The 1,153,433-nt window shown below is 40.2% G+C and overlaps 3 protein-coding genes across 6 annotated transcripts in view; 1 reads left to right on the plus strand and 2 right to left on the minus strand.

The window, feature by feature from the left end:
- Nucleotides 1-153,090: 153,090 nt before the first annotated feature.
- On the minus strand, nucleotides 153,091-189,902 carry LOC124722326. The gene is made up of 7 exons (XM_047247503.1): nucleotides 189,897-189,902; nucleotides 175,716-175,883; nucleotides 169,005-169,388; nucleotides 167,521-167,630; nucleotides 167,242-167,431; nucleotides 156,649-156,755; nucleotides 153,091-154,919 (listed from the first exon to the last, which is right to left on the minus strand). The coding sequence occupies exons 1-6, from the start codon at nucleotides 189,900-189,902 to the stop codon at nucleotides 156,675-156,677; spliced, it is 939 nt and encodes a 312-aa protein (XP_047103459.1). The 3' UTR covers nucleotides 153,091-154,919; nucleotides 156,649-156,674.
- A 178,926-nt stretch (nucleotides 189,903-368,828) lies between these two features.
- LOC124721723 (glutamate receptor ionotropic, kainate 2-like) lies at nucleotides 368,829-910,780 on the minus strand. Its single transcript, XM_047246817.1, has 18 exons — nucleotides 910,695-910,780; nucleotides 723,604-723,724; nucleotides 708,943-709,089; nucleotides 667,225-667,409; nucleotides 639,068-639,225; nucleotides 627,694-627,835; nucleotides 616,722-616,889; nucleotides 575,368-575,511; nucleotides 544,881-545,105; nucleotides 533,363-533,569; nucleotides 489,407-489,491; nucleotides 482,401-482,539; nucleotides 464,705-464,842; nucleotides 453,426-453,624; nucleotides 442,062-442,284; nucleotides 408,842-408,957; nucleotides 393,744-393,893; nucleotides 368,829-369,070 (listed from the first exon to the last, which is right to left on the minus strand). The coding sequence occupies exons 2-18, from the start codon at nucleotides 723,722-723,724 to the stop codon at nucleotides 368,891-368,893; spliced, it is 2,727 nt and encodes a 908-aa protein (XP_047102773.1). The 5' UTR covers nucleotides 910,695-910,780; the 3' UTR covers nucleotides 368,829-368,890.
- Nucleotides 910,781-1,049,431: 138,651 nt separating this feature from the next.
- The window catches only part of LOC124721237 (rho GTPase-activating protein 190), a 301,992-nt gene continuing 197,990 nt past the window's right edge, over nucleotides 1,049,432-1,153,433 (plus strand). For all 4 annotated transcript variants that reach the window (XM_047246094.1, XM_047246095.1, XM_047246096.1 and 1 more), the window contains exons 1-13: nucleotides 1,049,432-1,049,721; nucleotides 1,079,692-1,079,900; nucleotides 1,102,198-1,102,345; nucleotides 1,103,287-1,103,376; nucleotides 1,103,471-1,104,143; nucleotides 1,106,761-1,106,970; nucleotides 1,123,313-1,123,499; nucleotides 1,123,580-1,123,695; nucleotides 1,140,704-1,140,856; nucleotides 1,140,937-1,141,051; nucleotides 1,144,609-1,144,732; nucleotides 1,144,824-1,145,025; nucleotides 1,145,111-1,145,281. In XM_047246094.1, coding sequence (XP_047102050.1) covers nucleotides 1,079,730-1,079,900; nucleotides 1,102,198-1,102,345; nucleotides 1,103,287-1,103,376; nucleotides 1,103,471-1,104,143; nucleotides 1,106,761-1,106,970; nucleotides 1,123,313-1,123,499; nucleotides 1,123,580-1,123,695; nucleotides 1,140,704-1,140,856; nucleotides 1,140,937-1,141,051; nucleotides 1,144,609-1,144,732; nucleotides 1,144,824-1,145,025; nucleotides 1,145,111-1,145,281 — 2,360 coding nt within the window. In that variant the 5' untranslated portion in view covers nucleotides 1,049,432-1,049,721; nucleotides 1,079,692-1,079,729. The remainder of the gene's footprint in view (nucleotides 1,049,722-1,079,691; nucleotides 1,079,901-1,102,197; nucleotides 1,102,346-1,103,286; nucleotides 1,103,377-1,103,470; nucleotides 1,104,144-1,106,760; nucleotides 1,106,971-1,123,312; nucleotides 1,123,500-1,123,579; nucleotides 1,123,696-1,140,703; nucleotides 1,140,857-1,140,936; nucleotides 1,141,052-1,144,608; nucleotides 1,144,733-1,144,823; nucleotides 1,145,026-1,145,110; nucleotides 1,145,282-1,153,433) is intronic.

Here is a 1,153,433-nt window from a genome sequence, read left to right on the forward strand (position 1 = left end):
CGATATATGCTGATAATTAGTGTGTTATACTCTTTAAGTTCTATACAAGAACTTTCAAATGTACCTTCTTCATTCAGATGGCTAAAATTCTGTCTGATATCATAGTCTGCTGTGGAATGAACTAGTATGCAAGAGCCTCCATACTCATTGGTCCGACAAAAGCTGGTAGCCAGTTTATAACCTGTAAGTTTATTTAGGAGACTGATATTTTCAGATTTTAGCCAATGTTCATTAAGGCATATTACTTTCACAGATTGTTTCACACTTTCTGTCACAATCTTTGATTGTATAAGGCATGTTATGTGATAATAAAAATTGAATTGAATTACTGGCATCTGTACTGATTTTGACATAATTCACTTTTGATAGACTATGTACAGTGTACTTTATGAACAGTGATATTGCCTCAGTTTTAATTGTTGCACTTGAAAACTTTGAATCACTAAAAATCTGATATATGATTTTTTATATACATGAGGAAGAATTGTAGGAGTGGTGGTGTTTCACAGCATGAAAAGCAACTGTGACTTCTCTGCCACAACTTTATTCAATTCTGTTTGATTACCACTAAAGTAACTGGTCAACTGTTTGGAAGTTGAAGGGGAATTCATAGTTCTTGTGTGTTTCTTGGTTGTAAAATGTTCACTCCGAGCTTATTTCCCTCCACTGGCAACTGAAATACAACAACTGTAATGAAATAATTCAAGATTAGTTGGAATTTAACCTCAAGTATGCTAATTAACATTTTTAGGCCACATTGACCCAATGTTAGTTTATTAGGGTATACCTACATTAGGTATACAGGGCAGATACACTATCAATACATCAGTATCCTTGAATTAGTCATCAGTTACTTTTGGCTTGTGCAATTATTTAATAGAATGCAAACAGTAGACTGAACAGGAATCATAAAAGTGTGCAAGAACAATGAAGTACAAGCAGCACAGGGTCCAAACAGCTTACCGTAGTGGTTAGACCCAACAGAGGATTTCCATTATTGTAAAATTTTTTTTATGCTGTTTATAAGAGAAAACTCTCAGTATTTTTTAGTGTAAGTATTGCTCTTACTTGCCCATACACATCACAAAAAGCCTCATGTACATTTGTTCCAGGTTCTATGCTTGGAAATTGATCCATGTATTCTTCTCAGAAGTGAACTTTCCATTTTGACAACAATTTGATTTGAAAATTCCATGTAATGATGTCACCAGTAACTGTGGATCAGGTTCAGATTCAAAATTACACTCCATACATCTGAATATTAACCTCATATGAACACAAAAGGTACAAACACAATGGAGGCACCAGAAATACAGGAACTGGAAATTACAAAATTCAAGAGAACTGATTATTGCACTGCTTCTGCTGTCACTATTAGCATGTGATTAATGATGTATAGATGATCTTGATCATACAGTGAAATAATGTGGACTATTTCATTAGCCACAGTGTTGCTACCTGTAAACTTCTCTAACAAGAAGTGGTGAAATACTAGAATGGCGATCAGTAGTAAAACTCATATTTTTTGTTGTTGTTTTTTTCTTAAAAAAATCTGACTACTTTCTCAGAATTATGTCTCTTCATCCAGGATATTTGTCTTTTAGTATAAAGCCATGGCTTGTCTTCAAAATGTGCCAGTAATCAGTAAGAAGCTTTGCAATTTTGTGTTTTCGAGAAAGCAAATAGCAATGACTCCATCCTGATTCAGAATCCTAAATAATAGTTTTGACACATATTTATTGGCTCTGTCAGGGAATCCAGCTAGGATAAAATATACTGAATTATCTACTACTCCTTTACCCTCTCCACACTATTGCTATCTGTTTTACCCATGTTTTCCATGCACTCCATTGCTAATCTGGACTCTCCAGTCTTATATCCAGTCTCTGTCTAACTACTAAAATCAGCATCTTTCTTCCTTTGCAGCCACTGTAATTCCAATGTGCACTTCTGACATCAGCACCAATTCAACACCCATCTCACAATAACAGCTGCAGCCACATCTGCTCCAGCCACAAACACACCACCCTCACCTGAACTTGCAGTAAAAATCTAATACCAATGAATTCCACTCCCATTACCTCCCATCCACCTTCTCCAATATTTTAATTGTGTGGAGATCAGGGGTGTGCTCTCAATTGTGGTGGCTGGCTGTGATACATCAGGCTGTCTACAATTCACCACCCTGAGTGTAGCTGCAGTGGTCCCATGTCGTGGTCCATCATGAAAACTGTGTTGGCCGAATAATGCCTTTAGTTCATAACAAGTACAGCAGTGACAATGATTCTGCAGAGGTGGCCCTTTGGACGTAGGCGGTCTTTGACAACTGGAGTGTGCTAGTTTCAGTAGTGGCCCATTGGAAGAACAGCATACAGCATCTTCACTTAGGTGACAGTGGCAGCCAGCAAAGTGCTGCTGCCAGCATATTGGCAGTGGAACTAAATCACGAATGGAGCTGGGTGGAGCACATCCAATTGGCAGCACATGACCTGGGGCAGCTGGCCAGTCCCTGTTGCTCTGCATGAAGGCTGCCAGGGCAGGTGAGGCCAAATAACAGTACTCAGCATGGATGATGATGTCAATGCCTGCATCACAGGGTGATGGTGGGCAGCAAAAGCACATATCTACATGGAGTGATGAACAGTGACAGTTTTTTGTCACTCAGGCGATGATGGCTGGACAACGAGATGACCCAGGCTCAAACCCAGGTCCACCAGCAAGGTGACCAGAAGCAGATTACAGTTATCCTGTGGGTGACCCACTGGTGAAAAGGCACAAAGTCAGCAGCATCCAGAATTAATGTAGGCAATGGCCTGCTTCATCACCACTCAACAGCTGATGTTGATCTCTCCTTGGCTAGCAGCTTGTGATGACTGCATAATAGCACCCTGAATTAGGCAATACACACACAAGTATAGTGAAATAGTATTTCTGAAGTGGCAGTCCTGCTGGCCTTTAAGTTATAACAGGTATGAGATGCCAGGTGTAATCGTTGGGTAATCATGACACCATTTGCCCCAGATTTCCCTCCAGAAGCCCTGTCAGTGCTGTAATATGTAACAACTCCTCCTTTTCAGAGAACACGGGCGGTGTCTCCTATGACGACAGCACACTGAATACTTGTTCTTGTGCCAGGACACCAAGTTACTGAGATGTCTTGTGATACCCTCCGTATGATGTTGTTTCACTGAGATGTTAACAAGAGCCTTCCTCTATGCCACGTGGCACAATGGCACAACAATTTATCATTGTAAATGTTCCCACAATGTACACAACAACCAATTCGACTTTCCATTCTTCTACTGAGATAATTTTGGGTAGTCCCACTATCACTGAACAATGCAAAGTTAATCATATTGTATTGCACCAGAATCCATCCAAGTGCATAATAACAATCTTTCCCACTACTTCAGGCTTCACCAGAGTCCACTTAATGAGCCTATTTTTCCTATCTATATGCCTAACACACAGCCTTTCCATCTGACAACTCAACTTTGACATGCCTCCTCACAGTTCCCATTCCATCCTCCTGTTTAGCTAAGGTTACTCACAGTAAATCCCAGATCAACGGCAACATACAACCAATACCAAGAGAAGGAAGGAATGTTATTGTTTAATGCCCTTTGGATGATGTCATTAGAAATGGAACACATGGCCCAATTGGAAATAGCTGCCATTTTTCAAGGAAACCATTTAAGTCAAGTCATTTAGAAATATCATAAACAGCCAAAATCTGGATTGCTGGAAAAAGGTTTGAAGACTGCTCTTCCTGAGTGTGTAACCCCTACACCACTGTGTGACTTCACTCAGAATTGCCAAAACATTCACTGTAGTACTCATCAACACAGCAATATGTCATTTTTTTAAAATGTTATAATCTCATGTCTTCATATTTGTATGTTTTAATGAACTCATTTTAGCAGTCTATATTGTTGAAGAATAGTCATTCTTGCTACTGCCAGCATATTACCAATCTGTAGAAATTAAATAAAAATATTAGTTGTGTGAAGCATTGGCATAATTTGAGACAATTTGTTCTGGGGAAGAGGATCTCTTCCACAATGTCAGTGATGCATGTGCACAGTTGTTACCTTAATAACAGCAAGTTTCTTTGGCTATGATATCTCTTAAATTGCATTTGGAACAATGCTTATGCCTTGACATGTCCTAAATGATCATAGTCTTATAGCATAAATACAAGGTGTGGCTGTAAAAGAATAAGGCTATTGTTGTAAAACTTTTTATTCCAAAAGCATACATATTTAGTTGCTGTCACCCTCAATGTATTCCTCTCCTCTATCCCTACAACACTCCAATGCTAATCTTCCATTGATGGAAGCAGTGATGGAAATCTTACACTGTGAGCTCCTTGATGACATGTGACACTTTTTCTTTCACTGCTTCAATGGACTGAAATCTTATTCCTGGAACCTTATTCCTTTTAATGCAATTTGACCTTGGGAAATAGATAAAAGTCATATGATGTTAGGTCAAGTGAATAAGGAGGATGGTCTAACACTGCGATGCTGTACATCACCAGAAACCTTTTAACGGACAATGTGGTATGAGGTGGTGTGTTGTCTTGATACAGTATCCATGACTTGTTCTTACACAATTTGAGCTGTTTCTCTCTTATTTTCTCATGGACTTGAGCAATGTCCTCAAGGTAGTAATGTTCATTAATAGTTCAACCTTCAGTAACCCAGTGAAAGATAGCCAATTGCATGAGTATATAGAAAAACAATCATCATCACTTTGAATCTTGATATCCTCATTTGAGCTTTTCTCACTCTTGGTGAAGACGAGTCCTTCCAGAGCACAGATTGGTGCTTAGTTTCTGGACCATAAGTGAAAAACCACGATTTGTCACATGTTATCACTCTTTCCACAAAATTAGGATCATTTTCAATGGTATTCAAAGTGTCAGTACATATATTTTCACGAGCTACGTTTTGATTGATTGTAAGAATTTTAGGTACCAGTTTTCCAGGAAGTTTTCTCATGTTAAACTGATTATGTAAAATTTGCATTAAGCATTCTTTGTCAATTCCTACAGTTTTCAAAATCAATTGAAAACTCAACTGCCATCAGATCAAATCAGATTACTTATTGTTTCAATATTTTCATCTGTTTTTGATGTTGGCGATCTCCAACATCATCTTAGGAATCTTGGAAGCACCTGAACCACTCAAAAACACACATATGTTATAAACAGTCTTTGCCATATACTTCCTTTAGTAACAGATAGCTTCAGTGACAGCTTTTCCAAGTTTCATGTGAAACTTCATGACAATTTGCTGCTCTATTATTACACTTACGATTTTTTCGGCAAAACAAAATAACATCTCTTACACAAACAAAGGCCATAGTTACAATGATTTGTCTACAGACTACAGAGATGCCACATTTGGCTGAGAAAGCTTCATGCCTAATATCTATTGGTGGTTTACATTTAGTGTATGCATACTTACTCTGTGACAGCATCAGTCCTGTTATTTTGTAGCCATACCTCGTATTCATTGTATAAATTTTCAATTGTACATAGGAATATCACAGTATGTTTTATTACCTCCACCTTGCCTGGAACTATTTTAAACAATCTCACTACAGCAGATTTTATGTGGTAAATGTACCCGTGGTCTAGGGGTAGCATCATTGATTCATAATCAAAACATCTTCGGTCCCGAGTTCGATCCCCGCCACTGCCTAAATTTTGATAAATAATCAGCATTGGCGGCCGAAGACTTCCGGCATAAGAAGTCAGCCTCATTCTGCCAACGGCCTTTTCAAAGAGGGCGGAGGAGCGGATAGATGTTCAGGGCAGTCTCTTGTCCTAGGGGTGGGAAATTGCCCCTAAAGGCGGAAGAATCAGCAATGATCAACGACATGAGGATGCAGAAGGCAATGGAAACCACTGCATTAAAGACACATAACGTGTATCCACAGGAAATGTGGCCTGTAATTGAAGAAGTGTCATGATGATCTCTCCATTGGCAAAAGATTCCGGAATAGTCCCCCATTCGGATCTCCGGGAGGGGACTGCCAAGGGGGAGGTTACCATGAGAAAAAGATTGAATAATCTACGAAAGGATAATGTTCAACAAGACAGGGCGTGGAATGTCAGAAGCTTGAATGTGGTAGGGAAACTAGAAAATCTAAAAAGGGAAATGCAAAGGCTCAATCTAGCTATAGTAGGGGTCAGTGAAGTGAAGTGAAGTGGAAGGAAGACAAGGATTTCTGGTCAGATGAGTATCAGGTAATATCAACAACAGCAGAAAATGGTATAACAGGTGTAGGATTCGTTATGAATAGGAAGGTAGGGCAGAGGGTGTGTTACTGTGAACAGCTCAGTGACCGGGTTGTTCTAATCAGAATCAACAGCAGACCAACACTGACAACGATAGTTCAGGTATACATGCCGGCGTCGCAAGCTGAAGATGAACAGATAGGGAAAGTGTATGAGGATATTGAAAGGGTAATGCAGTATGTAAAGGGGGACGAAAATCTAATAGTCATGGGCGACTGGAATGCAGTTGTAGGAGAAGGAGTAGAGGAAAAGGTTACAGGAGAATATGGGCTTGGGACAAGGAATGAAAGAGGAGAAAGACTAATTGAGTTCTGTAACAAGTTTCAGCTAGTAATAGCGAATACCCTGTTCAAGAATCACAAGAGGAGGAGGTATGCTTGGAAAAGGCCGGGAGATACGGGAAGATTTCAATTAGATTACATCATGGTCAGACAGAGATTCCGAAATCAGATACTGGATTGTAAGGCATACCCAGGAGCAGATATAGACTCAGATCACAATATAGTAGTGATGAAGAGTAGGCTGAAGTTCAAGACATTAGTCAGGAAGAATCAATACGCAAAGAAGTGGGATACGGCAGTACTAAGGAATGACGAGATACGTTTGAAGTTCTCTAACGCTATAGATACAGCAATAAGGAATAGCGCAGTAGGCAGTACAGTTGAAGAGGAATGGACATCTCTAAAAAGGGCCATCACAGAAGTTGTGAAGGAAAACATAGGTACAAAGAAGGTAGCTGCGAAGAAACCATGGGTAACAGAAGAAATACTTCAGTTGATTGATGAAAGGAGGAAGTACAAACATGTTTTGGGAAAATCAGGAATACAGAAATACAAGTCGCTGAGGAATGAAATAAATAGGAAGTGCAGGGAAGCTACAACGAAATGGCTGCATGAAAAATGTGAAGACATCGAAAAAGATATGATTGTCGGAAGGACAAACTCAGCATACAGGAAAGTCAAAACAACCTTTGGTGACATTAAAAGCGATGGTGGTAACATTAAGAGTGCAACAGGAATTCTACTGTTAAATGCAGAGGAGAGAGCAGATAGGTGGAAAGAATACATTGAAAGCCTCTATGAGGGTGAAAATTTGTCTGATGTGATAGAAGAAGAAACAGGAGTCGATTTAGAAGAGATAGAGGATCCAGTATTAGAATCAGAATTTAAAAGAGCTATGGAGGACTTACGGTCAAATAAGGCAGAAGGGATAGATAACATTCCATCAGAATTTCTAAAATAATTGGGGGTAGTGGCAACAAAACGACTATTCATGTTGGTGTGTAGAATATATGAGTCTGGCAATATACCATCTGACTTTCGGAAAAGCCGAAGACGGCAAGAGCTGACAAGTGCGAGGATTATTGCACAATCAGCTTAACAGCTCATGCATCAAAGCTGCTTACAAGAATAATATACAGAAGAATGGAAAAGAAAATTGAGAATGCGCTAGGTGACGAGCAGTTTGGCTTTAGGAAAAGTAAAGGGACGAGAGAGGCAATTCTGACGTTACGGCTAATAATGGAAGCAAGGCTAAAGAAAAATCAAGACACTTTCATAGGATTTGTCGACCTGGAAAAAGCGTTCAACAATATAAAATGGTGCAAGCTGTTTGAGATTCTGAAAAAAGTAGGGGTAAGCTATAGGGAGAGATGGGTCATATACAATATGTACAACAACCAAGAGGGAATAATAAGAGTGGACGATCAAGAATGAAGTGCTCGTATTAAGAAGGGTGTAAGACAAGGCTGTAGCCTTTTGCCCCTACTCTTCAATCTGTACATCGAGGAAGCAATGATGGAAATAAAAGGAAGGTTCAGGAGTGGAATTAAAATACAAGGTGAAAGGATATCAATGATACGATTCACTGATGACATTGCTATCCTGAGTGAAAGTGAAGAAGAATTAAATGATCTGCTGAACGGAATGAACAGTCTAATGAGTACACAGTATGGTTTGAGAGTAAATCAGAGAAAGACGAAGGTAATGAGAAGTAGTAGAAATGAGAACAGCGAGAAACTTAACATCAGGATTGATGGTCACGAAGTCAATGAAGTTAAGGAATTCTGCTACCTAGGCAGTAAAATAACCAGTGATGGACGGAGCAAGGAGGACATCAAAAGCAGACTCGCTATGGCAAAAAAGGCATTTCTGGCCAAGAGAAGTCTACTAATATCAAATACCGGCCTTAATTTGAGGAAGAAATTTTTGAGGATGTACGTCTGGAGTACAGCATTCTATGGTAGTGAAACATGGACTGTGGGAAAACCGGAACGGAAGAGAATCAAAGCATTTGAGATGTGGTGCTATAGGCGAATGTTGAAAATTACATGGACTGATAAGGTAAGGAATGAGGTGGTTCTACGCAGAATCGGAGAGGAAAAGAATATGTGGAAAACACTGATAAGGAGAAGGGACAGGATGATAGGACATCTGGGAATGACTTCCATGGTACTAGAGGGAGCTGTAGAGGGCAAAAACTGTAGAGGAAGACAGAGATTGGAATACGTCAAGCAAATAATTGAGGACGTAGGTTGCAAGTGCTACTCTGAGATGAAGAGGTTAGCACAGGAAAGGAATTCGAGGCTGGCCGCATCAAACCAGTCAGTTGACTGATGAAAAAAAAAGAGAGAGAGAGAGTGAGAGAGAGAGAGAGAGAGAGAGAGAGAGAGAGAGAAAAGACTTCTTATGAGACTGTTGTGTGCTCTCCTGTGACATATTACTTGTCAGTGTCCTCTACTTGAAAATTAGTCCACATTCACTGCTTCACTACAGTAATACTTGTGGACATCTCAGTGGTCCCATTATTTACAGCAGTCAAATTACAAATTAACATAACTTGATAAGCCACCATAAAAGATTGTAATCTAAACATCTTTGTAGGGAAGACAACCTGCACTACCTTAATTACTTAATCCTCCACCAGACCGACATCACAGAAAAATATTCTGCATAAAACTGTTTAATTTACAAATATTTATTTTCTTGGTAAACATAACAAATAACAGGTTCTCAAATCCCCATCCAAATAAGATTATTCACATGTGTTGGCACTTTGATGAGTTTCAGAGCAACAATCTTCTAGTAGTTGGCATAGCATCTGCTATTTCCATCTGTAAGGTCAATTGCATCCCCTTAACTAGTAGTTGGGGTAGGAAGTGCAGTCACTACCTACAGGGTGGAGCACTATTGTGCTTCTTGCTGTGTGGAGAGGACAGGGAATGGGGCACTATTCTTGGGAGGAGAGGACAGACATGCACTGCACTTATGGGGTGGTGGATGGAAACACTCATGATGCCCTACATTTGTACGTTTGACAATTTCCAAATCATAGAGTACCAGATCCCTGCACATTACTGCATCCACAGGTCCCTATGAGAGACAGGTTCTGTTGAGGTTTATTTTCCACTGGCATGTTCTCACAATGGCACATGTGAATTTAAGGCCTACTTTGAACTTTTGTGTTACAGGTGTGAAGGCCTGATGGATGCAGTCGTCAATGCACAGTGTGTACACCAGGACTTGAAGAGGAGGCATTAGCGCTGCTCAAAAACACACCATCAACAATCTCACAGTGTGTTGCATGGGAAATGAGTTTAAGCCATTCCACAATTTGGTGTGTGTGGCATGAAGAAGATTTAAACCTCTACCATCTTCACGAGGTTCACACCCTTAACCCACATGATTTTCTGCATCAAACTGAATTCTGCCAGTGGTTTTTGCAGAGGCATGCCATTCAACCAGACTTTCTGAACAGTGCACTTTTTATGGATGAGGTATTCTTTAGATAAGAGGGTATGTTCAACAGCAACAATCAACACATGTGAGCATGGGAAGATCCACATGCTGCCTTTGTTTGTGGCCACCAGGACTGCTTTGCTGTCAGCATTTGAGCTGCCTCAGTAGGTGATAATCTGGTCTGTCCATACATGATCACTCACTGACTGAACACAAATAGATATTTAATCTTTTTATAAGAAACTCTGCCAGCATTGTTGGAACATGTTCCACTCAACATGTGATAGTGAATGTGGGACCAACATGGTAATGCACCTGCAAATGCATTTGGATGAAACCTTTGGTGAGAACTGGACAGAGCATCGTGGGCTGGTGGCATGGCCTGCATGTACCCCTGGCTTGATGAACATTGATTTTTGCTTCTGGGGCCACCTGAAATTTGTTGTCTATGAAACACCCATTGAGACTGATGAAGAGCTGATGGCACACATTATGGCAGCCTCTAATGCAATTTTCACTTTTCCAGGAGTGTTTGAAAGTGTGCAACAGTCACTCCAGCTTCATTTCATGGTTTGCATTCAAGCAGCAGGGCTTAATTTTGAGAACATTTTGTAACTGTTTTCAAATAAAAGTTATAAATCTTCACCTCAGCTTCTCACTTACCTTGATGCTACAAATACATTGAAAACATTGCCCTGCAGACCTGCTGCAATAAAGGTATGGATGGCATGTTGTGTACCTACTCTCTTGCAGTGCGCAAATCTGTTCAATGATGCATAGCAGCTTATGCTAAGGAATGAGGACATGGGTTGCTATGTGAAACATGCTTGTTATGACTTACTCTCATTTTCTGCATTCATTTCAGATACACCTGTATAAAATATGAAACCATTAAATATACACATCAAAATAAGTTTTGCAGCATCACCCTAGTTCCCAGAACTCCTGCTGAAGATAGACGTTCACTGTGGATATTGTCTCACAGACACAGTCCTTTTGACTCTTCAGAGATGTCACTAAACCTGCCCAAAGATGTAAACAACCATGCATCAGCAGCGCCTATTAGATGGAGGGAGTCCGACATCTGATCAGTTCCAGTCATTCTACCAGGAAGGAGGTACACGGCTCATGTTGTCTGTAGTTCAGCCTTGCCTAGATAGTCAATACCATGGTCCGATTGTGTCTGCTTTGTTACTTTGTGGCAGGAAGAGCTCTCAACAAGGGAAGTGGCCAGGCATCTCGGAGAGAACCAAAGCGATGTTGTTCAGACATGGAGACACAGAGAGACAGGAACTGTCAATGACATGCCTCGTTCAGGCCACCCAAGGGCTACTACTGCAGTTGATGACCAATACCTACTGATTATGGCTCAGAGGAACCCTGACAGCAACGCCATCATTTTGAATAATCTTTTTGTGCAGCCACAGGACATTGTATTATGACTCAAACTGTGCACAATAGGCTGCATGATGTGCAACTTCACTTCCAATGTCCATGTTGACGTCCATATTTGCAACCACAACACCATGCAGCACAGTACAGATGGGCCCAACAAAATGCCAAATGGACCGCTCAGGATTGGCATCATGTTCTCTTCACTGATGAGTGTCACATATGCCTTCAACCAGACAATCATCATGGACGTGTTTGGACGCAAACCAATCAGGCTGAATGCCTTAGACACACTGTTCAGCGAGTGCAGCAAGGTGGAGGCTCCCTGCTGTTTTGGGGTAGCATTATGTGGGGCCGATGTACACTGCTGGTGGTCATGGAAGGTGCTGCAACAGCTGTACAATACGTGAAGGCCATCCGTTGACTGATAGTGCAACCATATTGGCAGCATATTGGCGAGGCATTTGTCTTCATGGATGACAATTTGCACATGCATCGTACACATCTTGAGAATGACTTCCTTCAGGATAATGACATCACTCGACAAGAGTGGCCAACATGTTCTCCAGACATGAATCCTATCATACATGCCTGGGATAGATTGAAAAGGGCTGTTCATGGGTGACATGTCCCACCAATCACTTTGAAGGATCTATGCGAAAACGCCATTGAGGAGTGGGACATTCTGGCCCAACAGTGCCTTGATGAACTTGTGGATAGTATGCCATGATGAATACAGGCATGTATCAATGCATACACTGGTACCTCTAATACCCAGTAGCACTACTGGGTATTAGAGGTACTGGTGTGTACAGCAATCTGGACCACCAACTCTGAAGGTCTCGCTGTATGGTGGTACAACATGCAATGTATGGTTTTCATGAGCAATAAAAAGGATGGAAATGATGTTTATGTTGATCTCTATTGCAATTTTCTGTACAGGTTCCGGAACTGATTCAAATGTAGAGGCTGATTTGAAATACTCACCCAACCTTCCTGATTTGGGTTTCCCAAGTTGTTTCGTGATTTCAATACCAAAGACTACTCTGATGCTAGTTGATCTTCTTCAAGCCTCTTAATCTTCAAAGATCTGCTGCAACCTACATGTATTTGAATGTGCTTACTATGTTGATCTCTTAGTCTCCTCTACTATGTTTACTCCCTCACTTCCCTGTAATGCCAAGTTAACAATTCCTTGATGCCCCAGCATATATTGTGTCAACCAACAAGTCCGGTCATTAATTTTTTTCCCAATTTGATTCAGAACTCCCTCATTAGTAACATGATCTACCAATCTAATCTTCAGCATTTTTCTATAGCATTGCATTTCAAAAGTTTCTATTTTCTTCTAATCTGAACAGTTCATTGTCAATGTTTCACTTCTGTACAAGGCTACACTCCAAACAAATATCTTCAGAAAAGATTTCTTAGCACTTAAATCTTTATATTAGAGAATAATAAATTTTTCTTTTATTGCTGTGCAAATCGCAATGCTCATGTATTACTTTTAGTGACTCACTTCCTAATTTAATTCCCTCAGCACCACCTGATTTAAGTCAACAACATGCCACTATGTTTGTCTTACTTTTGTTGATGTTAATCTTATAACCTCCTTCCAGAACACTACATTTGTTAAGCTGTTCTTTCTAGTGATCCGGAGGATTTTGACAGAACTGTGGTCTCATAAGCAAACATCAAAATTGTAAGTTCTTCTCCATGAACTTGAATTCCTTTCCCAATTTGTCCTTGATTTCATTTCCTCCTTGCTCAATGTATGTCATGAACAGGCTGCAACTGTGTCTCATTCCTTTCTCAACTATTGCTTACCTTTTCTGTCATTTGACTCTCATAACTACAGTCTGGTTTCTGTATAAGTTGTACATAACCGTTCATTTTCTATACTTATTAGACCTGCTACCTCCAGAATTTCAAAGACTGTATTCCAATCAAAAATGTCACAAGTTATCTAAAGTCTAAAATTGCTATAAATGTGGCCTTGCCTTTCTATAACCTATCTTCTGAGACCAGTCATAGGGTCGGTATTTGCGTATGTTCCTACATTATCTCTGGAGCCCTAAGTTATTAGTCTGTTAAGTTTGGTACTAGTGACACTTGCCAGCACCTGCTATATTTGGAATTATTACATTCTTCTTCAAGTCTATGGGCATTTTGTCTATTTTATACATTTTGTAGATTAGGTAGAATAGATTTGTCATGGCTGGCTTTCCCAAGGATACAAATAATTGGGAAGAATTTTTGTCTACTCCAGGAGTCTTGTTTCAACTTATAACTTTCAGTTCTCTGTCAGATCCTTCTTGCAATATCATATCTTCCATCTGGTATTCATCTACTTCCTCTTCCCTTTCTATGATATTTCCTTTAATTTCAATTCCTTTGTATAACCCCTCTATATATTCCTCCAACATTTTGACTTTCTCTTCTTTGCTTAGTAATAGTTCTCCAGGTGAGCTCTTGACATTCATACACTTGCTTCTTAATTCATCAAATCTCTCTTCAATTTTCTCATAGGTGTTATCTATCCTTCCCCTGTAGTTTTATTTAAGCTAGTTGTTACATGAAAGGTAGCAGGCTGTGCAGCTCAGCTACCTGTACTGCCACTGTGGGAATGGTTGTATGTTCCGCCAACTAAACTGCTCCAAATAAATGTTACATAGGAATGGACTGAACAGAATGGCCCAGAACATACATCACATGTAGCAACATACTACATATCACATAAAAAACATTTATTCAATTGAAAGAGAGAATCTCATTGAAAAGTTACAGTGGTCAATTTCAAGTTGACAATAATAATTCACATCTAATTTTGAATAAGCAAATTTTTTAACAATGTACAGGAACCAATACACAACTTGAAAATCCTATTAGTTCTGACATCAAAACTGCCATGGAACACCTAAGTCTCATGCTAAAACGTAAAATATTAATAATGTTCCAGATTGCACACAAAATTACACACATCAGGCAATGGTTTTTTTGAAATGTCTGTAATAAATGATCTCTTTCTTTTCTGGATCACTGTATTTAATTGACCTTAACACACAAATTACTAAATATTGTTCACAGAGTAATATTGTTCAGTGGATAGTGTCTATCAAAACTCAGTTATTAATTATTTCCAGTCCATAAATTTCTAATGTCATTACTGTCCATTGCATTCGTTGAAGAGCCTACTTAGTACAGTGGGTGCACACGTGTGTTACTGTGTCACCTGTTCACCAACTGATACAAGGATTAGAATGCGATCTGCACTGTCAGTTCACTTCAGCAGACTAATATAATCTGATGCTCTGTGCACATAATCTTTAACAATCTTTAGCAGTTTTCTGCACACACAAAATCACCTGGAGCCCTTTGTTTATCTACTACCAGCCCTCCACAGGCAAATGCTGTACACTGCTAAGTGGCTATGCATTACAAAGCCAACTTACCCACTTTTGTCTTCTGCCTTCAACCTAAATAAATCATTCAGCAAGCTGTTAAATGCCTAATATTGCTCAGACAAACTCATTATTACAATCACTAACAAAACTTTGGAGTTCATGTAAGTTGTGTGCATTGCTAGGCATCTCCACTGGAAGTGTCACCTAGAAGATTGCTTGCTGCCATGTGACTTTTTGGGAAAAATTGTGTACTTGGTAGAGAGGTAAGCAAGAGATATACTGCTGCTTGATGCTACATGCAGTCTGCAATGATGTGTGTGCAGGTTGACATGTCATCTGCTCAGTGCTAGCCTGTCTGTCACAGGAGATGGTTAGCGGATGCGAAAATGGATTTGCACATCACCACACAATTCCCCATTGCTAGAGATGACAGTCAGCTGACAGATGTGGTGACTGTAACCAGTGTCATTCGGCACTCTGAGGTGGGGTGGCAGATGCAGGCGGTGTTCTAAGTGGTGGCCTCCAGATCATCTGGCACTGGGTGTGGGGGAGTTACATGTTGCACCACTGGTTGGGGAGGGAGGGGTCAAAGTGCCGCAGCTGGCTGGTGGGTCAGACAGGCTGTGCAGTGTGTGACAGCCTGCTGGCAGTTGGGCTGGTTGTACATGGTGAATGAAGCACCATGTGTAAACCACACACAGTTGTGTGCCTATGCCACATGTTGTTGCAGCCTCATAGTGGAACTGCAGCTCATGCACTGTCATGTGGGCACGGGCTGGTGTTGCGGGATTGGTGACCCATCACTCAGATCTAGGAGTGTTGTGCAGGTGTCCCATGACCCAGGTAGGATGGCAATGTGTAGGTCTACTGTACCTTGGGCAGTTATGCTGGTGTAGGTGGTAATGAAGGGGGGTGGGGTGGGGGGCAGCACGGCCCCACGGTAGGTGTCCCACACATCAGCCAATGGGTTGACAGGAGCAGCTGGGGTTTCACTTACAGTACCCAATGGCAGCTCAGTCTCAATGTTAGATGGTGGGGACAGGCTGGAAAGATCCAGTCTGTACACCAGCTTCAGATGATTGATGGGGACTGTGATGCAGTTACCTTAGAGACAGTTGGAGAAAATTATATTGCCTCACTTGAGCACCAGTTACAGACCAGAATACTGTGGTCAGAGGGGCAGCTAGTGGACATCCACTCAGAGCATAACATACATGCACACACAGAGGTCTTTATGCACAAAGTACTTGTGTTCACCTTGACACCATAGAGATACTGGATGAAGATGCATTATGCAGTCTGCCCATAGATGATTTTGGAGGTGGATTCATGCAAGTTGGCTTTGTAGGCCACACATAAACCTATGAGAACTAATGGTAGAGTGGTACACCAGGTTGTATTGTGGCATGTGAGGGCACCTTTCAATGCTTCGGGGAATCTCTCTATAACACTGTTTGTGATGGGATCGTAACTGACCACGAAATGAATGAGTGTGCTGCATGTTTTAGCTAATATTTTAAGTAGGCCTGATGTGAATTGTCATCTGCAGTCTACTGTTATGTGGCGGGGGCACTCAAAATGTGTGACCCAAATGTCCATGAAAGCTGTAGCAACCATATCTGCCATGATTTTGGACAGCGGTACGGTCTCCAGGCACAGTTGAACCTGTCGATGACATAGAGTGTATACCTGTGGGCATTTAATGATGGGAGGGGTCCAACAAGGTTAGTGTGGACGTGGGAGAATCAGTGGTCAGCTGGAGGGAAAGAGGCAACTGCAGTGTGAATGTGGAGACCTACTGTGGCACTCCAGCAAGGGAGGCAAGAGCATGTCCAGATGATGCAATCTCATTGTACGCCAGGCCATACAAGAATTTTTGCACAGGAGTCACAGATGCTTGAACACAACAATGAAACAAACTGTGGAGGTGCTCAAAAGCCAGGCAGTGAAAGTCAGGGAATAGATAGTGGCATATGTATTCATTAGGACTGTCTGGAAGGTCAGAACTCATGTGGAAACCACACCAAATAAATGACATCGTATCTGGGATCATATGTAGTTGAAGGATGAGTCCAGTGTTAGGGTCACTGTGCAATGTTTGTAATTTGGGGGATGGCTGCCTTGGCAGCAGCCAGGGCGGTGTAATAAAGGGGGGCTGTAATGGCGCAGAAGCAACTATGACAGTTGGTGGCAGTATTGTCAATGCCTACCATGTTGTCAGTGAATATTGTAAAGGGGCATTTATCACTGGAGGAATGGAAATACTTTATGGCCTCATACATGGCAAGAAACTGTATTGTTATATGTGACCCACCAGTGTTATGGCTTAGACAAGTTTGAGGAAAAAATGCCAGCCACTGCCAATCACCTTCAACATGTTTCTGTAGGATGCAGGAGCCGGTAGGTGATATTCTATACCCCAAGAAGTCAATCTTTGAGACACCAAAAACCCACTTTTCCAGGTTGATTGTCACTACTACTGTTCAGAGGTGGGAGAAAACCTTCTGGAGTTGGCAACAGTGCTCCACTGGGTTGCAAGAGTAAATCAAGCCATCAGCCAAGTATGTAAAGCAACATGAGGAAACACACAGGATGCTCTCAAGCAAACACTGCCAGGTCTGAACGGTGTTGTGAAATGAAAATGGCATAAATATACTTTTGAATAGACCAAGAGGCATGATTATCACTATCTTTTTGCTATCTTCTGCAGTGACCAGAACTTTTGTAAAAGCTTTTGCACAGTCTAGCTTGCGAAACATGGTAGTGTCCAACAGGTGGTTACAAAAGATGCTCAATAGCAGAACCAGATTAAGGTCCAGAACTGTTCTCTTGTTGAGGATGCAGAAGTCACTGCATGGGCTCCAAGTCCCACCTTTCTGGGGACAAGATGTAAGGCAGGAGCCCAGGGGCATTTTTGTGGGACGTAACACACTGACAGTGATGGCTGTCTTGATTTTGGCTTGCGTAGCTTGGCATTTGAGAGGCAGGTGGTGGCAGGGGTGGCAGACAACTGGGGGACCCAGACTTGTTGCAGTGATAGTGGGTGAGGAAAGTGACACTGGGTGCAGGTGGGGTCAGGTTTGCAGAGGGGGTTTGCAGTGTTGTCTTGTGGCAATCATGGTATGGATGACAATTGATTCAGACACCCTGTTGGCAATGGTGGCTTCCACATCAACTTTCATGTGGTCATATATAGCCACTGCCATACAAGTTACAGCAGGCAGTCATGTGAGGAAATTTATAAGCAGCAGGTTATTTGGCATTATCGTGTGTTTGGTCGGAATGTGTATATGTTGCAGGAGCTGTTAGGGTCACATATCTATGCATTTCTCTGTTGAAAATAACATGCATGTGAGATGCTTCTCTGATGAGGTCAACCAGCATATCAATTGATCGTTTAGTGCATTGGATTTGCATGATTTGGGTGGGATGCTGATGATATCACTTGCTTACACAGTGATTGAAGGCTTCCGACATGCGACCATGAAAGTTAACTGTGTAGTATCGCTAGTCATGGAAGAGGCTAAAAAAATTGCTTCTGTAAAGGTAAATCACAGCTGGAGGTGGCAAGTGGACCATGGAATGAGCTGGTCAGATATGGGGAAAGGCGGGGCATGCATAGTGGTGGTACCACTTTGCACGAGCTGCACATGCTGGCTACAGAATGCATCCAATACAGTTATCAGCTCTGTTTTCTTGGAAGGGGTGGGGGTTGGGTCTCGAAGGGAGGGGCTGGCCAGCTTTGGACTCATTCCCTATTTGATCAATGATGCTATGTCTGTAAGGTGTTGGTTGGTTGGTTGGTTGATTTGGGAGAGGGGACCAAACGTGAGGTCGCTGTTCCCATCAGATTAAGGAAGGATGGGGAAGGAAGTCAGCCATGTCCTTTCAAAGGAACAATGCTGGCACTTGCCAAAAGCAACTTAGGGAAATCAGGGAAACCTAAATCAGGATGGTCAGATATGGATTTGAACTGTAGTCCTCCCAAATGAGAGTCCAGTGTGTTAACCACTTTGCCACTTCACTCAGTCGTTAGGTGTCTGTTGTGCAGCTTGGATGGGACCACCACTGTGGGAACAGTTGTATGTTCCTCCAACTAATCTGCTCCAAAAAATGTTACATAGGAATGGACTGGACAGAATGGCCCAGAAAATACATCACATGTAGCAACTTACTACATACCACTCAGAAAACATTTATTCAACTGAAAGAAAGAATCTCACTGGCAAGTTACAGTGTTCACTTTGATGCTTACAATAATAATTCATATCTAATTATGAATAAGAAACTGTTTGGTGCCACATAGGGAGTGGCATGTAACTTGAAAATCCCATTAGTTCTCAAATCAGTACTGGTGTGGAACAGCTAAGTGTTATACTAAAATGAATAATATTAATATTGCTCCAGACTACACATGTCAGACAATGGTTTCTTGCCATGTGTACAGCAACTGGCCTCTTTGTTTTCAGGATCAACGTAGTTAATTGAATGTAACACACAAATTACTAAAAATTGTTCACAGAATAATATTATACAGTGGATAGTGTTCATCAAATCACCGAGTTATTAATTATTGCTAGTTGTAAATTTCTAATATCATCATTGTCCAGTCTGTTCATAGAGGGGCCTACTTAGTACAGCAGGTGTACATATGTGTTACCGTGTTGGCTCTTTGCTAAGTAATACAAGGTTTAGAATGCAATTTGCACCATTGGTTCAGTTCAGCAGACTACAGTAATCAGATTATCCATGCACATAGCCTTTAGTTTGTGGTGAGCATTTTTCTGCACACATCTAATCACTTGAAGCCCTTTGTTTATCTACCACTCTCTCTCCATTGGCAAATCTGTGCACCACTATGTTGCTATGCATTACCAAGCCAACTTACCCACTGATTGTCCTCTGGCTTGAATCTAAACAAATCACTTGAAAAGCCATTAAATGTCTGATATCACTTCAACAAACTTAATTTTGCAATCACTAACAAAACTTGGGAGAACATGTCCCATCATGCGTGTTGCTAGGCATCTCTACAGGAAGTGCTGCTGAGAAGAATGCCAGCTGCTGCATGAATTTTTGGGAAAAAACCTATGCTTGGCAAAGAGGTTAACATGAGATATACTACTGCTTCATACTATGCATGCTCTACAAAGCTGTGCACACCTTTTGACGTGTCATCTGTTCAGTGCCAGCCCATCTGTCACAGCAGATGGGTGATGCGTGCAAAAATGTTTTTTTGCACCATCACACCACTTCCTCTGTGCTGTGCTGCCTAAAGCAATGTGCCAGCCAGTCCTCAGTGAGCTATTGCAGTGGGAGGTCTTCACATGCCTCAAGATGTGTGATGAAAGCAGTTGAGAGAGGGGCAGACTGAGGCTGCACACTCATAGAAAACTTTCAAAAAGTGTTGGAGATGGCATGATTATACATAGTCAGTCGCATGAACTGCTGTGTTCCATAAAGGATGCAGGAGTGCTGCTACTTCTTTTGGATACAGTGGTGGCGGGAACTGCAGCAGCTCTGCAAATCAGGGAATGATCAGTGATAAGAATCTGCAAGGAGAATAAATTCATGAAAGAAGAATCAGGCAAGTCACCTATATTGGAGACACCTGGGAAGAAGAGATGCATATATACATGTGCTTATTGTTAAAGTATTATTTAAGGAAGAAGTATCCTACACTCAAAAAGCTACATACTATCCTTGTAGAACTATTTCAGGGTAGTACATCCTCCTTGGTAAGGGATGTGAAAAGGTTAGGATTCTGCTATAAATCCATTTCTGGTTGCAAGTTATTAAAGGTATGTGAAGATATTGCAGACTGTCAATGCCACTTTCACAGAGAATTAGTAAGGACAAATTTTGATGATATTGTTTGGCTTGGTGAAATGTGGCTAAATGCAAACACAGTTTACAAACAGCCTGGACAGATGATACCATCAGTGGTAATATGGCAGCTCCTTTCAGCAGAGGAAAAAGATAAATAATTGTATCATATGCCATGGATTCAAAAGGTTTCATTTCTAACTGACTGCTGTTATTCACTTCAAACAAGACCTCCGACTACCATTATGACACGAACTGCAATACATTTGTGAAAGCTTTATCCACAAAGTTTCTTGCAGTAGCTGTACTATCTTGTTTCAAGTCTTTTGAATCTTAAATGATCTTGAAATTCTGTTATTAAATAGAAGCAATGATCCAATAATAATTTTCTTAGGGTTTTACAAAAGAGTAAGAATGATGATACGTCTTTTAGTTTATACACAAGACTATTGTAAATTTGTGTAGTGCTGTTTACTGTGGAGGTTTTATAGGCTGATGTCCTTATTTACTGAACATGAAACTTTTCCCTTTGTCTTGTATCATGTTCATGGATACTGAAATTATCATTTACATCTTTTAAATTCTTTCTAATGTATTTACAGATTTCTAATATATACAGACAGTGAAGAGGGAGAATTGATGACTTTTGAAAGAGGGGTTTGCAAGAATCTGTTTGTCGAGCATGTCACATTGCTCTTACAGTTCTTTTTTGAGTCAAGAAGATGACTGAACTAGGTGGTGTATTAACCCAGAAAATAATTCGATACAGTACAATGCTATGGAATTGGGCAAAGTAGGCAGTTCAGACAGTGCTATAACTTGCTTTGACAGAGAGTAAACACAGACTGTAACATATTTTCTTTAGTGTTCCATTAATTTTATTTATATGTGTGTGCCAGTTGAAGTTATTTTGAAGCAATAAGCCTAAAAACTTTGTTTCTGGAGAAGATGAAATTTTGTTGCTGTTTATTGTTACACTGGTGCAACATGCATCACCTTTAAACAGAAATTTAGGAATGTTGTTTTTTGGTGTTGATCATAAGTTTATTCCACTCAAACCATCTATTTAGCTGTTGTGTAGTCTTATTAACAGCTGTTTGAAGCTCTAATTAGGATGCTTGTGTCATCTGCAAAAAAGTATTTGTTTGTGACTCAATGTTCAGGTCTACATCATTTATGTACAGGAGAAAGAGGATTGTCCCAAGAATGGATCCGTGAGGGACTCCTTTATTTAAAACTTCTGCATCTGAGGAGCATGTCCTGTTGTTTCCTGTAGTTCATGTTTTATTTGTATTATTTGTTTCCTGTTCGTCAAGTATGAAGTGAACCATTTTAGTGCAGTGCCTCTAATGCCATATCCTTGGAGTTTCTCCAACAGTATGTCAAAGGCTTTACTATGTCTAAAAAATGCCAGTGGCTTTTTGTTGTTTGCCTATTGCTTGCAGGGCATTTTCTATAAAACCATATATTGCACTCGTCGTTGTTATGTATAATGCTCCATATTGTTTTGCTATATACGAGAAGGCACCCACAAAGCAACAGAGAAAAATGACGTTCTTTTATGGCAAGAGAAAGATAATATAAGATTTGACAGTAACTTGATAAGGATGGAATTATTAGAACTGGTGCCACAAAACAATCCAAAGAAGCCAGTTTACATTGTGGATGAAATCATAAAAAATACGGGCATAATGTGCTCAGACTGACTCTCTACCATTGCTACTTCAATGCTATGAACTGATTTGGGTTCAAGTCAAACCACAAACTGCTGTAGAAAATAAAAGAAAAAATTATGTTGACTGAAGTGGAATGGCTTTTGAAGGAGGCAGTTGAAAAAATGACAGTAGTAAGACTGGCAAAAGATAGTGGATCATGTGAAAGGAGTAATACGGGAAGCATGGAGTGATGAAGATGTGTTACAACAGTGCATTGAAGATGTGATAAAATCTGTCGCTATGAGAAGGGACACTGATAATTCCTGTTGTGGTTGGCAGGAGAGCCAACACCGTGTTACTAGAGGAAGCCGAAAGGCACGCGTTTTAGCTCACGCAGGCTGGCGTGACGTCTGGAACAGGACAAGGAAATTAGAATTTAGAAAAAACATACACAGCTGGTGGAATACTTAACTTTAATCCATTAATGGTGAACGTCGCTCTTGACGGTACGTGATTGAGTATCAATAGTAACTGGAGATGGCGCCTTGCTAGGTCGTAGAAAATGACGTAGCTGAAGGCTATGCTAACTATCGTCTCGGCAAATGAGAGCGTATTTTGTCAGTGAACCATTGCTAGCAAAGTCGGTTGTACAACTGGGGCGAGTGCTAGGAAGTCTCTCTAGACCTGCCGTGTGGCGGTGCTCTGTCTGCAATCACTGATAGTGGCGACACGCGGGTCCGACGAATACTAACTGACCGCGGCCGATTTAAAGGCTACCACCTAGCAAGTGTGGTGTCTGGCGGTGACACCACATTCCTCCCCCACAAATCGGCATACGGTTGTGGCATGAGGCTTCCGCCTGCCATGGGGAGGACCCAATGTTGACGTATGCGACGAGGTGGGGAGCCTAACAGCAGGCGAGGCTGTGCCACCCGCACCCTACCATTCGGACCGCAGGGAGCTAGGAAACACCTGAAAACCTACTCCAGGGTGCACGCCAACATGCGGTGTATACACCCGTAGAGAGACAGGAGGGGCCGAAGGGTCGACCTCCATTGGGCCGGGGCACCCGACGGGCGAAGATGACAAATGGTCCAGAGCGGGCAAGAGTTCCATGTCGGAGGACAACTGATCACAGGAAGCGATCGGCGGCGCATGACCCAGGGAGGTGCCTGGCGGTTGCAGCGACGCGTCCACTGCAGGTGTCGCCGGCGGGAGAACAGGCGGCGGCGGCGGCGGCGGCGTGTCGCCATGGGGCAAAATGGAAGGCAGCGTCAGTAACACCTGGGGCCAAGGCAAGCCAGTAGATGGGTCCCCAGGGCGCTGACCGGACAGCACCATCACTGAAAGCAGACGGGGAGTGGCAGACCCCGTGCGACCTCACCAGAGGCCCCCAAAACCAGATACATAGCGCGGCCGAGGCAGTGAAGAATGCGCCCTTCGAGCCAACGATGGGACCCTCGATAGTGGCGGTAGTAGACTACGTCACCTGGGGCAAAAGCAGGTGTCTGATGCGGCGGATGTAGCAAAGACATCAAGGTTCAATGAGGACGACTGTGGAGCAACTCAGCCGGTGAGCGAGCATCTCGGGCTGAGAGCAATACGAGGACAAAAAGAGCAATAACGCGTCCTCCTGAGAATGCGACTCTTTCAACTTCAACATCTGTGACTTGAAAGTCCTGACCAATCGTTCAGCGGCACCGTTTGACTGTGGTGAAAATGGCGTGGACGTCAGATGTTGAATACCATTGGCCTTGCAGAATGACTGAAATTCTGTGGATATGAATTGTGGGCCATTGTCGGAAATAATAGTCTGTGGTAGACCTTCAATGCAAAAGATAGCAGATAACGCTTGGATGGTGGCAGATGATATTGTGGAAGACATCCGGACAACAAAAGGAAAATTACTGAATGAATCTACCACAACCAACCATCGAGCACTCCAGAATGGACCAGCAAAATCGATGTGTAAGCATTGCCAAGGGGAAGTGGCTTTTGGCCATGCAAAGAATTTCTGCGGTGGTGCTGATTGTTGTTCGGCACCACCATGCAAGCAGAGCACATATTCATAATCGCGGCATCGATTCTGAACCAAGTACAGTGCTGACGAGCAAGTTGTTTCATTCTCACTATACCCCAATGTCCGTGGTGGAGAAGCTGTAAGATAGAGGAATGTAACGAACGTGGGACCACGACCCTGGACTGATCATTATCAGAACGCAACAGCAAAACACCACGTCATACAAAAAGTCTCTCCTGGTGAGCAAAAAATCGGTGAACCAACGGATCCCCGATCTGTGACTTTGACAAGGGCCATTGCGTAGCAATAAAACGCAGAACGGTAGCAAGGACAGGGTAGGCAGCTGTGGCTGTAGCTACACGACGAAAATCAATCGGAAACGATTCGATCACGTCATCGGTTTCCGAATCAATGAACATGTAAGCAAGTTCGGAGGAATCAAATGCTCTATCATCAGCAACAGGCAAACGGGACAACGCATTGGCGTTTCCGTGCTTAGCAGTGGACCGATACAAGATATTGTAGCGGTACTGTGAGAGGAAAATAGACCAACGAATAAAATTCTTGCGCTGTACGTGGAGGTACAGGCTTGGTGGGATGAAAAAGCGATGTCATAGGTTTGTGGTCTGTGATGGTGGTAAAGTGACGTCCATACAAGAAATCATGAAACTTTTTAACACCAAATAGAGCCAATGCTTCTTTCTCAATCTGTGAATAATTTCTTTGCGCAGACGAGAGCAATTTGGACGCAAAGGCTATAGGGGGATCGTGCGATCCATCTTTGTGCGCAAGCACAGCACCGATCCCGAAATCCGATGCATCCACCATCAACAAAAGGGGCTTCTGGGGATCGAATGGCGTAAGGCAAGTATTGGAAAGCAACACCGATTTCAACTGGTGAAAGGTGCGTTCGCATTCCATCGTCCAGATGAACGGAACACCTTTACTGCGTAAGCGATGGAGCGGAGCTGAAATGGAAGAGGCATACGGCATATATCTGTGATAATAGTTAATTTTTCCCAGCACACTCTGTAGCTGCTTCAAATTCTGCGGCGAAGGCAAGTCTTGTAAGGCACGGAGGTGCTCGGGACTGGGATGTATGCCTTGGGCATTGAGTACATGTCCCAGGTAGGGCAAGTCACAAGCAAAAAACACACATTTGTCCTTCCACAAGCGAAGACCATTTTGTCGCAAGACCTGAAATAATGTTCTGAGTTTGGCAAAATGTTCTTCTTCCGTCTTTCTGGAGATCACAATATCGTCCAGATAGTTTGCTGCAGCAGGGACTGACGCACAAACAGTTTGTAGATATTGCTGAAACAATGCAGGGGTGGATGCACACCCGAATGGCAGTCGTTTGAATCAACACAAACCAAGATGCGTGTTAACCACCAAAACGCGCTGGGATTCTTCGTCCACCGGTATTTGCAAGTACACATCTGCTAGGTCCAACTTCGAAAAATATTTACCCGGGCACAGTTTGTCAAAAAGATCTTCCGGGCAGGTAAAGGAAAAGTTGCAGTCACTAGTTGTGGATTCACTGTTGCCTTGAAGTCCACACAAAGTCTCAATTTTCCCAAAGGCTTTGGCAAAATTACTAAGGGTGATGCCCAGAGAGAAGCCTGCACACGTTCAATTACACCTTCTGATTACAAATCGTGTAATGTTTTTGCGACCTCATCATGCAATGCGTGGGCAACATTGCGCACTCTGAAAATTTTCGGTCGTGCGTTTACTTTCAGTTCCAAATGTGCTTTATAGCTCTTAGTGCAACCGAGGCCCGATGCAAAAATGTCTGCAAATTCTTCACATAGACGAGAAACACTGTCGGAAGGCACAGTCTGGTTCACTGATAGGACCTGATTGACTATAGACAAGTTAAACAACTGAAATAAATCAAAACCAAACAAGTTCACTGCAGAAGAAGAACGAGGGACATAAAATGACACAAGTTTTGTTTGTCCTTTGTATGTTGCAAGAAGGCTGCACTGTCCTAATACAGGGATCGCTTGACCTGAATAGCTAGTTAACTTAACAGTTGCGGCACAAAACGGAGGTGTGCCCAGCAGTTTGTAAGTGTCTTGATTGATCAGTGAAACTGCAGCCCTGGTATCGAGCTGGAATGGTATCACTTTGCCGTTAATATCCAAGTCCACAAAAAGTTTATTGCCCTGCTGACGACAAGAGCGACTGTCTCGTGCAACATGAACTGACACTGGTACAAAATCACTTGCGACTTGACGGGAGTTCCGGCGATGTCGACGCACACTATTTGTGGGACGAACACAGTCACTGTTTGAGAGAGTGGCACTGGGCGGAGTGGAATGGACTATATGAATTTCCATGGGCGAAGTTTCGCGTGCCTGAGTATCCTTGGCTGGATTCCGATTCCGGCGCGAAGCAAAGGGCCTGGAATGATTTTGAGTTTCCGATCTGAGCTTTTTCTAGCAAACACTTTGAACATGTCCTTTTTTATTACAATAAAAGCAAATAGCTTGGCGTGATGGGCAATTCTCACGCCAATGTCTAGTAGCACACCGCGGGCATGATTTGATCACCGCATTTGCTTGCCTGGGCGGCACATGTGGCTGAGAGCCTGGCGGCAGCATCACGGCCAGGCGCGAGGGCTGTTTACTGTTCCGTGCAGCTCAACTGGCGGGCCGGTTAACCTGACACACAGGTGACGAAATTTCAAATGATTCCTGAGCAAAGCCAAGTATGTCCTGCCGATCCAATATGTCCATCACTTGTTGAAGGGAGGGATTGACTAGTTTCAAAATCTGTTCCCTTATACGAACATCAGAAACATTCTGTGCAATTGCATCATGTACCATAGTATCTGAATAAGGGAGTCCACATTGACACTCAAAAGCACAATCCCTAGTAAGGCCTTGCAAGGTTGCAACCCACTCCCGATTAGTCTGACCTGCCGTACGTTTTGTACGAAAGAAGGTATACCGTTTGGCAACTACATTGACTGAGTCTTTGAAATATGCATCTAATGCAGACAAAATTTCGTCATAGGACAGAGTTGCTACGTCATGTTGGGGAAATAATTTGACTATCACACGATACATTTGTATGCCGACCGAAGACAACAAAAATGGCTGCCACTCGTTACCTTGAATTCTGTAGGCGGCGAGATGGAATCCAAATTGGCGTGTCCACTCTGTCCAGCTTTCCAGTGCAGCATCAAAAGGACAAAAAGTTGGTGCAACTGCGTGTTGTGGCTGCGTTTTTGCATTGCACATTGACCCTGGACGAGCTGTCCAAGGGCATCCAGTAATGCCTGCATCTGCTGATTCTGTAAGCAATAAAATTCAGACAGTACATCTGGAGATGGTGGCGAAGCCATTACACAAGTAAATCAGGGCAGTATAGTTAAGAACGCGGTATCGCCTCGTCGCCAATGTTGTGGTTGGCAGGAGAGCCAACACCGTGTTACTAGAGGAAGCCGAAAGGCACGCGTTTTAGCTCATGCAGGCTGGTGTGAGGTCTGGAACAGGACAAGGAAATCAGAATTTAGAAAAAATTGGACGTAGCTGGTGGAAAACTTAACTTCAATCCATTAATGGTGAACATCGCTCTTGACGGTACATGATTCAGTATCAATAGTAACTGGTAATGGTGCCTTGCTAGGTCGTAGCAAATGACGTAGCTGAAGGCTATGCTAACTATCGACTCGGCAAATGAGAGCGTATTTTGTCAGTGAACCATTGCTAGCAAAGTCAGTTGTACAGCTGGGGCGAGTGCTAGGAAGTCTCTCTAGACCTGCCGCGTGGCGGTGCTCGGTCTGCAATCACTGATAGTGGCGACACGCGGGTCCGACGTATACTAACGGACCGCGGCCGATTTAAAGGCTACCATCTAGCAAGTGTGGTGTCTGGGGGTGACACCACAGTTCCATTGGCTCGGACTCTGAATTAAGTAGTATCTTCCCATTGCCTAATTAGTATATTAAATGTGCAAACAAAGTTGACACTCGCTGTTGTTTCTGATGGAAGTGACTGTATATGGCAAATGCCTTTACAGTCACTCCCAGCAGCCACGGCTCCAAGTGCCAACTTTTGTTTGTGGATAAAATATAGTGTATATCGCACTTTATTGAAAGTCTTACTTCCATTAAATCTCATGTTTATGACTTTATTTTGATCAGTCTCTCATTCCTTTTGTGAGACTAAAGAATACTGTCTAGCCAGCTCCCATCATCTCCTTGTGGTAAGTTAGACTGCATTTTAAATACACTCCTGGAAATTGAAATAAGCACACCGTGAATTCATTGTCCCAGGAAGGGGAAACTTTATTGACACATTCCTGGGGTCAGATACATCACATGATCACACTGACAGAACCACAGGCACATAGACACAGGCAACAGAGCATGCACAATGTCGGCACTAGTACAGTGTATATCCACCTTTCGCAGCAATGCAGGCTGCTATTCTCCCATGGAGACGATCGTAGAGATGCTGGATGTAGTCCTGTGGAACGGCTTGCTATGCCATTTCCACCTGGCGCCTCAGTTGGACCAGCGTTCGTGCTGGACGTGCAGACCGCGTGAGACGACGCTTCATCCAGTCCCAAACATGCTCAATGGGGGACAGATCCGGAGATCTTGCTGGCCAGGGTAGTTGACTTACACCTTCTAGAGCACGTTGGGTGGCACGGGATACATGCGGACGTGCATTGTCCTGTTGGAACAGCAAGTTCCCTTGCCGGTCTTGGAATGGTAGAACGATGGGTTTGATGATGGTTTGGATGTACCGTGCACTATTCAGTGTCCCCTTGACGATCACCAGTGGTGTACGGCCAGTGTAGGAGATCGCTCCCCACACCACGATGCCGGGTGTTGGCCCTGTGTGCCTCGGTCGTATGCAGTCCTGATTGTGGCGCTCACCTGCACGGCGCCAAACACGCATACGACCATCATTGGCACCAAGGCAGAAGCGACTCTCATCGCTGAAGACGACACGTCTCCATTTGTCCCTCCATTCACGCCTGTCGCGACACCACTGGAGGCGGGCTGCACGATGTTGGGGCGTGAGCGGAAGACGGCCTAACGGTGTGCGGGACCGTAGCCCAGCTTCATGGAGACGGTTGCGAATGGTCCTCGCCGATACCCCAGGAGCAACAGTGTCCCTAATTTGCTGGGAAGTGGCGGTGCGGTCCCCTACGGCACTGTGTAGGATCCTACGGTCTTGGCGTGCATCCGTGCGTCGCTGCAGTCCGGTCCCAGGTCGACGGGCACGTGCACCTTCCGCCGACCACTGGCGACAACATCGATGTACTGTGGAGACCTCACGTCCCACGTGTTGAGCAATTCGGCGGTACGTCCACTCGGCCTCCCGCATGCCCACTATACGCCCTCGCTCAAAGTCCGTCAACTGCACATACGGTTCACGTCCACGCTGTCGCGGCATGCTACCAGTGTTAAAGACTGCGATGGAGCTCCGTATGCCACGGCAAACTGGCTGACACTGACGGCGGCGGTGCACAAATGCTGCGCAGCTAGCGCCATTCGACGGCCAACACCGCGGTTCCTGGTGTGTCCGCTGTGCCGTGCGTGTGATCATTGCTTGTACAGCCCTCTCGCAGTGTCTGGAGCAAGTATGGTGGGTCTGACACACCGGTGTCAATGTGTTCTTTTTTCCATTTCCAGGAGTGTATGTTTCATTCTGTGTAGATGTCAAGACATTATTTCATGTATGTAATAGATTTTGAGATGTGCAACGGTGAGGAGGAAACTTTTCCAGAAGCGAAAATTTCTCCTGTTTCAATACCAAAGTAACACAGGCTTTAATTAAAATTAAGAAGTATTTTTGAAGTGCTTAGGGCTAACACTGACAACAATACAATAATACTATATAAATCTCAGAATTTTCACATTATTTTTTTTATAGGAGATAGAGACTTTAATCTTCATACTCGTTATGAGTTAAATACTGATACAATTGCATAATAACACTGTGCTCTGAATTATATATATAAGGCATTGAAAATTTCGAAATATTCATTGCCAAGTGAGATATTTTAGTAATCAACGATAAAAAAATATTATTGTGTGAGCTTTAGTATTTGAGATATGACATGATAAATTTGATACTGTTTCCAAAGAGGAGAATATTTTCTGTTTCAAAAAATTAAGATAACTCTTTTCCTAAATTAAGAATAGATTTTTGACATCCTGACAGACACTATAGAGGTCAACATTGTTTGTGGATTTGAGATTTTTTACTTGATTTTTGTGGAAAATACAAGTTTTAAAGCAGTTTTCTGTCACCACAGACAACGATGTGCTGTGGCGGCTGCCTGCAGACTGTACTGGATGCATAAACATCACAAATTTTGAGCTTATATGTTAAGTGGCAACTAGTTTAAATCAGGCTTTAGTTTCACATGTTTCTATAACTTCGCATTTGGCCTCTTCCTACTTACAAGGAAATGGTCCAGTCCAACATGTAGCCTGCTCTGGAATTTTGTACACAGGAAGAATACACAGAAAGAAATGCAGTGCTAAAATGATAGCTACTAAGATGCACTGCAAGTATTTTTTTAAAAATTGTTGAAGGTACTCAACTTTTCCACGTGAAAACTGCTTATAACAGTGGTTTGTACAGCCCTTCCGGTCTAGCTCTTGACTTGGCAAATGATCCAAAGCAGCCTAAACAAGAGAGCATAGAGTATCCCAAAAATCCAGGGTGCACACTTGTGAATTTTAAATATTGCATATCATAAATTTTTTTGACAACTTGAAGGTCATATTGACAAGTAAATTGTTTGAGTGTAATGCTTAAAACTGTGACTAGCAGGGAAAAGCAAAGGAAAACCCGAAAGAATTGCTGCAATTTAATCCTCATACCACTGGAAAGATGAATGATGTAAGTACTAGTTTCAGTGGTGTTGAGACGCAGATGAAATCATTAAAACTGAACAAAGCTCCAGTCCTCAATTAAGTCCCTGTCAGATTCTATACTGAATTTTTTGCAGGGTTAGCCCCTCTTCTAACTCTAATCTATCACAGATCCCTCAAACAAGAAACCATGCCCAGTTGTTGGAAAAATGTACAGGTCACACCCATGAACAAGAAGGGTAGCAGAAGTGATCCACAAAGCTACCACCCAATATACTTGACATTGATTTGTTGTAGAATCTTAGAACATATTCTGAGCTCAAACATAACAAGATATCTCAAACAGAAGGACCTTCTCAGTGCCAACCAGCATGGATTTTGAAAATATCGATGATGTGAAATCCAACTCGCACTTTTCTCACATGATGTACTGAAAGCTTTGGATGAAGGCAACCAGGTAGAAGCAGTATTTCTGGATTTCCAAAAACCATTTCACTCAGTAACACATGGCTTATTGGCAAAAGTACAATCATATGTGGTATCAAATGAAATTTGTGACTGGATTCAGCACTTTTTGGTAGGGAGGACACAGCATGTTATCTTGGATGGAGATTCATTATTAGATGTAAAAGTAACTTCAGATGTGCCCCACGGAAGTGTGTTAGGACCCTTGCTGTTCATATGGATATTAATGACCTTCCAGACAATAGTAATAGTAAAATCTGCCTTTTTGCAGATGATGCAGTTATCTATAATGTAGTACTATCTGAAAGAAGCTGCATAAATGTTTAGTCAGATATTGATAAGATTTAAACGTGGTCCAGAGATTGGCGACTTGCTCTAAATTTTCAGAAATGTAAAATTTTGCACTTCTCAAAATGAAAAAAGTGTTGTATCCTATGACTATAATATCAATGACTCACTATTGAAATTGGTGAACTCATACAAATACCTGGATGTAGCACATTGAAAGGATATGAAATGGACTGATCACATAGCTTCAATCATGGGTAAAGCAGATGGTAGACTTCGGTTTATTGGTAGAATACTGGGGAAGTACAGTCAGTCTACAAAGGAGATTGCTTACGAATCACTCTTGTGACTGGTTCTAGAATATTGCTCAAGTGTGTGGTGCCTGTACCAAATAGGACTAACAGGGGACATTGAACATGTACAGAGAAGGACATAGAAAATGTTTACTTTCACTAACACTGCATGTGAATGAGCAGCACTATAATGACAGTGAATCTGAATAGTTAGAGAGACATCATCACATTTTATAAAATAGTGATTTACTTAACTTGCGAATGGGATCAGCTTCTAGGGATCTATATTGTTTCAATTGCATCCATCAAGTCCTAGATTGTTTGTTAAGACAAGCTTGGAGCAGTAGTTCTTGCTTTCAAAATATTTTTTTTTATTCCTGTTCTGTGTAAAATAATCCACAATCACAAATACAGTTCAGCATCACAAGAAAGAACATTTATTTGGAATAATATCAATATTTGAGAACAGTTTCATGGGCTTTCTAAAATCCAAATCTCCAAAGAGCTTCGCTTGATGTTAAACCTTACAACAGCAAAATGAGTCTGATGCAGCTGGTGCCAGTCAAGAATAATATAAACCATGCTCATTGTTCTCAAAGCTTTCAGCATGTTCTATGAGTCAAAACACTGTTTTTGTAACTTCCACTTTTAGATCTTAATTCAGTTTTAATTTCTTAAGTATTTTTCATCAGTATTAATTCCTTTGAAGGTTTTTGAAAATAACATTTGATGACAAAGTTCTTAAGTTGTTGAAAATATTCTTAAAGCTGTTAACTTCAGGTTATAATGAAACATTGGTTGAATATTGCAATAAAGATATGAATAGTAACACATGTTTGTTATAATTACGTTGTAAAATAATAATTAATGATATAGTTTTGCTTGACTGGCATTTGCTGTCATTTATCTGCAAATTAATGTCATAGTGTTGCATCAGAATGGTTCAAATGGCTCTGAGCACTATGGGACTCAACTTCTGAGGTCATCAGTCTCCTAGAACTTAGAACTACTTAAACCTAACTAACCTAAGGACATCACACACATCCATGCCCGAGGCAGGATTCGAACCTGCGACCGTAGCGGTCGCGTGGTTCCAGACTGTAGCGCCTAGAACTGCTCGGCCACGTCGACCGGCTAGTGTTGCATCACAATATATAAAAATATCAATATATAAACAAAAAGTTTTAATTGTGACAAATTTTTTTCTGAGGGCTAGTAAATTTTGTGAAGATCCACAATCATCAATTACATAATTTATAAATAAAAGTTAGTTCAGATTTGGCTGGAATTTAGGTAATATCGTGGATTTCTGCACCCAGGAAATATGCCATCAGGTCTTGATTTATTAGACCTCACTCCATTTGCCAGTGCGACAGAAAAGGAAATGATTAGTAGTGGTACAAGGTATCCTCTGCCATGCACTGTATGGTTGCTTGCAGAGTATATATATGTAGATGACAATTCTCTACTGCCTTCCCTGTCTCATCTCTTAATTTCCTAGCTTTTTTTGCAATTTCTTCAGTTTTAACCTGCAGTACATAACAAGTAAATTATGATCAGAGTCCACATCTGGCACTAGATATGTGGTACAGTTTCATTATGTGGTTTCAAAAACTGTGTCTTACCTTCCAGTGTCTCCAGCTCTCTTCTATGTTAACAAACTCCTTACATGATTCTTGAACCAAGTGTTAGTGATTAACTTTTGCTATGTGCAAAGGTCTACTAGGCAGGTTCCTATTTTTATTCCTTCCCCCCAGTCTATATTCTCCTACTACTTTTCATTCTCTTCTTTTTCCCACTATTGAATTCCAGCCATTTATCACAATTAAATTTTCTTCTCCCTTAACTATCTAAATAATTTCTATTGTCGCATAATACATTCTTTCAATCCCTCATTATCTGTGGGCATAATTGCCATATAAGCTTGTTCTACTGTGATGGGTGTTAGCTTCTTGTCTATCTTGGCCACTATAATGCAGTCTATGTGTTACTCATTGTAACTTACCCACATTCCTATTTTCTTATTCATTGTTAGACCTACTCCTGCATTAACCCTATTAGATTTTCTGGTGATAATCCTGCACTCAAGTGACCAGAAGACCTGTTCTTCCTGTCAGTGCACTTTACTGATTACCACTATATCTTAAAAGGACATGTCCTACATGAGCAACAGAAGCAAGCGACAGTGCGCGACAGCTTCAGGCGACAAAACACAATTGCAGGTACAGTCACAGAAGTGTCCTACATGAGCAACATCTGTGTTGCTGCCTGTCTCCTGCTGCAACTGGCGACATTTGAATTCAAACATGTTTGAATCTTGTCACTGCAGCACGCACAACACAGAGCGACAGCGATGTGTCTTCTTGGCAAAGCAGTGGAGCAGACACGATGGCAGCTATGAATTACTTAACATCCAATATTAAGAAAATTATTGGGTGAACAAATTTGATTCTTTTGCAACCTATAGCTTGATATCCTTAAATGATAAAAATCAGAATTTATTTTCGTTATTCATTGTAGTTACTGTACTGCATGAAATTGAGTACCTGGCTGCGCAAAATTTTTAAGAATTTTCAGAGGTAAAATCACATTGTGTAGACCTTTAAGGCCATAAATTATTGCATATGAAATGCAACCAATATATCTAAATTGTCCCCAGAATGAGATTTTCACTCTGCAGCGGAGTGTGCGCTGATATGAAACTTCCTGGCAGATTAAAACTGTGTGCCCGACTGAGACTCGAACTCGGGACCTTTGCCTTTCGCGGGCAAGTGCTCTACCATCTGAGTTACCGAAGCACAACTCACGCCCGGTACTCACAGCTTTACTTCTGCCAGTATCTCGTCTCCTACCTTCCAAACTTTACAGAAGCTCTCCTGCAAAACTTGCAGAACTAGCACTCCTGAAAGAAAGGATACTGCGGAGACATGGCTTAGCCACTGCCTGGGGGATGTTTCCAGAATGAGATTTTCACTCTGCAGCGGAGTGTGCACTGATATGAAACTTCCTGGCAGATTAAAACTGTGTGCCCAACTGAGACTCGAACTTGGGACCTTTGCCTTTCGCGGGCAAGTGCTCTACCATCTGAGCTACCGAAGCACGACTCACGCCCTGTACTCACAGCTTTACTCTTGCCAGTATCTCGTCTCCTACCTTCCAAACTTTACAGAAGCTCTCCTGCGAACCTTGCAGAACTGTTCTGCAAGGTTTCCAGGAGAGCTTCTGTAAAGTTTGGAAGGTAGGAGACAAAATACTGGCAGAAGTAAAGCTGTGAGGACCGGATGTGAGTCGTGCTTCGGTAGCTCAGATGGTAGAGCACTTGCCCGCGAAAAGCAAAGGTCCCGAGTTCGAGTCTCTGTCAGGCACACAGTTTTAGTCTGCCAGGAAGTTTCATATCTAAATTGTATTTGAAGTTGAGACTGGAATGATATCTCTTTTCGTTCTTGATATATTGGTTGTTATACCTGTGGATGGGTCGCTCGCGGCGCGTCTGAACCTTTCCTGCAGTTCAGGAATCAAGTGGTCGTAAAAATCATCGTATCTCATGAAAGGTTCAAGATATTGAAATGATGAATTTTGGAAGTGACAGCGTGCAGAAGGGACTATTTTATCACATGAGTAACACTCAATACTTGTATGTAAACACGTGAACAGAACGAAAACAAGACTCCCTATAACTTACACCATGTGGTTTTGTCCAAATTTTCATAGCCAAACAAAGGGAGAGAAACAGGTAAATGGGGCATCAAAGTGACCAGAATGAGGTCTAATTTGGCATGAAAATATTTAACTGTTTGAAAGTAATCAGGGTAATGAACAATAACTTAATTAATAAGCTGAGGAAAAATTGAAATATTTCACGAAAAGCTGCTGTAAATGAAGTGTCAAAAATGTCATCTGTTCAAAAACTAGCTATTTTGCACATAAAAAAGATACATTGGTGCAGTACTTAAATGTCAAAAACGCTTCCTTCGAATCAATTACGTTAGGAAGGCAAACGAGGAATCAGTTCAAAAAATGGCTCTGAGCATTATGTGACTTAACATCTGGGGTCATCAGCCCCCTGGAACTTAGAACTACTTAAACCTATCTAACCTAAGGACATCACACACATTCATGCCCAAGGCAGGATTCAAACGTGCAACCATAGCGGTCGCACAGTTACAGACTGAAGCACTTCGAGTCACTCGGCCACACCGGCCGGCTGAGGAGTCAGTAAGATCATGCATCCATGGTGCAGTTGTTGGTACTGATGAGGCTTGCAGGTGACCACATCTCAGTGAGGTCCATGGTTCATGAGGGCAGATTTTCCATAGTTTTTCTAAACAGAAACAGATCTCTTCTTTTTCACTGTAGTGACCCTTTTATGGGCAGTTAATGCATTATCCAGCGGTGTTTTCCAGAATGTCTGAAAATGGCTGAAGCAGTCATTACAAAAAATGATACAAACCCATTTTCTTAGTGAATGTACTGGGTAAGATTTTGGAAAAAGTGATATTTGGTAAATTAAAATGCCAGAGGATTCTAACAGTTCTAAATGATACTCAGTATGAATTCAGGAAACTTAAATGTACTGAGGGTGCAGTTAATGAGACAAAAATATTAGTTTATGCTGAAAACACAAAATATGTAATAGGTATAATGATGACACGCCTGGGGCATTTGCTAACTTATAGTATCCTCCATTTTTAAAAGACCAAGGGAAATGGGCTGCCCAAGAATGTTACACTACTGTCTACTGGATTATTGTAAAGAGAGATATGTGATGTGTGAAGTTCCATGTCAGCAGTTACCACATTGCAGTAGCCACCAGACAGATTGCGGGAGGCGCACATCGGCACGGCGCGTTACGGACGGTAGTTGCCGCAAGTAGAGTCCCGTCCACCAGAGGGCACACGAGAATTCGGACCTGACCTCTGACGGCATAACAACAACAACAACTCAGGCAGCACGGGCCGTGCCCAGTCAGTTAACATCGGGCCTGCCTAGGACACAGTCCCGGTCTATGCTAAGTGAAGTGCTACGTAAACGTGAACAGTGTTACTACACAACTGGCGACGAGTAGGGTCGTTATTTCGCGTATTGCATCGTTGTTCCGGTTTCGCAGCTTCTCCACGGCATGGAGGATTTAGTGCGGGTTTTGGTTGAGCAGCAGACGGAGCTCATGGCCACCATGAAACAAGTGCTTCCGGCGTTGCTCTCCACGCAGTCTGCTCCAGCGCCATTCCCTCCTCCCTTTCCCCCGTATCACGAGACGGCGGAGGATTGGGACGTATATGAACATCGCCTTCGGCAGCATTTCCAGACGTTTCACGTTGCCGATGCGGAGGTATGTCGTGCTCTCTTCTTGTCTTGGATATCTCCCTCGCTGTATCAAGTTTTGCGGCAGCTAGCGCCGTTGCAGGAACCCTCGTCCTTGTCTTTTGACGCATTGTGTTCATTGCTGTCTTCATATTATCGCCGCCGCATGCATATTGTGGCGACTAGGGTCGAGTTCTATCAATGCAAGAAACAGCCCCATCAGTCTTACCGGGCGTGGGCCGCTACCCTGCACGGTCTTAGTCGCAAGTGTCATTTTGTCACGGAGCAGTCGCGAGAGTTGTATGCCCACGTTATGGTACGCGACGTCATTGTTCGTTCGGCCCCTGATAGGGAGGTCCGGCAACGGGCCTTGGAGTTAGAAGACCCTTCCCTTGAGGAAGTCCTGTCCATTGTTCAATCGTATGAAGTCTCACGCCGCAGGTAAACAGCTGGAAGCGTGGTGCGACGTCGCGGCGGTTCAGGGCGGAGCGTCCGCGCCCACTGCGTCCGGAGTAGACGACGTGCGAGCGATGCAATCCGGCCGTTACGGCTGCTCCTGCACGGCGCGTAAACAGAATTCCGGTCGCCGGCCCCTGTTGCCATCCTGTGCGTCGTGCTATATACATCACGATCGGTCAGAGTGCCCCCAGCGTTGGGCCGTTTGTCGCAAATGTAATAAAAAAGGTCACATTGCTAAAGTTTGCCGCTCAGCCTCAAAAGAATCAAAGGAAGCAGTTATAGAGCACATGGACGTTGACATTCAGGAAGTTTCATCGGGCCAGGCTCCCGATGCATCAGCACACAAACTCTTTATCGAGGTGTCGGTTCGGTCACACCAACTACACCTGCAAGTAGATACGGGCGCGGCAGTTTCTTTGTTGAATGCACAAACTTATTCCGACCTTGGATCGCCCCCATTGGCGCCAGTTTACCGGCATCTACGCGGTTATGGTAAACAGTTCATTCCCCTACTGGGTCAATTCACTACCGACTTGACTTACAAATCAGTCACTCGGCCTATTACTTTTATTGTTGTCAGTGATGCGAGCTCCGCTAACCTTTTTGGCCTGCATGCCTTTCAAGCTTTCGGTTTTTCTATCACTGACACCATACAGTTGGTCTCCGAAGACGTTCCCTATCAATTATTGGAATCTTTGATCTCAGACTTTCCCGATATTTTTGAGGAGGGCCTGGGGCGTGTTTCAGATTTTGAAGCTCACTTAACATTGAAGGCGTCGTCTCGCCCGCGTTTTCTACGCGCGAGGCAGATCCCCTTGGCTCTCCGCCCTCAGGTAAAGGAAGAGCTAGACCGGATGACAGCCCTAGGGGTCGTTCTTCCCATTTCTTCCAGTGAATGGGCGTCGCCCCTCGTTATTGTAAGGAAGCCCTCGGGAAAATTACGTCTTTGTGGCGATTTCAAGGCCACCATTAATTCCCAATTGGTGGTGGACACCTATCCTTTGCCTCGTGCTGATGAATTGTTCTCCGCCGTGGCGGGAGGCCAATATTTTTCGAAAATCTATCTGTCGGAGGCTTATCATCAGATACCACTCGATGAGGACTCCAAACGGCTGGCGGTCATCAACACCCCATTTGGCCTTTACCAATACCAGCGGTTGGCCTTTGGAATATCCAGTGCCCCGGCGATATTCCAGCGTTATCTTGAGCATTTCACGTCGACAATCCCTCATTGTATTAATTACCTGGATGACATAACTGTCACAGGCCGCAGCACGAAGGAACACTTGCACAACCTTCGCACCTTCTTTCTCAAATTCAGGTCTGTGGGCTTGCGTTGCAACCTGCATAAGTCAACCTTCTCCCAACCGTCCATTGAGTATGTGGGCTACACCATCTCTTGGCACGGCATCCAGCCACTAGGAAGTTTGGTCCAAGGTATCGTCAACCTTCCTTGCCCCGCTTCGCTGGAAGAGTTACAAGCTTTTTTAGGCAAGATAGCCTATTACCACCGGTTCATTCCCAGGGCTTCCACTATAGCCCACCCCCTGTACTGCCTTCTGCACAAGGGTGTTCCTTTAGATTGGTCACCTGCATGCGAGCGAGCGTTCACCTCGTTGAAGGGCCTCCTCACGTCAGCCCCTTGTTTGGCTACTTTTGATCCCCATAAGCCGTTGGTCCTGGCTACAGATGCTTCGCAGTATGGGGTGGGGGCGGTCCTGGCCCATCGCAACGCAGATGGTTCCGAGCAACCACTGGCGTTTGCGTCTAAAACGCTTAGTCCCGCGCAGGCCCATTACTCCCAGGTGGAAAAAGAGGCTTTGGCCATTGTCTACGCTGTTACCAAGTTTCACCCTTTCTTGTATGGCACGAAGTTTCAGTTAATCACTGACCATAAGCCGTTAATATCGTTATTTGGCCCCGCCTCTCAGATTCCGGATAGGGTGGCCCACAGACTACAGCGCTGGGCCTTGTTCCTCTCTAAGTACCATCATGACATTCATTTTCGCCCTACAGGACAGCATGCCAACGCTGACGCTCTTTCCAGTCTTCCGGTGGGCCCGGATCCTACGTTCGACCGAGAGGAGATTATGTGTTTTCATTTGGATGTGGCGTCCCGCCAAGCGGTTGATGGCTTCCCGATCGCTAGTTCTCGAGTCGCCAGGGAGCAGCTGACCCGGTTCTCCGGCAAGTAGTTAGCCTCATTCAGCAGGGGTGGTCATCCCGCCCTCCAGGCCGGGCCTCGGACCCTCTTCGTAATTATTTTCTTCTACGAGACTGCCTCTCGGTCTTGGAAGGAGTTCTCCTTCTGGCTACCGATGATACAGCTCCTCGCGTGGTTGTTCCTGCAAGTTTACGAAGGGAGGTCCTCACGTTATTACATGCGGGGCACTGGGGTGTTTCCCATACTAAAACCTTGGCTCGCAGACATGTGTACTGGCCCGGTATTGACAGAGAAATTGAGCACTTGGTGGCCGCCTGTTCCCAGTGTGCGAGCCAACAAGCATCTCCCAGGGCAGCGTTCTCTTCATGGCTGCCGGCAACTCAAGCATGGGAACGTGTTCACATCGATTTTGCGGGCCCGTTTCTCAATGGCTTTTGGCTCATTGTCATTGATGCTTATTCCCGATTCCCATATGTGGTTTGCTGCTCCTCAACCACTTCAGAAGTTGCAATCCAGGCACTAGCAAAAATCTTTTCTGTGGAAGGTCTGCCAATCACCCTGGTCTCGGACAATGGACCGCAGTTTATTTCGCAGACCTTCCAGGATTTTTGTAGGCGCTTCGGTATTCGGCACGTTTGCTCTCCCCCCTTCCATCCACAATCGAATGGGGAAGCCGAGCGCATGGTGCGCACATTTAAGACGCAGATGAAAAAGTATGTGCACGAATTTCCTGCGGAGGAAGCATTGACGTTTTTCTTGACGGCATACCGGACCACACCAACGGGAGAACGCAGCCACGCAGAGCTCCTCCATGGGCGTCAGCCTAGGACTCTGCTGCACCTCCTCCGGCCTGGTCCTCGCCAGTCTTCACAAAACGGAGTACCTGGCTTTCCACTGGGTATGTCGGTCTGGGCCCGTGGCTTTGGTCGCAATCCACGTTGGATACCGGCGGTGGTCATGCGCCGAAATGGCCGCTGGCTCTATACCCTTGCAGGCGGGGGACCGGGTGGTACGTCGTCACCAAAATTAGCTATGTCCACATTTGGGCACCCAGCCTCCGACCTCTCGGACACCGGCTTCCCCATTGCCGGCACCTGTGTTGGTTTCACAGGGGACATTACCTCCTCTCCCCGCTGTGACTCTGCCGCACTGCAATGGTTCTCAGCCTTGGCAGCCTCCAGTAGCTCCAGCACTGGCATCGCCATCATTCGAGATGCCCCAGCGAGAGCCGGCCCCCCTAGCAGGCCCGGTTTCTCAGGAGGCGGGTTCACCTGTGGTCGTCCCTTCCCCTTCGTCCCCGCCACTGGGTCTTGCCCCTCCCAAGGTGGAACAGGATCCGGAGTTTGACAGCTTGTCGCCCGTTCTGTCCCGGGGTCCGGTTGTGGGATGACGGGGGCCTCTTCGTGTGGGTCACTTCCAGCCGTATTCGAAGGTCCCGGCTCGAGGGTTGGCAGATCCTCTCGACTCCCAAAGGAGGAGGAGTGCAGTAGCCACCAGAAAGATCGCGGGAGGCACACATTGGCACGGCGCGTCATGGACGGTAGTTGCCGCAAGTAGCGTCCCATCCACCAGAGGGCACGTGAGAATTCGGACGCGACCTCTGCCGGCATAACAACAACAACAAGAACAACTCCGGCAGCACGGGCCGTGCCCAGTCAGTGAACATCAGGCATGCCTAGCACACAGTCCCGGTCTACGATAAGTGAAGTGCGACGTAAACGTGAACAGTGTTACTACATTTGGGTCCTGCAGATATGAAAGGAAATAATTGTGAGGGTTTTGATGTTTATGACCTGGGTTTGTATTGTTTTAGTTAATGTAAATTGAGCCTTATGGGATGCAAAGTCTTACTTGTGTTTTGTACATAAATTAAAACAAATATATCCATTATCTGTGTATTACAATGCACCATGCACTATTTTCATTGCATTGATAAAATTATCCTGAAATATTAAATCCTTTGGTACACTTTTTCATAGTTTGGGCAGAAGAGAGTTAAACACAACTCATCATCTCATAAAACTCAAACCAGGTTATATGTCATGAAACATCACTGCCTAGAGCCTAGTCCCAAAGTAGTGTAATCTTCTTACAAAGTTCAAACACTTGACAAGAGAGGACAGACAAATCCATAGTGTTACAATCAGCAAGCACATAGGTAATGAGCAAAACAGAACATACCAATTTAATTCATGGAGTTGTTGAGTGCACTGCCTCTGTTGCACACATTTCCTCCTCATAATTACTTTATTCTAAAACAAGCACACCAAGCTTTCATTGACAATGTCTTGGTCTAAGACATCCATAGTGCACTGCACTATATATGAGTTCCAGAACAACTGATGATAAAAGTCACATTGCAAGTACCAATACAGCAGATTGGCAGTGACACGCACCCCCTCTTCCGTTGCAGTACAATGACACTCTTGATTTTTTCACATTCTTGCCACTTGCTAAACAGTGTTCCTTCTCAATTAGGCAACCTTCCCACTCAGATGTCAACACAACACTGGCTAACATGCTGCTCCACCGAACCTCCTCAGTTTCGGTGTAAAGGACACCAACAGGCTCAGAATTAAGGATCGTCTTCATGGAGCTCAATCACAACCTGCCAGTTTTGAATCAAACAAAAAAGTCTGTTGTAATTGCAGCTGGTGATAAATGTGTCACATAACAGCACAGTGGCTACTATGGATATGACTCAGTCAGTAGTGGAAATGTATTTGATAACTCCAGTCACTTGTAATCTGTCAAATTCTTGTTTTAGTGATTCTGTGAGAGTGAATGGAACTGGGTGAGTCCTACACATTTTTTGTGTAGTTGCTGGAAGGAAAGGAAGGAAAACTAGTGTTTGACACCAATTTACAACAAGATCATTAGAGATGGAGCATAATCTTGGATTGGGTAAACATGGAGAAAGAAATTGTCCAAGCACTTCAAAAAGAACTATTCTAGCATTTCCCATAACTGATTCAGGGAAATCATGAAAAACGTCAATTTCAATTGCCAGGTGGGGATTTGAACTATCGTCTGGCTGAAAACAAGTCCAGTGTCCTATCACTGTGCCACCTTTGTTGGTGGTAATTGATAGTCTAATAGGCATGTGAAATTTAGTCATGCATTCCAGCCTGGGCTCAAAAAGAAGTGGAAAATCTTGAGGAACACTTACGTTTTACTGGAATCTTTTGCCTGCTGAAAGACAGGAGTCCACGTGCTGTGGCCAATAATAATGGGGCTCCTGACTACTGGAAAGTGTACAAATTGATAAAAGTAGCAACAGCACCTATCTCACCATCAAGTTCTATTTTGTTATCCTGAATGTGTAGGAAAAAGAAAAGTTTTCAGTCCAGTTTTGTGCTAGGAGTATATTGCATTTAAACTGAGTTTTTTAAAATGTGTATGGGTTGTGTGTGGTTGAGTGAGTGAGGGGAAAAAGGCAGTAAGGATTGGAAGGCAGGGTTGGGAAAGAGTTTCTCATAGCTGGGAGTCTGTTCTACCTCCCCCTTCCAATCTACTTGTCCATATCATTGTGCACTGCACACAACTCCACCCACAGTAAGGTAACATATTTTGCATAATTTCATTCATTTAAGTCCTCTGGGATAATATTCTCGGGTAACTCCTCACTTAGGCAAATAGTATTCATTGCTCAATGGAAATTATGTATGAAAATTATGTATGTATTCAAACATGTGCAACTTGCAAGGGTATCTCTAAGCTACTGGTATTATTAACCACAACCTCACAGTACCTTTATTCACTGGTGAAATTTACTGTAAAAAGGTGTCACAGTTTAAAAATAATAGAGATATTGACAAATACAATACCAGAAGAAAAAATTGTCTGCTCTTCCTTCTGCTAAACCTAGCTGTAGCACAGAAATGACTGAAACATAGCTACAAAACTCTTTGATAATCTGCCCATGGAAATAATATGTATGTTGGTGAGCAAAAATGTTTCCAAGTGAAGATTAAAGTTGTTTCTCCATTATAACACTTCCTGTACCACAGAAGACTTCTCGAGTGGAAATAAACAGTCAATGATAATCATGTAAATGGCTAGATATTTTTTAATTGTTCCTCTACTCTTTAGTTCAACTGAAATCTTCCACATCATAATATTTCTCATGGCTATATGTATGAAATGCAGAGCTAACTAACAATATTTTGGCACATCAGACCAGAAGCTATCTGCAAGTTAATGTGTCATCCTTGCTGCTGATATTCAAACCTGGAGTTTCCATATTTTGATTTTTAACAACATTTTGGCTTTTCCTTCTTGCGCTGTACAGAACGCTGACTGACTGCTGCCTTACCTCATGTTTGTTCAGAATCATCTGCAGAGGAAAGAGAGGGCCAGTTCTGGAGGATGGTATGTTAGTGTAATAGAACTCTTTCTGGCCTATGCCACATCAAAAGTCTGAGATATGTGCAGCACTTCCTCTAGGCAGCTATTGTAATGTTTCCTGTCAAATTTTCTTGTCAAGGGCGTAGCCTAAGACAGTATCACAGATCAGAAAGTCTGTATAAGCTGTTTCTAAGTTGTTTCACACATCCCACAATCGAATTCATATTTATGGCTAATGCCACAAAAACTGGCAGTTTACAAGTGCTATGATTATCCTTCTCATTTGTGAAGTTGGTGGGCATTTGTTCAGGGCACTATAACATTCACATGGTTACAAAAATGATTGTTGAGTATGTCACACATTTCCTGAAATGACAAGTCCACTGGTTCTGCTTTGGGAATTCATTTGTGCAAGATGCAGCATATCTCAAGATTAGACAGTGTCAAGAAGAAAGACTTTTCAAGCAGTGGATCTGATACCTGGAATGTCTGAAAGTTCTACTGAAGCCACCAGGCATATGAGTCCCTATCTAACTTGGCCACACTGGAGGGTGCAAACACAATGGGCAGAAACCCAGAAGTGGCTTGTGGACTGCTCACTTAATGATGTGGCCTACTGTTGTTGTTGTAAAAGTAGACTGAGCTGCTACTATTCAATTAGCTATTGAGAATGTTTCTGCTAGCTGTTCTACCATCTTTACTAACACTGTATTCATAGGGAGGCACATATTGAATTCAAATAGCCTCATCTCTAATGTATTATCCATGGTGCAGTTTATTCTACAATCACTGTTATGTAGCAGTAGACAAGAATCATCATTCATAATACAAGAAATGTCCATTATAAGAATTGCAGTGGAGGCAGGCACAATGTAGGCTGGTGTAGAAAGGAGTCTGATCTCTGTTTTATCGGGATTAAGAATGCCCTGTGGCATGCCCCATGTCATTACAGTCACTGATCATGCAGCACCTTTAATGCTGCTGTCTCCATTTCTTCAGTATCACTGATATTACTATACACTGATGTTACAAAGTCAGCAATGCATGACCCTAAGTCTTGTAAACAAAGAAAAACAAGCAAAGAAATTACAAAGTGCTGTTTGCTTCTTGTGTATTTATGCTGCATCAGTTCAGGGTCGGTGTGGTTATGAACGGATTTGGCACAGTTAATTTAAGAGGTGGATGCATGCCCTTTTTGCTGGTACCCCTAGAGATGGGATATATGTACTGCAACTGTCTGTATGTAGTGCTATTCATGTGAAAGTGAGCAAAAGTTTTCAAATGTTTGGAGATCATATAACTGAGGTGGGACTTGGGTACCATACTGGTACTGATCTAGTCAGATGTGTTAAACCACCTAAAAACCACATCCACACTGGTCGCCATAACAACCCTCATCATTAATCAACCAGGCAGATTCAACATGGACCTGGCACACATCTCCATCCCAGAAGTGGTGCTTTAACACGCACAGCTATCCAGGCAGGTTCCAAACAGAGGCATTAAAAAATACAGAACTAAGCACAAAGCACAAAGTTTAAACCTCTGGCTACTATTAATGTTGCTGCTGACTAGTCCTAATGTTGAGGTGGTATATGCTTTTCTTCCACCAGTCTGAGAATCAGCTCACCACTAATTATTGGGGTACCTGCAAGTATGGGACATGTGGAGGGTGTATGATGAAAACTAATACGTTAGTAATTTTTTCAACCTCGTTTTGTATTTTACTTTGCAGTAGTCCTGGAACTTATTGAACCTGGTAGGTATGCAGTGTAGTGTCCTGCTGAGTGGCATATGAAGGTTGTGATTGGTTGGCATCCTTGAAGTAACATTGTTTATTGAACATCAGCTCAGTTCAGTACAATTCGAGAACAAAGTCTACACATGAAGAAAATGAAAATCTCCTTCCTTGATGACACAAGAATACAATGGAAATGACCTTCTGTGATGATGCATAACTGGTGTCCACAGGGGTGACATCTCCGACTGTTGGAAGTGGTGAAGAGCTGAGGAACTGGTGTCTTCTGGAGCAGTAGTCACCTGGCATTGACTGGGAGCCTGGTGAAGGTGCAAGGCAGCACTGTTGGCCGGCTTGCATAAGCAACAGGCAGCAAGGTCCTTAGCGTAGTCTCACAGTATGGCTGGTGATCCATCTGGAGGCCAGAGCTAAACTGGCCATCGAGGGGCTTGGTAATGACATAGGTACTTGGACGGAGGAACACAGGCACAGCATCACATGAAAATGTGACTGTGCAGATGTGAGTAGGTCTCCCGTGACAGCAGCACTGTTTATCGTGATCTCCACATGGCGTAGTGGAGCAGCCTGTACCCCCAAACACTGTGGCAGCCACAGGAGGCTCGGCAGTAAATATTTCAGTGAATGTGTCGATAAATGGCTGTCTCGGGTAATGCAGTAGCCGTGCTGACCTGTAAAGCATTTCTCTGAATGTGATGGTCGAATATGCAGGTGCTCAACCCTTCGTATACTACACCCCTTCCCCCTTGAAGGAGATGGTGCAACGATCTCAGAGAAACATGGCAGCCAGGGAAGGAGGCTCCAGGCAGCCACCATAGTGAAATGAAACGAGATAATCAGGAACTGAAGAATGAGAACAGTCCCATCAAATGAAGTACAAGGAGTCTGCACACAGATGAAAACAATCCGCGGGAGGCAGCAGCAGAAAAGGCACGGGCAGAGGACAAGGTAGTGGTATGGAAACACAACCCAGGCCTGGAAGAACATAATGGGGCTGGCAGTGCCCACAAGGACAGCTGTGACTGGATGCAGGTTGTGAAAGAGGCAGCTGTGGTGATGGCAGTGGCTGGGACGATATCAAGTGGGCTTGATGGGACCGAGGTGGCTGTGTCACCATGGAGAGGACCTGCTGTGAGTGGTCCGAATGTGAGAGAGCCACAAGAGAGGTGCCCAAGAGAGGGATAGTGATGGGAAAACTGATTTGTTTTGACAACTGGTTTAGCCAATTGATTTTTTTTTTCAGTCGGTTTTTTCAGTTGAGTGGAACAACTGAATCTCTGCGGCCATGTCATCTATATGAATGGCTTTCGCTCACTCTCCAGGTCTGAGAGGTTTCTAATTAATTTGAGACAGCTGACTGACACAAACAAGTCTCTGGCAGTTACATCTGTCATATGAACAATGTTGTTTTCATTCAGTCTCTGTCTGGGTTTGAGTGATTTCACTTATATATTTCTCAGCTTTTACATGCATTATGACTAGGGTTGCCAACATTTTTTAGAGAAAATTTGATTTCATGGAGAGGTGAATGAAAACTATATTTCTAAAAATATTAGTTAGTTTGTTGGGGGAAAACTTCATTTTACATTTTTTGCATTAAAGGTCTCACAGCAGAACATTACCAGAGACTGCTTGAGCTATGAACACCAATTACACCTTGACTACACTATCATTCTCTCCCTTCCAACTCTCTCTCTCTGGCAATTTGATTGCCTGCCATGCAGAACTGAGTGCAGCTTGTCTTCTGGTTGGCCGGGAGAGCAGCCAAATATAGGAGGTAGCACCAGTGGCAACATACATCTGCTGCTGTAATAACAGATGGCTGCAGCCAATGGAGGATATGTGCCACTGCAGCTTCTGCTGCTCTGGGCATAGTGCACAAGACTTTTTGCCTTGTGGCTAGTCGCCATGTACTGTGCTTGTCGCACACACAAGCAGAGGCACACATCTAGGTGCCTCAGTCTCAACTTGGGTGTGGAGTGGTCCCCTTCACACTTAGATTGTTTGCCCACATCAGTGCTCCACTCTGGCAGAACAAAGGGGCATGCATATCAAACGATACTACGGAAACTACGGGGTGAAAATTTTTGATTTTTCTGTTATTTACAGTCATATATCAGCTTCAAGATGAATTGCCTATATTTTCATTAAAGATCATAGTTATTGGGACATTTAGGGGTTATTTATGTCTCCATACAAAATTTGAATAGTTTGCAATGAAAATCAGGGATCACTATGAGTTTGTAGTTTGGAAGGAAGTATATATCTGTCTCCAATCTTAAGAAAATTGATTTTATGTATCACTCTCACTTCTGCCCACACACACAGTGCCCACACACATACACAGTGGTATGGCTATAGTGAATTGTTCATAACATCCCTCATATTTTGTAAATTTTTCTAGATATGGAAATGGGTTTTTAGTAAATGGTAGCACACAATGAGAAGAGTATTTTGGAATGTTGTTAATACCCAAAACTTTCATATATACCGTCTCAGCAGAAATTACAGATTTTTTCAATGGGATATTTTACTTTCTTTCATTTTGAATACCTACATCATTTTACATAAAATTCATCAAATATATGTTAATTAACATATATCGAGTCATTATTTTTATCAAAAGTGCTTATCTCCTTGTTTTTAATGAAATATCATGTGCAAAATTGCAGTTTTAATTACAAATAATTAATTATCAGTATTATATAAAATATTGTTAACAAAGATCATTTAAATTTAAAAAATCATATATCTATTAACAATCTCTTATAAAATATTGTTAATTAAGAAATTTTTTCACAGTGAACTCTGGAATTTTGCATGCAGCATGAAGATGTACATTTTTCATAAAATGAATGAGTAGATATGTGTTAATCAGAATTTATTTGATGCATTTTATGTTTAAATGATGCAGGTATTCGAACTGAACAAAAAATAATTTAAAAAAAGACCAGAGTAGTATTTGAACTCGTGATGCATTTATTACCTCTATACTATTCAGCAACACTACAATGTGTGCGCGAAGCTGCTTGCTTACGAATTGGCTTCATTGTATCTTTCTAATGGGCAGAACTGACAAACCACAAACAAGGAAAGGAATGATAATCCTCCACAAATTATTTTTGTTTCTGCTTAATAGAATCGACAAAGGTACTAACACTAACACATGCAAGAAACTGAATCTTTCAACTATAGTTATTGTCAAACAAACCAATAAACAGAATGAACCACGGGCATGTGCATGACTGTTGCATGTGCCTTCCCCACTCCTGCGCTCACACACAGTGACCTTTGTGCACACCTCAGAGGCACATGTAACTTTGCACCACTGCATGTGCCCCCTTGCTGGTAGATGCAATGGTTGCATGTGCCTACTGTGCACTAAAGTAGCACAGGTGTAAATGCACCTTAACACGTCCCTCACAGCAGGTGTACTAACATGGGTGGTGTCAGTCTGTTTACATTGGTAGCTAGACACAGGCTTCACTGTGAAACTGAAGTAAAAATACACAAATGTTAATAGTACTACTTCACACTTGTGAAATACAATAGCTGCTACTTTTCAAAGGCTGTAAAATGTAAACAGGTTTTCGTGTATGAGTACGATTTGTACAACGTGTCCAGTATCATAATTTTCTACACACTATATTTACCGTCCACACAAATAAATGGCTGAATAACTGCTTATAGTCTAGATTCCAGTGGTTTTCAATTAATGTACATAACCAATAAAATGAGATGCAAACAGTCCCTAAAATTTGGCAATGTTCCTTTTCATTTACCCTTAAGGGAAGTAACATTTATGATCAATTTCGAAGCCCCAATAATACACCACCTTAGGTAGTTATGTATTAATTGTGTTTGGAGCCACTTAATCCACAGCAGTACATTAATCAGTTTTAAATGATGAAAATATGAGTTACTCTATTCAGTATAAAATTAAATGAATATGTATAATGTGGTTGCAGTAATTATTGGGAGGTGAAGAGGCTTGCACAGGACAGCATCAAACCAGTCTTCAGACCAAAGACCACAACAACAAAAACAACAACAACAACAAAAACAACATGTATAATGTTTATTTTAACTTTGCTGTACCCCCCCCTGAGATGTCTTGACATACCCATGGGGAAGGACTACCCTTTGGGGTATGTGTACCCTGGTTGTATATTACTGCTTCAATTCAACAGAGTGGTTTCACTCAGAAGAATGAATGGAGAGTTCAGTCAACTAAAACACACGAAACAGTGATTTCATTTGAAAGACAGACAGAAAAACTACAGACTGGTTTCACTTGAAAATAAAGAATGAATAGTATAATTCAGTCAATATGCAAAACTACAGTGGACTGGGCAACTGTTTTTGTTCGATCATGTACACAGAATGGTTTCACTCGAAAAAAATGAAAGAATAATAATCCAACTGATACATAAAACTGACTGACTAGGTCATTTTCATTTGGTTTGTCCCACAAACCGGTTTAACTCAAAAGAATGAATGAATAGTGCAACCATCTGAATCGACTGTTTTCATTAGGTTGCTCCCATAAAATGGTTTCAGTCAAAGGAATGAATGAATTATTCAACTGATACATAAAACTACAACCAAATGAGTCAATGGTTTTCCAACAACTGATTGAATTGACTGCTTTCATTTGGTTGTTCCCATCACTAGAGAGAGACAGCCACATGAGGGACAGCCATGAGAGGGTTTGCCGTGGTGATACTGGTGAAGGCAGTAGTGGCGGCAGCAGCATCGTGGAGGGGCAGTTCACGAGAGGTGGTGTTGGTGTGATGGTGGCAGAGGATGAGGCATCTCCACAGGTGCCTGACCCAACACCACAATGACATGGAAATCCACAGTCTGATTGCACATCATCTGCAGGAACTCCTGCTGCGAGATCAACAGCTGTTCACAGCATTGTAGGAAAACAGTGTCCATAGCGGGCACAGTGGAGAGCACTGCACTGAGAATCCACACAAACTATGAGTGTCACATGTATCATGAAACAAGTATCCACCAAACCAACTGAAATATATGACAGGTGAAAGAAGAGCACTGAGAAAGAAAACTCAAGAAACCAATATCCTCATCACCATCTAAAGTGACCTGCTAAGTGGTGTAACAAGGTAGTGACTGGCAAGCTTGTGCTAACACTTTGTTTGTTGAACATTAACTCAATTCAGTACAGTTCAAGAATGAAATCCACACATGAATGACACTGAAATGCCTTTCTATGGTAGTGCAAGAATATAATGGTAATGACCTGTGATGATGCACAATCAGTAACCAGTGGGACAAAGTCCCCGATTATCAGCAGTGGCGATGAGCTGAGGAAGTGTTGTCTTCTGGAGTGGCAGTCACTGGGAGCTCAGTGAAGGCATGGGGTGGTCTGTTGGCTGGGTTGCAGAAGTGACAGCAGTGGGAGTACACAGCATAATCTCACATTGCGTCTGACGATCTGTCTGGAGGCCAGAGTTGACTTGGCTGTCGAGGGACTTGCCAGCAATCAAAGCACTTGCACAGATGAACATGTGCCCGATGTCATGTGGATGTGGACAAGTTACTGTGCAGAGGAGTGAGTAGGTTCGCCACAACTGCAGTTCTGTTTACCACAATCTGCATGACACATAATGGCACAGACTGCTCCCAGATGCTGTGGTGGCTGCAGAAGGCTTTGCGATAATCAGCTCAGTGAATGAGTTGATAAACAGCTGTCTGAAGTAATGAAGGGGCCATGCCTGGCATGTGAAGCATATCTGCGAATATGGTGACCAAATATGCAAGGCCTCACCCCTGCACATACTACATGCATGATCCTTTTCTATCATAGGCTTCTGCCTCCAGCCCCTTGATAAATTCATAATATCTCGATGGAAAAACCATGTGCAAGACCTCTCCCGTTCCTCTACTGAGAATCTCCTATTGCAGCCCAGTCATAGGCATTTCATACTCCATCAAAGACAGACCCACTTTGTGAAAGCAGATGCATCAAAATTAAAATATAGCTCCAATTAAGCCACAACATCCTCCTGGGGGACACCATCTTGATGAAGCACTGTCAATGTGGGTGGAAAGGCTTGCGTATCTGCTTGAAGCTGAGGGCTACGCCGAAGGTAGAGGACCTACTGCTGGAAAGGTCTTAGCTGATGGCTCAGACTAAGAGTGTCCCACAATGTCCTGTCTTCCCTATCCACTCCTAGTCCTTACCCAATTCCCTTCCCAACCCAAGATGTGATGCAATCCGTGCTGAGAGGCGCGTGGCACAAGGGAAGATGTGTCACAAATGGAGCCTCAGTGATACCAGGCGACCTCCCTGAGTAAGTAGCCTTACACCGTGTGGGGGTTTTCGTGGTGTGGACAGTGTAGATCCCCAAATCTCGTGGGACCAAGATGGAGATGACAAAAGAAAATAAATTAAAACAAACAGGGGCAAACTGAGACCTCAGACACCCAAACACTGCACTCCCACTATGGAATCAGGGTGTAGACCTGAGCCAGAAGTGGGAACTGTAGTTGAGAAGTTGGACCAGATCAAGATTCAAGCCTTGTCTGGAGCCCAGAGGTGGAAACTTTTGAGGGAGCAGAGACAAAAGGAAGGAAAAGAATGGCTTCCCAAACACACGTGGAGGAATTAAAAGGTTTCTAGCCCAAGACCTCCAAGAAAAAACTGTCTCAGGTTGAAGGGGATATGCAGACCCCCACAACATCGAAGACAGGTAGCAAGAGGATAAGGGAGGAATCTAAGACTCCCTCCTCCCTGAATAAGCGAGCCCAGAAAAAGTTGAGGCAAGAAATAGGGAAACAGATCTATAGTACTGCAGTCTCAGTTTTTAAGATGGCAGTTATCCAGGAAGGCTATCCACTTCGAGCCATCAGGTGGTAGCAGGAGGAACTTGTACAGGTAGCCCTCTTTGGAAAGATTGGAGTGGGGGGGAGGGGGGGAGGGGCTGGTTCAGGACCCAACTCCAGGAGAGTCTATTTACATTGTGGTGCCCTCATTTTTGTCTGGAGGGGGCATACATGGTGGAATGGCTTAAGGACAAGGTGCCCCTGATACAAGGACCCTACATGTATAAAGGGGGCGTATCAGGCCTTGGTGGCACTGGAGGTAAGCTGATTTATGCTAGAATCTCCAGAACATGCATCTATGTAAGAAACAGAATTTATTTCATGCCAACGATGGAGTTCTGCTCCAGGGACTTAATGACCATCAGGATGCAGCTACGTGAGGAAGGTATCATGAGGGAAATTGTTTTGGCCTCAGCATATCTTCTTTACGAAGACAGCTCTCCTCCTCCTTTGGAGGTGAGGAGACTGAAAGAAGATTGCCATCGACAAGGCGACCATCTGTTGGTTGGATGTGACGCCAATGCCCACAACCTTGTGTGGGGCAGCAACGACATTAACAGTAGAGGTGATACCTTCTTGAATTTCTCCTGTCTAACAACTTGGAGGTCCTAAATAGGGGCAATGAACCTACATTCAGGAATAGCAGAAGGGAAGAAGTAATTGACATAACCTTTGGTTCCATGACGATGGGCAGCTATGTCAGACAATGGCACGTGGCGCTAGAGCCATCCTAATTGGACTACATGTACATTAATTTCAAAGTTGAAATGGGAATTAGACAGACTACATCCTATAGGAATCCCGGGAAAACAAACAGAGACATATAGGAGGGACCTTGAGTTAAGCTTATTGGAAATTAAAACCTCAGCAAGGAATCCAGTAGTGTTTGAGGAAGTAGCAGAGGCTGTTATCTCTGCCATAGTGACCTCATACCAGGGCAACTGCACAATCACTAAGAAGTGCACAAATAGCAGTGTGCTTTGGTGGAACAATAACTTGGAAACGCAAAGAAAACAGGTACGAAGACCGTTTAATCTTGCGAGATGTAAAGGGCAATGGTCAAAATACTGTGAGGCCCTTATCAACTACAACCTTGCAATTAGACAACCGAAAGAGGCATCCTAGAGTCATTCTGTGAGGAAGTGGAGAGCATGGCTGCTCAAGCCGGACTTCACAGAATCCTCACTAGAGTACCAACTAATCCAGGAGGCACGTTGAGGACAGAGGATGGAGAATATACAAAGATAGCACGTGAGACGCTGGAAGTGCTCCTCAAAACTCACTTTCCTCAATATGCTCTGGCAGATAACACAGACCAGAACGTGATCCTGGAGAGACAATAGTTCTCAGGCACTTGAAGTGAGGACTGGGAATTGGCCAAGGAGTGTGTTGACTTCAATAAAATCCAATGGGCAGTGGGAACATTCCAACCATTCAAGTTACCTGGCCCAGATGGAATCTTTCCAGCTCTCCTGCAACAGGCAGGAGTGAATCTCATAACAGTCCCATGCAGGATATTTAGGGTTAGTCTAGCAGTAGGAATCATTCCCAATGCTTGGAGGGCAGTGAAGGTTGCCTTCATTCCAAATCCAGGAAGAATTGATCATATCAAGGCCAAGGATATGAGACCAACCAGTCTGTCCTCTTTCAGTCTTAAAACATTGGAAAAATTGGTTAATGTATATGTTGGGGAGAGGAGGCTAATTAGGGCCCCATCTACATTCAAACCAACACGCATATCAACCAGGTAAATCATGTGAGACAGCTCTCCATCAACTCGTTGTGAGGGTGCAGTAAGCACTTCACTTTTAAAAAATAGCCCTCTGCATCTTCCTGGACACCGAGGGGACCTTCACCTTCACTAACACAACCTTTGTTTCCATAGTAAGGGCAGCAGAGGTGCATGACCTAGGGACCACTATATGCAAGTGGACTAGGGCCATGCTTAGTGAAAGGAAGGGAGAGGTTACCATGATGAATGAAAAGACGGTAATTAACACTAATAGAAGTTGTCCACAAGGAGTAGTTTTATCCCCTTTATTGTGGAATCTAGTGGTGAATGAACTCATTGAGGAACTAAATTCCAGACAATGCTTTTGCCAAGGATAAACAAATGACCTTGTCATAGTAATACTTGGCAAATTTACTGACACAGTTAGAAAGATGGCACAAGGTGCTTTGGACATTGTGCAAGACCGGTGCATCAAACAGGATCTAAGTGTTAATCCTAAGAAGGCTGTTATAGTGCCATTCACGAAGAGGCATATCCGACACTCAAGTTGGAATCTAAAGCTCTTTGATGCAACTCTACTTGTGAAGGGGATAGTGAAATACCTAGGCGTAACCTTAGATAAGAAACTAACATAGACCCCTCACATTAAGAGAATCTGCTCAAAAAGGGTGCTCTAGTGAGTAACAGAAGGACTTGTGGCAAAAATATGGCCTAAGCCCCAGAGATATGCACTGGATATACACCACGGTGGCTAGACCTAGGATTTCCTATGGGGCCGTGGTGGAAGAAGGCAAAACAATAGGTTGCAGCTAAGGAATTTGATAAGGTGCAGAGACAGGTCTGCTTAGCCACAATAGGTGGAATTAGCAGCACACCATCTTCTGGGATGGAAGCTATGCTGGACATGCCTCCAATACATCTTTGGGTAAAGATGAAGGCAGCAGCTGGTGCATACAGACTTAAAACTGGATCTCACTGGGATATCCAGTATCACACACTAAAATAATGAATGAGGTAAATATAATAATGGCTGGGGAAATGCCGGCTGACTGTATAATAACTCCCAACTGCTTCAACAAGCCTAACAGTATAATTGGAAGCAGGGAGCAGTGAGAAAAAAAAAAACAATTTGACATTGTACGGGGGACATTTTTTGGTTTACTGATGGGTTGAAATCAGACCAAGGAGCTGGGGCAGGGGTGTACGGGGTTCAGCCACGACTGGAGGGCATCATCTCTCTAGGGAAACTGGCCTCTGTATTCCAGGCTTAAATTACTGCAACCAGGCATGTCTGGAGGAGAATATGCATAGGTGCTACAAGAAACATAGCATCTACATCTATTCAGACAGCCAGGCAGTCCTGAAATCATTGACAGCTCCTGTAACGAGATATAAGATTGCTGCAGAATGCCACAGGGCTCTGGTGGAGCTAGGGGAAAGCAATAGGGTAAGCCTAGTGTGGGTCCCTGGCCACTCAGGGATCTGTGGCAATGAACAAGCTGAAGGATTGGCCAGGATGGGGGGCAACGACTCCATTCATTGGACTGAAACCTGTCCTGACAATCACTAAGGCTATCATCAAGCAAGAACTTTGGAACTGGCTTAGGAAACAGCACATAGAATACTGCACCAAGGTCTATAAACAAAAATGTGGTAAGGTAATGATGCCTAAGCCATGTTCTGAAAGAGGCTTGTAATTCTGGGATTGAACAGGAAAGAGATTAAACTCATGACTGGACTGATGGCCAGCCACGGGAATTTCAAAAAACAGCTACATACAATGGGTATAATGGAATAAGACCCTAAATATAGGATCTATGATGAGGGTGAAGAAACTGAATCACACCTAATCTTTGAATGCACAGCATTGGAGAGCAAGAGTACAGAATTTTCAAGACAACTAGACCTGAAGAAATTGTGTTTAACGAAAAACTGATAAAGGGACTCCTTGCACTATTTAAGGGCATTGGTTGGCTTTACTAGATAGACAGGGAGCGACACCGCACAATAAACTCAGTTTCAGTGCAGGCAGTGGCGGGTTAGACCAAAGCTGTTTTAGGTTCCCTGTCAAAATCAATCAATCAATCAACATTACATGCGGGTATGATCACAAACAGTTTACCTGGATAAATGACCACTGTCAAACTGTGGCCAAGGGCCAACTGGACCACTCACTTCCAAGGCATGCAACCCAACATAATGTGAATGACTTAAAAAATATTTACCATCTTACGCCATCTTGATACTTCCTGAAAATTTTTTAATCGTGCAGGTGGGAACATTCTTTGTAGCATATCCAACAGTCCTGCAACCTCCCTCAATGAGCAAGGTGGTGCTGTTCTTAATACATACGTATGTTCTCACACTGTGTGCTGCTGGGCTAACATGTGTGATCCCTAACTGAATAATAATGGCTCATGGCTGATGTCGTAGACTTGGATAACACACTCTTACTTTTATTCCTCTTCTTATCAGTAGTTTTGTGTTGTCTGCAAATTAATGTTCTTGGGCTCTACCCTACAAATAATAAGTCCACAACTTGTAACTGCAGGTAGTACAGCGTGAATAACTTGAATGAATAATGTAATTTATTGATTAATTACACATTTTCAAACAATTCTGACCAAATAAATATTATAATTACACTAGGTTGCAGGCTCTCAAATAGTAATTTGTTTAGATAATGATTACACAAACTAGTGAGCACAGGTTTTGTAACAGTGTATAAAGCTTAATATATGTTACTGTGAGAAACTAAAGTTCGATTTTTGTTCTTTGGTTGTGAATGTAAGTAAATACAAATCACCCTTTCAGAAAATCAAACCCAACACAACATTAGAGGTTGTTGCCTGTATGAAGTCCATCTTTCATGAAAACATAGAAGTATATGACCACCTATCCAATTCATGAAAGTTTTTAATTTCATCTACACAATGATCTGCTCAAAAACAGAGTTCTACTGCCTCACTCACACTAAAAATTTACCAATTCTTGAGGCAAAATGTCTGCTACTCCAACACAAAACATTTAGCCCACGTGGAATGGGGCACACCACCTTAAATAGGCTCGCTTCCTTCTCATTTCTAACTTGCACTGACTTCTACATCTACATCTACATTTATACTCCGCAAGCCACCCAACGGTGTGTGGCGGAGGGCACTTTATGTGCCACTGTCATTACATCCGTTTCCTATTCCAGTCGCGTATGGTTCGCGGGAAGAACAACTGCCGGAAAGCCTCCGTGCATGCTCGAATCTCTCTAATTTTACATTCGTGATCTCCTCGGGAGGTATAAGTAGGGGGAAGCAATATATTCGATACCTCATCCAAAAACGCACCCTCTCGAAACCTGGACAGCAAGCTACACCGCGATGCAGAGTGCCTCTCTTGCAGAGTTTGCTAAACATCTCCATAACGCTATCACACTTATCAAATAACCCTGTGACGAAACGCGCTGCTCTTCTTTGGATCTTCTCTATCTCCTCTGTCAACCTGATCTGGTAAGGATCCCACACTGATGAGCAATACTCAAGTATAGGTCGAACGAGTGTTTTGTAAGCCACCTCCTTTGTTGATGGACTACATCTTCTAAGGACTCTCCCAATGAATCTCAACCTGGTACCCACCTTACCAGCAATTAATTTTATATTATCATTCCACTTCAAATCGTTCCGCACGCATACTCCCAGATATTTTACAGAAGAAACTGCTACCAGTGTTTGTTCCGCTATAATATAATCATACAACAAAGGATCCTTCTTTCTATGTATTTGCAATACATTACATTTTCTATGTTAAGGGTCAGCTGCCACTCCCTGCACCAAGTGCCTATCTGCTGCAGATCTTCCTGCATTTCGCTGCAATTTTCTAATGCTGCACCTCCTCTGTATACTACAGCATCATCCGCGAAAAGCTGCATGGAACTTCCGACACTATCTACTTACTTCAACCGCCTTTATAAAACTGTCATTAATCCAAATTCATACAATAATTACATTAATACTACTACAACAGTTTCTTTGTCTTATGATTTCAGTTATTTTCTGACCTTACACTTGGTTCTGCAACTGCTGGTACTATTTCAATCACAAAAAATGGTAGGTGTGTAATTCTATCAAAATTACACCATACAATGAGAACACATATAAATATTATTCTATTGATTAATAAGGCGTGCTATTTTGAAGTAAACTATTGTGCACTTTTCAATGACAACTATCAAACAATACGTATTTCACACCACTTGTGAATCAAAGTTGATTTTACTGAGCACTCAGTCTTATATCGGAATACAATGAGCAGCTCCTTCACAAGCTGTAGCCATCTATGATCACAGTTACATGAGAGTTTTTCTACAACACTTGTGTACCAAAATCTGCATCTTTCTCTCAATAGCGCCCACCTTGGGCACAAACATGTCAAAACTCCAACCCAGGTAACCATGTGTAGTGCACTCAACCCCATCTTTAGCCTTATTGTACGGCCCATTCACACTGGCATTCATTCATTCATTCTGGCACCATGTGTCATTTTTCATTCTGTGCTTAATTATTAAAAAAAATAATAAGAATTTTATCTGCCTAAAGATGGTCTGTATGTCTCTGGCCTCAAACTCTAATACTTGACACTTGGTGGCCATGAAGTATCCACACATAGCATCATGCTTGGATAGCTCAGTGGGTAGAGCACTTATCTCTGTGGTATTAACATTCTTGTTACTCTTGCCACACTCTATAAAGAGAGAGTGTGGCAAGAGTAACAAGAATGTTAATACCACAGAGATAAGCTATAAGGATGAGGTTATTCATAATCCTGTAACAGTTTCCAACATATTCAACAATCACTTCATAACTGCAGCAGAACAAGTAGGTCGTAACGGTTCCTTAAATGCTGCTACGCATTTATTACACAGAGCTAACCCTAACACGTATGACCCAATTTGTATTGCCCCAGTTACTATTACTGAAGTTAAAAATACCATCAAGGCCTTAAAAAATAAAAATTCCACTGGTATTGACAACATTTCACCAAAAATACTGAAGCATTGTAGTGACCACATATGTCAAGTCCTGTGTCACATTTTTAATGAGTCTATCCAGCAAGGTGTTGTCCCAGAGAGATTAAAGCTTGCCGTTGTGAAACCACTTTTCAAGAAGGGTGACAAAACTAATTTATCTAACTACCGTCCAATATCACTACTAAGTAGTTTCTCAAAAGTATTAGAGAAACTAATGTATACAAGAATTGTAGAACATCTTAACAGCCACAACATACTCAACAGAAACCAGTTTGGTTTCCAAAAAGGTAGATCAACTGAGCAGGCTATTTTTTCTCTCACAAATGAAATTTTAGAGCAATAAATAATAAAATGTCACCTATTGGAATTTTTTGTGACTTGTCTAAGGCCTTTGACTGTGTGGACCACAACATTCTCTTACATAAGGCTAATTTTTATGGCTTGCGAGGTAGCATTGGTAGATGGATAGAATCATATCTGCAAAACAGAAAACGGAAGGTGATAATTAATGGTGCCAATGATAGTCCCATTTCTTCTGATTGGGGCACATTAAAGTGTGGTGTGCCTCAGGGGTCCATCCTAGGACCTTTGCTTTTCCTTATCTTCATCAATGATCTCCCACTTTGCACAGACACCGAGTGTAAATTTACTCTTTTTGCCGATGACACCACTATTCTGCTTGAAAGTCGAACTAACAGTGACCTAGAAAATAAATGTAATGCTGTACTCGTTGACATCCTACACTGGTTTAAGTGCAACGGACTAACTCTAAACATTCAGAAAACTCAGTATATGCAATTTCACACATCTCAACAAGAAAATGAAGTATGCCACTTGAACTGTGGTAACCAAAATATACTACACTGTGAATCATCTAAGTTCTTGGGCATTCTAATTGATGGCAAGCTGAACTGGTCTGAGCATATCTTAGACCTACATAGAAGGCTCAGTGTGGCAACTTATGCTCTGCATGTAATCACCCCCATTGGTGATGAGGACGCTACTAAAGCTGCCTACTTTGGTTATTTTCATTCTATCATGTCGTATGGCATAATATTTTGGGGCAACAAGCCTTTAGCCAAAAAAATATTTACTGCACAGAAGAGAGCTGTTAGAATCATGAGTGGTGTTCATCCAAGATATTCTTGCAGAAGTCTGTTTCATAAGTTACAAATATTAACACTTACCTCTCAATTCATATTTTCTTTGATGATTTTTGTTTCTAACAACCTATCTCTTTTTAAAACTAATAGTGAATGTCATGATCATAATACTAGGTCTAAAAATGATCTACACAGGGATCTGAAACATTTAAGTCTTGTTCAGAAAGGTGTTCATTATTCAGCCACAAAAATTTTCAACTCCCTTCCATCAGGTATTAAAGATCACATTAATGTCTTACCTACTTTTAAATGTAAATTGAGAGAATACCTAATGGTAAATTCCTTCTATTCTCTTGATGAGTATCTACAGATAAAGCAATGATTTTTTATACTGATAAAAATTTGTTTGCTATAGATCACATTAACTGTTTAATTTGGAAAATGTACTATATTTCCTTTTTAGGTATTGTTTTATATTACTTGAGCTATACCTTTGATTTGATTTTAACCTACAAACTTATTCATAATCTTATGGTACATTTTTGTCATTTTATATATGTGTATTATTTGTTTAATTTGGAAAATGTACTATATTTCCTTTTTAGGTATTGTTTTATATTACTTGAGCTATACCTTTGATTTGATTTTAACCTATGGTACATTTTTGTCATTTTATATATGTGTATTATATCTGTTGTATGTAATCATGACTCATTCCACATCCTTGTGATTTATCACAATACGGATTAATGGAATACGAAATAAATAAATAAATAAATAAAAAATAAAAATTACCGAAGGTCCCAGGTTCGAGTTCCAGTTTGGAACAAAGTTTTAATCTACCAGGAAGTTTCCTATCAACACTCTGCTGCTGGGTGGAAATTTCATTCCTCTAGGTTGTGGCTGAACTATGTCTCTTTTCCAAGAGAGTAGTCCTGCAATTTATGCAGGAGAGTCTATGTGAACTTTGGAAGGCAGGAGATGAAATATTGGCAGAAATAAAGCTGTGAGGATGCACTGTAAGTTGTTCTTGGATAGCTCAGTCAGTTGAGAACTTGCCCACAAAAGGTGAGAGTCCCAGGTTCAAATCTTAGTCCAGCACACAGTTTCAATCTGCCAGGACAGTGTCCTCGACATTGAGAAAGAATTGTTATGCTAAGTCAATTTCTTTTTGATACGGCTAGAATTAGAGATGTAGTACCAGTAATATCAAAATCTCAGGGTCTCAGAACAAATATTGGTTGTGATAATGTTTCGTACAGCAATACCCTTCCCAATAACTGCTTATTAAAGAATATAGCATGTAGGCTACATCAGTACAACACATTTAAAAATAATAATAATAAATTTTTTGATCCCTTGCTAACAGTACCTGGTGATACAACAATACAAATTTAATTCGGCAGTGAAAGTCACATGAAAAGTCCTAATCAAAATGAATGTAATTTCCCTGTCTCGTCTCATTCAAGAAAATCAGTTAAAACTCAAGTGTTATTACGTAGACTTAGTAAAGAGCACGTGCCCCTCATTCCCCTTCACAATGTTCGTTTCATACACGAGACATCACTTAAATAGAAATAATAACGCAGGCAACTAACTTTCAATGAAACACCTCTGCTCCATTATGTGCAGACAATAAATAAAATTATAATAACATTCCGCACTAATGAACATACAGTATGCGTTGAAATACTGGTACGTAATATAGTATACCGGCACCGTAGTAAAAGTGTACAAAAAAACTGCAGTAATCATTAAGCACTCCCCTTCGTTTGCATACATGTTCTTATCACCTGATACGAACATAATTACTTTATTGTCACTTCAGAGAGAGTCGAAATCGCAATTTTTTCGAAGGTTTCCGTTACCATTATTTGCCTTGCAACCACCGGAAACCTCCGAAAAATGTTTTATCAGAACTGAGGTATGGGAATTATATTTAATTTGTTTCTGAGATGACAGGGTCCAGTCAAAAAAAATTGAAAAACTAGCTCACTGGTCTGCGAAATATGCAAATATAAGTTGAAAACCAACTACACATGTGCAGTGCATGTGTTTCCTAATTTTTATCTCGACACCGGACACACATTTATTAAACAAAAGATGATAATTACACTCCAATATGACGTACATTGCGATAAAATCTTTGGACACAATTTACGTGACAAGGACTTGATGGACATGCTGCCATCTCGTATAGCGATTGAGAAACACTACGTAACGGGGTCTCCGTCCATTTCTGTACAGTTTATTACGTCAATGATGTAACATAATACGTATCTATCGAGCTTTAATCTTAAAATAAATAGACTAGAACAAGATATGACATGTTTAAGGCAATTTAAGGACAATAAATTTCATTTCAGTGATTCTGCGCTCGCTAGCTGTCGGTACCGCTGCAGCCTATAAATGGCGAAACTGCCAGGTTGAATCCATAAGAGAATTTTACGCAATTCTGATTCCTGGTTGATGTATAATGTGTGTTTAGAGATGTTTAATATGCGTGGAAGTTATGTGAATCCTTTAACTCCGCCTACAGTACTTGGAGAGCGACTTTGGTAGTTCTCCAGTTACTGTTGCCGGTCCCAAGCCCGGATAAAGGAGGAGGGTTGGCGTTCTAAGGATGCCGTTAAAGGATTGTTAGTAAATGGTTGTAGGCATCATGAATAGCTCTTTACCCTAGCTGATTAGTGAGGTCAATTACATTCGATTATTTTCTCATCCTCAAATTCATAGCACGCTTAAACGTTTACAATTAGTAACTACATGCCTCAAGAAACACGTTGTACAGATTCTATCATGCGTGGGACCACGAGTAAAATGGAGGAATGAGTCAGAGCTTCCCAAAACTCTTCCAAGCGAAATGCAAACGCTTGTGGACTAAACTCTTTAATTTTCAGTTACGCTTTTCGTGGTTAACATTTTTTAAAAAAATTCAAAATCAACGGTTTACGAATGCACAACCTGGACCTTCCTGCACTTACCTTGTATTTTAGGAACATGCACTGGCAGCTATAACGAAGGTTCTGTTACATAAAAATGGGGTATAGTTCCTGATCTGTGCTGGCGTTAAGTGCTGTGGTCCTGATTGTAAAGGGACTTAACTTGTCAGGACGAAAAGTTAGCGTGTTTATTTTCAAACTGAGAGAAAGTTACAGAAGATGTAGACAAGTTCGGTGCACAGAGAAAGATTTATCCCAATAAAACAGTCGATAGAAAGTATTAACTAAAATTCTTTCTTGGGCTTTAAATTTCTAGTACCTAGTGGAACGAGTATAAACATAATATTTTTGAATGATCTTGAGAATCGTAAAATAAATTGCCAGAATGTTAATTACAAGTTCTTGTTTAAAATACGATTTCTAATCTCTTTGCTATGTTTACAGATGTCTCGGCAACTTTTTCATTCGCATGGTACAGGCAGAATCAATAGCAAAACTGGAGAAATTATACCGACCACTTAACTTCATCTAAATAAAAGTTTATTTTATACTTTATGAGAATTCATTGTTGATGTACAGGTGTTAAATGTGACAATAAGTACCACCTCCTTCAACTGCTTCCATTAGTGGGATAATTCACAGATGTACACTGAAAGTAACACTGCTGTTAACGAATCTTCCTAAAGACGGCCTGTATTTCTCTGGCCTCAAACTCAAATATGTAACACTTGGTGGCCATGAAGGACCCAAACTCAAATGAGAATGAATAAGTATTAGTATACTTAGCGTCACGCTTGCATAGCTCAGTTGGTAGATCACTTGCTGAAGGTCCCACGTTGGAGTCCCAGTTTGGAACAAAGTTTTAATCTGCCAAGAAGTTTCGTATCAACACACTGCTGCACGGTGAAAATTCCAATTCTCCAGGTTGTGGCTAAGCTATGTCCCTGCAGTATCCTCTTTTTCCAAGACAGTAGTCTTGCAAATTATGGACGAAAGTTTCTGTGAAGTTTGGGAGGCATGAGATGAGATACTGGTAGAACTAAAGCTGTGAGGATGGCTTGACAGTTGTGCTTGGATAGCTCAGTCAATAGAAAACTTGCATACAAAAGGTGAGAGTCCCAGGTTCAAATCCCAGTTGAGCACACAGTTTCAATCTGCCAGGAGGTTTCATATCAGTGCACACTCCACTGTAGAGTGAAAATTTCGTTCTGGAAATAATACCCCAGGCTGTGGCTAAGCCATGTCTCCACAATATCCCTTTTTCCAGAAGAGTTAGTGCCACAAGCTATGCAGGAGACATTCTGTGATGTTTAGCAGGCAGGAGATTAGGTACTGGCGGAAGTGAAGCTGTGAGCATGAGTCGTGAGTTGTGCAGGAATAGCTCAGTTGGTAGAGCACTTGCCCACAAATGGAAAAGTTCCCGGGTTCGAGTCCCAGTCCAGCACAAAGACCAAGTGAGGTGGTATAGTGGTTAGCACACTAGACTCGCATTAGGGAAGCTGCATTCAGCCATCCTGCTTTATGTTTTCTGTGATTTCCCTAAATCACTTCAGGCAAATGCAACGGTGGTTCCTTTGAAAGGGCACTATCAACTTCCTGCCCCAAAATTATTCCCGAATCTGATGGGACCGATGACCTTGTTTGGTCCACTCCTCCCAAATTAACCAACCAACCATCACAAAGTTTTAATCTGCCGGGATGTATTATATCAATGCACACTTCACTTCAGTGAAAATTTAATTCTGGAAACAGTCCCCCAGGTTACGGCTAAGCTCAACAATATCCTTTCTTCCAGGAGTGCTAATCCTGCAAGTTGTGCAGGAGAACTTCTGTGAAGTTTGGAATATAGGATATGAGGTTTACTGGCAGACTATTGACTTCTGTATTATTTCTGCAACAGATGTCTACTCCCCTGCATATCTGCAGTAAGTCTGCAGATCTCAGCCTGAGTAAAGTTTTAAAGGGAGAATGGCTTGATTGGGTTTAGAGAGAGTGTGTTGATAAAGGAACAATATGGAAACATTTTGCAATTCACTCACTCTCGACACATTTAATTCATATGTTTTGTTATATAGTGACTGTACATTATGGTGATATATTATTAGTACAGTTTTATCATTATCTTGATCATTATAGGGGATGTTTACTGTACCACACATCTTCAGTTTAAATGTTAGATCTGGGATTCTCTCTTTCTTTTGTTGAGCTGTTCCCATCCATAATCCAATGGATAAGCATTTTTCTCAAAATTCAATAAATTCTCAATTTTTCAAAATTCAGATTTTTATTGATACAAATCAAGCTTGTTGCCACACATGACCTGTTGAAACCATTTGTTGTTACAGGGTGTCAAAAACTGAGTTTTTGCAAAACTCGATATTTGATCTCAGCCATTTAAAGCGAAAGTTAATAAATGCAAACTTCGATTTGCTTCTGAGAGATTTAAAGGGAGAATGACAATGTTAGGATATTGTTGTCAATGATAATGTGAGAGAGTTTTCTGCAGAATAAAGAGAGAGAGAGAATTATGAAACTTTATTGGCCCTAGAATGTAAGAGGCTAGTCATGACAAAAGAGGAGAGGGTAGGAAAGAAGCTATTCATTGGCTAGCCAGATTGTCTGTGACTGGCAACCATCTGCAAATCAGTGCCTGGTGGGGCTTCTGCCTTGTGATTACTTGCGGTCCATTGGACAGGGATAGCCGGTAGCTAGGACTCTGGAATTATGTAGCTGTGCTCTCTTCTGATATTGTCTGGCTGCTTAATAATTTCAGTTGTCTCTCGAATTTTGTGTTGGCACATCCACAACTTTTTTGCCACTACACGAACTTCCTGGAACAAGATAGGCTGTAGGCATCTCCACACTCTTGCAGTGTTTAATTTGTTGACTGCATCCTTGGTGGAACCTATCATGTTGCAGATCCTATGGCTACTGCAGAAAATCAGTTTGAGACCTCGTCAGTTGAGGACATTGCCTAGCAGTTCACTGACACCCTTCACACATGGTAAGTGCACTAGTGGAAGCTTCTCTTCCTTGTCCTCTTGGATAAGGAGAACATGTTTAGTATGTAAAGAGGGAGAATTTCTTAAAACTTATGAGGCATTTTAATGTACCACAAGAATTTTATAAGGACATAGTTGAAAGTGATCAATAGAGTCGCAGTTCAGTATTGTTGTAGCCAGTATTTTGTGTTGTATTTCAGTAGCGTTTGTCACTACTTTATGCATCTGCTTATCAAACATTTATGGACAAGTGTGATATTAGTGTTAAATTTAATACTTACGGTGTTTCTGTGCAAAATTAACAATAAAGTACCTTTCTTTGTAAATAATATTGAAGATAAAAAAGGAATGAAAAAATCAATTTGGATGTGTATATTAACAAAACTTTTAATTTTTCTCTTTGACTTTATCAACTTTTGTAAAAACTTGGAGACTTTGGCCCTCTATTCTGAAGAAAACAATGAAAATTGTAGAAAAGTCAAACACATAATCGGATTCATGCCTACTAAATCTGTGTTTATCTCAGTTTATCTGGTTTATGTATTTAGCATTTCAGTAAGATATTTGAAAAATGCCTTTTCTCAAAAATTTACTTTTTTGTATTTAATGAGTTTTGAAAAATGCTCTTCAATTGTCCAGGAACATTTGCTTAGTTCTAGGGGCTTTGTTTGTTTCACATCACTTTCTATTCCATACTCTTCATAACTGCTACAATTTAAGACTTGAACTGCTCTGTTTATGTGTGATGTTGGTTTCTTTTTACCTCGCTGATTTAGATGCCACCCATGACTTATGATGTAGGTTCTGTCAAAACTGCTAGTGTTCAGAAATATGATGTTTTTAGACAATGCACACAAGTTGTTTGGTGTCTGATTGTTCTTTTGTACTGATTACCTCTTTCCTGCTCAAGCTATGTAAAACAGTACCAAGGGGTTTAATGTTTTGGGAGAGAATTACCAAAGCTACTAAAAATAGAGCAGTGCATTCTAATGCATATATATTTTTAAAAATTTATATACAAAACATGAGTGTGACTTCCGAGTCTTGTCAGGATATATTCATTGTATCTGATAAAGTTATTTATTTACTGATTTAGCACTATCAGTTTGCAGTACAAAACCAGATTATAAACATCAAAACATGATAATATCTTTTCACGTCAGCAGTGCACATAAACTCTAGTGGTGAAATGAGCAATACACTCGCATGACAATCTGTGTGTTTTTTCTGTCCTCTGTGGGCCAAGATATTGAACTGTCACAGCAAGAAGTTTCCTGTGCTACAGTAGAAGTACACCGATGTCCCAACAGGATGTCAGTGCATGAATTCAACTCCAAGCTGTTATATGCCACCAGAGACTGAATGGTGGGGGGGGGGGGGGGGGGGGGCTTTTAAGTGCCTTCCTGCAGGAGACGATTAACATGAAGGTCTGTATCTAACTTGCCTTTAGCTCCAACAATTACAGCAAATCAACAGTGGAATGAAATAACTGATCACTGTGAAGTGCAAATAAATTGAGTTACATAAAGTTTCTAAGTGAAATTTGTGACATAATACATTTTTAGCAAAAATAAGGGCAGCAATAAATAAATAAATAAAATAAAAAATCCAATCAATCCTAGTTACTCTTAATCACATGTGGGTTTTAATGATGCATGTCCTCATGACATTTTATCGATAATTTTTAAAATTCTGCATATTTTGCTTTTTTTTTAGCTCTGCTACACAATAAATTTGGCTTAAATATAGAAATTCTATGATAAAAAACCCTGATGATATCAGGAAACAATTTTGGATAACAAGTAACTTAAATGACTACAATTCCAGATCATATCATCCTGTAGTCATACTCCTCAACTGTTCACGTGTGACCTACCTCAATGTCCCGAACCTCTGTACCTATTTTTCTGCCCGTGAATCTCCAGCCCCGTAAACATTAGCCTAAAATCCTTATACCTATGCTGGAAACTCTTACTATTTTGACAATTTTCGTTGTAATCAAAATTCATTTCCCTTAGTGAAAATTCAACTTCTATTTGCTGTTCCCACTTCATTGGTTCGTCTCTGATTTCATCCCCAATGAGATTTCCACCTATTACATCATTAATCTGGCAGTCAACTACTTTGTCTATTAATTTACTGTTCATCTGCTTAGTTACCTCCTACAGTGTATTTTCCTGTGGCTCACAGCCCTCCACAGTTTTACATATCTTATTCTGTATCTCAGTAACTTCATTTCCTACGGGTTTTCCTACCGGATCAACTTTGTTACCAACACTACTGATTTCTTCCAATAACTTCCCTGCTTCAACTATTCCATTTTCCCCTGTTCGTTAATATTTCCTTAATTTTAGTTTTAACATTTTAAACCCCATAATTGATTTCAGGTTTAGAAATTTCCCTAATAGAATCAATGAATTCTGTATGGTCATTACTAATTATGGATACTAATTCCTATAACTGAGTATTTAATTCAGTGTTTCTGTGATCAATCTTGAATTTTAACACAGATGTCAATTGCTCCATATTACACTTTAGATCCCTAGCTACTTTTGAAATAATTTGCATTAACTACACTATTGAATCTTCCATGCCCACACTTTCACATTCTGATCTTGGACTATCTGGCCTGCTAATGTTATCCGATTCATATAAACTTGGTGATTGTTTAATCATGCCAAACTTCTTTTCTGACAACAAATCTGTGAATTCACGTATATTAATATTTTCAATATCAGTACTTAGCTTGTTGGTCATGTTGACTGCCTCTGCTCTATTGTTGTTGCCATAGATAAAGTTGCTGCTGATGCCAAAACAGAAGACCCTTGGTGCTGTAGCCAATTCCTGTGCCACCATTGAAGTCTCCATTGCTGCTCCTGGTTTTACTTGCTTGGCAAAAACTCGACCCACCATTTACTGCTGTCTTCTTCTTTCTAACTTCCCCACACTTAATTTCTGTTACCTCACTTATTTGCAGGCAACTGCTGCTAAATCTTAAGTATGGTGCCCACACACAAAACTGTCTTTTATTTATTATATTCATGACTGGATCATGGAATATACTGATTGTGAGTTTCTGGATGAAAAATCACTTGCATTCATTTCTGTACTAAAACTTCAATAGCAATTGTGCCAAGGATAAATTAATGTTCCGGGCTAGAAAACCCCACAGTGTGCTACATCCTTGCATCACCAAATGATTATTCAGATAAGGAAACCTAATTGCAACTCTCAACTGTGAATGATATACTTCACAAACACTCAGTTGGGCAAATTCATGACTCTTTCAAATATTGGCTCAATATTGTCATACAATCAGGCAATGCACTGTCTGCTTTCATGCCCAGGAGTTAAAGTTGCTGCAAGATTGTTTTAACTTGTGATCCTGCAGCTTAAATTATCTAAGTTTTGGCAAATTATGCAAAATTAAACACAGTACAAGTTGAAATAGATGAAATATCAATAAAATGGTGGAAAGGGTTGTATTATTTTGGATAATTGATTGGAGGCAACACCAAAGAGATCATATGGGATAAACAGGTGATTTATTAAAATATTATGAAACGGATAGACCGTACTCACCATAAAGATGACACATTGAGTTGCAGACAAGCACAGTGAAAAGACTATTATGCCCTGAGCTTTCGGTCAAAGCATTCTATAGAAAAGAAAGGCTAACACACATGTGTGAGAAGTGTGCCTGTGTGTATAAATGTGTGTGTGTTTTCCTTTCTTTTCTGAAAAATGCTTTGGTCGAAAACTCATGTGCCTGACTAAAACTCAGTGTGTCATCTGTACATAATTGTTGATATTCCAACCTGGACTTTCCATTGTCTGACTTATTCACATATGTGTATAAGCATGAAATAAAATAACAAGAAGAATCAACTGCAGTCAAGATTGTGTATCTGCATATTTAAGTACTGGCAGATTCCCCAAATACTAACTAAACATCAGTGGTTTGCAAAATATCAAGTCCCATCCTGGTAAACTGTATACAAAATAGTCACCAGTTCACAAACAAATAAAGTTCAATACAGTGATTAACATATCTAAACTAGTGTAATCACAAGCAGATTTCACCTGCCTACCAGAAATGATTCCAAAATTCCTGGTGAAATAATTCATAGTTTAGTGTTGCTCATTAACTAACACTCGTAAAATGTCCAATTCTAAGTATGAACACAAGTTAAAGTATTTGCAGAGCCACTTTCCACTCAAAACCTATAGCTTTAAGAGTTCTAAACCATGCGGCCTGCAACATGCGTGTTATGTCAATGACCAGTCAGTGCAGAATGACCAGTCAATTCAAAATCACCAGGAGCAGTCATTTGTGCTCCCTTATAGGCCCTCAGTATGCACACCAAATTTTATAATGATCACAAAAAAATACATAAAATATACCTTCATTTAAAATATCCGAAATTCATAACTACAACAAATATGCTAAAAGAAGTGTCTTTCTCTGCCAGTCCCCCTCAGACCATATACAATTTACCCAGAATTAATTATAACATGAAATATGCACATCTGTGCTCAATATTAATGACAATGAAATTGTTGTAAAGATGGCCTGCTCAATAGAAGCATTGTTTTGCACTATATTGATAGTGATTCTAAATTTTATGTACATATCACCACTTTCAGATGATGTGTTTCTTTATCATACTCTGAATTAACATTTAATTATTTAAATAAGAAATAACTTTATTAACTATAAATATAGTGCATGGTTTCAAAGGGAAAGGTACATGGGATTGCGTGTTGCATTTATTTTCTGTGTATGTGTGAAGAATATGCTGTTCTGACACATTTTCATGATTAAAAAGACATCAAACATGAAATAATTCAATAAATAAAATATATACAGACACGTGAGTTTCAGTGATGATAGCTAGTCTCCTCCTCAGCTATGATCCACCACCTTGATCATAAGAATTGTATGAAGCATTCAACAGTTATTAATTTATAATGGTCTGCACAATAAGAAACTTTTACAATGCCATCATAACTTCTGTAGCTTTCATAATATAATTGATATTAAAGTCTCAATACATGCACCTCAGCACCACAATTACATTGCTGTATTGGTTTTGCGATATGATGAATCTGTGAATTTACTCGGTGTCCATTGTTTGCTATTTTGTGACGACCACCACGTTTAGTGTCTTCTCCTTCTTTTCTCCTACCTTAAAAGTGGCTAACTGACTCCTCCTCCCCCAGCAGCTGAGAAGAATCACAAACATACCTGTGGCAGCTCACTTCCACCTACCTCTTTCTATCAGCTGCGGCCGCACTATCCAGCACGGCCCGACTCCAAACTTATGCTTTCAATAATTCTGCTGTGCTGACAGCTCGCTAGCATATGTGTTAACTCACAAAATATGTTCCAAATCACATTTTTATATTACTTTGCTACATTAACTATTAATTGTTTTTGTGGATTCAAGAGAAAGGAACATTGCACAGTGAGGGCAGTTTTAAAACACTGTTTCCAATGAGTCAGGAAATCGGCTTGTTTGCAGCAAGGCAAGTATCCACATGGGCAGTGTGACGGTGTCTGGAGCACTGTCAGCACAGCAGCCACTGTTGTTCCATTCCAAATTATCAGCCGAGCTCCTTAGCCCTGAATTCACTATAATGGTAAGCCATGCTGTGTCAGGTTTCACTTCTAATCAGTTAAAACAAAATTAAATCTACCACCTTCAGATACACTTCGTATAGTTCTGTTAGATTTGAATTGAAGATGGAAGGTCATTTTAATCAGATTTTTATGCAACATGTTATGAAATATAGAAATGTTATGCTTCATAAATATAAATTTACATTTCATAATCTCAACTATTTGGTAGAAAAATTTCATACTGTTGCTAGTAGATCAACATCACGATGGAAGTACACGTGTGGAGGCTCCAAGGAGAATGGACATTGCCAGATTGTATTCACCCTCATCATAAAGGTCCAGCAACATGTGTGATGAAAGGGGAACTGTTTAGCACACAACATGATCACCTCTGGTTCTCATAGTCAGCAATTTGGACAGCAGCTATTACATTTTTGAAGTGTTAATGTTGGTGGCTGTTCTCTACCTTTGAGGTCACCATATCATTAGCATTTGACACAATAATATTAGATTGCATGTTGCTTGTGGTGTGTGATGTATCTTGAGACAGAGGCTGTTTGGCAGCTGCCCTTGTCAGCAAGTTCACCAAATCTCTCACCTGTCGAATACAACCGGTCATAGGTTGTCGAGAACTGGCATGCCACCACTTACCAGCTAATATAATTGATTAATTCTGGCACTGAGTTACAGCAGCATGAAATGACGTATGCTTGTCTATCATCCAAGCTTGTTTTGACTGTTGGATTAGTGTCACTATGCTATCAGAGGTGTCAGATCTGTGTACTAAATTTTGAATCCTGTATACTCCCAAGCACCTACAAACTTAATCATGTATTCTTCCTGTCATACAATATGTTTCCAGTGTTGCAATTTTAATATTCAGCAGTGCACTTATGCAAATAGACAGGCATTTATGTGGCGATATGTATAGGGTGCTCAACAGTAAGGCCATGAGTGCTCGTACTTAACTGATAGGAGATGAATGTGGTTTTCTTTTGTGAAAAGTATACAACATACGATAAAATATAAAATCTAATCCTGACCCACCCTGGGGCACTCTCTCTCACTCCCACATAGAACACCAAAAGATGTGTGCAGTTTGTTATTAAAATGCACAAACTACACTAACTATAACTACACAACATCTGAAACAGAGTAAAAGGGAACTGTGCCTGGTTGGACATTGGAAAATAAAAGATGAAGCAATCCCCCTGGAAACACTTTAAAATCTTTTACCTAAAGTACCACTTAGAAGACCAGACATCATACAGAATCCTAAAACATGGACCACATTTGATTTATCATCACATAAAATAGATGGCATGTCAGCTGGTGAGTGAGTTGCAGCCCTCGTAGCTTTGTGTGAAACACATTCTGTTAAAATGTGGTGCACAGATATCTGTATATGACAAAAATTGCATACTGGTATATCCTCCTGCTGAAGAAGGAATCCAACCATCAGAGGACAGAGGCAGTTTAAGAGTACTTCCTTTTGCTGCTCTGGCTGGGAGGAGGAATGCCATGGCCATGTCATTAGCTTCACTAGCCATAGCTTGTTGTCCCTCAATCCTAACCGCTCCACCTTTTACAGATGCATAACCCTTCATGTCAACAGCGAGATAACGGCATGTATGGGGGCAGCACATTCAGAAATTGTATTTTCCAAGCATGTATTCCTAGCTGCAGCATCTGCTGCTTCATTACCCTGAATGCCCCCATGCCTAAGAACCCAGCAAAATGATACCTCCTTGCTGTGCCTCTGTAATTGGAAAATGGTGTCATGGATCAGCTGAAGATACTTTTCTGCTTAATACATGTGAAGGATAGCCTGAAGGGTACTTAGGGAGTAAGTGCAGATGCGGAATTAGTAGCATGAAGACACTGCATCTGCTCCATTGCACGCAAGATTGTACACATTAGGTTGGTGCATAAGTTCGAAGCATTTTTGTTTTGCATGTTGGTATTCCAGTTGCTATGGGTTTATTTATCAATTGTCATTTTTTATTTGTTGTTCACTGTTGCTCTTTGAGTTTACATTTTGTCATTTGGAGATAGTGGATTATTCTCTTTTTTTTGGGGGGGGGGGGTTTAAGGGCGCTCAACTACTGGGGTCATTAGCACCCAGTCACAATTGTTAGAGCACATAGAATCTAGTAAAACTCAAGGGGGGGGGGGGGGGACACCAGAAAGTTCTTACAAAGATGCAGATAAAATAAGTGAAAGAGTTAGATGCCTTTGGATAAGCCAGTCAAAGTAATAAAATGAAGAACACGAGCAGCTGTTCGAGCGTCATCAGCTAAAATATCCTGTAAAGTAGATGGCAGAGACAGGACAACACGAGATTGACTAAAACGGGGACACGACAATAAAACATGGCGCACTGTTAATACATGACCACAAGGGCACTGCGGGGCTGGGTCACCGGAGAGCAGGTAGCGGTGGCTAAACCGGCAATGCCCAATCCGCAACCTGGTCAGAAGGACCTCTTCTCGCCAAGATGGTCGGGAGGAGGTTGCCCAAGGAGTTGGGAACGGTTTTATGGCCCGGAGCTTGTTTCCTTGAAGTGAGGGCCAAGCATCCCACCACAACGACACAAGCCTCTTACAAACAACCCCACTAACATCAGATGACGGGACACAATGGGAGGCTGGCCAAGGCAGGAGGACTGCAGCCTTGGCTGCAGCATCAGCAGCCTCATTCCCAGGCACTCCTAAATGGCCGGGAACCCACAGAAAGCTGACAGGAGAGCCACCATCAGCAAAAGAATGGAGGGACTGCTGGATCCGTTGCACCAAGGGATGGACCTGATATGGAGCTCTAAGGCTCTGAAGAGCACTGAGTGAATCAGAGCAGAGTACATAAGATGAATGGCGGTGGTGGCGGGCATACTGAACGGCCTGATGGAGAGCAAAAAGCTCGGCTGTAAAGCTGGAACATTGGTCGAGGAGCCGGTATTTAAAGGTGACAGCCCCGACGACAAAGGCACAGCCGACACCATCGTCAGTTTTGGAGCCATCAGTGTAAATAAAGGTGTGACTGGCAAGTCGCGCACGAAGTTCGACAAACCGTGAGCAATACACTGCAGCCGGAGTACCCTCCTTCGGGAGCGAGCTGAGGTCAAGATAAATATGAACCGGAGCCTGGAGCCAAGGTAGAGTCGGGCTCTCACCCTCTCTGAAGGTGGTAGGGAGGGCAAAATCCAATTGTCGAAGCAGGCAACGAAAGCGGACTCCAGGAGGCAGCAGGGCAGACACATACAACCCATACTGATGGTCGAGAGAATCGGCGAAGAAAGACTGATAAGAGGGGTGGTCGGGCATTGACAACAGCCGGCAGGCATACCGACAAAGCAGTACGTAGCGCCGGTAGGTCAATGGTAATTCGGCAGCTTCAGCATAAAGACTCTCGATGGGACTAGTGTAGAAGGCTCCGGTCGCAAGACGTAACCCCCTATGGTGGACGGAGTTGAGACGACGTAAGAGGGATGGCCGAGCAGACGAACAGACGAGGCTCCCATAATCCAGCTTCGATCGGACTATGGACCGATACAAGCGAAGCAGCACAGTGCGATCCGCTCCCCAAGATGAACCACTAAGAACTCTGAGGACATTAAGGGAACATGTACAATGGGCAGCCAAATAAGAGACGTGCGGAGACCAACAAAGTTTCCTGTCCAGTGTGAGCCCTAGAAACTTAGTTGTTTCCACGAATGGGAGAACAACGGGACCGAGATGTAAGGATGGCGGAAGGAACACTTTATATCGCCAAAAGTTGATGCAAACCGTCTTCTCTTCAGAGAACCGGAAGCCATTTGCCACACTCCATGAGTATAGGCTGTCTAGACAAGGCTGAAGGCAGCGCTCCAGGAGGCATGTTCTCTGGGCACTGCAGTAGATCGCGAAGTCATCGACAAAAAGAGAGCCTGAGACATTAGGTGGAATGCAATCCATAATAGGATTGATCGCTGTGGCAAAAAGGGCTACGCTCAAGACGGAGCCCTGAGGCACTCCGTTCTCCTGGAGGAAGACGTCGGACAATACGGAACCCACACGTACCCTAAACTTTCGGTCTGTTAAAAAGGAAACAATAAAAAGGGGCAGGCGACCGCGTAGACCCCCACCTGTGCATAGTGCGGAGGATACCTCCTCTCCAACAGGTATCATAAGCCTTCTCCAAATCGAAGAACACGGCTACCGTTTGGCGCTTTCGCAAAAAGTTGTTCATGATGAATGTCGACAAGGTCACAAGGTGGTCAACAGTGGAGCGGCGGCGACGAAAGCCGCATTGAACATTGGTAAGTAGCCGTCGAGATTCGAGAATCCAAACTAACCGAGCGTTAACCATGCGCTCCATCACCTTACAGACACAGCTTGTAAGAGAAATGGGGCGGTAACTAGAAGGAAGGTGTCTATCCTTCCCGGGTTTGGGTATAGGAACAACGACGGCGTCACACCAACGCATGGGGACTTGACCTTCGGTCCAGACGTGATTGTAGGTACAAAGAAGGAAGCTTTTGCCTGCCGGAGAAAGGTGTGCCAGCATCTGAACATGAATGGCAACTGGCCCCGGAGCAGAGGACTGGGACAGTGCAAGTGCACGTTCGAGTTCCCGCATAGTAAAGGGGGCATTATAATGTTCCAGATTCAGTGAGTGGAAGGAAGGTCGCCGAGCATCTTCTGCCTCTTTCCTGGGAAGGAAGGCAGGGTGGTAATGGGCGGAGCTTGAAACCTCCGCGAAAAAGTGGCCGAAGGTGTTGGAGACATCCACGGGATCAACAAGGACCTCATTACCTGAAGTCAGGCCAGGTACCGAGGAGTGGGCCTTAATGCCCGACAGCCGGCACAGGCCACCCCAGATGACAGAAGAGGGAGTAAAACTGTTAAAGGAGCTGGTGAAAAAGGCCCAACAAGCTTTTTTGCTGTCTTTGATGACTCTACGGCATTGCGCTCGGAGTCGTTTGTATCCAATACAATTCGCCAACGTAGGATGGCGGCGAAAGGTGCGTAAAGCACATCGAGTGAGTGGAGTTGTGGATGCTAGAAAATGGAGTACCAAGTGGAGAAATCAGAACAGTTCTAACACATTCTTCTGTTGGAGTTCAATTGAGGGGAGACAGCAGTGGAGGCAGTCAGAAAAATTTGCACCATGTATGAGGATAATGCCATTGGACAGAGCATGGCAAAAAAATGGTTTCCTCATATTGCGAGGGATCATTTTGATGTTAGTGATTCTCCACATCAAGGAAGACATTCATTGTTTGATGAAGATCTTTCAAAAACATTAATCCACAATGACCTACATCAGTGTACTTCAAAACTGACAAATGTGATGAACTGTGATCGTTTCACCATCATGAGACATTTGAATGCAATGGGGAAGGTTCAAGAATTGAATATATGGGTGTGACATGCTCCAACCAAAATCACAAAAATCAATGGGTAGCCATATGTGCATCTCAGCTTGTTCATCATCGATTGGCTCATGAACAGCACCAACCATTCCTATACTCCATCATTACTGGTGATGGGAAATAGAGTGTTTTTGATAACGTAAGGAAAAGAGAGGAATGGTTGAGCCCAAACAAAATAAATAGCAACTCTCCATACAAGGACCTGCGTGCACCCACAAAAGATAGTGTTACACATCTGGTGGAACAGTGATGGTGTGGTGTACTAAGAATTGCTTCCCTGAGATGTAACCATCATTGCTGATCTTTACTGTTAGCAACTGAGAGGTCTTGTACATGCGATACAAATACAGTGACCTGTAAGATTGCATGAGGTGATGATACTCCATGGTAAATCCTGCCCACATTCTGCTAGACTCACAGAAAACACTATCTACATCTACATCTACGTCCATACTCCGCAAGCCACCTGACGGTGTGTGGCGGAGGGTACCTTCAGTACCTCTATCGGTCCTCCCTTCTATTCCAGTCTCGTATTGTTCGTGGAAAGAAGGACTGTCGGTATGCCTCTGTGTGGGCTCTAATCTCTCTGGTTTTATCCTCATGGTCTCTTCGCGAGATATACGTAGGAGGGAGCAATATACTGCTTGACTCTTCGGTGAAGGTATGTTCTCAAAACTTCAATAAAAGCCCGTACCGAGCTACTGAGCGTCTCTCCTGCAGAGTCTTCCACTGGAGTTTATCTATCATCTCCGTAACGCTTTCGCGATTACTAAATGATCCTGTAACGAAGCGCGCTGCTCTCCGTTGGATCTTCTCTATCTCTTCTATCAACCCTATCTGGTACGGATCCCACACTGCTGAGCAGTATTCAAGCAGTGGGCGAACAAGCGTACTGTAACCTACTTCCTTTGTTTTCGGATTGCATTTCCTTAGGATTCTTCCAATGAATCTCAGTCTGGCATCTGCTTTACCGACGATCAACATTATATGATCATTCCATTTTAAATCACTCCTAATGCGTACTCCCAGATAATTTATGGTATTAACTGCTTCCAGTTGCTGACCTGCTATTTTGTAGCTAAATGATAAAGGATCTATCTTTCTGTATATTCGCAGCACATTACACTTGTCTACATTGAGATTCAATTGCCATTCCCTGCACCATGCGTCAATTCGCTGCAGATCCTCCTGCATTTCAATACAATTTTCCATTGTTACAACCTCTCGGTACACCACAGCATCATCTGCAAAAAGCCTCAGTGAACTTCCGATGTCATCCACCAGGTCATTTATGTATATTGTGAATAGCAACGGTCCTATGACACTCCCCTGCGGCACACCTGAAATCACTCTTACTTCGGAAGACTTCTCTCCATTGAGAATAACATGCTGCGTCCTGTTATCTAGGAACTCCTCAATCCAATCACACAATTGGTCTGATAGTCCATATGCTCTTACTTTGTTCATTAAACGACTGTGGGGAACTGTATCGAACGCCTTGCGGAAGTCAAGAAACACGGCATCTACCTGTGAACCCGTGTCTATGGCCCTCTGAGTCTCGTGGACGAATAGCGCGAGCTGGGTTTCACATGACCGTCTTTTTCGAAACCCATGCTGATTCCTACAGAGTAGATTTCTAGTCTCCAGAAAAGTCATTATACTCGAACACAATACGTGTTCCAAAATTCTGCAACTGATCGACGTTAGAGATATAGGTCTATAGTTCTGCACATCTGTTCGACGTCCCTTCTATACAGGAATTGGGTTGGTCATTCCATGCACACCTTATTCACCTGATCTTGTTCCCACAGATTTTCACCTTTCCTCCTGTCTATTGAACAACCTTCAAGGAACTTCCTTTCCAGATGAAAATGTACTCTGAACATGGCTCGACAAGTTCTTTGCCTCAGAACCACACGATTTATACTGTCTCAGAATAAAAAAGTCACTCCAGTATTGGCAGATTGTTGTACATATTGAAAGAGAATGTATTATTGATGACTAAAGTCTCTGCTGAGTGTATCTGTTGTGTTTATTAAACTTAAGGCTGAGGCAAAATGCTATGAACTTATGAACCAACCCAATAATTCATCATTGTACCAGGTAAGTGAATCTTGAGAACACATTCTGGAAACAACACAGTACATCCAGTGGAATGATCCTGTTTACACTCGTTAGGGTAAATGACCACACAGTCACAGTGTTTGGATAAAATTCTGCAAAACATCTATTTAAAAACAGTATGTAGTAAAATTCTTATTGTACACTGATAAATCTAAAATATTTCTGGATCTCCTTATTATCCAGGTGGTGAATGATTCCAACCTTGATGAAGCACAGAAAGATGATCCGCATTAAAAGCTACTAAGTCCTGCCACTTGGAAATCCAAAATCACTTTGTTGCTCATGGCCTATTTCTGAATATTTGCTCCATTGGAGGGTGAGCAATTGTATGGAACACTGGGTTCATGGGGTGGAGGGCAACTTCATATGTGACACGTCATGAGGTTCCACTGCCAGATGATGAGCAGTGGTTTGCAAGCCTCAAAACAGAGGCTGGGGATCGGAATTGTGCTATATGATCCTGTCACCAACTGAAACCCCTCATGGTGAACAGCATCAGTGCTCTTAAAATAAGATGGCCTACTGAAGCCATAGACCCTTTGCTTTAATATTCTTAAGATGTGGTAACCATGTGAGCTGCTCATCAAATGTCAGACCCAGAAACTACACGGAACTTTTAAAATTGAGAACAGTGTCCCCCATTTTAAGAATAGGCACATTAAAAGGGTGACAAGAACAATTAAAATTAAAAAATTTCTCAAACCTCACTCAAGACAGTTCAGGTTGTCTGTTGGGCAGTAAACAAGCATGGAAGGGTAGGCCTCCTGAGCAGTGTTCATCTACAGTTTAGGCCCTATATTGTAATGGGACATGCCCAGCATGTCAAATGTCTGTCTTGTGGCACAAAGAGAAGATGGTAAGTTTGAGATCTCACCCTTCTATATACAAAAAGGACTTTACAGTTTGGCTCGAACTCTCAACTCTGTTAAGCAGCTACAAAATTGCACATTACTGGCCTAAGCAATGGCATCATAGAAAGTTACCAACATCCTGAAGTCAAGACTTTTGAATGAGTATCCTATTGTAGCTGAACTGCACTGTACCATGAACTACAGTCAAGAGGTAGTCATGTGGAGTGACATCTTACATATGGACACTACAGACTTTAAGGAGAAGTGGGATGACTAAGGGGTCATTGAAGTGTGAATTGTAATGTGTCACATGACTGGAACACTGGAATAATCAGAATCATTTACACTGATGTTCAACTTTTATGACTAAAAGTCAGACCACACTTCCCCAATCCCATGGGGTCCTTCGTGTGCCAGAAGTTTTGGAATGGCCACCCATGCTGCAGTAAATATGTGTCCTTCCCCTGTCAATCGTTCAGGCCTGCATCCCACTTTGAGCAGTGTGTGTATGATGTTCAAGGAAGAAAAGAAAATATAAGCACTGAAGATAACTAAGGGCATACCTTATGCTGAACTGAAGACAGTGTTCAAATTTCTTCAACCCTCAAACTTTTCAGCTTCATTTGTTGCAACACTCACGAAGAAACTTGCAACCATACACGCTTCCAACCAGGCATCTGTTTGCTGTTGGCATCAATGGTATTACATCCATAGGTAAGTCTCCTGTTCGATGTTCACTGTTTGTGGATCATTTTGCCTAATTTTGCTCCTCCTCCAACCATGCAATGACAACTTATCAGTTGTAACTGTTGATACAATAGTTGGGGGAGTGGGCTGATAACACAAGCTTCAAATTTTCCTCAGAGAAATGTGTTTGAGTTAATTTTAATTGTTCTTGTCACCCTTTTAATGTGCCTATTCTTAAAATGGGGGACACTGTTCTCAATTTTAAAAGTTCCGTGTAGTTTCTGGGTCTGACATTTTTATGGCATAGGGATCCCACTAGCAGCCAGGGAAATAAACGTGCTACACAGACAGAGCCCCGGCTGCCTGAGCAAGCCTTATACAAATGAGGTGCAGTGGGTTCCCCAGAGATTACCTGCTACCGACTGTTCCATCTCAACAGCCATGCATCTCATCAATGTGGAACACACCTTAAGATTGAAGTTTTTTTTAGAGAGGTTTGTGCTGTTCTCATGACCCAGTTGGTTAAGCCAAGATCCTTGGTCCTTGTGGCACACAGTGTTCCACCAATGCGCCAGATGGTGGCCACTGAAACATGCCCAGAAGTAACGGTGACTGGCAGCAGCCACTGGTCCACAGCTCAGAAAACCTGAGTTCACTAATCCTGTACCCAGCAAATGAATATTGCCCTCCATGAGTATTCACCATTTAGTGTGATCTGGGGAGACACTGTGACTTGCTGAATCCCACAAATGCAGCGATCATTATCCCTCACACGCATTCAGTTGCTGTAAGAGCAGTGCATAGTTGACCAGATCAGATACTGTTGTGAAATATGTCTAAATGTATTCCCGTAGTATCCTTCACTTTGTGTAGATGGCTGTACACCATGTGCAGAAATTCTGAAATGACTGTCATGAAGTTGGCTCTTTTTTTAAAAACCATGCTGGGTTCCATTTAGGATATTTTCTCTCATGAAGAAAGCATAAGCTGAGCAAACATAGCTAATCCAAGTATCTTACTAAATGAAGGAATAGGTGATAATGTTCTGTAGTTTGACACTTACTCTTTTGGTTCTTTTTTTATGTGCAGGTATTTCTACACATCTGCTCAGTGCCCTGCGAAATGTGTCTGCTCTGGCACTACAATTAGTCAGATATGTAATTGGTTTAACCATAGCATTTGCACATTTTTTAATTATTGTACTGAGAAGATGACCCCAAACAGTTGACTGTTTGATTTTTAGTTGTTAAATTATTCTGCATACATCTGGCCATTTTACTACTTCAAACTCAAAGCCTCATCTGTTGTGTAGCATTGTATTGTCTAGCTATGTGAATCTATGTCTGGAATTGTGATGCTAGTTATGAAGATAAAATTCTTCTTGAGACTATTTTGCAAACTGTTGGCACTTGTATCAGTTGACTTTCAGCTCTGATATTTATTATTTCCCCTTTCGTGTTTGTGTTTGACAGTATTTGTTAATGAATTTCCATGTGTTGTGTCATGGCTTACACTTGCTGATTGTTCTATTGCGTCACTGTGGAACTTGTTCTCTAAGCACAGAATTTCTGGTTTGAAACTGTGTTTGCAAGTTGCATATTTTTCTTTGAAAAGATGCAGCCAGATGATTTGCACAATATGTAGAGGTCTTTCCAATTCTGCCAGAGATAGACTAAGATGGGTTATTTTAATTTCACACTTTTTCTGATTTGTTTGGAGTTAATAATGTTGTTATTTGTAATGTTTCAACAAAATTTAATGTAATTCATTTGATTTCTCATTCAACCTTTCTAACAGATAATAGATACTACCACAATTATCACTAGGTGGTGTATTTTTGAGTGAATTTATGTCTCTTGCATTTAGGATTCATTTCTTCTCAACTGTTTCTGCAATTTATGGATAATCCACATTTATGTAGTCAATTTGATGCAATAATCATCAGAGTAAATCAGTTTCAAGCTACTGAACTGAATACAGCTTTCGGAATGTTTACTAGTATTAAAATACTCCTACACTTCACTATAGAACTCATCTTTATACGGCATTTCATGATAATAGCCTTTTCAAATTATAGTATTTTCTGATTTAACCACCCACATTTCATTACATGGCCAATGGCGATACACTGTATAGTTTGTTACACAGCCAATAAAGCCAGATGGCCACCAGACTGATTGTATCTTGATGTCGGCTCTGTGTTCAAATGATGTTTTCCTGTAGCAAGTGTTACATGCATCCGCAAGTAGTGAAAGTGTCACTTATCCAAGCAAGTGTTTTCAGGAAGAGACAATAATTGTAAACAAAGTAGGGTGAGCGATTTAAAGTTTTGTGTACAACTGGTCGTCACCAGCATGGGGAGATCATCACATTTGTGCAGAGTTTGTGCTGGCGTTTGTGCTTTGCTGTGAGTCAGCACATCTTTGGCATGAAGTAGCCTGTGCCAGACACTACCACCACCCCGAAATGGTGGATAGAAATGTGCTCTGCAACAGCTGTGACAGTCAGCATCAGTGACCAGTGTGAGACAGAAGGAAGAGACTTCATGCAAGGGTTGTCAGCAGGTTGTGTGACTTCTGCTGCATGATACTGCATCCTGTGATTTAGAAGGGAAAGCTGCTCAGCTTGTGCTCAGTGGTGACATTACTGATGATATACAGGGTGTTACAAAAAGGTACGGCCAAACTTTCAGGAAACATTCCTCACACACAAATAAAGAAAAGATGTTATGTGGACATGTGTTCGGAAACGCTTAATTTCCATGTTAGAGTTCATTTTAGTATGTGTGTATCGTGAATGTCGCCACTGCATGCCTGTCTACAAACATATTATAAGCCTCGAAAACAAACAGGGCACTGTACTTCCTCGATTCAGCGCCAGTTGGCCCAATTGAAGGAAGGTAATGTTGACATCGGTGCTTGTGTTGACATGCGACTCATTGCTCTACAGTACCAGCATCAAGCACATCAGTACGTAGCATCAACAGGTTAGTGTTCATCATGAACGTGGTTTTGCAGTCAGTGCAATGTTTACAAATGCGGAGTTGGCAGGCGCCCATTTGATGTGTGGATTAGCATGGGGGAATAGCCGTGGCGCGGTACATTTGAATCGAGACAGATTTCCAGAATGAAGATGTCCCAACAGGAAGATGTTCGAAGCAATTGATCGGCGTCTTAGGGTGCACGGAACATTCCAGCCTATGACTCACGACTGGGGAAGACCTAGAACGACGAGGACACCTGCAATGGACGAGGCAATTCTTCATGCAATTGACGATAACCCTAATGTCAGCGTCAGAGAAGTTGCTGCTGTACCAGGTAACGTTGACCACGTCACTGTATGGAGAGTGCTACGGGAGAACCAGTTGTTTCCGTACCATGTACTGCATGTGCAGGCACTATCAGCAGCTGATTGGCCTCCACGGGTACACTTCTGCGAATGGTTCATCCAACAATGTGTCAAGCCTCATTTCAGTGCAAATGTTCTCTTTATGGATGAGGCTTCATTCCAACGTGATCAAATTGTCAATTTTCACAATAAACATGTGTGGGCTGATGAGAATCCACACACAATTGTACAATCACGTCATCAACACAGATTTTCTGCGAACGTTTGGGCAGGCATTGTTGGTGATGTCTTTATTGGGCCCCATGTTCTTTCACCTATACTCAATGGAGCCCCTTATCATGATTTCATATGGGATACTCTACCTGTGCTGCTAGAACATGTGACTTTACAAGTACGACACAACATGTGGTTCATGCACGATGGAGCTCCTGCACATTTCAGTCGAAGTGTTCATACGCTTCTCAACAACGGATTTGGTGACCGATGGATTGGTAGAGGTGGACCAATTCCGTGGCCTCCATGCTCTCCTGACCTCAACCCTCTTGGCTTTCATTTATGGGGGCATTTGAAAGCTCTTGTCTGCTCAACCCCGGTACCAAATGTAGAGACTCTTTGTGCTCGTATTTTGGATGGCTGTGATACAATACGCCATTCTCTAGGGCTGAATCAGCGCATCAGGGATTCCATGCGACGGAGGGTGGATGCATGTATTCTCGCTAACAGAGGACATTTTGAACATTTCCTGTAACAAAGTGTTGGAAGTCACGCTGGTACGTTCTGTTGCTGTGTGTTTCCATTCCATGATTATTGTGATTTGAAGAGAAGTAATAAAATGAGCTCTAACATGGAAAGTAAGCGTTTCCGGACACATGTCCACATAACATATTTTCTTTCTTTGTGTGTGAGGAATGTTTCCTGAAAGTTTGGCAGTACCTTTTTTGTAACACCCTGTATATGTGGGACTGCATGGAGGACTGAGTCTGCTCAATTGAAGGAAGCAGTCAGATACTATATGGAAATGGTACGAGTGCTCTATAGATAGACTTTACTGCAGGACAGCTTACCTTCCAATAGTTTTTTGTTTTACACAGACTAGAATCCACCCGGTGTTTACATATGGTGTATGCAGGGGTACTTGACCACTGCACTTGAATTAATGTGCGCTGTGCTATGTTGCTGGTAAGAGGGTGTTATCAGCATGATGATTGGGGTCACGCAGCTGATGTGCTCTGCACATGCAAGAACACTGTGCACTATCAGTATGCCTTGAATGGCCCTTGCACTGAGTTCATTTGACATTTCAGTTTGTGCTGCGAGTGAGACTGTGTCACCGTATGATATATGTGTGTTAGCTTAGTGTAAATCTAACATAGTGGATCTGTTGCAGGAGAATGTTAAAAGCACTGTTGTATCTAATAGGTTGTGCTACTTTAATTATAAATATTATCTGGTCTTTTAGAACAGAGTATGATTAAGATTATATGTTATTAGCTTGCCTACATGGCACCATGGCTTGGTTGGTACTCATGGTTATGATGACAGTAGTTATTAAGACTTTGGGGGATCATGTAAAGTTCTTTGAAATGGTGGCCATTTTGCTATAAGTGTATGTTAGGTGAGTGCCAACACTATAGTCTGTGGGTGTGGGCGGTAACTGATTGTATGACAAAACATTAATGTGGTTTTCTTTGCAGATGAGCATATTGTGGGCATCTGAATTGTAATTAACTTGTGTACTATCTGGTAGCAGCAGCACTGGGGCTTGAAGTATATTGTATACTGTAAATGAGTCAGCTGCTGTACTGTAAATGAGTCAGACACTGTTTGCTGGGCAGAATGCAAAACACTTTGTTTGACCAACGTGTCTTTAATGTGTTCAAATGATTAATTGTGCTTTTAAAATTTATGGCTCCAGGAATGTTTAATTAAATAGCATTTGTGAAATTTAATCTGATAGATATTTTTAAATAATAAATTGTCCAAACTGTCACTCTGCACTTGTTGTACCCAAAGCCTGCTCCACACAATCTGATGGTACAGTTCTACATCAGCTGAGGAGAGGCATGTAGACCACAGTGTTGCACCAGGTGTCTACTGACAGCTGCTTTGCCTTCCCCATCAGCTGCACCTGATGTGAGGCAAGCCATAACTGATGCATACAGTGCTGCTTCTGGTGAAAGTGGATGTAAGTAAGTAAGCATCACAACTTAGCATGGAGAGGCAGTGCACTGGAACGTGTTCGATATCAGGCGGTTATGTGGAAAGGAATGGTGGGAACTGACATGGCTAATTCAAATGGCTATACTGAAGGGAAAACTACACCATTTAGAGAAGTGGTGAATATACAACAGCAGTATGAGGATATAATGCTTGTTATAGAATATGAATTTTCTGGGCAAAAGAAGATACAGGTAAGTGATAGTAAATTAAAAGTAGAGTTAGAGGAGAAAATATAGCAATAGGCATCAGAGCAGACATTATTAATTGGCAGGTTGGAACAACCACAAAAATAAAATGACAATTACAGAGAAGATTTACACAAACTGATGAAAACATATGCAAGTGCAGTGATAATGGTGCCACCTAATAGAGATGCAGCCAAAACAGCCCCTGCTGCTAAAATCACAGCAACACAAACAATGCAACAAAACAAATTGTTATAAAGCCAAGAACAAATGAAGAGGCAACGGGAGTTCAACAGAAACTAATGACCTTAATAAACACCACCAAAGAGAAAATTTGTATAAAGAAGATCAAGCAAAACCAATAACTCGCATCTGTTTGAAGGAAATAAATTCACACATGCCTATGAAACTAGACATAAATTGAAATACATGCTACCTTGTCACAGACTCACATTATATGAAAATACTCCATATTGCATGACTCTGAAGATCAGAAATAAGATAAGGTCAGTATTTGGGGAATCCATATCGGAGACCATTGGCACATACCTAAAAAACAAATGGTATTATAGTCTAGAAGAATTTCTAAATGAATAAAAAGCAAATGTTATAGTTTAGAAGAATTTATAAGTAGGAATAGGGAGTAAAGCCCGTCTCACATGGAGCAAGATTCGCTGTAAGTTTCCGAGGTGGCTCGCGCAACGGCTACCTCGCGGGCTCCGTCGTCTGCTAGCGAGCTACCTTGCTGGGAACCTTGCAAGATTTCCAGGATAGGTCCGGTGCTATTTTTCTTGTAAGGTTCCCTGTGTGCCACCTGCGTTGACCAATCATGAGACGTTTCGTTTGTGACATCAGTCGCGGAAAGCTTGGGCGGGAAGCCTTTGTTGATAGTCGCTTTTCTGCTGTTGTGAGGTGCGGTAGGAAGTTCATATAATTATCAAATAATGGCACCACAGTGGTCCAAGGAAGCGATTAAAGCATTGATATGTACTTATGGGGAAGAACGGTGTCCGTACGTCATGAAAAGCGCAAACTACTATAATAAACACTTGCGTGCAGAAGCACTCGGAAGAGTTGCAAGTGACGTGTGTCTTCTTCGACCATATCCGTACGTATAAAATTTGCAAAGGATGTACGATCTTCTATCCTATAAAATAAAGTTGTATATAACAGTCATTATCGGTATATTTATAAAATCAAACAGTAATGAAATGGTGATACTTTTCAAACAAATGTAGGTGTTATGCGAACTAACCTCAACTCTTTATGAAGCATGGACCGCACACCTTTTCCAGCGTTTCTCCTCTTAATACAGTTTTTCGTCAATTCTTTCTTTCTTCTTCTCTCATTAGCATGCATTTCTGCGTCGTTTAGCACCAAAACAGCTAATAATGGCAGTTTGCTCTGAACATATGTACCTGAAGCAGCCATCTTCGTTCGATACAACATGCAGCCGATCACAACACAACTAGCTGCCGATCTTGCACCGTGGGAGAGCTTCGACATGGAAGATAGCCGGCTCCCTTCCCTGCAAGCCGGTGAGCATGCACGCCATCTCGCAAACTTGCGGCGAACCTTGCTCCGTGTGAGACGGGCTTAAGGATACAAGTACAAATGGTATACTTTCGAAGCCATATAGATACAAAGTATACACATTCACTGTATATTCATGTTTATATATAGAATTATAGTTTGAATGGCGGTTTGTATTCCATTCAGTACATCCATACTTCATATAGGTGTGTGAAGCCTATGGTAATGATTCGATGAGTTATGAAAAGAGTTAAAATATAATGTTGTATTTTTATTATAATAAGCAATGTATGTATACGTATTTCCTGTAGTATATAAAATACTGTAACAACTTAGGTTAAAGACTGACGAGTCACCAATGTTCTCAATCGAATGTTTGTATAAAAACACGTTGTGTGACAACAAAATATCTTATCTTATCTTATCTTATCTTATCTTAATGTAGTTAACCTGGAACTGCTACACAAAGTACCACAGGAAAGATGACAAATGACAAAAAGGTGTAAGAGACACTTAAATGTGAACTGCCTAAGAAAAAGAGACCTTAATGTTACTGTATGATATTTCAGAGGACACAGATGCAAAGACACTAAGACACAATATACATGCAGAACCTTGAGGATGGGCTGACCAAGGAAAGCTTCAAAACTGGCTTCACAGTATGATTCAGGACAGGCACAATATTAAGAAATTAAATCATTTTATCCCACCCCCATGAGCGCACATAAAGTGCCATAACATAACATGGCATGGACTCAACTAATGTCTGAAGTAGTGCTGGAAGGAACTGACACCAAGAATCCTGCGGGACTGTCTATAAATCTGTAAGAGTATGAGGGGGTGAAGATCTCTTCTGAAAAGCACATTGAAAAGTATCCCAGATACGCTCAATATTGTTTGTGTCTCAGAAGAGTGTTCCTGGAGCCACTGTGTAGCAATTCTGGACATGTGGGGTGTTTTGTTGTTCCGCTGGAATTGCCCAAGTCCGTCAGAATGCACAATGGACATGAATGGATACAAGTGATCAGACAGCATGCTTATGTATGTGTCACATGCCTAGTCATATTTAGATGTATCAGGGGTCCCATATCAACTCAACTGCACACACCCCACATCATTACAGAGCCTCCACCAACTTGCACAGTCCCCTGCTGACATGCAGGGTCCATGGATTCATGAGGTTGTCTTCATACTCATACATGTCCATCTGCTTAATACAATTTGAAATGAGACTCGTCTGATCAGGCAACATGTTTCCAGTCATGAACAGTCCAATGTCAGTGTTGACAGGCCCAGGTGAGGCGTAAAGCTTCATGTTGTGAAGTCATCATGGGTACACGAGTGGGCCTTCTGCTCCGAAAGCCCATGTTGATGATGTTTCACAGAATGGTTTGCACTCTGACACTTGTTAATGGACCAGCTTTGAAATCTGCAGCAATTTGTGAAAGGGTTGCACTTCTGTCACGTTGAACAATTCCCTTCAGTTGTCGTTGGTCTCGTTGTTGCAGGTTATTTTTCCGGCGACAGTGATGTCAGAGATTTGATGTTTTACTAGATTCCTGATACACCGAAGTACCAAAGAAAGTTGTATAGGCATGTGTATTCAAATACAGAGATGTGTAAACAGGCAGAATACAGTGCTGTGATCGGCAACGCCCATATAAGACAAGTGTCTGTTGCAGGTGTTAGGTCAATTACTGCTGCTACAATGACAGGTTATCAAGATTTAAGTGAATTTGAACATGGGGTTATAGTTGGCCCATGAGCAATGTGACACAGCATCTCTGAGGTAGCGATGAAGTGGAGATCTTCCTGTACGACCACTTCATGAGTGTACCATGAATATCAGGAACCTGGTGAAACATCAAATCTGTTACAATGGTCATCCACGAATACTGGTAGATATCTTGTTAATGCACTTCTTCTAATCTTTAATCATTTAATTTTATTTTAGTGTTTCTTGCTAGCTTCCCTTTCAGCAGGAGGTAAATAGTTTTGCGGGGTGCTAGTGACAATCTGACACTTTGACACCATCCTTGAAGTTCATGGAGCACTGCATTAAATTTATGTAATACAATTCTTCTGTGGTCACCACTTACAATGAACAGTGTCTGCAAATTCTACCGGTCTGCTTATGTTACCACAACCATGCAACTTCTGTAGTGTGGGCTCCAGTGTTATGTCCCAAAACTCTGGACCATACACTGATCTCTGTGGACAGCCTTTTGTCATTGTCTTTGTGGTGTCACCGCCAGACACCACACTTGCTAGGTGGTAGCTTAAATCGGCCGCGGTCCATTTAGTACATGTCGGACCCACGTGTTGCCACTGTGTGATCACAGACCGAGCGCCACCACAAGGCAGGTCTCGAGACACAGACTAGCACTCGCCCCAGTTGTACGACGACATTGCTAGCGACTACACTGATGAAGCCTTCTCTCATTTGCCGAGAGACAGTTAGAATAGCCTTCATCTAAGTCCATGGCTACGACCTAGCAAGGCGCCATTAGCCTTACATAGTTTGATAGTTATCGTATGAAATGTCTCATCAAGAACGTTGTAAACCAATGAGGAATTAAAAGATAAGTATTCGAGGAGCTGCATACTTTTCTTATTAGAATTCACTACTTATCCTGTTCCAGAATTCACGCCCGTCTGCGTTAGATAGCGTGCATTTCGGCCTACTCTATCTACAAGGTGTTGGCACATTTGCCAACACATCATTGGCGACGAGACAACGGAAAGGGGCTTGTTCTTTCTAATTGCTTACATTTACTTGTGTCATGGCTTCGCCACAATCTCCAGATGTACTGTCCGAATTTTATCGCTTGCAGAATCAGCAGACGCAGGCGTTATTGGATGCCCTTGGACAGCTCATCCAGGGTCAACGTGCCATTCAAACTGATGCGGCAGCCACCGCTTCGCCACTGCCACAGCCACAACTCGCAGTTGCACCGCCTTTTAGGCACTACAATCCAGCGCAAGAGTCATGGACGGAATGGTCCCGCCAGTTTGGATTTCATCTCGCCGCCTACAGAATTCAAGGTAACGAGCGGCAGCCTCATTTATTGTCGCGTGTAGGGGTACAAACCTACCGTGTGATGGTGAAATTGTTTCCCCGACGTGACGTAGCAACTCTGTCATACGAAGAAATTTTGTCTGCTTTAGATGCCTATTTCAAAGAAACAGTAAATGTCGTTGCAAAAAGGTATACGTTCTTTCGTACAAAACGTACGGCCGGTCAAACTAATAGGGAGTGGGTTGCAACTTTGCAAGGCCTTACTAGGGATTGTGCGTTTGAATGTGACTGTGGCCTTCCTTATTCAGATACTATGGTGCGTGATGCAATTGCACAGAACGTTTCTGATGTTCGCATATGGGAACAGATTTTGAAACTAGTTAATCCCTCCCTTCAGCAAGTGATAGACATATTGGATAGACAAGACACGCTTGACTTTGCTCAGCAATCATTTGAAACTTCGCCGGCTGTGTGTCGCATTAACCGGACGGCCGGGCGCGCTGCAAGGAACTGTAAACAGCCTTCGCACACGTCCGCACAGCTGCCGCCACGCTCTAAACCAGGTGTGCCGCGCCAGCATACAAATGCAGTGAAATTATGCCCGCGGTGTTCTACTAGACATTCGCGTGCAAATTGCCCGTCATGCCAAGCTATATGCTTTTTCTGTCATAAGAAAGGACATGTTCAAAGTGTTTGCCAGAAAAAGCTCAGATCAGACAATCACAATCATTCCCGGCCTTTTGCTTCGCGCCGGAATCGAACCAAGGACACTCAGGCTCGTGGACCTTCCCCCTTGGACATTCATGTAGTTAATTCCACTTCGTCCAGTGCCACTGTCTCTACCTGTGACTGTGTTCGTCCCACAAAAAGTGTGCGTCGACGTCGCCGGAAATCGCGTCAATTAGCAAGTGATGCTGTGCCTGTATCAGTTCAAATTGCACAAGACAATCGCTCTTGTCATCGGCAGGACAATAAGCTTTTTGTAGATTTGGACTTTAATGGCAAGGTCATACCATTCCAGCTCGATACCGGAGCTGCTGTTTCATTGCTCAATCACGACACGTACAAACAACTGGGCAAACCTCCGTTGCGTGCCGCAAATGTTCAGCTCAGTACATATTCCGGACAGAAAATTCCTGTGTTAGGACAGTGCAGCCTTCTTGCAACATACAAGGGACAAACAAAACTTGTGTCATTTTACGTTCTTCGTTCTTCTACTGCAGTGAACTTGTTTGGTTTAGATTTATTTCAATTGTTTAACATGTCTATAGTAAATCAGGTCCTATCAGTGAATCAGACTGTGCCTTCAGACAGTGTTTCTCGTTTGTGTGAAGAATTTGCAGACATTTTTGTACTGGGCCTGGGTTGCGCTAAAAACTATGAAGCACATTTGGACCTGAAAGTCAATGCGCAACCGAAATTTTTCCGAGCGCGCAACGTTCCTCACGCATTGCGTGTTGAGGTCGCAAGAACATTAAACGATTTAGCATCACAAGGTGTGAGTGAATGTGCGCAATGCCTCTTCTATTTCAGCTCCGCTTCATAGCTTACGCCGTAAGGGTGTTCCGTTCGTCTGGACGACGGAATGCGAATGCGCCTTTCGCCAGTTGAAATCGGCGTTGCTTTCTAATACTTGCCTTACGCCATTCGATCCCCAGAAACCACTTTTGTTGATGGTAGATGCATCGGATTTTGGGATCGGTGCTGTGCTTGCGCACAAAGTTGGCTCGCATGATCGCCCTATTGCCTTTGCGTCAAAATTGCTCTCGTCTGCGCAAAGAAGCTTTAGCTCTCGTGTTTGGTGTTACTAAGTTCCATGATTTCTTGTATGGTCGTCACTTTACCATCATCACAGACCACAAACCTTTGACATCGCTTTTTCATCCGAACAAGCCTGTACCTCCGCGTACAGCGCAGAAATTCATTCGCTGGACTATTTTCCTCTCGCAGTACCGCTACGATATCTTGTATCGGTCCACTGCTAAGCACGGAAACGCCAATGCGTTGTCCCGTTTGCCTGTTGCTGAGGATAGAGCATTCGATTCTTCCGAACTTGCTTGCATGTTCATTGATGCGGAAACCGATGAAGTGGTCGAATCGTTTCCGATTGATTTTCATCGTGTAGCTACAGCCACGGCTGCTGACCCTGTCCTTGCTACCGTTTTGCGTTTTGTTGCTACGCAATGGCCTTTGTCAAAGTCTCGGATCGAGGATCCGTTGGTTCGCCGATTCTTTGCTCACAAGGAGAGACTTTTTGTTCGACGTGGTGTTTTGTTGTTGCGTTCTGATAATGATCAGTCCAGAGTTGTAGTCCCACGTTCGTTACAGTCCTCTGTTTTACGGCTTCTTCACCAAGGACATTGGGGTATAGTGCGAACGAAACAACTTGCTCGTCAGCACTGTACTTGGTTCGGAATCGATGCTGCGATTACGAATATGTGTTCTTCTTGCATGGCGTGTGCCGAACAACAATCCGCACCACCGCGGAAAGTCTTTGCATGGCCAAAAGCCACTTCCCCTTGGCAACGCTTGCACATAGATTTTGCTGGTCCATTCTGGAATGCTCGATGGTTGGTTCTGGTAGATGCCTTCAGTAATTTTCCTTTTGTTGTCCGGATGTCTTCCACGACGTCAACTGCCACCATCCAAGCGTTGTCTGCTATCTTTTGCATGGAAGGTCTTCCGCAGACTATTGTTTCCGACAATGGCCCACAATTCATGTCCGCAGAATTTCAGTCATTCTGCCAGGCCAATGGTATTCAACATCTGACTTCCGCGCCATTTTCGCCTCAGTCAAACGGTGCCGCTGAACGATTGGTCCGGACTTTCAAGTCACAGATGTTGAAGTTGAAAGAATCGCATTCTCGGGAGGATGCATTGTTGCTCTTTTTGTCTTCGTATCGCTCTCAGCCCCGAGATGGTCGCTCACCGGCTGAGTTGCTCCACGGTTGTCCTCATCGAACCTTGATGTCTTTGCTGCATCCGCCGCATCAGGTTCCTGTACAGCGGCAGCGGGACCCATCTACTGGCTCGCCTCATCCCCAGGTGTTACTGACGATGCTTTCCATTTCGCCCCATGGCGACGCGCCACCGCAGCCGCTGCCGCCTGTTCTCCCGCCGGCGCCGCCCGCATTCGACGCTTCGCTGCAGCCGCCAAGCGCCTCCCTGGGTCACGCGCCGCCGATCGCTTCCCAGGACCAGCTGTTCTCCGCCATGGACCTCTTGCCCGCTTCGGACCACATGACGTCATCGCGCGTCGGATACCCCGACGCAATGGAGGTCGACCCTTCGGCCCCTCCTGACTCTTTACGGGCGCATACACCTCATGTTGGCGTGCACCCTGGACTAGGTTTTCAGGCGTTTCCTAGCTCCCCTCGGACCGAATGGCCGGGTGCGGGTGGCACAGCCTCGCGTGTAGTTAGGCTCCCCACCTCATCGCATACGTCAACATGGGGTCCTCCCCACGGCCTGCGGAAGCCTTATAATACGACCGTTCGCTGATTTGCGGGGGAGGAATGTGGTGTCACCGCCAGACACCACACTTGCTAGGTGGTAGCTTAAATCGGCCGCGGTCCATTTAGTACATGTCGGACCCACGTGTCGCCACTGTGTGATCACAGACCGAGTGCCACCACAAGGCAGGTCTCGAGATACGGACTAGCACTCGCCCCAGTTGTACGACGACATTGCTAGCGACTACACTGACGAAGCCTTCTCTCATTTGCCGAGAGACAGTTAGAATAGCCTTCAGCTAAGTCCATGGCTATGACCTAGCAAGGTGCCATTAGCCTTACATAGTTTGATAGTTATCGTATGAAATGTCTCATCAAGAACGTTGTAAACCAATGAGGAATTAAAAGATAAGTATTCGAGGAGCTGCATACTTTTCTTATTAGAATTCACTACTTATCCTGTTCCAGAATTCACGCCCGTCTGCGTTAGATAGCGTGCATTTCGGCCTACTCTATCTACAAGGTGTTGGCACATTTGCCAACACATCAGTCTTCATTATTTCTTCTCATGGGAATATTAGAGAAGCATGTCCCTCATGGCAATAGTCTATCAGGTAGTTGGACAATGCCTCTGGACACTCCAAGTCTCTAAGATGACCAAAGAAAGATGAAGACCATAGGTCATTGAAAGCACCAGCAATATTGATCATCATTGCTAGAGCATATGTAGAATGTATATCTGTTGCCAGTGAGATCGTCTTATTAATTGTGTCTTCAGTTGACTTGACTCTTCTAAAACCATACTTGTGAGGGATCATCCAGCATAGCAGTCTATGACCTTGTAATCTCTTGCATAATAGTTTTTCAAGTATCTTGCCAAGAACATTCAAAAGACAAATTGGCCTATAGTATTTGGCTATCTTCAGATCCTTGTCTTGCCCTTTATTAATTATCACCACTTCAGTATTCTTCCACAGTTCAGGGACCCTTCCTTGGAATAGGCACTTGTTATATAGTTCACACAAATAACTATCTAATTGGTCACCCAAGGCTTGTATTCCTTCGGTCAGGATCCCATCTGGTCCTGGAGATTTCTTCTTTTTCAATCTTAAAATTACTTGCCTAATTTCTTCTTGTGTGAAGGGGTAATACACAAGCTTGTTGTTTCTATAGTCTTCCCATAACACTTTTCATGACCCACACTGATCTTCTGTCTTATCTTCTCCTCTGTCATCAGGAAGCAGTGTTTCCATTAGTGGGGCATGGACTGTTACCAACTTTCTGTTACCATCCAATCATTCTGTTTGAGCATGGATAATACTGTTGGTGATCATATTTTCTCACAGACTATGTTGTATGATATACTCCTGGGTTTGGTTTCTAAGTTTGTCTGTGCAGATTTCTTCCATCATTTCATTTTTATTTTCCATAACTCCTCCTTAAACATTGTTTAACAGTCCTGTATCTCTGCAGCCTTCAGATTCTTTCTTCTTGCATCTTGCTGCTCTGGTACAACTTCTTATTGTTTCAATCTTAATTTCTGCAGCACCTAGGTCCAGATTCCTCCTAACAGGAGGACCTCTCCTGTTAGGTATTGATGCCTCAATTGCTCTGTGTATGGCCAGTGTAAGTCCTTGCACTTTAACATATACAACATCACCCAGCAATGAATTTCCTGGACATTCTCAGTTCTTGATGCTGAGTTGTGGCTTATGCGAACATTTTCTATGATGTCTTGGATTTCCCTTCCAGTGGTGGTATAGTGTACGAAATTACAATCACTCAATTTCATTCCACTCTCAACCTTCCAGCCTTTCACATGGCACACCGCTGCTGTATTTGCATGAGTGACATCTATATCTGACATTCCTCCAACCCTTCCCTCGTAAGCTGATGGATTGCAAATTGTAGGCAATACCTGTAGGTTGAGTTCTACAATCCCTTCTTCTAGTTGCCTTCCATGGTCATCAGTCAGGTAGCTCTACCACAGTACTGATTCCACACTTGCATCAGTGTAGTACACAAGAGGCTTAATTCATCCTAGGTGACTAATCAGATACTCATTGATCTCATCACTAAAGTGAAAACGCATGGAAACCAGGAAGCAACTCTCCTTTCTGGTTAAAATTTCCGTGCATATTACATGCTCTGAACAATATTGTGATACTTTTGTCACTGTGTGATACTTTTGTCACTGCTATACCTTTGTTAAATACTATTATTGATGTCACAGGACGTTGCCCTTGGGTGAATATCTGGGCAGTTATTGGCATACTGGGAACCTTTCCTGCCTTAGTGTACGATTCTTGGAGACACAATACACTGCCACTCTTCTAGTCTCATGCAATATGCTGGCACATCTCATGGCATTAAATTGTCCTATTTTTATCTCCATTAGAGATGGTGGGTATATATTAGACACACTTGCCACTCTCATCTGTAATCCCATGCTGTAAGACCATGCATCATCACAAAGTTCTCAAATAATGTATCTGAGGAAAATAATTCCTTTCTTGTGGCAGAAATTTGTTTTAATATCTTCTACAGTTCTCCCACTTCTACTGATAGATTGTTCACTTTGAGATGGATTCTGTCTATAAGATCAGCTACAGAAAAAGTAATATTCTCTCCTTTTGGGTACATATCAGGCAACAGCCTTGCCACAGTGGGTACACCAGTTCCCGTCAGATCACCCAAGTTAAGTACTGTTGGGTGTGGCTGGCACTTGGACGGGTGAGCATCTGGGCCGCCATGCACTGTTGCCATTTTTTGGGGTGCACTCAGCCTCGTGATGCCAATTGAGGAGCTAAAAAAAAAAAAATCATAATGACCAGGAGAGCGGTGTGCTGACCACACGCCCCTCCTATCCGCATTCTCAACTGAGGATGAGATAGAGGTCGGTTGGTCCCGGTGGGCCTGATGACGGAGTGCTTGTGTACATATTCCTTAGCATATGTCTTAATGCTGTGTAAGCATCATCCACTCTTCCAGCCAAATGGACTGCATCACGTTCTCTATGCTTTCATAAATTTATTGTAGATCTGTTCTGTCTGTGTTCTCTCGCCCACTTCTCTGTAGTATGTGTTTGCTTCCTGTATGAATTGGCTCTGAGTCTTGTAATGTTTTTGTTGCAGAGTCATATTCTGCATTGGCAAATCTTCTTTTACTTCTGTAGGCTGCACAGTATTTTCCTCAGGATGTGTGCTGTCATATTCTAAATACAGCTGTGCAGTTTGTGTCAAAAAATCCTCCTCACTTACATCATATGTCACTCCTACATCTGCCTGTGATTGTGCTTCTCTCTTATACCGCATAGTTATGAATTTTCACCATAACCTTCTCTCCTGCTTTTTCATTGGAACATGAAGTTCTGCTTCAGTCTGTCATATGCTTTTTCTATGGTACTTATTTCTCACATTTCACAAGAAGTTCCTCACTCTTTCAGTGTCCCTCCTCCTCCACGCCACTTGTTTGACTTTACTGCTTTATTGTCTGATACGGCGTTCTTCCTCAGGGTGTCCACAAACTACTACCTGTTTTTCACAATGTTTTGCCAGATGACCAAGGTCTTGGCATTGAACACACTGCCTCACTATTAGATAGTACTTTACTGAAAAAAATAACACCCAAGATATACTTTTTGTTGCTACATGAGAGTAGTTCTAACCTCAGAGCCCACTTCGGTAACTTGATGGACCACTTTTTGAAGCTGCTGCTACAATACTGCCATGCCTAAAACTTATTATTGTATCATTGTATTTTATCCCAGATAGTAGCACTGAATTACTCATCGAGACACTAGAAAAACTGATCATAATGTTAGAAAAATAGACTAAGCATAACATTTTTTTTTTATCTTGGAGGATGTCAACATTGATACTAGAACCAGGACTTCAAAACATCTCAATTTTCTTAATATGTTAAGTTCACATGACATGTTCTGTGCTACTGATAACCCAACAAGACAGTACTCGTGTTTCAATGATGTCATAACTAAATGCAGTTTTGAAGTAAAATTGTTTGATACCCACTTCTTATCTGACCATAAAGGCATCTTACTAAAACATATGGTTAATAATACTCAAACTGTTTGTAGGTAGACTGAACAAATCAGGATAATTAATTACACAAATGTGACTACAGGACCAAGCAACAAATGATGAAATAGCAAGCAATAATCTCTGACTGTGTCAATATTGATGATGTCTTTAACCAATTTATTAATGCACTTTCTGATACACTTAAACAATGTTCTTCCAGAATAGCTAAAAGATGCAGATCTTCAGCAATAAAGCATTTACAGACATCTGTACATAAATGCTTCACACCTAAATTACAAAAACTTAGATCTTTAATCATAATTTACTATGATAAATCAAAGAACTGTTATAAAGTGAAGAACATAAAAATAAAAACTAAATACAGGGCTGAGATTAAATGGGCCAAATGCCAAGTAAATGATGAATATATTAGTAATGCCCATAATAAGAGCAAAGCTGCCTGGAAGGTTGTGAAGGCTGAAATAGGTAAAAGCAAGAACCATAAAAATCTTTCAAGTGATGTCAGTATTACACCTGATGAATTTATGACTTTTTTGTCAATGCCTCAAATGTACCTAGCTCAAGCTTAGGTGTCTCTCAAAAATGTGAAAGTGAACAAAGCTTTCAATTTAGAAATGTACTCCTGAAACACACACAAAATGTAACAAAAATTGATAAATGGTCAACAATTAAGGTCTAAGAAACCAAGAAATCTATAGCAAAATTAAGCAATTGAAGGTGTCGGAGAGATATAGTCATAAGCCACATAGAACTAGTTTTGAGATACAGCGAGTTTAAAGTTCCACGGAGGTCTGAAAATGTTAAATACAAAATAGAAACCTTATTTCTACTGCAAACACTTGCTTAATACTTGCGAAGCATGTTGTTAAATAGTCAACTCCCTGAATGCTATAAAATATTAATTTTAGAATTATTCTAATTAAGAAGTAGTCAACGGTGGCTTATGACTATATCTCCCAAAAAAATTGTTTAAAACATAAAGTATGAATTTGTAAGGAGTTATTTTAACTCCTCTTACACAGCAAGCAGAATATATAATTTTTACACATTAATATATACATATCAGGTATCTGAGATGAATAAATTACTTTTTCATTGATACAGTTACATCAAGGAAGTTCCTCTACCTCATCAATGTACACGTTATTTCCAGTACATGACCGAAAGAAATCTTGATTTGCTGCAGGTATGTATGGCATAAGAGACAGTACATCATCAATATTTTTCTGGTTAATTGGTAGTGGCTTTCTGTACTTTATTGGCATGTGATATGGTTTTGATTCAACTAGCCTTCATTTCTTGTTGACACAAATATCCACTGACATGAAAGCTCCTATGTCTGAATAAGAGTGCTTTACACTTAGCTTGAAGGGATCTTCAGACTCAAACTTAAAGTGAGTAGCTTTACTGAAATGGTGGGGATCTACAAACGCGGATTCTGTACGTTTTGAGATCTATGTCTCCAGGCTTTCCAAACTTCTGAAGCCTTCTCTTTCCATTTTAGTTACAATGAAATGTTTTGGACTCGCAGATTTTAGTACTTCTGCCCATTAATCTGAAATGTACACTATTGGACGTCTGTTTCTTGCATACCTTTCAATGCGACCAAAATCACGATCGCGGCGTAGCATGGTGTGACCTACCACGGGGAAGTAATGCTGGAGAGAATCAATTCTTTTGGTAGCAACAAGGGACCTTTCCAAAGCAATAATAGTCCAATTCTTTGCCTGACCCTTGCAGTTGTCTATGATTATGTGGAGATGTTTTGTCTGAGGATTAGTTATCTCCAAGTACTTCAATAAGCAGCTCCCAACCTCATCTGAACCCCATCCTCCATCTTTCTCACTCCACAGAAAGATATAACCCTTATTTGATCCACAGTTGTGGATGCCGTAGTTGTATGACCATATTTTCCTCTTGTAAAATGCTGGAGCAACTGTTAGCTTAGGTGTGGGGAACGTTTGCTGCATGTCCATTGCTATCACATGATGCTCTTTCAAATTTTCTTTAGCCAGAGCAGTTAAAGACGCAATCATATTTTGTCCTCTGTCAGCCTTTTTGAGATGCAGTTCATATTGTTGTTTCTTCTCTGTGACTTCTTCTGCACATAAATCTGGGTTATTTATTGCAATTATAAATGCATCACATTTTGAACAGGTGTCACTTTTTGGTAGTTTGAAGCCTATGTTAAATTCAGATACGAAAATTTCTCTGAATTTACTTTCAGATACTGCAGTATTCTGAGTATTTATCTCGAAATAAGGAAGCAATTGTGAGATAACAATCCAAATACACTTTATTGGGGTTCTGTTGCCTACTGTAATGACTGTTATATTTTGGTATGGCGTTGAGAAATTCTCTAACACTTTGTACAGCTTCGTCTTGAAATTTATGTGGGTAGTTTACATGTTTTCCTGAAAGAAAAAAAAGGTGAGGTTATATCCTCTTTCTAATAGAAATATTTGTACACTACTCAGTTTGAGTACATCCCTAACTTATAGCACAGAGTAACATACAAGCCTCTTCCATCTTCTTTTGGCACTGCAAATCCCTGCTTCATTTGATGTTGCCAATTTCTCACTCTTCGTGCATGTATCTGTAACCCATGAACCCTTGGGAAAGCTTCCTTGCAGATCATGACTTCTATTCCACATACCCTCACATTGTAAGAAAATGTTACATCCCTGGATGATATTTTCCTGGAAATCTTTTTTGGATTGCTTTGAAAGAAATTATGACAAATATACCAAAATGAAATAAATATACAAAATATTAAACCATTTGTATTTAAATAGTGAACAAACCTCCGTTTTTCGGGTTCCATTTTCATACAGCTCATCAGGTAAGTATACTGGGCATTAAAGTTTCATATGTCCCAAAATGAATGAAAAATGTTTTCTTCCTCTCCAAGCAGTTTTGTGAAGCATTTATTTAAACAAGTACAGGGACTTCCTATAGCAGCGGACTGAACACTCTTGTGGGTTTTTAAAGACTTATACTGCTGACTAGCATTTTTTCAACGTTTTGCTTTATTTTTCTTCCACTGATCAATATTTTGCTTTCTTTTCCATGAAGGCTTTGGTTTTTCAGGTGATTCATTGTTTATTCCACTTATTTCAAGCTATAATATGAAGAGCAAAATAGTCTAAGAATTTGCGTGAGATATAGTCATAAGCCACACAAAACATTAAATTTCACTAAAATATTTTTTACCCATCTTTTGCTTTTGAAACTACATTATTGCACCATTAAGCAGTAATATAAATGTGCCCATCAAGTTTCATCATTAACACACAGGATGGCTGTCAAATGCGTTGGCAATGTTGAGAGAAACAAAGTCACAAGCCACAGGAAATTAATCACCAGAAATAAACCATTTTATATACTTACCGAAGCATCATCTGAGCTGGAACTGCTGCTCGTTGGATGCCAAGATTCATCACTGTCAGGATCCAAAGGGTAAAGCTCTTAACTTCCACTATTGTCTGTGTCAAATATGCATTGAAGACCCAAAGACGCCTCAGATGTTCCTGACCCACCTGCCATTTTGCCGTGGCTTGTGACTATGTATCTTCTGAAATTACCACCAGATGGAACAGCATAGAGCTGCACTCCATCATAGCCTGCCATCTGTTGCAGTAACATGGAATTTTTTCAACACATTGTGAAGAAGACATTGTTAAGAATGCCGCAACATGAAAAACACAATTTCTCGAAAGTTGTGGCTTATGACTGTATCTCTCCGAGCCCTTCAATTCAAAAATGGAGATTATTATGGCTTATCCAAATACATTATTAAAAAGATAGCAGACATAATAGCACCCTTCTCTGTGCACACTGAGTAATTGATTGGATGTTTGGAGAGGGTTGCTTTCCACCCTGCCTAAAAATAACAGTTGTTTTGCCCTTACACTAGAAGGTTGCAAGCAAGCCCTAATAATTTCTGTCCTATATTCCTTGTACCTGTAATGTCAAAAATAGTAAATTATTTTATGCAGTTAGAAATTTCTGTGCATTTAACTTGTCATGGATTTTTGTCAGAATCTCAATATGGATTCAGGCCAGGTCTGTCTACAGTTAAGGCAATCAAAAATATTGTATTACTTATATCAAACTCTTTTGAACACAGATTATCTGCTCATCCTACACTTGTAAATCTTAGTAAGACTTTTGATTTGGTGAATAACAAAATTTTATTTTGAAAGCTTTGGCAGTATGGCATGAGAAGCAAAGTACTTCCTCTCACTGAATTTTACTTGAATAGTAGAAATCAGATGGTGGACCTCAACAGCTTAAGATCAGGGGCACTAAAAATCACAAGAGCTGTTTCACAGGGATCTGTACTGGGACCTTTGTAATTTATCATTTGTGTTAATGATATTCCAGATGTGGTAAAATGTAAATCAGTTCTTTATGCAGGTGATAGTTCTTTGATAATTGCAGGTAAGGACTTAAATACATTAAAACCACAAAGTGAAGAACAATTATTAAGAAGGAAGTGTTGAAGCGGCAAGAAGAGGATCCCCATCTAGCCTGGTTGCGGTTCCTCAAATTACAACTCCAAAAATTACAGCAGAAACGCCATCACACTACAAGTCAACTCGCCCAACACGAAACAGGAAAGAACCACAACGTTTTTTATGGCAAGTGATTCCAGAGAAATGTTGATTTCATCTTCTAAAACATCGCTCTGGAAAGAAAACTTCAATTGTAAAAGTGTTAAAAATGATATGTCATGTGCAGCTGTCGAACATAAGGTAGGCCAAAACAACCTAGTAAATAAGTCATCGTCGAAATTTATGCTCCTGCACCAAAATGTACAATCCTTATCAAATAAAGTTAGTGAGATAGAAATATTGTTAGCAGATGAACTAAAAGAAGTGTCTGTTATATGTGTTAGTGAGCACTGGTTATCCGAAAATATGTTGCATCACACAAGGATAGAGGGCTTTACCCTTTCATCTTTTTTTTGTAGGAAAACCTCCATGCATGGAGGAACATGCATATATGTTAGAGAGGACGTCAAACACGAAAATTTAAAGTTCACTAACCAGCTAGGGGAAGAGCAAAACTTCGAAATTTCTGCTACAGAACTGACAAATTTAAATATAATTGTTATTTGCATATATAGAAGCCCAGATGGAAACGTAACTACTTTCATTGAAAATCTTGAGAAGGCACTTAACAGTATAAAAATAGTTAGTAAAACAACCATCATATGTGGTGATTTTAATATAGATTTCAACAAGAACTCAAAAGACAGATTAAACCTTGAGGCCTTATTAAAAACCTACAACATACATACAACTATCAGATCCCCCACCAGAGACACCAAATCGTCAAGCAGTGCTATAGATCAGATACTAATAAATACAGATAAATATTTATACAAATCTGGAAATATGAATACAGGTTTCAGTGATCATTATGCACAGTTTATCGAATTCCCAGTAGACACTGCAGGAAATACTGAACAACAAATGACAAGAAAAGGTAGAAATTTTAACAAGCACAACCTAGAACACTTAAGGCACTTACTGAAAAAAGAAACATGGAATGATATAGACAACTATGAGGACACATGTAAAAAGTTTGACATGTTCATGGAAATATTCTCCCATTATTTCAATATTTCTTTTCCAGTTAAAAACCAAACATTAAAAACTAAAAAAAGAAATGTTACATGGCTGACGAAAGGCATTAAAATATCATGTGCTGAAAAGAGGAGACTTTATGAAATCTCAAAAACACAAAATGTTACAGAAGAATTTCTGGCGCATTTCAAGAATTATAAGAGAGTGCTTCACAAAGTCATAAAAGAATCTAAAAAAACAACAAATGATCACCATATAAAAATGGCCAGGAACAAAATGAAAGCCATGTGGAAGATAGTCAGAGAACAAGTAGGAAACGAGACCTCCCAAAATGTAAATCTCCAGGTAATCCAAGATGGCAAAAAAATTACAAATCCAGAAGAAGTAGCCAATGCTTTTAATACATACTTTGCAAATATTAGTGAAAAATTACTATCTGACATAAAATCTTCAAATAAAAATCCTGCTACAACACCATCCATTCAAAATAGAAACTGCAACTCCCTATTTCTTACTCCAACCAACCCAAAGGAAATTATACTATCAATAAGAGAGTTAAAAACAAAATTTTCAACAGGTGTGGATGAGATTCCAGATTATGTCATTAAAAATGTGGGGGACCTCATTGCAATACCATTAGCCCACATTTTCAACAGTTCATTAACAAATGGAGTCTTTCCTTCCTGCTTAAAGACAGTGAAACTAAAACCACTGTTCAAAAAGGGTAAGAAAGAAGACATAGCCAATTATAGACCTATTGCCTTGCTATCTACATTTTCTAAAATACTAGAAAAAATTTTTCATAAGAGGTTGCTAGATTTTCTAGAAAAGTGCAAAATATTATCCACAACCCAACATGGCTTCCGGAAAGGCCGATCAACAGAAACAGCAATATATGAATTTCTGGGTGAAGTACTCGAAAAAATTGATAGTGGACAAAAAGTAACTGGCATATGCCTTGATCTGTCTAAGGCTTTTGACATCATAGACCACACTCTATTGCTGCAGAAGCTTGAAAGAATTGGTATCAGAGGTATGCCTAACAGCTGGCTTAGATCATATCTTACTGACCGCAAGCAAGTAGTAGAAATACATTTTCACAAAGAAAATAAATCAACAAGACACTATTCTGATTATAAAGCAGTAAAATATGGAGTACCGCAGGGCTCGGTACTGGGCCCTATCCTATTTTTGCTATATATAAATGACCTAACATCAGCCAACCAGTACCATAGCACTATCCAGTTTGCAGATGACACAAGTATATTAGTCAGCGGGAAGACTGCAGAGATACTACAGACAAGACTGTCTGAAGCATTAACAAATGTTGTAAACTGGTTCAACCAAAACAAACTAATAATAAATAAAAGCAAAACAGTAGCATTAAATTTTCATAATATCAAGAGAAACATTGAAGAGGATATAAGAATTCAGATGTCAGACACGGATATTGCAAGTGTGCCTAATACAAAATTTCTGGGGGTCTGGCTACAGGATAATCTTAGATGGGAAACTCACATTGACAACATATTAAAGAAGCTAAGTACCATGTGTTATTTAATGAGAGTGCTAGAAAACTGCTGTCATAAGGACTGTCTAATGACAGTTTACTATTCTAATATACATTCTGTCCTAAAATATGGGATCACTTTTTGGGGTAACTCGCCATCCTGCCTAAAACTCTTCAGGATGCAAAAGAGAATAGTGAAAATCATGGCTGGAATAAAAAGGAACAAACCATGTAGACCATTATTTAAAAGGATGGGGATTCTTCCCCTTCCATGTATTTTCCTATTTGAAAGTGCAATGTTTATAAAGAAATATACAATAACAAATCCTAGTATCCTCCCCAAAAATGAAAATGTCCATCATCATAATACAAGACAGAAAACTGACTTTCATGTACTCCATACAAAAACCAGTTTGTGCCAAAAAGGAACATTACACCATGGAAAAATTATCTACAATAAATTGCCAAGAGAAATTAAAGTAATGACAGATGTAAAATTTTTTAAAGCAGCATTAAAAGAATATCTGTTGACACATTGCTTTTATAGTGTGGAAGAGTTCCTCCAAAATCCTCGAGAGTCTAAGTGATGATTATGCAAATACTGTAACCATTAATATTGGCCTATAAATACATTCAGATGTAATTCTCAAGTTTATAATGGGGTTCAAGTATAAGTTGTATAGCGACTTGCCCAGTATATGAAGTAAAATTCTGTGAATGTAATTCTCTAGTGTACATGTCAGTTCATAGTGTAGAAGAGTTCCTCAAAAATCCTTAGAGCTTAAGTGAGGATCATGCAAATACTTTAATCGTTAATATTGGCTTATACATGTATTCAGTTGTAAACTTCAAGTTTCTAATGTGGTTTAATTATAACTCACACATTGACTTGCCCAGTATATGAAGTGCTGTAAAATTTTGTGAACATAATTTTCTAGTTTCTAAAGTGTTTTAATTATAAGATATACTTTGACCTGTCCAATATCTGATGTGCTGTACTGTACATGTAAGATTTACTGGACCAATAAATACAATACAATACAATACAATACAATACAACTAATGATTGGTTTGGAATCAGAGCATTAAGAATCAATCCTACCAAAACCATAAATCTTCTCTTCAGTCTATGTAATATAGAAAAAGATAATGAATCAGGAAAGCTCCTGGGTATTCATCTTGAGTCAAGATTAGCTTGGAAGATACATACAAATGAATTATATATGGACAAAGCTAGCAAGTGTCACTTATTTATTGGGCAAACATAGAACTTGTGTTAGTGATAATATTTTCCTTGCTTCATATGATGCCTTCTTCCATAAACACTTAATATATTGAGTATTACTGTGGGGTAACTCACCTGCAGAAAAAGATAATCTTTTATTTGGCAAGAAAAGGTCACCAGGTGCACCTTAAGAATTTCTGATAGTAGGGATACATGCAGAGTGCATTTTAAGAAGCTGAAAATACTGACTATCCTATCATTATTTATATTCAGTTGTTTATTACACGTAAAAAGAAACCAACATAAATGTACCCTAAGAAAGTCAATTCACCTACATGACACATAACATAAAGAAAACATAGACACACCAGCAACTAGGCATGAGAATAGAATTAACAGCTGCCAGTATGTAGGAGTTAAGCTTTTTTAATTCATTGGCTTCACAGTCATATGATGTTCCATTATTTGCTTTTAAAAATGTTATAAAGAAGTGGCTAACATATAAAGTATTTTATGCACTAGAAGAGTTTTATACATGCTGTAAAGATGACCTCATTTACTGACTTTCTTATCTGTGTGAATGTTATAGTCCTGTAGTTATGATCTGCAAATATTTTAACTAAATACTGCAGTTTATATTCCTCATAAACACTGAAGTGCCAAAGAAACTGGTATAGGCATGTGTATTCAAATACAGGGATATGTAAACAGGCAGAATATGGCACTGCACACGGCAATGCCTATGTAAGAAAACAAGTTTTGGGCGCAGTTGTCAGATCATTTACTGTTGCTACAATGGCTGTTTATCAAGATATAAGTGAGTCTGAATGCACGAGAAATTGGACACAGCATCTCTGAGGTATCAATGAAATGCGGATTTTCCAATATGACCATTTCGTGAGTGTATCCTGAATACACTGAAGAGCCAAAGAAACTGGTACACCTTACTAATATTGTGTAGCGTCCCCACAAGCATGCAGAAGTGGTACAACACAATGTGACAGGGGCTAAACTAATGTCTGAAGTGGTGCTGGAGGGAATCATGTTCTGTAACAGGCAATGGCTGAGTTTACTTCTCAAGACACTTTAGAGCTGCATTCTTCATTGGGATAATTTTGAAAAAGGATGTTTATTCCTTGCTCAGAATAAGAAAGCACCATTGACAAGTTTTCTGTGGTTAGCTGTTGGCACACAGCACTCCATGGTTCTGTATCTTCAACACATACTCATTTGGTTTCTAACTGAATCTGTTTATTCGATTTCTGACTGTACCAGCCCTTGTTTGAAGCAGGTTCTCTGTCAGCATCTAGGAGGTCAATCAAATCACCTTCCTCCAAATCTTAAAAACCAAGATGGCTTCCTAAGTTTAGTATTTCTTGTCAAATTTCAGAAAAAGAATCAAAATCACATTCATTAGTTTTTATGCGTACTGGCCAGATATTTTTCTAAACTTGGTTCATTGTGGTTGACTTTACTTCCTTCTATGATTCAGCTTACATTGTCTATGGCATCCCTTATGATGTATTGTTTTCAAAACTGTTTCATTGAAGAGTCATCGTTGGTTTTGTGCATAAGTTCACATAAATGTCTGAATAAATAATAACACTTAAAAGTTGTTATTGCACCATGATCTACTGGCTGGAGCAGAGCTGTTACAGAACAGTTCTGAAAGAGACATAAAGCAAGATGAAGCAGACAACTTGTGCCAAAGCAAGCTGGGATCTTTTTTCTTATTCCCTTGTTTTGCCATCTGCCACCTTAAACTCATTTTTTCATTTTTGCTTCATTACCATTAACATACATGAGTATAATCTGCATTTCCATAAAAGAGAAAGGCTGGCCTTCAGTCTTAATATAATATAAATTCTGCACTAATTATAAACAATTGAAGGAAGGACTACTAGGATTCTCAAAGTACCTATTTGGCTCCATTCAAATACATAATAGCAAAGCCAACCCTTAATTAATTCCAAAATCATTACTAGGTTTGTCAAAAGTATTGTCTGCGTAACTCTGCCAGTTAATTTCATTATTTAAAAAAATAATTTGGCCTAACCTTTGTGGTAGAAGAAACTGTTAAAAAGAATAAATTTTTAATGTATTTAGTTAATTGAATGAGTTATATTTTAATTGTAATTTCTGAAACTAAACATCTAACAATGTGTAGTTCCAGTGCCTATTAGTGTGAGGATATACTAAGGCCCAAATTTCGTTCTCGAGACAGTCAGTCCACGGCTGATTTTTAGGTGGGAAGTGTGTATCAGTTAATGTAACAATAATGCATTAACTTGATGGTGGAATTAGTGTAACATAAGTTGGACATGTGTTAAAACAATGACAGTGTCTATTCAACTTATTTGAGAAATAGTGAACCGTATGGTTAGGTATTTACTGCTCATACATGTTCAACAGCAAACTATTGTAGTAGTATGCTGACATTTGCTTGCAAACTATAAATGATGCTTATCAAAAGTTAACCCATAGTGGACTGCCCATGTAATAGTGTAATGTTGGGGGTTGTGAATTTAAGTAAAGAACTGTGAAACACAATTGTGCAACTGTTGGCTTCGTCATTTACAGTAGTCAGTGTTGAACTTCCATCCCCCATTTTTCATCCAGTATAACAATGCAGTGTTTGACAGTGAGGACTATCAATGAAGAAATAATGCAGGTGAACATTATAAACTTTGGATCAATATTTTAAACTGGGAAAAGTGGAAAGTGAGGATGGCAGAATATTATAGTAGTAGTAGTAGTAGTAGTAGTAGCAGCTGTAGTCATCTGTAAATTTCATCTGTAGATCTCTTTTACAAGGATATTGGACATGTCAAAGTATTTACTATAGCTTAGCAATTATTCATGTTAATGTTCATCATTAGATTAAAACAGTTTCTGAACATGTTTTTTATTACATGTGTAAATATGTGTATACAATTTCTTTCATTTTTAAATTTATGTTTAATTTTTGGATTTCTTTTTATTATTATTACATTGTCTTGCATTTTCATTTTCATATAAATATATATGCTTTATGAACTAAAGACTACATTATTTTATAAAGAAAAACTGGAACAGATCCATTTAAATCTGTGTGGGTTTGAATCAAAATTATTGGTTTGTGATACAAGTTTTCACTTTATGGCCAACGTTTACAGATCTTATCAAGGCCGTGAAGTGGCATATGGGTGTACTGTGTTCCACTAGATGATGGCCCTATTGTTGTGGTGTCTGATGCACTACATTTTTAAGATTATATAGGTCCAATATATCTGATAATTTTTAAATGATTGATGTTATAAGAATTTGCATCAATTTTTAAGCATCTGAGTATTATGAGCTCATTGGCTCCAGCTTGGCCAGATGTGCTAATGAAGGTTTGAGGAAATGATTTGCTTATGTATTTGGTAAGCAATACTTATACATCACTTTATGATTTATTGTATTGTTAATAAAGCCTTTTTAATGTATCATAATGCTAACCAACTAAAGTGAACTTATTCTGCAGTACTTTAAAATACTGCGTATTATTGTATTGAACCTATTCTGCAATACTGTTAAAATACTGTGTATTATTTGGAGACAACCCTTCTGCAGCACCACTGCTGTAGGTAATCAACTGCATTTACCAGAAATCCTTCTGATGGCTTCCCATACTTTCATGGAACAAGTGCAGTGGTTGACAGATTCCAGGAAAGTGTGTCATGACGTTTTTTTATTTCCTTGATTATGTGTTGAGTTTTAGATATTGCTACTCAAAAGGCTGTGAAGTTTTCTGCTGACCTGACTTTCTGAGTGATACGGATCAGTCCACCAAGGTGCAGGCTGCCTTCTTCTATGATGACCTGATGGCTTCAGAATGGATAAGTCAGCTTCATGGTGGAACACCCATTCCTGTAGACTGCCTCAGTGTTCAAACACAGCTAGATGGCTGAACAATGTCTAGATGGATCTGCTGGTGGTTTCCTTTCAAGGGTGGCCCCATCTGGTAGATGAATCCAGAGTGGGAAGTGGTTATCAGTAACTTCCCACTGAGTAGAATCTGCAAGAGCTAGTGAACAGAAAGAGAGGTCTATGGCCAAGGATGATTCAGTAGCAGTATTGAAATGAGTAGGCTTGTCCATGTTGAGGTTGCACAGTTCCTGACACATCATGAGGCTCTCTAAAACTTAACTCCTGGGGCAAGCAGAGTTTGGGCTCCATGATACATTATGGGCATTGAAGTCACCCACTAAGAGAAATGGTTGGAGGATATGGTCTATAGGATCTATGAATGCCACAGAATCTATCACTTCTTCTGGTGTAAATACAGAGACCATGCAGTGATTTTTTGACCCACATGAACTCCAATTGCAACTGCAACTGCTTGCAGGTCAGTCCCAGGGATAGAGCAGAGGAGTGGTGTGTGTTATTGACAAACATAGCTACCCCTCCCTTGGTCCTTTTACGTTTGGACATCCTTGCAGTGTATAGTATAGCCCCATAACAGAGTGACATCAGTAAGTTTAAAACATGTTTCTCTCAATCACAAGCACAGGGGAAATTTCTCGAGCTGCTTCTTAAGGGTGTGTTAGGATGTAGTACAGGAAACTTGTATGCTGACTACATATGGAGGATAGTGCCTGTTGGTGATGGCCTTAGTGAAACCTTCAGCATACTGGACAAGCGATTTCTTGTCACTGCAGATGTGCCAAACAGCTGATGACAGCTGATGCTCAGTTGGCTTGATACAGATGGAAGTACAGACAGAGCCACCAGAGAGATGATGGTTAACATCCAGGAAGGTGGAATGTTGGATTGAGGAGGACCAGATCCAGTGAATGGGACAGGAAGTGTTGAAGTTAAGTTGTGAAGGAAAGAGAACAGGGCAGGGGTGTCCAACAACCTTTTAGCTTACCTGAGCCATACATAATATAATTGATGCTAACATGAATGGGGTGGGGGGTGGGGGGTGGGGAGAGGGAAGCACCCATGGGATGGCCAATGAGAGAAAAGCATCATGTGGGAAGTTTCAAACTGAAAACTTCATAATAAAACTTTATCATAACTTGGGCTGCACTGAAACTTGCTTGACAGTAGGTTGGAAAAACTAGGACGATGAAGGCTTCATCTAGATGCCCCAATGAAAAGGTTGGGCTCAGAGGCTGTCATCTATATCTACACTCTGCAAACCACTGTGAAATGTACAGCAGAAAGTATGTTCCATTGTACAGATTTTCTCAGACAATACTTCATTATAGATAACTGATCATCTGCAAAAAGTCTAAAGTCACTATTAATATTGCCTGCAAGATGATTAATGCACAACATGAACAACAGAGGTCACAACACACTTACTGAAGTATCCCATTGTGGAATACCCAGACAGCCAAGAACAATAGAATTTTACTACTACAGAAAAACAGACAATAACATCAGCAACAGAAACAGCTTCCTGGTGAAGACAATGTAAAGATTGTCCTGATCTACTGAAAGAAAGTCACTAATACAATACAGTTCTTGAAGGTGCAAGTTGGGCACTCAGTCTGGCACTGTTGAGAAACACTGTTGTAGGCATGGTCTATGTAGGCTGCACTGATTATGTCCAAGGTTCTAAAGTCATATACTGCACTTGGTGAAATATACTGTACTTCAGAATTCTAAAGTCAATGTCCAGGCTGGAACTTGCACTAGCTAGCAAGCTGCTGGGCAGTGTACTGTAAAGGCTACCCAGCGAAAGAGTACCAGGAAGTTGTCTTGTGTCACTTGGCTCACATATGCAACCTATTACTGGCTAGTACTGGCTAGTAATGACAAATGTAACAGTACTGCAGCAGTTATTATTTTATTCATAGCTGTTATTCTCAGCAACTGTAGTATTATTTTTTCATTAGAGATTTCAGTCATCAGTTGCAAATAACTTTTATTATGATGATACAAGAATAGTAAAATTTATTTGCAGCTGATGACTGAAATTTATCATGGAAAAGAAAGAAAAAAAAGAAAAATAAAGCTGCAGCAGTTTTTGCAGGCTGTGAGGAGCAGTGCTAGCTTGCAGGCATCTGACAGGGGTGGCAAACCACAGCACTCTGTTGGTGTGATGTGTGGCTGGATCATGAGGGACCAAGCATATGCCATATTCCTCCCCCCTTTGGAGGAGATGGCAAAGCCATCTTGCTTTGTAGACAGTGGCTACTAATGACAAATGTAACACCCTCAGTACTGCAGCAGTTATTATTTTATTCATAGCTGTTATTCTCAGCAACTGTAGTATTATTTTTTCATTAGAGATTTCAGTCATCAGTTGCAAATAACTTTTATTATGATGATACAAGAATAGTAAAATTTATTTGCAGCTGATGACTGAAATTTATCATGGAAAAGAAAGAAAAAAAAAGAAAAAAAAAGAAAAATAAAGCTGCAGCAGTTTTTGCAGGCTGTGAGGAGCAGTGCTAGCTTGCAGGCATCTGACAGGGGTGGCAAGCCACAGCACTCTGTTGGTGTGATGTGTGGCTGGATCATGAGGGACCAAGCATATGCCATATTCCTCCCCCCTTTGGAGGAGATGGCAAAGCCATCTTGCTTTGTAGACAGTGGCTACTAATGACAAATGTAACACCCTCAGTACTGCAGCAGTTATTATTTTATTCATAGCTGTTATTCTCAGCAACTGTAGTATTATTTTTTCATTAGAGATTTCAGTCATCAGTTGCAAATATACTGCACTCATCTTCCCCACAAAGGAGAAGCCACCCAGGAGAAGTGGTCCAGGGAATAGGAGTGCCAACAAAGGCCAATGGAGGGCCTGGTGGAGAGGATGGCGGGGGTGGGGATGGGGGTGGGGGGGGGGGGGGCGAGGGTTCCAAAGCCTGGAACTCTGCTGGAGAACATAGGAAGGAACCAAAATCGGAGAAAACTGGGACCCACAGCCAGTGTGGAATGGTGCAGAGTTGGGTCAAGATGAAGGTACCTGTCAGGAAAGAAGAATCCCAATGCATGAGACAAGTGAGAGACACTTGCAGAAGAGAAGACATCTGGGGTAGGAATCAGGGCCCAGAGGACAGTGGCAGAATGCCAGCAACAGACAGGAAGGATGGCAGAAGGAAGAACCATGTGTCCAGAGGAGACAAGGAGCAGACAGCAAAGTCAACAGAAAAAGAAAGATATGCCACCATTGGACTGAGAAGAAGCTGACATGCATGAGGCTGGATCTGATGGCACAGTAAATGCGAGGGGAAGGCCAACAGCACAAGCAGGCCATTAGCATGTGGACCTGCAGTGAGTGGGCCAGCGTTGTGTGAGATGGCAGCGAGTGGGCCAGTGAATCTTAGCCTGTGGTTTGCAGCCGGAGGTGTGAAGGCTGCTGATAGTGATGGAAACCAAGGAGGCACTGGGGCTGGTGGCAAGAGTGCTGGTAGTGTGGGAACATGTCACAGCAGGTGCCTGACACGGAGGCCACAATGCATGCCTGTTGTGTCGATGCTGGCTGGCCGTGAGGGCAGCAGCAGGGCACCAGTGGCTGATGGAAGACAAGTGTTTGAACCAACAGTGGCCACCGAGATGTGAGGGTACTGAAGGGGCCAACCAGGCAAGAACCACAGGAGAATACATAGCAGCAGCGAACTCTGGGCACAACAGATCAAGGAAAATGTGCTAGAAGAATGTCAGAAACCTCATCGTCAATAGTGGGAGGAGCCCAGAGCAGGAGATGTCCACATCAGAAAGGCTGACCATGACAATGGGCTCCTGGCAGCAGGTGTAAGTGGCATCACACATGGCCAGTGGAGACAGCAGCCAGATGAGATGTAGAGCAGACCTGGAAGAACAAGAGACATGCAGAACTGTCACTGAGAAAGGACAACCGTATCACTCAAGGAGGCAAGACCAGGCATGGCCGAGCCTTATGGCAAAACTTCTATGACTGGAGGACAGGATGTGCAGGGCAGATCAGCTCATCAGAGATGACTATGAGGAAAGATGTCTGAGGGCGGCAAACAAGTGGTGGCAGCACAGGGTAGGGCATGGGTTCGAGGTCAATACTGATATCATACCACAACACCACCCACTGGTAAAATGTGCCTGCAGTCATTATAAATTGAAGGTAATGGATCAGTGTGACTTGAGCAGATGTGCAAGATGCCTTGCAGACATATGAATGAACCTTATCATCAGTGAGTTTGAAAGAGGGTACATTATTGGAATGAGAGGACGCGATGCATCCGTCAGGGAAATTGCCATTCATTGGGAAGTGTTCTTGCAGTGCAATGGGTGTGTGCAGAATGGTTTACAGAAGATCATAGAACACAAAGAGATGCATCACGTCACATCACTCAGACCCCAGATCCCCCCACTGAGAAGATCATCACCTCATCTGAATGGCATTGCAGGACGTATCCACATTATCCTTAGCTCTGGTGCAACAGTGGAACACATCATACTCTACCAAGGGTGACAGTCCATTTATTATGGCATGGGTTATGTATGCATTGTCCAGAAACATGTTAGATGGCAATGGTGTATGGAACAACATCACTGGGAAAAGGAATGGCATCAGATAGTGTTTCTGGATGTATCCAGATTCGGTCTGTTTGAAAATGATGGCCACATTTTGCTTCACCACAGATAGGATGAGTGGCGTCACAGTGACTGCATTTACAAAAGACATACAGTGCCAACTCAAGGTCTTATTTTTGAGAACATTTGAGCAGTTTGCGTACGTGGAGTTGTAGCACCAGATCTACTCACTACCATCACCGAACAGCATGGTGTGAGGTTTGAAGATGGTCTAAACCAAACTGAAACCAATAACTTCATAAAAAAAGTTTCTTGTGGTTGAGACTGTACGTGTTCATTTTTAAGGCCTTATGGTGTGGGGTGCTACTGGGTACAACCACAAATCACACCTGGTGCGTGTCCAGGGCACTGTGACCCGTGTGACCGACATGAATGACATCCTGTGATTAGCCACACCCTTTCTGCATAACACCCCAGATGCTATTTTTCAGCAAGACAATGCATGACCACATGCTGCTGCATGAATACGTGCTTCTTGGTGTCATGTGATGTCAGCCTTTCGCCCTGGCCTGCTAGATCACCAGACTTGTCACCAATCGAAAATGTGTGGGATATGGTGAAATGCAGCACTGTGACCCAATGCCAACCACCACAGAACTTTGGATCAGGTGAATGCAGCATGTATTGCTATACCACAGGATGCCCCACACGTTATACACATCAGTACCATCACACTTGGAACAAGTTATCAGGCCCCATGGCAGACCATATGCCTACTAGGAAACAGGACACAGGCTGAACTGAAGTGACTGAAATGCTAATCATTTCTGTAGAACATACTAATGTACATGTCCTGTGAATATGAATATTTTATCTCTATTTGTTCAATGTGTTCTGTTTTTCCTCAACATGAGTGTGGAGTGCTCTTCAGACCTGTCCATCACTGACAGCATACAGAGTACACTCATTAGCTCATAAAATTGTCCCCCCTTATAACGAAGCAGTGTGGAATAGTTTCAGTTACTCTGATATATTATACTATTTTTTCATTAGTTTTTATTATCTAATACATATTCAGAATTAGTTAAAAATGTTTTTTTTTCTGATCCTTATTGCATGAAGTACAGGGGTTGGAGAAAAATATGGAAACACTGCGGAAATACATGATTGAACATGAATACAGATACTAGCCAAGCCCGCAGGTCACACTGTTCTATCTGACCATGAATGGCAGCTGTGCAATGTCTTCAATACATTGCACATGCCAGTCATGGTCAAAACAGTGTTCTGTGTAGTTGTGCGTGCATTATGCTGGAGCTAATTGAATTCCGATGTGGGTAAGTTGATGGTTCTTGTATGATGGGTGCTCCTATAGCCAAGGGAGATAATGTGTTTGGTGTTTTGAGAGGAACCATACTGAACATTTGTACTACATACAAGGAAAGTGAATACAAATCATCCACTAAGTCACAATGCAGATAAAAGTGTGTGTTGAGTGATCATGACAGACAGTCATTGAAAAAGGTTGAGAAGAAAAATAACAGTACAAATGCTGCAAAAGTCACTGCAGAACTGAATGTCACCCTTTCAAACCCTGTCAGCACCACAACAACAACAACAACACAAAGGGAACTCCAAAAGCAAAGAACTGCAGGTTGAGCTGGAAAATTTCAAAACCACTCATCAGTGATGCATATACCTGAAACAAGAAAACGTGGTGCCAAAGCCATGATCTATTGAGCAATGGAAAAAAAAGTAATTTGATTGGATGGGTCGTGTTTCACACTGTTTACAGCTTCTAGCTGAGTTTATGTCCCAAGAATGATATGTGGTGGGGGTTTAGTAATGATTTGGGCAGCCGTATCATGCTATTTCATGTTACATTACTGCCAAGGATTATGTGATCATTTTGGCTGATTAGGTCCATTACATGGTACAATGTTCATTCCCAAATGGTGATGCTGGATTCCAAAATGGCATGACCCCTGTTCACACAGTTCATATAATCCAGAACAGGCTTTGTGAGCATGAGGATGAATTGCCATATCTCCCCTGGCTACCACAGTCACGAGATCTCAGTATTAATGAGGCTTTATGGCATACTTTGGAGAGAATAGTGTGTGATCGCTATAACGCCATCATCATAGTTACCTGAACTTGCCACTATTTTAAAGGAAGAAAGGTGTAAAATTTCCTTGAAAACCACACATGACCTGTATTTATCCATTCTGAAATGACTGTAACCTGTTTTCAACGCCATCGGGTTTCCTACTTTGTATTAGGGATGGTAATGTGTTGACCATCCCATATGTATCTTACATTTGACTGAATACAATGATATAAATATTCTCTATAAAAACCTTTTCTTAAGAAAATATTCAACATTTGTGATTCAGTAAAACCACATACACCTAAAATTCAGGTCTCATTAATTCATGATTCACATATATCATTTAAAAGGCATGTCCTGGTTCCATGTACGGAACACTTTCACCTTCTTTCAAAATTTTGTAGTTTAGGGAATACTGATATTCAGAAATGTTATCATAATAAACAAAGGATTGCTCAAATTGCAGAATGTAAATCATGCAAAAATTTTCAAACAAATTACAGGAATGCAATCGGGTGATGTCTTCAACTCAGATGCCTTGAAAATTGTGTGGTGTTGGCCCATCAAAATATTGCTGGTTGTTGAAGACATTACCGAGAGGCATTCCCATAAGTTGATTGAACATTTTATATGGCAGGAGCAGCTCAAGTTTCACATTCAGAAATTCAGTTTTACTATTTTTTGCCCTAATTTTTCTGTCAATAATAATGTATATTATGACTGTGGAAACATGTTACTTAATTAAACATTTCAAATATAAGACATTATTTCTAGAATAATCTTGGTGGGCTCTATTAGAAAATGCAGGAGAAATGTGGATGCCTAAAAATCCGCCAATAAAAACAGAAACCAATAATAATGTCGTTTTATAGAATACATAGCCAATAGTCAAACAAAGTAGCTTCATTTCTGTATGTGTATAAATGCTGCCAACAATTCAAGTCATTTATGTTTTTATTAAATATGTAAGTGATCCATATTTTAACATTTGTACGTAATTTGTATAAATTTTTTACACAAGTCTTTAAATAGGAATCATGGTCAGTACCAAAAGCACTAAACCAAGATCAAAATTGTGTATCTTCTTTCAGCCATGTCCTAAAGAACAGACACCACATATATATAATTATGGTGACGATGGTCAATGGTCCTTTCAGTGCAGATACACATGGAGCTCAAACTCTCACGGGAATTGGCAAAAATTTTCATCTTGCCTTGTTGATACAAATCAATGCCCACTGGCAACTAATGTCTCTAATTCCTTTATGTCTTGGCACTGAACCACCAATGAAGTCAGTCTGTGTTAAGTATGCAGTCAAGTCACTGCCAAACCATAGTCAGGTTCAGTCAGAGTGTCTCTGCACTACTAGTTGTATGTTCATCGTGAGAATAGTGTTGAAACCTTGTTAATAGCCTCTCATATAAATAGATAAGATTCTGTGGAATCTGTGTAGGTTACTAACCTTATTATGCAAAAAGTAGTAAATAGTATGAACTATAAGCTGATCACATGTGTTGATTGTGCAATAAATTACTTTGACTGGAATTTTTAATTTCTGAAGTGTCACCTTGGTTAATATAAATCCTTACCACTATCTATTTGATAATCAACTGGATCACAGAGAAGACATCATTGTAGGCAAACTGGTCAGGAATGTTACCTCTTCAAAATGAGTGTAAAAAGTATTTGTTCACACCTTCTGCAGCAATTAAAATAGGTACCTTGTTACAAAGACAAGAAATAGCTCTATTAACTTCTTGTTTTAGGAAACATGACATAAACTGAAAAATTTTAGGGCAGTCTATCTTCTCCAAGAATAGAAAACATAATCTACAACAGAATGATGAATCTGAAACAATAAAATTTAGTTTTTTTAAAAAAAATAAAAATGACCACTTTAAGTTCCAGTTTATCACCATAGCTGCTCAATTCCTTGAAGAAGTGATACGTGGTGTGAAGAACAAGGAACATGCAATTATTCTGAAATGTGCAGATTTCTATTGTTCATGAAAATAAAGTATATGAGGATTATCGATCTGCTGTCACAGTGGTGTAAATGAAATAAAGGGTACATGGCTTTCAAGAAGTCATGTGACAAAAACACGGTTGGGCTTCATGTGACCAATGTTATTCGAATCTGTGTTGGTTAGCATGGAGAACATTCTGCTTGAGATACTTCACTATGTTTAAGCTCAGAATATGTTCTAAGATTCTACAACAGATGGATATCAACCTGTGTGGGTCACTTCTGCTACCCTAGTTGTAGATGGGTGTGGCCTATGCTTAATTCTAACCACTGGGCACAGTTTTTTATTCAAGGGAGCTATGGAATGTTTTTATTGAAATGGGAGCCAACTCAACTGCAAATCCTGTACAGAATATCACATCAACCTTTAGGCTTTGGAGCCTTGTTTGATTTTAATGATTTCTCCTCAGCCTGACTGACACTAATATGTACATCAGTAATCTTTGAAGTGTGTGACAGTTAACCAGAGACAGCATTCCTGTATCTTCTTTTGTAAAGGAAAATCTAAAGATGGTGTTCATCACTTCTGCTTTTACTCTGCTGTCCTCAATTTTAGTTACTGTATTATCTGTAAGTACCTGAACAATAACTTTCATGCCACTGACAGACTTAACATATGACTAGAGTTTCCTTGGGGATTTGTGGGAGACTTTAAGATTATGCTACAGTGGTCAGTAAAGGCACCCTGCATTAACCTTTTGATTCTGAAGTTTTCATTGAGCAACTCCATACCTACAGCCCTATGCTTTACTTTAAAGCTATTATGCTGTAGTTCCTCTCTCTTTTGATGTTCCTTTACAATGATTGTATACCATGGAGGGTCCGTCCGATTATGACCTGTCCTACTAGGTTCATACATTGATATCATGACCACTGACCAATGTGAGGCTGAATGCATCGCAAACATATAATGCAATAAGGAAACTATGCAAGTGCAGTAAAGATGAATTAAGAATCATAATAGTGACAACATGGGCCATAGATGGGGAAATCCAATGACATAAATGACTTTGACAACGAGCAGGTTCTTATGGCCTGGTTTCTGGAAATGAGCTCCTCAGAAAGGGTGAGGCTGGTCATCTGTTCACACGCAACTGTCGTGAGCACATATGAAAAGTGGTTGAAGGATGGTGAGAGCATGATTAGGTGAGAAGGTGTTGGACAGAATACAATGGTGGTGCAGACACAAGTATTTTGGACATCACCATACAGCGCACATTGTTGAAAATAGGGCTCTGCAGCAGCAGCCCCTACATGTCCTCATGCTCAGCCAATGACATGGTCAATTACAATTTAGTAGGCATAAGATCATCACGATTGGACCATCGACCAATGGAAACATGTCATTCTGTTCTATGAATCACATTTCTTGTTGGACCAAATCAACGGTTATGTCTGGATACACTGTCATGTAGATGAACAGCTGCTAAAAACATGCACTGTGGTATGGACGCAGTTTGGTATGGGTGGTATTATGCTATGGGGGACATTTATCTGGGGTTGGATGGGATATGTGGGATATGTGATAGCAATTGAGGCACCATAATAGTTGTGTACTATGTGAGCAATATTGTGGACCATCACTTCATGCTTGATATCTCCTGATAAGTAATTGTATCTTCTGGCAGGATAACTTTTCATGTCACATGGTCAGGATCACGCTACAGTGTTTCAGTAGTATGACAGTGAACTCATATTTCTTGGCCTCCAAATTCACCTGATCTGAACCTAATGGAATATATCCAATACATTATCAGACACCAGCTCCATGGCCACATTTCACCAGCTCATAATTTATAGGAATTGCATAACCTATGCATACACATATGGTGTCATATACCTTCACAAACCTACCAAGGGATTAGCAGTTTCATGCCATGCAGAATTACTGCTTTATTGTATTTGGTAAGTGGACCAACATACTGTTAAGCAGATGGTCATAATATTCTGGCTTATCACTATATCTATCTAGTGCTTGATCAACTATTCTTTTATACATAAGCCACATTCCTTCATATTTTTGTGCAGTGCTAAATGTTTTGTGTTTCTCCTTAAGATACGACACTACTGCTTCTGTATATTGTTTATTGAACATATGAATCTTTCTACCAGCTTTATAATAATGTACAAAAAGTACTGGTTGAGAAATATTAATTATTTAGGAATAAAGGAGATGATGAAGGTTACAGGAGTGAAGGATGTGCTGTAAGGATACCTTCCTACCCCGGCCTCTGATGGGGGTGGTGCTGGGTGAATGGATTGGGCAAGTCTGCACCCCTGTGGCAGGGTATTGGGGATGGGAGTGGCATAGGGGTGGACTAGGATATTATGGAGGTTGGTTGGGCAGCGGAACACCACTTTGGGAGAGGTTGGAAGTATCTTGGGTAGGATGTCTCTCATTTCAGGACATGATGATGGATAACCAAAGCCCTGATGAAGGATGTGGGTCAGTCATTCCAGTCTGAAGTGGTATTGGGTGACAGCGGAGTCACTTCTTTGTGGTTGGTTCTTGGGGGTGGATGTGAGGATATGGCATGGGAGATCTGTTCATGAATTAGATCTGAAGGCTATTGCCTGCCTGCGAAGGCCTTTGTGAGACCTTCAGCTTTCTGGATGAGGAAGTTCTCACCACTGAAGATGCATTTACCACGGGTGGACAGGCTGTATAGGTGGAATAGGTGGCAGGTTTCAAAGTGCAGGTGCTGTTAGTGATTGGTGGGACTGATGTGCACTGAGATGTGGGTGGAGCCATCTGAGATGAAAAGATCAACATCTAAGAGAGTGGCATGATGGGTGGAGGAGGACCAGGTGAAGCGGATAGGGAGAAGGTGTTGAGGTTGTGAAGGAATGAAGATAAGGTGTCCTGGCCTTGGTTCCAGATTGTAAAGATGTCATCAATAAACCTGAACAAGACGAGATGTTTGGGGTTTTGGGAAGCTAGGAAAAATGAAATGAAATGATCATATGGCATTGTTGGGCAGGAGGCCTCATGCCACATTGAGTAATTTGTACATCGGTTATGAGAATGAATTGATGATGATGACAACACAACACCCAGTCCCCGAACAGAGAAAATCACCAACCCAGCCGGGAATCGAGCCCAGACTCGCTTGCATGGGAGGTGAGCATGTTAACACTCAGCTATGAAAGCTAGGAATTTTCCTCTAAGTGGTCCATGAAGAGGTTGGCACAGGAGGATGCCATGCAGTTGCCATGGCTGTGCCGCAGATTTGTTTGTATACCTTCCCTTTAAAGGTGAAGTAGTTATGGGTTTGGGATCTGCAGGGCATTGGACGAGGTAGTGTTCAATCGCAGCAAGGCCATGGGTATGAGGGGTGTTGGTCTATAGGGAAGTTCCATCAACAGTGGCAAGCAGGGATCAGGGAGGTGCGGGTGTGGCGATAGTGAAGAGCCAGTGCAGGAAGTGTTTGGTATCTTTAATGTGGAAGGCTAGGTTTTGGACAATTGATTGGATTCGTTGATCAACAGGGCCAAGATTCTTTCAGTGGGGGCACTATAACCAGCCACAATGAGATGCCCAGGACTGTTAGGTTTGTGGATTTTGTGGAGCATGTAGAAGGGGACTACATTGTAACAGTATTATGCAGAGGTAGGGGAGGTGATGCAGGGATGCCTGTGCCATGGAGCTGTGTTTTTATAGAACCAAGTTTGTGAGGGAAATGGACTGGCTCCTCTCTATTGTCCATCCCTTTTTTCTCTTCTGTTTCTTCCTTCTCACCTTTATGACACACTCCATAACAACCATGACACACATGGTCATATGTAACTTTTGTTACACCCTGTAGTATTAGCTGTGTCCGTTACGACAGCCGTGCTCATAATTCCACATGCTATGCAACTCCTGATAAAAGCATAATACACTTCTAGCAACTTAAAATCCTCCCCACCTCACATATCACTCCCGATCTGCCTGTCCTTGTTTTCTCTTTATTTCTTATGCAGGATGATAAATCATCCACGGTTGAATTTATTTTGCACACTATTAAATAACACCCCAGTCACAATACTACCCCCTGCCCCCAACACAATTCGTCTAATTCCTTACACCCATCAACATTATTCAGCTCCCCCTACAATCACCTAACACCTTGATTCCACATTTCCAATACCAACTTCTTTCCCCAGCGACCACCAAATTCCTCAGCCCCACAGAAGATTCAGTCCTTTCCAAAGGCATCACATTCAGCCCTACTCCCAGGTTTAACCACGTTGGACTTGTGAAAGACCTAATTTCCTTCTCCCACTAGCTACAGTAGAAACACTTCTTTCCCACCAACCCTTCCAACTACAGCCAATCCAATCTGAATACCAAATCCTGCCTGTGCCAATTCAAACTACCATGAAATCATGACTCTCCCACATTCCCACCTAATCATCCTCTGGTCACATTGCAGGAATTCCTAACTTCCAGCCTGGCCTCACCATCCTTCCCCAGGTCCCCTCTAAGAACAACAACCTTTCAACAGAAGAAAGGATTGCTCTAGACAACCTAAAAACAGATCCTGACCTGATTGTCCTCCTGACAGACATAGGTTCCACCACTGTTGTGACAAACCAGAGTGACTACCTAGCAGAGTTGCCAGTTGTCCGACACCTCCACCTACAAACTCTGCCAAAGTGACCCCATCCCAAAAGTCCAACATAACTTCCAATCCCTACTCAAATCCTTAGGCTAGAACCTCTCCTTGAATCCATCTCCCAATTCACCCCAAAAACAGCCACACACCCACTTTCTACATGCTCCCCAAAATCCACAAACCTAACAATCGTGCACACCCCATTGTGGCTGGTTGCAGTGCCTCCACTGAAAGAATTTGGCCCTTGTTGATCAATGTCTCCAACCAATTATCCAAAACCTAGACTCGCACATTATAGATAGATACCAACCACATCCTGCACCAGCTCTCAACAATTACCACACTCTTACCTCCTGGACCACTACTCGTCACTGTTGATGCATTCTTCCTACACATTAGCATCCTTCATGGCCATGGCCTTGCCAAGATTGAACATTACCTCCCCCAACACCCTGCAAATCTCAAACACATCACTTCATTCCTTGTACACCTAACGAACTACATCCTAACCCATAACTACTTCACCTTTGGAGCAAAGGTATACAAAAAAAATTCGTGGCACAGCCATAGGCACCTGCTTGGCACCGCCATATGCTAACCTCTTCATGGGCCACCTATAGGCAACATTTCTAGCCTCCCAAAACCACAAACCCCACATCTGGTTCAGGTTTAATTATGACACCTCATTCCTTCACAATGTCAACACCTCCTCTCCCGCTCACTTCACTTGGTCCTCCTCCACCCATCATGCCACTTTGCTAGATGTCGATCAACTCCTCTCAGATGGCTCCATCCACACCTCAGTCCATATCAAATCCACCAATCACCAACAGTATCTGCACTTTGACAGCTGGCACCTGTCGCGCACTTGTTTTTCCTACAAGCGATAAGAAGTGCAATAGTATCGAAGGAAATTGATGGAGATCTGAAATGTGAAATAATTTGGGTGAAGGTCACAGTTAAAGTAAGCTCAGACATGGTAATTTGATGTCTCTATAGGCCCTCTGGCTCAGCATCTGTTGTGGCTGAGCACCTGAAGGATAATTTGGAAAATATTTTGAGTAATTTCCCCACCTTGTTATAGTTCTGGGTTGAGATTTTAATTTGTCGGATATAGACTGGGAGACTCAAACATTCATAACGGGTGGCAGGGACAAAGAATCCAGTGAAATTTTTTGTAAGTGCTTTATCTGAAAACTACCTTGAGCAGTTAAACAGAGAACCGACTCGGGGCGATAGCATATTAGACCTTCTGGTGACAAACAGACCCGAACTATCTGAAACAGTTAACGCAGTACACGGAATCAGCAATCATAAAGTGGTTACTGCATCGATGATTTCAGCCATAAATAGAAATATTAAAAAAGGTAGGAAGATTTTTCTGTTTAGCAAAAGTGACAAAAAGCAGATTACAGAGTACCTGATGCCTCAACACAAAAGTTTTGTCTCAAGTTCAGATAGTGTTGAGGATCAGTGGACAAAGTTCAAAACCATTGTACAATATGCATTAGATGAGTATGTGCCAAGCAAGATCATAAGAGATGGAAAAGAGCCATCATGGTACAACAACCGAGTTAGAAAACTGCTGCGGAAGCAAAGGGAACTTCACAGCAAACATAAACATAGTCAAAGCCTTGCAGACAAACAAAAATTATGCAAAGCGAAATGTAGTGTGAGGAGGGCTATGCAAGAGGCATTCAATGAATACGAAAGTAAAGTTCTATGTACTGACTTGGCAGAAAATCCTAAGAAATTTTGGTCTTATATCAAAGCGGTAGGTGGATCAAAACAAAATGTCCAGACACTCTGTGACCAAAGTGGTACTGAAACAGAGGATGACAGACTAAAGGCCAAAATAATAAATGTGTTTTTCCAAAGCTGTTTCACAGAGGAAGACTGCACTGTAGTTCCTTCTCTAGATTGTCGCACAGATGACAAAATGGTAGATATCGAAATAGACGACAGAAGGCTAGAGAAACAATTAAAGTCACTCAAAAGAGGAAAGGCCACTGGACCTGATGGGATACCAGTTTGATTTTACACAGAGTATGCGAAGGAACTTGCCCCCCTTCTTGCAGCGGTGTACCGTAGATCTCTAGAAAAGCGTAGCATTCCAAAGGATTGGAAAAGGGTGCAGGTCATCCCCATTTTCAAGAAGGGACATCGAACAGATGTGCAGAACTATAGACCTATATCTCTAAGGTCGATCAGTTGTAGAATTTTGGAACATGTATTATGTTTGAGTATAATGACTTTTCTGGAGACTAGAAATCTACTCTGTAGAAATCAGCACGGGTTTTGAAAAAGACGATCGTGTGAAACCCAGCTCACGCTATTCGTCCACGAGACTCAGAGGGCCATAGACATGGGTTCCCAGGTAGATACCGTGTTTCTTGACTTCCGCAGGGCGTTCGATACAGTTCCCCACAGTCGTTTAATGAACAAGGTAAGAGCATATGGACTATCAGACCAATTGTGTGATTGGATTTAAGAGTTCCTAGATAACAGAACGCAGAATGTCATTCTCAATGGAGAGAAGTCTTCCAAAGTAAGTTGCTATTCACAATATACATAAATGACCTTGGGGATGACATCGGAAGTTCACCGAGGCTTTTTGCGGATGATGCTGTAGTATATCGAGAGGTTGTAGCAATGGAAAATTGTACTAAAATGCAGGAGGATCTGCAGCGAATTGACGCATGGTGCAGGGAATGGCAATTGAATCTCAATGTAGACAAGTGTAATGTGCTGCGAATACATAGAAAGAAAGATCCCTTATCATTTAGCTACAATATAGCAGGTCAGCAACTGGAAGCAGTTAATTCCATAAATTATCTGGGAGCATGCATTAGGAGTGATTTAAAATGGAATGATCATATAAAGTTGATTGTCGGTAAAGCAGATGCCAGAAAGATTCATTGGAAGAATCCTAAGGAAATGCAATCCGAAAACAAAGGAAGTAGGTTACAGTACGCTTATTCGCCCACTGCTTGAATACTGCTCAGCAGTGTGGGATCTGTACCAGATAGGGTTGATAGAAGAGATAGAGAAGATCCAACGGAGAGCAGCGCGCTTTGTTACAGAATCATTTAGTAATCACAAAAGTGTTACGGAGATGATAGATGAACTCTAGTGGAAGACACTGCAGGAGAGACGCTCAGTAGCTCGGTATGGGCTTTTGTTGAAGTTTCGAGAACATACCTTCATCGAGGAGTCAAGCAGTATATTGCTCCCTCCTACGTATATCTCATGAAGAGACCATGAGGATAAAATCAGAGAGATTAGAGCCCACACAGAGGCATACCGACAATCCTTCTTTCCACGAACAATACGAGACTGGAGTAGGAGGGAGAACCGATAGAGGTACTCAAGGTACCCTCCGCCACACACCGTCGGGCGGCTTGCAGAGTATGGATGTAGATGTAGATGTAGAAGCTTGAAAAAGGAAATGCATTCCAAAAGCTAGCCAAGCCCTGTACCTTTTGCTTGTGTACCTATTAACAATACAGCACTTCTGCCTTTCAGTGAGTGGTCTCCTTTATTTCTACTTGTTTTAGTTGGTCCTTGTACTTAGGTAATCATTGTTGTTACAACTGCCCCATGGTAACTGATACCAGATTTGAGCTTACTGTCTAAGCAACAGATACATCACTCCAATTTCTTATTAGCCTATCTTTCAGATATTCACTTAGATTCACCCTAAATTCTGAAGATGTTCAATTTTTTGTTTTAGTTGACTTTCTGTGACTATTATTAAGTGAGCTTCACTGCTTTTTAAGAGAATTTCAAACTGTGTGAGTTTGTTCAAATATTTTGGCAGTTGATCATGAAATAGTCTGATCTTTGTGGGCATTTCCTTGGATGATAAATGAAGTTTCCTACAGATATCGTTATCCACACTGAGTGGAGAATTCCCTAATTTAAAAATGAAAAAAAAGTTGTGTTCACTCCATAGACCACCCAACAAAGGAACATTAGACGAAAAGTACATGTAGTCACACGTTTTTGTACAGTGATAGGGAGAGTGTAATGAATAACATACTAAAAATCCTGATAATTGAATTGTGAGTGTGGGGGTGGGGAGGAGTTTAAAGATGACTTTTTTATATTTCTCTTGAATAGTTCCAAAACCATGGCTTCTAGCAAAAATGTTTCCCAGTGCAATATTAAATTACTCTAAATTTCCTACAAAAGAGGTCTTATTCAGTTTTGTTGGGGATAGAAAAATCACAATTATTAAAAGTTATGTTTTAATGATATAATATTAATGTATATTATTAAGTAACGTAGGTTAATAACAAATATTAAGAGTTTGTACCACATCTAAGTGCAGTAGAACCATATTAAGGGATAAACTGTGATCTGGTGGTCTAGCAGAGTGAGAAGTTAGAAGTGAGGGGTAGATTCATAAGGGAAAGTAGATTGCTGGCTTGTTTTATGCTCTTCTCTCCTTTGTAGGTTTGCAAAATGAAGAGCATGCAGGCAATTTCCCACTCTTCCTACTGCACTACATCACAAAAAGCAATGATAGGGTGTTTCTCAAGGTTATAGTGACCCTTCCGCGGCTCGCCTTATGAATCACTGGTGACACAGTGTGCAGACATGCCCAGGGGTGTTTATTCCACAAAGTGCACTAACACTACATTGAATACAGATATGAATTACTAATATTATACAAGGAACACATTTGGACAGAATATATGTAAATTTCTGCATGCTGTTCTACAATGCTAGAGGGGAAATTGGTTCTGGCATCCAGTATGGCAGCTGTAGCATTCTTCCAGGAAAAGCAACTTCCCCCACCACGAGTGCAACTTGCTTTTCAGTTTACACAGACTATACCTCCCTGAAATTTGCTGTCCATTTCTCTCTTGTGAATAGACAAAATAACTTCGCTGATATTGTGTTTATATAGTGGCGTTATTTTCAGTTTGTTAAATGAATATTTACTTGCAGTTGTTAAAAGTGCTCTTATGTAAAAACTCTCAACAGCTGAAGCTGTCAACTTCTATCACATTGAAGAGCCTGCTCCAAGTGTAACATGTTGTCAATATATATTTGACAATGTTGATTTTGTTGCCTCCACTATCAATGTATGGAATGCTTTTCATAGTTTACAGTATCAAATTTACATATATTATGTCCATACATTTTTTTTTACATTTGTAGTATTAGGAACTCATATCTGCTTTCAATGTAGTATTAAACACTTTGTGGAAAATAAACACCTCCTTCCTGAAAGCATTGCAACTGATTCATAAGGTAAGCTTAGGAAGGGTCATTGTAACTTTTTTGAAATACCCTGTAGTTGCTTTTTGTGATATAGCGAGGGATATAGAACAGTGAACTGCCTGCTCCCTCTTCATTTTGCAGACCTACGATGGAGGGACGTGCGTGACCACTATCTGGTGACCTGCATGTGTGCTTTTAACCTCCACCCCACCTCCACCCTGTTACACCCCCAGAACACAATTTATACCTTAATACAGTTCTTCAAGACTTAGATGTGTTACACACATTTAGTATTTGTTATTAATTCATTTAATTTAACGATAAACATCAATTTCATACCCTTCAAACACAATTTTAATAACTCACAATTTTTGCATCCCCTGTAATGAGGAAACTATTAATCCAAGAGAAAAAAAAAACAGGACCTTTTTTATACAAAATTTAATGTAGTTTAATTTTGTGTTGGGGAACATTTTTGCTAGAAGCTGTGGCTCAGGAGATATTCAAGAAGAACCTAAAAAAAATGACCTTTACACACCACCTGTCAGGATTTTTACTATGTTGTTCATGACACTACCTCCTACTACTATACAAAAATTTGTGACTACACGAATTTTTTCTCCCAGATGACATATATTGGTCTTTGTTGACTGGGTTACCATTCATGGTCAGCTATCTGAATAGTAACTACATCTATCTACATTCATACTCTGGAATCCACCTTATGGCATATGGTGGAGGGTACTGCATACCATTTCTAGTCATTTCCTTTCCTGTTCCACTCACAAATAGAATGAGGGAAAAACGACTATCTATATTCCTTTGTATAAGCCATAATTTCTCATATCTTATACTTGTGTTTCTTGCATAGTATGTATGTTAGAGGCAACACAATTGTTCTGCAGTCAGCTTCAAATGCTGGATCTATTTTCTCAATAGTGTTCCTTGAAAAGAATGTCACCTTCCCTCCAGAGATTCCCATTTGAGTTCCAAAAGCATCTCAGTAACACTTGCATGTTGTTCGAACCTACCAGTATCAAATCTAGCAGCCTACCTCTGAATTGCCTAAAAGTCTTCTTTTAATCTGTCCTGGTACAGATCCAAAACACTCAAGCAGTGCTCAAGAAGAGGTCACACTTGCAACCTAATGCAGTCTCTTTTACAGATAAAACACACTTTCCTAGACTTCTTCCAATAAACCAAAGTTGACCATCCACCTTTTGTACTACAATCCCCACATGCTCATTCCATTTCACATTGCTTTGGAACATTACACCCAGATATGTAAAAGATGTGACTGTGTGAAGTAGGACACTACTAATGCTGTACATGAAGTGGGTTTGTTTTTCTTACTTATCAGCATCCAATGTATATTTCACCCCTGTGCTGTTTGTGGGAAACCCACAATTCTCAACCTTATAGAGAAAGTATAAGAAATTGCAGCCTATCTTGTCACAGAACCTTTGAAGACTCTGATTCAATCCTACTATTCAACTCAGAACATGGGGGCCACAATCAGTTCTAGGAATAAAGTAACAAATTTTGTGTTTTGTTGAGACCCCATGAGCAAGGACAGTTTTCTGCACCTTCTCTGCCAGTCACGGGAATGGTCAGAACCCAAATGAATAGCATTGTTTGTTCCAATGTGAACCATGATCTGCAACTGTTGCACCCTGTTCTCTCATGTTGGTCATGTTGAATGAAGCCTCTACACATACACACAGAGAGCAAAAGGTGATCCTTCCCTAAGAAATACCACTGTTTACCATATATTTGAACTGTCAATGACCAAAAGATACTTACTCTTATGTGCTTGCTTCCACCGATGCATCACACAGCATATTTCCCAACAGGTGAAATGTCGCACTGGTTCAGTCTCCATTTCAGAGGGAGTCAGCCCTCACACTTTTTAGTAAGGGGTATAGGACAGTACCTTAGTTTTCACTGGTTCCTGCCTCCACTGTACAAGTCCCCAAGATCTATTGCTGATTTGACTCACCACTCACAGTCAAGCTGATGTGTGGTGAAGGCTACACTATTTCTTGGAGAGGAGATAATATCCATGGAAGAGGATGGTACCATACTAAAGGTACCTCCAGTATCCTCAACACAAAACTCTGATTAGTTTGACCAACACATCCATTTCCAGTTGCTTTCAAACATAATGTTTTTCATTCCTTGCCTGAATAGAAGATAATGAGAAATCTGGTCGCTAGTGAAGGGAAAATAATTTTCTGAACCAAACTTGTAACGTTTGTTCTGTTGTTGTTGTTGTTGTTGTACTGAAACATTAACAGATATGTTTATTTTTTAAGATAACTACTACCTGTCAAAAATGAAAGCTTTAGGCAGCATCTCATATTGTTGTCATATAACACTGGACAATCAGTTCATTAAAAGTGCACCACACACTGAGAACACTGAGTAACCCCACACAACTCTGAAACTCAGGAAACTGATGTGCAGTATCATCATTACTGGATCAACATTATTTGGGCCCTGTGCAATTGTACAGATATAAGCCAATTTTGGTACAAGCCACCTGGAAGTAATCCAACAACAATCTATTATATACAGGGTGTTACAAAAAGGTACGGCCAAACTTTCTGGAAACATTCCTCACACACAAAGAAAGAAAATATGTTGTGCGGACATGTGTCCGGAAATGCTTACTTTCCATGTTCGAGCTCATTTTATCACTTCTCTTCAAATCACATTAATCATGGAATGGAAACACACAGCAACAGAACGTACCAGCGTGACTTCAAACACTTTGTTACAGGAAATGTTCAAAATGTCCTCTGTTAGCAAGGATACATGCATCCACCCTCCATCGCATGGAATCCCTGATGCGCTGATGCAGCCCTGTAGAATGGCGTATTGTATCACAGCCAGCCACAATACAAGCACGAAGAGTCTCTACATTTGGTACCAGGGTTGCATAGACAAGAGCTTTCAAATGCCCGCGTAAATGAAAGCCAAGAGGGTTGAGGTCAGGAGAGCATGGAGGCCATGGAATTGGTACACCTCTACCAATCCATCGGTCACTGAATCTGTTGTTGAGAAGCATATGAACACTTCGACTGAAATGTGCAGGAGCTCCATCGTGCATGAACCACATGTTGTGTCGTACTTGTAAAGGCAAATGTTCTAGCAGCACAGGTAGAGTATCCTGTATGAAATCATGATAAGGGGCTCCACTGAGCGTAGGTGGAAGAACATGGGGCCCAATCAAGACATCACCAACAATGCCTGCCCAAACGTTCACAGAAAATCTGTGTTGATGACGTGATTGCACAATTGTGTGTGGATTCTCGTCAGCCCACACATGTTTATTGTGAAAATTTACAATTTGATCATGTTGGAATGAAGCCTAATCCGTAAAGAGAACATTTGCACTGAAATAGGATTGACACATTGTTGGATGAACCATTCGCAGAAGTGTACCCGTGGAGGCCAATCAGCTGCTGATAGTGCCTGCACACACTGTACATGGTACGGAAACAACTGGTTCTCCCATAGCACTCTCCATACAGTGATGTGGTCAATGTTACCTTGTACAGCAGCAACTTCTCTGACACAGACATTAGGGTTATTGTCAACTGCATGAAGAATTGCCTCGTCCATTGCAGGTGACCTCATCGTTCTAGGTCTTCCCCAGTTGCGAGTCATAGGCTGGAATGTTCCGTGCACCCTAAGACGCTGATCAATTGCTTCGAAAGTCTTCCTGTCGGGACACCTTCGTTCTGGAAATCTGTCTCAATACAAATGTACTGCGCCATGGCTATTGCCCCGTGCTAATCCATACATCAAATGGGCATCTGCCAACTCCGCATTTGTAAACATGGCACTGACAGCAAAACCACATTCGTGATGAACACTAACCTGTTGATGCTACATACTGATGTGCTTGATGCTAGTACTGTAGAGCAATGAGCCGCATGTCAACACAAGCACCGAAGTCAACATAACCTTCCTTCAATTGGGCCAACTGGTGGTGAATCGAGGAAGTACAGTACATACTGATGAAACTAAAATGAGCTCTAACATGGAAATTAAGCGTTTCTGGGCACATGTCCTCATAACATCTTTTCTTTATTTGTGTGTGAGGAATGTTTCCTGAAAGTTTGGCCGTACCTTTTTGTAACACCCTGTATATGACCATAAAATGCAGTAACATAACATTGCTTGTATGGTATTTCTGACTGCCAAATATATTTATTTCATCAGCCTGAAATGCGCAAAATAAGAACAAATGTATTTCATTTGTGTCATTTCTTTTTCCTGATGCTCATCATGTTTCAGTTTAATATCCACTTTTAATGACATTTTTTCTGTTCCTCATATAATACAAATTTTTCAGGTAGTATCTCTTAGTTATAGTAATGTAACTAATTTAAATGGAAAGAAATGTGTGCCATTACTTCAACAATTTTAGAACTTTTGATAAATTCTTTTATGTTACATATTATGTAGTTTTCCTCTGAGGTAGGATCCAAAATTTTATCTCTGCTGCTGTGAAAAACTAGCCGAGAAATACATCAAAGCTTAGAACTTCTTGATAGATTAAATGAAATGCCAGACAGGTCATCAAATTTAAGCCATTACTGTCCATTGGAAGATTCTACCACATCATCATCATCATCATCATCATCATCTAAATCATCTAAGACTGATTATGCCTTTCAGTGTTCAGTCCCCCTTATAAAATTCCTCCATGATCCCCTATTCAATGCTAACATTGGTGCCTCTTCTGATGTTAAGCCTATTACTTCAAAATCATTCTTAACCGAATCCAGGTACCTTCTCCTTTGTCTACCCCAACTCATCCTACCCTCTACTGCTAAACCCATGAGTCTCTAGGGTAACCTTGCTTCTCCCATGTGTGTAACATGACCACACCATCTAAGCCTGTTCGCCCTGACTGCTACATCTATAGAGTTCATTCCCAGTTTTTCTTTGATTTCCGCATTGTGGACACCCTCCTGCCATTGTTCCCATCTACTAGTACCTGCAACCATCCTAGCTACTTTCATATCCGTAACCTCAACCGTATTGATAAGGTAACCTGTATCCACCCAGCTTTCGCTCCCATACAACAAAGTTGGTCGAAAGATTGAACGGTGCACAGATAACTCAGTCTTGGTACTGACTTCCTTCTTGCAGAAGAGAGTAGATTGTAACTGAGTGCTCACTGCATTAGCTTTACTATGCCTCACTTCCAGTTCTTTCACTATGTTGTCATCCTGTGAGAATATGCGTCCTAAGTACTTGAAACTGTCCACCTGTTCTAACTTTGTTCCTCCTCTTTGGCACTCAGTCTGTTTATATCTCTTTCCCACTGACATTACTTTCATTTTGGAGATGCTAATCTTCATACCATAGTCCTTGCATTTCTGATCTAGCTCTGAAATATTATTTTGCAAACTTTCAATCGAATCTGCCATCACAACTAAGTCATCCGCATATGCGAGACTGCTTATTTTGTGTTCACATATCTTAATCTCACCCAGCCAGTCTATTGTTTTCAACATATGATCCATAAATAATATGAACTACAGTGGAGACAGGTTGCAGCCTTGTCTTACCCCTGAAACTACTCTGGACGATGAACTCAATTTACCATCAACTCTAGCTGCTGCCTGACTATCTATGTAAAGACCTTTAATTGCTTGCGAAAGTTTGCCTCCTATTCCATAATCTCGTAGAACAGATAATAACTTCCTCCTAGGAACCCGGTCATATGCCTTTTCTAGATCTATAAAGCATAGATACAATTCCCTGTTCCACTCGTAACACTTCTCCATTATTTGCCGTAAGCCAAAGATCAGGTCCTGACAACCTCTAAGAGGCCTATACCCACACTGATTTTCATCCAATTTGTCCTCAACTAATACTCACACTTTCCTTTCAACAATACCTGAGAAGATTTTACCTACAATGCTGATTAAAGAGATACCTCTGTAGTTGTTACAATCTTTTTTGTTTCCATGTTTAAAGATTGGTGTGATTACTGCTTACATCCAGTCTGATGGAACCTGTCCCAACTCCCACACCATTTCAATTATCCTGTGTAGCCATTTAAGACCTGACATTCCACTGTATTTGATGAGTTCCAACTTAATTTCATCCACCCCAGCCGCTTTATTGCACTGCAATCTATTGACCATTTTCTCCACTTCCTCAAATGTGAACTTATTTCCATCATCATTCCTATCCCACTGTACATCGAAATCTGAAACATTACTGATCATTTTTTCAACTACATTGAGCAACTCTTCATAATATTCCCTCCATCTGCCCAAGGCATCAAGAGGATTCACCAGCAGTTTTCCTGACCTGTCCAAAATACTTGTTATTTCCTTCTTACTTCCCTTTCAAAGACTGCTAATTACACTCCAGAATGGTTTTCCAGCAGCTTGACCCAAAGTTTCCAACCTGTTCCCAAAGTCTTCCCAAGATTTCTTCTTAGATGCTGCAATGATCCGTTTGGCTTTGTTTCTTTCTTTAACATAACTTCCTCTGTCTACCTGAGTTCTAGTATGTAGCCATTTTTGATACGCCTTCTTTTTTCCTTTTACAGGCTGCCTTGACTGTGTCATTCCACCAAGCTGTTTACTTCATCCTACCTTTACGTACTACTGTTCCAAGACATTCTTTAGCCACTTCTAGTACTGTGGCCCTGTACCTTGTCCATTCCTTTTCCAATGACTGTAATTGACAACATTCAACTAGCTGGTACCTTTATGAGATCACTGTTATGTACTTGTGCCTGATTTCCTTATCCTCCTACATATGGACCTGACCTCCTGCACTTTCGGCCTCACAATACCAATTTCACTGCAGATTAATTAGTGGTCAGTGTCATCAAAGAATCCCCTGAATACATGTGTGTCCCTCACAGCCTTCCTGAATCCCTGATCTGTTATTATATAGTCAATGACAGATCTGGTTCCCCTGCCTTCCCTAGTATACTGGTGAATGTTCTTATGTTTAAAAAAGGAATTTGTGATTACTAAGCCCATACTAACACAGAAATCCAAGAGTTGTTTCCTGTTCCTGTTGGCCTCCATATCCTCTCCAAATTTACCCATAACTTTTTCATACCCTTCTGTTCGATTTCCAATCCTGGCATTAAAATCACCCATGAGCAGAACACTGTCCTTGTCCTTTACTCTAACAACTACATCACTGAATGCGTCCTAAAGAGATGTCAATTAGAGATGGGACTCCATCACCTCCAAAGGTCCGAGGTATTTTGCTCTGATTGTTGCCAGCATCATATTTAAAGTACCAGGGAAGCAGGTTGCTAGCTTTACTTGCTCCGGGTCTCATTGAGTTTTACCCCTAACAGTTGAGGTACTAACCGGTGGATTTGGTAGTCTTTGCCGTCTGAGCACAAAGGTGACCACGACTCAGAGTATGTCCGAGATGCCCAGCCTTATTTCAAAGTAACTGTTATCCTGACTGTCAGGACCACTTACTTGGCCACTCATACGTTGCCCGTGGTTCATGAACTAAGTTACACAAGCAAACATAAATGACCAAATTAAAGCTTCAATCTGACATTATGTCTCCCACAATCTGAAAACAAAGTGAGGGTCCAAGTTTGACTCAGTCCAGCATCCACATTTAATCTCTTGTAAATTTCATTACAGAATTTCATCGTAGACACCAAAATTTGCTAACTGTCCAAACCTATGTCACTCTTGTCACTATCACTTTTGAGTAAATGCTTTGTCACACTCCCAGTCAAGGAAAGAAGTATTTACTACTCTAAGTTATTCTATCACTTCTTTTAAATACGTCCATGAGGACAACTAATTAGTCACTAGTACAATGAGCAGGGCTGTAAAAAAGACAATTGTTCAGTTATATCAAAAGGAAAATGCACTCAAGAATAGTATAAAATGTTTGAGATGGAATTGCTGGCCATAACTTACTTTACTGCTGATACATGTATATTAAAGTACATAACCTATCCAAGCTTTCAGAACTAACAGTTTGTTCTTTATTGAGGAGAGGGAGGTAGCTTGAGGAAGATTAAAAAGGATGGCCAGGTCACTCTTACCAGACATTAAAAGAGAGGCGTTGTGCATCACAGAAATATTTACTATTGAAATTTCAGGAAAACACTTTTCAGGAGGAGTTGGACAACATATTACTGTCACCTCCCCCCCCCCACCCCTCTGTATACCAATGACATTTTTTCTGTTTCTCATATAATACAAATTTTTCAGGTAGTACCTCTTATTTATATTAATGTAACTAATTGAAATGGAAAGAAATGTGTGCCATTACTTCAGGAATTTTAGAACTGACCATGAGGAGAAAATTTGAGAAATTAGAGCCAATACAGAGCCAACTTTGAAATTGTGTCTGAGTGTGAAGTTATCTGGATGTGTCTAACCAGCCCAGGTGAATTCATCATCGGATGTTTTCCCAGCAACTCAATTATGTTATATCAGTTGGTAGACTCATTCAAAGAAAGCATGTGTTCAGCAATTCAGAAGTACCATGATCACCCAATGTTAATGCAGTTTTGTTGGATAAAGACATGGTTGGAGACTGTGGCAGTTATGTGAAACAAGTAGTTCATGGTGAACAGCAACCAGGCACAAATTGGTTTTAGGTTACTTTATTCAAAAATCACCATTACTGGTTTTGAATTTTTTGCAGTTGACCATCAGATGGTTTTTCCATGTTTTCATCGAACAAATTATACACTGGTTTCCCCTGAGTTGCCATAGAATTATTGTTTATCCTAGGGCAACTCAGAGGAAATAACTGTATAATTTGTTTTCATGAAAAAAAAAAAAAAAAAAAAAAAAACATCTGATGGCGAATTGTGAAAAGTTCAAAATCAGCAACAGTCCTTTCAGAATAAAGTAATTTAAAACCAATTTGTAGCTGGTTGCTGTACATAATCAACAGTTTATGTCATCCAGTGTTAGTTGGAGGTGACTGTAACCTACCAAGTATTGACTAGGATGCCTATGGATTCATTGCAGGTAGTATGGACAGATAGTCTTGTGAAGTAGTTCTGAGAACATTTTCCAAAAACTGTCTTGAGCAGCTAGTTCAACAAACTTACACACAATGAAATTACTTTAGACTTAGTAGCTACAAACAGGCCTGACCTTATCAACAGTGCCAGTATAGAGACAGGTTTCAGTGGTCATGATGGCATCCCAGTAATGATAGTTACTAAAGTTAATAAATCTGTCCAGAAGGCTAGAAGGGTTTTTATGCTGGAAAGAGCAGATAAGCAGTTACTAGCATCCTACTTAGACAATGATGGACATCATTTAGTGCCAATATGATGGGCATAGAGGAATTATGAGCAAAGTTTAAACAGATTGTAAATAATGTTCTGGAGGAGTATGTGCTGGGTAGGTGGATGAAGGGTGGAAAATACTCACTGGGGTTTAATAATAAAATTCAGAAAACGCTGAGGATACAAGATGAATGCAGAAATGTCACCAGATAAAAGTAAGTAGAAATTTGTGCATCTGTACAAAGACTCATGTTCGAAGCATACAAAACCTCCACCATCATTTGTCAGTGAAAAGCTCTTGCAGAGAACCCAAAAGAATTCTGGTCCTCATTTCTGAATATAATTTGAGTGCAACAGCTTTCCTGGATGGTTGTAAATTCAGGGACTTTGTTACAAATGCTTTGACAATTTTCTGTTAATATCTTGACATTGAAAGAGTCTTTACTTTGTGTATGATCTGGTTTTGCTCTCTGCGTATCACCTGTTGAGCATTTATCAAAGAACCTCAAACTATCACCTAGCTTAAAAAGTGCACTAAGCAGGTCAAAGCCTTTTATTTGGTTGCTTGATGAACCAATCTGGTGTGGCAATAGAAGATTGCAATAGGAAAGCTTAAGCTTTAAATTTAACATTTAAAAGATCATTAACACAGTAGGATCTTACAGATATACCATCATTTGACTGTCTCACATACTACCTTATGGAGGACATATATACAGGTGTTCCTGGCACTGAGAAGTAGCAGAAATAGTTGAAAACAAGTAAGTCACCAGACCTGAATGGAACTTCAATTTAGTTTTACAGAGAGTGCTCTTCAGCATTGGTTCCTTACTTAGCTTGCATTTATCATGACTCTCTCACCCAATACAAAGTCCTATGCAACTGGAAAAAGCAGAGGTGGCTCCTGTACATAAGAAGGGTAAACAAACAGACTTGCAAAATTACAGATTAATAGTCTTAACATTGATTTCTGCTGAATTCTTGAGCATATTCTAACAGGAATATTGCTAGATCTGCCAGGGGTGGATGCTGAGGTAAAGGTGGGCCTTAGACAGAAAGCAGAAATAATTAGAAGTAGATGTACTCTGAGTGACTTGACTTTAATGCAGCAAGTTCAACTGTATTCCATAAATCCACTAGTCAGAGCTTAGTCATCATAATCAACATAGTACAGAGAGACTATGAATAAAACTGCTAATGCACTCAAGGCACTCCACTATCAAACTGGACAAGGTCAGTGCTGCATCTTCCTTAAGCTGCCTAGATGGTGGTGCTGCTTGCATATACAGCAGGTGCAGCCCTCAGGATTGCTGCAGATGGATGAGGCTGTCACATGGTTTGCTGCCAACCTCGGGATGTGTTTTGCCTGGTGTGGTAATGTACGACACCACAAATTAATAGATTTCCTGAGACAGCGAAAACGTCTGTCCACAAATCAGCATTGATTTATAAGGAATTTCTGGTACAAAAGTTAGCTTGTCTTTTTCTTTCATGACATCCTGCAACTCATGGATGAAGGATAACAGGTAGATTACACATTTCTAGATTTCCAGAAAGCATTTGATGCAGTGTTCAACTATACAGTTGAACACTGCAGTTAATGATAGTCTGAGCATATGGAATAGATTCTCAGATGTGTGAGGAGCTTGATGACTTCTTAAGTATTTGGAGCTTGAATTAATTCTCACTGTTGATGAAGGGAGGGGAGTACATGTACTAGTGCAACACAGTGAACAGCAAAACAGGACTTATTTAGCAACAGTAACATAAGGCTTTCAGATCAGTGTGTGACTTGGAAGCAGAGTGAAAAGAACATGTCTGCTTAGTGTCTTCAGCATGTTGGGTTTTGTACCTAAAAACAGCACTTGCAGGAAGTGTTACTCTTGTGCTCTCATCCCAGGAAATCTACTGCAGAAAGTCATTTTCTGTTAGTGAAAGCGTATGGATAACATGCCCCGTCAGAAACAATTACAGAGATTGGTTTTGACAATTCAAACACAACAATTTTGAAGTGAGTGAGAAAACACATCCTGATCAGTGTGGTGTACCACAAGCTGCTGCAATTGGGTCAGACAGCGAATGCCGAATACTACAAAGCACAATAACTCAATTTGAATCATACTCTTAAAGACAAATGCCCACAATATACTCAGAGACATGGCAATGCCAAACTACGTCACAAATGGAGTCAAGGAAACATCAAAGGGACTTCGATGGAATGTCTTATACCACCCACCATACTGATCAGACATCACCCCTTCCAATCACCACTTGTTTTGATCCAGGCAGCGGGCTTTCTGAACAGCACTTCAGATCTCTTAACAATCTTGAAACTGGCTCCACAGGTGGACCACCTCAAAAGAATCTGAATTTTTAATTCTGGAATTCATCTGTTGCCAAAAAGGGGGAAAAGATTGTAGCTGCTGAAGGACACTGCTTTCAGTAAATTACCTTATACCATTCTATTAAAATAAACATGTGTTTTCTATTCAACAAGCAGCAAGAATTAACTCAAGTACCCGATGGTAGTACCTAGTACACTGTCCAGGATCCAGGATGGTGAATGTTCTTTAGGGACAAGAGTATTGTCAGGAATGCCCCAGAGAAGTGTAACAAAACCACTCAGCCTCTACACACATCAATGATCAGAAGGATAGGGTGAGTGGCAACCTACAATTGTTTGCTGATGATGCTGTAGTGTACAGGAAAGTGTCCTAATTGAGTGAGTATAAGAGGATACATGACGACTTAGACAATATTATTATTTGGTGTTATGAATGGCATCTTGTTCTAAATGTGGAAAGATGTAAGTTAATGGAGATGAATAGGAGAAAAAATCCTGTAATGTTCAAATATAGTATTAGAGTGTGCTGCTTGACACAACCACATTGATTAAATATTTAGGCACAACACTACAAAGCAATATGAAATGGAAAAGTCATTTATGGTTGGTAGTATGGAATGTGAATGGATGACTTTGGTTTACTGGAAGAATTCTAGAAATGTGTAATTCATTCATAAAGGAGACTGTGTATAGAACACTAGTATGACCATTCTTCAGTTTCTCAAATGTTCAGAATCCCCACTAGGTATGATTAAAGGACATCAAAGCAATTCAGAGGCACACTGCTAGATTTGTTACTGGTAAATTCAGTCAACTGACGAGTATTATGGAAATGGTTCATGAATGCAAGTGGGAGTCCCTGAAGGGAAGTTGATGATGTTCTCGTGAAACGCTATTAATAACATCTAGAGAACCAGCATTTGCAACTGACTGCAGAATGTTTCTACTGCCACCAACATATATTTTGTGCAAGGACTAAAAAAACAAAAGAAGAGAAATTAAGGCTCATATGGAGGCAAGTAGCAGTCTTTTTTCCCTAGTTCCATTTGCAACTGAAACAGGAAAGGGGATGATTAGTAGTGTTACAACGTGCCCTCCACCATACACCATATGGTGGCTTGCGGAGTATGTATGTAGATGTAGGAAATAAATAGGAATGTGCTTCTTGTGTGCTGGCACAGGGTAATTTGACAGTTAAACACTGTGTTGGCAATGGTTGACATGTTTCAGACTATTTCTATAAGTTGCAGCAATACTGGGCCACCTGTCAGAAATATATCACAGCTTTAGTTGCTGCTACAATTTCCTTGAAATCCTGACATCATTGCATTTTCTGAATCATGGTGTATGATAGTTTTGTCCTCACTCAATGGGCAGTGATGGAATCATATATGATATGTGGAAAGATACTTTCCCACTGTCCATGAAAGGGTTAAGTGTAGATTTATTTATTGTGCTGTGAATGATTTTTTGCACAGTTCTTTGTGAGGCTATGAGGGGCAGTCTTATAGTGCCGCCATGCACTAATAATGAAGGTACACAACTTGATATGTATTTTGTTCCATTGTGAAATTTAACTCAGAATGTTTGTGTATTTGTTAAAATACCACACTTTACTTATTGTTTAGTGTTGCCGTATTTTTTTCAGTCATTTATTTACATATATCTTAGAATGGAGGCATTGGTATTGGTGGAAAATCGGTAAAATTATAGAAAATGGCAATGACAGATGGGTATGCTACAGCTAATGTCATACCACCACTATTTTATAACAACTCTGCAACATACTGTAACGTCAGGGTGTCTTACATTGTAAATTATATCACCATTTAGCAGAATATGTAACTTTTGAAATTATGGTAGTTATGGTAATATTTACCACCATTTTTAAGTAGGATAACTGTGCTGCTGATGTTCGTCTCAGTATGGTGAACTGACCTAGTATGATGGAGATCTAGTAATAAAGGGAGGACGGGAAGTGTGAGAAGCCGGATTCTTATTGACCCAGGTGGGAAGTGGGCATAACCTCAGCATGTGATTGTGGTTGTTGTTGTTGTCGTCGTCTTCAGTCCAGAGACTGGTTTGATGCAGCTCTCCATGCTACTCTTCATCTCTGAATAACTACTACAACTTACACCCTTCTGAATCTGCTTAGTGTATTCATCTCTTGGTCTCCTCCTATGATTTTTTACCCTTCACAATTCCCTCCAGTACTAAATTGGTGATCCCTCAACACCTCAGAATGTGTCCTACCAACCAATCCCTTCTTCTTGTCAAGTTATGCCACAAATTCTTCCCCAATTCTATTCGTTACCTCTTCATTACTTACCCATCTAATCTTTAGCATTCTTCTGTAGCATCTCATTTCAAAAGCTTCTATTCTCTTCTTGTTTAAACTGCTTATCATCCATTTTTCACTTTCATACATGGCTACACTCCATACAAAGACTTTCAGAAAAGACTTCCTGACACTTAAATCTATACTCTATGTTAGCAAATTTCTCTTCGTCAGAAACACTTTCCTTGCTATTTCCAGTTTACATTTTAATATCCTCTCTACTCCAACCAACATCAGTTATTTTGCTTCCCAAATAACAAAACTCACTTTCTACTTTAAGTGTCTCATTTCCTATTCTAATACCCTCAGCATCGCCTGATTTAATTCAACCACATTCCATTATCCTCATTTTGCTTTTGTTGATGTTCATCTTATGTCCTCCTTTCAAAACACTGTCCATTCCATTCAGCTGCTCTTCCAGGTCCTTTGCTGTCTCTGACAGAATTACAGTGTCATTGGCAAATCTCAAAGTTTTTATTTCTTCTCTATGGATTTTAATTCCTACTCCAATTTTTTCTTATGTTTCCTTTACTGCTTGCTCAATATACAGATTGAATAACATTGGGGATGGGCTACTACCCTACCTCACACCCTTCAAAACCACTGCTTCCCTTTCATGCCCTTCTAATTTTATAGCTGCCATCTGGATTTTGTACAGATTGTAAATAGCCTGTATTTTACCTCTGCCACCTTCAGAATTTGAGGGTATTCCAGTCAACATTATCAAAAGCTTTCTCTAAATCTACAAATGCTAGAATGCAGGTTTGCCTTTCCTTAACCTATCTTCTAAGATAAGTTGTAGGGTCAGTATTGCCTCGTGTGTTCCAACATTTCTACGGAATTCACCTCAACATGTATCAGCCTCATTTTTCCACCAAATTTACACATGACCTCACCGCATGCTAGGTGGGTGTCGGGAGGGGGACCGAAGTCTTTTTATCAGTGACATAGGGATAATGTCATAATCTGGGGTGGAACCAGCACTGATATTGTGCAGTTGCCTAGCCACCAAATTCAGGAAAACTAAGTGATGTGAGCATTTATGAAGGTGAGGCGACCACTAATGAAAAACCTCCATGTACAACAGTTACCCAAGATGACAGAAACATTCACATCATCATTAACGTCTAACCAGTTAGGGCTCCAATTGACTTGGATTTTCTTTTTCTGTAAGGTCAAACGCTTATCATCGCAACTAAAGAAGAATATGTTCCATGATATGAAATTGATTTTGCTGAAGGTCTCAAACAGACAATAGGTGCAGCTGACAGGAACATGTAATGCAAGAGTATCTGTTAATGACAGAACACTATAAGGGCGTTATTTGTGTTGTTGCCCCAGATGACAATTAGATGGAATATTTGTCAGGATTTCTAAGCAGTGGGTCCTTGAGGTATGGCAATATGCGAACACCGAGAAGTAAGTTTAAACAGTCTTATTAACAAAGGCTGATTATAAAACACACACGCTACATGCACCCATCATCACTGTGTGTGACGACATAATTATGGTTGTATCAAAAGGCTCCATGGTGAGCTAACGAAAGACACACATTCGAGCCCGAGGCCACGTTAGTTAATACAGCACTTACTCCCTGCATCACACTGCAGCCAGACGCACGTGTACTGACCAAGCAAATTGTCATAACTGATAGGTCAGCTAGCAAGCACGTGTTACGTACTGTAAGGCTGTGTGCAACCCATAGACCCTTACAACACGCACTTTTGAATTTGTCATTTTAACAGAATCAAACAACAGAAACTCCAGGTTAGAATATTAACAATATTGGACCATTCTGGCCAGAGCTACCAGTGGTAGCATGCATGAAATGTGCTTGCTTGCATGCATTAGTGTGAGTTTTCTTTGTTGAACAAGGCTTTGGTCGAAAGCTTTAATGTATAACAGTGTCTGTGCCTGTCTGCAACTAAATATGTTATCTTCATGGTGAATATCATTTTAACAGAAAGCAGTTTTGGTGTCACTCTCAGATGAGTCTCTTCGAGTACCACAAGGACTCGCAGATTGTGGAAGATGAGTTGCTGTTCAATGAAGCCATACCAATATGTACACATAACAAAGATTGCTTTGGACATTTGTTTGCTATTGAAGATGTTATACCGCCATTGTCAACGAGAATAGCTTCAGTCATTTGTTATAGTTAAGATGTCAAGCTTATGTTGAGTGCAAAAATCTGCTCAGGCTTACAGAAGAAATATAACATCAGTGGTGATCATTAGCATTGTGGTTGGTCAAGAACTTTGGATCACTAATTATGAGCAGCCACAACCCATCCTGAAGTGTGTCCTTGTAGTAACAGCTGAACCTTCACATTCTGACAACTGAACAAAACCATGAAGAAAGATTGTCGTACATTAATGATACTCTACATAATCTATCTCTGTTCTAAACATTTTACAAGGTAAACACGTTTGCAGATTTGATCATTGGGGCTCAGTTCAAGTGGGACTCATCAGTTCTACTTCAGTCAATGAGAGCCATCCTTGGATTACCGGATTACATTTCAGAAAGGTAACATTCGTCTGTACAAGGTGAGAACGTCTATTGCTTGTCTTCATACTTGCCAATCCTTACCTTGGCCAGCAAGGCCACCGGTTCTCTCCCCAGTTCTGAACATTTGGAGCATTATGGGCAGGGCCCTCCAACCAGCTAGGATTTTGATGATTTAACTCGCCAGTTGGGCAGAATTTGCCATGGTATCACTCAGGACATCCAAGAACTATCAATACCAAGCTGAACAATTGAAACTTCCTGGCAGATTAAAACTGTGTGCCCAACCGAGACTCGAACTCGGGTCCTTTGCCTTTCACGGGCAAGTGCTCTACCATCTGAGCTACCGAAGCACGACTCGTCCAAGTCACTGGGAGAGGCTTTATAATCCGGAGCTTATTCCCACGAAGGGAGGGTCGATGGCGATACCAAGGAGACAACACCTCCTGACGGATGGGAACACAGAGGTCATTGCAAGGAATATTGGAACTAGTGGGTTGAGGTATGAGGACTGCAGCCTTGGTAGTAGTGCCAGCAGCCTCGTTTCCTGGCAGACCGACATGAGCAGGAACCCACATAAACAGCACAGTGTCTCCATCAAGAATGAGCAAGTGACAATTTTCCTGGACCCGTTGCACTAAAGGACAGGCAGTGTACAGCAGACAGATACTTTGAAGGGCGCTGAGAGAGTGAGTAGAGGATGCAATAGAAAAGCTTGTGTTGCTGGATTTACTCTGTGGCCTGATACAGGGCAAAGAGCTCGGCTGTAAGTACTGAACAATGTGCCAAAAGCTGATACTGAAAAATGTCACCAATGATGAAGGCACACTCGACCTCACAGTCAGTCCAAGAGCCATCAGTGTACACAAAGGTACTATTTTGAAGTTCCATGCAAAGGTCATGAAACTGAATGCAATAGAGTGAGGCTGGAGTAGTATCTTTAGGAAGTGAATGAAGGCCAAGGTGAACACAGGCTGCCGCACGAAGCCAAAATGGTGAAGGGTTCACACCCACTGGGAAAGTTGCAGGTAATATGAAGTTAAGTCGCTGAAGCAAGTGCCAAAAGCTGACTCTAGGTGGTAACAGAGAAGAGGGACATATCCCATACTGGCAATTAAAGGGCTTATCGAAGAATGAGGCATAGCACGGGTGGCCACGCATGGCAGACAGACGGCATGCATACCTGCTGAGGAGAAAAGTCACGGTGGTAGGACAGAGGCAGTTCAGCAGCTTTGGCATACAGACTCTCAACTGGGCTAGTGTCAAAAGCGCCAGTGAGCAAATGGATGGCATGGTGGTAGGTAGTGTTGATACGGCATAAGAGGGCTGGACATGCAGACGCATAAACCAAGCATCTATAGTCTAGTTTTGAACAGACAAGGGACCAGTACAAACGGATGAGGGTGGTTTGATGTGCACCCCAGAAAGTACCATTGAGGACATGTAGGACATTGACAGACCTCTTACAGTGGGCTGCCAGGTAAGACACATGGGACGACCAAGAGTGTTTCCTATCAAGCATGAGCCCCAGGAATTTTGTAGTTTCAACGCATGGAAGAGCAACAGGCCCAAGATGCAAAAATGGTGGGAGACACCAACTGCACCGCCAGAAATTCATGCAAACAGTTTTGTCAGTGGAAAAATGAAAGCCATTGTTGATGCACCATGAGCAGATGATCAAGACATCACTGAAGATGCTGCACAATGAGGCAGGTCCATGGAGGATAGACCTAGTGATCAAGCAGGCCAAGCCAGCACATCAACACACTGTAGAGCACGTTTGGTTACAGTGACACATGGACAAACGTTATCCTGTTGGAAAATACACCCTGGAATGCTGTTCACAAATGGCACTACAATGGGCTGAATCACCAGACTTGACATACAAATTTGCAGTCAGGGTGCATGGGATAACCATTAGTGCACTCCTACTGTCATACAAAATGACAACCCAGATCATAACCCACAGGTGTAGGTCCAGTATGTCTAGCACACATACAGGTTGGTTGCAGGCCCTCAGCTGGCAGCCTCCTAACAACACACTGCTGTCACTGGCACCAAGGCAGCACCATCTTTCATCAGAAAATACAACGGATCTCCACCCTGTCCCCCAGTGAGCGCTATGGACATGGAGACAGGCTATTGCCAAATTGGGGTCGACGAGGCTGACTGTAGCATGTACATGTGGTTCTTATAGACATGTATTAACAATACTTCATTTTATTTTCAACTTTAGTATTTTAGGGTGATGGTGACTAAAGTATGCACTGAAAATTTTTATTGAAGTTCTGTGTTAACTCTTCTGTTTGGCAAATGCCTCTTACTCAGGTAGCAGTTTTCACATCAGCCAATAAATTGTAGAATGTAGCAGGGTTCAAAAGGGCTTCTCAATTTCTACTTATTGTGAGGAAATCAATATTTACTTGAACAATGAATTGCAGTTTATTTGAAGAACCTGAAAATTTCCCAAAGGTGATCAGTAAACTGTAGTAATAACTAGGTTGAACCTAATAATGTTTATTGCTGCAGTATCCTACTTTTTTTCTACATTTGTTACATTTAATCAGGTGAGGCAATGAAATTATGTTTTCTTTTATGTAAACAGCCACCCCCTACTGCTTTCTGTTATCTCTGCAAGAATAGGAAGACTAATTTATTAAAGTATGTTGAACTAATTCAGGGGTTAGCCAGTGCTGATAAACGCATAATACCGAGATATGCTCGAGTTCACTTGTTAATATTGCACTAATTTGATCAATCTTATAATGCAGGGCTCGTAAATTATTGTGAAAATTTTTTAGATAGGGTTTACTCACAATTGGTACTCAAGCGTCGCATTTACGGCACCACATATGTTTGTGTTAAATTCTGAAGTTTAATGGTGTGAAATAGGAGCTGTACAGAAGAAATAAGGAGTACATCTGTGAGAAAGAAAATGTTTTAAGGGGGACAGCTGGAAGAATTCCCATGAAAATGAGGAAAACATTTGCCAAGTTATTTTTGGAGTACAATGTTATGCAGCTGTGAATTGTGGACAGTTAAAAAGAAAAAGATAAAGGATATTAAGAAAATTTTGTAATGTGATCATGGAAAAGATTGCTTAAGGTGAAGCAGATGGACAGATTTAAGTATGAAATAATATATAGGTGAAGAAAGAAGATTATTAGAAATAATCATAAACAGAAAAAAAGCTTGCCCGAGACACTTACTGTGTAGGAATTGTTAGCAACAAATAATTTTAGAGGGAAAGTGGAAGGAATGAGGAGGTAGAAAGAGCAACTGAGTGAAGGACAACATTAAAAATGGATGAAGGAATATGTTCAGAGCAGGATGAAGTGGAGAACCTCCAGTCAAAACATCTCTTAAGGCACTGAAGAAGAAGAATTATTTGCAGGCTATATACTGGAAAAAGTGTCTTGTTCATCTTCATGGATTGTGAATAAGCACCTTAATATTTTGAATGTGATGTTTAGAACAAAGTAAAAGTTTAGACTAATTCAGTGGAACAGCAAATACAATTTATTCGAAGGAAAAAATAAAATGTGTTCACTGCTATTAACACCATCCAAACTGTTCATTTTTTACTTTTAACAACTGTGCTTGCAATTGTGACGACTGTGGCTAGTTGTCATTTGGCTTACACAATAGCTGCACCCCTAGCAAATACTTCTTACAACAGTATGTTAATTAGCATTTATTATGAAGAGAGGGCAGCACGATCTAACTCTTCTCAAGACAAAGAGATTTACAAGAATTTGGCTATTTTTTTAAGACTCTTCAATAAGAAATTCCTACCCCTAATGCATACTCTAGGTGTAAGTTTTGTATTGATATGTAGTGACGTTCTGGTAGAATGTAAATAATCTAGGAGTAAAGGATACCCCCTCACCAAACAGCAGAAATGTTGAGTCAACAACAGGCACACACAAAAGATAGAGAGAACTTGCTAACTTTTGGAATAAATTCTTCGTGCTAGGGAGCGAAAATACACACAGGCACACACATGTTAACTTCCATATGTGTGGTTCAGAAAAGCTGGTGGAGGGAAAGATTCCGATGGCCCAGGTTGTGAAGCAGCCATAGAAATTTAACATCTTGGGCTCAGCTGCATGTTGTGCCACTGCGTGGTCAACTTTATTGTTGGCCACAGTTTGCTAGTGGCTTCATTCTGATGGACAGTTGGTTGGTTGTCATATCAACAGAAAAACGGTATAGTGACAACAGCTGAGTAAGTACATGGCACAACTGCTTTCACATGTGGTCCTGCACCTAACAGTGTGGGGTAAGCCTGCATCACAACTGGAGTGGCAATTGTCGAGTTGGTGAACTGGGCAGGTCTTGCACCTGGGTCATCCATGAGGATATGATTCCTGTTACAAGGAGTTCCTTGTGTGAGTGGCGTAGGTATGGACCAGGATGATGTGTAGGTTGGTGGTGGTGGGGGGGGGGGGGGGGGGGGAGGAGAGATGAATACCACTTTAAAAATGGTGGAAATGATCTTGGGTAAGTTGTCTCATTTCCAGATGTGATTGATAATCAGAATGCTGGTGAATTATATGGTTCAGGGTGATACTGTGTGATGAGGTGGGCATTCCTTTGTAACTGATTCTTGGGGGTGGTGGGACAGTTAGGGTTGTCTGAAGGTATGGCATGGGAAATATGCTTAAGTATTAGATTTTTTTGGGGGGGAGGGAGGGAATGCCTGTGTGTGAACACCCCCATGAAACCTTCAGCATACTGGGCAAGAGTATTATCACTGTAGATATGATGCCCATGGGTGGCCAGGCTGTGTGGGAGTTATTTTTTTGTGTGGGAAGGATGACAGCTATCAAAATGCAGGTACTATTGGTGGTTAATGGCTGTAGTATGGACAGAGTTGTGGATGGTGTCACCAGAGAGGTGGAGGTCAATGTGCAGGAAGGTGGAATATTAGAATAAGCAGGACCAGATGAAGCAGGTGGGAGAGAAGGTTGTGGAGGACTGAGGATAGGATGTCTTGGACCTGAGTCCAGATTATATGATTAATGGACCTCCATCAGATAAGGTGTCTGGCGTTTTGAAAGGCTAGGAAGGTATTTTAGCATAGGAGGGTGTCATGAGTGTGGCCCTTGTGCCACAAATTTGTTTATATACTTTCCCCTCACAGTAATAGTAATTATAGTAGTAGTAGTAGTAGTAGTAGTAGTAGTAGTATATAGTTGGTAAGGTGTTCAAGGAATGAGGTAGTGGGTTTGAAGTCTGAAGGACATTGGGTGAGATTGTACGATAGTGATGAGGGCTTGGGCATCATGGTTGTTTGTGTATACGGAGATGGCATCTACAGTGATGAGTATGGGTCCAGGAGGTAAAGGCGTGTGGTTACTGAAGAGCTGATGAAGGAAGTGGTTAGTATCTTTGATGTGCAATTGGTTGGAGGTGTTTGTCAACAAGAGAGAAATTCTTCTTTCAGTGGGAGCACAATAATCAGCTACAATGGGGTATCCAGGATCATTGGATTTGTAGATTTTGGGGAACATGTGGAAGATGTGTGTCTTGGAGTGTCACTGGGGTAAGGATGGAGATGGATTCATTAGGGTTTGAGATTAGCTACCTAAATTATACATTTAGTGGTATGAAAGTAACTTTAAAATGCTCTGGTAATATGGGTGCATAGTGAACTATTTTCTGCATAGTTTCTTTTCATAATGGTCTTTAAATCACAGACACCCGGAAGGTTCTGCACAGATTACCATTACTAAACCTAACTGTATGAATTTTTCTTTTTCTTCTAAAGAAATTGAAGTGTCACCAAGTTGCTTCTCATATGAAGCACACAAATTGATGCATATCTGAGACCATAGTAGTGTTTTTAATGTATCATCTAATCCTTTCTATATTGAAAAAGGATAAGGTTCTAATAAAGTCTACATGTCTGATAATTTGGTTATTTTTATTGCCACACTTGAGTGAGATGAAAAGTAAGTCTTTTACTGTCACAACTGCCTATGTGGAGAATTTTTTTTCTGTTCCAGATGTAAGCAATATGAGAATATTAGCATCTCAGAATAATGGAAGTGTAAGTAAGTATCTGTCTCAGAAGAAATTTGAAATGCCTTATAACATTGCAGTAACAAAAAGTGTAAGGAGAAAGTATTTACTTATTCATTTATTTTTACAGAAACTGTGACTAATTCGGTGTCGTAAGTATGGCTCACTAAGTTTTTGTTTTGCACTATAGTACATTAGTGATTTTTTTAGGTGCAGTTTTGAAAATACTTACTGTTTAAGTGAGGTGGTAACTCATGCATGTATATAAGCATTACTTCTGAAATGGTTTAATTGGGACATGTATACAGAAGTAATCATTTTTATTGTGTTTCATGACAAAATTTGACTGAATTAGTATCCATTTATTAAATATCATGGATCCTTTACAAGCAATTTATTACTTACATTTCTCAGAAATGCACCTCATACCACATGAATATTTGATATGTACATGTTGGTTAATAATAGATCTAACCATGGGTGGTAGCACAAAAAAATTCAAGAAGCACCTTCAAATTCAATATTTTGAACAAAGTCTGAGAGGGAGTTTAATGCCACAACAATGCAACAGTATAAATAGTATTCAAATAAATACCAGTACATTAAGTCACTTTCACACCACATTTTTACTTTGATGACACACACACACACACACACACACACACACACACACACACACACACACACACACTTATATATAACAGATATTACCTGCAATTTCAACAATGAAAATAACGAGTGATGTGGAAATTTCATCAATATGTAACAGAACAGTCATATTACACATACAAACAACCCTTACACAATAAAATGTTGTTAACTATAATGCCTATTTGTTCAATAGTTTTAATACTTATATTTAACAGCTTCTTGTATATCAATTTTTTGTTATGTATTCCAAAATTACTTCATAACTTGAAAGAAGAAACAGGAAAATGAATTCAAACAACTGTTTTCTTAGTCTCCTCTCTACATACACCCAGACTAGTGATACTTACGCCAATTCTCTTCTGAAACTGCTGAAGCTTAGTTTTCTTTTTCACAAACATGCTTTTCTACAGACATTACTTTGATTAACAGTTGCAGAGTTCTAACTACGTTCAATCTTTACACTGAATCTTGCATAAGCATCATCCAGATAGTACAGTTACACTCCCAGCAATATTACATTTTGGTCATGTTTGAATAACCATATTATATGTGTCTCAAAATACTATATATTAGTTTCTCTTAATTTTACTGTAATTCTTGCATTATTTATCTACAGTTTGTTTCATTTTCATGTATTTCTTTAAGAAATTAGCAGACTAAATTCGCCATCGAGTGATGCTTCCAACCAGCACAACAAAAGGATGGCAAATACATTTTGTTAAATCATCAGCCATCAATTTAATCAACAAAACATTTCTAGTCATGGAATACTATGAAGGAGTATACCCTTAATCTATTGCAATTACATATGACACACAGCAATATTCTAATTTTTAAGCACATTCAAATTAATGAGAAGGAAGGACAAAATCTCCTTGTGTGTAGAACAATAAAGGGAAAATATTTCTTCAGGAGTGTGTTACACTGAAGTTCAAGAAAAGAACACACTAAATAGAACATTTATTAACACTCATCACTTTAGACTTTCATTTGAATTTCCATCAACTGCAATCATCAAATTTAGCATATAGGCAAGACACAATACAAGGAACATCAAATTGTTTTGATTGCTTTCAACACAGAATGATACAACACTGCTCATACCATTGAAATTTTTACTTCAACTTCTGCATCATGCCAATGGTAACCAAAAGTGACTGGAAGCCATTATGAAATCCCAGTAGCCAAATTAGAACAAATGGTATGAGTATTTGTGCATTGAAATTAAGTTTAAGGATTTTAACAGAATATTCAGCTTCAAACCAATTCATCACACAGAGTAAAATGACAGTTCTTATACAATTACAAAGAAACCCATTAAGAAAATATCTTAGACATTGTTTCCTATGTGGGTGGAATGTATTGTGTATTACCTCCCTAATAATACTTATTATTTCTGGTCCTGTCAGAAATCTTCAACAATAATTGCACAATAATATTAAGAAACTCTACATAAGAAAAACAAATTTCTTCACAATACTGGGAACACAGCAGTCTAGTAAAATTGCAAAGGCAGTATTGTTTCTTGGTTGTATCCACACACATTCTGGAATGTGACATTTTCTGCAAATAAATAATAAATTTCAACATTGAAATGTCTCTACACAAACTTCTGATAAAATTATTTAATAAAAATAATAATAATAATAATAATAATAATGGTAATGTTAATATTACATAATCAAAATAAGAATTAATACAGTATCCTAAATCATTGAGCACACACTACAACCAGAAGGTATCATTTTTTCCAAACTCAGTTGTTTTACATGATGTAAATGAGTAAATTAATTTTTTTGTGTGTGCTTACCTTCTGCAAGATGTAATATATGAAATCATGATATCACAGCTAACCTTTGTTTTTGTAAAAGTGATTTATTCAGCTTGATAAACATGTCTAAGTATTTTTCATCATTTTATTAGAAGGGCTGAAGTAAAACAAACTGCCTCCATTGTAGACCAAGTACAGTGAAATATGTGGTGAGGAGGAGGAGGAGGAGGAGGAGGAGGAGGAGGAGGTTGGACGTGGGCAGAAAATACAGTGGAACATTTGAAACAACTTACGTATGGTGCAATACATCATACATGATGGGATAAGATAACAATAATGGATCCTAAGTGAATGAGTGGCCACATTAGCAAATAATAAAAAAGAAAAAAAAATGGGAGGCCATTGTTTATCTTAGATGGTAAATCACTGGAGTTAAGACGTGCGGATTATTGTGTATTATTACTAGAAAGTAACAATTCAAACTAGTTATTTTATATGCCAAAAAACTGATCAGCGTGAATAATTTTCCTGTGCACATGACTTTCTTTTTCCATTGCAAAGGAACTACTATTTTTACTTCTACACATTCTGATGGAAACTGTTCTCCACTTTTACAGTGATACACTACCCAAATGTATACATAACTAGGTAAGAAGAAACCTACAACTTAAATCTCAAGAGCCTTTTCTTTTTCTCTTTTTTTCAAATTAAGAGTTTAGAATGTAGAAAATTTGTCACAACTGTGCAAGTGAGATAGTGTGTAATGACAAAAATCCATCAAGATAGTGACACCAGGAAAAGAAAGGGGAGGGGTGGAATTGTAATCAGAGTGATTACAACTTTTACATTAGAGGAAAGTGAAAGAAATTAACATTATGCAGCAATAGTCCTATGTGAATCTCTTTAACCATAATTACATTGTGATACACCTATGGAGACATTTTTTGAACAACTTTATCATTTGCTCTTCAAGCGTCCTCAAGCTATGTCAATAATTCACCTACTGTTTACAATACAGTGCTCTGAATCAGTGCCTTTACTGTCATCTACCACTGCTTTATACAAATAGTGTGTTTCCAAAGTAAGTATATGAAGTCATACATTTTCATATTTAATTAGTGTATGATCAATATGAAATAGTAGCAGTCCCATTCAACCTACATCTAGGAACAACACACAAAATTTGAACTCCAGAAAAAGACCTTGTCTACTTCATACAGCAACCACCTTACTGTTACAACAAAGATGATTTTATATCTATGAAATTTTCTTGCTTTATCAGCTAACTAATAGCTCTGAAAACAGTTGTTACTTGGCTAATAATGTGAGAAGATTTCATCACTGAAATTCCCTAAGAAAGCTTACATTTTTTTGTCAATTTCGTATCTCTGAAATTTTTAGTTATATATATTATTTCAATGATGTGTAGAAAATTCAGCACATCAGTTTTACAGTATGGAAGTGTCAAAGCAAATTTTATAGCAATAAAACTTATGGAATAGTGTTCCTGATATATCATACCATTGGTGGTGGTTCAGAGGTCACGATCAATGCTCTGAATTTTTTTGGATCCTGCTCTCCCACTCAGCAATCAGTGCACTTCTTTTTCTTGGGGAATTTTTCTGAAACTTTAAAACAAATAGACTTTTACAAATTACAGACAAATGATCCACATAATCTAACCTCTTGGCACAATCACAGAACATGCCAAAAGGGTAATTTTTATTTTTACTACTACCAGACCTGAACTTATGAGATCATGTGTTTGTTTCTCTGCAGGAAATCCTTTGCAAAAGCCAAAAGGGACAGTAATTCCAAGGTTAGCAGGAAAGTGGTTCAGTGTTTGTAATCTCCCCACAGAAAATTACCCTCTACCACGCAATAATTAATAATGGTCAATCAAATCATCCACATTTGTTCGCATTTGAAAAGCATCTGATCGGAGTTTCTAGTAATATATGCGCCGACAGCTCGTCGACGCCAAGGTATTTTCCAGTACGTTTATTCTTTGGAATAACAGAGAGACATATATGTATTCTCCATGGTTATTATAGACGTGTAACGAGGACAGCTTTGGAAGTATCTGTTGGAAGATTGTCGGGTTTCTAAAAGAGACATATTTGCTCTTCTTCTTGCTAAAGCGAGCTATTAACGTTTGTGCCACTAGCGGGTTATTCGAAGAGAGAGAAAAACTGTAATTGCAAATTAACTAAGACTTTGAATCAACAGAAAACGGAATATGTAATGGAGATGGATTGAATATATAATTTTCCTCAGAAATAAGGTTTGTGACCCTTTTATTCTAGAGTGAGTGACGAATGAGTTCTTTGTCTGAATCATTGATGATTGTCTTGGCCCTGTAATTAGTGGGGAAGTTTCAGCTGTGACGAAGAGAGCCTGCAATCGACAAGTCTTTATAAAATCGTCCAAAAAGGCTTCGGACACATCTGAAATTCGAAATCTGTCGTAAAAGGAACGAATTGTTCAAACGATCGATTTTCCCAACTGAATGCAGCGCTTAACAATAATAATAGATATAAAGATCTTTTACAGCAAGCCAGCCGCTGAATGTTAAGACGAAGGGCTCCACCAGAGATTCTATTGGGCTGATTTCATGTAATGAAATATTATATTTAAAATTGTACATAGATAAAGGAGAGAGAGAGAGAGAGTGAATGTAATTAGAGAAAATACTCAGAATCCTCCATTAGTATAATTGTTTGCCTGTCTTATCACGGATCAGCCTAAAAACAAAACAGGAGGCCCTTACTTTACGGTACAGATTTATGTGTGAGAGTGAAGGAATCATAAAGGCAACAAATACACGTCTTTACAGACAAAACATTACACCAAGTTAGCGGCAAGCTGCATTGCCAATAACATTATATAATTCATTATATGTTCTGACAAGCTACCCTCCCAATTTGTTCTCAAAAAAATACAAGAAAGAGGGTTGACTTGGAAATTAATTGCTTATCTCCACTTTTATAAATCCATATTATTACAGCATATTTTAGTCTTTCAGGAAGTATGCCTTGACTCACTGACTGATTATAAAGCTAAATAAAAGAAAACATTGGAAGTCAACTAGTATGTACGAGTTATTTGATCTACTACGTCCCTCTGAACTCCCAACTCTTGAAATTATCCTCATTTTCCTACAAGTTTCTGTTAACCTTCTGCTCCCCGTATTTTATTCCTACTACCTTCAGAATTTTGAAGAGTGTATTCCAACCAACACAGTAAGAAGCTTTCTCTAAATCTCCAAGTGCTAGAAATGTAGGTTTGTCTTTCTACAGTGTCTCATTTAAGATACACAGTGCAGTCTGTATTGTATTGCATGTTCATTTCTTCAGAACCCAAACTTCTCTTCCCTAAGGTTGGCCTCTACCAGTTTGTCCATTCTTCTGTAAATAATTAGCATCAGTATTTTTGAACCATGACCTATTAGGCTGACAATTCAGAGATATTAACAACTGTTGCGACTTGGCTCCTTTGAATTATTACAGTCACCTACTCCACAGCCTTGTGTCAACCTAGGTCTTTCAGATCTCGGTGAAATTCTTTTTTCTGTGTCGCCATCATGAGTTGTCCTAGTTTTATCTGGAGGGACTGAGTCCATACAATAGTAGATCCTTTCTGAATAAGGGGAATAAGTACTCCTTCTCTAGTCATCTGGTTTACGTAATAAAATGAACTAGATGGCACAAATGGTACAGAACTAAAGCATTTGCCCAACCTAAGCTGTGACACGATCCGTGCCAGAAGACAGCTGCTAAGGAGCACGAGAAGGTGCACGGCTGGACTGCCTAGATTTATTGGGTTGAATTAACAGCACTCCCATGCTGGACACACCCCCATTACATCTTTGGCTTACAATGGAGGCAGCAGCAGGAGCATGTACGTTAAGAAACTGGAAATCTGTAGGATTTCCAGAATTCCACACTTATATAATGAATGTGGTAAACATAAGAATGACAGAAAATGCATGCTCACTATGTAACAACTTCCAGTGGCTTCAGTAAATCTTTCTAACCATAGGAAGTAGGAGCAGTGTAAGAAATAACCACAGTACTGTTCAGATGACAGTCTGGTTTACTGACTGGTGAAAAACAGACGAGGTTGCTGGAGGCAGTGTACACAGGGTGCAGCCTCAAATAGAAAGCACAATCTATCCAGGGAAGCTAGCAACAGTATTCCAGGGGAAATATTCACAATTAGAGTATGTGCAGAGAAGTATCTATGTAGGTGTTACGAGGATCATAGCATCTGCATTCATTCATACAGCCAAGTTGCTCTGAAATCCCTATCAACCCCTGCAATGAGATCAAATATATTTTGCAGAGTGAAAACCTGCTGTCAGTCTCTTGTCACTCAGGAGTTAGTAGTAATGTGCAAGCTAATAGGCTTGCCGCCACAGGGGAAATGACCATTTGTTGGACCAGAACCTGTCCTACCCATCATCACTACTTCAGTGGTAAAATTTAATACTATGTAATTGAATCACAAGACAGAATGCAAAATATTTGACTACAATCCAAAAACAAAATTGTGGCAAGCCAATGATGCCAGAACAATGTTCTAAGAAAATTTCTGTAATTGTGGGGTTAACAAGAGGCAGATTTAACTTTTAGATCTAATGAGTGGGCATAGGAACCTCAAGAAACACCTGCACACAAAGGGTATCACTAAGTGGGTCTGAGACTTCTATCCAGTCACATATTGATCAGTCTGGTATGGTAATAGAAGATAGCAAAAGTAAAGCCAAACTTTTAAATTTCACATTTAAGAAATCATTCACATAGGAGAATTGTACAAACAGACTATCATTTGACCATCGCACAGGCTCCCGTGTGGAGGACATAGAGGAAAATCCCTGGTGTAGAGAAACAGAATTTCAAGCAAATAAGTTGTCAGGTCTTGATGGAATCCCATTTTGGTCTTTCAAAGAGTACTTTACAGAATCGGCCCCTTACTTAGCTTTCATTTTTCATGAATTTCTTGCCCAGTGCAAGGTAGCAAGCTACTGGAAAAAAAGCAAAGGTGTCCTCTGTGTATAACAAGGGCAGAAGAACGGACCCACAATATTACAGACCAATATCCCTAACATCATTTTGCTGCAGAATCTTTGAACATATTCTTAGTTCAAATATAATACATTTTCTCGAGAGGGTAGAGTTTCTGTCCATAAATCAGCATGGTTTTAGAAAGCATCGCTTGTGTGAAACTCAGCTCACTCTTTTCTCTTAGGAAATTCTGTGAAGCACAGATGAAGGGTAACAGGCAAATTCCGTACTCCTAGATTTCTGTAAAGCATTTTATATGATGCCACACTGCCAACTTTTACTGAATGTACAAGTATATGGAATAGGTTCCCGGGAATGTGAATGGCTCTAAGGCTTCTCAATGAGCAGAATCTGGTATTTTGTTCCCAACAGTGAGAGTTTATCAGAGACAAGGGTATTGTCAGGAGTGCCCCTGGGAAGATAGGATTCAAGAGATTGGGGCTTGTATGGAAGTATATAGACATTTGTTTTTGTCACACTGTATTTGCAAGTGGAACAGGAAAGGAAATGACTAGCAGTGGTACACCTTACAGTGGTTTGTAGAGTACGGATGTAGATATAGAGAAAGAAGTGACATTTAATCTTTCAATGTGAAGTACTGGAGAGCAAAAGATACAGAATGTTTGCATGTTGAAAAAGAAGTACCAATTTCAGCTGCATTAGGGCATTGAAATAATTCTGTGACAAGTGAAAATCTGTGCTACAACGGGACCCAAACCTGGATTTTCTGCTTTATGCCAGCACTTGCCTTAACCACTCTGGCTATTTGAGCATGCTTCATGTCCAACCCAAATTCCCAAATTGTTGCACACTCATTCTGTAGTGCTCCCTGCCCATTACCCTCTTTGCTCATGGCATCTTACATGATTCCTGCAAGAGATTGGACATAGGGTGCATCCACTCTGAAGATATCATGAAGTACCATCAAGGCTTAGATACTACAATTGTGTGTATGGCATCTGTTTTTTTTTTTTTTTTTTGGACATGTCTAATTCCTGAAGAAATTGCAGCTAACAGAGAAAGTAAAGGGAATCATCCTACTACTTAAGGCTATTAGTTAGCTTTCCTAGTATGACAGGGGGAGACATTGTACAATAACCTCAGTTTCAGTGTGGACATCTGGAGGCTAGGAACCACATTTGTGTCAACTTGAGGAACCCAGCCAACAGGGTCACATACAAATGACATTGCTGATAAATGGGGTTATGTTCAGCTGTTTTACCTCTCTGGTTAAATCCCATCAATCAAATCAAGTCTCTCAGTATCTTGCCTCCAAGCTCATCTTTGTTTAATACCTCTTCCCCTTAGTTATGTATGTAACAAAAGGGGTTCACACCAACAACGGTAAATAAGCTTAAAAAGTTAAATTTTCCTTCAAGAGGATTCTCACATAGCTCATAATCTTGGAACTTTTCAAGTGTTATGGTGTGAAATACTGCATAAAAAGCTTTCTGTTGGTTCACTATGGTCATGTGATGATATCGACCTGCAGAAGGTGACATGAGCAAGCAAAATCGAGTCCCAAGAACATTACACACACACATAATGCCTTCTTGAAGTCTCTACCTATGTCTAGTTCACTTTGTATTGTCTGTGTTAACACATGTGTCTCATATCTTGTGATCATTCTTTTTTTAATGAAGAGGTTTTTTGTCCTCTGTCTTCTGACTGGTTTGATGCAGCCCACCACCAATTCCTCTCCTGTGCTAACCTTTTCATCTTTAAGTAGCACTTGCAATGCATGTCCTCAATTATTTACTGGATGTATTCCAGTCTCTGTCTTCCTCTACAGTTTTTGACCTCTACAGCTCCCTTGAGTACTATGGAAGTCATCCCCTCATGTCTTAACAGATGTCTGATCATCCTGTCCCTTCTTCTCAGTGTTTTCCACATGTTCCTTTCCTCTCCGATTCTGTGCATAACCACCTCATTCCTGACCTTATCAGTCCACCTAATTTTCAACATCAGTATGTAGCACCACATCTCAAATGCTACAATTCTCTTCTGTTCCAGTTCTCCCCACAGTCCATGTTTCACTACCATACAATGCTGTACTCGAGACATGCATTCTCAGAACTTACTTTCTCAAATTAAGGCTGATATTTGATATTAGTAGACTTCTCTTGGCCAGGTATGACCTTTTTGCCATTGCTAGTCTGCTTTTGATTTCCTCCTTGCTCTGTCTAGCATTGGTTATTTTACTGCCTAGGTAGCAGAATTCCTTAACTTTATCTGCTTTGTGACCATCAATCCTGATGTTAACTTTCTTGCTGTTCTCATTTCTACTACTTCTCATTACCTTCATCTTCAATTTACTCTCAATCCATTCTCTTTACACTGTTCATCCCATTCAGCAGATCATGTAATTCTTCTTCACTTTCACTCAAAATAGCAATGTCATCAGGTTAAAGAGGTTACATTTTATGAAATCAGTACATGTACCTTGTTACATACACTCACCACAATGGAAAAGCCCACACTGGTGACCTATGACAACAATCAATTTCTGTGGACTCAGGAAATGCACAGTGTTACCTTACACCAAACAATGAACACTGACACACAACAAAAGTTATTGAGACCTTTCACCTATACTGGTTTGGTTTCGTTTGGTTTCTTGTGGGTTGTGGGATATGTTGAACAATATGGAACAATGAAAGTATGAAACTACAAGTGAGGTTGATTAAAACCTTCTCCTCCCAAATGTGTACAAGGACATGTGGACCGTGCATCACAGTTCTGTTACTATCCTTGGATCTTATGGACTTCTTTATGGAAGATGAAGAAAGGACACTGATACAAACAGATGTTCCTGGGCATGCATCAAATTTTTATGCACAAATACATCATTGTGACCACTCCCCTCATGATTCAAATTGTGTTTCAGCACTGGTTATAGAGGTGACAAACCAGATTCTTTCACCTTGTGGAACCTGGCTGACAAGCTCACACACTAATATTTCCAGCTTATTTTCGAAGTCATTGCCTACCAATGGTGCCAAATTTGACAACACGTCCAAATTGAATTACACGGTGCCGCATGGGCATATTTCCATCAATGTTCATAGAGTTCAGCACTTTTTGTCTGAACTGCCACAATTTCTGCCCAAACTTGTCCAAATCCCCCATACCAACTTACTCCTGTGGTGTGACACCTTTAAAGGCAAATCACATTCTCTGTCCCTGCCAAATTCTGCAGGGCAATCTTTGATGGTCTGCATAACTTATCACATCCTGGTATTCATCCCACCACAAAATTAGTGACTGAGGGCTTTGTGTGGTCAGGTGTTTAAGTGGACTGCAGACAGTTTATGCACACCTCTTGTTTGCCAATGCAACGGCTAGGACACCACAGTTTTCTGCAATAGGGAAAATATGACATGCTAAGACTGACTTCAATGTGTCCATTTGGACCCGGTTGGTCCACTACTTGAGTCAAATTTGTTCCGATATATTTTCTCCGCAACTGACAGGACATTGCGTTGCGTGGAAGCTGTACCTTTAAAGGATATGATAGATAAATCTACTGCTTTGGTCTTTGTTCATCTGTGGATTCCTTGTTTCAGTTGCCCATCATCAATTTATACTGACCAGGTGTGTCACTCAGCCCCATCTTTTTATTCTTGGTCTTTGTCTATTTCATTTTGGAGTGTGCATATCAACACCCATGACTCTTGTCTTATGATCAATCACATTTAATAAAGTGGTTGCATTTTGTGGTATCAGTACATTCATTTTATTCCGCATATCACCACCACACATGAAACAACAACCATCTAACTATGTATTTTTGTACAACATACTCTGAAGCCTTGATGGTGGAGAGGCCTTATGTGAATCCACTGTATGGGACCAATGAGTTATTCTGTCGTATCTTAATGTAATGTACAATTACTGATGTTTGAAGAAAGATAAAAATAAAAAAATTCGCAATATCTGTTCAGTTTTAATTCTCTTGCTGATTTTCATTATTTGCATTACTTTTCCTTACTTGCTTAGTTACAAAATTTTATTATAATAGCTCAGGAATAATCTAGTTTTCTACTGATTTAATTTTAAATATCCAGGTAAATCTGAATTTTGTCAGTAATGTGTCCACCTTAAACATTCAACAAGAGAGAGAATCTTGACAGAATGGTTAAAATGTGTGTTTAAATGATGCTGTAGTCATGAGGTGGCAGAATCTGACTGGTAGAATCAACAGAAACAAATGTCTGCTGTCCTTGGCTGGATGTTCACAATGGTAACACAAGATGGACAAGTGAACAACATGCCAACAGACTGAAGAGTTACTGAGAGAGAAACCATGATGATGTGATAATGTAGTAAAGTAAATCTAGAGTTAGGTACAATGGCAACTATACACAACTGAAGTGAAGATAAGACATGAGTTTATGGCCATGTGGTCATATTTATCTCATCTGCAGCAAGAACTATTGTTGAAGCATACATTTGAGGAACTTCAGGGTGGCACTTTCTTGGAAAACTGCAGCACTTTACAGGTTCTGCCACTATCAGCCATCCAAGTCCATTTATTCTACTGGGTATTCAAATTTGTTGGGTCAAGACAATAAATGTGTTACCAACAATTTGAATCCTTCGCTCTCTGTATGACATTTTATCTGTTATTAAAATTTTGTAAGGCACTTTAAATACATTCAACAAATAAATACATAGACAAATGTCCTTGTTGGTGCTTCACATTTGATGTTTGTTCTGTGTGCTGGTGAAGTTTCAAACCATTCTTGCAGACGTCAGAGCCATAGTACAGTGTCAATTTGGCATCTACATGCAACTCACATTACAATCAGCGTGCTGTTATTGGATGCTTGTGTTCAGAAAAAGAAACCATGGTGAACATCCATAAATGTTTGTGTGCAGTGTATGGTGGTGCTGCAGTTGATAGTAGTACAGTTGGGCAATGGATAAAGGAAGTTAAAACCTCAGGAAATGCAGAAACAGAGCTCCATGATCAACCAGGCTCAGGATGTCCTGTCACAGCCACTGCTCCAGACATCCACCCTACAGTCCAGACCTGATACCCTCAGACTTCCATCTCTTTGGGCCGCTTAAAGATTCTCTATGGGGGAAAACACTTTGAAGATGATGAAAGGGTCATCTATGCAGTGAAAACATGGCTATGCCTACAGGACAAGAGCTTTTACCGGTGGGTAATACATGCTCTTCCACAACATTGACATATGGACATAGGACGTGATGGAGACAATCTAGAAAAATAGGACATGGACAAGACCTGTTTACCATGTCACCATATTCTGACTCTCAACAATAAATATGTTCCGAGAATAAAATGTGGGGGATTACTTATTGAACGACCCTCTTAGTATAATCTAACAATTTCTGCACTCTGCTGTGTATTTTCTCCTTAGAATCTTTATTGTTGTGTGGTTTGTATAATATGGAAGTATTATGGTTCTGATGTCTCCCACAGTACCAGTTTTTTAAAAAATATTTTATAGCTTCTACTGACAATTTTCTTACAGTCTTCTGTGTTGTACTTTATTTGATATACTTCGAGTTTAGTCTGTAGAGCTAATAATTTATTGTTTTATAAGCAACTACATCATATCAGATGTTATTGGTACACTGGTTTAGCATGTGTCAACATGCTACTATTCCTGTTTAAAAGATATATAGATGTTTTATTATTCAATAGCTATCTCAGCTACTTATCAAATATTTATATCTACACTAATAATAAAACTGTAAAATCATCATGTTGTCTGTCTCTGTTTACACACTGATCTCCAAAACTGCTTGGTGAATATTCATGTGGTTTGCACAGGTAACTAGTCTAGCTGGAGGCAACCTATAGGATTTATTTCGAAACTGGACCGCAGATAAAAATAGTGTAATTTGAATTTTAGGAGTCTTCTCAGGTTAGTAGCTTAGATATTTGCCTTAGTGATGGTGTTGTATCCAAAGAACCAATAGATGATGCTGTCAGTTTTTTTACCTCAGTGACAGGAGTATTTTTAGAAGTTTACATCAGTGACAGAATTAAATAGAACAATCTTATCTTTCTGAATACAAACTAACAGTGAATTTCCAGAATGAGATTTTCACTGTGCAGCAGAGTGTGCGCTGATATGAAACTTCCTGGCAGATTAAAACTGTGTGCCCGACCGAGACTCAAACTCTGCACCTTTGCCTTTCGCGGGGAAGTGCTCTACCATCTGAGCTACCAAAGCATGACTCACGCCCCGTCCTCACAGCTTTACTTCTGCCAGTATCTCGTCTCCTACCTTCCAAACTCTGCAGGAGAGTTTCTGTAAAGTTCGGAAGGTAGGAGACGAGATACTGGCAGAAGTAAAGCTGTGAGGACCAGGCCTGAGTCGCGCTTCTTCGGTAGCTCAGATGGTAGAGCACTTGCCCGCGAAAGGCAAAGGTCCCAAGTTCGAGTCTCGGTCGGGCACACAGTTTTAATCTGCCAGGAAGTTTCATAACAGTGAATTTACTTGGCTAGGCTATACAGATTTACTGATTTCACTTTGTGTGTTAAAGACTTTAAAAAATGCTTTTCACTTTGTGTGTTAAAGACTTTAAAAAATGCTTTGCTTGTTTCATTACGTTTCATTTATATTTGACTTCTTCACTAGGAAAACATTTCTTTACAAAGTGATCCTGTAACAGTTCTGTTTTTTCTAAGTGAGGTACGGAACCCTAAAAAGTGACAGTATGCAAACGCCCTTCTTTATCCACTGTTAAGCACGGGCGTACAGCCAGTATCTGTATAAAAAGCTCACATGCTTAACTGGAAAATACTTATAATTTTGCAAGTGTGTTTATGCTTCTGTGAGTGTTTTACATTTCTCTGTCTATAAGTTAAAAAAATTAACTTCTTAGCCATCTTTATGATCCTTGGAAAGTATTTCATTTCACAATGGAATGTCTATTTAGCAGAAACATGAATGTTATAGTAGACTAATGTCTACTCCAACTAAAATTTGAAAACCTGCAATTGGAATTATTAAGCTAATGTTGCGTAGATATTCCTCTTAATTCATAACTGAATGCCAGTTCTCACCTTTTGTGAAGCCGGATCCTGTGAAACATCCAATGAATCATCAGAATCTAAGAGGTTTGGAATAGACTGTGCACTCTGCAAAGTCTGTTTCCCTCCATCACCATTGATATGATTAATTTCTTCTTCCTCAATACTACCAATGCTCAAAAGATTTGGCTGTGACTGAGCAAATAGTTTTGCTCTCAGCAACCTTCCGAGATGAAATAATACATGTTAGGAAACAATTTACCAAAAATCAGATAACTGCATTACAAATGATTGTAAATTTATAAGACCTACCTCAATTCTTCTTCACGTTTTTGCATCTCTTGTAACTCTGCTTGTATCTTCTCTTCAGCTGATTGGTAGCCCTTTCTCACTGGAGTCTTTACCAGGTCTTCATCTGAATCCTGTACAAAATGCTTCTTATATGAAATGTGTCAGTATAAAAATTACTCTCTCCCCTCTATAATTTGCTACTATGAGGGACGATCAAAACTTTCCATTTGAGTATTTTTCTGCAGCAAGTACACAATGTAACATGACTCTGATGTGGGTATATAAGCACCCACATGTGAAAGTATTAGTGTGGCATTCCTGTCTTTCCAATGCGTCTGTGTGCAGTAAATGTGGAAATGTGAACTATGGCCATATTACCAAATTCATGTTAACAGGAACAACATGCTGTTATTCTTTCCTTGGTTGCTGAAGGACAAAAACTGGAAGACATCCACTGGAGAATGAAGAATGTGTATGGCGCAGCATGTCTATAAAAAAAACTACCATTGTGGAATGGTGCACCAAGTTCGTAATAACGGATGTCCCCATATAGGAAATGTAATGCAGAAATTACACAAACTCATGTGGGAGACACTAGAACCTGCCCTATAGTCCTGATCTCTTGCTCACGTGATTATCATGCCTTTGGTCCCTTAAAAAAGTCCTTAATCCATTGAAAATTTCTGTCAGATGAGGATGTAGAACAGCCAGTTAAGAACTACTTCACGCAGCAGGACACGATGTTATACCAAACAGGTATTTTTAACCTGATGCATTGTTGAGACAATTGCCTCAATGCTCATTGTGATTTTGCGTGATTGGCATACCTATTCTGAACAGTGTGGTTTTTCAAATAGAAACTTTTTGATCACCCCTTAAATGTCATGACATGTACAGCTGGAAGTCCAATGATCTTCATAGCAAAGAAACAAGTGAATATTATGGTTTAGTATCTCAAATGATGCTCCGATTAGACATGGTAACTGGTAATGAAATTGGCTTTCCTATTTTGAAAGAGACCATCTTGGCATTTGCATTAGTTTAGAGGAACTGTGAAAAACCTACACATGGATGGCAAGATAGAGATTTGAGTTCCCTTTGCCTGGAATGTAAGGTCATTGTTTCAACAACAATGTTACATTTCTCAGCAAATATGTACGGAGTCTAAAAACCAATGGCTCAGGTACCATGTTGCATAGTATCAAGTAAACATAATGAAACACACACTTCAGTTGTGTGGCAATAAAACTAGGACACTATTTCCTGTACAACTGATTTGCAATTAGCAAACAATGGAAAATCCATAATAAAAACAATAAGCATTACATTGCTCTTCACCTTGGAGATGGCACTGAGTGGCAAATGGGCACATTTGCAAGTATATTTACAAATGCACTATATTTTTTTCAGAAATTTATGGTGTGTGTAGAATACAAAGGAAAAAAGCTCATTTGATTGATAAGTTCTACAAATATTACTAATTAATTCAGTAATACACTACATACCTGTGAATCATTCCCACTATTGATGTCAATGATCTTCCTTTGAATTGGAGGCTGGTTATGTACAGGTGAAACAGAAGGAGGAGAAACAACAACAGGTACAGTATTCCTTGGAGCAGCATAAATTCTCATCCTTCCATGTGATGCATAAAACCTCTGCATCAATCCTTTCTGTCCACCACCAGATGAGAACCTGTGTGTTGGGCTTGCAAATGGAGAATTATTAAGTGATGGACTTGATGACTGAGATCTCTTTGTTGGAACAGCTTGTGCTGAGGGTTCTCCATCATTTAGTGAATCTGAAAGATTGTTCGAAGAGGAGAAACTATTTGGATCACTCTCTCTCTCTTCTGTGGAACTGTTGACAGCATCAGGTGTTTGAGATCTCTGAAATAAAAAATTAGATATCTTATTCTGCAACTATTCTGTTCAGATCAGGAAGTTATTTCAAACCTTAACTTCAATGATAATGCACTAAATTAGAAAGCAAAAAGCTGGACATTTTTAGAGAAAACTGAGAACACTGTGTTAGCAAGAACTTCTGCCGAGTACCTTTGTAACCATATCCTGATGGAACATCTAGTTCTTAAAACTGGTAACAGATGTAGCATAACACTGGACTGAAACTGGCCACTCTATTATCTTTAATGGCTTCAAGTTTCCGTCATCCACTTTATTCTTTTAGGGAAAGGTTATGGAAGAATTAAACATTGATTTGATGACAGATTTCACTGAGAAAATTATTTCAGAGTGTATAAATTTTTGAATTTGGCCATTGCTTTGATCTCCTCTCAGAGACTTAACTATTGACTTGGCTAAATTTCATTTCTTACCCTTTCAAAATACATGCAGTTACTGAACTTCCCTCCAACAAATTGCTCTGAACTAAGTATCTGTGAGGGACACCCACACAAGCAGGCACAGGTAAACAACATTATGCAGTTAGGTTACTCTGAAGATGAAAGGGAGAAAACTACACCACAGCAGTTGTTAATAATCATGAAGATATTAAATGTTTTTATGAAAATATGTAGCATCTAGAGAAAATTAAAAAAAATGAAATGGGTGGTTAGTGTTTCACATCTTATTGACATAAAAAAATTTAAAAAAATTTACACGTGTACAATAATGGGAGAAGAAAAATGATTTGATGAAGGAATCATCAGTGTTCTATACTTGAGTGATTTAGAGAAACCACAGAAAATCCATGTCACTGTTGCTGGAGATATATTTTCCCTCAGTTTTCTCTGACATGAATGTATTTTTAAGTTTAGGCTAGGCAGGATAGCCGCTGTCTTAATGTTTTTAGTAAAAAAAAGAGAGACTGAAAAAATATGTAACTATGAATAGAGAGAGAGAGAGAGAGAGAGAGAGAGAGAGAGAGAGAGAGAGAGAGAAGCCATCACCATCAGTACATCTGGGCCTTACCACGAAGCACAGCCGATGCAACTACACTAGCCATCTTACTGCCATCTGACTGCCTGAGCTCAGGCAGCCAGCAATGTGCTACTGCCTTATGGTCTGGGCCATGCAGTGTGCTGTGGCAGTTTTACCCAGGGCAGTCTGTTGATTTAACTGCACTAAGGGGAAAGATGTCTTATCTAAATGGATGTGATAAAGTGGAAATGAAGAGATTATTGGAGAAATTTGCAGAATTATTTAACCTGCATGGACAATGCCTGCTACATGACTATTGCAGCATGGAATTCCACAACAAATGAGCTGCTTGTGTACAAGAAACAGCACTAGGATGTAATTATTAAAGAAAGCACCAGTGTTTAGTCAGTGCTTCTCATAACAGGTGGTAAGAAGGCTTATCAGGTGACTGTAAATATCTAAACAACAAGCAATAACTAATGAATAGCCCATGCCAAACATTACAGAGACCTTAGACAATCTGGTGCAATGCCATTATTTTATCACCATGGTTTTGGTGGGGGGGGGGGGGGGAGGGGGGGGGGCGTACCACCAATTAGAGGTAGCACTGGAGGATTGACCTGAAACAGCGTTTTCAGTTCCATTTGATCACTACCAGTATCATCAGATGCCATTTGGTTTGAAAAATGCAACTTTCCAACACTTGTTAGATGGAGTACTACAGAATCTGAAACCAAAACAATGCTTAGTCTACCGAGATGACACTGTATTGTCCAACACATCCAGGAGTATAAGGTGCATCTACAAGAGGTCTGAGTGCTTGTGTGTGGCACGACAGACCCTTATCTTAGAAACACGCCACTTTGTATTACAGGAAGTCTGCTATTCAGGCCATATCATCAGCCAAGACGGTGCACGACTAACTCACAGCTGATACAAGCTGTAAATGATTTCCCAGTGTATAGCACAAATGAAGAAATTACAGCAATATCTCAGGATTGCAATTTTATAGGGAATACATCCCAAAATTTGGAGAAGTAACAAGACCCGTTATGCCTTTGTTAAAGAAGAGGTAATAGGTTCACGAGGCTCCACACTGAAGCAGATCTTGAGGTATTGCACTGAAATGAATTTCGAGACAGACCTCCAACTCATGGCTAAGTGAATTTGGTTTTGAGGTTGTGCAATGTTCAAGGAAGTATCACTGGTACACTGACAGACTTAGATGACGTGCTGTAGAATGTATTGAGTCAACACAGAAGAACAGCACAAAGCTCAGTGTGGGTGAGAAGCCCTGTACCCCTAGTATCAAACGCTAATTGATTTGATTTGTTTTAGCGCAACTATGTACTTTAGTATTAAGTGCCCAATATATCAGTAGGTTCCCCACCATGTTGTTAACACATTTCTTGACATATTTTTACACATGTCTGGGGTTACAGTGTGAAATGCATCTTCAACAGCATTGTGCAGTTCATTGGTAGCATAGCAACATGCAGATACATGCACCTTAATGACTCACCATAATGAGTTGTAAGGTGTGGTGATGTCAGGACGTTTTGGTGGACATTTCAAGGAACCTGGTGGTGTTGATGCACCACAACTTATCAACCGTCGTAAAAAAAGCTCACTTAGGAAATTGTGCACTGCAGGAGCATAGTGAGGAGGCACTCAGCCTTACTGCAACCATATGCATTCTGTGAGGCCCCTTTCCTCAAGCTGAGGTATGAACAACATTTGGAACACGTGTAAATAATCTGTGCCATTCACAGTTCCTGGAAAAATGTATGGTCCAAGCATAAGTTGTGAAGTCATCGCTGCCCATATCATTATGTGAGGCAGCTTTCTTTGTAACTTGACCATGTAATGAAGATTCTCTTTGGCTCAAACGACAATATTTCTATTGTGTGAGCTGTGATAAATGGCACATTCACTTGAAAACATAACCATGGCATAGTTCACTGCATTTTGAAATTGAGTTAACAAAACTTGGCACGCTGAAACACACTCATTCCAGTCTGTGTCCGATAACTCTTACGAACTTCAGTCATAAAGGTCTGACTATAATGTCTTTTGATATGATCTCACATTTTTGTCCTTGGTATACCAAATTTAAAGCATATTGTGTGTTGGCTTCACAGGAGACTGTTCAATCAAAGTAGAGACTCAGGCACGTTTCTTCTCATGTCTTCTTCCTTCCACTCAGTGGCTTCTCTTTAACACTGCCAAAAGCAAAAGCATTTATTTCTCAACTGGCAGGGTAAAGCTGTGAGGATGGGGCACAAGTCGTGCTTGGGTAGCTCAGATGGTAGAGCACTTGCCCACGAAAGGCAAAGGTCCTGAGTTTGAGTCTCAGTCCGGCACACAGTTTTAATCTGACAGGAAGTTTCGTATCAGCACACACACTGCTGCAGAGTGAAAATCTCATTCTGAATTACACTTATTATTTACACTATAAGATGTTACAAATTAGTGCACTACACCCGCAAGTGAATGGCTGAACAGAGAGTTCACAGGACAGTAGGGGAAAAATGTTAAGTAATTTCATGAATAGTAGTCACAATGATTTGAACACTTTACCATAATTTGTAGTGACAGCTTGTAACTTGGAAAGTGTACAAAAACATGGGCTTTATCCCCTATGAGGTGGTTTTTAGCCAAAAGACCCCATTCCCTTTCAAATTATGCCACCTACCCTAGGTGAAGATGTATACTTCACACAAAATTTTGCTACAAAATTAAGAAGTACGTGGCAACAGATTAGAAAGATGAATATGAAGTCTTAAGAATGGCATGAAGGCACCCCACAACAAAAAGCTAAATTGGTTATGTACCACACTGGGCAGTGAGTAATGTTATCTAACACCTACATGCTGAAAGAAAAAACTAAAAAGCTAATTTTGCAATACCGGGCACCTTACCAGATAATTGAGATTATGTCCCCAGTTAATGTCAAACTGCAATGCCCAACCCAAAGCCCAATTGTCCATGTAGTAAGAACTAATTTATTTCATGTTGTACTGGAAGCACTGCCGTATTTAACAGCAGCTCCTTCTGAATGGGGAAGGGAAGCGATTGGAGAAAATACAAGGGGGGAAAGGTAAAATTAAGCATGTGACGCAGGATGTACTAATAGTCATCCTGACACTCCTAATGCCGTAAAACCATGAGGCGGCCTTGTGAGCTAATTTTTTGTGTTTGCTAATTAGTTATTAGGGATATTTGTGAGTGTATATTCTGGTAATGTGTCTATTTCTTTCATGAGACAGGCTCGAAGGAGACATTCTTGTTTAGTTAATAGGTTATGGGAAATTTTAGGTGAAATTTTCTGTGGAGTGTTAGTGGAACCTTAGGGTGTCCAATTTAGTTTAGAAGGGAATCAATGATGTTACATGGTGCAGAAAGTTTGTTGTTTGTTAAATACATGGTTTGTGTAGAGGCAGTCATGCAGACTTTTAAAGGCAACAGGTTGGCAGTAAATGAGTGATGGTGTGTTCATGTTACACACCTTTGGCCTTTAACTTTAAAGATATTTCATAAGGGATGTTTCCTAGGTCGCTTTAGTCAGTGAAGAAAACAAGGAATTTGAGAAAGTACTACTCTCCACCATGGAATAACTACAATGCCAAGTTGGGCTACTCACTGTTTGTCCCCCACAAAATGAACACACACAGTCCTCAAGTCATGTGAGTACACCCTAACCAGTAGTTGTAGTTTGCATCTGCTACAAACAAGGCTATTTCAGCTGTGTACAGCAAATATAACTGCATGAGCAGGGATTGTTGATAAATGCTATGTGATGCAATTTCTTAGGACATTTTTCCAGTTACCTGCCACCATCACTGGAACAACAACACTTAACACAAACTCCTCATTATGTAACTGCAAAACCCATCTTTCAAGACTACGCCCATGAAAACCTAACCTACTTCAATGGCATGCTATACCTGACCCTTCTTGCTTCCCTGAATCAGATGATATCAGCACAAAATAGTCACTTAATGATGGACCACCTGCTTGATGACATGAAAATTTATTGCACCGAACACCACCACTAACTTAACACTACACAGGAATTAGCATAACTCTCATAAATATTGTGTATGTCACCTGAGATGTAGAGTTGCCAAAATCCCACCTTTATTTTTCTTTAACCTGCAGGCCCATAGCAGTCATGTCAGAATCAGTGACTACGTCTCATTGAGTGAGTAAAGGAGTGAAAACAAAACAAGGGGCCCTGACACACCATGTTTGAGAGTTGCAAGAGTCAGATCATGTATACTATATGATATTAAAATGGAAAGAGGCCACACAAAGGGGAAAATTAAGCAAGAAGCGTTTGCTCTGAATTCATGCAGTAGCAGTAGAATGTAAAGTGCAGGGTGTTGCTGCCCAACTCTTAAGCAGTAATCCAGTATCCAGATTAATCTATGACAGGAAGAAATGTAGCAGTATAGAATTTTAGTGGCATGGAAAGCAGCCCAGGACTGTAATCAGACCACAGTCACAGATAGCAGGCCAAACAGTGCCCCTACCAATGCAGCAATTCAGCATAAGCCTCTACTTCTGTACCATCACTCCCATGTGCCAACTACCTACAAGTGGAACAGTCTTCAAGAAGCTTCTGCATTTTGACACATTGACACACAACAGATGAACCCTGGTCATCAGCCTCTGCCCCAGAGATTTCCAACACAGAAACACTGCTCTTCTGTAAACTCAGCTGGGGCATCAGTATTTAAAACCCCTGGTACAGCCTGTCACCATTGGTACAGTTGGGCTGTAGTATGATGCGCAGCTGGTGCCAGATGTCGTCTAACATGACGCAGCCACTCCCAGTTTCTCTGGGCCACGAACCAACAACCACCGTCTGACTGCCTGAGCTCCAGCAGTCAGAAACCTGGTGCCACCTCATGGTCCAAACCATGCAGCAAGTTCCAGCCAGTTCCACACTCAGGGAGAACCACTGCCACCCACTGCTGCTCTACAGCTTGCAGTTCTGTGTTCATCAGCTACATATCTGGGTAGTTCTGTCGGGGCCACTAGTTTAGCCCTGGCTACTGGCTGCCTCACTTTGCTTCACCATCCCATCTCATACTCCCAGCGTGCTCAGATCCCAGGAGCCTCGCCCATGCCTACTGTCTGTCTCTCTGTCACAGATGCACTGCTCTGTGTTCATGTATGATCATTAATAGAGAGTTCTGGCAATAGACTAGCTGTCTGCATCATATGCACCACCACCATGCACCTCCATCAGAGAGCCATTTGTCCGTATGTTCCAAAAGCATACCCCATTACATTCAATTAAACATTACATTTAGGACAACAATGACTTACCTTATGTACAATATTTTCATCAGATGTCTGAATTCCATTTGCTTCTTTCAGTTCTCTCTCCCTCTGAACTGCCTCATCAATTTCTTGTTGAATTCTTGTTGTTGCAGGCCGAGGAGGCTGAGTATGCTGTTGTTCACTTGAACTCAGAGTTTTATGTAGGAAACGAAACTACAAAAACAAACAGTTGAAATCATAAGAACTGTGTTAACAGTCACATATAAAAACTAAGAATTTAAAACTTTTCCACAACTATTTTATCAAAAAGTCTACATATTATCCATTTTCTAATGATGGCCACATTGTCAATAATGATCAATGGACATACATAGTATATACTAGCAGCACACAGTGGCCTGAAACCCAGCATGCTTTGCATCAAATCATTAAGGGTTAGTAGTGGGAGGGTAACCCTATGTGCCAACTGAATTTTGCCTCTCAGTATCAGTTTTTAAGAACTTCAAAGGTAGGAATTTTAGTTACAGTGTGAGAGCGTGTGTGCGTGTTCTCATGACCTATGCTTAGTTTTAAGCTGCCCACAATATCCGCTTGCCGATTTTATTGCTGTGCACATCACTATGTGGGTTTGGATGTTTGGCTTCCCACGTATGGACTCTCATCATAAGTTCATTTTCTCTCAAGGGGGCTGTGCTGCCCAGCTATTATCAAGCCACCATAGTCCCATGAAGCAACTACACAGTCAGTGTAGAGGAGCAACGTTATCATGCCTGTGCCGATACCAAAGTGGCGATGAAGGACATTCTTAAAAATTTCGTGTTGTAATTTACACCCCCTTTTCATAGTGTAACACTGGGCCACAATGTGGGCTCAGTTTTTCAGCTGCAGCTGACACTGATGGACCAGAACACAGACTTGGTTCACATCCTTGCCTAGCTGGAGGGGACCAGGCACACACTGGGCATTTTTCTTCACTGCCCCGATTATTTTTTCTGGTTTCAGTGAGACTACGAAAAGGTGGGAGAATTACCTTCCCCCACTTCTTGCTGCACTTACACATAAGGGGTATCATTTATCTAGTTGATAAGGCTATTGATAAGGCAGCCTTCTTGTCCAGCAATGTGGGTTTCTATGAAGTTGTCCAGAATTTTAAGCTCTGCTCCAAGCTTGAGAAAATCTCTTAACGAGCTTTGTCAGTTACTTATGCAGAATTTTGGTCATCAAACCCATGTGGTGGTGGTGGTGGTGGTGGTGGTGGCGGTGTGGTTGCAGTTTAACCAACACAACAAGTGCCTTGAGCAGTTGTGTGTGGCCTGGATGGCTGATCTGCAGCACCTCTTATGCAAATGATGTTTTGAGTGTCCAAATGTATGCTATCTCTTATGCAGACTCACTAATTTGGGACACGATTGTCCGGTTAGCTCCTGATCCTAATGTTCAGACTAGGGCATTGACCTTTAGCCATTGTTGCCACCAAAACGTCACTGGAGCATCTCTTTGGGTGTGGATCAAGCATGATGTACATTTTTCTCATGTATGACTGGCTCAGCATTCTCCATTAGGTGCTCATGCTTTCCACAAATGAGCTATGCTGTCTAGCAGTTGTCCCCCTGGCATTGCATGCTCATCTATTCCACTGGCTGCATGGATGCATTGCACTTGGGTATTACTTGTATGAATGCATTGGTGCTAAGTTGTGTGTGCTGGTTGGTGATCAAGCTTGACACTGAACATCTGGGTTTTGCTTGTGGGGCCTGTACACAGAACTAGCCTACACTGCTGCACCAGGTCTCTCCTTGGTCAGTCCCAGAGCACCATTGAGATAGGGTGCACATCAGTTTCAGTGGTCCATTTTTGTGCAGCTTGTGGTGGTTGGTGGTTAACGCATTGTCCAATTTCACATATGAAGCTAAGCTGTCCTCTACATCGTCTACTGCAGCTGTTCATGTGTTTTATTTTTTTTTTTTTTTGCCACCGAGGAATCCCCTGGGACCCTCTTGTCCAATAATGGGAGGCCATTTGTGTCAAGGAAGTTTGAAGACTTTTGCATCCACAATGGTATCCAGCATCTGACTATATCCCCACTTCACCTGGCTTCTAACTCTGAGGTGGAGCACTTCATGTATACATTTAGGACCCAAATGAGGATGTCTGTGTATGCTTGTCATCGTATGTTAGACATATACTCTTGGGACACCCCTTACAAGTTCTGAATTGCATGTAGTGTGTTTTTTCAAAGTTTAGTGACAAAGAATTGGCTAGGAACCAGTGATTAATGTCCACAAATATTTTATTGGCTGATCTTTCTAAGACTACACTTGATTTGCTATTTATTGCAATGTTTGTATCATCGGCAAACAAAACAAACTTGGCATCTGGTAATGTTACTGATGAAAGGTCATTGATATACACAAGAAAACGTAAGGGCCCCAAAATGGAACCTTGTGGGACCCCACATGTAATTAGTTCCCAGTTGGATGATGCCTGATAGCTTGATACATGTCTCTTTCGTAATAACACCCTTTGTTTCCTGCCAGAGATATGAGATTTGAACCATTTTGCAGCATTTCCTGTTACACTATAATATTCTAGTTTACTTAAAAGGATATTGTGATTTACACAGTCAAATGCCTTTGACAGATCACAAAATATACCAGTCGCCTGCAATTTTTTGTCTAATGAATTAAGCACATTTTCACTGTAAGTGTAGATAGCCTTCTCAATATCAGAACCTTTTAGAAATCCAAACTGTGACTTTGACAGTATGTTATTTGAGATAAGATGGTTATAAAGACGACTGTACATTACTTTTTCGAAAATTTTTGAGAATGCTGGCAACAGTGAAATTGGACGGAAATTTGATGCTATTTCTTTATCTCCCTTCTTAAACAGTGGCTTAACTTCAGCATATTTCAGCCATTCAGGAAATATTCCACGGATAATCGACTGGTTACACAGATAGCTTAATATGTTTCCAGAATGAGATTTTCACTCTGCAGCGGAATGTGCGCTGATATGAAACTTCCTGGCAGATTAAAACTGTGTGCCCGACCGAGACTCGAACTCGGGACCTTTGCCTTTCGCGGGCAAGTGCTCTACCAACCGAGCTACTGAAGCATGACTCACACCCGGTACTCACAGCTTTACTTCTGCCAGTACCTCGTCTCCTACCTTCCAAACTTTACAGAAGCTCTCCTGCGAAGCTCGGAGCTGCTGATCAATGAAATCCTCCACAAACGGCTGCAAATACCTTGGTATTCTCTATGATTTACAGTAAACAGGTGCTTCATTCGCTGTTGGTATCCTATGTTGTACTAATGGAGTTGCTGGTAACGGCCCTTGTGGAAAAACAAATCCTTAAATTCCCACAATAATTCTTCCATATGCTCTCTTTCTCGTCCTTTCAGATAATTTTGACACGCAATGCAGTTCTATCGCCAGTTAGTGGTTGATCGCTTCGCCTACCTCCCGAACACCAGTCTTCGTCATCTGGCACGTCTAACTTTGCTACTAAAACTAATTTCCTCAAATTCGCGTCTACAGCGCTAAAATTATCGACGTTCATGGGAACTACTCGCCCGTCGTTCCCCTCCTGTATGCGTACAACACTATGTTTCACAAAACAACCCAGTGAACCCAAATCTTCATTAACCTCCAATGGTTCAGTAACACATACTGTAGCCGCAGGTAGATTCGACTCCACACTTACCCAAAGCGATTTCCCAGTGCCACTAGACACACACTCATGCGAATTAAGCCTGAATGCTAATGTACGAGGTTCAATTGGTTTGTTCATTACGTTGAACGCCCCTCGCGACAGCTCTGCATTGACAACAGTTTCCCCTAGCGGAAATAACATTCCACCAAGTTCCGCAGTTCATTGTCCAAGGTCAATTTTGCCATGATGTTGATGCAAGAAATCTACTCCTAGGATCATGTCGTAGCCCTCACGTACCCATGGTACTACCTCCATGCAAGCATTAAATCGGACTTTCCCTATTCGAAAGTCAACTGTCACTGACCCCAGAGGTGTGACCTCCTCATCCCCCACTCCACGCAACCTATAACGTGGTGGGTCTAGCTTCCTTCGTCCCCTTATATTTTTAGTAGTCACTGACACTAGCGCCCCTGTGTCCAACAAAATCTTAAACGTTTTAGTTCCTATGGATCCAACCACTGAACATTCCACCGCCGCATACGTATTCGTAGCATTGAAATTAAACGGGAGCCCCTTTACGTGGGTCTTGGGCCCCCTCTGTCGTTTAACGATTGTCCACCTCTCCTATCTCCACTTCTCCATCCTGCACGCTGCTGATTTCCACCTCTTCCTCTATTCCTTGGCGACTGGGTACGCTGCCTCTGCACATGTCCCGTACGACCACACTTAAAACATTTCACACCTGCCGTAAACACTGTTTGCCTCTCGCGTGCCCCTGTTGCCACGTCTATTTCCTCAGATTGAATTGCCAGCTGAATGGCCGAATACAAATCTTTCGGAGTCCCTTCACGCACTTTTCGTGACATATGCGCCGGTAACCCTCCCAAAAATACATCAAGTGCTCTTTGCTCAGCCTCCTGCAACAGAACGCTATTCACTTCATCGCTCTGACCCAACTCGTAAGTATACTCATTAATTTCCCTTATCCTGTCCGCAAATTTCTCCACTGTCTCCCCCTGTCTCTTAGTAATTGTACTTACCCTCTCCCTAAAGTACCGAGCGCTATTTTGTTTCTTGTATTTTTGTAAAAGCCCTTTCTTGAACTGTTTAAACTGTCCTGCCTTCCTTAAGGTCTCAGAACACCTTACATATGTTTTCGCTTCACCTGTTAGTCTAATCTTGGCTATATGTAACAACTGCTCGTCAGACCAACCATTCATCACCACTGAAGTCTCCAAGTCCTCCACAAACGAACGCACATCCTCAGATGCCTTGCCAGAAAACAGAATAATCAAACTTGCCGCGGCTGCATCAATCTCCTTCACCCTAGGCATGAACGACTGATCAGATGCGGTTTCCCGCTCACTTCTAGATGTTAATTCATTTCTCAACTGCGTATTGTCTGCTGTCAACTGTGCTACTTTTTCCAACAAAATCCGCGCCGCTTGTGGTTCCGACACACCTTGCCTCCTTGACTCTGCCACTATGTTGCTTTCGTTCCCAGTTAGTCCCGAAACAAATCGATTAAGTACAAGAATAATCTGACTTCCTACAGCTCCATATCGTCATACTCAGTATCATCATTCATAAACATATACAAAAGTAATCAAATGCCACCAAACAAAAATCTTACTGCCTCAAATACACTAACACTTACTGTGACAACAAAAAATACTATGCCCACGAAAACATGTACAATGTGGCTTGCCAGGAACCATACTCGAAAAAACAAAAAAAAAAAAACGTCCAATCTCAAACAGAACAATTTTGGCAGCACTCACCACATCTTGTGACCATAATGCAGGTGGTGGGCTCGAACGTCATACTGGACAGACGACGTCCGCTATTATGACACTAAATGTAATGGCTGATTGCCAGGAGGTGCCGACAGCCGGCTGAGCAGTCTTCTTCCCCATTCATTCAGCGCTGCTCCGCTGGGAGCTGTAGGCCGGCCCCGCTGCTGCTTCTTCCTCGCTGGCGTAGCTGAGAACGCGGCGGCAATGACCACCCGCGATCTGGCGTCCGAATCTGCTGCCCTTGCCTCGGGAAGTGTCCAGCGTTTGTCGGGAGCCGAGACGACTGCCCGCAGTAGTGAGCTGAAGGGTGGCCCGCCTGGCTTGCTGCGGACCCCGCGTCGGTCTCAGAGAGTCGAACCAACGACCCGGCGTGGACTGGGACGCTGGCGCCCCATCTGTTGCTGTATGTAGCCCGGTGGTGTGATACGCCCCGCCGTCCAGGAGAGCTGCCACACTTGAATGAATCTCGTTAGAAAATGGCACTTATTTATACTTGGCTGTGCGCCAATGCTTTACCAAGAGGGCCGCTTTGCATCACGCATGCATAACACTTAGGTTGGCCAGTGGCCCTCTTCTGCTTGTGACTTGCGCCATGGAAATTGCTGTGTGCGCCCTCTCTGGCAGTTCTAGGCCCCTGTGGCCTCTATTTGCCTTCGCAACTGCTGGTATGCGTAACGTACTGCAATCTGGCTAGCACCTGCCTGTAACTCGTGGTCCAAATATCACACAAAACTAACTTTCCCTATCCTAAGCGGTGTTGCCGCTGCAGTACAAACAGAAATATCGAAGCACATCTAGTAAGCACTAAGAGCAAATACTTACGGAAAAAAAATCCGAGCAGCAATTGAAATCAACTCTGTACACATGCCAAATCCTTGTTGGAGACCCCTACATGATAGGGTGGTAGTCAAATGAACATGTAGAACTGTGTCCAGACTTCAGACTCTGTCAAGTGCAGCACTACATGAGTCTGCAGACAGGCTCTCTGATGGGTCATAGCAGTACACACAATTGTTTCCAGACTTTGATTTTCTAATACATCCACCATCTGCACCACTCATTGAATCTCTTATAGGTATGAAGTGACTGTTATTATACTTTTCATGATCATCCTGTCCAAAATGCATGCATCTGCATCTTCAAGGAGACTTAGGACTGTTTAGTAGGTTGGCATATAAGACGCTCAAATATTTTCATAGAAAATCAATGAACACGTGGGTATGTTAGCAATAAGAGCGTATACAAATGGCAAGGTGTCAAGAAAATATGAAAAATGACATAAAATTGGTAAAATTGAGGGAACGCCTGGTATTATCACGTAAAACTGAAGTAAATACATGAACATTGAGGGAAATACGATGAAGTATGTAAAATAGTGAAAACCTCGTAAAATTACGGAAGTTGAGTGGGCATACTTCAAATTAGAAAAAAATTACCAGTAATATTGAGTGAAATCGATAATATTACATGTTTTGGAGGAGGAGAGTGAACTGATGCTGAATATAGGCCTAAATACCTTAATAGTGGAAAGAGAAGGAATTCTAGAGACAACAATATTGTCTCACACATGAGCAATACAGCCTCACATCGGACCATGACTTCTATGTGCAAGAGGGAGGCTAGCAGGAACGGTGGTAAACTGCATGATATTTATTTCCTCGTAAGATCTCACTGTTTCTTTGTATGCATTTTCGGCTATCAACAGTCATTTTATATGGTGGTTGTGAACATATCATAATTTCCGAACCGTAATTGAGCTTGAACTCCCTAAACAGTAGGCATCATACAACTTCAGAAACCTATGTAGTGTTTGTGTAACAAAGAATCCGGTGTTTTCTTTGGTATTCAAGGTAGATGTTTTATCACCTTACAGTTTGTCACCGTACTTTATCGTAGAAAAACTTGCGTGTGGAATGTATGTCATGCGCTGGAAATATATTTCTTACATTGGAATATTAACAACGTTGCATTCTACATGACTAATGATTGGTTGGAAACTGGACAGCTCTAGCATTATGGTATGTTTAAGGGGAGAATCATGTAGCCCTTGGAATGCATTTATGTTCCACAATCATTTCTCTCTTTCCGATATCTCCTTGGCGTAGACACCAAATATCTGAACAATAGTTCAGATTTGTTAGCACAAGTGATGTATGTAAAATGTTTTAGCCTTTTTTCTAAATCGCAGACTGGGGTTTGTGAGTTACTGCAAACCGTGTGTGTGTGTGTGTGTGTGTGTGTGTGTGTGTGTGTGTGTGTGTGTGCGTGTACATTTTCTTGACAGTTGTCCTGTATAAAGAGTTATTCCAGCACGGAGTGCAATTTCACATGTCAAACACCAGTGCTATGCATTTGTCTGTTTCCTCATAAGATGAATTTTCCATTGCTGGCGATCATTTCATAGGAATGATGTGAGCATAGCATAATTTCTGAAGGGTAATCGGATTTGAGCACTGGGTATTATACACCAACGAAAAGTATATTGTGCATGCATAACACAGAGTCTATGGTTTTCTTTGCTGCAGAAGGAAGTAGTTTTATCATCTTAAAGTTTGTCACCATGGTGAGTGGGATAGAAAATTTGCAGCGTGGATGTATGTCAGATGTTGGACATACATGTCCTACATTAGAGTATTAAGGGCGTTGCACATCATATAGTTATAACATGTTTAAGTGCAGAGCCGTCCATCATTACGAGTGTGTGTGTGTGTGTGTGTGTGTGTGTGTGTGTGTGTGTGTGTGTGTGTTACGTTTTACGATCATTTCTCTCTTGCTAATACCTTCTTGGTACTGATCCCAGACATGAGAACAATACTACATAGCTGATAGCACAGTTGATTTATGTAAAATGCTTCCAATTCCATCCACCACCACTGGCTGGCACTGAAATTACAGAAGAGCTGGTAATTTTGCTAAAATTGATCGAACTATCAACTGTGGTGCTTATTACAGTACATTGACGGTGTCTTTTCCATCCTATCCGTCCAGTAGTGCACTGTTGATTACAACATAATGATTCACTGATATCACATACTTGTGATGGAGAGAGTCTTGGTGTTAGCAACACGTTCCATAGAAACAGTGATCGTGTACATGACTGCAATATAAGGAATCAATGGTCTTGGTCTCTTTGAAACGGAACATTGAGACATCTGCTATGCTATCACTGTGGAAAATTTGATTAAATGTAGGGGTCATCACCTTCAGACAGCTGTTTGGAAACGCTCCACAATGGTGCAAACTCTTCCAGTTTCCATATGTTGCAATGTCTTCCACATTTTTTTCAGTAAGAAACACAGCCCGTGTCTCTTATTTAAATCATTCTGTGTGCAGTGAAATCAGTATAGTTTACACCATGTGATGTCCAGCTTTCTGTGAGAGCCAATGGATGAAGCGTGTTGTTGTTGGTTTAGCATCTGACACAAAGTCGTGTTGGAAAATGTTTGGCGGAGTACAAAGATGTTGTCACACACTGCTTGGTTGTGTTACAGCAGGAAAAGAATGTATCAAACTGCTTATGAAACAACAACACACGAACTCTCTCTTTGTGATATAATCGATACAGTCTTTGTCCAGTACAGGCGACCAAACTTTACACAGGTTCATGAAAGCAAGTTTGATCACTGGTCGCCTGCACTAGTGGACTGACAAAATGTATATTTAATGGTATCATCACATATGGTCTATGAGTCTATGTCAACATGCAGATGGTATTTGTTTCCCCACTATATCGGATGAAAGAGAAATACGGTAAAATCTTAATGAGTTCTCTACCAGGTAACCTTGGCAAAGCTTTTACACTTCATAGTTTTACTCCATTGGATATTACAAAAATAACGATGGAGAGAGAGATACTATGCTGTCGACAAAGACTTGGTCACCATCACACTGCCGTATTTCTGGAGTGGTAATCATAGAAACATGATAAAGGAGATTAGGACATGAACGGATTGATTTATAGACCGTCATTCGCTATTGATGAATTGTAGCTGTTATGCTTTTGGACTTCTGTATGCAATCCACATATACTCTCCATGGTTGCGAACTTCCTCCTGTACATTAGTGTGCTATTTTTCTCGTCGTGACAGCTCTCTACCTGTCAGCCTTCTATAACGGAACAGTGCTGCGGAATGTAATGGGATTTCGAGAGAATCAGCATGGGTCTGCAACTTAGTGGGGGACATCTTTTACTTATCAAAATCAGCTAGATTCAAATGTTGTATACCGAAGTCTGTAAGATTAATGAGATTACAACAGGTAAGCGATATTCTGACGAAAGGGGCGTTAAGAGATGAGCTGTATGCCGTTTTCTTCTAACAAGGGAACCTCCCCTTCGCACCTCCCTCAGATTTAGTTATAATTTGGCACAGTGGATAGGCCTTGAAAAACTGAACACCAATCAGTCGAGAAAACAGGAAGAAGTTGTGTGAAACTATGAAAAATACGCAAAATATACAAACTGAGAAGTTCATGGGCAACATCAAGGACGATATTGGCACAGGAGCGCCGTGGTCCTGTGGTTAGCGTGAACATCTGCGGAGCGAGAGGTCCTTGGTTCTACCCTCGAGCGAAAAGTTTACTTACTTTATTTTTGCAAAGTTATGATCTGTCCGTTCGTTCATTGACGTCTCTGTTCACTGTAATAAGTTTAGTGTCTGTGTTTTGCGACCGCACCGCAAAACCGTGCGATTAGTAGACGAAAGGACGTGCCTCTCCAATGGGAACCGAAAACATTTGATCCTGGAAAACATGTCTGATATATTCTATACGACACTGGTGACGGCATGTGCGTTACATGACAGGAATATGTTGTTGACCCACCTAACTTGCACACTTGGCGAATGGGTAAAAAGATTCTTCTACCTTGCCCGATTTAGGTTTTCTTGTGGATGTGATAATCACTCCCAAAAAAGTTATGAAAACATTAGAGTTTGTCACATAAACTGCAACAAATGAATGCAACAGTTTCACAGTCGCACAGTTTTCTCTGTGCTCTGTCAAAACATATGTTTTTAACGTTTTCAAATTTTTCCGTGTGTAGACCGTCAAATCCTGCATATGTCCAAGCAAATCTGAACATGTCCTGGAATTTTGGAGAGCTAAATTGATTATGTGTGAGTGCCTGAACTCTGATAATTGTCTGAAAATTAAAATTTAAACTTTTTACTGGAAGGAACACTTGAATCAAGGACCTCTTGTTCTGCAGCTGGTCACGCTAACCACGGGACCACGGCGCTCCTGTGACCACATATCCTTGAGGTTGCCTATGTTCCCATGGACTACTCAGTTTGTATATTTTGCTTATTTTTTCATAGTTCCACACAACTTCTTCCTGTTTTCTCGATTGAACTGTGTCCAGTTTTTCAAGGCCTATCCACTGTACCAAATTATAACTAAATCTGAGGGGGGTGCGACGGGGAGGTTCCCTTGCAAGTATTGTGGGCAAGCATATTACAGCCTCTCACATATGTCTCGCAAGGTGACTGCAGTGAGAAAATTAGGAGCTAATACGAAGGTTTCTACAGACAGACAATTAGCAGCAAGAGTTACGTCTCTTATTTTCTCGATAAGTAAGAGACAACATTCTTCCACAAGTTTTGTGAACCTATAAATGGATGGAGTGACATCTTAAAAGGTAGACTAAATTTACATTTACATTTATATGTTTAGATTTCAAGCTATCGTATGGTATGAGGTGGAGGGTACATTGTACCACTATTAGTCATTCCATTTCCTATTCCACTCACAAATAGAGGGAAGGTAAAAGACTACCTATATGTCCCCTATGAGCATTATCTTATCTTTGTGGTTATTATGCGAAATGTATGTTGGCAGCTGTAGAGTTCTTCTGCAGTCAGCTTCAAATGTCGGTTCTCAATAGTCTTCCTCGAAAAGAACATCTTCCCTCCAGGGATTCCCATTTTAGTTCTCGAAGGATCTGCTCACTAATTTTGCAGGAGCCATTAGGAACGCTTCAATACGGATGTATTCTCAGGGAAAACTAGTTCCGCAGACTCATACTCGTTTGGGATGTGGCAGTGAGTAGACAGGTATTCTGGTATTTGCTCACTGCGTCAGCCTTTCCAGGATATTTCGAAAACACATCTCAGAATGTTTCAGTTTGCAGGAGGGATGTGGGGAAGCATATTGTTCAACACCCTGGTGTTTACCCAACGGCATTAAACGCCCAGTCCTTTTGAGAAGGATAGGACAACTTTTGCGAATATGGAATCATCAACAGACGTCCAGCACAGCGAGCAGCGGGTTGTCGGCTCGGAGTGGTACAGCCCTGATACACAGGCGGAGGTTTCCAACCTCGTGGCAGCTGTTGTCATAGAATCGAGCAGTGGGGGTGGAGAAGCATGTGAGACATCCTATAACCCTCATAGACTGACAGCTCTCAGCAGGATTAGTTTGGGAGCAGTGTACCAGAATTCTAAGTAACTTACTTCTACCAGCACAATAAGACCACCAAGAGATAGAACGCAGCATTTGATATCTTTAGCTATTTCACGACGATTATCACCAAATGGTTCAAATGGCTCTGAGCACTATGGGACTTAACATCTCAGGTCATCAGTCCCCTAGAACTTAGAACTACGTAAACCTAACTAACCTAAGGACATCACACACATCCATGACCGAGGCAGGATTCGAACCTGCGACCGTAGCGATCGCGAGGTTCCAGACTGAAACGCCTAGAACCGCTCGGCCACCAGTGGCCGGCCGATTATCACCTATTGGATATCAAAGGAAGTGACGACCTGGCCTTTGGGAAGCCTACAGACGTCACAGAAGCGTCTATAACGGTTACCAGGCGAGTGAAATCAAACTGCAAGAAAAAAATTACTTATCACACCAGGGGGCTTTCGTGATCAATTTAATTAATTAACATATCAACTCGATAACAATGATGTGCCACCGGGTGGATGGAAACGAGGGTGGGAATACCATGTAGATTATTCAAGAATTCGAGTGGTAATAAGATTTTTTTCGCTGCTGTGAGATCTTAACGAATTTCAATCTCTCATCTACACACGGAGAGATTATCATCGTAATAAAATCAGCTATGTTATCGAATTTATAAAGTGATATATAGTATAAACCTGGTATTTGCAACTTTTATGTGCTGTTACTTTGACAGACTTCGTATGTAACGAGACATTTGTTTGCTTTATGAGAGTTCAAAAGTGAGGAGACATCCTGTGACAGAGGTAGACCATGCTCTTATCACTCCAAAAACGAGTTTAATATTCTAATCCTGTGATGCAGGACATGTCAGATAACAGATGAGAGAATACTTAGAGGAAATATAGCTGTGCCATGGTTTTGTACAGAATTTTCACAACAAGTAACGTTACTTGCGTGATGTGAAAACGTACGGTCCGATTTTTTCTATATCTGAAAATAATTTGTGTAGAAGGGAGGGAGCTACATTCCTCGCGAGAAATTCGAGGTGTATTGACAAAACAATATTACCGTTTCGGATTTTTTAAACTGAGGAGTCTATGTCAGTGATGGAACTGTTATATGCGTCCCAGCTGCTCGTGCTTCACTTGCATTATACTGCAGTTGGTGGTGCTGGCCGCCAGCATCCAGTGGTTTCTCACCTGGATGGCTCTTCAGGTACACAATACACTCGGTGTATGGCGCTGTACTACACTTGAGGTGGCTGGTCAGTTTCCTTTTTCGTCTTGAGACACAGTGTTCAGGTAAGATAATGAGCACTACACTTGTAAAAAATATTATATAATATATTTCCCGTGTTTCTGTTGGATAGGATGTGACTTTCAACTTGCAAATACGTATAAGTATGGCGGCTGTTCGTAACACTAACAGGGGACGCACAACACTGAACACTCACTTATAACAGAACTATACAGGTGACAGGGCGTCAATTGGGGGGGCGGGGGGGGGGGGAGGAGGAGGAGGATCCGGACCTATGACGGGGAAAAGGGGTTGCTACAGGAGTCCTGTATACAGGGGCAAGATGTTACAAGCACAGTGCTGCTCCAGGATGATGCCCTCTCTCCCTCCATTTATCCCTCCTAACAACTCTGATCCTCACCTCCCCTCCTTTCCTCTGTCCTTTCCCTGGACTCCCTCTTCCCCCCCCTTTCCATCCTGTTTTTCCCCCACCTACCCTCTCTCTGCCTCCCTTCTCTCCCCTGAGTCCTTTCTGCTCTCCCCTCCACTGCTTTTCCCACTCCTTCTCACATCCACCCAGCCCCCCCTTTTTCTATGTCCTCTCCCTCCATCGACTGCCCCCCTTCTCCCCATGGTAGGTCCGGATCCTCCCCCCTCCCCCCATCTGCCGCCGTGTCACCTGTATAGTGGTGTTGTAAGTGAGTGTTCAGTTTTGTGCGTCACCTGTTAGTGCTACGAACAGCCGCCATACTGTCGCTAGTTATGTTTTTTATCTTGTGCGAACAGAAACCAGACTGTCGCCATGTGTTTTTTAATTGTGCCTGTCTACTTTTATATTTTAAATTCCACAACTTAACGCCATTTTACAGTTTTTTTTACAATGTCATCGTTTTATTGTCTGTTTTTTTCTTGTTTCTTTCTATTCTCATTATGTTTTTTAACTTCTCTGTAGGCTGTAGAGCAGCATATTACATTGCTGCCAGACCGCCCCCCCCCCTCCCCCCCTCTGGGGGACAGTGGGTCGCTGTTCTAATATAGTTATTACCCATCCTTATCTTCCTCCCAGCAGCAGCTATTCATTTTTAGATCAACAGGTACCACATTGCGTACAAAATAAAGACTTACATCCATCCTATCCAACAGCCCAGCAGAGACTGCGTCCTTATCCCACCAATTTTCAGATGAAGGAGGAGAGGGGAGGGGAGGGGAGTGAAGTGAAGTAGGGCCAGCAGCGCCCTCTGGTGATAGTGTTGTGAGCTAGGTGAGTTAGTCTCTAAATCTCAAGGTGAACACACAAGATTTGATTTTCCCACTGTTCAATTTGAATTTCCCAGCATTTTTTGAATTTCCCACCAATTTTTAATTTCCCATCATTTCCAGGGGTGGGGTGAGGGAGGAGGATAATGGAGTGGTAGGGGAAGGGACACACGCTGGATGGGAAAAAACTCATGATGTCATCAGGGGGTGGGAATTATTAGTTGATCAATTAATTAATTAAATTAAAGCACAAGCATTTATCTGCATGAGTTCTGCAATGCATCTTCACCCCATCCCACTACATTGCCATTATTTGTCTAAAAGTATTCACCCCATGCTCATCTAATACCTTTCTTTTCCACTCATTGTGTAGGAGGCTCTGGATACAATCTTCAGCTGTGTGCTTCCAAGTAGTACACTTATTAAATTCGTCCCTGCTCATCACCAACATTTCCTCAACTGCACACATGGATGTTTGCATTGGAGCAGAGGAGCATCTCGCCTCTGGTGCTTTGGAAGACTGACTGGACTTTTATTAAATGAGATACAGTTCCACCACACACATTTATTAGCATGAGCTGTGAAATGTAACTTTTTTTTTCAAAGCAAGCTGGTCATTCAACAAATATTTGGAATTTAAATAGGAATGTTTCTCTGTTTTGAACTCTTTTAAGGAGTTCATTTTGTAGCCCTTATTGATTATATGCAAAATTTCTACATTAAATAAAAGTGGAGGAGGAAGAGTGTGTTTTTCACTTTTGAATTTTCTCTATCTTCATTGAGCAATGACAGACAGGGGGGGGGGGGGCAATTAAGACCCACTTTTGTGAGCACTTGCTCAATGAGACAATGGAAATTCGTATAAGTCAACTTTTGAACAAAGTTTGAAATATACAGTGGAATGATATAGAAATTTATTGAGATAACGTATAGAATTAGTAGATCTGTAGTTTTGAAACAAACAACCTCAAGTTTCACATTAAAGTGTCAAGTGACATTTTGGTTCAATGTGACTACAATTTGCGATACGAAAAATATCCCATCAGTAATCAGTTTCTTCCCACATTCATTGCAACAAATCAGGTTAACTTTTACAACGGCAGTGTAGATTCAATTCTTCATGTCAGCTAAATGTTTTGGTAAGGGAGGAACATACACATGATCTTTAATGCAAACTCAGAGAAAGAAATCCAATGGTGCCAAGTCTGGGGAGTAAGGTGGCCATGCGACTGGTCCTTCACAGCCAGTCCACCAACCTGGGAAGGGATTATTGATGAAACCTGAAACTTCTGTGAGGGAATAAGGTGTTGCACCATTTGGCTGGCAGTAAACCATCCAATCTCAGTCATCCTCATAAATCTGTGGAATTAAAAAGTTTTCAAGCACATCCAGATACCCAATACCAGTGACAGTTTTCTCCATGAAGAAGAAAGGGCCATACACTTTCATTTTGCTAAGGCCACAAAACACATTAACTTTGAGGCTGTCACATAAGTGTTCCACAATTGCTTGTGGATTTTCACTGCCCTATATTCTGCAATTGTAGGTGTTCGCCATGCGACTGATATGAAATGTTGTCTGATTGCTGTTCAGGAATGTCTATGCTCCACATCAGTGAAAGTAGCCATTTTAACTGTGCACTACACTGGCGCTCCTGCTGGCATAATGGGGTACTGATGCACTATGTGAATCAAACTTAAAGTACCAAGCAAGGTGGCATAGTGGTTAGCACACTGGACTCACATTCAGGAGGACGACAGTTCAAACCTGCATCCGCACATCCTGATTTAAGTTTTCTGTGATTTCCCTAGATCACTTCAGGCAAATACCTGGATGCTTTCTTTGAAAGGGCATGGCTGACTTCCTACCACATCCTTCCCTAACCCAATGGGTCCCCTCCACCAAATCAACCAACCAGCCAACCAAACTTAAGGTTGTTCACTACAAAATGACACATCTACCCATTCCGTAAGTTATCTCAAATAAATTTCTATATAATTCCAAAGCTCTATAGCCCTTTTTGATTCTCTCTTTATAAGCATGTTTCATTCTCAAATATTGTTGCACAATGCTTGATATGTATATGTTCACATGTTTGATGGCTCTGTGGTGGATGGTTATGTCAATGCCAGTGAAATAGCCACCAGCCATTCAAAACAAATTTTTTGTGGTGAATCTACAATCATAGTACCTTAATCTAACTTTTGGCCACTGAGCCACTGCACAAGTGTCCACTGCCAGGAGGATGAATGTGCATCTCTTGATTTTTCCGTTTCCAAGAAGAACATATGTGAGAGTTATAGCTTATTTTCAAATTACGTGACTTTCGATTCCCTGTTATTTGGGATAAAGTATGAATGTGCTTGCTGCAGTTTTCTAGTTTCCCATCATTTTAACTCATATCTTGCGGGATGTGGTTGCAATGCTGTTATAACATCGTACTAGCATTGCGAAGGATAGCTTCTGTAGTCCACTTTGTGTGAGCACTTCACTTCTAATACCTGTAGCCTGTGGTACATTACCACCCAGACTGTGGTGTCGTATCACAGCACTTTGCCTACAATGCAGAGGTTTCTTTCAATGACATGGCATGTTCACTGGTAGACCTAGCGCTCCTTAGGCAGCTGGTGCATGCAGACTGCTCCCAGGGGCGGCAATGTGTCCGGAGGACCGTTTCCCTCCTCATTGTAGTGCTAAATAAAGATTCAGGTGGGGAGATCCAAACTTAGAGTTAGGAGAAGTAGTATCGAGTGCCCATACACCTCTCAGTGAATAATATTTTGAGGAGAACTTGTGAGTGAGGTCAGCAGACACCTATCTAACATCTTTTGTCTCTGGTGTTAATGTGATAGTGCCCATACTTCAGAACTTGGGCTCTGGCGTCACTAATGCAACTAAGCAATTTTTTTAAATTCCCGCCAAAATATGAATTTCCTGCCATATTACACATACAGCAATTGACAGTGTTAGGACAATGTGTGTTCTGGCACACTTATGATTTCAAATTTATTATGCAAATTGATCATTTAGATACCTCTGTCCCTTGATGATGTCATGGGTTATCTCTAGCTGGCATGTATCACTTCCTCCACAACTCCTTTGAGAAATTCCTGAGTGGGAAATTCAAATTTTTGGCAGTAAATTAAAAAATGGCGGGAAATTCAAATATTTGGTGAGAAATAGGGCAATTGGGCCACCTAACTCCACTCACTCCTACTACGTCACCCAACACCACCACCCTTCCTACCTCCCCCCCCCCCACCCCCTCCCTCACCATTGCCACAATTCCACCCCTCCTAGACTTGTGAGGGAGCTTTAGTCTGTGCCAGGCTTCCTGAGAGGAATGATGCAGTTGTTTACTGTGTACTATGTATTCAAGGGATGAAATGTCTCTGCTGGAGAAGGGAGAGTTTAACAGGTGTACTAACTATAATCATGCAGCTGAAGACTGCACGATTAGCATCTCTTATAAAATGATGAACATTAGTCCATTTCATTTAGGTATTAATGTTAGCAATAGCTTATGTGGAACTATTTGTAGCAATAGCTAATGTGGAACTATTTGCCACATTTTTCATGCATGTGATACATAAATTCCTTTTTATATATACTTTTTTTTTAGGTTAAAGGTCTCAGGAAGCTACAGAAAGGGCAGCAGTCTAAAAGAGGACAAGACAAGCACAGGAATGTAGACCCAGCAACAATCCGTATTGTAGTTGTAAATTGTTGTAGCTGTGTTGGGAAACAATCAGAGATCCAACTGATAATAGAAAGCACTGAAGCTCAAATGATAGGCATAAATTGTAATTGTACTGCATGTTTTCTCAGAAAATTATTTTGAACAATTAGTTCAAGAGCCCATACAAAGTGTAAATGACTGCAAAAACATACTTGACCTCTTAGCAACAAATAATCCTGAGCAAAGAGGGAACATCATGATGAATACAGGGATTAGTGACCATAAGGCAACTGTAGCAAGACTGAATACTGTAACATTCAAACCAACCAAAAATAAACACAAACTACATTTATTTAAAGTAGCAGATAAAAATTCACTTGATGCCTTTCTAAGTGACAGTTTCCTCCCCTTCTCATCTGACTATGTTAGTATAGACCAGTTGCAGTTTGAATTCGAGAAAGGCTGGTGGATATGGATACAGAGGGGCATGTGTTCAGCACACTGCTCTCCCATCCATTGTCAGTTTTCGTGATCAGTGCCACCACTCCTTAATCAAGCAGCTCCTGAATTGGCCTCACAAGATCTGACTGCACCCAACTGGCCAACAGCACTCAGCACACTCAGATGGTGACCTATCCAAGTGCTAGCCAAGCCCAACATGCTTAGCTTTGATGATCTGACATGAACCGGTGTTACCACTGTGGGAAGGCCATTGGCAATTGAGATATATACACCACATAAATTAATAAGAGATGGTACTGATTCCCATGCTACACAAAATGGGTCAGAACACTGTTGCAGAAGCAACGAAGAAAGCATGTCAAATTTAAAAATCTGCAAAATTCTCAAGATTGTTAAAGTTTTACTTAGGATGAACTTCAATGCAAGATGCTTTTAATAGTTTCCACAGTGAAACTCTGTCTTGAAATCTGGCAGAAAATTCGAAGAGATTCTGGTCATATGTAAAGGACACCAGCAGCAAGATAGATTCAATACCTTCACTGAGCAACAACTATGGAGATGTCACTGATGACAGTGTCACTAAAGCAGAGTTACTAAACACAGTTTTCCAAAACTCCTTCATCAAAGAAGATGAAGTAAAAATTCCAGAATTTGAATCTCGGACAACTGCCAACAAGAGTAACGCAGAAGTAGATATCATTGGTGTAGCGAAGCAGCTTAACTTACTTAATAAGGGCAAGGCCTCTGGACCAGAATTTACATCACTAAGGTTCCTTTCAGAATATGCCGATACAATAGCTCCATACTTAACAATATATACACCCCCTTGCTCTTCGAAAGTTACATACCTAAAGACTGGAAAGTTGCACAAGTCACACCAATACCCAAAAAAGAAATAGGAGTAATCCACTGAATTACAGACCCATTTCACTAACATTGATTTTCAGTAGGATTTTGGAACATTATGAATTGTCTCAAGGAAAATGATCTGTTGACACACAGTCAGCATGGATTCATTCCTGTGAAGCACAACGAGTTCTTTATTTTCATGAAGTAACAAGTAATATCAACAGGGAATGTCAAATTGATTCCATATTTGTGGATTTCCAGAAGGCTTTTGACACCACTCCTCACAAGCATCTTCTAAATCAAATTGTGTGCCTATAGAGCATCATCTCACTTGTGTGACTGGATTCATGATTTCCTGCCAGAAAGGTCACAGTTTTTAGTAATTAATGGAAGGTCATTGAGTAAAACAGCAGTAATATCTGGCGTTCCCCAAGTAAGTCTCACAGGCCCTCTGCTGTTACTGATCTGCATAAATGACATGAGAGACAATCTGAACAGTCCACTTCGATTGTTTGCAAATGATGCAGTCAATTACTATCTTGTTAAGTCATCAGGTGATCAAAACTAATTGCAAAACGTTTTAGACAAGATATCTTTATGGTGTGAAAAGTAGCAATTCACTCTAAATAATGAAAAGTATGAAGTCATCCACATGAGTACTTGTAGGGGTAATTACACTACATAAAAGAAAATGCTTGCACGGATTTTATACTGGAAATGATCACTTTTATTATACCACACGAACACAATGCAAACATATGTTAATGTGGGAAATGAAACACTGTCGTTTTCCCCCAAAGAACCTTATTCGCAAAGAGATTGTTGCAGTTTCCTGTCGACTATCAACTTGTCACTCCCACCCAGCCCCCACCCCTTAAGTGCGGAGCACCAGGTATGGTGGGGCACTTAAACTTCACCTGTCAGCCTGCTCAAGTGCAGATAGTGCGGTGCTGATTGATGATTCTGCTGATGCATTAGGTCCCATGGTGTGAAGCTTCAGAGGGTCACAGATGTCTGGCTCTGTGAAGGGTGTGGGTTCGTTGCGAGATGTGTCGAAGTTGTTTGTGAGATTGCAGTCGGTGCTTTCATTGTCCAAGCGGGTTTTACCCGTTCAATGGAAACCTTGGTCAGCTTACCTGGAAGAAGATATCCATTGTGTGTGTGCCCCAACTCATGCTTCACCCTACTCTTTCTTGTCCAATGTCCTGGCTTGGTTGTTGCCTTTGCGGTTCAAACAGTGGGAGCCTGTTGTAGTGCCGTCAACTGTTTTGATGTCATTTGGGTCATCTGCAGGGCAGGCTCCTTCGTCGCTATGGTGTCCACCCAGGTGTGCACGCTGAGGTGATCTACTCTTGGGCATGCATGAAAGGTCAGACGCCCTTGTATTCCCGGGATAACCCATCCATTAGTAGATTGGATGAGGAGTGTCTTGTGTAAATCCATGGACAATGCATTTTTTGCCAGGAAAACAGCACCTAGTATAGGTTGGTCAATATCAGCCATAACGAAGTTCCAGTTGCATTTCTCTGGAAGCCCAATGTCCACTGTCAGTGTTTTCTGTCCATATATGTGGGTGACTGAATCATTGACTGCTTTCAAAGTGGTCTCTTCATCATGCTTGTCTGAAGGAAAGAAATTTACAGGCAGTGTGTTGAAATCTGACCTGGTATCAACCAAAAACATCCAACCCCTAGAGCGATCAGGAACAAAAAGTCTTTGTGAAGCTGTGTACCTGACAGCTGCGGGAGAAGTCGATCCGCACAATGTAGGCCTGCACTGAAATGGGGGTATCCTCCTTCCATGCATCTGTGAGTTTAGGTGTAGTTGCTTGTTGTCACAGTTGGCTGCACCTAAAGCAGGCTGTGGGACGTGTTTGGGTGCAAGCACGGCACCTTACACTTCGTAGCTTGCATGCCAAAACACTGGTGGAACCAGCAATAACCGGTGGCATTGTTCACGTGATGCGGTGGGTGCGTCGTCTGGCGAGGACGTGTGTGTGTGTGTCAGATGCCACAATGCCGCCTGGCTCTAACTGCTGCAGCTGGGCGGTCAGTTGACGAATGGCATTGCAGAGAGATCGGAAATCTTTGGTTGGGTCCAGCACTTGTCGTGTGGTTGTGGCAGCAGCAAAAGCTGGAGGTGCAACGTCAATCTGCTCCAGCAGTGCTCAGCAGGAGTCGTTAGCTGAGGTGGTTGCTGCGGTGGCCACTGTGACTTGCTGTTGCCAGATGTGCACAAGTAATGTGTCTGAGAACACGGAAGGGTCCACCATAGCATGTAAATGCTGATAAAAGTCTGAAGATGACCTGTCACCACGTTTCTCGTGGTACAGGAGCTGTGTTATCCATTGATCCACAAGTTTTGTGCAACGTGAAGTAAATGCTGTCTTGAGGGTGGTGTAAGCTTGTTGTGGTGTGGGTTGCATAATTATATCCAATAACACTGACAAAGCACGTCGGTCCAGGTTGCATATCACTGGCGTAAAATGTTCAAAATCATCAACTGTTTGTTGCTGCGCAAAAATGTTCTCCATAGTAGTGAATCAAATTTCCGAACATTCGGGAACGAAAGGCAGGGCCTGAATTTGTAATTGCGACACGGGTGGGCTGCAAGAGCCGGCGAACGGGAAGTTTGAAGCTTGTGGGAGCGGCACCGACACGGGTGATGAAAACATGAGCACATTTGGTTTGATATTGGTGTGTCCTGCGGGCTGGTTGTGTGGGGCAATATCCTCTGTGGCAGCACGGGAACTGCCGGTACACGCAGTGTGGTTGGAAATGTAACGTCGTGGACAAACTCGATATGAGATGTAGGAATCCGTGGCACTGTGAACTGAGAGGTTAGCTGCATCATGTTGAGCTCATTCTTGATATTCTGGATGAAGCCATCGATGTCATGGAAGAGGTTCTGTGCAGATGACATGTCGATATGAGATGGCATGAAAAATGTATATAGAAACTTGTCTGCTGCCACACCACTGTAGTTACGGGGTCACCACTTATGTAGGGATAATCAAACCACATAAAAGAAAATGCTTGCGTGGACTTTATACTGGAAATAATCACTTTTATTATACCGCACGAACACAATGCAAACATATGTTAACGTGAGAAATGAAACACTGTCGTTTTCCCCCAAAGAACTTCATTCGAAAAGAGAGTGTTTCAGTGTCCTGTCGACTATTGACTTGTCACTCCTGCATACTAAAAGAAATATGCTAAATTTTGGTTACAGGATAAACCACACAAATCTAAAGGCTGTAAATTCAGCTAAATACTTAGGGATTAAAATTATGAATAAATTAAATTGGAACAATCACAGTGATAATGTTGTGGGTAAAGCAAACCAAAGACTGTGATTTATTGGCCGAGCAGCTTACTAAAGAGACTGCTTAAAGCATGCTTGTCCACCCTCTTCTGGAGTATTGCTGTGTGGTTAGGGATCCACATCAGATGGGACTGATGGAGGACATCAAAAAAGTTCAAAGAAGGGCAGCTTATTTTATATTACCACAAAATTGGGAAGAGAGTGCCTCAGACACGATACATGAATTCGGGTGGCAATCATTAAAACAAAGGCATTTTTCACGGTGGCAGGATCTTCTCAAGAAATTTCAATCACCAACTTTCTCCTCCAATTGCAAAAATATTCTGCTGTGCCCACCTACATATGGAGACATAATCATCATGATAAAATAACAGAAATCAGAGTTTGCAGAGAAAGATGTAAATGCTCATTTTTCAAGCACGACATTTGAGAGTAGAATCGTAGGGAAAGAGCTTGCAGGTGGTTCAATGAACCCTCTGCCAGGCACTTAATTGTGAATTGCACAGTAATCATGTAGATGTAGATATAATTTTTATAAGTTTTTACATACATTCCTGGTTGCTGGCACAAGTTGATTATGTTCATAAATGTGATTCATTCACTGTAAATTATCAATCTGTGGTTACAATTACCACATGTACATCTACATCTACATAGATATTCCACAAGCCAATATGGTGCATGTGGGGGGGAACCCTGTCCCACTACTAGTCATTTCCTTTCCTGTTCCACTCACAAATACAGCAAGGGAAATACAGCGAGGGAAAAACAACTGTCTATCATCTGATAAACCAATATTAAGTGACAGTTGTAATATACTTCCTATACTTTACTTACTTGTATGTCCAAGTTCTAATGATTTATAGTATCCCAAATTTTGAAGGCTTCTGAAGATGACAGATTAATCTGTTCAAATTGGTAAAGAAAAATAAACTTTTCAAGTATGCACTTGGTAACTGAACTTTATTCTGAAATATAAACTGGTAACCCAAAACACTATGCCCACTGCGAGGATGGATGTCACCTGGTGGCACTGGGGCAATGAGACATGGTAAGAAAAGTATATAAGTGGATAAAAGACACATGGGGAATCATTCTAGCAATGACGCGGGCCACAAATGGGGATATCTACTGACATAAGCGACTTTCACAAAGGTAATATCATTGTTACCCAGAGCCTGTGAACGAGTATGTTGTAAATGGTGTAGTTGTTCAAATGTTCACATGTTACTGTAGTGAGTATCTACGGAAAGTGACAAAATGACAGTGAAACTACCACTGGGCGATAAGTGGTTGGATGCCCACAATGCTTCACAGAACATGGGATTTTGAGACTTGCCTGCTCAGTAAAGCAGGACAGGTAGAAATCTGTGGCATCTCTATCTAAAGAGCACAATGCTGGTGCATGCATAAGTGTTTTCAAGTATACAATTCATCATACATAGTTGAACATGGGGCTCTGCAGCAGATGATCCCTACATGTTTATATGTTGACCCAATGACATCATTAATTACAAAAGACATGCTCACAGATGCTTGATGTCTTCCCCACCAGTGATGTCATCTTCCAGCAGGATAATTGTCCCCTGCCTCAATGCCAGAAATGTGCTACAGTGGTCTGAGGAGCATGACTGTGTACTCACATTCATGTCTTGGCCATGAAATTCTCTTGATGTGAATCCAATTGAACTCATTTGGGTTGTTATTAGGTGCCATCACTGCATACACAAATCAGCGGACCATTGTTTAAGGAAATTACATGACTTGTGCATGAACATCCAGTGTAACATACCTCCAAAAATCAACCAACAAACTATTGAATCTATGATGTGCAGAATGTGTGACACACTGCATTAAAAGACGGATCAACAAGTTATTCAGCAAGTGGTCATAATGTTTTGGCTTGTCGGCTTACACTGCAGTTGTTGAGAAGAAGCAGCTATCAAAAGGTCTTTTATTACATGTGGAAGTAAAAAAAACAAGAACACAAAATGCACTTAAAAATAATAAAAATATGATGTATTGAGTATTCATGTAATTGTAGGTATGATATAGTACAATTATTGAAAAATTATCACCTATGCCCGTACCAATCCAGTATCAGTACCTCATTATATAGCCCTCCTTACTTACTAGTTACATCTCAAATGCAATTAATATTTTAAGATATGGTCCTGTTTTGTAAATTACGCAATAACTTCGGCCATAATAACAAACCCTCCACCATCATGCAAAGATCATTATCAAGTTGGTAACATACTAGTTCTTATGACAAATTCTAGGTCTGGGCACATTGAAAGGTTTGACAGAACATCTACAGTTAGACTATAAAATATATGATGATTGTAAGAACTATTTCCGTGTACTGGGCCCTGACAGGCCACTCATCCTCTGCCAATGGCATCAGTAGGATATGGGGTCAGCACACCTCTGGTGTTGTCAACTTCCTACACATTGAAGCCACTTCTTCTCATTCAAGCAGCTAGTCAGTTCGCACCATGGGGCTGACTGCACCTCATTCCAGCCTTCTCACCAAAGAAACATCCCTAGCAGTATCAGGAAATGACCCTGGATCATTCACATAGCAATCATAGATACAGACCACTTAGCTACAGAGGCAAACAATAATTGTAAGACCTATGGAATAATTTTCATCACTGTAAACTTTCTGCTGCTTGTTGTGCAATATTGTTATGTGGATAAAAAATTGTGACTAATACTTTATAGGCAATAATGAGGTAAAATTCTATGCCATAATGAAATATGTGGAACTTCTTTACCCTACATATGATACTAAGGTCTCTTTTTCAATAGTTAACCTGTAAAAATAGTGTTTAAACGTGCATGCAATAGGGTGTTCACTACGGTTTGCATTTCTGTATTATAGTACTGTGCCTATCCTGTACAGGGATGCATCTGTTGCAACACCAACTGTTCGCCTGATGTGAGTGGCATGAGAGCCAGTGTGGAGCATAACTTTGTTTAAAGGGATCTAAATACTGCCTCTCAGTCTGCCAACCAATGAAAGGCAAATACAGCTTCATGGATGCATCTAGGGCAAGTTTGAAGCACAAGTGACACAAGCCGCCAATGGGGTGCCTAGCTGACAGGTGCACCAGAGGGTCACAGCTGCAAGTTTTCTGTACTATACATATAGCAGTCTGGTCCCTTTAATCCCACAAACCAACCAACTGTACATACTACAATTAGTAGCAGCCACTTTGGGTGCTAAGCTGAGTGGGGCACCCAGGCGCAAGATTTGTATGCAATGTGTATCAAAATTGTTACAAAAACTGACAAAATTAAAAATATATAATGGAAAAGGGAGAGGTGGGGTGCATCAAATGATAAGTCATTTATGTAAGAAATTGTTCTCGATCCAGCCATGGGTGCTTACTTTGTGCAGCATTGGGAATCTCAATGTAGACAAATGTAATGTGCTGCGAATACATAGAAAGAAAGATCCCTTATCATTTAGCTACAGTATAGCAGGTCAGCAACTGGAAGCAGTTAATTCCATAAATTATCTGGGAGTACACATTACGAGTGATTTAAAATGGAATGATCATATAAAGTTGGTCGTCGGTAAAGCAGATACCAGACAGATTCATCAGAAGAATCCTAAGGAAATGCAATCCGAAAAAAAAAAAAAAAGGAAGTAGGTTACAGTACGCTTGGTCACGCACTGCTTGAATACTGCTCAGCAGTGTGGGATCCGTACCAGACAGGGTTGATAGAAGAGATAGAGAAGATCCAATGGAGAGCAGCGCGCTTCGTTACAGGATCATTTAGTAATCGCGAAAGCATTATGGAGATGATAGATAAACTCCAGTGGAAGACTCTGCAGGAGAGACGCTCAGTAGCTTGGTACGGGCTTTTGTTGAAGTTTCGAGAACATACCTTCACCGAGGAGTAAAGCAGTATATTGCTCGATCCTATGTATATCTCGCGAAGAAACCATGAGGATAAAATCAGAGAGATTAGAGCCCACACAGAGGCATACCGACAATCCTTCTTTCCACGAACAATACGAGACTGGAATAGAAGGGAGAACCGATAGAGGTACTCAAGGTACCCTCCGCCACACACCGTCAGGTGGCTTGCGGAGTATGGATGTAGATGTAGATTACAGTAGCTCATCTAGCACAACAAGACCTGCAGTTCTGTTAAGTTTTGTGGGACTGATAAAACTTTCATGGCTTACCTGTGAGCTTTATAGGTTAAGTATCTATCACGGAGAAAGACGAAATGAGAACAGCGAGAAACTTAACATCAGGATTGATGGTCACGAAGTCAATGAAGTTAAGGAATTCTGCTACCTAGGCAGTAAAATAACCAATGACGGACGGAGCAAGGAGGACATCAAAAGCAGACTCGCTATGGCAAAAAAGGCATTTCTGGCCAAGAGAAGTCTACTAATATCAAATACCGGCCTTAATTTGAGGAAGAAATTTCTGAGGATGTACGTCTGGAGTACAGCGTTGTATGGTAGTGTAACATGGACTGTGGGAAAACCAAAACAGAAGAGAATCGAAGCATTTGAGATGTGGTGCTATAGACAAATGTTGAAAATTAGGTGGACTGATAAGGTAAGGAATGAGGAGGTTCTACGCAGAATCGGAGAGGAAAGGAATATGTGGAAAACACTGATAAGGAGAAGGGACAGGATGATAGTACAGCTACTAAGACATGAGGGAATGACTTCCATGGTACTAGAAAAACCTATCACATTAAGCACATAAACATGATATTCTATCTGCTATTGAAACAAACTCATTTCTTTAAGTTACATTCTAAGCTTATCACATCAAGTTTAGCAAAGAACTTCATGAAATTATCCAAATGACCTTATGGTCACTTCCTTTCACAATAACACCATTGAGACAGTTCATGCAATGATGTATATTAGAAATAAAATGACAGTACAGGCTGCAGTTTTACTTTTATTTTAAATATCACAATTGATTTTGGCCCCCAAGGCCACTGTACATATCCTGAGAGAACAAAGAACAGCTGATGATATACATGTTGTTTTCGTTGTTCCAGAAACTTTTGGAATACTTCCAGAGCACTTGACATTCCAAGAGATAATCTATATACAATAGGTTTTAAAAGGCATATATATTAGAGCAGTTCTCCATAATGCCTCCTCTAAGGGAAGTTGTAAGCATCCATCCATGACGTTAATTTTAGAAAAATCTTTGCCACCTAATAATTTAGCTAAAAGTTTATCCATGCATGGAATGGAGCATGTATGTAATATTGATGAGGCAGTAATTATATCTTGGAAATCACAAATTCTTCAGGATCCATTAGGTTTCTCTCCGATGTTACACTAGTAAGAAATGAGAGTGATACACCAAGTGATTGATGTGCAGAATGACCTGTTAGCATTTATTATCTTAATATTACAAATTTCACAAACTAATATCTGACAATTTCACGCCACAACAAAATACTGATGCACAGATTACACTGCCTGCTTCAGCAGTTTTCATTAATACAATTAGCAATTATGTTATCTCGGGATAATGACAATAGTTGCCTTCACTCCTTGATAATAAACAACCTATTACATACAAATGTACTCGTTGTTAACATTCCTCATCGTTATGATTTGCCTTCCTGGTCCTGTGTCAACCAAGAAATTTGCATTGCAAACAAACTGATATCAGAAATATGTTCTACGTTTCATAACGTAGAGATGATTGACACATACAATTTAGGAAGAAGATTTCATACAGCTCATGGACTACATTTAAATATGTTAGACCAAATAGTAGAAAAACTCCGAAATCATATCCTGAAGAAATCAGCCCCAAGTATCAAGATCGCCAAACAACCACAAATTACAAAATGGTTTAGGCCAAAAACAGAAGCTTTGATGGAAGCAGAACTGTGTCAACCACTCAAAACCATCTCTGCTACTGAAAATTGCGTGCAAGAAGCCACACACAAAAATAAAATCTCGGCCAATTTTTTAGGGTAAGTGCTGTGTCAGAAATACCTTTAGAAAAGAAATTAATTAAACCCATAACTGAAAAGTCACAAAGTCCATCATTTCTTGTATTACACCATAATGTCCAGTCATTCAGAAATAAGATTCAAATGCTGGAAGTGTTACTTCAGTCTCAAATAAATCCAGATGTAATATGAATTACCGAACACTGGCTGTCTAAAGAAGAAATTCAGTCAACCTCTATTCCAAGGTACTCATTAACAAGCTTCTATTGTAGGAATTTCTCCACACATGGCGGTACTGCTATATTTGTAAAGGACCAGATAAAATTCAGTGAGGTAGGCCTAAATGAACAGATTGCATTATCTGAAGATAGGGAATTTGAGCTTTCTATGGTTAAGCTGCCTGAACTAAACTACATAATTATAAATGTATACAGAGCACCAAGTAGTAATATTCCAAATTTTATGACCAAATTAGAAGTTCTGCTGAATAGTGTCAGCTCATTAAATATGAGAATAATACTTTGTGCCGATTTTAACATTGATTTATCAAAAAACAGTAATGCTAAACTTGATTTGTTAAACATGACCAAATCCTTTAATATGATCCCCACAATACACTCTCCAACAAGATCAACAGAGCATACTGATTCAATAATTGATCAAATCTTCATAACTGATACTGGTTACAAATTCACTGGCGAAGTACTGAGCATGGGATACAGTGACCATGATGCTCAGCTACTGAACGTTGACATGGAAAATAGTAAAATCAGCCCCAAAAAAGTATTTCAAAGAAGAAACTTTTCAGATGGCAATATTAGGATTTTTAACTTCCTATTAGCCAAGGAAAATTGGGACAGTGTTTACATGCAAACAACTGTTGATAATATGTTCTTAAGCTTCCATAACACCTTCCTTTATTACCTTAATACAGCATTTCCTTTTGAAACAAAAACTTCAAGCAATCAAAATAGAAAGTCGTGGGTAACAAAAGGAATCAAAATTTCTAGTGAGAGAAACAGATTTCTCCAATATTGCTCCAAAAAATAAATAGTCACTGAAGAATTTTCTGACTATTGTAAAGCCTACAAAAAAACTTATCTTAGAGTGATTAGACAGGCAAAACTTTTATGGAATGACAATTTCATAAGAAACTCTTCAAACAAAATGAAAGCTATGTGGAAAGTTATTAAAAAAGAAACTTGTAGTTCAACACCTAAAAAGGAAAACATTTCTCTAACACTTAATGACTCTAAGGTCACAGATCCATACACAGTTGTAAACAAGTTCAATGAATATTTCACCTCACTAGCAGAAGATCTCATTCAGGCAAACTGCAAGGTATCGTTCTTCAATTCCACCAATACGTCAAACAGCACTAGTGCTACAATGTTTGTTTATGAAACAAACCCTGATGAAATTATGAACATAATAAAATTGTTACGCAATAAAATCTCTAGTGGCTATGACGAAGTACCTGACCTCATATTAAAGGTGTGTGCTCCCCATATAGTAAAGCCATTATCAACCATCTACAATCAATCATTAAAAACTGGCATTTTTCCAGATGCTCTCAAAATAGCTAAAGTCTCACCATTACTAAAGAAAGGTTCCCCTGATTTAGTATCCAATTATAGACCATTATCCATATTAAGCATCTTTTCAAAAATCCTGGAAAAACTTTTTTATGACAGGCTTATAAATTTCATAAAAAACCACGCACCAATCAGCATTCAACAACATGGTTTTAGTAAATCTTTATCCACCCAGATAGCAATTTTTGAACTGTTGGACCACATACTGAAATCAATTGACCAACATAATATAGCTGCAGGTATCTTCTTAGATCTTTCTAAAGCCTTTGACGTACTAGATCATAAAATACTGCCTGCTAAATTGGAAAGAAGAGGAATAAGAGGTGTGGCTCACAACTGGCTATGCTCTTACCTACAAAACCGCAGACAGAAGGTATCACTTCAATACGATATTAATGTACAGAATAAAATAAATAACACAGTTTTCCTCTCGGAGGAAAGAACAATAAGATATGGTGTTCCCCAGGGTTCTGTTCTAGGGCCATTACTTTTCCTCATTTACATAGATGATCTTGTTGAACGTATGAGCCCACAAAAAACTATCCTGTTTGCTGATGATACAAGCATAGTGTTGACTGGATCTAGCCCTGAATCCCTTCAGACAATATCTGATAACTCTATGGAAAAACTTTCTGAGTGGTTTAACAAAAATGGCCTAATTGTTAATAGTGGGAAAACTGTATGTATCAACTTCCATCTAATTCCCACATCCAGTCAAAAAACTATCCAAGTAAAGTTAAATAATGATAAAATTGAAAATGTAAATGCAACAAAATTTTTGGGTCTATGGGTCCAACAAAATTTAAAATGGGACACACATATAAACAACTTATCAAAGAAACTCTCATCATTGTGCTATGGACTAAGAATACTAAAATCTACTACAAGTAAATCCACATTAATGCAAGCATACCATACGCAGTTCCACTCACTGCTCCGCTATGGAATCATCTTTTGGGGAAATTCAACTCACAGCACAAATATATTTAAACTACAAAAAAGAGCACTGAGGATAATCTGTGGCCTCAAAAAGCTGGAATCCTGTAAATGTCAATTTATAAAATTTAATGTTCTAAGCATCCCATCCCTATTCATTCAAGAAACAATCCTATTCACCAGGGAATACCTCTCAAGAACAGGCAAATTAATCCAAAACAATGATATACACGCTCATTATACCAGAGGGCAATCTAATATCCATCAAATTTTTTCAAGGACATCATCATACCAAAAATATATAACTCATCTGGGTGTCGTATTACACAATAAAATTCCAGAACAAATAAAAACTGCTCCAGATCCAATATTCAAAAATAAACTAAAGGCATTTCTGACAAAGCACTGTTTCTATTCAGTACAAGAATTCCTGGAAATGAAAAATTATAAAGTTCCTTTGTAAAATACTGTGATTAGAGTAAAACATTCTGTAGGCAAAATAATAACCTAATTTCTACTATACACAACTATGATTCAGTTTCACTTCCCAAAATTTTTCAACTCGCTTTTGAATGTACAAGTACACATTCCATTAGTATTAAAACTTAATTGTCTGAGAAATCTCAATGTTAATTTCATGTTTAATGTAGTTTTTAAATGACATTGTCCTTCTGTTGTGTTTCCAGTTGACATTTTCACTATTCTGTAATCTCAGTGATTATTTGTGTAAATTTAAAGTAGCACTACATTGCCTATATGTTTCTTAGTTCCCCATGTAAATTGTTTGTATTCTCTGTATGTGAAGTTACTATATTCATCACTGAACAATCTTGTGTACATTTTTTAAATGGCAGTCCATTGCCTATTTTTTTCTCCAAACTACATATTTGTTAAGAAAAATGACTTGTCCTATATCATGTGTACTTTGTACAATATGTGATCCACAGGATAAATAAATAAATACAAATACATACAGATACCTATCTTCATCCACAGCTCACTACCCATGACTTACATATGGTGCTTCTTCACAATCAAACTTAAATATAGTATCTCTTTTGGCAATTAGTATACACAAATTGATAATTTTGCTTATCAGAAAAAAGCCATAATTAGCATCAGAGTAAGATAGAAATAATTACAGTACTTATACCGGTTCATAACATCCTGTGAAGAATTCACAAATGAAATTTCTAACAAAAACATAACATCATAATTTGCCGGTACATTTAAGATACTAAACAAACATTAAAATTACATTACTTGTGTATCAGTAAAATCAAAACTCAGTGCTCAGTGGTAAGAACTTACAACAGGCATACTAGTCAGCAAGTTCAAAATGATAATTTAAGAAAAAACTTTAGTGTGTCCAGCACAATTTAAATTTAAAAATCCTAAGGCAACAGTATCTAATACACAATTGTAGGTACAAAACAACATCCTACATCTCCTGGACATGAAATATACAACTTACCCTATAATAACCTTAAACAAAAATGTCATAATCTGTGAGGAACTATAATTAATCTGGCATGGTGCCCACTTGCAAGCTTTGTTCTGACCAAAATACATGCACAAGGAAATACAGTCAGTTGGGAACCAAATCCAGGACTACCATGACAAGCCAAGACAAATGCTAATATCCAAATGCATGGCCAGAGAGTTCCTTAACCCTTTCTGGCCTCACAGGACTTGAAAATCCCATGACTTTCTAGAGTTACATAACAGCAAGGAGTAGAATTCACGCACTGGTGTCCTGTCTGGACAATTGTGTACCTCTTCCATAGCACAGGAAATTATGACTGTGATAGTTCAATAAATCTGTCCACAGAAGATAGAAAACAATGACAGTCTGTCATATGCACTGTGTTGTTCATTTAATTGTAAGAAAGTTTGGCTCCTGCAGATATGAAAGGAAATAATTGTGAGGGTTTTGATGTTTATGACCTGGGTTTGTATTGGTTTAGTTAATGTAAATTGAGCCTTATGGGATGCAAAGTCTTACTTGTGTTTTGTACATAAATTAAAACAAATATATCCATTATCTGTGTATTACAATGCACCATGCACTATTTTCATTGCATTGATAAAATTATCCTGAAATATTAAATCCTTTGGTACACTTTTTCATAGTTTGGGCAGAAGAGAGTTAAACACAACTCATCATCTCATAAAACTCAAACCAGGTTATATGTCATGAAACATCACTGCCTAGAGCCTAGTCCCAAAGTAGTGTAATCTTCTTACAAAGTTCAAACACTTGACAAGAGAGGACAGACAAATCCATAGTGTTACAATCAGCAAGCTCATAGGTAATGAGCAAAACAGAACATACCAATTTAATTCATGGAGTTGTTGAGTGCACTGCCTCTGTTGCACACATTTCCTCCTCATAATTACTTTATTCTAAAACAAGCACACCAAGCTTTCATTGACAATGTCTTGGTCTAAGACATCCATAGTGCACTGCACTATATATGAGTTCCAGAACAACTGATGATAAAAGTCACATTGCAAGTACCAATACAGCAGATTGGCAGTGACACGCACCCCCTCTTCCATTGCAGTACAATGGCACTCTTGATTTTTTCACATTCTTGCCACTTGCCAAACAGTGTTCCTTCTCAATTAGGCAGCCTTCCCACTCAGATGTCAACACAACACTGGCTAACATGCTGCTCCACCGAACCTCCTCAGTTTCGGTGTAAAGGACACCAACAGGCTCAGAATTAAGGATCGTCTTCATGGAGCTCAATCAAAATCTGCCAGTTTTGAATCAAACAAAAAAGTCTGTTGTAATTGCAGCTGGTGATAAATGTGTCACATAACAGCACAGTGGCTACTATGGATATGACTCAGTCAGTAGTGGAAATGTATTTGATAACTCCAGTCACTTGTAATCTGTCAAATTCTTGTTTTAGTGATTCTGTGAGAGTGAATGGAACTGGGTGAGTCCTATACATTTTTTGTGTGGTTGCTGGAAGGAAAGCTAGTGTTTGACACCAATTTACAACAAGATCATTAGAGATGGAGCATAATCTTGGATTGGGTAAACATGGAGAAAGAAATTGTCCAAGCACTTCAAAAAGAACTATTCTAGCATTTCCCATAGCTGATTCATGGAAATCATGAAAAATGTAAATTTCAATTGCCAGGTGGGGATTTGAACTATCGTCTGGCTGAAAACAAGTCCAGTGTCCTATCACTGTGCCACCTTTGTTGGTGGTAATTGATAGTCTAATAGGCATGTGAAATTTAGTCACGCATTCCAGCCTGGGCTCAAAAAGAAGTGGAAAATCTTGGCAAAGACCCTTTATTTCAGTGAACTGAATTGTATCAGGCATTATATTTACTGAATCTTGTATTGAGAAACCAAATACCTTTAGGCCTCTAACACAAAGATGTTTTTCACATCCAGTAAATTGAATACTATATGCCTATCATTTGTGGACTGTTTATTAATAGAATTTCGAGGAACACTTACGTTTTACTGGAATCTTTTGCCTGCTGAAAGACATGAGTCCACGTGCTGTGGCCAATAAGAATGGGGCTCCTGACTACTGGAAAGTGTACAAATTGATAAAAGTAGCAACAGCACCTATCTCACCATCAAGTTCTATTTTGTTATCCTGAATGTGTAGGAAAAAGAAAAGTTTTCAGTCCAGTTTTGTGCTAGGAGTATATTGCATTTAAACTGAGTTTTTTAAAATGTGTATGGGTTGTGTGTGGTTGAGTGAGTGAGGGGAAAAAGGCAGTAAGGATTGGAAGGCAGGGTTGGGAAAGAGTTTCTCATAGCTGGGAGTCTGTTCTACCTCCCCCTTCCAATCTACTTGTCCATATCATTGTGCACTGCACACAACTCCACCCACAGTAAGGTAACATATTTTGCATAATTTCATTCATTTAAGTCCTCTGGGATAATATTCTCGGGTAACTCCTCACTTAGGCAAATAGTATTCATTGCTCAATGGAAATTATGTATCAAAATTATGTATGTATTCAAACATGTGCAACTTGCAAGGGTATCTCTAAGCTACTGGTATTATTAACCACAACCTCACAGTACCTTTATTCACTGGTGAAATTTACTGTAAAAAGGTGTCACAGTTTAAAAATAATAGAGATATTGACAAATACAATACCAGAAGAAAAAACTGTCTGCTCTTCCTTCTGCTAACCCTAGCTGTAACACAGAAATGACTGAAACATAGCTACAAAACGCTTTGATAATCTGCCCATGGAAATAATATGTATGTTGGTGAGCAAAAATGTTTCCAAGTGAAGATTAAAGGTCCACAGCCCATGGTCGTGCGGTAGCGTTCTCGCTTCCCACGCCCAGGTTCCCGGGTTCGATTCCCGGCGGGGTCAGGGATTTTCTCTGCCTCGTGATGACTGGGTGTTCTGTGGTGTCCTTAGGTTAGTTAGGTTTAAGTAGTTCTAAGTTCTAGGGGACTGATGACCAAAGATGTTAAGTCCCATAGTGCTCAGAGCCATTTGAACCATTTGAAGATTAAAGTTATTTCTCCATTATAACACTTCCTGTACCACAGAAGACTTCTCGAGTGGAAATAAACAGTCAATGATAATCATGTAAATGGCTAGATATTTTTTAATTGTTCCTCTACTCTTTAGTTCAACTGAAATCTTCCACATCATAATATTTCTCATGGCTATACGTATGAAATGCAGAGCTAACTAACAATATTTTGGCACATCAGACCAGAAGGCTATCTGCAAGTTAATGTGTCATCCTTGCTGCTGATATTCAAACCTGGAGTTTCCATATTTTGATTTTTAACAACATTTTGGCTTTTCCTTCTTGCACTGTACAGAACGCTGACTGACTGCTGCTTTACCTCATGTTTGTTCAGAATTATCTGCAGAGGAAAGAGAGGGCCAGTTCTGGAGGATGGTATGTTTGTGTGATACAACTCTTTCCTGGCCTATGCCACATCAAAAGTCTGAGATATGTGCAGCACTTCCTCTAGGCAGCTATTGTAATGTTTCCTGCCAAATTTTCTTGTCAAGGGCGTAGCCTAAGACAGTATCACAGATCAGAAAGTCTGTATAAGCTGTTTCTAAGTTGTTTCACACATCCCACAATCGAATTCATATTTATGGCTAATGCCACAAAAACTGGCAGTTTACAAGTGCTATGATTATCCTTCTCATTTGTGAAGTTGGTGGGCATTTGGTCAGGGCACTATAACATTCATATGGTTACAAAAATGGTTGTTGAGTACGTCACACATTTCCTGAAATGACAAGTCCACTGGTTCTGCTTTGGGAATTCATTTGTGCAAGATGCAGCGAATCTCAAGATTAGACATTGTCAAGAAGAAAGACTTTTCAAGCAGTGGATCTGATACCAGGAATGTCTGAAAGTTCTACTGAAGCCACCAGGCATATGAGTCCCTATCTAACTTGGCCACATTGGAGGGTGCAAACACAATGGGCAGAAACCCAGAAGTGGCTTGTGGACTGCTCACTTAATGATGTGGCCTACTGTTGTTGTTGTAAAAGTAGACTGAGCTGCTACTATTCAATTAGCTATTGAGAATGTTTCTGCTAGCTGTTCTACCATCTTTACTAACACTGTATTCATAGGGAGGCACATATTGAATTCAAATAGCCTCATCTCTAATGTATTATCCATGGTGCAGTTTATTCTACAATCACTGTTATGTAGCAGTAGACCAGAATCATCATTCATAATACAAGAAATGTCCATTATAAGAATTGCAGTGGAGGCAGGCACAATGTAGGCTGGTGTAGAAAGGAGTCTGATCTCTGTTTTATCAGGATTAAGAATGCCCTGTGGCATGCCCCATGTCATTACAGTCACTGATCATGCAGCACCTTTAATGCTGCTGTCTCCATTCCTTCAGGATCACTTATATTACAATACACTGATGTTACAAAGTCAGCAATGCATGACCCTAAGTCTTGTAAACAAAGAAAAACAAGCAAAGAAATTACAAAGTGCTGTTTGCTTCTTGTGTATTTATGCTGCATCAGTTCAGGGTCGGTGTGGTTATGAACGGATTTGGCACAGTTAATTTAAGGGGTGGATGCATGCCCTCTTTGCTGGTACCCCTAGAGATGGGATATATGTACTGCAACTGTCTGTATGTAGTGCTATTCATGTGAAAGTGAGCAAAAGTTTTCAAATGTTTGGAGATCATATAACTGAGGTGGGACTTGGCTACCATACTGGTACTGATCTAGTCAGATGTGTGAAACCACCTAAAAACCACATCCACACTGGTCGCCATAACAACCCTCATCATTAATCAACCAGGCAGATTCAACATGGACCTGGCACACATCTCCATCCCAGAAGTGGTGCTTTAACATGCACAGCTATCCAGGCAGGTTCCAAACAGAGGCATTAAAAAATACAGAACTAAGCACAAAGCACAAAGTTTAAACTCTGGCTACTATTAATGTTGCTGCTGACTAGTCCTAATGTTGAGGTGGTATATGCTTTTCTTCCACCAGTCTGAGAATCAGCTCACCACTAATTATTGGGGCACCTGCAAGTATGGGACATGTGGAGGGTGTATGATGAAAACTAATACGTTAGTAATTTTTTCAACTTCGTTTTGTATTTTACTTTGCAGTAGTCCTGGAACTTATTGAACCTGGTAGGTATGCAGTGTAGTGTCCTGCTGAGTGGCATATGAAGGTTGTGATTGGTTGGCATCCTTGAAGTAACATTGTTTATTGAACATCAGCTCAGTTCAGTACAATTCGAGAACAAAGTCTACACATGAAGAAAATGAAAATCTCCTTCCTTGATGACACAAGAATACAGTGGAAATGACCTTCTGTGATGATGCATAACTGGTGTCCACAGGGGTGACATCTCCGACTGTTGGAAGTGGTGAAGAGCTGAGGAACTGGTGTCTTCTGGAGCAGTGGTCACCTGGCATTGACTGGGAGCCTGGTGAAGGTGCAAGGCAGCACTGTTGGCCGGCTTGCATAAGCGGCAGGCAGCAAGGTCCTTAGCGTAGTCTCACAGTATGGCTGGTGATCCATCTGGAGGCCAGAGCTAAACTGGCCATCGAGGGGCTTGGTAATGACATAGGTACTTGGACGGAGGAACACAGGCACAGTATCACATGAAAATGTGACTGTGCAGATGTGAGTAGGTCTCCCGTGACAGCAGCACTGTTTATCGTGATCTCCACGTGGCGTAGTGGAGCAGCCTGTAACCCCAAACACTGTGGCAGCTACAGGAGGCTTGGCAGTAAATATTTCAGTGAATGTGTCAATAAATGGCTGTCTCAGGTAATGCAGTAGCCGTGCCTGACCTGTAAAGCATTTCTCTGAATGTGATGGTCGAATATGCAGGTGCTCAGCCCTTCGTATACTACACCCCTTCCCCCTTGAAGGAGATGGTGCAACGATCTCAGAGAAACATGGCAGCCAGGGAAGGAGGCTCCAGGCAGCCACCATAGTGAAATGAAATGAGATAATCAGGAACTGAAGAATGAGAACAGTCCCATCAAATGAAGTACAAGGAGTCTGCACACAGATGGAAACAATCCGCGGGAGGCAGCAGCAGGAAAGGCACGGGCAGAGGACAAGGTAGTGGTATGGAAACACAACCCAGGCCTAGAAGAACATAATGGGGCTGGCAGTGCCCACAAGGACAGCTGTGACTGGATGCAGGTTGTGAAAGAGGCAGCTGTGGTGATGGCAGTGGCTGGGACGATATCAAGTGGGCTTGATGGGACTGAGGTGGCTGTGTCACCATGAAGAGGACCTGCTGTGAGTGGTCTGAATGTGAGAGAGCCACAAGAGAGGTGGCCAAGAGAGGGATAGTGATGGGAAAACCGATTTGCTTTAACAACTGGTTTAGCCAATCGATTTTTTCTTTTCAGTCGGTTTTTTCAGTTGAGTGGAACAACTGAATCTCTGCGGCCATGTCATCTATATGAATGGCTTTCACTCACTCTCCAGGTCTGAGAGGTTTCTAATTAATTTGAGACAGCTGACTGACACAAACAAGTCTCTGACAGTTACATCTGCCATATGAACAATGTTGTTTTCATTCAGTCTCTGTCTGGGTTTGAGTGATTTCACTTATATATTTCTCAGCTTTTACATGCATTATGACTAGGGTTGCCAACATTTTTTAGAGAAAATTTGATTTCACGGAGAGGTGAATGAAAACTATATTTCTAAAAATATTAGTTAGTTTGTTGGGGGAAAACTTCATTTTACATTTTTTACATTAAAGGTCTCACAGCAGACCATTACCAGATACTGCTTGAGCTATGAACACCAATTACACCTTGACTACACTATCATTCTCTCCCTTCCAACTCACTCTCTCTGGCAATTTGATTGCCTGCCATGCAGAACTGAGTGCAGCTTGTCTTCTGGTTGGCCGGGAGAGCAGCCAAATATAGGAGGTAGCACCAGTGGCAACATACATCTGCTGCTGTAATAACAAATGGCCGCAGCCAATGGAGGATATGTGCCACTGCAGCTTCTGCTGCTCTGGGCATAGTGCACAAGACTTTTTGCCTTGTGGCTAGTCGCCATGTACTGTGCTTGTCCCACACACAAGCAGAGGCACACGTCTAGGTGCCTCAGTCTCAACTTGGGTGTGGAGTGGTCCCCTTCACACTTAGATTGTTTGCCCACATCAGTGCTCCACTCTAGCAGAACGAAGGGGCATGCATATCAAACGATACTACGGAAACTACGGGGTGAAAAATTTTGATTTTTCTGTTATTTACAGTCATATATCAGCTTCAAGATGAATTGCCTATATTTTCATTAAAGATCATAGTTATTGGGACATTTAGGGATTATCTATGTCCCCATACAAAATTTGAATATTTTGCAATGAAAATCAAGGATCACTATGAGTTTGTAGTTTGGAAGGAAGTCTATATCTGTCTCCAATCTTAAGAAAACAGATTTTATGTATCACTCTCACTTCTGCCCACACACACAGTGCCCACACACATACACAGTGGTATGGCTATACTGAATTGTTCATATCATCCCTCATATTTTGTAAATTTTTCAAGATATGGAAATGGGTTTTTAGTAAATGGTAGCACACAATGAGAAGAGTATTTTGGAATGCTGTTAATACCGAAAACTTTCATATATATCGTCTCAGCAGTAATTACAGATTTTTTCAATGGGATATTTTACTTTCTTTCATTTTGAATACCTACATCATTTTACATAAAATTCATCAAATATATGTTAATTAACATATATCGAGTCATTATTTTTATCAAAAGTGCTTATCTCCTTGTTTTTAATGAAATATCATGTGCAAAATTGCAGTTTTAATTACAAATGATTAATTATCAGTATTATATAAAATATTGTTAACAAAGATCATTTAAATTTAAAAAATCATATATCTATTAACAATCTTTTATAAAATATTGTTAATTAAGAAATTGTTTCACAGTGAACTATGGAATTTTGCATGCAGCATGAAGATGTGCATTTTTCATAAAATGAATAAGTAGATATGTGTTAATCAGCATTTATTTGACGCATTTTATGTTTAAATGATGCAGGTATTCGAACTGAACAAAAAATAATTAAAAAAAAGACCACAGTAGTATTTGAACTCGTGATGCATTTATTACCTCTATACTATTCAGCAACACTACAATGTGCGCGCGAAGCTGCTTGCTTACAAATTGGCTTCATTGTATCTTTAGAATGGGCAGAACTGACAAACCACAAACAAGGAAAGGAATGATAATTCTCCACAAATTATTTTTGTTTCTGCTTAATAGAATCGACAAAGGTACTAACACAAACACATTCAAGAAACTGAATCTTTCAACTATAGTTATTGTCAAACAAACCAATAAATGGAATGAACCATGGGCATGTGCATGACTGTTGCATGTGCCTTCCCCACTCCTGCGCTCACACACAGTGACCTTTGTGCACACCTCAGAGGCATTTGTAACTTTGCACCACTGCATGTGCCCCCTTGCTGGTAGATGCAATGGTTGCATGTGCCTAGTGGCACTAAAGTAGCACAGGTGTAAATGCACCTTAACACGTCCCTCACGGCAGGTGTACTAACATGGGTGGTATCAGTCTGTTTACATTGGTAGCTAGACACAGGCTTCACTGTGAAACTGAAGTGAAAATACACAAATGTTAATAGTACTACTTCACACTTGTGAAATACAATAGCTGCTACTTTTCAACGGCTGTAAAATGTAAACAGGTTTTCGTGTATGAGTACGATTTGTACAACGTGTCCAGTATCATAATTTTCTACACACTATATTTACCGTCCACACAAATAAATGGCTGAATAACTGCTTAAAGTCTAGATTCCAGCAGTTTTCAATTAATGTACATAACCAATAAAATGAGATGCAAACAGTCCCTAAAATTTGGCAATGTTCCTTTTCATTTACCCTTAAGGGAAGTAACATTTATGATCAATTTTGAAGCCCCAATAATACACCACCTTAGGTAGTTATGTATTAACTGTGTTTGGAGCCACTTAATCCACAGCAGTACGTTAATCAAGTTTAAATGATGAAAATATGAGTTACTCTATTCAGTATAAAATTAAATGAATATGTATAATGTGGTTGCAGTAATTATTGGGAGGTGAAGAGGCTTGCACAGGACAGCATCAAACCAGTCTTCAGACCAAAGACCACAACAACAACAACAACAACAACAACAACAACAACAAAAACATGTATAATGTTTATTTTAACTTTGCTGTACCCCCCTGAGATGTCTTGACATACCCTTGGGGAAGGACTACCCTTTGGGGTATGTGTACCCTGGTTGTATATTACTGCTTCAATTCAACAGAGTGGTTTCACTCAGAAGAATGAATGGAGAGTTCAGTCAACTAAAACACAGGAAACAGTGATTTCATTTGAAAGACAGACAGAAAAACTACAGACTGGTTTCACTTGAAAATAAAGAATGAATAGTATAATTCAGTCAATATGCAAAACTACAGTGGACTGGGCAACTGTTTTTGTGCGATCATGTACACAGAATGGTTTCACTCGAAAAAAATGAAAGAATAATAATCCAACTGATACATAAAACTGACTGACTAGGTCATTTTCATTTGGTTTGTCCCACAAACCGGTTTCACTCAAAAGAATGAATGAATAGTGCAACCATCTGAATCGACTGTTTTCATTAGGTTGCTCCCATAAAATGGTTTCAGTCAAAGGAATGAATGAATTATTCAACTGATGCATAAAACTACAACCAAATGAGTCAATGGTTTTCCAACAACTGATTGAATTGACTGCTTTCATTTGGTTGTTCCCATCACTAGAGAGAGACAGCCACATGAGGGACAGCCATGAGAGGGTTTGCCGTGGTGATACTGGTGAAGGCAGTAGTGGCGGCAGCAGCATCGTGGAGGGGCAGTTCACGAGAGGTGGTGTTGGTGTGATGGTGGCAGAGGATGAGGCATCTCCACAGGTGCCTGACCCAACACCACGATGACATGGAAATCCACAGTCTGATTGCACAACATCTGCAGGAACTCCTGCTGCAAGATCAACAGCTGTTCACACCATTGTAGGAAAACAGTGTCCATAGCAGTCACAGTGGAGAGCACTGCACTGAGAATCCACACAAACTATGAGTGTCACATGTATCATGAAACCAGTATCCACCAAACCAACTGAAATATATGACAGGTGAAAGAAGAGCACTGAGAAAGAAAACTCAAGAAACCAATATCCTCATCACCATCTAAAGTGACCTGCTAAATGGTGTAACAAGGTAGTGACTGGCAAGCTTGTGCTAACACTTTGTTTGTTGAACATTAACTCAATTCAGTACAGTTCAAGAATGAAATCCACACATGAATGACACTGAAATGCCCTTCTATGGTAGTGCAAGAATATAATGGTAATGACCTGTGATGATGCACAATCAGTAACCAGTGGGACAAAGTCCCCGATTATCAGCAGCGGCGATGAGCTGAGGAAGTGTTATCTTCTGGAGTGGCAGTCACTGGGAGCTCAGTGAAGGCACGGGGTGGTCTGTTGGCTGGGTTGCAGGAGTGACAGCAGTGGAAGTACACAGCGTAATCTCACATTGCGTCTGACGATCTGTCTGGAGGCTTTAGTTGACTTGGCCGTCGAGGGACTTGCCAGCAATCAAAGCACTTGCACAGATGAACATGTGCCCGATGTCATGTGGATGTGGACAAGTTACTGTGCAGAGGAGTGAGTAGGTCCACCACAACTGGAGTTCTGTTTACCACAATCTGCATGCCACATAATGGCACAGACTGCTCCCAGATGCTGTGGTGGCTGCAGAAGGGTTTGCGATAATCAGCTCAGTGAATGAGTTGATAAACAGCTGTCTGAAGTAATGAAGGGGCCATGCCTGGCATGTGAAGCATATCTGTGAATATGGTGGCCAAATATGCAAGGCCTCACCCCTGCACATACTACAATGCATGATCCTTTTCTATCATAGGCTTCTGCCTCCAGCCCCTTGATAAATTCATAATATCTCGATGGAAAAACCATGTGCAAGACCTCTCCCATTCCTCTACTGAGAATCTCCTATTGCAGCCCAGTCATAGGCATTTCATACTCCATCAAAGACAGACCCACTTTGTGAAAGCAGATGCATCAAAATTAAAATATAGCTCCAATCAAGCCACAACATCCTCCTGGCGGACACTATCTTGATGAAGCACTGTCAATGTGGGTGGAGAGGCTTGCGTATCTGCTTGAAGCTGAGGGCTATGCCGAAGGTAGAGGACCTACTGCCGGAAAGGTCTTAGCTGATAGCTCGGACGAAGAGTGTCCCACAATGTCCTGTCTTCCCTATCCACTCCTAGTCCTTACCCAATTCCCTTCCCAACCCAAGGTGTGATGCAATCCGTGCTGAGAGGCGCGTGGCACAAGGGAAGATGTGTCACAAATGGAGCCTCAGTGATACCAGGCGTCCTCCCTGAGTAAGTAGCCTTACACCCGTGTGGGGGTTTTCGTGGTGTGGACTGTGTAGATCCCCAAATCTTGTGGGACCAAGATGGAGATGACAAAAGAAAATAAATTAAAACAAACAGGGGCAAACTGAGACCTCAGACACCCAAATACTGCACTCCCACTATGGAATCAGGGTCTAGACCTGAGCCAGAAGTGGGAACTGTAACTGAGAAGTTGGACCAGATCAAGATTCAAGCCTTGTCAGGAGCCCAGAGGTGGAAACTTTTGAGGGAGCAGAGACAAAAGGAAGGAAAAGAATGGCTTCCCAAACACACGTGGAGGAATTAAAAGGTTTCTAGCCCAAGACCTCCAAGAAAAAACTGTCTCAGGTTGAAGGGGATATGCAGACCCCCACAACATCGAAGACAGGTAGCAAGAGGATAAGGGAGGAATCTAAGACTCCCTCCTCCCTGAATAAGCGAGCCCAGAAGAAGTCGAGGCAAGAAATAGGGAAACAGATCTATAGTACTGCAGTCTCAGTTTTTAAGATGGCAGTTATCCAGGAAGGCTATCCACATTGAGCCATCAGGTGGTAGCAGGAGGAACTTGTACAGATAGCTCTCTTTGGAAAGATTGGAGTGGGGGGGGGGGGGGGGGGAGGGGGCTGGTTCAGGACCCAACTCCAGGAGAGTCTATTTACATTGTGGTGCCCTCATTTTTGTCTGGAGGGGGCATACACGGTGGAATGGCTTAAGGACAAGGTGCCCCTGATACAAGGACCCTACCTGTATAAAGGGGGCATATCAGGCCTTGGTGGCACTGGAGGTAAGCTGATTTATGCTAGAATCTCCAGAACATGCATCTATGTAAGAAACAGAATTTATTTCATGCCAATGATGGAGTTCTGCTCCAGGGACTTAATGACCATCAGGATGCAGCTACGTGAGGAAGGTATCATGAGGGAAATTGTTTTGGCCTCAGCATATCTTCTTTACGAAGAAAGCTCTCCTCCTCCTTTGGAGGTGAGGAGACTGAAAGAAGATTGCCATCGACAAGGCGACCATCTGTTGGTTGGATGACGCCAATGCCCACAACCTAGTGTGGGGCAGCAACGACATTAACAGTAGAGGTGATACCTTCTTGAATTTCTCCTGTCTAACAACTTGGAGGTCCTAAATAGGGGCAATGAACCTACATTCAGGAATAGCAGAAGGGAAGAAGTAATTGACATAACCTTTGGTTCCATGATGATGGGCAGCTATGTCAAACAATGGCACGTGGCACTAGAGCCATCCTAATTGGACGACATGTACATTAATTTCAAAGTTGACATGGGAATTAGACAGACTACAGCCTATAGGAATCCCAGGAAAACAGACTGAGAGACATATAGGAGGGACCTTGACTTAAGCTTATTGGAAATTAAAACCTCAACAAGGAATCCAGTAGTGTTTGAGGAAGTAGCAGAGGCTGTTATCTCTGCCATAGTGACCTCATACCAGGGCAACTGCACAATCACTAAGAAGTGCACAAATAGGAGTGTGCCTTGGTGGAACAATAACTTGGAAACGCAAAGAAAACAGGTACGAAGGCTGTTTAATCTTGCGAGATGTAAAGGGCAATGGTCAAAATACTGTGAGGCCCTTATCAACTACAACCTTGCAATTAGACAAGCGAAAGAGGCATCCTAGAGTCATTTTGTGAGGAAGTGGAGAGCATGGCTGCTCAAGCCGGACTTCACAGAATCCTCACTAGAGTACCAACTAATCCAGGAGGCTCGTTGAGGACAGAGGATGGAGAATATACAAAGATAGCACGTGAGATGCTGGAACTGCTCCTCAAAACTCAGTTTCCTCAATATGCTCTGGCAGATAACACAGACCAGAATGTGATCCCGGAGAGACAATGGTTCTCAGACACTTGAAGTGAGGACTGGGAATTGGCCAAGGAGTGTGTTGACTTCAATAAAATCCAATGGGTAATGGGAACATTCCAACCATTCAAGTTACCTGGCCCAGATGGAATCTTTCCAGCTCTCCTGCAACAGGTAGGAGTGAATCTCATAACAGTCCTATGCAGGATATTTAGGGTTAGTCTAGCAGTAGGAATCATTCCCAATGCTTGGAGGGCAGTGAAGGTTGCCTTCATTCCAAAGCCAGGAAGAATTGATCATATCAAGGCCAAGGATATGAGACCAACCAGTCTGTCCTCTTTCAGTCTTAAAACATTGGAAAAATAGGTTAATGTAAATGTTGGGGAGAGGAGGCTAATTAGGGCCCCATCTACATTCAAACCAACACGCATATCAACCAGGTAAATCATGTGAGACAGCTCTCCATCAACTCGTTGTGAGGGTGCAGTAAGCACTTCACTTTCAAAAAATAGCCCTCTGCATCTTCCTGGACACCGAGGGGACCTTCACCTTCACTAACACAACCTTTGTTTCCATAGTAAGGGCAGCAGAGGTGCATGACCTTGGGACCACTATATGTAAGTGGACTAGGGACATGCTTAGTGAAAGGAAGGGAGAGGTTACCATGATGAATGAAAAGACGGTAATTAACACTAATAGAAATTGTCCACAAGGAGGAGTTTTATCCCATTTATTGTGGAATCTAGTGGTGAATGAACTCATTGAGGAACTAAATTCCAGACAATGCTTTTGCCAAGGATACACAAACGACCTTGTCATAGTAATACTTGGCAAATTTACTGACACAGTTAGAAAGATGGCACAAGGTGCTTTGGACATTGTGCAAGACCGGTGCACCAAACAGGATCTAAGTGTTAATCCTAAGAAGGCTGTTTTGGTGCCATTCACGAAGAGGCATATCCGGCACTCAAGTTGGAATCTAAAGCTCTTTGATGCAACTCTACTTGTGAAGGAGATAGTGAAATACCTAGGCGTAACCTTAGATAAGAAACTAACATAGACCCCTCACATTAAGAGCATCTGCTCAAAGGTGAAAGGTACTCTAGTGAGTAACAGAAGGACTTGTGGCAAAAATATGGCCTAAGCCCCAGAGATATGCACTGGATATACACCACGGTGGTTAGACCTAGGATTTCCTACGGGGCCATGGTGGAAGAAGGCAGAACAATAGGTTGCAGCCAAGGAGTTTGATAAGGTGCAGAGACAGGTCTGCTTAGCCACAATAGGTGGAATTAGCAGCACACCATCTTCTGGGATGGAAGCTATACTGGACATGCCTCCACTACATCTTTGGGTAAAGATGAAGCCAGCAGCTGGTGCATAGAGACTTAAAACTGGATCTCACTGGGATATCCAGTATCACACACTAAAATAATGAATGAGGTAAATATAGTAATGGCTGGGGAAATACCCGCTGACTGTATAATAACTCCCAACTGCTTCAACAAGCCTAACAATATAATTGGAAGCAGGAAGCAGTGAGAAAAAAAAACAATTTGACATTGTACGGGGGACATTTTTTGGTTTACTGATGGGTTGAAATCAGACCAAGGAGCTGGGGCAGGGGTGTACGGGGTTCAGCCATGACTGGAGGGCATCATCTCTCTAGGGAAAATGGCCTTGGTATTCCAGGCTGAAATTACTGCAACCAGGCATGTCTGGAGGAGAATATGCATAGGTGCTACAAGAACCATAGCATCTACATCTATTCAGACAGCCAGGCAGTCCTGAAATCATTGACAGCTCCTGTAACGAGATATAAGATTGCTGCAGAATGCCACAGGGATCTGGTGGAGCTAGGGGAAAGCAATAGGGTAAACCTAGTGTGGGTCCCTGGCCACTCGGGGATCTGTGGCAATGAACAAGCTGACAGATTGGCCAGGATGGGGGCAACGACTCCATTCATTGGACTGAAACCTGTCCTGACAATCACTAACGCTATGATCAAGCAAGAACTTTGGAACTGGCTTAGGAAACAGCACATAGAATACTGCACCAAGGTCTGTAAACAAAAATGTGGTAAGGTAATGATGCCTAAGCCATGTTCTGAAAGAGGCTTGTAATTCTGGGATTGAACAGGAAAGAGATTAAACTCATGACTGGACTGATGGCCAGCCACGGGAATTTCAAAAAACAGCTACATACAATGGGTATAATGGAGTAAGACCCTAAATATAGGATCTATGATGAGGGTGAAGAAACTGAATCACACCTAATCTTCGAATGCACAGCATTGGAGAGCAAGAGTACAGAATTTTCAAGACAACTAGAGCTGAAGAAATTGTGTCTAACGAAAAACTGGTAAAGTGACTCCTTGCAGTATTTAAGGGCATTGGTTGGCTTTACTAGATATACAGGGAGTGACACCGCACAATAAACTCAGTTTCAGTGCAGGCAGTGGCGGGTTAGACAAAAGCTGTTTTAGGTTCCCTGTCAAAATCAATCAATCAGTCAACATTACATGTGGGTACGATCACAAACAGTTTACCTGGATAAATGACCACTGTCAAACTGTGGCCAAGGGCCAACTGGACCACTCACTTCCAAGGCATGCTACCCAACATAATGTGAATGACTTAAAAGATATTTAACATCTTACGCCATCTTGATACTTCCTGAACATTTTTTAATCGTGCAGGTGGGAACATTCTTTGTAGCATATCCAACAGTCCTGCAACCTCCCTCAATGAGCAAGGTGGTGCTGTTCTTAATACATACGTATGTTCTCACACTGTGTGCTGCTGGGCTAACAATTGTGATCCCTAACTGAATAATAATGGCTCATGGCTGATGTCGTAGACTTGGATAACACACTCTTACTTTTATTCCTCTTCTTATCAGTAGTTTTGTGTTGTCTGCAAATTAATGTTCTTGGGCTCTACCCTACAAATAATAAGTCCACAACTTGTAACTGCAGGTAGTACAGCGTGAATAACTTGAATGAATAATGTAATTTATTGATTAATTATACATTTTCAAACAATTCTGACCAAATAAATATTATAATTGCACTAGGTTGCAGGCTCTCAAATAGTAGTTTGTTTAGACAATGATTACACAAACTAGTGAGCACAGGTTTTGTAACAGTGTATAAAGTTTCTGGTGTAGTCTCAGACCAGAGCTTAATATATATTACTGTGAGAAACTAAAGTTCGATTTTTGTTCTTTGGTTGTGAATGTAAGTAAATACAAATCACCCTTTCAGAAAATCAAACCCAACACAACATTAGAGGTTGTTGCCTGTACGAAGTCCATCTTTCATGAAAACTTAGAAGTATATGACCACCTATCCAATTCATGAAAGTTTTTAATTTCATCTACACAATGATCTGCTCAAAAACAGAGTTCTACTGCCTCACTCACACTAAAAATTTACCAATTCTTGAGGCAAAATGTCTGCTACTCCAACACAAAACATTTAGCCCACGTGGAATGGGACACACCACCTTAAATAGGCTTGCTTCCTTCTCATTTCTAACTTGCACTGACTTCTACATCTACATTTATACTCCACAAGCCACGCAATGGTGCGTGGCGGAGGGCACTTTATGTGCCACTGTCATTACATCCGTTTCCTGTTCCAGTCGCGTATGGTTTGCGGGAAGAACGACTGCCGGAAAGCCTCCGTGCGTGCTCGAATCTCTCTAACTTTACATTCGTGATCTCCTCGGGAGGTATAAGTAGGGGGAAGCAATATATTCAATACCTCATCCAGAAACGCACCCTCTCGAAACCTGGACAGCAAGCTACACCGCGATGCAGAGTGCCTCTCTTGCAGAGTTTGCCACTTGAGTTTGCTAAACATATCTGTAACGCTATCACACTTATCAAATAACCCTGTGACGAAACGCAGTGCTCTTCTTTGGATCTTCTCTATCTCCTCTGTCAACCTGATCTGGTAAGGATCCCACACTGATGAGCAATACTCAAGTATAGGTCGAACGAGTGTTTTGTAAGCCACCTCCTTTGTTGATGGACTACATTTTCTAAGGACTCTCCCAATGAATCTCAACCTGGTACCCACCTTACCAGCAATTAATTTTATATTATCATTCCACTTCAAATCGTTCCGCACGCATACTCCCAGATATTTTACAGAAGCAACTGCTACCAGTGTTTGTTCCGCTATCATATAATCATACGAAAAAGGATCCTTCTTTCTATGTATTCGCAACACATTAGATTTTCTATGTTAAGGGTCAGTTGCCACTCCCTGCACCAAGTGCCTATCCGCTGCAGATCTTCCTGCATTTCACTGCAATTTTCTAATGCTGCACCTCCTCTGTATACTACAGCATCATCCGCGAAAAGCTGCATGGAACTTCCGACACTATCTACTTACTTCAACCGCCTTTATAAAGCTGCCATTAATCCAAATTCATACAATCATTACATTAATACTACTACAACAGTTTCTTTGTCTTATGATTTCAGTTATTTTCAGACCTTACACATGGTTCTGCAACTGCTGGTTATATTTCAATCACAAAAAATGGTAGGTATGTAATTCTATCAAAATTACACCATACAATTAGAACACATATAAATATTATTCTATTGATTAATAAGGCGTGCTATTTTGAAGTAAACTATTGTGCAATTTTCAATGACAACTATCAAACAATACGCATTTCACACCACTTGTGAATCAAAGTTGATTTTACTGAGCACTCAGTCTTATATCGGAATACAATGAGCAGCTCCTTCACAAGCTGTAGCCATCTATGATCACAGTTACATGAGAGTTTTTCTACAACACTTGTGTACCAAAATCTGCATCTTTCTCTCAATAGCGCCCACCTGTCAAAACTCCAACCCAGGTAACCATGTGTAGTGCACTCAACCCCATCTTTAGCCTTATTGTACAGCCCATTCACACTGGCATTCATTCATTCATTCTGGCACCATGTGTCATTTTTCATTCTGTGCTCAATTATTAAAAAAAATAATAAGAATTTTATCTGCCTAAAGATGGTCTGTATGTCTCTGGCCTCAAACTCTAATACTTGACACTTGGTGGCCATGAAGTATCCACACATAGAATCATGCATGCATAGCTCAGTTGGTAGAGCACTTACCGAAGGTCCCAGGTTGGAGTTCCAGTTTGGAACAAAGTTTTAATCTACCAGGAAGTTTCCTATCAACACTCTGCTGCTGGGTGGCAATTTCAATCCTCTAGGTTGTGGCTGAACTATGTCTCTTTTCCACGAGAGTAGTCCAGCAATTTATGCAGGAGAGTCTCTGTGAACTTTGGAAGGCAGGAGATGAAATATTGGCAGAAATAAAGCTGTGAGGATGCACTGTAAGTTGTTCTTGGATAGCTCAGTCAGTTGAGAACTTGCCCACAAAAGGTGAGAGTCCCAGGTTCAAATCTTAGTCCAGTACACAGTTTCAATCTGCCAGGACAGTGTCCTCGACATTGCGAAAGAATTGTTACGCTACGTCAATTTAATTTTGATACGGCTAGAATTAGAGATGTAGTACCAGTAATATCAAAATCTCAGGGTCTCAGAACAAATATTGGTTGTGATAATGTTTCGTACAGCAATACCATTCCCAATAACTGCTTATTAAAGAATATAGCATGTAGGCTACATCAGTACAACACATTTAAAAATAATAATAATAAATTTTTTGATCCCTTGCTAACAGTACCTGGTGATACAACAATACAACTTTTAATTCGGCAGTGAAAGTCACATGAAAAGTCCTAATCAAAATGAATGTAATTTCCCTGTATCGTCTTATTCAAGAAAATCAGTTAAAACTCAAGTCTTATTACGTAGACTTAGTAAAGAGCACGTGCCCCTCATTCCCCTTCACAATGTTCGTTTCATACACGAGACATCACTTAAATAGAAATAATAACGCAGGCAACTAACTTTCAATGAAACACCTCTGGTCCATTATGTACGGACAATAAATTAAATTATAATAACATTCCGCACTAATGAACATACAGCATGCGTTGTAATACTGGTACTTAATATAGTATACCGGCACCGTAGTAAAAGTGTACAAAAAAACTGCAGTAATCATTAAGCACTCCCCTTCGTTTGCATACATGTTCTTATCACCTGATACGCACATAATTACTTTATTGTCACTTCAGAGAGAGTCGAAATTGCAATTTTTTCGAAGGTTTCCGTCACCATTATTTGCTTTGCAACCACCGGAAACCTCCGAAAAATGTTTTATCAGAACTGAGGTATGGGAATTATATTTAATTTGTTTCTTTCTGAGATGACACGGTCCAGTCAAAAAAAAAAAAAAAAAAAAAAAAAAAAATGAAAAACTAGCTCACTGGTCTGCGAAATATGCAAATATAAGTTGAAAACCAACTCGACATGTGCAGTGCATGTGTTTTCTAATTTTTATCTCGACACACATTTATTAAAAAAAGATGATAATTACACTCCAATATGTCGTACATGGCATTAAATCTTTGGACACAACTTACATGACAAGGACTTGATGGACATGCTGCCATCTAGTATAGCTATTGAGAAACACTACATAACGGGGTCTCCGTCCATTTTTGTACAGTTTATTACGTCAATGATGTAACATAATACGTATCTACCGAGCTTTAATCTTAAAATAAACAGACTAGAACAAGGTATGACATGTTCAAGGAAATTTAAGGACAATAAATTTCATTTAGTGATTCTGCGCTCGCTAGCTGTCGGTACCGCTGCAGCCTATAAATTGCGAAACTGCCAGGTTGAATCCATAAGAGAATTTTACGCAATTCTGATTCCCGGTTGATGTATAATGTGTGTTTAGAGATGTTTAATATGCGTGGAAGTAATGTCAATCCTTTAACTCCGCCTACAGTACTTGGAGAGCGACTTTGGTAGTTCTTCAGTTGCTGTTGCCGGTCCCAAGCCCGGATAAAGGAGGAGGGTTGGCGTTCTGAGGATGCCGTCAAAGGATTGTCAGTAAATGGTTGTAGGTAGTGATGGGCTAAACTGCGATTTTCCGATATCAGTGATTTCTGTGAATGCTACTTTCCAGTATCTGTTATTCTTAACTGTGATTTGTCGCAGTTAAGAGTCGCAGTTAAGGAACCTAAGTCGCGTATCCCTCCGCCACTGCTACTTCTGCTACTTCCGCGATTTCTGCGACTTTTGCTACTTCTGCGACTTCTGCTACTTCTGCGATTTCTGCTACTTCTGCGATTTCTGTGGCTTCTGCTACTTCTGCGATTTCTGTGACTCCTGCGATTTCTGCGACGTACCACCGTATGAAAAAGTTACATCTGTCCACACAGAAAATTGCATCTCAACAAACCTGTCATTGGTAAGTATGTTTTACGTTTATTCTTCCGTTGGCTTTAATTTTGTATTAAAGAAACAACTGTGAAAATATTAATAGTGTAATTAATATGTAAGTAGCCGCACAGTACCGTAATAGTTCGTGTTTAGAAAATGAATTCTAACATATTGTAATGTTCATAGGTACCTGAACTACATTTCAGTCACTCAGTAAAGTGATAATTCAAAATATCATTGTCAACAGATCTGAAGAAATTGCCAGTCTTTAGACCGTTTTCGTCAGACGACAGGTTAGTTTCTAAGCGTTTTGATGGACTTAATTACTTCAGTGAGATCGTTCTTGCGAATGTGATATAGCAAATATTAGCAAATGTGGTATAGCAAATATTAGCAGTCTACTCTGTCAATTATATTGCTAGTAATTGGTGACAGCAAAAATTGTTTAATAATCCTTGTGTTTTTACAGACGCAGTTCTGACTGATTACTGGTTGCTGTACATATCTATCCACATCAAGGCTGTTGAGAGAGACTCGTGAAGATTCAAGACAGCTCTTAGAGGATTTGCAGTTTAAAAGTGAAATAATTATGAAATAAGTGTGTGACTGATTAAAGTGTTTTATTGAAGTTGTTGTGCGATTTTAAAGAAATAATAAATGTTAAATACATTGAGTGAATAATCAAAATCTCATTTTCCACATGTTAAGCCGTCCTATACCCGTAATTTTCCGCCACTTATTTATTGGTAAACACTTGGAGAGTGACATGCCGCCGCCCCCCCCCCCCCCCCCCCTTCTCCACAATCTTGGTGTGATACTGACCTGTAACATATCCCGAAGTCTACAATATGCATTTTGAGGCTGTTGATATGAAAGTGGGAAGTACAGATCTTCCAGTTAAATCAGGAATAGCTTAAGTGCATTACTTGAAAGTGACACAGGAAAAGCTTACTTGTGTAGGTGGTAGTAGTGTCGGCAAAAAGTTCTTGTGTGTGAAGTTGCCGTGTAGAACACCAGGTGTAAAACTTTTCTCCTGAGTCTTGAACTGTGTCGGAACAAAAGTGAGGCATTCATATGACTGTTTTCATTTCTCTACACTTATACAGATGTCTGAGTTCTGCTGTGTTAACATTGCAAAGTCCTGTAGGCATGTGGAGTATTAACCAAAACTGTCATATTGGAAGCAGAATCAAACACATTTGTTACGTTACTTGATATTTTCAGGAGAAAAAGGCAATGTTGCTTCTTATTAATATAATACATTCAGAGTCACAGCAGTATTTGACCAACCATAACTGATGCTGAATGTGCATGTCGTCATATAATATGAAGGGCTTATTTCAATAGTGGTACAAGTCCATTACCTACACTTTTCTGTCTATAATGCTTCTGAAATTAGTGATCCAAACAAACATAAATAAAGGTTCATCTCTAGCAAGAAGCCATGTGCTTGAATATTTCTGGTATCTCAACTGCAGATTTTTCAGCACTCATTTAACTTTACGACTCTATATCTCAAAATTAACAAAAATGGACTTGTACCACCATTGAAATAAGCCCTTCATATGCACACACAGCACATCGATCTCGTGAGGTACAAGGCTCTCATAACGAAGTACATCCGTCGGTCAACAGATGACACTAGGAAAAGTATGTTAACTGCGCTTTTTAGTTGCTACTTGCGACTCTTAGTTGCGATTTGTCACAGAAATCGCAGTTTGACTCGGTAGCGAATAGCGTAGTATGAACTTTGCTCAACAGATGGCAGTGCTAACTGCGCTTTTTAGTTGCTACTTGCGACTCTTAGTTGCGACTTGTCACGGAAATCGCAGTTAGACTCCATAGCGTACCGCAGAGATGGACGTAGTACGAACTATGACCCACAGATGGCACTGTTAACCGCGCTTTCTAGTTGCTACTTGCGACTCTTAGTTGCGACTTGTCACGGAAATCGCAGTTAGACTCCATAGCGTACCGCAGAGATGGACGTAGTACGAACTTTGGCCAACAGATGGCACTGTTAACCGCGCTTTTTAGTTGCTACTTGCGACTCTTAGTTGCGACTTGTCACGGAAATCGCAGTTAGACTCCATAGCGTACCGCAGAGATGGACGTAGTACGAACTTCGGCCAACAGATGCCACTGTTAACCGCGCTTTTTAGTTGCTACTTGCGACTCTTAGTTGCGACTTGTCACTGAAATCGCAGAAAGCAGTGCTAAATTCGACCAATAGATGGCTCACGTCTGTCAATGTGAAATATTACTTGCGACTGCTAACTGTGACTGAAATCGCAGTTAGATTCTGTAAAGTTGCTACTGTGATATCTGTGACTTCTCAGTCACTGTGATTTCTAACAGATACGCGATTTCCTGCCCACCACTAGTTGTAGGCCTCATGAATAGCTCTTTACCATAGCTGATTAGTGAGGTCAATTACATTCGATTATTGTCTTATCCTCAAATTCATAGCACGCTTAAACGTTTACAATTAGTAACTACATGCCTCAAGAAACACGTTGTACAGATTCTATCATGCGTGGGACCACGAGTAAAATGGAGGAATGAGTCAGAGCTTCCCAAAACTCTTCCAAGCGAAATGCAAACGCTTGTGGACTAAACTCTTTAATTTTCAGTTACGCTTTTCGTGGTTAACATTTTTTAAAAAAATTCAAAATCAACGGTTTACGAATGCACAACCTGGACCTTCCTGCACTTACCTTGTATTTTAGGAACATGCACTGGCAGCTATAACGAAGGTTCTGTTACATAAAAATGGGGTATAGTTCCTGATCTGTGCTGGCGTTAAGTGCTGTGGTCCTGATTGTAAAGGGACTTAACTTGTCAGGACGAAAAGTTAGCGTGTTTATTTTCAAACTGAGAGAAAGTTACAGAAGATGTAGACAAGTTCGGTGCACAGAGAAAGATTTATCCCAATAAAACAGTCGATAGAAAGTATTAACTAAAATTCTTTCTTGGGCTTTAAATTTCTAGTACCTAGTGGAACGAGTATAAACATAATATTTTTGAATGATCTTGAGAATCGTAAAATAAATTGCCAGAATGTTAATTACAAGTTCTTGTTTAAAATACGATTTCTAATCTCTTTGCTATGTTTACAGATGTCTCGGCAACTTTTTCATTCGCATGGTACAGGCAGAATCAATAGCAAAACTGGAGAAATTATACCGACCACTTAACTTCATCTAAATAAAAGTTTATTTTATACTTTATGAGAATTCATTGTTGATGTACAGGTGTTAAATGTGACAATAAGTACCACCTCCTTCAACTGCTTCCATTAGTGGGATAATTCACAGATGTACACTGAAAGTAACACTGCTGTTAACGAATCTTCCTAAAGATGGCCTGTATTTCTCTGGCCTCAAACTCAAATATGTAACACTTGGTGGCCATGAAGGACCCAAACTCAAATGAGAATGAATAAGTATTAGTATACTTAGCGTCACGCTTGCATAGCTCAGTTGGTAGATCACTTGCTGAAGGTCCCACGTTGGAGTCCCAGTTTGGAACAAAGTTTTATTCTGCCAAGAAGTTTTGTATCAACACACTGCTGCACGGTGAAAATTCCAATTCTCCAGGTTGTGGCTAAGCTATGTCCCTGCAGTATCCTCTTTTTCCAAGACAGTAGTCTTGCAAATTATGGAGGAAAGTTTCTGTGAAGTTTGGGAGGCATGAGATGAGATACTGGTAGAACTAAAGCTGTGAGGATGGCTTGACAGTTGTGCTTGGATAGCTCAGTCAATAGAAAACTTGCATACAAAAGGTGAGAGTCCCAGGTTCAAATCCCAGTTGAGCACACAGTTTCAATCTGCCAGGAGGTTTCATATCAGTGCACACTCCACTGTAGAGTGAAAATTTCATTCTGGAAATAATACCCCAGGGTGTGGCTAAGCCATGTCACCACAATATCCCTTTTTCCAGAAGAGTTAGTGCCACAAGCTACGCAGGAGAAATTCTGTGATGTTTGGCAGGCAGGAGATTAGGTACTGGTGGAAGTGAAGCTGTGAGCATGAGTCGTGAGTTGTGCAGGAATAGCTCAGTTGGTAGAGCACTTGCCCACAAATGGAAAAGTTCCCGGGCTCGAGGCCCAGTCCAGCACAAAGACCAAGTGAGGTGGTATAGTGGTTAGCATACTAGACTCGCATTAGGGAAGCTGCATTCAGCCATCCTGCTTTATGTTTTCTGTGATTTCCCTAAATCACTTCAGGCAAATGCCACGGTGGTTCCTTTGAAAGGGCACTATCAACTTCCTTCCCCAAAATTATTCCCGAATCTGATGGGACCGATGATCTTGGTCCACTCCTCCCAAATTAACCAACCAACCATCACAAAGTTTTAATCTGCCAGGATGTATTATATCAATGCACACTTCACTTCAGTGAAAATTTAATTCTCGAAACAGTCCCCCAGGTTACGGCTAAGCTCAACAATATCCTTTCTTCCAGGAGTGCTAATCCTGCAAGTTGTGCAGGAGAACTTCTGTGAAGTTTGGAATATAGGATATGAGGTTTACTGGCAGACTATTGACTTCTGTATTATTTCTGCAACAGATGTCTATTCCCGTACATATCTGCAGTAAGTCTGCAGATCTCAGCCTGAGTAAAGTTTTAAAGGGAGAATGGCTTGATTGGGTTTAGAGAGAGTGTGTTGATAAAGGAACAATATGGAAACATTTTGCAATTCACTCACTTTCAACACATTTAATTCATATGTTTTGTTATATAGTGACTGTACATTATGGTGGTATATTATTAGTACAGTTTTATCATTATCTTGATCATTATAGGGGATGTTTACTGTACCACACATCTTCAGTTTAAATGTTAGATCTGGGATTCTCTCTTTCTTTTGTTGAGCTGTTCCCATCCATAATCCAATGGATAAACATTTTTTTCAAAATTCAATAAATTCTCAATTTTTCAAAATTCAGATTTTTATTGATACAAATCAAGCTTGTTGCCACACATGACCTGTTGAAACCATTTTGTCAAAAACTAATATTTGCTGTTGTTACAGGGTGTCAAAAACTGAGTTTTTGCAAAACTCGATATTTGATCTCAGCCATTTAAAGCGAAAGTTAATAAATGCAAACTGCGATTTGCTTCTGAGAGATTTAAAGGGAGAATGACAATGTTAGGATATTGTTGTCAATGATAATGTGAGAGTGTTTTCTGCAGAATAAAGAGAGAGAGAGAATTATGAAACTTTATTGGCCCTAGAATGTAAGAGGCTAGTCATGACAAAAGAGGAGAGGGTAGGAAAGAAGCTATTCATTGGCTAGCCAGATTGTCTGTGACTGGCAACCATCTGCAAATCAGTGCCTGGTGGGGCTTCTGCCTTGTGATTACTTGTGGTCCATTGGACAGGGATAGCCGGTAGCTAAGACTCTGGAAATATGTAGCTGTTCTCTCTTCTGATATTGTGTGGCTGCTTAATAGTTTCAGTTGTCTCTCGAATTTTGTGTTGGCACATCCACAACTTTTTTGCCACTACACGAACTTCCTGGAACAAGATAGGCTGTAGGCAGCTCCACACTCATGCAGTGTTTAATTTGTTGACTGCATCCTTGGTGGAACCTATCATGTTGCAGATCCTATGGCTACTGCAGAAAATCAGTTTGAGACCTCGTCAGTGGAGGACATTGCCTAGCAGTTCACTGACACCCTTCACATATGGTAAGTGCACTAGTGGAAGCTTCTCTCCCTTGCCCTCTTAGAAAAGGAGAACATGGTTAGTATGTAAAAGAGGGAGAATTTCTTAAAACTTATGAGGCATTTTAATGTACAACAAGAATTTTATGAAGACATAGTTGAAAGTGATCAATAGAGTCCCAGTTCAGTATTGTTGTAGCCAGTATTTTGTGTTGTATTTCAGTAGCGTTTGTCACTACTTTATGCATCTGCTTATCAAACATTTATGGACAAGTGTGATATTAGTGTTAAATTTAATACTTACGGTGTTTCTGTGCAAAGTTAACAATAAAGTACCTTTCTTTGTAAATAATATTGAAGATAAAAAAGGAAAGAAAAAATCAATTTGGATGTGTATATTAACAAAACTTTTAATTTTTCTCTTTGACTTTATCAACTTTTGTAAAAACTTGGAGACTTTGGCCCTCTATTCTGAAGAAAACAATGAAAATTTTAGAAAAGTCAAACACATAATCGGATTCACGCCTACTATATCTGTGTTAATCTCAGTTTATCTGGTTTATGTATTTAGCATTTCAGTAAGATATTTGAAAAATGCCTTTTCTCAAAAATTTACTTTTTTGTATTTAATGAGTTTTGAAAAATGCTCTTCAATTGTCCAGCAACATTTGCTTAATTCTAGGGGCTTTGTTTGTTTCACATCACTTTCTATTCCATATTCTTCATAACTGCTACAATTTAAGACTTGAACTGCTGTGTTTATGTGTGATGTTGGTTTCTTTTTACCTCGATGATTTAGATGCCACCCATGACTTATGATGTAGGTTCTGTCATAACTGCTAGTGTTCAGAAATATGGTGTTTTGAGACAATGCACACAAGTTCTTTGGTGTCTGATTGTTCTTTTGTACTGATTACCCCTTTCCTGCTCAAGCTATGTAAAACAGTACCAAGGGGTTTAATGTTTTGGGAGAGAATTACCAAAGCTACTAAAAATAGAGCAGTGCATTGTAATTCATATATTTTTTTGAAATTTATATACAAAACATGAGTGGGACTTCCGAGTCTTGTCAGGATATATTCATTGTATCTGATAAAGTTATTTATTTACTGATTTAGCACTATCAGTTTGCATTAGCTATAACAGTACAAAACCAGATTATAAACATCAAAACACGATAATATCTTTTCATGTCAGCAGTGCACATAAACTCTAGTGGTGAAATGAGCAATATACTCGCATGACAATCTGTGTGTTTTTTCTGTCCTCTGTGGGCCAAGATATTGAACTATCACAGCAAGAAGTTTACTGTGCTACAGTAGAAGTACACCGATGTACCAACGGGATGTCAGTGCATGAATTCAACTCCAAGCTGTTGTATGCCACCAGTGACTGAATGGGGGGGGGGGGGGGGGGGCTTTTAAGTGCCTTCATGCAGGAGAGGATTAACATGAAGGTCTGTATCTAACTTGCCTTTAGCTCCAATAATTACAGCAAATCAACAGTGGATGATCACTGTGGAGTGCAAATAAATTGAGTTACATAAAGTTTCTAAGTGAAATTTGTGACATAATCCATGTTTAGCAAAAATAAGGGCAGCAATAAATAAATAAAATAAAAAATCCAATCAATCCTAGTTACTCTTAATCACATGTGGGTTTTAATGATGCATGTCCTCATGACATTTTAACGATAATTTTTAAAATTCTGCATATTTTGCTTTTTTTTTTAGCTCTGCTACGCAATAAATTTGGCTTAAATATAGAAATTCTATGATAAAAAACCCTGATGATATCAGCAAACAATTTTGGATAACAAGTAACTTAAATGACAACAATTCCAGATCATATCATCCTGTAGTCATACTTGTCAACTGTTCACGTGTGACCCACCTCAATGTCCCGAACCTCTGTAACTATTTTTCTGCCGGGAATCTCCAGCCCCGTAAACATTAGCCTAAAATCCTTATACCTATGCTGGAAACCCTTACTATTTTGACAATTTTCATTGTAATCAAAATTCATTTCCCTTAGTGAAAATTCAACTTCTATTTGCTGTTCCCACTTCATTGGTTTGTCTCTGATTTCATCCCCAATGAGATTTCCACCTATTACATCTTTAATCTGGCAGTCAACTAATTTCTCTATTAATTTACTGTTCATCTGCTTAGTTACCTCCTACAGTGTATTTTCCTGTGGCTTGCAGCCCTCCACAGTTTTACATATCTTATTCTGTATCTCAGTAAATTCATTTCCTACTGGTTTTCCTACCGGATCAACTTTGTTACCAACACTACTGATTTCTTCCAATAACTTCCCTGCTTCAACTATTCCATTCTCCCCTGTTCATTAATATTTCCTTAATTTTAGTTTTAACATTTTAAACCCCATAATTGATTTCAGGTTTAGAAATTCCCCTAACAGAATCAATGAATTCTGTATGGTCATTACTAATTATGGATACTAATTCCTATAACTGAGTATTTAATTCTGTGTTTCTGTGATCAATCTTGAATTTTAACACAGATGTCAATTGCTCCATATTACACTTTAGATCCCTAGCTACTTTTGAAATCATTTGCATTAACTACACTACTGAACCTTCCATGCCCACACTTTCGCATTCTGATCTTGGACTATCTGGCCCGCTAATGTTATCCGATTCATATAAACTTGGTGATTGTTTAATCATGCCAAACTTCTTTTCTGACAACAAATCTGTGAATTCATGTATATTAATATTTTCAATATCAGTACTTAGCTTGTTGGTCATGTTGACTGCCTCTGCTCTTTTCTGTTACCTCACTTATTCGCAGGCAACTGCTGCTAAATCTTTAGTATGGTGCCCACACACAAAACTGTCTTTTATTTATTAGATTCATGACTGGATCATGGAATATGCTGATTGTGAGTTTCTGGATGAAAACTCACTTGCATTCATTTCTGTACTAAAACTTCAATAGCAATTGTGCCAAGGATAAATTAATGTCCCGGGCTAGAAAACCCCACATTGTGCTACATCCTTGCATCACCAAATGATTATTCAGATAAGGAAACCTAATTGCAACTCTCAACTGTGAATGATATACTTCACAAACACTCAGTTGGGCAAATTCATGACTCTTTCAAATATTGGCTCAATATTGTCTTACAATCAGGCAATGCACTGTCTGCTTTCATGCCCAGGAGTTAAAGTTGCTGCAAGATTGTTTTAACTTGTGATCCTGCAGCTTAAATTATCTAAGTTTTGGCAAATTATGCAAAATTAAACACAGTACAAGTTGAAATAGATGAAATATCAATAAAATGGTGGAAAGGGTTGTATTATTTTGGATAATTGATTGGAGGCAACACCAAAGAGATCATATGGGATAAACAGGTGATTTATTAAAATATTATGAAACGGATAGACCGTACTCACCATAAAGATGACACATTGAGTTGCAGACAAGCACAGTGAAAAGACTATTACGCCCTGAGCTTTCGGCCAAAGCATTCTATAGAAAAGAAAGGCTAACACACATGTGTGAGAAGTGTACCTGTGTGTATAAATGTGTGTGTGTTTTCCTTTCTTTTCTGAAAAATGCTTTGGTCAAAAACTCATGTGCCTGACTAAAACTCAATGTGTCATCTGTACATAATTGTTGATATTCCAACCTGGACTTTCCGTTGTCTGACTTATTCACATATGTGTATAAGCATGAAATAAAATAACAAGAAGAATCAACTGCAGTCAAGATTGTGTATCCGCATATTTAAGTACTGGCAGATTCCCCAAATACTAACTAAACATCAGTGCTTTGCAAAATATCAAGTCCCATCCTGCTAAACTGTATACAAAGTAGTCACCAGCTCACAAATAAATAAAGTTCAATACAGTGATTAACATACCTAAACTAGTGTAATCATAAGCAGATTTCACCTGCCTACCAGAAATGATTCCAAAATTCCTGATGAAATAATTCATAGTTTAGTGTTGCTCATTAACTAACACTCGTAAAATGTCCAATTCTAAGTACGAACACAAGTTAAAGTATTTGCAGAGCCACTTTCCACTCGAAACCTATAGCTTTAAGAGTTCTAAACCATGCGGCCTGCAACATGCATGTTATGTCAATGACCACTCAATGCAGAATGACCGGTCAATTCAAAATCACCAGGAGCAGTCATTTGTGCTCCCTTATAAGCCCTCAGTATGCCCACCAAATTTTATAATGATCACAAAAAAATACATAAAATATACCTTAATTTAAAATAGCCAAAATTCATAACTACAACAAATATGCTAAAAGAAGCGTCTTTCTCTGCCAGCCCCCTCAGACCATATACAATTTACCCAGAATTAATTATAACATGAAATATGCACATCTGTGCTCAATATTAATGACAATGAAATTGTTGTAAAGATGGCCTGCTCAATAGAAGCATTGTTTTGCACTATATTGATAGTGATTCTAAATTTTATGTACATATCACTACTTTCAGATGATGTGTTTCTTTATCATAGACTGAATTAATATTTAATTATTTAAACAAGAAATAACTTTATTAACTATAAATATAGCGCATGGTTTCATAGGGAAAGGTACACGGGATTGCGTGCTGCATTTATTTTCTGTGTATGTGTAAAGAATATGATGTTCTGACACATTATCATGATTAAAAAGACATCAAATATGAAATAATTCAATAAATAAAATATATACAGACACGTGAGTTTCAGTGATGATAGCTAGTCTCCTCCTCAGCTATGATCCACCACCTTGATCATAAGAATTGTATGAAGCATTCAAGAGTTATTAATTTATAATGGTCTGCATAATAAGAAACTTTTACAATGCCATCATAACTTCTGTAGCTTTCATAATATAATTGATATTAAAGTCTCAATACATGCACCTCAGCACCAAAATTACATTGTTGTATTGGTTTTGCGATATGATGAATCTGTGAATTTACTCGGTGTCCATTGTTTGTTGATTTGTGACAACCACCACGTTTAGTGTCTTCTCCTTCTTTTCTCTTACCTTAAAAATGGCTAACTGACTCCTCCTCCCCCAGCAGCTGAGAAGAATCACAAACATACCTGTGGCAGCTCACTTCCACCTACCTCTTTCTGTCAGCTGCGGCCGCACTGTCCAGCACGGCCCGACTCCCAACTTATGCTTTCAATAATTCTGCTGTGCTGACAGCTTGCTAGCATATGTGTTAACTCACAAAATATGTTCCAAATCACATTTTTATATTACTTTGCTACATTAACTATTAATTGTTTTTGTGGATTCAAGAGAAAGGGACATTGCACAGTGAGGGCAGTTTTAAAACACTGTTTCCAATGAGTCAGGAAATGGGCTTGTTTGCAGCAAGGCAAGTATCCACATGGGCAGTGTGACGGTGTCTGGAGCGCTGTCAGCACAGCAGCCACTGTTGTTCCATTCCAAATTATCAGCCGAGCTCCTTAGCCCTGAATTCACTATAATGGTAAGCCATGCTGTGTCAGGTTTCACTTCTAATCAGTTAAAACAAAATTAAATCTACCACCTTCAGATGCACTTCGGATAGTTCTGTTAGATTTGAATTGAAGATGGAAGGTCATTTTAATCAGATTTTTATGCAACATGTTATGAAATATAGAAATGTTATGCTTCATAAATATAAATTTACATTTCATAATCTCAACTATTTGGTAGAAAAATTTCATACTGTTGCTAGTAGATCAACTGTCCTCGACACGGTATCAGAGAGAGGCATGCCGAGTGGTCCACCAAATAATACTGGACACAGGAATGACACCACAATGTCTTTTCAAATGCGTCCTGGTTCCATGTACATCATCACGATGGAAGTACATGTGTGGAGGCTCCAAGGAGAATGGACATTGCCAGATTGTATTCACCCTCATCATAAAGGTCCAGCAACATGTGTGATGAAAGGGGAACTGTTTAGCACACAACATGATCACCTCTGGTTCTCATAGTCAGCAATTTCGACAGCAGCTATTACATTTTTGAAGTGTTAATGTTGGTGGCTGTTCTCTACCTGTGAGGTCACCATATCATTAGCATTTGACACAATAATATTAGATTGCATGTTGCTTGTGGTGTGTGATGTATCTTGAGACAGAGGCTGTTTGGCAGCTGCCCTTGTCAGCAAGTTCACCAAATCTCTCACCTGTCGAATACAACCGGTCATAGGTTGTCGAGAACTGGCATGCCACCACTTACCAGCTAATATAATTGATTAATTCTGGCACAGAGTTACAGCAGCATGAAATGACGTATGCTTGTCTATCATCCAAGCTTGTTTTGACTGTTGGATTAGCGTCACTATGCTGTCAGAGGTGTCAGATCTGTGTACTAAATTTTGAATCCTGTATAATCCCAAGCACCTACAAACTTAATCAGTATTCTTCCTGTCATACAGTATGTTTCCAGTGTTGCAATTTTAATATTCAGCAGTGCACTTGTGCAAATAGACAGGCATTTATGTGGCGATATGGTATAGGGTGCTCAACAGTAAGGCCATGAGTGCTCGTACTTAACTGATAGGAGATGAATGTGGTTTTGTTTTGTGAAAAGTATACAACATACGATAAAATATAAAATCTAATCCTGACCCACCCTGGGGCACTCTCTCTCACTCCCACATAGAACACCAAAAGATGTGCGCAGTTTGTTATTAAAATGCACAAACTACACAAACTATAACTACACAACATCTGAAACAGAGTAAAAGGGAACTGTGCCTGGTTGGACATTGGAAAATAAAAGATGAAGCAATCCCCCTGGAAACACATTGAAATCTTTTACCTAAAGTACCACTTAGAAGACCACACATCTTACAGAATCCTAAAACATGGACCACATTTGATTTATCATCACATAAAATAGATGGCATGTCTGCTGGTGAGTGAGTTGCAGCCCTCGTGGCTTTGTATGAAACACATTCTGTTAAAATGTGGTGCACAGATATCTGTATATGACAAAAATTGCATACTGGTATATCCTCCTGCTGGAGAAGGAATCCAACCATCAGAGGACAGAGGCAGTTTAAGAGTACTTCCTTTTGCTGCTGTGGCTGGGAGGAGGAATGCCATGGCCATGTCATTAGCTTCACTACCCATAGCTTGTTGTCCCTCAATCCTAACCGCTCCACCTTTTACAGATGCATAACCCTTCATGTCAACAGCGAGATAACTGCATGTATGGGGGCAGCACATTCAGAAATTGTATTTTCCAAGCAGGTATTCTTAGCTGCAGCATCTGCTGCTTCATTACCCTGAATGCCCTCATGCCCAAGTACCCAGCAAAATGATACCTCCTTGCTGTGCCTCTGTAAGTGGAAAATGGTGTCATGGATCAGCTGAAGGTACTTTTCTGCTTCATACATGTGAAGGATAGCCTGAAGGGCACTTAGGGAGTAAGTGCAGATGCGGAATTAGTAGCATGAAGACACTGCATCTTCTCCATTGCACGCAAGATTGTACACATTAGATTGGTGCATAAGTTTGAAGCATTTTTGTTTTGCATATTGGTATTCCAGTTGCTATGGGTTTATTTATCAATTGTCATTTTTTATTTGTTGTTCACTGTTGCTCTTTGAGTTTACATATTGTCATTTTGTCATTTGGAGATAGTGAGTGGAGTTGTGGATGCTAGAAAATGGAGTACCAAGTGGACAAATCAGAACAGTTCTAACACATTCTTCTGTTGGAGTTCAATTGAGGGGTGACAGCAGTGGAGGCAGTCAGCAAAATTTGCACCATGTATGAGGATAATGCCATTGGACAGAGCAGGGCAAAAAAAATGGTTTCCTCATATTGCGAGGGATCATTTTGATGTTCGTGATTCTCCACATCAAGGAAGACATTCATTGTTTGATGAAGATCTTTCAAAAACATTAATCCACAATGACCTACATCAGTGTACTTCAAAACTGACAAATGTGATAAACTGTGATCATTTCACCATCATGAGACATTTGAATGCAATGGGGAAGGTTCAAGAATTGAATATATGGGTATGACATGCTCCAACCAAAATCACAAAAATCAAGGGGTAGCCATATGTGCATCAGAGCTTGTTCATCATCGATTGGCTCATGAACAGCACCAACCATTCCTATACTCCTTCATTACTGGTGATGAGGAATAGGGTGTTTTTGATAACGTAAGGAAAAGAGCGGAATGGTTAAGCCCAAACAAAATAAATAGCAACTCCCCATACAAGGACCTGCGTGCACCCACAAAAGATAATGTTACGCATCTGGTGGAACAGTTATGGTGTGGTGTACTAAGAATTGCTTCCCTGAGATGTAACCATCATTGCTGATCTTTACTGTTAGCAACTGAGAGGTCTTGTACATGCGATACAAAGACAGTGACCTGTAAGACTGCGTGGGGTGATAATACTCCATTGTAAATCCCGCCCACATTCTGCTAGACTCACAGAAAACACTATACAGGAATTGGGTTGGTCATTCCATGCCCACCTTATTCACCGGATCTTGTTCCCACAGATTTTCACCTTTCCTCCTGTCTATTGAACAACCTTCAAGAAACTTCCTTTCCAGGTGAAAATGTACTCCGAACATGGTTCGACAAGTTCTTTGCCTCAGAACCACACGATTTATACTGCCGCAGAATAAAGAAGTCACTCCAGTATTGACAGATTGTTGTACATATTGAAAGAGAATGTATTATTTATGACTAAAGTCTCTGCTGAGTGTATCTGTTGTGTTTATTAAACTTAAGGAAAAATGCTATGAACTTATGCACCAACCCAATAATTCATCATTGTACCAGGTAAGTGAATCTTGAGAACACATTCTGGAAACAACACAGTACATCCAGTGGAATGATCCTGTTTACACTCGTTAGGGTAAATGACCACACAGTCACAGTGTTTGGATAAAATTCTGCAAAACATCTATTTAAAAACATAGTATGTAGTAAAATTCTTTTCGTATACTGATAAATCTAAAATAAGTCTGGATCTCCTTATTATCCAGGTGGTGAATGATTCCAACCTTGATGAAGCACAGAAATATGATCCGCATTAAAAGTACTAAGTCCTGCCTCCTGCCACTTGGAAATCCAAAATCACTTTGTTGCTCATGGCCTATTTCTGAATATTTGCTCCATTGGAGGGTGAGCAATTGTATGGAACACCGGGTTCATGGGGTGGAGAGCAACTGCATATATGACACATCATGAGGTTCCACTGCCAGATGATGAGCAGTGGTTTGCAAGCCTCAAAACAGAGGCTGGGGATCGGAATTGTGCTATATGATCCTGTCACCAACTGAAACCCCTCATGGTGAACAGCATCAGTGCTCTTAAGGTAAGATGGCCTACTGAAGCCATAGACCCTTTGCTTTAATATTCTTAAGATGTGGTAACCATGTGAGCTGCTCATCAAATGTCAGACCCAGAAACTGCACGGAACTTTTAAAATTGAGAACAGTGTCCCTCATTTTAAGAATAGGCACATTAAAAGGGTGACAAGAACAATTAAAATTAACTCAAACACATTTCTCTGAGGAAAATTTGAAGCTTGTGTTATCAGCCCACTCCCCCAACTATTGTATCAACAGTTACAACTGATAAGTTGTCATTGCATGGTTGGAGGAGGAACAAAATTAGGCAAAATTATCCACAAACAGTGAATATCGAACAGGAGACTTACCTATGGATGTAATACCATTGATGCCAACAGCAAACAGATGCCTGGTTGGAAATGTGTATGGTTGCAAGTTTCTTCGTGAGTGTTGCAACAAATGAAGCTGAAAAGTTTGAGGGTTGAAGAAATTTGAACGCTGTCTTCAATTCAGCATAAGATATGCCCTTAGTTATCTTCAGTGCTTATATTTTCTTTTCTTCCTTGAACATCATACACACACTGATCAAAGTGGGATGCAGGCCTGAACAATTGACAGGGGAAGGACACATATTTACTGCAGCATGGGTGGCCATTCCGAAACTTCTGGCACATGAAGCACCCCATGGGATTGGGGAAGTGTGGTCTGACTTTTAGTCATAAAAGTTGAACATCAGTGTAAATGATTCTGATTATTCCAGTGTTCCAGTCATGTGACACATTACAACTCACACTTCAATGACCCCCTGGTCGTCCCACTTCTCCTTAAAGTCTGTAGTGTCCATATGTAAGATGTCACTCCACATGACTACCTCTTGACTGTAGTTCATGGTACAGTGCAGTTCAGCTACAATAGGATACTCATTCAAAAGTCTTGACTTCAGGATGTTGGTAACTTTCTATGATGCCATTGCTTAGGCCAGTAATGTGCAATTTTGTAACTGCTTAACAGAGTTGAGACTTCGTGCCAAGCCGTAAAGTCCTTTTTGTATATAGAAGGGTGAGATCTCAAACTTACCATCTTCTCTTTGTGTCACAAGACAGACATTTGACATGCTGGGCATGTCCCATTACAATATAGGGCCTAAACTGTAGATGAACACTGCTCAGGAGGCCTACCCTTCCATGCTTGTTTACTGCCCAACAGACAACCTGAACTGCCTGGAGTGAGGTTTGAGAAATTGTGAATGGCATAGGGATCCCACTAGCAGCCAGGAAAATAAACTGGCTACCCAGACAGAGCCCCAGTTGCCTGAGCAAGCCTTATACAAATGAGGTGCAGTGGGTTCCACAGAGATTACCTGCTACCGACTGTTCCATCTCAACAGCCATGCATCTCATCGATGTGGAGCACACCTTAAGATTGAAGTTTTTTTTAGAGAGGTTTGTGCTGTTTTCATGACCCAGTTGGTTAAGCCAAGATCCTTGGTCCTTGTGGCACACAGCGTTCCACCAATGCGCCAGATGGTGGCCACTGAAACATGCCCAGAAGTAACGGTGACAGAAGACTGGCAGCAGCCACTGGTCCACAGCTCAGAAAACCTGAGTTCACTAATCCTGTACCCAGCAAATGAATATTGCCCTCCATGAGTGTTCACCATTTAGTGTGATCTGGGGAGACACTGTGACTTGCTGAATCCCACAAATGCAGCGATCATTATCCCTCACATGCATTCAGTTGCTGTATGAGCAGTGCATAGTTGACCAGATCAGATACTGTTGTGAAATATGTCTAAATGTATTCCTGTAGTATCCTTCACTTTGTGTAGATAGCTGTACACCATGTGCAGAAATTCTGAAATGACTGTCATGAAGTTGGCTCTTTTTTTAAAAACCATGCTGGGTTCCATTTAGGATATTTTCTCTCATGAAGAAACCATAAGCTGAGCAAACATAGCTAATCCAAGTATCTTACTAAATGAAGGAATAGGTGATAGTGTTCTGTAGTTTGACACTTACTCTTTTGGTTCTTTTTTTATATGCAAGTATTTCTGCACATCTGCTCAGTGCACTGGGAAACGTGTCTGCTCTGGCACTACAGTTAGTCAGATATGTAATTGGTTTAACCATAGCATTTGCACATTTTTTAATTATTGTACTGAGAAGATGACCCCAAACAGTTGACTGTTTGATTTTTAGTTGTTAAATTATTCTGCATACATCTGGCCATTTTACTACTTCAAATTCAAAGCCTCATCTGTTGTGTAGCATTGTATTGTCTAGCTAAGTGAATCTATGTCTGGAATTGTGATGCTAGTTATGAAGATAAAATTCTTCTTGAGACTATTTTGCAAACTGTTGGCACTTGTAGCAGTTGACTTTCAGCTCTGATATTTATTATTTCCCCTTTCATGTTTGTGTTTGACAGTATTTGTTAATGAATTTCCATGTGTTGTGTCATGGCTTACACTTGCTGATTGTTCTATTGCGTCACTGTGGAACTTGTTCTCTAAGCACAGAATTTCTGGTTTGAAACTGTGTTTGCAAGTTGCATATTTTTCTTTGAAAAGATGCAGCCACATGATTTGCACAATATGTAGAGGTCATTCCAATTCTGCCAGAGATAGACTAAGATGGGTTATTTTAATTTCACACTTTTTCTGATTTGTTTGGAGTTAATAATGTTGTTATTTGTAATGTTTCAACAAAATTTAATGTAATTCATTTGATTTCTCATTCAACCTTTCTAACAGATAATAGATACTACCACAAGTATCACTAGGTGGTGTATTTTTGAGTGAATTTATGTCTCTTGCATTTAGGATTCATTTCTTCTCAACTGTTTCTGCAATTTATGGATAATCCACATTTATGTAGTCAGTTTGATGCAATAATCATCAGAGTAAATCAGTTTCAAGCTACTGAACTGAATACAGCTTTCGGAATGTTTACTGGTATTAAAATACTCCTACACTTCACTATAGAACTCATCTTTATACGGCATTTCATGATAATAGCCTTTTCAAATTATAGTATTTTCTGATTTAACCACCCACATTTCATTACATGGCCAATGGCGATACACTGTATAGTTTGTTACACAGCCAATAAAGCCAGATGGCCACCAGACTGATTGTATCTTGATGTCTGCTCTGTGTTCAAATGATGTTTTCCTGTAGCAAGTGTTACATGCATCCGCAAGTAGTGAAAGTGTCACTTATCCAAACACGTGTTTTCAGGAAGAGACAATAATTGTAAACAAAGTAGGGTGAGCGATTTAAAGTTTTGTGTACAATTGGTCGTCACCAGCATGGGGAGATCATCACATTTGTGCAGAGTTTGTGTTGGCGTTTGTGCTTTGCTGTGAGTCAGCACATCTTTGGCATGAAGTAGCCTGTGCCAGACACTACCACCACCCCGAAATGGTGGATAGAAATGTGCTCTGCAACAGCTGTGACAGTCAGCATCAGTGACCAGTGTGAGACAGAAGGAAGAGACTTCATGCAAGGGTTGTCAGCAGGTTGTGTGACTTCTGCTGCATGATACTGCATCCTGTGATTTAGAAGGGAAAGCTGCTCAGCTTGTGCTCAGTGGTGACATTACTGATGATATACAGGGTGTTACAAAAAGGTACGGCCAAACTTTCAGGAAACATTCCTCACACACAAATAAAGAAAAGATGTTATGTGGACATGTGTCCGGAAACGCTTAATTTCCATGTTAGAGTTCATTTTAGTACGTGTGTATCGTGAATGTTGCCACTGCATGCCTGTCTACAAACATATTATAAGCCTCGAAAACAAACAGGGCACTGTACTTCCTCGATTCAGCACCAGTTGGCCCAATTGAAGGAAGGTAATGTTGACATCGGTGCTTGTGTTGACATGCGACTCATTGCTCTACAGTACTAGCATCAAGCACATCAGTACGTAGCATGAACAGGTTAGTGTTCATCATGAACGTGGTTTTGCAGTCAGTGCAATGTTTACAAATGCGGAGTTGGCAGGCGCCCATTTGATGTGTGGATTAGCACGGGGGAATAGCCGTGGCGCGGTACATTTGAATCAAGACAGATTTCCAGAATGAAGATGTCCCAACAGGAAGATGTTCGAAGCAATTGATCGGCGTCTTAGGGTGCACGGAACATTCCAGCCTATGACTCACGACTGGGGAAGACCTAGAACGACGAGGACACCTGCAATGGACGAGGCAATTCTTCATGCAATTGACGATAACCCTAATGTCAGCGTCAGAGAAGTTGCTGCTGTACAAGGTAACGTTGACCACGTCACTGTATGGAGAGTGCTACGGGAGAACCAGTTGTTTCCGTACCATGTACTGCATGTGCAGGCACCATCAGCAGCTGATTGGCCTTCACGGGTACACTTCTGCGAATGGTTCATCTAACAATGTATCAAGCCTCATTTCAGTGCAAATGTTCTCTTTATGGATGAGGCTTCATTCCAACGTGATCAAATTGTAAATTTTCACAATAAACATGTGTGGGCTGACGAGAATCCACACACAATTGTACAATCACGTCATCAACACAGATTTTCTGCGAACGTTTGGGCAGGCATTGTTGGTGATGTCTTTATTGGGCCCCATGTTCTTTCACCTATGCTCAATGGAGCCCCTTATCATGATTTCATATGGGATACTCTACCTGTGCTGCTAGAACATGTGACTTTACAAGTACGACACAACATGTGGTTCATGCACGATGGAGCTCCTGCACATTTCAGTCGAAGTGTTCATACGCTTCTCAACAACGGATTTGGTGACCGATGGATTGGTAGAGGTGGACCAATTCCGTGGCCTCCATGCTCTCCTGACCTCAACCCTCTTGGCTTTCATTTATGGGGGCATTTGAAAGCTCTTGTCTGCTCAACCCCGGTACCAAATGTAGAGACTCTTTGTGCTCGTATTTTGGATGGCTGTGATACAATACGCCATTCTCTAGGGCTGAATCAGCGCATCAGGGATTCCATGCGACGGAGGGTGGATGCATGTATTCTCGCTAACAGAGGACATTTTGAACATTTCCTGTAACAAAGTGTTGGAAGTCACGCTGGTACGTTCTGTTGCTGTGTGTTTCCATTCCATGATTATTGTGATTTGAAGAGAAGTAATAAAATGAGCTCTAACATGGAAAGTAAGCGTTTCCGGACACATGTCCACATAAGATATTTTCTTTCTTTGTGTGTGAGGAATGTTTCCTGAAAGTTTGGCCGTACCTTTTTTGTAACACCCTGTATATGTGGGACTGCATGGAGGACTGAGTCTGCTCAATTGAAGGAAGCAGTCAGATACTATATGGAAATGGTACAAGTGCTCTATAGATAGACTTTACTGCAGGACAGCTTACCTTCCAATAGTTTTTTGTTTTACACAGACTAGAATCCACCCGGTGTTTACATATGGTGTACGCAGGGGTACTTGACCACTGCACTTGAATTAATGTGCGCTGTGCTATGTTGCTGGTAAGAGGGTGTTATCAGCATGATGATTGGGGTCACGCAGCTGATGTGCTCTGCACATGCAAGAACACTGTGCACTATCAGTATGCCTTGAATGGCCCTTGCACTGAGTTCATTTGACATTTCAGTTTGTGCTGCGAGTGAGACTGTGTCACTGTATGATATATGTGTGTTAGCTTAGTGTAAATCTAACATAGTGGATCTGTTGCAGGAGAATGTTAAAAGCACTGTTGTAGCTAATAGGTTGTGCTACTTTAATTATAAATATTATCTGGTCTTTTAGAACAGAGTACGATTAAGATTATATGTTATTAGCTTGCCTACATGGCACCATGGCTTGGTTGGTACTCATGGTTATGATGACAGTAGTTATTAAGACTTTGGGGGATCATGTAAAGTTCTTTGAAATGGTGGCCATTTTGCTATAAGTGTATGTTAGGTGAGTGCCAACACTATAGTCTGTGGGTGTGGGCGGTAACTGATTGTCTGACAAAACATTAATGTGGTTTTCTTTGCAGATGAGCATATTGTGTGCATCTGAATTGTAATTAACTTGTGTACTATCTGGTAGCAGCAGCACTGGGGCTTGAAGTATATTGTATACTGTAAATGAGTCAGCTGCTGTACTGTAAATGAGTCAGACACTGTTTGCTGGGCAGAAGGCAAAACACTTTGTTTGACCAATGTGTCTTTAATGTGTTCAAATGATTAATTGTGCTTTTAAAATTTATGGCTCCAGGAATGTTAAATTAAATAGCATTTGTGAAATTTAATCTGATAGATATTTTTAAATAATAAATTGTCCAAACTGTCACTCAGCATTTGTTGTACCCAAAGCCTGCTCCACACAATCTGATGGTACAGTTCTACATCAGCTGAGGAGAGGCATGTAGACCACAGTGTGCACCAGGTGTCTACTGACAGCTACTTTGCCTTCCCCATCAGCTGCACCTGGTGTGAGGCAAGCCACAACTGACGCATACAGTGCTGTTTCTGGTGAAAGTGGATGTAAGTAAGTAAGCATCACAACTTAGCATGGAGAGGCAGCGCACTGGAACGTGTTCGATATCAGGCGGTTATGTGGAAAGGAATGGTGGGAACTGACATGGCTAATTCAAATGGCTATACTGAAGGGAAAACTACACCATTTAGAGAAGTGGTGAATATACAACAGCAGTATGAGGATATAATGCTTGTTATAGAATATGAATTTTCTGGGCAAAAGAAGATACAGGTAAGTGATAGTAAATTAAAAGTAGAGTTAGAGGAGAAAATATAGCAATAGGCATCAGAGCAGACATTATTAATTGGCAGGTTGGAACAACCACAAAAATAAAATGACAATTACAGAGAAGATTTACACAAACCGATGAAAACATATGCAAGTGCAGTGATAATGGTGCCACCTAATAGAGATGCAGCCAAAACAGCCCCTGCTGCTAAAATCACAGCAACACAAACAATGCAACAAAACAAATTGTTATAAAGCCAAGAACAAATGAAGAGGCAAAGGGAGTTCAACAGAAACTAATGACCTTAATAAACACCACCAAAGAGAAAATTTGTATAAAGAAGATAAAGCAAAACCAATAACTCGCATCTGTTTGAAGGAAATAAATTCACACATGCCTATGAAACTAGACATAAATTGAAATACATGCTACCTTGTCACAGACTCACATTATATGAAAATACTCCATATTGCATGACTCTGAAGATCAGAAATAAGATAAGGTCAGTATCTGGGGAATCCATATCGGAGACCATTGGCACATACCTAAAAAACAAATGGTATTATAGTCTAGAAGAATTTCTAAATGAATAAAAAGCAAATGTTATAGTTTAGAAGAATTTATAAGTAGGAATAGGGAGTAAAGCCCGTCTCACATGGAGCAAGATTCGCTGTAAGTTTCTGAGCTGGCTCGCGCAACGGCTACCTTGCGGGCTCCGTCGTCTGCTAGCGAGCTACCTTGCTGGGAACCTTGCAAGATTTCCAGGATAGGTCCGGTGCTATTTTTCTTGTAAGGTTCCCTGCGTGCCACCTGCGTTGACCAATCATGAGACGTTTCGTTTGTGACGTCAGTCGCGGAAAGCTTGGGCGGGAAGCCTTTGTTGATAGTCGCTTTTCTGCTGTTGTGAGGTGCGGTAGGAAGTTCATATAATTATTAAATAATGGCACCACAGTGGTCCAAGGAAGCGATTAAAGCATTGATATGTACTTATGGGGAAGAACGGTGTCCGTACGTCATGAAAAGCGCAAACTACTATAATAAACACTTGCGTGCAGAAGCACTCGGAAGAGTTGCAAGTGACGTGTGTCTTCTTCGACCATATCCGTACGTATAAAATTTGCAAAGGATGTACGATCTTCTATCCTATAAAATAAAGTTGTATATAACAGTCATTATCGGTATATTTATAAAATCAAACAGTAATGAAATGGTGATACTTTTCAAACAAATGTAGGTGTTATGCGAACTAACCTCAACTCTTTATGAAGCACGGACCGCACACCTTTTCCAGCGTTTCTCCTCTTAATACAGTTTTTCGTCAATTCTTTCTTTCTTCTTCTCTCATTAGCATGCATTTCTGTGTCGTTTAGCACCAAAACAGCTAATAATGGCAGTTTGCTCTGAACATATGTACCTGAAGCAGCCATCTTCGTTCCATACAACATGCAGCCGATCACAACACAACTAGCTGCCAATCTTGCACCGTGGGAGAGCTTCGACATGGAAGATAGCCGGCTCCCTTCCCTGCAAGCCGGCGAGCACGCACGCCATCTCGCAAACTTGCGGCGAACCTTGCTCCGTGTGAGACGGGCTTAAGGATACAAGTACAAATGGTATACTTTCGAAGCCATATAGATACAAAGTATACATATTCACTGTATATTCATGTTTATATATAGAATTATAGTTTGAATGGCGGTTTGTATTCCATTCAGTACAGCCACACTTCATATAGGTGTGTGAAGCCTATGGTAATGATTCGATGAGTTATGAAAAGAGTTAAAATATAATGTTGTATTTTTATTATAATAAGCAATGTATGTATTACGTATTTCCTGTAGTATATAAAATACTGTAACAACTTAGGTTAAAGACTGACGAGTCACCAATGTTCTCAATCGAATGTTTGTATAAAAACACGTTGTGTGACAACAAAGTATCTTATCTTATCTTATCTTAATGTAGTTAACCTGGAACTGCTACACAAAGTACCACAGGAAAGATGACAAATGACAAAAAGGTGTAAGAGACACTTAAATGTGAACTGCCTAAGAAAAAGAGACCTTAATGTTACTGTATGATATTTCAGAGGACACAGATGCAAAGACACTAAGACACAATATACATGCAGAACCTTGAGGATGGGCTGACCAAGGAAAGCTTCAAAACTGACTTCACAGTATGATTCAGGACAGGCACAATATTAAGAAATTAAATCATTTTATTCCACCCCCATGAGCGCACATAAAGTGCCATAACATGACATGGCATGGACTCAACTAATGTCTGAATTAGTGCTGGAAGGAACTGACACCAAGAATCCTGCGGGATTGTCTATAAATCTGTAAGAGTATGAGGGGGTGAAGATCTCTTATGAAAAGCACATTGAAAGGCATCCCAGATACGCTCAATATTGTTTGTGTCTCAGAAGAGTGTTCCTGGAGCCACTGTGTAGCAATTCTGGACATGTGGGGTGTTTTGTTGTTCTGCTGGAATTGCCCAAGTCCGTCAGAATGCACAATGGACATGAATGGATGCAAGTGATCAGACAGCATGCTTACGTATGTGTCACATGCCTAGTCATATTTAGATGTATCAGGGGTCCCATATCAACTCAACTGCACACACCCCACATCATTACAGAGCCTCCACCAACTTGCACAGTCCCTTACTGACATGCAGGGTCCATGGATTCATGAGGTTGTCTTCATACCCATACATGTCCATCTGCTTAATACAATTTGAAATGAGACTCGTCTGATCAGGCAACATGTTTCCAGTCATGAACAGTCCAATGTCAGTGTTGACAGGCCCAGGTGAGGCGTAAAGCTTCATGTCGTGAAGTCATCATGGGTACACGAGTGGGCCTTCTGCTCCGAAAGCCCATGTTGATGATGTTTCACAGAATGGTTTGAACTCTGACACTTGTTAATGGACCAGCTTTGAAATCTGCAGCAATTTGTAAAAGGGTTGCACTTCTGTCACGTTGTATAGGCATGTGTATTCAAATACAGAGATACGTAAACAGGCAGAATACAGTGCTGCGATCGGCAATCCCCATATAAGACAAGTGTCTGTTGCAGGTGTTAGGTCAATTACTGCTGCTACAATGACAGGTTATCAAGATTTAAGTGAATTTGAACATGGGGTTATAGTTGGCCCATGAGCAATGTGACACAGCATCTCTGAGGTAGCGATGAAGTGGAGATCTTCCTGTACGACCACTTCATGAGTGTACCATGAATATCAGGAACCCGGTGAAACATCAAATCTGTTACAATGGTCATCCACGAATACTGGTAGATATCTTGTTAATGCACTTCTTCTAATCTTTAATCATTTAATTTTATTTTAGTGTTTCTTGCTAGCTTCCCTTTCAGCAGGAGGTAAATAGTTTTGCGGGGTGCTAGTGACAATCTGACACTTTGACACCATCCTTGAAGTTCACGGAGCACTGCATTAAATTTATGTAATACAATTCTTCTGTGGTCACCACTTACAATGAACAGTGTCTGCAAATTCTACTGGTCTGCTTATGTTACCACAACCATGCAACTTCTGTAGTGTGGGCTCCAGTGTTATGTCCCAAAACTCTGGACCATACACTGATCTCTGTGGACAGCCTTTTGTCATTGTCTTCATTATTTCTTCTCATGGGAATATTAGAGAAGCATGTCCCTCATGGCAATAGTCTATCAGGTAGTTGGACAATGCCTCTGGACACTCCAAGTCTCTAAGATGACCAAAGAAAGATGAAGACCATAGGTCATTGAAAGCACCAGCAATATTGATCATCATTGCTAGAGCATATGTAGAATGTATATCTGTTGCCAGTGAGATCGTCTTACTAATTGTGTCTTCAGTTGACTTGACTCTTCTAAAACCATACTTGTTAGGGATCATCCAGCATAGCAGTCTATGACCTTGTAATCTCTTGCATAATAGTTTTTCAAGTATCTTGCCAAGAACATTCAAAAGACAAATTGGCCTATAGTATTTGGCTATCTTCAGATCCTTGTCTTGCCCTTTATTAATTATCACCACTTCAGTATTCTTCCACAGTTCAGGGACCCTTCCTTGGAATAGGCACTTGTTATATAGTTCACACAAATAACTATCTAATTGGTCACCCAAGGCTTGTATTCCTTCGGTCAGGATCCCATCTGGTCCTGGAGATTTCTTCTTTTTCAATCTTAAAATTACTTGCCTAATTTCTTCTTGTGTGAAGGGGTAATACACAAGCTTGTTGTTTCTATAGTCTTCCCATAACACTTTTCATGACCCACACTGATCTTCTGTCTTATCTTCTCCTCTGTCATCAGGAAGCAGTGTTTCCATTAGTGGGGCATGGACTGTTACCAACTTTCTGTTACCATCCAATCATTCTGTTTGAGCATGGATAATACTGTTGGTGATCATATTTTCTCACAGACTATTTTGTATGATATACTCCTGGGTTTGGTTTCTAAGTTTTTCTGTGCAGATTTCTTCCATCATTTCATTTTTATTTTCCATAACTCCTCCTTAAACATTGTTTAACAGTCCTGTATCTCTGCAGCCTTCAGATTCTTTCTTCTTGCATCTTGCTGCTCTGGTACAACTTCTTATTGTTTCAATCTTGATTTCTGCAGCACCTAGGTCCAGATTCCTGCTAACAGGAGGACCTCTCCTGTTAGGTATTGATGCCTCAATTGCTCTGTGTATGGCCAGTGTAAGTCCTTGCACTTTAACATATACCACATCACCCAGCAATGAATTTCCTGGACATTCTCAGTTCTTGATGCTGAATTGTGGCTTATGCGAACATTTTCTATGATGTCTTGGATTTCCCTTCCAGTGGTGGTATAGTGTACGAAATTACGATCACTCAATTTCATTCCACTCTCAACCTTCCAGCCTTCCAGCCTTTCACATGGCACACCGCTGCTGTATTTGCACGAGTGACATCTATATCTGACATTCCTCCAACCCTTCCCTTGTAAGCTGATGGATTGCAAATTGTGGGCAGTACCTGTAGGTTGAGTTCTACAATCCCTTCTTCTAGTTGCCTTCCATGGTCATCAGTCAGGTAGCTCTACCACAGTACTGATTTCACACTTGCATCAGTGTAGTACACAAGAGGCTTAATTCATCCTAGGTGACTAATCAGATACTCATTGATCTCATCACTAAAGTGAAAACGCATGGAAACCAGGAAGCAACTCTCCTTTCTGGTTAAAATTTCTGTGCATATTACATGCTCTGAACAATATTGTGATACTTTTGTCACTGTGTGATACTTTTGTCACTGCTATACCTTTGTTAAATACTATTATTGATGTCACAGGACGTTGCCCTTGGGTGAATATCTGGGCAGTTATTGGCATACTGGGAACCTTTCCTGCCTTAGTGTACGATTCTTGGAGACACAATACACTGCCACTCTTCTAGTCTCATGCAATATGCTGGCACTTCTCATGGCATTAAATTGTCCTATTTTTATCTCCATTGGAGATGGTGGATATATATTAGACACACTTGCCACTCTCATCTGTAATCCCATGCTGTAAGACCATGCATCATCACAAAGTGCTCAAATAATGTATCTGAGGAAAACAATTCCTTTCTTGTGGCAGAAATTTGTTTCAATAACTTCTACAGTTCTCCCACTTCTACTGATAGATTGTTCACTTTGAGATGGATTCTGTCTATAAGATCAGCTACAGAAAAAGTAATATTCTCTCCTTTTGGGTACATATCAGGCAACAGCCTTGCCACGGTGGGTACACCAGTTCCCGTCAGATCACCCAAGTTAAGTACTGTTGGGTGTGGCTGGCACTTGGATGGGTGACCATCCGGGCCGCCATGCACTGTTGCCATTTTTTGGGGTGCACTCAGCCTCGTGATGCCAATTGAGGAGCTACTCAACTGAATAGTAGTGGCTCCAGTAAAAAAAAAAACATCATAATGACCTGGAGAGCGGTGTGCTGACCACACGCCCCTCCTATCCGCATCCTCAGCTGAGGATGACATAGAGGTCGGTTGGTCCCGGTGGGCCTGATGACGGAGTGCTTGGGTACATATTCCTTAGCATATGTCTTAATGCTGTGTAAGCATCATCCACTCTTCCAGCCAAATGGACTGCATCACGTTCTCTATGCTTTCATAAATTTGTTGTAGATCTGTTCTGTCTGTGTTCTCTCGCCCACTTCTCTGTAGTATGTGTTTGTTTCCTGTATGAATTGGCTCTGAGTCTTGTAATGTTTTTGTTGCAGAGTCATATTCTGCATTGGCAAATCTTCTTTTACTTCTGTAGGCTGCACAGTATTTCCCTCAGGTTGTGTGCTGTCATATTCTAAATACAGTGTGCAGTTTGTGTCAAAAAATCCTCCTCACTTACATCATATGTCACTCCTACATCTGCCTGTGATTGTGCTTCTCTCTTATACCACATAGTTATGAATTTTCACCATAACCTTCTCTCCTGCTTTTTCATTGGAACATGAAGTTCTGCTTCAGTCTGTCATATGCTTTTTCTATGGTACTTATTTCTCACATTTCACAAGAAGTTCCTCACTCTTTCAGTGTCCCTCCTCCTCCATGCCACTTGTTTGACTTTACAGCTGTATTGTCTGATACGGCGTTCTTCCTCAGGGTGTCCACAAATTACTACCTGTTTTTCACAATGTTTTGCCAGATGACCAAGGTCTTGGCATTGAACACACTGCCTCGCTATTAGATAGTATTTTACTGAAAAAAAAAACAACAACACCCAAGATATACTTTTTGTTGCTACATGAGAGTAGTTCTAACCTCAGAGCCCACTTCGGTAACTTGATGCACCACTTTTTGAAGCTGCTGCTACAATAATGCCCTGCCTAAAACTTATTATTGTATCATTGTATTTTATCCCAGATAGTAGCACTGAATTACTCATCGAGACACTAGAAAAACTGATCATAATGTTAGAAAAATAGACTAAGCATAACATTTTTTTTTTATCTTGGAGGATGTCAACATTGATACCAGAACCAGGACTTCAAAACATCTCAATTTTCTTAATATGTTAAGTTCACATGACATGTTCTGTGCTACTGATAACCCAACAAGACAGTACTCGTGTTTCAATGATGTCATAACTAAATGCAGTTTTGAGGTAAAATTGTTTGATACCCACTTCTTATCTGACCATAAAGGCATCTTACTAAAACATATGGTTAATAATACTCAAACTGTTTGTAGGTAGACTGAACAGATCAGGATAATTAATTACACAAATGTGATTACAGGACCAAGCAACAAATGATGAAATGGCAAGCAATAATCTCTGACTGTGTCAATATTGATGATGTCTTTAACAAATTTATTACTGCACTTTCTGATGCACTTAAACAATGTTCTTCCAGAATAGCTAATAGATGCAGATCTTCAGCAATAAAGCATTTACAGACATCTGTATATAAATGGTTCACACCTAAATTACAAAAACTTAGATCTTTAATCATAATTTACTATGATAAATCAAAGAACTGTCATAAAGTGAAGAACATAAAAATAAAAACTAAATACAGGGCTGAGATTAAATGGGCCAAATGCCAAGTAAATGATGAATATATTAGTAATGCCCATAATAAGAGCAAAGCTGCCTGGAAGGTTGTGAAGGCTGAAATAGGTAAAAGCAAGAACCATAAAAATCTTTCAAGTGATGTCAGTATTACACCTGATGAATTTATGACTTTTTTGTCAATGCCTCAAATGTACCTAGCTCAAGCTTAGGTGTCTCTCAAAAATGTGAAAGTGAACAAAGCTTTCAATTTAGAAATGTACTCCTGAAACACACACAAAATGTAACAAAAATTGATAAATGGTCAACAATTAAGGTATAAGAAACCAAGAAATCTATAGCAAAATTAAGCAATTCAAAAATGGAGATTATTATGGCTTATCCAAATACATTATTAAAAAGATAGCAGACATAATAGCACCCTTCTCTGTGCACACTGAGTAATTGATTGGATGTTTGGAGAGGGTTGCTTTCCACCCTGCCTAAAAATAACAGTTGTTTTGCCCTTATACAAGAAGGTTGCAAGCAAGCCCTAATAATTTCTGTCCTATATCACTTGTACCTGTAATGTCAAAAATAGTAAATTATTTTACGCAGTTAGAAATTTCTGTGCATTTAACTTGTCATGGATTTTTGTCAGAATCTCAATATGGACTCAGGCCAGGTCTGTCTGCAGTTAAGGCAATCAAAAATATTGTATTACTTATATCAAACTCTTCTGAACACAGATTATCTGCTCATCCTACACTTGTGAATCTTAGTAAGACTTTTGATTTGGTGAATAACAAAATTTTATTTTGAAAGCTTTGGCAGTATGGCATGAGAAGCAAAGTACTTCCTCTCACTGAATTTTACTTGAATAGTAGAAATCAGGTGGTGGACTTCAACAGCTTAAGATCAGGGGCACTAAAAATTGCAAGAGCTGTTTCACAGGGATCTGTACTGGGACCTTTGTAATTTATCATTTGTGTAAATGATATTCCAGATGTGGTAAAATGTAAATCAGTTCTTTATGCAGGTGATACTTCTTTTATAATTGCAGGTAAGGACTTAAATACATTAAAACCACAAAGTGAAGAACAATTATTAAGAGCAACTAATGATTGATTTGGAATCAGAGCATTAAGAATCAATCCTAGCAAAACCATAAATCTTCTCTTCAGTCTATGTAATATAGAAAAAGATAATGAATCAGGAAAGCTCCTGGGTATTCATCTTGACTCAAGATTAGCTTGGAAGATACATACAAATGAATTATATATGGACAAAGCTAGCAAGTGTCACTTATTTATGGGGCAAACATAGAACTTGTGTTAGTGATAATATTTTCCTTGCTTCATATGATGCCTTCTTCCATAAACACTTAATATATTGAGTATCACTGTGGGGTAACTCACCTGCAGCAAAGATAATCTTTTATTTGGCAAAAAAAGGTCACCAGGTGCACCTTAAGAATTTCTGATAGTAGGGATACATGCAGAGTGCATTTTAAAAAGCTGAAAATACTGACTATCATATCATTATTTATATTCAGTTGTTTATTACACATAAAAAGAAACCAACATAAATGTACCCTAAGAAAGTCAATTCACCTACATGACACATAACATAAAGAAAACATAGACACACCAGCAACTAGGCATGAGAATAGAATTAACAGCTCCCAGTATGTAGGAGTTAAGCTTTTTTAATTCATTGGCTTCACAGTCATATGATGTTCCATTATTAGCTTTTAAAAATGTTATAAAGAAGTGGCTAACATATAAAGTATTTTATGCACTAGAATAGTTTTATACATGCTGTAAAGATGACCTCATTTACTGACTTTCTTATCTGTGTGAATGTTATAGTCCTGTAGTTATGATCTGCAAATATTTTAACTAAATACTGCAGTTTATATTCCTCATAAACACTGAAGTGCCAAAGAAACTGGTATGTGTATTCAAATACAGGGATATGTAAACAGGCAGAATATGGCACTGCACACGACAACGCCTATGTAAGAAAACAAGTTTTGGGCGCAGTTGTCAGATCAATCACTGTTGGTACAATGGCTATTTATCAAGATATAAGTGAGTCTGAATGCACGAGTAATGGGACACAGCATCTCTGAGGTATCAATGAAATGCGGATTTTCCAATATGACCATTTCATGAGTGTATCCTGAATACACTGAAGAGCCAACGAAACTGGTACACCTTACTAATATTGTGTAGCATCCCCACAAGCACGCAGAAGTGGTGCAACACAATGTGACAGGGGCTAAACTAATGTCTGAAGTGGTGCTGGAGGGAATCATGTTCTGTAACAGGCAATGGCTGAGTTTACTTCTCAAGACACTTTAGAGCTGCATTCTTCATTGGGATAATTTTGAAAAAGGATGTTTATTCCTTGCTCAGAATAAGAAAGCACCGTTGACAAGTTTTCTGTGGTTAGCTGTTGGCACACAGCACTCCATGGTTCTGTATCTTCAACACATACTCATTTGGTTTCTAACTGAATCTGTTTATTCGATTTCTAACTGTACCAGCCCTTGTTTGAAGCAGGTTCTCTGTCAGCATCTAGGAGGTCAATCAAATCACCTTCCTCCAAATCTTAAAAACCAAGATGGCTTCCTAAGTTTAGTATTTCTTGTCAAATTTCAGAAAAAGAATCAAAATCACATTCATTAGTTTTTATGCGTACTGGCCAGATATTTTTCTAAACTTGGTTCAGTGTGGTTGATTTTACTTCCTTCTATGATTCAGCTTACATTGACTATGGCATCCCTTATGATGTATTGTTTTCAAAACTGTTTCATTGAAGAGTCATCGTTGGTTTTGTGCATAAGTTCACATAAAGTTGAGGATAAATAATAACACTTAAAAGTTGTTATTGCACCATGATCTACTGGCTGGAGCAGAGCTGTTACAGAACAGTTCTGAAAGAGACATAAAGCAAGATGAAGCAGACAACTTGTGCCAAAGCAAGCTGGGATCTTTTTTCTTATTCTCTTGTTTTACCATCTGCCACCTTAAATTCATTTTTGCTTCATTACCATTAACATACATGAGTATAATCTGCATTTCCATAAAAGAGAAAGGCTGGCCTTCAGTCTTAAGAAATATAGAATCAGATCTAATTTTCTGCTTAGTTTTGTGTATGTAATTAATTTCCTAATTTATTTTGACTATTCCTAGTTAATATATTTTGTTATAGGGTGAAATCAGTAACTGTTTCATGACTTAGATTTGACTGTCAACTTATAAACAAATATAAATTCTGCACTAATTATAAACAATTGAAGGAAGGACTACTAGGATTCTCAAAGTAGCTATTTGGCTCCATTCAAATACATAATAGCAAAGCCAACCCTTAATTAATTCCAAAATCATTACTAGGTTTGTCAAAAGTATTGTCTGCATAACTCTACCAGTTAATTTCATTATTTAAAAAAATAATTTGGCCTAACCTTTGTGGTAGAAGAAACTGTTAAAAAGAATAATTTTTTTAATGTATTTAGTTAATTGAATGAGTTATGTTTTAATTGTAATTTCTGAAACTAAACATCTAACAATGTGTAGTTCCAGTGCCTATTAGTGTGAGGATATATAAAGGCCCAAATTTCGTTCTCGAGACAGTCAGTCCACGGCTGATTTTTAGGTGGGAAGTGTGTATCAGTTAATGTAACAATAATGCATTAACTTGATGGTGGAATTAGTGTAACATAAGTAGGACATGTGTTAAAACAATGACAGTGTCTATTCAACTTATTTCAGAAATAGTGAACCGTATGGTTAGGTATTTACTGCTCATACATGTTCAACAGCAAACTATTGTAGTAGTATGCTGACATTTGCTTGCAAACTATTAATGATGCTTATCAAACGTTAACCCATAGTGAACTGCCCATGTAATAGTGTAATGTTGGGGGTTGTGAATTTAAAGTAAATAACTGTGAAACACAATTGCGCAACTGTTGGCTTCGTCATTTACAGTAGTCAGTGTTGAACTTCCATCCCCCATTTTTCATCCAGTATAACAACACAGTGTTTGACACTGAGGACTATCACTGAAGAAAAGATGCAGGTGAACGTTATAAACTTTGGATCAATATTTTAAACTGGGAAAAGTGGAAAGTGAGGATGGCAGAATATTATAGTAGTAATAGTAGTAGTAGTAGTAGTAGCAGCAGCGGCTCTAGTCATCTGTAAATTTCATCTGTAGATCTCTTTTTACAAGGATATTGGACATGTCAAAGTATTTACTATAGCTTAGCAATTATTCATGTTAATGTTCATCATTAGATTAAAACAGTTTCTGAACATGTTTTTTATTACATGTATAAATATGTGTATACAATTTCTTTCATTTTTAAATTTATGTTTATTTTTTGGATTTCTTTTTATTATTACATTGTCTTGCATTTTCATTTTCATATAAATATATATACTTTATGAACTAAAGACTACATTATTTTATAAAAAAAAAACTGGAACAGATCCATTTAAATCTGTGTTGGTTTGCATCAAAATTGTTGGTTTGTGATACAAGTTTTCACTTTATGGCCAACGTTTACAGACCTTATTAAGGCCGTGAAGTGGCATATGGGTGTACTGTGTTCCACTAGATGATGACCCTATTATTCTGGTGTCTGATGAACTACATTTTTAAGATTATATAGGTCCAATATATCTGATAATTTTTAAATGATTGATGTTATAAGAATTTGCATCAATTTTTAAGCATCTGAGTATTATGAGCTCATTGGCTCCAGCTTGGCCAGATGTGCTAATGAAAGTTTGAGGAAGCGATTTACCTATGTATTTGTTAAGCAATACTTATACATCACTTTATGATTTATTGTATTGGTAATAAAGCCTTTTTGATGTATCATAATGCTAACCAACTAAAGTGAACTTATTCTGCAGTACTTTAAAATACTGCGTATTATTATATTGAACCTATTCTGCAATACTGCTAAAATACTGTGTATTATTTGGAGACAACAATTATTCAGCACCACTGCTGTAGGTAATCAACTGCATTTACCAGAAATCCTCCTGATGGCTTCCCATACTTTCATGGAACAAGTGCAGTGGTTGACAGATTCCAAGAAAGTGTGTCATGACGTTTTTTGATTTCCTTGATTATGTGTTGAGTTTTAGATATTGCTACTCAAAAGGCTGTGAGGTTTTCTGCTGACCTGAATTTCTGAGTGACACGGATCAGTCCACCAAGGTGCAGGCTGCCTTCTTCTACGATGACCTGATGGCTTCAAAATGGATAAATCAGCTTCATGGTGGAACACCCATGTAATGTGGTCCACCCATTCCTGTAGACTGCCTCAGTGTTCAAACACAGCTAGATGGCTGAACAATGTCTAGATGGATCTGCTGGTGGTCTCCTTTCAAGGGTGGTCCCATCTGGTAGATGAATCCAGACTGGGAAGTGGTTATCAGTAACTTCCCACTGAGTAGAATCTGCAAGAGCTAGTGAACAGAAAGAGAGTTCTATGGCCAAGGATGATTCAGTAGCAGCATTGAAATGAGTAGGCTTGTCCATGTTGAGGTTGCACAGTTCCTGAGACATCATGAGGCTCTCTAAAACTTAACTCCTGGGGCAAGCAGAGTTTGGGCTCCATGATACATTATGGGCATTGAAGTCACCCACTAAGAAAAATGGTTGGAGGATATGGTCTATAGGATCTATGAATGCCACAGAATCTATCACTTCTTCTGGTGTAAATACAGAGACCATGCAGTGATTTTTTGACCCACATGAACTCCAACTGCAACTGCTTGCAGGTCAGTCCCAGGGATAGAGCAGAGGAGTGGTGCGTGTTATTGAGAAACATAGCTACCCCTCCCTTGGCCCTTTAATGTTTGGACATCCTTGCAGTGTATAGTATAGCCCCATAACAGAGTGACATCAGTAAGTTTAAAACATGTTTCTCTCAATCACAAGCACAGGGGAAATTTCTCGAGCTGCTTCTTAAGGGTGTGTTAGGATGTAGTACAGGAAACTTGTATGCTGACTACATATGGAGGATAGTGCCTGTTGGTGATGGCCTTAGTGAAACCTTCAGCATACTGGACAAGCGATTTCTTGTCACTGCAGATGTGCCAAACAGCTGATGACAGCTGATGTTTAGTTGGCTTGATACAGTTGGAAGTACAGACAGAGCCACCAGAGAGGTGATGGTCAACATCCAGGAAGGTGGCATGTTGGATTGAGGAGGACCAGATCCAGTGAATGGGACAGGAAGTGTTGAAGTTAAGTTGTGAAGGAAAGACAACAGGGCAGGGGTGTCCAACAACCTTTTAGCTTACCTGGGCCATACATAATATAATTGATGCTAACATTAATGGGGTGGAGGGTGGTGGGGGGGGGGGGGGTTGGGGAGGGGAGAGGGAAGCACCCATGGGATGGCCAATGAGAGAAGAGCATCATGTGGGAAGTTTCAAACTGAAAACTTCATAATAAAACTTTATCATAACTTGAGCTGCACTGAAACTTGCTTGACAGTAGGTTGGAGAAACTAGGACTATGAAGGCTTCCTCTAGATGCCCCAATGAAAAGGTTGGGCTCAGAGGCTGTCATCTATATCTACACTCTGCAAACCACTGTGAAATGTACAGCAGAGAGTATGTCCCATTGTACAGATTTTCTCAGACAATACTTCATTATAGATAACTGATCATCTGCAAAAAGTCTAAAGTCATTATTAATATTGCCTGCAAAATGATTAATGTGCAACATGAACAACAGGGGTCACAACACACTTGCTGAAGTATCCCATTGTGGGATACCCAGACAGCCAAGAACAATAGAATTTTACTACTACAGAAAAACAGACAATAACATCAGCAACAGAAACAGCTTCCTGGTGAAGACAATGTAAAGATTGTCCTGATCTACTGAAAGAAAGTCACTAATACAATACAGTTCTTGAAGGTGCAAGTTGAGCACTCAGTCTGGCACTGTTGAGAAACACTTTGTAGGCATGGACTATGTAGGCTGCACTGATTATGTCCAAGGTTCTAAAGTCATATGCTGCACTTGGCAAAATATACTATACTTCAGAATTCTAAAGTCAATGTCCAGGCTGGAACTTGCACTAGCTAGCAAGCTGCTGGGCAGTGTACTGTAAAGGCTACCCAGCGAAAGAGTAACAGGAAGTTGTCTTGTCTCACTCGGCTCACATATGCAAGCTAGTACTGGCTAGTACTGGCTAGTACTGACAAATGTGACACCCTCAGTACAGCAGCAGTTATTATTTTATTCATAGCTGTTATTCTCAGCAACTGTAGTATTATTTTTTCATTAGAGATTTCAGTCATCAGTTGCAAATAACTTTTATTATGATGATACAAGAATAGTAAAATTTATTTGCAGCTGATGACTGAAATTTATCATGGAAAAGAAAGGAAAAAAAAGAAAAATAAAGCTGCAGCAGTTGTTGCAGGCTGTGAGGAGCAGTGCTAGCTTGCAGGCATCTGACAGGGGTGGCAATCCACAGCACTCTGTTGGTGTGACGTGTGGCTGGATCATGAGGGACCAAGCGTATGCCATATTCCTCCCCCCTTTGGAGGAGATGGCAAAGCCATCTTGCTTTGTAGACAGTGGCTGCAGTGGAGACAACAGCCAAATATACTGCACTCATCTTCCCCACAAAGGAGAAGCCACCCAGGAGAAGTGGTCCAGGGAATAGGAGTGCCAACAAAGGCCAATGGAGGGCCTGGTGGAGAGGAGGGGGAGGGGGGGATGTTCCAAAGCCTGGCACTCTGCTGGCGAACATAGGAAGAACCAAAATCGGAGAAGACTGGGACCCACAGCCAGTGTGGAATGGTGCAGAGTTGGGTCAAGATGAAGGTACCTGTCAGGAAAGAAGAATCCCAATGCATGAGACAAGTGAGAGACACTTGCAGAAGAGAAGACATCTGGGGTAGGAATCAGGGCCCAGAGGACAGAGGCAGAATGCCAGCAACAGACAGGAAGGATGGCAGAAGGAAGAGCCATGTGTCCAGAGGAGACAAGGAGCAGACAGCAAAGTCAACAGAAAAAGAAAGATATGCCACCATTGGACTGAGAAGAAGCTGACATGCATGAGGCTGGATCTGATGGCACAGTAAATGCGAGGGGAAGGCCAACAGCCCAAGCAGGCCATTAACATGTGGACCTGCAGTGAGTGGGCCAGCGTTGTGTGAGATGGCAGCGAGTGGGCCAGTGAATCTTAGCCTGCGGTTTGCAGCCGGAGGTGTGAAGGCTGCTGATAGTGATGGAAACCAAGGAGGCACTGGGGCTGGTGGGAAGATTTGCTGGTAGTGTGGGAACATGTCACAGCAGGTGCCTGACACGGAGGCCACAATGCATGCTTGTTGTGTCGATGGTGGCTGGCCATGAGGGCAGCAGCAGGGCACCAGTGGCTGATGGAAGACAAGTGTTTGAACCAACAGTGGCCACCGAGATGTGAGGGTACTGAAGGGGCCAACCAGGCAAGAACCACAGGAGAATACATAGCAGTAGCGAACTCTGGGCACAACAGAGCAAGGAAAATGTGCTAGAAGAATGTCAGACACCTCATCGTCAATAGTGGGAGGAGCCCAGAGCAGGAGATGTCCACATCAGAAAGGCTGACCATGACGATGGGCTCCTGGCAGCAGGTGTAAGTGGCATCACACATGGCCAGTGGAGACAGCAGCCAGATGAGATGTAGAGCAGGCCTGGAAGAACAAGAGACATGCAGAACTGTCACTGAGAAAGGACAACCGTATCACTCAAGGAGGCAAGACCAGGCATGGCCGAGCCTTATGGCAAAACTTCTATGACTGGAGGACAGGATGTGCAGGGCAAATCAACTCATCAGAGACGACTATGAGGAAAGATGTCTGAGGGCGGCAAACAAGTGGTGGCAGCACCGGGTAGGGCCCCACAGAAGGCAGAAATTGTGCTGCATAGGTGCCTTTTTTCTGGTTTTGATGAGTACTATCTCCTATAAGAACATTAAATCAAATTTAACTCTGCAATCAGGCACTGTAGACCACATGATAGCCATGGGCTGCCATGTGGCATCACACATATGTGGCATGCAGCAGCATGGGGTCAGCACACCACTCTCCCATTTGTTGCTGACATTTAAAACCTTGGAGCCACTACTTTTCATTCAGGTAGCTCCTCAGTTGGCATCACAAGGCTAAATGCATGCTGTTCCAGTCCTTTCATCAAGGAAAATCCCTGACAGTAGCAGCAGGTGAACCAGGGCCCTCCGCATGAGAGTCAGGCTTGCTGACCACTTGGCTGTGCAAGTGAACCCTACAATAACATGAAAGACTTTTTTTAAAAAAAAAAAACATTCTGTATAATCATCTTTAGAAGGCACTCCACATTTTGTGCCAAAACTGCAACTTGTGGTGTCCGAGGTATACATGGATGGGAAGTGAAAGCTTTTGTAAATTAATTTTCCCTGAAACATTTAATAAAGAACATGTTACCTTTTACAGTATTGGTATTTCAAAAAACGGGGGAACAATCACCAATTACTTACTAACAGTGGCCATTATAGTCATTTTCCTGGTCAACAGAACCAGTAAATGCATTGATATGGGAGGGTATAAACTAAATAAGCAAAAAAATTCCTAGTAAAACATTGATGATAACTAAGGAAACATATTAAGTCTGTTGTGTATCAGATAATTTCTCTTTTAAAATCTAGCTATTTCTACTGACCACCTACCTGTAGCTACAGTTTTATCCAGGTGACACCTTCCATAAGAAGAATAATAAACAATATGTAAGCATAAGATTAGAAAATTTTTTGAGAACATGTCAGAATCCGCATCATAGTTTAGTAATAAATGTTACAACTATAACAGTTTTGCCACTGATTTCGATTACCGTTTCGATACTAGATACCCCACAGGCAATAAATGTCAATGTTACAGAAAAGATAAATAAAAGTATCTGGGTAATTGCTGAGTGCTATTGGCAAGTGGGGTGCACTCAGCCCTTGTGAGGCAAACTGAGGAGCTACTAGATTGAGAAGTAGCGGCTCCTGTCTCGGAAACTGACAGCCGGCTGGGAGAGCAGTGTGCTGACCACATGCCCCTCCATATCCACATCCAGTGATGCCTGTGGGCTGGGGATGATACGGCGGCCGGTTGGTACCATTGGGCCTTCATGGCCTGTTCTGGAGGAGTTTTTTTTAGCTGGGAAATTAACGACTACATTTGAAAGTGCAATTATTTGTGTGTAACATGTAAAAAGAAAACACACATCTCACGCTTAGAGATCTTCATCAACTGCTCTCTCTCTCTCTCTCTCTCTCTCTCTCTCTTATGTTCAGATAAAACAGAACACCTTGAATGACTAGAGACAGGACATCCATATTCACAGGACATGTACAGTATGCGCTGCAGAAATTATTAGCATTTGAACCATGACAGGCCATGGGTTCGAGGTCAATACTGATATCATACTGCAACACCACCTATTGGTAAAATGTGCCTGCAGTCATTATAAATTGAAGGTAATGGATCAGTGTGACTTGAGCAGATGTGCAAGATGCCTTGCAGACATATGAATGAACCTTATCATCAGTGAGTTTGAAAGAGGGTGCATTATTGGAATGAGAGGATGCGATGCATCCATCAGGGAAATTGCCGTTCATGGGGAAGTGTTTTTGCAGTGCAATGGGTGTGTGGAGAATGGTTTACAGAAGATCATAGAACACGAGATGCATCACGTCACATCACTCAGATCCCAGATCCCCCCACTGAGAAGATCATCACCTCATCTGAATGGCATTGCAGGATGTATCCACATTATCCTTAGCTCTGGTGCAACAGTGGAACACATCATACACTACCAGCGGTGACAGTCCATTTATTATGGCATGGGTTATGTATGCATTGTCCAGAAACATGCTAGATGGCAATGGTGTATGGAACAACATCACTGGGAAAAGGAATGGCATCAGATAGTGTTTTTGGATGTATCCAGATTTGGTCTGTTTGAAAATTATGGCCACATTTTGCTTCACCACAGATAGGATGAGTGGCATCACAGTGACTGCATTTGCAAAAGACATACAGTGCCAACTCAAGGTCTTATTTTTGAGAACATCTGAGCAGTTTGCGTATGTGGAGTTGTAGCACCAGCTCTATTCACTGCCATCACCTAACAGCATGGTGTGAGGTCTGAAGATGATCTAAACCAAACTGAAACCAATAACTTCATAAAAAAAAGTTTCTTGTGGTTGAGACTGTACGTGTTTATTTTTAAGGCCTTATGGTGTGGGGTGCTACTGGGTACAACCACAAATCGCACTTGGTGCGTGTCCAGGGCACTGTGACCCATGTGACCGACATGAATGACATCCTGTGATTAGCCATACCCTTTCTGCATAACACCCCAGATGCTATTTTTCAGCAAGACAATGCATGACCACATGCTGCTGCATGAATACGTGATTCTTGGTGTCACATAATGTCAGCCTTTCGCCCTGGCCTGCTAGATCACCAGACTTGTCACCAATCGAAAATGTGTGGGGTATGGTGAAATGCAGCACTGTGACCCAATGCCAACCACCACAGAACTTTGGATCAGGTGAATGCAGCATGTATTGCTATACCACAAGATGCCCCACACTTTATACTCATCAGTACCATCACACTTGGAACAAGTTATCAGGCCCCATGGCAGACCATATGCCTACTAGGAAACAGGACACAGGCTGAACTGAAGTGACTGAAATGCTAATCATTTCTGTAGAACATACTAATGTACATGTCCTGTGAATATGAATATCTTATCTCTATTTGTTCAATGTGTTCTGTTTTTCCTCAACATGAGTGTGGAGCGCTCTTCAGACCTGTCCATCACTGACAGCAGACAGAGTTTACTCATTAGCTCATAAAATTGTCCTACCTTATAACGAAGCAGTGTGGAATAGTTTCAGTTACTCTGATATATTATACTAGTTTTTCATTAGTTTTTATTATCTAATACATATTCAGAATTAGTTAAAAATGTTTTTTTCTTATACTTATTGCATAAAGTACAGGGGTTGGAGAAAAATATGGAAACACTGCGGAAATACTTGATTGAACATGAATACAGATAATAGCCAAGCCCGCAGGTCACACTGTTCTATCTGACCATGAATGGCAGCTGTGCAATGTCTTCAATACATTGCACATGGCAGTCATGGTCAAAACAGTGTTCTGTGTAGTTGTGTGTGCATTATGCTGGAGCTAATTGAATTCCAATGTGGGTAAGTTGATGGTTCTTGTATGATGGGTGCTCCTATAGCCAAGGGAGATCATGTGTTTGGTGTTTTGAGAGGAACCATACTGAACATTTGTACTACATACAAGGAAAGTGAATATACATTATCCGCTAAGTCACAATGCAGATAAAAGTGTGTGTTGAGTGATCATGACAGACAGTCATTGAAAAAGGTTGAGAAGAAAAATAACAGTACAAAAGCTGCAAAAGTCACTGCAGAACTGAATGTCACCCTTTCAAACCCTGTCAGCACCACAACAACACCACAAAAGGAACACCAAAAGCAAAGAACTGCAGGTTGAGCTGGAATTTCAAAACCACTCATCAATGATGCAAATACCTGTAACAAGAAAACGTGGTGCCAAAGCCATGATCTATTGAGCAATGGAAAAAAGTAATTTGATTGGATGGGTCGTGTTTCACACTGTTTACAGCTTCTGGCTAAGTTTATGTCCCAAGAATGATATGTGGTGGGGGTTTAGTAACGATTTGGGCAGCCGTATCATGCTATTTCATGTTACATTACTGCCAAGGATTATGTGATCATTTTGGCTGATTAGGTCCATTACATGGTACAATGTTCATTCCCAAATGGTGATGCTGGATTCCAAGATGACATGACCCCTGTTCACACAGTTCATATAATCCAGAACAGGCTTTGTGAGCATGAGGATGAATTGCCACATCTCCCCCGGCTACCACAGTCACGAGATCTCAGTATTAATGAGGCTTTGTGGCATACTTTGGAGAGAATAGTGTGTGATCGCTATAACACCATCAGCATAGTTACCTGAACTTGCCACTATTTTAAAGGAAGAAAGGTATAAAATTTCCTTGAAAACCACACATGACCTGTATTTATCCATTCTGAAATGACTGTAACCTGTTTTCAAGGCCATCGGGTTTCCTACACTGTATTAGGGATGGTAATGTGTTGACCATCCCATATGTATCTTACATTTGACTGAATACAATGATATAAATATTCTCTATAAAAAACTTTTACTTAAGAAAATATTCAACATTTGTGATTCAGTAAAACCACATACACCTAAAATTCAGGTCCCATTAATTCAGGATTCACATGCATCATTTAAAAGGCATGTCCTGGTTCCATGTACGGAACACTTTCACCTTCTTTCAAAATTTTGTAGTTTAGGGAATACTGATATTCAGAAACGTTATCATAACAAACAAAGGATTGCTCAAATTGCAGAACGTAAATCATTCAAAAATTTTCAAACACCTTACAGGAATGCAATCGGGTGATGTCTTCAACCCAGATGCCTTGAAAATTGTGTGGTGTTGGCCCATCAGAATATTGGTGGTTGTTGAAGACATTACCAAGAGGCATTCCCATAAGTTGATTGAACGTTTTACATGGCAGGAGAAGCTCAAGTTTCACATTCAGAAATTCAGTTTTACGATTTTTTGCCCTAATTTTTCTGTCAATAATAATGTATATTATGACTGTGGAAACATGTTAGTTAATTAAACATTTCAAATATAAGACATTATTTCTAGAATAATCTTGGTGGCCTCTATTAGAAAATGCAGGAGAAATGTGGATGCCTAAAAATCCGCCAATAAAAACAGAAACCAATAATAACGTCATTTTACAGAATACATAGCCAATAGTCAAACAAAGTAGCTTCATTTCTGTATGTGTATAAATGCTGCCAACAATTCAAGTCATTTATGTTTTTATTAAATATGTAAGTGATCCATATTTTAACATTTGTACATAATTTGTATAAATTTTTTACACAAGTCTTTAAATAGGCATCATGGTCAGTACCAAATGCACTAAACCAAGATCAAAATTGTGTTTCTTCTTTCAGCCATGTCCTAAAGAACAGACACCACATATATATAATTAAGGTGACGATGGTCAATGGTCCTTTCAGTGCAGATACACATGGAGCTCAAACTCTCATGGGAATTGGCAAGATATCGTGAATAATGAGACTAATGAGCAAGGCTACCACATCAGTAATGTGAGGCATAAGTTGAGAATTTGGGTTTGAGGGCAGAAGTGCTAAGGTAGTCTGGGTGGTTGTGGTGACCACTGTGTCCAGATGATGTACTGGTCAGTGCATCTGCCTAGTAAGCAGGAGACCTGGGTTGAAATCCCGTTCTAGCAAAAATTTTCATCTTGCTTTGTTGATATAAATCAATGCCCACTGGCAACTAATGTCTCTAATTCCTTTGTGTCTTGGCACTGAACCACCACAGAAGTCAGTCTGTGTTAAGTATGCAGTCAAGTCACTGCCAAACCATAGTCAGGTTCAGTCAGTGTGTCTCTGCACTACAAGTTCTATGTTCATCGTGAGAATAGTGTTGATACCTTGTTAATAGCCTTTCATATAAATAGATAAGATTCTGTGGATTCTGTGTAGGTTACTAACCTTATTATGCAAAAAGTAGTAAACAGTATGAACTATAAGCTGATCATATGTGATGATTGTGCAATAAATTACTTTGACTGGAATTTAAATTTCTGAAGTGTCACCTTGGTTAATATAAATCCTTACCACTATCTATTTGATAATCAACTGGATCACAGAGAAGACATCATTGTAGAGAAACTGGTCAGGAATGTTACCTCTTCAAAATGAGTGTAAAAAGTATTTGTTCACACCTTCTGCAGCAATTAAAATAGGTACCTTGTTACAAAGACAAAAAATAGCTCTATTAACTTCTTGTTTTAGGAAACATGACATAAACTGAAAAATTTTAGGGCAGTCTATCTTCTCCAAGAATAGAAAACATAAAACTACAGCAGAATGATGAATCTGAAACAATAAAATGTAGTTTTTAAAAAAAATAAAAATGACCACTTTAAGTTCCAGTTTATCACCATAGCTGCTCACTTCCTTGAAGAAGTGATACGTGGTGTGGAGAACAAGGAACATGCAATTATTCTGAAATGTGCAGATTTCTATTGTTCATGAAAATAAAGTACATGAGGATTATCGATCTGCTGTCACAGTGGTGTAAATGAAATAAAGGGTACATGGCTTTCAAGAAGTCATGTGACAAAAACACGGTTGGGCTTCACGTGACCAATGTTATTCGAATCCGTGTTGGTTAGCATGGAGAACATTCTGCTTGAGATACTTTACTATGTTTAAGCTCAGAATATGTTCTAAGATTCTACAACAGATGGATATCAACCTGTGTGGGTCACTTCTGCTACCCTAGTTGTAGATGGGTGTGGCCTATGCTTAATATTAACCACTGGGCACAGTTTTTTATTCAAGGGAGCTATGGAATATGTTTATTGAAATGGGAGCCAACTCAACTGCAAATTCTGTACAGAATATCACATCAACTTGTGGGCTATGGAGCCTTGTTTGATTTTAATGATTTCTCCTCAGCCTCACTGACACTAATATGTACATCAGTAATCTTTGAAGTGTGTGACAGTTAACCAGAGACAGCACTCCTGTATCTTCTTTTGTAAAGGAAAATCTGAAGATGGTGTTCATCACTTCTGCTTTTACTCTGCTGTCTTCAATTTTAGTTACTGTATTATCTGCAAGTACCTGAACAATAACTTTCATGCCACTGACAGACTTAACATATGACTAGAGTTTCCTTGGGGATTTGTGGGAGACTTTAAGATTATGCTACAGTGGTCAGTAAAGGCACCCTGCATTAACCTTTTGATTCTGAAGTTTTCATTGAGCAACTCCATACCTACAGCCCTATGCTTTACTTTAAAGCTATCATGCTGTAGTTCCTCTTTCTTTTGATGTTCCTTTACAATGATTGTATACCATGGAGGGTCCGTCCGATTATGAACTGTCCTACTAGGTTCATACATTGATATCATGACCACTGACCAATGTGAGACTGAATGCATCGCAAACATATAATGCAATAAGGAAACTATGCAAGTGAAGTAAAGATGAATTAAGAATCATAATATTGACAACATGGGCCATAAATGGGGAAATCCACTGACATAAATGACTTTGACAACGAGCAGGTTCTTATGGCCTGGTTTCTGGAAATGAGCTCCTCAGAAAGGGTGAGGCTGGTCATCTGTTCACACGCAACTGTTGTGAGCACATATGCAAAGTGGTTGAAGGATGGTGAGAGCATGATTAGGTGAGAAGGTGTTGGACAGAATACAATGGTGGTGCAGTCACAAGTATTTTGGACGTCACCATACAGTGCACATTGTTGAAAATAGGGCTCTGCAGCAGCAGCCCCTACATGTCCTCATGCTCAGCAAATGACATGGTCAATTACAATTGAGTAGGCATAAGATCATCAAGATTGGACCATCGACCAATGGAAACATGTCATTCTGTTCTATGAATCACATTTCTTGTTGGACCAAATCAATGGTTGTGTCTGGATACATTGTCATGTAGATGAACAGCTGCTAAAAACATGCACTGTGGTATGGACGCAGTTTGGTATGGGTGGTATTATGCTATGGGGAACATTCATCTGGGGTTGGATGGGATATGTGGGATATGTGATAGCAATTGAAGGCACCATAATAGTTGTGTACTATGTGAGCAATATTGTGGACCATCACTTCATGCTTGATATCTCCTGATAAGTAATTGTATCTTCTGGCAGGACAACTTTTCATGTCACATGGTCAGGATCATGCTACAGTGTTTCAGTAGTATGACAGTGAACTCATATTTCTTGGCCTCCAAATTCACCTGATCTGAACCTAATGGAATATATCCAATACATTATCAGACACCAGCTCCATGGCCACATTTCACCAGCTCATAATTTATAGGAATTGCATAACCTATGCATACACACATGGTGTCATATACCTTCACAAACCTACCAAGGGATTAGCAGTTTCATGCCATGCAGAATTGCTGCTTTATTGTATTTGGTAAGTGGACAAACATACTGTTAAGCAGATGGTCATAATCTTCTGGCTTATCACTATACCTATCTAGTGCTTGATCAACTATTCTTCTATACATAAGCCACATTCCTTCATATTTTTGTGCAGTGCTAAATGTTTTGTGTTTCTCCTTAAGATATGACACTACTGCTTCTTTATATTGTGTATTGAACATATGAATCTTTCTACCAGCTTTATAATAATATACAAAAAGTACTGGTTGAGAAATATTAATTATTTAGGAATAAAGGAGATGACTCACTGAAAGGCAGAAGCACTGCATCATTGAAACATACACAAACAAAAGCTACTGAGCTTGGCTAGCTTTGGGAATGGACTTCCTTTTTCAAGCATGTAGAACCTGCACACACACACACACACACACACACACACACACAAATATTTATTGGGTGATGGGGAGGGGGGGGGGGACTGGGAGGGGGGAGGAATGCAGCACAGCACTTACTTTAGGTTTAGGCCATGAAGGTTACAGGAGTGAAGGATGTGCTGTAAGGATACCTTCCTACCCCGGCCTCTGATGGGGGTGGTGCTGGGTGGATGGATTGGGCAAGTCTGCATCCCTGTGGCAGGGTATTGGGGATGGGAGTGGCATAGGGGTGGGCTAGGATATTATGGAGGTTGGTTGGGCAGTGGAACACCACTTTGGGAGAGGTTGGAAGTATCTTGGGTAGGATGTCTCTCATTTCAGGACATGATGATGGATAACCAGAGCCCTGATGAAGGATGTGGATCAGTCATTCCAGTCTGAAGTGGTATTGGGTGACAGTGGAGTCACTTCTTTGTGGTTGGTTCTTGGGGGTGGATGTGAGGATATGGCATGGGAGATCTGTTTATGAATTAGATCTGAAGGCTATTGCCTGCCTGCGAAGGCCTTTGTGAGACCTTCAGCTTTCTGGATGAGGAAGTTCTCACCATTGAAGATGCATTTCCCACGGGTGGACACGCTGTATAGGTGGAATAGGTGGCAGGTTTCAAAGTGCAGGTGCTGTTGGTGATTGGTGGGACTGATGTGCACTGAGATGTGGGTGGAGCCATCTGAGAGGAAAAGATCAACATCTAAGAGAGTGGCATGATGAGTGGAGGAGGACCAGGTGAAGCAGATAGGGAGAAGGTGTTGAGGTTGTGAAGGAATGAAGATAAGGTGCCCTGGCCTTGGTTCCAGATTGTAAAGATGTCATCAATAAACCTGAACAAGACGAGAGGTTTGGGGTTTTGGGAAGCTAGGAAAAATGAAATGAAATGATCATATGGCATCGTTGGCCAGGAGGCCTCATGCCACATTGGGCAACTTGTACATCGGTTATGAGAATGAATTGATGATGATGACAACACAACACCCAGTCCCCGAACAGAGAAAATCTCCAACCCAGCCGGGAATCGAACCCAGACTCGCTTGCATGGGAGGCGTGCATGTTAACACTCAGCTATGAAAGCTAGGAATTTTCCTCTAAGTGGTCCATGAAGAGGTTGGCACAGGAGGATGCCATGCAGTTGCCACGGCTGTGCCGCAGATTTGTTTGTATACCTCCCCTTTAAAGGTGAAGTAGTTATGGATTTGGGATCTGCAGAGCATTGGACGAGGTAGTGTTCAATCGCAGCAAGGCCATGGGTAAGAGGGGTGTTGGTCTATAGGGAAGTTCCATCAACAGTGGCAAGCAGGGATCAGGGAGGTGCGGGTGTGGCGATAGTGAAGAGCCAGTGCAGGAAGTGTTTGGTATCTTTAATGTGGAAGGCTAGGTTTTGGACAATTGATTGGATACGTTGATCAACAGGGCCAAGATTCTTTCAGTGGGGGCACTATAACCAGCCACAATGAGACGCCCAGGACTGTTAGGTTTGTGGATTTTGTGGAGCATGTAGAAGGGGACTGCATAGTAACAGTATTTTGCAGAGGTAGGGGAGGTGGTGCAGGGATGCCTGTGCCATGGAGCTGTGTTTTTATAGAACCAAGTTTGTGAGGGAAATGGACTGGCTCCTCTCTATTGTCCATCCCTTTTTTCTCTTCTGTTTCTTCCTTCTCGCCTTTATGACACACTCCATAACAACCATGACACATATGGTCACATGTCACTTTTGTTACACCCTGTAGTATTGGCTGTGTCCGTTACGACAGCTGCGCTCATAATTCCACATGCTATGCAACTCCTGATAAAAGCATAATAAATACACTTCTAGAAACTTAAAATCCTCCCCACCTCACATATCACTCCCGATCTGCCTGTCCTTGTTTCCTCTTTATTTCTTATGCAGGATGATAAATCATCCATGGTTGAATTTATTTTGCACACTATTAGATAACAACCCTGTCACAATACTACCCCCTGCCCCCAACACAATTCGTCTCATTCCTTACACCCATCAACATTATTCAGCTCCCCTTACAATCACCTAACACCTTGATTCCCCACTTCCAATACCAACTTCTTTCCCCAGCAAGCACCAAATTCCTCAGCCCCACAGAAGATTCAGTTCTTTCCAAAGGCATCACATTCAGCCCTACTCCCAGGTTTAACCACGTTGGACTTGTGAAAGACCTAATTTCCTTCTCCCACTAGCTACAGTGGAAACACTTCTTTCCCACCAACCCTTCCAACTACAGCCAATCCAATCTGAATACCAAATCCTGCCTGTGCCAATTCAAACTACCATGAAATCATGACTCTCCCACATTCCCACCTAATCATCCTCTGGTCACATTGCAGGAATTCCAAACTTCCAGCCTGGCCTCACCATCCTTCCCCAGGTCCCCTCTACGAACAACAACCTTTCAACAGAAGAAAGGATTGCTCTACACAACCTAAAAACAGATCCTGACCTGATAGTCCTCCTGCCACACATAGGTTCCACCACTGTTGTGACAAGCCAGAGTGACTACCTAGCAGAGTTGCCAGTTGTCCGACACCTCCACCTACAAACTCTGCCAAAGTGACCCCATCCCAAAAGTCCAACATAACTTCCAATCCCTACTCAAATCCTTAGGCTAGAACCTCTCCTTGAATCCATCTCCCAATTCACCCCAAAAACAGCCACACACCCACTTTCTACACGCTCCTCAAAATCCACATACCTAACAATCGTGCGCACCCCATTGTGGCTGGTTGCAGTGCCCCCACTGAAAGAATTTGGCCCTTGTTGATCAATGACTCCAACCAATTATCCAAAACCTAGACTCGCACATTATAGATAGATACCAACCACTTCCTGCACCAGCTCTCAACAATTACCACACTCTTACCTCCTGGACCTCTACTCGTCACTTTTGATGCATTCTCACTACACATTAGCATCCTTCATGGCCATGGCCTTGCCAAGATTGAACATTACCTCCCCCAACACCCTGCAAATCTCAAACACATCACTTCATTCCTTGTACACCTAATGAACTACATCCTAACCTATAACTACTTCACCTTTGGAGCAAAGGTATACAAAAAAAAATTCGTGGCACAGCCATAAGCACCTGCATGGCACCGCCATATGCTAACCTCTTCATGGGCCACCTATAGGCAACATTTCTAGCCTCCCAAAACCACAAACCCCACATCTGGTTCAGGTTTAGTGATGACACCTCATTCCTTCACAATGTCAACACCTCCTCTCCCGCTCACTTCACTTGGTCCTCCTCCACCCATCATGCCACTTTCCTAGATGTCGATCAGCTCCTCTCAGATGGCTCCATCCACACCTCAGTCCATATCAAATCCACCAATCACCAACAGTATCTGCACTTTGACAGCTGGCACCTGTCCTATACCCCACCTGTATAGCCTGTCCACCTATGGTCGACACATCTGCAGTGATGAGAACTTCCTCGCCCAGAATGCTGAAGGCGTCACAAAGGCCATCACAGCTGGGCAATAGCCTCCAGACCTACTTCACAAACAGGTCTCCCATGCCATATCCTCACATGCAACTAATCCTCACATCCATCTCAAGAACCAACCACAAAGGAGCGCACCCCTTGTCACCCAGTACCACCCCAGACTGGAACAACTGAAACATGTCCTTTATCAGGACTTTGGTTGTCCATCATCGTGACCTGAAATGAGGGACATCCTACCCAGGATACTTCCAACCCCTATCAAAGTGGTGTACCACCACTCGCCCAACCTCCACATCATTCTAGTTCACCCCTATGCCATTCCCACCCCCAACCCTGCCACAGAAAAATACCCCTGTGGAAGACCCAGAAGCAAGGCATGACTAATCTGTTCAACCAGCACCACCTCCTTCAGTCCTGTTACAGGCTTATCGTACCCAATCAGAGGCCGGGCCATCTGTGAAAGCAGCCATGTTACATACCGGCTTTGTTGCAACTATCACACAGTGTTTTACAGTGGTATGACAAACAACCATCTGTCAACCAGAATGAATGGTCACTGTCAGACTATTGCTAAAAACAAGGTGGACAGCCCAGTGACACAATATGCAGCAGAGCACAACATGTGAGATTTCAATGGCTGCTTCACAACATGTGCCATCTGGATCCCTTCCACCACCTGCAGCTTTTCTGAGCTGTGCAGATGGGAGCTATCTTTACAGCACATCCTTCACTCCCATAACCTTCTGGCCTAAGCCGGAGGAGGTTAAGGAGGTAAGTGCTCTGCACCCTTCCCCTCCCCCCCCCCCCCCTATTTCTATGAGTATGTATAAGAGATAGAAAAGAGCCACCATGGTACAACAACCGAGTTAGAAAACTGCTGCAGAAGCAAAGGGAACTTCACAGCAAACATAAACATAGCCAAAGCCTTGCAGACAAACAAAAATTATGCAAAGCGAAATGTAGTGTGAGGAGGGCTATGCAAGAGGCATTCAATGAATACGAAAGTAAAGTTCTATGTACTGACTTGGCAGAAAATCCTAAGAAATTTTGGTCTTATATCAAAGCGGTAGGTGGATCAAAACAAAATGTCCAGACTCTCTGTGACCAAAGGGGTACTGAAACAGAGGAAGACTGCACTGTAGTTCCTTCTCTAGAATGTCGCACAGATGACAAAATGGTAGATATCGAAATAGATGACAGAGGGCTAGAGAAACAATTAAAGTCACTCTAAAGAGGAAAGACCACTGGACCTGATGGGATATGGTTCAAATGGCTCTGAGCACTATGGGACTTAACATCTATGGTCATCAGTCCCCTAGAACTTAGAACTACTTAAACCTAACTAACCTAAGGACAGCACACAACACCCAGTCATCACGAGGCAGAGAAAATCCCTAACCCCGCCGGGAATCGAACCCGGGAACCCGGGCGTGGGTCCTGATGGGATACCAGTTTGATTTTACACAGAGTACGCAAAGGAACTTGCCCCCCCTTCTTGCAGCGGTGTACCGTAGGTCTCTAGAAGAGCGTAGCATTCCAAAGGATTGGAAAAGGGTGCAGGTCATCCCCATTTTCAAGAAGGGATGTCGAACAGATGTGCAGTACTATAGACCTATATCTCTAAGGTCGATCAGTTGTAGAATTTTGGAACATGTATTATGTTTGAGTATAATGACTTTTCTGGAGGCTAGAAATCTACTCTGTAGGAATCAGCATGGGTTTTGAAAAAGACGATCATGTGAAACCCAGCTCACGCTATTCGTCCACGAGACTCAGAGGGCCATAGTTATGGGTTCCCAGGTAGATGCCGTGTTTCTTGACTTCTGCAGGGCATTCGATACAGTTCCCCACAGTCGTTTAATGAACACAGTAAGAGCATATGGACTATCAGACCAATTGTGTGATTGGATTTAAGAGTTCCTAGATAACAGAACGCAGCATGTAATTCTCAATGGAGAGAAATCTTCCAAAGTAAGTTGCTATTCACAATATACATAAATGACCTTGTGGATGACATCAGAAGTTCACTGAGGCTTTTTGCAGATGATGCTGTGGTATATCGAGAGGTTGTAACGATGGAAAATTGTACTGAAATGCAGGAGGATCTGCAGCAAATTGACGCATGGTGCAGGGAATGGCAATTGAATCTCAATGTAGACAAGAGTAATGTGCTGCGAATACATAGAAAGAAAGATCCCTTATCATTTAGCTACAATATAGCAGGTCAGCAACTGGAAGCAGTTAATTGCATAAATTATCTGGGAGTACGCATTAGGAGTGATTTAAAATGGAATGATCATATAAAGTTGATCGTCGGTAAAGCAGATGCCAGACTGAGATTCATTGGAAGAATCCTAAGGAAATGCAATCCAAAAACAAAGGAAGTAGGTTACAGTACACTTATTCGCCCACTGCTTGAATACTGCTCAGCAGTGTGGGATCTGTACCAGATAGGGTTGATAGAAGAGATAGAGAAGATCCAACGGAGAGCAGCACGCTTCGCTACAGAATCATTTAGTAATCGCGAAAGTGTTACGGAGATGATAGATGAACTCTAGTGGAAGACACTGCAGGAGAGACGCCCAGTAGCTTGTTATGGGCTTTTGTTGAAGTTTCGAGAACATACCTTCATCAAGGAGTCAAGCAGTCTATTGATCCCTCCTACGTATATCTCGTGAAGAGACCATGAGGATAAAATCAGTGAGATTAGAGCCCACACAGAGGCATACCGACAATCCTTCTTTCCACGAACAATACGAGACTGGAGTAGGAGGGAGAACCGATAGAGGTACTCAAGGTACCCTCCGCCACACACCGTCGGGCGGCTTGCGGAGTATGGATGTAGATGTAGATGTAGAAGCTTGAAAAAGGAAATGCATTCCAAAAGCTAGCCAAGCCCTGTACCTTTTGCTTGTGTACCTATCAACAATACAGCACTTCTGCCTTTCAGTGAGTGGTCTCCTTTATTTCTACTTGTTTTAGTTGGTCCTTGTACTTAGGTAATCATTGGTGTTACAACTGCCCCATGGTAAATGATACCAGATTTGAGCTTACTGTCTAAGCAAAAGATACATCACTCCAATTTCTTATTAGCCTATCCTTCAGATATTCACTTAGATTCACCCTAAATTCTGAAGATGTTCAATTTTGGGTTTTAGTTGACTTTCTGTGACTATTATTAAGTGAGCTTCACTGCTTTTTAAGAGAATTTCAAACTGTGTGAGTTTGATCAAATATTTTGGCAGTTGATCATTAAATAGTCTGATCTTTGTGGGCATTTCCTTGGATGATAAATGAAGTTTCCTACTGATATCGTTATCCACACCGAGTGGAGAATTCCCTAATTTAAAAATGAAAAAAAAGTTGTGTTCACTCCATAGACCACCCAACAAAGGAACATTAGATGGAAAGTACATGTAGTCACACGTATTTGTACAGTGATAGGGAGAGTGTAATGAATAACATACTAAAAATCCTGATCATTGAATTGTGAGTGTGGGGGTGGGGAGGAGTTTAAAGATGACTTTTTTATATTTCTCTTGAATAGTTCCAAAACCATGGGTTCTAGCAAAAATGTTTCCCAGGACAAAATTAAATTACTCTAAATTTCCTACAAAAGAGGTCTTATTCAGTTTTGTTGGGGATAGAAAAATCACAGATTATTAAAAGTTATGTTTTAATGGTATAATATTAATGTATTTTGCCAAGAATTGTAGGTTGATAACAAATATTAAAAGTTTGTACCACATCTAAGTGCAGTAGAACCATATTAAGGGATAAATTGTGATCTGGTGGTGTAGCAGGGTGAGAAATTAGAAGTGAGGGGTAGATTCATAAGGGAAAGTAGATTGCTGGATTGTTTTACGCTCTTCTCTCCTTTGTAGGTTTGCAAAATGAAGAGCATGCAGGCAATTTCCCACCCTTACTACTGCACTACATCACAAAAAGCAACTATAGGGTGTTTCTCAAGGTTATAGTGACCCTTCCGCGGCTCGCCTTATGAATCACTGGTGACACAGTGTGCAGACATGCCCAGGGGTGTTTATTCCACAAAGTGCACTAACACTACATTGAATACAGATATGAATTACTAATATTATACAAGGAACACATTTGGACAGAATATATATGTAAATTTCTGCATGCTGTTCTACAATGCTAGAGGGGAAATTGGTTCTGGCATCCTGTATGGCAGCTGTAGCATTCTTCCAGGAAAAGCAACTTCCCCCACCATGAGTACAGCTTGCTTTTCAGTTTACACAGACTATACCTCCCTGAAATTTGCTGTCCATTTCTCTCTTGTGAATAGACAAAATAACTTCACTGAGATTGTGTTTATATAGTGGTGTTATTTTCAGTTTGTTAAATGAATATTAATTGCAGTTGTTAAAAGTGCTCTTATGTAAAAAATCTCAACAGCTGAAGCTGTCAACTTCTATCACATTGAAGAGCCTGCTCCAAGTGTAACATGTTGTCAATATATATTTGACAATGTTGATTTTATTGCCTCCACTATCAATGCCTGGAATGCTTTTCATAGCTTCCAGTATCAAATTTACATATATTATGTCCATACATTTTTTTTACACTTGTAGTATTAGGAACTCATATCTGCTTTCAATGTAGTATTAAACACTTTGTGGAAAATAAACACCTCCTTCCTGAAAGCATTGCAACTGATTCATAAGGTAAGCTTAGGAAGGATCATTGTAACTTTTTTGAAATACCCTGTAGTTGCTTTTTGTGATATAGTGAGGGATATAGAACAGTGAACTGCCTGCTCCCTCTTCATTTTGCAGACCTACGATGGAGGGACGTGCGTGACCACTATCTGGTGACCTGCATGTGTGCTTTTAACCTCCACCCCACCTCCACCCTGTTACACCCACAGAACACAATTTATACCTTAATACAGTTCTTCAAGACTTAGACGTGTTACACACATTTAGTATTTGTTATTAATTCATTTAATTTGATGATAAACATCAATTTCATACCATTCAAACACAATTTTTAATAACTCACAATTTTTGCATCCCCTGTAATGAGGAAACTATTAATCCAAGAGAAAAAAATAACAGGATCTTTTTTATACAAAATTTAATGTAGTTTAATTTTGTGTTGGGAACATTTTTGCTAGAAGCTGTGGCTCAGGAGATATTCAAAAAGAACCTTAAAAAAATGACCTTTACACCTCACCTGTCAGGATTTTTACTATGTTGTTCATGACACTACCTCCTACTACTGTACAAAAATTTGTGACTACACGAATTTTTTCCCCCAGATGACATATATTGGTCTTTGTTGACTGGGTTACCACTCATGGTCAGCTATCTGAATAGTAACTACATCTATCTACAGTCATACTCTGGAATCCACCTTACGGCATATGGTGGAGGGTACCACATACCATTTCTAGTCATTTCCTTTCCTGTTCCACTCACAAATAGAATGAGGGAAAAACGACTATCTATATTCCTTTGTATAAGCCATAATTTCTCATATCTTATACTTGTGTTTCTTGCATAGTATGTATGTTAGAGGCAACACAATTGTTCTGCAGTCAGCTTCAAATGCTGGATCTATTTTCTCAATAGTGTTCCTTGAAAAGAATGTCACCTTCCCTCCAGAGATTCCCATTTGAGTTCCAAAAGCATCTCAGTAACACTTGCATGTTGTTCGAACCTACCAGTATCAAATCTAGCAGCCTACCTCTGAATTGCCTAAAAGTCTTCCTTTAACTGTCCTGGTACAGATCCAAAACACTCAAGCAGTGCTCAAGAATAGGTCACACTTGCATCCTAATGCAGTCTCTTTTACAGATAAAACACACTTTCCTAGAATTCTTCCAATAAACCAAAGTTGACCATCCACCTGTTGTACTACAATCCCCACATGCTCATTCCATTTCACATTGCTTTGGAACATTACACCCAGATATTTAAAAGATGTGACTGTGTGAAGTAGGACACTACTAATGCTGTACATGAAGTGGTTTTGTTTTTCCTACTTATCAGCATCCGATGTATATTTCACCCCTGTGCTGTTCGTGGGAAACCCACAATTCTCAACCTTATAGAGAATGTATAAGAAATTGCAGCCTATCTTGTTACAGAACCTTTGAAGTCTCTGATTCAATCCTACTATTCAACTCAGAACATGGGGGCCACAATCAGTTCTAGGAATAAAGTGACAAATTTTGTGTTTTGTTGAGACCCCATGAGCAAGGACAGTTTTCTGCACCTTCTCTGCCAGTCACGGGAATGGTCAGAGCCCAAATGAATAGCATGGTTTGTTCCAATGTGAACCATGGTCTGCAACTGTTGCACCATGTTCTCTCATGTTGTTCATGTTGAATGAAGCCTCTACACATACACACAGAGAGCAAAAGGTGATCCTTCCCTAAGAAATACCACTGTTTACCATATATTTGAACTGTCAATGACCAAAAGATACTTACTCTTATGTGCTTGCTTCCCCTGATGCATCACACAGCATATTTCCCAACAGGTGAAATGTTGCACTGGTTCAGTCTCAATTTCAGAGGGAGTCAGCCCTCACACTTTTTAGTAAGGGGTATGGGACAGTACCTTAGTTTTCACTGGTTCCTGCCTCCACTGTACAAGTCCCCAAGATCTATTGCTGATTTGACTCACCACTCACAGTCAAGCTGATGTGTGGTGAAGGCTACACTATTTCTTGGAGAGGAGATAATATCCATGGAAGAGGATGGTACCATACTTAAGGTACCTCCAGTATCCTCAACACAAAACTCTGATTAGTTTGACCAACACATCCATTTCCAGTTGCTTTCAAACAGAATGGTTTTCATTCCTTGCCTGAATAGAAGATAATGAGAAATCTGGTCGCTAGTGAAGGGAAAATAATTTTCTGAACCAAACTTGTAACGTTTGTTCTGTTGTTGTTGTACTGAAACATTAACAGATATGTTTATTTTTTAAGATAACTACTACCTGTCAAAAATGAAAACTTTAGGCAGCATCTCATATTGTTGCCATATAACACTGGACAATCAGTTCATTAAAAGTACACCACACACTGAGAACACTGAGTAACCCCACACAACTCTGAAACTCAGGAAATTGATGTGCAGTATCATCATTACTGGATCAACAGCATTTGGGCCCTGTGCAATTGTACAGATATAAGCCAATTTTGGTACAAGCCACCTGGAAGTAATCCAACAACAATCTATTATATACAGGGTGTTACAAAAAGGTACAGCCAAACTTTCAGGAAACATTCCTCACACACAAAGAAAGAAAATATGTTATGTGGACATGTGTCCGGAAACGCTTACTTTCCATGTTAGAGCTCATTTTATCACTTCTCTTCAAATCACATTAATCATGGAATGGAAACACACAGCAACAGAACGTACCAGCGTGACTTCAAACACTTTGTTACAGGAAATGTTCAAAATGTCCTGATGCGCTGATGCAGCCCTGTAGAATGGCGTATTGTATCACAGCCGTCCACAATACAAGCACGAAGAGTCTCTACACTTGGTACCAGGGTTGCATAGACAAGAGCTTTCAAATGCCCCCGTAAATGAAAGTAAAGAGGGTTGAGGTCAGGAGAGCATGGAGGCCATGGAATTGGTCCACCTCTACCAATCCATCGGTCACTGAATCTGTCGTTGAGAAGCATAAGAACATTTCGACTGAAATGTGCAGGAGCTCCATCGTGCATGAACCACATGTTGTGTCGTACTTGTAAAGGCACATGTATTAGCAGCACAGGTAGAGTATCCTGTATGAAATCATGATAACATGCTCCATTGAGCATAGGTGGAAGAACATGGGGCCCAATCAAGACATCACCAACAATGCCTGCCCAAGCGTTCACAGAAAATCTGTGTTGATGACGTGATTGCACAATTGTGTGTGGATTCTCGTCAGCCCACACATGTTTATTGTGAAAATTTACAATTTGATCACGTTGGAATGAAGCCTCATCCGTAAAGAGAACATTTGCACTGAAATGAGGATTGACACATTGTTGGATGAACCATTCGCAGAAGTGTACCCGTGGAGGCCAATCAGCTGCTGATAGTGCCTGAACACACTGTACATGGTACGGAAACAACTGGTTCTCCCATAGCACTCTCCATACAGTGACGTGGTCAACGTTACCTTGTACAGCAGCAACTTCTCTGACACTGACATTAGGGTTATCATCAACTGCACAAAGAATTGCCTCGTCCATTGCAGGTGTCCTCGTTGTTCTAGGTCTTCCCCAGTTGCGAGTCATAGGCTGGAATGTTCCGTGCACCCTAAGATGCCGATCAATTGCTTCGAACGTCTTCCTGTCGGGACACCTTCATTCTGGAAATCTGTCTCGATACAAATGTACCGCGACACGGCTATTGCCCCATGCTAATCCATACATCCAATGGGCATCTGCCAACTCTGCATTTGTAAACATTGCACTGACAGCAAAACTACATTCGTGATGAACACTAACCTGTTGATGCTACGCACTGATGTGCTTGATGCTAGTACTGTAGAGCAGTGAGTTGCATGTCAACACAAGCACCAAAGTCAACATTACCTTCCTTCAGTTGGGCCAACTGGTGGTGAATCAAGGAAGTACAGTACATACTGATGAAACTAAAATGAGCTCTAACATGGAAATTAAGCATTTCTGGACACGTGTCCTCATAACAACTTTTCTTTATTTGTGTGTGAGGAATTTTTCCTGAAAGTTTGGCCGTACCTTTTTGTAACACCCTGTATATGACCATAAAAAGCAATAACATAATATTGCTTGTATGGTATTTCTGACTGCCAAATATATTTATTTCATCAGCCTGAAATTTGCAAAATAAGAACAAATGGATTTCATTTGTGTCTTTTCTTTTTCCTGGTGCTCATCATGTTTCAGTTTAATATCCACTTTTAATGACATTTTTCTGTTCCTCATATAATACAAATTTTTCAGGTAGCATCTCTTATTTATTGTAATGTAACTAATTTAAATGGAAAGAAATGTGTGCCATTACTTCAACAATTTTAGAACTTTTGATAAATTCTTTTATGTTAGGTATTATGTAGTTTTCCTCTGAGGTAGGATCCAAAATTTTATCTCTGCTGCTGTGAAAAACTAGCCAAGAAATACATCAAAGCTTTGATCTTCCTGACAGATTAAATGAAATGCCAGACAGGTCATCAAATTTGGGCCATTACTGTCCATTGGAAGATTCTACCAACTAAGTTACACATCATCATCATCATCATCATCATCTAAGACTGATTATGCCTTTCAGTGTTCAGTCCCCCTTATAAAATTCCTCCATGATCCCCTATTCAATGCTAACATTGGTGCCTCTTCTGATGTTAAGCCTATTACTTCAAAATCATTCTTAACCAAATCCAGGTACCTTCTCCTTTGTCTACCCCGACTCCTCCTGCCCTCTACTGCTGAACCCATGAGTCTCTAGGGTAACCTTGCTTCTCCCATGCGTGTAACATGACCCCACCATCTAAGCCTGTTCGCCCTGACTGCTACATCGATAGAGTTCATTCCCAGTTTTTCTTTGATTTCCACATTGTGGACATCCTCCTGCCATTGTTCCCATCTACTAGTACCTGCAATCATCTTAGCTACTTTCATGTCCGTAACCTCAACCTTATTGATAAGGTAACCTGAATCCACCCAGCTTTCGCTCCCATACAACAAAGTTGGTCAAAAGATTGAATGGTGCACAGATAACTCAGTCGTGGTACTGACTTCCTTCTTGCAGAAGAGAGTAGATTGTAACTGAGTGCTCACTGCATTAGCTTTACTACGCCTTGCTTCCAGTTCTTTCACTATGTTGTCATCCTGCGAGAATATGCATCCTAAGTACTTGAAACTGTCCACCTGTTCTAACTTTGTTCCTCCTCTTTGGCACTCAGTCTGTTTATATCTCTTTCCCACTGACATTACTTTCATTTTGGAGATGCTAATCTTCATACCATAGTCCTTGCATTTCTGATCTAGCTCTGAAATATTACTTTGCAAACTTTCAATCTAATCTGCCATCACAACTAAGTCATCTGTATATGCGAGACTGCTTAGTTTGTGTTCACATATCTTAATCTCACCCAGCCAGTCTATTGTTTTCAACATATGATCCATAAATAATATGAACAACAGTGGAGACAGGATGCAGCCTTGTCTTACCCCTGAAACTACTCTGAATGATGAACTCAATTTACCGTCAACTCTAACTGCTGCCTGACTATCTATGTGAAGACCTTTAACTGCTTTCAAAAGTTTGCCTCCTATTCCATAATCTCGTAGAACAGACAATAACTTCCTCCTAGGAACCCGGTCATATGCCTTTTCTAGATCTATAAAGCATAGATACAATTCCCTGTTCCACTCGTAACACTTCTTCATTATTTGCCGTAAGCCAAAGATCAGGTCCTGACAACCTCTAAGAGGCCTATACCCACACTGATTTTCATCCAATTTGTCCTCAACTAATACTCACACTTTCCTTTCAACAATACCTGAGAAGATTTTACCTACAACGCTGATTAAAGAGATACCTCTGTAGTTGTTACAATCTGTTCTGTTTCCATGTTTAAAGATTGGTGTGATTACTGCTTTCATCCAGTCTGATGGAACCTGTCCCAACTCCCACACCATTTCAATTATCCTGTGTAGCCATTTAAGACCTGACATTCCACTGTATTTGATGAGTTCCAACTTAATTTCATCCACCCCAGCCACTTTATTGCACTGCAATCTATTGACCATTTTCTCCACTTCCTCAAATGTGAACCTATTTCCATCATCATTCCTATCCCACTGTACATCGAAATCTGAAACATTACTGATCATTTTTTCACCTACATTGAGCAACTCTTCAAAATATTCCCTCCATCTGCCCAAGGCATCAACAGGATTCACCAGCAGTTTTCCTGACCTGTCCAAAATACTTGTCATTTCCTTCTTACCTCCCTTTCAAAGCCTGCTAGTTACACTCCAGAATGGTTTTCCAGCAGCTTGACCCAAAGTTTCCAACCTGTTCCCAAAGTCTTCCCAAGATTTCTTCTTAGATGCTGCAATGATCTGTTTGGCTTTGTTCCTTTCTTCAGCATAACTTCCTCTGTCTACCTGAGTTCTAGTATGTAGCCATTTTTATACGCCTTCTTTTTCCTTTTACAGGCTGCCTTGACTTTGTCATTCCACCAAGCTGTTTGCTTCATCCTACCTTTACATACTACTGTTTCAAGACATTCTTTAGCCACTTCTAGTAGTGTGTCCCTGTACCTTGTCCATTCCTTTTCCAATGACTGTAATTGACAACATTCAACTAGCTGGTACCTTTATGAGATCACTGTTATGTACTTGTGCCTGATTTCCTTATCCTCCTACATATGGACCTGACCTCCTGCACTTTCGGCCTCACAATACCAATTTCACTGCAGATTAAATAGTGATCAGTGTCATCAAAGAATCCCCTGAATACATGTGTGTCCCTCACAGCCTTCCTGAATCCCTGATCTGTTGTTATATAGTCAATGACAGATCTGGTTCCCCTGCCTTCCCAAGTATACCGGTGAATGTTCTTATGTTTAAAAAAGGAATTTGTGATTACTAAGCCCATACTGGCACAGAAATCCAAGAGTTGTTTCCCATTCCTGTTGGCCTCCATATCCTCTCCAAATTTACCCATAACCTTTTCATACCCTTCTGTTCGATTTCCAATCCTGGCGTTAAAATCACCCATGAGCAGAACATTGTCCTTGTACTTTACTCTAACAACTACATCACTGAGTGCGTCCTAAAGACTATCCATCTTATCTTGATCTGTCCCTTCACAATGCGAATATATTGACACAATCCTAATTTTCTTGCTAGACACCGTCAAATCTATCCACATCAGTTGTTCATTTACATACCTTGTTGCAACTACGCTGGGTTCCATTTCTTTCCTGATGTAAAGCCCTACACCCCATTGTGCTATTCCTGCTTTGACTCCTGACAGGTAGACCTTGTATTCTCCCACTTCCTCTTCTTTCTCACCCCTTACCCGAATGTCGCTAACAGCTAAAACGTCCAACCCCATCTTACTTGCAGCCTCTGCCAGTTCTACCTTCTTCCCAGAGTAGCCCCTATTGGTATTAATAGCTCCCCATCTTGTTACCATTCCTTTGCCAAATCGTATTGTAGGACTCCCTGGCTTGTCAATTAGAAATGGGACTCCATCACCTCCAAAGGTCCGAGGTATTTTGCTCTGATTGTTGCCAGCATCATATTTAAAGTACCAGGGAAGCAGGTTGCTAGCCTTACTTGCTCCGGGTCTCACTGAGTTTTACCCCTAACAGTTGAGAGACTAACCGGTGGATTTGGTAGTCTTTGCCGTCTGAGCACAAAGGTGACCACGACTCAGAGTATGTCCGAGATGCCCAGCCTTATTTCAAAGTAACTGGTATCCCAACTGTCAGGACCACTTACTTGGCCACTCATACGTTGCCCGTGGTTCATGAACTAGGACATGACACCAGGAACCCACACCATGAACTAAGTTACACAAGCAAATATAAATGACCAAATTAAAGCTTCAATCTGACATTATGTCTCCCACAATCTTAAAACAAAGTGAGGGTCCAAGTTTGACTCAGTCCAGCATCCACATTTAATCTCTTGTAAGTTTCATTACAGAATTTCATTGTAGACACCAAAATTTGCTAACTGTCCAAACCTATGTCAATCTTGTCACTATCACTTTTGAGTAAATCCTTTGTCACACTCCCAGTCAAGGAAAGAAGTATTTACTACTCTAAGTTATTCAATCACTTCTTTTAAATATGTCCATGAGGACAACTAACTAGTCACTAGCACAATGAGCAGGGCTGTAAAAAAGACAATTGTTCAGTTATATCAAAAGGAAAATTCACTCAAGAATAGTATAAAATTTTTGAGATGGAATTGCTGGCTATAACTTACCTTACTGCTGATACATGTATATTAAAGTACATAACCTATCCAAGCTTTCAGAACTAACAGTTTCTTCTTTATTGAGGAGAGGGAGGTAGCTTGAGGAAGATTAAAATGGATGGCCAGGTCACTCTTACCAGACGTTAAAAGAGAGGCATTGTGCATCACAGAAATATTTACTATTGAAATTTCAGGACAACACTTTTCAGGAGGAGTTGGACAACATATTACTTTCACCTCCCTCCCCCCCCTCCCCCCCCCCCCCCCCCCCCACCGTATACTAATGACATTTTTTCTGTTTCTCATATAATACAAATTTTTCAGGTAGTACCTCTTATTTATATTAATGTAACTAATTGAAATGGAAAGAAATGTGTGCCATTACTTCAGGAATTTTAGAACTGACCATGAGGAGAAAATTTGAGAAATTAGAGCCAATACAGAGCCAACTTTGAAATTGTGTCTGAGTGTGAAGTTATCTGGATGTGTCTAACCAGCCCAGGTGAATTCATCATCGGATGTTTTCCCAGCAACTCAATTATGTTATATCAGTTGGTAGACTCATTCAAAGAAAGCATGTGTTCAGCAATTCAGAAGTACCATGATCACCCAATGTTAATGCAGTTTTGTTGGATAAAGACATGGTTGGAGACTGTGGCAGTTATGTGAAACAAGTAGTTCATGGTGAACAGCAACCAGGCACAAATTGGTTTTAGGTTACTTTATTCAAAAATCACCATTACTGGTTTTGAATTTTTTGCAGTTGACCATCAGATGGTTTTTCCATGTTTTCATCGAACAAATTATACACTGGTTTCCCCTGAGTTGCCATAGAATTATTGTTTATCCTAGGGCAACTCAGAGGAAATAACTGTATAATTTGTTTTCATGAAAAAAAAAAAAAAAAAAAAAAAAAACATCTGATGGCGAATTGTGAAAAGTTCAAAATCAGCAACAGTCCTTTCAGAATAAAGTAATTTAAAACCAATTTGTAGCTGGTTGCTGTACATAATCAACAGTTTATGTCATCCAGTGTTAGTTGGAGGTGACTGTAACCTACCAAGTATTGACTAGGATGCCTATGGATTCATTTCAGGTAGTATGGACAGATAGTCTTGTGAAGTAGTTCTGAGAACATTTTCCAAAAACTGTCTTGAGCAGCTAGTTCAACAAACTTACACACAATGAAATTACTTTAGACTTAGTAGCTGCAAACAGGCCTGACCTTATCAACAGTGCCAGTATAGAGACAGGTTTCAGTGGTCATGATGGCATCCCAGTAATGATAGTTACTAAAGTTAATATATCTGTCCAGAAGGCTAGAAGGGTTTTTATGCTGGAAAGAGCAGATAAGCAGTTACTAGCATCCTACTTAGACAATGATGGACATCATTTAGTGCCAATATGTTGGGCATAGAGGAATTACGAGCAAAGTTTATACAGATTGTAAATAATGTTCTGGAGGAGTATGTGCTGGGTAGGTGGATGAAGGGTCGAAAAGACTCACTGGGCTTTAATAATAAAATTCAGAAAACGCTGAGGATACAAGATTGTTGCACATTTGGTTCACAAAAGAATGCAGAAATGTCACCAGATAAAAGTAAGCAGAAATTTGTGCATCTGTACAAAGACTCATGTTCGAAGCATACAAAACCTCCACCATCATTTGTCAGTGAAAAGCTTTTGCAGAGAACCCAAGAGAATTCTGGTCCTCGTTTCTGAATATAATTTGAGTGCAACAGCTTTCCTGGATGGTTGTAAATTCAGGGACTTTGTTACAAATGCTTTGGCAATTTTCTGTTAATATCTTGACATTCAAAGAGTCTTTACTTTGTGTATGATCTGGTCTTGCTCCCTGCATATCACCTGCTGAGCATTTATCAAAGAACCTCAAACTATCACCTAGCTTAAAAAATGCACTAAGCAGGTCAAAGCCTTTTATTTGGTTGCTTGAAGAACCAATCTGGTGTGGCAATAGAGGATTGCAATAGGAAAGCTTAAGCTTTAAATTTAACATTTAAAAGATCATTAACACAGTAGGATCTTACAGATATACCATCATTTGACTGTCACACAGACTACCGTATGGAGGACATATATACAGGTGTTCCTGGCACTGAGAAGTAGCAGAAATAGTTGAAAACAAGTAAGTCACCAGACCTGAATGGAACTTCAATTTAGTTTTACAGAGAGTGCTCTTTAGCATTGGTCCCTTACTTAGCTTGCATTTATCATGACTCTCTCACCCGACACGAAGTCCTATGCAACTGGAAAAAGCAGAGGTGGCTCCTGTACATAAGAAGGGTAAACAATCAGACTTTCAAAATTACAGATTAATAATCTTAACATTGATTTCTGCTGAATTCTTGAGCATATTCTAACAGGAATATTGCTAGATCTGCCAGGGGTGGATGCTGAGGTAAAGGTGGGCCTTAGACAGAAAGCAGAAATAATTAGAAGTAGATGTACTCTGAGTGACTTGACTTTAATGCAGCAAGTTCAACTGTATTCCATAAATCCACTAGTCAGAGCTTAGTCATCATAAACAACATAGTACAGAGAGACTATGAATAAAACTGCTAATGCACTCAAGGAACTCCACTATCAAACTGGATGAGGTCAGTGCTGCATCTTCCTTAAGCTGCCTAGATGGTGGTGCTGCTTGCATATACAGCAGGTGCGGCCCTCAGGATTGCTGCAGATGGATGAGGCTGTCACATGGTTTACTGCCAACCTTGGGATGTGTTTTGCTTGGTGTGGTAATGTACAACACCACAAATTAATAGATTTCCTGAGACAGCGAAAACGTCTGTCCACAAATCAGCATTGATTTATAAGGAATTTCTGGTACAAAAGTTAGCTTGTCTTTTTCTTTCATGATATCCTGCAACTCATGGATGAAGGATAACAGGTAGATTCCACATTTCTAGATTTCCAGAAAGCATTACTTCCTGGCAGATTAAAACTGTGTGCCCGACCGAGACTCGAACTCGGGACCTTTGCCTTTCACGGGCAAGTGCTCTACCAAATGAGCTACCGAACACGACTCACACCCGGTACTCACAGCTTTACTTCTGCCAGTACCTCGTCTCCTACCTTCCAAACAAAATCCTGCGCATGGAGAGCTTCTGTAAAGTTTGGAAGGTAGGAGACGAGGTACTGGCAGAAGTAAAGCTGTGAGTACCGGGCGTGAGTCGTGCTTCGGTAGCTCAGTTGGTAGAGCACTTGCCCGCGAAAGGCAAAGGTCCCGAGTTCAAGTCTCGGTCGGGCACACAGTTTTAATCTGCCAGGAAGTTTCATATCAGCGCACACTCCGCTGCAGAGTGAAAATCTCATACTGCAGTTAATGATAGTCTGAGCATATGGAATAGATTCTCAGATGTGTGAGGAGCTTGATGACTTCTTAAGTATTGGGAGCTTGAATTAATTCTCACTGTTGATGAAGGGAGAGGAGTAGTTGTACTAGTGCAACACAGTGAACAGCAAAACAGGACATATATTTAGCAACAGTAACATAAGTCTTTCAGATCAGTGTGTGACTTGGAAGTGGAGTGAAAAGAACATATCTGTTTAGTGTCTTGAACATGTTGGGTTTTGTACCTAAAAACAGCACTTGCAGGAAGTGTTACTCTTGTGCTCTCATCCCAGGAAATCTACTGCAGAAAGTCATTTTCTGTTAGTGAAAGCGTATGGATAACATGCCCTATCAGAAACGATTACAGAGATTGGTTTTGACAATTCAAACAGAACAATTTTGAAGTGAGTGAGAAAACACATCCTGATCAGTGTGGTGTACCACAAGCTGCTGCAATTTGGGTCAGACAGTGAATGCCGAATACTACAAAGCACAATAACTCAATTTGAATCATACTCTTAAAGACAAATGCCTACAATATACTCAGAGACATGGCAATGCCAAACGACGTCACAAATTGGAGTCAAGGAAACATCGAAGGGACTTCGATGGAATGTCTTATACCACCCACCATATTGATCAGACATCACCCCTTCCAATCACCACTTGTTTTGATCCAGGCAGCGGGCTTTCTGAACAGCACTTCAGATCTCTTAACAATATTGAAACTGGCTCCACAGGTGGACCACCTCAAAAGAATCTGAATTTTTAATTCTGGAATTCATCTGTTGCCCAAAAAGTGGGAAAAGATTGTAGCTGCTGAAGGACACCACTTTCAGTAAATTACCTTGTACCGTTCTATTAAAATAAACATGTGTTTTCTATTCAACAAGCAACAAGAATTAACTCAAGTACCCGATGGTAGTACCTAGTACACTGTCCAGGATCCAGGATGGTGAATGTTCTTTAGGGACAAGAGTATTGTCAGGAATGCCCCAGAGAAGTGTAACAAAACCACTCAGTCTCTATACACATCAATGATCTGAAGGATAGGGTGAGTGGCAACCTACAATTGTTTGCTGATGATGCTGTAGTGTACAGGAACGTGTCCTAATTGAGTGAGTATAAGAGGATACATGACGACTTAGACAATATTATTATTTGGTGTTATGAATGGCATCTTGTTCTAAATGTGGAAAGATGTAAGTTAATGGAGATGAATAGGAGAAAAAATCCTGTAATGTTCAAATATAGTATTAGAGTGTGCTGCTTGACACAACCACATTGATTAAATATTTAGGCACAACACTACAAAGCAATATGAAATGGAAAAATCATTTATGGTTGGTAGTATGGAATGTGAATGGATGACTTTGGTTTAATGGAAGAATTCTAGAAATGTGTAATTCATTCATAAAGGAGACTGTGTATAGAACACTAGTATGACCATTCTTCAGTTTCTCAAATGTTCAGAATCCCCACTAGGTATGATTAAAGGACATCAAAGCAATTCAGAGGCACACTGCTAGATTTGTTACTGGTAAATTCAGTCAACTGACGAGTATTATGGAAATGGTTCATGAATGCAAGTGGGAGTCCCTGAAGGGAAGTTGATGTTGTTCTCGTGAAACGCTATTAATAAAATCTAGAGAACCAGCATTTGCAACTGATTGCAGAATGTTTCTACTGCCACCAACATATATTTTGTGCAAGGACTAAAAAAACAAAAGAAGAGAAATTAAGGCTCACATGGAGGCAAATAGCAGTCTTTTTTCCCTAGTTCCATTTGCAACTGAAACAGGAAAGGGGATGATTAGTAGTGTTACAACGTGCCCTCCACCATACACCATATGGTGGCTTGCGGAGTATGTATGTAGATCATCATCATCATCTTGGACAGTTTCCAGCCACTGGCTGGGTCTGTCGGGAACACAAGCCTCTCCACCGTGTTCTGTCTTTCCACCATTCCCCCTCTTCCACCTTCGTCCAGTTCTCTCCTCTTCTCATCACACATTCCTTCACTCCCTTCACCCATCTATCTCTTGGTCTTCCTCTGGGCCTCTTCCCCTCCAGTTGCAGATCAAACATCCTCTTTGGAATTCTTCCCTCATCCATTCTCTTCATGTGTCCATACCACTGCAGTCTTGATTTTTCTATCCTGTCCTGTACTGGTTCCTCCTTTAGTCTTTCCCTCACATACAAATTTCGCAATCTGTCTCGTCTTGTTACACCCAACCTGATCCTCTGGAACTTCATTTCACTAGCCTGTATTCTACTTTTGTCGCTTTTGTGCATTACCCATGTCTCACTTCCGTATGTCAATATGGGGACAAAGTAGGTTCGGTATATAATTCCCTTGGATTTCTGTGGCACCTCCTTGCTCCAAATAAGCCCCCTAATGCATTTGTAGAACTGCCCTGCTTTTCTGCATCTTTCATTTATTTCCATTGCGTTTCCCCCCTTACTTTCAATCACGCTTCCCAGGTACTTGAAGTTCTCTACCACTTGTAGTTTTTCCCCTCCACAAGTTATATCCACATTTGGCCTATTCTTCTTCCTTGTTGTGACGATTATTTCACTTTTCTTTGCAGAGAAATGCATTCCATATTGTGCTGCCGTTGCCTCCCATGCATCTAACTGCTCTTGCACCTCCTTCACGCAATTTCCCCATAACATCAGGTCATCGGCAAAAAGCACTGCTTTCATTTTATGATCTCCAATTGCATCTGATACTTGCTGTAGGATTTCATCCATAACAATAATAAACAATAAAGGCGAAAGTGCACTTCCCTGTCGCAGCCCATTTTCCAGCTTGAACCATGCAGTACGTTCCCTCCCCACTTTCACACAACTCTCACTTCCCTCATACATTTTTCTGACTTTTCGTGTAATCTCTTCATCTATCCCTTTTGCGTTCAGCACATCCCAGAGCTTGTCCCTACAGATACTGTCATACGCCTTCTCAATATCCAAAAAGGCCATGATTAAGTCCTTCCCGTACTCATAGTGCCTTTCCTGCAGTTGCCTTACCGCAAATATGAGGTCCGTTGTTGATCTTCCCGGTCTGAAACCGTACTGCTCCTCTTGCAGTCTACTTTCAATACTGCTTCTTATTCTCTTCTCCAGCATCTTTTCATAGATTTTTCCACAGTGGCATAGTAGGGTGATTCCTCTGTAGTTCTCACATCTCCTTTTATCCCCTTTCTTGAAGATCGGGACTATAATTCCTTTCTTCCAATCCTCAGGAATTCTGTTCTCCTTCCACACCACCCTCAGCACTCTGTATAGCCACTGGGTTCCTACTTCTCCTGCTGCTCGTATCATATCCACTGTTACTTCGTCCCAACCTGGTGCCTTGCCCCCTTTCATCCTCTTTATGGCTTCTTCCACTTCATTCCAAGTTAGATCATCAATTTCCCCACTATTATAATCGTCTGCTGCCTTAGGCTCTCCATCGCTGTTAGTTACCTGCTTGGCAGCATTCAACAGATCTTCAAAGTACTCCTTCCAAATCTTTTTGAGCTCATGCATTTCCTCCACAACTCTTCCATTATTATCCATGATCCTCAGGCACTCGCTTCTGTCATTCCTCTTATTTCTTACCATGGTGTAAAGTACTTTTTTGTTCCCTTCACTGTCCTCTTCTAACATTCTTGTCCATTTTTCCATCCACTTCTTCTTCTCCGCCCTTACTATGGTCTGTGCCGCTTTCTTGCTTTCCTTATATTTTACCCTAGCTTCCTCTGTTCGGGTCTGGAACCATTCTCTGAAGGCTTTGTTCTTTCGAAGTACTGCCTCTTTACATATGTTGTTCCACCATGGGGTTTCCCTACTTCTCCTCTTTGTGCTAGTTCTTCTGCACACAGTCTCAGCTGCCTCAACTAGAGCCCTCTTAAAATCGCCCCATTCTTCTTCCACTGTTCTCTGATCTTCCTTTGGCAGCTTCTTCCTGATCAGTGTCTGGTACTGGGTCCTCCGTTCATCCTCTTTCAGCATCCATGTCTTCAACCTTTTCTCCTGTATATCTGTTGCCCTCCTATCTTTTTTCTCTCTTAGGGTGGCTACCAACAGCCGATGGTCGCTGTCTAAGGCCTCAGATGGTATGACCTTAACATCTGTGAGGCTGCTCATCATCTGCCTATCCACTAGTACATAGTCTACTACTGAAGTTTGGGACCAGTCCCCACTGTACCAAGTTATTTTGTGACTACTCCTCTTCTTGTACCACGAATTTGCGATCGCCAGCCCATTCCTCTTGCAGAATTCCAGCAACAATTTTCCTTCTCTATTTCGGTTCCCCCAGCCCTCTGGTCCCATTATCTCCTCGAATCCTTTCCTGTCTGTGCCAACATGTGCATTGAGGTCCCCTATTATAATCTGATTTCCTCAATTTAGCTGCTTTTGCATGTCATCTTCAAATTCCTCCTTCTCCTTTTTTGTACACCCCACCTGTGGGGCATATGCTTGGATGATTTCAATGCTTTTTCCTTTCACCCGTACTCTGGCTTTTATCATTCGATCATTGATACCTTCCACCTCCTCCTGCAGACCCTCTCTGACCACTATTGCCACTCCATTTCTTCCCCTCTCATTCCCTATCCAGTACAGTTTACATCCTTTACTTAGTGGTTTTTCACCAACTCCTCTCCACCTAGTCTCAGCAAGTCCCAAGATGTCCAATTTCCTCCTTTCCATCATTTCTACAATTTCTTCTAACTTCCCAGTTAGAGTCCTTACGTTTAAGGTGCCCAGCCGTAAACCATCTCGTAATCCTTTTCCATTGCTTGGTCCGTTTCCTTTAAATCCGTTCCGTGATCCGAGGCATGTTCCCTTTTTGAAAGCAGTTGATTTATCCACTACTGGCTTGCTAGGCCTATCGCAGCTTCACCAGAGCCCCGTTAGCCGTCACGTTTCAGGGTTCCCATAGGGCCTTCTCAGCTACCGTAGCGGTCCTGGGGCACACGAAGTCCCCGCTGTACATCGCCCCTAAAGGCAATCCCCTACTTTGTGCCGTTGCCCATCTCCCACAACTTGGACGAGGGGTTGGACTTATGGGAGACATGTATGTAGATGTAGGAAATAAATAGGAATGTGCTTCTTGTGTGCTGGCACAGGGTAATTTGACAGCTAAACACTGTGTTGGCAATGGTTGACATGTTTCAGACTATTTCTATAAGTTGCAGCAATACTGGGCCACCTGTCAGAAATATATCACAGCTTTAGTTGCTGCTACAATTTCCTTGAAATCCTGACATCACTGCATTTTCTGAATCATGGTGTATGATTGTTTTGTCCTCACTCAATGGGCAGTGATGGAATCATATAGGATATGTGGAAAGATACCTTCCCACTGTCCATGAAATGGTTAAGTGTAGATTTATTTATTGTGCTGTGAATGATTTTTTGCACAGTTCTTTGTGAGGCTACGAGGGGCAGTCTTATAGTGCCGCCATGCACTAATAATGAAGGTACATGACTTGATATGTATTTTGTTCCATTGTGAAATTTAACTCAGAATGTTTGTGTATTTGTTAAAATACCACACTTTACTTATTGTTTAGTGTTGCCGTATTTTTTCAGTCATTTATTTACATATGTCTTAGAACGGAGGCATTGGTATTGGTGGAAAATCGGTAAAATTATAGAAAATGGCAATGAGAGATGGGTATGCTACAGCTAATGTCGTACCACCATTATTTTATAACAACTCTGCAACATACTGTAATGTCAGGGTGTCTTACATTGTAAATTATATCACCATTTTGCAGAATATGTAACTTTTGAAATTATGGTAGTTATTGTAATATTTACCACCATTTTTAAGTAGGATAACTGTGTTGCTGATGTTCATCTCAGTATGGTGAACTGACCTAGTATGATGGAGATCTAGTAATAAAGGGAGGACGGGAAGTGTGAGAAGCCGGATTCTTATTGACCCAGGTGGGAAGTGGGCATAACCTCAGCATGTGATTGTGGTGGTTGTTGTTGTTGTTGTTGTTGTTGTCTTCAGTCCAGAGACTGGTTTGATGCAGCTCTCCATGCTACCTCTGAATAACTACTACAACTTACACCCTTCTGAATCTGCTTAGTGTATTCATCTCTTGGTCTCCTCCTATGATTTTTTACCCTTCACACTTCCCTCCAGTACTAAATTGGTGATCCCTCGACGCCTCAGAATGTGTCCTACCAACTGATCCCTTCTTCTTGTCAAGTTATGCCACAAATTCTTCCACAATTCTATTCGTTATCTCCTCATTACTTACCCATCTAATCTTTAGCATTCTTCTGTAGCATCTCATTTCAAAAGCTTCTATTCTCTTCTTGTCTAAACTGCTTATCATCCATTTTTCACTTTCATACATGGCTACACTCCATACAAAGACTTTCAGAAAGGACTTCCGGACACTTAAATCTATACTCTATGTTAACAAATTTCTCTTCGTCAGAAACACTTTCCTTGCCATTTTCAGTTTACATTTTAATATCCTCTCTACTCCAACCAACATCAGCTATTTTGCTTTCCAAATAACAAAACTCGCTTTCTACTTTAAGTGTCTCATTTCCTATTCTAATACCCTCAGCATCACCTGATTTAATTCAACTACATTCCATTATCCTCATTTTGCTTTTGTTGATGTTCATCTTATGTCCTCCTTTCAAAACACTGTCCATTCCATTCAGCTGCTCTTCAAGGTCCTTTACTGTCTCTGACAGAATTACAGTGTCATTGGCAAATCTCAAAGTTTTTATTTCTTCTCTATGGATTTTAATTCCTACTCCAATTTTTTCCTTATGTTTCCTTTACCGCTTGCTCAATATACAGATTGAATAACATTGGGGATAGGCTACAACCCTGCCTCACGCCCTTCAAAACCACTGCTTCCCTTTCATGCCCTTCTAATCTTATAGCTGCCATCTGGATTTTGTACAGATTGTAAATAGCCTGTATTTTACCTCTGCCACCTTCAGAATTTTAGAGTATTTCAGTCAACATTATCAAAAGCTTTCTCTAAATCTACAAATGCTAGAATGCAGGTTTGCCTTTCCTTAACCTATCTTCTAAGATAAGTTGTAGGGTCAGTTTGCCTCGTGTGTTCCAACATTTCTACGGAATTCACCTCAACATGTATCAGCCTCATTTTTCCACCAAATTTACACATGACCTCGCCGCATGCTAGGTGGGTGTCGGGAGGGGGACCGAAGTCTTTTTATCAGTGACATAGGGATAATGTCATAATCTGGGGTGGAACCAGCACTGATATTGTGCAGTTGCCTAGCCACCAAATTCAGGAAAACTAAGTGATGTGAGCATTTATGAAGGTGAGGCGACCACTAATGAAAAACCTCCATGTACAACAGTTACCCAAGATGACAGAAACATTCACGTCATCATTAACGTCTAACCAGTTAGGGCTCTAATTGACTTGGATTTTCTTTTTCTGTAAGGTCAAACGCTTATCATCACAACTAAAGAAGAATATGTTTCATGATATGAAATTGATTTTGCTGAAGGTCTCAAACAGACAATAGGTGCAGCTGACAGAAACATGTAATGCAAGGGTATCTGTTAATGACAGAACACTATAAGGGGGTTATTTGTGTTGTTGCCCCAGATGACAATTAGATGGAATATTTGTCAGGATTTCTAAGCAGTGGGTCCTTGAGGTACGGCAATATGTGAACACCGAGAAGTAAGTTTAAACAGTCTTATTAACAAAGGCTGATTATAAAACACACATGCTACATGCACCCATCATCACTGTGTGTGATGACATAATTATGGTTGTATCAAAAGGCTCCATGGTGAGCTAAGGAAAGACACATATTCGAGCATGAGGCCACGTTAGTTAATATGGCACTTACTCCCTGCATCACACTGCAGCCAGACGCACGTGTACTGACCAAGCAAATTGTCATAACTGATAGGTCAGCTAGCAAGCGCGTGTTACGTACTGTAAGGCTGTGTGCAACCCATAGACCCTTACAACACGCACTTTTGAATTTGTCATTTTAACAGAATCAAACAACAGAAACTCCAGGTTAGAATATTAACAATATTGGACCATTCTGGCCAGAGCTACCAGTGGTAGCATGCATGAAATGTGCTTACTTGCATGCATTAGTGTGAGTTTTCTTTGCTGAACAAGGCTTTGGTCGAAAGCTTTAGTGTATAACAGTGTCTGTGCCTGTCTGCAACTAAATATGTTATCTTCATGGTGAATATCATTTTAACAGAAAGCAGTTTTGGTGTCACTCTCAGATGAGTCTCTTGCGAGTACCACAAGGACTCGCAGATTGTGGAAGATGAGTTGCTGTTCAATGAAGCCATACCAATATGTACACATAACAAAGATTGCTTTGGACATTTGTTTGCTATTGAAGATGTTATACCACCATTGTCAACGAGAATAGCTTCAGTCATTTGTTATAGTTAAGATGTCAAGCTTATGTTGAGTGCAAAAATCTGCTCAGGCTTACAGAAGAAATATAACATCAGTGGTGATCATTAGCATTGTGGTTGGTCAAGAACTTTGGATCGCTAATTATGAGCAGCCACAACCCATCCTGAAGTGTGTCCTTGTAGTGACAACTGAATAAAACCATGAAGAAAGATTGTCTTACATTAATGATACTCTACATAATCTATCTCTGTTCTAAACATTTTACAAGATAAACGCGTTTGCAGATTTGATCATTGGGGCTCAGTTTAAGTGGGACTCATCAGTTCTACTTCAGTCAATGAGAGCCATCCTTGGATTACAGGATTACATTTCAGAAAGGTAACATTCGTCTGTACAAGGTGAGAACTTCTACTGCTTGTCTTCATACTTGCCAAACCTTACCTTGGCCAGCAAGGCCACCGGTTCTCTCCCCAGTTCCGAACATTTGGAGCATTATGGGCAGGGCCCTCCAACCAGCAAGGATTTTGATGATTTAACTTTCCAGTTGGGCAGAATTTGCCATGGTATCACTCAGGACATCCAAGAACTATCAATACCAAGCTGAACAATTGAAACTTCCTGGCAGATTAAAACTGTGTGCCCGACCGAGACTCGAACTCGGGACCTTCGCCTTTCGCGGGCAAGTGCTCTACCATCTGAGCTACCAAAGCACGACTCGTGCTTCGGTAGCTCAGATGGTAGAGCACTTGCCCACGAAAGGCAAAGGTCCTGAGTTCGAGTCTTGGTCGGTCACACAGTTTTAATCTGCCAGGAAGTTTCATATCAGCGCACACTCCGCTGCAGAGTGAAAATCTCATTCTGGAAACATCCCCCAGGCTGTGGCTAAGCCATGTCTCTGCTATATCCTTTCTTTCAGGAGTGCTAGTTCTCCAAGGTTCGCAGGAGAGCTTCTGTAAAGTTTGGAAGGTAGGAGACGAGATACTGGCAGAAATAAAGCTGTGAGTACCGCGCATGAGTTGTGCTTCGGTAGCTCAGATGGTAGAGCACTTGCCCGCGAAAGGCAAAGGTCCCGAGTTCGAGTCTCGGTCAGGCAGACAGTTTTAATCTGCCAGGACGTTTCATATCAGTGCACACTCCGCTGCAGAGTGAAAATCTCATTCTGGAAACATCCTACAGGCTGTGGCTAAGCCATGTCTCCGCAATATCCTTTCTTTCATGACTGCTAGTTCTGCAAGGTTCGCAGGAGAGCTTCTGTAAAGTTTGGAAGGTAGGAGACGAGATACTGGCAGAAGTAAAGCTGTGAGTACTGGGCGTGAGTCGTGCTTTGGTAGCTCAGATGGTAGAGCACTTGCCCGCGAAATGCAAAGGTCCCGAGTTCGAGTCTCGGTCGGGCACACAGTTTTAATCTGCCAGGAAGTTTCATATCAGCGCACACTCCGCTGCAGAGTGAAAATCTCATTCAAGCTGAACAATTGCTTGCATAAGGGTCAGAGAAGACCAACACATTATTGGCTTCCTCAATTTGTGAAGCTCCCTTCTCTTGAATATATCATCCAATTTTTCTGGCATTGTAATCGTTCGTTTGTCCATACATGTACGTCACATATAGTAATTTCCATCCCATTCAGGTAATTCCTTCATGGTGCTTTTTTTTCTTATGTACTCTTGTAGCAATGGACACTGCTACTGCAGAACATTTATAGTATTACTGGTATCAGAAAGGATATTAGATAAAGTTTTCAATAAAGTTAGTATTACATTATAATTTTGTACTCGTGTTTATAATAGTTCCAGACTTGAAGTTCTTTTCTTTGTTGTCTAGAGATACAAAAAAGGTACAGGCTTTTCTGATTCATAGAAGAGGAACTTTTCTTTGATCACGATATTTATTGATTCATTCTGCATTTGATTCTTGTTACCATATGTACAATTCACAAAGAAAATTCTTTTCTTACTAAAGAGAGCTACCTTATAATTGCTAATTATTTGTGTTAACCACAGTTCACAGAGCATGAATATAAAAGCAAGACTTAATATTTCCCCATCCATGTTGTCAAGTACTATCTGATACAAAGAAAAGCACTTTGAGTGCAAGTTACATTGTGGATGTTACCTCAACAACTGTTCATCGACTACCGACTGGCGTACAACTTTGTTATATATGTTAGAATATATTATTCAAATTACAGTTTGTATTCATTCCCTGTGTCAGCAGTGAATAATTTTCAACAAAGCTACATTTTTTAAAGTTTACAAAAAAGTAAGGATAAATTTAGTGGCATAATTTGCTTAAATAGCCAAAAAATATAGTTTCTAAAATTTCTAAATAAGCTGTGTGCTTAGCTAGTTAGCTTATACAGCTGGCTCATAGCCAATCATAGGTTTCAAGTCAGTTATTACACTACCAGCTGAGAGACGGGCTGTGCAGCTATCCCTGTTTCATAGTGTTTCTTCTTCCCTGTTAAAAGATGATGTGACATGTTACATACCATTGGAAAGCTGAGGCATCTGTTTTGTACTGTATGACACACACTGTTTCCTTCGATATTTTGCGAGTTATAAGCAATTGTTTTCCAGTTTTATTATGTTTATCTCCCCCCTGCCCCTGACACTGTCCCGCAATCCCAACAAGAAAACATGGTTAAGAAAGTGCGTAGTGTGCAAAGCAAGGAAGAATAAAAGTGATACACTATATGAGTGGGAGAAATGTTTAGTGGTATTGCACATGGCTGGATTTTTTTTGGGCATACCACACCAATAAAAACTTCAAAAACAGTATTAACTTCACTCCTCACCACTTCAATAAAGAGTAAGGATGGACTTATAAAGAATTCCTGTCAAAAGATTATATAACTTTGAGAAAAGTGCCTTAGGCAAAATATGCAGATTTTCGCAAATGTAAACAGGGAATATAGGGGCAACTATGGCATAAAATATTATTAAGTCAATGGGTTAAGACAATGAATATTTGGTTTTTTTCAACCACATGTAGTTATGAAAAAATAGTCATTTTTTAATGTACAAGAAAAATTTTCCATTTACTGGATGAATGACTTTTGTTGCCACTTAACATTACTGATCTGTTGGCAATTATCTGAAATAAGTGCCATTTTTTGGTAACTCATGTAAAGTTGAATCTGTAGAACAGCTAATTTTCTTAGCACAAGATTAATTCACAGAAGTGTACAAAAATTTATTATTATTATTACTGGTACTATTATTACATGACAATTCAAAAACAGATAATTTTAACAAATACACCAATGTATAATGTAAAGATCCAGAAAATATGAATCAGAATTTGTAGCTGAAATTTAGTTAAAACCCTACTGAAAAGAAAGAGGTATCACACATTTCGCTTATCTCCAGCAGTTGCCATAAATCTTCGTTCATTATACTTTGACTTCTTGAATGTAGCAGTTTTTAGGTGTCAGTACCTCAGTCATTAAAATGGAAGCCTTGTTGTCCAACTGTTAAGAACACTTTTTCTCGGGAACAGGTAAGCATATCGAGTTGAAATTTATGTTGCATACTATGCTCTACAGTCCCTTAGTGGTGTACAAATTTAACCTTCTAAGTTAATGTGATCAAAAAATACTGCCATTCATATCATACGTCGATACAAAATTCACTCATCAAAACCTATAGGGTAGTTCCCATCGATCTACAATCATAAAATTTGCCAAGCAGCAAGGTTTCACAGTATGACTAAAGGAAAAAATTCTGAAACTTAATTTGTAACTACAATGACGGAAAAAAAAATCACAACACCAAGAAATAATTAATGTAGATTAATGAAATTTCGGTAATATATTTGTCTAGGTAAAATGTTTAAATTATTAAATCAACATCGCAATTTAATGTAAGCACAAGATAAGCTGTTGAAAATGTGAAATGCTGGTACATAATAACTGATGTAGCTGCCAGAATGGAAACGTGCGTACATTGTGTTGTACAGGTGCCAGATGTTAGTCTTTTTTTAAGGAATTCCATGCCTACTGCACTTGGTTGGTCAATACAGGGATGACACTGAAGTTGTCATCCAATGATGGCCCATATGAATTTGACTGGAGATGTATCTGGTTTGTTGGTTTTGTTTTAGGGCGCAAAAAACAACTGGGGTCATACGCACCCAAGTCAAAACTTAGAACATGAAGACACACAAGAGTTAAACAGCTACACGTCAATCCCAATCGATGTAGGAGAAGACAGCTAAGAAACAGGGATGTGGAGAAAGGGCTATAAAATACACCATAGAGAAACAGAGGTCCAGGACTAAAGATTAAATGGCCTTCACCATATTGCTATGATGGATAAAAAGTGAAACGCTGTCGACAGCCCGTGCATCATTTGCTAAAACAGAAGCTAACTCAGGTGGAAAACCCAAGTGGGAACGTGAACAGTTAAAAAATTGGCATTCTGTCAGGAAATGGCGGACAGTTAAAACTTGGGAGCAATGTGGACAAAGTGGTGTGGAAGCGCCACTTAAATGGTGTTGGCTGAAGAGGCAGTGCCCTATGCGCAACCTAGTTAAAATGACCTCCCCCTGGCAGGAGGGCTGAGAGGAGGTCGTCCAAGTCACTGGGAGAGGCTTTATAATCCGGAGCTTATTCCCACGAAGGGAGGGTCGATGGCGATACCAAGGAGACAAAACCTCCTGACGGATGGGAACACAGAGGTCATTGCAAGGAATATTGGAACTAGTGGGTTGAGGTATGATAACTGCAGCCTTGGTAGCAGTGCCAACAGCCTCGTTTCCTGGCAGACCAACATGAGCAGGAACCCACATAAACAGCACAGTGGCTCCATCAAGAATGAGCAAGTGACAATTTTCCTGGACCCGTTGCACTAAAGGACAGGCGGTGTACAGCAGACAGATACTTTGAAGGGCACTGAGAGAGTGAGTAGAGGATGCAATAGAAAATCTTGTGTTGCTGGATTTACTCTGTGGCCTGATACAGGGCAAAGAGCTCGGCTGTAAGTACTGAGCAATGTGCCAAAAGCTGATACTGAAAAATGTCCAGGTGATCCAAGATGGCCGCCGAGTAAGTGACGCCAGAAACCATTTCCAGAAAGTTAAGTGATTTAGACAGGAATATAGTTTAGTTTAACGCCGACAACAAATTAAATACGTGCATTAGTGTATCGTTTAGTCTTGCCGTAAAAGGTTTGACTTTTCTTTGCGTATTTTTTCAGAAAACACGAAAAGATCGTAACTTCGCGAAGTCGCGCTTAGGCTTAAATTTTGTAAACGTGTTTGTTTCTTGTGTCACGGTAATTTAACTAGTTTCTCGGTAACAAATAAGTAAACTACCGTAAATAGCGTATAACTTCATTGTTTTAATACAGATTTCAGAAAAACAGCGTAACTTTATATCAGAAACTTGCCTATATACATTTGTTTATTGGCCTAATTCTCGTAACGTTTTTGGAGAATCAAAGTTAAAGTATCTCGTTTAATTGTCCTTTTTTTCATTCCATCGAGTGAAATATATAATAAATTGCGTATACCTTCGTTGTTTTAATACAGATCTCAGAAAAACAGCGGAATTTTAAATCAGAAACGTGCTTATATAAATTTGTGAATAGGCTTAATTCTTGTAACGTCTTTTTTTATTTTCGGTAATTTAATTGATTTATTGTAGCTAAAGTATTATTTTTGCCATGAGTGAGAAGTGCCTGACTTGCCATAGAATTGTTAGTTCCGGGGTTTGGTGTGATGGATGCAGTAGTTTTTTTCACTGGGGGGACTGCAGTGGCGTGGGTGTTGGGAAAGTGGATCAGGCTCATCAGTGGTTATGTAGGATTCGCAGCAGAGATAGGAAGATAGTGGAACAGGAGGGGAAAATCGCTGCCCTTCAGGCTGAGCTAGATCAGGCTAGGGAAGACCTGGACAGGTTAAGGAGGGAGAAGGGCAAAGAGAGGTGGGAAGTGGCAACAGGTAGCAGAAGGAACAGGCCTAGAACTAAGTCTGACAGTTTTGTGGTGAATGTCAAAAATAAGTTTGACCTGTTGCTTCAGTTAGAAACTGATGAGCCTCAAGCAGAGGTAGGTGTAGACAGGACACAACAAACTTTCAATAGGAAACTGAAAAAGAATGTAGGAAAGTCATCGAAAAGGAAGAAAGTTTTGTTGTTAGGCTGTTCTCATGCCAGAGGTGTAGGCCAACTTCTGCAGGAGGAATTAGGACCAGAATACCAGGTCACAAATTTTTTCAAACCAAGTGCTAGTCTGGATCAGGTGACAGAGGATTTAGGTTCACTCTGTAAAGGATTTACCAGGGAAGACACCGTGGTTATTGTGGGAGGGCCAGGGAACAGCATCGACAGAGATCCTGGGTACAGTATAGAGTGTGACCTGGTAAAGATTGCGTCGGCATCGAGACACACCAATGTTGAATTTGTATCTGTCCTGAGACGCCATGACCGGCCTCATTTGAACTCTTCTGTTGGGAGAGTTAATTTGGAGTTGGAATGGCTGCTTGGGTCGGGTGCGGGGGCTCATATTGGTGTGGTTCCTGTTGATTATCTCAGTAGGTGGGACTATACCAGGCACGGCCTACATCTCAACAGGAAAGGGAAGGGGAAACTGGCTGGAGTAATAGCAGGAAATTTAAGGGGGGGAGGCACTGCCATGAATGGTAAAATACCAGTGGTTACAGGTGTTGGAGCAGCACCTTTTTTAGGATAGGTAAGACAGAAAGATGTCAAGTTCTACGAGAGGTCAGGATTGAAACAAATCTTCAGTTTAGGAAAGAAATTAAACAGCACAATGTACCACATTGGATCACCAATCACAGCTATCAATTATAAATTTTCACCAATCACCAGAAATTTTATCTCCACCAAGTAGTATCTCAGTCCTAGGTAACTGCATTGATGAATTAAAGTCACCCAACCCAGTTGACATAATCTGCCTCTCTGAACACCATGTGACCACTGGTATAGGAACTAGGCCTAAGCACAATGAGAAACTCAGACAGGAGAGTACTGCAAATGTTAGAATAAGGAAAGGTTCTCATAAAAGAATAATTAAAAATAATGTAAGTATATTTCATCAAAATATTGGGAGTTTAAAGAATAAAGTAGATGAGCTTCTGGTTTGTTTAGAAGATTTAGAAGCTGAGAATGAAATAGATATACTATGCCTGTCTGAGCATCATATTGTTGCTGATATGGATAAGGTAAATGTAAGTGGTTATAAGCTCTCTGCACATGTAATGAGAGAAAATATGGAGAAAGGAGGAGTTGCCATATATGTCAAAAGTTATCATTGTGCAAAAAGTATAGAAACAAAAAAGTTTTGTGTAGAGAAACATATAGAAGCATGTGCCTGTGAGCTTAAATTAAATAAAGGCACATTTATAATTGTAACTGTATATAGGTCCCCATCAGGAAATTTTCATCTATTTCTGAAAAATTTGGACTCCTTGTTGTGCTATCTGTCAGACAGGGGGAAGCAAATTATTATTTGTGGGGACTTCAATGTAGATTCTCTGAAAGAGGGTAATAGGAAAAATGACCTTGAAGTATTACTCGGTTCTTTCAATTTGGCACCCGTTATTGATTTTCCTACTCGGGTGGTAAAGGATAGCAGCTCACTGATAGATAACTTCTTTATAGATCAAGATAAGTTTAACCAGATAAATGCTCAGCCTGTTGAGAATGGTCTTTCTGATCATGGTGCACAGCTAGTTACAATATATAACATAGCTCCATTCAACAATACTAAACAGTCCTCCAAAGTAGTACGTTCAGTCAACGATTTAACAATTGCAAATTTCAGGGAAAGCCTACAGCAGTTAGACTGGGATGAGGTGTACCGTGAACCTGATGCCAATTTAAAATATAATTTATTTCATGACATTTTTGTAAATGCATTTGAAAACTGCTTCCCCAAGAAAATAGTTACATATACTCATAAGAAACCTTGTAACAAACCATGGCTTACTAAGGGTATAAAAATATCTTGTAACCGGAAAAGGGAAATGTATCTGACAGCAAGAAAGAGTAGTGACCCAAAAACTATCAAAAATTATAAAAACTACTGTGTTATATTAAGAAAAGTTATTAAAAAATCCAGGAGTATGTGTATCATGTCTGAAATCAGCAACTCTGATAATAAAATTAAAACAATTTGGAATATTATTAAAAGAGAAACAGGTCAACCAAGAGCAGAGGAAGACAGTATTACCATCAAATTGAATGAAAACTTTACGAACAAAAAGTCAGAAGTTGAAAACATTTTTAATAATCATTTTCTAAATGTTGTGGATATAGTAGGATCCAGGTGTTCATTAGAAGATGCTAGGCTGTTAATGGAAGAGGCCATACCTATGCAATTTGATACAATTGAAATCTCACCCACTTCTCCCTCTGAAATTAGGAAAATAATAAACTTGCTTAAAAGCAAAAACTCACATGGAATTGATGGCATTTCCAGCAAAATACTAAAAGCTTGTTCTCAACAGATAAGTAAGATTCTCAGCCACCTGTGTAATAGCTCTCTGGAACAGGGCATTTTTCCTGATAGACTGAAATATGCTATTGTTATACCTTTGCATAAAAAGGGGGATAGATCTGATGTCAACAATTACCGTCCAATCTCCCTTCTAACAGCTTTATCCAAAATTTTTGAGAAAGTAATGTATTCAAGAGTAACTTCACATATCTGTAAAAATGAAGTACTAACAAAATGTCAGTTTGGTTTCCAGAAAGGTTTTTCAACAGAAAATGCCATATATGCTTTCACCAGTCAAATTTTGAATGATCTGAATAACCGAACACCACCCATTGGGATTTTTTGTGATCTCTCAAAGGCTTTTGATTGTGTAAATCATGAAATTCTGCTAGACAAGCTCAAGTATTGTGGCATGAGTGGGACAGTGCACAAATGGTTTAATTCGTACCTAACTGGAAGAGTGCAGAAAGTTGAAATAAGTAGTTCTCGCAACATGCAAAGATCAGCACATTCCTCAAACTGGGGAACTATCAAGAATGGGGTTCCACAAGGGTCAGTCTTGGGTCCTTTGTTGTTCTTATTATATATTAATGACTTGCCATTCTATATTCATGAAGAGGCAAAGTTAGTTCTCTTTGCTGATGATACAAGTATAGTAATCACACCTGAGAAACAAGAATTAACTGATGAAATTGTCAATACTGTCTTTCAGAAAATTACTAAGTGGTTCCTTGTAAACGGACTCTCACTGAATTTTGATAAGACACAGTACATACAGTTCTGTACAGTGAATGGTATGACGCCATTAATAAATATAGACCTTAATCAGAAGCATATAGCTAAGGTAGAATATTCCAAATTTTTAGGTATGTCCAATGATGAGAGATTAAATTGGAAGAAACACATTGATGATCTGCTGAAACGTTTGAGTTCAGCTACTTATGCAATAAGGGTCATTGCAAATTTTGGTGATAAACATCTTAGTAAATTAGCTTACTACGCCTATTTTCACTCATTGCTTTCATATGGCATCATATTTTGGGGTAATTCATCACTGAGGAATAAAGTATTTATTGCACAAAAGCGTGTAATCAGAATAATAGCTGGAGTCCACCCAAGATCATCCTGCAGACATTTATTTAAGGATCTAGGGATATTCACAGTAGCTTCTCAGTATATATACTCTCTTATGAAATTTGTTATTAACAACCAAACCCAATTCAAAAGTAATAGCAGTGTGCATAACTACAATACTAGGAGAAAGGACGATCTTCACTATTCAAGATTAAATCTAACTTTGGCACAGAAAGGGGTGAATTATACTGGCACTAAAGTCTTTGGTCACTTACCAAATAGTATCAAAAGTCTAACAGATAACCAACAAGTATTTAAGAAGAAATTAAAAGAATTTCTGAATGACAACTCCTTCTACTCCATAGAGGAATTTTTAGATATAAATTAAGAAAAAAAACCAAAAATATTAAAAAAAATAAAAAAAATAAAAATAAAAATAAAGAAAAACAAAAAAATAAAGTTGTTATATTAACTTAAGTATGTTGTTAAATTAACCTAATTATGTCATGTATTGGAAAATTCGACTTGTTCCACACCATTACGAAATATCGTATTCATGATCCATGGAACTAGTATTAATCTAATCTAATCTAATCTAATCTGATGAAGGCACACCCGACCTCACAGTCAGTCCGAGAGCCATCAGTGTACACAAAGGTACTATTTTGAAGTTCCATGCAAAGGTCATGAAACTGAATGCAATAGAGTGAGGCTGGAGTAGTATCTTTAGGAAGTGAATGAAGGCCAAGGTGAACACAGGCTGCCGCACGAAGCCAAGATGGTGAAGGGTTCACACCCACTGGGAAAGTTGCAGGTAATATGAAGTTAAGTCGCTGAAGCAAGTGCCAAAAGCTGACTCTAGGTGGTAACAGAGAAGAGGGACGTATCCCATACTGGCAATTAAAGGACTTATCGAAGAATGAGGCATAGCATGGGTGGCCACGCATGGCAGACAGACGGCATGCATACCTGCTGAGGAGAAAAGTCATGGTGGTAGGACAGAGGCAGTTCAGCAGCTTTGGCATACAGACTCTCAACTGGGCTAGTGTCAAAAGCGCCAGTGAGCAAATGGATGGCATGGTGGTGGGTAGTGTTGATACGGCATAAGAGGGCTGGACATGCAGACGCATAAACCAAGCATCTATAGTCTAGTTTTGAACAGACAAGGGACCAGTACAAACGGATGAGGGTGGTTTGATGTGCACCCCAGAAAGTACCATTGAGGACATGTAGGACATTGAGGGACCTCTTACAGTGGCCTGCCAGGTAAGACACATGGGAGGACCAAGAGTGTTTCCTATCGAGCACGAGCCCCAGGAATTTTGTAGTTTCAACGAATGGAAGAGCAACAGGCCCAAGATGCAAAAATGGTGGGAGACACCAACTGCACCGCCAGAAATTCATGCAAACAGTTTTGTCAGTGGAAAAACAAAAGCCATTGTTGATGCACCATGAGCAGATGATCAAGACATCACTGAAGATGCTGCACAATGAGGCAGGTCCATGGAGGATAGATCTAGTGATCAAGCAGGCCAAGCCAGCACATCAACACACTGTAGAGCACGTTTGGTTACAGCGCCACATTGACAAACCTTATCCTGTTGGAAAACACACCCTGGAATACTGTTCACAAATGGCACTACAATGGGCCGAATCACCAGACTTGACATACAAATTTGCAGTCAGGGTGCATGGGATAACCATTAGTGCACTCCTACTGTCATACAAAATGACAACCCAGATCATAACCCACAGGTGTAGGTCCAGTATGTCTAGCACACATACAGGTTGGTTGCAGGCCCTCAGCTGGCAGCCTCCTAACAACACACTGCTGTCACTAGCACCAAGGCAGCACCATCTTTCATCAGAAAATACAACGGATCTCCACCCTGTCCCCCAGCGAACGCTATGGACATGGAGACAGGCTATTGCCAAATTGAGGTCGATGAGGCTGACTGTAGCATGTACATGTGGTTCTTATAGACATGTATTAACAATACTTCATTTTATTTTCAACTTTAGTATTTTAGGATGATGGTGACTAAAGTATGCACTGAAAATTTTTATTGAAATTCTGTGTTAACTCTTCTGTTTGGCAAATGCCTCTTACTCAGGTAGCAGTTTTCACATCAGATAATAAATTGTAGAATGTAGCAGGGTTCAAAAGGGCTTCTCAATTTCTACTTTTTGTGAGGAAATCAATATTTACTTGAACAATGAATTGCAGTTTATTTAAAGAACCTGAAAATTTCCTGATGGCGATCAGTAAACTGTAGTAATAACTAGGTTGAACCTAATAATGTTTATTGCTGCAGTTTCCTACTTTTTTTCTACATTTGTTACATTTAATCAGGTGAGGCAATGAAATTATATTTTCTTTTATGTAAACAGCCACCCCCTACTGCTTTCTGTTATTTCTGCAAGAATGGGAAGACTAATTTATTAAAGTATGTTGAACTAATTCAGGGGTTAGCCAGTGCTGATAAATGCATAATACCGAGATATGCTCGAGTTCATTTGTTAATATTGCACTAATTTGATCAATCTTATAATGCAGGGCTCGTACATTATTGTGAAATTTTTTTAGATAGGGGTAACTCACAATTGGTACTCAAGTGTCGCATTTACAGCACTACATATGTTTGTGTTAAATTCTGAAGTTTAATGGCGTGAAATGGGAGCTGTACAGATGAAATAAGGAGTACATCTGTGAGAAAGAAAGTGTTTTAAGGGGGACAGCTGGAAGAATTCCCATGAAGCTGAGGAAAACATTTGCCAAGTTATTTTTGGAGTACAATGTTATGCAGCTGTGAATTGTGGACAGTTAAAAAGAAAAAGATAAAGGATATTAAGAAAATTTTGTAATGTGATCATAGAAAAGACTGCTTAAGGTGAAGCAGACGGACAGATTTAAGTATGAAATAATATATAGGTGAAGAAAGAAGATTATTAGAAATAATCATAAAGAGGAAAAAAGCTTGCCCGAGACACTTACTGTGTAGGAATTGTTAGCAACAAATAATTTTAGAGGGAAAGTGGAGGGAATGAGGAGGTAGAAAGAGCAACTGAGTGAAGGACAACATTAAAAATGGATGAAGGAATATGTTCAGAACAGGATGAAGTGGAGAACCTCCAGTCAAAACATCTCTTAAGGCACTGAAGAAGAATTATTTGCAGGCTATATACTGCAAAAATTGTCTTGTTCATCTTCATGGATTGTGAATAAGCACCTTAATATTTTGAATGTGATGTTTAGAACAAAGTAAAAGTTTAGACTAATTCAGTGGAAGAGCAAATACAATTTATTCGAAGGAAAAAAATAAAATGTGTTCACTGCTCTTAACACCATCCAAACTGTTCATTTTTTACTTTTAACAACTGTGCTTGCAATTGTGACAACTGTGGCTAGTTGTCATTTGGCTTACACAATAGCTGCACCCCTAGCAAATACTTCTTACAACAACAGTATGTTAATTAGCATGTATTATGAAGAGAGGGCAGTACGATCTAACTCTTCTCAAGGTGAAGAGATTTACAAGAATTTGGCTGTTTTATTAAGACTCTTCAATAAGAAATTCCTACTCCTAATGCATACTCTAGGTGTAAGTTTTGTATTGATATGTAGTGACGTTCTGGTAGAATGTAAATAATTTAGGAGTAAAGGATACCCCCTCACCAAACAGCAGAAATGTTGAGTCAACAACAGGCACACACAAAAGATAGAGAGAACTTGCTAACTTTTGGAATAAATTCTTCGTGCTAGGGAGCGAAAATACACACAGGCACACACATGTTAACTTCCATCTGTGTGGTTCAGAAAAGCTGGTGGAGGGAAAGATTTGCATGGCCCAGGTTGTGAAGCAGCCATAGAAATTTAATATCTTGGGCTCAGCTGCATGTTGTACCACTGGGTGGTCAACTTTGTTGTTGGCCACAGTTTGCTAGTGGCTTCATTCTGATGGACAGTTGGTTGGTCGTCATATCAACAGAAAAACGATATAGTGACAACAGCAGAGTAAGTACATGGCACAACTGCTTTCACATGTGGTCCTGCACCTAACAGTGGGGGGTAAGCCTGCATCACAACTGGAGTGGCAATTGTCGAGTTGGTGAACTGGGCAGGTCTTGCACCTGGGTCATCCATGGGGATATGATTCCTGTTACAAGGAGTTCCTTGTGTGAGTGGCGTAGGTATGGACCAGGATGATGTGTAGGCTGGTGGGCAGGGGGGGGGGGGGGGGGGGGAGATGAATACCACTTTAAAAAGGGTGGAAATGATCTTGGGTAAGATGTGTCATTTCCAGATGTGATAGACAATCAGAATGCTGGTGAATTATATGGTTCAGGGTGATACTGTGTGATGAGGTGGGCATTCCTTTGTAACTGATTCTTGGGGGTAGTGGGACAGTTAGGGTTGTCTGAAGGTATGGCATGGGAAATATGCTTAAGTATTAGATTTTTTTTTGGGGTGGTGAGGGGGGGAGGGGGGGGAGGGAGGGAATGCCTGTGTGTGAACACCCCCATGAAACCTTCAGCATACTGGGCAAGAGTATTATCACTTTAGATATGATGCCCATGGGTGGTCAGGCTATGTGGGAGTTATTTTTTTGTGTGGGAAGGATGCAGGTACTATTGGTGGTTAATGGCTGTAGTATGGACAGAGTTGTGGATGGTGTCACCAGAGAGGTGGAGGTCAATGTGCAGGAAGGTGGAATATTAGAATAAGCAGGACCAGATGAAGCAGGTGGGAGACAAGGTTGTGGAGGACTGAGGATAGGATGTCTTGGACCTGAGTCCATATTATATGATTAATGGACCTCCATCAGATAAGGTGTCTGGCGTTTTGAAAGGCTAGGAAGGTATTTTAGCATAGAAGGGTGCCATGAGTGTGGCCCCTGTGCCACAAATTTGTTTATATACTTTCCCCTCAAAGTAATAGTAATAGTAGTAATAGCAGTAGTAGTAGCAGTAGTAGTAGTATATAGTTGGTAAGATGTTCGAGGAATGAGGTAGCAGGTTTGAAGTCTGAAGGACATTGGGTGAGATAGTGTACAATAGTGATGAGGGCTTGGGTATCATGGTTGGTTGTGTATACGGAGATGGCATCTACAGTGATGAGTATGGGTCCAGGAGGTAAAGGCGTGTGGTTACTGAAGAGCTGATGAAGGAAGTGGTTAGTATCTTTGATGTGCAATTGGTTGGAGGTGTTTGTCAACAAGAGAGAAATTCTTCTTTCAGTGGGAGCACAATAATCAGCTACAATGGAGTATCCAGGATCATTGGATTTGTAGATTTTGGGGAACATGTGGAAGATGTGTGTCTTGGAGTGTCACTGGGGTAAGGATGGAGATGGATTCATTAGGGTTTGAGATTAGCTACCTAAATTATACATTTAGTGGTATGAAAGTAACTTTAAAATGCTCTGGTAATATGGGTGCATAGTGAACTATTTTCTGCATAGTTTTTTTTCATAAAGGTCTTTAAATCACAAACACCCAGAAAGTTCTGCACAGATTATCATTACTAAACCTAACTGTATGAATTTTTCTTTTTCTTCTAAAGAAATTGAAGTGTCACCAAGTTGCTTCTCATATGAAGCACACAAATTGATGCATATCTGAGACCATAGTAGTGTTTTTAATGTATCATCTAATCCTTTCTATATTGAAAAAGGATAATGTTCTAATAAAGTCTACATGTCTGATAATTTGGTTATTTTTATTGCCACACTTGAGTGAGATGAAAAGTAAGTCTTTTACTGTCACAACTGCCTATGTGGATAATTTTTTTCTGTTCCAGATGTAAGCAATATGAGAACATTAGCATCTCAGAATAATGGAAGTGCACGTGTGTATCTGTCTCAGAAGAAATTTGAAATGCCTTATAACATTGCAGTAACAAAAAGTGTAAGGAGAAAGTATTTACTTATTCATTTATTTTTACAGAAATTGACTAATTCGGTGTCATAAGTATGGCTCACTAAGTTTTTGTTTTGCACTATAGTACATTAGTGATTTTTTTAGGTGAAGTTTTGAAAATACTTACTGTTTAAGTGAGGTGGTAACTCATGCATGTATATAAGCATTACTTCTGAAATGGTTTAATTGGGACATGTATACAGAAGTAATCATTTTTATTGTGTTTCTTGACAAAATTTGACTGAATTAGTATCCATTTATTAAATATCATGGATCCTTTACAAGCAATTTATTACTTACATTTCTCAGAAATGCACCTCATGCCACATGAATATTTGATATGTACATGTTGGTTAATAATATATCTAACCATGGGTGGTAGCACAAAAAAATTCAAGAAGCACCTTCAAATTCAATATTTTGAACAAAGTCTGAGAGGGAGTTTAATGCCACAACAATGCAACAGTATAAATAGTATTCAAATAAATACCAGTACATTAAGTCATTTTCACACCACATTTTTACTTTGATGACTGACACACACACACACACACACACACACACACACACACACACACACACACACACACACACACTTATATATAACAGATATTACCTGCAATTTCAACAACGAAAATAACGAGTGATGTGAAAATTTCATCAATATGTAACAGAACAGTCATATTACACATACAAACAACTCTTACACTATAAAATGTTGTTAACTATAATGCCGATTTTTTCAATAGTTTTAATACTTATATTTAACAGCTTCTCGTATATCAATTTTTTGTTATGTATTCCAAAATTACTTCATAACTTGAAAGAAGAAACAGGAAAATGAATTCAAACAACTGTTTTCTTAGTCTCCTCTCTACATACACCCAGACTAGTGATACTTACGCCAATTCTCTTCTGAAACTGCTGAAGCTTAGTTTCCTTTTTCACAAACATTCTTTTCTACAGACATTACTTAGAACTCTGCAACTGTTAATCAAACTACGTTCAATGTTTACACTGAATCTTGCATAAGCATCATCCAGATAGTACAGTTACACTCCCAGCAATATTACATTTTGGTCACGTTTGAATAACCATATTATAAGTGTCTCAAAATACTATATATTAGTTTCTCTTAATTTTACTGTAATTCTTGCGTTATTACTGTTGTATAACTGTTTATCTACAGTTTGTTTCATTTTCATGTATTTCTGTAAGAAATTAGCAGACTAAATTCGCCATCGAGTGATGCTTCCAACCAGCACAAGAAAAGGATGGCAAATACATTATGTTAAATCATCAGCCATCAATTTAATCAACAAAACATTTCTAGTCATGGAATACTATGAAGGAGTATACCCTTAATCTATTGCAACAACATATGACACACAGCAATATTCTAATTTTAAAGCACATTCAAATTAATGAGAAGGAAGGACAAAAGCTCCTCGTATGTAGAACAATAAAGGGAAAATATTTCTTGAGGAGTGTGTTACACTGAAGTTCAAGAAAAGAACACACTAAATGGAACATTTATTAACACTCATCACTTTAGGTTTTCATTTGAATTTCCATCAAATGCAATCATCAAATTTAGCATATAGGCAAGACACGATACAAGGAAAATTAAATTGTTTTGATTGCTTTCAACACAGAATGATACAACACTGCTCATACCATTGAAATTTTTAATTTAACTTCTGCATCATACCAATGGTAACCACAAGTGACTGGAAGCCATTATGAAATCCCAGTAGACAAATTAGAACAAATGGTATAAGTATTTGTGCATTGAAATTAAGTTTAAGGATTTTAACAGAATATTCAGCTTCAAACCAATTCATCACACAGAGTAAAATGATAGTTCTTATACATTTACAATGAAACCCATTAAGGAAATATCTTAGACATTGTTTCCTATGTGGCTGGAATGTATTGTGTATTACCTCCCTAATAATACTCATTATTATTTCTGGTCCTGTCAGAAATCTTCAACAATAATTGCACAATAATATTAAGAAACTCTACATAAGAAAAACAAATTTCTTCACAATACTGGGAACACAGCAGTCTAGTAAAATTGCAAAGGCAGTATTGTTTCTTGGTTGTATCCACACACATTCTGGAATGTGACATTTTCTGCAAATAAATAATAAATTTCAACATTGAAATGTCTCTACACAAACTTCTGATAAAATTATTTAATAAAAATAATAATAATAATAATAATAATAATGGTAATGTTAAGTAATATTACATAATCAAAATAAGAATTAATACAGTATCCTAAATCATTGAGCACACACTACAACCAGAAGGTATCATTTTTTCCAAACTCAGTTGTTTTACATGATGTAAATGAGTAAATTAATTTTTTGTGTGCGCTTACCTTCTGCAAGATGTAATATATGAAATCATGAAATCACAGCTAACATTTGTTTTTGTAAAAGTGATTTATTCAGCTTGATAAACATGTCTAAGTATTTTTCATCATTTTATTAGAAGGGCTGAAATAAAACAAACTGCCTCCATTGTAGACCAAGTACAGTGAAATATGTGGTGAGGAGGAGGAGGAGGAGGAGGAGGAGGAGGTTGGACGTGGGCAGAAAATACAGTGGAACATTTGAAACAACTTACGTATGGTGTAATACACCATACATGATGGGATAAGATAACAATAATGGATCCTAAGTGAATGAGTGGCCACATTAGCAAATAATAAAAAAGAAAAAATGGGAGGCCATTGTTTATCTTAGATGGTAAATCACTGGAGTTAAGACGTATGGATTTATTGTGTATTATTACTAGAAAGCAACAATTCAAACTAGTTATTTTATATGCCAAAAAACTGATCAGCGTGAATAATTTTCCTGTGCACATGACTTTCTTTTTCCATTGCAAAGGAACTACTATTTTTACTTCTACACATTCTGATGGAAACTGTTCTCCACTTTTACAGTGATACACTACCCAACTGTATGCATAACTAGGTAAGAAGAAACCTACAACTTAAATCTCAAGAGCCTTTTCTTTTTCTCTTTTTTTTCAAATTAAGAGTTTAGAATGTAGAAAATTTGTCACAACTGTGCAAGTGAGATAGTGTGTAATGACAAAAATCCATCAAGATAGTGACACCAGGAAAAGAAAGGGGAGGGGTGGAATTGTAATCAGAGTGATTACAACTTTTACATTAGAGGAAAGTGAAAGAAATTAATATTATGCAGCAATAGTCCTATGTGAATCTCTTTAACCATAATTACATTGTGATACACTTATGGAGACATTTTTTGAACAACTTTATCATTTCCTCTTCAAGCGTCCTCAAGCTATGTCAATAATTCACCTACTGTTTACAATACAGTGCTCTGAATCAGTGCCTTTACTGTCATCTACCACTGCTTTATACAAATAGTGTGTTTCCAAAGTAAGTATATGAAGTCATACATTTTTCATATTTAATTAGTGTATGATCAATATGAAATAGTAGCAGTCCCATTCAACCTACATCTAGGAACAACACACAAAATTTGAACTCCAGAAAAAGACCTTGTCTACTTCATACAGCAACCACCTTACTGTTACAACAAAGATGATTTTATATCTATGAAATTTTCTTGCTTTATCAGCTACCTAATAGCTCTGAAAACAGTTGTTACTTGGCTAATAATGTGAGAAGATTTCATCACTGAAATTCCCTAAGAAAGCTTACATTTTCTTGTCAATTTCATATCTCTGAAATTTTTAGTTATATATATTATTTCAATGATGTGTAGAAAATTCAGCACATCAGTTTTACAGTATGGAAGTGTCAAAGCAAATTTTATAGAAATAAAACTTATGGAATAGTGTTCCTGATATATCATACCATTGGTGGTGGTTCAGACGTCACGATCAATGCTCTGAATTTTTTTGGATCCTGCTCTTCCACTCAGCAATCAGTGCACTTCTTTTTCTTGGGGAATTTTTCTGAAACTTTAAAACAAATAGACTTTTACAAATTACAGACAAATGATCCACATAATCTAACTTCTTGGCACAATCACAGAACATGCCAAAAGGGTAATTTTTATTTTTACTACTACCAGACCTGAGCTTATGAGATAATGTGTTTGTTTCTCTGCAGGAAATCCTTTGCAAAAGCCAAAAGGGACAGTAATTCCAAGGTTATCAGGAAAGTGGTTCAGTGTTCTGACAAGCTACCCTCTCAATTTGTTCTCAAAAAAATACAAGAAAGAGGGTTGACTTGGAAATTAATTGCTTATCTCCACTTTTATAAATCCATATTATTACAGCATATTTTAGTCTTTCAGGAAGTATGCCTTGACTCACTGACTGATTATAAAGCTAAATAAAAGAAAACATTGGAAGTCAACTAGTATGTATGAGTTATTTGATCTACTACATCCCTCTGAACTCCCAACTCTTGAAATTATCCTCATTTTCCTACAAGTTTCTGTTAACCTTCTGCTCTCTGTATTTTATTCCTACTACCTTCAGAATTTTGAAGAATGTATTCCAACCAACACAGTAAAAAGCTTTCTCTAAATCTCCAAGTGCTAGAAATGTAGGTTTGTCTTTCTACAGTGTCTCATTTAAGATACATAGTGGAGTCTGTATTGTATTGCATGTTCATTTCTTCAGAACCCAAACTTCTCTTCCCTAAGGTTGGCCACTACCAGTTTGTCCATTCTTCTGTAAATAATTAGCATCAGTATTTTTGAACCATGACCTACTAGGCTGACAATTCAGAGATATTAACAACTGTTGCGACTTGGCTCCTTTGAATTATTACAGTCACCTACTCCACAGCCTTGTGTCAACTTAGGTCTTTCAGATCTCGGTGAAATTCTTTTTGCTGTGTCGCCATCATGAGTTGTCCTACTTTTATCTGGAGGGACTGAGTCCATACAATAGTAGATCCTTTCTGAATAAGGGAAATAAGTTCTACTTCTCTAGTCATCTGGTTTACGTAATAAAATGAACTAGATGGCAGAAATGATACAGAACTAAAGCACTTGCCCAACCTAAGCTGTGACAAGATCTGTGCCAGAAGACAGCTGCTAAGGAGCACGAGAAGGTGCACAGCTGGACTGCCTGGATTTATTGGGTTGAATTAACAGCACTCCCATGCTGGACACACCTCCATTACATCTTTGGCATACAATGGAGGCAGCAGCAGGAGCGTGTACGTTAAGAAACTGGAAATCTGTAGGATTTCCAGAATTCCACACTTATATAATGAATGTGGTAAACATAAGAATGATAGAGAAAATGCATGCTCGCTATGTAACAACTTCCAGTGGCTTCAGTAAATCTTTCTAACCATAGGAAGTAGGGAGCAGTGTAAGAAATAACCACAGTACTGTTCAGATGACAGTCTGGTTTACTGACTGGTGAAAAACAGACGAGGTTGCTGGAGGCAGTGTACACAGGGTGCAGCCTCAAATAGAAAGCACAATCTATCTGGGGAAGCTAGCAACAGTATTCCAGGGGAAATATTCACAATTAGAGTGTGTGCAGAGAAGTATCTATGTAGGTGTTACGAGGATCATAGCATCTGCATTCATTCATACAGCCAAGTTGCTCTGAAATCCCTATCAATCCCTGCAATGAGATCAAATATATTTTGCAGAGTGAAAAACCTGCTGTCAGTCCCTTATCACTCAGGAGTTAGAAGTAATGTGCAAGCTAATAGGCTTGCTGCCACAGGGGAAGTGACCATTTGTTGGACCAGAACCTGTCCTACCCATCACTACTTCAGTGGTAAAATTTAATACTATGTAATTGAATCACATGACAGCATGCAAAATATTTGACTACAATCCAAAAACAAAATTGTGGCAAGCCAATGATGCCAGAACCATGTTCTAAGAAAATTTCTGTAATTGTGGGGTTAACAAGAGGCAGATTTAACTTGTAGATCTAATGAGTGGGCATAGGAACCTCAAGAAACACCTACACACAAAGGGTATCACTAAGTGGGTCTGAGACTTCTATCCAGTCACATATTGATCAGTCTGGTATGGTAATAGAAGATAGCAAAAGTAAAGCCAAACTTTTAAATTTCACATTTAAGAAATCATTCACATAGGAGAATTGTACAAACAGACTATCATTTGACCATTGCACCTGGCTCCCATGTGGAGGACATAGAGAAAAATCCCTGGTGTAGAGAAACAGAATTTGAAGCAAATAAGTTGTCAGGTCTTGATGGAATCCCATTTTGGTCTTTCAAGGAGTACTTTACAGAATCAGCCCCTTACTTAGCTTGCATTTTTCATGAATCTCTTGCCCAGTGCAAGGTAGCAAGCTACTGGAAAAAAAGTAAAGGTGTCCCCTGTGTATAACAAGGGCAGAAGAACAGACCCACAATATTACAGACCAATATCCCTAACATCATTTTGCTGCAGAATCTTTGAACATGTTCTTAGTTCAAATATAATACATTTTCTCGAGAGGGCAGAGTTTCTGTCCATAAATCAGCATGGTTTTAGAAAGCATCGCTTGTGTGAAACTCAGCTCACTCTTTTCTCTTAGGAAATTCTGTGAAGCACGGATGAAGGGTAACAGGCAAATTCCGTACTCCTAGATTTCTGTAAAGCATTTTATATGATGCCACACTGCCAACTTTTACTGAATGTACAAGTATATGGAATAGGTTCCCGGGAATGTGAATGGCTCTAAGGCTTCTCAATGAGCAGAATCTGGTATTTTGTTCCCAACAGTGAGAGTTTATCAGAGACAAGGGTATTGTCAGGAGTGCCCCTGGGAAGATAGGATTCAAGAGATTGGGGCTTGTATGGAAGTATATAGACATTTGTTTTTGTCACACTGTATTTGCAAGTGGAACAGGAAAGGAAATGACTAGCAGTGGTACACCTTACAGTGGTTTGTAGAGTACGGATGTAGATATAGAGAAAGAAGTGACATTTAATCTTTCAATGTGAAGTACTGGAGAGCAAAAGATACAGAATGTTTGCATGTTGAAAAAGAAGTACCAATTTCAGCTGCATTAGGGCATTGAAATAATTCTCTGACAAGTGAAAATCTGTGCTACAACGGGACCCAAACCTGGATTTTCTGCTTTATGCCAGCACTTGCCTTAACCACTCTGGCTATTTGAGCATGCTTCATGTCCAACCCAAATTCCCAAATTGTTGCACACTCATTCTGTAGTGCTCCCTGCTCATTACCCTCTTTGCTCATGGCATCTTACATGATTCCTGCAAGAGATTGGACCTAGGGTGCATCCACTCTGAAGATATCATGAAGTACCATGAAGGCTTAGATACTACAATTGTGTGTATGGTATCTGTTTTTTTTTGGACATGTCTAATTCCTGAAGAAATTGCAGCTAACACAGAAAGTAAAGGGAATCATCCTACTACTTAAGGCTATTAGTTAGCTTTCCTAGTATGACAGGGGGAGAGATTGTACAATAACCTCAGTTTCAGTGTGGACATCTGGAGGCTAGGAATCACATTTGTGTCAACTTGTGGAACCTAGCCAACAGGGTCACACACAAATGACATTGCTGATAAATGGGGTTATGTTCAGCTGTTTTACCTCTCTGGTTAAATCCCATCAATCAAATCACGTCTCTCAGTATCTTGCATCCAAGCTCATCTTTGTGTAATACCTCTTCCCATTAGTTATGTATGTAACAAAAGGGGTTCACACCAACAACGGTAAATAAGCTTAAAAAGTTAAATTTTCCTTCAAGAGGATTCTCACATAACTCATAATCTTGGAACTTTTCAAGTGTTATGGTGTGAAATACTGCATAAAAAGCTTTCTGTTGGTTCACTATGGTCATGTGATGATATCGACCTGCAGAAGGTGACATGAGCAAGCAAAATCGAGTCCCAAGAACATTACACACACACATAATGCCTTCTTGAAGTCTCTACCTATGTCTAGTTCACTTTGCATTGTCTGTGTTAGCACATGTGTCTCATATCTTGTGATCGTTCTTTTTTTAATGAAGAGGTTTTTTGTCCTCTGTCTTCTGACTGGTTTGATGCAGCCCACCACCAATTCCTCTCCTGTGCTAACCTTTTCATCTTTGAGTAGCACTTGCAATGCATGTCCTCAATTATTTGCTGGATGTATTCCAGTCTCTGTCTTCCTCTACAGTTTTTGACCTCTACAGCTCCCTTGAGTACTATGGAAGTCATCCCCTCATGTCTTAACAGATGTCTGATCATCCTGTCCCTTCTTCTCAGTGTTTTCCACATGTTCCTTTCCTCTCCGATTCTGTCCATAACCACCTCATTCCTGACCTTATCAGTCCACCTAATTTTCAACATCAGTATGTAGCACCACATCTCAAATGCTACAATTCTCTTCTGTTCCAGTTCTCCCCACAGTCCATGTTTCACTACCATACAATGCTGTACTCCAGAGACACATTCTCAGAACTTACTTTCTCAAATTAAGGCTGATATTTGATATTAGTAGACTTCTCTTGGCCAGGTATGACCTTTTTGCCATTGCTAGTCTGCTTTTGATTTCCTCCTTGCTCTGTCCAGCATTGGTTATTTTATTGCCTAGGTAGCAGAATTCCTTAACTTTATCTGCTTTGTGACCATCAATCCTGATGTTAACTTTCTCGCTGTTCTCATTTCTACTACTTCTCATTACCTTCATCTTCAATTTACTCTCAATCCATTCTCTTTACACTGTTCATCCCATTCAGCAGATCATGCAATTCTTCTACACTTTCACTCAAAATAGCAATGTCATCAGGTTAAAGAGGTTACATTTTATGAAATCAGTACATGTACCTTGTTACATACACTCACCACAATGGAAAAGCCCACACTGGTGACCTATGACAACAATCAATTTCTGTGGACTCTTGAAATGCACAGTGTTACCTTCCACCAAACAATGAACACTGACACACAACAAAGGTTATTGAGACCTTTCACCTATACTGGTTTGGTTTCGTTTGGTTTCTTGTGGGTTGTGGGATATGTTGAACAATATGGAACAATGAAAGTATGAAACTACAAGTGAGGTTGATTAAAACATTCTCCTCCCAAATGTGTACAAGGTCATGTGGATCGTGCATCACAGTTCTGTTACTATCCTTGGATCTTATGGACTTCTTTATGGAAGATGAAGAAAGAACACTGATACAAACAGGTGTTCCTGGGCATGCATCAAATTTTTATGCACAAATAAATCATTGTGACCACACCCCTCATGATTCAAATTGTGTTTCAGCACTGGTTATAGAGGTGACAAACCAGATTCTTTCACCTTGTGGAACCTGGCTGACAAGCAAACACACTAATATTTCCAGCTTATTTTCGAAGTCATTGCCTACCAATGGTGCCAAATTTGACAACACGTCCAAATTGAATTACATGGTGCCGCATGGGCATATTTCCATCAATGTTCATAGAGTTCAGCACTTTTTGTCTGAACTGCCACAATTTCTGCACAAACTTGTCCAAATCCCCCATACCAACTTACTCCTGTGGTGTGACACCTTTAAAGGCAAATCACATTCTCTGTCCCTGCCGAATTCTGCAGGGCAATCTTTGATGGTCTGCATAACTTATCACATCCTGGTATTCATCCCACCACAAAATTAGTGACTGAGGGCTTTGTGTGGTCAGGTGTTTAAGTGGACTGCAGACAGTTTATGCACACCTCTTGTTTGCCAATGGAATGGCTAGGACACCACAGTTTTCTGCAATAGGGAAAATATGACATGCTAAGACTGACTTGAATGTGTCCATTTGGACCCGGTTGGTCCACTATTTGAGTCAAATTTGTTCCGATATATTTTCTCCACAACTGACAGGACAATGCGTTGCGTGGAAGCTGTACCTTTAAAGGATATGATAGATAAATCTACTGCTTTGGTCTTTGTTCATCTGTGGATTCCTTGTTTCAGTTGCCCATCATCAATTTATACTGACCAGGTGTGTCACTCAGCCCCATCTTTTTATTCTTGGTCTTTGTCTATTTCATTTTGGAGTGTGCATATCAACACCCATGACTCTTGTCTTATGATCAATCACATTTAATAAAGTGGTTACATTTTGTGGTATCAGTACATTCATTTTATTCCGCATATCACCACCACACATGAAACCACAACCATCTAACTATGTATTTTTGTACAACATACTCTGAAGCCTTGATGGTGGAGAGGCCTTATGTGAATCCACTGTATGGGACCAATGAGTTATTTTGTCATATCTTAATGTAATGTACAATTACTGATGTTTGAAGAAAGATAAAAATAAAAAAATTCGCAATATCTGTTCAGTTTTAATTCTCTTGCTGATTTTCATTATTTGCATTACTTTTCCTTACTTGCTTAGTTACAAAATTTTATTGTAATAGCTCAGGAATAATCTAGTCTTCTACTGATTTAATTTTAAATATCCAGGTAAATCTGAATTTTGTCAGTAATGTGTCCACCTTAAACATTCAACAAGAGAGAGAATCTTGAAAGTATGGTTAAAATGTGTGTTTAAATGATGCTGTAGTCATGAGGTGGCAGAATCTGACTGGTAGAATCAACAGAAACAAATGTCTGCTGTCCTTGGCTGGATGTTCACAATGGTAACACAAGATGGACAAGTGAACAACATGCCAACAGACTCTGAAGGGTTACTGAGGGAGAAACCAAGATGATGTGATAATGTAGTAAAGTAAATCTAGAGTTAGGTACAATGGCAGCTATACACAACTGAAGTGAAGATAAGACATGAGTTTATGGCCATGTGGTCATATTTATCTCATCTGCAGCAAGAACTATTGTTGAAGCATACATTTGAGGAACTTCAGGGTGGCACTTTCTTGGAAAACTGCAGCACTTTACAGGTTCTGCCACTATCAGCCATCCAAGTCCATTTATTCCACTGGGTATTCAAATTTGTTGGGTCAAGACAATAAATGCGTTACCAACAATTTGAATCCTTCACTCTCTGTATGACATTTTATCTGTTATTAAAATTTTGTAAGGCACTTTAAATACATTCAACAAATAAATACATAGACAAATGTCCTTGTTGGTGCTTCACATTTGATGTTTGTTCTGTGTGCTGGAGAAGTTTCAAACCATTCTTGCAGATGGCAGAGCCATAGTACAGTGTCAATATGGCATCTACATGCAACTCACATTACAATCAGCGTGCTGTTATTGGATTCTTGTGTTCAGAAAAAGAAACCATGGTGAACATCCATAAATGTTTGTGTGCAGTGTATGGTGGTGCTGCAGTTGATAGTAGTACAGTTGGGCAATGGATAAAGGAAGTTAAAACCTCAGGAAATGCAGAAACAGAGCTCCATGATCAACCAGGCTCAGGATGTCCTGTCACAGCCACTGCTCCAGACATCCACCCTACAGTCCAGACCTGATACCCTCAGACTTCCATCTCTTTGGGCCGCTTAAAGATTCTCTATGGGGGAACACACTTTGAAGATGACGAAAGGGTCATCCATGAAGTGAAAACATGGCTATGTCTACAGGACAAGAGCTTTTACCAGTGGGTAATACATGCTCTTCCACAACATTGACATATGGCCATAGGACGTGATGGAGACAATGTAGAAAAATAGGACATGGACAGGACCTGTTTACCATGTCACCATATTCTGACTCTCAACAATAAATATGTTCCGAGAATAAAATGTGGGGCATTACTTATTGAACGACCCTCTTAGTATAATCTAACAATTTCTGCACTCTGCTGTGTATTTTCTCCTTAGAATCTTTATTGTTGTGTGGTTTGTATAATATGGAAGTATTATGGTTCTGATGTCTCCCACAGTACCAGTTTTTAAAAAAAATATTTTATAGCTTCTACTGGCATTTTTCTTACAGTCTTCTGTGTTTTACTTTATTTGATATACTTCGAGTTTAGTCTGTAGAGCTAATAATTTATTGTTTTATAAGCAACTACATCATATCAGATGTTATTGGTACACTGGTTTAGCAAGTGTCAACATGCTACTATTCCTGTTTAAAAGCTATATAGATGTTTTATTATTCAATAGCTATCTCAGCTACTTATCAAATATTTATATCTACACTAATAATAAAAATTGTAAAATCATCATGTTGTCTGTCTCTGTTTACACACTGATCTCCAAAACTGCCTGGTGAATATTCATGTGGTTTGCACAGATAACTAGTCTAGCTGGAGGCAACCTATAGGATTTATATCAAAACTGGACCACAGATAAAAATAGTGTAATTTGAATTTTAGGAGTCTTCTCAGGTTAGTAGCTCAGATATTTGCCTTAGTGATGGTGTTGTATCCAAAGAACCAATAGATGATGCTGTCAGTTTTTTTACCTCAGTGACAGGAGTATTTTTAGAAGTTTACATCAGTGACAGAATTAAATACAACAATCTTATCTTTCTGAATACAAACTAACAGTGAATTTCCAGAATGAGATTTTCACTGTGCAGCAGAGTGTGCGCTGATATGAAACTTCCTGGCAGATTAAAACTGTGTGCCCGACCGAGACTCAAACTCGGGACCTTTGCCTTTCGCGGGGAAGTGCTCTACCATCTGAATTTCTGAATGTGAAGCTTGAGCTTCTCCTACCATATAAAATGTTCAATCATCTTATGGGAATGCCTCTTGGTAATGTCTTCAACAACCACCAATATTCTGATGGGCCAACACCACACAATTTTCAAGGCATCTGGGTTGAAGACATCACCCGATTGCATTCTTGTAAGTTGTTTGAAAATTTTTGAATGATTTACATTCTGCAATTTGAGCAATCCTTTGTTTGTTATGATAACGTTTCTGAATATCAGTATTCCCTAAACTACAAAATTTTGAAAGAAGGTGAAAGTGTTCCGTACATGGAACCAGGACATGCCTTTTAAATGATACATGTGAATCATGAATTAATGGGACCTGAATTTTAGGTGTATGTGGTTTTACTGAATCACAAATGTTGAATATTTTCTTAAGTAAAAAGTTTTTATAGAGAATATTTATAACATTCTATTCAGTCAAATGTCAGGTACATATGGGATGGTCAACACATTACCATCCCTAATACAGTGTAGGAAACCCGATGGCATTGAAACCAATAATAACGTCATTTTATAGAATACATAGCCAATAGTGAAACAAAGTAGCTTCATTTCTGTATGTGTATAAATGCTTTACAGAAGCTCTCCTGCAAACCTTGCAGAACTAGCACTCCTGAAAGAAAGGATACTGCGGAGACATGGCTTAGCCACAGCCTGGGGGATGTTTCCAGAATGAGACATTCACTCTGCAGTGGAGTGTGCGCTTATATGAAACTTCCTGGCAGATTAAAACTGTGTGCACGACCAAGACTCGAACTCGGGACCTTTGCCTTTCCCGGGCAAGTGCTCTACCATTTGAGCTACCGAAGCACGACTCACGCCCGGTACTCACAGCTTTACTCTTGCCAGTATCTCGTCTCCTACCTTCCAAACTTTACAGAAGCTCTCCTGCGAATCTTGCAGACGTAGCACTCCTGAAAGAAACGATATTGCGGAGACATGGCTTAGCCACAGCCTGGGGAATGTTTCCAGAATGAGATTTTCACTCTGCAGCGGAGTGTGCACTGTTATGAAACTTCCTGGAAGATTAAAACTGTGTGCCCGACCGAGACTCGAACTCGGGATCTTTGCCTTTCGCGGGCAAGTGCTCTACCATCTGAGCTACCGAAGCACGACTCACGCCCAGTACTCACAGCTTTACTTCTGCCAGTATCTCGTCTCCTACCTTCCAAACTTTACAGAAGCTCTCCTGCGAACCTTGCAGAACTAGCACTCCTGAAAGAAAGGATATTGCAGAGACATGGCTTAGCCACAGCCTGGGGAATGTTTCCAGAATGAGATTTTCACTCTGCAGCGGAGTGTGTACTGTTATGAAACTTCCTGGCAGATTAAAACCGTGTGCCCGACCGAGACTCGAACTCGGGACCTTTGCCTTTCGCGGGCAAGTGCTCTACCATCTGAACTACTGAAGCACGACTCACGCCCAGTACTCACAGCTTTGCTTCTCCCAGTATCTCGTCTCCTACCTTCCAAACTTTACAGAAGCTCTCCTGCGAACCTAGCAGAACTAGCAATCCTGAAAGAAAGGATATTGCGGAGACATGGCTTAGCCACAGCCTGGGGGATGTTTCCAGAATGAGATTTTCACTCTGCACCGGAGTGTGCGCTGATATGAAACTTCCTGGCAGATTAAAACTGTGTGTCCGACCGAGACTCGAACTCGGGACCTTTGCCTTTCGCGGGCAAGTGCTCTACCACCTGAGCTACCGAAGTGATACTCACGCCCGGTACTCAAAGCTTTACTCTTGCCAGTATCTCGTCTCCTACCTTCCAAACTTTACAGAAGCTCTCCTGCGAAACTTGCAGACGTAGCACTCCTGAAAGAAACAATATTGCGGAGACATGGCTTAGCCACAGCCTGGGGAATGTTTCCAGAATGAGATTTTCACTCTGCAGTGGAGTGTGCGCTGATATGAAACTTCCTGGCAGATTAATACTGTGTGCCCGACTGAGACTCGAACTCGGGACCTTTGTCTTTCGCGGGCAAGTGCTCTACCATCTGAGCTACCGAAGCACGACTCACGCCCGGTACTCACAGCTTTACTTCTGCCAGTATCTCGTCTCCTAACTTCCAAACTTTACAGAAGCTCTCCTGCGAACCTAACAGAACTAGCACCCCTGAATGATAGGATATTGCGGAGACATGGCTTAGCCTCAGCCAGGGGGATGTTTCCAGAACGAGATTTCAACTCTGCAGCGGAGTGTGCGCTGTTATGAAACTTCCTGGCAGATTAAAAGTGTGTGCCCAACCGAGTCGAACTCGGGACCTTTCCCTTTCGCGGGCAAGTGCTCTACCATCTGAGCTACCAAAGCACGTCTCACGCCCGGTACTCACAGCTTTACTTCTGGCAGTATCTCGTCTCCTACCTTCCAAACTTTACAGAAGCTCTCCTGCGAACTTTGCAGAACTAGCACTCCTGAAAGAAAGGATATTGCAGCGACATGGCTTAGCCACAGCCTGGGGGATGTGTCCAGAATGACATTTTCACTCTGCAGTGGAGTGTGAGCTGATATGAAACTTCCTGGCAGATTAAAACTGTGTGCCCGACTGAGACTCGAACTCGGGACCTTTGTCTTTCGCAGGCAAGTGCTCTACCATCTGAGCTACCGAAGCACCACTCACGCCCGGTACTCACAGCTTTACTTCTGCCAGTATCTCGTCTCCTAACTTCCAAATTTTACAGAAGCTCTCCTGCGAACCTAGCAGAACTAGCGCTCCTGAAAGATAGGATACTGCTGAGACATGGCTTAGCCACAGCCTGGGGGATGTTTCCAGAATGAGATTTCCACTCTGCAGTGGAGTGTGCGCTGATATGAAACTTCCTGGCAGATTAAAACTGTGTGTCCGACCGAGACTCGAACTGGGGACCCTTGCCTTTCACGGGCAAGTGCTCTACCATCTGCGCTACCGAAGTGATACTCACGCCCGGTACTCAAAGCTTTACTCTTGCCAGTATCTCGTCTCCTACCTTCCAAACTTTACAGAAGCTCTCCTGCGAACCTAGCAGAACTAGCACTCCTGAAAGAAAGGATATTGCGGAGACATGGCTTAGCCACAGCCTGGGGGATGTTTCCAGAATGAGATTTTCACTCTGCAGCGGAGTGTGCGCTGATATGAAACTTCCTGGCAGATTAAAACTGTGTGTCCGACCGAGACTCGAACTCGGGACCTATGCCTTTCGCGGGCAAGTGCTCTACCATCTGAGCTACCGAGGTGATACTCACGCCCGGTACTCAAAGCTTTACTCTTGCCAGTATCTCGTCTCCTACCTTCCAAACTTTACAGAAGCTCTCCAGCGAACCTTACAGAACTAGCACTCCTGAAAGAAAGGATATTGCAGCGACATGGCTTAGCCACAGCCTGGGGAATGTTTCGAGAATGAGATTTTCACTCTGCAGCGGAGTGTGCACTGTTATGAAACTTCCTGCCAGATTAAAACTGTGTGCCCGACCGAGACTCGAACTCGGGACCTTTGCCTTTCGCGGGCAAGTGCTCTACCATCTGAGCTACCGAAGCACGACTCACGCCCAGTACTCACAGCTTTACTTCTGCCAGTATCTCGTCTCCTAACTTCCAAATTTTACAGAAGCTCTCCTGCGAACCTTGCAGAACTAGCACTCCTGAAATAAAAGATATTGCGGAGTCATGGCTGGGGGATGTGTCCAGAATGAGATTTTCACTCTGCAGAGTAGTGTGGGCTGATATGATAGTTCCTGGCAGATTAAAAGTGTGTGCCCAACCGAGTCGAACTCGGGACCTTTCCCTTTCGCGGGCAAGTGATCTACCATCTGAGCTACCAAAGCACGTCTCACGTCCAGTACTCACAGCTTTACTTCTGGCAGTATCTCGTCTCCTACCTTCCAAACTTTAAAGAAGCTCTCCTGCGAACCTTGCAGAACTAGCAGTCCTGAAAGAAAGGACATTACGGAGACATGGCTTAGCCACCGCCTGGGGGATGTTTCCAGAATGATATTTTCACTCTGCAGCGGAGTGTGCGCTGATATGAAAAGTCCAGGCAGATTAAATCTGTGTGCCCGACCGAGACTCAAACTCGGGACCTTTGCCTTTCGCGTGCAAGTGCTCTACCATCTAAGCTACAAAAGTGCGACTCACGCCCAGTACTCACAGCTTTACTTCTGCCAGAGTCTCGTCCCCTACCTTCCAAACTTTACAGAAGCTCTCCTGCGAACCTTGCAGAACTAGCAGTCCTGAAAGAAAGGATATTACGGAGACATGGCTTAGCCACCGCCTGGGGGATGTTTCCAGAATGATATTTTCACTCTGCAGTGGAGTGTGCGCTGATATGAAACGTCCAGGCAGATTAAAACTGTGTGCCCGACCGAGACTCAAACTCGGGACCTTTGCCTTTCACGGGCAAGTGCTCTGTCATCTGAGCTACCAAAGCATGACTCACGTCCGGTACTCACAGCTTTACTTCTGCCAGTATCTCGTCTCCTACGTTCCAAACTTTACAGCAGCTTTCCTGCGAACCTTGCAGAACTAGCACTCCTGAAAGAAAGGATATTGAAGAGACATGGCTTAGCCACAGCCTACTGGATGTTTCCAGAATGAGATTTTCACTTTGCAGAGTAGTGTGGGGTGATATGATACTTCCTGGCAGACTAAAACTGTGTGCCCGACCGAGACTCAAACTCGGGACCTTTGCCCTTCGCGGGCAAGTGCTCTACCATCTGAGCTACCAAAGCGCGACTCACGCCTGGTACTCACAGCTTTACTTCTGCCAGTATCTCGTCTCCTACCTTCCAAACTTTAGAGAAGCTCTCCTGCGAACCTTGCAGAAGTAGCACTCCTGAATGAAAAGATATTGCGGAGACATGACTTAGCCACAGCCTGGGGGATGTTTCCAGAATGAGATTTTCACTCTGCAGCGGAGTGTGCGCTGTTATGAATCATCCTGGAAGATTAAAACTGTGTTCCCGACTGAGACTCGAACTCGGTACCTTTGCCTTTCGCGTGCAAGTGCTCTACCATCTGAGCTACAAAAGTGCGACTCACGCCCAGTACTCACAGCTTTACTTCTGCCAGTATCTCGTCTCCTAACTTCCAAATTTTACAGAAGCTCTCCTGCGAACCTTGCAGAACTAGCACTCCTGAAATAAAAGATATTGCGGAGACATGGCTTAGCCACAGCCTGGGGGATGTGTCCAGAATGAGATTTTCACTCTGCAGTGGAGTGTGCGCTGATATGAAACTTCCTGGCAGATTAAAACTGTGTGTCCGACCGAGACTCGAACTCGGGACCTTTGCCTTTCACGGGCAAGTGCTCTACCATCTGCGCTACCGAAGTGATACTCATGCCCGGTACTCAAAACTTTACTCTTGCCAGTATCTCGTCTCCTACCTTCCAAACTTTACAGAAGCTCTCCCGCGAACCTAGAAGAACTAGCACTCCTGAAAGAAAGGATATTGCGGAGACATGGCTTAGCCACAGCCTGGGGGATGTTTCCAGAATGAGATTTTCACTCTGCAGCGCAGTGTGCGCTGATATGAAACTTCCTGGCAGATTAAAACTGTGTGTCCGACCGAGACTCGAACTCGGGACCTATGCCTTTCGCGGGCAAGTGCTCTCCCATCTGAGCTACCGAAGTGATACTCACGCCCGGTACTCAAAGCTTTACTCTTGCCAGTATCTCGTCTCCTACCTTCGAAACTTTACAGAAGCTCTCCTGCGAACCTTGCAGAACTAGCACTCCTGAAAGAAAGGATATTGCAGCGACATGGCTTAGCCACAGCCTGGGGAATGTTTCCAGAATGAGATTTTCACTCTGCAGCGGAGTGTGAACTGTTATGAAACTTCCTGGCAGATTAAAACTGTGTGCCCGACCGAGACTCGAACTCGGGACCTTTGCCTTTTGCGGGCAAGTGCTCTACCATCTGAGCTACCAAAGCACGACTCACGCCCAGTACTCACAGCTTTACTTCTGCCAGTATCTCGTCTCCTAACTTCCAAATTTTACAGAAGCTCTCCTGTGAACCTTGCAGAACTAGCACTCCTGAAAGAAAAGATATTGCGGAGACATGGCTTAGCCACAGCCTGGGGGATGTGTCCAGAATGAGATTTTCACTCTGCAGAGTAGTGTGGGCTGATATCATAGTTCCTGGCAGATTAAAAGTGTGTGCCCAACCGAGTCGAACTCGGGACCTTTCCCTTTCGCGGGCAAGTGCTCTACCATCTGAGCTACCAAAGCACGTCTCACGCCCGGTACTCACAGCTTTACTTCTGGCAGTATCTCGTCTCCTACCTTCCAAACTTTAAAGAAGCTCTCCTGCGAACCTTGCAGAACTAGCAGTCCTGAAAGAAAGGATATTACGGAGACATGGCTTAGCCACCGCCTGGGGGATGTTTCCAGAATGATATTTTCACTCTGCAGCGGAGTGTGCGCTGATATGAAACGTCCAGGCAGATTAAAACTGTGTGCCCGACCGAGACTCAAACTCGGGACCTTTGCCTTTCGCGTGCAAGTGCTCTACCATCTGAGCTACAAAAGTGCGACTCACGCCCAGTACTCACAGCTTTACTTCTGCCAGTATCTCGTCTCCTACCTTCCAAATTTTACAGAAGCTCTCCTGCGAACCTAGAAGAACTAGCACTCCTGAAAGAAAGGATATTGCGGAGACATGGCTTAGCCACAGCCTGGGGGATGTTTCCAGAATGAGATTTTCACTCTGCAGCGCAGTGTGCGCTGATATGAAACTTCCTGGCAGATTAAAACTGTGTGTCCGACCGAGACTCGAACTCGGGACCTATGCCTTTCGCGGGCAAGTGCTCTCCCATCTGAGCTACCGAAGTGATACTCACGCCCGGTACTCAAAGCTTTACTCTTGCCAGTATCTCGTCTCCTACCTTCGAAACTTTACAGAAGCTCTCCTGCGAACCTTGCAGAACTAGCACTCCTGAAAGAAAGGATATTGCAGCGACATGGCTTAGCCACAGCCTGGGGAATGTTTCCAGAATGAGATTTTCACTCTGCGGCGGAGTGTGCACTGTTATGAAACTTCCTGGCAGATTAAAACTGTGTGCCCGACCGAGACTCGAACTCGGGACCTTTGCCTTTCGCGGGCAAGTGCTCTACCATCTGAGCTACCGAAGCACGACTCACGCCCAGTACTCACAGCTTTACTTCTGCCAGTATCTCGTCTCCTAACTTCCACATTTTACAGAAGCTCTCCTGCGAACCTTGCAGAACTAGCACTCCTGAAAGAAAAGATATTGCGGAGACATGGCTTAGCCACAGCCTGGGGGATGTGTCCAGAATGATATTTTCACTCTGCAGCGGAGTGTGCGCTGATATGAAACGTCCAGGCAGATTAAAACTGTGTGCCCGACCGAGACTCAAACTCGGGACCTTTGCCTTTCGCGGGCAAGTGCTCTGTCATCTGAGCTACCAAAGCATGACTCACGTCCGGTACTCACAGCTTTACTTCTGCCAGTATCTCGTCTCCTACGTTCCAAACCTTACAGCAGCTCTCCTGCGAACCTTGCAGAACTAGCACTCCTGAAAGAAAGGATATTGCGGAGACATGGCTTAGCCACAGCCTGCTTAATGTTTCCAGAATGAGATTTTCACTTTGCAGAGTAGTGTGGGCTGATATGATACTTCCTGGCAGACTAAAACTGTGTGCCCGACCGAGACTCAAACTCGGGACCTTTGCCTTTCGCGGGCAAGTGCTCTACCATCTGAGCTACCAAAGCGTGACTCACGCCTGGTACTCACAGCTTTACTTCTGCCAGTATCTCGTCTCCTACATTCCAAACTTTAGAGAAGCTCTCCTGCGAACCTCGCAGAAGTAGCACTCCTGAATGAAAAGATATTGCGGAGACATGACTTAGCCACAGCCTGGGGGATGTTTCCAAATGAGATTTTCACTCTGCAGCGGAGTGTGCGCTGTTACGAATCATCCTGGAAGATTAAAACTGTGTTCCCGACTGAGACTCGAACTCGGTACCTTTACCTTTTGCGTGCAAGTGCTCTACCATCTGAGCTACAAAAGTGCGACTCTCGCCCAGTACTCACAGCTTTACTTCTGCCAGTATCTCGTCTCCTACCTTCCAAACTTTACAGAAGCTCTCCTGCGAACCTTGCAGAACTAGCACTCCTGAAAGAAAGGATATTACGGAGACATGGTTTAGCCACCGCCTGGGGGATGTTTCCAGAATGATATTTTCACTCTGCAGCGGAGTGTGCGCTGATATGAAACTTCCTGGCAGATTAAAACTGTGTGCCCGACTGAGACTCGAACTCGGGACCTTTGTCTTTCGCAGGCAAGTGCTCTACCATCTGCGCTACCGAAGTGATACTCACGCCCGGTACTCAAAGCTTTACTCATGCCAGTATCTCGTCTCCTACCTTCCAAACTTTACAGAAGCTCTCCTGCGAACCTAGCAGAACTAGCACTCCTGAAAGAAAGGATATTGCGGAGACATGGCTTAGCCACAGCCTGGGGGATGTTTCCAGAATGAGATTTTCACTCTGCAGCGGAGTGTGCGCTGATATGAAACTTCCTGGCAGATTTAAACTGTGTGCCCGACTGAGACTCGAACTCGGGACCTTTGTCTTTTGCGGGCAAGTGCTCTACCATCTGAGCTACCGAAGCACGACTCACGCCCGGTACTCACAGCTTTACTTCTGCCAGTATCTCGTCTCCTAACTTCCAAACTTTACAGAAGCTCTCCTGCGATCCTAACAGAACTAGCACTCCTGAATGATAGGATATTGCGGAGACATGGCTTAGCCTCAGCCAGGGGGATGTTTCCAGAACGAGATTTCAACTCTGCAGCGGAGTGTGCGCTGTTATGAAACTTCCTGGCAGATTAAAAGTGTGTGCCCAACCGTGTCGAACTCGGGACCTTTCCCTTTCGCGGGCAAGTGCTCTACCATCTGAGCTACCAAAGCACGTCTCACGCCCGGTACTCACAGCTTTACTTCTGGCAGTATCTCGTCTCCTACCTTCCAAACTTTACAGAAGCTCTCCTGCGAACTTTGCAGAACTAGCACTCCTGAAAGAAAGGATATTGCGGAGACATGGCTTAGCCACAGCCTGGGGGATGTTTCCAGAATGAGATTTTCACTCTGCAGCGGAGTGTGCGCTGATATGAAAGTTCCTGGCAGATTAAAACCGTCTGCCCTACTGAGACTCGAACTCGGGACCTTTGCCTTTCGCGGGCAAGTGCTCTATCATCTGAGTTACCAAAGCATGACTCACGTCCGGTACTCACAGCTTTACTTCTGCCAGTATCTCGTCTCCTACGTTGCAAACTTTACAGAAGCTCTCCTGCGAACCTTGCAGAACTAGCAGTCCTGAAAGAAAGGATATTGCGGAGACATGGCTTAGCCACAGCCTGCTGGATGTTTCCAGAATGAGATTTTCACTTTGCAGAGTAGTGTGGGCTGATATGATACTTCCTGGCAGACTAAAACTGTGTGCCCGACCGAGACTCAAACTCGGGACCTTTGCCTTTCGCGGGCAAGTGCTCTACCATCTGTGCTACCAAAGCGCGACTCACGCCTGGTACTCACAGCTTTACTTCTGCCAGTATCTCGTCTCCTACCTTCCAAACTTTAGAGAAGCTCTCCTGCGAACCTTGCAGAAGTAGTACTCCTGAATGAAAAGATATTGCGGAGACATGACTTAGCCACAGCCTGGGGGATGTTTCCAGAATGATATTTTCACTCTGCAGCGGAGTGTGCGCTGATATGAAACGTCCAGGCAGATTAAAACTGTGTGCCCGACCGACACTCAAACTCGGGACCTTTGCCTTTCGCAGGCAAGTGCTCTACCATCTGAGCTACCAAAGCGCGACTCACGCCCGGTACTCACAGCTTTACTTCTGCCAGTATCTCGTCTCCTACCTTCCAAACTTTACAGAAGCTCTCCTGCGAACCTAGCAGAACTAGCACTCCTGAAAGATAGGATGTTGCGGAGACCTGGCTTAGCCACAGCCTGGGGGATGTTTCCAGAATGAGATTTTCACTCTGCAGCGAAGTGTGCGCTGATATGAAACTTCCTGGCAGATTAAAACTGTGTGTCCGACCGAGACTCAAACTCGGGACTTTTGCCTTTTGCGGGCAAGTGCTCTACCATCTGAGCTACCGAAGTGAGTCTCACGCCCGGTACTCAAAGCTTTACTCTTGCCAGTATCTCGTCTCCTACCTTCCAAACTTTACAGAAGCTCTCCTGCGAACCTAGCAGAACTAGCACTCCTGAAAGAAAGGATATTGCGGAGACATGACTTAGCCACAGCCTGCTGGATGTTTCCAGAATGAGATTTTCACTCTGCAGCGGAGTGTGCGCTGATACGAAACTTCCTGGCAGATTATAAACTGTGTGTCCGACTGAGACTCGAACTCGGGACCTTTGCCTTTCGCGGGCAAGTGGTCTACCATCTGAGCTACCGAAGTGATACTCACGCCCGGTACTCAAAGCTTTACTCTTGCCAGTATCTCGTCTCCTACCTTCCATACTTTACAGAAGCTCTCCTGCGAACCTAGCAGAACTAGCACTCCTGAAAGAAACGATATTGCGGAGACATGGCTTAGCCACAGCCTGGGGAATGTTTCCAGAATGCGATTTTCACTCTGCAGCAGAGTGTGCACTGTTATGAAACTTCCTGGAAGATTAAAACACTGTATCCGACCGAGACTCGAACTCGGGACCTTTGCCTTTCGCGTGCAAGTGCTCTACCATCTGAGCTACCGAAGCACGACTCACGCCCAGTACTCACAGCTTTACGTCTGCCAGTATCTCGTCTCCTACCTTCCAAACTTGACAGAAGCTCTCCTGCGAACCTTGCAGAACTAGCACTCCTGAAAGAAAGGATATTGCGGAGACATGGCTTAGCCACAGCCTGGGGGATGTGTCCAGAATGAGATTTTCACTCTGCAGTGGAGTGTGCACTGATATGAAACTTCCTGGCAGATCAAAACTGGGTGCCCGACTGAGATTCGAACTCGGGACCTTTGTCTTTCGCGGGCAATTGCTCTACCATCTGAGCTACCGAAGCACGACTCACGCCCGGTACTCACAGCTATACTTCTGCCAGTATCTCGTCTCCTAACTTCCAAACTTTACAGAAGCCCTCCTGCGAACCTAGCAGAACTAGCACTCCTGAATGATAGGATACTGTGGAGACATGGCTTAGCCTCAGCCAGGGGGATGTTTCCAGAACGAGATTTCAACTCTGCAGCGGAGAGTGCGCTGTTATGAAACTTCCTGGCAGATTAATACTGTGTGCCCGACCGAGTCGAACTCGGGACCTTTCCCTTTCGCGGGCAAGTGCTCTACCATCTGAGCTACCAAAGGACGACTCACACCCGGTACTCACAGCTTTACTTCTGGCAGTATCTCGTATCCTACCTTCCAAACTTTACAGAAGCTCTCCTGCGAACTTTGCAGAACTAGCACTTTTGAATGAAAGGATATAGCGGACACATGGCTTAGCCATAGCCTGGGGGATGTTTCCAGAATGAGATTTTCACTCTGTAGCGGAGTGTGCGCTGATATGAAACTTCATGGCAGATTAAAACTGTGTGCCCGACTGAGACTCGAACTCGGGACCTTGGTCTTTCGCGGGCAAGTGCTCTACCATCTGAGCTACCGAAGCACGACTCACGCCCAGTACTCACAGCATTTTCTTCTGCCAGTATATCGTCTCCTACCTTCCAAACTTTACAGAAGCTCTCCTGCGAACCTTGCAGAACTAGCAGTCCTGAAAGAAAGGATATTACGGAGACATGGCTTAGCCACCGCCTGGGGGATGTTTCCAGAATGAGATTTTCACTCTGCAGCGGAGTGTGCGCTGATATTAAACGTCCTGGCAGATTAAAACTGTGTGCCCGACCGAGACTCAAACTCGGGACCTTTGCCTTTCGCGGGCAAGTGCTCTACCATCTGAGCTACCAAAGCACGACTCACAACCGGTACTCACAGCTTTACTTCTGCCAGTAACTCGTCTCCTACCTTCCAAACTTTACAGAAGCTCTCCTGCGAACCTAGCAGAAATAGCACTCCTGAATGATAGGATATTGCGGAGACATGGCTTAGCCTCAGCCAGGGGGATGTTTCCAGAACGAGATTTCAACTCTGCAGCGGAGTGTGCGCTGTTATGAAACTTCCTGGCAGATTAAAACTGTGTGCCCGACCGAGTCGTACTCGGGACCTTTCCCTTTCGCTGGGAAGTGCTCTACCATCTGAGCTACCAAAGCATGACTCACACCCGGTACTCACAGCTTTACTTCTGGCAGTATCTCGTCTCCTACATTCCAAACTTTACAGAAGCTCTCCTGTGAACTTTGCAGAACTAGCACTCCTGAAAGAAAGGATATTGCGGAGACATGGCTTAGCCACAGCCTGGGGGATGTGTCCAGAATGAGATTTTCACTCTGCAGTGGAGTGTGCGCTGATATGAAACTTCCTGGCAGATTAAAACTGTGTGTCCGACCGAGACTCGAATTCGGGACCTTTGCATTTCACGGGCAAGTGCTCTACCATCTGCGCTACCGAAGCACGACTCACGCCCAGTACTCACAGCTTTACTTCTGCCAGTATCTCGTCTCCTAACTTCCAAATTTTACAGAAGCTCTCCTGCGAACCTTGCAGAACTAGCACTCCTGAAATAAAAGATATTGCGGAGACATGGCTTAGCCACAGCCTGGGGGATGTGTCCAGAATGAGATTTTCACTCTGCAGTGGAGTGTGCGCTGATATGAAACTTCCTGGCAGATTAAAACTGTGTGTCCGACCGAGACTCGAATTCGGGACCTTTGCATTTCACGGGCAAGTGCTCTACCATCTGCGCTACCGAAGTGATACTCATGCCCGGTACTCAAAACTTTACTCTTGCCAGTATCTCGTCTCCTACCTTCCAAACTTTACAGAAGCTCTCCTGTGAACCTAGAAGAACTAGCACTCCTGAAAGAAAGGATATTGCGGAGACATGGCTTAGCCACAGCCTGGGGGATGTTTCCAGAATGAGATTTTCACTCTGCAGCGCAGTGTGCGCTGATATGAAACTTCCTGGCAGATTAAAACTGTGTGTCCAACCGAGACTCGAACTCGGGACCTATGCCTTTCGCGGGCAAGTGCTCTCCCATCTGAGCTACCGAAGTGATACTCACGCCCGGTACTCAAAGCTTTACTCTTGCCAGTATCTCGTCTCCTACCTTCGAAACTTTACAGAAGCTCTCCTGCGAACCTTGCAGAACTAGCACTCCTGAAAGAAAGGATATTGCAGCGACATGGCTTAGCCACAGCCTGGGGAATGTTTCCAGAATGAGATTTTCACTCTGCAGCGGAGTGTGCACTGTTATGAAACTTCCTGGCAGATTAAAACTGTGTGCCCGACCGAGACTCGAACTCGGGACCTTTGCCTTTCACGGGCAAGTGCTCTACCATCTGAGCTACCGAAGCACGACTCACGCCCAGTACTCACAGCTTTACTTCTGCCAGTATCTCGTCTCCTAACTTCCAAATTTTACAGAAGCTCTCCTGTGAACCTTGCAGAACTAGCAGTCCTGAAAGAAAGGATATTACGGAGACATGGCTTAGCCACCGCCTGGGGGATGTTTCCAGAATGATATTTTCACTCTGCAGCGGAGTGTGCGCTGATATGAAAAGTCCAGGCAGATTAAAACTGTGTGCCCGACCGAGACTCAAACTCGGGACCTTTGCCTTTCGCGGGCAAGTGCTCTGTCATCTGAGCTACCAAAGCATGACTCACGTCCGGTACTCACAGCTTTACTTCTGCCAGTATCTCGTCTCCTACGTTCCAAACCTTACAGCAGCTCTCCTGCGAACCTTGCAGAACTAGCACTCCCGAAAGAAAGGATATTGCGGAGACATGGCTTAGCCACAGCCTGCTTAATGTTTCCAGAATGAGATTTTCACTTTGCAGAGTAGTGTGGGCTGATATGATACTTCCTGGCAGACTAAAACTGTGTGCCCGACCGAGACTCAAACTCGGGACCTTTGCCTTTCGCGGGCAAGTGCTCTACCATCTGAGCTACCAAAGCGCGACTCACGCCTGGTACTCACAGCTTTACTTCTGCCAGTATCTCGTCTCCTACATTCCAAACTTTAGAGAAGCTCTCCTGCGAACCTCGCAGAAGTAGCACTCCTGAATGAAAAGATATTGCGGAGACATGACTTAGCCACAGCCTGGGGGATGTTTCCAAATGAGATTTTCACTCTGCAGCGGAGTGTGCGCTGTTATGAATCATCCTGGAAGATTAAAACTGTGTTCCCGACTGAGACTCGAACTCGGTACCTTTGCCTTTCGCGTGCAAGTGCTCTACCATCTGAGCTACAAAAGTGCGACTCACGCCCAGTACTCACAGCTTTACTTCTGCCAGTATCTCGTCTCCTACCTTCCAAACTTTAGAGAAGCTCTCCTGCGAACCTTGCAGAACTAGCACTCCTGAAAGAAAGGATATTACGGAGACATGGCTTAGCCACCGCCTGGGGGATGTTTCCAGAATGATATTTTCACTCTGCAGCGGAGTGTGCGCTGATATGAAATTTCCTGGCAGATTAAAACTGTGTGCCCGACTGAGACTCGAACTCGGGACCTTTGTCTTTCGCAGGCAAGTGCTCTACCATCTGCGCTACCGAAGTGATACTCACGCCCGGTACTCAAAGCTTTACTCATGCCAGTATCTCGTCTCCTACCTTCCAAACGTTACAGAAGCTCTCCTGCGAACCTAGCAGAACTAGCACTCCTGAAAGAAAGGATATTGCGGAGACATGGCTTAGCCACAGCCTGGGGGATGTTTCCAGAATGAGATTTTCACTCTGCAGCGGAGTGTGCGCTGATATGAAACTTCCTGGCAGATTTAAACTGTGTGCCCGACTGAGACTCGAACTCGGGACCTTTGTCTTTTGCGGGCAAGTGCTCTACCATCTGAGCTACCGAAGCACGACTCACGCCCGGTACTCACAGCTTTACTTCTGCCAGTATCTCGTCTCCTAACTTCCAAACTTTACAGAAGCTCTCCTGCGATCCTAACAGAACTAGCACTCCTGAATGATAGGATATTGCGGAGACATGGCTTAGCCTCAGCCAGGGGGATGTTTCCAGAACGAGATTTCAACTCTGCAGCGGAGTGTGCGCTGTTATGAAACTTCCTGGCAGATTAAAAGTGTGTGCCCAACCGTGTCGAACTCGGGACCTTTCCCTTTCGCGGGCAAGTGCTCTACCATCTGAGCTACCAAAGCACGTCTCACGCCCGGTACTCACAGCTTTACTTCTGGCAGTATCTCGTCTCCTACCTTCCAAACTTTACAGAAGCCCTCCTGCGAACTTTGCAGAACTAGCACTCCTGAAAGAAAGGATATTGCGGAGACATGGCTAAGCCACAGCCTGGGGGATGTTTCCAGAATGAGATTTTCACTCTGCAGCGGAGTGTGCGCTGATATGAAAGTTCCTGGCAGATTAAAACTGTCTGCCCTACTGAGACTCGAACTCGGGACCTTTGCCTTTCGCGGGCAAGTGCTCTATCATCTGAGTTACCAAAGCATGACTCACGTCCGGTACTCACAGCTTTACTTCTGCCAGGATCTCGTCTCCTACGTTGCAAACTTTACAGAAGCTCTCCTGCGAACCTTGCAGAACTAGCAGTCCTGAAAGAAAGGATATTGCGGAGACATGGCTTAGCCACAGCCTGCTGGATGTTTCCAGAATGAGATTTTCACTTTGCAGAGTAGTGTGGGCTGATATGATACTTCCTGGCAGACTAAAACTGTGTGCCCGACCGAGACTCAAACTCGGGACCTTTGCCTTTCGCGGGCAAGTGCTCTACCATCTGTGCTACCAAAGCGCGACTCACGCCTGGTACTCACAGCTTTACTTCTGCCAGTATCTCGTCTCCTACCTTCCAAACTTTAGAGAAGCTCTCCTGCGAACCTTGCAGAAGTAGTACTCCTGAATGAAAAGATATTGCGGAGACATGACTTAGCCACAGCCTGGGGGATGTTTCCAGAATGATATTTTCACTCTGCAGCGGAGTGTGCGCTGATATGAAACGTCCAGGCAGATTAAAACTGTGTGCCCGACCGACACTCAAACTCGGGACCTTTGCCTTTCGCAGGCAAGTGCTCTACCATCTGAGCTACCGAAGCACGACTCACGCCCAGTACTCACAGCTTTACGTCTGCCAGTATCTCGTCTCCTACCTTCCAAACTTGACAGAAGCTCTCCTGCGAACCTTGCAGAACTAGCACTCCTGAAAGAAACGATATTGCGGAGACATGGCTTAGCCACAGCCTGGGGAATGTTTCCAGAATGCGATTTTCACTCTGCAGCAGAGTGTGCACTGTTATGAAACTTCCTGGAAGATTAAAACACTGTATCCGACCGAGACTCGAACTCGGGACCTTTGCCTTTCGCGTGCAAGTGCTCTACCATCTGAGCTACCGAAGCACGACTCACGCCCAGTACTCACAGCTTTACGTCTGCCAGTATCTCGTCTCCTACCTTCCAAACTTGACAGAAGCTCTCCTGCGAACCTTGCAGAACTAGCACTCCTGAAAGAAAGGATATTGCGGAGACATGGCTTAGCCACAGCCTGGGGGATGTGTCCAGAATGAGATTTTCACTCTGCAGTGGAGTGTGCACTGATATGAAACTTCCTGGCAGATCAAAACTGGGTGCCCGACTGAGATTCGAACTCGGGACCTTTGTCTTTCGCGGGCAATTGCTCTACCATCTGAGCTACCGAAGCACGACTCACGCCCGGTACTCACAGCTATACTTCTGCCAGTATCTCGTCTCCTAACTTCCAAACTTTACAGAAGCTCTCCTGCGAACCTAGCAGAACTAGCACTCCTGAATGATAGGATACTGTGGAGACATGGCTTAGCCTCAGCCAGGGGGATGTTTCCAGAACGAGATTTCAACTCTGCAGCGGAGAGTGCGCTGTTATGAAACTTCCTGGCAGATTAATACTGTGTGCCCGACCGAGTCGAACTCGGGACCTTTCCCTTTCGCGGGCAAGTGCTCTACCATCTGAGCTACCAAAGCACGACTCACACCCGGTACTCACAGCTTTACTTCTGGCAGTATCTCGTATCCTACCTTCCAAACTTTACAGAAGCTCTCCTGCGAACTTTGCAGAACTAGCACTTTTGAAAGAAAGGATATAGCGGACACATGGCTTAGCCATAGCCTGGGGGATGTTTCCAGAATGAGATTTTCACTCTGTAGCGGAGTGTGCGCTGATATGAAACTTCCTGGCAGATTAAAACTGTGTGCCCGACCGAGTCGTACTCGGGACCTTTCCCTTTCGCTGGGAAGTGCTCTACCATCTGAGCTACCAAAGCATGACTCACACCCGGCACTCACAGCTTTACTTCTGGCAGTATCTCGTCTCCTACATTCCAAACTTTACAGAAGCTCTCCTGTGAACTTTGCAGAACTAGCACTCCTGAAAGAAAGGATATTGCGGAGACATGGCTTAGCCACAGCCTGGGGGATGTTTCCAGAATGAGATTTTCACTCTGCAGCGGAGAGTGCGCTGATATGAAACTTCCTGGCAGATTAAAACTGTGTGCCCTACTGAGACTCGAACTGGGGACCTTTGCCTTTCACGGGCAAGTGCTCTACCATCTGCGCTACCGAAGTGATACTCACGCCCGGTACTCAAAGCTTTACTCTTGCCAGTATCTCGTCTCCTACCTTCCAAACATTACAGAAGCTCTCCTGCGAACCTAGCAGAACTAGCACTCCTGAAAGAAAGGATATTGCGGAGACATGGCTTAGCCACAGCCTGGGGGATGTTTCCAGAATGAGATTTTCACTCTGCAGCGGAGTGTGCGTTGATATGAAACTTCCTGGCAGATTAAAACTGTGTGCCCGACTGAGACTCGAACTCGGGACCTTTGCCTTTCGTGGGCAAGAGCTCTACCATCTGAGCTACCGAAGCACGACTCACGCCCAGTACTCACAGCTTTACTTCTGCCAGTATCTCGTCTCCTAACTTCCAAATTTTACAGAAGCTCTCCTGCGAACCTTGCAGAACTAGCACTCCTGAAATAAAAGATATTGCGGAGACATGGCTTAGCCACAGCCTGGGGGATGTGTCCAGAATGAGATTTTCACTCTGCAGTGGAGTGTGCGCTGATATGAAACTTCCTGGCAGATTAAAACTGTGTGTCCGACCGAGACTCGAATTCGGGACCTTTGCATTTCACGGGCAAGTGCTCTACCATCTGCGCTACCGAAGTGATACTCATGCCCGGTACTCAAAACTTTACTCTTGCCAGTATCTCGTCTCCTACCTTCCAAACTTTACAGAAGCTCTCCTGTGAACCTAGAAGAACTAGCACTCCTGAAAGAAAGGATATTGCGGAGACATGGCTTAGCCACAGCCTGGGGGATGTTTCCAGAATGAGATTTTCACTCTGCAGCGCAGTGTGCGCTGATATGAAACTTCCTGGCAGATTAAAACTGTGTGTCCAACCGAGACTCGAACTCGGGACCTATGCCTTTCGCGGGCAAGTGCTCTCCCATCTGAGCTACCGAAGTGATACTCACGCCCGGTACTCAAAGCTTTACTCTTGCCAGTATCTCGTCTCCTACCTTCGAAACTTTACAGAAGCTCTCCTGCGAAACTTGCAGAACTAGCACTCCTGAAAGAAAGGATATTCCAGCGACATGGCTTAGCCACAGCCTGGGGAATGTTTCCAGAATGAGATTTTCACTCTGCAGCGGAGTGTGCACTGTTATGAAACTTCCTGGCAGATTAAAACTGTGTGCCCGACCGAGACTCGAACTCGGGACCTTTGCCTTTCACGGGCAAGTGCTCTACCATCTGAGCTACCGAAGCACGACTCACGCCCAGTACTCACAGCTTTACTTCTGCCAGTATCTCGTCTCCTAACTTCCAAATTTTACAGAAGCTCTCCTGTGAACCTTGCAGAACTAGCAGTCCTGAAAGAAAGGATATTACGGAGACATGGCTTAGCCACCGCCTGGGGGATGTTTCCAGAATGATATTTTCACTCTGCAGCGGAGTGTGCGCTGATATGAAAAGTCCAGGCAGATTAAAACTGTGTGCCCGACCGAGACTCAAACTCGGGACCTTTGCCTTTCGCGTGCAAGTGCTCTACCATCTGAGCTACAAAAGTGCGACTCACGCCCAGTACTCACAGCTTTACTTCTGCCAGTATCTCGTCTCCTACCTTCCAAACTTTACAGAAGCTCTCCTGCGAACCTAGAAGAACTAGCACTCCTGAAAGAAAGGATATTGCGGAGACATGGCTTAGCCACAGCCTGGGGGATGTTTCCAGAATGAGATTTTCACTCTGCAGCGCAGTGTGCGCTGATATGAAACTTCCTGGCAGATTAAAACTGTGTGTCCGACCGAGACTCGAACTCGGGACCTATGCCTTTCGCGTGCAAGTGCTCTCACATCTGAGCTACCAAAGTGATACTCACGCCCGGTACTCAAAGCTTTACTCTTGCCAGTATCTCGTCTCCTACCTTCGAAACTTTACAGAAGCTCTCCTGCGAACCTTGCAGAACTAGCACTCCTGAAAGAAAGGATATTGCAGCGACATGGCTTAGCCACAGCCTGGGGAATGTTTCCAGAATGAGATTTTCACTCTGCAGCGGAGTGTGCACTGTTATGAAACTTCCTGGCAGATTAAAACTGTGTGCCCGACCGAGACTCGAACTCGGGACCTTTGCCTTTCGCGTGCAAGTGCTCTACCATCTGAGCTACAAAAGTGCGACTCACGCCCAGTACTCACAGCTTTACTTCTGCCAGTATCTCGTCTCCTACCTTCCAAACTTTACAGAAGCTCTCCTGCGAACCTTGCAGAACTAGCACTCCTGAAAGAAAGGATATTGCAGCGACATGGCTTAGCCACAGCCTGGGGAATGTTTCCAGAATGAGATTTTCACTCTGCAGCGGAGTGTGCACTGTTATGAAACTTCCTGGCAGATTAAAACTGTGTGCCCGACCGAGACTCGAACTCGGGACCTTTGCCTTTCGCGGGCAAGTGCTCTACCATCTGAGCTACCGAAGCACGACTCACGCCCAGTACTCACAGCTTTACTTCTGCCAGTATATCGTCTCCTAACTTCCACATTTTACAGAAGCTCTCCTGCGAACCTTGCAGAACTAGCACTCCTGAAAGAAAGGATATTGCGGAGACATGGCTTAGCCACCGCCTGGGGGATGTTTCCAGAATGATATTTTCACTCTGCAGCGGAGTGTGCGCTGATATGAAATTTCCTGGCAGATTAAAACTGTGTGCCCGACTGAGACTCGAACTCGGGACCTTTGTCTTTCGCAGGCAAGTGCTCTACCATCTGCGCTACCGAAGTGATACTCACGCCCGGTACTCAAAGCTTTACTCATGCCAGTATCTCGTCTCCTACCTTCCAAACTTTACAGAAGCTCTCCTGCGAACCTAGCAGAACTAGCACTCCTGAAAGAAAGGATATTGCGGAGACATGGCTTAGCCACAGCCTGGGGGATGTTTCCAGAATGAGATTTTCACTCTGCAGTGGAGTGTGCGCTGATATGAAACTTCCTGGCAGATTTAAACTGTGTGCCCGACTGAGACTCGAATTCGGGACCTTTGTCTTTTGCGGGCAAGTGCTCTACCATCTGAGCTACCGAAGCACGACTCACGCCCGGTACTCACAGCTTTACTTCTGCCAGTATCTCGTCTCCTAACTTCCAAACTTTACAGAAGCTCTCCTGCGATCCTAACAGAACTAGCACTCCTGAATGATAGGATATTGCGGAGACATGGCTTAGCCTCAGCCAGGGGGATGTTTCCAGAACGAGATTTCAACTCTGCAGCGGAGTGTGCGCTGTTATGAAACTTCCAGGCAGATTAAAAGTGTGTGCCCAACCGTGTCGAACTCGGGACCTTTCCCTTTCGCGGGCAAGTGCTCTACCATCTGAGCTACCAAAGCACATCTCACGCCCGGTACTCACAGCTTTACTTCTGGCAGTATCTCGTCTCCTACCTTCCAAACTTTACAGAAGCTCTCCTGCGAACTTTGCAGAACTAGCACTCCTGAAAGAAAGGATATTGCGGAGACATGGCTTAGCCACAGCCTGGGGGATGTTTCCAGAATGAGATTTTCACTCTGCAGCGGAGTGTGCGCTGATATGAAAGTTCCTGGCAGATTAAAACTGTCTGCCCTACTGAGACTCGAACTCGGGACCTTTGCCTTTCGCTGGCAAGTGCTCTATCATCTGAGTTACCAAAGCATGACTCACGTCCGGTACTCACAGCTTTACTTCTGCCAGTATCTCGTCTCCTACGTTGCAAACTTTACAGCAGCTCTCCTGCGAACCTTGCAGAACTAGCAGTCCTGAAAGAAAGGATATTGCGGAGACATGGCTTAGCCACAGCCTGCTGGATGTTTCCAGAATGAGATTTTCACTTTGCAGAGTAGTGTGGGCTGATATGATACTTCCTGGCAGACTAAAACTGTGTGCCCGACCGAGACTCAAACTCGGGACCTTTGCCTTTCGCGGGCAAGTGCTCTACCATCTGTGCTACCAAAGCGCGACTCACGCCTGGTACTCACAGCTTTACTTCTGCCAGTATCTCGTCTCCTACCTTCCAAACTTTAGAGAAGCTCTCCTGCGAACCTTGCAGAAGTAGCACTCCTGAATGAAAAGATATTGCGGAGACATGACTTAGCCACAGCCTGGGGGATGTTTCCAGAATGATATTTTCACTCTGCAGCGGAGTGTGCGCTGATATGAAACGTCCAGGCAGATTAAAACTGTGTTCCCGACCGACACTCAAACTCGGGACCTTTGCCTTTCGCAGGCAAGTGCTCTACCATCTGAGCCACCAAAGCGCGACTCCCGCCTGGTACTCACAGCTTTACTTCTGCCAGTATCTCGTCTCCTACCTTCCTAACTTTACAGAAGCTCTCCTGCGAACCTAGCAGAACTAGCACTCCTGAAAGATAGGATGTTGCGGAGACCTGGCTTAGCCACAGCCTGGGGGATGTTTCCAGAATGAGATTTTCACTCTGCAGCGAAGTGTGCGCTGATATGAAACTTCCTGGCAGATTAAAACTGTGTGTCCGACCGAGACTCAAACTCGGGACCTTTGCCTTTTGCGGGCAAGTGCTCTACCATCTGAGCTACCGAAGTGATTCTCACGCCCGGTACTCAAAGCTTTACTCTTGCCAGTATCTCGTCTCCTACCTTCCAAACTTTACAGAAGCTCTCCTGCGAACCTAGCAGAACTAGCACTCCTGAAAGAAAGGATATTGCAGAGACATGGCTTAGCCACCGCCTGGGGGATGTTTCCAGAATGAGATTTTCCCTCTGCAGCGGAGTGTGCGCTGATATGAAACTTCCTGGCAGATTAAAACTGTGTGTCCGACTGAGACTCGAACTCGGGACCTTTGCCTTTCGCGGGCAAGTGGTCTACCATCTGAGCTACCGAAGTGATACTCACGCCCGGTACTCAAAGCTTTACTCTTGCCAGTATCTCGTCTCCTACCTTCCATACTTTACAGAAGCTCTCCTGCGAACCTAGCAGAACTAGCACTCCTGAAAGAAACGATATTGCGGAGACATGGCTTAGCCACAGCCTGGGGAATGTTTCCAGAATACGATTTTCACTCTGCAGCAGATTGTGCACTGTTATGAAACTTCCTGGAAGATTAAAACCGTGTATCCGACCGAGACTCGAACTCAGGACCTTTGCCTTTCGCGTGCAAGTGCTCTACCATCTGAGCTACCGAAGCACGACTCACGCCCAGTACTCACAGCTTTACGTCTGCCAGTATCTCGTCTCCTACCTTCCAAACTTGACAGAAGGTCTCCTGCGAACCTTGCAGAACTAGCACTCCTGAAAGAAAGGATATTGCGGAGACATGGCTTAGCCACAGCCTGGGGGATGTGTCCAGAATGAGATTTTCACTCTGCAGTGGAGTGTGCACTGATATGAAACTTCCTGGCAGATCAAAACTGGGTGCCCGACTGAGATTCGAACTCGGGACCTTTGTCTTTCGCGGGCAATTGCTCTACCATCTGAGCTACCGAAGCACGACTCACGCCCGGTACTCACAGCTATACTTCTGCCAGTATCTCGTCTCCTAACTTCCAAACTTTACAGAAGCTCTCCTGCGAACCCAGCAGAACTAGCACTCCTGAATGATAGGATACTGTGGAGACATGGCTTAGCCTCAGCCAGGGGGATGTTTCCAGAACGAGATTTCAACTCTGCAGCGGAGAGTGCGCTGTTATGAAACTTCCTGGCAGATTAATACTGTGTGCCCGACCGAGTCGAACTCGGGACCTTTCCCTTTCGCGGGCAAGTGCTCTACCATCTGAGCTACCAAAGGACGACTCACACCCGGTACTCACAGCTTTACTTCTGGCAGTATCTCGTATCCTACCTTCCAAACTTTACAGAAGCTCTCCTGCGAACTTTGCAGATCTAGCACTTTTGAAAGAAAGGATATAGCGGACACATGGCTTAGCCATAGCCTGGGGGATGTTTCCAGAATGAGATTTTCACTCTGTAGCGGAGTGTGCGCTGATATGAAACTTCATGGCAGATTAAAACTGTGTGCCCGACTGAGACTCGAACTCGGGACCTTGGTCTTTCGCGGGCAAGTGCTCTACCATCTGAGCTACCGAAGCACGACTCACGCCCAGTACTCACAGCTTTTTCTTCTGCCAGTATATCGTCTCCTACCTTCCAAACTTTACAGAAGCTCTCCTGCGAACCTTGCAGAACTAGCAGTCCTGAAAGAAAGGATATTACGGAGACATGGCTTAGCCACCGCCTGGGGGATGTTTCCAGAATGAGATTTTCACTCTGCAGCGGAGTGTGCGCTGATATGAAACTTCCTGGCAGATTAAAACTGTGTGCCCTACTGAGACTCGAACTCGGGACCTTTGCCTTTCGCGGGCAAGTGCTCAATCATCTGAGCTACCAAAGCATGACTCACGCCCGGTACTCACAGCTTTACTTCTGCCAGTATCTCGTCTCCTACGTTCCAAACTTTACAGCAGCTCTCCTGCGAACCTTGCAGAACTAGCACTCCTGAAAGAAAGGATATTGCGGAGACATGGCTTAGCCACAGCCTGGGGGATGTGTCCAGAATGAGATTTTCACTCTGCAGAGTAGTGTGGGCTGATATGATAGTTCCTGGCAGATTAAAACTGTGTGCCCGACCGAGACTCGAATTCGGGACCTTAGCCATTCACGGGCAAATGCTCTACCATCTTAGCTACCAAAGCGCGACTCACGCCCAGTACTCACATCTTTTTTTCTGCCAGTATCTCGTCTCCTACCTTCCAAACTTTAGAGAAGCTCTCCTGCGAACCTTGCAGAAGTAGCACTCCTGAAAGAAAGGATATTGCGGAGACATGGCTTAGCCACAGCCTGGGGGATGTTTCCAGAATGAGATTTTCACTCTGCAGAGTAGTGTGGGCTGATATGATGGTTCCTGGCAGATTAAAACTGTGTGCCCGACCGAGACTCGAATTCGGGACCTTAGCCATTCACGGGCAAATGCTCTACCATCTGAGCTACCAAAGCGCGACTCACGCCCAGTACTCACATCTTTTTTTCTGCCAGTATCTCGTCTCCTACCTTCCAAGCTTTAGAGAAGCTCTCCTGCGAGCCTTGCAGAAGTAGCACTCCTGAATGAAAAGATATTGCGGAGACATGACTTAGCCACAGCCTGGGGGATGTTTCCAGAATGAGATTTTCACACTGCAACGGAGTGTGCGCTGTTATGAAACATCCTGGAAGATTGAAACTGTGTGCCCGACCGAGACTCGAACACGGGACCTTTGCATTTCGCGGGCAAGTGCTCTACCATCTGAGCTACCGAAGCACGACTCACGCCCGCTACTCACAGCTTTACTTCTGCCAGTATCTCGTCTCCTACCTTCGAAACTTTGCAGAAGCTCTCCTGCGAAACTTGCAGAACTAGCACTCCTGAAAGAAACGATAATGCGGAGACATGGCTTAGCCACAGCCAGGGGGATGTTTCCAGAATGAGATTTTCCCTCTGCAGCGGAGTGTGCGCTGATATGAAACTTCCTGGCAGATTAAAACTGTGTGCCCGGCCAAGACTCGAACTCGGGACCTTTGCCTTTTGCGGGCAAGTGCTCTACCATCTGAGCTACCGAAGCACGACTCACACCCGGTACTCACAGCTTTACTTCTGCCAGTATCTCGTCTCCTACCTTCCAAACTTCACAGAAGCTCTCTTGCGAACCTTGCAGAACTAGCAGTCCTGAAAGAATGGATATTGCGGAGACATGGCTTAGCTACAGCCTGGGGGATGTTTCCAGAATGAGATTTTCACTCTGCAGTGGAGTGTGCGCTGTTATGAAGCTTCCTGGCAGATTAAAACTGTGTGCCCGAGCGAGACTCGAACTCGGGACCTTTGCCTTTCGCGGGCAAGTGCTCTACCATCTGAGCCACCAAAACGCGACTCACGCCCGGTACTCACAGCTTTACTTCTGCCAGTATCTCGTCTCCTAGCTTCCAAACTTTACAGAAGCTCTCCTGCGAACTTTGCAGAACTAGCACTCCTGAGAGAAAGTATATTTCGGAGACATGGCTTAGCCACAGCCTGGGGGATGTTTCCAGAATGAGATTTTCACTCTGCAGCGGAGTGTGCGCTGATATGAAACTTCCTGGCAGATTAAAACTGTGTGCTTGACCGAGACTCGAACTCGGGACCTTTGCCTTTCGCGAGCAAGTGCTCTACCATCTGATCTACCGAAGCACGACTCACACCCAGTACTCACAGCTTTACTTCTGCCAGTATCTCGTCTCCTACCTTCTAAACTTCACAGAAGCTCTCTTGCGAACCTTGCAGAACTAGCAGTCCTGAAAGAAAGGATATTGCGGAGACATGGCTTAGCCACAGACTGGGGGATGTTTCCAGAATGAGATTTTCACTCTGCAGCAGAGTGTGTGCTGATATGAAACTTCCTGGCAGATTAAAACTGTGTGCCCGACCGAGACTCAAACTCGGGACCTTTGCCTTTCGCGGGCAAGTGCTCTACCATCTGATCTACCGAAGCACGACTCACACCCGGTACTCACAGCTTTACTTCTGCCAGCAGTATCTCATCTCCTACCTTTAAACTTTACAGATATGGGAAAAGGAGGTTTCATTTCCCCCTGGATGTGAGTAAACTGTACCACAAGTATATATCAACTGCAATTGTGGGCTATGGTGCCAGAGTTTGGGCACACAGGTTATGACTGTTCTAACCTGCCACTGCAGTGAGAATAATATAGTGGGGAATTCTGTTATGATGCTGCAGAGCCTTCAGCATCATATCTACAGTCGTCCTAACTATACTAACAGGTGTTTGTCTACTGGACAAATGAACAAGAAAAAAGGCTTACATCTATCTGGCTGAAGCACTAACAATATGAAAAAATGTATGAAATTCTTGGAGAACTAGTAACAAATGAAACAGTAATAAAGAATTTAATATATATAGAATGGCAGCAGAGATGGAACTCATCAGACATAGGAAGAAGAACATTAAACTTTCTTTCTGATGTAACTGAAAGGTTTCACATGTCACATTTTGAGCCAAGTACAGGACTGGTCCACTCCCTTTCCAGACATAGGACGTATCCCGTATATCTGAATATAATTGGGAATAGGGTAATGACCGCTTGTGACTGTGGTGAAATAAGCACAACATATCATGTCCTATAGGAATGCCCCTTAGTTAAAGACATAGAAAAGACTGCTAAGCAGACTTTAAGAGGTAAAACTGTTTATGACACAATAGAATAAACAAAAACTTTGATACCTTAAATCTTGTAGCTGATGTATTAGAAAAAAGCAAGCTGTAACTATAGCCAACAGACACTACAGCAGAGATGAATAAGAACTGTATATGATCCTAGCAAATGTGAACAAAGCTCAAAAGCTCTATGATCACATGGCATTTAAAAGAATGAGTGAAGTGATGAGGTCACAAGCATACACAAAGAGACCAAAAGGAACCAGTGAAATGTAAGTGATATGCTCTAGCCATTGCCATACTGTGTGGAGACAGAAAATATTATTGGGCCTTATGGGGTGGCTGATCTTGTATAGAATGTAGCAAGAAACTAGATATATTTCAATAATACTAAATTGTGTGTGTACGTGTGTCCATATCAGGCAACAATAAAGATGAATAGTGACCATCTGCAATCATAGTAATAATATTGGTATCAGGTTTAGTATTAGTAACATAATTTTCAGTAGTAGTAGTAGTATCACTTGCTGAAAAATAAATAAATAAATACATGGGCAGTTGATACATTTTATGCAGTTAGATACACAGAAATTCCTCCAAATTGATAAGAATTATACTTCTTTCCCTTAAGGCTTCTTCTCCTGATGGAGGTTGGCAGTTTACATAGCTAGGTCTGGATGTGACATTGCAGCATGGAAGGCATCTTCTGACATGCCACTGCACAATCTCCAAATGTCCTTCAGCCAAAAGTTCCTTCATCTTCCACCAGACCTTTTTCCCTTGTATTTTTCCTTCAATGATGAGTTGTAATAATTGGTATCTTTCCCCTCTTATAATGTGTTCTACACATTGTGTTTTCCTTTGTTTTTTGTGAGTACTTTTTAATCCAATGAAGGACTTATTTTATTATACTGCAGTATGTACTTTGTAGTGGTTCCATCTGCTTTAATTATTTTGTTTGTTGTCCTCAGTGTCAACGTACTGTGTTGCTTCACTGGCTGAAAAACATGGGTTGTGGATTCCGACACTGACTACTGTAAATTATATAGCTGGCAGGTGCACAGTTGTCTGTCGGAAAATTGCCGCCCTTCAGGCTGAGTTAGACAAGGCCAGGGGAGATCTTGACAGGTTAAGGAGGGAGAAGGGTAAAGAGAGTTGGGAAATGGCAACAGGCAACAGGAGGAACAGGCCTAGAACTTTGTCTGACAGCTTTATGGTGAATGTGGAAAATAGATATGACCTGTTGCTTCAGTTAGAAACTGGTGAGCCTCAAGCAGTTGCAGGTGTAGACAGGGCACAACAAACTTTCAGCAGCAAATTGAAAAGTAAGAATGTAGGGAAATCAGTAAAGAGAAAGAAAGTGTTGTCGTTAGGTAGTTCCCATGGAAGAGGTGTTGGTCAACTTTTGCAGGATGAACTAGGATCAGAATACCAGGTCACCAATTTTTTTAAACCTAGTGCTGGTCTGGAGCAAGTGACAGAGGATTTAGGATCACTTTGCAAAGATTTCACTAAGGAAGACACCGTGGTTATAGTGGGTGGGGCAGGTAACAGTATTGACAGAGATCCTGGGTACAGTATAGAGTGTGACCTGGCGAAGATTGCATCAGCATCGAAGCATACTAGTGTTGAGTTTGTATCTGTTCTTGGGCGCGATGACTGACCTCATTTGAACTCTTCTGTCAAGAGAGTTAATTTGGAGCTGGAACAGCTGCTCATGTCGGGTGCGGGTTCACACATTGGTGTGGTTCATGTTGATTCTCTCAGTAGGTGGGATTATACTAGGCATGGCCTTCACCTCAACAGGAAGGGGAAGGGTAAATTGGCTGGGGAAATAGCAGGAAAGTTAAAGGAGGGGAGGCACTGTCATGAGTGGTAAAATACCAGTGGTTATAGGATTCAGAAAAGACCCTTTTTTAGGGTAGGGAGGACAGAAAGAAAGCAAATTTTAAGAGAGGTTAGAACTGAGACAGAACTTTAGTTTGAGAAAGAAATCAAAAAACATAATTCCAGCTTATTACATCAGCATAAACAGCCATTGGTTAAGAATTTTCAACTGTCAGCAGATATTTTAACTCCACCCAATTTTAACTCAGTCAATGTGAAATGTCAGCTATCTTTATTGCATCAAAATATTCGAGGACTGAGAAATAAAATTAATGAATTAACTATCTGCATAGATGAATTAGAGTCTTCAATCCCAGCTGACATAATCTGCCTCTCTGAACATCATGTGACCACTGGTATAGAACTTTTAAGTGTTACAGGGTTTAGGTTAGCATCTCACTTTTGTAGATGAGAAATGGAGAAAGGAGGAGTTGCCACATTCATCAGGAACTGTCATAAATTTAAGAACATAGACATTCATAAATTTTGCCTAGAACAGCGTATGGAAGCATGTGCAACAGAATTAGAATTTCACAAAAAATCTTTCATAATATTAAGTGTATATTGAGTACCTGCAGGTAACTTTAATCTGTTTGTAAACCACCTTGAAGCTGTACTCGCCCATTTAACAACCAAAAACAAAGAAATAGTGGTTGCTGGTGATTTCAATGTAGATTTCCTTAAAGACTCTCCCAATAAGAACTTATTTGAGTTAGTAACACTATCATTCAACTTAATTCCCACTGTAAAGTTCCCCACTGGGATAGCCACTTGCTCACAAACAGCCATTGATAATATCTTTATAGAAAAGTCCAATGAACAAAATTATATTACAAAACCAATAGTCAATGGCCTCTCAGACCATGACATGCAGTTCCTTCTGTTAAATGTTAATACTGAACAGGGTATAAAATCTGTTAAATCTGAGCTCAAGAGGGTAATCAGTAAGCAAAAAATTGATTATTTTAGGACACTCCTCAGAGACAATCACTGGACTGATGTTTACAGTGCTCATGGCATGAATGAAAAATATAACATTTTTGCTAATAACGTGCTTACCTTATTCAAACACTGCTTTCCCCCAAAACTTACCAAGGTTAGAGCAAAGTCTACAAAGAAGCCATGGATTACTCGAGGAATAGGGGTATCTTATAAAACAAAAAGAAAACTGTATCTGTCATTCCGAAACATTTCCAATGTTGATGCTATAGCACATTATAAGAAATACTGCAAAATATTAAAGACTGTAATACGGATGTCAAAGCAAATACATTGCAAGGAAAAAATAGTCATATCAGATAACAAAATAAAGACAATATGGGATATAGTGAGGGAGGAGACCGGTAGAACCAGACATGAAGAGGAACAAATAGCATTAAAGTAAATGATACATTGGTGATAGATGTGTATAGTGTTGCAGAACTTTTTAACAAATATTTTATAACTGTTACTGAAAAGATGGGGTTGTCAGGTTCGGTAGATGCTGCTATGGATTACCTTAGACCAGACATTTCAAGTAACTTCCATAATATGAATTTGACCCTCACTACCCCAACAGAAATAATGTCCATCATAAAATCTTTAAAATCAAAAACATCTAGTGAGTATGATGAAATATCAATAAAGTTAATTAAAGAATGTGATTCTGAGCTATGTAACATATTAAGCTATCTGTGTAACCAGTCGTTTATCAGTGGAATATTTCCTGAATGGCTGAAATATGCTGAAGTTAAGCCACTGTTTAAGAAGGGAGGTAAAGAAATATCATCAAATTTCCGTCCAATTTCACTGTTGCCAGCATTCTCAAAAATGTTCGAAAAAGTAATGTACAGTCGTCTTTATAACCATCTTATCTCAAATAACATACTGTCAAAGTCACAGTTTGGATTTCTAAAAGGTTCTGATATTGAGAAGGCTATCTACACTTACAGTGAAAATGTGCTTAATTCATTAGACAAAAAATTGCAGGCAACTGGTATATTTTGTGATCTGTCAAAGGCATTTGACTGTGTAAATCACAATATCCTTTTAAGTAAACTAGAATATTATGGTGTAACAGGAAATGCTGCAAAATGGTTCAAATCTTATATCTCCGGCAGGAAACAAAGGGTGTTATTAGGAAAGAGACATGTATCAAGCTATCAGGCATCATCCAACTGGGAACTAATTACATGTGGAGTCCCACAAGGTTCCATTTTGGGGCCCTTACTTTTTCTTGTGTATATCAATGACCTTTCATCAGTAACATTACCAGATGCCAAGTTTGTTTTGTTTGCCGATGATACAAACATTGCAATAAATAGCAAATCAAGTGTAGTCTTAGAAAGATCAGCCAATAAAATATTTGTGGACATTAATCACTGGTTCCTAGCCAATTCTTTGTCACTAAACTTCGAAAAAAACATTACATGCAGTTCAGAACTTGTAAGGGTGTCCCAAGAGTATATGTCTAACATGCAATGACAAGAAGATAGAAGAAGTGGACAGTGTTAAATTCTTGGGATTACAGCTTGATAATAAATTCAACTGGGAGGAGCACACCACAGAACTGCTGAAGCGTCTTAACAAATCTCTGTTTGCAATGCGAATTTTGTCAGAAATAGGGGATATAAAAATGAAAAAGCTGGCATACTATGCTTACTTTCATTCCATGATGTCATATGGGATTATTTTTTGGGGTAATTCATCAAGCCAAGCTAAAATTTTCTGGGCAAAAAAACGCGCAGTAAGAGTTATATGTGGTGTGAACTCAAGAACATCCTGCAGAAGCCTGTTTAGGGAACTAGGGATACTAACTACTGCTTCCCAATATATTTATTCCTTAATGAAATTTGTCATTAAAAATATACCACTTTTTCAAACCAACAGCTCAATTCATGGAATCAATACTAGAAATAAGAATAATCTTCACAAGGATTTAAAGTCACTTAGTCTTGTACAAAAAGGTGTGCATTATTCAGGAACACACATTTTCAATAACTTGCCAGCAGCCATAAAAAGCTTAACAACCAATGAAATTCAGTTTAAGAGAAGCCTAAAGGATTTATTGGTGGCCAACTCCTTCTACACCATTGATGAATTTCTTAGTAAAACCAACTGATTTTATATAAGTACAACATAACTTCTGCACAATTTCAGTGCAGTAATGTGTTCATTGAAAATTTGTGTGTGTGTGTGTGTGTGTGTGTGTGTGTGTGTGTGTGTGTGTAAGTATAATCTAACTTCTGCACCATTTCAGTGCAGTAATGTGTTCATTGTAATTAAGTATTACAGTAGTTGTATTACATGTTTATTACCTTATAAATAAATAAAAAACTTTTTTATTTTAAATTCAGTGCATTAGTATTTGTAAAATGACTCTTAGTGTTCATTAAAAAATGACGATCATTCCACTTGGGACCTGTGGAATGGTACATTAGCTTATTTGTTTTGGTTGTAAATATTTGTCATGTATTGTTGTTTTTCTGACATGTTCCACATCCTGGAGGACTTCCTCACTACGGATCAATTGGAATGAAAGTAAATCTAATCTAAATCTAATTCAATTTCACTGTTCACAACCACCCAATAATACACAGTTATATGTCCAGTGCACTATTGTTAAAATTTCCATAAGCCTCATTAATAGCCAGGTGAAACTCCACATACTGCTATGATAGTTTACTGTTGAACAGCTACAAGCAGTAAAACCTAACCACAAAGTTCACAGTTCTTGAAGAATAATCAGGTATGTATGAAGCAGACATTGTCACTGTTTTTACACATGGCCTAGTTGTTTAACACTTGTTCCACAGCTAATTTGAAGCATTGTTGTTGTTCTAACCAGCGCAGGTTACTCATCTGAAACTCGGCCATGGATTGACTGTCTCATGACCAAAAATCGGGCCCTTATATATCATCACAATAATAGATGCTGAAACTACACATTGTTTAAAGTTAAATTTACAGAAATTACAATTAAAACTTAACTCATTAAATTAACTGAATACATCAAAAAATTGGTGCTTTTTAGCAGTCTCTTGTACTATGCGGGTTATGCCAATTTATTTGTTTAAATCATCAAATTAACAAATATAGTTATGCAAACAGTACTTTTGACAAAACTGTTAATTACTTTGGAATTAATGAAGGGCTGGTCTTGCTAACATTTTTTTTTAATAGAGCTAAATAGATACTTTAAGAGTTTTAGTACTTCGTCTTCCAAATGTTTACAATTATTACAGAATTTATAGTTGTTTACATGTCAAAATAGAATTTAAGTTACAAAAAAATTACTGATTTTGCCCTATAATGAAAGATACTAACTATTAATAGTCAAAATAACTCAGAAAATCAATTACATACATAAAACTAAGCACAAAATTAGATATGGCACTATATTCTTTAAGACTGAGGGTCAACCTTTCTCTTTTATGAAAATGTGGATTATCTACATCTACATCTACATCCATACTCTGCAAGCCACCTGATGGTGTGTGGCGGAGTGTACCTTGAGTACCTCTATCAGTTCTCCCTTCTATTCCAGTCTCGTATTGTTTGTGGAAAGAAGGATTGTCGGTATGCCTCTGTGTGGGCTCTAATCTCTCTGATTTTATCCTCATGGTCTCTTTGTGACATATATGTAGGAGGGAGCAATATACTGCTTGACACCTCGGTGAAGGTATGTTCTTGAAACTTCAACCAAAGCCCATACCGAGCTACTGAGCATCTCTCGTGCAGAGTCTTCCACTGGAGTTTATCTATCATATCCGTAACACTTTCACGATTACTAAATGATCCTGTAACGAAGCATGCTGCTCTCCATTGGATCTTCTCTATCTCTTCTATCAACCCTATCTGGTACAGATCCCACAATGGTGAGCAGTATTCAAGCAGTGAGCGAACAAGTGCACTGTAGCCTACTTCCTTTGTTTTCGTATTGCATTTCCTTAGGATTCTTCCAATGAATCTCAGCCTGGTATCTGCTTTACCGATGATCAACTTTATATGATCATTCCATTTAAAACACTCCTAATGCCTACTCCCTGATAATTTATGGAATTAACTGCTTCCAGTTGCTGACCTGCTATAGTGTAGCTAAATCATAAAGGATTTTCCTTTCTATATATTTGCAGCACATTACACTTGTCTACATTGAGATTCAATTGCCATTCCCTGCACCATGCGTCAATTTACTGCAGATCCTCCTGCATTTCAGTACAATTTTGCATTGTTACAACCTCTCGATATACCACAGCATCATCCACAAAAAGCCTCAGTGAACTTCTGATGTTATCCACAAGGTCATCTATGTATATTGTGAATAGCAACGGTATTACGACACTCCCCTGTGGCACACCTGAAATCACTCTTACTCCGGAAGACTTCTCTCCATTGAGAATGATGTGCTGCATTCTGTTATCTAGGAACTCTTCAATCCAATCACACAATTGGTCTGATAGTCCATATGCTTTTACTTTGTTCATTAAACGACTGTGGGGAACTGTATTGAACACCTTGCGTAAGTCAAGAAACACAGCACCTACCTGGGAACCCGTGTCTATGGTCCTCTGAGTTTCGTGGACGAATAGCATGAGCTGGGTTTCACATGATCATCTTTTTTGAAACCCATGCTGATTCCTACAGTCTCCAGAAAAGTCGTTATACTTTAACATAATACATGTTCCAAAATTCTACAACTGATCAACGTTAGAGATATAGGTCCATAGTTCTGCACATCTGTTCAACGTCCCTTCTTGAAAACGGATATGGGGCAAGTTCCTTCACGTACTCTGTATAAAATCGAACTGGTATCTCATCAGGTCCAGGGGCCTTTCCTTTTTTGAGCGGTTTTAATTGTTTCTCTATCCCTCTGCCGTCTGTTTCGATATCTACCATTTTGTCATCTGTGCGACAATCTAGAGAAGGAACTACTGTGCAGTCTTCCTCTGTGAAAAAGCTTTGGTAAAAGACATTTAGTATTTCGGCCTTTAGTCTGTCATCCTCTGTTTCAGTACTATTTTGGTCACAGAGTGTTTAGATCCACCTACCACTTTGACATAAGACCAAAATTTATTAGGATTTTCTGCCAAGTCAGTACATAGAACTTTACTTTCGAATTCATTGAACACCTCTCGCATAGTACTCCTCACACTACATTTTGCTTCACGTAATTTTTGTTTGTCTGCAAGGCTTTGTCTATATTTATGTTTGCTGTGAAGTTCCCTTTGCTTCTGCAGCAGTTTTCTAACTCGGTTGTTGTACCACGGTGGCTCTTTTCCATCTCTTACAATCTTGCTTGGCACATACTCATCTAATGCATATTGTACGATGGTTTTGAACTTTGTCTACTGATCCTCGACCCTATCTGTATTTGAGACAAAACCTTTGTGTTGAGCCATCAAGTACTCTGAAACCAGCTTTTTGTCACTTTTGCTAAACAGAAAAATCTTCCTACCTTTTTTAATATTTCTATTCTCGGCTGAAATCATCGATGCAGTAACCACTTTATGATCGCTGATTCCCTGTTCTGCATTAACTGTTTCAAATAGTTTGGGTCTGTTTGTCACCAGAAGGTCTAATATGTTATCGCCATGAGTCAGTTCTCTGTTTAACTGCTCAAGGTAGTTTTCAGATAAAGCACTTAAAAAAATTTCAATGGATTCTTTGTCCCTGTCACCCGTTATAGATGTTTGAGTCTCCCAGTCTATATCCAGCAAATTAAAATCTCCACCCAGAACTATAACATGATGGGGAAATCTACTCGAAATATTTTCCAAATTTTCCTTCAGGTGCTCTGCCACAACAGCTGCTGATCCAGGGGGCCTATAGGGACATCCAATTACCATCTTTGAGCCTGCTTTAACCATGACCTTCACCCATGTATGCTAATGGTAAATAGTTAAAAGTAACAAAATGAATTTAAAGGAGGCAGATGACAAAACAAGAGGTGAATTAAAATTATCCCAGCGTGCTTCGTCACAACTTCTCTACATACAGAACATACATGATACAAGATATTTTCATGTAGTCATACTGTTGATTATTTCCAGTATAAGAAACTGAGAAATACTACAGTAAAGGTTATAGGCTGTTAAGGTTCATTTTTGAGTTTCTTGGAATGGAAAGAAAGGAAGAAAGGAAGGAAGGAAAGAACGAAGAAAAAGTGATATGGCAACTCCTGAGTGTTGTTCAGCCACATAAGTGGAAAGCATTTTTTTCCTCCACACACAATGGCCCCATTCTGCTTGGCATATAAGAGTCTTGTCTCATTAGTATCTGTTGAGTATAGGTTACTTTAATGGTTGTTTGTACATAGTGTAGTGTCACATTTTTGTTGTATGATGATGACAGAAGGAAGAGCATGAAACCTCGTGCTGATCCATAGCCTAATCCTCAAAAATATCACAATGGGCCACTGGACTTAACATTCCCATCCAACAGATGGATCACCATCAATGCTGTCATTTGCCTCCACATCATGAGAGACTGTAGATGCAGAGAGACTTGGAATTTAATCCTGGACAATGGCACAAAAACTGGTGATCAGAACTTCATGCTGTCACCTCCACTTCCCTTGTAAGTAAAATACTAGAAGAATAAACTCCTTCCACCACCACAATTCAAACCAGTTACTTCTCAGCTAATCTCAGCCACACAGATGCACATTACTGAACTTGGTCTAGGATGTGGATTTTGTAATCAAGAACACAGATGAAATTGAAATAGATACATATGTAAACATAACAAAGCTATTGTTCAGAGCCTTCCTGTATATAATTTGTGTAAGTCATTTATTCTTCCCTTTCATACATCTTTCACATTTATTCATTTGCTTTTTCTGTATGAAATCTGACAATAGTACCTCTATTGTGTTAGGCCCAAGTTCCATATTTAGGTGAATTATATTTCTTGTAGCTTTGTTTATGACTTGTTTCTCAGTTTGTGCTGATAACCTGCTATTTAGTGTGATACAGTTATCTACACATTTTCTCAGTAAACGTTCCATCCACATTTTAACAACAAATCTGCAGTTAACAATTTATTTTCCTCTATGTAGTGACCATTTTAAAATAATATTCATACAAAAGCTAATAGCTGTGACAACTAATGTAATTGTCACATATTTATTGATTTAATAGTATAACACACTTTCTTTCCTTGTATAACTAACTCACTCTTTATAGTACTTGTAAATAATAGGAATATATCTCAAACCAACAAGAAAAGTATCACTTACTTATACAGAACTTTATTAATTACTGTTAATGACTTTGACAAAGTAATTAAGTTGAATATCATGTCAGAGGTTCCTTTGAGTCAACAAAGTCATATGAATTTGTGTATGGACTCAAAGGAATGAAATTATTTGTATCTTCCCCTTCTGCATCCTGATTGTACTTCCTGACAGGTTTTGTTGTTCCGTGTAACTTAGCAACAAACCGTAGCTCCTCCATTAACAGCATTTTGAAAGGTATCTGAAAATGAAAACAAAGTATATAGAAATGATTCTGGCATTACATTATATTTGCTAACTTTCTGAAACACTAGTTAGACATATTACAAGTGACATTTTGTCTCCTTCTTAGAACTGCAATGGAACCAACATGGATTGAAAGAGAAAAATTTGCTACTTCATCAACACAAGAAATTTTTGACTATTTGCTACAAACACTTGACAGAGTAAAATCAACACCTTGGGTATTCTATTACTTATCAAGATCTTTTGATTCAATTGATTGCAAGCTAAAATTCTGTAGGTTGGGAGACACTGAATTCAATTTGATAAAATCTTACTAAATGAACAGGTGCCAAAAGCTAGAAACACAAGAGGGAAGAGTAAGAAATAGTACTCAGATATGGGAATGATCCTAAATGCAATGCCACATGGAAGTGTCCTAGAGCCACTGCTTTTCTTAGTTGTATTAATGAGTTTCCTGATGAAATCAAACAGAAATCCATAGTATTTGTGGATGACACTAACATTTTAAATACAGGGATGGATCTAAAAAAGGCTAGACATGGAGCTGAATGAGTTTTACTTAGAATAGATAACTGGTTTAAATATACTAAATTACAAAAAAATAAATATCACAAGCCTTAACAACAATCAACCAAAACACAATCAGTTGGTGCTAAAAACTAATGGGAACAAAACTGAGCAAGTAACCCATAAAAAATTTCTTAGTTTCCGCCCCAATGGAAAATTAAGATGGACAGAGCACATCAATAGCGTAAGAAGTAAATAAAATTAAAGCACTGCAAAATTTAGCCAAATTGTTGGTATTTAAGTATGTAAAATATTTTACTTTTTCACACTTTGAATCCATTATGTCATATTGCACAGAGCAATATATGAGCTCCTAAATATTTAAACAATATACACAGAGACTGAAGGTGTCCTTCCTAAGTGTCATTGGGCACATTTTCTCTGGAATTTTGTCAGATATTTGTAATTTTGTTTTTGCTGTGTGTAGATTGAGTCTCTGATGACTCTTAGGAGGGATACCTGGTACATATATCGATACAAAACAAGATGCTGATGAAAACTAAGAACAACTCAACACAGAACAAGCCGTTATGAGAAAAGTGTAACACATATGGTGAGATACCTAAACAATTGTCTTCCAAATAGTATCAGCCAAATAAAAAATATTAATGCCTTTAGCAGACGGTTAGACAAATATTGGAGAAAACCCATTTCATTCGTTAAATGAATTTTCTGATTGTTAGAAGGTGAACTGAAAAGTATGATGTAAGAAAAAAAAAAAGATAACTGTCAATAAATTTTGATGAACAATATATATGTATGTAAATTTAAACTCAAGGGACTTAGTCATAAGCTGTAAATAATAGCTTAATACACTGTAAAGTATGATCTGTTTATTATGCTGTAATCTGTTCTCTCTCTCTCTCTCTCTCTAAACTGTGGAGTACACTCTGTAAATGTCATTGTAAAATCCAAATGTGGAGGCTTTTATGTAACGATACAACATGTATCAATTGAAATACATCAGATGGCTGATTAAAAACATAAACACGATACCTACAGAAAACACTATTAGAGTAAACTGAGCTTTAGAGTTCCAGCTTCTGGCACTGTGTGCAAAAGTATAAGATGTTATCATTTTGCTTAACTATATATTTATTTTAAAAGGGAACCTCAACATTTGGAGAGGTGGCAAGAACAGTCATCTGAAGCGAGAAAGTGCATATAGAAGTAGAATACATTTTATGAAGACAGAAATTTTAATCATATCATGTTGATTCTCCTTTCATGCAAACACTTCTGATCTGAATATCTTTCATACAATGGAAATGCACCCTCACATGTGAAGCTGTCTGTTGAAATTATATGAATGCCGGTAATTCTGAGTGCATCAAACTAAAGCATCTGGTCACAGCTTCAGTGTTTAAATGGTCACTAAAACTGCGTTATTTATGTAACATCAGTTCTCTTCCCAGTACTCAAAACACCATCAAATTCTGAACAAGTGATTTAGTCAAGGTTTTAATCACATATGAGGGTAACCCCAAAAGTAAGGTCTCCTATTTTTTTATAAGTACATAGACTTATTTATTTCTGCAATGGTTTACATCAGTTTACAGCTTGAACATTTAGCTATTTTTCGACATAATCACCATTTCTCTCGATAAATTTTTGTAGACGCTATGGCAATTTTTGTATGCCCATGTCACACCAGCTCACCGCCCTGCTGTTCAGAAAGTTATGAACGTCTTCTTTCACCTCGTCGTCGGAGCTGAATTGCTTTCCGGCCAAATGTTCTTTAAACCTAGGGAACAGGTGATAGTTACTGGGCACCAGGCCAGGACTATAGGGTGGGTGGGTGATTATGTTCCACTGAAACTGTTGCAGGAGAGCAACAGTTTGCTGAGTGATGTGTGGGCAAGCATTGTCATGGAGAATGTGTACGCCCTTACACAATATTCCTCTTCTCCAGTTCTTAATTGTCCATTTGAGTTTTTTCAGAGTCTCACAGTACCTGTCAGCATTAATTGTGGTCCCAGCAATTCAGCTGCAATGACGAGGTGAAAGAAGAGGTTCATAACTTTCTACGCAGTACTGTATATCATAAAAAGTCTTTCTGTCAGAGTAATGGTTATCAGGTTGCTTAAGTTGTGTTGAAAAGCAGAAGAAACAAAGAATTAGACATCTCACAACAACCAAAAACAGGTTTCATTGCAGTATTGTAGACAAAATACACTGTCTGAGGAAAAAGTGAAACACCAAAAAGACATGGTTGGATGCCAGTGTAGCTTCATACACGTACTCACCATCGGTAGGAATGTAAATGATTAGAGTTTCTGAACTCTGTGATAGGTGAAACAGCCACCAGAATACATTAGTTTTAGTTCTGTTCATGGTTAGTGCTGTCATGTGACCTGGTCAGTTCTATAATATGCATGTAGTGTCAGAAGTTTAGTGGTCCCTGTGTTGGCTATAGAGATAGCATGTGCTCATGTTAGACAGTGTTATTAGCACTTGACAGAGTTTGAAAGGGGCGTCATTGTGGGTTTCCATTTAGCTGGCTAGTCAGATCATACAGTATACAGATTTATGGGACATTTGGATGTAATAGTGGCCCAGAGTTGGACTGCATGTGAATACAAGGATAGGCATGCTTGTCGTCAAAGTTTCAGTTGACTACATGTGATCACCACAAGGGAGGATTGCTATATTGTGCACTAAACCCATGGTAACCCTTCCACATCTGCACTTTTCACCTGATGAAAAGAAATGGACTCCCTGCAACATTCTGTCTCATCTCATATGATTGCTTAGAAACTAACAGCAGACAAATTGTGAAATTACTGCCCTATGCATAGGCTGCTGTTAACACTACAACTCAGTCTGCTGCATCTGGAATGGTGCTGTGACTGGGAAGCATGGATTGTTGATAAATGGCATCCATTGTGTCCAGTGATGAATCATGGTTCTGCACACCAAGTGAGTTTATGCAGAGGTTAGACCAACCGACTACCATTTGGGTAGATGACAATTCAAATCTGCATCTGCCCATCATGACTTAGGTTTCCTTTGACTTTCTTAAATTGCTCCAGGCAAATTATGGGATGGTTACTTTGAAAGAACATGCACATTTTCCTTCCCCAGCCTTGAAACAATATGAGCTTGTCTGTCTCTAATGACATCAATGTCAGTGGGATGTTAAACTCCAATCATCCTTCCTTCTTATAGTTCTACACTGCAATGGATGGTCATTATAGGTGAATATGGTGGTGATCTGGAGAGAGATAGCATTCTTCCAATATTTTGGAGAGGCACAGCAATTTTAACCTGGCATAATGGTACGAAGAGCCGTCAGGCAGGACTTCAGCTCATGGCTGGTGGTTATTGAGGGAATTTTAATGGCACAACGGTATGTCGTAGATAACCTGTGTTCTCATGTGTTACTTCTCATGTAACAGTATCATGGTACCATTTTTCAATAAAACAATGCTCATCCACACACTTCATGTGTCTCCATTACCAATCTCCATGATTTTAGGGAACTCCCATGACTAGCAAGATCCCCAGGTCGGTCCCTGATAGAACATGTGTGGAAACAGATATGACATACACTTCATCCCAGTCTTAGGATGCAGTATACCTAGGAGCAGTTATGATAGTTGTGGACTAGCAGGTCTGACGAGAGGAAACAACAACCTTATGACACACCCTTCCCAACCAAATCAGTGCATGCATCTGGGACACAGGGGTAACATTATACTCATAAATGTGCTCATACTGTAAAGCTCTCTGCAAATGTGTCTTGATTTTATGACCATTGAAGTAACATCACATAACCTCTCAACCTGTGAATGTATATAGATGAAAATTTCACATCTGAATCCTGCAAATCAGCTTATGCATAACTCTGTGCTACATTTAAAACATGTCATGGCTCCTTTTTGTCAACATATTTTGTCTAACCTTTGCACTCTGTTCAATAAATTTAATGTCAAATTTCCTGTTAAAAATATTAAAACCTTGGTAAAATACTAATCCATAACGTTGAAACTAACAGAAATAATTTTGATGCAGCACGCATATGTAAAATGTAATGCACAGAATGTGTAGAGTGTTACATCAGACATACCAGCAGATACAAATCATATATCAAAATTGGAAGGAAAAACAAGAAATCTGCTTTTGTATGTCACCTAATCAAAAAAAGGCACACTATCAAAAGCACAAGTTATTAACTTACCACTTGGCATAAAATTTAAAAATGCACCCTAAAGGACATTGTCAAAGCAATGGACATCTGTAATTGTGTTTGCTATTTAGTCCAAGTTTTCTGCCCTCTGCTAGCTCCTTCTCTTACCTTTTTGATGCAACAGCTTCTCTTATTCTACCAATATGTATGATGCACTATTACTGAAACAGGGGTCCCTATTGTGTAAGTTTCATAAGTTTATCTGCATAAATTTTACTTATGATGAGTTGGATATGTATTTTTCTTATGACAAGTTCTTAACATACATTATTCATAATTCTATGTATAACTGCTAATTCCTTGCTCCAAGATGCTTGTTGCCTGTTTTTTGTAGTCAGTTGTGTGCACATGGAAATGACTCAAGGGCTGATACTGGTCATGGAGAAATTTTGGTGCCACTGGTTGTTGCAATTCAATAAAAATATTTCTTTCAGTTGGATATATCCTGTGTCCAAAGAACAATGCTGGACAAAATGATATGTGAATTCAAAACATGTTATCACTTTAAAGTGAAAATATCACACACACTACTGTTCCTAATTAAAAACATTACTACACAGATCTTCAATGAGCATAAAATAACCTTTCTGTATGTTCTGACATTCCATACACATACATAAGGTTACCAGATAATCCAGAAAGCTTGTACCCATTTCACCTGTAGTGTGTACAACATTTTTACATTGGAGCCAAAATATTGTCTGAAATTTTCACTGGGTATGTACCAATAATGGTAAATAATGATCAGTTGCTGATAAAGCAACGTCTAGGGGTACAAAATTATTAACACATGCAATAGCCATCAATGATTGCAGAATGAAACACAAGATAGAGTGGATCATATTTCAAAGTACATTTATCTATCAGCAACTACATGAGTCTCAAGAGATCGTCACAAGTGGAGGAAAGGTATGACTTAGTTTCACTTCAATAGCTGTAGTTGGTAATTTATTTAGTTGAAGGAAAGAGTTTTACATGACAGAAAGTCAGAATTTCAGCAACATTTGCAACTGTATGGCTCAACTATCAGCTTTCTGAACATCCTTCCAACAACATCAAGGACAACAAAATAAACAAGAAAGAAGAACGAAAATACAACACTGCTGATGTTCCTAATTTAAACTAGAGGTATGTGATGCTTTAAATATGATTCCCAATTACCAAATCTTGAATACGCCCGAACTAAAAATTTATCACCATAATGGCCAATCCCTGCATAATAAGATTGATGAACTTAACGTACTATTAACACATGAACTTAATGATATCTCAGCGTTATGCATTTCTGATCACTGTCTTAACCCAGAATTAATCCAGAATACGAAAATAAACAAATTTGTCTTGGCTGCTTACTACTGCAGGAAAAACATCAAGCAGGGTGGGGTAGCAATTTACACACAGGATAATGTAGATTTTATTACACTACCTGACTTAACTAGGGCAAATGTCGAAAAGGATTATGAAATTGCAGCTATAAAAATTACTCAGTTCAACCTGGTTATTGCTACAGTTTACCGTCCACCATCCGGGAATTCTGAACTCTTCTTAAACAAAATGGAGTCATTGCTAAATAAAGTAAATAAAATGGATTGTGAATTGATAATCTGTGGTGACTTCAATATTGACTTCTGCACGAATAGTGGAAATAGGGAGAGCATTTTGAACCTTGCAACAAACTAAAATTTAAAGACTGAAGTAAAAGCAGCTACCTGAGTATCAGAAACTTGCCAAACAGCTCTTGATCAGTTTCTAGTCAAGAAGAGTTTACACAACACCTCACTAAAAATTTTCAATGCAGGTTTTAGTGATCATCTTGCTCAAATATTAAGCATAAAAGTACAAGGAAGTATTATTAACAACATGTCTTTCAGAACAGCATATCGAAGTTATAATCAGCATAATGTAAACTACTTCAACAACTTATTACAGATAGAAAAATGGCTAGGAGTGTACAAAATGAATGATATAAATGAAAAATTCAACACTTTGATTGATACATTAACCCATTTCTTTGAACTTGCATTCCCACTGAAAACATTAACCATATGGGGGAACTCTAGAACAAACAGCTGGATCACAAAGGGAATAAGGGTTTCATGCCAGAAGAAAAGAGTACTTCATGAAATATATAACTCAAAAAATTCCTCACCTGCAGAACGCGCATACTATAAAAAATACTCCAAAATATTAAGAAAAGTAATAAAAGCAGCATAAATAATGCATAATGATGAAATCATTTATAATTCAGCTAATAAATCAAAGGCTATGTGGAGTGTTATAAAAAAAGAATGTGGAGAATACAGACAACCTTGCAAAAATATAACACTATCACATAAAAATAAAAAGGTAACAAACCCCTTAGAAGTAGCCAACACATTTAACAACTTTTTCACAGGTGTTGCTGATAATATGTTACAATCAAACGTAAAGAGCACCCAGGCAAATGAATATAAAATATGTGCATGTAGAGGATTAATGTACATCAGTTCTGTTTCTCAAGATGAAGTAGCTAAAGCAATAAAAGGCCTAAAAAATTCCAAATCGGCAGGTATTGATGGTATACCTGCAACAATGTTAAAGAAGAGTGCATCAAACCTAATTGAAGTACTCACACACTTATGCGACTGCTCACTTCAGGCAGGCACTTTCTCTGATGTGCTGAAAACATCAAAAGTTATTCCTGTATATAAAAAAGGGGATAAAGACAATGCAAATAACTACAGACCCATCACAATTTCCTCCTGCATCTGTAAAGTACTGGAAAAAGTTATGTATGACAAACTTATGAAATTTATAAATAAAAACAGCATTCTATGTAATGAACAACATGGATTCAGAAATAAGAGGTCAACGACAACTGCTGTCTATGAGTGCATCAATTCCATCCTAAACCTGATGGACAAAAAACAGGAAACAATAGGAGTCTTTAATGACTTGTCAAAAGCTTTTGACATGGTGGACCATAAAATTCTGCTACCAAAGCTAGAAAGATATGGTATTCGAGGTCTGTCCAAAAAGTGGATCAGTTCCTTCCTGACTAATCGTATGCAGGCAGTGTGCATCAAGCACACAAATATTGAACTAAAAACTGTATCAAATCACATATCTGACTATAAACAAATTAAATGTGGTGTACCCCAAGGATCAGTATTGGGACCCCTTCTGTTTCTTCTGTACATAAATGATCTAAGCTTAAATGTTGATGCACACAAGACAATCATATTTGCAGATGACACCACGATTCTACTAAAAGGAGACGACGATGAACAGTTACAGCAGACAGTAAACACGGTCACGAAACAACTTAGCAGCTGGGCACAGAGTAATCAGCTTGAAATAAACAGTAAGAAAACCATTGCTCTAAAATTCCACAATGTTCCTAACAAGGACATGTTTATCCCATCAGTCTCTATCAATGACGAACCAGTTGGTAACAATACTGAAACCAAATTCTTAGGACTTTGGCTGCAGAGTAAAATCAGATGGAATAAGCATATTGAATATCTCAATACAGAACTGAGCAAAACATGTTACCTTCTTTGTTCATTAAAATCATGCTGTAGTGAGAAAACAGTATTGAATGCATATCATGCGTACTTTCATTCTCGTCTTAGATATGGTGTCACCTTCTGGGGAAATTCTAAAACAGCTAATATCACTTTTAAACTACAAAAATGGGCCATTAGAATCTTGTTTGGGTGCAAGCCTAGAGACTCTTGTAAACCCCTGTTTAAGAAATCTGGTATTCCTCCATTACCATGTGTATACATTATGGAAACTCTTTTGTTCTTTAAATTAAATGTAATAGGCAAGGACCGGAGACTGCAAAAAAACTGTGATATACATGAGCACTTTACAAAGACAAAACAGAAACTTACATGTGACTCAAATCAGCACAGCATTGTGCCAAAAAGGTACTTTTCACATGAGAGTTAAGCTTTATAACAAACTTCCTGAAAACATAAAAGCTATCACTGAGGTCAATACATTTGGAAAATCTCTAAAGTCATATTTACAGCATCACTGCTTTTACCCCATTGAAGAATATTTAAATTTATGAAATGTGTTATATAAATACTTACGTGTAAAGTGTATTATTGTAACCTTAAATATGTATGCCTTGAAATTACTGTCAGCCTGTATATCTATAACTTGGCTTGTCCAATGTCTTATGCATAAGCTGCTATGTAGACAACAGGACCAATAAAAAATACAATACAATACAATACCTACATGCATGAAATTATGCTGTCAGTACATCTGATACATTAAATTCAGGATCACTACCAGACAAAACAAATAGTTTCTTACATTAAACAAGGATTCCATCCATACATTGCCATTATAGCATATCACGCAACACAAAATTACGTTCTCAGCTGATTTACTGTTACTCTCATTGTTTAACCCTCGAGCAGGTGGACCTGTGTATAAAGTGCGCCAACAGCAAATGACATTGTCGTGCACAGTTCCATTGTTGTTTCACAATAGCAAGCCCACTACCTATTCCTACATTATTGTTTCACCTAGCACAGTGATAAGTTGTGTTGTAATAGGTTCATGTGAGCTTCAGTAATTTATAATAAACTGTGAGTGTGTCATCGTAGTGTACAATGTACACCATGGGTCATGTAAGTAATTTTTCCTTCACTTTTGTTTCATTCCTTTTTAATCAAATCAAAAGATAACATGTGTCAAGCAGGTATATCACTGTGCAGGGTGAGATCAAAGCTGACAGACAATGAGCTTGATTGGTTACTCAACGAGGATCCAGTGTTCAACTCTGTACCAGAAAACAAAAATGATGATAACTGAAGAAGATGAGGAGTTTATCACATGAAGTGACCACGATTCAGATTCTGATCAAGTCCACAATTCAGATGATGACTGCAAAGAGCCACTCTCCACTGGTAGTATTTTTATTGGGAGGGACAAAACATGTAAATGGAATAAAATATGTCCTAATGTGACTTCGAAAACAAAAAGAACATTGTGAAAATATTCCCTGGACCTATGCATGTTGCCAGAGGGGTCACAAGTGAAACAGAGGTTTTATGGACAATACTTAGCCTGGAAATGATTGATGAAATTGTAAAATACATGAACATACACATTCAATTTAAGAAAGGACATGTACAATATTCCAGAGAAAGGAACACTAAGGAAACTACAAGGTGTGAAATAATGGTATTGTCAGGTTTGTTATATCTCATTGGGACTAAGAAAGCAAACCACACAAATGTCATTGACCTGTGGACAGTAAATGGTACTAGTATGGAGATTACGAGAGCTGTGGTAAGCTACAGAATACTTCTGTTCCTTATCGATGTATCCATTTTGAAAACAAAAGTACGAGGAAAGAAAGAAGAGTAACTGATAAACTTGCTGCAATAAGGCAAATATTGGATGCCTTTGTGGTAAACTGCAATAAGGCAAATATTGGATGCCTTTGTGGTAAACTGCAAGAACGCTTATAGTGTAGGATGATTGTGACAGTAATTGAAAATTTGCAAGTTTTCCGGGGTCGCTGTTCTTTTGTTCAGTATATCCCAAAGAAACCAGTGAAGTACTGGATAAATATTTTCTTTAGCAGATTCTAAAACATTCTTCACTAGTAGTATTAAAGTATATTGTGGAAAATAACCTAAAGGACAACACGATATTTCTAATTCTCCCTGTGATATTATAAGAAGGCTAGTTACTCACACTGAATACTCAGGAAGAAATTTTACAATGGATAATTGGCACACTAGCTATTCCTTAGCCAACTCCCTTTTGAAAAAGTGACTAATGTTCATCAGCACATTGAGAAAAAACAAACTCAAGAGCCCACAAGAATTTTTACTTGGGGATTGTAGGGCTAGCCACTCCTCTTTATTTGGTTTTCAGAATGATATGACGCTAGTTTCGTATGTGCCGAAACAAAACAAGGCAATTACACTCCTGGAAATTGAAATAAGAACACCGTGAATTCATTGTCCCAGGAAGGGGAAACTTTATTGACACATTCCTGGGGTCAGATACATCACATGATCACACTGACAGAACCACAGGCACATAGACACAGGCAACAGAGCATGCACAATGTCGGCACTAGTACAGTGTATATCATCCTTTCGCAGCAATGCAGGCTGCTATTCTCCCATGGAGACGATCGTAGAGATGCTGGATGTAGTCCTGTAGAACGGCTTGCCATGCCATTTCCACCTGGCGCCTCAGTTGGACCAGCGTTCGTGCTGGACGTGCAGACCGCGTGAGACGACGCTTCATCCAGTCCCAAACATGCTCAATGTGGGACAGATCCGGAGATCTTGCTGGCCAGGGTAGTTGAATTACACCTTCTAGAGCACGTTGGGTGGCACGGGATACATGCGGACGTGCATTGTCCTGTTGGAACAGCAAGTTCCCTTGCCGGTCTAGGAATGGTAGAACGATGGGTTCGATGACGGTTTGGATGTACCGTGCACTATTCAGTGTCCCCTCGACGATCACCAGTGGTGTACAGCCAGTGTAGGAGATCGCTCCCCACACCATGATGCCGGGTGTTGGCCCTGTGTGCCTCGGTCGTATGCAGTCCTGATTGTGGCGCTCACCTGCACGGTGCCAAACACGCATACGACCATCATTGGCACCAAGGCAGAAGCGACTCTCATCGCTGAAGACGACACGTCTCCATTCGTCCCTCCATTCACACCTGTCGCGACACCACTGGAGGCGGGCTGCACGATGTTGGGGCGTGAGCGGAAGACGGCCTAACGGTGTGCGGGACCGTAGCCCAGCTTCATGGAGACGGTTGCGAATGGTCCTCGCCGATACCCCAGGAGCAACAGTGTCCCTAATTTGCTGGGAAGTGGCGGTGCGGTCCCCTACGGCACTGCGTAGGATCCTACGGTCTTGGCGTGCATCCGTGCGTCGCTGCGGTCCGGTCCCAGGTCGACGGACACGTGCACCTTCCGCCGACCACTGGCGACAACATCGATGTACTGTGGAGACCTCACGCCCCACGTGTTGAGCAATTCGGCGGTACGTCCACCCGGCCTCCCGCATGCCCACTATACGCCCTCGCTCAAAGTCCGTCAACTGCACATACGGTTCACGTCCACGCTGTCGCGGCATGCTACCAGTGTTAAAGACTGCGATGGAGCTCCGTATGCCACGGCAAACTGGCTGACACTGACGGCGGCGGTGCACAAATGCTGTGCAGCTAGCGCCATTCGACGGCCAACACCGCGGTTCCTGGTGTGTCCGCTGTGCCGTGCGTGTGATCATTGCTTGTACAGCCCTCTCGCAGTGTGCGGAGCAAGTATGGTGGGTCTGACACACCGGTGTCAATGTGTTCGTTTTTCCATTTCCAGGAGTGTATATTACTTTCAACTATACACGATTTTGGAACCATTGACAAAGTTACAGGTAAACCAAAGATAGTTTTAGATTACAATATAACAAAGGGAGGAGTCGATGGAGTCGATAAACTGGGAGGTGCGTATACCGTTGCACAGGTGACAAGAAGATGGCCAGTGGTTGTATTCAATGCTCTAATGGATATAGCAGGAATCAATGCTCAAATAATTTTTCATACAAATGAGGCAAATCCAAAAAAGAAGAGAAGAATTTTCTTGAAAGATTTATCACTGTCTGCTATGAAGCCTCAGCTATTGGAAAGAACTAATATTCCTTCACTTCCTGCCGACACTGCAACTTTCCTCATGCAATACAAAGACCAACATGTTGAAAGAAGTGAGGAGCCTACCACCAAGAAAAAGGGCAGTGTGTGACATGTGGATGGGCAAGAAACACATCTACTATCATAAGGTGTAGCTCATGGCATAGCTTTGTTTGCAAAGGACATGTAAAAAGCAGTGCATACATGTGAGAAGTGTAAAGCATTTCTTGAAAATGTGCAAGACAATTAACTGTGTAGATGGAAGGAATTTTGTTATAACTGATACTTCTTCAATATATACAGCCTTTGTCCCTTTACATTGCAATGAAAGAGTGTTTTTGTTCAGCATGTGACCAAAAAGTGTTGGAATAGATTGATATGTCAGCTGCAGCAATAAAATTATATGGAAGTTTCTTATTTGTTTAATCAAATAGTAAATTAGCAATGTAATATAAGATTTTTTTGTATTTTTGTTTAAATAATCCTTAGCTCATACATGTTTCCCTTGGTAGTATAATGACAGCTTTTGACTACATGTATACAAAGTGCTCTGCTTGCCCTCTCATGATGAAAATCGGTGCACCTACTCGAGGGTTAATAGTGTACATTCCTCTGACATCAGGATCATTAGAGATAGTGTAAAATATTTATTTATTCATTGAAAAAATCTTTCAAGATTGTAGGACACAGAACAAACACAAAACAAAACTGTAACACAACACAACACAGTCCGGATGCCATGAAGGGTACAGGGTGCAGCCAACTGGTTTCTGGCAGCTATCTGAGCTGGTAAAGACTGCCAGTCTTGCTAGCAAGACAAAGGCAGAGATCACCATCTGCAGCATTATCTACAGGACCAATTGCAGAGCTTTGGTACAGAGCCAAGTGGAGGGTCTGAATCAGAGGCTCAGATGGTTCTGCAACCGTGTAGGCTGCAGATTCCCCTTCTTGCGCCATAGGGTGGTGGGGTTTTGGGTTCCGCTAAATAGGCCAGGTGTCAAATACACACAGGAGGCAACTACATGAGTAGCAGGGGCTGTGTGACATGGACTGGGTGATTTTTAGGTTAGAAAGTCTCGGGAAAGATAAAAAAGGGCACCAGTCTCAAAGGGTGTAGGGTGAAGAAACGAAGAGAATCGAGCAAGCAACAGTTTGTATTGTAGTTGTAAATTGTCATAGCTGTGTTGGAAAAGTACTAGAGCTTCAAGCACTGATAGAAAGCACTGAAGCTGAAATCATTATAGGAACAGAAAGCTGGAGATAAAATCTGCTAAAATGTTTACAGAGGTGCAAACCCTGTTCAGAAAAGATAGATTAAATAAAGTAGGTGGTGGTGTGTTTCTGTCTGTTGGTAGCAGTTTATCTTATAGTGAAGTTGAAATAGATAGTTCCTGCGAATTACTATGGGTAGAGGTTATACTCAACAGCAGTACCAAAATAATAATTGGCTCCTTCTACCAACCCCCCCCGACTCAGATGATATAATAGCTGAATGGTTCAAAGAAAACTTGAATCTCATTACAAATAAGTACCGCTACTCATACAGTTATAATCGGTGGAGACTTCAATCTACCCTCAATTTGATGGCGAAAATACATGTTCAAAGCCAGTGATAGACAGGAAACATCTTCCGAAATTGTACTAAATGCTTTCTCTGGGAATTACTTTGAACAATTAGTTCATGAGCCCTCACAAATTGTAAATGGTTGCAAAAACACACTTGACCTCTTAGCCACAAACAATCCTGATCTAATAGATAGCATCATGACGGATACAGGGATTAATTAACACAAGGTCATTGTAGCGAGGCTCAAAAATAAATGCAAAATATATCTGATTAAAACAGCAGATAAAAATTCGCTTGATAAAAACAGCAGATAAAAATTCGCTTGATACCTTCCTAAGAGAGAGTCTCCATTCCTTCCAAGCTAATTATATAAGTGTAGACCAGATATGGCTGAAATTCAATGATACAGTATTGACAGCAATAGATAGATTCATACCACATAAGTCAATAAGAGATGGGACTGATCCACCATGGCACACAAAACACATCAGAACACTGCTGCACAAGAAACAAAAAAAGCATGCCAAATTCAGAAGAACGCAAAATCCCCAAAGCTCGAAATTTAGTGCGGATGTCAGTGCTAGATGCTTTTAATAGTTTCCACAATGAAACATTGTCTCAAAATATGGTAGAAAACCCAAAGAGATTCTGGTTGCATGTAAAGTACACCAGTGGCAAAAAACAGTCAATACCATGGCTGAGCGATAGTGATGGAAATGTTATCAATGATGGTGTCACTAAAGTGGCACTACTAAATACAGTTTTCCATAATTCCTTCACGAAAGAAGACAAAATAAATATTCCAGAATTCAAAACCAGAATAGCTGTTAGCATGAGTGACATAAAAGGAGATATCTTAGTTGTGGCAAAACAACTCAAATCACTTAAGAAAGGCAAGTCTTCCAGTCCAGATGGTATACCAATCAGGTTCCTTTCAGAGTATGTAGACAAAATAGCACCTTTCTTAGCTGTCATATACAACCACTCACTTGATGAAAGGTCTGTTCCTAAAGACTGGAAAGTACACCAATATTCAAGAAAGGAAATAGGAGTAACCCATTGAAATACAGACCCATATCACTGACCTCAATTCGCAGTAGGATTTTGGAGCATATACTGTACTCGAACATTATGAATCACCTTGAAGAAAATGACTTATCGATACATAACCAACACAGATTCAGAAAATATAGTTCTTGTGCAATGCAGCTAGCTCTTCATTTCCATGAGGTAATAAGTGCTGTTGACAAAGGGATCTCAGATCGATTCCATATTTCCAGATTTCCAGAAGGCTTTTGATACCGTTCCTCACAAGCAACTATTAATCAAATTACGTGCATATGAAGTACTGTCTCAGTTGTGTGACTGGATTCATGATTTCCTCTCAGAGAGGTAACAGTTCATAGTAATAGATGGTAAATCATCGAGAAGAACACAAGTGATATCTGGTGTTCCGCAAGGTAGTGTCAGTGTCATAGGCCCTCTGCTGTTCTTGATTTACATAAATGATGTTGGTGATAATCTGAGCAGCCCCCTTAGATTGTTTGCAGATGAAGCTGTAATTTACTGTCTAGTAAAATCATCAGATAATCAATTACAATTACAAAATGATCTAGAGAGAATTTCTGTGTGGTGTGAAAAGTGGCAATTTGCACTAAACAAAGAAAAGTTTGAGGTCATCCACATGGGTACTAAAAGAAATCCGATAAATTTTGGGTATACAATAAATCGCACAAATCTAAGAGCTGTCCATTCGACTAAATAGCTAGGAATTACAATTATAAGCAACTTAAATTGGAAAGACCAGATAGATAATATTGTGGGGAAGGCAAAACAAAGACTGTGCTTTGTTGTCAGAACACTTAAAAGATGTGACAAACCCACTACAGAGACATCCTACATTACACTTGTCCATCCTCTGCTGGAATATTGCAGGCAGTATGCAGTATGGGATCCTTACCAGTTAGGATTGATGGAGGACATCGAAAAAGTGCAAAGAAGGGCATCTTGACTCTGAGCACTATGGGACTTAACATTTACAGTCATCAGTCAAGGGCATCTTGTTTCGTGTTATGTCGCAATAGGGGTGAGAGTGTCACTGATATGATACGAGAGTTGGGGTGGCAGCCACTGAAACAAAGGTAGTTTTCTTTGTGATGAGATCTATTTACGAAATTTCAATCACCAACTTTCTTTTATGAATGCAAAAATATTTAGTTGACACCAACCTACATAGGGAGATACGATCATCATAATAAAATAAGAGAAATCAGAGCTCGAATGGAAAGATTTAGGTGTTCCTTTTTCCCATGCACCGTTTGAGAGTGGAATGGTAGAGAAGTAGTATGAAAATGGTTTGATGACCCTTCTGCCAGGCACTTAAGTGTGAATTGCAGAGTAACCACATAGATGTAGATGTAGATGTAGGTGAAAAATACAATATTATTTCAGCAGATACATAAATTTTAGAAATTCACAAAAGAAATTGCACTACTTTCAGTACCTGCACTGTATTGTTTCAAGCCTCTTGTATCTCAAATGTTCTAAAAATTCTGCTACTGAATAGAAGCAATGGTCTAATAAAAAGGTTCCTTAGTGTTTTACAAAAGAGTGTGAATGACAATGTTGAAGACTATTATAAATTTGTATACCACTGCTATTGTGGAAGTTTTGTAGGCTGATATCCTTACTGACTGGACGTGAAGCATTTCCTTTTATCTTATATTATGTTCGTGGATATTAAAATTTTCATTTGCGGCTTTCAAATTCTTTCAGACACACTGACAGTTTTCTAGTATGTATATACGAGGTTTGGAACTTTAATAGTGGCAACTATTTATTTACAGCTCATACAAAATAGGTACTTCTTTCAAAGTTTTATTGACCTTCAGAGTAGTTGCCAGTATTGTGAATAACCCATTGCCAGTGATGTGGAAGTTGCAGGATGCTCTTAGCAGTGCCAGTTGTGTTGACAATTCTAGCAGCACGGTGTATTGCCCGATGAATTTGTAGCAGTTCTGAAGTGAATGCCATAATGTGTTTCCTTCAGTTTATAAATCGATTTGAACTTACAAGGCCTTAAGTTGGGGTAATGCAGTAGGTGGTACAGCACTTAGGAGCCCCATCAGTCAAACAAATTGGTAACAGCTTGCACTGTACATGCTTGAGCATTGTCCTGCAAACTGATGGTCAGGTCCTACAGAAAGTGTGATCAGTTTTGTCTCTGTGCAGTTCATTTTTGGAACACAACCTATGAGCAGCTTAGAGACAGTGATATTTTCTGCAGGACCTGACCATCATTTTGCAGGACAATGCTCAAGAACATACAGTTGACTGATGGGGCTGCTAAGTGCTATACCACCTAATGCAGTCACCTGACTTAAGCCCTCATGAATTCAACTCGATTTCTAAGCTGAAGGAAACACTTCACAAAATTCACTTCAGAACTGCTACAAATTTGTCAGGCAATAGACCACGCCACTTGAACTGTCAACACAACTGGCACTACTAAGAGTATCCTACGACTTCCACATCACTGGCAATGGGTTACACACAATGCTGGTGACTACTTTGCAGGCCAGTAAAACTTTGAAACACGTATCTATTTTGTACAAGCTGTAAATAAATAGTTGCCACTATTAAAGTTCCAGCCCTCATACATGAAAGGGGTAGGACTGACAACTTTTGAAAGAGGGGTTTGCAAGAATTTGTTTGTTGAGCATGTTGCATTGCTCTTACAGTTCTTTTCTGTGTTAGGAAAATCAGTGAACTAGGTGATGAACTACCCCAGAATATAGCTGAGCAAAGTAACCAATTTAAATAGTTATAATACTTGCTCTATTATGAGAGTAATTGTAGCCTACAAAATATTTTATTTACCGTTCTATTTATTTTGTTTTTATGTGTATGCCATCTAAAGTTATTTTGAAGCGAAATGCCTAAAAAATTTGTTTCCAGAGAAGATAAAATTTTGTTGGAGTTTATTGCCACACTGGTGTTGCATGCATCACCTCTTAAACAGAAATTAAAGAAACGTTGTTTTTTTTTTCATGTTTATCAGTAGTCTATTCCCCTAAAACCATCTATTTAGCTGTGCTGTAGTTTTATTTACAGCTGCTTGTAGCTGACTTAGTGTGTTTCCTGTAGTATGGATGCTTGTGTCATCTTCACAAAAAGTATTTGTTTGTGAGTCAGTGTTTAGGTCTACACCATTTATGTACAGGAGAAAGAGGATTGGCCCAAGAATGGATCCCTGAGGGATTTCTTTTTTAGAATTTCTGCATCCAAGAAAGATATCCTAGTATTTTGATTTAGTTCATGTTTCATTAGTATTTTCTATTCCCTGTTTGTCGAGTACAATGTGAATCATTTTAATGCTGTGCTCTAATGCCATATGCATGGAAATTGTCTAATATGTCAAAGACTTTACTTAAATCTAAATGAAATACCAGTGGCACTTTGTGTTTTGTCCATTTTTTGCAGGGTATTATGTATAAAATCATAGATTGCACTAACTCAAGTTCAATATGTAATTAATATCTTACTTCTTCTTCCTCTTGGCTCTACAATCACTGATGTGCCTTGGCCTGCACTAGGACGTCATTCCATTCATCTCTGTTTGCATGCTTGTATCTCCATCCTATGACTCCAGTAACTTTTAAATCTTCTTATATGTCATCCAAGCACTGAAGTCATGGTCCTCATCTGCTTTTTGTCCCACAGAGTTTTGTAGCAGTGCCATTTTTGTTGGGCTCTCATGTTACATATGAAAAACATGGCCAATCCATTTCAGTAGGTTTATTTGAATGAACTTTATGATTTCAAGACCTTTATATAATCTGTAAAGTTCAAAATTATAAGCTCCACCTTCATTAGTCACCCCATAGATTTTGTATATCAACTTTTCTTCAAAACATTTCAGTACTTCTTTACACTTTTGTGTCAGTGTCCAGGTTTCTGAGCCATAAGTTAATACTGGGCTTATTAAAGGTTTATACTGCAGACATTTTTTCCTCCTGGACAGATTTCTTGACTTGAGTTGTGGGGCCAGCTCACAATAGCATTTACTAGTTACGTAGATGCACCGCTTTATTTCCACACTGACATCATTCTACGATGTTCCCAGTGTTCCCAGACAGACAGCTTCACTAACAGATTCTGTTTGCTCCTGGTCAATTTCTAGCATTGTATTGCTAACCTCTTCATCTCAGAGTAGCACTTGCAACCTACATCCTCAATTATTTGCTTGACGTATTCCAATCTCTGTCTTTCTCTACAGTTTTTGCCCTCTACAGCTCCCTCTAGTACCATGGAAGTCATTCCCAGATGTCCTATCATCCTGTCCCTTCTCCTTATCAGTGTTTTCCACATATTCCTTTCCTCTCCAATTCTGCGTAGAACCTCCTCATTCCTTACCTTATCAGTCCATGTAATTTTCAACATTCGCCTATAGCACCACATCTCAAATGCTTCAATTCTCTTCCGTTCCGGTTTTCCCACAGTCCATGTTTCACTACCATACAATGCTGTACTCCAGACGTACATCCTCAGAAATTTCTTCCTCAAATTAAGGCCGGTATTTGATATTAGTAGACTTCTCTTGGCCAGAAATGCCTTTTTTGCCATAGCGAGTCTGCTTTTGATGTCCTCCTTACTCCGTCCGTCATTGGTTATTTTACTGCCTAGGTAGCAGAATTCCTTAACTTCATTGACTTCGTGACCATCAATCCTGATGTTAAGTTTCTCGCTGTTCTCATTTCTACTACTTCTCATTACCTTCGTCTTTCTCCAATTTACTCTCAAACCATACTGTGTACCCATTAGACTGTTCATTCCATTCAGCAGATCATTTAATTCTTCTTCACTTTCACTCAGGATAGCAATGTCATCAGCGAATCGTATCATTGATATCCTTTCACCTTGTATTTTAATTCCACTCCTGAACCTTTCTTTTACTTCCATAATTGCTTCCTCGATGTACAGATTGAAGAGTAGGGGTGAAAGGCTACAGCCTTGTCTTACACCCTTCTTAATACGAGCACTTCGTTCTTGATCATCCACTCTTATTATTCCCTCTTGGTTGCTGTACATATTGTATATGACCCATCTCTCCCTATAGCTTACCCCTACTTTTTTCAGAATCTCGAACAGCTTGCACCATTTTATATAGTCGAATGCTTTTTCCAGGTCGACAAATCCTATGAAAGTGTCTTGATTTTTCTTTAGCCTTGCTTCCATTATTAGCCGTAACGTCAGAATTGCCTCTCTCATCCCTTTACTTTTCCTAAAGCTGAACTGATCGTCACCTAGTGCATTCTCAATTTTCTTTTCCATTCTTCTGTATATTATTCTTGTAAGCAGCTTCGATGCATGAGCTGTTAAGCTGATTGTGCGATAATTCTCGCACTTGTCAGCTCTTGCCGTCTTCGGAATTGTGTGGATGATGCTTTTCCGAAAGTCTGATGGTATATCGCCAGACTCATATATTCTACACACCAACGTGAATAGTCGTTTTGTTGCCACTACCCCCAATGATTTTAGAAATTCTGATGGAATGTTATCTATCCCTTCTGCCTTATTTGACCGTAAGTCCTCCAAAGCTCTTTTAAATTCTGATTCTAATGCTGGATCCCCTATCTCTTCTAAATCGACTTCTGTTTCTTCTTCTATCACATCAGACAAATTTTCACCCTCATAGAGGTTTTCAATGTATTCTTTCCACCTATCTGCTCTCTCCTCTGCATCTAACAGTGGAATTCCCATTGCACTCTTAATGTTACCACCGTTGCTTTCAATGTCACCAAAGGTTGTTTTGACTTTCCTGTATGCTGAGTCTGTCCTTCCAACAATCATATCTTTTTCGATGTCTTCATATTTTTCCTGCAGCCATTTCATCTTAGCTTCCCTGCACTTCCTATTTATTTCATTCCTCAGCGACTTGTATTTCTGTATCCCTGACTTTCCCGGAACATGTTTGTACTTCCTCCTTTCATCAATCAACTGAAGTATTTCTTCTGTTACCCATGGTTTCTTCGCAGCTACCTTCTTTGTACCTATGTTTTTCTTCCCAACTTCTGTGATGGCCCTTTTTAGAGCTGTCCATTCCTCTTCAACTGTACTGCCTACTGCGCTATTCCTTATTGCTGTATCTATATAGCGTTAGAGAACTTCAAACGTATCTCGTCATTCCTTAGTACTTCTGTATCCCACTTCTTTGCATATTGGTTCTTCCTGACTAATGTCTTGAACTTCAGCCTACTCTTCATCACTACTATACTGTGATCTGAATCTATATCTGCTCCTGGGTATGCCTTACAATCCAGTATCTGATTTCAGAATCTCTGTCTGACCATGATGTAATCTAATTGAAATCTTCCTATATCTCCCAGCCTTTTCCAAGCATACCTCCTCCTCTTGTGATTCTTGAACAGGGTATTCGCTATTACTAGCTGAAACTTGTTACAGAACTCAATTAGTCTTTCTCCTCTTTTATTCCTTGTCCCAAGCCCATATTCTCCTGTCACCTTTTCCTCTACTCCTTCTCCTACAACTGCATTCCAGTCGCCCATGACTATTAGATTTTCGTCCCCCTTTACATACTGCATTACCCTTTCAATATCCTCATACACTTTCTCTGTCTGTTCATCTTCAGCTTGCGACGTCGGCACGTATACCTGAACTATCGTTGTCGGTGTTGGTCTGCTGTTGATTCTGATTAGAACAACCCGGTCACTGAACTGTTCACAGTAACACACCCTCTGCCCTACCTTCCTATTCATAACGAATCCTACACCTGTTATACCATTTTCTGCTGCTGTTGATATTACCCGATACTCATCTGACCAGAAATCCTTGTCTTCCTTCCACTTCACTTCACTGACCCCTACTATATCTAGACTGAGCCTTTGCATTTCCCTTTTCAGATTTTCTAGTTTCCCTATCGCGTTCAAGCTTCTGACATTCCACACCCCGACTCATAGATCGTTATCCTTTCGTTTATTATTCAATCCTGTTCTCATGGTACAGATACAGTAGTAGCTGGTATTGTTTTAAGCAGACTGCACTGAGGACAGTTTCTCTGACATTGGAGACACCGAAGGTCCATGGCAATGAAGAGTCAGAGCCCAGAATGATGTCAATGGTAGTTGAGCCATACAAATCAATTGTATTGTTGTTTGCCACATGAAATTGAAGGTATGACTTAACAGCAAGAGGGGTGAACCAGTAAGCGGCATGGTACTGATGTCAATGACTGCATCCACAAGCAGGTAGCTTTGTTTTCTGCAGGCAAACACACAGAGGTGATAGCCACGAGGTTGCAGTCATGAAGCTTCCTTGTCACCCATGTTCTGCATATGGACACAGCGTGATTGATGGGAGCTGCTGTTGAAGTTTAGGGATGCACATGGCAGTTGGCGGTTGACAGTTATGTGCTGCATCCTTGGACTGAGAGTGAGACCGGCATTAGTGCAGGAGGAGGGAGGGGTGGTGGCAGATGATGAAATTGGGCTGCTGGGAGAGTGAGGCTGTGTGTCAATACACCAAAGGTCATTGTTCCTCATGAAAACTAGTGCTGCTGTCTCTGGTGGGGTTGGGTGAACTTGGTCAGCCTTGGCACTGTCATGATGGGTCACATGGCAAGGCAACCGTGAGTCAGCATTTCGTGCATTGTTACCTGGATAACTGATGCTTTCTCAGTGCTGGCCTATGGCATGTATTCTATCCATGAGTTGTGCTTTCACATCAAGGGATTCCTGTTCATGCAAAATCATGGTGAGTTGCACCTGTGATGGCAGTTTGATGATCCACAGAGTCCAGTTAGGCATCAGGTTCATGTCTACCAGAGTTTTGTGACACCATAGCTGTGAAGGGGTGCTGTTATCACTGGCTTCATCATAGATGATCTATTTGAGCTGCTGTTCCAATGTCTATGACAAACATTGGAGCAGCAGTGACTTGGCAGTATCATACTTGTTTAATGCAGGCAGGGTGAAAAATAAATCAGTAATCAAATCTGCCTGCTGACCAAGACATCTTACGAGAATGACAGATTTAGCACTATTGTCAATTATTCCATGGATGGTCATAATACACTTGCAGACAGTGAACCACATTAGTGGTTGATAGATGCAGAACAGTGGAAGCTTGAAAGCTGAATGGAAAGTGGACAGGTAGTCCCAAGTTGGTAGACGTGGTGTAGGCTGGTGTGTGAGTGGAACCAATGTACCAAAATCCAGTGTGTCAGGTACAGAAGCAATGTTGTTAATTAACTGTTGATATGGCTGTATCAACTGTTGCGGCACAAGTGGCAGACTTGGGGCATGTGTGACACGGTGAGAAATGACATAAATAGGTGAGGAAAATGGTTCTGGGTTTTGAATGGTCTGTTGCACAGAAATCACAAGTAAAGTCTTGTGAGTGGTAGTAACAGCATGCATACTTGGTGCAATGTCTGTCTGGCACATTTGTTCAAGCAGGAGTGTAGTCACACACAACATGGTAGGCATAATGTTCACAAGTGGATAAAATGGATTGGAACAGTGCACAGTCTGAGGCACATAAAACACTGGGAAAACACTCTGCAAAGTGTCTGATGTCACTGATCAGGTAGAAGGCCAGCATTGTTCACAGTTGGTGCATGGCACTGTTGCATCACGTCCTCAATTTTAGGCACAGTCTGATGAGATGCACTCAATTGCATGGTGGTGTAGCATGGCAGTAGCAGGAAAGACACTGTCATTTTCCAGTAATTCTATAACTCCAGAGTCCAAAAACGTCTGCGCTTTTACTGCATAGTAGCTGAGATTCCTGTATGGTGAAAGAAATGCAGCCAGGTGTGCTCATTGTGAGTTATCAACATGGTTCCTCTGTACTGTAGTGGCAAAGGAATGTAAATAACACTCATACAACAGATATGAGCCATGGTTTATTGCCATGTCTTAGGAAACACATCAGTGCAACTGACACATACAAAGTCAGAGAGCAGACTGCCATTCCAGATAGACTGCACACAGTACACTGTTGCCAGCAACCCAAGAAGCATTCTTCACTCGTGCCCATAGTGTTATTGTTCAATGTTTTTATAGCATATAATATGATGAAAATGTACAATACATTATATGATTAAATGAAAGAAACTGCAATTTTCCCATACAAAATGGATATGTCTGATGCAAAAAAATTACTTTTTTTGTATTTGCATCTCTTTGCATATTTCACTCAGTTCTCCTTGTGATCCTTCACAGAGTATGTGCTAGGGTTACTTATTCCTTTTACTGTGCATAATATCATATGCTAATTCTAATGAAAGTAATTCAGTTTTCTGCATTCCATACATTGCTGAAAAAGATTTTTCTAAAGTTTCATTAGTTCTGGTTTACAACTGGTTTCCAGGGTTTTTTGAACTCTTTAGAATATTCAAACAGTTTATCAGAGACATTTTCAAAATTTTAAAAATTTTTAGTTGATGAATAATAGGATCTATCTGTTACAGTGCAAGATCTAAATATTTATTTATGTGCGTAGCAGTTCTACAAACCTAATATAATTTGGCAGCAGAAAGTGGACTGTAGTGATAGCTACTGATATAAAGCTGCAGAATTTTTCACCTTTCTTTAAATAACATTGTATTGTATTGTATTGATGGTGTAATTGAACAAACACCTAAAATCTAAATCACTTACTTTTTCTTTCAGAGATTTGTGCCCTACATCCCATAGAAGTTCAAAGAAGGTAACAAATATGGCAAACACAACACCAACCATAAGCACTACAAAAACACCGCCAACATTTTCAAGTTTCAGACCGGATACATCAGCATTTTCTTCTGCGTCCTGTAGCAATAAAAGAAAAATTAATCACATGAAACAGAAACTCTCAGGAATGTACATAGTGAAACAACAAATTACATGTGCTTACACACTCACGCACGGAATAATTCATTCCTGTGTGTGTGTGGGGGGGGGGGGGGGGGGGGGAGGGGGGCTGGTGGGGGGGATTGGGGAGACAGCAAAAATCCAAAGCAATAGAAGCACGTAAGCTTCATTACTAAAAAATAAGTACCATATACAACCATACAGAAATTCATGCTGCATGAATGAAACAGCAGGCAATAAAAGTGTATACTGAGCACAAAGTGAGTCAGTGCACAGACATGATATCATTTTTTTGCAGAGATTCTCCTGCAAATAATAAACTACTTCGTAGCCCCTTCTTCTCTTCCCCATGCCACCATATATTCATTCAGAGGGAGGGGGGCTACAAAGCAGCTTTTGCTTTGCAAGTAAATCTCTATAAGGGTAATAATAAATGCAGTCTTCAAGATATAAAACAAACCACTTTGTAAGAAGCTGTAAGTACTTCCTGTACCCCATTTTTATGTATGTGATATTGTATCATTGATAAATAAAACTACAGTCACTGAAAACCAATTTCTGTGTAAAAATGTAGCCATCCATGTGCAGGGTGATTATAAATTATTGTTAAACTTTCAAACCACTGTAGAAATAACACCACTGGTCAGAATAGCATCAAATTTCAACAAAATATTATCAGAGAATGGGGAAAACATATGATAGAAGAAAAATAAATAGTTACCAAATGTAGCAATAGATGGCTCTGTAAGCATCATAATCTAATAGTGGTTGACTACAAATGACAAATGAATCATACAACAGTGACTAACGTGTATGTTTGATGTTAAACAAACTGTGCTACTCAGTGTGCATGGGTGTACCAGTGTGATACTGTTAGTTATGTAAGCCCATCCACCAAGGCAAGGTCATATCACATTGGATAGTCCTGACTCCAAAAACCGCATTAAAAGCATCACTCACACAAGTTTTTCATTTGCCCTGAGGCCAAAAACCGCATTAAAGCATCAATCACATTGGTTTTTAATTGTCCTGAGGGCAAAAACTGCATAAAAAGCATCGATCAAAATCAAATTGGATTATTAATTTTCGTGTGACTGGTGCAAGATGGCGGCGTGTGTAGATATCCGCGATTTTACTCCAAAAATAAGTTACAGTGAAGCCGTTAAAAATTCGTGTGTAAGTTGCAAAAGTGAATTATTAAAGTATAATGAGCATATTGCTAGTTTACAATGTGTAATCAGCAGTCTAAGAATAGAAATCGACAGCCTGAAGTCCGAAAATATGGAACTGAAGTCGAAGCGAAACATGGATCCATTGCTTCAAGACAGACAGAAGGACAAAAACTTTCGCGAGAACATGGCTACATTGGTGCAAAATGACGCTGATAAATCATCAGAATGGAAGGTAGTACACAACAAGCGTCAAACAATCGGCACTAAAAATTCGTGTACAGCAAATGTTTCGCGGTTCGAGAATGTTAACAATTTTGATGTACTTTGTTCTAGTAATAGTCTCACTAAAAGTGAAAACAATCGTAAGAAGAGTGTGCCGATAAACTATCGGAAAAAGGTTAGGTTTGATCTTCCAAAGCCACAACGTTCAGTTAACAGCAATGAAAGTGGCAGTGGTGTGATCCAGTCTGCTGTGACTGAAACATCAACAAATCGTTTTCACATTTTCGCTGATAGTCATGGTAGAGGCATGGCTGATATAGTGAAAAGCAGTTTTAATGCTGCCGATGTTTGTGGAATTGTGAAGCCAGGTGCTAAACTTCAAGAAGTTGTAGCGGGGTGTGATCCTGAAAAAGTAAAAAACGAGTGTGTGATCTTAATAGGTGGCTCAAACAACGTTGCCTGCAACGAAGGGAATGATGCCATACAGTCGCTCAGGAAGAAAATATCGGCGCTTCATCAGTCTAAGGTATTTGTTGTGAACATTCCAAAGAGACATGACTTAATTCCACAGTCCTGTGTAAATGAGGCTATCTCACAAACGAACTCTAAGTTAGCAAAGTTGTGTAAGCATTTTAAAAATACTTGTGTTGTAGATGTAAGCAGTTTTGGACGAGAATTATTTACAAGACACGGTATGCACCTGAACAGATCAGGAAAAAAAGCATTAGGTACCCTCTTAAAAACAAAAATATTGGAAGAAGTCCACAAATGTACCCCAAAGTTGGAACCAATCGCACTTGAATGGCTCCAACCATCAAGTCAGACTCGGTTTCACACTCAAATGTTTCAGGAAATTGTTAGTAATGAACGTACTGTGTCTGTAGCTACCGATAATTTTTTAGGCAAAAGGTTAGATCTGTCTCTAATTCCAAAGAAATGACGATTTTTCAGCAAAATGTGGGAGGACTTGGTAATAAAGTAAATGACATTACTGTTCTGTTAGAGGAACCACAAGGAATAAAAGATACTGATGTATTATGTTTTAGTGAACATCATGTGAAATATATTGAAAGGTTACAGCTAAGTGGTTACTGTCAGGCAGCGCATTACTCTAGAACCATCATGGAAAAAGGTGGAGTGGTAATTTATGTAAAAAACAACATATCTTACAATGCATTAGATTTAAAGAGCCATTGTATAGAGCAACAAATTGAAGTATGTGGTGTTGAGATTACTGTAAATTACTTCAAGGCTGTAGTGTTAGCACTGTATAGATCTCCCTCACGGAATTTGAATGTATTTCTTAAGCACTTAGATGCTTTATTATCCATATTGTACTCAAAGTCCAAGAACTTGATAATTACTGGTGACTTTAATGTTGATTTCCTAAATGAGAGCAATAGTAAAGCTGATTTAGTACATTTAATGGAGTCTTATAATCTGATGGCAATAGTAGATTTCCCAACTAGGATTACTGTTAACAGTAAAAGTCTGATAGATAATATATTTATAGATAAGTCTAAATGCAATGAGATCACTGTACATCCAATCCTTGGCCTTTCTGATCATGGTGGTCAATTGCTTAGGCTCAATTACATCAGTGTGTGCAACAGTTCCGAGCATTCTTGGAAATCTTTTAGGATACGGTAATAAATGAACAGGGCCTTAAAAAATTCAATGATAGCTTAAAAGAGATAGACTGGAGCCGAGTTTATAGGGAAACAGATGTAAACAAAAAGTACAATTCATTTTTAAATGAATTCATGTCTGTATTTGAGTCTATCTTTCCCAAAAAAGTAGTTAGAAATAGTCATATAGGCAATGCCAAGAAGTCTTGGATCACTACAGGGATAATAACATCTTGTAGAACAAAGAGGATGTTATACAGTTCTCTCAGGACTTGTAATGATCCAAAGAAACGACAACACTAAAAACTTTACTGTAGCATTCTCAAGAAGGTTATAAAAAAATCTAAAAGTATGTGCATAAAATCAGAAATTGAAAGCTCAGAAAATAAAATTAAAATTATATGGAATGTAATAAAGAGGGAAACTGGCAGGACAACAGGGAACATGTCTCAGGTAGAGATTAATACAGGGGACAGTATCATAAAGAAACCTGAGTTGGTTGCAGAAATATTTAATAACCACTTTTTGAGAGCAGCAGAGAAGACAGGCTGTAATGGTTCTATGGAAGAATCATTGTCCCTCCTACAGAAAGCTATTAGCAACAGAATCCCACAGATATCCTTACCTCCAGTTACTGTAAACGAAGTCATAAGAGTAATTAGATCATTAAAAAATAAAAATTCTGCTGGTGTGGACAATATTTCTAGTAAAATACTGAAACACTGTTATAAATTTGTTAGTCCCGTCTTATGCAACATGTACAATGCATCCCTACAAGATGGGATTGTCCCTGACAGACTTAAGTTGGCCGTAGTGATTCCTCTCTTTAAAAAAGGGGATAAAAGCATTGTTGCAAACTATCGCCCAATATCCCTATTAACTACCTTCTCGAAAATTCTAGAAAAACTCATGCACAGGAGGATTGTAGATCATCTCAACTTCCACAGTATCTTAAGCAAAAATCAGTTTGATTTTCGTGCCGGTCTTTGTACTGAGCTGGCAATATTCTCTTTCAGCAACCAAGTTTTGGAAGCCATTAACAAAAAAATGTCTCCAGTGGGTATTTTTTGTGATCTTACGAAAGCCTTCGACTGTGTAAACCACCAAATTCTTTGGAAAAAGGCAGAATACTATGGTTTAGGTGGTACTGTTGGCTTGTGGCTGCAATCATATCTACAGGATCGGAAGCAGACTGTAATGCTAAATGGCTCTTCTGGAGAACCTGCCTCGTCTGAATGGGGCACGATAACGTGTGGTGTGCCTCAAGGCTCCGTTTTGGGCCCACTGCTTTTCCTCATCTTTGTTAATGATCTTCCTCTTTGTTCTGAGACAAACAGCAAATTTACCCTGTTTGCCGATGATACCACAATTCTAATTGACGATTTGATTGATCATGATCTTGAAAAAACTACAAATACTGTTTTTAATGACATCTTAAATTGGTTCTCCTCAAATGGTCTCTCGCTCAATGCAGATAAAACTCATTATATGAGGTTCCACACATCACAAAGTAATCCTGATGAAATTAACATAAAATGTAGAGATCAACCAATACAGAAAGTTGAAGACACAAAATTCCTGGGTGCTTACATAGACAGTAAATGTAATTGGTCAGTTCACATTCTTCATCTATGTAAAAAACTTAGCTCAGCAACATTTGCATTACGGGTAATTTCTTCAGTGGCTGAAGTTGACACTATTAAGGTTGCCTACTTTGGCTACTTCCACTCATTGATGTAATATGCTATCATATTCCGGGGGAACCAACCACTTGCAAAAAAAGTTTTCACCATCCAAAAAAAAGCAATCAGAATAATGTGTGGGGTCCATCAAAGGCACTCTTGCAGGCACTTGTTTCGGAAGATAGGTATCCTAACAACTGCCTCACAGTATATTTTTTTCCTTGCTCACCTTTGTGTGCAAAAATTATTCCATCTACCAAGACAACAGTAAATTCCATAGTTATAACACCAGAAACAAAAACAATCTACATTTAGAAATGAAGCGTCTCACTCTGGTACAAAAAGGAGTTTACTACTCCAGCATTAAGCTGTTCAATGCTCTACCACTACATATCAAATGTGTTCATACAGAACTGCCAAAATTTAAACAAGTTCTCAAAGATTACCTGACAGAGAAATCTTATTATACTGTGGATGAATACCTGAAAGAAAATGTATACCATCACTAAACTTATTATGTCTAGAAGTAGTTCAATTGATTTTATTGTGCATTTGGGGATTAGCACACTTTTTGTAACAACAGATTGGCTGTACATGTATTTACTCTTGTAGGCCTAATATCTGATTTAACTTTGTGCTCTTATCTTTAACCTTTATTTGAAACTCCTTTTTCTGTCAAATGCTAGTTATGTTATCTAGCTGACATTGTATCTGTTACTGTATTTATAGTATGTCTTACTTAAACTATGTACAATTTGCCATTGAAATGCCCTTGTATTTATTGTAAGTTTAAATTGAAACCTGTACAATTTGGCACGTTCCATATCCTTGTGATTGACTCACTAACTGGATCTACGGAACAAAAAATAAATAAAAAATAATAAATAAAAAATAAAAAACAAAACATGTTCAGTATGGTGTCCACCGTTTTGTACAACAAGTTGAAATCGAGAAACAGCATGTTCCACAACTAATAAAAGTGTTTCTGGGGTCATGTTCAGAATGTGTTGTGCAACACATGCCTTCAATGCAGCTAAGTTTGCAGTCATAACACAACACAACATCTTTCAGATAGCCTCACAGCCAGAAGTCATGAGGATTAAGGTCGGGTGATTGTAACAGCCAGGCTGTAGGGAAATGGCGGCTGATAATTCTAGTATTTCTGAAATGCTGCTTCAGCAGCTGCTCAACTGGATTTCCAGTGTGCAGAGTTGTGCCATCTTGCATAAAAATTATCCCACCCACACATCCACACTGTTGGAGAGCTGGAATGATGTGGTTGCACAAAAGACACTCATAGCACTTACCAGTGACCGTACAGATAACAGGACTGGGAGCACCTGTTTCTTTGGGAAAGTATATCCCTGTGATAAACGATGCTGTAAACCTGCACAACAGAATGACCTTTTCAGGATGAAGTGGTACTGGTTGATTTGTGTGGATTTTCTGTTGCCCATATTCGACAATTCTGTGTATTGACATATCCTGTCAAAAGGAAGTGGGCTGTGTCTGTCCACAAAATCTTCAATGGCCAATCATTGCCCACTTCCATGTGAGCAAGAAATTCTAAAGCAAAGGTCTCTCTTGCTGGCAGGTCAACAGGAAAGCAAGTCGTGCACATGGGTAAATTCGAATAGATAACAAAGAAGGACGTTTCGTAGGATTTTATGCACCATGCTCATGGGTATTTCCAATGTTCAGGCAAATCTCTGTCCACTACACATTTGCACACCACCACTTGTCTCCTCCTGCACTGCTGTGGCCACTGCTTCCACACATGTTGAAAGTGTGAAACAGTGTTAATGTAAGAATGTAAATAATCTTTGATGTGAGAATCACTAACCTTTTTTTTTTTTTTTTTTTTGTTTTTTTTTTTTTTTTTTGTACGTTGTTATCCTACTTGCATATTTTTATGTTAATGTTCTAAAAGTTCTATTAAAATTGTAATGTCTAAGTGACAAGTAAATTCAATTATAAATTTTCATGTATATGTATTTTAAATTGTAATGTTTATTGACAAGTCCTATGTCATTTCGATGATGCACTACAAGGACGCTAATAAATTGAATTGAATTGAATCTATTTGTCTCCTCCTTCTACCAGGTTGCACACCAACGCCTTTTTTCAAACCCTTCAGTGTTTGGAAATTCTGCAGAGCAACATGTGCACAGTCATCATTCTTGTAACATATCTTTACAAGCAGACAGTCATGGCAAACACCACAGACACGAAAGGAGGAAAAGCCCTGTACCTGACGTGTTTATACCAACTCGAGTGGGTTGAGCCCATGACAGATGTTTTCATTTACATATTCTATTAATCAGTTTTCACTATTTTTTTCTTCTGCCATACATTTTCCCCCTTCTCCGATAATATTCCATTGCAATTTGACGTCATTCTGACCAGTGGTGTTACTTCTACAGCCTTTTGAAAGTTTAACTTTAATTATAATCACCTTGTACATAATGTGACTGGAAAGTTAAAATTTTATACTGGGTATTCTGGAACAAGGAAAACTGTAAAATGTATGAACACTCCAAATTAAACAGAAAATATTACAAATTAAAAATTGATTTATTATTTATTTATTTATCCATCAGTAGGCAATAAATACTGTGTGGATGTTGTCCAAACATACATGTAAATTTATGGGAAACAATCTGTGCAAAAGGAACATACAAAATTTTACATTAAGAAGTACAAAGAATAATACATACAAAATTGTACAAAAAAATGTACTTGGTCATACAAGACACAGTAATACAACTTTTTATACATGTATACTAACAGTATTGCAACTGCATAGTCTGTTTGCCCTAAGGCTTTGCTTTTGTCTTCCCTAAACAGGAAGCCCTTATATTCACTACACTAACTCAGTAAAGATTTTATCACACTCAACAGCTGTCCATTCCACATAATTCAAATATTATTTTAGATGAAAAGAAGAAGAATGAGAAGACTCCAAGTTCACAAGAAACAACAGCAGTAGTGGCAGAACCAACATTTGAAGTGTCAGAAACAGCATCACCATCAACAAAAACAACACAACAACAACAACAGAAATGGCAGTATTAAGTACATTAGCAGCAGCACCAATTACAGCAGCAAGCAATTCACCACAGCCCAATGTACAGGTATGTCCCGAGAAGTGTAGGAAACCTGTCCTCAAGGATTTTTGGTATCTCACCAGGACACGGGAACAAATATGACAGTACAAAACATAAATAAAACTTTAACCAGTTCTCACCCTAGTCACCTGAAAATTTTAAGTCTAAATATTCAGTGCCTTAGAAGTAAATCAGTAGAACTTGAGGTAGCAATGAATGGTGCAAACATTGACTGTATGTGTATCATGGAGCACTGGTGCAGTACTTTTGAATTATGTATCATTAATATTCATCCCTATAAGTTGGCAAGTCAGTATTGTAGAAAAAAATGCCAAAAACAGAGGTGTATGTATCTTTACTAAATCAAGTATCAGATACAAAAGAATGTGTGAAGCTGAATTATTGAGAGTGGAAAATTGTTTTGAAGTAGCAGCCATACAGTTCTATGAAATACAGGGAAAAGCCGTAGTAATAGCAATATACATACCACCTAATGGGGACAGAGACATATTCATTAATAAATTAGAAACACTGCTTAGCACTCTTTTGACTGAAAGAGCCACTGTATTTGTCTGTAAGGATTTCAACATAAATCTAATGAATAAATGTAGGCTGAAAATCTATTCCTAAATCTATTATGTAGTTTCAATCTATTTCCACACATACAGGAACCCACAAGAATAACATATCATACAAAAAGTCTTATAGATAATATATTTTCAAATGTACAGTCCACAGAAGTAGAGGTAACAAATGCTGATTTGGGATTATCAGACCACAATACTCTTGTCCTCAAAATTCCTTCAAGGCACTGCAAGAGAAAAAAGTGTTCTTCACGTATAAAAGAAATTTGTCCACTGAAAACTGTGTGGAATTTACAAATATCCTAACTAGTGAGTCTTGGGCAGAAGTTCTGTTTCTAACAAATACAAATGATGCATATAACACTTTTTCTTCAATTTTCATGGGATATTTTGAAATGTGCTTTCCAAAGAAGCTGTCAAGAAACACTTCCCAGGCTTCGTCCCGAGCGCCTCTCCGACCTTAAAAATCAGATTTCTGAACTACTAAGCTCCGGCGTCATTGAACCCTCTGCCAGTAGCTGGTCTATGCCCATACATATGACACCCAAGAAAGACGGGTTCTGGCGCGTGTGTGGAGACTACCGTCGACTAAATGCATGAACAATTATGGACACCTACCCCATACCCAACATTGCCGACTTTACCAGTTCCCTCGCAGGTGCGACCATATTCTCTGTCATTGATTGCAAACGGGCCTACCACCAGATCCCCATGGCACCTGAAGACATCAAGAAGACAGCAATCACTACCCCAATCGGTTTATTTCAGTTTCGATTCATGCCCTTCGGTCTGAAAAATGCAACCCAGATCTGGCAATGCTTCATCAACGAAGTGCTATTTGACCTAAAATTCTGCTTTGCATATGTTGATGACATTCTTGTCTTCAGCTCCTTCGTCGAGGACAACATTCGACATGTGCAAACTGTTATGGACACTCTCATGGCAGCAAGCATCGAGACCAACCAGGACAAATTGCAGCTACATCAACCCGCTGCACTTTTCTTGGTTTTCGGGTCTCTGCCGATGCCCTTTCACTGCCTCCTGAGAAAGTACAAACAATACTAAACCTTCGTCATTCAAAGAGCTCTGGCGCTTTCTGGGGATGGTTAATTATTATCGCCATCATCTACCTTGGTCTGTGGAGATTCAGGCTCCACTGAAGGACACCTTGGCTGTCACGAACACTTCTGGATCTCGGAGCGTTCCATGGACCCCTGCTATGACTGACTCTTTCACTGCCCTCAAAAATCTTCTTGCCGAGGCCTGCACCATCACGCATCCTCATCCCAATGTGCAGCTTTACATCACCACTGATGCGAGTGATACTGTCATTGGCGCTGTCTTTAGCCAGACAATCGATGGTCAGACTTTGCCTCTGCAGTTTTTCTCTCGCAAGCTCACCAATGCACAACAGAAATATTCCGTGTTTGACAGGGAGTTGCTCGTCGTCTACGAAGCGATCAAGTATTCTAAGACTGACATTGAGGGATGCTCTTTCTATGTTTTAACAGACCACAAACCCCTGGCTGTGGCCATTACAAACCCACCAGCTGACCTGCCTCCTCGCCGCTTCAGATACATGAACTTCATATCTCAGTTCACCACCGATGTCAGACACATAAAGGGTGCTGACAATATAGTTGCTGATTTCCTTTCATGAGTTGACGCCGTTCATTCGCTGTTAGATCTCTCTGAACTGCCTAACCTACAACCCGCTGACGAGGAAACACAAAACCTGATTTCAGACTCTACCCCTTCACTATACTTCGTCCGCACCACCTTCCCTGGCATTTCTGGTGAGATCTGGTGCGATGACTGTACGGGCACTTTATGCCCCTTCATCCCAACCACACTCCATTGAGCTGTCTTCAACGCATTGTGTAATTTAGCCCACCCTGGTGTTTGTGCATCTGCCCACCTCGTAGCGGAGCGCTTTGTGTGGAGAAATGTCAACGAGGACTGCCAGCAATGGGCACGCTCCTGCGTCACGTGCCAACGCTGCAAAGTACACAAGCATACTTCACCCCCCTCAGTGCCTTTTCGATCCATCCTGAGAGTTTCCAGCATATTCATATTGACATTGTCGGCCCTCTCCCCCCCTCTAACGGCTTTCGTTATGTTCTCTCGTCTATCGACCGAACAACTCGCTGGGTCGAGGCTGTCCCCTTCCCCAATATTACGTCAAAAACTGTTGCTTGAGTCCAGGGTATCGCGTTTCGGATGTCCAGCTATCATCACAACTGACCAGGGCAGACAATTGAGTCGCCCCTGTTCAACAAGATTTGTAGCATTTGCGGCATCCGGCGCATCCATACCACAGCATATCACCCGCAAATTAACGGCCTAGTCGAGCGCTGGCACCGCACTTTCAAGGTGGCTCTTCGATGCCACGACTCTCTATGGATGGAGGCCCTTCCCCTTGTGCTACTCGGCATTCATGTGATCTATAAGGAAGAGCTCAAAGGTTCAATAGCCGAGTCATATACGGCCAGAACATTGTTCTCATTGGCGAACTTGTGAGCCCTTCCACTTCTCTCCCTCAGTCTGACTTACCTTCCTTCATGGACCATGTCAGATGCCACTTCATCAACCTCCATATCCATCGGCCTGCTAGCCATTCCCACCCTAAGGTTCACGTCCCGAAATCTCTGGACAATTGTGAAAACGTCATGCTCCAAGATGACACTGTCCGTGCTCCCCTCCAACCTCCATATACCAGCCCATACCGAGTTCTCCAGTGCTCAGCCAACACCTATGACATCCAGATGAAAGATTCAGCTGTTACAGTCTCTCTCAACAGACTTAAGCCTGCTCGTGTCAAGCCCTCTTCTAACCCCCTTCAGGCCCGATGCTCCGACCACTCCTTCCACGTCAGAATCACACACTCGGTCGAGTGACTTCCAGCTCCAATCATCGAGCTCTCCTCTGACCTCGCCCTCTACTCCGGTCTCACGCACTCCGTCGAGTGACAACATGCTCCCCATGTCGATCTTACCTATGATCACGCCCTTGCTGCCAGGTCCTTCGCTGGTCCCTTTGACCTCCCCTTCGTCGCCTGCCTCGTCCAGTCGAGGTTTCTCACGCCCCCCCCCCCCCCCATCTTGAACGTGCCCTCACTCGAGGTGTTTGTGCCTGTCCCCCCAGACATAATCCACGAAATCTCAATAGTACTACGTGATGATACACTGTTCGTCGTGTGTTTCTCTTCATCCAGTGCTCATGACACAACCTCCGCCATCCCCTGCCACTTGGTGAAATGTGTTCCCCTCTTGCCCAATGTCGACCTAGACATGCTTCGTGTGTTTGCCATGCCCACAGGAGACATCATCGTCGTCGCTCCGCTCCACCCACAAACCACCGGCCTACCTGTCACCGCAGGACCAGCACGCCCAGTACGATGCCTGGTTTGCTTCAACCACTTCCAGGTTCGGTGCCCGAACCTTCCTTCACGACATCTACCCACACACCTCCCTGATGACGCTGTCGAGCTGACCATGGTCCGTCTCCCGCGGACCATCCCTGCCGACACCATAGTCACCCCCCCCCACCCCCTCCCCTCCGGCCTCTCAAGAGTATTCCGTACTGCAAGGGGGGGGGGGGGGCGCCAATGAGGTCGACACCAGCATCGATCTGAGTATCGTCTTTGAACTGAGCTAAGATTACCTTTGTGCAGTTCTGTCATGTCAGTTCTTTGTAAGCCTTGCTTGTGTAAAGAGGTGAATAAATGAACTACTGTTAAAATGGTGTCGTTTGGTGTAACCAACCTAAACTTCCACCTCAGCATTATGACATTGTGCCATAGTAGCCATTCCTGTAGAAGTTTCTTTACAGAGTGCTTGGTCAATTATTCTTATAAACTTTGTCCAAAGTTCCTGTACATCCTCCTGCCAAGAGCAAAAGGTTTTGAGTTCCTCTTTGAGATATGACACCACTGCCACTTTATGCAGTTTACTGAAAATGTAAATTTATCTTCTATATATATATATATATATATATATATATATATATATATATATATATATATATATATCCTTCCCTCTTTCCTGATGAGGCAACAATTTGTTGCGAAAGCTTGAATTTTGTGTGTATGTTTGTGTTTGTTTGTGTGTCTATCGACCTGCCAGCGTTTTTGTTCGGTAAGTCACCTCATCTTTGTATTTATATATAAATTTATCTTCTTATTTAACTGACATTTGTACAATGATAATTTCTGTTGCTTTAACTGTCTTGTGGCCACTGATGTCAGTTTCAATGTGCAAGTCAGGCCTACTTGTAACCATTAGATCTAATATTTTTTCCTCATGAGTGGGCTTCTGAAATATCTGTTCTAGGAAATATTCAGAGAAGGTATTTTGTATTGTTTTGCAGTATATTTTTTCATGCCCTAGGCAATATTCAGAAAAGGTGTTTTGTATTGTTTCACAGTATATCTTGTCATGCCCAAATTAAAAAATTGTTATCACTGCAAACAATTACTTGATGATTAAAGGCTTCTCCAATGAAGACAGTATGCTAGGGAAATATATATACTACTGAGCTCAGATTTTCTGAGAAATGTTTGGTTTCATCTGTGGAAGAGTCTTCTGATCAACAGTAGGCCCAATTATAAGATTGTGCCCATCCTTGATATTGAGTACTGCCCAATTTTGCATGCAGTTTCAGTCTCAGTGGAGTTCAGTATCTTGTCTTCTACAATGAATACACCACCTCCAATTCCCATTAGCACAACTTACTGATGCACATTTAGATTTACCACAGAAATCTCACTGCTGTCAGTACCAGGCTCTAGCCAAGCTTTTGTACCTATTAGTGAGCTGCATCACTAATTAGGAATGTCTCAGACTCTGGCATTTTGATGTAAATTCTTCAGCAGTTGATCACTAGTATTTTAACAGATTACTTTGTGAGAATTAATTTCTTTGGATCTTATACTGATATTTTGGAGTATATTACAGGTATCACTAACTAGACTGGATGGAGAATCGCCTAATGCTTTTATGTATATATCCTTTAAAAACATTTAGGTACCCCACACAGCAAACTACCTGGGTGTCAGCATTTGATATGTAATGCCACACAAATATACGAAATCATAGCTTAACATGTCACAGAATCTTTTAAGGCTTCCCATTGACTAAGTATCAGGGAGCCATGTCCACTTCTGTGGACAATGCTGCAGATTATGAAAGCCACTTAAATTCTGTGAACAAGTCTGGTCTTCTCCACCTTCTCTGTTAGTCACTAGACACATTCAAGAATGATCTTGGAGTCCAGATGGCAGGCATGGTTGGTTCTAGCATGCATCACAATCTGCAGTTGGTTGCATCCTGTTCCTTTAATGGCTGGTATAACAACCTCTTCAAAATACTGAATAAGGACTTTAGGCATACAGACATAATGCATAATGTGATACATCCCACCATTTGGTACCATTTCTCTAAGATGTAACACTGAAACACTGTGTTCCAAGTAAGAATAATTAGTTAAAAATGAATCCCCAATGCAAATTAAATGGCTAAAAATTGAATGCAAATGTGTCCCACAACACTATGAAATGGAATCTTGACATTTATAGGTACATTTATGACCTACCAACTGCTTAACTGGACAGGCTACATACATTTGTTTTGTTGATAACGACATTGCAATATCTATAAACTGAGAGTTATATGAATTCAGGTGATATCTGATAGAATGGAGACCAAGAGCAGTTTTCAGTTTTGTTCTACTGATCCACTCAGCTTGAATCAGAAGAAGATTGAAAAATTCATATTTCATATAATAAGAACATTTAAGGAGAAGTAAATTAATTTATGGAGTTTCTTTGTAATGTCTGTTAGTAGTAAATTACATAATTCATAAACATTTTAAGAACTGCAATAAAAATATTTAGAGTGAATGAAATACTTCCACTTTTGGGCCCACAAAACACAGTAAATCAACAGAAAATTGATAATTACTTATTAATCAGCTTTAGTAGTGTTAATCAAAACATTCATAATTACCAGAACCATGAAATATATGATCATTAAAAGTTCAGAATCAAAACATACTGTATTGCTACTACAAAAATTTAAAGATATCTTTTAGAAAAAGTAATAACATTATTGATTTTGCTATACTACAAAATATTGGAAATTTGACTCTTCACCAGTTCAAAAGAAAAGCTGTGCAAATCATTTTGTTGCAAAGTATATCTGAGGTGGAGCTCCCAAATGTTACAAGTGTCAATAACATGCTCATCATGTTCTGGTTTTCTGTATGAACATCCAACTATTCTAGGATGACTTTTATATGCATGTGCACAGATATCATTTTGAAATGTCTAATGTCAAAGTTGTATTCTTAATACTTTTACTGGTTTGAATTAATATTCACTCATCCCATCCAAGTGTTGTATGTGCTCCTGTCCTTTTTTTTTTCTTATTGCAAACAACATGACACAATTTTCAAGCCTATAATGGAAAGTAAACTGCAGATACAGACACTGACTATGATTTAATTAACTCACCACACACTGGCCACCACCCCTTTCTTCTTTCCACCATTTGTTTTTTAAAGCTTGTAGGCGTCCTGTTTCTTGCAGTTTTAACACTGCAGTGCTAAGCGAATTGCGATATGTCATATCTGAAATAGGTAAGTCAGTTTATGTTTCCCACTGGCTTTTTATGAGCGATAACATAAATACACCTACTTTTAGTCAATAGAATTTTGTATGTAATTTCTGAAGAAACATAAGGAAGAGGAAAAATCAATAACTAGAGAACAATGTGCTATACAAAATTGGTGAAAAGTCTGACAAAAGTGAAACAATATTTTTCCTTTTATATGGAGAAATTCAGATATCATAATCACAATACTTACAGTACTGTTCTAACTTTAACATATTACAGATGTTTCCTAAAGAATAAATTGAACTGGGCAAAATTTGAGCTATATATGCAAATAATTCATGGTTTTATTAAGCTTTCAGTATGGGGCTGCAAAATCTCAAATGGGCTCTATGACTATTTTGGTCAGATTTAAGACAGCATTAAACTGAAACTAATAGTAATCAAAGGAAATATTTTTATCAGAATCACAACTTTTACTCACCACACTGAAGCTGAGCCATCCTCAATTTTTGTGCTACACGGTGTTAAATTTGAGGGAAATCAATCAACACAATTTTTCAATTATTTTGTGACTGTAGTAACTTTTGAACAAGCAAGGTATATTGAGTGTCCTATAGTAGTTCACAGAGAAATATCTTGTCATCAATACTATAGAACTGCAGTGGTTATTTGAAGTTATCAATATGTTAATAGGCCTCAAAAATTTTTACATCAAGTTTGTGAATTGATGTTGCGCTGATAAAATGAGTGAGGTGGCACAGTGGTTAGCACACTGGACTTTCATTCAGGAGGACAATGGTTCAAATCTGTGCCTAGCTGTCCTGATTTAAGTTTCCCATGATTTCCTAAAATTCCTTCAGGGATGTGCTGAGGTGATTCCTTTGAAAGGACATGACCAATTTCTTTTCACACCCTTTCCTAATCCGAGCTTGTGCTTCATCTCTAATGACCTAGCTGTTGACAGGACATTAAACACTAATCTCCTCCCTCCCCTCCCCATCCTCATTTTGATAAATATTATCATCCCTCTTTTTATTTGCTCTTCATAAGGAAGAATAGCTACTTTTGTACTAGAAAATGTATAGTTTATTTTAAAAAATATACTTGGGATTAGGTTTAAAAACTGAGCTTCAAAATACCAGTGTCAAAAATTCACAAAACAATTTCAATACATGCATTTTGTATAAAAAACGTAAAAAGTTTTTATAGTACTGACATCATTTAATCTAACTATGAAGTACAGTTTTTGAAAAAAAAAAATACTTCTACATACAACAGACCACTTAAAAATACCTTTTGTAACACATACATTTCTATCTGAACTTCCAATGGAATGCAGTTTTTTTGGGAAATGCTTCTTCAGAATTTAATTTTGATAGTACCATGAATTTATTGAAGATTTTGTTGACATTTGTTTCTGCATTAAATCTGTTATGCTGTTCATGTTGTAAGTGAGCTGCAATTTCAAACAGATTTGGTTTTGAGAAGACCTTTTTGTATGAATTCAACTTTTCTGGCTTTTCTATTGAAATATCTACTTCTAATAACTGACAAAGATGATCTGGTGGGAGTAAATTTTGAACAGGTATATGACACTTTCTTCTATAGATACCTACTTCTGCATGGTCTATCAAGAAGGAAATCTGGTTGGACAGTTAATAAGTGAAGATATGCCATAGCTGGACAACATATTGAAGTAGGTATTACTGACAATATTTCACTTCATCACTACAGATAAGTATTCTAGTTTTTGGACTAGATACCTTTCCTAGACTCTGATTCAGTTTTGAGAAAAATATGTCAATAGCCCCACTAGGAGATAGGTTCATACAAAATACAAATAATTTTTTGATATACGAGGTCTGTTCAAAAACTTCCGGTACATTCCTAATTTTGCACCAATGGTGTGTTGGAGTGAGATGTGGTTGGCATCCCTACACACATCTGTGTTTAATGTGTAACTGTTGGATGTTTCATTGTTGTATGTCTGTTAGTTATTGTTCAGTGGTGTATTAAGTAGAATGTTGTGCCACACAGTTTGTGGATTTCAAGATGGGAGAGTTAGAGGAACAACAGGTTTGCATTAAATTTTGCATGAAACTCAGGAAAACGTTTACAGAGACACACCAAATGATTCAGGAAGCCTACAGTGATGAATGCTTAAGCTGTACTTACTATTACAAATGGTTCACACGGTTTAAAAATGACCAGATGGACGTTACAGATGATGCTCGTTGAGGATGCTGTTATTACCTTTAATCACTACTAACGTGCGTGGAGATACAAAAGTAGAAACACTAGCGGGTTACATGTTACTAACTCCGTATCTGTCATTCGACTGCCGGGCCGTGACATGCGGCCGGCGCCGTTCATAACCAGGTGGCGCTCCCGCGCTTGGCCGAGCTGCGGAGCGCCTCTATCGCCGTGTTCGCGTACTAACGTAGCGGCACTTTTGAATGTCGTGGCACTGTCACAACACTTTTCCCCCCTTGAAAAAAAAACGCTCACTTTCGTCGAGACACGGACAGTGCGGAGACATCCATGGCCTCTTGGGAGGTCCCGAGAAGATCCCGCGGAGAAACACGAGAATATGGTCGAAAATGTCCAGGACGGAAGCTGGCGCGTGGAACGTGCCTCCTGGACGAGATGATGGGTGAAAACTCCGGAGCAGCATCCATAGGTGTCGTGGACCTGGGGGTGTGCTCCAGCGAGATGGGTCCCGGAGAAGGCGCCGTCGCGACTGGGGCCGGTTCCGGCATACTCGGAAGCGGTAGCGACGGCGGCGGCAGCAACACGCCCGGAAGAGCGGCAGCAGCGACAGGACTGGCTTCTCGGGCTGGTGGAGACGAAAAAAGGGGCGGTGGTACCGGCGTGGCCACCACTCGTGGGCGCATCTGGTCGTAATGGCGAACAACCATGCCGTCGTCCGTACATATTTCACAAAGCCGGCGGCCGCGAAGAGCCTGGACCACCCCTGGAATCTATTTAGGGCGAGATCCATACCCCCGTGCCCACACGTCGGCGCCCACCTGGTATTTTCCCGCACTAGGGGACACAGTACAAGGCCTGACAGGGTGAAGCAGATGCAGTAGGGTGCGCGGTTGGCGGCCATGCAAGAGTTCAGCAGGGCTGCGATCAACCAGAGGCGTGAAGCGATAAGAACTCAGAAATTGCAACAGAGCGTCATCTGTGGAAAAATCACTAAGGAATTTTTTCATTTGGCTTTTGAAAGTGCGGACAAGGCGCTCGACCTCCCCATTCGATTGCGGATGGAAGGGCGGTGCTGTAACATGATGAATCCCTTGTCCAGTACAAAAATCACGGAAGGCCTGCGAAGAGAACTGAGGGCCATTGTCCGTGACAATCGTGGATGGAAGACCTTCTAGCGCAAAGATTTTTGACAAAGCCAGCGTCGTCGCCGCAGTGGTGGGCGACGGACAGCGAACAACAAACGGAAACTTCGAGAAGGCGTCAATCAACAGTAGCCAATAAGTGCCGAGGAAGGGGCCGGCAAAGTCAGCGTGCACCCGTTCCCACGGCTGCGCCGGATCAGGCCACGGAGAGGGCAGAGTACGAGGCGCAGCCAGTTGTTGAACACACTGATCACACGCAGCGACCATGTGGGCGATGTCCGAATCGATACCGGGCCAATAAACGTGCCTGCGGGCCAGGGACTTAGTCCGAGAAATCCCCCAATGGCCCCCATGCAATAGTTTGAGAACAGCTTTGCGAAGAGAGGCGGGCACCACAACCCGTGGAGATGCGCCATCCGTGGCCAGAAGAACAACACCCTCACAAACAGACAGACGAAGGCGCAAGGTATGGTAGTTGCGAAGGGGATCCGACGCCCGGCCCTTGGTCCTGTCCGGCCAACCACGCTGAACAAAACTGATCACCTGACGCAGGACCGGATCCCGCGCAGTAGCCGACGCGACCTGCGAACCTGTAAGTGGAAAACCCTCGACCGCACGACGTTCTTCCTCATCAATGTGGAAACAGAGGAGTTCATCGCGATCGAAAACCAGGTCGGGGCCCATCGGCAAACGCGACAACGCGTCAGCGTTGGCGTGCTGGGCCATGGGGCGATAGTGAATCTCATAGTGAAAACGAGACAAGTATAAGGCCCAACGTTGCAGGCGGTGAGCTGCCTTATCCGGAAGCGACGCCGAGGGGCTGAACAGAGAGACCAGCGGCTTGTGGTCGGTGATGAGGTGAAACTTAGAACCATACAAAAAAACGCTGAACTTTTTCAGAGCATAAATGATAGCGAGCGCCTCCTTTTCTATTTGAGAGTAACGCCGTTGGGCATCGTTGAGGGTCTTGGAAGCGTAGGCGATGGGTCGTTCCGACCCATCCTCATACCGATGGGCGAGAACAGCCCCTAGGCCATACTGTGATGCGTCAGTCGCCAGAACCAAGTGCTGACCCGGACGGAATGTGGCAAGACAAGGCGCCGACAGCAAATGAGCCTTCAGGCGGACAAAAGCCTGCTCACACTCGGCGGTCCAACAGAAAGGAACGTTTTTGCGTAACAGCTGATGCAGAGGATGAGCCACCGCCGCTGCGGAGGGAATGAATTTGTGATAATAAGCAACCTTGCCTAGAAACGCCTGAGGTTCTTTGACCGTAGACGGCCGGGGTAGAGCGGTAATGGCCGCAACGTGCTGTCGTAGAGGGCGTATACCCTCACGGGACAAGTGGAAACCAAGATACACAATGGAGGGTTGGAAGAACTGAGACTTGTCCAGATTGCACTTCAACCCTGCTGAATGCAGAACCCGAAACAGTGAACGCAAATTGCGAAGGTGCTCCTCAGTGGAGGCCCCCGTGACAACAATGTCATCCAGGTAGTTGATGCAGCCGGGAACGGAAGCCGTGAGCTGTTCCAAAAACCGCTGAAAAATGGCCGGCGCGCTAGCGACGCCAAATGGTAACCGCTGGTAGTGATACAACCCACAAGGAGTGTTGATGACGAGAAATTCCTTGGAAGATGCATCCAACGGTAACTGATGGTACGCCTCCGATAAGTCAAGTTTGGAAAAGAACTGGCCCCCAGCGAGCTTGGTAAATAACTCCTCAGGACGGGGAAGAGGATAAGTGTCAATGAGGCTTTGAGCGTTGACAGTGGCTTTAAAATCACCACACAATCGCAGACTCCCGTTTGGTTTAGAAACCACCACGATGGGCGATGCCCATTCGCTGGAGGTAACAGGAAGGAGAATCCCCGAAGCTGTTAACCTGTCTATCTCAGCTTTGACAGGCGCACGCAACGCCATTGGAATAGGGCGTGCCCGGAAAAACTTAGGGCGAGCCGTAGGTTTAAGAGTAATGTGGGCTTCAAACTCCTTGGCACGACCCAGACCAGCAGAGAACACGGACGAGAATTCAGAACACAAGCCATCCAGCTGTGGATACGGAATGTCCTCAGATATGAGGTGCACATCATCAATGGAAAACCCGAACAACTGGAAAGCATCATAACCGAACAGGTTTTCAGTGCCCGCATGATCCACCACATAAAACGTGAGGGGCCTAACAACAGACTTGTAGGCAGTGGAAGCATCAAACTGGCCAACAATAGGAATTTTCTGCTTATTATAAGTTCGTAGATTTCGCGTAACAGGAGACAAGGGAGGGGAGCCCAACTCGAAATACGTGCGAGAATTAATGAGAGTTACTGCAGAGCCAGTGTCCACTTGCATGCGAATGTCTTTATCCAAAACACGAACAGTAACAAACAACTTATTCGTTTGAGAAAGCACACAGTTAACATCCATGTCCGATGCCTCGTCCTCGTCGACAGGAACTTTAGGGGACTGACACACAGAAGCAATATGGCCTCTTTTCCTACATGAATTACACGTGGCCCAACGTTTTGGACACGCGGCTCTGTCATGCTGTACGAAACAACGTGGACAAGAAGGAAGGGCGGAACGAACCTGCTTCTGTGGTTGCTGTTTTCGTTGCGAGCGTGGCGGCCCAACGCGACGTTGTTGACGCGAGTGCACCGCCGCCACATCGTCGTTTCCCTGTGAAACAGGCACATTGTCTGCGTCGAAAGTGGTCTGGACAGCGCCTACATCACACCACACGTCTATTTGCGCACCAGCAGCGTGAGACACTTCAAAGGATTGAGCGATGCTGAGAACTTCCGATAACGACGGGTTTGGCAATTGTAAGGCACGTTGCCGAACTTCTTTATCAGGAGCAAGCCGTAAAATAGCGTCCCGAACCATTGAATCAGCGTAAGACTCATGATGAGTGTCCGTGACAAACTGACATTTCCGACTCAGACCGTGGAGTTCCGCCGCCCAAGCCCGGTAAGATTGATGGGGCTGTTTACGACACCGGTAAAAAGCCACACGGGCGGCAACGACATGGGTGTTTTTTCGGTAATAGTTAGACAATACGTCACACATTTCTTGGAAGGATAGAGAGGCAGGTTCCCGCAGAGGGGCTAACTGAGATAGCAGCTGATAGACCCGTGGGGAAATCCAAGATAGAAATAACGACTTACACATAGGAGCGTCGACAACGCCGAAAGCCAAGAAGTGTTGCCGCAAACGCTTCTCATAATCCTCCCAGTCTTCAGCGGCCTCGTCATAAGGAGGGAACGGAGGCGGAGAAGAGGAAGACAGACGATGAGTAAGCGACGTCGACAACGCCTGAATAGCAGCCGTCAGCTGTGTTTGTTGTTCAATAAGCGCTTGCATAAGCTGTTCCATGTCTGCCCCGACACGAACACACAAGTCCACAACGCAGGAAAAAAAATATCCCATCCTCGTCGCCAAAAGTGTTATAACCTTTAATCACTACTAACGTGCGTGGAGATACAAAAGTAGAAACACTAGCGGGTTACATGTTACTAACTCCGTATCTGTCATTCGACTGCCGGGCCGTGACATGCGGCCGGCGCCGTTCATAACCAGGTGGCGCTCCCGCGCTCGGCCGAGCTGCGGAGCGCCTCTATCGCCGTGTTCGCGTACTAACGTAGCGGCACTTTTGAATGTCGTGGCACTGTCACAACAGATGCCCTTCGATATCTACTGATGGTACATATGTCACGAGCATCAAAGATTAACTGTCTGAGAGATTGCACAAGAAATTAACATGTCAGTTGGATCATGTCATGAAATTCTGACACAGCATCTTGGAAAGCATCGTGTTGCCATCATGTTCGTCTCACGGCTCATGAGTCAAGACTAGACAGACCTTTGCTTTTGGATCGCACAAATGAGGATGAGATGTTCCTTAAGAGGATCATAACTGGTGATGAGATGTGGCTCTATGGTTATGATGTTGAAACACTGAAAGGATGAAGATTTGGAATGACAGATGAGATAAAAGAATATTCGCAAACGGTGCTTCATGAGATCCAGCAAGAGGCATGCCAAGACTGCTTTTGGAAGTGGAAACAGTGTTGGGAGTGGTGTATCAATAGTGGAAGAGAGTATTTTGAAGGAGACCATGCGCAAAAAGTAAAACATAAGTGTAGAAAAATTTTGTGGACAAAGTTCTGGAATTTTTTGAACAGGACTCATACTATGTGTTGTAATCTCAACAGCTGATAATTCAAAATGTTTATCTTCACTTGGTGCAATGAGGCCATTTCTAGCTTTTAATGAAATAATTTTTCTTGACATAGATACATGAAACCCCACATTTGATGGATGTTCTACTACAGAAACAGGCAATATCATATTAGATTAAGGCTGAATATACAATTTCACTTTCTTTGCACCAGTGTTCAGAGAAACAAATAAGCGAACTGACTAGTGTTAGTATTTCTATTTCTATGAGGGAAATCCCAAAAGTAAGGTCTCCTATTTTTTTATAAGTACAGAACTCTGGTTGTGTGGCAGTTGGTCACACTGTTATGAAGAGTGCTTCACGCACTGTGTGTAAACATGCACATGCCGTGCTGAGGCACTCAAGTCTTGGCTTGGCAGCTGTTGAGATTGGAGCTGCCATTGGATGTTACCACCAAGTGTGAATTGCGCACAGTTATTCAGTTTTTGAATGCACTGCACCAACTGAAATCCATCGCCAATTGACGGAAGTGTATGGTGAGTCGTGCATGGATGTCAAAAATTTTTGTAAATGGTGTAGAGAGTTTGCAGCTCATCAGACTGAAATTCACAATGAATAAAGGAGCAGGAGACCGTCAATTTCTGAGGAGACAGTGTTGAAGGTTGAGCAAAGCATATGTGAAAATCGGCGGATCACCCTGGATGATATCCACACATTGGTTTCTGAGGTTTCCCAAAGCACTGCTCACAGAATTTTAATGGAAACATTGAACTACCGGAAGGTGTGCACAGGATGGGTGCCACGCATGCTGACTGAGGACCACATGTGGCAATGAGTTGATGCTTCCTTTGCATTTCTTCACCGTCTTGCTGCAAAAACATTTGCATGTGAAATTTTTCACAGTGATTCACTCAGTGCCCTTACTGTAAGGCTACTTTCATTTTTATACACATCATTTACTACTCCAATTACAACACATTTTAGACCTTGATTTACTTCATTTTCACAGTTTTTCAGCAGTTCCCATATTGGAGCAACAGGGTTTGTGAATTGACTTATTTTACACTCTGACTGCATATCTGACATGACTGTGGGCTGTCACTATCATGACTGGTTGATAATATACATATATTCATTCTTTTTTCTTCACTGTGTATTTTGTTTTATATCCTGTTTTGTCAAATGTTGTGCTGACAGAATTTTATGTCAAATGATATGTGATAGTAACAAGCTTCAACTAACACCTTTTGCTCAATGGGTCTTTCTGAACAGTTTCCTGCGACATTGATATTTTCTTCCACATTTTTCAATTGCCTGAATTTAAAACATCATATTTATTCATTAATGGGACTTGGAAATCATTTATATAGAAAACAGTGTGAAAGAATTTCTTAGGCCTAAAGTACACATTCTCTTGTTCGCAGTTTTGCGTTTCTGTGGAAACATTCACATACTGAACAAAACTTTTCAGCATTTGAGCATACTGTCTGATTTTACTTAGGTCATTTTGCAGTTTTTCTGTCACACTTATTTCAAAGTCCAGCACTGCAGATTTCCAAAACAGCTACACAACTGTTATACTCAGTTCCACAGTCTCTTGAATTTTTACCCAGTTTTATTTTCACAAAATAACATAAATGATAGCATTTATAGTCACTTTACATGTTCTGACACCTTCTATCACTTCTTTTTCACACAGTAGGCAATTTACTGATGGAATGACTGATATTTACAGAACAATTTATTACTACATCTATATGTGCTGCCACCCGCACTCTCCTGGATAGTGATAAGACATTTATGACATCCATTCATGACAATAGTCCAAAACAGGAATAATCCTTATCCCTTCTGAACTCATGGAATGGCATGTGTGAGATATGTATTGGTAGCCAGCCACATCCACACATTTCAATGATGATCATTCAGTGTCAGACAAATGCTGCAGCCATTGGTGATTAGAACTAACTAAACTGATCCAGGTTCCATACTAGGTGTTCTCTTCCTCACCGTCTTGCACCACAAATGCTGCAGTTTGTACTGTTGTCTGGATGCCTGTTGCATGTTGACAATACTGCCCTCCAAATTGCTTCCAAAATGAAAGTCTACAGTTCTGTCATATTCTCCCACATATTGAACAAGTACACAAGCTACATTGTCCCACTTGGAGACACAGTGCTCTCTGCTCTACTGCACAGAGAATGTGAATTACTTTTACTTCCACTATGCAGTTGCTGTAAATAGTGATTTATTATGGTAAAAAAGTATTAAGAATGCTGTAGAATGTACTAAGTACTGTGCTTTTCATTTATAATTATTGAGAAATAAGTTTCAGATTAAAAAAGCTCAAACATGTAACTCATGAGGGTCTCGAATATCTTCTTTTGAGAGATTTATTAATGACATTTTTGCAACTAATTTGAAACCAAATAGTTCAATGATGAGCCCTTCAATGTCACTGCCAGTGAATATCATTTCTTTTAATTTAAAACAGCCAGTATTTTCCATACAAATGTAAATAATTTTAAGAAGCTTAATAATCTCCACCTTTTCTTTCTCTCAACAGTAATTATGATTAGACCTAAATCTTTTAAAAAAAACCATGGATTACTCACTGAATACAGGTAACTTGTAGTGGAAATAGGGAACTCTCTCTATCAGTCACATAAAGCTCTGACGTTGATGCCCTAGCTCATTACTACATTTGTTGTGAAATAATAAAGACTGTAATCCAGACATATTATAAGGAAAAGACACCCGTATCAGGTAACAAAACAAGACAATAAAGAATATAATGATGGAAGAAAGTGATATAATACAGAAGAAGAGGAGCAGATAGTTTTAAGAGCTTATAATACTCTGGCAACATGCAAGTCTAGCATTGCAAAATTATTCAACAAGCATTTTATACATATTACTGGAGAGATGATGTCATCAGACCATGGTCAAAAAACCAGTCTTTGATCATGCAAGCTGTGTGTGCAGGGGTCCTTTCATCTTGGTATACAGCATCAGCACTGGGGCACAAATATTGTACTGTGAGATGGACCTGATCAGATAAAACGGTGACATAATCCTTGCCAGTAATGTGACCATGTAGAGTAACCATGTGGCCCATGGAATACCATGATATGACTGCCAAAATTGTCACTAAACCACCTACATGTTTCACCCTTTGGATGTAAACCTGGCCAGAAGTTGAAAACACTCTGCAGCAAGTCTCATCCAACCAAACAGCTTTCGTCCATTGCTCCATAATCCATGTTTTGTGGCTTCAGCAATACATTCTCCTTTAGTGGGCATTTGCATCACTGAGTGGTGGTTTTGGAATTCCAGCTCATACTGCAATTCTCTGCTTCTGGAGCTCCCTTCATGATTTTTTGGTGCTGACAGGGTTCACAAGTGCAATATTCAGTTTTACGGTGACTTTCACAGCTGTCACCCTATTTATTCATTGTCACAGTCCCCTCTGATGGCCATGTCAGAATCACTCAACACACACTTTCATTCATGTTGTGACTTAGTGGATGCTGTTTCTCTGCTTTACCAAAATATGGTATAAATCTTCGATAGGGTGCCACTTGAAACACCAAACATTTCAGCTTCCTTGGTTATGGAAGCACCAATAATTTTCCCACATTCAAAAGCACATAGCTTTGACAAAATGCACTCACAACTACACAGAACACACTTCTGACAATGACTGACACTTGTGACACATTGAGGACAGCACAGTTGCTATTTGTAGTCAACTACAACTGCACAATCTGCAGCCTTGCCTAGAATCTGCATCTACATTCAAGCATGCATCTCATTCAGTGTTTCCATAATTTTTGTTCAACCCCTGTAGATTAATAGCAATAGAATAGCCAGCAGTTTCATTTCCTAAAGTCATACATGACCACATTTTGAGGTAACTAATCAAGAAAACCTGAAGTTTTTTGAGTCCAGAACTGTGTAATACAAATCATTTGTTGTGTTGATTCAAGAATGTTCTGTCTATTCAAGGAATTGCAAATGGTTATCAATGATTCTCATTATATTTCCATTTAATGAAATTTATCATAAACAACATACATCTTTTTTCCCACAACAGCTCAGTTCATGGTATCAGTACTAGGATCAGTAATAATCTACAAAAAGATTTATTGATGTCTGTCACCTTGATCTAGAAAGGAAATGTGCACAAAGCCACTCCTATGAAAATTATGGGATTTATTATGCATTTTTTCACTCCATGTTGTGAGCTGCTGGTGGAAGGTTGCTTTGCAGCTCATCCTGATATTGCTGTGCTGGAGCTGCTGGTGAAGTAAGTCTGCAAACTTTCATGCAGTAGCCACCAACAGGAGGATCAGGAAGATGTCATGTGAAGGGCCAAATGTTGCAGGCAGATAATGAAACTGAGAACAGCTCTCTGAAGAGCTCTCTCTGCCACAAGCCAATGACCTGACAGCATGCTTCCTCTCCTCACTCCTCGATGTCCTAGCACAAATGACTCCACCAAGCTACTGGTCATCTAGCCTCCCTTTTCCCAGGTGTGCCTTATGTACAATGTACACTGAACTACATGAGTTCTAAATTTCCATTATTCCTGTTATTATTTCAAGTTGCCCTGCTGGATGCCCACCCTGTTGCTACCCTCAGTCATTCCTGGACAAATTAGCATTAGAATTGGGACCTGACCCACATTTTCGTCCAGAATTCACCTGTTTTACAGATAGATGCCACAATACTTATTCTGATATCACAGTTGGAATTGTGTAATTGTGGTGAGTTCCTGTCTGTCGCTGGTCATGAGCAGAAGCTGATGCCACACCAGAGCAAAGTATTTCTGTATTGCATTATCCAGTGAGGCAGTGGAATTTGTGAGAGTTGTGTGAGAGCTACTAGCTGGGATCCAGAGTGTGCATCAGAGCCAGTTGGCATCACGCTGCACCACATGGCTGGCACCACCGCCACATTGTCATATCACTGCAGCTTCACCACCGAGGCTGCCCACCTGCAGCTGCTGCCTTTTTGCCATCCTGGGACGAGAAGAGTGCCACACTGTGCATGCAGCATGCTCATCAACACCCAGTGAGAAGGGCAGAGTGTGCGAGTGAACTACATTAGGTTGGTATGGCCCACCCACCACTGCTGCCACCCAGAGATGGCGCCCACAGGTAACTGACAGCTGCCACTACCACCCCATTCATTACTGAACTACCAGACCTACCAGCCAGCTCGCTGGAGCCACCGTGCCACCAACGTTCAGTGCTGCAGGACATGCTGCACCTGGTCTTACTTCTGCAAAGCCTGAGAATCCTATGTTCAATGCCACTTTCTTAAGGGCCCTGTCTGTGATGCTGGTGGGCATTTGTCATTTCTGCTCCACTGACACTGCCACCCATGCAATCATCATGTGGGTGCAGCATACTCACAGCCATAGGCCATGTGTGCCCACATTTTCTCTTTGCACACCATCCTGCTGCCATCCACATCTGCTGCTGCTCTCCAAGCGCTGCATCTTGCCAAGATTTATGCACGAGTTTCTATTAACAAGGTGAGTCAGGAGGAAAGGTACGTGCTTTGACAGGTGATACTGCTGGTGATTCTGAACAAAAAACTTCTAATAAACATATGCCCTTTTCTTAAGCATCTCCAGATAAACCGTGAAAATAGCTAGGAATGGGAAAGGTACAGATGACAGTAAATTAAGATACTGTTATGTTATGGTTTGTTTAATTGTGTACATTTCCCCACAGAAGATGTTCAAACAGTCCACTGTCAACTTCAATGCATGTTGCTGCTCTTGTAGACAGGTGTTGTGTCGTCAATCAGAGCTCAGTTTTGCATTCCTTTACCCGGGAACAAACATGTAAAATATGAGCCAGAAGTCCTTCTCTTGTGTCCACTCTGCACTTGTAGACATCGCTCTTCAGCCACCCCCACAAACAGTAATCCAATGGCGTAACGTGGGGTGACCTCGGTGGCCAAGCAATGACTCCACGGTGACTGATCAAATGACCAGGATATGTTGTTTTGACATGCTGTGTCACTGGCCATATGGAATGTGTAGGAGCTCTGTCATGCTGAAAGTACATATGAGCTCATGTTGCCAAAGGGATATCCTCTATGTATTCTGGTAAAACACGTTGAAGAAACTCAAGATACTGTGTCCCAGTAAGATGGTTATCTAAAACAACTGGACTGATGAGTTGTTCGTCAACAATACCACACTGTTGACCGAGAAATGTCATTGAAAATTCGTTTCCATAGTAGCATGCACTTTTTCATTTGCCCATACATGAGAGTTGTGCATGCTGTTGATGCTGTTGTGGGTAAATGTTGACTCATCAGTGAACAGAATATGTGGAATTAATCACTGACTGACAATGATCTATTGACAGAATTCTTGCCAGGTGGCAGCATCTCCTTTATGCAGATGTTGTACTCTCTGACGATGAAAGGGATACAGGCTATGCTCATGTACTGGGCCTAGCACTCATGTTTGTAGAATACCAATATGGGCAGCAATTCTTATAAGCTAGTAGTAGGGTTGCAGTCCACTACTTGAAGAACGTTCTCAACTTCATTAAGAGTTTGTTGTACAGACCATTCAGAGACAACATTTATGCTGAGAAGTGTACCACACTCATGCAGTCTGTGAAACACCCTGCTAAACACCCTGATATCTGGCACTCTGCAATTTGGATATCATTGTTGGTATTCTTGCACGGCAGCTCTGGAATTCCCATTGGACAAACCATAGACAAACACCATGTCAGCATATTCTGCATGGGGAGATCCATTGCATTTTCACTACAAAAAACTGTATTCGTTGTTCATGTAACAACACTGTAGTACCATGCACTACAACAAGCACTGTTGACTGAGACTTGAGGTAAACAATTGCACCATCGCAAGTGAACTGTGTATTGACAGGGTTAGTAAGGATGATGCTACACGTTCCCCATTCCTAGTCGTTTTCATTGGTTTATCTTGAAATGGTTAAGAAAAGGGCATATGTTTATTAGGAGTTTTTTGTTCAGAATCACCACTTTATCACCCCTCACAACATGTATCTTTCATCCTGACTCACCCTGTATAACAGAGAGTATCTGTTTTCAAGAGTTGTACATCATGCTAGAACAATTTAGAGCTGTGTGTTTTAGGTACTGTAGATCCTCCTGGACCCCATACTAGGGGGCAAAAAACTGAGAATGGTACTGAGGAAACCATCAAGGCTGAACTCTGGACTAGCAGTTTAGAAAGTGGTGATTGCAGGCCACTGTGATAAAAACTGAATTTGATGTCCAGACAAATTTTGAGGGACACAGGGAAGCTGAAGTTCATGTGGTTGCCTCCCCCCTTCCATTATAAGCAGTCTTCCAACCATTGCCCTAAGTGGAATTAGGGCAGGAAGACCAGATGTGGATATATTGGTATTCTTGCAAAACATTCATGATGTGGCCACTTTTGTGTGTGGTCAGATACTTTTTTATTATGTTTGGCAGAAATAAAATCATCAGAGGATGCACATAATTATGTTGAGTCAGTTGCCAGCATGAATAATGCTGAAAGTTTTGACAGCCTAGCAAAAGGCCTAGTAGATTGGTACACAGACAAATCAAGAGCCTGCTATTACAGGACCAAGTTGTTTCTGTCCCAACAGAAGTAAGAAAAGAAAATTTTTGAGAAGTATGCTGATCAGATGAGATCTATTTCTTGCTGAACCTGTACTCTTGGCAGGGATGCCACATGTAATGAGGTACTCCTAGAGAAGAAGACCAAGATGGGAGCTATAGACATGTTTATTTGTGACATTAATCTGCAAGTTGGAGAAGAAGTTAAACTAGCTTCTCCTACATTACTCCATGAGGCAGTCCATTTGGCTTTTTTGCATGAAGAAGCAGGAATATTTGTTGGTGACCCTATTCAGAATAATAAGTCACAACCCATGACTAATGACAAGAGTAACTGTGGATAATGTAAGGAAGCTGGCTACATGGATGATAACAGCAGTGATGGAAGATAGCAACCAGAAGATGATGAAGTGGGTACACATAGCTGCCCCCCCCCCTCCCCCCCCCCCCTTTTCAACGCTGCCCTACCCAACCCCAAGCCTTTGTTTACTTATGAATGGACACAGGTAACACTGAAAAATGTTGGGTTTTCCATGTCATGAGGTATCACTAGCTTGTGGCCTATTATTTATTGACACTCCAGTTTGGTGTTTACCTGTCATTTTGTTTTATTAACTCCAGTTGTCATTAACTGCAGGCCATCTAGCTTCTGTGGCTCTTTATATGGGTTTACTGATAGCCACAAGTTGCTGCATGTGCCAACATGATAGCCATTGTGAATAGTGTGACCTAAGCCCTCCCCTTGCCCCCCTCCCTCCACTCAAGCTTCCTGAATTCTGTTTATCACAAGGCATACATGGGGATGCAACCTGTCATGGCTATCTGCATCAGAATGATTCCCATCCACTTGTCCTTTCCTGAGATCCCTTGTATTGATTCCAGATGGAGTAGACTACTAAGAAACAGTGCACAATGCTGTGAACTGAATCAGTAGTTGAGTCCTGTCTTTACCTGTCTGTTGCATAATAATAATAATAATAATAATAATAATACCCCAGAAGACATGACAATGTAGCAAAAATAATACATCAACAGCTTGCCTTACAACATAAACTTATAAAACAACACGTTCCCACATACAAGTATGCACCACAAAGTGTACTGGAGAATGATGAATTCAAATTATACTGGAACAGAACCATTATAACAGATAAAACAACACCACATAACAAACCTGACATCATACTCACCAATAAAAAGAAGAAATTAACACAACTAATTGAAATATCCATACCCAATACAACAAATATACAGAAGAAAACAGGAGAAAAAATTGAAAAATACATCCAACTGGCTGAGGAAGTCAAGGACATGTGGCATCAGGATAAAGTTGACATTATACCAATTATACTATCAACTACAGGAGTCATACCACACAATATCCACCAGTACATCAATGCAATACAGCTACATCCAAACTTATATATACAACTACAGAAATCAGTAATTATTGATACATGTTCAATTACCCGAAAGTTCCTAAATGCAATATAACACATACCATACAGTTAAAAGGAAGTGACGCTTGATCAAGGTCCATGTCACTTTCCATTTTTAACCAGACTTAACGTCTGAGAAAGTAAAGAAACAATAATAATAATAATTTTATTGTCATTCAGCTGATTACAGCAATAGACATAGTCAAGAGCATATATTTCTACATAAACTACTATATCGATGTAAACTGGTTTACATAAAATAGGTACACGTTAGAATACAGTATTTTCATCTTCAAAGAATTCATCAATGGTGTAAAATGGATTGTTCACTAGTAGCTTGTATAATTTAGCTTTAAAGATATTTACAGGCAGTTCTTTAAAGTCAGCACTTAGTCTATTAAACATCCTTAGTCCAAGAACTAGGTAAGAGTTATGCGATTTTGATAATCTATGATATGGTACATCTACAGATGTTCTGTTTCTAGTATTATGGCTATGAATATCACTTCCCAACACAAAATTAGACACATTGTTTCTAATATACATTAAAACATAGTAGATGAATAAGTTTACTACTGTAAGACACTGCAATTTAATAAACAGAGGTTTACAATGTTCTGTTTTATCAGAATCTGTTATTATTCTTATTACTTTCTTCTGTAAAAGTAAAATGTCATTTACATGACTGCTACTACCCCACAGTAAAATTCAACAAGAGATGATGCTTTGGAAGAAGGCAAAATATGCTGATCTCACATAGTCATTGGAAACATGTCATTTTAAATTTCTAATTAGATAAATAACTCTTGAAAGCCTAGCCAATATATTTTTAATGTGTGGTTCCCACGTCAATTTATTGTCAATAGTAACACCTAAAAATTTAACAGTTTTTAATTCCTGGTAGTTAGGAATCTCTTTGAGGCTAAAGTAAAGTGTATGGGTTTTGTTTTCATTTAGCAAGAAGCCATTAGCTTTGAACCATAATGAGGAATGAGCAAGGGTATTTTCGGTCAGTGTTTTCAGTGTACCTAGATCAGAGCTTTTATGTAGAAAAGTTGTGTCATCAGCATACAATATTGTATGAGAATTTATGAATAAGGGCAGGTCATTAATCATTAGTATAAACAGTAAAAGTCCAAGCACCGACCCTTGAGGCACTCCGTACCTAACATTAACCAAATTTGATTTCTCCCTACCAATGCACAAAACTTGTTGATGGTTCTCTAGAAAAGACCTGAACATATTTATACTGTAGTCATTAAAACCATAGTAAACTAGCTTATTCAGCACAGTGTCATGCTCTACACAGTCAAAGGCTCTGCTCAGGTCACAAAATGTAGCCTGGGCATAGTCCCTAGCCTCAAACACATCTAGGACTAATTTTACGAGGGAGTCCATTGCATCTGTTGTGGATTTACCTTTCCTAAATCCAAACTGTTTATCACTAATTATATTTAGTTTACCCAAGTAGGCACTAACTTGCTCATCATAATTGTTTCTAAAATTTTTGAAAAAACTAGGGTTGTGGATATAGGTCTGTATCTAGTGGGACAGTTCTTTTCCCCTTTTTTGTATATGGGCACAACTCTAGAAATTTTTAGTATGTCGGGGAACTTACTTTCAACTAGGCATTTGTTAACACAAAAGGTTAAAGGATAAATCACACAATCAATAACATCTTTCAACAAATTACATGACATATCATAGTAATCAACACTAAGTGAAGGTTTGAAATTTTTCACTATTTTTAGGATATTATTTGGGCTCACTTCTGTGAAAGTGAAGGTGCTTGGGGGAAGCATTTCAAAGCGGCTGTCCATAATACTAAGTGCATTTTCAGGTGGTTTGATTATTGTACTACTAATTTCTTCAATGGACTGAATGTAATATTTATTAAATTCTTCTGGGATAATGGCAATTTCCTCTTTGTGTTTAGTGTGTGCAATGGAGTTTATTACACTCCAGGCCTTCTTGCATTTATTGTTAGATTTTTCAATGTTTACTATGTTATGCAGTTTCTTTGCTTCATTTATTGCCTTCCTTTACTTGCATTTAGCTTTAGCATACAGGTCTTTATACAGTTCTGATTTACTGGTTTTGTACAGATTAGAATACAGCATAGCAGTATTTTTCAGTGGCCTTAACTGTGGAGTATACCATTCCTTCGTTTTACTTTTCTTGTAATTACTACTAATATTCACTGTATATTTTTCCAGAGGGATGTTATTTTCAAATACATTTAAAAAGACGGTGAAAAACTTTGTGAATACAATATCAACTGAACTGTGTTGAAGCCCAATAAAACATGTGTCCCAACTGAAATAAGTGAGGGCATGTCTAAACCTATCCATCCTCTCTCTGCTCACTGGTCTAGTAATCACAGTTTTAGATTCTGGTTTGGTGCAGTCTGAAGTCACATTATTAAGACTAAGATATACTGCATCATGGTCTGAGAAAGGGAAACTAATTACATCAGTGGACATACAAGTTCTCTTAATATTTGTAAATATATTGTCTAGACAGGATGAGCCTCTGGTAGGTTTGCAGTTAACATAATACAGGTTAAATTGTCGAAGCACATTTTTGAGCTCTGTCACAGTTTTTCTGTCCTGCAGGACATCAAAACTTGAATTGATATCCCCTCCAATGACAACATTGTATTTTTTCCATTTCGGTATACATATGTACATTAAGAGTTCCTCAAGTTTCTCCAGAAAGATATGGGGGTCACCACTAGGTGGCCTGTACACTACTACTACCATTAGCTTAAGGCTCTCAATTACTAGACCTGACATTTCAAAATGCATTTCATCACAAAGGGTATTGAGATCTATCCTGCCACAGTTTGGTGCAAGAGGTGTTTTAGCATATATTGCTACCCCACCACGTAAGTGCTGTTTTCTGCAATAGCAACTAAGTAGTGTGTAATCATCCAATACTTTGTACCCAAGCTAATCCTCTTTACACCAATGTTCACTTAAACATAGAATATCTATCACGTTTTCATTTGAAAATTCGTTGACAATTAAGTTTTTATCTGCCATGCCCTGAATATTGAGGTAGCATATTTTAAACTCTACTTTAGGCATTTCTTTTCTTGCGTATTCTCTTAGTTGACATGACCTACTGTTACTGCATGAAAGTTGGCCAGGTTGTGTCCTTATGTTACTAGAACACCCAACCTGGTCTATGCATACAAGTTTTTTGTCATCTCAGTTGAAACATAATCCAAACACATTACTGGTCTTTTTTCCTTCTCTAGCTTATCCAATACTATTCCGATAATTGTATCACTTAAAACATGTTTACCTAGATAACTGAAATGTTGACCATGCTTGGTATGCCATTCTCTGCTACAATTACTGGTGTTAATTAAGGAAACATTCTTAAAGTGCTTACAGATAGCTTTGTACTCCTTGTTTGTCTGCTCCAATTCCTTATTCACACATGACCACTGGGGCAAATCATGTCGATGCGGCACATTAACAACAATCACGTTGGTGTGGGTTAACATTCCGAGAGTCTTCTTCAGTGTCAAAGTAGCAATCTTCCTTTCGTTTCTGCTGACGTCGTTTGCTCCGGCCATTACCACTACAAAGTCTCTGTCCGTGAGGACTGTGCCTTCTTTCTTGATTGATGTTGAAATATCTTGTAAACCAGTTCCTGATTTAATGGTACCTTCTATTTCAAACTCGTTAATCACACGAAGTCCGCTTACCGTTAACATAGCTGCTAATCCTCTGGCGTAACTGTCTGAATAAATCTTGATTTTAGGTTTTTTCTTATACCTTACTTGGCTGTTCGCTAAGTTTTGAGAGTCCTGCACCACCTTATCAGATGAGTGTGCTGATACAGTTGCTATGTCATCTGTGTTTTGAAGCGAATTATATTTGTTATTTAATGGTAACACAAAGTCCTGCCTATGTTTATTGTTAATATGTTTGTAAGCACTCCCCTTCGATTTTACAGTTACCCATCTACTGCTAGGCCTGTTGTGAGCCGTTTTAGTCGTAGCTTCACTTTCTGGCAATCCTTCCATAGGTTTGGGGATATTAAGACATACCTGGTGACCACTCTCTTCCAATTTAAGCTTGAGTCTTCTGTTTTCATCACTCAGAATTTTTGTGTCCTCTCGTAGCTCAGCAATAATTAACAACAGATCATTTTTGGAGGATGAAGCACCGATTATCACATCTTTGGTTTTTGTTTTACCACGCCATTGCTCCAACTTGTGTGGATTTAATTCATATTTCTCGTACAGTTTTTTTAATTCGTCCTGTAAGAGTCCAATAATTGTAATATATGATAGATTTTCCTTTTTGATACTGTCGGTCTTCCTTGCTGCATCACATGTACACGTTTCTTGATCATTAAGGGATGCAGCCTTTTGTTTACAATCCGCACAGTTCCACATAGTCGCACAATTATCATCGCTTCTCAGGGAAGGATCAACCTTTCCACAACGAAAATGAAATTTATGGTTACACTGGACACAGACGAAGCCACTTTTAACAGGTTTCGTGCACTTTTTGCAAGATTGACACTGTATACCACTATTTTCACAAACTTCTATATTCAATACTTCTGCAACTGATGCCATCTTGGGTTCGGTAGATACATCATGCAGCGACAAGTGTACTCACCCTTCCTTTTCCTCTCTCCCTCCTATGTGCCTGAGAAGCATGTGTGGAGTCCGACCAGCCCTTGTACTTTCCCCTCTCTCCCTCCTACATGCGTAATGGCCACCACCGGTGGTCATTATTCAAGGATATGAGATCCTCTTTGCCCCTCTCTGGGGTTGCGACCTGCCTCGTTAAAGTGTTTATTGGGATCTCCTAGTTGAGCATGGCATGACCTTTACAAGCACAGAAGCACCACTAATGGATCACAAGCTATCCCTGAGTTAAAGGTGTTGATTATTGCAGGGTAGAAGTTAGGTAAACAGTGGAACACATTATATTTAATAATCTGCCTTATCATTTTAATTATATCAATTGTTACACTGGTTGATACTGCCTGTGGAGTAAATGCTTATCACCTACATCAATCTTTCAAGAAGACTCCAGATGTAACATGTCTTGACTTCATGAAATCATTAGAGAAGGTACTAACATATCTCCTTATGACATGCTGATTGCAGAAAAAAAATCATCCAAAGGAACTTATTGTTTCAGTCAGATGCTTACTGCAGAGATCAGATGAAGAACATCCACGAATTCAAACTCTTTGGGAAACATTTCAAATAGGGAAAGCCTGTAGCTTTTGCCTTCCAAAACTGAAGAAGAAGACCACATATCCTTGTCAACAGTGTGGACATGCAATATGTCTTGAACATGCACAGAAAATGGGTAAAATGGGCTTTGAAACAAAGAGATAAGAGAGTTTTTCTTCATACAGTCACAGACTTCAATCTAAAGTTTAAAATGCCTCTTTTCTCTCAATATGTATTATTTTTTATCTTGATAATAACTAATTAAAATAGTTTTCAGCAAAGATGAAAAACACTTATTTAAAATAAATTCCCAAGGTCTGACAGACCACGACATGTTATACATGAAAAATATTAGACATCTTAGTTGAGGGTTAAATGAGATATTCCTTATAACCATTTTAATGAATTACATTTTTGTGGGTCAGCAAACTGAAGGAAATAAGTGCAGCGATGCACATTATCATGATATTGTATATTTTAAGCCTTTGCAAAGCCTGGAACCACCACTGAGGCTTAATTAGGACCAAGTACAAAGTTCTAGCAAACACAGGTAACTGACTCCTGGGACTGATGGGGCCACTATTGCCTCAATGCTGACACACACACACACACAATGAGTAGTGGCTGATGCACAGAATGCTGAATGCCATGGCAGTTGACATGCTGGAGTGCCTCTAGGTGTGGGCAGCAAATGGGAAAGTTAATTCGAGTGTTTGGAGCTGGTGGGGATGTATGCCATCCCTGAGCCACCAGGTGGTCAGTTAATCAGCACACTTGATGATGGCAACAGTTTTGATTGCTGGAATATTGTGTCCTTTGGACATCAACAGCCAGCAGTACACTGTAAAGGGACACCCTCCTCTAGCATTACTTTTCCTCAACAAAAGTTAGCAATACCAAAAATATTTTCAAATTTTGTATAGGTTAATATTATCTCAGCTGTTTTTTTAAAAGAATTTCATATGATTTTGTAAACAATGTATTATATTTCAGGCTAAAACCATTAAAAAGAAATTATTTAATTTTTGTTGTTACAATCGATATGTACAGCTCTGTATGTACAATTAAAAATATTTTTTTAGAAACATTTGAAATTACAAAATACTCAGTGCACTTAAAATTTCTGTTATTAATTACACAATCTAACACTATTTATTATGTTAATATCTGGATTCACTTATAAAATGATAACAGATTAATAGAAATTCATTTGTCAAGAAAATTTGTAAATCCTTTGGAATGTTAATACTGTAGAGTGAAGCAGTAGTGATGTGATTGTATATGTTTTTATTTTTCGGAAGAACAATGTAATTTTTGGCTTCATTAACATGGAAATTGTAAAGACAGCGTGATGTAGAAAAATGTGAGAGATTAAAATTTTGAGTGAAACAAGAAATACAGTGCAGGCTTACTTCAGCATTATTTATGTCAATTGGAACCATGAGAACCTATAATGTCAAAAATTTCAGCTTCAAAAATCAGCACCTAGACGTAAAGAACTGGAGACAACTATGAGGAAAGAAGATAAGTAAAAAGTTTATTGTAAATCTTACTCCTCTTGAAACTTATTAAAAGAATTAACCATAAAGACAGTGACAATCAACAAATGATGTGAGTAAGAGGTAGATTACAAGTGGTGGTGGTGTCTGGAATCAGTTGACTGATAATGAAGTTTTGTCTGTTGCAGAATAAGCGGGAGTGATTTGTGTCATTTGCATTTTATGTATGAACAGATTTCTGATCACTCAAAGAAGGAAGACTGAGAGCTGCCCAGCAAAGTAAATTACATCAACAGTGACAATGTATTACCAACAATGACAGACCAGGTCGAATGAAAGAGGGCTTTACAACAACCAGGGATATCAAAAAGAAAAGATAAGTACAAACTATTTGTGAAATTAATTTGTTTGTAGACTCATTTGCTTGTTAACAAAATGAAAAGAGATGAAGGCATATGTGATGTAGAAGTGAAAGCTGTGGGATCCAGTCAGGAAATATCTGAACCAAGTAAAATCGTAGTCAGCAAAGAAACAGTAAAACTGATATTTTGCAGTTAATTTTGGCAAAGATAGAGGAAATAAAGACAGGTAACAACAGTAAATTGGACAGGGTGCAAGACCAAATAGACCAACTTAGAAATTAAGTTTCAGAGCTAAAAAATGGGTTGTCAGAGGGGGTAAAAAGTGTGAATGAAAAAATTGATGTTTTAGAAAATAAATTTATTGTTTTGGAAAATAAGTTAATAGCCAAATTGGCAAGACAATTGAAGAATGTTAGTGACATCAGAGTTGAACAGAAGGCTGTAGCTGAAAAAAGGACAAAACATCGCCAGTTTAGACCAAACACATGTTAATGTTGAACACAAAATGCAAACTAATGTAGCTGTTTTAGATAAAAAAATTTCAGCAGTGCAGGAAAATCACAGTCACAAAAATTTGTATTAGAACAATGGTATTGCATGGTCCAACACTCCATCAAAAGTTTTCCATCAGTTGATTTATGTCCAGTGGATTTTCTGCACTGCTGTAGAGATAGTTTTGTGTCAAGTATGAATGTCAATCAAAAAATTAAATTTGTTAAAAGATGTCTTGAAGGCAAGGCCCTGTCATTGGTAAATTTAAATTTAAGTAAGTGGGAAACATATAAAAGTATTGAGAAAAGTTTTTTAAATAAATTTTGGTTCCAAAAGGGGAGAATTAATAGTGAATTTTTGAATGGTTCTAGTTATAGGAATAGGGACGGTACTTTGAAAGAGTTTTGTAGGAATCAACTTAAAAAACTAACACACTTTGACAAACCATTTGATGAAATGACCTTGACTGATGCACTTAAAAAGAGATTACTGGACAGGCTGCAGTGGGATTTAGAACACGGACCTGGCAGGATTGTCTTGAACAGTTTTTATGATATGTTGACAGGCTGAATAGGGTGGTAGAAAGAAGTATGTACCATAATAACCAGAATTATAGAAATCACAATGGGAATAATTACAGACACAGAGATAATGGTAACTTCTATCAGGATCAAAATGTTAATAGAGACAAGAATTTTGAACCTCAGCAGGATAGGAATAATGGGGATAAGTATGGGCAATTTAACAGGAGAAACAATTATAGAAGTAACTACTCAAGAAATGACAGTTCACCTCAATGAAGGTCCACAGTTTTGGGGCAAGGAAACACAACAAGCACAGGACCCCCAAATTACACTTGCAATTAGACAAAAATAACAATGTTAATGGTATCAATATAATGGAAGGAAACATTCCACGTGGGAAAAATTATATATAAAAACAAAGATGAGGTGACTTACCGAACAAAAGCGCTGGCAGGTCGATAGACACACAAACAAACACAAACATACACACAAAATTCAAGCTTTCGCAACAAACTGTTGCCTCATCAGGAAAGAGGGAAGGAGAGGGGAAGACGAAAGGAAGTGGGTTTTAAGGGAGAGGGTAAGGAGTCATTCCAATCCCGGGAGCGGAAAGACTTACCTTAGGGGGAAAAAAGGACAGGTATACACTCGCACACACGCACATATCCATCCACACATACAGACAAAAGCAGACATATTGAAATATGTCTGCTTTTGTCTGTATGTGTGGATGGATATGTGCGTGTGTGCGAGTGTATACCTGTCCTTTTTTCCCCCTAAGGTAAGTCTTTCCGCTCCCGGGATTGGAATGACTCCTTACCCTCTCCCTTAAAACCCACTTCCTTTCGTCTTCCCCTCTCCTTCCCTCTTTCCTGATGAGGCAACAGTTTGTTGCGAAAGCTTGAATTTTGTGTGTATGTTTGTGTTTGTTTGTGTGTCTATCGACCTGCCAGCGCTTTTGTTCGGTAAGTCACCTCATCTTTGTTTTTATATATAATGTTAATGGTACGGCACATGTAGCTGAAATCACGCAATTAGACAAAAATAACAATGTTAATGGTATGGCACATGTAGCTAAAATCACACAGAAGAAATTTCAGATTTCTCATTTATGTTTTGATCAAAAGATTTGGGATACTATGTTGAATTATGGTGATGTAGGTACTAATCACAAGCCAAAATGTGAAAGTAGTGAGAATTTTTATGTAATATGTACTAATGATTTCTTTTCTTGGTCATAAAACAGTGTTATTGATGTATGTAAATCAGGTGATGACTGTATTAAATCTGAACAAGGAGGTATTTTTGATGTAGATTTGAATGCGATCTGTGAAATGACTGTGGTTGGTAAGTCTGGGACTGGTAGCTTATCACAAATGAATTTTGGGGTGAGGTAAGTGACTTTGATGGAGATGAGACTTCTGTTGTGAATGATGTTGATGAAATAATTTTGGAAGAACATGATGATGAAGATGATGTTGATGAGTACCAGATATTTGTGGAGTTTAAGAATAATGAAGTTTCAGAGTTATTTGTGAATGATGATGACAGTACAGGTAAGATAAGTGATGTATGTAAGAGTCATGGAATACCAGTCCAATCAAAGCAGCTTTTCATTAATATCATGCGGAGGAATGATCCAAACAGTATAGGTGAGTTATCTGTGAGCCTAGAGTAAAAAGTTGAAAACTTTTTGAAGTTTGTTTGGGACACGGTTGATGATGGACATAGGTAAATGCGCATTCTGGAATAAGTTAGCTGTGCTTAGTCAAAATTTGTATCCAATTTGGTGGAATTAAGTGAAATAAGATCTAAGCAGGAAGTATAATTTTGACAGTAATTTTTTTTTTGCATTCCTTTTGTAATAAGTAATGTTAGTTGTGCTATGGAATCCATTCGTTGTGCTCAATCTTCACCTGACAACATGAGTAACCAAAGTAATGCTATAACAGCAAAGTTGATAAAACTCTGTAAAAACAGTGTGGATGTAGCATTTGATGAAACTAAAAGTGATATTTTACATCAAATGTCTGACAACAGAGAAGATGATTCAGATTTTGGGTGTCGTTAGATTAAGATTAAGATTGATCAGTAGGAAGGGAACTGTTTGATTGATACAGGTAGCCTGATTTCTGGTATATCTGAAAAATTTAGATACAAGATCCAGTACAGTAAGAATTTTGCGGAAATATCCATTGTACATGTGAAGGTAAGAGGAGCTACGGGCAAGCAAAGCAAGTATGTAAAATGTCAAGTACTGTTAACTTTTAGTATAGAGGACAAGACCTTTGAACATGAATGCATAATGATCTCTAATATGGAAGAAAATGTACACTATGTTTGCAGATTCCTATGACTCTATAATTGTATTTTATTTGTCGGGAATTTAGTATGTAATATCATGTGAATTCTAAAAGTCTGTCTTATCTATTGTTTGAGTTTATATCTATGCTATATTGAAAGGTTCATAAAGCTAGATAATTATGTTTTGTAATAGGTTTGTGCTTTAGAATTTGATACATATATGCCATGAGACTAAATGACTCGATTCTTTTACAATTTTGAAATGGGACAATGCCATTAAACGTCTAGTAGTGAGTCCTCATATCCTGTACTGTAAAAGTTAGGAATAGTATCTTAGTATATCTGTGTGTATCACCTTATCAGTTCATACGAACACTTTCTAATCCTATCTGATGTAAATCTTACATACTTGCTTTTGCATATGCTGTGTGATGTGAGGAAGGTATTAAAAAGCATATTTAGTACACAAAATACTGTTTCAGGATTTGATGTGAGTGCTAGACAGGAAGTTACCTATCCACTGGAGTGTATGATGAAAACTCTAGGGAGGAAATTGAAAGCTGTGGGTGGATCCACTCCCACACTGCTGTATGGCTGTACCCAGCTGGACTAGTTGACTTACCAGAGATCATAGGTGCTGGGTAATGTATTCATGCATCTGTCAACTGCGTCAGTGTTGTGACCGAGATTTGTAAATTGTTAGCCAAAACTGCCAAAGACAGTGTTATTCCATATAAATGAATGTTTTTTCAAGTAGGAGGATTAATTTTCCATGACATTATGTAACTTTAAATCAGAATTTTTTTAATCAATTGTAAATAAATCTTCTAGTTCTCTATGTACATAGGTTAGTTTGTATGAACAATAAGCAAATAGTGTGGAAGACATTTAATAGTATAAACAATATAAAAAGATATATACATGTCTGATATCATACACTGATTTTGGTCTTAAGTTACTCGATTATGTCATCATTCAGAGTTAATTATGACTGTGTTTACCTGCTTTTATCCTGAGTATTTTAATATTGTATCTCATTCAAACTTGAGTTGTGGGCAGACTCATGCTTAACTCTGTCTTGGATACCCCTGGTATTCACAAATGTGTGTATGCACTCAAGGAGAGTGTGCAACAATTGATTGAGGCTAGCTGCTTTCTATAATTACCCTTTACTTATGATTGAAATTATTGATATGATTGTGAACTTTATTCATATTGTTGTGTCAAAACATTTTTTGGTGGTGTGAACCCAGTGTGGTTTGGATTCATGGGTCGGTCCCCACACTATAAGCTTAGGCCCTAATATTTATCCATTATTTTCTCCTTTCATGAGTCACTGTATCCTTAAATACTCTGGTTTATGAGGTTGATTGATTTTGTGCTATATTCCTACTCATAATTGAGTATATTCTTCTGGTCTGTACCCATCATTGAGAGTTTTTCGAGTTGGCTCACTCATAGTATACTTAGGCTCTGAATTTTTCCTCTCCTCTTTCGAAAATTTTGAAGATATGATTTTATAGATATAAACTTGCAATTTGTAATACTAGTAATTTATCTTGTCTCTGCATTTATTTCTGTAGTTCAGTGTTGTAATGTTGAAGTTCTGACCTAGTATCACTTATCTTGTGACAGAATATTCCACAGATCTGAAAATCTGGATGCTATGTCGTGATATATCTATAAATTATGCCTTGTATGGTAGATATTTTTCTTAAGTCACAAAAGATTGTAAACACATTGTTTACAAATTTTGTGAGGGGGATATTATATAAAGGGACACCCTCCTCTAGCACTACTTTTCCTCAACAGAAGTTATCAATACCAAAAATATTTTCAAATTTTGTATAGGTTAATATTAGTTTTTCTAAAAGAATTTCATATGATTTTGTAAACAATGTATTATATTTCAGACTAAAATCCATAAAAAGAAATTTCGTTATTTTTGTTGTTACAATCAATACGTACTAGATCTGTATGTACAATTAAAATTACTTTTCCTTTAGAAACATTTGACATTGTGAAATATTTGGCACATTTAAAATTTCTATTATTAATTACACAATCTGACACTATTTATTATGTTAATTTCTGGATTCATTAATAAAATGATAACAGAAATTAATAGAAATTCATGTGTCAAGAAAATTAGTAAATCATTTGGAATGTTGTCAGTACCACAGAGTGAAGTAGTAGTGGACGTGTCTCTGATGTGATTGGACGTGTTTTTATTTTTCAGAAGAAAATTGCAACTTTCAGCTTCATTAACATGAGAATTGTAAAGACAGTGCGATGTAGAAAAATGTGAGAGATTAAAATTTTGAGTGAAACAAGAAATACAGTGCAGACTTACTTCAGCATTATTTATGTCAATTGGAACCACGGAAACCTAAAATGTCAAAAATTTCAGCTTCAAGAATCAGCATCTAGATGTGAAGAACTGGAGCCAAGTATGAGAAATGAAGATAAGTAAAAAGTTTATTGTAAATCTTACTCATCTCAAAAATTATTAAAAGAGTTAATTAGAAAGACAGTGACAATCTACAAATGATGTGAGCGAGGGGTAGATTACAACACCCATGGACTATTTTGTTACTGTAAAGAAACTTCTAAATTACTAGCTTCTAGAGATTTAAAGTAAGTATGTAGGTACAAGATACTGAAGATGTGCACAACATAAACATCTACTTTCAGTGTTCTACATAATGAATGTTACAGGAAATAATTTACTTCCAATACTGGTTCAAAATCAAATGGCTCTGAACACTATGAGACTTAACTTCTGAGGTCATCAGTCCCCTAGAGCTTAGCACTACTTAAACATAACTATCCTAAGGACATCACACATATCCATGCCTGAGGCAGGATTCGAACCTGTGATGGACCACTCGCACAGTTCCAGACTGAAGCGCCTAGAACCGCTCGGCCACTGCGGCCGGCCTCGTACAGGAATCTCAGTGCTCATTTCAAATGTGAAATAATAAACAATGCTCCACCAGATACTGTTATATTGTTAAATGAATCTAGGTGGATTAATACTGAACTGTTAACCCGTATAATTCAGGATTTTGTTAGATACAACAGTTCTTTCATAAAAAATGATTTAATTTTCTTCCTCGACAATCATACATCATCTGTAATTAGAAACTATTCACTTAGTAATGGAGGTGATATTACAGAAATAACCATCCACCAAATTGTGGTCATAAGTTGCACTACAATTGTGCAGTAGATATATGAGTGTTACAAAAAGCCAGGAACCCCAATGACAATACTTTATCATTTCCATCTAGGTGGGCATCATAGCCTCAATAAATATTATGGAGATTATTCCACCAGCCTGTGTTTCAAATTACCTTATTTGCAAGAATTTCAGGCATGACCCATTCTCAAGTGTATCTATAGCAACAGATGATAATGTTGTTGGTTTGTGGGGTGCCCAACATCGTGGTCATCAGCACCTGTACAAGTTCCCAATCTTTTTAGTTCTAATTTCACCACTTCCTGAATGATTATGAAATGATGAGGACAACACAAACACCCAGTCCCCAGGTGGAGAAAGTCCCTGACCCACCCAGGAATCAGAACTGGGACATTGTGATCCAGAGGTAGCAACGCAAGCCACTAGACCACAAGCTGTGGACATAGCAACACGTATGGATGGCAAGGCAAGCAATATTTTTGATGCAATGAGGACAATATAACCACATCTGTTGGTACAGATGCACTTGAGCATAGGCTGTCCCCAAAATTAGTACAAATAAAGTTGTTTGAAATACAGCAGTACATGCAAATATATGTACCATCATTACACAATACTGCTAAATTGTCATTCATTTAGTATTTCATTTAACTTTATTATTCACAGTATAGGTTTCAGACTGCTGAAACATTTGATTTATGGTTATATTTACAGATTTAGTGTAAACCACATGCACTTCAAAATTTGACCAAGGTAATAACTATATGTTTCAAGATAGCTTATTTGAAACTTCTCATTTTCTTCATTTAGGCAATTATTTCACTTTTTCCAAATAGTTGATATTTTATAATTTTTATTCAAAATTATCTTACTCTGGACTGTTCCAAACCTAGTATCTCATTCTTTCCAAAATCCAGGGTTATATTTTCATAGCCATGGTTTTTCTGCTTACAAAAATGTATAATTTTAATAAAATAACATTATTTTATGACGTATCCTAAGAGTAAAATTTAACTTTCCAGAAAATTCTTGGTGGCCTTTGGAATTCGCAGTGCACATTTAAACTTCCACCTTATAAAATAGTAACTACAGTATTGCCATTTTATGATTTTAAAGCTTAGGACTAATCAAGATAAATTCATTGCCCAATTTGTTTTTGTATTCTTTACCTTTCCAGTACTTTTATGTTAATCTAAGATGCAATAGCACCATATTTCCCACTTTCTCTATATACAAGTACCACACAGACTCACAGGCAGCTGAAGGTAAGTATTCAGCCAGTTGAAACACTGTGTTTGTCTGTTCAAGTTATTATGTTATTAGTCAGTTTGTAGACAAAATTCAGTCGGTAAAAACTATGTCATTCATTTGTGTTTGATTAGTCAATATGTCAGTATTTGATACTTGTGAAATTTTGTGAGTCTGTTCAGAGTGAATATAGCTTACAGGTCTGATCTTGCAAAGTCCATGTTAATACAGTACAAGAAAGGTGATTACTGGCTGCCTAGCAATAATAAATGTGAAGTGAATGAAAAAGTAAATTTGACAGTCCTGTATTCATTTATTCAACAGTGCTGTGTTCATTTATTTAAAACTGCTTATAACATCAAATAATATAGGGAGAAGATTTGTGAAGAGGAACATAAAGGGACTTAAGAGGCACAAAAAGAGGTTATCAATGTTACAAATTATAAATGAACAGTATATTAACTAAATGATTCAGGAAAGCTTAAGATTGTAAAAACTCAAGAGAAGCTACCAAAGTACTCTGAATTTAGTAGACGCCAATGTTTTGGTAAAAAATTGGACTTTTCTGTCTCCACTGAGGCAGTGATTTGTTCCAAACTGCTGAGTTCACCACAACCCAAAGTCTAAATGGTTTAGTACAAAATTGAACTTTTCTGTCTCCACTGATGCAGTGATTTGTTCCAAACTACTGAGTACACCACAACCCAAAGTCTAAATAAATAAGTCCTCAGAAGTTCTGGGGCTATCCAAAAGCAAAAGACACATCAGAGGGCAAGGAATAACAGAGAAAAAGATTTAAGTCACATTATCACTGATATGGCAGAGAATGAATGTCATGCTAGAAAATAAAAAAACAAAAATAATTAAAGTGAAACTAAAGGGGAAAATAAACAGAGAAGTCATTACAACATTTAAAATGTGCCAGTTCATTAGAACAAGAGGAAATTAAAATATCACACCATTCCATAAGATGATACCCATTGTTGAATGCATCTGGTTTTAAAAACCAGGAGTAAATATTAGTGGAATTTCAAGGAGAGAAGAGAATCATGTCAGATTTTGACTTAAAAAGATTGTGACAGTAACTTTGAAATCATTTACCTAAAACAGAGTGGAATTCAAATGTCACTACCTTTGTTTTCCCTTGCATTCCAGATGATGCTTCAGTAAATAGACATATTATTTAAATGGTTTGTCATCGACCAATTATATGTAGAATACAAAATGAAACAATTTTTTACTTTAATTTTCTCTTCAGTTTCATCAGTCAAACATTAAATGTATAATTAGCACAAATGATGTACTATTTCGCTATAAGTATAGTTCTATTTTTGCAGTACTGTCTTTCATTATATGGATCAAAAGCAGAAAAATTTGAATTAAAATTCACTTATGAAGTTTGTGTGTTAGTTAGATCATGTAATACCTTCACTGTGTTCATGGTGGTCCACAATGAGATAAAAATTTCTAATCCAAACTACAATCAATTGTGAAAAATAAGGGTATGTCTGGTTTTACAGTGTATGAATGTTAACTAAGAACGACTTAAAATACATGAAAAACTTTAAGTCAAGAAACTATAAACTGATAACCACTCTTTCAAAAATTTTTCTCTCACTACGGCTCATCCTCCCCTAATGATAAAAATATCTCTGCAAATGTAACAGTGAGCGTACTTACTTTTTCTCATTGCTATACCATAGCCTTTGTTATCAAGTTTATCTCCAACTTGGGTCAGATCACAGTTACGTTCAATAACATATTCAATTGAAGTTGACTCCATAAAGAATGCATAGTTTGAATTTTTTACTTTTTCCACACCCTCATCATTGTCTTTTGTCAACACACCTGGTGTATTAATCATTGTGTTGTACATTCGTCGATATATTTCATCTTCAGAATCCTGTAAATAGTAATTGCACTGATATCAATGGAGATAACCAAAGATTGCATACCTGTATTCATTCATTCATCAGGTTCCTTAAATTTCATCAAAAAAGAGAAATGTCAAGTATGATGAATCAGTCACTATATGTCACTACACTGTTTAATTTTTTTCATGTCAAACTAGTTAAATTTAATGAAGGCAATTAGAAAGAAGCTGCTTTGGAAAAATGTATTGGTATTTTTCAATGAAAATAGTTACTTATCGCTCTAAACACTGGTCCTTTATACAGTAGTTTACTACTTGTGATGCAGCTTTTCAGCTCACTGCTACTTGCCATGTAGCTGATATAGCTCAATTCTTGAATCTGGTTATTCCAATAATTTGTAGAAAGAATGACTGAGGACACGTATTTTAGTATTTTTTAGGACTGGTTGAATTTGTCGATTTATTGCTTTATGTTAAATGGGGGCTTGATGAATACCTTTGCACCAGAGTAGATAACTCCACTCCGAACGCCAGAAAAGGAGGCAAAGTATACATAAAACATGTTTTTGTGTCTTTTTGTGTGATTGTGTGAATCTCAGTTCAGCTGAAGCTGTTTTTTATTGCCAGCAACAAAAAACCATTATGAATTAAATGTATTGGCCAGTGAGTTTAAAAATTCCCAGACCTTTACAAAGGGTTTCTACAACATATATAGTTATATACTTCACAAAATGTGGTTACTGCTAACTTCTCTTGAATGAACACTTCTCACTGCATATACTCTACATGTACTGCTTCACAAGACAGTTCCATATGACAACAAGGTACGAAAATATCCAAAATAAGCCAACACTCTTGCCTTTTTATCAGCACAATGAGAGGTGCTTCTAGGGGCAAGATGTGTGAACTGTGCTTCTTAGTTAGTTTTCCTGGGCATTGACTACATTTTATCTTGTTATCCAACTGTACCCCAAGGAATGTTAGACAGGGTATTTCACTTAGAATATGACCATTATGTCTGCTACGAATACTAGCAGATCATAATATGAGTGTTTGTGAGATGAAGAAAAACTTTTGGGCTTTTTCAGTTGCCATTTTAAGACATAACAAGCTGGAACTACTCCAATTGTTATGACTTTGAGTTCTGATAATAACTTTTTTCTTTTACTTATTTTTCAAATACTGTACATTTTCTAAAGCAGTATACAAGTGGTAGGTATTCAGATATTTCAGAACCTTAACTAAGCTCTTCCCCACTTAGATTTATTATTCAAGGCATTACAGTCAATGCGCTGATTCTTCTCATGTCTGTAGCTTTCATGAGAGCTTTACAGATCAAAAGCTGGGCCTAATTGAAAATGGTGTCATAGTTTGTGTTGAGAAATATTAAATGAACTGATCTGTATATTTAAATAAATTAACATTCACCATTAAAAATACAGGCAGTCCAACTTTTCAAAAACATATTCCAGTTTCCATAAAACTAATTAACTTATGAAATAATTAATGACTAAGTTCCAAACCATTGTAATTTTCCATTGAAGATTTTGAGTCTATGCTTGTTATGTTCCAGACTTCAACCTTATACTGTTGTTGTCAAAATAGTTATGAGGAAGATGACATCCTTTACTAACTGATTAAGTCACTAGTTAAGAATTTGCATTATTTATAATAATATTAAATGTTTTTCAAAATAGAAACCATACTCATAAACAGGTTATTTCCAACACAGATGAATAAATGGATCTATAAATGTTTCTAACTTCCTAACCAATAACATATTTCATAAAACATATTTCTGCCATAGCATATAGTCAATTTGGATTAGCAAAATTTAACCTAGCAGTTTTTCAAACAATTATGTAATTTCCAAAATAGGAATTTGTATGTACATCAGTCTTTAAAAAGCCAACCCTCCCCCCCCCTCTCAAAAAAAAAAAAAAAAGAAAAAACAGTCTGTCATTGCTCAAATGTGAATATACTAACATCTCTGGAAGAGTCCAAGGCATGCTAGCAATCACAAAGCATATGTGTACAACCTATCTAGCCATCATGGTGCTAACACCTCTTACATTAATGTCTGTAGTCAGAATTAACTTGGGCAACTTCTATGTAGTGGAAAGTCTGTGACTGGCAACCATTACATAACATCTATCTGACAGTATTACATATCCATGAAAGTATGTGTCCAAACAACTACCACCTTATATCTGGATTTGTGCAATGATTATTTTACACATTGACTGTTTCAGTTATATGACTTAATTGAAAACATTATTGTGTGCACTGTTCTATTCATCATGCTACCACTGTGCAAAGTGTTCACTGATGATTATGTTACTCCACTGAGACAGCATTACAAAGGTTATGTACGGAAATAGAAATGTGGAGATTTCCACCTATATAAGACATCTGAATGTGAAACTGGACCTGTTCTTGCATTTGCAGTGTTAAAAAATGTGGAACGAACCACTTAACTGTAAAAGCTGACCAGTGCACATCATTTTCATTATCCTTGAACACAGTTTTTGACTATTTTACCAAGATGTTGGGGTATGAAACACCAAGGACTTGACAATGTAAGCTGGTAGGAAACAGTACCAATCTGAGCTGTGCTTGCTAAGAATGGACCCTTGATTAGTACACTAATGTCATTAGCAAATATTAGTTACTGAATCACCCTTTAAAGTCATTGGGTTATAAGACACAGAAGCGAAGAGCAAGACTGGGACAAGTACACACTGTTTTCCTTTATTCTGAGGTTAGTTTCTGGCCTGTGGCAGAGTCTGTCAATGAAACCAACTTGATTTTCTGTTATGAAGGTAAATCCCCACCCTTGCAAGACTGTTGAAATTAATGTTATCATATTTTAGTTTGTCAATTAGAATTATGTCATTCATACATTGAAAAGTTTTGACATGCTCACAAAATAGAGCAACAGGATAATTATTTATTTCCCTTCTATCAGAACTTCAATTGTAATGTCTTCCATTGCCTTCTCTATGGAGACACTTTTACAAAAGTCAAACTTTGAGATAATTAAGATCTTCTGCTCAGTTAAATGAAGCCATACTCTCTCATTGGCCTGTTTCTGAAACTCTTCTGAATAGACTGGATGAAGTGAGAGAGTTCTGTAAATAGAGGTGGTTTGCTTAGCTACAGTTTTAGAGATGAGTGTTACTATAGTGTATTTAAGTAGTACATCAATAAATACAGGATCATTGATTGATTACAAATGTAGTTTAAGGATAATCCTATTGATTCAGGACCAGATTTTAATATTTTGCTAGAAACACTACCAAAGCCAACAGAATTACCACTTATTAGTGACACAAACACATTGCTAATTTCCTTAGAAGCTGTATCTTTGACATTAATGTTTAATGGTGGAAGATACAGTGTCTTCACAAGTAAATCTTATCCAAATGGTATAAATCTGATCCATCTGTATTTGGTTGCTTATTTGTGGGTACAATGTTTGCTGCCACTATGAAGAAGTGGCCAATGATTTGAAAGTCTCAAATTTTCTGGCAGCTCAGTTTCTCTCGATTGTATGTTTCTTGTTTAAGAATATTGCAAATTACTTTGTCAGTTTCTTGGAGTGCTTTATTTTTTTAATATAGTGCCTGAGTTTCACTTTTATGATGACACAATGAAGGATTTTTACAATAGACGTGGTAATGGAGATTCAACTCTCAATATCTCAATTTGGCAGAGCTGTCTCTTCTTAATAGAAGACCCTTTAATCCTGTGTGTTATTCATTCTTTATCAATACTACTGTTCTATTAGATTGCACATACTTTTCACACTTTTTGTTCCATGAACCAATAATATTGAATTCCTCAAGAAGTACAACATGTCATAATCATAATACATATAAAAATGTATGCTAATTACCATTTCACACATCCTAAATGAAATAATCCTCAGAGGTGTGGAATAAGTCTAAAACTAAAACATATTTGCGTTTAAAATATGATGACAAGCTTATTACTAAACATATAAATGTACAATACTCTGAGACATGTATGATAATTGTTAGTCTATTGTAGCCATCCCCCCACGAACCATGGAACCTGCCATTGGCGGGGAGCCTTATGTGCCAAAGTGATACAGACAGCCGTATCATAGGTGCAACCACAATGGAGGCGTACCTGTTGAGAGGCCAGACAAACACATGTTGCATAAAGAGGGGCAGCAGTCTTTTCAGTAGCTGCAGGGGCAACAGCCTGGATGATTGACTGATCTGGCCTTGAAACATCATCCAAAACAGCCTTGCTGTGCTGGTACTGTGAATGGCTGAAAGTAAGGGGAAACTACAGGCGTAATTTTTCCTGAGGGCATGCAGCTTTACTGTATGGTTAAATGATGATGGCATCCTCTTGAATGAAATATTGTGGAGGTAAAATAGTCCCCCATTGGGGTCTCCAGGTGGGTACTACTCAGAAGGACGTCGTTATTAGGAGAAAGAAAACTGGCGTTCTATGGATCGGACAGTGGAATGTCAGATCCCTAAATCCAGCAGGTAGATTAGAAAATTTAAAAACAGAAATGGATAGGTTCCAGTTAGATATAGTGGTGATTAGTGAAATTCGGTGGCAGGAGGAGCAAGACTACTGGTCAGGTGAATACGGGGCTATAAACAAAATCAAATAGTGGTAATGCAGGAATGAAGAAAAAAATAGGAATGCAGATAAACTACTACAAACAGCATAGTGAATGCTTTATTGTAGCCAAGATAGACAAAAAGCTTACACCTACCACAGCAGTACAAGTTTATATGCCAACTAGCTCCGCAGATGATGAAGTTGTTGAAAAAAGGTATGATGTGATAAAAGAAATTATTCAGATAGTTAAGTGAGGCAAAAATTTAGTACTCATGGGCGATTCAAATGTGATTGTAGGAAAAGGAAGAGAAAGAAAAGCAGTAAGTGAATATGGATTGGGAGTAAGGAATGAAAGGGAAGCTGCCTGGTAGAATTTTGCACAGAGCATAACTTAATCATAGTTAACACGTGGTTTAAAAATCCTGAAAGAAGGTTCCATACATGGAAGAGGGGAGAAACACTGGAAGGTTTAAGATAGATTATATAATGGTGAGACAGAGATTTAGGAATCAGATTTTAAATTGTAAGATGTTTCCAAGGGGCAGACATGGACTCTGACCATAGTTTATTGATTATGAACTGTAGATTGAAACTGAAGAAACTGCAAAAATGTAAGAATTGAAGGAGATGGGACCTGCATAAACTGAAAGAACCAGAGGTTGTAGAGAGTTTCAGAGAGAGTGTTAGGGGATGATTAACAAGAAGAGGGGAAAGAAATACAGTAGAAGAAGAATGGGTAGCTTTGAGAGATGAAATGGTGAAGGCAGCAGAGAATCAAGTAGGTAAAAAGACAAGGGCTAATAGAAATCCTTGGGTAACAGAAGAAATATTGAATTTAATTGATGAAAGGAGAAAACATAAAAATGCAGTAAATGAAGCAGTTGAAAAGAAATACAAACTCTCAAAAATGAGATTGATAGGAAGCGCAAAATGGCTAAGCAGGGATGGCTAGAGGATAAATGTAAGCACATAGAAGCATGTGTCACTAGGAGTAAGATAGATACTGCCTACATGAAAATAAAAGAGACCTTTGGAGAAGGTCCTAAGTGAAAAAGGGAATGTAAAAAGGTGGAAGGAGTATATAGAGGGTTTATATAGTGGTGATGTAGTTAAGGGCAATATTATGGAAATGGAAGATGACTTTGATGAAGATGAAATGGGAGATGAGAGACTGCTTAAAGAATTTAACAGAGCATTGAAAGATCTATGTCAAAACTTCAATAAGTCACAAAATGTACCAGAGGACAATTTTTTGTTATCTGGTTCAGGAACAGAAGAATAGCATACTCTGTGGAGAGGCCCTTTTGTAATAAAAAAATGACACCGGCTAAGTATCTTGTCTTCAGAGAGTAATTAAAATGTATCAAGAACCAGCATAACTGATGAATCAGGGAGTATATTATAACCTCCTATATATTATTCCCATTGGGGTCATGAAGACAAGATAAGTTGCTGTGTGCATTTAGGCAATTTAAGTAATCTTTCTTCCCATGGTCCATAAATGAATGAAACAGTTAGAAGGCCTAATAGCTGGTACAAAGGGAAGTAACATCTACCATAAACTTCACAGTAGGTAGATAGTATAGATATAAATGTACTATGACCTTTTATCAGTAATATGCCAATGGTTTTGCCCCACTGGATAAGCTTTTTCTTACTCATTCACCAAAGTTAAGCAATGTCAGGCCTGGTTAATACTTGGATGGGTGACTGTCTGGGAGCACTGGGTTCCGTTGGCTCAGGGACAGTTAAGTCTGTGAAATGGTATTCATCTGAATGACTAGCACCAGGCTGTTGCACCATATGACATTATTATTATTATTATTATTATTATCATTATTATTTACATTAATGTCAGTAACATTACCAGTTACTAAGTTTGTTTTGTTTGCAGATGATACAAACATTGAAATAAGTAGTAAGACAAGTATAGTTTTAGAAAAATTGGTGAATGTAATTTCTGTGGACATTAATGAATTTTTTTGTTGTTTTTATTCAGTGGAGTTTGATACATATGGAATATCCATATAATGTAGCTGTTATTTATTTATTCCAATGAAACTAAATTTCCTTGTAGCTGTATTTTTTATTTAATTTTGTTGTTTATCTCACATATGTACTATCAATTTCAAGACAATTCTCATCTTCAGTTACCTATGTAATATAAAACACATTTGTGATCCTCTTCATTACATCCATCATGTAACTATTGAAACTGGTCAAGCACACATCAGTTAACACACATAATAGTTAAATAAAATAATTATGGATTACAACAAATGTGGGATTTGTTTAAAATACTGACAATTGCATAAAACCTACTTATGGTATAAAATTGAGCTATGCTCTTTTTTTTTTTAGAAAGAAGCAAGTATGCCATTTTAATTTTGATGCAGAGAGTAGAGAGTTTCTGACAAGAAGTATCCAGCTGTATGTCAGGTGCAATGCAGGTGCCTCCTTTGATCAAGGGACAGGTACAGAACAATTCACAAAGCATAGCATGCCCAATAGGCATCTAGTTATCACATTCAAATAATTTAGATATATGCATGGAGAGTACCATTTACAGTAGATGCTTCTTAATAGTATAAATTGTTATAAGCCATGGAATATGTTATTTCTGCCTCTCTATGCACTGAATCTAATGCTTCCCCTTTAGAGATTGTAGACATACCTGTGGACCCCCAGCAATTACGATCATTAAGATTATACATATCAGTACAAGTTATACTTGTCATTTATGATTGTATGAATCATTAAAGTAATGAATATGTATCTGCTTATCCAGTGTGGGACAATTTAAATCTCCTAATAGTGAATATCTGGTTCTTTACAAAGTACTGAAGTTTGGCTTAGATTAATACATGCACCACTAGGTATAATCACTAATGCAGTTACTAGCTGTTGCTGGCAGGCAGTCGCATCAGTTACAGAAGCTTGTACAACTTTGTACAGCATAGGAGACCCGTAAATACAAATTTCCACTGATTTAGATATTGGAATTCTAAGATTATTTTCTCCCTCCCTTTCCTCACTTTGATAAATGATAAATACAATCAAAATATGGCACTCACAGTTAGAATCCCTCATAATAATTTTATAAACTCAGAGATGTGTTTGATGGAGATATCCTGGCAGATAGATATATCCTAAGTAGGATTTAATATAGTTGGTAACATTTTACACATATCCCACAACTGATGTTATCTGTAGTTATATGATGAGTGTAATGTTGATGATGACATGTGTGCTTTGTGTTACATAGGTACTTGAATATAGAGAACATTGTTATGATATTAAAATAGATAACATTATTTTGAAATCAATAGTACATTTATGTGACAATTATCTAAATACAGTAAAGAATACAGCTGCAAGGAAATTGAATTACATTGGAATAAATCAATAAATGCTTCCTCGAAAATTCTGAGTCACTAAATTTTGAAAATATACATCATATGCAGTTCAGTGATGATGATGATCATGTGTAACAGGTCTTCCCCCTTCCCAGCCCCATGTCCACAGATAGAAGCTGTTGATAGTGTTAAATCCTTGGGATTACAGCTTGATAATACATTTAACTCAGGGTACCACATCACAGAACTGATAAAGCGCCTAAATATCTTGTTATTTTCAATGTAGTTGTTCTCAGACAAGTGTGATATAAAAATAAAATAAAAATAAAAAATATAAAAAATAACTTAATTCATTTGCTTTTACCCAACAGTGTCATATTGGATCACTTTTTGGGGTAACACACCAAGTCAAGCAAAAATTTTCTCAGTCCAAAAGTATGCAATGTAAGTTTATGCAGATGAGTGAGAAAAAAAAACCCTTAATGTTTGGATACACCATTAGTAGTGTCCTGCTTGACTCAGTCACATAATTTAAATACCTGGGTGTAATTTTGCAAAGTGATATGAAATGGAATGAGCATGTGAGGACTGTCGAAGGGAAGGCGAGTGGTCAACTTTGGTTTATGGGGAGCATTTTAGGAAAGTGTGATTCATATGTAAACGAGACAGCATATAGAATGAGAGTACAACCTATTCTTGAGTGCTGCTCGAGTGTTTGTGATCCATACACTTCCAGATTAATGGAAGACACTGAAACAATTAAGAGGCAGGCTGCTAGATTTGTTACTGATAGGTTACAACATCATACAAATGTTACAGAGATGCTTCAGCAACTCAAACAGGAATCCCTGGAGGGAAGATGACATTCTTTTTGAGGAATACTATTGATAAAATTCAGAGAATCGGCATTTGTAGCTGATAGCAGAACAATTCTACTGCGTCCTATGTACATTGCACGTAAGGAACTTGAAGATAAGATATGAGAAATCAGTGCTCATAGAGAGACGTATAGATAGTCATTTCTCCCTCGCTATATTTGCAAGTGGAGCAGGAAAGGAAATGACTAATAGCAGTACAGGTTACCCTCTGCCACACACCATACAGTGGCTTCTAGAGTATCTGTATAGATGTAGATGAAGATGAATTATTAGTAGTGTGAAGTCAAAAATGTCCATAAGAGACAAATTCAAAGAATTTGGAATACTAAATAGTGCTTCCCAGTAGATTTATTCCTCACTGAAATTCATAACAGGTAATAGAATCTTTTCCAAACCAGCCACTCAGTTCTTGCAATCAATATTAGAAATAAGAGCAATTTTCACAGAGATTTTAAATAATTTACTTCAGTCCTGAAAAGTGTCCATTATTTAGAAACACATATTTGTGGCAGTTTAAATATTAATAAAGTTCAGTTTAACAGGAGCTTAAAGAATTTATTAATGTCCAACTCCTCCTCCTTCATTAACAAAATTTACATATAAGGGGACTTCAAAAAGTAAGTTAATGTTATTATAGTAGGCCAAGTAATTTTTACTGAATGCTGCACTACACTTCGAAGTGGCTCAGATACATGACACTATTTTTCAACATAGTCACTAAGTCCCTGTAGCAATGTTCAGAAGATTCCACCAACTGTTCAGATGCTTGATGAAAGAAATCCACTCCTTCATCATAGTGTCACTCAAGAACTACTGTGTGAATGTCCTCATCACTGAAAAATCTCCTTGCTGCCCAAATGTTCTTTCAGCCTGTCAAAAAGTTGGAAATCACATCACACAAGATCTGGACTGTGTAGTGGATGTTTTGATACCTCCAATTAAAAATGTTGATGTAATGCTTATGTTGTGGGTACTTTGTGGGATATTGCATTGTCATTTAGGAGAACAAAGTGTTTGTTTGAATGTCCACATCTCTTGTTCCTTATGATGTGCTATGATGTCAGCATTGCACATTGTGAACTGGCATTAATGGTTGTTTTCTTTGCCATTAACTCATCCACAGCCAAAGAAAACTCTACTTATGGCCTTCCTGCTGATAACATAAAGTTTCATTTCTTCCAAAGAGGTGAGGAGGTGTGTCTCCATTCTTATAGACACACTCTGTGTTGCAGGTATGAAATGATGGGCATATGCCTCATTGCCCATAATGATGTGGCTTAGGAAATCATTATCTTACATGGGGTATTGCTCAAGGAAGTCCAGAGACACTATAGACTTTTTATCCTCTATGTGCTGGTGAAAGTGAATGTGGAACCCAGCATGAGCACAATTTTCAATACTACAGACAAATTCTGATGGTTGAATGAGAGCTGCCTATTGAGATGCTCACCTGCTGAGAAATGTCCACAACAGACACTCTGCAATTTCTGCAAATCAGTTCCTCAATTTCCTGGACATTGATGTCTATGGTCAGTGTCAATGGCCTTACTTCCTAATCAGCATCACCCACATCTGTGCATCCTTTATCAAACTGTTGGCATCATTTCACCATGGCTGTACGTAACATCGCATTTGGTCCATATACTGCCAGAATTTAATGGTTAATCCATATGTAATTTAGATGTTTTGCCCACAATAATCATCCCGTCCCATGTATTTCAGGTTTGAAGTACATTTCCAGTTACTGCAATATTTCACTTGCCACTTTGATGCACCTGTTATCTGTACTGCAACAGAACTTTGTATGCAGGAAACATGGAACATACACTCTCTTCTGACAACGTACTACTTATATTGCACAACGGTCTTAGCATGAGATATGTATAAGATACTTGTTGTTTATTATATACCTAAGAACAGAAATATTTTTATTTTGTTGTTAACAGTACCATTTCTAGTTAAAAGAATTAGCAGCAAAAGAAAATGTCACATACTAAGTAATAATAAGCTCTCAGTTCATTTGGGTCTTCTAGAAGAATGCTATAGCTTTGGACACATGGCAATAGACAGAAATATACTGCTGCAGATGCCAATTGTGGCAGTATAATGCAGGACATGATTGGGCAATATATTATTATCAGATGGGATATTACCAGCGAGACTGAAATACAGTATTGCCAAACTCCTTACCACTTAATGAAGAAGATAATGAAGCAGATATTCCTTCTATCACTACAACTACTTTTAATACAAAATGTTTGCTCTAATAGTTTTCTTCTGAATTTCATAGCAATTTCAATAGCACATTAAGGAAGAACTCTTTACATACTCTGAAGAAATTTAGTGTAGAGCCACCTCTCTTTGCTCCATATTTGATTGTGTTCTGGTCTGCTAAATCTTTGACATTTTTTATTGGTTGATACATGCTTTCAACTGTAAGGAAGGCTGCCAGATTTGCTGTGTATGATGAAACCATGATAAGAGTGAAAAACCACCATATACCAGCAACCATTCTCGTTGACACAGCACTGTAAGTACAAAGGATACACACAGATAATTATATATTCTTTCATAAATAAATCATTATACTATAATTTTATATAGTTACTGATCGAAACAAAATCACTGTTAAGGCAATGTAGCATAATCTCTGACAGAAGTACAGAATTATATTTATATACCATAATTTATAATGGTTTTTTAGTCTCCTGGAGTTTCTCAGTGTTGCAATGCCACCAAAGATTTCTAATTTAATGGGGCATTTTGTACCATGTATGAGCATTGTCCTTATTGTTTTCTCTTGGTACAGTTGTTTTTGGGTTGGAGGGTTGCATACATGAAGAGAACTTCTAAATGTCAAATTTAACGTTAAAATACACACTAAGGTAGAAGGAGATGGAAGGGAAATTAATGCAAAATGAAGGAATTATCTGAATGTGATGGAAATTTGATAGATGTCATCTAAATGTACAGACAAACGAATGATTACACTTTCAGAAAAATTGTATGATTTATTCACAAGAAAGAGCTTCACAAATTGAGTAAGTCAATAATGCATTGGTCCAGCTCTGTCCCATATGAAAGCAGTTATTCAGCTTAGCATTGATTGACGGAGTTGTTGGATGTCCTCTAGAGGGATATCATGCCAAATTCTGCCCAGTTGATGCATCAGGCTCTCAAAATCCTGAGCTGGTTGCAGGGCACTGCTCATAATGCTCCAATTCTTCAAATTTTCTCAAATGGGGAGAGATCTGGTGACCTTGCTGGCCAAGATAGGATTTGGTAAGCACAAAGACGAGCAATAAAAACATTCACCATGTGTGGGTGGGCATTATCTCACTAGACTGTAAGCCCAGGATAGCTTGCCATAAAAGACAACAAAAATGGATGCACAATATCATTGATGTACTGCTGTGCTGTAAGGCTGCCACAGATGGCAACCACAAGGGTTCTCCTATGAAAAGAAATAGCATCCCAGACCATCATTCCTGTTTGTTGGACTGTATGGAAGGTAACAGTCAGGTTGTCTGAGGCATCTCCAGACATGTCTTTGACCTGGAATCTCATTGACTGGAGTACAATTGTCTTCATTAATGAGTCCCACTTTGAACTGCAACCCAATGATCAGCAATGACATCGGCTGCCATTAGGCCTGACAACCACAAGTTATAGTCTGAGGTGCCATTTCATTTTATAGCAGAACCTCTTTGATTGTCACCTGCTGCACCTATACAGCACATAGATACCACTACAGGATGTTCTGCATCCTGTTTTGTTGCCCTTCATGGGAAAGCACTTGGGGCTTACATTTCAGCAACATAATGCCCACTCTCACATGGTGAGAGTTTCCACTGTTTGTATTCATGCTTGCCAAACCCTACCTAATCAGAAAGATCACCAGATCCCTCCTCAGTTGAGAACTTTTGGAGTATTATGGGCAGGATCCTCTGATTAGCTTAGGATTTTGGTGATCTAATATGCTGGCTGGGCAGAATTTGGCATGATATCTCTCACGAGCAATCCAACACAATGCCAAACCAAATAGCTGCTTTTTTTTAAGGGCCAGACGTGGACCAGTGCATTATTGATGTTGTATCATGCAATAAGCCATCTGGTTCATGTATTTTCTCAAATATACAATTTATTCTTTTCTTTCAATCTTATTTGAAATGTTTTAAACTCAGACTGTATAGTAGTATATGTTGTCCTAACACAATTAACCCCTGCAGGGGGGAAAAAAATCATAAAATTGCTGTACTACAAAATGATAAATTTTTGTTCATTTGAATATATGTTGTCGTAATTGTTCTATTGTGCTTTTGAGTAAATTTCATTTTCTGTAAACTATTTTCAATTTAATGTTCTATGTTTTGATCTTAGTATGACTATACCTTTACTGATATACTTTGAAACAATGTTAAATGGGCACGAGGTTGGTTATATGTTGTCTGGCAGGAAGGAAGGTAGGAAGGAGGAAAGATGTAAAGTTTTCTGGAGCAGCATACAAGTGGACTGTATTTCACTGAGTGAATATTGTAATTGATAGCAGCAAGGCTTCTAGGACTATTAAAAATGAAAATTATGTTTGAATTAGTTTGATGTCCATGTTAGCTAAAAAAAAAAAGTCAACATCTAGGGTTTACAGACCTACAAGAGAACCTGGTTTCCAGACAGAAGGAATTCAAGCAACAGATTTAAGGAGATCCCTAAAACACAAGATGAGTATTTTTTCTTTAAAACTACCACTAGACCTGGCCAACAATATTTTTACTCCATGAACATTTATTCCAATTAATGGTCATCCAATTGTGTGTAACAAAGGAGGTCATTAAAGTGCTCAATTCTATGAAGAAACATTGTTTTTTGACTGCTAACAATGTTGATTATTCTCTGTATGTATGATGTTTATGATCCATGCACCTTTCTTTCATTTCTTATATATAAAGTAGTAGTAGTAGTAGTAGTAGTAGCTTTATTCATCCATAGATATCTTTTTACAAGGATATAAGGCATGTTGAGGTATTTACAAGTTTAGACCAATTTAAAATAAGCTAATTCATATACACATACATTTACAGACTTCTAGTAGGACACAATCATTAGATATACTCCTAGTATACAATACTTTTTTTAAAATAACTTGTTAAATAAGGTAATACCACACCGTTCACTCGTATCTCATTATCAGTCACTGCACATACTATACACACATTGTTGTGACAGTGCCACGAGATTTAAAAGTGCCGCAACGTCAGTACGCGAACACGGCGATAGAGGCGCTCCACAGCTCGGCCGAGCGCGGGAGCGCCACCTGGCTATGAACGGCGCCGGCCGCATGTCACGGCACGGCAGTCGAATGACAGATACGGAGTTAGTAGCATGTAACTCGCTAGTGTTTCTACTTTTGTATATCCACGCAATTTATTAGTGATTAAAGGTTATAACACTTTTTGGCGACGAGGTCGGATATTTTTTTTCCTGCATTGTGGATTTGTGTGTTCGTGTCGGGGCAGACATGGAACAGCTTATGCACGCGCTCATTGAACAACAAACGCAGCTGACGGCTGCTATTCAGGCGTTGTCGACGTCGCTTACTCATCATCTGTCTTCCTCTTCTCCGCCTCCGTTCCCTCCTTACGACAAGGCCGCTGAAGACTGGGAGGATTATGAGAAGCATTTGCGGCAACACTTCTTGGCTTTCGGCATTGTTGACGCTCCTATGTGTAAGTCGCTATTTCTATCTTGGATTTCCCCACGGATCTACCAGCTGCTATGTCAGTTAGCCCCTCTGCGGGAACCTGCCTCTCTGTCCTTCCAAGAAATGAGTGATTTATTGTCTAACTATTACCAAAAAACACCCACGTCGTTGCCGCCTGCGTGGCATTCTACCGGTGTCGTAAACAGCCCCTTCAATCCTACCGGGCTTGGGCGGCGGAACTACACGGTCTGAGTCGGAAATGTCAGTTTTTCACGGACACTCATCATGAGTCTTATGCTGATTCAATGGTTAGGGACGCTATTCTACGGCTTGCTCCTGATAAAGAAGTTCAGCAACATGCCTTACAATTGCCCAACCCGTTGTTGTCGGAAGTTCTCAGCATCGCTCAATCTTTTGAACTGTCTCACGCTGCTGGTGCGCAAATAGACGCGTGGTGTGATGTAGGCGCTGTACACACCACTTTCGACGTGGACAATTTGCCTGTTTCACAGGGAAACGACGATGTGGCGGCGGTGCACTCGCGTCAACAACGTCGCGTTGGGCCGCCACACTCGCAGCGAAAACGGCAACCACAGAAGCAGGTTCGTTCTCACTTCCTTCTTGTCCACGTTGCTTCGTACAGCATGACAGGGTCGCGTGTCCAAAATGTTGGGCCATGTGTAATTCATGTAGGAAACAAGGCCACATTGCTTCTGTGTGTCAGTCCCCTAAAGTTCCTGTCGACGAGGACGAGGCATCGGACATGGATGTTAACTGTGTGCTTTCTCAAACAAATAAGTTGTTTGTTACTGTTCGTGTTCTGGATAAAGACATTCGCATGCAAGTGGACACTGGCTCTGCAGTAACTCTCATTAATTCTCGCACGTATTTGGAGTTGGGCTCCCCTCCCTTCTCTCCTGTTACGCGAAATCTACGAACTTATAATAAGCAGCAAATTCCTATCGTTGGCCAGTTTGATGCTTCCACTGCCTACAAGTCTGTTGTTAGGCCCCTCACGTTTTATGTGGTGGATCATGCGGGCACTGAAAACCTGTTCGGTTATGATGCTTTCCAGTTGTTCGGGTTCTCCATTGATGATGATGATGTGCACCTCATATCTGAGGATATTCCATATCAACAGCTGGATGGCTTGTGTTCTGAATTCTCGTCCGTGTTCTCTGCTGGCCTGGGTCGTGCCAAGGATTTTGAAGCCCACATTACTCTTAAACCTACAGCTCACCCTAAGTTTTTCCAGGCTCGCCCTATTCCGATGGCATTGCGTGCACCTGTCAAAGCTGAGATAGACAGGTTAACAGCTTCGGGGATTCTCCTTCCTGTTACATCCAGCGAATGGGCATCGCCCTTCGTGGTGGTTTCTAAACCAAACGGGAGTCTGCGATTGTGTGGTGATTTTAAAGCCACTGTCAACGCTCAGAGCCTCATTGACACATATCCTCTTCCCTGTCCTGAGGAGTTATTTACCAAGCTCGCTGGGGGCCAGTTATTTTCCAAACTGGACTTATCGGAGGCGTACCATCAGTTGCCGTTGGATGCATCTTCCAAGGAATTTCTCGTCATCAACACTCCTTGTGGGTTGTATCAGTACCAGCAGTTACCATTTGGCGTCGCTATCATGCCGGCCATTTTTCAGCGGTTTTTGGAACAGCTCACGGCTTCCGTTCCCGGCTGCATCAACTACCTGGATGACATTGTTGTCACGGGGGCCTCCACAGAGGAGCACCTTCGCAATTTGCGTTCACTGTTTCGGGTTCTGCATTCAGCTGGGTTGAAGTGCAATCTGGCCAAGTCACAGTTCTTCCAACCCTCCATTGTGTATCTTGGTTCCCACTTGTCCCGTGAGGGTATACGTCCTCTGCGACAGCACGTTGTGCCCATTACCGCCCTACCCCGGCCGTCTACGGTCAAAGAACTTCAGGTGTTTCTAGGCAAGGTTGCTTATTATCAGAAATTCATTCCATCTGCGGCGGCGGTGGCTCATCCTCTGCATCAGCTGTTACGCAAAAACGTTCCTTTCTGTTGGTCCGACGAGTGTGAGCAGGCTTTTGTCCGCCTGAAGGCTCATTTGCAGTCGGCGCCTTGTCTTGCCACATTCCGTCCGGGTCAGCACTTGGTTCTGGCGACTGACGCGTCACAGTATGGCCTAGGGGCTGTTCTCGCCCATCGGTATGAGGATGGGTCGGAACGACCCATCGCCTACACTTCCAAGACCCTCAACGATGCCCAACGGCGTTACTCTCAAATCGAAAAGGAGGCGCTCGCTAACATTTATGCTCTAAAAAAGTTCAGCGTTTTTTGTATGGTTCTAAGTTTCACCTCATCACCGACCACAAGCCGCTGGTCTCTCTGTTCAGCCCCTCGGCGTCGCTTCCGGATAAGGCAGCTCACCGCCTGCAACATTGGGCCTTATACTTGTCTCGTTTTCACTATGAGATTCACTATCGCCCCACGGCTCAGCATGCCAATGCTGACGCGTCGTCGCGTTTGCCGATGGGCCCCGACCCGGTTTTCGATTGAGATGAACTACTCTGTTTCCACATTGATGAGGAAGAACGTCGTGCGGTCGAGGGTTTTCCACTTACAGGTTCGCAGGTCGCGTTGGCTACTGCGCGGGGCCCGGTCCTGCATCAGGTGATCGGTTTTGTTCAACGGGGTTGGCTGGACAGGACCAAGGGCCGGGCATCGGATCCCCTTCGCAACTACCATGCCTTGCGCCTTCGTCTGTCATTATTATTATTTATTTGTATAACTTTTTTTTACCAAACCCCTATTCTGTTTAATAAAGTAATCCTTCAATGTATAAAATGTGTTGCATAATAGGTATTTTTAGCTGCTTTCTTAAATAAGTGCATTTTTGTAATTTCTTTAATCTCTTTTGGTAATTTATTGTACAGTTTTATTCCTTGATAGAAAATGCTGTTTTGAGTTTATTGTTTATTTTTTCTTGGTAAATGTAAGATGAGTTCCATGGTCATGGACAGAGCTGCTTGTGCAGTAATTACCAATGTCATTTTTGATGTGAACAACTGACTGGTAAATGTATTCATATGGAGCAGTTAAAATCACCAGTGTTTTGAACAGATCTTTACAATGAGCTTGACTTCTATTTTTTGTTATTATTCTTATGGCTCTTTTCTGGAGTTTGAAAATTGTGTTCATATTTTGTGCATTTGTTCCCCAAAAGAGAAAGACATAGCTAAGAATTGAATGTACATATGAATAGTATGTAACTAAAAGACACTGCACGTTACACACTGATGATAGGATTCTAAGGGCATAACATGCTGATGACATTTTGTTTGCAAGTACATCTGTGTGTTCACACCACTTCAACTGAGAATCTATATTCATTCCTCGAAATTTTGCATTTGTTACACAGTCTATAAAGGTGCCATCTACATTTAATTTAACATTGTCATTTTTCCTCTTCAAAATGAAGTCATGACATTAGTTTTCTTTATGTTCAATATCACTTTATTGCTTATTGACCAATCATAAACATCCTTGAGAGTTTAATTTGCTTTCTCTGCAAGGAGTTCTGTTGTCTTCTCAGTGACTACAATATTGCTGTCATTAGCAAAGAGAATTTTTTCACCATGAGTAACACTGCTGGGAAAGTCATTGATGTATATCAGGAATAGTATTGGTCCTAATATGCTACCATGTGGAACTTCTATACTATTGTATTTTGGTTTTGATAAGTGATTTAGTAAATGTTTGGATCTATTTGAAGTGTGTGTTATGTCTACTCTTTGTACCCTATCTGCTAGGTATGATCAAAACCAGTCATTAGCTATCCTTCTTATTCCTAATGCTTCTAATTTATTTAATAAGACTCTTGTGGTTCACTGAATCAAAGGCCTTAGAAAGATCCAAAACAGATTCCTGTGACACACTCATCTTTATCAAGAGCATCAAGTTCAACTTTTGTGAATTCTACTATGGCTGACTCCATATTTTTGCCATTTCGGAAACCAAACTGTGATTCTCTTAAAAGATTATATTTATCCTGGTAATTCATTAATCTGTCTTTCATAACTGCTCCTATTATTTTTGAGAATTGTGACAGCATGGTGATGGGCCTGGTAATTTTCTATGTCTTCTGCAGTACCTTTCTTAAGCAAAGGTACAACTCTTGCCTGTTTTAACTGCCCTGGAAATGTCCCTGATGTGAAGGGTTCATTTATTATATTTGTTAAGGGGCCTTGTATAATCTCTATGCATTGATTCAGTACACAAATTAGTACTTCATCTAAGCCTACTGACTTTCTATTTTTTAGTTTTTGAACAGTTTTATTGGCTTCATTCTCTGTGGTTGGAAGTAACATCATTGTATTTAGTGCAACATTATTTACAGGTGTTGTATTTGTTTTTGGGAATTTTTTTGTAATTTCTCTGCAATACTTGAAAAATGCTCATTTACATAGTTTGCTAAGTGTTGTGGATCATTTATTACCTTATCCCCCTCCCTTAGCAGTATGTTATTCTGCATTTGGTGCCTCTTCCCATTTCCTTTTTTATAACATCCCAGACTACTTTGCTTTTATTCTGTGCTTTATATATTACTTTGTCATTAAGTGACTTTTTTGCAGTAATCAGCACATTCCTATAGATCTTTTTGTATTCTAAATATATACAATTACAGTAATTCTCACATTTATCACTGAGAGTAGATTTTCATTAGTCACAATTTTTGTTTTGAACTTTACAGAAACATCCTCAGATTGCTGCCTTTGCCTACCAATGTGTGACTTAAGATGATAACCAAAAATCCTATGTGAAATATAAATGTTGGGAGGAGTCAAGTTATCAGCTTATCATGTAACTGAGGTGCTGAATTGTCAACAGACACAACAGTCTGACTGAAAAATGTTGCTACACTGTCAAATGATGTCCTACTTCAGGGCAAACTAGTACAAAATAAATACACATACATTTTGATGCACCAGCACAGCTGCAGTTCTCTGGCCAATTACAGTGTTCTGGTGAAACATTTTAACTAAGAAGAGGTGGTCTATTGGATGGAGTGAGCAAGGAGTACAAGGAATGGGAAGGGAGCATTAATGGGGAACATGGCTGATCCACAGGAGGCAAAGGTAGCATATGCACAGGACAGGAATGTGGCACAGGCAGGTGGAGTTGTTGTCATATACAGTGCCATAGAGGAGTGGTCAGGAAAGGGGAGAGACAACAGAGGAAAAAGGAGACTGTGGAGAAGGAGGAGTGAGTGTAGATTGAGTGATGTGGGGTGGAGGGAGGGGGGTTGTTAATACAAGTGGAGATGGTTGTGGGACAGGGACTAGAGGAGAAGGATGCCAGAATGGTTGTTGTGTGGAAGGATGTATTTTAATGGCAATTACCATCCATGTAGTGCAGAGAACTGGTGTTGGGTGGAGATTTTGAAGCAACCACTGAAGCTGAACACTTGCTCAGCAGCATGTTCCACTGCTGGATGGTCAATTCTGCTCTTAGCCACAGCTTTGAGCTGGCCATTCATTCCAGTGAGAAATTGTTGTTGGTAATGCTCACATTAGAGGCCCTACAAAAGTTACATCAAATCTGCTAAATGCTATGACTACTTTCACAAGTGGCACAGCCTCTGATGGAATAGGATACACCTGTGATGGTACTGGAATAGGATGCACTGTGTAGGTGTGTAAGACTGGTCTTGCACATACATCTTCCATGGGGTATGACTCAAATGGCAAAGAAGGCAATGAGTTGTATGTTGTATATGGATGTACCAGGATATTTTATAAATAGGATTATTGGCTAAATACCACTTTGGGAGAGCTGTAAAAGATTATGCATGGTATATTTCTCATTTCCAGGCACAATAATAAGTAGCCAAAGCCCTTGCAAAGGGTATAGTTAAGCTGTTCCAGACTGTGGTTATATGGAGGATAAGAGACTCAGTGGGGAGGGGGATTGTTACTTTGCAGCTGGTTCATGGTGATTGTCAGAGAATTAGGGACATGTGTGGATATGACACAGGATAATGGTTTGCAGACTAGATTTGGATGGTAATGCCTACCTGTGGAAGCTTTGGTCGGACCTTCAGCGTACTGGACAAGCCACTGCTTGTCACTGCAAACTAACCATCAACAGCTGGCCAATTTTTAATGTGAAGCAGGTGGTAGATATCAAAGTGCAGTAACTGTTGATGGATAGTGGGCTTGATATGAACAGAAGCTTTTATGAAGCCTTTGGAGAAGCATAGGTCAATGTTAAGGAAGGTGGTGTTGTAGGCCAAGGAGGACCGAGTGAAGCAGATGGGAGAGAAGGTGTTGCGGCTGTAGAGGAATGAGGATATAGTGTCTTGGAAATGGGTGTACATCATTAAAGTAGAACCAAAAAGAAGTCAAACTACACAAGGGATTTGGAATCTTGGAGGGGGGGGGGGGGGGGTTAGGAAGATTTACAATAGCTCACAAACAGGTTGGCATAAGAGTGTGCCATGGGCATTCTCATGAATATGTTGTGAATTTGTCTGTATATACTTCTCTCAAAGAGAAGAAGTTTTACAAAATGATTTAGTTTGCAAGGTGTATAAGAAATGAAGTGACTGACTTGGAATAAGTAGGATGCAGGCAGAGGTGTTCAGTAGTGGGGGATGATGATGCATAGGCAGGGGGCATCACAGTTATGACTAGGGATTTGGATGGTAATGGGATCAAAATGGTTGAAAGATGATGAAGGAAGTGGTTTGTGACTTTGCTATGGAAAGCTATGCCGTTGGCAATGGACTGGAAGTATTGATCAACAAGAGAAGAGGTTCCATAGGAGCACGAGATACATTTAGTGTAGAGATTCTGGGATCATCCTGATGATCTGAGCAGGCATTGGAAATCACGCCAGACTTCCGAGACAACGTAACCATGCAAATGTATAAATGTGTGTGAGTATGTTTATTCTGTATGTAATGTGTGTATGAATGTGTGTGTGTATGCTTGATTTGTGCTTAATGCTGAAGGACATGAGCAAGTGCTTAGCAATGTTTTTCAGTCTTGTTTATGAGCCTATTGATTTATTAATGCCTCTACTACATGGTAAGTTGTTACCTTTACTCCTCCCAGAACCATGGTATAACTTGACTTATTCCACATCTCTGAAGGCTTTCCTTGATGATGGGATTTACAAAACACAATATGTGAGAGATTAAGTGAGTAGCAGCATAGTTAACACTCTTGCATATGGTTTTCAAAAAAATGGTTACAAAACTGCCAAATCCAACATGCTTCAATGCTAAAGGGGCCTATGCACAGATTGCTAGTGAGATGGTATACAACTCTTATTTTAGAAACACATCAGCTCAATTAGAAGAACACTCTAACAACACAAGGTCTCTTGGCCATAAATTTCACGGACCCTGTGTACCTAAGATGCCTTCACACTGTGGCAGGTGATGGCAGCTGGAGACCTATAGGTGTAAATCCTGTCCATGCAGGTGCCCCCTCTCCTCACTAAACACATATTTCATTTGAACATCATGCAGCCCTGAAGTGGTTGCTAATCTTCCCAGCTATGCAGCATATATATATATATATATATATATCTGTGTGTATATATATATATATATCTGTGTGTGTGTGTGTGTGTGTGTAATGAATGAATGACAAATAAGTACACTGCACTATACTAAAGTGTACCCATTATGAGTTGACTGCACAGGCTATTTGACATCTCCATTTTGTGTAAAGGAACTTTAGATGAAGGAGGGGAGAGATCACAATCAAACTAAGTTTCCAGCTATAGAGGGCTACACACACACACACACACACACACACACACACACACACACACACACACACACACAGACATACACATACTCACAATAAAACCTTTTGTACACTCTAATGCCTTTGAGGAAAATATATTGGCATTTAACTTACATTGGTGCTATTTCTGTGCCTTGTTGCATCAGACTTCCAATTGTGAACCATAAACTGTTACTCAGTGTAAATTGGTTCTCCAGTGTTTCTGGTTCTTCAATGCAGGGGTATGGGTTTGTCCATTCATATGGACTGATCCTGAAATAATAGACAAAGTTAAAAAAGGGCAAGGAATTGTAAAGTCAGTTTACTACTTAAAAATGCATTTCATGGATGCAGAATATTAGGCATGATATGAATCTATTTAGGCATGTAGGAAAATGTTTAAACAGTAATTTTAGAAACAATTATTCTACAACTACATTTACATCCCATAAAGCATCTAACAGAAATTGTATTGTGTACGTTGAGAAAAAAATTTGTGCTAACAAGTAAAACTGACAATTACCTTTCCAGTAAGACCCTGCTGCTATTGTAACTCCATATAGCAGTCCATCAGGTAAGATAGTGTAATGTTTAAGATACTGGGCTCATATTCAGGAATATAGTCATATGCTTGTCTAGACATTCTCACGGGCCCTGTGAATGCCACTGTTGATCCTTCAACAGGACTACTGTTGATTCCTATCCTTTTATTTATTTATTATCTTTTTTTGCATATAGCATTTTTATACAATTTGTACAAACAGTAGAAATTTGCAATTCACATGTACAAGAAGCCATGGTCTGTGGTCTGTGATGGTCTGTGATGCATCAGAGCTAGTGTTCTACCTCTAATGGCCTTAAAAGGTTATTAAAGTCTAATTCTTCTCTCTTCCAGTAGCCCAAACAAATTTCTAATATTAAATTTCTAAAAACTCTTAGCCCTTAAACTGAGTTTTATTTTCCCAATTAAAAGTAAATGTAAGGAAATTGGATCAATGGTAATGCACAAGACATCTGATGAATATGGGGATAATAGCTAGCTTATGGGCTCTTACTCTAGCAGCCATAAGGTTTGGTCTAAGAAAGTAATAAGTGAAATATAATGTCACACAAAATTTTATGTGGTTTAAAGGCAAGTATTATGATTTTCACAGCATGATTGTTGTCGATATATTATTTCATATAAATAAGACTACTGACATTTTTTTTATAAAGCATCTCATGCTAATGACTAACACTGCTAAGTTAAACATCATGTTACACAGATAAGAGGAAGTATCTAGATGACATTGTTGCAGACCACTATCCCTCCCTCACGAGAAGAGGTTTCATAAATTTCTGACCTATTAGGCCAAATGTAAGAAAACACATAATTCAGGTAGGTTTCCTGTGTTTATCTGTGTGATGGAAACTCATCAGTCTGTCTTTGCTGTGCAGCAATCAGATAACTTGCTATTGAGATGTTCACAGTGAGCACAAAAGTAAAAAAAAAATGAAGGTCATTTTTCATCATTGAGACTACAATGTCTCTTTTTATACATTGTCTGTATATTCACAATACAATGTATGTCTGGAGGAACACCCACTGTCATTGAGGGTTCAGCTGTGGTAAACATTATGAAATAGTTTCACATTGACAAACATAGTATGTGAATATTCTTCCCCTGAAGAACATGTTATGTCATTGAAGTTCTCTTAGAAGCTTCTTTAAAATGTCATAAAAAAAAGTATATAGTTCTATTAGAAAAAACAAAGTCAGTGCTGTAATTTGCAGACTAAAATTATTTTTGAATATAAAGAAATTCACCATATTGTTCACTATAACTTAGTGCAAACCACATCTTGGTATATTTATTTTATACTGGATGTATTTGGAGTGGCCTGTCTTAGTTGCCTCAACCTGCACAAGTATAAGTAAGATGTTTTAACATACCAGACATAAAAATGTATGACAATTTAAAACTATGTATTTGTCTGCTGTGTAGCCTCATATGAAAGTGGAATGTGGGATGATAAGCAGTACAGAAAAGAGGAGATAATAAGTTTTTTAAATGTGATGTAACAGAAGAATTTTGAAGTGTAGGTGGGTAGATCAAATAATTAATGAGTAGGTATGTACTGAATTGAGGAGAAAAGAGCTTTATGACATAAGCAGCCTTAACCTGCAACATGATGTAGATAAGATATCTGCTATGGTGCAAAAAGAATCAATTGACTTTCAATAATAAAAGCGAGAGATGATTCACATGAGTGCTAAAACAAATCTTTTAAATTCTGGTTACATGGTAAACCACACAAATCTAAAGGTTGTCAAATCTATTATGTATCTAAGGATTACAATTACAAACAACTTCCACTGGAACTATTACATACATTGTGGGGAATGCAAACTAATGAATGTGTTTTACAAGCAGAAAACTTAAAAGCCACTACAGATCTACTAAAAAGACTCCCTACACTACACTAGTCCATTCTCTTGCACAGTAACACTGCACTGTATGTAATCCTTTCCAAATAGGTTTGAGTGAGAACTTTGAAAAAGTTCAAAGAAGGGCAACTTGTATTGTATTGTCATAAAATAGGGGGGAGAGTTTCATGGATATGATTTGTGACTTCGGCTGATAATCATTACAACAAAGATATTTTGTGTTGAAGCAAGTTCTTTTCAGAAAATTTCTAAAACCAACTTTCTACTCCAAACACAAAAATATTTTGTTGATGTCCACGCACAAGAAAGAAATGATAAATATAAGAAAATAAGATGAAGCAGAGCTCAGATTGAATGAGTGAAGTGTTAATTTTGCTGTTAGTGTGCTGTTCGAGAGTGGAATGATAGAGAAATAGTTTGAAGGTGGTTTGATGAGCCCTTTTGCCAAGTACTTGAATGCAGATGTAGATATACATGAAAGAGTTGTTAATTTGAAGGGACACATCCAGAGGCTTCTAATAAAAGTTCATTTTGTAGTGGAGGGCTGAATGAGGAATGATGAAAGGGGTTAGAGAAGGTGACCAAGTCAATGACTATATTCAGCACGTTCAAGTGGATGTAAGTTCTCACAGTTACACAGAGATAGGACCATACTGAGGACATAGTGAGAGAGGCCCACTGTAAAGGGTGCAGGCAAAGAGGGAGCACAAAACTGACATGAAAAAAAGTTCAAGAAAGAAAGATGTGAGTGCTCAGCTATGATCTACTCTCTTCTGCAAGAAGGAAGTCAGTACCAAGACTAAGTTATCTGTGCACTGTTCAATCTTTCGACCAACTTTGTTGTATGGGAGTGAAAGCTGGGTGGATTCAGGTTACCTTATCAATAAGGTTGAGGTTACGGATATGAAAGTAGCTAGGATGATTGCAGGTACTAGTAGATGGGAACAATGGCAGGAGGGTGTCCACAATGAGGAAATCAAAGAAAAACTGGGAATGAACTCTATAGATGTAGCAGTCAGGGCGAACAGGCTTAGATAGTGGGGTCATATTACACGCATGGGAGAAGCAAGGTTACCCAAGAGACTCATGGGTTCAGCAGTAGAGGTTAAGAGGAGTCAGGGTAGACCAAGGAGAAGGTACCTGGATTTGGTTAAGAATGATTTTGAAGTAATAGGCTTAACATCAGAAGAGGCACCAATGTTAGCACTGAATAGGGGATCATGGAGGAATTTTATAAGGGGGCTATGCTCCAGACTGAATGCTAAAAGGCATAATCAGTCTTAAATGATGATGATGATGATGATGATGATGAAGAAAGATGGTTCAAGAATTACTCAGGAGAGGTATGTTAATTCACTTGTCTCTCCTATCTTCTGCCTACGAGATGAAGCCTTACCCTTGGCCTATAACTCTAAATGCACAGTACCATCTCTACTGTGTCATTTTGTCCTAGTAGAATCATGAAAAAATGACTATTACTGAACAGACATCTATTGTTAATATGGTTAAAAAGACAACAGTGCACTCAGTTCATACAACTGCCACCTACACAGCTCACTTGCTTCTGACAATGCAGTTATTGCAGCTACTTCACCACAATATTTTAGGTTTTCAAAGGTTGGTGAGAAGATGCTGATGCATATATGCTCTTTGTGCAAAGGCTTCCAGTATTTCCAAATTTCTGCCAACTGATGACTGGAGTGAGACATGACAGTGGAGGAATCAAATGCAAGGAGAGGGTTTATTTAGTTTACTAGCCTCCTGAGCTAGTAACTTTGTCATGAAATTTGAGGTTGTACTGAAACAAATGTTCAAATAACTCAGGGGAATGCAGCTGGGTAATGTCCTCACAACCATTGGTATTTCGACAAGCAAACTCCCCACCATTTTTGAGGCACAAATGAAATGAGAGATTCCTGTGCGTGGTAACTGATGCCAGGGATATTTTTCAACAATGCTTAATTTTCATTAAACATATTTAAAAAATTATAAAATTTGATAACTCTGTAAAAAAAAGTAAGGAAAATTTGTTTTATGGTGAGTGGGGTGGGGGGGGGGGGAGGGGGAGGGGGAGGGGGAGGGGGGAGGGGGAGGGGGTTCCAGAGGAGGGCACAGCTTTCACAATCTATCAATGATGCAGGATCACCCTAGTACAGCCCTCAACAGAATGAAGATAGACTGCCACAGAGAGCTGCATCAAATTAGTCTTCAGACTGAAGACTACAACAACAACAGAACTGTGTGCTAGACAATTACACAAACTAAGATTTCTGTTTTTTGTGGGTGGTGCCCCACCAAAGAGTAAAAATGCATTATGTCAACAACATTCCAGAAGGTATGGGTGAATCAAACTCTCTGCTGTGTGCTTTCTACAAGTGCTAATCCCACAGAATTTGGAAGGAATAGTGAAACTATGAATCCATCACTAAGATATGTTTGGATGTGGAATGCACAAGTAAAGTAGAGACTTGTTTAAAATCCTGGTCAGGCACACAATTTGAACAAGCTACAAATGTTCATCACTGCACATACTTCACTAGAGAGTAAAATTGTGTTCCCTCAGCGCCATCTGTGAAGCTGTCATTTAAACAATTTTTTTTCTTTTGTACATTCTCTCATTGGAACCACACTATTCATGAAATGCAAGGGGCTTGGTTAAATTCCTTGTATTGTACACAGTTTTTACTTGTCATAAATGTCCATTACAATGCATATTCTTCTAAAAAATAAAAATCTGAAACATAACTACAGATGAATTTCTTGCCAGGAAAATACCTGAAGAGCTGTTATTGTGTACTGGTAACATCAAGAAAGGTCATCACTCTTAAAGGCCTAAGAAATTAAAACATAGGCATTGTAGAGATGTAACATATACTCCATGAGCTAATTGTCAGACATACTTGTCAAGTACCATATTCGAAAAAAATTATGTTGCAGCACAAGTACAGAGTTGAGTAAGGGGGAAAATCTGTCAATAGGTGATAAGACTCAGTTTTAATCATCATGCAGTCAAGCATAAGCTACTATCAAAAGAACAAATGTACTGCTTTTTTTAATTAGTAATTCTATTTGTGATCTGTAGAACAGTGAAAGAGAGTTCTATTGAGAACTGATATACAATATACAGCATGATGTGGCACTCATATGGGCAATTGTGAACCTTGTAAATGCCTTGCAAATTTGATGCTTACCTAGGCCATTTTTCCAGGTTAGAGCTGTGATTACAAGTTTTTGTTGATGTCAATATGAACACAATAGCTTATGAAAACATTTTAGGCAATAGTATGCACCCACGCTAAGACAATAATTTGCTAGTAATGTATTTCCCATTAGCTTTCATTTCAGGGTCTTTGGCCAACATTTGTTTAATAATTTTTCTGATCTCTTGCTAGGAAGAGTGGCTGGAATTGTCAAAGGTCCACCATCCATTGATGATGGCAGCTGAAGATCTCAAATGAAGAGCCAACATGCAATACATCAAGAAATGACCATGAAAGCCTCAACAACTTTATAGTTTGCTATTGGTTCAGTTCTTTATCAGCATTATAATGATTATATGAACAGACATAGGGCAATTGCATCATTGTTGAATAAAACTTTGGAGGATTTACTAGGCAGAGCAGCCCAAAGCCTTAGTCTGAATACCATAATAACTATTTTTTGTAACTGGGATTTAAAATGGTTTTACTCAGTGGAGGAATTCCAATATCATTGGCATGAAGTGGAATGTCAGCTTTATGACTGATCTGTTTCCCCAAACATTCAAAAACATCTATTCACTCTGCTTCATAAAAAAACTGATTTGAGTATAATCTGTATCATATTACAACTCAGTAGTAAGCCTTCTGCAAATATTTATAATTCTAGCAGATGACAAATCAGTTAATTGTAAATAACAGTAGTACTGTTACAATGAATTTTAATACCCAGCAAAATAAGAATCTACACAAACACAGAGTTTTCCTTAAGGATGGGTGAGTACAAAGTAGCCCTGTAACAAAATTCTTTGTTATTTTGCTGCAAGACAATGTGAAACAGATTGAACATACTGAGTGTGTTTGTTAATGGTATGGTAAGTAAAGGGTGTTATGTTCAAAGACCCTTGAAATTATGCACCAACATGGAAACTGTTGATAATGCTTACTATGCTTATATTAAGTCGCATCTATACTATGGAGTCCAATTCTGAGAAAACTCACCAGCAGCACTCTATATAGTTAAAATTAAAAAGAAGACACTTATGACAATAAATAAAAGGAAGTAAAATATCATGCACACATATCTTTACAGCACTTAACATACTTTCACTCTGTTGCATTTATATAAGAAAAACCATTTTATTTTTTCAAATAAATGCAATAGTTAATGACAAATTTTTTCAGAGGAACTATGATGTTCTTGACCATAACACCAGACCGTGCAGAATTTTCTTACTAGCTGTACAAATAACAGAATGTGTCAGAATGGTCCATTAAGTATAGTACTGAAACTTGTTAATAAAATGCCTGTGAAATATAAAAGCAGTAAAGTCATTTAAAAAATCCTTACAGCGGTCATATTTACAGTGTCACTATTTCTACTCTGTGAGTGTATTCATGGGTATATAAATTACAATACACAATATCACACATTTGTTTGCTCTATATTTGCTATATCTAAGTTTCTCTCATACGTTGAATTCTTGTAGTCTATTTTATAGAATATTCAATTTGTGCATAAGAAAACTAATACACACAACTTGTTCAATACTTGTAGCACAGCATGCTATCATTGATAAGACAGCCAATAAATAAATAAAGATCTGAAGAAAAATGAAAACTTAAATGCTATTAGTTACATGGTTCACATCACTGACAAGAAGTAGGAAGTGTGAGCACAGACTTTCAATCATGTACCATATCTCTGGAACACCTACATACTTATTTTAAAATGCAATGATATTGGAATTCCTCCATAGAGTAAAACAATTTTAAATCCAAGTTACAAAAAATAAAGCTTAACACAGCCAAAGTAAAATATTTTGAAATTTATGACATGATGTAATATGATTTATTTTTTAGTGTTCAGTGTGTATAGATCACCTAACAGGAAGATTTGCACCTCTCTCAAAAAGAATTAAAATTCACAACAGAAAACTGTGATAGCAAACTGATTTGAGTTATATGTGGTGACTTCAATATTAATTGTATAAGTGATTATGCAAGGAAGAGGATACTGATAGACCTCCTTACTTCATATAATCTTATGCAAACCGTATTCTTTCCAACGAGAGTGCAAGGGAACAGTAGAACAAACATAGACAACATTTTTGTTCATTCCTCATTACTAGAAGGGCATTCTGTTAGCAAAAAGGTGAATGGTCTTTCAGATCATGATGCACAAATTTTAACTCTAAAAGATTTTTGTGCTGCAACACGTGTTAAATATAGTTATCAACTGTTTAGGAAAGCTGATCCAGTTGCTGTAGAGACCTTTGCAAACCTTATCAAGGAACAAGAGTGGCAAGATGTTTATAGCGCTGATACAGTAGATGATAAATATAATGCTTTTCTCAAGACTTTTCTTGTGCTCTTTGAAAGCTGCTTTCTGTTAGAACTTTCAAAACAGGGTACTAGCACAAACAGGCAGCCTGTGTGGCTGACTAGAGGGATAAGAATATCTTGTAGAACAAAGTGGCAATTATATCAAAACGTTAGAAACAGTCAAAATCTAAATGCAGCAGCCCATTACAAACAGTATTGTAAGGTGCTTAAAAATGTTATTAGGAAGGCAAAAAGTATGTGGTATGCAGATAGAATATCTAAGTCTCAGGATAAAATTAAAAACCATATGGTCAGTCGTACAGGAAGTGGCTGGTCTGCAGAGACAGGTTGAGGATATAGAATCAGTGCGTAGTGGGAATGCCCGTGTTACTGATAAGTTGCATATATGTACAGTATTTAATAATCACTTTCTGAATATAGCAGGTGAACTAAATAGAAACCTAGTCCCAACAGGGAATCATATAGCGCTCTTAGAAAAAAGTGTTCCGAGACTGTTACCTGAAATGCTCCTCCATGATACTGATAAGAGGGAGATTGAGTTAATAATTAAATCACTAAAGACCAAGAACTCTCATGGATATGATGGGATATCTAGCAGAATACTGAAGTATTGTTCTATGTATGTTAGCCCAGTACTTAGCCATATCTGTAATTTTTCCTTTAGGAGTGGTCGGTTTCCTGACCGATTAAAGTGCTCGGTAGTGAAGCCACTTTATAAAAAGGGAGACATTGATAATGTTGACAATTTTAGACCTATTTCTATGCCATCGGTGTTTGCTAAAGTTATCGAGAAGGTTGTATATACAAGGTTACTGGAGCATTTAAATTCACATAATTTGCTGTCAAATGTTCAGTTTGGTTTTAGAAATGGTTTAACAACTGAAAATGCTATATTCTCTTTTCTCTGTGAGGTTTTGGACAGATTAAATGAAAGGTTGCGAACGCTAGGTGTTTTCTTTGATTTAATGATTGCTTTTGACTGTGTTGACCACAAAATATTACTGCAGAAGTTGGACCATTATGGAGTAAGGGGAGTAGCTTACAATTGGTTCGCCTCTTACTTTAAGAGCAGAAAGCAGAAGGTAATTTTCCACAATATTGAGAGTGGTAGCAATGTTCAGTCTCAATGGGGCACTGTTAAGTGGGGCGTTCCCCAAAGGTCGGTTCTGGGGCCACTACTGTTTCTTATTTATATAAATGATATGCCTTCTAGTATTACAGGTGATTCAAAAATATTTCTCTCTGCTGATGACACCAGCTTGGTAGTGAAGGATCTTGTGTGTAATATTGAAACAGTATCAAATAATGTAGTTCATGAAATAAGTTCGTGGCTTGTGGAAAATAATTTGATGCTAAATCACAGTAAGACTCAGTTTTTACAGTTTTTAACTCACAATTCAACAAGAACCAATATTTTGATCAGACAGAATGGGCATATTATAAGCGAGACAGAACAGTTCAAGTTCCTAGGCGTTTGGATAGATAGTAAGCTGTTGTGGAAAGCCCATGTCCAGGATCTTGTTCAGAAAATAAATGCTGCTTTATTTACCATTAGAACTGTATCTGAAATAAGTGACACTTCAACACGAAAAGTAGTCTACTTCACATATTTTCATACGCTTATGTCGTATAATATTACTTTTAGGGGTAATTCTTCTGATTCAAAAAGGGTATTTTTGGGTAAAAAATGGGCTGTTATAGCTATATGTGGTGTAAGTTCGAGAACCTCTTGTCGACCCCTATTCAATAGTCTGGGAATTCTGACATTGCCCTCACTGTATATATTTTCTTTAATGTCATTTGTTGTTAGCAATATTAGCCTATTCCCAAGAGTTAGCAGCTTTCACTCAGTTAATACTAGGCAGAAATCCAATCTGCATGTGGAATGCACTTCCTTGACTCTTGTGCAGAAAGGAGTGCAGTATTCTGCTGCATCCATTTTCAATAAGCTACCACAAGAACTCAAAAATCTTAGCAATAGCCCAAACTCTTTTAAGTCCAAACTGAAGAGTTTCCTCATGGCTCACTCCTTCTATTCTGTCGAGGAGCTCCTGGAAGAGCTAAAAAATTAAGCAAATTCCAGTGTTACGTTGTTGATTTTCTTTATTTAAACTTACGACTTGTCACCTGAATATGTTTTTTTATATTTCATTTTATCTGTTTCTAATATTGTGCTATAATTTCATGTATTGACTCATTCCATGACCATGGAGACTTCTCGTTAATTTGGTCCCAATTTTGCAGAATAAAATGTAAGTAACAATATCTATACCTACAAGAGTGTCCACTTATAATTAGTCATTGACAACATTATTACCAATTTCGATAGAAAAGTCTTATAGGAAACATATAGGAATGTTAGTGTAATAATTTGCTTGGGTACAAACTGTACATTAACAATATCCCCTATAAATTAAGCTCAGAAATATGACAATAGAAACCCTGATGGACTGTACATAATTTAAGGAGTAACAGGATGAACTCACCAAATAGCTGAGACAGTGAGCTGTTAAACGTCACATAAACAGGATGTGGTTGTGTCAGATGAATTGGAAAAGGCAGAAAAAGAGGTATGGTGTGGAATGGAGTGTTGGAAAAGGATGGCTGATATTTGGGAGAGAGAGGCAACACATGCACAGAATACAAATACAGTACCAGTGAGTTGGTTCTGGCAAGTTGTATGTGGTGCATGATGAGGTGGAGCAGTTGTCTGAGAAAAGGAGATAAAACAGAAGATAGAGAGACTGCAGGGAAGAGGGTGTGAGTACAGGGTGAGTGTGTTGTGACTCGCCGATCATTCAAAGAGCCGCCGCGCAATTACGCGCGTCCTCTACATGTGGCGCTGTTTGCCAGCCATGCAGCAGCTGCGCCACCTAAGCGGCCAGCTGAGCAGCGGCCGCTAGACTGGGAATTAGTGCTCATTCGAATGCTAACATGTACACATGTCTTGCTTGTCGACTTACTCTGTGATTTATCTGTGTTGTGTCATTCTGAAATATATGTGTTAAACTTGACGTTATAACAATTGGCGACGAGGTAGTGGATTTTTCCTTTTCACTGTTGACCCACAGGGTTCCATGGCTACTGTTGAGCAACTATTGCAAAATCTCCTTGAACAGTAAATGCTTCTAACAGCGGCGATTCGCGATTTCGTCGTCAATGCGGGGCATTTCTTGTCGTTGTCTGTACCTCCTTTTCCTCCTTACAATGAGATGGCGGAAGACTGGTCTGATTATGAAAAACGTCTTTGACATTACTTCTTGGCATTTCATGTCACGGATAAACAACCATATAAGTCTCTGTTCCTTTCCTGGATTTCACCTCAAATGTATCGGTTGTTGTCGCAATTGGCTCCTTTGAAGGATCCTGCGTCTTTGTCCTTTGCTGAAATGTGCTCACTTCTGTCTGTCTATTTTCAAAATCAAACACATGTGGTAGTCTCTCGTGTTGCCTTTTATCATTGTCAAAAACAGCCACATCAATCCTATCGCGTTTGGGCTGCTGAACTTCACGGCCTCAGTCGAAAGTGTCAATTTGTTACTGACGTTCACAAAGAATCCTATGCTGATTCCATGGTATGGGATGCTATTATCCGGTCGTCACCCGACAAAGAAGTTTGGTGACGTGCCCCTCAGTTGGCGAATCCGACTCTAGATGAAGTTCTCTCCATTGCGCAGTCTTTTGAAATTTCTCGCGCTGCTGGGGCGCAAATAGAGGCGTGGGGCGATGTCGGGGAAATACAACTTCTGTGCACTGTTGACGGCGCATGCGTCGCGTCCCCACCAGCCGACGTGGCCGCAGTGCGCTCTCACGTGCAGTCTCGGCCTAGCCGTAAACAACCCGCTAAGAAACTGCAGCAAAACCCCTGGCAACTTCCTTTATGTCCGCGGCGTTTTACGAAACATTCACGCGAGGATTGTCCCCAACGTTGGGCTGTGTGTCACAATTGCAAAAAGAAAGGTCATGTGTCTTCCGTTTGTAAATCTGACCGCATACATGATGTTCATGAACATGACGCTGATTCTGATTCTGTGTTGTCTGTCAATTGCACTTCTTCCCTTTCAGGGAAGTTATTCCTCACTGTCCAAATCCTTGGTCGAGATGTTCGCATGCAAGTGGATACCGGTTCTGCTGCCACTATAATTAATTCTCAGACGTATCTTCAGTTGGGTTCTCCACTCCTGTCACCTGTCACTCGGCAATTACGGATGTACAAAAAAAAAGAGGATTTCTCTCTTGGGACAGTTTAATGCTGAGGTATCTTACAAATACGTCATTCACACTGTTCCCATATTTGTGGTCGACCAGAGCAACGCAGAAAATCTTTTTGGTTTCGATGCCTTTTGCGTTTTTGGGTTCTCCACAGATGACTCTGTCAATATTGTCTCTGATGCTATTCCTTATACTCAACTGGATTCCTTGTCGATGATATTTTTGTCCCTTTTTTCTCCTGGGTTAGGCCATGCAAACAACTTTGAAGCTCATATCACGCTCAAACCCACTGCTCGGCCTAAGTTTTTTTGGGGTCGACCCATTCCCGTGGCCCTTCGTGATCAGGTAAAATGGGAGTTGGATCATCTCACTACTTCAGGGGTCTTGCTTCCTGTCACTTCCAGTGAGTGGTCCTCTCCTGTCGTTGTCATTGCTAAGCCAAATGGTGATATTCGTCTCTGTGGCAATTTCAAAGCTACTGTAAATGCTCAGTGCCTCATTGACACTTACCCTATGCCCCGTCCTGAAGAACTGTTCACTAAACTTGCTGGAGGCCAGTATTTTTCTAAAATTGACCTGTCCGAAGCTTATCATCAACTTCCTCTCGACGCTGCTTCCCGGCAGTTTCTGGTCCTTAACACGCCTTTCGCCCTCTATCAATATCAACACTTGCCATTCGGGGTTGCTAGCGCCCCTGCTCTCTTTCAGCAATTCTTGGAACAATTATTGCTCCCTGTCCCTGGGTGTATCAATTACATGGACGACATTGTTGTCACTGGCTCCACCACTGAAGAACATCTTCAGAATCTCCGCACACTTTTTCATATCTTACAGACTGCCGGTCTTAAGTGTAATCTTCAGGAATCACAATTTTTTCAGGCATCTATCACGTACTTGGGGTTTCAACTCTCTCGGGATGGTATTCATCTGCTTCAGCAAACTGTCGCTGTGATCAATGCCCTTCCTCGCCCTACATCTGTTAAGGAACTGCAGGCCTTCTTGGGGAAAATAGCATACTATCACAAGTTTTTACCATCTGCGGCTTCAGTGGCTCAGCCGTTGCATCGCCTGTTGCGTAAAAACGTGCCTTTTCATGCCTTTTCGCTGGTCCGCGTCATGCGAAGCGGCTTTCCAGAAATTGAAGACAACATGCCCCGTGCCTGGCTACTTATCGACCTGGCCATTATCTTGTTCTTGCCACAGACGCCTCTCAATACGGGGTCGGTGCAGTCCTTGCGCACCGTTTTTCTGACGGTTCGGAACAACCCATTGCTTATGCCTCCAAAACGCTCATGGATGCCCAACAAAAGTATTCTCAAATTGAGAAAGAAGCTTTGGCCATTATTTATGCTCTTCATAAGTTTGGTGTTTTTCTCTATGGCTCAAAATTTCATCTTGTTACGGATCACAAACCACTTGTTTCCTTGTTTCATCCATCAACGTCACTTCCCAACAAGGCTGCACACCGCCTCCAGCGTTGGGCTCTTTACTTGTCTCGTTTCAATTATGAGATTCATTTCCACCCAATGGCTCAAGATGCAAATGCTGATGCTCTGTCTCACCTTCCAATGGGTCCTGATCAGGCATTTGATAGGGACGAACTTTTTTGTTTCCACCTGGATGTTGGAGAGCACGGGGTTGTGGACAGGTTTTCCATCACTGGGGACAGGCTGGTGGCTGCTACAGGTTCTGACCCTACCCTCTCCCGGGTTTTATGCTGTATTTAAAAGGGTTGGCGAGATCGCCTGTCCGCTAAGACTTCTGATCCGTTGCGGAACTACTATGCTTTGCGCTACCGCCTCACGGCTAGGGATGGTGTTATCCTCCTCTCCACTGACAATGCTTCGCCACGTGTTGTGGTACCTGCGTCTTTGCGTGCTTCAGTCTTGCGCCTCCTTCACCAAGGGCACTGGGGTGTGTCTCGCACAAAATCTCTGGTGCGCCATCATGTGTACTGGCCTGGCATCGACTCTGAAATAGCACACATGGTCGCTGCCTGCGGCCCTTGTGCATCACAGGCCACTGCCCCGAAGTCATCTTTGTCACCGTGGCCTTTGCCTGAGAAGCCCTGGGAGCGCATTCATGCTGACTTTGCGGGACCCTTTTTAGGTACTTATTGGCTCCTCGTAATTGACACCTACTCTAACTTTCCTTCCATTGTCTATTGCACGTCGCCTACCACTGCGGCAACCACCAGTGCTCTCGCCCGCATTTTTTCTTTGGAAGGCCTCCCCTCTACTCTTGTTACTGATAATGGTCCACAATTTGCCTCTTCTGAATTTGCGGTTTTTTGTGCTCATCACGGCGTTATGCATGTCACGACCCCGTCGTTCCATCCACAATCCAACGGTGAGGCTGAACGACTGGTCTGCACATTTAAGGCTCAGATGCAGAAACTTCTGACTTCTTCTGCTGCTGATGATGCACTTCTCCAGTTTCTGGCGTCTTACCGTTTCACCCCCATGGGCGACCACAGCCCGGCTGAGCTCTTACATGGCCGACAGCCCCGCACGCTACTTCATCTTCTGTGGCCTTCCACCTCACGGCCGCGAGTGCCTTCACTTGGCTGGTTCACCGCTGACGACCTCATCTGGGTACAGGGATATGGCAGGCGGCCAAACTGGAGCCCGGGCTGCATCTTAAGACACCGTGGCAGACACCTGTATGAAATCCAGACGGACACGGGTGTTGCAGTGCGTCATTCGGACCAGCCTCAGCCTCGTGTGCTAGCAACACCTGTTCCGAATGCCGCTACTCCACCTTTGGCTCTACCTGACACTCGGGATCTTGGCATCTCTCAATACTCACAACGCAGCCCTCTCACCATCATCGCGATGCCAGCACAAGAACAGACGCCACCAGGAGACGTGCCCATGCAGGAACTGGATGACCATCCTCTGTCAGATCAAATCTACTCACCTCCTCCTCCAACGGATGCTGACACATCGCCCATGTCTCCTGTCATATCAACTGGACTTGCCGCAATGGGCAGATTGGTGCATGGGGCCCCAGCAGATTCGACCCCTACGTCTCCTGTCATCTCGACCCGTTATCATCGGGGCCACTTCCGTCCGTACGGGAAGCCTCCTCCTCGAGACTTATCGGCAAGTCAAACAACGCCTATGGACGTTAGCCATCTCCAGGACACCTCCATCAAGACCAGTGCTACAATTTCAAAGGGGGGAAAAGTGTTGTGACTCGCCGATCATTCAAAGAGCCACAGCGCAATTACGCGCGTCCTCTACGTGTGGCGCTGTCTGCCAGCCATGCAGCAGCTGCACCACCTAAGCAGCCAGCCGAGCAGCGGCCGCTAGACTGGGACTCAGTGCTCATTCGAATGCTAACGTGTACACATGTCTTGCTTGTCAACTTACTCTGTGACTTATATGTGTTGTGCCATTCTGAAATATATGTGTTAAACTTGATGTTATAACAGAATGAAGTTAAGATTCATGGAACAGGGATGGAGATGGGTGTGATGCAGGGTTTAGTGCTGGCTGATGCCAGATTGAAGGATGCCTTGCTAGAACAAATTTCTACTGACACCCGTCCCTTACCCACCTCTACCCCTGCTCCGCGACTGTAAATTCATATATCCTGTTCCCACACCCTCTTCTCCTCCTATTCACAGACCATGAAGTTTTTCAAATTTCCATTGTGTTTTCTCTATAAACCAGATAATAGAAAAGTGCAAAAAAAGTAATCTTCCAAAATAACTTTTGTGGTTTATGAAAAGAACTTCAACTACATGGTGAGATGTAAGTTGTGTGAAATTTTAGGAGAGTTTCGCATTTTTTAGCGTTTATTAAGGTCAGTTCAGATTGCTTATACAGATGAGAAGATAAAGATATGCGTTGGCCCAATCACTGTTACAGGAATGAGAAGAATCATACAAGGAATTAGACTAGGGTGTCTTTTATTGCCACATTATACAACATATATATAAATGCCACTGTCAATAAAAGGCAAAAGAATGTGGAATATTCCTGCCCACTGAGATGTGAAGTAATTAGTTCATTTCTTTTTGCAGATGGCCATGTTATGCTGGCAGATATGGAATACAGGTACAACACACTGTACTGTCCTTACATGTAGTAGCAAAGCAATATAAGTTAACCATATCCACAAAGAAAAACAAAGATTTGACATTTTGTAGAAAGTAACACCTTAAAACTAAAATCATAATGAAGAACAGAAGAGTGGAACAAATCCATATATTCAATTACCTGGACTGTGATACCTCTTTTGTTTATGACACTGATCTTGAAAATTAAACTTCCAAGATACTTACACATGTTGGTACTTTTTGGTTAAAGGAGACCATTCGCCGAAAAGCAGAAGAATTGAGTTGTCGTTAGGTGCACACTTATCAACAACTCACTGCTTCTGATTTGTGGTGGGTGGTCTCCTCCAGGCTTCAGGCAATAAGTATTTACATTCTACAAGAACTTTTTTACAACATTTACAAATGTTATTTATGATTAAGAGACTACTCCTGCATAAAACCAGGAAAGAAACAGTAGTTAAAATTGATAATACTATGGATGTTCTTTTATACCTCTATGGATCCAAAGTAAGGATATTAACAAACAAACAGCTAAAGAGAAGTGAAGTGGCAGAAATGATACCTGTAGCAGGATACATATTAGAAGATCATAAGAGGAACAGTAAATTAAGAAAAGAGTGCTGTATTCTATGTATAATAGAGAAGTCCCAATAGTATAGAAAGGAATGGTATGACCATCTACTACTTATGAATCAAAGCCAAATACCAATGAAAACCTATGAGTATAGACGCAAGGGTAGAAGAAGGATTGGATGACCATGAAGAACATGGTTTGATTAGTTTTAATTTCTTGATGTCAGAGCAGGCAAATATGTCTGCCCTGTAAATGTATGCAATCATGTATGAAAAAAACAATGAACAGAAAGCTAACACAGTTATCAGTGTATCAGTGTTTAAATGCCTTTTGATAACTCAGCATCTGTATATTCAGTGAGTTGTTACTTTTACTCCTTAAATTGTAAATAAGCTTAGTTCTATTTACAGTTTAATCTTCACAATATGTGGAGAAAAATATATATGAGAAATGCATAACAGTATGAAGTTACATCATTTTAGAATTTATAGACATCTATTAACCTGCAGAGGGGTTTAAGAAAAAGCATAGTACACCATAAAGCGGTATGAGAATTCAGATTTAAGTGACATAAAGTTCTCATACCAAGTTGTAAAAAATTGTTGGTTAAAAGGTTCCTCATATATAATTTACACATTATGTACATAATAATGTGTCCAATGTGCTTCATGTCTCAGCATTATATGTAAATATTCACACCAGTAATATGCAAAATGTTTGAATATAAGTATACTCTAATGTTCTCCTTAACTGTAACACAATACTGTATGATTCTGAATCAACTTTATAAATACAAGTACCTGCTTTGAAATAAATGTGAAGCAACAGGACCAAATAAAAACTTACCACATAGTTATTAAGAGGTTTTATTTCTATTGGCACATTGCTAACTAAGTGCATTTAGGATAACAATTATTTAGCTTTAACAGTTATGAAGAATCAAAAAAATGTAACTCTATGATACAAAAATAAGCAGACCACATTAGTAATTTACAAAAAAAATTTTACCTGCCCATTACAAAGAGCATAAGAGATACTCCTATGTAAGCTGCAAACATTACAATCCAAACATCCTTGGAGAAAGGATCCATAAATGAAAATAGCTTTGGTGCAGCCTTCATTGGTTTCTTGTACAGGATAGCAATACCTGGAAAAAGTATTTGTATTTACAGAAACCAAAAAAAAATTAAGTAAGCCTACTGTAAATTAAATTCTTCATTCATTCTGTATATTGTAGAAGTTGTTTATGGGTTATAGATTATTGAAACAAAAAACATTTAAAATCCTGACACTAGTCTCAACTGGAGAAGCAACTCATATTTTATTAATATAGAGAGCATGGTTAAACATGCTCTTACATTCTCAGAAGAGCTAAAATTAACTCATATTTCTAAAAAAAAAAAAAAAAAAAAAAAAATATGGGTCAAATAAATTGCAAATACACATCACTTTTTCAGACTCTTCCTGGTATTATTGAATAATTAACTTGATTTCCACATATTTACATTCTTACTGTAATTCTTTAAGCTCCATGACCACTTCACCTATGCTAGTCCCAACATCATTTTTCCTGTAATGATGCAAGAAGCTAATAAAAATATAAATTATATGACAATGGATCCTTATGTTAAATTTGGAAGAATAATTTCATACTGGAAGTTTCTCCATGTGCTGCATGACTGTTTATTTGTTTAGAGAAAAGGACACTCCAGGTGCTCTTTAGAACTCTATTTTGTCTACTACCAGCTTTGTCTTTTATGTTAAGCCATTGTCAACTGGTTCCGAAACTGCCATAATTATGATTGATACACGCATGTACATAACGATACATGTACATAACTATACATCTACATAACTGAAGACAATGAAATGAGGCTTACATATGTATACTGCTGGAAAAAAATTAGTACACCTAGAAGGACGACATTGATTTTAATCCAATTATGGCATATGCCACATGGGGGTAGCAGATGTACTAATAATGATTTCAGCATTGTCTGCAAACAGATAGTATAGTGGTATCTGTGTCCACCCTTCGATAGGGAATGCTCACAGCCAGTAGGGCCACTGTGGTGCAAATATGTGAAGCAAGCAGACAACAGTGTCACAGAGATGCACTCATGCTTCCTATGGTCAGCTGAGCAAGTTTGAAAGGGATCAAATTGTAGCCTTCCAAGGAGCAAGATGATCCTTTTATACAACTGCTACACAAGTTGGATGTGCTGTATCAGTTGCACAGCGATTCTTTTATCAGTGGTTATGTGAACATTCTCACAGCCATAGATGATGTTCTGGATATCCCCGCAGCACAGACATGTTTCCCGGGATCGTCATACTGTAGGGACAGCAGTAGCAGATCATAAAGCTATCATAGAACAGATAAGAGGGCTTGTGAGACCAGATGTGTCAATATGGACAGTTGAAAACCAATTATTAGAAGTTGGACAACAGGAACATTCATCTCTAGCACATCTACTGCTCACGCAACAGTGTTGATGTGCATGGCTTGACTGGTGCTGTCAGAGAATCATTTGGAAGATGGAATAGCATGGCATGGTTTTCAGCAATAAAAGCAGATTCTGCCTGCATAAAAGTGATAGTTATTTGTGCATATGACGTAAACCTGGTGAATGCTCACACACAGAGTGCATTCATCCAAGACAACTGGTCCCATCCTGGGCCTTATGTTTTGGGGTGCAATGAACTACACCTTTGGTGTTTCTGGAGGGGGCACTAATCATTGTTTGGGACATGCAGAATGTTGTTAGACCCATTCTTTTGTCATTATTGCAACAGGGAGGTGGTGTGTTGTTCTAATATGATAACACTCAGCCAAACACTGTGCATAAAACTCAAAATGCTCTGAAAACCATGCAGCAACTTTCCAGACCAGCATGATCTCCAGACTTGTCTCCAGTCAAGCATGTATGGTATATGATGGGTTGAGAAGTGATTCATGCAACTCATCAGCCAACAACTCTTACCGAACTACACAAACAGATCGAGGAGGCAGGAAATAACACATCTCAGGACAGTATTCGCCATCTGTACAATCGACTGGATGCCAGGTCATTGCCTGCATTGCCACTCATGGAGGCTACACCACATACTAATATAGGTGTTTCAGCATGGGTAGATAGTTGGTAACTCAGCACCATTTGTGCTATTGATCTGCAAATGTAATCATTTCATGTACTCCATATGCACTGTTGCAACAATAAACTGTGAGTGAAATAGAAACCTCTAAAAATGTGTATTAATTTTTTTCCGGCAGTGCATATGTACAGATACATTATAAAACTTATAGTGGAGAAGTAAGGACCAAAGCAAAAGTCTGGTATATTTAAAATCTTGCTTGTGTAATGTTATCGTGAGGTTATGGTTGTCTCAAGACTTTTTTAAGTCATTACATTATAATTATTCTTTGAGTTTGTGAAGATTTATGTTCTGACATGTCTGAGAATTCTAGTTTGTATGTTTTGTAAGGAAGAGACTAGCAATATTTCTTTTAATAAAACTGTAACACAGTTGCAGTGGACCAGGCACCCATGTCAGGTGTAGAATTAGGTTTTTGGTGTGCAAAAATTGAACTACAGGGAACTTCAGGGGTTGTTAGCACAGCTTGGATACCAGTGTAGCTTGGATGTATCATGGAATGCTTACAGAGTGAGTTCAGAAACATCTAAACACCATCTAGATACAATTATGAATTAGTGGAGTAACATCACAGAAATTATGAATAATAGGGTGGCAGATGTCCAAGAATCTCAAGCTTTTAAGTGTGCTCTGCTCATTAAGAGTGTTTTCTTTTGTATTTTTTAGGTCATCATAAATTTCTGTTTCTTAACAAAAGTCCATATGTACACCTTCATTTTCATCTTCATTTATGTATGCATATGTATCAACATATTTATGACAGTTTCAGAACAATTTGATAATGGCTTATCATAGAAGTTGAAACTTGTTGTGGATTAAATAAAGTTCTACAAAGCAACTGGAATGGCCTTTTCATTAATTTCATATTAATCAATGAAAACAAAGTGTGGCTGTTCTACAATACATCAGTCACAGTTTTTTGTTTCAATGATGAGTATGCCACATTTGCAGTAATATAATTTTTGATAGAAGTTAGATCATTATACATTCACACTGCAGATTAATTTGTAATTATGGCCACATGTTGAGCACTATAAATTTTCAACATGTATCAATATTTACTACTTAATTTGAAACATGAATGTAAAATGACTCATCCTACTTCATAATGATTTATCATGCAAGTGAACCATGAAACATGAAGTTAACTAACTAATTAATGTCTGCCATTAATAATGGGATACTCATTGTAAAACATTTATTGTGCCTCTGTAGTAGTGTAGTAGTGTCCCAGCTGTGCTACCAACCTTACAAGGCTGTTCACACCTAACAGCTACCCATCCAGAGTTGTTAACAAAGTATTTCAGGAACTTTGATGATGCATGAGCAAACTGTCAGGGGAGGATCTTCAATTAAATCTAATATTATCTTAATCATCTCCATTTCACATAAAGTATAAGCAGATCAGAGAACTAAGCGTGATGGAAGTTTTTGCTAAATTAATATGCTGTCTTGAACTTTCTTTCCTGAATTTATTGTTCATGGTTAGATGACTTTCTGTTGTCCATAAGAACTTGAATACATTGCTTAATTATGCACAGGTATGTGCATAATATTTGTTGCGTATCTATGGAAATTGTGGAAAAAAGTGTTCTCCTAACACTGCACATAAATTTTTGCATTTCCTCACTTCTGTCTCCTGTGTATTCTAAACATACAATTATACATTCGATCATTTCTTGAAAAGTGTTAATTCATTAACTGTTAATACATTTCCATTCTAAAGTTTAAGACATTTGAAGCTGTAACCTTACTTCACTGACAAATTTCACTTCCTTCACCATCAGAAATTCCCTGCAAACAGTCAACAGAACTTAAAGCCATAGCAAATCCCCAAAACCAGTATTAAAGTATCCTCTTATACCCACACTGTGTACTAGAAAACAGTGGCATAGTGTACTATAATGATTTTCTGTATTTTCTGTTCCATTTACATGGTGTGTACTCCAAGACAAGCTTTATGCCCTCCACCTATAAAAATCTAAGTTGCAAAAGATATATATTGTAGGAAGTAATATGTTTGTGGCTCATTTTGTATTGTGAATCTCATAATTATTTGATTAAGGATCTCTGTATTGAACAACACCTATTGTGTAACATCTCTCCCTGTTTTTTTGTCCACATTTTGCTCCCACCATCTCTGCCCCTTACCTCCCAACCCCCCCCCCCCCCCCCCCCACGCACACACACACTGCCACTCCATATCCACAATTCCCCCTCCACTGCATAAATGTTTTCTGATGACTGCTCAAGTATTTATTCATCATTTTCTTGGTACATTAAATTTCATTCAATTTTGAATGATGCTACAGTAACCTTGTGGTCACTGATTCTTATCTGTGCATTATCTTAAACAAAACCCTTGTGAGTTGTGTGTCTCATTAACTACTCAAGATAATTGATAGAAAATATGTTTCGTGCAATGGCATAAGATTACTGGACCCCAGCTCCTGTTCTAATTAACTGCATCTTCCAGTACAGGCACAGCAGTTTTAAATCTCTTCTCATCCCTGTGGCATGATTAATTTAAGTACCTTAGATGATTTTCCAAGCTTTCTCTGAATATTTTTGCCAATCTGATACTTTTTAACAACTACCATTGGTGTAAAGACTATTTGGTTCAAATGGCTCTGAGCACTATGGGACTCAACATCTTAGGTCATAAGTCTCCTAGAACTTAGAACTACTTAAACCTAACTAACCTAAGGACATCACACACACCCATGCCCGAGGCAGGATTCGAACCTGCGACCGTAGCAGTCCCGCGGTTCCGGACTGCAGCGCCAGAACCGCTAGACCACCGCGGCTGGCCGTAAAGACTATTTGACAGAATATAATTTTCACTGCAGTTTGATGTTAATTTTAATGAGCTAAAGTAATTCAAAAACCTTATACAAAATGATTCTGTGGTTTTCTAATACCTTCTTTTTTTAATATTTCCGCTTTCTGACTTGCAATGATGTTTATTTCCTTTACAAAAATTACAAGAGGCCTGCTCATGGCCCTGTTTTCTCATACAGTTATATCCTCATGTGGTATACAGGGTAGTTTTTATACTCCAAAAACTCCATCATGTGATGCCAAATGTATTCTACCACTCAAGAAACTGCTTTCTGAATGTTGTGCGCCTGACTACAATTCACCACATGATAGAATAGATGAAGAAATAAAGTTGCAACCAGGGTTATATATACAACTGATACAGCCTAAGGATTGAGACTTACAGTCTCCGCACCAAGGCAACAGGCATCACTGGTGTCAATATGAACAACAATTTTGCAGCTGTTGGCACCCACTGTGCTGAATACCTGCTGCAGAGCCTTCTCCACATATAAGATTAGATCCACTGACAGTCAGACTAACTTCATTGAAATTCTTTCTGACCTAGCTGCTACTTCCTCGAGGAACTAATTATCTGCCTCTGATAATTATCTCCTGTCCAAAAAACTGAAGTGGCTCAGGCTTACTGAATAGTAATTTCATTGAGGGACAACATTTCACTTTTTTTAAGGCAAATGGCAAGAGACATCCAACCAATACCCAAATTTGCCCTCTGCCTAGAAATCCGTGAACCCTCCACCTTCCGTGAATCACCCCTTGGGCGAGGACAAACTAGCAACATCAAACAAACCTGAAGGTTCAGTGGTGTCGGGGAACACTAGCAGTCTCAATGTACATTTCTCATTACACATTTTTATTTTCTTATCAGAAAAAACTGAATCTGGCTTTGGCTGAAATGTGTTAATGTACATAATTTTTATAAGTCATGTATATCGTTGAAATGAAAATGCTGGTATGATTGAAGATTCCTATTTTGATTTTATCTTCCATTGTTGAGTATATATCTCTGTTTTCACCTTTTATAGTTATAAAGCTGCTAGCAATTCTTTATTCTTTAACTGTATTTGTAACCGAACTGATAGCCAATGTCTGTCTGTATAGTAAGTCTTCACCACTCTAGTAGATAACTTATTATTCTCTTAATTATTTTGAGACCTTTAGTTACCTCAGTTTGGAATTTTATAAGTTATATTCTTCTTTACGTATATTTATGTTTACTTCAGTAGGCCTAGTGGTACCCCAGATTGTAACTTATCATTGTTTGTGAAATAACAGTGTGTTTAGCAAACACAGTATAAATTTATTTCATGATATACCAGTGAGATACTTGCTGCAATCTTCTTGTGATTATTGCCAAGAGAGTTCTATGTGTTGAGCGAAAATTTTTCATAGTACTCTCATTCATATGACTGCCATAATGAGGCAGTATATCTGTGGAGTAGTAGTGGAGTTCAGTATTGACAGCTTATGCCATCCTGACAACTACATTAAGGATGAAATTTAGACATGTTCCAAATGAGCAGCAACAGCATAGAAAATCAGTGTATAGTGGAATGAGAAAGGTAGTGGAAGGGCAATGTTTTACTAAGTGCTGCCTTAAATTGACACACCCATTAAACAAGAAATGACAGGATACGATGATAAATTACATTGGCAAAACACTATGAAATAGATGTACAGATTGAGGCAATCAGCTACACAGAAACATCACAAACAACAGATTAATCAACAAAAAAATGAAAATAAAAAATTTTGTTTGTCACTTTTATTTTTAGTCACTTCCCTTACTTGGATATACATTTTCCTTTTTGTAATAAGAAATCTAGAAATATTTCATTTGCTAGGTTGTCAGTCACATCTAACCAACCACTATGTTTCCATTCAGATAACATATTCTCTAATTCAGAACTGTTGATCCTCTCTCATCACTTGTGTCAGTATCTCATAGAGTGGCTGAAAGGTATTTGAAATAACATCATCACTGGTGTGAAACTTTATTTACAAATAAATCGCATACCTAAATTCATGAACGGCATAGTAAAATCCACAGCACTCTCCCGTTCAGCTGTAATTGTCAAGTCTGTGATAGCCAAATCTGCATTCTGTAATGTAAAAAATATAATGATATTACAAAGAAAAAAATAAAGTATAATCACAGGTAGTGTGACATAAATGACTCACCATTATAAGAGTACAAAGACTAATAAAATAAATGTAAAGTTGTGATATACATTTTTTTTTTTTTACATGCATCAAGTTCCATATGACCAAATTGAGGAGCAAATCTCCAAGGTCATGGAAAGTGTCAGTGTACGAAATTACAACATAGAAGTAATAACAGATAAAAATAAAATATTTATGAACCAAAAGAAGCCAATCCATAAGTTTAAGTAAATACAATCAACAATAGAACAAGAATCAGCTTAATTTTTCAAGGAACTTGTCAACAGAATAGAAGGGGTGATCCATGAGGAAACTCTTCAGTTATGATTTAAAAGGACATGGATTACTGCTAAGATTTTTGAATTCAAGCACCTTTCTGCACAGGAGTTAAGGAAGTCTGATCCATATGCAGGTATGATTTCTGCCGAGTGTTAACTGAGTGAAAGCTGCTTATTCTTGGGGATAAGCAAATATTGTTAACAAGAAATGACAGTAAGGAATATATAAATATTGAGAGGCCAATGTCAAAATACCCAGATTTGTGAAGAGGGGTCCATAAGTGGTTCGTGAACTTACACCCCTTATGGGTGGAACCGCCCGTTTCTGAGCCAAAAATGTCCTTTTGGAATGGGAAGAGTTACCCCAAAAAATAAGCAAAGTAGAATAATTTTTCTGCTGAAAAATCACTCAGTTCAGATATCGTTTGAATAATAAAAATGGCAGTACTGAGTCTTTGAACAAGATCCTGAGCAAGGGCTTTCCATGAGAGTTTACCATCTATCTGAACACCTAGAAATCTTAACTGTTCAGTTTCACTAATCATATGCCCACTCTGTGAAATTAAAACATCAGGTTTTGTTGAATTGTGTGTTAGAAACTGTAAAAACAGAGTCTTACTGTGATTTAGCATTTCTTTATTTTCTAAAAGCCATGAACTTATGTCATAAACTGCACTATTTGAAACTGGGTCAGTATTGCACACATCATCCTTAACTACCAAGCTAGTGTCATCAGTAAACAGAAATGTTTTAGAGTTACCCGTAATACTAGAGGGCAATCATTTACATAAATAAGGAACACTAGTGGCCACAACACTGATCCCTGGAGCACTTCCCACTTGACTTTATCCCACTCAGACCCCACATCACAGCCATTCTCAACATTGTGAATAATGACCTTTTGCTGTCTGTTGCTAAAGGAAGAGGTGAACCAATTGTGAGCTACTCCCCATATTCCGTAATGGTCCAACTTCTGGAGCAATATTTTGTGATCAACACAATCAAACACTTTAGTTAAACCAAAAAATATGCCTAACATTTGAAGCCTTTTGTTTAACCCATCCAGTACCTCACAGAGAAAAAAGAATATAACATTTTCAGTTGTTAAACAACTTCTAAGGCTGAACTGTACTTATGACAACAAATTGTGTGATATACGATGATCAATTATCCTTACATACACAGCCTTTTTAACAACTTTAGCAAACAGTGATGGCATAGAAACAAGTCTAAAATTGACTAAATTATCCTTTTCTCACTTTCCATAAAGTGGCTTTACTACTGAGTGCTTTCATCATTCAGGAAAGTGACCATTACAAAAGGAAAAATTACAAATATGGCTAAATATGGGGATAACATGCACATCACAGTACTTTAATATTCTGCTAGGCACTCCATCATATTCATGAGAGTCCCTAGTCTTCAGTGATTTAATTATTGACTCAATCTCCATTTGTCTATATCACAGATGAGTATTTCAGACATCAATCTCGAACAGGCATTTGCCAAGAAAGTTATATGATTCCCTATAGAAACTAATTTTTTATTTAATTCACCAGCAATGCTCAGAAAATGAATGTTAAATACTGTACATATATCTAATTTATCAGTAACAGAAATATTTTTACTGCAAACTGACTTAATATAGTCGACCTTGTGCTGCTGACCAGACACTTCCTTCACAACTGACCATATGGTTTTAATTTTAACCTGTGAATTAGCTACTCTATTTGCATACCATATACTCTTTGACTTGCTAATAACATTTTTAAGCACCTTGCAGTACTATTTGTAATGGTCTACTGTTGCTTGACTGTGACTGCTTCTAACATTTTGATTGAATTCCCACTTTGTTCTACATGATATCCTTATACCACTAGTCAGCCACTCGGGCTGCCTATTACTACTGCTAGTATCCCATCTAGAACATTCTAAAGGAAAGCAACTCTCAAAGAGCATGAGAAATGTAATAAGGAAAGCATTATATTTATCATCTATGTTATTGGCACTATAAACATCCTGCCACTCTTGTTCTCGACATTGTGAATAATGACCTTTTGCTGTCTGTTGCTAAAGGAAGAGGTGAACCAATTGTGAGCTACTCCCCATATTCCGTAATGGTCCAACTTCTGGAGCAATATTTTGTGATCAACACAATCAAACACTTTAGTTAAACCAAAAAATATGCCTAACATTTGAAGCCTTTTGTTTAACCCATCCAGTACCTCACAGTCGTTTAATGAACAAAGTAAGAGCATATGGACTATCTGACCAATTGTGTGATTGGATTGAGGAGTTCCTAGATAACAGGACGCAGCATGTCATTCTCAATGGAGAGAAGTCTTCCGAAGTAAGAGTGATTTCAGGTGTGCCGCAGGGGAGTGTCATAGGACCGTTGCTATTCACAATATACATAAATGACCTTGTGGATGACATTGGAAATTCACTGAGGCTTTTTGCGGATGATGCTGTAGTGTATCGAGAGGTTGTAACAATGGAAAATTGTACTGAAATGCAGGAGGATCTGCAGCGAATTGACGCATGGTGCAGGGAATGGCAATTGAATCTCAATGTAGACAAGTGTAATGTGCTGCGAATACACAGAAAGATGGATCCTTTATCATTTAGCTACAAAATAGCAGGTCAGCAACTGGAAGCAGTTAATACCATAAATTATCTGGGAGTACGCATTAGGAGTGATTTAAAATGGAATGATCATATAATGTTGATCGTCGGTAAAGCAGATGCCAGACTGAGATTCATTGGAAGAATCCTAAGGAAATGCAATCCGAAAACAAAGGAAGTAGGTTACAGTACGCTTGTTCGCCCACTGCTTGAATACTGCTCAGCAGTGTGGGATCCGGACCAGATAGGGTTGATAGAAGATATAGAGAAGATCCAACGGAGAGCAGCGTGCTTCGTTACAGGATCATTTAGTAATCGCAAAAGCATTACGGAGATGACAGATAAACTCCAGTGGAAGACTCTGCAGGAGAGATGCTCAGTAGCTCGGTACGGGCTTTTGTCAAAGTTTCGAGAACATACCTTCACCGAAGAGTCAAGCAGTATATTGCTCCCTCCTACGTATATCTCGCGAAGAGACCATGAGGATAAAGTCAGAGAGATTAGAGCCCACACAGAGGCATACCGACAATCCTTCTTTCCATGAACAATACGAGACTGGAAAAGAAGGGAGAACCGATAGAGGTACTCAAGGTACCCTCCGCCACACACAGGTGGCTTGCGGAGTATGGATGTAGATGTAGATGTAGATGTAACAAGGTTTGAAAAAACTCTCTATTCCTGTTGGATTAACTTTCCTACATAGTTTGTAATTATATGTGACATTTGTTTGAGTACAAAAGCCTTTTAGTGTTAAAATTTGTGCATCATGGTCTGAAAGGCCATTCACGCTTTTACTAACAGAATGCCCATCTAGTAATGAAGAACGATTAAAAATATTGTCTATGGCTATGCTACTGTTCCCATGCACCCTAGTTGGAAAAAATACAGTCTGCTCCGGATCATATGAATTTAGGGTTTCTATCAGCATTCTTTTTCTTGCACAAGCATATACAAAATTTATATTGAAGTCAACACATATAACTAATTTCTGATAATTCCTACAAAGTGAATCAAGAACACTCCCTAGCTTGAGCAGAAATTCTCTGAAGTCAGAGTTAGGGGACCTATGGACAACAACAATTAGAAGTTTTCGACTGCCCCTGCACAACATTCAAATATCTGTTCAGTGCAGTCCTGTGATACATGTTTTTTTACATACAAAGCCACTCCCCCAGTCTGCAAGGAACTCTTACACTTTAATATCACTTACTTTTCAGGCATCACTCAATATTTATTTTGATGTTATTTAATTTTTATTTCTGTGCTGTGTTCACTTCTGAGCCTGGTGTGATACAAAGCAGGGCAATGGGTTTCCTCCTAAGACCTGTATGTTTGATATTAGTATTTGTGATGGTGAGTACCTCACATAACATATGTCATTGGAATGTTAATTACATTTTGTTTTTAAAATAAAGGTTTGCAATGTTAATATTAATGGAAGGAGTAACAGTAAAAAACCAACACATAGTTGAGGTGCTGAGCAGCCAATAAGCCCACATATATGACGGGAAGTGTTTCAAAGCTTTCCAATAGTGCCCTTCTTCAGAGCCTGCTAGTACAGGGTATACATACACACAAACATACAGATGCATAGCTTTATTATCATGCCCTAGTAAATTATACGAATAGGTGGGAGAGAAGGTATTGAAACCATAGGGGAATTTGGATACAGTGTATTTGCCTTGGGTCCAGATGATAAAGTTATCATTGATGAACCTGAACCAGAATGGCTAGGATGGTTTCCTCTAGACAGTCCATAAACAGTTATGCACAAGATGATACCTTGGTGGTGCCCATGGCCATGTCACAGATTTGCGTGTATATCTTCCACTCAATGGAGAAGAAGCAATAGCTCAGGAAATAATAGGTCAAATCTATAAGGAATAGAGTGGTGGATTTGGAGCTGGAAGGATATTGGTAGAGGTAGTGCTCAATACTGTAAAGCTGTGGGCAAGGGAGATATTGGCATATAATGAGGTGTCATCAACAGTGTTGTAATGAGATGGGGGTGGTTGATAGGGAATGAAGGAAGGGGTTTGTGTTCTCAATATGGGAAGCTAAGGTTAGGATTGAAGTCAACCAGAGCCAAGATTCATCTCATTGTGGTGCAGTGATAACTAAATGATCTGGGGATGATTATCCAATTAAATGATGAAGTAAGTAATTTGTGCGTGTGTGTGTGTGTGTGTGTGTGTGTGTGTGTGTGTGTGTGTGTGTACAAATACATGTACTTGTTTGCTAACTGATGGAAAAGTCAAATTTGAAAGCTGAGCTACTGTGTACAATACCTACTGAAATGTCTAACCACTGCAAAACTCCACTTTTCCCCAACAAATCAAGGAGATTCTTATGAGGATGGAAATCTCGAGAAGTGGTATTCAAATGAAATTCAACATTAATCCAGATGAGAATGGCAGCATAGTGGCCACTTAAGGCAAATTATTAAAAAGATGGATGTTCTTCCAAAGGAAAGGAGACCCACTACAACTTGTAGAATTTTGCAAGGTAATGGGAAAAAGAAGGGAGACAAGTTACTTGCATTTATAATAGATGAGTTGAAGAAAAGAATCAGCAAGTTGAAAAATGACAAAGCATCTACAGAAAATAGAAGTATGGCAGAGGTGTTGAAAGAAGGAAATGCACTATATTATATATTACACAAGGTGATTCAAAAGTAGCTGTAGACATTTTTTGGGCATAATATATGCATAAAAATAAGAATAAAATGTTAATAAAGTTTTGTCTGAAATTGCTTTGTTTCCAAGATTATTTCCAAGATATGCAGTAGAGTAGAGCATCACAAACAATGCAAAATTAAATCTTCTCTGAAAGCAATGACATGAAGGGACAAAAAATTCTACATTACTATGTACTGAACATTTACCTCATAACATCTTCAAAATGATATCCATGAAGATGAATACAGTGATGTGCTCAATGTCTTACCAATCTCAGTGTGTTGTAGGCTCTGTTCACCCCATTTTCCACACAGCTGCACAGACTTTTTTTATTCACTGCTGTAGTTGTGCTATATTGTCATTTGAGACATCATACAGGAGCTCACTGATATGGCCACAAATGCACATGACTAAAGGCTTAATATCTGGAGAGCTGGTGGGCCAAGCAACTGGTCCTGCATGAACTATCCACTTATTGGGACAAGTGAAAGTGTGACACTCCCTTTCCTCCTGACTGAAATGTGCAGGCACACCATCATGCATACACCATAAGTTGGGTTGTGTAGCAAGTGGGACATCATGAAGCAGACCATACAATTCATCATCCAAAAACTGTCTACACCCCTCCACCAGTCAGGCATTGTGGGATAACATGCATTCTGAGTAACTAATTGTCTACTATAGTGCACTAAATGTTCATTTTAAAATGATGTTGATATCGTCATAGTGTAATAATGTGAAGATTCTTATATGCCCACACGTCACATATGAATGTTAGAAGCATTCACAATACCCACACAGATAAAGAGGCTCTCATCCATAAATAGTACCTGACAACCAAACAGTGGATCAGCAGCATAACACATGAGTAATCACTGACAGAAATTCTGACATCTAGGGTAGTCTACAGGTGTCAGAGCATGTACCTTCTGTGTGTAAAATTGGTGGAATTGCTGTCTCCTGAGCTGGTGTCATACCATTGGTTGAGGAACCTTTACAGTGGCACTTATAAAGCAGGTACTTATGGCCATTCTTCATCTAGCATATCCAGCATGTTCTCAACACCCACCCCATCCAGTTGAGGACAAACAAACAGTGGCACACTACAAATGCCATAGTCCCATAAATGCCTGTACACAGCTGTGGAATTCGTATGGTTTGGTACTTTTCTATTTAAAAACTTTTCCATATATCATCATCTTGCTGTTTGTGCATTGCCTTCTGTTGCAAAATAAAGGAGATGCCTATCCATATATTCACTGTCTGAGTATGCCATTGAGGCCATTGTATTATATTCAATGACTGCTGTCTGTGAAATACTAACAGAATGACTGTATACAGAAAGTCTGGTGCTGCTACACTACAACAGCAGCATACAGTACAGTGTATCACACTGAAGTCAACTAAACAATGTCATTTCATGCTAGAATCAACTGAGCAGTGTAGAGAGGCTGTAAAAAGCAGCATCAGTTGATGTGCAGGCATAACATGACATGGCAAAAGCTTGTACCGGCCCATGAAGTAATCCCTACCACAACTGACATTATGCATCATAAGCCAGAAATAAAGCAATTTTAGACAAAAATTTATTTAATATTTTAGTCTTCTTTTGATGCATACATTACACCCACAAAGTGTGTAAAGTTGCTCTTGAATCATCCTGTATACAAGATCTTGGGCCCAGAGGAAATGTTTAAAGTGTGGAAAGAATCTAGAATATATACAACCCATAAAAAAAGTCCAAAAGATAGACCACATTTACCGAAGTATATTCCTCCTTAGCATGTTATCTGTGGTGTGTATTCAATGGATGCAAAGCAAGTACTGCTTAAATGGCATAACCTGGAAAGAATGGCAAAACTAATAGAAGTATTAAAGCTGGAAAGAATTCCTCTCATGGGTTAACAAATGTGATATTCTACAATGTTTTTGGATTAGTGCTGTAAGTTTTTCATGATTCACTGCAAAATTTATAACTTTGCACTCACTATGAGTTATGATTCCCTGAACGGGCTGTAAAACAGTGGCTGGAGATCCAAGACCCACTGCCCCACTCCAACCACCATGTCCCACATTGTGACTGCTGTGGACCTTGGTGAGAGGCTACAACAACTAAACTGTAATTCCTTTTATGGAGCTATGGTACTTGTGGTTAAGGTAAATTACTAATTGAACATGTGGTATATAGTGTTATGGGATCTCAACTGCATAAACAATCTTAACAGGTTATAATAACCATGGTATAGGTATGCTGCTGTTGGCAGGAACATAAGTAACATAGCTTGTTGTATATGATACCAGTGAGTGGCAAAATCAAGGAAACTGAAGCAGGGCAGTGCAAGTTTAAATGTGGGACTCAGCTGCACAACTTTGCTGACACAGTTTCCATGAGGAAAAGAACATAATACAGTTGGGTAGATCTACAACTGAATCATCTGCACTGAAGAGCCAAAGAAACTGGTACAGCAACCTAATATCAGGTAGGGACCCCATGAGCATGCAGAAGTGCCTCAACACTATGTCACATGGACTTGACTAATGTCTGAAATAGTGCTGGAGGGAACTGACACTATGCAGCTTGAATGGCTGTCCATAAATCCGTAAGAGAACGAGGGGGTGAACATCTCTTCTCAACAGCATGTTGCAATGCATCCCAGATATGCTTAATAATGTTCACGTCTGGGGAGGTTGGTGACCAGCAGAAGTGTTCAGACTCAGAATAGTGTTCCTGGAGTCACCCTATAGCAATTCTGGACATCTGGGGTGTCACATTGTCCAGGTGGAACTGCCCAAGTCTGTCAGAATACACGATGGACATGAATGGATACAGGTGATCAGGCAGGATGCATACATATATGTCAGAGTCATAACTAGACACATCAGGGGTCCCATATCACTTCAACTGCACATGCCCCACACCATTACAGAGCATCCACCAGCTTGAACAGTATCCTGCTGACATGCAGGGTCCATAGATTCATGAGGTTGTCTCCATACCCACACACATTCATCCACTCGATACAGCTTGAAATGAGACTTGTTCCACAAGGCAGTATGTTTCCAGTTATCAACAGTCCACCGTCAGTGTTGACAGGCCCAGACGTGGTGTAAAGTTTTGTGTCAGCTGTCATCAAGAGTACATGAGAGGGCCTTCAGCTCCAAAACCCATATCAATGATGTTTCATTCAATGGTTCACACATTGACACTTGTTGACTGCCCAGCACTGAAACCTGCAGCAATTTGCAGAAGGGTTGCACTTCTGTCATGTTCAATGATTCTCTTGAGTCACTGTTGGTCCCATTCTTGTAGGATCTTTTTCCGGCTGCAGCAATGTCAGAGATTTGATATTCTACTGGATTCCCTATATTCACAGTACACTCATGAAATGGTTGAATGGGAAAATCCTCACTTTATCGCTACCTTGGGGATACTGTGCCCCATCGCTCATGCACCGACTATAACACCACATTCAAACTCACTTAAATTAAAAATTGATAACCTGCCATTGTAGCAGCAGTAAACAATCCAACAACTGTGCCAGATGCTTGTTGTCTTGTATAGGCATTAACGACCAAAGTGCCATATTCTGTCTGTTTACATATCGCTGAATTTCAATACGCATGCCTGTACCAGTTCCTTTGGCACTTCAGTATATGTCAGGATGTTATATATGCTAAATTTAAATAAATACAACTGTGTTGAACTCAGTGCCAGATGCTTGTTGTCTTGTATAGGCATTAACGACCAAAGTGCCATATTCTGTCTGTTTACATATCGCTGTATTTCAATACGCATGCCTGTACCAGTTCCTTTGGCACTTCAGTATATGTCAGGATGTTATATATGCTAAATTTAAATAAATACAACTGTGTTGAACTCATGCTTTTGCTCAGTGAATATGATAAAGAGTTGAAATATCATTTAGTAGTATATCACAGTCAAATGGTTTGACTTTTCAAGAAAATTATACTACACCATGTTGATTTGAAAATATGGTGTAAGATGTCAGTTTAAATTTTGTTCTACACAGCTTTGAATATATTTTACTTCTCACTGATGTCTTATGTGATATATTTCAACCACTAACTTATGACATTGGCTAATGTATAACAAAATTAATCAATTCAAACACTTGTTGAAAACCAAATGTGACAGATGTGAAAGAATATTTGAAGGAGTGATTCAGGGCCAACATTGGATGAACCAGTAGGAAAATATCTTAGGAATAACACTGCAGTTAAGTTGGAAATAAACTTTGGAAGAACCTCCTGTAAAATGTTCTACACAGTGATGTGGCAGTTAGAAGATCAATTTAGTAACTTGGACTGTTCATTATTTTTGGAACTTTTAAACATACATAATTTTGATCACTGCAAAAATGTTATTCTGAATGCATATTACAAATGCTCAAAGTCTGCAATGGATCACTTTTCAGTTCTTTCTATCTAAGACCATAGCTGTTGGTTGTGTATATTTCTGGAGAAATGTGTCATAAATGTGTGATTTGTTGAAATTTATTACCAGATGGGCTCCAGACTGCATGCTGTGAAATTTTGAAACTCTTTGAACTTATTTTGACTATCCTTGGACCCAGTCCCTCATCTGAGAGAAGCCTTTCAACCAGAAAAAGATAAAAGCTATATATGTACTTCACACTCTCAGTAACAGCTCACAAACTTAGCTCTGTTACTAACTCTAAAGGATCTCCTGTGGCAACTGAGGTCCAAGTTTTACAACCCAGTGAGCGACAATGTTGCCAAAAATGTAACTTCATATTATAAAATGGTATTTTATTCTATTAGAACTGCTTACCAGAATGAAAAGTTCAGTGCATGCCACCATAAGTTATATAAAATATACTCCATTGTGGAGTTAAGGTAGTTGTAAAAACTATTGATCACAATTTGTGGCACTACTAGACAGACATCTGTGGATAAATACTGATATCTGGGAGTTATAAATAGGTTAAGAGAAAGTCTTGGATGGGGTACAATGTGGAAGGAATAAGAGTTAGCACTCACCTTATAGATAATGCACTGACTGGCTGATTGGCATATAAACCAGACTGAAAAGTTGCTAAGCTCTCAGAAAATGTCCTTCTTCAGAACTAACTAATACAGAACACACTAAACATGCACATATATAGACTGTTCTGACTGACATCACTGTCCTGGCACTGCAGCTCTCCTGCAGCTTAGTAACTACTCTGGGTGATGAGGGTAGATTTTTGGTAGGATATTCCTATTTAAGGGCATGATAAGGAGTAATTGGAGCCCTGATTTAAAGCCACTTACCTTGATTCAAAACGGTGTCCACTATTCAGCAATAGACATTTTCAATAACATACCAGCAGCCATAAAAAGCTTAACCAATTATTAAGTTCAGTTTGAGAAGAGTCTGAAAGATTTATTGGTGGCCACCATCTTCTACTCCATTGATGAATTTCCTAGTAGAACTGACTGATTTGTCTGTGTTATCAAAAAAAAAACACATATTGCGAATACTATGTACAACCAGACTACTGTATTTTTTATCAATTCCACTTCTACAAGGGCAATTTCATTTGAGATCTGTGAGAGGTACATTAGCATATTTGTTCTTATTTTGTAAATATTTATTGTGTGTTCTTATTTTTGGATTTGTTCCACATCCCAGAGGATCTCCTAACTATGGATCAATTGGAATGAAAAGTGCATCTAATCTAATCTAATCTCTGGTTCAGTTGTTCAAGACCTATGTGATATTGAGTGACAAGAAGAGTAGTGACACAACCTCGTTCATAGTGCTGGTAATTTTGTTGATATAGAAGGAACAGAAATGCAAGATACATGTTTCTGGACAAGCTGGACAGGACACTTATATTCTGTAAAGTTTCCAGAAAGGCTATGACTATTACTGGATAATTCTTACCCATTTGTCCAAATGTTATAGGGGAAGGGCAGTTTAATGTGGGACAGGTGACAGCTGCACAACTCTACATCTAAATACACTGAAGTGCCAAAGAATCTGGTATAGGCATGCATATTCAAATACAGAGATACGTAAACAGGCAAAGACAGCACTGTGGTTGGCAACACTTATACAGGGTGGTCCATTGATAGTGACTGAGACAAATATCTCACGAAATAAGCATCAAATGAAAAAACTACAAAGAACGAAACTTGTCTAGCTTGAAGGGGGAAACCTGATGGTACTATGGTTGGCCCACTAGATGGCACTACCATATGTCAAAAGGATATCAACTGCATTTCTTAAAAATAGGAACCCCCCCTTTTTTATTACATATTCATGTAGTACGTAAAGAAATATGAATGTTTCAGTTGGACCACTTTTTTTGTTTTGTGATAGATGGTGATGTAATAGTCACAAACGTATAAGTATGTGGTATCACGTAACATTCCACCAGTGTGGACAGTATTTTCTTCGTGACACATTACCCGTGTTAAATAAAATGGACCGTTTACCAATTGCGGAAAAGGTCAATATTGTGTTGATGTATGGCTATTGTGATCAAAATGCCCAACGGGCATGTGCTATGTATACTACTCGGTATCCTGGACAACATCATCCAAGTGTCCAGGCCGTTCGCTGCATAGTTACGTTATTTAAGGAAACAGGAAGTGTTCAGCCACATATGAAATGTCAACCACGACCTGCAACAAATGATGATGCTGAAGTAGGTGTTTTAGCTGCTGTTGCAGCTAATCTGCACATGAGAAGCAGACAAATTGTGTGATAATTGAGAATCTCAAAAACGTTGGTGTTGAGAATGCTACATCAACATCGATTGCACCCGTACCATATTTCTATGCACCAGCAATTGCATGGCAATGACTTTGAATGTTGTGTACAGTTCTGCCACTGGGCACAAGAGAAATTACAGGACGATGACAGATTTTTGGCATGCATTCTATTTAGTGACAAAGATTTATTCACCAACAGTGGTAACGAAAACCAGCATAATATGCACTATTGGGCAACAGAAAATCCATGATGGCTGCGACAAGTGGAACATCAGCGACCTTGGCGGGTTAATGTATGGTGCAGCATTATGGGAGGAAGGATAATTGGCCCCCATTTTATCAATGGCAATCTAAATGGTGCAATGTATGCTGATTTCCTATGTAATATTCTACCGATGTTACTACAAGATGTTTCACTGCATCACAGAATGGTGATGTACTTCCAACATGATAGATATCCGGCACACAGATCGCATTCAGTTGAAGCGGTATTGAATAGCATATTTCATGACAAGTGGATTGGTCATCGAAGCACCATATCATGGCCCGAATGTTCACCGGACCTGACGTCCCCAGATTTCTTTCTGCGGGTAAAGTTGAAGGATATTTGCTATCGTGATCCACTGACAATGCCTGACAACATGCATCAGCGCATTGTCAAAGCATGTGCAAACATTACAGAAGGTGAACCACTCACTGTTGAGAGAAATGTCGTTACACGTATTGCCAAATGCATTGAGTTTGACGGACATAATTTTGAGCATTTATTGCATTAATGTGGTATTTACAGGTAATCACACAGTAACAGCATGCGTTCTCAGAAATGATAAGTCCACAAAGGTACATGTATGACATTTGAACAACTGAAATAAGATGTTCAAATATACCTACGTTCTGTATTTTAATTTAAAAAACCTACCTGTTACCAACTGTTCATCTAAAATTGTGAGCAATATGTTTGTGATTATTACAGCACCATCTATCACAAAGCAAAAGAAATGGTCCAACTAAAACATTCATATTTCTTTATGTACTACATGAATATGTAATAAAAAATGGGGGTTCCTATTTAAAGAAATGCAGTTGATATCTGTTTGACCTTTGGCAGCGTCATCTAGTGGGCCAACCATAGCGCCGTCTGGTTTCCCCCTTCAAGCTAGACAGGTTTTGTTATTTTTAGTTTTTTTGTTTGATGCTTATTTCATGATATATGTGGCCCAGTCATGATCACTGGACCACCCTGTACAAGACAAGTGTCAGGCCATCAACAAGTGTCAGTGTGCGAACCATTCAACATAACTTCATCGATATTGGCTTTTGGAGCCAAAGGCCCACTCGTGTACCCTTGATGACTGCATGGCACAAAGCTTGACCCCTTGTCTGGGCCCATCAACACAGACATTGGACTGTTGATGACTTGAAACATGTTGCCTGGTCAGATGAGTCTCATTTCCAATTGCATCAAGTGAATGGATATGTATGGGTATGGAGAAAACCTCATGAATTCATGGAACTAGCATGTCAGCATGGGACTGTTCAAGCTGGCGGTGGCTCTGTAATGGTGTGGGGCATGTGCAGTTGGAATTATATGGGACCTCTGATATGTCTAGATATGACTCTGATGGGTGATATGTATGTAAGCATCCTGACAGATCACCTTCATCAATTCATGTCCATTGTGAGTTCCGACAGACTTGGGCAATTCTAGCAGGACAATGCAACACTCCACATGTCCAGAATGGCTGCAGGAAGACTATTCTGAATTTAAACACTTCTGCTGGCCACCAAACTACCCAGACATGAATGTTATTGAGCATATGTGGGATGCCTTGCAACATGCTATTCAGAAGAGATCTCCACCCCTCATACTCTTATGGATTTATGGACAGCCCTTCAGGATTCATGGTGTCAGTTCCCTCCAGAACTACTTCAGAATTAATCAAGTCAATGCCACACTGTGTTGGGGCACTTCTGCATGCTCACAGGGGCTCTACACGATATTAGGCAGGTGCATCAGTTTCTTTGGCTCTTCAGTGTATATACTCCACATGCTACATTTTGGCATTTGGCAGATGGTAGGCCCTACCTCTCCCACAGCTATCAATTCCACTTACCCTCTTCCATTTTAGAATAGTGCATGAAAAAAACAGCTGCCAATAAGCTTTTGTATGAGCTCTAATTTCTCTGATTTTATCACTGTGGTCATTTCAAGAGATAGAGGATGGATTGCTACATGATGTGTGACATCTTAACTTCATCTTGCAGTTTGCAATGCAGAGATCAAACACATTAACAGCAAGGAATATGTCCTAGTACACACTTTGTTTCAAATTGATGCCATTACAGAATACTTACATTTTGGAACCCTTTCCAGTGTTCGAGGTGTAAAGATGAAATACCATCATTCCTTATTGCTAAGTCTAGTCTGCAACAAAGGCACATGGAAAGTCCAAGGATGCATTCATATCTGTATATCCAGCGTTTCAAAGTTGAACGTATGTGCGTTCATTGAATATGAATTTCAGCTGATGGGTATCTCCTTATTTCACAGCTTGTCACTCCTTAGAGTAAAAGCCATCACATCTTGCATGCTTGCTAAAGAAATAATTTGTTTGGTCTGCTAAAGAAAGAATTTGTTTGTTCTAGCACACAGAAAGTCTGTCAAAGCTTTGTTTGTCAGTATAATGCTTGCCAATGCAACAATACAAGATGTCACATTTTGGCTATTACTTGATGTGTTTGTTCTGTGAACCTCCATCTTGAAGATGTGCATATTGACATCTTCAGTTGATTCCCACTATCTGATGAACATGTTTACTTTTTGACAGTAGTCAACAGATTTTCATGTTGACCTCACTACCTTCTGATGGAAGACACCACAGAATAAACAGCTGACAACCATTTCTTTCCCAGGTGGATTACTTGGTTTGATGCACGAACTTGCAACACATCTGATGAAGACTGACAGTTCGATTCATTCCTATTTATAGGTCTAGTGGCAATATATGCTATAACTTGGATAGGAACAAAGGCCTAGCACATAGCCAATGATTTAGTAGAACACTTACACCACCGACTAAATACTACTTTCAGATGCTACGCTCTCAACCACTGGACAGAAAAGTTAGCTCTTGTCTTACTGGGCTTGCAAAGTGTTCTAAAGCACACCTCAATGTAATGACCACTGAATTTGCCTATGGATAAGCACTACAGTTGTGTGGATAAAAAAGAAAGTTTAGCTATAGGATTTTTATCTATCACTTACTACTTGTGTCACCTCAGGCAATGTTTCATAATGTGTTTGGAATCCGCATTAAACTATATATCTCCCTATAACCAACTGGGTAAGTCCATTTGAAAGTCACAGGAAGGAAATGGCATAGCACCTACAACAGGACCACACCTAGAAAAGCACTGTGATGTTCAAATCAGCCTTTGGGTTGATTAAAGCTTTACCTTTACACGTCAAACAATTCTATTGAAGTACCAGAATTTGTTCACCTGTTGCAACCTCAGATCCAGAAGTTATTGCCACCTACCTCAGAGGAACACAGTACAAAACAGCAATTCTTGAGCTGTCACCTGGAGACAAATTTTCATTTGCCATGATGATGTTTGAAACCATTTCAGTCACAGTATTACAGCCCATTCATGGTCATTGCATGCATGTCATGCAAAAGCCTTTAACATTGATATATAAAGAACCTTTACCACAATTTCTATTGAGAGACTTAAGATAGCTTTCACAGTAGCACAACCTGTGTAATACAACAAGACAAAGAGAACTCTAAGGCTGCAACCTACATCCAGCCTTACAACAGAAACTCCCAGTGAACAACTGGGAATGTCAACGATACAAAATGATATCCAGTAGTTGTGTGTTCTCAGAATTATATCTCTTTTAACCAAAATTACTGACCCACAGCTTGTTGCAAATCTCTTCAGGCAGTACTATGAAGACAAAACAAAAATTCTAATAATTAATGGTAAGAAAGATAGCCCAATTAACCAGTAAATTCTTGCCTCCATTCAATCTATCTCTATGACACATTCCCAAATGAAGAAATTTACATAGCAAAAACCTTCAGAAAAACATCCTCAGGAATTGACAGTATTCCAGACTTCATCATAGAGGAATGTATTACAAACTCTGCAACATCACTTGCACAGTTAATCAACTTATCTTTCTCAACTGGAACTTTTCCTGTCTTAAAATTGCCAAAGTGATACCTATTCATCAAAAAGATGACAAAGCAAATCTGGAAAACTATAGACCAGTCTCATTATAATCAGCTTTCACCAAACCCATCGAAAGAATCATGTGTAACAGATTAATGGAATTTCTGGATAAGAACAAAATCCTTGCAGATGACCAACATAGTTTTCGGAAAAAGAAATCAACAACCAGTTTCTTACAAAATGCTCTAGAAGCACTGAATAAGAAACAAAATGCTGCTGATATTTTCTTAGATCTAAGCAAAGCTTTTGATATTTTGGACCACAAAATCCTGTTGGAAAAACTTCAAAAGTATGGCATTAGAGGCACCACATTAAAATGGTTCTTCTCATACCTGACAAATCAAAAACAAAAAGTAGCAATAACATATGAACTAAATGTTAGCACTAGAACATATCTTTCAGATGTAGGAATAATCAAAACTGGAGTCCCTCAAGGATCCAGACTTGGGCCCATTCTTTTCCTTCTATATATAAATGACCTAGATATAGGCATAGAATCGCAAGTAAATATTTTGTTTGCAGCAGAAGTGTAAACAGTATGACTGTAACTAGAAATATGAACAAACTGATCACTCAAAAAGACACAAGTGAATTAAACGCAACAAAAGAAAGTGTTAATAGTGCATCTACGGATAAAAATATGAACAAACTATCCACACAAAAATATACAATTGGATTAAACGGAGAAAAACACAAGGTAAATATTCGTAAAGAAAAAAAAGTAAACAACCACATTATGCATAAGCACGGATACAAGCAACAGACATATATTTTTGCAGATAGTCATGGGAGAGGAGTTACGGAAATTATGAGAAGAAAGCACCCAGATCTTAATGTAACAGGCATCATCAAACCAGGCGCGCCATTACACGAAATTCTGAAAAACAGTGACAACATATTAACGATGGGTAACAGCTGCATCATAGTAGGAGGCGCAAATGATGTTTACTGTAATGAAACTTGGTGTTCAATGAGAATCCTAAAGGAAACAATCAAAAGGATGCCTCGAGTGCATTTCTACATTGTTAGTATCCCCAGGAGACACGATCTGATGGAAAACTCATGCGTAAACATCGAGATTGTTACAGCAAACAGGCTATTTGAGAAAATATGTAGAGGTTTCCAGAATACGACTTTCGTAGAGATAAACAGTGTTCACAGAGAGCAGTTCACAAGACATGGTCTCCACATGAACGTAAAAGGGAAAAAGATTATTAGTGCCGAAATACTTAAATTTATTAATGAGTCATCTGTAATGAAAGTGTCTCCAATCCCAATTCTGCCAAAACAAGAGTTGTCTGTAACAGTGGAACCATCATTATCTGCAGTAGAGCTACAACAAAGACCAGTAGCAGCAGCAAAGGCTCAGATATTCTCAGCAGCAGTGTCAGATAAACCAATAGCAGCAGAATCACCACAATCATCAGCAGAGCTGTCCTCATCAGCAACAGCATCCAGAACAGCAGACCCCCTAATACTACCTCAAGGCAATGAAAATTCATGTGAGGAAAACATACAAAGGTCATTAGCCACAGCAGCTAACAAAGAAGGGCAGTCACCAAGTTGGGGAGCACAGGAGCCACCAGCAACAGCAACCACACAAAAGAGGTACCTGAGGCCTGGGAGAGCAACAGCAGAAGCAGCTTCCAATCAAGACAGATGCCTGAGAACTAGGAGACCTGCTACACTAAGTGAGGATTTTTTATGGTAACGAGTAAGCAGAACGAGAACATGGAAAAAGATGTAAGTAAAACTGTCCATCTTAAATACCAGTGTGACAATAGTGAGAGGAATATAAACAGCGGACAAAGATATGATCCAGGTTTAATGACACAAACAAAAAAATCACTGCATAGTACCAGAAGCAAAGGGAGCAAGTGAAGTGCTTAGTATATTACAGGAAGGGGAACAATTACATTTAAAGCCAACTGTTAGAATACTTCACCAAAATGTTCAATACATAAACAATAAAACAGAGGAACTAGAGGTAATATTACAGGAGTATAGGCCAAACATTCTAGTAGTTACAGAACATGGGCTAAAAGAAAATCACATAGGAATGTACAACTTGAAGAATTATGTGAAAGTAGCCAGTTTTTGCAGAACTTCCTATAAAGGTGGTGGGGTTGCCATTTTATCTAACTATTAATCAACTAAAGCCATAAATATAACAAAATATGCTATAGAATTGGGCTTTGAAGCTATAGCACTGGAAACTAAAATTGCTGGGAATTTATGTTGTGTATTAGGTTTGTATCAATCACCAAATGGTATAATTAAAACCTTCTTTGAACAGCTGGAAGATATAATCCAACACCTCTCAAAAACATATGCTTATTTGATCATTATAGGAGATCTGAACATAAACACGAGTAAAAATACAGACAATACTAAGACCCTACTGGACTTATTGTGCATATACAATCTAAAAATAAAAATAGATAAACCAACCAGAGTAACAAAGCATAGTGAAACTATTATTGATCATGTAATAACAAATATTCCTACATGCTATTGTGACACACAGGTAATAAACTCCACATTAGCAGACCATTTTGCAATCATGATAGACATAAATATAAAGATTAGTGATTCAATGCAGAAGATATGGGAGATGAGAAGACAGAACTACCCACATAACATAAACCTGCTAAAAAAGATGTTAGAGGCAGAAAACTGGGTAACAATATATGCAGCTAAAGATGCAAACACCAAATGGAACCAGTTTTATTCTTTATTCAATTATTATTTAGATGTTACATGTCCTGTTAGTAAACGGCTTGTCAAACAGCAACAAAAAAAGAAAAGCTGGGTGACTGGAGAAGTAATCCATGCCAGAAATAATCTGAGAGTGTATTATGACCTCTCCAAACAAAAAAATACTGACGCCTACAACACACTGTATAAAATAAAAAAGAAAGAGTACTGTAGTTTTTTCAGTGAAACTAAAGCATCATTCATCAGGATGTCTATAGATAAGGGAAAGAACTACTCAAAAGGTTTATGGTCGTTCATTAATGAAGAGAGAGGAAAGGTAACAAATCGGGCAGAGGACATCTGCCCACTGATGAGTGGGAAAAGCAACGCAAACCCTCTCGAAGTAGCCAATACTTTTAACAGATATTATATTACTGTAGCAGACGAATTAATAAGTCAAAATAAAACAAATGCAGTAAGTAAATTGTTAAACCCCCACATACAAATCGTACTATGGTTTTCATACCTACAACAGATGCAGAAGTGTCAAACCTAATAAAACAACTTAAAATTAAACATTCATCTGGCTTGGATGGTGTCACATCACATCTCATAAAGGAATGCAGGGAATGTATATTACAACCATTGACACACATGCTGAATGCTGCGATTGAAGAAGGTATATTTCCAGATTCACTGAAAGTAAGTAAAGTGAAGCCAATATTTAAAAAAGGGAACAGGGATGAATTAGGAAATTACAGGCCAATATCATTGATCTCAACATTTGCTAAAATCTATGAAATGATAATAAAGAATAGAATTGTAAGTTTTATAACAAAGTACAGTATACTGCATTCATCACAACATGGTTTCAGAGAAGGGAAGTCAACAAAAACAGCATCAACAGATATAATTGACCACATTCTTAACTTACTTGACAGGCAACAAAAGACTTGTGGCATTTTTATGGACCTATCTAAGGCATATGATTGTGTGAACCACTCAAAATTAATGATGAAATTATATCAGTATGGAATTAGAGGAAAATGCTATGACATACTTAAATCATACATTACAAATAGGAAACAATGCACAGAAATCAGACACACTAGTGGGGGAAATATAACAAACTACAGATCAGAATTACAAACAGTTAAACACGGTGTGCCGCAAGGGTCTGTGCTTGGGCCAATACTATTTATACTCTACGTAAATGACTTCCCTAGCTATAAATCAGAAACTTATAATGTATGCTGATGACACAACAATCATTTGCACAGCTGACACAAAGGAGGAGCTTGAGAAGGAAGCACTCCTGACTATTGAAAATGCAAATAAATATTTAACACAAAACAACCTGTTTATGAATCAGTCTGAATCAATGAATGTAGTATTTCAGACCAAGCATAGTGAAAATTATAATATAAATGTTAATATAAATGGAAAGACTATTAAAGAAGTAACCAGCAAAAATTTTCTAGGAACTATAATAGGCAAACATTTGGCATGTGGGGAGCACATAGATGCACTGTGTAAAAAGATAAACAAACAGATCTTCATCATGCATAAAACAGATCAATGTATTATGGACTTGTCTTCCCACATTTGTCTTATTCAGTTCATATATGGGGAAATGCACAAGCTGGCTACCTAAAAAGAATATTCACAATTCAGAAAAGGGCAGTGAGATGCATTGCAAAAATACCACCAAGACAGACCTGTAGGCAAGCTTTTGTACACTATAATATTATGACAGTATATTCACTGTACATATACCAAAGTATAATGGCGGTAAGGTCAAGTGATAAACACCTCCTAAATAAAGATGTACACAAACACGGTACAAGAGAAAATGAAAATTACTACATGATAAACAGAAATCTAAAACTGTCTATGACTGCCCCAGAAGAAGCAGGCAAAAGGTTTATTAATAAACTCCCCAAAATCATTAAAAAAGAAACAGATCTAAAATGTTTTAAAAATCATTTGAAACTATATCTCACAGAGAAATGTATATACAGTTTGAGTGAATACTAAGATGGTGTTGAAATATATCATTACTGAAATGTACCTTTCAAAATTATCATTTCTGTATGTTGTTTGGATTTTTGTGAACATATAATGTGAAACATGTAAAACCTTTGTATGATTATGGACTATTTCTGTTTAATTATTTGTTTCATTTATATATAATGAAATCAAGTTTGAGGTTAATAGGCTATTGTATGACACACCCAATACTCTCAGCTGAATTTTAAGCTGGAGTCCACGGGCAAAGAATAAATAAATAAATGACATGGGATTCCTTCTTACAAGGGAAACACAAACACAGCTTAATTTTTGTTTGAAAGGGGAAGCCTACAACACTTCTGTGACAATAAAAGCCAGTGAAATTACACCCTCACTGGAAACAAAATTCTTAGGCATACGGCTTTGTGGCACCGATGAGGTCGACACCAGAATCGAACTGAGTATCGTCTTTGAACTAAGCTAAACATTATCTTTGTGCAGTGCCGCCATGTTAGCTCTGTGTAAGCCTTGCTTGTGTAAAGAGATGAATAAATGAACTACTGTAAAATGGGAGTGTTGTTTGGTGAAACCGACCCGAACTTCCTCCTCAGCTTCAAAATGATTTTAAATGGCAGACACATATAACAAAATCAAATATGACACTAAAAACAGTATGCTACAGCCTACACTTAGATTATATTAGATTAGATTAGATTTACTTTCATTCCAATTGATCTGTAGTGAGGAGGTCCTCCAGGATGTGGAACATGTCAGAAAAACAACAATACATGACAAATATTTACAACTAAAACAAATAAGCTAATGTACTATTCCACATGTCCCAAGTGGAATGAGCGTCATTTTTTAATGAACACTATATGAAAGAGTCATTTTACAAATACTAATGCACTGAATTTAAAATAAAAAAGTTTTTTATTTATTTATAATGTAATAAACATGTAATACAACTACTATAATACTTATTTACAATGAACACATTACTGCACTGAAATGGTGCAGAAGTTAGATTGTACTTACACACACACACACACACACACACACACACACACACACACACACACACATATTTACAATGAACACATTACAGCACTGAAATTGTGCAGAAGTTATATTGTACTATATATATATCACTTTGTTTTACTGAGAAATTCATCAATGGAGTAGAAGGAGTTGGCCACCAATAAATCCTTTAGGCTTCTCTTAAACTGAATTTCATTGGTTGTTAAGCTTTTTATGGCTGCTGGCAAGTTATTGAAAATGTATTTTCCTGAATAATGCACACCTTTTTGTACAAGACTAAGTGACTTTAAATCCTTGTGAAGATTATTCTTATTTCTAGTATTGATTCCATGAATTGAGCTGTTGGTTTTAAAAAGTGATATATTTTTAATGACAAACTTCATTAAGGAATAAATATATTGGGAAGCAGTAGTTAGTATCCCTAGTTCCTTGCACACAGAGCAGGCTTTCACATTGTTAGAATTGCATACTTTGCCCAGATCCAAAGTAGTCAACAATATGGAGTTATACTCTCTCCCCTGTCTTTTTATTCTAGAAAATTGTAAATACACTAGGAAATATATCAAAGAGGTAAATAAAAACTGTAATGTACATGAACATAATACCAGGCAAAGAGACAAACTCCATGTTCAGTCAGTAAGGACAACAGCCTTTAAAACCTCCAGTACAAATTGCGCAGTACAAATGTACAATAGTCTGACACATAAAATTGAAGTTATTTCTTCATTATCTTTGTTTAACAAACCCCTAAGGGCATTTTGATTAGATCACTGCTTCTATTCAGTGGCAGAATTCTGAAACCATGTGAAGTACAACAGACATGAAGTAAGAATATGCAAAAACTACTACTGCTGCTATAACAAGTTCAAATATAATGAAGTTATTACACTATTAAAATATATTTGAAGTTATATGTAACCCATGTGTGTGTGTGTATGTGTGTGTGTGTGAGAGAGAGAGAGAGAGAGAGAGAGAGAGAGAGAGAGAGATGCAAATGACATCCCACTATCTGTACAGAATTACTAGATGAATAAATAAAAAAAAAAATTTTTAAAGTTCATGACCACTATGGTGGAGCCTTATCTGTAAGAAGAATGATGATATCAAGATTATTTTTAATGTGATGAAGAGCTTTACTTCCCATTGCTGTGATACTGGTGTCACTGGGAAGGGATCTGAGAAGGATGGTAATGCTAGGCTGCAGTTGTTGACTTTGCATTAAAACAAGACTCCTACTTGTTACTGTGAAAGGAAAGGAGGAAAATTTGTGTTTAATATGCTGTTGACAACAAGATCAATAAGATCAAACAATGGAAAATCCAGGCTGGAATAATGACAATATCATGAAAAGAATAGATTGATACTCACCATGTAGTGGAGATGTTGAGTTGCAGGCAGGCACAATGAAAAGATTACTTTTTTTATCATGGCAACGAGATCATTACAGATTAGATCTCTGATTACAGAAGGATGAGAAATGAAATCAACCATGCCCTTTCAATGGAACCATCCTAACATTCGCCTTGAGTGATTTTTATGAAATCTTGAAAAACCTACATCTCAATGGTTGGACAGAAATTTGGACCATCATCAACCTTCTCAATACAAGTAGAGTGCGTTAACCACTGTGTCACCTCACTCAGTATTTGTCACTGTGGATGCTGCACCCTGTATACCAACACCCCCTGTGGCCACAGCCTTCCTATCCTGTAACACTACCTTACCCAACATCCTCATGGTATCAAAACTATCTCTTTGTTCCACATCCTTGTGGCTAATTACACATTCACCCATAAATATATCATTTTAAGGAGCAATATCTACAAACAAATAAATGAAACAGCCATGAATACTCACATGGCATCATCACACACTGACTTCTTCATGGGACATCTTGGATAGTCCTTCAAAGGACAGTCCCTGTTCTTTCCTTTACAACCTCAATCTATTCTCCAAATCAGTCCTTCTCAACCCACCAGGCTTACCTCTTAGGTGCTGGCCTCTGCACAAATTTGTTTCACAAATTTCAATTTTTATCAAACACATCAAACACCAACAACATCTCCATTTTGCAGTTGTCACTTATTTGGCATTACATATTCCTTGCTCTATAACCTGGGCAGCCATGGGCATCTCATCTGAAGTGATGAGAACTATTTAGTCAAATATGCCAAAAGAACTTACAGGACATAAAGTTCAGAACCAGTACTCCTGTGCAACCTCTTTCTGAGACACCAATAAACCAGTAGCCAACCAGTTTTCTCTTATGACTCAGCCGTTGAAAAACTCAATTCTATCCTTCAACATGTTTTCATCTATTCCTCCCCATGATGTAAGATGTACAAAATATTTCCCAGATTCGTACCATCATCATCCAATGTAGTATCCATTACTCATCCAACATATGAAGTACCCATGTCCATCTCTAGGCAAATACTGCTCCCATTCCTGCAGCACACAGGTAATTTTCCTGTTGATGAACCAAATGTGAAACATGTCTTGTACATCCATCTACTGCCTCTTACCAAGTTCACTCACAGGCATTCCCTACCCTATAAAATGCAGGGGCAAGTGTCAAAGCAAGCACATAATGTTGGTCACAGTAACTATGCAGCATTGTATGTATGAATGAAAACTTACTATCTGTAACTACAAACTAGATAATCCTGTTGTTGAAGATGGTGCACACTCTGACACCAGTGACTTTAAAGCTGCATGGATATTAATGTCATTTGATTCCTCCCTACCCTTGTCCCATTCCTCCCAGCAACAGTAAGGCTGAAAACTCAGACTTCAGCCAGCCTTGTTAAATTCTGACAAAATATTAATGACCTAGATGGCCTGTGCCAATCAACAAGACTGTATATTTTCAAACAAAAATATAACACAGCTAAGAAAACCTTTAAATGAGAACTTTCAAACCTTAATTCCATAGTAATGAAATCTCATGATCTACAAATGTAAGCAAGGCATCCTGGAAACTAATCAGTAAGTATTCAAAAACCTCCATAACGAGGGACATCAAACTCTTATGCATTATACAGGATGGTAATATTATAAAAGAACCAAAAGCATTATGTAACCTTTTAAATAAACATTGCATATCACCAACAATAAATACATCACACATTTTAGAAATGTATGAAGAAATACTGAATCACACCCCTAAAGCAGTGAGTTTTGAATTTTATGAGGTTGAACAAAATTATATAAAAAAGATACTCCTCACATTAAAGAACAAATATTAACCTGGATGGGATGACATGTTGAGTGTAGTAGTTAAAAAGTGCATAAAAGAAATAGTTAAACCACTAATGTACTTCATAAACTCTTGTATTAGAGAAAGCACTAATCTTAATAGTCTAAAAATAAGCATTGTTAAACCAGTGAATAGGAAGGGGAGTACAAAAGAGGTTTCAAACTACTGACTAATATCATTGATCCCTATTTTTAGTAAGGTTTTTGAAATGGTTATTCTTTATCAGATCTTTGCTTATTTTACAATGAACAAATTGTTAACAGAAACACAGCATGGCTTTAGGAAAGATTGGTGTACAGCTACGGCAGTTGCTGAATTTCTCTATAAAGTGTACATTCTCCTAGACCAAGGTATGAAGACAGAAGGCATATTCTTAGATCATTCCAAGGCCTTTGCTCAGTCAACCATGGGTTGCTCATTACGAAACTGAAGGCTTACAGTATCAAGGAGTCATCTATGCATTTACTGACCACATACTTGATAAACAGCGAAGAGTGTACTAATATTTCATGTAAAATAGGTAATAAGGTAAGAGATTTCCAGTCTTCTATAGATAAACTAATCCAAGGGGTACTGCAGGGACTGATTTTTCATCCCTTCCCTTCTTAGTTTATGTCACTGACATGACACAACCCTTCAACTTACATTTAGTTACCTATGCTGATGGCATTGCACTCAGCTGCAACTAAAAGCATGATGGAAACAACCACATATTTTCCTCAACACCAACATCAGTCAATCCCAGCTAATAACATTTAAAACAACTGGTTCTCATGAAGCTGAAATAAACAATATTTATGGTATTACATCAGTGATATGGATAACATTAAATTTCTTGGTGTCCACCTGGACAAAAGTCTCTGATGGGTAAACCACATTACTTCTATGTGTGAGAAAATCAGCAGTAGCTTGTAACTGATTAGTCAGCTGACACAAATTGTCCCAAGTCAAACCCTAAAAATTGTTTACTAAGTAACAGTTTATACATTTATTAATTATGGTACTGAACTGTGGGGTTGTGCAGCAGACCTGCACCTGAATAGACTATTAGTATTATAGAAAAGAGCCATTAGGTTAATGCATGGACAAAAGTCCAGAGAGTCCTGTCACGAAACCTATGTCCAACATAATTATCTAAAGGTATGTTCCTGGTATTTGTATAAATTTATTATAGTTTTTCTGAACAGTAAAAACAAAGTAATTAAGTGCAGTGATACACATAATTATGATACTAAAAATAAGGATACCAATTTCAGGCAGAGGAAAAAATTAAAACTAACTGACCATAGTCTTTATATTAATGGGCAGATATGATTCAACAAGCTGGCATATGCTTTGAAAACTTGCAAACCAAAGCTGTTCCACAGGGAGTTAAAAGCCTTCTTAGAAAATATATGTTTATGCTCACTTGGTAAATTGTAATCTACTTGCCCTCTGTTGTAACATGTAACATAATTGGAATATTAAAATGAATATGTGTACCACTACTGTAAGTAAGTGTTATCTATATTAATCCACTCAATCTATGGAAGACAATTGCAAAATTTATCAGCTTGATGGCCTAAATACAAAAAATGTAAAAAAATAAATAAACATAGAAGGAAACTGGCCCTCCAATTTATCCTTCATCATTGTAATCATCCAGGCCTAAATCTTTGCTGATCCCCTCCACGCTTACCTACCCTTACCCTCATTTTCCCTCTCCTGTCATATTCCACACTACTCTTCCCCTGTAAATATGTTGTACTTACTTTTCCCTCACATCTCCTAACACTTTCTCTCTCTTTCTCTCAGTTTTGTGAATGGCAACTTTCAGCACTCTTTTTGAAGCTTCTGCTTTTTCTACTTCTGCTCTGACCTACTGTCTCTCCATCTATCATGTCTCCCATTACCTCCACACTCTTCCTTGACAAATAACTCTCACCCTTCCCCATTTGCCACATTCATTTCCTGTTATCATACTGATGTCAGCTTGAGCAACCACTCACAACCAGACCATGTCACTGTGGCCATAGATAGGTTTGTTCCACTGCATGTGTTGTTTTTGTGTGGTAGTTTTTATTTACATTATAAAAAACAGCATTATTTCTAAATCTATTAACACATTGATTCTACTGCATGTTTCTATATCAATCATGCATCAGTCAGCTAATGGGGAATGGCTGCCTAAATTCATTTTTGTTTATCATTGTGAGAATAATATTATTACAAACTGAAGCCAGAACCATAGAACACAGCACACTGATGAAATTGTTTCAATATTATTTTAATATAATACATCAATTTTAGTATTTTCTCTATTTTCAACAACTATATGTAATTTTTTTGAAAAAAATCAGCAACCAGTTCCACAAAAGAAATTTCTACTTTGCAACCAGCAGCTGAATTTTTTCAACAAGAAAATCCTAAAATATGTGTCACCTTACAGCTACTAAATCATCTTCATCTTTCATTTAATGCTACTATCATTTTTTAGATGAAAATTCTTGTTATAAGTTCTCATTTTTTTAATGATTACTGTAGTCCTATCTGGCCATATGCATGTATTGTTTTAGTATGTCATTGGGTTTGTACACTGGTATCTCTAGCACCTTATCAAGAATCATTACATTTCCATAATCAGCAAGCCAAATTTTGTCCCCGTTCCTGAATCCTTCTGCAAAGTCATTAGCTTAAATAAAAAACAGGATTGTCCTATATTTATTATATGTTTTCATTTACATATCACATATATTATGGAGATGTGTTATACAGCCCACTATATCAGACACATGGTACAAGTCTAAAAACTTCTGTAACATAATCATGTCTACTGAGGGACTTCATTATGATTTTCATAGATTTTGCCATTACTGATTCACTCTGAACTTTGATACTGATGTATGCCCTGCATCTGATCTCAGCAAGTCAGGAAACTTTTAAAATATTGTGAACACAATACAGTCCAACCCCAAAAATAATAATGACACTGAGGCAAAGTTCAAAGGCGTTATAATTCACACTGGGACAAACTCTGTCCAAAGCAACAGCTATAAAGAAATTACAAATGAAACACAAAGCATAATTCGGTCGATCAAAATTGTGTATACAAACTGCGGACTGTTAAAATGTAAATGTCGTGTGACTAGGTAGGGCCTCCTGTCGGGTAGACCATTTGCCGGGTGCAAGTCTTTCGATTTGACACCACTTCAGTGACTTGCACATCGATGGGGATGAAATGATGATGATTAGGACAACACAATACCCAGTCCCTGAGAGGAGAAAATCTCCGATCCAGTTGGGAATCGAACCCGGGCCCTTAGGATTGACATTCTGTCCCGCTGACCACTCAGCTACTGTGGGTGGACTGCAGACTGGTAATTAGTGTGAATCTTGCACAGAAGTTCAGTGAGTAATACTTAATGAAACAAAAAAACAAATAAACAATGGCATTAGTGAGCAGTGTGACAAAGTTAGTGCAATATTCACTGACCTAGACAAATTTCTAAGTGATAAATATCTGGGAAGAGATGGCTTGCAGTTAAATAGATTAGGCACAATGAGTTTTAAGTAAAGTGTGCATGCACATATGTGAAGTAATTAAAAATGAGGAAAGCTGATAAGGACAGAAGGGAGGGATAATTCAAAAATGTTTTTTTTTTTTAAATAGAATACGTAAATAAAATAAAAATGATGAAGCACTTAAACTCATTCACAACAACAACAAAACAAAGAGAAAAGGAAATGTTCAATGCAGTAATGCTACATGTAGTAATGTTGCTCACTAAAATATTAAGTACCTAACAAGTACAGTGTCCATTTAGAGGTTGAGATAGACGATATAGACATCTCTGTTGTTTGTATCATGGAACAGTGGTGTAAAGAATCATAAATTAATCACATAGTCTTAAGGCCTTACAATTTAGCATATGCATACAATAGAACATGTATGAAGTGTGGAAGCTGTTGTATTTATATGAAACAAAATCATCCATTTAATGTCAGAGGTGATCTGTGTGCAATCAGTGAAGACAAACATCAATACCTTTTTGTTTAAACTAAATCAAGTTCTTCATATAATATCCACTCCAAAGGGTAACATCCTCATTTGTGGAGACTTAAAAATAGGTACACTGAATCCTGATGCTACCTGCGGCTTATTCTGAAGCATCATTCCAAGATTCAATTTAGTGTCAGTGGTTAATAGTTCAACAAGAATAACAAACCAGTAAATGACAGCTACTGGCCATGTGCTAACAGATGTAGACAAAGGAAACTTTAGTGCGGATGGTCAAATATTGGAAGCAGTATAAACAGAGGTGGATGCAAATGAAAAATTCAAAAATTTCATGTCACTGACAAACTAAAATTTAAAGAGAATTTTCCTAAAGTATTATGTCCATTATCAACAGTTTAACAAAATGAATTGGTGACAAAAAGATTAAAAAAATTGTCCCAAACACTGAAGTACCTCAGTTTAATTAATCAATCTAATTCAGCTTCCTCACACTTTTATACATGGTATAGGAAGACATACAAGAAAATGATGCTTGCAGCAAAGAGGACTTACAATTCCAAACTGATGCTCACTGCTGAAAAGAAAAACAAAGCAGTATGGGAGGTTTCAAAGCAGAAAATGCGAAGCAGAAAAATCAATCACACCAACATAAAAATCAAAGACAAAGGGATTCTAATAAAAAATCTGACAGATTTGATAAATCATACGAATAACTACTTTAGCAGTATAGGAACAAAATTACAGGGAAAATTTCAAACAGGCCCTTACATCAAAAAGTTAAATAAATGTGTACTGCATTCAATGTCAGTACTGCTTCCAACAAAAGAGGAAGACTACAAAGCAGTAGACAAACTGTAAAATAAAATTTCAGTAGCTTTGGATGAAGGACCAACTTGGCTGATTAAGGACTGTATACAGAGCGTAACATCACCATAGTTGACATTATAAATCAATCATTCGAACAGAGTTGCTTTCCTGACTTCTTAAAATTTGCTAAATTAATGGCCCTCTTGAAAAAGGGTGGCACTGAAAATATAGAAAATTATTGGCTATTCTTAACACTTTTATACTTCACATAAATTATAGAAACTATTATGAAACACAGATTTATGAACTACTTAAATAAATACAACCTCCTTTCCAATAAGCAGTTCAGATCCCAATTAGGAAAAGGTACTGAAATGACGACTGTGTATCTTACAAAATATGTCGTAGAAGCACTGGATAAAGGGAAATATACAAGAGGTATGTTCCTCAGTCTACCTAAAGCATTCAACACGTTCAACCAGAAATATTCTTAAATAAGCTAGATGAACTGGGAAAAAGATGGCGGTGGTGGTGGTGGTGGGGGGGGGGGGGGGGGGGGTGAAAAAGTGGTTCCAGTCATATCTAGAAAATAGAGTACAGTTGACTGAAATACACATATATCGGGCAGCTCCAAATATATTGTGAGACACAGTTTTGACTGTAAATATGTAAATATAGGAGTAATGCAGCGCAGTATGCTAGTTCGAGTACTGTTCCTAATTTACATTAATGACTTCCCACAAACTATCAAGCATGGACAAACAATATTCTTTGTAGATGACTCTAATGTACTGATCACTGACAAGTCACCAGAAATTAAGAGAGAAAGCTGAAGAAAAACTTAGCAATGTATATAAGTGGGCAATAAACAATAAAGTCACAAATTATATAAGAAAACCAAGCACTATGAACTTCTACATAAACAAAAAACCAGATTACAAAAACCTGAAAATATATAATGAATTCATACAATGTGTGGAAAGCACAGACTTTCTTGGACTGCATGTTGAGTGTCAATGAAGATGAGCAGAACATGTAAAAATACTTAGTAACAGAATCTCTAAAGCATGCTATGGTCTCGAATTCAGAGACATCAGGATTTGATATTCCATGTACCAGATTATTATATTCTGCTTATATTCATTTTGTTGTAAGTTATTATATAATTTTTGAGGAGCTAATAGGAAAATTATTCAAGCTGTATTCAGACTGCAGAAGAGAGCAATACATACAATGACAAAGAGTGGTAAAACAGCTTACTCCCTTGATCATTTTAGAATGCTGGAAATCTTATTTATCCCTTGTGAATATATTTTTCAGAGTATTATTTATGTAACAAGAATATTGTATAATATGTTAAAAATGTTTAGTGTATGTAATGAAACTAGAAACATCTATAATTTGCACCTGTACAGAAAAAATAAAGTTTAAACTCAGCAGAGTTTATTGTACAATGCCATCAAATTATATAAAACATTATCACAAGATATAAAAGACATAAATACCATCTGCCATTTCAAAATAAAATTAAAAGATTATTTACAAAATAAAAGTTTTTATACAATAACTGAGTACATGAATTAAAACAGGTCATCTAATTTAAGGAGTTCTGCCTTATATATAGGAACAGTAGTTAACTAAGGCTAAAAAACAAATGTTATGAGAGTAAAAGAAAATTTACTGTCAATTATTGTGTAAGAAATTGATCTTAAGCATTAATTTTTCAATGCTTTGAATGACAAAATCCATTCAATGTAAATTGTTTCACAGAGTGACAAAGAAATCAATCAATCAATCAGACTAGTACCTTGTGTGAAATAAAATTGTAAATTAGTTAAAAACTTGTATTTATTAAAGTACAATATTAGTTTAAACTTCAAGACATTTTCCACTATTTCATAAAACAAAACTGATATTGAGTCTGTCCCATAATTTTGTGACATCTTCAGCATAACCATTTTTGTGGAAAGTCAAAAGTCCAGCTTGCACCAAATACTCTGAAAAGCTATCTGAACGGAATGTTTAATTCATGGTATCTGTTAGACTTGTTCCCATGCTACCTTTAGAATCTTTGAGCATATTCATTGGACATCCATATACTCTTAACAGCTTTATTCTTTTTAAAATTTGTGCAAAATGTTTCCCACTTCTGTTCTCAGTAATAACCCCAGCAAAGATTGTTGAATTCCTCCTGCTGGAATGCAGTGCATTTCATTTTGGTAAATTCTGGAGTATATTTTTGCAGTGTTATTGAAGAAGTCATTTATGAAATTAAATATTTGCCTTGGGGGACAAATTGGCAGTCCTCTAAATCTTATTTGCAATGTATTAGAAAATTTGGATCATCCAGTATTTCAAATTTTATTTTTGTTTCTTTATTTCATTTTTCTTAAGACCTTTATGTCTTACTTATTATTGCCATTATTATGTATCTCAAACAGCACAATTGTTTCCTCACAGTAACCCTGCCTCATGTTATTTTTTTCTGTGCTTAATTTTAGATCAATAATTTGGAGAAGATTGTTGGAGAGTCCTTGAAATTTTACAAATACGTCACAGTGAGTTTTGTCAGTATCTGTTATTATGTTCTGTTGATATTGCTGTTTTAGTTACTTTTGTTCCACTATCTGCCGTTTGTATGGTATAAAAGTTATTTAGAATGTTTGTGAATATGTTACTGACTTCATTTTTATATAAGTGTTTATGTGACTCTATCATGTTCGGTAATGTTAAATACCATGTCCAAAGCTTGAATTGAAATTTTTGAAGAAACCCCATAAGTAACCAGGTTGTGCCGTAAAAGCCTTTCCTCCACAATTTCATCCATTATTTCTTCTTTCACTATCCAATCTACCCACGTAAAGCCTACTCCAGTCGACATTATCAAACACTTTTCCTAAACTACAAATGCTATAACATGGATTTGCCTTTCTTGAATCCATCTTCTAAGATAAGCTGTAGGGTCACTACTGCCTTGTGTGTACCAACATCTCTCCAAATACCAAGCTGATACTCCCCCAAGCCTGCTTCTACTGTTCATTTCAGACTTATATAGGAAATCTGTGACTGCATTTTGCAACCATGACTTATGAAACTGATACTCACACCTGTTAGCTCTTCCATTACTTGGTATTGGTTTTATTATATGCTTTTACAGTCTGATGATATTTCCCCTGTATTGTACATCTTTCATATGAGGTAGGACAGTTTTCTCGTGGTCAGCTCTTCCAAATATATTAAAAATTCTAAGAGAATGGATTCAATTTCAAGGGCCTTGTTTTGACTTAGGTCTTTCAGTGCTCAATCAGAATTTTCTCACAGTCTAAGAATCTCATCTCATCTTATTTGGCTTCCTTTTTCCTTTCCATAGCACTGTCTTCATTTTTTGTCCATTTATATAGCCAATCCACCATGCAGCCATCCCTTTTGTTCTCATCTGAGAACTTGATGTTCATATAGCTGATTGTCTTTCCTCCAAATTTTTCTTTAACTTTCTTGTACATGGTGTCTTCAGTTCTTTAAGTCATGATGCTTATACAGCTTTATGTTTCTCTTCTAGCCATTCCTGTTATGCCACTTTGCATCTTCTATTAGTCACATTTTATAGATGCCAGTATTCCCTTTGCCTGCTTCATTTGCTGCATATTTAAATTTTCTCCACTCATAAGTTATATTTAATATATAATGTGTAATCTTAAGATTCCTTCTGGAACTAGTCTTTTTGTCTAGTTGTTTTTCTGCTAACATTACTATTTGAAATCTCAAAGTTACCCTTTCAGTTTCTGTCAGATTTTGTCCATCTAATTTTGTCAGTCATTTGCAATCCTCTATTTGAAGTTATCAACAATTTCTGGTCATTTTAACTTATCCTTGCTTAATTGCCTACCCTTTAGCAATTTCTTCACCTGTAATCTGCATTTAGTACCCAACCAACTATAGTCAAGAGTCCACATCTGCTCCTGGAAAGGTTTTGCAGTTTAAAATCTGGTTTATAAATCCCTGCAATAGACCCATCTGAAACATTCTAGCATTGTCCTCTACTAATACATTGATTTATGGTATGCATGTAGAGCACCACATTTACATCAAAGTAAACTTGAGCTACATTGATCTGCAGCCATGTTACACAAGGAACATGGAGTATCTCATAAAATAGGGTAAGAACATATCTGAAAAAGATGAGGTTCATTGGCTAGGCTACTCTGGTTTGCAATACATTTAGCTCAATGATCTAACCATAAATTATCCCAGCCCATACATTCACGCTGAACCTGTGTTGGATACTTCTAACAATTGGTGGCTGTGGATTTCCATCAGTCCAAACATGAGTGTTGTGCAAGTTCACTATGCCATCTGATGTAAATATGCACTCACTGGTGTACAGCATCAAACTTGGGAACTGTAGCTGGATTATGAAGCACTGTAAATACCAGTGTTCAAACTGTGCTCATGTGGACAGTTCTTCACTATTATAGGCTGGATTTCTGTAGATGGTATGAATGTTGTAGTTGTTCATGGACATCAATCCACAAATTAGCATGACATGTACCCAATTCTTCTGGCACATGGTGAATGCTGGTGGACCGTTCTTCAAAGTATCTCATAATGTCCTCTTCAAAAGTAACTGTTTGCATCAAGTGAGGACAGCCAGCATTCATTTTTTGATACCTAATACCAGAGAGAAATGCAGAATAATTGACACTGCAGTCTGAATGTCCATCAAATGTACATTAAATTTTTCAATGCCACACAGTACAATTGTATGTACAGTAAAATATAGTAAGCATAGAAAACACAATGTGATGTATGTAAATGCTACAATTTTGAAAACATTCTAGCCATAAGATACAGCATCATGTATTTACAACTTTCCAGTCCCTCATAGATCTTTCTTGAATTGCACCAAATGTCAAAAGATGTGATGTATTTCTGTTGGGAAACTATCTGCATTCCATCTTGTAGCATCTCTGCTGTTGTCATGAGCTTTGCCATATGCAAGCAGCATATGATATTTATATATTAGTACATGTTGCAATTCTGTCAACAGGTTTACTGGTACACAATACGGTTATCTAATTATGATAACAAAAGAACCATCGATGGATACAGAGAAGCCAATGGCAAATTATCAGGGGCAGTGCATTCATCCATTTTACACTGGCATCTAATGGCCTCCATAAATAATTACCATACCAAACACAGTCACAGGAAATACTGATGCCACCATACTCAAAATTATGCACCTACACACAAGGGTTTCTTCTTGAAAAATGGCCAGGTTACCAGCCCACACAAACATGCTAAGCATTGCCAGTGCAGTGAGCAGTGTGACAGTTCCCAAGTGCAAAAAATCACAAGTAAATTTTGACCGGAATGTTCATGGTGTAAGAAGTAAAATTGCTGAATTAGAAGTACTTTTGCTTGATCAGCTACAGGATATTTCAGTTTTAAGTATGATTGAGCACTGGTTAAAGGAAAACCAAGCTTGTACTGCTAGGATAATGGGATTTGAAATTATTAGTAGCTTCTGTAGAGAGACTTTTATAGATGGAGGAGCATGCATGTATGTTAAGCAAGGAACTGAATGCAAAGAAATTAAGTTCGGTAACATAAATAACAAGGAAAAAGTGTTTGAATATTGTGTTTGCAAGCTTAAAGAACCCAAAATTATCACTGTGTGCATGTATCGATCCCCATCAGGCAGCTTTATGGCATTCTTGGACTGTGTAGAAAGACTCTTTAGAGAATTAAGGAATTTTAAAGAAATTATTATTGTAGTTGGAAATTTCAATGTGAACTTTAAAGTAGCCAGTCAAACTGTATGAAATCTAAATATCTACATCTACATCTACATCCACATACATACTCCACAATCCACCATACGGTGCATGGCAGAGGGTACCTCATACCACAACTTGCATCTTCTCTCCCTGTTCCACTCCCAAACAGAAAGAGGGAAAAATGACTGCCTATATGCCTTTGTATGAACCCTAATCTCTCTTATCTTATCTTTGTGGTCTTTCCACAAAATATAAGTTGGCGGCAGTAAAATTGTACTGCAGTCAGCCTCAAATGCTGGTTCTCTAAATTTCCTCAGTAGCATTTCACGAAAAGAATGCCTCCTTTCCTCTAGAGACCCCCACCCGAGTTCCTGAAGCATTACCGTAACACTCGCATGATAATCAAACCTACCAGTAACAAATCTATCAGCCCACCTCTGAATTGCAACTATATCCTCACTCAATATGACCTGATAGGGATCCCAAACGCTCAAGCAGTACTCAAGAATAGGTCGTATTAGTGTTTTATAAGCGGTCTCCTTTACAGATGAACCACATCTTCCCAAAATTTTACCAATGAACCAAAGATGACTGCCATAACATGCTTGTCCCACTTCATATCGCTCTGCAATGTTACGCCCAAATATTTAATCAATGTGACTGTGTCAAGCGCTACACTACTAATGGAGTATTCAAACATTACAGGATTCTTTTTCCTATACATCTGTATTAATTTACATTTATCTATATTTAGAGTTAGCTGCCATTCTTTACACCAATCACAAATCCTGTCCAAGTCATCTTGTATCCTCCTACAGTCACTCAATGATGACACCTTCCCGTACATCACAGCATCATCGGCAAACAGCCACACATTGCTATCCACCCTATCCAAAAGATCATTTATGTAGATAGAAAATAACAGCAGACCTACCACACTTCCCTGGGGCACTCCAGATGATACCCTCACCTCCAATGAACACTCACCATCGAGGACAACGTACTGGGTTCTATTACTTAAGAAGTCTTTGAGCCACTCACATACTTGGGAATCAATCCCATATGCTCATACCCTAGTTAGGAGTCTGCAGTGGGGCACCAAGTCAAACGCTTTCCGGAAGTCAAGGAATACAGCATCCGTCTGATACCCTTCATCCATGGTTTGCAAGATGTCATGTGAAAGAAGGGCCAGTTGTGTTTTCTAAAGCCGTGCTGATGCATGGACAGCAACTTCTCTGTCTCAAGGAAATTCATTATATTCAAACTGACAATATGTTCAAGAATCCTGCAACAAGCTGATGTTAAGGATATTGGTCTGTAATTTTGAGGATCCGTCCTTCTACCCTTCTGATATACAGGCATCACCTGCGCTTTTTTCCAGTCACTCAGGACTTTACGTTGGGCAAGAGATTCACGATAAATGCAAGCTAAGTAAGGAGCCAATGCAGTAGAGTACTCTCTGTAAAACCAAATTGGAATCCCATCAGGACCTTGCAATTTATTTATTTTCAACCCATTCATCTGCTTCATAGCCCCAGGGATGTCTATCACGATGTCCTTCATATAGGAATCTGTACGAGACTCAAACGGCGGTATGTTTGTACGATCCTCCTGCGTGAAATATTTCTCAAATGCTAAATTTAAAATTTCAGCTTTCGTTTTGCTGTCTTCCATTACCAGGCCAGACTGATCAGTGAGTGACTGGATGGAAGCCTTCGACCCGCTTACCAATTTTACATAAGACCAGAATTTCCTTGGGTTTTCAGCTAGATCTTTTGCTAAGGTATGACGGTGGTAGTGGCTGAATGCTTCGCGTATCACTCTTTATACAGCAGCATGAATCTCTACTAACTTTTACCTGTCCTCATCCTCCCAATCATTCTTGTACCGCGAGTGCCACTGCCTTTGCTTCCTGAGCATTCTCTTAATTGCGCTGTTAAACCATGGTGGGTCTTTTCCGTCTCTAACCCACTTTTTCGGCACATACTTGTCCAATGCGTGATTTACAGCGTGTTTAAAATTTGCCCATAATTCTTCCACGTCCATCGTACCGGAAGTAAACGAAGTCGATTAATTTACTACGTGGATGCTAACAACTGCTTCTCTGCTCTTTCTAGTAAGAAGACTCCACTGGCCTTCTTGACTGACTTTTTAACTTTCGTAACCATAGTCATAATGACAAGATCATTATCACTAATCCCTGTCTCAACAATGACTCTGTCGATGAGGTCTGGTCTGTTCATGGCTACCAGATCTAAAATATTTCCATTACGCGTTGGCTGTCGATTTAGATGCTCAAGACAGTTTTCAGATAACGTGTTCAAAAGTTTGTCATATTCACATAATTTATTACCTACTGTCCATGAATACACAAGAATTGAAAAGACCATTAAAACTACAATTGATCAAATATTTTTTTACTTGCAAACATTTGATCATATTGTAGAAGTGATTGACACTGGATTCTCAGATCACGAAGCAATAAAATTTTGTGTAAATAATGTACTCAGCACAGATTCCAGGAAACGTGAGAAATATTTCCACAGAAGATGTGTAAACATAATTTATTACCTACTGTCCATGAATACACAAGAATTGAAAAGACCAGTAAAACTACAATTGATCAAATATTTTTTTACTTGCAAACATTTGATCATATTGTAGAAGTGATTGACACTGGATTCTCAGATCACGAAGCAATAAAATTTTGTGTAAATAATGTACTCAGCACAGATTCCAGGAAATGTGAGAAATATTTCCACAGAAGATGTGTAAATAAGTACAACATTAGGATTTTTAATTCATTGTTGCAAAATTCAAACTGGGATCTGGATAAATATGACAATGCAGATATGAAGTTTGAGTCATTTTCAGCTTGTTACAAACATAACTATGAAACAGCATTCCCTCTAAAGAAAATTAAAGTAAAAACCACAACTTACACTTGGATAACACAGGGGATAAGGAAATCTTCAGAGCAACTTAGAAAGTTAATTAAATCAGTTAGGAAAAATCCAGCTCTAAAGTAGTATGTAAACTGTTACAGAGAAGTGTACAAGAAAGTTTTTACAACAGCAAAAAAATTAAGCAACGAGTCATACATCAACAGAAACAAGGGTAACAAAAACACGAAATCAGTTTGGTATGTGATAAATACAAACTTAGGCTGAATCAAACCAAAAAACATTAACATTGTTCTTAACACCAAAGGCAAAGCTATAAATGATTCTTTACAGATTGCCACTATATTCAACAAATCTACTACAAAATCTTATAAAAATCAATGTCACATAAAGGCTATTCATAACATCTCTGTAAACACTAAAACTAATATTTTGTATGCTGCAACAGTACAAGAAGCAGAGAATGCAATCAGCAAGCTAAAAAATAAATTTTCCTGTAGTACAGATGGCATTCCTGATAAAGTAATTAAAGAGAACAAATATATTGTTCCTCTGGTTGTTGACATAATTAATGCTTCTTTCAGCACTGGTACTTGCCCTAGAGAACTCAAGCTGTCAATAACAAAACCATTATGTAAAAACAGTGATCCTTATGATGTAAAAACCTACAGACCTTTATCAAAGTTGTCTTGTTTCTCAAAAATTTTTGAAAGAATAATGTACAAAGACTATCTGCTTTTTTGAACAAATGTGGATTATTTGACAATGAACAAAATGTTTTTACAAAAAATTGATCAATCGATATATAATTTCCTAAAACTTGTTCTGAGTTCCATTGATCATAATTAAATAACCTGTGGAATTTTGTTAGACTTATCTAAGGCATTTGATGTTATTGATCATAAATTTTGCTTAACAAACTATACTCCTATGGAGGCCATGGCACTGCTCATATGTGTTTAAGTCATACTTAACTGATAGATACCAGAAAGTGGAAATAGTTCATGAAGGTACATCCTTCACTTCTGTATATGAGAAACTTACTCATGGAGTAATCCAAGGATCAGTAATGGGACCCCTGCTGTTCTTGATATTCATAAAGGGCTTACCTAGTTAATTAACACATGCCGATGCTGTACTATTTGCTGATGATATTAGTCTCTTTGTTAAAGCTCAATAGGTGACTGAGTTACACAAAAAATAGAAATAACAATTGAAGACATAGTTAAATGTTTTAGAGAAAACAGTCTATTTGTTAATGATAAGAAAACGTTATGGATGAATTATAAGCATCCATCAAATAAATTAATCCCTAATATAATAGCGAAGTTAGGTGAACAGAAAATACTTCAAACTTCAAATACTATATTTTTAGGTATGTGGTTAGGTGAGTATCTTGAATGGGATAAACATATAGAATGGCTCAACAAAAAACTAACTAAATGCTGTTATGTATTGAGAATGCTCAAAAATTCCAGCAGTGCAGAAACAGTGACGAGTGCCTATTATGCATTCATACATAGTCTATTGTAATATGGTGTCTTATTTTGGGGTTTATCAAATCTAACAAGGCACTCCTTTATCATTCAGAAATGAGCCACAAGAATTATAAAAGAGATTGCATCTATGGAGTCTTGTAGGAAAATATTCAAAGAACTGAAAGTTATAACTCTTCCATCTAATTATTTCTATGAAAGAACACACTTTTTGAAATTCCATTACCACTTTTTGAATAGTGATTACCATGACTATGAAACTACACACAGAACCTAGTTCCACAGAGAAGTACATAAGAAAACACGGTATCACAAAAGTGTAATGTATCAACCAAAAATTCTTTTTAGTGTGCTTCCCTTAAGAGTTAAAAAGATACCAAAGCAGCACATTTTTAAAAATTAGCTTAATAAAATACTTATAAGTGAAAGCTGTTACATTGTTGATGAGTACATAAATTTTATGAATTTGAGGACATCCCTAACTTAAGTTAAACATAGTCAAGTGTCACTAGATATAATGTAAAATTAGAATTTGTTTTGTTTATGTATCTGGTTATCTGTATGGTTTTATCTGTGTCTTTATGATTTACTTCTGTTTATGCATTTCATTACCTGCATGAGTTGTATACATACACTATTATTTAAGTATTTTTTGTATCAACATATGACAAGTTCTATATCATTTTATATGATAAAATGGATGACCAATAAATCAATCTATGTTGAGAATTATCTCAATGGAAAAATGCATGAGTTTATTTTTAATCCATCTATAATTTACATGAAGGCTGGTGAGCTGGACAGCCTGGATGTGGTTTTAGGTGATTTCTGACATCATGGGTACCAGGCTAGTATCCACATTTCATCTCAGAAACACATTACACAATCATTCAGAAAAAATTCTCATACTTGCACATAGGATTAACTCTACATGCAGACAGATGGGGGTAAGGATTCCATCCTGATGCTGTATAAGAGACTGGCATAAAAGCAGACTTTTGTCTGATGATAGCCTTGTAAGCCAAAAATCAGTTAATAAAAAAAAAAATGATATTGTTCAACATCCACAATTTTGTGATTTTCCTTTATAATTATAAAATTGTTCTACCAAGAAGTGGTGGAACATGTAGTGAGCAGCATTAACACCATTTAAAGAAACAAGAAAACCATACCAAGAAGTGGTGGAACATGTAGTGAGCAGCATTAACACCATTTAAAGAAACAAGAAAACCATACAATTTCTACTGTTTAAGATTTCATAATATTACATAAAAATTACACATTTTCATTAATTATTATATAACTTAAATACTTATTTATTCTGTAATAGTAATAAACCCATAATACAATTTCTTCACAGTATACTAGACTCATATAAATAAACAAGTTGGGGGGCTTCTATGAGCCACAAAAAAGTATTTCATCATGGTAACACTGTGCAGAAGAAACTAGTGGGACAGCATAAGAACATGTGACATATATGGAATGCCAGTTCACACTTATTTAATGTGCCTGCAACATTTTTTATAGACAAAGGTCTTGGGAATAGTGGTTCTGGCTGGGTATTTAAATTGTACGGAAGCAGAACTGCATAGCATATAGATTTGGATACTCATATGCATAGTCAAATCATTGGCAGTTTATAGTGGTTCTGGCTGGGTATTTAAATTGTAGGGAAGCAGAACTGCACAGCAGATAGATTTGCATACTCATATGCATAGTAAAATCATTGGCAGTTTAGTCACCATGATGAACAATGCAGGATGGCCATTACAGACCGGCACTGAGCAACCTGTATTGGCAGACGCACAGCTTGTAATATGATACTGTATGCCACATTTCCACAGTATCTTGTGTCTGTAACACTCTTGGTTCATGTAACAGTGCACTCTGCACATGTTTAGCACCTCATTTGTTTTTTGGATCTCAAAAATCTCTTACATAAGGAATGAGTGCTGATTGAATCTACAGCAAATCTTGTGGTTCTGTTTTGCTTTCTGGACATTAGAAACTGGTTCATTCATAAATTTTGTCATATGAAAGTAATTTTCCTTTATTTTTAATTGATCAGGCAGAGTTTTAAAATTAGGTTAAAAATAAGTAAATCTGAATAACTATTTAGTTATTATTTCTGTAGTGCCTAGAGAACATTTATGTGACAAATAAGAAGATATAATACTCAAGTTAGCAATGAAGAAATGACAGACAATATATAAAATGTATAGTTCAGTGCTAAGCCTAATATGAAGGTAAAAATTTTCCCCCATTTAAGGAGTAATTAAAAATTCCAATATCTAACAGTTCCCATAGCAATGACGTGTGCAAAAATATAAAACTTAGACTAGTTATTGAAATAAATTTAAATGTTCACTATCAAACCACACCAACATTTCTTTTCTGTTAGTAACACCGAGGTAATGCCGACAAATATTTTAATTTCATATTTAATTTAATATTTAATATTCCATATGCATGTTAGTTCCCTCTTCCTCAGAGATAAAATTCCATTTATTTTAGTGACATGGCAAAGTGTTGCTGTCTCAAGACTGTTTTAATGGGGTTCAAGAAACTTTATAAGATTTCATGAGCAGAGGGGTGCAGTAGTTATATCCATGACAAGATGAGAATGATCAAAAATATTTGATCTGTGTCATTTTATTTACTGCTGTGTTCCACCCACTGACAGTTAAATGGCTGTATATTTGTATAATTCTTATGCACATATAATATAATTTCTGCAAGATGATTTGCCTTTATGTTCATTACATTTACAGTAAAAACTGAAAGATGGTTGGCATCTAGAGGATAATATGCCTCTTTATAAATACTGTTGACTATTTCAGATTTAGCCATTGGTTAAAATTAAACACTATTTTCTGCAAAAATAGTCTTATATTTCTAATTACATTAGTGTTTTCTTATATTAATTCCATATGTGATACTATTCAGTTTTCATTTACTCCCATATATTTTAAATTATATGCTTATTTTTGTTTTGTTTTTGTATATAATTAATCCTATATGCCATAAAATTGACCATAAATAGAAAAATAATAATGACTTTGCAAAAAATTTAATCACATACTTTTAGCTGACAATAAATACACTTAAATGTGTTCCATTAATGAAACAATATCAGATATGAGCAGCAACTAACCATGAAAGATATGTACCTCTGTAAAAGGTAACATTAATGTGTTATTCCAGTTCTTTAGCCAAGAAATTATTGTAACTATCTATGTATCATGGTACTCACACCATCCAGAAGTTCTCTGACCATGCCATCCCATTTCTTTGTTTCCTTGTTTAATGTCCCATATTTACTGTCAAGTTGTAGGACAAATGTGTAATTAAACCCAAGCATAAGGGATATTTCATGTATAAGATCAATGCCAAAACCTTCATACATATCATTTCCTTTTAATGTCAGACTGGTGTCCACTCGCATGCCATAAGGCTTGCTCTGGAAAAGAATTAAGCAGTCACGATTAATGCAACAACACTAATATTCCCCGTTTAACACAATCTGATATTTAAACATGGAAAACTGTATGCACTTCATTTTGTTCAAATCTGTAGAAAGATTATAACACAATGAATGAGAGATTAATAATGTAAACCCTGGTTTCCATCCCTCTTGGAGCCGTCTCTAAAGACCTTGTTGTTGAAAGGAAATTAAACACTAATCTCCTCCTCTCTTGGACATTACACACTGTCAGTCTTATCACTCAGCAAAAGTGAAATTGTAGGACAAAATATAATATTTTAGTGATCTGCAGTGTTGTACTATAAACTTGAAGCAAAAGAAATGCATTTTATATACCCAGATACAATACTCTCACCATTGTTTTGAAGATTTTTTTAAAAATGATTATCATTAGTTAGTATATAATCTTGAATATACATAACTGATGTTGTTCAGATAGCATTTTGTAATTATGTTTTGATATGTAAATTAGGAAAATTCTACCACTTTGCACTTAGCACACAGTAAGTTTGTAGGAACTAAACATACTCAGAACTGAAGGCCTAATAATTCTGAATGAAACGTGAAATGTCATAAAATTGCCAAACCAATTAAAATTATAAATACTGTTTCCAGGGCCCTTCTTGAAGTTTCTTTATTACTATGGAGAAACATAACTGAGAAGTCCATATGCCACTATAGGAAGTTAGTTTAATAACACATAATGGAAATGACAGAAATAAAGCAGATTAGAATCATAGATACTATGTGTAGAATCATAGATACTATGTGTAAAAGAAACTAACACATGTTAATTTCAAATATTCAGAGACTACTGAAACCTTGGTATATCGTGAAGTAATTAATAAGATTTATTACAATGTATTGATACAAATACTATTGGTAAAAGTGTGAGAGAGCTTGCATATAACTGAATTGAAATTTTCACATTACATGATTGACATAATGAAACCATATAACAAACTCAAGTGAAAGTAATGATTTATGTGGCTGAATGCAAAAAGTTTAACATAAAAACCAATCAGAAAGATTACAACTAAATACAAAAGATTAATATTATCGTCTAGAACAGGAATTAAATCATCATAGTACTGCATCAAGCTGTCAACAAGGATATGAAAAAAATGGTTCAAATGGCTCTGAGCACTATGCGACTTAACTTCTGAGGTCATCAGTCGCCTAGAACTTAGAACTAATTAAACCTAACTAACCTAAGGACATCACACACATCCATGCCCAAGGCAGGATTTGAACCTGCGACCGGAGCGGTCACTCGGTTCCAGACTGTAGCGCCTAGAACTGCACGGCTACTACGGCCGGCAAGGATATGAAACAGTCCATTTGGGATGTTTGTCTACTGCCTTTCTAAAGCATTTTTAAATTCATGCAGACTCTAAAATGTGAATATATGTCACCTGGGCACATTTGATATCTGATTGATAGAATTAGAGGTGAGTGTTTTTACTGCACATGCCATTCTACAGAAACTGCAGTCCTCTTAGTACTAATACTGTGTTTACAGGAATTCTAGTTTCTTGAAAAATTATCTCCTGTGTGCTCATGTGTGAATAACTTAATATTGTGATTCAAGATGTTATCTGTGTGTCTCAAACCAATCACTGTTATGTATAAGAACATAGGGACTTTGCATTTCTTCTGAAAGAAACATTACCACAAATAAGCACACCCAGACCTACTTATCAGTCCATTTCTATGATACTTGAGGAAAGGAAATGTGTTCCTTGGCTGTTCCCACAACAGTTGACAATGAGACTCAGTAATTAGAGAAAGTCACAGATCTCATATGAAAAGGACTGAAAATCCTCATTTGAAAGTTCAGTTTCAATACACCCTTTGTGTTGTAGGATAAGTTGCAAGCATATCCCTGGACCCCAGGCAAACAAGTCAACTTCATGAATGTAACCCAGCCATTTAATAACTCTTACTGAAGGGGCTACAGACCTTAATATTGTGCAGGTACACCATTTCAACAGTGTGGTCCTGTATTTCAAATAGGTCTTCAAATTACAATCATCAGTTGTTATTTCACAGTAGAGTCTACATCAGTTCCTTTTGGGTTTTCTTCAGTATGACTTTGTCCCTACAATCTTAATTTTTAATCTCCGCACAAATACACTCCTGGAAATGGAAAAAAGAACACCGTGAATTCATTGTCCCAGGAAGGGGAAACTTTATTGACACATTCCTGGGGTCAGATACATCACATGATCACACTGACAGAACCACGGGCACATAGACACAGGCAACAGAGCATGCACAATGTCGGCACTAGTACAGTGTATATCCACCTTTCGCAGCAATGCAGGCTGCTATTCTCCCATGGAGACGATCGTAGAGATGCTGGATGTAGTCCTGTGGAACGGCTTGCCATGCCATTTCCACCTGGCGCCTCAGTTGGACCAGCGTTCGTGCTGGACGTGCAGACCGCGTGAGACGACGCTTCATCCAGTCCCAAACATGCTCAATGGGGGACAGATCCGGAGATCTTGCTGGCCAGGGTAGTTGACTTACACCTTCTAGAGCACGTTGGGTGGCACGGGATACATGCGGACGTGCATTGTCCTGTTGGAACAGCAAGTTCCCTTGCCGGTCTAGGAATGGTAGAACGATGGGTTCGATGATGGTTTGGATGTACCGTGCACTATTCAGTGTCCCCTCGACGATCACCAGTGGTGTACGGCCAGTGTAGGAGATCGCTCCCCACACCATGATGCCGGGTGTTGGCCCTGTGTGCCTCGGTCGTATGCAGTCCTGATTGTGGCGCTCACCTGCACGGCGCCAAACACGCATACGACCATCATTGGCACCAAGGCAGAAGCGACTCTCATCGCTGAAGATGACACGTCTCCATTCGTCCCTCCATTCACGCCTGTCGCGACACCACTGGAGGCGGGCTGCATGATGTTGGGGCGTGAGCGGAAGACGGCCTAACGGTGTGCGGGACCGTAGCCCAGCTTCATGGAGACGGTTGCGAATGGTACTCGACGATACCCCAGGAGCAACAGTGTCCCTAATTTGCTGGGAAGTGGCGGTGCGGTCCCCTACGGCACTGCGTAGGATCCTACGGTCTTGGCGTGCATCCGTTTGTCGCTGTGGTCCGGTCCCAGGTCGACGGGCACGTGCACCTTCCGCCGACCACTGGCGACAACATCGATGTACTGTGGAGACCTCACGCCCCACGTGTTGAGCAATTCGGCGGTACGTCCACCCGGCCTCCCGCATGCCCACTATACGCCCTCGCTCAAAGTCCGTCAACTGCACATACGGTTCACGTCCACGCTGTCGTGCCATGCTACCAGTGTTAAAGACTGCGATGGAGCTCTGTATGCCATGGCAAACTGGCTGACACTGACGGCGGCGGTGCACAAATGCTGCGCAGCTAGCGCCATTCGACGGCCAACACCGCGGTTCCTGGTGTGTCCGCTGTGCCGTGCGTGTGATCATTGCTTGTACAGCCCTCTCGCAGTGTCCGGAGCAAGTATGGTGGGTCTGACACACCGGTGTCAATGTGTTCTTTTTTCCATTTCCAGGAGTGTATATATTATTGTTTGCATATTATGGCATAAATCTTCATGTATTACCATATTCTATTTATCATACAAGTTTTTGCTGTTGATGACTGATTATAAATAAGTGACAAAATCTTTGCAATTGTTTCACATTCCAATCAATAACTTCTCTCAAGTGACTTTCCAACGTGTATTTGCAACAGTATCTCTACTGTTGTCAGTGTGTATAACCAATACAAAATCAAACTGTCTGTCAGTCACAAAAGGATTGCAAGAAGGCTCAGTTTTTGGATCCTTTCTTTTTATGACCTATATGAATGCTCTGCCCCACAGTAGGCCTATTATTGGCACAGACAAATATGCAGCAGCCTTCCTTTGGTAATATATCTGGTGAACAAATCAAGATGTCATATCAGCAAAATTATCTTATTATGTGCATACCTTTCCCTTTTCATTTCTCATTTGGCCTACATATTCTACTGGGAAGAAATTAAAGTGGTCCAGCAATCAATATTCATGTCTAAAAAGGTGATTATGTCCAGTGGGATTTAAAAGTCAAAAATACTGTAAGGACCTGTTATTTATATTTATGGCTCCTTAATCAGTACTAAAGGACATCAACATCTCTTTAAGCTACATAATTCAGTATAGCAGCATAATACAAGAAACGTGCATGCAGCTGACAGGCTGTACCATACACCAGACCAACAATGGTCTACCATAGTTATAAACATCTTGGCCGCATGATTTTTAACAACCCCCACAGATTGCCCACATGGTGTTTATGAATAAATTCAACCCTTACTTTTATGAAGCTGAGCTAATTAAAGTAATAAACTTTGAATTTTACAATATATAGTTTGAAAGGAGTCAATATGCATGTGTATTAAGGAGAAAATCTATATGTAAGTTGTAATAAGTCTAGTTTCGAAGTTATTTATTTATTCTCCATCAATACAACTGTCATTAGATCAAAAGGATATAATGTGTGTCAGTAAACAATCTATACATAGGTAGTATTAAAGCAGTCAGCAATCCAAAAGTAATACTCCATGTTTACGTTACACAGCTGTGGTAAGAATGACAGATTACAGCAAACATTAGACACAGAAAGTGAAAAACAAATACAAAACCAGTGAAAATAACTATGAATGTTACATGAGTATGCTATCTGTATTATTGGTCAAACTTGCACTATTGTATATCACACTAAAAATTTCTGTTCCAGAGAACTATTAGGGTTTTTCATTGTGGATAAAAAAAACTCTTCTAAACTGTAAAATGAGCTTTTCAGCAGAAATTGCTTCTGATACTCTCTAAAAGAGGAATGTTTATCAATTTCAATTTTAATATCTCGAGGAAGAGCATTAAAAACTTTTGCACCAGAGAACTGCACATTTTTTTGCACCATACCCAGGTTTTTACAATCATTGCAGAAATCATACTTTCTCCTAGTATCATATCCACAACATTCACTATTTCCTTTATAAAACTCAATGTTTTTTCTGATGAAACACATAAGAGAAAATATGTACTGAGAATAACAGTAATAATTCTCAGTTTCCAGAAAAGGTTTCTACAACTACATCTAGAGTCTATGCCGCTCGTTATTCTTACAACATATTTTTGGGCCAAGAGTATTTTCTTTGTCAGTGTTTGGTTTCCTCAAAATATAATACCATAAGTTATAAGAGAATGGAAATAGCCATGGCATGCTAATTTCATTGTGTCTATATTTCCACTTTTGAAGAGAATGCATAGGACAAAAATTTTTGAGCTGAGTCACTTCTGAAGATTTATTATATTATGAGACCAGTTTACTCTTGAGTCAATTACAACACCTAAAAACTTTGTTGTTTCAACTCTTTCTATTAAGAGTCCATTGATGCTAAACCACTTCATTAAATCAATAAGAATATTCTTAATAGATCCTTCAAGACCTTCACATGTATGACCATCAATCACAATGTTGGCGTCATCTGCAAAAATTGTAAAAATGCACTGTGACTTTTTACATTGAGGTATATCATTTATAAAAATGAGGAACAGTAAAGGACCAAGAATGGCTGCTTAGTGCACTCCTCATTTAATGGTTCTCCAATTAGATGAAACCAGGCCACTATAGATCTCATCAGTATTATCTACAGTTACTTTCTGCTTTCTATCTTAGATGTATGATTCTAACCACTTATTTGGTATGCAACTTATTCCTAATAGGTCTACATTCTTTAATAGGACTTGGTGGTTGACAGTGTCAAAGACTTTTGACAAGTCACAAGACAATCCTTTTGTTACCATTTTGTCATTAATTGAATCCTGAACTTTATTTGTGAAAGCATAGATTGCTTGTTTGGTTGGCAGACCATTTCGGAAACCAAACTGACTTTTGCTGAGAATGTTATATTTATATAGATGTTCCAAAATTCTCATATACATAAGTCTTTCCAAACTCTTTGAAAAAGCAGTTAGAAATGGATACTGGCCTGTAATTTGTGACTTTGGTTTTGTCACCTTTCTTGAAAAGAGGTTCTACAGCAGCATATTTGAGACTATCAGGCACAGTTCCCTTTTGTAAGGATGTATTGAAACTGTGGCTAAGTACATCACTAATAGAAGCATTGCTCTGTTTTAGTAAATTATTAGAGATATTATCTATCCTAGTGGAATATGTATTCTTGAGAGGAATGATTGTTCTTTTAATTTCAGTTGCTGTAGCAGGTCTGATATGAATTTTACCATATATTTGGGTATAGTCTTTTGCATATGACTCAGAACTTCATTAACAGAATCCTTCGAGCCTATTTTTGCTGAAACTGACAAGAAGTGGTTGTTGAAATTTTGGCTATGTTTTCAGGCTCATGTACTAGATTTCTTTCCTGTTTAATTTTGAGTTATTCAAAAGTTCTTACGGTTTTCACCATCTCCCTTCTATCAATATTCCAAATAATCTTCATTTTGTTATGAGAGTTGTCAATATCTTGCTCATAATACAATGCTTTTGACTTTTGTATTACCTTCTTTAGTACCTTACAGTAAATTTTATAATGGCCAGTTTTTGTTTTGTCCTTAGACATTCCAATTGCAATGTAAAATTCCTTCTTTGTTTTATATGATTGTTTAACTCCCTTTGTGATCCAGGGTTTGTTTGGTGATGTACCAGTATTGCCTCTCACAAACTTTTTTGGGAATACTTCTTCAAAGATGTCTGAAAAATCATTTATGAATATATTAAATTCAGCATTAACCTCATCTACACTGTATACTGGGTTCCAGTCCATCTGTTGCAGTTTCTGTTTAAAGACTTCCAGTGCATCACTAGTCGTTGACCTAATACATTTCCAAGTAGAGATTAATTTCTTGAGGGGTGTAATGTCGTGCAGAGTGAGGAATTGTCCATCATGGTCAGACAGTCCATACAAGTTAGGGATGACAATGAAAGTATGGCACCTACTTAAATCTATAAACATATTGCCTGCATACGAGGTGATATAAATGAAACAATGTACTACACCAGTCACCCAGTTCGAAGTTTGTGAAAACATAATCTTAATGCATTTAGTTACAGTACTAAAGTACTGGAAAATAATAATTCCACTGTTTAATAGTTAGGAAACTGTGTACACACACTGTATTACTTTAATTAGTATTGCATTTAACCTTTGGTAACACCAATCGCGTTAAAAACTTTCAAAAGTTATGAATGTATTCCATCCTAAATCTGTTCTATTCTATTTTATTATACTGTATGCTAACCGTTTAGATTGTCTTCATTCAGTGCAATTAAAATTAAAATTTTTCATCATCATATGACTCCCAGGGAATACTCTGTTGAACCTATAATTTCCCTGATGCTACACTCCATGAGTCTGCATCAGTATTTGAAAATTACACCTGAGAGTGTTGTTGGTTCTGGCTTACTACACATCTCTCTATCCCAAGTCAATTGGAGAACATTTTTAATTATGTTTCTTCCATCAAACAGTAATAATTGCAGACTCTTTTATACATATAATCCATACACCAGCTAAAAGTAAAGCTGTACAACTACAGGTGACACACAAAATTATCCCACACGTGGTACTGTCAAATACAAATCTTAAAAAGAACAGTACCCCATTTTATAAACATCACTAATACATTAGTGCCTTTGAGAGAGACAATGCCCCTTCTACTGTTCACTGGTGTTCTCCAACCAAATATCCTCAGGCTTCATTAACAGTGACCTATCATACATCATACAGTACACTTCCTATGTCTTACATTTACCACAAATATTTTTTCTTTCTTATTACCCCCCAGGCTTTAATTTCTCATTAGTCATAATCTATCTCAACTCTATCATAAGTGAAGCACACCACAAATGATATGCATGTATAATTGAAACTGCCAAAGAAGTCTTTTATGAAAGATGTGGTACAAAGAAAGTCTCTTGGGTATAGAATAGAATTACAATGTATTTATTATTGTAATACAATATTCTACAAATCAATAATCAAAAATGTTTACTTTTTAATACTATAACTGCCACTTACTTTCTCTTTATTTGACTTAATTTGGTGTACTTTTTACTTTTTCTGTTATCTGCGTTAAAACAAAAGTTCTGTTGTCAAGAAAATGTAAGCAGCAAACAGTGCTATTGAGTTATTTTATGTGTATTGGCTTATTATTAGGACAATTTTCACCATGACTGATCAACACTATATAATTTACAACTGAGACACTAAAAGAAAATAATTGTAGAAAGTATGACCAAAAGAACATCTGTTATACATTAAACTAATTGTAGTCTTTTTAATTCAGGTTCCTGTCTTACGACGTCTTATTAACTTGATACAGAGCTAAAGACTAACTGTGAAATATTGTCACAGTAGCATTCCAGAGAAAAACTGTAAAGCTACTTTAATACATATGAATGAGAGATAATAATGGAACATATAAGGCGATTTTTCCATTTTGGAACTATCCAAAATTCCCAAATGAGCTACGTGAAATGTATAATTATTAATGCAGCAGTTTAATTTAACTGGCATCAGAATTAAATGACCCAAAACTACAAGTTATTAAAATGATTTGCAAACTTGTTTTCCAATGTATCTGCATGTCTTGACGTTTCAGAATTACTCCACATTCACATACGGTGGCTATCAAACAGTAGGTGATTTACTAAATACAGAAATTTGGGCCTGCTCTAACATCTTAATTTATAAAATGTTTGCCATCTTCAAGGGAAAGATGACCTAGATTCATGTCCAGTCTGTTTGCAGGATTAACAGATAGCTGTGCTGCATATTGACCTAGTGGTTTAAATGAGCTTTTCATACATTTTGAGGTGACTGTCAGATCGGTATCCTTCTCCTGCATTGTATCTCAGAAATCATTATAAGATTTAGCTTTATATTATGAGGAGTACAAGGTTCCCAGATGGTTGACACATATTGCCAAGCAGAATATTTCTCAGGCTGGCAATAATGTACTATGTTTTTAAGGTAAAAATAGCCACAGATGTTTCAAAGCAGTATGTTTTAGGCAAACACATTTTGGAGAACATTCATTTATAGCTGTCATAACCTCTTGTTTGTACACAAAAGACTTGTGAGGCATAAATTTGTGGATAGGAATGGATGAAAGTCAGAGGATGCCAAATAAGTTAATAGTTTCGATGTTCCAAGAATTCATACTAAAAACTAGTTTTCCCATTGCCAAAGCATCTCCATGAACAGATACATTTTACTGAAGAAGGATTACGATTACTCCTTTTGCATTTCATGCCTTTTATTATATTTTTTCCACCTAATTGGTACAGAAGATCACACCAGTTAATATTTTGCTCTTCACAAGTCAGTCAATAAGAAGAATCTCTTTTCATTCCAGAAGAAACAAGGCATTGTTTTTCTGGCAGATGAAATGCACTTCACTTTTGATAGTGTAATATCAATGGCTTACCCTCGCTTCTTTGGTTATTACTTTTTCTGATGTGAATAGAGTGATTCCTCTCTTGCCCACATAAAAATCTGTGAGAATAGTTAGAGTTGTTCACACATTGATGAAGTCTTTATATTCACCTTTGCTTCTGAGGAGTGTTCACAAATATGACACCTAACATACACTAAGCTCTCTTATTCATGTAAAATTTACTGTATTCTATCTTCTGATGTGTCAAACACACCAGGTAATTCACACATCCTTACCTTCTATCCACCCTACAGTGTACTGTGCTAGTTCTGTTTTGATCTGTTGTTCTAGTTCCTGACTGATCTTTACATGGATCACTGTCAAGAGAAGTATGGCCACATTTCAATAAAACCACTCATTTTTAGCTGTTGAAAGTAAAAGAGTAGGCTCCTTAGAAACCATCATGAACTTCTAATAAATTTCTGCTGATGTTAAACCATAGAAAATAAGGAATGGGTTCAGGTACATTGTTTTGAATGAGACACACACAGGATAAGTATTTATGTTCTATAACATCAGAAACAAAACTTAACTGACATCAACACCATGTGTGTGCCGTGCTGAGAAAATTCGTCATTCTACTAACATATGGTTTGTTTGTATTTTCTTTTTCTGGTGTGTAACAAGACGATGGTTGAATTTATTGCACAGGAGTAATTGAGAATATGATTGGTTATGGTGAGAAAGTAATAAATATGACAGAAGCAAAATACATATACAATGGGAATAGCATTTAATGCAGAATGACTGGTTTGCATGTTAAGTCATTAAAAAGTTGTGAACAAAGACAGAACAAGGCAGCTTCACTAAACTGTATGCGACAACACATGGCATGTTGTATGCAGTCAGGTGGTGAAATCTGCATTTGATTATGGTCTAATTCTAAAACTGAGGAAGGTACTGTAGTCGTAAGACACTGGAATTGCTTCCAGTTATTCCAAATTTTTGTTTTCTGTTGCTCCTTTGAAAAGTACATGATAACTTTATTTCCTATCCCTCCACAGTCTGAGTTTATGTGCCACATCTAAGGGCATTGTTGTTGGTGGAATGTTAAACCCTACGCTTTCTTCTGCCTTCCTAACATCAAAAGCTGTCAGTCTAGATTAAACATGATTACTACTGGAAATGTCTTTTGTGCTGCAGTTTTCTCACATGTTAGCTATGGAAAAACTCATAAATATGTTATTTTAAAACCATGGCTTATCATATTCAATTTTTTCATGGGACCATCTACGTATAACTGAATACAATGTACATGACTCATACATAAGCCCTATTTCTGAATTTGATTAAAATCAATTTTTCAGTAACATTGCATGCAAGGCATAGAGCTACACATCTATGTATGAACATAAATTTATTTGGCACTGCTCGCTGTATCTGATGAACATCTAAAAGCAGTCTGGAGATGACTACAAAATAATGCACTTTTAAGTAGTGTATCAAATGATTCTGAAAAAAAGTAGCTTATTGTGAGCTGCACACGTGAAACACACAAATATATTTTTCTTCTAGGATATTATAAATGTCAAGTAAAAATAATTATGTTTTATCACATTTATACTTATATTTTTTAAAAATCCTGTAAATTTCTGGTACATAATATTATTTAGATACTATCAGTGAAGTCCATGTTTAAGGAACAACAAAAATAGTTTTTGATAGAAAATAAAGTGTTCTAGAAAAGAACAATTCCTTTTAGCTAAAATAAGATTATTTATTTGTCAAGCCCCCCTACTGAAAACATTTTTCTCAAGTTCAACAGTATTTACATATAAACTCTGTAGCAGTTAATGTGTGCTTACAATTGCTGTTAACACTATGAGTGTCCTGTTTTGTAGGCTTTCCTCTTGTCTCACTTCAGTTGATACTTCTTCTCGTATTAAAGTAAGTCCAGTGGTTGAATTCCATGTGCCAATCTTCTGCAGTCCATCAACTGTCAACTCCACTATATGCAGCATAAAATCTGTTCGAAAACCTTCATAATCAAAATGTACAGGTCCTGTTAGTCCTCGAAGTGTCTTATATCTCTGAGGAAAAAAATAGTACATGTCATCAGGGAAATAATGAGCTTACAACAATTACTTTCATGTATGACACAAATCAGTTAATCAGCAACAAATGTAAAATATTAGGATATAGTTCTCTGTTTTGTCTTAATTTTCTTCCACTAATTCTATAAGGCACATTTAGTTAACAATGACGTAGGATTATGCAAACTGTGGATATTTCTTCTAGATGATTCTATACACAAAGTGTAAGTAAAACATCTGAGCATAATTTTTTACATTTTCTGTGTGAACTATATAATCTTGAAAAATTAGAGGATCAAAAAAGCATTGTTTTTTCAGTCGACGCTGTAAAAGTGTAGCTCTTTGAATAGATGTACAACACAGCAGAATGTATCTGATTAACTTCATTTTACTTTATTTCATGTTCTTACTGTAGTAGTTGTTGGTGGCGCCAGAGAAAGCGGAGGTTATGGTGCTGCTACTAGTAGAGTTTCCCTCTGTGTATCACTATCATGATGGTAGTACAATGGACCAAACAATAAAGGCAAACTAGTGCCCAATATTGAGATATAGTCTTAAAATGTTAACTTATTTCCTGAACCATACGCATCAGAAAACTTCTAGAACCAAATGTATCTATTACACACTAAAATAAAAAAAGACTGGTTTGAAGCAGCTCTCCAGGCTACTCTATCCTTTGCAAGCTTCTTCATCTCCCAGTACCTACTGCAACCCACATCCTTCTGAATCTGTTTAGTGTATTCATTTCTTGGTCTCCCTCTACAATTTTACCCTCCACGCTGCCCTGCAATACTAAATTGGTACTCCATCGATGCCTCAGAATATTTCCTACCAACCGATCCCTTCTTCTAGTCAAGTTGTGCCACAAATTTCTCTTCCCCCAATTCTATACAATACTTCCTCATTAGTTATGTGATCTACCAATCTAATCTTCAGCATTCTTCTGTAACACCACATTTTGAAAGCTTCTATTTTCTTTTTGTCTAAACTATTTACAGTCCACGTTTCACTTCCATACATGGCTACACTCCATACAAATACTTTCAGAAAAGACTTCGTGACACTTAAATCTATACTTGATGTTAACAAATTTCTCTTCTTCAGAAACGCTTTCCTTGCCATAACCAGTCTACAGTTTATATCCTCTCTACTTTGACCATCATTAGTTGTTTTGCTTATATTAGAATGTCATCGGCGAACCTCAAAGTTTTAATTTCTTCTCCATTATACAGATTGAATAACATTGGGGAGAGGCTACAACCCTGTCTCTCTCCCTTCCCAACCAGTGCTTCCCTTTCCTGCCCCTTGACTCTTATAACTGCCATCTAGTTTCTGAACGAATTGTAAATAGCCTCTCGCTCCCTGTATTTTATGCCTGCCACCTTCAGAATTTGAAAGAGAGTATTCCAGTCAACATTGTCAAAAGCTTTCTCTAAGTCTACAAATGATAGAAATGTAGGTTTGCTTTTCCTTAATCTATTTTCTAAGATAAGTCGTCGGGTCAGTATAGCCTCACATGTTCCAACATTTCTATGGAATCCAAACTGATCTTCCCGGAGGTCGGCTTCTACCAGTTTTTCCATTCATCTGTAAAGAATTCATGTTTGTATCTTGCAGCCGTGGCTAATTAAACTGCTATTCGGTAATTTTCATGTCTGTCAACACCCGCTTTCTTTGGGATTGGAATTATTACATTCTTCTTGAAGTCTGAGGGTATTTTGCCTGTCTTGCTCAACAGATGGTAGAGTTTTGTCAGGACCGGCTCTCCCAAGGCTATCAGTAGTTCTAATGGAATGTTGTCTTCTCCCGGGGTCTTGTTTTGACTGAGGTCTTTCAGTGCTCTGTCAAACTCTTCACACAGTATCATATCTCCCATTTCATCTTCATCTACTTCCTCTTCCATTTCCGTAATACTGTCCTCAAGAACATCACCCTTGTATAGACCCTCTATATACTCCTTCAACCTCTCTGCTTTCCCTTCTTTGTTTAGAACTGGGTTTCCAGCTGAGCTCTTGATATTCATGCAAGTGGTTCTCTTTTCTCCAAGGATCTCTTTAATTTTCCTGTAGGCAATATCTATCTTCCCCCTAGTGATATATGCCTCTACATCCTTATATTTGTCCTCTAGCCATCCCTTCTCAGCCATTTTGCCCTTCCTGTCAATCTCATATTTGAGACGTTTGTATTCCTTTTTGCCTGCTTTATTTACTGCATTTTTGTATTTTCTCCTTTCAGCAATTAAATTCAGTATCTCTTCTGTTACCCAAGGATTTCTATTAGCCCTCATCTTTTTGCCTATGTGATCCTATGCTGCCTTCACTATTTCATCTCTCAAGGCAACCCATTCTTCTTCTACTGTATTTCTTTCCCCCACTCTTGTCAATCGTTCCCTAATGCTCTCCCTGAAACTCTCTACATCCACTGGTTCTGTAAGTTTATCCAGGTCCCATCTCCTTAAATTCCCACCTTTTTGCAGTTTCTTAAGTTTTAATCTACAGGTCATAACCAACAGTTATGCTCTGTGCAAAATTCTACCAAGCGGCTTCCTCTTCCATTCCTTACCCCCATTCCATATTCACCTACTATGTTTCCTTCTCTTCCTTTTCCTACTATCGAATTCCCGTCACCCATTACCATTAAATTTTCATCTCTCTTCACTGTCTGAATAATTTCTTTTACCTCATCATACATTTCACCTATCTCTTCATCATCTGCAGAGCTAGTTGGCATACAAACTTCTACTACTGTGGTAGTCGTGGGCTTCATATCTATATTGGCCACAATAGTGCATTCACTATGCTGTTTGTAGTAGCTTACCTGCATTCCTATTTTTTTAATTCATTATTAAACCTATTCCTGCATTACCCCTACTGTAGCGCGCCAGTGGGTGTGTTGGACCTTCCATCGAGCTACAGACTCCCTTGAAGATATCCTCCGCAGACGGGGATGAAACGTTGGGAATTGACACAGAATTCATTAACCGACCACAGCATAACTGCCCGGATAATTATAATGGACATAACTATAGGGTGACGAGTGGGGAACAGAACAGTGAAGTTATGGACTAAGTTATCAGTAATAGTGAAAGCCTACGTGAACTGTATTGTTCAGGAATATTATAAGAATTGTTGAGAACTATGTTAATGTAGTAAAAGCATAGGGCAAGCAAAATTTAATTATTGAAACATCACCTGTGAAATTACATGTAAATACTAGTGAACAGCTATTATGGTGTATGTATTTCAAGACCGTGTTCATGAATAGAATCTGGCATCGGTAAGATTAAACAGGTCGTGGGAATAAACTGCTCAAAATAACAATGCCATAGGTCCATGTTTTCCAAATAAAATTCCTACAATTTCATATTACAAAGTACTTCCATTATTGATGATTTTAGGTGCATGTTTTGGAGAGACAAGGAACAATAAAAGCTCTACATGGTAAGGAAAGCATATGAAGGTAAAGCTTCAATAAAAATGGATCTCTGCAACAAGATCAGAATACCAGACCTTGGAGCACTTTTACAACAATATTACTGGCCTCATAATTATCACATAATGCACCAAGTACTTAAGTTTTTCTTTCCTCGTTATAATCTAAAAATCAGTGAATGCATCCTCATATTTCCCTGCAAGTGAGGAAAGCAACTGATCCATGCAACATTTAGTTCCAAGGCCTTTGCTTTGATTAGCAGAGGACATTGAAGCATGTCCCATTCCAAACAACTTTTAAGGAGATATTCATGAGTATGTACACCAATGATGTCCTATCAATTTTCTCTACACCAGTCTCAGAAATTAATTAGACAAAATATTAGACACTACTTTGTTGGTGCTCCACATTTTTATGATTTTGCATGAGATAAACTCATGCTGCAGTGTCCTCTTTTGGCACACCAGTGTAGATGTTGGCCCAGAAATGGCTAAGTAAAAAAATCTGTGCAATTTGCATGTTGATTTGCATGTAAAAGCCGATTTTGAAATTTTTCCTTTGTGTGAGAATGATTGGGCAAGCTTCGTGTGCCAATTGAAAATCTGGATTTTCGTATTTTACTGTACATGTTGTTTTAGCATAATCTTTCAATGATCATATCAATACCCATTTCTGTTGTGATATACTGTGAAACTGCAAAAATTCACGAATGGCGTGATAATCTTGTACTGATATCGTCAATTATAGGCTTAAACTAATTAGCGATTTTTTATATTTTTGAGAAGAGTAGGCCTAGCCTCATTCAAAACAAATGTTCTCTAATTTCATTGCATAAATACGTGAGAAATAGATTATTTTTAAGAATTTTCGGAACCTCACAAAATTATATTTTCGTAAGTTACTGGTACGAGTGTTTTGGATAACATACACTCCTGGAAATGGAAAAAAGAACACATTGACACCGGCGTGTCAGACCCACCATACTTGCTCCGGACACTGCGAGAGGGCTGTACAAGCAATGATCACACGCACGGCACAGCGGACACACCAGGAACCGCGGTGTTGGCCGTCGAATGGCGCTAGCTGCGCAGCATTTGTGCACCGCCGCCGTCAGTGTCAGCCAGTTTGTCGTGGCATACGGGGCTCCATCGCAGTCTTTAACACTGGTAGCATGCCGCGACAGCGTGGACGTGAACCGTATGTGCAGTTGACGGACTTTGAGCGAGGGCGTATAGTGGGCATGCGGGAGGCCGGGTGGACGTACCGCCGAATTGCTCAACACGTGGGGCGTGAGGTCTCCACAGTACATCGATGTTGTCGCCAGTGGTCGGCGGAAGGTGCACGTGCCCGTCGACCTGGGACCAGACCGCAGCAACGCACGGATGCACGCCAAGACCGTAGGATCCTACGCAGTGCCGTAGGGGACCGCACCGCCACTTAACAGCAAATTAGGGACATTGTTGCTCCTGGGGTATCGGCGAGGACCATTCGCAACCGTCTCCATGAAGCTGGGCTACGGTCCCGCACACCGTTAGGCCGTCTTCCGCTCATGCCCCAACATCGTGCAGCCTGCCTCCAGTGGTGTCGCGACAGGCGTGGATGGAGGGACGAATGGAGACGTGTCGTCTTCAGCGATGAGAGTCGCTTCTGCCTTGGTGCCAATGATGGTCGTATGCGTGTTTGGCGCCGTGCAGGTGAGCGCCACAATCAGGACTGCATATGACCGAGGCACACAGGGCCAACACCCGGCATCATGGTGTGGGGAGCGATCTCCTACACTGGCCGTACACCACTGGTGATCGTCGAGGGGACACTGAATAGTGCACGGTACATCCAAACCGTCATCGAACCCATCGTTCTACCATTCCTAGACCGGCAAGGGAACTTGCTGTTCCAACAGGACAATGCACGTCCGCATGTATCCCGTGCCACCCAACGTGCTCTAGAAGGTGTAAGTCAACTACCCTGGCCAGCAAGATCTCTGGATCTGTCCCCCATTGAGCATGTTTGGGACTGGATGAAGCGTCGTCTCACGCGGTCTGCACGTCCAGCACGAACGCTGGTCCAACTGAGGCGCCAGGTGGAAATGGCATGGCAAGCCGTTCCACAGGACTACATCCAGCATCTTTACGATCGTCTCCATGGGAGAATAGCAGCCTGCATTGCTGCGAAAGGTGGATATACACTGTACTAGTGCCGACATTGTGCATGCTCTGTTGCCTGTGTCTATGTGCCTGTGGTTCTGTCAGTGTGATCATGTGATGTATCTGACCCCAGGAATGTGTCAATAAAGTTTCCCCTTCCTGGGACAATGAATTCACGGTGTTCTTATTTCAATTTCCAGGAGTGTATTTTGCAGCGAATCAGAATTTGTGATTTACAGTTACTGTCAAAGAATAGATCACCCTGAATTTCAGCATGTATCAACTCAAGTAAATATACATTTTTCAGAATGTCTGGGAGTTAACATTTGCCCTGTTCATACTCTAATTTGTAGTAAATCGATGTTTGTGATATAATAACCATTACTACAGCACATATTGTGTCACATTCAGTTTTCACTTAAAGAGGAGCATATATTATCACCATTTATCATGAATTATCTCTATTTTAGAGTTTGCTAATAACTATAATTAACCTTAAAAAGTTTTAGAAAATTAGTAATTTTTACCTCCGGTTTTTCTGTTGGCTTAATACAAATCTTGTTTCGTGTATTTACGTCAATTTTTGTTGGTAATTAATATTTTTTTAGCTCCACAGATTAAAAGCTAATCAGCAAGCTTAGTTTAAAGTTATATGTTCACTATCCTGTAATACACTGTACCATCCAAAATGCAGCCCCACTATGAATGCTGTTCTTGAACACGGGATGAGTTGGTTGACATCTGTAATCAGGTGGAAATCACCCTCACTACTGTCAAATGATTGGCAGGTGCTACAAATTGGTGTGTTGGAAGAGCTCCCAAAAGTCAGGTACCTGTGAATCCTATCTTCTCTGCAGAAAGCACGGGATCTACCATTACTCATCCACTAGGCGGCAGTGAATGGTGTTTCAGTGGTAGCTCAAGGCTTCCTGTACAGGGTGGATGGGTACCAGGGAGAACTCAGGGTGTTATATGATCTCCCTAACCAACAACTTCGAGGTGATGTCTTTCACTGGAACTGGAACTGAACCAATGGGACTCACTTCACCTGTTTTGGGTAACCTGTTTTGTCCAGTGTCAAGAGGAAACAAACACAAAAGGGTAAGACTCTATTAATTATTGGCAGTTCAAATGTATGGCAAATGATGGTACCCCTTACGAAAATGGCAGCAAGGGACAGGAAAGGACACCAGGTGCACTCAGTGTGTATGCCTCATTTAACATGTTGGAGAGACAATTCCAGTAGGCATTGAGAGAACAGGGTGCAACCAACTGCAGATTGTGGTGCATGTTGGAACAAATTATGCCTGTTGTCCGGAGTCTGAGGTCATACTTGGATCATTCCAGTGACTGGCAATGAAGGTTGAGAAGACCAGCCTTGAGCATGGAGTTTCAGCAAAGTTCACAATTTGTAGCATTGTTCCCAGAAATGGTCATGGCCCTTCAGTTCTGAGTCAAGTAGAAGGACTGAACCAGAGACTTTAATGGTTCTGTGGAAAGCTAGGTTGACTGCCCAGACCTGTACCATAGTGTGGAGAATTGTAGGGCTCCCCTAAATGGATAAGGTGTGCACTACACATCAGAGGCTGCTACCCAGTTATCTGACTGTGGTGCACACAGGGTTTCTCAGATTAGATGACTTTCCATCCAATCCAGATAACAATAGGTGTAGGAAACCCAGAAGTATCAGTGCAAGATCAAAAGAAATATCCCCCCCACAAGTGAGTGGATTAAAATTCTAGTGGTTAACTGCTGAAGTGTTCCCCCCCAAAAACAGTGAAGCTCACATAATACTATGTACTGAAAGCTGGTTGAAACCTGAAATTGATAGCAGTGAAATTTTTGAGGAAAATTTAAGTGTATAGCAAAAGGATAGGCTAATGGGAAATAGAGATGCTTTATTTGTCTCAGCAGAAAAGAAACTCAAATCCACCTCAATAGAAACTGAAACTGCATGCAAGATAATTTGCATAAGACTCAGTATTGGGCTGATTATCCTTAGAAAAAACCTTGTTTCGCTTGTTCATAAGTTACTCACTCACATAGTAATCATTGGTGAGGACTTTAGCCATTCAACAATCAACTTGAAAAATTACAGGTTTGTCGGTGATAGTATGATAAGTCATCCTGCAAAACAATTCAAAATGTCTTCTCTGAAAATTACCTAGAACAGACAGTTCAGAACCCAACTCATGATGAAAATATATTGAACCTAATGGCAAGAAATACACTTAACCTCTTTGAGGATGTTGATATTGAAACTGGTATCAGTGACTATGACACTGTTGTTGCATCAGTTATTACCAAAGAACAAAGGACAATTAAAACAAGCAGGAAGATATTCATGTTCAGTAAACTAGAGAAACAGTCAGTAGTCATACCTCAATGAGGAACTTTAAACTTTCAGTAGGGAGTAGCATATACAGGAACTATAGCTCAAGTTTAAAAGAATAGTTGACCATTCTCTGGCTAGATATGTACCCAGTAGAACAGTTCATAAAAGAAGGGACCCTCCATGGTATACACTCTCTTGACAGCCAAATGTGTTTCATTTAGCATCTCTCAATCTATAGTCCAACGCTTTGTTTCACCTCTATTATGCAGTAGCCTCTCTTTCTTTAAAGAGACTCTTAAAAAAAAAAATGCTGGTCATATATAAATGCTGCTAGTGGAATCAAAGTTCATGTCCAGTCCCTAGCGAATGAGACATGAACTGAAACTGAGGGTATCAAAGCAAAATCTGAAATGCTAAACTGCTAGTGAATGAGACACAAACTGAAACTGAGGGTATCAAAGCAAGCTGAAATGCTTAACTCTGTTTCTAAAAGTTCCTTTAAAAAGAAAACACAGGGGAACTGCCCCAATTTAATCCTTGCATCACTGAAAAGAGGAGTGAAATAAGTATTAGTGACAGTGGTGCTGAGAGGTAGCTAAAATCATTAAAACTGAACACAGCTCCAGGGCCCAGTGGAATCCCTATCAGATTCTATACTGAATTTGTGGTTGAACAAAAAACTGTGCCCAGTAGTGGGAAGAAAGCACAAGTTACACCTGTGTACAAGAATGGTAGCAGAAATGATCCAAAAAACTACCATCTAATATCCTTGACATCAATTTATTGTAGAATCTTAGAATATATTTTGAGTTCAAACATAATCAGGTATTTTGAACAGAATGACATCCCCCATGCCAACCAGTATGGATTCTGAAAACATCAGTCATGTGAAACCCAACTCACACTTTTTCACATATGACATACTGAAAACTTTGGACTGAGGCAGTCAGGTAGATGCAGTACTTCTTGATTTCTGAAAAGCATTCGACTCAGTACCACACCTACACTTATTGTCAAAAGTATGATCACATGGAGTATAATGAGAAATTTGCGACTGGATTGAAGACTTTTTGGTAGGGAGGACATGGCTTGTCATCTTGGATGGAGATTCATTATAAGATTTAGAAGTAGCTTCGGGTGTGCACCAGAGAAGTTGAGGCGTAGCGTACTGTAAAATCGCAAAAAAATGCTAATTACGAGTTTGCGAAGGAGTACAAAGCGTATTTAAGTGAACGGTATAGCGGAAGTCATGTGGAATTTCGGATGGAATATCAAAATTATTGCTTTTGACTGTTAGTTAAAACTGCGTGGCATGTTGTGCAGTCTAAGACTGGAACAGGTATTACGTGTAGAACAGAGTGCACAATATTTGAGTGAGCATTTTCATAACTAAACAATCTAGTGAACTCTATTAACTTTGGTAATGGGTGTAAATACCATAAACTGGCTACGCGTGTGATTATGGTGTGCATGGGAACTTTACATTGTGTAGACACTTAGCATGGACTTGGCAGTATTAACTGTGATCTTTATCGTAAAAATACACCTGAAAATTTACATTGCCGAGTTAAAACTTTTACTTCAGTATTAGCCACATCCTGTTTACCAGACAATTCTATGTAAGTTACGACCTGCAATAGATGGTAGTAGTCTAGTATTTTCTACTACAGCTTTTAGCTAGACAAATGAACACTGCTGGACATTGGCAGGGTGGTAAAAAAGTAACATGCCGTGCCGTACTTGGTGCATCGGCCGGGAAACTATAAAGCTGTAGGAATCGAATTCATGATCGAGAGGAATGGTCAATAAGCAACTTTACAGCAGTGACTGTAGGTGTGACTGAAATATTGCTGTGAAGACGAACATATGTTTTGAGATGCAACAAGGAGAGAACCTGTGGAACGGAGATTTTAAAGTGAACTGGATGCTACGGGACTGAAGGCGCAGCGTAGTATTGGTCCGCTGAGCAACAGATGGCACAGTAAGCGAACAGCAAGGTGCAGCAGCTTCCATCGCAGTGGCAGTGCGTGGGGGCCCTGAATCTGGTACACCATGGGAAGAAAGGCAGATTACTGTTTTCAACACACTGCGACGACGTCGGACAAAGAAATATAAGTTAAGTTTATATAGTGTATTATTTGCATGTGTAAACAGACTTGCTAGTATGGATGGCAATGATAATTCTGTGGTTGTGAGAGAGGGCGATGTAAGTTAGTTTGATGTGAGTGCTAGTCAGGCAAGTACTCCTGAACAAAAGCAAGTAGGGGATACCATTAATATGGAAGTATCAAGTAACGATGTGCCTCAGAAATTTCCGTTGTATAGATGGAAGTGGAACATAATGTTCCGACCGATTCTGGTATGGGTGACAGTTTAAATCTTCACAATAGTCAGTTGAATGATTTCAGTATTAATAGTTTGTTGATGTCAGTAGTGCTAATGTGAGTGAGGAGGCTGACAGAACAGATACCAAATGTGGTATTGTGCCTGTACAATTAGCTGAACAAAAAATTGTACGACAGGAAAACAAACCAGTACATTTACAAGATATGTTTGCAGCTTTAATGACGAATATGAATCAAAATTTCAGTAATATTAATCAGAATTTAACTGAGGTAAAACAAAATTTTAATCAGAATTTAACTGAGGTAAAACAAAATTTTGGGAAGTTAGATCAGAAAGCTGAACAACAGTCTGGTAGTATTATCAAGCTAGCTAATGATCTGAAACAGTTTAAGACTGAAATTAATGAGAAAATAGAACAACAGGCTGTTGAGCTTAAGAAGATGTGGAGGACGGATTTTCAGGGGTTTGATACTCATGTAAATAAGAGAATTTCTGATGCAGAAAGTAGGTGTAAAAAGTCTTCAGAAAATGTAAAAGTGAATTAACAGAGCTGTTTAGCAAGGTTGCTATTGGAAGCAAACAGAATATAGATCAGATAAGAAAAGAAGTAGGTCAAGTCAAGTCAAATCTGACGTCAGTAGAATCTATGTGTGAAACTGCACATGGAAATTTAAATAGAAAAATTGATTCTGTGAATGAAAATTGTTTGGACAGTGTTAAAGTTGTGTCTGAACGAGTGAATGTGGTTGTGAGTGGTGTAGAACAAATTACTAACAAAACTGAACAAATAACCCTTAAATTAAATGAGCATGACAGTAGACTAAACAAAGTGGAACGTAATATTAGATTGGGTGCTAACGGTGTGAACTGTAGTATGGTGACAGGAACTGCTGAAGTGTCTTATATTACAAACAGACAGTTTCTTCATTTTGATCCAGCTGGAAATGTTCATCCGAAAGAGTTCTGGAATGATTTTGAAAATGTTTTGCCTAGTTTGTGGAGTGACCGACAGAAGATTGGTATCGTAACATCAAAGTTTTTGGGTGAGGCTAGGATATGGGGAACGACTGCTACAGAACAATATGAGACATTAGAGTAGTTAAAAGAAGCGTTTTTCAAAGAATATTGGGGCAAGCAAAAGCAAATAGAATTGCAAAACAGTTTCTGGGCTGTGGAAAAGTTCAATCCTCGGAAAGAGAATATAAAAAGATTTGCTTTAAGATGGGTGACTAATTTGTCATATTTGACAAACAAATTAGAGCCTGAGCAAATAAATATGGGGTTAGACGGAAAGTTACCTCTAGGCTGGAGAAATAAAATAGTTGCTGCTCCTAGGGACAATGTTGAGAAGTTTATTAGCTATTTGGAAAGGGTGGAGAAGCTTATGCAGGAAGAGGAGCAGACAAATCAGAGTTTTAGGCCTCAGAATACAGTTGAGAGAGGTCAGAATGTTAATGTGAACAGAGTGGGTGTGTCACATAATAGCTGAGGAAGGAGAGGAAGTGGTTGGCGCTATGCTCCAGTTCCAAGGACAATTGATAATGATCAGGGGCACGCTTACAGATTGCGATCGCCAATACATGATGACAATGATTTTCAGGAGAGAGATCAGGTGGGGGTGCGAGGCAGAAATGAAGCAGAATCACAGGGCATGGGAAACTAGATCCCATCTGTGAGGGGCTGGCATTTGCAGAACGGGTAGCAGTAATCTGAATCCGCTGGCCATACCTTTTATATACAATAAGAACAAAGTAACTGAAAACCAAATTATTGACAATAATGATACAATTGAAAGTAGTAAAGCGAAGGATGATAGAATAGGCATGCTACAAGGTGGCTATGTAGATGGGAGTAGGCAAAAGGAGCACTGTGCTGCAAGTTGTTTGGTGGGAAAAGATGTTGAAAGTGATGTAAACTCTAGGAGTGAGGGAGAAGTATACAGTAGAGTGAATGAGGAATCTTGCCAGGGAGAAGGAGGCGATGTGAATATACAGGGATTGCACGAGCTAGATGAGAAGTGGGTAGAAGACTTATTGATGTCAGTAAATATGGACTTAGAGGAAGCTATGGAAACATTTCATGCTGGTGATGAACAGAAAGGGGGTCAGTCGAGTAAAAATAATGTAGAAGGAGAAGATGAGTTAGAAGAATTAGTGGAGAAACTAATTAGTGTAGAAAAGGGAGCTGCAAATTTGCAGAAGTGTTTTAATCTATCCATAGTGGATAGGATGAAGAATGTAGGAAGGGAGAGTAGTGAAAGCAATCCTGTAGATATTTGTATAATCTCTGAGCACAAGGGAGGTTTCGAAAGGCGTAAAATTGTACACGACTTGCTTAAGGAGGATGAACTCACTGTTAAGGAAGAAAAGAAAGTTCGACCAGTAATCAATCTGTTAGTGCAAGGGGAAGAAGTACAGTGCCTAGCTGATAGTGGCAGTGATTTGTGTGCTGTTAGTCAGCAAAGGTTAGATGCTTTGCCTAATAAAAGAGAGCTAGCAATTATGCCTGTCATGGGAATCCATAAAATTGTAGCCACAGGAAAAGTGAAGAAGCATGTAAAGTATGAAGTGATGTCGCCTATCAGTATAAATGGTAACCAATTGTATCATAACTTTCTAGTTTTTGAGGGCTTAAGAATAGATATGTTAGTGGGAATTGATTTCTTAATGAAGTACAAAGGGAGGCTGGACGTTGAAAATGACAGTATAAGCCGGGAAGTGAGTGGGAAAAACATTATAGTGCCTTTCTCTAAGAAAAGAAAGCTTACAAAGACGGAAGGTGAGCAGATTCCAATTAGATATTGTAGGAAGAGAACAGATCTGGAAGGGTATAACAAATATGGGGAAGAAGTGGAGGTAGATCCTGATGAAATGCTCTTAGTACAGAATAAAATAGGTGAGAAAGTTAGATTAATGAGACAGGCGGATATAATTTGAAAAATAAAATGATGCATTTTGGTGATTTTGGAGTAGTGAGGTGTTGTCATGTTGTATAAGAAGGTATACATTTTGAAGTAGTAGTGAGAGAAGTAACAGATATGACTAATTACAGAGTAGAATAAAAGGGCTCAGAGTAATGAGGAGGAAGGGCATAAATTGTTTTAGAAGGGAGTGTTATCCTGTTAGAAAATGGTAAAGGAATTGTGGAGTGTAGTTACAAAAGTTGATGTAAAAAAAAAAAAAAAAAAAATGGAAAGTGAGTAAGATGATTTGCATGAAGATGCATGGTCATAATGGAAAATGAATCTATCCCAAAAATGACATGAAATTTACCGGAGGTGACTAATAAAATAAACCAATAGAGACGACAACCAAAATATTACTAATACTAATGCTAACAGGTGTGAAAGGTAAGAGTGAACAGGCGTATATAATGGATTTTGTAAATAGTTATATGAATTTGAATTTAATATCTTATGTGATTTTGAAGTCATGCTCAAGTTTTGAATTTTGTGTATTATTTGCTATTGTAAAAGACTTCTTAAAAATTTGTGAAGAAGAAATCATAAAGTTAAGCATATATGGAACCTGGTAAAAGCTGTCATAAAGACTTTGCCGTAGTTGTCAAGTTTTGAGAAAAGATTTAGTGGATAGGGAATAATCAGAATTTAACCTAATTAAGTGATTTCAGTGTATGCCTTCAATAGCAACACAAAATTTTGCTGAAGTAGTTAAACACTTTAAAAGAAAATGCAAATTTTCTTGCAGTTTAAGAGTTAAATGTTCTGTTAATTTGCTTTGAATAGTGAAAGCATAAATAATTAATGAGTATAGCATAGGGAGAATATTTTATACCATGTGTTGAGATGGTTATGTATATTAGTAGTCTTAGACGAATCTATGTTTTGTAGGTAAAAACCATTGTATAATAAGGACTTACCCAAGAGTGGACCAATGTGCAATGTTATGGACGCCAACCAAGCAAGGTGTTGTGATGTGCTAAGAGAAAAATCGTGAGGTAGAGGACACTTATGCAGTGCAACGTGTAATGTAGGAGTGATTTCAAAATGACACCAGGACACCAATCAAAGTGCGGGTGGAGATTCAATGAAATATTGGGTTCATGTAAATAAGATGAAGTAAAAGGCGAAAATTTAATTGTAATGGACAAGAACTATTTTATGTAAAGTCACAATTGGTGGAAAATATGGTTTTGAAGGAAAAAATTAAATAGTTCAGTTGTAAAGTTTCGTAAAAAATTCAAAAAAAAAAAAATCAAAAATTTTGTAAAATATTAGACTTAGTTAGGGTAGTATGACAAGTCCGAAGTAAGAATTCTGTAACTTAGATTAGTAATTTTCAAATTTCACATTTGTTTTGAGAGTACGGAGACAGTCACGATGTGGTAAATTTATAAAAAGTTGTTTTCAACAATTTTAATAATTACAGGGGGTGTGCCTTCACATCGCTCCTGTCACTTGTTAGGATGATATTGTTATAGGCATGAGTCATTGACAGATGTCACCAGCTGACATGGACCTGAGTTACAGAGCTGCACGTAGTTTTACTAGTAGGCGGCAGAGGTCAGCAGTTGACGGACAGTGCTAGCAGTCATAGTCAAAACAGTGTTGTAAAGTTATGTTTGACTAATATTTAATGTATTTGCATAATTATAATTGTTTTATATGTGTAGTAATAAGCAGTGTGAGTGTTGTATGAGTGAAGAACAACAGAAGTAAATGAAAATTGTTTTGTTTATTCACGAAGTACCAGTTAAAATATACAGGGGATTTACTATAATTAAATGAGCAGTCAGTTTATGGTACTAAGGACTCATGAGTAGAACACAAATTAATCTGTAATTTCGGAAGGAGTAATTTTATATTTGATACTTTTCTAAATTTATTTATTTAGCAATTGCCATAGAAAGAAATGTTTTACTGGTCATTGAAGTAAAGCGCGGGTTAGTGCGGGATAATACTGCAACCTGATTTGCTGTTTGCGATATCAGCCAATCAGAAAAATGCAGACTCGCGCCAATCTATGCTGGGAACAAAGCCTTTGGTGTGATCTAGGTCAGTCGGGGCTGAGGGTTCGAACTAGTGACATCTCATTGAAAGCAGCTCCAGCGAAAGTACTGTAAAATCGTGGAAAAATGCTAATTACGAGTTCACGAAGTAGTACAAATCGCATTTAAGTGAACAGTATAGTAGAAGTCATGTGGAATTTCGGACGGAATATCAAAATTATTGCTTTTGACTTTTAGTTAAAATCGCGTGGCGTGTTGTGCGGTCTAAGACTGGAACAGGTATTACGTGTAGAGCAGAGTGCACAACATTTGAGCAAGCATTTTCATAACTAAATGATCTAGTGAACTCTATTAACTTCAGTAATGGATGTAAATACCATAAACTGGCTACGTGTGTGATTGTGGTGTGCATGGGAACTTTACAGTGAGTAGGCACTTAGTACGGACTTGGCAGTATTAACTGTGGTCTTTATCGTAAAAATACACCTGAAAATTTACATTGCTGAGCCAAACTTTTATTTCAGTACTAGCCACATCCCGTTTACCGGACAATTCTATGTATGTTGCGACCTGCAATAGACAGTAGTGGTCTAGTATTTTCTACTACAGCTTTTAGCTAGACAAATGAACACTGCTGGACATTGGCAGGGTGGTAAAAAAGTAATGTACTGTGCCGCAAAATGTGATGGAATCCTTGCTGTTCATGTTGTATATTAATGACCTTGCAGACAATATTAATCTCAGATTTTTTTGCAAATAATGTTGTTATCTGTAACAAAGTACTGTTTGAAAGAAGCTGCATAAATCTACAGTCAGATCTCGATAAGATTTCAAATTGGTGCAAAGATTGACAACTTGCTTTAAATATTCATAAATGTTAAATAGTGCACTTCACAAAATGAAAAATACTTACAATCTTATGACTATAATATCAATGAGTCACTGCTGGAAATGGCCAACTCATACAAATACCTGGGTATAACACTCCATAGTAATATGAAATAGAGTGATTACATAGGATCAGTCAGGGGTCAAGCATGTAGAATACTGGGGAAGTCCAATCAATCTATAAAGAAGATTGCTTACAAGTCACTTGTGTGACCCATTTTTGTATATTGCTCAAGTGCCCATATCAGATAGGACTAATATGGAATATTGAATGTATACAGAGAAGGCTAGTACAGACAGTCACAGGTTGGTTTGACCAGTGGGAGAGTGTCACAAAGATGCTGAAGAAACTTAACTGGCAAGCTCTCAAAGATAGGCATAGACTATATCAAGAATGTCTACTAACAAAGTTTCAAGAGCTGGCTTTAAATGATGACTCTATGAAAACACTACAATCCTCTACATATTGCTCATATAGGGATCGTGAGGATAAGATTAGAATAATTACAGCAGGCACAGAGGCATTCAAACAATCATTCCTCTAGCACTCCATATGTGAATGGGACAGGAAGAAACCTTAATAACTGGTACGATGAGACATACCATCTTCTGTGCACTTCACAACGGTTCGCAGAGTACAGATGTAGATGTAGATGTAAATGTAGTCATGATGGTGAAGTGATATGTACATGCCAGTAGGTTGCAAAGTTTGCAGGAAATCAGTGGGTGAAGTTGGATTGACATGGTGACATGACAGAATTTATGTTTGGATATACCTGTGACCACACTGTGAAAGAAGTTAACTGAATTTTTAGTGTATAAATATGGACTGTCAGAGATGAATACAAAGAATGATTTATTACTTGAAGCCACATTACATGGTGTAGGAATAGTGACCATACAATGGTCCTAACCAACAAGGATGGGACAGAGAGTCATGTTCTGTCAGTGATTGCAAGTCCATCTCAAACAGTTTCTGAGCATACATTGCAAAGGGAACTGCATGCAATGGGCATTTGGAGTCAGGTATCTCACAAAAGGCCATTCCTCACAGTGGTACATGAGGCAGCCACCTGAAATGGGTAAAACAAACATTTCACTTGTGAACTTTAACCTAAGATAAGACCTGCCTGAAAGCTCACCAATAAACAAAGAAATTCGCAGAATAAATGTTAAACTCAAAAGTGTTGCAACACATTCAGTAATGTCAGACTAATAGACGTCAGCTCACTTGACAGAACACACTTCACCAGACATGGACTTCACTTGAACAATAAAGGAAAGTATACATTAGGAAATATGATAAATGAAGCTATTAAATGTAAGTCCCAAAAGACCATCAGAGAACTAGGGTGGCATGAACCCGCTACCGAACCAACAGCAGCAGCCACCTCACCAGACTGCAACAGAAGTGCACCAGCCAGAACTGCAGAGACAGCCACATCAACACCCAAGAGGAAAGATAATGCTGCCACTCGCTCATCTACCAGATGCAGGAAAGTGTCTAGCTGTAGTGAAGATTTTTTATGAACTACTATGCCCCAGTCAGTGACACAAAACTGTAAATGCAGAAGTATCAAATTCTTTGCCTATCCTTGCTGACAACAGAATTTTAATTTTGCATCTAAATGTACAGTCAATCAGAAACGAAATAGATGAAATAAATGTATTCCTAATTTCAAACCCATGCCACATTTTTTGTATAAATGAACACTGCCTCACACCTGATGATACTGCTCTGTATATCCCTGAAGGATTAGAGTTAACAAGTTCATACTGTAGAAACAAAAGTGGACATGGGGGGAGGTGTTGTAATTTTTGTAAACAAAAATTCTAACATTGAATATGTAGCACAGAAAGTTGATCAGTTTTGCAAAGACCAACTTTTGAAATTGTTGTAGTGCTACTTCCAAAACAAAAGTTAGTGCTCATCTCTATTTATCACACCCCATGTTCTGATATAAGACAATTTATTGCTCAAATAGAGATACCAAAAAAGTACCTGTTGGTAAAATACAGGCCCCACAAGATAGTATACATTGGTGACATTAATATTGATATTCTACAAAAAACACCAACTGTCACACATTTTCAAAACCTGCTAAGATCCAACAACTTGTACTGTGTGAATGACCAGCCAACACGATTAGCGGCATGCCTGGATAAAATAATTTCCAATTTAACAAAAGATGAATAAGAGTATGGAGTGATAGATCCAATATTATCTGATCACCATGGCCTATGGCTGATGGTCAGTCATGAAACATACCCTATTCAGTTACCTTAACACATTAAGAAGATCAGACTGTTATATCCAGCCAACGTCACACAGCTAACACAAAAATTATTAGAACTTGAGTGGGATAGAGTATATAACAGTGATAGCAATGAAAATGCTCTAAAATATTTATTAACATACTAATGAGCTTAGTTCAAAGCTGCTGCCCACAAGTAACTAAAAAGGTGAAAACACATGGTCTATCAAACAAGAAAAAGTGATACAACTGGTTTACACCTAACCTGCATGACCAGATAAAAACTCTTATTGCTCTACATAAAATGGCTAAAACTGATAATCTAGAATGGAAACAGAGGTACAAAGAAGCCAGGAAGAGGTACAGGACAGAAATACAGACAGCAAAGCAAAGAGCCAATGATGCTTTCATAGAAAATTCCAGCAACAAATGCAAAGCAGCTCAGAAGGTAATCAACACAATAGCAGGAAAACATATAAACAGACTAGAAATTCCAATATTGCCAGATAAATTGAATGAATTCTTTGTAAACAGCACTAAGTATGAAGCTACTCCTACCTCTGCAGCAAATGATGCAACTTCTGGAAGCTTTTTCCATAACATACCTGACAATAATATATCCTTTAAATGGAAACAGGTTACCTGTCAAATTGTACAGAAAGTGGTAACAAAGCTACAATCATCTTACAGTGAAGATCTGTATGGTATCTTAAACAACACCGTGAAACAAATAATTGATCTAATTGTTGCCCCTTTTACCTTTCTGATCAATAATACCTTTAAAACAGGAAACTTTCCTGAGGTCCTGAAGGCTACAATTGTTTTCCCTATTTATAAAAAAGAGGAAAAAACAAAGCTGAAAGTTATCACCCAATATCTCTCATACCTATAATATCCAAGGTGATAGAATGTTGTATTAAATTAAAACTTTGCAACTATTTTGATGATCATAATTGTATCTCCTCATCACTCTTTGGATTTAGGCCAGGTTTGTCTACAGTAAATGCAGTAGAAACTCTTGTAACAGGCATTCTTAATGGCTTTCAGAACAACTTCTACATGTGTGCCTTACTACTAGATCTGAGCAAAGCATCTGATACTGTGTCACACGAAATACTCATAAATAAGCTGGAGTGCTATGGTATCAAGGATAATGGACTGACACTAATTGGATCATATTTGACTAACAGAACTCAAGTGCTCATGTTAAATAACTGTCAATCAAATGCCCTGCCAGTAGTTAGAGGTGTGCCACAAGGCTCAGTGTTTGGGCCATTCCTTTTCTTAATATACATGAATGACTTGCCTACTTTCTTGCCTGACAAGCCAATAATATATGCTGATGACACTACCCTGATTACTGTGGGCCACAAATTGGAGGAGATGAAACAAACAACAAAAGCTAGACTTGAATAGGCTGCCATATGGCTCTACAGTAACATGCTAATATTAAACAATAGCAAAACTGAGACTATATTTTTCTACGTGCACAAGATTAATGAAAAAGTACGTGAATCTGACTCAGTAAGGCTTCTTGGAATCCACCTGGATCCTAAACTGACCTTGAACTGTCATACCGAACAGTTATGTACCAAATTATGAAGAGTAGTCTTCTTGTTAAAGAAATTAAAAACATTAGTACACAAACAATAACTTTTAACTTCTTTCAGTGTCAGCGCCAGTATACAATAAAACTATGGGGAAACTCTCATGGTGCTCAGACAGTGTTCATGTGGCAGAAGAAAGCCATAAGAGCAATTACAAGCATTACAAACCAAGAATCCTGTAGAAAGCATTTTAAAGGCCTCAGCATCTTAACTGTACCTTTCCTGTACAAAGGCCAGTAGCAAATTCACCAACAAGAACAAAAACTGGATAACAAAAAGTATTTTAGTCTCTAGGGACAAAATAAAATTATTGCACAGGGTGTATAAAACTAGCAATAATGAAAAATTTTAAATGTATTACAGGAAACACAAAAAAATATATATGACAATTTACTGCAGCAGCCAAACAACAAGAAGCAAAAACCTACATAAGTAAGGCTTGCTGGTCTATTAGAAATGCAAGTTGTATACCATCAGACCCACAGGACACAGCAAAATACATACAGTTTATGACAAGCAAAAAGATGATAAAAGAAGATAATAACATTGTCAAACTCTCCAATGGCCCTTTTGCCACAGTAGGCCAAAAACTAAGAGAAAAGACAAACTGTAGACACAATAGCACATGGAATACGTATATTCATCCCATTCAAAAAACTATGGCTCTATTTGCAGTGACAGAAGAAGAAACACTGCAGATAATAAAAACTCTAAAACAGGCAAAATCATGTGGAATTGATGAAATATTATCCATTGTAATTAAATATTGTATGCAGGAATTCAAAAAACCACTTACGCAACTAATCAACAAGTCATTCATGGAAGGAATTTTTCCAAACTGTTTGAAGATGGCATTGATAAAACCAATATATAAAAAGGGAAACAAATAGCAACCATAAAATTATAGACCCATAGCTATTTTACCAGTCATATCAAAAATATGTGAACGAGCTTATGCTCTGTGGATCATTGCATTTGTGATGAAATATGAGCTAATCAGTAAAAAACAATTTGGCTTCCATAAACATAAATGTAATTTAGATACAATCATAGATCTAATTGAGAATGTCATAACCAACTCAGACAGTTGTGGATTTAACAAAAGCTTTTGATTGCATAGACCATAAAACATTAGTAGAAATATTAGGGGTGTACAGGATAAGAGGGATGGCAGGAGACTGGATCCTGTCATACCCGGGAAACAGAAACCAATACACAGAAATTTAAAAAATTACAGGAGAGAAAATACGATCTGAAGCAAGAATACTACAGTTCTCTGTCCCACAGGGCTCCATATTTGGCCCATTTTATATACAAATCACATCCGAAATACTGTAAATTATGGACTTATAATTACTTATGCAGATGATACAACTCTGATATTTAACCCTGTGTGAATGAGGTGAGACACCAGCTATGAAGTGGGTATGAAATACCCAAAACTCTGACTCTGATGACGAATTTTTGATACTATAACAGTGTAGTAAGCATTTTTACTTGGAATATTAATAATGATGTCTGTTAAACAAGATGAGTAAGTAAAATACTGGGTTTAAGATATGAAACTTTTTTTTTTTTTTTTTTTTAAGTACAAGTTTCAGAAGTTTAAAATTTTTTCATACATATTTCGAAGAAAATTACAGTTTCTTTGATTAATTAATATAATGATATTATCTTCTTATTGGAAAACAGAAAAATAAAATAAAAGGTCTTACCACATCGATTAGCTCAGCACCAACATTATACCTACAAATCAGCACATTCTCCGGACATAAAAATTGTGTGCTCCATATATATTTTCTCCTCATACTTTGAACAATAATGTTTTGTTTTCCTGTCTTTTTTTCAATACATTCACCACTACTGACATATCTACCAGTCAATTTTTTGGAACTGGTGATGAAGTTTCTCCCTGTTGATCACCAATCCACTTTCAAATTTCCATTCGGAGATGTATGTTTTCTTGTCTAATGTGAAGACTCATTTGTGAGATTCAAACCTAAATTATGAATGAAATCTTGGCACTTCATGTGTGTCTTGTCACCTTTGTTATTTTCTCTGTAGACTGATGGCATTTATGGCAGCTATATTGAGTATACCATAAAAAATTGTAATAGACCAATGTTTGGTGTTGTGGGCAACATCATTTGTGGCACTCAGTTCATCTGCAACATCAATGCCAGCTTTAGTTGCAATGTAATAAGTAATAACTTCTGGTTTTCTTTATCATCTGTCGATTGGTCTATGTTTCTATCATGGTGTAAAGTTGACATAACCAGCACAACTTTATTTTTTCTAGTTACTTAGGAAACCACCGAGCGAGGTGGCGCAGTGGCTAGCACACTGGACTCGCATTCAGGAGGACGACGGTTCAATCCCGCATCTGGCCATCCTGATTTAGGTTTTATGTGATTTCCCTAAATCGCTCCAGGCAAATGTCGGAATGGTTCCTTTGAAAGGGCACGGCTGGCTTCCTTCCCCATCCTTCCCTAATCTGATGAGACTGATGACCTCGCTGTCTGGTCTCCCCCCCCCCCAAACAATCCAATCAATCCATAGGACACCAATGTAACATCATTCTGGAACCCAAATCAAGAACTATATACTTCTGTTCCTTTTCTGAAAATCTCAGGTACACTTGTCTTGTTTTTATGGACTGTTCCAACAGAAATCAATAAAATGTTCTTTCCACACATGTATCATAAGTGGGTAACTAGTACACCAATTATCGAACATCAAATTCCTATTTGTTTTCATTATTTTCTCCATGGTTTACAATATCATATGCTTTATTACTAAGCTGGTAAGGTACTGGTGGTTGCTTTCTTGTGTATACTTCCAGTTTCACGATATAGAATGTCTTTGCATCTACAAAAGCAGATATTTTTATGCTGTATTCGGCTGGTTTGTTTGGCATGTATACATGGAAAGGACATATCCCCTGGAAAGATAACAGCATCTCATCAATAATAAGGTTCTCAGTCGGCATATAGCGTTGTTGAATATTTTCAACAAATTATTAAAAATAACTCTTATAGCAGCCAGATTGTCAGTCTGTTTCCTTTCATCCTGGGTGTTCTTATCATCAAATCTCAAACAATTTTGGAGAAAGTAAAACCTTTGCAGTGACACTGTAGGCCAAAAGATTGCAACTCCAGTAGCATCTGTACGCCACAAATCATTCAAGTTTTGTCTATTTGAGTGACTTAGGCCCACTATATACAAAAGTCCCATAAATGCATTCAAATCCTCCAAAGTTGCATTGTTCATGTGGTACTGTTCATTATTTTCTGGTTATTTTCCCCTGATATTCCTTATTTGATTATTTGTATCTGTAAGTATAATATTCAACATGCTGTTTGTTATAAAAAGACTCCAACATTAAGTCTCTGTTTTGGCATGTTTTGCCACACCTTTTACACCTGGAGAATTCTCTGAATGAATATGAACAATTTGCCTAGGACAATCCTTCATCCATTTTGTACCATCTTTGGTCCTATAAAAAAATCCCACATACCTCAGGTGACTGACTAGGAGCTGTAACATAGATTTTGGCTATTCTGAACCATCCAAAATATCCTCTTGTTCCAGATCACTTTCTTCACTTGTTTGAGAAACTTTGTGAATCTCTTTTTTGCTCTTGGAGTCACAGGAACTAGCATTTGAACAAGTTTCTAAAACTTCTTCTAGCAGTTCTTGTAGCCAACATTCATTTTCTTCATAAGTCACATTGAGAAATATAAAATCTAAAAATTAATCAAAGAATACTATAAATAACTATATATCTCATAAACTTGCAGACAGCTCAAAACTATAACACCAACTACAAGGTTGAGTGCAGTGTACCCTAGCCAACTTTGCACACTGCACACATGTATCTCCCCCTGATGCTGGCGCAACAATAAACTCAACACTGCATCTTGCCCCCTCCCCCCCCCCCCCCCTTCCTTCTCCCATACCTCCAGCTATTATGGCAGCAAGATTTGTGTGGCAACAATGACATTCAATAATCAGCACATCAAAACACCTCGGGTATAACATACCCAACCTCACTCACAACTGGTTAAGAAAATTCTGGAAATAAATGCCAACTTGGAAGTAAGTAATGTTATCCAAAGCTTTGCTGAAATAAATCTGCATAACAACATTGCTAAAACATTTTTTTTTAATTTCAGACTACAAAACCAACACATTGAATACATCAACATTTGTATAGAAGGATGCCTAGCAGAAAATTCCAAATATGCAAAATTCCTTGGGATAGTATAGAATGACAATTTAAACTGGGACAAGCACATAGAATACACAAGTGGAAAGCTCAGCTCAAACCTATATGTTCTCCACAAACTCAGCTTCCTGAAAAACACAAACACTATGAAAATTACATACTAGTAACTAATTCATTCCACATTAAGCTATGGCACAATTTTGTTGGGAGGCACCTTCAAAAAAACCTAAACAGAGTATTCAAAATGCAGAAAAGAGCAATAAGAATAATATCTAACCTTAAGTGGAGAGAATCGTGTCAGTCAGCATTCGAAGCACTCAAAATACTAACTCTACCAAGCATTTACCTTTATGAACTCTTGTGCTGAACAAAATTCCAATATGTATTCGATACTCAAGATATCAAGCCCCAGCAAAATGATGACACTAGGAAGCAGAACTTCTTCCATGATCCCAGACATAACACCATGAAATTCAAAACAAAGCCATCCTATGCAGGTCCAAAAGCCCTTGAAAAACTTTCTTCATACTTGAGTAAGATAAACAATAAAAATATTTTCAAAAAATCTCTCAAAACATTTTTGATAGAAAACTGTTACTATAGTATAAATGCTTTCATGTGCATAGCAGAATAATCCAAAATTTACATTGTAATAGAACGTACAAAAATAGATGTAGATGAGTTTGACATGTGTACTAAAGTAAGACAAATTGCAATGTAATAGTGTGTACTAAATACAATGCATCAGAAAACCACAAAATAAGTAAAAAGACCTCTCTAATATACACACACAGTATAGATGATGTAAGCAAATTGTAATTAGAATGTATGATATGGTACTAGAATATTGATGTATTGTATCATAATTTGCTAAATGCTAGTTATTAAGCATATTATACTAATTCAATTCTTGTCATAGAAATTTGACTTGACCCATACAGTGTATGCTGTCTATGGATCCAATGAAAACAAATAAATAAATAAATAAACAAATCAACAAGATCCAGCCATATTTATTTTGCAAACCATGTGTTAGTTGACCAGCCAAAAAGATCCATCATGTCAACTAGTATGATGTATACTGAAGTTTTAGCAATATGATGCCACAATGGTATATGAGAATGGACTCAGACACAAGGATACTGTGTTTCAAGGAATCCAGTGATGGAACATAACAGAATGGACAGTATCTCCATCATCACTGTATTAAATGTCATTGCTGCTAAGCAGAAGCTTTAAAGAAAGGTGAACTGACTAAAGAACAATTCCATTAACCAATGGAACACTGTATAAGAAGAACTATTATGCGATGGGGTGTAAAGGGCTCATCATCTGAAACTCGGCTGTGGACTGACTGTCTTGTGACCAAAAACTGGGTCCTTATACAGGGTGTTACAAAAAGGTACTGCCAAACTTTCAGGAAACATTCCTCACACACAAATGAAGAAAAGATGTTATGTGGACATGTGTCCGGAAATGCTTAATTTCCATGTTAGAGCTCATTTTACTTTCGTCCACCTACACTCAATGGAGCACGTTATCGTGATTTCATGCAGGATACTCTACCTGTGCTGCTAGAACATGTGCCTTTACAAGTATGACACAACATGTGGTTCATGCACGATGGAGCTCCTTCACATTTCAGTCGAAGTGTTTGTACGCTTCTCAACAACAGATTCAGTGACTGATGGATTGGTAGAGGCGGACCAATTCCATGGCCTCCACACTCTCCTGACCTCAACCCTCTTGACTTTCATTTATGGGGGCATTTGAAAGCTCTTGTCTACGCAATCCCGGTACCAAATGTAGAGACTCTTCGTGCTTGTATTGTGGACAGCTGTGATACAATATGCCATTCTCCAGGGCTGCATCAGCGCATCAGGGATTCCATGCAACAGAGGATGGATGCACGTATCCTCACTAACGGAAGACATTTTGAACATTTCCTGTAACAAAGTGTTTGAAGTCACACTGGTACGTTCTGTTGCTGTGTGTTTCCATTCCATGATTAATGTGATTTGAAGAGAAGCAATAAAATGTGCTCTAACATGGAAAGTAAGCGTTTCCGGACACATGTCCACATAATATATTTTCTTTCTTTGTGTGTGAGGAACGTTTCCTGAAAGTTTGGCTGTACCTTTTTGTAACATCCTGTATATCCTCACAACAATAGGTACTGAAACTACACATTGTTTGAAGTTAAATTTACAGAAATTACAATTAAAACTTAACTCATTAAATTAACTGAATATGTCAAAAAATTGGTTCTTTTTAACAGTTTTTCTATTACAAGATTTAAGCTGAATTATTTGTTTAAATCATGAAATTAACAAATATAAGTATGCAAACAATACTTTGGACAAAACTGTTAATTACTTTGGAGTTAATTAAGGGCTGGCTTTGCTAACATGTTTTCAAATAGAGCCAAATAAACCATTTAAGAATACTATTAGTTGTTTTTCCAAATGTTTACACTTAATACAGAATTCATATTTGTTTATAGGTCTATAACAGAATTTAAGTTATGAAACAATTACTGATTTCACCCTATAATGAAAGATACTAACTAGTAATAGTCAAAATAAATTAGAAAATCCATTACATACATAAAACTAAGCACAAAATTAGATCTGGTGTTATATTCTTTAAAACTGAGGGCCAACCTTTCTCTTTTATGAAAATGCAGATTATATTCACATATGTTAATGGTAATTAGTTAAAAGTGAAATAATGCATTTAAAGGAGGCACATGGCAAAACTAGAGAGAAAGTAAAATTATCCCAGCTTGCTTCATCACAAGGGCAAAGGGAAAGCAGCCAACAGCACTTGGCATACCCACTTGCTTATCTGTTCAAGTACTGGCCATGCCCAACATTACTTAACTTCAATGATGTGATGAGAACAGGTGTGTTCAATGAGGCAAGCCAGGCTATCAGAGGTAATTTCAATTTGCAATATCACCCAGAGGATGACAATTGCTTATCACCCACAAGTGGATGGTCCCATAGAATGCTTTAATAGGATATTGGCAGATATTATCTCAATGTATATTCATGTTAATGAATGACTGGAATACAATATGGCCCATTGTGACCTTCCCAGATAAGACAGTGGAACAAGACATTACAGTCTTCACACCATTCTTTCTGCTCCATGGTGATAAGGCTGAAATGACAATGGATACACTGTTCCTATTACATCTGGATGGCACTTGGGATGAAAACATGAAACAATTCATCACCAAGACCAAAGAATCAAGATGCAAGAGGATTGCATATAGACCCTGGATGCATATGAGAGAGACTGAGAGTACTATAATGCCAAGCCCCAATCAGTGAAATTCAGCCTGTAAGATTTTGTATAGATTTTTATGCCTGAGTTGAAAGTGATACTACTGGAGAAGTTACTGAAGCACCACTTTGGCTGTATTGTATCCTTCACTGCTTGTCAGATGTAGCATATGGTAGAGGATTATGATACATCATCAAGAAGACAAAAGTGCAGAGGCATTGTCCATGTCCTCCCTGTGGCATCCTACTACAGCTCTGAGAGGCAGATCAATGATGGCGATGTCTCATTCAAGGGAAATGAATGCCAGCTCAGCAACTGCAGAGATTCAATGGGAGGGGCTACCTTTGATGCTTGTCATAGTGATCAGGATGTGACAACATGACCAGAAAGTGGTGACCTGCCAGCACTGCCATACAGAGGTCCATTGACAAGATTTATACCCAGAGTGCTGTAGTCATCTCCAGTGAGAACTTCTGAAACAGTGGGTCACTGTTTCTCCAGGAGAGGGATCAATGCTGTGAGTTGTGCTTGCATGCAGTGTGGCGTAGCAGTTAGTATCACTGGTTGATGTGCTCTTACTACCAATAATCTATGCAGTATCTCAGTAAATATGAAGAAGTTACTCATCATAAAGGAAAGGGATATTCACATAATGATCAATGAGAAATGCCAAACAAACTACAGACAAAAATTCAAACTGCTAAATAATTTAACAGTAAAACAAAATTTTAAGAAAAATGAGGAGTTTCATCAATACCAAACAAGATACTGATAGGAAGTGAGAGTAATCCAGGACAGGACAAATTGTTATGAGAAAAGTGTAACATTCTCTGGGGTACATATTCAATTGCCTTCCAAACAATATCAGCCAAATGAACATTAACATCTTTAATCACATAACCAGAGAAATATTGCAGAAAAATCCACTTTAGTCCTTAAATTAATTTTATGATTGCTGGAAGGAGAATTCAAAAGTATGATGCTTGAAAAAGTAAGGATTAACTGTCATTTAATTTTGACAAATAATACACATGTACATGAATTTTAGCATAAAGGAATCATTATGCTGTAATCTGCCCTAAATGCAATAAATTGTAGAATCCATTGTGTAATTTTCAATGTAAAATCCTTGATGCTGAGGCCTATATGTATTCATACAACAAGTATCAATTCAAATACAGCAAATGACTGAAAAATAAATAAATAGTCTGTGGGTGAGAATGATCATATCCAGAGTTGCAGTATATTATACTAAAATAAGCACACTCATTTTTACCTGTTTCTATAGAGCACTCACAAATATTTCTGCTTATTCAGCAATGCCGCAGAGATTTGTGGTGAATGTAACAACTAAAAACTTTTTATGTTTTGTGTTCAAATAAATTCTGTTCACCTCAAACTGTCTCTTGAACTCCATAGATCCTTCTCAGAACATTGAATATAGATGGTGAGCCATAAGCAAACAGAATTTTAATAAATGATGTCCACATTGTTTAGAAAGAATAAGAAAAAACATCTGCATTGAGTTAAAATCAAACTACTGGGTACCAAGAACTTCAACATGGGCATTGGCATGTGTTACTATCTAACCAATTAACTGAGATTCTAAAATGGCCTCCAATAGTCAAAATAAGCCATGATCACTTATTTCTTTCCACAGCTGTGATTAACCAGGTCAAGCTAGATGGACTCCTGGCACATATCAGAAATATCTCTCCTGATTATTGAGTACATGAAGAAATGTCAGATGAAGCAGTACCACTGATGTGCTTCACAGTTTACATGAGATATATTCTGCATCACTACATTTACTTGAATATTACATATGCACATGTAACTAAATAACTACCCCATAAGAAGCTTCCTGGCAGATTAAAATTATGTACCAGATTGAGTCTTGAACTCAGGACCCTTGCCTTTTGCAAGCAAGTGCTCTACCGACTGAGCTACCCAAGCATGACTCGTGACCCATCATCAGCGCCTTACTTCTGCCAGTACCTCATCTCTAACTTCCAAACTTGGCAGACATTCGCCTGTGAAACTTACAAGACTAGTAATCCTGGAAAAAAGGATACTCCGGAGACATGGCTTAGCCGCAGCCAGGGAGATGTTTCGAGAATGAAATTTTCACTCTGGTAGGAAGTTTCATATCAGCACACACTCCACTGGAGAATGAAAATTTCACTATGGAAACATCCACCAGGCTGTGGCTAAGCCATGTCTCTGCAATATCCTTTTTTCCAGGAGTGATAGTCTTGCAGATTTCACAGGAGAACTTCAGTGAAGTTTGTAAGGTAGGAGACAAGGTACTGGCAAAAAAAAAGCTTTGAGGATGGGTTGTGAGTCCTCCTTGGGTAGCTCAGTCAGTAGCGCACTTGCCTGTGAAATGCAAAGTTCCTGAGATTGAGTCTCAGTCTGGCACCCAGTTTTAATCTGCCAGGAAGTTTCATATCTGCGTACACCCGCTGCACAGTGAAAATTTCAGTTGTGAAACTGTTCCATATATTTGAGGAACATCTTCTAAAAACTCATGTTTCAACACTTATTATTAAATGTGTGTCAACTCAGTCATGAATTTCAGTCAACTCTAGTAAGTATTTCTTCTTTATCATGTATATCTGAACACTGTGTCTCACTCTTTCCAGAATAAAAAAGATGTTACTGTCTCTTAATGTACTTGTAAGAAGACAAAAATCAAACAATATATTGTGAAGTTAGTCTACAATACATGCAATACTGTCTGAAAGAGTAAAATAGCATCTTACATCTCTCATCAGGTTGATAAATGAATGACCATGTCCCCATACGTTATCACAACCAGAAGGTGAATCCTCGATATGGAGGTCTCTCATATCTCTTACTGTTGCATCAAACAGATGCACAGCATCATACATGAGAGCAGACTCAACCTGAAAAACAGAAATCACAACAACAGTAATAAATTTGTGTTTCCTGGTTAACTCGTCCTTAAAGATATGTACAAAAAGTGAACTTCAAGTCTGTTTAATATTATCAGATATAATCCTTCCCATTAATTACATATGTTGTAAAATATTTTATGAGTATTATAGAAATTGTTTGAGAATGCTCAAAAGCCATTGGTGGTCCAGGATGTGTCAGTAAATATACGGTTTTACCACATTTCTTTTCTTCTTCTTTTTAAATTTTATTTTGCAAGACATCACAAGATAAATATATTTTCTCAGTTCACATGGGAAAGATTAATAAATGTGCCATGGTTTTTACCAATTACTCATCATGGTATTTTCTTGCCTCAATGGATGGAAATGTCAAACAGTGCAAACCCGTATATCTCATATTTTAAAGGCAAACACTTCAATTCTGTGGCCTTCCTCACTAAGGCATAAATGATTGCAGTTGTCACCTTTCTTGTGTGCATACATAATGTTAATGGTTGGCAGTCCATTGCTGATTGCTGAATGGAACGCAGCTAATACACAGTTTGACTACATTGCAACACATGACCCCCCCCCCCCCCCCCCCCCCCCCGCCATCTCCCCTCACACTACTAATGCATGGCTATGCAAAGTCTCTGGGCACCTGCCAAGTTATGTGGCATGCACTCTAGGAGAGATGGAGATAGTGATTTCTCAATGTAACAGCTTCTGGTTTGTTTGGGTGTACCAGACTACTTCTACACTGTCAAAATTTTGACCTCTCAGTTGAGAGCTTCTTCAGCATCTAGTGGTGTTCGCAGTTAGTTGAACAGAGGTCATCAACTAAGCAGTATGTTTTTGTGTACTGTTTAACAGGTTCCAGATATCTGACACCCTGAAAGATGCACCAGAGGAGTTACTGGGAGATTTGTCAGAAAGCATGTGACTTTGTTTTTAGTTTAAAGTAAATGAAGATGCAATTATAGCCATGTTTGGAGGTGATGATTCAGGATATGGAAAAAGGTTAAGAAGATCATTTTTAGAGGGAAATTGATTGTGTGAATAGTTACTGAGAGAGTTAAATAATGTAATTATTGAAATGAGTAATGACTTGAGTAAACTAGGCTATTTGATAGTGGAAACTAACAATATAACTGAAGACTCAAAAAATAAATTATAAAGTCTGAGTTTAGCAGTCAAATAGCCAAAACTAATAATAAAACTGTTAACTCAAAGAATCAATTATACTATAAGTTAGGCAGCCAAACAGTGTGAAGATTGATGAGCAGGAAAATGAAACAAATGACACGCATTTGTAACTAACGAACCAATAAAAAACTGACCAGCTAAAAACAGTGCTCTGGTTGTGAATGGTCAGGGATGATATCAATGAAATGAAACTCACTGTTTAAAAGACAGAAAACAGCTAAATTTTCAGGTGAATGTAGCGGAATCTACATTTAAAATATAGAATTGAAAATGAAAAAAATGCCATAGTTTTGAAATCATTAGTAATGTTATGAAACTATAAAATCAAAATTTGAGAACAGAAACTTTTCAAATTAAGTAAAATTTAGAAGATAAGGACGAAATAGAAAACTGTGATACTAATTTCTGCAATGAATTCCACAGCAGTAAAGGTAGAAAAAGCAGTTTTATGTAATGCAGATATATGTAAAAACAATGTATCAGATACAAATAAAAAATCTTGTTGAATTACAGGTATTGTGACAAAAAATTTCATTAAGAACTGTAATGACTTGTGAGAAAATGGATTTATTAAGAGCTTTCCCATACAGGGTAAGGTGCACCCAGTAGATTTTATACAACACTGTTGTGACACTTGTGTGCCCGAAATGGCTGATATGTTTACAATTTGAATTGCAGTACTTAAATTTTTGTTCAAACTGAAAGCTGGAAAAGAAACTGCTTAGTAGATGTGTCCTCGGAGTCTTTCGCGCCGGCACACATGAATAAAACAGCCGCGTCAATTCGAATAAAATCCTCGAGTTTTCGATGGCCATCTCTGCCATCATCGTCAGGAGTTCACTGACTGCCGGGGCTGTTACGGTCTCTCGCTTATTTAGGGATGATGACATCATCAGCAGCCAATCAGATCGATCCAATGTGGTGCGCGCGCGTACGGCGACCCGGGCACCTAGCGGAGCTATTGCCCGTGGCAGTACCAGTGACATCAGGTGGTGCCAGGGGCAGGCGCAACGTTTGAAGCTGCCGCTCCCACGTCGCACATCTGTCTCTGCTTTCTTTCGATGTCCAACTCCCGTCCCCATGCCCTGCTGAGTGTGTATCCCTGGTCTCTGTTGAAATTGTTGTTGTTTAAGTGAATCTCAGTCGCTTCCTTTATAACAGAGTCCCAATATGTAGATGCATGAGCCAACACTTTTGTATTTTTGAACTGTATTTTATGTCCGTTTTCTAGGCAATGCTCCGCTATGGCCAACTTGTCAAGCTCCCTTTGCTTTATATGGCGCTTGTGCTCAGTACAATGCTCCGCAACCATGAGAATTGTCTGACTTGTTCTTGATTCTAGTCAATTAAATAATGTTGTGGAGCAAGGGGGAGGGGTGGGGGAGACAGAGGGAGAGAGAGGGAGAGAGAGAGAGAGAGAGAGAGAGAGAGAGAGGGAGAGAGACAGAGAGAGAGAGAGAGAGAGAGAGACTGATTATATAGAAAATATTGATGAGCTAATTCATAAATCTGAGCATAATAAGTTAATGACTATACTTAATCTCACTTCTGGGTTTCATCAAATTCCACTTGAGTGTAGTTCTAGAAATTATAATTATTTGTTGTATAGGGGTAGATGTTACGAATATTGTGTTGTACCTTTAGACTTAATGTTTCTGTTGCACATTTTATACACGCATTGTGCTCCGTTTTCAGCTAAAAACTTCTTGCAAAATTAAACATTTATGTTGAATTGTCGGAAAAACTTTTGAAGGTCATTTTGAACTATTACGAAAAGTGTGGAAAAAATTAATGGAGGGAGTATGTCTAAAGGTAGAAAAATGTAAATTAGCTGTGAAGCAACTTAAATTTCTGGGAGACAGAATTTTAGAAGATGGAATTTTGTCAGGCAAAGTTAAAACTGAGACCACTGCAAAATTTCCAATTCCAAAATAAAAAAAAAAAGTTAAATCTTCTTTAAACTTTGTGGTTTCTGTGATAAATTAGTTAGTACTCGGGATTTGAATGTTTCATGTCTAAAAAATCTGCTAAAGAAAAATACTGTCTTGGTTTGGCGTGACAGTTGCAACAGGCTTTTTTGAGAAAATTAAGAAACAGTTTTGTGAGAGTGAATTTTTATACAGACTGGACGTGTCAGCCCCTTTTGCCTTATGGTGAATAGCAATGACAAAAGGTTGGTAGCATATTTATTTCAAGAAAAATAGTGGATAAGTAAACTGAATGCAGATCAATAGCTTTTGCCAGTGGGACCCTAAGAAAACATGAAAAATGTATGCTGTTATAGAAAAGAAAATACTAGTTAGCCCTCAAGACATTGGGGACTGAGCAGCTAGCACATCATTCAGCTGGCTGACACTGTGCTTTTAAGCAGTTTTTCAATACAAAGAAACATGGCCTAACATAAGGGACAATTCCTTCTTTTTACATTGAAATGAATATGTGTTGTTTCCACAACAACAACAATTTTTTCCATCTTTCATTTCCTAAATGGAGATAGGATTAGAAGAGGTTGGTACTAAAAATAAAGCTAACTGAAAATGTGGTTTTTTTTTTTTTTTTTACTGAAAATTACTTTGTTAAATTTGTCTAGTATAAAACATTTTGAATCCATCACATTCTTCACAATGTTATCTGGTATCAATTCTTGCCCCTTTCCAGGATCTTATCTTGCTTCATTCTGCACAAACATTACATCTCCTGTGATGCCTTTTTGACATTTCTGTAGCCATAATGAATTTAGGAAAATGTCTTCCACTGAGTCCATTAACAGGTAAACTCTTTTGAGTCAAAGCTGATACAGACAGGTCTCCTTTGTTCACCAGTGACTCAGCCAATTCAATAATGAATTCAACAATATGTTTGCTAGTTAGCCTCAACTTTTTTACATAAAATATGCAAATTTATAAACATCATCATAAAAATGTGGAAATACACTTTCTTCCACAACTTTAATTCCTCTCAAATGGGGTGTAGCCTGATAGCTGGATGCTGTGGTCCATAAGAGCCTTTATTTATTATAATCGAAAACACAGTCAGGTCTCATCTCTTATCACTCATAATTTTGTTCTGCCAGTTATACTTGATGCAGTCATTTGACTCCTAGGCAATATGTAGATTTACAGAAAAAATGATGCAAAACAAATACACTCCTGGAAATGGAAAAAAGAACACATTGACACCGGTGTGTCAGACCCACCATACTTGCTCCGGACACTGCGAGAGGGCTGTACAAGCAATGATCACACGCACGGCACAGCGGACACACCAGGAACCGCGGTGTTGGCCGTCGAATGGCGCTAGCTGCGCAGCATTTGTGCACCGCCGCCGTCAGTGTCAGCCAGTTTGCCGTGGCATACGGAGCTCCATCGCAGTCTTTAACACTGGTAGCATGCCGCGACAGCGTGGACGTGAACCGTATGTGCAGTTGACGGACTTTGAGCGAGGGCGTATAGTGGGCATGCGGGAGGCCGGGTGGACGTACCGCCGAATTGCTCAACACGTGGGGCGTGAGGTCTCCACAGTACATCGATGTTGTCGCCAGTGGTCGGCGGAAGGTGCACGTGCCCGTCGACCTGGGACCGGACCGCAGCAACGCACGGATGCACGCCAAGACCGTAGGATCCTACGCAGTGCCGTAGGGGACCGCACCGCCACTTCCCAGCAAATTAGGGACACTGTTGCTCCTGGGGTATCGGCGAGGACCATTCGCAACCGTCTCCATGAAGCTGGGCTACGGTCCCGCACACCGTTAGGCCGTCTTCCGCTCACGCCCCAACATCGTGCAGCCCGCCTCCAGTGGTGTCGCGACAGGCGTGAATGGAGGGACGAATGGAGACGTGTCGTCTTCAGCGATGAGAGTCGCTTCTGCTTTGGTGCCAATGATGGTCGTATGCGTGTTTGGCGCCGTGCAGGTGAGTGCCACAATCAGGACTGCATACAACCGAGGCACACAGGGCCAACACCCGGCATCATGGTGTGGAGAGCGATCTCCTACACTGGCCGTACACCACTGGTGATCGTCGAGGGGACACTGAATAGTGCACGGTACATCCAAACCGTCATCGAACCCATCGTTCTACCATTCCTAGACCGGCAAGGAAACTTGCTGTTCCAACAGGACAATGCACGTCCGCATGTATCCCGTGCCACCCAACGTGCTCTAGAAGGTGTAAGTCAACTACCCTGGCCTGCAAGATCTCCGGATCTGTCCCCCATTGAGCATGTTTGGGACTGGATGAAGCGTCGTCTCACGCGGTCTGCACGTCCAGCACGAACGCTGGTCCAACTGAGACGCCAGGTGGAAATGGCATGGCAAGCCGTTCCACAGGACTACATCCAGCATCTCTACGATCGTCTCCATGGGAGAATAGCAGCCTGCATTGCTGCGAAAGGTGGATATACACTGTACTAGTGCCGACATTGTGCATGCTCTGTTGCCTGTGTCTATGTGCCTGTGGTTCTGTCAGTGTGATCATGTGATGTATCTGACCCCAGGAATGTGTCAATAAAGTTTCCCCTTCCTGGGACAATGAATTCACGGTGTTCTTATTTCAATTTCCAGGAGTGTAGCTTTTCATCACTGCTTTCAAAATTAGAAATTTGTTTATCAAGCACTGATCAACTGGTTTTCAGCAAAAATCTCCCCATAATGCAAGGTCATCTTGAAAATATATACAAAGTGTGTAGGAAGTTTCAATTGAGGCTATTTGCACAATGTGTGAGCTTGGCATAGTGTATGGCAATAAAGTGAATGTGAACATCACAAAGCAAGTATGCTAACACACAATGTTGTGAAACTTCCTGGCAAATTAAAACTGTGTGCCCGACCGAGACTCAAACTCGGGACCTTTGCCTTTCGCGGGCAAGTGCTCTACCATCTGAGCTACTGAAGCATGACTCATGCCCAGTACTCACAGCTTTACTTCTGCCAGTACCTCGTCTCCCACCTTCCAAACTTTACAGAAGCTCTCCTGCGAACCTTGCAGAACTAGCACTCCTGAAAGAAAGGATATTGCGGAGACATGGCTTAGCCACAGCCTAGGGGATGTTTCCAGAATGAGATTTTCACTCTGCAGCGGAGTGTGCGCTGATATGAAACTTCCTGGCAGATTAAAACTGTGTGCCTGACTGAGACTCAAACTCGGGACCTTTGCCTTTCACAGGCAAGTGCTCTGCCATCTGAGCTACCGAAGCACGACTCACGCCCGGTACTCACAGCTTTACTTCTGCCAGTACCTCGTCTCCTACCTTCCAAACTTTACAGAAGCTCTCCTGCGAACCTTGCAGAACTTCCTCTCTTTCAGGAGTGCTAGTTCTGCAAGGTTCGCAGGAGAGCTTCTGTAAAGTTTGGAAGGTAGGAGACGAGGTACTGGCAGAAGTAAAGCTGTGAGTATCGGGCGTGAGTCGTGCTTCGGTAGCTCTGATGGTAGAGCACTTGCCCGTGAAAGGCAAAGGTCCCGGGTTCGAGTCTCGGTCAGGCACACAGTTTTAATCTGCCAGGAAGTTTCATATCAGCGCACACTCCGCTGCAGAGTGAAAATCTCATTCTGGACACAATGTTGTCTTACATACCAATAAGAGTGGCAAGTTCTCTCACCTGTTGTTTTTTCTTGTTAGTACAAGCATTATAGAGTACCTTTATACAGATAAAAATGAAAGACAAACAATGTAATAGGTACAAAGCAAAGAAATGGCCCATATAGGTCCTAATTCATTTGTCTTTTCGGGGTGTAATCAGTGTGACATAAGAGTTATGTTGTTCATCTCCAAAGTGTTCAACAAGTTTAAGGATTATTTACTGAGTCACAAATTCATATTTTACTCAGATCAGAAAGCTTTGAGTTACCTGCAAGAGTTTAAATTGTATCACAGTAGAATAACTATGTGAACATTATTTCTTCCAACTGCTTATATCATGGGAAAATGGGAAAGAAAATGTAATTTATGATGCTCTGTCCCAGCTGATTTGGGAAGGGGGCGGGGGTGACTTTGGAATGAAAAGTGAAGAATGTGAAAAAGAATTTAAAATAATGGACTTAAAAGCATCAAGAAGGAGACAGAACTAGAAAGTATTTACAATGAGATAAGGAGAAGCCAAAATCAGGACCAAAATTGGAAACTAGTAACGAGTCATTTACGAGAAAATTGGAGAAGATGACATTGGTCATTACTGAAAAGTCTATAAGGGAATACTTTTCAGGAGAACTAGTGCTGATAGTGATAACTAGAAATTATATTTTGGTCAGAACAATTTATAAATGTTTATGAACATTAAAGTTATGGTAATTGTGCAGCTCTAAATATATATATAAAAATTTCAAGAAAAAAATGGGTGAATCACCTAAAACTTGCACAGCAAATATTTCAGAAATGCAGAATGCTATTGATGTGCAGTTTCCCCAGAACTGAATGGTAATCATGGGCTCATCTTATTAGCCAATAAACAGATCTTAATAACACTTTTCTGTGCCAAAAAACACTTTTTAACTGGAACAATGCCTATTGATATTAACAAACTAAAAGTAGAGTAAATTAGAATGGCAGAGGTATTTGTAGAAAGATTCTAGTGTGAGTCATTTACAAGGTATCATATTTTGAGAAGTTTCCAAACTGCCATTCCATCTATGTAGTTGCTATGTATGATGATGTTATATTTCACTACAATGTGGTCATGTGTTCCTTGAGTGCCTTGCATTTTGTAGTCAGTTACTGTGCAGCAGTCCAAGCAGTAGGTCATGAGTGGATGATATGATTTACCAATTTAGAAAAAGCTGACGTGCTCATGGTCTATGAAGAGTGTAGGAAGAATGCAGTTCATTCCTGTACTGTGGATGTGGCAAGATATCCCAACAAATGCCAACCATCTTGGAAAGTATTTATCAACCTCTTCAACCAGTTAGGTGAAAGTGGTACTGTAACACCAAGACAACACAACAGAAGGTACAAGTGACAGCAGAAGAGGGGGAAACTAATGTTTTTGCTGCTGTTGAGTTGATATGTGCTTTAGCTCCTGTGTAATCACACAAGGAAGTGTCATTTGTGAGGCAAGTGTCCTATGCATTCTCCATGGACATAAGTTCCATTCCTATCACTTCTCTTTCCATCACAAGATTCATGGAAATGGTTATGAGAATTGTGTTTAGTTCTGTATATGGGCATTAGGACAGGATATCTTGTCTAGTGATGTAGACGCAATTGCCCGTCATAGCCAGGAAAACTGCCGAAACTTGCACTATTGGTTTGTAACAATCACCTATTGGCTTCATCTGGTGGAACATCAGTGTCCAAGGAGTGAAAAAGTGTGGTGTGGGATGATGCACCGTCAGCTCATAAGACTGTTTTTCATAGGCAGACCACTGGACCTGCACAAGTATTACATATTTTACTAATAACCCATCTTCCACAGTCTTCCTTCGCAGACTACAAGGGACCTGTGGTATCAACATGATGGCTGCCCAAAAAATAGTACATGAAGTACTACAGAATGTCTTCACAAATTATTTCCAAATTGTAGGATTGGACACAGAGGACCTGTACCTTGGCCAGTCCATTCCCCGGGTTTGTAGCCTGTAGACTTTTTGCTGTGGGGAAAGCTGAAAGAGCTGCCTATGGACATACTAAATACACCTGATGATATGCAACAACATATTACTACAGCCTGCTCAGATTTCTACATTGAACTGCTAGGATATGTGCAGCAGTCATTCCCTACCAGAATGGAAGCTTGTATTGCCTCTGCTGGTGGTCATTTTGAACAAAATCCATGACAATCAATCATCTGCTTACTGGTCAGAATCCACATAAGCAGTGTATGCACTTGTGTTGCTCTTTAGTGTGTGCTACCACAGGTATTATACCAGGCTCAGTGTGGTACCTTTTCAAAATACGATATCTCATAAACGACTTGCATTAGAATCCTGCAACGAACACCACTGACACTCTAAGTTGCCCTACCTTTAGTTTGTTAATGAGACTAGACATTGTTTCATTTAAAAATGGCATGTTTGCACAAACAGTACACTTTCTAAACACTGTTACAAGCTGTTGATTGGCTAACAAAAAATGGCTCTGAGCACTATGGGACTTAACAGCTGTGGTCATCAGTCGATTGGCTAACAATATGAGTCCCTGACTACCAGTACATTCTGTGAAAACCACATATCTATAGCACTTTCCATTACTGCAATACTTGTGGTGAAAGTTTTAGGTGATTCAGGATGTATCATTCTTTAATATTGCCAAGAAGATAAGGAAAATACTTGTAACATGTGATAGATGCCAAAAGGTTCAAGAGAGTAATTACACATGCAGAGGATTCACACAAAAAATCATTTCAAAGAATCAATTGGTTCCGGTAGCTGTGGACATATATGGATCATTGCCAAAAACTAAAGGAGGTTTCTGTTATATTTCTGTAATGGTAGATCTGTTCTCTAAATTTATAAAATTATACCCACTTAAGTAAGCATTAAATAAAAATGTAATTTCAAAGGTTATAGATATTATTACCCGAACGAAGGAATACTCAAAGTTATCCCTTTTTATAATGTGACATAAGTCCCTTTCAAAACTAGGAAAAGGAGGAAGGAAACAAATGACATATTAATCTCAGCCTAGCACCCTTCAAATTACCATGCTGTGAAGTATATAAGGAAAATGGGTTTTCACCTATGAACTTTTATTTGAGAGGAAACCACTTAATCTGATAAGTGAACTTATTCAATAGCCTGCACACAAAAGTGTAACACCACAGGAGAGGGAAGAAATTGTCAGGAAAACCATGGAGAAGCAAGGGGAAATTAGAAGGCAGAGACATGACAAGTAATGAAATGTGACTCAATTTAAGGCAGGTGATTTTGTTCTAGTAAAGATACATGAAAGTTCAAAATCTGTCAGTGGCAAACTTAAAAAATTCTTTGACATTTGTATTGGAACCATCAAAGTGCTCAAGGACTCACAGTGAAATTTTTAGAGATGGATACAAATAAAATCATGAAAATATTTTGGTTTAAAAAATGTGAGTTAAAGCCACACAACCAGGTGTCTAATGTGCCCAACTAATATACATACATAACTTCTGCTAATTTTTAGTCAAATATTTGTTTCAGATTCCGACCTTTGGTTTACTCCCCTCAGAGAGACATATATTCCTTGTATGTCATGTGTGTGGCATGCACAGATCCTCAAGCTGTTGTAGCACTGTTGCTATTTTTGTTTTCTGTGCTGCATCTTCCTTCTGTGACACAAGTCATGGGATGCCTCCTGATATTGTGTTGGACCTCTTGCAACTGTACAGAGGAACTTCATGCACAGTAACTGGAGGTGAAGATCCCCACAATCGGGATGCAACTGAGATGGAACAATAAATGATGATTATTTAAAACTTATAATAACCTTGTCTTCCACCTTAAGTCAAGTTCTACTATCTTTTCTTTTCTTTCTTTCTTTTCTTAGTATTGAATTCCAGTTCCTGATCACAATTAAATTTTGATCTTTGTAAGCAGTCTGCATAATTCCATTTACATCATCATACATTCTTCCAATCTCTTCTTCATCTTAGAGTTAGTAGTCATATACACTTGTACTACATGGTAGATTTGGCTTAGGTCAATCTTGCCTATGACAATGTGGTCACTGAAATGGTGCTGTTTATTGTATTTCACCAATATTTTTTATTCATTAATAGTCCTTCTACTGTGTTACTCCTGTTTTGCTTTGTGTCAACAACCCTGTACTCACCTGCCGCCAAATGTCAGTAACCCCACTACATCTAACTTTAATCTATCCATTGCCCTCTTCACATTCTCTCTCTATGAAATTCAGGGATCTAGCATTCCACACTCTTTCCTGCACAATGCCAGATATGTTTTTTTTTTCTGTAGACATCCTTCTGAATAGACCCTGCCCAGAGATCCAAATGGAGGCCTCTTTTAGCTATGGAATTTTTTTCTCAAGAGTAGGCTGTCGTCATTAAGTCGTACAGTACAGCTGCACGCCCTTGGGAAATATAATGGCTGTAATTTCCTCACACCTTCTGCCATTCATAGTACCACCTAAAAAGGCTGTTACCCCTCTTTGGGAACCATATTTTAGTCTTACCTCTACAATGATACCCTTCATATGTGGTTGCACCTACAGTAAAGATATCCATACTGTTGAAGCATTTGATTCATCACACCATGTCGTGATCCATGGTTCATGGTTTGTGGGAGGACTGTAATGTAGGATATAACACTATGAATTTGCTATGCTGACAATGTCACATACCTTTAGAAGACCAGGCAAGTATTTGGCAGTAAGGATTGTTTTTATGTATTTTCTGTGGTAAAAATTGAAGCAAAAGTAAAGTTTGCATCAGTGTTATCAGTGGGCATAATTTTTTTTTTTTTTTTTTTTTGTATTTTACAACCACATAAACAATGCCTTATGATTTGTTAACTCTTCAAGCTAGTAGTTTCCAACATGCAACTAGACAACTGGTGGTAGTTTATGTGGCCAGCTGGTATACAGCTGCAGCATTTTATTTACACTGCACTAGCAAACAAATTATTTATCAAAAATTAAATAAATTTTCACGATTTATAAAAACAGAACATTATTACACTTTAACTACACATCATCGCTTAAAATAAACTTTCAGTGTGGTACACTTTGATACAGTATTTAAAAAAAAAAAAAATGCCTCTGCACAGCTGTCCCTTGCTGTGAGTTTCCTGCAGTTATGTTGCAAAAAAAAAAATCCTAAAATTAATATATGCAACTTCCTTTACCTTTTTAATGGATTGATAAACAATACATGAATTGTACATTGAAATATTTAGTACCACTAATTTATACATATTTTCATGTACCACAGCATTTTACACATTTTTCTCTTTTCATGAGGACAGTATGTATTTCCTGATGTCTCAAAACTTCATGAGGACAGTATGTATTTCCTGATGTCTCAAAACTTGTTCAACTCATGACAGAAATCTCTACACTTAAATGATGCCAGTTATCAGCACATCAACTTTACTTGGCATGGACTTGATAAGTTACTGGAAGACCCGAGCAAAAATATTAGGCAATGCTGCCTCTACTGCCACCCATAATTGTGAAAGTGTTGCAGGTGCAGGGTTTTGTGCACGAACTGACCTCTTGATTATAGCCCATAAGTGTTCAACGGGTGACAAAATCATTCACTCAAAATGTCCAGAATGTTCTTCAAACTGATTGTGAACAATTTTTGCCTGGTGAAATGGCACATTGTTGTCCATAAAAATTCCATCATTGTTTGGGAACATGAAGGCATGATGGCTGCAGATGAACTCCAAACAGCTATAACATAACCATTTCCAGTAAATGATCAGTTTAGTTGGACCAGAAGACCCACTCCACTCCATGTAAACAAAGCTCACACCATTATTGAGCCACCAATAGCTTGCACAGTACCTCATTGACAACTGGGTCCATGGCTTCATGTGGTTTGCACCACACTCAAACCCTACCATCAGCTCTTACCAACTGAATATGGGATTCATCTGACCAGGCCATGGTTTTCCAGTCATCTAGTGTCCAGTTGACACAGTCACATGCCCACAAGATGCACTGTAGTTGATGTCATGCTGTTAGCAAAGGCACTTGCATTAGTGATCTGCTGCCATAGCCAGTTAATGCCAAATTTTGCTGGACTCTCCTAATGGATGCTTCTCATCTCATACTGATTTCTTTGGTTATTTCACACAATGTTACTTGCCTGTTAGCACTTACAACTTTGTGCAAACTCCATTTCCCTCAATTGTTAAGTGAAAGCCATCAGCCACTGCATTGCCCATGGTGAGAGATGAAGCCTGAAAATTGGTATTCTTGGCACATTCTTGAGACTGTGGTTCTAGGAAATGATTTCCCCAATGTTTTCTGAAATGGAATGTCCCATTCATCTAGCTCCAACTATCATTCCATGTTTGAAATCTTTTAATTCCTGTTATATGGCCATAATCATATCAGGAACCTTTTACATGAATCCCCTGAGTATGAATGACAGCTCTGTCAATGCCATGTGTATGCGATACTGCTGCCATCTGCTGCATATTTCTATCCCGTAACTTTTGTCACCTCATTGTATGAAGGGCTCCAGATGACAGTGACTAGTGTATTAATGATATGGTGGTGTTGGACATGTTGAGAAAACATTATATTTGTTCTGGTGTAACCACGAGCAGCGTCACGAAGATGAAGAACGCAACTGCAGAGAAGGCTGTGAGACGCCGTCAGCCAATAGCATGCTGACCAGGACCGCAACACAACAGGAGCAGTCTCTACAAGAAGAGAATATAAAAGCTGCTCCTGCCAACCTTGGCTGCACAGTACTAGGAGAGCACTACGATAGCAGTGATGTGTGATCTATATCAATTGCTTACATAGATATTGTATACAGCAAAGGACTTTGATTGTTTGCAAATCAACCATTGCTTGTGACACCATTGTAAATTCAGAGTTGAGTATTGTCAATCTACTTATTTGAAATAAAACTATGAATGTTATTTGCTTGAATTGTTGAATAGCTATCCGAGAATGCAGCATCCTTTAGGCACCCTATACGAGACGAATGGGCAGGATCCCACAATATTCTTATGAAGTGAGAGGGACAGCAGTGTTACTCCTGGTATCATGATGTGGGCAGCCATAAGCTCAGATCACAGATGGTAGTGGCTGAGGGAACTCTGGTGTCACTACAATATGTTATGGGCATCCTGCTTCTTCATGTGTTACCTCGCATGCAACAGGATTGTGCTGCCATTTTTCAAAAAGACAATGCTTGTATACACATGGTACATACGTCTATGGACTGTGTGCATGATGTTGAGGCACTGCCACAGCCAGCAAGATCCTGAGATCTGTTCCCAATAGCACATGTGTGGGACTAGCTAGGACATCAACTTCATCCCAGTGCCATTATCAGTGACATCAAAGACCAGCCACAACAGCTGTGAGCCAGCTTGCCTTAGGAGAGAATACAACAGCTTTATAACAACCTTCACAACCAAATCAGTGCATGAATCCATATTAGAGATGGTACAACTTCAGTCTGATAAATGGGCTCCTACTGCCAAGTTCTTTCTAACGGTAATATGAAAAGGATACAATGCTACTTGTCACATAGGGAGACACTGAGTCACCAACAGGCACAATGGAAAGACAGCTAAATATAAGATTTTGGCCAGAAAGGTCCTTCTTCACAAACAGAAAACACGCAGGTTGATATAAGCACGTGTTGGGCCACAGTGGCTGGAGACAGTGGTCATGTGCATGCGTGTGCATTTGTCTGAAAGCTTATGTTTGCCAGTCCTTTCATTATGCCTCTCTGTGACTCATTGCCTCCACTATGAGGTGAATATTGTAGCAATATATCTCTTTCATAATACAGTTTTTATTCTGTCCTAAAATTTCAAGTTCTTTGTAAATTTCACTCAGTTATATAATCATTGGGATAACATCACATAACTTTTAAACCTGTGAAGTTTCATTTACTTTCCTCCTGCCCTTCTGGATGCTTCAGTTTGTTTGTCAGGAAAGTTACTATTCTTTTTTAACTTTCTTAGTTTTTGCAGAAGGGTGAAAAAACTATGTAACATGTACATTAGTTGACAGACCACAATTATTCCAATGAAACTTCCTGGCAGATTAAAACTGTGTGCCGGACCGAGACTCGAACTCGGGACCTTTGCCTTTCGTGGGCAAGTGCTCTACCGACTGAGCCACTCAAGCACGACTCACGCCGGGCACGGTCGACTTCCTTCCCTAATCCGATGAGACCGATGACCTCGCAGTTTGGTCTCTTCCCTCAAACAACCCAACCCATGACTCACGCCCCTTCCTCATAGCTTTACTTCTGCCAGTACCTTGTCTCCTACCTTCCAAACTTTACAGAAGCTCTCCTGCAGGAGATGAGGTACTGGCTGAAGTAAAGCTGTGAGGACGGGGCGTGAGTCATGCTTGGGTAGCTCAGTCGGTACAGCACTTGCCTGTGAAAGGCAAAGGTCCCGAGTTCGAGTCTCGGTCCGGCGCACAGTTTTAATCTGCTAAGAAGTTTCATATCAGCACACACTCTGCTGCAGAGTGAAAATCTCATTCTGGCACAATTATTCCCATAGGCATTCTAGCTCATGGCTTCTTGCCTATTTCAAGGAGTTATTGTTATTATCAGTTTCCCCAATTCTGCTTTAATAGTGCAGTAATGTGGACATTCTGTGCTTTATTATCAATAGATTACTGTGGCATGATTTTATATATTACTGAAAATTGAATCTTTTCATCTATATACAATGCGGTAAAATGGTTGGTACAATGATATTTAGAGCTCCACAAATAAACTTACATGTAGTAATTCAGCACGAAAATATGTGAAAGATGTGTGTTAAAGGCCATATTTTGTGTCAAATGCAACTTCTGGTTTAATCAGAGGTGCACAAAAGTCAACTCAAAATGGTTAAATGATGAGTTTCCTTATTTACATTAGGCATGTTAGTGTGACAAAAATGTAAAGTTGATAAACACATTAAACTTTAAAAACCAAAATTTCAAACTGCTGAACAGAGGCTTTGAAGCTCTTAAATATAAAACATCTTCCTTGAAAGAGGAAAATAGCAGATTCAGAAGCAATAAAAACTTGTGCTGATGAAAATACAGATATAGTAATCGTCCCTAAACAAAAAATGTGCATCTGTAATAATATGTGTTTAACTATAATGATGTTAACTGATGTGTCCGGCAATCTTTCGGTTAGTAAACAATGAGGAAAACCAACAGACTAATAGTGCAAAGTACAAAAATTATACAGACAGTCTTAAACAGAGGGTTAAAAATCATTTTCTATTAATGATTATTCTATGCTTAAAAGTGTCATTGCTCCAAGTTGCCCAACCAATATTCATCTAGGGATAAGGACTTAACATCCAAATAAGCATTTTCAAAATGTAATAAATGTAAAGCAAAACCAAGTGATAAATATGTAGAGAAAGTACACTGCTACTCAGTGAGCAGTGTAACAGACTCTATCGAAATAAGCTTATACCTGCAGATTGTTTAGCAGACAATGGCCTACATTTTAGCAGACTAGGGTATATACAGTTCAGCAAGATGTTTATTGGCCTATGCAAAAATATAAATAATAAATAGACTCAAGTGTAAGTGATGCAGCTGATAAGCCTAAAAAATAGTAAGTCAAAAATCATAAAGGAAACCACTAGGCGATGATCTCTACATCTACATCTACATCCATACTCCGCAAGCCACCTGACGGTGTGTGGCGGAGGGTACCCTGAGTACCTCTATCGGTTCTCCCTTCTATTCCAGTCTCGTATTGTTTGTGGAAAGAAGGATTGTCGGTATGCTTCTGTGTGGGCTTTAATCTCTCTGATTTTATCCTCATGGTCTCTTCGCGAGATATACGTAGGAGGGAGCAATATACTGCTTGACTCTTCAGTGAAGGTATGTTCTTGAAACTTTAACAAAAGCCCATACCGAGCTACTGAGCATCCCTCCTGCAGAGTCTTCCACTGGAGTTTATCTATCATCTCCGTAATGCTTTCGCGATTACTAAATGATCCTGCAATGAAGCGCGCTGCTCTCCGTTGGATCTTCTCTATCTCTTCTATCAACCCTATCTGGTATGGATCCCACACTGCTGAGCAGTATTCAAGCAGTGGGCGAACAAGTGTACTGTAACCTACTTCCTTTCTTTTCGGATTGCATTTCCTTAGGATTCTTCCAATGAATCACAGTGTGGCATCTGCTTTACCGACGATCAACTTTATACGATCATTCCATTTTAAATCACTCCTAATGTGTACTCCCAGATAATTTCTGGAATTAACTGCTTCCAGTTGCTGACCTGCTATTTTGTAGCTAAATGATAAGGGAACTATCTTTCTATGTATTCGCAGCACATTACACTTGTCTACATTGAGATTGAATTGCCATTCCCTGCACCATGCGTCAATTCGCTGCAGATCCTCCTGCATTTCAGTACAGTTTTCCATTGTTACAACCTCTCGATACTCCACAGCATCATCCACAAAAAGCCTCAGTGAACTTCCAATGTCATCCACAAGGTCATTTATGTATATTGTGAATAGCAACAGTCCTACGACACTCCCCTGCGGCACACCTGAAATCACTCTTACTTTGGAAGACTTCTCTCCATTGAGAATGATGTGCTGCATTCTGTTATCTAGGAACTCTTCAATCCAATCACACAATTGTTCTGATGGTCCATATGCTCTTACTTTGTTCATTAAATGACTGTGGGGAACTGTATCGAACGCCTTGCGGAAGCCAAGAAACACGGCATCTAAATGTGAACCCATGTCTATGGATCTCTGAGTCTCGTGGACCAATAGCGCGAGCTGGGTTTCACATGACCATCTTATTTGAAACCCATGCTGATACCTACAGAGTAGATTTCTAGTCTCCAGAAAAGTCATTATACTCGAACATAATACGTGTTCCAAAATTCTACAACTGATCGACGTTAGAGGTATAGGTCTATAGTTCTGCACATCTGTTTGATATCCCTTCCTGAAAATGGGGATGACCTGTGCCCTTTTCCAATCCTTTGGAACTCTATGCTCTTCTAGAGACCTATGGTACACCGCTGCAAGAAGGGGGGCAAGTTACTTCCCGTACTCTCTGTAAAATCGAACTGGTATCCCATCAGGTCCAACAGCCTTTCCTCTTTTGAGCGATTGTAATTGTTTCTCTATCCCTCTGTCGTCTATTTTGATGTCTACCATTTTGTCATCTGTGCGACAATCTAGAGAAGGAACTACAGTGCAGTCTTCCTCTGTGAAACAGCTTTGGAGAAAGACATTTAGTATTTCAGCCTTTAGTCTGTCATCCTCTGTTTCAGTACCATTTTGGTCACAGAGTGTCTGGACATTTTGTTTTGATCCACCTACCACTTTGACATAAGACCAAAATTTCTTAGGATTTTCTGCCAAGTCAGTACATAGAACTTTACTTTCGAATTCATTGAACACCTCTCGCACAGCCCTCCTCACACTACATTTCGCTTCGCATAATTTTTGTTTGTCTGCGGGCTTTGGCTATATTTATGTTTGCTGTAAAGTTCCCTTTGCTTCCGCAGCAGTTTTCTAACTCGGTTGTTGTACCACGGTGGCTCTTTTCCATCTCTTGTGATCTTGCTTGGCACATACTCATTTAACGCATGTTGTATGATGGTTTTGAACTTTGTCCACTCATCCTCAACACTATCTGTACTTGAGACAAAACTTTTGTGTTGAGCCATCAGGTACAATTGTTTTATATATAGTCTGTCTTGCACGGCGACGGCGACTGTATCTTCTGTAAGGCTTCTTGGCAGCGTTCAATGCAGTTGCCTGTGCAGCAGCAGCAGCGCGAATGATCCGCTCCGCGGGCAGCGCTCGCTTTTGTAGCCGCGCAGTTGCGCGGCGAGAGATAACGGACTTAGAATATTTCACAGTGCCAGCAGAGCGTTATCCCGGACGCGAGCACTAGTCACACTAGGCGCTCGCGTCCGCTGTTTGTCAGTCTTCGGCGGCTGGCGCGCTGCCAAGATGGACTTCAACCGCCTTATCGGCGGGGTCAAAGGTCAAGCGCTCACAGAGCTGACGTAACATGCTGTTGCATACTCTATGCCGACAGATTCTAGATGTACCCTTGTCCGGTTTTCAGCTACGCTACAGTTCACTTTATTTGTGAAAATACAATGTACAATCTCCTACAAATTTAACATATTCACAAGTACCTTTACCTTTAATCCATATAAAAACAGTTTCATTAACAGATATTTTACGTCTACTACGTGTAATCTGCTTTTTGTCACTTTTGCTAAACAGAAAAATCTTCCTACCTTTTTTAATATTTCTATTTATGGCTGAAATCATCAATGCAGTAACCGCTTTATGATCGCTGATTCCCTGTTCTGCATTAACTGTTTCAAATAGTTCAGGTCTGTTTGTCATAAGAAGGTCTGATATGTTATCGCCATGAGTCGGTTCTCTGTTTAACTGCTCAAGGTAGTTTTCAGATAAAGCACTTTAAAAAATTTCACTGGATTCTTTGTCCCTGCCACCCGTTATGAACGTTTGAGTCTCCCAATCTATATCCGGCAAATTAAAATCTCCACCCAGAACTACAACATCATTGGGAAATCTACTCGAAATATTATCCAAATTACCCTTCAGGTGCTCAGCCACAATAGCTGCTGAGCCAGGGGGCCTATAGAGACATCCAATTACCATATCTGAGCCTGCCTTAACCGTGACCTTCACCCAAATTATTTCACATTTCGGATCTCTGTCAATTTCCTTTGATACTATTGCACTTCTTATCGCTATAAACACGTCTCCACCTACACTGTCCAGCCTGTCTCTGTGGTATACATTCCAATCTGAGTTTAGGATTTCATTACTGTTTACGTCTGGTTTCAGTCAACTTTCTGTCCCTAGTACTGTATGGGCATTGTGACCATTTATTAATGAGAGCAGTTCTGGGACCTTTCTGTAGACGCTCCTGCAGTTTACTATTAGCACATTAATATTGTTATTCCCTGTTGCATTTTGCCTACTCATACCTTGCCGCGTCTCAGGAGGCATCTTGTTGGGCCTAGGGAGGGAATTCTCTAACCTAAAAAAGCCACATGTGCACTCCACACGTACTCCGCTACCCTTGTAGCCACTTCCGGTGTGTAGTGCACGCCTGACCTATTCAGGGGGACCCTACATTTCTCCACCCGATAGCGGAAATTTGCACCCCAGATCTCTGCAGAATCGTCTGAGCCTCTGGTTTAAGCCTTCCACTCAGTTCCAAACCAGAGGACCGCGATCGTTTCTGGGATCGATACTACAAATAGTTAGCTATGATTCAACCCCGCAAGTGAGGCTTTCCACCTTCACCAATTCCGCCAACCGCCTGTACGAACTGAGGATGACCTCTGAACCCAGACGGCAGGAGTCATTGGTGCCGACATGAGCAACAATTTGCAGTTGGGTGCACCCAGTGCTCTCTATCGCTGCCGGCAGGGCCTCCTCCACATCTCGGATGAGACCCCCCAGCAAGCAGACAGAGTGAACAATGGCCTTCTTCCCTGACCTTTCCGCTATTTCCCTAAGGGGCTCCATCACCCGCCTAACGTTGGAGCTCCCAATAACTAATAAACCCCACCCCCCCGTGTGCCTGCTCGGACCTTGCTGAAGGAGTGGCCACATGTCCACTCACAGGCAGAGCAGGCGATGCCACACTGCCAGCCTCCACATTGACCCTCCGCCTCGTACGCTGTGAACACCACTGAACCCGCCACTCCCCTTGGGGAGAGGGTGGCCCAATCGTGCCCGGTACCAGCGAAGATGTCTCGACAGCAGGGACAGTGGGTGAAGCATGTAACACCTGGAGTGTACCATGGGACGCACCAGACTCCCCACTGCCGCTACACTCCAAGGCAGCAGCCTGAAGATGGCTGACCGCAGCCATCAACACATTCAGCTGTTCGCGAACAGTGGCCAGCTCCTCCTGCGTCCGTACACAGCAGTCACACATCCTACCCATCCTAAGAAATCAATTTACTGTAGAGAGTTAATCAACTTTTAACTAGACTGCTAATTCACTAAAGGCAGCTGATTGTTGACTAAACTGTGGTATCTAGCCACTTCTTGTAGAAAACAATGAAAATAGCAATACCTGTTTCTGGACTGTATTGAAAACAAACACTATCACTACTGGCACTATGGTTGACTAAAGGGACTCTCTCTGACTGTATTCAAAACAACACGAAATCTATGGAACCCTATTACTAGCACTGGAGAATTAAAGCTTCCTAAAAGCAAAAACACACAGAAGAAGAAGTGACAAGTAAGAAAAATACAGTTAATACTTAAATTAAGGTACCTCGGTGCACAGCAGACGTGAAGCAGATGGCAGTTACGATGACACTGACACTACTGGCACTATGGCTGACTAAAGGGACTCTCTCTGACTGTATTCAAAACAACACGAAATCTATGGAACACTATTACTAGCACTTGAGAATTAAAGCTTCCTAAAAGCAAAAATACACGGAAGAAGAAGTAACAAGTAAGAAAAATGCAGTTAATACTTAAATTAAGGTAGCTCGCTACACAGCAGACATGAAGCAGACGACATTGACACTACTGATAAAGCATATTGTTGATGCAATTGAACATAAATTACTTACATACAAATCGCCTAAATGACAGACAAACTGCATTTCATAATCTACGATTTTTTCTGTGAGAAGGGAAAAATATCAGAGCTCATTACCTAAACAAACATTGGTGTAGAAAAGATTGCATACAAATCCTTAATAAACTAAAGCAGTAGGTATATCGTAAGCAGTAGCTTTTATAAAATAACAGCACCTGGGTGAGGAGTGAGTGCTTCTATGTGCTGCTTTAAATCTTGTTACTTGTGAAGAAACATACAATTTTAATTATCTGAATGATGTGAGTATATTTGATGGTTACTGTAGAGAATTAGAGGGGCAACATGCTGTTATAATTTCAACTCATATAATGCCAGAAGTAACTCTGCTGTACTACAGAAACTAAAAGAAAATATTATGATATTTGCTCATTTTAATGTAAATGTAATGAACGAATTCAGTGAATCAGCAGATTTATTGAATTGATTCAAGGATGCGAAAAACTGTTCAAATGGCTCTGAGCACTATTGGACTTAACGTCTGAGGTCATCAGTCCCCTAGAACTTAGAACTACTTAAACCTAACTAACCTAAGGACATCACACACATCCATGCCCGAGGCAGGATTCAAACCTGCGACCATAGCAGTCGTGCGGTTCCAGACTGTAGTGCCTAGAACTGCTCAGCCACTCTGGTCGGCTCAAAGATGCAGTTTCAAGTTAAACTTTGCAGAATTGACATGAGAAGATGAACTACCTGCAATTAGTATAAATAAAATTTTGAGAAAATCTGCAGTTGATTATACTAGAAAATTCTTCTTTGATTTGCCAGTTTGTAACTATTCAGGTCTGTTTCTTGAGCTATCAGAAATAAATAAACCACGAATTCAAAAAAAAATGTGCAGCAAAGAACACCAGTAAAGCAAATAGGAACTGTAGGCTTGAAGAAGTAAACTTGCCAGTGGATCATTGAATTGAAGCTTCAGAAACAATAAAAAATTTCTTTAAATTTTTGCACATCTTAAAGAAACTCTACCGCCTACAGACCCACAAAAAATAAAGAAAATAATCCAAGCAAACTGAAATTAACAACTGTTCGTATAAAAGGGTCAAGTGATTGAAAAAAAAAGTAATGTAATGAACTTAAAATTTACGTAACCATAAACCTTATGAACTACACCAAATAACATAATACTATATTTATAAGGATGGCTAAGATAGCTAAATAAATGGAACACAAAAAAATATATTCCAAACTATGAAAATAAATTGAACACAATAAGGTCAGTTATAAAATCAGTACTTGGTGTCAGAGACAAAAGTCAGCATATCTCCAAAATTAAGTTAGGTGACTACTCCATTGTAAATCCTTCAAAAATATCAGAATATTTGAATGATTTTTTTCATAAATGTGTAAAGATCAGTTGCTGATCTAAAAGGATGCCTAGATAATTTGTACCCCTTTGAATTTGATCATCAGGGTAACAATGAAGTTGTAACTAAATTTGACATAATTTTAATGAAGATAAAGGGAAGGTACCTGCAGTATTATCTTTAAAAACCAAACATCCAAATTAATTGGATGAAATACTGACTGCAGAAATTAAAACAGTGTCTTGAGTAATAATAGGATCCATATGTATAATAATTAATTAGTCACTTGAAGAAAGATGCTCCCCAAATACTCTGAAGTATGCAGTACATCTACATCTACATCCACAACTACACCTACACCTAAAACTGCGTGCGTACAGTAATACACAAGCCAGAGTATGGTACATGGTGGAAGGTACCATGTTCCATTACATGTCCTTTTCCTTTCTGTACCACTTGCAATTAGGGTTAGGGAAAAGCACCTGTGATCACACCTCCGTATAAGCCCTAATTCCCCTCATATTATTTTCATGGTCCTTACATGAAATGTATGTTGGTCATAAAAGCATTCTTCTGCAGTTGGTCACACATGCCAGTAATTTAAATTTTCTCACAAGTGCCTCAAAAATGATTGTCATCACCCCTCTAGGAATTCCCATTTGCATTAATGAAGCAACTCTGTAATACTTGCATGATGACTGAACCCAGTAGCATGCCTCTGAACTGCTTTGATGTCTTCCTTTATTCTGACCTGTTGAGGATCCCAAACACTCAAGCAGTATTCAAGAATGAGTTGCACTAGTGTTCTGTTTGCCATCTCCATAAACCTCAGCTACACTCTCAAAAACTTCTCCCAATAAAACAAAGTCGACCATTCACCTTAACTACAACCAACCTGAAGTGCTCATTCCCTCTCATATTGCACTACAACATTGGTCCAAGATATTTAATCAATGTGACTGTGTCAAGTAGCACACTACAAATGCTGTATTTGGATGTTACAGGATTGTTTTTCTTTCTCATCTGCATTAACTTACATTTTTCTACATTTAAAACAAGCTGTCATTCATCACACCAACTAGAAATTTTGTCTAACTTGTATCCTTCTATAGTCACTCAACTATGACACCCACCTGCATACTACAATATCATTAGCTAACAGCCACACGTTGCTGCTCTCTCTGTCTGTCATATCATTTATGTATATAAAAAGTAATAGCAATTCTATCACACTTCCTTAGAGTGCTCCTGATGATGCTCTTGCCTCTGATGAACTCCCACCATTGAGGACAATACACTGGGTTCTATTACTTAAGAAGTCTTGGAGCCACTCACATATCTGGGATCCCAATTCATATTCTTGAACCTTCAACAACAGTCTGCAGTAGGTCACTTTCTGGAAATCTAGGAATCTGCCTGTTGCCCTTCATCTGTGGTTCACAGGATATCACATGAGAAAAGGGCAGGCTTAGTAGTGCATGAGTGATGCTTTCTAAATACAGGCTGATTTGTGGACTGGAGCTTTTCTGCCTTAAGGAAATTTATTCCATTCAAACACAGAAAGTGTTCAAGAATTCTACATCAAACTGATGTTATGAATAATGGTCTGTAATTATGCAGATCAGTTCTTTTACCATTCTTATATAAAGGAGTCACCTGCACTTTTTTCCTGTTGCTTGGAACTTTGCCCTGGGAGGAAATTTATGATAAATGCAAGCTAAGTAAGGGGCCAATGCTGCAAAGTAATCTGTGTAAAACTGAATTGGGATTCCATCTGGACCTGGTGACTGATTTGTTTTCATCACTGCCGTTGCTTCCCTATGCCAGAGATGTCTATTTCTATGTCTGGGGTTTCCAACCATACCTGGTAACTTACTCATTTTCAACTTTTTCAGTTGCTTCTTGATGCCATGTCCTCCATTTGGGAGTCTGTAACAGTCAAATGATGGTTTGTTTGTACAATCCTCCTGGTTGAATGATTCCTTATACATGAAATTTAAAACTTCAGCTTTCCTTTACTGTCTTCTATTGCCACACCAGGCTGATCAATGGGTGACCAGAGAGAAGCTTTCAACATGATTAGTTATTTCATGCATGATTACGATTTTCTCTATTTCTCAGCAAGAATCTTTTGTGAAGATATGATTGCAGAAGTTGTACGCTTTGCACATTATCTGCTTATGAACACACAAATTTCCATCAACTTTTGCCTGTCAACATTTACGTAATATATTTGAACTGAAAAAATAACAATCTCTACTTCTCCAGCATTTTGAAGTTAATCATTACATCATTGTGGGTCTTTTCCATCCTTAATCCACTTATTTGGTAAATATGTCTCCAGAGTGTGATTTATAGCCAATTTAATCACTGCCCATAATTTCTCTATGTCTGTCATATTGGAGTTAATAATGTCCCTTCATTATCTATGTGGGCTGCTAACAACTGTTTACCGGCATTTTCTAGCATACAAACTCTCCTAGCTTTGTGATGGATTTATTAACTTTAGTAACCACATCTCTATAATAACTTCATGATCACTAATCCCTGTCTCTATGATGAGACTGTCCAGTTAGGCCAGATCTGTTTGTTGCTATAAGATATCAAATATTTCAATTGTGTGTGGGTTGTCTAGCCAGTTGCGCACAGCAGTTTTCAGAAAATATTTTTTAAAATTCTTTGCAAGACTGTCTGTCCATGCCACCTGCAATGAATCCATAGCATCAAAGTGTGTACTCCGTAGCTCAAAATCATCTCCAAGTAATAATGCAGGGTCTAGGTATTTCCATACTACTGAGTGCAGATTTTTTAAAATTATTCTACAAATGTTATGACAGAATTAGGTGGCTGACAAAAACATCTGATATTTAGCTTGATTTCATGTACACTTGCTACTTATGTCCAGATAACTTCCCATTCAGACTTAATTTTGACTTCAATTTCTGTCAAAAGCAATAAACTCTCCCCCTCCTATGACACCTAATCTGTCTTTTTCATATGAGTTCCATACCATGCTAAATATTTCAGAGCTTTTTACTTTGAGTTTCAGCCAGCTTTCAGTTCTGATGATAGTTTGAGTGAAAAAACTTTCCTAGAGGGCAGGACTCAAAATACTGCCTCGCCTAAAAAAGGGAAAAAAGAATACCACAAGTACCCTGCTACCCAAGCAACTGCTTCCTCTCTGTATTGCATCCTTCACCTATCAAGTGGAGTCAGGCAACTCTCCAGCCTATAATATGGATCCAGAAATATGTAGGTATGACTACCACAGAATTGACAGAGCCTTTGGTTGTGCCTGTCCACTCGGCTCCAAACCAAAGGATCTCAATCAACTCTGGACACAATGCTGCAAACTGTGATCTCTGCTTGCATGTTATGAGTTAGGTATGGCAGTAATCATCACTTCTGCCAGTCATCTGTAGGAACTGAGGATGGCCTCAGAGCCCAAGGAATTGAAATCATTGATGCTGACAACAGCAACAACTTGCAGACTATGGTCACCCTGCACCCTCATTAGCCTCAGGCAGTTCCCCCTCCACCTCTCAGATCACACCCCGTGTCAGAGACACAGAATGCACATTGGATTTCTTTCCAGCCCTGGAAGATATTTCTCTGAAGAGCTCCATAGCACATCTAATACTGGTGCTCCCAATAACCAGTAAACCCCTTCACCTGTGTGCCTACTTGTAGCCTGCTGAAGGAGTGGCTATTGTTCACTTACAAAGTGAATGGGAAAGGCCAGATGGCCATCACACTGCCTTTCCACCTCAAGTGTCACATGCACACCTAACAACCCACTACTCACTCTGCAATGAGTGCTGATCCCCCACATTGGGTAGGCTGGATGGTGCTTCAACAGTGGAACCCATGGGTGAAACAATCAATACCTGAGGTGTCCAATGTGATGGGCCAGTTTCACCATTGTTTCCACCACATCCTGAAGCAACAGCCTGCAGATGGCTGGCTGTAGCCTTAAGCATCTTTAGCCATTCATAAACTATGGCCAGCTCCTCCTGCATCCACACACATCATGCACACATTTTTCTATTATGCTACTAATAACTTAAGGATTTAACTATGATACGAAACTGAAAAAGCTAAGCAGATGACTTGCTAGTCTCTTGGTGTTTCATCAATGGAATACTGATGTCTGACTGAGTTGTGATCAAAAGTCACTGGTCCTCCAAACAATCAAATGACAACTGCAATACAGATTGAATGAATGTACACGCCACAGTTACTACAACATGATACTATCCCTCTCAAATATTAAAAAAGTGTAAGGAACCTAAAGATTAAACTATGCAATCACATAAAAGGATGCAAAAAAATTAAGAATCAAACTGTGAAAGCAAACAGAAAAGCTAAACATGTGACTTGATAGTCTCCTAGTGCTTCACCAATGAAGGCTGACAGCTGACAGTAGTGAAGACATTATTTAACAAGTTCTGAAAAAAAATTGTAGGATGCTATATGGAAATATGTTTTTTCAGAATTTTTCAAAAACAATGGAAAAGTTGTTGCAATTTGTATCCAAACATTCATACATAATTTAATATCACATCAACTTTATTATGTATCCAGAAATGCAAGAGTACCATATGTGCCATCAGTGAATTTGCACAGAAAATTTGCTTATTGTTTACCAAGTTCAAAAAGGTCACAGGAGTTTCCTGTGACCTTATGAAGAAAACTGACTATATGCACCACTCTCCACTTGTAACAACAACAACAACTGTACATATAATAATTTTTTCTTCTGATTTTCGATAAATTAGTGTAAGCGATGTTCTGATTTCATTTCTTTTTTCTTTCCATGTCATTATGTTAAAGAAACTGTAAACAATTTTCGATGTGAATATTAATGTTTATGTCAAATTGCAAGCAATATTATAACAAAATGGAAATGTAAGAAATGTTGAAACGGTTGTAAGATGTTAAATTTGTAATTGTGCGCCTGGTCCATACCAAGGCAATGTATTAGGATATGTAGAATGCAAAACCTTTGGTGAATACCCTGTCTGTAGGGGAGCGATAAATGGTGGATGGCAGGCGAGCGCGGGAAAATGCACATGGGTGCGGCACGGCATAACGGGCTCAGCAGTAGTAGTCGGAGTTGGGCATCGGTCTGAGAAACACACTCTGGATCGAGGAGGTTCTCCTGGAAAACAAGATTTCATTGAGCCTCAGATGTGCCGTTTCCGACGACTATACAGCATGGCAAAATTCTATAGGCACTAAATGGAAAAATATTGCGACGCTATGAAGAAGTAAAGTGCGGTTACATCAAGAGCCATAGCTGTGATTGTATGTGTGCTCTGTGCCTCGCCATCTCACCGCCCGCCAACCGCCACATCGATACGAACAGGTTGAAACTTTTAGTACTGTATTCGTGTGGACCAGTGTTACTTTTGTTCCTGACTGTTCAATAACAACTTAACTTTTACCAGAACTGTCCTATCATTTAATTATCCTCATCACTAACCTAGACAGGGTCCTTTCCACATGTTGTGCAATCCGAGTGTCCCGAAATGAAGATTTAAAGTTTATGTTAATAATACTTACCTGCAGACCTATCTATGTTAGAATGATATTTAAAGAACTTTGTTGTTAATGAATAAATATGCAAATAATATAGGTCTGACAAAGTTGGAAGATGATGTTGAAATTGGTTTGGCAATGAAGTTAATTAATTTGAGACAAAAATAATGGTAGTTAAATGAGCAGGAAATCAGACAAAAAGTGTAGTAATTCATATATTGGAAATCTTGAGTGCTTAATGCTTTCAATAGTTAATAGTTTCAATACAGTGATCATAACAGTTTCAGGGTCCCCCCCCCCCTTTTCTTTTCTATTCATTTAAATTCTGAAGTGTACTGAACTGATTTGACCAGCAAAGTTAAAGTCGATATAAAACCAAAATTTATTAGTGTTTTACCTTTTTCAAAATTGACATTGTATGTGTGTTTTGAAAGTGCTATTTCTAGGGTAACCTATGCCCGATTTTAATCAGATCAATAGACAGTACGAAGTTTATAGTAAACATTATAGTGTATTGTTGTGTATTTTTGGTTTGTCCATATTAGTACAGAAAGTGAAATTATTAGTTCAATAGATTTTTCTGGTTCCACAATTTACCATATTATTTAGTGTTATTACGTGTTGTTTTGTACGAACGTACATCAACTTGTACTGGGAAGAAATTCAGTTAATGCCTAATTAGGCTGGCGACCGTATTATTAACAATTTGGTAGCATCTGTGGTGTTGTTTCTTGTCCGTCCTAACGTGTAGTTGCACTTCAGACTAGCTTGACATATTATTATTGTTACTGAGTGGGTGAAAGTATGATTTTGCCTCCATTCAGGTACACGCAGTCAACATATGTACCAAAATCCTTTCTTATAAGGTGAAGCCCATCAACTTACCATAGTACAAGCTTTAATAAGTATCGTGCGCAATAGCGTAGGGTTACAAGTGGCTCCCGGTGACAGGACATCCAGTTGTTGTTGATCACAAATTAACGTGAATACCGAACAGTGGATGTTCAGTGACACGAATTGCAATAATAAATAATAAAGTAAATAGCAGTGAACGTCAAGTACAGTGGAGAGGTGTAATTTGCAATCAGTATGGACGGGAATGTAGACACGGTAGATGTGCCGAGCGTAATGGGAAATGCGGCTGGGAATGACAGGAGTGTACGCGGCCAGATAACAGACGGCGTTAGCGGAAGACAATTGGCGTACATACAATATCACGAACATATTAATGAACAGATTGAAATGTCGAGAGTGCCTCGAACACAGCAAGGGATAAAACAAGAAGTGGAGGGTGACTTTGTAGATGATAGTGGGTATGTGAATGAATCCACTGACATGTTTGATTCTCCACAGATAAAGAAAGAACCGAAAGAAACCTTTGAAGTAGGATCGGAACACACAGATTCCGTAGAACAAAACAGCGTGAAAATTTTAAGCATGAACGATTTATTTGAACAATTAACCAAACAAATTGCGGGACAGAATAATCAGCTTAAAACACACGTTGCAGAGCAGCTCAAAACACAAAATGATCAGCTTAAAACACACGTTAATCAACAGCTCAAAACACAAAGTGATCAGATTAAAGCACAGGTCGAAGAACAGGCAATCAAAATTAGTAAACAAATAGAACAGGTAGAACAAAAAGTGGGTAGTTTAAGCTCTGTAGTAAATTCTATGAAATTCGAAATTGACACAATTAACAAGAATATGGATACTATGCAGGGGGAAATTAACAACATTAACAGTAGATTTGATGTTGAAATCCTCAACATTCAAGAGAAAGTAGAGCCTCTAGTCGAAACAAAAGTAGACGAAAAAGTTTTTGGTCTTAAAACTGAGATCGTAAACGAATGTCAACACGGAATCTCACAATTGAAAAAGGCAGTTTCAGACACTGAAAGAGATTTAGGTGAGAAAGTTAACGGATGTGTACAAAAATGTGAACAAAATACTTCGAAAATTCAAGGCAAAATTTTCGATCTTGAGAGTAAAATTAAAGACAGGCCTGGTGTTGTCTATAATGGCACACCACTTACGAAGCTATTGGAAGGTGAGGAATGCTTCGATCCCGCCAAGAAACATAACGGATGGCATCCATTAGATTTCATCAAAAATTGCGAGAGGATATTTCCTGAACACTTGTCTGATCAGGAAACGATAAACGTAATAATTAGCGCCTTAGCAGGTGACGCTGAGCGCTGGGGAATTAATATGAATACCGAACGAATGACGTTCGAAGAATTTAAGCAAAAATTTACGGAAGAATATTGGTCCGAACAAAAACAGGATCATTTGTGGCGCGAGTTTATCATGGCCAAACATCAAGATAACAGGGGCAGGAATTCTTTGAAAGATTTTTGCGAATATTGGTACCGAAAATTGATACATTTAAGAGGTAGAAGATCCGATTCAGAAATCATATGGGAGCTATATAAAAAGCTTCCAGAAGATTCGAAGAGATACGTGGGAAGCAATCATCGCAGCTTCCAAGCGTTTCTTGAAAGGGTCGAAGACGAAGACCATTGGCGCGAAAGTCGTGCCAATCATCTAAATTTTTGTAACAGGAATAACCGTAATAATGACGAGAGAAATGACGGCGATGGTTTTCGCGTCAATATGATACAGAGAGGTAGAGGTAGAGGAAGAGGAAGAGGAAGTTATCCAGGTCGCGGTAGAGGGTACACCGCGCAAAATAATAACGACGCGGGAAATTGATTTCCTCGAACGTTGCGGGCCAAACGGAAGCGGACAATATATACTGGCCCCGATTTAAGAAATGTTACCGGACTAACAGTAAAGTTATGAGACAGGTTAGAGACAGGCGTGGAACGACACAACATGTTGTTGCGAAACAAGCGTCAGGTGCGAGCGCGAATGAGTCATCTTCGCCGCACAGAGCGATACTTGTTAACAGGCGAGTGGAGCATCAGAGGGCAACGGCCCAGCCTAGCGGAGCAACTATTCAGAGAGAAGCCGCTAGCAATGCGGCAACATTAGGTATGAACATAGCCATAAGAACTGGTGAATACATTAAGAGTGGTAATTCCGTGGCAAAGGAAATAATAGACAAAACTGTGGATACACAGAGAGGTGCGGTTAGCAGCGTTAACAATAAAGTAAATGGCGAGAATGAATTAGCAGAAGTAACTGATTGGCGTGTGCAGATCAACGATCTATACAAGGGCCTCAAGCAATATGAGTGGGAGGATTTTAAGAAGCAGTATGAGGCAAGGAGGTTAATTAGTGAAAAAGGAGATAGTAGGGACGTCGATAAGGTGACGTGGTCCGAATTTAAAGAGGAGAGAATAAATAGCGCCGCGCAAAGTACGCGTTCTGCTGATAGGACGAAGGTTAAAGATAGAAAGGAATTGGAGGATGAAATCCTAAGCATTGACGAGGAAGTAACTTCTGTTAACAATCCGCCAACAGTACAAGCTGCTACCGAAAGGCACCGTGGGGAAGAGGTAGGTGATTACCTAAAAGTAATTGAAGTCCACGAGGATTACACTAAATATGAAGTAACAGTGGAAGTGAGTAAAACTGATAATGAGGCCGTTTTGCCAAAAGAGGATACTGAATTAAAATCAAAGCCTGATGAAAATGCAGAGGGAGAACTTAATGCCTGTCTCAGAAAAGCTTTTATGTTAGAACCTGAAAGCGATCCAGAATGGTCAGATTCTGACGATAGTTCAGATGACGAATATTTCGGTAATAGTGGAAATAATGGAAATACAGTTAATTGTGATATTGTATATATTGATGATGAAGTTTCAAAACAAAACCCAGATGTTGAGACTGAACAAAGAAAGAAATAGCCACCTGATGACTCAGGGTATATTTTACAAAGGGTTCAAGTAATTAATGACTTTGAACTCCCAGAACCAAAGAAACCGCCAGATATAGGTGAGGTGAATGTTAAAAGCATATCTTGGGACGATGTTATCGTCGACCTGGATTTGCTTAGGGAAGACCGCAATAATGAAAAACATTCGACGGTTAAACAAACTGTAATACCAGTTGAAATTTATAATGTAAAACTGCAAGTACTTCTTGATACTGGATCTCAGATAAGCGCAATCTCCCAGTCGTTTTTCGAACACATTTGTGATAAGCCTGGACTAGTAATTATGTCAGTGACGGGTGTAAAAATTGTTGGTGCTACTGGCAAAACTAGCAAGCCGGTAAAGAACCAGATTTTGGTTGAATTTAGTATAAAAGGACAAAAATTTTAACATGATTTTTTTGGTTGTGCCAGACTTGAGTACTGAAATGATTATGGGAATAGATTGGTTAGATAAACAAAAGGTTATTATTGATTGTAGCCAGGAAGTGATCAAAATTAATAATGCATCTAGAAATTTGGAATTAAAATTTGAGGAAAATGGGAAGGTGTTCGATTCAGAAATTGATTCTTTATTGTTGGAGATCGACCAAGGGAATGATGGTTTGACAAACGTGTATGAGGTGTACCATGTCCAGAGGTTAATAGATGAGAGTGACAATCAGGGGCATAAATTTAAAGAAATTGTAGAAAATTTGAAGGAGATATCTCCTGATCAGAAAACAGAATTGCTTGATATTTTAGAAAGTAATAACACCATATTTTCGGACAAACCTGGCCTAGATAAGAACTTCAAATTCCAGATTGAGACCATAGCGTATAAACCTTTCTTTGTAAGACCGTTTTCGGTACCCATATCAAAGAGGCAGGCTGTGTAAGTGGAAATAGATAAAATGATAGAATGGGGTGTAATCGAACGGAGTAGCAGCGAATATAATAGTCCCCTTATCATCGTGAATAAAAGGGGTGGGGGAGTGAGAGTAGTTATTGACACCAGGACTTTGAACAAAATTGTAAAGAAGGAAATAGACAGACCTGAAAATCTGGACGAAATGCTCCAAAAATTTTATAACGTGAAGTATTTAACCAGTCTGGACATGACCGCCGGATACTGGCAAATCCCATTGAGTAAAGAATCCCGTAAATATACCGCTTTTCTATTCGCCGGGAAATGCTATTAGTATAAAGTAGTGCCATTTGGGCTTAGCACTTCTGTGGCAGTATTTATTAGGGCACTGGACTTTGTATTGGGGAGAGAATTTAGTTCCCGGCTAACCATTTATGTAGATGATTTACTGATTGCTACAGAAGAATGGCAAGAGCATTGTGAATTATTGCAGAAAGTTTTTGTTGCTCTACAAGCAGGGGGCATGACGCTTAAGTGGAAGAAATGTGAATTTGTGAAGTCGGATATAAAGTTTCTGGGGCACATTATTACTATGACCGGTATTGGCAAGGACCCGGAAAAGTTAAGTGCAATAGCAGGGTGTCCAGCTCCTAGAAATAAAAAACAGTTGAAAGCCTTTTTAGGTTTATGTGGGTTCTATAGAAAATTCGTCAAGAGGCAAGTTTTTAATAGTCCTCATTTGAATAATCTACTTAAGAAAAATAGTGCTTTTGTGTGGACTGAAGGATGTATGAGAGATTTCGAAAATTTAAAAAGTGAACTTTTGAATGACAATATTTTGCATCACCCCATACTGTCAAAACCATTCCACATGAGTACTGACAGCAGTGCTTATGGAATTGGTATAGAAGTTTTCCAAGAAATCTGTGATGGCAAAGAAATCGAACACAGGACTATCGCGTTTGCAAGTAGAACTCTAACAAAATACGAGAGAAACTACACTATATCGGAAAAGGAAGCTTTAGCCATTATATGGGGGTTAAAGAAATTCAGAAATTATCTATGGGGCCATAAGCTCATAATACAAACTGACCACAAAGCTTTAACTTTTCTTAAAGATTGTCGTTTACTTAATGGCAGGCTAACTCGTTGGGCTTTGTACCTGCAACAATTTGATTACGAGATTTGTTATGTTAAGGGTACTGAGAATTATGTGGCAGATGCTTTATCTCAATTGCCTAATGGTATGAGTGAAGTGCCCAATGAAAATGGTGAAGAGGGTACTTTTCAGATAAGGTATATGAAAGAGGTTTCAGGAAAAAGGAAAATTGAGCAAATATGTAAAAATATGAGATACCATCAGAATGAGGATCCGACATGGAAATCTGTGAAGGTAAATTTTGACAGTGTGCAGTATCCTCAAATTAAGAAGTATTACAAAATCTTTAAAGGCATTTTATATAGGAGGAAGGATTTAGTCACTGAGGAATGGAGAGTATGTTGGCCACACCAGTTTGATACTGATGTTATAGATTATTTTCCTTTAGCATTGGGGCATAGTGGGCCAAAGAAATGTTTGGATAAATTGAATAATGTAATAGTGATTGCTGATAGTGTCAGTAAGAAGGTAAATGAATGAATTAAGTCATGTGATGTCTGTCAAAGGGCCAAAGTACCGAACAGAACTAGTAGAGGTCCAATGCAAAGTACATTACCTGAAGACACCCTAGAATTATTATCTGGAGATTTGTATGGTCCCCTCCCAAAGACTTTGGGAAATTGTGCATATATTTTAGTAATTTTGGAAGTGTTCTCAAAGTTTGTGAAATTATACCCCTTGAAAAAAGCAACAGCAAAAGCTGTATTTAGTAGGATGGTTGAATACTGCAGAACCATCGGGAAACCCAAGGCAGTACTATCTGACAATGGTCCTCAATTCATATCCAAAATTTGGAAAGAAGGAATGGAGCAAAATGGTGTGGAGGTTAAATATATCGCAGCCTACCATCCTGCTAGCAACCCGGTTGAAAGGTACATGCGAGAAATAGGGAGATTGTGTAGAACGTACTGCAGTCATAACCATAGAGCCTGGGGTAGATTTATATCGGATTTCGAGAATGTCATGAACACCTTACATCATGAATCTACTGGATTCCCACCGGAAGAAATTTTGTTAGGCAGCAGAAGTAAAAGTTTAATTGAGGAAAAACTAGAGTTTCCACCTTGTACAAGTTTGGGGTTGAGTCAGAAGAAAGATTTAGTCAGAAAAAGGGCAAAGCAAAAGGGTGAATCTAGATCTAAACGACACGAAAAAAAACCTGAAAGTGTCAAAATTTAAAATTGGGGATTATGTTCTTTTAAAAACCCACGAAAAGTCTAGTGAACTGAACCATGAAATTTCCAAATTTAAATATATTTACAATGGGCCGTATATAATACAGAACATTCCACACGATAATGCTTACTACCTGATCTACCCAGAATCCAAAACACCTTTAGGTGTAAGAAATGTTGTGGACCTGAAACTGTATGTTCCTAGGAGTGAGTGACCTAAGTACACTCAGAGAGCAATTTGCAGTAAATATGCTGTATCTTATGCTGAAACTAATTTATTCCAAATGTAACTAATCTTTGTAAATATACGTGTACCAATATCAGTGTGCTAATGTACTTATGTGAGTTTCAGATTACTAAATGTACTGTAAATGTAAAGATGTATGGAGAAAAGGGATGAAAAGAAAGGGTAAATGCTGCAAGCCAAATAAAAGATGGGACTGTCAAAAAACAAAGTGGGCAGTATATGAGTCATAGTATAAAGGACTGCCAAACACCAATGAGGGCAGATAAATAGTCAATGGAGAATTGTAAGTGTGGTACAGGTGATGTGGTAAAATGATGCGAAATGGACTGCCCAAATCTGAATAATAGGCAGCAAATATATGTAGTGATTTTTCTAAATATTATTGTGTGTGTTTTTTTTTTTTTTAGTAAGTAAGGAAATGGACTGCCATTCAATGCAAGCAGCAACAAATTGTCTTATAGTGTATATAGATATTTGCATTTGCTTTTGTAGTTAAATGTTTGTGTTCCAGATTTTGAAATTATTTCTTTGAGAAATTTAGTAAAAATGAGTAATTTGCTATTTAAATAATGTTGTGATAGGAGATGGACTGTGCTGAAGGCACTTAAGTAAATGATAAGTAAATGATCTTGATATGTTAAAAAGTGTAGACCTATATAATGTGAGTGAAAGGAAGTTTGTGGTATAAATTTTTTTTGGGACATTCACACAAAGATTCAGAACCACTGTATAAATATAAAAATTAGTGTTCCCATCAAATTTGCACTTAGTGAAATTTACTGGAAACAGGGGCATGTGTAACAACAACAACTGTACATATAATAATTTTTTCTTCTGATTTTCGATAAATTAGTGTAAGCGATGTTCTGATTTCATTTCTTTTTTCTTTCCATGTCATTATGTTAAAGAAACTGTAAACAATTTTCGATGTGAATATTAATGTTTATGTCAAATTGCAAGCAATATTATAACAAAATGGAAATGTAAGAAATGTTGAAACGGTTGTAAGATGTTAAAGTTGTAATTGTGCGCCTGGTCCATACGGAGGCAATGTATTAGGATATGTAGAATGCAAAACCTTTGGTGAATACCCTGTCTGTAGGGGAGCGGTAAATGGTGGATGGCAGGCGAGCGTGGGAAAATGCACACGGGTGCGGCACGGCATAACAGGCTCAGCAGTAGTAGTCAGAGTTGGGCATCGGTCTGAGAAACACACTCTGGATCGAGGAGGTTCTCCTGGAAAACGTGATTTCATTGAGCCTCAGATGTGCCGTTTCCGACGACTATACAGCATGGCAAAATTCTATAGGCACTAAATGGAAAAATATTGCGACGCTATGAAGAAGTAAAGTGCGGTTACATCAAGAGCCATAGCTGTGATTGTATGTGTGCTCTGTGCCTCGCCATCTCACCGCCCGCCAACCGCCACATCGATACGAACAGGTTGAAACTTTTAGTACTGTATTCGTGTGGACCAGTGTTACTTTTGTTCCTGACTGTTCAATAACAACTTAACTTTTACCAGAACTGTCCTATCATTTAATTATCCTCATCACTAACCTAGACAGGGTCCTTTCCACATGTTGTGCAATCCGAGTGTCCCGAAATGAAGATTTAAAGTTTATGTTAATAATACTTACCTGCAGACCTATCTATGTTAGAATGATATTTAAAGAACTTTGTTGTTAATGAATAAATATGCAAGTAATATAGGTCTGACAAAGTTGGAAGATGATGTTGAAATTGGTTTGGCAATGAAGTTAATTAATTTGAGACAAAAATAATGGTAGTTAAATGAGCAGGAAATCAGACAAAAAGTGTAGTAATTCATATATTGGAAATCTTGAGTGCTTAATGCTTTCAATAGTTAATAGTTTCAATACAGTGATCATAACAGTTTCAGGGTCCCCCCCCCCCTTTTCTTTTCTATTCATTTAAATACTGAAGTGTACTGAACTGATTTGACCAGCAAAGTTAAAGTCGATATAAAACCAAAATTTATTAGTGTTTTACCTTTTTCAAAATTGACATTGTATGTGTGTTTTGAAAGTGCTATTTCTAGGGTAACCTATGCCTGATTTTAATCAGATCAATAGACAGTACGAAGTTTGTAGTAAACATTATAGTGTATTGTTGTGTATTTTTGGTTTGTCCATATTAGTACAGAAAGTGAAATTATTAGTTCAATAGATTTTTCTGGTTCCACGATTTACCATATTATTTAGTGTTATTACGTGTTGTTTTGTATGAACGTACATCAACTTATACTGGGAAGAAACTCAGTTAATGCCTAATTAGGCTGGTGACCGTATTATTGACAATTTGGTAGCATCTGCGGTGTTGTTTCTTGTCCGTCCTAACGTGTAGTTGCACTTCAGACTAGCTTGACGTATTATTGTTGTTACTGAGTCGGTGAAAGTCTGATTTTGCCTCCGTTCAGGTACACGCAGTCAACATATGTACCAAAATCCTTTCTTATAAGGTGAAGCCCATCAACTTACCATAGTACAGGCTTTAGTAAGTATCGTGCGCAATAGTGTAGGGTTACACACTGATCTATGAAGAAAGAGATATGTATATAAATGTTGTGCTGTGAACTAGTTCAAATTGCGTTTAACAGAGAGAAAGCAAATGTAGTTGCAACATTAGGTACAGGGAATTATTTCTTGGACTAGAATAGTATTTCACAGGGAGTCCACACAGTTCTGTATTTGGCCCAATATTGTTTTTGCTTTATATAAATCATTTACTCCTAAGTATCATTTTCCATTCATTTTTATTTGTAAATGCATATCTCTGCTCATTGAAAATGAGATGCCTTACAAGATCCCCAAAAATGTAGAGATGTCCTAAACAGCTTGGAGCACTGTTTTGATCTATGTGAATTAAAGCTGAACATGATAAATACCCACCTAACACAATTTAAAACTAAACAGCAAAAAACAAATAACTAACAAATTTTCCATAAAAATCAGGATGTTAGAAAAGCAGATTCTACTACATTTAGGGGGATATTTCTTCAAAAAATACCACGGGCTTCACATGTAAAACAAGTTTAATGGCTATGGATTCACAGTGACAATACTGTTCTACATAAATGACATGGACACATGAAAAATGTTTTTTTACAACTATTTCAGTCTGTTGTACGATATTTAATTACATTTTTGGGAATGCAAGTAGTATAAACAGAATATTACTACTACAAAAATCTATTAGAAATCGGTGGATTCATGCTCACCCCTATTTTGGTTCAAATGGCTCTGGGTACTATGGGACTTAACATCTGAAGTCATCAGTCCCCTAGAACTTAGAACTACTTTAACCTAACTAACCTAAAGACATCACACACATCCATGCCCGAGGCAGAATTCAAACCTGCGACCGTAGCAGTCGTGCGGTTCTGGACTGAAGCATCTAGAACTGCTCGGCCACACCCCTAATTTGGTTTCTAAATATTTTTATTATTCTGTGTAGTTACACTTATGTTTATCTTTATGGATAACAATTCAGAATTTTTATAGGCCATCACTTGCAACGTAAATATGATTTTAGAAACAAATATATATTAAATTGCTATGCACACGTTCTGCAGTACATAGCTATAAAAATACTAACAGTTTAAAAGGAAAAAATTCTACAATATGGAACTAGTATTGTTGAAGAGAAAGTCACATCCAATCTTGATACAAAATTGTTTTTATTAAGTTACAGAATTTTTAGATTTTGAAAGAGCTACCTTTGTAGTATTGTGATAAGCCTGGTCTGCTGGTTGTAAATTAGTACTAATTTCCTGACACTCTATGTGTCTCTGTCATATCAGTTATATTGACAAGTTATCTGTACATTAAATTAATGATTTATGTGTATATGTAATAAAATAACCTAATTCTGATTATGATTTTGTAATTTGTGCACACTCTCACTTCGTTTACCAATGGATGTTCTTATCTCAGCTGCAGTAGGTATAGATATCTACTACACTTGACTCTGTTGACTGAAATTCAGTACACTACAGTAACAAAAGACATATAGTCATTGGAACTGGTAAATGAAATGGTAGGCAAAGAAATATGTTTTAGGCCATAGCCTAATGCACATAAAACAAATATCAACAAAACTGCAAATACCAGCCATAAATGTTAGCATTTTACAACCATCTTCCATGGTTATTTACAGACCAAAAGCATCTATGGAAAGGAAGTAGAAAAAGCAAAGAAGGAAAGCAATGCCAGATTTATTGAAGAAGCTCACAATCTTCAGATTGCCTCCATGCAAGGAGCTGATTCAGGTGAAAAGAGGCTACAGCACGGTGTGCCACATGGATCGGTAATAGGGCCCTTGCTGTTCCTTATCTTCGTAAATGTCATAGGCTCCAATGGGCACACCTTGCAGTTTGTGGATGATACAACCCTGTTCTCAAAAGGAGAGAATGTTGAACAGGCAGTCCAACAAGCAGAAGACTTGTTCAATGAAGCTAAGGCCTGGTTTACCATGAACAAAATAAAAAGTAATGAAGAAAATATCAGAGGCTGCTATGCAGCCTCAGCAATACTGGAGCACTGGGTAACACAGCAGATGTTAAACTTCTGGGCTTTCTCATTGATACCAAATTAACCTGGCAACAGCACACCAAACATGTATGTTCCAAACTTTCACGGGTCCTGTATCTCTTGAGGAAAGTGAAAAGTATAGTACCAGAACAGTACCTCCTACCTGTGTACTATGCAATGTCCCACGGCCACATCAGTTATGGGATGTTGTTTTGGAGCCATTCTGCAGGCTGCAAGAATGTGCTTTTACAGCAAAAGAAAGCAATGAGGATCATTACTTCAAGCAAAAAAACAGACCACTGTAAATGAATTTTCATCAGGTTTGGAGTTCTGGCTGTTTACAGCCAGTATATATTGAACTGCATCTTCCACATAAAGAGAAACCATGATATTTACAGTAAGAGAAATGAAGTTCACAAATACAGCACTCGTAACAAAGACAGTATCGACATGCCAAGGTGTTGATTAGCAAAGACACAAAACAGCTTCCCAGCAGTGGCCCTAAAATTGTTTAATGCTCTATTTGATCACATTCAGTCTTTATCATGGGAGCAGTTTAAAACAACTATTTTGTGCAAGTTAAAAGAGCAACCCTTCTACAATATTGAAGAATTCTTCTCTAGTAATAGCATAGTGTTTACTTGAGCTGCAGCTCAGTTCCATGACTCCAACAGCAACCATTATATTTAATTTCATTGTATACTTGTATCTATTTTATAGTTGTGATATTGTAATCTAATTTATAACTTAAATATGTCTTGTGGTATTAAATTACTATCATAGTAGAGTGGTATTCATAAATTATGATAATGTTGTATCTTGACGCTGTCTGTCCAGCTGTGGCTGGTGAATAACATAGAATTATTAATAAAGGCAATAATAAAGTAATAATTTAGAAATCTGACTAAGGGTACTTCTTCTAAGTACATTTAAAAGTAAAACTGAAATTGTGGTCTTTCTTTCTTTCCATTCATGTACAGATGCATGATGGGTTTATGATAGACTTCTGTGTAAGCCTCTAGATTTCTGCAGACTGAATGGATTAAGCCTGTTGTATTGAAAAGTTATCTCTCCCTTCCCTTCAGGTACTTACTTCAATCTGTTCTGGTTCAATATCAGGCCTGTCAAGATCTTCTATTTCAAAATTCTTCCATGAATTTATTATGTTTTGTACATGATCACTTGTGGTATCGACAAGCTGAAAGCCAGTTATGTTTGTCCCTCCATGTTGATAAGGCTCCAAGTCAATGGTATGCACATCCTGAAACATCAGTGAATGTTATTTCATCACAAAAATATTTTTGTCATGGTTATGTTTTCACAAAACCATCCCCAAAACTTGTGACAAGCTTATCATTATTTTTGTTTTTTTCTACAGGGAAAAAAGTGCTGAGCTCTATTTGCCACTAGATTCTTATTGTTGTCAGTTATACGAAGGTATCTACCTTGTGAATACATCTTTGTTATTATGGTGACAAGTGCTGAAGACTTCTGATAAGTCTAGAGACCTGGAGTCTTCCTGTGTACTTTAGTTGGAAATACATAGCTTTGCATGTGAAATTTACAAACTGTGATTTTGATTGCCACTGATATTCAACTTGAAACTTTTACAGAGCACATGTTACTTAATTCTATGATATATACCTACAGTGATACCCCAAAAGTGACCTTAAAGTGTGTGGTAGATACTACATCATGTACCACTACCCCTCTGCCATTTTCTCTTCTGTTCCATTGGCTGTTAATGCTTGGTGAGAAAAATAGTCAGTGGCCTGTGTATAAGTTCAAATTTCTCTCATTTATGGTAATGATCATTTCATGGTATACATGTGGTCGAGATGGCCTATATCTCAATGTAAAATGAAAGTGAATGTGGTCTGGACTATTAGCAAGATTTGGGGGTGGTGGGGGGGGGGGGGGGGGGGGGCACTGTTACAAGAGGTAAAATCCTAAAATTCAAGTGGTTACAAGTGGCAGAGGAACATTTGAACATTTTTTTAGCATTGGAGAGAATAAAGAAACCACAACCACAATGTAATCAATCACTAAACGCAAGTTTTTTATTTACAATATATTTCTGAGGTCGTAATCACATGGCATTTCTGATGTTTTGTTTAGGTGCATTTATTTATTTTATTTATTTATTTATTTTCAGGTTTCACAGATCCTTGATGTGAGTGGATTGCTAGGATGTAGAACATGTCAGATTATTACAATAATAACTGTATGTAAATGGTCATGAAACTCACAATCTAAATCTTATGTAAATATATACAAGAGGTTCAAGTGTTAAAATAGCAATGTAGATCATACTAGTACTGATGATTACCCAAACAATTTATGTCTCACATTCTAATTCATATAAAAAGCAATGTCAACAATTGATGTACAGTGCTACATAGACATTTCTTAGAAGAATGCTTAAAATTAGGCATATTTCACTAATTATTTCATATTGTCAAAAAAAAATTCCTGTAAAGAATAAAAAAAACTATACAAATGGTAAAGTTTTAGCTGTTTTTTGAATTTAGTGTTATTCCCAATGACTGATTCAGCATGAATTTGATGTTTATTGTATACTTTTATGCTTGGACAATGTATTCCTTTCCATGCCATACTGAGATTTTTTATATCTTTGTGAAGATCATGTTTACTTCTTGTATCATGATCATGATACTCACTGTTTGTTCTGTACATTGCACAGTTATTGTTCACATGGCACATAGTGAAAAAATGTATTGGCATGGCATGGTGAAGATCCCCAATTGTTGGAATAAGTTTCTGAAAGAGCATCTAGGGTGGATGCCACCCAGAATTTTGATGACACACTTCTGTGCAATAAAGAGTTTATTTGCTGAGGATTGCTTTCCCCAGAACATGATGCCATACATAATAAGTGAATGGAAATATTCAAAGTACACACTTTTGATTGTTTCCAGGTCACAGACAGATGAAATTGAGCAAATGGCACATACAGCCAAATTCAGTATTTTACACAGGTCAATGATGTGAACTGACCAGTTTAGAGTGTTTTCAATGTGTAATCCCAGTGAGTCTTGTTAACACTGAGGGACAGACCATTAGAAGTGAACCAGCCTAGAGCTTCTTTGAATATGGTGGTAGCAGAGTTATATGGACTGCAGTTTGGTACTTTATCATAAGGATTGTGTCATACATGGTGTAGTGTACTTTCTGTGTCACACACCAAGGCAGATGATTGATAAAGATTAGGAAAAGTAAGAGACCAAGCACCAAGCCCCGTTGTACTTCACATTTCACTGTGGCCCAGTCAGAGCAGGTGGGTACCATTGCAGAATTATTCAATATTACCTCCTGCCTTCCGTCATCTATATATGATTCGAGCCACATCCCTACTTTACCACATAAGTCATAGTGCTTAGCCTTCATAAGTAGAATTTCATGATCTAAATACTTTAGACAGTTCACAAAAGGTTCCAACTGGTGACATTTTATTGTTTATTCATTCGAGGAGTTGGTTTGACAAATGATAAAATCGCATGTTCAGTTGAAATGTCCTATTGGAATCCAAACTGGTTTTTATTAAATATGTTAAATTTATTAAGATTATCTATGATTGTCTTGATCATAATTTTCTCTAGGGTTTTAGTAAGACTTGTTAGCAATGAAACTGGCTGGTAGTTGGAAACCTCAGCCTTATTGCCTTTTTTAAACAGTGGCTTAACAATTGTATATTTGAGTTTATTGGGGACAGTACCTTGCTTCATAGACTCATTAAATGTGTGACAGAGAACTTCAAGAATAAATTTGCAGCAGTGCTTCAATACTTTCAGAGATATAGTATCCATTTAGCTTATTACCTTTTCAATCTCTTCAGGTGTAATATAAGGCATATATATCTGACTAATTCCATTCTGCACTGCTTTTTGAAGAAGGTTCATGGCTTCAAACATAGATCCTTTACAACCAGTTTTATCCACTGCTGTCAAAAAATGGTTGTTGAAGATATTGGCAACTATATCACTACAATTACAGTGCTTCCATTATGACACACTTTGATACTGTCTGTATCTTCTGAAATTTTTACTGTCTCCCTTTTGACTACCTCCCAAATAGTTTTTATTTTATTATTTGAGATGTCAATTTCAGATTTGGATTTTCTAATTATATTCCTTAGGATGCTACAATATAATTTGTAGTGCTCCTTATCCTCCAGTTTGTTAGAGTTTCTGAGTGAAACTTAAAGCATTCTCTTTGTCTTACAGAATGTTTTGATTCCGTTATTGAGCCACTGTTTCCTGTAATCATTAAGGTTGCTACTTCTTGAAGTTCTCTTAGGAAATGCAGCTTCAAAAAGGATAACAAGTTCATTCAGGAATAGAGTTGACTTTTTAGCCTTATATGCTGTGCCCCATTCTAAATGCTGCAAATGTCTGCCGAAGTTTTCTAGATTTTCACTCTTGATTAGTCTAAACAATCTAGTGATAAAACTATTCTGTTAGCAGGGGTTACATCATACATTTTTTATAGCATCATAGTCAGAAAGACCATTTAAGATTTGTGTTACACATATGTTATCAGTTCTGTTACTGCCTATGAAGATATTGTGAATCAGACTTGTGTAGTCCTTTGTCACTCTCGTGGGAAAGTCAGTATGTGCTCTCAGATTAAAAGAGCACATTACATTCTCATAATCTGTTCTGTCATTATCACAAATAAGAAAATTTACACTAAAGTAACCAAGAGTGGTAATTTCTTTGGTTTTTGAGAACAGCTGAGTTAATAGTGATTCTACCTGCTTGAGGAATATACTAACCTTTCATGAGGGAGCTCTGGAAACAGTAACCACATAAACAAGCAGAGTATTAACATGGGACTTACTGCAACAAGCCTCAAAATGTTGACTGATACAATAATTTCTTACATCTATGGGGCTGTACACTATATTATTTTTAATATACATTATTATTCCATCTTTATCCAGTCAGTTCCTAGTGTAATAAGCTGCTCTGTCATTAATTCAAACAGTCAAATGGTCCAGTTTGTTTCTTATACCCATTATATCCTGGTGAAAATGAAGTTTGTCATTTCCTAAACTCTTTGTTCTGATGTCACTGTTTTGTTCCAAATTGCAATTAGAGATTGTAGGAAGAGTACCTGCAGGTTTCTGACTTAAGCCAGTCCTGGAATTGAGACCAAGTACCAAAAATCCTGTAGAGTCGTGCATTTCCTGTTTCTTGTGCTTCTTCTGCTTGCCTCTGTTATTGCTGATGATGGTGGAGACACATCAGGTGGTGAAGGGTCTTGCAATGCTAAAGATTGTGGGTGGACTAATACTGATGACAGTTCTCGAGCCACTGATGGGAGTTCAACAGCAGATGAAGTTTCTACTGCTGCTGCTGCTGATGAATGCAAGAGGCAGTAGTTGTAGGTTTGATGGCTATGTTTTGAAATTACATGATCACTGTTGCTGCACCTGAAGTTTGTGGTGGTGATCCTGTTGATTCTTCCATTGTTTGCACAGGTATGTTGGTTCTTCCAAACCTACACTGCTGGAAGGGGAATTGACACTATTCAGACTGTGACAAGACTCATAATCTTTTCATAGCCCTTCTCATTGCCAACAAAGAGATGTAATTCCAAGTCCAAATATGCACATGTTCTACCTTAGTAAACAAGAATACTTTTTTTGCTTCAGGGACCCCTCTGTGGGTTTTATTTTCCAAGTAAACTCTCGACAAGTACTATTTACTTAGCACGCCCAGTTAGCCATGTGGTCTAATGCACTGATTTCCGAGCTGGGAAGCATGCTGGTCCCTGGCACGAATCCACCCAGTGGACTAGTGTCGAGGTCTGATGTGCCTGCCAGTCTGTGGATGGCTTTTTAAGGTGGTTTTCCATCTGCCTCGACAAATGTGGACTGGTTCCCCTTATTCCGCCTCAGTTACACTATGTTGGCGACTGCTGCACAAACACTTTCTCCACGTACGTGTACACCATAATTACTTTAACACGCAAACATTGAGGTTACATTCGTCTGGTGTGAGACACGTTCCCAGGGGGAGGGGGGCAGGGGGTGTTCATTGGGGGCTGAACCGCACAATAATCCTCGGTTAGGTGTGGGGCGGAGGTGGGGTGAGTGGACTGCTGTAGCCTGTTGTGAGGTTGTGTACCACTGCCGGCTACGGTAGGGACAAAGCCTCTCCATCGTTTCTAGGTCCCCAGTTCCATACAATGTAATACCATTTAGTTACCAGAGAGCATATCAATCAATAAAAAATTCTCTGTGGAAGCTAAACACTACAGAGTTAAATGTTCTGAAGCAGAGCCGCCATAAAATATATATTAAAATATATTTATCAGTAATGTATTTCAGAATTTCATTTATTTGGAAGCATGTCAAATAATTTCCACATCATTTTATGTAATAAAATTCAGATTTCTTAGAACCATTGAAACTGAGCGATGTATAGTTATCCTTGAAATGAAGTTAGCTTCATGTAGCAGAGATGTGGGAGCAAAACTTTTTTTGATGTGGGTAATGTATGGTACTGAATAATTAATTACTAAGCAACTAATAATTTTTCTTAAAAAGTAACAAATTTTTAAAAATTAACAGTCCTAGCTACTTGCTCTCACCTGCTAAAATTTTTGGGTTGTCATTTATGAATTCTTGTATGAATACTAACATTTCTGCACTAGTTTATCATATAAGGTTTTTTTTCAGTGTTTCTAAAGTTATGCTGAGCAATTCTCATCCTTTCACTTTGTTATAAATTTTCATACCCATATAATGTGGAGTTTGAGCATAAAGTTTTAAAAAGTGCAGGCATAAAAGAAAAGGAGACTGTTCAGGATGGGACAGGAGGCTTCAGAATGGAGGTTTATGAACTTAAAGAGTGAAATTCACTGATTTGTAATATATTCTCAATATTGGGATACAGATGGGCCAGTCCTGGGGAGGAAGTAGAGTTTGACTGCCAGTATAAGAGGTTTCAATAAAATTAAATGGAATAGGGAGAGAATATGGTTCAAGCTCATGTGGCTGGCAGCCAGTCAATGTGAACAAGGCTAGAAGCAGACAGCAGAACCTGTCAACTCTATTTGAAGCCTAAAGTCAAAGAGAGCATCTACACTGCACCTTGTCCTACCAAGATGCTCCAGTGAATACACACATGATTCATTTCTCACTTTCCCTATTGACTAAATGTGGTAACATGGATATTGAGCAAACAAGAAGGAAAAGGGGCCAAATGCTGATCCTGTGATACCCAGGCACATAGGCCTCAAAGAAGCTCATCCTGGATGTGTGTCACAGATTCAATTGTGAAGCAAAATTTTCAGTTAATCATAAATGAATTAATCCTGGTCCCCCAAGCAGAACATATTATGTACATTGTTACTTATTTTCTATTTTATTCAATATACTGTCATTGTTTACATCGTATCACTGTAGTATAGAGGAAACGAGACACACAATTTGATGTAGGACACTAGTGGTCTACCAAGTCAGGAAACTACCTCAAATTGGCCTATAAGAACTATCTAAGCTACAGTGCATGCATATCATGTGTGATTTTGAGTATACTCTTGCTCTCTTTGTGCAAATTATTAGCCCTTGAGGAAAAAATGAATGGGACCTTTTTTGTAGGAAGTTTAATGTAGTTTGATTTTGTATTTCAATGTGTTTTCACTAGAGACTGCAGTTTTAAAGATATTCAAGAAAAAGGTTCTAAACTGACATTGAATAAGTTCTATCTCAGAAATCATTCAGAATAGGGCATATGTCTGTATGAAGTTTATTGCTTCAAATGAACATTTCTGTCACATCCCTGAATATTGACCATACCTCCTCTTAAATACGTGGTGTAATTGAATGAAAGAGAGACATTACATACCAAGAGGCAGCATGACTATAGTGCCAAATGGGGCTGCTTCCACAGCACAAGGCTGTTGAAGGAATGGGAGAAGACAGTGTGTGTCAATCAGTGAGAAGTTATAGTGCACTGTGGTGGTGGTCTCCATTACAACATGGTACAGAGACAACATCTGGATGACTTCATATGGGGAAGAATCACTGTGAAACTGGAAGAAGGACTAAGGGTAATGAGTGTAGCCTAAGAGTTTGGTGTTGCTCACAGCATTGTTTCATGTGCATGGGATCATTCCAAACCACAGCCACTACTGCCCAAAGGGAAGGAGGTGGTTGGCCACAGTCAACTACAGCAACAGATGACCACTACACTGTGAAATGGGCAAAAAGAGACCCATGTAAAACAGTGGGTCAATGGCAACCACATTTAACAGGAGTGCCTTCACAGGGCTGCAAAGCACACAATCTCACACTTCACAGTGGCATGGCAACTGCATGAGCCTGGCATGGCAACTGCATGAGCCTGGTCTCTTTGCCCAACAACCAGTGTGTTGTGTCTCATTGACACCTGTACATTGGCAGCATCATTTGCAATTGTGTCTAGAGCATAAGGACTGGACTAACAAGGAGTGGGATCACATGCTCTTCTTAGATGGGAAAGGATTCGATATGAGAAGTGATTCTGACTGTATGCTCATACGGCGAGAAATGGGAACAGGGAATGTACACAAGAACATTGTTGAATATGATCATTTTGGTGGTCCAGGTGTTATGGTGTGGGGTGGCATAATGTTGCAGGGGAATACTGACTTCCAAACGTTTCAACACATTACACTTACTGGCCAATGTTATTGTGACATTTCACTCCTTCCCCATTCGCATCTTTTCAGGGTTGCATTTGGCTCTGACTTCATTTTTGTGGATGACAATGTGTAACTGCATTGAAAAGTGCAAGTGGACCAGCTCTTAGAGTGAGAGGATATTTGGTGAATGGACTAGCCTGCCCATTCCAGTGGCTTAAATCTCATTGAGTGTGGGATGCTTTGGGGAGGCATATTGTAGCATGTCCACCTACACCAACGACCATCCAGCAGCTGTCAACTGAATTGGTGGAGAAATTGACTTTCTGACCACAAGAACTCCATACCAATTTTCTGGCCAGCATGGGAGCATGTTGCAGAGCAGTCAGTGTGATTCACAGTGATCACACATCCTAATAAGAACAATTTACTGCCTTCTGTAATGTCCAGGGGACTGTCATAAATTGAGGCAACTTCAGTGTAATTGTTGTCATTGAATAAAATCTTTATTTCTGCACTTCTTATTATGTATGTCTTTCAGCTACCTTCTATAATATACTGTAGCAGTTCTTTCAACATATGGTCCAAGTTTCACCAAGCTATGTTACTTGAAAGTAACACATCTGTTGAAGTTACTTTCATCCTTAAGTTTTGCACACCTGTGTTTGTGTATATATAAGTATTCCTTTAGGAATATAGCTTAGCTTGGAGGACCAAGCTGTGAGGGGCAGTGAAATGAAAACCAAACACCTGCCACAATGGGATCATGGAAGGGCGGAGTGCTGCCTGCCTGCCCTAGCTCTCAGGGAAAGGCAAAAATACAGGGTAGTCAGGTGTTTTTCTTTCAAGAAAATGGTTTAAAAGTCAGTGTTACATAGGTTTTCAATGGGCTCAGATCATATGGATGCCCTTGAGTCAAAAGCAATCACCACACACATTAAGACATTTATCCCAGTACGAAACAAGATTGCTGTTAACCACTGATGGGTCCACAACTGCACCCACCCTTGCACTTCCTTGTCCTGCTGAAGCCAATGTCCATGCATGTCTTTCTTCAGGTTGCCAAAGATATGAAAACCACATGGTGAATGGTCTGTGCTGTATGTAGGATGTTGCAGTGCTATTCAACCAAGTCAGTGAAGTGTAGCCTTCTTCCAGCTGCCAGTGTTGTGGTAGATGTTGTTGTGCAACAGGATGATTGAGTCCAACAGCATTCTGGGCATTTTTACTTTATGGTATGTCACAGTTTCTGCAAAGTGTTTTCACAGTGCTGTGCATTCATTGTGATTTCTTGCTTCATCAACTCAATGAACAGAGGGCCCCTGCAGTCAAAGAAGAAAGTCATCATGACATTACTTGGTGCCACCATTTTGAGCCTGAAGACAAATGGCAAAGCCAACAGCAGAATATTGCACATCTCCCCTGCCAGAAAACTCCAAAGCTGTTCAAGTTCTGGTAAGGTCATGATGACCTACTATTTATTTATGTTGTGTATTTATTTATCGTGCAAGTATGTCAAATTTGGTGTGGCTTAATGTGCTGAGTTAGCAAGCTACTGTACCACATTAAGTGGAGGTGTGTAACATTTGTGTTGTTAGGATAGCTAATCAGTTGTCTGAAATTATTATGAGGTGAGATGAATTTTCTTGTGAGGCTGATCACAGGAAGATAGTCCCAGGACTGCCAAAGGGCTGTGGTGGTTCAGATGCAGTGACTGTTGTTGATGAGCCCAGGTGAGAGTAGAAAGGCTTGGACAGAAATGGGGAAAATTCCAGTACAGGAAATCTGGATGATGCATCAAATGCTTAACAGGGCATATATAATTTTTTAAGAAATATATAGCAACAATATATTGTCATTTAATGTGATTGCAATTGCACAAAACTGGTGTTTGTTTATGAACAAACTATTATTTATACTTAATTTAAATGAGGTTTATGACATTTGTTTATTTAAATATTGTTGTACTATATTAGTTTAGGGTGAGAAGTGGTCATGCTGAGTCAAATCATGTCTGCAGAACTTAAGAATAATGTATTTTTAATGGGGATGGCCATCAGCCAATGGAAAAGCAGACAGTAATGAAACACAAATGGTGTCAAGTATACAGAGGCATCTTTTCAAGTGAAGAGCTCAAGGAATTGAGTCAGGACTTTTTGTTAGATCTTGAAGATGGCACTTTAGGTTGAGATCAGGTTGATGGCAAACCTGGCTGTGATAATATGTGACATTTGGTCATGTCAGTGAATAGCCCCTATGGTAGTCTTAAATTTTTCTGATTGCATTATGGAACTGAGGATAGACACAGTATGAGTATCTGTTAATTATCTCACATGTGTTTGTTTATAAATCATCACATTGAATTCTGAACTGTTTTGAGCCAATAAATAGTTCGTGTACTGTGATCATGAAATGGACTTAGTTTTTGTGACCAGAGACTGAGCCGGCCGAAGTGGCCATGCGGTTAAAGGCGCTGCAGTCTGGAACCGCAAGGCTGCTACGGTCGCAGGTTCAAATCCTGCCTCGGGCATGGATGTTTGTGATGTCCTTAGGTTAGTTAGGTTTAACTAGTTCTAAGTTCTAGGGGACTAATGACCTCAGCAGTTGAGTCCCATAGTGCTCAGAGCCATTCACCAGAGACTGTGTGTGTGTGTGTGTGTGTGTGTGTGTGTGTGTGTGTGTGTGTGTGTGGTGTCAATTTCTGCTGAATATCTGTTTGGCCTGAAGCTTTGTTTGACAGTTTGACAGTCTTTTTGTTGTGCCTATCTGCAACTCAGCATCTCTGCTATATGGTGAGTAGCACCTTTCCTTCTCACAATATTAAAAAATAATTCTTGAATTACAAAATGCATGGATAATACATGAGAGTGCTCATCTCCATCTCCAACTAAATAATTTAATATGCACATGTGGCTGAAGAACAAAATGATTGGTTTAAAGAATATATACAAACCTTAAGACATCAAAAATCAGTTGTTTTAATCACAATGAACTCTCATACCATTATAAATATGGTTATTGCCAAATTCTGTTTACTGTACACTTAATAGCACATTTTGTAAAAATAGAAGAATTATTTAAATTTGATGCAGTCAACTACTATGTATTGTTTAATTGCATCCAAGACAAACTTCATTTAGTAGTTGGTTTTATTTAAGCAGAAACAAAAACTGCATCTCAGAGATGCTCTACTTCCAATCTTGTTGGGAAGGAGCTGTGGCTAGTGTTTTTAAATGATGTAATAATTTGAACATGATTGGGAACAAATGTTATATAATGCAACCAGAATAATATTCAAGTGAAAACTACTTTTTAGAAGCAGTGTAATAAGGGGATATATATTAAAGATGAAGCTCAAAACACATTACTTAAATTTACAGCGAAACAGCTATCATGTATTTTTGTGTTCTTACCATTGTTGTTATGATGAAGTTGTATTCATCTGTCATAAGACCAACCTGCTGAGCTTGTTTCATAATTTCAGGTAAAGTTTCAATTGAACAGTCTAAGATGAAATTTATTTCTCCTGATCTTTTCACTCTACGCAAGACATGCCTGTAAGAAACAAAACTAAAAATGGTAAAAATATACTTTTAACATATAAGACATTAAATACTGCATTTCCCTGTATTTCAAACACAAGGCTTAGCAGGAAAACAAGAATGACTTTCAGGGATGTGTTTCTTATATGGTAAAAAACTGATACTCTTATTTATCAAGCTGGAGAGTAATTCACATCACATCTGTACCTATCCTACTGTTCATTGATAAGTGTGAAACTCTCCACAGGGCATGGTACAATCAATGTTTATCACTAGATTAAAAGGTAACTTCCATGTACTCCAAGCCAATACAATGGTACATGCTATACGGGAATTCAATAAGCTGAAAATGATATGTGTACTAAAAATGATGTTTTTGAAAGATCTATTACAGAATATAAACAGTATCACTATTTCTGTTCAGTAAACTTGTACATGAACTTCAATATACAGGGTGTCCCATTTATCTTGACCACCCTAAATAACTGTTTGTCCAAATGCAAATTACAAAATGTTTCAAACAAATGTTCTTTACCCATCATGGGACATCAAGCAACATGATTTCCTTCATTGTAGCTGTGTTTTTTATGAAGATATGAACAGCGGTATGACTTTCTTAAATGGCACCCCATATTTTTTATTTGGTGCTGAATTTCCTCTTCTAAAGAACTATTCAAAAATGTAACACAGTGTACCATTCACTGAAACACAACATTATCAATTACATAACACAACATTGACTTTGAGCCCAGGATCACAAATTTCTCCTCTTGCTGGAGTTGTCAGAAAACAAATTAAAATCAATCATAAACATAACACAAAATTGACTTTGACTCTCTTGTACCATTTCCCTGGAGTAGAACATTCAAAGGTGCTCAAAGTGGTGACCCTGGACACTGATATACTGGTGCACTCATTGAATGAAAGAATTATTTACTGCTTCCAGTGTTGCCTGCTGCAGAGAATTACAAGCAAGCATGATAATTTCCTGCATGTCCTCTGGAGTTGTTGGACTATCACCATAGACAACATCTTCAATGCACCCCCCCAAAAAAAGTCCAGAGGATTTAAATCAGGAGACCTAGCAGGGCAAGTAACTGTTCCTCCTCGACCAATCCATCAGGCAGGATACCCTCAGTTCAGAACACGACGTGCACGCAAGGCATTATGTGCTGGACATCCATCTTGTTGATACCACATAAGCATTCTGGTTCTTAGCAGCACCTCATCCAGAAGGGGAGGAAGAATTTGTCTGAGGAAGTTGGCATATACTGTTCCATTTAGACTACTATTGATGAAATAAGGGCCAATAATTGTAGCACCAAGCATCGCACACAAGACATTAATTCTCCATTGATGCTGATGTTCCACCTGTCTAAGCCATTGTGGGTTGTCAATGGACCAATAATGCATGCTCCTTGTATTTACCTGTCCTTTGTTTGAGAAATAACATTCATTGGTATATAGAACATTGGAGAAGAAGTTTTGGATTTGCTGCTGTGCCTACTGACAGAACTGTACATTAATCTGGAAATCATTGCGATGCAATTCTTGATGTAGGTGTACATGGTAAGGATGGAACTGGTGACATATAAGAATACTATGTGCATTGGTTTTAGGAATGCCAATCTCATGTTCAAGCTGTTGTGTGCTCATATGTTGATTCATAGCAATGGAAGCAAGAACAGTAACTTTGGCAGCTTCATCTGTGCGAGTGCTACGATGATTGCATTGTTGTGCGTTGAAACTTCCAGTTTCCTGAATCACCGCAACAAGATGAGAAAACATCCATTGGGAAGGTGGGTTCTTGTCAGGATATAGCTCTCTGTACAGTTCTGCTGCCTGCGCAGCATTGCCGGCCAGAGTGGCTGAGCGGTTCTAGGCGCTACAGTCTGGAACCGCGCGACCGCTATGGTCGCAGGTTTGAATCCTGCCTCGGGCATGGATGTGTGTGATGTCCTTAGGTTAGTTAGGTTTAAGTAGATCTAAGTTCTAGGGGACTGATGACCTCAGAAGTTAAGTCCCATAGTGCTCAGAGGCATTTGAACCATTTTTTGCGCAGCATTTCACCTACCTTGAACAACAACAATAAAGAAACGTTATTTGATGCAGTTTGTAGGAAGAACAGCCTTTACTGTATGCCTACTCTACACAACAGTATTTAAAAGGACTAAACTACTGTACTAAATGTACCCGTATGTAAGAAAACTCTACTGCAATTACTGTTCCTCTAACTTACATTTCCCATAGATGATTAGTATTTCTACCTTCTCTTCGTTGGTGTACATTCTACTCACACAACTCTTCTACTGATGATGGTTGACAGAATGACAGGTTTGCATTCTAATTGTGTTTACATTTGTCCTCTGTCAACGACTGCACATGGATGTGTCCCATTACCCCGAGTACCTGCACTAAGCGCTGGGAGCATCACAGCCAATGTTGTGTTATGTATTAATAACATTGTGTTTCAGTGAATGGTACACTGTGATACATTTTTGAATAAGCCTTTAGGAGAGGAAATGAATTATCAATTAAAAAATAGAGGGTGCAATTTAGAAAAGTCATACCACTGTTCATATCTTCGTAAAAAACAAAGCTACAACGAAGGCAATCATGCTGATTGATGTCCCCCTGATGGCTAAAGAACATTTGCTTGAAACATTTTGTAGTTTGCATCTGGACAAACAGTTATTCATGGTGGTCAAGATAAATAGGACATCCTGTATATGATTTGTAACTTTTGTTATTTATGTTATTTAAGCCTACATATAATTTTGGTTAATGTTCCTTGTAAAGATTAGGGTTAAGTCCAGTCTCATCTTATACATTGTACTGCATATGATCAGTGGGTTAAATAAATAAATAAATAATTCTCTAATCCAACAATACAGAAAATGTTTTAAAAAATCAAAAGTTATCAGAAATGTTTATACCTGTAGAAATGATTGCACCTGTTAGGAGGCTATATTTATACAACATATTGTTTTATAGGTAATGAAATAAATTTTCTTATAAGACAGGTGCACTGTATATGCACACTATAATAAGTAAATGGAAAACATTTTGTTATTAATTTGGAGTGAGATATGTTATATAAAAATTACCATGAAAATGTTGATGAATCAGCATGTTTCAACCTGACTGATTTATAATTAATAAAAGATTTATTTATACTGGACATTGCTGAGATATGTACTCTCATTAGTTAACACTTATTTCAGAAACTATGAGTACGCTAAGATAAGATTAAAATTTAAAAAAATTAATTATACAGCAGTCATTGATTTTCCAAATATATTCTGGTGCTCCTATGAAAATTGACAGAGCCCCTGCATTTCTGGACAGAAAACAAAATGCAGAAATAGTTTGAGAAGTGGAAGGAATTGATGTACAAATGTGTGGACATGTGGACTGTGTATGATTAATTCAACATACCCATGAAGTACACAAACTAACAACCTAATATGTTTGTTAATCCTTGTAAATGGCATTTTCAGACTGAATACAACATACAGCTGTGTGGGTGGGTAGGTGTGCATGTGTATGTGTGTAAATTATGATTTGTTCTCCATTTCATTAGAATGTGTAACTCATTACTTAAAAAAAAGGAATGAGACAATCTAGCCTTGCATTAAGCCTCATGTCTTGTGTATGTTGTGATCAGTAGCACAAAAGTCAAAAGGAGAAATACAGTTAGAAAATTTATGTAGAATTAGTAAAAATAAATAGCTAATTTTAATGTTGGTGATCAGCACAACAATTACAAAATTCCAAAAAGACTTTAAATGTATGTAATATGAAAAGGACATAAAAGCTGGTTTTTCACCTGTAACTACAGTATACTTCCTACTGTAGAAGAACTATCTGGGGAAGAACAAAATAGCAGAAAATGATATACATATAACAGTTATTAAAAAAAAAAACATAGAACACAAACATTCAACAAGAGGATCAATGTATAAACTAGCATATTGTGATCCATACCATGCAATGACAAGGAATAAACTGAACAGCTCAAACAGAATGAGCACCTCCATGTCAACCAGTATGGATTCCAAAAACACTGATCTCATGAAACCCAACTTGAACTTTTCTCACATGACATACTGAAAGGTTTGGATCAGACCATCATTTAGATGCAGTATTTCTTGATTTCCAAAAAGCAATTGACTCGGTACCATACCTATGCTTATTGTCAAAAGTATGATCATATAGGATCTCAAGCGAAATTTGTGACTGGGCTTAGAGCTTTTTGGTAGGAAGGATGCAACATGTTGTCTCAGATAGAGAGTCATCATCAGATGTAGAAGTAACTTTGTGTGATCAATGACCTTTCAGACAATATTAATAGTAACCTCGGACTTTCTGCAGATGATGCAGTTATCTACACTGAAGTACTGTCTGAAAGAAGCTGCATAAATCTTTAGTCGAATTTTGAGAAGATTTCAAAGTGGTACAAATATTGGCAACTTGCTTTAAATGTTCAAAAATGTAAAATTGTGTGCTTCACAAAATGATAAAAATGTAGTCACACAAATACCTGGGTATAGCCCATAGTAGGGATATGAAATGGAATGATCATGTAGGCTCAGTCATGGGTAAAGCAGGTGGTAGTTTAGTCTATTGGTAGAATGCTGGGGACGTGCAATCAGTTGACAAAGGAGATTGCTTATAAACGACTCATGCAACCAGTTCTAGAATATTGCTCAAGTGTATGGGATCTGTACCATATAGGACTAAAAGGGGATACTGAAAGTTTACTGAAAAGGCCAGCACAACTGGTTTCAGATTTGTTTGACCCTTAGGAGAGTATCAGAGTGTCACAGAGGTACTGAAAAAACTGGACTGGCAAATTCTTGAATATAGATGTAAACTATCCTGAGAAAATCTAGTAACAAATGAATGATGATTCTAATAATACACTACAATTCAGTACATGTCACTCACACAGGAACTGTAAAGATAAGATTAGATAATTACAGCATGCACAGAGGTATTCAAACACTCAATCTTCCTGCACTCCATATGTGAACTGAATGGGAAGAAATCCTCATAATTAAGGGCATACTATCATTTCACTTCATTTCAATTGGTACAATAGGACGTACCTTCTGCCATGCACTTCATGGTGGTTTGGAGAGTGGAGATGTATATATAGACAGATGTAGAACTGTTTTATTGTTTGCAAGTAATCATTTATGAGTACTGCCAGCCTACAAATTATTTTGAAAAGGAAGCAACAGAAGTAAATTATACTTTCATTTAAAACTGTTGAAGAATCAAAATGTTCAAAGGAAACTACACAAGACTGACAAGTTTCATAGGCAAGCTGTCATCAAAATCATGACACCATGAATCTATCCCTAACAAGCAATGTACCTCAGGATATCTTTTAAAACACTTAACATTTTCTACATAGTAAAGATCTAAAACATATTTGTCAGTATATTATTCAAATGTCAAATATTCAGTATATTATTCAAATATATATCTGTGTGTGTGTGTGTGTGTGTGTGTGTGTGTGTGTGTGTGTGTGTTATTTCTGAAGAATTGCTTCACCCAGAAGTAACCAGTTTTCTGTGCTTTCTACAAGTTTGTCCACTAGTCAAGACTTATTTTATTTTCATATTCATAGGTACTTGCAATATGTTCTGAACAGTTAATTGAAATTAAACTCCCTGCCAACATGGCGTCCGGTACAGTTGTTTATAGTGAGAAAGTGAACAAAAGTTATAGTTGTGTGGTGAAAAACGGAACATACATAAATTATAACAGTGAAATAGTGAAGCTAAATGAACATGTATCAAGCCTGCAATTAATTGTAGATGTACTAAGGCGGGACATTGCGCATTTAGAAAATGAAAATGCCGAACTGAAAAAGGCGCGTAATATCCCGATCGCCAAAGCAAGTAAAACACGGAACTGGGAGCACAGGACTAGCATGATCACGGAAGAAAGAAGCGAAAAGGTGATAAATACAACGAATGGAATGAACCGCGGCAATAAAAGCAGTTTCAGTGTCCTACCTACAATAAACGAGTGCTCTGAAGTGGATATAGGCCTAAAGGCAGAAACAACAAGGCAACATATGTTTACTAGGCCAAAAAAGGTTGGTCGTGTGAAACTCAGTGACTATAGAATTATTGTGGTAACAAAAAACCGTTTTCATGCACTAGATTCAGATATAAATGTGGAATCCACGGGAAACTGTGACGACAACAACATGCCGAATCTATATAGTGACAAGCACATGAGCAGAAACTTCCGCAATAAACGTGAAGACAAACTCAAAGTGAAAATATTCTCTGATAGCCATGGACGTGAGATCGCAAAAATACTACGTTACAGTCATTGTATACAAGCAACTAGTATTGTCAAACCAGGTGCACCCATCCAAGAACTCGTTAGAAACATAGAAACTGAAAATGATCGTCATATTGTCGTCATAGCAGGAGCCAATAATGTATATAAAAACGACCTCCACAGTGCAACGCGAAACCTTAAAGCAATACTAAATTCAACAGGAGAGAAATCAGTTTTTGTAGTCGCAATTCCACATAGGCATGACCTTTCGGAATGGCCATGTGTGAACGTGGAAATCATAAAAGCAAACAGGCAATACTCAAAGATTTGCAGGGCCTACCAAAATGCATATTTTATAAGTATGGACTCCTTGCAAAGAGACTGTTACACGAGACATGGCATGCACCTTAATAACAGAGGCAAGAAGATTCTGTGCCAAAACATCAGCATGATACTGAAAGCAACTGACAACCAAGAAGTAATTGCTGCTCTTCCAGTTCCTTGCTTGACGCAAGCAGAGCCTGAAGAAATGGTTACTTCTATTGCAGCAGTAGAAGTAGAGATGGAAGCAGCAATTGTACCTACACACATAACAAATGCTGCAGCAGCAATACCTACCACACTTCATCAACAGGATTCAACAGCAGCAGAAGATGAAGCAACATCCAAATCTCCACTGTCACTAGTTGCCACAACAATGCCTACAGCAGCAGCAGCAGCAGTACCTATCACACTTCACCAGCAAGATTCAACAGCAGCAGAAGAAGAAGCAACCACCTTATCTCCTCAGTCACCAGATGCCACAACAGAGCCTCCAGACACCATAACAGCAGTTACATCAATTCCTCTAGTAGCAGCTTCATCTACAATATCATCACAGGGAGGGAAGAGTAGGTATACAACAGTAGATGTGATACCACTCCAAGTGAACAATTTTTTAGTAAAAGGCAACAAGAGGCAGAAATCCAAAAGATAAGCCCTGAAAAACGTTTGAAAACCAATCACCATAGTGTTCAGTGTGTTAGAAATAAGAGCATGGATCTTAAAATATGTTACCTTAACGTTCAAGGACTGAAAGATAAAGAACTTATCATAAATGAGTTTGGACTTGATAACCAGTTTGATATTTTTTGTCTGAGTGAACACTGGGCTAATGAGAATGAACTTGCAGTTGCCAAATTTGACAATTTTAGTATAGTAAATAGCTACTGTAGGAAAAAGCACATTAGAGGTGGTGTGGCAATTTATTCCAACCAGTCACTCAATTGTACAATAACCAAACTAGACCTAAATTCCTTGTGTGATGAACAGCACTGTGAAGTTACGGGTATAATCATTAATAGTCATAAGCTAATAGTAGTATCCATGTACAGATCACCAAAGGGAAGCATTAACATATTTTTAGAAAAAAATGGACATGCTATTGAGTGAATTAAGTAATATTAAATGGTTACATTATGATATTGCAATAGGAGGTGATTTGAATGTTGATTTTGATGTTACTAAACGTAAGGGTAGTGTTGCAGATCTGGAAAACTTGCTAAGACAATACAATTTACATCATGTTAATAACAGGCCCACAAGAAACAAAGCATGTTTAGATAACATCTTTGTAAACTTCAAGACCACTGAAAACACATGCGAAGTTGTAGTGTTCCCATTCTCTGACCATGACTCCGTATCTCTAAATTATGCAAGTAAAATTCCCCTCAATAGGAGCAATGCAAACAGACCTGTCCCAACAGTTGTGATTACCAGACCCATAACTGAGGATAAAATTAAAACATTTCGTAATTCCCTTGCTGACAGAGACTGGTTTGGCCATTGTAGTGTCGATGGACATTACACATCAAGTAATGATCTGCCAGCCAAAATAATATTTGATAGATTTTTTAATGCATTCTTGACCCTATTTAACCATAGTATTCCCATAAAGAAAATCAAAATAATGGACAGCAGCCACAAATCCAGATCTCAAAACAGACAAAATATATGGTACACTAAACAGCTGACAGATCTAAAGAAACAAGTTTTGTTACTGTACAACATATACAATAGTATGAAGTCTGACTGTGCCAAATCAGCCTATGTTGAATGCAGGAATGAATACAAAAAAGCCATCCTGCAAGCCAAAAAACCTACAATGCCAACAGCACACATAATTCCACCAATAAATGCAAAACTGCTTGGAAAGTAATTAACAGTGCTGCCAGAGATACTAAAAAAGACAAAATTAATATCCCACCACAAACACTCAATGAGTTTTTTATTAATTCAGTGAAAGAAATAGGAGATGCAATTATCAAACCAGACATTAGTCCATCAGAGTTACTCTCCCAAAATTGGGGTAGACAGACTAAATACAAGCATGGTAACCTTCTCCGAAGTATCGCCTAGATATGTACAAGGAGTCATAAAACAACTGAAATCATCTGATAGCTTAGATATATATGGCATATCATCCAACCTGCTAAAAAAAGTGTGTGACTGCATTCTCTACCCCTTAACCCATTGCATAAACAAGTGCTTACTTGAGGGATATTTTCCTGATGAGTTAAAACTGTCTAGGATCGTCCCAGTATACAAAAAGGGAGATAAGACTCTCCATCTAGCTACAGGCCTATTTCAATAGTACCCACATTCTCCAAGGTAATAGAATGCATCATGTACCAACAATTATCATCTCACTTTGAGAATCTAGGAATAATTAATGCTACACAATACGGGTTTAGGAAGAATCTGTTGACCATTGATGCAATCAACACAGTAGTCAGTTACATCCTCAAAGTTTTTGAGAACAAAGGCTTTGCTCAGGTCTCATTCTGTGACCTAAGCAAGGCCTTCGACTGTGTTGAGCACATGCCACTACTAGAGAAACTAGAATTCTACGGCATCAAAGAAAACAGTCTCAGACTATTAAAATCTTATCCCAACAACCGTAAACAGGTAGTTTGTGTTGGTAAGGAAATGTCAAACATAGAAAATGTTAAAGTAGGTGTGCCTCAGGGATCTGTACTGGGGCCCTTCCTGTTTCTGATAATGATCAATGACCTCCCCTCGTTTATTAGATCCACCACTGTATTGTATGCAGATGATACGACTTTTCTCCATAGCAGTAACAGTCTTAATGATCTTAAAACCTGTGCTGAAAATACACTCACTCATGCAGCATATTGGTTCAGAGCAAATAGTTTCCTGCTAAATGAAAATAAAACTCAGCAGATAATCTTCACTCTAATAGACAAGCCAATATCTGATGACCCTAGTTCTGTTAAATTCCTGGGAGTTTATTTAGACGAAAAGTTATCCTGGGGCCAACATGTAAACTATATTAGTAGTAAACTATCTAGAGTAATTTATTTATTAAGAAAACTCAGAAATTGTGTACCTGAAACATACATCAGATCATCTTATTTTGCATTTTTCCAGAGTATAATATCCTATGGCATTATCTTGTGGGGTAACTGTAGTCATATACATGACATCCTATTATTGTAGAAGAAAGCCATTAAGATAATTACAAATTCTTCACATAAGGCTCACTGCAAACCCTTATTTACTAAACAAAAAATTATGACTGTAATAAACCTCTATATATACAATGTCTTAATCTTTACGAAGAAGAACCTACAAGATGTGAAACGTAGAGAAAATGTACATTGTTACAACACAAGAAGCATCAAACACATATACACGCCTTACCACAGACTATCAAAATCAATAAATAGCTATGAAGTCACAGGGCACAAGCTATTTAATAAGCTGCCACATGCCATACAGGATCTTCCTGAACATACATTCAAAGAAAGACTGCATGAATGGTTTATTGCCCACCTGTTCTATGATATCAATGAATTCTTCAACTGTAAAATGCAGTAATCCAACAGATGACCCACCGTACATTTATTGTAATATAAGCTAAAATATTTCAGTAGTCAATACCTTATCACACTGTATTATAAATTGTAACTTCATTTGACGTTGTCAATTGCTGTAATGGCCTAAAGACAATAAAATCTTTATTATTATTATTATATATGTCTATAACTACCTACGTTCACAATACATACAAAACTGTTCAATGTGATCGAGGATGTTGATCAAGAAAGCTATTTTCTAATGTTCATTAGATGATGTTTCATAGAAAATATCAGAAAAAGATGTATGCAGCTTAAAATAGCTCATATGATGACAAAATATCTGTCTGAAACATCAATACTTATCTGATATTCTATGTGCAATGATCATATAGATATAACCTATCATGAGGGCACCATATTCTTTACATTATTTGAAAGTAAAAAAATCGAAATGATGAAATGACCTTTAAGCAAATTCATTCATGAACTATTTGGTAATTCAGTAACTACTTCATTTCTTTTTCTTCTTTCATACATTGACAGTCCCCTTGACAATAGATTTTATGTAAACAGAAAGTTGGGTTTATATAAATTCATGTACTGGTTTTCTTTTGTGAGTAAATGTTTTTCTTAACAACTAGTTATAAGAAAATAGAAACTGAAGTTTATATGTGGAACTATCTTCTACTTTGAAATAACATACTGAGTGTCTGATTATACCTTCTTCCTATGAGGATTTGGTCAAAATTTCACAAATACCATTTTTCAGCTCCGAAAATGTGTAAATTAAGTATCTATGTCAACAATGTTAAAGTCATCTCTGTTTCAGTAGTTTTTAATTCAAGTTATCATCAGTAAATTAAAAAGTTAGAGCAAATAAAATGTAAAACATCATCAATCATTTATTTCTTCACTGTGGAAAATACAATTACTTTTCTTAATCAAAACTTATAAGGAAACTAAGTTATTTGAAATTTTTGTTAGAAAAGTCCAGCATGTAAGATTTTCATTTTGGTAATGTGCTAGTAGAGTGACTTTTTTTAATGAATATTAGTGGAAGATCTTCTCCAGAAACTTACCTGTAATTGGAAGAATCATTTAGATGACGAACTGTCACTGTGAAGTCCTTTGGGCCATACATCTTCAGTACATAACTGAGTCTGATGAGCCCTTCATCACTTTCGAATAGGATAGTGAAGCTCTTCCATTTCCATGCCTTAACTAAATCTGCGTACACCTAAATATCATATGGATGGGACTCATGAATTATTTTATTTTCAGGTTAAATTAATTTATAAAAACAATTATTTTAAATATGTGTTATTGCAATGGATATACTGCAAGTAACATGTATGTTTTCACATTTCTGCTACAAAAGAATGAATACATTCATTTTAAAATTCAAAATCTTTACATATTTTTTCTTGTAATGTTCAATAAAAATGAGAATTTGTGGAAAAAATGAAAATGTGCTGTTAAAACAAAAAAGGTAACTGCTTAATAAAATGAAAAAAATTCTAGGATAGATAACATAAAACTCTAAGATGGATCTACACTTTACTTCTTACCCCATAGGTGACATCACAAAGATAGATCAATGAAGTGATAGAATCAGGGATTCTTTCAGCTGCTTAATTTCCTTTCTTTTCTCTTCCACATTTGAGTAGAAACACATGAGGAAGTAGGGAGGTGAGGGGAGAAGATAAGTACTTTACAGGAATGGATAGGAAAATGTCACAATAAAGGGCACTGACAGGAGTTCAAAAGATCCAAGTATAGGAAAGAAAACAGAGGCAGGCCATGAAATGGCACCAGGGAGATGAAAAAAGAAGACAGGAAAAAAGGAGAGAAAAGGAAAGGTGATACATACAAGCTATTGACGGAGATGGCAGCATAGAATGGCAGAAGGCAATGTACTCTAAATATTAATATTATTAGAGACATAGTTCTACCTCAGATTGTACAAGATTGGTGAGTAAAATCAACCACTGTCTTGTTGAAGGAAGCTTCCTGAGAACTGCACGAAGTGATCTGGAGAACAACTGAAGAACTAAACAAGAAACATCACACTGGGATGCGAACCTCGTTCCTCTTAATGGAAGTCCAGTGTCTGAACTACTGTACTACTAAGAGAGTGAGATGCATGTATGCCATAATGATTGGAGTTGCCAATGATGAACTAAGTTATTTTGTTTAGAGGAAGAATCAAGAAAACTTAGGCATTTTAATAGTTATTAAAATCGATCACATTGTATTAAGCAGAATGTGCACGAAGTGTGTAAAACCCAGAATTTGCTGCACAAAATAATTGATGGTGCCAATTTACATTTGGGTATTGGTCATACATTGATAAAAGGCTTAAAGGCTGTTGCAGCAGAGACAGTAATGGCATGGATATTCTTGTAAGTGACACTTCTTCTCAGTTATTATGGAATCTTCCAGGCACAAATGATCTTATCAAGTGAGTTTTCTTATTTAATATTCCAATAACTTTTGATGTGTATTTAACTACAGTTGTGATTTATAAAGTAGATCAAGTTAGTGTTATGAGTCGAGTTCCGGATGTGGAAATTTATATGTTTTAGATTTGTTTAAAATTGTTGAAACAATGAATGAGTGGGTTTATTAAGAGGTTGCTAAATGACTGTAAAGATTTCTGTATGCTTTATTTATTATATTAAGTATTTATGTGAAATTATAGCGAAACTTATGACTGGTAGTCAGGATGAAAGCCTCTGCACTGAATCGAAGAGCAGTCATGTGACCAAACCTTTAAATAAGCATACAGAACAGGGATTGTGGTCTTTATATGTCATCTTGCATCTGGAGTTTTTGTGAGATATTTTTGCCTTGTTTTTTTTTTCTGGAGTCAGTAAAGTTATTGGTTGTGTGTATGGTGTGGATGTTATTTTCATATTGCACAACTTCTACTTTATGTCTTAGTGCATTGCTGCTGGATGTAAATGCTACGTTTACACAGTGTAATTTCAAATTTTGCAATGCTGATAGATACAGAACAATTATTTAATGAGTTATTCGTATGTGGCTGTCTTTTGCACATATTGTACTTTCCTGAAAAATAAAAGAGATTTATATCAAAGTTAAAAATCAATCTGTTTTGAGAAATATTATTATCCTTTGGGGTTTCAACCAACAGAGCCAATCTCAGTACATCTTTTATTAAATTATTTGTTAATGTTTCACTGCTAGTATAAGGTTTTGGTATAAACATTATTATGTTGTGTTTGGCTATAAAGCAATGGTGTACGACCACCCCCACTGATGATAGCAAGCTATGCTCAAAGCCATACATTTCCCACACTATTGGAACTTACTGCTATGTCGTAATTGTTTATATCAAAAGGGATATATGACATGAGGAGTAGGTGTAAGCACCCTGACAAAAATGTCAAGCCATCCAGTAACTACACCAAACTTCACAATGCTATCTTAAGAAATTTTCCAACCTATTAACATCATACTGCTGTCTAAAAATATGATTATACGCCATAATTCCAAGAGCCCCTATCAGTACTTCTTATCAACCACTCAAAGTCACTAGCCCTTGTCTTACTCACCTACTTCATCTGTGCCACATCTCTAGAATATTCTTATCCCACCCACTAGCAACCAAAAACAAATTAGACAATCCTCTAACCTATAACATTTTTAGTCCTCTCTAAAGGTTCCACTTTGAGCTCGACACATAAATTAAATCAACCTGTCAAACACCGCTTTTATGAATTAAGTTGCTGTAATGAAAAGAGTTACTTGTCATCTATTCTACTGATCAGAATCTTTGAACATTTTGTAATAAAATGAAACACCTACAGCCTTTCTTAAGACGTCATTTATTGTGTTGCCACCAGTTTGAGCACTTCAGTGCACCATCTTCAAGCCTCAGTTGATGCTGAAGGGGTTATCACAGTCTATATCTATGATGCATCAGTAGCCAATGTAAGTGGTCTAGAAAGACTGCCTGTAACTGTTATGTTGTCTCTCCAATCGTCAACTGTCAACTGACTGGAGAAACATTCAAAATGGTGCAAACAGACCATGATGCCACAGACAGAGTAAACAAGTTTCAACACATGTGTCTGCTGTGAAATCATGTCCCTGCAGCTTTTCCACAGATAAAAGACAACATTGCCCTCCACAGAACGTGACTTGCTTTGCTTGCGGAAAGACGGGTCATGTACAGTGTGTGTGTTTGTGACAGAAAAAGAGCTGTACCCACATTTGCTCTCATAAGCATGGATCGCTTTCTCACCTAGTGAATACAATTTTTCTAAACTGGCAACCACTACTCATAAAGATCAAATTCAGGATGTGCCTTCACCCTGCCCAAGCACTATGTAATGACAGTCAAACAAACTCTTTGTGAACTTAGTCATTGCCGGACACCATGTGCAACTTCAGTTACACTCTGGTGCATCCATTACATTGCTTAACTGTCCCACTTGTGCATAGTTGGGCCCACCACAGTTAACAAAATCTTGCACGCAACTTAATGCATATAATGCTCAGGACATTCCAGCGCTTGGTACATGTAGTTTGCCTGCCACATTCCAGACTCACACCAGAACAGTGACATTTACAGTTTTGCATTCATGGAACTGAAAATACTTTGGGTTAGATACATTTGATTGGTTTGGTCCTTGTATTCAGGACAATGTATTTTCTGTTTCTGCTTTCAACCCAAAAGACAGCGTTACTCATTTGATTGAGGAGTTTCGTGATATATTTTCTGAAATGCTTGGCAGAGCAAATTATTTTGTGGTGCATGTTACAATGAAGGACAATGCGTAACCTAAGTTCTTTCAGTAGTGTACTGTCCCTCATGCACTTTGAAATAAAACAGCAAGTAAACTTAAAGAATGGCAAGAAAATGGTCTTATTGCTCCAGTTCAGGTTACTCAATGGGCTTCTCCCTTAGTAATCTTACCAAAACCTTCTGGAAAACTTCGTCTTTGTGCTGACTTTAAATCTACTGTGAAACCACAAACAATAATTGATACTTATCCATTGCCTTGTCCTAGCAAAATAATGGACAGGCTTGGTATAGGCCAGTATTTATCAAAAATTGATTTAGGTGATGCACATTTGCATATTACATTACATGAAGGGTCTCAGGAAGTGTTTGTGATCAACACACATTTAGGGTTGTTCCAATTATTGTGCTTACCCTTTGGCAGCACTTCTGGACCTGCCATATTCCTATGCTATTTAGAACAACCTACCTTAAAGTTCCATTCTGTTCTAATTACTTGGACAATATTTTGGTATCAGGACGTACACCAGAGGAACATATCATTAAACTTTGTATGCTTTTTCAAGTACCTTAGGCTGCAGGTTTTAAGTGTTGTCTGGACAAATTGTGCCGAAGCAAGATGGTATCTCATTACTTCCTCTCCGACTTTGGCATCTGCCATGTTAAATTCATTTTATTTTCATTTTGCCTAATTACAATTAACATGCATGAGTACAATCTGCATTTCCATAAAAGAGAAAGTTTGGCCCTCAGTCTTAAGGAATATAGCACCAGGTCTAATTTTGTGTATGTAACAAATTCTCTAATTTATTTTGACCATTCCTAGTTAATACTTTTGTTACAGTATGAAATCAGTAATTGTCCCATGACTTAAATTCTACTCATTCTATTGCTGACTTAAAAACAAGTACAGATTCTGTATTAATAATAAAGGTTTGGAAGAAGAACTACCAGGATTCTTAAAGTATTTATTTGGCTCTATTCATAAACATATTAGCAAAGCCAGCCCTTAGTTAATTCCAAAATAATTAACAGGTTTGTCAAAACAATTGTTTGTATAAATATATCCATTAATTTCTTTATTCAAACAAAAAATTTGGCATAATATTTGTGGTAAAAGAAAATGGTAAAAAGAAGGAATTTTGATGTATTTAGTTAATTTATGAGTTATGTTTTAATTGTAATTTCTATAACTTAAACATTGAACAATGTATAGTTTCAGTGCCTATTATTGTGAGAATATATAAACAACCAATTTTTGGTGCCCAACACAGTCAGTCCACAGCCAGTTTTCAGACAGGACTTATGTATTGGTTAAAGTAACAACAATGCATCAACTTAACAGTGGTGTTGTGACAGTGCCACGACATTTAATAGTGCCGCCACGTCAGTACGCGCAAACGGCGATAGAGGCGCTCCGCAATTCGGCTGAGCGTGGGAGCGCCACCTAGCTACGAACGGCGCCGGCCGCATGTCACGGCACGGCAGTCGAATGACCAATACGGAATTGGTAGCATGTAACCAGCTATTGTTTCTACATTTGTATATCCACACAATTTATTAGTGATTAAAGATTATAACACTTTTTGGCGACGAGGATGGGATATTTTTGTTCCTGCGTTGTGGATTTGTGTGTTCGTGTCAGGGCAGACATGGAACAGCTTATGCAAGCGCTCATTGAACAACAAACACAGCTGACAGCTGCTATTCAGGCGTTGTTGACGTTGCTTACTCATCGTCTGTCTTCCTCTTCTCCGCCTCCATTCCCTCCTTACGACGAGGCCGTCGCTTCCGGATAAGGCAGCTCACCGCCTGCAACATTGGGCCTTATACTTGTCTCGTTTTCACTATGAGATTCACTATCGCCCCACGGCCCAGCACGCCAACGCTGACGCGTTGTCGCGTTTGCCGATGGGCCCCGAACCGGTTTTCAATCGAGATGAACTACTCTATTTTCACATTGATGAGGCAGAACGTCATGCGGTCGAGGGTTTTCCGCTTACAGGTTCGCAGGTCACGTCGGCTACTGCGCGGGACGCGGCCCTGTGTCAGGTGATCAGTTTTATTCAACGGGGTTGGCCGGACAGGACCAAGGGCCGGGCATCAGATCCCCTTCGCAACTACCATGCCTTGTGCCTTCGTCTGTCTGTTCGTGATGGTGTTGTTCTTCTGGCCACAGATGGCGCATCTCCACGGGTCGTGGTGCCAGCCTCTCTTCGCAAAAATGTTCTCAAACTGTTGCATGAAGGCCATTGGGGGATTTCTCGGACTAAGTCCCTGCCCCGCAGGCACGTTTATTGGCCCGGCATTGATTCAGACATCGCCCACATGGTCGCTGCGTGTGGTCAGTGTGCTCAACAACTGGCTGCACCCCGTACAATGCCCTATCCGTGGCCTGACCCAGTGCAGCCATGGGAACGGGTGCACGCTGACTTTACCGGCCCCTTCCTCGGCACTTATTGGCTGCTGTTGATTGACGCCTTCTTGAAGTTTCCGTTTGTTGTTCGATATCCGTCACCCATCACTGCGGCGACGACACTGGCTTTGTCCAAAATCTTTGCGCTAGAAAGTCTTCCATCCACGATCGTCACAGACAATGGCCCTCAGTTCTCTTCGCAGGCCTTCTGTGATTTTTGTACTGGACACGGGATTCGTCATGTTACAGCACCGCCCTTCCATCCGCAATCGAATGGGGAGGTCGAGCGCCTTGTCCGCATTTTCAAAAGCCAAATGAAAAAATTCCTTAGTGATTTTTCCCCAGATGACGCTCTGTTGCATTTTCTGAGTTCTTATCGCTTCACGCCTCTGGGTGATCGCAGCCCTGCTGAACTCTTGCATGGCCGGCAACTGCGCCCTCTACTGCACCTGCTTCACCCTGTCAGGCCTTGTACTGTGTCCCCTCGTGCAGGAAAATACTCGGTGGGCGCCAACGTGTGGGCACGAGGGTATAGATCTCGCCCTAAATGGATTCCAGGGGTGGTCAAGGCTCTTCGTGGCCGCGGGCTTTGTGAAATACGTACGGACGATGGCATGGTTGATCGCCATTACGACCACATGCGCCCACGAGTGGTGGCCACGCCGGTGCCACCGTCCCTTCCTTTGCCTCCACCAGCCCGAGAAGCCAGTCCTGTCGCTGCTGCCGATCTCCCATGCGTGTTGCTGCCGCCGACGTCGCTACTGCTTCTGAGTACGCTGGAACCGGCCCCATTCGCGACGCCGCCTTCTCCGGGACCCATCTCGCTGGAGCACACCCCCAGGTCCACGACACCTATGGATGCTGCTCCGGAGTTTTCACCCATCATCTCGTCCAGGAGGCACGTTCCACGCACGGGCTTCCGTCATGGACATTTTCGACCGTACTCTGGTGTTTCTCCGTGGGATCTTCTCGGGGCCTCCCAAGAGGCCATGGATGTCTCCGTGCTGTCCGTGTCTCCCAGGAAGTGAGTGTTTTTTTTCAAGGGGGGAAAAGTGTTGTGACAGTGCCACGACATTTAATAGTGCCGCCACGTCAGTACGCGCAAACGGCGATAGAGGCGCTCCGCAACTCGGCTGAGCGCGGGAGCGCCACCCAGCTACGAACGGCGCCGGCCGCATGTCACGGCATGGCAGTCGAATGACCGATACAGAATTGGTAGCATGTAACCAGCTATTGTTTCTACGTTTGTATATCCACGCAATTTATTAGTGATTAAAGGTTATAACAAGTGGAATAGGCCATCTGTTAAAACAATGAATGACAATGTCTGTTCAATTTTTTTTTTGAGAACTAGTGTCACAGTTACCATACTATTCTGCAAGAACTATGAACTGTGTGGTTAGGTTATTACTGCTCATAGGTGTTCAACAGCAAACTATTGTAGCAGTATGCTGATGTTTGCCTGCAACCTATTAACGAGGCTTATCAACATTTACCAATAGCGAACTGGTAATATTGGAGAGTTGTGAATAGTAAAAGTAAAGAATTGTGAAACACAATTGTGCAACTGTCAGCTACATTATTTACCGTATTCAGTGATGAACCTCCACCCCCCATTTTTCAGCCAGTATAACAATGCTGTACATCAACACTGAGGACTATAAACGACAAAATAAAGCAGGTGAACAACACATATGATGCCCTTTCGGGTGAGGACTATTGTATTTGGACACAATAAACAATGACACGTGAACTTTGTCCCATGCCATCATCAATATGGCGGAAATAGCCAGTCACTACATAGACACGAGAAAAAAATGAAAATGCATATAAATAAGACAGTAACATCTCCCTCCAAAAATACAATCAAACTAAAGTGACAACAGAGGGAAAGTGGAGGTTTTAGAATGGGGACAAAAAAAAAAAAAAAAAAACACCACGATTCAAAACACACAAAGTGACCAAAAAAAATTCACAACATTCTGCTACACCAACAAAATCTGCTGCAGGAATCAAACACTTTCCTTGGCCTACATAGCTCAACCTCAGCTGTCAATACCACAAAAACAACACCTACAACTCCGAAAATTGGAATCGGACATTTATCTTGACCTATACAGGTCAACCACAGCTGACGATACCAAAACACCAATGCCTACAATGAAAATTAGAATCAGACATTTCCCGTGAGCTATATACATCAACCATAGCTGACAATACCAAAACACCATCATTTACAACTAAAACTACAAAAATTGGATTCGGACATTTCCTTGACCTATATACATCAAACATAGCTGACAACACCAAATCACCAATACCTACAACTAAAGCTACGAAAATTAGAATTGAGCATTTCCATTGGCCTATATTGGTCAACCACAACTATTGATACCAAAAAACCAACACCTTCAACTATGAAAATAAAATCAAAACCATATCACCTCAAAAACCCAAAAATCAAACACCACTACATGAATTAAAATACAATCAATACACCATAAATACACAAAAATTGCAACTCAAGACAAACAGACCCAAAAAGCAATTACTTATCATCAACAAATTCTAGAAGTGCAAACTTGGTCAGCCACCTCCCACCATCACCCCCCTCATCCCCCTCGCCCCTCCCCCCATACACACTCACACCCACTACACTTCACAATCTCAGCAATCAGTCCAAATAACTGAAGGAATTTAATAACAAACAATATGTCCTCCCCCATATACAACCACAACATAGCACTGTTATATTTCATCATCATATCCATACCTAACAACAGCAACAGCAAACCAATAACACCTAAATAAACACATAAACAAAAAAATTTACAACAGCCAATCAGTGCATGGGTTTCGTAGCCACAGTAACAGAGTATGACAGCAGCCAATCAGCAAGTGGGTTCTGTGGAAGCAGCCATTGAGTACAGGAGCAGAAAACTAGCATGCAGGTGGGCACAGCTGACCAGGATAAACAACATGCCACACTGACAGAATTACAGCTTGCAGCAGCAGGAGACAAGTGAATAAAAATAATTTAATTCATAGCAACAGCTGTTTCATATTAAGCGATACATAATGAGTGGTGTTAACCAACAAGTCAGTGTGATGGGGAGAATGGACAACAGTGGAGTGATGTGATTGATAACAAAGCAGTAGAGGTTAAGATTTTAAATGATCAGAAAACTTAATGGGGACTGATCTGGTAGACAATAGTGGTTATAACTCAAGGATGAATGTAACTTTCAGTGATGGGGATGAAAGTCCTATTGTGGATGAGATGATAATAGCAACACTGTGTGTTGTTGTGAGAGAAATGGATGAAAACAGTAGTGAAATGGGTGAAATAGTTAAGGCTGAGGCAGGAGATCCTAGTAGTGAATGTCAACAAGGGCAAACGTTTATGGCAGACAGAGAGTTGGAAGCAATATTAAGGCAAATTATGAGTAGTTTGGGTACAAAAGACGACATAAGCAGGGTGGAAAATAGTATGAAAAAAACATCAGTAGTATGAAGAAAGACATTACTAGAGTGGAAAATAAAACTGATAGGATTAAAACTGACAAGGCTCGCTTAAAGGATGAACTAGAGAAAGAAATTAAGAAGGAAATTAAGATAGTCAGCTATAATCTTCCAGTATTAAATAAGAAACTGAGGTGGTAGTGAAAGGTTGTGCTGAAAAGATAAAGAAAGTAGTACAGAATATTAATGAGAAATTGACATTAATGAGTAGTAAATGTGTAGAAGAGTGAAAGAAACTTTGTGATGGTATAGTAGAAGGGTGGAGGCTTCCAAGAAACAGTGTAAATAGGAATTCAAAGCAGCCAGGAAATTTTGTGCAGAGAATAGAGTTAAACTTGAGAACCAAATCAATCAGATTAAAAATGATTTAGAAATGGAAGTAGAAATGAAGTGTGCAGTAGTGGAAGAGGAAAACTGGTAAAAGTAAATAAAAATGTAGATTCAGAATTGGCTGAAATGGAGAAAAAGGTAGAAGAGGTACAAAATCTAAAGCATAGTGTGTGTAGTATTCCAAACAGTCCTTCATTTGTTAGTTATAAGAAATTTAATAATTTTGAACTATACAGGGAAGTGCATCCATTGGATTTCATTAGGGAATTTAATGATTTGCCTGAAACAGGGAATGACAAAGAGAAAACGTAATTTGTGAGAGGTTTTTTGATCGGGGATGCTTATGGAGGGGCAGCTCTGGTAGCTGATAGTTGTGATTCGTGGCATAGCTTTAAGAAAGCATTTTTAGATGAGTATTTGTTCAAAGAGAAGCAGCAGAGAATTTTGAGTGTATTTTGTGGAGGAGAGAGATCTGACCCTAGGAAGGGCACTGTTAATGGTTTCTGTCAGTTTTGGATAAGCAAACTGGAATATATGGACAAAGAGCTAAGTGGTGAATCAATAATTATGGGTTAAGAAACTTATTTGCCTCAGAAAGTTAGAGAATTGCTTATACCTGCCCCTGGGGGAATATTGGTGATATTTTTAATTATGTTGATAAAGTGGAGAAGCTGAAGTCCTCAGTGGAAGATCGTAGGAGGAATTTTGATGATAATAATCAACCAGGGAGAGAGTTTCAGGTAAATAGGATGAACAGAACTAATTATAGTAGAAATTCAAGGAATGGTTGGGTGGAGGATAACCAGAATGGGCACAGAAATGGCAGGAGAATTTCAAGGAAAAGAAATGGAGGAGTAGATGGTAATTTTGGATCAAACCATTTAAACTAGATAATGCTCCAGATTTGGCTCACACTAGAGTAGATACTGATGAAGAGCCATGTGTATTTAAATGTGCTGTAATGACAGGTAAGGGTAATGTAAATGATAGTAGTAAGACGAGTGTAAATTCTAATTCTAGAGAGATGTCGAATGATGGTGTATGTAGCAATGTTTATCATGTAAAAAGGGAGGAAGAAGTTACTATAATAAAGTTAAGTGATGAAACAGAGTATGTTGCTTTTGCTCAGAACATCCAATGTGTCAAAGTGGATGATACGTTTTTAAGAGAACATAAGGAATTCGGGAGATCTGCTTTGTGGTCTAATACTGAAAACAAGAATCACCTAATTAGCCAAGTATTTGATGACTATGAAGGTGACAGTGGGTCTGATTCTGACAGTAGTTGTAATGATGATAGTAGTGACAAATCCAGTAGTGATGAGAATGAGGAATATGAATTTATCATCACTAATGATGGCAATGTGTTAAGTGCAGAAAGAATAAAGGAGGATAATATTAGACCTAATGAGGAGTTAGAGTTTAATGAAAGTGGTAATTGTTGTGACAGTGCCATGACATTTAACAATGCCACCATGACAGTATGCGCAAACGGCGATAGAGGCGCTCCGCAACTCGGCTGAGTGCGAGAGCGCCACCTAGCTACGAACGGCGCCGGCCGCATGTCACGGCGCGGCAGTCGAATAAGAGTTACTGAGTTGTTATCATGTAACCAGCTATTGTTTCTAAGTGAGTGTGTTTGAATATCCATGCAATTATTGGTGATTAAAGGTTATAACTGTAATGAGGAAGAGGACCATGTTATCTGTCATTTGACCGTGTCTTATAATTGTTTTGGTAAGCAGGATGATAGGTTTTCTAGGGAAAGGATTACTCAGGATCTGGTGTATGAAGAATATCACATGGTAAGCAGAAAGGAAGTGCAACACTGTGTAATAACAGCAGGAGTACAAGGTAAACATGTTAAGTGTTTACCAGACAGTGGTAATGATGTGAATGGCATTTCACAGGCATTTTTTTAATCTATTAAGAACACAGAGGGTAGAGTAGTGATGAATGTTTCTGGAATAAAAATTATTGGTGCTACTGATAAGCTATCAAAGAGTGTGAAGTGAGAGCTACTATTAACTTTGGAATTGGCAGGACAGCTGTTATTGGTGCTAGTGGTAAGCTATCAAAGAGTGTGAAGCCAGAGGCTACTATTAACATTGGTATTGGCAGGACAGCTGTTGGAGTGCAATTTCTTGGTGATTCAAAATCTCAACATTGGTGTAATACTTGGGACTAATTTCTTCTTCAAATGGTGTGTAAATATTAATTTTGCTAGTGGTAAGTTTAGTTTCAAATGCAACGGAATTAAGTATGAACTATCATTTTTGGAAGGTATGGACAAGTGCATGCAAATTGAATTAGATTTGCCATTATGAGTTTTAACCACTGGGCAGGTTACTGAGGAAGAAGAGGAGGAGAGAGTAAGGTGGGAAATAATAAAGAGAGTTGAGGATATTGAAGATATTACTAATAGTCAAAGGGGGGAATTAAAAGGTATTCTCCTGAGCAACTGTACAGCATTTTCAGACAGGCCAGGTTTGGTAAAAGATTTTTGAGTGCAAATTGAAGTTTAAGGATCATGAACTGTTTTTCAAGAAGCCTTATATTATTCCATTTTCAAAAAAGGAAGCTGTGAGAAAAGAAATTCAAAATATGATCTCATCGAGGATTATTGAAAGGTCAACCAGCAGGTATACTAACCCACTTGTGGTTGTAAAGAAGACGAGCAGTGATGTCATGTTGGTTCTGGATGCTAGGAAGTTAAATGAAATCATAGTAGAGGAGAGTGACAGACCAGCTAACATGGATGAAATTTTGCAAAAGTTCAATGGATGTAAGTTTCTGACTTCTTTTGATGTGACTTGTAGCTACTGGAATATCAGTTTGGCCAAGGAATCTAGGCTATGTACAGCATTTTTACATGAAGTTAAGTGTTACCAATACTGTGTGGTGCCTTTTGGTCTGAACTTGGCTGTGTGTGTGTTTTCAGATCTATTGAAAAGGTGATAGATGAGATATTAACCAATGAAATCACAGTCTATGTAGACGATATCCTAGTAGCGAGTGCAGAATGGTTCAAGCACTGTAAGATTCTGAATGATGTACTGAGTGCCATGTATAGGGGAGGTATGAAACTAAAATTAAGTAAATCTGAATTTTGAAAGAAGGAAATCTAATTTTTGGGTCACAGGATTAATGAGGAAGGTATACAGCCTGATGAAGAAAAGCTTGCTGCTACTGTGGATTTCCCACCCTTCAAGAACAAGCAGGATCTATAAGCTATGTTTGGCTTCTTTGGCTTCTACCAAAAGTTCTTATCAGATCAGTCATTAAACTGTCATTGTCTTCGTAATTTGTTGTAAAAGAATGTGGTATGGAATTGGACAGAAGTGTATGAAGAAGCATTTCAGAGTCTGAAAAAATAATTAGTAAATAGTGAGATGTTATGACATTCAAATTTTTCACTGCCATTTTGTATGAGTACTGATGCAAGTTCTTGTGATGTGGGGATGGAAATTTTCCAATTAGTACCTACTGAGATTGGGGTTGAACACAAAACTATTGCTTTTGCTAGTAGAACATTACAGCCACATGAAAAGAACAATTACATTTCATAATTAGAGGCTTTGGCTATTGTTTTCGGATTTCAAAAGTTTGAGTACTAGTTGCTTGGATATAAGACCACAGTGTATTCTAATCATAAGGCTTTGAGTTACCTTGTTCTTATCAAAACCAAAGAAAAATTTTGCAAAGTAAATGATGAGATAAAGTAGTTTTTGCATGTGTATCATGGTCCTTTCAGAGTGGTATGCATTGCCAATGACAACTCTGATGATTTAGGTTGCACAAAGACTAACACGATTTTGGATTAACAAAGAATATTACTGACCTAAAACCCTATGTGTCACCAATTAGATGTTTGAATCTCAATCCACAACAGTTTAAAATGTTTTTGAGCTTGGGCAGTATTGATTTTGTTAGGAGAATGGAATGTGCATTGAACCAGAAATAAGAACTGCAAGCAAGTATGGGGTTCAAAATTCTGTGTTGGATTCAATTATGTAGCAATAATACTTACCCCAGCTCTCATTCTCATCTTTGTGTTTCCTGAGGCAGTCAATCTCTTTTCCTATCCTATCCATAGTTTATAATTGAATCACAAACATTCTATCTTTGACTTTCATGTGATTTTATCCAGCAGCATACTTTAATATAGGAATATTTTAGAAAAGTTTCCTCCAGTGTTATCTATGTATATTATGTTCTGTTAGTGATAAGTAATGGAATCATAAGATGATGGAAGACAGGCAATATATATAAAAAACAACAGCAGTGGTATTTGGGGAAAATCTATGAGATACTGTGTTTATTCTGGTTTTATGAAATATGATGAAGGTAAATTGATTTTGTGGTTACAGAATTTCTGTCAAACAAAGATGTAAGGTAAAGAGAAAATGAAAGGTGTCAGCATATGTAGAGTAGAATGAGCAATTTATCTGAAAAATATAGCTAACACCTGAAGTAATCAGCTCATGTGAAATCTATATAATTTGGTGCCGCAGCAGAGGCAATATGCAGTGAAAACCATCTTGAATATTAGGTCTTAATATTAATTGTGGTACAATAGAAGTGTTTGTCTTCAGTGCAATCAGTATATGGAGATAACTATCTACCTATGTAAGTGTGTCATGGTACAGCCTCTTATAACATTAAGGAAATAAAACTTTGAACATACATGCTTGGAGTAATGTGTGTGGAAGGAATAAGCTAAATTTGTATGTACATCACCCTACAGCACAGAATCTCAAGCAATTTCATGGAATACAATGAAATAATAGTTTTTCTAAGTGATAATTTTGGCTGATCAGTAATGAGAGTTAAGTTTTGCCTTATCCTGTTACTGCAGAGTGTTTTTCAGTAGAATCAATTTTGCATTATACAAGCAGAGCAGGTTTTTATTTATTAGAGAATGAGGGAACAATGAAATAATATAATAATGAATAATGTTAGGGTCTTAATGGTTAGGGAGCCTGTCTCTGCAGAAGGGATATTTTTTGAGAATGCACTCCACTAGCTAACAAGATAAGAAACGTACATAAAATAATGGAGCTGACAGACATGATTGAGTAAGGAAAAAGATAACTGTATACAAACAAATGTGGTGTAACTATATTGATGATCGATTTCCGAACTAGGCAACCTTGGGTACTGTGTATATTGTGCAAATCATGACACTGCAGCTGGGAATGAGAGCTTAAACAAAAGAGCAATATTTTAGTATGGTACAAGTCATACAATGCTACATTATTGGATATATAGGTTATCTGAAATCTTCTATTTGTGTTCTGAGGAATTATGAAATTAAAGTGGTAATATTGGAATGAAGAAAAGTAATTTTTCTAATAAACTGATAACTGTAGTGCCAGAGTGATTTGAATATTCTGACAGGTCAACTATTTGGTAACATTTTATGATTTTGTGAGGATTTAATTTTCTGGTTGAATGAGAGTAGTACTCAAGAGTTGAGTGGACAAGTAAAGCAATGATTTGGTAAAACTTTCATTCCCTTAACTTTGATTTGAGAAGTAACTAAGTTATGTGATAGTGACTCTATTCTTTTTTCATAATGTAATGATTAGTAAATCTATGCCACTGTACAATTAGAGTTTTTGCTAGATGTAATGTACATATTTTGGAACCGCCACATAAGGAAAAAGTTCAAAATTTGTACAGTGATGTTGTTTTAAATATTTGTACTAACAAAAGAAATGACACTCCATTGAAGAAGAGTGAACATGAAAAATGTGAAACAGTAAACAAAGGTAAGAGTGAACATGAAAAATGTGAAACAGTAAATACAGGTAACCTACAAAGTGCTTCTGAACACTTCTCGTGTAATTTAAAAATGGTTAAGAAAAATGACTGCAGTAAGTTGAAAACAAACACGAACATGAGTCAGCTTACAAATAACAAAAAACAGGTACTGTTACTTTCAGATAGTCACGGTAGGAACTGTGCAAAAGTACTGAACGAAATTTCAACAACCAGCTATAAATTTACATCTTTGATAAAGCCAAATGCTATATTCAAAGAAACAACATGCAATATACAAAACAAAACGTCTAGTCTACGACAAAATGATTATGTTGTCATCTTAGCTGGTGCAAATGATATTAATGGATCAAAATGTGATTTTATGACATCACTAGATGAAACGATCGCAAAAACTAGGCACACGCAACTAATTCTATGTACAATTCTGTATAGATATGACATGCCAAATGAAAACTGCAAAATCTACCAAATGAGCAGTTACTTGATGCAGAAGGCATCTTACAGTGAACACATCAGAGTTTTAGATGTAAATAGCTTCCTCCAACGGAAAGACTTCACCAGGCATGGGTTTCACTTACATAAAAATGGGAAAAAGAAACTGTGTGTTAATCTGCTGAATGCCATCAAAAGCCCACTGGTAACAAGAAGTGCCATAAAACGTGTTACACCAGGACATCAAACATATTGGTGGTCAAATGAAGCTAATTTGGTGGACAATCTCAGAAGAATGAGCAATACTGCAGCTGAACCAACAGCAACACCAGGAGCTGAAGAGCCATCAGTAACAACAACAAAAGTGAATATGCAGTCAGGGTCATCAAGAAAAACACCAGAAACAGTTTTAGATAAGAAGAAGGTATCCACAGTCAGCACTAAGTCACCACTAACATCCTATGCAAATATCTCGTCAAGTGCCACAAATCAGTCAGCCCACAACATCCAAGTGGAAACAGCAAAAAATGTGAAGCCACACTCCAAATCAGTACCACTGGAAACTGTGACAAGATCTTCAACACGAAAACGCAGACCTCCAGCCTACAGCCAGGATTTTTTATGGGCAAGAACACCAGTAGCTCCCTGCTAGCAGCAAACCAAAGGAAAACAGGTGCAGAGCAAAATCTTCATGAACCAAAACTACAAGAAAACCCGGTGAGTGGTGTCAAAAATCATTCCATTGGGAAACAGTCACTATTATCCTTTAAAATATTACACCATAATGTGCAGTCAATGTTTAATAAGTTACTAGAAATAGATCTCTTCCTAAAAACAAAGCCACACTTAGATGTTCTCTGTATTACTGAACACTGGTTAACAGAAGACAAAATTTAAAAAATGCCACTTGGCGAATTTACTCTAGCTGGTTATTCTTGTCGGAACAAAAGTAAGGGAGGTGGTACAGCAATCTATGTCAAAAAATATTTAAGATACAAAATCCTCACAAAGTACAATAATATGCAAATAGAAACAGACTTTGAATTACTTTGAATTCTCCTTAATTATCTTAACAGACTATAACCTATTGATACTGAATGTATATAGAGCCCCTGATGGGAACATCCAAACCTTCAAACACTCCCTCGAAGCACCACTCACAAAAATTCACTCACTAAACAAAAATCTATTAATAAGTGGAGACTTTAATATTGACTTCCTCACACCTGGAAAAAACAAAGATGAATTGTTGAATATTACAAATTCATTCAACCTATCCCCAACTGTAAACACACCAACCAGGATCACAAAAAATTCAAAAACAGCTCTAGATCAGATTTTCATAAACGCAGACAAACTACACCACTCAATCGAGGTCATCAGCACAGGTTACAGTGACCATGAATCCCAAATACTAACAGCGAATTTAAATTACATAGGACAATATCCCACAATAACCAAAATGCAAAGGCAATTTAATGATGATAATGTAAGGCTTTTTAACTATCTGTTAACGGCTGAAAACTGGGCAGAGGTCTATAAAGAAAATGATGTAAACTACATATTTCTCCACCACTTCAATACTGCATTTCCACTGAAATCCAGGAAAATCGGAAACAAACACACAAACTCATGGGTAACAAAAGGGATAAGGATTTCCAGCCAAAAGAAGCGTGACTTAAAAAATCACATGAAACACCATGACGTCGATGATCAGTTTAGGTCATATTGTAAGACCTATTTTGCAATCTACAGAAAAGTTATCCAACAAGCAAAAAAATTATACACTCCCGGAAATGGAAAAAAGAACACATTGACAGCGGTGTGTCAGACCCACCATACTTGCTCCGGACACTGCGAGAGGGCTGTACAAGCAACGATCACACGCACGGCACAGCGGACACACCAGGAACCGCGGTGTTGGCCGTCGAATGGCGCTAGCTGCGCAGCATTTGTGCACCGCCGCCGTCAGTGTCAGCCAGTTTGCCGTGGCATACGGAGCTCCATCGCAGTCTTTAACACTGGTAGCATGCCGCGACAGCGTGGACGTGAACCGTATGTGCAGTTGACGGACTTTGAGCGAGGGCGTATAGTGGGCATGCGGGAGGCCGGGTGGACGTACCGCCGAATTGCTCAACACGTGGGGCGTGAGGTCTCCACAGTACGTCGATGTTGTCGCCAGAGGTCGGCGGAAGGTGCACGTGCCCGTCGACCTGGGACCGGACCGCAGCGACGCACGGATGCACGCCAAGACCGTAGGATCCTACGCAGTGCCGTAGGGGACCGCACCGCCACTTCCCAGCAAATTAGGGACACTGTTGCTCCTGGGGTATCGGCGAGGACCATTCGCAACCGTCTCCATGAAGCTGGGCTACGGTCCCACACACCGTTAGGCCGTCTTCCGCTCACGCCCCAACATCGTGCAGCCCGCCTCCAGTGGTGTCGCGACAGGCGTGAATGGAGGGACGAATGGAGACGTGTCGTCTTCAGCGATGAGAGTCGCTTCTGCCTTGGTGCCAATGATGGTCGTATGCGTGTTTGGCGCCGTGCAGGTGAGCGCCACAATCAGGACTGCATACGACCGAGGCACACAGGGCCAACACCCGGCATCATGGTGTGGGGAGCGATCTCCTACACTGGTCGTACACCACTGGTGATCATCGAGGGGACACTGAATAGTGCACGGTACATCCAAACCGTCATCGAACCCATCGTTCTACCATTCCTAGAACGGCAAGGGAACTTGCTGTTCCAACAGGACAATGCACGTCCGCATGTATCCCGTGCCACCCAACGTGCTCTAGAAGGTGTAAGTCAACTGCCCTGGCCAGCAAGATCTCCGGATCTGTCCCCCATTGAGCATGTTTGGGACTGGATGAAGCGTTGTCTCATGCGGTCTGCACGTCCAGCACGAACGCTGGTCCAACTGAGGCGCCAGGTGGAAATGGCATGGCAAGCCGTTCCACAGGACTACATCCAGCATCTCTACGATCGTCTCCATGGGAGAATAGCAGCCTGCATTGCTGCGAAAGGTGGATATACACTGTACTAGTGCCGACATTGTGCATGCTCTGTTGCCTGTGTCTATGTGCCTGTGGTTCTGTCAGTGTGATCATGTGATGTATCTGACCCCAGCAATGTGTCAATAAAGTTTCCCCTTCCTGGGACAATGAATTCACGGTGTTCTTATTTCAATTTCCAGGAGTGTACAATGATAAATTTATAAAGGAATCTAACAATAAAAGGAAAGGCTTGTGGACAGTTGTAAAAAATGAAACATACAGTAAGCAGCAGGTTATAAACAAAACATTAAAACTAAACCTAAATGATGAAGTCACATCAGATCCCCAAAAAATAGTAAATGGTTTTAATGACTATTTTAGCAAAATAGCAGAAAACCTGATAAAGAACAACTGCTACAGACCAAATACTCAACACCAAACACTAATAGAAACCATACCAGTACAGGCATCAATGTTTCTTCACAAAGTCTCCAATACTGAAGTACTTACAGCTATAAAAGGACTAAAGAATAAGTACTCAGTGGTAGTGACAACATTCGTGATTTAATTGTAAAGAAATGTGGAGAATCCATTGTAGAACCCCTAGCCCACATAATAAATGCATCCTTTACAAATGGAGTTTTCCCTGACCTACTAAAGACTTCTAAAATTACCCCACTTCACAAAAAGTGCTCTAAAAATGATGTATCCAATTACAGGCCCATAGCACAACGCAGCTCATTCTCAAAAATATTTGAAAAATTATTTTACACTAGATTGGAAGACTTTACTAATAAACTACCCTTATTGACAAAACACCAGCATGGTTTTAGAAAGCAAAAGACAACTACCACAGCTATTTATGAGTATCTCAACAAAACCTTAAAAGCACTGGATAATAAGGAAATCACTACTGGTATCTTTTTAGATTTATCCAAAGCCTTTGATGTAATTGACCATACCATACTCCTTAAGAAGTTAGCAAATAAAGGTATAAGAGGAATTGCAAACAAATGGTTAGAATGTTACCTGTCAAACAGATTTCAAAAAGTTGAAATTAATTTTGAAAAAAAGAATACAACCACGCATCGATCTACTGTCCACTGCTCTGACAGAATGTCCATTAGATATGGTGTGCCACAAGGCTCAATCCTGGGACCCATACTATTTCTGCTATACATTGATGATATAAGCACGAAGCTTGCTACAGGACATACCACACTATTTGCCGATGACACAAGTATACTAATAACGGGTACTGATACAGAGGACCACAACCAAAATATTAAACCGCTTATGTCGTCACTCAGCAAATGGTTCAACGAGAACAAACTGATTATAAACATACAGAAAACAACGTACATCAACTTCAGACTCTCATCCCAAAAACAAGAAATGCCTGATGTGATTCTAAATAACCAAGAGCTTATGTGTGTGGACTCTGCCAAGTTTCTTGGCATATGGCTTGAAGGAAATCTTAAGTGGGAGACTCACACAAATTATATCTCAAAAAAGCTCTCAACTGTGTCTTACATTTTAAGGATACTCAAAAAATCAGTCACAAAATCTCTTCTCATACATGTATATTATGCTTACTTCCATTCTACATTACAGTATGGAATCATATTTTGGGGGAACTAACCTGGAGGTAGATATATTTTCAAAATGCAAAAACAGGCAATACGCATAATATGTAATCTAAGACATAACGAATCATGCAGACAACATTTCAAAACAAATGGCATTATGACACTGCCCCTTGCTTACATTTATAATATCGTCTCATTTGTCAAGTCATACCTGTTAAATAATGACTGCACACTAAAATTCAATGGAGATATTCATAACTATGCAACAAGGCAGCAATCTGACCTACATATGATTCAGTCCAGAACTACCTGCTACCAAAAAAGTGTTTTAAATGTTGGGATACAAATGTATAATAATTTACCCAATGAAATCAAAGCAACAAAGAACTCAAGAGCCTTCTCACATAAGTTAAAAAAAATATCTCTTGGACCATTGTTTTTATGCAGTTGATCATTTTTTTCAAAGGGGTTAAAAATGTAAACAATATGATAAATGTTCAATTAGGTCTGAAAATTATATACTGTGCATGTCTATGAAATATACTGGATTATTATATACTGTGCATGTCTATGAAGTACACTGGACTACTTTACTATTACATTTGTATTGGCTGTTTGTATTTTACCCTACAACATTTGTATTTACTGTTTTGTTAAAGATAGCTAACGTCCTCATTGCAAAATAATGTAAAATCAATTTATTAAACATTACTTGTAAATATGGTCCCCTGACCTGTCCAATATCGTATGTACAACCTTACAATTCTATGATTTGTATTAACTGTTTTGTTTCAGATAGATAAATTCCTTGCTACAAAATAATGCAAAAATCAATTTGTATACATTACTTGTAAATAGCTCTCTTGACCTATCCAATATCATATGTACAGCTGTACAATACTATGATTGCCTGGATCAATAAAAATACAATACAATACAATACAATACATCAAAGTGATATGAGTCCATAAATGGTGTGAAATTCAAACCAGGACTTGACATTTTAGTGATTTTGAAAATGAAAAAAAAAAAAAAAAAAAAACGAAAAAAAAAATCTTTCAAGTTCAACCAGTGTGAGACAGAGTTATGACCTAGAGTAATGTTTTGTAGTGTAATGTGTATGTGATTTTAAAATTTTATTAGTCCCCATCTATCGAACTGCAGTCAGTTTTAGTGCTAATTATTGTGATGTTATGAGAACTGTGTAATGTACTTATTTATGAAGCAATGACTATTATTTGCCAATAGTGTGACACACTTTTTTGCTTATACTTATTTAGAAGTAAAAGTGAGTGTACTAAAGTAGGTGTTTAGTATAATTTTTTCATGTACTATGGCGGAGGAAAACCACCTCCAAGGGAACTGATAGCAGTACAATTCCTTGCTAACTGCCACTTGATCCTATTGAAGGCATGGATGACTTGGTGAGAAAATGTGTTAAAGCTCATTAAAAGAGTGAAAGTGCTTGTGCAAAATACTAAAAATTTAAAAAGTGAAATTTTCTGTTTGAATATGAACTACAAGGCACAGTGCAATTTAACTTTTCACAACCCATGTTCATTTATTCTTTGAAGCAAGACAGGACTTGCATAAAGTGATATGTACCTTAGAACATAATCTTCATTTATCCAAAAAGCACATCACTTATGATGATGATGCCCAATTTTTTTATAAAAATATAATCTGTGGATATTTTGTGCTATTATACAATACACTATGTGTAAATATTTTGTATGGGGATTTTAGAAATTCAGAAAACATATGAACTGTAGTTTGTGTAGAGGAGATTTCTTATGTAATATTCTTTTTTGTGTAGAATCTTAAACCCATTCTCTGAGTTCACTTGTGGTCATTGAATTGCCCAAATAGCTATTTGCAATATCTATCTGGCCAGTCCAATGAGAGGGTAATGTGACAAAGCAAGTTAGGATCGTTTTATTTCCTTTATTATTTTGCCATCTGCCTCCTTAAATTCATTTTATTTTAATTTTGCCTAATTACCATTAACATGTGCAAGTATAATCTTCATTTCCATAAAAGAGAAAGGTTGGCCCTCAGTCTTAAGGAACGTAGTGTCAAGAATAATTTTGTGCTTAGTTTTGTGTATGTAATTAATTTACTAATTTATTTTGACCATTCCTAGTTAATACTTTTGTTATAGCGTGAAATCAGTAATTGTTTCATAACTTAGATTCTATTCATTCTATTGTTGACTTATAAAAAAATACAGATTCTGTATTAATAATAAAGATTTGGAAGAAGAACTACCAGGATTCTTAAACTAGTTGTTTCGCTCTATTCAAAAACATATTAGCAAAGCCAGCCCTCAATTAATTCCAAAATAATTAACAGGTTTGTCAAAACAATTGTTTCTATAACTATATCTGTTAATTTCATTATTTAAACAAATAATTCAGCCTAACCTTCATGGTGGAAGAAAATATTAAAAGGAAATAATTTTTTGATGTATTCATTTAATTGAATGAGTTTTGTTTTAATTGTAGTTTCTGTAACTTAAACATCGAGCAATGTACAGTTTCAGTGCCTATTATTGTGAGGATATATAAACGACCAATTTTTGGTCCCTAGCACAGTCAGCCCACAGCCAGTTTTCAGACAGGACTTATGTATTGGTGAAAATAACAACAATGCATCAACTTAACACTGGAATTAGTGTAACACAAATAAGTTGTGTATTAAGACAATGAATGACAATGCATGTTGAATTTCTTTGAGAAATAGTGTCACGCATACCATATTATTCTGCAACAACTGTGAACTGTGTGATTAGGTTTCTACTGCTCATAGATGTTCAACAGCAACAGTTACCAATAGTGAACTGGCCATATAATTGTGTAGTATTTGGGCATTGTGAACAGTGAAAGTAAAGAACTGTGAAAATCAATTGTGCAACTGTCGGCTACATCATTTACAATATTCAGTGTTGTACTTGCACCCCCCCCCCCCCCCCCCCCATATTTCAGCCAGTATAACCATGCAGTCAACACCGAAGACAATCAATGAAGAAATAAAGCAAGCGAGCAACACAAATTGTGTCTCTTATCAGCCTGAAATCAGTAATTAGGTCATGTTCTTAATAGTCATTGTGTTCACCCCTTCAATCACATTTAGTGGCCATTCAGGACCTCCCTGCTCAAGAAGTTGACATTTACATTTAGTTTATACCCAATGCAGCCCAGGTCAGAGCCCTATTGTATCTTTTGCACCAGAAAAATGTGCCTTTTGTTTGGACAAAAGAGTGTCAGGATGCATTCCAGAAACTTTAAGGTGCCTTGTTGAGTGATAGATGCCTTGTTCATTCAGATCCCGCTAAGCCTGTGGTTTTGGCAGCAGATGCTTCTTCATTCAGTATCAGGGCTGTGCTCTCACATATTTGGTTCACAGGACAGGTTGATTACTTTTGCTCGCAAGTTATTGAGCAAAACTCAATGTAATCATTCCCAAATCGAGAAGGAAGCACTTGCTATTATCTATAGCATCACAAAGTTTCACCATTACCTGTGTGGTTGTAAGTTTCACCTAGTGATTGACCGTAAGCCACTTCAGGCATCGTTTCAACCATCTAAACCTGTTCTGACTTGCATGGCTCATAAGCTGCACTGTTGGGCTTTGTTATTGACCCAGTATCAGAACAAATTGTTGTACCTGCCCACATCAAAGAATGCAAATACTGATGGCCTTTGTCATCCTCCATTTGGTCCTGATTCTGAATTTGATGCTACTGTCAGATCTTGTTGTAAGATTGATGCACAGCACACTGAACTTCTACAGATTTTTCCACTGCACTATAGGAAAATCACACAGGCCACTGATACAGACCCTGACTTGAACCTTTCGTTGCACTTCATCTGTACTTCTTATCCTCATTCAGTGAAAAACATTCAGAATTCTTTCATGCTCATCAGCATAGCCTCTCCATCTGGCATGGTGTGATTTTATTGAAAAATGACTGGACAGTCATGTGTGCTTATTCCTAAAGTGCTCCAAAAAGATATGTTGTGATTGCCCAGCCAAGGGAATTTGGGAATTTAATGCACTAAACAGTGTGTCAGCACTGCACTTGGCCGGGCATAGATGCCCACACTGAACACATGAAGTCACAGTGTCACACTTGTGCTGCAACTCTATTGGCTCTGTGGCAAACAGTTTCAAAACTGCTGTGGTGATGGGTGCATACTGGCTTTGTCGGGCGCTTTTGAATCACTCATTGACTTACTGCTGTGGACTTCTATAGCAAAATCAATTCGCAGTATCTAGGAACTCTACTAGGTTGCATACTATTATTCAGGCTTTTTCATCTATTTTTTTGCTTGGAAAGTTTGCCTGATGTGTTGGCTATGGACAATGGGCCACAGTTTATGGTTCGGGATGCTGAACAGTTTTGTACAGCCAATGCTATCATAGATGAACAAACTGTGTGACTCCCACACATTGGAGCAAGCACCACTGCTCTTTCTCGCAATGCATTGCCCCCAGCCCTATGACGGTTCATCGCCAGCAGTGCCTCTACATGGCTGGCACACAGCATGCTTCTCCAATTGCTGCACCCACTGCAGCACATAGTGCCTCCTATGCTCCACAAGTATTGCTTTGCACTTAATAATTCTATTCTTTTCAGAGTTTTGGTTGCACCAGGTGCTGGGAGAGAGGAACAATTCTTCGAAGTTTGGGCACTTACAGGTATTTAAATCAAGGTTCTGCTAGGTTTGCTGTGCCACCATCAGAACCAGATTCATGCTTGTCAGTCATGAGATTCTTCTGCCAATTTTCTGTCCCCAGATTCACATCCTCCCAGGATCTTGCTGCCAGTGTGGCTGCCCCTGGGGTACTCTTCGACACTGCCTGCAGAACCGACAGAGCTGGACCCATTGCCTTTGTTGCTGCAGCATCTCAACTTCCTGATGCTCATCCTAGTGTCAGCCATTGATGCAGCAATGGTGCCATCACCATTGTCATTGTTGCAGCTGTTGTCATCACTACCCTCTCAGTTTTTCATCTGACTGGCTCAGGAAGAGGTTGGGTGATTTTTCAGGGGTTTTCTGATTGATGTTCCCCTTGGATTGGAAGACAAGTGTTGGGGCACGGCCAGGGGCTCTGTGCTGGTCCCAGTTGTGGTTTCTGGCTTCTCACACCACCAAAATTCCTGCCTCCACCACTCCCCCCACCCCGTTATCGTAAGATGGTTTTCTATATGAAGACAGAGCAGTATTTTGGGGAGGGCGATGGGGTGGGGGGAGGAATGTGCAGTCCTAAAGCATTGATTGCACATCAACCAGCACAGCACCATGGGACAGCATCAAGAAGGTGTTGACCCACATGCCATTGGAAAGAGCAGACAGCATACCTCCAAGAAGACAGAGTTTAGTGGCCCCTGTCATCACTGACTTAACCAGCCGCCCAGTTCAATCGCAGACCTGGAGAGCCTCAGTACTCAATAGTAGAAAGATGATACTTAGCCTGTGCTCTGCAAGTAGTAATAGTGTGTAAAGTAATTGCATGTAGGTGGCACAGGAAGCACAGGAACCCACTTCATAACAAGAAGTTAAGTCAGTTTCTTTCCTTAATAAAAATAAAGTTGAAACTTCCTGGCAGATTAAAATTGTGTGCCGGACCGAGACTCGAACTTGGGTCCTTTGCCTTTCACGGGCAAGTGCTCTACCAACTGACCTACCCAAGCATGACTCACAACCCATACTCACAGCTTCAATTCTTCCAGTGCCTCATCTCCTACCTTCTAAACTTCACAGAAGCTCTTCTGCGAACCCAAGTTTGAGTCTCGGTCCAGCACACAGTTTTAATCTGCCAGGAAGTTTCATATCAGCACACGCTCTGCTGCAGAGTGAAAATCTCATTCTAGAAATAAAATTTTCTATTAATTTGAAAGTTTAATATACAGATCACTTTGGATTCCTGACACCAGCTATCGCAACTCCTCACCTTCCTTGTTTGTGTTGGTGCTGACACCCACAGTAGCTGACACAAAATATAGCACATCAGTTTCTCACATAATAAATTTGTTAAGAAAATTAGTGTGAATGACAACTATTAATAATTTTATAACTTGCATAGCCATTTGTAAAATATTCTAAATAGTGATTGACTCACCTCATCAACACAATCAGTTTTTTTTTTTTTTTTTTTAAGAATCAAAGAACCTGTTACACTATAATTTAGATCACAATCCAAAGAGTACAAATTGTATATTTTACACAATTTTGATGTAAATGTACACTGATATCGATATATCGATTATATCAATCATGTAAACATATCATTATACTGTAACAGTATATCACTATTCTTGGGCACTTGGAGTGTGAGCTACACTTGATGTGAGCCATATGTAGTTGTTATGCAGTTGTAAAGCAGTTCTTTTTGTGAGGTATAATGACTGGCAGTCAGCAGAGTTCTTAACAAGAAATGTGTTTATTTTTGAAAACAGTAAAGTATGGAATAAAATAATTTTGAAGAGAAGGTATTTTTCTGCTTCATGGTTTTACTAATTTGACATACAGATAAACAGAACCTGGACACATCTTTGCAGCTTTAGCATGAAGGTACCATTCACCTATAAAGACTGTGCCAACAGAAAGAAGACTTACAACAAATGATGATACAAAATTCTTTTTAATGATTCTCTCACTGTTTACTTCATGCTTTTAATAACTGAAGACATAATCTCCAATAATAGGCAGTAACTGTGTAAGATTTGGAGTAACATTTTAACTAAATTTTGTACTTTTTAGGGGTTTAAAGAGATGCGGGAGTAACTAGAACATTTATGTAGCATGACTGTATCATGTGACACTAAAATCCAATATTTTTGCAGAGACATATTTTATTTCAGTGAGCATTCTTGGCATAAAAATCTTCACGTTCCATATGTCTGTGAGTCCTACATTTCGCCTGTTTTCCTAATCCCCCCCCCCCCTCTACCAATCCTCATATTCTCAAATTGTCCTGATCTCTTCCCCTATGTGTTACCTCCTCTCCCACAATATACCCCAACCCAACCTCTGACCTGCCTCCCACACCATTTCTTTCATTTCATCTACTCCACCATTTAGTTATCTGACATCCTATTTATATGATTTATTAGCTTCATTCACATCAGAACTGGCAGAATGCATCTGTGAGAAATGATACTATGATCTGATATCCAAATTCTCATACATGATTTTCACTAACCTATATAGATTTTTACAGAAGAAATGCAAGATAGTCTAATGGTTTCAGAAATTACATAATAATAACATAGTGTCCCCATGGTGACTCAGATCTGAGTAATCCCAAGATACTGAAAATTTATGTGCATTGCCACAAACTTAGTTATCATTTTTCATCAGGGAAATTTGATACATACTTACTTTTGACAGTGCCTTTGGATGTGGATATAAGTTAAGAGCAACATCTTGTCTTCGCTGTTTGGTATTCCATCTCATCTCAATATGAGGTATTTCAATAGTATCACAGATTGATTGAACTTGCTCAGATGCTGAACTTGAATTAGGTCCAAATATAGCCCACACACCATTTGACAGCAGCTCACAAACTGAAAATAAACAGACTGTTTGTGTTTCATATGAAATGGAAAGTACACATTTTTATTAAAGCAGCAATGAGATGTAAGATTTTTCTAACAAATTGCATATTTGTTTAGCATTTCTGATATTGGCCATTCAAAGTAATTCTCATGAGATGTAATGTTTATGTCCATGTTCTAAAAGAAGAAAGCACAAACAGGGCTTAACAACCTCTCACCAACAGATTCTTAGAGCTGAACCGCAAGTTCAAAATAAGGGGAAAGGTACCAAACATGTCATTTCTCAAGAAATATGTCTTAATCAGTTTAGAAACATCTCAGGAAACCTAAATCCAGAGAGCCAAGAAGGTATTTGAATCTTGCACCTCCTGGATGAGGGACTGTATCTGAATTCTGTCCCATCAACAGAATATGTGAGGATAACTGTCATTGGTGTAATAGTTAGCTTAATCTCAAGACTGTATAGGTCCCTCCATATTGGTTGACTTCAGTTTAGTGGAAATCTTTTAGGAAATAGTGGTTCATCTGTAAAGGAGACTGCATATAGGACATCAGTGTCACCCATTGTTGAGTACTGTTTGAGTGTTCAGGATCTGCATCAGGTCAGATTGAAGGAAGACACTGAAGCAATTAAGAGGTGGGCTGCTAGATTTGTCAGCAGTTATTTCAGACAACATGCAAGTATTGTGGGGATGATTTGGGAACTCAAATGGCAATCACTGGAAGGAAGGCAATGTTCTTTTACAGGAGTCCTATTGAGAAAATTTACAGAACCAGCATCTGAGGACAATTGCATAATGATTATATTGCTGCTAATACACATTTCACATAAGGATCATGAAGATAAGATCAGAAAGATTAGGGCTCATACAGAGACACACAGAATGTCATTTTACCATTGTTCTTTTTGTGAGTGGAACAGAAAAGGAAGTGACTAGTAATTGTACAGGCTACCCTCCACCATACATCATAAAGTGACTTATGGAGTTTGAATGTAGATGTAGGTAACTGCAAAATATAATCATTTTAGTGCTGTGCACCTGTAAGAAAAAAAAGTTTTCAGGTCTGGTATACAGTGAATGTGTTTGATCTGCTATCATGATAGGTATTTTAATTTCATTTTCGAAAATCTTCACAGATAACTTAGGAGTAAAATATGAGGTACACTTCTGTAGTGCTCCAAAATCTATGAATCTCTTTTCAAAAGACTGTATCATTATTTCTGTTTCATTTCACAAAATATTGTAAAACTTATAGGGATTACAAATAGATTGTACCATATGCTAATAAAGTGTCCTTGCCAAAAGCACCACAATAAATGAATAAATAACAAAGAGAACTACATCTATATCTACATCCATACTCCGCAAACCACTGCAAAGTGCATTACCATTATGTAAAGCCTGTTATACTGTTATCAATAATGTAACTTGCATAAGCTTCCTCTGCAGGCACCACCTGTGACCAAACCCATTGCTTCTGTAGTTTTACTTACTGGTAGTATTTCACCAAAAATTCTATAATTCTGGCACAGATTTGGACAACACTCACCTTCCATGCATTTGGTAACAATTTATTGGCATTTCTTCCTCATAATTTATTCTTAAAGTGCTCTTGTAGTTACATTTCATGCTATATCCCTCTTCCTCCTTCCTGCCCCTTCACTTAACAGAGTATTTTTCTGTGAAATGGATGTCTGTTTTCTTTGTCTGAATATTGAAGGTTATGTAAGTGGTAACTGTACACATGAATCATACATGAGATATGATGTACTTAGTCTTTGTTCACTGAATGGGTATACTGACAACCTTATATCCAAGTAGTCTTCTTTTATACTAATATTGGGTAGGTTATTATTAAGTAACTATTAAGAAATCATTAATTAAATATTTAATTGTAATTGTTGATATTAGGCAAATTCATATGGATTACAAAAGCAAATATAATGCTCTGCCATAATGGGAATATGTATGGAAAGCACAGATTTCTTCTTGTAGCAACTGATAGGTCATTATTACACCTACTGAGTAGCTGAACCAACAAAAACTGGAAAAGCTGTGTAGCTCTTCAGTGGAAACATAGGGTATACATGCTGTGTGTAATTTTAGATAGTATAGTAACAGTGTCATAACTTAACATAGGTAAGAGAAATGTTCTGGCCGAGGGTAAATACTTCAGACGTAAATAAGACCACTCAAATAGTACATGATCAGTGCACTAAGGGTCTAAATATTAGTCATACTCATCCTTTTTTTCTGAAACCAGAGACTTTTAACTTATAATCTGTACATTCATATTTTCTGACATAAAACATTTTATCTTCCTTAGGTCTTCCAGTACTATAACCAGATAATCTTCCTGAAAGATGATTGTTTTGACAATGCACCATCAAGTTAGAATTGCTTTACTTGGCATGCTGTTAAGATGTGGCAATGTAAATAATTTGTTCTTTCTTAATCTCTACCACATCATCCACTATTTCTTTCAAATATAGACATTCCTTTTCCTTTTGATGTAGTTGTTGTTATAATCATTGATTTTCTGTATCTTTTAGTTTTATAATTTCCTGTAGTTAGTGTTCAGCATATTTTCTCATAGATGGTAAAAATTCTTTTGTTACCCATTTTATACATTGTTTGGATAGTTTTTTTTATAATAAAATTAAAGAATATAAACCAGATTCATTTATGAAAATAGTATTTTTTTTCATTATATGTGAGGGGCATGTGGGAGAACATCTTATATTTCCATAAGTAATGTTATCATCTTCTTGAACATATTTTTTATTGCTTGTTTTGGATCTTTATATTACAAAAATTTACCTACATCTTTTGCTTTAAACCAAGGCTTATTATCTTTATCAATTATCACAAACACTTGTTTATTATTATATGAAAGCTTGTTGTTGACATGGTCTATAATTGACTTGATTTATACAGATTAAAAATTTGATGAAATTTGAAATGTAAAAATGGGTTGACATTGCTTGTTGCTTCATCCATTGATAAAATTTTTGTACTGGTGATATATGCATCATCACTAATATTCATTATAATTATATTTCACATATTTAACAAAATCTATTACAGTGAAAGGAAGGCAGAAAATGATAGTATTAAATTCCTAAAGAAGTTAAATTATGCTAATGCAAAATTTTACTTAAATCTACTAAAAACTGTTTCCATATAAATGGAAGCATACAAAATGTGTAAAATCTGAAGAGCTGAGAATGCAACTGATAACTGTCCATCACACAAATGTACAAAGGATAAGCATTGACATATGTGTAATGAATGTTATAAAAATTGTCATAGAAGTAGATGTAATAATAAGAAAATTATTTGGGTATGTTGAAAATATATCATGCGTAAATGTTATGAGAATTATTTAAAACATATTTCAGGTAATGAACATGTTAAAACATTATTATCAATGGAAAACGATGAGCATGATAATTCAACCAAGAAATGTATTAATTGTCAGGAAACTTAAGATTTTATATGATTTGTGTTCAGGATTATTTAAACAAAGCCAGAGGTTAAATGAAATGAAAATTAATTAAATTTTCATTTTTCACAAATCTAATGTTTTTTAATTCTATAAGGAAAGACTAAATTGTCTGAGACTGTGAGACATTTGACACTTGCTCAACTTTGTGACCATTGTAAATGACATAAATGCACTAGATATAGTAGATTTAATAAAGATAATTTAATTAATTTCATTTTATCACACAATTTACCTATCTCTGCAAGGAACCTTAATGATATGAAAGCAGTTGAATTCCAAACTATAATCAGATCTTGGTATTAAAGGCTATAGCAAATTAAAGAAAGCAGAATTAGTTAATATTACGATTTTACAAGATTTTCAGTTTCATCAAAAATTATTTCAAATGACTAAAACAAAACCAAAACGTGTACCTAATATAAATCATTTTTACAGATTTGATGATGATGTGTTTTAAAAAACTTGGCCATCAACACAAGAAAAGATAGTGAGACAAAATGAAATTTATCTATTCAGTAGTAAACTATTAAACCAAGAAAAAAGCAAAAACTGTCAAAAAGTGATTTATCTGAGATTAAAGACATAGAATCTAAATATAATGAAAAATTTAAAGCTTGTTCTGTTGACTGTAAAATTGTCTTTAACAATGTTATTATTAGCAAATTTGATACCGTTAGTGAGGAAACATATTATATAACAAAAGCACTCAGTTCTATGGTGGAAGTTGCTAAAAAGGGATCTAATTTTAGATAAGGGATAGGCTGAATATAACAGCACCTCCAAAATTGTTTTATCATATTTCTACAGGATATAAAGCATCAAATAATATTAAAGAATCTGTTCACATTTTGTGGAATAAAATCAGAGATGTATTAACATCTGATGGTTCTATTATTATAGCAAATACTACATTTAAATGTTAGCAATTCCAAGAAGTAGAAATCATAAATTTAACTGACAATAAAAGGACTAAAATATGTATTACTATAATTAATAATACTGATAACCTTTGTTGTCCTAGAGCAGTAATACCCGTATTAACTTATCACCAAATAATATCTTAGGTAGAGAACTAACTACAGGTGCAATTAAGAAAATTGGAGAAGAAGATAAAAAAACATTACCAAAACAGTTAACCAGGATATTATGTATCCAATTAGGCAAATACAATGAAGAAGGATTTACTCTATATGATATTACAAATGTTGAGCAACAATTGGATACTAGCAGTCATATAAATGTTGTATACACTGAAAATTTTCAGTTACCTATTGTGGTCCTAAGAAAGCAACAAAAATACATCTGTATAAAAATCACAAACATTTTGATGTAATTAACAGTATATCAGCATCCTTAGGATCATCACATTTCTTTGACAAATGTGTGGCGATCATTGACAACCAGTAACTGCCACCTACGAAGTGCAGAGTAAATGGTCTTTGGGGACTTGTTCTTTGATTGGGTCTTGTAGACTTGGGTTACGATGTGCATGTTGTGATTTTCTGTAGTGTTTTTTCTTGTGTTTTGTGGAATTACATGAACCTTAACAAAAGTGCCTGACCATAATTGGTTGAAGTTTTCTATGAGCGGTCTGTTGCTATAGCCAGAAAACCCACATTGGTGACCCCAATTTGTGAAAATACATTGCATTCGGTAGCTGTGTACGACCGGTTTTGTGCCAATAGACAATGTCACAACCTCCAGTTTTTCCAGCAGTGCAGGATGCCAAGACCGCAGAATGGAGCAGGGAGGAGGAGGAGATTACTGTTTAACGTCCTGTCGACATCGACGTGACGGAGCACAAGCTCAGATTAGGGAAGGATGGGGAAGGAAATTGGCCATGCCTTTTCTAAGGAACCATCCTGGCATTTGCCTGAAGCAATTTAGGGAAATCATGGAAAACCTAAATCAGAATGGTCGGACGTGGGATTGAACCATCGTCCTCCCAAATGCACGTCCAGTGTGCTAACCGCCGCGCCACCTCGCTCGGTGCAGAATGGACATTCGACTGTGAAGTGCAATACTTTACCCTGTGTGCTACTAATACACAAAGAATGTTCGTATCTCTAGTGTTTGCTCCGACTGGCCAGACGACCCTAACCTCCACCGGCACACAACACCGGGCACTGTACACATCAGCACGGACACTTTCTATGGCATTCTATGCTCGACAGAATGCTCCTCCAGCACAAGATCCCAGAAACCCCTCACCTGAGTTTCTACCACACAACATGGACCACATAGCTGTCTAGTTTCGGGGCCCACACGCATGGCCGCCCCCTCCTCAGAGCAGTCCGCCATTTAATGTGTCCCCCTCCATGCACTCACGTCAACCACACTGGGCGATGAATATGCCTAGCTGTCCTGCCACCCTTCGCACACCTCAGGTGATGCATCTGCCATGGTTCCGCCCTGTCACTCGGCACTCAATCGCAATTTCGTGCCTCTGCTCGAGATTTCGTCTGCATCGGCCATTGATTCTTCCGCACCTGTGATGCTGCTCTCATTGTGTGGCCACACATATTTCCTGCCTACAAGGACTGGATATCACATCTTACCTGCAGAGCTAATGGATGTTCAACGCTACACATCGCCCACCACTGAGGCACAGTTCGCATCAGTGAACACCATGCAGAATCCCCATATGATTTATGTCTTTCCTACACCCTCAGAAGCACTGGTTCCTGGTCATCTTCCAAAGCTGCCGCCATTACAACTGGATAACCCAGTGAGGTGGTTTACCTTGGTGGACAACATGTTGGACATACATGATATTGCAGATGACAGCACTCCTTTTGTGTGTTTAGTGAACCACCTGCATGACCACCCTGATCTCATCAGTGACTTGCTGCTGAACCCACCCAAGAGCAACAAATATGCCTCTGCCCAAGCACTGCTCATTGAACACCTTTCTCATCCACCAGCCCACATGAATCACAACATTATTTATGATGAGACTTTAAGTGACAGAACCCCCTCACAGCTGTGGTGATGCTTGCGTGTGCAGGTCATACTGAGATCTTGCCGAACTTAACACTCTGGGCATTGTGGTTGGTGAAGCTGCCACAAGAACTACAATTACATTTGCCCCCACATACCACAGCATTGCATGAGGATAAACTACAGCTGGCAGACCAGGCATATGCCATTATTCAGAACCGCTGCCTCCCTCCATGCAGCTCAGTGCCTAATACTGCCGAGGTTGGTAATCCTGTGAACATACTTCCACCGTCAGGCGAGAGAGGTCGGGTGCATGCATATCGTGGACAGCACATAGCACAACAGCCATCTAGTGGCCAAGACGGGGAACCACGAGTGGGAGAGCACCAGCCTCTCCCCACCCCAACTGGGCTAGTGATCGCCTGCCTCGCCCTCCCCCCACCTGACGCTTCAGCTGGCGGGATGAGTACAGCTGACTCACGCATATGCTGGTTCCGCTCCAATTACAGGGATGCTGCTTGCAACTGCCACCTGCCCTGCGCATTCCCAAATGTTGCACATGGGCCACAGTAGGGGCCAAGACTCACGGATACATCCAAGGGCGCCCACAGACATTGCATTCTGTCATATCCCCCACCTCACGAGGACGTCTGTACACCTTGGATTTAGGTTCACGCCGGTATTTTCTCATTGATATCACAGATGTTAGTATCATACCTCCCACATTTATCATAAAGGACATGGCACCAGCCAAACTGTTCCTTTGAGCAGCAAATAAATTGCCAGTACATGTTGACAGTTTGGCCGAGTTACCTATTGAACTCATACCTGGCAAACAATTCACTTGGTTCTTCTATGTGGTTGATGTAGACTATCCAGTATTAGGCACTGACTTCCTTTTTCATTTCAGACTGTCTCCAGACCTCCAGTCGGCCACATTATTGCACCACGCCTCATCCACTCATATTCTGTGTTCAATCGCTTCCTTGGCCCCCCCACCCCTTCAGCTTCCCGACAATTTTGACATGGCCCTCATCGACTGCTCTTCACTGGCATACAGCCTCACAACTTCCATTGCCCAGCTTCAGTCTGAGTGCTCAGCAGTCGACAGTCTCTGTGCTCACAACGCCGAACTGAACCACACTATATTGGCGGCTATGCAAGCCCTCACCAATGCACGATGCCTTGTACAATGTCTGTCAACGTCACCACCCTCCGACACTGGTGACGCACCATGTGGGACTTTGATGCTGCTGCCCAAAGACACTGGAGACACACCTCGTGGAACTGTGTTGCTGCCGATGTCGACAGCTTCTCTGGCACATCAGGTTAGTGACTCTCATGTACTACCTATTCCTGTCTGTGACAGCCCCCGAGCGAGTTTGCCAGCCCAGTTGAATGCTATCATGAATGGCATGACACACAAAATTGTCACAATAGATGGGCCACCAGTGCATCATAAAGTGCGCCGACTGTCGCGATATGAAGTACGCATCGATAAGGCTGCAGTGGAGGAACTTCTGCGGACAGGAATTTTTCGTCCGGTGGACAGTAACTGGTCTTTTCCCACACATTTAGTTCCCAAAAACGATGGCACAGTGCACCTCTGCAGCAACTATTGCTGCCTCAATGCGCGGACCATATTAGACAATTATCTGATAACTCACATACAAGACTTCGCACAAGTACTTAGCGGAACATGCATCTTCAGTGTCTTGGACTGCCAAAAGGCATATTTACAGATACCCATGGAACAGAGTGACATATCAAAGACAGTGCTGATCACACCTTTCAGCCTCTATGAATTTTGTTACACGCCTTATGGTCTCAAAAGTGCGGCCCAAACTTGGCAATGTTTTATAGACTCACTTCTGTTTAACTGCACATGCTCTTATGCATACCACGATGACATACTCATTTTTTCATCCTCTGACAGAGAACACGAACTCCACCTGCCCAGGATACAGGACTTATTGACACATAATGAAGTTGAGATCTCCTCGGAAGGTATACAACCCCCTCAGGAGCGGGTTGACTGTCTTCGCGATCTACCTCTCCCAGTGTTGTTTTGTGAATTATGCTGTCCTTTAAGAACTATCAATTTCTACTGTCATAACCTGCCAATGGCGGCTGCAATTCAAGCCCCTTTGACAGACGCATTGGCCGGGAATCAAACCTTGGGCAATCACAGAGTACAGTGGTCTGACAACATAGTGAGAGCCTTCGAAGACCTTAAGTCAGTGTTAGCACATGGTGTTACTCTTGTCCACCCTTTGCCAGATGGCTGCATTCCTATTACAGCAGATGCAAGTGATTTTGCAATCAGTGCAGTCCTCCAACAGCACGTCAGTGACACGACACAACTACTCTCCTTTTCTTTCCAAGACACTATCTACGGCTCAATGTAAATGCTCAGCATTTGACAGAGAATTGCTTGCAGTTTATGAAGCTGTAAAATATTACTGAACAGACATTGAAGGAAGGAACATAACAATTTTTACAGACCATCGACCCCTTGCGGAGGCTATCCGTAACTTTGCTGTTGACCTTCCCCCCACGTAGGTTTTGGCAGATGGACTTAATTTGTCAATACGCAAAAAACATCCATTACATCCAAGGTTCAGAAAATGTGGCAACCATTGACCGCCAGTAACTACCACCTATGAAGTGCAGAGTAAACGCTCTTTGAGGACTCGTTGTTCTTTGGTTCGGTCTTGTGGAGTTGGGATACCATGTGCATGTTGTGATTTTCTGTACTGTTTTTCTTCTGTTTTGTGTAATTACACAAACCGTAATAAAAGTGCATGATCACAATTGGTTGGAGTTTTCCGTGCACGGTCAGTTGTTACAGTTGTTATAGCCAGGAAACCCACAAATGTTACAAAACATCCAACAACAAGAATAAATATAAATGTAAGATAAAAGGAAAAACATGTTTATTATGCAAGGGTACAGAGCACAAAACTGTGGAAAATAAAATATATTGTGGAAAATGTAATCGATATTGTTATAATGAAGAATGCTTAAACAATTACCAAAAAGTTTGTAATACAGCTTATAAATGTGAAGAATGCGAGAGGATTTGTTTGGGATTCAAAGTACATAACTGCAGCTTGAAAAGATGTAAAAACTGTGGCCTAGAAGTAAAATTACAGCTTATAAATATGAAGAAAGTAAAAGGATTTGTTGGGGATTCAAAGTACATAACCGCAGCTTGAAAAGATGTAAAAACTGTGGCCTAGAAGCAAAATTAAAAATCATAAATGTTATATGCAATATAAAACAAAAAAAGATGCTGTATGTGAAAGAAAATTTAGTGAATTATATTATTATTATTATTATTATTATTATTATTATTATTATTAAAATTAAAAAAGGATTACATTTTTGAATGTTCAAAATGCAAAAGTATTGTTAAGGGAAACAGCTTAAGGGTTGTAAAAAAAGAATGTCCATAGAGAATACCTTGTACCTATAGTGGAAAATAGATGTGGTTTGATTATGAATATATATTCCATATCTCATAATAGTTCACAATTTAATGGTGATACTGTTTACAAATTCATTACAAATGATTAACTCTTAAGTCGATGACAGCTAATGAACAAAAGATTATAAATTTATATCTCATTGTGCTAAAGGATGAGATTCACTATTTTTTTTAAGCAGCAATTTTGTACAAGGATCACTTAGTAGCTTCCCAAAAACACTTTGTTTGAAAGAGCTAAAGAAAAAAATGAAAATTACTTAGGACCAATTCCTGATACAAAATATTTTTGTGTTGATACTATGAAACTGAAAGATGGAGAAATATTTCTCAAATGGCATAGTTGAAAACTTAAAGAAAACTATGTGTTCAATGTGAGGAAATAAATAAATGTGTACTGTATTTCTGATGTACATATACTGAGAAGAGGTTGTTTGGAACTAAGGAAACAGTTCCTAGAAATAGTTAATATAGATCTATTCTGATATTTAACAATTTCCAGAGTCTGTAGGCTCTATACAGATATAATATATGTCTTAAGGAAGAATTGCTGTATTGGATAAAGAACAAAAGGGGAATTATAGTAAAGACTCTATAGCTAGGCTAAACAGTTTAAACAAGAATAATATTCAAAATAATTTTTATGGTGATGAAGTAAATATAGCTCAAGTAAAGGGCTTTGATAAAGAAAACGAATACAGTTTATCAATACTATAGCTGTTTTTTCATGGTTGCAAAAAATGTTTTAAAACTGAAAATATTAAAAACAAAAATCAAAACTCAGTGGATGATTTACAACAAAATACCTTGACAAGAAGTACAAAAATATGAAATTCAGGATATAATTTAGCAGAGATGTGAGAATGTAATTTGTTTAAGCCAGCAGTGCATAAAAAGTTAAGAAATTAAAATAGTTACCTGAAGTTGTTGAACCACTCAATCCAACACATGCTTTTTATGGAGGTTGTACAAATACAGTAAAATTAAGAGCTAAAGCAGATATAATCTTTATCCATTTGTACAATATTATGATTATTATCCTGTATGTCATCAAAAATATATATAAATCAAAAATATTATACTATTGCATGGTATGGGCTTATAAAATGTAAAGTAGTAGCATGTAGAGGATTGTATCATCCTGTTTCACCTGTACAAACAGAGGTTAATCAAAACATAAAAACTGTTCTTTCCTGTGTGTGTAAAATGTGCAAAAGAAAAAAATAAATAAATGTAATCACAGAAATGACAAACGAAGTTTTACTGGAACTTGGACACTTGATGAGGTAAATAAAGCTATAAAAAAGGATATAAAATTTTAGGTATCTACAAAGTGTGGAATTTTAGAAATAAAAGCAACATTTTGTTTAAAATTTGAATAAAAGACTTTATGAAAGTAAAATTAAAAACCAGTAAACATATTTTTGAAACTAACAAAATGTATATAAAACATATAAAATAAAAAATAGGTATCAACTTTGATCTTGATAAGATAAAAGAAGAACCAAGAAAATGAACTGTTGATAAAATACCGTATGTCTGAATCCATTAAGGGGCATATTTGGACAATGGCAAAATTTGAGTAAAACTAAGTATGTGACAGATTTACAACAATTTTATGAGATACTGTTGGATGATTGTTTACATAATATAGATATAAATTTTTTTAATGAAAATATGCTTCCGAAGAAGTACAGTTTCAAGGATTATTATGTGGAAAATACACAGCTAAAAATATTTTTAGTGCAGCATTCACTATATCAAATGCAAGACACAGAATATATGATACGTTACATACGGTAGGAAAAGTTGGTACATAATTTGACACAGGCGGTATATAGTATGTATTAATGATGGTGAAAATACTGTGGAATATGCTAGGTGAATGGACTGACGAATTAGGAAATAACTGGATTACAGATTGGGCTTCAAATGGACCTAAAAGTTGTTACTGTGAGGAAAATGATAAAAATATGGACATGAAAATAAAGGGAGTCACTTTAAACTATAAGAATATTCAAAAGGTAAATGGCGAATCTATTATAAGATTAACTGATAATGAAGTGAAAGAAAATATACACTTAGAGTACAAACAAATAACTAGAGATGTAAGTACTAAAAATTTAATCAATAAACAAGTTTGTTTTACCATCTGCCTCCTTAAATTCATTTTTTCACCTTTAACTAATCACCATTCATGTACGTGAGTGTAATTTTCATTTTCATAAAAGAGAAAGATTTGCCCTCAGTTTTAAAGAATATAACACCAGATCTTATTTTGTGCACAGTTTTATGTATGAAACTGATTTTATAATTCATTTTGACTATTCCTAGTTAATACTTTTATTATATGGTGAAATCAGTGATTGTTTCGTAACTTAAATTCTATTGTTGGCATATAAACAAATATAAATTCTGTACTAATTATAAACATTTGGAGGCTCTATTCGAAAAGATGTTAGCAAACCCAGCCCTTCATTAATTCCAAAGAACTTTTCAGTTTCATCAAAAGTATTGTTTACGTAGCTATACATGTTAATTTCATCATTTAAACAAATAATATGACTTAACCTGTGCAGTAGAAGAAACTGTTAAAAGAAACAATTTTTTGATGTACTCAGTTAATTTAATGAGTTATGTTTTAATTGTAATTTCTGTAAATTTAGTTTCAAACAATGTGTAGTTTCAGTACCTATTTTTGTGAAGATATATATAAGGACCTGAATTGTGGTCATGAGACAGTCAGTTCATGATTGAGTTTCAGATGAGAAACGTGTGTTGGTTAGATCAACAACAAAACATCAACTTAACTGTGAAATAAGTGTAACACAATTAGGCTGTGTGTTAAAACAATGACAGTGTCTGCTACATACGTACTTTTCTGTTCTTCAAGAACTGTGAACTTTGTGGATAGGTTTTTACTGCTCGTAGATGTTCAACAGGAAACTACTGTAGCAGTATGTGGATGTTCATCTGCAAGCTATTAATGAGGCTTATTTGAAGTTTAAACAGTAGTGCATTTGCCATATAACTGTGTATTACTGGAGGGTTGTGAACAGTGAAAGTAAAGTACTATGAAACGCAAATGTGCACCTGTCAGCTACATCATTTAAAATAATCAGTGTCGTACTTCCGCACCCCATTTTTCAGCCAGTGTAGCAACACAGTACGTCAACACTGAGGACAACAAACAAAGGAAAAAAATGCAGGCGAACAGTCACAAGTTTCAGAATGATAAAAGAATAGTTCTAGAAGCTTATGATAAAGTGTTATATAGATATTAATTTATTATTTAATAAATAAATTTTCTATACCTTCTAAAGAAAGATAAAACTCATACCAAATTCTGTTAGTTGCTTTATGTTGCCTACATCTACATCTACATCTACATCTACATCTACATTTACATCTACATCTACATACATACTCTGCAATCCACCATACGGTGCGTGGCAGAGGGTACCTCGTACCACAACTAGCATCTTCTCTCCCTGTTCCACTCCCAAACAGAACGAGGGAAAAATGACTGCTTATATGCCTCTGTATGAGCCCTAATCTCTCTTATCTTATCTTTGTGGTCTTTCCTCAAAATGTAAGTTGGCGGCAGTAAAATTGTACTGCAGTCATCCTCAAATGCTGGTTCTCTAAATTTCCTCAGTAGCGATTCACGAAAAGAATGCCTCCTTTCCTCTAGAGACTCCCACCCAAGTTCCTGAAGCATTTCCGTAACACTCGCATGATGATCAAACCTACCAGTAACAAATCTAGCAGCCTGCCTCTGAATTGCTTCTATGTCCTCCCTCAATCCGACCTGATAGGGTTCCCAAACGCTCGAGCAGTACTCAAGAATAGGTCGTATTAGTGTTTTATAAGCGGCCTCCTTTACAGATGAACCACATCTTCCCAAAATTCTACCAATGAACCGAAGACAACTATCTGCCTTTCCCACAGCTGCCATTACATGCTTGTCCCACTTCATATCGCTCTGCAATGTTACGCCCAAATATTTAATCGACGTGACTGTGTCAAGCCCTACACTACTAATGGAGTATTCAAACATTACAGGATTTTTTTTCCTATTCATCTGCATTAATTTACATTTATCTATATTTAGAGTTAGCTGCCATTCTTTACACCAATCACAAATCCTGTCCAAGTCATCTTGTATCCTCCTACAGTCACTCAACAATGACACCTTCCCGTACACCACAGCATCATCAGCAAACAGCCAGACATTGCTATCCACCCTATCCAAAAGATCATTAATGTAGATAGAAAACAACAGCGGACCTACCAAATTTCCCTGGGGCACTCCAGATGATATCCTCACCTCCGATGAACACTCACCATTGAGGACAACATATTGGATTCTATTACTTAAGAAGTCTTTGAGCCACTCACATACTTGGGAACCAATCCCATATGCTTGTACCTTAGGAGTCTTCAGTGGGGCATCGAGTCAAACGCTTTCCGGAAGTCAAGCAATATGGCATCCGTCTGATACCCTTCATCCATGGTTCGCAAGATATCATGTGAAAAAAGGGCGAGTTGCATTTCACAGGAGTGACGCTTTCTAAAGCCATGCTGATGCATGGACAGTAACTTCTCTGTCTCAAGGAAATTAATTATATTTGAACTTCGAATATGTTCAAGAATGCTGCAAAAACCGATGTTAAGGATATTGGTCTGTAATTTTGAGGATCTGTCCTTCTACCCTTCTTATATACAGGCATCACTTGCACTTTTTTCCAGTCACTCAGGACTTTATGTTGGGCAAGAGATTCACGACAAATGCAAGCTAAGTAAGGAGCCAATGCAGAAGAGTACTCTCTGTAAAACCGAATTGGAATCCCATCAGGACCTGGCGATTTATTTATTTTCAACCCATTCATCTGCTTCACAACCCCAGTATTGTCTATAACTATGTCCTCCATACAGGAATCTGTACAAGACTCAAACGGTGGTATGTTTGTACGATCCTCCTGCGTGAAAGTTTTCTCAAATGCTAAATTTAAAATTTCAGCTTTCATTTTGCTGTCTTCTGTTGCCAGACGAGACTGATCAGTGAGTGACTGGATGGAAGCCCTCGACCCGCTTACCAATTTAGAATTATAATTTTCTCTTTCTTCCCATATTTCTATATCAGTTTCCTCATAACTATCAAATATCCTTTTGTATTGTTCTTCTCCATAAATTAGTCTTGATACATCAATAACAATAATATGTCCTCTCTTTTTTCTAAAAAATGTCTGTATTTAGAGTGTTTGCTTATTGAGGATGATACTTCTAAAAATAATATGTAAGCATGAATATTATTTTTTAATGTTTTTGATGAACTATTTACTGGTAAACTACAATTCACTATTTTTTACAGTAAGAAAGGCAGAATTAGAATTTTCTCTTTCTTCCCATATTTCTATATCAGTTTCCTCATAAATATCAAATATCCTTTTGTATTGTTCTTCTCCATAAATTAGTCTTGATACATCAATAACAATAATATGACACTCACTTCTCAAATGGTCCATAATTAAAGATGGCTTAAAATATTTTTTTGGGAATAGCACATTTAACTTCTTTCTCTCAAGAAATTCATCCCACACGTTAGCCACATTGATCCTTATTTATATAGTGAATTTACTTTTAATCTTATTAAAATTTTATTCTATATAAACTAAAACTCTACTTAAGAGACAATTCTAATTTATTTAAAAAGTTCACTTCAGGAGGGGTGTGAAGTATCATAGGTAGCACATCCCTCATTTCCCAGCTCGATGACATATAGCTGAAGTCCTGGAAAACGACACGGTACACTTGCTCCAGTCAGTGAGAAGAAAGAAGGAAATTAGGTTTTAATGTCCCATCAGCACTGACATCATCAGAGACAGACCACAAGCTTAGAAAGTTTCAAGAATGGGGCAGAAAGTTTGACACATTCTTCCAGTCTGGGATGATACTGAGTGATGACAGGGTGGGAGGGGGGGGGGCAGAGGGGGAGGGGGCAGAAGGGGAGGGGTGGAGGTGCTCCTATGAGGCCAGTTCTTATGGGTGGTGGGTGAGGAAATGGTGCAGGAAATCAGTTTACAGACTAGATTTTGGGGTAGTGCCTGTCAGTAAAGGCCTTTGTAAGATATTCACTGTAATTTTGTTGTTGTGGAAAGGTTGACAGCTGTCACAATGCAGGTACTGTTGACATGTATAGAAGTATGGTTGGAGCCATCAGAGAGGTGGAAATAAATGTTCGTGAAGGTGGAACAATGGGATGAGGAGGATCAGGTGAAGTGGATAGGAGAGAAGGTGTTGAGGTTGTGGAGGAATGACAATAGGGCCTCTTGGCATCGAGTCCAGATCATGAAGATATTACCAATCAACATGAAACACCCAAGGGATTTGGGGTCTTCACAGGCTAGGAAAGTTTGTTCTAGATGGCCCATAAACAAGTTGGCATAAATTCTTAGGCATAGGCCAATTTTGCAACAGGTGTGTTATGTAGTGCCCATGATTGTGCTGCAGATTTGTTTGTACAGGGTAGGCAGGAAGAATCTGATAAGCTTGTAAGGGTGTTGCAGGGTAGGTTGTGCTGAGAAATAATTGTCAAGTAAAAAATTTGATGCATTGTCCATTTTGAGTTAATTAGCATCCTGTTGAGAATAAGCTTTCTGATCATGATGCTCAGCTAGTTACAGTATATGACATAGCTCCATTCAGTAATTCAAAACTATCCTCCAAAGTTGTGCGTTCAATTAATGACTCAACAATTAGAAATTTCAGAGAAAATCTTCAGCAGTTAGACTGGGATGAGGTGTACAAGGAACCCGATGCTAATTTAAAATATAACTTATTTTATGATACACTTGCAAGAGAATTTTAAAACTGTTTCCCCAAGAAAGTAATTAAATCTAATTATAAGAAACCATGCAAAAAACCTTGGCTTACTAAAGGAATAAAAATATCTTGTAACCACGAAAGGGAACTGTATCTAGAAACAAGAAAGAGTAATGACCCACAAACAACCAAATATTATAAAAACTACTGTGCTACATTAAGAAAGGTTATTAAAAAGTCCAGAAGCATGTGCATCATGTCTGAGATTAATATCTCTGATAACAAAATCAAAACAATTTGGAATATTATTACAAGGGAGACAGGGCAACCAAGAGTACAGGATGATGGCATCACTATCAAAGCGAATGGAAACTTGGTAAACAACAAGCTGGAAGTCGAAAACATTTTGAATAATCATTTTTTAAATGTTGTAGAGAAAATAGGATCTAAATGTTCATTAGAAGAAACAAGGCAGTTAATGGAAGAGGCCTTACTCACACCATCTGATACAATAGAAATTCCACCCACCTCTCCTTCTGAAATTAGGAAGATAATAAACTCTCTCAAGAATAAAAGCTCACATGGAATTGATGGCATTCCCAGCAGGATAATAAAAGCTTGTTCCCAAGAAATAAGTGGTATTCTTAGTCACATATGTAATAGCTCTCTGAAGCAGGGTATTTTCCCAGATAGACTGAAGTATGCCATTGTTAAACCACTGCATAAAAAAGAGGATACGTCTGATGTCAACAACTACCGCCCAGTCTCTCTTCTGACTGCCTTATCCAAAATTCTTGAAAAAGTAATGTATTGTAGAGTAGCTTCACACCTTTGTGAAAATAAAGTTTTAACAAAATGTCAGTTTGGTTTCCAGAAGGGTTTTTCAACAGAAAATGCTATATATACTTTCACTAATGAAATATTAAATGTTCTGAGTAACCGGAAGTCACCTATGGAGATTTTTTGTGATCTATCAAAGGCTTTTGATTGTGTAAATCATGAAATACTTCTAGACAAGCTCAAGTACTGTGGTATGAATGGGACAGCGCTCAAATGGTTTAATTCATACCTAACTGGAAGAGTGCAGAAAGTTGAAATAAACAGTTCACATAATATGCAAAAAACTGGTGATTTCTCAAACTGGGGGACAATCAAGAATGGGGTGCCGCATGGTTTGGTCTTGGGTCCTCTGCTGTTCTTAATATATATTAATGACTTGCCATTCTATATTCACGAAGATGCAAAGCTGGTACTTTTTGCCACTGATACAAATATAGCTATCACACTCAACAGACAAGAATTGACTGGTGAAGTTGTAAACGATGTTTTTCAGAAAATCATTAAGTGGTTCTCAGCAAATGGGCTCTCATTAAACTTTGACAAAACACAGTAGATACAGTTCCACACAGTAAATGGAATGACACCATTAATAAATATAGACTTCAATCAGAAATCGGTAGCTAAGGTAGAACATTCAAAATTTCTAGATGTACGCATTGATGAGGGGTTGAACTGGAAAAAACACACTGAGGATCTGCTGAAACGTTTGAGTTCAGCTACTTATGCTATTAGGGTTATTGCAAATTTTAGTGATATACATCTGAGTAAATTAGCTTACCACGCCTATTTTCATTCTCTGCTTTCATATGGCATCATATTCTGGGGTAACTCATCATTGAGTAAAAGAGTGTTCATTGCACAAAAGCATGTAATCAGAATAATTGCTGGAGCTCATCCAAGATCATCCTGCAGACACTTATTTAAAGAGCTAGAGATCTTCACTGCAGCCTCACAATATACACTATTGGCCATTAAAATTGCTACACCATGAAGATGATGTGCTACAGATGCAGAATTTAACCGACAGGAAGAAGATGCTGTGAAACGCAAATGATTAGCTTTTCAGAGCATTCACACATGATTGGCACTGGTGGTGACACCTACAATGTGCTGACATGAGGAAAGTTTCCAACCGATTTCTCATACAAAAACAGCAGTTGACCAGCGTTGCCTGGTGAAATGTTGTTGTGATGCCTCGTGTAAGGAGGAGAAACACGTACCATCACGTTTCTGACTTTGATAAAGGTCGAATTGTAGCCTATCGTGATTGCAGTTTATCGTATCGTGACATTGCTGCTCATGTTGGTCGAGATCCAATGACTGTTAGCAGAATATGGATCGGTGGGTTCAGGAGGGTAATACGGAATGCCATGCTGGATCCCAATGGCTTCGTATCACTAGCAGTCGAGATGACAGGCATCTTATCAGCGTGGCTGTAACGGATCGTGCAGCCACGTCTCGATCCCTGAGTCAACAGATGGGGACGTTTGTAAGACAACAACCATCTGCATGAACAGTTGACGACGTTTGCAGCAGCATAGACTATCAGCTGCGGTTACCCTTGATGCTGCATAACAGACAGGAGCACCTGCGATGGTGTACTCAACAACAAACCTGGGTGCACAAATGGCAAAAACGTCATTTTTTTCGGATGAATCCAGGTTCTGTTTACAAGATCATGATGGTCACATCCGTGTTTGGTGACATCGCGGTGAACGCACATTGTAAGCGTGTATTCGTCATCGCCATACTGGCGTATTACCCAGCATGATGTTATGGGGTGCCATTGGTTCCATGTCTTGGTCACCTCTTGTTTGCATTAATGGCACGTTGAACAGTGGACGTTACATTTCAGATGTGTTATGACCTGTGGCTCTACCCTTCATTTGATCCCTGCGAAACCTTACATTTCAGCAGGATAATGCATGACCACATGTTTTAGGTCCTGTACGGGCCTTTCTGGACACAGAAAATGTTCGAATGCTGCCCTCGCCAGCACATTCTCCAGATCTCTCACCAACTGAAAACATCTGGTCAATGGTGGCCGAGCAACTGGCTCATCACAATACGCCAGTCACTACTCTTGATGAACTGTGGTATCATGTTGAAGCTGCATGGGCAGCTGTACCTGTACACACCATCCAAGCTCTGTTTGACTCAATGCCCAGGCGTATCAAGGCCATTATTACAGCCAGAGGTGGTTGTTCTGGGTACTGATTTCTCAGGATCTATGCACCCACATTGCGTCAAAATGTTATCACATGTCAGTTCTAGTATAAATATTTGTCCAGTGAATACCCGTTTATCATCTGCATTTCTTATTGGTGTGGCAATTTTAATGGCCAGTAGTGTATATATTCAATTATGAAATTTGTTATTAACAATACGAACGAATTCGAAAGTAATAGCAGTGTACATGGCTACAACACTAGGAGAAAGGATGATCTTCACTACTCAAGATTAAATCTAACTTTGGCTCAGAAGAGGGTAAATTATGCTGCCACAAAAGTATTTGATCACTTACCTAATAGCATCAAAAGTCAAAAGTCTGACATATAGCGTTTAAAAGGAAATTAGAAGAATTTCTTATTGGCAACTCCTTCTACTCATTGCAATATCTTGTACAGACACCATTTATTAACCTGACATGTTCCACATCATTACAAAGTGTCGTATTCATGATCTATGGAACAAGTACTAATCTAATCTAATCTAAAGCATTGAATTAGCCAATCAGATGGATGTGCATGCAAATTCAAGTGGCCTGCCATACAAAATTATTGTTAGTTGTTCTCACAGCATAGATGATAGTGCATAAGACTGCTCAGCATCTGCTTCAAGTTCAGTCTTTACTACTGACCCATGTGCAACTTTTGTATCACTCCCTTGTTAGGTTTTAGCAAACAAAAAGGAGAACACATTTTGTGACACCATCTCTAGCATTCAGTTTGAAATTGTGAATGTAACAGCCTGATTGGCAAATTCCAGTGATAATTGACTCAGAAACTGTGAAATGTATTGACTTCTGTTCTTAACATTTATTTCTCAGCACAACCTACTCTTCAACACCCTCACAAGCTTTCCAGACTCTTTCTAATCACCCTGTATATTTTCCATCAAAGGAAAAGTAGCTTCCTGGCAGATTAAAACTGTGTTCCAGACTGAGACTCGAGCTCAGGACCTTTGCCTTTCACTGGCAAGTGCTCTACCAACTGAGCTACCCAAGCACGACTCACGCCCTGTCCTCACAGCTTTACTTCTGCCAGTATCTCGTCTCCTACCTTCCAAACTTAACAGAAGCTCTCCTGCGAACCTTGCAGAACTATCACTCCTGAAAGAAAGGAGGCAGAAGTAAAGCTGTGAGGACAGGGTGTGAGTCGTGCTTGGGTAGCTCAGTTGGTAGAGCACTTGCCCGCAAAAGGCAAAGGTCCCAAGTTCAAGTCTCAGTCCGGCACACAGTTTTAATCTACCAGGAAGTTTCATATCAGTGCACACTCTGCTGCAGAGTGAAAATCTCATTCTGAAAGGAAAAGTAGTTGTGTGTGAGGACGCAGTTGGTGAGGCATATAAGGAATAAAATAAGGTACTGGATTTGGAGTAAAAAGCATACTGGGAAGACACAAATAACTTACTTCAACAATTCATGACCATCCCCACCCCATTACCACCTGGATCCCCACTTGCCACTGTTAATGCCACCTCTCTATACACAAACATCCATCATACCCATGGCTTTCTTGTGACTGAACACTACCTTCCCCAGCATCCTTCTGACTCCAAACCCACTATTTTATTTCTTGTCCACCTATCTGACTGCCTTGATCCATGGCATTCAAGGAAAGTGTGAGTTGGGTTTCAGACAATCAATTTTAATCATGACGGTAAGCATGGAGAAGGTCATTCTGTTTGAAATATTTCATTGCATTTTAGCTCAGAATATGTTCTAAGGCTCCACAACAAATGAATGTCAAATATATTGGACAGTACTTTTGTGGATCAATTCTGCTACCCTTCTTGTAGCCTGTGCCTGTGCTTTCTTCGAACTGCTACACATGCTTTTTTGGTCGATAGCCATATGGTAGATTATGGTCAAATGGGAGGTAGCTCGCTGCAAAATCAGTATAGAATCTGATAGGGATTCCATTGGGCTCTGGAACTTGGTTCAATTTTACCAACTTCAGTGGTTTCTCAAAACCACTGACGCACCTTCACAGTGGCATGAGAATTAAATTGGGCTAATACCCCTGGATATCCATCTTGAAAATAGCATCTCTGCTTTTGCTTTGCTTTAGAAGTTTCTTTACAGCAACTGTATAAAATGAAGCGTCCTTCCCATCATCAACTTTTCTACTAGCTACATACTAGAGCACTGAAAGTGTGTACCCAATCCACAGGGTGTTCATCTGGCTGTGAGGCATGAGAGATCAGGTGAATAAGTTTCACTTAGCTTCACAGAATGTGCTGAAGATGACCAACACTAGCTTCCCTAATAATAATAGAACTGCTTGTATGGTTTACGTAGTCACAAGGAACATATGTGGATGCACATAGGCCTCAAAGATGCAGTACATATAGGCTTTTTGTACCCAGAAGAACAGTTCATCCTGCATGGTATACAGTTGCTGCAAAGGATCTTCTAAAGAAGCAAAGACTACAGCATAATAGATGTGAAACAAAGTATAGAGCTGTATAGAGATGTTTGGCTGTCAAGAGAGCATTCCATGAGACCTTCAACAACTTCCATACTGAAATACTCTCTTACAAGAATCAAAGAAATTCTGCTCATATATAAAGGTTTTAGAGGTACAAAAGCTACTGTCAAGACAGGTACTGAAACAGATAGTAGCAAACCAAAAGCAGAAAAATTGAAGTGGTCATTCATAGGTGCACTGGAGCTCGTGCAAGGCACCATGATGGCCAAGGAGTATCTTACATTGGTTGCAGTCCATGTACACCCATTTACAATGATCATGTTCCCTGATGACAGTAGAGTTTTTCACCATGATAATTCACTATGTCACAATGCCAGGAGTGTGATGGAGTGCTTCAAGGAACACAATCGTGAGTTTCAGTTGATGTGTTCCCCCCCCCACCTTGCCTGATCTGAAATGGATCAAAGACACCTGGGTTGTGATAGAATGTGGCATCAGAGCTCATGCCCCCTGCCCTCTCCCATGCATTTATGGGAATTAGGTGACTTGTTTGTGTAATGTGGTGTCAACTGCCTCCAGCGACACACAAAAGCTTCCATGGCATGATGTGTTGCTGCTGTTATCTATGCCAAAGGTGGACATACTGGCTACTAGGTAGGTAGGTAGGTGGTCATAATGTTCCACACTGGGTAGAACAGTTTTGTCATGACTGCCTTCCCCAATTCTCAATAATTCTGATGGAATGTTGTCTACTCCAGGGACCTTATTTCCTCTTATGTCTTTCAGTGTTCTATCAAATTTCCCATTTTATCTTCACCTGCTTCCTCTTCTCGTTCTCTAACATTGTCATCAAATTTGTTTCTCTTATATGGAGTCTTTATACACTGATGAGGGAAAAAATTGCAACACCAAAAAATAATTCATGTAGAATAATGAAATTTTTAAAAAATGCATTTGACTATGTAACATTTGTACATAATTAATATCGTAAGATCATAGGTTAATGTAATGTATATGTGAAATGCTAGTAATGACCAGAATGTTGAATACAAGCATGCAAACATGCATACATTGTGTTTTTCAGATACAGGATGTCAGTTTTTGGGATAAAGTTCCATGCTTGTTGCATCTGGTCGGTCAATACAGGGATGATTAATGCTGTTTGCAGATGATGCTGGAGTTGTCATCTGATGATGTCCCATATGTCGCCAATTGGAAACAGATCTGGTGATTGAGAAGCCCAAGGCATGTTGACACTCTGTAGAACATGTTGGGCTACAACAGTGGTATGTGGGCGAGCATTGGAAAACACCCCCTGGAATATGTTCATGAATTGCAGTACAACAGGTCTAATCATCAGACTGACACACAAATTTCCATGTCATATTGTGTGAGATAACTGCGAGACTGCTCCTGCTGTCATACAAACTTGCACCCAAGGCTATAACTCCGGGTGTAGGTCCAGTGTGTCTAACATGCAGACAAGTTGGTTGCAGGCCATCACTGGCATTGAAGTAGAAACATCTTTCATCGGAAAACACAATAGACCTCACAACAGACCTCCACCCTGCCCTCCAATGAGCTCTCACTTGACATCACTGAAGTAGCTAATGCTGGTGACTCTACAGGGTGTCTGGCTTGGAGCCGTCATTGAAGTAACCAATTTGTAACAGTTTATTGTATCACTGTGGTACCAACCACTGCTCAAATTGTTGCTGCAGATGCAGTAAGATGTGCCAGAGCCATACACTGGACATAGTGGTCTTCCGTCTCAGGAGTGCCATGTGGCCATCCAAAGTCTGGTCTTCTTTCAACTGTACACTTCTGTGACCACTGCTGCCAACAATCATGTACAGTGGCTACATTCCTGCCAAGTCTTTGTGCAAAACTGCAAAAGAAAAATCCAGTTTTGCACAGCCATATTACACATCCTAGATCAAACTCAGTGAGTTACTTATAAAGGCATTTTTGTTGCCTTACAGGCATTCTTGACTAACATCAAATCATAATGTCTAACCTCAAAGTTAATTAACGTTCATTGCTGTTACAGTGTGTATTTAAGGCATACCTGATTTGCATCTTCATAGTGGTGCTGCTGATGCCACTCTTATTCAGCTAGTGTAAAATTTTAATAGACATCATGTTTCAGATGTCAAAACACTCCTACCAACTTTCATTTGCATTGCACAACTTCTTCTTGGTGCTGCAATTTTTTTCCATCAATGTATGTATTCCTTCCACTTTTCAGCTGTCCTGTTTTTGCTTGGTACTGTCCTGCCATCTGAGCTCTTGATATTTATACATTTCCTTCTCTTTTCTCCAAAGGTCTCTTTAATTTTTTCTTTAGGCATCATCTATTATTGCTCTAGTTGTGCATACTTCTACAACCTTACTTTTGTCCTCTAGTTATTCCTGCTTAGCCATTTTGCACTTACTGTCAATATTGTGTTTTAGACTTCTGTATCCCTTTCCACCCATTTCATTTGCTTAATTTTTCTATTTTCTCTTTTCATCTGACAAATTCAGTATCTCCTTAGTTATCCAGGGCTTTCTACCAGGTCTTGTCTATTTATCTGTTTGACCCTCTACTGCCTTCCCTATTTAATCTCTCAAAGTGACCCATTCATCTTCTACTGTATTCCTTTCCCCTGTTTAAGTCCAACATTCCCTAATGTTCCCTATGAAGCTCTCAGCAACCTCTGATTCCTTCAATTTAACCAGGTCCCATCTCTTTAATATCCGGTGGTTCTGCTGTCTCCAGTTCATAACCAATAAATTACGGTGAATGTTCACATCTGCCCCTGAGGATGATGTTCAGTTTCAGATCTGGTTTTGAAATATCAGTCTTATATAGTCAGTTTGAAACGTTTCAGTGTCCCAAGGTCTCTTCCATGCACATCTGCCATGATTCTTTAACCAAGTGTTACTGATGGTTAAATTATAATGTGTATATGCAAACTGAAGTGATGAAAGAAAATTTGTATCAAGGCTGAGATTTGAACCCAAGTCTACTGTTCATAGACAGATGTGCCACCATGATGCCACCATGGCACAGCAGTTTAGCACAACTGCATGGTTACCCTAGCATGTCACCCTTCTCAATCCAAATTCCCATTCCTGCCTCATCCCACTTGGTATTCCCCTAAAGTTGAACAGCATTGCAGAGATTCTCCAACATGTATTGGAATAGCACCTCAGTATCATACAAAACAGGGGATCCCACCTGAAACACAGGCATAGGTGGTTTATTCAGATGGAACTATATGGATCCAGATACCTTTCCAAGTTGCTTTGGGTTCAGTCTGGATATATACATAATAGATGTTTGAGACTTGAAAATGTCTCTGGAACCATGTAGTTTCATTTGATTAAAGCACTTATGCCTGGGTTCAGGCAGGACCCCCATTTCGTTGGATACTGAGGTGCTATTCCAATACAGATTGGAGAGCCTCTGCAATGCTATTCAAGTTTAGCAGAAATACCAAGTCGGCTGGGGTATGAAAGGAAATTTTGATTGAGGAGTGAGGCATGCTAGAGCAGTCTGTGGCATTGTGCTAAGCCACCTTTCCAGGGGGCACAGTGGCTGCACATCTGCCTAGTGAGCAGGAGATCCAGTTTCGAATCCAAGCCTTGGCACAAATTTTCATTCATCAGTTCAGTCTGCATGTATACATAATAGATGTTTGACACATGGAAAGGTCTCTGGAACCATATAGCTTTATTTGATTAATTATAATCTCTGTAAAATTTGACCAGGTGGCTTCTTTCATTTCTTTCCCATAGTCCACGTTCTCCTACTATTTTTCCTTCTCTTCCTTTTCCAACTACCAAATTACAATCACCCATCACAATTAAATTTTCATATCCTTTAACTATTTGAATAATATCCTTTACACTCATCACACATTGTTTCAAACTCTTCATCATCTGTGGACCTCATTGGCATATATACATGAACCACTGTGATGGATATTGGCTTCATGTCTATTTTGGCTATGATGCTGTGTTCACTATGTTTTTATAGTAGCTTACCCACATCTCTATTTTCTTATTGTTTATTCGGCCTACTCTTGCATTGCCCCTATTGGATTTTGTGTCGGTAACTCGGTACTGACCTGACCAGAAGCCCTGTTCTTCCTGCCACTGAACTGCACTAATTCCCACTGTATCTGCTTTAAGCCAATCCATTTCTCTTTTTAAATTCTCTAATCTATGTTGACATGCTCTGGCCTATACAATGTCAGTCTTGTTTCTGTTGATCCTCCTGAGTAGTTCCAACTTGGAGATAAAAAGAGGGGTTGGGGGGGGGGGGGGGGGGGGTAGGGGGAGGAGAGACTATTTCACCTCTGGAATATTTTACCGAAGAGGCTGCCATCATCATTTTATCTTAAAGTAAAGCTGCATGACCTCGGAAGAAATAAATCACAGCAGTAATTTCCCATGCTTTCAGCCATTCACAGCACCAGCACAGCACGACCATGATGGCTAATGTTACAAGATCAGATCAGCCTATCACACAGGCTGTTGCCTCTGAAATTGCTGACAGGCTGCTGCCTTTTTCAGGAAACATAAATCAGTCTGGCCTCTTCACAATACTCCTCCATTGTGGGTTGCACTATATGTTTCAATGACTGTGGGCCTGGAATGAAGATGAGAACACATCTGTCTCATGGTGATAAGGGAATTAATATTGAGGTGTGTTCAAAAAGTAAGAAGGCTTTATATTTTTATGAAAGAATATTTATTTATGCATCAATATTCATGTCGTACTCTTCAAAATAATCCACCTCACTTACAATACACTTGTACCAATGCTTCTTCCAATTCTTGAAGTGCTTCTCATAAGCCTTGAGTATTTCCAGCGATGCAGTTTCTGTTTCCTCAATCGTTGAAAATTTTCGTCCTATCGTAAGTTTTGGGAACAGGAAAAAGTCATAGGAGGCTGAATCTGGTGAATATGGTGGCTGAGGCATGATTGTCATGTTGTTTTTGGCCAAAAAATCTCTCACAAGCAAAAAAAGAAAAAAAAAGAAAAACAGCTGTACTTCTGACAAGTAAAGTAAATGTCTCTAAGTATATGTGGGTTTCATTTCTGATCTACATAATTGGTGATCCCAAAAACAAGACTGGTTTAAGTTGCAACAACATTATTTTTTTTCATATTACATCCATTAAACATGGAAGGTGCAAGTAATTTTTTACAATCCACTGGTGATGAGATCTTGCAGCTGCAAAAAGAGATTGGAGTTTTAGAACAGTCAATGCTGAGAGGTGACAGCAAGATGGACACAGCAAGATCATAAGTGATAACTACAGTGCCGCAAGCGCAAACACGCACCGAAAATTTTCCACATGCAATTTCGTTCATGCCAACTGCGCTGTGCCTACAACTGCGGGCACCTCCATTTATGCCCTCAGAACCAGACACATGGTTTGTGATTTTGAAAAGCATTTTTAAACAGCAACAGATCACAGAGGACCGTGAACAATTTACACTGGCAATTAGGAATTTGGATCAGAGAGCGATGACAATAGTTTCCAATATGATTCTACACCCACCTCATCAACAAGCATATCGCGTCCTGAAGACTTTGCTAATCACTTGCTGCACGAAGCTACCCAAGCAGAGGCTTTCACAAGTGCTTTACCAGGAGAAATGTGGGGACAGACCCATCAGAATTTTGGAGATATTTGCAAGCGATAGCAGACTGTAGTGTATTATCTAATGAGTTGCTGCTTCATATCTGGTGACAACAGATTCCGTCTCAAGGACAGTTGACATTAACAGTGTATGAATGACAACCATTGGATAAATTCCTGCAAGTAGCTGATAGAGCATATGCCACATTGGAATCAACCACTGTGACATGCGTAACAGTGACAAATATGAGCATCACAACAGAAGGTGACAAACACGCAGCGCAGTTTTTGGTGGTGCTGATGCTGAGTTGTGGCACTGTATCTTGTCGACAATCACTGAACATTAATGGGGAACTTTGAGGATTATGGACCACAAAGGAGCGATTTGTCAAGCAGTTAAAGAACTTGAAGTTACAGACGGATGCCGATAAGAGGACGCAGTCACATTGTTCATCCAATCTACAGCCATCAGACACCACTCAAGGTCAAATTACTGCTGATGGTATTTGCTGGTACCACAGATGGTTCAGCGCCTGTACTACAAAGTGCATGAAACCATTTAAATACCCAAATGGCAAGGGTAGTTTAAGTTAGGCCCCACAGGCTGTGACACTCACAAACAACGACGCCAATATAAGAAGGGTCAAATTGCAGCAACTCACATATGGACACACAGCAAAGGTAAGGCCCATGATGGCATGCTTACTACTTTTCTGATGAGTCATGGTATGGCATCACGTTGATTGCATGTGATTGATAAGATATCAGGCTTAAGATTCTTAATAGACACTGGTTCAGAGCACAGCACCCTTCCAGTCTTGGGCACAGTTGTTAGCATAAAAACGTATGTGCACAAAGATATGATGATACACATTGGTTTCCCTATTCCATACAACTGGAAAAAATGAAATGAGCATGTGGCATTGTTAGCCGGGGAAGTTTGGCTGCAGAGTGCAAGTGTTATTTCAGTCGACACCATATTGGGCGACTTGCATGCCAATGATGAGGATGAAATGGTGATGAGGACAACACAACACCCAGTCTACATGCAGAGGAAAATCTCCAACCCAGCCAGGAATCGAACCTGAGCCCACTGCATGAGAGACAAGCACGTAACCACTCAGCTAAGCAGGCAGACCATACAACTGGCGTTTCCTGGTGACAAACATTATGCAACCTGTATTAGGTGCTGATTTTCTGTCACACTTTGCACTGGCTGTAGGCTTGGCAAATGTCTGCCTTATAAGTGGGACACGATGGACTATAAGCAACTTAGACGATTTTTAGGCATGGTAAATTTTTACTGCCATTACTTGCCAGGAACAGCTGCCACCCAGGTACCACTAACAGACACGCTTGTGAGTAAGAATGCCAAGGGCAAGAGCCTATTACAATGGACACCAGAAATGGGTAATGCTTTCAGCTGGTTACAAACCAGACTTGAATATGCAGTGTTGCTGGCCCATCCTGTCCTGGATGCACAATTGAATATTGTGGTCGACAACAGCCAGGTCGCAATTGGAGCAGCACTAAGCCAAGAAGTGAATGGACACTGGCAGCCTTTGAGTTTTTTTTTCTCAAAGAAGCCACTGCACAGAGAGACAAAATGGAGTGCTCATGATAGGGAGTTACTGGCGATATATGAGAGTGTGAGACATTTTTGGCCTTACGTTGAAGCCTGATCAGTGGCAATTTTCATGGCTCGTAAACCTATCATGTCAGCATTCCATAACATTAGTGATAAATGTTCACCATGACAATTCCAACACGTATAGTTCATCAGTCAATTCACTATGGACATATGGCACATTAGTGGTGCAAAACACATAGTCACCGATTATTTTTCTTGAGTATGCAGCTTGGTGAGCATCTTAAATTATGATGACCTCACCACAGCAGAAGAGAGAGATCAAGAGTTACGAGACTCACTAACAGATCGATATACAGGATTGGGGATGGCACAGATAGAAGTGCCAGGAAGCAAGACCAAAATATGGTGTGATGTATCTCAACATAGACCAAGGTCCTACATTACACAGTGATTCCGCAAGGTGGCTTTGGACAGTGTCCACAACCTAGCACACCCAGGTGCAAACACCACTATCAAGTTGCTAAGCGAGTGGTATTGTGTGACCATCAATTAAAAAGGATGTCAGGAATTAGAGTTGTTAATGCCTTCAATGCCAGCATTGTAAAGTAGGATGACATTTTCATGCAGAAGTTGGAAATTTTGTAGATTCACCAGCAAGGTTTGGTCACAGTCACCTTGACATAGTGGGCCCACTTCCACTCTCAGAGGGTTATAAATACTTGTTCACAGCAGTAGACACATGCACAAGATGGGCAGAGGCTATACCAGTGACAGACGTAGCAGCCGAGACAATAGCAAAGGCATTTATTGGACATTGTTTATCATTTTTTGGATGCCCCCTACATATTACAATGGATCAGGGTCAACAATTTAAGTCTAATCTGTTCAATGAACTGGCTAGACTGTGTGCATTCCAGCGTCATCCTACAACGATTTATCACCCTGCAAGCAATGGGATAGTGGAAAGGTGGCAAAGAACCCAGACTTCTTGCTTATTGGGAATGGTAGCATTAACCAATCACACCTCCAGGACAGACCTAAACTTCCATATGTCATGGTACCCACAACCTTATGCTTGCACATTCCAAGATTCCCGCACAGGGAGAGAAATATTTTATCATCGCTTCAGTCTGTTGAGGCATGGGAACACCATTTATGGTTCCAATGTCTGTGTTTATACATGCATGCATGTCTGAAGAAATAAACATTGTTCTAACAATTGGGTTGATCCTGGAGGCATGCTCAGATAGCTGAAGTGGTTAGGGCAACTGATCGGAAGAAGCAGGAAATCCTTGTTCATGTCCCAGACTGGCACAGGTTTTCATTTGTCACAAACAGCTGATGTCAATCCGCGTTCATGAAATGTGACTCCATTTTGTAGTATTTACCACAGCTGTAACTGTCAGAACAGCATCTATTTCTTCAGACATGCACACATCTTTGAAGTACATCATAACGGAATGCAAGTCTAAAGTACATTGTAATGTGAAAATATAGACACTGTATAAACACAGATATGCAACCATCAATGATGTTATATACATAAGTACAATGTGTGTGAGAAAAGTAATGAGACTGATTTCTTTACCATTCAAAGTAGTTCCCTTCAGCAACTATACACTGGCGGAGTTATTGTTCCTAGTCTTGGTAGCAGCACTGAAAGACTGAAACTAGGAGGGCCTTTACCATGTCAGTCACATTCTTTTGAATGTTTTCCAGAGCCCCAAAATGATGTACTTTTAAGACCTTTTCAATTTAAGGAAATCGAAAAAGTCACAGTTACTCAGAACAGGTGAATAGGGGGACTGAGGAACAACAGAAATGCCTTTTCAGGTCAAAAACTATGTGATGGAAGGCATCTGTGTGACATGGGCACTGTCATGATTCAGCATCCACCTGCCTGCCATATACGGTCTCACTTGATTCACCTTTTTCCTGTGCCTTTCAAGGACATCTTTGTAAAACACTAGGTTGGCAGTTTGTCCTGGAGGAACAAATTATTTGTGCATGATACCCCTGTGGTCAAAAAAGCAAACCAGCATTATTTTGATCTTTGATTTTTCTGGTTGAGGTGATGTATCAGTGTGCCACTCCTCACTTCGCTGCTTAATCAGGAGTTTACTCAGAAATCCAGGACTTATCATTTGTGATCACATGACTGAACCATTCATGGTCATTGACAGTCCTCGCAAGAAGAGCAATGTTCACGTTTCTTCAGTTGGCCTTCTGCTCATCTGTGAGGTTTTTCGCCACCATTTTGGCACAGACCTTTCCCCTGTGCAAATATTTGGTCAAAATTTGATGTACAGTGAACAGGTCATTTATCATACTTGTTGTTAAATATCAAACTGATCTCACAAGAGCACACACTCATTTGACATTTTCATTGGTTTTCGAAGATGAAGACCTCCCTGAGTGAGGCTCATCTTCAGTGTGTTTTCAGCCTCACAAATGTGATTTGTGCTAGTGAAAACTTGTGCTCTTGATAAATAATGTTCTCCATATGCCTGTTTCAACTTTTCAAAGATTGTGCCTGTGGATTATCCATGTTTAACACAAAAGTTGATTGCATAACACTGCTCCAAATTCCACTGTTCCATTTTCGTAACACACACACAAAAAAAACAGAACTTCACTCTCAAAAATCAAGTTATGACTGTATGGTGCTTAAACTCAGACTGAGCATCTGGAAGGCATGAATAGAGTCTACAGAAGTAGAACAACACAGCGTTGCCAGATTGCTCGCAGTGTTGTCAGTCTCATTACTTTACTCACACAACTTGTATAAGTAAATAAATGTGTGAATTGCATGGATTTTGACATTTAGCTGATTTTGCATCCCCTTTTATGCTAGCACACCAAAGATGAGCACTGCAGCTTCAATAGCCTGTGTCGCACAAAAATTATGTGAAATGTCAGAGCACAACAGATGCACATCTGCATAGAGCACTGATCCAATGACCATGTTTGATACATCTTTAACACTTATCTTCATATAGATTATTTTGAATCTGTACTAAGCTAACTCGATATCACTGTATTTTTTACAACTGTAAACATGACTCCACAATCAGTATATAGCCTACCTTTATGATATATATTCCAACTGGAATTTGGTTTCATCCATCCCCTTATACTATGTGGGCACTGTTAATGTTTATAAGCAAGACTAGTTCTGGTATCTTTCCAGGAACAATCCTGTAGTGAACTAATTCTAGTGTATTAACATTTCCTTTCTCCTATCTAGCATGACAAACACCACTTTCTTTAATTAATGGTGATTGTGTTCTTTCCTGTCTGAGGGAATATATGTTATTGGACATTCTCATACCTAAAATAATTACATTTACAGAGATTAAAAGTTTAAATACTGCTGTGATTGTTTTTAAAGGGTACCATAGGTCATATAATTGATCAGTGGTAAGCAATCCTGTGCCACATGGATCCTACTTTCAAACGTCAAGTTCATTATAATTTGATCAAAAATGTCTCAATATTAAGGTATTACTTAAACACCCATCAATTAAGATTAGTTGCAGGGAGAGTACACATGATCTAAACCTGCTTTATAAAGCTAATACCCTGTAGATTTTAAGGAAAAATACTGTCACATATTGCTATGTGATATGTATTCATTTCAGAGCCAGCATATTTCTCTATTTTATGTTGGTGGTCCATTGGGTTGTGTGTGAGGAGAGAAAAGCTTCACATCAGGCTGGCATAGCAAACTGTGCTCCATTGTGGGTAGTCAATACTTCACATCAGGCTGAACACCTCACACCATTGCCTTTTATGTATTGGCAAGCAGTGCCAAGGTGGGCAGCAATTTCACACTAAACTTGAAACCAAATGGAGATAAATGAGTACAATAATCTGGCTTCTCTGTGTGTGCTGCTTACCTCTGGGTGTCCCAGCATCTGTAGAAGCATTGGAGTGGTGCCTCTGTTTCCCCTCCAAAAATTTGATTCAGCCAATGAGTTTACATTGGTTCACATAGCAGAGGGTGCAGATGAAATGACGAATAGAAAATAACTCACATTTAATCCAGTACAAACTTCTTGAAGGTTAAATGTGCTTCATGTATGCAGAAAGGGAAAGTTTGTGGCCTTTTTCTGATTTTTTAAAATTTTTTTGGCATTTCTCAGCGGTCACACTGGAAATAGTACACAGTCAGCCCATTCACCTATAATTTTTGAGAGACTGGAAGTTGGGCAGGAAGATGGAATATTATGGAAGTTAGGGATGAAGGTCTAAGTCACACAGCCAGAGGTCAACAGAGACATATATGGCTGTTTTGCAGCACTCTGCTAAGTTGGAGCAGAGATAGTTTTTCATAAGAGCAATTCATAATCTGAGAGGTTTACTCCTCATATGTTTTGTATGTTGAGCCACCCTTCTCTCTAATGGCGAATAAACAATCAGAAAAATGAAGTTCAAAGCAAGCACATGTTTTTAATTTATCAGGTGCTTAGTACTTCTTTCTTGCTGCTCTTTCATGAATTTCTTGCTTGTAAAGTATTTTGGCTCACTGTAACCAACAATGATCGTGTGTGCTGTGCTCAGGCTAAATTATGCAATTTAGAAACTGCTTCTATCTCTTCCTTCATCAGCTGTTTCGTTTTCTTCATATCATATAAATTTCCACAAGATTGAAAAAATAAAACTTCCACTTAAGCTCACTACTCCATAACGGAGCATCTGATTACATATATCAACAGGTACAAAGATACATGAAGCTTCTGCTCAGCACTCATAAAATACATCAGTCTTCTACATTCAAAGAGTTTCTTCCATAAAATACTTCTTGCTGAATGTTTTCAGAGTAAATCATACAAACAGGAATCATGACAATAATTTGAAATTATAATTAATATTTTCTAGTTCAACTGGGAACACATCTACCGGTAGTGTCATTTTCGTATTTTAGTTCTATTTATGAAAAAAAAATATATGAGTAAATTGGGTTTTTATCTGCAATTTTGATTTTGTTGGGTTGGGTCATGAATTTAATGTATCATATTCTACAATATGAGGGAGAGATAAGAGAACTGACCAGTTCCATTACAATGTGCAACTTAAGTTGCTGACTTAACTTCAATTTGAATTTGGGTTCTTTACTCTTACATCAGTGAGCCATACAGATAATGATGTCTTGGTGCTATAGCCTCCATGCAGTCTTCTTTCCATAGTGTTCTTCCCACAGTGTTAGTCTCACCCATTTTGTTGACCTAATTTGAGGTTCAATTGGTTTTATTTCAATGTTAACCTTTACCTAATATTTGGATCATTTACAAGAAAATAATATTCTGCAAAAGGCAGATTATTTGTTATTAACTTCTGCATCAATTAAAAGTAGCAATTCAAATTCAGTTAAAGGCAAATAAACCTTTGACTGATCTTCTTCAAATTTAGAGTAAATAAAGATTTTGTTAAAATCAGACTTGACTTCCATTACAAGTTCCTTAACTTGTCTCATAGCTCGCCTGGTTAGGTAACATAAAGATAAGCTGGTATACTATCAAGCTGTGCTTTGTTGTGTAGATATTGTCCTATGCATACAGTGGCCCTATCATGTGAGAGGACACTGCTGTTTCACTAGCAGGAGTAAAAGCAGCTTGACCACATATGCTCCACCATGTAGTCAGAGACTTTAGTTTAAGATGAACCCCCATAATATTGTTAATAACTATTTCACTTCATGGACCAATCAACCCATATTACAGATAACATGTCAACATCGCTATTAAGGTGTGTTTAAAAGGTATCTCAGTACCTCTTACCTACCTGATTAATAGCAGCATTAGAGAAAAAATGTAAATTCTAAAAATGATTGTTGTGAAACCAGTGTATAAGAAGGACAATAAGAAGGATGTCCTTAACTGTAGATCAATATAATTAATTCCCACCTTTATTAAGATACTCAAAAGTATTATCATGTCTCAGCTAAGAGAATTTCTTTTATAGAGCACAAACTGCTTAGAGACTCTCAACATGGCTTCAGAAAAGAGCTAAGCACAACCACAGCAGTTACACAGTTTAGAATGAAGTTTACCGCCTGTTTGATGAGAGGATTTTTTCAGACCCTACAAAAGCTTTCGACATAGTAAACCACAGGTCAGTTCTAAAACAAACTGATGTCATATCACATCAGGAATCCATCGCTGCATCTTCTAGCCACATACATATTGAATCATAACAAATCCACTAAACTGATGTACGCATTATGTGCTGCAATTATGAGCCTCCAATCCGCCAGTGAAACAATAATAGATTATGTACCTTAGAGCTCAATTCTTGGTCCCTTTCTCTTTCTTGTATATAAAGGGTGAACATTAATAAAACCAACAAACTGCAGGGATGTGTTCCTCTAAGGAAATGGAGGAAAAAAGATCCAATGAACATGTGTCTCAAATGCACCATTGCCATGGTAGATGCTGCTAACAAATTGAAGTTTCTCTGTCCATATGCCATGTGTTCCTTGTCTTTTGCAGGCTGTGAGATTCACACAGCATACTGTAAGTAGCAGAATTGTCCAGCATTCATGTCAGGAAGAAGCCAAGTTGGTGTTTGTGTATGGCCAAGCACATGGAAATGGTTGTGATGCAGGACAGCTATATAAAAACAAGTACCCTTGCAGACACCAACCATGTCACACAACATTTCAAGTGCTTTTTGGATGTTTGTGTGATCATGGGACCTTTCAGACAGACAAATATGCATGGAGGCAGCAGACTGTGTGTACACCCAATTTGGATGCCAGGTTCTGCCTCTCTACCTTTTCCCTCTGCCTGGCTGCACATGAACACTGTTTCAGCATGTTCCTTACATGAATACCAGACCATTCTGCTGCTTACAGTATGCTGTATTAATCATACAACCTGCATCACACAAGGAACACACAGCATGCGATCATAGGAACTTCCATTCATCAGCGCCATTTACTGTGGCAACAATGCATTTCAACCTTATTTTGTGGTTGGGAATGTGAAGAGTGGGAATCTTTTGCTACTAGTGGAGTCACAGAAGTAATGAAATACAGTACTTAAGTGGTCAGAGACTCAAGCTGAATGTGTCAAATCTCAATTACTGGTATGTAAAACTGGCAGTTCTCAGCACACCAATGCAAATAAAGTAATGTAAAATCTCAACAAGGGAATTTGGCAGCTGACAATTCTGGGGTTTCTACAATGATGAACATTTGCAGTGGACAAAACAAATTAATTTTGTTTGTGAAAAAGTCAGTAGTGGTTCATGTCTCCTTGGGATAGGCCACAGAGGATCATGTCATGAAGTGTTTGTGCAGCACAAATACCTAACAGCATAATTCTTTACACACATTTAAATTAGTACATTTCTTATGAGTCAACCTGTGGAAGTTATCAAGTGTAGTGATGTACTGGTTCACAATACCAGGACAAAATGTAACATTTCTGGAAAGGAACAACATTAAAAATGACAAATGAAAGTCTGTATATCAGTGATCTGATTTTATTTAAGTAACTACCAAATTCTCTAGGAATGATTTTAACACAAAATTAAAATCTTTTTTGGTAGATAAATGTTCATATTCATTCAACGAATTTTAAGGTACTGCTTGTGATGTGAATCAGTAGTTTATCAGCTACAGAATAATAAATGTATAAAATAGATACAAGAGGTTACAGTTGTAGCATGTAACATATTTTGTAAGTATAATTGTCATCATACTGTTATTTCTGATGTTTGCAAGAGGGAGAACTGTGCTGGAACAATGAAAAGAAAATGTAAATAAATAATAAATAAATAAATAATCTTAAATCTGAGATACTTTATGGTTGAACTGTTCAACAATATAGTTATATTGAACAGAGATAAAAATATGAAACAAAAATCTGCCAAAGCTGGTAGCCATCAATACAGAAAAGTGTGGCAGATCTGAACTTTGTTTACTGGGATTTGATAGTATCTGATCAGAAGATAAGTGGTGAAAACCTGGAGTATATAACAGTATTTAAATATGTGGTGCTGAAAAGTAATGTTTCCAAATTTTTTATGAGAAAAATCTTAAAGCATTTTAAATAAACAAATGTTGTTCACATTCTACATCTTTATTATTCATGTCTACATATTTAATTCTCAATACAGTCACCTTGGTGACAAACACATTTCTCCCAACCCGAGACCAGTTTGTTGGTACCATCACTGTACAATGTTTGACTTTATTGACAGAGCCACAGCCTCACCTTTGCTTGCACTGCTTCATCACTATCAAAGTATAGTGCTCAAAGGCATTCTTTAACTTTTGGAAACAGGTGAAAATTAGACAGGTGCCAAGTTGAGACTGTATGGAGAATGATTGACAACACTAAACCCAAGGCATCAGATTGTTGCAGATGTCATAGCACTTGGAAGTGGCCTGGTCTTGTCATGCTGAAGGAGACAATCTCTTCAAATTTGAAACCCGATTACAGCATACTGTTTCTCACATGCCAGCATAGTTATGTAACACACCATCATGTTACATGCTGCAATTTGGAGCCATCTAGTGGCAGAGGCCTGCAAATATGTAGACATGAAGAATAAAACTGTAGAATATTAATAACATTTGTTTTGTTGAAAAAGCTTTAAGAGTTTTACATTCAAAATTCAGAGGAATTACTTTTTAGCATTCCGTCGTGTTTATGGATAATAGTAGGAAGCAACATGAAATGTGGCAAACATGTAAAATCTATCACAGATACGATTAATGAAAAATTTCAGGTTCATTAGAAGTATTTCGGAAAGTGTAATGTACATGCAAGAAAATTAAGTGCAGCACATTTGTGCAACTTATTCTAGATTCGGCCTACTGCTCCACAGTGCTGGACTTCTTATTATGTAGTCATTACAATGGACATTGAATGAATTCAGACAGGCAAGGTTAAGACCATAACAGGTCAGTATTGCCCATGTGAAAATGTAACAGGGCTGTTTCATTGACTGAAATGGATATCTTTGAAAGAAAGATGATGTTTTTCTGGTGAAATATTGTTGGAAAAATATAGAGAATCGGTATTTAAGCAAGAATATGTGACAGTTTTGCTGCTACCATCAAGTAACTCTCATAAGGCCAGTGAGAATAAGATACCGAGATCTGGGCCTATGCTTGCTCCTATGAGACTACTTTGGCCCACAAGGGGAGAAAAGTTATTGATTTTCATTGCCTACAAATGCATCCAAATGCACACACAATACCTATTCTAAATCATAGGTGGCAGCACTAGCAAGCACCTGAGATATTTGAAATGCTTCCACAAGCAGCCACAAGAGTGCAGTACTAACTTTTTCAAACAAAAGGAAGAGAGATGAACTACCACAAGCATTTGCTTTTATGCTCTAAAGGTAAGATTATTTGTTATCAATCTTGACCTGGTTAGACTGTGAGCTGGTCTGTGCCAAAATTTGGCCTACTTTTTGTTGAGCCAAAGTAGCCCCTGGTAAATCAGCAGCAGGTTCAAATTAGCTTAGCAAGACTATTTTTTTAGTTTTTTTTTTTTTTTTTTTTTGCAGTTAAATAAATGGTTCACTTATGTAAAAGACAAACTGGGATGAGAAGTTATGCCAGTTATACAGAAGAAGATGTAGAAAAGTGTTTAGAAGAAATTAGGTCACGCCAAAACAGGCAGAGAGTTGCTTCAAATCTCTATGAAATTCCTAAAAGCAGGGTCATCCAACAGCATTTAGCCCTGAAGAAGATAAAATGTTTGTAAATCACATAGTTAAAATGGCAAAATTTGGCCTCCCAGTTGCTCACACAGATCTTAGATTTGCAATTAAAGGTTATTTACAGAAGAAAGATGTTGTTTCAAGTGCTTCATAGATAATCTGCCTGGCTATGAACTTATTAAATCATTCCTTAAAAGGAAAAATAAACTAATCACACAATTTTCTAGCAAAATCTAACACGCGAGAGTAGCAGTTGGCAAGAAAGAAATGAGTGGAAAACGCCAACTGAGAAAAAGGAGACACACGAAATTAAATGTCTCTCAAGGGAAGAGTGTATGTCTGATAGACTTGAAAGATTCATCTGCATCTTCAAGTATCACCACTTCTGTCTCCAAGTGATGATAGTTCTGTTCCCAAAAGGAAGGCCCAGGAAAATAATACAAACGTTTGAGTCCACAGACTCAGAAACTGATGTTGACAACCTGAGTATTCAAGATTCATCATCAGAGTTGGAATTCTCTGAAGATGAGCTCAGTGAGCAGCAAGAGCCTATGGCTGTGGGACTACTTCAGAATCAGGAGCCATCCACCCATCTGAATGTAGGTGATTTTGTAACTGTTACGTGAAACAAACAGGAATTCCCTGGAGTAATCACAAGGATGGACTCAGTGCAAGGCCCCACTATAGACTGTACTGAGAAATCTAAAAAAAATGCTGGAAATGACGTAATGGCACACCTCTGGCCGTCCATTGTAAGAAAAGTATCTCGACTGAAACTACTTTTGAAGATGTAATATTTTCAAGTGATAGAGTTAGAGAGCATTCCTGTTCTTTTGTTTAAGTATTTTCATTCATTTTACTAACTTTTATGAATATTGTCTGTTGTATACACAGTAAACTGTGTCCGTCTTTGTATGAATTTCTTCAGTTTAGTGTGTTCTTATAAATAAACATAAATACCTAAAATCAGGGCTATGTTTTGCTGTTGAGTCATCATAATTCCTTATTATCAGAGGTATCTTTAGCCCAAAATAATTAAAACAGCAATTACTTGGAAAAAAAGTTTCTGGGAGAATGAAGCCCCAGTTTTGTAGAACACTGTCAACATTTTGAAAAGGTAAAATCTTGAACCCAAAAGTCCTGCAACAGCCCCTACCATGGTGTAAGTTCTGAGTAGAGATCTATTAACTAGAAAAGTACGTATGTGAACTTGTTCTACATCTACATAGATACTCCGCAAGCCACCCAATGGTGTGTGGCAGAGTCATTTCCTTTCCTGTTCTACTTGCAAATAGTGCAAGGGAAAAATGAATGTCTATATGTCCCCATATGAGCCCTAATTTCTCATATCTTATCTTCATGGTCCTTACGTGCTACTGTTTTGGTTGCAGTAGAATCATTCAGCAGTCAACTTAAAATGCTAGTTCTCTAAATTTTCTCAACATTGTTTCTCGAAAAGAAAGTCTCCTTCCATCCAGGGATTCCCTTTTGAGTTCCCAAAGTATCTCCACAATACTTACAAGTTCTTCAAACCTACTGGTAAAAAAATGTAGGAGCCCACCTCTGAATTACTTCAATGTCTTCCTTCAATCTGACCTGGTATGGATCCTAAACTCTCTAGCAGTACTCAAGAACAGGTCACACCAGCATCCTATATGTGGTGTCCTTCACAGATGAACCACTCTTTCCCAAAATTCACTCAATAAAGCGAAATTGACCATCACCATCCTTACCACAGTTCTCACATTTACATTCCATCTCATATTCCTTTGCAACATTACACCCAGATATTTAAATGACTTGATCATGTCAATCAGGAAACTAGTAATACTGCATCCAAACATCACAGAATCTTTCAAATAATTAAGAATTAAAAATAAAACTATAAATAATTGTGCTGAAGTAGCCCCAGTTGATGATAAGGAAGTTTGGGAAACATAGCAAATATCTAAAATTGATACAAAGTGCTCTCTAGCACGATACAATAACTTGCAAGGTACATATGCAGCTGCTGAACAAAATTTACTGCTTGGTGGCATTTGTAGTCACAACAAGATACATTTGTGCCTTTGCGCATGAAGATTGTGAAATCCCACAGGGGAGTAACTAGGTTTATTACTCTGCAGACTTCTTAATTCATTTTAATAGAATATCTCCACATGGATAGTGCTACAGTTATATTTATTCTAATTTTAGTTTTTCTTGTATTCCAGTTACTTGTTGAGAACTTCCTTATAATATTTTGCTGAATTAGGATTAACTTCCCAACATGTAATGCAGAACAAGAAAATACAGCAATGTTAGTCAGTTTAAAGTCATACATATTAATTCACATTTTAATTGATATAGCAAATGTTTCCTGAGGTGACTAACCTGCTGCATCTACTTGAAGAACATCATGTTCTTCTACATATTGTACATAAGGTTTCAGCTCATAAACATGTTGCTTGCTGTTAATGTGTTCAACAGCTAACTGGAAGGTTTGTTCTTGTTGACTTTCCTGCCCATGAAACAGAGCACCTGGAAGATAATTAATGTTTCTTTGAGATTGCAAGTAGTACATTTAAATAACAAACACAAACACACAAACAAACGCACACAAGTGCATGCCCACAATGTACATAATGTGCTATTGAACCAATAATCAACTGTATAACTATCAAAACTTTACCCTTGAGATATTTCCATCATTGAGTGTAGAAAGATAAAAGATACTTATCAATCTAGGATGGACTCAGTAAAGGATGAAAATTGGTAATATATTTGCTGGGTACTGGAGTGAACAAATTACAATTAAAAGTAATAAACTGTGATTGTCAATACAGTTAAAATGGAAAACAAAATGGAGATATTGTCTTCTACTAATACATGCAGAAATCAATAGAAGAGACTGCTTTCCCGGTATATGTACCTGGACTGGGAAACAATTGAGAAGGATCATTAGAGTGTGTGAAGTTAATGTCACTATCATCAGAGATTGAGACTATCTCTTTTGGATTATGATGGGGAAGGTAAGAATTTGAAAAGGAGAGAAGATTGAATATAAGATAGGCTGTATTTCATTGACATTTTATCATTTTGTATATAACAGTTTTCATCACATAAAGCTTGCATATATGAAGACCAAGATGGCGCCGATGGGAAAGTGTAGTGACGCTTCTCTCTCGCTAAAAAGGCAAAAAATGAACAGTTCTTCGTGTAGAGAATGTAAAAAGCGTGTGATAAAAGGTATTCTGTGTATCAAATGCAACTTCTGGTTACACGAAAAGTGTGCGAAAGTAAATCTAAAGTTCGTCAGCGATGATTTTCCGTGGACATGTCACGGTTGTTTACGTGACGAAACGGCCGATCTTGTAAGTGCAGTTGATACAAAAAACGAAATTATAAAGTTACTATGAAGTGACATTGAGGTATTAAAAACCGAACTTTCGACCATCAAGAAAGAAAACGATACATTAATTCAAGAAAAGAAGTCCTGTGTGTGTAAAAGCCATCAAACGGAAAAGCAAGAAGATCGCAAAAATACAAGTGACCGATCGAATTTTAAAAACAACATTTCAAGTGTTCCCGTTGATGTCTCGGTAAACTCAGTAAGTCAAAAACCGGAAGATAAATATAAATGGAAGGTAGTGACATACAGCAAAAGGAAAAACAAGGCGACAGATACGCAACAAAAGGAAAATGACTTTTTAATAATTAGCGATTCGCTGCTGAAGAATATCGCTGTCCCCAATTGCAAGATCGATGTACGACCTGGAATTAGAACGCATCAACTCGGTAAACATTTTAAAAATATGGTAAATGCAAGACAAGATTCTACAGAACCAGATTCTGAAACCAGACATAACTATAAAGGGGTATTTATACATGTTGGAACGAATTCGTTAAGGAGCAGCAGTGAGGAAGAAATGGCAAACGAAACAAGAAACATGATTCGTTCTGCAAGAAATATGTATGCAGCATCTCATCTGATACTTAGCGGAATCATAAACAGAAAGTCGGTGAGTGAAAAATATATCGCCAAAATAAACTGTGCTCTTAAAGAACAACGTGATCGTCTTGGGGCAATTTTTATAGACCCAAACAAATTCCTGTGTGAAAACTCACTAGCGAAGAATGGCTTGCATTTAAATAGACTGGGGTCTGTAACTTTCAGCAGAATGTTTGCAGATGTCTGCAAAATCATTAGATGCAAGGGAAACTAATATGGCCTGAAGGGGGTGAAACATCATACACTCCAGCTGGAAAAGAAAAATATAAGCACCATACAAAAAAAGACGATACTAAAGAATTTGCCCCAGAATATAGCTCACAACATGTAAACCAACAAAAGAAAAATTACATAAAAGTACTTCACCAAAATATTCAATACTTTGGTAACAAAAAATTAGAAGCAGAAGTACTCCTGAGTGAAGTAAGACCAGACTTATTATGCATAAGTGAACATGGACTAACTGAAAGTAAAATAAATAATGTTGCAATAAAGGACTACAAACTAGCTAGTTACTTCTGCAGATCTAAATATAAGGGTGGTGGCATTTGTATATATATTAAAACAGGTACTCTATCAAAGAATGTAAACAGTGAAGCTGCTACATTTCCCATAGCTAGAGAAAAAGACTTTGAAGTTACTGGTATAGTGGCAGAGGATTTTAGAGTGTTTTGTGTGTACTGGTCACCATGTGGCAATATCAGCATCTTTCTAAAAAAATTGCTAGCTTATTGAGAATGAATATGAAGAGAAATCTTATTATATGTGGAGACTTCAACATTAACATTGGAAAAGACACAAAAATAAGACAGGATTTTGAAGAATTGTTAATACAGCATAACATGAAAGTGACAATAACTGCACCAACAAGAGTGACTTCACAAAGTGAGACAGTTATTGACAACATAATTACTAATATGTGTAACTATGAGTCACATGTAGTTCAGACAGAAATATCTGATCATCATGGACAACTAATCAGCTTTTGCAGAAGTAATGACACAGTATCAGAACCAAAACAAACAACCAAACAAATTAGGATCATCAGTGAACAAAATATCAACATCTTTAGAACAATGTTAAGTAAGGAAACCTGGAATGAAACCGTACAGGCCCAGAGTGTAAATGAAAAATATTATGCATTTATTTCAACAATTAAGTACCATTTTAATGTAGCATTTCCCAAAGTAAAGAGACAAGAAAGGCAGCAAGATCAAACACAGTGGATTACCAGTGAAATACTAGAACAGCGAAGGAAGCTTCAGGATGTGAGACGAATGGGCGAAGCTGAAAACTATAAAATGTTAAAAAAGAAGTATAGAAAAACAATAAGAGAAGCCAAAGCAAGAGCAATTGATACCACTATAGCGAACTCAGAAAACAAGGCAAAGGCAGCTTGGAATGCAATCAATGCTGAAAGAAAGGAAAAAGATGGGTCAAACAAAGAAAAAGGTATTACGTCAATTAAAATAGACAACACAGTGGTCACAGATGGTATGGAAATAGCAAACATACTGAATAATAACTATATCAGTGTACTAGAAAACTTAAAATTGGAAGGAAATAGTCAAAAACAGAAGGGTATTAAGGTACCAAAAAGATCATGCAGTACTATGTTCTTAAGACCAGTCACGGAAGATGAATTGCGGAAAACTATACAGAAACTGAAGTCCAAGAAATCAGCTGGTGATGATGAAATATCAAATCATGTAATAAAGCTGGTATGTGAGGAGATAATAACACCACTGCTGAACATAGCAAACTGTTCTTTCAGAGATGCAATTTTTCCAGAAAAACTGAAGATAACGAAGGTAGTGCCAGTGTACAAGAAAGGGTATAAGGATGATCCCAACAACTACAGACCAGTTTCACTGATATCAGGTTTCTCAAAAATCCTAGAAATGCTTATATATACCAGATTAGTTAACTATTTGGACAAACATAACATTCTCATACCCTCACAACATGGTTTCAGAATGGGTAAATCTACAGAATCAGCAATTGCCAGTCTAACAGAATACATTTTACAGTCCTTAGATGAGAACAAGGTTGTCTCTGCAATGTTTCTGGATCTTTCAAAGGCATTTGACACCATTGACCATGAAATGCTGATACAAAAATTAAGCAACTATGGCATTCGGGGGCAACCAGGTGAATGGATAAAATCATACTTGTGCAACTGCAAGCAGTATGTATCATTAGGAAACTCGTACCAATCAGAAACCAAATCCATCAAATATGGAGTGCCGCAGGGTTTGGTAATGGGGCCATTGTTATTTAATGTGTTTGATAATGATATAGGTGTTGAGGAAGAAGAAAAGAAAATATTGTATGCTGATGACATGACAATACTAAATAGTGACCAAAATATGGAACAGCTTGAGGGAAGAGCATACATATCTGCAAATGTCGGAGCGCAATGGCTGTTGGAAAATGAACTGGTTATAAACCTAAAAAAGACTATGTATGCAGTGTTTAAAAACAAGGAAAAGGCTGCAGACATGGATTTAGAGGTTGATGGAACAAGGCTGGAAGAAGTAGAATCTGCTAGATTCTTAGGTATTCTTGTGGATAATGAACTGAAATGAAAAAAACATATTAATAATGTCTGTAAGAAACTGAGCTATGTCATATTCTTAATGATGCAGCTATCACAGTAGTCAGACAAGAACCTTCTGTGTACAGTGTATCATGGACTTTTCTAACCATACTTACAGTATTGAGTGACTGTGTGGGGAAACTCAAACAAACAAGAGACAAAACGAGTGTTCATTTTACAAAAAAAAAAAAAAAAAAAAAGCAATTAGGACCATTTTAAGAAGAAAGACCTCTGAAACGTGCAGAAACTGTTTCAAGAATTTAGGTATCTTAACTTTTTCATCGTTGTATATATACAAAACAATAATGTACATCACAAAAGGTAGTGAGGACTGGATTACAAACGCTAGTGTACACACCCACAATACGAGAAGGAAGAATGAAGTACAGAGCATACCCCACTGACTGGCAATGCTAGAAAAAGGACCCCAGCACTCTGGTATCAGACTACTAAGAAGTCTGCCCAAAAACCTGCAAGATAATGTACTTCACAATGACTTTCCAAAGAAACTTAAAGACTATCTCATTGAAAAAGAGTTTTACAGTGTTGCAGAATACTTATGCCATTAAATTTGTATATATCGTTATTCATTATCAGTGATGTAAAAATGTAAGCTAAAGGTGTAGAAAAATAAGTTATAAAGAATGTTAATAGTTTGACATGTCCTATATTACACGTACATTTACTGTACACAATGTAATCTTACAGGATCAAATAAAATTCAATTCAATTCAATTGAAATTTACGATTAGAATCTGATAAACAGGCTCTTTTCCTAAGTTGGAATCACATCACCAATATATGGTTACATGCATCAAAAAATCATTGAAATAAATTGTGTCGGCTATGTTTATGAGTACTGTAGTAGGGAATGTATAAATGAAAAGCTGCTCTGCCTACCATGGATCTGGCATATTAACATTACACAGAAGGCCGTGTTTATTACATTGTAACAGAGACAAAGAATCACCTAGAAATTGGTTTCATACTCATACCTCAATTTTTCCACCACAATTAGCATTCAAGACTATTGTGACTGCGCCACAAAACCCCATAAAACTAGAGTTTAATGAAGTCATTCATCTCCATAATGAAAGAGAAATAAAAATGAGATGACTTTCAGATATTCTGTAGTAATGGAATGTCCTTGGTACAATAGAAATAAAGAGCAAAAGTAAAACCTCGCCAAATAGTTGAGGCAGTGGGCCAGTAATTGTTACATAAACAAGAGTAACAATGTGTGATTTTAGATTTTCCCAGTGTAGGAAGGATTTGAATATTTCTTGAGTATCTAACCAGATGACGCTGTCCAGAAGGCACAAGATTTCTGCAAACCACATGGCCAACCAACAGCCGAGAAAGTCCACTGTGGCAGAGCACTGGATTTCCCATGAATATATTACCCTCTGTGACTGTATTCTAAAAGAGGCTGTAAATATACAGCTATGAGATGATTTAATAAATAAAGACAATGGTTTTCAGTTAAGAAAGACCTGAGATCCACGCCTTGCTTTGACCATTCAAAGCACAATGGCAATCTGTGTGGAAATCCCTTCCTGCCATGGCAAACAAAGAGGATGAGGATGTATCATTGCTGCTCCAGCAGAGATCCACATCTGCCAGTGGTAGCAGCAGGACTGAGGACTTCAGATTGTGTCCCAGCAATGCACTTCCCCCACCACTGCAGCACAGATGGCCAGCTACAAACCATGGGTGGGGAGGATGGGACATGAAAGTGGGCCCAGCAGAAGACAGTCAGTCATCAGGAACACCTGAAGATGCCAAGACTTTGGCTTGCTGAAATATCATGCCTTCTGGATAATACCAACTGGCTGAACACTCAAGAAATATTCAAAAGAAGGAAAATGTTAGTAGCTTTCAAATGAATCCTTCTTCAGAACTACAGAATACCCAAGAATAACAATATATGCATCCACATACACCTGTACAGCTTCATTGTCCCAGTTGACTACACTGTCTCACATTTGCTGCAATTTTTGGAAAACTGACCTCAGTATCCAAGCTTCAAACAAAATACACACTGCCAAGAATCATAGAAACTTTCCCTTCCCTTCAATGCTGAAAACAAGCCAGTAGAAAAAGAATCCTCTAGTATAGCAAAGTATATGGATAAACAGTAAACTATGGGTACTTCTGGCAGTATTACCATACAGAGTCTGAACAGGTGTTAGTTTCAAACACTCCAACCTGCTTACATCATTATCAAAGGCTGCCATTTTGAATTTTCATCACCCCCAATATTTTCAAGTGATATCTAGAACAGCTGATCTGGAACATTCCTGCCCTTTGCATTTATCTTAATATCATAAAAGGGGTAATCATAAAGTTTTGCTTATCATCTGTAAAAGAAATTAAGTCAGATATTTATTTTTTTGTTTGTTTCCAGGTACATGTCTGCAGCCCAGGTACTGACTGAAATCCCTGAACCACAGTAATGAAGCATGCTACTAGAGCAAGCAAAACAAAATGACACAGCATACTGATAGAGTAAACTATTATATAATTATTTATTTTCTGCATTTTACAGGGAACCATGATTCAGCAATCCATGCTGGGCTGGTGGAAGTGTACAGCAACAATACGCCATCATATCACACAATGATAGTGTTACAAATGCTCCAGTGTGATTAAACAAGTCTGAATGAGAAAGAAGGAAATGGTAGACCATTTTTCTGTGAAGAACTGGTTATCACAAGAGAAATGGAGACTGTGCTGATCAAATACCAATGTATCACAATTGAGGCAATAGTATTAGTTTTTAACATCTTCCATGACTTTTGAACATGGTAATCATCACGACCCAATGGGTTTCATTACTGCTCACCTCCATTAAAAATATATATATACTAAGATGGTACATGTCCGAAAGAACAGATACCATCTTAGTATATATATAGTTAAGGCTCTTCTGTGCGGATACACAAACAGTGCCCGAACTCTTACGGGAATCGGCAACGCGCCGCAAGTAATGAGTATAATGAGTGGGGGCACTACGAATGTAGTGCAGGAAAATACGTTGAGAATGTGGGTTTCGCGGGAGGCATGCCAGAGATAAATCCCTGCAGTCGTGCTATTCTCTGTGTCCTCGGTGGCTCAGATGGATAGAGCGTCTGCCATGTAAGCAGGAGATCCCGGGTTCAAGTCTCGGTCAGGGCACACATTTTCATCTCTCCCCATTGACATGTCAACACCTGTAAGCAGCTAAGGGTGTTCATTTCACTGTAATTCCATTAAAAATTCCAGTTGAACCAAGGCAGAAGCACAATTGTTTCAGCTTTGCCAGGACAATTCACATGACTTCTTTCATTGTGTAATCGTCATGGACAAGTGACAGGTGTATTTTTGTGAGCCCAGGACACAGGGTCACAGCAAACATTAGAAACATGGGACAAAATTGGGCAATATAGTGCTGAGGATGTTTTGAGACTGTTGGGGTAAAGTAAAAAAGTAGAGAAAAATTAATATCATCATCAAGTTCCATGGTCACAGCTTGATTTTTTTGAGGTGATAATTAAAACTTGATGGCTACGTCTCATGTCAGTCACTGGTGCTAATACACATGAACATCTGTGTGATAGTTCAGCCTGTTCTGAAAAACAGACAGATACAAAATCTAATATGAATGTGGTCAACAAAAATATGCTGATGGAGAGTTGAGTGATGCCACTCCCAATAATGTTACCACATAGCTTGATAGTGAAGATGTGGAAAGACAACGGGACACAGCTTGTATTTCCCAATCTCACTCTAACCTAAAACAAGTCATACAGAGGAAAGTAATCATACTTGGTGATTTCTTCCTGCATTATTGAAACTTTTCATATGGTTGCAGCAGTGATCATCAAGCCTGGTGTGTCATTTATCAACATTGACAAATTCACAATTGCATCTACTGGGCCACCAAAAATCTGAACATCCATGTAGACAGAGCCGTGAATTTTCCAGGAGTAAATGTGCGGTGTGGGTTGTCTTACCAGGGCTTGATTGGGCCATTCTTCTTTGACGGCACAGTTACCGGTGAGGGTTACCTTCAGCAGTTTCAGACATCCATTTTACCTGCCATCCAAGACTTGGATGGAGACAGAAGAGTTTACTTTCAACAAGATGGTGCCCCAGCCCACTATCAAAATCGTGTTAGGGTGTATCTCGATGAAAATCTACCAGGAAGATGGATAGGCCATAGAGGTGCTGTGGAGTATCCACCATGTTCCCCAGACCTAACTCCTCTGGACTTTTACCTGTGGGGAACACTAAAGGACATCGTTTATTGACAAAAGCTATGCACATTGGATGAACTTCGAGAATCCATCGTACATTCATGTGCAAATATCCAACTGAACCCATTACAGTCAGTAGTTCGTGCTGCAGATCAGTGGCATCGTCTGTGTGTGGATGTTAATGGTTACCATTTTGAACACCTACAGTGTTATCTTTAAGTTGTACTTTAAGCTACACCTTCACCAAAAATGAGATAACTCCATCAATTAGTTTGCAAGTTATGGACTTTTAAACAGTGGATACATTTTTTTGGACCCCTCTGTATTTGGCACAAACAGAAATTTGACAATGCACTACATTGTATGTGCACTTGCCACATGTGTGCTTCAGCAGGCAACAATAGCAGATGACATGGATCAGCCATGAGCAAAGCAAACCAAAGTAGTTCATCATGTACTGCCTTGAAGCAGCCTCAGAGGTTTTTAAGAGAGAAGTATGTGATGGAATATCTCCCTGACCAGCTGATCCTGTGCCAACACCAAGTGACTGACATGCTCACTCGATCAAGAAAATGTTTTATAGTGAGTGTCTTTCGTGCTGTATGCACTTCAAGATGGGTCTTGCCGCAAGGTGCAGTGATGGTATCCTAAACATTTACAGTTACAGAAGACAGTGCTGCTGAGTCTGTATTGCATGCTTCAGCCAAACAACGAGTGCGCAAATCTGCAAAAACCTTGCTGGGCACTAGTCATAGAGTGTTAGAATTTTGTTCATATGGAACAATTTGAGATAAATATTTTTCACACTGCCACTGGCAGTTCCATGGGATCAGTAGGCTACTTCCACATCACAGAATTCTCCGTAACATTTGTATCACAGTGGATAGTGTGCTACGTGTTGCCTGATTGCTGTAGTTTATGACATGCATGCCCATAAGTTTTTCTTTTTTTGTATTTTCTAGGCATGGAACAGCTATATATAATTTTTGACATTTATAATTCATTACTTGCCACTCAGTGAAACCTTCAGATCTGTGATAATATTGTGTGCTATAGGAATTATTTCCACTGTGTCCATTGTTATTGCTATTTAATTTTACTGTGTTGATGTCCCATGTTAATTTTTATGTAATTGTGTGCTGTTGCAATAAAGAAACCAAAAAAATCAAGGGTACTTTCCAGTCCTGTTCACCCTTTTTTCCACTAATGTCCATACAAACTAGTGTACAATAGACTATGAGTGCAAGGTCAGTGAGAAAAGAATTTCCCTCAGAAAGAATAAACATTTCATTAAATGGAGATATTTGTCTGATCATTATGTCACATTACAAGAAGGAAAACCAAGGCAGAATTGAGTTACACTTTCTGGAGATAGTTATTTACTTATATACTGACTTAGTTATGCAATAATATGCCATTAATGCTTATTTTCCCCTGGGCAGCAGGTCAGGTGTTGCAGAGTGGATGCATGGATGCAAAATGGTTAGTCTATACTGACAGGTGTAGTCCATATAGTGGTGCAGTTACAATCATGCCAAAAAGATCAAATCATATAGTTTGCGATGTGTTTGTGGAAAGACTTTTGATGCAAAGAAAAAACAATCAACACACTGATGTGTGTACATATTAGGGTATTGCACCCTCTATATAAAATAAAATTTGTTCATGCAAAACTTTAGAAGCCATTAGCGAATGAAAAAATGAGAACCAGCATACAAAACAATTGAAGTGAAAAATAAATGGGTGATGTTGTATAAGTTATTCAATAGAACTTCAAACCAAATTTATCCTGTTATCCTGCAGTAAAAAACACAGCCATAAATAAGAGAATGGGGCAATTCCCTCCTGAAACTACTGAACTGAAAGAGAAGATATTTGCTTTAGAGATACCAAATTCCAATATTTTTTAACAAAATAAAACCTACTTAGACAAAAACACAGAGACTTCTTGGCTAGCCTTCAAGCTCAGAAATATGCCTGTCAAATAAGAAGCCCCAGGAGTGCTAGTAAAACAGCTGGTGAAATAATGTATAAAGGCTGTGAGAAACAGCAATATCACGGACACAACTGCATGATGTTAAAAGAAAACTATGAAATGACCTAAAAGAAGTGTGTGAGGAATCCATGTAAAAGTTCAGTAAAATTGGCACCAATGAAGTACAAGACTAGGCACCCAATTTTAATGTTCAAAACATTAGTCAACCCTTTCTCATTATAGGGATCACTAAGATGGACCTCCTAGCAATCATCTCTACAGAGTGTGCTAAAATGTCTTGCAGCTGAGATCTTATTTCAGCTAAGTTGCCAAGATAATTAATTAAGCCTCTGACACACCTAATAAATACCTCCCCCTTCCATAGTGAATTCCCTGACTTCTTGAAAACCACTGAAATTCCACTAACATATAAAAAGGTAATTGCCACAGAAAGTAATATTAAAACAAGCTGAGACATATTTCATCAAACATCATATGTTCAACAGTCTGTAGCATGGTTTTAGAGAAGGAAGATCTACCAAAACATCAGTATCAACTTTCACATGTGAAATATTAAACAAACTGCTTAAAGGTGACAAAGTAATAGGGCACTTTCCTAGATATGATTAAGGCTTTTGAAACTGTGAATCATGCCACTTTGTTGCATAAATTAGAAGAATATGGCATGAGAGAAGCACTCTTAAAACTACATACCTCCTATTTAAAAGACAGGAAACAGTGTCTTAATCTAACTTATAAAAGTAATGCTAACAACTAAATCAACTGACAACATACTTCAATGTAGCCTCAAGAAAGTATATTAGGGCCTTTTCTGTTCCTTGTGTATGAAAATAATTTAAATGAACATCAAAACTACAAGATAATAAGCTATGTGGATAATACATCCTGTGTCAGGTGCAGCAGTGATAGGCAAACTGCTTCCAATAGTACTGAAATCAGTAAATTATAATATTGTGTCAATGTATCTTACTGCAACTAAGCTACTTGTAAATAAAGAAATTCAGTGACAAGGCAATTCTTTCTTTAATATAATCTAAATATAACAAATGTGATTCCATCTATACCTCCACTGGTATTCATCAAAACAAATAAACAAATCAAACAATGGAAACCCTGGGGAGGCATATCAACAATGTAGGAAAAGAAAGATTACTACTTACCGTAAAGAAGAGACGTCAAGTTGCAGACAGGCACAATTACAAGACACTCAAGAAAAACTTCCAGCCACAACCTTCATCAGTAAAACACACACACACACACACACACACACACACACACACCACTCACTCAGGCAAGCACACCTCACACACACACACACACACAACTGCCAACTCCAGCATCTCGGACCGAGATGCTGGTGTTGGTGCTCGTGTGTGTGTGTGTGTGTGTGTGTGTGTGTGTGTGTGTGTGTGTGTGTGTGTGTGTGTTTTAGTGATAAAGGCAATGGCTGAAAGCTTGAAGTGAGTGTCTTTTAACTGTGCCTGTCTGTAAGTTGACGTGTCTTCTTTATGGTAAGTAGCAATCTGTCTTTTCCTACATTGTTGATATTCCTACCTGGATGTTCCAGTGTTCGACAAATAAACAATTTTTTAGATATAATGTGGATGAAGACCTGTCATAAGAAGAGCACAATGCTTATATTTGTAAGAACGATAGTAGAAATATGTATTTACTAAAATAGATCTCAGCCTTCCTGAACCATGATACCTTAAGGCAAATACACTGCCTGATATGGTTGGATGTCAATGTAACTTCACACATGTACACACATTTTGCAGGCATATAAATGATTAGAGTTGCAATTCTCCCTGACAGATAGAACAGTCATCACAGTGTGTTAGTGTTGCTTGAGTTCAGTGTTGTTACCTTCCTGATAGGGTATTTAAGATGCATGAACAGTAGCAGATGTTGAATGGTCACTGTAAATGATATGGATATGCTGTAATCTTCTGTGAGGCTATGTTATCAGCACCTGGCAGAATTTAAAAGGCACCTCATTGTGGGTCTCCATTTACCAAGCTGGTCAAGTCATGCAATATCCAGATTTTTGGGACATTCAGATTTGACAGTGGCCTGATGTTGGACTGGGTGAAAATGTGAGGGCAGGCATACTCGTCAAGGTTGTGGTAGACAATGTCTGACCACCAAAAGGGAGGTCTGCTGTATTGTTCACCAAGCTCTTTGTAATCCTTAAAATTGGTGCCAGCCATTCAAGAACAGATAATAACTCACTGAAATATTCTGTGTCATCCTACACTGTTGATCAGAAATTAATAGCAGCGGTACTAGGGAATCACTGTCCCTTGCACAGCCTGTCATTAACATCACAGCTTGCCAAACTATTTAACACAAGCTGATTGTGTACTTTTTGCTGATGATACAAGTCTCTTTATTAAAGCTCAGAGTGAGACTGACCTTAACAGGAAAATTGAAACAACAAAAGTTGAAGCAAGTAAATGGTTCAGGGACAACAGTTTATTTGTGAATGAGAAAAAAACATTATGGATGAATTACAGACATGTTTCAAATAATGTGAAGCCCAATATAACTGTGAAGCTAGGCCGACAGAATATACTACAAACGCCAAATAAAAAATTCTTAGGAATTTGGTTAGATGAGCATCTAAAGTGGGACAAGCATATAGATGTGCTCAATAAAAAGTTAAGTAAATGTTGCTATGTATTTAGAATGCTCAAAAATTGCTGCAGTGATTAAACAGTACTGTGTACATATTATGCATTTATGCATAGTCTTTTGTGATATGGTGTCACATTTTGGGGCAATTCAAGTCAGGCAAAATGCTCTTTTATTATTCAAAAATGAGCGATAAGGATCATAAAAGGAACTGTACCTAGAGATCCAAGTAGGGAATTTTTCAAGGAATATAAAATCATGACTCTTCCATCCATTTACATCTATGAAAGTATATGCTTTCTGAAGTCTCACCCCCAGTTTTCTTCTTTAAACAGTGAGTTCCATGACTATACAACAAGACAGAGTAATGACTTTCACAGAGAAGTGCATAAGAAAGCCCAGTACAACAAGAGTGCAATATACCAACCGAAAATTCTCTATAGTGCTCTTCCCTGAAAAATTAAAAGGATTAAGAAGCTGAGCAGTTTTAAAAGAGAACTCAAAAGAATATTAATTTGTAATAGTTTTTACAGTGTTAGTGAATACATGAATTCTTCAGAAAGATAGCGTGCCTTCACCTATCTTATAAGTCACTCATATACAAACTTGTGTCGTGGGGTAGACTCTTTTATGTACACACAAAAATTAATTAATTTGTCAATATAGAGTGTTATAATCATTGTTTCTTGTTGCTGTCCATTATACACAGAATATATGTAACTTATTTGTGTCCTATATTGTTACAAATTTATATCATGTAAGCTATAATTGTTTTTGCCCATATATTTAATTCAGATTGTTCACTGATATTTTTTACATAATATGTTGTTATTCATATTTTTTCTGTATGTAACATATGACAAATCCCATATCATTGTACATGATAAAACGGGTGCTCAATAAATCAAATCAAATCACAACACAAATGGCTGTGTTTGGACTGGTGCCATGACCAGGGGAAATGGACTGCTAATGAACAGCATTGCATTGTGCTCGGTGATGAATTACAATTCTGAACTACTCCCAAATCACCATAAGTATAGAGGCGGCCTGCACAGAAGCCTGATTCTTCCAATGTTTTTGAGACTTATGAGAGAGAATTGTGGTACCATTCTTCAACAGGAGAATGCTCACCCATACATGGCAGTTGTCTCTATGAAGTGTCTGAGTGATGATGAGACACTCCTGTGACCAGCCATATGTCCAGTACTGATCATGATAGAACATGAGTGGTACCAGCTCAAATTTCAACATCATTCCAGTGCCTGTATCCAGGATACCAAGGACCAGTTATAACAGTCGTGGGCCAGCTTGTGTCAGGTGAGGATACAGCAGCTTTGTGACACCCTTACCAATTGAATCAGTGCAAACACCCAAGCTAGATGTGGTGCAATCTCATGCTGATAAGTGGGCCCATACTAAGAAGTTCTTCATAATTTGACTCAATTTTGCTATCACTGAAATAACATCACGTGCCATCCCAACCCATGAAGTTTCATTTCTTTTCCTCCTCCCCTTCTGGGTGCTTCATTTTTTTATCAGATAATTTATTATTCACAAATTACAATGTACTTACCTATTTTTATTTCTGAAAAACATCCACAGCTTTGTACAAAACAAAATAGTACTATGAAACTTAAGGTCACATTCTTGATAGACCAGTAGTGATTCATATTGCGTACATGACTTGTCAACATCTGCAATAAAAGAAAATAGAAAAGGAAAATGTTGTAATATCACATCACAAGTTAATCAGTTGGTTACATGTTCCTATAAATATTATGTCATCAAACAGTTCAGTTAAACATCAATTTGACATGTTCCGTCAGTTATATATCAATATGGCTACATGTTGGACACTTGCAGTTGTGACATTGACTACATATTTCTCCTCATAAGTTCTTTTATGGTACAGAAATTGTTGACAAGGAGGTAAAACTTCTATTGCCATTTAAATATACTACTTCAGCTAATTAGAGATTCTACTGTTATATTTGGGGAGAGGAGGGGTTATTGGGAGGGTGGTAAATCAAGGATTGCACCTGAAAGGGTGTGATTCAAATCATGGTCAAGCACAAAACTGCAGCATTGATACACTAAAATGTCAATAGTTTAGCTGCTGACAAAGAAGGTTTGGAAACCTTAGATGTTTCTTGTTGCAAGCACAGTTAAGCCTGAAATCAAAAGCAGGATGATCAATGAAATGCAACACTTACCACTGAAAGCACGTTTATTTTTAACACACGTGTTCAGCCAGAACAGAACTGAACTCTCAGACAGAGAGAGCTGTATTTACACAAACAATGAATATTCCAGAATTCTGCTATTTATACAAACATTTAATATGCCAGAATATACAAACATAAGATACTTTGAGAACTTTTATGAACTATTAAATACTAAATAATAAATAATTGCTGGTGATCGGGTTTCAACTGGAACCCTGTAGTATGTCACCTAGTGACACAAACCACACTCCATGCATCACAGCTCACACCATTCCTCCCTTTCTGGAGAAACAGCGACCCACTGTTTCAAAATTTTTCATTGGAACCAGCTATGTCATCCTGGAGAACCTTGTCAATGGTACTTTGTATGATAGTGGTGGTAGATCCTTGTGTTCTAGTCATCATACATAGGACATAGACAATGTGTCTGGGCTTTTGTCTTGTTGATGAAAGGTCTTAATCTCCAACTTCATGTGACATCTGACAAGCAACAAAGGATATGATATACCCCAAAGTCAATCTTGAGTCCCACTTTCTGCACAGGCATAAAAATCCATGTCAAGCCTCCAAGGCTGTATCTCATTGGCTGGTGCTTGGCATTACAGTGCTCTCAGTCTTTCTCCTGAGCATCTGGGGTCCGTATGCAAGCCAGCTGTCTTGTTTCTTTGGTCCTGATGATGAGATGTTTAATATAGTAATCCTGAGTATCGTCCTGTTGAAATGAGAACAGGGGCACCATTGTCATTTTGTTTTCATGACAGCGGAGCAGAAATAATCATGTGAAACCTGTACTGTCTGGATTGCCTGTGCTGTATCTGAGTGTCACAACTGACAGGATTGTATCCCAGTCTCTCTGTTCCATAGTAACATATATTGAGAGCTATCTGCTAATGTCTCATTTTCTTATTAAAGTGTGAAAGGTGAAACCATTCATCTGTGGGTGTTAGGCAGTTGTCATGTGGGTGATATCACAACATGAAATTGCCTCTAACACTCAATTGGGAAACTTTTCCATGAACAGAGGTCATCACACAGGGTGCTCTGTGCTTCATAATGATGCCTTCTGCAAGGAACTTTGCAATTTCTGGAGCTTCAACAGTAGGCAGAGCTTAAAAGTATAGCAGGTAATGTACTTAATGCAGACTATTTATTATCCATCAATTTCCATTTCCATTTGCCAACTTCAAGAACTTCCCCAATAAATCAATTTCAGTTCAGTGGAGTGGCACTGCTGCATGTAGGATTAGTATCAGGGATGCCTAAGACATAACTGCAGCGTGTGCTTCCATTTTTGGATCCCTTACACTGGCTCATATGGTGTCTACCAGCTTGGAAGAGACCTGGCCAGTGATACTTGCATATGATTCTTTCTAGAGTCTCCATCAATCCCTAATGATCAGATGTTGGATCATCATGGAAATACTTCAGGGTAGCTATGTGCAGATAAGATGAAATCACAAGCAACCATTTCTGCAGCACTGGATCACAGTTTCTTTTATACTATGTTTCATTTATTAATTTGAATTCTCCTTTAGTCAGTTCCTCCTCCTTCAAGGCTTCTACAGTTTACAAAAATGGTTCAAATGGCTCTGAGCACTATGCGACTTAACTTCTGAGGTCATCAGTCACCTAGAACTTGGAACTAATTAAACCTAACTAACCTAAGAAGATCACACACATCCATGCCCGAGGCAGGATTCGAACCTGCGACCGGAGCGGTCGCTCAGCTCCAGACTGCAGCGCCTAGAACCGCACGGCCACTCCGGCCGGCTACAGTTTACAGCTGTACTGGATCTTCCCTCTGTTCAGTACTAATGTCATCTGATGCAGCGATGATTGAGATTTCAACCACTCTGCTATGATCAACCAAAAGATCCCATGAAAGCCCATTGGTGTTTTTGCATGTGCATTTTTATACTACTGTGACCTCCTGAAACCTCCAAGCTCATCTCACCAGTCAAACCGAAGGTTCTTTCAGACCTGCATAGAGAATGTTGGTCTGTCACAACAGTGAATGGTTTGCTAAATAAATACAACTGGAACCTGTTGATGGTCCGACAAAATGAAGGGCATTCATTCTCATTCCTAGAGTAGTTTATCTCTGACCTGCAGAGTGCTTTCAAAGCATAAGATATCACATTTTCAGCACTTTCCTAAATTTTCACAAGAACTGCAGCCTACCCTACCTGCTAATATCAGTGTGAAGTTCTGTCTATGCATTCTCATAATACAATGTTAGGACTGGAGAAGGTGTTAGTGTCTCCTTAAGGACTTTCACTTCATTCCAGGAAAATATGGTGGTTTCCTGCAGTAGTCCTTACAAGGTATGTGCCTCAGCACAGAGGTCCTTTATGAATCACCAATAGTACAAGAACATTCTGAGCAAAATTCTCAGATCATGAATGTGGTGAGAAATCATAAATTCTTTGACTGCTCTTATTTATTTAAGACTAGGATGGACTTCATCACCATTCACTAGGCACCCCAAGATTTGTATTTCTTGAGTGACAAGATGCACTGTTTTGTATTCAGGTAGAGGGCTGTAGTCTGACCACACTCAACACAGCTGTCGGATGGCTCAGATGTTCCTCAAGTGTCTTTGAAAAAATGACATTGTCATCCAAATATCAAAGAAAGGTCTCCCATCTAATGTGATGAAGCAGACTGTCCATCATACATTTGAAGGTGACTGGAGCATTACACAGTCCAAATGGAATAACTTGAAACTCATAGAGGCTGTCAGGAATTCTAGGGTGTCATCAGTGCACAGAAATGGAGAGACACCTTTTTCCAGGACTCTGTTCAGACACTGGTAATTGATGCAGAAACACCATGTGCCATCTTTCTTCTTCTTCTTCATGAGGCTCATATGAGAGAGCCAAGGACTCTGAGAGTTCAACCATGTCATCTTGCAACATCTTCTCTACTTACTCCCAGAACTTGAGCCATTCAGTTGACTAATTTGTGGATGTCTCCCAGTGTTGATACAGTGTTTTAGCATGAGCTGCTTGGTTTGTCTTTTTTCCTCCCTGGATTTGGAAGCACCCAAAAACTGATGCAGAATGACTGACACCCTGGAGCCACACTCATACATCACCACCCTGGTGTCTGCCTCTCACAAGGGGGTAACTGTGTGGCACCTCTAAATTTCAAATTTTGAGATCCTCAGAGCCTGCCCTAACAGATGACTCTATCCATGCAGCTGCACCTGGACTTTCTGCAAAGAGCCTATTCATGATAGGCAGCTACCAATAGGAGCGTCTTTTCCCTCACCAACATATGCGAAAATGGATGCTTCTGCCAGATTTTTCCCCAGCTGGAGACAACACCATTCTCATGCGTGTGCACATGTGCTGAAGGGAAGTAACAATAGCTATGTGTGTGTGTCAATTGCTAATTCAGTGAATGTGAAGTGATTTTTAATGAGAACCAAGGGCTGTACAAAGACTTATAATTGCTGCAACCCCGTGGCTTCCCAACAGCAGTGCATGGATACATTTTGGTGAGTTGGCCTTGCATCACATTTTGCAAATAACTTGCAGGCACCTTGTTTACCAATCAGGACCAGTGGTGTACCCACCGGCGTGGCTCAAATGTACTGATACCTACACTCCTGGAAATTGAAATAAGAACACCGTGAATTCATTGTCCCAGGAAGGGGAAACTTTATTGATACATTCCTGGGGTCAGATACATCACATGATCACACTGACAGAACCACAGGCACATAGACACAGGCAACAGAGCATGCACAATGTCGGCACTAGTACAGTGTATATCCACCTTTCGCAGCAATGCAGGCTGCTATTCTCCCATGGAGACGATCGTAGAGATGCTGGATGTAGTCCTGTGGAACGGCCTGCCATGCCATTTCCACCTGGCGCCTCAGTTGGACCAGCGTTCGTGCTGGACGTGCAGACCGCGTGAGACGACGCTTCATCCAGTCCCAAACATGCTCAATGGGGGACAGATCCGGAGATCTTGCTGGCCAGGGTAGTTGACTTACACCTTCTAGAGCATGTTGGGTGGCACGGGATACATGCGGACGTGCATTGTCCTGTTGGAACAGCAAGTTCCCTTGCCGTTCTAGGAATGTTAGAACGATGGGTTCGATGACGGTTTGGATGTACCGTGCACTATTCAGTGTCCCCTCGACGATCACCAGTGGTGTACGGCCAGTGTAGGAGATTGCTCCCCACACCATGATGGCGGGTGTTGGCCCTGTGTGCCTCGGTCGTATGCAGTCCTGATTGTGGCGCTCACCTGCACGGCGCCAAACACGCATACGACCATCATTGGCACCTAGGCAGAAGCGACTCTCATCGCTGAAGACGACACGTCTCCATTCGTCCCTCCATTCACGTCTGTCGCGACACCACTGGAGGCGGGCTGCACGATGTTGGGGCGTGAGCGGAAGACGGCCTAACGGTGTGCAGGACCGTAGCCCAGCTTCATGGAGACGGTTGCGAATGGTCCTCGCCGATACCCCAGGAGCAACAGTGTCCCTAATTTTCTGGGAAGTGGCGGTGCGGTCCCCTACGGCACTGCGTAGGATCCTACGGTCTTGGCGTGCATCCGTGCGTCGCTGCGGTCCGGTCCCAGGCCGACGGGCACGTGCACCTTCCGCCGACCACTGGCGACAACATCGATGTACTGTGGAGACCTCACGCCCCACGTGTTGAGCAATTTGGCGGTACGTCCACCCGGCCTCCCGCATGCCCACTATACGCCCTCGCTCAAAGTCCGTCAACTGCACATACGGTTCACGTCCACGCTGTCGCGGCATGCTACCAGTGTTAAAGACTGCGATGGAGCTCATTATGCCACGGCAAACTGGCTGACACTGACGGCGGCGGTGCACAAATGCTGCGCAGCTAGCGCCATTCGACGGCCAACACCGCGGTTCCCGGTGTGTCCGCTTTGCCGTGCGTGTGATCATTGCTTGTACAGCCCTCTCGCAGTGTCCGGAGCAAGTATGGTGGGTCTGACACACCGGTGTCAATGTGTTCTTTTTTCCATTTCCAGGAGTGTATTTCAACACAAGCACATTGCCATTGCAGGCCATCCCTTCCAATACCATGACAGTAATTTCCATGTGCGGTTATGGAATATTCAACTGATTCTCACCTGCACCTAGCAACCACTTGTGCACTGCATCATTGCTTTCCAGAGACTCAGGGTTTTGATTTCACCCTCCACATATGTCAGTGCCTGGTTATTGTATTCTGTCAATTCAAGAGGAGGAGGAGGAGGAGGAGATTACTGTTTAACGTCCCGTCGACAACGAGGTCATTAGAGACGGAGCACAAGCTCAGATTAGGGAAGGATGGGGAAGGAAATTGGCTGTGCCCTTTCTAAGGAACCATCCTGGCATTTGCCTGAAGCGATTTAGGGAAATCACGAAAAACTTAAATCAGGATGGCCGGACGCGGGATTGAATCGTCATCCTCCCAGATGCGAGTCCAGTGTGCTAACCACTGCGCCACCTCGCTCGGTGTCAGTTCAAGACTCTGCACCTCACATCCTTTGTTGATCCAAAGTTAATGCGTGTAAATGGTTTAAATACTCATATGGAACTTAATTTTGTACCGTGACTGGAGAAACTAAGAACTCTACCAACATGGGCCTGAAATGTGGTAAACAGACTGCTGAACAATTTTATAAGTAGTTTTTAATAGCGTGTAGTTTGTGCATAATTAAATAATCATGTGGCTGAAATTCTAACCTTGTGCACTTTTCTAAAATATGTGTTCCCACCTACTTTCCCTTTTAAATTTAGTGGCAATGTATGCCACACGATAAGCACTGGCAGCACAACATTTGTACCCACAGGCAAGAAGAGGAGACCCACAGCATGCCAATCAGCAATACTAAGCACTATGCCATATGCATGCACCACAGTTTGGGGCAATGTTCCAGAATTGCTTAACTATTAATACCCGTTTTGGAATGTGTAAGAATCAATATTATTTGCTTAAATAAACACTCATTAAAAGAAGACTCCATGGACATTATATTCAATATTAATAATCTTAAGCCTTTGTAGGAACAACAGTTTATGTTGAATCTCCTGCATTCTTGTTAGTTTCATAATTAGCTATTTAGTAAGAGAAATTCCAGTTACTGAGATTAATCAAGTGTATTATAGAGTTTCCTTGTAGAGTTAAAAGATTAAATCAGTCTATAGTATTTCAGGACTACCTGCAACTAAACTACTCTTAGCTAAATTTCAATATCCCCTGAAAAATGTTAGAAAGAAATTAAGAAAAAACTGTGATAGGAGAAGACTTCAAATTAAAGGTGAGCAAATCCACAAGAGTTTGTGATTTAATTCAGTATTCTAGTTTAACACTAAAACTTTCTGAAAATTTGCCACTTGTACCAGAGAAAGGAGCAGCTCAGTGACTTTTGTAGGTAATATTACTACAAACTACAAGTTTGATGACGCAAATAAGTACTACATACACTTAGGTAGTTGTGATCTCTGAATTCTATTTATTGGGCTTCCAAAAGAAGATAAAGTCTCTACAACTGCACTTAAGAAAAAAGAAATTTCAGGAAAAGTAATTTTGATGTTTTTAATGACAAACTAATTGTTGAGAGCTCATCTGTAGACCATAAATATATTCTGGATATCCAATTCTTCAAAAACTTGGGAAAAAGTAACCTGTACGTTGAAATTAATTACGTGATGAATAAAAATCACTAGCTAGGGCTAGAAAGAGACAGCTCCTGAAATGAAAAAAAAAATTTCTAATATAAATCCAGATTTTCTTATGAGTGTGTTGAAAACTATAAATTTGTATTTAAAAATACTGCATTCACAGCTAAAAAACAGTCAAATAATACACTCATGCTCTAAAACAGAATTAAGACAACAGCACTGCTGTCTGTTGTTCAATCAGAAATAGGAGCTGAGTTCAGAAGCCAAGAAATTTTGAACATTAGATTTGATAATGATATTACAGTAAATTATATACCATCATTTGGGGTTATTTTGCTCTATTGTGTCAAACTTTCTCCACTTGAGAAGAAACATTTGTTGGTTCATAGATGCTACAACATTTGTTGTGTACTTGTGAATTACTTTTTCTATGAAATGTAGCACTTTCAGGTTGGCAGCCTTGATTGCCTGTTTAAATGTCAACCATTCGTAAGCATCTAAGTAAAGATGTGCTGAAGTGTGTAAAAAAATTTGATGGAATTTTTTTTTTTTTTTCAGAGGCTTAACTGGTCACTGTGAATGTCAGTCAGCACAATTTTAATTACTCAGACTGTTTAGATGCTTTAAAGTACCATAGTTTTTCATTTAATGGAACATTGTTTGTGTCACTGTCAGTTTCGTTTCCTAGGTTATGAATTTTTTTGTTCTGCGAAATGTTGCACCACAACAAAAGTGGAGCACAGTACACTCAGGATGTGTTTCTTACATATCTATGAACACTTTAGACTTCATTTACCACTGTAGTGTGCTCTTGACAGTGAACAATGTTTGTAATCACTTTCAGATTGCTGAAAGTACTATGCAAGTACAAGTGTACTGTCAGAAGTAGGCAATAATGTGATTACAGCCCAAAAACTACAATCCATTAGGAGGAGGAGATACCACACAGGAAAGCTGAAACACTTTTTGATGTCCCAAGGAGAACCTTAATTAATGAATTGAAATTAAAGGAAGGAATTATTCATATCCAGGGTTCTTGCAGGTTATACTACTGAAGAAGAAGCACAATTTATAATTTTTATGTCACAACTGAGTGAATGTGGGTTTCCTGTCTCTCCAATGGAACTCTGAATGATTGTAAAGTCATACCATGCCAGACAAGGATGTAAAGTTCCTAGACGCAAAGGCAATTGTCCAGGTGATAAATGGCTCTTGTGTTTCATCAAATGGCACCCTGAACTTTGTATGTGCTTTGCAGTCAACATTAAAAGGATTAGAGCTGCTGTTGATGAGCATATTCTCAGAGAATATGTTGAACATTTGCATGTTGAACTCAAAGATGATGTGCTAGCAAGCAATATATGGAACCTCAGATACCAAAGGAAAAATAAGTTCTTGCAAAAAGGGATTCAAAATATTCAGAAAGCATTTGTAATTCTTCCAAAAACAACATGTCTAATGTTTGCCAGTGAAGCTGAGGGAGAAATTTTCCCTATATTTGTTGTTTATAAATCAAGCCACTTATGGTCTACAGGGAGAGAAAATGTGCCCAGCAGCTGTCTTAACTCACATAGATCTAGAGGATAGTTTGACAATAACACACTTAGTGAGTGTCTCACGAAGTTTATTTATTTATTTATTTATTTATTTTATCGATCTTTCAGCACCTACATGCAATCAATGTCGTCAGACTGAAAAAGATGGAAGGAAAGAAAGTAGTAATCTGTGATAATTTGTCCTCAGATTTGACAGCATATGTTTTAGAGCCCTGTGGTGAGAATGACATTTCATTCACCTGTCTGCTAATGAACAGCACCCACATTACACAGCCTTTGGATGTTCCTTTCTTTGGGTTCATGAAAGCAGACTGGAGACAGATCCTTACAGAATGGAAAAACAGTAAGCAACTCTTCAAACACACTGTCTTGCAGAAACAGCATTCACCATTTCTGTTAAGAAGACTAATGAAAATACTAGGCAAAAACTCAACCAAAAACCAAATAGCAGGTTTTTAGAAACTTCGGCACACATACAATCAATGTTGAAGAAATTCTTTGTCATCTTCCTTCACAGACATGTGACAAAGATGCAGTACAGGAATCTTTCATCAAGCCCATCCATGTAAGATGCCTGAGTCGACTACTGGTGTTGCCAGAAACAGATGTAGAAGAAAGATTACAGTGACTCCTGGTAAAAGTGTCACAGTGATGCAGAAAAAAGTTCCGAAGAAACAGAGAAGAAACCACAATAATAAAAAAAAAGCAGGCCAGAAGAAGATTCTGTAGCTATCACTCCCAGAGATTCTTCTGAATATAATGATTATTTGAGATAACTATTGCCTGTAGCATTTGCAGAGGATGACACCTAGTTAGTTACCAGGCAGAAGAAGAGGTCCAGAATTTGGTGAAGGTGTACACACATAGGGCCAGTATGTGTTCTTCATATATTAGGGGGAGTATTTTTGTGGATTAATTACTTATGTAAGCAGTGCTGGAGCTACAATAAGTACAATGCAGAAGACTTAATTACAGGAGTGACCAGTGCTGAAATATGAAATGATGTATGACTTTGATGAAATACCTGACACCGTTCAGCCTCCAAAACAGATAAGCCAAAGTGGTTTCTTCTCTGTGCCTGAGCTTCATGAATATTGGAGCTAATAGCTGATGTTGCTGCGTCTTCCGGCAGTGAGCATCTTACCGGTCAGCCATCACTCCAGGGTGAATGGCGGACAGTGGTGGGCTCGCGCGTGCCTGGCCGAAAGGTGAAGGTGGGATCTGGCCGCGTGGCAGCTGCCTTACCCCTTTCCAACAGGTACGGGGTGCTTCCTAGTGGTGATGACATCGTTTCCGAGCCACCACAGGATGCCTCGCCTGTTGGGCCAGTGGCCGATTCTCCGGCAAGGTCCCGACAGTCACAGAGGGCGGGCCTATTAGTTATAGGGAGCTCCAACGTTAGGCGGGTTATGGAGCCCCTTAGGAAAATAGCGGGTAGGTCGGGGAAGAATGCCAGTGTGCACTCGGTGTGCTTGCCGGGGGGTCTCGTCCGTAATGTGGAGGAGGCCCTTCCGGCAGCTATTGAACGGATTGGGTGTGACCGGCTGCAGATAGTAGCACATGTCGGAACGAATGACGCCTGCCGCTTGGGTTCTGAGGCCATCCTTGGTTCCTTCCGGCGGCTGGCCGATTTGGTGAAGACAACCAGCATCGCACGCGGAGTGCAAGCTGAGCTTAATATCTGCAGCATAGTGCCCAGAGTCGATCGCGGTCCTCTGGTTTGGAGCCGTGTGGAGGGTCTAAACCAGAGGCTCAGACGAGTCTGCGACTATAATGGTTGCAAATTCATCGACCTCCGTTATTGGGTGGAGAACTGTAGGGCCCCCCTAGACAGGTCAGGCGTGCACTACACACCGGAAGCAGCTACTAGGGTAGCAGAGTATGTGTGGCGTGCACACGGGGGTTTTTTAGGTTAGAGGGACCCCCCCTTGGGCGAAACGATAAAATACCTGACGGCTTACCAGAGAGGACATTATCATCGTTGATAAAGAACGTCCGTCCTCAGAGACCAAAAACAGGAAAAGTCAACGTAATATTGGTAAACTGCAGGAGTATCCAGGGCAAGGTTCCTGAATTAGTATCTCTTATTGAAGGAAATAGTGCGCATATAGTATTAGGAACGGAAAGTTGGTTAAAACCGGAAGTGAACAGTAACGAAATCCTAGACACAGAATGGAATATATACCGCAAGGATAGGATAAACGCCAATGGTGGAGGAGTATTTATAGCAGTAAAGAATTCAATAATATCCAGTGAAGTTATTAGCGAATGCGAATGTGAAATAATCTGGGTTAAGTTAAGTATCAAAGGTGGGTCAGATATGATAGTCGGATGCTTCTATAGACCACCTGCATCAGCAACCGTAGTAGTTGAGCGCCTCAGAGAGAACTTGCAGAACATCGTGAAGAAGTTTCGTGATCATACTATTGTAATAGGGGGAGACTTCAATCTACCAGGTATAGAATGGGATAGTCACACAATCAGAACTGGAGCCAGGGACAGAGACTCTTGTGACATTATCCTGACTGCCTTGTCCGAGAATTACTTCGAGCAGATAGTTAGAGAACCAACTCGTGAAGCTAACGTTTTAGACCTCATAGCAACAAATAGACCGGAACTTTTCGACTCCGTGAATGTAGAAGAGGGTATCAGTGATCATAAGTCAGTGGTTGCATCAATGACTACAAGTGTAATAAGAAATGCCAAGAAAGGAAGGAAAATATATTTGCTTAACAAGAGTGATAGGGCACAAATCGCAGAATATCTGAGTGACCACCATCAAACGTTCATTTCTGAGGAAGAGGATGTGGAACAAAAATGGAAAACATTCAGAAACATCGTCCAGTACGCCTTAGATAAGTTCGTACCGACTAAGGTCCAAAGCGAAGGGAAAGATCCACCGTGGTATAACAATCATGTACGAAAGGTACTACGGAAACAAAGAAAGCTTCATCATAGGTTTAAGAGTAGTCGAATCAGATAAGGAAAAGCTGAACGAAGCGAAAAAGAGCGTAAAGAGAGCAATGAGAGAAGCATTCAACGAATTCGAACATAAAACATTGGCAAACAATCTAAACAAGAACCCTAAAAAGTTTTGGTCATATGTAAAATCGGTAAGCGGATCTAAATCCCCTATTCAGTCACTCGTTGACCACGATGGCACCGAAACAGAGGACGACCGAAGAAAGGCAGAAATACTGAATTCAGTGTTCCGAAACTGTTTCACTGCGGAAAATCGTAACACGGTCCCTGACTTCAGCCGTCGCACGGACGCCAAAATGGAAAATATTGAAATAAACGATATCGGAATTGAAAAACAACTGCTATCACTTAGTAGCGGAAAAGCATCCGGACCAGACGAGATACCCTTAAGATTCTACAGTGATTATGCTAAAGAACTTGCCCCCTTTCTATCAGCAATTTATCGTAGATCGCTGGAAGAACGTAAAGTACCTAGCGACTGGAAGAAAGCGCAGGTCGTTCCCATTTTCAAGAAGGGTCATAAATCAGATGCGAATAATTATAGGCCTATTTCGCTTACGTCAGTCTGTTGTAGAATAATGGAACATGTTTTGTGTTCTCGTATTATGACGTTCTTAGATAATACAAATCTCCTTCATCATAACCAACATGGATTCCGCAAACAGAGATCATGTGAAACTCAGCTCGCCCTATTTGCCCAAGAAATTCACAGTGCCGTAGACACTGGCGAGCAGATTGATGCCGTATTCCTGGACTTCAGGAAGGCATTTGATACGGTTCCGCACTTACGTTTAGTGAAAAAAATACGAGCTTACGGAATATCGGACCAGGTTTGTGATTGGATTCAGGATTTCCTAGAAGAAAGAACACAACATGTCATTCTTAACGGTTCAAAATCTGCAGATGTAGAGGTAATTTCGGGAGTACCGCAAGGAAGCGTGATAGGACCTTTATTGTTTATAATATACATAAATGACTTAGTTGACAACATCGGTAGCTCCGTGAGGCTATTTGCAGATGACACGGTTGTCTACAAGAAAGTAGCAACATCAGAAGACTCGTACGTACTCCAGGAAGACCTGCAGAGGATTAATGCATGGTGCGACAGCTGGCAGCTTTCCCTAAACGTAGATAAATGTAATATAATGCGCATACATAGGGGCAGAAATCCATTCCAGTACGATTATGCCATAGGTGGTAAATCACTGGAAGCGGTAACGACCGTAAAATACTTAGGAGTTACTATCCGGAGCGATCTGAAGTGGAATGATCACATAAAACAAATAGTGGGAAAAGCAGGCGCCAGGTTGAGATTCATAGGAAGAATTCTAAGAAAATGTGACTCATCGACGAAAGAAGTAGCTTACAAAACGCTTGTTCGTCCGATTCTTGAGTATTGCTCATCAGTATGGGACCCTTACCAGGATGGATTAATAGAAGAGATAGACATGATCCAGCGAAAAGCAGCGCGATTCGTCATGGGGACATTTAGTCAGCGCGAGAGCGTTATGGAGATGCTGAACAAGCTCCAGTGGCGGACACTTCAAGAAAGGCGTTACGCAATACGGAGAGGTTTATTATCGAAATTACGAGAGAGCACATTCCGGGAAGAGATGGGCAACATATTACTACCGCCCACATATATCTCGCGTAATGATCACAACGAAAAGATCCGAGAAATTAGAGCAAATACGGAGACTTACAAGCAGTCGTTCTTCCCACGCACAATTCGTGAATGGAACAGGGAAGGGGGGATCAGATAGTGGTACAATAAGTACCCTCCGCCACACACCGTAAGGTGGCTCGCAGAGTATAGATGTAGATGTAGAATACAGGCAAAATTCCGTGTTAAAACTTTAAATTCTGAACTATTTTGGTAATGACATTTTTCTGTGCTTATGCTGTTTTCTATTCATTCCTGTAGTCAAACATGACTCCAGAACACTGTAATCCTTACTTTAGATGTAACTGCTGGTTTTCTCTTTATTCCTATGGTTAAACCTCTGAAACCATTATTTTACTGTAATTTAGACATACAGTGCAAAGTACCCCAAGGTAAGGAAACTTTGTTCTAATTTCTAAAAAAACAATAAAAAATAGAAAGAAAAGGGTAAATTGAGAGATATAAATACAGATTACTTTGCAGTCTACATCAAGTAATCACATAATTTTGAAACACAGAATCATTAAAGAAACCCTTTTTGAAAGTAATTTCTTTAAAAATCTGTAGAAAGCAGAATAAAGTAACCCCAAATGATAGTATAATTAAAAAATTGCCTCAACGTTGTTTTCATTAAATGTTACAGACTGAACATACACATGGAACACTATCAGGAATAGGCAAATTTCATAATCTGGAACAACAGCCATAAAGCCATATTTAAATTTTTTTCATAAAATCATGGATATGAAACAAAGAGTAACTGTAAGAAGAGTAACTGTAAGAACAGATTGAAGATACTATTCCTCTGACTGGAAGGTCATAATGAGTTCAATATTGGGTCCTTATCTGTTATTATTCTATTAAATGACCAAATAGTTACCAGTGATGTTCATAAAGTCTGATTTGCAATTGATACATCAATTATAAATGAAAATGAAGTGAGAGAAAGAATTGAGGAAGATGTTGAAAATAGCTTAGAAAATCTTTGATCCTCATTCTGTCGAAATGGAATAACTCTAAATGCTACAAAAACTTGTATAATACAATTTTTATAACAAAATCATCAAAACTGACAATACTATGAAAAGGATGGATTGCTCCATACCATATAGTGGAGTTGTTGAGTCACAGACATGCACAACAAAAAGGTTATTAAAGAAGTAAGCTTTTGGCCAAAAGAACTTCTTCAGAACTAGACAGCATACAGACACACATCCATACAAATGCAGCTCACACACACATGCCCACTGTCGCTAGCTGCTGAAGCCATACTGTGAGAAACAGCATATGATGCGAGAAGCAATCTCAGTGGGGGAGTAAGGAGGGGTCTGGGCATGGAGGGGAATTGATAGCAGAGTGCACCACCCGGATTTCTTCTCCCACCATGCACTGTTGCTCGCAGTCTGGTCTTGGTAGCCAGATACTGCATTATGCGTATGTGAATTGTGTTTTCATGAATGTGTGTGTGTAATTCTGAAAAAGGCCTTTATGCTGAAAGCTTAGTTGTTTAGCAGTCTTTTTCTTGTGCCTGTCTATGACTTAGTATCTTCACTACATGGTGAGTAGCAATCTATACCTTTCATAACATTGTCATTAATCCACCTTGGATTTTTCTATTATTTGATTTTATCAGAACTGATAGGAGATTACAGAAGCAAAACCTGTTAAGTTTTTAACTCTAATTCTTAAGAAGAACGTAAATAGTAAGGCAAACATACACTATCTAATTAAAAGTATCTGGTCATCTATTATTGGACATAAACATTAGATGTGTCCACCCTTCACTTTCATGACGGTTGGAATTCTGATGGGGACACTTTCAGTGAGTTGACTAGATGTCTGTCAGCAACCCATTCTCCACTCAAGACCTCAAACTAGAGAAGGTAGTTATATTGGATGCTGGGTTAGGGAGCGAAGTTGAGGTTCTAACTCATCCCAACTGTGTTTCACTGGGTTCATGTTGAGTCTTGGACAGCAGTCCTTTTCAGGAAAGTTATTGTCCGCAAACCATTGCCTCATAGATCTTACTTGATGATAGGGTGCACCAATCAAAGACTGACTATACGAGGGATTTCAGAAGAATGTAACATTTCAGTTGAATTATGTCATGAAATCCTGACACAGCATCTTGGAATGCATCATGTTGCCACCAGGTTCGTCCCACGGCTCATGAGTCAACACCAGAAAGACTTTCACATCGCAATCTGCAAAGAGCTTTTGGATTGCGCAAATGAGAAAGGGATGTTCCTCAAGAGAATCACAACTGTTAATGAGACGTGGGCCTACGGTTGTGATGTTGAGACCAAGGTTTAATCTTCACAGTGGGTTGGGAAAGGTTCTCAAAGACCAAAAAGAGCTCGTCAGGTCAGGTCAGGTCAGATGCCAAAGCCATGCTGATAGTTTTCTTTGTCTTTGAAGGATTCATGTAACAAACTGTCAATCGATGATACTATCGGGACATGTTGCTACACCTGCAGGAAAATATGAGAAGAAAACGGCCTGAAATGTGTCGAGACAATTCATGGGTCTTGCATCACAATAACGCACACGCACATTCATCACTTGATGCGTGACTATTGCACAAAAAACGAAATCACTGTACTGCCTCATCCTCCGTACTTTGCAGATCTTGCCCCCGCGGACTTTCCAAAGTTAAAAGCTCCATTGAATGGACGAAGATTTGCAACGACAGACGAGATAAAAGAAAATTCGCAGATGGCACTTTGCACGACCCTGCAAGAGGCATAACAAGACTGCTTCTGGAAGTAAAAACAGCGTTGGGTGCTGTGCGTCAATTACGGAGGAGAGTATTTCGACGGTAAGTGCAGAAAAATGCTGTGAACAAAGTTCCGGAATATTTTAAACGGACCTTGTATGCACAGGTAATTAATTACTGCACAGTATTTGCACTGTGAACCAAAACTTTGTTTTCGAGCTATTCGACAATATAGTCCTCCACGTGCGCTGGAGGTCTGTGCCAACATCCATAGCGCAATTGTGTTGCATCATCTGGTGCAGCAGTAGGGGCATAGTCTGGGGCGGTTCACTGCTGCTGTGCATTGCCTGAATCCCTTTAACTCACCCTGCAAAGTGTGTGTAGTTGGTAAGTCTTGTGGATCTTGTGCTGCGTCCCCATCTTTCAGTATCCACATTGGTTTTAACCTATGTACTGAAACTGCTGATGGTCTTCTGTGTAGGTTGATGTAAAATGTGTTATCGCTTTGGCATAGCACTTTGTGTGGACTCGAATATGGCTGTTGGAGTGATGGCCTCACTGTATCATCACGCAACTTTACAAAATCACAGCGTTTCAGTTGTTTGTGTACAGTGTTTCAGTTCTTTGTGTACAAATACTTGCAGAGAACCATGAGATTGCGAAAGAAGAGTGTGTGAACCTTGGCAATAAGCATTTTTCTCAATGCACTGATTCAAGCAAATCTTTGGAGTCTGCTAAGGCTAATGGTTTGACGAGTTCTGAATGTAGGTTTAGTGCTTGTCCATGCAGAATCTCTGCAAAGGAGGCTTGTAAGTAGGCCTACTCCTTGAAAGCTGATCTCATGCCTAAAAACACCCAATGAAGGCTTTCATGCTACTCCTTCCAGTGGCACATTCATGTCACTTTTAAAGTGCGATGCCACCGCTCTACAAACCCATTGCTTTGGGGATGGCAATCAGTGGTTCGAAAGTGTTCCACTACGCACGTTTGTCAAAGGTTCGAGAACAGAGCCATCTCAGACTGATGACAATTGCCTATTGTGATCGCTTTGTGGCATCAGAAGTGTGCAATCCACATTTCTGTACATGCTTTTACTGTTGATTCTACAGTGGTGATACTGGAAGGAGAAAATCAACTCCAGATACACATGCTGTAATCGTCCAGCTGGAATTTTGAACATGCCTAAAGCATGAGTCAAGTGTCATTGTGTCGTTCATGAACACTCCACACATGTCTGTGTCCAAAGTCGGCAGTGCTTTTTCGTATCCGGCCATAAAAAACTTTCTGTCACAAACCTGGCTGACTGGTATATGCCTAGATTAGCCTGTCCATGCAAACTACTAAAGATCGTTTTTCTATAATTTTATGGTATGAATGGGCAGATGTGTCCTTAGTCTTACCATAATTTGGTTGCTGTACCGATTTTTTGTCGATGCTTTAGTTGTAGACTCATTGTATTGTTTTTTTAATAACTGTTGGAGTTTCTTATCGTTCTCTTGTGCTGCCAAGTGGACGTCTAAGTTAAGGCAAACTGACACTGATTCTGGAAGGTAATCGGCGACAATGTTATCCGTCCCCCATTATGTGTAAAACGTCTGTGGAGAACTGACTGATAAAGTTCACATGCCTAAAACTTCCTGGTGAACAATCCTTAATGGGAGGTTTTGATCGCTTCCACCAAGTGGGTGGTGATCAGTAAATATTTTAAATTTTTGTCCTTCAGTATCCGCCTTGAAGTATTTAATGATCTAATAAATAGTCAACAGTTCCTGATCAAGCGCAGACCATTTGCATCGGGTGGCAGTCAACTTTTTTGAAGAGAATCTCAGTGCTCTCCGTCAGTCACTAGATGCAATACAGTGTCAACCGCCATGTCACTCGCATGCGCTGTTAAGGTTAATAGGACACCCGCTGCCGGATGTGCTACCGTAACCGCCTGTTTTATGCTGGGTCTGTTCTATGTCTGTCCATTTAAGTACTCACTTCACATGATTATCCTTTCCCATCAGAACATGCATCAAAGGAGCCTGTAACTCTGCAGCTAGTGACAAATGTCTCCTACAAAAGTTTACAGTTGTGAAAATATTAATGTTTCAATGTTGTTATATACATGTATACGTATGTATCGTTCATATTCTCATGTCTCATAAATTCTTGGTTCATTTTTGGTGTAGTTGTGATGATCTCTGGCTATGTTTTGAAATATGCAATTGGTGTTTCGTATCATATTGTCGTATTGTGTGATGCTTAATAAATGATTCGTTTCTAAAACGGCATCTGATGATTTGTCAACAATAGTCCCTAGGAATCGGCGCAGCTACTGAAAAGTTGCAGGTTTAGGCATCCAATGGATTATTTCAAGTCGTTAACTTATTCTTTTAATTGTGGTGCTGCTTATTGAATGATCCAGGAATGTGGCGCTTCTCCTCGTTAACTACGATACCATAGTTCCAAAGAGTATTAAATATTAGTGCTAAGTGTCTTTCCTGCTCTTCAGCAGTTTCTGAAGAAAAAGAAAATACACTGAAATAGCAGAAACGGATTTAAAATCCCCTTGATAGTGAGTCAATTAAATGCTGCCAATTTTGGGCAGCGTTTTTAAGCCCATTAAGCATGTGTACAAATTCGAACAGCCCAAAGAGGCTATGACCGCTGTTTTGGGTACGTCTTTAGAAGCCACTGGGATCTGGTGGTAGGGCTTCCTACTGTCTGTCACGCTAAATATGTTCTCCTCTGCCAGAGCATGTGAAAAATCTTACAAGTTGAGAATAGGATATCTACCAGGTAATTTACAGGAGTTAAGTGTGCATAATCTCCACATAATCTGAAAGGATTGTCTTTATTAGGTACTACCGTAAGTTAATTAGTGATGTCCACTGGCTTGCTGAAGGTCGTGGTACACCTGCCTGCAACAGCTCCTCTATGATTCGTTCAGCTGCTCTGTTTCTATCTGGCGCAGTCTATGTGCTTTGGCGTAGACTGAGGGTCCTTGCAATGTGTGAATGTACTGCCTTTTCCCACGTCTGACTCCCTCTAACGCACAAAATCAGCGAATTTGCTTGGCTGAATGTCTCCTCCTGTCACTCTGCCTAGGTGAATCAATTTCAGCCTTCACTGCACTAACCTGAGAGTTACATAACAGATGACTTGGTGTGTCGTTACTCGGCACCACCATTGGTTGTGGCTGCTATTCCTGCTGCAGCATTCCTTTTGCACATAATATCCAACTGTTCTTGATGCTTTGACTGTACTCATAGTTCCGTATTCACGTGACATAATAATTCTTTCCACTGCACTACATCCTTTATTTTATCGTTAGTGTGGGGTTATCTCCTGTTGCATCGTATGTACGGGGTTCAAGATTTTGTTTTTACTCTCTTCATCTGCTGCTATACCTAGAGTGTCCATGTCCTTGGAAGTCCACGCTGACTGTCCTGTCACTGTAGAGCTAATCACTCTCCTAGCTAAGTCTAGTGACAGTTTTTGATGGCAGAGAAGGTCCGCCCCTACAATTGGCACTGATACATTTACAGCCACCAAGTTCCAGTTGTATTTGCACTGGAGACAGATATCCACTGTCAAATGCTTTATCCAACAAGTACAGACAGGTGTGTTGTTAATAGCATGTAGAAAAGTCCCCTTTGAATTGCAGTCGACACGAGCTCTCTCCCATGGCACTGTGCTAACTTTGGAACCGGAGTCAACCAGGAACCTGCAGCCTGATACTCAATACTGCACGAAAATTCTGTGCTCTGTCGACTGGTAGAGCGCAAGGTCATTCTGGTCAACTGCATCTTGTAGCCTGGTGACATCATGCCTTTCGCTGTCCAGCGCTGCTATAGTGGGCTGTGGTGTGTATCTGAATTAACAAGGTGAAATGCATTTGCACGCCACTGCTCCAATCTCTCGTGAAATCAACATATTTGTCATGGAGTTAAGTCTCAAGTACACATCATGTTGTGATTCCACCATAAGGCCGACGACCTTGGGGCGACGGGCTGTGTCTTGAGGTCGGCTGCTTCCGTGACAGCTCAGCCAACTTCCATTAAGCGTCGTCTCTGTGGGATCGCGCCTCGCCTTGGAAGCTTCGGGCGAATTCGTCAGTGCTTTTGTTTCCTCATGTGCACATCCTTCTTGCTGTACAAACATAGCTAGCTGTGTAATGTAGGGAAAATATTTGATGCTCAAAGCAGTTTGACTTCCATAGGCTCCTGCTTCCTTGAAGAGGCGTTTCTAGTGAAGGTATCAAACTTGTCTGATATAGATGGAAAGGCAATAATGTCACTAATTAGGTGAGAATGGTCTGTAAAATTGTTCAGCACTACTACGAACTTCAGAGTATTGTCTGTTATTCCTTAACTTTGTAGACTTAATTTGACAGTTTGAAACCAAGTCTGAGGTTGGTTGGGGTGGAAGACTGGTGATTTAGAAATGTTCCCTGATCTCAGGGGCTTATCGTCAAACATTTGTTGAAAGGGTATCATTTTGCAACGTTCGGACAGCGAAAGTTTTTGGCACACACGCAGCACTGTAGCACACCCAGTGCACAAATCACACAGCGTGCAGTTGGGGTAGTAATTTTGCAGCATCGTCAAATGGCTCAAATAGTCGAGTTGCATGCAATGCGAGCGGAAACATTAGGTTATGTTTTGGAGTGGCTGATTCTTGTAATGAAACAGCCTGATGTTACAAGTGTTCCTCATGTGACGTCTTGTAGAAGGTCTGATGGTTTGTGGCACCGTTTCACATATTTGCTTCTGCACTGCATCATAGTTGTTGCTGGGTTGGTCTACTGAAACCTCCATAAACTGTGTAGTTTGTAGGTGCATAATCATGTCTCCTGCAATTTTGTTCGTCCTCTGTTGATGGAATGAGAATTAAGTACAGTTTGCCATTTGAGTCTGTGTCCTGGGTGGCAACTTCCATTATTTTCTGGTACGTAAGTTATCCATTGTGGCCCAATGATTAGTGTTGTGCGTTTGTTATTGTGATGATCTGTTGACTCGGAATCACCACTGTATTTACTAGTGTCTCAGTGGATCAGAACTAATTACAGTCGAAAATTCTGTTTAATAAACAATATTAATTTTATAGAATATTGCTACACACAACATGCACACACAATGCATTACACAGTACGTTACCAGAGCACACTCTCGCTCTTTTCTCTCTAAGGAACCGACACTCCTCAGTCTTTTGCATGGGAAAGTTTGTTTCTTCCTCTGTTGTTCCTGACTGGTACGATTATCTTTAACTTTTGATGTTATATTTCTTGTCGTTGCTGCATAGTATATTGACAAAACAACACTTCTTGCCGCCTTCTATACTGGCAGGTCCACCTTTATTAACGTCCAGTGGTCAGTTTCGTATTTCATACACTACGTTTACTTGCGACTCATCTTCTGCAAGACGATAGCCGAATTTCAGAAACCGTTTTTCGTTGTCGTATTTACATGGTAATGTTTGAAGCGTAGTCAAATATGGCATCTGGAAACCAGTTGCTCCAATTTTTTGATTTAATCAGCACAGTTGCTATTTATATTCAATTAAATATGAGAAATTGACAGCTTCATGCTCAGTGTAATATTTCTACTTCTCCTTCACAGTGCAAAAAGTCACTCCACCTATATTAGTCGAATTTTTTTGTAAAGTCGTAACCTGACAGCCCAAGTTCGTTTCAAAACGGCTGTGCGTTTACATGGTGGCGAAAATCGCCCACGGAAGTGGAAAACCAGCTGCAAGAAGCGAATTTCCAGAATCAATTTTGGAGTGTTTACATGACCAACCAAAAGCGGTATTGGGAAATCGGTTTGCCGGCTATTGTGGCCGAACGGTTCTAGGCGCTTCAGTCTGGAGCCGCGCGACCGCTACGGTCGCAGGTTCCAATCCTGCCTCGGGCATGGCTGTGTGTGATGTCCTTAGGTTAGTTGGGTTTAAGTAGTTCTAAGTTCTAGGGGACTGATGACCTCAGATAGTGCTCAGAGCTATTTTATTTGGGAAGTCGGTTTATGCAATCCAGTTTGGAGAGCCCACGTAAACATATTGACAGGGATGTCCATGTACTTTTTTTTTTGTCAGATAGTGTAGACTACTTAGGAAATAAATTTGGTGAAATTTCCATGTTACCGCCATATAATATCATTGGTGTTTGCAAGTGTCGCTATGGATATGTTTTAAAGTTTGTGGTTCTTAGTTCTGTGTTATTCTCGATACAGTGAGTTACCGGTCCAAATAAGGTTGTTCGGTAATTAGGCCTATATGTCGTAGCTGTATTGTCAGACCACATCCGAGCAGGCTATGGGCCCAGGTTACGCAATCGGCGAAAATCACATTTTTCGATTAGACGAAAACTTAAATTTGTAAGCTAAAAATACGTAGGTAAACAAGTTCGTCAACACGAATAATACGGCACATGTGTCTGTTGCACAGAGTGTTCGATAACAAACGCTGCAACGCGATGATTATGTCATATTGTGAATAGAAGTCGAAGCACTGCTCATCAAAAACGACACTTGAGGCTAGGTATCTGTAGACATATCTCAGCCTGCTTGGACTGGTGAAGGTGAAGTGCTCGCTATTCCAGAAGCTGCATATAAAGCATGGCTAGCAGTAAACAGAAAAGCAAAAGGAGACTTGATTTATCGGAACAAAAATCAAAACAAAAGAGGAAAAAATAAGCTTACAAATGCAGCTTCTGTAACAAGAAGGGATACAGAGAAGATGGGTGTTTCTCTTTTTCCCCAAGAAGAAACTAAGTGTGCAGGCTGCAAACAATGTCGACGAAACTCATCGGTGTTTCACCATGAATGTGCCTGCAACCAAGTTTTGTGACTCCCAACATCTTTTAGCGCATAGGCAGTGGTTGCACATCAACATTTCCAATGATCCAAAAGTGTTCATACATGTGACAGAAACGCAGAATTTAATGGTTGCAGACAGAAGTGTTATGCAAGTAACGGCTAAAGATGACGTATGTATCACAGTCTAATATATACAGTCGCGACACTCTCGCTGATTTTGGTTATACACAGCGACAACAGGTGGAGAAGCTACACTGCTGAATACGGTATTCAGTAAATGTAAACAGTATCGTTTATATTCATTTTTAAGATGGTTTTTACGAAAGGCAGCGTATGTTGCGCAATCAATTGCAGTAATAATAGGAAGAAGACACGACATTTTTCATTCTTCAGGTTTCTTAAGGACCCTGAGAGGTATGAAACATCACATTAGAGCGCTCTTTATTTACGATTTTTTTCTAAACTGTATTGAATTACTGAATTTGTTTATCTTTTTTAGGAGCAAGAAATGGTTAATAAATAGTAGAATACAGGACCTGCTGCAAAAAGATGTCCTTTATTTGCACAATAACGTGAAGTTTTGTGCATTACATTTCGAGTCAAACCAGTTCATGAGCGCGGAAAAGAAGACATTGGTATGGAATGCAGTTCCTACATTATTCGACATGCCGAATAAGCCACAACTAGTGACGATGAAGAGAATTGCCATACAAACGTCAAAGTGTTACTGCAAAAACAATAAAACTGTCTCCTGACACAGAAGAAACAGCTACCAGAAGTACTACTACACGAGAGACACATATAAAATCACTAACAACGGAATCTGCAACACAGACATCTTTTGAAGATGAAATGCTTAAATTACGTGAAATTATTCGCGTGTTGGAAAATCGCGTGAAATGTAAAAATGTGCAAATCATTAGACTTCGTACAAAATTATTACTTGACAAGGAAAGTGCCCATCGTAAGAATAAACTGTAACCACAACGTCACAGGACACAAGTGCAAAAGGACAATCTCATTTTAAAAAGTATTTGTTCCAAGTACTTGAAAAAAGATGCTCTCGATTTGTTGATAAGCCAAATCAGTATACCATTGAATGGAAAACGTGGTGCGAGATGGAAAGATGAAACTAAATTATTTGCACTTCATTTGTTGTATTACAGTACTCAGGCATACAGTTTTTTATCACACTGTTTTAGCCTTCCATCAGTACATACCTTACAAAGGTATGTGGAAGGTACACAATTAAATTGTGGGATAAATAATACCATATTTCATATTTTAAAGCAGAAAGTGCAGCAGTTACCAGAAACTGATGTAATTGTTAATTTGTCTGTGGATGAGATGTCACTAATGGAAAAATTGATATATGACAGCTCTAGGGATCCTGTTATTGGATTTGAAGACATGGGTTTCATACATACATCTGTGGTTGCCAATACTGCATTAGTTATAATGATTAACGGCATCTTCTCAAATTTTAAACAGCCATTAGTATATTATTTCTCCAAAGGACCAATAGGAGCCACCCATCTGACGCGCATATTTTTTGAAGTTGTCAAAAAACTCACAGAGATTGGTTTCGTTGTAAAAACATGTGTGACTGACCAAGGCTCGAATTTTGTGGAGTGGAGGAACAGACTGGGTATCACACCAGTTAATCCATGCTTAGTACAAGAAGGGAGTAAGATCTACTTTTATATGACACCTCACACTTGATAAAAAGCATATGTAATAACATTATCCACACAACTGATGAAGGAGGGATTGGCACTGCTTCATGGAAGGACATTTGTCAGTTGTACTCAAGTGATTGTGAAAGGAAGTACGAGTTGGCCCCCAAGCTCACTAAAATGAGCTGTCCAACTGCCAGCATTTTCAAAAACGAAGGTAAGCACTGCAGTTCGTGAGTTGAGTTATACAGTAGCAGCAGGCATTGAGACACTTGTTACTTGTGGCACCATATCATCATCTGCTACTGCTACTGCAGATTTTTGCCAAAAAGTAAACGATATTTTTGACATATTTAATGCATATAGTGTTAAACGGCCTGTATCCTTAAGGGACTGCATTACAAGTGCCTCAAGACATTTGGAAATATTAAAGACACTGAAGCCATGGATACAGTCATGGAAATTTGTAGATGTTGATGGGAAAGATTTTTCATCTAGGATTAAGTGTGTTACAGGACTTCTGGGTAACATCAGCGCTTTGAACATGTTTGTTGATGATGTTTTGGATGGAACCAAGTTATATTTATTAACACGCAAAATTAATCAAGATCCATTGGAAAACTTTTTCTCAGTGATAAGGCATAAAGGTGGTTTTTGTAGCAACCTATCGCCACGACAGTTTTGTGCTGCATTCAATAATTGTGCTTTAAGCAAATTAATGAACACACACAGTGTAGCTACCTCCAACTGTGAGGGGATCAGCTGGGGTCAGACAATAGTGGATATGAAAGCAGCGCCCAAATTATTTGTTTCACTACTGTTGGACATCGGTGACACGAGTTCAGTGATCAGACTACCAAATGTGGAGGTCCAAACAGACCTCGGAGAGGCAAACAGCATGAGATACGTGTTTGGTTATGTATTACAGAAACTGCTTACAATTCATAACTGTAATAAATGTGGGACAGTACTTGTAGATGGCAGCCAAGACTTAGACGAAAATGACAAAGTTTATTGTCATTTTAAAAGTTATGAAGGCAACTTTGGAAGCCTATTTTTTTGTACATAAGATGTCAAAGAATTTTTAACTTATTGTGAGACTAAGATGACTTCTACTTTTGATGAATATGCTCAAATAAGTAATTGTGGTGCTTTCTTTGTGAACATGTTGATGGACATCCCCAATTTTCCACCTGGGTGCAGTGCTGAAACCAAGCTGCTGTTAATAAGACTGTTTGGGAAAGTGAGGCTCTTTTACATTATTAAATTCAGGAATCAAGACTTAGTCTGTAGGAGCAAGATAAGAAATAAAAAAGTGATGAAGCAGGCTCGTTTGGGTTGTTAAAGTGTTAGGACTGACACATTCATTTAATTTTATTTTCGTTAAATGTATCAATGGGATATAATAAAGTTTTAAAACAGTCATACTTTTTATTGAGATAACCTGATACCACAAAGCATAAGACGGAAATTGTATTTTTGGAAGTAGGCTTCCTGCAAAGCAGAACGTAATGAAAAGTGATGTGTCGCTTCATTTTTACACAAGGAATATCATCTATATACTTCATATGTGGGATATACAGTGTGTATTCTTTTACTTTCAGTGGAATAAGTGCGATTGTATGCTACTTCTTAATTATTTCTTCAAGAATATGTTGCAGCTTATGTCACTTCATTCAATAGTTCGTGCTCTGTTTACTTATATTTCACTATCATTTATGTCTCTCGCTGTTCTCCTAACACTTGTGACGCAAAAATATATTAACTATTTTGTAAATTACGTACAAAACGAATTAAAAACAAACATTATTTTTACGTCGCATCTGCTGTCAGAGGAAGGCGAGCTTTCTGGACGCTAGGGGCGCTAATGTCACTTGAACTGTCAAATGGTAACAACTTTCACAGCAGTAAGTGTCGCGACTGTATATATTAGACTGTGTATGTATCGCGAAAACAGCCAGTACCGCCAACTCCATAACGCTGAAGAACACTTTGTAAGTGCCAAAACTCCGAACCAATCCCATTTTTCTGGCAAAGTTCCTGGACAAGAACCACATAGCTACATTTGAGAAAAGTCGTGCAGCTGTAAGAGTTACGGACGGTAAAGTCAAAGCGATTACAAACTGAGTTGGTAACTTGTTTTATTGACAAGAAAATAGCCTAAAAGCAGGTATAATGGGTGAGCTGAAAGTTATGAAAAGTGATAAACAAATCTGGGATGCTCTCGAGATACGATAAAATGACCAGAAAATAGTATGTGACAGGTTTGAAATTTAGTGATGTCGATCTCACTAGAAGCACTTCGTATATTGAAGGAAAAATCACGTCCACTCTCTTCAGCAACCGAGAAGTGAACTTCAGGAGTGAATCCATTCTGATGTTCGTAAGCCAATGAGAGAAATATCTCAAGGTGGTGAAAGATTTTTGTGACCTTTATAGACGACCATGGCAGATGAAGTCAAGGAAGAGTTGTCGACAAAATTGTTGAATTCAAAAACCTTGTTGAGAATCAGAGTGGTCATTATATCAAACCCTTCCCACCAGAGACTGTAAGGAGTACTGCAATGAAAGAATAGACTCCATCTTCAAAATGGCTGGAACACAGCGATGTCTAACCGTTCCACACACACAAAATCAGAATAGTGTCACCAAACAAAAGAAATGTTCGTTGGTTGAAGTGGCTCGTTCCTTGCTGCTTGAGTCACGATTGCCACCATCATTTTGGACTGAAGCTATCAACACAACTAACTATATTTGAAATCATTGCTTAATTAAATGACTGTCTGATAGGACTCCATATGGGAAGTGGCTGAAGAGAAAACCTAACCTATCTCATCTTTGTACATTTGACCAAAAAGTTGTCATCCAGGATAAAACGCCAAACAAAAGAAAACTCGATTCTAAAGGCATAGAAAGGAGTTTTGTAGGCTATTCTATGTGTTCAAAATATCGGCAGTGGGTACCAAGAGATTACAGGTTTCACATGTCAAGTGATGTGAAGTTCCTTTATCACAACAGTTTTGACTTCAAACAATATTATGTGGATGTCTGAGAAGATGAACCAGATCATCACCAAAGGAGGTGCATCAATATGAATTCTGATGGAGGAGATTTCAATGGGCATATAAACATTGAATCAGAACCATCATCAGACGATGAACCATTCTATGGCTTTGAAGAAGATGGGCTTCAACTCACTAGACTAAGAATTCATCTCCAACGATGCCTTATCATATGACAAAGACAATTCATCAAGTGTCACACCTGCTCAACAGCTTGTGTCAGGTGTAGCGACGAAGACAATTCTTCAATCATCACACCTGCCCAACAGTTTGTGCCAGGTGTAAATTCAGATGTTTCAATTCGTGATAACAATTTCAGATGCAATGGAGATCAATATCAATGACGTATTACACGGAACAGATCATCAATGGCGATTTGAGGCTATATATGATGAAATCAGTTTACTGGTGAAAGGTGATGCCTGACACTATAGACAGAAAAAAACTGAAAGGGTGAGTGACTGCAGGACTGTTTTCAGGAATAAATGAGGACAAATTTTTCTTGTATGTCTCACTGCTGGATATCACCACTGCGTTTATCAATGCAGAAACTGACACAGAAATATTCATGGGAGGTCCAATTCTCACAAAAGATGAAAAATTAGGAAAATGTAATCACATGGTCACAAAGGAAACTGGCATGCTCCAAACACTGATATCAGGTGATAATGTATGTAAACTTAGAAAAGTCATTTGTGGGCTGTGTCAAGTTGGTCGATAGCGGTATATCAAGTTGAATGTAACCCTAACATCAACTTGATTGCAACCCACAAATTCAGATCTATGTGTTCCTGTAGACAGTGTAGGAAAGTGTCCTGTGTTTTTATTCATTTATTTAGATGATATTGTAAACAAATCAGCAGACCCATAAAGGACAAAACAAATCAACGATGAGTTATCTGCCAGATCTGATATCAAAGATCTTGGTGCCATAATATGCTATTTGGGAAGAGAGGTAAATCTGTTGGAAAATTACATTATGTCAAAGTGGTTGCGTAAGAGAAGTTTTACACTGATTCAAAATGGATGACTGCAAGCCAGTAGGGACTGCATTGAGAACTGGGGCCATGTTGGATGCAACATACAAGTACAGAACATGGCATTCATTATCCATTCAGAGAACTAGTTGGAACTTTGACGTTAATCACCATCAGTATCAGTACTCGACCCAATATATGTTATGCAGTCAATAACTAAGCCAGTACAATAACAGCCATAATTGTGTTCACTGGCAAGAGGTTCAACGAATCCTTAGATACTTCAAAGGAACCGAAGACAAGATATTAATCTACATCAAGGATAAGGAAAGAATTTTTTGTTTTGCAGATGCTCATTGGGAAAATTCCAATGGTGATATACAAAGTCTTATACAATCTACGGTTTCACATGATCCAGATCAGAAATCCCATGGTGATCGCGAAAGCAGAGAGCTATTGCTCTTTCATCAACTGAAGATGAGTACATGAGCCTCGCTGAAGCAGCAAAGGAAATTATTCACAAGTCAACATTCATGAAGAGACTGCGTTTAGGAAAACTGTGATACGTCCTCTTGTTCAAAGACAGGCAGTCATCAAAGTGGTTGTATCAGAGAAGTTTTACACCATTTCAGAATAGTTGACTGCAAACCAGTAAGGACTTCATTGGCAACTGCAAACAACATTCCTCATGCTGCAGAGATTGAGGCCCCTCTAACTAATGCTTTGGCAGGTAAAAATACTCAGAGTAAACTGCCTCTGCAGTGGACCTCAGAGATGCAACATGCATTTGACACTATCAAAGACTGCCATCACAGCACTGTTATTTTGGCACACCCGTCACCTTCAGCACAACTGTCCACAACAGCTGATGCTAGCGAAACTGCAATCAGGACAGCCCTGAAACAAACAGTGGAAGGCCAAAACATCTGCTCAAATTCTTTTCACGGAAAATCACCAAGTCGTAACAAATGAGGTTGGGTTATGACTGGCTGCATCAAATTTATTTCCAAAGTAGTCTACACTATATGATCAAAAGTATATGAACACCCCCATGTAATGCAAAATTGACCACTATCTATAATGAGAAATAGACTCAACAGTATAAAGGGAAGCAAGAAGTATTGTGTGGTAAGTAGAGTATAATGAGTTGATCAGAAGAGCTCAATGACTTTGAATATGGACTAGCCATTGAATGCTACCTTAGTAAGAATTCAACCCATCTTAAGTTGCCGTAGTAGACTGTTAAAACATTTCCATGAGGACATATAGGGATGCCCACTAAGTATATTCACAGATCACAGGTACATGCGACATGCAACCCCAGTAAGAACTGGACTCATACCTGCTTCCGTCATCTGGATTACATTTGCCAATTCACTATGGCACATTGATGGTGCCAACAGTGTGTTTGTCGACTTTCTGACTTGTATTAACACGTTCAGTGCCATGATAGACTAGTGAAATGGTTAAGGAACAAAAGGATGGATCAACAGAGAACAGCACCCTCAATGGACAGTAACACCGAGTAAACTGTGGAACCAGTATAGATTCCTGGTATAGACTTGATTCCATGGTGCGATACCTCACAGTATAAATATGCTGGTCCCATAATAGTTGCACAGAGGTATTCTAGACAATGCAAATAACTTGACAGGCCTCGCCATCCTCCCTACCACAAGTTATTCACGAAGCATTCTGGATGGCCCAACGTTAAGGTTGACTGCAGAAAGTCGACCAGTATTCGCATCGACTACCAGCATAGCAAGGTTGAGCATACCGCCTTTCTGCAACACAGAAAATACGAAATTCATAAAGGAAGACTACAGCATATCCACCTGGATCTAGTGATACCCCTGCCAGAATCACACAGTTTCCACTACACACTGTCAGCCATAGCTGACAAAGTGACATGCTGGGTGGAAGCAGTTCCAGTTGTGGATATGACAGCCGGAACAACTGTTCTTGGCCTTCTATAAATGTGAATTGCACATTTCGGCTGCCCCATGTTGATAACCACTGGCTAGGGCCAACAGTTCGAGTCCAACCTGTCCATAGAATTATGCTAATTGTGCAGTGTCCAACAGTTTTGAAGTATGGCACACAACCTTCGATGAACCTTGGCACCACATGCTTAAGGCTGCCCTCATGTGCCATTCCACACAGTGGACAGAAGCTCTGCCACAGGTATTGCTGGGTGTGAGTACTGTCTACAAAGAAGATTTGCTGTCATGATTGGCGGAAATTCTGTATGGCGAATGTCTGTTTCTGTCAGCTCGTTTTTTGATTCTGTCCCTGCGTCTAGCGGACTGTGAGTTACCAGCGTCAGTAACAAGGGTGAAAAACATATCGTCCAAGTCCACAGACTCCCTCCTCAGGCGCATGACATGCAGTGAATATTTGTCCACAATGCATTGAAGGACCTGGGCACATCATGTTGTGTGATGACACTATCCAGCAGACCTACAGTAGTTGTATTCAAGATGTCATACAGTGCTGCAGCGTGATGAACATACTTTCAGAATATTACTGAATGGCAAGCCCTCAACAGTTTCCATTCAGCAGCTGTAGCTGGCATAGGAGCTTCAGGATCAAGAGTGAGATGAAGGTCTTAGCTCTTCTGCAAGAGGGTCTCATATCTATCATCGATACGCTACCCAATGGATTTCAGCTTAGCTCTTCTCCTCAGAAGAGAGAAAACGACTCATGACTCTCATTGTGGCTGGGCCCAATGGACCCCATTCTGCCTGAGTGTACCTGCAGGAATAATGGTCTCCACCGTACCTACCAGCAGTGTTCCACCCTGAAGGGGGGTCACTGTGGGGCAACAATGTGCAAAGCTTTATGTTGCATCTGAAATCAGGGGCTAAGGAACAAAAAGTGTGCTTTTATATCTTTGTTTTTTCTTGGTTCAGTCCGTTCATGATATGTTGCTTAAGCTCATGTTTATTTTTTGGTGTCTGATATCTATGCTAATAAAGTTTAATTTGATTACAGCAGTATATGAGTGTTACTGCACTTACCTGCACACAATTTTCCATACATCCATACTTATCATACCCACCCTTCAAAAGCAACAAACTGTTTTGAATTTGTAAAGTACTCTCTCTTAAGAAAGTGTATTGTCTTTGCATTCAGCTCTGAAAAAGCTTTTGATCATCAATGAATTTGTATGCAAGAATTAAACTCTCTTTGAATTAACCAAGGAGCCACAACAATCTTCTTTTAGAAATCTGATATTAATGTATCTTATAGATCCTATGCACGAACTTTGTGAAAAAAACTGACCCTTTTTCTACTAGGAACAAAAAAATGCAAGATGTCAGGCCCTATGACCCCTTCATACACTTACACTACTGGCTATTAAAATTCCTACACCACAAAGGTGACACGAAATTTAATCGACAGGAAGAAGATGCTGTGATATGCAAATGATAAGCTTTACAGAGCATTCACACAAAGTTGGCGCAGGTGGTGCCACCTACAATGTGCTGACATGAGGAAAGTTTCCAACTGATTTCTCATACACAAACAACAGTTGACCGGCGTTGCCTGGTCAAACGTTGTTGTGATGCCTCGTGTAAGGAGGAGAAATGCGTACCATCACGTTTCCGACTTTGATAAAGATTGGATTGTAGCCTATCGCGATTGCGGTTTATCGTATCGCGACATTGCTGTTCGCGTTGGTCGAGATCCGCTGACTGTTAGCAGAATGTGGAATCGGTGGGTTCAGGAGGGTAATACGGAATGCCATGCTGGATCCCAATGGCCTCGTATCACTAGCAGTCGAGATGACAGGCATCTTATCTGCATGGCTGTAATGGATCGTGCAGCCACGTCTCGGTCCCTGAGTCAACAGATGGGGACGTTTGCAAGACAACAACGATCTGCCTGAACAGTTCGACGACGTTTGCAGCAGCATGGACTATCAGCTCAGAGACCATGGCTGCGGTTACCCTTGACGCTGCATCACAGACAGGAGCGCCTGCAATGGTGTACTCAATGACAAACCTGGGTGCACGAATGGCAAAACGTCGTTTTTTCGAATGAATCCAGGTTCTGTTTACAGCATCATGATGGTCGCATCCGTGTTTGGCGACATCGCGGTGAACGCACATTGGAAGCGTGTATTCGTCATGGCCATACTGGCGTATCACCCGGCGTGATGGTATGGGGTGCCGCTGGTTACACGTCTCGGTCACCTCTTGTTCGTATTGACGGCACTTTGAACAGTGGACATTACACTTCAGATGTGTTATGACCCGTGGCTCTATCCTTCATTCGATCCCTGCGAAACCCTACATTTCAGCAGGATAATGCACGACCGCATGTTGCAGGTCCTGTATGGGCCTTTCTGGATACAGAAAATGTTCGACTGTTGCCCTGGCCAGCACATTCTCCAGATCTCTCACCAATTGAAAACGTCTGGTCAATGGTAGCCGAGCAAATGGCTCATCACAGTACACCAGTCACTGCTCTTGATGAACTGTGGTATCGTGTTGAAGCTGCATGGGCAGCTGTACCTGTACACGCCATCCAAGCTCTGTTTGACTCAATGCCCAGGCATATCAAGGCAGTTATTACGGCCAGAAGTGGTTGTTCTGGGTACTGATTTCTCAGGATCTATGCACCCAAATAGCGTGAAAATGTACTCGCATGTCAGTTCTCGTATAATATATTTGTCCAATGAATACCCATTTATCAGCTGCATTTCTTCTTCGTGTAGCAATTTTAATGGCCAGAAGTGTATTACGGGCCATCACATCAGCCTATTTGCATTTCTAAGATCTGAATTTGATACATCCAAATTATTGTCGGTTTACTATTGTATTACACTGTCATGAAAAGTAGGTAATCAGATGCTATGTACTGGTATGTACATGATCAGGACTAGGATGCATGCATATCGTAATTCTGTTCATTTCATGTATGAGGCGAGCAGCAACTTTTGGGCTGTGTGGAGGCCAACTGCTCACAATAGCAGGGGTTGGGTGGTGGTAAGTGGATGGGGGGTTGGGGGGACATCCAGTCCCAGAGAATTGTGGACAGAGTTCTGATCCCTGACTGGCGGTTTTCTCTTTTGATATTAGGTCTAAGAGGCCAGAGCAATGGATACTCGTTATTGTTACAATGGCTGGGGGAGTAGTGGTTTTCTCTTTCGATATTAGGTATAAGGATCCAGAAGTACAGACACTCGCTATTGTTACAATAGCTGGGGGGGGTTGTGGGGAACAGGGGTGCGGACCCACGTTGCATTGTTGCCAAATTTATTCAAGATGGCGACGATAAATGCGGCAATATCGCAATGACGGAAGAACGATGATACAATGTTGAGGTGATAGACGTGAATGGACCCTGAGGGACGCGGATCTGCTTCAGACTGCAGTGCCTGTATGATGTTGAGTCTTCCTAATTTTCCCAATAAGAAACATCACTGTAACGGTTCATACTGTCAGCATACTACTTCGTATTGCAGAAGCGGGTTTCCTTTGGCGTTGACCTTACACACTGTACACTGTTGGTGGAACTACGACAACATGTTCCCATTTCCATCGAATGGTCAAAAGATGGTCCTGTCGCACTAACTCAGCTCAGCCTATTTCTACACGGGCTGCAGAATGTGAAAGATATAGCTCTCTTCGACTTATGCTCAGTTCCGACTTAAACTGGAAGGATCACATGCACAAAGCTGCAGGGTGGCAGCGCAGAGTGTGAGGGGTAGTTACAAGATGCATAGGGATTATCTAAAACTTTACTGTAGCAGATAGGTTCAAAAAAGCTGACACGTTTTGAGATATGAGAGTGCCAGAAATTTGACTCACTAGTGGCTGTAATAATTAAAAGAGTTCTCCATAGGACCCCACACAGGTATGTGGTTGAATGGAAAGACTTTATTCCAAATCGCAGACAGAATTTCTACCGGAGAGTTTAACTCGACAGATCTAAAAAGCTAGTGTACATTTCTTATGAGCTCAATCAGCACAGCATCTACTGTATGTGATCCTCCTCAATCAACCATCGCCTATAACCCAGTGGGTATATTCCAGAACCTCTGACATCGCATCGAGATAGAATGCGTGACAAACCCTGGAGAAAAATTTAGCGTTGGTGTGAGGAGTTGCAAATACTGGCATCATATCACATTCCTTAGCTGAATCACTTACTAAATTCGGTGATTTTATTACGAGGTTGCATCGTTGGCGACGTGTAACCGCACTGTTGGTCTGAAATATACGCTCCAGCGATCGCTGTCTACATTCCGTTTCGCAGTATTTGTCTGTAAATACCACTTCATTCAGAGGTAATGCAATACCTCGGTTTTTAACGCCAGTATAGCTTTTAACATGGATACTTGCGTGTACCAGTAGAACCAAGACCTATTGTGACTGTGTGTGTGTGTGTGTGTGTGTGTGTGTGTGTGTGTGTGTGTGTGTGTTCTGACATGTGCAAAGAAAATGAGTTTGTCCAGTCATAAGGAAGGGATGGGTTTGATGTGTATTATTGCAATATGAAAGGGAATGAAAAAATATTTTTTTTACTTGAAAAAGTGTGTCAAGTCATAAGAATGGTTCAGATATCTGTTTCTAGAGCCACTGCCATCAGAACGGGGTATTTCCGATATTTCGCTCATTGTCAAATGTCGTCCAATTGAGACTGTGATCATAATATTTAATTGTAAGTACAGTGATCATATATATAGCTGGTTTCCTAGCACGATTCTGTCTAGGGGTGTATGGTGCGTGGCGGCAGTGGCCTGTGGTGGGAATGATTCACACTTCCCACTAACAGCAGGAGCTGTCCGAATGGAAAGACCGGTTGGAATACAGAAATGTAGCTGACCTAACTGTGTCGCTCTCTAGACGACTGAATAGCGAACTAAAACTCAGTATGTGTTGGACAGCCTTCGTGATCACGTGTGTTCTCCATGGAAATTTGAGAAGATTCAATACGGACTTGTTTTTGCGCTGGACCATAATTCCCTACCATGTAAATTGTCCGATTGACTGCTTCTGCACATATCCCGCCTTTATTTGGTTGAGAGGACATCGATTGTGGTGTACACATCTAGCAGGTGAAAGACAGGTGGAAGATATGTTTGCTGGTTCTCTAGACATGAGAAACTCCTTAGTGGACTTTCTAAATTATAAGGATGATTTGGAATCTGTTCTATCACCGACATTGGTAATCGTGAGTGGAAATATCAGTTTCCTCTATTTTTTTCGAGTTTTCACATAAAGATCTTCGCAGACGGAATAGGTTTCTAGTTACTCAGTGGTTTATAGCACGCTACACCTCGCTAAAGCTTTGGGTTTCCAGAGAAATGATTTTCACTTTGTATCTTTGGAATCATACTGGGCAAGCGATACTGCTGTGCAAGTGATATTGCTATGTGCTTCATATCGAGAAGTATCGCGTAAATGGTATAATATTCTGGAAAACCGCGTGAAAACACATGTGTTCTTATAATCCCAGAGTTTGGAGATGGCTGTAGAAAGCAAGCATGCAAGAAGGTCAGGGCCAGAAACAGTGACACCTTTCTACCGAGGAGGACCGACCCAGCCTTTGTACAACAGTCTTCACGGCATATGTACGAGTGTCTGGTGGTCGCTAGCTATATGCAGGACGCAGAAGTGATGATTTTGTGTGGCGCAGGATACGAGTTGCGTGTTTACTACATCAATACGGTATTTCGTGATATACAGCCGGGTTGGAGATCGCTGTCACGCTGAAATATTCAAGCTCCGATATCAATGGCAGAGCAGTATTTGGGGAGGTGTCTTACCGTATTTGACGATCTCTAGACCACTTTTACGAGGTTCAACTGTCAGTGAAATATGCCGATCTGTACAAAACAGCTTTTCCACTGAAAGTCTCGTCTGCAGAAAGAAAAAGGCGGACAGTGCTCTCACACCGGCAGCATCAGTAAATTAGCAGGTCAATTCAGTAAGAGGCAATCAGAATGCTCCATTCGTTCACAAGACATCCTTTGTGCTGGGACATATCAGCCTCTACAGACTGGTTCCAGCAAGGCAGGGGCGTGGTATCGATGGTGGGATGCTGTCCCTCATCAACCATTGTGGCATTGGGGCATCTCCAGCAGCTGTGGGACACCAAAAATTCCATGTATTTTTCTCTTCTTCAGGATAGTGCTTCGAATTTTATTTGCATAATTGTTCTGATTTTCCCGTCTGTGCTTAGACAGCGCCCTCTTTCCAAACAACAAGAATGCTTTTATGATTAACGGTGTTTTCCCAAGCGTGCACATACATGATGAGGGCTTTTAGTGGTAACAACGTTTACGGTTTCTGAGATGTATGTTGAAAGCAGGACGTCACGATTTCCAGGATGCCTCATTAGGACCACCACGAAGAATGCATTCAGTGTTATCCTGGACTACTTTCGTAAACAGGTCCTGTTAATACTAGAATTTCCATGCAGACAATCTGAGACACCACAAAAGTTCCTACAACAATAAAAACGACTGTTAACTATTCCTGCAACACTTTATGTTTTCCTATAGGTAGAGATGCCTCTTGTTTATATAGATATGTGATGTCAATACAACAATGACAACCTTTTAGCTGCACCTGCGGGAGTGAGCTGCTATGTAAACGTGTCTCGCTGGACCTGCAGCTCTGAAAGCTATGTGTCAGCCATGGTAAATATGTGCGTGGCTAGACGGATCTTTCATGTGGGGCTGGCTGTGCCGTTAGGATCACTAGGGAGAATGCATCCGGTTATCATTCCACTTTGGAAGTCTGTAGGGAACAGTCCACTGATACTTCGCGGTCGAATTTCTTACCGATAGTTCGAAATCGTTTTTAAGTGCAATGAGTGTTTGAGCAGTATATTATTTTGGCTGTTTAAGCATTGTGATCATGTTTGCAGAGTTGAATAAATGCATTATTTTTTATAATTTTACGTGTAGTGAACATGTCTGTTGCATTATTTTGACAATTTTCGAGTTATTTGCGTGTCTATACATTAATGTACTGTATTATTTCGGTAATTTACGAGTAGTTTGCAGGTCTGTAGGCTGTGCAATGCATTATTTCGACAGTTTACGATTGGCAAGTCTGCTTGCAGAGCGTTATACATGCATTTTGACAATTTACAAGTTGTTTTCCTGTCTGTACATCAGTGTACTGCATCATTACAGTAACTTACGAGCAGATTTGCAGATCTGTTGGCTATTCACTGTGACCCCATGCATGACAGGGCGAGTGTTTTGTATCAGCATAACAAACTACATGGAAGCCATCCCTAAATAAATTACTCCAAAAAAAATAAAGTACACTCCTTCCTCTCTCCAGCAGCTGGACACAGACTGAATCCTTTTCCCACCATTTTTCCCCAGAGTGCCATGCGACAACAGCGCCCTCAGGAGCCAATACTGTGTACTAGGTCAGTTGGACTCTGTACCTCATGCTGAACACACAGGATGGAACTACTGCCTATGACAACTCAAACTCTATAATAAACACTGCACGCAAGATAAAGACTTACGATCATCCTATCCAGCAGCCCAGCACTGACTGAGTCCTTTTCGCGCCAATTCCAAGGAATAGATGGTGGTCGGATGACTTAGGTTAGTGGTGGTAGCCCAAGTGACATTTTTTTGCGCCAAAATGTGAACTTCCCGCCTTTTTTTGGGCAGTAGGGAGGGGAGGGGGTTAGGTTAGTGGAGGTAGCCCAGTTGATGTATTTCCCTGACAAAACTTGAATTTCCCATCATGACATCATTGCGACATCTATCGCCGCCATCATGGATCCACCATCTTGAGTAAATTTGGCAACAATCCAATGTGTGGCTGTACCATGTTGCCCCACTACTTTGGGGGCCACTTTTTTCGTGAAAGCTTCATATTTTGTACAGGAATGTGCCAGCTTGGCGCCACAGCTGTGCTATTGTCTGTGACTTTTCGGGGAAATGGTCGCGAAGCTCAAGTGACAGCTGACTGACTGGCGCCTCTAGTCGCACCCCAATTATCATATTCCATTGATCCCCATTACCAGGAAGATTATAGCACACAGTTCTGGCGGAGGCTACGATAGGCTGCTTGACTGTTACATCAGCACGTGTTTGCAATTATTGTTGGGAATTAGTGGGAAGGAATGGTATTGTCATCTAGGTTGATGGAGTGCAGAAGTGGGAGTCATGATGAGTTTGTTGTAAAGCCATAATTCGCGAAAGCTTTGTTTATTGGCGACGATTGGCTGACTTCTGACACAAGCAAAGTGGTGGGTCTCTGTCTGCAGGGTGAAGAGAACAGGAGGAGTTGGTTCCTTTCTGATGCAGGAGTTGGTCGCGTACATTTCTACCCTTGCTGCAGAGTAATTTCAGTCACAGTTTCACTTGGCCAGCCATCCAGACAAACACAGTCTTTTGCGTTTACACTTCGATCGGTCTCCAAGGCAGAGCTCATCTTCATGTAGCCCAGCTGACCTTTCAGTTGATTTTTCAGCTGCCCAATATTCGAAGTGGGGTTTCTCAGTGGTGACGCCTGTAGAACCACTTTGTTTCCTTAGGTGATATCATGGTAATGTATCTGATCATGCACTTGTTTATTGCTGTTATGCATTTCACCTGTTCTCTTTGCTCCCCCTTCTCATAGTAGAGAAGCACACTAGATTCCTTGCAGTGTCTTTTGTAAGAGATTCTTGCCAAAAACTCTTTCAAGTGAGGACTATTTACATGTTTGGTTACGTTAATATACACTCCTGGAAATGGAAAAAAGAACACATTGACACCGGTGTGTCAGACCCACCATACTTGCTCCGGACACTGCGAGAGGGGTGTACAAGCAATGATCACACGCACGGCACAGCGGACACACCAGGAACCGCGGTGTTGGCCGTCGAATGGCGCTAGCTGCGCAGCATTTGTGCACCGCCGCCGTCAGTGTCAGCCAGTTTGCCGTGGCATACGGAGCTCCATCGCAGTCTTTAACACTGGTAGCATGCCGCGACAGCGTGGACGTGAACCGTATGTGCAGTTGACGGACTTTGAGCGAGGGCGTATAGTGGGCAAGCGGGACGCCGGGTGGACGTACCGCCGAATTGCGCAACACGTGGGGCGTGAGGTCTCCACAGTACATCGATGTTGTCGCCAGTGGTCGGCGGAAGGTGCACGTGCCCGTCGACCTGGGACCGGACCGCAGCGACGCACGGATGCACGCCAAGACCGTAGGATCCTACGCAGTGCCGTAGGGGACCGCACCGCCACTTCCCAGCAAATTAGGGACACTGTTGCTCCTGGGGTATCGCCGAGGACCATTCGCAACCGTCTCCATGAAGCTGGGCTACGGTCCCGCACACCGTTAGGCCGTCTTCCGCTCACGCCCCAACATCGTGCAGCCCGCCTCCAGTGGTGTCGCGACAGGCGTGAATGGAGGGACGAATGGAGACGTGTCGTCTTCAGCGATGAGAGTCGCTTCTGCCTTGGTGCCAATGATGGTCGTATGCGTGTTTGGCGCCGTGCAGGTGAGCGCCACAATCAGGACTGCATACGACCGAGGCACACAGGGCCAACACCCGGCATCATGGTGTGGGGAGCGATCTCCTACACTGGCCGTACACCACTGGTGATCGTCGAAGGGACACTGAATAGTGCACGGTACATCCAAACCGTCATCGAACCCATCGTTCTACCATTCCTAGACCGGCAAGGGAACTTGCTGTTCCAACAGGACAATGCACGTCCGCATGTATCCCGTGCCACCCAACGTGCTCTAGAAGGTCTAAGTCAACTACCCTGGCCAGCAAGATCTCCGGATCTGTCCCCCATTGAGCATGTTTGGGACTGGATGAAGCGTCGTCTCACGCGGTCTGCACGTCCAGCACGAACGCTGGTCCAACTGAGGCGCCAGGTGGAAATGGCATGGCAAGCCGTTCCACAGGACTACATCCAGCATCTCTACGATCGTCTCCATGGGAGAATAGCAGCCTGCATTGCTGCGAAAGGTGGATATACACTGTACTAGTGCCGACATTGTGCATGCTCTGTTGCCTGTGTCTATGTGCCTGTGGTTCTGTCAGTGTGATCATGTGATGTATCTGACCCCAGGAATGTGTCAACAAAGTTTCCCCTTCCTGGGACAATGAATTCACGGTGTTCTTATTTCAATTTCCAGGAGTGTACATGACTTTTCCTTGTGTAAATCCATGATCAGTTTCGCATTGCATTCAAAGAAAATAAATGTGAAAGTAAATTTTTAGGATGACATTTATCTGTGAAACAGTCACACTCACCAGAATCCTCTCCCATCATTATATTTGGAGGGGAACTTTGATTAATTAATTTAATGACTAAATTATATGAGAGGTTAGCCACCTATGTAGTATTATATCAGGGCCAGAAAAAGACTGTGATACACATGTGGTGCAGATTCAGTATAAACCTATGTGGGTTCGATTGCGTAACACAGTGATGCTGCCCCTTAACTTGCATATCAGTTAAGGACCCCAGAACAGCAAACATCCAGTTTCGCTATTGGTTCACGTTGCCTTAGTATTTGTACCCTACAGATGACACTGATACAATGTATATTGTTTGATCAAAAGTATCTGGACACCCGCCGGCCGCTGTGGCCGAACGGTTCTAGGCGCTTTAGTCTGGAACCGCGAGACCACTATGGTCGCAGGTTCAAATCCTGCCTTGGGCATGGATGTGTGTGATGTCCTTAGGTTAGTTAGGTTTAAATAGTTCTAAGTTCTAGGGGATTGATGACCTCAGATGTTAAGTTCCATAGTGCTCAGAGCCATTTGAACCATTTTTATCTGGACACCCCAAAAACATACGTTTTTTCATATAAGGTACATTGTGCTGCCACGTACTGCCAGGTACTCCATATCAGCAACCCCAGTAGTCATGAGAGAGCAGAATGGGGTGCTCCGCAGAACTCATGGTCTTCGAACATGGTCAGGTGATTGGGTGTCACTTGTGTCATACATCTGTATGCGATATTTCCACACTCCTAAACATCCATAGGTCCACTGTTTCCGATGTGATAGTGAAGTGGAAACGAGAAGGTACATGTACAACACATAAGCGTACAGGTCGATTTCATCTGTTGACTGACAGAGTCTGCCAACAGTTGAAGAGGGTCTCAATGTGTAACAGGCAGACATCTATCCAGACCATCACACAGGAATTCCAAACTTCATCAGGATCCACTGTAAGTACTACGACAGTTAGGCGGGAGGTGAGAAAACTTGGATTTCAGGGTCGAGCAACTGCTCATATTCCACACATCACGTCTGTAAATACCAAACGACGCCTCGCCTTGTGTAAGGAGCGTAAACATTGGACGATGGAAACGTGGAAAAACGTTTTGTGGAGTGACGAATCACGATACACAATGTGGCGATCCAATGGCACGGTGGGGGTAAGGTGAATGCCCGGTGAACATCATCTGCCAGTGTGTGTAGTGCCAACAGGAAAATTCAAAGCGGTGGTATTATGGTGTGATCGTGTTTCTTTTTATGGACAGGGCTTGCAACCCCTGTTGTTTTACGTGGCACTATCACAGCACAGGCCTACACTGATGTTTTGAGCACCTTCTTCTTGCTTCCCACTGTTGAAGAGCAATTCGGGGATGGCGATTGCATCTTTCAACACGATCGAGCACCTGTTCATAATGCACGGCCTGTGGCGGTGTGGTTACAAGACAATAACATCTACGTAATGGACTGGCCTGCACAGAGTCGTGACCTGAATCCTATAGAACACCTTTGGGATGTTTTGGAAAGCCAACTTCATGTCAGGCCGCACCAACCGACATCGATACCTCTCCTCAGTGCGGCAGTCCGTGAAGAAAGGGCTACCATTCCTCAAGAAACCTTCCAGCACCTGATTGAACGTATGCCTGCGAGAGTCGACGCTGTCATCAAGGCTAAGCCACCCTTAGGGTGCCCCAAACTTGTAAGTCATTTTCAGCCGGCGTCCGGATACTTTTGATCACATAGTGTAGTTTCTTTTTCTCTTCATCGTCAATTATCCGAATTTTTTTTAGATCCGTGGTAGATTTAAGTTGTGGCGTCTATGTGCTAATCCTTATGTTCTCTTTATTTTTTATTTAGGGAGTTGCCTTCTGTGGTCACTCAAGGATTTGTGGTTTCTGTACCACACCTTTAGCAGTAATTCTGGACCATAAGATGGTCGCTGTAGTCGTGGTTTAGCACATCATGTAGAACAGAGTCGATGAGCTGTTCAAACATGGAAGGAACACTCGCATTCGATCGCAAACACTTCCTGTCTGTCCTGAAATTTCAGAACTTCAAAGAAGTAGGAAGTACTTTACACCCCAAGATTTGTCTGGGACAATTTTAGCAAGTACTCCCCTCTTTGTGACCATTGAATACGAAGCTTGAATTTATTTGTGCTCACGTGGATGGCGTCATTGAGGAAAAAATGAGAGACCTTGCAGTATGCTGCAATTCCTTCGACGAATTTAGAGACGCATTTCTCGCTACATACTGGCCATGAGAAATGCAATACCGCATTAAGCAAAAAATAATGATGTGGCCTACTCTAGAAGTGTCCAGATACAAAAACCCTCTCAAAATGTTCGAGACATTGCTGAGAATCGCTTAGATTGCTTAGACTCACCACTTAGCACATCTGAAATATTTCGCTTCTGCTTAGCAAACTCCCAGTCCACTAACAGCACACTTTAGTTGGCGGATACGGTGACAACAGTGAATCGTTTAAATGTTTGCTGTCCAAACTGGAACTTGTGTTTGACAAACAAAATGCGAGGAAGAGAAGAAGGGCAAAGGCTGGGGAATAATCAGCATCCCTGCAAGAATAAAAAAGGAGGAATAAGCGAATTGAACCACAACGTGTGCAACAGGAAAGAGTAGTATGGCCGGACTGTAGAAATTATGTGGACCACTGGTACAGAGAATGCCCATACGTTTGACAGAAACTGTGCGAACAGAGGCACAGCCAGCAGGGGGACAACCGATGGGGTACACAAAACCATAATAATAACTACGGCGGCAGAATCGATATTAGGGGTCTGAACCCATGCAGTGGATAACAACAGCGAAGTGACCATAATAGCTGACGCCAGAAACGTGCGGAGGTGGTTCAGCATAACTCCCCATCGAGATTCTGTCACAACCAAGTAAATATACACAGTTATGAGGTTATGCGCAAAGTGCTTACTGAAAAGAGAGAGGCGTTCAGCAGGGAGGACCTGAAACCAGTAATTGTAGTTATAATTCGGAATGTAGAGGTGCGCAGCACTGTTGACAGCAGAAGCAATATTACCACCATCTTAGAATAGGTGTTCCACCAGTGTGCTGCAGACAAGAAGTGGATTATTCTCACGACGAAAACAACTAAAACGCGAGGTGCAATGAAGGGATAGGGACTACCGTGAACCTGCAGACCAGACTCGAATTTAAGTGTCAAGGGCATCGTCTGGAGATAAATTTCTTAGTGGTTCCAAACCTCTCGAATGAAGTTGTATAATGATATAGGGATGAATTTTCTGAGGCAGCACCAAGCGATTCTTGACCTGAGATAGGGCTTGGTTTCCCTTGATAAGGAAACTAAGAGTACACTCCTGGAAATTGAAATAAGAACACCATGAATTCATTGTCCCAGGAAGGGGAAACTTTATTGACACATTCCTGGGGTCAGATACATCACATGATCACACTGACAGAACCACAGGCACATAGACACAGGCAACAGAGCATGCACAATGTCGGCACTAGTACAGTGTATATCCACCTTTCGCAGCAATGCAGGCTGCTATTCTCCCATGGAGACGATCGTAGAGATGCTGGATGTAGTCCTGTGGAACGGCTTGCCATGCCATTTCCACCTGGCGCCTCAGTTGGACCAGCGTTCGTGCTGGACGTGCAGACCGCGTGAGACGACGCTTCATCCAGTCCCAAACATGCTCAATGGGGGACAGATCTTGCTGGCCAGGGTAGTTGACTTACACCTTCTAGAGCACGTTGGGTGGCACGGGATACATGCGGACGTGCATTGTCCTGTTGGAACAGCAAGTTCCCTTGCCGGTCTAGGAATGGTAGAACGATGGGTTCGATGACGGTTTGGATGTATCGTGCACTATTCAGTGTCCCCTCGACGATCACCAGTGGTGTACGGCCAGTGTAGGAGATCGCTCCCCACACCATGATGCCGGGTGTTGGCCCTGTGTGCCTCGGTCGTATGCAGTCCTGATTGTGGCGCTCACCTGCACGGCGCCAAACACGCATACGACCATCATTGGCACCAAGGCAGAAGCGACTCTCATCGCTGAAGACGACACGTCTACATTCGTCCCTTCATTCACGCCTGTCGCGACACCACTGGAGGCGGGCTGCACGATGTTGGGGCGTGAGCGGAAGACGGCCTAACGGTGTGCGGGACCGTAGCCCAGCTTCATGGAGACGGTTGCGAATGGTCCTCGCCGATACCCCAGGAGCAACAGTGTCCCTAATTTGCTGGGAAGTGGCGGTGCGGTCCCCTACGGCACTGCGTAGGATCCTACGGTCTTGGCGTGCATCCGTGCGTCGCTGCGGTCCGGTCCCAGGTCGACGGGCACGTGCACCTTCCGCCGACCACTGGCGACAACATCGATGTACTGTGGAGACCTCACGCCCCACGTGTTGAGCAATTCGGCGGTACGTCCACCCAGCCTCCCGCATGCCCACTATACGCCCTCGCTCAAAGTCCGTCAACTGCACATACGGTTCACGTCCACGCTGTCGCGGCATGCTACCAGTGTTAAAGACTGCGATGGAGCTCCGTATGCCACGGCAAACTGGCTCACACTGACGGCGGCGGTGCACAAATGCTGCGCAGCTAGCGCCATTCGACGGCCAACACCGCGGTTCCTGGTGTGTCCGCTGTGCCGTGCGTGTGATCATTGCCTGTACAGCCCTCTCGCAGTGTCCGGAGCAAGTATTGTGCGTCTGACACACCGGTGTCAATGTGTTCTCTTTTCCATTTCCAGGAGTGTATATAAAATTTCACGAACAAACTATTCCAGCTCAGCTACTGGCTGATAGTCTCAAACTATGTGTCTTACAAGTGGACAACAATAGACATGATAGAGCAGCCATCCAACCTGAATACCTTCGTGACGAAAAAAGTTTCCGCATAGAACCGAAACCTGAGGAGATCATAAAGGAGAAAGTGGTTTCAGTCCACAACATAGGGGTTATGGAGCAAAGGGAACTCGAAAGTATTCATGTTTATGCCAAAGTGAAGCACGATCAAAAATTTTGTGTATGAGTTCACATAAAGCTCTTCGTTCCACCTTATGCCATTCCACATGTGTATGATAAAAAGTTTGCATCTCGAATCTCAAAGCTGTTGAAAGACGAGGTGATAGAATGGCGAGATCTACTTACAGCAACCCCATCAAGGCAGTGGAAAAGGAAGATGGGTAGATTAGCATTGTTTTAGACTCCTGACAAATCAACACAATACTCAATACAGACACTAACAGATCAGAAAGGCTCGAAGAACTGCTCCAGAACTTCCACAGTGTATCTCTTTCTTTGTCGATCGATCTGTGCTGTTGCCTTTGACAAATTGTACTCTACCAGGAATGTAGGCAGTACACAACCATCCTTGAATTCGGGAAGTATTAGCAATTCAGGAGGCTGCTATTCAGTCTGAATATCTCGTATGTCTCCTTTATCATAGGACTACATGGTATCCTCAGTGATTTACTCAAGAAGAGAGTTACTATATATGTTGACGATCCGTTAATAGCAGAAAAATCAAGGCAGCAACACAGATAGGTCCCATGAGAATTATTGGACACCATCATGGAACAGAGTGTTACAATCAACATTGGAAAGTCGTTTTTTGGATCAACAAAAGTTGACTTCTTAGGACATGCTATTATGGGAGAGGGAATATCACCAAATCCAGAAAGAATAGAGGCCTCCGCAAAGTACCTTCGCCCGACCACTAAGCGATAATTGCGCGCATTTCTTGGCGACATTAATTTCTTCCAGCTATTCATACACACTGAAACATTGAGTTGTCCACTTCTTAATGCATTGGCAGGAAAGAATACACCCTGGGGATGGAAACAGGAGGCCGAACTGCTGTTCCAGGGGCTCAAATTGGCATTATAGGGGGCGCCTATTCTGTCACACCCAAACATCGCAGAGGATTTGTGTGTGGTGACAAATGGCGCATACTCAGGACGACGTACTGATTTTCGAAACCTGTATGGATGCTGGATGTTCAATATGGAAAACAATCGCGTTTGGTAGTCGCGTTCTCAGGAAAAGTGAGAAAAGCTATAGTGTAGGCAAGCTGGTATACGCATGCATATTCAAATACAGAGATATGTAAACAGGCGGACAGAATGTGGTGCTGCGGTCGGCAACGCCTATATAAGATAACAAGTGTCTGGCGCAGTTGTTAGATCGGTTACTGCTGCTACAATGACAGGTTATCAAGATTTAAGCGTGTTTGAACGTGATGTTATTGTCGGCGCACGAGCGATGGGACACAGAATCTCCGTGGTAGTGATGAAGTGGGAATTTTTTCATACAATCATTTCACGAGTGTGCCGTGAATATCAGGAATCCGGTAAAACATAAAATCTTCGACAACGCTGCAGCCGGAAAAAGATCGTGCAAGAACGGAACCAACGACGACTGAAGAGAATCGTTCAACGTGACAGAAGTGTAACCCTTCCGTAAACTGCTGCAGATTTCAATGCTGGGCCATCAACAAGTGTCAGCGTGCGAATCATTCAACGAAACATCACCGATATGGGTTTTCGGAGCCGAAGACCCGCTTGTGTACCCTTGATGACTGAATGATACAAAGGTTTCCGCCTCGCCTGGGCCTGTCAACACCGACATTGGACTGTTGATGAATGGTAACATGCTGTCTGGTCTGACAACTCTCGTTTCAAATTGTATCGAGCGGATGGACATATATGGGTATGGAGATAACCTCATGAATCCATGGAGCCTGCATGCCAGCAGGGGCTGTTCAAGCTGGTGGAGGCTCTCTAATGGTGTTGGGCGTGTGCCGTTGGAGTGATATGGTACTCCTGATACGTCTAGATACGACTCTGACAGGTGACACGTACATATGCATCCTGTCTGATCACCTGCATTCATTCATGTCCATTGTGCATTCCGACGGACTTGGGCAATTCCATCAAAACAATGCGACATCCCACACGTCTGGAATTACTACAGGGTGGCTCCAGAAACACTCTTCTGAGTTTAAACACTTCCACTGGCCACCAGACTCACCAGACGTGAACATTACTGAGCAGGTCTGCAATGCCTTGCAATGTGCTGTTCAGAAGAGATCTCCATTGCCTCGAACTCTTATGGATCTGTGGACAGCCCTGCAGAACTCATGGAGTCATTACCCTCCAGCACTGCTTCAGACATTAGTCGAATCCATGCCACATCGTCCTGCTACACTTCTACATGCTCGCAGGGGCCCTATACAATATTAGACAGGTGTAGCAGTTTCTTTGGCTCTTCAGCGAAGATTTTTTGGTATGGTCAGAGGACATGGGGTTATGCAGACCACACACCACTGGAATTCCTGCTCACAGCGAAATTGACAAATAAGCGGCTCACTGAACGGGTGCTCTTGGTTCAGGCGTTTGATTTGCATAGGGCAGTACGAATATCATTGCTGATGTCTTGTCTCGGTCTCCGATTGGCTTCATTAAGAGCAACGATGAGGAACTTGAAGGAGACCACTTCTGTCTCTGTTATATGAAAAAAGATTGCATCAGAAGAAGACTTAAAAGTTACCACAAGGGACATAACAAACGAGCAGGATAACGATCCATGAATAGTCAATATAAAGCAGAAAAGGAAATTCGTTAGAATGCCTGCTATCAGACAGTTCTGTCACAGTAGATGGAACTTACTGTCAAGGCACAAAATTTTGGTGCAGTCAGCTATTTGCATCTATTATTGTCAAAAACGTTTTGGATAAAAAGTTAAGCCATTCAACTCAGTTTATTAAGTAAAATTTAATTGAATATCATGAAATAAAAATCATAAAACTTATAAATTTTAAATGAACATGAAAATGATGGAAAAATTTAAAAATCTCACATATGAAAAAATTAAAATATTTTATTTTTATTTTGTAAGAACCTAATAAATTTTATATTTTATTTTTAAAAATATTTTTATTTTTAATTTTTTAAATCTAATAATTTTTTAAACCAATTTAAATTTTTACAATTTGTTTTGAAAATCTAATAAAATATTTTATTTTTCATTTTTAAAAAATGAATAACATTTTGTCTTCATACATTATGACAAAAAAATCTTATAAATCAACTCTCCAAAATGTAGCAATCTATTTGTTTTTCTGTTTACAAAAATCTAATGAATTATAATAAATAAAAATGTGAGTAGTGTATGAGAAAAATTTAGATCTAAGAAAAATACTTTTGTTGACAAAGGATATGCCAAGAGAGAATCAAGATAAATGTCATATTTGCAAATATTATTTCAAACCATCTCTAATTATAGAACCTTCAAAAGTATAGAACTTAATGATGCTATTGATCATATTAAAGAATGTTATGCTGAAGATACATACGAATCTGAATTCTATAACAGTAATAAAAATTTGTTAGAAATGTGGGAAGAAACTGACTTTTTTTAACATTAAGAAAATTTTGAATTATCATAGAAACACAATTACCGATCATAAATTTGATTTACTTTCTAATGAAATCTTAAAAAAGCTTAATAATATATCAAAAATATTATAATTTTTAAAGATTTCATTGTGACCACCCAATCAATATAAATATTTTAAAAATTCTCAATTCATATTCCATGTTAAATATTGTAATTTAAATTCTTAGTCCATAAAAACTTATGTAAGCTGAAGTATTATTAGGAATTTTAACATTAAAAATAGCACATAATCATATTGTTGATTTTTGTTTTGCAATAATATATTTTCTTTGAGGCATATTTATATTATAAATAGGATAATTCACAATCAGTTTATGGATTTATATCAATATCACCTTTTAGTTGAGTTACTCATTTAAAAACACAAAATGAATCATAAGTCAAAAAAAATCGTTATTTTGCAAATTTTTTAAACAAATCTTTTGCAATTTAACATTATCAAATAATGAAGACTCAACTAACTGATTATTTTTTGTTTGTTTGCAAACCAAAAAAAAGAAATTAAAATAAGGTATACCAAACTCTTCTTAAATTATGTGCTCTAATTTCCATATTTTCAATAACATTGATCTATTCATCTGATATATTATCTTTTATTTCAATGTCAGCATCATTTCTATTTCACCATGTAAGAATAGCATTTCCAGCACTAGAAGTTGAAGAAAAAATAACAGTTAAGCCTCCTTCCCACATAATTTCTGTATAACCTTTAAAATAACCCCAAACAGTTCTAATGGATAAAGTACTACTTCTTTTCTTTATGTTTTATTTTGCAATTTTTAAGTATGTGTCCCTGCATATAAATTTTATTGGAGAGAATAATAAAACCGATGAGGAAAAAAAGGATTTTCTCTTCTTGATATAATATTAATTCATTTATTTAATAGTTACAAAATCAAATAATGTTTCAACGCAGTTATCAATTAATTTCTATTAGATTTTCCATAATACATAGGATAATTATAACCATCCTCTCAAACAAATTTAAAACTCATATACAAGTGAGCATGGTTAGAATGAACCCAACCATCTCCAATATTTATATCTATTTATATATGTCTGTTATGAATACTTAAGTTATCATTAATCTCTTTACTGATAACAAAACATTAAAACTGATAGATTTCCATTTTGTTATTTTATATAGATTCAAATTTTATAGACATTAAATAAAAACATCTTCTTTTATATAATTAAAAAAATTTATAATCCGTAACCATTCCTTTGAGGCGCATTCCTAATATTCGTTTTCTGTGCATTATTACTGTAACTGCTGTAGGTAACAATTTTTCACCAAGTGAAACATCATCAGCATATATTACTTCTTTTGCCCAAAATTGAAGTTCTTTATATGCTTCATGTCTTTTTTCTAAATCTTTCTTATCCCTATAAGAAATATCATGTTTTCTGCAAGATTCATCTAAAGGATTTATAGGTATTCAGCACTTACTAATCTTCCTTCTAATTTTGTTCCTGGACCACAATAATAATAGTCACGAATATACATTTCAAACAATAATTCACAAATCGAAGTATTAACTGATACTCATCCATATTTTCCCGATTTCCAAAACAAATGAATTAAATTGTTCAAAATTCGAATGAAATAAGGTATATATTTTTCATTATTAACAATAAAATCATTAAATTTATTTGTTAACATTTGTATTTCCAACTTTGTCATTATAACTATTTTTATTTCCAGCTGATTCTTCACCATCAATAATTGTAAATTTATCGATTAAATCTCTATCATCATTCATGGAAATATATTTGACTGGCTTTTCATCATTATTTATTAAGCCTTCAATAATTTTTTCGCACTAACTTAAATTTAAAGTTACTGGTATTTTTTTTAAATAAACAGCAACAATTTCTCTTATCAAATATTTGCGTTTATTACCTCTACTTGCTATTTATTTATTTGGATTATTATCAGAATATAGTTCACCTGAATTATATAACATATCCAATTAATTTGAAATACCAACAGCAACAATTTTTTATCCATAACATCCACATTTTTACTTAAAACATTCATTAGTCAAAAAATTCATTAATCCATTTGTTCCTTCATATGTTTTATCATCAACTATTGAATTATCTCCAGCAAATATTATTGGTAATTTAGCAACAAATTTAAATGTGTCAATAACACTTATTCCAAAAACTGTACCTACACTACTGTTAGTATATTCTAGCATCTTTCACTTAAATTTATTTACTTTTTTTTGATATTACATCGTTCTTGTTTGTTTTTTAACTTTTTTCTTTCTTTAGTCCCTTCATCTTATTTGTTCATAACTCTTGTACTTCTGTATCTGTATCATACAGTTTGATTGTTGGTAAATACATTAAATTATTCAAAATAACTTTGTTGATATTAAGATGCTTTCGAACTTCTACATTTCTTTCAATTGTCTTTACAACATTATCTTGTATATCTCTGAGTGTATCAATAATGTACTGAGCTTCCATTTTTATATTTTTCATATTGGGTTCTAGGTAGGTTTTTCCACTATTGAAATTCTTGTTTAATTGTTCCTTTATTTTTCTACCTCATTCAGCTTTTCTAAGAATTTCTGGATCGTATATTGCTAACATTTCTATTAATGATAAAATAAATTAATAATTTTATTTTTGAACATTTAATGTGTAACATTTACTTTGAAAATCATCTTCTTTTAAAAATCTTACAATTCCTTTTTCATTTTCAAAAATGGATTATTATTTTTATTTTTCAATTTTTAAAGTCTAATAGTTGTTTATTTTCCATTTTAAAAAATTAACATTCAATATATGAATGCTTCCCATTAAATAATACATCAATTATATGTTCTTTGAATTAAAATATTTATTCTGAACCATCATAACCTTCTTTCAAACACATAATGTCAATAAAATTCGAAATTTTTTAATCATAATTCTCATTGTAAAACGTGTATGTCTTAATGAACATTTTTATAGATTTAACAATCAACACTTCTGGTGTTTCGTCTACAAGTAATTTTTTTTAAGTTTTCTTAGTTTTCCAAAACTTCAAAAAGACTCATTTATATTGAATTTAATTTTTTTATTTATTATATATGCTAGAATTCATTTTCTTATATTTATTTTGAATATGTATCTTTAGTCATCGGAATCATACAAGCACAGCTTCAATCTTTAATTTATACATTTATTTCAATTTCTAAAACTTGTAATAGCATCATAATTTTTTATGTTTTCCTTGGATAAAATTATATTCGGATGTTTCTCATGCTGTTTTCAAATTCAACATTCTTCGTAGTAATATTAAGTACTATTTTTCGACATACAGAGATAATTTTGTTTTTATTATATACATTTTTTGATATATATTTAAACATGAGCTACACATTGTTCCAAAACCATCTTTTGTATTTTTTTCTTAACTAAAACTCCCAATTGGTGTTACAACTTCACAATGTTCACAAATCTGAGATTGGACGATTTCCATTTTGCCTGAAATACATTTTTAAAAAAGATAAAAACAATAATTTCTAATAATTAGTGATGAAAAATTAATCTTTTTATTTTATATGATAACATCATTTATTGTTAAACAACGATGAAAATCATAATAACCAAGTCATTTAACAAACATTATCATATTTTATAATTTTTCAAAAACATATTTATATATGGATGATTAGTTTATGGTACTTCTTGTTCTTAAAAATTTCTACTCACTTCTTCTAAGTCCAATGCTTACAATTTACTTTGCCTCTTTCAAAAATTTCTGTTGACCAATAGGCTGTGTTACTTTCTTCATAAATTCCTTTTATTTTACTTATTCATACTTTATTATGTATAGGTTTAGTATCTTTCCAATCTGTTACATAAACAGCTTGCAATAACTTATTTTTCATTTCATTATATTCCTCTTTTAATGTCATTTGTAATGTTGAGTATTTTGTTCTTATTATGTTCAACAACTAGCTTTTTCAGTAAAATAATCCATTTGTAATATCTTTGTAATTCAGATTTTTTCCACAACTACTTTTTTTAATGTTCTATTACATCTTTGTAAAACATCAGCTTTTGTTTCTAAATCAGTTGAATAGTGATTAATTTTATATTTCTTAAGTTCATGAAAATCTTTGTTTTAAATTTATTTTCCATTATCTGGCTTTAAAATTTTTAGGTATCTTACATACCAATGTTAATAAATATGAATTTCAAAAATAAGAAAAATAGAAATTTAATTAAAAATTAAGGTGAAAGAAAATCAAAAATTAAAGCAAAAGTTAAAAAACATAAATTAGAAAAAATAAAAATGGAATAGATCAAATAATAGAAGATTAACAGAAACAACTTCAGAGGAAGTAAAATTTTTCATCATACCAAGACTTACATAGCTTGTAAAAGTAGGAGATTAGAGAAGTGAGTGTCCAGTTACTGATTAATGCTGACAGCAAACAATACTTAGAAAAACAATTAAAAGAACATATCACAAAAGCTGAATACACAACATTTGCAATATAATTCAGTAGTTATACTATGAAACTAGAATTCAGTAAACACAATATAAACAAGAAATAGAACAAGCTTTATCAGATTATTTTTCAAAAATATTTAACTTCCTACAGAAAACCATGAAGTAATCTTAAAGATAAAATAATTGTAGTGAAGCAAAAATTCATAAATTCGATCGGTATAGTGTTATTCTTAAAAAATCTGTAGGTGGTAAAAATATAAATTAAGAATTTGTTTTTAATGTTTTACCATTTAAACATTTTGTTACTTCACAAAGAGTTTCTGATAACCTATCTGAAATAGCTGCTGCTAACCAACCAATAAAAATTATACATACATCAAGTTTTCTATCTGTAGGGATGTAAAATTAACTTTATTTGGCGAATTGTTGTTAGAATGAAATGAATATGACAGATTAGAACTATAATTATTTAATTTTTATTCTTTATGTATAGATTCATTTTTTCAAAATTTAAACAATACTAACAGTTCAAATTTGTTTAAGAAATTAGTGATATAGAATCAATTTTCATATAGCTTTTTGCGAATATTTAAATACAAGGTAATTATTCTGCCAAAAAGCACTAGCTGGAAAATACCATTTTCAATTTTTCATAGAGACATATTCTAAAGTGAAATACATATGAATAAGAAATAATGAGGTTTATGATGTAGAAATCTGTACTGTGTTCTATGAAGTTAATGCTCATCATTTTCTTAAAAGTTTTCATGGTGAATGATTTTCGTAATTATTGAAAATTAGAAAATTTAACATTGTAATAAAATAAACATTTATAACTATAAGTGAACACTTATTAAATAAAAGGAAATAAATTAAAGGAAAAATTGGACATGATTACCTCATTTTTAAACTGATATAATCCAAATGAATTAGACGAAATAATAAAATTTTCTCTTTTCATGAAAGCGTATTTACAAATGATTCAAATGGCTCTGAGCACTATGGGACTCAACTGCTGAGGTCAGTCCCCTAGAACTTAGAACTAGTTAAACCTAACTAACCTAAGGACATCACAAACATCCATCCCCATGGCAGGATTCGAACCTGCGACCGTAGCGGTATTGCGGTTCCAGACTGCAGCGCCTTTAACCGCACGGCCACTTCGGCCAGCACGTATTTACAAAACGAAGGCATAGAAAAGGGATAATCGATATTTAGTTGAAACAATATTTACAAAAGATTACAAAGAAAAACCTTCGCAAACCTTTTAAAGTTAATTGATCGTTATCCTTTTTTAAATGTAGCAACAGCAGTAATTATGAAAGCAGTTACAGGAAATTTTTAATTATTTAATGCCTTGGAAACGAAATTTAATCTTTTTGTGAATAGATAATTCAGACAAAAATAACATTATGGAACACAGACATCAAACTCAGAATTATAGGATTACTACAGAAAAGTGTTTACCTACAAAATTTAAGAAAGGGATTATAGATATTTGAACAAAAATGGCTAATTTTTAAGCTCATGGTTCTGGCTGGAAATAAAAAAAACTTTTGGAAAAGAGCAATTAATAGATATGTTCCTTTAAGATGATCTTATTGTGCTACCATAAAAAATAAAAGGAAAACAAGCTTTTATTAATGTAAAAAGTAATGACCAAAAACGTTATCTGTTGTCTGTAGCTGAAGCATTAAGTCCAGTAAATAGACAGGAACGAAAGAATCCACACAAATAATTACACAGAATTTTATAAGCAGGTGGAAGAATCAATACCTAATCACTCGTTTCTTGTTGAAGTTGATGATATTTGTAGAATTGAGTCTAAAAGTAAAGTATTTATTAATATTGCCTTTAGATGGAAAATACCAAATATCTCCATCAAAAATAACAAATTCCAAGAAGGAAAAACATTTTTGCTATACTTTCAAAACAGAAATAATTCACACTAATGTTAGCTAAAAGACCCATCTCAACTTGTTTCAAATCAAATTAGTGAAAATGGGCACCAAAAATTTTGTTTGTGATTTGTGTTTTTTAAATGTTAATAATTAAGAAAAAGTATGTGATCATGAAAACAATTGTTTAATTAAAAGCCGGTAAAAGTACAACTACCACAAAAAGATCAACATATGAAAATCAAAAAATATTCAAAATTTCCTTGATAGTCCCTTTTTTTACTTACAGGCTTGGCGAAAGTTTATTTTTAAGAATGGATAACTGTCAGCTGAATCCACAAAATTCTTTTACTATAAAATATCTACAACACAAATCAAATGTTGTTTTTTACTATATTATATATATATATATATATATATATAAATGGACAAAACAAAAATCAGTTGTTAATAGAGGTCCACATTTCCACATAATTTATAGATAATATTGAAAAAGAAGTTCAAGAAATCAGGGAAAATTATTTTGAAGTTGAAATAATGAAAACTTTAACGTGTGACAGGCAATCAAAACATTATAAATGTAAAATCTGTTCTTTGTGCAGAAAAATTTATATAAAAATAATTAAAGTCTTTGTCATCATGATCATTTGACCGGAAAATATACAAAAACATTATGTAATAATTACAATTTACATTTAAAACACTTTAACTTTGTAACAGTTTTTTCACATATTTTATATGGTTATGATTCTCATATCTTTCTGAATGAAGTTGATTATTATGGAATGGAAGTAGTTTTAATGATGACAGATATATTAGTTTTGGTAAACAAACATTATATTAAAATTAAGTTTTATTGATACATTTAAAATTATGGCTTCATGAACTTTCTTCAAATTTAAGAAAGAAACAAACGAAAAATATTAGAAAATTTTTTCCAGAAGACCTAATAAATTTACTAACTAAAAAGGTAGTTAATCCTTATGATTATAAGGATAACTGGAAGAAATCTGAAGAAACGCAACTTCCAGCAAAGAAGAAAAAGAATTTTACAGTAAAAGTAGTTAATGTGAAAGAAGTAACAGAGATTATAAACATTCACAATTAATTTGGGAAAAATTCAATATAAAAAGTCTTGGTGACTATCATGATTTATATCTCAAAACTGATGTCTTATGAGTAGTTGATATTTTTGAAAATTTTAGAGAAATGTGTATAAAAGCATGTAATTTAGACCACTCCTGGTATTATACAGTACATCATTTATCTTTTGCTGCACTGTTAATACTTGACCATTCAATTGAATGATACGATTTTGGTGGTTGAAAAAGTAGTATATTTGGATGTTGCAAAATATATGTTAAAGTTAATAATAAAAACATGAAAAATTGATACAAATATTATATCGAATTTTTAGATATATATAGCTGCAAATAATATGCTCGATTTGATTGGGATGAACTAAACAATTTTGCTTCTAAGAAAATAAGTGAAATTTCAAACACTTCTAGAATTCATTATATTTTTTCAAGTAAATTTAGAATACCCAAAAAATTTACACTACTTACATTACGATTTGCGACTTTTTCACGAAGATAAAATTTTTCCAGGGTTTAACAGATGCATACCAATGAGTGGGGTCAGTAACTGACCCCAACGCAGTTTTTAGGCTAAAACTCCTGTCATGTTCAGTTTATTTAATAAATACATGACATTCATCGTCATTATAATTGCTACAATCGACAATAAGAACATCTTTTCATTTACACTGATTGTTGAGTTATAGCGATTGTTATAACTGAAGGTGTAGCACGTCAACAATCACCACTCGCAATCAACTGGTAAACAGTGTGGTGAGTGGAAGGTAATATCTTCGAGGCATTTGACAGAATGTACAGGAAGATGAAATTGACAGATGACGAAATTAGAAATTTGCTTGAGAGGTCAGACAATGAAATTAGTGGTGAACTATCCAAAAGCTCAAAGAGTTCTGGAAGAAAGAAGTACCTGAAAGATCTTGCTCGTGAACTTTGTGACCTCAATATGAAAATATGCGCTCAAAAGGCTGTAGACCTACACTCAAAATACAATACAGTGGTATCAACCTTTAGGAATGAGTATAATCAAAATCAAGGTGCTGTGAGCAGAGGAAACTATGTTACAGAGCCACGACGGAAAGTAACACGTGCAGCGGTGCGTAATCTGCCAAAGAAAGGACACTGTTACTTATGCGCCAGAAGCAAAGACTGTAAGTACATGAAGGCTTGCACTTCTTGCAGGAAGTATATCTGCCCTGCACACACCAAGAAAGAAGAAGTAGTTCGTATTGTAAAGTGTTCTGAATGTGAATCTGAGTAATCCTTGTAATTGTGAAATTAATACAAATAAATGTAAAAAAACTATTTATTTTTTACTAAAAATGTCGCAGAAACCCTTTACCAGTAATAATAATCAACATTTTAATGTTCTAATCTGCCGAAATTATGGAAATACGTAAGTAATGTGATTTATCCTAGATAGAGAATGTGTAATGGTTGTGTGGTCAGTCGCTGACCCCTGCCATTGGCGTTGGCTAGTGCAACATACAGCATTGGTATGCAACTGTTCATAAAAAACAGATTTATAACTACTTTAGATAATAAATATAAATATCTTGTTCATTATAGGAATCTTAAGTTTATTATTTATCTTCAGGAATTAGAATAACAAAAATATATAAACTTCTAACATTTAAACAATCTGATTGTTGTATATAGATTTACATACAGAAATGAGGACTACAGCAATAAATGTTTTTGAAAAATATTCCTATAAATTAGTGAATAATTCAGTATTTCGAAAAGCAGTTGAAAATATAAGTAACAGATTAGATATAAAATTATTTTCAAATCTAGATAAATGTGATAAATTAATAGTTAAACCGAATTTTAAAAAAAGTACAATATTCAATTAAAGTTAAACTGCTATCAACATGAATAAACCTGAAATTTTCTTTAGTAATCCTATTTATATTGGGATGACTATACTTGTTTTATCAAAAGAAGTAATGTATGATTTTCAATATGATATTATGAAATCAACATGTGGATGAAATATCATATTTTGCTGTTCAAATACTCGTAGTTATATCTATAATATAAACACAGGAGATTTTTATGAACATACAAAGAAAATGATTGCTCAGTTCAATGCTAGTGATTATGCATAAACTAGTATTTGTAATAAAACTCAAATAAAGAAAAAAGTATTTGGAAAAATGGATGATGGTTGTAAGGGATAAACAAAGGAAGAATTTTGTGGTTTACGAGAGAAAATGTATACTGTTAAAATCGATGATAAGGAAGAGGAAAAATCAAAAAGAGTAAAGAAATGTGAAATTAAAAATAAAATAAAGTTATAAGGCTATACAAATTGTTTATTTGACAACAAAGATAATGGAGAACTACGAATTTAATACAAAGTGAGAAACATGAAACTTATTCAGTTGAAGTTGATAAAAAGGTACTGAAGACATATGATAATAAGGGATATGTTATAGAAAATATAATAGGAAAATTATCATATCACAAGTATTTGATTAAAAACTTGTAAAATAATTTATTGAAAAATATGAAATTATTTTATTTATGAAATTATAAAATTATTTTATGAAATACTTATATAGACTACAATTTAATACCTCATTTCTAAAATTACTGTTGCAATGGTGTGCTTGAAAACAATCAATTATTATTTTCATGACTTGTAGTTATTTCTAAATTTTGAAACTTATTATGATCAGGTTGAAGTGCAGGAAAAAATAGTTTATAAATTATTTGAGCAACAAATATTAGTTCTGGTTTAAAAGAAGCAATAATATGTGTTTCCCGATGAGAATAAATATTTATATTTTGTAAGCACTCCATCAGCTAAGTTAAAATTAATATCATTTAATATGAAACATATTTTTTGGCTAATTATTAGCAGTATATTTTTCACTAACTTCAGTAATTTGCTCATTAAAGCCTAAAATTTTTCCAGTATTGTCTTTTTTATCTGTATATAACTTAACATTAAATTCAATAATGATTACATTTATATTTTCATAATGTTTAATATGTATGTTAGGTTTGTTAGAATGAATAAATTTTTCTAAACTTTTTAAACTTCCCCTTATTCTGCCTCAGTTAAACTATGTCAATGATTGCTGCACAAACACTGTCTCCATGTTCGCCATCATTACTCTACCACACTAACATTTGGGGTTATACTCATGTGGTAGGAGATGTTCCTTGGGGAGTCCACTGGGGGCAGAACTGCACAATAACTCTGGATTTGGTTGGTTGGTTGGTTGTTTGAGGTTTAAGGGACCAAACAGCAAGGTCATCAGTCCCTTGTTTCAAATATGCACCATTCCGCTACTGGGACATCTTAGTAAAGTCAGAACAATGAAACGGAAAAAGGGAAAAACGTAAAAGGGCAGTCACGTTGTCATTGGTAAAAAAAACAAAATGAGGGAAGTCGGCAAGAGAACGAACCCAACACTATGCTGAAGCAGCATAGGCAAGACCACCTGTGACTTAAAAGGTACAACTGCTATAATGCAGAAAGTACGTATGGGAAGGGTAAAAACAGAGTAAAAGGGGAAGAAAAGAGGATTTCGGTCAGGCAGGTGAATCGGGAATCTCCAAACAGTGCCTACAGTGGGAGACACCCAAACACTCACCGCCCTGCCCCAACACCAGAGAGAGATTAAAAACCTTAAAACTGAGAATAAAAACCACTTTCCCAGAGGAAACCGAGAACCAGAGAGACCATCCGGGAATTGTCAGCCAACATCAAAGGAAAAGTGTGGGGGAGTCTGTACTTAGCATGCAAAGCCAAAAGAAGGGGGCATTCAACCAAAATGTGGGCTACTGACTGGAAGGCTCCACAACCACATAGTGGGGGTGGCTCATCACGCAAAAGAAAACCATGGGTCAGCCTGGTATGGCCAATGCGGAGACGACACAGTGTGGTCGAGTCCTTTCGGGAGAGGCGAAAGGAAGAACGCCACCTTAATTGCACGAAGTTTATTAGACAGGGGAGTAGCCTCCCAAGAATTGGCCCATGACTGTATGAAGTGGGATTTGGTGTGAAGCCGTAAATCCGCTGCAGGAGGGGTTACAGGAAACGGGGATAAGTAACTGCTCCCCCAGCCAAACGATCAGCGAGCTCATTACCCGGGATACCCACATGGCCAGGGACCCAAAGGAAGTCAATGGAACAAGCAGCACGGTGAATATCAGCGAGATGGTCATGGATGGCAGAGACCAAGGGATGGCGCGAAAAACACCAGTCAATAGCAAGAAGGCCACTCATCGAGTCCGTACATAACAAAACGCGGTTGTGTTGGGATTGTTTAATAAAGGTAAGGGCCTGGGAAATTGCCATCAATTCCGCAGTAAACACCCCACATGTAGGTGGCAGCAGATGACTTTCCGTTCCAACAGAGGACGTGAAGGCATACCCAACATGATCAGCAGATTTCGAGCCATCAGTGTAAAAAACAACAGCATCCCGAAACTGCCATAAAATTTGGCGGAAAAAGGAACGGAACACCACCGGGGGGATGGAATCTTTCGGACCTCAGCGGAGATCCATCTGAATTCGAGGCCGAGGAACTAACAAAGGAGGGGTCGTGGGGAGGGAGCGAGGAAGACAGGACAAAGAAGGAAGCTGAAAATCATGGCAAAGAGACGCAAGGCGCAGCCCAACCGGTAAACCCGCCCGAGGGCGGGAGTCGGGTGGGCGACGTCCATGGTCTGGGAACAGGATAGAAGAGGAAGGATGAGTGGGAGAGGAACGGATAGTGAGTGCATAAGACACCAGAAACTGGGACCGCCGAACAGAAAGGGGGGGATTCCAGCTTCAACCAGGAGACTATCAACAGGGCTAGTAGGGAAGGCACCAGTGGCCAAATGGATACCATGATGGTGGACTGGATCCAGCACGTGCAGTGTGGAAGGAGCAGCTGAACCATAAACTTGACAACCATAGTCCAAGCGAGACAGAACTAGAGCACGATAAAGACGGGGGAGGTGGAAACAGTCTGCACCCCAAGAGGAGTGGGCAAGGAAGCGAAGGACATTGAGTTTATGGAAACATCCTACCTTCTGGAGTCTGATATGGGGCAGCCAAGTGAGCTTGTTGTCGAAAAGAAGACCCAGGAAACGAAACTGTGGGACCACAGGCAATCGTTGTGCAGCGAAATAGGGCTCCGGATCAGGGTGGATCGTAGTACGGCGACAGAAGTGGACCACTCGCGATTTTAAAGGAGAGAATTGAAACCCGTGTGAGAGGGTCCATGCAGAGGCATGCCGTATAGCCACCTGGAGCTGCCGTTCTGCAGCAATTGATTTAGTATCGGCATAATTCGTGCCAGCAGCCGTGGTTATACGATTGATACAAGTGAATATTATTGGTTAAAACAGTTGTTTATATTTTTAGGGTTAAAATATAGATTTGTAAGGTGAAATGTTAAAATTTATTTATAGCTCTTTTTATGAATCTGTGAAATTTAAATAATAAACTAGGATTAGATACCCTATTATTTTAAATGTTAATTATATTTACCAGGGTACTATTAGTTAAGGTCTTTAGACCCAAAGAATTTGGCGGTATCTCATTCCATTCAGAGGAACCTACCCTGTGATTGATAATACATGATTTACTCTACTTAATTTATTTGTTTGTATATCTCCGTTATCAGAGAATCTTTTTAGAGTTATAATTCTCAAGATTTATAATTATAAAATATTTCAGGTCAAGGTGCAGCTTATAGTTAAGAGGAGGTGGGTTACAATAGATTTTTGTTTATAACGGATTTGATGGTGAAATACTATCAATGAAGGTGGATTTGATAGTAATTTAATTTATTTAATTTAACTGATATTGGCTCTGAGGTGTGTACACATCGCCCGTCGCTCTCATTATTGATTATTCTATTTTATTATTTTAATTTAGCTTCAATTTAGATGAGATAAGTCGTAACATAGTAGATGTACTGGAAAGTGTATCTAGGAAGAGTTTCAAGGTATAACTTATTAGTAAAGTGTTTCATTTACACTGAAAATTTTTCTGTGCAAATCAGGATATCTTGATTATTTATTTTATTATATTTATTTTTTGTTTATTTAATTATTTAATAAAAATAATTTTGTCGAATTTTGTCTTAGTATATTTTGTAGAATTGATTTTTTAGATTATAGTTTATTGGTAATGTAATTGTTTTATGAAATATTATTGTAAATTTTTAAAAGTAGATTTTATTTATTGTACCTTTTGTATCAGGGTTTATCAAAATTTTAGTATTTACTTTACTTGTCTCGATTTGGGTTGATTTATAAATAATTTATAGTTAATGTGTCATAATTATTATTAAATTATTTATAGAAATGAGATGTTAATCGTTTCCCAAGATATCTAGTTTCTTAAGAAAAAATTTAATTTTTTGAAGTTAATTGTTTTTATTTAATTTTTTAAGTATAAATATTAACTTATTTATTCTTTAAGGGATAAGCTTTGAAGTTAATAACCTATAATTTGTTTTATAAAATATAATAGTAAGCTTTAAACCAGCTATCTCTAAGATTACGTTTTAGTTCATTATTTTTTATTTTGATTTTATAAGAATTTTAGGTTTTTTATTAAGATTATTTATTTAATTTTAAAATTTTTGTAATAATGATAGAATTAGTATATTTATTTGTATATAATTTTTACCTTGTAAATTTATTATAAGAAACTAGGCAAAATTGATTTCCGCCTGTTTATCAAAAACATGTCCTCTTGAAAATACTTTGAGGTCTGGCCTGATCACAGAGCAGATTTTTAAAGAGCCGCGGTATTTTGACCGTGCAAAGGTAGCATAATCATTAGTCTCTTAATTAGTGGCTGGAATGAATGGCTTGAGGAGAAATCAACTGTCTCTTAATAAATTTTTGAATTTAACTTTTGAGTCAAAAGGCTTAAATTTTAATTTAGGACGAGAAAACCCTATAGAGCTTAACATTTTATTTTTATATAGTTTTTGTTTGTCTTTCTATATTTAATGATGATGTTTTGTTGGGGTGACATGAAGAATAAATAAACTCTTCATTATTATATCATTTATTTATGTTTGTTGTTTTGATCCATAATTTATGATCATAAGATTAAGTTACCTTAGGGATAACAGCGTAATTGTTTTTGAGAGCTCATATCGACAAAGCAGATTGCGACCTCGATGTTGGATTAAGAAAAATTTTGGGTGCAGTAGCCCAGTAATTAGGTCTGTTCGACCTTTAAATTCTTACATGATCTGAGTTCAGACCGGCGTGAGCCAGGTCGGTTTCTATCCTAATATTATTAATTCATATTAGTACGAAAGGACCATATGGTTGAAATATTTTTTATTTTATTGATTAAAACTAATTAAATTACTATTTTGACAGATTAATGTGTTGAATTTAGAATTCATTTATGTAGATTTTTTCTACAAATAGTATTGATACTTTATGATTTATTTATGTTTATTTTGAATTTTCTTTTATTAGTTATTTGTGTTTTAATTAGTGTTGCTTTTTTAACTTTATTAGAGCGTAAGGTTTTAGGTTACATCCAAATTCGAAAGGGTCCAAATAAATTAGGGTTTGTAGGAATTCCTCAACCCTTTAGTGATGCTATTAAGTTAATTTGTAAGGAGCAGCCAATTCCTATTATATCTAATTATTTACTTTATTATTTTTCTCCTGTTTTTAATTTAATAATTTCCTTGGCTGTTTGAGTGATTTTTCCTTACTTAACATATATATGTTCTTTTTCTTATTGATTTTTGTTTTTTTTGTGTTGCACTAGATTAGGTGTTTATACTGTTATAATTGCTGGTTGGTCTTCTAATTCAAATTATTCTTTACTAGGTTCTCTTCGTTCTGTTGCTCAAACAATTTCATACGAAGTTAGTTTGGCTTTAATTTTATTATCTTTAATTATTTTAATTGGTAGCTTTAACATGTTTGATTTTATAAATTATCAGCTTTATTGTTGATTTATTATTATTTCTTTTCCTTTAGCTTTAGCTTGTTTAGCTTCTTGTTTAGCTGAAACTAACTGTACTCCTTTTGACTTTGCCGAAGGTGAATCTGAATTAGTTTCAGGTTTTAATATTGAATATGGTGCAGGCGGGTTTACTTTAATTTTTTTAGCTGAGTATACTAGTATTGTTTTTGTAAGAATATTATTAGCTTTAATTTTTTTAGGTGGTGATTTTTATTCTTTTATATTTTTTATTAAGCTTGCTGTTATGTCCTTTGGTTTTATTTGAGTTCGGGGGACATTACCACGTTTTCGTTACGATAAGTTAATGTACTTAGCTTGAAAGAGTTTTTTGCCTTTATCTTTAAATTTTTTTATTTTCTTTGTTGGTTTAAAGATTTTATTTATTTCATTTATTTAGTGAAATTTTTTAAGAAAAGTTAATAGAAGAGTTAAACTTCTAGTTTTATGTTTTCAAAACATATGCTTTTCCTAAGCTAATTAACTTATTATTCCTTAATTAGTTTATCTCATGCGTTTGCAACATGTACATTAATTAAGAAGTATGTAAAGTAGATAATTGTTAAGATTTGTCCTGTTATAATGTAAGGTTCTTCAACAGGTCGTTTGCCAATTCATGTTAATAAGCATACAACAACTACTATAATTCAGAATAAAATCTGATTAATAGGATAGAATTGAATACCTCGGAATGGTGTTTTATTATAAAATGGTAAAATTATTAAGATTCTAATTGATAAGAATAATGCAATAACACCTCCTAGCTTATTAGGGATTGATCGTAGAATTGCATATGCAAATAAGAAATATCATTCTGGTTGAATATGGACTGGGGTTACTAAAGGGTTAGCAGGTACAATATTATCTGGATCCCCTAAGAGGTAAGGATTAATCAAGCACAATATAATTAATAATGATGTTATTAATACAAATGTAATAGAGTCCTTGAAAGTAAAGTATGGGTGAAATGGGATTTTTTCGATATCTCCATTTAGGCCTAAGGGGTTATTAGATCCTGTTTGGTGGAGGAAAAATAAGTGAATTGCTGCCATGGCAGCAATAATAAACGGTAGTACAAAATGGAATGTAAAGAATCGATTTAATGTTGCGTTATCAACAGCAAACCCCCCTCATACTCATTGGACTAAATCTGTTCCTAAATATGGAATTGCTGATAATAAATTAGTAATTACTGTTGCACCTCAGAATGATATTTGACCTCAAGGTAAAACGTATCCTATAAATGCAGTTGCTATAACTAAGAAAAGGATTACTGTGCCAATTATTCAGGTGTGTATATATATGTAAGATCCATAGTAAATTCCTCGTCCCACATGTAAATAAATACAAATAAAAAATATAGAAGCTCCGTTTGCATGTAAGGTTCGAATAATTCAACCATTATTTACGTCTCGGCAGATGTGGACTATACTACTAAATGCTATTTCAATATTTGATGTATAATGTATAGCTAAAAATAATCCAGTTACAATTTGAATTACCAAACATAACCCTAATAGGGACCCAAAATTTCATCAAAATGAAATATTCTATTATACAGTTTTTCTAAAGATATTTTTATTTCTTGATAATTGATTGAATTATCAATATTTATAGTTTTTTAGATTATAGTTTATTGGTAATGTAATTGTTTCATGAAATATTATTTTAAATTTTTAAAAGTAGATTTTATTTATTGTACCTTTTGGTTCTGGGTTTATCAAAATTTTAGTATTTACTTTACTTGTCTCAATTTGGGTTGATTTATAAATAATTTATAGTTAATGTGTCATAATTATTATTAAATTATTTATAGAAATGAGATGTTAATCGTTTCCCAAGATATCTAGTTTCTTAAGAAAAAATTTAATTTTTTGAAGTTAATTGTTTTTATTTAATTTTTTAAGTATAAATATTAACTTATTTATTCTTTAAGGGATAAGCTTTGAAGTTAATAACCTATAATTTGTTTTATAAAATATAATAGTAAGCTTTAAACCAGCTATCTCTAAGATTACGTTTTAGTTCATTATTTTTTATTTTGATTTTATAAGAATTTTAGGTTTTTTATTAAGATTATTTATTTAATTTTAAAATTTTTGTAATAATGATAGAATTAGTATATTTATTTGTATATAATTTTTACCTTGTAAATTTATTATAAGGAACTAGGCAAAATTGATTTCCGCCTGTTTATCAAAAACATGTCCTCTTGAAAATACTTTGAGGTCTGGCCTGCTCACTGAGCAGATTTTTAAAGAGCCGCGGTTTTTTGACCGTGCAAAGGTAGCATAATCATTAGTCTCTTGCCAATGACGAAATGGTCCAGATGAGCGCGGGACAGCAAGGCTAGCAGCGCGAACAATCGCGTCAGACACGTCACGTAGGACGTCATCAACACAATCCGACAAAGAGGGAGAAAACATGACCTATGCAGTTTATAGAGGCCAATCGGCGCGTTGGAAAGACCAACGACGTAACCTGTGCATCGGGGATCGGGAAGGGAGCGTGATAATCAACGGGAAATGGTCACTATCACAAAGGTCGTCGTGTGGCGACCAGTGTAATGAAGGGAGGAGAGAGGGAGAAGAAAGAGAAAGATCAATGGCAGAAAAGGTACCATGACCGGCACTGAAATGAGTAGGGGAGCCATCATTAAGAAGGCACAGGTCGTGGTCAGCAATAAATTGGTCTATAAGAAGACCTCATCTAGATGGAAAGGCACTGCCCCACAAAGGATGATGAGCATTAAAATCCCCAAGGAGGAGGAAGGGAGGAGGAAGTTGCTGAAGAAGGGCGGTTAAGGCAGCAGGTGTAAGAGTCCTGTCAGGAGGGAGATAAAGATTGCAAACTGTGACTGCAGAGTCTAGGTGGACCCTAACAGCAACCACTTCCAATGTAGTTTGAAGAGGAATCCACGTGCCAGCAATGTCTGCACGGACCAACGTACAAACGCCACCAGAAGCCTGAAGGGGTCCGACCCGATTTCGACAGAAAACATAGAACCCACGGAGGGTTGGTGAGTGAGCATCAGTAAAATGAGATTCCTGGAGAACCACACAAGCTGCAGAGTAGGACGAAAGAAGGGATTTCAATTCCGGAAGGTGACGATAGTATCCATTACAATTCCATTGGAGAACCACAGAACGATGGTTTAAATGGGGGCTGAACACGCTAAATCCAGTCATACCGCCGGGTCCCCACCCGTCACCGACAAGGAGGGGACGACATCCATGAACGACAGGTCAGAATCCGGTTGTGAAGTCGGGGTAGGGACCTCCGGTGACACCAGAGGCTCTTTGTCCCGGGACTTATGTTTCTTCTTCTTTTCAGGCTGAGATCGAGTAGGGCTGTGTGGCATAAAGGAGCCAGCTGCAGCAAGATCAGGAACAGAAAGAGACCAGGCGACCTGGGGGCCGACAGACCGCGGCTCTCGCGGTCGTCGCGCGGCAGCAGACCTTTGGCCTGGAAGGTGCCGGGAAGGGGCATCCCGGGAGAGGCGCCCTTGACCGGCAGACGCCGAAGGAGTGGGACACTTCTCCGGCTGGGGAGGGGGAGCAGCGCCCATAGGAGAAGGTGTGGGAGCCGCAGGGGAGGGGGGGAGGAGAGGCGTCCGGGATGGTGGTAAGGAAGGGGGAGGAAGGGGTGAAGATGTAACCAAGGCGTAACTAGATGTCATGGACACAGGGTGAAGTCGTGCATATTTCTTACAGGTCTCTGTGTAGGTTAAACGATCGAGGGACTTATACTCCTGTATCTTTTTTTCCTTCTTATATACTGGGCAATCTGGTGAACGTGGAGAATGACTACCATGACAATTTACACATACAGGAGAGGGAACACAGGGACTCCCCTCATGGAGTGGACGTCCACAGTCACCACAGAGAGGGGCCTGGGAACAGTGGGAAGACATGTGGCCAAAACGCAAGCACTTAAAACACCTCATAGGAGGCTTCACATCACAGTGATAGACCATAATCTTAACTTTCTCAGAGAGGGTATCCCCTTCAAAGGCCAGGATAAAGGCACCAGTATCAATACGATTGTCTTTAGGACCCTTCTGAACACGCCAAACAAAGTGAACACCCCGCCATCCGAGATTGCCCCGAAGTTCGTCATCAGTTTGAAGGATGAGGTCCCTGTGAAAAATCACACCTTGTACCATATTTGGAGACTGTGGGGGGGGGGGGGTAATGGACAAAGGAATTGTGCCAAGATGGGTAGAGGCACGAAGGGCCACAGATTGGACAGCTGAAGTAGTTTTCAGCAACGAACCCGACTGCATCTTGCTCAGGGAGTCCACTTCGCCAAACTTGACTTCAATGTGTTCCACAAAGAATAAAGGTTTGACACTGGTGAAAGTATCTCCATCAGTCCTGGTGCAAACTAGATAATGGGGGAAAGGTTTTGCCCCTAGACGATGGGCCTGACGCTCTTCGCAGGGGGTAGCCATGGACGGGAAGGCCGAAGGGGCAAGAGAAGCAGCACTTGAGGAATCAGTTCCATGCAGAGAGATGGCCACAGAAGAACGGCCAGAGTTCTGGACCCGTATGTGTTTCATGTGCATAGCGTCCGCCCTGATACCACCCACTCTGATCAGGGGCTCTCCTCACGGGCGCCACCCAGCCACAGCAAGGACCGTCTGGCACGGGAGCCATTGCCGGGAGTTCCGATGCTCCAGGATGACGAGCAACCACTCCAAGGCATGCATGAGGAGATCACAGCTCAGGTATCAGAAGTGTGATCCCTGTGTGTTCAGGGGGCTCAACCAAAAGGGTACATAGCGACCCCACCACACGGGCTGGCTACCGTGCTAGCTATGCACCCTAGTATCAGACAACGACGTGAAAGAAAAGGTGGAATGTACTAGGAGGGCGCATGTCGGAGACACTAGGTAAGGTGCTCTTCCCCAAATGGCTCACACTACGGAGGAGAAATTTTGTAATGGAGGTCAAACCCCAGAGGGAGACCAAGGAATCCCAAAAGGAGGAGATGATTATGCAACAAAGCCGATTGCAAAACCAACAGAACCAGGAGGATAGCGGGGCCAACATAAGCAGGGACACCAAGAGAAGGAGAGGAGAGGGCGAGGGGAAAGGAGCAAGGAGGGGAAAGGATGGGAAGGGAAAGGAAATGCAGCCCTGGAGAGAAAGAAGGCTGCAATGGCTCGGGGCCCCGTGCTCGCCACACACGTATTCACAAAAGAGTTGCGGACCCCCTGGGGGGACTGGATTTGGTGTGGGGTGGAGGTGAGGTGGGTGGACGGCTGTGTCCTGTTGTGGGGAGGTGCACCACTGAGGGCTATGGCAGTAGGTTCCCAGTTTAATGCACACACACACAAAGACACACACACACAAACACACACACACACACAAAATACACACACAAATGTTGGAATGACTCTGAATTTTGATTTATTACAACAGATACAACATGAAAAATTAGTAATGGAAAATATAGACATAAGATTAAATTTTTCATAAAAGCCGCCAATTCTTAAAAAATGAAAAATTAGAAAATTATCAGATTTAAAAAATAAAAAGCAAAAATTTATAAGATTTTAGAAAATGAAAAATAAAAAGTTTTAATATTTCCATAGGTGAGATTTTTAAAATTTTCAGCCGTAGAAAATTTCCCTAAGTATGTCTAGTGTTACCTGAATTACACCATTCCAGGGCATTGGATTAGCAGAGGAGAAGCAAAACATGAACCTCATTGTCAGTGGCCTCCCAGGTTTCCAGACCTCACACCTTGTGACTTATCTGTGGCGTTATTTAAAAGACCGCATTTTTATTCCCCCTGCATATGACACTTTTGAAAGTCTACGACATTGCATTGCTGAAGCTGTGAATTCGATCACAAGAGACTCAAAGTAGGGCTTATCTGGATGCTGTGTAATCAGTAGTACAGGCATGTTAACAGAAGCAATGAAATAAGCAATTTATTGAGAGCAGTACCGGTACTATGGCTTGCTTGCAACAAAAATCCAAACAAAAACTGGCCAGATTGCTCACACTATGTTAATGCAGAGTGCTGGGCTGTGCTCACTAAATCGAATAACTGTCACTTGCGATAGTCGCCAACATCATTGCTATTTATTTTTACAAACATGCTAATACTATATCTTTCTTTTATGATACTCTTGTCACAATACATGCCACATTATCTTGATAGAAACATTGTTTCTGGAATTCTTTGTGTAATGTCTGGGTCCCTCGCTCATATTAATTTCTTGAGGTTCATATAAGTACAAAAACATGTCGATATTTTTATGTTTCGCCACAATCTGCAGTCTAGTCCCGTCCTCCTGAGTGAGCAGCAGATAATCTGCAAGCAGCATCAGCAGCAGCAGCAATAGCAGCAGATAATTTGTAGCGGTCAAAGAAGACTAGCTCAGTATGCTGGACTTCTCAACTTTGGATCTTTATTGTAGTAATAGTAATGGGTGGACCAGCAGCTAAATGAATAAAATTAGATTATCTCGAATGGCTTGCTGTCGAGTGCGCATTTAGAAGCCGAATATTTACTGGCGCGATAGATAATAGGGTTGGGTTATTGGGATGAAAAGTGTCTCCCACCACAAAACGTTCTCGGAATACATTTGTCGATCCTCAGTAATACTGTCTACATAAAAGCGGTGAATGACAAGCTGTACGCCGACATTATGCAACGCCACGCTAACGATCTCAAGTTTTGATATTCTGACGGACATATAGGGACTGTAGTGGTTGATCACGCTGGTCTTGGCCTCCGAACGTTGCGAGTTTTCGAACTTCCTTTTGAAGTACCGTCGAACGCTATCGTGGCCACTTTTGAACCTTATGGTAACGTTGTCAGTCACGTGGCTGAAACGTGGAATACGTTCAAAACGTACCATGCCTTCAATGGCGTCTCTCAGATAAAAATTGAACTACGGAAATACATGCCTTCCTACTTGGTTATTGCCAGCTGCAATGCTGTTGTCATGTATGATGACCAGCCGCGCACCTGTTCAGGTTGTGGCCAGGAAGGCCATGTTCGTTCTGAATGTCTCCGATGTAGACTGATTCAGACGCCGTTCGGAGACGTCGATCCTCCTGCGGTGCCCACTGTGTTCTCTCTGTCTTACGCCTGTGGCGGTGCTGCCTGCTACGCCCCTCTGAATCAGTCGGTACCCACGCCAGCTCCTCTCGATGACAGATAGACGTTTCGCCTGTCTCTCCTACACCCCTGCCAGAGGCAATACAAATGAACGACGACCGCCAGCAGGAACGAGCTGTTTGACCCGACCCCATGGCTGTTGATCATGGAGCTGTACCTACCTCTGCCTTTCTGCCATCTGGCGACATGTCAGACGATAGCCGCATGCCATCTGACATGGACCAGCATGTTAGGAAGCCACAGTCGCCGAGGAAACGGAAGAGACAACGCCATATCTGATGACTGCGTCCATTGGATGTATGTGTGTGTGTGTGTGTGTGTGTGTGTGTGTGTGTGTGTGTGTGTGTGTGTGAATTCCTATGGGACCAAACTGCTCAGGTCATCGGTCCCTAGACTTACACACTACTTAAACTAACTTATGCTAAGAACAACACGCACACCCATGCCCAAGGAAGGACTAAAACCTCCGGCGAGAGGGGCCGCACAGTCAGTGACATGACACCTCAAACTACACGGCCACTCTGCACGGCCATTGGATGTGTGCACAGGATGACCACTCTGCTACAGACATTTATTTATTTATTTATTGTTCCGTGGGACCAAATTAAGGAGAAGTCTCCATGGTCATAGAACGAGTCAATACATGAAATTATAACACGATATTAGAAACAGATAAAATGAAATATCAAAAAACTTATTCAGGTGACAAGTCGTAAGTTTAAATAAAGAAAATCAACAACGTAACACTGGAATTTGCTTAATTTTTTAGCTCTTCCAGGAGTTCCTCGACAGAATAGAAGGAGTGAGCCATGAGGAAACTCTTCAGTTTAGACTTAAAAAGAGTTTGGGCTACTGCTAAGATTTTTGAGTTCTTGTGGTAGCATATTGAAAATGGATGCAGCAGAATACTGCACTCCTTTCTGCACAAGAGTCAAGGAAGTGCATTCCACATGCAGATTGGATTTCTGCCTAGTATTAACTGAGTGAAAGCTGCTAACTCTTGGGAATAGGCTAATATTGCTAACAACAAACGACATTAAAGAAAATATATATTGTGAGGGCAATGTCAGAATTTCCAGTCTATTGAATAGGGGTCGACAAGAGGTTCTCGAACTTACACCACATGTAGCTCGAACAGCCCGTTTTTGAGCCAAAAATACCCTTTTTGAATCAGAAGAATTATCCCAAAAGATAATACCATACAACATAAGCGTATGAAAATATGCGAAGTAGACTACTTTTCGTGTTGAAGTGTCACTTATTTCAGATACTGTTCTAATGGTAAATAAAGCAGCATTTAGTTTCTGAACAAGATCCTGGACATGGGCTTTCCACAACAGCTTACTATCTATCCAAACGCCTAGGAACTTGAACTGTTCCGTCTCGCTTATAATATGCCCATTCTGTCTGATCAAAATATCGGTTCTTGTTGAATTGTGAGTTAGAAACTGTAAAAACTGAGTCTTACTGTAATTTAGCGTCAAATTATTTTCCACAAGCCACGAATTTATTTCATGATACTGTTTCAATATTACACACAAGATCCTTCACTATCAAGCTGGTGTCATCAGCAAACAGAGATATTTTTGAATCACCTGTAATACTAGAAGGCATATCATTTATACAAATAAGAAACAGCAGTGGCCCCAGCACCGACCCTTAGGGAATGCCCCACTTAACAGTGCCCCATTGGGGCTGAACATCGCTACCACTCTCAATATTGCGGAGAATTACCTTCTGCTTTCTGTCCTTAAAGTAAGAGGCGAACCAATTGTAAGCTACTCCCCTTACTCCATAATGGTCCAACTTCTGCAGTAATATTTTGTGGTCAACACAGTCAAAAGCCTTCGTTAAATCAAAGAAAACACCTAGCGTTCGCAACCTTTTATTTAATTCGTCCAAAACCTCACAGAGAAAAGAGACTATATCATTTTCAGTTGTTAAACCATTTCTAAAACCAAACTGAACATTTGACAGCAAATTATGTGAATTTAAATGCTCCAGTAACCTTGTATATACAACCTTCTCGATAACTTAAGCAAACACCGATGGCATAGAAATAGGTCTAAAATTGTCAACATTATCAATGTCTCCCTTTTTATGAAGTGGCTTCACTTCCGAGTACTTTAATCGGTCAGGAAACCGACCACTCCTAAAGGAAAAGTTACAGATATGGCTAAGTACTGGGCTAACATACATAGAACAATACTTCAGTATTCTGCTAGATACCCCGTCATATCCATTAGAGTTCTTGGTCTTTAGTGATTTAATTATTAACTCAATCTCTCTCTTGTCAGTATCATGGAGGAGCATTTCAGGTAACAGTCTCGGAACACTTTTTTCTAAGAGTGCTATATGATTCCCTGTTGGGACTAGGTTTCTATTTAGTTCACCTGCTATATTCAGAAAGTGATTATTAAATACTGTACATATATGCGACTTATCAGTAACACGGACATTCCCACTACACACTGATTCTATATCCTCGACCTGTCTCTGCAGACCAACCACTTCCTTTACGACTGACCATATGGTTTTAATTTTATCCTGAGACTTAGCTATTCTATCTGCATACCACATACTTTTCGCCTTCCTAATAACATTTTTAAGCACCTTAAAATACTGTTTGTAATGGGCTGCTGCATTTAGATTTTGAGTGTTTCTAACGTTTTGATATAATTGCCACTTTGTTCTACAAGATATTCTTATCCCTCTAGTCAGCCACGCAGGCAGCCTGTTTGTGCTAGTATCCTGTTTTGAACATTCTAAGGGAAAGCAACTTTCAAAGAGCACGAGAAAAGTCTTGAGAAAAGCATTATATTAATCGTCTACTGTATCAGCGCTATAAACATCTTGCCACTCTTGTTCCTTGATAAGGTTTACAAAGGTCTCTACAGCAAATGGATCAGCTTTCCTAAACAGCTGATGACTATATTTAACACGTGTTGCAGCACAAAAATCTTTTAGAGTTAAAATTTGTGCATCATGATCTGAAAGGCCATTCACCTTTTTGCTAACAGAATGCCTTTCTAGTAATGAGGAATGAACAAAAATGTTGTCTATGGTTGTTCTACTGTTCCCTTGCACTCTCGTTGGAAAGAATGCGGTTTGCATAAGACTATATGAATTAAGGAGGTCTACCAGCATCCTCTTCCTTGCACAATCACTTATACAATTAATATTGAAGTTACCACATATAACTAAATTTTTGTATTTCCTATAAAGTGAACCAAGAACCTCCTCTAGCTTTAGCAAAAATGTTGTGAAATCGGAGTTTGGGGATGTCCTCTGATGCCCTCACACCACACGACGCAATGTCCTTTCCTGCCTCCATCACCAATCAGCGTCCACCTCCAGACATCGACCTTCCCCCACCTGTGTCTGATGCTGTTGCCTCCCTTTCTGTTTCTGATGCTACCTGTGGACGCACCTCTGATAATGTTCCACTGAACCAGACTGGTGACACGTCTGTCTCCTGGGCAGACGACATAGATGCTGAGGATGGACATTCTGGACATTTACAGAACGATGGACACCCCTTGGTGGGGTCGACTCCCTCCCCATCACAGTGATGTGCCCTTTCATTGACGTCTAGCAAGGAGTTCTCTGTGGTTCCCCTGTGTTTGAATAGCCTGTCCTCCTGGAAATGGCAGCTTTCCAGACTTATCGCATAGCCATGGTGAATGTCAACACTATTCATATATGCCACAAACTGGCTTTACAACATGACATGCTGAATGCCACGGATGTTGACATAGCTCTCGTTCAGGAGGTTCATGTTGCAACTTTCTGTGCTCCCCATGGTTTTACAGCACATATCTCCCATGCTACCCCTACTGGTAGTGGGGTGGCGATCCTCATATATGATGGCACCCTCGCTGATGCACTTGCCTATCTCCCTGCTGCCAGAGGAATGGCTCCCACGTTTAGTGGCGTCAGGATCGTCAATGTCAATGCGCCATCTGGCTTGGGTCGCCACTGTGAACGTTCCCCCTTCTCAGAGACAGTCATACCTCTCGTCCTGGGTCGGTAGGATGCATTGATCATGGGAGGCGATTTTAACTGCACCCAGGCCCAAAGACCAACTACCAAGTCACTCTTCGTGCACGGCGCTAGCGACAGTTCTCCAGCATCTCGGCTTAATGGGTTCTTGGGAGCATGTTCGTGACAATCGTCTGGGGTTCACGCATTTCACTAGCCATTCTTCCAGCCGACTCGATCGTGTTTACATCTCCTGCGATATTGTCAGTGTGGTGCAGGCTGCTAAAGTCTGGCCCACTGCGTTCTCTGACCATGACACATATATCTGTTCAATCAGCCTCTGCCGTCAAAGGGTGCGACATGGCCGTGTACCATGGAAACTAAACACGATCCATCTTACTTCACCCGACCGCCGGCAGCTCATCGAGACCACTTGGGCAGCTTGTCGTCGACGCCATGATGCCTATCTGTTTGCCCTGTCGTGGTGGGTGTCCTGTGCAAAGCCTATTCTCCGCAAGACTTTGATCGGTTACAGAAGGGCGGTTGTGGCGTGGTGGCGACGGACTCAGGAATTCTATTTCACCATTCTCTGGGAATGTAGTATGATGCCATTTTCGCCAGAGCGCTAGGCGATGGCGAATCGTGCCAAGTCACAGCTCACTTCCCTCTCTCGCTGCCATATTGAAGGAGCAGGACGCACACACACGATGGATTAGTACAAGAGCGTCCATCTATGTATCATGTCATAGCAGAACGACGACGCCGTAGGAGGAATTTTATTTATGTTCTTACTACAGGTGATGGGCAGCATTTTGATACGCAACAGGATATCGGATCTGCCCTCAATGCACATTATGTTATGCCGTACTCTGCTCCGCCAACATTACAGTAGTCTCCAAACTCTCCTTAGGCTCGGTTCCTGTGGAAGCGACGATGGATCTGACTGATAACGGGCCGAGCGGTTCTAGGCGCTACAGTCTGGTACCGCGCGACCGCTACGGTCGCAGGTTCGAATACTGCCTCGGGAGTGGATGCGTGCGCTGTCCTTAGGTTAGTTACGTTTAAGTAGGTCTGAGTTCTAGGGGACTGATAACCTCTGAAGTTAAGTTCAAATGGTTCAAATGGCTCTGAGCACTATGGGACTTAACATCTATGGTCATCAGTCCCCTAGAACTTAGAACTACTTAAACCTAACTAACCTAAGGACATCACACGCATCCATGCCCGAGGCAGGATTCGAACCTGCGACCGTAGCAGTCGCGCGGCTCCGGACTGAGCGCCTAGAACCGCTAGACCACCGCGGCCGACTGAAGTTAAGTCCCATAGTGCTCAGAGCCATTTCAACCATTTGAACTGACTACGTCACGGAGGTCGAAGCCCAGGATGCTATCCAGGCGGGTTCTACGAACAGGTAACCTGGTCCTGACGGCGTCCCACTGGAGTTTTATTGGACATTTCGTCCCCTTCTGGCGCCAGTGTGGACGTAAATTTGTCAGGACCTTATGTCACCTGTCGTGCCGATTCCAGACGATTTCCTCATTCCCATCCACAAGCCTCAGGGTACCTCATGGATATGCAGTTACCGCCCCTTGACGTTACTCTACAGAGATACAAATATCTTTACCCGGCTGTTGGCTGTGTGGCTTAAATGGACAGCTCGGTACGTGGTTTTCCACGATCAAACTTCTTTGGGAGGTACCAATAACACATACACTGTCCTCTGCCGCTATCGGGACATAATCACTCTTACTCACGCTCGTCGTATACCTGGACTTTTGGCGGCTTTTGACTTCAGCCAGGCGTTCGTTCGCATCGATCACGACTTCCTGGAAGGTGTGCTCCGCAATATTGGCTAACCTGATACTACTGTCAACATCGTAATGCGTCTCCTTCGTGGTGCTACGTCTCGTGTACTCTACAATGGCTGTCTTACTCCTCCCACCTCGATCCGTCGATCAGTGCGTCAAGGCAGCCTGCTCTCTGCACTGTTGTACAAATTCGACATGGTACTGTTGCTATGCAGCCTCCGTCAACGCTTCTCTGTGATGTCTCCCGGTGAGCTGCACTGTATATGCAGACGATCTCATCATTGTTCTTTGTAGCAGTGCTGAGGTCAGAGAGTCACTGGCATGGGTTACCACCTACGGCGAAGCTTCTGGGAGCTGCCTTAACGTACGCCAATCGAGCGCCATGGCTATAGGTGCCGGACTTGGTGCAGACAGTGCTGTTCTTTTGCGTGTACCTGATACTCTCTGCTGCTTAGGACTCGATTTCGCAAGTGATCTGTGGCGGGCAATTGCCCACAACTGCTGACGTCTACTTTCCAACTACGAGCTGGGCTCTTCGATCACCGTTTACGATCACTCGATCTTCTTCAACGCACACATTACGTAAATGTATATTTGGCGACATTTATTCCTCACGTTGCACAGACACTTCCTATTCCGCCATCCATGGCCTGCCGCATGCTAGCGGCATTGGGTTCGTTTGTTTGCCACGTCTTGCTGTTCAAGATAAGGTACAAAATCCTCATCCTCCCGCGGTGCAGGGGCGGTTTAAGTCTGTATCATGTGCGTGACTTAGCGGTAGCCCTTTTCATTGGCTCTCACATGACGCTGTGGTGCCGTAGTTCTACGTATCTTACCAGCCTACTGCTGGAGACCCTTGTACCACAGTCTCTCTCAGCACCTATTCAACATTCGGAAGTCCCGCCGCCCTTTTTTTTTACTTCAACCAGTTTTTCCTCCCTACCGTAAGACTGCCGGCGCAATTGAAATCCACGAAGGCGATCTATGGTTTCTTTCAGCAACATAGGTCACCGAATGTGGTTGAGGGGAAGCATCCCCACGTCGACTGGCGTGCCGTTTGGCGATCGGTGTGCGCTCCTTATCTTGACACTGACGTGCGTACAGTCTGCGTGGTATCTTACTGTCCATGGGAAGCAAGTATGCCGGTCACGCCTTCACAGGTGTCGGGGAATGAAGACTCCTACGCCATCTGTTGGTGTTCTGTAAAGTCTGTACATTGTGCTGCCCTCTGCAGCGGATATATTTCTACGATAACTGTAAAAATGGACGTGTGAGAATAAAGGTGTGTGTGAGCAGAAGTTTTACTGTGTCCTTGATTTCACTAGTGTGTAGCAACATTTTGGTGCCGAAACCCGGGAGAACATGAAGAGATAGAGTGCTACTACACATTAAAGAGGACTCGACGCCGGCGGAGAAGGTTTTGAGCGACTTCAATCTCAAAATCCAGTCACGTCACGCCACGTTTAGCTCACACAGATAAGTTGCGGCATTGCTCTGAAACTGTAGCAAAGGACACTGCGGGGCGATTGATTTGTATGTGATGTTACTTGATGCATGTTTGTTGGTGGCAGAGCAATAGAGGGCAGTTGGCGTATTATTTGCAAAGCACAAAGGGGACTTGCTGAAGTATTGGTAGACTGCAGCGCCATCTGTTGGCAACAGCGACCACTACTAAAGCTCGCGGAAGTTGAAAACTACACGGCCGCGCCATCTCTTGAGAACTACAAACATCACTAGGGGCTGCTAACGGTTCACACTCCAGGACAGCGCCATCCCTTAGCGATAGCATCCAACTGACGGGGTGTCTTGACCTTGAACGCACTCTCGCGACAGAAAGCAAAACCACCAACTCACCATGGCAGAAGCAGTAGCTACGAACTTTGGGAGGCTGCGCCGGAAGCGGACGACCTTGCGATCGAATGCGACGCGTTTCGTCAGCCAAATAAACGCCTTCGATGGTTCTACAGCTGCAGAAGAAGTAGAACACTTTCAGGAACGCCTACAAGAAACATTAGAAGAGTTGACCCGACTCAACGATACAATACAGGACTTGCTGGATGACTCTGAATACGAAGCCGACACGGAAGCTTGTGAGGAATATACTGATAAATGCAAACGCGCCCTCCGAAAGGCGAAAGGCCTTCTAGGAGGAGCGCGCTCGGGAGACAGAAACGTGACGTCAGCGGCTCAACAACACGCCTGTATGGACATAAAATTGCCTACTATCAAACTGCACGCATTCTCAGGGGATATAAAAGCTTGGCCTCGATTTTGGGAGCAATTCACAGCTTCCATAGACGAGAATCCGATGGTGTCAACAATGAACAAGCATGTATTCCTCCGTGGTTACCTTGATGGGGAACCTAAGGACTTGGTCGATGGCATTGCTGTTACAGCTGATACATATGAGCAGACTAAGCAAATTTTGAAATCCAAATATGGGGATAGGAACAGAATTATCCAAAGTCACCTGGATTTCTTGGAGAATCTTAACACTTCGACTTCAGGCAGTCCAGAGGCTCTCAATTCCACCTACATTGAGTGCCATAAGCGCATCCAAGCACTACGAGCACTAGGAGAAAATATCGATTCTTATGGGAGAGTGCTTGCACCCAAACTTCTTCGAGCCTTTCCTGAAGAAATTTGCAAAAATTGGCTTGTTCATGCCCGAAGGCAAAAGATTGAAGAACGGAACCTCACCCACCTTATGGAGTTCTTAAATGAAGAGGTGGAAGGAGCTATCAACACACGCAAAATTCGTGGCGATACTGTACCACACGAAAATTACGTACCAACAGCATCTGCCTTCCACGTAAAGGTTAAAACGAAGAGGGACAAGAAGAAACAACAGAATTCAGAGCCCTTCTGTGTGTATTGCGGCGAAAGAGGGCACTGGGGCCAAGACTGCCAAAAGATTGCAAGCTTGCAGGCAAGAATCGACGCCCTCAAGACAATGAACCGTTGCTTTCTATGTCTGAGACGTGGCCACAACAGAAATCAGTGTTTCAAACGGGGAAAGGCGTCCTGTGCGAAATGTAAGGGGGAGCATCACATTTCTATCTGCAGTAGCCATACCACAACAGTAAATAAAATTGAAACTATGACTTCTAACTTCACATACCTGCAGACTGCTCGTGTGAGTATCACAGGACCCACTGGTAAGAGCAAACAGACACGTGCCATCCTGGACACAGGGAGTCAATCGAGTTTCATTCACCATTCACTGATCGAATCTCTCCAACTAAGTGTCATTGGAAGCACTACTCTCGAGATAACTACTTTCGAATCCAGTTACAGTTCATCACTCTCAAGGAAGAAGGTGCAGTTTAATATGATGGGGTGCTCCACTAATTCCCACATATCAGTAACAGCCTTTGAAAGCACAAATAATTTTTCACAGCAACCAACAGTGCCACAAGATGTAGGAGGTATGGCCTTGAGGGGTGGTACACCACTCGCAGATCCTAAAGGAGACACTGAAGACCTACCTATTGAGATCCTGATTGGAGCTGATTATTACTGGAGAATCGTGACTTTGGAACAACCAATCAAGGTATCACCATCATTGGTTCTTCTTCCAACAATCTTTGGATATGTTCTCAGTGGAAACAGATCTAGCACCACCGTCAACAGAGCAACTGTCAACTTTATTCAGGGCAGCTGCAGTGATATATCTGATGAGTCAGTGCGCCGATTTTGGGACCTGGAGACAATCGGGATAACAGAACATCAAGAGCGAGCATTAAAACCCAAGGACCACCCCATCTATCAGGAATTCCGAGGATCATACTGTGTGGAATCTGGCCGCAGAGTTGTATCTCTGCCTCGAAAGAAGGATATGCCTCTCTCCTGCAACCGAACAACTGCTGAAGCGCGTCTTCGCTCCTTACAAAACAAGCTGCGAGGGAATGAAGAGCTGAAGGTCATTTACCACGAGACCATGTCGAAATATATTGAGAAGAACCAGGTAGAGGTAGCACCTGAGGACTGTACTGCTGGAAACACATTCTACCTGCCACACCACATTGTGAAGAAATGCATCAGTGGAAGTGTGAAGTATAGAATAGTCTTCGATGCATCCTCACATGAGCCAGAGTCTCTATCGCTGAATGATGCCCTCGAAAAGGGACCAAATTTACTTCCGGATATTCTAGCAATCTTACTACGATTCCGCACACTTCCAGTGGGATTAGTGTGTGATGTGGACCAAGCTTTCCTGCAGTTAACGTTGAAAGAAGAAGACAGAGACCTCACGAGGTTCCTTTGGTATCGTGTTGAGCAAGCTGGAAGTGGTGCCTACATGACCACAAATGACGTGATTACATATCGCTTCAAACGTTTGCCATTTGGACTTGCACCAAGCCCATTCCTGTTGTCAGCTGCCATAAGGGAGCTAGCAGTACTAAATAGTGAAAAATATCCACTATCCTCAGGACTTGTAAACAAGTCGGTGTTCATGGACGATTTCGTAGCCAGTGTTAGAGACAGCGACACCGCTGCAACTGTTTACCATGAACTGACAGAACTTTTCCAGCAGATAAGTCTTCCATTGTCCAAATGGGAGACTAATTCGAATGATCTGAAGGCAATATGGGATGTCAAAGGCCTTGAAACAAAGACCACAACCCAAGTTTTAGGAATTAATTGGAACACAGAAGATGACTCTATCTGTAGTGACTACGAGAAGATAGCTGAAAATCTAATGGACAAACTGGCTACCAAGAGAAATGTTCTTCGAGCAGCTGCTCAGTTTTATGACCCCCTGGGTGTGTTCACTCCTGTTGGGATCGTTTCAAAGATAATTTTCCAAGACACATGGCTGAGGGGTCTTACATGGGAGGAAGTTTTGCCCACAGATCTTGCATGTCGTTGGCACTCATGGGTCTCAAAGCTTCATCATTTGTCATCATTACATATTCCTAGATGGATAGGGGCGCTGAGCACAGGTGGCTCTGCAGAGGTGCATGTATTCTGTGATGCATCTGAAAGAGCCTACGGCGCTGTTTTGTATATAAGGACATCTACTGAAACTGGATACACTGTGCACCTTGTCTGTAGCAAAAACAGACTGGCTCCTATCAAGAAGGTAACTCTACCCAGGTTGGAGTTACTTGCTGCATTGGTCGGATCACGACTCCTTCATTAGTTTTGCCAGGAAACAGGGTTTGATGCCAACAGAGCTACCTTGTGGAGCGACTCAACAGTCACTTTGGAATGGGTACGGAGTGATCCAAACAAATGGAAAACATTTATCTGTAATCGTGTGACAGAGATATTGACATACACCACACCCAGCCAATGGAGGCATTGTCCTGGAAGCCAAAATCCTGCAGATCATCTCACGCGGGGACTAGAAGCAAATCTGCTAGCCACTCTTGATATCTGGTGGGGTGGCCCACCATGGCTTTCAGAAGACAAGCAGTTCTGGCCACTGGAAATCTCAGCCCCACCTCCATCAATGCCAGAAGCCGAAACGAGAGCAAATGTCACTCTGATCACCATCACTGAACCATTACTGGACATTGCAAAGTTTAGTTCATATTGGCGAGTACTGCATATAACTGCCTTTGTATTTCGATTTATCAGCACAACAAGAAACAAAAATAGAATCTCCGGCAGTTTTAGTGCTTTGGAATTACAAAATGCCCGGACCTACTGGATCAGAAGAGTTCAAGAGGAACTATTCACTAGTGAACTGTCTGCATTGCGTAAGGGAGAACAATTGCCCATGGAATCAAAGATTGCTCGATACAATCCCTTTATATCAGATGGCATCCTTCGTCTTGGTGGTAGGCTGCAATGTGCTGCACTGTCACACTCAGAGAAGCATCCAGTTATATTGGATGGACGCCACCATTTCACTGAGCTTCTCATCAGACACACACATGTAAGACTGCATCATCTCGGTGTGCGGATTGTGTTAGGGGAACTGCGGGAAGAATTTTGGATTCTGCGAGGACGACAAGCTGTTCGGAGAGTTCTTCACTCTTGCCTACCATGCAAGATAATACACTGTCGCCGGTATGAAGAGATGGAGGCCCCACTACCACTGGACAGAGTTCAGCCTTCAAGACCATTTGCAGTAACAGGCATCGATTTTGCGGGACCATTATATGTCAAATCTGGACATCAAACAAAAAGGTCCTACATGGTCCTATTCACATGTGCAACAACACGGGCCATTCATATTGAACTTGCAACTGACATGTCCACTGACAGATTTTTGATGGCCATGCAACGCTTTGCAGGACGTAGGAGCCTACCAGTCACTGTCTACTCAGACAATGCTACAACATTCCATGCAGCCAACTCAGAACTGGCAGAGCTTTTCAAAACCATGCAGCATACTGACGTACAGCTCTACTGTGCCCACCATGGAATCACTTGGAAATTCATTCCACCACGTGCGGCTTGGTGGGGAGGCTGGTGGGAACGCATGATAGGCTCAGTCAAGCGCTGCCTGAGGAAAGTCCTTGGTCGCTCCCAGGTGGATGAAGAGAGCTTAAACACCACCTTGATCAGCATAGAAGCCGCAATAAACTCACGACCCATCAGTCAAGGAGAGAGCGACACTGCATTGACGCCAGCTCACTTTCTGAATGGTGGGAAATTAGTAACAATTCCATGTGGGCCAGAGCCAGCAACTAGAAAGGATCTTGCCAAGGAGTTCCGACTCAGACAAAAGGTCAATGACTACATCTGGCGCAGGTGGAAGACAGAATACCTCCTGCTGCTAAGACAATATCATGAGGTGAAGGGATACCCTTCGCAAAGGAAACCGAGAATTGGAGAGGTTGTTCTGCTCCAAGAAGACAGCAAACCACGGCACTTGTGGAAGAGGGCTGTGGTAGAAGAAGTGCGGCATGGCAGAGACAGTAAAATACGGTGCATCATCCTCCACCAGCCAGATGGTATGAAGATCTGTCGACCGGTCCAGCTGGTCATCCCCCTCGAGATGGACCAGGGTGGGGAGGATGTCGGGGAATGAAGACTCCTACGCCATCTGTTGGTGTTCTGTAAAGTCTGTACATTGTGCTGCCCTTTGCAGCGGATATATTTCTATGATAACTGTAAAAATGGACGTGTGAGAATAAAGGTGTGTGTGAGCAGAAGTTTTACTGTGTCCTTGATTTCACTAGTGTGTAGCAACAACAGGATTCACCTTGCAGACACCCCGTTGTGTGTCGACTGTGATGTTATGGATAGAGACAAGCACCGCCTGGTGTCCAGATCGGCGAGAGGTGTCTGGTTCTCGGTGCGACAGATGTTGTCCCTAATTACCCGTATGACTCCTCATCAGATACTTACTAATCTGCTCCTCTTCCCGTACGCGGGATACTTTCAGCAAGCAAAGACGTACTCTGTGAGTTGGATTTGTGGACACACAGCACACTACGTGTTTTCTGATGGCAAGAAAATTATCCTTGAGTTTTGGCAGTTCCTTAACGAACGCCACTGCGCAGTTGCCCACAGCCAAAAATACAGACAATTTTTCTCCAATTTCCTCTGCAGTGTCTTCCTTAACCCACCCCAGAGCTGTGGTGTTGCTGTCTTGAAGAGTTGATCCTGCCTCTTCCACACTTAGAACAGATATATTCACTGGTAATCGGAATGTTCTTCCCGGAAAAACTATACGTTGATGGTCTCAATTAGTCTGATGTCTTGCTGCGCCCTCCTCCTCGCGTAGCGCCGGTTTTCTGACATTGTCGGTGGTATTAATGACAAAAATAAATATATAAATAAAAATAAAAAAAGACGAACAGAAAAATAAAGAAATGAACGATGTTCATTGTATCTCTGCTCCACGTTCCCCTGCTTTCCTCGGTTCCTGGAGGATGGGAACGGGACATGGTGGCCAGGCCTCGGGTTGCGACTCCTGCGCACTTTGCCCCCACACCTCCCTTTGCACGCCGGAAAAAAAGTGTAGATGGAGCATTTCCTCGAAAAAGGTAAAGGTCCCGCATTCGATTCTCGGTCTGACACACAGTTTTAATTTGCCAGGAAGTTTCATATCTGTGGACACTCTGCTGCAGAGTAAAAATTTCATTATGGAGAGTTCGTCTAATTAGGCACCCAATTAATATCAATGTTTCGCCATTCTGCAAATTTTTCTTGTCCAGATCAGGTAAGGAAAAACAAATCTAGCTCAGTATCAAGAATCAAGTTTAAAGCCATCCAAAATAAGTTATGATTGGTACTTAACTAATTTTATTGATAAACTGTTAAGGAACTGTTGAGAATTTTCGAGAGAGAGATTCTGAGTGGACACTGAAAGAAATAATTGAACTGCATTATAATGACAATGAAAATAAGGGCTTTTATGCAGGAGCAGGAGTATGCAAAAAGCTGCCTAACGTGATAGCCGATAAAACTGTGATAACACAGGTGTAGCCAGGATATGATTTATGGGGAGGGGGGGAGGGGGAGGGGGGGGCAGGGTGTTCGATATAAAAATTAAGTTATTGTGGGTCATTTAGCTAGTAAATTATAACGTTTATTGACCATCAGCAATCAGTCAGCAAAATTCTTTTGTCGTTGGTATCTACAGATATATGTGTTTCTGTCTAGCCCTAAACGTTGTTTATAGGTGGCAGTGAACATTTGCGCAAATATGTCGGCAGTCCACGTCTTTATAACAGGTGGTACAGTTTCAAACAAATAATGAGTTAGAGTGGGGTAGCAGCACACAGTGGCCTCCACGAAGGGAAGAGAAGTACATACAACAGAATTTCCATCTTGCTCATTGCTGACAACACATGCTCGGTTTCCACTTCGTAGGCCCAACGATCATCTGCTATGGTTGAAATAAGGAAGGAAGTTTAGTGTTTTATGTCTCGTCGACAGCTAATATCACTAGGGGCGGGGCATTCCTCTTATTTTCAAATATTGGAGTTGAAAGAAGTGACGTCACCATTTCAAGGTACCCTCCCGGTATTCGCCTACAGTGAACTCTGAAGCCACGGAAAACCCAAACCTGGATGGTGGCTCTGGGGGTTGAACTGGGGACTCCCAAGTGCGAGTCTGGTGCATTAGTCACTACGTCACTCCGCTTAGTGCAATTGTGGAAACGACAGACAAAAACCATAAGGATTCGTGATAGCGCAAATAGAAGCGATAATGTTCAAACGTGGTATTTATTAATAGTAACGTATATGTAATTATCGCAAACGTTGACGATGGCCGGCTGCTGCGCGAAATTTACGGTTATCTGCCGACACATGGACCTACCGATTTCAACTATAGCTTCCAAAAGTTTTCTTTGCTGTTTCGCCCCCTTTTTCTAATCGGTACCTGTTGGTAAAGTCGGAAATGGTCGTGCCATTTGTGTTCTGCTTTAGGTTCTTGCCAAACTTAGCAGTCAATGAATAATTGTATTAGAACAGGATTAATTTCATCCTCATTACTTCAGTCACGCACCCCCTTTATATGTTAACGTGCCTATGATACACCTTCACGAAATATCTTTACTTCCACGCCTTCCTCGCTGCATTAGGTCAGAAAAGGTGACAAAATGGAATAAAATTTTGAGTACGGCAAATCGAATATCTTTTTGTTAAGGGTAGATACCATGGTACCTGAGTGAAAAGGTTTTTCAAATCTGTTGCAGCAATTCACAGCAGTGTTGAATGACCAAATAGTGATGACGTATCTGCTTGAATTTCATTGGTGAGCATTTGGAAGCAAATGAAGGTGAATGATAATTCGCACTCTAAGGCACACTGAAGAATTATAATGGGTACTGCCCAAGGCCGAGACGAAAAAAAAAGCTGTTCTAAAAGTTTTATGTAAATATTTGTTCTTCCTTGGAAAAATAAATCAGAACAAAAAAAACATGATAAACCTTCGAAATTCCAGGTATTCCATCTAATCTCACATGTAATAAGAGGCCACAAGCAAAGGCCAACGAGAGAAACACATCTCAATTGATGAAACTGCTACTGCAATTCTGGAGGACATTAGATCACACGTTTATGAAAATACAAATGACATCCGGAATCACTAATATTACTCCTTAAAATGATCAATTGTCCAAAAAAGAAAGGAGACCGTTCAACTCTAAAGACGATGATCAACTGCCTGTCACATTCTGTTATTTCAGCTGCAAGACGGAGACCCTTCGTTAGTAATACACAAGTAGATATCAAGAAAACATTCGGCTAATGAACTGGCTTCCCCACTCCTGCAACTTAAATCTCATCGAGCACATGTGGCATGCATTCAAAAATGGTTCAAATGGCTCTGCGCACTATGAGACTTAACATCTGAGGACATCAGTCCCGTCCCCTAGAACTTGGAACTACTGAAATCTAACTAACTTAAGGACATCACACACATCCATGCCTGAGGCAGGATTCGAACCAGCGACCGTAGCGGTCGCGCGGTTCCAGACTGAAGCGCCTAGAACCGCTCGGCCACTCCGTGGCATGGATTGGGGAGACGTATTACAACATGTTCACATGCATCAACTATCATCCAGAGGTTTTCAGCCACACTGGTGGAAGTATGGGACGCCTTACCACAAGAACTCTTTACCAAGCTGTGGCCAGCATAGAAGCACATTGCACATGCCATCCGTGGTGATCACTCACCCTATTAAGAACCATGTCCCATCTTTTGTAACTTCCAGGGGATAGCCTCGGATCTACGATATTTCCGAACCAGGGCAAAAGCTTGATAGTGGCCCCGCCTCCCCCAAGTGTTTGAGATAAGACGTCAAAAATTAAAAAAAGATTTTTCAAAAATAAGTACATTTTGTAACGGGCATCTTTCTGAAGAGTTTGATATATAAAACATATATATTTGAGGAAAAGTAAGATATGTTATTTGCTCTTCAGTGTGCCAAAGTGCAGTGGGACACTTTTCACACAGCATTCTTCTGTCTTATGTCACCGTATTTTGCTCTGTGGAATTGAAATGAGTATATTTTGTAACGGAAGCCATCAAACATATATCCGGGACAGTGTACATTAGAATGTCTTGTGGTGCCTTTCCTGCTCCCAGTTGGGCAGTTTGACTGTAGAACTGACCCTCAGTAGTGAAGCCTTCTGGCAAAAATTTTCTGTCAAAATTTCATTTTCCTGGATACACCGAGAAAACAATATGTAATCTTTCTTTCCTGTTATTCCTGTTAGTCGCTTATTTCAACTCTGGTAGTCTGAATCTTTGGATTTCGCTAATAATTGTAACAATGCTGATCATTCGCACATCCATCCAACCACATAAACAAAGAGTGATTGGAATTCACCCATTCGGTCTTATTCGGCTCATCTCATATAGCCCCATCCCCTTTTTTCAGCGGGAAAGTTTTTTATTTCTAGATCGATGGGCATTCCCCTAGCAGAGACATCACATACACTATGCATGCATTCAAAAGTCAACTTATGATTCGTTCAGAAATCAACTTAGAATGTGATCAAAAATATTCAAAAATCGACAGGGATGCACTTCAAAATCACACGAATAATCGATATACCAACGTACGCTGGATGCTAGGCACTTTGTGAAACGGGGTTGTTTTCTTCAAGAATACGAATTTGGCGCCATCTGAAATTTCCGCCCTGGGATAATACACCGGTTTGCCCCCCCCCCCCCCCCTCCACTAGATAATAGCCTGCCAGGGGACCATCATGGATCGTGGTGAGTTCAATTTAATTAATTGTCTTTGAACAAAAGTGTCATTTCCGTGCGTTTCACTGCGTACGTCTTCCAGTTGCCATCTTTACTGTATTTTAGTAGTTTTTTTCTTGGTATGGTCCATGTTTCATCGCGCAATGTTACCTGGCAGTGACTCATTATACGAAAGTTACTTTCGTCCTTAAGTTTCACACACCAGTGTATTAGGGGAAGGTTGCCTATATTGGACCACTTTTTTATTTTGCTACCCAAAGCCTTTGTTAAGTATCTAATGGAAATAAAATGTACTGTACAAAAACACACATGTTGCACACTTTCATTTTCAATAAACACATGGCATAAACGGATATAATTTAAAATTTAGAAATGTGTAAATGGTCAGAATTAGGAAACTGGTTGTTTAATTTGGAGCTTCAGTTGCTTAAATTGGACCAGATAGTAAAACAATGAGTATAAAGTAAATAAGAACTATTATATTTTAAATTAAGCTTCTGTTCAACGTATTTGTTAAGCAAACTTATTCAGGTTCTTAGGCTACGTAACATAAAACTGAGTTTTTAAATACTCAGCATCATTAAGATGTTTATACTTCAATAATTTTTGTATTCATAGCAATAATCGGCTCAAATCAAAAGTAAGAATAAACTAGAAAACTTCTTGCACAGAATAATATAAGAAAACTCGACACATTGAAATATAATTTCTATTAACTGGAATCAAGAATAGCTAGTTTACATCGAAGTCTAATTGCAATTTGCACAGAAATATTTCTTTCTGCTGGGCTTTACATTGGCATATCATGTATGAACCCATAATTTACAGCCTGTACACTGTATCATGTCATCTTGTTTAATCTTCTTGCACAAAACACAGGAACAGCTTGAATTTCCAACAGTGCCGTTTGTTTTCTGATCTTTGGGAAATAAAGTTGTCTTGCCGCTTTTTGTTTCTTCATTTGACTCTTCGGCTGCTCTAATTGTTGCTCATAAGGGCTACTAGAGATCACAGTGGCATTCTGCGCTTTTGCTCTACCTCGAATAGCAGGTTTGTTGTATGAACTTGGAAGGGGCGACACCTTGTTCACAATCTTTTTGAATTTCTTTATGTGTGTCATCACTTGCAAGTCTAGTGAAGAAGATTCCTCTCTAACGTCCGTAGAACCTGCTCTCACTAGAAAATTATCATCACTTTTCAAGCAATCATCTGGTGGAAATTGATGATCTAAAAACACATTCCTACTTACAGGCCAAATTCCAGCTGAGTGGAAAGCACTCTCCGCTATTCCAACTGCTGTTACTTGGCTATAGGCTTCATTCAACAGTCCAAACACCTGGAACTGTGTTATAGTTATACCTAAGTTTTCTCGTAGGCTTGAATGAAGTAGGTCTGAAGAGGTGCAAAAAACAAAACATCAAGTGGTTGCTGCCTGTGAGAAGTTTGCCCAGGTAACTGCAACACGATAATACCATTATCATGAGTGTACACAACAGCCTCTAGATTTCTGGTGTGCGTTGTGGGACCATCAAGTAGCAGGAGCATAGGCGAATCCCTCCTACAGCTCACATGGTTTTTGAAGTGTTAGAGCCACGACATAAATAACTCAGATTTCATATAGCCAGTTCTCTGAGGTGTCAATTACATTTCCTGGTGGGTTCTTGCTGCCTTTTCATACGCTTCATTATAATCATAGGGGGAATAAAGTATCTTAAAGGCATTGACAGCACAAACAACTCTGGTGTTTACTCCTAGCTCCACGATTGTGATAGATCCCACTGGGCGCTTGCTTTTTTCCGCGATGACGTTTTGTTGTCTGTTTTCAACCGATGTTCAAGAAGATTCGTCCACGTTAAATATACTGTTAGCTGTAATTATATTCTCATCGACCGTTTTCTCAAGGACGTCGAAGAATTGATTCATATTTTCTCTATTAAACCCATCTGCTCTGGCCATTGATGTTCCTTCTGGCTTACGGAGAGAAAGTTGTGGATTTCGTCTCATAAATGAGTAAAACCACTTTTTAACCCCCATTTTCTTTTCTCTGCTGAAAGAATGAGGTACGTAGTTCATATGTCTCTGCTATGTCGAATGCAAGTTTACGAAGATCTTTAGTATTAACTCCAAAAAATCTCTCTTCGAATAAAAGGAGGTGACATGCGAGAACTTTTTACACCTCAGTCGTAAAAGTTGATTGTCTTTCGAATAACTTAACTTCATTTGAGAACATACTGTCAGTATGTCTCTTTATTGTAGCTCTGGGTACTCCATATACACGACCACACTCGTTAAGTCCATGGCCACCGTTTCTGTATGCTGCCACGGCGACCTTCAGCTCATCTTCTGTCCATTTCCCGCACATTCAACTTTTTACTAACTTAGAAACCTAGAAAGATTACCCGTAGCTGTTATTTATATAAAAGTTTTGCCATCGTAAAAACCTAAAAACATTACCTGTACCTATCACTTATTGTAAAAATGCACTTAAATATTATTTGCTATGAGTGTCTCCTAAATTGAACAGGTTAAAATTAGGAAACAGGCATTGTTCCAACTTCGGCAACTGGATGCCATGTAAGTAAAGACAACGTTACAGGAACACACAAAAGTAACCTCTAGTTTTGTCATGTTTAATTATTAACTAATCAATGGCACTTGTGAACTATAGTGCATATAATTTATTTACTTGCTCGACCTGTATAGAAAAGCTTCCGATTTGAAGCACAACACTTGCAGCAAGAACAAAGAAATTACGATAGTGGCAACTGTTCTCGCTTCAGTGGCTATTGTCGCCTGCCCGCTGTGCCACGTGGTCTCGACAACATGTCTCACTAGTAGAGCCAACTTAAAAGTTTAAGCTATCGACACACAGTGAAATACGAAGGTGGTTCAACTTAGGCAATGGCCAAACTTCGGCAGCTCTCCCCTATATTGATGCATGCGATTTCTGTTAAGCTAATAAATGGTGATATTTATCTACAAACTAGGTTTTTCGTCACTTTCGCAGGATTTTTGAAAATCCGCATTGATACTCTACAACTTTTCTCTTATACTGTTTTATGTCAAACTGTTCAGTTCTCAGATATTGCACGCATCATTTAAATGTAGAAAAATAAAAGTAAATAAAAAACCAGAGGGATCATCATATTGTGTACACTAGCCGTTCGATTTTAAGATCACTTCTTCTACTTTTTTCATTAGCTTTGTGAAACTTTATGCAGGTGTTTGAATGCCCAAAATCCCCCCCCCCCCCTCTAGGCACCATGCGCGGGAATAAACGTTAAACCTAAGGACAATGCTAGTTTTAAGTGGTCAGTTCTAGCGTTACGGCATCCAGTTAATAAGCGTACTCAACGTGCGCCTAAATATATTGTATATGCAACCAAATTAAAATTTGCCATCTCTGTAAATGTCTACAGCGTTCAATATTCATATTATGAGTGAATGGTTGTACAAGACGAGAGAAATGACAAAGAATTCCGAGTTTGACTGCTATATATCACAAAACACCAACGCGGGAAACATGTAAATCTATTATTCTTGCAGACTGCTAATGCGGATATACGCCGTTTCTACTGCACAAAAAACGTGTCGAGACTAGCACATAGTAGCCTAGTTTTACTGCTCACTGTGAGCTCGTCTCATTACGTCAACGCTGCCTGTGCTATTTTCATTCCCAGGAAAAATAAGATAAACATTTAGTTGACTGTGTACAGTTTACACGGGTTAACAGAGTATTGTCTAGAGGGAAGAACGAGTTTGTAAAATTTACAAAGTTCAGCAGCAAACTGGAACGGCCTTTGTAATTCACGCTGATAAGAAATGCATGTCGCAACCATTTGCTAGTTGCAGTCATAGCATTCAGTCTGATTCGTATTCCGATCAGGTACATTTGCATAAACTGTTCAGTATTACCCACTACATACTCTGTGGCTATGAGTAGGAATATTCCGAGTTTAAACTGTATAAAGTTAGCGACTGCACGGAATAGTTTACTGAACAGCGGTATACACTGCTCGTCTAATCGCTGGGAGTGTGAATAACATTTTCGTGCAAAATGATAAGTAGAAATAAGCCCCGAAGAAGAATTAACAGTTCACTCAGCAGAAGTCTGCCATATTTACAGGGTAACGTTTGAGGAAGCAGATGCCAAACAGGGAGACCATTGTCGTTTCAAAGGTGTGTGCCGAGGCGCAGCAGATCCAAATTTCAGACTATGGTCCGGTTAAAATTACTTTGAAGTTGACACTTGATGTGTTGCACCTGGTTTCCTCCAAAAGGTCGCTCAACGTCGCGCCCGAACCGTTCGTCGTTGCCAAACTGCCACAACAATTATTTTACTTCCATTTCCTTGTCTGGCTTTCTTTCTTGATGCGATTGGATCCCGAATCCTACGTCCGGTCCTTTCATTTCGTATTTCAGCACACCAAAAACAGCACACGCACACACACACACAAAAACACACACACACACACAACGATTTTACGAAATACATAAGTTTCATACACAGCAGTAACTAAACACTACTGGATCTTGCGCACAAGACGCGATTCAGAGTCATTTACACAGCTATTACAATCACAGAGAAGGATTTACATTAAATAAACTTCGCAAGACATTGTGTGAAGCCGAATTTTTGAAGACTGTCAATTAATCGTCGTGACTAGGACACCAAAGCCTAAAATGCAACAGCTTTCTTCAGTGTAATTGTAGTGGTCAGCGTATGCACATCATGTGCAAAGGGATGACAGTTCGAATCTCACTAAAAGCCACGATTATTTTGTTTTTCTAAATCTAATCAAAAGACTCTGATTATCATTTTTATTCCGTTAATTTTTCTAAATGTATTTTTTATTTCTAATACTTTGCTACATCATTTTCATCATCCTACTGACCTTTTTTATTTGCTCTTGTTTTTCTTCCTATTATGCTTTTTTTCGTTTGGAGTCTGCTTGTGCCACCTGTAATCTGCAACCAAGTGCCAACCAGGACTGCTCGTCAGTTGGTAACATGGCATTCCATGTAGCCAGTTTCAGGATAGTTTCAGGTATCCAATGACACCGGAAAATTACAGTTTGTTTTTACCGCTAAAACTGACATTTTGCTGCAGAATATTGCTGAGCATACAAATATTTACGATTTTTATTTTGTCTTGGCCGGCCGGAGTGCCCGAGCGGTTCTAGGCGCTACAGTCTGAACTGCGCGACCGCTGCGGTCGCAGGTTCGAATCCTGCCTCGGGCATGGATGTGTGTGATGTCCTTAGGTTAGTTAGGTTTAAGTAGTTCTAAGTTCTAGGGGACTGATGACCTCAGATGTTAAGTCCCATAGTGCTCACAGCCATTTGAACCATTTTGTCTTGAGTTTGCTCTAAAGGTTAGCCTTAAACGCTGTGAACGAAGCGACCATGATTTTAGTTTTGCCCCGATTGTTGATCACCGTCTTCCGGGTACTGTATGGATACTATAACTTGGCATGCGAGCCCCCTAGTCCCGAATCGGAAACTATCGGCAACATTCGGGAGATTTTGTAGCGTGACGTAGCGATTTGTACATGTCGCCAACTGTGCGGCATAGACTGCCTGCTTTGTTGCCTGCTATGGCGGTCGCTTAGCTGTGCTGTTGCTGTCGGTGTGTAGTGGCTGCGTTTTCACTGTTTCGAAAATGTATGATATGAAGATGGTATCTGTTCTTTCGGGTATGTACGATCTTGCAGCTCTCGAAGAATGAAATTACAATGAAATTCAGAGCTTTAGCTGCTTACAGGTTTCGATAATGTGTGATTATCCGGTTGCTGGCCCATCGCGGCAGTTACCGTCGACTCCAGTTCGGAAAAAGAATACGGTTATAACGAGAGCATGTCGTAAAAGGATGATGAATGTAGTAAAGTGATGCGATGATCAAAAAAGCCAAAAATCATGTTAATGTCTTTATTTAATATGTCAGTACAAATGGTGATCTCAATTCCGACAGCACGAAGTATTTCACTGACGATTAACTCTGTGCTTGTTCTCCGCCTCTCCCCTCAGCAGGCCTAGTGCTCGCTCCCCGCTGCCCCCGCTGGGAGATACCAAGTAATAGTTCGCGCATAGTACATTGCACATCGTGAGGATGTGGTTAGGTTATTACATGAGTTTAAATTCATGCCTACAAAACCTGTCGTCTGCCACAGTTCAGTCATAGGTCACTTAAAATCAGCTGTCGACAGAGCATATCCGATTTCTGTCATACCTCGTGGCGTTTGTGATGTCACCTGTAAATGAGCGGTAGCCTGCAGCGGATATGGCAACACTGTAGCGGCAAGTGACATATGTCAACTATCAAATAATTTTAATCGGACTATAGGTAGGTGAAAGCGTACCCACCCTGATTTTTTACCTAAATGAAAGTACTTATTACACTGATCTGTTTGTGTTTCAGTATGAGAAGCCATTTGATTGTTACACTAAGAATATGTTATTCACACTGCATACAATTTCCCCAGAAAATGCAGTTCAGCGCCATTTCGGTTTTTCTAAGGCTGGTACAGTCAAAAAAATTGGCTGCCTAATGGAGTTGTCTCAAATATTTACTTAAATTGTAACAACTTGCTGTTTTCAATGGAGAGTATTGTAAAAATTATGGAAGATGAAGTAGAATGCGTATTAGCCCTTGACCGGTTGCGTCAGTTTCCGTAACATCAATGGTCACGTGGATGACTCTGTGAACCAACCATCTCGTTCTTTAGAGGCACAAAAATTCTGCTGTAATATACTTGGTGTTGAAAAAATTAACTTTATTTTACTTTTAACGTACATAAACATATAATTTAGTGTTTGAACTTTATTTGTTCTTAATATGTAATTATAAAATCTAATAAAAGTATCCACCTCTTTTATTTAATAACAAATTACTAACACACGCAATAATCTCACATCAGATTTGGCCTACATTTGTTTCACAGTGTATATTACTTCAACAGCACCTATCGTATCAGATTCACGTTATTTATTAAATGTGTCGTTATTGTTATTATGAGTAGGCACATTTTACTCATCCTGTTTCACCAGCTCGTTAACAGTTTTACACGCACATTTTTCACACGCAATAGAAGAATGCTGTTTGCACACAAACATCTCACACTGACAACAACGAATTGTGACAACAGTTCATTTTACTCATCCTGTTTCACCAGCTCGTTAACAGTTTTACACGCACATTTTTCACACACAATAGAAGAATGCTGTTTGCACACAAACATCTCACACTGACAACAACGAATTGTGACAACAGCATTCTTTTTACTGCTGTACATAATGCAGCAACACTCCTTGTCGAGATTCTTCCAGTTTATAAGGTGCCAAAAATATTTTGAGGTCATTTGGAAGTGTATGAATGTGGGATCTTGTAATTAAATGAGCTCTCAACAACTTATGAGACAGCTGTTTCAGAAACATTCACCTCGGTTTTCTTCGATTTTTCTGCACTGGACTGAAACAATATTTGGGCACTGATGCCAGCGATTCATAGTAAATCAAATCAACAGCTGTTGTCCACCTCCTAGCTGCTCAAGCCGCAGAGTATTTACTGCACATATGGTCGACTGTGTCAACCCCTCCCTTTATCATGTTGTACTCCATGATGATGTGTGGTTTATTGGTTCCTTCATCAATAGTGCCTTCACTCACCAGAACAACACATTTTTGGGTACATATGACACCATTTGATATCTCTCTGCTATCTAAACAGTGAAGACCTAATGTTCCCCAGCGGCAAGAATTCCTGATGTATTTCCTGTTACCCCTGCCCCGTCTCTCTCTCTCTCTCTCTCTCTCTCTCTCTCTCTCTCTCTCTCTCTCTCTCTCCCTCCCCAGAGTTTCAATGCAGGCGACGTGTTTCTGCAAACATGAGATTCCCAATGGATAACTAATATACTAATTATCAAAGATAATATCCTGATTGGGTCCATACAGAGTTTCTGCCTGTCGGTGCAAACCTTCATATGGCTTATCTGATACTTTGTACGGGCCATCTGTCTGTGTTCCACAATATAACTCAACTCATGCAGTATAGAATGTTTTGACATCGAAATTACCAAAGAATTTCAAGCCATACTTGGCTGGTTTCTTTGGTATGTATCGGACGAACGAACATATTCTCTAAAAGGTGTCAGCATCTCATCTATGGTTGCAAATCATCCCGAATTTTTTGCTTTCTTACAATGTGCAACAAATTTATCCAAATATGACCTGACTGCTACTAATTTATCTTTCTCGCGCCTTTGTGTTCTTGTCACTTTTTCATCGAATCTCACACTTCTGAGGAGAAATACGAACGTTTGTATAACATACAAGCTCTGAGAATCATCATAGAAGTGCCATCATTACTCCAAAATTTGTTCTATTTTCACCTTTCAAGTTAATCAAAATAAGGGTTTCACTAAGAGAACAGATTTCTTTCTTTGATGACTCGTTTACATCCCTCTCTCTAAAATAGTTGTTTTGTCATATCATGTTTCTAACATGCAAGTTGGTGTATTTCACAAGTGATATCCTCACTAATCATCTTGTTGAACGCCGCCACTCCCTGTATAATATGCTTAGCAGACCTCTTTGGATCATTAAGGATTTTTATTATATTTTTTGAGGGCATTTTTGCTGTTTTGGCTATAACACTTCATTGGACAACTTAGTTTTACCATGTTTACGAACAAAATCAAAATCGTTGTCACCAACATGATGTGTGTATGTCGTAACGAAACAGTTTAAACTAAACCTACAATTTATAAAAATTTTAAAATTTATTTGTAAGTGCACATCTCGATACAGGAATATCGACCAAACGGACAACTTATAATTCTCACAAGGAGGTAGCCAAAGTACTTTAGCAGTATCTATGCGGAGCAACTCAATGTTGCTCCGCATAGATACTGATGAAGTTTTTACGGTAATTGTTGTTTCCAATAACTTGTAACAACAATGTAGTTGATCTGTATTGAATTTCTTTTCCTATGTATGCACAGCATGTTACATTTATTTACGTTCAGGGTCAACTGCCAGAGGTAATACAACTCATCAGTCCTCTTTAGATCATTCTGCAATTCGGTAGGGCCTTCTGGCGTTGCTACTATCCTCTAGACCAGGGCTTCCCAACCTTTTCAGCTGGTGGACCCCTTCTTCAGTCGAAAATCCATGGCGGACCCCTAGTCAGTCAAGAGCACAATAACTTCAAATTTCAGAGCGAAACCCATGGGAACTGAAAGCTTCCTAATGCAAGTGCCATGTTCCCAATGACTCCCCCCCAAAGTATCAATAGTTTTTGGTTTAGAGATGAATGAAAACAACTTGAAATTAACGATCCAATTTGAATTCCCACTATATCCAGACACTTACTAGTGGATTTACTCCCTTTGTTCAACACACTATAGCCTGATTAAAATTACTTGGTAATTGAAATTTCACGCAATGGAGCTTTCTTCCTCCAAGAGCAATCAACGGCACGTCCAAACTGTTCACTGTTGACAAGCTGTCGCTTATGGTCTGTTCACTTCCACTATTTGGCTACTGTTGTGTAAGGTATTTCGTAACAGCCGTGTGTGTGTGTGTGTGTGTGTGTGTGTGTGTGTGTGTGTGTGTGTGTGGTTTTTCGTGAAATCCGAAGAAAATGTTCAAATGTATGTAAAGTCTTCCTTTGGTCGTCCTCCCTCCTCATTCATTTCAACTGGAATCTTTCCTTGTTTGAAGGCGATGGAGAAACTGCAGCCTTCTTCAATGATCCTGACTTCAGCCACCGATCCATGTTAGAAGTAATAAACAGGTCAAAAATCGACTTATGAAATAGGTAGTGCACTGACAAGGCACGTTTAACATTTAATTATGCGTGGGACCGCATACGTGCCAGCGAGCGCTGTGATTGGTCGACGAAGCTCGCTCCGCGCATGCGTAAAAGGTTTCAGCGCATCTAGCGCCGTGAGCCAGCGCACAAACGACCGCCGTATTGTTGCGAAACAGTCGATCAGAGAAGCCGCATTCTCCGGCACTAAACTGTGTATACGTTCTCACTGAGGAACCGCAAAGGCTGCTTGGGGATACAACCTTAAGTAAAAGTACACGAAAAAGACAATAGTGATGAATTTGATTTTCACATTTTTATTCAATAATTTTACTCATTATTTTACACGATTTGGTGAAAGGTGGCCGCGGTCCCCCTAGAAAGAGCCGGCGGACCCCTAAGGGGTCCGCGGACCACAGGTTGGGAAGCCGTGCTCTAGACAATCGCATCGTCTGCGAACAGTCTTAAAGATTTTCCGGCACTTTCCACAAGATCATTTATATACACTGTAAACGGTAACGGTCCCATCACACTTTCTTGGAGTACCCCCGTAATTACCTTTGTGTCGATTGATTTTGTCCCGTTAACAGCGACGTTTTGAGTTCTATCTGCAATCTACTCTTGAATCCCCTCGCAAATCTTTTTCGATACACGGTAAGCTCGTACTTTTTTTTTTTAGCTAAATGGCAGTGTAGGACGGTGTTAAATGCCTTCCTAATGTCAAGCAACACAGCATCGAACTGAAAGCCGTTGTCGATTGCGCTATGAATCTGATGGAGGAACAGATTTTACTAGATATCCCTTCGCTGAATCCATGTTGATTTTTACACAGGACAGTTTCCCTCCAAAAATCTCATAATTCTTGAGCATAAAACACATTTCATAATTCTACAACAGGTTAAAGTCTACGATATACGCCTATAATTACGTGCATCTGTCCTGCGACCTCCCTTGAAAATGAAAATGACCTGCGCTTTCTTCCAGTCACTAGGTACCCTCCGTTGCTCGCAAAGTATTTTATACTCTGGGTAGCCGCATCTGTTGAAAAGCATGATGCTAAGAAGAATTCCGCTAACAGCTGGTAAAATTGTCGTTTTATTGAAGCACAACCGTTTTCGCGGCCTAAGGTCGCACCATAAGGTACATCAGTGTTAAAAGGTCATAGGTGTACCCATCGCTGCTACTCAAGATATATTATTCAGTGAATATTTCTATATTACACTGGCGAATGAAGGGTGACAAAGACATGGTTAAAGACGAAATTAATGGATCACGTCTTTGTCACCCTTCGTTCGCCAGTGTAATGTAGACAACATTCACTGAATAATATATCGTGACTAGTAGTGTTGTATACATCTATGACCTTTTAAAACTGGTGCACCAGATGGTGCGGCTTAAGGATCCAAAACAGACTGTGTTTCAATAAAACGACAATATTACCAGATGTTGGCGGGATTCTTCTTGATATAATGCTATGTTAAACTGCTACTAGAAAGGGAGCAAATTCTTTAGCATAATCTTTTTAGAATGTTATAGGTATCTCATCTGTTCCTAATGCCTTTCCACTACTAAGCGATTGTAGTTGCTTTTCTATTCCGCGATCGATTATCTCAGTATCTGTTATTTTGATGTTCGTACGGTGGTTGAAAGAAGGGACCGTATTACTATCAGTCGAACGGAAGACCGAATTAAGTATTTCGGCCTTGTCTCTGTTGTTTTCCGTTTCGCTGTCAGTATGGTAACTGAGCGCCTGTATGGAGCATTTCGAACCATTTACTGATTTTATAGAAGACCAGAACCTCTTAGAGTTTTTTGTCATATCGCCTGTCAAAATTTTACCTTCAAAGTCACTGAAGATTTCTCTCATTGCTCTCCTTGGGCTCATTTTCCCTTCACTCAGATTTTATATCTGAGCTAAGATTTAACGCTGTTAATATCAATATCTGAAGAGCGATTTTTAAAAACAGTAATAGATAATTTTGAATGCAGAGCTCGCGAAGAAGGGGACACCAAAATTGTGTATGACGCCTGCAATGTTAATAATGACTCTAATATTTTTATTCGTTGTTCTGGTACTAATATTTTTATAATAATGGTAAGTAACGTAGCCAACATGAAAAGTAACTCCACAGTATTGATGGGAATGGCCGTGGGAAAAACTGGAAGAGTTGTTTTGTAGCTCACTCACTGGTTTTTAAGCATTCACAGGCTGCGATTTTGACCCTGCATTCTATAGAAAAGCGAAACAAAAGCCCTTGACTATACTGAGAAATTCTGAAAACTATCAAGTGGCATTCAAAGACCTAAGACATTGCCAGTGGAACGAAAAGTTTCTGAAACTCTAGAAGACCTTAGATTTCATCTGTACGGCTTAAAAAATCTCTCTTCCGCTAATGATCTAAGATTAGTAACATTTTCAAAAACGTACAGTTTTAAAAGTACTGACGATAGTGTCAAAATTAGAGTCAAGAACGTTGACGCCTCACACTTTTCTTCTTGCCAGAAAGAAGTCAACAAACTGAAAGAACTGCATCGTACATATGGAGAAATGCTAATCTGAAACTGCCAACACTTCAGTCACCTTTAAACGACGGATAGCAAGAAGTTAATAATTCGCATGAATGCCACTGATTCGATGGCGACCAAATACCGATCTCAATAAACGATGTTGTAATTCAACCGGATAAACCATTAGGTATACATTTCGTTGTTTGATGCAGTTTATTAATTATTTGATAATTATATTTTTGCAGAAGACTCGGAAAGAGAACGCGAAGAAGAAAGTGAAAGCCTTTGTGGTTTTAATGGTGATACGAGCGATTCTAGGGCGGATGAGAGCGATTCATTATTACATATTTTTACGGATATGATCGCAAAATCTTTATTTTTTGTACTAAGTACTATTTCAGTTTTTATTTTTGTAAAAAAAGTACAGCATAAATAAAAACATTACAACAGAAGACAGTATAACTTAGGTACGACGCGCATCGCAAATCACACGAGTGTTTTCACTTTCAGCGTTGCTGACGGGTTCCAAAAAATTTCTATTTTATAATTTTTTAGAATAATACGATCAGAAACAAATCAAACGACAAAGGTTTCAAAGAGTATAAAATGGTTGCACCATATACATTTTTGGACAGCTTTGGAACGTTCTGACAGGGTTAGATTCAACTGGGTGATTGCTGACTTTTCTATCAACAATTTATATTGCGAATAACGCATAAAAGAAGTTTTAGCTAGTATAAGGTAGTTTCAAGACATTCCATTTTACGGCAAGTTAGAAAGCGCGTGGCCATTACGTGTCCCAGTATCCAAACTCTATCATAATGGGGTTTCTTTCTATTAAGTCGTCAATAACAACATATTAAAACAATAGGTAGTATAAAATAATTGCACTTTTTATCACAGGCTCCCGGACAATTAGTCCATAGGGTGAGAGAAAATCCTCGCTGCTGCTTCTAACATTCACTTTATACACACATCAAAAAAAGTTTTGCATCACCCCGATTCCCAGAATTCCTGAAGAAAGACGTTGACTGTGGATATTGTATCACAGACACAGCCCTTTGGACTGTTCAGAGAGGTAAGTAAACCCGCACAAAGATGTAAACAACCATACATGAGCAGCGCCTATTAGTCGGAGGGGGTCCGACAGGCGATCAGTTCCAGTCATTCCACCAGGAAGGAGGTACATGGCTCGTGTTGTCTGTAGTTCAGCCATGCCTAGACGGTCAATAGCGCGATTCGATCGCGTCCGCATTGTTTCTTTGTGCCAGGAAGGGCTCTCAATAAGGGAAGCGTCCAGGCGTCTCGGAGTGAACCAAAGCGATGTTGTTCGGACATGGAGGAGACACACAGAGACAGGAACTGTCGATGACATGCCTCGCTCAGGCCGCCCAAGGGCTACTACTGAAGTGGATGATTGCTACCTACGGATTATGGCTCGGAGGACGCCCTGACAGCAACGCCACCGTATTAAATAATGCTTTTCGTGCAGCCACAAGGCGTCGGTTACGACTTAAACTGTGTGCATGATGCGCTACTTCACTTCCGACGTTCATGGCGAGGTCCATCTTTGCAACCACACCATGCAGCGCGGTACAGATGGGCCCAACAACATGCCGAATGGACCGTTCAGGATTGGCATCACGTTCTCTTCACCGATGAGTGTTGTATATGTCTTCAGCCAGACAGTCGTCGGAGACGTGTTTGGAGGCAACCCAGTCAGGCTGAACGCCTTAGACACACAGTCCAGCGAGTGCAGCAAGATGAGGTTCCCTGCTGTTTTGGGGTGACATTATGTGGGGCCGATGTACGCCGCTGGTGGTCATGGAATGCGCGTAACGGCTGTGCGATATGTGAATGCCATCCTCCGACCGATAGTACAATCATATCCGCAGCACATTGGTGAGGCATTCGTCTTCATGGACGACAATTCGCGCCCCCATCGTGCAGTGACTTCCTTCGGGATAACGACATCGCTAGACTAGAGTGGCCAGCTGAAACGTCCCCTTTGAAAAATTGTACAAGACTGTCCTTAAACTGACACACAATATTTTTAGCGCAACGCAATCTGACTTTCAATAATCTCTACAAAAGAATGGCCCCGACTAACATTAACCTATACCTTTCACAAATCCCTTACCTCACAAAAATCTTCGTTACTCGAACTACTGCAATATAGCGAGCGCCACTACTGCCAGCTAAATAAAAGATTCTAACTACTGGGGGCACTAACTACTGATAGGCATAGTTAGCAAATGAAAGATTTTGATACAGAACAAATGATGTATTTACCTTAATAGTCATAATATATATAGCAGTTCATGACATCCAGTCTTACAAATTTCAAAACTCCGCCATCTCTCTCCCCACATCCACCACTGCTGGCGGCTCACCTCCAACTGCGTAACGCTACGCGCTGTTCACATCCAGCTGCCCAACACTACAATGGCGAGTATTACAACAATGCAAAGCAGTCACAGACTGCACACAGCACAGCCAGTGATTTTCATACAGAGCGCTACGTGGCATTACCAATAAGAAAACCTGAACAGCCTACTTACATAGCCCCCATGCTCCCAACAAAAAAATTGTACAAATTGTTTTGGGCAGTGGCCAATAATGATTTGATAAAATTTTTCATAATTACAATAACAAAGAAATCAAAGGCACACACTTATTGATACAATGTTGGTCAAAAGCTAAAATTTTCTCACAGTCTATAAAGACAGTCCTGATCGTTCATCACAGTAAAATAGCAGTGTTTTTCTCAAAGTCTGAGCAGTAGAAGAAAATGCACACGGAAGTAGTGGATTTCCATGCAGTCTTCAAGAAGTAGTGTTGTCCTTCCAACGAAAAGACAGTGCTGACTCTTGACATGCAGAAAGGTAATGGGCCACAACAGAGCAAACCCACAACAGAGTCATTCGAAGTTTTGAAGACTATTGGTAGGTAGGCCATCACATAGCAGACCCACTGTACTCCTGGTAGAGATTACGGTATTGGTGGGCCACCAGAGGTGCTGATCCACTGCAGTCCTTGTAGAAATAATGGTATTGGTGTTTCATCAAAGATGCAGACCCACTGTAGTATTTGTAGAGATGGCCAACAGCCATCTGTTGTGACTGTGCAAGTGCACAATCACCACTGAAGAGTCTTGCGGACAATATGGCAAGTCCATAACCACCACTTGTGCACTCACAAAGTTTTTGGAATTGTACTTAGAACCAGCAATGCTGTTATCCAGTCCCTTGCTGAATTATTAACACACGTGTAAACACTAACAGTCCCTACTTCTCACATATTGTCCATATACTATGACCAACAGAAAAGTGTGCAGTGAAATGGAACTTACAAGTTAATAATATGATGAACTGGTGTCAATTACAATTTTATAACATAAGAATACAATTACAATCGTACAAAATACATCATTAAAGAACATAACAATACAGACAACATTTCCAGTACAGGCTTTACAAAAGAATCGAAATAACATATACATCAGTGTTACAGAAATTATTACATGAGTACATACATAAAAGATCAGAATAACTTTCGAAACATCAACTTCACACATGAGCATTAAAACCGAACAGAATACATAATGTCTAAACATCTTTACAAAGAAAATAACATATTATCAGAAAAATTCTACAACATAACTCTTATTAGCTAAACACATAAAGACAGGAAAACGTAAATATGCAAGAGTACACAAACACATAGCAGAATAACACAGGGGGAAAGGACAGGGTTTGTTTTCAGTGTAACATTTGGTACTGCAGTATTTTGCAAACAAAACCTTTTTTTTTCCCTTGAAGATCTCCCTTCGTTCATCATTATTCCCAAAACGTCCTATCTATACCTGCTTTCTGTATTTTTTCGTTCAAATTCATCGCAACTCATTCTCTTATAGGCTACTCCCTCTTAAGCCAACTTAAATCTACTGAACTTAGATGCTAAACTAAGGGACGAGGCAATGCAGCAGCACAAAACAATTAACACAAACAGCAATGACAAAAAAAAAATGGAAAATTGCAAAGCAAGCTACAGTAAATCTAAATTACCAAGCAATGCAACATTACAACTAATATGAGCCAATGTGCAGCAACAAGAAAAATAAATCAGTAGTAAAACTAGCTTAACAGAGTAATACAAAGTGAAATTTAGTAGCACTATTCCTGGCAAACAGCAGCAGCAAATGCAGTAACTTATATCTGAACATGACATAGCTCAAGCAGAAAAAATATTACCCTAAAGACAACAATGCAGACAAGGGAAATGTATATTCACATCTTAATGTCTATGTAATTAAAGTGGTGCACCACAAGAAGTTATTCTACCAAAAAAATTACCAAGTAGTTGAAAAGAAAATTCCGTATGCAATTCCTGTGAAGGGAAATGTCTTTTTATGCTCCTTCGTTTTCTTTGAATAGATCATAAAATTATTTACTGGATCTGTAGGCATAAAATATTTATATTAGTACATCTATTAAATTTTATTTTAACCAATGTTGCAGTGCAGCTAGAAACTAGATATTAAACAAAATGAGTAAATAAATACATAAAGCAAGCCATATGGCATTTCTCTCAACTAGCAAGACAATAGCCGTGAAATGTTTCTCACCATTTCTTTGGGCATTTTAGTAAATATCACAAATTAAGAGCTCCACAGTATAATCATATGTTTTCAAGTTTGAGCGTGTCGTATTTGCGATGCTTTCTACAAAGGAATGTCAATAGCGAGGATAATGGCCTCTTTTTTTTATTTTCTCCACCTGTGCCTCTGAAAGGCACACACTAATGGCGTTTTTCCAGGTGATTGTCGCGCAGCTGGGTGCCCACTACGCATTACGTGAAGGTGGTCACTTAACTTTCTTACCGAAATATTTACAACAGCAGTTTCCGCTACAGTGACAGTCTCATATAAAAATATTTCACAGGTCAAGAATTTGCGTTACAAGTCTGTAGAAACAAAATCCTATTGATATAACGGAGTCCAAAAAACTTTCATCGGCATTGTAATACATTCACACATTTACATACATTTCACAGCTCTTAAACTACGATTCTTGGTTTCCAACAACCTTTCACAAACCAGAGTCCCTAACCACTGCTCATTATTCCTTACCTTATTTGTCGACACTTCTTCAATATTTCATCATAACAGATACGTAGCATACTCAAATAACTCATATAGCATCAGCTTATTGATCATAAACATACCGCAACAGTATAATACACATGGGCATCGTAATAATAACATCATAACACCTCAGTCAACTCTCAAAATCGTCGTAGCTTCCTCCAATAATTTCAAAACCTAAAAAAAATTCTCTGCTCATGCCAAAAGTGTCATCTGCCTCAAACGTACTTTAAAAATCGTGATCCCATACCAAATATATCATTCAAAGCTCTCATAATATCACAATGGGTCCGAAAAAATATGAACAGTTCACAAAGTACAGACAAAATACAATTTCATAAGTGTGAAGTTATCCAATTGTGTAATTACATAAACACCTGTCACTGATGTAGTAAAATAAATATTTGTCTCTCTCAGTTAAATGATCAGATAGCTGTGTAATTTGTGTGTTAGAGAAATATGGTACCGATGTGTAAAGTTGTATAAGCAAATACCATATTAGCTAGGGCTCCTTGTGCTTGCCAAACACATGGTACACAAAGTAGGCATGTACCCCCCTGAGGATTAATGTAATTATACCCTCAGGTGTTACAGATTACAGCAATGGAATGAAATGTATCACAGAACACCCTTGTATCATTGTACTTCAAATATCTTTAAAAATAAGTGATTTAAGTACAAAATCAATCACTCAAATATGTGTCCTTTAGCGCTAAATGTGCGTTTTGCTGTAAGATAATCTCTGTGGAAGTGTCGTAGTTATTGTCCCCTGAAAGCTAAGTTCTGCAGAAGTCAATGTACTTACCTCATGATAAACAAAAGTGAAATGCTTTGTGTATAGATATCGTAGTTATTACGTACAGTACCGTGATCAAGGAAGTACTACACTGTAACGTATTGTTGTGCTACAAAACAAAAAAAGGCTGTCTTATTGTAGCTATACCACAAAGTTACTATTAAACATGTTTTACTTTCCAGAAGAATTCAGAAAAACTGTGCAGATATAAAGCAGATACAGCACAAAAGCAATAATATAAATTGTGTCACTCATTAGTAGTGTCGTGATATAATCGTGTAGCTGTCAAATAAACTAACCACTGTGTCATCTGGTATCTCACAGAAAGTACTTTAAATCCAGAATGTATTTTCAAGTAAACCAAAATGTTGCATTAAAATCTCATTAGCAGTACTGGCAAATGTTCTAAGTATGTGAGCCTTATAGTCGTTACGTGATCGTGCAACTAACAAGCAAGAATGTACACACACAATAACATTGAGTTGTCTGTTCACAATAACAATGCATTCGTAATTTCTCTTTAAATACGTTCTGTTAACATCCAGCTGCCCAACACTACAATGGCGAGTATTACAACAATGCAAAGCAGCCACAGACTGCACACAGCACAGCCAGTGATTTTCATACAGAGCGCTACGTGGCGTTACCAATAAGAAAACCTAAACAGCCTACTTACACAGCATGTTCTCCAGACATGAACCCTATCCAACATGCCTGGGATAGATTGAAAAGGACTGTTTATGGATGACGTGACCCACCAACCATTCTGAGGGATCTACGCCGAATCGCCGTTGAGGAGTGGGACAATCTGGACCAACAGCGCCTTGGTGAACTTGTGGATAGTATGCCACGACGAATACAGGCATGCATCAATGCAAGAGAACGTGCTACTGGGTATTAGAGGTACCGGTGTGTACAGCAGTCTGAACCACCACCTCTGACGGTCTCGCTGTATGGTGGTACAACATGCAATGTGTGGTTTTCATGAGCAATAAACAGGGCGGAAATGATGTTTATGTTGATCTCTATTCCAATTTTCTGTACAGTTTCCGGAACTCTCGGAACCGAGGTGATGCAAAACTTTTTTTGATGTGTGTACAATTTTGTGTACGCCTCTATGGCAACGTCTACGTATTACTGCAGCTCTGTTGGCGACTACTGATTTGTACCACCTACCTTCGGTATTGTCAGCAGCCTTCTGCAGCTGAAAGATGGCAACAGCACTGTCAGCTGACAGCCATTTTCTTTAGCCTACGAAGTAAGGCAGGATGCGTGTGCAGGTCCTCAGTCACTTATGACGAGAAAGAAAGTCACTCACCAAGCTGTATTTCCCGGTCGTTGGATAGGGTGTGGGGGCGTTATCAGGTAGGCTGCACGTTCCGTTGCGGTGTATAAAAAATAACACTGAAAGAAATTCTCTCTCTCCAGCTGTCCTAATACAAGCGATTGCAAATGTGTGTTCGGCAGGTACAATCTGTGGATTTGAATCACTTCCTGCGATAAGGAAATTTTAGAAGATTTTTTATGACCATATCCTTTTCGTCCTGTAATTTTTCAGAATGAGTATCTTAACACTGAACTCCTCTTATTTCATATGAAATTATTATTATCGAAACGTTTCTACAAAAGTATCTCGTTTTACGTATCCGCAGTTTATTGTGTTCAACTTTCTGACAAAGCTGATAAGAATAAAAAAGAAATGTGTGAACTGTTTTGTCACAGTCCTCAGTTGACCCACATTCCCACGTAGCGCCACCACTTACATGCAGTCCCCACCCATGCATCAGAACGAACAGACGCCACACATCCCTATAACTGATAGGTCTCGATGAGCTACAAGTCCACAACCATCACTGCAGATGCCACATCATTTACTTTCACTAGTACGATAACCCATATCCTAAGACACTTTGTTAACATGGGTTGCCTACATCAGGGGCAATCCTCTTTTGATTGACAGGTCCTTGACCTATTGTGCTGCTAAGTGCATTATGGCAGCTGCGGATAATCCGTCCTCCTGAGAAACCCTCCACCCCTCGCCCTCCTCCTCCTCTTCATCCTCACCCTCACCCCCCCCCCCTCCTCCTCCTCCTCCTCCTCCTCCTCCTCCTCCCCAATCATCCCCTCACCAATACTAGCAAACTTTTGTTATCAAATTAATTGACTTATTAGTGAACTCGATCAATTAATTAACCGTTCCCCCCCTGGGAATCCCCCCAAGCCCTCCCCCACCCGGAAACCGACGGGAAAAAGAGTCACTTAACTGGCCTATTTGGCAGGGAATCGATTGCAGAGTATGGAATATTAAACTTCCTGGCAGATTAAAACTGTGTGCCCGACCGAGACTCGAACTCGGGACCTTTGCCTTTTGCGGGCAAGTCTTGGTAGAGCACTTGCCCGTGAAAGGAAAAGGTCCCGAGTTCGAGTCTCGGTCGGGCACACAGTTTTAATCTGCCAGGAAGTTTCATATCAGCGCACACTCCGCTGCAGAGTGAAAATCTCATTCTGGAAACATCGCCCAAGCTGTGGCTAAGCCATGTCTCCGCAGTATCCTTTCTTTCAGGAGTGCTAGTTCTGCAAGGTTCGCAGGAGAGATTCTGTAAAGTCTGGAAGGTAGGAGACGAGATACTGGCAGAAGTAAAGCTGTGAGGACCGGGCGTGAGTCGTGCTTCGGTAGCTCAGATGGTTCGCAGTTCGGCGCTAGCGGCCGTGCGAAGCGGAGGTCCGATACTTCCGTCTGTGCGGCGTGTGCGAGTGTTTGTTTACTTGTGGACTTAGTCTGCGCGCGGGCTAGTAACAACGATCATGGCGAACAAGTACAGGAAAACTACATTACGATTCAATTTCTGCAAAGACTACGAACGGCCAAAGGCTTTAGCAGTGGAACGATTCATTCGAGAGGACTTCAAGATACCGCCAAACGATATTGTCGGAATTCACCTGTCCATCGTTAGTCCCACGGTGTATGTTAAGATGATAAAAGACGCGGCGTGTGAGAGAATTCTACAGGCGACAAAAGCAGGTCTCCGATTTTGCCATAGTGACGGGTATGTCGGCACGGTAACTGTAGAACATGCTGGTCTGGATGTACGGACAATACGTGTTTTTGAGCTGCCATTTGAGCTCCCGGCTGACAAAGTTATCGAGGCTTTTAAGCCATACGGCACGGTACATGGTCACACGGCAGAACGCTGGACTCAATTCGCCACGTAACCCGTTCTTAACGGAGTGCGACAGATCACTATTGATCTCCAGAAGCATGTACCGTCCTATCTGACAATTGGTGGTTGTCTGGCGGTGGTGATTTAAGATGGTCAACCACGTACATGTTCTGGCTGTGGCCAGGAGGGACACCTCAGGTCGACCTGTATGCAACGGCGGATTACGCAACTGCCTTCAGATGTGCGGGAGCCGTCGCCGGCGATGACAGTACTACCGATCACCTATGCCAAAGCCCTCACTGCGTCCGCTGATGACCCAAAAGACACAGCCCGGTGGAAGATCAAGATGGCACTCTCCGAAACCTTGTAGCAGACGTCGGGATGACAGAGGATGCTGCTCCATCGAGCATACAACCTACAGCGACAACATCAGATGAGACCGAACTCCCACCAAGCACACCGATAGTACACGAAGCAGTTCCAGCCCCTACGGATGCTGTTCCGTCTGGAACGCACTCTGTGACGACAACATCAGTTTCGACCGAACTCCCGCCAAGTACAACGATGGGACTCGAAACACTTCCTGTTCCTACGGATGCTTTTCTGTCGGGCAGCCGTGATTCCCTACAATCTGAGGACACGGAAGGAAGATCACGCAAACAACGTTTCCCGAAAAGGATGAAACGGCGTCGTCGCACGACATCTCTTAGGGATGACTCCCCTTGCCCCGACGACGATGTGCCTGTGGACCAAGACGACACAACAGCCTCTACGAAACAGGATGAGGCAATGGAAACTGTTCGATCAGAACCGCAGCGGTCTGTCACATTGCCGGTACCGGGACGTGGTGATGCTGAAGAGGAATCACAACCAGTCGGCTCTCCAGGCGCAGATGCTGTGGCAATGGACACGAATACATCACTGCCTGCAAAGATGTGGTATGACGATATTGAGGAGGCGCCGGACGTCATACAGAGGCAGCCGGCACTCACGAAGACAGCCTAATAATTGCTGAGGGTGAAGGGAGAGGGGCGAGAGAACGTCTTCTAACTCAGCCCCCAGCGCCGATGCAGGGAGATGTTGTTGCGCATCGACGGAGTGGGATTCAACGCCATGCGAACCGTATTGCGACATTAAATATAAATGACGTGCGTTCACCTGCCAAAATACACCTACTGAAGGAAACGATTTGGGCATCTGATGTGGATATTGCTTTGCTGCAGGAAGTCCACATAGCTGCACTCCCATACATCGCAGGCTACCAATCCTATTCGTCACATGGAGATCACAATGGGAGTGGGGTGGCAGTTTACGTGCGAGATGACTTCCCAGTGGAAAACGTGTGTTACCTTCCGTCGGCCAGGGGAATGGCTTTCACGACATTTGGGACACGTATCATCAATCTTTATGCACCGTCGGGAAACAATCGGCGGCCGGAAAGTGCGCGATTTTATGCAGAAGACATTGCCCCACTTTTCCATGGACGTTATGAATGTGTAATAATTGGTGGAGATTTCAACTGTGTTCTCAGCCAGAAAGACCAATGGCCGCAAGCAAACATCAGCCAGGAGTTGCGAATCGTTGTCAACGACCTTGTACTTAGTGACACGTGGGAATTACGACATGGAGATGCACCGGGATACACCTATGTGACAACTCATTCGGCAAGCAGGTTAGATCGCATTTACATCTCACGGGCTCATGCAAATGATGTCCAGGACGCGGAACGCTCGCCATTGGCATTTTCCGATCACAGCGCTTACATCTGTACGGTGCTTCTTCCCCGTAGAGAGGTGTGGAACAGTAAGGCCCCGTGGGAATTAAACAGTCAACATCTACATGATCGTGAATGCCGTCACCGGATCCTTGAGACATGGACGATGTGCGAGCGAAGGGTTGGAAGGTATGCGACGAAGCTTGATTGGTGGCTGACTTGTGGTAAACCGGCGCTTCGCCGTACGTTCATCTCATATAGCAGGGAGATGGCAGAATGGCGCCGCCGTACGACCGACTTTTATTTTGCAGCGCTGCGCGACCTGGGCGATGGTCCGCCGGGACAGGACGTCTGGATCGAACGCAAAAGGGTAAAAGCTAAACTAGTGGCTTTAGCCCGGAAACATCTTCAGGGAACCATGGTGCGCGCCAGATGTCACGATACGATAATGCACGAGATTCCTTCCATGCACCGCGTCGTGAATGAACGAAAGCACCGACGACGCGTTTTGGTACGGGAATTAATTACCCGCGAAGACCGAAGAGTGACGCGTCAAGCGGACATTGTCTCTGCATTCGTCGGCCATTACGAACACATCTATCGGGAAGAAGCAGCCCCTGTCGATGACCTCGAACGTATAGCCACGTACGTCTCCCGTACACTGACGGTGGAAGCTGTGGGAACCTTACTGGAAGCCATTAGCTGTGAGGAAGTACATGATGCGATCGCAAAGGGTGCGTTGAATCGGTCCCCAGGCATTGATGGACTTCCTGCTGAATTTTATCGAGAATTTCGCAACGAAATGGCACCGCGATGGACGGAAATGCACAACGAGATGTTAAATTCCGATGCGCCTATTCCACCGGCTTTTATGGAGGGCCTCTTGGTGCCAGTACATAAACCGAAGCCAGGAATTACGGTCACACATTATCGCCCCATCACCCTGCTTAATGCCGACTAAAAGATCTTTGCACGGTTGCTCGCGTCCCGATGTCGTATGTTAATTCGCAGCGTTCTCTCTCCAGAACATACGACACCGGGTGGATCGGTGAATGTGCAAACAGCTACTGGCGAATGCCGTGATGAGATAGCGCTGGCGGAGGAGTGCCGGCTTAAAGCGGCGATGGTGGCGGTTGATTTTGACAGTGCTTTTGATAAGATGCGCCACAACTATCTGTACGCTGTACTGGAACAAATAGGATTTCCAGACCGTTTTACTGGCCTCATTAGAAGGATTTATGGGGGCGCACAATCCTTGGTACAGGTTAATGGGCGTATAGCAGAGCCCATTCAAATTCGACGATCCATTCGCCAGGGCTGCCCTCTTTCGATGCTGCTGTTCGCGATAGCGTTGGAACCATTAATTGGGAGGCTAACAAATTCTCTTTCTGGGATGGAACTGCGGGGTTACACCTTCAAATGTCGTGCCTATGCGGACGACCTCCTGTTACTCGTTCGTTCTGAGAGAGAGGTGAAGACGGTCCTTGAACTGTTGTTGGACCACAGTGTGACGCCGGGTAGTGCAGTGAACATGAACAAATCGGCGGCAATGCCGGTTGGAAGGGGTCTTACGCCGGAAGAAATCAGCCCGTTTCCTTATGTGCAACGATTCCGCTATCTCGGCATAGACTTTACCTCATCTGTAAAAAACACTGCGGCAGTTAACTACAGACGTATTTTACAGACAACACGTACCATGGTCCGACAATATCTCCTACGGTGCCTTGATCCTTTGCAGCGAGTCGAATATCTGAACACTTATGTGGTGCATATTTCGCAGATCCTGCCCCTACCACTCACGCTCGGACGTCGACTTCAATCAGCACTAGGCTATTTTGTGATGATTGGATCGCCCCTCAAGGTGCGATACGAAACGCTCACGCTCACTATGGACAAGGGGGGACTCGGACTTACGAATGTTCACTGCCGAGCGACGGCGCTCCTTCTTGCCACTATGTACAAGCAATGGCGTAGCGGGCGTGATTCCCTTACATCCCGCCTACTGGATCTCCTAGTTCCAGCGTCCCTCACACCTCCGGTGGCGGTGGGCAACATTACGTCACATTTTGCGCATGTATCAACATTTATCGTGGAACTTAGTTATATGAGAGACGAGCTTCCGCGCACGAGACCACCATGCGCGAAGGATTTTTATGTTTGGCTGCTACGACGGATAAGTCGTAATGTCATTGAACTCAAACACCCCAAGTTGCATTGGCCGAAGATTTGGAGACATGTGCACCAAAAATTCCTTCCTACCTTCGTTCGGGCACTGTGGTTCTCTGTCACCTGTGGCAAGTTCAACACCAACCAACGACTCCATGCAATTGGACCAGTGGACACTCCACTATGCCCGAAATGTCGCCAAGTGGATGACGACCATCACCGCTTAACTTGTATCGCGGTGGAGGACGTATGGCTCCTAGGAAGACAGATGGTGGCTTTCTACCTCCGTGTGACCCCGCAACATATTACACCTGCTTCCTTCTTACATCCGGAGAGTGACTACTTTCCGGCGACTAAATCACACTCGATCATCTGGGTCAAGGGTTGGACGATCGCGTACCTCTATGGGGATGCTGCCAAGTCGTGACTCGACTTTTGGTATTTCTTGCAGCAAGCCCACAATGAGGTTCATAGATGGTCACACTATCGGAAAACCTTTGCCAACTATCTTCAGGCAGTCTTCCTCGATCCCCCCAGGCAGTTGGGATGTGCCGGGTGCAATCGGTGTGCACATTTGACAGCTGATAATGACCCTCACGCTTCTCTCACCGCTCCATATATAATGCACATATATATACCATGAAATGATCTACATGTTCCTTTTAACAAAGTGATCTTTATGGAAAATAAATAAATATATAAATAAAAACAACATCCCTGTATCCCTGTTCCTTTACATTTGTGATTTGTTTTATAATGATTTTTTTTTCGTTTTTGCAGAGGATGCACTTCATTTTGTGTTTGTGAACTGCCTAAATTTGTGTAAAAAAAAAAAAAAAAAAAAAAAAAAAAAAAAAAAAAAAAAAAAAAGATGGTAGAGCACTTGCCCGCGAAAGGCAAAGGTCCCGAGTTCGAGTCTCGGTCGGGCACACAGTTTTAATCTGCCAGGAAGTTTCATATCAGCCCACACTCCGCTGCAGAGTGAAAATCTCATTATGGAATATTGTTTAAACAATTTCTGGTAGACAAGCCAATGTGTGGAATATTGTTTATTTAAACATTTTATAGGATACAAGGCAGTTTCTGGAATACAGTCTACTTATTTATTTAAAGAAATTGTCGAAAAATTAGTTTCAGTGTATGGAATACTGTTTATTTAAACAATCTGTGGGATACAAGGCAGTGTATGGAATATTTAAACAATCTGTGCCATTTTTTAATCCTGATGATGCAACAAATACCATTGATACAGCTCATCGCACATAATTACACTGTTAAACATCTTTTGCAACAACCACAGGGCACTGTGTGCTCACGTCGCTGACTGCTTCGCTGGACCGAGCACTTCACGTACTCCTGCACGTGCAAGCGGCGCTAAGCCTGCTCGGTCCCTCTGACTGGCAGACCAAATGCTGTGACGCTAATCCCCGAACAAAAGCATCCAGTCGCGGCAACCTTTGATATCTATTCCTGAGAAGTTTCTGTTGAAACACTCGCTCTCTCTCTCGCTCTCTCTCGCTCTCTCTCAACTGACCATTTCCTGTGACGTTTCCTTGCTTCCTATTGACGGATACTAGGATTAGAATATTTGCCTGGATTCGATCCTTCAACCAGCTGGTTGCCAAACCCTACTGGATTTTTTTCCCTTTGGCTAGTATCGGCGGATACTGGCACAGTTAGATCATTTGGTAAGAACTCCATTACGTTGGAGGCAGCACAAAAGTTTCAAATTTCAGGTCACTTGTTTGCTATGTCCTTAAACAATGTGCAGAGGGTTTGGGTTGGTGTGTGTGCTCAAAACACCACTATCAAAAACAATACAGAGTGGACATAAAGTCCAGGAACACTTCCTGTTATTTATTGCACAAGAAGTAAACACTGTACAGATGTCATACATATTGCATTTTGAAGAGAAACTCTGAAAGTTGTTTTTACATACAATCGATATGCGAACCATGAGTGACACGGCATATGTCAATACGGTAATCGAATTCTTGCCATACCTGTCCCAGTATGGCATAGTCAACTGTGGCAGTCGCTTCCCGTATTCTCTCCCAGAGCTCTGGTACATCACATGGTAGAGGCGGTACATACACCAGATATCTTTAATGTTTCCCCCACAGAAAAAAGTCACTCGGAGTGAGACCTGGTGATCGCGAAGCCATTTCATGAAACAGCTGTCCCCTTCTGTAGTGCGGCCGGTCCATCGATGCTGCAGCTCCATGTTCAGGTATCGACGAACTTCACAATGAAAATGGGGTGGAGCCCCATCCTCCTGAAAGATAAATGGAGTGTCCAACTGCATTTGAGGCATCAGCCATTGCGGCAACATATCCAAGTAGTAATATCCAGTGACAGTGCTCTCAGCGAAGAATAATGGCCCATACAGTTTTCGGCGTGACAAGTCACAAAAACATTTACCTTTCGGGAATCACGCTCAAATTCAATGTATTCGTGTGGATGCTTTGTACCCCAGATGCGGCAATTATGCCTGTTCACTTTCCCATTAGTGTAAAAAGTGGCTTCGTCGCTAAAAATTAAGCGATCAACAATGCCATCCCCATCCTCATTCACTTGTTGCAACTACCAACAAAACTCAAAACGCTTGTCTTTGTCGTCTTTGAGCTTCTGCACTAGCTCCAATTTGAATGGTTTCATAGACAGCTTCGTTTGCAGGACTTTCCACATTGTCATCGGAGCCATTTCGAGTTCACAGGATGCACGACGTACTGACTTCTTTGTACTCCCTATGAATGTCTCTCGTACGCGCTCCACATTCACTTCACTCACACTGGGACGTCCGCTTCTCTTTGCCTGGGATAAGCAACCCGTCCTAGGCCCGCCCGGTTAGTCGAGCGGTCTAACGCACGGCTTGGGGAAGGAGCGCCTGGTCCCTGGCACGAATCCACCCGGCGAACTGATGTCGAGGTCCGGTGAGCCGGCCAGTCCGTGGATGGTTTTTAGGCAGTTTTCCATCTGCCTCGGCGAATGCGGGCTGGTTCCCCTTATTCCGTCTCAGCTACACTATATCGGCGATTGCTGTGCAAACAAGTTCTCCACGTACGCGTACACCACCATAACCCTACCTCGCAAACATAGGGGCTACACAAGTGCTCGAGTACGTTGATATCTTGTGAGTCCCAGTCTCAATCAACTGGTGAAAGACACTGGCATTGGCCCAGGCTGTTGTGTTATCAGATTTCCCATTATTTGATGTTCTCCCTATTTTGGCTTGCACGCAAACTTCCAGTAGTTCTACTTATCAGAATCGCTCCCCATAATGGGTTTGAGCCCCAGAGACAATGGTCCAAGTATTGAACACTCTGTCTGCGAGGAGTTTGAGAAATTACCCTCGGCAAACTGAGTTTCGAACTTTGCTGAAAGGTGGTAATTTTATATTTCCCTTTCTTGAATGTACCAGTCACTTGTGGGGTGTGGTATCTGGAGCTCAGTCGTTCATGTATATCAGTAATGTAGGGTCGTTGACAGATCTAGGCTAAGTAGTACTACTATTAACATCCTGGCAAATTGTAATTCCCACACATTTTCGCAGTTTCCCTTTATTGTACAATCGACAGTTAGCTTCCCAGCTTGGAATCGTGTCCTAGAAAGGATATTTCAAACTTGTTAAACGTTGAACAAATGTTTTACAGTTTCGATTCCTCAGAGATGGCAGTTCGACACTTCCTTGGACCTTTATTTTACGTCATGTTTATACATCTTATCAGTCGTATCGAGAACTTCACATATTATGTGATTGAAACTTTGAGGCCATGATGTGATGTTTGTGCAGTCTGACAAGTATCACCTTATTATCGAGACCAATCTCATCTTTTTACGACAAACATTTTTCTTATGCGGTCACCTATGTTGCAACTGTCTCTTTACACTCACAACTCGTGTCTTCGCATACTGACAGCAAGGGGCAGTCAGTTACATAGATGCCATTCAGTGCATAATTAGACAGAGCATTCTAAAGAGTCCTCGATTTTGAAATTAATGAAGAACTGAAACTATGTGAGTGCCAGCAGAACATTCAACAAGATTTTCACGCTTAATGCGCTGCAATGGACACTAGTAGATCAATAGTACACATTTGCTCGGCAACGTATTCAGGAAAGAATTCAACTTAGCAGAGCCCGAATGAGATTTTCGCTCTGCAGCGGAGTGTGCGCTGATATGAAACTTTCTGGCAGATTAAAACTGTGTGCCGGACCGAGAGTCGAACTCGGGACCTTTGCCTTTCGCGGGCAAGTGCTCTACCAACTGAGCTACCCAAGCACGACTCACGCACCGTCCTCATAGCTTTACTTCTGCCAGTATTTCGTCTCCTACCTTCCAAACTTTACAGAAGCTCGCAGAGGTTCGCAGGAGAGCTTCTGTAAAGTTTGGAAGGTAGGAGACGAAATACTGGCAGAAGTAAAGCTGTGAGGACGGGGCGTGAGTCGTGCTTGGGTAGCTCAGTTGGTAGAGCACTTGTCCGCGAAAGGCAAAGGTCCCGAGTTCGAGTCTCAGTCCGGCACATAGCAGAGCCCGTCTAAGTCCCTCGCATGATGGGTGGAGAGTGAAAAATGTAAGGGGATTATAGTTGTCACGGTGAGAGGACATAGATAAATGAGGACGAAGCTACTTTTACATCATACAAATCATTACTTAGGGCCTTCATCAATATATTTTGTGCTCAAGACCTTGAATGGAAATTAGATGGCACAATTAAATATGGCGTACTTTTGGGTGCACACATCTATTCAAACGATCGGTTGCCTTGCTAATCACTTCATCCATTAACCTGTAAATCTCACAGGAAGTAGTAGACTTCTACTACTAATAACTCAGAATTTAATACTTTGAAAGCAGCGATGTGAGGAACAAATTTAGCCGTGGGAATAGGAAGACCGTTTTAGTTCCTGCGCAGTCTATAGAAAAAGTATAGCAGTAGCATCGGAGGAAAAAATCGATCGTCGTCTAACAAAACTTTCCGACGAGTAATTGTAGGGCATATATCGAAACAAAATTGCTGCCAGTGTCAAAACACTTTCATTCTCTAGCAGAAACAGAGTGACCTTATTTCATGTAATGCAAGAATCCTGTTTGCAGCATGCGACACATGATGATCTGTAGAACTCAAACTACAACACTACAGTTGAGCGTCTGATACGCCTCCCAAATTTGTACTGTTCAGTTGCAACACTGAGCTTGTAAATCCTGATGCAGTTCCACCTTTGTCGAAACGAGAGAGATTCTTTCGCGTCATTACACAGACAGGTAAAAATACAAAACCATAATTATGATCACTGTCACTTGTAAATGTGAAATTGTTGGACACTAGCGTGATGCTCTGGATAAGCGGAGGGAGATCTATGTTGTCGGGACTCGAGAACGTTAGGTGTTAGTGTACTGTCCGACACGACGAATACCGAGGTGGAGGAGGTGAGTGACATCAGCGAGGACATCCTCACGGTAGTCTCAGATATAGAGTCGTATAGTCAGATCGACTAAGGCGATTGCTGAAGTATTTGCGGCACCAGCGGCTAATACGGTCATCCTTGGAGAGGATCACGTGGATCAATCAGCGTACAGCCACCTAGATGTACCCGCAGGGCTCTGCCAGAGACAGACTGGCAACTGCTTCTCAGGTGCACAGCCCTACGGATTTTGGATTACGATTTGATTTTGATTTGGTGTCACAATCAGGCAACGACTTGGTAAATTTTTATTATATAAACTACCTGTTGTGCTTGCGCTTGTGTGATGGCAAGCTCGTAACTTTACATGTGATTTAGCATTGGGCAAAATGGACTCTGTAGTGGCGAAATTTCGAAACGGCCGGCTACAGATAAAGCATGCGATCAACAACAAATGGAAGCAGTGAAAGTACGTCATCAGCACCGAAAGGGCACAATGAGCTTTTTTCAACACACAGAAAGATTCTACACCAGTTAACTAGCGTTACCGAGAACTTGCACGAGTGTGGAATAAATCTTCAGAGACTGCAACTATACTTCAAAGCTTACAAAGTAACATATTTTTCTCTGCAGTTTACGTAATTTTTTTCTTTGATGAACCTCTCAGAACGTACTGCAGCTGATCAGGTGTGAAACTGCGCCCTCTGCTGTGATCCGATAAGTTGCCATTTTCACGTATTCGCGAAGTTCAAAAATGGCTCTGAGCACTATGGGACTCAACTGCTGAGGTCATTAGTCCCCTAGAACTTAGAACTAGTTAAACCTAACTAACCTAAGGACATCACAAACATCCATGCCCGAGGCAGGATTCGAACCTGCGACCGTAGCGGTCCTGCGGTTCCAGACTGCAGCGCCTTTAACCGCACGGCCACTTCGGCCGGCTATTCGCGAAGTGTTGGTTGAACAAGGAAGTAAGAAAATCCATGTAGTAACAGATTGGTTAAAATTCAAATGGTTCAAATGGCTCTGAGCACTATGGGACTTAACATCTGAGGTCATCAGTCCCCTAGAAGTTAGAACTACTTAAACCTAACTAATCTAAGGACATCACACACATCCATGCCCGAGGCAGGATTCGAACTTGCGACCGTAGCGGTCCAGACTGTAGCGCCTAGAACCACTCGGCCACTGCGGCCAGCGTTAAAATTCAACCATTTTCACAAGCTACTCAACCAATCGTATCAAGAGTGGATTAGCTACCTTCAAGGCCTAACTGATCGTCATAAATGTCATCACGAAAACCCAGAAAATGTAGAGGCCCTAATCTGACACGGTGTGATTAGAGTAGACTGCGACAAAGCGCTATTGAACCAGAATTCATCATCAGCAGACACTTTAGTCATAACAATTTCATGTGGCTCAACGGCCAGGTGCAAGTCTTTCGATTAGAAACCACTTCGGTGACTTGCGTGTCCCTAATCCATCCTAGTTATCCAACTGCGGAAAGGACACCTACAGTTCAACGTGGAATTCGACCCACTGGATGTTCCTAGCGGCTCCTCACATCGATGAGAGGTGATGGCTAGATTAAAGGCAGACTGAAAGTTTCCGAGGTCCAACCGAGATCCGATACTGTATCCTCTCTGTTTCTAGGCACACATTTTACCAGTAGACCAACAGGTCCAGCTGCAGACATATAAAGAATAGCTCGTAGTTTTGAATCAGTGCCGTCTATGGAAGAGCGTCTCGCAGCCGAACAGGAAATATCTGATTGCACGCAATGTCATGCCTGGCAAGTAAACAGCCATCACTGGCGGACACAGCAAATGCCAGAAAATAAAAAGGATCTATGAGGCAGCTCCGATCGAGGTACTTGCGTGACTGGCAACAAGCGAGCATGGCATTTACGCTCGCCATTGCTCAATAAGAACAAGATCGTCCAAGTCTCTCTCCTGAGCGTCACCCAGTTTACAAAGTGATAAACTTGTCCTCATGTTCTCAGTGTTGTGTCAGACATCCACGTTTACAGTACATAGAAATGCAGCTGTTTTCGATGTGGGTACGTCAAAAGTGTTGTCCGAGCTAAGAAGGCAAAGGAACAGAGGCCCCAGCATCTACACTGAAGCGCCAGAGAAACTGGTTTAGGCATGCTTATTCAAATATGTAAACAAGCAGAATACGGCGCTGCGGTCGGCAACGCCAAGATAAGACAAGTGTCTGGTACAGCTGTTAGATCGGTTACTGCTGCTACAATGGCAGGTTCTCAAGACTTATGTCAGTCTGCAAGTGGTGTTATAGTCTGCGCCTGAGCGATGGGCTATAGTATCGACGAGTTAGTGATGAAGAGGGGATTTTCCCGTGCGACCATTTCACAAGTGTACCGTGAGTATCAGGAAACCGGTAAAACATCAAATCTCCGACATCGCTGCGGCCGGAAAAAGATCCTGCAAGAACGGGACCAACGACGACTGAATAGAATCGTCCAACGTGACAGAAGTGGAACCCTTTCGCAAACTGCTGCAGATTTCAATGCTGGGCCATCAACAAGTGTCAGCGTGCGAACCATTCAACGAAACATCATCGATATGGGCTTCCGGAGCCGAAGGCCCACTCGTATACCCTTGATGACATTGCAAGACAAAGCTTTACGCCTCGCCTGGGCCCGTCAACATCGACGTTGGATTGTTGATGACTGGAAACATGTTGCTTCGTCGGACGAGTCTCGGTTCAAATTGTACCGAGCGGATGGACGTGTACGGCGGGTATGGAGACGACCTCATGAATCCATGGACCCTGCATGTCAGCAGGGAACTGTTCGTGCTGGTGGAGCTCTGTAATGGTATGGAGCGTGTGCAGCTGGAGTGAGATATGGGACCCCTGATACGTCTAGATACGACTCTTACAGGTTACACGTACGTAAGTATCCTTTCTTATCACCTGCATCCATTCATATCCATTATGCTTTCCGACGGACTTGGGCAATTCCAGCAGAAAAATGGGACAACCCACACGTCCAGAACTGCTGCAGAGTGGCTCTAGGAACACTCTCCTGAGTTTAAACACTTCCGTTGACCACCAAGCTCCCCAGATATGAATATTATTGAGCATATCTGGGATGTCGTGCAACGTGCTCTTACGGATTTATGGACAGCCCTGCAGGATTCATGGTGTCAGTTCCCTCCAGTACCACTTCAGACATTAGTCGAGTCCATGCCACGTCGTGTTGCGCCACTACCGCGTGCTCACGGGGGCACTACACGATATTAGACAGATGTACCACTTCCTTTGGCTCTTCGGTGTATAACTTATCAGAGCTCAGTGGATTCTAGTAACAAGCTCTCCACAAAAACCTACAATGGAGTTGCTAACAGGTCACAGCAACATAACTTGTCTAGTTGATAAATTCGACTCGGTCACATTGTGCATTTTGATTCCGTAATTGTTTTTGTGATCACCATTCTCAGCTGCAAATAATAGAAATAATCATTCAAATAAAAATAATGTTTCAACATACTAAAAGTATAAAATAATTTCTTCTAGCCCAATACGGATTCCTAACCCTAACTGCTGTCTGATACACACGTCGACAGCGGCAAGTTACGTATTTAGCTTCTTCTGCGTTTTCTTACAAGGGAACCTCCCCATCGCACCCCCCCCTCAGATTTAGTTATAAGTTGGCACAGTGAATAGGTCTTGAAAAACTGAACACAGATGAATCGAGAAAACAGGAAGAAGTTGTGTGGAACTATGAAAAAAATAAGCAAAATATATAAACTGAGTAGTCCATGGGCAAGATGGGCAACATCAAGGATAAAGCGAGCTGAGGAGCGCCGTGGTCCCGTGGTTAGCGTGAGCAGCTGCGGAACGGAAGGTGCTTAGTTCAAGTATTGCCTCGAATGAAAAGTTTAATTTTTTATATAATCAACTTCACTCTCCAGAAATCCAGGACATGTTCAGATTTGCTTGGACATATGCAGGATTTGACGGTCTACACACGGAAAAATTTGAAAACGTTAAAAACATACGTTCGAACAGAGCACAAGGAAAACTGTGCGACTGCGAAACTGTTGCATTCATTTGTTGCAGTTTATGTGACAAACTCTTATGTTTTCATCACTTTTTTGTGATTGATTATCACGTCCACAAGAAAACCTAAATCGGGCAAGGCAGAAGAATCTTTTTACCCATTCGCCAAGTGTACATGTTAGACGGGTCGACATCATATTCCTGTCATGTGACGCACATGCCGTCACCAGTGTCGTATAGAATATATCAGATGTGTTTTCCTGTGGAGGAATCGGTTGACCTATGACCTTGCAATCAAATGTTTTCGGTTCCCATTGGAGAGGCACGTCCTTTCGTCTACTAATCGCACGGTTTTGCAATGCGGTCGCAAAACACAGACACTAAACTTATTACAGTGAACAGAGACGTCAATGAACGAACGGACAGATCATAACTTTGCGAAAATAAAGAAAATAAACTTTTCAGTCGAGGGAAGACTTGAACCAAGGACCTCTCGCTCCGCAGCTGGTCACGCTAACCACGGGACCACGGTGCTCCTGCGCAGACACTCTCCTTGATGTTTCCTATCTTCCGCATAGACTACTCAGTTTGTATATTTTGCTTATTTCTTTTATAGTTCCACAAAACTTCTTCCTGTTTTTTCGATTGATCGGTGTTCAGTTTTTCAAGGTGTATCCACTGTGCCAACTTATAACTAAATCTGAGGCGGGTGCGATGGGGAGGTTCCCTTGTTAGTAGAATATTTCTTAAATTTCGTTCGTGTTTTTTTTCTCTCTCTCTTTCTTTAAGAGGTTTAATGTGTAAACCCAGGCTGTCAGTAGCATACTGGTTACTCATTTGTTTGTTTTTAAGAGCCAGGGGCCGTTCGTTTGAGCTTAATAAGCATAAGTCAGGCTCCAGTTGTCGTCTGGTACACTTCTGGCCAGAGGAAAATTTCGCACTTAGCTTCTTCTGTATTTTCTTAGTAGCATAATTCTTAAATTTGTTGCGTGTTTTTTCGCTGCTTAGGTGGTTTAATCTCGTGCTTTGTAACTGAGTGAAAATTGAGGCAGTCAGTAACTCACTAGTTATTCATTTGTTTGTTTTGAGCCGACCGTAGTGGCCGTGCGGTTAAAGGCGCTGCAGTCTGGAACCGCAAGATCGCTACGGTCGCAGGTTCGAATCCTGCCTCGGGCATGGATGTTTGTGATGTCCTTAGGTTAGTTAGGTTTAACTAGTTCTAAGTTCTAGGGGACTAATGACCTCAGCAGTTGAGTCCCATAGTGCTCAGAGCCATTTTTTTTTTGTTTGTTTTGAAGAGCCAGAGACCGTTCGTTTGAGTTTCGTAAGCGTTGGTCAGGCTCCACAGCTTCCATTGGTGACACGTCAAGGGGTTAGCAGCTAGTATATCTAGGTTTCTGTCTGTGTTATTATAGTCAAATCTTAAGTTAGTAATACGGTGATGCTAGGATGTATGCATGCTGTGTGTGGACGCAGGAGGAGCTGGCCACATTTCGCGAACTGCGGAATGATCTTCTGGCTGCGGTTCAGTCGTCTTCAGCCTGCTGGCTCGGGGAGTAGCAGTGGTGGAGAATCTGTCGCATTGCATGGGACACCTCTCGAGTTTCTTGCTTCGCATACGGGCTCTGCCACCGAGGCACCTCCAAGTGTACATGGCGCAGTGTATAAGCCCTCACCGGAGGGTAAGTGGCGGCTGGTAACGTGTTAATGTACCTCATGGCGGAGAGCCGATGTGGAGGCTAAGCGTCTGGGCTCGCCCATTCACCCTGTGAGTGGACAGATGGCCGCTCCTTCAGCAGGATTTGAAGAGGAACACGGGGGGATGAGTTTACTAGTTATCGGGAGCTCCAACGTTAGGTGTGTTATGGAGCCCTTTAGGGAGATAGCGTTCAGGGCCGGAAAGAAAGCACTCGGTATGTCCGTTGGGAGGCCTAATTCGAGATGTGGAGGAGGCGTTGCCAGCAGCTATCGAATATGCAGGGTGCAGTTGCCTGCAAGTTATGGCTCACGTCGGCACCAACGACGCATGTCGCTAGGGTTCTGAGACCATCCTCAGTTCTTGCAGGTAGCTCTCAGAAATGCTGAAGGCTGCTGGCCTTGCGTGCGGGCTTCAAGAAGCGCTCGCAGCTTGCAGCATTGTTCCCAGAATCAGTCACGGTCCTTTCCTTTGGAGTCGAGTGCAGGGTCTCCAGCAGAGGCTTTGGTTCAAATGATTCAAATGGCTCTGAGCCCTATCCGACTTAACTTCTGAGGTCATCAGTCGCCTAGAACTTAAAACTAATTAAACCTAACTAACCTAAGGACATCACACACATCCATGCCCGAGGCAGGATTCGAACCTGCGACCGTAGCGGTCGCCTGGCTCCAGACTGTAGCGCCTAGAACCGCACGGCCACTGCGGCTGGCCGACCAGAGGCTTTGTCGACTCTGTGACGGTCTTGGCTGCAGATTTCTGGACCTGCATTATCCGGTGGGGTATTGTAGGATTCCCCTTGATAGGTCAGGGATACACTAAACAAAGGAAGAGGCTAATTGGGTAGCAAAGTAATTGTGGAATGCACATAGGTGTATTTTAGGCTAGGCCATAGGTTGATATACTGTGATAAACACTCGCGAGACAAATCGCAGGTACCGAAATCAGACCACGATGAGAGTAAAGATTTCGACTCTCAAAATTTTATCAGTAAACTGTAGAAATATTCGTAATAATTTTCCCATATTTTCTGCCCTCCAGGAAACATCTCACGCTAGGGACCAAGAGCTGGTAGAAATCCAAAGTGGAAGCTCTGAGATATTTAGTGATTCATGGAATGTAGGTCAAAAAGTCAGATTAGACGCCATGGGAGGGGGTGTGTTCATTACAGCTGACAAAATATTGTCTCTATTGAATTCGAATTTGGGTGTGACAGTGAAGTTATCTCCTCATATATAACAGGTCTAGATGAAATCATGTTAATTGTTGCATGTTTTTACCTGCCACTGGATTGCGCTGTGACCTCTTTAACGTCATTCAAAGAAAGTCTACCGTCAGTAGTGCGGAAATACCTAGATCATGCAGTATTAGTTGGAGGAGACTTTAACCTACTGAGTATAGACTTGGACGTCTATGGATCAACTGCAGGGTGCACATACAGACAGGCTTGCGAATTTCGTTTGAACGCATTTTCCGAAAATTGTCTTGAGCAGCTAGTTCGATGGCCCACATGTAATGGAAATATTTTAGATGTTGCAGCTACAAACAGGCCTGACCCAATCGACGGCGTCGGTACAAAGACAGGGACTAGTGACCATGATGTCATCATAGCGACTTTGGTTACTATAGTTAATAAATCAGTTGAGAAGGCTTGGATAGTATTTATGCTAGAGATAGTAGACAGGCAGTTATTAGCGTCTAACTTACCCGACGAATTGACATCATTTGGATTCAGTACGATTGACATAGCGTAATTATGGGCAACGTTTCAAAGGATTGTAAATCATGTTCTGGAGAAGTATGTGCCAAGTAAGTGGGTTAAGAACAGAAAAGATCCACCGTGGTTTAACAACGAAATTCGAAAGATGCTGAGGAAGCAAAGGCTGTTGCACTCTCGATTCAAAAGACAGCGCGCAAATGACGACAGGTAAGACTTAATAGAGATTAATGGATATAAAAAAGATCAACGCGCGATGTTGAGAACCCAAGGAAATTCTTTTCCTACGTAAAATCGCCAGGTTTGACTAAGGCTTCTATCCAGCCACTCGTTGACCAGTCCATTGTGGCAGTAGAAGACAGTGTAAAGCCGAAGTTTTAAATTTCGCACTTAAGACATCATTCATGCAGATACCGTCGTTTGACCACTGCACAGATTCCTGTATGGAGGACATACAAAAGCACCCCTGGGGTAAATAAACAACTGAAAGAGGTGAAAGCAAGTAAGTCACCAGGTCCTGATGAAATCAAAATTCAGTTTCACAAAGAGTAATCTACAACATTGACCCCTTTCTTAGCTTGCATTTATCTTCGCCCAGCACCAAGTCCCAAGCGACCAGAAAAAGGCGCAGGTGACTCCTATATAAAAGAAGAGTACAAGAATGGACCCGAAAAATTACAGGGCAATAGTATTGGGGCAAGGCCTGTTCCACCCCAAAGTACCATCATCCAAGATGGCGGCGATGACGTCATCCAAGATGGCGGACTTTGGTGGGAAGTTTGAATTTTGGTGGGAAGATAGGTGAATTGGGCTGCCTCCCATCCCCTCCCCCAGAAAATGGTGGTAAGTTCAAATTCCGTCAGGATAATGCATCACACCATGGTTAACTCTACTAACCTAAGAAAATGGCAGGAAAGAAAGGGCAGTTGGGCTACCTCCACTAACCCAAGTCATCCGACTGCCACCTCATCTGAGGCATTGGTGGGAAGTTTGAATTTTGGTGGGAAGATAGGTCAATTGGGCTATCTGTACTATCCTAAGAAAATGGCAGGAAAGAAAGGGCACTTGGGCTACCTCCACTAACCTAAGTCATCCAACCGCCACCTCGTTGTAGGGATCAGCGGAAAATTTGAATTCTGGTGGTAAAGAAAGCTCACTTGTGCTGTCTCTACTAACCTAAGAAAATGGCGGGAAAGAAAGGGCATTTGGACTACCTCCACTAACCTAAGTCATCCGACCACTATCTCTTCCTAGGGATTGGTGGCAAAAGGACCCAGCCTGCTCTAGGCTGCTGGAGAGAGGAAGGAGTGTACTTTATTTTGGGACAATTTACTTAGGGGCGGATTTTGAGAGATAGTATATTTATCACAGTGATACAGAACACACACTCTGACATGCCACACAGCCTACAGACCTGCAAACCACTCGTAAATAATGCAGTATATTTATGTCCAGAGAGCCAAACAACTCGTAAATCGTCAAAATAATAATCCACCTAAAAGACTCTGCAAACATGCTTGCTAATTGTCAACTGTCAAAATCATGCACCAGTCTTTATTTAAACAATTTGAGGCACTACCGCAATCCAGTGCGTTTGACAGAAGGTTCACAGACCCACTGACCTAGTATATAGTACCTCCATCAGAGGGCGCTTTCATCCATGACGTAATTCAAGATGGCGGCCAAGACGTCAGATCCAAGGTGGTGGGAAACAGTGTGTTCACCACGAGGTCTGGACCTAGTGCACACTACCACCACCAGAGAGTGCTACTGTCCGTTCTGTGATGTAACCCAAGATGGTGGGGGAAAATGGAGGGAAACAGTGTGGTTGCCATGAGGTATGGACCCAGTACACAGTACTGTCACCAGAGGACACTGTTGTCCATTCTGTGACATAACCCAAGATGATTGTCTGGAGGGGAAAATGACTCAGCCTGTGCTGAGCTGCTGGAGAGAGGAATGAGTGTTCTTTATTTATTTTGGAACAATTTATTTAGGGATGAGCTTGAGATAGTATATTTATCACACTGATACAAAACACATGATCTGACATGCTTGGAGTCATGCTACACAGCCCACAGACCTGTAAATTACTCCCAAATAACGCTCTGCAGGCACACAAACAATGTTCCCAGGCACTGCCCGCATGTCCACTAGGTCGTGGAGAAGGCTACCGCACATGCTCCCAGAAGTAAGATGCACCAGCAGCTGTCAAACCACGCACAGGTGCCTGCAAGCATGAGGCTGCGACATCCCTTTCATACCTGACACCTGAGATGTTCCTCTCGAAATACGTGATCACTTAGGCACCGTTGGTGAATCGACCACATGGGAGCAAAGACCTATTTTCAGAGTGCAGACACTGCCGTGAGCCATCACTGGACGCAGGCCAGCATGCGCCATCGCTCTCATGCCACTGCAGGTGAAAGTTGGGTCTGGTTCATATGGTTCAAATGACTCTGAGCACTATGGGACTCAACTTCTGAGGTCATCAGTCCCCTAGGACTTAGAACTACTTAAACCTAACTAACCTAAGGACATCACACACATCCATGCCTGAGGCAGGATTCGAACCTGCGACTGTAGCAGTCACACGGTTCCAGACTGTAGCGCCTAGAACCGCTCGGTCAGCCTAGCCGGCGGAAGTTGGGTCTATTTTCGGGTACTCAGTGCGCTCATGCCGGTCCCATACGCGAGACACCTCTGGGCAGCACTTGCATTTACCATTGCTGACGCGATGACACAAAGCTGCGGTACAGTCCAGCACTGACAAGGGAACCTCCCCATCGCACCCCCCTCAGATTTAATTCTAAACTGAACACAGTTGAATCGAGAAAACAGGAAGGAGTTGTGTGGAACTATGAAAAAATAAGCAAAATATACAAACTGAGTAGTCCATGCACAATATAAGTAACATCTAGGACAAGGTGACCTCAGAAGCGCCGTGGTCGTGTGGTTAGCGTGAGCAGAAGTGGAACGAGAGGTACTTGGTTCAAGTCTTCCCTCGAGTGGAAATTTTAGTTTTTTGTTTTCAGTTTATGTCACAAACTCTTATGTTTTCATCACTTTTTTTGGAGTGATTATCACATCCACAAGAAAACCTAAATCGGGCAAGGTAGAAGAATCTTTTTACCCATTCGCCAAGTATACAAGTTAGGTGGGTCGACAACATATTCCTGTCATGTGACGCACATGCCGTCACCAGTGCCATATAGAATATATCAGACGTGTTTTCCTGTGGAGGAATCGGTTGACCTGTGACCTTGCGATCAAATGTTTTCGGTTCCCATTGAAGAGGCACGTCCTTTCGTCAACTAATCGCACGGTTTTGCGGTGCGGTCGCAAAACACAGACACTAAACTTATTACAGTGAACAGAGACGTCAATGAACGAACGGACAGATCAAAACTTTACGAAAATAAACTTATCACTCGAGGGAAGGCTTGAACCAAAGACTTCTCGTTCTGCAGCTGCTCGCGCTAATCACGAGACCACGACGCATCTATGCCTACATTATCCTTGATGTTGCCTATCTTGCACATGGACTACTCAGTTTGTATATTTTGCTTATTTTTTCATACTTCCACACAACTTCTTCCTGTTTTCTCGATTGATGTGTGTTCAGTTTTTCAAGGCCTATCCACTGTGCCAACTTATAACTAAATCTGAGGGGGGTGCGATGGGGAGATTCCCTTGTGAGAGAGATGTTCCAATGCTTCCCAGAATAGCACAGGGTGCATTGTTGCTAGTGATCCTTTCGCCATTGTTTTCTGCAGACGAGAATTTCAGTGGTAAAATAATTTTTGCACAGATTGCTAAATTGCACTGACAGTCAAACCCCGCAAAAGTTGTCTACAGATCATCAAATACATACAAGACTCACAAGAATATTGGAAGCAAGGAACATATTTACCAGTGTATCTACAATTAAATATTACCACTGCCACTGCAGTCTGACACTGATCGATGTACAGGTAATGTCTCCTCTTGACGGCTGTGGTTCTGGAACAAATTTCAGTATCTATAGCAAACTCTTGGAAATTACATAGTGTCCCAGAAATACTTAATGTGTGCTTTTGTAGGAGATTTCGTGTTGTCTCGGCCTGTATACATGGAAATTCTTGCCCTAATAGAACCTGTTTACGAAAATAGCGCAGAATAACGTCGAATGCATTCTTCCTCACGGTCCTAACATGGCAGCCTGTCCATCACATGTTACCCTTCCTGCTTTCGACATACGCAAACATTCTCACCGCTATGTAGAGACTCGTATATCCCAGCACAAAGGATGTCTTATGAATTAATCGACCAATTTTATTGGCTCTTATTGAACTTACCCTCTGAATTACTGATGCTGCCGGTGTGGAAGCACCATCTGCCTTTTCATTCTTTCTGCAGATGGGACTTTCAGAGGCAAAAAACCATTCCATATTGCATCGACAATTATAACCTGCAAAGTGCCACTACACTGAGGACAGGAGCTTGAATATTAGAGCATGAAACCGATCTCCAACCCAGCAATATATTACCCATTACCGTCTCGATGTAGTAAATATACAATTCATATCCTGCGCCATACAAAATCATCACTTTTACATCACTCGTACATATACCGCAAAGGCAGACAGCGCCGTATACACCCCTCGCAGCACTAGATATTTCCCTGTGAGGTTGGCGGTCATCCACGCCTGACGGGTGACCAGAACGCCCTTAGCGGACCGAAGCCACTCTCAGAACAATTCTGCAAATTTGGGCTCGCTTTTCCTTGGCACAAACACGTTACAGTTTCTGGTCTGGACCTGGTTGGTTGCTTGCTTGCTTTTCACACCCGTCTTCAGACTCTGGGATTACAGGACCAGATGTATTTTTGCATGGTATGCGATAATATTATATCATTTTCGCGGTACTTCTGGATATCAAGCACATGGCAGCATCCTACCAATCACTCGTGCAACATAATTCCCGTGGTATAGACTGAAAATTATTTCTCTACAAACCCCAAACTTTAGTGAGGTGGAGCATGCTCTAGACCACTGAGTACCTAGACACTTATACCATGTGTGAGGACCTTTATGTGAAAAAAACACGACAATAGAAAAATAGAGGAAACTGATATTTCCACTCGCTAATACCAATGTCAGTGATTTAACAGATTCCAAATCATCCCTATAATTTACAAAGTCAAATAATGTGTTTCTCATGTCTAGAGAACCAGCAAATGTGTCTTTCAATTGCTAGCTGCTCACACCACAATCCATGTTCCCTCAGCTAAATAAAGGCGCGAAATGTGCAGAAGCAATGAACCGAACGTGGGTGGGAATAATGGCCCAGCGCAAACACACATCCATATTTGAATCTTCTCAAATTCCCACGGGATCACAAAAGCTATCGAACACATACTAAGTATTAGTTCGCTATCTTGCTATCTAGAGGACGACAAAGTTAACTGAGCTACATTCCTACGATCCAACAGACCTCTCCATTCAGACAAATCCTACTGTTAATGGGAAATGTGAATCAGGTCCACCACAGACCACGCATAGGCAGAATCATCCTAGAAAATTGGTCACATATATGTTTTATCATTGTACTCACGATTACATGTTACAATCGTGGTCTCAATTGAACAACGTTTGACAATTAGCGAAGTATCGAAAATACACCCTAATGATGGCTGTGTCTCTGGAAATAGAAATATTCCAGTTATCTCCTTTGCACATGTCGGAACACAAACACATAAATTATAAACCTGATGCTCAAGGCGAATTTATCACGCATCCCCTACTACTACTAAGTATAATACTTGACCAATAAATGATTCCACACGATAGAAAATAATACTGAGAGAAAATCAGTGATGAGTGGACATGTCTCATAAGTTTTTCTTGTGGGTGTTACCACTGTGTCTTAGAGAGAGAGAGACGTCTCGATAGGATCCAATGCAAGTATGTGGTTGAATGAATAGACTTTATTCTAAATCACAGACAGCATTTCTACCACAACCATAGCAGAATAAATCTGAAAAGCCAGTGTACTGGTCATGTGATTTTGTACATTTCTTACGACTTCAATGTATTGTTGCATTTTTTAAGTGATTCCTCACATAGCCGGCTGGTGTGGCCGTGCGGTTCTAGTCACTTCAGTCTGGAACCGCGTGACTGCTACGGTCGCAGGTTCGAATCCTGCCTCGGGCATGGATGTGTGTGATGTCCTTAGATTAGTTAGGTTTAAGTAATTCTAAGTTCTAGGGGACTGATGACCACAGATGTTAAGTCCCATAGTGCTCAGAGCCATTTGAACCATTTGATTCCTCACATAGCACACTATCTACTGCATGTGATCATATTCAATCTCTCGCCTCCCTCGCCTATAACCCCGTGGACATATTGCAGAACCTGTTTTATACTGTCTACATGGTATCGAGATAGAATGCGTTAAAAATACTGTTTGTTAACGTGAGAAATATCTAGAAGTGGCAAGAGGGAGTCGCAAATATCTGCTTAATACCACATTCCTTACCCGAATCACTTTCCATATTTGGTAATAAGGGTGATTTTGTCACGAGCTTACACCACTGGCGACGTATACTTTCAGTCTATTAATAAACATCCCACGATCACCATCTACACTCAATGTCGTGGTATTTGTGTGAATGACCACTTCAGTCGGAAGCAGTACCTTACCTCGATTTATAAAGCAAGTATAGTTCTTAACATGGATATCGTTTGAGATACTTGTGCATGCCTGCAGAACCAATACCACTTTTACTGTAGGGTGACAGTAACATGGTCGTTGCGATCGTGTTTTTAACATCTGTTCACTTATAAGACGATAACATCTTTCTTCCTCCGACATACTGGTGCCACTCATAAGAAAAACGAACATTGCATGTCCATACATCGCAGATTTTCGCTCAATATTGTTTGGTGCCCAGCATTCAGTTACTGGCGAAGTAATATGTTCAGTAGGGGATGTGTGATAGATTCACTGTGATTGGCAAGCTTATAAGGTTTGCATTCTGATGTAAAGTTACTGTGGTTTCTGTTCCAACATGTGCAAAGAGAGTGGTTATGTCCAGTCAGAAGGGAGGTATGGATTTGACAGAGCAGACTGCGAATGCAGCCCACCAATAGCTGTAAGGGAGATGAACTATTTTACATGGAAAATTACGTGCATTCATAAGAGTGATATAGATATTGATATTTCCAGAGCCACATCCATCAGGAGGAGATCTTTCCAATAATTCACTCATTGTCATCAGGTTGGGGCTGCAATCGCAATATTTAATTGCAATTACAGTGATAAATATGTGGCTAGTGTCCTAGGACGACACCATTAGGCGTGTGGGACAAATGCCACAGGCAGCCCGTGGCCGGAACGAGTGGGCATTTCTGGCTTAAGGCTCTTGCGAGTGGTGGGTACATAGAAAAGTTCTGGCCGACCGCCTGGTAGTTCCTTCCCTGCAGCTACAAGGACAAGTCCCAGCTGTGGCGTTCTCTGGATAGCTGAATAGTGAATTAACACTCAGTATCCATTGGGCTGTCTCCGCAATCACGTGTGTTGCACGTATTCTCTGTGGAGAATTCAATATTGAACACTGCCAAGTGTTGGCGGACGTATTGATAACATCTAAATTCCTACCACTCTAATCATCCCTGGATGCCCTCCATGCTGGTGTGGTGCACTCTGCATACATGCATGTCCATCTCTGTAGCAGATTTCACAGGCCCCTGAGCATTGGCACGGCACTGTATGACGGGACAGACATGCTGCTTGTGGACGTCTGGGAGGTGAGTGGCATGTATGTACAAGTTTTTTAAGCGATCTCAGGCATCTAGATGTGACAAATACTAGGATGATGGTTCAGTGCTTCTTAATAAATTGCAGTACGGTCTGTCTTGTAGTGGCATCTGTTGTTGTTACTATCCTGTCACACAGAAGACCCTTCCTCCTCCTCCTCCTCCTCCTCCTCCCTCTCCTCTTTATTCTTCTTCTTGGTGCTGCTGAGAGAATGGTTAAATAGTGCTTTAAAAACCCAATCACAACATCAAATTCTCGACTGACCAATTTATTGTCTCGGATAGTGGTATTGTGAGCACACACACATCAGCCCAACCCCTCCATTGATTGTTTAATGGCATAGCGAGCAACTGAAATTTTCAGCTACTTCCAACATAATGGACTTCCTACCAAATTACCTAATCGTGTCAGTACCACCGATAGGAGGCAAGGGAAAAAAAACCAGCAGGGTTTGGAACCCAGGTGGTTGAGGGTTGAATCCCGCCAAATATTCCAGTCCTACTCTCCACCAATAGGAAGCAAGGATAAACTGTTCCGCACAAAGTGTATCGATTTAAGTAATTAGTCAATAAATCTGACAGAGTGAGGGAATATTTCCAAGACAGACAGAGAGAGAGAATATGTTTCCACATGAATTTCTCAGGTATCAAATATCAAAGGCTTGCCACCACTTGAAGCTATTGTTCAGGGATTCATGCAAGATCCTGTCTTACATTCACAGGGCACGAGCAGGTGTAGTGCATCCTGCACATGCAGGAATACACAAAGCAGCCTGCCCGGTGGACGGTTCATGTTTCGCAATCGAAAGAGTCTTAACAACATAATTATGTGTAGTGAGTTATATTGATGCTATTTCTTGTGCGATATCAACAAAAAAGCTCCACAATTGTTTAAATATTCCACACAGTGGCTTGTATCCTGCAAATTGTTTAAATAAGCAATATTCCATACACTGCAATCAATTTCCCGAAAATCCTTTACATAAATAAATAAACTTTTTCCAGAAACTGCCTTGATTCCTACAAATTGTTCAAATAAACAATATTGTACACATTGCCTTGTCTACCAGAAGTTGTTTAACATAGCACAGGGTGGTTTGGGATAGGATCAGGACAGAGCTCATAGGTGGATCTATCTCAGTGTAATTAAGTAATAACAACATGTAGTTGCTGGATGTGAACTTTTCCTGCCAAGTAAAAGGGAGATCTAATCCATGTAAATTGAATATTATAAATAAACAACATACCCTCTGCTATGTAACTGACATTGATTTCTATCTCATATCGTGTGATCCTCCCTCTCCAGCACAGATTGAATCTATCTCCCACCATTCCAGATGGGGGAAGGGAGGGGAGGGCTGGGGGATTTCCCAGGAGGGGGGAGTGTAATTAGCTGATCAATTCAATTAATTGTTCAATTAATTTGATATCCAAAGTGTACTTTTATTGTTGAGCGGGAGGGGGGAGTGCTGAGGATTTCCCAGAGGGATGGAGGAGGAGAAGGGTGAGGGGGTCTGAGAAGGACAGATTATCTGCCGGGGATCATAAATCAACTCACAGGTGGACATAAACCACTTAGCAGAACAACATGTTAAGTTCCTGTCAGTCAAAAGAGAACAATAGATTAATGACTGACATGGAGCAGAACAATAAGTTTGCCCCCGAATGTATGCTTGTTCCTGTTGTAGGCAACCCGCAATGGGGTATAGAAAGAACAAGGTTTGTCCCACTACTGACGCTTGCATGCACTATGAAGCAGTCACCGAACGCAGTATGTAGATTACATTAAAATGTTTTAAAATGACTTTCATTACACAGCTTAAGTATGTCATTGACCTCCTATACGAACTGCAGGAGTTGCTCATACAGACTTATTAACAAAAACACGCCGATATTCTGCATACGCCGATTTCTGCGTTAATAAAATTATACATGAACTTGTTATAATAAAATCATCAGGTTTAAAGTACTGAACGATCAGATTTACTATTCATTCTCCTCATCTGATACTCATGCATTGTTAGAGCTCTGACAACGGCACATATGCAACAGAATGATTGAAGGCGATGCACAAATCGGCTGATAATAACTGTCAGAGAGATGGTGTCTCTAGATAAGATATAATTATTACGACTGTATGAGAAACTCTAGTATCTCAGAGACAATGTCAAAGGCATGTGCGAGCTGTGTAATAAAAATAATTTTAGAACGTGTTAAAGTCGCCTTTGTACTGCGTTTTGTTAATGCTTCATAGTGTACGCAAATGCCGCTATTACCATAAATTTGCTGCGGTATCAGATGACCCTCATTTAAGACTTAACTTCATGAGGCAGGTTCACACTTTGTTGGAAAAAGGAACTCCGGACCTTTGCCGCAAGCAACACACTGGTCAGGGAATCACTGATGCGTAGGGAGATTTCCCACAGTTGCTTAGAGCCAATATGTATGTGTCAAGTCATTGTAGTTTTTATTGTCAATTAAATGGTTGACGCATACACAGGCTATTAAAGACTCTTGTCTTCTCAGAGAGTAGTGACTGTTACTGAGAGTGCATCTCATGGTCGTGGTCGTATTTTTTCTTGTGGTTTGGAGGGATCGAGAGGAGATGGCGTTGAAACTGGATTTACTTCCCCACACTACCGTATCGGTTTAACGACCACTCTGCGTTCTTGAAGTTATCTGTAGCCATCAGAGGCGGGTAGGATCCCACACACAGCTTCACGGAGAACCATTCCATTGTCAGCCACCCAGCTACGAACATAGAGCGCACATGTCTGGTTCCACACAGTTTTTTGGTTTGTTTTATCCTTTGGCTGGGACTCTATGTTTATCACGTAAGTGTAGGACGTTTTCTATAGTAGCCATTGTGTATGATGTCCGCAGCGGGAATCTGGAAGAGATGGCGGTGATCTTGTATTTATCTCGTATGTGTGGAACTTGTTTTCCTCAGTGGTTACTGGGCTTGTATTGTTCACAAGTTGAATCCGGATGGGGGTTGGTTAATTGTAATTATGATGCGTATTTGGAAGAACAGTATACTTGTTATTCGCTTCAGCTTACTGACTGATGACGCGTGAACCCTGCAGCTCTCTAAGGTTGCATTTTACTGTATAGTAACAGAGGTACCACGATCTCTGTGTGGTGATGACTCCGTATATAGAAATAGTTTATTTTTCTTGCATTGTGGTCATCACTCAGTGTCATTTGGGTGGTCGTGACACATCTGTATTTCAGAGTCTTACAGTGACCTCACATACAAATATTTGAAGAGTTTATTTCATGATACATGTATTTTTATTCTGCCAGGGAGCATTGGCAGATTTCGACTAGCAACAGTGTGCCTCCAGGACTATCTGTTGTTAGTTTTTCTCTATATACCCAGTTGGTGCACTTTTAGGCGACGATATTAGTTTCTTTGCACTGCAACATTCCCACTCACATTTCAAGGAAACTGCAGACTAATCTTACTATTGTGATGGATACAGAAGGAGTGACAGCGCTTCTAATCGGATTTTTTCCCCAGTTATTTACGAGTATTCTAGCAATGTCCCAAACCCACTAATAATGCAATAGTTTACATCATGTTGTAATAGATTACATGTCTTTATATTCTGCCTAAGAACTCAGGCTGATCAAGACTCATGCTGTCTATGCATAAGTGCTAGTTTTGAAAGCAGGATGGTTTGGGGGTGGCTGCATTCATATTAGTCCGGAGAGAGTGGAGAGAGGGAAGGTGAATGCTGGTAGTGGGACAATGAGGACATCAGGGCACTTTGTTATTGCGGGTTGCCTATTTTGGGGCAAGTCAACATTCAGTGGCAAACCTATTGTTCTCTTTTTATTGACAGGGTCTTAACCTATTGCTCTGCTAAGTGGATTATGGCCCCTTTGGGATAATCTGTCCTTCTAAGAACCGCCCATCCCTCCCCACTCCCCCTCCTCCTCCTCCTCCTCCTCCTCCTCCTCCTCCTCCTCCTCCTCCTCCTCCTTCTCCTCCCAACCCCTCTGGAGACCTCCAACCCTCGCCCCTCCACCTCACTGACAGGTACCCTTTCAGGCCTGAGTTAATCGAATGGCCCCCTCTCACTCTCTCAATTTTATTGACTAACTAATTAAGATGATCGATTAATTAGCCCCCCTCCCTTTCTGGTAAATACCTCAACTCCCCCCCCTTACCTAGATATTGGCAGCTCTGTGCTGGAGAGGAAGGATCTCATGACAGGAAATTCAATACACAGCAGAGGGTATATTGTTTATTTATAAAAAATTCAATTTTCAGGGATTGGCTCATTCTCTGCTGTTTGGAAAGATGAAAGTCTCATACTTCAAAAACAAGTAATTAAATCGATTGCTTTCTTTATTTTGATTGTTCAAGGAATACCATCATGAAACAGTCATCACATATAATTACACTGTTAAAACTTTTTCGATTGTGAAGGATGCACCATCCACCTTCAGCCATCTGCTGCCCCACATACAGCACTAGCTTGCGCCATGCACCTGAGCCCAAGAGACTCCACCACGCCTCCACGAGGTTCTGTGACTGATGTCATTGCGCCACCAGCAGCCTTGTGTGTCGCAGAGACCGGATGTTGCGCTAATCCGCGAACAAAACGCCAGGTGGTGCCATTCCTGTGATATTTGATACCTTGGAAATTCCTGTTGGAACACAGGCTCTCTCTGTCAAGTGGCCATGCCCTGTCATGTGCCATCGCCTGGCCTGCATTCACCATTGGTCACACACTGACTGAACCACAAACAAAGCAATGTTTACCTGATAAACCCCAGCTGTGGATGTTTTGGAAATATTCCTTCACTCTATCATATTGATTGGCTAGTTAATTATATCGATAACCTTTAGTGTGGGGCAGTTTCTCCTTGCTTCCTATAGGTGGATACTACGACTGGAAAATTTGGCAGGATTCGATCCTGCAATCACCCGGGTTCCAGAAAAGCGTGTATGCCTCGATTTATTCTGTATTCGAAACTGACTTGTATAAAAAGGAGGAATCTACGTTTCATATGCGAAATTCAAGGTGTATTGTCAGCAACATCGCTATCTTGGGTTGGGTAGAGTGGGTTTTTTAAACTGGGGGGTCTAGGTAAGGGTGGAATTGGTTAGAACTACTGTATGCATCCAAGCTACAGCTGCTTGTCTTAGAGTGCACTTTGGTTGGCTGCAGCGGGGGTCACGAATAGTCAGCTATGGGAATTAATGAATCAGCTAAGCCTGTAACATGCAGTAAGGTACAGAGAAGGCGTTGACCTGACTGTTGTTCATGGTAGCGAGGGCTAGTGAAGTGGCCAGTGTGCTGGGTGAGCATGACCCAAGTGGATGTGTGTGTTGAGTGAGAAAAGATTGAATATGATGGGTGTTTGTGCTGGACATACTGATAACATGTGTATTCGTATCACTCCAATCACCCCCAGATGCCCTCCATGGCTGGGGGTGGTGCACCCTAGCATATACATGGATCCACAACTGCGGCTGTGATCGCGGTGGTAGTTTTCGCTGACCTCTGAGCATTGGCGCAATTGGCGTATTAGGGGGTTGGCGCACTGCGTGTGGACCTCAAGAATGAGCGTACAGCATGTGGGAGTGTTTCAGCTATCTCCAACATCTAGCCATGGCATCTACTGCTACAGACTGGATCGTGGTTTATGTCTGTCGTGTTTAGTGCTTCTCAATACATCGCAGTGGACTCGCTCTTGCATGGTATTTGCTATTGTCTCTATTCTATCACGCAGTAGAAACTTTCTCCTCCTCCTTCTTCTGAATGATGGGGAGAGAACCAGCTTGCTGATTATATAGCGCCTAAAACCCAATTGTAAAACAAATTCCCAATTGATCAATTCATTGTTTCCAGTAGTGGTATTGTAAGCATATACACAAGTCCAACCTCTCCGCAGATTGTTTAAGGACATAGCATGCAGTTGAAATGAAATCTGAAATTATCAGCTACCTCCATCGCAATGGATTTCCTACCAAGTGGCCTAACTTTTTCAGTGTCCACCAATAGGAAGCAAGGGGAAAGAAATACAGTAGGGTTTGGAACCCATGTGGTACCAGGATCGAATCCTGCCAAATATTCCAATCCTAGTATCCACCGACGGGAAGCAAGGAGAAACTGTCCCACACTAAATGGTATCGATTTAATTAATTAGCCAGTCAATCTGGTAGAACAAGAGAATATTTCCAGGACATCTACAGCTGTGGGTTTGTTTATGGTTCGATTGGAGAGCAACCAACAGCGCATGCAGGCCTGGCAGTAGCTTGTGATGGGGTATGGCCACTTGACAGATAGAGCCTGTGTTTTGACAGGAATTTCTCAGGTATCAAATATCACAGTGATGACGCCATCTGACGACTTTGTTCGTGGATTAGCGTGACATCCAGTCTCTGCACCACAGAAGGCTTCTGGTGGTGCAATGACAGTGGTCATAGGGCATTGAGTGGGCACAGAGCAATCTCTTGGACACCGGCACATGGCACAAGCTGGTGTTGTGTGCAGGCCAGTGGACAGCTGATGGTGGATGATGCATGATTTGCAATCAAAGGACTTTTTATAGTGTAATTACGTGTGATGCCTGTTTCGTGATAGTGTTCCCTGTATGATCAGAATGATGAGCAAAAGAGATCCAATCCCTGTAAAATAAATATAAATAAGCAATATACCCTCTGCTATGTAACTGAATTTCCTGTCATGAAATACTTCCTCTCTAGCACAGAGCCACCAATTTCCAGGTGGGGAGGGGAGGGTTGGGCGACTTACCTGAGGGGAAGGGTTAATTAATTGATCAATTTAATTAGTTAGTCAGTCAGATTGATAAAGTGGGAGGGGCTATTCGATTAACTAAGTCCTGAAGGTGTACCTGTATCAGTGAGGAGGAGAGGGGAGGGCTGGAGGTTTCCAGAGGGTATGGGAGGAAGAGGGAGAGGGGGGAGGGGTGGAGCAGGTTTCTCAGAAGGACAGATAATCTCCAGAGGGTCATACTCCACTTAGCAGAACAATAGCTTTAGGACTCGTCAATCAAAAGAGAACATTAGGTTTGCCCCTGAATGTATACTTGCCATTGGTGTATGCAACCAGCACTAATAAAACGCCCTGATGTTCTTGTTGCCCCTCTACTAGTTCTTGGCACTCATCTGCAAAGCCAGCCACAGATTTCCGCATATGGACACATAGGTACTGGCGTGTTAAGACAGGCCTCTTGCTGAAGGCTTGATATAGTAGCAGTGTCTTCTTCACATGAACCATGTCAGTCATGTCTGTGAGTATTACACCCATATATAATCCATGTTACCCTAACATTGCTGGGGTGGCGGGCAAGTGCAGTGTTTGTGGACACAGCCACACTCTGTACAGTGTTTGAGGTCTGATCAACCCCAACAGACATCAAGTTGTCCTTCCATTACAGAGTTATACCCTTGCTTAGAGCTATCTGCTTTGAATGACCTGCAGTGGTTGGAGATACTGGTCATCTCTCTGCATTCATATTTTATAGTAGTGTTCTAATTCTTATACACACATAACATATATCTAGTTGACAGTCTTGGAAAATTTGGAAAATGGCAAACCTCAGAATTTTCTATGATATCCTAAATTTAGCATGACGTCATTATTTGTAACAATGTGGTCGTTCTAACACACAAACTATGACGCCACACAATCTAGTAACATTGTGGCTTAGCAAGGGTTTATATAAAGTGCTGTGGTATTTCTTCAACAATTAGAATGAGTTGAAAAACGGTAAACTTCAATATGTTTGCTATGATGACATTAATTTTGCAGAATATATTGTGACATGATTATTTCCACCAATTCGTTTTTTACCACATACACTACAATGTCACACTCATACAGGTAATGTAGGGATGGCTTTGCACTGATACATTTTTCGAATTCTTTTGCATGCATTCTGCACTGTGGTTGGCTGGAGAGCATCATGACATCGACGTTACATGACATGACATGACATGATGCTGTCGTGACTTTGAGAGCATGGGACAAAACTCATGTAATGGGAAAAATATACAAAGTTGTGGAACCTATAGAAAAATTCGAAAAGTTGAAAATTGTGGAAATATATGTAAAATTGTAGAAAATATAGAAAAAAGGAAACATATGAAACATGTTTAAAAATGAGAGTACTTTCATATCTGCCTATGTACGCGCTCTGTTGGCTCCTCAAATGACGAAAATTTCGTAATGTTAATTTTATTTGTTATTAGCAAATACCCACACCTTAGACCTCAAGTGATGTGACTTAATATAATTACAACAAAATTAATTTGTCACTAATAGATAGAAACACCCTGACCCCCTCACTATGGTGTACAGCTTGAAGCCATCCCTTCAAGTTCCTCTAGTTATAAAAGTAGGAGGGGAGAGGTTCTGTTGAATCTAATAGCAATAATTGGATGGGATATATGCATGGGAGGTGGATGGGAGGGATTGGGGTTTTCATCTGGTTTTATATCACATTTGACTGGTGACACATTACATCATGATTTTGAATATAACTAGTCCACTTGCCTAAGGTGCATGGGTAGGACAGAGGTTCTGCTGGATTACCTTAATCAGCTGCCAGTATTTCTCCATGGAGAGGAGAGTGGAGGTGACCTTGTATATAACTAGCTCAAGTGTGCAGCATGACATTGGGATTCTGTATCAGTGACCTTGAGATTAGAATGTTATCTGAGCCAGAACGTACGTAGCTTACCTACTCATCTCTCCTCCTCTCTCTGTCTAGGACTTCCTCGCCCCTCTCTCTGTCCAGCTTCTCCTCTCCACTCTCTCTGTCCATCTCCTCCACCCCCTGTCTCTTTTTATCAGCCCCGCCTCTCTCTGTCGATCTCTTTCTAACACCTCTCTCTGTCTATCACTTGCTCTGCTCTCACTTTATCCATCCCCTTCTCCTCCCCCTCTGTCTGCCCATTTCCTCACCCCATGTCGATTTTTACATCTTTTCATAGTTCTGTCTATCTATCTCATCCCATTCCCCCTCACTGTTCATCTTCTCCTCCTTCCTCTCTGTGCTCAGCCATGCCCTTCCGCACATATACCCCCAGAAAAGCATATCGGTACTACCCACACAACACGCTAGTAGTAAAGGGTGGCCGAGGTACCAGACGTTACGAAACTCTTTTACCCCCAGCCCTATTGAACAGACCGACAAGGAAGCGAGTTAATATTGCATTGTCATACAGTTCTGAGCTATTTCTAAGCCTTGAAGTCTCTAGTTCGTCGGAAAGTTAGTTTAAAATCAATTGCAAAATTTTTATCAATCAGATAGAGAGAGACAAGAAAGCAAGTTAATAAAAGCATGGTAAAAATACGTCCTATGGTGGTAATAAAAATCCCAGTAGCTGGTCAGCTCAGGATTAAAATTTGCACAGAAGGGCTGGGATAGAAGAAAAAAAGTACGTTATTTTTGGGCAAGGAAGCAAATTTAGAATTTTTTTTAGGGGGGGAGGATGGTTGGACGCATTCAAAGCAGTTGAGTTCTGTTCGAAAGTGTCACTGAATGTATTATCTTTACAGATTCCGTAGCAGACTACAAAAGACCTGTGTGACTCATTTGCAGATTTGTTCTCTCCTGGGATTGATCGTTCAAAAGACAGACCTGTGTATGTGTCATGCCCCAACCGACGACGACGCGTTTCGTGCACGCCTGCCCGATCCCACGTGTATCACACGACTCCGAAAAAGCTGATTAAACATTCTGTAGGAGTAGAACGTAATAGAGCACGTTACAGAAAATTCTTGGTCGTCGATCATCGACCACAGTAAAAAAAAAAAAAAAAAAACAACATAACATATACCTTTCAGGTTGCGTGGTGACAATGAAGCTGTGAGTTGTTGTAGACTAAATCCCGATATCACCCCCAGATTTGTTTACTGCTCTCAAAAGTGCTAAATCTTATCAGAGTTATAATTTAGTATATATGTAATAAAAATATTCGGCGCATATCACCAGCTATAGTTAGACGAAGAATCTCGAAAGTTTCTAGTGCTGGACCATCCTTTCGCTCACCAGAAATACCCATATCTACCTTTTGGTGTAGTTAGTACTTCTTCGATTTTTCAGAAGTTTCTAGAACAATTATTCAGCTACATTCCAATCTGTTGCAATTATCTGGAGGCCCTCTTAGTAAAAGCCTAAGAACCGTTATGTTAACGCCAATACGTTGCCTCGCCTTCCACGAGGCCCTGACCCTGCGTTTGACAAGCAGGAGGTAGTATGTTTCCAGTTACATTAGGCAGTATGTCATGCACTTCAAGAATTGACAGTAACAGCACCGGTAATAGCTTCAGAGTCTTCAAACGATCCAACGTTAGGAAGGATCTTTCGTAGGATGTAATAATACTGGCCCCATCATTTGTCTTCTCATACAGATTCAACATGCAAGGCTTATTTTTCGCTTAAGCAGCGGCTGCCTGTCGTACAAATAGCTCTCCGTCTAACAATGCACAATGACATACTTCATATGCTGCTTCATCCTACGCTCCGAAAGAAAGTACTTCCACTAATACATAACGGACATAAGGGGATCTCCATATCTAAAGAGTGACACTACGCTACATATATTTGCCTACAATAGATATGAACATACAGCGTCCTGTGAAGCCGTACCAGCAATGTTCAGTGAAGAAAGCAGATCTGTGTAAATTATTTTCACCATGGCCACAAACGAATAAATCCTGGGATCGTTTGCGTGTAGACTTTTAAGGCCCATTTGTCAGTGCAATGTGGTTAATTTTGGTGGACTCATTTTCAGTTTTTCTGTGTATACAAATTACATTCAACAACAGCGGAGTCGAAAGTCAAGGTACTATCCAGAATTGTCACAGCACAAGGCCTTTCTAAGACAATAATTACAGATAATGGCCCACAAAATGCCACCGCCAAGGTTACAGATTTTTGCTCTTCCCATGGTATCCCACACCTCCTAACATCCGTCCGTCATCCAAAGTCGAATACCATGGTTTGTGGCTGGCTCTGAGCACTATGGGACTTAACTACTGTGGTCATCAGTCCCCTAGAACTTAGAACTACTTAAACCTAACTAACCTAAGGACATCACACACATCCATGCCCGAGGCAGGATTCGAACCTGCGACCGTAGCCCATGGTTTGTGCCTTAACGTTCGATCTCTGGGGCAGAAACTCATGAAAGCATTGAATTACAAGGAAATCGCCTTAGATTTGCGACTATGTCATTTTAAGCTCCTAACATGCTTTCTTTCCTCTTGAATTTCATTATTCTTTTATAAAATCGGAAATGAAATTCAAATAATTTAAAAGCCTATTAAAACGCTCCAGTCGTAGATGCCTGTACATCACTGGCTAGCTCGCTGCTCCTACTGTCAAACTTTCCTATTATTGTGGTTTCTCTGGATTTTGCGTAAATTTTGTGATTTAGCAACATTGTCTTGTTTTGGAATTTACTTTTCGGAAAATGGGTTACAAATGATGTGTAGTACCATACTGTTCAAACACATCTATAAAAACTCACGATAAGTTCTTTTTGAGTGTTCCAGAGAATGAGAAGATGCGTAAAATGTGGTTGCACTGTACTGGCAAACTGCCACCACTTCTACATCTACATACATACTCCGCAATCCACCATACGGTGCGTGGTGGAGGGTACCTCGTACCATAACTAGCATCTTCTCTCCCTGTTCCACTCCCAAACAGAACGAGGGAAAAATGACTGCCTACATGCCTCTGTACGAGCCCTAATCTCTCTTATCTTATCTTTGTGGTCTTTCCGCGAAATGTAAGTTGGCGGCAGTAAAATTGTACTGCAGTCATCCTCAAATGCTGGTTCTCTAAATTTCCTCAGTAGCGATTCACGAAAAGAACGCCTCCTTTCCTCCAGAGACTCCCACCCGAGTTCCTGAAGCATTTCCGAAACACTCGCGTAATGATCAAACCTACCAGTAACAAATCTAGCAGCCCGCCTCTGAATTGCTTCTATGTCCTCCCTCAATCCGACCTGATAGGGATCCCAAACGCTCGAGCAGTATTCAAAAATCGGTCGTATTAGTGTTTTATAAGCGGTCTCCTTTACAGATGAACCACATCTTCCCAAAATTCTACCAATGAACCGAAGACGACTATCCGCCTTCCCCACAACTGTCATTACATGCTTGTCCCACTTCATATCGCTCTGCAATGTTACGCCCAAATATTTAATCGACGTGACTGTGTCAAGCGCTACACTACTAATGGAGCATTCAAACATTACGGGATTCTTTTTCCTATTCATCTACATTAATTTACATTTATCTATATTTAGAGCTAGCTACCATTCTTTACACCAATCACAAATCCTGTCCAAGTCATCTTGTATCCTCCTACAGTCACTCAACGACGACGCCTTCCCGTACACCATAGCATCATCAGCAAACAGCCGCACATTGCTATCCACCCTATCCAAAAGATCATTTATGTAGATAGAAAACAACAGCGGACCTACCACACTTCCCTTGGGCACTCCAGATGATACCCTCACCTCCGATGAACACTCACCATCAAGGACAACATACTGGGTCTTCCACGCACAAGTTCACTAACTTAATTAAAAATGTGTTGCCCTGTGAAGTTAACATTAGTTTACCTCAGAGGTATGCATTCCCACTGTTACAAGGAAGATAGCGTCATTCTATGAAATTAAACTCTTAATGAAAATTGTCGTTTTATCCACCTTCACTTAAATTATTCTGTAGTGGAGTTGTTAGAGCGATAAACCGTCGAATTTTAGAAGATGATGTCCATAGATCGTAGGTTTGAATCCAACCCGAAAAAATATTTTAACCTTTTATGTAAAACGACTCTACAGTCCTCTCATACGAAAACCAAATCACATTTACAAAACTTCACCACGCCGATCAGAAACAGAATATTATTGTGTTTTCCTTGCTGCTTATATGCGCCTACATTTGCAGCCGCTGTTCTCAAACATCACGTTCAAAAACATATTTTCTAGTTAATGTGACCACACACTTCTTACTTTATTAGAAACGATGTATTTTTTATCTTCGTACTGCCCAGCTACGATCGTTATTGTTTAAACTTTTGAAGTTTCGTCATCTTAGATAAAGATGAAATAAATCTGCTTCAGACACTGACGTTAGTTTACGCTCACAAACATCACAGCCCTAACGTTTGTGTTACCTGCATGTTGTACGTGCTTTATATCTCTCCGTGTAGGAAGCCGCATCGTCCTACCACTCGTTGTACTGTAGGAGTATGGCGATATCTTCACAACTATCGGTGCTTTCCAAAAAAGTGAATTGTTTATTCACAAAGTAAATGTATTTATCCTCCGTTGACCATTCTCAAAACTCTGATTAATGTGAAGATATATATATAATACATCCTACCATCAAAGCAATTGCTACAATCAGTTCTTGCTAACGCTATTCACGTATTCCGTGTGAAATTTTTAAAAACCTGTGACTCTTCCATGACTCTAACTCCGCTGAGTGTCTCCCATAGAGAAAATCAGCACTAAGATTTGTCAAGAATAATTTTATTCTGCCTTGGGTCGTAGCTAGTGACTGACAGTCAACAATCTAGTTTTAGTACACGGGCCGATTTGCAAAAGTTCTACAGTTCCTTAGTTTAATGATGTTGCAGGGAGCTGGGAAAAGAATGTTCTTCGTTGCACACATTCCCGTTCTAAATGGGTGGAGCATAAAGGCATCAACTTTCGCAAGGTTTCCGCTATCAGCGTTCACAAAATTCCTTTCTATTGTTAGTTAACTGTTTTCCATCACTAAACAGCTAAAATATTCGCAGAAAAAGTACGTAAAAAGCTGGTAACTTCGGCTAACACTCCTATAACACACGTCAAGCTTCATCTTACACCTAGTCTGTAACGTCACCAGAGCTTCAGCCAGTAATAGAACATTTTCGATTACGTGACCAAATCTTGATATTAAATGATTTTTAAGCTGTAATTACACAAAAATTACAGATATTTTGTGAGACTATCGACCGCAAATGCTATTTTAATGTTATAATCAATCAGAGTAACAACAGTCTGAATCATACTTTTAACATAGCAAGTAGCCTATTGCAAAGGACACGTAGTGTTCCCCCTACACATATACCATTCTTTGATAAATTTCCGTTCTTCGTACTCCTTCCGCTGTCAGGAAACGCACTACAACACCTTTCTCTTGAAGCCTCCACTTCTCTGTTTTCAGAACTACTGAATACCGTGGACGGTCGAAGCAATGCACGTGCTCCCTCTGTTGTCGCGTCCCTCTGCCGGCGGAGTTTGGGCCTCAGCGTTCGTACAGGGACCACACACCTTCTTCCGTAGGCAATGGCACTACGATCCCTTCAGCGGTTTTCATTTTATAGCCTCTGGCTTGTCTCTTACGAATTCCCCTTAAATTTTCCTAATAGTTCCTGTATTTCATCATAATTATCTTAATGCACCACGGAGCCATACATTCTTGTTGGGCTGCTTTGCATAATGATTGCAATAAGCCACTTGGCTTCAGCTGGTTAAACAATGCGTACAAAACACGGCGCACTATCGGATCTATTGTGTCGCATCCTTCTCCCAGTGACTGCAGTGAAACATTTGGAACGACAGTGCTATGCGCGAGGCATGATCATTAGCCGAAACCCTCTAAACCCCTTTTCACATTTTTCCCTCTCGTACATAACGTAATGACAGTGTTTCAATGTAACACTGGCGACGACTGAAGATGTGTTTATTATGGGACCACGGATACTCTAGACGATATGAGGCTCGTTTCTTGGAAATTTATAGCGAAAGCAATCCTAGATTGTAGTTCCCATTTATAAATTTAATGAACAGCAGGTGTTACTGAATGGTCGCACGTGGACTACTGTCCAACAATCCGTTGCGAATGCAATATTACTTTCCATTGGTGATGACAGTATTTCGGGCAAATATTCTGAATCAGCAGCAGTTAGGGCAGTGTCCTAGACACTGTTATGCGTTGGATTAGCAGCTCCTTTGCACTGACAGATCCGAAAGAAACATCAATAACCGCGCGGAGTGGCCGCGCGGTTTGAGGCGCCATGTCACGGATTGCGCTACCTTTCCCGCCCGAGATTCGATCCTCCCTCGGGCATGGGTGTGTGTGTTGTTCTTAGCATAAGTTAGTTTAAGTAGTGTGTAAGTCTAGCGACCGATGACCTCACAGGTTTGGTCCCTTAGGAATTCACACACATTTGAACAATCAATATTTAATGCAGTTTGCAAGAGGAATATCAGATCTCTTTCTTTTAACGCTTCGAATACCCCAACTTCAGCGTGCTGAGTGCGATGCAAACCCTCGTATTTTTTTCTTTCTCTTCGAGTGATATTACGGCATTTTTATAGATAAAAAAATAAGGCCAGAATTTTATCTCTACACATAGATATATTCCTTGCAGACACCATGAAATGTACTTTATTTTTAAAGACTGGTCTTGATAACGTAATTTGTACAATTCACAATTATCAATTTCGGCCATTATATATGTTACAAACAGAAAAACAATGGTGTAAGAACTAAGTTGAATTAGCTGAAGCAATTTCTGCAACAGGCCTAGTGAAACGCAAGAAAAATAAAAAATACTAACATGATTAACAGCCATGCATACCAGACATACATACCATGAAAATGTTCGGATGAAAGTATCAACGTTAATCGGTATATCTATGTACACAGTGAGTGCTGGTAATGTATGGGTGCGTTCTGTACTTATACAAATAACTATGGATAGTAGACGGCACTAATCCTAGGGTACATGAGTAACCAGTATCGTATATTCAATAGTTAATATGCAATATGAGTATTTATTAATTAAAATTGTTTCATATGGCAAGAAGAGCGTCTGGCAATACGAAATGTCATCTTATTCCGTACTCGTGCAACTGTTGTTGACCAGAAACCCGTGCTTTACTAAATGTCATATGTTGTGTGAAGCACTGAAGGAATATATTTGCAAACACAACACCAATTGAAACCGACACGTTAGCCGTTGTCTTTATCAGAAATAAGATCCGTAGTCATTCATATGCCGCACTTAACTCACTCACTTGTATTACTCCTCGGTATACAATCACCAGTTTGTATCTTTCTCAGGATGGATTTCCTCTTTTCTTTAACTTTTTCAATCTCTGATATGATCTCTGTATTTCTATGTGCAGAACTGTTAACTAAATCATCAGAAACGAAGAACTGCGACCTACAGATAAGCACAAAGATTCAAGTACTGATTACTTAAATCAAAGGAGGTGACCACCGCTCAGCCTGGATATATATCCAAGAACACTTCATTTCACGCAAGTACGGGGGTTGTCCAGAAAGTAAGTTCCGATCGGTCGCGAAATGGAAACCACTGGGAAAATGCGGTAAAGCTTTGCACATATACACTCCTGGAAATTGAAATAAGAACACCGTGAATTCATTGTCCCAGGAAGGGGAAACTTTATTGACACATTCCTGGGGTCAGATACATCACATGATCACACTGACAGAACCACAGACACATAGACACAGGCAACAGAGCATGCACAATGTCGGCACTAGTACAGTGTATATCCACCTTTCGCAGCAATGCAGGCTGCTATTCTCCCATGGAGACGATCGTAGAGATGCTGGATGTAGTCCTGTGGAACGGCTTGGCATGCCATTTCCACCTGGCGCCTCAGTTGGACCAGCGTTCGTGCTGGACGTGCAGACCGCGTGAGACGACGCTTCATCCAGTCCCAAACATGCTCAATGGGGGACAGATCCGGAGATCTTGCTGGCCAGGGTAGTTGACTTACACCTTCTAGAGCACGTTGGGTGGCACGGGATACATGCGGACGTGCATTGTCCTGTTGGAACAGCAAGTTCCCTTGCCGGTCTAGGAATGGTAGAACGATGGGTTCGATGACGGTTTGGATGTACCGTGCACTATTCAGTGTCCCCTCGACGATCACCAGTGGTGTACGGCCAGTGTAGGAGATCGCTCCCCACACCATGATGCCGGGTGTTGGCCCTGTGTGTCTCGGTCGTATGCAGTCCTGATTGTGGCGCTCACCTGCACGGCGCCAAACACGCATACGACCATCATTGGCACCAAGGCAGAAGCGACTCTCATCGCTGAAGACGACACGTCTCCATTCGTCCCTCCATTCACGCCTGTCGCGACACCACTGGAGGCGGGCTGCACGATGTTGGGGCGTGAGCGGAAGACGGCCTAACGGTGTGCGGGACCGTAGCCCAGCTTCATGGAGACGGTTGCGAATGGTCCTCGCCGATACCCCAGGAGCAACAGTGTCCCTAATTTGCTGGGAAGTGGCGGTGCGGTCCCCTATGGCACTGCGTAGGATCCTACGGTCTTGGCGTGCATCCGTGCGTCGCTGCGGTCCGGTCCCAGGTCGACGGGCACGTGCACCTTCCGCCGACCACTGGCGACAACATCGATGTACTGTGGAGACCTCACGCCCCACGTGTTGAGCAATTCGGCAGTACGTCCACCCCGCCTCCCGCATGCCCACTATATGCCCTCGCTCAAAGTCCGTCAACTGCACATACGGTTCACGTCCACGCTGTCGCGGCATGCTACCAGTGTTAAAGACTGCGATGGAGCTCCGTGTGCCACGGCAAACTGGCTGACACTGACGGCGGCGGTCAACGAGTTAAAATTTCATAGAGTGGCTGAGATACTAGTTACAGCGCTCCTAGCGGCAACCAACGCTAACTCGGCCGCCATGTTCTCCTTAGTCAAAACATTAGGAAAGCGTTACTGTTGTTTGTGTTGGAAGTGTGTCAGCTGTTGTGATATTACTGCAATATTTAACTTTTCTAGTTGACTTTTTTGTTACAAAATATAAAGTCAAGATGCCTGCAGTGTGTTCAGCGTTCAACTGCACAAATCGCAGCGATAAAACAACAAATATTTCATATTATAAGTAAGTATATTAGTACCGAAATACGACACACGTTTTTTAATGTTTATTAAAGAGTCATTTGCATTGGAACTGTAATTATGCTTAAGACAAATGCAGGAAGTAATTTATTTATCGTTGATTACAGATTTCCTTTAAAAGATAAGGAAATTACAAAAAGATGGGTTATAAATATGAAGCGAGAAAACTGGTTTCCTACTACAGCCAGTTACCTCTGTTCAGCTCATTTTGAAGAGAAATATATGTACCACACAAATGTCCAGAGGCGCCTTTTGTCAAAACCAGTACCTACTATCTTTAACTTTCCACCACATTTACAAAAGCAAGATAAAGTATTACGACCACAACCCAGAAAGCGATCTTTCGACAATTTGCAAGATAGTGCTATTACAGTGACATCATTAGCACAAAGTAAGTCAATAATTTAATTTTACTCCGTGTTCTTATTACTTTGAATTACATACTTTCTATTATAATCTTATGGTGTAACTCTGTTATAAACTTATGATGTAACTACATTCTTTCAGTGCCTGTCGGACCCACATCTGTTTCTGCTGACCACAATTACTGTCTACCAAGCCCCAAGAAGTTGAAAACACAATATAACAGAGTACAAGCAGAGAATGTGCGACTAAAGAAGCGGATAAAGCAAATGAAGCAACTTAGTGTACGACACAAAAGAAGAATAGTGCAGTTACAGACTTTAGTTGCTGGTTTGAGAAGAAGGCTATGTAGTTCAGTTTCTCATATGTTAAACAGTGAACATGTAGTTGGTTTGTTGAAGGAGCTATTGGAACTTCAGTGCAGTGCTAAAGTATGCCATTATTCTCAGCAAATAAGGAAATTTGCCCTGACCCTGCACTTTTATTCTGCCAAGGCATACAGCTACTTTGTTATTGAATTACTATGCTTGTGTTCACTACTTGTAACACATATTTCAAATAAATTCTCGTTCACAGTGTACTGGTTTTTGAGGCTTTGACTGTTTACTTTGAAATAGCGATAAAAATATCGCATTTCTGCGTCCGTTACTGTTTCTAATAGTTAACCACAGCATGTTTAGAAGTTTCACCGTAATATTCTGGTGGTACCCGCTCTAATTGCATTAATTTATGGGCAACAAGTAACGTTATAGTGGATGGAGAGACTTAATTGAGTTGTCTTGTAGTGTTATCTACATCGAAAAGTTTAGCCATATTTCGACAAAAACATCCCTTTTTGCTGTCAGTGTACACTGAAATCACTGCTGTCTATTGCTTGTTTTAGAAAAAATAAAGCTAGTATGGGCTATTTCAAGTAAGTCAAACGCAGTTACAAGGGGGCGGGACACAGAAGACGAATGCCTTGACTAAAGAAAACATGGCGGCCAGAACTTCAATTTGCTTCAAACATGGCGGACCTGTAGCCACTCTATGAAATTTTAACTCGTTGGCGGCGGTGCACAAATGCTGCGCAGCTAGCGCCATTCGACGGCCAACACCGCGGTTCCTGGTGTGTCCGCTGTGCAGTGCGTGTGATCATTGCTTGTACAGCCCTCTCGCAGTGTCCGGAGCAAGTATGGTGGGTCTGACACACCGGTGTCAATGTGTTCTTTTTTCCATTTCCAGGAGTGTATGTTGGGCAGTGTCTTTAGTATGCCCATCGATCGTGTCGCGTCGCTCTTTTCAGTTCTGAGTGAACAGTAGGCAGATAAAAATGCGTAGGGAATAGCGTCTCCCGCCAAGTACGAGGGCCTGGTTAGAGATTTCGTCTGTGTCATGCAACCCACATAAACTGTCGAGCAGTTCCTTCCTCATGCCGTACACTGCAGGGGCAATGAAGACGCTCCTGCAGCGTTTCCGATGAGAAGTGTTTGATCACCCACAATACAGTTCGTAATTGGCTCCCCCTGAGTCTCATTTCTGCTCACAAGAACCGCTGGCTATGAAGACAAAATTTTTCCACAGACAACGATCTGCAGACCGGTGCAGATAACTAGCCGAAAGCACAAGCGGCTGCTTTCCAGGACGAGGATATTGGAAAGTTGATACAACACTACGACAGCACTCGAAGTTGGAGCGGCGACTATGTAGAGAAGTAGGTGGAAGGTGTACCTAACTGTTACAAATAAAACGTTTCTGGTTTTCACTGCGGTTTCCATTCCTATCGGAACTTACTTTCTGGATAACCCTCATACTATTCGAAAATGGCTACCAGTTACACGGCAGTTGATGAATGAAGTGCACGGCCACTCCCGCAGTTCAAGTACTAGCCAGTTTTTGTCTATATGCGCGGCACTGCTGTACAATACCCACAAAGTGCCAACGTAATGGAAAACAGCGAAAATACTGAACTTTTTGAAAAATGCTCATACTAGCGGTGAACTCAGTATCTCCCGGGTGCAACTATTCATGTGTGGGTTGGTCCACGATTTTAACTTATAATAAATAAGGTAACTTTGAATTTTCCTGCCTCTGTCAAAATTTGAATTTTCTTATCATTTTTATACACCGACTTTCGAGCTGTATCACTGTACTGACCTGCCAGATTTATCACTTGCGACAAGCGTGTAGCTCTCCTCACTAAGCAGCAATCGAAATAATTGTGAGGACGTAATGCAGAAAACCTGTCCCACCATCTTTTGTAAAAATTGTTGAGGATTTTCGTTAGTACAGACTCTTATTTTTCGTTTTGCATTTGCACACAATTTCCCTTTTGAAGAAATACCCGCATAAACAACAGCACTGTAAGAAAATATAACTGTACGGTGGACTGCAGAGTACAGATATAGATTTATTCACCAGTCGATGCAAAAGGCACCTATTAGACTAGTCTTCATAACCTCTGGATCGTAAGTCCCATATTAAGTAAAGTTGAATAGGCTCGAGGTTATGCATGTAAAACTATCGACACAGATCGGCAATCAGCGCCAAACGCTACGGCGACAGCAAGTGTGTTTATGGATCTTTTGAACATACGGCTTGCAGGTTTATCAAAATGTGCTCTACGTACTGATTATTCTCGTATCGCGCCTCCTTATTACAAAACTACAAGATGCCCCTCAATCATAGTTGAATCATGTGCAAATCAGAAAAGCCTGGGGAATCTTAATGGTGCGATACTGTGATGTGTTTCTACTTGGGGATATCACACACGAAACGACCGCCTCCGAGTGAAGCCCACACAAAACGACTTATGTCGACGGCTGTCTGCAATAAAAACCACATCCATATGGAATATAGTTTGTTTAGCTGATTACACATACATAACTTCTTGTAAGTCTGTAGGGGTTCTACACAATGCCGTATCGCAGTTATTCTGTAAAATGGGTTACTTCTATATTGCCTCTGTTAGACCTAGACGTAATTTTACTGCACGGTGTTAAATTCTAGTGTTAACATATTCTTGATGTGATATTTTCCGTGACATTAGTTCACGTTTCTGGTGATTAAATGGTGAAGAACTTCCAACTGGCAAGAACTTAAATATATCGATTATTTGTATATTCGAGTAGATCGCAGTTATAGTGGTTTCCAGAAAGTATGAAAAAACCCGAAAACAGCAATGGCAAGGAAAAACTAAAGCAATTGTCACGAAAATAAAACGTTGTTTCAACAATGGTATGACTCAGAATTACAAAATAGAAACCAGCGGCGCTTCATTCTCTTGTGACATATGCTCTTAGTACAAGACTGTATGTTTCAGAGCAGAACAGTAGTTGGTGTTGAGACAATGGGAGATGGCTGTAGGGGTAACGCACTGTGACACGTTGTACACGTATCGAGACCTCATTTATGGGGCGAATTGCGAAGGACCATGGCCAGATTATTTGACTGAAGGCAGGCTATACTCAGACAGAGGTGACCAGCTGTTCGCAGACTGACACGGCGATTTCCAACTCGGCATCCAGAAGGTTTATCCACAAGCAAGCCGATGACCGACATTTATTATGAATATTAAGGAATACAGACAGAAAAGAGAGTTTTATTGATTACTGTATCCAGAAGTTTGCGTGAGGACACGTTTGCAGTGACCATTGTTCGTCACACGAGTATGTTTCAATGGGTACACCAACACGTAGGCTACAGTGGAACACAGATGAACGAATTACCATAATATTGACTAATGAGTCTCAGTTTAGCGTGTAAAGTGAGGACGAAAAGTGTTTCCAATTGGACCCAATTACGGGGTTTCGAAAAGTTATCCTTTAATTTTGTTACGCAATGTTGTTCCAAAAAGCACTACAGAAACACACTTCAAGAAGTCGGATTATACGTACTTCTGATGCAAACTATTACTGCTAAATATTCGCTTTCCATAAGTTATAGAAATATATTCCACAGTGATTGAATTATGAATACCTACTTAATTTCATAGCACAATCTGCAGCCGAAATTGCAAGCGCAGACTAGTGCAATGGCGCTCGACTGTGAGGTAGTAGGTTCTAATCCTGCCGATGGAAGAAGCTTTCATCCCCAGTATTTAGCCAGAGGAAAGTGGAGAGGTAGTTTTATGCAGTTTTTGGTCTGTCGACTAATTCCAACGCCCTGTAGTAATTTACGGATATCTTCATGATGTCATATGGAGTGAGGACGTGCGATATTGTTGACGATGGTCCATTTTTCGGATGAAAACATTAAGTTCTGCGACTCTTTTCATGCTCTTCGACTGGAGAAAGCTAGTTCCCAACACTGGTTTCAGTCCTTCCTACTCATCATTTACATAATCACTCATAATCACAGAAATACACGACACTGCACAATATCTCATTAGTCACTCACACGACTGGTATGTGCTTGATCCAGTACCTGGAGAAAACCAGATTTATTTATTTATTTATTCAGTTCAAAAATGGCTCTGAGCACTATGGGACTTAACTCCTCAGGTCATCAGGTCCCCTAGAACGTAGAACTACTTAAACCTAACTAACCTAAGGACATCACACACATCCATGACCGAGGCAGGATTCGAGCCTGCGACCGTAGCGGTCGCGCGGTTCCAGACTGTAGCGCCTAGAACCGCTCGGCCACTCCAGCCGGCATTTATTCAGTCTTTTATCACTATTTAAAGGGATATTGAATACCTCAATCTATATTTACAACTACAGGGTAAATTACAATCATTTAATGTGAGGGTTTCACAACCACAAAGCACAGTGCAGGTTTCCCTTTCAGTTTCCGCATAGCAGCTTTTCGGCATGACAGTGCTGTAAGATATCGTCATTAGTCATGTAGTGTGGCAAACCACGACTCTGGCAACGTAGGCTTCATTGTCGCCATAGGGGACGTGAGGACGCGGAGCGGGGTTGGAAGTGGCTGGGGAGTTAAGCAAAATAAGTTTCTGTGTTCTAGAAACGTACATTCTAGGTGCGCGCTACATAGCTACTTGGAATGCTTGTTGGACTCGTCATTCACTGCTTTAAAATGGGCACGTTCGTTAAGCAATTAATACCCGTTAGAGATTCCTCAGCAACTATTCAATGGTAAAATGTGCTATTACATGAAGTCTCACAAGTGCTAGGGTACGTAGATATCTTCTGACTCCGAGGCTCAGTCAACTGGTGAAACACGCTGTGATCTTCAAACCATTTCTTTACAGGACGTGTGGTGTTATCTTGGACGATGTCCGGGCCATTCAGGACGAAGCTCACGTTAGTCTCAAGGATCTTACGATATTCTGATGGTTAGCTGTCCTATGTATAGAACGGTAGTTTCTTGGCTGCAGGATATCGATTGTCAGTGGCCAAGGGGTCGACCGATACATATCTGACTCCCGAGTTCTTAGGAGCTTGACAGGTTTTGATAGTTCTCATGTGCTGGTAGATGTAGTATTTGTGTACGCTTATGAACATTCATATTTAATCCGTTTTTGATGTATATATGATCCTTATAATATGTGAAAAAATGGGGTTCACAAGTCGAAATGTGTGTGAAATGAACAACTGTCAAATAAAATTAACCTACGAACTGAAATTTAATTTTATTTAAAACTGAATGCTATTGATGTCTATAATATCTGGCATTAGGTCTCTATTGAATTTTGTACCTATTTCTCTAGACGTCGTTAACTGGAGCCAACAAAGTTAAGTATTTACTTTTTACTATTGATTGAGATTTAAAGTTTACCATAACAGGCATCGGGAGCTAGAACCGTTCGTTGCCTACGAAAAAAAAAGGATACGGTCTCAATCAAGTCGGCAAGGTGATCGTGATACCTGAAGCCAGCGTCATTGTCATAGGTCCACGTTATAGCATGTAAACGTGCCTAACATGCACTATATGATCAAAAGTATCAGTATACGCCCAAAAACATACTTTTTCATATTAGGTGCATTGTGCTGCCACCTACTGCCTGGTACTCCATATCAGCGACCTCAGTAGCCATTATACATAGTCAGAGAGCAGATTGGGCGCTCCGCGGAACTCACGGACTTCGAATGTGGTCAGGTGATTGGGTGTCACTTGTGTCATACGTCTGTACTCGAGAATTCCACACTCCTAAACATCCATAGGACCACTGTTTCCGATGTGACAATAAAGTGGAAACGTAAAGGGACACGCACAGCACAAAAGCGTACAGTCTGTTGACTGACACAGACCACCTACAGTTGAAGAGAGTCTTAATGTGTAATAGGCAGACATCTATCCAGACCATTACATCAGGATCCACTGCAAGTACTATGACAGTTAGGCAGGAGGTGAGAAAACTTGGTTCAAATGGCTCTGAGCACTATGGGACTTAACTTCTGAGGTCATCAGTCCCCTAGAACTTAGAACTACTTAAACCTAACTAACCTAAGGACATCACACACATCCATGCCCGAGGCAGGATTCGAACCTGCGACCGTAGCTGTTGCGCGGTTCCAGTCTGTAGCGCCTAGAACCGCTCGGCCACTCCGGCGTGCGAGAAAACTTGGATTTCATGGTCGAGCGGCTGCTCATAGGCCACACATCACGCCGGTAAATGCCAAACGACGCCTCGCTTGGTGTAAGGAGCGTAAACATTAGACTACTGAGCAGTGGAGAAACGTTCTGAGAAGTGACGAATCACGGTACACAGTGTGGCGATCCGATGGCAGGGTTTGGGTATGGCGAATGCCCGGTGGACGTCATCTCCCTTAGTAAAATTCGGAGGCAGTGGTGTTATGGTGTGGTCGTGGTTTTCATGGAGGGGGCTTGCACCCCTTGTTGTTTTGCGTGGAATTATCACAGCACAGACCTACATTGATGTTTTAAGCACCTTCTTGCTTCCCACTGTTGTTCGGGGATGGCGATTTCATCTTTCAACACGATCGAGCACCTGTTCATAATGCACGGCCTGTGGCGGAGTGGTTACACAACAATAATATCCCTGTAATGGACTGGCCTGCACAGAGTCCTGACCTGAATCCTATAGAACACCTTTGGGATGTTTTGGAACGCCAACTTCGTGTCAGGTTTAACCAACCGACATCGATACCTTTCCTCAGTGCAGCACTCATTGAAGATTGGGCTGCCATTCCCTAAGAAACCTTCCAGCACCTGATTGAACGTATGCCTGCGAGAGTGGAAGCTATCATCAAGGCTTATGGTGGGCCAACACCACACTGAATTCTAGCATTACCGATGGAGGGCGCCACGAACTTGTAAGTCATTTACAGCGAGGTGTTCTGATACTTTTGATCATATAGTGTAGTATGACGACCGACTCTGGTCTGAACTGCTGTTTACTACGCTGTGTCCATGAATACGGGGGGCGACAGCGACAGATGGTTACAATAGTACCAGTGTGATGTCCCTTTCCTTAAGGTGGCTCATCCCTCTCAGGCGCATTTAAGGTCAATTACACAAGGTAGGTCATCACTGTGACCTTACATTGTTCGTGCATGTAGCACATGGTTACGACTCACAAGAAAAAGCAGCATAATTAGCAGAAACAGCAATACATTACGCGCAACATTTTGTGACGCTGCTAAGGACGATGTCCATGAGTGTCGTAGAAACTGAATGCACTTTGCAACGTGGAAGAGCCGTGGGATACACAGCAGACAGGCTCTGTGAAATTCGAAGTGACAGATAGACCTGCGCACCCATGTAATGAATTTTTTATTGATGAAGAAATCGTTGACAAGAGGACTTTATATAGACTGAAAACATTCCCTGATACATTAGTACCAAGTTTCAGGTTCTGTGGATCTCAGACGTCTCAGTTCCACGCGGAAGTATATTCCGGGCTGTGCGGCATCGGAAGATATAGCACTTTAGACACAGACATTGCCTGGTGAATGATGACGGGTTCTGGCGTGTCATCCTCGGGCTGAGCGACGCTTCAAACAGCAAACGTGTCGACACATGTGCAAGAAAGGGCACAGCTGAAAAGTTCATATGAGCTTTAAGGTGGGTTAATGATATCACTTTGGCACAAAATTTCAGCATAATTTTTCCACCGCCACCGTGGACGTGTCACCCAATTGTGAGGTCGTCACACCCCCTCTTACTCACATTTCACCCTTTATTTTTCCGCCTCTGCGATGGATGTCAGAGTGACAACATCTAGCTTTGAAATCAAGCGGAATTCTTATGAGTGGCTGAAGAAAACATTTCAGACACACCACCGCTCAGAAGCGACACGGAAAGGCCTCAGGGGGCGGCATAAAAGACGTCACTGAAACCACTCCGTCCCTTGAGGCGTTGATTCCCACACATTTCGCGATCGACAACGACACTCTGCATTGCAGTAAGCAACAGGACAATGTTGTTGACAACTTTCGACACTGCTGCCAACCCCTGCGGGCTTCAGCCCTACTCTAAGGACACTGTGAGGCTGCTATCCCACTGAACGTGATCTGACCTCTTTGGAGTGTAGTGTGGCCGCAATTTTTGTTCTGGTATACAGGGCGGAACAACAATGGACCGAACAAAACCATTCGACGAAATATGAATGTGCTCCGAAGAAGCTAAGAGGTGTTATGATTTTCCAACGCTTCTGTTTCGCGTCCTCCTGTGGCGTGATGACGTGATCTAGGGAGGGGGCGGAGGGGAGGGGGAGGGGGTGGATGCTACATTAACATGTACGTGAAGAGACGTCAAAGGATCACTCTAAGAGCTCCCAGTTCAGCAACACCCTCGGCGCCACCCAAGCACTTTAAAAATGTACCTGTCGGATACTCCGACACTAAATTAGTCTCGCGGCTGCTGTAGCACCTGAAGGTAGGCAAACTCCATCTAATGGGAGTCGAATGGGTTGCCCAAGCCTTCGAGTCAAATTTCAAACTTATGCGTCTAAATGGGAGACAATTATGGAGCTTAGAGAAAGTTATCCTTTCATTCTTTTGTACGGCATACTTTGGTTGAACTTCTTATTCGTTTGCATTCATTTTCCCTAAATGAAAATACTGTAATATGGATCGCCAACGATTATATTCGGTGTTCTACTTACTGTTTGATTTGACTGCACGAACATCTGTTAACTTCCGAAGTACAACGCGGTACAGTGTTGCCCTCATCACCAGGCACAAATTGTGCTTAGATGGTTGGAATATATTTATTTGTCGGCAAACAGCAACGATGGACCATGCACTGGAGACCTGTGTAAAAGTATGCCGAAAAATGACTACCAGTCGCTAGCAACCAGTTGTGAACCAGCTTGATGGATGAGGGGAGTGTATGTGACTGAGAGTACTGAAATTATTGTATTGAGTACGCTGCTACTTATATGTAGACTTACCTGTGAATCTCACAAATTACATTTCCCTAGGCATCACTAGTAAATGGTATTTAAACGGACACTTTGTTTGAATCGATAAATAAACTACATGATCGGACAAAATGCGTACCACCTTCAGTGTGCTGTGAACGTAGTACATACTCATCAGCTGTCACAAAGCTGTCGAAAATTTCATCGGTAACATCGTCTGCTTAATTAACATGTTTAATCGAAGCAGCTGGTGGCGAACGCATGCTGCTCAAACAGCAATACCACTTAAACAGGTGGCCTAGCGCGCAGGCATCCAAAACACACAACTTGTTGTTGTTGATTTGCTTTCAAAGCGTGACAATTGCTTATCTTCTCCATTATACTGAAGCACGCGTCACATTTAACTGGTTCGTTTTCTATTAATAACATAGTCAGATTGAACAGGATGGAACTTGAAGTGGTTCAAATGGCTCTGAGCACTATGGGTCTTAACACCGGAGGTCATCAGTCCCCTAGAACTTAGAACTACTTAAACCCAACTAACCTAAGTACACCATACACATCCATGCCCGAGGCAAGATTCGAACTTGCGACAATAGCGGTCGCTCGGTTCCAGACTGAAGCACCTAGAACCGCTCGGCCACACAGGCCGGCCCAGGAAGGAACTTCCCATGGTAAGATGATCATGAGATAAACCTAGCTATTCCTTGTTGTGGCGTTAGCGAAACAGTATTTAAGTAGGCCAGAATATGCGAGAAGTTATTAGTAACATGACAGTTGTGAGCCAGACGTATTCCCATGTTTAATCCAAATTCTCGGAGAAGGTCGATGGTATGTCAGGAAACGAACTTTATATAATAACGTACCATACTGACAGGGAACACGAACATTCGATAACAGTAACATTACACAGCATTTACTATTTGTTTCGCAAAGATCGAGCAAAATTGCGTGTACTGTGATATGCAGGAACAGATGTTCTTAGGCGACTGCAGCAGCATTTTATATTATCTATGAAGGCAAGGTGAAAATCTCTCACCTAGCAGAGAGATAGAGCTGAGATCAGTAAAATTTTGGTGTTCTTGTGTTGGTATACTTTGACCAATAACGTATATCAAGCGTCAACATGATTGCAGAGTAGTGTTGAGTGTTTAGTTATAATGAATGAAACGGAACACCGTACAGTCACAAAATTCGTGGAATTTGACAGTTAACCGCCAACGGATATTCATTCAAAGTTGGTGAAGAACTTGAGGGGCCTGTGCCTTCATTCAACAGTAAAGAAATGGGTGACTAAATTAAGATTTGGTCATATTTCTTTTGAATATAATGCACGTAAAAACGGTCCAAAATTGGAGTCACAAATAAAAACACCGAGAAATGCCACATATAATAGTGGAATATCAGCAATTAACAATGTATGATAAAAATATCTCCAAACGCGTAGCAGAAAAAAGGAGTGTTATTTTACGTCGTAAATTAATTAACACAAAACTTTGCTCTTGATGGGTGCCGTATTTGTTGAACTCTGGACAAAACCAATTGTGAATAATAATGTTTGGGCCGATGTAAAAAGAAACACATTTTGTCACTTAAGATCATAAATGAGACCACCACTTCCCTCAAAAGTGAAACAGCAGCTATAGCAGTCAGTGCCAGCTACTTGCCATGCACCAAGGAAGGCCGAGTCGGGTTTATCTGTTGGCAGCTCTTTTTTTGGGTGTAAAAGGGATTCTTCTTAAGACACCAAAGTCTACCTAAGAGTCTGGGGACGCAGGACAGGTGTGGGGCCCTGATAGTAATTGAGGTTCTGTCCACTTGTCTGTGATTGCGCACTCTTATGATTAGCTCCAGCCTAAGGTTGAGAACACATTAGTGGAATGTTTCAGGAGCAAACACACGCTGGTGATAAATGTTGAGTCCTACAGCCATGCTGGGCGCGTGCAAAACGAAAAGCGCGGAGCCAAACTTCGAGGAACTTACGATGCCTAAAAAATTATTTTATGTCAGTGAAGCAAAGCTACATCCAACTCTTTTGTTAGTTTACCAGCAAAACGTTTACTTTTTTCGAAAAAAATAATTTTGAAACTGTCTGTCCGCACAGGCAGTATGTTGTGCCACTATGCAATGATTTCCATTTGATTGTGAGGTAATTATTTGGTAAAAGGAATGCCTTCATACGAAGCCGCTTGCCAGTTAATGTTTGGTGCACTTTAGGTATATACATATATTGACTTGAGAGCGGAAAGAGGCATGGCTCTCCTTCTGACTACGGGTTGCGACAGGCCTCATCCGAGACTATCTCCATGTATTACGTCGAGTTTACTGATGTGTCTCGTGTTCCTTTTTCGCATACGCTTCAGTAAGTCAGCTTTTAGACAACAATGAATTAACTGTTATTTTTATTTTGAAATTAAAGATAGACCAGCGACAGAGTGATCCCTTCAGTGAATGCATCGTTTTATTTTGTCTGCACTGTGACATTCACGAAACATTGAGTATCTACTTTTGTTAGGAAAGTCAATTTTTTAAAAAAATAACTAAAGGAAACCTGATAGAAGTTTGCCTTGCGACTAAACAACAATATAAATTCAAGATAAGTGAGAAAATACACTGTTCATTTTTGTACAGCGAGAAATTTTCTTAGACTGAAGACGGTTCGTGACGTGGCCCCGAGGAGACAACGCAGATAGACTGTTTCTTTTTTTCACATGGTAGTTGCGATGGATCCTATACACTGTGTAACAGTGGTGTACGTGGGACTGAAAGTTTGAAAAGGAAAAAAGTACTTCGAAAGAACTGGATGCATCCAGTAGTGAGTAAATAGTTAGTACACTGAGCTTTTTACGTTTTGTTGAACAAGTTACTAGAGGATGAATCGAAGTTTTTCAGCTGTTTCTTAAGGTTTTCCTCAAGCTTCGACGAATTACATCACACTCTTAGAAACGTATTACGGCAGGAAGACAATGACATATTGTCGAACAAATGGCGTGTGTTACTACGAGCAATGAATATGAACCTGAATTTTGCTGTCGATATAATTATAGCTTGCTGAATTTTATACAGTTATGGCACCATGGTCACACATTTACTGTGAAACGATATGAGTTTGCCACAAACTTGGATGAAAGGAAAAGAAATATGTCAGCAACAAGGAACGGAAATTGTCAATTATTTTGTAATTCAGACTGCTAAAAAGCCATGGCGAGACAGCAGAATCTGAGGTCTTGCGTAAGACACAAAATTAATTGTTGTTGTTGTTGTGGTCTTCAGTCCTGAGACTGGTTTGATGCAGCTCTCCATGTTACTCTATCCTGTGCAAGCTTCTTCATCTCCCAGTACCTACTGCAGCCTACATCCTTCTGAATCTGCTTAGTGTATTCATCTCTTGGTCTCCCTCTACGATTTTTATCCTCCACGCTGCCCTCCAGTATTAAATTGGTGATCCCTCGATGTCTCAGAACATCTCCTACCAACCGATCCCTTCTTCTAGTCAAGTTGTGCCACAAACTCCTCTTCTCCCCAATTCTATTGAATACCTCCTCATTAGTTATGTGGTCTACCCATCTAATCTTCAGCATTCTTCTATAGCACCACATTTTGAAAGCTTTTATTCTCTTCTTGTCTAAACTATTTATCGTCCATGTTTCACTTCCATACATGGCTACACTCCATACAAATACATTCAGAAACGACTTCCTGAAACTTAAATCTACACTCGATGTTAACAAATTTTTCTTCTTCAGAAACGCTTTCCTTGCCATTGCCAGTCTACAGTTTATATCCTCTCTTCTTCGACCATCATCAGTTATTTTGCTCCCCAAATAGCAAAACTCCTTTACTACTTTAAGTGTCTCATTTCCTAATCTAATTCCCTCAGCAATACCCGACTCAATTCGACTACATTCCATTATCCTAGTTTTGCTTTTGTTGATGTTCATCTTATATCCTCCTTTCAAGACACTGTCCATTCCGTTCAACTGCTCTTCCAAGTCCTTTGCTGTCTCTGACAGAATTACAATGGATTTTAATTCCTACTCCGAACTTTTCTTTTGCTTCCTTTATTGCTTGCTCAATATACAGATTGAATAACATCGGGGATAGGCAACAACCCTGTCTCCCTCCCTTCCCAACCACTGCTTCCCTTTCATACCCCTCGACTCTTATAACTGCCATCTGCTTTCTGTACAAATTGTAAATAGCCTTTCGCTCCCTGTATTTTACCCCTGTCACCTTCAAAATTTGAAAGAGAGAATTCCAATCAACATTGTCAAAAGCTTTCTCTAAGTCTACAAATGCTAGAAACGTAAGTTTGCCTTTCTTTAATCTTTCTTCTAAGGTAAGTCGTACGGTCAGTATTGCCTCACGTGTTCCAACATTTCTACGGAATCCAAACTGATCTTCCCCAAGGTCGGCTTCTATCAGTTTTTCCATTCGTCTGTAAAGAATTCGCGTTAGTATTTTGCAGCTGTGACTTATTAAACTGATAGTTCGGTCATTTTCACATCTGTCAACACCTGCTTTCTTTGGGATTGGAATAGTTATATTCTTCTTGAAGTCTGAGGGTATTTCGCCTGTCTCATACATCTTACTCACCAAATGGTAGAGTTTTGTCAGGACTGGCTCTCCCAAGGCTGTCAGTAGTTCTAATGGAATGTTGTCTACTCCGGGGCCCTTGTTTCGACTCAGGTCTTTCAGTGCTCTGTGAAACTCTTCACGCAGTATCTTATCTCCCATTTCATCTTCATCTACATCCTCTTCCATTTCCATAATATTGTCGTCAAGTACATCGCCCTTGTATAGACCCTCTATATACTCCTTCCACCTTTCTGCTTTCCCTTCTTTGCTTAGAACTGGATTGGGCGCTGATGACCCCGCTGTTTAGCGCCCGTAAACCTCAAACACACACACACACACAGAACTGGGTTTCCATCAAAGCTCTTAATATTCATGCAAGTGGTTCTCCTTTCTCCAAAGGTCTCTTTAATTTTCCTGTACGCAGTATCTATCTTACCCCTAGTGAGATAAGCCTCTACATCCTTACATTTGTCCTCTAGCCATCCCTGCTTAGCCATTTTGCACTTCCTGTCGATCTCATTTTTGAGACGTTTGTATTCCTTTTTGCCTGCTTCATTTACTGCATTTTTATATTTTCTCCTTTCATCAATTAAATTCAGTATTTCTTCTGTTACCCAAGGGTTTCTACTAGCCCTCGTCTTTTTACCTATTTGATCCTCTGCTGCCTTCACTATTTCATCCCTTAAAGTTGCCCATTCTTCTTCTACCGTATTTCTTTCCCCCATTCCTGTCAGTTGTTCCCTTATGCTCTCCCTGAAACTCTGTACAACCTCTGGTTCTTTCAGTTTATCCAGGTCCCATCTCCTTAAATTCACACCTTTTTGCAGTTTCTTCAGTTTTAATTTACAGTTCATAACCAATAGATTGTGGTCAGAGTCCACATCTGCCCCTGGAAATGTCTTACAATTTAAAACCTGGTTCCTAAATCTCTGTCTTACCATTATATAATCTATGTGATACCTTTTAGTATCTCCAGGGTTCTTCCATGTATACAATCTTCTTTCATGTTTCTTAAACCAAGTGTTAGCTATGATTAAGTTATGCTCTGTGCAAAATTCTACCAGACGGCTTCCTCTTTCATTTCTTAGCCCCAATCCATATTCACCTACTATGTTTCCTTCTCTCCCTTTTCCTACGCTTGAATTCCAGTCACCCATGACTATTAAATTTTCGTCTCGCTTCACTATTTGAATAATTTCTTTTATCTCCTCATACATTTCATCAATTTCTTCGTCATCTGCAGAGCTAGTTGGCATATAAAGTTGTACTACTGTAGTAGGTGTGGGCTTCGTGTCTATCTTGGCCACAATAATGCGTTCACTATGCTGTTTGTAGTAGCTTACCCGTACTCCTATTTTTTTATTCATTATTAAACCTACTCCTGCATTACCCCTATTTGATTTTGTATTTATAACCCTGTATTCATCTGACCAAAAGTCTTGTTCCTCCTGCCACCGAACTTCACTAATTCCCGCTATATCTAGCTTTATCCCATCCATTTCCCTTTTTAAATTTTCTAACCTACCTGCTCGATCTAGGGATCTGACATTCCACGCCCCGATCCGTAGAACGCTAGTTTTCTTTCTCCTGATAACGACGTCCTCCTGAGTAGTCCCCGCCCGGAGATCCGAATGGGGGACTATTTTACCTCCGGAATATTTTACCCCAGAGGACGCCATCATCATTTCATCATACAGTAAAGCTGCATGCCCTCGGGAAAAATTACGGCTGTAGTTTCCCCTTGCTTTCAGCCGTTCGCAGTACCAGAACAGCAAGGCTATTTTGGTTAGTGTTACAAGGCCAGATCAGTCAATCATCCAGACTGTTGCCCCTGCAACTACTGAATAGGCTGCTGCCCCTCTTCAGGAACCACACGTTTGTCTGGCCTCTCAACAGATACCCCTCCGCTGTGGTTGCACCTACGGTACGGCTATCTGTATCGATGAGGCACGCAAGCCTCCCCACCAACGCCAAGGTCCTTGGTTTCGGGGGGGACGTAAAATAATTAATTGTGAAACGCATTTCCGTTCATTTTTACAACTACGTTAATTTGATTTTTCTATCTTGATTGTTATTTTCGTTAGTTGTACCTGTAAATTCGTCTGGAACATAACAAATCTGCTGCTGTTGATTCTTAACGCACACTATTCCAGAAATTCGTTTTAAAGCGGTTTGTTCGATGCTCCGTTTTACAATAACTTTAATTTTCTAAGGCGATCACGTGGATTGATTCCTGTGCTGCAAAGGAAACAATGTCATCATTACCACCTCTACATGAAACGAGCGTGGGTATCATATCCTGCGTCACACATTTTAAGAAAGTGCGGTGCGTGCTGCCACCGCTGCTTCATCCTTGTCGGTCGTTCATTATACACTAAAGAGCCAAAGAAAGTGGTATAGACATGCGTATTCAAATACAGAGTTATGGGAACAGGCAGAATACGGCGCTGCGATCGGCAACGCCTATATAACACAGCAAATGTCTAGCGTAGTTGTTAGATCCGCTAATGCTGCTACAATGGCAGATTATTAAGATTTAAGCGATTTTGAACGTGGTGTTATAGTCGGCGCAAAGCGATGGGACACAGCACCTCCGGCGTAGCGAAGAAGTGGGGATTTTCCCGTACAATTTCACGAGTGTACCGTCAATATCAGGAATCCGGGAAAACATCAAATCTCCGACATCGCTGCGGCCGGAAAAAGATCCTGCAAGAACGAGACCAACGGTGACTGAAGAGAATCGTCCAACGTGACAGATGTTTAATCCTTACGCAAATTGCTGCAGATTTCAGTGCTGGGCCATCAACAAGTGTCAGCGTGCGAATCAGTCAACGGAACGTCATCGATATGGGCTTTCGGAGTCGAAGGGCACTCGTGTACCCTTGAAGACTGCACGCCACAATGCTTTACGCCTCGCCTGGGCCCGTCAACACCGACACTGGACTGTTGATGATTGGAAACACGTTGCCTGGTCGGACGAGTCTCGTTTCAAATTGTATCGACCGGATGGGCGTGAACGGGTATGGAGACAATCTAATGAATCCATGGAACCTGCATGTCATCAGGGGACTTTTCAAGCTGGTGGAGGCTCTGTAAATGCGTGGGGCGTGTACAGTTGGAGTGATATGGGATCCCTGATACGTGTAGATACGACTCTGACAGTTGACACGTACGTAAGCACCTTGTCTGATCAATTGCATCCATTCATGACCATTTTGCTTTCCGACGGACTTGGGCAATTCCAGCAGGACTTTAAATACTTCCACTGACCATCAGACTCCCCAGACGTGAGCATTATTGAGCATATCTAGGATTCCTTGCAACATGCTCTTACGGATTTATGGATAGCCCTGCAGGATTCATGGTGTCAGTTCTCTCCAGCACTACTTCAGACATTAGTCGAGTCCATACCACTTCTGCGTGCTCGCGGAGGCCCTACAGTATATTAGGCAGGTGAACCAGTTTGTTTGACTCTTCAGTGTATTTGTTGTGCACGTTTACAATTGAGCCGTGGTAAAATTTGCTGTTTTGAAGAGCGCGCCGCAGCGCGTAGTGTAAAGCAGTCGCCCTCCGTTTCTGGCGGTGGCGCTGCTGTGGCAATCGCGGCTTTGGTGTCTCCCTCTGGTGTGGAAGGAGAAAGGTAGCTTGTTCACGTGCATTTAAGGGGCGCTATGAGCTCACGAGGCGACGAGTCTGATCAGTTGGTCAGCCGGGTCACTGTGGTGCAGTCAGTGTCTGTCTGTCGTCCGAAGTGCTAGTATGTGTTAGGCCGCCAGTTCGCTCGAGTGTGTTCAGGCAATGGTCATTGGCGTTTGGATCGATCGATCGGTTGGTCGGTCGCGCACTGGGACACAAGATGACTTGTCCGTCTTGAGCGTCGGCGCATGTGAGGTCGCCACGTCAGTCCAGTGGGCCGCGCCTTATAGCGAGGGGTAGTGGCTTCGCGGCCGACACGAGAGCAATAGGAGTCAACCCACGACATCGGGCTGGCCGGTGCGAGCTGCCGCCTTCCTGCGTCCGTTGAAGCGACTGGCAGCGGACGGTTCGGGAGAGGGTTTTGGGGATGCTGCACCAGGTCTTCGCCAGACATCGTAGTTTATTAGAAGGTAATTGATTCGTGATATCTCGTTTCACATACTTGTTAAATTCTACTTGTTTTCTTGGTCAGTCTCTCGTCCCCATCTTGCTCTTCTGTCTCCCGTCCGCATTTGTTAGGCAGTTAGTGTCTGTCTGTCTGTCTGTCTGTCTGTCGGTCTGCCGTACGTTAATAGCTGCCTCTGTCATGTTTGTCGGATTCGGTGTTAACGAGTTTATTGCTTGAAGTGTAACGGCCGAATTCCTGAAATACGTTTTTATCTTGCCTATCATCTTGAGAGGCGGTATATGTGTAATTTAGAGCATGTTTGGCCAACCTTGTATATTCTATGTAAGACTGCATTTCATGCGTTTTTATTTAAATGGTTATTTTAGTACGTAAAGTTGCCACCCTTTCACCGTAAGAGTGTTTTTTTAATCATGAAATCAAGTTGCACCTTCGCTGGCAAGTTAATCTTTTAATGTTAGTGTTTGTACCATTTCCATCCCTCCTACGGGGTGCATGGTTTATGTTCTTGTGTGAGTTGTTAAAATTTTTAGTTTAAAGTAATCTGGTGTGTTGCAGATTTGCACCAGTGTAGTCTTTCAGCGGTTGTTGTAAGCGGTCGTGACCACGGCCGTGTCAAAAGGGAGCGGCAAGTTCTCAGCCCGAAAGCTCATACTGTCAAAAATTTGTTCTTTCTGTCTCTGAATAAATTGTAACTTGATATTTAGAGGGTGCTTTCTGATTATAATTTTAAATCTGTTTCAAAAAAAAAAAAAAAAAAAAAAAAAAAAAAGCCTTTTAGGAATAAAATTTCCATTTGATGAAAGAAATTTGATTTGCTTTCATCAGTTACCCACTGGCAACTACTTCCACGCTCACATAGTGTGATTAAATGTGTTAATGATCTTGATGAATCGCTAGTAAATTAAGTAAATTCTTAAGAAAAAGTTTTGAAAGTAAACTCACGGTTCAACAATAACATGATATAGAAGTTACAAAGTCATTTTTATAACAACAGTGTGGATTTTAGACGTTTTCCAGTATCAAACCGTCTATCACTCACACTAGGAATACCTCTGAGATCAGAGCACTGAGAATTTTTGTAAATATTTGATCTATATTGTCATCGGATGCCGATTTAATAACTTAAAAAACCGTTACCTGGTTTCATCAGAACTGAAACTGAATTAGTCTCTTTGTAACGTGCAGTAGTGTTCATTCTGCTACATTGTGCCAGAAGAAGAAAGATATAGCATGTCAACAATTAGTGAAATGTAAGAGTTACTCAAAACTTATAAGTTACGACTATTCTCTAAATAAAGACGCGTAACGAGTTTGGGGAACATAAATCGCTAATTCTGCTGTTACACTGCCTGATCATGTAACACAGTGTTATTACTGATGAAGAGATGAAATACACTCCTGGAAATTGAAATAAGAACACCGTGAATTCATTGTCCCAGGAAGGGGAAACTTTATTGACACATTCCTGGGGTCAGATACATCACATGATCACACTGACAGAACCCCAGGCACATAGACACAGGCAACAGAGCATGCACAATGTCGGTACTAGTACAGTGTATATCCACCTTTCGCAGCAATGCAGGCTGCTATTCTCCCATGGAGACGATCGTAGAGATGCTGGATGTAGTCCTGTGGAACGGCTTGCCATGTCATTTCCACCTGGCGCCTCAGTTGGACCAGCGTTCGTGCTGGACGTGCAGACCGCGTGAGACGACGCTTCATCCAGTCCCAAACATGCTCAATGGGGGACAGATCCGGAGATCTTGCTGGCCAGGGTAGTTGACTTACACCTTCTAGAGCACGTTGGGTGGCACGGGATACATGCGGACGTGCATTGTCCTGTTGGAACAGCAAGTTCCCTTGCCGGTCTAGGAATGATAGAACGATGGGTTCGATGACGGTTTGGATGTACCGTGCACTATTCAGTGTCCCCTCGACGATCACCAGTGGTGTACGGCCAGTGTAGGAGATCGCTCCCCACACCATGATGCCGGGTGTTGGCCCTGTGTGCCTCGGTCGTATGCAGTCCTGATTGTGGCACTCACCTGCACGGCGCCAAACACGCATACGACCATCATTGGCACCAAGGCAGAAGCGACTCTCATCGCTGAAGACGACACGTCTCCATTCGTCCCTCCATTCACGCCTGTCGCGACACCACTGGAGGCGGGCTGCACGATGTTGGGGCGTGAGCGGAAGACGGCCTAACGGTGTGCGGGACCGTAGCCCAGCTTCATGGAGACGGTTGCGAATGGTCCTCGCCGATACCCCAGGAGCAACAGTGTCCCTAATTTGCTGGGAAGTGGCGGTGCGGTCCCCTACGGCACTGCGTAGGATCCTACGGTCTTGGCGTGCATCCGTGCGTCGCTGCGGTCCGGTCCCAGGTCGACGGGCACGTGCACCTTCCGCCAACCACTGGCGACAACATCGATGTACTGTAGAGACCTCACGCCCCACGTGTTGAGCAATTCGGTGGTACGTCCACCCGGCCTCCCGCATGCCCACTATACGCCCTCGCTCAAAGTCCGTCAACTGCACATACGGTTCACGTCCACGCTGTCGCGGCATGCTACCAGTGTTAAAGACTGCGATGGAGCTCCGTATGCCACGGCAAACTGGCTGACACTGACGGCGGCGGTGCACAAATGCTGCGCAGCTAGCGCCATTCGACGGCCAACACCGCGGTTCCTGGTGTGTCCGCTGTGCCGTGCGTGTGATCATTGCTTGTACAGCCCTCTCGCAGTGTCCGGAGCAAGTATGGTGGGTCTGACACACCGGTGTCAATGTGTTCTTTTTTCCATTTCCAGGAGTGTATGTACCAACCGATTTTATCCCGTACATTCGCTCTGCAAAATCTAGAAATAATTCACAGCAAATGTCATGTCATGCAATATCTTTCTTGTTTATATTCATGTATTCTTGTGTCCTTTTGCCCCAAATCAAAGGCCTTTCACCTACCTCCATTATCAAAATTTCTGTGTTAGTTTTCTCTATATGTAAAGAACACACTCTGTAAGACATACAGCCTCAGAACGTACAACCTACTACCGTCAGTCAGCAACCACTCCACTGCTGTCAGCTGGCCGCTCTTCACGCACCTGTTCCTCCGCCTGCGTGGACTGCCCAGGCTTCTGTCGCTGCCGTCGCGCGATTTCCGTTCCACTATGGGATATGCGGCTGGCAAGCGGCGAAATTCCGCAGCCGCATACTTTTCACTCTGCGTGAGCTGCCATAGCAGTGCGTCATATACCCCGCAGCAGCTGCACATAATTCGCTCGCGTTGCACATGCGCATAGGGCGCTTCCCTCTCGCTCCTCTACCAGAAGACTTCTCGTAGCGCGATCATAGTACCGTTGCCTCGGCTTCCACTGGCCACAAACTACAAACGCCTCAGCTTGAACACCGCCCCAGCGTGTTCAGTAAAATAACACAGTGTTTTCGGTCGAGCCTCACTCCTGCTTGTTCTGCGATAACAATCACATATATTTTAAACGCCATCGTGATTTCTCAGCCGGCACTGTCGGCTGGCAAAGGAAACATCTGCAAGTTCAGCTTTTTGAACATTTCTCCGAGCTCTCTCGTGAGTGAAACAAACTTATGACAAGGACCGGATTACATGCATTTGCTTGTTGCATATGCATTTGCATATTTGGCTCCTTTTCACCGGTTATTGCATATTTTAACTAAAAACTATTGACGATGCATATTTTCGCTCTATGTTTACAATATTTTAAAAATTTGGACAGGTGCTCTCTAGCTCGATCTAGTTTTGATGTCTCACAGATTGACCACGACCTAGAACTGCGTGCAATCGCTAACTGAGAGGCCACTGCCTCGCGAAGTCATTACAGAAGAGGAACAGGAACAGGCAGACAGAGTCAATGCTCCTGCGCCCGCGCCCCCGGTTAATCCTCTCCGCTGTCATACAGTACGCGTCGGCAACAATTAAATTAAACCACGCAAGCTTTTAATCGTACGTCCATTGTTTCAGTTCAGCTTCCCGCGTAAATATTGCTTAAATCAAAATAATGTCACATGAATCAACATTGCATAAACATTACATACCGACAATTTACGTAAATGTTCTGGAAGAGATACGCAATTAACTCAAGGACAGCATTATCTGATTTTCAGTTGACGAAATTACAGAAACTTGTGGCCGTTACATTGCAAATTTAATTGTTGGAGTTCTAAAAGAAGAGCCTTCTTCTTCCTATTTAGCGACCTGCAAAGAACTTGAAAAAGAAATCATTCTGCGATCGCCAGATTTGTGAATGAGGGTATTAGAAAAATATTTCCAGATTCTTCTGCAGATGAAAGGGTGTTTATTTCAGATGCTGCTCCCTATATGATCAAAGCAGGAAAAGCCCTCAGAGTATTTTATCCCAATTTGATTCATGTGACGTGCTTTGCTCATGGAGTACATCGCCTTGCTGAACAAGTACGTTCCGCGTTTGTGAATGTAAATAAACTGATTTTATCGGCAAACAAACGGTTTCTAAAGGCTTCTGCTCGCATCAAGACCTACAAAGGAAAACTACCAAATGTGCTTTACCTCCCGAAGCAGTGGTAACTCGTTGGGGTATGTGGGTCAAAGCTGTCTTGTCTTACAATGAACATTTCGAGGCCATTAGAGGGGTAGTAAAAGACTTCGATAGTGTAGAAGCTTTCTCAGTTTGCCAGTGCAAGGAAGCTTTTAATGAATCAGGTATTAAAAAATACATTGCTGTGATTAGCACTCAAGTATTAAAAAGCTTGAAACTGAAGGTTTGGCATTGAATGAATCTATTCAGTTAATGAATAAAATTATTCTAGTGAACTATTCATTGCCTGAGGTATTCCCAAGAAAACTTAAAGAAAAGTTTGAAAACATTTTAAACTGTAACCCAGGCTTTGAATCCTTGTGCCAAATTGATAGTTTTATTAATCAGACGGGTGCACATTTACCAGAAACAAGAAATGCCGCCGGCCGAAGTGGCCGTGCGGTTAAAGGCGCTGCAGTCTGGAACCGCAAGACCGCTACGGTCGCAGGTTCGAATCCTGCCTCGGGCATGGATGTTTGTGATGTCCTTAGGTTAGTTAGGTTTAACTAGTTCTAAGTTCTAGGGGACTAATGACCTCAGCAGTTGAGTCCCATAGTGCTCAGAGCCATTTGAACCATTTTGAACCAAGAAGTGCCAACATAGCACCCAAATTCAAATTCTGCCCGATTACCTCAGTTGCTGTAGAACGGTCCATTCCTGCTTACAAAAATGTTTTGAGTGATCGAAGACACAATCTTACTGCCCAACAACTGGAACAGTACTTGGTCGTTTATGTTTACCATCGCAGAAAAATGTAAAATAAATTGTATATGATGCTTTGGTCCAATAGTATTAAGAAAAAATGATTACTGTTCAAAAAAATTCTTGATTGTACTTTTTTTCAAATAAAATATTATGGAGTTTTTGAGTGTGCTCCTCTGCGTGCGATATATCTCGAGGTTGGTCCTGTACACATCGACTGTTTCGCTGTGACTCACTCTCATCGCATCCGCTTGTTACCTACCACAACAGCAAAGAAGGAACAATTGTTGAAACATGGTATGCGTCTCCATTTTGCAAATTTTTAGAAAATAATCCCAGAAAGTCCCCCTTCCTAACCTCTACCAGAAAGTATTCAGAAAATGATATCAGCATTGTAAATGTACAGATTTTTCGCGTGGCCGGTACTGCTCCTCGTAACTAATATGCACAGGTTCGACTTTGAGATATAATGCACGCAGTAATACCATGTTTTTTTATTATCTGATCTTGGATGTTTCGACACTTTTCATGCATTTTTAATCATTCTTCATGCATATTTTGAGGTTTTTATGATGCTGTCTCTACTTATGACCATTCTTGCTGCGCTTCTTTGGGTACGTTCACTATCCCTTTTTAGTTCTATTTGGTATGGGTCTCACACGTTTGAGCAATATTGTAAGATGGGATGTACGAGTGTTTTAAAGTATTCTCCTTTGCAGACTGCAGACACCTGCCAGTGAAATTAGGTCTACCACATGTTTTGTCTAACGATTGAGCTTATTTGATCATCAAATTTCATATCGCCACAACGTGTTACACCTATGGAATTGTGTGAATTGATTAATTCCAGCTGAGATTCATTGATAGTGTAATCATGTGATGCTGCGTTTTTGCGTTGTATGAGCCGGCCGGAGTGGCCGTGCGGTTCTAGGCGCTACAATCTGGAACCCAGCGACCGCTACGGTTGCAGGTTCGAATCCTGCCTCGGGCATGGATGTGTGTGATGTCCTTAGGTTAGTTAGGTTTAATTAGTTATAAGTTCTAGGCGACTGATGACCTCAGAAGTTAAGTCGCCAAGTGCTCAGAGCCATATGAAACAATTTTTGCATTGTATGAAGTACACACTTTTACATTTCGGTACATTTAAAGCAGGATGCCACACTTTATACATCACTTTTAAATCTTATAATGATCTGACTGGACGTTTGTACAGCTTTATTCTCACAGCAATGCGTTTTTCAGCTCTTCTAGACAGGCCACACCAACTGTCATCATTGAAAAACCATATGGTCCCTTACACATCTGCGGGTATTTCAAGACGACCATCAATGCCCAATCAGCCATGATGCATACCTGATATCTAAGGTAGGGGAAATTGTGGCCCATCCAGCAGGCAGAAAAGTGTTTTCAAAAATTGACCTGAGGGACGCATACCTCCAACTGCCATTGGATGAAGAATCCTGACATATCTTAGTCATCAGATAGTACAACAGACTTCCCTGTAGCTAGTACCCCAGCAATATTTCAGTGATCTCATGCACAATGTATTGGGCACAGCAAATTAATCAGATGACATTCTCATCACAGGCAATGCCCAGGATCTGGCCAACAACTTGTACACTGTGTTCACAGTCCTCCAACAGGCAAATCTAAAATGTAACAAGGACAAGTGTTTTTTCTTTGTGCGTCAACTTGAATATCTTGGGCACATTTTCAGTGCTTCCAGTACGTGCCTCATGTCTGAGTACACCAAGGTAGTAGGAAAGCTTCTGGCTCCTATCAATAACAGCTAGCTGAAATCAGCGTTGTGACAAATTACCACAAAAATTTTATTCCTCATGTGGCCGCCATTGCTGAACCACTACATGACCTACTGCAGAAAAGCGTTCATTGACAACGGACAACAGTGCGTTTCAATGCTCTCAGATACTTATGACAGGCCCTTTTCCATTCCTTGTGCCTCACAGCATACAATCCCGCCAAATCTTATACTGGCAGCATATGAATCAGAGTGTGGGGTGGGAGCAGCCTGTCCCACGTGATTCACACTGTGGAATGTACAATCGCTTCTGTGTCCGAAAAGCCCTACTTCTGCTTAGTGAAATTATAGTCATATTAAGAAAGAACCATCACCCACCATTTTCATCCTTAAAAAATTTTATGATTATGAGTATGGTAGACATGCTCCCTATTTTCAAGGTTTTAGCCAACATTTCCACCAAAACTCCATGCTGCCTTCAGTGGTGGGCCTTGTTCCTGTCAAATTGTAATTATGATATTCTACCTCACAACATGTAAACGTTTGTCTCCTTTCACACCTACTCCTGGGTCAAGCCCATGTGTTCGACAAGGATCCCGAAGGCTGACAAATTTATGTGTTGGCTTCTGTCTCGTGTCCTTTGGCTGACGTTTGTTTGATAATTTTTCTCACATTTCGCCAGTACGAGTGGCTGGCATTGCCAAAGCTTCACCCTCCACCACGAGCAATAGAGGGTGAAGCTTTGACAATACCAGCCACTTGTGCTGGCGAAACGTCAGAAAACTTATGAAAAAAATATCAGCCAAAGAACTCAAGCCAGAAGCCATCAGACAATTTGTCAACAAGTTGCCATGAAAGCCTCAACAATTTTATATTTCACAGTTTATTTCCTCCATGATATCACTACGGACGAAGCCATGGCCAACTTCCTATTGGACACCAAACTCATCACATGCCACAACTTGAAGGGTTGGATTGAGTTTATTTTGGGGGGAGGAGACCAAACTGCGGCGTCATTGGTCTCATTGGGAAGGATGGGGAAGGAAGTCGGCTGTGCCCTTTAAAAGGAACCATCCCGGCATTTGCCTGAGGCAGTTTAGGGAAATCGCGGAAAACCTAAATCAGGATGGCCCGACGCGGGATTCAACTGTCGTCCTCCTGAATGCGAGTCCAGTGTGCTAACCACTGCGCCACCTCGCTCGGTCAACATGGAGGATCCAACCATCAGCAAGATCCTCCATCTGGTATGCCACAGTTGGTCGCCAGATCCAGGAGCTGGAGATCCAGGCCTACTGGCACCATTACTCAAATGGTGTCCTCTTGCAAGCTGAACAATGTGCTGCTGCTCCACGGAGGAAATAGTCACACACAGGTGGTCATCTCTGCATCCCTCCAGTTAAGGCTCTGGGGCGTGGTGCTCATTGAATGTCTAGCCCACCAACATGTCTATTGGCGTGGAATGGACACTGATATAACTCAAATGGTGTCCTCTTGCACTACCTGCCAGAGCGAGCAGGCTGCCCCACCACAATGTTAGCTCTGCCAGTCTCTTCCAGCCCTTGGTCAAGGCTTCATTTGGATTTTGTGGGACCTTTCTTGGGCCACACTTGGTAAATTTCAATAGACACAGGCAGTGGGTTCCCATACATTTCAATCATGAATGTCACATCAACTAGACACAGTATTCAAATCTTATCTCATGTTTTGCCACCTAAAGAACTTCCTGACATCATTGTTACAGACAATGGTCCACAGTTTCCATCTGCAGAATTCCCCATTGGCATTGTCTTAGTTCCCACATCACCCTTTCACCTTGCCTGAAACCAACTAGTAGCATGTTTCGTCTGTTCCTTTACAACTCAAATGCCTAAACTTCACTGTCACCATCGTCTGAATGAGGTTCTCACCCTTCCTCTGGCATCCTACAGGTCAACCCCGCAGGATGTCACGTCTCTTGCAAAGAAACTTCACATTGATCTCATTGGTCTCAACTTTCTATCGTTAAACACACAGTTCACTGAGCCCTAGTCAGCAATCTACCTGCCACCGTTTTTCACTCAAAATACCCAATGTGGGCCCTCGAACCTGCCTACTCCACGGATGTTGAGATGAAATTCACCATCTCCTCCCCTCTGTGGGAGGGGGGTTGGGATGTGGGGAGCGAGAAGATGCTGTACCAAGGCTTAACGCCTGTGATCTCAGTAACCAACATGACATCAGCTCTTCGAAGATGCCTAACACAAAGTGGACAATTTTCTGGAAAGCAGATAGCCATGGTCCGACCGTCCACAAGGACGTAACCCAAGTACTGCTAGAGGCCGCCGTCCACACGGACCTACTCTCTTCCGCAAGACACGTGATCGAAAATAGTTCAGGCTGTAACCTAGAGCCGAGTAGTATTTAGGGCACCTCTCGAGCTAGACCAGACCAGTTTGCTCCGAGTGAGTTTCCTGCGGCAGGTGCCGATTCCACAGGATTCTCATTCGAGAGTCAGCGCACAGCGTCTCTGTCGTTCACGTCTGACTTCGGGACTGCGGGAATTGTCGGCTGTGGACTTTTGAGTGTTCGTGCCCTCCTTGCCGAAGCAGATGGGGACTCTGTTGTAGCAGACTTGTGGGGTTGTATATTTATTCCTGTTTAACTTTCAAATAGCTAAACGCCAGACTTAGACAGTTTTGCTCCCCATTCGACTTAAACTTTGTTCACTCATTTTGTACTTAACACTGAGCGTTCGATAGAACTTTGGCTTTTATGAAGTGTATATTTAGTCAACGTAGACTCAGTGACAATCTGACCAGCCTTGAGCTGCCAGAAGTATTGTTGTTCTGTTTGAAGAGTGGCTCATTTTATATTTTGTTTGAATTCACGTGAGAGCAGACATGCTCTTAATCTTTGATAAATAAAAATATCTAGTCATTGCTACCTAGATATTTTTCGGGCCGCCATCAGTGGACATATCACTTCATACGTTATGGATGTAACTGCTTCCGCTCATTGTTCTGCAATCGTGTAATCATACAATTAAGGGTCTTACTATCTCTGTTTTCGCAATACGTTAATTGTTTATGTTGATGGCCAGTTGCCACTCCCTGCACCAAGTGTCGATCCTCGGCAGGTCTTCCTGCATTTCGCTACAATTTTCTAGCGTTACGACTTCTCTATACACAACAGCATCATCAGCGAAAGGCCTCATGGAACTTGCGATGTTATTTATTAGGTCATTTATATACACTGTGAAAGGTGTGGTCCTGTAACACTCCTTTGGGGCACAACCGAAGTTATATCTACGTCTGAAGACTTCTCTCCGTTCAGAATGATATGCTGTGTCCTATTTACTAGAAACTCTTCAAACCAGTCACACGGATGGTCTGATATTCCGTACGCCTGTATTTTGTTCATTAGTCGGCAGTGTGTAAATGTATCGAACACCTTCAGGAAGTCAAGGAACACGCTATCTACCTGGACGCCCGTATCTACTGCTTACTGGGTCTCGTAGACGAACAGTTTTCGGAACCAATGTTGATACCTGCAGAAGAGATATTAGGTCTCCAGAAATGCCATAATAAGCAGGCATAAAACAATTCCTACATTTCTGCAACAGAGAGACGTCAGAGATATAGGCCTATAGTTTTGTGCATCTCGTCGACGATCCTTTCTGAAAACTGAAATGATCTGCTCTTTTTAGCAATCATTAGGAACGCTTCGCTCCTCAAGAGATCTGTTAGAAGAGGAGCAGTTCTTTTGGAAACTCTGTGTAGAATCGAACTGGTATCCCCGCCAAGTCCAGTGGCCTTTCCTACGTTGAGCGATTTCAGTTACTTTCCTGTCCCATGGTCACTTATTTCGATATGTCATTTTGTAGTTTCTGCGACAGTTTAAAGGAGGAGCTGCAGTGCGATCTTCGTCTGTGAAACAGTTATGGAAAAATAAATTTAGTGTTTAGCCTTTTCCTGTGTCATCCTCTTTTTGAATGCCACTCTGGTCACAGAGTGTCTGGGAAGATGGCAGCGGTACTTTTGCTGATTTAACATAAGACCAAAACTTCTTAGGACTTTCTGTCAAGTCTGTAGGTAGAATTTCACTTTCGAATATATTGAACGCTTCACACATAGCTAATTTTGTCTATGACAAACATTTGTATATGACTACCACTCCAGGCAACGTTCTGACAAGTGGCAGTTTAACTACAATTTAGTAGACAATCGAGCATGAAAACTTAAGCTCTGTGCCCAGAACACTTCTTGCAAGCGACACCCTGCATCGAAATTAGGCTGTTCCTTCTTTTTTCGAATTTCATGTTTCTTCTCGCGTACCCCTTAGATTTTTTCCTTGTGTTTTAAGAAGAATTTTAAGACCTATTTTGTTGAACTTGAAGACGAGAAACTCATACTGCAGATGCCGACAATTTGCGTCATGTCACCGTGTGTTGTTTATTACTGCTTATACAAGTGCTTGACTGCTATCACACTCCAGAATGATATTTTCTCTCTGCGGCGGAATGTGCGCTGTATGAAGCTTTCTGGCATAGTAAAATTGTGTGCTGGACATAACCTCGAACTCGGGACCTTTGCCATTCCCAGGCAAGTCCTCAAGCGACTGATCCACCCAATCACGACTCATGATCGGTGCTGTCAGCTGTGGTTCCGCCAGTACCTCATCTCCTACCTTCTAAACTTACAGAAGCTCTCCTGCGAAACTTGCATAGCCGGCCGTTGTGGCCGAGCGGTTCTAGGCCCTTCGGTCCGGAACCGCGCTGCTGCTACGGTCGCAGGTTCGAATCCTGCCTCGGGCATGGATGTGTGTGCTGTCCTTAGGTTAGGTTAGGTTTAAGTAGTTCTAAGTCTAGGGGACTGATGACCTCAGATGATAAGTCCCATAGTGCTCAGAGCCACTTGAACCATTTGAATTTGAAACTTGCAGGACTTGTACTCCTGGAAGAAAGGATATTGCGGAGACATGGCTTAGCCTCAACCTGGGGGATGTTTCCAGAATGAGATTTTGGCTCTGCAGCGCAGTTAAGAGTTCGTTTCAGTCAAGAGTTTGGACATGTTGAAGAAGATATGCATAATTTTGATTTCTTAAATGAGGTTCATTTTTCTTGGGTGACGTAAGATATGGCAAAAAGAGGAGTGAAATTGATGTAAGATTTCAGTAACTATGACATCCGATGAAGAACAATAAGAATTAATTTTGTGATGTTTGCAGAATCACCGGAGAAAATACCCTGATTGACAATAAAAAGATAGTGCAGAGAAAATTGTGCTTAAAACTAGTGTTGACTTACACTGCATTCACACATTTTGTATGGCTGGCTCTGAGCACTATGGGACCCAACTGCTGAGGTCATTAGTCCCCTAGAACTTAGAACTAGTTAAACCTAACTAACCTAAGGACACCACAAACATCCATGCCCGAGGCAGGATTCGAACCTGCGACCATAGCGGTGTTGCGGTTCCAGACTGCAGCGCCTTTAACCGCACGGCCACTTCGGCCGGCCATTTTGTATGTTCTTTTATACAGTAGTATTAAAATTTATCCCATTTAAATATATTTAAGCGTATTTGCAAAACATACGTAATAGGTTGATTTCAATTGTTTATTACAATAGAAAATACACACGATTATTTCAATATATATCCCTTATTTAAATATTTAAGTCCGTTGCGGTATGAGTGTAATGAAACTTAGCATGTTATAAAAACATGCCACAAGTTATAAAATTGGCTGGGGTTCTCAAATCACTTGACATCTTTATGTAACCCAAATATAAGCACCACCCTATGATAACAGTCAAGTACACGCATAAGCAATACTAAACAACATGTAATGACACGACGTAACTTCTCGGCCACTGTGGCATTGGTTCCTCCTCTTCTGTTTCAACAAAACTGGCCTTAAAATTCTTTTTAAAATAAAAGGAAAAAAACTAAGTGATGTGTATGAAGAAACGCGAAATTTGAAAAAATAAGGATCACCCCAATCCAGATGCAGGGGATTACCGGCTCTTTCGCCTTTGCCAGCTTATGGTGTCAATTCATATAGGGGGCACCGAAAAAGATATGTCAGGTTATTTATACGTACGAGCGCAGGGCACAATAATCGAAGGAACAGACCTTTCACGAATCTGCCACATGGACGGTAAATGCAAGGCGATAAAGGAAGTAGAACGAAAAGAAATTCGTAACGTACGCAGTTCTAAAATATTCATACTGATGTTGACCAACAAACGGTGCTCAACTGAAAAATATTGTTCATGAGGTAATTAGGAAGTGTTATGTTATATCTAGTTCGCAATGTAGTTGTGAAATCACGCCTATGACTCCTTATAAATGAACCTTTTACTCAACGAAGAAAAACATACGTCTTTACGTAAAACGGAAAGCATCTAATGTGACATGAGCAGAATACATAATTACTGTATGAACATAGATTTCAACTGCAAAATGTAGAGACGTCAAGGACTACTCGAGTGCATCCACAATGGAAACTTAGGCGATTCATTAGGTGGAGCGAGTTGGCTCAGAGGTGAAGATACTGGTCCTTCTACTCGGGAGATACTCATTTCAAATCCCTCTCTGTTCATACTGAGTAAAGTTTTCCGCAGTTTCACGAAATCGCTCCTGCCGAACACTGAGGTGGCTTCTTCAAAACGGTCGCTGCCGATTTTCTGTTCCGTCCTTGTCTTAAAATATTATCTTCAATGAACTCAGTCGACGGAACGGTAGCCGAAGCGTCATTTCTTGTTTCTCTGACGTTGAAACTATATAATCATTTGTGATGGCAAACGTGCAAAATAGCCACCTTGAAATTGGAGTCACATTTCCAACAACACAACGATGAAACACACATACACTGGAAAATATGATGCGGTTCCCACACAAAGCTTCAAGGCAATATGGGAAAAGCGAACAGTTTGATACTCAGAATACATCACATACTTTATGGAATATCTATGAATCCTGCAGTAAACACCGTCACATTTCATTTCAAATATTCCTCAAACACACACAACAGAAGTGGGTCAAAATGAGACACAGACTCGCGGAATCATTAATAAACAATAGGTAATCCGTAATTCGTCCCCACACAATCTTCTAGAACAAGAGGTATGGCTTTGGATGTCCGTTGACGAGAACACACTTTCGTTCACATCAACCAAACGGTTTATCCCTACAAAATCTTGTTTCGCGCACTTCAAATAATGAGTTATGACATTGCTTTATTTCACGGAGAATGCATTACATCACTATCTCTCTCTCTCTCTCTCTCTCTCTCTCTCTCTCTCTCTCTCTGTGTGTGTGTGTGTGTGTGTGTGTGTGTGTGTGTGTGTGTGTGTGTTTTTCATATCTACTTTACGTCTTACACTTCCGCTCTGAATACTATTTAGCATAATGATTCTAATCCTGAAAATTACAGAACATAAATATCTTAATTTTTCATAATCACTGTAATTATGACGTTGCATTGCTATTACAACACGCTTCGTCAACGCGAAACTGTGGCGTAGGAAAGAAGAGAATCAGTTCTATTGTTCTCCCTACTTATGATACAGCGAAACAAGTTAAGATTTTAGAATAAATCGCGTCACCTTCAAGTTCCATTTTTTTCCTCTCGTTTGTAATATCTACGTTGTAGAGGTCGTACGAAATCTTGGCAAACATTCTGGTTCTAATATTGGAAACGAAACACAAATGTGCCCATGAATCGATCTGGAGATTTCTCTCAGACGTTTCACTTTGCATGTAGTGGAACACTAACGTTAAATGTACATGTGTTAATTAGTCTCTCTAATTACATAAGATGTGATACTAAATGTGAGACATTCTCAATCTTAGCGTCAAGCTGAATGACGGATAATTTTTCATTGTTTGATATAAAATATAAAACGATCTGTGGTCCGAATGTGTGGCATATATTCAATTCCTGTACGTATAGAATATGACAGATGGATGATGCTTCTGCAAATCAGTTAATGTAATAAAAAAAGTATCGCTCTGAACTGGAGCGGATCGCACCACGAGCGGAATAACGAGTAACTAAAAGTACGCTAAATGCATAATGTAATCGTGTTTGATAGACGAGTAATCGGTTTAAGTACAGAATCGAGCGTTTGGATCCTGCTTTGAAAGCTGACGATGCATCACTACGTATTGCTTTGTGCTGCAGTGGGCGATGGAATCGCAGCATTTTATGAATCACCAGTAAGTAGTATCAACTAAAGTCCACAAAGTAACTTAATAACTTAACAAAAAGGAACTTATTACCTAAGTGACGGGGTCGGAACAAAACAGAAGGAAGAAGAAATACGGGCTGATTTCGGAAGGTACAGAGAGCGTTTGTAGGAAGTAGAACACGAAATAGAACGCTGACGATGAAATTGCTGGTTATGGCGCAACATAAGACAAACTGAGGTGAGACAGTACTTACGATGGTTCCGTGGCGCCGCTGCGCAGCCGCCCCAGCACTGGTTTGGCCTAGCAGGACGCGCAGACTAATTTAAGCAAGGCGATCGTCTTCTGTCTGCCGTCGAAGACGCCTCACGTGGCGCAGCCCCTCTCTCATACGTCACCTCTACACACTCAAAACGCCGCTGCAGCTGCATCTGTATTTGGCACGCCTTTTTTGCAACCGTTCGGCTTCGATTTGCGTATGAGCCATCTGTGCTTTCTCAGTGGTTTCCAGTACACTTCTCTCCTTATGTGATCACTGAAATTCAGTTTAAGCTGGAGGGCCGAGAATTGTTTGTTGGTTTCACTTAACGCCAGCAAATTGGGGCGTGGCTTTGTGCGTAGTCACCGGCTACGCCAGGGGATGGGAAAAACCGACCGGTTACGACCGACACCGATGTTGTAATTCTGAATAACCGATATTTTTCGGAATTCTTTTGGTCTCAGTTATAACAGGTTTTTTCATTTTTTACTGATATCTGAGAGAAAGAGCCGGCATATAAATTTGTGACAGAAGAAGTGCCAAAATTTTTAGTTTTTAAATAAAACTTTTTTAAAAAAGTGAATAACTTCTATTCGTAAAATTTCCATTGCTTCGAAATATCAGGTTATTATAGAAAATGGAAAAAGCGATCATTGCTTTTTTTTAGTAACAACGCTGACAGTTAGAAACTAGCAATGAACACATGACATAAGAATCGGTACAACTTTCCTGAGACAATAATGCACCTGTTATCAGTAAATGGTACACATGTAAGTACGTGTGCGAGTCTTCCCTCGCCTGGTCTATTCGGTAGCTTCTCGCTGTTGTCCTTGGACATATGTTGTGTTGTACAGTGGCACCATCCCTAGTCTGGAAGTATTTTACGTAGTATGGTAGCAGTGAAGTAAAATGCTTTATTTACTTTAAAAATATAAGGACAAAACATCCATAATGTTCCATTAAAGAGAAGTTAAGTTTGATTTATACAGGGTGGTCCATTGACAGTGACCGGGCCAAATATCTCACGAAATAAGTATCAAAACGAAAAAACTACAAAGAACGAAACTCGTCTAGCTTGAAGGGGGAAACCAGATGGCGCTATGGTTGGGCCGCTAGATGGCGCTGCCATAGGTCAAACGGATATCAACTGCTTTTTTTGAAATAGGAACCCCCATTTTTATTACATATTCGTGTAGTATGTAAAGAAATATGAATGATTTAGTCGGACCACTTTTTTCGCTTTGTGATAGATGGCGCTGTAACAGTCGCAAACGTATAAGTACGTGGTATCACGCAACATTCCGCCAGTGTGGACGGTATTTGCTTCGTGATACATTACCCGTGTTAAAATGGAGCGTTTACCACTTGGGGAAAAGGTCGATATCGTGCTGATGTATGGCTATTGTGATCAAAATGCCCAACGGGCATGTGCTATGTGTGCTGCTCGGTATCCTGGAGGACATCATCCACGTGTCCGGACCATTCGCCGGATAATTTCGTTATTTAAGGAAACAGAAAGTGTTCAGCCACATGTTAAACGTCAACCACGACCTGCAGCAAATGATGATGCCCAAGTAGGTGTTTTAGCTGCTCTCGCGGCTAATCCGCACATCAGTAGCAGACAAATTGTGCGAGAATCGGGAATCTCAAAAACGTCGGTGTTGAGAATGCTACATCAACATCGATTGCACCCGCACCATATTTCTATGCACCAGGAATTGCATGGCGACGACTTTGAACGTCGTGTACAGTTCTGCCACTGGGCACAAGAAAAATTACGGGACGATGACAGATTTTTTGCACGCGTTCTATTCATCGATGAAGCGTCATTCACCAACAGCGGTAACGTAAACCGGCATAATATGCACTATTGGGCAACGGAAAATCCGCGATGGCTGCGAAAAGTGGAACATCAGCGACCTTGGCAGGTTAATGTATGGTGCGGCGTTATGGGAAGAAGGATAATTCTCCCCCATTTTATCGATGGCAATCTAAATGGTGCAATGTATGCTGATTTCCTACGTAACGTTCTACCGATGTTACTACAAGATGTTTCACTGCATGACAGAATGGCGATATACTTCCAACATGATGGATGTTCATCACATAGCTCGCGTGCAGTTAAAACGGTATTGAATAGCATATTTCATGACAGGTGGATTGGTAGTCGAAGCACCATACCACGACCCACACGTTCACCGGATCTGACGTCCCCGGATTTCTTTCTGTGGGGAAAGTTGAAGGATATTTGCTATCGTGATCCACCGACAACGCCTGACAACATGCGTCAGCGCATTGTCAATGCATATGCGAACGTTACGGAAGGCGAACTACTCGCTGTTGAGAGCAATGTCGTTACGCGTATTGCCAAATGCATTGAGGTTGACGGACATCATTTTCACCATTTACGCATTAATGTGGTATTTACAGGTAATCACGCTGTAATAGCATGCGTTCTCAGAAATGATATGTTCACAAAGGTACATGTATCACATTGGAACAACCGAAATTAAATGTTCAAACGTACCTACGTTCTGTATTTTAATTTAAAAATCCTACCTGTTACCAACTGTTCGTCTAAAATTGTGAGCCATATGTTTGTGACTATTACAGTGCCATCTATCACAAGGCAAAGAAAGTGGTCCAACTAAAACATTCATATTTCTTTACGTACTACACGAATATGTAATAAAAAAAGGGGGGTTCCTATTAAAAGAACGCAATTGATATCCGTTTGACCTATGGCGGCGCCATCTAGCGGGCCAACCATAGCGCCATCTGGTTTCCCCCTTCAAGCTAGGCAAGTTTCGTTATTTTTAGTTTTTCCGTTTGACCCTTATTTCGTGAGATATTTGGCCCGGTCACGATCAATGGACCACCCTGTATACCTATACTATTATTGTCGCACTATAAACTTGGGATAATAAGTGCACTCTTAATTTTGTGGTTGCTTCAGGATGAAAAGCTGGCACCATCCAAAAGTGACGATGCAGGAAAGACAACTTGTGAACTTTCGCTCTCGCAACTGGTGCACCTATCTCCTTCACCTCCGCCAGCTTTTCTGGTGACAATGAGGCCGATTACAGCCACAGTCTCAATCACATATCGACCGACATCTCCTGCTCCTTCACCTTCATTAGAATTTTTCAGCTTTTGTTCGATCTCTATGTTTATTATTGGGAATAAAAACAATAAAATACCGAAAATCGGTTATATCGGAAACAGGTTATTTTGATGTGTTTTAACATTTAAAGTGCAGACGAAAAACACCTGCATATCCCAAAATCAGTTGTTTCAGCGATAACCCCCATCCCTACTAAGGTAGGTTAGATAACACTCAAGTAACTCGTCGACATGTAGGTCATTAGACATGAAGAATTGGCCAGTTGAACAAGGATGAGGAGCAAATCGCTAAAGCAGCTTAGTAATTTTTGACCCAAATCTTTTTGGAAATGTAATAATAGATTGAAAATGTGGCTTATACCATCAGAGAGGTACCCCCATCTTGAACAGTAGCAAGTAAAACAGTCTGATATATGAGCGTCATTCAGAGCCCACTATACGTAAAGGCAGTCTGTTACTGGAAACAAGGTATAGGGCGCGGTATTGCTGTCCAGAAGGCATAGAGGAAATCCCCTGCCGACCTGTGAGATCCAGTTTTTTCGCACTTTGCCTAATATAATTCAGGTGAAAGCAAACATCTACTTTTTCCGTCTTACTCAATTCTATCAGGTTCAAAAATGGTTCAAATGGCTCTGAGCACTATGCGACGTAACTTCTGAGGTCATCAGTCGCCTAGAACTTAGAACTAACTAAACCTAACTAACCTAAGGACATCACACACATCCATGCCCGAGGCAGGATTCGAACCTGCGACCGTAGCGGTCGCTCGGTTCCAGACTGTAGCGCCTAGAACCGCACGGCCACTGCGGCCGGCAATTGTATCTGGTGTTCGATCTGTAACACCTCTATGCAGAAGACCGAGCGAAAAGGCTAATAGCTGAGATACTTCCTGCCATTAGGGAAGAACATGAAGGACATGACTTATTCCATTCCCTATAAATGCTGATAGGTAGACTGAATAAGGAGGTACTGAATCTAATTAAAAAAATAAATTTAAGGTACAAACCGAATACAAGAAGGGATCGTTTGATCCAGAGACATCAAGGAATTGTTAATTTAGTATCGGAGGGAAGTGTGTTGAGAGGAGTGGTGAGTAGGCGGGGGTGGGTGGTGGGGGGGATTGTAGAGAGAGACCAAGCTTTGAATACAGGGTAAGCAGGTGCAAAATAATGTGACTTGCTGTAGTTATGCAGCTGTCATGGTGCTTTCGTGAATGTCCCAGCCCTGCACAATAATACTCCCACGGGCCTGCGTACGTGATGTGGTGCATGTTTCGAACAGTCATTGCCAGGATGACGGCGTATACGGACATGACCAACGACCTGGTGTTAACAAGAAACATGGGTCATCCGGTCAGGTGACGTGTTTCCATTGATCTGCTGCCCAGTCTCGACGGTCCCGTGCCCACTGCAGTCGGAATCGACGATGTCGTTCGGCCAACATGGAAACACATAGGGGTCGACTGATGCGGAACCCCATGTTCAGCAGCGTGTGCTAAACCGTGTGCTTCGAAACAGTTCAGCCTGTACTAGCAGACCTGCAAAAGATCGCCGCCTATCCTGCTTTACAGAGTGATTAAGCCTCGGACTTCCCATGATCTGTGATGAGTCGTGAACGTCGAACGTCTTGTCACCTGTTCGTGGTTTCACAAGCCTTCAACTACTTACCACAGATACAACAGTAGCATTCGAACAGTTGAGCTGCTTCGCCGTTTCCGAGATGCTCGTTCCCTGGCCTGGGGCCATAACAGTCTAATCTTAGTCAAAGTCCATTAATACCGTTGATTTCCGTATTTCCGGATCAATTTTGTATTCCGGGGTACAACGTTTCCATTATTCCATTATTTCGATTTTTTTTTAATAATCACCTGCAGCTATGCCAGTCGGGTTACAAAGAGGGCCATCTGTTTTAAAACGAACGCACCCTCAGAGAACGTCTGTCGTGTAAAGCACAGATCTCTGTTATCACTTTCTGTAAGCTGAAGGCTCATGTGTGCATCTACACTTCCAATCCATATACTTCCGAAAATCATTTTAAATGGTCCCTCACAGTTTCTTAACGGAACATACTGTCATATGCGTGATGGAATTTACATATGTAATTGCTGACGGGATTTGAACAAGGGAATGCTCATAATGGAACCCTGCTTCTTGTAAAAGACGCAGAAGATCGCCGTATGACATATAGATTATCTTGGGGACGATTATTGCATCAGTGACGTCTGGATACAGATGAAGCTAACTTATAAAAGTGGTACTTAGTGCACTTGAGGAGGGTGAGAGTGTTACGGGCAACAATCTTGGATCGCTCTAGGTTTTTGATTCTGTCGGCCATAAGTTATGCTAAATAAGCTAATATCAATCGAAATAAGGATTGTGATCATATCTAGTAGATAGGTTACAAAGAATACATATAACACGGACCTCAAAGCAACTAAATGTTTAGTGAAACACTTATCAGAACCAAAATACGAGGGTAGTCCCAAGAGTAAGGTCTCCTATTTTTTTTATAAGTACAGAACTCTGTTTGTGTGGCAGTTGGTCGCACTGTTATGAAGAGTGCTTCACGCGCTGTGTGTAAACATGCGCACGCCGCGCTGAGGCGCTCAGTCGGCTTGGCAGCCGTTGAGAATGGAGCTGCTGTTGGATGTAACCGCCAAGTGCGAATTGCGCACAGTTATTCGGTTTTGAACGCAAAGGGCACTGCGCCGATTGAAATCCATCAAAAACTGACGGAAGTGTATGGTGAGTCGTGCATGGATGTCAAAAATATTCGTAAGTGGTGTAGAGAGTTTGCATCTGGTCGGACCGAAATTCACGACGAACAAAGGACCGGGAGACCGTCAATTTCTCAGGAGATAGTGTTGAAGGTTGAGCAAAGCATGCGTGAAGATCGGCGGATCACCCTGGATGATCTCTGCACGTTGGTTTCTGAGGTTTCCCGAAGCACCACTCACAGAATTTTAACGGAAACATTGAACTACCGGAAGGTGTGCGCAAGATGGGTGCCACGCATGCTGACTGAAGACCACATGCAGCAACGAGTTGATGCTTCGTGCGCATTTCTTCACCGCCTTGCAGCCGAACAGGACAACTTTCTGGACTCAATTGTCGCGGGTGACGAAACCTGGGCATACCACTTTACACGTGATACCAAGCAACAATCACGCCAGTGGCGACATCCTTCTTCGCCAAAGCCGCGGAAATTCAAACAAACACAGTCTGCCGGTAAAGTCATGACAACCGGTTTTTGGGATCGGAAAGGAGTATTGTTGGTCGACTTTATGCCCACTGGGACTACAGTTAACGCTGACAGGTACTGTGAGACTCTGAAAAACTCAAACGGGCAATTCAGAACCGGAGAAGAGGAATGCTGAACAAGGGCATACACATTCTTCATGACAACGCTCGCCCACAAATCGCTCGGCAAACCGTTGTTCTCCTGCAACAGTTTCAGTGCGACATAATCACCCACCCACCCTATAGTCCTGACTTGTTGCCCCGTGACTATCACCTGTTCCCTAGGTTAAAAGAACATTTGGCCGGAAAGCGATTCAGCTCCGACGACGAGGTGAAAAAAGAGGTTCAGAACTCTCTGAACAGCATGGCGGCGAGCTGGTAAGACATGGTCATACACAAACTGCCACAGCGTCTACAAAAATTCATCGACAGAACAATTACAAAAGTGAGTCAAGTTTACAGAGAACTTGGTAGTATGATTAATTTATCAGTATAATGTTGCACCTCCTTTGGAGTAGATGCATGTACTGATTTGTTAGGAAAGGAAGAAGGAAGGAAGATTGGATTTAACGTCCCATCGACATCGAGGTCATTAGAGACGGAGCAGAAGCTCAGATTGTATCAAAGACGAGGAAGGAAATTGGCTGTGCCCTTTCAAAAGAACTATCCCGGCATCTGTCTGGAGCGTTTTATGGAAATCGTGGAAAACCTAAATCTGAATAGCCAGACGCAGGTTCGAACCGTCATCCTCCCGAACGCGAATTCAGTGTGCTGACCACTGCACCACCTCGCTCGCTTTGTTTGGAAAGGGTGTTATAAACCCGCTGTGTCCTCTTCTGAGGCAAGCAGGCCCACAACGGTGGTAAGTAGCCTCTCATATGTCGCATACCGGGACTGGGACGGAGTCGACGTCCGAGCTGGTCCCATACGTGTTCTATCGAGGACAGATCTGGGGAACTTGCCAGTTACGGGAGTACCTCAATATCACTCAGAGAGTTCATAGAGACTCGTTCCATGTGTGAACGAGCCATTGCCTACTGAAGTATGGCTTCACGTTACTGTCACAGGAGAGGTAACACATGACGACACAAGATGTCCATGACATACAGTTGTGCCGCCAGAGTTCCCTCAATCACTACCAGCCATGACTTGAAGTCATATCTGATGGCTTTCCATACTATGATACCAGGAGTAACAGCACTGTGCCTCTCCAAAACGCTGGAAGAGTGGGACCTCTTCACCATACCCGCCAACGAAGGTCATCCGGGGTGGTGCAGATTCGAGGTTCATTGTTGAACACAATGCGACGCCATTCATAAGCAGTTCATGCTTCCCATTCACGACACCAGTCGAAAGGCAGTAACTTTTTTTTTGTGGTGTTACAGGCAGCCTACGCATGTGACGGTATTTCCCTAATCTGGTTCCTGTTAGTCTCCAACCAATGGTGCAGGATGACACAGAATGTTTCAGGGGTCCATTACTTGTTCTCGAACGGCAGGCGCAGATGTGAAGAGGTTACGATTTACTTGGTGCTGTGGGAAGTCGTTCAGTATTTTATTCTTCTCTTTACTCAAAAGGGGAGGGGGGGGGGGCGCTGACGCTCCAGGTTAATCAATTGAATTACAGTAGGCATCGATAAAACGTATGCAAACGCACCATCCAAAATTGTGATGGGGGAACTTACGAATATAAATGAAACAAGATTTATAATGGCTTCGATTTATTGCAATAAAATTAATACAGGGTGTTACAAAAAGCTACGGCCAAACTTTCATGAAACATTCCTCACACACAAAGAAAGAAAAGCAGGCCGGGGTGAACGAGCGGTTCTAGGCGCTACAGTCTGGAACCTCGCGATCGCTACGGTCGCAGGTTCGAATCCTGCCTGGGGAATGGATGTGTGTGATGTCCTTAGGTTAGTTAGGTTTAAGTAGTTCTATGTTCTAGGGGACTGATGACCTCAGAAGTTAAGTCCCATAGTGCTCAGAGCCGCCCCCCCCCCCCCCCCCCCCAAAGATAGAAAATATATTATGTGGACATGTGTCCGGAAACGTTTACTTTCCATGTTAGAGCTCGTTTGATTACTTCTCTTCAAATCACATTAATCATGGAATGGAAACACACAGCAACAGAACGTACCAGCGTGACTTCAAACACTTTGTTACAGGAAATGTTCAAAATGTCCTCCGTTAGCGAGGATACATGCATCCACCCTCCGTCGCATGGAATCCCTGATGCGCTGATGCGGCCCTGGAGAATGGCGTATTGTATCACAGCCGTCCACAATACGAGCACGAAGAGTCTCTACATTTGGTACCGGGGTTGCGTAGACAAGAGCTTTCAAATGCCCCCATAAATGAAAGTCAAGAGGGTTGAGGTCAGGAGAGCGTGGAGGCCATGGAATTGGTCCGCCTCTACCAATCCATCGGTCACCGAACCTGTTGTTGACAAGCATACGAACACTTTGACTGAAATGTGCAGGAGCTCCATCGTGCATGAACCACATGTTGTGTCGTACTTGTAAAAGCACATGTTCTAGCAGCACAGGTAAAGTACCCCCTATGAAATCATGATAACGTGCTCCATTGAGCGTAGGTGGAAGAACATGGGGCCTAATCAAGACATCACCAACAGTGCCTGCCCAAACGTTCACAGAAAATCTGTGTTGATGACGTGATTGCACAATTGCGTGCGAATTCTCGTCAGCCCACACATGTTGATTGTGAAAATTTACAATTTGATCACGTTGGAATGACGCCTCATCCGTAAAGAGAACATTTGCACTGAAGTGAGGATTGACACATTGTTGGGTGAACCATTCGCAGAAGTGTACCCGTGTAGGCCAATCACCTGCTGATAGTGCCTGCACACGCTGTACATGGTACGGAAACAACTGGTTCTCCCGTAGCACTCTCCATACAGTGACGTGGTCAACGTTACCTTGTACAGCAGCAACTTCTCTGACGCTGACATTAGGGTTATCGTCAACTGCTCGAAGAATTGCCTCGTCCATTGCAGGTGTCCTCGTCGTTCTAGGTCTTCCCCAGTCGCGAGTCACAGGCTGGAATGTTTCGTGCTCCCTAAGACGCCGATCAATTGCTTCGAACGTCTTCCTGTCGGGACACCTTCGTTCTGGAAATCTGTCTCGATACAAACGTACCGCGCCACGGCTATTGCCCCGTGCTAATCCATACAACAAATGGGCATCTGCCAAATCCGCATTTGTAAACATTGCACGGACTGCAAAACCACGCTCGTGATGAACACTAACCTGTTGATGCTACGTACTGATGTACTTGATGCTAGTACTGTAGAGCAATGAGTCGCATGTCAACACAAGCACCGAAGTCAACATTACCTTCCTTCAATTGGGCCAACTGGCGGTGAATCGAGGAAGTACAGTATATACTGACGAAACTAAAATGAGCTCTAACATGGAAATTAAGCGTTTCCGGACACATGTCCACATAACATCTTTTCTTTATTTCTATGTGAGGAATGTTTCCTGAAAGTATGGCCGTACCTTTTTGTAACACCCTGTATAGCAACATTAACGAGATAAAATCATAGACAAATAACCAATTGAATGGCAACCTGTGGCAACTTTAATATCCTTGGCATATCTGACATATGGGTCAGAGGGAAGGGGGGGGGGGGGGAGTTAATAATCTCGCAAGAAATTTACTTATAATCGCGGAATGCCTACTGATTGTCGTAATTTTCGTAGAAGTAACTCATGCTACAGAGAGGAAAAGCGTCACACCTGTGGGCGAAGTTGAGAGCAAACTGTTCATTGCTGACAAATGCAAGTCTTCAGAGTTACTCTTGAAACAAACGGATAACAAAAAAAAATTACTCTGATTTCCCTATGCCTCTTCTTGTGGCTGTGGTACGATCTCATCATAGTGATACAGGTGATGGTGCAAATGGCTGCACAATCGATCATTGGTGGAACCAACGACCCTCGCCAGTGGTTAATTGCCAATTAGCTCGAAATGTTTTCAAGTCCACAATGCATCATCTCAGGAGGCTCTGCGTCATCTCTCAGCGTCGAAGTCGGACGGCAGGGGCTCCAGATTCTGATTTCCAAATCGAATGTGATGGAAAAGGAAACATTGCATTGGCGCGTTTTCTGTTTCTCACAGTATACGATATGTTCGGCTGTGAATCTTCCAAGTGCTGACTGATCAAACTGGCGTGCCATCCTGCGGCGCCTCTGCACAACAGCGTCTGTCCAGTGGCTAGTGACCACTTGGGCCACCCTTGGCGACCTGTCCAATAACTGGTCCATAGAAGGGTCTGTTGCATACACACATACACTCCTCAAAATTTAGTAATGTAACCTAAATGATCTAGATCTGTTAATATCAGTTCAAGTTCATGACTAGATCACATCTGTGGGTTTTATATTTGAAGTTCCATGTGTGGCATGGGTTAAGAAGCATCTTTATTGTTGAGCTACGTAGTGTGTTTCAAAGTTGAAGGGTTGGTGACCTCCTGCACTTAACGTTGCCAGCTACAGCCAGTGTTGATTCAAGGAAAGTAGTCAGACATCTGTTCTCACACAGTGACAGTTTATCGGTTTATGGGTGGGACATCAGAGTCCTATTAAACTTGCCTTATGAAATATAGTCCCAAATGGTGTCTATAGTCCTCAGAAAAAGGTCAACAGGCTACTGGAAATGTCACTTGGTGATGTTAACAATGCTTTCAGAAATGGCGATGCGTCGCTGGCTCACTTGCGGCATCCGAGCTGCGAAGTTGCCTGCAGTCACAGTAATGGTTTGGGTCTCCCATGGCAGCTCTGGACAAGGGCAGCGGCCTGCGTCCCTGACCAGTGTAAGTGGCCCATTGTGGTCGGCTTAAGCCGTGACATGGGGCGCAACCCCAGTGACGTAGCAGCTCCAGTGACATGTCGTAACAGTTGTCACGGTCCGTAGTCAGGTGTCCACCCAGGTTCATTGTGCAAGCGGCTCTCGCCTGCTCGTGGTGCAACCCCCATCTTGTAATGTATACCATCTCCCGTCTGCACTTTCTGTACCTATAGCTCTCAAGAGGTTGTGTGACATCAAACAAGGTTACAATGCGAACATTACAAATACACTTTAGACAGGGTGAACATTAATAAAACCGACAAACTGCAGCGAAAGAATTCTGACTGGAAATGGAGGGAGAAAGGTCCTATGAACATGTGCCCAGAAATGCGCCGTTGACATGGTAGATGGCGCTGACGAATGACAGTTCCTCTGACCATGTGCCATGCTTTCCTTATGTGTTGTAGATGATGGGTTAGTAGCAGTTTTCATGTAGGATACACATAATCATACTTTGGCTTATACCATGTTGTCAAGCCACTTGCCTGGAGCTTTTACTAGGCTTCGTCTCAACATACCGTAGAACCCGAGTCTCCAAATTTCATATATATCTTCTTCTGTGCGGTTGCACAAACAGTACCCAAGCTCTTACGGGAATCGGCAAAAAACCGTGAGTAATGAGTATAATGGGCAGGGGCACTATGAATATAGTGCGGGACAACAAGTTGAGAATGTGGGTCTCACGGGAGGCGTGCCAGAGAGAAGTCCCTGCAGTTGCACTATTCTCTGTGTCCTCGGTGACTTGGAGAGAAAAGATACTTTGAAATTCTCGTTTGATCGTAATTACGCCCTACCTAAACTACACAAAATCGAAGATTGATTAGAATACGAAATGAAACTTGATTCAGAGGATGTCATTGGAATGCATCTTTCGGTAGTGAGCAGCGTCGTATTTGTCAAATTTAAGAATGATAGCTTATGCGACAAAATAGTTGAGTCTTGCGGAGGAATTATGAAGTTTAAACATTGTGATGGTAACGTAGGGGAAGTCATCATAGCCCAGGCAGGGTTTGAAATACGGACGATCAGAATATAAGAACTGCCATTCGAAGTACCAGCTGAACAGATAAACACAGTAATAGCGCCGAACGGGAAAGATCCCATTAATGTTACCGAACGGTGGTCCCACGCACGCAGATTCCCAGTTCTCAACGAAGTGAGACAATTAAAGGTCGATTTGCACAATCATGTACCGTCGTAAATCAGCGTCTGTTGATACCGAGGCATCGTTATATACGACGGCCAGCCGAGGACGTGCGCGGCCTGCAACTCTCCCGGCCACGTCCGCGCTGAGTGTTTACAGCGGCAAGTGGCGCAGCTGCCGGCTGGCGAGGCGCCGAGACCGCCGGCTATGACTGCGCTGCCAACGACTTAACGCTACGGCTGTCCGCCGCCAAGTCCTGACCCAAAGCCCTAATGTGAAGACAGAGAACCATCCAACCCGAGCACAAGCCCAGATTGCCACCACTGCCACAACAGAAGCGAAACCACCCGAACCTAAGGAAATCGTGACAGCTGCAACGGTTTCAACACAGCAGACCCCGAAAGGTATTGGGAACCACCGCAAATTCTCCGATTCCTTCGCTGTTGAGGATGACATGCAAGAACCATCCCTGAACGAGCAACCTCGTAGTGAACCGATTTTTCTATTGACACCATCGTCCACTAAGAGCACGGGCGACAATTTGGCTCGAAACACCACCCTCTCAGGTGATTTGAAGAATACTGAGAAAGACGACATCAGATAGCAGCCGGTGAAACTTAAACGGCAAACACGAAAACAGAGCCCTGAAGAGATTCAAGGACTGGAGCACAAACTCTCACGTACCATAAAAATTCTCATAACAGATCGAAGCGGAAAGCAAGAAGTGGTAGACGTCGGAAAACCAGACATCCGAAACCCGAATGAGGACGTACATATGAACCTCGCCCCTCCAATTGAAGAACCAATGGAAACGGTTGACCACCGTGGACCTGATACGGGGGCAGCTTGGTGTAACGACACTGAATGCGATTAGTGGGACTACCGTATGACGCAGGCGTATAAAATTGCCACTCTCAATGTAAACATAATACACTCCTGGAAATGGAAAAAAGAACACATTGACACCGGTGTGTCAGACCCACCATACTTGCTCCGGACACTGCGAGAGGGCTGTACAAGCAATGATCACACGCACGGCACAGCGGACACACCAGGAACCACGGTGTTGGCCGTCGAATGGCGCTAGCTGCGCAGCATTTGTGCACCGCCGCCGTCAGTGTCAGCCAGTTTGCCGTGGCATACGGAGCTCCATCGCAGTCTTTAACACTGGTAGCATGCCGCGACAGCGTGGACGTGAACCGTATGTGCAGTTGACGGACTTTGAGCGAGGGCGTATAGTGGGCATGCGGGAGGCCGGGTGGACGTACCACCGAATTGCTCAACACGTGGGGCGTGAGGTCTCCACAGTACATCGATGTTGTCGCCAGTCGTCGGCGGAAGGTGCACGTGCCCGTCGACCTGGGACCGGACCGCAGCGACACACGGATGCACGCCAAGACCGTAGGATCCTACGCAGTGCCGTAGGGGACCGCACCGCCACTTCCCAGCAAATTAGGGACACTGTTGCTCCTGGGGTATCGGCGAGGACCATTCGCAACCGTCTCCATGGAGCTGGGCTACGGTCCCGCACACCGTTAGGCCGTCTTCCGCTCACGCCCCAACATCGTGCAGCCCGCCTCCAGTGGTGTCGCGACAGGCGTGAATGGAGGGACGAATGGAGACGTGTCGTCTTCAGCGATGAGAGTCGCTTCTGCCTTGGTGCCAATGATGGTCGTATGCGTGTTTGGCACCGTGCAGGTGAGCGCCACAATCAGGACTGCATACGACCGAGGCACACAGGGCCAACACCCGGCATCATGGTGTGGGGAGCGATCTCCTACACTGGCCGTACACCCTGGTGATCGTCGAGGGGACACTGAATGGTGCACGGTACATCCAAACCGTCATCGAACCCATCGTTCTACCATTCCTAGACCGGCAAGGGAACTTGCTGTTCCAACAGGACAATGCACGTCCGCATGTATCCCGTGCCACCCAACGTGCTCTAGAAGGTGTAAGTCAACTACCCTGGCCAGCAAGATCTCCGAATCTGTCCCCCATTGAGCATGTTTGGGACTGGATAAAGCGTCGTCTTACGCGGTCTGCACGTCCAGCACGAACGATGGTCCAAATGAGGCGCCAGGTGGAAATGGCATGGCAAGCCGTTCCACAGGACTACATCCAGCATCTCTACGATCGTCTCCATGGGAGAATAGCAGCCTGCATTGCTGCGAAAAGTGGATATACACTGTACTAGTGCCGACATTGTGCATGCTCTGTTGCCTGTGTCTATGTGCCTGTGGTTCTGTCAGTGTGATCATGTGATGTATCTGACCCCAGGAATGTGTCAATAAAGTTTCCCCTTCCTGGGACAATGAATTCACGGTGTTCTTATTTCAATTTCCAGGAGTGTAGTTTCGGACGTAAAGTTACAATCTGTGAAGAACTACTTATATGCCACCGACATTGACATAGCGATGATACAAGAGGTTCAAATGGCTCTGAGCACTATGGGACTTAATATCTGAGGTCACCAGTCCCCTAGAACTTAGAACTACTTGAACCTAACTAACCTAAGGACATCACACACATCCATGTCCGAGGAAGGATTCGAACCTGCGACCGTAGCGGTCTCGAGGTTCCAGATTGAAGCGCCTAGAACCGCTCAGCCACACCGGCCGGCCATACAAGAGGTAGTTACGACCAAAATAGCGGATGTGTACGGATATGAGGCGATCTTAAACATAGGTAATGAATGTGGAACGGGAATATTGTTCAAACACGGCATACCATGTACAGCAAAAGCTATACTTGAATCTGGACGAGGCATAACTGCACAAATATATGATCTACTTCTTGTATATGCTCCCTCCGGAACCAGCGGAAAACGAGCAAGCAGAAACCTGTTCCGGTACGAAATTGTCCCATTAATAACGGATCCTTGATTGCACATAATTTTTGGTGGAGATTTTAACTGCTTATTGCGTCCAGAAGATCAAGTCCCGAACTTAAACTTTTGTGAGGAGCTGTTGTTAACTAATGGACTTGATATGATAGAGATACTTGGTGCCGTCTTCGTCCGCACACCCGAGGATACACGTACGTATCCAGTAATTCGGCAAGTAGACTAGACAGGCTGTATGTAACGAAAGGTTTTATCCACAATGCAAGTAACTGCGAAATTTGGCCTCTTAACTTCTCGGATCACTGCGCATTTCATATAACCACGCAGCACACAAAACAGAAAAACATTCCTGGGAAGGGGCGTATGGCAGCTAAACGTGTCACTTCTGGAGAATACAGAACTGAAACAGGAGATCCATGATACATGGCAGCGATGCCTTCGGTCGTAATCATGGACTGTACGGCTGGTCCCGGCGGAGGTTCGAGTCCTCCCTCGGGCATGGGTGTGTGTGTTTGTCCTTAGGTTAATTTAGGTTAAGTAGTGTGTAAGTTTAGGGACTGATAACCTTAGCAGTTAAGTCCCGTAAGATTTCACACACATTTGAACATTTTTGAGCACCTTGAAGTGTCACTTTCGTTGTCTCCGCGAACTATGATCCCATGGGATTAGTAGCATACAGCTCTAGAATAAAACGCACTAAAGCAAGAATAACAGCGTTGGTACGACAATCTCTAGAGAGGAAAAAAGTTCGAGCGTGTCCTCCGATTGAACTTACGCAGGAGAATACGTCCGTATATCACGTGATACGGGAAGCCAAGAGAGGTAAACAAAAGTTACTCCATACTCTCAGTGATGAACAGGGGAACAAATACGATCAACAAGTCACAGTAAGGAACTACGTGGTGCAACACTATGCAGATTTTTACGCCGCGTCGGAGACTAATTCGACGGCAAGTGAGCCGCTTTATCCTACATTCAACCCACGGTCCATCCGACTGACAACGCCGACCTTGTAGCCAACATAACTGAGGAAGAAGTATTTACCATAATCAAAGATTCGCCTAAAAAGAAATCGGCTGGTTTAGATGGTCTACCCATTGCATTTTATGCTTGTTTTTGGCACATCATAGGACCAGAGTTCACCAAAATATGCAATGAATCATTGGGAGACGTACAGATGCCATCTCAGTTTACGGAAGGACTGATTGACCTGATCCCAAAAAAAAAAAAAAAGTTGCACTACGCTGAAGGATTTTCGACCACTAACTCTGCTCAATTCCGACTATAAAATCGTCACCCGACTTATAAATTGTAGAATGAAGACGGTGCTGCCGAAAGTACTTTGCCCTTATCAAATAAGTGCTGTCCCAGGGAGCTCTATGTCGAATGCATTATGTGAATATAGGGATATTATATATTTGTCGTGGGTATGCAAATGCAATGTTGGTCTTTTTTTTCAGACTTTGATAAGGCTTTTGACCGCATCAACCACCACTTTCTATTAACTGTAATGCAACGGATGGGATTCAGTGCTTATTTTATTCAGATCATACGCAAATGTATAGTCGGAACTTCCTCTCGAATCAAAATTAATGGTCAACTAAGTTCACCAGTCCCGATCAAGTAATCAGCAAGACAAGGCTGCCCCCTTTCTGTGACACCGTACGCGATCGCCGTAGAACTGTTACTGTTAAACCTACATCACAGGTTACAAGGTTTACAGGTGTTGGGTACAAAAACTGTGTGTCACGCTTATGCTGATGACGTCAGTGTAATAATTAATACGCACTCAGAAATTGAAGTTGTTCAACAAATAATCCATGCCTACGCCACTTCTTCTGGAGCCAAACTCAATGAACTCAAATCGAAAATTTTACCTGTCGGACCCCGTATGGGGAACATTCAAATAACATGCCTACAAAGGACAGAGAAGACAAACCACTTAGGTATGATTTTAATGTCCAACCCACGAGAGATGACAGTAGCCAACTGGGACCATAAACTAAATATATTTAGGGCTACTCTCCGTGAACACAAATCTAGAACGCTAAATCGGATACAGAGAGCTCTCTTGATTAACAGCTATGCCCTAAGCAAAATATATCACATCGCAGCAGTGTTACCAGTACACAAGGATATAGCGCACAAGCTTTTAGTTGCAGCATATTGGTTCATCTGGAGCGGAAACATCTTTCAAGTCACCATGCAAACCATAGTGTTAACCCGCCCCGCTGATGGTTTGGGCGTCAAAGACATCAAGAAACAATGCACTGCCATCTATATGGACCGTATCCGCAAAATACTGCAGACACCCCATCCCGCAATTACGAAAACGTTATTCAACAGGTTAGCCCCAACGATCAAAAAGGCTCCAGTCGATGTTGGTCGCATCAGCGCTCAACTCGACTACGTCCGGAGTTACTACCTGGAAATGAGCTATATTCAAGATACTCCACAGCAGTTTAACACCAGAAGGACCTATTACCACCTCACGAGACACCATAGGCAAAACCCCATGGAAGCGAAATATTCAGTGGTCAAATGGAGTAACGTCTGGAAAAATATTAAAAATCCCACCCTCCACTCCAAAGTAGTGTCCACGTGGTATGACATTGTAAACGAGAAGGTCCCCACAGATGAAAAACTGCACAATATCAAACTGAAGCAGAGTCCGTACTGCTATGATTGCCATACTGTAGATACCTTGGCACACATCCTCATCTGCCGAGACCAATCCCACATATGGAACTGGACTAGAAAAAAAACTCGCAAGAATTACTAGAACTACAGACTCTGCTATAACACTTAAAGGAGTACTTCAACCAGACTGGCATTTCTTTCCTGAAACAAAGAACAATAGCTACACTTGGATTATCAGCAAGTTAGCAAATTTTCCAATTACGAATAAACATGCGAGTTTACACGAGTACATACAATACATAATGGAAGAGCACCACAACCTTAAAACGAGTCGGAAATACAAAGCTTTGTTTCAAAATTTCTTACTTCACACTTTGCCATAATGAAGGCGTAATTTTTGGTTGGTACACAACACTACAGCGAGTCGCTACTATGTTTGCATCATTTCATTGAGTTGGCAATATTTTTTTTTTTTTTAAGCTGAGTCAGGGTGTCTCAGGAAAACTAATTTTGTCAGAAGCCGTAACATGCCAAATAAATAAATATACATAAAACAAGTGTTTGATTGATTTCATTTTATTCTGTTTTACGGGTATTGGACGGTTTGTCACGAAAAGAAGATTTATTCAGTTTCTTTAAAAAATAAAATTAAAATAAAAAATAATTAAAAAATGATGGCATAATGGTTACCTGTACATGTCCGGCAAACAAGAGATCCTGGCTCGAATATATATATATATATATATATATATATATATATATATATATATATATAAAGAGAAAAGACAGAAAGGAAGAAAGAAAGTTAGTTAGGGTGAAAGTGGCGGTGGCACTAGATTCGTTTTTTTTTTTTTTTAGGTTAGATAGGATTTTGGGGGTGGTATGGGTGATAGGGGCCAACGCCTGAATTGGAAGAGGTCTAAGGGAAAGAAAGAAAAAAAGATAGCTGAGTGGTCAGCGCGAAAAAAAAAGAAAGAGGACACAGAGGATAGTGCGACTGCAGGGTCTTAAAAAAAAAAGGGAAACGTAATTGAGATGGATAGAGCGTCTGCCATGTAAGCAGGAGATCCCGCGTTCGAGTCCCAGTTGCGGCACACATTTTCAACTGTCCCCCTTGACTTATATATCAACGCCTGTATGCAGCTAGGGGTATTCATTTCATTGTAATTTCATTCTTACGAGCTGCATGGTCACCGATGATACCTGTTCTTTTGGACATGTCCGAAAGAACAGATACCATCTTCATATATACGTATAGTATAGGAAGTTTTCTTTCTCTAACAAATCGGTTTATATATCTTGTTTGTTGTTGTTGTAGGCCAGACATCCTAATTGCCAGATGCCAATTCTGATGAGGATAATGACATGCCCAAATGGGTCAGGCAAAGGGCCCCTGAAATAGAGGCAGAAAGGTGTCATGATCTGGTCCTGTTAGATGATGGTGATGATGACTTGTTTAAGGGTGTGGTGGACTTGACCGATGAAGTGTTAATGCCTTGGAGCCAGAGCGAAAAAAGTACTTACTCACTTTGCTTATAACCTTGTGATCGGCGGTATTGTTTCTTTCATTGCGCCAGCAGCAGTAAGAAATGAACTTAACTATTATTTTTTTATTTCTTCTTCTACAGCGGTCGCGTTTCCGCAGCCGCAACACAGCGTGGCGCACATACTTGTGGTGGTGGCTAACCTTCCTCTCCAAAGTGGGGTCCGGTAAGGTATGCCCCGCTTATAAGGGCGCCGCTACACTTAGCGTGGGATGTCACGCCACCGACGCTCTAGCGTCCATGGACCGAGCAACGATCTACCACCCCTCAAGTTACCGGGTCAGACCACCACCCAGATCACACAAATTCCCCTGACTAAGGAATCATTGTGAGTGCAATATATACTAGAATACGTCCATTTGGAGTTAATTTTCACGGGCAGAGCTGATGAGTGGAAAAACCGCAAAATTGTTCTGTATCGAGTCCAAACACATTTTTAAGTTACTGTTGCTGAGCACCGTACCTGTTTAACACTTTGGACCAGGAGGAGGATCACCGAGATACGGATCTATTGATGCAGCTGGCAAAATTGAGTTTGTTATGTAAAAACAAAAGAGCCTGTTAGAGCGTCGTACAAATATTTTGTTCGTTACATGTGCGAGAAACCGTGACTTAATGATACAGACCTGTTTATAACCTATAACATGTGTGTGCGGAAGCTGATTTTCAAAAACGAATATCATGGTATGTTCAAATCACCTATAGGCTTGAATGCAAAGAATGCTTTATTACGAGCATACAATAGACTCCTGTTCGTCCGTTTCAGCGCACCAGCTGTATGTAACTGAATAATCACTTTGAATCCACCGTCATTCAGTTATTCAGCTTCAAGCATGTGCAGGATATCTCTGAATAAGGTATTGCCGTAGTTCTGAGGAGTGATAGTGAGTGTACTCGTATTGTGCAAAGTATGTTCATGGTTTATTTATTGCTATTAAAGGAGGATAGTGACTGCGCAACTCTACTTGTTCAACAACAGAGCTGTAACTACACATTAGAAAAAGTATTCCAGAGCTCTTACTTCCTCAATATGTTACAATTAATTGTGAAGACTACGGATTTACCGGGAAAAGAAAATGTTACTGCTTACAGCGTGTTTGTGCGGCTGAAATCAAGAAATGTGTGTAATGTGCTCTCGGGTAACTGATTAAGAGGTGTCGCCACGTGAACGCTTTTGACTACTACATGTTCCCTGCACAAGTTGTACCATTACTATGTGATATATATTTTATTTGCCACCTGACGTATTTGAAAGTATGAGCACCGCTTTAAGCACTATGACTCGAAAGTACGGTGCCACATTGAAGGACCACCATCAATTAAAATGTATTGCATTGGGTTTATAGCTGAAAAGGTCAATAATAATAATGTCTACTCAGTAGCCAAGGAAGATACTATTAATTTTTTTAATGACCAGGATATTATTCCCTATCCCCATATTAATAGACCACTTCCAACGTCAACTCGTAAACTACATTTATGGGTACGCCATGCAACAAACGCTACCATTTGGGGGGTCCCGATGGCTGCCTGAGGAGGAGAGCGTCGGATCGAAGGAAAAGATCAATTTTTTGGCTGCTGATTCTGGTGAGGTACATGTTCTGGAGGTGGAATTGGCATATCCGAGCCGTTTTCATGACTTGCCAATGTCTCTGGGGCGCCTATTCCCGCGAAATGCTCCTGTCTCGTAGCTGTTGTCAACGCTGGGGAATAAGAAGCGATTTATTCTGCATACAGAATTCTATATTATTCCCTAACCCCATATTAATAAGCCACTTTCAGCGTAAACTACCTCTATGGGTACGCCATGCAAGAAACCCTACCATTGGGGGGGGTTCCGATGGCTGTCTTGATGAGGAAAGCGTCAGTTCGAAGGAAAAGATCCATTTTTTGGCTGCTGATTCTGCTGAGGGACATGTTCTAAGTGGAATTGGTATGACCGAGCCATTTGAATGACTTGTTGCTGTGTCTGCAGCGCCTATTCCCGCGAAATGCTCCTGTCTCGAAGCTGTTTTCAACGCTAGGGAATAAAATATGATATATTCTGCATACAGAATTCTCCAGCAATGTCTCAGGTTGGGGATGTAACTTGTTAGAACAATCTGTGGCATGCTGGTTGAAGGAGTACATTGATTTAAAACGAACAGAGGGCTGTCACGATGTGTGATTTCGCAAAAGATTTTTACAAGTTAATGAACAATTCTGTTTGCGGAAAGCAATGGAAAATATTAGACAATATCGCGAAATTTATTTAGTGTACCGGTGGTGGATCGCTATGGCGCAAGAGGTCGCATCACGAAGCCAAATTTCAACTGGGCCACCGTCTTCAATGAAGGACTAGTCGTTGTAGAGATGGCCAAGGTTTCAGTGCAGTTCTAGAACCCAATCTGCATTGGTATGCGTGTCTTATACCTCTCCAAACTACACATGTTACGATTCCATTATGAGTGTGCGAAGCCAAATTTCGCTGATTCCAGGTTACTTCATATGGATACAGACAGTTCATCTACTGGGTGAAAGGCCGCGATCCATATGAAGTAATTAGAAACAATCCCAAAGAATTCGACACATCTGGATATGTGGTCGATAAGCCCTTTGGAATAACACCACAAAACACGAAAGTTTTTGGCCTGATGAAAGACAAGGCACATAGTCCGATGATTGTGGAGTTTGTGGCGCTAATATCGCAAATCTATCCATACCACAGAGATGCTGGTGCCACCCAGAGGCAGGCTAAGGGTGTGCATGATGATGCTTGCAAAGCTCACACAATCGAGGAATACAAGGGGTGCTACCTTGAGAGTATAAGCACTGCTCTACAAACGGTGCACCAAGTAGTCACTGGATTGCACGTCCATGAGGCACATACTGCACTGCAGCTGAAAGTATGTCTCTTGCATTATGACGACGGATGGTTCATCTGTAAGGATGGGATCGGGACCCCTCACACTATTCATTGAGTCATTGAGGGTCTTATTCTTCTTCTTCTTCTTTCGCTACTGCCTTTATGCCGCATTGTGGGCAGGGTTGGCAGGGTAAGTACGGATTTGGCATGGTTAATTTAAGGGGTGGCCGTATGCCCTTCCTGCCGCCACCCCATACCGTCCGGGATGGAAGTAGTGTACCCCAGCTGCCTGCGTCTAGTGTGAATCGTGAAATAGTGTGGATGTGTTTCAAATGTCTGCGAGTCGTGTAACTGAAGTGAGACATGGGGACCAGCCCTGTATTCACCTAGTAGGATGTGGAAAACCGCCTGAAAACCACATCCAGCCTGGCTGGCACACCGGCCGACGTCGTTAATCCGCCGGGCGGATTCGATCCGGCGCCGGCGTGCCTACCCAATTCCAGGAAGCAGCACGTTAGTGCTTTCGGCTATTGTGCGGGTTCATTGAGTCATTAAGGGTTCGACTGGTTAATTTATAGTGGATATTTGTGTGGAATAGTTGGATGATCTACTTTTCATATTGTGTGTATATTGTGTGTGTGTGTGTGTGTGTGTGTGTGTGTGTGAGTAAGTGAGTGAGTGAGAGAGAGAGAGAGAGAGAGAGAGAGAGAGAGAGACAGAGACATAGTGCGTGTCTAATTGCAGTTTTTCTTCACTTACTGCTGATAGTCTTTGTTTCCCATATATAATGTATATAAAAATGAGCAGATGCAGAAGCGTTAATGTTGTATATATAGTCATCAGAAAGAAAATCATTAAGGTAGTAGAAGTACTGTGTAGGTTCTGGCTTACTTTATCCCAAGCTAGCTCACTCTTTTATTCACTTCGTGAGGAAAAAAGTACACTATCTTGTAAAAAAACAGTTACACAGAACCTACACAATACTTCTGCTATACCCCCAATTCCACGTCAAAATCACGTATTTTAATTTTAAAAAATATATTTTTCTATAAATTACTTACAATATTAACAAAAATAAATATTTTTCATACCACATTCTTAGTTACTTTTACTTATCCATGGCATGGGCCTTAGTGACCATATGCCTGCTCCACACTCCTCTTCCATCATTCCTGGTTGCGAGCCTCCTGCCACCACTTCCCCTCTCCTAGTCCCATTTGCTCGGTGTCCTTGTCAATATTGTCCTTCGATCTTGTCCGTGGTCGTCCCCGGTACCTCCTTCGAGCTACAGCTCCCAGAAACACATCATGAGGTATCCTCCCTTGATTCATCCTTGCTACATGTCCAACCCAGGTCAACCTTCTTCTTCCTATTCATTTTATAATGTCAGTCTGAGCATAAAGCTCTTTTAATTCTTGGTTTTTTCGAATCCTCCATTCCCCTATTTGTGAATCTATCACAGGTCCATCTATTTTTCAGAGGATTTTTCGTTCGAAAACAAGTAGTTTCTCTTCATCTGTTCTCCTAAAGATGAGGTTTTCCCAACTGTACATTACCACTGGCATAATCATACTTTGGTACAGCCTGATCTTAAAACTTGTTGACAGGGATCTTTCCTTTAGCACATCCTGAAGGCTAACTTATGTTCTGTTGCCTCCGACAATTCTTGCATTTATTTCGATTTCACTGTGGTTCTGATCACTGCAGAGGCCACCAAGGTAATTGAAAGTACAGTAGAGCGTCGATTATCCAAAGTAATTGGGGGACATGGGTGTTCGGAAAACTGTTTTACTCAGATAATCGAACTGTACATGTTTATTTGCCAAAAAGAAGTACTGTACAGTAAATTTATTCCTAAAAACAGGCATCTCTTTTATCTTTTAGTATTACAAAGTAACATACAAAGGCAACTTCAGTAGGAATATATAGTAATAATCTCGTACTTGTCCTCATAGAAAGGACAACACGTTTACGTTCAAGCATTTTGTATCGTCAAGTTCACTTCTTCACGCAGCAGCACACAAGTGGTCGTAACAGAGAACAGAAGGTGACTGTTTGCACTGTGAGAAGCTCTTCTTGGGGGCGCACAGTCCTTCAAACTGCGCGAAGCGGCAAGCCTCAACTCTAAGCTGGCGCAGCTGTTGCTGTGAACAGCTTTGATACTGCCGCTACTTCTACTGCCAGTGCGAAGCCGACAGAAGTGTGCTGATTGTTGAAACACAGCGACTGACGGCTTGGCCAGTCAGCAGCGCCTTGTGAAGGCCCCATTAGACGCAGTGTTCCGCCAGCGGTGGCCCAGTGCGGCGACTACTGTGGGAAACTTGGTTTGGGAGTGAGGGGGATGATGGACGGTAGGGTGGGAGAGTAACAGGTGCGAGCTAGTACACAGTTCGGTTAAGCGGTCGTTCGGTTGACCGACGTTCGGATAATCGACGCTCTAGTGTATTTGACCTTTTTAATCGGAGACTGTCCACCATGAGTGGGTCCCCATCTGTCGCTGACTTGCTCAGGACCATGTATTCTGTCTTATCTTCACTGACTTGCAGGCCTTCCCTACTGGCAGTCTTGCAGTACGAGCCTGCCGCTCTTCTGAGCACTTCTCTATTACCACTGATTAGGATTATATCATCCACATATGCCAGTTGAGTCATTGACATGATGTGTAGGGGTTTTCCAATGGGGTCAGTTTTCCTAAATTCCCGGTCTATTTCTTCTAGCACAAGGTTGAATAATATAGGAGAGATGACGTCTCCCAGTCTGAGGCCGTTTTAAAGTTCAAATTGTTCTGATAGACCAGTACTTGTCTGCACTTTACAGAGTGTTTGTTCTAGACACATTGCCACCAAGCCAATTATTTTAGATGGAAACTGATTATAGTAACCCTGTGTATGCTGTCATAGGCTTTTTTGAAGTCAATGAAGAACATGAGCATGTCTGTATCATATTCCCAGCATTTCTCTGTTGTTTGATGTAGGATAAATAGGTGGTCCACTGTTGATCTGTTGTGTCTAAACTGACATTGGTAGTCTCCTACAGCTTCTTCAGCAAGTGGTAGTATCCTATTTAGGAGGTATAGAGACAGTACTTTATAGCTGACATCTAGCAGAGATATTTCCCTGTAATTTTCACATACCAGAGGTCATTCTTTTTCAGTAATGGACAGATGATGGCTATTTTCCAATTTTCTGGGAGACTTTCTTGCTCCCAGACGTTCTGTTTGAGGCTTGTCATGATTCTTACAAGGTCAGGTCCTCCATTTTTATGAGCTCTGCAACTATTTGGTCTTCCCTGACAACTTTGTTGTTTTTTAATTTTTTGAGTATTTGTGTTATTTCATATTCAGTGGGAGTAGTCAATGCTGTGTTCACAATTTGTGAGGACTCAAAACAAAGAAGTTCCGTGGGGTCTTCGCAATTTAGGAGCTGGGAGAAATATTCTGTCCATCTTTGTCCTATCTCTTTTCCATTCACTAGTATTCTTCCCTTTTCATCTTTAATCAACTCTTCTTTCTTTACATACTTTTTGGTACATTTCTTCACGTTTTGATACATTTGTCTAGTCCGGTAGTGAGTGAGATCCTCCTCTGCCTTGTTAATATTTCCTTTTTTCCTGTCTAAGAACTGTTGATGTATCTTTACCTATTCCAGTAAAGTTCTCTTATTTGCATATTGTTCTTGTTTTCTAACCACTCCTTTCCAGCTCTCCTTCTTTCCTCAATTTTTCTTTCCTATATCTGGTTGAACCATACCCGGTTAGGTTTTCTTTGTTTTCCCAAAACTTTTGCAGCTGCTTTATTCAGGGTAGTTTTGATTTTTGTCCAGTCTTTATTTATTTTATTGTGACCAGACTCCATTTGCTCCACATATGTTATCTTCCCAGTTTTTTCTGTCATAAACAACTCCTTTCTTTCTGGCTCCTTTAACATATTTACATTGTACATTACCCTTTTGGTCATTGTGTGTGTGACTTCCTTAAATTTTACTGTCATTTTAGCTATTACTAGGAAATGATCAGTGTCACAGTCTGCTCCTCTGTATGACCTGGTGTCCTTATTGCAATTTGCAAAACGTTTTTGGATTCATACATGATCTATCTGGTTCACAATTTGGCTATCAGGTGATATCCATGACCCCCTTATGAATATTTTTATGGGGGAACATGGTATTAGATATGCATAAGTTGTGATCTGTACTTTTTTATGTAAACTGGTATTTCCAGTGACAGGCCTGTAAGTTGTCTCTCTTTCTACCTTACCATTGAAGTCCCCAAGTATTATTTTGATACTACAGTTTGGCAGTGAGTCATATATGGAATTCTTCTTTCATGAGTTTATCTTTGCCTTCACAAAGAGCATGTGCATTAAGAAAGGTCACATCTATGCTTTGTCCACCAAATGTTATGTATGAAATTCTGTTATTTATGGATTTGAATTCTTTTACCAAGTTTAGCACTGTGCTACTAATATAAAAGCCTGTTCCAAATTCCTGGTGGTCACCACAATCTCCATGTAGAATACTTCCTGTGCTTGTTCCTACAGACCCTGTTCCTGGCAGTCTGATTTCCTGCAGTGCTACAATTTGTAGTGTGTACTTTTCTAGTTAGCTGACTAGAGTTTTCATGCTTCTCAGTCTATTTTTCTAGTCAGCTGACAAGAGTTTTCATGCTTCCCAGCATGAACAAACTTCTAATATTGCACGTTCCAAATCTTAAGTCCAGTTTTCGTTTCCGACTTCTGTTCCAGTTAAGAAAGTCCTGTTTCTGAGACATGTGCAGAGTATCCTAACCCAATCTGGTTTTCCATAAGAGGGGAGGTAACCCTCAGCACAACTGCCAACCTGAAGGACCAGACTTTATATTTGGGGGTTTAGACCTAGGAACGTTGCCTTCTCTATGGCTCAGTGACTTGTCCTAGCCCTGCTAGTTTTGTTAAAACCCGGGTATTTTATTTCCCCAGAACCCATCATATCTGGTGAGTGTTCCCCGATCTGCCACCTAAGCAGGAGCCCAATGGGGCACTAGCAACCCCACATGGGATATATCACATTCACATATTATAAAATAGTTATTTTTTCATACAAAAGGTGAACATAAGAAAACAAATTTAATCGTTTTTCTTATAAAAGGTGCACGTAAGGAAAAAATTTTATTCATTGTCACAAAGAATAATTCATATTAAAATTTTGTTGGCTTCCCAGTTCAGTGTATTTTATTATAAAAAGTGAGCATAAGTAAATAAATAAAAACTGTTCTATTCCTTAAAGAGACTTCTAAATATCAACTTCTATAGTCTGGATTCATTTGTTAATATTGATTTCTTGATGGATATTAAGGTAGTCGCATTTTGCTACTACTGAAAACTTTTTATATTGTATTACTTACCCAAAAATGTTCGAATTCATTCTTCTTTAGCAGATATAAGTATTTTATGATCTGCCAATTGTTAATATTTTTGAGAGATGGCTTGTCTAAAGTTCTACCACATTCACAAGTAACTTTAATTTTTGGGTAATATTTCCTACATTATTTACAAAATCCAACAATATCCACCTTTTCTATATTTATATTAAAAAAATTCGTTAATATTCTTTTTCTCTAGACAGTCACCACACTGATTCAGCTGTGCGGTATTTTCTATTTAAAGATTATAAAATTTAATAGGTAAAACTTAAAGTTTTTAAAAATTTTCACAAAGTGAATTCCAGATCATGACATTCATTCCTTTATATTTTTGTTTCATCTCTCCTTTTCAATTAACTGAAAATCCCAATCAGTAAATAAATTACAATGTATATCTGGTAAATAGTCTTAAACCCATTTAAGCTCCATACAAACTTTTTCTTCATATTTAGTATTTAAATATTCAGCTCCAGTAATATTATATAAAACATTTATCTCTAACTCACTTAGTTTTTTAATCTCTTTCGAGACATCTGCGCTGTTGAGCTTCTTGATTAGAATCTCCATTTAAATAGAAAAATTTGTATTAGATTTTCTACAATTAGTTATGTCAGTATGGTAATGCATGTATTTTATTTTCTGAAACATATATTTTATCATCAGGAGAACTCAACACTTTCTTGTTTATTTAAACTGTATAGACATCATGTTCTTCACTTTGAATCATATAAATTTTTCTGTTCTGCTCTCTATTGTTAAACAAACAATCTTTATAATCTTCTAAGATTATTCCATTTTTAACAATACATTTCTTAACTCCTTTAGATTTCTTTTCTGTTTTATCACCAACTTTATAAGCATAAATTTTTGCTCTCAAACCACAAAATTCTTCCATTGTTTTTCTATTGCATCCATCTTCCATTTTTCCAAAACTTTCATGTTAACTTGTAGAATACAACAAATATTATTTTCGGGATAATCACTAGTATCAAATTTGTCAATCATCGTTTTTGTCTCTTCATAGAAATTTCCAGTTTTTATATTGTAGATATAACTGTCTGTATCTTGATAACTACTCAATTTTTTCTCCATATTTCAGTTTCCTTATTCTGTAGTGAAAATCGTACATCCATTCTTTAGATAAATCAAGTATACTCATTCCAACATATATCAGTTAATTAAATGTTACTTTTCTGTCATTCGTATGAATAGAAACAACATTTTCATTAATTATAGTTCTCCAATTAACATTTGGCTTAGCTATACGTTTATCACATTTATCTCCATTGGGTATTATTTTATATCAACTCTATTTCTGATATTTCTGTTCTCTTATCAAAACTTAAATATCTATCTTCATTGTTTGGTATTAAATCTCTTTCTTGTTTATCATAAAAAAGTTTTTCACATGCAAATGTTAATCATATTCTGATAGATTATGTAAATAAATTGGTACAAAACTCAGATGTTTTAACTGTAAATTACATTTATTACATAATGAAATGATATATTATCGAGTTAACTGTTCATGATGTCAAACCTTTTCATTTTTGTGAGTAATGACATTTGCACAGTGTACAAAGCTTAGATTTATTATTGCTTGATTATTCTTCATGAGTTAATGGTTTCATTTCTTCAATATAAGAATAAATTCTTCCAATTTCTTCAGCCCCTTTTTCAATATATTATTCAAAAAATTTTTTTGACAATTTGGTCCTTTACAAGCAACAGTAGCTTTATAGTTTCCATTTATTTATTTCATATAAGAACCGAATATTTCGTTGTATATGAATTTTCTCGATTCGGTTTGCAGTTGTTCATCTTCATTAGTAAACTTCCAAAATCAGCATAAATGGCAAATGGAACTTTTTTGTATGTTGATAAAACGAACATATGAACCTTCATTTGGCATTTCTACTCTTAATGGTTTAATAATTGAAAAGCTTGATGTGTGATTATATAATTTTACTCTACTACTGAAATAGAGTAAAAATAAATCACAAATAAATTTTACCATTTCATGTGACCAATTTGATTCGAAACAGACATAGATAAACTTTTTATATAACAGTAACGTGAATTACTTCCATCCTTGAAATAAAGGAGATTTACATGATCCTCTTTCTTACATTTCCTAATTTTTAATGTGTAAACTTGATATTTTTCATCATATTAATAAAAATTGATAGACACATTAATATTACTTTCAATTTTTGGAATATGATCAACTACTGTAGGAGATTCAAAGTTTTCAAGTTCCTGATCAAGATTAAGACAGACATTTTTATATTTTGTAAGACTTTCTGAATTTTTGTCTACAGGATATGATTCAGATTTTATAAATAACAGAAAATATTTTTCATCTATATATCTTATATTAATATGTTCTTTTTATTTTTATTTTATCTGGTAATTCAGTGTAAGATGACCCTCTCAATGGAACATATCTATTAATTCCTAGTTGTGAAACAATAATTCTATTTAATATCTATAGTGATCCATGAGCTTGAAAATCACCCATTCTTGATAAAATATTTTGTATACCAATCTTAAATGTTCTAGTTGTCTGTATTCCATTTCTGACCCTACAGGTCTGTGTCTGGAACTGAAATTTCATAATACTTTTATTTGTCTCCATTTATTATGCACTTAAAAGTCTAATAAGTTATCTTAAATCTGTGATATATTCTGGATGGTATTTTATAATTTTCATAATTTTCGGTTTTTCTGCAACCAAGAAATGATTAGATTCAATTAAGTTTATATTACTTTCAAAATTTATAGCTTATAATTATTTTGCAAGTCCAGTATCAATTACATTATCTCTTAATGTACTTCTGTCTCTTGGTTTCTCAAATGAATTGGTATAAAAAGGAAGTAATTCCTCATCATTAGTTCTAGTTTTTTCACTTCTCAAAGATGTTAGAAAATGAAATTTCTTTTCAATGGCGCATCTTCATTATTTTTGAAAATATCATCATCATTTTTAATTTAATGATAAAGTAATTGTTTCGAGAGACTTCCTCCTCACAGATTTTAATTTGTGATATGATGTCTATTAATAAATCTAATCAGATCAGCTTTATTCAGTTTTCTATATCCTGTTAAATTAATTATTTTACAATAATCATGAAGTTGAACAATCGTAAATTTCAAAATTTTGACCTCCTATTTATATAAAATAAACAGTCTTAGATTTGTAAAAAGTAAGATCTCAGTTTTTAAGACTTCTGAGATTTCTCATTGAATACATATTAAATATTTAGAACAAGATGATTGTACATTCCTATTTTTCATATATCATAAAGTACATTTTTACATTTATGATTATGTTCATCATTATGTGCTGGATTTACATAAAAAGAATAGAAATTTTTAATTTCTTTACAGCCTTTGCACTCCTTTATAGATGTATCAGTTTCTTGTTTTTCATCATTGTTCATTGATACTACTATTTTCTGACGTTCTTCACTTGCAATTTGTATAAATCATTTTTATTATAACATTTAGAAATATGTTCTCCCTTACACAAGAAATTCGTTTATTTTTGTAATTTTTTACATGAAATTCATTTACACATGGTATACCCATCATTGTATATCCATCATTTGTATATTATTGTGAAGTAAACTTATCAGTTGACTTCTCAGTATTACAATATATACAAAAATTGGATTTGACCCATGAATGCTATGCTTGTTGTTGAATCTGCTCCATTTATATACAAAAACAATTTATTAGATTTGTGAAAAAGTAAAACTTTCAAATTTTTCTAATGTACATTTTAATATATTTATTAACTCAACCAATAATGTTGTACATTTAATCCCAAATCAACTGTACCAGCTCCAACTACTTTTTGTGTATTCGTTATATTCATAAAAAGTATCAACCGCGAAAAAGTACAACAATCCAGCAATGTATCTGAATCCAGAATTCATTCTAGTTGGTGACTATGGAAATTCATTAGTTATAGCACCTCATATGTAAAATTACGTTCATTTAATTTTGTTATAAATGTTTATTAAAGAACAAAAATGTTCTACTTGAATATGTGTTGACTACACCACTCAATAAAAAGTTTTACATTATTATGTACGGAATATTGACTTTGGATATCCCAAAATTAATTGTAATGTTTGCAAATTTGTCATATATATCTTATTAGCAACAAATAATACAACTTCAACACTTCATCTTTTATATATCCCATCTATTTTGTGTAAATCTTGCAGCAAAAATTTTAACCAACTACTTACTAATTGTGATTTTATATCACCATCTACTCCTACCCACTTCTGTTAAAAAATATATAGAACACCATTCACAATTAGTGCTTTGACTAATTCTTTTAAATTAACAATTGTTGCATCCAGTGTAGATTTTGGAATAATTGTATGTGTTGAATTTTTCTTACCGTATAAACTTTAAATACAGTCAATATTATCTCGAAATAATTCTAAATGCAAACCATAATAGTATAGATACCTTACTGATCCATAAACATCTGCATGATATAAACCTTATGAGTCGCCAATTTCATGAAGTAAAAGTAAAAATAAATTTGTTTCATGTTCTGGTGTACTTTTATTAATTTCCATATACCAATTTTCATATTTATCCACATGTTTTTCTATAGGATCATTATTCATATTTGGAAGAAATGGATGATTTAATACATGTCCTTTTCCATCTAGTTTCTTTGAATATCGATGACCAAGTATTTCATTCTATCTAGTAGTCGTTTACTTGTAATTAAAATAACTGTAGTGTTAATCTCATGAAGAAATTGAATACCAATATGTTTTGGCCACAAATGAGATGCTTCCTTTGTTACTTCTAACATTATTAAATCGCTATTTTCAAACATACATTAAATATAAGGAATGTAGGATAACCAGCTACACTTACATTCATATATTAATTTCACATATTAAAAATAAAAAATCTAATAAAAATTAGTTCCTAATAACAGACAACTATTGCAGGTATATCTACTGCAGTTGTTGCTAGTTCAGAAGCACCTACAATGAATATACTTGAATTTATTCAAAAGCAGATTTATCAATTAAATCTGGGTTCTAGGTTTAAAGACATTTCGTCTCCTTTATTTGAAGAGAAAAATGTTTTTATTATTAATAGTATTTTATGCTTTATTAATGAAACTTTTTGCAGGTAAAGCTTTAGCCACCTGTGAAAATGTAAATTCTCATCACCATACGGAATTATAAAATATTAAATTTGAATCAGTAGAATATTACACTAATAAACATATAATTACTATCGATTTCTTGAAGATGAATTACCTTACTATAGCATAAATAATTTAAGTTGAAAAACTTGGTTGCAATTATCAATTGAACATTTCAAAGAATCGAATGAACAAACAGAATATTATATCTATTAAGAACAGTTATATTATTCTTGAAAAAAATCTTATGGTTATTTATAATATACAAAAGAACATGTAAATGTTGAAGCTAAGCAACTAGCAATAGAATTTGAACAACAAAATCAACAACTACAACAACAAATTAATGAGATATGTTAAATAATGAGGTAAATTACACCAACTGAAAATATTAATTTGAGACATATGTTTGTTCTTTTAAAATTATTTGATGACGACCGTGAATATGTTTACTATATGATTAGAATACAAAGAAAAAATTTACACGGAAAGTTATACAGAATTATCGATTGATATCGAAACTGTGAAGAAATATTGAGATTTGATTACAATTCTAGCTCAATAAATTTATACCAAAGAACTGTCTGAATATTATCGATGACTATACGCGAGAACAACTGATTAATGATATAATAAATCTTCATCAGACTGAATAAAATATTATTAACCCTGGTTCCCAGGTGGGTTAAAATTAAAAATATACGAGCTTTTTAAATGAAGATTCTTTAAATTTACCTGGTTGATGAAGATGACAAAAATGTGTTAATATATTTTCATACTACCAACTTTATACAATTAAGAGAGAATAAAAAATACAAGAGCAAGGGTGTAACCAACAGCTATACCATTCCAACATGGAAATTACTTATTTCTCAATAAAAGTAAATTTCCAATTACTTTTTCAAAATTAAATTTTTATATCATTCATAAATTTTTTATATACATCTAACACAATAAAGTATTTCAAACCATGTGTTTCAATCAACTCATATTTTAAATTACAAATGATTCTGACATGAAATCATTTTTGTTACTTTTTATTTTAATATCATAATATTCATCTTCTTCAGTAAAACAATTAGCAGAATGAATAGTACAATCCATGTTACAATAACGCCTCCATTTATGTTCATTTAAATTCTTATAAGATAGTTTCAAATTTAGGTAGTGGATAAATATGTAAAACAGTTTTAGAAAATAATGATCCACCAACTTGAAGAGTTGGTCTAATACACTGCCTCCTAATATATACCCAACCACAAAATTTACCACCAAATATGGTTTATATTCTGTAATTTTCAAATCAAAAGAGAAGATTCAAAAAATTTAAATCTCTCGAAGTTAAAGTTATTGATTAATGGAAAAAGGGATCTAGATCCAGGAATTTACCAGGATTAGAAGGTATTGAAAAATCATCAATATTTCAGTATCCCCCATAGGAGACATTGAATATTTATAACATAATTTTTTTATTGCCCAACTGTTATGTGAAGTACCAAAGCCTAACCATTTAACATAAACTTTATCTCTTTTCTTTCTCAAACATCTGGATATTTTGTTTTCTGTGTTTCATATAAATTTCCTTTTACTTCTTCACCATTAAAATGTCTTAATTTAGATTTTATTGCATCAGAATGAAAAACAGATTCAATTTCAAATGATTCTCTTAATCAATTAGCTGTATATCCATTCTGGAATATTCCTTTTAATTTACCAATTCTGACTTTATCACTTTTTTTTTAAATTTCGCTTTGTCATTAGATACAGCAGTAGCTGTTTTATAATTCTTTTTATTATCTTATTTTCGTTTCATTTTTATAGTTGAACATTTTGTGTTATTATTTTCATCAACTAATTTCGGGACTAGCTCCACCCATTTATAATTCCCTAGTAAGTTAAATTCTTCCCACATATTTTCTTTAAGCATAGTGTTAAATTTTTCAACAACAGAAGCTTTGCAGTCAGTATTAGTTGAATAATGATAAATATTATATTCTCATCAATTCAAAAAAATCTTTATTTAAAAATTCACTACCATTAACTGTTTACAAATTTTTAGAATTTTATATTTTAAATATTTTTTCAAAAGCATCGACTACATTCTAACCTTTTTCCATTTTGACAGAAATAGCGCAAACTAATTTTGGAAAAACATCTGTAATAGTTGGCAAATATTTTAACTTTTATTTGTTTTTGACCTCCTTTAAAATTACCTGTATCATTTTCTACTAGATCTACTTGCCATAATTCATCAATACTGAGAGAAATTATATTTCTTCTTTTAAATTTCCTCTCATTGTTCTACGTACTTCATTAATACATTTATGTATTATGTACTTCATTAATACATTCACAGGTGAGCGAATCAGTGAACTTAGCACCTGCTCCAGTGTTTTTAACAGCATATTGGAGATGCTGTTCGGATTTTCGTCTTATACACTTTAATGGACGACTCAGAAACACCTCCTTCACCCTCTAATGTCGTTGCTTTAATTTGAGGTGTAAGCAGTGCTGATATTCAAGACCATAAAAGTGGGTTAAAAGCTGTGAGCTATCTGAGGAAGTTAACCCTGCATTACTGCGCAACTGTTTCACCAGGTATCTAGTCTACATTACCAAATTCCCAACGAGACTAACATTAATTATAATCTTTTAGTACTCATCTTACAATATCTGGTGATATATATATATATATATAAAGACAATTTAAATAAAAAGAAATAAATCAGTTTATATTTGGAAATTTATTTTAACATTGATCATTGAAATTTCAGCATATTAAACTTGATTCATAACTAAACTGGTGCCTTATTTAGGATTGTGAAAATGTGAGTTTGTAATCTTACGGAACACATCAAACAGGAAGCCAAGATTTGGAGACTACACACAACACTGCATTCATAAAATAACACACGAAGAATGTTGAAACATATGCAAGAGGAAATTATCCACAACCAACCGATTCAATTTTCACCCAAAGAAGTTACGTTCGTAGTGCAATCCTGTCCGTCATGAAATTACCACACACTGGTATACTAAATTCATACTAACTCTCTGTGAAATCTTCCCGAAAAAGAATAGTTGAGGGCTACTTTGATGCTTACACCATATGCTTCACGAGGCCAACTAGGTTTACACAAAGAGTGTAACTCCACAATAGTTTTGATAATTAAAATAAATTACATCGAAACGCAATTTATAAAAGAAAAACCTCGAACTGGTTACTATCGTCTTACTATTAACCTGATGAGTCAAACAATTGCATAAGCACGTGGTACTGGTCTCACAAAGTACATCCCATGTGGGTTGAACATGAAGAAAGTTGCTATATTGAAAAATATTGTCAAGACGAGATGTTATAATCTCACGCACATTCGCATTTAAGATTGATGATCTTAGTTTGAGTTACTGATCAACACGTGGTTCCACTTTACTCACAAAGTAGCACAAAGCAACTACCGGAAGATATTCTGAACTTCACACTCGACTTACACTGCGTTGCAATTTATGATAACAGTAGATATTTTAGAGCTAAGCCTGAAATAAAGGTGATTAAATTTTCAGTTAGGTTGAACTTAAGAAATCCATTGTCCTACGGACTTAGCAAACACGCGTTTAGCTGGAGATCTTACCACTTCAGACGCTCGCCGCGGACAGACTGCCCTGGGCTCCTACCGAGTGTGATTCCTAAATACAAACGGAAGTGACCAGAGAAACAGCTTCCTATACCAACATGACAAGGGACGGACAGGACCATACTAAGAATAGAAACCTCATTGCTTCTAGAAAGCGTAGCTACCTGTTCCAACTTTGGTCCTACTGTTCTCTAGCAGACAGACTTGTCTGCTACCATCAAGCATGCAACTAGAAATACATTTGCTCATTCATTCTCTCACACAGATGGGAAGGGGGATGACAGTATCTTATCATATACAGTATATAAAAGAAAGCGGATGTAGGTTCCGTATGAGACTGTGTGACATGAATTACATATAAACTGTGTTTTAGAGTGTAGTAGTGTGACAGATCGTTCTTGTTTCTACATCTACATCTACATCTATACTCCGCGAGCCACCTTACGGTGTGTGGCGGAGGTTACTTATTGTACCACTATCTGATCCCCCCTTCCCTGTTCCATTCACGAATTGTGCGTGAGAAGAACGACTGCTTGTAAGTCTCCGTATTTGCTCTAATTTCTCGGATCTTTTCGTTGTGATCATTACGCGAGATATATGTGGGCAGTAGTAATATGTTGCCCATCTCTTCCCGGAATGTGCTCTCTCGTAATTTCGATAATAAACCTCTTCGTATTGCGTAACGCCTTTCTTGAAGTGTCCGCCACTGGAGCTTGTTCAGCATCTCCGTAACGCTCTCGCGCTGACTAAATGTCCCCATGACGAATCGCGCTGCTTTTCGCTGGATCATGTCTATCTCTTCTATTAATCCAACCTGGTAAGGGTCCCATACTGATGAGGAATACTCAAGAATCGGACGAACAAGCGTTTTGTAAGCTACTTCTTTCGTCGATGAGTCACATTTTCTTAGAATTCTTCCTATGAATCTCAACCTGGCGCCTGCTTTTCCCACTATTTGTTTTATGTGATCATTCCACTTCAGATCGCTCCGGATAGTAACTCCTAAGTATTTTACGGTCGTTACCGCTTCCAATGATTTACCACCTATGGCATAATCGTACTGGAATGGATTTCTGCCCCTATGTATGCGCATTATATTACATTTATCTACGTTTAGGGAAAGCTGCCAGCTGTCGCACCATGCATTAATCCTCTGCAGGTCCTCCTGGAGTACGTACGAGTCTTCTGATGTTGCTACTTTCTTGTAGACAACCGTGTCATCTGCAAATAGCCTCACGGAGCTACCGATGTTGTCAACTAAGTCATTTATGTATATTGTAAACAATAAAGGTCCTATCACGCTTCCCTGCGGTACTCCCGAAATTACCTCTACATCTGCAGGTTTTGAACCGTTAAGAATGACATGTTGTGTTCTTTCTTCTAGGAAATCCTGAATCCAATCACAAACCTGGTCCGATATTCCGTAAGCTCGTATTTTTTTTCACTAAACGTAAGTGCGGAACCGTTTCACTGCTCAGTCTCCTCCCAGATAGTCAGAAACACCACAGTAAATTTAGAAGAGGAAAAATATGCCGTAAATGACAACAGATTTAAGAAATTAACATCAAAGGAATCCAACAGAGACCTTTCAACCTACAAATTTTTATTAACGAATTTACTCTTTTTAGTTTTACTTACTTTACAAAGACCTCCAGTTCTTTGTCTTACATTTTCAAAAAGTAGATGTCATCATTCAGTTATATAGATGAAAAATTGAATTAGGTTTAAATTATTGTTCCATTCTATCATAATCATTTGATTCTAAAATGGGTTCACCAAAGTTGATTAATTCACCTGAAGCAGGTACAGTTCTGATTGATTTACCCTAATAAATATTTTAACTTTCATTTTCATTTCAAGTAATGATTTTATTGAACTGAGTTGGATATAAAATTTGTAGTTTGTTGTTATTATATCTTTTTATTTCCATTTTAATCAGTAATTGACAAATGACATTGCCCCAGACAGAGTAATTCTCTCGATATATTAACGTATTCAAATGTATATTACAATATTTCTTTAACCTCTAACGAAATGAAATTTCAGTTTTTGTTTGGCACACATTTTTTTGAAGGTCACATAATTGACTTAGGTACAGTGCTCAACTTGTCCTTGAGAAATAATCTGTATATGCTTTTTATATTTCCTTTTTTTTAAAGTAATTAATTACATCGTTTTGTTATGTTGCTTAATTCCTTCAGTAAGTTGTTGAGCAGTTACATAATTACTGAGTTGTGTTAGAATACTTGTGTATTCAGGTTTTGTAAGAGGATTGGTTAACTCATTTTCTAAGTACTGTTTCGTAACTGCATCATAACTATTTACTCAATATTTGATATCTTCTACTCTTCTACATTTAAAATCAATACATCTATTAGTTGCTTTAAAATGTTATTTAGTTCCTTCTGAAATTGTTTAATTGAACTTCCTGTTGTTTGGATCAAGTTTTGCTTCCAAATCATTTTTATGTTTTCTAAATTTGTTTAGTCATTAATCATGTGAATTTTAGGCTGTACCTTATTTCCAGATATGTCCATTTATTATATTCAAACTGCAATTACGTTTATAATTATCTGATAACAGTTTTAGAACAAACAGACACATGCAATAACAAATTACTTCATCGAAATTTTGTATTCTCTCGAAATACAGATTTATTTTCCAAATAGTTAATTTAGTTGTTTAGGTATATTTCCTCCATACAAATCAAAAAGAAATTATATATCTTTATTCTTTTATGAGTATCAGAATGGATAAATGTATCTAAATTTACTATAACACATTCTAAATTTTGCTGTTTATTAGGTAATTCATCAGTTATAAAACACTACCAAAATACTTAATATTTTATTCCCAATCTAGTTTTCCTGTATCAAATGATGTCCAGAACACTTTCACACAAAATGGAGGCAGACAGATCCGAAAAAGCCGCCTATACTGTCGCAGTAAGTAAAAAAAATTTACATTCATATCGACAGATAAGCTATAGTCATGGCGATACATTAAAGTGTGACCCATCTTTCTGCCATAGAACCAGCACCCAGCATTTTGCTACTACCAGTAATAATCTAACTTCCCAGATCCTCCTGAAACCATCTAAAGATGAACCTGAAAAGGTTTGAAAACCAGTTCATGTAATAAAGCATTATTCTTCAAAAATAGTGACTGGTTGCAGTTGTGTATAACTTATTTACATTATTCATTTATATTGATTAAAAATTTAAAACGGGAATAACATTTTTGAATGGTGGTGTTTTACTGCTATTGAAATTTTTATAAACCTCAGCCACTTTCATCAACATCCAAACCCATTCCTAATTTTCATTTTCCATACATTATTATTCTAACTGCAGCTGCAGTTAATTTTTCACCAGATGAAGCGTAAGAAGTACACATTCTTTCTTCCACAATTAATTGAAGTTCTTTATCAGCTGTTTGTCTTATTTCTAAATTTATATCATCTCTATAGGCGATCTCATATTTTTTACATGCTTCATCTAATGGATTAATTCTAATTAATCTTTCATATAATTTAGTTCCAGACCCCACAATAATTATAACCAGAACGATGCATTTCAAATGATAATTGATTAATTGATGTGTTTATTATTCCTTTTCCAAGTTTTTCACTTTTCCAATACGTGTGCAGAATAATATTCACAATTCGAATCAAATAGGGAATTATTTTAGGATTACTCATGGTGAAGTCAATTAAGTTTTTCATTAACATTTTTGTTATTCCATCTTTTTATTATGAAAATTTGTATATCCAGTTAATTCTTATAAATAAATTATTGTTAATCAAGCAATTATATCTGTGACATAATTCATCCATATTTATTTAACTGCTAGTTCTGTATATTTCTTTACTAAACCTTCATGTTTTTTTTCATCAGAATAACCTGAATGATCTGAAGAATTTGAATAAACTATATTTTCTCTTCTTAAGTTTGGGAAATAATCATCAACAATTTTTTATCAAACTGTATTTTTACCTCTACTTAACTTTTTTGATCATTATTAGAATATAATACTTCTGAATGGTATAGTATATCTGAAAACTTAGGTATATCAATACAATCCAATTTTTTACCCATGTCATCTGTACTAACGTGCGTTTTAGTTAAAAGATTCATTAATCCATCTGTAGCATCATTTTGCTTATGACCAGTAGTTATTGTACCATAAATGATAATAACTCGTAAATTACTAACATATTAATCTTGACCCTTGGGTTTTAATCCAAAAGTTATATCTTCACAGTTGTTGATATACTTTAACATTCTTTCACTTACATTAATTTTTTATCTTCAATATTTGTTTATGGATTCATTAGGGTCCATCTCCAATACCTTTTTAATAAAATCGTTTTTCTTTTTCCCTTCTTCATATTTATTCAATGTATCTTGTGTTTCTGATTCACTTAATGTGAAGTCATACTTGTCAAAATCATCTTCAGATCAGTTGTGTAGTGGTCTAATTGGTGATAAATCTTCAAACACTTCTCTGTTTTCTTCAACAGCTTTCAAAACATTATCACCTAAATCTACCATTCCTTGTTTTATTTGTTCAATAGTATTGATAACTAAGTGATCTTCTTTTTCATGTTTTTCATATTCTGTTCTTGATTGGTTTTTTCCAAAGCTTGAATTGTTCTTTCACTTCTTCATTTTTCTTTTCATCTCATTTAGCTTTTTTAACAACTTGTGGGGCGTATTTTGCCAACATTTATTAGGTATGAAAAATCAAATATTAAACAATTTTAGTGACTAACGTTTATTTTTGCTGTTTATGTTGTTACAAAATTCTGTTTTCTATATCTAAACTTAAATTCTTATGGTTTTCTAGACATGTCTATCATTTAAAAAAATCCAAACTGATCATTTTAACTTTTACTACACATTTCCTTAAAATCATGAAATTTTAAATCACCTCCAACAAACTCATGCTAAATATTATTTAAATTTGTATCATCTTCTCTGAAAATAATTACAAAATTGAGAGTATCTCTGACTAATTATTTTGGTACTTTTGAGTATGTTTGAGCTACATAAAAACAATCTATTCCTTTGTGTCTTCCTCTAGTCAAATATTCTCTAACCATATCATGAGTGTCAAGAATAAAGTTGACAAATACTACTAGTCAGTTATATAGGCACTGATCTAAAGGAATAATTCCAGTATTATTGTCAATTAAAGTAGCAACTTTTTTATTATGCTTATCTTAAATTTTTTTATAAATTCTTGATACTTTCACTCATCTAAACTTTTCGAATATACATACCAATGGTTAATTCAAACATCCTGGACCTAGACTATAATTGTTGATCAATAATGTAGTTTTTCAACAAACACTTGATAATATGTCTGCACATCAATTATAAATTTGGTAAAAGATAACCTTGTTTATTTTTTGTTTTATTTCTGGAATTCTTATTTTTCGTTCCCAATCTGCATTTATTTAAAGAAATTTTTATTAGTATAAATGTGTAACTTACTTAAATTAAGTGGTAAGTCATCTAATCTTAAAAATAGATTAATTGTTCTGATAAGAGAAATTTATAAAAATGTTACATTAATTGGTTTTTATACAACTTTTTTAATTCCAAATATTATATCGAAAAATAATAAACTATATTGCGATGGAGAAATGATAGAAATTCCAACCTGGTCAATATAGTCTAAAAACTTAAGAAAAATTTATTAAGCCGAAAAATCCAAATATTCAAATTAAAGCTAGTGAAATTTTAAACAGGGTTACTATTGAGAGTGATGTAAAGTTGTATATGGATATAAAAGAAGAAAATATTGCATGTATTCTAGGATTTAATAATCACATTTTTCAATGTAATAAAAAGTCTGTTGGTACTGATGCTCTGAAGATTATTCAATTTAACCAACATACATTTTAAACTATCTCATGGAATGTTTGTTAAACATACTGATCATTTTCGTAGAGAAACTAATATTATTGCTACATTTCAACCAAATGCTGAATTTGGAAGACCAGTAATTCTTGAACCACATTATCATGTAGTTACTCCTACTTTTCTTCCTATTCAAGATTTAGAAATAACTATAACTGATGAAAATGACAATTTGATTGTGTAACAGTTTTTGTATGTCTTAGTAAACTTTAACATCATTAAATCGTGAACAAAATCGAGAGTTATCAGTTTTATTCATTCCCTGTGAATGAGACAACAAAACATAACATAAATGCAATCAACAAGGATACATCAAAGTCATGCCCAACTATACAGAAACTTTAAAATCGTTTTAGCTAATTCTGATGAATCAGGATCAGATTATTCAACATATGATTGATACAAAAAATAATTAATAATTCTGTAGCAAAACTGTTTGATTATGTTACCACCAAGATAGGAAATAATTTTTATCTAAAATCGAACACTCTTATTTCATCAACAGCTATGTCATCTCTTCCTGATAAAATAAGCTTAGGACATACTCTTAATAATGGAAATACAAAGACTAAGCAAAATTAAGTATTTCATTCATTATCAATGATTGGTGGATTTTTTAAAGATTATATAGAAATAATGTGGTAGAGAGATTTAACTGTAAATTTTTGTATGAAGTTCAAGTTCTGGAGATGCGATTCTTAGATGACCTGACTATAATGATGCAGGGTTGAAATAAAAACAACACTTCCAAAAAACCTAAAATTGCAATAGAATCGATAGAAATTCGCGTTCCTATTGTTAAATATGAACCAAATTACTAGTTAGAGAAAGGAGAGCATATTCTGAAAAATCCAAAGGTTCCGATATTGTTTTATAAATTACAAACTGTAGAACTTGCTGGATTAAGTGGTAAGAAAAATTTCGAACTAGATATCACATATTGCTATAATTCAGACGAATTAGATATGGCATATTTTGTATTTGTTACATTTCAGACAGTTATAAAGATAATCAGTTACCTGACTCTTTATTATTTGATGACCTTAAATTCCAGAATACATACCTGAAAAATGGAAGAAACGAAATTTTCCCACAGGGGATGTGGAATATTAAGCAGCCAAATAATTTCCTCAAGTCATATGATGCATTTCTTGATTTTAAACGAGTTACACTACTAAAAGAAGATATAGATATCAGTCCATATAATTTAATAATAAATATTGATATGACCCTTAGAAAGAACAGTGTAACTTCACAGAAAACGATTATAAAACCTTGTGCAACTTTCGACAATAAACTTCTGAATGACACACTTGCTTTATGTATGGTAAGAAAAATTTAACTTACGATGCACATCACAGAATACTTACTGAAAATTTTTATTATACAAATTTTTTGGTTATATAAATGAATAAATACTAGAAAAAAGTATAGAAGTGTTAACTTCATGTTTACATTTCATTTTCAGAAAGAGAGAGAAAATAAAAACTGAAAAATGTATTATGTCAATTCTAAAATGATATGCAGTTTCATTCATTATATTTTTCTGAATATCTCTTTTTATATACATTGAATTTCTAAAATTGGTCCATATTTGGCTGAGAAAAATTAAAGTCCAAAAGTGCTGAGCCATGAAAATTGACTTTTTGTTTATTAACTTATTTCAATTAAACTCATTATATAGCCTACTGTAGTGGTGATTGGGACTTATCTCATGATTAATTTGGGTTGTCGATGACTGTACACTAGATGCATTTGACATGTATCAGACAGGCATGATTAATTTGGGTTGCCAATGACTGTACACTAGATGCATTTGACGTGTATCAGACAGGAGACTAAATGCATTTTACATGTACCAAAGTGTCCACTACATGCATTTTACATGTATCAAACTCTACACTAGATGTATTTTACATTTACCAAACAGCACATATAGTAGAGACATCTGCTAGACTAAGCTAGAAAACTTCTAGATTACATTCGAATTCCTATCAATGGATGGTACTTATGTTTGTTCCATTTAAATTAATAGGGTAACATTCTTGATGTTAAATTTGAATTTTTTTATAATGCTAATTTGAATATTCTAAGGATCATTACATATTATTTGCATAACATCTCTTCAGATAAAATACAAATATTTAAAAAATAATTTATTTACAATACCAAAGTAAATATACAAAATCGACTAAATTTGAACCAACTTTGTGTGTCAAAATACCAACAATATATACCAGACTGCAAACGACTGCCTGTTCTTCCAGTTGCCCCCGGCTGGAAGCAGGATTGCTATCAAGGCAATGGGGATCATCGAACATCTGACAGTGCTGAAGCACCTCTGCCCCCTCAATTAAAGAAGACAGGTGAAAGATGCAGGAGAAGAGCAGTTGTTAGGAAGTCCCTGAAAAAGACTTGGAAAAAAAACTTTGAGGATGAGATGATAAACTACATATGTTGAAAAATTACCTTCAGGTATTTCCTTCATAGGACGCCGAAAGTTTCTGGATTTTTGATAATGAATTTATTTATTCACTTTTTTATGTTCATCATAATTCTTTTATTTATTTTCTTATGTTCACCTTTTCTAAAAATATTAAAATTACTTTCTTACTTTCACCTTTTCGAAGAAAAAATAATAGTTTTCTAATAAGTTAATGTGATACCAAAAAATATTCATTTTTCTTAATTTATCTACGTAATTTATACTAAAATATGTGTTTTGTAAATGAAAATAAGTGGTTTTGAGCTAGCATTCGGGGTATAGTACAAGCATTGCGTACTTTCTGGATAACTTTTTTTACAAGATAGCGACCTTTTTTTTCTTCCAAAGTGAGTAAAGGAGTGAGCTATCTTCGATAAATGTCAGCCAGAACCTACCCAATACTTTTACTTAAGACATAAGTATTGCGTAAAAGAGTAACTAGCATTTAGGGTGAGTCACTAGAATAACTGGAAGTATGTTAGTAGCTGAAAAGTTTGTGGGACAAATGTTGCATGAGGCAATGGAGGCCATAAAATGACATTGGTTTTTTGTTGCTAGGTGGGGTTACATCAGAGATATGAAGGTCAACTTTCTTTTTTTAATTGGCGTGCTATAGATCGGTACCTATTTTCTGGTAGCAGCTATCGAGACGAATACAATGACATGTAACAGTAAGGTCTTTATTCAGGTAGTGAAGGGAGACGAAAATTTAATAGTCATGGGTGACTGGAATTCGTCAGTAGGAAAAGGGAGAGAAGGAAACATAGTAGGTGAATATGGATTGGGGGGAAGAAATGAAAGAGGGAGCCGCCTTGTAGAATTTTGCACAGAGCATAACTTAATCATAGCTAACACTTGGTTCAAGAATCATAAAAGAAGGTTGTATACCTAGAAAAATCCTGGAGGTACTAGTAGGTATCAGATAGATTATATAATGGTAAGTCAGAGATTTAGGAACCAGGTTTTAAATTGTAAGACATTTCCAGGGGCAGATGTGGATTCTGACCACAATCTATTGGTTATGAACTGCAGATTGAAACTGAAGAAACTGCAAAAAGGTGGGAATCTAAGGAGATGGGACCTGGATAAACTGAAAGAACCAGAGGTTGTAGAGAGTTTCATGGAGAGCATAAGGAAACAATTGACAGGAATGGGGGAAAGAAATACAGTAGAAGAAGAATGGGTAGCTCTGAGAGATGAAGTAGTGAAGGCAGCAGACGATCATGTAGGTAAAAAGGCGAGGGCTAATAGAAATCCTTGGGTAACAGAAGAAATATTGAATTTAATTGATGAAAGGAGAAAATATAAAAATGCAGTAAATGAAGCAGGCAAAAAGGAATACAAACGTCTCAAAAATGAGATCGACAGGAAGTGCAAAATGGCTAAGCAGGGATAGCTAGAGGACAAATGTAAGGATGTAGAGGCTTATCTCACTAGGGGTAAGATAGATACTGCGTATAGGAAAATTAAAGAGACCTTTGGAGAAAGGAGAACCACTTGCATGAATATTAAGAGCTTTGATGGAAACCCAGTTCTGTGTGTGTGTGTGTTTGAGGTTTACGGGGTAAGATAGATACTGCCTACAGGAAAATTAAAGAGACCTTTGGAGAGAAGAGAACCACTTGTATGAATATCAAGAGCTCAGATGGAAACCCAGTTCTAAGCAAAGAAGGGAAGGCGGAAAGGTGGAAGGAGTATATAGGGGGTTTATACAAGGGTGATGTACTTGAGGACAATATTATGGAAATGGAAGAGGATGTAGATGAAGACGAAATGGGAGATAAGATACTGCGTGAAGAGTTTGACAGAGCACTGAAAGACCTGAGTCGAAACAAGGCCCCAGGTGTAGACAACATTCCATTAGAACTACTGACGGCCTTGGGAGAGCCAGTCATGACAAAACTCTACCATCTGGTGAGCAAGATGTATGAGACAGGTGAAATACCCTCAGACTTCAAGAAGAATATAATAATTCGAATCCCAAAGAAAGCAGGTGTTGACAGATGTGAAAATTACCGAACTATCAGTTTAATAAGTCACAGCTGCAAAATACTAACGCGAATTCTTTACAGACGAATGGAAAAACTGGTAGAAATGGACCTCGGGGAAGATCAGTTTGGATTCCGTAGAAATGTTGGAACACCTGAGGCAATACTAACCTTACGACTTATCTTAGAAGAAAGATTAAGAAAAGGCAAACCTACGTTTCTAGCATTTGTAGACTTAGAGAAAGCTTTTGACAATGTTAACTGGAATACTCTCTTTCAAATTCTGAAGGTGGCAGGTATAAAATAACAGGGAGCGAAAGGCTATTTACAATTTGTACAGAAATCAGATGGCAGTTATAAGAGTCGAGGGGCATGAAAGGGAAGCAGTGGTTGGGAAAGGAGTGAGACAGGGTTGTAGCCTCTCCCCGATGTTATTCAATCTGTATATTGAGCAAGCAGTAAAGGAAACAAAAGAAAAATTCGGAGTAGGTATTAAAATTCATGGAGAAGAAGTAAAAACTTTGAGGTTCGCCGATGACATTGTAATTCTGTCAGAGACAGCAAAGGACTTGGAACAGCAGTTGAACGGAATGGACAGTGTCTTGAAAGGAGGATATAAGATGAACATCAACAAAAGCAAAACGAGGATAATGGAATGTAGTCAAATTAAATCGTGTGATGCTGAGGGAATTAGATTAGGAAATGAGACACTTAAAGTAGTAAAGGAGTTTTGCTATTTAGGGAGTAAAATAACTGATGATGGTCGAAGTAGAGAGGATATAAAATGTAGACTGGCAATGGCAAGGAAATCGTTTCTGAAGAAGAGAAATTTGTTAACATCGAATATAGATTTAAGTGTCAGGAAGTCGTTTCTGAAAGTAATTGTATGGAGTGTAGCCATGTATGGAAGTGAAACATGGACGATAACTAGTTTGGACAAGAAGAGAATAGAAGCTTTCGAAATGTGGTGCTACAGAAGAATGCTGAAGATAAGGTGGGTAAATCACGTAACTAATGAGGAGGTATTGAATAGGATTGGGGAGAAGAGAAGTTTGTGGCACAGTTTGACTAGAAGAAGGGATCGGTTGGTAGGACATGTTTTGAGGCATCAAGGGCTCACAAATTTAGCATTGGAGGGCAGCATGGAGGGTAAAAATCGTAGAGGGAGACCAAGAGATGAATACACTAAGCAGATTCAGAAGGATGTAGGTTGCAGTAGGTACTGGGAGATGAAGAAGCTTGCACAGGATAGAGTAGCATGGAGAGCTGCATCAAACCAGTCTCAGGACTGAAGACCACAACAACAACAACAACAAGGTCTTTGAAGGTCAAAAAGTTGGCACGAACGTCCATTTACAGAAGGCGTTCGAAGTGATGATCATTGGTATCAATGCAGTGCTGCAATCTACTTATTCATGGATTGACTGGGATTCTTTATCACATTGGCACTTGCCGAAGCACATTCTCTGACAATTCTCTCCAGTATATCATGCAAATAGTAAATATTCGCCTAATACAGCGCATCCATCTAACGTGCCATTGACATGTAAACATCATGCAACAGTTTCGCAATACAACACTAACATGAACGGTAAGACCAGTATCGTCAAATCAAGCGAACGTGAATGAAGAATTCCTTCAAAGAACAAGTTGATATGCTTCTCATTTATGGAGAATGCCAATGAAGTTCATTGAGAGCTAGAGACTTATATGTTGAAAGATATCCACAAGGTAATTACCCTACACATCATACATTTAAATATGTGTATAATAAATTAAGAACAACTCAATCTTTAACGCATCAGAAACATATCTGGCAAAGGAAAGTCACTCACAAGGAAACGGAAATTGGTACTCTAGCCACAATGGTTCGAAATCCTTGTGTTAGTTCGAATCAAATCGCAAGGGAATTTTGCATGAGCCAGAGTAGTGTTATTTGTGCCCCGCATCGCCATAAATATCATTTTTACCATATCAGCCTCCACCAAGAACTAACTGGTACAGGTTATATGTGTCACATTGATTTCTGCTGATGGGCTCAAATTCAGATTCAAAGGGATGACACATTTATTAATTTGATTTTATTTACTGATGAGGCTACATTCATGAACCATGGAAATGTTAATTTACGTAACATGCATTATTGGGCAACTGAAAATCCATGTTGGCTGCTGCAAGTTGCACACGAAAAACAATGGTTGGTGAATGTATGGTGTGGGATTCTGGAGGACGGAATTATAGGTCTCTACTTCATCGAAGGAAATCACAGTGGTAGGACGTACATCACATTCCTGCAAGAAACATTAGTTCTGTTATTGGAAAAAATACCTTTAGGAACCAGGAAAAGTATATGGTATCAACATGATGGGTGTTCCGCACATTTTTCGCTAGTGGCTAGAAATGAGTTGCAGAGACAATTCCCAAATCGTTGGATAGGTCGCAGTGGATGTGTGTCGTAGCCAGCTCGTTCACCAGATATGACGCCTCTGGATTTTTTCTTGTGGGTATTTGTAAAAGATATGTTTATACAGATGTTCCAACTACACCTGAAGATATGCAAGAGAGAATTGTCGGAGCATGTGCTTCGATAAGTGCCGATGTGATAAAGAATACCAATCAATTCATGATAAGAAGATTGCAGCACTGCAGTGATACAAATGGTCACCAGCTCGAACACATGCTGTAAATGGACGTTCATGCCACCTTTCTGAGCTTTCATGAACTTCAAACACCTTTCTGTTACACATCATTGGATTCGTCTTGATAGCCACTATCAGAAAATAAGTACCAAACTGTAGCATCCCATTTAAGAAACAAAGTTGACCTTCATATCTCTGAAGTGACTCCACGTAGCAAGAAAAAACCAACGTCATATTATGGCCCCCTTTGTCCCGTGCAACTTTTGTCCCACATACTTTTCAGCTCCTATCATACTTTCAGGGTTATTCTTAGCGGCAATAGTTAGTGATCCACCCTGTATAATGCATGTTTGCGTGTCTGAGGGACCTTTGCATTGTAATTTTGAATAACACAGGCACCGCAATATCGTGTTTATCCATTGACACCAGGCAAGCGACTTCCATGTAATATGTTTCCCCTGTACGGGAATATACATAATGGATCTAGGGGTACAGGTTTCAGACACATGGTTGATGAAGTATGGAAGTTTGGATCTTGCCATGAGTCATGCTTGGATAGCCAAATCGTAAGGCGACTGCTCGCGATAAGCGAGAAATCGGGGTTCGACTTACGGTCTGGCACAAATTTTCGTTGTTGTCATTCCATTATACAGCTGGTGATAGTCCATAGTCGTAACTGCAAATACATTTCATGTACTTCGTAACGGCTGTAGTCTCCACAGTGCCTGTTCCTTCGGACATGCATGGATGTCTGAAGGAACTTTGCACTGTAATTCAGAATAACACAGGCACTGCAATATCGTATCATATTGTATAATGCAGTTCGGACGGCGCTAGTATTATTAGTCAGAACTGTGTACCAAAGTTAAATGTACAATGATAAGTGACTATCGTTCAGTACCATACTGATCAGGTATAAACAGTGTTCTTGTATTGGCGACGGTAGTAAATATATATTGTCATTCAAGTGAACATGGAATGCATCTAAGTTAAGTATCCTATATTAAAGAGCTTTATTAAGTGAACTAATACACTTTGTGATTGTTGTAGTACCCACTAAACCTCCTGAAGTAAACATAGGCTTGCTACGCCACACAGAAATGGTGATGATTATATTTGGTTTTGTAATGCAGTGTTCTTCCCTAATCAACCACGCAAAGTTTACACAGGCTTCCGTCCTGGTCTGCCCCATGATGTTCTTAGGGTACTGCTAGTCTCAGCTGCCAAAATACACTGCCGAGAAAAAAATTAATACACCTAGAAACACAACCTCGATTTTGATCCGATGACAGCATATGCCACCTGGGGGACAGTAGATGTACTGATAATGGTTTCAACATCGTCCTCCAAACGATAGCTTAGCGGAATAGCTACCAGAGCGCCACCTGTATCTATCCTTTAATAGGGAAGGATCAGTGTGGTGCAAACATGTGAAGCAAGGAGGCAACCATGCTAGGGATACGCACTCGTGCTTCCTACTGCCCACTGAGCGAGTTCGAAAAGTTCGAAGCGGTAGGATGGTCCTTTCGGAGAACTGCCACACAAGTTCGACGTGCTGAGTCGGTTGTGCAGTGTTACTGGTATTAGTAGTTACGTGAACATTCTCACAAACATAGGTGAAGTTCTGGACGCCCACACAGCACAGAAGCACACAGAATTGTCGTATTGTAAGAGCAGCAGCGGCAGATTGTACAGCTACCACAGCACAGACAACAGATCTTGTGAGCCCAGACGTGTCAACACGAACTGTTTCGAAAAAAATTTTAGCAGTGGGACAATGGGTATGCACACCTCTTGCCCGTCTTCCATTAACGCCACAGCACCAACGTGCACAGCTTGATTGGTGCAATCTGAGAAGCACTTGGAAGATGAAATGGCACGTTGTGGTCTTCAGTGATGAAAGCACATTCTGCCTGCACGAAAGTGACGATCGTTTGCACATACAACACAGACCTGTTGAGCGCTGTCTCTTAGATTGCATTCGTCCAGGACACATTGGCCCCACCCCAAGTCTTATGCCTTTCTTGCAAAAAGAATGTGGTGTGGTGTTCCAGCAGAATAATGCTCGCCCACAAACTACCTGCGAAACTCAATGTCCTCTGCAAGGCGTACAGCAGCTTCATGATCTCCGGACATGTCTCGAATCGAGCACGTGTGGTATATGACGGGATGAGAATTGACTCGTGCAACTCATCAACCAACAAGTCTTACAGAACTACGTGAACAGTTCGAGCAGGCGTGTGGGTACCAGAGTGAGCGACTGCATTGCCGCCCGTGGGGGCTGCACCGCGTAATAAATGGGTGTTTTAATATGTATCAATACTTGGTACCTCAGAACCGCTTGTGCTATTGGCCTATAAATGAAATCATTTCATGTGCCCATGCACCGTTGCAACAATAAATCTTGAGTGAATTGGAAACCTCTAAAAGTATGTACCAGTCTTTTCTGGAAGGATAATAATTACGTCTTCCATCTATATAGAGTGTTAACCATGTCTGAGCCCCTACGATAACTGTCTCCAAAATAAGTTGTTCAGTTTAAGGCGCAGTAGATTCAACGACTGCTGCTCACTGTACAGAAGTTGAACATACTGTCGCAACAAGCAGCATCAAAGCCCCTTGCTGCGCCCAAGTTTCACCAGTTTAACAGCAAAGAAGAGGATTGGCCCGAATATTGCGCGCAACTGGAAACCTACTACAGAGCAGACAACATTAAAGCTACGGCGCGCATAGCATTTTTTCTGTCAACTGCTGGAGCTGACGTTTATCGTCTGGGTATGAAATCATTTCCCGACTCTCATCCAGTAGATGCTGATAACGAGAAATTCGTTTGAAACCTCGACGTGCATTACAAGGCATAGATTCTCGTCCTTCCTGCACCATTTAAATTTTTTGGTCTTAGGAAGCATCCTGAACAGTCACTGAAACAGTGGCTTGCTGAGCTCAAAGGACTAACAAGACATAGTGGACTAAGCTATAGTGATGTTATGTTAGGCGATGCAATCACGCAAAAGTGTCCGATGCACGCATACACCCTTCCACCCTAAAATTGACAGATCTGGATCTGAAAACAGTTTTGTCAGTTTTAGAGTCTTAAACTGTTGTGGATTAGAGTCTTAAACTGTTGTGGATACAACCGAAATTAATTTTGGGGCTCCATCTGTTTGTCTTATTCATAGTGCACAATACACTCAGTCTAAAGTTAATATAAAAGTGAATTTAAGCAGTAAACAATAAAAGTAAAGATAAAACCTTTCAATCACGTGGTACATAACGTGTATTTGAGAATGCGATGCAGAAGTCTTGTCCTCATCACAGTAGAGAATCTTGGAATCTTGTTCTTCTCCTGAAGGACAGAGTTTCAAGTGTGGTAAACAAGATCATATCGAGACCATTTGTTTACAAAAGAGCCAGGGCAGGCACTAGTCTACTGCACAGCTACAGCGTAGCTCCCAGCGAGTAAATGTTGAGACAGTACAACCATTCTGGCTGGCACCAGCGAAGGCTCGCATCTCCGCTTCGTGGAAATTTTCTGCTGTAGTCCACAGACAGAAGGAAAAACTTTTTGCTCAATTGAGTGCGGGTCAGAAGACAAATAAATTTCAGATACACACAGGTGCATCTGTTTCCCTAATCAGTAAAGACACCTATGAAATGATCTTTAACACAAGGCAACAGAAGGCTACTTCTCTTTTGTTTGCATGAAACGGACATAAAATACCGGTACTTGGTCTGTGCAATTTGCTAGAAACTTTGTGGGGTCTGAGAAAATGTGTTTCATTCCATATACTATGTTCTGGGAACAGTGCAAACATTTTTGGTTTAGACCTACACTTAATGTTCAGAAAGACAGAACACATTAAACGACTAGACAGGACGTTCCTATTAACAAGACATGTGTTTTATTATGTTCCGCAGAAGTTATTAGCATTTGCACCATGTCGACTCGCAGGTTCAAGGTCAATATCGACATCGATAAAATGTGCCTACGGCTCTCGTCGTCGCTATAAACCGAAGGTAATGCATCAGTGCGACTTGAGCAGACGTGCAGGATACCTTGCAGACGCGAACTGTACCCTCAAATCAAGGAGTTTGAAAGAGGACATTATTGGGATGAGAAACTGTGATGCATCCGTCTCGAAAATTGCTGCTCGTGTGGGACAAAGTATTTCGGCAGTGCAACGGGTGTGTGCAGTATGGTTCACGGAAGGTCGTAGAGCAGGATATGGGCCAGGTCACACCACCCAGACCACCCCCCCCCCCCTTTAGAAGACAGAACCAAATACGAATGGCATTGCAGAACAGATCTGCGTCTCCTCGGTGCTGGACCGGCAGTGGAACAGTGGGACACATTGTACACTATCAGGAGTGATAGTTCGTCACTGTTTATTACAGTATGGGTTACGTATGCGTCGTCCACTTCTCTGCCTACCTTTGACGAATGTGCAGAAACATGCTAGACAGTAATGGTGTATGGAGCGATGTCGCTGGGGACAGGAATGGAATCAGATAGTATTTTTGGATGAATCTAGGTTCTGTTTGTTTGAAAATGATGGCCCCGTTTTGGTTCACTGCATTGATGGGCAGCGGCACCAGAGTGACTGCATTCGCACAGGACATACAGTGCCAACTTGAGACCTCATGGTGTGGTGTGCTATTGGGTACAACCAGTGTGACCAGTATGAACTACGTGGCTGCCATCCTGCGACCTGTAGCCATACCCTCACTGCACAACACCACATATTGCTGCACGAACATGTCTCTTCTTGGTGTCACAGGTTGTCAGCCTTTTGCCCTGGCCTGCCAGATCACTAGAGCTGTCGCCAACCGAAAATGTGTGGGATATGGTGAAACGACAGGTGCAGTGCTGTGACTGCCACAGATGAACTTTGGAGCCAGCTGAATGCAGTGTGGATGGCTATGCTACAAGACACCATCCACGCCTTATACATGTCGATGTCATCACGCATGGAACAAGTTATCAGGGTCCATGGGGGACCCTGTGCCTACTAGGCAACAGGCCATAAACTGAACTGAGGTGATTGAAATGCTAATCACTTCTGCAGAACATATTAACATACATGTCCTGTAAATATTAATGTCGAATCTCTAGTCATTCAAGGTTTTCCGTTTTTTTCTGAACATGAGTGTATTTGATTTGCTCAACCTGTGCATACAAGAAAAATCAGAGTCCCAGTGCATTATACCAATGTTTCTCACTTAAGTACAGTGAATTTTTTCAACCAGGATTAGGAACAGCTGAAGACTTTGAGGTTTTATTTATTTATTTACATGTCACGTTCTGTAGGACCAAATTGAGGAGCAAATCTCCAAGGTCATGGAACGTGTTAGTACATGAACTTACAACATAAAAGTAATAACAGATAAAAAGAAATGTTCATGAACCTGAAAGAAAATCAGTCCATAAGTTTAAGCAAACGCTATCAGCAATACAATTAGAATCAGCTTAATTTTTCAAGGGACTCCTCGACGGAATAGAAGGAGTGACCCATGAGGAAGCTCTTCAGTTTCGATTTGAAAGCGCGTGGATTACAGCTAAGATTTTTGAATTCGAGTGGCAGCTTACTGAAAATGGATGCAGCAGTATACTGCACAACTTTTTGCACAAGAGTTAAGGCAGTCTGACCCAAATGGAGGTTTGATTTCTGCCCAGTATTAACCGAGTGAAAGATGCTTATTGTTGGAAATAAACTAATATTGGTAACAAGAAACGACAATAAGGAATATACATGTTGAGAGGCCAATGACAAAATACCCACACTCGCGAACAGGGGGTCGACAAGAGGTTCGTGAACTCGCACCACTTATTGCCCGAACCACCCGTTTCTGAGCCAAAAATATCCTTCTAGAATGAGAAGAGTTACCCCAAAACATAATACCATACGACATAAGTGAATGAAAATAAGCAAAGTAGACTAATTTACGTGTCGAAGTATCACTCACTTTCGATACCGTTCGAATAGTGAAAATGGCAGTATTAAGTCTTTGAACGAGATCCTGAATGTGGGCTTTCCACGAAAGCTTACTATCTATCTGTACACCTAGGAATTTGAACTGTTCAGTTTCACTAATCATATGCCCATTCTGAGAGATTAAAACGTCAGGTTTTGTTGAATTGTGTGTTAGAAACTGTAAAAACTGAGTCTTACTGTGATTTAATGTTAGTTTATTTTCTACAAGCCATGAACTGAGGTCATGTACTGCACTACTTGAAACAGAGTCAATGTTGCACACAACATCCTTTACTACCAAGTTAGTGTCATCAGCGAACAGAAATATTTTAGAGTTACCCATAATACTAGAGGGCATATCATTTATATAAATAAGCAACAGGAGCGGCCCCAACACTGATCCCTGGGGCACCCCCCACTTGACAGTACCCAACTCAGATCCCACATCACAGCCATTATCAATATTGTGAATAATGACCTTTTGCTGCCTGTTGCTAAAGTAAGAGGTGAACCAATTGTGATCTACTCTTCTTATTCCAACTTCTGGAGCAATATTGTGAGATGAACACAGTCAAATGCCTTTGTTAAATCAAAAAATACGCCAAGCGTTCGAAACTTTTTGTTTAGCCCATCCATTACCTCACTGACAAAAGAGAATATAGCATTTTCAGTTGTCAAACGACTTCTAAAGCCGAACTGTACATCTGATAGCAAATCGTGTGATATAAAATGATCAATTAACCTTACATACACAGCCTTTTCGCTAACTTTTGGAAACACTGATGGCATAGAAATAGGTCTAAAATTATCTACATTATCCCTTTCTCCCTTTTTATAAAGCAGCTTTACTACTGAGTACTTTAATTGCTCAGGAAACTGACCATTCCCAAAGGAAAAATTACAAATATGGCTAAATACAGGGCTAACATGTGCAGCACAGTACTTTAATATTCTACTAGACACTGCATCATAACCATGAGAGTCCTTAGTCTTCAGTGATTTAATTATTGACTCAATCTCCCTCTTGTCTGTATCACAGAGAAGTATTTCAGACGTCAATCTTGGAAAGGCATTTGCTAAGAAACTTATATGATTTCCTGTAGAAACTAAATTTTTATTTAATTCACCAGCAATGCTCAGAAAATGGTTGTTAAATACTGTACATATATCTGATTTATCAGTAACAGAAATATTATTACTGTGAACTGACTTTATATCACCAACCTTGTGCTGCTGACCAGACACTTCCTTCACAACTGACCATATGGCTTTAATTTTATCCTGTGAATTAGCTATTCTATTTGCATACCACATACTTTTTGCCTTGCTAATAACATTTTTAAGCACCTTACAATACTGTTTGTAATGGGCTACTGTAGCTTGATTGTGACTACGTCTAACATTTTGATATAATTCCCGCTTTGTTCTACATGATATCCTTATCCCACTAGTCAGCCAACCGGGCTGTCCATTACTGCTAGTACCCCATTTAGAATGTTCTAATGGAAAGCAACTCTCAAAGAGCATGAGAAATGTGTTATGGAAAGCATTGTATTTATCATCTATATTATTGGCACTATAAACATCTTGCCACTCTTGTTCCTTGACAAGTTTTGAAAAACTCTCTATTGCTGTTGGATTAACTTTCCTACGTAGTTTGTAATTAAATATGACATTGGTTTCAGTACAAAAACCTTTTAGTGTTAAAATTTGTGCATCATGGTCTGAAAGGCCATTCACCCTTTTACTAACAGAGTGCCCATCTAGTAATGAAGAATGAATAAAAATATTGTCTATGACTGTGCTACTGTTCCCCTGCACCCTAGTTGGAAAAAACACAGTTTGCATCAGATCATATGAATTTAGGAGATCTACCAACATCCTTTTTCTTGCACAATCATGTACAAAATTAATATTGAAGTCACCACATATAACTGCTTTCTGGTACTTCCTACAAAGTGAATCAAGAACCCCCTCCAGCTTAAGCAAAAATGCTCTGAAGTCGAAGTTAGGGGACCTATAAACAACAGCAATTAGAAGTTTAGTTTCACTAAATTTAACTAATGCTGCACAACTTTCAAATATCTGTTCAGTGCAGTGTCGTGATACGTCTATGGCCTCAAATGAAATACTGTTTTTTACGTACAGGGCCATTCCCCCACCCTGAAAGAACTCCTTGAGAAACAGCCAGCTAATCTGTAGCCTGGTAAAGGAAGCCTCTGAATTATCAAATTATTTAAGTGGTGCTCTGATATACCAATAATTTCAGAGTTAACATCTTTTAGCAGTTCACTAACTTTATCTCTAATGCCTCTTATATTTTGATGAAATAGGCTAATTCCTTCTCTACTTGGAAACATTACATTCTCTGGAAGAGAGCCCTTAGTTAGAGGCACTTCCTTTAAGCAGGTATACCTATTAGCTGACTTCAGTCTAAAAAAGGTGCAGCTCTAACACCAACTACTACAGGAATTTTTCCATGAGTGATACCACTACCACCACCACCACCCACTACACTGTCACCTATAAGCTTAGCCAGCCTCCCCTTCCCATACCTATTGGGGTGCAGGCCATGCCTAGTGAACCCCTATCTACTGATAGACCCAAATGGCACCACTGAGATGTGATCCATGCCCTCCGCCATCAGTGCCCTCTCCAGCCCCACATTAACGCGCCTAACAGCCGCATTAAGGTGAGGCCGATCATGACGCTGAAACAGCTGCACGAAATGCACATTAGTGCCACCAGTTTGAGTAGCTATCTTAACCAAGTCACCACTGACATCATATTCCCCATCCCTATCGAGACTGTTCCCTGCTCCACCCACTATCACTACCTGATCCTCTTTCGTAAAATTCTTACACAACTCCCCTATGCTTTCAGTCACCTGAGCCAACCCTGCACTAGGCTTCACTATGCTGGTGACCTGGTACTCACTCCCCAACACTTCCTGCAACTGCTGGCCCCACCTCTACAGTGGGAACTAGCTAGCAGCAGAACCTTCTTTCTGCTAGACTTTGCAACTAACATAGCCCTCCTAATTGCTGACGACTGCTGCAAGTTACCTACATCTACGGCTACACGAGGCTCCTCTCCACTCAACTCCGACAGTTGGTCGTATCTATTGCATGTATGCAAAATAAAACTGTCTGAATACCTCCTCTTCCTAGCTACCTTCTTGCCAACTGCCAGTTCCCATTCCCCACCACCCTTCACCCTCCTCAACCTATCTAGTTCCTCCTTTGCGCATTTTAACTGCACCTGAAGGGCACAGATCTTACGCTCCTTCTCCTCTATTAACTTGTTTCTACTACAGATTCTACATTCCCAGGAGAGGATCTCCCTAAAATGACCACTGGCTTCCCCACTACATTCCCCCCAATGAAAATACTTTGATCAAATCCCACACCGTAATCCACTACTCACAAACCTACGACAGAGCCCACATTTTTCATTCATGGTAAAATTTTACAGCTACTGAAAAAAACTATACGTCTACGTTACCAAAGTTCAGTTACACCAGTAGAACTATTTAAGAACTAACAATAATGGTCTCGAAATTCTCTGCCTACTAAGAAAGCAGCTACTTGTATTAATACTACAACAACACAGCCGATACCTATACCAGCAAAACTTCACAAAATTATTAGCTAAAACCATAAAATTAAGACGACCACTGTAACACTAAGCGAAGTTAAAACACTAAATGAAAATTTTACTGAAATATTTCACTAGGAAGAATAATAAACGTCAGTTGAAAACTAAAGCACGAAATTTACTAAACGACTTCAACACACTAAAAACTCTATAAAACACAGCGAGCGAACGATTACAAAAGTTTATTAAGTCGTTATTTCGCCACAAACGGCACACAACACCGCTGAAATCTATTAAATTTAATAACTGTATTACAGAGCACAAATAAGTTTGTCAGTACTTAGCTTATAACCGCTACAGCTGCAGTGCACGCCGCAAAATGTAAACACACTACTCCACACATTACTGTTAAAGGCAATGCACAAACACCAATATTTTGTTATGTTAAGCCTGACTCCCTTGCCGTAAGTGAGGAGATTGCCCAGGAGCTGCAAAAATGGAAAGGTAGTGGGATGATATAACCAGTTTTTGCAAGCCAGGGGTTTCATACTTAGTCGTACTTAAAAATCCATCACGAGGTTTATGTCTGTAGGCTGATTTCAGAGCCACAATAAACCAACAATCTGCTGTGAATTCATTTCCTCTCCCACGACAGGATAAATTGATAAACAGATTGGGACAGAGCAGATTCTTTTCGAAAACTGATTTATGTGAGGCATACTTACAGTTAGCGGTGGACGACCAGTGCAAGCAATATTTTGTCATCACTTGAGATTGTTCCAGTTTCAAAGACTACCGTTCGGAAGTACTTCCACTCTCTCTATTTTTCAGTGTTGCCTGGATCAATTAACAGCCAAAGTCTCTTCATGGGCAAACTATCTGGACAATATTATTTTCATGGGTTGTACACCTGCTCAACATTTGGCAACCTTAGACTGTTTGTTTAACGTGCTCGCTATGGCTGCCTTAATGTGTAACAAGGAAAAGTGCTTCTTCTTCCACGAAGAACCTGAGTATTTAGAGCATTTCATATGTGCAGGGTATTCATCCTGCTCATTCATACTTGTCTGTAATTACAAATTTGCTGCGGTCTACAACAGCAGTCATCTCGACCTCCCCGCCCATCACTGTCTGCACAATCCAGGATGGTGCTGATGGTGATCGATGTCATGCCACCACCGCCACCAACGCTGATACCACTGACGTCGCCGCCGGTCCTGCAGCCTCAGCCAATGTCTGTGGAGGCACCACCCCTATACAGCCATTACAACTGCCCTGCAGTTCCACCTACTGTCCAACCGACCCCAGTGTCTGTGCCCCTGGATGTAAGGTGTATACTGGGTTTTGTGCAGGGAGTTGCCATCGGCCATCACTACAGCCCCTGGTTCATCATCTTTGTCCCAAGTTACATTTGCTACCTCACATGAATAGCACCTCAAGCTGACAGCAGGCCCTCTGGCCTCTTCATACACTTATTAAGAATCATCTAACCAGCCTATCATGCATTTCTAAAATCTGAATTTGCATATGTGTAAATTAATCTTATTTTGGTACCATATTACGCTGTCACGAAAAGTAGGTGATCGGATGCTAAGTACTGGCAGGCAATTGGCGGGAATAGAATGCATGCATATCATCATTCAGTTCATTTCACGTTGGAGACGAGCGGTGAACTTTTGGGCTGTGAGGAGACCAACTGCTCACAATGGCAGTGAATGGGAGAAGGTGGGGGTAACATCCAATCACTGTAAATTGCAGATGGAGTCCCGAACTACCTGTGTTTGGTGGTTTTCTGTTTTCATGTCGGGTCTCAGGTATCAGAGCGACTGATGATCGTTATTTTTACAATGGCTGGGACAATTTTTTTCGCATAAGCTTCATGTTTTGGACAGGAACGCTCCAGCTTGGTGCCATGGCTGTGCTATTATCTGAGACGTTTCAGAGAAATGGTCGTTGACCTCCACTGACAGCCTACAGAATGGCACAGACGAAGCACCCTAGTCATAATATTCCACTGGTGCCTGTCGCCAGAAAGCTCCCTGCGCAAAGTCCTGGCAGATGTTGTGATAGGCTGCTCAACTGTTACGTCAGCACACGTTCTCAGACACCGTCGGGAATTGGTGGGAAGGAATGATATTGGCACCTAGGTTGACGGAGAGTGGAAGTGAGAGTCTAGACGAATTTATCGTAAGGCCAGAATTGGCGAAAACTTCGTCTATTGGCGACGATTGGTTGAATTCTGTCACAGCAGAATAGTCGCTCTCTGGATGCAGGGCAGAAGAGAACTTTGAGACTGTTGGTTCCTGGTCACTGCAGGAGTTGGTCGCATACTTTGCTGCCCTTTGCTGCGGTTTCACTCGTCTGGTCACCCGGACGAAAACTTAGTTTTTTTTCGCACTCGCACTTCGATTAGCCTCCAGGGCTGAGCCCATCGCCATGCAGCGGAGCCGACCACGAGTAGCAGCCATCGTCAGCACACAGCCTTGTCCCGTACTAATGTCTGAAGTAATGCTGGAGTACATTGATACCATGAATCCTGCAGGGCTCTCCATAAATCCGTAACAGTACCAGGGGTGGAGATCTCTTCTGAATAGCACGTTGTAAGGCATCCAAGACATGCTTAAAAAAGGTCGTGTCTGGGGAGTTTATCTAGACGTGTCAGGGGTCCCATATCACTCCAAGTGCACACACTCCACACCATTATAGAGCCCCCACCAGCTTGAACAGTCCCCTTGAACAGTTCCCTGCTGACATGCAGGGTCCATGTATTCATGAGGAAGTGTTTAAACTCGTAATAATGTTACTGGAGCCACTCTGTGGCAATTATGGACGTGAGAGGTGTCGCATTGTCCTGCAGGAATTGCCCATGTCCGTCTGAATGCACAATGGACATGAATGGATGCAGGTGATCAGGCAGGATGCTTACATATGTGTCACCTCTCAGTGTCGTATCTAGATGTGTCAGGGGTCCCATATCACTCCAAGTGCACACACTCCACAGCATTACAGAGCCCCCACCAGCTTGAACAGTCCACTTGAACAGTCCCCTGCTGACATGCACGGTCCATGTATTCATGAGGTTGTCTCCATACCTACACACGTCCATCCGCTCAATACAATTTGAAACGAGACTCGTCCGACCAGGCAACATGTTTACAGTCATCAACAGTCCAATGTCGGTGTTGACGGGCCCAGGCGGGGTGTAAAACTTTGTGTCGTGCGGTCATCAAGGGTACAGGATTGGACCTTCGGCTCTTAAAGCCCATATCGATTATGTTTCGTTGAATGGTTCTCACGCTGACATTTGTTGATGGCCCACCATTGAAATCTGCAGCAGTTTACGGAAGGGTTACACGTCTGTCACGTTGAACGATTCTCTTCAGTCGCAGTTGGTCTCGTTCTCGCAGGATCTTTTCCCGGCCGCGGCGGTGTCGGAGATTTGATGTTTTATCGGATTCCTGATATTCTCGGTACACTCGCGAAAGGGTCTTACTGGAAAATCCCCACTTCATCGCTACCTCGGAGACGCTGTGACCCATCGCTCGTGCGCCGTCTATACCACGTTCAAACTCACTTAAATCTTTATAATGTGCCATTCTAGCAGCAGTAAGCTATCTAACAACTACGCCAAAGACTTGTCTTATATAGGCGTTGCCGACCGCAGCGCTGTTTTCTGCCTGTTTACATATCTCTATATTTGAATACTCATGCCTATACCAATTTCTTTGCCGCTTCAGTGTATATTTCACCTGTTCTCTTTGCTCCCCCTTCTCATAGTACAGAAGCACACTATATTCCATGCAGGAACGTTTGAAATAGTTTCTTGCTGACACCTCTGTCAAGTGAAGACTATTTGCGTGTTTGGTTTACGTTAATATACATGATTGTTCCTTGTACAAATTCATGATATATTTTGAGTTCCATTAAAGGAAATATATGTAATTATAAATTTTTAGGATGGCATTTATCTGTGAAACAGTCGCACTTATCGGTATCCTTTCCCATCATCATTTTTGGAAGGGAACCCAGATCAATTAATTTAACGAATAGATTATATGAGAGGCTAGCCACCCCACATAGGAGTTATACTAGGACTATTATAAGACTGCGTTACACCTTATGCAAAATCAATATCTACCCACTTGGGTGTGATTTGCATAATATCGCGATTCTGCCCCCCTAACTTTCATATCAGTTAAGGGTCCCACGATAGCAAACACGCCGCAAGTTTCTAACTTAGCGTAGAGCCGCGCACCCCACTCTGTGACTATTCATTAAGAGAGCAGCATGAACATAATTCAGGTCCAGCGGCGGTAGTGACAATAGTCAGTACTGTGTACCGAAGTTTAAAGTTAAGTATACAGTGATAACTGACTTTAAAGAAATTTTTTATAGCCAAGAGCACGTCCAAAACTATTTTTATTGACCAGTTTCGACAGGTAAGACTGTCATCTTCAGATCTTCAACAACTGTTTCGTTGTATATCATGTTCCATTATTCATTCATTACTCACGCCGTACTAACATTTTAGTAGTGATTGATTATATATTCCACACAGGTTTGTCAAAAATAAAGTTATAAACAGGTTTGTTATACGCAAAAATATACACAGCTAAAATGCATCTTGTGGACCCTGGAGTATCTACATACTCCTATGAAGCATGTCCGTTGTTAAAATATATAGTAAAAGTGCACATTTATGCCAATGTTTACCTTTACATGACGAGTGAAACACATATTGGAACCTTGTCACTCGAAATACATAGTGCAGTTCTGCACTACCTTTACGTTCACATGACGACCGAAGCAATTCTCGGGACATCTTCACTTTAAGTACATAGTCCAACTCTGTGGAAAAGAACGAATAAGCTGTCACAAATTCTTTAACATACAAACACAGATCAGAAAATCATAGACAGCAATTAAATAAGCGACAATAGCCACAGATGTAAAATGGAAGTCAAGAATAACTAGACGTAAGCATCAATGTATATAAACATCCTATTGCCATAACGTGTAAAAAAATTCAATTAAAGCAGTGGACTTGGATTCATATTTACGCTGATCAGTCAAAACATTATGACCCCTGCCCATCGCTTGGATGCCACCTGGTGGCGAGCGAGGTGGCGCAGTGGTTAGACACTGGACTCGCATTCGGGAGGACGACGGTTCAATCCCGCGTCCGGCCATCCTGATTTAGATTTTCCGTGATTTCCCTAAATCGCTCCAGGCAAATGCCGGGATGGTTCCTTTGAAAGGGCACGGCCGACTTCCTTCCCCATCCATCCCTAATCCGATGAGACCGATGACCCCGCTGTCTGGTCTCCTTCCCCAAACAACCCAAAAGCTACTCAGAAAGGTTATTAAAAAATTAAGGAATGAGCACATAATGTCTGAAATAAGTAATTCTGACAACAGAATAATGGCTACATGGAATGTAATAAAACAAGATACAGGAAAACCAGCCACAAAACAAGATAACATCACTACTGAGCTGAATGGAAAGGCTATAAATCTAAATCTATATGGATACTCAGCAAATCACATTTAAGTGCCTGGCAGAGGGTTCATGAAACCATCTTAACAATTCTCTGTTGTTCCAATCTCATACAGCGTGCAGAAAGAATGAACACCAATATCTTTCCATATGAGCTCTGATTTCCCTTATTTTATCGTGGTGATCATTTCTCCCTATGTAGGTTGCTGTCAACAAAATATTTTCGCATTCGGAGGATAATGTTGTTGATTGGGATTTTGTGGGAAGGTCCACCACAACGAAAAACACCTTTATTTTAATAATGTCCACCCCAAACCCTGTATCATTTCACTGACACTCTCTCCCCATTTGATGAGCCACAGGTAGCAAATGTATTTAATAATCATTTCTTAAATATATTAGAAAGCATAGGGGTAAACAGTTCAAGAGAAAAATTACAGCATGTGTTGAAAAAGTAACTCTCATAAAATTCAATCGTATGAATGTATCACAGGCTTCTGAAATGAAGATAATTATACATTCACTCAAAAATAAAAACTTGGATGGTTTTCATTGTGTTTCCAATAGAGTACTAAAGATCTGTTCCCATATAATAATCCTTGTCTTATTGGAAGTATGTAATCCATCGCTAACTCAAGGCATTTTACCAGAGAGAGACTAAATTATGCCATTGTCAAATCCCTATTTAAGGAAAGTGATAGGAGATATGTCAGGAACTACCACCCTGAAAGTAGAGTTAGAAAAGAAAAGTTTCGCCTTGACAACTTGTTCTGTTCTGTAGAAGAATTTCTATTATTGCAATGTGTAAAAGGTAGTGGTAAGAATTACTAACTCACATCTGTATATTTTTTGTTGTGATGTAGCCATATTTACAAATAAATTTGCAATGTGAGTGTAAAATGACTCTTTTCACATCATTATGATTTATTGTGCAAAATGGTTCATGGAACATGAAACTAACTAATTCACACTTCTGCAGACTGTAATGCCTGATTTTTGCTTATACACTGTATTTGACATTTATGTAATTGACAGTGTGAACTTCCTACCATTCTTGATCTTAAAGATAGTTTTGGCAATATAATTGCCATCGTCACACATTATAATATGATTTTTGCTGCAGTATGTGACTGTGGACTACTTTAGTTTCTTTTTATAGGAGCTGATAAATGGAGTATAAAACCCTGTTTTGCGGGCACTTAACGCGGTAATAAAAGTGTGTAGACTGTAGGTGGAGCAGACAGCGACGGGGGATCACCCTAGCGCGAAGATATGAGCTGCAAATGGGGAAATCCATTGACATAAGCGACTTTGATAAAGAACAGATTATTTTTACTCAGAGCCTATAAACGAGCTATCAATTTTAAAGTATTATTCCAGAGTCTACGATCAGGACCTGGAAGGTATTGGTAAGAGAAAACATATATATACACACACACACACACTCCTAAGTCTACAACGCTCTGCACTTAAAACGGGCTATAATGTTAGATCGCTTGCGTTTCCGACCTATCAGTCATATGGAATGTAGCGCTGTTAATATTCCAATGTAAGAAATATATTTCAAGCGCATGACATACATCCTTCATCCCGGTTTCTCTACGATAAACCATGTTATCGAACAGTAAATCGAAAAAACTACTTCCGTAAAACATTTGCTCTGCGTGATACAAGCACAATATAGCTTTCCGGAGACATGTAGCGTCCACTGTTCACATCCGATCACGGCTCAGAAATGATACGATGCCTGCATCAGCCCTATATAAAATGATCGTTAGTAACGGGGGATACCTCTTACAAGGAAACAGGTAAACGCATAGCAGCAGCGTCCGACATGTGAAAATTACAAGTCATTCAGCCACTAACTCTGTAAAGACCACATCTGTCAGGCAAATGTATACACGGAGATTGCAGTACCTCACAAGCACCTATCGCTAACTTAGTTATGAAGCTGAAGTCTCGATTTTACACCAAAGATGCGACAGGGCGATGGAGTACATCACATAAATCAAAGTTCTTTCAGAGGAAAGTGTTACCTCACAAGCACCTATCGCTAACTTAGTTATGAAGCTGAAGTCTCGATTTTACATCAAAGATGCGACAGGGCGATGGAGTACATCACATAAATCAAAGTTCTTTCAGAGGAAAGTGTTACGTTTCATCACACATGAGATTTAAGTCCTCTGATGGCCGACATGTTTAATGTTAACGATCGTAAGTAGACAGCGTTTTAAATCACATACAGGACCACCAGTAAAACTGAGTTAGTGTTCGAGTGCGGAGCCGCCGCGCGTTATATCAGATCTGGTTCGCAGGTGGACCAACCATACGGTTACGTCTGAACACGTATTCTATGTTCGAAGTTTGGTCCACCAGCGAAGGGGATTGGGTTCTGGGAGCCATTCGCGATGCATTCATATACACAGACACACAGAAAACAGAGCAAACACTCTCCAAATGTGGAGGTGACTGGATACAGTCGAGATCAGTGCTATATTACGCCTCCTGATCAGTGCATTTGGGCTAGGTGTTGGCAGCTGTGCTACATTTACAAGCAGTTTTAGAACACATAACGAGAGGTTATGTCATGATCACATGAACAGAACTGACATAAAGGAAAGATCGATTTAACTGCGAAAAAATACGGGGAAAAGGTATAAATTGACCGAACGTACACCGAAATGTGGGGAAATTGAGGAATTACTTACATATCTTCTGGTTCACGCACAACAATTTATATATGGGGACAAGTGTACGGCAGCAATAGTAATCTGAGGAAATGTCGACATGGAAGCAAAGGGAAGCAGTCAATTATTTATCCTTCGAGGTAGCATTATACTGGTTGTCTATTGAGGTACCAGTGATAGCCACGAGTTGACTACTTTATTTGCCACTTTTCTGGAAGACAGAGAACCATCCACCACTACACGTACTTGAATCTGTGCTAAAGGATAACACAGAGTGGACGGGGTGATCGATTGAGATGGAGCTGTAACGAGGTACGATTTAATGGTAGACTGATGATGCATTCTAGAGAGGCAGAAGTTATTATAAGTCAATTTTTCCACTGTACTGTCAGCATGCATCAGTCACGTGACATAACCTGCGTTTGACTCTTATACAGCCACATCTTCTATATGTGATTTAAAACGCTGTCTACTTACGATCGTTAACATTAAACATGTCGGCCATCAGAGGACTTAAATCTCATGTGTGATGAAACGTAACACTTTCCTCTGAAAGAACTTTGATTTATGTGATGTACTCCATCGCCCTGTCGCATCTTTGATGTAAAATCGAGACTTCAGCTTCATAACTAAGTTAGCGATAGGTGCTTGTGAGGTAACACTTTCCTCTGAAAGAACTTTGATTTATGTGATGTACTCCATCGCCCTGTCGCATCTTTGGTGTAAAATCGAGACTTCAGCTTCATAACTAAGTTAGTGATAGGTGCTTGTGAGGTACTGCAATCTCCGTGTATACATTTGCCTGACAGATGTGGTCTTTACAGAGTTAGTGGCTGAATGACATGTAATTTTCACATGTCGGACGCTGCTGCTATGCGTTTACCTGTTTCCTTGTAAGAGGTATCCCCCGTTACTAACGATCATTTTATATAGGGCTGATGCAGGCATCGTATCATTTCTGAGCCGTGATCGGATGTGAACAGTGGACGCTACATGTCTCCGGAAAGCTATATTGTGCTTGTATCACGCAGAGAAAATGTTTTACGGAAGTAGTTTTTTCGATTTACTGTTCGATAACATGGTTTATCGTAGAGAAACCGGGATGAAGGATGTATGTCATGCGCTTGAAATATATTTCTTACATTGGAATATTAACAGCGCTACATTCCATATGACTGATAGGTCGGAAACGCAAGCGATCTAACATTATAGCCCGTTTTAAGTGCAGAGCGTTGTAGACTTAGGAGTGTGTGTGTGTGTATATATATGTTTTCTCTTACCAATACCTTCCAGGTCCTGATCGTAGACTCTGGAATAATACTTTAAAATTGATAGCTTGGTTGATTTATGTAAAAATGCTTCGAACTCTGTCCGTCTGGAGATCCATCACGCATAAAAATCCATCTGTTTCTTGTTCTTCTTAACCCTCTTCTATTACATCACGACACTTTCAAATCTGTTACTATACATCGATAAGGAGTGCTAATCTCCTCGACAGGGGTGCAGCTCGAGAAATCTTGTGCACTTGGATGGGTGAGGACTCTAAAAGTTTCATTCATTAACGAGTCCTGGAATGTAGTGGTCTTCTTCTGGTCAGTTGCAGATTAAGTCGGTAACGGTGCTGCAGGTCGGGCTGGTCAATGACAGTGTGAGGAAGGTCTTTCACTCTCTAATTTTACACGAAGACAGCGAGAATGGTCTGTGACTCCCATACGCAGAGAGATAGATCTTAAATTAAGCACTGTGCTCGAGGTGTTAGAAATATGTAGAGCGCTGTCTCATATACTTTGATGGTCTATGTGTTCGAGAATTAACAATGAATGGACGTACTGCACAGTCGTCTATCCACATTCGTAATGATACTCGCAAAGTGGAGAAGGGGAGGTTTAGCTATGATACTAAAACTGGGAACCATGCTGTCACATCATTGGTCGGTGTTGAAATTATTGTGAAATTGTTAAATTTGTTCGCACTATCAACTCTGATGCTTATTATTAGAGCACATCGATGGTGTCTTTCCCATCCCATCCGTGCACTGGTACGCTGTTGGTTACCACATAATGATTGACTGATATCGCTTGTTTGAGTTGGAGAAAGAGTTTTGGTGGATGGACAGCACCTTTTGTGGTGTATAGCACAGAGACAGTGATCGTGTACATGACTGCAATATGATGAAGCAGTAGAAACGGAACATAGAGTTTTCAGCTATTCCGTGACTATGACAGATGAGTTTGAATGTAGAGCTCGTGACTTACGTTCGGACTGTAGCTTCGAAACCATCCACAACGCTGAAAAAACCCCAATTTGCTGATGTTGTAACTCCCTTTTATTTTGAATCATCCAGTGTTTGTGTGTGTGTGTGGCGTGTTATGGCAGCCTCAGTAATAACATGATTTACATAGTGTGACATCTAGTTTTCTGTGAGAGGCAATGGACCAGAACATCTAAATGTCAGTTTAGAACCGACACAGACATCGAAGTCATGGCAGAAAAATAAAATAAATGGCCGGCCAGAGTGGCCCAGCGGTTCTAGGCGCTACAGTCTGGAACCGCGCTACCGCTACTGTCGCAGGCTCGAATCCTGGCTCGGGCATGGATGTGTGTCATGTCCTTAAGTTACTTAGGTTTAAGTAGTTCTAAGATCTAGGGGACTGATGACCTTAGAAGTTAAGTCCCATGGTGCTCAGAGCCATTTGAGCCAAAAGAAATGGCAATGTACAAAGTGTGCCACAGCAGAAACAAATAACGTTTCAAACAACGAGACAGGGCCACAAGGAGCGTCTCTTGCGATTTACAGTATAGTCCACGGGACACGATCATCCTCCTACAGTACAGGTGATGAAACCTTAAACTGGCCTCTGCAGTGGATTGAAAGATCTATATTTAATAGGATGGTCCCACACCGACAGCAGCAGCAATTTGATGGGTAAATTTAGTGATGGACGAGCTATTCTGTTAGCATTGCTAGGAGGAATGCTATTCTGGGAAGCATAGCAACATCTCTCAAATGTTTAAATGTGTGCGAATTCCTAAGGGACAAAACTGCTGAGGTCATAGGTCCCTAGTCTTACACACTACTTAAACTAACTTAAACTAAGAACAACACGCACCCATGTCTGAGGGAGGACTCGAACCTCTGGCGGGGTGGGCCGCACAGTCCGTGACATGGCGCCTCAAACTGCACGGCCACACCACGTGGCGCGACATCTCTTTCTCCGTGCTGGGCCCCACCGCAGCTATGCGTCATCACGCCAGCATCGGTGCCTAGGTGAGTTCTACATCGGATGAAGTTAGTGGAGAGTAACGATGATAGCATGTTGGGCTAATAGATGTGAATGGATGCAGATCTGTTCAGACTGTAATATCTATATCTGGTTTGGAGACACACCAAAATGTGTGCATTTCCACCAAATGGTCATCCTGTTGCACTGACTCAGGTCGTTCTGTTTCTACATAGGTTGCAGAAGCCAGTGTTTATGGCTTTCTCTGACCACTGCTCAGTTCCGACTTAAAACGGAATGATCACATGCGCAAAGCTGAAGAAATGGGATCAGTTGCATGATGCGTAGGGATTGACTAAAACCTGGTTCGAATTTTACTGTAGGCGGCAGGTTCGAGGATGGTGACGCGTTTCGAGATATGAGAGTGCCAGAAATATGATTGAGTAGTGGTTGTAATCATTAAAGGTCTTGTCAATATAATACAATGCAGGTGTGTGATTTAATGGAAAGATCTGATTCCAAATCATAGACATCATTCCCATTGGATAGCGTAACTCTAGAGATCTGAAAAGCTAGTGTACATTTTCTTAGAACCTCAATCAGCTATCATCTACTACTGTTTGTGATCCTTCTCAATCAGTCATCGCCTATAACTCAGTGGATATATTGCATAACCTCTGACATGGTATAGTGACAGAATACGTTACAAATACTATAGATGTATCTAGCGGTGTGAGGGAGTTGCAGATATCGGTTTCATACCATGTTCCTCAACGATTTTATCATGAGGTTGCATCATGGGCTACTTGTAACCAGACTGCTGGTATGATAATATACACTCCAGCGATCACCGTCTCGGTATTTGTCTGGACAAAAAGCCACCTCATTCAGAGTTAATGTCGTACCTCGATTTATAAAGCAAGTATAGCTTTTATCATGTATAGTTGTGTGTACCTATTGATCCAAGATCGCTTGTGACAGTAACACAGAGTAGTCGTTGTGATCGGGTTTTTTAATATATGAGACGATTACGCCTGTCTTTCTAAGACACAGTAGTATCATTCACACGAGAAAATTATTAGACATGTCCACTCATCGCTGATTTTCTCTCAGTATTATTTTGTGTCGTAAGCAATCAGTTACTGACGGAGTATTTTACTTACAAGGGAACCTCCCCATCGCACCCCCCTCAGATTTAGTTATAAGTTGGCACAGTGGATAGGCCTTGAAAAACTGAACACAGATCAATCGAGAAAACAGGAAGAAGTTTTGTCGAACTATGAAAAAAATAAGCAAAATATACAAATTGAGTAGTCGATGTGTAACATGAGCCACATCAAGGACAGTGTTATCTGACGAGCGCCGTGGTCTTGTGGTTACCCTGAGCAACTGCGGTAGGAGAGGACCTCGGTTCAAGTCTTCCCTCGAGTAAAACTTTTAACTTTTTTATTTTCTAGCAATTGACGTGTGTCAATTATCAAAGTTCAGGCACTCATACAATCAACTTCGCTCTCGAAAATTCCAGGACATGTTCAGATTTGCTTGGACATATGCAGGATTTGACGGTCTACACACGGAAAAATTGGAAAACGTTAAAAACATATGTTTTGACAGAGCACAGGGAAAACTGTGTGACTGTGAAACTGTTGCATTCATTTGTTGCAGTTTATGTGACAAACTCTTATGTTTTCATCACTTTTTTGGGAGTTATTATCACATCCACAAGAAAACCTAAATCGGGCAAGGTAGAAGAATCTTTTTACCCATTCGCCAAGTGTACAAGTTAGGTGGGTCGACAACATATTCCTGTCATGTGACGCACATGCCGTCACCAGTGTCGTATAGAATATATCAGACGTGTTTTCCTGTGGAGGAATCGGTTGACCTATGACCTTGCGATCAAATGTTTTCGGTTCCCATTGGAGAGGAACGTACTTTCGTCTGCTAATCGCACGGTTTTGCGGTGCGGTCGCAAAACACAGACACTAAACTTGTTACAGTGAACAGAGACGTCAATGAACGAACGGACAGACCATAACTTTGCGAAAACAAATAAAGTAAAATTTTCACCCGAGGGAAGACTTGAACTAAGGACCTCTCGTTCCGCAGTTGTTCACGCTAACCACGGGAGCACTGAGCTCCTGGCCTCATACTCTCCTTGATGTCGCATATCTTGCGCATGGACTACTCAGTTTGTATATTTTGCTTATTTTTTTCATAGTTCCACACAACTTCTTCCTGTTTTCTCGATTGATCTGTGTTCAGTTTTTCAAGGCCTGTCCACTGTGCCAACTTATAACTAAATCTGAGGGGGGTGCGATGGGGAGGTTCCCTTGTTAGTAGTAGTAGGGGGCGCATGACAGGTTCACCTTGAGCATCAGCCTTATAAAGTATGTGTTTGTGTTCCGACATGTGCAAAGGAGATGACTGTGGAATACTGTGATAGCTGAGGGAAGAGTATGTCAAGTGACAAGAATGGTAGAAATACTTCTATTTCTAGAGCCATGTGTTTCCGATACTTCGCTCATTGTAAAATGTCATTCAGCTCAAACTGCAATCGTAACATTTAATAATGCGATCAAATATATATATATATATGACCGGTTTCGTAGGAAGATTCCGTCAATCCATGGCTTGTGGTGGGATGATTCACGTTTCCAGCTAACGATAGGGTCTGCCTGAATGGAGAGGACTGTTGGAGTGTGGGAATGTAGATGACTTAACCGTGTTGTTCTCTAGACGACCAAATGGTGAACTAATACTTAGTATGTGTTGGATAGCTTTCGTGATTGCGTGGAAAATTGAGAAGATTGAAAATGGAATTGTGTTTGCGCTGGACCGTTATTCCCCCGCATCTAAATTGTTCGGTTCACTGCTTCTGCACATTTCGCGCCCTTATTTAGTTGAGGGAACATGGATTGTTGTGTGTGCATCTAGCAGGTGAAAAACACGTTTTCTGGTTCTCTAGACATGAGATACACATGAATTGACTTTGTAAATTATAGGGATGATTTGGGATCTGTTACATCACGGACATTGGTATTCGTGAGTGGAAATATCAATTTCCCCTATTTGTTTCCACTTCTTATGTAAAGGTCTTCACAGGTGGGAAAAGTTTTGGGTTTGTTGAGGAATAGTTTCCAGCCTATATCTTCGGAATTATGTTGCGTGAGCGATCGGTAGGCTAATGCTGTGTGCTTGATATCGAGAAGTACCGCGAAAATGGTATAATATTATGACAAACAGTGCAAAAATACGTGTGTTCCTGTAATCCCAGAGTCTGGATATGGGTGTAGAAAAGCAAGCAAGCAAGCAGGTCCGCACCAGAAACAGTAACGCGTTTGAGGCGAGGGGAAGCGAGCCCAAATTTGCAGAACAGTTGTGAGAGTAACTTTGGTCTGCTGAGGGTGCTGTGGTCACCTGTCGGGCATGGATGACAGCCAAACTCACAGGGAAATATCTAGTGCTGTGAGGGCTGTGTACGATGCTGTCTGTCTTCGTGGTATATGTACGAATGATGTAAAAGGGATGATTTTGTATGACTCATGACAGGAATTTTATGTTTACTACATTGACACGGTATGCGGTGATACATTGCTGGGTTGGAGATTGGTTTCGCACTCTTATATTCAAGCTTCTTTCCTCAGTAGGAGATCAGTGTAATTGAGTAGGTGTCTTTCCAAATTTGACGATATGTAGGGGCAATTTGCAGGGTTTAATTGTCAGTGCAATATGGCGATCTGTGTGAAATAGTTTTTTTCTTGCTGAAAGTCTCATCTGCAGAAAGAAAGAAAAGTTGGACGGTGCTTCAATAATGGTGGCATCAGTAATTCCGCAGGTAAATTCGATAAGAGCCAATCATAATGCTCGATTCATTCACAAGACATTCTTTTCTGCTGGGATATAGGAGTCTCTACATAGCTGTGGAAACGTTTGTGTATGTTGAAAGTATGAAGGGTAACACATGATCGATGGGGTACCATGTTAGGACTGCTAGGAAGACTGCATTCGATGTTATTCTGCGCTATTTTCGTAAACAGGTTCTGTTAGGGCAAGAATGTCCGTGCATACAAGCTGAGACATCAAGAAAGTGACCGTTAGCTATTTCTGGGACACTGCAATTTCCGTGAGGTCGACCCCTGTTCTTATTTTACATAGCTATGTGACATTAGTATAAGATAGAGAACCTTGTTAGATGCGCTTGCAATGATTTGTAGCTATGCCTGCACTTCACGGCTTTGCATCAGTCACGCTTGGCTGTTAAGCATGGTTAGACGCATCTCACATGTCATGCTAGGAACAATGCACCGTGTGCTATTCGGTGACGTCAGTATCCCCAGGTATCGCATCAGAAATGGTAAATCACACGTCCTACACAGAGGTGTCTCGCCTATGGGACCAGCATGACCGCGCATTAGAGTTCTGTGACATCAGCATAACACTTGGAGAACTCTAACTGAATTGCCGAAAATAGAAGCAACTTTCACCTGCTCACTGCAGGTAGCAGCTGCATGAGAGTGACGGCTCACGCTGACTTGCATCCGGCGTTGAAGTGCTCTGCAAATGGGTCTTTGCTCCCGTCCGGTCATGTCAGCAATGGTCCTAAGGTGATCACGTACTTTTGAGGGAAATTTCTCAGGTGTCAAGTATGAAACAGATGTCACCTCCTCATGCTTGAGGGCACCTGTGCATGGTTTGACAGCTGACGGCCGCGTCACTTCGTGGGGGCTGCTGGTAGCCTCCTGTGTGGTCTTGTGGACAGGGGTGGTGCATGATGCTTGGGCACATTGACTGTGTAACTGTTGCATTATTTTGATAGCAGGTCTGTAAGCTGTGGTATGCGTTATTTGTGCAGTTTAAGAGATGATTTCATATCTGCACATCGGTGTACTGCATTATTTAGGATCAGTTTGCAGGTCTGTATTGAAATTATTTTGGTAATTTAGGAGTTGTTTGTGTGTCTGCAGAGCGTTATTTAGGAGTAGTTTACAGGTCTGTGGGCTGTGTGGCTTGACTTCAAGCATGTCAGAGTGTGTGTTTTGTATCGGTGTGATAAATATACTATCTTTCAAAATCCATCCCTAAACAAATTGCTCCAAAATAAATAAAGTACACTCCTTTCTTACTCTCTCCAGCAGCCCAGCGCAGGCTACGTCATTTCCCCCTCCAGACAGTCATCTTGAGTTATGTCATGGAACAGACAACAGTGGCCTCTTGCGACAGCACTGTGTACTAGGTCCAGACCTCATAGTGACCACTCTGTATCTCGTTATTTTCCCCCACAGTCTGGAGTTACATCACGGAATGGACGACAACGCTCTCTGGTGGCATTACTGTGTACTAGGTCAAGACCTCTTCAGAACACACTGTTTGTCGCCAAAATTCACCATTTTGGATAACAATACTTGCATTATCAGCTGACATCATGGCCACCATCTTGGATTACCTCACAGAATGGACTACAGAGCCCTCTGGTGGTGGTACTGTGTACTAGATCCAGACTTCGTGGTGAACACTCTGTTTCCCGGCATCTTGGATAACGGCACTTGCGTCATCAGCTGATGTCATGGCGGCCATCTTGAATTACATCATGGATGAGAGCATCCCTCTGGTGGCAGTACTGTGTACTAGGTCAGCTGGACTCTCGACCTTCTGGTGAACACACTGGATGGTTGTAGTGCATCAAGTTGTTTAAATAAACGGTGCATGCAAAATAAAGACTTTTGTCCAGCACAGGTCGAGTGCTCTTCCCACCATTTCCTAGGATGAGATGGCGGTCCGGTGACAGGTTAGTGGAGGTAGCCCAAGTAACCTATTTTCCCTCCATTTTCTTAGGTTAGTAGAGGTATCTGTGGTGTGTTAAATTGTCCTGATGGAATTTGAATTTCCCACCAATCCATAGGAAGATGTAGCTGTTGGGCGACTTAGGTTAGTGGAATTGCCCTTTCATTTCCGCCATTTTCTTTGGTTAGTGGAGATAGCCCTATTGACCTATCTTCATTCCAAAATTAAAACTTTCCACCAATGTCTTGGAAGAGGTGGTGGTGGGATGACTTAGGTTAGTGTAGGTAGCCCAAGTGAGCTATTTTCCCCACCAGTTTCTTAGGTGTGTTGCATTGTCCTTATGGAATTTGACCTCCCCGCCATTTTCTGGAGGAGAGGGTTAGGTTAGTGGAGATAGCCCAATTGACTTGTCTTCCTGCCAAAATCCACCATCTTGGGTGACGCCATGGCTGCCATCTTGAATTACGTCATCGCCTACATCTTGGATACATATGGCAACAATGGAATGTGGGGTGGCATGGACCTAGCCCCACTACTCCAGTGATAGATGCTTTTATTGATACGGGTGCCATGAGAAAGTCCACCTAAATTTTCCCTTCTCTGCAATTGGCTACTGTATTCGGTAGTAGACCATCAAAATGATAAATGTCTGTTATAAATATTTGAAAAATTAAACAGTTAATTTACTTGCCTGTCATATAAAAGCATCTCTCAATGGCAGGCTATCATTCTATTAATTCAAAAGTGTTAATAAGCATTTGCTATACAAAAAGGCAGACGAAACACTTTGGAGATCTTCGGATGATGGTCTAACTTGGATGGTGGGTGAACTGGTTTGACTGCAAGATCGGACCTGATCAGCAGACTCAGAGGACAGACACATTGTGTTTACTTGGTCGGTTTCAGTTAAGACCTTAGTTAGCAGCCTCTAGTTTACTGGACATGTAACTGAGAAGTGCTTTAATAGTAATTACAGAAACATGCAGTTCATTATTTAGTATATTTTCTGTGAAAGTGTGAAGAATGGAAATTATTTGTGTTCATTAAGTGGACTATAATCGTGCAGATTCTTGTATTGTATTAATAAAAAGCGAGTGACATTCCATTTAATCAAACCATTTCAAAATTTAATTATTTTAGCAATACCAGTTCCTTGCTAAATAAATGTTGAGTGACTAGGGCCTCCTGTCAGGTAGACCATTCGCTGGGTGCAAGTCTTTCGATTTGACACCACTTCAACGACATGCGCGCCGATGGGAATGAAATGATGATTAGGACAATACAACACCCATTCCCTGAGCAGAGAAAATATCCGACCCAGCCGGGAATCGAACCCGGGCCCTTAGAATTGACATTCTGTCGCACTGACCACTCAGCTACCGGGGGAGGACAGTTCCTCGCTACCAGTTTATTACAGCCGCAAGATAACGGACTCACGACCTACGTGCTGTTTTCTGTGCAGTGGACAACTATGGAAGACTGCGTATTGGTGAACATTATTCAGAACTTACCCATTCCACTCAGGGCGGTGGAATGTGCTGCAGTGAGATCAGTCTGTGGTAACATGGAGAAGGTATGAAGGGAGGATATTTTTGAGAAAAGAGATTTATCATACACACGGAAACCCCTCTCACTATCTCTCTCTCTTCAACGTGCCGTACATGGCATCCCTGGAGCGAAAATTTTGAAGTCGAAGTACTTTGGAATTGTGAGGTTAGATGTTATTAACGAGAAGTGTAAACTGTAGCCGACCAGCAAACTGTGTAAGGACTGTGATACGTGTGAAGTGTAAATGGCCAGAGAACTGCATGAGAACTGTGATAAGTAGGCTTTAAAATGTGTCTGAACTGTTTTTGAACTTTTGTCGAACTATAATAATTCACGCTGCAAAATCAAATTTATTTGTTACCGTGAAAGTAGTATCGGTGTACATCAGGAATAGATAATGCTACGAGAGTAAAAGTTAACGTTGTGTGCGCGTTCCATGGGGCATACGTTAAAAATCATCACTTCAAGATTCTTCACGCTATGAGACGGCGCAGCGCACAGAGACAGCCACGGACTAAAGGTTCGGCAGCGGCTCTGTTCGGCAGCGGCTAGCAGTGGCCGGCGCAGTTAGCAGTACAGGGCGCGTTTGAAGCGTCAGCTTCAGCTCACCACGACAGTAGAGTTGCAGCCAGCGGCGTAGCCCACAGCTACGAGAATCAGGGGCAGCATCACAGTATAACATAACAATCGCGACACTTCGCCTCGATTTTGTTGCCTACTGCGCGAGCAGCGCGCCAAACGGTCAGTAAGTTAAACTGTTGAGTTCGACGCGATCGTGAAACCAAAAGTGACTAGTAGTTGTTTATTTTGGTTTGTACAATGGCTTTTACAAATGGGAGCATAGAGTAGCGCAATAAATTGCAGCAAACACAAGAAGAAGACATCACATGTGTCTTTTTTTAGGTTTCCTAAGGACCTTGAGTGGTATATACCATCATGCTACTAAACTGTATCGTCAGGATGCACTTGCAAGCTACATGTATATTGATGATTAGTGTTTCGTTTTAGGGGCATGAAATGGCTAATGACTAGCAGACGAGAAGATCTTATGAAAAAATACTCTGTTTACCTTTATAATAAAGTTAAGTTTTGTCCGCTAAACGTCGAACAAAAACAGTTCACGAATGCAGACAGCAATAAACTCGTGTGGAATGAGGATAACCTCATTGTTTGACATTCCAAATAAGCCACCTCAACTGACGATGTAGAGGAAACTGCCACAAAGGTTCGACAATCCATAAAAGTTGTAAAAACACTCCTATGGCACAGAAGCACCCAGTTCAACTCTCCATATATCAGTGCCAGATTCGTCTGAATCGTCTACACAGACCTGCTTTTGCGATGAAGTGGTAAAATTAAGTGCAGTTATTCGTATCTAGAAAAAGTGTGAGGAGTATCAGAATTTGCAGGTCGCTAGACTTTGTGCAAACTTTTTATGGGACAAGGTAAAGTACAGACAGCAACAGAAACTGTATGGGAAGCATCAAGTGAAGAAAGACAAACAAATTTTGAAGACTATATGATCCTGCTATTTAAAAAAAGTTGCCCTTGACATGTTAAGCCACATTAGTATGCCATCTGCAAGATGGATAGATGAAAATAAGCTGTTTGCTCTAAATTTATTGTATTACAGCACTCAGGCAAACAAGTTTTGTCAGAATGTTTTATGTTTCCTTCAGTGTGTATTCAACTTCCTGCTATCAGGAGAAAGGTGGGAAGAAGTTTTGCAAATAGATGACATCAACAAAAAGTTTGAAAAATTCTCTAGCATCTTCACTGATTACTTTGAAATTACATCCCCTCCCAAAATACAAGAAATAAGAGGCACAACTAAAAAAGCAAAGCTTTGGATAACAACACAGATCAAAATATCTAGAGCGAGGAAAAGAGAATTACTCAAATACAGGAAAAACGATAACATACGCCCTCTTCTAAACAGTTACATACAAGAATACATTCTAATCTACAGAAGAGTGATACGACAGGCAAAAAAATGGTCAATGATAAGTTCATACCAGAATCAGCAAACGAAAGCCAAGCAGTATAGAAAGTCATAAAGAAGGAAGCAACTACAGTGTCCCATAAAATGCAAAATATCACTCCTCTTAACCATGAGAACAAGAGAGCTCACCATCTGCAGCATCGTCGACAGGACTGACTGCGGACCTTTGGTACAGAGCCGAGTGGAGGGTCTGAATCAGAGGCTGAGACGGTTCTGCGACCGTGTGGGCTGCAGATTCCTCGACTTGCGCCATAGGGTGGTGGGGTTTCGGGTTCCGCTGGATAGGTCAGGAGTCCACTACACGCAACAAGCGGCTACACGGTTAGCAGGGGTTGTGTGGCGTGGGCTGGGCGGTTTTTTAGGTTAGATGGCCTTGGGCAAGTACAGAAAGGGCAACAGCCTCAACGGGTGCGGGGCAAAGTCAGGACATGCGGGGACCAAGCAGCAATCGGTATTGTAATTGTCAACTGTCGAAGCTGCGTTGGTAAAGTACCGGAACTTCAAGCGCTGATAGAAAGCACCGAAGCTGAAATCGTTATAGGTACAGAAAGCTGGCTTAAGCCAGAGATAAATTCTGCCGAAATTTTTACAAAGGTACAGACGGTGTTTAGAAGGGATAGAGTGCATGCAACCGGTGGTGGAGTGTTCGTCGCTGTTAGTAGTAGTTTATCCTGTAGTGAAGTAGAAGTGGATAGTTCCTGTGAATTATTATGGGTGGAGGTTACACTAAACAACCGAACTAGGTTAATAATTGGCTCCTTTTACCGACCTCCCGACTCAGCAGCATTAGTGGCAGAACAACTGAGAGAAAATTTGGAATACATTTCACATAAATTTTCTCAGCATGTTATAGTCTTAGGTGGAGATTTCAATTTACCAGATATAGACTGGGACACTCAGATGTTTAGGACGGGTGGTAGGGACAGAGCATCGAGTGACATTATACTGAGTGCACTATCCGAAAGTTACCTCGAGCAATTAAACAGAGAACCGACTCGTGGAGATAACATCTTGGACCTACTGATAACAAACAGACCCGAACTTTTCGACTCTGTATGTACAGAACAGGGAATCAGTGATCATAAGGCCGTTGCAGCATCCCTGAATATGGAAGTTAATAGGAATATAAAAAAAGGGAGGAAGGTTTATCTGTTTAGCAAGAGTAATAGAAGGCAGATTTCAGACTACCTAACAGATCAAAACGAAAATTTCTGTTCCGACACTGACAATGTTGAGTGTTTATGGAAAAAGTTCAAGGCAATCGTAAAATGCGTTTTAGACAGGTACGTGCCGAGTAAAACTGTGAGGGACGGGAAAAACCCACCGTGGTACAACAACAAAGTTAGGAAACTACTGCGAAAGCAAAGAGAGCTTCACTCCAAGTTTAAACGCAGCCAAAACCTCTCAGACAAACAGAACCTAAACGATGTCAAAGTTAGCGTAAGGAGGGCTATGCGTGAAGCGTTCATTGAATTCGAAAGTAAAATTCTATGTACCGACTTGACAGAAAATCCTAGGAAGTTCTGGTCTTACGTTAAATCAGTAAGTGGCTCGAAACAGCATATCCAGACACTCCGGGATGATGATGGCATTGAAACAGAGGATGACACGCGTAAAGCTGAAATACTAAACACCATTTTCCAAAGCTGTTTCACAGAGGAAGACCGCACTGCAGTTCCTTCTCTAAATCCTCGCACAAACGAAAAAATGGTTGACATCTAAATAAGTGTCCAAGGAATAGAAAAGCAACTGGAATCACTCAATAGAGGAAAGTCCACTGGACCTGATGGGATACCAATTCGATTCTACACAGAGTACGCGAAAGAACTTGCCCCCCTTCTAACAGCCGTGTACCGCAAGTCTCTAGAGGAACAGAGGGTTCCAAATGATTGGAAAAGAGCACAGGTAGTCCCAGTCTTCAAGAAGGGTCGTCGAGCAGATGCGCAAAACTATAGACCTATATCTCTGACGTCGATCTCTTGTAGAATTTTAGAACATGTTTTTTGCTCGCGTATCATGTCATTTCTGGAAACCCAGAATCTACTATCTAGGAATCAACATGGATTCCGGAAACAGCGATCGTGTGAGACCCAACTCGCTTTATTTGTTCATGAGACCCAGAAAATATTAGATACAGGCTCCCAGGTAGATGCTATTTTTCTTGACTTCCGGAAGGCGTTCGATACAGTTCCGCACTGTCGCCTGATAAACAAAGTAAGAGCCTACGGAATATCAGACCAGCTGTGTGGCTGGATTGAAGAGTTTTTAGCAAACAGAACACCGCATGTTGTTATCAGTGGAGAGACGTCTACAGACGTTAAAGTAACCTCTGGCGTGCCACAGGGGAGTGTTATGGGACCATTCCTTTTCACAATATATATAAATGACCTAGTAGATAGTGTCGGAAGTTCCATGCGGCTTTTCGCGGATGATGCTGTAGTATACAGAGAAGTTGCAGCATTAGAAAATTGTAGCGAAATGCAGGAAGATCTGCAGCGGATAGGCACTTGGTGCAGGGAGTGGCAACTGACCCTTAACATAGACAAATGTAATGTATTGCGAATACATAGAAAGAAGGATCCTTTATTGTATGATTATATGATAGCGGAACAAACACTGGTAGCAGTTACTTCTGTAAAATATCTGGGAGTGGAATGATCATATAAAATTAATTGTTGGTAAGGCGGGTACCAGGTTGAGATTCATTGGGAGAGTGCTTAGAAAATGTAGTCCATCAACAAAGGAGGTGGCTTACAAAACACTTGTTCGACCTATACTTGAGTATTGCTCATCAGTGTGGGATCCGTACCAGATCGGTCTGACGGAGGAGATAGAGAAGATCCAAAGAAGAGCGGCGCGTTTTGTCACAGGGTTATTTGGTAACCGTGATAGCGTTACGGAGATGTTTAATAAACTCAAGTGGCAGACTCTGCAAGAGAGGCGCTCTGCATCGCGGTGTAGCTTGCTCGCCAGGTTTCGAGAGGGTGCGTTTCTGGATGAGGTATCGAATATATTGCTTCCCCCTACTTATACCTCCCGAGGAGATCACGAATGTAAAATTAGAGAGATTAGAGCGCGCACGGAGGCTTTCAGACAGTCGTTCTTCCCGCGAACCATACGCGACTGGAACAGGAAAGGGAGGTAATGACAGTGGCACGTAAAGTGCCCTCCGCCACACACCGTTGGGTGGCTTGCGGAGTATCAATGTAGATGCAGATGTAGATGTAATCCACAATACAACGCAAAACTTTTTAAATGTTACTTTGCGGAGATCACAAATAATTTAATAGTCAGTGACAAAACAGATACTAGAAAGAAACAGAAAAACAAAGTGCACCCATGTTCCTCTTCAATCTACATTGATGGAACAACCCCAGATGAAATCATTAGTGCTGCATCAACCATAGGAGAATGTCATCAGGGATTGATGGTATTTCTGATTACATCATAAAGCAATGTATTAAAAATATTTCACTTCCTCTTGCAGATATAGTAAATTCATCCTTTTGGACAGGCGCATTTCTAGACAGTTTAAAAATTGCTAAAATGTTCCCTATCCATAAGAAAGGAGACAAAACAAATATATAAAACTATAGACCAGTTTCATTATTATCAAGCTTTAGTAAAATCATAGAAAAAGTAATATATAAAAGGTTAATGAAATTCTTAGAGCAAAACAAAATTCTCACTGATTCTCCATTCAGGAAAAATAAATCAACAACCAGTGCAATCTATGATTTTATAGAAAAGGCTATGCAAGCAATAGACAAAAAACAAAGAGCCACTGGCATTTTTATACTTAAGTAAAGCCTTTGATGTACTGGACCACAATATACTATTGGAGAAGCTCCAAGTATATGACAGTAGAGGCACTGAACTAAAATGGTTCACTTCGTACTTGATGAACAGGAAACAAAAAATACAAATAAAACATGAACTAAAGGAAAACACCAGGACATGCTTCTCAACTGCAGAAGTTCTAAATAAAGGAGTTCCTCAGGGATCCATTCTTGGACCAATCCTCTTTCACCTGTGTATAAATGATCTAGACCTAAACATTGAGTCACAAACAAACACTTTTTTAGCAGATGACACAAGCATCCTAATTACGGGAAATACCCCAAGTCAGCTACAAACAGCTGTTAATAATACTACAGAACAACTAAATACATGATTTGAGGGGAATAGACTTAAACACCAAAAAACAACATTACTAAATTCCTGTTTAAAAGATGATGCATGCAGCACCAGTGTGTCAATAAATGCCGACAATATTTCATCTTCTCCAGAAAGAAAGCTTTTAGGCTTATGGCTTCAAAATAACTTCAAATGGCAACCACATATAAACAAAATTAATGGAACACTAAATAAAATACTTTAAAGTCTGCATTAACTCTCTGTCAAAGCAAGTTATAGCACTGCCCAAACTGCCTACTTTGCCCAATACCACACCATCCTACTGTACAGAATTATATTTTGGGGAAATACACAATCTAGTTCAGTCATCTTCTTAACTCAAAAAAAAAAAAAAACTGTAAGAGCAATGCAACCTTCTCGACAAACGGGTTCTTGTAAATCCCCTCTTCCAAAAGTCATCAATTCTCCCTCTTCCCTGCATGTATATACTAGAAATCTGCAAATATAGCCAGGATGGTTCCTTTGAAAGGGCATGGCCGCCTTCCTTCCCCCGTCCTTACCTAATCCAATGAGACCAATGACCTCACTGTTTGGTCTCTTCCCCCAAACAATCCAATCCAATCCAATCTGCAAATATATTAGAAAGAATTTAAAAGATGTAAATGAAAATGTTAATATCCATGAGCATGATAAAAGACAAAAGGATAAGTTTCATGTCCAGTCAATAAGGACATCAGCCTATGAAACCTCCACAGTAAATATTGTGGTATATATATATATATATATATATATATATATATATATATATATATATATACACCACAATCTGGAAAGATTTATAGGGTGAATCAATAAATCATTACATAGGCATGTGGAAGGCATACAAATAAAATGTGGGTTAAGTGACAATATGTTCCACCTTTTAATACAGAAGGTACAGCAGTTCTCCAATACTGATAAACTAGTGCACATCTCATTGGATGAAACGTCTCTAATGGCAAATTTAACATATAACAGCACTTTTAACAGTTTTATTGGCTTTGAGGATTCGGGGTTTACACTCACAGTATATTTCCCCCACTATTTGACAATAGCTTGTCCCACTTGGAATAATATAAAGATGAAGGTCGTGCTTGTGGCAACAGGCCACAATGACAGGGTCTTGATCCCTTTTGCATGTAGAGATGTATGTGCTTCTTATGTGTGAATCTATGTGTTTATATTCCGTTGATATCAATGCGGTAAGCTACAGTTCTATCCAACATAACAAGTGTTTCTTCGCGAATGTGTTGTAGCTTGCCACTGAATTCAAGATTTTTATCCCTACTTCCTTTTACTTTAGAATCATTTTTAGAAACATCTGTGTCTTCTGATATTACACAAGCTCTTGGACAGCAAAAAATAATTCATATATTTCGTAAATCACATAAGAAAGGGATGGAAAACAAACATTAAGCTTACGACGCATCTGAAGTTCTCCTTTCTCGCCGCTTGTAGCGCTAGTGTCGCTCTAGCTGTCACACGGTAACAACTTTTACAGTAGTGAGTGTCGTGACTGTTATGTTAGACTGTGGGCAGTACATCGAGAAAGAAAAGTAGGGTAGGAGTTGCCTTTGTATATAGTGGCCTAAGATTTGTATCTGGAACATTAGTATTAGTAAAATGTCTGGGGAAAAGGAAGAGTGACACGCCCTCAGAAGTAGGGAAGGATTTCTGTCTCACAGCTGTAGTGACGATCCAGTGAAATGAAATGAAATGATCGTATGGCATTGTTGGCCTGGAGGCCCCATGCGGGGAAGTTCGGCCGCCGTATTGCAAGTCCTTTTAAGTTGACGCCTTGTGAATTCTGAAGTAGCCATGAATGATTAAACTGAGAATGTAGAGTTAACTAATAATAATGACTGTGAAAGCGTAGTTTTAGTGGCAAACAATGATAATCTAAACACAGAATATGTGATACCTAGTCAAAATGAAATGATTGATCGGAATGACGATGCCAGAGAAATTTACCCTGACATCGACTTTACTAATGAGCCAACAGATGTATTACGTACATTAAGTCATGGTACAGCATGAGGTGACACTTTGCCAACTCATGATGATGACCATCATATAAGATCTATGCTATAATTAATTTAGTAAGAACAAAAAGAAAATAAAGAGGAAGTAAGAAAAGCACAAAAAGAAAATAAAGAGGAAGTAAGAAAAGCACAAAAAGAAAATAAAGAGGAGTTAAAAGAAGTCAGTGGAGGGATAGCTCAAACTGGTGCTAGCTTCATTCTTTGGAACAAAAGGTTACACATCTTGAAGCTAAAATTGCGCGATGTTGCGAGAAAAAAGATTAATGATGTAAAAAATTAAGCCTGTAAGTCAGAAATAAATGAAAAGGTTGAACATTAATCAAAAGTTAAATAAGGATTTGCAGGACCCATATATGGTAATACGAATAACAATTAATCACATTTATAATGTAAGACAAGAGCAAAATAAAGGTATTAACGGGAGGTTTACTATCTTTGGCCCGAAAAAAGCATGTTTTTCGAGGATTTTTTTATCGGGATGTCTTATAGATATCAGTGTCAAATTTGGTCAAAATGTTTATTAATATTTCCTCTACAAATTAGAATTTTTTCGACCGGAAATGTCGAAGAGCAAAGGCGGAAGTGCCGTCGGAACGAAACAAAATTTCGATGTAGATCTCCACGTGCGGTATGCCACAGATCAGCCAGCTCGTCTGAAATCAAAACAGAGTTGACGTTAGCGAAGTATATAAGATTCTTTAGGAGTTGTACCTCGCTTAAGTTACTTGGACCATAGGAAGCAAAATGGCGGCCATTTGAAACAAAATATGGTTTTTTCATCGATTTTTCGACTTCGTTGGCCAAGTAAAAATATTTATAGTTGATGGATCTGTATAAAAATGGTACAACTCCTAGACAGTTTAGTTAGCTTCGTCGGAAACAAAGGATCATGCCAATCGGTTCAGTAGATTTGAAGTTACCATACCGCGCGATAAAAAAATAATTTCGAGAGTTTTGACTACATATAAATGCAATATTATGCAACTTAAGTTCAATCTGCTATTCCGGGTCCATAAACTAGTCCTTCCTCTTCCTCTTAGAGGGCGTTCTGCTCGATCTGGGCCATCCTGCGCTGCTGCAGAGCCGCTCGTACGGCCGGTGACAAGCGGTTTTCGGCTGCTTGGATCCGGTGGTCGTCCGAATGCTTGGCGAACTGCGTCGAATAGAGTCCCAGGGTGACGTCCATCGTTGTCATAGTCTTCAGAATTGCTGAATACCCTTCGTTCAAGCTGCTCACTGCCAGGAGAGTCGCAATCTCCACAATCTTCGCACCAGAATGAAAAAGCTTGGGGGTTAACTTCCGAACACATGCGTTCAAACTTTCATTTGAATTTTCTGCTTTTCCTCCCAAGCACCGGTACAATAACTCGTCCTCGAAGATCGGATGAATCACTTTTTGAACTTCTTTGGAGAGAAGCTGGTCGTGTTGATATTCGTCCAGATGTCCGGTAGCCTCTGCAATGCTCCACTTGAACCAACTAATTTCCCCAGCCGGACAATTTTGGTGTTGTGGGTGGTCATCTGTCGAACACTTGTGGAAATACGTTGCCCAAATTGCTTTCTTCATCTGTTCCACCTAACTGGAATGCGATCGGATTGCCAAGCCGTAGTACGTCCAAAGCTCCTTGATCACTTGATCTTTGGGCAAGCACATAGAATAATTTTTCGCGGCTATAAAGTCTAAATTCCCAAAAAAATGGTGTGTGAAAAAGGCCGAGTTCAGGCAGGTGTATTTTTTTGTTCAGCTGCGAATAGCAAACATTTCCGTTCCGTATTCGGAAAACCGTTTCAGGGATCAAAAAATGCAAAATAAAAAAATCGATTTTTTTAACCAAACGATACTAAACCTCCTCTTAAAGCGTATAATGAGAGACAAAAAATACAATGGAGTCATTTACAGAGTTTCAAAACTGACCATGAAATACTTAGTTGTAATATTCCACATGTATAATCCTCTTGTAAAGGCAATACAATTGGGATCCAGGGAAAACTGAGAGAAATAGAGCAAAATATATTTCCTGAGATGCAAGACAAAATACACTCCTGGAAATTGAAATAAGAACACTGTGAATTCATTGTCCCAGGAAGGGGAAACTTTATTGACACATTCCTGGGGTCAGATACATCACATGATCACACTGACAGAACCACAGGCACATAGACACAGGCAACAGAGCATGCACAATGTCGGCACTAGTACAGTGTATATCCACCTTTCGCAGCAATGCAGGCTGCTATTCTCCCATGGAGACGATCGTAGAGATGCTGGATGTAGTCCTGTGGAACGGCTTGCCATGCCATTTCCACCTGGCGCCTCAGTTGGACCAGCGTTCGTGCTGGACGTGCAGACCGCGTGAGACGACGCTTCATCCAGTCCCAAACATGCTCAATGGGGGACAGATCTTGCTGGCCAGGGTAGTTGACTTACACCTTCTAGAGCACGTTGGGTGGCACGGGATACATGCGGACGTGCATTGTCCTGTTGGAACAGCAAGTTCCCTTGCCGGTCTAGGAATGGTAGAACGATGGGTTCGATGACGGTTTGGATGAACCGTGCACTACTCAGTGTCCCCTCGACGATCACCAGTGGTGTACGGCCAGTGTAGGAGATCGCTCCCCACACCATGATGCCGGGTGTTGGCCCTGTGTGCCTCGGTCGTATGCAGTCCTGATTGTGGCGCTCACCTGCACGGCGCCAAACACGCATACGACCATCATTGGTACCAAGGCAGAAGCGACTCTCATCGCTGAAGACGACACGTCTCCATTCGTCCCTCCATTCACGCCTGTCGCGACACCACTGGAGGCGGGCTGCACGATGTTGGGGCGTGAGCGGAAGACGGCCTAACGGTGTGCGGGACCGTAGCCCAGCTTCATGGAGACGGTTGCGAATGGTCCTCGCCGATACCCCAGGAGCAACAGTGTCCCTAATTTGCTGGGAAGTGGCGGTGCGGTCCCCTACGGCACTGCGTAGGATCCTACGGTCTTGGCGTGCATCCGTGCGTCGCTGCGGTCCGGTCCCAGGTCGACGGGCACGTGCACCTTCCGCCGACCACTGGCGACAACATCGATGTACTGTGGAGACCTCACGCCCCACGTGTTGAGCAATTCGGCGGTACGTCCACCCGGCCTCCCGCATGCCCACTATACGCCCTCGCTCAAAGTCCGTCAACTGCACATACGGTTCACGTCCACGCTGTCGCGGCATGCTACCAGTGTTAAAGACTGCGATGGAGCTCCGTATGCCACGGCAAACTGGCTGACACTGACAGCGGCGGTGCACAAATGCTGCGCAGCTAGCGCCATTCGACGGCCAACACCGCGGTTCCTGGTGTGTCCGCTGTGCCGTGCGTGTGATCATTGCTTGTACAGCCCTCTCGCAGTGTCCGGAGAAAGTATGGTGGGTCTGACACACCGGTGTCAATGTGTTCTTTTTTCCATTTCCAGGAGTGTAGAAAATAAGATTAAACAAAAAGTCGAAATTTGGTGAACAAGAAAGGAACAACGGTATTGTTCATATAAATAACGTAGCAAATCATGCTAATGCATGTAAATTCCATTATTTCTCTTGTAAGGGAACTACACTATGCGTTCAAAAGTATCCGGACCCCCCCCCAAAAAAAACCTACATTTTTCATATTAGGCGCACTGTGCTGCCAACTACTGCCAGGTACTCCATATCAGCGACCTCAGTAGTCATTAGACATCGTGAGAGAGCAGAATGGAGTGCTCTGTGGAACTCACAGACTTCAAACATGGTCAGGTGATTGGGTGTCACTTGTGTCATACGTCTGCACACGAGATTTCGACACTCCTGAACATCCCTAGGTCCACTGTTTCCGATGTGATAGTCATGTGGAAACGTGAGGGAAACGTATAGCACAAAAACGTACTGGCCGACCTCATATGTTGACTGACAGAGACCGCCGACAGTTGAAGAAGGTCGTAAAGTGTAATAGGCAGACATCTATCCAGACCATCACACAGGAATTTCAGGATCCATTCAAATGGTTCAAATGGCTCTGAGCACTATGGGACTTAACATCTGAGGTCATCAGTCCCCTAGAACTTAGAACCACTTAAACCTAGCTACCTAATTACAACACACACATACATGCCCGAGGCAGGATTCGAACCTGCGACCGTAGCAGTCGCGCGGTTCCGGGCTGAAGCGCCTAGAACCGCTTGGCCACCGCGGCCGGCTCAGGATCCATTGCAACTACTATGACAGTTAGGCGGGAGGTGAGAAAACTTGGATTTCATGGTCGAGTGGCTGCTCATAAGCCACATATCATGCCGGTAAATGCCAAACGACGCCTCGCTTGCTGTAAGGAGCGTAAATATTATACGACTGAACAGTAGAAAAACGTTGTGTGGAGTGACGAATCACGGTCCACAATGTGGCGATCCGATGTCAGGGTGTGGGTATGACGAATGCCCGGTGAACGTCATCTGCCAGCGTGTGTAGTGCCAACAGTAAAATTCGGAGACAGTGGTGATATGGTATGGTCGTGTTTTTCATGAAGGGATGTTGCACCCCTTTTTGTTTTGCGTGGCACTATCACAGCACAGGCCTACTTTGATGTTTTAAGCACCTTCATGCTTCCCACTGTTGAAGAGCAATTCCGGGATGGCGACTGCATCTTTCAACACGATCGAACCTGTTCATAATGCACGACCTGTAGTAGAGTAGTTACACGACAATAACGTCCCTGTTATGGACTGGCCTGCACAGAATCGTGACCTGAATCCTATAGAACACCTTGGGGATGTTTTGGAACGCTGACTTCTTGCAAGGCCTCACCGGCCGACATCGATACCTCTCCTCTGTGCAGCACTCCGTGAAGAATGGGCTACCTTTCCCAAAGAAACCTTCCAGTACGTGATTGAACGTATGCCTGCGAGAGTGGAAGCTGTCATCAAGGCAAAGGGAGGCCCAACACCATGCTAAATTCCAGCATTACCGATGGAGGGCACCACGAACTTGTAAGTCATTTTCAGCCAGGTGTCCGGATACTTTTGATCATGTAGTGTATATACCCAACAGCCTTCATTAGACAGTTTGATGGCATCATCCCGGAAGGCATGAGAGAACAACAAAACATCAAATTCGTGGCCAGTAGATTAGAATGCGAAGCAATATCATGTGAACAAGGGTCAGTAACGCATGTGAAACATAGAAAGAATTTGTACAAGGATTTTTAATCAATTCTGGGTATACTAACACACAAAACAGAGAAATTTCTGAGGGCAGAAGCTTGAAAGTAGTGGTTGTAGCAACTACAGAGATTTTTCTAACATTAGTGGGAAAAGAATCAAGACTTAACTGACCTATTAAGAGAATCTGACCTAACAGGAATTACTATATTTAAGTTCCCAGTGTTTGTGCAAGAGAAGTTATTCAATGTAAATAAAAGTGATCTCAGTCACCTAATGTATATACTGGAGCAGTTAGACTTATTGTTCAGCAACAAGTAAGTACTGAAGGGCTGGAGAAAGAACAGGTGGCAAACAGATCGCCATATTGACACATAGGAAAGCTGAAATACAGGTACGAATCCAAATGATGAATGACCTGACTGGGAGAGAGTCTAAGGTGCTGCAGTCAAGGACTGTGCGGCTGGTCCCGGCAGAGGTTCGAGTCCTCCCTTGGGCATGGGTGAGAGCTGGAAAATTAGTGAGAGGTTCAGACCTGGTCCAATCGCGAACTGCTGAATGTAATGGACCATTATTAAGGTTCTTGTCTTATGACAAGCAGGATGGAATAAAAAATGTACTTATGGTAGAAGATAGGCGGGAATTAAAGGAAGTGCATCAGCTAGCAATTGAAACTGAAATACAAAACATGAAAACAGTTACTATCCTAGATTCAGGTAGCAAAATTAGTGCCACATTTAGTAACTTATACAAAGAAATAAAGGAAGATACAGACGGTGCCAGATCTGTAAAAGTGGTTACAGCATGTGGGTAGAGAAGTAAAATGATAAGAAACCAAGTTTTAATAGAATTTAAGATGCAAAATAGAACATTCTCAGTGAACATTATGGTGGTTCCCAGGCTTTGGGTAGACCTTATTTTGGGGACAGATTGGTTAATTGCTAATACGGCTATGCTAGATTTTCAAAGTGTGTTATGAGGATAAGAGAAGAACAGGATGAGTAGGTATTTAAATTTATCGGAAACGAAGCCACACAAAATAAAGGTGATAATACAAGAGTACAGGTGATAAGGGAACAGATGTACTGGAACTATGAACCAGAATAAATGATATGTTTGTTTATGGGGGTGGCCCCAGATGAAAAGTTAAGTATAGAGGTTATAATCAAGGAAAAAGTCGCAATTATTTAGGTATTAAGTGAGGAAGAGGCACGTGGGTTGAAAAAAGTACTACTACTCTGTCTAAAAGCATTTTCAAACAAACAAGGGTGCATGAAGGATTATGATTATGGTATCCAGTTGAAACAACATGGTCTGTTTAGATTTAACATGTATTCCATTCCATTACAAAAAGAGAAGCAGTACATAAAGAAATGAAGAAAATGATAGAATGGCAAATTATCGAATGATCTTAGAGTAATTATTGCTGTTCCCTTGTAATTGTGCCAAAGAAAGACAGTTCGCATAACTTTAGATGCTAGAGCCTTAAACAAACTCATTTTACTGCAGATGGATAGGCCTGAGTGCAATCGATGTTGATGCAGCATTCTCAAGACTGACGTTTTTGAGATTCCCGATTCTCGCGCAATTTGTCTGCTGCTGATGTGCGGCTTAGCCGCGACAGCAGCTAAGACACCTACTTGGGCATCATCATTTGTTGCAGGTCGTGGCTGACGTTTCCCATGTGGCTGAACACTTGCTGTTGTCTTAAATAACGTAACTATCCGGCAAACGGTCCGGACACTTGGATGATGTCGTCCAGGATACCGAGCAGCATACATAGCGCACGCCCGTTTGGCATTTTGATCAAAATAGCCATACATCAACACGATATCGACCTTATCCGTAATTGGTAAATGGTCCATTTTAACACGGGTAATGTATCATGAAGCAAAAACCGTCCGCACTGGCTGAATATTACGTGATACCACGTACTTATACGTTTGTGTATATTATAGTGCCATCTATCACAAAGCGAAAAAAGTGGTCCAACTGAAACATTCATATTTCTTTACGTACTACATGAATATGTAATAAAAATGGGGGTTCCTATTTTTAAAAAATGCAGTTGATATCCGTTTGACCTATGGCAGCGCCATCTAGCGGGCCAACCATAGCGCCATCCGGTTTCCCCCTTCAAGCTAGACGAGTTTCATTCTTTGTAGTTTTTTCGTTGGATTCTTATTTTGTGAGATATTTGTAGCGGTCACTATCAATGGACCATCCTGTATATATATCCACAGTACTGTGTATATGTAATTAAATTTCACTGTATACGTAATATAGAGTATATTATTTGTTGTTGTATATGATTTCTTGGCAGATGAAGAAGGAGGGCAGGGCAGGGTATGTGCTGGAGATATGCAGGAGCTGCCGAAGATGTCATATGAGTGTATATTCTAAAAGAAATATTTTTTTTGTATCCCATACTTTTTGCATGTGTATGTTTTTTTATTATTAGATAATTATGTTGCAGGCGATACAGGGGAGATGAAATCTATAACTACAACTAGTCAATGAAGTTGCTTGCGGTGATATGTTGCGGTGTATGTGCTGTACCTCCCGAGATCGGCGAGGACGTGGCGGCGGAGGATGAGGAGTAAACACTGTGGAATCGAGCTGCTGCGAGCAGCTTGGTTGCTGCAGTCCTGACCCGCTAGCCTGAGCAATACGAGTCCATGGACGTCAGAGTGGTACTGTGGTGGCTGCTGCGGGGGCGGCGGGGATGGGGGCGTCAGTAGCGGCTTCGCCCGTGTCAACTAGTGGCGCTCTTGTCGGCGAAGCACGCCGCACAGGACCTCGTTTCAGTATTATAGTCTTCGCTGTCCCCGGCACACGAGACACAGTGTGTTGTGAGAATTGTCCTCCTGACCCAGCCGCTGTAGAATAATGAAAAAAGAATTAAGTACAAAGTTCTAGACAACGTCTGCTGTCGCAGCTGCTCCAGAGAAAGAAAGAATAATGATTATTTGTAAGCAGAATGAGTATGTACTACCTATTTTGCTCTGACTTCTTGGCATCTCCCTCTTCTTCTAACGACGACATAGGTTGGTTCAAAAGGGTTCAAATAGCTCTGAGCACTATGCGACTTAACTTCTGAGGTCATCAGTCGCCTAGAACTTGGAACTAATTAAACCTAACTAACCTAAGGACGTCACGCACACCCATGCCCGAGGCAGGATTCGAACCTGCGACCGTAGCGGTCGCTCGGCTCCAGACTGTAGCGCCCAGAACCGCACGGCCACTCCGGCCGGCGACGACATAGGTCTCTCTCCATCTGCTCCACCCACTGTGGCATTTCGTTGAGGAAAACTTTCAACTTGTGACTAGGAAGGGGGTTTTCCCATACAAGTGTGTGGATAGTATGGCGAAACTCAACGAAACCAGACTACCCAACATAACTGCACTCTCCAGCAACCTTACAGGCGATGCCATAACGGATGCAGAGTATAAGCATGTCATGAATGTTTGGCAGGTATTCAGCATTTCCACTTTAGGAGGGGATGCATGGCTTTACATGGACAAAGACGTGTGCTGGTTTGCGGATGTTTTCGAGAAACCTAGAGTCCATGCATGAACACAAATTCTCTGGATCCCACCTTTTATTACATGGCACCTGGGTTGTGTTGGGAGGCAATGCTCAAGAAAACGAAGTGCAGTATAGAATTATTGCCTGATGCTGACATGCTGCTTTTCTCTGAGTGAGGGATCCGTACGGGAATTTTCTGATGTGTCCATAGGCATGTGAAGGCAAATAACTGATGGATGGGTGACAGGTTCAATGCATCCCTTGGCTGGAGTTACATAATGTACCTGAATGTAAATAACTTATATGGGCATGCCATGCAGCAATCACTGCCGATTGGTGAGTTTCGATGGGTGCCGGAAGACGAATGCGTGGAAAATCATGGGGGCTATGGCAGCCAATAGTGATGTAAAGTATGTGGTGGAGGCAGAACTCACATACCCCATTAATTTGCACGATGTGCACGTCGATTCGCAGTTGTGTCCAGAGCAACTAGTTCTGGGAGGAGGCTCCACCCCAAAACTGATGACAATGCTGAGGAATAAGCAGAGATATTTTATTCATTATTGCAATCTCCAGCAGTGTCTCAGCTTGCGGGTGGAGCTGGTTAGAATCACCCAGCCTATCTCAATCAAGCAATCCCCCTGGTTGAAGGAGTTTATTGATGTGATTACGAAACAGAGAGTTTCCGCGAGTGAGACTCTGAGAAAGATTTTTACAAATTAATGAATAATACAGTTTTTGGCAAAACAATGGAGAATTTAGGCAGTGATGTGAAATTTTGATTAGAACCGAATGGGATGGGGATTGTGATGTACGAAAATGCATTGGCAGACCAAATTTTAAGTGGGTCACCATATTCATTAAAAACTTCGTTGCTGTGGAGATGCCGAAGACTGCAGTAGAGTTTACGAAACGTATTTGTGTGGGAATGTACATACTAGACATTTCCAAACTCCACATACACCGCTTTATTTACCAGTTTGTGAGAAGTTTTGTCACAGATCCTAAATTACTTTATATGAATACAGATAGCTTCATCCACTGGGTGAAGAAATGCGATCTATATGAAGTAATGAGGTATCACGGTAATGAATTCGACATATCCTCATACACAGGCAGTAATCCTTGTCGTATTGTTCCACAGAACAAGAAAGTTCTCGGCCTTATGAAGGACGAGGTGAATGGATTGCCAATTGTGGAGTTTTTAGGTCTGCTACCAAAATTGTATGTGTATTGCACACTGGAAGGTGCCACCTAGAGACGGTGTAAGGGTGTGCACCGTATGGCATCAAGAGCCCTGTCCATCAAAGACTGCTTGTGGTGCCTGTATAGCTGTGTTCGTGATGCTGCATTGCAGCCGCCGCATATGGTGCGGCAAACTAAAGTGCGCGTCATTTATGTTGGCGGCCGAGTTTAGGTTCGTTCTGCGCATCTGACGTCACAAAACACAGTCAGCCAATGAACAGAGAATGACGTTGCCACATCTCGATTGCAGTGCAGAGCATGGACGAATGTCTTCAGTTTTAGAAACGTTCAGTCATAAATAAAGTAATAGAACAAAAGCAATGTCTTGATAGCAGACATTCTTTTATAGAAAGTTTGGAAAAAGCATTCTTTATACCAATTGCTTCATATTCTATTAATTAATTAAACCAAACAAGCAATAAGACTCCTAATTCAGGCGATAGCAAGGAAAGGTGTTTGTATCACTCTCACGATCCGTTTTTTCGCAAGAACAGCGGTAATTGTGTATTTCCTATTGTACTTCGACGAAGCGTGAGTAATTCATAGTCATACCAACAGTGTTTGTCACTATTTTGTGTGACATGTTATAGTCCTCATGGCGCTGTGTAGACGGACGAGGTGTCACCGGCACAGTAGCTCAGCGTGTTCGGTCAGAGGGTTAGTTGCCCTCTGTAATAAAAAAACTGAGTTAATCAATCAACAAGGAACTTAAACGGATGTCTTACGACGTCCGCCCCGAGCAGATGCAACGAACGAAACCGAACAAAATGACATTAAAAAAAAGAAAAAAAAAGGTGCCTTAGCGTAACGGTTAAGGTGGTGGGCTACTACGCGAAAGGTTATGAGTTCAAACCTTATGCGGTGCTTTATATTTTCGCTATTTAAAAACAATATCGAAGTGCCTTACTTCACGAATTATATTCGTTTGAATGCAACTTTTTGAAATTTCTAGTGCTTTGTCTCTTCATTAACCCTTTCGCTGCTGCAGACACGTGCTCGCCGCATTCCGCGCTGTGCCAACACCTTCTGTATGTTAGAAGGTGTTGGCTGTGCGCGATTTTGTTATCACTGCACTGCTCGCCTGTGCAGACACATGGTGTTCCCTCTGCTTTGACACACTTATCATTCGATTTCACAAAAACTATTTGGCCCAAAATTTTGATTTTTACACGTCTTCTTGACTGATACCTTCCCCCCATAAATGACTTAATTTTGTTTCGATATTCAACGCAGTTATTATGCAGCATTAAATGTATTAAACCATTGCACAAAATTTTGAAGAGTTTGCAGAGGTAGAAGTCCATAGCGTATACTTTCCGTATGGTCGATTTTAGTTGCCACAATGTTGAGAATGAAATGTGGACAAGACACCTAAATTTCATATAAAATTTACTGTATAACAATATCTCATTTAATTTAAGTACGACACAGGTGTCGTATGTAATATTGAGAAATATTCCATCTTTCGCGACTGTAATAAAAGTATTATTTACACCGGACGCGTTTGGCTTTATTTTAAAGCACTTCAATCAAGGAAAGGTATGGCACATACACAATGGTACTCAGTTCTCTTTCTTGTTTTTGTTCCACAGTCGCAGTTTTACCAATGGTACTGAAATATATTCCTCTTCTGCAACTGTAATAAGGGGCTTATTTAGACCAGACGCGTTTCTCTCTTTTGAAGCATCTTCAGTGGACAGTATTTTGTCTCCTCCATTGCCAAGTCACCTTTCGTAGTTTTGTGCTGCGGTAACACAATATTCAACGTTTGTGTTGGCAGATCAGTGTTTTAGCAAATAAATGATGTTTGTGTGTGCCACACACAAAAATTATATTTGATGTAGCTCAGAGCACTTCACTGATAGACGGTATATTCAAGTCCTGATGTTTTTGTAAGTCCACAGTTTTGTTTAATGTATTTTGTCTACTGCCTTTTGGTTGATTAAAGTGCTTTAAAATAAAGCCAAACGTGCTCAGTGTAAATAAAACTTTTGTTACAGTCGCGAAAGACGGAATATTTCTCAATATTACATACGACACCTATGTGGTACTTAAATGAGCTATTGTTATACAGTAAATTTTATATGAAATTTAAGTATCTTGTCCACATTTCATTCTCTACATTGTGGCAACTAAAATCGACCATACGGAAAGTATACTCTATGATCTTTTACCTCTGCAAACTCTTCAAAATTTCACGCAATGGTTTACTATATTTAATGCTGCATAATAACTGCGTTGAACATCGAAACAGAATTAAGTCATTTATGGGGGGTAAAAGTCTCACTTGTGATGATGGGATTCAAACTCTCCCACAACCACAATACCCAATATTAAGTGAGAGGGAGAGAATGAGAGAGAGTGTGTCTGGAGTCAGAGTAGTAATATGATCCATTTATCATAGTTTAAGCAATTTGTGTGTGTGTGTGTGTGTGTGTGTGTGTGTGTGTGTGTGTGTGTGTGGTGTAAACATTCATGTGTAGTATGTACATGTGTATTTACACACACAGACCATGTGTGGAGAAAAAGAGACAAAAAAGAAAAAGAAATATACACACACACATCATGTGTGAAAGAAAAAAGTTTAAAAAGTTAAAGAAGCAGAGTTAAGATACATGTATATTTATTTACCCATAAGTAATGTATGTGTGGCCTGTAAATATATATATCTATGCACCATGTGCGTCTTGTATATAGTATAGTTTTTAAGTTTTTCACCAGCTGCTAGCCATCCAAGTCAGATTAGTTTTTAAGTGTATGCAAACCATCAGAATTATTATTATTGTAAGAACGTTTCCTATTGAGGGGTTGAAATTAGAGTCTAAGTTTACACAGTCCATCAGAATTATTGTAAAAGTCATACTACTAGGACTGTGTGCGGTAGGGCGGGGTTGGTCGTCGTTACTCGATCGTACACTCTCTCTTATTCATTGTCCACCTACCTCAGTACAGCTTCCTTACGACGCCCCTTCACTCTGCAGTAGTAGATACTCATTAGGCCATGTAAAGCAGCGTTGATGAAACCATAGCCTAATATTTACCACACAGAGGCCGTGTAACTCAAGTTGCGAATCAGTTCCTGCAAGTTCATTTTAACAAATTTTAGATGGTGGGTAAATACCGTTTACAAGCAGTAAATCTTCGGAAATTTTAGTAATCTGGTTTTTATTCTTAAAGAAGCACATGAATCTGCTATCAAGCCCGAATTTGCTATTTTAACTGCTCTGTCACTCCAAGTTCACAGTCAATACACCAAAATATCGCACGGAAAAGCAGCCGGAATATGTACCGTTCTGTCCTGATTAATGTTCGATCTGACAGTCACTGACCCCATACTATTGCGAGTTGAACATTCGGTCGAATCAGTGGTCTTCAATGTCTGAAGTGGTCGCCCAAGTATTCCATAAAGTATGTGGAATATGCCACACGGAGTTTCACTGAGGCCGAAATATCACACGTTCATTTAATTAATCAAATTGTCCTTAAAATATTCGTAACTTAAACTGCCTGAGTCATGACACTTCCTAACAGCAATGAACTGAAAGTTATTCATTTTACAAGTTATTTTCTCGCCGACATTTAGCATGATGTTACACGTACTAAGGTTGGCGAGCGACTCTCCTGATGCCACCTCACTCTATGCCTACCTAACTTTATGCGTGTGGGGACAGCTTAATTATGATTGGCTATTGGTTTGAATGATCAATCAAAATTATCCTTTTAGATCATTCTCGCGTCAAAACTTGCCTGAGCCAATCACTAATCAGAAAATCATTTACGTCATTCCAGTGCCAATTTCTAATATAATAATTAATAAAATGTACCAAAATATAAAATAATCTTTAAAGCAATTTTGAATCTTATTCCACTTCCGACTTCTATTCTGGCTGCTTTCTTACAAAAGCAAGCACACATCGACATAGTCATCAACATCTTGGTTGCAACACTATTTTCCCACGGTTCAGTTTCATAAGTTTTTACATAAAACAGTATTAAGTTTTATTCGTATGTCCCACAGACACTCTCTCATTCATTCCCATGTATACACACAACAAAATAATGAGCAGATAACAACAATGAATAATTTTTTACGCTATGAAATGCAGAGTGATTAAAGTTTTGAAAAGAAAAATTCAAATTAAGTGATTTTATACACTGAGAACTCTGGTTATGACTTTAGATGATAATAAAAGACAAACCGCTACTGTTCCTAACTGAGTTTTGAAACTTTCTGCAGAGTGAAAGTCTCATTCTGAGTTTTGAAACATAAGTGTCGGTTTTTGGACATTTCAGAAATTTTCTCAAACTCCGGAACTACATAAGATAAAAATCTGAAATTTTGACAGGATTCTTTTCTTAATAACAAAAGATGGTAGACCAAGTTTGAAAAAATCGGTTGATAAGTGGAGCTGTGAGTCATAGCGAAGACACAATCCTGCCACCACTGGGCTACACGGCTGCATGCTTTACTGCAATGAATGTTATCTCGTAATAACTTGCTATGTTACATGTGAAATTTAGTTGCAGCAAAGAAAGTATCACCGCATTAGTTTTTAACATACATACATTAAAAAAATTCCATTACTACTGGAAAAAAATTGTAAAAAAGTATTCTCTACCTGTGCCACTGTTATAGTCTGTAAGTTAAATCAAATGTATCTCTGCACTGGAATAGCAGAGTAAAGTTCTAAGTCATTGTAATCTCAAGAACTGAATTTTATTCTCAAGAATTGAACTGTATTAGTGTGAAATGAATTAATTAAAACATTGCCCATCTCCAGCTAAATGTACCTCTGCACTGGAATAGCAGAGTAAAGTTCTAAGTCAAGAATACTACATAGTAATCTCAAGAACTGAATTGTATTCTCAAGAACTGAACTGTATTTGTGTGAACTGAATAAACGAAAACATTTGTTACCATACGTCTTTATGTTATTATTAACAAAAAAAACCTATCCACTATTGCATTATGTAAGTATTTTCACTGAAGTGAGAAAGAAACTGGTATAGGCATGTGTAATCAAATACAGAGATAAGTAAACAAACAGAATACGGCGCTGCAGTCGACAATGCCTATGTTGTTGTTGTCATCTACAGTCCAGAGACTGGTTTGATGCAGCACTCCATGCTACTCTACACGGTGCAAGCTTCGTCATCTCCGAGTACCTACTGCAACCTACAACCTTCTGAATCTGCTTACTGTATTCATCTCTTGGTCTCACTCTACGGTTTTTAGCCTCCACGCTTCCCTCCAATACTAAATTGGTGATCCCTTGATGCCTCAAAACATGTTCTATCAACCGATCCCCGCTTCTAGTCAAGTTGTGCCACAAATTTCTCCTCTCCCCAGTTCTTTTCCGTGCCTCCTCATTAGTTACGTAATCTACCCATTTAATCTTAAGCATTCTTCTGTAGCACCACATTTCGAATGCTACTATTCTCTTCTTGTCTAAACTATTTATCGCCTATGTTTCACTTCCATACAGGGCTACACTCCATACACATACTTTCACAAAAGCCTTCCTGACACCTAAATCTACACTCGATGACAACAAATTTCCCTTCTTCCGAAACGCTTTCCCTGCGCTTGCAAGCCTAAAATTTATATCCTCTCTACTTCGACCATCATCAGTTATTTTGCTCCCCAAACAGCAAAACTCATCTACTACTTTTAGTGTCCATTTCCTAATCTAATTCCCACAGCATTACCTGATTCAATTCGACTACATTCCATTATCCTCGTTATGCTTTTGTTGATGTTCATCTTATATCCTCCTTTCAAGCCACTGTTCATTCCTTTCAATTGGTCTTCAAGGTCCTTTGCTGTCTCTGACAGAATTACAATGTCATCGGCGAACCTCAAAGTTTTTATTTCTTCTCCATAGATTTTAATTCCTACTCCAAATTTTTCGTTAGTTTTCTTTACTGCTTGCTCAAGATACAGATTAAATAACATCGGGGATAGGCTACAACCCTGTCTCACTCCCTTTCCAACCACTGCTTCTCTTTCATGACTCTCGACTCTTATAACTACCATCTGGTTACTGTACAAATTGTAAATGGCCTATCACAGCCTGTATTTTACCCCTGCCACCTTCAGAATTTGAAAGACAGCATTCTAGTCAAAATTGTCAAAAGCTTTCTCTAAGTCTACAAATATTAGAAAGGTAGGTTTGCCTTTCCTTAATCTATCTTCTAAGAAATGTCGTAGGGTGAGTATTGCCTCACAGGTTCCACCATATCTACAGAATCCAAACTGATACTCCCGATGTCGGCTTCTACCTGGATTTCTATTCGTCTGTAAAGAATTTGTGTTAGTATTTTACAGCCGTGACTTATTGAACTGATAGTTTGGTAATTTTCACACCTTTCAACACGTGCTTTCTTTGGGATTTGGAAGGTATCTCGCCTTTCTCATACATCTTGCTCACCAGATGGAAGAGTTTTTCATGGTTGGCTCTCCCAAGGCTATCAGTAGCTCTAATGGTAGGTTGTCTACTCCCAGGGCCTTGTTTCGACTTAGGTCTTTCAGTGCTCTGTCAAACTATTCTCGCAATATCATCTTCATCTATGTCCTCTTCCATTTCCATAATATTGCCCCCAAGTACATGGTCCTTGTATAAACTCTCTAAATACTCCTCCCACTTCCTGATTTTCCTTCTTTGCTTAGAACTGGCTTTCCGTCTGAGCTCTTGATATTCACACAAGTGGTTCTCTTTTATTCAAACGTCCTTTTAATATTCCTGTAGGCAGTATCTCTTACACCTAGTGATATATGCCTCCACATCATTACATTTGTCCTCTAGCCATCCCTGCTTAGCCGTTTTACAGTTCCTGTCCATCTCATTCTTCAGACGATTGTATTCCTTTTCACCTTCTTCATTTACTGCATTTTAATATTTTCTCCTTTCGGCAATTAAATTCAATATCTCTTGTGTTACCCAAGGATTTCTACTGGCCCTCGTCTTTTTACCTACTTGATCCTCTGCTACCTCCACTATTTCATCCCTCAAAGCTTCTTCTACTGTATTTCTTTCTTCCATTCTTGTCAGTCGTTCCCTAATGCTGTCTCTGAAACTCTCTACAGCCTCTGGTTCTTTCAGTTTATCCAGGTCCCATCTCCTTAAATTCCTACCTTTGTGCAGTTTCTTCAGTTTTAATTTACAGCTCATAACCAATAAATTGTGATCAGTGTCCACGTCTGCCCCGGGAAATGTCTTACAATTTCAAACCTAGCTCCTAAATCTCTGTCTTACCATTATACAATCTATCTGAAATCTTCCAGTGTCTCCAGGCCTCTTCCATACATACAACCATCTTTCACAATTCCTAAACCAAGTGACAGCTACGATTAAGATATGCTCTGTGCGAAATTCTACCAGGCGGTTTCCTCTTTCATTCCTTACACCCAGTCCATATTCACCTACTACTTTTCCTTCTCTTCCTTTTCCTACTATTGATTTCCATTCCCCCATGTCTATTAAACTTTCACACTCCGATCTATAGAATGCGAGTTTTCTTTCTCCTGATAATGATGTCCTCCTGAGTAGTCCCTGCCTGGAGATCCGAATGGGCGACTATTTTACTTCCAGAATATTTTACCCAAGAGGACGGCATCATCACTTAATCATACAGTAAAGAAGCAACATTCCCTCAGAAAGTATTACAGCTGTAGTTTCCCCTTGCTTTCAGCTGTTCACAGTAGCATCAAATCAAGGCCGTTTTGGTTAATGTTACAAGGCCAGATCAGTCAATCATCTCGACTGTTGACCCTGCAACTACTGAAAAGGCTGCTACCTGTCTTCAGGAACCACACGTTTGTCTGGCTCCTCAGTGGATACCCCTCGATTGTGGGTGCACCTGCGGTACAGCTATCTGTATTGCTGAGGGACGCAAGCCTCCCCACCAACGTCAAGGTCCATTTTTCATGAGGGAACAACGCCTATATAAGACAACAAGTGTCTGGCATAGTTGTTAGATCGGTTACTGCTGCTGCAAAGGCAGTTTATTAAGATTTAAGTGAGTCTGAGTGTGGTATTATTGCCATCGCAGGAACGATGGGATACTGCATCTCCGAGGTAAAATGAAGTGGGGATTTTCCAGTACAACAAATTCAAGGGTGTACCGTGAATATTATCAGATCTTCGACATTGCTGCTGCCAGAAAAAGATCCTGCAAAAATGGGAGCAATGGTGACTGAAGAGAATCGTTCTACGTGACAGATGTGCAACCCTTCTGCAAATCTGCAGCAAGCAAGTATCCATATGAAGTATTTTAGGATCTGTGAAATGAGTTTTCGCAAACTCATAATGAATGTGGTACATTGGAGTTTGGATAGGTCTAGTATGCACATCCCTACACAAATAGATTTCATTAAACTCTTCTGCAGTCTTCGCCATATCTACAGCAACAAAGTTTTTATTGAATCAGGTGACCTGCTTAAAATTTGGTCTGCCAATGCATTTTCTTATGCCATAGCGTCCATCCCATTCGGATGTAATCAAAATTTCACGTCTTTCCCTCAAATTCTCCATTGCTTTACCGAAAATTGAATTATTCAGAATTTGTAAAAATTATCCCTAAAGTCACACGTCGTGGAAACTCTTTGTCTTGTAATCAAATCAATATACTCCTTCGACCAGGGGGACTGCTTGATTGAGATAGCCTGAGTGATTCTAGCCACCTCCATACCCAAGCTGAAATTTTGCTGGCGATTACGATAATGAATAATGTATCTCCGCTTATTCCCTAGCATTGTCATCGGTTTTGGGGTGGAGCCTCCTCACAGAACTAGTTGCTTTGGACACAGATGCAAATCGGCGTGCACATCAAAAATGTTCAAATGTGTGTGAAAACTTATGGGACTTAACTGCTAAGGTCATCAGTCCCTAAGCTTACACACTACTTAACCTAAATTATCCTAAGGACAAACACATACACCCATGCCCGAGAGAGGACTCGAACCTCCGCCGGGACCAGCAACACAGTCCATCACTGCAGCGCCTCAGACCGCTCGGCTAATCCCGCGCGGCCGCGTTCACATCATGCAAACTAATAGCGTATGTGAGTTCTGCCTCCACCACATACCCTACACCACAATTAGCCGCCATACACCCCATGATTGTTCCATCTAATCCCGTGCATTCGTCTTCTGGCACCCATCAAAACACACCAATCGGCAGTGATTGCTGCATGACATGCCCATATAAGTTATTTACATTCAGGTACATTATGTAACTCCAATCAAGGGATGCGTTGAACCTGTCACCCATGCATCAGTTATTTGCCTTCACATGCCTGTGGACACAATGGAAAGGTCCCCCATGGATCCCTCGCTCAAAGATAAGAAGCATGCCAGCCAGCATCGGTCAATAATTCGTTATTGCACTTCGGTTTTTTTTTTTTTTTTTTTTTTTTTTTTTTTTTTTTTTTTTTTTAGCACTGAGTCCCAAGATATCCCAGATGCTGTGTAATCAAAAGTGGGATACAGAGAATATGTGAATTTCATGGATTCTAGAATTTCTCGAAAACATCCACAAGCAAGCGCACGACTGTGTCCATGTAACACTGTGCATACTCTCCTGAAGTGGAGAGGTTGAAGTCCCTCCAGACATTAATGAAATGCTCGTACTCTGCATCCTTCATGGCATCGCCTGTAAGGTTGCTGGAAGATACAGTTATGTCAGATAGTTTGGTTTCTTTGAGTTTCGCCATACTATCCACATATTCGTATGGGAAAACCCCATTCCTAGTCACAAGTTGAAATGTTTCATGGTCAGGAAATGCAGCTCGTGTGATATGGATATCCTCCCGAGGTAGAGTTTCAACAAGTTTCTGGAGTGGCGCCTGCGTAAAACGTAGTGTATGAAGGAAGTGGAGCGTAATTCTTGGCGTCATTCGTTTGGAGAGTGAAATGTATTTCTTGACACTCTCAGGTGGGACACTGACATGATCTTTCTCCATACTGAAATCAGTCAAGTGCTGAACTAGAAAGTGGGCATCATACCCACTTAAATTACAGAAGAAAACGGTTATGACTTTGGTAGTTGGTACTTCAAATTGCACATATTGTGAGCTATGTCACTGAACTTCCCCATAAGATGACAGTGGTCCCTATGAGGAGTCTCCGCTTTTCTTTCTAACAGTAGCCTACAAATATGACGGTCAACCTCGTTATTGTACAAATCTTCATTCTCCTTCGATTTGGTCATGGGAATGTTCTTACTCTAATGCTTACCAACCTCCCATGAAAGTTTTTCGAGCTCAGTGAGCAGTGTGAGGTAACAGGCGAGTTGTGGCACCCTGGAAATATTCTAAGTTCGGAGTTGGCGTGGCCGCACGGTCGCCTCTCGGAGGGCCGCGGCCCGGCAGCAACCACGTGGTGTCGAACGTTAGCTGAGCATGAGGGGTTGCCCCAGCTCGTGGTCCAGCCTCGTGGCTGGGAATTCCTTGGTGACGTTACATCTGCATCTACATGATTACTCTTCAATTTACATTTAAGTGCTTGGCAGAGGGTTCATCGAACCACAATCATACTATCTCTCTACCATTCCACTCCCGAACAGCGCGCGGGAAAAACGAACACCTAAACCTTTATGTTCGAGCTCTGATTTCTCTTATTTTATTTTGATGATCATTCCTACCTATGTAGGTTGGACTCAACAAAATATTTTCGCATTCGGAAGAGAAGGTTGGTGACTGAAATTTCGTAAATAGATCTCGCTGCGACGAAAAACGTCTTTGCTTTAATGACTTCCATCCCAACTCGCGTATCATATCTGCCACACTCTCTCCCCTATTACGTGATAATACAAAACGAGCTTTTTTGCACCCTTTCGATGTTCCTCCGTCAATCCCACCTGGTAAGAATCCCACACCGCGCAGCAATATTCTAACAGAGGACGAACGAGTGTAGTGTAAACTGTCTCTTTAGTGGACTTGTTGCATCTTCTAAGTGTCCTACCAATGAAACGCAACCTTTGGCTCGCCTTCCCCACAATATTATCTATGTGGTCTTTCCAACTGAAGTTGTTCGTAATTTTAACACCCAGGTACTTAGTTGAATTTACAGCCTTGAGAATTGTACTATTTATCGAGTAATCGAATTCCAACGGATTCCTTTTGGAACTCATGTGGATCACCTCACACTTTTCGTTATTTAGCGTCAACTGGCACCTGCAACACCATACAGCAATCTTTCCTAAATCGTTTTGCAACTGATACTGGTCTTCGGATGACCTTACTAGACGGTAAATTACAGCATCATCTGCGAACAACCTAAGAAAACTGCTCAGATTGTCACCCAGGTCATTTATGTTGATCAGGAACAGCAGAGGTCCCAGGACGCTTCCCTGGGGAACACCTGATATCACTTCAGTTTTACTCGATGATTTGCCGTCTATTACTACGAACTGCGACCTTCCTGACAGGAAATCACGAATCCAGTCGCACAACTGAGACGATACCCCATAGGCCCGCAGCTTGATTAGAAGTCGCTTGTGAGGAACGGTGTCAAAAGCTTTCCGGAAATCTAGAAATACGGAATCAACTTGAGATCCCCTGTCGATAGCGGCCAGTACTTCGTGCGAATAAAGAGCTAGCTGCGTTGCACAAGAACGATGTTTTCGGAAACCATGCTGATTACGTATCAATAGATCGTTCCCTTCGAGGTGATTCATAATGTTTGAATACAGTATATGCTCCAAAACCCTACTGCAAACCGACGTCAATGATATAGGTCTGCAGTTCGATGGATTACTCCTACTACCCTTCTTAAACACTGGTGCGACCTGCGCAATTTTCCAGTCTGTAGTTACAGAACTATCGGCGAGCGAGCGGTTGTGTATGATTGCTAAGTAGGGAGCTATTGTATCAGCGTAATCTGAAGGGAACCTAATCGGTATACTATCTGGACCTGAAGACTTGCCCGTATCAAGCGATTTGAGCTGCTTCGCAACCCCTAAGGTATCTACTTCTAAGAAACTCGTGCTAGCAGCGGTTCGTGTTTCAAATTCTGGAATATTCCATTCGTCTTCCCTGGTGAAGGAATTTCGGAAAACTGCGTTCAATAACTCCGCTTTAGCGGCACAGTCGTCGGTAACAGTACCATCGGCACTGCGCAGCGAAGGTATTGACTGCGTCTTGCCGCTTGTGTACTTTACATACGACCAGAATTTCTTCGGATTTTCTACCAAATTTCGAAACAATGTTTCGTTGTTGAACCTATTAAAGGCATCTCGCATTGAAGTCCGTGCCAAATTTCGCGCGTCTGTAAATTTTAGCCAATCTTCGGGATTTCGCGTTCTTCTGAACTTCGTATGCTTTTTCCGTTGCCTCTGCAACAGCGTTCGGACCTGTTTTGTGTACCATGGGGGATCAGTTCCATCTCTTACCAATTTATGAGGTATGAATCTCTCAATTGCTGTTGCTACTATATCTCTGAATTTGAGCCATATCTCGTCTACATTTGCATAGTCAGTTCGGAAGGAATGGAGATTGTCTCTTAGGAAGGCTTCTAGTGACACTTTATCCGCTTTTTTAAATAAAATTATTTTGCGTTTGTTTCTGGTGGATTTGGAAGAAACGGTATTGAGCCTAGCTACAACGACCTTGTGATCACTAATCCCTGTATCAGTCATGATGCTTTCTATTAGCTCTGGATTGTTTGTGGCTAAGAGGTCAAGTGTGTTTTCGTAACCATTTATAATTCGCGTGGGTTCGTGGACTAACTGCTGGAAATAATTTTCGGAGAAAGCATTTAGGACAACCTCGGAAGATGTTTTCTGCCTACCACCGGTTTTGAGCAAGTATTTTTGCCAACATATCGAGGGAAGGTTGAAGTCCCCACCAACTATAACCGTATGAATGAGGTATTTATTTGTTACGAGACACAGATTTTCTCTGAACTGTTCAGCAACTATATCATCGGAGTCTGGGGGTCGATAGAAGGAGCCAATTATTAACTTAGTTCGGCTGTTAAGTATAACCTCCACCCATACCAATTCGAATGAAGTATCTACTTCGACTTCACTACAAGATAAACCACTACTGACAGACGCAAACACTCCACCACCAATTCTGCCTAATCTATCTTTCCTGAACACCGTCAGACTTCGCAAAAATTTCTGCAGAACTTATTTCAGGCTTTAGCCAGCTTTCTGTACCTATAACGATTTCAGCTTCTGTGCTTTCTATTAGTGCTTGAAGCTCAGGGACTTTCCCAGCACAACTACAACAATTTACTCCTACAGTTCCGACTGTTCCTTGTTCCAAGCACGTCCTGTATTTGCCATGCACCCTTTGAGATTGCAGCCCACCCCGTACTTTCCCAAGGCCTTCTAACCTAAAAAACCGCCCAATCCACGCCACACAGCCTCCGCTACCCGTGTAGCCGCCAGCTGAGTGTAGTGAACTCCTGACGTATTCAGCAGAACCCGAAACCCCACTACCCTACGGCGCAAGTCAAGGAATCTGCAGCCAACACGGTCGCAAAACCGTCTGAGCCTCTGATTCAGACCCTCCACCCGGCTCTGCACCAAAGGTCCGCAGTCGGTTCTGTCAACGATGCTGCAGATGGTGAGCTCTGCCTTCATCTCATAAGCAAGACCGGCAGCCTTCACCAAATCAGATAGCCGCTGGAATCCAGAGAGAATTTCCTCAGATCCAAAGCAACACACGTCATTAGTGCCGACATGTACCACCTGCAGCTGGCTGCACCCTGTGTTCTTCATGGCATCCGGAAGGACCCTTTCCACATCAGGAATGACTCCACCCGGAATGCACACGGAGTGCACACTGGATTTCTTCCCCTCCTTAGCCGCCATATCCCTAAGGGGCCCCATTACGCGCCTAACATTGGAGCTCCCAACTACCAATAAGCTCACCCTCTGCGATTGCCCGGACCTTGAAGGCTGAGAATCATCCTCTGAAACAGGGCAGGCAGCTGCATCTGGCTCAGCCAGAGACAATACCTGAATCCTGTTTGTCAGAAGCACCGGGGAGGCTTTCTGATCAGCCTCCGGTGACGTCTTTCGCTGCCTGCCACGCCGTGGATCAACCTCCCAATCAACCACAGGCGAAGGCTCAGCCCCACTGTGGGCAGCAACCGGGGCAACCACAGCGGCAGACCGATCTGGGGACAGACGGGACGAGGTTGACATCCCCGTGATACCCAAGTCTGGCTCCCCACAGTGGTGCCCATTGGCAACAGCCTCAAGCTGTACGACCGAAGTCAGCGCCGCCTGTAGCAGTGAGCGAAGGGATGCCAACTCAGCCCTCATCCGAACACAGCAATCACAGTCCCTGTCCAATCTAATCGATGTTGAACAACAGTTACTGAAACACAAGTCCGTGCCTAGATAATTCAAGGGAAACACGCAAAGAATATATGAGCTAACCTGTACAAATGCCTAACGACTGCATTACAATCTGCCTGAATTTACGATTACAGTAACTAAAACTCGAAATTACACCTCCTATACGAAACTCACACGCAATTTAAGTAATAATCTACGAAGTAAACACAGAAAAGAAGCTATATACATATCTTTCTGCGCTGTCGATGTGCACCAACTGGGAGCTCAGGCCGATGAAGGAGCCACGCTGGGACTGCCAAAGATGGTGGACTTTGTGAAACCTTAATGGCAGACTTTCACAGTTCATATAGAAATTAATAGTACCCAAATGAATCATGATACCTCAAAAAGAAACATGGACATTACCATTATTTGCACGACGATGCTGATTGTGTAATCAGATTTTCATTATCCTTATTAGCTTAAAGTTTAGTATGTGACTGTAAATTATACAAGTAACACCCAACAATTTCCAAAATCTGAACGTTTCATCAGATTGCGTAGATCGACGTGTCTTTAGAAAGCCATTAGTGTAAACCTAAATTGGTATAAACTACAGGTATGTAACTTGAATAGTACATGAGTTATTGGAGGTCAAAGTGGCCGATTACTATCCATCGCGTCAGGCCATAGGTACTCCACAGTTACACGAAAAAAACGGTAGCAGCGTGCTTATAAATATATTTATTCATCTATGTCTTTGTTTATATCCGATATATGCTATTTATGAAGAAATTGGTCAAATATGTACTGTTTTAGAAAGCACAGAGACATTAGGCTACTGGCCTACTTTTGCTTGCTATTTCTTTGATATATGTTTATTTAATTTGTTTATGTATTTAATAATGTATGTTAGGGCGTGTTTATGGTCCAGCCATAGGAATATTCATTTAAGTTCAGGTTAGTTAAATGTAAATCCAGTACTTCGAATGTGTTTCAACATGTTTGTAAGTGTGCGTTGGCTTGAAGACATGGCAGGAGTGCTCTAGCCAATCACAGCGTTCGTTAATGGAGAGATTGTATGGAAGTGGGGGAGGAGCATGGAGTACGGTAGAGGACACGAGAGGCAGTTCGGGAGACTGCGGCGAGAGGGAGGACAGCACAGGACAGTGAAGTGCTGGACGCGACGATGCAACGGACGTACAGTCGCAGGAAGGACTTCGAGTGTGAAGCGGTTTGCGTGTGGTCGCGAAAGATAGAAATACTTCGGAGTGCGGACTTGTGAACTTCTGAGATTTCCGAGGTTTCTACAGTGAAGACTTAGTATGCGTTTAGAAGTGGATATCTCGCTAGCTGTGATGTCGTTCATAACTAATTACGTGCAGTAGGAATCTATTGTTTCCCTGTTATTCAACTTATATTTTATTTAATTTCTGGACCATCGACACCAATAAGTGTTTTGCAGAAATGTACCACATTCTCAGAAGTAGTTCTACTAGCGTACTCATCATTTCAAGTCGTTAAGATAGTACCTGCAGATTTTATTTAATTGCAATCTTTCGTTTATAAACTACTAAGTTGCATTAAAAATTCGCAGTTGCCGAGTGACAGGAACCTTCTACCATTTGATTCATGTGTATATTTTATACTGTAGACTCAGCAGTATTTGGCTTGTAATGCGGAAACTACGTATCCAAGCCCCTAGACAACGAAACCAGCCAAAACTTTCAATATTTCAACTCTGAATCGGAGGGTACGTAGTTGAGGGCCACCACCTCACATCCTTTCATCATCTTATCTGAAAGCCCGCAGCAGCTTTTTAGCAGTTAAGACTCGAATCATAGGACGATAAAATTTCGTACGGTGTCGCATATGGTACGTGTTTTTCAGGAAAAGTGGTAAGTGAGGCCTCGGGGTCACCTTTACAGCGTGTCACAAAGCGAGAAGGCATTCAAAGTCAGCGTACACTACAAAAGGGTATTAATACATGCCTTCTTATTAGCTATATTTCTAGGTAGCTCGATATAGCTAGATCCTCCATTTACCAGCTCGTAGACATGTGCATGGATGTCCAGGCGTAGTACTCGGCTGAGTGCTTTAGCTGAAACTCTGACTTCCATCTCGGAAACCGGGCCGTTATAGCACTCTTGGTGGAGTTACCTAACTACTCGGCAATTGACGTGCTCCGCGTTATCACGCCATTTTGCCCCCACAGATAACGAAGAGTTTTCTCTTCAATGCCAGAATCAACTTTGGGGGGGAGGTGGGGGAGGGGGGGAAGCGTGCGATAGTTCGATGCAAAGCACCGCACTGCATTTAATGGCGGGATACTGCGGATCATTGACCACCTTGAGGAGCTCCTTTTCCACCACAGGAAGGAACCCCCTTTCAAAACTAATAGGCTCGCGGTACTCTCCTGCCGGCTTCTCGATCCTCGTGAACGAGATTCACTTCTCAAAGGTGCCTGCAACCACCAAGTATTCTAACTGCGGTATGGTGCCACTGACCTGATGTCCTTCACTAAAAAGACGAAAGAGGGAGCTGGCATTGGCCACATCATCGTTGCTAATACTAATACTAAAACTACAACTAGTTGATGAAGTGGTTGCAGTGATATGTTCCAGGGTATGAGCTGTACGTCACGAGATCGGCGAGAACATGACGGCGGAGGAGGAGACGTAAACGCTGCGGAATCAGACCGCTGCGAGCAGTTTGGATGATGTAGCCCTGACCCGCTAGCCTGAGCGATACGAGTCCATGGACGTCAGAGTGGTGCTGTACTGGCTGTTGCGGGGATGGCAGTGTTGGGGACATCGGCGGCGGCTTCCCGTGGGGCAACTAGTGGCGCTCTTGTCGGAGAAACACGTCGCACAGGACCTCGTTTCGATATTATAGTCTTCACTGCCCCCGGTACACAAGCCACGGCGTATTGTGGGAATTGTACCCCTGACGCAGCCGCTGTAGAATAATGAAAAAAAACATTAAGTACAACCTTCTAGACATCGCCTGCTGTCGTAGCTGCTGCAAGGAAAGAAAGAATATTACCTACTTCGCTCTAGCTCCTTGGCACCTCCCTCATCTCCTCACGACAACGAAGGTCTCTCTCCGTCTGCTCTACCCACTGTGGCATTCGTCCTCTCCTGAATCTGGGAGGGCCCATCGATTCAAAAAATGGTTCAAATCTCTCTGAGCACTATGGGACTTAACTTCTGAGGTCATCAGTCCCCTAGAACTTAGAACTACTTAAACCTAATTAACCTAAGGGCATCACACACATCCATGCCCGAGGCAGAATTCGAAACTGCGACCTTAGCGGTCGCGCGGTTCGGGCCCATCGATTCATCTCCCCTGTATCGCCTGCAACATAAAAAACTAATAATAAAAAGTCATACACATGCAAAAAAATACGGGAAACGAAAAAACATATTTTTTTTAGAATATACACTCACGTAAGATCTGCGACGGCTCCTGCATATCTCCAGCACATACAACTCCCTCTCCCCTTTCTTCATCTGCCAAGAAATCATCTACAACAAAGAATATACACCATATTACATATACAATAAAATTTAATTACGTATACACAGTACGATGGATAATATATGAAAGCAATACAAAATTGTTAGTGAAGTGAAACAAGAAGTAACGTTTATCGATTTTGATCCTCGAAATCATCTACAGCAATAACAACATATTACATAAACGATGAAAGATATATACTGGGTGATCAAAAAGTCAGTATAAATTTGAAAACTGAATAAATTACGGAATAATGTAGATAGAGAGATACAAATTGACACACATGCTTGGAATGACATGGGGTTTAATTAGAACCAAAAAAATACAAACGTTCAAAAAATGCCCTACAGATGGCGCTTCATCTGATCAGAATAGCAATAATTAGCATAACAAAGTAAGACAAAGCAAAGATGATGTTCTTTACAGGAAATGCTCAATATGTCCACCATCATTCCTCTACAATAGCTGTAGTCGAGGAATAATGTTGTGAACAGCACTGTAAAGCATGTCCGGAGTTATGATGAGGCATTGGCGTCGGATGTTGTCTTTCAGCATCCCTAGAGCTGCCGGTCGATCGCGATACACTTGCGACTTCAGGTAACCCCAAAGCCGATAATAGCATGGACTGAGGTCTGGGGACCTGGGAGGCCAAGCATGACGAAAGTGGCGGCTGAGCACACGATCATCACCAAACGACGCGCGCAAGAGACCTTTCACGCCTCTAGCAATATTGGAGTGTTTTCTTTTTTTTTTTTTGTTCTAATAAAACCCCATGTCATTCCAAGCACGTTTGTCAATTTTTACCTTTCTATCTACATTATTCCGTGGTTTACTGAATTTTCAAATTTATACTGAGTTTTTGATCACCCGTTATAATACTTATGATGATACTGCTGCCAGTGTTGGACCTCCGCTTCTAGCTCTTCCACGATTTGGCATATGTATGCTGAAACAACAAGAAAAAAGTAACACCTAAATCTGAACTTGATACTGCGAAACTTTTTACGAAATACACACAGCGAAATCCGACCTAATGCTATGAAATTAGATACATGTTTACCTGGTAATTTCCATTGCCTCCGGCGTTTGCCACCACTGGCATTGCCACTGCCGCTTGTTGCCGCTGATCGCTTCATTTTGTTTTTCTTTTATTTTATTTATTTATCTATTTTTTTTTTCAAATGAACCGGTAGCGCACACATACCCATGAGCGGGAACAACCCTGTCGAGCTGACCCCACCGTGGATGATAGCAGAATGAGACCGACCGCACCATGATGAAGGTTTATATAACCTCCACCCACTCCACCCACCATTTACCCAGGGAGCTAATAGAAATGCGACGTTCTACCCTACCTGCAGATGAATGCTGGTTTGAGCACACATTACGAATTGGTGCCGGTCTGGCCGGCTGCGTATTTCGAGTGCTCATGAATCCGTTGGGAAAACCCTGGCTTCCATTCTGCACAACACTCTGTGGTGAGCTGTGGCCGTGGGCGGACAAGCCGCTGCTTTGCAAGTCCTCCAATTACGACCTTGCCTCGTGTGGCAAACTACTTTGATAGTGTATTTAAAAATATTTTGCAGTTTCGTCTTCAGAGTTTCGACACTGTGTATTTGCACTCATTTATTTTAGCGATGTATTTTGATTCCTCCCCCCCCCCCCCCCCCCCCCGGCAAGAACCTAGGACCTGGCCACTGGTGGGGACGCTTTCCTGCCTCAGCAATACAGAAGTCGTAAAGTCAGCCTTTCCAGTAGTTGCAGGGGCAGCAGTCTGGATGATTGACTGTTCTGGCCCTGTAACATAAACCAAAACGGCCTTTGCTTTGATGGTACTGCGAACAGCTGAAAGCAAGGGAAAACTACAGCCGTAATTTTTTCCGAGGGAATGTAGCTTTACTGAATCGTTCAATGATGATGTCGTCCTATTAGGTAAAATATTCCGGAAGTAAAACAGTCCCCCATTCGGATCGACAGGCAGGGACTACTCAGAAGGACGTCGTTATCAGGAGAAAGAAAACTGGCGTTCTATGGATTGGAGCGTGGATTGTCAGATCCCTTAATTGGGCAGGTAGGTTAGAAAATTTAAAAACAGAAATGGATAGGTTTAAGTTAGATATATTGGGAATTAGTAAAGTTCCGTGGAAGGAGGAACAAGACTTCTGGTCAGGTGAATACATGGTTACAAATATGAAATCAAGTAGGGGTAATGCAGAAGTAGGTTCAATAATGAATAAAAAATAAGAATGCGGGAAAGCTACTATGAACAGCATAGTGAACGCATTACTGTAGCCAAGATAGACACGAAGCCCACGCCTACCACAGTAGTACAAGTTTATGTGCCATCTAGATCCGCAGATGACGAAGAGATTGAAGAGATGTACGATGAGATAAAATAAATTATTCAGATATTGAAGGGAGACGAAAGTTTAATAGACATGGGGAACTGGAAATCAATGGTAGGAAAAAGAAGAGAAGGAAAAGTAGTAGGTGAATATGGACTGGGTGTAAAGAATGAAAGAGGAAACCGCCTGGTAGAAGTTTGCACAAGCATATCTTAATCATAGCTATCACTTGGTTTAAGAATTGTGAAAGATGGTTATATACACTCCTGGAAATTGAAATAAGAACACCGTGAATTCATTGTCCCAGGAAGGGGAAACTTTATTGACACATTCCTGGGGTCAGATACATCACATGATCACACTGACAGAACCACAGGCACATAGACACAGGCAACAGAGCATGCACAATGTCGGCACTAGTACAGTGTATATCCACCTTTCGCAGCAATGCAGGCTGCTATTCTCCCATGGAGACGATCGTAGAGATGCTGGATGTAGTCCTGTGGAACGGCTTGCCATGCCATTTCCACCTGGCGCCTCAGTTGGACCAGCGTTCGTGCTGGACGTGCAGACCGCGTGAGACGACGCTTCATCCAGTCCCAAACATGCTCAATGGGGGACAGATCTTGCTGGCCAGGGTAGTTGACTTACACCTTCTAGAGCACGTTGGGTGGCACGGGATACATGCGGACGTGCATTGTCCTGTTGGAACAGCAAGTTCCCTTGCCGGTCTAGGAATGGTAGAACGATGGGTTCGATGACGGTTTGGATGAACCGTGCACTATTCAGTGTCCCCTCGACGATCACCAGTGGTGTACGGCCAGTGTAGGAGATCGCTCCCCACACCATGATGCCGGGTGTTGGCACTGTGTGCCTCGGTCGTATGCAGTCCTGATTGTGGCGCTCACCTGCACGGCGCCAAACACGCATACGACCATCATTGGCACCAAGGCAGAAGCGACTCTCATCGCTGAAGACAACACGTCTCCATTCGTCCCTCCATTCACGCCTGTCGCGACACCACTGGAGGCGGGCTGCACGATGTTGGGGCGTGAGCGGAAGACGGCCTAACGGTGTGCGGGACCGTAGCCCAGCTTCATGGAGACGGTTGCGAATGGTCCTCGCCGATACCCCAGGAGCAACAGTGTCCCTAATTTGCTGGGAAGTGGCGGTGCGGTCCCCTACGGCACTGCGTAGGATCCTACGGTCTTGGCGTGCATCCGTGCGTCGCTGCGGTCCGGTCCCAGGTCGACGGGCACGTGCACCTTCCGCCGACCACTGGCGACAACATCGATGTACTGTGGAGACCTCACGCCCCACGTGTTGAGCAATTCGGCGGTACGTCCACCCGGCCTCCCGCATGCCCACTATACGCCCTCGCTCAAAGTCCGTCAACTGCACATACGGTTCACGTCCACGCTGTCGCGGCATGCTACCAGTGTTAAAGACTGCGATGGAGCTCCGTATGCCACGGCAAACTGGCTGACACTGACGGCGGCGGTGCACAAATGCTGCGCAGCTAGCGCCATTCGACGGCCAACACCGCGGTTCCTGGTGTGTCCGCTGTGCCGTGCGTGTGATCATTGCTTGTACAGCCCTCTCGCAGTGTCCGGAGCAAGTATGGTGGGTCTGACACACCGGTGTCAATGTGTTCTTTTTTCCATTTCCAGGAGTGTACATGGAAGAGACCTGGAGATACTGGAAGATTTCAGATAGATTATATAATGGTAAGACAGAGATTTAGGAGCTAGGTTTGAAATTGTAAGACATTTCCCGGGGCAGAAGTTGACACTGATCACAATTTATTGGTTATGAGCTGTAGATTAAAACTGAAGAAACTGCACAAAGGTAGGAATTTAAGGAGATGGGACCTGGATAAATTGAAAGAACCAGAGGCTGTAGAGAGTTTCAGAGACAGCATTAGGGAACGAGTGACAAGAATGGAAGAAAGAAATACAGTCGAAGAAGCAGAGGATCAAGTAGGTAAAAAGACGAGGGCTAGTAGAAATCCTTGGGTAACAGAAGAGATATTGAATTTAATTGCTGAAAGGAGAAAATATTAAAATGCAGTGAATGAAGGAGGTGAAAAGGAATACAAATGTCTCAAGAATGAGATGGACAGGAACTGCAAAACGGCTACGCAGGGATGGCTAGAGGACAAATGTAAGGACGTAGAGGCATAGGGGTATCACTAGGGGTAAGAGATACTGCCTACAGGAATATTAAAGGGACCTTTGGAGAAAAGAGAACCACTTGTATGAATATCAAGAGCTCATATTGAAAACCAGTTCTAAGCAAAGAAGGGCAAGCAGAAAGGTGGAAGGAGTATATAGAGGGTTTATACAAGGGCAATATTATGGAAATGGAAGAGGACATAGATGAAGATGATATTGCGTGAAGAGTTTGACAGAGCACTGAAAGACCTAAGTCGAAACAAGGCCCTGAAGTAGACAACATACCATTAGAACTACTGATAGCCTTAGGAGAGCCAGCCATGAAAAACTATTCCATCTGGTGAGCAAGATGAATGAGAAAGGCGAGATACCTTCCAAATCCTAAAGAAAGCACGTGTTGAAAGGTGTGAAAATTACCAAACTATCAGTTCAATAAGTCATGGCTGCAAAATACTAACACGAATTCTTTACAGACGAATAGAAAACCAGGTAGAAGCCGACATCGGGAAGATCAGTTTTGATTCTGTAGGTATGGTGGAGCATGTGAGGCAATATTCACCCTACGACATAACTTAGAAGATAGATTAAGGAAAGGCAAACCTACCTTTCTAATATTTGTAGACTTAGGGAAAGCTTTTGACAATTTTGACTAGAATGCTCTCTTTCAAATTTTGAAGGTGGCAGGGGTAAAATACAGGCTGTGATAGGCTATTACAATTTGTACAGAAACCGGATGACAGTTGTAAGGGTCGAGAGTCATGAAAGAGAAGCAGTGGTGGGAAAGGGAGTGAGATAGGGTTGTAGCCTATCCCCCCTGTTATTTAATCTGTATATTGGACAAGCAGTAAAGAAAGAAAAGAAAAATCTGGAGTAGGAATTACAATCTATGGAGAAGAAATAAAAATTTTGATGTTTGCTGAGGACATTGTAATTCTGTCAGAGACAGCAAAGGACCTGGATGAGCAATTGAACGGAATGCTCAGTGCTTTGAAAGGAGGATATAAGATGAACATCAACAAAAGCAAAACGAGGATAATGGAATGTAGACGAATTAAATTAGGTGATGCTGTGTGAATTAGATTAGGAAATGAGGCACTTAAAGTAGTAGATGAGTTTTTTACTATTTGGGGAGCAAAATAACTGATGATGGTCGAAGTAGAGAGGATATAAAATGTAGACTGGCAATGGCAAGGAAAGCGTTTCGGAAGAAGAGAAGTTTGTTAACATCGAGTATAGATTTAAGTGTCAGGAAGTCTTTCTGGAAGTATGTGTATGGAGTGTAGCCATGTATGGAAGTGAAACATGGATGATAAATAGTCTACATAAGAAGAGAATAGAACATGTTCAAATGTGTGTGAATTCCTAAGGGACCAAACTGCTGAAGTCATCGGTCCCTAGACTTACACACAACTTAAACTAACTTATGCTAAGAACAACACACACACCCATGCCCGAGGGAGGACTCGAACCTCCGGCGGGAGGGACTGCGTAATCCGTGACAATTCGTCTCAACCGCACGGCCACTCCGCGCGGCAGAGAATAGAATCTTTCGAAATGTGGTGCTACAGAAGAATGCTGAAGATTTGATAGGTATCACATAACTAACAATGAGGAACTGAACAGAACTGGGGAGAAGAGGAATTTTTGGTACAACTTGACTAGAAGAAGAGATCGGTTGGTAGGACATGTTCTGAGGCATCAAGGGATAACCAATTTAGTACTGGAGGGATGCATGGAAGGTAAAAATCGTAGATTGAGACCAAGAGATGAATACAGCAAGCAGATTCAGAAGGATGTAGGCTGCAGTAGGTACTCGGAGATGACGAAGCTTGCACAGGATAGCTTAGCATGGAGAGCTGCATCAAACCAGTCTCTGGGCTGAAGACCACAACAGCAACAACTGTTTTTTAGTGTATTTTGCCAGAATGTATTTCTGTTCAACGTGAAGCTGGGAACACTTTGCAGTGTTTTGTGTGTGAGCGCATTTGAAGCAAATTTTTTAAAGCAACATCTCCATATGTACTGAAGTGTTAAATACTTTACATAATTTGTTTATGCATGCAAATGCTTCAGAGTAGTGGAGAAAGATTGAGAGGTTTTTCAAGTGTGCTTCAATCTTTTTTAAAGTCAGTCGCGGTGTACATCGCAAAATTGACGCAAGCTACTGTGCAGTGCTCTTTTTGAAAGTGCGTGTAGAGCCACATCCATTTGGATTTAGTAGCCCCTGAAGCAGCTCGTGTTCAAGGATAAGTGTATTTCTTGCATAACCGCACGAAGTGTCTCAGTGACAGATTCGCAAGTGTGTCACGATCTTTTCTTTTAGGGTATGTGTTCAAGGGTGACTGTGGAGGTATTCCTTGGACTTGTTTAAATATTCTCTCGCCGTCTGCAAAGCTCTTTCTCTCTCTTTGTGCAGTGGTACATTTCATTCCTGTGATATGTTCAAGTTATCTTCCCAAACCACAGAAAGTGAAAAGCAAGAGAAATCCAACTCCTGCAAAGTGACCTTTTATTTATAAATATACAATACGAGGGCTGTCCAGAAAGTAAGTTACGATTGATCGCGAAATGAAAATCACAGTGAAAATCAGAAATGTTTCATTTGTAACAGTTAGCTACACCTTTCAGCTACTTCTCTACGTAGCCTCCGTTCTGCCTCAGACATTCGTCGTAGCGTTGTACCAACTTTCCAATACCCTCATCATAGAAGGCAGCCGCCAGTGCTTTCCGCCAATTCTCTACGCTGGCCTAAGGCTCGTTGTCTGTGCCAAAATGTTGTCTTCATAGCCAGCGGTTCGTTTGAGCAGAGATGATACTCAGTGGGAGACAATTACGGACTGTATTGTGGGTAACCAAACATTTCCAATTGAAACGATGCAGGAACATCGTCATTGCCCCTGCAGAATGAGGCTGAGAATTGTCTTGAAGAAGAAACCGCACGACAGTTATGTAATGTTGGTTGCATAGCTTCAGGGGAAAATTCTCACCAGGCCCTCGTACTTGGCGGGAGACACTATTTTCTATAACATCTTTACGCGTTCACTAAGAGCTCAGGAATGAAAAGAGCGACATAGTTCTACCTAGATTCATACTAGAGACACTGCCCAACATATCTTTGCAAAGCTTTATCGGATTTTCATAGTCGTTTCCATTTCGCGACCAATCGTAACTTACTTTCTGGACAGCCCTCGTATATCATCTGTTATCCAGTTGAATTTCCTGTCATGACATCCTTCCTCTTGAGCATAGAGTCACAAATTTCCTGGTGGTGGGGAGGAAGAGTGGGGAGGGGGAGGATGAGGGTGTGTTTACCAGACTGGGAGGGCTTGATTAAATGATCAATTTAACTAAGTAGGCAATCAAACTGATAAGAGTGAGAGGGGCTATTAGAATAACTCAGGCCTGAAAGTGTACCTGTATCAGAGAGGGGGAGGGGGCGATGATTGTAGGTTTCCTGATGGGTTGGGTGGTGGAGGTAGGGGGGGGGGGAGGCGTGTGGGAACAATAGGTTAAGAACCTGTCAATCAAAAGGAAGGATTATCTCCAGAGTTTCATAACCTGTTAATCAATATGATGGATTATCCCCACAGGGTCATTAACCGTCAATCAAGAGAGAACAGTAGACTTGTTCCTGAGTGCATACTTTCCCCTGATGTAGGCAACCTGCGCTAACAAAATGCCCTGATGTCCTTGTTGCCCCGTTACTTTTGTTTTATTAATAACCATGTGACGTGGATGTCTTTATGACACATTCAAATACAAGTAAATGCAGGACGGCATCGTGCCAACATAATAGTGAGAAAAAGTGTAAAAAATGGCATGACGAAGGCATCTGATGATGCAAATGTTTCATTATTGAAAGGACGGCAATCCACAGTAAGTAGTTGTATAGCAGTGTAACTTTTTATGATAAATAGTTGGTCAATTTTAAGAACCACAATGCACCACAAATAAATAGCCACATAAGTTCTTCATGAAAATATTTTTATAGAAAGGCAACAATTTAACTTCTCATGAGAAATATTTTGTTGAATTTAATGGACAGCAGTACACTGTCAGTGCCTTAACAGCAGTATAAAATTTTGTGACTGAAACTTGGCTAGGAGACAGTGCACTATTATAGAGTATTCTAGCATAAATGATAGATTGTAAGTTAACAAAAGAGTGGCAGCCAGCAACATAAAGGTGCAGAATAATGCTACTTAGAAAATATTTGCCTATTAAAAGAATAATGTAATTCGTATATAAAGTGTAACTAAAAATTAATGATTTTGGGATATAAGCTTAACACGAATTCATTTATTTTTCTAATCACAAAATAATTAAGTCTATGATAATATAAATTAATTAATAATTTGAGAATGAAAAAATATCAAGCAGATTAAAGTTTTGAAAAGTATAGTAGAATGGTACGGCTCTTGAGAGACGATAACGGAAAAATTTATAAAAATTTGAGTATAAATTTGCTTATTTCCAAAATTGATTGTCTGCGAGAACATCTCATTTTTTTTATGAAATCTCTGAAAGAAGAGGATGTGCAATATTTCTAGTTTTACAGCCATCATATTCAGCTACAAGAAACTCTTCTTAGAGCAGTTGAGAAGGCAAGAGTGGGAAGATAAGGTAAGGTAGTATGAGGTACCGGTGGCAGATGGTCCAGCTGGTGCGGGTATCATGAGGAAGGCTGCATAAATTGTGGCCCTTCTCCGCGACTGGCTGCTGTGTTCGGAAGTCGCGCTGCGAAATGTTAAACTTCTGTTATTAATATCAGAACAACTAAACAGTGAATTCACTTGTTTGTCACATAGAAGCATATTTTAGTAGCAACATATCATTCTGTTATTTCAAAAGTGCTCATTACCAGCAGATTAATAAACAATTGTTAAAAGAAAAGGTAGACGAAGCACTTCGGAGATCTTTGGATCGCGCCTAACTTAATTAGCAGGCTCTGGTTTTAAATGTGACAGCTGGTTCGACAGTCTTGGAAGTCTGACATGTCTGCCACGCTCGGTATCGATTAGGAACTCAATTAGCAACCTCTGGTTTTTTGGACTTGTAACTGAGAACTAGTTTGTTAACAAAACTTCCTGGCAGATTAAAACTGTGTGCCGGTCCGAGACTCGAACTCGGGACCTTTGCCTTTCTCGGGCAAGTGCTCTACCAACTGAGCTACCCAAGCACAACTCACGCCCCGTCCTCACAGCTGGCAGAAGTAAAGCTGTGAGGACGGGCCGTGAGTCTTGCTTGGGTAGCTCAGTTGGTAGAGCACTTGCCCACGAAAGGCAGAGGTCCCGAGTTCGAGTCTCGGTCCGACACACGGTTTGAATCCGCCAGGAAGTTTCATATCAGCGCACACTCCGCTGCATGAGGTGGACTGTAACTGTGCAGTTTCTCGTATTCTAATAATAACAAGCGAGTGGCGCCCTGTTTAAACAAATCAGTTCAAAATTTATTTTTTACAATACCAGTTCCTCCCTAACAGTTTATTAGAGCATCAACATAACGGACTTTCGACCTAAGTGCTGCTTTCTGCGCAGGGGACAACTACTACAGAAGACTGCATGTTGGTGAACATCGTTCAGAACTTACGCCTTCTACTCAGAGCGGTGGGAGCTACTAAGCACGTCGCATGTAGTGCAATCTTAGCACAAATGAGATCAGTGACACGTCATCTGTGGTAACGCAGAGGAGGTATGAAAGCAGGAAATTATTGATGGAAGGGATTTATCACAGACACGTAAATCCCTCGCAACACAGTCTCTCTCTATCTCTCCCTTCTACTTGCCCTATTCAGAATTTCCCCCCCCCCCCCCCCCTCCCAAAAAAAAAAAAATTACGTAGGAAATTTTAACGTCTTACAGAATGACTTCTGTGTCTCAAGTTGTGTGATTAACTAGTCACATGCATTTGCATGTTTAATTTTGCTCTATTTCTGTATGGAGAATGTTCTCTATCTTAAAATGTTGTACCAATTTTGGCTAATATTTGAGAGATAGTACCAGATGCTCTTACGTTTCAGTGGACTTTCCGTTAGACGTTTTTATGTCGTTACTGAAGTGGCTATTATGACTCAACGGTCTTGTAGCTTCTAGACTCTCTTGTCCAAAGTAAATTTTATATGGGCGCTGACAACGTTGATACTCAACGCCCTAAATCTAAAAGAAGAAAAAAACACCATAACTGTGACTTGGTGTCCATATTAAACTGCAGGTCCCTCTAATACAGATACATGGTTTGATGAAGTAAAAGTCCAACTGCAGTAGGACAATGTCAAAAAAAGCATTGTTGTGTTTAAACCAACTTTCAGCTTGAGAGCAGCTTTACTTTATTCCTATGCAAGCTGCAATATTTTACTTTCCTAGTACTTATTCCAGAAGTTTCGGTAGTCATCGTACCATTCCGTTTTTCGTGAACTTTTACTCTAATAATCTCCTCTGAATAGAATGCGAATAACTGGAACTGAAAGAGCTGTTCTCAAGTACAGTTGATTATTAGCTATACAAGTATCCACTACCGCAACCATAAAGGTTCAGTGACATGCAGTGGCGTGAGATCTGAGGCATCAAACATATTCATGGGTGACGGTGTCTTGGCCTTGATCAATTCTACAATTTCCAAATTTCAACATAATACATAATCTAAGGTTTGTCAATACATGAAACAAATCTTCATACTTGTGTGAGGTACATCCTCAGCTCGTATGTGCCTTATGCCACATTCAGTTGTATTACTGAGGTTATAGTCATCATTAACGTTGACCTCACTGGTACCCAGGTTTATTTATGATTTTTCAGTTCACCATCAAGTAAATCCATTTGGAGAAGTCCACATCCTCATCAGCTCTCCAGGAACAGCAGGATCAGCACCATAGTGCTCAAATTGTACACATCTCGGGCCAAGAAAAGATTCGTCAGTCAAGATGGCAAGTGCAAAGAATTGTCCACACTCCCATCTGCTATCATATCTTTATCAACTTTGCCAAAATCATTTCTCAGAGAGCCCAAGTAACTGGAGACATAGCTGAGCCCTGTACTAGACACACAAGTATTGAAAAAAATGAAAAATGGAAAAATGAAGTGATCATATGGCATTTATTGGCCAGGATATCCCCTTCAGGGTTCGGCCGCCATATTGCAAGTCTTTTTAGTTGACGCATTTCAGCGACTAGTATTATTTACCTATAATTCGTTCATCACAACAATAAACCTGAGGTAATGAAAAACAAACCCAATGATTGGTCAACAGCCGTAGAACACACACGCTAATGTTGTTATGCTCCTGGAAGTACGATCTACGTATGTATTTCATATCTTATTACTATGTTACAGTAAATGAAACTACAAGATCCGCTAATGTTTTAACAGCCATCAACGTTTCTCTTAATCATATTTTATCTATATAGTTTTTATTTCAGACGTTGTGTACAGTCGCAGTGTATGTACTGTTGTGCTCTGACTGTCACACAGTTAATACCTAGTGTGAAAATGGCTAATGCTGCTACCTGCTCAGTAGTGAAAGATGCACATGGAACAACGTTAGAAAGTGGCCAAAAATAGGTTAATCTTAATGTTTTTCACGAGTTTACAGAAAAAAGTAGCTGTAAAATTCTCCAAGGAACTGTATTTACTAAAGATAAAAACGTTATTAACATGTAGTGCATAGCGGAATCGGTAGCGTTGTTCAATGGTAAGCTAGTACCAATACGGATTAGTCATTCCTTTTTTTCATTCAGGTTGGAATACCTACATCTTTTAAATGTAAAATTCATCAAATATATGCTAATTAACACACAGTTAATCATCATTTTAATTGAAAATATGTCTTCTTGCTTCTAATTACACACTGTACGCAAAATTTCTGTTTTCTTTGCAAATATAAATTCTTAACGATCGATATTTTATAAAAGATTGTTAATAAAGGTAGTTTAAATTAAGAAAACAAGAAATTAAATTTTAGGACATAAATGAAAAATCAAATACTCCTTACTTTGATTATGTCCAGCATTTTATACCCCAATTGTGGATTCACACAAGTCAGAGTGATAAGCGTTGTGGAGACATGGACAACAATAATTTTCACAGCATTTAGCACACCATTCAAATGCTGCTTTTTTTTGTTTTTAGTTGCCGCCTTACCACTGCAATATCAACCCAACTGAACTGACCTGGAACCAAGTTAAGGGATTTGTCGCTATAAATAACAAAATGTTTTAAGTTCCATACGCACTGGAACTAAGTGGGAAGCTTTGTCATGCGTCACTGCCGAACCCTGGTAGGATACAAAACGGCACACCATAAAAGCAGAAAATACGGCGCTTGTTTGGTTGCGGGGATTCCGTTGTTGATCTACTCGTTATCAATGTAGCAGATAGTAGTTCCAGTGCTGAAATGTATTTCTCGGATTCGGATATGGAAGGAACTGGGAGAATACCAGAGTGTCAGTAATACCTCCAGTAGCTTCAGTGTTCAGCTGTACAGTGAAGCCTGTGCAGCACACTTTTGTGTCACACATATTTCGCACAGAACAATTATCCTGTGCTTAAGTTAAGACTTTTCATCAGTCTTGTTTTGCATACAATACTGTGTCAGCTAAGAATCCGACTGGTCCCCCAATTAAAAATTAAATGACATTAGAAGCTACATTATTTCTTTGCTCGTCTCTTTTTACATCGTAACTGCAATTTCTCACATGACTGCAGGTTAGTTGGACCAGCTGGCTAGCCAGTGCTGTACAAGTTAAATACGCCGGTTGAGCCGTTGTCCTGTATTATCGCTAAGTCGATGTGCGCGTAACGCACAGCATAAAACGTATCTTTATTATCGAACTTGACTACTCAAATCAGCTTGGCTTCCACACCACGTGAAACGAAATCCAATGAGCTTGCAGCAAACATGGAAGAATACATGGTGTAATATTTCTATCAGGTATCTTGTAAAATAAAAGAAAACTATATCTGTCAATCCGAAACACTTCTGATAGTGATGCTATAGCAAATTACAAGAAATACTGCAAAATATTAAAGACTGTAATGCGGACATATTACAAGAAAAAGGTAGTCATATCAGATAACAAAATAAAGACTATATGGGATATAGTGAAGGAGGAGAGTGGGTGACAGATGTGTGTAGTGTTGCAGGACTTTTCAACAAACATTTTATAACTGTTACTGAAGAGATGGGGTTGTCAACTTCCGTAGATGCTGCCTTAAGGGACACCTCAGACCAGACAATTCAAGTAATTTTGCCCCTCACTACCCCAACAGAAGTAATGTCCATCATACAATCTTTAAAATGGAAAACATCTAGTGGGTATGATGAAATATCAACAAAATTAATTAATGAAACTGATACTGAGTTAAGTAACATATTAAGCTATCTGCATAACCAGTCGTTTATCAGAGGAATATTTCCTGAATGATTGAAATATGCTGAGTTAAGCCACTGTTTAAGAAAGGAGATAAAGAAATAGCGTCAAATTTCCGTCCAATGTCACTTTTGCCAGGATCCTGAAAAATTTTAGAAAAGGTAATGTACAATCGGCTTTATAACCATCTTATCACTGTACTGTACTGTCAAAGTCACAGTTCGGATTTATAAAGGGTTCTGATATTGAGAAGGCTGTCTATACTTACAGTGAAAATATACTTAATTCATTAGACAAAGAATTGCAGGCAACTAGTATATTTTGTGACCTGAAGAAACATTTGACTATGTAAATCACAATATCCTTTTAAGTAAATTAGAATATTATGGTGTAACAGAAAATGCTGCAAAATGGTTCAGATTTTATATCTCTGGCAGGAAACAAAGGGTGTTCTTAGGAGAGGGACATGTATTAAGTTATTAGGCATCATTCAACTGGGAACTAATTACGTGTGGGGTCCAACAAGGTTCCATTTTAGGGCCCTTACTTTTTCTTGTGTATATCAATGACCTTTCATCAGTAAAATTATCAGATGCCAAGTTTGTTTTGTTTGCTGATGATACAAACATGGCAATAAATAGCAAATCAAATGTAGTCTTAGAAAGATCTGCTAATAAAATATTTGTGGACATTAATCACTGGTTCCTAGCCAATTCTTTGTCACTGAACTTTGAAAAACACACTACATGCAGTTCAGAACCTGTAAGGGGAGTCCCACGCGTATATATGTGTAAATATGATGACAAGTAGATAGAAGAAGTTGGCAGTGTTAAATTCTTGGAATTAAAGCTTGATAATAAATTCAATTGGGAGGAGCACACCACAGAACTGCTGAAGCATCCAAACAAATCTCTATTTGCCATGCAAACTCAGTCAGCCATAGGGGATATAAAAATGAAAAGCTGTCATACTACAATCACTTTCACTCTATATTGTTACATGGGATTATTTTTTGGGGTAATTCATCATGCCAAACAAAAGTTTTCCAGGTGTAAAAATGTGCAATAAGAGTTACTGCGGTTTGATGTCAAGAATATCCTGCTGAGACCTTTTTAGGGAATTAGGGATACTAACTACTGCTTCCCAATATATCTATTCCTTAATGAAATTTGTCATTAAAAATATATCACTTTTTCAAACCAACAGCTCAGTTCATGGAATCAATACTAGAAATAAGAATAATCTTCACAATGATTTAAAGTCACTTACTCTTGTACAAAAAGGTGTGCATTATTTACAGACAGACATTTTCTGTAATGTGCCAGTTTAACAACCAATGAAATTCAGTTTAAGAGAAGCCTAAAGTATTTATTGTTAGCCAACTCCATTAATGAAATTCTCAGTAGAACCAACTGATTTTGTGTATATAGAAAGTAAATCTAACTTCTGCACCATTTCAATACAGTAAAGTGTTCATTGTAAATAAGTATTGTAGTAGTTCTATTATATGTTTATTACCTTATAAATAAAAATCCATTCTTTTTTAATGTTAAATTCAGCGCATTAATGCGATCTTAGTAAATGAGTGCTGCAAAATGATCTTTTCATATAGTGTTCATTTTTAAAAAATGACGATGATTCCACTTGGGACCTGTGGAAGGTACATCAGTTTATTTGTTTTAGTTGTAAACATTTGTCATGTATCATTGTTTTTCTGACATGTTCTACATCGTGGAGAGGACCATTCGCAACCGTCTCCATGAAGCTGCGCTACGGTCCCGCACACCGTTAGGCCGTCTTCCGCTCACGCCCCAACATCGTGCAGCCCGCCTCCAGTGGTGTCGCGACTGGCGTGAATGGAGGGACGAATGGAGACGTGTCGTCTTCAGCGATGAGAGTCGCTTCTGCCTTGATGCCAATGATGGCCGTATGCGTGTTTGGCGCCGTGCAGGTGAGCGCCACAATCAGGACTGCATACGACCGAGGCACACAGGGCCAACACCCGGCATCATGGTGTGGGGAGCGATCTCCTACACTGGCCGTACACCACTGGTGATCGTCCAGGGGACACTGAATAGTGCACGGTACATCCAAACCGTCATCGAACCCATCGTTCTACCATTCCTAGACCGGCAAGGGAACTTGCTGTTCCAACAGGACAATGCACGTCCGCATGTATCCCGTGCCACCCAACGTGCTCTAGAAGGTGTAAGTCAACTACCCTGGCCAGCAAGATCTCCGGATCTGTCCCCCATTGAGCATGTTTGGGACTGGATGAAGCGTCGTCTCACGCGGTCTGCACGTCCAGCACGAACGCTGGTCCAACTGAGGTACCAGGTGGAAATAGCATGGCAAGACGTTCCACAGGACTACATCCAGCATCTCTACGATCGTCTCCATGGGAGAATAGCAGCCTGCATTGCTGCGAAAGGTGGATATACACTGTACTAGTGCCGACATTGTGCATGCTCTGTTGCCTGTGTCTATGTGCCTGTGGTTCTGTCAGTGTGATCATGTGATGTATCTGACCCCAGGAATGTGTCAATAAAGTTTCCCCTTCCTGGGACAATGAATTCACGGTGTTCTTATTTCAATTTCCAGGAGTGTATATCACTTTTTCAAACCAACAGCTCAGTTCATGGAATCAATACTAGAAATAAGAATAATCTTCACAATGATTTAAAGTCACTTACTCTTGTACAAAAAGGTGTGCATTATTTACAGACAGACATTTTCTGTAATGTGCCAGTTTAACAACCAATGAAATTCAGTTTAAGAGAAGCCTAAAGTATTTATTGTTAGCCAACTCCATTAATGAAATTCTCAGTAGAACCAACTGATTTTGTGTATATAGAAAGTAAATCTAACTTCTGCACCATTTCAATACAGTAAAGTGTTCATTGTAAATAAGTATTGTAGTAGTTCTATTATATGTTTATTACCTTATAAATAAAAATCCATTCTTTTTTAATGTTAAATTCAGCGCATTAATGCGATCTTAGTAAATGAGTGCTGCAAAATGATCTTTTCATATAGTGTTCATTTTTAAAAAATGACGATGATTCCACTTGGGACCTGTGGAAGGTACATCAGTTTATTTGTTTTAGTTGTAAACATTTGTCATGTATCATTGTTTTTCTGACATGTTCTACATCGTGGAGGACCTCCTCACTACGGATCAATTGGAATGAAAGTAAATCTAATCTAAATCTAATCAGGTTTATCCTTATGATGAACACAGTTTAGTTGTGATCATTCAAAACGTCCAGTCACATTACAGTGTTCCCCTCCCATGATTGCTGCCGGTCAATGACATCTTCCTGATCTTTTTAGTTCTTTAGTTTTTGGTCTGAGCTTGCACGATGAAATGTGTAGTCAAACTTCTTCTGAAACCGTTGTATGATCTGTATATCTTTGTTCACAGTTTCGATAGTGTTAGTCAGCTATTAAAGGTATATACCACAGTCTAACATAACAGTCGCGACACTCACTGCTGTAAAAGCTGTTGCCGTTTGACAGATGGAGCGACACTCGCGCTCCAAGCGGCGGGTAAGGTGAACGTCAGACGCGTCGTAAGCATAATGTTTGTTTGCATCCATTTTCTACGTAATTTCCGATTTATTCGAGTTATTTTCTTGCCTCCAAGAGTTTGTGTGGTATCAGAAGGCATGTACGTTTCTAAAAATGATTCTAAAATATGCGCAAGTATGGACAAAAACCATGAATAGAGTGGCAAGCTACAACACATTCGTGAAGAAACACTTGTGACATTGGACAGAATTGCAGCTTACCACGTTGATATCAAAAGAATATAAACACACAGATTCACATGTAAGAAGCACAGACACGTACCTCTACATGCAAAAGCGATCGACAGCTCGTTTATCGTTCTGTAGGCTTACTGTGTTTGTCATTGTCTCCTGTTGCCGCAAGTACGACCTTCATCTTTATATTATTCTAAGTGGGACAAGCAACTGCCAAATAGTGGGAGACATGTGCTGAAAACACTATAATGAGCTGATTACATTACATTTCACGAAAAACCAAATATTTGAATAATTTTCAAACAATCTGTCTGTAGGCACTTTCCTTGTCCCGTAATAGTTTCGCTTCTGGGCATTCTGACACTTCAGACGCTTTTGTAAGACACGAACAGCTACACTTAATTTAACCACTTCATCGTCAAAGCAGGTCTGTGTTGATGATTCACACGAATCTGGCACTGATACATGGAGAGTCGAACTGGCTGCTTCTGTGTCATAGGACTGTTTTACAGCTTTAGATTGACTGTCGAATCTTTGTGGCAGTTTCTTCTTCATCGTCAGCTGAGGGAGTTTATTTGGAATGTCAAACAGTGTGGGTACTGCATTCCAAACGAGTTTGTTATTGTCTGCGTTCATGAACCGGTTTTGTTCGAAATGTAGCGAACAAAAGCTAATATTATTATACAGGTAAACTGGGTCTTTCTTCATAAGGTCTTCTCGTCTGCTATTAACTAGCCATTTTCTGCTCCTAAAACGAAACATTCATCATTTGTACACATATAGTTTGCAAGTGAATCCTGATGATACAGTTTAGTAACATGATGGTATATACCTCCCAGCATCCTTAGGAAACCTAAAAAAAGACAGCTGTGGTGTCTTCTTCCTGTTATTGCTGCAATTTATTGCGCTACAAACGTTCCCGATGGTAAAAACCATTGTATAAATCAAAATAAACAATCACTATTCGCTTTCACGATCGCGCCGAACTCACAGTTCAACCTACCGGCCGCTTGGGGCGCTGCTGGCGCTGTAGCAACAAAATAAAGGCGAAGTGTCGCGACTGTTATGTTCACATCTCCGGCGGTACACCGAAAGGTTAGCGCCCTTCGATAGTGCCATTTTCGCGCTAATCGAAGTGCTAGGGGTTCCAGGTGCCAGCCAGCCAGCCAGCCAGCCAGCCAGCCAGCCAGCCAGCAGCAGTTCCCGGTCCCGGCCTGCAGCAGTGGTCCCGCAGCCAGCCAGCCAGCCAGCCAGCCAGCCAGCCAGCCAGCCAGCCAGCCCGCCCGCCCTTCGGTGGCAGCAGCAGTCCAGCCAGCAGCAGTCCAGCCAGCAGCAGCAGCAGCAGCAGCAGCCGCCGCCGCCCCGGCCCCGTCCGCGGCAGCAGCGTCCCTGCCTCTCGCCGTCGCCGTCGCCGTCGCCGTCGCCGTCGCCGTCGCCGTCGCCGTCGCCGTCCGTCGTCTCCCAGTGTGTGTCCTGTCCTTTTAGTGCTGTGTTTTTTCTTTCTTCTTCTTGTCGTCATGTCCGCCCCCACCACCACCGTCACTACTACCACCACCGCCATCGTGTATACGTCCCCTTCCGCCGCCTCCACCACTATCACTTGGTGTGCCCAGTCCCACCCCCCTCCTTCCATCCCTCCCCTCCTCTCTATCCCTTCGCCCTCGCTCTTTGTCGCCCCCTCTCCCGCCTCTTCCTCTCGTTCTGATCCTTTCCCCCCACTCCCCCAGCCTGTCACTGCAGCTCCGTCTAGGGTGGTGGCCCGTCGGGCTACTGCCCACGCCCAGCTCTCCCCGTCGCCATCGCCATCGCCATCGCCATCACCGCCGCCACCGCCACCACCGTCATCATCGTCATCGTCACCATCACCATCACTGCCACATTCGCCTGCACCGTCACAGTCACTATCTCCGGCGCCGACTGCTGCGTCCGTGCCGGGACCTGTCCCTTCCCACCACCTCCCCATCGTTCCCGTCCCTCATGTCACCACCCGCCCATCTGCCGCTGTCAAACGCCCTAGTGGCGCCTCCACTTCCTCTGCTCCTAAAAAGGCTCCACTCCGCCCCCCATCCCCACCCCAAAATGCCATGGACGTCTCCCCACCAGGCCCCGCTCCCTCCTCCTCCTCCTCCCCACCCGGTCTCTACAAATATCTCCTGTCCCGATCCTTCCTTCCTCGAGGCCCGGAATCTCTCCCTCCTCCTCCGCCAACATTTCCCTGGCACCCCCATCTCTCTCCTTACTCCCAGACGGGATTCTGTTCTTATCTCCTCCCCCAGCCCAACCCTCCATACTGACATCCTCTCCCGCCTCCCCATCACCCGTTTTGGTCCTCACGCCTCCCTCACCCCTGCTCCCTCCCCATCTCCTACCCGCCAACCCCAACGCCCGCGTCGCCCGCCGACCCTCACCGCCGTGATCACTCGGCTTAGCCCGTCGATCATGGAGGAGGAGGTGCTGGCGGAGCTGAAGGCCCATCCCACCCTGGAGGTGCGGGCAGTTCGCCGCATTTTCAACGCGAGCGGCCCCACCCGCCTTATGCGGGTTTTCTCTGAGGACGCCCCCTCCATTGACCGTCTCCTGAAGGAGGGTGCCCTCCTCTTCAATCAGCGGTACAAGGTCGACCCCTCCCGTTCCCCCCCTCAATCCCTGCGCTGCCAGAGATGTCTGCGCTACAATGCACATCCAACAGCAGAGTGCCGCGAGGCCCCCACCTGCCCGCATTGTCGGCAAGCGCACTTCCTCCGGCAGTGCCCCAACCTCCAATCCCCTCCCTCCTGTAATACCTGCAGCCTCCCCCACCCCACCTACTCCCAAAAGTGTAAAGCCCGACCCCCTCCCACCACTCCTGAACTCACCGTACCTGTCCGTCCCCTGGACGCCCCCACCCCTCCTGGCAATTCCCTTCGTCCCCCCCCCACTGCTGAGGACATCATCAGGTTCCTCACCATTGTCCTCCAAAACGTCCATCCCTTTCAGCGCCCCCACACCTTACAACAGATCTCCCTCGCCGCCCGTTCCATATTCCACCTTAAAATGTACGCCACCTTTTCCAATAACCAGGCCCATTTCACCTTCTCCCGCCTTGACACCCTCGTATAAGTCCTTATCATGGCGCGACAGCATCGTATCCTTTTCAACAATATCCGCTCCCTTCCCACCAACAAGAACCTCTTCCTGCACACCCTTGCTACCCACCGTGTGGAAGCCTTCAACCTCAATGAAACCTTCCTCCAACCCCACCACTCCATCCACACCTCCCCCTATCTCCTCCACCGCTCCGATAATCCCCTCCTAGTTGCGCGTGGCGGAGTTGCCATTGGCCACCACCGCCAGATCCCCGTGCGGCTCCAGCCTCTCCTTCCCGACCCCACCGAACACCTGATCCTTAGTCTCTTCTTCCCCGGCCTTACCATTACCTGTGCCACCATCTATGTCCGCCCCAACGCCCCTCTTCCTTTCGACTTCCTCTCCCATATCGACCGTACCTTCTCCTCCTATGTGATCGCCGCCGACCTCAACATCCATAGTCGCTCCGCTGCCCAGTTACGGCGGTGGCATCGGTTCCTCTCCTCCCTTCAAGGCGACCTCATCCCCATCCCCCAGCACACCCGCCCCGAATCCAACTCCACTCCCGATGTTATCCTCTCCTCCCCCAACCTCCTTGGTCGCATTACGGTGGATGTCCTGGAGCCTATTGGTAGCGACCATCTCCCTGTCCTCCTCACCGTTTCAGACGGCCGTCGCCCCCGCCCCGACCCTCGTCATGACCCTCCCCCTAAGTACATCCATGACTATTCCCGTGCCAACTGGAATGCCTACCGGGATACCCTCTCCACTCAGGTCGATAGCCACCCTCTCGCCTACCGCCGTCCCGATGATGTCACCCATGCCGCCTCCTTTCTCCAGCAGACCTTGTCTGAGGCCGTGGAGGCCCACGTCCCTACTGTTGCCATCCACCCCCACCGTCCTACCTTACCACCACAGGCCGTCCTCCTCCTCCGTGAATCCCGTCGTCTCTACCGTGGCTTCCTCCGCACGCGTGACCCGGACACCCTACGACGCCACCGGCAACTACAGCGACACATTCGAAATTTGCTCGCGGCCAAGAAACGCCGGGACTGGCGACAGACATGCACCCGTTTAAATGCTACCCTCCCTATAAACTCGTCCAAGTTCTGGACCGCCTTCCGTCGCCTTACCGGAACTAAACCCTCCCCCTACTATCCTCTTCTCCACGATGATCACCCCTTCCCTGACGCCCTTAGTAAGGCCAATCACTTTGCCTCCTACCTGTCCGATGTGTTTTCCATCCCTGATGATCCCCAGTTCGATTACTCCCTCTTCCCAGATATCCGCGATCGAACTGACACCTCTGTCCCTCCCCTCGCTCCTGGTTTCCAGTACTTGGACAACATTCCACACACGGACCTTAATGCCCCCATCACCGCACAGGATCTCATCACTACACTCCGCACCAAACGCAACACCGATCCTGGTCACGATCGTGTCACCTACCGTCACCTTCGTGAAGCTCCTGTCTCTTTTCTCTCCACCCTGGCCAGGCTCTACAATGTAGTCCTGTCCACCGGTTACTACCCCGACCTGTGGAAAACCTCCCGTATCCTCATGTTCCTCAAACCTGGGAAACCGCCGTCCGCCGTCTCCTCCTACCGTCCCATCAGCCTTACCTCGGTCTTCAGCAAGGTCCTGGAATCTATCCTCACCCGCCGCATCCACCAGCATCTCCGCCAGCACCGCCTCCTCCCCGTTACCCAGTGTGGCTTTCGGCCGTCCTTCTCTTCCGACGATCTTCTCCTTCACCTCACTCATCTCCTTTCCGAACAGCTCAATTCCCGTCGCTCCGCAATCTTCCTCTCTCTTGACCTCGAACGCGCATATGACCGCGTATGGCATTCCGGTCTCCTCTTCAAGCTCCAAACCTTCGCCCTTCCCATTAACTACGTTCGTCTGATCGGTTCCTTTCTCTCCCGCCGTCCTTCCCATGTCACCATCCATAACACCGATTCCTACACCTTTTTCCCCTCCGCCGGTGTGCCCCAAGGCTCCGTCCTCTCCCCCCTTCTGTACTTGTTATACACGGCGGACATGCCGCCGCCGTCACCCCCCGTCCACCTTCTCCAGTTTGCCGATGACACCGCCTTCCTTGCCCTTGCCCCCACCCTGCAACGCTCCCAACACCTTCTCCAATCCCATCTTGACCGGTTCACCGCTTGGTGCAACCAGTGGTTGCTCAAGGTCAATCCTTCGAAAACCCAGGCGATCATTGTAGGCAAAACCACCCCTTCCTTCCGCCTCCTTGATTTCTATCTCACCGTCTATGGCCGTCCCTTCGCCCTCACTCCCACCCTTAAGTACCTTGGCGTCACCCTCGACCGTCGCCTCTCCTGGACTCCCCATCTCCAGACAGTCCAAGCCAAGGCACGTTCCCGACTCCGTCTCCTCAAGCTCCTTTCCGGCCGAACGTGGGGTCTGGACCCCTCCACCATCCTCCACACCTATAAGTCCCTTATCCGCCCTATCCTCTGTTACGCCCATCCAGCCTGGATCTCTGCCCCCCCTTCCTTTTATAAATCCCTCCAAATCCTTGAACGCCATGCTCTCCGCCTTGCCTATTGCATCCGTCTCCCTTCCCCCACGCGGATCCTGTATGACCTTATCCCCTTCCCCCACCTCCTCCTCTTCCTCGAAAGGATACGAATCCTATACACCTCCCGTAAACTCGATCCACCTCACCCGCTCGTCTCCCCGATCCTCTCACACCCCCGCCCGCTGCCGCGCCTGTACTCCCATGTCCCACCCGGTCTCCATCTCTCCACCCTCCTTACCCTCTCCCAAGGTGGCTTCCGCCAGCTCCCCCTCCCTGATGATGTCCTCCTCCCCTGCATCTACCCCTCCTATCAACTTTGATCCTCCCCCCCCCTCCTGTGTCCTTTCCTTCAGGCACCCTCCCTCCCCCCCCTTTCCCTTCCCTTCTCTTTCCTTTCCCCCCTCCCTCCTACCCTCTCCTCCGGGCTTCCCTCCCCCTTCCTCCCTCCCCCTCTCTCCTTTGCCCATGGCATCTCTGCTCTCCCCTCTCCCATTTCCCCTTCCTCCTCCTCCACCTCCTCTCTTGGCAGGTCCCCGGACTCGTACACGCTGAGTGGACATTCGCGCGCCGGAGATCTTCGCCATCAGTGTCTCGTGAGTGCCGTCGTATTTCGTGTTCAGTGTTCCTGTCATACTCCATCGTTCACCTGTGCCATCGCCATCTTCAGTGTTAGTGCGTCGTGACAACAGTTTGTAGTGAATTCTCGTCAAGTGTGAACGGCTCCGTGTTTGTCTTTATGTGTCTACTGTTTTATTACCCACCGTTATGTCACATTTGTGTATTCTTTCTGTTCTTTCTTTATCTCCTCTACGGCTGAAGAGCGGCGTACCATGCTGCTGACAGCCTGCCTGTTTGTACGGGTTTGAAAATAACAATAAAGAAAAAAAAAAAACTGTTATGTTAGACTGTGCCACTGTGGTATATACTAGATTGAAGCGGAGTCTTCTTGCTGCTTCGGAGGGTTAGACCAGTTGGATCCTGATCCCTTCCCGACGTATCTTAACATTACTGCCGCATACGGCCTGGCCAACTACTGATTCAGTTCAATGTTCCAAGACAAGTAGCCCTTTTCCCCTTAATTTTATCTTGTACACCTAACCTGATTATGGAGGTTTCTGTTTGATGAAACTCAAATTAAAAATTGAAACTTCTCCATTTCTTTCCATCCAAAATGAAGCTAAGCGCGGAGCGTGACACGATTGAAGACTACTTTAATGCGATTACACTATAATCGAATGAGAGGTAGTGTGAATCTTGAAAATTTCCCGGGATATTCAATACCTGATGCAGTGTCGGGCATACAGGTGGTCATCGTTTTCCACAACGCGTGATATTTCATCTAGGTACGTTCCAGACATCTACAGGTGACCCTTCCTCAGGTGAGCAGTATCCGACAGATCACCTGAAGATGTCTGGTAGGTGGTCAGATGAAATATCGTGCGTGATAGAAAGCAACGACCAACTGCAATCTTGAAGTATAGTCGAGTGTTACACAGCGCTTTATTATAACATTTTGGCTCTCTTATGAATTAAGTCTGTTATGCTGCGCAGAACTATATGTAGAATTGTAGACGCTGGTGTATCACTTTGCTTGATGCTTCAAATTTCTAACATATCCTTGTTTCAAATCCCTTATGTTGGTAACCATCGGATGAACGCAGAATATTTCTTACCGGAGCTCGGAAAATCTAACATGGCGTCTGTTTGATTGTGTGTGTGTGTATAGTGGCAGCTGACGCGAGGAAAATAATGGGATCATTATTTTTTTATTTTCATCCTGATACTCAAAAATAAAGCTACTCAGTTTACGAAATGCGATATTTGAGTTGGGGGCGGACGTCCTGCTGTTGCATTTCAAGACAAAAATGACGAAAAAAAAGTGGGTTTAAATGCAGTTGTCATTTCATGTCAATTAACTCACATGCGATCAACAGAAGTAATGTGAATGTGCTAATGAATCTTCATTATGTGGATTCTTGAGAGGGTGAGTAGAATATTATAGCTTTTGAGCACTAAGTAGTAGTACACGATTCTTTTAAGAGTTTTGCGGTGTTTGAAGTCGGCCAACGTTGCTTGCATTTTCGTGGGCTGCATGGCTCATTTGTGAACTGGTGCATTGTAGTTCGTAATTATAAACAAAAGATAAAAACAGACTTTTTGTGTACGTATATATGACATGAATCGTTTCCTTGCCGTGCTTTTGTGTGCTAATTGACGTAAGATTCATCTTGTGGGAAGTATCCGGAAGGCGTATGATCTTTGATTAGTATGTTGTTTGTAAATATTGAGACCTCTCAAGAAGTAAGTAAAGAACGACGTTTATTCTTCTATAAGGCGCTCTTCCCCTAGCTGCGTTGCTTGGAATCGAAGTGTGTGTGGTTTTCTGTACCTTCAATGATTTTGGCTGTGGCACGTCGTAGATACTATCAGTTTGACATTTCGAGTTATCCACAACGAGGCATTTTTATGTTTTTCAGATATCTCTAGTAACTGACACATTAAATGAAAGTGGTAGTTCTAGACATAAAGTTTTATCGAGTCATGTAGTTGGATAAAGTTAGTGATCGATATTAATGACATTTGGGTTACTCACATAGCAGTGTGACGCCCTAACATTTGTTTGTTTACTACCTGCATCTGATAAGCATTTTGTATCAATGTCTAACTTAATCCCCATCCCCCTGAATTGTTTAGCAACATTGACGGAAAAGTTAATCCAGTTTTTTACTGAAAGACAAGCTATTTCAGTGTTTATTAATTTTGTCTCATGTGGTGAAGAAATGTGGCCTACATGATCGAAAGCTCTGATGGCACCCTTCACTGGTTATTAATCTTTTAACATGGAAACTAATAGAAAAAAAAAATACTTGCCAGAAGTGAATGTCAGAATCTTGATCTGTAGAATTTTCTCCAAGGTTTAGACTCTTTTTATGTTGCATAATGCTGACTGAATAAAATAATAATAAAAAACGAAAACACACACACAAAAAAAAATTCTTGCTCTCCTGGCAGGATACTGTGCTTTGTTTTCAGTACCATTATAATTGTCATTCCAGTGTATGAGATATCATACAGGGCTTCAGACTCTGAACCTTAGGACAATCCTCCGCTGTGAATATTGAGATAATAAGTGTTTGTTTTAAATAACTTATTGTTGATAGCTTTTGATCAACACAGCCTTACCTCTGAGATTGATGACAGTTAAATACCTGTTAACTGTTTTATACTGGTCACCTATTGTGATTTTTGTGCTTGCTTCCATGTAAGAGGTAACATTGAGACAGAGATTTCTATAAATTGATGAGGCCTGTGTAAATGCATGCATATGTATCATTTATAAGAAAAGCACATTTTCAGCAATCAGTACTTTTAAATTTACTAGATACCATCAGAAAAGTAAACAACTTTGTTGTGTTGACGGCTGCAAGTTAACTAGTTTTGTCACTTTTTGCTTTTTAAACATATTGTTTATAATATGTGGCTGCTTCTGTTGATAACTTTTTTTGAGAAGGAAATGGGTAACTCTTATACCAATATCTTTCTTGTTCACACTGGTATGCACCAAGGGAACTGTATTATTTGTGGAATTGCTTCATGACTCCGAACACCAGAGGTCATTATTTTGTGGGGAGAGAGTTCTTACTCAGCAGTTTTTCTGTTGTGATAATCTATATATGTGAAAGTGTTGCTTATAGGCAAGTGTGTGCTTTTTATTATTTAAATCTCAAATTGAATGGGCTTGGTGTTTAAGATTATTACATTCATCAAATGCCTAATGAAACATCTGTGATGCTCAACACAGTGGATGTGATGTAGAAATGCATTTCTTTGTGGCAATTAAGTAACAATTTTAAACCTTCCTCCAGGTTATCAAATTAAAAAATAGAGCAGTCAGCTGTTGTAGCATTCTTTATTCTTCAATTGAATTGTGAACAAACATGAGGTGTTGTAGCACAGTGTAAGTGAATATCCAAAGTGCCTGCGTAATTTTGTGTTAAAATTCAGAGATTGGTTACATATTTTTTTTTTAGCAGAAATTTTTGCAAAATGAATAATAGTTATCATTACATATTTTCCTTGAGTCACTGAAGTTATATTTTGTGTGTGTGATCATCTGTTCCCCTCTTCTTTTTACTAAACTGATGCATTAGTAATTTTTTAGTGTGTACATTTTGGAGGCAAAAATTACTATATGGTAAAGATGGGCATTGCTGCAAGAATTCATGATCTTTTGCTAGGTCCAGCAGGTTATGAATATATCATAATTTAAACCCAAAATTTTCTTTGGTAGCTTCATTTTGGTGCTAAGGTTATGCCTCTTGTCTCAATTATCAGTTCACACTACACTAAAAAGGGTACATAATCTTTTGGAATATGATTTTACAGAAGAATCATGGTTATCTGTGTAAATTAAGTAACTAATGAAAAGTTAAAAATTCAGTTGCTGAGAAAAGAGCCTTAGGACACAAGTTGACTAGAAGAAGGAATAGCTTGATAAGACACACTCCTAGATACAAAGGAATCAGAATATGGTTACGAGGGCGTGTGTTGTTGGGGAGTGGCAAGACTAAAATACAGTAAACAGCTTTGTGAAAATCTATACTCTGCAAAGCACTGTGAAGTGCTAGGCAGTGTGTACGTCCCATTGTACCAGTTATTAGGGTTTCTTCCCATTATGTTCATGTATGGAGCACAGGAAGAATGATTATTCCATAGGCTCTGTGCTTGCTTTAATTTATCTAATGACCCCTATGTGAGCAGTATGTAGATGATTGTGGTATATTCCTAGGGTTGCCATTTAAAGCCAGTTCTTGAAATGTAGTAGGCTTTTGCAGGATAGTTTACATCTATCTTCAAGAGTTTGCCAGTTTAGTTTCTTCAGCATCTCAGTGACATTCTCCCTTAGGTCAGACAAACCTGTGATCATTCATGTTGCCCTTCTCTATATACATTCACTATCCCCCATTAGTACTGTCTGGTAGGGGTTAGTGATGTAAAATGTCTGGTCATTTATAAGTTGGGTCAAATACCCAAAGTTTAAAGATTAAATGATAACCGACACTTATAAAAAAAAAAGATTTAAAATGATATTTTGTATTGGAAGAGGTGCTTTGCATCACTTCTTCAATACTGGTGGGGTAATGAAGTTGAAAAAGCTATTTGAGAGTCAGGGAAGAGTTATTAGGGGAGTTCTTGGGCTAGTACATAAGAGAAAAAAAAAACCTGTTTAAAAGTAATTATTGAAGAAAATCTAGTTTATATTAAGTAGGTAGCCTGTAGGTAGTATTTTTACTTATACAATTCTACTGCTAAAATATCAGACTAAAAAAACTTTATCGATAATGATTTTAATTGGGTATGAGTCATGTGTCAATTCAGATTCCACGAGTCCAAGAGACATCAATTCTCTAGGAATAGACTAGTATTGGAATTGAACGATTCCAGCATCTTCAGCATCAGTTCTTTATTATTAAATCTTTTTATGTTAGTTTTCTCATTTTATATTCACAGCAGTGCAGTCATTTGAAAGTAGATAAAGAAAGGAGCAGAATAGAAAACCATAGTCTGACTCAGTTATCGCTGCATGTGACAATAAAGCATGTTTTTTTGCTGAAAAAGTTTAACATTTAGGGATACATTTATTATCAAGAAACACATACATTCAGTAATACTTTTGTTATCAATAATCATTCTTCAGTAATATTCATAGGTTTTACGCACTTTATAAAGTGTGTTACATTGCAAACCAATGCCCTGAGGAAAATGTTTTATATATATATAAAAATACGAGGTTATCACTACAGACCTGTTCAACACTGTGTGTGTGGGGGGGGGGGGGGGGGGGGGAGGGGGGGGGCAATAGGACATTGTAAATGATAAACAACTGTAAATAATGTGCATCCTTCCTTGGTAAAGCAAGCTGCAATGCTAATAAAAAAACATACTTCTCTCTTCTTTCCTTTCGGTCTTAATAGTAAAGAAAAAGAATGACAGTTGTATGTTTAAATGTAAATATTTACTAACTTCTAACATAGGGAGTATCAGCCCATCCCTTATTTTACTTTTTAAGTTATACATTCTAGCAGTAAAAACTTGAAAAAGTACTTTTTTATAAGCACCCAGATTATGGGCATTTAAGACAGTTTTGGGCAAATTTTCATTTGTAAATATCCTGCCCACTGGACATTTGCCGGGCCTACATCACTAGTAGGGGTCCCACACAGTTGAACAGTATTCTAGAATGGGTTGCATGAGTGATTTGTAATCAATCTTCTCTAGAGACTGATTGGACTACCCCAGTTTTCTACTAACAAACCAAAGTGTAGTACCTACTTTAACCACAACTGTGACTAAGTGATAATTCCATTTCATATCCCTACTAAGTGTTACATCCAGGTATGTGTGTGGCTGAGTCCAACTATAGACTCATTGATATCATAGTCATAAGATACTACATTTTTTTGTGAGTGGTGTGATTTTACACTTCTGAACTCGAGTTGCCAGTCCTTGCACCACTTTGAAATCCTATGAAGATGTGACTGAATAATTATGCAGCTTCTTTCAGGCAGTAATTTGTTGTTGATAACTGCATCATTTGCAAAAAGTCTGAGCTTACTATTAATATTGTCCACAAGGTCATTAATATGTAACATGAACAGCAGGTGTCTAAGACACTTCCATGGGGTCACCCAAAGTTACTACTACATCTGCCAGTGACTCGACTCTCCATCCAAGATAATATGCTCTGTCCTCCCTCCCCCCCCCCCCCCCCCCCCCTTAAAAAAAATCCACAGTCCAGTCACAAATTTACTTGATACCCCCATGTAATTGTAATTTTGACAGTAAGTATAGATGTGGTACTGCGTCAAATGTTTTTTGGAAATCAAGAAATACTGCATCTGCCTTACTGCCAGGATCCGAAGCTTTCTGTATGTCATATGAGAATAATGTGAGTTGGGTTTGACATGATCAGTATTTTCAGAATCTACACTGGTTTTCAAGGAGTAGGTCATTCTGTTCGAGATGTCTCATTATGTTTGAACTCAGAATATGTTCCATGATTCTACAACAAATCATTGTCAAGGATATCGGACGGTAGTTTTCTGGATCACTTCTAGTACCCTTGTTGTAAACGAGTGTGACCTGTGTTTTCTTCAAACTACTGAGTATTGTTTTTTCTCCCAGGGATCTATGATAGATTATAGTTCAGATTGATGGAAGGTACAGTAACTAAGCAGAAAAGATTTGCACTAGACAGACAGTTGGGAAGAGCTGCGCACATGCATATTCGGACTGATGATTGCAGCAACAGATATCACATCACTGGATAAATGTGTGTGAAGTGAATTGGTATAGATGTAGAAATAAATGTGCTGATAAGGATAACTATATTCAGATTCTGCAGAAAATCAAGTTGCCATTTTCTGAGTTCAAGTAAATGATTTTGCTATTTGTGCAGTTAACATATCAGTATGTGGCATTTTTGTCATCATGTGCCACATGAAATGAACCTGTTACACACAGATCCTTTCTTTAACACTTTGGTAAAGGTGCATACCATAGACTTTTCTACCAGTGGAAGCAGATTTTCTGCGATTTCTCCAAATCACTGTAAGGAAATGATAGGTTTGTTCCTTAAAAAAGGCCACCATGAATTTACGTGTCCAGTGCGAGCTTGTGCTCTCTTGGAATGTAAATCAGTGTCACTATGATGCTAGCCACAATCTTCTTTTCCAACTTTCTTGAACTTAGTGAAGAAAGTAGTTGTTTTTATTGTTCAGATTGAATTGTGAAGCTGCCAGGAAATGACAGTTAACTGAATGAAAACACTCTTTTGTACATACCCTTTACAAATATTTTTGAACTGAAATCGATAGACTTCTGGATTCGAATTTGCTTGTATCGTATTTTCCCCCTTTTCTTGCTCAGAGTCGCTGCTAAATATATGAATTGCTGTGGAACATTACTTAACCAATGCTGTGAGTCATGAATTGATTTTGTTAGTATTGACAGACGATCTTCAGTGTTTTTTACTTATATTGTTTTTCCTTGTAAAACTGTTTTATAACTTTTATGGGTTTGATGAGATTAACTATACTTCTTGTTCCAAAGATCCATAGATAAAAGATCCTCAAGAATGTATAATATGTCATAAAACAGATTACGTATTATTTATGAGGGAATTATTGTTCCTGCCATAGATTCTAAGTTAAATGGCTGTCATGGATGTGGAATAAGTCAAGAAAGTCTGAAACATATTTTTATTTATGAGGTAATAACAAAATACTGCTCAGACGTAACTCCAACATTCGTTGTTAATAATTTATTTGTCTTAGGATCATTTTTAGTGATAGAAAGATTTTTGTGGTCAATAGAAGGGATAACATGTATGCTGACATGTGATCATACATACATAAATATGATTAATGAGAACAGAACGGGTCATAACCAACACATTATTATACTTAACAATTTGTGCAATTTGTTACTACCAGTTTTGTAAGATATGTGTACTTGTGAATGCTTGGAGGCAAGAATATGTTGATTGATTGTTTGTTACCTTAAAAAGATAGTGTTCTATTATACACATACAAACATTCAGAGTTAGTGAAATATACTTTCATTACTATTGAAACTAAAAAATAAGTTAAAAAACAATGAGTAATACAACAAAATTAAGGAAATTCAAAATTTTTTTCTGAAACACCTCTTCGTCAAGATGCAAGAACCAGAATTTTGCAAAAAATAAAAAAAAGTTCTCCGGTTCATAATGGTTCTTGAGATAATCATAAATGGTTTAACAGCACAGATATTTTTTTCCAAGAAACTTTGGGTAGAAGAGTAAATGGAAACATCTCAGTAATAGTATACATACAGCTATAAATAGAGAGACAAGCTTGAAAACAAGACCTTCAAAATTAAGTATGCCTATTTTATTGAATTTATGTAAATAACAGGAACCCTGTTAAAACAGTATGGAAAAATGTGTGAGTTCTTGTGGCACTTACAGTCTGATTTCCACAGCAATCGACTGTTTGTGTATGAAGTGATTAAATAGTGGGGTAATTGAGAGAAAGTGTATGCATTTCTCTATCTCACAGACTTCATAGATACCAGAAAGGAGAAATTTATAATTCCAAATCTGAATTCTACAATATTCTGGAGACTGAGTAGCTGGCCTTTACCACCATTAGGAGGCGAAATTCCAGTACTGCTAACGAATACCTTTATAAGTGAAAAGAAAAAAAAAACTATTCCTAGGTGTTCACACTATTAATTCTCTGTGTTTCTTTTCCTGTCCATCCAGTTGCCATCTTCGACTGCCTTAAACACAAAAATTCATCAGCTGGTTCCGTGATGTAGTTAATATCTTGCACTGTTTTATCAGTGGTGTGTTGATTATACATTGTTTTAGTCATATTATAATTGATTTTGAGGCCTACTTCAAATTTTCCCTGTTAAGCTCCTCTATTAGTTGTTGGTTTAGCAGGTACAAACAGTAGTGTAAAATGTAACATCTTTACATTCAGATACTGTTTTACTTGTTTAAATTTTGCAAAGATGTACTGTGAAACTAAAAATGCTTGTATGCTCGTAAATATTTTTATACATGCTGTATCTGAAGACTGTGTGTCAGACACAAGGATATCGTCAGGAGTACCCCAGGGAAGTGCGATAGGACTGCTATTGTTTTCTGTATACATAAATGATCTGGTGGACATGGTGAGCAGCTGTTTGCTGATGGTGCTGTGATGTACGAGAAGGTATCAAAGCTGAATGATTATAGGAGGATACAAGATGACTTGACAAAATTTCTGTTTGGTGTGATGAATGGTAGCTGTTAATGTAGAAAAATGTAATTTAATACAGATGAGTAGGAAAAACAAACCTGTAACATTCGGATACAGCATTAGTAGTGTCCTGCGCGACACAATCATGTTGATAAAAATATCTGGGCATAAAGTTGCAAAGCAATATGAAATGGAATGAGCTTGTAAGGATTGTGATAGGGAAGGCGAAGGGTCAACTTCAGTTTATTGGGACAATTTTGGGAAAGTGTATTTCATCTGTGAAGGAGAGTGGGTATAAGACGCTAGTGCAGTCTATTCTTGAGCCCTGCTTGAGTGTTTGGGATCTGCACCAGGTCGGATCAAAGGAAGACATAGAAGCAGTTCAGAGACGGGCTGCTAGATTTGTTACCAATAGGCTCGAACAACATGCAAGTATTACGGAGATGCTTCAGGAACTCACATGGGAATGCCTGGAGGGAAGGCAATGTTCTTTCTAAGGAACACTATTGAGAAAATTATAGAATCAGCATTTGAAGATGACTGCTGAACAGTCCTACTGCCGCCAGCACATGTTTCCCATAAGGGCCACAGAGATGACATATGAGAAATAAGGGCTTATGCAAAGGCAGATAGGCAATCATTTTTCCCTTGCTTTATTTGCGAGTGGAACAGAAAAAAAAAGACTGATAGTGGTACAGAGTACTCTCTGCTACACACCATATGATGGCATGCAGAGTTTATTTGCAGATGTAGATAGAACCACTACTAGAAATGATAAGTAATTCTCTTTTTTGTCTTAGTTTTGTAAAAACTGTAACTATACAGTTTATCATCTAGTGTACATTTAACTAAACCAGTGTTAACCTGTCTCAAACGATGGTGTAAAACTGATTTCAAGCACCTGAAGATCTGAAATGCATTGTGTATTAATGAAATCACAGTTAGTGACTGAAGGCAGTTTGTTTTCTTATCATTTTTGCAAACATAATACCATCACGGCAACAACACTGTCAACAATGGAGAAAATTAATAAACTGTACAATTTTAAAGGCCATCATATTTGCTATTGACTGTGGAAATTATTTATTTCACTATTGTAGTTTCAGCCTTTGGGCTACTTTCAAGTGGTACTGCAAAAGATTTTGCTTCAACATGTGTCAGTCTTTAAGATTCTCCAACATATATACAAGTAATAGTCAAAAATAGGTCATTTTCGGTGTAAAAATGCAGTAACATCAGATGAGTGTGAAGCTCTGTACATTGTGAAATGATGTAAATTATACGAAATGTTATCACTGTTAACGCCATTCACATAAATTGTTACAAATCGATGTTCTCGCACAATCCGGACTTGTCTGATGTTACTGTATTATACAAGTTGGAAGATTTTAAAGTTTGAAATGTGCTCAAGCAAAAATCTTTTGCAGTGCCACTTGAAAATGGCCCGAAGACTGAAACTGCAGTAGTACAATAAAGAATTTCTAAGGTAAACGGTGAATATGATGTCCTCTAAAACATTCTAAAGGACTGTGAATCCCGGCCACGAGAAGTTAAACTGTATAGTGTTGTGAGTGGAATGGTGGTGGTTCACATATGTTCCATTCATTCTTGATATTGCCAGTTTATGGATCTGAATCCATTCCATAGAGCTGCTTAGAATAGTGACTCCTCATTCAATTCTGAATTGCCCACAGTCCTAATGAAGTCTAATGGAAGGTGTAGCATTGGAATGTACTATATTCTTTAACATGTCAAACTGGTGTTGGACAACAACAAAATGTGTTCAGATGTTTATTTATTATCCTTAATTTATACATGTACGTGTGCTACTTAGTTAAAGATATACAGATTTTAACACACTTAAAAATTGGTGATTCTTATTATATAATTTACATTCTAGTATATCTCATTACATATCTACATCATTATATATGAATATGGTAAAAACACCATCTCATCCATTATGTAAATGAGTATTAATTACAGAATTCACACACTTCTTTCCCATTTCACTGTGGCGCAGTGGTTAACACACTGGATTTGCATTCAGGAGGACGACGGTTCAATCCCGCGTCCAGCCATCCTGATTTAGGTTTTCCATGATTTCCCTAAATCGCTCCAGGCAAATGCCGGGATGGGTCCTTTGAAAGGGCATGGCCGATTTCCTTCCCCTTCCTTCCCTCATCCGATGAGATGGATGACCTCGTTGTCTGGTCGCCTTCCCCAAACAACCCAAACCCATTTCACTTTTTTGTATATCATCTACTTGCATGTTTGTGGCTATTATGTATCAATGACAGCTGTAAAAATGGTATGTCTGGCATGCAGCTGTATCTAGTACTGTGCAAATGTGCATATGTTCTTGGAGTAAGGGGCAGGACACAGAAACATCTAAAATGATATTTCTGGAAAGGAGGGACAACTTCATTGGCATACAAATCAGACATTACGTTAGACTGTGGTTGAGAACTGTTAGTTGATGAAATATTTTAAAAAATGCTGGTGTTATTTTAAGGAAGGAGACAGGTAATAAAGTAACTGAGCCTATTATTCTATTCTAAACAATGAGTAATAGTTAGAAAATCAAATCCACGTTATGAAAAATACAACATTAACTCATCATTGAACATTATGTCAACTTTTTTCCCCACAGAGTTATTATCTTAATCTCTCTGGTACTGATGATACTGTTATTATAATATGCTGTATTTACTTGAAATTTTTGTGTTCTGTTTATTATTGCTACATATATAAAGACCAAGCACAAGTTCAGAAACATTGAGACAAGTAGATTTTGTAGTGTTCAGCACATAGAAGTGTGTGCTTGTGAATTAATACCGACAAACAATTTGATTTTAATTGTAAATATATTTAGATCCCCACTGGGAAATTTTTGAATATGTTATGAGGAATCTGTATTCCTTACTGTGTTATGTGTGAGACAGCAAGAAGCAGTCAATGGTTTGTGGTGACTTCAGTGTAGATTTTCTAAAACATTATGATAGGAAAAATGATCTGTAAATCCTATTTGGACCTTACAATTTGATCTCAGTAATTAACTTTCCAGCATAGGCGGATAAAGGCTGTACGACCCCAATTGGTAATATCTTCTTTGGTGAAACTCAGGGTAAGAAAATAACTGTTTACCAAATAACAAATGCTCTCTCTGATGATGATGATGCGCAGTTAGTTGGGATAAATAACATACTGTCTTACAGTATGGATACTCCACAGTGGAAATCTGTTAGGATAATTAATGACTTCGGCACAAATGTTTTTAAGTATAGTTTTCACTGCATGACCTGGGATGAAATTTATAATTAGCCATATGCTAACATAAAATTTAATCTATTCCATGATAAAGTCATATCAGTATTTGAAAACAGCTTTCTGCATACGCTAACCGGAAAAGACTTCTTTAAACAGCATGTAAAAAATCATGGTTCCTTACAAGTATTATAGTGTCTTGTGAAATGAAAAGGGAAATGTATCTGCTGACGAGAACAAGTACAGAGCCTGCAGTCATTGCACGTTAGAAAAGCTACTCAGAGACCGAGCGAGGTGGCGCAGTGGTTAGATACTGGACTCGCATTCGGGAGGATGATGGTTCAATCCTGCGTCCGGCCATCCTGGTTTAGGTTTTCCGTGATTTCCCTAAATCGCTCCAGGCAAATGCCGGGATGGTTCCTTTGAAAGGGCACGGCCGACTTCCTTCCCCATCCATCCCTAATCCGATGAGACCGATGACCCCGCTGTCTGGTCTCCTTCCCCAAACAACCCAAAAGCTACTCAGAAAGGTTATTAAAAAATTAAGGAATGAGCACATAATGTCTGAAATAAGTAATTCTGACAACAGAATAATGGCTACATGGAATGTAATAAAACAAGATACAGGAAAACCAGCCACAAAACATGATAACATCACTACTGAGCTGAATGGAAAGGCTATAAATCTAAATCTATATGGATACTCAGCAAATCACATTTAAGTGCCTGGCAGAGGGTTCATGAAACCATCTTAACAATTCTCTGTTGTTCCAATCTCATACAGCGTGCAGAAAGAATGAACACCAATATCTTTCCATATGAGCTCTGATTTCCCTTATTTTATCATGGTGATCATTTCTCCCTATGTAGGTTGCTGTCAACAAAATATTTTCGCATTCGGGGGATAATGTTGTTGATTGGGATTTTGTGGGAAGGTCCACCACAACGAAAAACACCTTTATTTTAATAATGTCCACCCCAAACCCTGTATCATTTCACTGACACTCTCTCCCCATTTGATGAGCCACAGGTAGCAAATGTATTTAATAATCATTTCTTAAATATATTAGAAAGCATAGGGGTAAACAGTTCAAGAGAAAAATTACAGCATGTGTTGAAAAAGTAACTCTCATAAAATTCAATCGTATGAATGTATCACAGGCTTCTGAAATGAAGATAATTATACATTCACTCAAAAATAAAAACTTGGATGGTTTTCATTGTGTTTCCAATAGAGTACTAAAGATCTGTTCCCATATAATAATCCTTGTCTTATTGGAAGTATGTAATCCATCGCTAACTCAAGGCATTTTACCAGAGAGAGACTAAATTATGCCATTGTCAAATCCCTATTTAAGGAAAGTGATAGGAGATATGTCAGGAACTACCACCCTGAAAGTAGAGTTAGAAAAGAAAAGTTTCGCCTTGACAACTTGTTCTGTTCTGTAGAAGAATTTCTATTATTGCAATGTGTAAAAGGTAGTGGTAAGAATTACTAACTCACATCTGTATGTTTTTTGTTGTGATGTAGCCATATTTACAAATGAATTTGCAATGTGAGTGTAAAATGACTCTTTTCACATCATTATGATTTATTGTGCAAAATGGTTCATGGAACATGAAACTAACTAATTCACACTTCTGCAGACTGTAATGCCTGATTTTTGCTTATACACTGTATTTGACATTTATGTAATTGACAGTGTGAACTTCCTACCATTCTTGATCTTAAAGATAGTTTTGGCAATATAATTGCCATCGTCACACATTATAATATGATTTTTGCTGCAGTATGTGACTGTGGACTACTTTAGTTTCTTTTTATAGGAGCTGATAAATGGAGTATAAAAAATTTTTATTACTTGAAGTACATTAAAGATATTCCAAAATTCTTTTCCATCTTTACAGTGCGATACCCAGTGATTTTCTTATATGAGAATTAAGTTCAATGATTTAAATGTCTATCTCTTCCCAGTTTAACTTTTTAAGTTCAGCACATCTGGGGAACTTTTGACTTCCCGTTTATTTTATAATTGAGTTAAACCTCATCTCACAATACAATAGCTCATTATTAAGTGGTGATATTTCAAATCTGCTGTATTTTCAGCATTATGGTGGATACTGAAACACATTTTCAGTATTGTGAGATAACATTTTTCAACTCTTTAGTGAAACATATGCAGCAATGAACAAACATTAAAATTGTGATCATCTCACCATTTTTCACTGCTAGTTGTCTTTGAAATATTGAAAGTGCAGGTAATAAATCAGTTCTATTTTGGAAATGATGCAAAAGATCTGGATTTTGAATTTTGCTAGTGCACAAATTGTATATCATTGTGCAACTGTCTCTGTCATTTGAAGGTTTTTGTGTTACAGCATGATTTGAAATTGTAGAGATTTGTCTTGAGAATTAATTTTTACCTCATTTGGAGGGTATAAAACTTGTGATTTAGGGCAACCTGGAAAACTTTAATATGTCTATGGGACTACATGTTCTCTCTTTCTCTCTCTGAAAGCTGTAAAGTATATTTAAATGTATATATAACGTATATTGAAGTGGGAGTGATGAATTGTTGTTATTAGGTAACACCCAAATTTCTCTTGAAATGCTATTGATGAAAGTCATCACTATCTACTTAATTGGTGTGGCATCATTTGTTTCAACTCTTCCACAGAGTATGAAGGGTAGATGTATAATTTTAACTATCACCCAAAAAAATTACATCATTAATTTGTTTGCACCAGGCCTGCAGACATGTATATGCAAACAAACAAAAAATTAATTGTGTAACTTTATTTTTTTTTCTAGTTGATAATTCAAATTTTATGACTACCCCTCATATACACCGTAAAGAACATTGAAGAGAAGCTGAAATTCTGTGCAGGATAAGAGCTCAAATCAGCACTTGTTCCTTTCATGGGCAGTGCTATTCCAATAGGCCCATCTCAACACGCCTTAAAGTCAATCAAAATTTCAACCTGCCGCAAGTTCCTTTGCATGATTTCTAAACTTCGCAAAGATTCTTTTCAAAAGCTATGAACATATAATATACGAAGGAGAAAGAGTACAAGAGCTGGCCACATCTCATCAGTTACTGGAATTAAGGATATGTATGTTTTCTTGCAGTATGCTCTTCAAGGGACATTTGTAATGAGTTACAGCTTTGCTATAATTGCATGGCATTTGACAGTACCTTAAATGCTAAATTAAGAAATTTTGTGGTAGAATTTAGTAAATGAATGGATTTCATATCCACAAACTGGAACTAGTGTCTAGGGCGAGGTGTGGAATGTGTTATGTTGAATGGAAGCCATAAGTTTATTTTGTTTTTTCAGATATTGAGGAAATAATAAAAAGAAAGGAAAGGTCTGGCATTATTAGTGGCTGAATGAAGGGTTTAGCTATTGCATAGAGAAACTGCTTCTTGGTTGTGTGCCCTTGTCATCTTTCCTCATGAGTTGTGAGTATTTACAGTTCAAAATATACTGCTGACAATTTACAAATAAACAGTAGTGCTATATTTGTGTAGTGTTAGTAGGAGAAGCATAAATGCTGTAATGGATGTATTACAGACACACCGTGTAATTAGGCACTACTGCAGGGGATCATGGGAGCATAAGCACACAACTGTCTCCTAGCACATAGGTGTTACCTTGAATAGAGGTGCAGGTGGGTAAGGGGGGGGGGGGGGGGGGACAAAGCCCACTCATCCTCACAGAACAGGTAGCACACTGGAGTCATTCACTGTCGTGTATTGCTGCAGTGTTCTGTATCGTTTCCTCTATAAGGTTGGCAACAGGAGGAAACAGTCCGTACTGGCCCAAAGTCCACCAACTTCCACCATTTCCTTTGCACCCAGAAAAGTTCCAAGTTATATCGTGCACATAGTGGGTCTTACGAAAACTGAAAGCAGTTGCCAGATTAATGCTCATTTATGGAATTTATACCATATACTGCCAAGTCTGAACACAAAAAGGGAGAAGATAATTTAGAATTTTAACATCTTGTCAACATCAAGATTATTGGTGCTGGACCATACTGTGTTGGGCAAGGAATTAATCCAGTGTGATTTGGGGAAACTGCAGAAAATCCGAATCAGCTGAACAGGGTGGGACTTTGAATCCCACTTTCCCATTTAACAGGACAGTGTTTTAAGTCTTGGACCCTGAGGTAACCTGCATATATCATATTATGTGCATGATCCATCTCAGCTCTGGCATAGCCATTCTTAAGACTCTGGTGGATGTAGGACAGAATCTGTCCACTGGTGTGCTGAGAGGGAACTTATAAAAAGTAGTTATGTTCAAAATAATGGTAAGTGACTATAGAACATCTTTGGGTGTGTGGAGAAATGTTTTATGGCAGACATGAAAATGAGAGTACAGCCTGAATTCCCGAACTTAAGAAAAACTAGTTTAGTATGAGAGGTTATATGAAAAAAATTGAGAGGTGCAAATTGTCCTACAACTTGACTTGTTATCTACCATAATGAAATTGCCTCAACTTTTATGGGAAAGATAATCATGCCAGTCTGTTGTTATTGCTTCCATTCAGGATTCATTTACTGTTGTCACTGAGGGTAGACATCAAGATTATGTAGATGTGATGACAGATCCATTAGCAGTGGGGCTTAAAATTGCATCTTATTTGTGGGAGGTGAATTTGTCATTTGTTGCAGTTCGTAACAATTAACAATTATTGCATACTTCAGCCTTTCAGAGGCAACACGATGGAAATTCGCATGAACTTTTTTCTTAATAGAGTAAGTCTGACAGAGAAATTCCACGAATAATGAAAGACAGTTATATTTATATGGATTCACAGAAAAGGAGAGAAACTTTCTAGAATTATTTTAATGTTGACTTAATTTGCAGTTTAATGTAGAAATTGAAGCAGAGCTTTAGCCTCCTCCTTATATGGTCTTTAGAATGCAAAAAGCTCTCTACAGACTTTCATTTCTACCAGTTTAATTTACACACTTCTGTGCTTTAAACTTTACATTTTGAGAGGATAGTTTACATTAACCTTTAAGTTTTCACCCAAAGTGTAATGCAGATCTGTTGTGTGTTAGGTACATGTTTCTGTATTTCACTAATATTTAAATTTTTGTAAGTGTTGTTTATGGCAAACCAACTCACTTGAATACATCATTTGAATAGTGCTCAAGCAGAAACTTTAAAGCAGCAGAATATCTTAAAGTGCTCATGTGAGAAAATCAATAGTGCGGACAAACAGTATTATTTGTCCCAATTTAATTATGGGCATGTTATTTATGGCTCAGCTCAACCTTTTGATAGAATGATGGACACCATACACTGCAAGCACAATGAATTGCCAATCTTATTTCTAGCAACTGTATTAAAGCTAATGTGCTGCCTCTTAACTCTCTGCAGCATACAATTGAGACCCACTTGTATGCTGCTTTTTATGTTAAATTTTAAATACATGTTGCTTCTTTACTGTCTCACACACACTGATTAAGAGAAGAAGATAGTCAAGTTGATCACATCACTTCCAAGTATTACTTCTTCAGAATTCCTCTACCAACGAAGTACGTGATTTTTGATGCCAACTTTTACCCAGACCTGAAGGCCTTAAGAGAAATTTCTGCTGTAAGTTAATTTGCAGTATTTTTGGACTTACTTGTACGAAGAAAAAATAAATAAATAATTCAAAGCAGTATTTTCCATCAGGATATAAAACTGCACAATAAGTTGCTCAAAGAATTGTCAGAAATAACTAAAACCAACTTATTTAAAAAGGCAAAAAGCAAACATTTAAGCAATATATACTAAACAATATAGAACTGCTTAAAACACACAAAGCAAGGATCAGTAAAAAACGTTATAGTTGTTAAAAATTAATAAACACACAACATTTTGGCCAGTCCTCAATTGCCTTACACAGTATAATCTATGTTACTGCAAAATTGTATTCTCAAGATCGTAGATGAAAAGAGCTAACCTCCATTCGTTATTCTGAGCTCAACATCTCGATTATGAAGGGTTTACGACTCAGTTTTTCAGACAGTCAAATGTGAATCCACAAAGAATACACTGAATAGATGGGGATATTATTGTGGTCCTAATGTCAGCTTAAATGATGTGTGTATAATGTGTGCAATGTGTACAGTGACTTGGGGTGAGATATGATCAAATCGTGTTATATTAGGATTTGAATTAGCTGGACTTATAAATAATTGCACACATCCATGTTTGTTAACTTCAAATTATATTTTATTGTTGTATTAAGCTTACATGTACAGTATCATCGTAAAATGTTGTTAAGTGAATAAACAACTAGCTAAGTAAGTTGGAAAAATGTGTAACAAGTTTTCTAGTACTACACCATAAAAGCTTCAACAGTACTGATCTTTACTGTGTGCAGTCTCCTTACATACCATTTCATTATTGTTTTGGATAAAATATTACGAGAGAAGTTTGAGCACAGAAGAATTTATTAATATTTATACTGGCACATTAAACTGCAGTGAAGCTTTCAAGCTTACAGCAGTATACATTTTCAGTTATACAGATTGTACTTGTACAGAGTGGGGCAAATAAAAGTGGTGTAAAGAACCAAGTTTCAGGGTACAAAGAAACACAACAGAGGAAAGAAAATACAGTACTAACCTGACTATAGCATATCTTGAAAGTGACCACTACTCATATCTTGGCACTTTCTGGCCCTGGTCAGCAAGTCACTAAAGACAGATTGAAGCTGCACTACTGGAATTGTTACAGTCTAATCTGAAATGTTCTGCTGCAGTTCTTGAAGGCTGTGAGGGTCGTTGCGATAGACGTTAGACTTGAGGGCTTCTCGCACAAAGTAATCATACACTGACAGATCAGGTGAACTGGGTGGTCGACCAGGGCCATGACCAGACCGACATATGCTAACAACTCTGCCAGACGTGAAGATTGTGTAAATGTGCTCCAAAGTTTGGCTGGCTGTATGGGCAGTTGCTCCATCCTGCCACAAATGATTTCAAAATGTTGGCATTGTAACCCGCAGAAGTCAGTGTCTGATGAAAGAAGATGGAACCAATAGACACTGCACACTAAATCCCAACCTTTTTGATCATGCAGTGATGTTTCTGGAAGTTACACAGATTCACCACTGCCCAGAATGTGTGATTGTGAGTTGACATAACCACTCTGGTGAAGCCAGGCTGCATCAGACATAAGGAACAGATTTGTGTAAGCTGTTCATTGTTAGCTTAGTGAACAGCCACTCAGAAAACTGGAGTCATTGAGGGGCATCTGCTGGTTGTAATGTATGAACAACGGACACCTGGTAGGGATGCACGTGCAGCTCTAGGTGGAGTATTCGTCTGCGTGATAGACGTGACGTGCTGGTCTCTTGCAACATAGATCGGGTTGATTTGATAAGACTCTGAAGAATTTTCTGGTGTGCAGGCACGTTTCAGAATATTTTTTGACTTGTTCAAAACAGAGCCTGTCTGATGCCATTTTTGGACTAAGCATTGCATGACACATTTCACTGGCATTTTGACACCGTTAAACTTCTCAGCACACAACTGACCACACCATTTCCACGACTTTGTTGTCACGTAACTATCATGAAAGAAGGTTGTATGCATGGAAGAACCCTGGAGATACTAAAAGGTTTCAGATAGATTATATAATGGTAAGACAGAGAATTAGGAACCAGATTTTAAATTGTAAGACATTTCCAGGGGCAGATGTGGACTCTGACCACAATCTATTGGTTATGAACTGTAGATTAAAACTGAAGAAACTGCAAAAAGGTGGGAATTTAAGGAGATGGGACATGGATAAACTTAAAGAACCAGAGGTTGTACAGAGTTTCAGGGGCAGCATAAGGGAACAATTGACAGGAATGGGGAAAGAAATACAGTAGAAGAAGAATGGGTAGCTTTGAGGAATGAAATAGTGAAGGAAGCAGAGGATCAAGTAGGTAAAAAGACGAGGGCTAGTAGAAATCCTTGGGTAACAGAAGAGATGCTGAATTTAATTGATGAAAGGAGAAAATACAAAAATGCAGTAAGTGAAGCAGACAAAAAGGAATACAAAGTCTCAAAAATGAGATCGACAGGAAGTGCAAAATGGCTAAGCAGGGATGGCTAGAGGACAAATGTAAGGATGTAGAGGCTTATCTCACGAGGGGTAAGATAGATACTGCCTACAGGAAAATTAGAGAGACCTTTGGAGAAAAGAGAACCACTTGCATGAATATCAAGAGCTCAGATGGAAACCCAGTTCTAAGCAAAGAAGGGAAAGCAGAAAGGTGGAGGGAGTATATAGAGGGCCTATACAAGGGCAATGTACTTGGGGACAATATTATGGAAATGGAAGAGGATGTAGATGAAGATGAAATGGGAGATATGATACTGCGTGAAGAGTTTGACAGAGCACTGAAAGACCTGAGTCGAAACAAGGCCCCGGGAGTAGACAACATTCCATTAGAGCTACTGACAGCCTTGGGAGAGCCATCCTGACAAAACTCTACCATCTTGTGAGCAAGATGTATGAGACAGGCGAAATACCCTCAGACTTCAAGAAGAATGTAATAATTCCAATCCCAAAGAAAGCAGGTGTTGACAGATGTGATAGTTACCGAACTATCAGTTTAATAAGTCATAGCTGCAAAATACTAACGCGAATTCTTTACAGACGAATGGAGAAACTGGTAGAAGCCGACCTCGGGGAAGATCAGTTTGGATTCCGTAGAAATGTTGGAACACGTGAGGCAATACTGACCCGACGACTTATCTTAGAAGAAAGATTAAGAAAAGGCAAACCTACGTTTCTAGCATTTGTAGACTTAGAGAAAGCTTTTGACAATGTTGACTGGAATACTCTCTTTCAAATTCTAAAGGTGGCAGGGGTAAAATACAGGGAGTGAAAGGCTATTTACAATTTGTACAGAAATCAGATGGCAGTTATAAGAGTCGAGGGACATGAAAGGGAAGCAGTGGTTGGGAAGGGAGTGAGACAGGGTTGTAGCCTCTCCCCGATGCTATTCAATCTGTATATTGAGCAAGCAGTAAAGGAAACAAAAGAAAAGTTCGGAGTAGGTATTATAATCCATGGAGAAGAAATAAAAACTTTGAGGTTCGCTGATGACATTGTAATTCTGTCAGAGACAGCAAAGGACTTGGAAGAGCAGTTGAACGGAATGGACAGTGTCTTGAAAGGAGGGTATTAGATGAACATCAACAAAAGCAAAATGAGGATAATGGAATGTAGGCGAATTAAGTCGGGTGATGCTGAGGGAATTAGATTAGGAAATGAGACACTTAAAGTAGTAAAGGAGTTTTGCTGTTTGGGGAGCAAAATAACTGATGATGGTCGAAGAAGAGAGGATATAAACTGTAGACTGGCAATAGCAAGGAAAGCGTTTCTGAAGAAGAGAAATTTGTTAACATCGAGTATTGATTTAAGTGTCAGGAAGTCATTTCTGAAAGTATTTGTATGGAGTGTAGCCATGTATGGAAGTGAAACATGGATGATAAATAGTTTAGACAAGAAGAGAATAGAAGCTTTCGAATTGTGGTGCTACAGAAGAATGCTGAAGATTAGATGGGTAGATCACATAACTAATGATGAGGTATTGAATAGATTTGGGGAGAAGAGGAGTTTGTGGCACAACTTGACTAGAAGAAGGGATCGGTTGGTAGGACATGTTCTGAGGCATCAAGGGATCACCAATTTAGTACTGGAGGTCAGCGTGCAGGGTAAAAATCGTAGAGGGAGACCAAAAGATGAATACACTAAGCAGATTCAGAAGGATGTAGGCTGCAGTAGGTACTGGGAGATGAAAAAGCTTGCACAGGATAGAGTAGGATGGAGAGCTGCATCAAACCAGTCTCAGGACTGAAGGCAACAACAACTACTACTACTACTACTACTTTCCACAACAAACACCCACTGCTGCATTGTTAGTACCATCGCTCCCTTTGTACTGCTCCACTCACAATGGCCCAGCCCATACTGCACTCTGAACTGGTAGGGATCACGTGGCAGGCATACACATTGTGTGCACACTTCGGGAGTGTGGTTAGATGCATACATTCACGTCCAATCGCATCCACTCATCTGGGCCATCTTTATTTGCCCCACCCTGTATGTGTGTCCTCAGGGGAAACTGTCTTAACGTAGTGCTGTCCGTGTGGGCGATGAGGTTTGTGTGCTCTGGATTCGGAGGGCTATGCCGGCAGTAGCTTAGCTAACAGAAGGTTCACCCAAGCCGTATAGGCCAAAGAGGAGGAGCCAGACAAAGTGTGTCCCACAACGGCCTACCGCTCCCCCTTTCCTATCCCAAGCCTGTCCTCACCATGTCCTTTTCTTGTCATTTCCTGTTATATGTATAAGACCCACAACAGCAGAGAAAGAGTCTTTCGGAACGGTGAAGCTTGCGGAAGAGGCACCTTTTCTCTTTGGGTACAAAAAGAGTCCAAGTAGTGACTGTACCCCAGAGGGATGGCTACAGACAGCGTCTGACTCATAGTGAGCGGCTGATTGTAGGCTGGGCATCCTACTGCCTATGTGGAAAGTAACAGGAAACTACCACGCAACATTCCCAACCAGTACATGGTACGTCTCTCCATGTGAAAGATTCCAGAGTTAAAACTTCCCCTCATTCGAATCTGCAGGAGGGGAACACATTGAGAGTAGACATATTTGAAAGGAGGAAAGGAACGATAAGGATTGGAACGTGGAATGTGAGGGCACTGATGCAAGCAGGAAAGCTAGAGAATGATAAACAGGAGATGTAAAGGAACAGATTAGATGCCCTTGGTTTGTGTGAAATGAGATGGGGAGAGAATGGAGAGATAGAAAGTGGAGATTATAAGCTATTTTACTTGGGGGAAATCAAGAGTGATGAAAACAGAGTAGGAATATTGATAGGGCAAAAGCTGAAAAATAAGGTAATGAAGGTACAATATATTGATGGAAGACTGATGATATGACTGAAGGGTACTGCAAAAGATTTGGTGTTAATACAGGTATGTATGCCAACCAGCCAGCATAGAGATGAAGTGGAAGAATATTATGAGAAAATACAGGACCTCATCGAGAAAGAAAATAGAAATGCCTGCATTATCATTATGGAGGACTGGAATGCAGTGGTGGGCGAAGGAAGGGGTGAAGATACAGTAGGAAAAATTGTATTAGGAATAAGAAATGAGAGAGGTGTATGACTAATTAGCTTCTGTAAAGAAAATTCATTAGCAGTGGTTAACACATTATTTGAACACCACAAAAGGAGACGTTACACATGGATATCAAATTTGAATAGGGAAAGCTATCAGTTGGACTACATCCTGATACAAAAAAGGTTTAGGAACTGTTTGAAGAACATCAGAGCTCATCCAGCAGCAGATACAAATTCAGACCACTACCTAGTAGTGGGAGAAATAAAAGTGATGTTGAAAAAAGTCTGGAGAGGTAAAGCAAAAGAAAGACTAAACATAGAAAGACTCAAAGAGGTAGGAAAGGCATCAGATTTGGAAAACGGATTTATGGAGAAATGGGAAAGCGGTAGTGTTGATGGAAGTGTTAATGACAAATGGATAAAAATGAGGGAAGGACACGTGGACTCTGTCAAAGAAGTAACAGGAATTAGTGTGTCCCAAAGTACCAGGAAAGAATGGATAACAGAAAACATGTTAAAAAAGATGGAAGAGCGGAGAAAGTGGAAAAATGTAGAAACTGAAGAAGGCAAAAAGAGGTACAGGAAACTGGATAATGAATTAAGAAGAGAAACTGAAGAAGCAAGGGAAAAATAGATGAAACAGAAATGCGACAAAATAGAGAAAGAGGGAAAGTATGAAATGATGTATAGAGTGGCTAGTGAGATAGTTTTTGAATGTAAAAGAAAGAGGAATAACATGGAAATAGAGCGGATGGTAGTCTAGCAGAAGAACCACAGGAGGTTTTGAACAGATGGCAAGAATATATTGAATGTCTGTATAAGGGGGATGAAATACAAAGCAAAATTAAGGTTGAAGAGGAGCAATATGTGCTGGAAGATGGAAAGGGATTCACCATCTTGGAAGCAGAAGTAGAACAGGCGCGGAAGGAGATGAAGAATAGGAAGGCATGTGGAATTGATGATTTCCCAGCAGAACTGTTGAGTCTGGGAGACAAGGAAAGAAAAGAAATAGTCTACCTCTGTAACGAGATATATGACAAAGGGGAATGGCCAGAGGACTTCCTTGCAACAGTTATGATACCAATAGAGAAAAAAAGAAACACTAAAAAATGTGAAGAGCATAGGACCATCAGTCTAATTTCTCATGCAGCTAAAGTGTTGCTGAGAGTGTTGAATAGAAGGCTATATGGCAAGCTGGATAGAGGGATTGCAAAGGAGCAGTTCGGATTTAGAAGAGGAAAAGGAACAAGAGATGCTATTGGCCTGTTAAGAACTATAGGGGGAAGATATATGGAAAAAGGTAGAGAAATCTTTGCTGTTTTTATAGATTTAGAAAAGGCTTTTGACAGAGTTCAGGGGAACAAAGTGATGGATATTTTGAAGAGGAAAGGAGTGGATTGGAAAGAGAGACGACTGATACAGAATCTGTATTTACACCAGAAAGTAAAGATAAGTATTAGAAATGAAATGTCAGAAGGAAGCAGCATTGGACGAGGTGTTAGACAAGGTTGTTGCCTTTTTCCACTTTTATTTAACGCATACCTTGGAGAGATTATTGCGAAAGGCTTAGATGGGAAAAGAGGAAAATGTGGAAAGAGAATTGAATGTATAGGATTTGCTGATGACATGGTATTAGTGGCAGAAAGTTAGCGGACAGTGAATAACATGCTGAAAGATCTGAATGAAGCTTGTGTGGAATATGGGATGCAAATAAACACAGCAAAAACAAAGAGTGTGGTCATCAGTACAAGGCACAGACTGTCCAATATTAAAATAGGACAGTCTACCATTAGCCAAGTAAGTGCATTTAAATATCTTGGATGCACAATAACAAGACTTGAGATGTCACCAGGAGGTGAAAATTTGAATTGTCATAGCGAAGGAAGCATTCAACAGAAAGAGGAGACTCTTCTGTGGCAAATTAGATAAAGGTCTAAGGAAAAGGCTTGGCAAATGTTTTGTCTGGAAACATGGATGCTGAGACGAGAGAATAAAAAAAGGTTAGAAGCATTTGACATGGAGGAGAATGGAGAGAATAAGCTGGATGGAAAGAGTGAGTAATGAAAGAGTATTGGAAAGGGTTGGTGAGAGAAGATGTCTGCTGAAGGTTGTAAGAGAAAGGGAAAAGAACTCGGGACATTCTTTGAGAAGGGAGTGCTTGCTAGCAGATAGTTTGGAAGGATTGGGTTGTGGGAGAAGACTGAAAGAAGGAGATACAAGATGATAGACCTATGAAAGAAAATGGGAAACTTTGTGGCAGATGAAAACTGTGTGCTGGAGCAAGACTTGAACTCTGAACCTTTGCCTTTCATGGGCAAGTGCTCTACCGACTGAGCTACCAAAGCACGACTCGTGACCTGCCCTCACAGCTTCAGTTCTGCCCATACCTCATCTCCTACCTTTCAAACCTCACAGAAGTGCACATTCCGCTGCAGAGTGAGAATTTCATTCTGGAAAAAATATCTGCCCACAGACCAGTTGCAATGTCAGAAATTGATTTTCTGGGTATATTCTAACCTCTGACTTCTCCTCCATTCCTCCACAACCAAATTATTGATAATACAAGCCCACCCAGCACCCTGCAATGTGAATTTTTCTCTGACTTTCTAATGAGGTCCTTTTTCAGAGCCTATACCATGGCAGACACACCACTGCAGTGCTCAAAATTTTCCTGAGCAAATCTTGCTGCCTATCTTTGTACACCTTTCGTGTCTGAAATCAGATATTATTGGTATGGGTCCCTATAAGACAGCAATGCCCCATATGTGGCCTCACCTCTTGCTTTATGTTTCTCATGACTTGGAAAGTGGCCATTTGCCGTGCAAACTGCCCCTCTCACATGAAGACCCCAGTGCAACTTGATATCAAATGTAACTCACAAATACTTAAAATAGTCAACACAGGTAGTATATCTGTGCCTGACTTACCTCAAATGTTTTTTTGAGCAGAAATTGAACAATTGGCTGTTGCTTTTTATATATATAAAATTCTTGTACAACTTAAACAATTTAAGCAGCACATGCCCGGTAAGTTCTCAGGAGCCAGGATTTAATCAACAAACATCATCATAGTTCAGCCAGTTTACACAAAATATTTATAGATTATTTATGCAAACCATCCTCATGAATCATACTGTCTATTAGTGCAAACCATATAAAAATCCCTACAGTACCTCCTGACATTAGCCTTTATGTACGGCCAGAAAACCGTGTCAGGGGACTTTAGTTTATGATATGTAGCAATAAATAATAGGGGTCCAAGAACACTTCTCTGTGGCACGTATGACAACAGTACCCCTACTTTCTTTGGGACATCTTTTCCTATCCTTACCCTCTGTGTTATGCCCTGCAGACATACCTTTACTAAAGTTATTAATGTGTTTTTTACTCAGCAGTGTCCATTATATTTGCAGCAAGAGCCCATGATGGGCTCTATCGAAAGCATGTGATAGGTGTACATAGATGCATTATAGTCCCCCCCCCCCCTTTCCCTTCCACACACACACACACACACACACACACACACACACACTATCCTTCAATTTTACTGTGTGATCAGAATGGGTGGCTCATCCAGTTGTTTTTGTGAGTCACTTGGCAATCATATTAATCTGACATATTGTACATAATTCTTTTCCCTGCTTCTTACTGACGTGACCTGTGCTGGATTGTGAATATGTGAACCAAAGTGAATGAAAGAGGAAGAGGGGGTGTGACAGTTTATTAAAAAATTATAATGATTTTTGAAACATTTAATTTTAAACAAGTTTTTCTTAAATCATTTTTGTTTTTTCACTGTGCATCAGAAAAAAAAGAAAGGGGGGAAGTGATACTATCCATGATTGTAGAGTTTCTTAACACTTTGAGGTTAAAATGGTAGTTTCAGGGAGAAACCCCTATCACTCAAAGAGTTAATTGAAAAAGAATGGATTGGTAGGAATAAGCAAGACTTGGATGCCTGTAAAACAGTTAGGAAACTATACCATACTGTTACAAATGTAAAAAAGGGGAGACTGAATAATGTAACCCCCAAATCCTCCAAAAATAAATGAAAAATATACCTGTTCAAAAAAGCAGATAAAAATTCACTTGATGCCTTCCTCAGAGACAATCTCCACTCCTTCCAAATTAACAATGTACCGGTAAGTATAGAACAGATTTGGCTTGAATTCAGAGAAATAGCGTCAACAGCAATTGAGAGATTTATACCAAATAAATTAACAAACGAGCTGATCCCCCTTGGTACAGGAAATGGGTCAGAACACTGCTGCAGAAACAAGGAAAAAAACATACCAAATTTAAACGAACGCTGAATGTCCAAGATTGCCGATTTTTTTTGTGGAACCTTATAATTTAGCGCAGACATCAATGTGAGATACTTATAATAGTTTCCACAACGAAACTTTATCTTGAAACTTGGCAGGAAATCCAGAGAGATTGGTTGTATGTAAAGTATGCTGGCGGCAAGACAGCCAATGCCTTCTCTGCACGATAACAACGGAAATACTATCGATGACAGTGCTGTGAAAGCAGAGTTACTGGACACAGCCTTTCGAAATTCCTTCATGAAAGAAGACACAGTAAATATTCCAGATTTCAAATCAAGAACAGCTGCCAACATGAGTAACTTAGAAGTAGATATCCTCTGAGTAGTGAAGGAACTTATGTCACTTAACAAAAGCAAGTCTTCTGGTCCAGACTGTGTACCAATTATATTCCTTTCAGAGTATGCTGCTGCAAAAGCTCCATACTTAACAACCATACACAACCACTCACTGGACGAAAGATCTGTACCCAAAGACTGTGTAGCTGCACAGGCCACACAAATATTCAAGAAAGGTAGTAGGAGTAATCCACATAATTACAGGCCCATATCATTAACGTCGATATGCAACAGGGGTTCGGAACATATATTGTATTCAAACATCATGAACTACCTCAAAGAGAACAGTCTTTTTGACACACAGTCAACACGGATTTGGAAATCATTATTCCTGTGAAAGACAACTAGTTCTTAGCAACTGACAGAAAGTCATCAAGTAAAACAGAAGTGATTCTGGCATTCCCCAAGGTAATGTTACAGGCCCTCTGATTTTCCTTACCTACATAAACGATTTAGGAGACAATCTTAGCAGCCGTCTTATGGTTATTTGCTGATGGTGCTGTCGTTTATTGTCTAGTAAAGTTATCAGAAGATCAAACAAATTGCAAAACGATTTAGAAACGATATGTGAATGGTGCAAAAATTGGCAAACGACCCTAAATAATGAGAAGTGTGAGCTCATTTACGTGAGTGCTGAAAGGAATTTGTTAAACTTCAGTTACATGATAAATCAGTCTAATGCAAAGGCCATAAATTCAACTAAATACCTAGGAATTACAATTGTGAACAATTTAAATAGGAAAGAACACACAGAAAATGTCGTGGGGATAGCAAACCAAAGACTGTGTTTTATTGGCACCTGCAGGGTAAGCAGGAGAGCTTCTGTGATAGCTCAGTGGTAGACCACTTGCCCGCAGAAGGCAAAGGTCCCAAGTTCGAGTCTTGGTCCAGCACACAGTTTTAATTCACCAGGAAGTTTCATAGGGAGAAATGATCATCACAATAAAATAAGGGAAATCAGAGCTCGCACGAAGAGAAACAGGTGTTCGTTTTTTCCGCGCACTGTTCGAGAGTGGAATAATAGAGAACTAATGTGAAGGTGGTTCGATAAATCTTGTGCCAGGTACTTAAGTGTAATTTGCAGAGTATCCACGTCGATGTAGATGTAGGTGATGCAGCTGTTGAAACACCGGACTCACATTTGGAAGGATGGCCCTTCAGATGTAGGGACTCGCAGAAAACCTGAAGGCAAATGCTGAGATGATTCCTTTAAAAAAAGACTAGACCAGTTTCCTTCCACAATCTGAGTTTGTGATCTGTTTATAAGGACTGCTTTGTTGACTGGATGGTGAACCTTTAACTAGATTTCTTTATTTCATTTGAAAATCATGCTGGTAAGAATAAATAACTGAACGGCTCTGTATGAGCCCAAATTTCTGTAATTTGACTGCCATGGACATTACACAACACACAGGTGGATGGTTATAATATATTTTTACCTTTTCTCAGAAATGGCTTTTGGAATTTCAGGAGTAATCTTTTCTTTTATCCATAGTTTATTTATCGTGCTCCACTCTGAAATATCTTGAGCATATTGGTGATATTGTGTGATATTCTTGGCCTAATTAAACAAATCCATAAAGAATCGAGCCATTAGACCCTACACTGGACTCGCATGCGGAAGGACGATGGTTCAATCCCACATCCGGCCATCCTGATTTAGGTTTTCCGTGTTTTGCCTAAATCGCTCCAGGCAAATGTCGGGATGGTTCCTTTGAAAGGCCACGACCGACTTCATTCCCTGTCCTTCCCTAATCCGATCAGACCGATGACCTCACTGTTTGGTCTCTTCCCCCAAACAACCCCCCAACATTAGACTCTTATTCCAGATGAAGTGCACAAATCTGCATCTGGTCTTTGACACTGTATGTGTTCATTAGTGTTTACAAGCTATTTCAATTGAGTGCCTTCAAAAGCCATGACTGATTTAGTTGAGTTACATCCCCATCTTTGTCTATTTGTACACAATATTGATGGATTGGTATACGCTAACCATTCTTCCTTAAAAAGGCGACTCCCCCCTCTCCCCATCTCCATCCCCCACCCTCTCCATCCCCCCATCCATCCCCCCATCCATCCCCCCTCTCTCCATCCACCCACTATGCCCCCCTCTCTCCATCCCGCTTCTCTCCATCTCCCCCTCCATGCCCCTGCATCACCCCCCCCCCCCCCCCCCTATTGCTCTCTTCTGTTAATCTTAGTCAAACAACCATTACCAGGAATGGACTGAACGAGAGTTTTGTAAGCAGACTGGTTTCAGATGTCATTGTGTAAGTAGTCTTTGAGTGAATGTTTTGCAGTTAATTTATTAGCTGTGGCTAATATATTAGGTCATATTTGCTAGGAAGTTGTCAGGTAACTTGTATATCAAGTCTCATTTTCTGTAACCACTTGTTCTGTGTACAAAGTGATAATGTGGATCTTCAGAAAATGCTTTCTACCCTATGCCATCCATGCAGTGTTAAAACATGGAACTAACAGTTGTCTCCGTTTCTCAGTTCCAATTGTGTTACCACTTTCAGTGTTGAAATTTAAACACTAGTTGACTGTTACATACACTTACTTTTTTTTTGCTCTAATTCAAGATGCTCCACTTCATTTATATGAATTTATTGTTAATTATTTGCATGTTCTGTGGATCGTAATTGCAATCGCTCACCCTAATGTGGGACTTTTCAGTTAGTTGATGAATGTAATACACTTTCTCAATGAAAAATATCCCAACATGCTGATGATTTACGTAATTGCCTTTTACAGTAATTATAAGATACATTTAGTTATTTTTATGGTTTTTTCTTAACTTTATCTGTAATACGATATATCTGTCTTACTTCCACACATGCCAACCACCTCTTCCGACCCCCCTCCCCCCCCTCGCTACAGCTGCCCTTCCCATCCCCTCCCCCCCCCCTCCTCCACACACACATTGTATTATTAAACATGTTGTAGGAGGAGTTGTTGAGCAGATATTTCAGTTTGAGCTTGAGTTTGAAATTAGTTTTATTATGTCTGTAAAATAATTTTTCCATGTATTTCTATGAAATAATTCTAAGAAAAAACATAAAGTACGAATTTTTGTATTTTTCAGTTCAGACTGTAATTTATGCAATGGTCAGACACTGAAGCATGGCCAAGAAGACGGAGGCCATGCGTGGTTTTAATGTGTCTGTTGTGGGGTTGTCAGGCACAGAGAAGGATAAAGGACAAGCTGGAGTTGGCAAATCTTGCCTGTGCAATAGGTTCATGCGCTCACTTGCTGATGATTATAGTGTTGATCACATATCTGTTCTAAGCCAGGTATGTTATTCATACAGTAATTAAATTGAAATGTGAATGTGATTTATCCATAGAATGTTGTGATCTGGAAGTAGGTCTTGCAAATAAGGTAACAGGAGCTTGTAATAAAATGAGATTTGTGGGACTCGTGCAGATAAATTAAATAAATGCTACTTATAATGTTTTGGTTATGTAATATGACATACTGATTTCATTTATAGCTATAGCTCGGAAAGAAAAATGATGTTATCATGAAGAAAATTATGTTAAAGTGCAATGATTTGTGTTGAAGAATTTTCAGCATTAATGTGATGGTGTTATTCCTTTTGCGTGGATGATTCTTGCTGTGATAACTGTTGTCTCGTTACGGCATCCTTTTGAAAACATTTGTAAAATCCATCATTAAACTCAAGTGGAAGAACAAAAGATGTTTGATCAAACTCAGAATGTACTTTTGATGTCAGTAGTTTTCATTTGCTAAAGTATACTGAAGGAATGCTGTTGTTTCTTCACACTGTGTAACTTTTTGTGATCATATCACATTTGGAAAGCACTGAGTGAGTGGTAGTATTACAGGACTTGCATATGGATAGTATTAATACTGAGGGTGGTCATGTGACAGTTTACAGTGGACAACAGTTCACTTATGAGAACGTAGTAAACTGTTGAAAACTTGTAATGGGAACAAGTATGGTAGCCAAAAACAGAAATATGTGGAGTGTCTTGGTAGATGCAACTTCAGTAATAAGCTGCTGATTGCAATAGTTGTATATGTCTTGAAAAGAACTGTTTTCACAGTAGTCACGAACAAAGTTGTTTTAAATGAACAGATGACATCATTTAGCCATTGAATAGAGCCTCAGAAGCACTTAATTTGAATGTCATAGTGGGGAGAATCCCACGTGTAATTTGTAGGCAAAGAAATCATATTATTTATATATATATCAAAACAAAAATTCCTCTTAAGTCTAGTGTAAACTTGTGCAATTGTACTCTACAAGCAATCATTGGATTGGGTTTATGATTCAGGGTAGTTTATCTGAATTGGAGGTCATTGTTGAGGCCAGAGGCGGCACTACGCGGTATTAACCTGGTGCCTGCTGTGAGTGGTTATTTTATTTTATTTTTTTGGTCCTACATGCTTATGTTTGGTGCCATTTCAAATTTTTTGACCAGTTTCCCATTCATTACTAAAGTTGACTCTCCATTCTAAACTATGTATTTATTTCTACTAGACAAGAAATCCTCACTCCAGTTAAATGTCTGAACAGATAGTCTACAAACACATGTGTAAGTGATTAAATCGTAATGCATAACTGTGACTAAAATGTTTCTGAAAGTCAAAATGACATGGCATTTGCCTGGCCATCATTATGTGAAGTCTTAGAAAGTCATTTTACCTTTTGCAGTTCTTGTTACTAAAACTTTTTTGCATCTTTTTTCTTTATCTGTTATACTTGTGAGCTAGCAAAGTACATCCCCTGTTCAAGAGTTTCTTGACTAAATTTTATGTTTATCTGTCCAGTATGTCTACTCGCTGCACACACCGTTAGCTTAATTTTGTTTTTGTTTATATCTATGAGATGAGGAGCATTCATACAATTGATTCATACAGGTGGGGAAAAAATAAAGATAGAAATCTCAACTTTCCCGTATTTATTAGTTCTTCTCTGCTAGGTATTCCTGCAAGTTTACACATTTTCCCTGCAATGTACAACCTGTCATATGCCATGGCCACAGAAGCCCACAATGTCATTGTGGAAAAAAGTTTTCTATTGCAGCAATCCCCTCTTAATCATGACAATGGTTCCTTCTGTTACTAAGGGGACCACACCCTGCCTATCTAACCCATGTTAATTTAGGCAAGTATTTGACCCATTTCTAAAAAAAACTATTTGATTCAGGACCTTAATATTTTTACCGTGTGTTTCATGTTGCTAATAGAGTCAACTGTACTAAAATATACTTTATCTATTTTATAGTTTTTAAGAAATACTTTTTAAAATTTATTAACAAAAAATATTGAGTTTTTTCTGCAGAAAATATTTTTTTGTGAACTTCCTAATGGGGGAATATTAATGAATGTAATATCAGAGGTGGCTTTTATGTTACATAGTCTCTCTGAAAATTTCATTCATTTATCTATCATAGTTTGTGATATAATGGGGCATATGTACTGAAAATTTTAGTTTGTGGGAGATTGACTTTAAAGAAAAAAACTTTTGAAATTTTTTACTTACAGTTCATTAAAACTGTCCTGCTGCATATGATGGCCCTTCTTTGGCCTCTAGCAGGTCTTCCAGCTTCTTTTGCACCTTCCTGGATGTTTGTCTAGCTTTCTTGACCATATTAGATGCAGACCTGTCTACATTGGCTGTCCTCATTTTATCGCAATGTTGCAGCCCAATGATCATATTTTCACCAGGATTAATTCCCAGCTTTTTCAGTACCCAACACTTTCAAATATTATCACAATTGAATGTAATAACAGTGTCATGAACTCCTAGTTTCATTGTATGCATGCCTACAAATACAGTTTTAGGAAGGCGGTTCCAAATTATGCTGTTGAAACATTCATTTAGGTTCTGTGTCTGCCCATGCAGACATTTCCTTAGGTCAGGATGAGACAAGTCTCTGAAAATAGGTTTAATTGCTGTAATAACAGCAGCAGGAAGAGAATACTGCTGAGAATAAGATTCTCCAGTTGCCTGATCCTTATTGTATTTGCACCATGAATTTTCTCCTGATGGACACAATCCATGACATGGTTTATCATGAGTAGAGGACTTATGGAAGAATATGGCCCAAACTTCTCATTTCATTGCCTCCAGATTTTCTTTATTTCTCCTAATTGCCTGCCCATAGTATATCTGCAAGTTTTCTATTTCAGTTGTAGTTAACTGACCTTGTCCGGTCAACAGTTTTCCACCTTCTAATTTTTTTCCTCTCATATCAGCAGTTAGTTTTCTCAGCCTTGTTCCCAAACATTTTTGAACATGGCTTACATATTCTATTTTGCTAATAATGGCATCTCCGTATGGCTTAGAGTTCACCACATTGTTTTATGCCTTACTGTCACCATCGCCCAAATATTTGGTGTACCGTACGCCTCTTGTTTCTACAGACCGATGAAATATTTGTTGTACTCCATGAACTTCCATACCACCACTTGTTCCTCTAAAATTAGCCACACAGTTGTGTTCTTTATGTTCATTGACTTTACAACATTTGCAATATTTAGACATTATCTCCACATGTAACACTTTACCGGTGTCTACACTCGTTGCAGTCACTACTCCTTTCAGAGAAGTATGTCTCCTTTCTGCCAACTTCCATCAAGTGCAACTGCAATACCCGAACATCCGTCATTTTCTTCCACTGCTTCCCTAGCAGCCAGTTTCATGCTTTCCTCACTGACCTCACATACAACTTTCTCTAATATTGTAGTCAGTTTTTCAAATTTATTTGGTGGTTGATGTAAGTTCATCACTGAACAAAATGTTCTCCCTGCAGCCATGCCCTTGCCAATGGATCGTAGGGCATAAACTAATCTAGTATTGATTTCATAAGGGCCGCTTGCATCTGGTTTTGAAGAACTCATAAATGAAATCACAGCTGAGCATTTAATGCAAATTAAATCCAAAGAAATTGCTAGGCCTTTTCTCCCACTGGCACTCTCACAAATTTTAACACTCTGTGACTCACCACACTGTCTACATTGTACAAATTTAGAAATCACATCTGACAATATTATCAAATTTATAATGATGTTACTGCACCCCTTGTCACTTACAGTAAATTCATTGTAACTCCCATGAAGTGGTGAGAGCTTCTTTGATGGTGCACTTGTTGAAGAATTACAATTAGAAACATCGTTGCCAGGTGACATAACCTCTTGTACAGAAAGCTTTCTAAAGTTGATTCCTCTAAATTGTCGTTTGTTGAAAATGCCTTTACGTTTCGTCATCTGCAATAAACACAACAAAACACACGTAAACAAGTACTGCGAACGTAAGTATAACAACTACTCGCAATTACACTTGAACAAAACTAACCGCCTGTTTGAAAGCGTGTTGTTTACAAACAGCAGAAACAAAAGAATACCGACCGTTGCATTCCAAGGATAGCCAACACACTCGGGAGTAAAAAAAAAAAAAAAATTGCGTGCAATGTAGGGGATATAAAAATCTAAAATATATATGCGGAAAAATGGATGTGGCACATAAACACAGGTGGTCGGAAAATGCTCTTTAAATGCTCGAAAAAAAAATTTTTTTCAGCAAAATCCTTTTCGGAGTACTTAAATAAAACCTTAATCTATCAAAATATGATGAAAACCGAAAATTGATTTTTTTCGACCGGGTCCCCTTAAAAGAGGAAGTAATCACTGGGCCCCAGATCCAGAAAATGTGGAAATTAATGTTATCATTTTGTATCTTAGTCAACAAAGAACCTACAACTCCTTGAGCAGTGTCAGTAGGAGCCACATATCTTTTACTATCATTTCTTACCTCTTCTGCTTGATCTCAGGCACCAGATTGCTCAGAAGAATTTGGTAGTGCCGCAATATTGGTCTGTCCTTTTCTTGCATAGTCTCTGAGGATGGCTGCTCAAAAACTGCAAAGGACAGTCAGAAATACATTCCTTGAAAATGACTGCATCTGGTCTTCTTTGATGGAATGGATCTGTTTTTCCATTGTTTACTCCTTTCTTTCATTTAGGTATGGTAATAATGAATCCAACACATGTCAGTTGTGATCAGATGGCTGAAAAACCCATCACTCTTGTTCTTGCACGTTCTCAACATTCTTGCCCCAGGTGTCATTTGCTGCTTGCTTTGAATCAATGTCAACAAACAAGGGACCCCTGAGGATGCCAATTTTGTCATGTGCAGTGCATCATGCAGTATTTTGTGCATTGATCCTGTGCTAATACCAGTCTCTCTGCCAGTTGTTCGGTAATGCATCTATCAGACAATACCAAAGCTTGCAGTGTTTGGAGATTCCTCCATCAGAGACGGTCTGGCATTTCCTAGTTGAGTTTTTCAGATCTGTTTCACCACACTGAAACAACATTTCCCTCTTTTCCAAAGGTGTTAGCACACACACACACACACACACACACACACACACACACACACACACACACACACATTACTCACTACAAAACCATGCATCTCAGGAAGAATTCTACAAACAACATAAAAACAAACTGCACTTCCAATGCATATGTGCACATTCAAATACCCACCCTGTTTTTTGTCAAAGGTATTAACTTCTTGAAGTATCCTCGTAATCATCAGCAAGCACATTTCTGTTTCATTAAACACCTATCCAAATTCCCATTCACTTTTTGTGACCACTGCTGTGTCACCAGTGAACTTTGTTATGATGTTTCCTCTCTTTGACAAAGAACTCCCACATTGAAATAGGCCTTCAGTTCCTCATTATTCTTTCAATAAACTAAACATGGACAGTGAATGGATAACCCTTCTATCCCTGTAGCTTGTACCACAATGCCTAAGAACCGAAAAGATTTCATTCCATTCCATATTATTAATGACCTTCTCCAAATCAATGGATGCAATATAAGATCCAGTTCTCCTCCAAATCTTTCTGCTTTTATTGGTTGCAATGCTCAGATTGCTTCTCACATGCCCCTCCTTCTCTTCATATCTACCTGACCCTCTTTTTCTATCCTACTCTGCATAGGTAGGAACATAGTTTATCATTACTTGGATTGATAATAACGAGGAGACCAGCAGAATGAAACAGGCGATTCTTGTGGTGAAATGAAACAGGTGATTCTTGTGGTGACTGACAGTGGAGATTACGAGGTGAATTAATAACCAACACGAGTCTAGAGCATAGTCTAGTCATCTAAGCATTTACCACAATCCAGGGAATAGTCCAAATCACAAAACATTAATCTGGCAAGGTCAAAATACTCTGCTGTCCAGTGATGTGTACATAAGACTTCAGTGCCTAGCAAGAGATTGGCATCAATTGCTGGGCAGTGGTATATCGGTAAACACTTGTCAGATGGTGGTGTCACCTCATGTAGTTGCCGGGGCAGCCGCACCCTGCACGAGCAGGTAGCTGCAGCTGTCTTCTAGAGCTTGAGTCACTCTGATGTGTTCTCTCTGTCAATACTCAGGCTATGTGAGGAATCCCAATCACCCTCAGATACTAAATCCCTCCCCATTTTAATTGGAAAACAGGGTCAAAAGTGATTTGGCAGTTGCCGATTTCATTGAGGGAGTGGAAAATGGAATGTAGGAATGCCTGCCAAAGGCTCCCACAGTGTGTGTCTATCGTGGATGGCTGGGGTGGAGGGGGCACCGTCTGTGAGCATCCTCGCTGATCGCCGGAGTCTGAGTGCAGCACTGGTCAGCATGTGGGGCAGTGTGAACCAGAAGTCATGGAGATCAGACCAATGGATCGGTCTCCATGGTCACCACAAGTTGTTAATGCTCAGTGTCCACTGATGGCAAGGGAGGGGGGCAGCTGATTTGAGCCAAAAGTGGTGTAGGGGCAGGAAGGGGTTCAACCTCCATCGATTCCCAACACTGGTCATGATCGACTTCCTGCTGATGCCTAACATGAGGGCAGAGGTTGTATTCGGAGGTGGGGGGGCTGTATGTTACAGTTGCAGACAGAGCCAATTCCAGTGCCAGACCAGCTGCTCCTGGCCAACCTCAACCTCAAACATCTGTCTTCCCCTCTTGCTGATGACACCACCTTGGGTCTACCTGGGGTTCTGGTCGAAAGTACAAGCCTAGACAGTGGCACCCACTCAGTAATATGGACTCAGCTTCCAAATTGGACATGAGATGGAACGGAGTAGTGGTCAGGTGCTCATTGCCATTGCGCTGACAAAAATCCTGAAATGCCGATGCAGTGAATGGAGTGCTGTTGTCAGAAACCGCAGTGGAAGAGCCCCCCTCCATCACAGATATAATGAAAGGGTGCGGATAGTAGCTTTAATAATAGTTGTAGCCATGTGGGAAGTTAGAGAGGCCATTAACAACAAGCAAGCACATAACTCACCAGAATAGACCAGCGAAATCAACATGTACCCTTTGTCAGGTCTTGTTAGGAAATGGCCAAGGGTTGAAATGCTGCACTGGGGTGGACGGGTTGTGGGCACAGGAATGGCAGTTCCAGATAGTGCGTTCAGAGGTGACGTCAATCCCAGGCCAAAACATATGATGTTGCACTATTGTCTTCATTCTGCAAATTCCCCATTGTACAGAGTGGAGGAGCTGCAGTATGCAGGAGAAGAGTGTGGGTTGAATTACCACACAGCACTCATCATCTGTAGCCAGAAAAGTGACCCCATCAGCCTGTGCTGTAAGGAAAAATAATTGCGCCATTCCAGGTAGACATCATTAAGCAAATGCTCTGGCCACCCCCTTCATACAGCAGGCAACACTCTGCGGAGGAGCAGATCACAGGCCCATTCTGCCACTACTTTATGTGCTGTTATTGGGAATCTGCCAAGGGTGTGTTGCTGGTTTGAATCTAAGACAAAACTCAGTGCCTCGTGTGTATCAGATTTGGCATCTGGGCCACATGACAACCAGGAAAGCATGTCTGCATTTTAGTTCTGTGTTGTGAGGCGATAGTGGATCTCATAGGTATAGTTACTGATGAGCAGTGCTCACAACAATAAGATAAGAGGCTTGTGATTGGTGATGAGGTCAAAATTTGCACCATAGAGGAACATGTGAAACTTCCGGACACTACTACGATAGCCAACCCCACCTCCTCAATTTGCAAATAATTTCTGTGTGCCACATTTAATACTTCGGATGCCAATTGAGTGGGCTGTTCTGTGTCGTCAGAGTATTTGTGAAACAGCGCAACACCCACGCCACAGTCCGATGCATCCCATGCCTTGATGGAATGCAGTTAACAAGGGGCCGACCTAAGGCACTTTTTAAGTTGCATGGAAGGCTTGTGGCATGCCTCTGATCTCTCAGATTTAATACCCTTTTTATACAGTTGAGTAAGCAGATTGAAAATGTTGGCTACATTTGGAATAAACCTGGCATAATTATTTGCTTTGCCAACAAATGGATGTAGTTCTGTGAGGTTCTTAGTAACCTGTAAGTGAACAGTTGCAGCAACATGATCCTGAATTGGAGTGAGCCCATCTTGGCTTATATATGATGCAAGTACTTGACACTCAACAAAAAGAAACTACATTTGTCGAGGTGACAAGGAAGACCATTGGCCTGGAGCCACTCAGACAACTCTATAGATTGTGCAGGTGCAGCTCCTGCGTAGTCCCAGTAACTAGCGATCCGTTTAAATAAACAACACAGTTGGGGATACCTTGAATAGTCAACACAGCTGGTAATATCCTGGATGAGTTGCTCAAGATATCTCTGAAATATGGCAGGAGTACTTGCAACCCTGAATGGCAACGTATTATAACAATAAATACCACATGGTGTATTAAGCACTAACAACTGTTTCATCTGATCATCTAAAGGAAGTTGAAAGTAGACGTCAGTGAGATCTGTCTTTGAAAAATATTGGCCCCCAACAAATTTAGCCAACTGTTTCTCCTGTTGAGGATGAGTTGCTCAAGATATCTCTGAAATATGGCAGGAGTACTTGCAACCCTGAATGGCAACGTATTATAACAATAAATACCACATGGTGTATTAAGCACTAACAACTGTTTCATCTGATCATCTAAAGGAAGTTGAAAGTAGACGTCAGTGAGATCTGTCTTTGAAAAATATTGGCCCCCAACAAATTTAGCCAACTGTTTCTCCTGTTGAGGAAGTGAACACAAATCAACATTTGCTTGAGCTTCAACAATACACTTACAGTCACCACAAATATGAAGTAATCCATAAGGTCTCTGAACCATGACCGTATATGTAGCCCATTGGCTAGATGATGCTAGTGACAGAGCACTCACATTTTCCAACCTATCTAGTTCTGCTTTAACTTGCTCGCACACAGTGAGAGGCATGGGAGAAGCCCCACAGAACTTGGGCATTGCCGATTGCTTTAAGGAAATGTGGTCCTGGAGCCTTGTTGCTCGACTTAATGTAGATCCAGACAGCTGCCTAACTTTTGCACACAAAAGCTGAGTTTGAAAACCAAACAGTGCAAAATCATCTAAACCAAAAATGTTGGTTGTTGTCCAAGAATTGACTTACTTAACTTGAGTGATGATTTAACCACACAATGGAATCAACTGGCTATTGTATGTCATCACTTTACTCTACGGAGACTGCAGTTGTGGCAGGCCAGTGCACCAGGATATGTCCTCATTAATCAGAGACACAACCACGCCTGTGTCCAACTGGGTATCCACTGCCATCCTATGAATGGCCAAAATGTTGATGCATGCTGGCTAAGGCAGACAGTTGTGAGGTGCTCTGGTTAGCAGCATGTGAAACAGATTACATTATGGAAAGGGCAGAATGGGCAGTGATGCCATTGATGCTGTGGCTACAAGCTTGACATGATTTGACGGCATGAACATTTTTGGGGTCTGTCAACAACGATGGGGAGGAAAACATTGACTGAGCCTGCACTCGCTTGGGGCTCTGCCGACAGTGAACGAAACACTTTTGTTTGTGCACATTTACCGATGGTGAGGGCGATGAATTGATAATTGCTGAACCCTGTGTCGCTAAACTGCCGGACAAACAGATGCTCAATAAATTGCGTGGCTACGCTGATTGGAAGGCATCAGTTGATCATGGAGCGCAATCGTAACTAAGACTACTAGCAGTATCGACACCCACTGAATTGTGAAACATAGTTTGTGCTGATGCAGTTACTTCATGAGCTTTGGCAATTGTTAACACATCACTCAAGTAACATGATCCTAGCCACAGTGATGTGAGTATGGTGGCCAGAACACTCATTCAGCAAACCACAAACTTCAGAAAAATTACTAGGATCAGAGTGTGGGCAGAATTTTTGCACCACTTCATACAGTTTACTTCTAGAAGACAGAAAGGTTGAACACTGACACCCAGGGTCAGTTATTTGACTGGCCCTGCAGTGAAGAATAAAACAACGTAAATAGACCCTAGTAACTCTCTTTTGCCTCATTGAAATAAAGTGAAGGGCAGAATGAAAGGTGAGTGCACTACAGCCGCCAACTGCTGTTGGTTTTGCAGAAGCTGTAACAGCTATGTCTGCTGCTGCTGCTGATGGTGAAGTTCTCATTGCCTGTTTTGCTGTTACTGTTTGCTCCAGTTGCTGCTGCTGTTGTTGCAGTTGCTGCTGCCACAACTTGAGAAAGGATCCAAGCCACACTGGGATTGTAGTGTGGTCAGAAACTTCTTGGCACCAATTTTCTATCCTATTCTGCATAGGTAGAAACAGAGTTTGTTATTCCTCGCACTGGTGCTAATGAGGAGACTGGTGGAATGAAACGGCGATTCTGGCAGTGACAGATTGCGGGAATTATGTGGTGAACTAATAACCAACCCAAGTGTGAAGCATAGTCAAGCTGTCCAAGCTTGTACCACAATCTAGGGAAATGTCCAAATCAGAAAGCATTAATCGGGCAAGGTCGAAACACTCTGCTATCCAAGTGGTCATATGTAATACTTCAGTGACTTTTGAGAGGCTGGCCACAATTGCCGGTCGGCAGAATATCGGTAAATGCAGAAGGCAGTGCCAGTTCGGATGCTTGTCGTGGCAGCTGTGAACCATGCAGATGCGAGCTGCAGCTGTCACCTGGAGCCTGAGTATCTCTGACGTATTCTCTCTATCGATAATTGGGGTAGGTGGGGAATCCGAATCACCCATGGATATTATACCTCCCCTAGTCTGCTTTCAGTTTCCTCTTTCAGTCTTCAATAAAATATGCTTGTGAGTATTTTTGGCACATTTGGTACAAAGCTGATTGTATGATAATTTTCACTGTCTTGTTTTCTTCAGAAGCATAATAATTACATTCCTTTCAAAGTGTGATGAAAATCTCCAGTTTCATAAAATTAATTCACTAGCATATGCGATATTTTCCACATGCTATTGGAGGGAGTAGTGATAGAGAAATAGTCTGGAAGTGGTTCTGTGCACCCTCTGCCAAACATATAGTGTGAACTGGATTGTAGATTCTCTGCTCTGCTTGTACCTGTATGTGTTCCATTGATATTCCATCAATATGTGGACATTTCTTCCCTCTGAGTGTGTGCCAAGCTTTTTGAAATTCATATATACAAATTGACTCTCTCCAATCGTATTTTATTCATGTATACAAATTGACCCTCTCCTATCATATTTTACAAGTATTTCGGGTTTTTCCTTAACAACTATAAAATTTCTCCAAGTATTGTTTCTGTCATCTTGCCATAGATGTATATTTAGGTTTTGTGCTACCATTACCCAGTTATCTTTCCTGTCTGTAAGCACTGTGCTCTCTGAAATGGTTACTGATTGGTCTCTGCAGAACATCTACATAACCTGATTTCAATATTGTATCTATCTCATGACATCTTTTTTCCATACAGTTTTCTTTAGCTTTTCTATATTTCTGGTTAATTTCATTTCTGAGTGATCCGTATTAGTGCTGTTCACTGTCAATATTTTTATATTTTCATTCTTTTCTTTTAAATTCCAGTATCTTGTCTGTTACCTATGGCTACCTCATTCCTGTCATTTTCAATTTTAGTACCTCTTTGCTTCATTTACTATCTGCATTTTAAGGCAGTTCCATCAGTTTTTCACACTATGAAGAGTCATCATTTCTTTCCTCACACATTCTTCCAAGGCAGTCTTTTAATTTTTGATGCATTTAGCTTTAGGTGTCAATGTTTCAGACACTTAATATTTAACTTATTAAATTTCAACTGGTATTTCACTAGGGGTAGTTTATGTACAATATCAGTCCCAGAACGTAGGCAATTTTTGTAGTCCTTAAATTGACTCCCGACTTTTTGTTTTAGAAAAATATTGTCAAACTGATTCTTTGATCACATGGCATTTTCCATATATACTTTCTACTCAAAAAGTGTATTTGCAATAACTAACACATTTCCAGCGCAGAATTTTACTAATATTTCTCCCACATCATTTCACTTGCTGATACTACTCTTTCCCATTATTTTATATTCTGTACCTCCGCCAACGAATGCATTTCAGTCTCCGATTATGATTAAATTCATATCACCTTTACCGTAGTGTATTATTTCATTAATATTATACACTTTAATCTCACTGTCATCTGCATCTCTGACTGACCTATATATTTGTTTGATTGCAGATATTATAATCCAATTTCACCATTAAACACGCTTCCAATTTGGTGCAGATAACACATTACTCTGTTACTGATTTCCATAATCATTACTATTCCTAGTCTTGTTCTACCATTATCTGTCCCAGTGAGACCAATTCTATGAATGTGATCCTTATTCCAAAAATCCCCCTATTATATCAATCACATCTTATCAATTCCCAAAGTAAATGATGACTAACTGAAAACCTCAGCTGCCAACAGGTGTTGTTGATATACCTCGATGTGGACAGCTGAAAATGTGTGCCCCGACCGGGACTCGAACCCGGGATCTCCTGCTTACATGGCAGACGCTCTATCCATCTGAGCCACTGAGGACACAGATGAATAGCGCGACTTTAGGGACTTATCCCTTGCACGCTTCCCGTGAGTCCCACATTCCCAACTGTCCACAATTCTACGTATGTATTGTACCTTATAGACATTTGCCCACCCACTCATTACTCGCACACGCTTTGGCGATTCCCGTAAGAGTTTGGGCAACCTGTGCACATTCGCACGGACGAAGGTCAATGGCTGGGTAGCCTTTAACTGTATATACGAAAACAGTAACTTGTTCTCGAAAGAACAGTTACTGTTGATGACCGTGCAGCTGTTCCCTGGAATAAATGATGACTAACTGAAAACCTCAGCTGTCGACAGGTGTTGTTGATATACCTCGATGTGGACAGCTGAAAATGTGTACCCCGACCGGGACTCGAACCCAGGATCTCCTCCTTACATGGCAGACGCTCTATCCATCTTAGCCACCGAGGACACAGATGAATACCGCGACTGCAGGAACTTATCCCTTGCATGCTTCCCGTGAGACTCACATTCCCAACTGTCCACAATTCTACGTATGTATTGTACCTTATAGACATTTGCAGGGAACAGCTACACGATCATCAACAGTAACTGTTCTTTCGAGAACAAGTTACTGTCTTCGTATATATAGTTAAAGGCTACCCAGCCATTGACCTTTGTCTGTGCGAATGCGCACAGGTTGCCCAAACTCTTACGGGAATCGCCAAAGTGTGTGCGAGTAATGAGTGGGTGGGCAAATGTCTATAAGGTACAATACATACGTAGAATTGTGGACAGTTGGGAATGTGAGTCTCACGGGAAGCGTGCAAGGGATAAGTCCCTGCAGTCGCGCTATTCATCTGTGTCCTCAGTGGCTCAGATGGATAGAGCGTATGCCATGTAAGCAGGAGATCCCGGATTCGAGTCCCGGTCGGGGCACACATTTTCAGCTGTCCACATCAAGATATATCAACAACACCTGTCAGCAGCTGAGGTTTTCAGTTAGTTAGCATTTATTCCAGGGAACAGCTGCACGGTCATCAACAGTAACTGTTCTTTCGAGAACAAGTTACTGTCTTCGTATATATAATTCCCAAAGTATCTGTATGCACCCTTTATATCTCTGCCTTTGGATTTTCTAATTTCCGACGCTACAATAGAATTTAATATTCTATGTTCTCACACTCATTGAAATTCTCTCTTGCGCTGTTATATATCTTTAGTAGTCTCTGACCATAGATGTGAACTGGCAGACTATTTTACTAACTTTTAGTAGAGACATGCATGTACTGGGAAAAGATAATGTAAATGTTTCCTATTACTTTTCATGTCGCAGTAGTGCAGACTTGAAAGTTGTCTTGACCACATTTGCAGGTAGTGATCACAGCTGCCATACAAATCTCTTTGATTTCTGTCAGCTACTGGAGGAAATGCTACCTTCCTCCAGGCTGAAGTGTGTCTATGTACCACCCCCAACAGAGGGGGATATTTTCTCTGCTGTATGAGTTGTATTGGTGATCTGATCCTTTTTCCCTCATAGACCGTTGGAGCCTTCACTGTAACTGTGACAAGAGACAACTAGAAGGTACTACTAGCTGGGTCAGTTAGCCTAAGGTATTTTTAAAGTGGTATTACTCCCATTTATTCTAGATTATAACAGACGGAGCCAGACCTCCTAAAACAAAGGTATGTTTAGTGAGTTTCTGTTTGTATTATGGCACATAAAAGTGTCATTTATGTCACCATAGTTAATGCCAGAGACAAATTGATTGTGTTTGGTTTTGCATGTTTGAATAAACTCAGAACAAGCATCAGATGTAGTCAACAACCATTACTATCATGGTGCTTGAGTGTGATTAGTTTCAAACTTGCTTTAAGCTCTCTGTGAGGGTGTAGTAGCCAAGTATGATTTATTTCATTTAATTTTGTCACATGAAACCTGTCTTTTCTTTATTGTGAAGTTAGTGGGACTTTTTTTTCTTGGTTCAACATCATAAACATAAGCAGATTTGAAAAGTAGTGGCTATTTCTGTCTCCCAATTTAACATGCATGACACATTTCAGACAGAAAGACGTAACTCCAAAATGATGATTTAAAAGGTAAAAGCTACTAAAAAAGGAATGAATATTTCATACAGCAATGAGCTGTATGGTGTTGACCTTCCTAACATATGAAAATCTTGTTCCAGACTGAGAATAGAGTATGGATTGTGTTATAAAATTTAAAAAATGGCTTCAAGAGTTATTGTTAATCAGATTGTCACAAATAATGTAAGAGGAATTCAGCTAAGTCCAGGTACTTTGCACTCATTTAGAGAGTTTACTTGCTTTCCAGTTCTGCAGAGAGAGATTTCTGAATCCTTATGGAAGGTAATAATGGCTATATAGAATCAGGAACAGAAAGCTGACTGAAGCCAGGAGCGAATAGTGGTGAAATTCTAAATACAGAATGGCATATATATTGTGAATGTAGACTAGTGACCAATCTTGGCAATGTACACTGATCAGCCAGAACATTATGACCACCGACCTACTATCAGTATAAACCTGTCCAGGCGATAGCAGCGTCACTTGGTGAGGAATGACTGCTAATCGGACACATGCACAGTACATGTAGTATCAGTGAGCTTGTAATATCTGTGTGTAGAATGGGGAAGGCATGCGATCTATCTAAGTTGAATGAGTGAGTGAAACCACATCCAGACGTTGTGGGGTTGGGCAGCCACCCTTCATTACAGATATTGGATATCGTAGGCTGGACAGGGTAGGGGGAGAACTACTGGCCAGTGTACAAATGTGTCTGAACACACATTTCACTGATTGAGGTCAGATTGTGATGACCCAGAGGCTTGGCATGAGCATTTTGGAAACTGCATTACTTGTCAGGTGTTCGAGAAGTGCTGTGGTGAGTGTCTTCAACACGTGGCAAAATCAAAGTGAAACCACATCCAGACGTTGTGGGGTTGGGCAGCCACCCTTCATTACAGATATTGGATATCGTAGGCTGGACAGGCTAGTAAAACAGGGTAGGGGGAGAACTACTGGCCAGTGTACAAATGTGTCTGAACACACATTTCACTGAACACTCCTAATCATGGCCCTCCACAGCCAACTACCCATCCATGTGCCAATGTTAACACCACGACAACAGCAACCATAACTGAAATAGGCATGTGACCACCGGCACTGGATTTTGGTGCAGTGGCAGAGCATTGCATAATCTGACAATTCTCGATACCTTCTTCATCATGCCGATGGAAGGGCATGAATCTGTTGTCTTCTAGGGGAACGTCTCCTTGACACCTGTACTGTAGGATGGAGACCAGCTGGCAGCAGCTCTGTTATGCTCTGGGGAGCGTTCATGTGGGCGTTCGTGGGTCTAGTGGAGCTTCTGCAAGGTACCATGACAGCAAAGGAGTATTGTACATTGGTTGCAGACCACATGCTCCCCTCCATGATGATCATGTGTTCCGATGGCAGTGGCATTTTTCAACAATATAATGTGCCATGTCACAATGCCAGGAGTGTTATGGAGTGGTTCGGGGAACGTAGTGGCGAGCTCCAGTTGATGTGCTGAGCCCCCAACTTGCCAGATCTGAACCCAATCAAACAATGTGATTAATGTAGCATCAGAGCTTATCCCCTTTCCTCCTCCCCCACCTGGAATTTATGGGAATAAGGTGACTTGTGTGTGCAGATGTGGTGTCAGCTTCCTTCAGAGACCTACCAAGGCCTCATTGCTTTCAGGCCAAACATGTCACCACTGTTATCCGTGCCAAAGTTGGACATACTGGCTATTAGTCAGGTGTTCATAATGTTGTGGCTGATCAGTGTATTTATTACTGTAAAGAACTAGATAATGTTTAGTGATGCTATGACAGAATCTGAATGTGAAATAATCTGGGTGAAGGTAAGCATTAAAGGTGGGTCAAACGTGTTAATTAGATGCCCAGCTGACCTGACAAAAAGTTTTTGGATGTACATGAAGTCAGTAGAGGGAACAAAATCATTTATTCAGTTGCTCAGTGACCATACTGACACTGAAATGAACGATGACAGGGAGAAGACCGAAGTGTGAATTTATTTTCAGAAATAGTTTCACCATGGAAGATTATAAAATAATTCTTGTGTTTAACAACTGCACGGTGCTGTAATGGCATATGGAGGGTGGCCAGAAGCAGTCTGAAAAGCTTGTAAGGGTGTTGCAGAGTAGGTTGTGCCGAGAATTAATTGTTAATAAAAAACTTGATATGTTTCTGAGCTAATCACAATTGAAATTAGCCAATCAGACCGTTGTGCGCCCAGATTCAAGTGGCCCACACCAACGACAGTGTCGCTAAATGTAAGCTATGTTTGGTTTTTTAAAACCAATCAAGAGAACGATACAAAAATTGGACACGGGACAGTAGTGTCACTCAAACACAAGCCAAAGGCTGAGCAGTCTTGTGCGCAATCATCTACACTATGAGAACAACTGACACCAATTATAACTGATGGGCTGCTTAAATTTGTGTGTGCAATGGCCTGATTGGTTGACTTCAATGCTGATTAACTAGGAAACTGAATAACGTATTGAATTTTTTTTAAGCAGTTATTTCTCAGCACAACTTACCCTGCAACACCCTTACAAGCATATCTGACCATTCTTTATTGAGATAAGCTATTGTAGAATAGAAAGTCAACTAAAATCGCTCAACAGTGGCAAGTCAACTAAACTGGATGAGAAATCTGTGAGGTTATACAGAGATTGTCTGAAATGGCTTGTTCCCATTTGAGCAGGAGTTAATCGTAGATTGTTGGAGCAACGGAAGCTACTGAGTGATTTGCAAAAATGTGCGGGTCATTCCTGATTTCAAAGAAGACTGTTGGACAGGTGCTCATAATTTTATGCTATTATGTCAATGTAGCAGAATTTTAAAACATGTTTTATACCTGCACTTATCACATTTTTGAAGAATGAAAATCTCTCTATAAAAATCAACATAGATCCCGTAAGCAGAGATCATCAAAAACTCGGATTTCCTTGTTCATTCATAAAATCCAGAGCACTCTAGACAAAGAATCACTGGTTGAGGCCATGTTCCTTGACTCCTGGAGAACATTCTGTCCAGTTCCTTACTATCATTTAGTGAACAAAATATGAGCTTACTGAGTATCAGACCAGATTTGTGACTGGAGTCAGTACTTCCTAGCAGATATAACTCAACCCATTATCAACAGGATGAAATTGATGGATGTAAAGTTAATTTTGAGAGTATCCCAAGGGAATGTTATTGGACTGTTACTGTTAACAATATACACAATGATCTTGTGGATAACATTGGAAGCTCTAGGACACTGTTTACAGATGATGATATACGTATGAAGCTTGCAGTGCTAGATGGATATGTTGAAATGCAGAGAATCGATAATTGGTGCAGAGACTTGGCTGTTGACCCTGGACATAAATAAATGTAACATATTGCACATAAATAGACAAAGAGAATCATTATTGTGCAACTACATTATTGGTGATAAGCAATTGGAAACAGTAACTACTGTAAGATACCTTGTACTCACCTTTTTGAGCTATCTGTAGGGAAATGATTACATAAAACTACATTTAGGAATTGCAGATGCCAGACTGAGGTTCAGTATTAACATTTTGTATGCCATGCCCTTAATATTATGTTGTCTTTCATCTTGGAAAGAATGTCATGCATGTAATATTACTGGCACAACATCTTCGTGAGGACTGTCATGCCCGTGATGTTACAGGCAGTCCTCACTAAGGTGATGTGCTCATAATATTTTGAACATGGCATTCTTTCCAACATGGAAGACAACATAATATATCAGGCATGGCACTCGAAGTGTTAAGGAAATGTAATTCATCCACAACATAAGTGGCTTAAAAACCTCTTGTAAGAGTTTCTTGATTATTGCCAAACATTCCAAGAAGAGTTGGACAATGTGTGACTTCCTTCCACATATGTTTTGTGAAATAAATCACAGAAAGTTGGAGAAATTTGATCTTGTACAGAGCTTTATCAATAGCAGTTCTTGCCACATACTATTTGCAAATATAACAGATAAAGAGGGAATCAATGGTGGTACCAGAAGTACTCTCTGCCACACACTGCGCTGTGACTTGTAGAGTGTAAATATACATATAGATTTGCTTTCAACTTAAAAACAGAGAAACAATAATGCTGTCTTCTTCAGTAGAAGAATTGTGTGGAAACAAAAGTAGACTTTGAGCCTTCATTTTATTGTTACCCATTTCATATCCAGTTCATTGCAACTGAACATACAGTGGTGCTCCATTGGCTGGTTTGTCATATCTGTGTGACTTCTTAGAGGTCTTCTGCAGGTGCGGAGATAAAATTTGTCTCTCAAATGCATTTGAAGATGACTTGTGCAGCTTTCCTACACAGTAACAACTATTTGTTCACCATTGTTTGCCTTCATTTTAGTCAACACTGCAGCTATTTCTGCTATCTGGTACTGTTATCAAACAGTTTTGGATCTTTCTGCCATTCAATATCAAACTGTGGAAGTTGAATAATATATTTAAATTCATGTGAAACATCTTCTATGCCTTCTTTACTAAACATGAATATTTAGAAATGATTATGCAGGTAATACGTAGCACCCCTCTTTAACAATCTTTACTCTCATTACAGTGATGATAACTATGTGGTCACAGATTACTACATCCACACTACAGCATTTAAGTGGTCAACTCTTGTAATTGCCAAGAATATGTAAGGTGCTGACATCTCCTGTAAATTACATAGTAGTTCAGTTCACCACATTAGTGCACTTAACCTTTGGCTTTGTAAGGAAAATCAGAAATCCCCCAAAGAATAGTAGGTACAACTTACCCCAATTGACATGATCAGCAGTCTCAAGCCTCTCTCACTACTTTAACTATTGAAGCTGGCAGCCAATATAAGCACCCACATATAGATCTAGCAAGAATTTTTGGCCAGATTGGGTTCTAAATGCAGAAGAAAAATAAGGGATGAGGCACCTGTATGCCATTTTCATTGTGTGTCAATCTTATTGAACACTTGTTGGGACTTCAACATACAATCCATCATGTCACACAGTGTATTCCACAGTTCCATGTTGGAGTTAAATACCATGTTCACTGAGTTTTTGACCATGCCAGAGGACTACTAATGTCATATTGTAACACTGCTGCTGTGAAGAAGACAATGGCTTTGTGGAATGGATGGGGTACGGTGACTGGTCACTGACTGTAATACAGAAACAACATGGAGTTTATGATTGAATGAATATAATTTACACAGAGTTGATCACTATGTCATATAATAAAACTGCAGTCTATTGCAGAATGGATACATGTAACTTGTGTATAATGTCCAGAGGAAATGTATACAATTCATCATGCAGTGCAGCACTAATAGCAGTCAAGTCTTTCGTAATTGCAGTTTTGATCGAAGTATTCTCAGTTCTCTTATGGTGTCAAATTCTGAGAAAATTTCAAGTTCTCAACATTTCTGTTTGTCTGTCTGCCAACATAGGCAATCAAATTCAGCAGTTATAAAATGTCCAAGTCAAATGATTGAGTGGGTCAGGGGAGCTATGGAGGTATTAGAGTTTATGTATATGTTATGTCAGTCTACTTCAGAACAGAACCAGCAATCTGAACTGCACTGTTGTTTACACACCTCTTGCACTCACACTATCCTCTCCACAGTTCCTCCTTCCTCTGTTCTGTCTCTTCATTTCAAACCACTCCGTCACATCATTGTGCACTGTGCACAACTCCTGTTTACAGCCAGAACTATCTCACTTTTGTCACATTCTTTTTATGTGTGTATAGTGCCCAGCTCTCCCAGCTGTTAACCATCTTTCTCCAACCCTCAGTCTCAGTTCCCACATCCTTTCTCTACTCACCCACTCAACCATACACAACTCTCCTCACCCCAGTTGAGCTGCAGTGCCGGCACAATGTAGTCTTCCAGGGTAATATAGCTGTGCAGGCGTGTGTGTGTGTGTGTGTGTGTGTGTGTGTGTATTGTACTAGCTCTGAAGAAAGATTCGTCTGAAAGGTAGCAACATTCTCACTCTTGTTTATGTACCTGTCGATGACTTGACATACAGACTGTGTGGTGATTTGTTACTTTTACTCCCCCCATTATTTATACTCCACCAAGGACTTTCTATTACCATATTCAGTAAAACATCAGTGCTAGAGAACAGCAGGTATACCATAGGTGTACTTCAGCACCAAAGCGTCTTCATATATAACAGCTAGATGAAATGTTCTCATTCTGATAATGAAAGACTGTAGTTTTAGGGGAAAAAATAAACTTATTTTTGACAAAATCACTGTTTAGGTCAGGCATATGGATGGATGTACTGGGGATGGTTCAAATGGCTCTGAGCATTATGGGACTTAACATCTGAGGTCATCAGTCCCCTGGAACTTAGAACTACTTAAACCTAACTAACCTAAGGACATCACACACATCCATGCCTGAGGCAGGATTCGAACCTGCGACCGTAGCGGTCGCGTGGTTCCAGACTGTAGCGCCTAGAACCGCTCGGCCACCCTGGCCGGCTACTGGGGATATTCTGTGCTGGATTTAAATGGATAAGAAAAGACTTAACAAATTGATACATAATGGAAGGTGTGTAGATGACATCATAAAATATGCTGGAGCAACAAAGATGTCATGCATCCACCCCATCACCCCTCCCCCCCCCCCCAAAAGGGGCTTACAATTCTCTTTCCCTTTAATGAATATGTGTGTGGCAACCATGGGGCACTGTGCAGTGGCATTACTCCTTCCTGTCTTGTGCTGTGCTACTCTCTGACTATACCTTTTCTTTGAATTCATTTTTAGTACAGGTGCCTTGTTGACAACTTGGCCTTTGTTTAGGACAATAAACATGGTTACTCACTCACCCCACCCCCACCCCCCCCCCCCCCCAGCCCCGCATGTGTGTGTGTGTGTGTGTGTTTTCCATGCGCACACTATATGTGTTAGCGAGACCTTTTTAATGCCAAAACTGTTGTTTATTGTTAAACCTAGTGAGGAAAATATTGAGGAAGTAACATCTATTAGTGAAGTTTCAAGCAGGTCTATCCTGTTTAAAATAGTGAGCTCTGCTCGGCCATAGGTATTGTCTTCTGTGGAAAGCTTGATGACTTCTCCATCACAATCTCACCTCACAGGAGCTTCAGTGTGGGCCACGGTGTAATTTTCCATTGTGACCACACACTGCAGACAAATAAAGCAATGCATGTGAACCAGGGACAATGGGAGTGTCCATTTTGTTGTCATATCCAGTGGGGGGCCAGAAGATTATACTGGATGTAGTTGCGTTTATTTTGGCATTCAAAGAAGATGTACCTAAAAACATGAAAGAAGATCTTTATGCTCCACCCCCAATAGGATGTTTTAAATGTTCGCGTTTTTGAGCACACGTCTCGTGCTGCACATGTGACCCCCTATCACCAATGAGCCCCCGTCACCAATATGTATTAAATGCAGACAGCAACATTTCTCTCTGTCTTAGAGCTCATCAAATTACTCCATTTGAAACAAGGAGTGTAGCTCTCTGTTGACACACAGTATTATTAACTGTAATGGAAATGACAGGTGGAGCATTAAGTTATAACACGTCATATGATTGCAATAAAAATGTCAAAATATTTGTCAAGTCATTAAAGAGTCAGTGTTTTTAGGCTCATAACAATTTCTAATAGTAAACAATGTTTTGTTTGTTTCAGACTGATTTCAGTGGACGTGTTGTAAATAACGATCATTTTTTGTACTGGGGTGAAGTTACCAAATGTTCTGAAGAAAGTATCGATTTCCTCTTTCAAGTGATTGAACAAACAGAATTTATAGATGACGCGTCTTTTCAGCCTTTCAAAGGTTGTGCATTATTTTATACATATTTTATTTTACATATATTTACTCAGTTGCTCTTTCCCCATTGTAAATACAAATTGTGCTTGTGATGCAGTTATAGTGTAGAACTGTGCGGAATTTTATAATTAGTGCACTTAGTATTTATTTTTGGTAATTTTGTTTATGATAATTGTATGACATACAAATGACAGTTTATCTTAAAGATAAAACTAATTTATTCATAGAATCTCATTGGACAGGGTGGAGGAAACAATGAATTCAATGTACGTTTATCATAAAAATTACTGAGAGTAATCCTTCTTAATATTAAACAATGGAAAATCCAGTATGGAATGTAACAATACCAGAGAAGGAAAGTTGCTACTCACCATATAGCGGAGATGCTGAGTCACGATAGGCACAACAAAAAGATTCACACAATTATAGCTTTTGGCCATTAAGGCCTTTGTCAGCAGTACACACACACACACACACACACACACACACACACACACACACACACACACGCAAATGCAACTTGCACACACGTCTGCAGTCCCTGAGAACTGAAACCACACCACTGAAGTGTGGTTTCAGTTCTCTGGGACTGCAGGTGTGTGTGTGTGTGTGTGTGTGTGTGTGTGTGTGTGTGTGTGTGTACTGCTGACAAAGGCCTTAATGGCCAAAAGCTATAATTGTGTGAATCTTTTTGTTGTGCCTATCGCGACTCAGCATCCCCACTATATGGTGAGTAGCAACTTTCCTTCTCTGGTATTGTTACCTTCTTAATATTATGGTCCTCAATTCCCATTTCCTGTTATTTTCAAAATTTTCAGCATTAGTTTTAATTTACATCTATCCTTTGTATTCAAAGTATGTTGCTTTGTAGTTAAAGTTTGTTGCTCAGGACATCAGACATTCATAAGATGTCTTTGTTAGTTAGTTCTGGTTTTTCTTTTTTCCAGGAAGTAAAATGGAGCCGTATGTAAAGAGATGTAGTGCAACAAAACTGACTTCTGCTGAAAAACTGATGTACATATGCAAGAATCAATTAGGTAATGGCTTTTTGAATGAAAGTGTACTCATTTCATGTGTTGTCTGGATGTCACATGTGTATTATAGCAAGTATTTATTTTTCCTTCCTTACAGGCATTGAAAAAGAATATGAACAAAAAGTATTACCAGATGGTAAAATAAGTATTGACGGTTTCCTGTGTTTGTATGATGTGAGTGTTGTACCAGGTAGGACAATTGAGAAACAAACAGAAATAGTTACAGCAATTTTAAACAATTTGATAAAAACGAAGAAACCTATTGTGCTTGTTACAACTAAAAATGATGATGCCAATGAAACATATGTAAAGGAAGCAGAACGACTTGTAGCCAGAAAAGAATACAAAGGTGCAATTCCTTTAGTGGAAACATCTGCCCATGAAAATATCAATGTAGATTTAGCATTTATTGTCTTAGCTCAGTTAATTGACAGGACCAAAGGAAGAACAAAAATTTTGCCATATGTAGAGGCAGCTAGAATTAGGAAAGAAATTCTTGAACAGTGCACGGAAGCATATCAGCGTTTAATACGTTTACACGTTAATGATTATAGAGCAGTTTGGAGCTATACTTCAAAAAAGCTTGCACAGCAAGAAGACTTTATTCGTTTTGTTGAGCTGTTTGGTTTGGATTGTTCCCAACGACTTTTTCGGCGATACGTGAAAAAGCTGAAAGATGAACATTTAGCAAAGAGAGTCCAGGGCTATATGGACATGCTTCCTGAAATTTTGCAAGAAATGGTTCCTGATATTTCTTCTCTTCGAGACAGGTATGTACTGAGTACATCATTTGTGTATTTTAATTTCTTCAAATGGTTATTCCCCCCACCCTTCTCCTGTTCCCTTGGGGTCATCATGATTGAAGCTCGTATGTTATATTTCCAAAATTGTCAGAACACAACAAGTCACTTTAACACTTTACATTGTAACACACAAATTTATGTTATTATTTGTTGTCCTAACTTCATATGAATTTGGAAAATATTGTATTTAAGTCCATTTTTTGTTTAGTTCGTTACTTCTTTAAAAGACAGAATGCCAAAACCTGTGCTCTTCTGAAACACATTACTTTAACAAATATTATATAATTGTAAGAAATTCCTTCGATAACCAATATTGTGTTATAAGGAACATTTCTGGATTTAGGTCTGACTGAGTGAGATTTGTAACATTTTTCATGTATATTGAAGAATTGTGTAGAGATGAAAACCCATAAATATACACGAGATTGTGACAATGGACTCATATCTGTGAAGTAATCATCTTTATTTTTAATATTGTGGAGCAGTGTGGGGGCTGATTGAGCATCTCAAAGAATTACATAAATCTGTAGCACAACATTGTAGATGCTAGAATTTATATGAAATCATGAATCATCTTGCGATTGCATGAATGAATATCTTTGGACTTGTAACAACAGATGACTCTACTCAATATCACACTATGTGATCTCCAGTTTTTCTGTGTTGTGAGTCAGCTCTTCCTGTCTGCTGAAGGAGCTGAGCCCAAGAATGGATTCTGAATGGGAGGGAACTTGCCCAAAAAGCAACACTCGGTGCATGAAACTGATTTCATTCAAAGCAACCACAATAAACACTGTGCTTCCATGTGAAATTAATTCTCACTATTTGCCTTCTTGGTTTAACTGGAGTTAACAGCTACATTCCAGGCTATTTGTTTATGAACATATGCATATCTGCCTCACACAGTTCTGCTCTTTTGTGCTGATATATGCCTGGTTGAGAGCTTGTGATAATCAGGGACAGTTACTAGCTTGATGAATAGTGTAATAGTGCTGTAATTGGATAACCTACTATGTCTTGTAGCATGTTTTGTTGCTCAGGAAGATCAAGTGGTATTGATTGCATCTCAGGTTGCTGGTAGTGTCAAGGATAATGTTGATAACATAGCCCATAGCGAATCATCAGATCCACCAAACAGTGATTGAGTTTAAGAACTTTTTCATTCACAGTCTAAACTTAGATAATAGCACTGTGCTGTTTTCCTCTTTGTAAGGGGCAGTGCCTTAGCTTACAGGCTCAAAAGTGTGTGTGTGTCACATGCTATGTGTTATATAATGTTTACGTGCTTTTTAAAATTTTATATGGCTTCATAAAAAGTACTACTTTTGAAGTGTTATGGCTATCTCTGTACAAACTCATGTACTTCAGCACTCAATGACACTCAGTCTTGCCTAGAGTATGCAAGTCATTGATACATGTAAAGACTTGGCCATTCAGGTGAATAAAAATTTATAAATGTGCAGAAGCCTTGTTATATTGGCTAAATAACTTTTCATTCCATTGGTCAGCTTATAGCAATAAGTCAGTGTGTACAAGTTGGACTCGCATGTCATTTTCTGTATTTCATTTGCTCTCCTGTAATTTGTAGTAAATTAATTATTATTGATTCACCAGTTTTGTTCTTTTCACCTGCTACCAGTTTTGGCCTGTAAGAGCTCTCAGCCTGTATCAGAGACAGACCCAGTCATAATAAAGCCTGGGATACCATTAAAGTCAGATCCTCCAGAGAATCCTCCATAAGATTGCAGAAACATTGAATTAGTGGCATTTCGTTATGGCTGAGCAAACCAGTTGAATGTAAGCATGTGGGCAATAAAAGTATAAAATCATATGGTATAGGAATTAAACAGTTTTTCAGAAGTTGTGACATCTTCAGAATTGAGAGAAGAGGGCTAAATGCTTTCTCATTATCTACATTGTACATAGAGTGGCAGATTCCCTAAATGCTTTGTCATTATCTTCGTTGTACACAGAGTGGCAGGTTCCTGGCGATAGACATCTCTCAGTGAGCCTACAGTTAGTAGGCAAGAGCTATATCTTTCTCATTAGAAGTTAAAAAGCTGGCCTTTGCATAAATCAGAATGTATCAATACATTGAGTGCTACCAAGTTCATTAACACAAAATTTGTGTTCAAACCAGAAGTATTCCATTTTGTGTATTTCGTTGGTGCTGTAGGAGTGTATTTACTGGAGGAATTTACTTTCAGTTGCTGCACATTGTCACGACTTAACACAATCAGACAATATTTGTTAGTGATATTTTTCATAGGTTTGCAGCTGGATCATGTTGCCGTCCAGATGTCTGGACGACGAAATGATCCGGCTGCAAACCCGTGAAGAATATCAGCAGTTATTATGCCGGGAAAGTCTACGAAATCAATATTTGTTAATGTGAAGACAATATAGATAGTATTTTCATTGGTTGAATAACACTGTATTGTAAAACCCATTAGAGGAATGATGTTTACTCCTGATTTTTTGTGAATGTTCTTATGTAAATGTTATTTCTTTTTATTCTTTCCAGTTTTTAAAGTCATGTCATTCAGTGTATAAACACTGCTTGTTTCCATTTGTCATATTGTAGAGATTGGCCGGCTGTACAACTTCGTCTCAAAGAGCATCCAGATTTTAGCCAGTATTTTTATGAATGCCCAGACGATATTCCATGGACAGAATGTGACCTGACAGATGTGTCAGAAACACGGATTCCATTTGAAGTATTAGACACAAGTGAAGCAGAAACAGTCTTCAAGAACCATGTGAATGCATTGCAGCAAGAGCAGAAAAGATTAGAGTGAGTAACATGAACAGGCTTAATAAGGCTCAGATTCAAAGAAATCATTATGTGTGACAATAAACAATTTCTTGCAGACATGTGTTTCAGAGACTAGTTCTTTCCCTTTAATAATTTGTATTCATTTTTTTATGTGCTGCAGACTTCCAAAAAGGTATGTATGTGATAACATGATGAAATGCATTTTGATGTGTATTATTGCACCGGCCGCTGTGAGCCTTTTTGTGATACTGAAATGCTTGCATCTTTTGCTTTTAGAGATTAGAGTGAACTGTGCCCCCCTCCCTACCCCATTTGTTCACATTTATGCCTAGTAGAATAAAAGAAAGTGTGTTTCGGTGCATAGTTAAATCACTGCATTTTGTTGTTGTGATATAATTTTAACTTTGTGCATTTTTACATTGCACTTGTATTTACAGCAATTAAAAAGTTTATTTATCAGGCAGTTGATCTTTTTGTAAAAATTTGCCCTGTTAATTTTCAATCTTACCATTCATGAAAAACAGTTGCAAGCAAGATTTTAATTATATTGAAATGCTTTCCATAATAATCAGTATATACTTTTCAAAAGGTTCTCATATTGTGACTTTGAGGTAATTTTTAATGTTTGACTGTGTTCACATTTTGAAACCCTTTCATGTAAAGAACAGACAGCAAATACAAGAAAATAAAATAGGAACAGAAATTGTAGTTAAGAGGAGGAGGAGGAGAAGCAATAGATGGTGATGGTTCTGATGATGTACAGGGTGGGCGAAATGAAACTGCAGGGAAAAAATATTTACATTAAGACTGATATGGGATTGACATTTGTTAACACCATAGAATCTGCTGCAAATAGCCACTGTTGACATTGACGCAGTGCTGTGCTTGATTTATCAAAGTGTAAGACTTCTGTAGCGGCTCTGCCTGAGGCGTAGCAGAAGTAGCATTTTCAGTGTTCTTCTGTAGCCCTTTCTGATGCAGATCCTTTTTGGTAATTTTTTGATATTATGATCTCTTAATTTCCACTTGCATGGATAAAAGGAGTTGATATTTCATCGGACTTTGTTCCAGGCTTTTCTTAACTCGAGCAGTGTTTTCTGTTATTCAAATTCTTTTTGGATAGTTACAGTTTTTATTCGCCACAGAACCTGTTTATCATGCCATTTTGCCACTAAGTTTTGCATTGCAGGCTTTGTGGGAGGTTTTACCAAAACACTTTCAGTCATAAACTCTTGTGTGAAAAACAGATCTGTAAATGTTCTCTGCGAACACACACTGTTTTATCATGAGCATCATTTTGTGTTGCATTCAACCAGTCACTAAACATGTCTGATCCACTCACTCACTCACTTCTGTATTCCTAGATTTTCAGAAAGTGTTTGACACAGTACTCCACAGCAGACTTTTCATGAAGGTCCAAGCATGCAGAATGTGTTTTCAGATATGTGAGTGGTTTAAAGATTTCTTCAGTAATAGCACCCATTATGTTGTCCTGAATGGCAAGTGTTCATCAGAGACAATGGTATTGTCAAGAGAGCCCTGAGAAAGTCTAATAGTACTGCTCTTGTTTTCTATATACGTAAATGATCCGATGGATAGTATGAACAGTAATTTGTGAGTGCTGGTGACACTGTAGTGTACAGGAAAGTGTTGTGTTGAGTGACTTTAGGATGGTGCTGGAGGATTTTGACGTAACTTCTATTTGGTGTGATGAATAGCAGCTTCCTGTAAATTTAGAAAAAATGTAAGTTAATGCAAATGAGTAGAAAAAAGAATCCTGTAATGATAGAATACAATATTAGTGATGTGCTGCTCAGCACAGTCACATTGATTAAATGTCTAGACATAATGTTGCAAAGTTATACGAACTGAAATGAGCATTTAAGGCACGTGGTAGGGAAGGCAAATAGTCAATTTTGGTAAATTGGGAAAATCCTGTTAAAGTCTACCAAGAAGATAACATATAGAACACTTGTGTGACTCATTTACTCATTTGTGAGTACTGCTAGAGTGTTTGGGACCTCCACCAGGTCAGGATAAAAGAAGATGTCGAAGCAATTCGGAGGTATGCTACTAGGTTTGTTACTGAGAGATTCAGTCAGTTCACGAGTATTATAGAAATGGTCTCTGATCTCGGATGGGGATCCATGGGGGAAGATGACATTATTTTTGTGAAAATAGTATTGAGAAAATTTGGAGAACCTGTGCCTGACTGCAGAACAATCCTACTACTGCCAGTGTACATTTTGTGTAAGGACCACAAAGACAAGATAAGAGAGATTAGGGCTCATATGGAAACACATAGACAATTGTTTTTCCCTCAGTGTGTTTGTGAGTGGAACAGGTAAGTTGATGATCACTAGTGCTACAAAGTACCTTCTGTGATGGATTGTGGAGTATGTGTGTAGATGTAGAATGTAACGACACAGCGCAGTACTCAGAACAGAGTGTGTGGGAGATTCTGTTCATGAACAGGTATCAGTTCTGTGTCAGTCTTATAAGTATTTTCCAGGCTGGTTTTATGTTGCCGACCCTGTAGAAGTCTGCAAGCTTTTGTGGCTGTTGTCATTGACAGTAAAATCGTCAGAGTTTATAGGCTACATTATATTCCTCTTCAAACTTCTAGAATACTCAACATGTTAACTCCTCTCCTGGCATTGTATTCAGGATTCTTCTGGTGCCCTGGAGTGTTCAGTCACCCGGGGACACTAGCAGAATCCTGAAGAAGATCCCAGCAGAGAGTTTGAAATGTCAAGTGCTCTTGAAGTGTAAAGAGGAAGATGATGTGGACAAACAACCCAAACGATTTCATCATCAGTGGGAGAGGTGATTCATGGGTGAGGGACACCGGGGCCGGGGGGGGGGGAGGAAAAACTCAAAATTTATTTTTGGAAGAAGGTGTTAAAAAAACATTTTTATAGTCAAAGAAGGTGGAATGAAAGTGAAAATTACACTAACATAAAGTTTCAGTTGTGTTAGAGATTTGTAGTAGTTGAAAAATGTATTATTGTGTTCATAAATTTAGTGAAAACTGTATCTCTGAAAGCAAATTTAAACAGAATTCGTGAGGGGAAGTAGATTTGTTTGATGTTATACATTTGCTAATGCGTTAAAAGTTTCCTTCCACTGCATACTTGTGTGTGGTTTGTCTGCTGAATTTCATTGTGTCTGTACACACAGTTTGGCCAATTGTAATAAACAGTAAGGGACCACTTACATTCCCCTTAATTTTTTTTAACAATGGAAGGAATGAAGATAACTACTCACCATTTAATTGTTTAGTTGAAGTAGTGGTAGCAGAGAAGATAACATAAACAAAACTTGATACTTGTAAGAGTTTTCGAACCTTCGGAACACACCAACCCACCTATTGTGAGAGGTTGTATTGGATGGAGATGGAGAGAGGAAAAAGGAAGAGGAAAAGAAGGGAGGATGATGGCTATGTAGGGAGGGAAAGTGAAGGAAAGGGTAGGAATATGGAAGTACCAAACTCACTCTGATACAGACTGGGAAAGTTACATACGGTAGACAATGAAATAGGAAGTCGTAATCAGCACCATGTGAAAGTATAGGTTAAAAGGGGGAGGGGGACAAGCAAGATAAAACTGAAGAATCTGGAGGCCATGGACAGGACAGTATCAGTGTAAAAGAAGTAGATAGTTGAATCAGATCAAAGTTACATGATGGGGAGCAGTGCCATCTGTCCTTTGCCCTAGTCTAAAAGTTGTATATCTCTCTCTCTCTCTCTCTCTCTCTCTCTCTCTCTGTGTGTCACTATGTTTTCCTACTCTTTCTTTTATGTTTCTGCATACACATGAATACCACCTCTCACTAGTGCAGTAAAGCTAACATTAAGTAAAACTCTATTGTATCTATAATAGCTGCTTTAATTATAGAGCACTTTCTGCATATGAGCATTGGGCCTCAGTTTGATAATATTTTATTATAACATGATTTAATGTCTCTACACAGCCCCATTTTACTATTTTGCAAGATATTCCCAAAACAATATGGCCAGTTGTGATGCATTTTCTCTGAGCGGTGCATATATGTGGGCATTTTCTCCAAGTGCTACACATATGTACAATAAAGTAATTTCATGCTACAGAATTATCCTTACAGTCCATTTTGTAAATTCTATTTTCATTATTGTTGCCAAACCCTCAAACAGTTTTTCAGTTATCTGTAGCCATCTCACTTTTTTATTTCATACATGAATTTTGCGTTTTTACTTGCATCCCTTTCTATCAGGTTTTTACACAATATTTATTACTTGCAGTGATCATCTCTCTAGATAATTTATATTCTCTTTCTCTCCCTAAAGTTACCTTGCATTTCTAATGGATCCTTGCTGCATATATCTATGTCAGTTCAAAGCCTTTTGATTCCTCCAATCCGTCTCATTCAGAAAGATTGTCCTCCAAACACAAAATTCCTTATCACAGGCATCAGTGAACTACCTCTGCTCCCTTGGTAAAGTACACCTATTTTAAAATCCTAATTTCTTACAGCACATCTCTCATTTGTTCTTTCTTTCCAACAGCTTCAAGAACATTACATACACCACCTCCACAAGTTATCCAGTTTGAAGTCATCCTACTTCCACCTCTGAGTGCCACTGCCCTACAAGTCCTATTACCCACCCCATCCCTACCAGCCACTTCCAGCGTGTAGACCTTGCCCTGCTGACCTCTGCTGTGTGCCTCGCCCCCCAGAAGCTCCTCTGCAACACCCATGGAACCGAAAGAAACCCACAACGCCATTGTTATCCAACCCTTATGAACCTTGAACCCTGAGGTGATTCAGTCCTTTTCAAAAGATCTTCATTGTCAGGGTCTCACTGTAATTCAGTCATGCTGGACTGGTGGTCAGTTAAACACTGTTTTGCTACAAACCCTTCTGACCAAAACTGACTGAAAATTAACATAGAACTTTTAACTCTCCCAGTTCATAACTGTGACAGAGATCCTTCTCATTCCCACCCAAGCACCCTTTGTTTGCATTCCAGGAATTTATCATCTCCAAATCTGCCTTGCCTTTCTTTCATAGTCATTTCATCACATAAACCTCTCAGCAGAATAAATGACAGCCATTCGCTATCGTAAAACAGACCCTCACTTGATCACCCTATCTGCATGTGAAGGCTCAGCCAGTGTGATCTCAAAAAATAGTCTGGCAAAAGTTTTCCATCAAGTACATGATTCTTCTGCCCGCAAGCTTTGCCAGATTGATACCATCACAAAGGCCCACCATCACCTCCAGGCACTACTCAAATCACTAGCCTCATCCCAAAACCTTTTTCCCAAATGCATCTCCCCCCCCCCCCACCCCCTCTGTAGACTAACACCTCCTGCCTATTACACTTATTGTAAATTCCTATTATGGGTAAACCACTTACTTGCTTCATTACCTCCCTTTATCAGCTGGCTTCCTACTTCTCACTACTGACTCTGTCTCTTAATACATTATCATCTCCCATGACCATGGCCATTTTGCCATCAAACACTACATCTCCTAACAATGTGCCAATTCCAAATCCACCATCTCATTCCTGACACAGATGATGCAACTGTATCCTTATGTGCAACAACTTATCCTTTGAGGAAACAATATACAAACAAATGCAGCTTGGTCATGGGCACACTCATATACCAGCTTATTTGTGGACCATGGAGGGGAATCCTTCCCAGCCACCCAAGACCTTGAACCCCTTTAGGTTCATTGAAGATGTTTTCGTGATGTGGATCCTGTGTCAAGACACTGTAACAATATCTCTCAACAGCTTAACACTGTTTCTCCTATGAGTTTCATCTTATTCTCTCTAGTGCCATGTGTACCTCTTTTTTCATATGTTGACCACCATCCCTCTGATGATTCTAAAAACACCATGCCCATACTGCGTGTAAATCCTGTAGGCTCCAGTCTTGATATTTGCAGCATTGCGTGTAATTTATGTAAATCCAAGTGTGCTTTGATGGTGGGGGAACTGTATCCTTATCTACAAGTACTTATCCTTTGAGGAAACAATATGCAAACAAACGTGTGAGTATCATAATGGAAGATGATAATTTTTCACACTGTATTATACGCTGTAAAATGGTGTTGTATGCACCTGTGGTTATGGGAGCCAGTAGTCTGCCCAGTGTGCTGTAAGTCCTTCAGAATTTTCATTATTCATCTCATCTCATGATACCTCAAACTGGCTCATGTTCCGTTGTCTTAAGATTGTGTGTCAGTGGTCTTTTGCCTGTATAACTGGGCAAAGCTGACTAGTTACCTGGCCAAGGCAGAAGCACCATTATGTTTACACTTGATAATCAGGAACAGTAGACAGTAATATTGTACAGTCCAGTTATCTTATGAGTGAAGTGTTGTCACACTACACATCTGAATGAGCCACAACGTGAAGTGTCCATTTAGAACAAGAACAGAAACCAGACATATATCTCACCTGGGCTGCTCATGATGCCTTGCTTGCAGTATATGTAAAAATATCTCCCCCACTGATGTTATTTTCCTCATCTGTTGCAGTTTCAGTCACAGATGATAATGCCAAATCCTTGTTTGAATCGATGAAACTGATTTTGTTATATTTTCAGTGTCAAAGTATCTCCCCTGGAGACGTTATCACACACTGTTTTGGCATGATACATGGCCTTTCTAGTCTCATATGTCACAGCAGTAAAAGCTAATGTTGCAATTTCAAAATCAAACTTACCATGTGGTCAATTGGTTTTTGGCAAGTAATGCTGAGGGCCGAGGTTTGATTCCCAGTTACAACCTAAAAGATTTTCCGTGGTGGAATGTTCGGGAACGAGGCCAACTGAAAAGTTGAATGAATATAAAAAAAGCAAAATTGATGTGCTGAGTGCTGAAGTTGTGTTCTTTTGAAAGGCTTGCACCAGGGTGGATGGCACACAAAGTATATTTATTAGTAGCAAAAGCATCAGCCATTATTTTCTGTCAGGTGAGAATGGGATACTTGACGCATTACAACTGCTGGTAATTCCTTGCAAAATTCTGGACAAGTTCTATAGAATTAAGGTCTAGATCAGACCTGGATAACCTTTGCTGACCTGCAGGCCTGGTTCAGATACTTACTTAAGCTTGTGGGGTGCCTTGTTACACACAACAGCAATTCTCCCAGTGCATAAAGTCAAAATTATAGCATCCATGACCTTAACGTTTATTGGGTAACACACCGATTTAAGTTGGGACCCATTTCTTGGCATGTGACGCCAAGAGATTATGCCTCAGTACATGTTTTTGAGAGTACAGTCATTTATTGTTTACCCAGAATATCTTCCACATGCCGGATTGAAACCATTCGTGGACCGAATGCAACTCATGGGCTGCCGGTTCCCCACCCATGGTCTAAATGATAATATGGCAGGAGGAGGAGAACTATTGTCTTACTAACTTTTGTCAGTGCATTAATTAATACCAAAAGTATGGTTTTCCTTGTCTCTATGCATTTTTAATTTTTCCCTGTCAGTTTCCACATGCAGTCTTTCTGTTTTAGTCATAGAGGAGAAGTGAAGATGAAACAGAACTCTGCATTCTCAACACTGAGATGATGCCCAACACTATTACTTGACAATACTTCTCACACACTGTCACTTTGCTACATTATTCACATTACAATGCATTGTTCCTCTAAGTAAACCAGTGACTAAATTCTGATGCTTCATTTTGCCATAAAAAATAATGAAGTATATTGACAAAAAAACAAATTTCGTGGTTTATAGACGTTATGGAAGATCTGTAGGAGTTGGGAGAAACAGACAGTGACATAGAGAACAAACAGGCATGAATTCAGAAAAAGGTGAAAGAAGTTAAAAGTTTCAAAAAAAAAAAAAAAAACACACAAGAAGGGGGAGGGACATTGGTAGAAGGGAACAACAAAGAGCAAGAATTAAGTAATATTGGGAAGCAAAAAATAAAAATAAAGGAAAAGAATATCATGTCATAAATCAGCTTATTCACATGATCCTGAATTAGCTAAATTCTAATAATAATAATAATAATAATAATAATAATAATAATAATATAGTAGGAAAGTTCTGGTAGAATGTAAATAATTTTAGAACTAAGGGGGACCACTCACTGAATAACAAAAGTATTGAGTCATTAACACACACACACACAAAGGAGAGAGAGAACTTCCTAGCTTATGGAATCAATCTTTTTTTGAGCTGGAGCTGGAGTGGGATGGGGGTATGTTGGATGGGGCAGGCAGACAGTGAGAGACATGGGAGGCAGGATGAGGGTTTGAGGAGAGTAGCTAGTGGCTCAAAAGAAGGCAGCTGGTACACTGGCTAGGAATGCAGGAATGAGGGATGGCAGATGAACAAGCCAGGCATGTGATGCACAGATGCTGGTGCTAGTGGGGAACAAAACATGATGAGGGTGATATGGAGATGTGAATTGGGAGTGTGTGCCATGCGTGTGCTTCTCCTTTGAGGGGGAGTTATATAAACAAATTGGCAGCACTACCATGGCAACTTCCTATGCAAATCTTTTTATGGGTCATCTAGAGGAAACCTTCGTAGCCACCCAAATCCTTTGTCTGATTCAGGTTCAGTGATGATATCTTCATGGTCTGGACTAGGGGCCAAGAAACCCTGTCCTCATTCCTCCACAACATCAACACCTTTTCTCCCATCTGCTTCTGCTGATCCTCCTCTACCTAATATGCCACCTTTCTGGATACTGACCTCCTCCTCTCTGATGCCTCCTTCCACGTGTCTGCCCATATTAAACCCACTAACAAACAGTGCTTGTATTTCAACAGCTGTCATCGCTTCCACACACAAAAATCTCTTCCATATAGCATGGCCACCCATGGATGGCATATCTGCAGTAATGAGAACCCCCTTGCAAAGTATGCTGAATGTCTCATGAGGACCTTCACAGAAAGGCCCCATATCTGAAACCTAGCCCACAGACATATTTCTTGTGCCATATCCTCACATACCTCTAATCCTCCCAGCACCCCCAAGAATCAGCTACAAAGGACACCTCCTCCCCCCCCCCACCTGCCTCCCTCAAAAAAAAAAAAAAATAAAATAAAAAATCAATCAATCGCCTAGCATCACCCTTGACAGAAACAGCTGAACCATATCTTTCACCAGGGCTTTGATTACCTATCATCATATCTTACCCAAGATCCTTCCCACCCCTCTTAATGTGGTACTCCATCACCCACCCAACCTAGACAATTTTCTAGTCCATTATTTTAAAAGAGCATCTCAGTCACTTGCCACAGGGATCATATCCCCATGGAAGAACCAAGTGCAAGACTTGCTCAATCCACCCACACAACACTTCCTATTCCAGTCCTGCCACGGGCTTATACTGGCCCATCAGAGGCAGGGCAGTCGTGTCATATACCAAATAAGCTGCAATCACTTCACAGCTTTTATGTCAGTATGACAAAGAATCAGCTGTCCACTAGAATAAGTGGCTATGGGCAAACTGTGGCCAAGAACAAAGTTAACCAACCAGTGACACAACATGCAGTTGAGCACAATGTACTTGATTTCAATTACCACTTCACAAAATGCACCATCTGGATCCGTCTCGCTGCCACCAGCTTTTCTGAACTACAGGTATGGGAGTTATCCTTGCAACATATCCTTTGCTCCCACAGCACTCTGTGCATCAATGTCAGGTATCCCACTGTCACCACACCCTCCACCAACTGTTCCCCCTTCCTCTGTCCTATTAACACCTCCCAGTTCACATTTGTATGTCACTGTTATCATGTGCTGCTCCCTATTTGCTCCAGCACCCGTGCTTCACATGTATAGCCCATACACCTGCCTTTCCTCCCTCCTGTGTTCTTAGCCAGGGAACTGGCTGCCTCCCTTCAAGCCACTAGCTACCTACTGCAACCCCTCTTCCTACTTCCCACCTCTCTGCCCCTCTGCTCACCCCAACTGTGACCTTACCCTGACTGCCAAGCTGCAATCTTGACATTGTGTTCCAGCCAGCATCGTGTAGGTGTGTGTGTGTGTGTGTAACACACTTATCTATATCATTAGTGAAATATTTACTGTGTGCATTCTACTTACTCTGCTTTTATGTGGATATCTAAATCCTGCTTCACTCACCATTGTCTCCTTCCTTCCATAATTAGCACAATTTAGACTTACTGAACTTTTACTTTGCAGTTGCTTGCACCTTCCATTGTCTTCTCTGTCAGCATTGTCATGTGTTTCTCATTTTAATTGTCAATAAAATTAATGATTTTAACAGCAAATTTTCACTGTGACCCACAAAGGTATTTTCTGCAATCACTCTTTGTGATCACTTTCCTTATTTGCACTGTGAGGTAACATTGTGCACAGCAGTTAAATTTCTGTCTTGCAGGATGAATGAAATGGCGTAGTGTTGTAAGTCACTGGACTCGCTTTGGTAGAAGTTGGGTTCAAATCCTCTTCCTGGCATTTTGATTCAGGTTCTTGTGGTATCCATAATTGCTCCATTGAAGAAGATGCTTCTGATTGCCTTTACCACCATTATCCTAACAAAGTTTGTTCTCCAGCACTAATAACACCTTTGTCAACAGTATGTTAAATCATGAGCTTCAGGGCCTGATCATGGTGTTTCCTTTTTTATACTCACAGTGTGCTGCAAAAGGTGAAAGTTATGTTACATCGTACCATGTGAGGATCAAACATAAATTGCAGTTTCAAACTTATCCTTGAGCAAGTAAAAGAAGATGAACTGAAAGCAGGCAATGGTAGACAAAATTTGTTGACTATTTAATAAAATGATCAATAACAATTTATAAATTAGATTATGTAGTGAAAGGAGGTATGGATGGGAAGCTTGTGGCAAAAAGTGTAGATATTATTTTGGTACAAAGAGAGCTTATGGAAGCAGAGGAAAGAACTATAATTGCTTCTGATGAAATGAAATGTATTAGTGGGCTGAAGTAGAAAGCACTTAAAGAAACTTGAAGGAATGACAGATCAAATCTCGCATAGTAAGCAGCTTTAATGATTTTGTTGGTGGTGTAAATTAGATTTGTCATATTGCCCAAGTTAGTATTTCCAAAGAAAAATTTTTGGCACTTTAGAGAAGAACTCATATGAAGAACTGAAACTAATTTTTCGCATGGTTGGTTTGTTCATTGCTCATAATGCATCTTGACCAATAACAGTTAAATAGAGAGAGAAGTGAGAGAATGATTTGACTTTTGCATTAACACCATCTGATTTATGAACAATAAAAATTGTACATCTACTGGCAATCTATGTACTAATATTTAATTTAATCCCACATAATTTTTGAGCGAGAATTATAGAATGATTGCACCAATTTCCAGGCATTTCAAGAAATCTTGTGCTATGTGCTTACAGTTTCTTTCTTGGACTGCATGTTTGGAGCCTTTCAAAATTGTATGCATAAAATCTGAGAGCTCTGTTAGATTTTGAAATATCATGTCATTTTTATTTATCATTATCTAATGAAAAAACTGTTTTTCTTTTCACTTTTATTGAATTTACCATTAGTTATCGAGAAAATAGTTGCAAGTGCCTTTAGGTTCATTTTAGCTTAGCAGTAACTTTGTTTACTTTCTGGTATTGTACTGTAGTGCCTGAAAATTTTGTATCATAAATACATGTTAGTATGAGTGTATCAACACAACTTGTGATACATGTTCATCATACTTAACTTTTTCATATGTATTAGAAGTTGTCAATTTATTAATAATTGAGTATTAGATGACTCCCGAAGAGAAATTACTTTTCATCTAAATTTATCTGTTTGGACTTGTAACACATTGTGTGCATGATATTATCAGCTACTTTATTCCAAACTGTATTTTTGTTATTTACTGTAGTTTCTCAGTTCATTATAACACTCCATGTGTTACGTAAATCAAGTCTGTTTTTCATCTTTTGAAAAAAAAAATTAATATAATCACTGGATAAATGAAACTAAATTTCTTAAAACTATCACCTAGCAGTACATAAGTTTACTATCTTTCAAGATGCTCTTTTAAAATAATGAAACATATCACCGTATTCTTTGGGAAGGTAAATATTCCTCACTGATAATGCATAGACATCCTTTTAACATCAAATGAAACACCTTTCTCAACTTTTTTAAACTGCTTGAAAGTTAGTGTAATGGTGAGAGTAGAAAAAAAGAGTTATGTGGTAGCAATAACATATATGAAATGTATTCAAGATGTAACTTGCACACATAAAATCATGTTTATGGATGGAGATGGGATTGTGAGTGAGCAATGTACATTGCTAACATATTTTCCTCAGCTTTATCTAAATCTTTCTCCATCTTGAAAGGTGATGCCTTCAACAAAAACAGAATATTGGTTTTTTAAATCTGTCATTAAGATTATGTTTTTTGTTCTTCAAGGCTAATTCTAGACAAAACTGTGTATTTAGTACTGCAAGCTGATTTGCCCAGCACCAGCATAGACAACGTATATATTCACAAACCATCTGTTTGCTCTTTGTCCTTGGAACTCAACTTTCAAAATTGTCAAGAATGTGAAAGATTCTCTAAGATTGGGAAAGAATCTTTGGCTGACATTTGTTCAATGATTTTTCTGACATTTCTCCAGCACAAGTGGCTGGCATTCTCAAGTATTCACACTCCATGGGTGGTGGCAGAACTCAATTAGATCCCATGGCTTGGGATTACATGTACTCCGCATAGTAATGTCTATAAGGGACACCTGCTCAGTCATTATTGCTGTAACTCCTCCATTGTTATTTGCAGCACAGGAATCTAGGATCTGTTTATCTTGAGGCTTTCTCCTTTCTTGTCATATTTATGCATTTCAATGGTTTTCCTGAACAAATGGGCATGATAGCTCTCCTCCACAGCAAGAACCTGTGTGTCAACCAATTTTGTTATGTTGTCAGTTTCACACAGCACCTGCTCCTCCATGGCCAATCTTTCCACCTTTCCCAGTCTGCAATACCATTTATGTTCGCTGATCCTAGTATTGATGGATCATCTTGATTCCAACATAGACTTTTCCACAGGTACACAATTTGTGGTTTACTCCTGACATTGTTAGTAGGCCAATCTGAGACATTCTCTGGTTTTATTGGTCAATTTAGATCATCTTTACACCATGTTTCTAGTTCTGTTTATCTCCCTGCAGATGTATGGCAGATGGGCTGTACCAGACATTTCTGCTTCTGACGTGTCTACTTTCCCCATGTCTGGTCTTATATAACTAGTGAAGTATCCATTGTTCTTTGTAATGCATTCCAGGTGTTGCGTCTCACATCTGAGGTGCTGTGGCTCACATATTTGTCTTGCACAAATTACGAGCATATAAGTTGTTCTCTTTTCTGGCCTGGTAATGGTTTAGAAGTTTGTGCAGTTCCCCAACTGTATGTGTCAGTTTTGAGTACATGCTGTGGCCCAAGTTTTCACCTTTCTTCATAGCCACTACATCTAGAATTGGTAGCTATTTATCTTTTTCTACTTCCGTAGTAAATTTAGTGTTGGCATGGAGGATTTTCAGATGCATTAAAATATCATCGAGTTGTTCCTCACTGTGGCTTCAAACAGTGAAAGTATCTATGTACTTGCGATGTACCTCAGGTTTACAATGTGCTATGTCTAGCACATGTCTTATGTAATGCTCTATGAATAAATTGGCAACTGTCAGATTAAATGGAGTATCCACAAAATGAAAGTTGGTTAAAAGAATGGAGTTAGCAGGTGTTTCTGAAAGGATTTTGGACATTTGGTAACACAAATGATATAGATTGCAGTCCTGATGAATGAGCACAACATTTCTGCCAGATCAAAATGTATGATGCAAAAATTAAGATACCATATTTGGGTTTGATAAAGTGGTAATTGTCTTTTGACATGAGATAATCACACTACTTACAGCCGGCCGGTGTGGCCGTGCGGTTAAAGGCGCTTCAGTCTGGAACCGCGTGACCGCTACGGTCGCAGGTTCGAATCCTGCCTCGGGCATGGATGTGTGTGATGTCCTTAGGTTAGTTAGATTTAATTAGTTCTAAGTTCTAGGCGACTGATGACCTCAGAAGTTAAGTCGCATAGTGCTCAGAGCCATTTTGAACACTACTTACACACAAATGCTGCAGATGCCATTTTTTATTGGTAACTTTGCTGTGAACATAGAATCTGAAATGACTCATGCAAAATATTGTCTGTCATCTTGGGAGGCAGCTTGTGTTATATGGAGGGATAAGGGGAATTAAATTTTACTGAAATTGGTGAGTTATTGAAGGAAGTTTCGGTATCTATGCTCAACTTGGGCCCAGAAAACAGATGATATCAGTGCACCTGTACCAGTGAACTTCTGGTAACTCTTTTGAGTTCACAGAAACCTAAAACAGCAGTTAACAGTTTTTTCAAGGAGCAAACTGTTGTTGTAACCAAGCTTTGTGCCTGAGGGAGACTTGACTTGCTGATGACTCACCAAGACTGAAGTTATATGCTATGGGAGCTTGGAAACTATGGAATTATATGAGAAAACTGCCGTTTGAATCGTGAGGAATGTAGGAGATGTAAATGTGCACTATTATTAAACTGTAAGAAGCTCTGTTGATTGAAATGTCATTCTTTGTCCAGGATTTCTTGTTTTAATAATGGCTTCAAGCAGCTATTTGTTATGTGTGTAGATCTTGCAAGAGTATACTTTCACAGCTCCTCTTGCTGGCTTAGGACAACTTTAATACTGCAAACCCTTTGTTTGTAAGTAGGATGATGATTGCTTGTTGTTGTCGCAAAAACATTTTTCTGATACAGCAGTTACAGTCAGAATTTCTGCTGTTGATCTTCCACCCTGCTTTTCTTTTGCATTGGTTAGTTATGTTGGAATGATTTATGAATCTGGCCTCTGTGCATAAAATAAGACAAAGTTGGGCTTTGTTCTTGCATATCTCACTGTGTTGAAAATTTCTTACAAACAGTGCTTTGTAATATGTGTGTGACAATAGATCCACACTCTACAAGTAGAAGTGGTACTGAGAATCAGGCAGGCATGTAGAAATGGCAAAAAATTGCTTCACTTATAGAAAAACCCACATTTCAGGGATATTTGAGCTGTGATCTATAAACAAACCTGGAATTAATGGTTGTTGGATCAGGGTCCAACTACAGTTTGTTTGTATAAGGGTCAGTCAAATGAAAATGAGACATGTGAAAAAAGGTAAGTAAATTGCGTAATATTCCAAAAGTAATCACCATAACAGTTAATACATTTAACCCACTGTGAGACAAGATGGTCAGTGCCTTCATGGAAAAATGTTTCCAGTCATATGTGGATCCGTGATTGTAGCTAGGCGTGCACATCTTCGTCCAAAGCAAATTGACAGCCATGAATGTCTTATTTCAGGCCTCTAAAAATGTAGACATCACTTGGGAACAGATTGGGACTCCCAGTGAAATGTCTGCAGCGTTGTTGAAACAACAGGCATGCCACCTCCAGGAAAGTTGTGGTGGCCTTTTTCTTTGTCTGCAAGAGCCCACTGCTCATTGACTTTCTGGAAGATGATGCCACAATTAACTCACAGTGGTACATGGTCACTTTGCAAAAACTGTAACATGCGTTCAGGTCCAAACATGCAGGAATGTTGATGGGGGACATCATTCAGTGGCAGGCTAATGCCTGCCCACATGTTGCCTAGATTGTTTCGACTGCACTGAAGAAGTTTCACTGGGAAGCCCTTAAACATCCTCCATATAGTGCCAATCTCTCCCTATGCGATTTTCATACTTTTGGAGCCCCGAAGAAGACATTTTTGGACATTGATTTGCTTCGGACAAAGAGGTACATGACTGGGCACAGTCATCGTCCCGCAAGCAACCACAAACATTGTTCTGCGAGGGCATTTACCATCTTGTCTCACAGTGGATAAATCTATTAAAGGTATGGTGATTACTATGAAAAAATGAACAGTTTATTTACTTTTTCCATCTGTCTTATTTCCATTTGACTGCCTGTTATACGTGTAATTTATGTAGCCACTGCTTCTTCGGTTGCTTCTGTTAAACTCTGACCTTCCTTCCTTCTACTTACTGTGTATGAATTGCCACGTATAATATTTTTCACACTCCTACACTCCTTTCCATGTAGTGTGTGAAATGTAGGTGTAGAAACATTATAGATATGTTCTTATGTTATCAAATTTCGTTCCTTATTTTCCATTCTGTAGGCTTTCTCCGGTTTTCCGAAATTACTTGCTCAAATGCTGAATATTTTTCTTATCTGAGGCCTTAGCTGGTGCAGATTTGGGCCTTTGTCTAATAGGAGTATTTGTTTGTAATGGTTGAGGCAAGAGTTCAAGGTAAACCACAGATGCTGATTGTGTCATCTGTTCGGCAGGTGGAAGAAGCAGTTCAAGCAGTTACTTGAGGACACAGGTTATGTCACTCCAGGTAAACTTTTATCAGAGGTCCAGGTGCTTTTTATGGGTCGAGAATGTTTTGAGGCCCTGTCTGAACAAGATCGCCAACAAATATATGATCAGCACCAAAAAGAAATTGTGGAGAAGGCAAAGCACAATTTCCAGGTATGTATGTGAAGGTTTAAATTTAAAATTTATATATTTGTTGTGTCATGTGTACATGTTCTGTATTTATCTAATTATAGGAACTACTGTTGGAACATGCAGATTTATTTTACCACTTCAAAAGCATTGCACCTACTGGAACGATAACACAGGCTGATATTAAGGAAATAACTGATGCTTTGCAGGATGACTCCAGGTACAAAGAAAACCATTTTTATAGTATTGAGTTAGTTGCATGTCTCGTGGACTACAATTGTAATCTCACATTATAATGTAGAATGTTCATGTAACAAAGTTTCTCATCTCAAAATATAGCTATATGCTGACATTTTACATGATTGCCTTTAAAAAATTTTTGAAATTGAAGTCGTGTTATGATTTTGTGTTTGAAATTTTTTTATTATTATCTGTCACACTGTTCACATCAGTAGTTACAGGGTTAAAGACTTTTATTGCTGAATGCCTTACTCCTCTCTGTACCTCAATAAAGATAACTGAAGGATAGTGTACATCATTTCTCCTTCAGGTATTACACACTGCCTGACAAAAAAGTGAAACACACAGAGGGGGAGGAGGAAATGAAATAACACGTAATGGGGCGAGAGGGTTTGTGATATTACTTCAGTTTTTGCAAAATCAAATAAAAGTCAAATAGAATTTGATCCACTTTCAGTACCATGTTGCTTTCCCTCTGGCCTAAATGCATGCACTGATTTGGGTGGGAAGGGTGTTATAGAGCCATTATATCCTTTCCTGATGGAAACTATCATACATCTAAATGGTCCTTAATATCCAGGCAACTAGCACTCAGATGGAGTTGATGTTTGAGCTGCATGTTCAATCGTGTACTAATGTGAGGTTCTTGCTGGCCACAGGAGTATCTCAGTGTCAGACAGACAGTTCATAGAGACTCTTGCTATTATCTTGTTGAAAAATGTCACCACGATACTGTTGCATGAGAGTAACTATCAGGCGTGACCTGAAGCCATACTCAATGGCTGCCCACACCATGACTCCAGGTTAATACTACTTTACACTCCAAAACAACGGAAGAATGGGACACCTTCCTGGGGCACCGCCATACTCGCCGATGATGGTAGAGCAGTACTGCAATTCATTGCTGAACACAGTGCAATGCCATTCATCAGCAATCCATGCTTGCCTATCAGTGCTCTACTCCACACACAGCTGTTTATGTTGTTAATGGCAGCCTACACACAGGATGGTATTTCCTTAGTCCAGTTGCCACTAGTGTCTGGCCAATGGCGTGTGATGACACAGAGTATTGCAGGGAGGACCTTACTTGTCCTTGGGTTGTAGGCACAGACATGAAGGGGTTACAGTGTGCTTTGGTGTTGGTGCACAGTACTGTGATCCTCCCTGGTGGTCAAATGTGGTCGACTGGAACCTTGCTGACCAGTATTCCTGCCCTCACATTCCCATACAGTCCAACATTGGACCACTGTCACATCCAAATGCCCCACAAATCTGGATTTTGTATGATTCAACCAGCAAGGCCCCTTTAAAACACTTTTAGGTGCTGATAATGCTGTCTCATATGATGTTGCAGGATCTCCACATCCTTCACAGTGATCACTCAACATCTGACACAGTTTGCACCCTTTATATACCCTACCAGGCCTGGTAACAACACTTAACACCAACAACACTAATGTGCATCTGTTGGTGTTCTACCACTCATGGGGATAGGAATTCTAATAATTTGTGCAGTGTTATGGAGTGTTATGTATACACAGTTACATTGATTGTAGATTTATAGTTTCAGTTTGTGAACTTCGTATAAGCCGTTGTTCAGGTGTTTCAGAATTTCAACTCTGCCATCCCTTTACATATACTCCATTGGGGGATTTGTTGTTGACAGTATTGATTAAGTCAGAAGAAATGACAACAGTAGTTCATTGAACATGAGATTGGAAATTACTGTGACCCTTTAACTGCTCTGGACATGTTAACACGCGCACCTTTGTACCTGTCCCTGTGTGCTCTGAACATGTTTACCAGTCCTTCTACCTGGTACTCTGAACGTGTCTACGGGTAGACACATTCAGAGTACCAGGTAGAAGGACTAGTGGCACACACAAACACATTCAGAGCTCACAGAGACAGGTACAAAGGCACGTGCGTTAACACGTCCAGAGCAGTCAAAGGATTAAGTAAATCGAAGTATATGCTGTCACAGAAAATTCTGTGAAATGGCTGTAGTTGCATTTCTCAGATAGAAAACCAAGCCATTTCGTAGTTGTTAAATTTTTAAAACAGCCTCTATATGCAGTTCAGCAACTGAAGTAGGTTCCCACTCAACATACTCATTAAGTAAGAGGACATGGAGATAGAAAAGTTGGTGACTCGTAATTATGGCATAAACCATTATTGCAATGTGTCCAGGTACATCACACCAGTATGATTGCCCCCACAAAGAAAAATTGTCCAAAGATGTATCACAAATCACATTCAGTTTAGGGAAGTGGTGGTATTCCTTTGTCACATGATAATTTTTCTGTCACAAATGTATATTTTGTGACAATTCATCTTGACACATTAAACTTGGCTTCTTCACTAAAAACTAATTTCTGTGGAAAAAAAATCTTCCTCCCCATGCCATTGACTGTGTGTACAACAAAATGTTTTGTACCAGAAACGAATTTTTCTTTTTGTTGAAGTTTCTGTCTTGTACCTGATAACAACTTCCTGCCAGACCATTAAAACAAACTCTTACGAGATACCATTCAGATTATCAGATACTATGCAGAAGTTACAACAGACAAAACAATTTGTGGCCATGTTATGATGATGCTGATGCCAAGATGCACACTGCAACTACCAAGCTGGAAATTACAAAGCAAACCTCATGAGATTCTGTATCAGTTAGTCTATTCTTTCGCTGTCTCTTTTAGTAGCTGACAGATTCTGATTTAATTCCCTTTTCTTCAGAACTAATGCAACAAACCTTAGTACTTAAAAATAAAAATGTTGTCTATTTGAAAGCTGTAGAAAAAGGTGGAATGGTAAAAAAAAAAAAAAGCCAGTTTTACAGTTAGCGTACACTTTTCCAGATGGAAGAAAATATGACAATTGCTGATCATTTACATAATTCATAATCTATGGTTTGTTTTGTTGTATTGTTTCTTTTTGCTGCGCATACAGTGATTTATACTTAACTATATTTGATCTCACTCTTTGTCTCTTAACCACACTTTGCTACTAACTAAGAAATATTTCTGTGGAGTAGAAGTAGCTATCAATTAAATATGGTTTCAGTTTGTGTATAAAGCTAATTTTATGATGTATTTAATTCCTTACACCACCAAGTAGGTGGTCAAAGACTTTTATGGTGGAATACTTGATTCCTTTCTTTACTGTGCTGGTATTATACTTTTTAATGTCACTATTGTTTTCAAACTGTGATTAATTGTTGACTACAAACTTTATAAGGCAGTAAATTTACTTTGGGCTGTTGTCAGTATGCCCAATATTGTAATGAGCTCTCTACAAGAGGTTCTGGAGTGGACACCTCATATTATCCTTATTGCATGTTTCTGTTCAACAAATACTTTCATCCACAAAGCTCAGTTACCTCAGAATATGATACAATAAGACATTAGTGAATGAGAAAATGCAGAGCCAGTCAGCTTTTTGATTTTTCATCTCGAAATTTGATATCTGTAACACAAAAGTTGCAGGGATTTGAGATTTAGGAAGCTCTGTAACATTTGACTTCTAGTTCAGGTTTCTGTCAGTATGAACACCTAAGAATTTAGAATATTTGGTTGCATTTACTGATTCATCCTTGTTGATTATTTCTAATTGTGTGGTGTGCATTGTGCAGCCCTGGATTGAATGTATTATTTTATTTATATTAAGTTACAGTACATTTGCAGAGAACCAGATACTAATTTTCAATAAAATATTTACATTCTCAAATGTTGAAGTTACTCCATTAGAATTAATTATAAAACTTGTGCTGTCAGCAAAGAAACCTATTTCTGCTTCTTGCACATATATACAGGGTGTGATTCAAAAGTTTCAAGACTTAACTCATAACTCGAAATTTATTGGACATTTACCGACTGCGGACTAAAATTCTTCAAAATATGATCCTTTAGCATCAACACAGCACTGCCAACATGTCTTCCACTGTTCGTAGCCCTTCTGGAAGGCCTCAGGCGTCATGCTGTCAAGGGCTCTCGTCGAAGCCTGCTGGATGGCGTCGATGGAGTCGAATTGCTTCCCTTTTAGGCCTGTCTTGATTCGGGGGAAGAGGAAAAAGTCACTTGTAGGCAAGTCGGGGCTGTAGGGTGGCTGCGGCAGTGCTGTCACGTTGAACTTGACCGAAACTTCAGCTTGATGATGGCCTCCCAGAGCGGTCATCGTCTTCAACATTCCCGCGGCCATCTTTGAAATGTTTGTGCCACATGAAAACCATTGCATGGGACATGGCTTCTTCCTTAAAGGCCTCTTGAATCATACCAAGAGTCTCTTCTGTGGCGGTTTTGTTCAGTTGCATGCAAAACTTAATCGCATAACACTGTTCCAAGTGCTGCTCCATTTTCGCATCTCCCACTTTTTGACCGAGGTCAATGACATGCACTCACACTGCAAGCGATGCACACTCCCCATGGTTCCGGAGGCAACTGCCGCAGCGTTATTTCGTTCCCTGGACCGCCCCCCCCCCCCTCCCCCCCAATCCCACTACTTCCCCCACCCGGCAGAACTGGTCCATGCGCGCTCCACCACTCAGTCTTGTAACTTGCGAATCACACCTTGTACGATGAAAGATGATTTATATGTACGAAGCACAAAAGAGGACCCAGTATTGATAGCTATGGCGCACAGTTGGTGATTTTCCCCCCTTCTGAAATGCTGTTTCATTGTGTGCACTCCCTAAGTTTTTTATGAATCACTTTGCATTAGGGTGAAAGCCAGTTACCAGCAAAATTCTTGAGATTTTCTAGGAGCATAGTGTGATCCACACAAGCAATCATGATGAAAATACCGTTAAATCAGCAGACCGAGCGAGGTGGCGCAGTGGTTAGCACACTGGACTCGCATTCGGGAGGACGACGGTTCAATCCCGTCTCCGGCCATCCTGATTTAGGTTTTCCGTGATTTCCCTAAATCGCTTCAAGCAAGTGCCGGGATGGTTCCTTTGAAAGGGCACGGCCGATTTCCTTCCCCTTCCTTCCCTAACCTGAGCTTGCGCTCCGTCTCTAATGACCTCGTTGTCGACGGGACGTTAAACACTAATCTCCTCCTCCTCCTAAATCAGCAGAACTAATTTAATGAAGTGAGCACTCGCACAGACTTGATATAGAGGAACAGAATGAATACTGTGGGATGTATAGAGTTCACAGAAGTTAATAACTCAGAACGCAAGCAATGGCTGTTGGATGGACACTGATGTGGATAACCTGTAATATTTTGATTCTGTTGCTCGTATAATAAAATTAAGGAAGTTGTTGTCCATGTTATATATTCGAATGGTGAATAATGAATACAGATGAAAATTAGTGTTTGTTAATGAGAAATAAAGATGTTTAAACAAAACAGATTCATTGTTGGTTATGAGTAATAGATAAATTTGAAATCCAAAGGCATTGATTTCTCTAGTCCTTTGTCATTTATAAAACAAATGTACTTTTTGCAGCTTTGTTGAAGAACAAATATTCGATTTATTTATTGATCTTTAATTTATTTGTCAGTCTTTTATTTATCTTTTACTTATTTTTTTTATTTTCAAACATCTATCAGATAGTTTGTAATTTTGGAAGGTTTTATAAAGGAAAAGAAATAAAGTATATTATCACAGAAGAAGCTGAATAGCACCGTGGTGTAGTGGTTATGATACTAAACTGTTCCATGGAGGGTCGTGAGTTCAAAACTCACCTGGACTGTACAAATTTAATTTCTATATTCGGTTCGAGTAAATTCTAGAAATAACTACAAATGTCGGAAATCATTGTACTGGAATGTTCTGTAGCTGTATATATAGTGTGTGTGTGTGTGTGTGTGTGTGTGTGTGTGTGTGTGTGTGTGTCATTGTACTGGAATGTTCTGTAGCTGTATATATTGTGTGTGTGTGTGTGTGTGTGTGTGTGTGTGTGTGTGTGTGTGTGTGTTCAGGCTGGAGGCAGTTCGCTGCACACTCTTGTATGTGCAAGTGCTGAATAAACCTTCATTAAGTGAAGTTAGTGTTTGTCATTCGTCTAATTACACCTTCTTCTGTGTGACATTATTCTGGCGGAGACGCTGGGTTTTGGAACTTGTGATAGTGCACATTATCGACGACACAGTGGCTCCCATCAGGCCACGACAGAGCTGCCGTTTACGTGGTGAGACACCCGAGTTCAAGCCATATTCAACAAGTCACAATCTATCGGAGACAGAAGAGGAAGAGGAAGAGGAAGAAGAAGAGGACATTACGATGACAGCAACTGTGTGCCACCACATGAGACATCCTTTCGGGTTCTCTGGTGACAATGGCAAAGATCCAAACAAGTGGCTGAAGGTATATGAGGGTATAGCCAGATTTAACAAATGGGATGACACCGTGTCTTTGGTTAACGTATTTTTCTACTTGGAGGTCGCTGCCAAGCAATGGTATGAGAACAATAAGGAGAAGTTCACAAGCTGGGAAGTATTCCAGGTGGAACTGCGCAAGTATTTCGGCGACACGTGATGACAGAAGTGCCGGGCTGAAGATAAATTAAAGTGCAGGGCACAGCATCCAGGAGAAACTACAGCATCCTACATTCAAGATGTCTTGGAGCTGTGTAAAATAGTGGATCCTAGAATGGAGGAGGAAGATAAGATTGCTGAGGACATGTATCAAGGAGGTTTTGACAGCAGATGACATCATAAAATGGTGCCAGTATATCGAGACAATGGATCAAAAAAGAATTACACGCAAGAAGTTTGAACAGTTTCCAAATGTTGTGTCGATGTCTGTGATGGAGGAAGCAACTGATTTCACAAGTGTTCTTCATCAGATAGTGAGAGAGGAAGTTCGGAAGACACTTGGATTGCACAGCGAGTAAAAAACCGAAATGCTTCAAGAGGTCATAAGGGAGGAAGTGGAACAGACATTGAACCCAGTCTCTCATCCTTCATTTCCCTTTAAAATGGTAAAAAATTGAGACCCAGGCAGAGTTACGTTCCTGCAATGCCGCATGAGGAACCTGTTTGGGCACCAAGGAAGACTGACGTCTGGAGGACCCAGGATAACCAACCAGTTTGTTTCCACTGTGGACGACCAGGACATGTGGTGTGCTATTGTTGAGAAAGGCGGCGGATATTTGATGACGCCCACACCAGAAGATAGCAGACTGATCATAGCCGACACCAACTCCAGGACGACGAAGATGAACAAGAAGATGTGGGTGCAGGACAACATAGTCACCATTACTGCGAACTAGTCACTGGAGAGGACGCTCCCCAACACGCCAATCCAGGTCTCCATCGCCATTTAGAGCTCCAGCCAATCACGTAGCCACCACAACCTGGAAAACTAAAGGATGCAACCTTCCTTGGAGGTGAGGCCACCGAAGAGAAAAGTCCTCCACCGTCGATAATTATAAAAATGATAGGAAACTACATCGATATCCTCATGGGTGACCGACCAGCCCAAGCTCTTCTGGACTCTGGAGCATCATATTAAGTCATTTTGGAGAAGTACTGTCACCCATTACAGAAAACCGTATTTGTCGACAACAAAATGTCCCTGCTGAAGGTGTCTAATGGGAAATATGTAAAATGTACAGGAAGATGTACCATTCGTATGGGTATAAGTGGCCATACGCATCCCTTAGAATTCATTGTCTTACAAGAGTGTAGTCATGACGTCATTCTAGGATTGGATTTTTTGAAAGCTTCTCAGGCAATAATAGATTGTGGTTGCTCGAAGATTATGCTAGATGAGATGAGATACTGGGGACAGGGAGGTATGTATCCGAGTGTGAGGAGACTGTGTGCTGGATGAAATGATCATTCCTGCAGTCAGCGCTAGAAAGGTAACTGTCACGTATCATGCCATGCATCAACTCATAGATCTTGCAGTGGAATGTAAGGGAAGCATACCACTGATGAATAACTTGGTCATCCCAGCCTCTGTCTTCTCGTTTAAGAATGGATTTGGTGAATTGTGGATAGTTAACTGTTGCCGAGAACAGCAGATTCTTTCAAGACACATGTGCGTAGCACATGCTGAGCTGTTAATTGAAGAACAGCTGAGCATCATAGAAACCTCTCATGCCGAGTCTGTGAGCGAAATTAGCACTACCACTACGAGACAAGATCTTGTAACTCTACTATCACCACTAAGGAACACCTGACCCTCCTTGCTATTCTTCAAGAGTTCTCTGAATGCTTCAATCCACAGGTGAAGAGCAAATTAGACAAATTGACGGTGTAGCACTGGATTAGCACTGGAAACCATCAGCCAATAAACCAGAGAGCATACCATGTGTCAGCAATGGAACATCAAATAATTCATGATGAGGTAGAGAAAATGATGAAGAATGACACCATTCAGCCTTTGCAGAGCCTATGGTCATCACCAGTGGTGCTCGTGAGGAAGGAGGTTGGCAGTTGGTGCTTTTGTGTTGATTGCAGGAAGCTTAATAAGATAACTAAAAAGGATGTTTACCCCCTTCCACGAATTGATGATACACTATATTATCTGTAGGAGACTAAGTTTTTCTCAACCATGGACATGTACTCTGGATACTGGCAAATCGAAGTAGATGAGGCTGATCATGAGAAAATTGCATTCATCATCCCTGAGAGCCTGTATCAGTTTAAGGCAATGCTGTTTGGTTTGTGTAATACAGCAGCAACTTTTGAATGGATGATGGATAATCTTCTAATTCACCTGAAGTGGACGATTTGTCTTTGTTATTTAGATGACATTATAGTGTTCTCAGAGACATTCGATGAACATATAAAAAGACTGAGGGCTGTTCTTAAGTGTCTCCAACAAGACGGACTAAAACTTAATCCAAGAAAGTGTATCTTTGGAGCAAAAGAAATCAATGTTGTGAATTGGCAGGAGCCAATTCACGGAGTTTGAAGTTATACTATGAAGAAAAGAATGTAGCGGCTGGAATACTTAACTTTAATCCATAATTGGAGAACATCGCTCTTGTTGATACATAAATTATAATCTCAATATAAACTGGTAATGGCGCCTTGCTAGGTCGTAGCAAATGACGTAGCTAAAGGCTATGCTAACTATCGTCTCGGCAAATGAGAGCGTATTTGTCAGTGTAGCATCGCTAGCAAAGTCGTCTGTACAACTGGGGCGAGTGCTAGGACGTCTCTCTAGACCTGCCGTGTGGCGGCGCTCGGTCTGTAATCACTGACAGTGGCGACACGCGGGTCCGACGTATACTAGCGGACCGCGGCCGATTTAAAGGCTACCACCTAGCAAGTGTGGTGTCTGGCGGTGGCACCACAATCAAAATACTTGGATGCCATGTGTCAAACAAAGGTGTGTGGCCAGACCCAGAAAAGGTGAGTTCTATAACAGAATTTCCTATTCCTAAAAGTATTCGAGATGTGAGAAGCTTCCTCGCATTATGTTATTATTACCGTCATTTTACCAAAGACTTTTGTATCATAGCCAGGCCACTCCAAGACTTGTTAAAAGTTGATACTAAATTTATCTGGGGTGGTGCTCAACAACATTCTTTTGATGTGCTGTGAAAGCTCTGACGACTGACCCTGTACTTGCTTTGTATGATGAGAGAGCACCTACAGAACTACACACAGATGTCAGCGGGTATGGGATCGGTGCTGTTCTGGTGCAAATTTTGGATGGAAAAGAGAAAGTTATAACCTATGCTTCTATGACACTTACAAAATCCGAGAGAAACTACTCAACTACGGAAAGAAAATGTCTTGCCGTGATCTGGGCCATGTGGAAATTTCGACAGTATCTGTATGGAAGGCCATTCACAGTTGTTACAGACCATCATCCACTTTGTTGGTTGACAGGTCTTCAGGATCCAACATGACGATTCACCAGGTGGGCACTACATCTTCAAGAGTATGACATTACCATAGTGTACAGAAGTGGAAGAAAACACCAAGGTGCCGACTGCCTCTGAAGAAACCCTGTGCCAGACCATCAAGACTTTGATGAAGATAGTGACTGTCTCGCTGCACTCCAGGATCTCTCCGTTGAGCAGGAAGAGGACTCCAAGATATCTCAAATTATGCTTGCCTTAAATCGGTCAGAGAATGTGAAAGGACAATCTAATGTAGTTAATGGATTACTTTGCAAGAAAAACTTTGATCCCTTTGGAAAGAAGTGGCTACCAGTGATTCCTAAACACATGCGCTTAGATGTTCTACAGAACTTCCATGACACACCTGAGGCCGGACATTCAGGATTTATTAATACATACGATAGAATCCGCAAGAGATTTTTCTTGCCAGGTTTATTTAGGAGTGTCCGTCATTATGTGTTGCACTGTCGAGAGTGCCAGAGGAGAAAGGCAGTTCCTCAGAAACCATCTGGCCAACTCATACCAATTCCACCACCCGAAATGCCTGTCCAGCGTGTTGGGATTGACCTCCTCGGACGATTTCCAACATCTGCTAGTGGCAATAGATGGATTATTGTTTGCACTGATTATCTGACACGCTATGCCATTACAAAAGCCGTGAAAACAGCCGAAGGATTCGAGGTAGCCAAATTCATCGTGGAAGACATTGTATTAAAACACGGTGCCCTGAGGTCGTTAACTGCAGATCGAGGGAAAGTTTTTCAATCGAAACTTGTGACGGAGATAAACTGTCGGTGTGACATTACTCATCACATGATGACTGCCTATGAACCACAAACTAATGGGCTTACTGAATGCCTTAATAAGACCTTGGCCGACATGCTATCAGTGTTCGTCAATGTTGAGCAGAACAACTGGGATGAGGTGCTACCTTTCGTGACATTTGCCTACAACACTGCCAAACAAGACACCACATGTAACCTTTCTGGCTTTCCCGGTGAGGTCTTGACATGTGGAATAATCGGGTCTACTGCCAGATGTTGTTGTCGCTCTGACACAAACATCCGGCAGTAGATCCGTTTATTCCACATGTCAAGACACCACATGATTTATGCCATTTTTCCTGGTGCATTGTCGTGAGGCGACTAAGACGATGGACACTATGTTTCCATTACTTCTGATGAGGTGGACGATGACTACATTGGCCAGGTTTTAACCAGAGCTGAGGAAGCTCGGCAGTTAGCTCGACTCTGCACGCTGCAGGCTAAAGAAAACGATCGCCCTAGGTATGATGTGAGCCACAGCCCTGTTGTCTACCAGCCTGGTGACCATGTCTGGATCTTCACTCTTGTTTGGATGGTTGGTTTCTCTGAGAAGCTCCTCAGGTGCTACTTTGGACCTTATAAGGTTGTAAGACAGTTGTCTGATGTTACTTACGCAGTTGAAGATTTCGACCCCGACACAAGACAACGAAAGGTCAGCGATATGGTCCACGTCCTTTGAATGAAGCCCTGTAAGGATCCTGCAACCCAAGGCAAATTTGAAGCTCCAGCGCCAGGCAACAAGCGGAAAGGTGACGAAGAGCGTAGCAGCAAAAGAAGTTCTAAGAAGATCACCACCAGAGCGAGAATCAGCCATCAGGAGTTGGAGTATGCAGGACTGATGACTCATTCCTGGACTAGGAGGACGTAACACCGAGACGCTGTTCTCTTAAGGAGGGAGGAATGTTGCAGAAGAAGCTGAGTAGCTCCGTGGTGTAGTGGTTATGATACTAAACTGTTGCGTGGAGGGTTGTGAGTTCAAAACTCACCTGAACTGTACAAATTTAATTTCTATATTCGGTTCGAGTACATTCTGAAAGTAACCACAAATCTCAAGAATCATTGTACTGGAATGTTCTGTAGCTGTATATTTATATATCGTATGTGTTCGCTCCTAGCTCTTGTATGTGCAAGTGCTGAATAAACCTTCATTAAGTGAAGTTAGTATTTGTCATTCATCTAATTACATCTTCTTCTACATGACAATATGTTCTCCATATGCAAAAGAGGATAACGGTGTGTTACATCTCATGAAAATTGTCATTATTGATAAGATGATTCACTGTCTTCTTCAGCAGAAAATGAGAAATCACAAATTCCACTCTAATCTTTGGTAAATTACTTGATTGTGATTCCATGTCAACTTCATCTTTTTATCACACACCTGCATCATAGATGCAACACCCAATTTGTTTGGCATTTATTTGACTATTGTAAATCATTAGTTCATTGTAAGGCTTCCTTTTTCAGGGGCAGTACTGCAGGTGAGCCATTTGTTTTTAAATCATGGGTGAGAGAATTCCGTAATAGTTGTTGTACCATAGAAAGGTGGAAGAAGTCTTCACGTTGTCTCTTGACAGTTTCTTGATAGATAGTTACCATTGTGCTTGATAGATAGTCACCATGGGCTGTTTTATGTGCTAAAACTCAGTGTCTCATATGAAATTCTTGAATCACATAGCTCTATATAACTACATTGACATGTGTCTTATCAAAAACTATTCCATCTTGTGAAGCAAAGCTTACTCAGAGCACTACAATACTTTCAGTTATTTCTAATGGCTTGGGACAACCAGTAGCATTCCGTAAACCATTACAGTTTTGTGTAATTTTACATTACACATTGGCTAATGCTGTTCTGAGAGATCGATTTAAAGCTGATTGGTGTTGGTCATCACACAGTCTTTACTTCGTTCACTAATTATCCAGCAGTACAAACATGAAAGAATCAACAAAATACCCTTATCCAATAGTGTTAGCAGATCTTGGTGCAATTGAGGCAGATATTAAAGATTCGAGTCTCCATTGGCTGCATTCTCATCTTTACCTAGTTAACAAGAGTGCTCCCACATGTTGCTAGGGGGAGGCAGTAGACGAAGTATTAGAAAGTGCAGAATCCTGTTGAATTGGGCCACATTGGTAGTTTAACTGCTCAGCTGAGGATGAAGATTGTTGCATAATACAGGGTTATTACAAATGATTGAAGCGATTTCCCAGCTCTACAATAACTTTATTATTTGAGATATTTTCACAATGCTTTGCACACACATACAAAAACTCAAAAAGTTTTTTTTAGGCATTCACAAATGTTCGATATGTGCCCCTTTAGTGATTCGGCAGACATCAAGCCGATAATCAAGTTCCTCCCACACTCGGCCCAGCATGTCCCCATCAATGAGTTCGAAAGCATCGTTGATGCGAGGTCGCAGTTCTGGCATGTTTCTTGGTAGAGGAGGTTTAAACACTGAATCTTTCACATAACCCCACAGAAAGAAATCGCTTGGGGTTAAGTCGGGAGAGCGTGGAGGCCATGACATGAATTGCTGATCATGATCTCCACCACGACCGATCCATCGGTTTTCCAATCTCCTGTTTAAGAAATGCCGAACATCATGATGGAAGTGCGGTGGAGCACCATCCTGTTGAAAGATGAAGTCAGCGCTGTCGGTCTCCAGTTGTGGCATGAGCCAATTTTCCAGCATGTCCAGATACACGTGTCCTGTAACGTTTTTTTTCGTAGAAGAAAAAGGGGCCGTAAACTTTAAACTGTGAGATTGCACAAAACACGTTAACTTTTGGTGAATTGCGAATTTGCTGCACGAATGCGTGAGTATTCTCTACCGCCCAGATTCGCACATTGTGTCTGTTCACTTCACCATTAAGAAAAAATGTTGCTTCATCACTGAAAACAAGTTTCGCACTGAACGCATCCTCTTCCATGAGCTGTTGCAACCGCGCCGAAAATTCAAAGCATTTGACTTTGTCATCGGGTGTCAGGGCTTGTAGCAATTGTAAACGGTAAGGCTTCTGCTTTAGCCTTTTCCGTAAGATTTTCCAAACCGTCGGCTGTGGTACGTTTAGCTCCCTGCTTGCTTTATTCGTCGACTTCTGCGGGCTACGCGTGAAACTTGCCCGCACGCGTTCAACCGTTTCTTCGCTCACTGCAGGCCGACCCATTGATTTCCCCTTACAGAGGCATCCAGAAGCTTTAAACTGCGCATACCATCGCCGAATGGAGTTAGCAGTTGGTGGATCTTTGTTGAACTTCGTCCTGAAGTGTTGTTGCACTGTCATGACTGACTGACTGATGTGAGTGCATTTCAAGCACGACATACGCTTTCTCGGCTCCTGTCACCATTTTGTCTCACTGCGCTCTCGAGCGCTCTAGCGGCAGAAACCTGAAGTGCGGCTTCAGCCGAACAAAACTTTGTGAGTTTTCCTATGTATCTGTAGTGTCTCGTGACCATATGTCAATGAATGGAGCTACAGTGAATTTATGAAATCGCTTCAATCATTTGTAATAGCCCTGTATTGCTCTCTTGTTTTACTGTCATTTTCGTCTGGGCACTGCCCAGTAAAAAGTTGCCTCAGATATTATGATTACAATTTTCCAGTATGGATTTCTAATGGGAAAAAGAATATAGGGTGAAAAGAAACCACATTAAAGGATGCTTGATAAAGCAACCCAGATTTGTTCTGCCAGTTGATTGTATCTCAGAAACCTGCTGATGCATCAAGACTTGCTGCAAAACTGTAGGTACATCTTGGTATTAAAGTGACCAGGAAAGGCCTAGAAGAGAATCCTGAATCCTGTTAACCGTTCTTCAGTGCGTGCAAATATAGGACTTACAGGGGATAATTTCAGAGAAACTGCTTGTTTTACATGATAGATCTGACCGAGAAATGCTATACTTACTAGCAAGTGAAGCGATGTAATGCAGGCAGTTTGGTAGTGCTATTTTGACACTAATGTCTTGCTGCATCAATTAGCTCCCCATCATCCATATATTGCATCCCGCAGAGTGCATCCTTCATTAGGCTGAGCAGATGGAAGCTGGAAGGTGCAAGATCCAGGCTGTGGGGTTGATGAGGAAGAACAGTCCAGTGAAGTTTTGTGAGCTCCTCTCAGGTGCACACACTTGTGTGAGGCCTTCTGTTGTCATAGAGAAGGAGAAGTTCATTTGCATTTTTGTGGTGATGAACACGCAGAAGTCGTTTCTTCAATTTCCTGAGGGTAGCACAATAACTTGATAGTTGATCATTGCAATATGAGGGAGGACACCAAACAGAATAACCCCTTCAGAGTCCCAGAAGTCCATCGTCATGACTGTACCAGATAAGGGTGCGGCTTTGAACGTTTTCTTCGAAGGAGAGGTGCCACTCCACAGTTGATGAACCCATATTTCATCACCTGTGATGGTGTTCAACAAAAAATTGTCACTATCAGCATCATAAGTAGCAAACAATTCCACACAGATGGTCTTTCATTGCTCTTTATGGTACTCTGTTAGGCAGTGGGGAACCCAGTAGGTACACACTTTTGAGTACCCCAGCTGGTGTTCAAGTGTGTTAGCACTGCCAACAGAGATGTCCAGTTGTGCAGCGAGGTGTTTGAGATTGTGACCCATCATCACCTCAAATGACAGTGTCTGCGTGTTCCAACACCGCAGGAGTCACAGCTCTGTGTGGTCAGCTGGCACACGGGAGATCGAACAGTTTTGCGTGACCTTGTTGCACTGATGACAGACGCCTTGTGTAATGAGTCACTGCATTTTTGTTCACTGCCAAGTCTCTGTAGACATTCTGCAAGCACCTATAAATATCTTTGACAATCTGGTTTTCTGCCAAAAGAAACTCACTGACAGCTCTGTGCTTGGAATGCACCTCCGTTATAGATGCCATTTTGAAGGCTGCGTATAGTGCTGCCACCTAAAGGGCCTGAAGTGAGAACATTCCACAACATCCCACAACAAAGTCCAGATCATTACAACCAAAATTGTGGCATTACTTATTGATCACCCATCGTTCGCTGGCCCTTCAGGGTGTGGGAATTCACTTTATTTGTGACCTCAGAGATGGGCCATTGATTTGTTGAATCACATGTGATCTGAAGGCAAAGAATTCTTCTGCGATGGATTTAAGGAAATTTGCGTATTAATTTATGTTCTGTTGAAACAGGATTAGGAATGAGTAGGTCCAACTAGTTACTACAATGTGTCTTCAGTACTTAAGTGGAAATAATTTGGAGAGGAAGGGTAACCACTAACTGATATTGATTTGTAAACTGAGAAAGCCTAAGAACTTTGTATTGTATGGGATCAAGCAATGTCACACCATCCTTAATAACTTCACCACGCTAAAAATGTATGTACAGGAGTATTTCTATTGTGGACATCATTTTGCTCTATTTTTGGATTAGAAGATGTATGACACTTCATGGGGCAATAAGACCGTATGTCAGGTACATGAATGTGACTTCAGAGGATGCTTTCCCAGTGTAATGCATTTCTCTCTCTCTCTCTCTCTCTCTCTCTCTCTCTCTCTCTCTCTGTCAGCAGTACTTTGTGATTTTGTTGAAGAAAGTGCTCTCATTAATGGCAGCATTATGTAAATATCTTAACAGGATTTCATTGACTAATATAAGTCCAAATAAGTGTCCAAAAATTGCATACAATTTTTTTATTATTTTTTTTTTCTCTTCCTTTGTTATTGAAATGAAATGTGTAAAAGATGGTGGTTAGGCTTTACATCATTATGATTTATCATGCAAAATGATCCATGGAACATGAAACTAACTAACTAATCTTGGGACTGTTGCAAACTGTCAGTCATAAGTTGACCATTAAGAAGTTAGGAAAATGGCTAGAAAAGACACTCGTCGATTTTGATCACAGAGGATAATTCTCTCGATCACAAAACATATTTCTCGGTCAGTACTTTTTTAATACCAACTCGACATTGCATTACATACTACTTTACCATCTTCTTGGATTATCTTACAGTAGTTCACCACCATTACCAGCTTACACAATTATTACTTAGAATTTGACATGTGTGCTCCCCAGTCTGCTCAACAGCAGTAGTGGAATACTACTCCCATTGAGGAAGCTCAGAAACATTGAGTATGTTCAAATTCTCGTCTGTCTCCTTAATTGTGTTTATGACAGCTGTGTCGTTCCATACTGGTAATAGACATCAATCTTTTCCAGTAGTAGCTGTGGTGGTGGTGGTGGTGGTGGTGGTGGTGGTAGTAGTAGTAGTAGTAGTAGTAGTGGTGGTAGTAGTAAACTTTGTTGTTATTCTTTCAGTTTACTATATACTAGGAAGTGCTAACTGTGGTTTCTTATTTTGTGCGCAGGTACAAAGCATTAGACAGACTTGATCAAGATAGAAAACTGATGCTTTTCCAACACTTAGGATTTGTACATTGTCCTATTAGAGAGCATTGTCCAGCCTTCCCCAACTGTATGGATGCTCTCATAGAACGAATCTTAGGAACAAAAGCTCATAGGTATATTCACCTACATAGATTATGCAATATTTCAGTTGTTTCATAACATTGAAGTAAAAATATTTATTTTTAAATTTCAGGCCATCCTCTTGGAACCACAACAGCCAGTGGATCCTAAATTCTGACAATAATCAGCTGAATCTTGTTATCCTAGGGATTGATGGACTAGCAGAGGAGTTAGCGAATGATATTCGGGTATGGTAAATAAAATATAATATTGATAATTTTAAAAAAAGTACATAAAAAATCTTCATGTTTTGCATTGATGACCTATAAATACAAACAATTTTGTGAAAATTGTGACACAATTGAGGAGTAATAAGAACCGAATGATGCATGGTGAATTAAGAAAAGAATGATACACATACACCTCCCCAAGTGTGCAAACTACTGAAGTATTTGCTGAATTGTCATGTAAGCCACATTCAATGAGGCTGTTGAGGAAACAGAGGTATGCAGTCAGTCAGGTGATTAATGGGGAGGATAAATTTTGTATTACAACATCAGTGTTCATGCAGGGAATAAATCCAACTTGTACACTTCAGAATCAATGGGCTGAAGAGAATAAGATGAATCCAGAATTCTGTAATGGACCACAAAACATGGTGATAATTTGGGATGATAGATATCCATCTGTATCCACAATTTTACAGTGTCAAACATTCCTCATGGGAAAAATATATTAAAAACAAAGATTCCATGACTTATCAAACGGGAAAGTGCTGGTAGATAGACACAATAAAAAACACACACACAGAATTTCAAGCTTTTGCAACCAACGGTTGCTTCGTCAGGAAAGAGGGAAGGAGAGGGAAAGACGAAAGGATGTGGGTTTTAAGGGAGAGGGTAAGGAGTCATTCCAATCCCGGGAGCGGAAAGACTTACCTTAGGGGGAAAAAAGGACAGGTATACACTCGCGCGCGCGCACACACACACACACACACACACACACACACACACACACACACACACACACACACACGTATCCATCCACACATATACAGACCCTGTAGTCTTCCACTTTGTTGTTAGTCACTGATGTCATGCCTTCTGTTTTTAAACATTTACACCAATTCATACACTGTCCTTTTACTTGAACAAAAGTCTCTCTACTGAAGCTTCATACTGCTGTAGGTTTTAGTTGGTTTCACTACTTCGAAAAATGAATATATTGCCCTGTTAGCGATCTTGGTACAATAAGAAAGGGATAGCTACTGTTCACTAGTTCATTATTTAGCAGGTTCTGTAATTCAGTGAAAAGAACATCAAAAATAAATGAAGGAAAAGGAAAGGACAGTGTTGTAGTATGTAAGAAAAATATTAATTTATGCCCCAGTTTGTGCATGACAAAAGTACAGATACATGCGAAATACAAAGAAACAGTTGTTCTTCACGTTGTGGTTAACAATTAAAGTGTTAATTCTTTTTCTTCGTTTTTCTTTTTTGTAGTGGGTTTAAAAGAAGCACAACTTCACAAAATCTTTGATAATACGTGGTCCTATGTTTGATATCAACATATAGTAACTACTCGCAGACGGTGGGTGGCAGCACTAGCAGAGGAGGGTATGTGGTGTCGGGGGGGGGGGGGGGACACGGAAAACAGAGCAGTCATTGTCATAACGCAAAAACAGAACGATTTATCTGAATTCCAGAAGGACATGATCATTGGGTTTCAGGCCAAGGCTGGAAGCATTTCTGAAATGCCAAAAAAAAAAAAAAAAATTGTTGCACTGTCCAAAACCAGCGCCGAGGCAACCATGGCGCACCATGCTGCCCTAGATGATAGAGGTGAACGATAGCTGTCGAACTTTGTATAGGTGAATAGGTGTGCAGTTGTTGAGCAACTGATCACCCAGATGAACCAAGGAGCTACTAACAGTGTCTCCTTAATGATTGTTCAGTGAATGTTGCTGTGTATGGGAGTCTGCAACAGGCGCTTGGTTCAAGCACCCTTGCTGACTGCTGCTCATTGGCAAGAAAGACTGGAATTTGCACCCCATTACCACAACTGGACATCCACTGAGTGCCCTTTTCAGATGAATCACATTTTATGCTCCATCAGACAAATGGCAAACACGCTGAAACAATCGTCAGAAGAGTCCGGACTGGAGGAGGGAGTGTTCTGGTATGGGGAATGTTTTGTGGCATTCCCTGGGTGATTTTATCATTATGGAAGGCAAAATGGCCTAACACAAGTATGCATCTATCCTTGAGGACCATGCCCACCCTTAAATACAGTGTTTTTTTCCTTCGCATGGTGGCCTCTACCAGCTGGATAATGCAATGTGTCATGTAGCTTGCACGGTATGTGTGTGGATCAAAGAGCACAGGATGACTTTACTGTATTCCTGTCGCCACCAAACTCCCCAGATTTCAACCCTATTGGGAGTCTGTTGGACCATTTCGATCAGGCTATTTGTCCGTGGGCCCTCAGCTGAGAAATCTGGTGCAGCTGGCCACGACACTGGGGTTGGCATGCTTCCACATCTCTGTTGGTACCTTCCAGAACCTCATTGTCACTCTTCCTGCATGTCTCACAATGGTCCACACTCCAAAATGTGGCTATTAAGGTTTTTGACAGATTGTCACATTAAAGTGACTGGACAATATATTATTTGCAGTCATATTCCTAGAATTATGTGGACTTGGTCATTATCTCTGTTATCTCTTATCACTGTAACTATCTAGTAAAAAAAATGGAAAAATCTGTATTTGAGACTAAAGCTTTAATGAAAACAAATCATTCGTATACTGTGTGTAGATAAAGTGTGGTTGAAAGTTGGTTCATAATTCATAAAAACATTTGAATCAGGAACATAACAGTCAATGTAAGACAGCTCAACAGCTCTTTGTGCAGACAACTAGGTTGTTTGTTTGTTGTTGTGGTCTTCAGTCCACAGACTGGTTTGATGCACCTCTCCATGCTACTCTATCCTGTGCAAGCCTCATCATCTCCCAGTACCTACTGCAGTCTACATCCTTCTGAATCTGCTTAATGTATTCATCTCTTGGTCTCCCTCAACGATTTTTAGCCCCCACACTTCCCTCCAGTACTAAATTGGTGGTCCCTTGATGCCTCAGAAAGTGTCATATCAACCAATCTTTCGGTGAAGTTGTGCCACAAATTTCTTGTCTCTCCAATTCTATTCAGTACCTCCTTATTAATTACATGATCTACCAGTCTAATCTTCAACATTCTTCTGTAGCACCACATTTTGAAATCTTCTATTCTATTTCTGCCTAAACTGCCATCCATGTTTCACTTCTATAAGTGGCTACACTCCACACAAATACTTTCAGAAAAGACTTCCTAATACTTAAATCTATATTCAGTGCTAGCAAATTTGTATCAATATCTGTATATGAGAGGTAAAAAGTGTCTTTTTCTAGTTTTATTCAAGTTCCTGTTATACTTCAATTGTATTTGTGTTACTGGGCTCTTATCTGTGATCTGTTGAGATCATTAGGAAGCACATTGTGTAGTTCTTCATATATTGATCACTCGTAAATATTTCATAATATGTTTGGTGTGTTATATGTAACTACTGTGCTCTAAAATACAACCAGAATAACAGTTCCATGTCTTAGTGGATTTATACTTTTTTGTTGCAGTATATGTCTTGTCAAGTGTCACAGTTCAGTTTTTCATATGTAGTTGTTTAATATGATATGCACACATGCTTGCTTTAAAGAAATATTGCAAATGAAATGATGATGAATATCTGATCACCAGTTTCTTGTCATTCTTACAGGAACAGTGTGATGATGATGAATATGAAATAGACTGTAATTTGTACAGTTTGGATTATAGAATTATTGATGGTGATGTTAGTTTACCCCAGAATTCTTTCAAGACTTCAAAATTCTTGCCAAATGGTAAGAAAAATGATTTTCTATTAGTAATTTTTTAATATTCCTTATTATTACTTCAACATAACCCTATAAACTTATGTTGGTTATTGTACAGGGTGCTTTTGTGTGTATTCCAATCAAGAATCATTTGAATATGTCCGAGATAGTTTGGAAAAAACTCTGCTCTCCAATTTAGAGCAAGAAGATCGTTTACCATTTCAAGGTTTACCAATTGTGATTTTATTTGTCGCTGATCAGTCAGTTGATGAGAAAGAGGTGCTGAGGTTACAAGAAGAAGGACAAAATTTGGCTGATAGGTTTGTTAATTTTGTTGTGTGTGATCATGTATCTTTCACACTCAAATTTAGTAAACATTTCCTAATAAAATATGATACATCTTAGTTTACAGTGTCCCTTCATTGGTGTATCTGTGGATGAGATGGATCCATCACAACGGTTTAGTCCTCCATTGATAGCAGAAGCACTGCGGCAGCTGATACAAAGTATCCATCACAGAGCAGGCTTTATAAATGTCTACCAGTCTGTATTGGAGTGTTCAGAACCTGATATCAGGTAATGTATGTGATTTTTTTTCTCCTGTGTCTACTTTTGTGTGTTTTTATCACTGTGTAGAGCAGGAAGTAAATTCTGGGATATAAGTGGAAAGATATCACTTTTGTAAGTTATTCCATGTGCAGTACTGTTGGAAACTGATTAGACCAGGCAATTGTATGTATATCATCATTTGTTTGGTACTGGGTACTGTATGTAGCATACATTTTCAGTACAAGCACTTTGGTAGCTAGTGTTTTATAAAGATACTTTCCTGCAAGGGTCCACCTCCTCAGCTGTGGGTACTATTTGTGTCTATAGTGTAGCAATATACACAAACACAATAGCGCACATTGTAAAATTTCTTAAGAAAAATCAAAGTGATTAAGAGAGAAAGGTGTTGAGACTGATGATTTGTTGCACTGTTTTTATTTATATCCTTCATATCAAGTTGCAGAACAAGATCAAGATATTTGCAATTGTGAAATTTTTGTGCAGTGTACTTTATCATCAAAAATTCATTTCTTATAGTTGCAAGTTTATTTCCTGATATGAAGTGTTTTAAATATAATGAATTAAAGGTATTGTGTTTAGTGGCTATAAATTTCATAGACATGAAAACATGTTTTTAGCAGTAATTTGCCATTTGATCATCTTAATTTTTATGTGCCCATCTCTTGTGTGCTTCTTTGACCCATCAATGTTAATTTTTAATTATTAATGCATATTTCAGACTAATGATATTTCAGTATTGTTCTAGAGGAAAATGATGTAATTAAGTCCCACATACGGTATCAACCAGTAGTGAGAATGAAAAATTAAAGAATAACTTCATTTTTTTTAAAAAAATCATACACCCATTTCCTTGTGACAGCTTTTAAGGGAGATGTACAATGCAGCAATATAATTTGTTTTCTTAAATTCTCAAAGGGACTGCCTCTGTAACCAAATGGTTAGAGTCGCCACCTTTGACACGTAGTATCGCTGCCTTTTGTGCGGTTTTGATTCCTGGTAATGCCCCTCCCCCTTTTTTTTTTAAAGGTAGGAAGGTGTGGGAACATGGTCCACTCAACCTTGTGATGCCAAATGAGGAGCTGCTTGAATAAAGAAGCAGCAGCATTATCAGGATTAATGTACTGGCAATAAAGGATGCAGGAAGTTGCGACATGCTGGTCCCACAATCTTAGATTGCTCCTTGTACTGCCTTGTAGGCAGCAGTTGTCCAGTCTGAACAGACATAATGTCTAGTCCTTGAGTGGTGTTTATGTTTTGTATTCTCAAAAGTAAGCTGTGTTAGAAGTGTTGTATATGAAGACAATAAACATTTATAATCTTGGTTAGCTCTGTCCATAAATCTTCTATTCCCAGTATAATTTGATTTGTTATCTTGTGTTTTATGCTCTCTCGTACCTACTAAGAGAGGCGACTTGGTGACTAAGACACTTAGTTGAAAAGATGGTGGTCCAAATCCTTGTATGGTCATCCAAATGTAGGTTTTTCACTAAATTACAAAAGGTAAATGCTGGTATAGTTCCTTTGGAATGGGGCTTGTTAGTCCCATTTGTGTGAACTCTGGTCTTTTACTTTCAGATGATCCATATGTATTAACTGAAAATCCTGGAACAAAACAAAATTTTTTATTGTTTCATTAATACAAACAGTAGCCAAGAAATGTAATTCCAGTTAAATAGGTTGTCTGTAAACATCTCAAAAATTGATATGATACAGTTCAGTGCCAAAGTGCCAGGACATCAGTGTAAATCGTAAAAATCAGGACATAACACAGGCATTTAGGCTGGACTAGGCATGCAGAGTAGAGCTCTGAAGGCATATGGATCATGTGAGTGCTCTCCAGGTAGGTGCAAAGAAGGCACGAGTGCCCTTCATGTACATTCAGGGAAGCTTCCGAAGATGACCAACACTGCCTTACTCAGTGACACAGCCAAATGAGCGCTTGACCACAGCCACACATCTGCACATAGGTTGTGCAATTGCAGCATGTGTGTGCTTGATGTGCTTCGCTTGCCACCAGAGCTGAGAAACACATAAAAATTATTATTTATGAATAGGTAAAGGTAAAACCTATGGCGCAAACCTGTGACTAGGCTATCGGCTTAACTGCACATAGAATGTAACCTTTCTATTGACCACAGCACTGGGAAGGGGAGCGGTGGTGGGGCCATCACCCCATTCCCTTTTACCCTGGGAAAGTTCCCCAGAAATCATTTTGATAGCTGGCTGAATGGACATGGGGCCATCTTGGAGGGACTGGAATGAGGAGAAATCCCTATCCCAACCTGGGACCTCCGTGGCCAAGAGCCCAGTGCTCTACTCAGTAGCCCACCACTGCTACTAGTTATTTGTGAATTGCAAATAAAAATATTTCTTCAAAACGTTATTCATTTACACAACTAAAAACACATATTCATCATCTGTGAATAAGAAGTGCTATGAATAATAGATAAATTTGAAATCCAGTGACATTTATTGCTCCAATTCTTTGTCATTTATTTAACCGATATACTCTTCGTTGATTTTAAATTGCTTTTCAGAACCACCTCTTTTTTTCCTCCAAATATCGCATCAGAAAATTTATTTGATTTTCAAAGATTTGGCATTATGACACACCAATGAAAGTAGTTCTATGCTATGCATGCAAAGAGGGTATGGGTGTTTTATATCTCCTGAAAATATCTTTGTTTCAGGATAACGATATAAGGCTATCAAATCACAATCTTCTTAAGCAAAAACTGAAAAATCGTAAATTCCACTGTACTTTTTGGCAACTAACTTTGTTGTGATTCCACGTTAGCTTCACTTCCCAAATCACATTCAGAATAAATCTTCTTTTTACGTAATAACATCATTTCAAACTTGTAACCCAATTTCAACATTTATTTGGCTCTTTGTTGTAAGCCTCCCTTGTTGATGGACAGCATTACAGTTAACTATTTATTTTTTTTAATTATGGGTAAGACATTGTTGCAATAATTGCAGTTGGTGTAAAAAGGTGAGAAAGTCTTCCAATTGCCTTGTAACACTTTCTTGATAAAGAAGTTGCCAGTTTTGTGCAATATTATGCACTCTTTTATGGTCTCATAGTGTCTCTTTCAAAATTTTTCAATCTCCACTGTTTAATGGAAAGCTTATGCAGAGGTACTCCTAAAACACTTTCAGACATCCAGCAGCATTCCACAAATGTTTTAGGAGACTTAAGATTTAATGTCTGTTGATTGATGATGTCAGTCGTTAGTATCCACCAAGTCCTTATTGCATTCAATCATTTTGTAGCACTACAAATGTGAACAAATTGTGTAATTATATTTAAAGACCCTTTTGGATAGTCCTAGCAATCTTGGTAGAATGGAGGAAGATGCTGCAGATTAAGAGTTTTTATTGGCTTCTCTCTCATCTTTTGGCTAGATACATATGAGTACTTCCACATATTAACAGGAGGAGGGGAGAAAGGGAGCTACTGGCAAGTGCAGTTGGTTTAACTGGACCACATCGGTAGTGTAACTGCTACGGCTGGCTACCTCCGAAACGTTTTTATGTTGCCTTTATTTCAGGGTAAAACTGTGCACAAGCCGAAGTTTGGGACAGTGCAGTGCTTTACAAGGCCTGATGGCTTGCCCTTAACTTCCTCCCACCTCTGAACAAACTTATAATCCAGTTAGAGGGGGACCTACAGGTCAACATATATTCCAAAACACATTGCAATTGTTATAGGCACTGAAAGCTGGCTAAAGCCAGAGATGAGTTCAGCCAAAATTTTTGCAAAAGACCCAATGGTGATGTGTGTGTTGCTGCTAGAAGAGTTTATCTTGTAGCGAAATTGAAGTGGATATTTCGTGAAAGTTAGTATGGGTAGAGGTCATTGCTGGCAACTGGCAGAAAATAATAACTAGATCCTTCTACCGACCTCCCAGCTCAGATGGAATAGTTGCTGAAAGATTCAAAGAAAACTTGAGTCTAATTTCAAACACGTACCCGAGTCATATAGTTATAGCTGGTGGTGACATCAATTTACCCTCGATATGTTGGCAAAAATACATGTTTAAATCTGGAGGTGTACATAAAACATAGTCCTAAGTTGTGTTAAACGCATTGTCTGAAAATAATTTTCAGCAGTCAGTTCATGAGCCCACTCAAATAGTAAACAGTTCTGAAAACACACTTGATCTCTTATCAACAAAAAATCCTGAGCTAATAATGAGCATCAAAACGGATACTGGGTTAGTGAAAAAAGGGTTGCTGTAGTGAGACTGAATATTGTAATTCCCAGATTCTCCAAAAATAAACAAAAAATATACCTACATCTGCGTCTATACGCTGCAAGCCACTGTGAGGTGCATTGCAGAGGGTATGTCCCACTGTACTAGCTATTAGTTTCTTCCTGTTCTATTCACACATGGAGCGTAGGAAGAATGATTGTTTCAATGCCTCTGTACATGCAGTAAGTATTCTAATCTTAGCCTCATGATCCCTGTGTGAGCGATATATAGGGGTTACAGAATATCCCTAGAGTAATCATTTAAAGCCAGTTCTCGAAACTTTGTTAATAGACTTTTTTGGGATAGTTTAAGTCTGTCTTCAAGAGTCTGCTATTTCAGTTCCTTCTGTATCTCTCCCATGGATTAAACAGATCTGTGACCATTCATGATGCCCTTCCCTGTATTTGTTCAATATCTCCTGTTAGTCCTATTTTTTACAGGTGCCACACACTTGAGCAATATTCTGGAACCGGTCGCACGAGTGATTTGTAAGCAATCTCCTTTGTAAACTGATTGCACTTCCACGGTATTCTACCAAAAAACTGAAGTCTACCACCTGCTTTACTGACGACTGAACCTATGTGATCATTCCATTTCATATCCCTACAAAGTGTTTCACCCAGGTATTTGCACGAGTTGGCCGATTCCAACAGTTACTCACTGACATTATAGGCATAGGATACTACATTTTTTTGTTCTGTAAAGTGCAAAATTTTACATTTGTGAACATGTAGAACAAATTGCCAATCTCTGCACCATGTTGAAATCTTATCAAGATGTGACTGAATATTTATGCAGCTTCTTTCAGATAGTACTTCATTATAGATAACTGCATCATCTGCAAAAAGGCTGATTTTACTATTAATATTGTCTGCAGGGTCATTAATATACAATATGAACATCAAGGGTCCGAACACACTTCCCTGCTGCACATCTAAGTTACTTCTACATCTGATGATGACTCTCCATCCAAGGTAACACGCTGTATCCTTCCTACCAAAAAGTCCTCAATCAAATCATAAATTTCACTTGATACCCCATATGATCATACTTGTGACAATAAGTGTAGATGTGGTACTGAGTGAAATGCTTTTCAGAAATCAGGAAATACTGTATCTAGCTGGTTGTCTTGATCCATGGCTTTCAGTATGTCATGTGAGAAAAGGGCGAGTTGGGTTTCAAATGATCAAAGTTTTTGAAAACCATGCTGGTTGGCATTGAGGTGGTCATTCTGTTCAAGGTACCTCATTATGTTTGAACTCAGAATATGTTCTAAGATTCTACATCAAATTGATGCCAAGGATATTGGACGGTAGCTTTGTGGATCACTTCTGCTACACTTCTTATAGACGAGTGTGACCTCTGCCTTTTCCCAAGAACTGGGCACAGTCTTTCGTTCAAGAGATCTATGATAGATTATAGTGAGAAGAGGGGCTAACTCAGCCACAACCAAAACTGGTAGTCATGCAATAAATGACATCATAAGGACAACTGTAGGTGTTTTTTTTCCTTACATAGCTATTCAAAAAAGCAGACAAAACTTCACTTGAGACCTTCCTGAGAGATGATCTCCACTCCTTCCAAATTAACCATGTGACTTGAATTCGAAGACATAGTATTGACAGCAATTGAGATATTTAAAGCAAATAAATTAACGAACGCCAGAGCTGATCCCCCTGGTACACAAAATAGGTCAGAACACTGTTACAGAAACAATGAAAGCAACACACCAAATTTAAACGAATGCAAAATCTCCAAGATTGGTGATATTTTACAGAAGCTTGAAATTTATCACAGATTTAAATGTGAGAAGGTTCTAATCGTTTCCACAATAAATCTTTGTCTCAAAACCTGGCAGAAAATCCAAAGAGCTTTTGCTTGTATGTGAAGTATGCTAGAAGCAAGAGACAGTCAATGCCTTCTCTGCGCGATAGCAATGGAAATGCTGTCGATGACAGTATTGCTAAAGCAGAGTTACTAAACACAGCCTTCTGAAATTCCTTCACCAAAGAAGACAGAAGTAAATGTTCCAGAATTTGAATCAAGAACAGCTGCCAACATGAGTAAATTTGAGGTAGATATCCTCGGAGCTGTGATGCAGCTTAATCACTTGATAGTTGGAGAGACAATATCGTGATTACGTGTAGTCTGCGAAAACCAGTTATAGGTGTTGGCCATTGATGCATCATGTACCACCAAGAATAACTCCGAAAGTATGATAGGAGCTGAAATGTTTGTGGGACAAAAGTTGCATGGGAAATTGGGGGCCATAATATGACGTTGGTTTTTTGTTGCTAGGTGAGGTCGCTTCAGAGATATGAAGGTCAACTTCTTCTTCTTCTTTTTTTTTTTTTTTTTTTAAAAAATGGGATGCTAAAGTTTGATACTTATTTTATGATAGCGGCTATCGAGACGAATCCCGTGATGTGTAACAGTAAGGTCTTTGAAGGTCAACGAAGGTCACAAAGGTGGAATGAACTTCCATTTACGGAAGGTGTTTGAAGTGATGACCATTGGTAACAATGCACAATTCTCCCTTGCATATCTTCAGGTGTAGTTGTAATGTCTTTATAAACCATGCCTTTTTCCAAACCCCACAAGAAAAAATCCAGAGGCATCAAGTCTGGTGAATGAGCTGGCCATGACACATCTCCGCGTCTAATCCAACGATTTGGGAATTGTCTCTGCAACTCATTTCTAGCCATCAGCAAAAAATGTGCCAGGCACCCATCGTGTTGATACCACATTCTGTTCCTTGTTTCTAAAGGTATTTCTTCCCATAACAGACCTAATGTTTCTTGCATGAATGTGATGTACTTCCTACCATTAAAATTTCCTTCGATGAAATAGGGACCTGTAATTCTGTCCTCCAGAATCTCACACCATACATGTACCAACCAAGGTTTTTGGTGTGCTACTTGCCGCAGCCAACATGGATTTTCAGTTACCCAATAATGCAGGTTATGAAAATTAACATTTCCATGGTTTGTGAATGTAGCCTCATCAGTAAATAAAATCAAATTAATAAATGTGTCATCCCTCTGAATCTGAAGTTGAGCCCTTTGGCAGAATTCAGTGTGATGCATACAGTCCATACCAGTTAATTCTTGGTGGAGACTGATACTGTAAGAGTGATATTTATGGCAATGCAGAACATGAACAACACTACTCTGGCTCATGCCAGATTCCCTTGCAGTTTGACGTGAACTAACTCAAGGTTCTCGAACCCTAGTGGCAAGAGTACCAATTTCCATTTCCTCGTTAGTAACTTTCCTTTTCTGGATATGTTTCTGATGTGTTAATGATCCAGTTGTTCTCAGTTTATCATACACACATTTAAATGTACAATGTGTAGGGTGAGTACCTACCTGCAGCTATGCCTTAAAGGATAGCCAGTTTCACAACAAGTTCCACGACAGACTTTCGCATTTAGTTGCATGCCATCACATCCCATCAGTTCTCATCACCCAGTTACACCAGTATGATTCTGTATCCATTCTTTAAGAGTAGATACCTAGCTGAACGTCCTCCATGGTTTCCAACTCTCAAGGAGTTCACCTTTGATCTTGATAATGTGAAACTTTTGATCCTTGTGGCATGTCATTTTTATTTGAGCACTCATGGTGTTAGTTAATAGTTCGTTGTGAACATTTTTTGAATGCTGATGGTGTCCATTTTGTGAAGTGTAATATGTACATCCCATAGAAGTTTGATCTCTGCACCTCCCAGACGCTCCTTTTCTGTCACCCTTCTGATGCACATGGTAAGCCATTAGCAGCTAATATTTTTCCTGTCGTAATTGTTAACACAACACTTTCAAATGAGCCATACTGAAGATTGAACTTGCAGTCTGGCACTCAAGGGGTTGCTTGTAAGAAAGTGTATTACTCTATTTCACA

This window comes from Schistocerca piceifrons, chromosome X (genome assembly GCF_021461385.2).
Source record: "Schistocerca piceifrons isolate TAMUIC-IGC-003096 chromosome X, iqSchPice1.1, whole genome shotgun sequence".
NCBI classification, from domain to species: Eukaryota; Metazoa; Arthropoda; class Insecta; order Orthoptera; family Acrididae; genus Schistocerca; species Schistocerca piceifrons.

What these genes read in the sequence shown, in the direction of transcription:
- LOC124721723 (XM_047246817.1), bottom strand. Translation starts at nt 723,724, where the DNA reads ATGTTGACAAGTCATGTACGCAATATGAATCACTACTGGTCTATCAAG. An exon ending in TCTTCAAGTAGATGCAGCAG is followed by an intron (nt 667,410 to 708,942) that starts GTTAGTCACCTC and finishes GTTTATTTTCAG; the next exon opens with TTTGTGAGCTGCTGTCAAAT. An exon ending in GGGGTGGTGGCCAGTGTGTG is followed by an intron (nt 393,894 to 408,841) that starts GTGAGTTAATTA and finishes TTATTGCTACAG; the next exon opens with GACGCAGAAGAAAATGCTGA.
- LOC124722326 (XM_047247503.1), bottom strand. An exon ending in AAACGTGAAGAAGAATTGAG is followed by an intron (nt 167,432 to 167,520) that starts GTAGGTCTTATA and finishes TCATCTCGGAAG; the next exon opens with GTTGCTGAGAGCAAAACTAT. An exon ending in AGGATCCGGCTTCACAAAAG is followed by an intron (nt 156,756 to 167,241) that starts GTGAGAACTGGC and finishes TTTGTTTTAAAG; the next exon opens with TTTCAGAAAAATTCCCCAAG.